Source organism: Balaenoptera ricei, chromosome 4, assembly GCF_028023285.1.
Source record: "Balaenoptera ricei isolate mBalRic1 chromosome 4, mBalRic1.hap2, whole genome shotgun sequence".
Lineage (NCBI taxonomy): Eukaryota > Metazoa > Chordata > Mammalia > Artiodactyla > Balaenopteridae > Balaenoptera > Balaenoptera ricei.
Genome location: NC_082642.1, coordinates 113609916 through 114763348, shown reverse-complemented (window position 1 = coordinate 114763348; position 1153433 = coordinate 113609916). Strand labels below are relative to the sequence as shown.

General features: G+C 38.5%; 7 protein-coding genes and 2 pseudogenes across 19 annotated transcripts; 6 read left to right on the top strand and 3 right to left on the bottom strand.

Annotated features, from left to right (window-relative positions):
• Positions 1–410942: 410942 nt before the first annotated feature.
• On the top strand, positions 410943–568392 carry COL8A1 (collagen type VIII alpha 1 chain). The gene is made up of 5 exons (XM_059921305.1): positions 410943–411110; positions 447360–447414; positions 511812–511931; positions 560731–561049; positions 563864–568392. Exons 4-5 carry the CDS (start codon positions 560734–560736, stop codon positions 565768–565770), a joined length of 2223 nt encoding a protein of 740 aa, XP_059777288.1. The 5' UTR covers positions 410943–411110; positions 447360–447414; positions 511812–511931; positions 560731–560733; the 3' UTR covers positions 565771–568392.
• Positions 507007–507886, top strand: LOC132365475 (mitochondrial fission regulator 1-like; annotated as a pseudogene).
• Positions 568393–582935: 14543 nt separating the features above from the next.
• Positions 582936–976221, top strand: CMSS1 (cms1 ribosomal small subunit homolog). 5 transcript variants are annotated; one of them, XM_059921299.1, is made up of 10 exons: positions 582936–583115; positions 931585–931673; positions 957236–957307; positions 959385–959514; positions 962907–962966; positions 964518–964620; positions 968140–968200; positions 968655–968742; positions 973648–973736; positions 975925–976221. In XM_059921299.1, the coding sequence occupies exons 1-10, from the start codon at positions 583052–583054 to the stop codon at positions 976006–976008; spliced, it is 840 nt and encodes a 279-aa protein (XP_059777282.1). In that variant the 5' UTR covers positions 582936–583051; the 3' UTR covers positions 976009–976221. The 5 variants fall into 5 exon arrangements, with proteins under 5 accessions (XP_059777282.1, XP_059777286.1, XP_059777285.1 ...); XM_059921303.1 differs by lacking the exon at positions 582936–583115 and adding an exon at positions 792740–792789; XM_059921302.1 differs by lacking the exon at positions 582936–583115 and adding an exon at positions 832593–832670.
• Positions 589484–895723, bottom strand: FILIP1L (filamin A interacting protein 1 like). 8 transcript variants are annotated; one of them, XM_059921292.1, is made up of 8 exons: positions 895271–895723; positions 755311–755436; positions 711052–711304; positions 710130–710303; positions 703392–703570; positions 608799–611574; positions 603765–603863; positions 589484–593671 (listed from the first exon to the last, which is right to left on the bottom strand). In XM_059921292.1, the coding sequence occupies exons 3-8, from the start codon at positions 711292–711294 to the stop codon at positions 593492–593494; spliced, it is 3651 nt and encodes a 1216-aa protein (XP_059777275.1). In that variant the 5' UTR covers positions 711295–711304; positions 755311–755436; positions 895271–895723; the 3' UTR covers positions 589484–593491. The 8 variants fall into 8 exon arrangements, with proteins under 8 accessions (XP_059777275.1, XP_059777276.1, XP_059777274.1 ...); XM_059921293.1 differs by having other exon boundaries at positions 895276–895723; XM_059921291.1 differs by lacking the exon at positions 755311–755436.
• On the bottom strand, positions 927214–928443 carry LOC132365474 (nucleosome assembly protein 1-like 1). The gene has a single exon (XM_059922201.1). The coding sequence runs from the start codon at positions 928345–928347 to the stop codon at positions 927241–927243; it is 1107 nt and encodes a 368-aa protein (XP_059778184.1). The 5' UTR covers positions 928348–928443; the 3' UTR covers positions 927214–927240.
• Positions 933522–941717, bottom strand: LOC132365473 (lysine-rich coiled-coil protein 1-like; annotated as a pseudogene).
• Positions 976222–978030: 1809 nt separating the features above from the next.
• On the top strand, positions 978031–1008714 carry LOC132365472 (cell cycle control protein 50C-like). Its single transcript, XM_059922200.1, has 8 exons — positions 978031–978066; positions 979070–979268; positions 982735–982845; positions 990622–990723; positions 992005–992092; positions 998983–999123; positions 1004904–1005113; positions 1008372–1008714. The coding sequence occupies exons 2-8, from the start codon at positions 979077–979079 to the stop codon at positions 1008560–1008562; spliced, it is 1035 nt and encodes a 344-aa protein (XP_059778183.1). The 5' UTR covers positions 978031–978066; positions 979070–979076; the 3' UTR covers positions 1008563–1008714.
• Positions 1008715–1057278: 48564 nt separating this feature from the next.
• Positions 1057279–1126445, top strand: TBC1D23 (TBC1 domain family member 23). 2 transcript variants are annotated; one of them, XM_059921288.1, is made up of 19 exons: positions 1057279–1057506; positions 1082596–1082707; positions 1084040–1084145; positions 1085194–1085398; positions 1090199–1090322; positions 1093816–1093940; positions 1094032–1094078; positions 1094912–1095015; positions 1096369–1096491; positions 1097645–1097737; positions 1099998–1100168; positions 1103028–1103070; positions 1104978–1105087; positions 1115176–1115315; positions 1116497–1116541; positions 1119626–1119714; positions 1122172–1122307; positions 1123763–1123957; positions 1124779–1126445. In XM_059921288.1, exons 1-19 carry the CDS (start codon positions 1057454–1057456, stop codon positions 1124858–1124860), a joined length of 2103 nt encoding a protein of 700 aa, XP_059777271.1. In that variant the 5' UTR covers positions 1057279–1057453; the 3' UTR covers positions 1124861–1126445. The 2 variants fall into 2 exon arrangements, with proteins under 2 accessions (XP_059777271.1, XP_059777273.1); XM_059921290.1 differs by lacking the exon at positions 1116497–1116541.
• A 6974-nt stretch (positions 1126446–1133419) lies between these two features.
• NIT2 (nitrilase family member 2) lies at positions 1133420–1152580 on the top strand. The gene is made up of 10 exons (XM_059921287.1): positions 1133420–1133497; positions 1137173–1137291; positions 1138854–1138974; positions 1140399–1140487; positions 1145420–1145513; positions 1146028–1146102; positions 1147201–1147279; positions 1149010–1149108; positions 1151780–1151835; positions 1152182–1152580. The coding sequence occupies exons 1-10, from the start codon at positions 1133491–1133493 to the stop codon at positions 1152271–1152273; spliced, it is 831 nt and encodes a 276-aa protein (XP_059777270.1). The 5' UTR covers positions 1133420–1133490; the 3' UTR covers positions 1152274–1152580.
• The last annotated feature ends 853 nt before the right edge of the window (positions 1152581–1153433 follow it).

Below are 1153433 nucleotides of genomic sequence, written 5' to 3'. Positions count from 1 at the left end.
ATAGCTTAACAGCAACACCTAGACTAGGGTTTGATCAAATATCTGGGTACTGGGGCCTAGCCAAGTTGACACATGCAATTAATCATTATAAACATTAATACTTTCAGCAGAAGGACTGGTGAATAAAGTTGAGAAAATTTGCTGGAATGTAAACAGAAGAGAAAAACGATGGGATATATGAAGACAAAAGAAGGTTGTAAGTCATCAGATTGCAAGGGATCATAACATAGGTAGCATAGTTAATAAAAAATGAAAGAAGCCTGGTATCTAAAAAATTCTTCTGAAATTTCAGAACATCAGAACTGAGAGAAGATTGTAAAAATTGTCAGAGGGAAAAATCACTTCCAAAGGAATATGAATTACATTGGCATCAGTGTTGTCGCCAGCAACCACTGGATGTAATTGCTTCCAAATTTGAGGAAAAATGAGATACTTGACTTCAAATTCTATTCCCAGGCAAATTATCAATCAAATAAGAAGGCAGGAAGAAGGGGTATTCAGACATGTGATGACTCAGAAAGGTTTTCTCCACATACTCTTGCTAAGAGAGTTATTTCAGGATTTACTCTGGCAATTCAAGAGGGTGAAAAAGTATCAAAGGATACTCTGAAGCAAGGAAGCTGAATTTATTACTTGCTAAGCAGGTAAGAATTGTGGATGTGGAATGCAGTCTCTGAACACAGCAAAGAGCAGACTTTATACAGACTCTGAGGAAGGTGCAGCTTAGGGACTGGGTGACTTCCAGAAGCATGCTGAAGTGAAGTGCCTGCCGACTGGCCAACCATGAAAGGCCTGAGTACTTAAATGAAGCTACCATTGATTGACTGGGATAGGTTTAAAACCTGTTCTGAGGTATCCTAGTTATGGCTTGGGTTTTGGGCTAAATAACTATCAGTATTGTATTTTCTTCATCTTGGAGAAGAGGAAATTTTATTTTCAGAACAAAGAGAATGGTATGGGGTCCAGGAAAGGTAGATCCAAGCAAGAGAAATGAGAAGTTCCTACTGGCAGTGGCTCCGTAGATCTAGAGAACCACCTAGCTCTGTTGGATCAGGAGGCTGGAAATCTGCAGGAGTGAGGTATACAGTGCAAAGGAGGATTGAATAAAATATAAAGTATGTTTGAGAGTTTGGGGAGAAGTGTGATGTAGTGTAGTATCACACTTACAAGCACAAAATTGGGAGCTGACTGGCTGTGCTGGAGTCCCATCTCTACTTGTTACACATCTCCACTGTGTAACTTTGAGCATGCTACATAAGCTCTCTCTGCCACTCTTGCTTCATCTGTAAATAGACCATAGTAATAGTCTCTATCCTATAGAGATGTTGTGAGGATCACATGTGTATTGTTATCTATTGCTTTGCTACAGATTATTGCAAGATTTCATGGCTTACAACAATGATAAGTTTTATTATCTTTCAGTTTCTGTGGGTCAAGAAAATGGGAGAGGCTTGGTTGGGAGACCTTACTCAAGGTCTCTGATGATGTGGCAATCAAGATTTTGGGGCTAACTATGGAAAACAGTATGGAGGTTCCTCAAGAAACTAAAATGATCCAGCAATCCCACTCCTGACCATATACCCAGACAAAACTATAATTCAGAAAGATACATGCACTCCTATGTTCATAGCAGCACTATTTACATTAGCCAAGACATGGAAACATCCTAAATGTCCACTGACAGATGAATGGATAAAGAAGATGTGGGAGGAGCTTCAAGATGGCAGAAGAGTAAGATGTGGCGATTACCTTCCTTCCCACAAATACATCAGAAATACATCTACATGTGGAACAACTCCTACAGAACACCTACTGAACCCTGGCAGAAGACCTCAGATCTCCCAAAAGGCAAGAAACTCCCCACGTACCTGGGTAGGGCAAAAGAAAAAAGAAAAAACAGAGACAAAAGAATAGGGACGGGACCTGCACCAGTGGGAGGGAGCCGTGAAGGAGGAAAGGTTTCCACACACTAGGAAGCCCCTTCATGGGCGGAGACTGTGGGTGGTGGAGGGGGGAGCTTTGGAGCCACAGAGGAGAGCGCAGCAACAGGGGTGCGGAGGGCAAAGCGGAGAGATTCCCGCACAGAGGATCAGGGCCGAGCAGCACTCACCAGCCCGAGAGGCTTGTCTGCTCACACGCCGGGGCGGGCGGGGGCTGGGAGCTGAGGCTCGGGCTTTGGTCGGATCGCAGGGAGAGGACTGGGGTTGGCGGCGTGAACACAGCCTGAAGGGGCTAGTGCACCACAGCTAGCCGGGAGGGAGTCCGGGAAAAACTCTAGAACTGCCTAAGAGGCAAGAGACTTTTTCTTGCCTCTTTGTTTCCTGGTGTGCGAGGAGAGGAGATCAAGAGCGCTGCTTAAAGGAGCTCCAGAGACCGGTGTGAGCTGCGGCTATCAGCGCGGACCCCAGAGACGGGCATGAGACGCTAAGGCTGCTGCTGCCGCCACCAAGAAGCCTGTGTGCGAGCACAGGTCACTATCCACACCGCCCCTCCCAGGAGCCTGTGCAGCCCGCCACAGCTAGAGTCCTGTGATCCACCGACAACTTCCCCAGGAGAACACATGCCGGCCTCTCCCTCCCCCCCGCCTGAGTGAGCCAGAGCCCCGGAATCAGCTGCTCCTGTGACCCCGTCCTGTCTGAGCGAAGAACAGACGCCCTCAGGCGACCTACACGCAGAGGCAGGTCCAAATCCAAAGCTGAACCCCAGGAGCTGTGCGAACAAAGAAGAGAAAGGGAAATCTCTCCCAGCAGCCTCAGAAGCAGCGGATTAAAGCTCCACAATCAACTTGATGTACCCTGCATCTGTGGAATACCTGAATAGACAACGAATCATCCCAAATTGAGGAGGTGGACTTTGGAAGCAACGATATATATATATATATATATATATACACACACATACATATTTCCCATTTTCTCCTTTTGTGAATGTGTATGCATATGCTTCTGTGTGTGATTTTGTCTGTATAGCTTTGCTTTTGCTTTTACCATTTGTCCTAGGGTTCTGTCTGTCCTTTTTTTTTTTTTTTTTTTTTACTAGAGTTTTCAGCCCTTGTTATCATTGGTGAATTTGTTTTTTGGTTTGGTTATTCTCTTCTTTCTTTCTTTTTTTTTTTTAATTACTGAAACAAATTTTTTAAAATAATTATTCTTTGTTTTTTATTTTAATAACTTTTTTTGTTAATTTTCTTTTCTTTTCTTTCTTTCTTTCTTTCATCTTCCTCTCCCTTTTATTCTGAGCCATGTGGATAACAGGTTATTGGTTCTCCAGCCAGGTGTCAGACCTGTGCCTCTGAGGTGGGAGAGCCAAGTTCAGGACACTGGTCCACAAGAGACCTCCCAGCTCCACATAATATCAAACGGTGAAAATCTCCCTGAGATCTCCATCTCAACACCAAGACCCAGCTCCACTCAATGACTAGCAAGCTACAGTGCTGGACACGCTATGCCAAACAACTAGCAAGACAGGAAAACAACCTCACCCATTAGCAGAGAGGCTGCCAAAAATTATAATAAGGTCACAGACACGCCAAAAAACACCACCAGACGTGGACCTGCCCACCAGAAAGACAAGATCCACCCTCATCCACCAGAACACAGGCACTAGTTCCCTCCACCAGGAAGCCTACACAACCGACTGAACAAACCTTAGCCACTGGGGGCAGACACCAAAAACAATGGGAACTACGAACCTGCAGCCTGCAAAAAGGAAACCCCCACACAGTAAGTTAAGCAAAATGAGAAGACAGAGAAACACACAGCAGATGAAGGAGCAAGACAAAAACCCACCAGACCTAACAAATGAAGAGGAAATAGGCAGTCTACCTGAAAAAGAATTCAGAATAATGATAGTAAAGATGATCCAAAATCTTGGAAATAGAATAGAGAAAATACAAGAAACGTTTAACAAGGACCTAGAAGAACTAAAGAACAAACAAACAATCATGAACAACACAATAAATTAAAAAATCTCTAGATGGGGTCAATAGCAGAATTGATCTAGAATAGCAGAATAACTGAGGCAGAAGAACGGATAGGTGACCTGGAAGAAAAAATAGTGGAAATAACTACTGCAGAGAGGAATAAAGAAAAAAGAATGAAAAGAATTGAGGACAGTCTCAGAGACCTCTGGGACAATATTAAATGCACCAACATTCGAAGTATATGGGTCCCAGAAGAAGAAGAGAAAAAGAAAGGGACTGAGAAAATATTTGAAGAGATTATAGTTGAAAACTTCCCTAATATGGGAAAGGAAATAGTTAATCAAGTCCAGGAAGCACAGAGAGTCCCATACAGGGTAAATCCAAGGAGAAACATGCCAAGACACGTATTAATCAAACTATCAAAAATTAAATGCAAAGAACAAATATTAAAAACACCAAGGGAAAAACAAGAAATAACATACAAGGGAATTCCCATAAGGTTAACACTTGATCTTTCAGCAGAAACTCTGCAAGCCAGAAAGGAGTGGCAGGACATATTTAAAGTCATGAAAGGGAAAGACCTACAACCAAGATTACTCTATCCAGAAAGGATCTCATAAAGATTTGACAGAGAAATTGAAACATTTACAGATAAGCAAAAGCTAAGAGAATTCAGCACCACCAAACCAGCTTTACAACAAATGCTAAAGGAACTTCTCTAGGCAGGAAACACAAGAGAAGGAAAAGACCTACAAAAAATCCCGAAAACAATTCAGAAAATGGTAATAGGAGCATACATATCGATAAATACCTTAAATGTAAATGGATTAAATGCTCCAACCAAAAGACATAGACTGGCTGAATGGATACAAAAACAAGACCCGTATATATGCTGTCTACAAGAGATCCACTTCAGACCTAGGGACACATAGAGACTGAAAGTGAGGGGATGGAAAATGATATTCCATGCAAATGGAAATCAAAAGAAAGCTGGAGTAGCAATTCTCATATCAGACAAAATGGACATTAAAACAAAGACTATTACAAGAGACAAAGAAGGACACTACATAATGATCAAGGAATCAGTCCAAGAAGAAGATATAACAATTGTAAATATTTATGCACCCAACATAGGAGCACCTCAATACATAAGGCAAATGCTAACAGCCATAAAAGGGATTGAAATCGACAGTAACACAATCATAGTAGGGGACTTTAACACCCCACTTTCACCAATGGACAGATCATCCAAAATGAAAATAAATAAGGAGAAACAAGCTTTAAATGATACATTAAACAAGATGAACTTAATTGATATTTATAGGACATTCCACCCCAAAACAACAGAATACACATTTTTCTCAAGTGCTCATGGAACATTCTCCAGGATAGATCATATCTTGGGTCACAACTCAAGCCTTGGTAAATTTAAGAAAACTGAAATCGTATCAAGTATCTTTTCCAACCACAACGCTATGAGACTAGATATCAATTACAGGAAAAGATCTGTAAAAAATACAAACACATGGAGGCTAAACAATACACTACTTAATAACCAAGTGATCACTGAAGAAATCAAAGGGGAAATCAAAAAATACCTAGAAACAAATGACAATGGAGACACGATGACTCAAAACCTATGGGATGCAGCAAAAGTGGTTCTAAGAGGGAAGTTTACAGCAATACAGTCCTACCTTAAGAAACAGGAAACATCTCAAATAAACAACCTAACCTTACACCTAAAGCAATTAGAGAAAGAAGAACAAAAAAAAACCCAAAAGTTAGCAGAAGGAAAGATATCATAAAGATCAGATCAGAAATAAATGAAAAAGAAATGAAGGAAACGATAGCAAAGAACAATAAAACTAAAAGCTGGTTCCTTGAGAAGATAAACAAAATTGATAAACCATTAGCCAGACTCATCAAGAAAAATAGTGAGAAGACTCAAATCAATAGAATTAGAAATGAAAAAGGAGAAGTAACAACTGACACTGCAGAAATACAAACGATCATGAGAGATTACTACAAGCAACTCTATGCCAATAAAATGGACAACCTGGAAGAAATGGACAAATTCTTAGAAATGCACACCCTGCTGAGACTGAACCAGGAAGAAATAGAAAATATGAACAGACCAGTCACAAGCACTGAAATTGAAACTGTGATTAAAAATGTTCCAACAAACAAAAGCTCAGGACCAGATGGCTTCACAGGCGAATTCTATCAAACATTTAGAGAAGAGCTAACATCTCTCCTTCTCAAACTCTTCCAAAATATTGCAGAGGGAGGAACACTCCCCAACTCCTTCTACGAGGCCACCATCACCCTGATACCAAAACCAGATAAAGATGTCACAAAGAAAGAAAACTACAGGCCAATATCACTGATGAACATAGATGCAAAAATCCTCAACAAAATACTAGCAAACAGAATCCAACAGCACATTAAAAGGATCATACACCATTATCAAGTGGGGTTTATTCCAAGAATACAAGGATTCTTCAATATACGCAAATCAATCAACATGATACACCATATTAACAAATTGAAGGAGTAAAACCATATGATCATCTCAATAGATGCAGAGAAAGCTTTCGACAAAATTCAACACCCATTTATGATAAAAGCCCTGCAAAGTAGGCATAGAGGGAACTTTCCTCAACATAATAAAGGCCATATATGACAAACCCACAGCCAACATTGTCCTCAATGGTGAAAAACTGAAACCATTTCCACTAAGATCAGGAACAAGAGAAGGTTGCTCACTCTCACCACTATTATTCAACATAGTTTTGGAAGTTTTAGCCACAGCAATCAGAGAAGAAAAAGAAATAAAAGGAATCCAAATCAGAAAAGAAGAAGTAAAATTGTCACTGTTTGCAGATGACATGACACTATACATAGAGAATCCTAAAGATGCTACCAGAAAACTACTAGAGCTAATCAATGAATTTGGCAAAGTAGCAGGATACAAAATTAATGCACAGAAATCTCTTGCATTCCTATACACTAATGATGAAAAATGTGAAAGTGAAATTAAGAAAACACTCCCATTTACCACTGCAACAAAAAGAATAAAATACCTAGGAATAAACCTACCTAAGGAGACAAAAGATCTATATGCAGAAAACTATAAGACACTGATGAAAGAAATTAAAGATGATACAAATAGATGGAGAGATATACCATGTTCTTGGATTGGAAGAATCAACATTGTGAAAATGACTCTACTACCCAAAGCAATCTACAGATTCAATGCAATCCCTATCAAACTACCACTGGCATTTTTCTCAGAACTAGAACAAAAAATTTCCCAATTTGTATGGAAACACAAAAGACCCCGAATAGCCAAAGCAATCTTGAGAAAGAAAAATGGAGCTGGAGGAATCAGGCTCCTGGACTTCAGACTATAGTACAAAGCTACAGTAATCAAAAGAGTATGTTACTGGCACAGAAACAGAAACATAGACCAATGGAACAGGATAGAAAGCACAGAGATAAACCAACGCATATATGGTCACCTTATCTTTGATAAAGGAAGCAAGCATATACAGTGGAGAAAAGACAGCCTCTTCAATAAGTGGTGCTGGGAAAACTGGACAGGTACATGTAAAAGTATGAAATTAGAACACTCCCTAACACCAAACACAAAAATAAACTCAAAATGGATTAAAGACCTAAATGTAAGGCCAGACACTATCAAACTCTTAGAGGAAAACATAGGCATAACACCCTATGACATAAATCACAGCAAGATCCTTTTTGACCCATCTCCTAGAGAAATGGAAATAAAAACAAAAATAAACAAATGGGACCTAATGAAACTTAAAAGCTTTTGCACAGCAAAGGAAACCATAAACAAGACAAGAAGACAACCCTCAGAATGGGAGAAAATATTTGCAAATGAAGCAACTGACAAAGGATTAATCTCCAGAACATACAAGCAACTCATGCAGCTCAGTATCAAAAAAACAAGCAACCCAATCCAAATATGGACAGAAGACCTAAATAGACATTTCTCCAAAGAAGATATACAGATTGCCAACAAATGCATGAAAGAATGCTCAACATCATTAATCATTAGAGAAATGCAAATCAAAACTACAATGTGATATCATCTCACACCGGTCAGAATGGCCATCATCAAAAAATCTACAAATAATAAGTGCTGGAGAGGGTGTGGAGAAAAGGGAACCCTCTTGCATTGTTGGTGGGAATGTAAATTGATACAGCCAATATGGAGAAGAGTATGGAGGTTCCTTAAAACTCTAAAAATAGAACTACCATACAACCCAGCAATCCCACTACTGGGCATATACCCTGAGAAAACCATAATTCAAAAAGAGTCAGGTACCAAAATGTTCATTGCAGCTCTATTTACAATAGCCAGGACATGGAAGCAACCTAAGTTTCCATCAACAGATGAATGGATAAAGAAGATGTGGCATATATATACAATGGAATATTGCTCAGCCATAAAAAGGAACGAAACTGAGTTATTTGTAGTGAGGTGTATGGACCTAGAGACTGTCATACAGAGTGAAGTAAGTCAGAAAGAGAAAAACAAATACTGTATGCTAACACATATATATGGAATCTAAAAAAAAAAAAAATGAAAATGGTCAGAAGAACCTAGGGGCAAGACAGGAATAAAGATGCAGACCTACTAGAGAATGGACTTGAGGACACGGGGAGGGGGAAGGGTAAAAAGTGACTGGGACAAAGTGAGAGAGTGGTAGTTTATATATGGACATATATACACTACCAAATGTAAAATAGAAAGCTAGTGGGAAGCAGTCTCATAGCACAGAGAGCTCAGCTCGGTGCTTTGTGACCAGCTAGAAGGGTGGGATAAGGAGGGTGGGAGGGAGGGAGACGCAAGAGGGAAGAGATACGGGGATATATGTATATGTATAACTGATTCACTTTGTTATAAAGCAGAAACTAACACACCATTGTAAAGCAATTATACTCCAATAAAAATGTTAAAAAAAATTAAAAGAAAAAAAAAGATGTGGTATATATTGATATATACAATGGAATACTACTCAGCCATAAAAAGAATGAAATAGTGCCATTTGTAGCAATACAGATGGACCTAGAGATTATCATACTAAGTGAAGTAAGTGAGAAAGAGAAAGACAAATACCATATGATATCACTTATGTGTAGAATCTAAAATATGACACAAATGAATGTATCTATGAAACAGAAGCAGACAGAGAGAACAGACCTGTGGTTTCCAAGGAGCGGGGTAGGAGAGAGTTGGATTGGGAGTTTGGGATTAGCAGATACAAACTAGTATACATAGAATGGATAAACAGCAAGGTCCTACTGTATAGCACAGGGAAGTATATTCAATATCATGTTATAAACCATAATGGAAAAGAATATATAGATGTATAACTGAATCACTTTGCTGTACAGCAGAAATTAACATTGCAAATCAACTATACTTCAATAAAATATATATAAAATAAGATTTCAGAGCTACACTGTCTCACTCACTGGCTGGCAAGTTGGTGCTGGCTGTTGACAGGTGGCCTCGGTTCCTTTTCCTGTGGGCCTCTCCCAGGGATGCTGAAGTATCCTATGATACAGTGGAAGAGCTTGGCAGAAGCTATCCTTTTTATGACTTAGTCTCAGAGTCACATAGCCTCACTTCTGGCCCATTCTACTCAGTAGAATGAATCATTTCATCCAGCCCACATTTGAGGGAAGGAGATACAAAGGAGGAGTGCCAATGAATTTACACATATTTTAAAACTATGACATACCTTTATAGAACAATCCTTGACATAAAATAAGTAATGTATATGTGTATGATATTGTTAATATCGCTATAAAAATTATCAGCTTCTTGGTTGTTAGTGTATAGACATATGTTTGACTTTTGTATGTTTATATTTTATCTAGTATTTTGAAAAACTGTCATTAATTCAAACAATTTGTTCAGGGAATTTTTTGGACTTTCTATGAATTCAACCACGATATCTGCAAATGAAGAATATTTTGTTTCTTGGTATCAAATCCTTACATATTCTATTTCTTTCTCTTGTTTTGCTGTACTGATTAGTACCTCCTGTACCATGCTGAAGGGAGTGGGACAATAGGTATTCTTGGTTTGTCACTGATACTCAAGGACATACTTTCAACATTTCATCTGTGATGTTGGCAGAAGGCTTTTTGCAGATATTCCTTGTCATTTAAGAACGTTTCCTTCTGGACCTAGCTTGTTAAGAATTTATTTTTTATCATGACTGGATATTGAATTTTAATTGTTTTTCCTGAAACTGCTGATTTTCTTCTCTTAGAATGTAAATGTGGTAAATTATATCTTCACTTTTTCCTTTCTTCATCGGATCATCTCAGAGCTAAGTAGGGTCATATCCTGAGATTTCTGAGTGAAGTAGACCAGGATTCAGGGTCAAGTCAAGTCTCAAAGTAGAACTTTGGTTACTTTTTTAAAAAATTCTTTTTTATTTATTCATTTTTATTTTTTATTTTATTTTTTAAACATTTTATTTTATATTGGAGTAGAGTTGATTTACAATGTTGTGTTAGTTTCAGGTTGTACAGCAAAGTGATTCTGTTATACATATACATGTATCCATTCTTTTTCAGATTCTTTTCCCATATAGGTTATTATAGAACATTGAGTAGAGTTCCCTGTGCTATACAGTAGTTCTTTGTTGATTATCTATTATATATATTAATTGTTCATCGTTTTGTCTCTAGCAAATCCCTTTGTAGATAGCAAGTCTTGATAAGTCAGGATATGCATTTATTGTAATCATTATTTTCTAGAGTTAAATTTTTTCTACTGTGTATGTGGTAAAAATATTTCTCTCAGGCAGAAAGAGCTCTTAATAATAAGCCTTTCATGGTACACTTCCCATGAAATGCAATAGTTAATTGGGTCTTTCTTTAGAAAATACCAGAAAGAATTAATATGGAAAAATTAATTTAAAAATTAATATAAAAAATTAATATGGAAAAATATGGAAAAATTAATATGGAAAATTAATATGGAAAAATCACATTTTCTTTTTTAACTTATTTGAAACAATGTGGACAAACACACACACACACAAACACACATGCACACATTCAAACAAGCAGTGACTAAATTTAAGTATAGAAACAGTTTGGTTTCCTAAGTTAATCTTACAGTTGAGGTATTTGACAATTATTAATTGTTTTTGCCTTAAACAGGAAGGTGTACCCATGGAAAGGAATGAGTTCTGCTTTCCTTCAGGGCCCCTGTGAACAAAATGTAACATCCCAGAGCCAGAGTCAGGCAGTACACTAGGCTGCATTCAGTAAAGCAAAAACAAAGCCTTATTTTATGTTTCCTTCTAGAATAAATAAATTAAAAAAAGAAACTAGCTTTTCTGTTTTTCCTTGGAATTGAGCCATATTGACCATAATGATTTTACCTTTTCCCCTATTTACCACTCCAGCAGGTAAGAATTGCTGATGACCAGCCAGCTGGAAAAGCAAGACAGCCTCTCCTGAAACTCACTTCCCTTTTCTTGATGCCATGTTGGACGTGGCTCATTCTCAGTCCAGCAGTCAGTATTCTCTGAGCATTAGGACTGCTGTCACAAGCGGTTGCCGGTGTCAAATCCCAATAAATGTCAAACAAGTTGTTGAATTCACTCACTTTGCATCCTGTGTCTCTCTTAGGAGAGTGAAGGTTGGTTTAAAGAAAAGGGTGTATGGGAAAATCTAGCAAAGTCTCTGTACATGTTGGCAAGGCATAAAGAAAGGCAAAGTTGGCGAGAGACAAAATAATAATTACTACCATGCTTGGAGTGTCTAGTATGTGCCAAACATTTATAAACATAATTTCATTTATTCTTCTACCACTCTAGGGAGCAAGCATTGTTATCTCTAGTTTACATATGAGAAGCTGATGCTCAGAGAAGTTAAGTAAATTTCACTTCAGTCAGTGGTTGAACTAGAAATATGAACCCAGTTCTATCCAAGTCTGAACTCCACACTGCTGCTTGCCTTAGTATTCCAAACAATGCATTTTCATTTACACTTCCTTTTACTTGAATACATTGCCAATGGTACATATTTAAACGTACAAACATATTTTAACAAATATAATGACAAATGAACTAGAATAATGGGTTATTTGTGTTTTGAGTAACACTGCATCCAGAACTATGTTGACAAGATGCCCCTCTTTAGGGTGCTAGGGTAAGACAGTGTCTTGCCAAGTCTTACAAATTCAGTAGGTTTTGGATTTTAATAAACACTCCCTTTAGGCAAATAAACAATGTAATTTTTTAATGGATCATTAAAAACAACATTCTAGTATAAAAGATCTTTCAGATCTCATAAGTTTGATTGGTTGTCATTGATTTATGATCATGAACAAATTACCAACCAATAATAAGTGTACCAGCTCCAACAATTTTATTAACTTCAAATGATACCACCTGCATTAAAACTGCTGAAGAAATAACAGACCTCCTTTCAATAGATACTTCGACAACTGGTTGTTATGTTTCCAAATTTATGCTATTGAAAAAATCACTCTGCTTTTATTTCTGCAAGCAATTCATTTGCTATGAAGAGCTGTGAGTACAGGCTTTCTGGAATTCAGAGACCTATACTTTTACAAAAGTGAGATACCTAGAGGAATGCGACAGCATAATTTTATGGATTTCCAACTTTTCTCTGAGGAAGTTATAAGAAGGGAGGAGAAACTGGTTGTATCTAGAGGGATTCCTCCATATTAGTGCATAAATAATGATGAGCATGGTGTGTTTATTTGGGAGGTAAAAATTGTTAGACTGACCTTTGGAATAGCTATATAAATAACCAATCGAAGAAGAAAACTGTGATTTTATTTAATACACTTTCTCCACTTTTATTTCATGCACTCATTCATTTACTGTTGTATTATTTATTGATATATTATTTGCCCAATAAAAATTATCAAAAACTGACAATTTCCCAGGATAGAGTAAAGGCTGCGTTGTGTCTTTGGCTGTGCACGGGCTTTCTCTAGTTGCGGCAAGCGGAGGCTACTCTGTTGCGATTCGTGGGCTTCTCATTGTGGTGGCTTCTCTTGATGTGAAGCACGGGCTCTAGGCATGCGGGCTTCAGTAGTTGTGGTGCGTGGGCTCAATAGTTGTGGCTCGCAGGCTCTACAGTGCAGGCTTAGTAGTTGTGGTGCACGGGCTTAGCTGCTCCGCGGCATGTGGGATCTTCCCAGACCAGGGCTCAAACCCGTGTCCCCTGCATTGGCAGGCGGATTCTTAACCACTGTGCCACCAGGAAGTCCCGGGAATTTGAATTTTGATAGGGATTGCATAGAATCTGTAGATCAATTTGGGGAGAATTGTCACCTTAACGACATTAAGTCTTCCACTCCGTAAACACAGGGTATCATTTCATTTACTTAGAATTTTTAAAATGTCTTTCTTCTACCAATTGTCTTATTACCCAGCGTTTTCTGCCATGCTTTTCGGTTTGTCTATTATTTGCCCTGTTACTTCTTGCCCCACATGGCAGCTGCTAATTCATTTGCCTTTAAAGGGTTTTGAGGGACTTCCCTGGTGGTCCAGTGGTAAAGAATCTGTCTTACAATGCAGGGGATGTGGGTTCGATCCCTGGTCAGGGAACTAAGATCCCACGTGCCACAGGGCAACTAAGCCCGTGCACGGCAACTGCTGAGCTCACGCGCCTCAACTAGAGCTCGTGTGCTGCAAACTACAGAGCCCACGTGCTCTGGAACCCGTGCGCTACAACTACAGAGCCCACGTGCCCTGGAGCCCGTGCACTGCAACTAGAGAAGAGAAAACCAGCACGCCACAGCTAGAGAGAAGCCTGCACACCACAACGAAGAGCCCGCATGCCACAACGAAAGATCTCACATGCCTCAACGAAGATCCCGTGTGCTGCAACTAAGACCCGACACAGCCAAAAATAAATAAAATAAATAAAAATAAATAAAAAATAAATAAAAGGTTTTGACAAATGCCCCCTGAGCAGCCACCTCAGCTTGCGGATTTTTCTGAGTTAGGCAAAATAAAAGCAAGCCCTTTGAGCTGGTCCTTCAGAGAGCCACCAGATAGGTCAAGACAAACAGCCAAAATTGTTTGAGAATAAGTTCTGTTCTGCTCCCCCTGGTACCAGGAACCTGTGTGAAGAATGTAGCTTATTGTCTCCAAGGCTGCCTCTGAGCTGGGGAGTGGGGAATGGGGACAGGGTAAATTAAAATGCCACAAAGCTCTCTTATTGACACTCAGATAATTTTCTCTTGATTAAACACTCATCTGGTTGCTATAGTTTCCAGAGTTCTGATAATGTTGATTCTGACAGTCCTTGCCAATTTATTCACTGCTTTTGAGGAGGGATAAATTTTTGGAGTTCCCTGCTCTATTATCCCTGGTATCACTCTGAGACTAAGTTTTTGTTAAGGTAACAAACAACCCCCAAATTTCGGTAGATCAATACCATGAATGCTTATTTCTTGCTCATGATTCATGTTCACGTGCATAGGCTGTGGCTCTGTTCCACACCTACCTCTACCTTAAGACTCAGCATAACAGAAGAGCCAGAATCTGGAGCTGTGCCAAGAGCTCTGGCTGAGGAAAAGGGAACGTGTCAAATCATCTACTCACTCTTAAAGCTTTCATCTGGAAGTGACCCATTCATATTTCACTGGTGAAAGTCATTCACACGACCATGCTTAACTTCAAAGAGGGCGGGAAAGTACACTCCTAGCAGGTGACGTGAAGGAGAGGGAACTGAATATTTGTGAACAGCATTAATCATGCAAAGAAAATTTGAGGAGGTTCCTATTAAAGTTATAGTTTAAGAGCATTTATATTAAAGTTTGGAGCCTCACAGTTAAGTAAACAGTGAAGTAACTTGATTTATAAATATAGGAGGTGAAGACTACATGGAGGCCCTGAGAGTATGTAAAACATTTGGAACAGGTGTTATATGTAGGTAATTCAATACAGTGGTAATTTAAAAATAAAAGGAGTTGTTGAGCAGTGCTGGAGCCCAGCTGAAGTTAGCTATGTATTCATAATGCATCTAATCATTGTGGGATAGTTTCCAGTAATGCTTCAAAGATCAAGACAAACAAAATATATTTAGCAGTATAGGGTGACCAACAATATAACACACTACTAAAATAGAAGTTAAAGCCATGCTTGAATTTGGATAATTGTGCTAATTTGAGATGCATTTCTTTTCTTCCCACTGGCTCATATGACATTTTGGACAGTTCAACCTCATTTATTCTACTTTGAATAAATCCAAATGTAATGGGGTGAAACCTATGAGGAAAGACTTGCTTGTGGCTTGGCTGGATGACCTGCCCATGAAATGCTATTGACAAGATATAATTCTTGGCCTCCAAGAAGAATATCTAAAATATTTTTTATCATAAGAAATGCATATGTGACAGTTTCTACTGTTTCATCTTCAGAAGTTTATGAAAGGTTTGGGAAATAAAAGGAATGATAAAAGAAATGATTATTTGTGGATTGAAGAGCAAAACATAAAAGATTTAAAAATTGGTGATTGAGTACTCTCTACGTGCACTGAGGATGAGAAGAGACAATTAGATTTTATGGAACAAAACTACTCCTTTGGAACGGTGGATTAGGTGGTGGGGTCAAAGCTGAATACAGACCCAAGAAGGGCTGTTCTAATGATTGAAAGCTCTGGTTAAATGCTGAGAGGTTGATTGTTAAATGTAGGAGAAGCATACCAGCCAGCTGATGGTAAAACTCAGCCCCAAACCTACAGAAAATAAACAGCTGCTTAGCACTTCACCTTAAGTGCTACCCTTGATGTGAGTTAACATGACAAGATTGAGTGGGGGAAAGTACTTAAGTGTCCTAGTCCTGTAACACCAACAGCCTTGTCTACCCATCTGCAAACCTCAGCCTCATCCCCTTCTCCTGGGTAAAGCCACGAATAAGATAGAGGCAACTGAAAGAGTAACTGCCTTCATAAAAGGCTTTTAAGTAGGCTGTATAAGAAGTTTATAGCACTTCTAATGGAGGAGATTGAAAAAGTAATTGATAGCCATCTGTCTTGAAAGATTTCATTCCATAGGTAGGCTGAGTTTATAAATCCAATAAAACTTTACGGAGTCCTGTTAGCGATAGGAACCACCTTAGTCACACAGAGGGAGCACACAGATAAATAACAAGTCACTGTTCTTATGAAGCTTATAATATAGCAAAGTTTAAAGGAGTAGTTGTAGCGGGGAAGAGACCAAGAGGGCAGAGTAGGAGGATGAAGAACTAACTCACTTACCCCCATGAACACATCAAAAATACATCTACATGTGGAACAATTATCACTGAAAACTAACTGAAGACTGGCAAAAACACTCTTGTACAACCAAAGCTGTAAGAAAGATCCATACAGAACTGGGTAGATAGGGAAGAGAAGTGACCAGGTTGAGACCTGTGCCCCTGGGTGGGGACACAGAAGAGAGGGGAGAGATTACACAGGCAGAGATCCTCCTTGGGGAGTGAGCAGTTTGAGCCACATCACTGGGATCTGACACTGGGAAGACGAGTCCCCTTAGCTGGTTAGAAAATCAGTGGGACTAAGAGGAGGCCTGTAAGAAACCCAGACTCTGTTCATGAAGTGTGCACACACTTACTCTAGAGATTGTCATACTGAGTGAAGTAAGTCAGACAGAGAAAGGCAAATATCATATGATATCGCTTATATGTGGAATCTAAAAAAAGGGTACAAATGAACTTATATACAAAACAGAAATAGAGTTACAGATGTAGAAAACAAATTTATGGTTACCAGGGGGTAAGGGGGGGAGGGATAAATTGAGAGACTGGGATTGACATATACACACTAATATATGTAAAACAGATAACTACTAAGAACCTACTGTGTAGCACAGGGGACTCTACTCAAGACTCTGTAATGACCTATGTGGGGAAAGAATCTAAAAAAGAGTGGATATATGTATATGTTTAACTGATTCACGTTGCTGTACAGTAGAAACTAACAGTGTAAGTCAACTATTCTCTAATAAAAATTAATTTTAAAAAAAACAAGGCAGAAAAAACAGACTGAAACTGCACAGGGCTCTGGCCGGTTACCTGCAACCGCTCTAGTGCACCCCAACCTGAGGTGAGTGCCTGGTCCTCCCTGCTTGCTTCGCCATGTATCCACACGAGGGTGAGTGCTGTCACAGCTGAGGGGAGTGCTCAGTTGTGAGGGACCATGCCAGCCCGAACCCAGAACAACACCTGAATGGGGTGAGGGCAGCCATTACTGGCACTTATGGAGGCAGCACATCGAGAGCAGTCCTGGACCCTGACTGTCACCAGGACCCCCCCCACCCAGACGCATACTGAGTGCCCACTCAGGCCCCACTTGATCTGAGGTGCAGCTCCATATTAGGGTGAGGGCTGCTGTGGCTGAGGGTAGGGCTCAGCTGTGAAGGACTGTGCCAGCTCAGACCTGGAACAACTTCTGAATGGGGCGGGGACAGTCATTACTGGTGCTTATGGAGGCAGCACATCAGAAGTGATCTGGGACCCTGACTGAGTCCTGGGCCACCTCAGCTCATGCCCAGACCCATGTCAAGCACCCGCCACAGTGCCTCTTGCTCCAGCACTGCCCTCCTCTGGGGTGAGGGAGCTCTTGTTGGGAGGGGGAGAGCACACACTTAGAGGGGATGGATCCACCTCAGACATGACCCTCAAGGCTTCTGCTCCAGCAACTGAAGACCCACCCCCACCCCCAACAAAGTAGTGTTGGCCACTGAGTAGAGGAGAAGCCTCAGTTCATGCCTGGCTCCTGCTCTAGCCCCTCCATCTTCAGCCCTACCTCCTACCAAGATGACGGCTGCCAGCACACCCTGGGGAAAAATGTGACTTGAGCTCACATCAGATCCTGCACTCCTGCCAAAGCCACTGGGCACATGCAGACAGTATAGGGAAGCTCCCACATAAGAGTATCCCTTTAATATCAGAATAGGTAACTGTTTCACCTAATTACACAGACATAGAGAAAGTTAAGCAAAATGAGAAGGCAGAGGCATTTGTTTCAATTGAAAGAACAAGAGAAAACCCCTGAAAAAACAACTAATGAAACAGAAATAAACAATTCACCAGATAAAGAGTTAAAAGCATTAGCAATAAAAATTCTAACTGAATGAGGAAAAAGAATAGATGAACACAGTGAGAATTTTAACAAGGAACTAGAAAATATACAACGGAACCAATCAGAACTGAACAATTTCATAATTGAAATGAAAAACACACAAGGAGGAATTAGCAACAAACTAGGTGATACAGAAGAATGCATAAGTGATCGGAAGATAGAATAATGGAACTCACCCAATCAGAACAGCAAAAAGAAAAACAAGTTTTAAAGAATGGGAACAGTTTAAGGAAGCTGTGGGACAACACCAAGTATCTACGCTTTAGGGGGTCCCAGAAGGAGAAGAGAGAGAGAAAAAAGTTGAAAATGCATTTGATGAAATTATGGCTGAAAGCTTCCCAAACATGAAGAAGGAAACAGATATCCAGGTACAGGAAACACAGAGGGTCCCAAACAAGATGAATCCAAACAGCCCCACAGAAAGAGTTATCATAATTAAAATGACAAGTTAAAGAGAGAATCCTAAATGCAGCAAGAGAAAAACAGAGTCACATACAAAGGAATCCCTATCAGGCTATCTGCTGATTTTTCTGCAGAAACTTTGTAGGCCAGAGGGAGAGGCATGATATATTTAAAACACTGAAAGGGAAAAATCTGCAACCTAGGATACTCTACCTAGCAAGATTATAATTAAGAATTGAAGGAGAAATAAAAAACCTTATCAGACAAGTAAAAATTAAGAGTTCATCAATACTAAGTCTACCCTAAAAGAAATGTTGAAGGGTCTTAAATAAGTGGTAAAGAAAAGGTTACAGCAAGAGGTAAATAGCCATAGGAAAGGAAAAATCCCACTAGTAAGGCCAAATATATAGTAAAGGCTGAGGATCAACCACTTAAGTAAGCAAGTATGAAGATTAAAAGACAAACAATTGTAAAATCAACTATAACTACAATAAACAGTGAAGGGATAAACATGAAGGTGTAAAATATGACATCAAAAACACAAAATGTACTTTTCTCAGGGTATATGCCCAGTAGTGGGATTGCTGGGTCATATGGTAGTTCTATTTTTAGTTTTTAAGGAACCTCCATACTGTTCTCCATAGTGGCTGTATCAATTTACATTCCCAACAGTGCAAGAGGGTTTCCTTTTCTCCACACCCTCTCCAGCAATTATTGTTTGTAGATTTTTTTGATGATGGCCATTTTGACAGTGTGAGGTGATACCTCATTGTAGTTCTGATTTGCATTTCTCTAATAATTAGTGATGTTGAGCATCTTTTCATGTATTTGTTGGCCATCTGTATGTCTTCTTTGGAGAAATGTCTATTTAGGTCTTCTGTCCATTTTTTGACTGGGTTGTTTGTTTTTTTGATATTGAGCTGCATGAGCTGTTTGTATATTTTGGAGATTAATCCCATGTCAGTTGCTTTGTTTGCAAAGATTTTATCCCATTCTATAATTCAAAAAGACACATGCACTCCAATGTTCACTGCAGCACTATTTACAATAGCCAGGACATGGAAGCAATCTAAATGTCCATCAACAGAGGAATGGATAAAGAAGATGTGGTACATATATACAATGGACTATTACTCAGCCATAAAAAAGGAACAAAATTGTGTCATTTGCAGAGATGTGGATGGACCTAGAGACTGTAATACAGAGTGAAGTATGTCAGAAAGAGAAAACAAATATGCTATATTAACGCATATATGTGAAATCTAGAAAAATGGTACAGATGAATCTATTTGCAAAGCAGAAATAGAGACACAGATGTAGAGAACAAATGTATGGACACCAAGGGGGGAAGGGGGATGGGATGAATTGGGACACTGGGATTGACATATGTACACTACTATGTATAAAGTAGATAATTAATAAGAACATGCTGTATAGCACAGGGAACTCTACTCAATGCTCTGTGGTGACCCAAATGGGAAGGAAATCCAAAAAAGAGGGGATATATGTATAAATGTAGCTGATTCACTTCACTGCTTCAGCAGAAACTAACACAACATTGTAAACCAACCGTATCCCAATTAAAAAAAAAAAAAAACGCAAAATGTGGAGAAGGGAGACAAGATGACAGAGTAGGAAGACCTTGATCTTGCCTTCTGTCATGAGCACACCAAAATCACAACGAACTGCTGAACAACTATTGATAAAAAAAGACTGGAATCTACCAAAAAAGATATTCTACATCAAAGACACAAAGAAGAAACCACAAGATGGTAGGAGGGGAGCACACGTGATATAATAATTTTTAAAAAAATGTGGGGGAGGGTAGTAAAAAATTGTAGATTTTTTTAAAAGAATGTGTTTGAACTTATAAATGACTACCCGTTTAAAATAAGTAGATATCATCACTGGTCAACATATAGGAGCCCCACGGTAACCACAAATCAAGAACAAAAAATAGATTCACTAAAACCAGAGAGAAAGGAACACAAGCATACCACTAAAGAAAATCATAAAGCACAAGGGAAGAAACTAAAAGAGAAAAAGACCAGAGAAGAGCTACAAAAACAATGAGAAAACAAGTAACAAAATTACAGTAAGTACATATCTATCAATAATATCTTTAAATGTGAATAGACTAAATGCTCCAATCAAAAGACATAGGGTGGTTGATCGGATAAAGAAACAAAACCCATCTATATGCCGCTTACAAGAGACTCACCTCAGAGCTAAAGATACACGCAGACTGAAAGTAAGAGGATGAAAAAATATATTACATGCAAACAGAAAGGATAAAAAAGTGGTGGTAGTAATACTCATATCAGACAAAATAGACTTTAAAACAAAGGCTATAATGAAAGACAAAGAAAGAAATTATATCATGATAAATGGATCAATACAAGAAGAGAATTATTACACCCACTAACATATATGCACCTAATACAGGAGCACCTCAATATATAAAGCAAACATTAACAGACACAAAGGGAGAAAGTGACAATAAGACAATAATAGTAGGGGATTTTAACACCCCACTGACATCAGTGGACAGATCATCCTGACAAAATCTACAAGGAAACAGTGGTCTTATATGACACATTAGACCAAGTGGACTTAATAGATATTTATTGAACATTCCATACAAAAACTGCAGAATACATATTCTTTTCAAGTACACATGGAATGTTCTCCAGGACAGATCATATGCTAGAGCACAAAAAATTCTCAACAAATTTAAGAGGACAGAAATTATATCAAGCATTTTTTCTGATCACAACAGCATGAAACTAGAAATAAATTACAGGAAAAAAATGGGAAAAAACCAAATACATGGAAAATAAACAAAATGCTACTTAAAAAAAGATGGGTCAATGAGGAAATTAAAGAATGAGGAAATCAGAAAATACCTGGAGACAAATGAAAATGGAAACAAAACACTCCAAAATTTATAGATGCAGCAAAAGCAGTTCTAAGAGGAAAGTTTAGAGTGATACAGGCATACCTCAAGAAACAAGAAAAATCTCACATAAACAACCTAACCTACCATCTAAAGGAATTACAAAAAATAACAACAAACAAATACCAAAGTCAGCAGAAGAAAGGAAATAATAAAAATCAGAGAAGAAATAGAGATTTAAAAAAAGAATAGAAAAGATCAATGAAACTCAGCCGTTTTTCTGAAAAGATAAATCACATCAAAATACTACAAACAGGTATATGCCAACAAATTGGACAATCTAGAAGAAATAGACAAATTTCTAGAAACATGCAACCTCTGAAGCCTGAATCAGGAAGAAATAGACAATCTGAACATACCAATCACTAGTAGCGAAACTGAATTTGTAATCAAAAATTTCCATCAAACAAAATTCCAGGACTGATGTCTTCACAGGGGAATTCTACCAAACATATAACAAAGGGTTAATACCTATCCTTCTCAAACTATTTCAAAAATTGAACGGGAGGGAACACTCCAAAATTTATTCTAACAGGCCACCATTACCCAGATACCAAAACCAGAAAGACACTACAAAAAAAAAAAATTACAGGCCAATATCTCTGATGAATATAGATGCAAAACTCCTCAACAAAATATTAGCAAATCAGATCTAACAATATATAAAAAGAATAATATATCATGAGCAGGAGGGATAGTCCAGGGATGCAAGGATGGTTCAATATCTGATCATGAATCGATATGATAACATCACATCAACAAAAGGAGGATAAAAATCACATGGTCATCTCAATAGAACAGAAAAAGAATTTGACAAAATTCAACATCCATTCATGATAAAAACTCTCATCAAAGTGGGAATAGAGGGAACATACCTCAACAAAGAAAAGGACACTTATGACAAATACACAGCCAACATAATATTCAATAGTGAAAAACTGAAAGCCTTTCCTCTAAATTCAGCAACAAGACAAGGATGTCCACTCTTACCACTTCTATTTAACATAGTGTTCAAAGTCTTAGAGCAATCAGATAAGAACAGGAAATAAAAAGCATCCAAATTAGAAGGGAAGAAGTAAAACTGTCACTATTTGCAGATGGCATGATACTATATATAGAAAACCCAAAAATCTCCACTAAAATAATTAGAATAAATGAATTTAGAAATGTTTCAGGATACAAGATTAATATACAGAAATCTGTTGCTTTTCTATGTACTAATAATGAACTAGCAGATGGAGAAAGCAAAAAAAAAAAAAAAAAACCTGTTAAAAAATCACATCAAAAAGAATAAAATACCTAGGAATAAACTTAATGAAGGAGGTGGAAGACCTATATTCTGAAAACTGTAAAACACTGATGAAGGAAAGTGAAGATAATACAAGGAAATGGAAATATATGCCATGTTCATTGATTGGAAGAAATAATATTGCTAAAATATCCATAGTACCCAAAGCAATCTATAGATTTAATGCAATCCCTATCAAAATACCCATGACATTCTTCACAGAACTAGAAAAAATAATCCTAAAATTCATATGGAACCACAAAAGACCCTGAATTGCCAAAGCAATCTTGAGAAAAAAATAATAAAGTTGGAGGTATCATGCTCCCTGACTGCAGATTATACTACAAAATAATACTACAGTATTGTAGTATTTGATACTACAGTAATCAAAACAGCATGGTACTGGCACAAAAATAGACACATAGATCATTGGAACAGAAAAGACAGCCCAGAGATAAACCCACTCACCTGTGGTTAACTAATCTATGATAAAGGAGGCAATAATATACAATGGAGAAAAGACAGTCTCTTCAATAAGTAGTGCTGGGAAAACTGGACAGCTACATGTCAAAGAATGAAATTAAAACATTTTCTAACACTGTATACAAAAATAAACTCAAAATGGATTAGGCCTGAAACCATAAAACTCCTGGAAGAGAATATAGGCAGTACACTCTTTGACATAAATAATAGCAATATTTTTTGTAGCTGTCTTCTAATGCAAAAGAAACAAAAGCAAAAATAAACAAATGGTACCTAGTTAAACTTAAAATTGCACAGCAAAGGTGATTATTGACAAAACGAAAAGACAGCCTACTGAATGGGAGAAAACATTTGCAAATGATATGACTAATAAGGGGTTCATATCCAAAATATATAAACAGCTCATACAACTCAACATCCAAAAATCACAAAACCCAGTTAAAAAATGAGCAGGAGAAGTGAATAGACATTTTTCCAAAGAAGGTATACAGATGACCCAACAGGCACACGTAAAGATGCTCAACATTGCACAACATCAGAAAAATGCAAATCAAACCCGTAAAGAGATATCACCTCACACCTGTCAAAATGGTTATCATCAAAAAGTCTACAAATAGCAAATATTGGCAAAGATGTGGAGAAAAGCAGATTCTTATACACTGTTTTTGGGAAGGTAAATTGATGGAGCCACTATGGAAAACAGTATGGAGGTTTCTCAAAAAACTAAAAATAGAATTACCATATGATTCTGCAATTCCACTCTTGTGAATATACCTAGAAAATTGAACACATGAATTTGAAAAGATACACGCACCCCAATGTTCATAGCAGCAATGTTTACAACTGCCAAGATATGGAAGCAATCTAGGTATTTACCAATGATGAATGGTGAAGAAGATGCAGTATACACACACACACACACACACACACACACACACACACAATGGAATATTACTCAGCCATGAAAAAGAACAAAATTCTGCTATTTGCAGCAACATGGATGGACTTAGATGGTATTATGCTTAGTGAATTAAGTCAGACAAAGAAAGATAAATACTCATGTTATCACTTATATGTGGAATCTAAAAAATAAAATGAATGAATATAACAAAACAGAATCACAGATATAGAGAACAAACTAGTGCTTACCAGTGTGGGGGGGCAAGATAAGGGTAGGGGATTAAGAGATACAAACCACTGTGTATCAAATTAATAAGCAACAAGGACATATTGTACAGCACAGGGAAATATAGTCATTATTTTGTAATAACTTTAAATGGAGTATAATCTATAGAAATATTGAATCATTATGCTGTACACCTGAAACTAACATAATTTTGTAAATCAGTAATACTTCAATAGATAAATAAATAGATGTTACAGTTACAGACCTCTAAAGTTAGAAGGAACATAAGAGCCACAAGTAAGGGAGAAACAATGCCAGAAGTTTCAGATAAAGCAATTCTCACATTATTTGGGTTGATGGACAAGATATCACCACATTAAAAAGAGGTCATATTTAAGGCAGAAGAAATGATTTGAACACAAATGAAGGAGTATGAGGTATTTTCTGTAAATAGAATGTACCAGTTTGGCCAGAGAAGAATGTGCTACTGAAATATAGAAGGTATGGTTGAGAATGTTCTTAGGAGTTAGACTATGGAGAGCCCAGAATGCTAGGAGGTAGAGAATGTGTTTTATTTTGTTGACAATGGAGAGACAGTCAAGGTTTTAGAACTCTTCCATGACATGATCAAAACTGTGTTTAAGGACGATATCACTCTAATTGTCATCTGGAGTAGACTATAGTGGGTAAAGACTGGATGGAGGTCAAGGTAACTAATCAGAAGACAGTTTCAATAGTGTCAGATAAGATAAAGACTTAAATGATATGGTGGCAGAGGAATAAAAGCAGCATCCAGATGTGAGTAGCAAGACTTGGCAAGTGAGTGGTTATGGGAATGGGGAGGAGCTAAATTTGACTTTGATGGCTTGAGACAAGTAGGAGCCTTTAATGGTGCCATTAATAAAAACAGAAGAATTAAAAGAATGAAGGATGAAGAAGTAAGAGACACTAGCTGGTCTCTAATCCCAGATACACTGAACAAGTCATCTAAATTCTCTGGGTCTCTCTGAACTTCCCCTGTAAATTAAGGGAGTTGGGATTATGAAAGAATTGCTAATTATCCATATATAGCTCTATGAGGTGATATTTTGGGGAAGGAGGATGAGTTCATTTTGAAATATCTTGGGTTTGAGATACTCGTGGGGCATCCATCAGGTATGTCTAGCAGGCAAATAAAACTCAGAATTTAGAATTAGAAAATATGGGAGTATAGAGTACTTAAAATGTGTTCAAGACCATTCAGACCCTATTTTAATCTGTGTGAAATAGTGTGGAAAACTATCCTTTTGGCAGAAATTGTGTACATCTGAGTTGTATCCAAAAGTGTATTTCTTTTGGGAAAAAAATGATGCAAATATGTTAAACTATGTTTGAGTTAGAAGCAGGTGAAAAAGTATCTTTTACTATTGTTAAAGGATCTAAAATTCCTTTTGATGCATTGGCTTATAGTGAGAGTTTGAAAGTTGAAACTTTCCAGGTGTCAAGTTATCACTGAGGAATTTAGTACTTACTAATAAAATCATTGTTACCATTGAAAACAATCTTGCACAGAAAGCAAGGTCATTTTTCTAAAACTGCCTCAAGTGGAACAATAGAAGCTCAATTTCTTTGAACTTTACTGAGGTGAATGCATCAGCAGACAGGGAGGAGTAATAGAAGGGACATGAATAGGGAAACATGATAAAACTGAGAAAAATATATTCATTTTTACACCCTTCTATGTTTATTAAAGAGGAAGCAAGAAGGAACAACTTGACATTGCTCAGTGTTTAGGTTGCAGACATAAACACAGGGAGGCCAAGAACTGTGAAAAATGAAGTTTTCTTTTCACCATGGTGCACATTCTTCAGCAGTTCATTTAATAGTCTTTAGAGAATGGTGTAAGCATGAGAAGCACAAGTCTAGCATTTTGTTTTTACTTTTTTGTAATTGCATTTAGAAGTATAATTTGTTTGTACACGTGCCTTTAGGTAAGTGTGTTAATACATGGATTTAATTTGAAAGGTCCCATCTTTCAGATGACATGATGGAGAGAGCAGCCTCCTCTTCAAACTACTGTGTATGTCAACAGTTCATATAACTTGGAGGGAGAGGGGAACAGTCTATCCAGATGGAGAGTTATGGAGAAATTCAGAAGGTCTGTTTATGTGTTAATCTAATAAGTCAGAATAGCATTCATATTTTACTTCTACTTCTTTGTAGTAGATAGGCAGCCTCTAAGAGGGCCCCCAGTGACCCTCACCTCCTGGTATTCATGACCTTGTATAATCCCCTCTCCTTGAGGGCAGGCTGGCTACCATGTCTAACAAATAGAATACTGCAAAAGTGATGAATGATTAGGTGACTGTGAAAGACTGTGACTTCAGTCTCAGGCCTACACTCACCCCTTCCAGCCCTCTCTCAAAGATGCCAGCTGCCATAATGTGAGCTGGGCAAAGGAGAGGTCTGTGTGGCAATGTCTCTAGCCAACAGCCAACGAGAACCTGATGCCTGCCAACACAGCCATGTGAGTGAGATTGGAAGTCGATCCCTCCCCAGTGGAGCCCTGAAATGATGGCAGCCACTGCTGACACCTTGACTGCAACCTCGTGAAAGACCTTAAACCAGAAGGCACTCAGTTTAACCATGCCTGGAGTCCTGGTCCAAAGAAACTGTGATATAGTAAATGTGTATTATTTTAAACCACTGCTTTGGGATAATTTTTTACACAGAAATAAAAACTAATACATTTTCTCATTGCAAAAGACTGGTGAATTGACCAATAGCAAGTTAGAAAGAGATTTTTTTTTAAGTCAAATATGCTTCTGGAAGACCGTATTGTTTATCCCCAGAAGAGCAAGGCTTTGTAAAGACTCTATCTTAAATGAGAAATAAGTTTAGTGATACGAATCTTTTCCTTTATAGAGTAGACATTACTCCTTGCAGTACTCAGATTTGATGAGGTCTATTCTATCTCCTGGAGAGATATAATCATTAGGAGTCTTGTAAGATCTTTGGGAATAGTACATACTGTACCATTTATTCTCCATTTCTTTCCTATTGTTTTAACAGAGTATACAAGTATGATATTGTATACAAATTGCTGATACTGTATTACTTGTATGCACCTAAACTCTCTTTGCTAATGTTAAGAAGCTGTTGTACTACCAATCAAGCATACTATATACTAATCTAGTATGTTCTACTCAGCATGCCTCCTCTCCGTTGATACCATATTCCTGGCCTAAGTCATTTGTTGATAACATTGAATACCCAAAGCTTTGTAAATTTCAGTTCAGTTTTCTATTGGAATTATTTGGCATCATATTTATACTTGAATCCCTGCTTTAAGGTAATTTTCTTCAAACTGCACACTAGGTCTCTTCTGTGAATCTTGTAATTATCACAGTGATGGATTAGATACCTCAACATTCATAAAGGTATGTGAAATTTAAACTTTTAGGTAATCTTCTAATGAGGTTATAAATACACTCATCCATTGAATGTTGAACTTGTGCTGATTATTGGGCCTCATTATCTGGAGAATACTATGGGTAAGTACTTATAACAACGTTTTATAATTTTGTGATGAGTATTGCAATTATATTGCATAGCATTTTTACATTAAAAGATTAGTTTGTTAAATATTTGAAAATAGTCCACAGTTTTGAGAACTTTGTTTTGGTCTATCAAAATTTTTAATATATTAGAAGTCTCAGAAAATGGTAGCATCCTGAGCTATCTGGTGTCTGGTAGCCTACAAACAGATCATGACAAATTCTTAAGTGCAATGCAGCATGCTGCCTTTCCTTGCTCTTCTTTGCCAATTTGAAAAAAGAAAATAGGGGATAAAACTGGTGGAAAGGAAACAGAGTAGATAAAAGAGTTTTTGCTAAATATGTACACGCTTTCAATACTCTTTCAAGAGCTAAGTTAACTTCTTTATGAAGATTTTCCCATTTTCTTCAGGCAAAAGCTTTATGAAGTCCTCAGCATTTTCTTGATATCTCTAAGCTAGTCTTTCTTATATTGAATTATAATTTTAGGTGAATATATATTACTTCCCCACTTCACTATGCACCCCCCTCCCCTGCCCACATCAGACTCTATACTCTTCAAGGCAAAAATTCTGTCATCCCTGCTTTTATCTCAGCTCCTACCTCAACCACAATGCCTGGCATGGAGTGGGTACTCTAGACACCTTTGTAGAATAAAAAAAAAAAAAAAAAAAGAATGAACAGGAGTTTTTCCTTTTGGGTATCAGCATGTCAAGAGAACTTAAGATTTTGTATACATTGATTTAATGTACCTACTAGGCAGTCTATTTCTGGAAGATATACTGGGTATCTAGTATGCCCGTGCATTGTGGTAACCAATGGAAGAGTTATACAAAGCCAGAAGATGAGTGTCCTATTTTCAAGGAGCTTGCCATCTAATTAGTAACTTTGATATTCTCAATGAAACACTAGGTTTCTATTTGTCATTTAGGTACCTAATAGGATATGGTATGACCAAACATATAAATACTTATGCTATCCATTAATGAAAGAGGCTCCTGCTACCCTTTTTCACCAAAAAATTGCAGTGAATTTTCCATATGTGCTTCTTTTATTTTCTCTTGGAACAAAGTTCCAGTAAACATACAAAACCTCTTTGAAGAAAAAAAAAAAAGAAATGAAATTTATGTAGAAATTTATTTAATCCTAAGTGATCGGAGACAAAAACTTCTTTCACCTAACTCAAACCACATAAAGGACTTTCAGAAACATTTGAGCATTCCTGGGCTCTGTTCCCTCCACATATCCTACTAGCCAGACAAGGAAGTACCGCTTTCCCTGTGTGAAATCTCTTCTGTTGGACAATTAGTTCCATGTCTTGGGATCTCATTTCCTGAGGTCCTGCCAGTGACCTTCTCTTAAAAACCATTCATTCTTGTGAGATTCTGGCCAGGTAAAGTTTGGTCTGGCTCCTGGACAAGGGTGATCCTGGGCAGTCCTGTGAAGCCTAAAGCCGTATTACACATCGCCTTGGAGCTGGAACATTTTTGGCCCTCTGGTGACTGGCTTAGGAAGGTAAAATGACTGGATGAAGCATCGATGTGTAAGTCATAACTCTAGAATCACAGTTGTGTGTCTGTGTTTTTTAAAAAGTATTTGGCTTTGGGGTGGCAGGCGGCAGTGGTAAACCCTTCCAGGGAGTTTTTGTGACCCTTGCCAGGGTTATTTGTACTCAATGAAATGGTTCCTTGAGCTCTGCTAAATGAATGGTTCCCCACCAATACACCCAAACCCCTAAAATCAAATCAAACCACATCACCTATGTCTCTGCCTTCTTTCCCTGAACAGTTAGAGTTTTATATAGTTACCTTGGAACTTCTCTGGCCTTTCCCTTAGAACAGATCAACACTTATTGACTAAGGCTGGTACTTTGTTCCAGGGAAAAGAAAAGGTCAGGAGAACGAGGAGCATTTTCTTTCTGACTATCAGCTAAGGATCTCTATTTTTCTTCACTTTACATATTACCTTTCAATACATCTACCTGTCTAACAAAGGAAAAAGACACTTTCTACAAGGTATACATTGGTGATGTACCGGGCTGAAGCCTTCTGGTCTTTATTGGTAGAGTGAGAATTTAAAAGAAGAGAAAGAGGGACCAAGATGGGAAACAATGATGATAAATGAAATAAAGGAATGGTAAGCACTAACTTTAAGAAGAATTGTGCGTATTTTGTTCTTAGATATTTATGGGAAAGGAGCATTTCCTGATGACTCTGGGTATGTATGGCAGAGGCACTATTTCACATGTGTAGATGCTCTATTTCACTTAGTCAGTATTGTTCACTAAGTATAATCCAGAGAGGCTCTGGAGGACTGAGTCAGTTCTTGCTCTCCCTGAGGTTTAGATCCTCTCTGTGGTAGAAGATTTCCAAATCCATCTCAGTCAACTCTGGCATTACTGTGGGAGTGAGCTGGTCCCCTGAGAATTCTCCAAATTGGGGGGGGGGTCTAGAGTGGGACTCCAAGGCTACCCTGGAATGAAGCTCATGTCTACAGAGGGTTCCAGAATTGCAGTGGCCTCAGTGGTCCTGGCGCCATGCTGCTCTCCTCACCATTTCTCTTTATTTTAGGTCTCAGTCCAGGCAGAGATTCTAGGGAAGCCCACTTAACTGTCTTGCTGAAACTCTTGCAATGCTTAATTTCTAGAGGAGAAGCACTTGCTTACTCTGTGACTTAGGGAGAAACTATTATTATCACTACTACTGCTGCTTGCTAATACCATCTATTCCATGCCAACTTTTAATAAATATGAATAATTTTCACAACCAAGATCAATGTTCTCATCTGTTTTAACACATTAGAAAACTGAGGCTCTAAGAAAATAAGTAACTTGCCAAAGGTGTTAACTAGCTGGTAAGAGGTAGAGTCAAAATTGAACCCTGATCTTTTCATGCTAAAAATCGATGTCAGTATTTTTTTTACTCTAAAGTCATAAATTATTTGATAAATGAATTATTAACTACCAACAGACTTTGCTTAATTATAAACTCACTTTTATCATTTTATAAAATTTTATCTTTTTTATAACTTGAAATTTCTTAAATAAATATACATGTTATATATGGTCCATTACAACTCAACTCATCGAATACTTTTTGAGTGCCAGGGATGTGCCAGGTTATGTTTTAACATTGGGGTTAGAGCAATGAGCCAAACAAATTCAGTTTCTGATCTCATGGTGTTATATTGTTTATTTTTGTCTCCTAGTGAGGGGAGACAGGAAATAAACTAAAAAAAATCAGTGCACAGGTGAGGATAAATTCAATGAAAATAATGAAGCAAACTAAGGGGGATAGATAATGAGAGGGATGGTGAGGGGGCTTGTGCTACGTTCAAATAGGACAGAAAGGACTGCCTTTTGATAAGATAACATTTGGAAAAAGACTGGAAGGAAATGATAGAGTAAGCCACGTGGATATCCGGTAGAAGAACGCTGCATTGCAGGGAGCCCCAGGTGCAAAGCTGTTAATGTGGAATCAGCTTGATGTGTCTCAAAAATTGCAAGGAGGCAAGTCCACCTGGGGCAGAGAGAGAGGGGCTCAGCAGCTGGGAGGGAGAGGAGAGATGGGAAGAAGATGTGACTGGAGATGGGTTGGAGAGATAGCAGAGAGCCAGATCATGTTGGGCTTGGATGGTCATGGTCAAAACAAGGGATTTAGATTTCATGCAGAGATTAGAAGCCACTATTAAAATCTAAACAGAGGAAAATATGATCTGGCCTAGTTTTTAAAAAGTATCACTCAGGCACTCTGTGTCAAATCCAGTATCAAAACAAGTATGGGGACAAGGGAACCCATATGAATGTTACTGATAGAAAACAAGTGAGGCATGACGAAGGCTTAAGCCAGGGTGGGATGATTCAAAGGGCAGCATTGGCAGAATTTCCTGATGGACTGAATGTGGGGCATGAGAGAAAGAGGGGAGTCAAGGATAACTCTAGGGTTTTTGCCTTTCATAAGAGCAAGGATGGAGTAGTGTTTATTATTGAGATGAGGAAGATGTGGGAAGGGACGGATTTGGGGAAGTGTATTCCGGAAGATCACAAGTTACATTTTAGACTTGGTAAGTGTGAGACGTAAATATATTAGCCACTTAAGGGGATCTTTCAAAGAGTCAGCTGGATATTAGAGTCTGGAGCTCAGAAGAGAGATCAGGAAGGTAGATACAAATTTAGGAGTCATTGATGCATTTGAAATCATGAGACTGATAGATGACATTTAGGTGAAAATAAAGTGAGTGAAATAAAGAGACAACGTTTAAAGACTGAGCCCTGAGGCATTCAAGCCCTAGCAAGATGGGGAAGACCCAGCAAAGGAGACTAATCTCCAGCAAAAGAGCAGCCAGTAAAGGAAAAAGAGGAAGAATAAAAAAATGGTGGTTCTGAAGCTCAGGAAAGGGAGTACATCAGGACTTAGGCAATAAACAACTGTTTCAACAGAGGTTATTCATTAGGCCAAATATGGTAGGGAGTGACATATTTCCATTACATTGAATATCTGGGACATTACTAGATACAATGTCTGGTGGTACTGTCATGCATGAACAAAACATTTGGAATAGAAATCCATTCCAGAAAATTACTCATTTGACAATTATACCCTAAAATTTATATTCCTTCTAATTACACATAAATATATAGTCAGAAGTACAAACAAAAATAAACATAGTTCTTCCTATTTTACCTTCTAGAAATTGTCCCCATTCTAGTGAAGACTTTCTGGTGAAGTGCCTTTTGAAATACTGGAACCAGTCATGAGCCTTTAAAGAAGAAAGACTTCTTTTTGTCCTGAAGAATGAACATCTATCTCACAGAGTGTATGATACACCACATAGCTGGAGACCCTTGATTTTCCAAACTGTAGCAATCACAATACCTTTCTGATAACCCTGGAAAATGTGATGACAATACACAAAAAAAGATTTTGACCCTTAAGTGGGTCCCAGCCCTATCAATAATATATCCTCCTTTCGTAAATTTTTTCTCCACAAAATATTAGGTAATATTCCTGGATGATTATGCCACTTAAAACTAGGTGGAGACTGATTAGCCTTGAAACACAGAAACAGCAAAGATTAAAATCTGAAGAGAAAACAGTATGGATAGAAACACACAGAATTTCCCTTAAAATGAGGACGGTGCATTGGGCCTTCATTTTGCTTTTGAGTAATCCCAGATTTCTTCCTTCTGGTATATAAAACAAAGCAAAACAACAACAGCAAAAGGGGAACGGGGAGGGAGAAAGAAAAAGAGAATGCAGCAACAAACCAAGCAAATTTACAGGTGTAGAAGATTGCAAACATTTAGAGCTATTTACATTATCTCTACCCCTTCATTAGACTTAAACTCTTGGGAGGTAAGATAGGTAAATCAAATTATTCCCAAACCAGTCTCTTTTTTCTTTCTTATTTGAAAGAAGGACATACATGATGAAATTGTTACTAAATTTTTAAATTCTCATGGGTCCTTTTTGCCTATTTTCTATACAGGATCTTTGGAGTCAGCCATGAATACCACCACCGCGGCTCATAGACAGGGCTTTACTAGCTTTCAATGCTTGCACTTGCTTAATAAGGACCACCATGGAGTTAAGCAAAATCCTTGTTATTTCTGTAAATTAAAAACAGGCATTTCAGAGCACCCAGTCCTGTAACATTTCTTACAAAGCAACCAGGATGTTTTTGGCAGAGGTCCAGGCCAAAAACGGAAGCAGTTCTGCTCATGTCTCATTCTAAGGGTTTTTCAATAGTTCTGAAACACAGAAGTCCCTCCCCGCCCAGATTAGGGCATAGTAAGCATGTTTATTTCCTGGGGAAAGTGGGAAATTTGTTTTTGCTAACCCTCCTTCTCGTCTAACTTTAGGTCCCCATTTATTCAAACTCCTCACTTTTCTCTCCTTGGCCATGTTCCCAGCAACTTACCTCAGCTTACCTTTTTAAGCATACACAAACACACATTTCTAGATCTTCTCCTACATTATTCTTTCCTTGCATCATTCATTCATTTATTTATTCACTCATCAGTCATTTAACAAATATCTCTTCAGAGCTTACCATGGGCTCAGCAATGCACCAGGCGCCGGGTATAAAGTAGGAAACGATACATGCTTCTGTGTTTGTGGATACTAATGGGAGGAGTCAAGAATAAAAGACAAGAGTAAAAAGGAAAAAAGGAAAACTATCGGAGTGTGATAAGTGATATGAAGAGAATTAAGTAAGGTTATATTTTTAGTAATCGCCTGGGTGGCTCAATTAAAATACACTTCCGGTACTAGATTCTCTCAGGACTTCACTCTTAGATCTCCAAAGTAGCAAATAATTTGAAAAATTAATCTATGTTTTTCTGTTTAAAACTTCCTTTCTTTTCCCTCTTAATTAGTGTCATTTCTAATGTTTGCATTCTAGAGATAATGCCACCGCCCAAATATATGACTCATAGCAGACATTTCAAGTTCCAAAGCAATGGGGTGAGATATTTGGGAAGAGACATTGGTTTATCACCTAGGCTGTCCCAGAGTTTGGTTCTGCTTGGCTCTTCTTCTTTATTTCTTTTATAGATTTCTCAATCTAAATCTGTCTCCCAAGCTCTTAGTGCTTCTGGGTTTTTCCACTGTATTGCACAGGAAAGCAAAGGGCTGTTAACCACTCCCCAGTCAGTTGTTTCTGTTTTGTCTTTTTTGGCCCTACCTACATTCAGTCCTGTCTCCCCTCACAGCAGCTGTTGTCTGCCATTGCTTTCCAGCCATGTCATTCTACCCCATCATGGATCAGATTGTCTTATTTTTACCTCTGTGAAGGCCATTTCATCCAGTACACAGAGGTCTTTTTGATTTTTGATTCTTTTACTGGAGAGTGACAAGTTGTCTAACATTTCAAGGAATGAAGCCTACATAAAGACATTTTTTTGTCTTAAAAATTCCTTTTGGCTCCATGCAACTTCGAGTTGCCACCTTTCCAAAGAAAATGAAAGGCCTAGATCATAAGTGTACAAACTTTATGAGTCTCTGAAATTCTTACGGGCTGTTTTTCATGCCTTAGACTCCAAACCCTCATTGCAGGATTGGGGCAGTGCCGGCTGCTGGTGGAGCAGACACAAAACAAACATATCCCGAACGGTCATGTTATTTTTCTTTCAGAGAACACTTAGGGGTATTGTTAGTCTGAGGAGAAAGACAGGAAGGAAGACAAGATCTATACCCTTCAAGTGTACAAGCCTCAAAACCAGAGACAATCCCAGGATGGTGGAGCAAAGAGGCAAGCTGACTAGCAACATGATCTACAGATGAAGTGGATGGAAGCAAGCGCAGTTTGCAATGCACAGGGTAAGTCTACATGCTACCTGCCCCAGACGGCATCTTAGGGCACTGTGAAACAACTCCTCAAGACTCAGAGATCAGTCCTGCAAGTTCCTCTCCTGGACCCCAGGAACACACAACAGTGATGGAGTCTTGCTTTGGAGTATCTTTTCAACTGGACCAGGAGAAAGTCTGTGCATCTACTGCAGGTTCTGGGAACACTGCCAGCCACTAAAGCTCTGAAAGGTAGCTCACTAGAATTCTGCAGTTTAATGAAATAGTTTGAAAAGCCCTATTCTAGGTTAGTGTTCTATGTAGTATCAAAAATTTGAAGCTTGAAAGGATCCCTTGATATCTCTGCCAACCCCTTTGTTGCAAAAATGCAGAGATTGAACCTAAATAGGTAGAGTGACTGGCTCATGCAGATAGCTACTTAAGAACAAATATGCAATTAGGTAGGGAACATGAATATAATATAAAGTCAAATTCACACTCTATTAATAGACTGGAGTTTGACTTTTAGAAAGTTACATAATCTCCGTGAACTAAATTGTATATAAATAGATATAGATATGTATATGTCTATATAGAGATATAAAAGAGAAATCTAGAAAACCATACAGACTATGACAAATTTTATAAAGGATGACAAACTAGTGGTTGGTTGGATGTCAGTCAATCATTCATCAAAGCACTTCATGCTATAAAAACTTCTGGAGTATTTAGTCGTACAATAATTGAAACATACGTTACATGCTGCAACTTTTTAGGAAATAAAAGCTTTCAAACTCTTAGTCTACATATTTTGGGATACCCCTTAGGAGATTACATAATTTAAATTTAGGAGTTAAAACAAGTATAAGATCACAACTGCTTAACTGAGTAGTGTTAAAAACAAGACAATAGACCTAAAATGGAGTTGCTTATTCTTAGCCCCATGTTACCAAACCGAGACTTGTTTACAGTTTTGGCTCTTCCAGAAATGAAATCTTAAAGCAGTCAAGCAGGAGTTGCCTGGTTAGCACTAGTTAGGTCATCTGCCTGATAGACCCCTGCCATGCCCTAAAGGAAAGTGACCTTGCAGTAAACAACCCGCTTTTTTGCCAAGTTTTAACTTCTTTGTTCCTGTTCCCTTTGGGCTAAAAAAGCCTTCCAGTTTGTACAGCTCCTGGGAGCTCCTGTCTATCTTCTAGACTGAATGCTCCCCAGTTCAAATAGATGTTTGTGCACAAATTAAATCAACATGTTTAATAGGCCTCAGTTTATCTTTTAACAGTTCTGTCCAAACAGTTTTGGTTCTACATCCTACCACATACCTCGTTAGATTGAAAATAACCAGATTTGCTCATACAGACCCACTGTAATATATTTATCTGCTCGTAAATTTTATCTACATATTATTGAACTAATAGGTTTCAATTTAAATTATTACCAAGATAAAAAGAAAACAAAAGTGAAATGAATATTTTGTATTATTTTATTTACTAACAATATAAAGGTGTTTTGCTTTCACTTAATGTTTTTTGTTGAAAGCAAATACTCTTTCTTATGTTAAAATCTTAGTTTAATATGTTATGCTATAGTGATTCAAAAATCTGGTTTTAGGTTCAGCTTACTTTACATTTGGTGCTAATAGCTGCTTTAGTTTTAAAAAGATTGCTAAAAATAACCCATAGGTCCAAATGAAAAGTGTTTCATTGGTTGTATTTAAATCTTGAGATTCATTTTTCAGTTTCATCCACCAATTCTGAATGCTCTTTGACAAACTTCAGCTATAGAGTCTTATATTCTCTAATGTCAATCCATTGTTCCTAAAAAATATGAGAAAGTCTATTTTTATATTTTTAAAACACTGGTTCAAAATACACTGGAATCTTTCATTTGGAAATGTTTTGACTAAAGTATTCTAATTTCAAGATTATTATTTGTGTAGATGACACTTTTGATAAATATTAATTTTGTCAACAAAGTAACGTAATAATAGGAATATTCTTCCCCCCACAAATTCTCTTTATAGAAGAGGCTTTTTTGAAAAGCTATTTCTCACTTGTTGCTAAAATGTCACCTTTATCTTGAAGGGTCAAAATAATTGTATTTATTTTTAAGAAATATCCGCTAGTATCTGCTAGGTAGCATATTGTCAACAATAACTTGTTATCAAAGGTCAACTTTGGAATACAGGTCCTTTGGTAAAAGTGTTTAGCTTATCTTTGAATTCAACAATGCTTTTGTAGGTTGAATGGGGACACCAGCATGAAAACTCTAAATTGCATAGCATTGTTAAGTATCAGCAAAATTGAATTGCTTTTTCCTCCCCCATGCCAATGAATCAGGTTGCATGTTCCCTCGGGTGCATAAAGCCACTATGGACACCACTAATGGGCTATTTATTTACCTATGCTGTCTCTTGGATTCAAATCCATTCTTCTATACTAAAGTTGTAACTAGGAAAATGTAATCGACATTTTCCAGATAACTTTGCTACCTGGCTTCCTCTTAGGTTCTGCCAATGGGAGATAATAGAGGCAAGTTGGAATTCAGGAAGAGGAGATAACTTTGTTCTTTTTTCTTGTTTTTCTATTAACATTGCCCTAGCAGTAGCAATTCACCCAGGTGACAGCAGTTCATCACAGCATGGTTTCTGTTTTCTGATTGTACCTTAAGTGATACAATTGATTTAGACCAGAAGAAACCTTAGAAGTCTCCACTTCATTAAAAACAGGAACAAAACAAAGATGGCCAGATATATTAAAAATCTAAATGTGAAAAGCAAAACTTAACAATTTTTAAGAAAATGTAGGGTTATATCATTATGACCTCAGTTAGGAATTTTTAAAGACAACATAAAATTTAAAAGCTGTAAATGAAAAAATTGATACATTTGACTACATTCAGGTATAAAATGCCTGTGTTACAAAAGATACCATAAATAAGAGGCAAGTACTAGTCTGGGAGAAGATAGTTATACTGCATATAACTGCTAAAGCACTGAAGTCCAGACTATTAAAAAAAATTCTAAAAACCAAGAAAAAACAAACAATCCAATGGAAAGATATAAAAAAGACTTAAAGAATTAATTTTAAAAAGAGAAGCCTGTTCCCTGGTGGCGCAGTGGTTGAGAATCTGCTTGCCAATGCAGGGGACACGGGTTCGAGCCCTGGTCTGGGAAGATCCCACATGCCACGGAGCAACTGGGCCCGTGAGCCACAATTACTGAGCCTGCGCGTCTGGAGCCTGTGCTCCGCAACAAGAGAGGCCGCGATGGTGAGAGGCCCGCGCACCGCGATGAAGAGTGGTCCCCGCTTGCCGCAACTAGAGAAAGCCCTCACACAGAGACGAAGACTCAACACAGTCATAAATAAATAAATAAATAAATAAATGAATGAATGAATGAATGAATAAATAAATAAATAAATAGGAAGCCTGAATGGCTAACAAATACATTGAAAGTTCCTCAAGCTCATTTGTAAACATGGAAATACAAATAAAAGCAACAGGAAGATACCCTGCATCATGAAGGCAAAATCTGAAAGTCTGAAAGTGCCAAAACTTAAAAGTTGGAAAGGGCAATGATGTTGGGAAAGAGATTGCTCCTATATACTGCTGCAGAGGCATGAATTGTTTCAAGTTCTCTGGAGAACAATTTGGAGATATATAATACAGGTGAAGATGTACATAGCCTATGGACATGACCCAACAATTCCACTTATACAATACTCATAGAGAGACCTGATCTAGGATGTTTGCTGCAATATTGTTAGTAATAGCAAAAATTAATAGGGGAATGGATAAATATTCAGACATTGGAACTACTCAGGGATTCAAAATATTAAAGAAAATCTGTATTTCCCAACATTGAAAAAAGCATATGCTTTTTCCTGCGAGCGATAAAAATATCATCTATATGGCTTATTAAAGAGAAATGCATTTGCTTATGTAAAAAGAAGCTCATATTAAAAAAAAGAATAGCCTGAAGACTGGTTCATACAGCTTCTCTGTATGGACATATCGTCAAGCCAGCTTCCTCAAAGTAGCAAGATGGCTGCCCAGGTCGCACTCAGGTATGGCAGCATACAGCACAAGATGAAGCCATTGATTTCTGTGCTTTAAAGAACAAAAGATCTTTCCTAGACACCTCCTAGCCATATTCTGCTTATTTCATTCACTAGAATTATGTCACATTGCCCTTCATAGCCCATTAACTGGGAAGGATAAGACTACCATGAGTGCTTATACTAATCGGTATCTACTCTTGACATGGGGAAAGGCTCTCTTTTCCTAAGGAGTGGAAACCTCAACAAAATTGGGGCTCTGTTAGCAAGGAATAGGTAGGAAATAGGTAATGGGCAGGCAATCACCAACTCTACAATAATGTTTTAAAATGCAAAATGTAGAAGGAGATGCACAGTTTTGTCTCTTCATAAATATTTTTAAAGCTCTGAAAGCATACTAAATATTGGGTAAAGATACAAACACCTATAGTGAACAGTCAAAAACAAAGGTGGATGCTCTATAGGGTGGTTACTGGGCTGTCCCATTGCACAACTGGAGTTCTTCAGTGTACAGCTTGCATCCCTTAGACGTGTGCTAGATTCCATGGCCTCATGGTTTTCTTTAGGAAAAGAGGGAGGGGGATGACATGGGAGGTAGCTATCAGCCTCAGCTACACATTTCCTTTCTATTAATAAAGAAACAAATATAGCAATATGTTAACATTTGTTAAATCTGGGAGGTAAAATGAAATCCACCATTTTAAATATCAAATAGTTTTGGACCCAAAGCCCAGGGTACTCTTTGTTGTGTTCAAATTCCTGTGTGTTGATTATCTGGCTTTTTGAAAAAAAAAAGGAAAACAGTATTTCAAAGTACAAAATTGGTACATTTTAACCCGAAGCAAATATATTTACTTTGGCAAAACTGGGCAAGATTTATGAATGATGATTAAAATGATCAAAATGTTAGCATTTCATTGTTACAATTCCAAAAGGCCATTCTCCAACATGAATTCCCAGACAAATGTGAATGTGGCTTTTGGCTATTTTTTTATTGCTAGTTTGTTTTGGGTTATTCATTCATGTAAAAATCACTGGGGAACAGGTAAGCTTCTATTTCTTTCCTAAACTACCCCCTGCTTCTGTCCACACCCTGAAAGGTGGTATGTGGGCAGAACTCCTGCTTAAGCCCTGGGAAATATATTCCAGCTGATCATAAACATAGTCCCTGTTTTTCCTTTCCTTTTTTCTCTAGTCATTTGCATTCACATACATTTTGACTTCCCATGAAAAACTGTCAGGGAGGTCACTTTGCCATTTCTTAGTTCCCTTCCGTCCTCACTCCTACAGTATAAGGAGCTTCTATACAAATTAGGAAGAATGAGGGTTCATGTAGACCCTTACCCATGAACCTGAGTGGTCCTTCTTTCTGGGGGATTAGTATGGACCAAGAAGAAAAATACCTTATTTTGTCCATTAAAGCCTCACAATGTTTGGAAAGTGGCACATGCTTTAATAAGGGCCTTCTGGCTGATTATATTCTGTCATTGATACTCAGAAAGTCCAACCAAAAATATTTCCGAACATCTGCAACTAGGCTGGTAACTCTTCATTTTACATTCCAGAGCAATGGTGCCCAAGTGTCCCTTAACCATTGGAAACACTGCGGTCGGAGAGAGTTGGCACAGATCCCAGAAGCCGCAGCCTCCTCTGCGTTTCTCATTTCACTACTGGCTCATCAATCTATTGGCCAGAAGTAGATCGTGCATTGGATCCTGTGCTGGAAGTCCAGGTTTGGTGTGATCTGAATTTGGGGGTGGCGTTCCCACCCCCTCTCACTGTCTCCATTTTTATTTCCCAAAGAATAAGGAAGGGCTATTTCAAAACACTCTAAAACTATCAGCACAAGTGCTGGCACCATCTCCAATGTCTAAATATCAGATTAAAGGAATAGTCAGTCCTGAGTCATAACATGGTTCTTTCTCAATTGGTCTTACTATAAAACGAAGGGGTATCTTTTGTTACCTGTGCTCCACGCACTTACAATACTATCATAAATATTTTTTCTGCTTGCTGATGAAGACTTATCTTTCTCTGAAACTGTTTGTTTATGAATGTTATGTTACGGGTTTGCATCATTAACCTTTAGACAGAACTACAGTTTAGTGGTTTGAAGGAGCAATTTAGTAGTGGGTGTAGCTTGAATGGTGCAGGAGAATAGTATTAAAGGTTATTTTGGAGACAAGTATAATAGCGCTATTTTTCACTTAATTCAAAAAGGATCTGAGCAGAGGAATTCTACTGTTGCCTCACCTTAAGTGAACCTCTTAGCCACAGTCTCAGTTTTCACTATAGTCAGCACAGGATTTTTATGCCTACTTGTCACACCAGCTCTTTAGGGAGTGACTGTAACAGCGTTTCCCTGATCACTTTGAATCTGCTCAATTTCCAACTAGAATTTTCTTCACATTTTACAAAAAGGGAGTATATGTGATTTCAATGTAATTTTCACTTATAGAAACGCCTAGAGTGAGTATTCTTTAGGTTTTGTAGTAGAACCTTCCTCCTGGAAGCTCAAAGCACTTTATATATAAAATTTCATTTGTGTTTACCCATCTGCTGTAATATAAGTTGGGGGTCAGGTTTTAATTATTTCCTCGTGTTCCATGCAGATGATATGCTATTATTTTATAGTAAGTGAAGACTTCAAAGATACCATCTCAAAGCAGAAGAAAGGAAATCACTTTCTTTTCCTGAAAACATGTATCACCATGAAGCTTTGGCAGGCCTGAGCCTGACCTTTTGTTCCTTCTATTATCTAAATACTTATTTGGCTTTAAGAAACCAGCATGTCATGTCTGGAATTATTACTAAATGTAACCCTCAGATTGCAATACCAGTTTATAACTAAGGAAAGGGTAAGCGTGGCCATGCTGAGGTTTTGAAAAATGTCTTCTTAGTGAAGGCATGGACCACTGTCTGCTTCGTTCTCATCTGGGTGCTTCTGCCTAAAACAGCATGTCAGTCTATAGCCTTACACTGATGTCTTGGCTAATTGTAGTCTTTATTAACAAATATCCCAGGTCACAATCCTGTCTGAGGATTACACAGCAGTAGCAGAACAGACAGGAAGGTGTCCCCACCCCACTTCTATTGTTCTGTCTTTATGGGATTTAGTGCAGTGGTTTCCAGCCTGAGGCCCCTAGATTGCTAGAAGTCCTCAAAACACAAAAATAAAAGCCCAGTTATTTCTAATAAAATTTGAAGTCTCACATGAATTGGATATTTTCACATCATTGTCTTGGTTTGCAAGAATATCAACATAGTATAGTAACACTGTGATCTTATGCTAACAGCTCCAGCTGGCTAGTTTTGGGGTCTTTTAAGAAAAAAAAAAAGGAAACAAATAAATTATTACTTAATACATGTGGTGAGTTTGGTGGAACACAGAAATCTTTTCAACTTGAAGTCTGTGGAGGAAATTATGGTGGTGGGAAGGTTGGCTACTCCTGTCTTCAGTTTGGAGTCATAGTCACTCAGTAGAAGAGCCCTCCACTTCACAGAATTCCTACCTCATTTGGCTCGATCCCTGAAATCTGCAGATCTAAGAGCTTCTGTGTGCTAAGTACTAAGAGCCCAACAAAAGTTCATTAAAAGAAACAATTAAAAGCAGGCTGTTTCCACTTCTTAGAGTCACACTTATTCAATAGGTATATAGTGACCACCATGCCCCAGGCTCTGTGCTGGGCATTTGGAATATAAAAGTTCCCCAAAAGACCATTCTTACTGTTGTAGACATTGCAGTCTGGTAGGGGTGACAGACATTCATCAAATGATCACATAAAGAGAAGTAAAATTACAGTCATGGTAAATGTTATCAAGGAGAGGTGCATGGAAACCTTGACTGGGGGATTTGACCTAGCCAGGGGGCTTGTGAAAAGCTTCCCCAAGGAAGATAAACTTGAACTGAAACTGGTAGTTGAGTAGTTAACTAGTCAAGATGTGGGGAAGATGCATTCTAGCCAAAGTAGTCATTTATGTAAATACTCTGTCAGGAGGAAGTGATATAAGTAGTAGGGCTGAAAGGAGGCCAGTTTGGTGGTAAGACTGGAGAGAACAGTATGTGTTACATGATCAAACTTGTGTGCTGTTGGGTTTTTTTTTTTTAAGAAATCACTTTGGCTACCAGAGGGAGAAAGAGAGAACAGTGGAGAAGAGAGACCAACTAGGATTCTATTGTTTATAGTTCAGAGATCAAGGTGGCTGGGACTCCTTCCGAGTTGGTAAAAAAAAAAATAGTAGAAGAAATCAAGAGATTTAGGAATCAAACTCTTTGGTAGCCCTAGATGTCCTTGTGTTTGTATGTCTTTGCATGTCTCCCAGGAGATTTTTCTTGGTTTCCCATTCTCCACCAAAGGAACCCTTCAGCCTCATTGTTGGATCCTATCTTCACTAGGTATATCTGCCTTTCTCTGTGGTTTGCGCTTCATGGTCCCTGATATGGGATACTTGCTTTGTTGTTAAGTTGGTCTGGGCTACTGCTTTCTAGGCATAGCCCACAAACTGTCACCCTGGGCGTGATGAGTATGGCTCTAATGCCAAAGGTAGTATCTACTTCCATGCTAGGCTGGTCCCTAGACAGGGCAGCCGTTATAAAACATAAAGGCTCCACTTTGGCCACTTGACCAGCAGGGTTACTTAATAATTTTCTGTTTAATAATATCAAGGGTCTTTGATTTAGAATTTGGACAGCAGGAAGATCAAAACCAACTTCAGCAGAACGGATGCCTAAGTTCTTACCTCAGACTTCTAGCAGGGCCACTATGTGATGCTGGCTGAGGTTGTGCAATAGAGTGCAAACTTTATCTCCCATTTGTTTTGTATATTTTGTTCAATGAGTGCTTAGTACTTGTCTATGGCATGAATGAATCAATCAAAGATAAGTGTCTAGTCTGATTTGCCCATTCAGAGTTAAAAAGAGAATAGTTATAAAGAATAATTATATTACAAAATCTAACCAAAAATTCAGCAACAGAGGAAAAGGAAAGAAATTTGGTTGAAAATAGAACCAAGAGAGGACCAGAAATAAATTGAAAAAAGAAAGAAGTTTTGGTGAGATGGTAGCATGGGAAAAATGAGTTGATTCTTATTCTGGCAGGAGAGAGAAAAAGCTGGAAGTACTGTATAATCTGATGGACACAGTGTGACTATGCATGTCCCAGCTGGTTTCATTCTATCTCCTCAGGCTGCCCCAAGTTTCTTGAAGTTTGAGCTTCTGGACTGAAAATCAGTCTAGACATTTTATTCTCAGAATTTCCAGAGGAAACTCAGATGGTAACACTACCAGCATGCCAAATTGAGAACCTGCATTGTTCTCACCTGATGACATTTAGGCAATGCCCAAGACAATTCAAAGGAATAAGGAACGATTTCCACTTTGTAAGAAAGTAAATGCTTCCTTAAAGTCCATTATGTAGGTTGCTAAAATAAAACTGCAAATGCAAACTTTTAAATGGCTTGTCTAAAGGCTCATATAAAAACAGGGAATGTCAGAATTTTCACCTTTGCTCTTTGTCATTTCTGAACATATTAACATATTTTTATATTTAAGCCAAAAAGGTCTTGAATTCCAAAGAAAAACATGGAGATGTGGTGAAAAAACAGAGGACTCAGAATGAAGATAAACAGGATGGAGTTTTAATTCTACCTATGTGATCTGGGACTAGCTACTTAATCTCTCTGGGTGTCCATTCCTTCATCATAAAAGTCACAATGTTGTTTGAATGACCAAGAAGAATATTCTAACTAGGATACTCATTGGTTCCATTTAGGACTGACATTGCAGAGTTACCCTTTTTATATACTAGATCTGGTATTTAGCATTTTTTAATGGAGAATCAAGATATTGTTAAATTAATTAAACAAGGAAGCCAGACTGAGGTGGTTCTAATGCCATGGAGGCCTATGTAAGCAAACCAAAATCTAAGCCTGTAAGGGCTTAAAGGTTACAACCAATCACAAACAGCCAACTAGGCTTTAAGCTATAGCCGATCCAATCATATTTCTTTGCTTCTGTATGTTCTCTATATAAGTCTTTCCCTGGCTCCTGTCAGCAGAGTTCTCCTGATCACTTCTGGTTTGGTGCTTCCTGATTAGAATTGATTTTTGCTCAAACTCTTGACATTTTTAATATATTTCAATTTATCTTTTAACAGTATTCAAGGCCCAATTTGGATTTCGTGTTATCTTGAGAAGTATTGTAACCAAACATGTAAATTATACTTCAATGAAATTTTACATTTTTAGCTAGAGAGACAATACAAATTAAACTTTTGATATGCATTTCTTGGGGAAATTAATAAAAAATAATTATTGACTTTGAAAAATGAAAGATCTCGAGATGGTGAAATCATATTATATATATATTTTTGCCAGACTTATCTATAAAAATAAGCGGAGGTCCTTTGTTAACATCATAGAATTTGTGCTTTTCTAGTTGAAGTAAAGGGAATAAGGTATTTGGGAGATAGAATTCTTTTTAAAATATATCCAGCAATGCTCAGAGAATACTGTGCTTGGTAGTTGATGGTGGAGAGCAAGCCTGGTCCCTGCTGCCACAGAGCTTACAGGGCAGTTATTTCTATTCTCTGCACATCCACCACCTTTTTGGTATAACTCAAAGACACAGAACGTAAACCACAGAGATATTAAGAAAGTTTCTGCATGCTCCAAAGTAAGCTTATGAAACAGCATGATAAAAATTCAAGTCCAGTGGTATACCATGTGGATTCCATTGTGCTGTCACCTCGTCTCACAGGGGGAGTTTAGTGGAGATACACAGAGATGTATGAGTCCCAAAGTGGCCCCCATTAAAACATACGGCTCTTCTACAAGTAAATAGCCTGAATCATCTATCATTTTAATGAAACTGTGAGGACCAATAGTGCATAGCCTATCCCAATATCATCTCTATGCAAATAGAATTGGCCAGGAAGGAGTTCCAAAGTAAGTACGTCGCTGATGGTGCCGTAATTCAAGTCATTAGTGTTTGACCTCTACTGAATTACTTTGTTATATAATTAATTAATTAAATACTTTAAATAGTTTTTGCCTGACCTTCCTTCTTTCTCTATGACATAGAGTTAGCAGATGGAGCAAATAAAATTAAAGGATGCCCAATTCAACTTGAATTTCAGGTAAACAACAAATATGTTTTTAGGATAAGTATGTCCCATGCAATATCTGGGTCATACTTATATTAAAATTCAAATTGAACTGTGCATGCTGTATTTTGTCTAGCAATACTACTACCACAAGCTGCCTCTCTATCATGGCTTGCATGAGTAACTTTCTACATATGTATTTTATTACATACAAGAACATTGACATATATACACTACCATGTGTAAAATAGATAGGTAGTGGGAACCTGCTATAAAGCACAGGAAGCCCAGCTCAGTGCTCTGTGATGACCTAGATGGGAGGGGTGGGGGGGTGGGAGGGAGGGGATATATGTATACATATAGCTGATTCACTTCATTGTACAGCAGCAACTAACACAACATTGTGAAGCAATTATACTCCAATTTAAAAAAATGTAAAAAAAAAAAAAAAAAAGAACATTGACTCTTATTTGAAAGTTGGAGAAATCCCCTCTCTGAAGATCCTCAGGCATGACAAATACCAAATCTGTCAGACAATATTTCATTAAATTCTTTCTTGAGGTAACGGGATGGCCTGGGTGGCATTTGGGAATCCCATTCAACCTCATATTTTTGAGTCTCTAAATCACATGATGATCACATAATAAGCTCACTGAAGCCTCATGAAGGCAGGGATGTTGTGTATCTTCCCAGTGCCTGGCATACAATCTAACAGAGGTGCTGACCGGTGTAGGCATTCAGTGACTATATATTAGATAAATAAATAAGAAAAAAGCCCTTAAAATCTGTTATTCCAGAAATAACAAAATAAAGCAAAAATTAGAGTAGATGTTTGTTTTCAACTATGGATGCAGAGGCATAAGGCTCCATAGACCCGTTATAGCTACATTATTACATTCATGCCTGAAGCTGCATTCTAAGATAATACATGAGGATTTCTCTAAGGCCTAAGCCTCTCTGTAGGGGTTGAGCCAAACCAGACGTTGTTTTTTTCCAGGTGACATGCAGGGCCCCCAAAAAGATAATATTTTGACTCCTAAACTTAAATCCTTTTATGGCCCCTCTGGGCCATCTGGGTACTTTCTTAATCTACAGTGTGAGGCATTTTAGAGCACTTAGAGATTTAAATTGGGGTTTGCAAAGTAGAATTTGTTTATGACAAAGGAAAGCCATTTTGACCTCAAAAAATACAAATGGAGCAATTGAGAAAAAAAAAAGAAAGAAAACCAAAACCAGTCAAATGCTAACCAACAGGAAACTGGTATAGAAATAATAATATCATACAAAATAGAATTAAAGGCAAAAAAGCATAGGTGGAAATGACAGGAGAAAATGCACAATAGAAGGAATAACTCTATAACAAATTACAACATGCATAAGCTTCTGTATATCTAATAATATAGTCTTAAAATACAGAAAGCAAAAACTGGCAGTAGCAGTATAGTGTCAGACCAATGTGAACAATGGGGTCGGACTGACTGGATTTTAATCTCGGCTCTACCAGTTACTAGCTTTGTGAACTTAACTTCTTGCAACTTCTTTGTCCCTCAGTTTCCCAGGGAAACTTCTTTGTCCCTCAGTTTCCCAGGGAAATGATGCCCTCACCTCACACAGTTGTTTTAAGGATTAAATAAATTACGATGTTTAGAGGACACATAATAGTGCCCAACCCATAGTAAAATAGATGCCTAACTTTTTAGTAATTGAGAGAATTATAAGGATTGATTCCTAATAGTAATGTGAAAATTGATAATCAAGCAAAATATAATAATGCTAAGGTATTTCAATGAATAATTTTTCTCTAAAAGAGAATGCATATTGAACTTTACCTCCAAAAACTAAAGAATATATATTTTTCAAGTTATTGGAACATTATAAAATTACTCACATACTAGATCACATGTAATGTCTCAACTATTTTCAATGATTTATATTAGGAAACAATATCATCTTACCACAAGCATTAAATATTTAATAAAAATAAAATATAGTTATTTTAGGAAAGTTGATATGTTCTCATATGCAAAGTATGAGTAAAAGAAAAGATCACAATAGAAATTAGAGAATATTTATAACTTAATGAAAATACAAGCATTACATATAAAAACCTGTGAGAAGCTGGTACAGCAGTAATCAGAGGGAAATTTATAGACATAAATGCATTTACTAAAAATAGTGATTGAAAACAACTAACACAATAGGTTAACTCAGAAAACTAGAAAAATAATAGAATCAACCAAATGAAAGGAGAGGCAAAGAAAAACTAAAGGTAGGAATAGAAAATAATAAAATCAACAAGAAAAAGACTATTTCTTTTAAAGAAAGAAAGTACACTGACTCCATCAATAAAAGAGACAAGGATCAAAAATAATAATGGAAAAAGAAACGAAAATGGTAAAAAGGGAAATGACTACATATCCATGGAGTTTTTTTACAATATCATAAAAACATTATGAAGAAATTTATGCCAATAAACTTGTAGATTTAGATGAAATTGACAACTTTCTAGACAAATATAAGTTAGGAAAATTGCCTGAGCAAGAATTAATAATCATTAAAATAAATTTAATAAGTTATACAATCTTATCTTACCTTAAAAATCCAAAGCTTCTAGGAACAAATAATTCAAACCGTATAAACATGTCCCAGAGAATAGCTAATGAGGGGAAGGAAGCTACCCAGCCAGTTTTATGACACAACCGTATCTTTATACCCAAAGCAGACATGAATAACAAAAGAAACAAAATCTTGTAGATAGATGCAAAAAATTCAATAATTTCAAGAGTCATTTATGACAATTTTTAGCGAATCAGGAATAGAAAGATATCTCTGAACCTTATCTACAGTAAACACCACACTGAGAAACTTCAGAAGTGTTCTAATTAAACTCAGGAACAATAGGAGGATACATGTGACTGCATCTAACAAACACTGCACTGGAAATCCAAGGCAAAAAATAAGGTAAGTAAAGAAAGTAAGATGTATAACAAGTACAAAAGCTAGCAAAATTATCTTTATTGAGAAAATACTGGTTATAAAATCCAAGAAAGTTTACAAACAATTGGGACTAAGGAGAGAATATTCAGCAAGTTTGCTAGGTATGAGATCAGTATATAAAAATCAATAGCATCCCTACATATGAACAATCATTAATGAGTAAAACAACGGCAGTAAAGTACTTATTAATAAAATAATAAAAAACAGTAAAGCACCTTTTAATAAACCTAGCAAAAGCAGTATAGTAAGCTTTTGACAGAGAAAACTATAAATTTGAATGATACTTTAAAGCACGGAGTAAATATAAAATTATGCTATGATAACAGATAAAAGACCTAATATCCAAAAGACATCCACTCACTCTAATTCATTCTACATTTTTTATCCAACTGCAGCTATAAACCCAGAAAGAATGTATGTGTGTGTTTAGTGGAACTTGCCAAGCTTCTCCTGAAATTCATATAAATGAACAAAAGTTCACGATCAAGTAAGAAATTTAGAAGAAAAATAAGAAAAAAAAAAAAAAGAGAATATCAAGATATCTTGATGCTGGAGTAAATAAAATACTGTAGAGCAGGAACCGAAATAAACAAAGGGTCAGAAAAGAGAGCCCAGAAATTCATAGATATATTGACGTATGAGAGAGAAGTGGGAGAGAAGTGATACTAAAATCAGTAAGAAAAGAGTGAATTTTTCATAAATAGTTTTAGAACACCTGTGTATCCAAACAAAAAACAATTAATTCCAAATATTTGAAAGCCCTAAATATGAAAAACAAAACTTTAAAACTTTTAACAGAAAATATAGAATATGTTTATGATCTTGAGGTTGGAAGGAGGTATGATACCTAAAATGCAAAACTCATTAAGTAAAAACTATGATATATTTGCCTACATTACAATGAAAACTTTCTATTTAATAAAATACCACAAACAAAGTTAAAGGAAGCCACAGAACAGGAAATTATATTTGCATGGGGTTTCACCAATGAAGATTTTATATTCAGAATATATGAATGTTTACAAATAAGAAAACAATAACAACCCAATATGAATAAAGACCAATATATGTGCACCAGATACTCAGGCAAAGGAATGTTCAAATGACCAATAACATAGAAGTTAAAATGCTCAACCCCACAAATAATTAGGAAAATGAAAGTTAAAACCACGTGCAAATTAAAACTACCTACCTTTTCAAACTCAGCAGACAAAAATTTTCAAGTCTGGCATTACTCTAGGCTTATAAAGGTTAAGGGATCACAGGGTTTCTCATACATTTATAGTGAGCACAGAAATTGGTATAGCTATTTTGGAGGGAAATTTAGCATTAGTAAAGTTTAATATGCCTTATTAGTTTTCTATTGCAGCATAACAAGTTACTACAGACTTCATGGCTTAAAACAATGAAAATCTGTTAACTTACAGTTCTGGAGGTCAGAAGTCTGTCCTGGGTCTCACTGGGCTAAAATCAAGGTGTGTCTCTGCTGGGCTGCATTCCTTTCTGGAGGCTCTAGGAGAGAATCCATTTTCCCTGCCTTTTTTCCAGTGTCTCAGGGCCGTCTACTCCCTGGCGAATGGCCTGCTTTTACCATCTGCAAAACCAGCAACAGTTGGTTGAATTATTTTCAGGTGGTAGCCTATGACCCTCTATTCTGCCTCCTCTTCTGATTTCAAGGACTCATGTGATTAGATTAGGCCCTCCTGAGTAAGCCAAGATAATCTCCCCTTCTGAAGATCCTTAACCTTAATCACATTAGTGAAGATCCTCTTGCCATGTAAGGTCTAACATATAAACAGGTTCCCAGAACTTCTTTTGGGGAGCCATTGTTCTACCTATCACATGTACATGCACTCTTTGAACTAGCAATTTTACTTCAGAGGCCTTAAAAAACTGCTGCAAATGAGCTCAAAGAGATATTCAGAGATATGTTCATTGGAACATTGCGTATATTATGGAAGATTTTTAAAATTGTGTTTATTAACAGGAGAATGAATAAATGATATCAGTGCATCCCTACAATGGAATACTGCATAGGGTTAAGATAAATAGTAAAAAACATAATATTGAACAAAATAAAGATGCAGAATTATATTTGTATGAGTATGCGTATGTATGGATATGCATGGATAAAGAGATGATTGATAGATTGATAGACAGATAGATGATAGAGATTATATCATTTTGAATTGACATAGTGAACTCAAGATTTGGTATAATGGTTATCTAGGAAGTGAGGGGAAGGAAAAGACATACAAGCAAATCATAATGTTTATATTTGTTATAGCTACGTGGGTACCTGTGTTTTCCTTAAAATATTCTCTAGATTTTTTTATGCTTTAAAAGAATAAGATTTTGTAGGCATTGGTCTAAGGGCACTGAATTGAATGAAGGCATCCCATGGAAGAAGCAAAGGCTAAGAAGAGGAAAACACAGAGTTAAGCCTAGATTAGTTGGTATTGCTAAAAAAACTCTAGATTGAAAATCAAGAGCCTGGAGTTTTAGTCTTGGCTCTATCACTATTTAGCTCTGTGATTTTGAGCAAATTACTAAACATAGCCAGATTTTATTCCCCCATCTCAAAAGTGAGGACATTGAATCAAAACACTCTAAGTCTGTTGTAACCATAAGATAGTCTATCTGATGGCTTTTATGTACAGTAAGATATTTTGGACACTAAAATATGGGTGGTTTGACAAAGTACATCTTCTTGAAATTGGCGATCATGTTTACAGATCGTGTACACACATGCATGCACACACGCACACTTCCTAATCCCTGCTTTTGGCTTAAAACCATTCCCTGCCAGTCTTTTGGGGCTAAAGGATGGCTGCAGAGCTGGGATCAGGGGGAATAGCTATTAAGCCCAATGTGGGATAAAGTGTTGAGATGGGCTTGAATTTGGAGCCCTGTTCTTTGTGGCCCTCATAGAACCAAGCTCAGTGTTTCATTCATATTATCTCCTTGGGGAACATGTTCAGTGGCAAGCTGTTAAACAGTATATCTCTAGAACATTTTTCCCCAAAAGAAACCTATTAATGTCGTAGAATTATGGTAACTGCCTGTCCTAATTTTGGAACAGTGTTAGACAATGGGGTAAATATTTCCTGGCAAAAACTATATGGTCATTCAAATCCCAGTGTTGCTGAGTGATCTCCTTGCCTATGCCAGAATGGCCCCTGGACTGCAGAAAGAATTCCCTACACAGATGCTCCGCCACCTCACAAATGCTTCTTTTGTCCTATGTACAAAATCAACGCTGAAGACCACCCAGATTTTATACCTTGATTCATTTCTTTGGACAGTATTTGGCATATCCTTGCAAGCAATGTCCACTTCAATAAGAACAAACCACTTCTGATGACATGAATTCTTGAGTAGGACTCTGACTGGGACATACATTGCCTAAAGCAGGAGGCTGGGCTCATTGGCTGTCTTTTGAGCAGCCTGCTTTCATGTCCTAGTTACTCAACTTTGAGCACAGCCAAAAACTATCTCAAGTTCTTCTGGACAAAAAACACTCAAAACTCTTGCTTGCTTCAAGCCAATAGAAGACTCCAGCCGGATATTGGATCTGTCAAGTAGTTTTAATAACTAAAAGAAGAATAGATTAGATTCTTGCTCTCATTCTCTACAGTGCTGAGGCCCATTCATCCCTATTTGGAATTTTTATATTTTAATTTAAATTCTCTGTTGCTTCTGTACATATGATGATATTTCAGAATATAGTTTTCAATCATATATGTATTCCTGAAGACCCATAGAAGTGACTGCTTCATGTTTATATCACAATTCCTATTTTAGAAGACAGTATTCCAGATGTTGTATGACCCTCTCCACTTTCTTGTCACTGCATTCTACCTATCTCCTAGTCATTCCCCCACATACTTTAAGAATTTGACCTCAGGCTCATGGTTTTCTTCTCCAATCCACTGAATTTTCATGTGACAAGTTACCAAACCCCAGATACCTCTAATCAATAACTTTCTCCATCTGTTACATTCTAGAACAAGCCACCACACAAATTGCTCACTTCCATCACAACTTCTAATCTTTTTAGTTTACTCATATGTGGACATTATTCTACCCTTTTTGGGCTCACCAGTTCATTGACTCTTCCATTTTTATCTTCTTATCACCTTTTATCTTTCTTTTCTCAGAAAACACTAACCATATTATAAACTCAATCTTCTGCTTTGGAAGCTAGGTCTCACTATAAGCTTGGAATCTTATCTTTTTCTCTGGTCAACTTGCCCACTGACTTTTTCCAAAAATTATTTCAAACTTTCCTTTCTATCCTCAAACTTCTACTTCAACCTCACACCTTAACTTTTGACTTTTAGCTGATGATATTACCATTTACTTCACACAGAGAGAGAAAATCCACCTGAAAAGAATCAACTAACTTTCTGACCACCCAACCCACAAACACACCTGAATCTGCTTGCATCTTTTCCTTCTGTGCCTGCTTCTAGAAGAGGTGGTAGCCCTCCAACCTGAAGCATTCCTTCCATCTGGGCTCTGGGATCTCATGCCCTCCTTTACTCTGGAACATTTACTTCCTCTACTTTGCCCTGAATCATCAATCTTCTACTTTACGTAAGATCTTTCCCATCACCATATGTAGTCTTCCAACGATTCCAACCATTCTTTATTTCAGTAGGTTTGAAAAATCTGTTTCTTAATTTGAGTTTCCTTTTCTGTGAACATTATATTCATATACTGTACCTACTTTCTAGGGAATCATCTTTTCCTTATTGATTTGTAGGATTCATTTGTAGATTCCATATATAAATACTTTGTCAGCTAAACACTGCAATGTGTTCTTTGTTTGTAGTTTGCCTTTTAGATTTGTTTATTGGGTCTTTTGTCATATAGGCATTTTCATTTTACTGTAATTAAATTTAACAGGATTTTCTTTTATGGTTTATGCATTTTGTAGCTTTTTTAAAAACTCTGTTTTCTAATATAATAAAGATATATTTCAAAATTTTGTTCTAGAAAATTCAAAGTGTTACTTTTTACATTACATCTTTAGTTCACATAGATTTTTTAAAAAGAATAGTATAAACTAAGAACCTAATTTTATTTTCTTCTTATAGATAATTATCCAAGCAACATTTATTCATCTGCCTAACTTCCATCCAATGATTTGAAAAAGAAACTTAGTCACCTACCAAATCTAAATATTTGTGTCTACTTCTGTACTTTATTTTTTGTCCCATTGACTGATTTTCCATTCATGCATCAATATCACAATGCTTTTATTATTAAATTGCTATAGCTTTCTTTACATACCTTGATATCTGATAGGGTGAGTTCTTCCACCATATCCTTCTCAAACCTCTTTTGACTTTGTTGGCTGATTGCATTTTTATTTGAATTTTAGTTATCAATTTGTCAAATTACAAGAAATTTTATTTGATTTTTTAATAGAATTGTTCTGAATTTATAGATTGATTTTGGGTGAATTGACACTTTTTTGATATTACTGGTTCCCAGCCATAAACATGGTGTACAGTTTTCATTTATTTTGGTCCTCTATGTATTTCAAGAATAAATATTATACTTTTATCACCAAAGTGAATAAAAATATAAATTATTCAAATCAAAACACAAAGAGAATAAAAGAGAGAGAAAACTGGAACAGAACATTTAAAATCTTTGGGAATAAAATCAAGAAGTTTAAAATACATGTAACAGATCTCAGAAGAAAGAGAGAAAGTAAATGGTATAGAAGAAATATTTGAAGAGACTATGGCTATGATTTTCCAAAATTGATAAAAGATAGTAACCTATATATCCTAGAAGCTCAGCAAACCACACAGGATAAATACAAAGTAAACCGTACTTAAGGAAATCATAGTTAAAATTCGGAACACCAAGGATTAAGTGAAATTCATAAAAGCAGTCAGAAAAAAACTCTGACAATTCACTTACAGGGAAAGAAGAAGATTGATGGCTAATTGTTGGAAAATATGTGTTCTGAAAGTACTGAAAGAAAACAAAAAAACCTGTCAAACTAGAATTCTATCTTCAATGAAAATATGCCTCATAAATGAAGGCAAGTTAAAGAAACTTTTAGTGAGACAAAAGTTAAAAGCTGAAATATTTTCTCCAACAGATCTGCACTATAGAATAAAATAGATTATTTAGGCTAAAGAAAGTGATACCATAAGGGAGCCCAAATTTACAAGAAACACCAAAAAGCACTGAAGAAGAAATTAGTGGGAGTAAATATGAAATAACATTTATATCTATACAGATATACATATACATACCTACATTTTATATTTATTTGCTTTTCAACCCTCTGATGGGCTTTGAAAAACTATGATTTTGTAGCTTAATCAGTTTGCTTCATTATTAGTTGAGTCGAATTTTTTGGTTTTAAATAAATACGACAGAGAATTTCCTTTATTCAAAAAGGATTCAAAAAGGACAAATTCATTCTCAACCATAATGTGCATTATATAAAGAAAGCAATTTATTTGGAGGGAAAGTTTTATTATACAATATAAACAGTATATTATTGTTTCTTTTTGGCTTACCTATCTATTTTAAACCTTAGAAAATATTAGATTCAACTTTCCTTTAGCAGTTAGTCTTTGCTGACTCTGATTTGAAGTGATCATAGGTACCAAAATTTCAAAAGTGTTTACAATTTCCTCCCAGTCCCAATAACTCAAAGCTATAATTTTTTGGTTCCTAATTTTGATGGTTATGTCAACTTCCTTGCTTTGTTAGTTGATATTAACAGGTCTTTTATTAGCAGTTTGATTTGGTCAAGTCTTATCCTTGCAAAACCATTTTTTATAATAAAAGAATATAATGAATTTGGTTCTCAAAGTGCATGGAAAAAAATATGGACCCGCCACCAAGTCATAAAAGGACAAGGGAGTTCTGGGGTCTTCTCAAAAATATGTTTCCAACAATCTCAAGGTTATTTCTACTTCTTTATAATATTATTCCATTCTTTTTAACCATGCAGGCATTGCCCCTCTCCTCTTCCATAACATGCACCTTTCTTGAATGATTGATTCATGGCATTGACACAAGGAATTCTAAGTGTATTGAATCCAACAGGACATGTAATATGTGGAGTTTACTAAAGGCGTGTTCTTCTATGGCAGTGGAGTCACAGACTATGAATTTGAATTCACAACTATCTTCACCAGGAAGAATTCTTCAATTACTAGCAGATTTACACCCATATAGTTGGTAGAGTTTCATCAAATCTTAATAAATCAAAATAATTCTCAGTTAGTATTGATTTGCTTTCTCTTTTGCCAAATCTGAAGACAAGAAATTGGCATCTAGATCACTTAAAAGAGTGTTGGTTTCTTCAAGAGCTTCTTTTAATCTGTTACTTACATTTAACACATGATACTGGTAGTATATCTAGTGCTCTAGCCATTGTTACTTTCTGCCCCAAACCTTGTCTGGCCTATAACCTCATCTGCTCAATTCATGGGTATAGCATCTTTTTCTCTACGTACGTCAGTGCTGTCCCATTCTAGTGGAGAGCAGAGACCAGAACGAGGACTAATCCTAATTCCAATCCCAGTTTTGATCTCTGTCCCAACCTTGGCCTCAGCTCTGGATGGAATTTTAATGACCCCATTTTCACGAGACAAATGGCCCCTTAAAACTCAATCATTTAGTTTTAATCACCTACTCCTCTAGAGAAAATGGACCTTGGAAAGCTGTCAGTCCTTTATACGTCAGAGTCAAATTCAGCTGTTTCCTTTCCACCCAACACCTAATTGAGAAGAGTCACACAAATAAACAAAACAAAATAAATTCCTCTGTTGGAGAGAAAAAGAAGGTATGACTAATAATTTCAGATCAGATCTAAATTATTGGGCCAAGTAAAGGTCCATGGTCTTGAGATGCTTATAAGAAAAGATGTAGCCAGTAAGAAATAGTGCAGAGAGAGTGCTGAAATGTTGCCAAAGATGAATTTAATCAGCTTAACAATTCTGACTAGATCAATCTCTGTTGAATAATTTTTCAACCTATCATTTAGAATAAAGAAAGCAAATCCTTTCCTGCACCTAAAGTTGGTTCTTTGTAAAATCAGACTGTGAGGAAAATATGCATTCAGAAGAGGACAAGCAGAGGACATCCGTTTTTTAGTGATGGAGAGAATTTGGGGTCAGAAGAGACTCTTACATTTTCAGGTAAAATGTGAACTTGTTCTTCATTTTTTAGGAAGAAAGTTGAATCTAAAATTGGAACACTGGATAGAATATCAAAATAATCAATTCATCAGACATATATTGACTACCTACTATGTGCCGGGTATAACTCTGTAAGATCTAAGTAGAGATAACTGCTAAAAGAACACAGTGGGGTTTTTTTTGGTGTTTGTATTTAAAGGTCATATGAAAAATGCATATAGATGAATGGCTAAGTCTTTGTACATAAAATAGCCCAACATGACTTGGTATGCATGTCTTTTGAGAAAATCACACTTTATACTATTCAAACTTAAAGCAAAATCCTGTGTTATATGCCAAATACTTATAAGTGTAGGGACCTTTCTTTGAATTTATATCCAGAGTCTGAGTTGATTTAAAAAAAAAAAAATTTTCTTTCCCTGGTTTATTTTCTTCTTTTCCTAATAATGCCAAGGATGTCAGATAAGTTTTCTTGGACCAGCCAATTTCACATCTGCTTGAGATAACGTATGATACATACTAATATTTTAACAGTTATAATGCATATTACAATCAAAGATACATAAAATGAAAAAATGGAAATCATTCTGAATTCATTTTTTTTCTATTCCTATTATCTCCAGGTCAAGAAGATCTTCACTTAACTTAATTTTAAGGAATGCTTGTGTTAAAAAAATTTCTTCTCAAGACTTTTGGTTTTGGCTCCTATGTGAATAGATGAAAAGAACTTGAAAGTTGTCACTCCTGTATTTACAACAAGAAAAAAATTGAACAAACTGAAAATCAATGGCTTTTCTTGGACCCATCAGAGAACTGTGACACAAAGAAAACCTCCACCCTAAAATCTGGAAAGACAAGTGAATACAGAGAGTCACAGCCAAGACCTCCTTGCCTGGAGCAGAAAGCACTGAAGCCATAAACTGGTAGGAACACTTATACAGTAATTTTGATGAACTGTTAGAGGCTGAGTGTGCGTCAACATGAGAGCAAGAAACCCCTGAGGGTGCAGCCTTGGGTGAGGGTGGAGGCACAATTTGAGGGGCTTTACCTCCAGAAACCCCACTAGGTTTCTGCTGATGAAGAGCCAAGAAAAATATCCTCATAGATTTGGCAGAAATAGGTGAAGAGTGATCATTGTGAAATATATCCAAAGGGTTTCTATAACAAAGGCCTATTTTCAGGGGAAAAGATTTTACCAGAATTTTATCCCACCTGAAGTAAGAGCACTGCTCCCACTCCAGCCCCTTCTAGCCTTATTGTCTCACTTAGGGAGAAAGAAAGTAAAGAAACACGGTGAAGGTCAGAGTCACCACAGTGAAGGACAAAGACACACTGAAAATGTGAGATTTAATCATAAGATTAAAGAATACTTCTACTCTCGCACATTATTACCCTACAAACAGGGCTTGGTATAATAACTGGGAAACACAAATAAGAGAGCTGCAAGACACAGACTCTCTAAGGAAGAGTACTTAAAGAGGCTCAAAGTCAGCAGGGAGTGGGAAAAAAGGGACATCAGAGAAATCTGAACATTCTAGCATGTACACCTATAGCAAATATTTGATAGATCCCAACTCTTAGCCACATGAACATAAAAGTTCACACTAAAGGCTTCTTTGCCTCAGTTCCCATAATATTCAGCTTTCAAAAAAAATATTACAAGGCATGCTAAGAGGGAAGAAAGACCACAGTCTCCAGAGACAAAGCAAGCATCAGAACTAGACTCATATATGACACAGGTGTTGGAATTATCAGAAATAAACTTTAAAATGATAATAATGAATATGTTAGGGACTCTAATGGAAAAAGTAGACAATGGGCAGCAACAAGCAAGTAATGCAAGCAGAGAGATGGAAATCTAAGAAAGAATCAAAGAGTCAAAAATACTGTGACAGAACTGAAGAATGCCTTTGGGCTTGTCTGTAGACTGAACACAGTCTAAAATAATCAGTGAGCTTAAATATAGGTCAGTAGAAACTTCTCAAAGTGAAATGCAAATAGAAAAGATAATGACAAAAATAGAACAGAATGTCCAAGAAAAAAAAGATAAAATAACTGCACTTTGTCATTATATTTAAACTGCAGAAAGCAAAAGACAAAGGAAATCTTGAAAGAAGTTAGAGGAAAGAAGAACAATCTTACCTATAGAGGAAAAATAATACAGAGATAAGAATTACAGTGAGCTCTTCAGAAATCATGCAAACAAGGCAAAAGTGGAATGAAATATCTAAAGTATTTAAGGGAAAAACCACCAACCTTGAATCCTATAGCCAGTGAAATTATCTTTCAAAAATGAAAGAGAAATAGACTTCCTCAGACAAACTAAATCTGAAGGAGTTTACCACCATCGTATTTACTCTGTAAGAAATGTTAAAAGAAATTCTTCAGGGAGAAGGAAAATGATAATAGGTCAGAAACTCAGATCTATATAAAGAAAGGAAGAGCATTAGAGAAGAAATAAAGTAAAATAAAATCTTCTATTTTTCTTACTCTTAATGATCTAAAAGATAGCTGTTTAAAGTAATAATAGTCACATTGTATTGGGTGATTATAGAATTTGGACAAGTGAAATGAATGACAGCAATGTAATAAAGGATGAGAGGGAGGAATTGGGCATACTCTGTTATAAGGCTTCTGCATTACAAGTGAGCAGTACAGTGTTATTTGAAGGTGGGCTTAATTAAAAATATGTTGTAAACTCTAGGGCAACTACTAACAACTTTTTAAAAGTAAGTGTAATTGATATGCTAAGAAAGGTGGTAAAACGGAATCATGTAAAACGCTTATTTTAAAGCCAAAGAAGGCCAAAGAGAGGCATAAAATCCTCCCAGAGAGACTTCTGTTTGGAGAAATAGTAGGTAGTTCTGATACTTTTTTCAGTTAAGAATTGATTGTCAAATATAAGAGGAAATGTTGAAAACACAGAACTCCGCGTTTTGCAGCTCTTCTCATAACACATTTTCCTATAATTAACTAACTTGTTGTGTACATCTGTTTTCTAGTTTGGGAGTATTCAAATTGCAGGACCCCTGTATTCCACTGTGTACTCCCTTTGGGACTTAAGTTTTTGTAAACTACTTGAATGAAACTGAATTATACAGGATAACACAATTTACTCTCTTACTCAGTTACAAGATATAATATTTGGATGATTGCTGTGGGGACCAAGATAGAGATCAAGGTAAAAAACAAACAAGCACCCAGTAATTACAATTCTCCAAAGCTGGTATCTTTCACATATCTGGTTCAAAGATATTTCTCAATAAGAGGATCCTCTAAGAGTGCCACTGGTAGCTCATTTTATAGTTCAAAACCCTTTTTTAAGAATTTCTATTAGCAATTTATTTTCCCCAGTAGGTGGGAAGAACCTAATAATCACTCCAAATACATTTTAAACAGTAGATGTTTTATATCTATTTCCACCTGCAACACTTTCATCTACATTACATCAATGAAAATGTTTTCTCTATAGCTAGGTCTTTACTTATATTCTTTGTTAAATATAAAATTGTTGTAAAACACTAGTAATAAACATTTCAGAAGATTTGGGTTATTTATACTTTAAAATAAAATTCAGTAAAAATTATTCAGTGAGCATTTGCCATCAGACATTAACAAGTCTTAGAGCAGGATATCAAGATGAATAAGACAAGAGGTCAAGAGAGGAATTCAGTGAACTACTCATAAAGAATAATCCCTTTTTAAATAGAATAGATATTAATAAAACCAGAAGTCTTTTTTTGTTATTGTGTTCATGAATTTTCAGTAAAGTTAATTAGTCAATTAACAAATCTTTTTGAATTTATAACTTTGTGACCAACTTTAAGTACTCAAGATCCAGTGAAATTGTCTGTTACTATTCCTCCTTCCAATGCATGACAGACCTCATTAAATTATATTGATATATTTTCAGATTGGGTTTGGATGTGCCTTTAGAATCTTTTCAAACAGTTTAAGACATTTATTCCATTTGATTAGAACTGCCATACAAGATGAAATTCATTTGCCATTCCTGGCTTAAATTAAAGATATGTAGTAATCACATTGTCACAAATAAGAATGTTGAATAGGGCTTGGGTAAATACTGGATCATATTCTAACTCATTTCAAGACATTTGAAGAAGTAACTGGAAAAATAGAGAGACAATATAAACTGAAAATTAAAAGTTTAGGGATGCGTTGTAGAGGAGAAGGGAATCAAGGCCAGAAAGAATGCCATAAAGGACAAATTCTACTGAAACTTGTTGCTCTAAGGGAGAACACTGTGATTTATTGATCTTTCAAAAACATTAAAACGAGACTAGAAAATGGTGTGTCTCGGTACCAATAAAACCATATTTCCCCCACTGAAAAATAAAACACATTTTTAATATTATATTACATCTGTTATTAGAATTATATTATTATATTCTGTTATAATAAATTGTTATGTTATTTATGTAATGATGTATTTCAAAAGAAATTTGCTTGCTAACATTTATAAAAGTAGACTTTAATGAATTGTGATTACTTGTGCTTGTGTGAATTTAGTCATATGTAGAATGTAATACTTCATTAGATAATTTAAGTCTTTTGTATTTGTATTTAACATTCTGCAAAGTTAAATCTTCACCCTAGTTTGGCTTCTTAAATGTTATTGAAAATATTTTACGAGATACTAAAGCACAATCTAACATATAATTTAATTATAATATATAACATGTAATGGAGGATCTTAGAACTTCTAAGTGTTTCCACTGAGGACAAACAGAAAAGTTAGATGAAATTTAAAATAACTATTTTAAAGCATCGAGAAAGAGGCTGAATCATTGAAGACAAGAGTGACTAAAATTCAAGAAAGGAGAGAACTATAGAGAGATTAATTGACAGTCTTCAGCAGCCTATTTTCATGGGAGTACATGTCAATCTGTGTGTGGGTGAGAGATTAAGAATCTGAGCTTTACCCTGGCAGAAATGTGCTGTTAGAGAACAGGAGAATGGAGAACAGCTGTTGCAGAGCTTTTAGAGTCTTACATACTAGAAAGACAATGTTAAACACTTCAGTGATATCTTGCAGTCAGTTTTCCCCTCAAGACATTTGCTGATTTCTGAAGCTTCATAGGGTAGGAGGCAAAGATGCTAAAACAAACAAACAAAAAAACCCTTTGAAAAGTAGAGCAGAGATTTTGGTAAACTCATGTTTCCAAAGAGACAACAATTTGCATTAAAGGACACAGTGTAGAAGGAGATTTAGTGAACATACTCAGTTGAACCGGTTTTCAGTTGAAAACACAGGAGAGCTGTGCCTGATGAATAGGGCACTCTTTTTTAAAAAAATAAATTTATTTATTTATTTTTGGCTGCATTGGGTCTTTGTTGCCGCACGTGGGCTTTCTCTAGTTGCAGAGAGCAGGGGCTACTCTTCGTTGTGGTGTGCGTGCTTCTCATTGCAGTGGCTTCTCTTCTTGTGGAGCATGGGCTCTAGGCACGTGGGCTTCAGTAGTTGTGGTGCCTGGGCTTAGTTGCTCTGCAGCATGTGGGATCTTCCCAGACCAGGGCTCAAACCCATGTCCCCTGCATTGGCAGGCGGATTCTTAACCACTGTGCCACCAGGGAAGTCCCTACTAGGGCACTCTTAATTAGGCTATGTCCAATTATCAGAGGCAGACTTAGTTTGACCAAAATTGTATCCAGTATCTATGAAATTCAATCCTTATTGGACTAAAGTGATTAGTCCCCACTCTATCTAGCAGAGGAAATGGTGAGTTTTGTCTGAAGGAAAAGAGCATCATCTGAAACCTCTATAATTTGATCTATATGATGTTTGGAATTCAGTTTAAAAAAAAAAGATGGTATGTAAAGACACAGGGACAAATGACCAAAAACCAAGAGAATAAATAGATGATAGAAACAGTCACAGGTGATCCAGATAGCAAAGTTCAGTGACAAGGACTTCAACACAACTATGAGTAATATGTTCAAGAATAGAGAATAAAAGATGAAGAAATAAATAAAAATATAGAAAATTTCAACAGAGAAAGGAAAAAGGGAAATTCTAGAAATAAAATGTTTACAATATTTAAAGTTAAGAATTCAATACATTCAATACATTAACATCAGAATAGGCAAGGCAAAAAGCAAAATTAGTAAGATGAAAGATACCCAATACAGGAGAACCTAAATATATGAAGCAAATACTAACAGACATAAAGGAAGAAATTGACAATAATACAATAATGGTAGGGCACTTTAACACCCAATGACATCAATGGACAGATCATCCAGTCAGAAAATCAATAAAGCAACAGTGGTCTTAAATGACACAATAGACCAATTGGACTTAATTGATAACTATAGGACATTACATCCAAAAAAGGCAAAATACACATGCTTTCAAGTGCACATGCAACATTCTTCAGGATAGTCCACATGCTAGGCCTCACAATAAGCTGCAACAAAGTTAAGAGGAGAGAAATTATATTGAGAATTGTTTCTGATCACAACATTATGAAACTAGAAATTGACTACAGAGATAAAAAATGGGAAAGACCAAATATGTGGATACTATATAACATGCTACTGAAAAACCAATGGGTCAATGAAGAAGTCAAAGAGGGAATCAGGAAATATCTTGAGATAAATGTAAATGGAAGCACAACACTCCAGAATTATGGGATGCAGCCAAAGCAGTTCTAAGAACTTTATAGTGATACAGGCCTTCCTCAAGAAACAAAAAAAATCTCAAATGAACTACCTAACCTACCACATAAAGGAATTTAGAAAAAGAAGAACAAACAAAGCCCACAGTCAGTAGAAGGAAGGAAATAATAAAGATTAGAGAGGAAATAAATAAAATAGAGATAAAAACAATAGAAAAGATCAATGAAATCAAGAGCTTTTTTTTTTTTTTTTTTAAAGATAAACAAAATTGATAAACCTTCAGCCAGGCACAATAAGAAAAAAAGAGAGAGGACCTAAATAAAAAAATAAGAAATAAAATTGGAGAAATAAAAACTGATACCACAGAGATACAAAAAAATCACACTACAAAGAGTTATAAGCCAACAAATTGGACAACCTAGAAGAAATGGACAATTTTCTAGAACCTGCCAAGACTGAGTCAAGAATAAACAGACAATTTGAACAGACTGATCACTAGTAGTGAAAGTGAATCTGTAACTTAAAAACTCCAAGCAGGGCTTCCCTGGTGGTGCAGTGGTTAAGAATCTGCCTGCCAATGCAGGGGACACGGGTTCAAGCCCTGGTCTGGGAAGACCCCACATGCCACAGAGCAACTAAGCCCATGCACCACAACTACTGAGCCTGCACTCTAGAGCCCACGAACCACAACTACTGAAGCCCACGAGCCACAACTACTGAAGCCCGTGCACCTAGAGCCCGTTCTCCACAACAAGAGAAGCAACTGTAATGAGAAGCCCGTGCACCGCAACGAAGAGTAGCCCCTGCTCGCCGCATCTAGAGAAAGCCTGCACACAGCAACGAAGACCCAATGCAGCCAAAAATAATAAATAAATAGAATAAATTTATTAAATTAAAAAAAAATACTCCAAGCAAGCAAAGTCAAGGACTGGATAGCTTCACAGGGGAATTCTACAAAACATATAAAGAGCTAATACTATCCTTCTCAAACTATTCCAAAAAACTGAAGAGGATAGAACATTCCCAAATTCATTCTATGAGGCTACCTTTACTCTGTCACCAAAACAAAGATACTACAATACATGAAAATCACAAGCAATATCTTTGATGAATATAGATACAAACATCCTCAATAAAATATTAGCAAACTGAATCCAACAATATATAAAAAGAATCATACACCATGGTCAATTTGAATTTATTCCAGGGACACAAGGATGGTTCAATATTTGCAAAGCAATCAATGTGATAAACCACATTAACAAAAGGCGAGATAAATATCACATGGTCATCTCAATGGATGCAGAAAAAGCATTTGACAAAATTCAGCATCCTTTCATGATTAAAACTCTCCAGAAAGTAAGTATAGAGGGAACATATTTCAACATAAGAAAGGCCATTTATGACAAACCACAGCCAATATCATACTGAATATTGAAAAGCTGAAAGCCTTTCCTCTAAATTCAGGAACAAGACAAGGATGTCCACTCTTGCCACTTCTATTTAACATAGTCTTGGGAGTCCTAGACACAGCATTCAGACAAGAAAAAGAAAAGGCATCCAAATTCAAAGGGAAGAACAAAACTGGCACTATTTGCAGATGACATGATACTATCTATAGAAAAACTTAGGTCTCCACTCCAAAACTGTTAGAACTAATAAATGAATTCAACAAAGTTGCAGAATACAAGATTAATATACAGGAATCTGTTGCTTCTCTATACACTAATAATGAACTATCAGAAAAAGAAAGCAAAAAATAATAATTGCATCAAAAAGAATAAAAAATCCAGGAATAAACGTAACCAAGGATGTGAAAGACTTATACTCTGAAAACTATAAAACATTGATGAAGGAAACTGAAGATGATAGAAAGAAATTGAAAGATATCCAATGTTTTTGGATTGGAAGAATTAATATTATTAAAATGACCATACTGCCCAAAGCAATCTACAGATTTTATGCAATCTCTATCAAAATACCCATGATATTCTTCACAGAACTAGAACAATAATTCTAAAATTGTCTACAACCTCAAAAGACCCTGAATTGCCAAAGCAATCTTGAGAAAAAAGAACAAAGCTGGAGGTATAACCCTCCCAGACTTCAAAATATTCTAAAAGCCACAATAATCAAAACATCATGGTACTGGCACAAAAACAGACATAAAAATGAATGGAACAGAAAAGAGAGTCCAGAGATAAACCCATGCCCCTGTGGTGAATTAATTTACAACAAAGGAGGCAAGAATATACAATGGTGAAAAGACAGTCTCTCCACTAAGTGGTGCTGGGAAAACTGGACAGCTACAGGTAAAAGAAGGAAATTAGAACATTTCCTCACACCATATACAAAAATAACCTCAAAATGGACTGAAGACCTTAATGTAAGACCAGAAACCATAAAACTCCTAGAAGAAAACATAGGCAAAACACTCTTTGACTTAAGTCACAGAAATCCTTTTTAGATCTGTCTTCCAATGCAAAAGAAACAAAAGAACAAAAATAAACATATAGGACCTAATTAAACTTAAAAGTTTTGCACAGAAATGGAAATCATTGACAAAATGAAAAGACAACCTTAAAAATGGGAGAAAATATTTGCAAATGATATGACCAATAATGCATAATATTCAAAATATATAAATAGTTCCTACAACTCCATATAAAAAAAAACCCACTCAAAAAATGGGCAGAAGACCTAAATAAAAATTTTTCTGAAGAAGGCATACTGATGGCTAACAGGCATATGAAAAGATGCTCAACACTGCTAATTATTTGAGAAATGCAAATCAAAACCACAATGAGACATCCCCTCACATCCAAAAGAATGTCTAAACGACTATCATCAAAAAGTCTACAAATAACAAATCTTGGCGAGGATGTGGAGAAAAGCGAACCCTCATACATTTTTGTGGGAATGTAAATTGGTACAGCCACTATAGCAAACAGTATAGAGGTTTTTCAAAAAACTAAAAATAGAACTACTGTATGATCCAGCAATCCCACTCCTGGGTATATATCTGGAAAAAATGAAAAGCACTAATTTGAAAAGGTACATGCACCACAATGTTCATAGCAGTACTATTTATAATAGCCAAGATATGGAAGTAACCCAAGTATCCAACAATAGACAAATGGATAAAGAAGATATGGTATATATATACAATGGAATATTATTCAGCCATAAAAAAGAATGAAATTCTGCCATTTGTAGCAACATGGGTGGACCTAGAGAATATTATGCTTAGTGAAATAAGTCAGACAGATAAAGACAAATACTACATGATATCACTTATGTGTGGAATCTAAAAAAACAAAACATATGAATGTATACAGCAAAACAGAAACAGACTCACAGATATGGAAAACAAAGTAGTTGTTACCATTGGGGAGAGGGAAAGGGGGAGGGGCAAGATAGGGGCAAGGGATTAAGAGAAACAAACTACTATATATAAAATATGTAAGTAACAAGGATATATTATATAGCACAGGGAATTATAGCCATTATCTTGTATAACTCTCAATTGAGTATTATCTGTAGAAATACTGAATCACTATGCTATAAACCTGAAGCTAACATAATATTGTAAATCAACTATACTTTAATAAAAAATTAATTAATTAATTGAAAAGTTTTTTTTAAATGGAGGCAAATAGGGAGATCCATTTCAGCTTAGAAAGTGTTGAATATAAGGTGATATTCTCTTTCACTTGACATGAAGAAAAAGCTAAGTAATCTACAGAATCATACATTTGTTTTTGCCCATGGGGTAAGGTCATCAGACAACAGGGGAACTAGATTATCATGGATGAATGGCCCCTAGAAATAGGACATGCAAACTGTTTCACTTCTGGCAGAGAACAAGATAAAGAGGTTATACTCATAAAGGTGGGTAAGGAAAAAAACAACTAAAATTTTAACAAATTTTTTAAATCCATTGGTGGGCTGGTGTGACAGTTTGGAATTTCTGGGATCCTAGAAACAAGAGGATTTTGCAAACAAGTGATGGTTTTATACACAGGTTTCTTCTAGGTGCTCCAAGAAAAGAAAAATAATTAAGGCAGGGCAAGAAATTGAAGAGAGCTGCCTCTCAGAATGCAAGCATTCAGGACCTGCCAAAGTTTGAGGGTGGAACAGGAGCCCTTGGAGAAGCCCATCTACACTCCAGGCCCTGTACAAGTACCAAGCGGTGATCACTTCCACAAGGAGGTAGGCACACAATCCAACCCACACCCTTGACATTTCACTCATTAAAGCAAAAGTCATTTGCAAAACGGGAAGGAACAAAACCCTCAGTTAATCCCCCAACTTGATGTTGCTTTAAAATGATGGAAAAGCTACTGGCCTCTGTACAAGGGATAAATAACCCTCTCATTCACCCCATCCCAGGAAAGGTCAGCTGCCACTGGGGCAAGGGTAGAAAATTTGCCCACAAAAACTTGCACTGATAATAAACAAAAGAGATCTGCTTTTGGTGGAGAAAAGTATACCCAGTCCTGGCCGGAATCCTGTACTGATATAAAGCACAGGTCTGCTGCCATCCAGGAAAAAGCAGGGAACTCATTTGCACACCAGATCCCTCATGAAAATGGTAGGGTTTGAATGCCAATCGGAGGATGGGAAGAAAACCTTACCTGTGCTCTAACCCCTACAAAGAGTAAGAGGCAGAGGTTGTCTGCCACTGAGGGAGAGGCAGAAAGGCTGATGAATCTCACCACTGGAGCTCAGGAACAAGGTGCCTGTCTAAGTCTAAAACTAGAGCAGAAGAATCAGGAAAACACACCATGAGCTTAGCGCAAAGTAAAAAGCAACAAGAGCATGGAGAGCAATGCTCTATTGCACAGGCCTATAAGGCTTACTGAAAGCTGAGGTTGGAACAAGAACAGTGAGAAAGATCCTTCAGTGCTCCAGCCTCACACTGAGCACAAGGTAGTAGGTCCATTACCAGAGGAATTTGAAGCCTGTGGTGCAATAAATGTGCCTATAACAATGATAAAACCCAGACCAAGCAGAACTACTTCTTAGCTTTATTCAATCCCAACCCCAGGGCCTGACAGAGAAAGTGCTTTTCTCTTTCCTGGCATAAATATTATTTACCACCACTTCTATTGTTATTTTTACAATGTTCAGCATGCAATTAAAAATCATGAGATACAGAAATTAGCATGAAAACTATATTCCATTTTTAAGCAACAAAATGAAGAACAGAATTAGACACAGAGATGGCCTGGATGTTGGAACTGTCAGACAAGGGCTTTTAAGATAATCCTTTAATGTGTTAAAGGATACAGTGGCAAAGGTAGATAATATGCCTAGACAGGTGGAGAATACCAGCAGAGAGATAGAAACTAACAAAAATGACAAATGGAAATAGTAGAAATGAAAAGCACAGTATAAATAATTTTTGATGATGTAATCAGTAGACTCAACAAATAGGAAGAAAGAATCAATGAATTTGAAGACAGATAAATAGAAGTTATCCAAAGTGGATGGCAAAAGGGAAAAAGAGTGACAAAGTAGAATAGAATATAAAAAAGCAGTATGGGCAATATGAAATTTTCAAACATTTATAGCTAGAATCTCAGAAAAAGAGAGAGCAAGGACAGAGCAGAAAAGAATATTCAAAGATATAATAGTTAACAATATTCCAAAAGTAACAAAAAACAACAAACCACAAATTCAACAAGCTCAGAGATCCTCAAGTATGATAAATACAAAGGAAAACAACCTAGGCATATCTTTGTTAAACTGGTGCAAAAGCTGTGGACGAAAAATTACAAAATATTGCTGCAGAGAAATTAAACAAATGGGGAGGCATTCGATGACCATACATCAGAAGATTTAAATTGTTTAATATATCACTTCTCCCCAAATTAATCTATAGATTCAAAAAGCAGGTTTTTTGGAAACAGAGAAGCAGATTCTCAAAAATTACATAAATGCAAAGGGCTTAAGCCAAAATAATTTTGAAAAAGACATATTATCTGACTTCAATACTTACAATAATTTTCATCAATGAAAACAATGTGATATTGGCATAATGAGATCAATGGAATAGAAAACAGGAGTCCACAAATGGATTCACACATAACTTTTGACAGGGATTCCAAGGTAACTCAATGGTGAAAGGATACTCTTTTAAAGAAATGGTTCTGGAACAATGGGATATCTACATGAAAAATGTGAACCTTGACCCTTAAACAAAACAAACACAAGAATTTACATAAAATGGATCTAAATAAAATAGGTAAAATTGTCAAACTTTTAAAAATTGAAGTATAGTTGATTTACAATGTTGTGTTAATTTCTGCTGTACAGCAAAGTGATTCAGTTTTTTTAATATATATATATGTATTCTCCTTTATATTCTTTTCCATTATGGTTTATCACAGGATACTGAATATAGTTCCCTGTGCTATACAGTAGGACCTTATTGTTTATCCATTCTATATATAGTGGTTTTCATCTGCTAACCCCAAACTCCCAATACGTCTTTCCCCCACCCCCCCTTCCCCTTGGCAACCATAAGTCTGTTTTCTATGTCTGTGAGTCTGTTTCTATTTCATAGATAGGTTCATTTGTGTCATATTTTAGATTCCACATATAAGTGATATCATATGGTAAAGTCGTCAAATTTTAGAAGAACATATATAAGAAAATTTTGTGACCTTATGTTAGGCAATTTCATTTCTTAGTACACAGAAAATATGAACCATAAAGAAAAAAAAAAGACATACTTAATATCATTCAAAGTAAAAATGTCTGCTCTTTGAAAGGCACTGTTAAGAAAATGAAAAGGCAAGCCTCATATTTTCAAAACACATATTTGATAAAAGACTTGTATCCAGAGTAAATTTAAAAAAAAGAAGATCCATAGAACTCAATAATGAGAAAATAAAAAAATCCAACTAAATGGATAAAATATTTATACAAGAACTTCACCAAAGAGTTTCTAGCATTATTGGGGAAGTGATAAAATCAACATTTAAAAATTTTTTTTATTGGAGTATAGTTGATTTACAATGTTGTGTTAGTTTCAGGTGTGTAGCAATCTGTCATACATATACATATATCCACTCTTTTCTTAGAATTTTTTCCCATATAGGCCATTACAGAGTATTGAGTAGAGTTCCCTGTGCTATACAGTAAGTCCTTAGTAGTTATCTGTTTTATATATAGTAGTGTGTATATGTCAATCCCAATCTTCCAGTTTATCCCCCACCCCGCCCCCTGGTTTGTTTTCTACAAATGTAACTCTGTTTCTGTTTTGTAGATAAGTTCATTTGTATCCTTCTTTTTAGATAAAATCATCATTTTGTATTAGATGATTAATTCAGGGCTGCATGTTGTGATCTCTAGAGCAACCAAAGACAGATAGATGGAAAGATTGATTGATCGACCTTACAAGTAAATAGAGGGAAAATAAAATAATGAAAGTATTCATTATCTAGAATAATGCAAGAAAGAAGGAAAAAGAATCCTAAATATGTGAGACAAAAAAGATCTTGAAGATTGCAAATGTAAAATCAAATGTGTTAATAAAGTAAATATAAATTAAATTAAAAGTTTAATTAAATGGTTAAAACACTTGACTGGATAAAGATACAAATGCAATTTTACTGCTTATGAGGAAAAATTAAATAAATAAATAAACAGAAAAAATTACAATGAAAACATGAACCAGGAAAAAAGCAAAGTAGATTTTAAGGCAAGAAGCACAGTTAGAGATAAAGAGGGATGTTTTATAGTCATAAAATTGTCAGTCCAATAAAAAGATAAAATAATTTTACATTTAAGTGCACTTAATAATATGGATTCAAAATACAAAAAGCACAATTGATATAATAAAAAAGAAAAAAAAAGACAATTTCAAAATGATAGTGGGAGGATCTAGAGACTGTCATACAGAGTGAAGTAAGTCAGAAAGAGAAAAACAAATATCGTATATTAATGCATGTATGCGGAACCTAGAAAAATGGTACAGATGAGCCAGTTTGCAGGGCAGAAGTTGAGACACAGATGTAGAGAATGGACATATGGACACCAAGGGGGGAAAACTGCGGTGGGGTGGGGATGGTGGTGTGCTGAATTGGGCGATTGGGATTGACATGTATACACTGATGTGTATAAAACTGATGCCTAATAAGAACCTGCAGTATAAAAAAACAAACAAAACAACTAATACTAAACTTTCATTGGGTTATTTGTATGGAAACATGTTAATATAAATGTTTCAGACATTACATGAAATTTCTAAAAATCTTATATTTGTATTTGTATGGAAATATGTATGGAAATATGTTGATATAAATGTTTCAGACATTACATGAAATTTCTAAAAATCATATTTGTATTTGTATGGAAATATGTTAATATAAATGTTTCAGACATTACATGAAATTTCTAAAAATCTTATATTTGTACTTGTATGGAAATATGTATGGAAATATGTTAATATAAATGTTTCAGACATTACATGAAATTTCTAAAAATCTTATATGTTCTGGTATAATGTTATAAGTAATAATCCTATTTATTACTTTAAAATGTATATCTCAGAAATAACTAATTTTCTTGTCAACTGCATTATTATGAACTGTCATCAAATCTTTAACCGTGGTCATTTTTAAGTCTTTTGTCATTTACAGACAGTTCTGGGTGTACTCTGATGATTTTGCAAATATGTTCCTATAAAAGGGTTTCATCTTCAAGAAATACATGGAAAAGACTCTGACAAGTACAGGTTTCTGGTAACGGACTGTACTGCTGAACTGAATGAATAAGCATTTTCAGAACTCTAATGAAAAACTGATGAACTCATAAAAGTGCTAACAAAAGATCAAGATGAAAAAAAAAAAATTAATTACATGGGACTGAGTGAACTGATGAGGATGAGTATAATTTTTGTGACTTTCTGTCTGAATTTAAAAAAAAAAAAAAAAAATTCCACAAGGACTCAGAGGCAAAGAATATACAAATCAATTTTCACTGCAAAGTAAAGGAGCTGTTACAGTGGAGGATTACTGGACTGAATGTCAATACTATGACATAGTATGAGTGTGTTTCATGTTTGGTAATTGCAATCATTGTTGCTTTTGTTGTGGTCATCCATGTACAATGCTTGGTGTCAGTCGATTTATCTCTTGTAAAAATAAAATACAGTGTGTGTGTGTGTGAAAAAAAAAAAAAAAAAATGATAGTGGGAAATTTTAACATGCCTCCTCATTAACTAACAGAATTAGCAAACAAAAAGTAAGAATAATTTATGTTCCAGGCTATGCAGCTCTCACTAGATGAATCCAGAAATAAAGTACAATAAGATGGGAAAATTTTATATAATTTATCTCATTTTATATTATGCTTTCACAATGAATAATAGCATAATAAAAACTACAATTAAATTCTGCATTATCAAAATATATGTGTATTTTCTAGATTTGTTTGATCATGGAAACTTTTTCAAAATAGCTTTTACTAAAGTAACTTGGAAAATATATTTTGTAGAATACACTTTGTGAAATATTGCTCTGGTTCTGCAGTTTAAAAATATATGGGTGACTGGAAAGATGGTGGAGTAGAAAGACTCTGAGCTCACCTCCTCTCATGGGAATACTAAAATGACAACTTTTACAGAACAACCATCAGTGAAAAAGACCAGAACTGTCCAGAAGAGATCTTCTACAACAAAAGATATAAAGAAGGAACCACAATGAGATGAGTAGGAGGGGTGGAGTTGTGACATAGTCAATTCCCATACCCTTGGGTGGGAGACCCACAAATAGGAAAATAATTACAACTGCAGAGGTTCTCCCAAAGGAGTGAGGGGTCCAAGACCTACATCAGATTCCCCAGCCCAGGGTGGGAAAATGAGCCCCCAGAGCATTTGGCTTTGAAAGCCAGTGGAGCTTACTTTGGAAGTCCCAGAAGGCGAGGGGAATTAGATGCTTCACTCTTAAAGGACACATGCAAAATCTCACGTGTTCCAGGACCCAGGGCAGAAGCAGTAATGTTAAAGGAGCCTAGGTCAGACCTACACAGAGTCTCCTGGAGAGGCAGGAGGTAACTTCAGCTCACCCTGGGGACATAGACACTAGAGGCAGCCATTTTGGGGAGCTCCTTCTACCACATGGGAACTGGTGCTGGCAGATGCAACGTTGAAATCCTCCAACTATCTTATTAGATTCAGGATCCAGCCCTGCCCTAGCTCAACAGCCTGTAGGCACCAGTGCTGCGATACCTCAGGCCAAGCAACTAACTGGGAGCAGGCACAGCCCCACCCACCAGCAGATGGACTGCCTTAAGACCCTCTGAACCCATAGCTGCCTCGGGACCTGTTCCTGCCCACCAGAGGGCCCAGGACACAGTCCCACACACCAGTGTGCAGGCACTAGACCTGGGACCTCCAGGGCCTCCAGCTAGAGACACCAGGACACAGATCCACCCACCAGTGAGCAGGTACCAGCCTCAGAACTCCCTGGGACCTGGCCCCACCCTCCAGGGAGGCTACTCTATCCTTGATATCAGACTCACCCATCAGGGGGCAGACCCTAGCCACAAGACAACTGCAGTCCCACAGCCTGTGAACCTGACCCACCCACCAGCAGGCTAGACTCTGTCTGGGACTGGCTGGGTCTCAGCCGTGCCCGCCAGAGGACCTTCTCTAACCACAGGACCAGCCTCACCCAACAGAGTATGGACACCAGCCACAAGGCAACTGCACACTGCAGACTGCAGACCCAACCCACACATTAGCAGGCCAGATGCTGCCCTGGGACCAGATATGCCTTGGCCCTGCCCACTACCAGGCCAACAGAAGCTTTGAGATATCCCAGACCTGACAAACAGCTATGTTAAGAACCGGCCCCACCCACTAGCAATCTGACACCAACTCAGGACTCCTGGGTTCTACAACCGAACCCCAGAACATGTCTCTGCCTGCCAGTAGCCTGGCATGAGCCCCAGGACCTGGCTTCACCCATCACTGGGCAGGAAACACTCCCTGGGGTTTCCTGGACCTTGAATAGGGTCACTGGTGAGTGAGCACTAGCTCTGGGGCCCCCTCGTGACATGTAGTCAGCTGCCTCATGAACTGGCCCAGCCAACCAGCAGCTGGCAGTCTCTGCACAAAGCAGGGCCAGGCAATCAACCAAACCAGGGCCAACCAAGCCTACAAGATGGCCCACAGTAGTCAGCCAGCCACAACAGAAGGAGCCACACGGCTCAAATAAGGGGCACCCTTAGAGCTTATAGCTCTGATGACCAGAGGGAAGTGCATTGCTGGGACACAAAGGATGACTCCTAAAAAAGGCCACTTCTCCAAATTGGGATACATAAGCAACATACAAAATACATAAAAATAAAAACAGCAAATTAGGCAAAATGAGGCAACAGAGGAATATATTCCAAACAAAGGAACAAGATAAAATAACAAAAGAAGTACTAAGTTAGGGGGAGATAGGCAATCCATCAGAGAACGAGTTCAAAGTAGTGATTGTAAAATGATCAAAGAACTTAGGAGAAGATTGGATGCACAGAGTCAGAAGTTAGAGATTTTTAAAAAAGAGTTAGAAAATATAAAGAACAACCAAAAAGAGATGAAGAATACAACAACTGAGATAATAAACTAGAAAAATAAACTAGAAGAAATCAACAGTAGACTAAATAATACAGAGGAACAGATCAGTGCTGGAAGACAGAGTAATGGAAATCACTGATGCTGAAGGAAAAAAATTAAAAAGAATGAAAACAAATGAGGACAGTTTAAGAGACCTCCTGGACAACAGCAAGTGCACTAATATATGCATTACAGGGGTACCAGAAGGAGAAGAGAGAGAGAAAGGGTCTGAGAACTTATTTGAAGACATAATAGCTGAAAACTTTCCTAATCTAGGAAAGGAAACAGACATATAAGTCCAGGAAGCACAGAGAGTCCCATACAGGATTAATTCAAAGAGGAACACACAAGACACATTGTAATTAAGATGGCAAAAATTAAAGACAAAGAGAGAATATTAAAAGCAGCAAGGGAAAAGAAACAAGTTATGTACAAGCGAACTCCCATAAGGCTTATCAACTGACTTTTCAACAGAAACTCTGCAGGCTGGAAGGAAGTGAGGAAAAGGAGAAGCTTCCAAACAAGAATATTCTACCAGGCAAGGCTCTCATTCAGATTTGATGAAGAGATCAAAAGTTTTACAAATGAGCAAAAGCTAAAAGAGGTCAGCACCACAAAACCAGCTTTACAAGAAATGTTAAAGGGACTTTTCTAAGCGAAAAAGAAAAGGCCACAACTAGAAACATGAAAATTACAAAAGGAAAAAACTCATTGGTAAAGTCAAACATACAGTAAAGGTAGAAATTAATCCATGCAAAAAGCTAGTAGGAAGGTCAAAAGACAGAAGTAGTAAAATCATCTATATCCCCAGTAAACAGTTAAGGTACAGATAAAACAATTAGATGTAAAATATGATGTCAAAAAGAGAAATCTTAAGGGGAAGAGAGAACAAATGCAGGACAGTTAAAACGCATTTGAAATTAAGAGATCAGCAACATAAAACAATCATGTATATATATATATATATCTATATATATGATATATAGATATAGATATATATATATATATATGATGTGGTATATATATATATATATACCACACAGTAACCACAAACCAAAAATCTATAATAGATGCACATGCAAAAAAGAAAAAGGAATCTAAGTATAACACTAAAGATAATCATCAAATCACAAAAGAAGAGAATAAAGAAGAATAAGAAAAAAAAAAGACCTACAGAAACAACCCCAAAACAAATAATAAAATGGCAACAAGAACATACATGTTAATAATTATTTTAAATGTAAATTAACATATGTCTATGTAGACATAGAGTGGCTGAATGAATACAAAAACAATACCCTTCTATATGCTGCCTGCTCTTGTACTCACTTCACATCGAAAGATACACAAAGACTGAAAGTGAGTGTACGGAAAATGTATTCCATGAAATAGGAAATTTAAAAAAGTCCATGCTAGCAATACTTACATTAGACTAAATAGACAGTAAAACAAAGACAAAGAAGGACATTACATAATGATCAAGGGAATCAATCCAAGAAAAGTATATAACAATTGTAAATATAAATGCATCAACATAAGTGTACCTAAATACATAAAGTGAATATTAACAGAACTAAAGGGAGAAATTGACAGTAACACAATAATAGTAGGGGACTTTAACACCTCAATCACATCAATGGCCAGGTCATCCAGACAGAAAATCAATAAGAAAACAGTGGACTTAAATGACACATTAGAGCAGACAGACTTAATGGATATTTATAGAGCATTCCATCTGAAAGCAGCAGAATACACATTCTTTTCAAGTGCACACGAAACATTCTCCAGGATTGATCACATGCTAGGCCACAAAACAAACCTCAGTAAATTTAAGAAAACTGAAATCATATCAAGCATCTTTTCTGGATACAATACTATGAGACTAGAAATCAACTACAAGAAAAAACTGAAAAACAAAAACATGTGGAGTCCAAACGATATGCTACTAAACAATCAATGGATCATTGAATAAACCAAAGGGGAAATAAAAAAAATACCTGAAGACAAATGAAAACAAAAACACAATAATCCAAAATTTATGGATGCAACAAAAACAGTTCTAAGAAAGTAGTTTTCAGCAGAACAAGCTTACCTCAAGAAACAAGAAAAATCTCAAATAAATAACCTAACCTTACACCTAAAGGAACTAAAAAAGAATAAACAAAATCCAAAGTTAGTAGAAGGAAAGAAATCATAATGATCAGAGAAGAATTAAATGAAATAGAGACTGAAAAAGAAAACAATAGAAAAGATCAATGAAATTAAGAGCTGGTTCTTTGAAAGATAAACAAAACTGTTAAACCTTTAGCCAGGCTCATCAAGAAAGAAAGGGAGAGGACATAAATCAATAAAATTACAAATTAAAAAGGAAACATTACACCTGACATCACAGATATACAAAGGGTCATAAGAGAGTACTATGAACAATTATATGCCAATAAAATGGACAGCCTAGAAGAAATGGGCAAATTCCTAGAACTGTACAATCTCCCAAGGCTGAACTGTACTGAACTGTACTGAACTGTACCAGTACTGAAATAGAAATAGTAATGAAAAACTTCCAACAAAAAAATGTCTAGGACTAGATGGCTTTGCAGGTGAATTTTACCAAACATCTATTCTTCTCAAATTATTACAAAAAAATTGCAGAGGAAGGAACACTGAACTCATTCTATGTGGCCAGCATCACCCTGTTACCAAAATCATACAGATATCTCACAAAAAAAGGAAATTACAGGCCAGTATCACTGATGAACATAGATGCAAAAATATGGAACAAAATGTTAGCAAACCAAATTCAGCAGTACATTAAAAGGATCATACACCATGATCAAGCAGGATTTATCCCAGGGATGTAAGGATGGTTCGATATCTACAGATCAATCAATGTGACACACCACATTAACAAACTGAGGGAAAAAAACATATGGTTATCTCAATAGATGCAGAAAAATTTTTTGGCCAAAATTCAACATTCTTTTATGATAAAAACTCTCCAGAAAGTGGTATAGAGGGAACATAGCTCAACATAATAAAGGCTATATATGAAAAATCCACAGGTAACATACTCAATGGTGAAAAGCTGAGAGCATTTCCTCTAAGATCAGGAATAAGACAAGGATGCCCACTCTTACCACTTTTATTCAACATAGTATTAGAAGTCCTAGCCATGGCACTCAATCAAGAAAAAGAAATAAAAGGGATACAAATTGGAAAGGAAGAAGTAAACCTGTCACTGTTTGCAGATGACATGATACCATACATAGAAAATCCTAAAAATGCCACCAAAACACTAGAGCTCATCAATGCATTTGGTAAAGTTGCAGGATATAAAATTGATATACAAGAGAAACTAAGGAAACAATCCCATTTACCTTAGCATCAAAAAGAATAAAGTACCTGGGACTAAACCTACCTAAGGTGGTAAAAGACCTATACTTGGAAAACTATAAGACTCTGATAAAAGAAATTGAAGCTGACACAGACAGATGGAAAGATACACCATGTTCATGGATTGGAAGAATTAACATTGTTAAAATGACCATACTCCCCAAGGCAATCTACAGATACAATGCAATCCCTATCAAAATATCAAGGGCATTTTTCACTGAACTAGAACAAATAATTCTAAAATTTATAGAGAACAACCAAAAACCCTGAATTGCCAAAGCCATCTTGAGAAGAAAAGAACAAAGCTGAAGGTATAATCTTCCCAGACTTCAGACTATACTACAAAGCTACAGTAATCAAAACAGCATAGTACTGGCACCAAAGCAGAAGCATAGATTAATGGGAAAAAATAGAGAGCCCTGAAATAAACCCAGACACCTGTGGTCAATTAATCTATAACAAAGTAGGCAAAAATATACCACTGAGGAAAGACAGTCTCTTCATTAAATGGTGCTGGAAAAAGTGGACAGTTAAATATATAAGAATGAGATTAGCACATTTTCTAACACCATATACAAAAATAAACTCAAAATGTATTAAATACCTTAATGTATGCCCCCAAACCATAAAACTCTCAGAAGAAAACATAGATGGAACTCTCTTTGACATAAATTGTCAAAGTAGCAATTTATTTTTGCAGCTGTCTTCTAAAGCAAAGGAAACAAAAGGAAAAGTAAAGAAATAGGGCCTAATTAAACTTAAAATCTTTTGCACAGCAGAGGAAACCATCAAAAAATGAAAAGACAACCTAGTGAAGAGGTGAAAATATTTGCAAATAATATAACCAGTAAGGGGTTAATATCAAAAATGTATACACATCTCATATTACTCAACATCAAAGAAACAAGCAACCCAACTAAAAAATGGGCAGAAGACCTGAGTAGAATTTTTTTCAAAGAATACGTAAGATGGCAATAGACACATAAAAAGATGCTCAAGGTGTTAATCATCCTAGAAATTCAAATTAAAGTCTCAATGAGCTATCCCCTCACAGCTGTCAAAATGGCTATCATCAAAAAGGACACAAAGAACAAGTGTTTGCAAAGATGCAGAGAATAGGGAACCCTCATACACTGTTGGTAGAAATGCAAATTGGTGGAAAATAGTATGGAGGTTTCTCAAAAAACTAAAAATAGAATCACCTTATGTCACAGCAATTTCACTCCTAGGTTTACATCCACAGAAAATAAAAACACTAATTTGAAAAGATACATGCACCCCAATGTTCATAGAAGCATTACTTACAATGGTCAAGATATGGAAGCAACCTAAGTGTCCATCAACAGATGACTGGATAAAGAGGTGGCATACACACACATACACACACACACACACACACACACACACACTGGAATACTACTCAACCCTAAAAAAGAATAAAATGTTGCCATTTGCAACAATGTGGATGGACTTGGATGGTATTATGCTTAGTGAAATAAGTCAGAGAAAGACAAATACTGTATAATATCACTTATATTTGGAATCTAAAAAATAAAACAGAATAGTGAATATAACAAAAAGAAAGACTTACAGATATAGAGAACGAACTAGTGGTTACCAGTGGGGAGAAGGAAGGGGAGGAGGATAAGATAAGGGTATGGGATTAAGAGCTACAAACCACTATGTATAAAATAAATATGCTACAAGGATACATTGTATAGCACAGGGAATATAGCTAATATTTTATAATAATTATAAATGGAGTATAACCTTTAAAAAATGTGAATCACTATGTTGTACACCTGAAAATTATATAATATTGTACATCAATAAAATTTTTTTTTTTTTAAACTTTGGGTTTATTTGTTTATTTATGGCTGTGTTGGGTCTTCGTTTCGGTGCGAGGGCTTTCTCTAGTTGCGGCAAGTGGGGGCCACTCTTCATCGCGGTGCACGGGACTCTCATTATCGCAGCCTCTCTTGTTGTGGAGCACAGGCTCCAGACGTGCAGGCTCAGTAATTGTGGCTCACGGGCCTAGTTGCTCCGCGGCATGTAGGATCTTCCCAGACCAGGGCTCGAACCCACGTCCCCTGCATTGGCAGGCAGACTCTCAACCACTGCGCCACCAGGGAAGCCCCCAATAAAATTTTTAAGAAAGAATATATGGCTTTTTTTCAGGAATATACTCTATGCAATATTGGTTTGGCTTAGAAAATTTCAGGTTTACTAAGTAGATAATTGTTAGTTATTCAAATTAAGAAGAATTTATAAATTTCATTCCTTTAAATTAACAAGTTACCAATTGCATTTTAAAATAATTTAATTTACAAAAGCATTTACTTTCAGTAATATATATTTCAGAGATACATCTAGTGCTGTGAAGTGTTGTTATTCTGTAAATTACCAATTCCTGAGCAAGAACACCCAGATTCTATGTTCCATAACTTAAGACCACATATATTCTCCAAAATTATCTAGTTAATACTGTTATTGAGAATATATTTTAAATATAATTTTGAGGTGCTACTTCATGCAGAGTTAAAAGCACACATAAACCTTGTATTTGTGCCATTTAAATTTTAACCAAATCTTTATATTATCTGAAATCTAATAGTAGATCCAGACCATGCATTAATAGTAGTTTTCATAAAACCTACAAACATTTATGAAAACCTTTCTAGTTTACAAAATTATTTTATTTGTTCCTCACAAACATAGGTAAATAGATCTGGTATTAATATTCTTATTTTACAGGTTAGAAAACTGAGATTCAAAATCCCATACCTTTTGCCTGTACCACTCCATCTCACCTTACATGATCACTTTAGCCCTCTCCTTACGTAATCTCTTGGCAGTGTGGTCATTGTTAACTATGCCCTATTTCCCCAAACTCTCTCCAAAACAGTGATGAATTTAATTATATACAAAAGAGATATTTGTTTAATGATAAGACTGTTAATACAGTGATGAGACGGTGATTAAATGAGACCAAAAAGGGATTAACATCTAAGCTATACAAGAAATACTTGTAAATCAATGAAAAAAAGACATTGATTCCACAGGAAAAATGAAAAAGGATATGAACAACAATTTTTGAAAGAGACAATGCAGAAAGCTAGCAACCCTATAAAGAAATACTCCAGTTCTTTAGTAGTAGAATTGTAAGCCTTCTAAAATTCCCAGATAGGTCCCCAAGTGAAGGTATACTTGTATATTCTTTGCAACATTATTGGGGGTGATGGATAGCTGGAGGCATTCTACGTGATCTTCAATGGGAGAGTGGAAGCACAGCATTTAGAACTATACAGTATATAAAATAATGGGTTAGATGTATATGGCACTAGAATTGAATCTTAAACAATATCCAAATTACAATATTTACATAAATGAAGAATAATGCTTACAAAGCAATGTTTCATATTTTGCTAGACCATAAAGAAGCAAAAAGATAAACATTAAACAGTTTGGATGAGTGCCTATAGGAAGGAGAAAGGCAGAGGACCATGTGGATAAAGAGAAACAACAGGGAAAAATAAATAAAGGAAACTCTCTTCCCTCCCCTTCACCACTTCAATCTGTCTACTTCTCTCCTTCAACAGGAATCTAAACCTCCTTCACTTCAGGAACATTATGATTTCCCTCAATCACCTTTTACTTTCCTCCTCTCTGTTTTTGTCACCTTGGACACAGTGACCTTTAAAAATCTAAATTTCTTCATTGTACTCCCTTTTTAAAATTCTTCCAAAGTTTTCTTTAGCTTTCTGGATAAAAAACAAATCCATAACACAACCCTATCCGTCCCTGTGTTGAGCATTCTGTTCCTTGATGTCAATGTCTTTGTCTAGAATGTTCTTCTGTCCTCTCTTCACCTAACTTGTATTCATCTTTCAGATCCATCTCTCAACATCTGACTAGATCGTTTCCCTTTGCTGTGCTCTCAAGAGCATCCTGAGATTATTATTTATGTCACCTATTACAGATGTAATTACCTTTGGCAATTATCTCAGTAATTTCTATTTCTACCAATATTTTTAAGCTCCTTAAAGGTAAGGACCCTACTGGTTTTGCTCACCATTGTATTCAAAGAACTTGACAGGGTGCCAGACCCTTATAATTGGCCCAGTAATTACATGTTAAACAAATGATTAAATGTAAGAATTCCTGCTTTAAGAAAAATATTGGACTCCTGCCTTCATAATTTAAAAATGAGAGATTTATAGAAGGATGTTTAGAATAAGAGTAATAATAAACAGACTGTTAGTCAGAGAAAGAAATGATGTTCAAAAGGGAAAAAACATGAAATGAAATCAGGAAACACTGACAACACTTCACTTCTAGATTTAACTATTAAATGATTATTATAAATGTGTGAAAAAGATGAGCATCACACGTCTATTTTATATTTCTCTGTTCAGAATCTGTGTATAATTCTGTAGCTGCTGAGTAAAAGTTTTTAAATTGCATTCCAATTGACAGGCTTTAAACAATAATGATTTTTTCTGAAACAAAGCCAGGAGGTTTTACATCATAGGTGTCCAACTACCTAAAGATTCATTGTGCAGAAACTAATTCCAAACTAATTCCAAAATTTGCTAATGCATTTCCTTATGTAAACAAAAGTGAAGACAGTCCGACATAAGAGAAGAATGAGTGTGTTGCTACATTTTTCAAGTATACATCTGTTTTTTAATTCTGTGGCATTCCAACTGGCCTAAGGAAAACCTCAGGAAGAAAACTATAAATGGTATACCCCATGCACACATACTTAATAATAACTAGAACACATGGAAGTTGTAAAATTGGGAGGAAAATCAATGTTTCTCATTGAAACGAGTCTAGCCATAGATGGGAAGCCTCAGAAACAGGATCTTTGTTATTCAGAAGCCAGTGCCAATTAGCCTAGATATGTTTTCAGAGAAAGATAAAATCTGATCAGGGCTTATGTGCCAGGTGTTTTATAAATTTTATATCACTTAATCCTCCTCTCAAGTCCTGTAAGGTATATATAAATGTCAACATTTACAGCAGGAGAAACTGAGATGCAGTTAAACAGTTAACCAGAGTAGACACAGATAACAGTGGGGTAGGGCTTGAACCCGAATATAACTCCAAAATATTCACGTTTTCCACTCAGGCCTGCTGTAAAGGATTCCTCCTCTCTTCTTTAAATCCCAGTCTTACTCTGTCTATTACTGTATCTCTTGAGCTCTTCTCAAAATTTTCTTTCTCCCACCAATTTGCCTGTCATCTTTGAACACTTTCACTGTGGTTAGTATGATAGACATTACAAACTTGTGGACCCACTGCACACCTAACTAGAGGGTAACTTGAGACTGATTTCTATTTCACATCTTGATCTCTTTCTCTTTTTCTCCTGTTGGTCACAGAATGTCTTGGACAAACATTTACTATGAGTACTAAAATTTAACCTGCGAAGAGTTGAAAGAATAGTATAATAAATTACATTCTATCATTTCTAAATTTCTGGTGCATACACTAGCTTATTTAAGAATCTTTTTTTTAGGTCAACTTGACTTTAATGTTTTCTAAATGAAATTAAGCCAACAAAATGTTCCTCTCATCTGGAGTTTGCCTCATTACGGACCACAATAAAGGGAAAAATCTCCAAGCTATTCCAAAATAGATCTCTCCTACTTGATACCTGTGAGTATTATTTCCATACTAAATAAAACTGAAGAAGAGGGACTTCCCTGATGATCCAGTGGTAAAGAATCCACCTTACAGTACAGGGGATGCGGGGAACTAGTCAGGGAACTAAGATTCCACATGCCGCGGGGCCATTAAGCCCACGCGCCACAACCACTGAGCTTGTGCGCCTCAACTAGAGCCTGCGTGCTGCAAACTACAGAGCCCACGTGCCCTGGAGCCCATGGGCCACAATTAGAGAAGAGAAAACCCACACGCCACAACTAAAGAGAACCCTGCAGGCCGCAATGAAAGATCCTGCATGCCACAATGAAGACCCTGTGTGCTGCAACTAAGACCCGATGCAGCCAAAAGTAAAAATAAATAAATAATAAATAAATAAACAAATCTTTAAAAAAAATACTGAAGAAAAGATTTCCCTTCCAAAGACCGAGCCCCTCATATTCATGGACTTTTCTCATCTGCACCTTCTTAAGCTTGGGATTCTAACACTCACTAATTTAATCTAAATGGTTTTCAGTAAATTATTTAACTTCACTTTAGTGTGTTCATCCATTAAAAAATGTTGTAGTAATACATAATGAAATATTGTCAATGATTACATAATATTTTTAAAGCAGACATGGTTTAGAGAAAGTTCTCAGTATTTCTTTTTCTTCTCTTCTCTTATTGTATTCTAAATTCTCAGAGGCTCTTGCTCTGTTTCCCTGATTCTCTTTCCTTCTGTAATTCATTTCTTCACTAACACCTTACATTCTTAATTTGCTTACTCTGAATTAACATCTCTCAAATCTCAAGGCCTTTCTTACCTGGAGTTCCTATCAACCTCTATTTCTCCCCCTTACTCTAGAGTAGCCTGGAACTTTATATCAAAGACTAAAGTTTTAAAATGGGTAGGCTGTGGTTATGTAACTCATGTGGAACTTTAGCATGTCAAAAACCTTTGTCAAACTCATACGTCCTGCAGTGAGATGGTTGAACATAGATATTTCCCTTTCAACATTCCTATAGAAAAGTAGCATATCTGGATTGAATTAGAGGGCAATGTTCCTGTCTCTAGCCAAGCTGAAGATATTCCCCAATCCACCATGACTATTGAGAGATGGGGTGGCTTGTTAAAGGCTCACTTCCAGTCTTCTTGATATATGGGTATATGCTATGTAAATTGTAATAACAAGCAGATCTAGGAAAATAATTAAGGGAAAGGTAATACTCAGAAATGGTCATAAGGAATAAATATTATCATAGTGAGTAAAGTAGTATGGCTTGTTGTTTAGGCTAAATTGTAATATCAATGACACTGTGGTAGCTTTAAAACCCCATATTCTTTTGATATTCTTGCATCAAGGGGTCTCTGTGACTACTTGAGCAATAGTATATGTCAGAAGTCATATTGTACAATTTTCTAGGCCCAGGCCACACAAAAATGGTAACTTCCATTTCCTGTTTCTTAGATCACTTACCCTGGGAACCCAGCCACTGCGCAGTGAGGAAGTCCTGTCAGTTCATGAAGAGGCCAAAGGGAGATAAACCAAAGGCTCTGGCTCACGGTTCTATGGGCTTCCAAGCTGAAAGTCAGAACCCACTTGCCAGTCATAAGAGTGAGTCATCTTAACAGTGGGTCCTCCAGACTCCAACAGATGCCTTGTGGAGTAAAGATGAGTTGTTCCCAAGAAACCCCATAAAATTCTAGATTTGTGAACAAAATAAATTATTGATGTTACTTGAGCTATTAAGGTTTGGGTGATTTTTTAGGTATCAATAGGTAACTGGAGTAGACACACATTCAAAAGGGCATCAGTTGCTTGACTAAGGTTGAGGGAGTGAATGTCACATCTTGGGGTCTGTGCCCTCTATGCTCCCTACATTCAAACATCTATGTCTATCTATCTATATATGTATATCTATCTATGTATCTATGTATCTATGTATCTATGTATCTATCTATCTATATATATGTATATATATACACATATATATATGCATACGGACACAATCGATCCTCATTATTCACAGATTCTTCATTTGCAAACTTGTCCACTCACTAAAATCTACTTGTCAACCGTAAGCCAACACTGGAAGCACTTTAACTGTCAGTCATGGACAGGCATAGTGATTAAAAATTTGAGTCACTCAGCATACACATTCCCATCTGAGATTGAACAAAGCAACACTGCCCTCTTGGGTCCTTTTGGCAGTCTATTTAGTGTCACATTTTTCATTATTTTGTGCTTTTGTTTTGGTGATTTTGCTGTTTAAAATAACCCCTGAGCATCATGTTGAAGTGTCCCCAAGTGCAAGAAGGCTGTGATGTGCATTGTAGAGAAAACATGTGTGTTAGATAAGCTCCGCCCAGGCATGACTGATAGTGCTATTGGCTTGAATTCAATGTTAATGAAACAACAATACATGTTAAATAAGATGTCTTTAAACAGAAACACATATTAAATGAGTTCATGTATTGATTGGTTGACAAAAATGTTGTGACCAGATGATCACAGGAACCTCATCTGGTATTTCTCCTAAGAACAATGGCTCAGCAATCACAAACTCAGGATTTGTGGCTACTTTATGGAACATAACTCTCATGAATAATGAGAATCAGCTGTGTATATCCCAAACTAATATCTCAATGATTCTGCCTAACTTCCAGATATACATGTGTACACATGTGCACACACACACACACTCACATGTAAAAAACAGCATGATAGTATAGGAAATCACCCGCATAAACTATGAAACATCAGTTCTGCTTCTATTTGTCTCATTATAGTATAAAATTCATTAAAATATGTGAAAAACTATGAATGCCATTTTATGGACAGTTCTACTAATTTCATATCCAGTAATCTGTTTCTCAACCATGCACATCAGTCACAAATTATTTTATCCACACTTCACCTTTTAAAAGAGGCATTGTTTTCTAGCTAAGTGAGGAGAAATCATGATGTCCTACATATAATATGAATTTAATGAAAGCTATGTCACATTGAAATGTGTATGATCAGATAAGTACATGGCAAAGATGACTGTGGTTGATTAAAGTTGGATATTGTAAATAGACTGGTTAATTCCCCAGACTCAGGTGTGAACAAAGCTTTTGTCTACCACTCATTTCCTCTGCATCTTCTCACTGATAAACTTCATAGGTCCACTCTCAGAAACTGACCTCCTTCTGAATATGTGATGATTATACGATGGAGCCCCAAGTGTTAGCTTGTATTTCATTCTTTAAATCTAAACTCAAAAGTAGCATCCTTTCTTTTCCTAGTTTAGAGTTGGTTCATGACAGCTGAAATTTGGATACAAAGGAATACCTAAATCTAGATTTTCCTGCATGAGTTACAAGTAATCATCTATCCTTTGCTCCCTCTTCCAGATGTTCCTAATCTCCCATCCCCCCCTCCACATATACACATACATCCCCCCTCAAATCTTTTGATGTATGACATGCTGGAATGCTGGAGCGAGAAAAGTACTTTTTGGTCAGACAAGGAAATAGAGCTAAACATGGAACAGGGACAAAATTCTAATTTTAAAGAAAGAAGCTCAGTAGAATCCAAGGTTTTCTTTTCACACTGTGGGACCTCCATTGTGCCAGGAAAAAAAAAAAAGGAAAATATACACAAAATGACTTTTATTATATTTTTGTTTCAATGAAAAATCTTGATAAAAGAAAATGTAACTTTAGAAAGGAAGTGATATTTGGGCTTATTTTCTAGTGCAACACCTCTATTTTGTTTACTCTTACTTTCCTCTAGCTTTATTGAAATATGACAAATAATGTATAAATTTAAGGTGTACGACCTGATGATTTGATATGTGTATATTATAAAATGATTATCACAATAAGGTTAGTTAACACATTCATCACCTCACGTGGTTATTATTTTGTGTGTGTGATGAGAACACAAGATCTGCTCTTTTAGCAGCTTTCAAGTATACAACACAGTATTAAATATATAGTCACCCTGCTGTACATTAGATCTCCAGAACTTATTCATCTTATAACTGAAAGACTGTACCCTTTGACCAACATCTCCCCTTTCCCCCCATCCCCTGGCAAACACATATAAGTGAGATCACACACCATTTGTCTTTCTCTGACATTTTACTTAGCATAATGCCCTCAAGGTCCATCCATGTGATCACAAATGGCAGGATTTCCTTCTAAGTGAGAAAACTGTGGACCAAAAAGATAATGTCACCTGTCCAAACTCTTACAGCTTTCTGGTGGCAAAACTGGAAATGGAACCCAAGTCTCAATGCTATTATTTTTGTATTATAGTTGAGTCAGGATCAGAGAATACCCAGAAAGAAAGTTTAACAGTATATCGACATTCTTTTTTCTTGAGCTATAATGTTAGTGGATTGACGTAAATCACAGAAAACTTTTCGGCTATACCCTAAGGGTTCATAATCTCTCAGTTTTTTACATTAAAAATGTGTGTGGTGATACAGGGCTATTAATTCTCTTATTGATACACCATAGAGATGACTGTCTTAGGACTGCTTGTTTTACAGACATGTAAATTCCTTTTTTAAAATGTTATTGGCAACAGCAGAGAACACTTTCTTCTCTTCCCCATTATAGCTGTGAAATTCCATTCAGAAATACTGTCCCAGGCAGTTTGGAGAATTACCATTACCTTCATCTAGCAATAGAAATGGTGATTTCTGGTGAGAAATTAAAGCAAACAGCAGGCAAGACTCACTGTTACTATGATCCTGGAGCCAGACACAGTAGAGAAAAGCAAATGGAACTTCACCCCCAATTGTGTTTCAGCTGGTTTCTGGAGTCAAATAAGCATAATGGGACTGTGATTCTTATGCAGGTTCAGTATTATCCTATGGACCGTGGAGCAATGAAGAAAGACAATAAGCCTGAAAGTCTGGTGCTTAACTAATGTGTTCATAGAAAACCTGATTAGCTCTGGCTGCTTCAAAGCAGTGTCTGATCTGAAACACGTGTTTATTGCCTAGTGACCAGAGTTTCCTTTACTGAAGTTGTATGATTCACTTGAAGTGTTTTGCCATACCAAATTGGTTAGCTAATTTGAATAAGGAACCCAGATATATTATTTCTTCCCCAGACTTCTCTAAATAACAGTTTCTTTCCTTCCTCATATCCAAAACACAACTATTAAAATGGAAACATCTTAATAAATTTTAGAAACTCAAGAGAGCCCCTTTGAAGTATAAAATGTGAGTAGAACATTGCATATGACTTATGGGTGAAATATGTTTTAGCTAATGTTCAGGGCCTCTGCATGGCATAACTCCAGGGTTTATAACATTTTCTTAACACAAATAGAGCATCCAAACTATTAGCATCTGGTTCAAAGAAAAAAATAATTCGGAGAGATGGGATAGTAACAGAGGTCAAGATAGCATGGACTAAGTGAAAAGCCTTGACCCAGATGAGAGAGACATGAAGAACAGAATGTTAATGAGAAAAAAATGATATGAAAAATTAAACTAGTTTGGGGAACATGCCAGACATTGTTCAGTCAGTCAGGGGAGACATATATCATATTCATGCCTAAAATCACAAAAATGACAGTTGAGCTACGGCAGTTAGGAGACCCTGTTTCCTCTTCTTGAAGTCTCCAGTTGTTCCCTTGTGGGCTCTTTTTTCCATTTTACTCAGTCACACCCAAATCTTCTCTTCACCCTGGACTCAGTTATTTTTTTTTAATGTAAACTAGATCATGTTGCCACTATGACTGAAACTTCACAGGGTCATTCCTACATGACTTACCTTGTCCTCAAGGGGACATGATCTGATCTCTACTTGCCTCTCCATCTCCTGCTGACTTCTTGCACCTTGTTTCCTCCCACTCCATCCCCTATTCCTTATGCTCAGTCCTTTGGCCTTCTTCCTCTTCCTAGGACATCCACACTCTAGAACTATTGCACTTGCTGTTCCTCTGTGTAGAATATTCAATCAAAGATATTTTATGTCTGGATACCTCTTGGCATTCAGATCTCAGCTCATATGTTACATCCTTAGTGAGGCCTTTCACGAGCATCTAATTTATTTATTTATTTTTTCAATAAAAAGATTTTATTTTTTTCATACCAACACAATTTTTATTTTTTATTTTTATTTTTTTAACATCTTTATTGGAGTATAATTGCTTTACAATGTTGTGTTAGTTTCTGCTGTATAACAAAGTGAATCAGCTATATGTATACATATATCCCCATATCACCTCCCTCTTGAATCTCCCTCCTACCCTCCCTATCCCACCCCTCTAGGTGGTCACAAAGCACCAAACTGATCTCCCTGTGCTAGGTAGAGCTTCCCACTAGCTATCTATTTTACATTAGTTAGTGTATATATGTCAATGTTACTCTCTCACTTCATCCCAGCTTACCCTTTCCCATCCACATGTCCTCAAGTCCATTCTCTATGTCTGCATCTTTATTCCTTGTCCTGCCCCTAGGTTCATCAGAAACATTTTTTTTTTTTTTTTTTAGATTCCATATATATGTGTTAGCATACAGTAACTGTTTTTCTCTTTCTGACTTACTTCACTCTGTATGACATTCTCTAGATCCATCTTCCTCACTGCAAATAACTCAATTTCGTTTCTTTTTATGGCTGAGTAATATTCCATTGTATATATGTGCCACATCTTCTTTATCCATTCATCTGTTGATGGACACTTAGGTTGCTTCCATGTCCTGGCTATTGTAAATAGAGCTGCAATGAACATTGTGGTACATGACTCTTTGAATCATGGTTTTCTCAGGGTGTATGCCCAGTAGTGGGATTGCTGTGTCATATGATATTTAAATTTTTAGTTTTTTAAGAAACCTCAATAGTGGCTGTATCCATTTACATTCCCACCAACAGTGCAGGAGGGTTCCCTTTTCACCACACCTTCTCCAGCATTTACTGTTTGTAGATTTTTTAATAATGGCCATTCCGACCAATGTGAGGTGATACCTTATTGTAGTTTTGACTTGCATTTCTCTAATCATTAGTGATGTTGAGCATCTTTCATGTGTTTGTTGGCAATCTGTATATCTTCTTTGAAGAAATATCTGTTTAGATCTTCTGCCCATATTTGGATTGGGTTCTTTGTTTTTTTGATAGGGAGCTCCATGGACTGCTTGTATATATATTGGAAATTAATCCTTTGTCAGTTTCTTCATTTGCAAATATTTTCTCCCATTCTGAGGGTTGTCTTTTCGTCTTGTTTATGCTGTGCAAAAGCTTTTAAGTTTCATTAGGTCCCATTTGTTTATTTTTGTTTTTATTTCCATTTCTCTACGAGGTACGTTAAAAAGGATCTTGCTGTAATTTATGTCAACGAGTGTTCTTCCTTTGTTTTCCTCTAAGAGTTTTATAGTGTCTGGCCTTACATTTAGGTCTTTAATCCATTTTGAGTTTATTTTTGTGTATGGTGTCAGGAAGTGTTCTAATTTTATTCTTTTACATGTAGCTGTCCAGTTTTCCCAGCACCACTTATTGAAGAGGCTGTCTTTTCTCCGTCGTATATTCTTGCCTCCTTTTTCAAAGATAAGGTGACCATATGTGCGTGGGTTTATCTCTGGGCTTTCTATCCTGTTCCATTGATCTATATTTCTGTTTTTGTGCCAGTACCATACTGTCTTGATTACTGTAGCTTTGTAGTATAGTCTGAAGTCCGGGAGCCTGATTCCTCCAGCTCCGTTTTTCTTTCTCAAGATTGCTTTGGCTATTTGGGGTCTTTTGTGTTTCCCTACAAATTGTGAAATTTTTTGTTCTAGTTCTGTGAAAAATGCCATTGGTAGTTTGATAGGGATTGCATTGAATCTGTAGATTGCTTTGGGTAGCATAGTCATTTTCACAATGTTGGTTCTTCCAAACCAAGAACATGGTATATCTCTCCATCTGTTTCTATCATCTTTAATTTCTTTCATCTGTGTCTTATAGTTTTCTGCATACATGTCTTTTGTCTCCTTAGGTAGGTTTATTCCTAGGCATTTTATTCTTTTTGTTGCAGTGGTAAATGGGAGTGTTTCCTTAATTTCTCATTTAGATTTTTCATCATTAGTGTATAGGAATGCAAGAGATTTCTGTGCATTAATTTTGTATCCTGCTATTTACCAAATTAGTTGATTAGCTCTAGTAGTTTTCTGGTAGCATCTTTAGGATTCTCTATGCATAGTATCATGTCATGTGTAAACAGTGACAGCTTTAGTTCTTCTTTTCTGATTGGGATTCCTTTTATTTCTTTTTCTTCTCTGAGCGCCGTGACTAAAACTTCCAAAACTATGTTGAATAACAGTGGTGAGAGTGGGCATCCTGGTCTTGTTCCTGATCTTAGAGGAAATGGTTTCAGTTTTTCACCATTGAGAACGATGTTGGCTGTGGGTTTTTCATATATGGCCTTTATTGTGTTGAAGTAGGTTCACTCTATGCCCATTTTCTTGAGAGTTTTTATCATAAATGGGTGTTGAATTTTGTTGAAAGCTGTTTCTGCATCTATTGAGATGATCATATGGTTTTTGTCTTTCAGTTTGTTAATATGGTGTATCACATTGATTGATTTGCATATACTGAAGAATCCTTGCATTCCTAGGATAATCCCCACTTGATCATGGTGTATGATCCTTTGAATGTGCTGTTCGATTCTGTTTGCTAGGATTTAGTTGAGGATTTTTGCATCTATGTTCATCAGTGATATTGTTATGTAGTTTTCTTTTTTTGTGACATCTTTGTCTGGTTTTGGTATCAGGGTGATGGTGGCCTCATAGAATGAGTTTGGGAGTGTTCCTCCCTCTGCTATATTTTGGAAGAGTTTGAGAAGGATAGGTGTTAGCTCTTCTCTAAATATTTCTATTTCTTCCTGCTTCAGTCTCGGAAGGTTGTTCTTTTCTAAGAATTTGTCCATTTCTTCCAGGTTGTCCATTTTATTGGCATATAGTTGCTTGTAGTAATCTCTCATGATCCTTTGTATTTCTGCACTGTCAGTTGTTACTTCTCCTTTTTCATTTCTAATTTTATTGATTTGGGTCTTCTCCTATGTTTCTTGATGAATTCGGCTAATGGTTTATCAATTTTATCTTCTCAAAGAACCAGCTTTTAGTTTTATTGATCTTTGGTATTGTTTCTTTTATTTCTTTTTCATTTATTCTGATCTGAAATTTATGATTTCTTTCATTCTGCTAACTTTGGAGATTTTTTGTTCTTCTTTCTCTAGCTGCTTTAGGTGTAAGGTTGGGAGGTTTATTTGAGATTTTTCTTGTTTCTTGAGGTAGGATTCTATTGCTATAAACTTCCCTCTTAGAACTGCTTTTGCTGCTTCCCATAGGTTATGGTTCATCGTGTTTTCATTGTCATTTGTTTCTAAGTATTTTCTGATTTCCTCTCTGATTTCTTCTGTAATCTCTTGGTTACTTAGTAGTGTATTGTTTAGCCTCCATGTGATCGTAGTTTTTACAGATTTTTCCTGTAATTGGTATCTAGTCTTATAGCACTGTGGTCGGAAAAGATATGTGATACGATTTCAGTTTTCTTAAATTTACCAAGGCCTGATTTGTGACCCAAGATATGATCTACCCTGGAGAATGTTCCATGAGCATTTGAGAAGAAAGTATATTCTGTTGTTTTTGGATGGAATGTCCTATAAATATCAATTAAGTCTATCTTGTTTAATGTATCATTTACAGCTTGTGTTTCCTTATTTATTTTCATTTTGGATGATCTGTCCATTGGTGAAAGTGGGGTGTTAAAGTGCCCTACTATGATTGTCTTACTGTCGAATTCCCCTTTTATGGCTGTTAGCATTTGCCTTATGTATTGGGGTGCTCCTGTGCTGGCTGCATAAATATTTACAATTGTTATACCTTCTTCTTGGATTGATCCCTTGATCATTATGTAGTGTCCTTCTTTGTCTCTTGTAATAGTCTTTGTTTTAAAATCTATTTTGTTTGATATGAGAATTGCTACTCTAGCTTTCTTTTGATTTCCATTTGCATGGAGTATCTTTTTCCATCCCCTCATTTTCAGTCTGTATGTGTTCCTAGGTCTGAAGCAGGTCTCTCTTGTAGACAGCATATATATGGGTCTTGTTTTTGTATCCATTCAGCCAGTCTATGTCTTTTGGTTGGAGCATTTAATCCATTTACATTTAAGGTAATTATCAACATGTATGTTCCTATTACCATTTTCTTAATTGTTTTGGGTTTGTTATTGTAGGTCTTTTCCTTCTCTTGTGGTTCCTGCCTAGAGAAGTTCCTTTAGCATTTGTTGTAAAGCTGGTTTGGTTGTGCTGAATTCTCTTAGCTTTTGCTTGTCTGTAAAGGTTTTAATTTCTCCGTCAAATCTGAATGAGATCCTTGCTGGATAGAGTAATCTTGGTTGTATGTTTTTCCATTTCAACACTTTAACTATGTTCTGCCACTCCCTTCTGGCTTGCAGAGTTTCTGCTGAAAGATCAGCTGTTAACTTTATGGGGATTCCCTTGTATGTTATTTCTTGTTTTTCCCTTGCTGCTTTTAATTTTCTGTCTTTGTATTTAATTTTTGATAGTTTGATTAATATGTGTCTTGCAGTGTTTCTCCTTGGATTTATCCTGTATGGGACTCTCTGTGTTTCTTGGACTTGATTAACTATTTCCTTTCCCACATTAGGGAAGTTTTCAACTATAATCTCTTCAAATATTATCTCAGTCCCTTTCTTTTTCTCTTCTTCTTCTGGGACCACTATAATTCGAATGTTGTTGCATTTAATATTGTCCCAGAGGCCTCTAAGACTGTCCTCAATTCTTTTCATTATTTTTTCTTTATTCTGCTCTGCAGTAGTTATTTCCACTATTTCATCTTCCAGGTCACTTATCTGCTCTTCTGCCTCAGTTATTCTGCTATTGATCCCTTCTAGAGAATTTTTAATTTCATTTATTGTGCTGTTCATGATTGTTTGCTCTTTAGTTCTCCTAGGTCCTTGTTAACGTTTCTTGTATTTTCTCCATTCTATTTCCAAGATTTTGGATCACCTTTACCATCATTATTCTGAATTCTTTTTCAGGTAGACTGCCTATTTCCTCTTCACTTGTTAGGTCTGGTGGGTTTTTACCTTGCTGCTTCATCTGCTGTGTGTTTTTCTGTCTTCTCATTTTGCTTATCTTACTGTGTTTGGGGTGTCCTTTTCGCAGGCTGCAGGTTCGTAGTTCCCGTTGTTTTTGGTGTCTGTCCCCAGTGGCTAAGGTTGGTTCAGTTTGTTGTGTAGGCTTCCTGGTGGAGGGGAGTAGTGCCTGTGTTCCGGTGGATGAGGCTGGATCTTGTCTCTCCGGTGGGCAGGTCCACATGTGGTGGTGTTTTTTGGGGTGTCTGTGACCTTATTATGATTTTAGGCAGCCTCTCTGCTAATGGGTGGGGTTGTGTTCCTGTCTTGCTAGTTGTTTGGCATAGGGTGTCCAGCAGTGTAGTTTGCTGGTCGTTGAATGGAGCTGGGTCTTGGTGTTGAGATGGAGATCTCTGGGAGATTTCTGCCATTTGATATTACTCAGACCTGGAAGGTCTCTGGTGGACCAATGTCCTGAACTTGGCTCTCCCACCTCAGAGGCACAGCCCTGATGCCTGGCTGGAGCACCAAGAGCCTGTCATCCATACAGCCCAGAATAAAAGGGAGAGGAAAAGGAAAGAAAGAAAGAAAAAGATAAAATAAAATAAAATAAACAAAAAAAGGTTATTAAAATAAAAAACAAAAAATAATTATTAAAAAGATTTTTTAAAGTAATTTAAAAAGAAAGAAAGAAGAGAAAAACCAAACCAAAAAACAAATTCACCAACTGTAACAAGCACTGAAAACTCTACTAAAACAAACAAACAAATGGACAGACAGAACCCTAGGACAAATGGTAAAACAAAGCTCTACAGACAAAATCAGGCACAGAAGCATATGCATACACACTCACAAAAAGAGAAAAAGGGAAAAAATATATGTATATCATTGCTCCCATAGTCCACCTCCTCAAGTTGGGATGATTCATTGTCTATTCAGGTATTCCACAGACGCAGGGTACATCAAGTTGACTGTGGAGATTTAATACGCTGCTACCTAGGCTACTGGGAGAAATTTCCCTTTCTCTTCTTTGTTCGCACAGCTCCCAGGGTTCAGCTTTGGATTTGGCCCCGCCTCTGTGTGTAGGTCACCTGAGGCCGTCTGTTCTTTGCTCAGACAGGACGGGGTTAAAGGAGCAGCTGATTGGGGGCTCTGGCTCACTCAGGCCAGGGAGAGGGAGGGGTATGGATGCAGGGCAAGCCTGAGGCTACAGAGGCCAGCATGGTGTTGCACCAGCCTGAGGCGCACCGTGTGTTCTCCCAGGGAAGTTGTCCCTGGATCACAGGACCCTGGCAGTGGAGGGCTGCACAGGCTCCCGGGAGGGTGTGGATAGTGACGTGTGCTTTCACACAGGATTCTTGGTGGCTGTAGAAGCAGCATTAGCATTTCATCCCCATCTCTGTGGTCTGAGCTGATAGTCGCCGCTCGCGCCTGTCTCTGAAGCTTGTTTAGGCGGTGCTCTGAATTCCCTCTTCTTGAGCATCCCGAAAGAATGGTCTCTTGCCTTTTAGGCACGTCCAGACTTTTTCCCGGACTCCCTTCCAGCTAGCTGTGGCGCACTAGCCCCTCAAGGCTGTGTTCACGCTGCCAACCCCAGTCCTCTCGCTGGGATCCGACCTCCGAAGCCCGAGCCTCAGCTCCCAGCCCCCACCCACCCCGGCGGGTGAGCAGACAAGCCTCTCAGGCTGGTGAGTGCTACTCGGCACCGATCCTCTGTGCGGGAATCTCTCCGCTTTGCCCTCTGCACCCCTGTTCCTGTGTTCTCCTCCGTGGCTCTGAAGCTTCCTCCCCCCCTGCCACCCCCAATTCCACCAGTGAAGGGACTTCCTAGCGTGTGGAAAGTTTTCCTCCTTCACAGCTCCCTCCCAGGCGTGCAGGTCCTGTCCCTATTCTTTTGTCTCTGTTTTTTCTTTTTTCTTCTGCCCTACCCAGGTACATGGGGAGTTTCTTGCCTTTTGGGAAGTCAGGTCTTCTGCCAGCGTTCAGTAGGTGTTCTGTAGGAGCTGTTCCACATGTAGACGTATTTCTGATGTATTTGTGGGGAGGAAGCTGATCTCCACATCTTACTCCTCTGCCATGTTGAAGGTCCCCCCGAGCATCTAATTTAAATTGGTATACTCCTGACTCATAACTTTGTATTGTATTATGATATTTTATTTTATTCACATACTCTATCATTAGCTGAGATTATTTTGATATATAGCTTTTGTTCGTTTACTGTGTCTGCTCTTTCTGTACTCTTCTCTGCCATCTTCCCTCCAGCAAGAACTTTGCCTGGCACATAGTAGGCACTTATTATATATTTAATGAGGAGCTCAGTATTACCTGATTAACCTGATATGCTATGACAATAATTTCAGCTCTCAATCAGTCCAGAAGTAGGCAAGAGGAAATACTACTTTAAACTTAATTCCTTACAACAAAGACAAAAACTGATTGAGCCAATGAGAGTAATAACAACTTTGGAGAATGTGAACAATGTTCTTGGAATTAATAATAAAGCTGTGGAAAGGAATGCTGGGAGACAGCCAGACATCTACCCAGGACTTCAGGAAAGCACCTCTCAAAAAGTTTAAGACAAATTAGGTATGACCACATGGACAGAGATTCTAAAAGGGAAGATTGATTCAGAGAGATGGAAGAATAACAATGACACTCTGATAATACAGTCTTTGATTATATTTTTACAAACAAAAAATGGAGCCTTAGGTACTGTCCAGGATGAGATCATATTTTAATAAGACATGTACAAAAGACAGAATAAACAGTGTATAACCAAAAACAAAAGTACCATAAACCCATTAAAACTGTCAGTCAAAGTCCAAAATTGGCTGTGGAGTACAAAAAATAGAATATAGAGTTTAAATGACTTTTTAAAAATTACGATTTGCTCTTCCCAAATTGAGAAGAACATGAAGAGTCAAATTCATTTGGGTGAGACTGAGCGATGTTAGTAAAAGACTAACCTCTTAATGTTTGCTTCCAACTTTTATATCAAGAGAAATTTCTTTCAAGCTGAAAAAAGAAGAAACATGAAGAAGAAAAATGAGGCACAAGATAGACTAAGGAAAATACATTAATGGGGCGATCTATGTAGCTCAGAGTGTTAAAACAGCTTGCAATCATACAAGCTTTAAGGAATCATGTTGACTAGTACAGAGGGGAAAAAGCCTCATCCTAAAGCTCACAAAGGGTAAAATAAATTTTTGAAACTACACACCTACTAATTTGCATCCTTCATGGTAAAATTCTAAATCATGTTATTGAGGTTGTAAGGGAGTGTATCTTAAAGTATTTTCCAGGAATACGGCAGGATGTTAAAAACAACCAACAAAAACAACCACTACCAACCAGGTTTCTACACACAAATAAGCTTGGGAAATGTTGGGTTAATTGAAGTTAAACAGGACTTCTCATTACTGCACTTTACAACGTGCAATATGCACTGTGACTTCCCAAGAAAAAGCATATAGTATGTGGTGTTTCTCAAACTTATCTGATCATGGAAATTTTTTCCTTTTTATCTTGTAGCATCTCATAGAACTAGAATCTTGTTGAATATAATTTGGGAAACAGTGTTCTGGTGGCATGCTGCAGGGTTTTATACTTAGGTCCCTTGTGTTCAATCAACACTTTTCCTAATACTTTAAATGAAGACAAGAGGGCCTGCTTATAGCATCGGCAGCCAACACATAGCTGGGAGAGACAGTTAATATGATGCATGACTGAATCAAGTTTTAAAACTATTATGACAGGTTGAATTATTGGACTCCAAGATCATCTCACAGGATAAGAGACACCTGGCTTAACAGCAATTTCTATGAACAAAATCTAGAGGGTTTACTTGACTATAAACTTAGTATGAGCCAACAGTGTGTTGCCCCTGCGAGCAAAAACAACGTAGTGAAACTGTTACAGTGGGATGTTTTCACAGGTGACAAAGCACTTGGCAGGGGCATTCCTAATTTCATTGTCTTCAGTACCGGTCGTACAACATTTGGAAGTGGAGTTAGGGATTGGAATATGCTCAGTTTGAGGACCACAAGAAAGGGAAGATGTCTGGATGCGTGTTACAATAACAACACCAAACTGGTAATGTTTGGTCTAGATAGAAGAATATTTGCATTAGACTCCATATAAGGAAAGACTTTCTGATCTCATTTCAAGGAGAAACAAATTAAAATTCTGACTTACAAGATGGTGAACTCCTTATTCCTGGATATCTCCAAGTCAGGCTGATGATTGTCTTTCCAGGATGTTGAAGGTGGAATTCTTACACTGACTTCCACTTTCTGAGTCTAAATAGTTTCTAGAAGTCTATGATACTATGTATTTAAATATTATTTTTCTGGTCACTAGAATCTTATAAGGTTTTCATATACAGCACTGAAAATGCTAGACCTGGAAATAACCTTAGAAATAATCTATGTAAGACTCTGCTTTTTAGAGGTGAGAAATTAAGGCTCAGAAAATTTCCATTCTTTAATTTGCCAGATGTTTCCTGGGTGCAAAGCCCTGAAATATGTAACTGTAGAGAACACCAACATGAACAAGGAAAACTTGCTTGCCATAAGCTTATAATCTAAGTAGCCAAAACACAACACAGACATACAAAACATGTGTAGTTGAGGAATAAGCAACTCATTCTGATTGGCAGATCAGGAAATGTGAAAGTTGGGAGTGTTCTAGCAGAGAAAACATTAGCAAACTCTGAGGGAGAAAAGTGTTTGGGAAGTGGTTTCCATGGAGTTGGAAGCCATCTCATGTAGGACCAACCCCGGGTAAAGGGCCACGTAGGCCTTGGAAGTGGACTCAGGCCCATTTGGACCAGAAATACTGAGACCTGGATTCCAGCTACCTTGAATGTGATCTCAAAGGTAGACAGATGCAGGTTCCGGGTAGGCCCATCCCTTAAAGCCCACAAACTCTTTGCCTCATGGGGAGAGGCATAGACAAGTTAGGGTTAGAGTGAGGTCTTCTAAACCTCAGGGCCAAAGGCAGAAACCCCTTTTGTTATAGGGTAGGAATTTTGATTTTATTTTGGAGCCATTCAAGTTTTCTGCAGAGGGAAGTGGTATCATTTGCTAAGGTCATGCTGATGAGCCTGGAATCCACATTTCCACATCCCTAGTCCAATATATCCCCCATTACTCCACACCGCACCTATTATTACCTATTAAGGTCTGTGTTCCACATTGATTGAACTCTAACTTAACCTTTATGGGCACCTATTATAAAGAAAACCTTTTAGGTATGGATCTAAAACAACACATATAAACATTTCCAAAAGGAATCAACCAATGCCTATTCACATTAAAAACTTATTTCATTTAAGGGGATAAGAAAATATGAAGAATAAAGCACAGGAATTCATTAAATCAGTCCAAAAGTAACATTGAACACCCCACGTGTGTGTGTGTGTATTGCTTCTAAACCTTGCAACAAACCTACAAGGTAAGTATTATTAATCCCCATCAACAGATGAGGAACTAGGGTTGTCTATGTAAGGCCAGCCAGTAAGTCACTGAACCTGGGTACAAACTCAAGTTTGTCTGACAATAATGTTCATGATATTCCCTCTATAGCACTCAATAGTCTACCGGGGGAAGGACGGCAGTGTTGTTCAGGTTGTCCTTTTCTATGTGTTAATCTCTATTTTATAAGAAAAATAACAGAATGTAAATTCCTCAAGGAAAATGATTCTACTTTACACTTTCCCTACTCCTTACAACTGCAATCGGTACAGCAATAGCATATAACAAGCAATTTAATCCAGTTGAAAAACTATTGATTCATTCAGCAAGTATTTATGAAAAGTCTACTATGTGCCAGGCACTGTTCTTGGTTCTGAGGATACATCAGTGAACAAAACATGCAAATTCTCAGCCCTCATACAGAATTCAGTTTCTTGCTACTGTAAGACTAAGGTCCTTGTGTTCTTGATTGATGTCAAGGAAGGCTGATCTCAGCTTCTGGAAGATGTTCACCATGCCTGATACATGGCCCTCTCTATGACAGGGCAGTTGCTCATTCAAGCCCAGCAAAAGAAGATCTCTGCTGCTTCCAGTTTCTGACTTCTGTCTCTGACCTCTAAATTAAAATTCATAGGGCTCATGCGATTACCTGAGTGGGCTCAGGCCCACTCAGATCATCTCTATTTTGATTAACTCAGTCAACTGCTCAGTAACATAAGTACATCTGTAAAATGTTCAGTAATTAAAATAAAAATCTGCAGTAGTTAAATCTGTAATGAAAATTACTCATCTTAATTACATCTTCAGTCATCTCTTTTGCTATATAATATAACATAATCACAAGAGTGATATCTCATCCTATACATAAGTCCCATCCACACTCAAGGGAAATAGATTAAATAAGGGTGACACATTGGGTTCATCTTAGAATTCTGTCTACCACAGGCAGTAAAGGAGCTTGAGGATTAATTTCAATCTTTTGCTTTGTATTTTTCATTTATTAATTCACTCATCATTAATATATGCTTACTGAACATTTATTATATGTATACTATGCTATGGGCTACAGCTAAGTAAATGAATAAGACAGAAGTCACAGCCTTCAAGGGTCTAAAAATCCAAGAAAAAGACATTTCCATAAATGATAGCAATAATAAAATGGTATGATAACTGCAATAAAAGAATGTGCAGATTTGTCACAGAAGAACTTCATCTAGAAAGGCCAGATAGTGTTGTGAAAATGATACAATACCTATTACGTTAATTGGTGGACTCAAACACTTCTGAATAAATAGTCTTTATTTTGAGACTTATGGAAGGAGTTACAATGGAGACATATTCTCCCTTACTGATACTAGCTTTTTTCTATTTAACAACTACGAATGCTGAGTTTTCCCATCTACTAAGATGTGCTTTACAAAGTATGACTACTCACTCTGTGGGCTAATCAATTTTTCAGTTAAGTCTGTAAAGTGAAATTGATGAGTCTATGGAGAGGTCTTTCTACATTCATGAATGGGGTCAGAAAAGCCCCAGTTTCTATTAACAATAACAGGAACTACTGGTTTTAAACTTTCTTCCATCTGCAGGTTGGAAATATAGGTTAAGTCATACCACTAGTAAATCTGTAACAGGATCCCACAGGGCAATAAAAAACAGTGAACACATTCATTTCTTGGCTTATAGACAGGGGAAGTACACGAATGCCTAGGCTCCAAAGGAATGACTGTACAGTTCTGTTTGTAGTTACACATGGTCTGTATAAACAGATGAAGGGTCCTTGGTTTCTTTTTGAATCAGGAAGGGTAGTGAGATTCTAGCAGTCAAAAGCAAAACACTGATTGTTGGCTACAAACAAATTTGATCAATGGTCTGGGAGCTTCAACTTGCCATTCTATTTCCTTAGCAAGCACTTTATCTTGTGCCAGCCACTGCTGTGCACCGTGTTTGGTTTTGGGTACTGGCTATTCATCATCCCTTTGTTTTCTCACCAAGCACAAGGGTGCCAACAAGGCTGCTTATTGCCTCATGATAGCAGGTGGCAATGTTGGCAGTTAAACAGTCAGCAAGACGTTAATCTTACTCTTATTGCTCTGTTCCCGAAAAACATAAAACTGAATGGAATCCCATTTCCCCACGTCCCAAGTTTTTTCAACTATCAGATTGTTTGAAAAAAACAAAACAAAGCAAAAGCCAAAAAACTTAGCAACACAGAAGTTCCTTATAGCTCAGGGACGCTAATTGATATATATTTCTAGAATAAACAAGTGAAATCTTCACATAAAGAACCAGTCTAATATTATATATCATGGAATAATTTTTTCCTGTAAAATGAAATATGGGAATTGCCCTTAATAGTAAGATTTTGAGGGCTTCCCTGGTGGCGCAGTGGTTGAGAATCTGCCTGCCAATGCAGGGGACACGGGTTCGAGCCCTGGTCTGGGAAGATCCCACATGCCGTGGAGCGACTAGGCCCGTGAGCCACAATTGCTGAGCCTGCGCGTCTGGAGACTGTGCTCCGCAACAAGAGAGGCCGCGATAGTGAGAGGCCCGCGCACCGCGATGAAGAGTGGCCCCCGCTTGCCGCAACTAGAGAAAGCCCTTGCACAGAAACGAAGACCCAACACAGCCATAAATAAATTAATTAATTAATTTAAAAAAAAATAGTAAGATTTTGAGCGGTTGATTGTTTCATTGATTGATCCATTCACGTGATCTGCAGGGTTTCTCAACCTCAGCACAATTGACATTTGAGGCCATAGACCATTCCAGAGTAAAATGAAACATGATGAGAACACTGTTGATTATCTATCTAGGTCCCTTCAGAGTCCTTTTATGTTTTCTTTTTGTGCATCCATTCCCCAGCTCCTCTGTATTGTGCTCCCAAATGCTTACTCCTGCACCTTGCTTTAGGGGACTGTTCTTGGGTGACTTGAGCTGCTCTGCCCACAAGTTCAGAGAGCTGGGGATGCCTAGGAGGTATTGGGTTTCAGCGTATCTCACAGCTTATGGGATCAGCTCAGGGATGTAATTTCTGTTTTAGCCCACCCTGGAGACAGGTTGAGGTTGCATTGACTTCCCTCCTTGCTATTCCCTCGTCAACTTCTCCTGGAAGAACTTCCTTAACAAATCACCTACACAATCAGATAAGCATTTAAAAGAGATTCCTCTGCCTGTGATATGGAGAAAAGAGGGTTGGCTGAGATCAAATAAAAATAAGACTGGCCTCCTAAATATTGAGCGTATCATAGCTCTCTGGATCTCAGGTGGGTATGCAGTCCAAACTTCACTCAAAGCAGGAACCCCTTCTAAGCATTCATTACAGATCAGCTTTAGCTTGAAGATCTAGAAGGTTAATCTCTTACAAAACAGTCTTTTTCATAGGGTTGCAGCAGTTATAAATTCTTCCTATAATGAGTCCAAATGGGCCTCCTATGAAATTTGTCCATTATTCCCTGTTCTGCTCTCTAGAATCTCACAGATTAAAACTAATCCTTTGAGAAAAAAAATTGTAACTATGTGATGTGATGGATATTAATTAACCTTGTTGTAGTAATAATTTTGCTATATATATATATATATATATCAGATCATCATATTATATACCTTAAACTAATAGTATTATATGTCAATTATATCTTAATAAAAGTGGGGGGAAAACAAACCAACAAACAGACAAACAAAAAAACTAATCCTTTGAACACATGTGGTTAATTTTATGTATCAACTTGACTGGGCCCACAGGGTGCCCAGACATTTTGATCAAACACTATTCCAGGTGTGTCTGTGAGGCTGTTTCTACAAGAGATTAATATCTGACTCAGTAGACTGAGTAAAGCAGATTATCCTCCCTAATGTGGGTAGGCCTAATCCAATCAACTGAAGATGGGAATTGAACAAAAAGGCTGAGTAAGAGGGAATTCCTCCTGTCTGACTACTTGAGCTAGGACATTGGTCTTTTTCTGCCTTCAGACATAAAATGAAAAACCAGCTCTTCTTGGGTCATGAGCCTGCAGGCTTTCAGACTGGAACTATACCATCAACTCTCCAAGGTCTCCAGCTTGCTATCTGCAGATCTGGGGACTTCTCAGCCTCCATAATCACATGAGTCAATTCCTTATAATAAATCTTTTTATAAATATTTATTCCATTGGTCCTGTTTCTCCGGAGAACCCTGACTAGTACAAGGCATCATCCCTCAGGTAGGGATTTCCCTATGTAGTCTGATATAAGAGCAACTGATATCCCGTATATACCTTATCCCCTCTGGCCTGCCAGAAATCACTGGTATTGACTATACCACTTTGGCAAAAGGGATCGTACCCGCATAAAACTTTGGTTAAATGTAAACTTACGTGAGAAATACATGAGAAAATAATACATGAATTCAAGAACAATTTTTATTGTACTACCAGAACTTTGAGTAGGTGAGATGCAAGGAAGTATGTTTTGATGTGGGATGTAGAAATTCTGATAAAAGGATCAAGGCAGGAAATTAGGCTCTGGTAAGTCTCCATAATTCAGGCTTTTAGAAATTCTGGGGTGGCATGAGATGTTTGAGATGTGGAAGGGTACAAGAAGGCAGACAAAAGACTGCTGGTCATCAATTTTTCCTTAGACTGGCCCAGCATAAAAAGAAATTTCCACTGATGATTTTAACTGATGTCTAGTTTATACATACTTCTAAAAGAAATTAATAAATGTAATATTTTTGTATACATTTTTTAGGCATGAACTATTTCCTTTGGTCACTTTTCATGTGGTAATATTTTTGTATACATTTTTTAGACATGAACTATTTCCTTTGGTCACTTTTCATGTGGTGAATCCAGCTGTTAGGAACAGAATCAGCAGAGTACTTCTTGGCTGTAAGACAATTGCTAAGACAATATATTAATATCTGACTTGGTTGGCAACTTTAGGACAAAATTCTCTAAGTGTGTAAGGCAAGTGTAAGCAACTAAAACCTCATGGCCCTAAATTACAATCATCTATGTAGTAGTCTAGGATTTTAAGGCCCTAGGGTAGAGAGATTCCACATAACTTAAACATGCAAAGAATTTTTGTGTGTTAGCAAGAACAGTTATTACCTGGGAAAAAATTACTATCTTCGTGAGAATATTACTTTTACCTATTTTTAATCTTGGCCATTTCTCTTTATGTGTTACTCAACAATTAATGAGTCAATAAAAAGGATTTTAAACATGATAGCTGGCACTGAGCCACTTGAGGATCTAGACATCTTAACAGGATTTATTTATTTAACTTACACTGCTCTACACTTGATAGTTATTTTCCTTTGGCTACACACCAATAGCATTTCTAACTTCAATCTACTTTATTTATACACATACTCTCTGATAAGAATGTGTATCATTTCTAATTTATGGCCCAAAATTATTTTTAATACTCTTCTATTGTACCAAATTATTGGTGTTTATTTCAATCCCACCCTAAATTTCATCACATTTTAAAACAGAGAGCACTAGTCTGAAGCGCAAAAGAACTGGTTGAATTCCAGTAATTAAAATATGGCTGGGTGATCTTAAGCAAAGTCATAACATCTCTTTAGGCCTGTTCCTTTTTCTTATATGCCAATAGAGGCTTTAAAGAACATGATTTCTGAAACGACCATCAATTAGGATATTCTACAATTAGAATGGGTTACTTTAATACTAGTTATGTGTATGCTCTTGTTTTAGCAATATTTATTTTTTTTAAATTCAAGTGAATAAAAAAGTACATGAATTTCAAATACTTATAGGAATGGCTAGGAAGAAATTAAGCCACCTCTAGCATTATCACTTTACAATCCTAGCTTATAAAGTGATGGGAAATGTCAGAAGATGTAGGGTAGGGAAGACATCTTCCCTTCATCATGCAATGTTTTATCTTTAAAATCCAGTAAGCTCATTGAGTCTACTTCACCTTCCTGAGATCTTAAGAGGGAGCAGAGCTTCCCTCCCTACTCCAGATTCCCTACTGGTACTGGGCTTACATACCAGTATGAGTGGGAAATTAGCTTTTTATTGAATTTTGAGTTAAACTGTGCAGTTTTAACTGATAGCGAAGATGACTGCCAGGTCACTGGCACATAACAGTGTGGAGGATTTGCAGCAAAAGTTCCTAAGATCTCTCCAGGGAATGCTCTTGGAAAACACATGGTAGTTTCTCTTCTTTTATAGATATCAACTCCTATGGGGATTCTATAGCCAGGCTTTATCTGAGGTGTGAACATGTAAAAGCATGGAGAGAGTCAATATAAACTGAGAGAAAAAGGTATTTGAGCTTGGCTTACCCATACTGAATCAGCCTCCATCATTTTTTTGGCTCCTCATATCCTGAGAATAAATATCTATGAATTATTTATTCATTGAATAACCATATTTTGGAGTGGATACTGAGTCCATGTTAATGCAGAGGATACAAAATGGATATTTCAAACATTGCCCTTAAAGAGATGATCTAATTGAAGAGATAGACATAAAAGTAAATACAGCACAACAAATGCCCCACTGAAAATATTGAGTGCAATGATAATACAGAATCAAGGAAGATTTCACTGAGGCAGCAAGGCTTGATCTGGTTCTGAAAGAATGAGTAGTATTTCTCCAGGTGGGCTTGGGTTGAGGAAATAAGAAAGAATCAGGACTCTGAGAAGTGGAAACAGCACATACAAAGGCACGTAGGACTAGAAAGCCACGGTCTTTTAGGCAACTGCAGAAAGTAGTTTGGTATTTTTGGAGCTTATGGTATGAGAGGAAGTTGTCAGGGTAAGCTGGAGAGGTAGGCTATAGGTAAGATATTTCAAGCCAATTTATGAGAGAGACATATAATTCAGTTGTTGGATGTCAACAGCAGATACTGAATATCAAATAAAGACATTTTTAGTCTCCTAAATTTTTGGTGACAATTTTATCACTCTTATGAAGTTACAAATTTTAGTATTTAACTTATACAAATTTACTATACAGGTACTATTATACAGACTCTACAAGAAGCCAAAACAAAACAAATACAACAAAACCCAAACTCATCAAGTCCATCTATTCTTCCACTCAGTAATAACATGTTACATAGCATGAGCATGATATGAGAGTCTGAACTCTGCCATTTCCTCTGCTGGTTTCAGTTCCAGACACTCACAGTGTATCTCTGCTTACTAGGTTAAGATTGTGGGAAAAAAATGCAATCCTTACTAGATTTAGCATATATCCTTAGTAGATTTAGATTGTGTAATAAACACATAGTTTTAAAACACAATTTTTTACACAACCTAAATACAAGCTAACTGCCTTACCTGGTGCTTGACCGGCATATAAATGACCTGTTCCAATGCTGGAGGAAAAATAAACTGCATTGGACTACTCAAGAGATGCTATATTGATCCTCAATGTGCACCTTCCTAAGAGACTTAGGATAATTTTGACTCCATAAAAATTTCATCCTCTACATTCTCCACTTTGGATCCTAACTCAGGTGAAAGATGTAACTCCATGATATTCTGTTTATGTAGGTTTTTTAAAATTTTAATAACTAAAATTAAAACTGTGAGAAAATAAGCAAAAGAGCCAATGATGCAGTAATTCTATCAATATAAAGCATTATTTAATATTAATAAATACTTATCCTTGTGATCTCCCTCTCTAAAAAGCATCATCATCATCATCATCATCATCATCAGGCATGCATTTTTCAAGAGGAAAACAATAGAATAATAGCAAAACTTGGAGAAGGTAGAGAGTCTGCTCTGTGATATTTCAAGTTCTTTGACCTTGGTGAATGATGTCATTCATGTCATCCTGACTGTGCCCTACTCTATGCTTTCATCAAAATTTCTTATTATCTCAGAAAATGTGTCCAATCTTTTAAGGGACATGATCTTTTAAACTTCATAGTTTACCCAGGGCCATGACATTCTGTTGGTGGGGGGAGGTAGGTGGGGGTAGATCACTATCCTTTTTGTTTTAGAGATAGCAGAATGGTTTTGATAAATATTTGTAAAAATTTTACAATGATACATTCCTTTAGAAATGCCTATCATAGCTGGAAAAATCAGTTGAATATCAAGCATACTGATATTACTGAATCATTTTTTTCTCCACCCAAATATACACTTAATGGATAGCATGGCTCTACATCTCTTCAATCTTTCTGGTAGAAGGCAGAGTCTGGGTGTGGGGAGATTGTGGTGGGAACAGTCTGAAGACTGGAACTTCATTAGCAAATTTGTTGGAATATGTGAACAGATCAGATCTAAACTGAAAGTAATATATCACACCCAGACCAAGAATACAAGCTTCTCTAGAATAGGAATGCTGGATATTTCTCTATTGTGGCTCACCTGGCTGTAACTTCTCAAAGTATGTGTGAAACATCACTGATGTGGGAAAGAATAAAGAAATACACACACACACACACACACACACACACAAAATATATATATATTGGGTTGGCAAAAAATTTAATTCGGGTTTTTCCATAACATCTTACAAAAACCCGAATGAACTCTCTGGCCAAACCTATATATATATAGATTGAGAGAGAGAGAGAGAATCTTGTATCCACTGAGCACTGTGTGGTGATAGATAGTAGATGGAAGATGTTTTGCAACCACAAAGCATTGTTATTTCATTATGAATGTCTGAACCAAGCATAATTTTTAATAAGAAATAAAATATGGACTTCGCTTTTCCAAGATAGATAGAACACCACATGATTTATAATGGAGGAATAAATTAGGGTAAGTATCAGAAGTCAAGAGTTCCTACAATATATAAATAGATAAAATACATCTAGAAAATCCCTAGGATGCTGTATTTTCCTCCACGACTGGTCATTTCTGATATTTAGACTAGTAAATAAAATACTTACAAATTATTTGCCAAAATGTGAATATCGTATCTTGGATCTGAAAAATATGAATAGCGTCTTAAGAGCAAATGAAGGGAAGTCAAAAGAGGCCAAAATGGGAAGTTGAACTTCAGGTCTGAAGGAGGAAAAGAACTTGAACTTAAACTTAGATACAGAGAAAGATGAATTCTTCAGGCAGCATTATCAAAAGACTATAGGTGGGGCTGCTCATGACTCATTTTGGAGTCAATAGGCAGACCTGTTTGGCCTGAGTAGGTGGGTTATTTTGAAGATAAGAGCAAATATTAGATTGGGGACAGAATGTAGAAGGCTGAGAATGCCAGGCTCAAGAAATTAATATAAAAATAAAAATTAACATCATTAGCCACAGAGATTTCATAGAATATTTTGATGATTATATAGTAGGATTTTTTTTAAAAAAGCAAAAATTATAAACCATAAAAATGTTACATTTGACTAAATCAAAATTTAAAACTTCTACATGATAAAAACTGAAAGATAAGGAATAATACAGCAATTTCAGAAGACAGTTGCAGCTTCTTACAAAACTAAACACATTCTTACCTAATGACCCAGTAATTGTGCTCCTTGGTATTTACCCAAATGAAATGAAAAATTATGTTCACAAAAACTTGCACACATATGTTTTACTCACAATTGCCAAATTAATGCTTTATTCATAATTGCCAAAATTTGAAAGCAACCAGGATGTCCTTCAATAAACGAATGTATAAATAAACTGTAATATATGTATATAATGGAATATTATTCATTAATAAAAGAAATGAGCTATCAAACCACAAAAAGACATGCAGGAAACTTAAATGTATATTGCTAAGTGAAAGAAGCCAATTTGAAAAGGCTACATACTGTTTGATTCCAACTATGTGACATCCTGGAAAAAGCAAAACTATGAAGAGAGCAAAGAGATTAGTGGTTGCCAGGAGTTTGGGAGGAGGTAGGGAGGGATGAATCAGTGGAGCACACAGATTGTTAGGGTAGTGAAACTATTGTGTATTATACTGTAATGGTGAATTCATATCATTATACATTTGTCAAAACCCATAGAATGTACAACACAAAGAGTGAACTCTAATGTAACTATGGACTTCAGTTAATAAGAATGTATTTATATTGGCTCATCAAATATAATAAATGTACCACATTAATGCAAGATGTCAACAATAAGGGCAACTGTTGGGGGGATTAAGAGGGTATATGAAAACTCTCTACTTTCCACTTATTTTTCCTTAAACTTAAAATTGTTCTAAAAATAAAATCTGTTAAATTAAAAAAAAAAACACATAAGGGTCAAAAGGATAAAGATGTTTACAAGATATAAAGCTAGAAATTAGTAGCTGGAATATATGAAGAGCCTCCACAACTCAATAAGAAAAAGACACACAATTCAATACAAAAACAGGCAAAGGAAATAAACCAGGCAATATACAAAAATGAAATTTGAATGGCAAATAATTATGAGGAGATGCTCAAGCTCATTAGTAAATATATTCAACAAAATATTTACTGAGCCTCTACTGAGCTCAGGTACTGTTTTAGGTACTTGGGATACATGAGTTTACTAAATATGGAAGTCTGCACATGTGGAGGTAAAATTATTGCAAGTAAGGCTTTTTTTTGCACCCATCATATTGACAAAAATTAAATGTCTGATCCTATCAACTCTTGGCAAAGATTTAGAAAAACAGAAAATTTCATGCCTTAATGATAGGTGTAAAAAGTGGTTCAAAAAGTGTGAAAGAAAAAAAACCTGATAATATCTTGCAGTATTAAATGTGCATACCCTATTACCCCCAAAATTCCACTTCTAAGATTATAGCCTAAAAATATTCTTGCACAGCACACAAGGAAACATAAACAATAATGTTTATTATAGCATTGTTGTAATATCTTATGTATTGGAAGCAATCAGGGAGTTGATAAATATGAGTATATACAAAGAAAGGAATATTATGAAGTAAAAGAAATTAAACAGATATTAATATATCAAAATGGCTAGATCTCAGCCATAGATTGAGGGGAAGAAATGCAACTGGTAGAATATAGAGCATGTAATAAATCATGTTAATAAAAATTTACATAAAATAATATTATATATTGTTCTTGTATATAAATGTGTGTATATACATATATGTGTTTATGGATGTATAAAATATTTTTTAAATAAATAGATTACGACAATCTTCATTTAAAGTATAACACTGGCTGTATATGGTGAGATTGGAAGGGAGTGGAAACAGGTATGGGGAGCAAAAGTAACATCATCTTCATCTTTATTTTATTTACTTTGTAAAAATTGATTAAATAAATATGGCAGAATGTTAATAAGTATCAGTTTCAATTAATGGGTATAACTTTGTTATATTATTTTTAATATTTTCTGTATTTTTAAAAAGACTTTTGAATATAAGCAAAATTGTAAGAAATATTGGTGAATTTTTTACAACTCTACTCCATGATAAGCGAATGTTTTTATATATCTATCAGAATTTCTGATTTAAAATGGCATCTAGCCAATAAGCTCTAACATAGCCACTTCTAACCCCCTATGAAAATTGAGAATGCAGACAACAAAAAAGGGAAAAATCTTCCAGCAACACAGTCACAACCTGGGCAGAATTTCCTCTAATTTTCAGACCAAAGGAATTGAAGAGAAAATTACAATCTGTGGACTGTTTATGTAGTGGAACTGAAATAAAGCAAATCTATTCACCAAAAAAGTAATTAAATAATTTCTTTAGTCCTCCCTGTTGTCTGTTCATTGATGTAGGGAGGGCATAAAAACCTTACAAGTACTTAGCAGACTCTTCGCCTCTGTGATATTGTTTTTTGGGGGGGATGGCCAAAAGCAGGCCCTTTTTATAGCTGCAGCCGTAAGTATCTCTTGGTCTACATCTCACCTATCGAGAGGCCACACTGAGTTGAGAAGCAGGGATGGACAAGCAGTACTGAGTTACATTCTGAGTAGTGGAGTCCCTACAAGTAAAGCTTCATGGAAGATGTTCTTAGTGTATGTAGGACTTACCTGGAGAACTTGTTCAAAATGTAGGTTTGCAGGCCTTCCTCCTCCCCACACTAAAGACTATGATGCAGGTGGCCTGGGATTAGGCCTAAGGCTCTGCATTCTGATGTTGATTAGTTCATGACTACCGTTTGAAAACCACATTTGTCATCTAAGCCCCATTGTAATGATGCAAACATGGAGTTGTATTTTTTTCTCTTTATATACTCTATCCACTTAGCCATATATCACACATTGAAAAAAAGGTCCCAAATCAGTCCAGCAAAACTGAAAGACAGTGCAAATTGGACTGATTCATACTCATCACCTGCCTTTGGCTGTATATCTGAGAAGAGGGTAACATCTAAGTAGAGAAAACGTAGAGACAAAGGCAATTCAATTACCTGTTGGTCTGTTCACAAACACTAGATCTTGATACAGTTTTCCTTGTTTAAGGAGAGGTAGGTAAACAGAAAGATAATAACATGTGATTTGTGGGAAAATAACACAAGTGAAAGGATAAATTTCCTAAGATTCTGAAGAGAAGATTAAACCTCTGAAAACAACATACTACAGAAACAGAACAAAACTTTTATTACATTTCTTGATCTCCTCTTTAAAATATAAGAAGACGTTTTCCTTTAAGTAGATTCAGAAAGGCATAAGAGAAAAAATCTGCAACGCCTTGGCTAAACAAGATGAGATGAAAAAGACAGAAGAAAGAGAGGGAGAAAAAGGAAATAAAAGGACAGGAGACAGAAAATTAAAACACATTATCAAAAGTAGTAAGGAATGAAATACAAAAAGGCAGAAGATAAATCAGCAATTGAAGGACAAACATAACAAACTCTCCTGCAATATATTTTGAACTCCAATCTGCTTTAGTTGGCCTGTGTGTTGCTGGCTAAATTCTGCAGCCCTGGAGGGAAGTTCACCCTGAAGTGCTCTCTCCTAACTTTCCCTTTGGATTCCACTCCTTTGTCAAGTCCAGGTCCTGTGTCTACTACCAAATAGTTTATCCCAGAGTTGGGCTGGAATCTCCTGTTACTTTTTATAATAATAAAATACAATATTTCTGCTATTTTTATTTAGCACTTACAAAAAGTATCTAAACTATTTGCATGAGACATTTTGCCAAGAGAAACTTTCCTCAACTATCTCCATAAAACAGAGCTACACAGAGCAAAACCTTGCTAAGTGTCTTGAATAAATATTTTTTTGCATGGTCAAAAGTCACACTAAATGGCCTGAGTAATTTTGCTTAATTAAAAGGGACCAATAAACCACCTAGGAACAAATATTAGTTGTCACCATACCCTAAATCTATTGTCTTCTAAATAGGATCTGTAAATGATCTTTTATTAACTGTTTAAAATTTTATATATATTATATAAATTATACATATTTAAATTATTATAAACAATAATTATACATATTTATATTTACATTATTATATATACACATATATGTACACACATATATTTATAATGTTATAATGTTTAAAAAGTCTAGAAATAAACTGCACAAATTCCAAGGAAATGTCTATATGTTAACAGCAATTGTCTGTTGATGGTTAGGTTTTAGAATGATTTTATTTTCTCTTCTATATATTTTCCAAATATTCTAAATCCACAGAACTTAGAACTTCTTCTGCTAGCCATGGTGAAATAACAAAAATTGAGTTTAACCTCCTGCTGTAAATAACTGGGCAAAATATATGAAACAACTGTTTCAGACATGGGAAAACAGGAAATGCAGGATTGGTATTCCTGAGAATAAGAAAAATTAAGGTGAGCTCTACATTTATATTGCCTTTCTGCCTGGAGTCAATTAACAAAACATAAATACAGGGTGGGAGAATGCAGAGAGAATTCAGTTGGCCTCCCTGAGTTGAGGAGGTGAAGATTAAAACTGGGAAAGCTGAGGCAGCTGGAAATTTCGGGACAAAGTTTCTAAAAGTAGATAGTATGAAGAAAAAGTGGTCTGCATAGGAGTCGCATTGTGTCTTACTGAGTACCAGCCCTGACATGCATAGAAGTAGTTCTGCTTCTGGCATAGACAAATACATTCTTACTAGGTTGACTTTCCTGCAGATAATAACCGTATACTCTGGACAAAATGCAAAAGAAATTACTTGAAAGAATTGGATAGTGCAAAACAGCAGGCAGATTCTGGAACCTGGACAAAAAGAAAATTTTTATACAGCATTTAGCTTGAAAGCAAGCTATACTTGGTACCATGTGAAGTGGCTAAAACTCATGGAAAACATACCATCTTTCAGGCCTGGATAGTCAGAGTACAGCTGCTAGAAAGTGAGGGGGCACCCAGAAAAAGAGAACATAGAGAGGGAGAGCCACAGACTCTGTGCATACACTTTGCCAAAATCTCTGGATGACCCATGAACTGTGACTGCATGGAGCCTACTTTAAGCCACTTAGCTAAGATTAACAGAATTGAACTGAAGGTTAAGCTGTTACCCAAAAGGCATAATTTGCAGTCTGAGTCCAACCAAGGTAATTGCCTGCAAAAACAAACAAAATAAACTGTTTTTGAACTAATATAGTAGAATCCAGAGTATCCACAACATAATATCAACAATCCCAAGGATCCAATCGAAAATTACTCAACATATGGAATAATAGGAAAATATGACTTATTCTCAAGGGAAAAAAAAATCAAAAGAGACAGCCCCCAAGGTAGAATTATCAGGCTCTGTAGAGCAGCTATTATAACTATGCCAAGTAAAAGAAAAAAAAATGCTATAATGAATGAAAAAAGAAATCTAGGAAAGCAATGGAAGCTATGAAAAAGAATCAAAAGAAAATTCTAGAAATAAAATATAAAATATCTGAAATTTAAAAGTTCATTGTATTGGTTGATTTAACAGCAGAATGGAGATGAAAAAGAAAAAACACAGGTTAACATTAAAATGAATTGAGTAATTGCTATCTGAAGAACAGAGAGAGAAAATGTGTGTGTGTGTGTGTGTGTGTGTGTGTGTGTGTGTCTGGGACCTGTTTGACAATATTAAGAGGTCTAACTTCCATGTTATGGTAGTCCCAGGAAATAGGAGAGAAAGAATGGAGCAGAAGCAATATTGAAAAAATAATGGGCAAATGTTCCCAAATTTGGTAAAGACATAAATTTACATATTAAAAAAATCAGTAAAATCCAAATGAATAAATATAAAGAAAACCACACCTAGGTACATCATAATCAAACTGCTGAAAATTGAAGACAAAGGTAAAATCTTGAAAGCACCCAGAGTATTGGGATGATGGAACAAATGATTCAAATGACAATTAGCTTCTAATCAGAAAAGTAGAGGTGAGAAAACAGTGGACCAACATCTTTCAAAAGGCTGAAAGAAAAAGAATTAATCTAGAATTCTACATCTAGTAGATAAATTATTTAAAACATTTTTAGACAAAAAAACAGAGAAAAGTCATCATCAGCAGACTTGTATTATAAGAAATGTTAAAGGAATTCCATCAGGCATGAGGAAAATAATAGAATATTGCAAGTAAAAAACACAAAGGAAGAGTGCCAGAAATTTCAAATAAATAAATAAAAGATTTTTCTCTAATTTATAATTTTTTTACAAAGATAATTAACTAAAGAAAATATAATGTATTGAACAGAGTGGTATAGCTAATAAGCCAATAGTGGAAATAAAATGGCATATTCAGTTTCAAATATTTCATCACTATGTAAAAAGAGAAAAATAAACAAAGAACAAATAAAACAATTAGAAAACAAATATGGTAGATTTAAACCAAATGTATAAATAATTACATTAAATGCAAATAGTCTAAACACTAATTAAAAGGCACAGATTATCAGATAGTAAGAAAAGCAAGATCTAATGATATTCTGTCCACAATAAACTATACTAAATATTTTAAAAATAGATTAATAGTAAAAAGATGGAAAAAATACACCATGAAGCACTAATCGAAAGAAAACTAATTGAAGGAAAACAAAGTAGACTTTAGAATAAGGAGTATTACTAGGGATAAAGAGGAATGTTTCATAAAAATAAAGGAGTCCATTCATCAAAAAAAAAATAACAATTCTAAATGTGTATGCACCTAATAGCAAAGTGTCAAAATGCATGAAGCAAAAATGTAATGAACAGAGGAGAAATAGATAAGATCCCAATTACAGTTGGAGGTTTTAACACTTTTTTTCTCAGTAATTAATAGAAGTAGATGGAAAATCAGTAAATAATATTGATGACTTGAACATTATCAAATGGCTTGATCTAACTGACATTTATAGAACATTCCATCCAATAATTGTAGAATATACATTCCTTTTAATTGAAAACTAAATATTGTCCAAGATAGACTATATGCTGGTACATGAAATAAGTCTTAATAAATTGGAGAGAATTGAAAAAATACATATTATATTTTCTGACCAAAAAAGAATTGAATTAGAAATTAATAACAGAAAACTATCAGGAAAATCTTCAAATATTTGGAAATTAAATATTATACTTCTGAGCATGCCATTAATTAAAGAAGAAATCACAAAGGAAATTAGAAAATATTTTAAACTCAGTGTAAATGAAATCAATATATCAAAATCAGTGAGTTACAATTAGTTTTTTTAGGTTAATTTATTGCTTTAGATGTTTATATTATAAATTAAAAGGTCTAAAATCAATAATCTGCCTTAAGACTTTATAAAACTTATTTTTTAAAAGAGCAAGGTCACAATGTCCATCATCAAAAAATCTACCAACAATAAATGCTGGAGAGGGTGTGGAGAAAAGGGAACCCTCCTACACTGTTGGTTGGACTGCAAATTGGTACAGCCACTATTGAGAACAGTATGGAGGGTCCTTAAAAAACTAAAAATAGAGCTACTGTATGACCCAGCAATCCCACTCCTGGGCATATACCTGGAGAAAACCATAATTTGAAAAGATACATGTACCCCAATGTTCATAGCAGCACTATTTACAATAGCCAGGCCTTGGAAGCAACCTAAATGTCCATTGACAGAGGAATGGATAAAGAAGATGTGGTACATATATACAATGGAATTTTACTCAGCCATAAAAAAGAACAAAATAATGTCATTTGCAGCAACATGGATGGACCTAGAGATTGCCATACTGAGTGAAGTAAGTCAGACACAGAAAGACAAATATCATATGATATCGCTTATATGTGGAATCTAAAAAAATGGTACAAATGAACTTATTTACAAAACAGAAATAGAAACACAGATGAAGAAAACAAGCTTTTGGTTACTATGGGGAAAAAGGGAGGGGGGATAAATTGGGAGATTGGGATTAACATATACACATTACAATATATATAAAATAGGTAACTAATAAGGACCTACTGTATAGCACAGGGAACCCTACTCAATACTCTGTAATGACCTATATGGGGAAAGAATCTAAAAAAGGGTGGATATATGTATATGTATAATTGATTCACTTTGCTGTACACCTGAAACTAACACAACATTGTAAATCTACTATACGCCAATAAAAGTTTAAAAAATAAAAAAATAAATAAAAATATAAAGAGCAAATTAAACTCAAAGTAAGTAGAAGAAAGAGAGGATAAAGATAAACACAAAAATGAATGAAATGGAACTTTTTTTAAACTAATAAAACTAAAAAGTGAGCTTCTGAAAAAAAATCATTGAAATTCACAAATTCTAGTTTCAAGAGAAAGAGAGAAGATACAAATTACCAATATTAGGATTGAGAGAAAGGACACCACTACAGATACTACAGATGTTAAGATAATAAAACAATATTATATATAATTCAATGCCAAAAAATTCAACCACTTGGATGAAATGGAAAAATTTCTTGGTAGATACATATTAACAAAACTAAGACAAAATAACCAAGTTAAAGAAATTAAATTTGTAATTCAAAATCTTCCCATGGAGAAAACTGGTAGGAAGATTGTTACACTGGTAAATTCTGCCAATTATTTAAGGAAGAAATACAACCAATCCCACACAAACTCCTTCTGAAAGTAGAGGTGAAGCGAATGCTTACCAACTCATTAGCCAAACAAAGACATTATATGAAAATAAAAATTACAGAGCAATATCTCTTGTGAACATAGCTTCAAAATTTTTATCATGTTAGAATATCATATACAGCAATGTATTAAAAAGCATAATATAGCAGGAAAAGTAGGGCTTATTGATTTTACATAAGGAAATTAATCAATATAACTTACCACATTAACAGGTAAGGAGGAAATCATACAATCATTTCAATAGACATAGGAAAAACATTTGATAAGTTCAATATCCATTCTTGGTAAAAATTCAGCAAGCAAGAAATAAGAGAATAATACTTCCTCTTCTTTTGATAATAAGCTATACTAAGACTAGAGTCCCTTGTATATACACATGGAATGCTACTTTCCAGGTCTAGATTTCCCTTCCATCTGATAATACTAGTGACACCTGAAATTGAAAGTACCAAAAATAAAGTATCATTTCCAGATTCATCTATTATCTACAGGTGGTAACAGTAAAAATGAATAAATACTAGATTATAATTATTATTTGTATTCAGCAAGTTCCATCTGAAATTCCTTATTACCTCTCAACCTCTAGATTCTCTAACCGGTTCTATCCAGAATTCAAGAATTATTTGGGCTTTGTTTTCCTCCTCAGAAGTTTACTCCAGATACCAACTATTACTCAAATCAATAGTCCTAGGAATTAACCTCAAAGCCATCTACAATTTGTTCCTTGATTATCTGAATGCTGTCATGTTTGATATATACAGAATTATGCTCTTGACTGGTATGCTCTCTTCCTTTTTCTACATATGAGAGTTCACAAACTTTTTCTGTAAAAGTACAGATAGTAAATATTTTAGGTTTTGCAACCTGAGGTTTCTATTGCAAACATTCAACCCTGCTGTTTTGCTTTGAAAGCAGTCACATACAATACATGAGAAAATGGGTATCTGCCATGTGCAAATTAAATTTTATTGACAAAAACAAGCTGTGGCCTGGATTTGGCCAGAGGGCCATAGTTAACTGACCTTGCACTCTAACATCATTTCTTTCATTCAAAAGATTGCTTAAAGCATATTTTACAATTAGGAGTGGAAGAACCAAACCACCTTGTTTACTTTCTCTAATAATTGCAGTTACTCTAGATAAATAAATAAATAAGAAATTTAAATGAAAGCATTTGGGGGAGTTACCAAGGAACGTTATCTGTATATTTGCCTTCTTTCTACTATTAAACTGCTCAGGACTAGAACCTCCCATTTCTATGCACACAAATCTCCCATTTCTATGCACACAAAAGATGAAGAAAAATTGATCATAATCATGGTAATCAAGATGATATTAATTTTAACTTCTTAAGAAGTATCCAATTAGTGCCTATGAAAAAAATCTCAGCAAAGAGAAGGGCATGCACTTAAACCTTTGCTTGATCTGTTTCTGGAATGATCAGGTAGTTTGCAGCATAGTCAAAGGAAGAGTAGACGTCCATGTAGTGTTAATCCTCTTTCTTTGGTTCCTAAGACTGAATGAATGGACACAATGAAAAATAATAAATAAAATCTAACATACAGAATATGCATGGGGCCCTGTTTTGTACAGATATGTATTTACAACACTTACTTGGGCTACTTGGTTAGGACTGCAGTAAAGAATTAATCCAAGAACAAATACCTGTATTAAGGCATATCACAAGTGCTTTTAATTAAGAGTTAGTTTTAAAATGTTAGCTAAATACTTCTACAGCAATCCATTCTCCCTCAAAATCCATTGACAAGCTCTCTTGATCTAGGGCCAGTGTATCTTCAGCAGTGAAAAAAAGCTCGCTCCAATTACCAAAGTAATCACATGATTATAGTTCCCTGGACGCTACATTTAGTGTACATAAAATCACACATCTCTGCCCTGTGGGAGAGCACTGGCTCGCATATGCTTTGTTGGATATGCCTAAGAGATTTCTGGCTCAGTCTGGCTTATTTTGAAGTCATAAGGATTGAGCCCTACTCCTCCATTTCCATTCGTCTATGCAGTGTTGGTAATTACCATCCCTTTGACAGTGTTTGTGTTGAGATGGTAAGTGAGCCCTCAAAAAACAGCCTGTTGTTTCTCCCTCCTATATGACATTGTCAAGTTTAGGGTATTCTCAGCTAAATCAAATGACTTCCAAAAATGGAAGATATAAGGAATATAAAGTATCAACCCAGGCAGGCAGAAACCTGTATTTTTTTAGTGCCTCTACCTCTCAACCTAATTCTCCTTTGGTTAACATTTAATTGGTACTTTGAGATATATGCTTAAAATAAGTGGCGTTCTTTGCTGTATTCTCAGTGTCTAGCACAAATATGTCTATTTAATAAGTGAATCAGTACTCTTAAAATGATAAATTAGAAGTTCTTTACAAGATTTTGCATTTCATCTCCTAATTGTACTCTATTTTACCATCTATTACAACAAGATTAATTTGAGAATTGAAGCTAAATTTTCCATACTTCCTTTTTTTTTTTTATTGACCAAGTATGGCTAGGGTAAAATTATTAATACAAGAGATAAAAAATGACTTTTTTTATCCTCCACTAATAAGGAAAAGAAAGGTCCCAAGGGGAGAATCAATGTTCCATTTTAATCTTCAACCTCTTATAATTCATTTTTTTCATTAGTGAAAAACCCCTTCTTTTTTCTTTTCAAAACCTAAGAAATCAAGGGGAATTTCTCCTAGCTTATTAAACAGAATACCTTTAGACTTGCCTGCATTATGTTTGAGTATATTTTTCTTTGCCAGTCCACCTAAGTTTGAGCATAGACGTAGTGTGCCTGGAGGAAAAACATAGTTTAAGGAATCATTTTAATCCCAGATCCCATATGACTTACTCTTTTTTCATATTTAAAATTAGTATCTGGAGTAGTTAGGCTTCCCCAAGCCATATGCCAACTGCACTAATGATTCAGTAGAAGGAGACCTGTGTAACTCAGGCACTAGTCCTGATAACTATCAAACAATAGTCTGGTGGAGTACTATTGGGGCGGGGGGTGAGGTATTGATCTTTCAGTATTTGATTTCCTTATATGTGAGAAACATATGCCATCATGGCTTGTCCAGACCACTCTACCCGCACCATGCCAAGGTTGGCTTTTAGTTCCTTCTCTTCTTTAGTGCAGTTCCTAAAGGCAGCTGATGATTTCTCACTTTAGTTGGAAAAGAACACTGATCAAAGGGGTGAATACAGAGTCCAGTGGAGACAATTCTTTACAACTTTATATCCTGTAAATACTCTCAGAACAAAGAGACAAAAAGTAAATATATCAAAAAGAAGGAAAAAAAAATGTGACTGAACTAATTAATGTTGTTTATGGGTGCCCACCATGTGCCCTGCACTATGCACACAGGAACTGTAAATAGACAAATTATTAAAAATATGTGTATGTAATGGAAGTTTAGAACAGTCACTATTCTCCACTTGCATGCAATCTAGTGGAGAGGCAAAATTTACTCACATGAAATAGCAAAATTATAATTAACTCTGATACTCATATTAAGTGTAATAGGTGTTCAAAAAAAAGGCATAGAGTGTGTTATATTGTTATACAGAGTCATCTTTGGTTTTCCTATCAGTGACATTCACAAGCAATCTTTGTTGACAACCTAAGCAATTACTGAGAAATCATCTTATTTATTCAAACTGCCAGAGCTGAACCCTTCTCAATAGAGCTTAAGTCATCACCCAATCTCTGGAGCTGGGCTGCTTGGGATCATGTTTTGCCTTTGTTAGATATGTGGCCTTGGGCAAGTTACTTGACCTCTCTGTGCCTCAGGTTCCATATTTGCAAAGTGAGATATTTCTAGAATGTTCCTCATAGGATTAGAGAATTAAAGTCATATTTTTAGTATAGGGCCTGCTGGTAAGTACCATATATAAGTATTCACTGTTATTTCTAGTACAGTGGCTGGTGGTAAGCATTATAAAGTATTCGCTATCATTTCTGGTTTCTACCACCACGTGGCTGACCTTTCCCAAGACATCAGTATAATTTGGGAATAATAGACCAGCACAGTACCTCACAATTGGAAATCCACAATTGCTGGATGAAAAAATCCAAGGCACATAGGGTACAGATAGATTGAGTATGCCCAGGACGCAGTAGAATATATGATGTGATAACATTGACCTGATCCTCCCATTTCTTTGAGTGAGGTGAACTCTCAGAGAGTTCAGAAGACCTCACATCCAGGCTGACAACTTAGGTCAAAATATTGCAGCTCTGTCTGTGTCCTATTTTTACATCTGGCTGCGTTTCTATCTGAAGCCTCCACTAGCCAGGGGAGGCCTGTGTGTGTCGCTGCTTCTTTCTCCCTGAAGGTTCAGGAGGATACATTTGCTCAATATCCTGAGAGTTTCAGAGATAACTGTCAGTGCAGCATTGCTGGAAAGCAGTAGAAAATTAGACATGATAACCACGTTTCCTTAAATCACTCAGCTACTAGTTTCATTTTTATTCACAGGGTAATTTTGTAATCTCTTTTCTCCTAAAGAAAAGTCAGAAAGTTCACACCTACATATTCAGCTGAAAGAGGAGTACCCAGTTAGACTTGGAATAGAAGATCATAGCCATACCATACCATACTTTACATTTCTATAATGTTCTGCAAAGTTTTTTTTTTCAAGTCATTTTAATGTAGATTACTTGCATATATCTTTACAATAGGTTTATAAAGTAGAAAACGCAGTTGTCATTGTTACTTTTGATGAGGAAACTGTGGCTTGAAGACTGAAAATGCTTTATTCAGTCACCTTTTCACACCCCAAATGATATTAATTCCAATTCACCTGACTCTCAATCTCATTCTCTTTCTAATCTTCGTGACTAAAAACTTGAATTTCCACAACTGCTGGTTAAACTGCAAAGAATAGGGTTTAAATTGTTTAGAGAGAATGTCTTAACCTCTCATTTATTTATATTTTACACAGCTTCATTTGTAGCAAAAGGGAAAAAAAAAGAAGTACTTACTCTTTCTCCTACGTCCTTTTGGCCCTGCCACATAAGGGAAAGTCCTAGGGTTTGATCAATGAACACACAACTTCAAATTATATTATCTGTCCCCATGAACTTCCTTTTCATAACTTCTTGGATCCTAGTTAGTCCTACATGGCTGGTAAACAAAAGGTGTCTAGTCCCTGCCCCACCCTTTATCCCCATCACCTTCCAGACAAGGAAAACAATCCCCATAATCAAGGTACAAAGACGAGCAAGTATTAAGCGTTTTTCTAAACTGGTAGAAAATGCTCATTCTCAAATACACTGGGTAATTCATTCGTTCATACATTCAACAAAATATTTACTAAGAAGTTATGATGAGCTAAGCTCTAGAATAGGTGCTAGGAAAATAGATTTTAAAGATGATAATAAAATAAAGTGAAGTAAAATAAAATAAAAATAAAACAAACCTGATCTCAAAGAGCTTGTGTCCAATGGGAGATCTCAATTGTAATGCTGTATTATAATATAATGCTTTAAGTTGACTGCTCTGAAATGTCCAAGGAAGGCTTCCTGGGGAGTGACATAACATACAAAGCCCAGATCCTACAGCAACACTAAACTTTTGAGAAAGAGGAAACATCTGTTTCCACTAAAATGCCACCAGGACCACTGCAAGTTGTCCAGGGACAAGGTGGAAAATGGGGGCTGGGAAGTGTTGGTGCTCCCCTTCCCCCATCCAAAGATGTTTTCATAGAGATGAAGTTAGCATCGGGACAGCTTTGAAGAGAAAGAAGTATACAACAGGAACTTGGAGGTAAATGGATGGGCGCGAGGGGTTCCAGCCATCTCCCGCCTTGGTGTTCTGGGAAGGAGGGCCTGAGGCAAATCTAGACTCACTTGACTACTTCCTTCTGCCCCACAAATGTTTCCAGAGATTAGGCAGCAATTGGTCACCCTGAGGGATAAGAAAAAGTACACAAATAAAACACAAGAGAGACAAGGCCCTGGTCAAGGGCAGCAGAGAGGAAGAGAGTTACAGAAAGGTAGAGGGGCAGTGTGTCATTTTTGCCTGTTGTTCTTCCCTGAGCAGAAATTTTAAGCCATTTAGGAAGCAAGAATGAATTTTAGAAACTGAGTACAGGTAAACTAGATTTACTTGTTAACTATCGCTAGGATTTTTTTTTAATAACCTTTATTGGAGTATAATTGCTTCAAAAGACTGTGTTAGTTTCTGTTGTACAACAAAGCAAATCAGCCATATGCATACACATGTCCCCATATCCCCTCCCTCCTGAGCCTCCCTCCCATCCTCCTTAACCCACCCCTCTAGGTCACCGCAAAGCACCGAGCCTATCTCCTTGTGCTATGCTTCTGCTTCCCACCAGCCAACTATTTTACATTCGGTAGTGTGTATACGTCGATGCTACTCTCACTTCGCCCCAGCTTCGCCCTCCCACCCCATGTCATCAAGTCCATTCTCTATGTCTACCTCTTTATTCCTGCCCTGCAACTAGGTTCATCAGTACCATTTTTTCCTTTTTTTTTTTTTGATTCCATATATATGCGTTAGCATACAGTATTTGTTTTTCTTTTTCTGCCTTAATTCACTTTGTATGACAGACTCTAGGTCCATCCACCTCACTATAAATAACTCAATTTCGTTTCGGAGTAATATTCCATTGTATATATGTGCCACATCTTCTTTATCCATTCACTTGTCAATGGACATTTTGGTTGCTTCCATGTCCTGGTTATTGTCCCAGCAGTGGGATTGCTGGGTCCTATGGTAATTCTATTTTTAGTTTTTTAAGAAACCTCCATACTGTTCTCCATAGTGGCTGTATCAATTAACATTCCCACCAACAGTGTAGGAGGGTTCCCTTTTCTCCACACCCTCTCCAGCATTTATTGTTTCTAGCTTTTTTGATAATGGCCATTCTGACTGGCGTGAGGTGATATCTCATTGTAGTTTTGATTTGCATTTCTCTAATAATTAGCGATGTTGAGCATCTTTTCATGTGCCTCTTGGCCATCTGTATGTCTTCCTTGGTGAAATATCTATTTAGGTCTTCTGCCCATTTTTTAACTGGATTGTTTATTTTTTTGATATTGAGCTCCATGAGCCGTTTGTATATTTTGGAGAGTAATCCTTTGTCTGTTGTTTCATTTGCAAATATTTTCTCCCATTCTGAGGGTTGTCTTTTTGTCTTGTTTATGGTTTTATTTGCTGTGCAAAAGCTTTTAAGTTTAATTAACTCCCATTTGTTTACTTTTATTTCTGTTACTCTAGGAGGTGGGTCAAAAAAGATCTTGCTGTGGTTTATGTCAGAGTGTTTTTCCTATGTTTTCCTCAAAGAGTTTTACGGTGTCCAGTCTTACATATAAGTCTTCAATCCATCTGGAGTTCATTTTTGTGTATGGTGTTAGGTAGTGTTCTAATTTCATTCTTTTACATGTAGCTGTCCAGTTTTCCCAGCACCACATATTGAAGAGGCTGTCTTTTCTCCATTGTATGTTCTTGCCTCCTTTGTCATAAATTAGGTGACCATATGTGCGTGTGGTTATCTCAGGGCATTCTATCCTGTACCATTGATCTCTATTTCTGTTTTTGTGCCAGTACCATACTGTCTTGATTACTGTAGCTTTGTAGTATAGTCTGAAGTCTGGGAACCTTCCTCCAGCTCTGTTTTTCTTTCTCAAGATTGCTTTGGATATTCGGGGTCTTTTTGTGTTTCCATACAAATTGTAAGATTTTTTGTTCTGGTTCTGTGAAGAATGCCATTGGTAGTTTGATAGGGATTGCATTGAATCTGTAGATTGCTTTGGGTAGTATGGTCATTTTCATAATATTGATTTTTCTAATCCAAGAACACAGTATATTTCTCCATCTGTTTATGTCATCTCTGATTTCTTGCATCAGTGTTTTGTAGTTTTCTGAGTACAAGTCTTTCGCCTCCTTAGGCAGGTTTATTCCTAGGTATTTTATTCTTTTTGTTGCAATGGTAAATGTGAGTGTTTCCTTAATTTCTCTTTCTGATTTTTCGTTGTTGGTGTATAGGAATGCCAGAGATTTCTGTGCATTAATTTTGTATCCTGCAACCTTCCCAAATTCGTTGATTAGTTCTAGTAGATTTCTGGTGGCATCTTTAGGATTTTCTATGTATAGTATCATGTCACAGCTTTACTTCTTCTTTTCCAATTTGGATTCCTTTTATTTATTTTTCTTCTCTGATTGCTGTGGCTAGGACTTCCAAAACTATGTTGAATAAGAGTGGTGAGAGTGGACATCCTTGTCTTGTTCCTGACCTTAGTGGAAATGCTTTCAGTTTTTCACCATTCAATATGATGCTTACTGTGGGTTTGTCATATATGGCCTTTATTATGTTGAGGTAGCTTCCCTCTATGCCCATTTTCTGGAGAGTTTTTAACATAAATGGTGTTGAATTTTGTCAAAAGGTTTTTCTGCATCTATTGAGATGATCAGATGGTTTTTATTCCTTAATTTGTTATTGTGGTGTATCACATTGATTGATTTGCGTATATTGAAGAATCCTTGCATCCCTGGGATAAATCCCACTTGATCATGGTGTATGATACTTTTAATGTGCTGTTGGATTCTGTTTGCTAGTATTTTGTTCAGGATTTTTGAATCTACGTTCATCAGTGATATTGGTCTATAATTTTCTTTTTTTGTGATACCTTTTACTGTTTTTGGTATCAGGGTGATGGTGGCTTCGTAGAATGAATTTGGGAGTGTTTCTCACTCTGCAATTTTTTGGAAGAGTTTGAGAAGGATCTGTGTTAGTTTTTCTCTAAATGTTTGATAGAATTCACCTGTGAAGCCATCTGGTCCTGGACTTTTGTTTGTTGGAAGATTTTTAATTATGGTTTCAATTTCATTACTTGTGATAGGTCTGTTTATATTTTCTAATTCTTCCAGCTTCAGTCTTGGAAAATTGTACCTTTCCAAGAATTTGTCCATTTCTTCATAGTTGTCCAGTAATATAATTGCTTGTAGTAGTCTCTTACAATCCTTTGCATTTCTGCAGTGTCAGTTGTGATTTCTCCTTTTTCATTTCTAATTTTATTGATTTGCATCCTCTCCCTTTTTTTCTTGATGAGTCTGGCTAATGGTTTATCAATTTTGTTTATCTTCTTAAAGAACCAGGTTTTAGTTTTATTGATCTTTGCCATTTTTTTCTTCATTTCTATTTCATTTATTTCTGCTCTGATCTTTATGATTGCTTTCCTTCTCCTGCCTTTGGGTTTTCTTTGTTCTTCTTTCTCTAGTTGTTTTAAGTGTAGGGTTAGATTGTTTATTTGAGATTTTTCTTGTTTCTTGAAGTGAGTTTGAATGCTATAAACTTCCTGCAGCTTTTGCTGTGTCCCATAGGTTTTGGGTTGTCGTGTTTTCATTGTCATTTGTTTCTATGTATTTTTTAATTTCTTCTTTGATTTCTTCAGTGACCTCTTGGTTATTTAGTAGCGTACAGTTTAGCTTCCATGTATTTGTCTTTTTTACAGTTTTTTTCCTGTAATTGATTTCCAATCTCATAACGTTGTGGTCAGAAAGGATGCTTGATAAGATTTCAATTTTCTTAAATTTTCCGAGCATTGATTTGTGACCCAAGATGTGATCTATCCTGGAGAATGTTCCGTGTGCACTTGAGAAGAAAGTGTATTCTGCCACTTTTGGGTAGAATGTTCTATAAATATAAATTAGATCTATCTTGTCTATTGTGTCATTTAAAGCTTGAGTTTCCTTCTGTTTGGATGATTTGTCCATTGGTGTAAGTGGGGTGTTAAGTTGCGTACCATTATTGTGTTACTGTCGATTTCTCCTTTCATGGTTATTAGCATTTGCCTTATGTACTGAGGTGCTTCTCCTTTCATGGTTGTTAGCATTTGCCTTATGTATTGAGGTGCTCCTATGCTGGGTGCATAAACATTTATAATTGTTATATCTTCTTCTTTCATTGATCTTTTAATCATTATGTAGTGTCCCTCCTTATCTCTTGTATCACTGTTTATTTTAAAGTCTATTTTATCTGATATGAGTATTGCTACTCCAGCTTTCTTTTGATTTCCATTTGCATGGAATATCTTTTTCCATCCCTTCACTTTCAATCTATATATGTACCTAGGTCTGAAGTGGGTATCTTGTAGACAGCATATATATGGGTCTTGTTTTTGTATCCATTCAGCCAGTTTGTGTCTTTTGGTAGGGGCATTTAATCCATTTACATTCAAGGTTATTATCAATATGTATGTTCCTATTACCATTTTCTTAATTGTTTTGGGTTTATTTTTGTGGGTCTTTTTCTCCTCTTGTGTTTCCCGCTTAGAGAAGGTTCTTTAGCATTTGTTGTAAAGTTGGTTTGGTGGTGCTAAATTCTCTTAGCTTTTGCTGGTCTGAAAAGCTTTTGACTTCTCCATCAAATCTTAATTAGATCCTTGCTGGGTAGAATAATCCTGGTTGTAGGTTTTTCTCTTTCATCACTTTAAGTATATCCTGCCACTCCCTTCTGGCCTGCAGAGTTTCCACTGAAAAATTAGCTGATAACCTTATGGGGATTCCTTTGCATGTTATTTTTTGTTTTTCTCTTGCTGCTTTTAATATTTTTTCTTTGAATTTAAGTTTTGTTAGTTTGATTAATATGTGTCTTGGTGTGTTTTTCCTAGGGTTTATCCTGTATGGGACTCTCTGTGCTTCATGGACTTGGGTGACTATTTCCTTTCCCATGTTTGGGAAGTTTTCCACTATAATCTCTTCAAATATTTTCGCAGACCCTTTCTCTTCTTATTGTAGGACCCCTATAATTCGAATGTTGGGGCATTTAGTGTTGTCACAGAGGTCTCTGAGATTGTCTTCAATTCTTTTCATTCTTTTTTCTTTATTCTGCTCCTGGGCACTTATTTCCACCATTTTGTCTTCCAGCTCACTTATTCGTTCTTCTGCCTCAGTTATTCTGTTATTGATTCCTTCTAGCGCATTTTTCATTTCAGTTATTGTGTTGTTCATCTCTGCTTGTTTGTTCTTTAGTTCTTCTATATCTTTGTTAAACATTTCTTGTATTTTCTCAATCCGTGCTTGCATTCTATTTCTGAGATTCTGGATCATCTTTACTGTCATTACTCTGAATTCTTTTTCAGGTAGATTGCCTATTTCCTCTTCATTTATTTGGTCTTGTAGATTTTTACCTTGCTCCTTCATCTGTGACACATTTTTTTGCTGTCTGTTTTTGTTTTTGTTTTTTTAATTGAGTGAGATTGTGCTCCTGTTTTACTGGTTGTTTGGCCTGAGGCTTCCAAGAATGGAGTCTGTAGGCTATTGGGTAGAGCTGGGTCTTGGTGCTGAGATGAGGACCTCTGTGAGACTTCACTCCTATGAATATTCCTTTGGGCCTGAGGTTCTCTGTTAGTCCAGTGGTTTGGACTCAGAGCTCCCACCGCAGGAGCTTCTGCCCAACCCCAGGCTTGTGAACCAAGATCCCACAAGCCAGTTCACTCTGGGGTTCCACCCATCTCCTTGGGCATTAGAGTCCGCCACCAGCGGCTGGCAGGTGCCTTAGTTGTGGGAAGACGCTAACTCCGTGTCTTCCCACCCCACCGTCTTGACTCTGCCTCCACTATCGATAGGATTTTGTCTTTCTTTGCTCTTTCACTTCTTCTTTCTTTTTTACTTTTATTGTTTATACTTGGAGCATTCTGACATCCTCACATAAGAGGACCTTTAGCAGAGATACCAAAGGAAAAAAAATCAAATAAATATCTCTTAATCTACCAGTGCAATTCAGTTCTGATATACCCACTGACAATAAATAAATAAATAAGCAAATAAATGAATAAATCAATGGCTTTGGGGTTTTAAAATTATAAACAGGACACTGTGACTAGACTGTGATCTGGAGTAGACAGTTGACAGGATGGAAGAGAGGAAGGATAAAAAATGGTAAAGGAATGAGTCTGTTAGTGCTAAAGTTTAGGTAAAAGAGAAATTCTAAGTATATCTCAATCACAGAGTTGGGGGCGGGGGCTGTTCACAAGCCTAGGGGATCAGCCAACTGAGGTCATGTCCTAGGCTAAGGCCATATCTACATACTGAAAAAGGGAAGTCAGTATGAGAGTTGTGCGAATCGTATACCTTTCCAAGAAATAGTCCATCTTTAATTAGAATATCTGGGGAATAAGGTGAGAATTGGAGGTGAAAGCACTCAGTTATCTATGTGAGTTGAATTTTTAATATAGAGTAATTTTAAGGGTAAAGGTAATTAGATATTTTTTAGCATGACAAACTGTAATTACTAATCAGAGGCCTCTAGCATAAGATTATTATGCTAAGATGGGGTTTAGAAGCTTAGGATAAGAGCCTGGGCTGCTGGTGGTGAGCACATCCATCTTCCCATCCTGGTTACAACCCACTGGGCTTTTCTTAGGGGTGAACGGCTGTCAACTCTGGTCAGACTTTCATTTTGATTGATGTGTCTCTGCCATTCAGATTGTTAAATATTTCGAATAACATTCCCAGAATCATCTCCATACCAGCAATGTGACCCAATGACAAGAAAAGAGCCCTGGTCAAGCAGTACTGTTTGGTCCCAGCTGAATATTGCAAAGAGAAATCCTGCTGTTACAGTATTCTCTTCCCAATCAGTGGGACTTATCAGCAAGTAGGATCCTTGAGGAACTGCTTATATACTAAAATGAATAACTACATGAAGACAATATATTGTACGGTAACTATCAAGGAGACTGGCCTTGAGGAAACCAGGACTGTCCATTGGCAGTTAAGAATCCCTTGAGAAACCTAGCCTTCCTGACCCACTCACATGAGCATTCCTGTCTTACACCTGGGGAGGAGATATGGGGAAGACCTGGTCTCCTGGAACATTTCCAAGTTCAATAATGCTGAAGATATCTATAATTCAACCAAGAAAAAAAATCTCCATTTACTATTGTACTCTTTCCAGCCTTTTCTGCTCTTGCCAGTACCCAGGTAACAGTGCAGTCAGCTTTCAGCCCCGCCATTGTAGTGCAGAGACCCCTTGCCTCATGCCCTGCAAACTTTGGAACACTTTAACTTTCATGACCTCTTGTGTAAAGTGCAAGGAATGACAGCCAGATAAATTTAGTATTAAACACACAAGGTGACAGTCATTCTGCTTGGGAGCTGAGCAGCAAGGACAAGCTAAAAACAGTAGATGTGCTCTGGAGGACATTCTCCATCCAGAGCAGAGACTGATGGCTCCAGGCAGCAGCTTGCTGAAATTTATATGAGTTTCAGGAATCCAGCTCTCAGCAGGCAGAGCAAATGGAATTATAGGAGGACGCTGAGGACAGGAAGATAGAATAGCCTATGCTTCTATATTCAGTGAAGGGTTTTTTGTTTTTTTTTTTCTTTTCACAAGAGGGCAAGTTTCTTATATAGTTTTTTGGGAACATGTTTTAGTATTTCCTTTGTGTTGAGACATGTCACTGAACCACGTACAGTATGAAAGGCATCTATTCTGATTCAGAAGGAAAAACTATCATGGATTATAAGTCTGACATTCAGGTGTTCCTTGGACACATCTCACCATATGGAGTTTTGATTTTTTTCTGTTTGTTTTTTATTTAGGAATAACTTTCATAGCATCAACCTTTTCAGATACCTGGTCCTAGATGACAGAAAACAAGCTGAGACAGTAACAAGTTCTCAAGGCAGGACAGGTATCTGCTTTGCTTCACCTCTAGAGCAGCTTGCATGTGACAACATGGCTTTGATTTTCCTTCACGTTCTTTTATCTACCCATGTAAATAACTTGAAAAGAAAATGCCATGCCCAGATCAAAAACCTGTGTCTGCTATTTACCCTCTGAGCATTTGCTTTGGTGGAAAGGGAAATCATATCACACACTACATGCATCGTGAATGAATTTTGATTGCTTGCCCCCAGACCATGAGACTTATGTGCTAACATGAAGAGTGAATAATAACTATATACTTTGCAAGTGCAGGTGAATGGGTGAAGTTTTACTATGGATAGGATTTGACCCTGGTAGTAACACCTAGAACCATAGGGTCAATTTCTCAAAATCTAAGCCAAAGCAAATTTTTAAATGACATTCCACCTCCACAGAGATTTGGTTCCTTTTTTCTCTAAATGTATATAGATTGACTGTAGAATGGTTTGCTGCTTCAGTCCATGCTGATATTTCTATAAAAATACTTCACTTGAGCCCAAGAATAGAACCAGAAGCAGGGAGAGAAGTTAGCAGTTAATTATTATTTATTGGACATTCATTCATATTCGTAAATATTTACTAACAAATATTTATTAAGCATCTGTTATACACCAAGAAAATACTATGCACCAAGGATACAGAAATGAAGAAGGCAGCTAAAGACCCTGCCCTAAACAAGCTCAAATCTAAAAACAGGAATAGAAAATAAATCAGTAAACAATTAAATATATGATATAATGGCATGTAATGTAAGTGCTGAAAAGCAGAAGAAGAAGCTACAATGCAAGTATTCTTTAGATGCTGTTAGAGAAAGCCCCCTTGGTCTAGGTGTGTGGAAGAAGTAAACTGAACAATCAAATGATCAAATAAAGGTTAAGGGCATAGAATATGATTTATATTTTATATACAGTATGATTTATAGAAGATAGAACAAGTTTTAAAGATATAAAAACTTAAAAAATATCGATGAGTAAAGGTGGTCAAAAGGTACAAACTTCCAATTATAGGATAAATAAGTTATGGGGCTAAAAAGTACAGTATGGTGAGTATAGTCAACAATACTGTATTGTATATTTGAATGTTGCTAAGAGAGTAGGTCTTAAAAGTTCTCATCACAAGAAAAAAATGTAACAATTTGAAGTGATGAAGGTTAACAAAACTTATTATGGTAATCATTTTTCAGTATATATGTATATCAAACCATTATGTTGTAGGCTTAAAACTAATCAGTGTTATACACCAATTATATCTCAATAAAACTGGAAAAATACATAAAAAATATATATAAATGCATGGCATCTATATTCACAAACTTATAAACATTTTTGGCATATTTTCTTCATAACAATTCTGTGAGGTGGATAGAAGTTATTATTATCATCCTGTCCCCCTTTTACAGATAGTAAAACTGTTAGGTAATAAGAAATTCACATAGTTTGGGAGAGGCAGAGCCAGGATCATGAACAAAGACTTCCTGACCCTACATACAGTGTGTGTTCAAAGTACAATGTTTATCATCTATAACTGAAGCTAGGGATTGAGCTTTGTGGAAGAGCTCTTTTATTATAGACTGAAAACCAAAGTAGATCTATTATGGTCTGCACTGTTTATGGTCCCTGAGTGGAAGGCCCCCATGCCTTCTTCCTCCTACAGCTGACTGTAACCCAAATAGACCCATAACCCAAGAGGGAAGAGTATCCAAAGACCTGATTAAGCTATCCAGTTCCCATTTGGTAAGAATTTGAACTAAGAGGTCAATGATCTGTAGATGATGGATCTTATAGGTGAGCCAAACTCAAGTGGAAAGAGCTATTTGCACAAGGAGAGAGGAAGAAAGGAAGTTCAGTGGGAGAGAGGAAATATAAGAAGGAGGGAAGAAAAAAATGGAGTAAATTAACACTGAGAAACAGTCAACTGTATTTTCCCTGTAGAAGGTATAGAATTGCCAGAGATACTGCTTCAAATCCTCAACCAAAGCATACACCATTCATGGAAACTGCAGCATTGGTAGCTGGAATAAAAAGACCAATGATTTTTTCCCCAATTAATACCTCTGGGGATAAAATTCCTACACCTGAATGACTGTTGTTGACAAGGATGAGATAGGAGCTGAAGAACTGTCATCACCTGTTTACCAGTAGGAATAAAAACCATAGATCTTCTAAAAAAATCTCTCCTTGGCTCTCTTTTTTCAACTTCTCTACCCACCGTAAAGAGCTATAGAATTTTGGAACTGGAAGAGAACTAAGAGCTCATCAAATCCAAGTAGGTCAAGATAATTTCATTTCATTTAGCTGCATAATATCCCTGTGAGATTAGGAGAGGCAGAGAATATGGATGGAGAATCTATGGCACCAAGAGGATTCACCCAGGTCACGGGGCTTATGTATAGCAAGGAACTCCTGGCTTTGAGTCCTCTGTCTCTTCTTCAGCAACAGTTACATGACAGGACATACTTTATTCTCTTAGAAGACTCCCCAGAGACACTTTGCCAAGCTCAGAAAGATCAACAACGCTTAAGAGTTCCTATTTCAGAATAGCCACAGGCCAGTGGGGTCACACAACAAAAAGATCCTGAATGAACACAAATGAAACAAAAAGTAGGGATGGTAAAAAGCAGCTATTCTGGGGTTTAGTAGCTTACACAACAGGATGTGTTCTGGAAACTTCTAAGCTTGCTTCCTGGTCTTATCTCTGTTTATTGGGATGAATTGCCCAAGTCATAGTTTCCCCAAGTCCAATTTTCATTTGTCAGACAGAATTAACAGTACTGATCACCAGGATGCTATGAGGAATACAAATGAATGAAATAAAAAGGGCACTGAAGACATGAAGAACTATAAAATCATGGATCGAGAGAGCCAAAAAGAGGCCTTGACAGGTAATCTAGCTTTGAAATATAGAATAAGGTGTATTATACACATCTACCTTGGCAGCTTTAGAGACTTGCATACACCTACGTGTATTTATATCTCTAGAACACTTTGTCAAAGGGTTGGAAAGAATGCAGAATGGAGAATTCATTGATCTGCTTCCACTGTTCCCCTCCACTCTGGGGTTCTTTGCTCAGTCCAAGATGAGAGGTTGATTGGGAGAGCAGAAGTAGACATGAACTAGTGTAAAATTTATTTCTGGAAACTTTCCATCCATTCCCATCCTTCCCACCATCCCCATCCCACTGTTCAGCTGTCCTCCCCACTATCTTTTACCAGATTCATTAAGTGTCTTTATGCTGTGTGTGATTATCCAAGGTTACACACTACTGCCTTAAATGACAAGCATGTCCTCCCCTAAGGAACAAGTTCCATTCCCCTCTAGGGTTACAAAAGTAATAGCCATCATATAAACTTCATGCAATCTTCCACAACATTTGTGGGGCTCTGTCATTTACTAGGTGCTAGCTTCAGCTTATAGCCTTCTCATACCATGGACATTTTTTTTTTTTTTACAGTTTTCATTTTATTTTTATTTAACCCAATATAGTCAATATATTATCATTTCACCATGTAACAATGTAAACATTATTGGGATTTTTACATTAATTTTTTATAGTAAGTTTTTTATATTCAATGTGTGTTTTCTACTCACAAGACATCTGGATTTGGACTAGCACTATTTCAAGTGCTCAATAGCCACATGTAGTTAGTGGCTACCATACTGGGCAGGACAGTTCTAGAATATACTTTTAACAATTTTTTAAGACAAATCAGATCTGTACAAAATGCTGCAATATCATACCATGGACATTCTTAACCAGATGAAATACAGCTAGGTTCCGAAAGATGATAGTGCTAGAAATGTCAGCTACACAGCAGGCCAATAAAGGTGGGTACTTACAACCCCCAAAGACAGAGGGCAGTGATCCATGTGGAACAAGGCTGGTGTTTGCTTAAGTAGCTAAACAGAGGCAGGCTCTGACAGTGGCCTTGAACTTCCTGCTCTCTTGTCCCCCGCTGAGCCAGAGCTTTCATCAATGGCCACGTGAGCATAAAGGAAGCTCAACTCCGGGCAGCCACCATTAAGTCAGAGAATAAGAGTTGCCAACAAATATTGACCAGGCTTTGAAAAAGCAAGGATCTGTGGGGGTGTAGGAAACCTTGTTCTCTCTATGCCCAAAAGACAAACAGTTCTTTTCATAAAAAGTAGAATGGGGGCTTCCCTGGTGGCGCAGTGGTTGAGAGTCTGCCTGCTGATGCAGGGGACGCGGGTTCGAGCCCTGGTCTGGGAGGATCCCACGTGCCGTGGAGCAGCTGGGCCCGTGAGCCACAATTACTGAGCCTGCACGTCTGGAGCCTGTGCTCCGCAACAAGAGAGGCCGTGATAGTGAGAGGCCCGCGCACCGCGATGAGGAGTGGCCCCCACTTGCCGCAACTAGAGAAAGCCCGCCCACGAAAACTAAGAGACCCAACACAGCCAAAAATAAATAAATGAATAAATAAATAAATAAATAAATAAATAAATAAATAAAGTAGCTATTAAAAAAAAACAAACTAATCTTTAAAAAAAAAAAAAGTAGAATGAAGTCTAAGGCACACATGAGACCTCAGATTGAAGAATGGCTAAGTATTTACAGATTTCTCCACTGATATTCAGAAAGATGCCCCGTTTTTCTCCATTCAGTTAAAGTGGCATGTCTTCAACTCTCACAGCATTTGTTATGAATAACCCAGACTGGTTTTGTTACCATCTGAAATTCTGTAACAAGTATGTTTCAGTCTTGGCCGGCATTCTAAGGAGAACAGCAGAATTCGCATCACTGCAAAGTCCAAGGAAATCAGAATATGAACCCACCGTTGATACATTTTCCCTTGACATACACAATTTTACTGAAACTGCTGACTTGAAATTTGAAATGTAAGGATGTTTTATATGAAAATTCTACAAGGACTTATGGCTTCAGGAAAGTCCATTATACCCCTATTGCTGTAACACCTTGTCACCTACTGGTTCTGAATTCACTGTGTTCTTACAACTAGATGCCCTTTCAAAAAGGCTCAAACTGTAATCCCAAATATGAATCCGTTTTTTCTTTATTATTTAAACTTTGCAATTGTTCACCAATGCCCAATATGAAAGATGCTTCATTTAGCACTGTCGCTAGCAGTATAACCATTCCTGGGTTTCTGAGACATCCTCCAAGATCTATCTATGTCTCAGTCCATGGGCAAACATATTATGGACCATGTGTAGATCTCTGTTTTCTAGGAAGATACGTGAGATGGAAATTGGCAAATTGCAATTGCACTTTAGAGTGTCTGGTGAAATTACTTTGGATCCCTGATGTATGGGAAAGCAGTCTGGATGGCTGGCCAGACCAGACATTTTGCATGCTCATGCCAGGGGAACCAAAGCAATTTGCTGACCCATTCCAAACCATTGGGCGGAAAGCTGTTTAATTAGAGAAGTCTCTAGTTCTGAAGGTTGGGTGATTTAAATATTCGGTGGAGAAAGTTATTGGTCAGTTGATAGGTCAGCCATGGTCTGAAGACTTTTTCTCTTAACATAACAATTTGTCTTCAGACTTTTTAAAACCTCCAATAGGCTGTATGCTAGCCAAATATTTCGTGGTTTTGTGAAGTTTTTTGGTATTCATGTCAAATGCAGTTCTTTAGAAACCCATTTAAAATGTTGTTTCTTTTCCATATGGCATTCTGAAAGGGAACAGGGAATTGCAAATTTAAGACTGTGACAAAAAAGAATGCTCTGTGTAACTATTTCCGTACTTTCTAAGTTTCTTAAATGAGTTTGATTTATATTGTGCCAAGACTGAATACTATGTTTATCATTAGGATTGTGATTTTTTAAAAGCCATATAGTCCCTTGGCAATTAGAATAACTGTACATACAGTATGTTGCAGGCTTTTTGTTTTTATTTTTACCATGTTTTGAAGTTTGATTAACTGACTCCATAAATGAATTCTGAAGAAGGATAAAACATCCAAGTTTCATCTCAACACATTCAAAGCATGTTTAGTGCAACTTTAAAGTCTAGGTCTCCAAGTACTGTTTGCAAAGTTGTTCTTAGTCTATCCCATTGTCTTGTTATGTATGCTGGGGACACTGCATTTTCTTAGATTTTAAAACCCTTGGGGATATAACTTTGCCCATTTTCAATGTGACTCTATAAGACAAACCAAATGATATACCCTTCTGAGAGGCATTGGAGTCCCTTCCAAGCCCATGGCTCCCTTCAGGGTGGTTCTCCATCCATAGATTGCTGTACTTTATATCTTATAATTCCCCACCCACCCCCAAAGAATGTGGCCCAACCCAAAGGCAGTCATCTATAGACTGGGCAAGGTCCAGGAAGGGGTCCAGCTGGAGAACTCTACTCAACAAAATGGTCCAATGACTGATCCCATCATATTTGTCACTTGGAATCTGATGGAGAGATGTACAAAGTTGGAGTCAGTAGTGGGAAAAGAATTTAGGAGAAAAAAAAAAAAAAAAAGAAGATAGATGGCACAACCAAAGGGTAAAAGCCTGAAGGCAGCAAGAATAAGTAGAGAACAAGGCAGAGGGGAAACTGAACATGAACATGGCAGAATATCACTGGAGTTGTCATGCTTCACCAGAGCTGTGGATTATTAAAGACACTGCTGCATTCTGACTGGTTCCCCAGTTTTCTATCAGTTTGGCTGTGGAGTTGCTGAGACTGGTTCCTGTCTTTCTTATAACACATCTCTGTTAACAGAGATATAAGAGTTGGGTTTTTTCCAGTTTCTGACAAATGATATAGAACCTTAAGTAAATGATTTATTTGCTATAAAATGAAACATCTATTTTGTGGATAGATGTTCTGACAGGTTCTATGGGGACTACAAAGATGAAAATCCACAGTTACTGTTCTCAAGGGGCTCACTGGTTTAAAGAAGTAAGACCATAGAGTGTTGATGGAGGCAGGGAAGGGCTAAAAGTGGGCATCCGGGACCAGACTATCTGCTTGCAACTAGCTGTATGATCCTGGGCCAGTTACTTAACCTCTTGTGCCTAGATTTCCTCATCTGTAAAATGGGGCAACACTGTAAAACCTACCTCATAGTATACTTGTTAGGATTATGTGAGGTAATGCCTAGAAAGAGTTCAGAATCACTAAGGTTGCCCATGCCCTTCCCAATAATCTGAGGTCCTTGGGGAAAAGGAAGGATTTGGGTAGATTAGAGGCATCTCTGTATAAACTTATTCCTCATGGGAAGATGAGATGTTTGCCGTACCAGTCAATTTAGTTGAGGAGTTACACCTAGATTCCAAGGTACATGTCCCTAGGACAGATACTCACTCAGCACCCTTGATCCTTGGCACAGAAGATCCCTCCTTTCATTGGTCACTGATGTGCCAGGGAAGGAATTTGGCTCCCCTGTCTCCCTACCCTCTCTTTGCTCCTCCCTTTGCCAGACATCTGCTACATATGCAGCTCTTGTGTCTGCTTCACCTTTCCCTGCATGATCTTGTCCTCCCCCCTCCCTTCCCTCCTTGTACTTTCTTACAGGAAAGAACCAGGGGCAATTTTCTTTACAACATATGTAACCACACAAAACATACAATTCCCTCTCAGCTCTGGAGTGTTCTGAGTTGATCAAGACCATCTGTGCTTGCTTATCCAATATCCCCCAGTCTACCCCACCCCCTAAATTAATCCTTTTTGTGTAATTTAGCAGGGTCTTTGTGCTACAAAGCCCTTAATAATTTTTAAACAAAATTACCTTAATACATAGCAATTGCTAAATGCAATACGGAAATATTTATTTTTCTTGCCAGCTATAGATTTCCGAGTCTGTAACTGCCTTACACAACTTGCAGAACTCTGTGTGATGCAAACCATATAAGACACATTTCTTAAAAGCTACTCCTTTGGGGAGTCTAGCAACACATCACATTCAATTCTACAAGAAGTGAACATTGCAAATTATCAACAAGTTAATTACCCAGGGCAAGAACCCAAGCCCGCCCTATAATATTTAATTTCCCCTTGACCCTGTTATGGCTGACATCTGATAGGCAATACTGAGTCTTTCCTGTGGCACCTTATTTCTAATTGTTGACTTTTGCTTATCCTCACTGGAAAACACTCAGGCATAAGTTCTACTGACAGACAGAAATCCAGCTGGAAAGTAACACCATCACAGCATCCTGGAATATGTAAGATGGTCACATAACTGTAATCATGGATAAGCACTGAAGATAAAAAATAACTTTTGTAATCCTATACTTACAAAATTATTTAAGTGTTCGTGAATTTTCCAGTGGATTTGGAAATACCTAAATAGTCATTCTTTCCGGAATTCTTGAAACCCCATGAGTTTGCCATTTGCTCCAGTGAATCTAAAATTTTTTGAGTTCTGCTGGATCATTCACCAAAGCCAGATAAACTCTTTGATGTATGCAGTACACTTGGACTGATTCTGTGGTGAGTACAACAACAGGTCAGATACACATTTGGGGCCCCAAGAAGCTTACAATCTAGGAGAAGAAATAACATGCATACACGTGGTAGGCAGATTAATAGCCACTCAAAGTTGTCTACTCCCTAATCTCTGGAACCTGTGAATATGTTACCCTACATGGGAAAAGGGGCTTTGCAGATGTGACAAAGGTTACAGACATTGTGATGGGGAAGATTAAGCTGGATTATTTGGGTGGGTTCAACCTAATCACATGATTCCTTAAAATCAGAGAGGGGGATATAAATGATCAGACAGATCACTATTGCTGGCTTTGAAGATGGAAGGGGTCATGAGCCAAGGAATGTGGGTGGCCTCTAGAAGCTGGAAGAGGCAGGGAAATGAATTCTGCCCTAGAGTCTGCAGTAAGGAATACAGTCCTGCTCACACCTTGATTTTAGCCAAGTGAGAACCATGGAAGATTTCTGACCTCCAGACTTGTAAGCTAAAAAATTTTGTAAGTCACTGAATTCATAGTTATTTATTCTAGTAGCAAATGGAAGCTGATAAATACATACTTTTAATACAAGTTAAAAAGTGTCAATTGCTATAGAAGAGGTATAAAGTGAGTGGGATCTTAGATGAAGGCCAGCACGGCAAAACTGACTCTTTAACTTCTCTTTCACCCTTGTTTTTCTTGACTCCAGATTTGTATTCCTTTTGGATTTGTAATAAATAATATCCATATCAAAATAGCATCATAGTATCCCCCCCCATCTTCAAGGGGGGCTCTACAGCACAAAGGTAAGGAGACCATGCAAACAGGGCAAGTGATTTGTACAAGATGGGAAGCTGGCGAAAGTGGCTAACCCTGAATTAAACACAGTCCACACCCAAGAGGCAGTTTCCAAAGCCGTGACTAATGTAGCTAAAAGCAAGTTTCTGGGATCACAAAGATATATTCACGATAGAATCTTAGTGATGGCAAACATCATACTATGTAAAACCTTGTTTTTATTTTAAAAATTATTTTTATAGCATTCCTGGAGTCTGACACCCACTTTAGCAAGATAAAAAAACTAGGACTAAATATTAACTCCTTTCCTGTAGTCTGCATAGTGAGTCATGAATGGAGTTGGAATTGCTGAAATGTCTCTGACTAAATGGAAAAGATAAACAAAACAAAAAAAGAGGTTAAAAAAAAAAGAATCTGAGTGAGAGTCAATAGAAATAATACCTTAAATTTTTTTCATGCATATTTATATATGATCACACTTAATAGTTACAATAATGCTGTGAAGGCCTTATTATCGTTGCTTTACCAGTGAGGAAACCGAAGTCCTAGAGGTTCAGTGACTTGTTACTAAGTAACAGTGCCCAGACCTAAACCAAGGAGTAACTAGAAAACTCTACCTCTTTTTCGCTAGTACCATCTAAGGGAAAGATACTAGCCTGTAGGCCCCTGGAGGGCAGGGACTGTGGATGTAACAGCACTTAATAGAATGCCAGCACTCAGGAGGGCCCCCACAGTGACTGTGAAATAAAGGAGTGAGTCTGGCGAATGGCAGTCCTCTCTCTGTGTTCCATTACTAGGCAGCTCTCAACTAAAACACAAGACAGCACACATTCTCACAAACTCCTCAAGTGATTCTAGGTAGAGGTTTTAAACCTTTGGGACAAATTGAAATCACCTGTGGAGCTTTTAAAAATTCAGATATCTTGGCACCTCGTCTTGCTGTTGTCGGACCTAAATAAGACCCTCTTTGGGCTAGGTCTTACTATGAATCCCATTGAAACACAGGTTTCAAGACATCACAGAGCAGAAACCAAATGGTTTGCTCTTTCTTCTTTTTTCCTATTAAACAAGATATTAAGTAATAAACAAATGATATCCCAAACTATCCAGCCTCTTGACATGAGGGAATACAGTCCCGTACTGTAAGCAGAGCTGGTTTTCCTAGTAACAGGGTATTCCCAGAGGAGTTCTGCACAGAGCTGACGATCAAACTGTTGGTGGAGAAAACAGCAGGCAACTGAACAACTGTTCTTGTGTTGAAGAGGTCTATACGCTTGTACGTAGAGCCAGAAATTGAAGGTTCATGAGAATATTGTACCATAACCTTCTTACCTCTTTCCTTACTCTAAGGGCCTTGCTCTTTATTATCTAATGGAAACCTAACATAATGAGAACTCATATCTAAATAGAGCTGGAGTTTGAATGGGAACTCTGCAAATGTTACATGCTCTCCCTCACCATAACACGTAGTTTATTTTCAGCAGAAGGGGCCGAGAGATCTGGGTTAGTTAAGAATGATGGAGCTTCCCTGGTGGCGCAGTGGTTGAGAGTCTGCCTGCCAATGCAGGGGACACGGGTTCGAGCCCTGGTCTGGGAAGATCCCATATGCCGCGGAGCAACTGGGCCCGTGAGCCACAACTACTGAGCCTGCGCGTCTGGAGCCTGTGCTCCGCAACAAGAGAGGCCGCGATAGTGAGAGGCCCGCTCACCACGATGAAGAGTGGCCCCCGCTTGCCACAACTAGAGAGAGCCCTCGCACAGAAACGAAGACCCAACACAGCCAAAAAAAAAAATATATATATATATATATATAAATAAAAATAAATTAATTAAAAAAAAAAGAACGATGGTCACAGTTTACTAAACCCATCTGTTTTCTTAAAAGGCAAAATTGTTAACTGATGGCGTGCAGGGTTCTCTAAGTCCATCTCAGGGGGATGGACCAGACACACAGAGGTCCATAGGTTATTTGGATGCACACTAGAATGGATAACCAATGTTCTGTAATCAAAATTCCCATGTAGGTTGAACCGTGGCCAACCTTTCGTTGATCTATCATAGAATGGGTGTGAGTCTTGAATGCACAACACCCTTCATTGGCTTAATAAAGCCATTCTTCTCAGTTCTCCTAAATAAAAAGAGAGGGACTAGTGAGATCTAGCAAGGGTAATATTATATAAACAAAAACAAAAAACAAAAAAGAAACTTTTGAAATTGTAGCTAAAAAGAACTGGAGTAATAGCAAATTATTTTAAACAATCTAGTGGTAGTATTTTCTCAAAAGGAGAAAAACAAATGTTCAAGTAGCCTTTTGCAAGACAGTCCCAACAGTGAGGTCAGTCGAGCAAAGTGGTATTTTTCCTTGGAATTCATTGAGATATTCAGGTCATAATTGGCTGTGGCATTTGGGAAAATTTGGGGGAAGAAACTTGGCTCTTGGAAAAGAGGGAAAAATTATCTCAATGCCCCAGAAGCTCTCTTTCAAACTCCAGATTTGCAGTGGGACATTGAGAGTTAGAATTTCTAGTAAAGAACAAAATATATTGAAGCCACAGATTTCAAACAAGGAGGAAGATCAAGGAGATGGTTAAAAAAAAAAAAGAAAGGAAAACTCTGGAACAAATGGTCATAGATAGCTGAATTGTGAAATAATCTAACTGAATCATAGGAAAGAATGACGTCATGTCTAAATGTTAGGTTGGGGGTGGGTATCTTGTGCTTATGATGTGATTACACATTTGTTGAACACAGGTGCACAGCAAAGATGCCACTCTCATTAAAAAGTTTCATTTATTAAGTTTAACATGATAATTCTTTATTATATTACCTCTTGGGACTCTGTCTTACCTATTTTTATGTACTTTCCTTGAAAAGATTGAGGATTATTAATCCCTATAATCCATCACTTAGTCATATATCTCAGAAGTACCCACTATGTGGTTGGCACTCTGCCAAGGAATATGAGAACCACAAAAGAAGTAAAACAGTATGTCTACTCAAGTGAAACTTAAAATCTAATTGCAGAAATAGAACTTAAGTACACGCAGACATTATGTAACAACTGTCCATCTGATGCCAGCTGAAAACAAAATTTGATATCTAGATGGGAGGGAGCAATGAGGGCTGGGGTATTTGGGGGTACACCTCAGAGGGAGGTTGAACTTGATCTACACCTTAATGAATGGAATGGAGGCGGGAGGCATTAAGTAAGAGAGTGTGAAATGAGCTCACAGGCAGTAAAAAGCTCAGAGGGTACAAGGAAATGAGTATATCTGCTTGGTCATTGGGCTTGAAGCATATATATTTAAGACTGGGCTATGAGTCATGGAAAAAGGCTGTGGTACAGTGGAAAGAACCCAGGTCTTGAGACTGAATTCTGATTTTGCCACTATAACCTCAGCTTCCTTCTAAAATGTGCTGAAAAAAGCAGCAAGTTTAGATTTACTTATTTGAAAATGGCTCCTGACTTATCTCTCCTTGAATATTGCTTCCCAGCCTCTGTGCTTCTCTAAACTGCTTCTACGTCTGGTCTAGGACCATTTTCCATGTCCCTAATGCAGGTCATTGGTATTAGGGACTACAGACACACTGCAGTCTGCAGAACTGTAGAATGCCCTCCACTAGAAAGGATGTTACTACTTCTCACCTGGACAGGGTCACGTTGAATGAGATGCAGTACTGCCCTGACCCTTTCTTTTTCCCACGGTGCCATCAGACAAGGCTGTACCAACACAACAGGCTTAAGGCAGTGATCCTCAGACAGATAATTCTAATGTGGAGCTTCTAAAATACTGATATTCAGACCGCTGAATCCAAACCTCTGCAAGGTGGAACCCAAACCTTAGCATTTTTTAAAGCTCCCAGGTGATTCCAACGTGCAGCCAGCGATGAGAACTACAGCTCTAAAGCAATCATCTGGGAGATTCTGCTAAACAGGATTGACTGTCACACTTCAGGTTCCACAAAATGACCTGGAGGGAGAAAGACTTGCTGCTAGACATTCCACAACCCAGTTCAGGTGAGGCATGGGCCCTTCGAGCAACTTCTCTTTAGGTACTGTCCATCAGCATGGGTTTCAGACGAACCTGTTTCCTCCTCTGATTGGGCCAGTGAGTAACTGTTGAGCCATGTTAGCGTGGCGCCCCTAAATAAATTATTTTCAGAGATTGTACCGTCTAAGCTGATGAAAGGAGTAGAAATATATTCATAATTAACTCATAAACTTCTCACAAATGAGTCAACATTTTACACAATTATTCAAAGGTGTGTTCGTTTCTTCCCTTCCTTATATCTCTCTTGACCCATGCCTTTTTCAATTTGTGGACATTTTTGGCCCACTCAGAGAAAAGGAAAAAACTCAGTGTTGCACTGTATCCATTTAATGGTACTCTGTTAGCCATACATAGAGTAGCTAAGTGTGAGAATTATACCTCAAAAGAATTATGTGCTCAAACATTTTTGTTTTTCTGTGAGGGTTGAGAAAGTATGGTTAAATTCTTCTAGATAATATCTGAATAAGCTTTGACTGAATTTCTTAGTCTTTCTGAGCTTCAGTATTCTCATCTAGAAAAAGATAATATTAGCATCAAATGGCAGGATCGTTAGGATACTATACTTCACTTTTGAAATACCATATATGAAGCACAGAGGGTTCAATATGGGAGTGTTTGAAAGTTGATCATTATTAATCCAATTTGAGAAAATAGGTCATCTTCTCTTTTTAAGCAGGGGGAAAAAAGTAGGGAAAAAAAGGAAGAAGGAGGGATTAAAAGAGGGGAGAAATAAAATTTGTATTATTTGAATGCTCACTATGTGCCAAACCCTATGTTAAGCTCTTTGTAAAGATTACCTCATTACTATCTACCCATGTAACAGGTATTGATATGCTCATTTTTGTAGATAAGAAAATTGAGACCTAGGGAGTTTAACAGAGAGAGGAAGTGACTAAGCCAGGATTAGAAGACAGATTTTAGGCAACATTTATTTGTGAACTGCTCTTGGGCTACCTCCTCCCCCCCACCCCCATTAGATGCCTATGGTGTCCACAAAGGTTTCTGACTCTTGCAGGTGACTTTAGGAGGCTGAGGGCCTTGAGAGATTATCATAATACCTGTCTGTATGCACGTATGTTTGTGTGTGTGTATGTGTGTATATGTATGTATATATGTATTGTTCAGGTGGAAAGAGGAATTCAGATTGAGTTCACCCTATTCTTTCATAGTATATTGTCCCCATTGGTTCATGCAAGACCCATCTCATTTCTCACTTTATTTTTTAAATCCCCCTTTATCACAATTTCCCACTTCTATTACTCTTGCCCTTCCATGGGCTCCCATCCTAATGTGTTTTTAGTTAATTCTACTTGTATTCTTAGAATAGCTATTTTGACTGGTGTGTGTGTGTGTGTGTGTGTGTGTGTGTGTGTGTGTGTGTGTGTGTGTGAAAGAGAGAGAGAGATAGAAAGGGAAATGCATTGATGCGTGGTATGGTGAATATCTTATGTTTCCAACTTTTTTCACTCAATACTCAATATTAATTTTTTAAAAAATCTACTCATGTGTACTTAAGTATTTCTTCTCTTGTTGTAAATATTCCACAATGTGCTCTAAATCACAACCTCTAGAGGCAGACACCAAGTTTGGCTGCAATACCTCAATGCCACAAACAACACCATTCCTCTGTAGACTTGTGTGAGACCTTTTCTGGGGTATATACCTCGATGTTCAATTTCTGGGCCATATGGTAAAGCTATACTTTTTAAAACTGAGTTCTGCTTACTAGAATGGGCTATAGGCAATCTACTGGTACGGGAAGGTTCCTATTATAATCCCACACAGCCTCCAATGCTTGGTACTATCTGAAGAACATGTTATTTTAAAATAGCATTCGCCTCTATTAACATTAAGCCCTAAAATAAAGAGAGAGATGGTCCAAAGAAGGACATTTTATAAATAAAATCCAGTTCTTAAAACAGCCTGGTTTGATCCCTTCACTATGAGAGATTGAAAACAGTACAGAGACGTGGTTTATGTCTCCACTAGAGAGGACATTGCATGCCCTCCATTTGGAAGGACAGTCAGTGCTTTAATTTAATGGGAAGACTTGAAGCTTTCTTTCGTAACCATTGTGGACTGCAAAAATATTTTTTTACGTGAGGGGATGAGATGAGCACTAGTGCCTTGGGCCCCTAGTCAGCCTGCCAAGGACAAAATGAGGACACCAGAGTTTCACCTCGTGGACCTGACAAGACTGCAAGCCTGTGGTGGCAACGAAGACACAGACAATCCATGACCTCACGGAACTTACAGGACAGTGGGGAAGAGAGAAGCAAACAATAATGACAAGAGATACTTGTGAGTCTGAGATTTAGGTACTCTCACTGAAGTGGACCTTTGAATCATCTTGGATGTCAAAGCCTGGTTCCATGGGATCTGTAGTCATGGGTTCTTATCAGCCAATTTAGAAGTCTTTCCCAACTCCCCCAACTGCAAGAAAGATGAAGTCCCTTGCTTGTGTCAGCTACTTTCCAACTCACAGTATATCCAGGTTCTCTCTCTTTTAATTTAAGCAACAGTCTCTTAATTTGAATTTGTCTGGCATGTCCAGATCCATCTTTTTGGCCAGGAAATTATTCAAAGATTAATGGTCCTGAGAGAAATAATATTCTTCACGCTAGATTTCGCAGGAGCTGTTCAATCTTTCTTAATTCGGCAGTGAGAATGATGAGCTGAAACAAAAGTAACCTTGACAGGAGTTGTCCTCATCTGTTACTTTTCCTATATCTCAAGAGGATTTGGTGGGGTCTTGAACTTTCCCCTTGAGCTAAATAGTTGGAAAGTACTTTGGCTCCTGGCAACTTACCCAGTAGTCTGATAAATGTGAAGGAGCTACCTTAGTTCTGGTTTGTGGGAAACAGCAGAATTTTCTATGGTTATTTTGTACACTGTTACAAAAGAGAAATCTTTTCTTTCCTATGTGTGGGCTCTGCAGACAGGAAGGATTGTGAAGGAAAAATTATATGGTAACAACAAATCTGATTGACTCCTGGGATTTTAAGTATGACAAGCAGTGCTTTTCTCTCCACATTAGCAATTTCATGGTGTTTAGAAGTAACTGCTAGGTTTTCTTTTAAGTCTATTAGAAAATATTGGTGTGTGACTTATTGTTGATATGACATATGGAATAAATTTTAGCAAAAGGGCTGCTGACTCCCTACATGATATGTGGGTTATTATCTGTGTTGAATAAAAAAATACAGTGCTTTTTATTTTACTTTGTGGAATTGAAAGTTTATAACAAAGGATGTATTGAGATTAAGGGAACTCTAGCATTCTCTTCTTACAGCCATTTTAATGGCTAATATAATCATGCCAATAATGAAGTTGAGAGGATCTGGTAATGACACCATTAACTGGACACTTACTTCATTTTAGGCACTGCATCATTTGCTCATTTGTTTTTACATTTAACAAATATTTACTGAGTACTTAATATATGACGGGAGCTCTGCTAAATACAGAAGCTATAATGGCAAGACTGAGACAGTCCCTAACCAATGGGGAAGACAGAACCCAAACAGAAAAGAATCAGATAATCATAGGAAAATGTTTTGAATTTTATAATAAAGAAACAGGGCACTATGAGAGAACAGAAGGAGAATTAGACTAAGGGACATGTAGACAGAGGAAATGTATGTTTAAACTGAGACCTGAAGGATGAATGGGAGTTATGCAGGAAAAGAGAGAGAAGAGGAGTGATTTATAGGCAATGGGAACAACCTTTGGGAAGATTACAGCCATGTGAAAGATTATAGTATATTCAAGGAATTAAAATGAGTCCTGGTTTCCTTGAGCTGGTGTGCACAATGAGAGGAGGTTGGAGGCCATGGACATATTATAATGGTCTTTTAAAAGTACATTTGGGGACTTTAGAATTTATCCCAAGCCACATAGGAAGTTATATCCTCATTTAACAGGTATGAAAATTGGATTGGAGAGGTTAACTATGTTCCTAAAACTCCAGCAAGTAATTGGTCAAGCCAGGTTTTTAAACAAGTACTGCCTACCTGCAAAATCTATGACTTTTACCTGTTAATTTAGGTCCTCTCTTCTTTTTTAAAAAAAATATTTATTTATTTATTTATTTATTATTTATTTAGTTTGCTTGGGGTCTTAGCTGCGGCACACAGGATCCTTGTCGTGGCATGTGGACTCTTAGTTGTGGCATGCATACGGGATCTAGTTCCCCGACCAGGTAACAAACCCAGGCCCCCTGTATTGGGAGTGCGGAGTCTTACCCACTGGACCACCAGGGAAGTCCCTAGGGACTCTTTTCTAATCTGCATAAAACTTAGCCACTGGTTGCCTTTTCCTGACCAAGTGTTATATTCAGAGAAACTTTGATCCAATACTCAGACATTATTTTTTAAAGATTAAGTATACATTACTGTCACTCAAGAAAACTCCAGGTGGGAGGAGTTTCTAATCATACATCAAGGTAAAGATTTATATCCCTTTTTCTACGTCTTTTGGTCTCAGTAACCCCCATGCTTTTACGTTTTCCCCTAAGTGTCTCCTCTTCTCACGTTCTAAATACAAATGCTATAAGATTTGTCCATAGAAGCACTCACACTTCTTCATGTCCTCACCCTTACTGTAACCTTCATCTTTTTTTTTTCTGCTAGTAACTCTCTGTCCATTCCAATGTGAATTCAGCCATGATTTACAGATACTCCAGTTCTTTCCTCTCTCTTTCCTCCAACTGGCAGAGGCAATTAAATTAGATGGTACTTTCCATGACCATTCGTTGTTGGAGGACATAACCACTAAAATAATCTTGGCTGGGAAGAATGCAGATATATTTTAAACCTTATAGCCTCATGAATCAGGTATATGCACAGGGTGTAATTGAGAGCCCAGTGTCCTGGAAAAAGGGCTGCTTCTCTGCAAAAACAAAGCACCAATTCTCTATGTATCCTGGGGTGGGACTCATACTGGGGATATGGCCAGCCATTAAGTTAAACCTATTGGAGTGGGTAAAATATAGCTTGCTATATGCAGCTCTGGGAAAAACAAGCCATTTCCCTAGTGCCACTGCCCCAGAGAGAAATTGCAAACCATTCTTACTTTCAATAAATTAGAAAAAGGCTTCCTCTGAGATGCCTCAGCAGAGAAGCTTCACTTTGCCAAACATATCTCCACCAATTTCCCAGAGAAAAATCCCTTATGCCATTATTTACTGTCCCATCTACGCCTACTGATAAGAGTAATAATAGTCATTTAAGGGGATGTGACTGCTTGTGGGAAAATGGCAGCATCAAATAAACAGAATAGTGGAAGCATAACTAATGGCAGAAACAGAAGGAAACTCTAATCAAAATTTTATTAAGGAGATAAATTAGAGTACATGCACATAACAGTTTTTGGACCAGAAGAACTTTAAAATTAATTAGATAAATTGAAAATAAGTTGGCTATCACTAAGAAATAGCTTGTATAGTTTTAAACATATATTACAAAATACTAAGAAAGGAAAATCATAGGCAAAAACATAAGAAGAAAAATAAATAGATGTGGTAAAAGTGATAATCAAAGAAATATTAGAATGTAAACTCCATGAGGACAGGAATCTTGTACTTCTTTAGCACTGCCAATACTTAAAATGGTGCCAAACCCACAGTTGGTGCTCAGTGAATGAATGAAGGAATAAATGAATTAAAGAAAATTTACCTAAGTTGAAGATTTAAAAGATACACTACTAGATGAGGTAGACCTGTTTTTCTCTGCTCCTCTCTGGCAAGTACAGCTATAAATCCTGGAAATGGTATAAGGTACAAAAGAAGAACTCTGAAAAATGGGGAGAAGAAGAAGAGCTAGTTTGAGAGCCCAGGACTGGAGGAATGACACAGTGATAGCCCTACCCAACAGAGGCCCGATGTTTCCTGATCCCCAACCTAACAAAAGAAGGCAGCTGAGGTAGGCTCATCACTTCCCTGGACTGAACAGGAGTCCCTCTGACAACATCAAGTGAGCCAGACTCCTTAGGTAAGGGGAATGGATTGGGAGCCATACCAAAAACAGGGAGCCTGGGGAAGCATTCTCCTTCCCTGCAGAGGCTGATACTCCTGTCTTGCAGTAGACATGAAGTGGAACCAGCAAAGGAGACTCAGCCTTGTCTGGGAAGCTCACTTCCCAGAGGCCTGAGAATCTCCCATCCCCGCCCAGAGATACTGGAACAACCAGGAGGTATCAGCCCTCATCCACTGAGAAAAACTCAGCACACTCATCTTGGGGTAACCCTTCTCCACCTTCAGGCAACACTGGGAGGAACAACACGTGCCCCAGCATCACCAGGTCAACCAACTAGACCAAAATAATACCACATAGGCTCTAAATATAAAACTACCATGGGAATCACAGTCTACAAAGTACACCAAACCTCATGCAATAAATCTAAACAGGGTACTGCTCCCAGAAATAAAAGATTTAATTAAAATGCAGTGTCCTCTAATATAATAGACAAGAAACATCAAGAATATAATAGAAAACCATCCACCATACCAAGAACAAAGACAATTGCAACTTGAATGAGAAAAGACAATCAACTGAAATTTAAAAAAAGATGAATCTGATGTTGGAATTATCTGACAACTATAAAGAAATTTCATAAAAATACTCTAACAATCTATTACAAATTCTCTTAAAATAAAATTTAAAAATAGTAAATATTAGCAAAGAAATAGAAGTTATAAAAAATAAACAAAATGGAAATTATAGAGCTGAAAAATGCCATAACAAAAATAGAAACTTACTGAATGAGCTCAATAGTAGAGTGGAGATGGCAGAAGATAGACTAGATGAACCTGAGGACAAAAACAGTAGGCTGGTTATTTACCTAAGCTGAACAACACAGAGAAAACAGACCAAAAGAAACTAACAGAATCTCGGGGACCTGAGAGACAATAAGAAAAATCAACATTCATATCACTGGTATTCCAGAAGAAGAGGAAAACGAAAGTGGGACTGAAAAGGTATTTGAGTAAATAATGCCTGAAAATTTTCCAAATTTGATGAAAGACTCAGACCTACAGTTCCAAGAAGCTGAGCAAATCCCCTAAAAGTATAAACTATGATCCACACCAAGACATTTCATAAACTTTTGAAAACTAATGATAAAGAAAAAAATCTTAGAAGCAACCAGACAGAAACTACACATTATCTGTAGGGGAACCTCAATTCAAATAACAGTGGGTTTCTCATTGGAAATCAGGAGGCCATTAGGGTGTGACACAATATTTTTCATGTGCTAAAAGAAAAAAACAAAGGATCAGTTGTGAATTCTATATCTTTAGAAATCATTATTCAGGAATTAAGGGAAAAACATTCTCAAGGGAAAGAAAAGTAAAAGAATTTGTTACTAGCAAACCTCCTGTTAAAAATTAGCTATAAGATGTTCTTCAAACAGAAGAGAAATGATCAATAGAAAGAAAAAAGAGAAAAAAAGAAAAAAGAGAGAGAGAATAAGAAGGAACTTTTCAGTCAGCATAATTCCTTGAAGAATCATCTAAGTTGCTGTTTACATTAATTGTCCATTTCTTTTTAATTGCTGAGTAGTATTTTGTGGTATGTATATACTATAGTTTGTTTAATAATTTGCCTGTGAAATGAGGACAGATTAGTGATTACCAGGAGTCAGGGTTGGGGAGGGGAGTTGGTACAAGAGGGAGGAAGGTGTGGTTATAAAAAGACAAGAGGAAGAATTCTTGTGGTGTTGGAACTGTTCAGTATCTTGACTGAGGTGTTGGATACGTGAACCAACATCTAATTTAACTGAATAGAACTTAATACACACAAACACATATACACACACTCATGAGTAGGAGAAAAACTGAGAAAGCTGAATAAAATTGGTGCATTATATCAATGTCAATGTCATAACATTATACTACAGTTTTGCAAAATGCAAAATTGGGGAAAACTTGGCAAAGTGTGTGCTGCATCTCTCCATATAGTCATTTACAACTGCATATAAATCTACAATTACATCAATTAAAATCTCAATTAAACAAAATGGTAAACTACTGCAGTAGCCATCCTCCAAGGTGGCTCCTGTTGAGTCTGCCCCTGGTATTCACCCACTGTGGAGGTCATAAAAAACACTATGGCTTCTACCTTACTTTTCTCTCTCACTTCCGGGAGGCCACCCACTGAGCATCAGATTTTTCCATCTACTACAATGGAAAATAATAAAAGAGAGAGAGCTATAGATGCGTTCACAAGAAAAAAGTACAATTATAAAGATTCATATCCTTCCCCAAGATATCCTTCATTATCAGACTTCACAAGAATTCAGAAATTACATGCCCTTTCTTTCCACGTATTCTGGCTGAAGCAATTACCTGAGAAAGCACCCTCACTAAGAACATTATGTGCTAACTCTCTAGACATAACAAGTGTTTATAGAAGACAATCGTGAGCAACGAATCATGGTAGTCATAGTGAAATCTGAGTAAATGGTTTTAATGTAGTCGAAAATTATAATATAGGTAGTAAGCATGAATTGATGCCATAAAACAGACATTCTGTGCAGGGAAAAATACATTAGCAAGGAAGCAAAATACTTCTTCAGCAAACTCAGGACTCGGAAGACAGGTGAAGAATTTATTTGGAAAGTATAACCATCCTAAGGGTCTGATTTCTATGAGGATGATGAGCAGGATTGGCCAAACAAATACAGTGAGTGGGGATCATAACATTACCTAATTTTGGTACACTCTGTAGAGATAACTATTGTAAATAAGCTATTAAAGATAAAAAAGCAATCACTAGTAAACCACTAGCCATATTTCCCAATTCAGAGAGAGAGAAAAAGAAAACAAGAAGGTATTTGCTTTAGATTTCACAGCAAGGCACAGATAAGTCTCTATAATAGGTCCATCTGGCTCCAAAACCCATGTATTTTTACACTATTATTTGGCCTCTATCGATGGTCCTAACAGGTCTATACTGAAGACATCCCACGTTAACAAGCAACTATCTTACAGTTTCATCATTTCCAAGATCAGAAAACAAAGCAAATGTTGTTAACAACTTAGCCTTGTAGCTTCAATTGGCACTGCAAAATATTAGGAGTGTGCAGCAACAAGAATAAAGGAAAAAGAAAGAAATGGTAATTATGTTTCATGGCAATAGTCACTGACAAACAGAAAAATCCATTAGATATGAGAAAAGGACATCTGACTTATTCAATGACCACCCAGGAGACCAAGAAGGAGGAGACTCAGGGAACTTGCGATGTTCAGGAATTCTCCAGACCTTGGGCCCTTTGATATTTGCTGTACATATACTTCACACCATCTTTATTTATGTTGCAAATAAAATAATATGGCAGGTCTAAAGAAACGATCTATTTCTCAGAACACAATATTCAAATGGTATTTCTCGCAGTGGTTAGTAAGGAACTCTGCCACAAATGAACCTAGAAATCTGAGAGCACATTGGATGAGTAAATTAGATTTTTAAAAAATTTTAAGGGAAAATTATCTTCTTTAATTAAAACTTCATTTTAGGAAAAATTGTATCCCTCTTTCAGAGGAATAGTACCTGTTTTAGGATATTTCTAAATGTTCCTTGACAGCAGTATCCTTTTCCCTCAGACAGTGCAGTATTTGTCCTTTCCCCTAACAATGCCAAATGCTGTGAATGAGGTTTCATGAAAGAGACAGAATTTGAACCTGGAACATTTGAATCAAGAAGCACAATTGCTTGATATTACAACAGAAACTATAGGTATATGAGACCACAAGGTGTGTGGCTTTCACCTTGAAGTTTCTGAAAGAAATGTCTCGCGCTGAGATTTGGACCTTTCCATTTCAAAGCAGTCAGGACATTTTTTTAAATGATAAGTTTTGAGCACAAATACCAAAAGATTGAAAAAACTATAGGCACTGGATAACAGGAAAAGATGAAAGACCCAATTCAAATGGCTGGCCCAAATAATGACTAAGGAGAAATAATAACCATCTGCAAATATTTGAGAGAATTATGGAACAAAAAGGGGAGAGGAATTTCTTTGAGCTATGCAAAGGGTTATAACTAAGAGAAACAGAATTAAATTGAGCAAAGAAAAATGTAGGCAGAGCATAAGGGAGAAAATGACCACGTAATGGGATCTGTCAGTCTGTGGAAGAGTCATTCACAGGAAGTGGTGGAAACCCCATCACTTGAATCATTTTCAGCTCAGTGGAAAAACTGCTCTATTAAAGAGGACTATCCAACCCTGGAAGAGGAGGGATTTGATGAGCAATGTGTCTTTTCCATCTTTAATTTCTATAGTTTTGGAAAAGAAAGAAAGAAGAGGAAAACTAAAAAAAGGGAGCAACCTGGTAGAATATCCTGGAGAAAAAAATTTTTTTAATCTAGAAACCACAGAACAGCAATGATGAGCAAAAGAACACATGAGCGAGAAAACCCACTAAAATGCACCAGTATCAATAAACAGGAAAAAATTTAAAGCAAGGCTGAAGAGGGAATGACTTCAAAGAGAGGTTGGGTATTTATTTAATGACTTTTGTTTTCTATGCACAATAGAATACCAGGTTCGTCTCAATATTCCTCTTAAGCAACTGAAGGACTGTCATGATTATCCCTGAGTTAGACTAACACAGTTGTGTTTCTCTAAAACTCCAGCAAACTTAGATACTTCAGAATAATCTGGGTGATCCAATTAATCATCTATGGTGGGTGGACCCCCAAAATACTGGTTAGGCAAAGAGCCAGGCTGATCATAATTAAATAATAAATAACTAAATCAATAAATACCATACAAATTCTATAAACACATACTGATCATTGAGTATAGGTAAAGTAATATGTCAGATAATTTCAGGAATACAAAGGTACATAAAACATGGCCATTTTTCTCCTTGAGCTTTGAGCCTATTGGGAAAGACAGACAGATTGGGAAACTTCATATGTCTTTGGGTCACTGAGCACCAAGACTCCTTGGGCAGGTTCCTTTTCTTACTCCTGCTAGATGCCTCAGGGACTCAGTCTGCTTTTCCCTCCTCCTAGTAGCTTTTTCCACCCACTCTATCCCTTCTCCACAAACCCAGCTTCCCCATTTCTCACTGCCATGAAGAAAAGGAGTCAATCCCTTCTTACTGTTCATAGTTAATCAGTACTAGGGTATCAACAGGAACCCATAAAAACAACCAGTATTTATTGTGCACTTATTCTATGGCAGGAACTGTGTTGAGTCCTTAAAATACACTACTTATTTTAACTTATGTCAAAATCCTATGAGTTGAGTAATTATCCATATCACATAGATTATTAAATTAAGGCTAAAGGATGTTTATAATTTGTCCAAGATGAAACAGGGAGGAAGCAATAGAGCTATGATATGAGCACATGTTGCTAGGGACTGAGTTGTGTGCCTCCAAATCCATATGCTGAAAGCCTTAATCTCCAATGTGACTCTGTTTGGAGATAGGGCCTTTAGGGAGATAATTAAGGTTAAATGAGGTCATAAGGTTGGGGGCTAATCTGATAGGATTTGTGTCCTTATAAAAAAGAAAAAGACACCAGAGATGTCTCTCTTCCTGCAGGCAGAGAGGAAAGGCCAGGTGAGGACAAATGAGGAGGGGGCCATCTACAAGCCAGGAACACAAGCCTCACCAGAAACCAACCCTGATGGCATCTTGATCTTGGACTTCCAGCCTCCAAAACTAAAAAAAAAAGTAAATTTCTGTGTCTAAGCCACCCAGCCTGCAGTATTTTGTTATGGCAGCCTGAGCTGACTAATAGATGCTTTCTCACTCCACAGCCTTTTCTTTAAACTACTCCTCTATTCTATGAATTTTTATTCACTAAGTCTCTGCAGACATGTTGTTCTTTAGGAAAGCGAAAGTCAAAGGATAAGAATATTAATTTAAAGATTAGTTTCCACTCAAACATCTTTTTCTATTTAGTAATTACATTAATCCTTTGCCCATTCTAAGAAACTATCTTATCAGTTTATGGATGATTATCCAATCTTACAAGAAAAAGGTGCTGAGGAATCACAAGTAATGCTATTGACAAATAATGACTTGGAAGAGTTAGTCCAGTTTAAAGTTGATAAAAATAAAGGCAAGAATGATGCCAGAATACTCTAAAAGAAAATGGTTTTGAATAACAAATTGTAAAAGACCACTGGGAAAAATTAATGAAGCTTCCATATTTCTTTGCAAAAATGACACTTCATGGCGGTAAATGTCAAAGGTGGAATGACGGATGCCATAACATTATATCAAATGGTTTTGCCTGATTTCCCCACCACAAAAGGGAGAACTTGATTTACACTTTATTTCTTCCTAATATTAGCATCGGTTGAAGTATATTTAATTTAATAACTTAATTATATTACTTGGTTTAATAAATATACTTTTATAATTTTTAGTTTTATTGTTCAATATAAATTTCAACAAGTCTTTCATTCCTTGTTAAATGTGAAATTTTGGTCCCTAATGAAGTAAATTCACTTTAAGTAGCCTTTAAACAGAACTAAGTTATAAAGTTTATAAAACTAACAAAAGTTATTTCATTTATTGTTCTCCATTTACTTCTTAGATAATAAATGAAAGTTTCTTTAGTATGTTGCCTCTACTTCTATTTCTAAGCAGCAGAGTTAACAGTCAATCTCCTTGTCTCCTCTTCTGGTTTCTGTCACTACCATAATGATAACAGCCAACAAAAAGATAATTGAATTTAGAACTTAAACTCAAGACATTAATTCTACAACATTTTATTCTGGTTGACTCCTTTGATGAAAATACAGCTACAAAGTCATGCTCTATGTTCTCCAGTGGGACAGTTATTCAGGATAAAGATGAGTCCAACAGGTAGAGAGGAAACAGCCTCAAGAACAAAATAGAATGTTTTTTGGGAGTAGTCAGTCATCATTACTAGAAAGCATCTAATACGTGTACATTTATGGAACAAATATATATTCATGATGACAAATAGCAGAATGAAAAGCAATGTCCTAGGAAAATTCTGCTTTGGCAAGGTTTCCAGTTCAATTTAGTATCATGAGTTCTTGAAATATCACCTAAGACTCCTCAAGCCTACCTTTTCTGGGAAGGTAACGTCTTTCAACCAGCAGTCTGAAGCAAGACATCTAACAGCCTGAAATATCCTTTCCATTTTTGAAAGCTTCAAACCTCTCCACACTAAGGGATTTAAGACTATGTCTGATATATTCAATCATGTCCCCTGTATTTTTTCCTGGCAGTATGTTGAAAGGGTGATTTGAACATTCAGATTCATGTGGCATTTGGAGTAAAGGCAGTCAGTTTGTCGTCAGAGAGGTGTGATTTGGCTGCCATCTGGCTGGAGTAATGAGTTCCTTCCTCTTTAGTGACAAGGCAAAAGAAAAAAAGTGGAGAGGACCAGAGAACAGTATTATTGAATCAACTCTGAGCAACAGATTTGGGGACCCACTCATGTACCTGTGTACAAGAAAGCGTTGGTTTTGGCATCAGACAGTTCTCAGTTCTGGTTCTGAATCTCCTTACCACTGTATAAACTTTGACTGAGTACATAACTACTCTGAGCTTCAGCTTCCTCATCAGTAAAATGGAAACGATAATAGGGTTGTCATAAGATTAAATGTGGTAACATACATATAGTGGTAAGTAAGCACAGAGCTGACATATGGCAGACAACTCAATAAAATTATAGATTATTATTATCATCAAAATATTTGGGGGACTTCCTTGGTGGCGCAGTGGTTAAGAATCCGCCTGCCAATGCAGGGGACACAGGTTCGAGCCCTGGCCCGGGAAGATCCCACATGCCGTGGAGCATCTAAGCCCGTGCGCCACAACTATTGAGCCTATGCACCACAACTACTGAAGCCTGTGCACCTAGAGCCCATGCTCTGCAACAAGAGAAGCCACTGCAATGAGAAGCCCATGCACCGCAACAAAGTAGCCCCCACTCATTGCAACTAGAGAAAGCCCGCGTGCAGCAATGATGACCCAAAGCAGCCAAAAAAAAAAAGAAAATTTTGTAAGAAATAATTCAAAGACATTTTTAAACCTCCTAACCACTAAACAACTCTTTCTCAAAATGTAGCATAAGAAATTTGCATCAACATCACAGTGTGGAATGCTTAATAATGCTCATTCTGCCTCCCACACAGATCTCCTTAATTTTCTTAATCCATTTATCTATTGAGTGAATTGACAAGTATTTCTGCACCCTTAGTATATGCCTGTCACTGTCTGCCTTGGGAAAACAATGATAAGACAGACAACTTCCCTGCCACTATAGAACTTACATTCTAGTGGGGAAGACACAAATAACTAAATAAGCAACATAATCAATAGACTGTGGTAAGTGTTATAAATTAAACAGGCTGGTAATATAGAACATAATCTGGGAAGGTTGCTTTAGATAAGGTGGTCTGGCAAAACCTGGTCAGAGGAGATGACATCTGAACTGAGACTTGAAGGAGGAAATTGAGACCACTATGGAAAAAGCTAGGGGAAAAGCATTCCAGGCAGGAAGAATAAGAAAATCCAATGGCCTAGAAGTCTGAGGTCTTGGCGTGTTGATAAAGGAGACCAATGTAATTGGAATGTAGTGAGAGAGGAGAATGGTACGAAATGATACTGGCGAAGTTAGAGAAGAAAGAAATTATCCCTCGTTATGCCACTCGGATCCATTTTCTTCCTACTGTAAATTCCTCCCATCTGGGAGCTTCTTTTCCAGAATTAAAGCTGGTCTCTTTTTCTGGGGAACTATACAAGGGTTGCTTAATGGGATAAACTACGGGCCGCATATTGCTGTCTCTAGACAGCAACTGAGGCTCAGCATCTCTCTCCTCTACCAACTATTCTAGATTCCCTTCAACCTCAGTTAGCACTTCTGCTGGTCTAGGTGGCTTACTTGGTGGGTGACCCAGACCCCTTTTCATGAGGAATCCAAGTCCCTGGTCACCATGACATGCTCAGGCCATGACTACTAGACTTTACTATTACCATCAACATTAAGCAGGGCTGCAGGGCCGTGCCAAAAGATGCCCCACTGGATCACTGGCTGCCAAGGATATTCTTTCCTGTTCCCACTGTATAATAGCCACTTTGCTTTCCCCTAGTATTCAGGGTCATTTACGCTTTCCTGCTGATCTCTTTGTATGGGGAGCCCATAGTAACTGGATGACAGCCATACCTTAAAATTACATGGGACTTTTACTATATTCCCTAATAAAAGCATTACCCCCTCTAGCCTCAGAGCATAAAGCTGTTGGATTGGAAAATATACATTTCCCCCAAGTGGGTCACTGGAAGTGATGATATGTGGGGCTATACTGATTTCCATACCTTGGTTCATGAACCAATTTATTCAACCTATTGGGAACATAGCACTATATGAAATAACTGATCTAGAGCAGGTGTCAGTACAGTTTTTTTGTAAAAGGCTAAGCAGTAAATATTTTAGGTGTTGCAGACCATACATTTTTTTTTGTCACAACTACTCGACTCTGCTGCTACAGTGTGAAAGCAACCATAGGCAAATGTAGATGAAAGAGAATGATTGTGTTCTAATAAAACTTTATTTACAATGAAGGTGGCAGGTCAGATATGGTGCTTGGACTGCAGTTTGTTGGCCCCTGACCTGGAGGGTATAGTGCATCCTGGACAGTGACATTCCAGTCTTGTAGAGTAACATATCCTAGCAGATGCCAGGGCTGCATAGTCAAAAGGCCACTGCATCCCCCTATCAGGCTGGCAGCTTCTGGGCAGGGGGCTCCCATGTGTCAAGACCTACTACCACACTCCCTTTGTTGTAGGTGGGATTTGGGGTCTGATTTGATGTTATATGGGATATTTGATTATCTGGTCATCAGATTAAATATTCTGTAGCCTTCAATAGTGGTGATGACCAAGCCTATGTCAGGGGGAATGATAAAATGAAGGCTGCCTTCTTCAGGGTAAAAGGGACCCAATATAATCAGTTTACTATCAGTTGCCTGGGTACCCTTTCAAGTGATGGGGGCTCAGTATTAGTTTCTCTTGCTGGCAGGTTGGATATTTAGAAGGGGCAGTAGCTAGATAAGTTTTGATAAGTGAGAACAGATGGCTTGGGCCCTTGCATGGCCATCTTGCCATCCTGGCTACTCCATTCATGAGCCTATTGTCCCAGCACTGAAGCAGTGGATGACAGATGCTATCTGATACCAGCTGGCTCATAAGTTCAACATGGTATTTTTCCTCATCATAAAAATCTCTAGTAACTTAAGATCTGCTGGACCTTATGGCCCACATATTAAGAGCTGTTTATATTACAGCCTGAACTTGCTACAGACCTCTTATCTTCTTTGAGCCTCACTAAAAGCAGGTAGCATTTACGTCACTTGGTAAATGGATCCAAGAAATATTCCCAAGTGTATAATGTTTTGCCTCCCAGTACCTAAAGAGGCCTACAAGGCATTGTGCTACCTTCCTAGTGGTGAGAAGTATGAGTTGTAAAAATTTTCTTATTTTAGAGGTGATACATAGATATACTCCTGACCACTGTGAAATTCATTGATGTGCCAGTCTGTGAATCTTCTGAATGTATATCTCCTACCCTCTGGAGCATACTTGTCTTATCAAGGAGCTCATATATGGGCAGAGGTGGAAAATAACACATTTGCCAGATTAATGGCAAGTGTGGACAGTAATTAATAATTAATTAAATATGAGCTCTGAAGGTTGAAGGGCCTTCTTGGTAGCACAAAAAGAGACTCTGCAGCTTGAAGGGAAGAAAAGAACTTTAAAAGAGTAGTAGAGCTCCAGAGGAAGTTGACTTCTTAACGGTGGCAAATCTGATACGCCAAGATTAGAAGTCTACTGGTAAAGCATGGAATCCTGAATCTAGGGATGGGGCCATTTGGGTCAATTTATCAAAAACCTTGAATTCCTAGATCCTCCTGATCCCTCTGAGCTCACAGAAGTGGCCTATGTATCCCAGTTAAAGACTGGTGCTTCCCTTTCTGCTTTGCAAGACAATATGCATTCCTCTCAGGATCTGTCTTCACTTCCTCTCCTGACCACCAGACCAATATCTAGGGTCAATTTACAATATGACCCAACTAGGGAAGGGTTAGGTCTGCTCAAGAAGGAAAAGGAGTATATGCCAAAGGATCAGTAAGATCTCATTAACATATAATAGCAGGGGTCAAGAGATTTTTTCCCAAGGTGCTGGATCAGGTGGCAGAACACAAAGCTGGATAAATGAGAGTTTATTTGCCACTCTTCTGGGACATAGGCTTTAACTCCCTGGCAAGACTTTAGGAAAAAAGTGTTAAGATACTGCTAGGATGATCCTTGGCAGCTTGGAAAAAACAAAAGACTTTTAAATGAAGTGGTAATTCTAGAACCACTGTGACAAACAGCTGAGACAGTGATCAACAGGCAGAGAGAAAAGAACAGGCTAGAGGAGATATGCCCTGTATGTCTGGAAAACCCACCAAATGACAATATTTTGTGGGAGGCAAAGTTGGGACTAGTTGAACTACAATGCAGTCCTCTACCAGAGGATTCAGCCAGTCCTCCAGGAAGTTCTGGAGCTGGGAATGGCCCTTCAGAGTAGTCCCAAGTGGAAGCAATGAGGTTGGGTCTTTGTAACTCCTCAATAATCAGTTATATTGGATGCAGGCTGCCCAGGGAAGGGAATACAACCTTGGGTGAGGTGGATCCTTCAGCCAAGACCAATGCCCAGAGAAAGACTCAGCTAAGAGCTATTAGTAACCAATACTTTTGTAACCCAGGGCAATTAGTGCTGTGGTTCTAGAAGCCCTAGATTGTTCACTACAGTATTTTCTATACCATCACTATTGAATCTACTTTTGAGTGAATAACGACCTCTATCCATCTTTCGAAATTACTCAAGTGGCAAAGAAATTTAGAGCTGAGAGTTCTTGGATGTGTGATCAAGCAGACACTTTGAGAAAACGGGATCTGCACAAGAAATGGCTTATCTCAAGTGTCCAAGAGTTTTACATTACTGTAGCTGCCTTCAGTGTAATTCACAATTGTTTCTAAAGATCCAAGACAATTACTCACTTATTTCTTCCCAACAAAATCTCTTCCAATTTTACAAGTGAGAAAGAAATGTCATAATATTTAGAATAATAGAATGAGTTGGTAAGCTTCCAGTAAAGCCAACCCTACAATTGAACTTCTTTTTAAACTGATCCTCTGGTTGCTGAATAACCAGCAGAGCCAAAGCCCTCTCACCATCTTCTGAGTCTGATCTACTGAGTCTTCACAATATAACTTTTCAGGAGAAGGATTTCTGTTAACCCTCTGTAACAAAGACATCATCCAGTCACCCAAAATGTTTGTTAAACTCCTGTGTACCTATGACAAGAACTATAACATATTGGACTGTTGCAATATCAGTGACTTCCAAAAGCAAAGTATGTGATTTCTTCCATCAACATTTAATGTGATAGATGTGACTTATCTGATTTTTCACTATGCACTTTTTAGTCAATAAGAACTCATTGACACATCAACTTCCTAGAACTAAAGAATTAACAAAGTTCAGAAACGAATTCCTTGTTCTAACTTCAACATCTGAATTCAGTTCAACTTAGATACCAGTCCCTGAAGTCTTCAAAGATACCAGTGAGTCCTTGATACCTAGAAGCACCCACCACATTCTTCCCTTCCCCATTTCAGATACGGGTAGGACAGCTTTACCTATGAAGACGAAAGCAATCATGCTTTGCTGTTAATCCGTAAACCATGAGAACTGGTCAAGGATTGAGCAGATAACTAAACTTTTTAGTTGTCAGAAATATTTAAATATTTTCAGAATGCTAAATTTGAAGACTTAATCCAAACACTATCTAAATAAACCAATAAGTATAAAACACATATAAGGAAATAAGTATAAGTATGTGAGTTCATGTTAAGTTGTTTATAAATAATGAACAGCTCAGGGAGACTGGTTTTATACACAGTGCATTCTTCCTTTGGGGCTTGCCGTGTGTTTAGGAAAATGAAAATGTATTACATCTGGAAAGTCAGTGAACTGCTTTGTGCCAATGCTCCAGACTTTTCTTCTGGATCTCACATTCAAGGAAACACTTGAGACTATGCAGAAGCTTCAACCTTTCCTGGACAAAGCAACCTGGGGATGGGACTGCTTGGCTGCCTTCTGTATAGAAGAGGCACTGAGAATATTTCAGGCTCTAGAATCATGTTCCTCATCACTATGCAAGTCATACCACCACTTGTAAAGATTCTATAAGGGTGATACTATTATTGCCACTTCAGAGATGAAGAATCTGAGACACAAAGATGTTAAATGTCTTGTCCCAAGTCACAAAATCTAGTAAGAAAGGAGACATCATTCAATCCTCAGCAGTCTGCATGGAGAATTTGTGGCTTTAATTAACTGGCAGTGCTGACTTCTGCTCACATTATTTACTAACAATATTAATAAAACCTGGAGTAAATGAGAATAATCAGGAATTAAAAATATATAAATCATACAAATGAAGCTTATTACCCTTATTTGACTTGTTTTTTTTTTTGGCCCAGTCAGGCATCTGCATTTGATTTGAAAATCTTCACAAGAATCATGAGCCTCAAAGGACCATAAATGTTTCAGACACTTAAAAGGAACTGAATGGATAAATTTGCTAGTGATGTTCTAGAAAATACTGTTACCAAGACCATTCCTTTCAAAGCTCTCAATTATCTAGGTGGCATATTTGCTTTGCCACCTAATTAATCTACTAAATGCACTACTCATGCAATTCTATCAGCTGTGATTCTTGGTCTTCTTTAAGTCATTTTTCTTGGCTTTATGTTTCTAATGGAAGTGTGAACTAAATTATATTATCATACCTCATCTTTTTTTCTGATTTTAAAAGCAATATGAACTTAATGCATGAAATCTAATGAATAGTGAAAGCTGTACAATTGAAAATAAAATTCATTTATACTCCTACCTGACAAAGACACCAGTAATATTTTCATAGACTTTTCTCCTCCTCATTTTCCTTCCTCTTTTTCCTCTTCCTCCTTCGTTTAGTTTTTCTATGCCTACAGTGTTAGGGTGCATTCTATAAGTATGGCTTTCACTCTGTTTTATATCATTGCCTATTTGCCTATTTCTTCAAAGGAAAAGCAATTTCAGTGACTGATTGAATAAACCATATTAGATGAATGCAGCTTAAAGAACATTTTGACATTTTCTTATCTGAAAAATAAAACTGTTACAGAATTTTCTATTCATTTCCTTTGTTAAATTACCATCACCAGTTTCCTGGATATCTGCACCAGGCTCTTAAATGAGCTCCTGCAACTTCTCCTAATCTCCTCCAATCTAGTCTCCACAGCGCAGTAAATACCACTGTCAAAACTAAATGATTGCTCTTAGAATAAACACCAGACTTCACTACCATTACAAATCCCTGTATGTTTTGGTTTCTGTCTCCACCACCAGACTCATCTTAATGTAATGCCCATTTTATTCCCTGGGCTTTCACCACAGGATCTTTGCTATGGTTCTTTCCTCTTCCTAGAATTCACGTTCTTCATCTGTTTAACCCTTAATCATTCCTCAAGTTTCAGGTCAATCATCACTTTTCAAGGGAAACCTCCCCTAACTGTCCAGAATTCAGATTCCTTATTATATGCTCTCATAGAACTGTGTACATTTCATTCATAGAAATGAATATACTTTGAAATTATATACTTTTGTGTAATTATTTGATTATATGTATTTTCTTCCTTATACAATATGGTCAGTTAGTAGATATGTCACTGTGCTCTTTATAAAATTAAATATTACCTTTTATAAGAAATCTCAAATTATTTGATAGACATGAAATATTATATTACTGTCATTTTAATTACATTCATTTAAAGAAAACATATTTTCAAATTCATGTTGGTCATTTGTAGCTTTCCTCTGAATCTTCTGTATAATCATCGTTCACATTTATATTACAATGTTAATGTAATGTCTTATTGATTCACGAGCATTCTTAATATATTAAGAGAATTAATCCTATGCTTATCATTTGCAAATATTTATGACCAGGTCAAGATTTGCTCTTAAGCTGTGTGTACAGTAATTTTAGTATTTGTAAATAATAAAAAACGTGTAATAAATTTTACCAATAATTTCTTAATGATTTCTTAATACTCATGTTTGAAAAGAAAGGCTATTTCTTATCCCAATATCAGTTAAATAGCAACATTTTTTCTAGTTTTGTAAGGTTTTATTCTTTTTTTCTTAAAGTACTGTTGATTTACAATACTATAATAGTTTCAGGTATACAGCACAGTGATTCAGTACTCTTACAGATTATACGCCATTAAAAGTAATTAAAAATAATGGCTATAGCCTTAGTGCTCTACTGTATACCCTTGTTGCTTACCAGTTTTATACATAGTACTTTGTGTCTCTTAATCCCATAACCCTATTTTGTCTCTCCCCACTTCCTTCTGCCCACTGGTAACAACTAGTTTGTTTTCCATTTCTCTGAGTCTGTTTCTGTTTTGCAATACACATTCATTTATACTATTTTTTAGATTCCACATATGAGTGATATCATACAGTATTTGTCTTCCTCTCTCAGACTTATTTCACTAAGTATAATATTCTCTAGGTCCATCCACCTTGCTACAAAAGGTAGAATCTCATTATTTTTTATGGCTGAATAATATTCCATTGTACATATAGATACCACTTCCTCTTTATCCATTGGTCTGTTGATGGATACTTGGGTTGATTCCATGTCTTGGCTGATGTATAGTGCTGCTGCAATGTATATGAACATTGTGGTGTATGTATCTTTTCGAATTAGCATTTTCCTTTTTTCCAGGTGTATACCCAGGAGTGAAATTGCTGGACCATACGGTAGTTCCATTTTTAGTTTTCTGAGGAACCTCCATTACATTTTCCACAGTGGTTGCAACAAGTTACATTCCCACCAACAGTGTAGGAGGGTTCCCTTTGCTCCACATCCTCGCCAACATTTATTATTTGTAGACTCTTTCATGATATCCATTCTGACAGGTGTGAGGTGATATCTCATTGTGGTTCTGATTTGCATATCTCTAATAATTAGTGATGTTGAGCATCTTTTCATGTGCCTATTGGCCATCTGTGTATCTTCTTGGAAAACTGTCTAATCAGGTCTTCTGCCTTTTTGTTAGTGAGGTTGTTTGTGTTTTTGATATTGAGTTGTATGAGCTGTTTATATGTTTATATATTTTTGATATTTACCTCTTATCAGTCATATCGTTTGCAAATATTTTCTCCCATTCAGTAGGTTTTCTTTTGTTTTCTTGATGGTTTCCTTTGCTGTGCAAGCTCTTAAGTTTAATTAGGTTCCATTTGTTTATTTTTGCTTTTGTTTCCTTTTCCTTAGAATACAGATCCAAAAACATATTGCTGCGATTTATGTCGAAGCGTGTTCTGCCTATGTTTTCTTCTAGGGGTTTGATGGTTTCTGGTCTTACATTTAATTCTTTAATCCATTTTGAGTTATTTTTGTATATGGTGTGAGAAAGTGTTCTAATCTTATTCTTTTACATATAGCTGTCCAGTTTTCCCAGCACCACTTATTGAAGAGGCTGCCTTTTCCATTGTATATTCATGCCTCCTTTGTCATAGATTAGTTGACCAGAGGTGTGTGGGTTTATCTGTGGGCTTTCTATTCTGTTCCATGGGTCTATGTATCTGTTTTTGTACTAGTACCATGCTGTTTTGTTTACTGAGGCTTGGTAGTATAGTCTGAAGTCAGGGAGTGTAATACCCCCAGCTTTGTTCTTTTTTCTCAAAGTTGTTTTGGCAATCTGGGTCCTTCTGTGATTCCATATGAATTTTAGGATTATTTATCCTAGTTCTGTGAAAAACGTCATGGGTATTTTGACAGGGATTGCATTAAATCTGTAAATTCCTTTGGGTAGTATGATAATTTAACAATCTTAATTCTTGAAATCCAAGATCACTATGTATCTAACTATTTCTTTGTCTCATCTATAATTTTCTTCCCAAGCAGCACACCTCAGGGCCAAGCAAGTACCCTTTAGTCCTTTATTTCTCCCATGGGGAATACTGAGAACAAAGTGTGTACCCAGCTTCTCCAGCCTTATAGGATGTTGCCCAAGAAACCCACTTATGTCTTGCCCCACCCAGAACACTGAAGGCATTGGCATGGATAAGAAACTTAAGGATAGCTATGAACAAAGAAAAAAGTAGGCCTCACAGTACCTAGTGGGTCTTAACTACAGGTCACAGATCCTATAACCTGTTCAGGGTCTCCATCAAGAGCCCCACCCACAACCCTGTAGGACCCCCTCATTTGTGCCTGCCGCAGGGAGCTGTTATGCATCCCTAGCACTCTGTATGTACACCCTGTAGCCAGCAACCTGCACTCCCCTACATACTAAGCCTCATCAGATGGCACATGGGGACCTCCACAGACCTTCTGGGAGCTTCAACACACAACACACAAACATCAGCAACGGGCTCATCTCTGTGGGACTGGCACACAATTTGCTATGGGCACTGCCCTGAAGAAAATAAACAAGAGTCTCTTAGTACCCAGTCTAGCTTTACAGAATTGAGAGAAGGCACATAATCCTAAATCTTCCCTCCCAAGAGGAATAAGAGGAGTAGAGCAGTTGTACAATTATAAAATTTTAGATAATGCCGTTTGCAGCAACATGGATGGACCTATAAATTGTCATACTGAGTGAAGTAAGTCAGACACAGAAAGACAAATATCATATGATATAGCTTATATGTGGAATCTAAAAAAAAGTGTACAAATGAACTTATTTATAAAACAGAAGTAGAGTCATGGATGTAGAAAATAAACTTACGGTTACCAGAGGATGAGGGGGGAGGGATAAATTGGGAGAGTGGGATTGACATATACAAACCACTAATAAGATAAAATAGATCACTAATAAGATAAAATAGATAACTAATAAGAACTTGGTGTATAGCACAGAGAACTCTACTCAATATTCTGTAATGGCCTACATGGGAAAAGAATCTTTAAAAAAAACAGTGGATATATGTATACGTATAACTGATTCACTGTGCTGTATACCTGAAACTAACACAACATTGCAAATCAACTATACTCCAATAAAAATTTTAAAAAAAGTTTTAGAGACCATCTGAACCTCTATCCAGGCTGAGTGGTGAAGGTCTTTCTCTCCTGAAGCTGGTCTGGAAAGACTGGAGAAGGTAACTGCTTCTTCAGATATGAAGACAGCAATACAAGGCTTTAAGGACATGAAGAAGTATGTAAACTATCAGGGTTGAATCATGAAGAAATAGTAAAATTGAACAGACCTATAAAGAATAAGCTGATTGAGTCAGTAATCAAAAACCACCCAATAAGGAAAAGTCCAGGATTAGATGGCTTCACAGGTGAATTCCACAACATATTTGAGGAAGAATTAATGCCATACTTCTCAAGCTCTTCCAAAAAATTGAAGAGGTGGGAGTGCTTCCAAACTCATTTTATGAGGCCAGCATTACCCTGATATACCAAAGCTCAACAAATATACACCAAGAAATAAAAACTACAGGTCAGTCTTCTCTGATAAACACAGATGCAAATATTCTTAACAAAATACTAGCAAACCAAATTGAACAGCACATTAAAAGGATGGTACATGTGATTAAGCGGGATTCATCCCTGGGATGCAAGGATTGTTCAAGATACACAAACTAATCAATGTGATACACTACATAAAAGAATGAAGGATAAAAATCATACAATCATCTCAGTAGATAGAAAAAAAAATTTGACAAAATTCAACAGCTTTTCATGGTAAACTTTCAACAAATTTGGTATAGAAGAACTGTACTTAAACTTAATAAAGGCCATAAATGACAAGCCCACAGCTAACATCCTACTCAGTGGTTAAAAGCTGAAAGCTTTTTTTCTAAGATCAGCAACAAGATATGGATGTGCACTGTCACTACCTCTATTCAATATTGTAATGAAAGTTTTAGCCAGAGCAAGTAGACAAGGAAAAGAAAGAAAATGTGTCCAAATTAGAAAGGAAGAAGGAAAATTGTCTCTGTTTGCAGATGACATAATCCTATATATAGAAAACCCTAAAGACTCCACCAAAAAAACCTCTTAGAATTAATTTTAAAATTCAAGAAATTTGCAGTATATATGATTATATATATATATATATATATATATATATATATATATAATCAGCATACAAAAATCAGTTCTGTTTCTATGTACAGACAACAAACTATTTGAAAAAGAAATTTTTAAAAAAATCTCATTTACTGTAGAACCAAGAATAAAATCCTTAGGGAGAAATTTAACCAAGGAGGTGAAAGATCTGTACAGTGAAAATTATAAAACATTGATGAAAGAAATTGAAGAAAACACAAATTAAAGATAACTCATGTTTATGGATTAGAAGAATTAACATTAAAATGTCCATACTATCCTAAAAGATCTAAGCAGTCAATGCAATCCCTATCAAAATTGAAAAGGCATTTTCTCCCCAAATAGAAAAAAAACCCCTAAAATTTATATGGAACCACCAAAGATTCTTAATAGTCCAAGCAATCTTTCCAAAAATGAAAAGGCTGGAGTCATCATATTTCCTGACTTCAAATTATATTACAAAGCTCTAATAATCAAAACAGTATGGTACCATCATAAAAAGAGACATGTAGGCCAATGGAACAGAATAGAGAGCTCAGAAATAAACTCACTCTTGTATAGTCATCTAATCTTTGACAACAGAACCAAGAATACAAAGTGGAGAAAGGACAGTCTCTTCCTTTGTAAATGGTTTTGAGAAATCTGGGTATCCACATGCAAAAGAATGAAATTGGATTCATATCTCACACCATATACAAAAATCAATTCAAAATGGATCAAAGACTTCAATGTAATACCCAAAACTATAAAACTCTGAAGACAAAACATAGAGAAAAATTTATTTAAATAGGTTTTAGCAATTTTTTTTTCAGGTATGACCCTGAAAACACAGGAGACAAAAGCAAAAATATTCAAGCTGGATTGCATCTAACTGAAAAGTTTTGGACAGCAAAGGAAGCATTCAACAGAGTGAAAAGGCAACCTATGAAATGGGAGAAAATATTTGCAAGTCATGCATATGATAAGGGATTAATATCCAAAATATATAACCAAATCTATAACTCAATAGCAAAACAAAACAATCTCATTAAAATATGGGCAAAGGACATGTACAGATATTTCTTGAAAGAAGATATATAAATGGTCAACAGGTGTATGAAAAGTGCTTAAAATCAGTAATTATTAAGGAAATGCAAATCAAAATCATAACAAAATATCACCTCACACCTAGTAGGATGGCAATTACTAAAAGAAAAAAAGATGGTAATTGTTGGCAAAGATATGGAGAAAAGAGAATTCTTGTACATTGTTGCTATAAAGCCATTATGGAAAATAACATGACAATCCCTCAAAAAGTTAAAAATAGAGCTACCTATGATCCAGCAGGTCCTCTGCTGTGTATTTATCCAAAAGAATTGAAATCAGAATCTCAAAGAGATACTTGCACTCTCATGTTCATTGCAGTATTATTCACAATAGCAAAGACATCAAAACAAGCTAAATGCCCACTGATGGATAAATAGATAAAGAAAATGTGGTATATACATACAATGGAACGTTATTCAGCCTTGAAAAGAAGGAAATCCTGCCATTTGCCAACACCATGATAAACCTGGAGGACATTATGCTAAGTGAAATAAGCCAGACACAAAAAGACAAATACAATATGATCTCATATATAGAACCTAACAGAGCAAAACTCATAAAAGAAGAGAGTAGAATAATAGTTGCCAAGGGCTGGGGAGAGTAGGAACTGGGGAGGAGATGTTCAAGTGTATAAAGTTCAGGTATGCAAGATAAATAAGTTCTGGAGATCCCCTCTAGAGCATAGTGCCTATAGCTAACAATACTGTATTGTATACTTAAATTTTGCCACAGCATTCAGACACAAAAAAGAAATAAACGAATCCAAGTTGGAAAGGAAGAAGTGAAATCACTGTTTGCAGATACATGATACTCTACATAGAAAATCCTAAAGATGCCACCAAAATCTATCATAACTCATCAATGAATTCAGGAAAGTTGCAGGATACAATATTAATGTACAGAAATCTATTGTGTTTCTATACACTAACAATGAATTATCAGAAAGACAAATTAAGAAAACAATTCCATTTATAATTGCATCAGGAAGAATAAAATATCTAGGAATAAATGTAAGTAAGGAGGTAAATTACCTGTATTCACAAAACTATAAGACATTGATGGAAAAAACTGAAGACACAAATTATATTACAAAGCTACAGTAATAAGAAACAGTATGGTACTGATAAAAAATTGACACATAGAGCAATGGGACAGGAAAGCCCAGAAATGAACCCACACTTATATGGTCACTAAACCTATGACAAAGGAAAAAAGTACAATGGGGAAAAAAGAGCCTCTTCAATAAATGGTGTAGAGAAAATTGGACAGCTACATGCAAAAGAATCAAACTTGACAATGTTCTCACACCATATACAAAAATAAACTCAAAATGGAGTAAAGTCTTAAATATAAGAGCTAAAACTGTAAAACTTCTAGAAGAAAATATAGGCAATATACTTTCTGACATTGATCATTGCAGTATTTTTTGGATATGTCTCCTCACGCAAGGGAAACAAAAGCAAAAATAACCAAATGGAACTACATCAAACTTTTGCACAGTGAAGGGAACTATCAACAAAATGAAAAGACTGCCTACTGAATGGGAGAAGATATGTGCAAATGATACATCTTATAAGTGGTTAATATCCAAAATATACAAAGAGCTCATACAACTCAACTTCGAAAAAACAAACAACCTTGATTAAAATATGGCCAGAGGACCTGAAAAGACATTTTAAGTTTATGATGATGCTTATGAATCATTTACATATATATATATATTTAGTGAAACACATACATTATAACATTCCATATGTAAAGAAAAGACTAAAATTCAATCCATAATGAAAGTTTTTAGATTAAGATTATATCTAGGGTGCATTCCTATTTTAATAATTCCTTGGTCTAAAAAAAGTAATCTGAACTTGATGAATACGTAAAGTGAAAATGGAATCAGCTAAACAAAAACAAAAACAAAACTAAGATTGTAAGAGTATTACCTAAATATAATAAACATATCCATAAAAAACCTAAATTAACATAATACAAAATTGGAAAGTATTAGAAGCATTCCCTAGGAACCAACCACCACATAAAGATACTACACCACTTCTATGAGAAATTGTACTTGAGATCCTAGGTAGTGCAATAAGCAAATAAAGCATAAGGATTGGAAGGAGGAAATAAAATTGTCATTTGCAAATGAGTGTCTATATAAAAATCTGATAGAATCACAAATAAGTTATTAAAAATCATGTGAGTTTAATTAGGTAACTGGATGTAAATTCACTATTCAAAAGTCAATTGCATTTCTGTATCCTAGGAGTAATACTAGGAAATGAAAGTTCAAGAGACAGTATTTACAATATAAATAAGAACCATAAAGAACTTAGGGATAACACCCCCCCCCCAAATTTATAAGATTTATAGGTGGAATTTGATAAAATTTTACTGAATAATACGAGGGAAGATAAAAATAAATTGAGATATATCCTATATAATAGATAGAAATATTCACTGTTGTTGGAATGCTAATTTTCCTCCAAATTGTCTATTATCTATTAATTCCTCCAAATTATCTATTAATTTAAGATAACTCCAATCACAGTTCCAAGAAAGTTGTTATGGAATATGACAAGCCTATTCTAAAATTTATATGGAATAACAAATGGCCTATACATATCTAAGTAAGAAACATAAGGAGTGGTGAGTAACTTTATACATTTAAATAAGAAAAGTAAAGAATGGGGAATAGCCAGATATTAATACTTATTACAGAACCATAGTAATTTAGGCAGTGAATATTAGTGCAGAAACAGAAAAATTAACCAATAAAATATTACACAGAACCCATAAGCACACATATATGGACATTCATGCAGCACAGAAGTAGAATGGCAAGTCACTGGCAGAAGTAGAGACTATCTAGTAAGTGGAGAATGAAGAATCATTTATCTACATGGCAAAAAAGGAAATTAGATTTCTGACTCCAACCATTACACACATGCACATGTACACACACACACACAAACAAGTCAAGTCCAAGTAGAGTAAGGAATTAAATATGAAAAGGAAAACTTCAAGACATTTAAATTAAAATATAGGTGAAAATTTTTCTATAGAAGACAAATATGTTAACTGTAAAAGAAAAGACTAATACATTTGATTAAATTTTAAATTATATTTATTAAAAGTTTTCTTAAAATGAAAACACAGGATACAAACTTGTAGTTAATATTTGCAACACGTATAAAGGACAAATAATTACCCTCAAAAACGTATCAAAATGTTTACAAATCAATAAGGAAAAGACAAATCCCAATAGAAAAACAGGTAAAAGATGTGAATAGACATATTGTAGCAAAGGAAACACACATGAAGAGATGTTCGAACTTACCCAAGGAAAGCAAACCAAGAAAATGAGATAAAGTGATATCCAAATAAAGTACCATTTTCTACTCACATACTTGGCGTAGTCTAAGAAAATCTGACAGGACCAAGGGTTGGATAGAATGTGGATCAGTGGAAACTCTTCTACGTTGGTAATGACTGTAAATTGTTACAATGACTTTGGCTAGATGTGTGACATTTCCTGTAAAGTTCAATGAACATACTGTATATCCCAGAAATTCAAACTAAATTATTTCTATATATACTTAAGAGAAATTCTTAAAAATATGCAGCAGGCATACATACACAAGAAATTTTATAGAAAAAGGTAACAAAAGAAAATTTGAAATATGCTCATTGACAAGAGAATGGATTAATAAATTATGGCATATTCCTCTAATGATATATTGTGAAACAGTAAAAATGAATGAATTGAAGCTATATGCAATAGCATGGATAAATCTTGATAAAATGCTGAGTAAATAAAACAAGTGACAGAACACTACAAAAGCATACTTCCTTTTCTATAAAGTTCAACTCAAGCAATATATATATGTATCATACATTTATATTCATATAGATATATTTATATACACATTCACATATATTTATAGATACATATATTTGTATATACTTACATACACATACATTTATATAAATATAATTTTACATATATATTCATGCATATACATATATATTGATTTTATATACTGATACACATATATTTATATATGCATATTTAAAATTCTTTTCAGAAAGCAAGACATTATAAATATACAATTCAAAACTGTATTTTTGTGAATATTTCTTTTTTTTTTCTTTTTTATTGTTTGAAAACATGGGTGGATCCCCCTAATTTTTTTTTAACATCTTCATTAGAGTATAATTGCTTTACAGTGGTGTGTCAGTTTCTTCTTTATAACAAAGTGAATCAGTTATACATATACATATGTCCCCATATCTCTTTGCTCTTGCATCTCCCTCCCTCCCACCCTCCCTATCCCACTCCTCTAGGTGGTCACAAACCACTGAACTGATATCCCTGTGCTTTGCGGTTGCTTCCCACTAGCTCTCTATTTTACGTTTGGTAGTGTACATATGTCCATGCCACTCTCTCACTTTGTCCCAGCTTACCCTTCCCCCTCCCCGTATCCTCAAGTCCATTCTCTAGAAGGTCTGCATCTTTATTCCTGTCTTGCCCCTAGGTTCTTCTGACCATTTTCTTTTTTTTTTTTTTTAGATTCCATATATATATGTGTTAGCATACAGTACTTGTTTTTCTCTTTCTTACTTCACTCTGTATGACAGTCTCTAGATCCTTCCACCTCACTACAAATAACTCAGTTTCATTCCTTTTTATGGCTGAGCAATATTCCATTGTATATATGTGCCACATCTTCTTTATCCATTCATCTGATGATGGACACTTTGGTTGCTTCCATGTCCTGGCTATTGTAAATAGAGCTGCAATGAACACTGTGGTACATGACTCTTTTTGAATTATGGTTTTCTCAGGGTATATGCCCAGTAGTGGGATTGCTGGGTCGTATGGTAGTTCTATTTTTAGAGTTTTAAAGAACCTCCATACTGTTCTCCATAGTGGCTGTATCAATTTACATTCCCACTAACAGTGCAAGAGGGTTCCCTTTTCTCCACACCCTCTCCAGCACTTATTGTTTGCAGATTTTTTGATGATGGCCATTCTGACCGCTGTGAGATGATATCTAATTCTAGTTTTGATTTTCATTTCTCTATTGATTAATGATGTTGAGCATTCTTTCATGTATTTGTTGGCAATCTGTGTATGTTCTATGGAGAAATGTCTATTTAGGTCTTCTGCCCATTTTTGGATTGGGTTGTTTGTTTTTTTGATATTGAGCTGCATGTGCTGCTGGTAAATCTTGGAGATTAATCCTTTGTCAGTTGCTTCATTTGCAAATATTTTCTCCCATACTGAGCATTGTCTTTTCGTCTTGTTTATGGTTTCCTTTGCTATGCAAAAGCTTTGAAGTTTCATTAGGTCCCATTTGTTTATTTTTATTTCCATTTCTCTATGAGGTAGGTTAAAAAGGATCTTGCTGTGATTTATGTCATAGAGTGTTCTGCCTATGTTTTCCTCTAAGAGTTTGATGGTGCCTGGCCTTACATTTAGGTCTTTAATCCATTTTGAGTTTATTTTTGTGTATGGTGTCAGGGAGTATTCTAATTTCATTCTTTTACATGTAGCTGTCCAGTTTTCCCAGCACCACTTATTGAAGAGGCTGTCTTTTCTCCACTGTATGTTCTTGCCTCCTTTGTCATAAATTAGGTGCCCATATGTGTGTGGGGTTATCTCAGTGCATTCTATCCTATACCATTGATCTCTATTTCTGTTTTTGTGCCAGTACCATACTGTCTTGATTACTGTAGCTTTGTAGTACAGTCTGAAGTCAGGGAGCCTGATTCCTCTAGCTCCGTTTTTCTTTCTCAAGATTGCTTTGGCAATTCGGGGTCTTTTGTGTTTACATACAAATTGTGAAATTTCTTGTTCTAGTTCTGTGAAAAATGCCAGTGGTAGTTTGATAGGGATTGCATTGAATCTGTAGGTTGCTTTGGGTAGTACAGTCATTTTCACAATGTTGATTCCTCCAATCCAAGAACATGGTATATCTTTCCATCTATTTGTATCATCTTTAATTTCTTTCATCAGTGTCTTATAATTTAATGCATACAGGTCTTTTGTCTCCTCAGGTAAGTTTATTCCTAGATATTTTTTTCTTTTTGTTGCAATGGTAAATGGCAGAGTTTCCTTAATTTCTCTTTAAGATTTTTTGTCATTAGTGTATAGGAATGCAAGAGATTTCTGTGCATTAATTTTGTATCCTGTTACTTTACCAAATTCATTGATTAGCTCTAGTAGTTTTCTGGTGGCATATTTAGGATTCTCTATGTATAGTATCATGTCATCTGCCAATAGTGACAGCTTTACTTCTTCTTTTCCAATTTGGATTCCTTTTATTTCTCTTTCTTCTCTGATTGCTGTGGCTAAAACTTCCAAAACTATGTTGAATAACAGTGGTGAGAGTGAGCAACCTTGTCTTGTTCCTGATCTTAGTGGAAATGGTTTCAGTTTTTCACCACTGAGGACGATGTTGGCTGTGGGTTTGTCATATATGGCCTTTATTATATTGAGGAAAGTTCCCTCTATGCCTACTTTCTGTAGGGTTGTTATCATAAATGGGTGTTGAATTTTGTCTAAAGCTTTCTCTGCATTGATTGAGATGATCATATGGTTTTTCTCCTTCAATTTCTTAATGTGGTGTATCACGTTGATTGATTTGCGTATATTGAAGAATCCTTGCATTCCTGGGAGAAACCCCACTTGATCATAATATATGATCCCTTTAATGTGCTGTTGGATTCTTTTTGCTAGTATTTTGTTGAGGATTTTTGCATCTATGTTCATCATTGATATTGGCCTGTAGTTTTCTTTCTTTGTGACATCTTTGTCTGGTTTTGGTATCAGAGTGATGGTGGCCTCGTAGAATGAGTTTGGGAGTGTTTCACCCTCTGCTATATTTTGGAAGAGTTTGAGAAGGATAGGTGTTAGCTCTTCTCTAAATGTTTGATAGAATTCGCCTCTGAAGCCATCTGGTCCTGGGCTTTTGTTTGTTGGAAGATTTTAATCACAGTTTCAATTTCAGTGTTTGTGATTGGTGTGTTCATATTTTCTATTTCTTCCTGGTTCAGTCTGGGAAGGTTGTGCATTTCTAAGAATTTGTCCATTTCTTCCAAGTTGTCCATTTTATTGGCATATAGTTGCTTTTAGTAATCTCTCATGATCCTTTGTATTACTGCAGTGTCAGTTGTTACTTCTTTTTCATTTCTAATTCTGTTGATTTGAGTCTTCTACCTTTTTTTCTTGATAAGTCTGGTTAATGGTTTATCAATTTTGTTTATCTTCTCAAAGAACCAGCTTTCAGTTTTACTGATCTTTGCTATCGTTTCCTTCATTTCTTTTTCATTTATTTCTGATCTGATCTTTATGATTTCTTTCCTTCTGCTAACTTTGGGGTTTTTTTGTTCTTATTTCTCTAATTACTTTAGGTGTAAGGTTGGTTGTTTATTTGAGATGTTTCTTGTTTCTTAAGGTAGGCTTGTATAGCTATAAACTTCCCTCTTAGAATGGCTTTGGCTGCATCCCATAGGTTTTGGGTCACTGTGTTTTCATTGTCATTTGTTTCTAGGTATTTCTGATTTCCTCTTTGATTTCTTCAGTGATCTCTTGGTTATTAAGCAGTGTGCTGTTTAGCCCCCATGTGGTTGTATCTTACAGATTTTTTCCTGTAATTGATATCTCGTCTCATAGCGTTGTGGTTGAAAAAGATACTTGATATGATTTGAAGTTTCTTAAATTTACCAAGGCTTGATTTGTGACCCAAGATATGATCTATCCTGGAGAATGTTCCATGAGCACTTCAGAAGAATGTGCGTTCTGTTGTTTTTGGATGGAATGTCCTACACATATCAATTAAGTCCATCTTATTTAATGTATCATTTAAAGCTTGTGTTTCCTTATTTATTTTCATTTAGGATGATCTGTCCATTGTTGAAAGTGGGGTGTTAAAGTCCCCTACTATGATTGTGTAACTGTCAATTTCCCCTTTTATGGATGTTAGGATTTGCCTTATGTATTGAGGTGCTCCTATGTTGGGTGCATAAGTATTTACAATTGTTATATCTTCTTCTTGGATTGATCCCTTGATCATTATGCAGTGTCGTTCTTTGTCTCCTGTAATAGTCATTGTTTTAAAGTCTATTTTGTCTGAGAGGAGAATTGCTACTCCAGCTTTCTTTTGATTTCTATTTGCATGGAATATGTTTTTCCATCCCCTCACTTTCAGTCTGTATGTTTCCCTAGGTCTGAAGTGGGTCTCTTGTAGACAGCATATATAGGGGTCTTGTTTTTGTATCCATTCAGCCAATCTATGTATTTTGTAGCATTGGACCATTTAATCCATTTACATTTAAGGTAATTATCGATATGTATGTTCCTATTATCATTTTCTTAATTGTTTTGGGTTTCTTATTGTAGGTCTTTTCCTTCTCTTGTGTTTCCTGCCTAGAGAAGTTCCTTCAACATTTGTTGTAAAGCTTGTTTGGTGGTGGTGAACTCTCTTAGCTTTTGCTTGTCTGTACAGCTTTTAATTTCTCCGTCAAATCTGAATGAGATCCTTGCTGGGTAGAGTAATCTTGGTTGTAGGTTTTTCTCTTTCATCACTTTAAATATATCCTCCCACTCCCTTCTGGCTTGCAGAGTTTCTGCTGAAAGATCAGCTGTTAACCTTATGGGGATTCCCTTATGTGTTACTTGTTGTTTTTCCCTTGCTGCTTTTAATATTTATTCTTCGTATTTACTTTTTGATAGTGGTGGGCAGGTCTTTTTCTTTTTGGTGGGCAGGTCCATGTCTGGTGGTGTGTTTTGGGGTGTCTGTGGCCTTATTATGATTTTAGGCAGCCTCTGTGCTAATGGATGGGGTTGTGTTCCTGTCTTGCTAGTTGTTTGGCATAGGGTGTCCTGCACTGTAGCTTGCTGGTCATTGAGTGGAGCTGTGTCTTGGTGTTGAGATGGAGATCTCTGGGAGATTTTCACCATTTGATATTACATGTAGCTGGGAGGTCTCTTGTGGACCAGTGTCCTGAACTTGGTTCTCCCATCACAGTGGCACAGCCCTGATGCCTGGCTGGAGCACCAAGAGCCTGTCCTCCACACAGCTCAGAATAAAAGGGAGGAAAAAAAGGAAGAAAGAAAGAAAGAAGATAAAATAAAATAAAATAATTAAAATAAAAAATAAAAACTAATTATTAAGAAAAAAAATTTTTTAAGTTATTAAAAATAAAAGGACAGACAGAACCCTAGGACAAAGGGTAAAAGCAAAGCTATACAGACAAAATCACACACAGAAGCATACACATACACACTCACAAAAAGAGAAAAAGGAGGAAAATATATATATATCATTGCTCCCAAAGTCCACCTCCTCAATTTGGGATGATTCGTTGTCTATTAGCAAACTGAATCCAACAATATATAATAAGAATCATACACCATCATCAAGTTGGATTTATGCCAGGGACACAAGGATGGTTCAACTTTCACAAATCCATCAATGTGATACACCACACCGACAAAAGGAAAGATAAAAGTCACATGATCATTTCAATAGATGCAGAAAAATCATTCGACAAAATTCAACATCCATTCATGATAAAACCTCTCATTAAGGTGGGTATAGAGGGAATATATCTCAACACAAGAAGTAATATTTATAGCATACCAACAGCTAACATCATACTCAATAGTGAAAAGCTGAAAATCTTTCCTCTAAATTCAGGAATAAGACAAAGTTGCCAATTCTCACTGCTTCTATTTAACATAGTATTGGAAGTCGTAGCCACAGCAATCAGACAAGAAAAAGAAAAGTTGAAGGCAAGAAGCAAAACTGTCACTACTTGCAGATGACGTGATACTATCTCTAGAAAAACTTAAGTCTCCACACAAAACCTGTTAGAGCTCGCACATGGCAATGGAGATCCTGCATACCACAACTAACATCCAATGTAGCCAAATAAATAAATAAATATTTTTTAAAAAACTGTTAAAACTAATAAATGAACTCAACAATGTTGCAGGATACAAGATTAATATACAGAAATCTGTTGCTTTTTTATACATTAATAATGAACTATCAGAAAGAGAAAGCCAAAAGTAATAACTGCAGCATAAAGAACAAAATAGCTAGGAATAAACTTAATCAAGGAGGTAAAATATCTATACTATGAAATCTACCAAACATTGATGAAGGAAATTGAAGGTGATACAAAGAAATAGTTAAATATACTGTGCTCTTGGATTTCAAGAATTAATATTTCTAAATTATCATACTACCCAAAGGGATCTACAGATTTAACGCAATCCTTGTCAAAATACTCATGACATTTTTTACAGAACTAGAGTAAATAATCCTAAAATTCATATGGAATCACAGAAGGACCCAGATTGCCAAAACAACTTTGAGAAAAAAGAACAAAGCTAGAGGTATCACACTCCCTGACTTCAGACTGTACTACCAGTAAAGCCTCAGTAAACAAAACAGCATGGTACTGGTACAAAAACAGATACATAGACCCATGGAACAGAATAGAAAGCCCACAAATAAACCCACACACCTCTGGTCAACTAATCTATGACAAAGGAGGCATGAATATACAATGGAAAAGGCAGCCTCTTCAATAAGTGGTGCTGGGAAACCTGGACAGCTATATGTAAAAGAATAAGATTAGAACACTTTCTCACACCATATACAAAAATAACTCAAAATGGATTAAAGAATTAAATGTAAGACCAGAAACCATCAAACCCCTAGAAGAAAACATAGGCAGAACACGCTTCGACATAAATCGCAGCAATATGTTTTTGGATCTGTATTCTAAGGAAAAGGAAACAAAAGCAAAAATAAACAAATGCAACCTAATTAAACTTAAGAGCTTGCACAGCAAAGGAAACCATCAAGAAAACAAAAGAAAACCTACCGAATGGGAGAAAATATTTGCGAACAATATGACTGATAAGGGGTAAATATGAAAAATATAAAAATAGCTCATACAACTCAATATCAAAAACACAAACAACCTCACTAAAAAAAGGGCAGAAGACCTGAATAGACAGTTTTCCAAAGAAGATACACAGATGGCCAATAGGCACATGAAAAGATGCTCAACATCACTAATTATTAGAGATATGCAAATCAAAACCACAATGAGATATCACCTCACACCTGTCAGAATGGGTATCATGAAAAAGTCTACAAATAATAAATGTTGGCGAGGATGTGGAGCAAAGGGAACCCTCCTACACTGTTGGTGGGAATGTAACTTGTTGCAGCCACTGTGGAAAACGTAATGGAGGTTCCTCAAAAAACTAAAAATGGAACTACCGTATGGTCCAGCAATTTCACTCCTGGGTATATATGTGGAAAAAAGGAAAGTGTTAATTCGAAAAGATACATACACCACAATGTTCATATACATTGCAGCAGCACTATACATTAGCCAAGACATGGAAGCAACCCAAGTATCCATCAACAGACCAATGGATAAAGAAGAAGTGGTATATATATATAATGAAATATTATTCAGCCATAAAAAAGAATGAACTTTTGTCATTTGCAACACCATGGATGAACCTGTAGGGAATTATGGTTAGTGAAATAAGTCAGACAGAGAAAGACAAATACTGTATGTTATCACTTATATATGATACTTAAAAATAAAACGAATGAATATAACAAAATAGAAACAGACTCACAGATATAGAGAACAAACTATTAGTTACCAATGGGGAGCAGGAAGGGGGAAGGGGCAGAATAGGGGTAGGAGATTAAGAGGTACAAACTACTATGTACAAAATAAATAAGCTACAAAGATATATTGTACAGCACAGGGGATATACCAAATATTTTATAATAACTTTGAATGGAGCATTATCTATAAAAATATTTACTATGTTGTACATCTGAAACTAATGTTTTGTAAATCAACTATACTTCATTTTAAAACAAAGAAAAAAATACTCTAGACAGTATTCAAATTTTCCTCATTTGCAATTTTGTTTTTGTTTTTGTTTTTGTTTACAATTTGTCTGCTTAAATCATAATTCAAATTAGGTCTATATGTCCCAATGTAAGTTCCTTTAGATCTATAAATTTCCCAATATTTTCCTTTCAGTTTTTTTGTTGAAGAGAGTAGAGGTTTTTTCTGTATTGTTTTTGCAGTTTAGAGTCTGTTAATTGTATCTCTATGGTGTCATTTAACATGTTCCTCTGCTCCATATATGCTTTGTCTAATATTATTTAGATGTAGAGGTATAAGCAGATTCAAGTTTAATTTTTTGGCAAAATACCTCAGAGGTATTGCAAGGTGAAGAGTTTTTTTTTTTTCTCTTTTAATGATGTTACTAGTCATTGATGATCTTTACCTAGATCTGTTAATTTGCTAGAGGTAGCAAAATAGTGATATAATAACTCTGTTATTCCTTCTTTGATTAGCAAATGGAATACTTCCATAAAAATAAAATTTTCCACTTTATTTCCTTTTGGAATCCAGAATAATTGCAGAAAACTTGCTAATTCTATTTGGTCTCTTCGTAAGCCCTCTTCCACCTATGGCTAAGAGAGAACATTTGTGATAGAATTAGAAGATAATCTTCCCTCCTAGAGCCAGTTAAACCAATAGTGATGAACTTAACTCTCCTCTTCAGTCTGATGACAGGAAAGTTGACTTGTGCCTCTCTGGTGGGAGGGAGACCATGGAAAGAAACACCTTCTCACCAAAATATATGTGAAGTTTTTCACACTTCACACACTCTCCGAAAATCTATAAATTAAAGATCATAGTTTATTTGTACTTACGATTTCATTTTGTTGAAAGCTCTCTTTGTCCCTTAGGCACAGGACTGAAAACCTGAAATCGACTCTATTGGTGTGTATTATAATGAATTTTTTTAAAATTACTGTTTATAATACCAGCAATTTCTCTGCCAGCTCTGAAGAAGGCCATTAACTTTTAAGAGATTGTTGAGCCCAACAGCAGCAGAGTGAGAATGAAATATCCTCAGAACAGTAGATGTTATTAGGGTTTCCTGCAAGACACTGGCTCATCTGGACCATGTTGTCAAGCTCTATCTGGCTGCACATTGCCCAAGTACCAGTATACATTCTTCACACAGATGATGTATATTTTTCTTTCACCTCACATAAATTGTCAGCATAAACTCAAGGCAGCATGTTATCTAAATTCTGAAGTGTTTCATTTCTTGGGACTAAACAACAAGGTATGAAACATGATATTTTTGCTTTCTCTGGTTTCTGCTAAAAACTTCAAAGAGGTTGAGCTGATGTGTGAATTGCCATGATTCAAGGGGTGCAGCATGTCAGTATTTTCAATAGGCTTATTCAAATGCTGGTTGAGAGTATTTGGTGGATTGATTCAGAAAAGAGTCTAAGGATGCATACTTCAGAGTAGACTGAACATGCTTGTCACTAATTCACATTTGTGAATCTTTTTATTTTCCAGTTCAAAAAAGGTGAACAAAACAATCCAAAGGAATAGAATGAAACATTAATTCAAAAACAATAAACTTCAGTTCTTTAGTTCTAAATATTTTGATTAGAAATGAAAGGATTTCAGACTACAAAGAAAATGTCCTATATGGCCAAGACATCTAAGCCATTAACATTTGCTATATGGACACCCAAGTGTTTCATTTCATAAATTTCTGATGCTAAGAATGATTTAGGGTGGCACTTTATAGGGTATAAAGGATTTTTATGCACATTTTCTTTGTGAAAACTCACAAAATCCACACGAACTTTGTCTCCAAACTCATTCTTTCTTTCATTCAATCCCCACCTAGGTTTTTTTGTTGTTGTTGTTCTTTAATGTTCTTTAATTTTAAATATATGACCTCCTTGGTCTTGGATTTCCCAGCCTCCAAAACTAAGAGAAATAAATTTCTTTTGTTTGTAATCTACCCAGTCTGTGACATTTTGCTACAGTAGCCTGAACAGATTAAGACATTGGATAATGAGAAAAATATCATCATTGACAGAAATAGAGATGTTAGGCTGGGTTTTTTTCCTCATACAAAACTATATATATTTTCATTTGAAGCTCTCTTCTTTTAAGATTCAATTAATTAAAATATGATTCCCTTACTCTAAGTCTCACTTACCCCAACTACATGACTGACATTCTTACTTGGACATCTAAAAGGCTTATCAATTGTAATTCTGCCTAACAGAGGCCTTAACTTCTGCCACATGAGAATTATTCTTTCCTGAATCTTCACCTCAGTAACTGTCATCACTGTACCCAAATGCTCAGGTGAAAAATCTAGAGTCTTCCTTGATTCTTCTATTTCCTTCACCCCATCATCACTGCTACCATCCAATCCATCAACAAATGCTTTTGGATCCACCTGAAAAATATATTCCATAGCCATTTAATTCTCTTTCATTATACTGTGTTCACCCTGGTCTAAGTCACTGTTATTTCCAGCTTTGATGACTGCAAAAGCCACCCAGCTGGTTGTTTCTCTGCTACTTGTGCTCCTCTATAATCCACACAAAAGCCAGACTAATGCTTTAAAACGTGAAACGGATTTTTTTCAAACTCCCACGTCAAACTCTTCAGTAGCCTCCTACTGAATTTTGAATAAAATCTAAATGGCCCATTAGGTCCTACATGATGTGATCCTTCCCTTATCTTTGACTTCTCCTTCTTTTCCCCCCACTCTTTATGCTCTTGCCACATTATCCTTCTAGAATGGGCCAAAATCCTTCCCTCTTGGGGCCTTGGCCTCCAGATCTCTGCATATCTGGCCCCTCCTAGTCACTCAGTCACAGTTCAAATGTCACATGCTCACTGACATTCACTTGTAAGTAGCCCTTTCCCACCACCCTAACCCATCACTTGCAACATTCTATTTCCATTTATTTCATAGCATGCACGACTAATTTCATTAATTTTGTTATTGTTTATTTCCGCCTCCTTACCCCAATGCCATCCCATGAAAGGGGGATCTAGTCTGTCTGGTTCACCCATCTATGCCTTGAGTTGTGCCTGGCATACACTCAGTTCTCACTGAATATTTGTGAAATGAGCAAAAGAACAAAGTCCCTCTTGTTTGTATAAATCAATATAATTCTGGCTAGAAAGAATCCCCATTCTGGGCTTCCCTGGTGGCGCAGTGGTTGAGAATCTGCCTGCCAATGCAGGGGACACGGGTTCGAGCCCTGGTCTGGGAGGATCCCACATGCCGCGGAGCAACTGGGCCCGTGAGCCACAATTACTGAGCCTGCGCGTTTGGAGCCTGTGCTCCGCAACAAGAGAGGCCGCTATGGTGAGAGGCCCGCGCGCCGCGATGAAGAGTGGCCCCCGCTTGCCACAACTAGAGAAAGTCCTCGCACAGAAACGAAGACCCAACACAGCCATAAATAAATAAATAAATAAATTTAAAAAAAAAGAATCCCCATTCTGTTTTAGGCCTGAAGATGCGAAAATATGAGGGGAAATGTACATTTTTCTGCAAGGGATGCTAGAAATCCAGACTCGTATAATGGAAAACTTATTACTGTAAAGGAAAACAAAGAATAAATTGTAAGAAATATTATATCTGGAGATATTTGTGAACAGTTATATACCCATTTCATGGGCTCTGAGTCTATATACAACCAGAAGAAGCCCATGCCACAGCCTGGCTGGTGTGCTACTGCTTTCTGCAAAATGTGGAGATAACTGGGCTAGTGGTCTAATACAACAGGACTGGTGGCTTGGGAGGCAGCACGATTAATGTTTCCCAGTATGACAGAGCCTCTTACCCTCAGCTCCCAGAGGGTAGAGACCAAGGACCACATAACCACCAAGGCCAGTGCTCTGACTTCTGGAGAATAAACAGGCCCCAGAGTGAGTAATGAGTTAGGTCTGGCAGACTACATGTAACACCAAGATGAGATGAAGAAAAATAGAGCAGGCATGGATGAGTGCCCATGGGAAAAGAAGAGTATCAGCTCTCACACAAACCATTGCGCCCTGCATGACTGGGTTAAACAGAAAGCTGGCAGCAAGAAAGGGAACTGAAGGAAGCAAAAAATAGCAGACAATCCCCTCCTCTCTCATTCTTTAACTTTCTGTTGAGGAAATAAAATGCTGCTACCAGATGTACCATGTGATGGCATTAATTATCTCATTCCTCTATCATCAAGAGAGAATCTATTCATATCATCATTAGCATGAGACCACTTTAGAAAACAGTAGTACACTGTAAAAATTAGTAATTCAAACTCTGGACCCCATGCAAACCTGGACTCAAATTATGGTGTTATCTCTTAGAGCCATGACACTTTTTACAATGGGGATACTTTATTAACACTACATGAGATTGTGTAAGGACTATGGATGGCTCATGTGAAAAGATGAATTCACCAACTGAAACATAGAGCTATCAATAAATAATAAAATATAAACAAGATGTGAAATTACTATTTTACTATCTAATCTTTTTTCTCCCAATGGACAAAGCAAGTGTTCTAAGTAACTCTACGTTTTCTCCACAAAATGAATCTACCAGATACTGTGAATTTGAAAGAAACTAAGGAGCAAAGAAGGTAATTGTTCTATATTTAAAGTATGTGTAGGTCTAGAAATACCCCCACTCAAAGTCAAACATGAGCTGCAGGCTTTAATTATTAACAGCAATAACCAGTTATCAAATAAAGAATAAAATAATTTTAGAATTAAAATAGAAATGTTTATATTAATGCAATATACTATTATTTTCCACTCACTGGTTTGGCAAGGAATAAAAATTTGAAGGATGACATTTAATAATAATAGTATATAAGGAAATAGGTACCCTTGTACACTGCTGTTGGAAGCATAAATAAATACAAACTCTCTGGAGGACAATTTTACAACATGTGCCAAACACTTTAAAAATGCTTCCTCTTTGATCCAGTAATTCCATTTCTAGGAACTTATCCTAAGAAAATAACAAAGGCGTTCCAAAAAGATACATGCATAAGTATCTCGTTTCAGAATTTTTTTCTAACAGTCCTTGACCCCCCAGAAAACTTGCCTGTCCATTATTTGAGATTTTGCTAAATAAATTATGGTAAATATTTTATAGCGACTAAAAAATGATAATGTAGATATACACTGACTGGCATTAAAATAGTCACGATATGTTGCTATTCATTAAAAAGTTTAAGTTAATATTTTCCTGTACTTAGAAATATGGTATCAGTTCTTTGCATTGTATATCATTGAATTTAAAAAAGAAAGGGAGGGAGTGGCAAATATGGCAGAGTAGGAAGACCCTGAGCTCAACTCCTCCCATGGGCACATAAAAATTACAACTATTTACAGAGCAATTATCAATGAGAACAACCTGAAGACTAGCAGAAGAGATCATCTACAACTAAACATATAAAGAAGGAACCAAAGGGGGGACCTTTAAGATTACGGAGGAGTAAGACGTGGAGATCAACTTCCTCCACACAAATACATCAAAAATACATCTACAGGACTTCCCTGGTGGTGCAGTGGTTAAGAATCCACCTGCCAAAGCAGGGGAAATGGGTTCGAGCTCTGGTCCAGGAAGATCCCACAAGCCATGGAGCAACTAAGTCCATATGCCACAACTACTGAGCCTGTGCTCTAGAGCCCACGAGCCACAATTACTGAGCCCACGTGCCACAGTTACTGAAGCCCTCATGCCTAGAGCCCATGCTCCACAACAAGAGATGCCACCACAATGAGAAGCCTGTGCACCACAATGAAGAGTAGCCCCCACTTGCCACAACTAGAGAAAGCCCCTGCGCAGCAATGAAGACCCAATGCAGCCAAAAATAACTCAATAAATAAATTTTTAAAAATACATCTACATGTGGAACACCTCCTACAGAACACCTAATGAATGCTGACAGAAGACCTCAGACTTCACAAAAGGCAAGAAAATCCCCACGTACCTAGCCGTGTGGCTGATAGGGTCTTGGTGCTCTGGTCTGGTGTCAGGCCTGAGTCTCCAAGGTGGGAAAGTACATGATACTGCACAACCAGAGACCTCCCAGGCCCCCGTAATATCAATCGGAGAGAGCTCTCCCAGAGATCTCCACCTCAACTCTAAGACCCAGCTCCACCTAACGGCCAGCAAGCTCCAGTGCTGGATGCCCCATGCCTATCAACTAGCAAGACAGGAACACCACCCCACTCACAGCAGAGAGGCTGCCTAAAATCATAATAAGTTCACAGACTCACCAAAACACATCACCGGATGCAGCCCTGCCCATCAGAAAGACAAGATCCAGCCCCACCCACTAGGACACAGGCACCAGTCCCCTCCACCAGGAAGCCTACACAAGCCACTGAACCAACCTCACCCACTGGGGGCAGACATCAAAAATAATGGGAACTACGAATCTGCAGCCTGCGAAAAGGAGACCGCAAACACAGTAAGTTAAACAAAATGAGAAGACAGAGAAAAACACAACAGATGAAGGAGCAAGATAAAAACCCCCCAGACCAAACAAATGAAGAGGAAATAGGCAGCCTACCTGAAAAAGAATTCAGAATAATGACAGTAATAATGATCCAAAATCTTGGAAATAGAATGGAGAAAATACAAGAAACATTTAACAAGGATCTAACAGAACTAAAGAGCAAACAAACAATGATGAACAACACAGTAAATGAAATTAAAAATTCTCTAGAAGGAATCAATAGCAGAATAACTGAGGCAGAAGAATGGATAAGTGACCTGGAAGATAAAATAGTGGAAATAACTAATGCAGAGCAGAATAAAGAAAAAAGAATGAAAAGAATTGAGGACAGTCTCAGAGAACTCTGGGACAACATTAAACACACCAACATTCAAATTATATGGGTCCTGGAAGAAGAAGAGAAAAAGAAAGAGTCTGAGAAAATATTTGAAGAGATTATAGTGGAAAACTTCCCTAACATGGGAAAGGAAATAGTCAATCAAGTCCAGGAAGCACAGAGAGTCCCATACAGGATAAATCCAAGGAGAAACACGCCAAGACACATATTAATCAAACTATCAAACATTAAATACAAAGAAAAAATATTAAAAGCAGCAAGGAAAAAGCAAAAAATAACATACAAGGGAATCCCCATAAGGGTAAAGGGTGATCTTTCAATAGAAACTCTGCAAGTCAGAAGGGAGTGGCAGGACATATTTAAAGTGATGAAAGGGAAAAACCTATGACCAAGATAACTCTACCCAGCAGGGATCTCATTCAGATTCGATGGAGAAATTAAAACCTTTACAGACATGCAAAACCTAAAAGAATTCAGCACCACCAAACCAGCTTTACAACAAGTGCTAAAGGCAGGAAACACAAGAGAAGGAAAAGACCTACAAAAACAAATGCAAAACAATTAAGAAAATGGTAATAGGAACACACATATCTATAATTACCTTAAATGTAAATGGTTTAAATGCTCCAACCAAAGGACACAGACTGGCTGAATGCATACAAAAACAAGACCCCTATATATGCTGTCTAAAAGAGACTCACTTCACACCTAGGGACACATACAGACTGAAAGTGAGGGGGTGGAAAAAGATATTCCATGCAAATGGAAATCAGAAGAAAGCTGGAGTGGCAATTCTCATATCAGAAAAACTAGACTTTACAATAAAGACTATTACAAGAGACAAAGAGGGACACTACATAATGATCAAGGGATCAATCTAAGAAGAAGATATAACAATTATAAATACTTATGCACCCAACATAGGAGCACCTCAATACAAAAGGCAAATCCTAACAGCCATAAAAGGGGAAATCAACAGGAACACAATCATAGTAGGGACTTTAACACCCCACTTTCACCAATGGACAGGTCATCCAAAATGAAAATAAATAAGGAAACACAAGGTTTAAATGACAGATTAAACAAGATGGACTTAATTGATATTTATAGGACATTTTATCCAAAAACAACAGAATACACTTTCTTCACAAATGCTCATGGAATATTCTCCAGGACAGATCATATCTTGGGTCACAAATCAAGCCTTGGTAAATTTAAGAAACTTGAAATCGTATCAAGTATGTTTTCCAACCACAATGTTATTAGACTAAATATCAATTACAGGAAAAAAACTGTAAATAATACAAACACATGGAGGTTATACAATATGCTACTAAATAACAAAGAGATTACTGAAGAAATCAAAGAAGACATCAGAAAATACCTAGAAACAAATGACAATGAAAACACAACGACCAAAAACCTATGGGATGCAGCAAAAGCAGTTCTAAGAGGGAAGTTTATAGCAATACAATCCTACTTCAAGAAACAAGAAACATCTCAAAAAAAGAACCTAACCTTACACCTAAAGCAGTTAGAAAAGAAGAACAAAAAAACTCCAAAGTTAGCAGAAGAAAAGAAATCGTAAAGATCAGATCAGAAATAAATGGGAAAAAAAATAAAGGAAATGATAGCAAAGATCAATAAAACTAAAAGCTCGTTCTTTGAGATGATAAACAAAATTGATAAACCATTAGCCAGACTCATCAAGAAAAAAAGGGAGAACACTAAAATCAATAGATATAGAAATGAAAAAGGGGAAGTAACAACTAACACTGCAGAAATACAAAGGATCATGAGCGATTACTACAAGCAACTCTATGCCAATAAAATAGACAACCTGGAAGAAATGTACACGTTCTTAGAACAGCACAACCTTCTAAGACTGAACCAGGAAGAAATAGAAACTGTAAACAGACCAATCACAAGCACTGAAATTGAAACTGTGATTAAAAATCTTTCAACAAACAAAAGCCCAGGACCAGATGGCTTCACAGGCGAATTCTATCAAACATTTAAAGAAGAGCTAACACCTATCCTTCTCAAACTCTTCCAAAATATAGCAGAGGGAGGAACACTCCCAAACTCATTCTACGAGGCCACCATCACCCTGATACCAAAACAAGACAAAGATGTCACAAAAAACAGAAAACTACAGGCCAATATCACTGATGAACATAGATACAAAAATCCTCAACAAAATACTAGCAAACAGAATCTAGCAGCACATTAAAAGTATCATACATCATGATTAAGTGTGGTTTTTCCCAGGAATGCAAGGATTCTTCAACATACGCAAATCAATCAATGTGATACACCATATTAACAAACTGAAGGATAAAAACCATATGATAATCTCAATAAATGCACTTTCAACAAAATTCAACAGCCATTTATCATAAAAACTCTCCAGAAAGTAGGCATAGAGGGAACATACTTCAACATAATAAAGGCCATATATGACAAACCCACAGTCAACATTGTTCTCAATGGTGAAAAACTGAAACCATTTCTTCTAAGATCAGGAAAAACACAAGGTTGTCCACTCTCTCCACTATTATTCAACATAGTTTTGGAAGTTTTAGCCACAGCAATCAGAGAAGAAAAAGAAATAAAAGGAATCCAAATTGGAAAAGAAAAAGTAAAGCTGTCACTGTTTGCAGATGACATGATACTATACATAGAGAATCCTAAATATGCCACCAGAAAACTACAGAGCTAATCAATGAATTTGGTAAAGTAACAGGATACAAAATTAATGCACAGAAATCTCTTGCATTCCTATACACTAATGATGAAAAATCGGAAAGAGAATTTAAGGAAACACTCTCATTTACCACTGCAACAAAAAGAATAAAATACCTAGGAATAAACCTATCTAAGGGGACAAAAGACCTGTATGCAGAAAACTATAAGAAACTGATGAAAGAAATTAAAGACAATACAAACAGATGGAGAGATACACCATGTTCTTGGAGTGGAAGAATCAACATTGTGAAAATCACTAAACTACCCAATGCCATCTCCAGATTCAATGCAATCCCTATCAAACTATCAATGGCATTTTTCACAGAACCAGAACAAAAAAAATTCACAATTTGTATGGAAACACAAAAGACCCCAAATAGCCAAAGCAATCTTGAGAAAGAAAAACAGAGCTGGAGGAATCAGGCTCCCGGACTTCAGAATATACTACAAAGCTATAGTAATCAAAACAGTATGGTACTGGCACAAAAACAGAAATATAGATCAATGGAACAGGAAAAAAGCCCAGAGGTAAACCCACGCACATATGGTCACCTTACCTTTGATAAAGGAGGCAAGCATATACAATGGAGAAAACACAGCCTCTTCAATAAATGGTGCTGGGAAAACTGGACAGCTACATATAAAAGAATGAAATTAGAACACTCCCTAACACCGTATACAAAAATAAACTCAAAATGGATTAAAGACCTAAATGTAAGGCCAGACACTATAAAACTCTTAGAGGAAAACATAGGCAGAACACTCTATGACAGAAATCACAGCAAGATCCTTTTTGACCCACCTCCTAGAGAAATGGAAATAAAAACAAAAATAAACAAATGGGACCTAATGAAACTTCAAAGCTTTTGCACAGCAAAGGAAACCATAAAGAAGATGAAAAGACGACCCTCAGAATAGGAGAAAATATTTGTAAACGAAGCAACTGACTAAGACTTAATCTCCAAAATATACAAGCAGCTCATGCACCTCAATATCAAAAAAACAACAGCCCAATCCAAAAATGGGCAGAAGACCTAAATAGACATTTCTCCAAAGAAGATATACAGATTGCCAACAAACACATGAAAGAATGCTCAAGATCATTAATCATTAGAGAAATGCAAGTCAAAACTACAATGAGATATCATCTCACACTGGTCAGGATGGCCATCATCAAAAAATCTACAAACAATAAATGCTGGAGAGGGTGTGGAGAAAAGAGAACCCTCTTTCCCTGTTGGTGGGAATGTAAATTGATACAGCCACTATGGAGAACAGTATGGAGGTTCCTTAAAAAACTAAAACTAGAACTACCATATGATCCACAAATTCCGCTACTGTGCATATACCCTGAGAAAACCATAATTCAAATAGAGACATGTACCAAAATGTTCATTGCAGCACTATTTACAATAGCCAGGACATGGAAGCACCTAAATGTCCATTGACAGATGAATGGATAAAGAAGATGTGGCACATATATACAATGGAATATTACTCAGCCATAAAAAGAAATGAAATTGAACTATTTGTAGTGAGGTGGATGGACCTATAGTTTGTCATACAGAGTGAAGTAAGTCAGAAAGAGAAAAACAAATACCGTATGTTAAGACATATATATGGAATCTTAAAAAAAAAAAAAAAAACGGTTCTGATGAACTTAGGGGCAGGACAGGAATAAAGACGCAGACATAGAGAATGGACTTGAGAACACAGGGAGGGGGAAGGGTAAGCTGGGACGAAGTGAGAGAGCGGCATGGATATATATACACTACCAAAGATAAAACAGATAGCTAGTGGGAAGCAGCTGCATAGCACAGCGAGATTAGCTCAGTGCTTTGTGACCACCTAGAGTGCTGGGATAGGGAGGGTCAAGGGAGACACAAGAGGGAGGGAATATGGGGATATATGCATATAGGTGATTCACTTTGTTACATAGTAGAAACGAACACAACATTGCAAGGTAATTATACTCCAATAACGATGTTAAAAGAAAAAGGGAGGGAACCACAACAAGAAAGGGAGGAGGGGCTGAGACATGGTAGAGTCAAGACCTATGCCCTCAGGTAAGCAAGAAACGGGAGAATAATCACAATTACAGAGGTATTCCCCAGGGAGCGAGGGCTCTGAGCCCCACATCAGGCTGCGCAGTCTAATGGTCCTGCACCAAGATGGTGAGGCCTCAGAACGTTTGTATTTGAAGGCCAGTGGGTCTTGCTTTCAGGAGAGCCAGAGGACTGTGGAAAACACAGACTCCTTTCTTAAAGGACTCACACAAACTCTCACACACTCTGAGACCCAGGGCAGAAGCAGCATTTTGAAAGGAGCCTGGGGCAGACCCACTTGCTGATCTTGGAGAGCCTCCCTTAGAGGCAGCAGGAAATTGGGACTTACCCTGGGAAAAAAGATGCTGGCAGCAGCCATTTTGGGGAACTCTTCAACCACAAGGACACGGGCGCTGGCAAGTGCCATTTTAGAATACAACCTCTATCATATAGGCACTAGGACCCAGCCCCACCCACCAGCCAGTCAGCACCTTGGGGAGGCCCCAGGCCAAGCAGTTATCTGGGTGGGGATACAGTCATACCCACCTGCAGGCTGCCTACCATAAGACCTTCTCAGCCCCCAGTCACCCCAGGATCTGACCATACCCACCAGAGGGCCCAGGACCTAGCTCCACACACCAGTGGGCTGGCATCAGCTCTGGGACACACCTCACCCTGCAGCTAGCCATGTCAGGAACCAGCCTCACCAGCCAGCAGGTCAACAGCAGCCCCAGGACCCTCCTAGGTCATGACCCCACCAATCAGTAGGCTGACACTAATTCTGGGACTCCATGTCCCAGAGCCAGCACCATGGGACCCTGCTTTGCCCACCAGAGGGCCTGCACTAGCCTCCAAACCACCCAGGGTTCTGCAGCCAGCCAACTCAGGACATGGCCCTGCCTACCAGTGGGTCTGCACCAGGACCAGAATTCCTCTGGTCATGCAGGCAACCATGCTAGGACCTGGCCCCACCCACCAACTGGAGCAGGGATTGGCCATGCCTATTAGAGTGCTCACAGTAGTCAGCCCATCTTAACAGAAGAACACATGCAGCCCATATAGAGGGCACCCCTAGAACATATAGCTCTGGTGACCAGAGCAAACTGTGCTGTTGGGCCCCGTAGGATGTCTCCTACATAAGGCTGTATCTCCAAGATCAGGAAATGTAACCAGCCTACCATATGCATAGAAATAAAAGTGAATTGGGAAAAATGAGGCAACAGGGGAATATGTCCCAAACAAAGGAACAAGATAAAACCTCAGAATAAGAACTAAGTGAAGTGGAGATAAGAAATCTACCTTATAAAGAGTTCAAGGTAATGATCATAAAGATGCTCAAAGAACTCAGGGGTAGAATGGATGAATATACTGAGAAGTTTCACAGAGAGTTAGAAAATATAAAGAAGAATCAAAGAGAACTGAAGAATACAATAACTGAAATAAAAAATATACTAGAAGGAATCAACCATATATTAGATGATACCAAAAAAAAACCCCAAACAAAAAACTGATCAGCAAACTGGAAGACAGAGTAGTTCACCCAAGCTGAACAGAGAAAGGAAAAAAGAATTTTTTAAACTGAGGAGCATTAAGAGACTTCTGGGACAATATCAAGTGTACCAACATTCACATTAAGAGGTCCCAGGGCTTCCCTGGTGGCACCGTGGTTGAGAATCCGCCTGCCAATGCAGGGGACACAGGTTCGAGCCCTGGTCTGGGAAGATCCCACATGCCGTGGAGCAACTAGGCCCGTGAGCCACAATTACTGAGCCTGCACGTCTGGAGCCTGTGCTCCGCAACAAGAGAGGCCACGATAGTGAGAGGCCCACGCACCGCAATGAAGAGTGGCCCCCACTTGCCACAATTGGAGAAAGCCCTCACACAGAAATGAAGACCCAACACAGCCATAAATAAATAAATAAATGCATACATACATACATACATACATAAAATTAAAAAAAAAAAAAGAGGTCCCAAAAGACTTACTGTATAGCACAGGGAACTCTGCTCAATATTATATAACAACATAAATGGGAAAAGAATTTGAAAAAGAATAGATACATGTATATGTGTAACTGAATCACTCTGCTGTACACCTGAAACTAACACAACATTGTTAATCAACTATAGAAAAATCAACTATAATCAACTTTTATAGTTAATCAACTATAAAAAGCTAAAAAAAAGAGGTCCCAAAAGGAGAAGAGAGAAGTAAAAGGGGCAGAGAATATACTTGAAGACAAAATAGCTGAATACTTCCCTAACCTGGGAAAGGAAACAGACATCCAGGTCCAGGAAGCACAGAAAGTCCCAAACAGGATCAACCCAAAGAAGACCACACCAAGATACATTGTAATTAAAATGGCAAAAAGTAAAGACAGAGAATATTAGAAGCAGTAAGGAAAAAGCAACAAATTATGTACAAGGGAACTCCTTCCCATAAGACTCGGCTGAATTTTTAGCAGAAAGTGTGCAGGCAAGAAAGAAATGGCGCAATATATTTAAAGTGATGAAAGGGAAAAACCTACAAACAAGAATACTCCATCTGGCAAGGATATCATTAAGATTTGAAGGATCTAAAGTTTTACAGACAAGCAAGAGCAAAAGATGTTCAGCATCACAAAACAGCTTTACTAAAAATGTTAAAGGGACTTCTCTAAGAGGAAAAGGAAAGGCCACAACTAGAAATACAAAAATTACAAAATGAAAAATCTCATTGGTAAAGGCAAATATATAGTAAAGGTAGTAGATCAACCACTTATAAATCTAGCAGGAAGATTAAAGGACTAAAGTAGTAAAATCATCTAAGTCCACAATAAACAGTTAAGGGATTACACAAAACAAAAAGATATAAAATATGACGTTAAAAACAGAATGTGGGTGGGTGCAGTAAAAATGCAGAGTGGTTAAATGCATTTGCTCTTAAGAGATCAGCAACTTAAAATAATCACATATATATATAGATTGTTATCTATAAACCTCACGTAAATCACAAACCCCAAATCTATAATACATATACACACAAAAAGGAATTCAAATGTGACACTAAAGATAGTCATCAAAATCACAAGGGAAGAGAGAAAAGAAGAAACAAAAAAGAACTACAAAAACAACCCCCCAAGAAATTAACAAAATGGTAATAAGTACATGGCTATCAATAATTACTTCAAATGTAAGCAGACTAAATGCTCCAATCAAAAGACATAGAGTAGCTGAATGGATGCAAAAACAAGATCCATATATGCTGCCTACAAGAGACTCACTTCAGCTCTAAAGAAACACACAGACTGAAAGTGAAGGGATGGAAAAGGTATTTCATACAAATGGAAACATAAAGAAAGCCAGGGTAGCAATACTTACATGAGACAAAATAGACTTTAAAACAAAGACTGTAACAAGAAACAAAGAAGGATATTATATACTGATAAATTATGTAATCAATCCAGGAAGATATAATAATTGTAAGATATATGCCCCTGACATAGGAGTACCTAAATACATAAAGCAAATATTAACAGCCATAAAAAGATAACTGGACAGTAATACAATAATAGCATGGGAATTTAACACCCCATGACATCATCAGGACAGAAAGTCAATAAGGAAACACTTAAATGACACATGTAGTTCAGATGAACTTAACAGATACATACAGAATATTCCATCCCAAGTAACAGAATACATATTCTTTTCAAGTGCATATGGAACATTTTCCAGGACAGATCTAGAAATCTAGTCTCATAATTTTTTCAAAAAAAATTTCAAAACACAAAAATATATGTTGGTTAAACAATACGTTACTAAACAACCAATAGGTCACTGAAGAAATCAGAGAGGAAATCAAAAAATACCTGGAGTCAAATGAAAACAAAAGCAAGATCAATGGGACTCAGCAAAAGCAGTTCTAAGAGGGAAATTTATAGTGATAAAAGACTACCTCAGAAAACAAGAAAAATCTCAAATAAACAACCTAACATTACATCTAAAGGAGCTAGATAAACAAGACAAACAAAACCAGAATTTAGTATAGGGAAAGAAATAATAAAGATCAGAGCAGATAAATGAAATAGATATTAAAAATAACATAAAAGCTCAATGAAACTAAGAGCTATTTATTTGATAAGAAAGAAACATTTAGCAGACAGACTCATCAAGAAATAAGAGACAGCCCAAATAAATAAAATCAGAAGTGAAAAAAGTAGAAGATAAACCAACACACAGAAATACAAAGGATCATGAGATTACTATGAACAACTATACATCAATAACATGAACAACCTAGATGAATAAATTCTTAGAGATGTACAATCTCCCATAGTGAATTAGGAAGAAATAGAAAATATGGACAAATTACCAGTAAATAAATTAAATCAATAATTTAAAACCTCCAAGCAAACAAAAGTCCAGGACCAGACGGCTTCACAGGTGAATTCTACCAAACATTTAGAGAAGAGTTAATACCTATCCTTCTCAAAATATTTCAAAAAAAAATTCAGAGGAAGCACACTTCCAAACTCATTCTACATGACCAGCATCATCCTGATAACAAAATCAAAGATATAGTTAAAAAACAAAAAAGGAAACAAAAAAGAAAATTACAGGTTAATATCACTGATAAACATAGATGAAAAAATCTGGAACAAAATATCAGCAAACCAAATTCAACAATATATTAAAAGGATCATATATCATGATCAAGTGGGATTTACCCCAGGGATGGAAGGATGGCTCAATATCCACAAGTCAAACACTGTGAAACACCACATTAACAGACTGAAAAAACAAAAATAATATGATCACCTCAGTAGATGAAGAAAAAGCTTTTGACAAAATTCAACATCTATTTATGACAAAATCTCTCCACAAAGGGGGTATAGAGGGAACATACCTCAACATAATAAAGGCCGTATATGACAAGCCCACAGCTAACATCATATTCAATGGCGAATACCTAAAAGCATTTCCTCTAAGATCAGGAAGAAGACAAGGATACCCACTCTTGTCACTTTTATTCAACATAGTATTGGAAGTCCTAGTCATAGCAATCAGACAAGAAAGAGAAATAAAAGGAATCCACATTGGAAAGGTAGAAGAAAACCTGTCACTGTTTGCAGATGACATGATACTATACATAAAAAATCCTCAAGACACCACCAAAAAGTGCTAGAACTCATGAATGAATTTGGTAAAGTAGCAGGATAGAAAATTAATATATATATAAATCTGTTGCATTTCCATATAGTATAATTGAACTATCAGAAAGAGAAATTAGGAAAACAATCCCATTTACATTGACATCAAAAAGAATAAAATATCTAGGAAGCAATCTAACTAAGGAGGTTAAAGACCTGCATTTGGAAAACTATAACAAGATGAAAGAAATCAAAGACTACACAAACAGATGGAAATATTTACCATGTTCATAGATTGGAAGAATTAATATTGTTCAGATGAACATACTACACAAAGCAATCTACAAATTCAATGCAATCCCTATCAAAATATCAATGGCATTTTTTTTCACAGAACAAGACCAAATAATTCTAAAATTTGTATGGAAACCCAAAAGACCTCAAATAGCCAAAACAGTCTTAATGAAGAAAAACAAAACTCCCTGATTTGAAGCTATACTACAAAGCTACAGTAATCAAAACAATTTGGTACTGGCACAAAAACAGACACAGAGCTCAATGGAACAGAATACAGTTCTCAGCAATAACCTACGTTTCTACAGTCAGTTAAGCTATGACAAAGGAAGAAAAAACATACAATACAGTAAAGATAGCCTCTTCAATAAATGGTGTTGGGAAAACTAGACAGCTACATGCAAAAGAATCAGTCTACTTTCTCACACCATATACAAAAATAAATTCAAAATGAATTGAGTAAGACTCAACTGGAAGACCTGAAACCATAAAATTTCTAGAAGAAAATATAGGCAGTATACGCTTTGACATCTGTCTTTGTAATATTTTTTTTTGGATATGCCTCTTCAGGCAAGGGAAACAAAAACAAAAATAAACAAATGGGACTACATCAAACTAAAAAGCTTTTGCACAGCATAGGAAATCATCAACAAAATGAAAAGGCTATCTACTGAATTGAAGGAGATATTGCAAATGATGTATCCAATGAGGGGTTAAAATCCAAAATATACAAACAACTCAACATCAAAAACCCAAACAACCTAATTAAAAAGTGGCACAGGATCTGAATAGACATTTTTCCAAATAAGACATACTGATGGCCAACAGGGACATGAAAAGATGCTTAACATCACTAATCATCAGGGAAATGCAAATCAAAACCACGAGATATTACCTCATGCCTTTCAGAATGGCTATTATTGAAAATACAACAAACAACAAGTGTTTATGAGGGTGTAGAGAAAAGGGAACCCTCAGGCCCTGTTGGTAGGAATGTAAGTTGGTGCGACCACTTTGGAAAACATTATGAAGATTCCTCAAAAAAATTAAAAACAGAACTACCACATGATCCAGCAATTCCATTTCTGGGTATTTATTCGAAGAAAACAAGAACACTAATTCAAAAAGATATATGCATCCCTATGTTCATTGCAGCATTATTTATAACAGCCAAAATATGGAAGCAACCTCAGTGCCTATCCATAGATGAATGGATAAAGAAAATGTGGTATATACATGTACAATGGAATATTAATTAGCCACAAAATATAAATGAAATCTTGCCATTTACAACAAAACAAATGGACCTAGAGAATACTACACTATGTGAAATAAGTCAGAGAAAGACAAAAACTGTATGATTTCACTTATTTGTAGAATCTAAAAAAACAAAACAAATGAACAAACATAACTAAACAGGAACAGAGTCACAGAAACACAGAACAAAGAGGTGGTTGCCAGAGAATAAGGGGTTTGGGGGGAGGAGAGAAAAAAGGGAGGCAGATTAAAAAGTACAGACTCTTAGTAACAAAATAAATGAGTCACAGGTATGAAATGTACAGTATGGGGAATATAGTCAATAATTACATAATAGCTTTGTATGGTGACATGGTAACTAAACTTATTGTCATGATCATTTTGAAATGTATAGAAATATCAAATCACTATGTTGTAAAACAGGAACTAACACAGTGTTATAAGCCAATTATACTTCAAAAACAAACTAACTCATAGAAAGAGAGATCAGATTTGTGCTTTCCAGAGGTGGGGAATGGGGGGAGGGGTAACTGGATGAAGGTAGTCAAAAGAGACAAACTTCCACTTATAAGATTAATAAGTACTTGGGATGTAATGTACTACATGATAAATATAATTTACACTGTTTACATTATATATGAAAGTTGTTAAGAGAATAAATCCTAAGAGTTCTCCTCACAGGGAAAATTTTTTTTCTATTTCTTTAATTTTGTATCTATATGAGATGATGGATGTTTACTAAACTTTTTCTGTAATCATTTCATAATGTATCTAAGCCAAATCATTATGCTGTACACCCTAGGCCTTTATAGTACTATATGCCAATTATATCTCAGTAAAAATGGAAAAAGAAATAAATAAGAAATAAAGAAGACCTAAAAGGCATTGTAATGACATTTAAAAATTAACATCCTATCAATGGGACAGAATAGAGAGCCCAAAAATAAACCCACACACCCACCGTCAATTAATCTACAGCAAAGGAGGCAAGAATATACAATGGAGAAGAGAGTCTCTTCAGCAAGTGGTTTTGGGGAAGCTGGACAGCCACATGTAAATCAACGAAGTTAGAACACTCCCTCACACCACACAAAAAAATAAATTCAAAATGGCTTAAAGACATAAATATAAGACATGACACCGTAGAACTCCTAGAAGAGAACATAGGCAAAACATTCTCTGACATAAATCGTACCAATGTTTTCTTTGGTCAGCCTCCCAAGGCAATGGAAATAAAAACAAAAATAAACAAATGGGACATAATCAAATTTACAAGCTTTTGCACAGCAAAGGAAACCATAAACAAATGAAAAGGTAACCTACAGAATGGGAGAAAATATTTGCAAATGATGTGACCAACAAGGGCTTAATTTCCAAAATATACAAACAGCTCATACAGCTCAATATCAAAACAAACAATCCAATCAAAAAGTGGGCAGAAGACCTAAACAGACATTTCTCCAAAGAGGACATATAGATGGCCAACAGGCACATGAAAATATGCTCAACATTGCTAATTATTAGAGAAATGCAAATCAAAACTACAATGAGGTATCACCTCACACCAGTCAGAACGGCCATCATCAAAAAGTCTACAAATAATAAATGCTGGAGAGGGTGCGGAGAGAAGGGAATCCTCCTCCACTGCTGGTGGGAATATAAATTGGTGCAGCCACTATGGAGAACAGTATGGAGGTTCCTTAAAAGACTGAAAATAGAGTTGCATATGATCCAGCAATCCCACTCCTGGGCGTATCCAGAGAAAACTCTAATTCAAAAAGATACATGCATGCCAATGTTCATAGCAGCACTATTTACAATAGCCAAGACATGGAAGCAATCGAAGTGTCCATCAACAGACGAATGGATAAAGAAGATGTGGTATATACATATAATGGAATATTAGCCATAAAAAGAATGAAATAATGCCATTTTCAGCAACATGGATGGACTTAGACATTACCATACTAAGTGAAGTAAGTCAGACAGAGAAAGACAAATATCATGATATCACTAACATGTGGAATCTAAAAAAATGATATGAATGAACTTATTTACAAAACAGAAACAGACTCACAGACATAGAAAGCAAACTTATGGTTACCAAGGGGGAATGAGGGGGGGAGTGATAAATTAGGAGTTTGGGATTAACAGATACTACTATATATAAAATAGATAAACAATAAGGTCCAACTGTATAGCACAGGGAACTATATTCAATATCTTGTAATAACCTATAATGGAAAAGAATCTGAAAAAGAATATATATATATATATATATTCATGTATATATATAAATATATATATATGAATCACTTTGCTATACACCAGAAAATAACACAACATTGTACATCAACTATACGTCAATAAAAAATAAAAATTAAAAAAATTAACATCCTAAAAATATCAATGGTTTTTGGATATCTATTTACAGTACTATCAATGTTTGCTTGCTTGACCTATACCACATCCAATTTCCTCTGTCTTATCAGCACAATAATAGTATACTATAAATTTTTTTCTTATCCATTATTACTTGACCAAAAAATATTGGCTTGACCAAAAGAACACATTAGAGAATATGGTGTTACAGCACTGACTGGAACTGATTCTCCTTGTCTTGTTTTCAGTGTGCTTGTGAAGGAAAGTCACCTAGTCTTCTGGGACCATTTCTTCCCTGTAAATGATAAAGTGAGATACCAATATACTGGAAGCATACAAGTAGAAACATGATGGTAGTAAGAGTATTTTGAAAATCTACCATTTTAACTACAGAATTTAATTTAAAACCAGAGGAGCAAGAAACAATAGGACGACTAGCAAATGAAAAATTTTAAGACTTGATATTGAAAATCCATTTCTCCTTTTTTTAAACCATCCAGAACTTTAAAAAGTGCTGTATTGTCTCCCACTATAATTCATATCATCACTAACACCTAGAGCATAAAAGACACCTGCCTCTTGCTTACCTTGGGTGTTAGCAAGGTTGTGGCAGCCACTGGAAGGAAACTCAGATTTTGGCAATAAAAATCACTTTTTACTTGGGTTCTTTTCCTCCTTCCTTCCAAGTCAATGTGTACTTAGTTAATGATTTTGATGCCATTTTGGACCAAATAGAATAAACTTTGAGCCAAATGTACAGCTTATTTTATGGTATGTTTAGAATTAGGTCTATGCTGCCAAAGTGAGGGAGAAAGTTGGATAAATCTGAGTAGTACAGATAGCTCCTCTGGAAACTTCTAAGTATAAAAATCTGCCTTGTCTGTCTGGAATAATTACCTGAATTATCAGAATGTGTTCATTTGTATATAAAAATGGTTTCCTTTCTGACAAAGTCTTTGTTTTTCAGGAAACAAACTGAATCCGTTTTCACTACCAACCATCCAGTTGGAATGGGTTGACCAAAATGACACAGTAGAGAATATGGTGACATATCACAGAAGAGTCTTCACTACCCAAGATTATGTGAGTTCTCTATCTGTGGAGGATATACCAAACAAGGTTTAAATACATTTCAAGGCAATGCTTAAAATCAAGGCATAATGGAAAATATATAAGATCTATTCAATAAGTGTTTATTAATGTTTCCATATTAATTATACATAATATATTAGTATATTATATTAATAACAAGCTAATGTTTCTTGCACACTTATGATATGGCAGGCTTTGTGCTAAGTGCTTTATCCCATTTACTTCTACACAGTCTGGTGAGAGAGATATCATTATTATCTCTATTTAGAGTTGAGAAAACTTAGAGAAGTTAGGAGACTCACACAAGTTCATACTGTCTAGTACATAATTAACCCCAAATTGGAACCCTTGCAGACTGATTTCAGAGCCTCATTTTTCACCATTACAACTACAATGTTTATAGCAGTGGTAGGCAATGAGTGAACCACAAAGAAGTAAAAGACATGGTCCCACCCCCATGGAATTTGCTTTTTGGAAAAAAGCAAAGCATTTTGCTAGCGAGAATAGACTGAGAAGGGCTGGTCCCTTTTAGGATGGACCCACATTTCCCATATTCCTAAGGTCAGTTTGCTAATAATAGAGGTGTCATACAATTACCGTTTCATCCAACAACTCCTGGTGACTGCCACTCCATGCCTCATTTTGAAAGGAAGGAGCAGGACTTCTAATTCCAGGTAGATATACTTTTTCTCATTCCTCCCACTAAGTACAACTGAAATTCCTATACAGTATATGTGAAATAATACTAAAAGACTCTGAAAGGTGAAGAAAAGAAAAAAGATGACTAGGGACTTCAGAACAAAAGGAATAACACAGTAGAGAATTTCTTGAATTTTCTTTTTATCGCATATATCCTATACTTGGAACTAAAGAAGCCAGAAACCTAGAAAACCCAAAAATGCCTATATGACAAGCCTACAGCTAACATCTGACAATGACGAAAAGTTGAAAGCTTGCCCTCTAAGATCAGGAACAAAACAAGGGTGCTCACTCTTACCACCTCTGTTCAACTTGGAACTAGAAGTCTTAGCCTGAGTAATTAGACAAAAAAAAAAAAAAAAAAGAAAGAAAGAAAAGTCATCAGAATTGGAAAGGAAGAAGTAGAACTGTCTCTATTTGCAGATGACAGAATCTTATATATAGAAAATGCTAAAGATTTCACCAAAAAGCTCTTAGAACTAATGAATTAAGTAAAGTTGCAGGATACATAATCAACCTACAAAAATCAGTTGCATTTCTATACACTAACAATGAACTATCCAAAAAAGAAGGAAACAGTTACATTTACAATAGCACCACAAAGAATAAAATACTTAGGATTAAATTTAACCAAGAAGGTGAAAGATGTGTGCATTGAAAACTATAAGATATTTATAAAAGAAACTGAAGAAGACAAAAGTAAATGGGAAAATATCCCATGTTCATGGATTGGAAGAACTAATACTATTAAAGTATACATAGTACCCAAAGTCATCTACAGATTTAATACAATCCCTATCAAAATTCTAATGGTATTTTTCACAGAAACAGAAAATAAAATCCACATGGAACTGCAAATGATCCCAAATAGCTAAAGTCTTGAACAAGAATTTTGAACAAGAAGATCAATGCTGGAAGCATCACAGTTCCTGATTTCAAAATATACTACAAAGCTCTAGCAATCTAAACAGTACAGTACTGGCATAAAAACAGATAAATAGACCAATGGAAGAGGAAAGACAGCCTAGAAATAAATCCATACATTTATGGCTAACTGATCTTCAACATGGTTCCAAGAATAACACACTTCAATAAATACTGTTGGGAAAACTGGATATCCACATCCAGAGGAGTGAAATTGACCCATATCTCACACCATATACAAAAATCAATTCAAAATCGATTCAAGACTTAAATTTAAGACCTTATACTGTAAGACTCTAGAAGTAAACATAGGGAAAACCCCTTGACATTGGTCTGTGCATGATTTTTTTTTTTAATTAATTAATTTATTTATTTATTTTTGGCTGTGTTGGGTCTTCGCTTCTGTGCGAGGGCCCTCTCCCATTGTGGCAAGCGGGGGCCACTCTTCATCGCGGTGCGCGGGCCTCTCACTATCGCGGCCTCTCTTGTTGCGGAGCACAGGCTCCAGACGCGCAGGCTCAGTAGTTGTGGCTCACGGGCCCAGTTGCTCCGCGGCATGTGGGATCTTCCCAAACCAGGGCCCGAACCCGTGTCCCCTGCATTGGCAGGCGGACTCCCAACCACTGCGCCACCAGGGAAGCCCCCTTGTGCAATGATTTTTTTTTAGATATGCTCCCAAAAGCACAAGCAACAAAAGCAAAAGTAGATGAGTGGGATTACATCTAACTAAAAAAAACCCTTCTGCATAGCAAAGCAATCAACAGAGTGAAAAGGCAACCTACAGAATGGAAAAAAATATTTGCAAATTATATATCTGATAAGGAATTAATATTCAAAATATATAAGCAACTCTTACAACTCAATAGCAAAATGTAAAATAAAAGATAACCTGATTAAAATATGGGCAAAAGACCTGAATAGACATTTCCCAAAAGAAGACACACAAATGGCCATCAGGTATACAAAAAGGTGTTCAGTATCACTAATCATCAGGGAAATGCAAGTAGAAACCACACCAAGATATCACTTCACACCTGTCAAGATGGCAACTATTTAAAAAAAAAAACAAGCGCTGGTGAGGACGTGGAGAAAAAGGGAACTCTGGTACTGTGATAGAGGGAATGTAAATCGGTACAGCCATTATGGAAGACAGTATGGAGGTTCTTCACAAAATTAAAAACTATTTTATTATATAACAATCCTACTCTGAGTATATATCTAAAAGAAATGAAATCAGTATCTCAAAGAGATATCTGCATTCCCATGTTCATTGCAGCACTATTCACAATAGCTGAGATACTGAAACAACCTAAGCGTTTGTCAGTGGATGAATGAATAAAGAAAATGTGGTATATTTATGATGGGGCAGGATGTGGGATGGTGCCTCCTCAAGGGAGCCTGAGCAGAGCTGGAGGCTCTGGAGTGGCTGGTGGTCTTTCCTGAGTGTGCTGCAGGCCCAGGTACATGTATATAATAGAATATTATTCAGCTTTAAAAGAGAAAGAAATCCCACTATTTGCATCAACAGGGATGAAATGGGAGGACATTATGTTAAATGAAATAAGCTAAACACACAAAGACAAGTACCGCATGGTCTCACATGTGGAAAAAAAAATTCAAACTCTTAAAAGAAGAGGATAGAATGATGGTTGCCAAGGGTTGGGAAAATGGGGGAAATAGGGAGATGTTGGTCAAAGGGTACAAAGCTTCAGTATGAAAGATGATTAAGGACTTCCCTGGTAGTCCAGTGGTTAAAAATCCACCTGCCAATGCAGAGGACGGGTTCAATCCCTGGTCTGGGAAGATCCCACATGCCGCAGAGCAGCTAAGCCCGTGAGCTACAACTACTGAGCCCACGTTCTAGAGCCCGTGAGCCACAACTACTGAGACCACATGCTGCAACTACTGAAGCCCATGCGCCTAGAGTCCGTGATCCACAACAAGAGAAGCCACCACAATGAGAAGCCCACACACCTCAAAGAAGAGTAGCCCCCGCTCGCTGCAACTAGAGAAAGCCTGCGCACAGCAATGAGGACCCAGCACAGCTGTAAATAAATAAATAAATAAATAAATAAATAAATAAATAAATAAATAAATAAAAATTTTAAAAGAAGATGATTAAGTTCTGGCAACCACTGTAGCATGGTAACTATAGTTAATAATACTCTATTGCAGACTTGAAATGTGCCAACAGAGTAGAGCTTAAGTGTTCTCATCATACACACAAAAGTGCTAATGCTGAGGTTATGGATATGTTCTTAGATTTCACAACAAAAGCACAATTTATAAAAGGAAAAACTAAGAAATTGCACCTCATTAAAATTAACTTTTTTTCTGTGAAAGATCTTGTGAGGATGAAAAAACAAGCTAAAGACTAGGAGAAAATATTTGCAAACCACGTGTATGACAGAGGCTTAGTAACTATGATAGAGAAAGAACCTCAAAACTCAGCAGTTCAACAAACTAATACATAATCTAGTTAGAACATGGGCAAAAGAGGTAAAGACACATTCAATGAAAATGTACAGATGGCAAATAAGCACATGAAAAAAAGCCACGATGTGATATCACTATACACCTATAAGAATAGCTAAAATAAAAGAACAGTGACAACACCAAATGCTGCCAAGGATACAGAGAAATTGGATCACTCATATATTGTTGGTAGAAATAGAAAATGGAACAGCCACTGTGACAAACAGTTTGGCAGTTTCCTCTAAAACTAAAAACACGTTTACCATACAACTCAGCAGTTGCACTCTTGGGTATTTATTCCAGAGAAATGAACACTTACGTTCACACAAAATCTCTACCTGAATTTTTATAGCAGATTTATTTGTATTAACCAAAAACTGTAAACAGCATAGATGTCCTTCAATAGATGAATGGTTACACAAACCATGGTGCAATCATACCATGGAATACGTGGGGTGGGGGTGGGGGTTCGGGGAAGGAACACAATATTGATACACACAACAACTTCAAGAATCTCCAGAAAATTACACTAAGTTAAAAGAATCTGCCCCAATAGGTTACATACTGTATGATTCCATTCATATAGTATTCTTGAAATAATGAAACTATAGAAATTAAGAACAAATTAATTGTTTGTCAGGGATTAAGGAAGGGATGGGGATGAGAGAGAAGTGGCTGTGGCTATAAAAGGGCAACATGAGGAATCTGTGTTATGATGTACATGTTCTATATCTTGATCATATCAATTTTAATATCCTGGTTGTAATATCACACTACAGTTTTGCAAGGTGTTACATTGTGGAAAAGAGAATAAAGGGTACATAAGATCTCCCTATATAATCTTATAACCACATGTGAATCTACAATTATCACAAAAATAAAAAGTTTAGAAAACATCATTAATGCTTTAAAGGAAGGAGCACAGTATTGGATTCATAAGATCTAGGTTTTTGTTCAGTATCACTACTCAGGAGCCATGACCTTGAGTAAGTCATTTCAACTTTCAGAACCATAGTTTTCTAATTTGTACAATGTGTAGATTAGATCATTTGACCTCTGAAATCAAGTTACAGTTACATAAATCTTTGATACGTTTTTATTTCCTAGAAAATAGTATCGGCATAAAATATACCCTTCTCTACACAACTAAAATGGAGTGCTTGCTCATTAACAGGCAATTTCTAAAGTGTTCTCAACCCAGCCCAAGATAGCATTTCCCCATGAAGTTAGAGATGAGAAACTAGTTTAAAGTTAAATTAGAAACTCTACCTTCTCAGCCTATCAGAGGGCCAAAGAAATATTTCCATTACAGAATTTTTTTATTTTTTCCGAAAGCCAAACTTTTCCCAGACCCTGTTTCACAGGGAGGGGAGATAACCCACATATGTGTGGCAGGTCCTTTAATTCACTCTAGCTTCAGCAGTGTTGGGTTTGGCTTAGTTATTAGGACTAACATGTTTACATGACATTTGGGGCATGCTTCTTCTGGTCTTCTGTCACCAGTTTATTGACTCCAAGACAGTGTGGGTATGAATCCATTGTTCTTGCTAGAAGCTAGTCTGTAATATATTATATATTCACACTGTGTTTTCTTTTTTTAAGTTATTTCCTCTCTTAAAATCTACAAGGTCTTCAAGGAAATTTAAAGAAAAAATGTTATTTAAAAACCACATGACTTTTAAATTCACAAAGGTTTTTCTTAAATACTAGGAATGCTTATTCCGAGTTCAAATTGCATTGGTACTAACATATACACAAAATAATAGAGTGACATAATTCTGTGTATATAATGCACACCTTGTAATAGATACACAAAACTATGGAATAGATGAAGGTTTGGGAGTGGCCACTCATGATTCTAAGTAATTAACTATGGAAATCGTTCTGTATACTTAAATATAAAGCTGGGGTCCCTAGGCTGTAAATACATAAACTTAATGGGTTTGAGGATTCTGTGAAGATCTTTGAAAGGTATCATGCTTGAGCTCTCCTTGGAAGTTCAAAGAAAATGCAGAGTTAGAGCTGGTTTACATACTTTTGGGAATTTATTAATACACAAATATTTATTGGAACCCTACTATGTGCTAAGTACTATCTAGGTGATGGAGGATGGTTTATAGAAAAATAGGCAAGGATCATAAGTGCTACGATAGAGGTAAGTATTAAGTGCTAGTGGAGGATATAGGAAATTCTAACCCCCACTTGAGTTGATTTTTATACGCACACGATTGCTTTTTAAATTCAGAACCCCATGTGAACAAAGACATCCATTGCCCCACACTAGGAATATCACATGGGCCTAAAGGGTTTCAACTGCTGGCCTACTGGTATACCCAGAAATCTGTAAACAACTAATAATTTAAATCCAGACTGCCTGGTGCCAAGCAACTTTGCTCACTTGTCAAGCTTGCTCGTGACAGAGTATAGGTGATAATGGACTCATCACAAAACGACTGATATGTTTCACAGGCTCAGCAAAATCTGGTCCCACAGGCCTCTCTGTGGGATGTTCTCCTACATAACTGCGTTTCTCCTTCTAGTGACTCTGGCCTTTGAGTTTTTCCTTCCTTCTCCAGTAAACCAGGCCATGTGTTTTGCACAATTTATTCTGAACCCTGTCACATGACAATGAAAACCCAATTGTACTCTCCTGCAAAACAGACTTCCTGGGTGATGTTGTAAAGGAAGTAATAAGAAAGTATGTTAAGATTTTCTCCCAAACTTACATAACACAAGAGACCAAGCTCGTTGGAGGGAAATCGAGTATCCTCATGGACAAAGTGACCTTAGATTCCCCATATAAACCCAACATTCTCCACTCCAGACTGCTGGACTGTGTTAGTGTCTGGTTTGTCTGATTTGATTACGAGCCCCTTGGGCAAGAATTTTGCCTAATTCTATGTTCTCTACAGCACCTAGCCCACTGTTGGCACCACCAAATGCCAAAGAACACTCAACCTCTGTTAACGAATAATAAGATTGACTTCCCAACTCAATGTGATGAGGTTTCTGTCATTTTTATGCCAGTGTTCTTTCTGATTTGTATTTCATATTCGTGTCTGGAGAGCAAGCTTCATGTGTTACTGAATCACCTCTGGACTGATCTTCTTTTCAGGAAATGTAGGCATGAGGTTGAATGTTTTTCAACCACAAGTTTTGGGAACGCAGACTGCTGAAATATGCTAGGCTACATGAAGGGGAAATGTTTCTGAAAGAGTCACTTTTTTTCTTTTTTTTTCAGCAGTCATGGGGATCTCTGTGAGCCAAGGATGCAGACTGGTTAGCAGATGTGACCATAAAACCAGCAGGTCCCTTTAATGCAATATTTCACTTTATTTTCTCTGTTCCTAAGGAAAATAGTCAGCTTTCTGGTCTATTGATGTCTTCTTAATCGTGCTTCTTTAATTGTACTTCTTATTTGCTCTAGTGCTGGATTAATTATTAAGTTTCTCTTCATGTTATATGAGTCCCCATACTGATTTTTATAGGTGGAAATCAGATATTACTTATGGGATTTCACAACACAAACACAACAAAGGAATTTTCTGGGCAATTCCATCTTAATTCTACTGAAGGTGAAAATGTTTTCCTAAAGAGAGGATATTTTCATTATATTATTTTTTTCTTGCCATTTAGCATGTCTTGTAATTTTTTTGTTGAAAGTTAGATATGATGTATTGGGTAACAGGAATTGGGATATACAGCCCTTTAGTGTGAGGTTTTATGTTTAATCTGTCTAGAAGTTGAACTGTGTTCAATGTTTTATGTAACTATACATACTAGAGGCTTCAAATATGTCTATTGCCCTTACTTTTGTCTCCCCTGTTGTCTTTGAGCTTCCCTAAGATCTCCTCAGAGACAGTCTGTGTCTTTCAGTCCTTTCAGCTGTAACCCACTGTTATTATACTGGAGCCCTACTGGTGTGGGTGGCAGTGGGAGGGGTGTAACGTGTGGAGGAGGAAGAGCATTCAATAATCTTAAATAGAAATCTCAGTCTTTTAATCAGCCTATGTCAACTTCACCAATATTTCTTAGCTTTATTCCCACCTTAGGTGAAACAAGATGGTTAGAAAGAGCCAGAGTTGGGTACATGCCCTTCCCCATATGGGATAAGGCTCTGGTAGTCTTATACAATAAGTCCCCTACATACGAACGAGTTCCATTCCAAGACCACATTCGTTAAGTCCAATTTGTTAAGTCCAACAAAGTTAGCCTAGGTACCCAACTAACACAATCGGCTATTTAGTACTGTACTGTAATAGGTTTATAATATTTTCACACAAATACATAAAAACAAACACAAAAAATAAAACATTTTTAATCTTACAGTGCAGTAACTTGAAAAGTACAGTAGTACAGTACAACAGCTGGCATACAGGGGCTGGTATCGAGTGAACAGGCAAGAAAAATTACTGACTGGAGGAGGGAGAGGAGGTGGGAGATGGTAGAGCTGAACTATCATCAGCAATAGGAGACAGAGGGCAAGCTGCAACTTCACTCATACCTGACACTAATGGCACAGGTTCTGGTTCCTTACTGGATTCAATTCTATCTACCCTCTTGATAAAAACGATCCAGTGATGTCTGGGTAGTAGCTCTTTTTTTCTCATCATAGATGACTCAGTAGCACTGGATTGCATCCTGAACGGCTGCTGCAACCTTCGTGTACTGTTCTACTGTGACCAAGAGGGGGCATTGGTTTTCAGTATGTTCAGTTTTTTTCTTGTGAAGATGGGAGTAACTGCTTCCAAGCTCTTTACATGTTGAAGATGAGCCATTATATGTTTTTCACAGGTAAAAATTAATATGATAAGGGAGTTGAAGTCCTGCTGCAAATAAGTGGGCTAATGACTCTTTATTAAATCCTGGAAGGTGGGTATGAACAGCTACAAAGGATTTTATTGGGGCAACTTTAGAAATATAAATATGAACTGTATTTAGATAAAAGCATTATATCAACGTTAAATTTTCTTATGATAATTATACTGTGGTTTGTGAAAGAACATTCTTGTTTTAGGAGAGAAGTGTTGAAGTATCGGGCTGAGTGTTATGATGTCTACAATTAACTAACTCTCAAATGGCTGTATGTTAACAATTAATGAGTCTGATTGAAGGCTCCTTCTTTTGCAACTTTTCCACAGGCTTGATATCTTTCAAAATAAAAAATGAAAAAGTAAATAAAAGGAATGACAGTAGTAATAATCAGTATAAAATCAAATGCTGTATCCTTGTGGGTGTTAGGCATCATACAGAGAAAAGTTAAGCTTACCTTGGATCAATAAATACACTGAAAATTATTTCAGCATACTATGTGTGAATTAACTTTTTGCAAATGAGACCCAAGTTATAGTAAAATAATCAGCCAAATACACAGAAACATAAAGAATACAGTAGATGGTCCAAAAATTCTTGGGTGAAAAACTCTTGCAAAAGACAGAAATTTACAAGGGCTTTGGTAAACAGTCTTAGGAAATTAAAAGTAAAATTTTGGATGCAATAAACTCACATATATTCTATTTATTGCTGTGTCAACACAAAAAGTCAATAAAAAATGGTAACATCTAATATAAATAATTGCAATAACATGCCCTCCTACTTTAATTAAAAGCTTTGCACAAACCTATTTTCTTCAAAATGCTGCCATTTCACTATACTGGTTACTTTGACAACATGTGAAATAATGAAAACGTATACTTAGTCTTGGCTCTGAAGCTTTCCCTAAATAGGGCACTTTCAAAGATACCTTCTCTCCTGCAGGTGATGGTAAAGTGATTAAAATGATGGCAAAATCCAACAAGAAGGTCAGACTGAGTATTGCCAACTACTAGAAACTTTCGTAAAGTGTGTCTGAGTGATGATTTTATCCTTCCACATCACCTTCTCTACTTGAGGAATGTGCCAAGGCCCCAGGGAAAGGTTAGTCAGAGCGCTCATAGGGCAGGAGAGTAATAAGGGGGGAGGAGGATTGACTACCCTATATATCTGGGGTAAAGCACTGGATGCTCTAGAAAAAGAAAAATACTTCTGTGTTAAGGCATGTTTTAGAGGTAACTTCATGCCAATTAGTACCATTTCTAAACTATCTTTGCCCTGAAGAATTTCAGGGGCTTGATTTAAAAAAAGAAAAGAAAAGAAAAAGCCTTACTTAATAAGCAGGCAATGTCACAATCAGGACTGCAGTGTAGGCATCCTTATAGGATACAATAATTAACACACCTGACAGTGAAGTCTGGCCCCCTTCCCTCCCAAACTCCAAGAACAAGCAGTCTGTTTTTAAAAGGCTATGTCACAGCTAGAGAAAGATACAGTGAATTTCAAGGGCAACAGAAACAAAGCAGACAGTTGAAGAGCCCCTGTCCCTCCAAACCTTGCCCTTTTTTACATGCTCTTTGATGCTGGGAGCTAGGAAGTGAGTGAGAAGCTGGAGAAATGGAGAAACTAGCCTGGGATTCATTCCCTTGCCTCTTTAAGACTTTCATTCTCCTTCCAACTCTCATTTTCTTCTATTGGAGCATACGTTGGATATTTGCATCTCAGAATCAGATGAGGGAAAACAGAAGGGAAGGACCTGAGACTGGCTGCAGGAAGTCCTAAAATCCCAGCAGTTTTTCTTCAATTCCTGCCCCCACTAGAGATGGCTGCTGCTCTGGACTGAGCACAGAGCCTGAAGACCAAACAGCATCAAGTTCTCCAGACATTTCTCTGATAGGAGTTCCTGTGTCTCAAGACCCCAGGATAAACCAAGAGCTTCAGAGTCCAACAGCTTGAGGGTTAAACCCCAGTTTCATTGGTTTTTTGTTTGCTTGCCTTGAAGTCATTTAACAAATCAGAGTCTTGGTATCATCTGTTAAAAGCAACTGGTGAGCAGGGAGCAGTGGGGAGTTTGGTGGGGGGGCGTGGGGGCAGTTGGGGGAGAGGTACTATTCACTGCTCTTAAGTTGGTATGAGGATCAAATAAGATTGAGGGTTCATCACCATGTCTGACAGTTTTAAGGGCTCAGAGAATGATGGCTGTCCAGGCTCTTCAGCCACGAAGGAAGGGCAGGGATTAGTGTCTTCCTTTTCCAATTCTACATGGAACCACAGTGTGGGTAATGGAGGCTGTGACATCAGTCTATTCTGACTACCTTTAATGTTAACCTAGGCACGCCACTAACACCAGGACTGGACAAAGTTCCAAAGGAGACAATGCTTGTCTTTAATGTTCTTGTCCTGCTCCTTCTAAAATTAGCTTTCATATCCAGAACCCTTTTTCCACACCTTCTTTCTGGTATGGGGGCTTCACGTGGCATGCCCCATACAACCCTCTCTTCATCTTCACTCCTTTGGCAAACCTGTCTTCTACTTTCCCCAGGTTCTCTGAGGAGATATCACCTACTGCTCCTATAAATCATTCAGTGCTCTGAGGCTAAGTCCTGCTCTCTTTCCTTACTCTACTGACAAGATCTTTCAGTAACAAGGGGGCACAGACTTGATGTCTACAAAGTGAGCAGAGTTATTTTGCCATCTTAGAATTTTATTATTTCAATAATTTTCCAAAATAAGTACAATTTGATAAATTTTCATTATTTGAAATAATATATCAAAGACTTTAAATATTGGCATATTCTTTGATAGATATAATTGAAATTATATCTTAAACAAAGAAAATACAGTAATCCTAGAATAAAAATAGAAAAAAAATATGAACCTTGACCCAATGTAACTTCCAGATTAGTGATTTCCCTACCACCAATTCATTCTCCCTAATTATGAATGGTGATATGAAAGTTAACACTATTCTTATTCTGTGAAGTCAGATCTTTTTTTTTTTAAAGTTTTATGTGTAAGCAGACTATCAGTCCTTGTCAAGAAACATGGTTGCTTTATAGCTTTCTGAAAATATGCTTCAGTTATACATATCTGGGCACACAGTTTGGAAAATTCAAATTAAATTTCCCGGAATTTAGTTCATTATAGAGTCCATGCTTACTGCCTTAGGGAAACTGACTTTTCAGTACCTTATCATGGTTACCACATTCTTAAGCTATGAGTTTCTCGTCACTAAAATTCATTAGCTTTCTACAAGTATAGATTTTACAGTTTGTGAGATCATAACATTTCTGTTTTAATGTAGAGCTCCTTGGTCACAGTGGGGCAATTTTGAGTGAAGTTGGAAGGCTTGTTATTGCCTTTCTCTCACCAGGTTTAAATTTATATCCATTCAGTGCCTTTTTCTGATATACTTACTCTGTCAAATCGCTAGGGATAAGTCAGCTCATGATAATATCCTCCCTTTACCCCACACCAAGATATCCATGTCCTTCATCCCCATAAAATTTTCAACTTTAAATCTGATGCTTTTCTTTTGTTACCTGTAATTGAATATAACCGCTTGGGCACCAAAATTTAAAACCAACAAACAAAAAGTCTCTGACACCTCTTACTACTTCCAACAACAACAATGAAAAAAAATGCACACTCGCGGAGCAACTAAGCCCGTGAGCCACAGCTACTGAGCCTGCGCGTCTGGAGCCTGTGCTCCGCAACAAGAGAGGCCGTGACAGTGAGAGGCCCGCGCACCGCGATGAAGAGTGGCCCCCTCTTGCCGCAACTGGAGAAAGCCCTCGCACAGAAACGAAGACCCAACACAGACAAAAATAAATAAATAAATAAATAAATTTATTTTTAAAAAAAAAATGCATACTAATCTCCTCTCTAATTTCTGAATAAAGAAAAAACTCACACCTCAGTTTTAGTTGTTGTTTTAATGATTTACTAAGGCTCTTGCAAAGGTTGTTTGCTATTCAGGTGTCTTTGAAAGTGCAGTAAAACGTCTATCGCTGGGACAGCGTATAAACTCTCTCCACAAGATCTTATAAGCTCATGATTTTCATCATTTACCCTGAATTTCCTCTTAAGACTGTGTATGAATGCAAAGAAGGAAAAAATGGAGCCTATTGTTTTTCATTCCCTGCTTATACACACAAAGTTTTCAAAGCAAGATGTCATTCTAGAAATAAAATAAACACAGGAAACTTTCCTCTTAGCAATACTTTTCAGAGGCAAAGACTAAATGAATAGTAGCAAAGGTGGAAAGAGCATGTCAAATATTTTTACATTTGTTGGAAAGTCTAAATAAAAAGATGGTCCCATAGTGAGCTTTGCCACATTGAGTTGAGATTCTGGGAGAAATCTGCATGGAGAACCTTCCTGAGGCTGGTACCCCTGAAGAGGGCTCCCTTAAATTCTTCACAGCTGGACTCTGGGGAAAAGCAGCTGCTCTGTGCGCCAAGGACACGGAGGGAGGAGGGAGAGGGAACTACCAAGCTGATTTCTGAGGAAGCTGGTTTCCAACCCAAATATGAAAATTAGGGCCAAGACCCTGATTATTTGTCACTATTTCCATGCAATTTTGAATCAGTAATCATATTCCTCTGAAGACAGATGTTCATAAAATGATTGCCAGCCACATTTTACCCAAGCTTTAGTCATTAATTTGCTTAAATTTTCTAAACTAAGGATATTTCAGTCAAAGTTATGCTGATACTCCACAGAAATTCAACAGCACTAAGAGCAAGCACTGATCAATTTCCAAACCTTGGTCCTTTAGGAGGTGAATGACTACCCCCTTTTTTTTTTTTAACATCTTTATTGGAGTATAACTGCTTTACAATGGCGTGTTAGTTTCCGCTTTATAACAAAGTGAATCAGTTATATATATATTCCCATATCTCTTCCCTCTTGCGTCTCCCTCTCTCCCACCCTCCCTATCCCACCCCTCTAGCTGGTCACAAACCACCGAGCTGATCTCCCTGTGCTATGTGGCTGCTTCCCACTAGCTATCTATTTTAACACTTCTTTTAGCTTGTACGTCAGGACCTGCTGTTTTTAGATGAGCTTTTTCTTTCTAATGAATATTTGCATCACCTATAAATAAGCATTTGCCTCCTCTGTCTCCAACTCCCTTTAATTACTATTCTATAAGAACGCCTTCATGCTTATTTATATCTCCCATGACTTTATTACCTTCTAAACTCCTTAAGAATAGTGAGTAATTCCTTAAGAATAGTGACTTACTTTTTGTAAGTCATTTACCACTGGCTGTTTAACAGCTACCTATGAGAAAAACAAATCACTTTTTATTCTCACTGAATTATGAAAGATTGTAATTATTTTAATGAAAAATGTTATCTTTAGTTATTGAAAATACTAGTATTTGTCACATAAAAATAAAGTTTATTAGTGACCACACTTTAATTTCAGTATAAAAACTGGTGGGTGTTGTTTTCCTACCATCTGATATTTTCATGTCTATTGCCGCTTTGTTTTAGCGTATGAGTGCTCTCATTTTAATGTTTCCTCATCTGTGTTGACTACTAAAGTAAGTTTCACAAGGCAATCCATGCATAACCTACCTGCTACATGGAAATATTATTTAGAATGATAAAGTTCCTGGGTACCACTATAACATAAACTCTAACTGATGTTTAAAAGTGGAATAAAAACACAAACACCTTTCACACTTTGCCATGCTCTACTGAGTTAATGGAATTCCCATATGGTTAAGGGAAAGCAGGAATTGAGCTTTACTAACCTGCATGCTTTCCAATAACACTGAGTATTCTATGGTCTACCAGCCTCAGGAGCTGACATTCTGATATCTTCTCAGCAGAATTCAACTACAAACCCAATAAAAAACCTAGCTAAGTAGGTCAGACGGCTGACAGCCCTGGCACTGAGTTTATTTCTGACTGGGCAAGGATTCTGTACCACGGAAGAATGACAACGACATAATAAATCTACCTTGTTGCTTATAAAGAAGTGATTTAATGAGAAATTTGGAGAATGTCTCATAATATCAAACAGTTGTTTTAACTTAGGTCCTATAACACTATTCTCTCTCTCACACACATACACACACATACACACACACAATAATTGAGAAATGTTCCATTCTTGATATGGCCTAAAAATGTTCAGAGTTTCATTAATACAGTGTCCATTACTTTTTGACTAGAAGAACAAAACTTAACATGTTAAACCTTATCTATACAAAGACAGTATTGAAAGAATCAATCTGATAAAAAAATCCCCATTTGTATATTCCAATATCTCAAACTTAATTCACTGTCTTCCTGCCCATAACAGTTGTCAAATTGCCACACTAAAAATTTCAGAAATGTCACCTCTTTCCATACAGTCAAGTCCTGTGAATTTCACTTTGAAGCTATTAATTTGATTCCTTACCCCTCTTCCACTCATATCCCCATTCCTCTCCCAACAAACTGATGGTCCCATCTCTAATCTCCTTACTGCCAACACATTTGTCATCCTGCCATCAGAGTTTTGTTTGTAAAGCACAAACCTAATCAAGCTATTCCTCTGTTCAAAAGCCTTTAATAGCTTCCCTATACATGAGGAATAGATTTTTAAATTTTTTTTTTCATTTTTTTTTTTTAATATTGGTCTTATCCAATGAGTTAGGAAGTGTTCCCTTCTATTCTGTTTTTTAAAATTTTATTTATTTATTGATTGATTTATTTATTTATGGCTGTGTTGGGTCCCCGTTTCTGTGCGAGGGCCCTCTCTAGTTGTGGCAAGCGGGGGCCACTCTTCATCGCGGTGCGCAGGCCTCTCACTATCACGGCCTCTCTTGTTGCGGAGCACAGGCTCCAGACGCGCAAGCTCAGTAATTGTGGCTCACGGACACAGCCGCTCCACGGCATGTGGAATCTTCCCAGACCAGGGCTCGAACCCGTGTCCCTGCATTGGCAGGCAGACTCTCAACCACTGCACCACCAGGGAAGCCCAGGATTTTAAATTTTTTAACATAAAATTAAGGGCTGGCTCATGATTAACTGCAGTTTATCTCCTTGTTATTTTAAATGATATCCAATATCATAATGTGATTAAGAACACAGCTTTTCAATTTTAAAAATCCTGGTTTTAAATTCTGACTTCAACATTTTCTCACTAAGTGATCTTGGAAATAGTTCTTAACCTTTCTCAGTCTCATACAAAATGGAAAGAAAAATACCTTATTTGTCCTGAGAATTAAATTAGATGACATATATGAAAGTACATAGTGAATACTCAATATACGGTACTCATCACTGCTTTTTACTTTTCTGACTTCATCTATTAATATACCCACCCTCCACCACATGTAGCTCAGGTGGCAGACAGATTGCCTTACCCAAGCCAACTGGTGAAGAGGTAGTTGTTTCTTGAGCCCTATTTTAAGGATTCTGTGGCAAATCAGGCTCAGCAGGAAAGAATATTGAAATAGATTAGCCATGGTGGGCACTGGGCACAGGAAAGAGTGTCAGTTGCATTGATGTTACATGCTACATTCTAGCCAATTTGGAATGGGTGTTGTCCCTTTATCTCCTGTCTTCATAAGTTTGGCCTCTTTGTTTCCTCTGCTACAATGTTCAATGGTTTTCTCTTTTTCTCCTTCTACCTGTCAAAATCTTACTCATTATTTAAGACCCAAAAAAATTGCATAAACTTTGTCATAAACCTGCCCTTCCTGGGTACTGCCAATTGCACACTGCATCTCTGTTGGAGCTCTTATTGCAGCCTGTGTTGAATTATAACACTGCATGCCTCTCAGGTTTCTGTACGTTGAAGGTAAGGACTATCACTCATTCACTGTTGTTTGCCCTACAGCACCTGGGGCAGTGCTTGCAATAGGCCAATAACAGCAACAACCAAAACTGATAGAACCTTAACCTTAACCATGTGCCAGGCCTTTTCTGTAAGCACTTTTTACATATGTTAACTCAGTCAATCCTCACAATAACTCTGGGTAGTTCCATTATCCCTATTTACAGAAGAGGACAATGAGGCATAGAAGGTAAAATAACTTGCCTACGGTCACAAAAATAATAAGTAGTAATCTGTCTTAACCATTGTGCAATGGTTTGCTGAACTGAATTCTTGGGAACATTTTTTGTCTTGAACTGTTGGAAATACATTTTGATATTATTCACTTCATTTGAATGTTCAGTTTGTAGACAGCATGCATGGCCGGTCACATTTTCAATGTCCGTTCTACAGAAAAGCCATCTTGCATATACAAAGAGGTTTTGAGTGTAAACTTTGTGCTGGGGCTCTGTAGGCTGATATTCGGTATCATTTATATTACGCGTACATATCTGTTCCACTTGTTAATAGAAATGCTAGTAAGTGTTTTATTTCATGGTGACCTTTTTTCTTAAAACAAACAAAGTTTTTAAATCTCTAAAAAATTTCACACACAAAAATTCTAATGTTGAAAATTTCCACTGTGAGATCATTGGAAACAGGCCAGAGAAGCAATCACATGGAGAAGAGAAATTGTGTTCACATGTGCCAAATTAAGCCAGATGAAACCAGGGATGTTTTAATTCCTCTGTCAAGCGTGCATATCCACACATGGGAACCTGAGGGGAGGGTGTCATATTTAGCTTGGGCTTTGCAACAACTTTCCCTTTCCTAATATGGATATTTTCTTCTACTTATCATGGGCCAAGTCTCAACAGGAGACCATGCCTTTGCACGTTCCCCCCCCCCACCCCCAGATGGAATAACCAAAGAAGTAGGTCTAGGTGGGACACTTGCCACTTTCCTCTGGTTCTCTTGAGCTAGCTGTGATGATCTACTGAAGAGCTGTATAAAAACAGAGCCAGGGATATTTCTGAAAAAAGGATAGATGTGAGACCACAGACTTGCCTTGGTAGGGAAGTCAGCCAGAGCTCTCTTTATTCTAGCAGATGAGCCTTTTTTTGCCTAGAATGCCTGTGTGAGCCTTCAAGAAACTTTCAGACAAAGCAAATTGGAGGGTACGCTGATGGGCATAATTTAACATTACAATCACACCGTATCTTGATGACAATTGCATTTCCTCATGATATATGTGCATCCTGTAACTCAATTTACCCTTTTTATTTAATAAATGTCAATGTTTCACTTTTTAAAAGTCTTACAGTTGAAGGGCACCTGTAGTCCTAAAGATCCAACCAAGACAATCATGAACCTTCAGAAAGTAACCGAACACAGACTTGTTTAAATGAATTCATATCCATGTAAATTGAGTCATACATATTTTTCCTACATTTGAGATAAAAACCAGTCACTCTTTAAGGGCTCCATGTGCAACGATCCTTGGAGCAGCACTGCCTTGCTAGAGTGAGCCTCAGTTCTCTCCTCCAGCCACAACATTTTTGTCTTTGACCTATTACAGAAGTGTTGGATGTCTCTGCCTTCTATAGTGCACTGACTCAGTAGGAAACAACTGCATAATCTAAAACAAATTTGGCCTGATTTGGGAAGTGCTAGCACGGTTTTTCCACCTTAATAATTTTATAACTAGAATTCTGAGTTACTGTCTGCTCCCAGGCACTATCTTTCATCTAACTTTCCATCTCAGCATGTTCTCAAGAAGCACTTGAAAACCCCTGTGATTTTTTTTTTTTTTTAATAGAAACTTTGAAGAATTTTTACAATTGAAGTGCTCTCTGCTTTAGTGGGTAGGTCTCCACGTTTCCAGCTATTATCTCATTTGTCCACATGCCGTTTCCTGTTAGAAAAAAGCGCAAGCACGTAAAAGAAGTGGAAGTGAAGTGGTGTCTCAGCATTTATGTTTATGGTTTCAGACCCTACTTATTATGTGGAATTGGTCTAGAACTTCTGATAGCTGCTCCAAATATGGATTAGCTGGATGCAATCCTGGTCATTCTGAAGCCCCACTTTTGTGAATGTTTACTTGGTGACATTTTTTTTAATGATTAAAAATGTTCCTAGAGGGGTGGGATAGGGAGGGTGGGAGAGAGGCTCAAGAGGGAGGGGTTATGGGGATATATGTATACATATAGCTGATTCACTTTGTTGTACAGCAGAAACTAACACAACATTGTAAAGCAATTATACTCCAATAAAGATATTAAAGAAAGTTAATTTAAAATGATTAAATGATTAAATTGAATGATTTTAAAATGTTAATAACTTCACCAGAAACTTCTTTTCAAGTGAAAATTGTACTCCCCCTGAAAATTGTAAACATTTTTTTGAAGAATACAAGTTTGCCAATTTGAAGCAAGATTTTGATCTAGGTGATAACTGGGAGAGACATCCTATTCACCTATCTCTGAGAACCAGAATGTATTTAACTAACTAGTGTAGTCAAGAAGCAGTTGAACTAAAAGAGCTCGACTTTCTTTTCTTAATAGCTGTTTTAGGCCTGCAGATATTCAAATTTCTATCTTGTAGGCAACAATAACTGTATTTTTAGATTTGCTTTTTACAAGTGTAAAGGAAATCATTGATGGAGCAGAATTAATAATTACAAGATTTATACAGTATTTTCCATTTTTATCATGCTTTGTTTTAATCTCCATCGTTTAGCACTGTGCCAAGTAGATAGTAAGTACTTAGTGAAAATAAAATATTTAGTGAGTTTTTATCAAATAAATGGATGGATTTATATATTTGTATTTCAGTACAATCTATGTAGTTATTTGAACCATATTTTTTCCTGATATGTGTGGCTATCATTCAATCATGATCAATTCATTCAGTTGGCAAAATGGCTGAAATGACATTTACAGATATTGTGTATATTGGTTTATGTTGCTTGCCTAGATTTGATTATTTTAGGCAGTTTTGTGGTAGAAGGTAGTAATGGTTCTCTTTTTAGTGCTTTTCTCAAATTATTCCCGGTAAGCGCTTAGTAAGTTTACACTTCTCTTGGAGATAGGTAGGGTCATATAACTTGTTTGGCCAATGGAATGTCAACAGAAATGGCATATGTTAATTCCTGATTGAGGATATAAGGGTTCGTATCTGACTTACTACACTCTCTCTTTTCCTTTGCTGTAACAATTGGCCATGTTCCAAATAATGTCTGCTCCATCAGCCTGTGTCCAAGAATGAGGAGGACAAGGCAGATCCCAGCCCCAAGTCAATCTGCTATGGATATAGAGGATGTTCTTTATTGTAGCATAAACTAACCCAACCTGACTGATATTATGTTATCATGAAAACCAAAGGAAGTGTGTTTCTGGAATAAAGGACTGATCGACAGTGCTAAATATTGAAGAGTAGTTAACTACTGTAAGGGCTAAAGAATGTCCAGTGTATTTGGCTACAGGGAAGCCATTTAAAAATTTTTTATTTCAATGAGAATAGTCTCTATAGAGTGATAAGTATGAAACCAGACTGCAATAGGTTCAGGAGTGAGAAGTGAGGAAGTGGAAAGAGTGACTGTAGAAAACTCGAGAAGTTTTTCTGTGAAAGTGAGGGGAAACATGAGTTAGTAATTGGAGGGAAATCTGAAATTCAGAAAGGTGGTTTTCCTTTAAGTTGGAGACTGAAAGCATGTTAAAATGTTGATAAGATGTAGGCAATAGAGAGTGAAATGAAGAAAAGGAGCAATAATAAAAGGAGCAGGGTCCTAAGGAAGCAGAAAAGGATGAAATACAGGCAGAGGCCTTAGTCCCAGTTAGGAGAAAGGACCCTTCTTTCACCATAGTGAGAAAGGAGGAGCAAAGGTTTGGTGGCACGAAGTTGGAACAAGTGAATACTTTTGATGATTTGGGAAGTCCAAAGTGACATCGTCTACTGAGGAAAAGTGAGGACATGGCAAATCCAAAAGTTTAAGGAGACTAGTAGTTTGTGAAGAACAGGGCACATTTGTGATATGACTAGTGAAATATGGAAGTTCTGTTATTAAGACCCAGTATGTTACCATTTTTAACATAAAGAATAATGAGAAGTGTGATGTCAGGTCAAAAATCAAGACTCATGTTTGGATTTTCAGGACAATTTAAACACATTAACTTATGGTCTTATTGTCAATAAAATGAGCCGGCAACATTAAACTACCCTACTCTTAAATTCATATACTCTTTCCCCCCAATTTTTCTATTATTTTATCTTCAGAGTTATAAAGTATTGCATTAGGTTTCCAGTTTCAAGAAGGTGAAGTAGAGAGCTTTCTATTTTCTTCTTCTGCTGAAAGTCATACCAAAACAACAAGAGTAAAGAAACAGATATAAATCCCATGTTTAATCAAATTCAAAGATATCTACAATCCTAAGTTATGATTATCTAAAGAAAGAAAAAAATAGAGGAATTATGAAAATCTTAGCAGAGAGAGGAAAAGTCAAATTTAAGTACCTGTGTGTAGTGGAGGAGGTGGAGATAACTGAAAAAAAGTTAACCAATTCACCTCAGAGGATTTCAGGAAAGGCTCAGCAATTAGGAGCATGGGGAAGAGAAAAAATGGAAGGCTAGCAGGAACCTGATAATAGGGGTCTGAAAAGTTGTATATGGAGTATTTAGGCCCCAGGTGTCCACTCCAACCTGCAGCATCAGATGACTGCCTCCCTTCTACAACTCCAGAGCCAGAAGGAATTTATCACAGAGAAACTGAGTCAGCAAGGCCCCAGAGACTGAAATTCTAAGCACAAAAGAGGGCAAGCATGAGGTCCTGGACTGAAGATGAGGAGATTAAGTCTTCACAGTAACTACTGAGACTCCAGCCCCTTTGTCACATCTGCCTCCTGAGCATCAGCAGTAGGGCTCACAGCCCCCAGGAGAGGTTAGAGGAGCCAGAAAATTGATATACAGACATGGAAATTTGCAGCATCTGAAATGGAAACACCAGTTTTTCATCCAGTTGTTTTAAAAGAAGCTCACCAGTTGGCATGTCCCATCCATGCATACAGAACTCCAATCAGCTTTTTAGCTCCTTACTTGTGCAGAAGACAAAGATCAACACACATTCAAGGAAAGCCTCCAACATGGAAGAGAAAGGCCAAAGCAAACCAAACAAATCTAACAAAAGGAACTCAAAAGAAATAGAGACAATGCAGAGAGAAAATATTTAAATAAATTAACATTTAATACCTACAGATAGTTAAGATGATGTTGTAACCTTGAAATAAAGACATACGTTACAAAAAGAGGAAAAGTGAAACAAGAAAACTCTCAGAAATTAAAGTCAAACAGCTGAACTTTTTTTTTAAAAAAAGTAAAATATGTAGAAAATAAGGTAAGAGGATCACCAAGAAAGTAGGATTAAAATGTAATGAAGAGGAATATTGGAATAAAAAAGATGAAAATTAGAGGATCTGCAATCAACAAATAGTAATTGAGAGAAAGAGAAAATGATGAAGAGTAAATTATTTCAAAAAGAAGAAAATATCCAGAATTGAAGGACATAAAACTACAGATTAAAGAATTCAAGTATGCTCAAAACAATGAATATGGAAAGAACTACACACAAAAATTAAAAATCTGGGAAAATGCTAGTGTATGTATGTAGTTCTTTATTATAGTCTAGCTAATGAAAATGTCAGTTACTTGAGTATACACTAGTCAAAACTCTGTTGTTCCCAATGAAGCCTCTTTTATCTGAAATAATTTTCTTCACTGATTACAATTCCTTTATCTACCCTAATGGTTCCATACCTCTAGTTCTTATTCCATAAAAAGGAGTTGGTTGTTTAGAACCTTTCCAGACAATACTGGCCACCCTGTCCAATGTGCTGAATCTCACTCAAAACAAACTCAAATCTAATCCACTTACTTAGGTCCGGCATCCATAACTCACCCTAACACAAATTAGTTGTCAAATTTTAAAACATCTTAATTCTGTGGTCAGATATTCAATTTAGTGAAGTTCCTACAATTTCCAAACTCACTGAATTTTGACTTCTGAAATCGCTTCTTTTCTTAAAAGCTCTCATTTCTTGAGAAGTATCTGAACCATTTTTTTAGATGGACTGTATATTTATATTATGTATATTCAGTCAATTCTTTTGGCATCTGATTCAAAACAAGATGTGAAAGGAACTTATTCCCCATTTTTTCTTCTTATTTGGAAAATATGGAACTTCCACTGACATCTCCAATAACAGAGACCAATTATCATTTATAGAAAATACTTTCCCTCATATTTCTAAAATTATGCTACTCAATAATGCATTTGCAACATGCAAAATTTTATATCAAGGCTTGTCCGTTTCAAACCAGCTACTTTCATTTACTTTCTATTAGTGTCAGGTGACCACAAAACCCTACTCACCTAAGAACATGGGAGAAAAGATATTATTCATCCAGTATTCACTTGAAGGCATTCTAGGATATTTAAAAGAGATTTAGTAAAATTTCTTCCCCCTCAAGTCATCTGTTATTGAACTGTCCAACTCTGAGTTTTAATACCTATGTACCATCTGTTACATCATAAGGTAATTAATTGCCTGCCATGAAACTCAGCCTGGAATTCTGTCTGAGGCTTGATCTGCTGTTATTTAGTTGACGGATACGATGTTGGGACAAATTCTGTGGTTTATGTATATTACCTCCTGCTTTTCAGCATCTAGAAATGAAATAACTTAGACTTTTCTTTGATAACAACAATTTAAGGACAGGTTCTAGAAATTCTCAAATATCTAAATACCTGTCCCCTTTCTAAAAGGAAACTACTAACATTAAAAGTATAGTTTTGAAAACTAGCAAGCAGAGAGCCTACCATGAGACAGGATTTCAATTTATTCTTGTGTAATGAATAACTAAAAGAAAATGCGAATGAGTGGATAAGTTAAATTATACAGAGGCATTGTCTATTTGTTGGTAGCTCCACGGAATGTGGAGGTGATATATCTTTCACTTAATATTCTTTTCTTATATTTTTAAGATTTTTTATTGAAGTATAGTTGATTTACAATGCTCTTTTCATTTCTGCTGTACAGCAAAGTGATTCAGTTATACTCACTTCATATTCAATATTTTAAAAAGGGAGTAAAAGTGGTTGGAGCAGGAGACTATTAACAAATGTGACCCAAATGGCCACAGCTTCATCAGTTGTTGGGTATAAATGATGTTTCTTTTACATAAATGCCCAGCACTTTATACTTCTTAGCAGACCCCATATTTTGAAAGCATGACTTCAACCTCATCCCCATATAGGCTTCCTGAGATTTCAGACTGTTTCCATTCTCTTCCACTGGGGTCTCCTCATCCAGCAGCCTCAATGCTGTTTCTTCTTTCAGTTTCCTCTCTCCATCACAATGATGCATAGCAATTTGCTCCTGTGGCTATACTAAACCCCAAGTTTACCAAAGCTGTCCTGTGGTCTGTAACAAAGTGATCAGGTTAGATATGGGGGGATGTTGTGAAGAAGAAACTATTTCTCTAAGAATATGTAGCAATTTTTGTCTCTGTGGCTTCAAAAGAAGATGAGCTTATCTAAGCCTAACATAGTTTTAGCCTGAAACTCTTATTCCTGGGCTCAACAATACTAGGTCAGGACTGAGGATAGGTTAAGGACAAAGTTCATCTTTTCCCCCTGCCTTCCTTTTATATCCACCTGCCAACTAAAGGTTGGCACTTGCCATCTACCTCTATGAGGATTAAATCACAAGCTGCTGCGACCACTCACCTTCTACACACCCTGAAAGAAGTTCAGGAGATCAGGAATGAGGCACTCTGTGCCCTGGGGAAAAAATGGCAGAACAGGTCTTCAGATAGTTAAGATATTTTCAGGAGAAGATTTTATAAGCCCAGTTCTTGCATCTCCTTATATCTAGAAAAGCACTAAAATCTTTCATGGTGACGTCTGTTCCTTGTGACTAGCAGCAACCTTTTGCAAAAATGCGTGCTCTATTACATGTACTCTCCATTCACCAGAATCATATATATACTGACCTTCTCCCCTACCACTTCAGAGCAGTTTCTCAGAGCTATCTGAAATGCTGTCTCCCGGGCTATAGTCCTCATTTTGCCCCAAATAAAAAAACTCACAACTCTCACGTTGTGCATTTTTTTTTCAATTGACACACCTTTTCTCCTTCTTAGACACTCCTGTACACACACACTTTCTATGCCAGCGCCATTTACAAAAGTCCCTGTGCATATCATACTCAAGCAAATTTTCTTGGGAGTTGACAGCTCAACTATTTTTACAAACAGTATTCAGTTTGGACTCAGTTAAGACACCTTGTCTACATAGGAGACAAGGTGTAGAATCCATAATGTGGTATTATGGGCTGAATTGTATCACTGCAAAATTTATATGTTGAAGTTCTAACCCCTAGTACCTTACAATATGCCTATATTTGGAAATAAGGTCTTTAAAGAGGTAATTAGGTTAAAAGAGGTTATTAGGATGGGCTCTAATCCAATATGACTCATGTATTTATAAGAAGAGAAAATTAGGGCACAAAGATGTTCAGAGGAAAGACCACGTGAAGACACTAGGAAAAGATGGTCATCTACAAGCCAAGGAGAGAGGCCTCAGAAGAAACCAACTCTGCCAACACCTTGATCTCAGACTTCTAGCCTCCACAACAGTGAGAAAATAAATTTTGGTTGTTTAATCCACCCAGTCTATGGTACTTTGTTATGGCAGCCCTAAGCAAACTAATCCATGTGGCATAAACTTTAAAGCAGAAGAAGGAAAGAAATGATAAAATATTTGACACCTGGTAGATATATGTAGGAAGGAAGGAGGGGAGAGGGAGGGAGGGAGGGAGGGAAGAAGGCTAGCATAAACTCTTATCCCTTTCTTAAGAAATATTGTTCAGTACCTGAAGGTCTCAGTTTTAAGGGTTACAGTTAGACAAAAACTCACAGAGCTGGAAAAATATGACAGGTTTTTTTTCCAATTTGTTTTTTTCAATTAATGAAATGGAGGCTCAGAAAGGTAAAGCTCCAAGTTCATTCAGTGTAAAAGGAAGCCAAGTTCCCAACTCTAGAAATGGAACATGGTTAAAAACTCAGAAAGAAATGCCATACCATTTCCAGAAGCATGACAATTAGAAAGGGAGAATACCTAAAAACATGTTGGCATCATGATATCAGCAAAATAGCCTCACAAGATGATGGTTCGTAGTCCCAATTCTTTGAAAGCTACAATTTTGCCAGCCAACCAAACCCTTCTAATTCTTCCTCTTACTAGTCCTTCCCTCCACTCACTTTCCCTTCGTTCCAAACTTAAAAAGAGATATACTTTTACAAATGATACATCTCCAGAAAAAGAAGAGTAACATGGGATGGCTTTGGGTTGCCAAACCTGAGGGAACCAAGTGAGCCATTCTGATCGGTGATCCATCCTTGTTGGCAGAGATCACAATAAGAAGATGAATTGGCAGGGGCTGTCTTTAGGAAGCGTTAGAGCAAGAGTGGATGAAGATTCTCCTCTATACTTCTATACAGAGGGACATATTGGGAAGGAAAATCAATTTTAACACCTAAAAACCTTTAGATGGACTCTCTTTTTAAGGTTAAATATATAAGTCACTGAATCAAGGCCACTGGTGTCTGCTCTGGCATTGTCTCAATTCTAGCTGCTTTGGGGCTTGATTCAAAAAGGAGGTAGTCAAATCTGGGTTCGGAAAACAAAAAGCTCCTTTGTTTTCCAGGAATGTTAGACTGAGGTAATACATCACATTCACAGAACCCTCTCCAAGGGGGGTGGGGGGAAATGGCAGGTTGCCCACTAAGAAATAATTGCTTTTGGAATAATAAGAAGGGAAGTTACTCTTGCACAAGCATGTCTGTCCTGAATGGCTATAATTTTTGTTTTTAGTTTTCTGTTTTAGGTCAGATGGTATAAATCATTATATTCAGACAGTTTAACTGTGTTCAGCTATAGTTTGATTTTCTGGCATACTAAATCTAACCTAAGTGTTAAAATAAACTGGAGCCAAGCTTTACATTCAAACAAAGTCATAAAACTCTACCATATTTGAAAATAAGGAGGTTGCTTACCAGCTTGAAAAGGTTGAGTATTGACGTCATTGACTACTGTTTCCTGTAGAGTAGCATTTATATTAATGCCAAATTCCCAAAACAGAAATTAAATGAGTCTAATATGAACACACGAATATATAGTACTATATAAATTTACTGAGTATGGTCACAAGCAGCTGTCACTCCCTGAGGTTACATACATACCACATACATTATTGTACCCATGTCAGGAAATGATAAACATAGAGCCAGTTCTCATTACTGAGTTTGGATCTTTTCTCTCTTCTGGTTTGTACTGAGTCTAATCAAAGTCTGCTTCTGATCCCATTTTCCCTTGACTTGCTTTTCTGATTCAGAAAATATATCTTCCTTTCAAATCCAGATTTCAGTTCATAACTTTGTCCTCTTCCTTTCCCCTTCCTGTTTTCAGACTTCGTGTTATTTTTGTTCCCAATCATTCATTCAAAAATGTAATGAGATGCTACCAGAAAACTACAAGAGCTAATCAATGAATTTGGTAAAGTAGCAGGATACAAAATTAATGCACAGAAATCTCCTGCATTCCTATACACTAATGATGAAAAATCTGAAAGTGAAATTAAGAAAACACTCCCATTTACCATTACAACAAAAAGAATAAAATATCTAGGAATAAACCTACCTAAGGAGACAAAAGACCTGTATGCAGAAAATTATAAGACACTGATGAAAGAAATTAAATATGATACAAACAGATGGAGAGATATGCCATGTTCTTGGATTGGAAGAATCAACATTGTGAAAATGACTATACTGTCGAAAGCAATCTACAGATTCAAAGCAATCCCTATCAAACGACCACTGGCATTTTTCACAGAACTAGAACAAAAAATTTCAAAACTTGTATGGAAACACAAAAGACCCTGAATAGCCAAAGCAATCTTGGGAAAGAAAAACGGAGCTGGAGGAATCAGGCTCCCTGACTTCAGACTATAGTACAAAGCTATAGTAATCAAGACAGTATGGTGCTGGCACAAAAACAGAAATATAGATCAATGGAACAGGATAGAAAGCCCAGAGATAAACCCAAGCACATATGGTCACCTTATCTTTGGTAAAGGAGGCAAGAATATACAGTGGAGAAAACACAGCCTCTTCAATAAGTGGTGCTGGGAAAACTGGAAACATGAAAAAGAATGAAATTAGAACACTCTCTAACACCATACACAAAAATAAACTCAAAATGGATTAAAGACCTAAATGTAAGGCCAGACACAATAAAACTCTTAGAGGAAAACATAGGCAGAACACTCTATGACATAAATCACAGCAAGATCCTTTTTGACCCACCTCCTAGAGAAATGGAAATAAAAACCAAAATAAACAAATGGGACCTAATGAAACTTAAAAGCTTTTGCACAGCAAAGGAAAACGTAAACAAGACAAAAAGACAACCCTCAGAATGGGAGAAAATATTTGCAAATGAAGCAACTGACAAAGGATTAATCTCCAAGATTTACAAGCAGCTCATGCACCTCAATATCAAAAAAACAAACAACCCAATCCAAAAATGGGCAGAAAACCTAAATAGACATTTCTCCAAAGAAGATATACAGTTTGCCAACAGACACATGAAAGAATGCTCAACGTCATTAATCATTAGAGAAATGCAAATCAAAACTACAATGAGATATCATCTCACACCAGTCAGAATGGCCATCATCAAAAAATCTACAAACAATAAATGCTGGAGAGGCTGTGGAGAAAAGGGAACCCTCTTGCCCTGTTGGTGGGAATGTAAATTGATACAGCCACTATGGAGAATAGCATGGAGGTTTCTTAATACTCTAAAAATAGAACTACCATACGACCCAGCAATCCCACTACCGGGCATATACCCTGAGAGAACCATAATTCAAAAAGAGTCATGTATCACAATGTTCATTGCAGCTCTATTTACAATAGCCAGGACATGGAAGCAACCTAAGTGTCCATCGACAGATGAATGGATAAAGAAGATGTGGCACATGTATACAATGGAATATTACTCAGCCATAAAAAGAAACAAAATTGAGTTATTTGTAGTGAGGTGGATGGATCTAGAGTCTGTCATACAGAGTGAAGTAAGTCAGAAAGAGAAAAACAAATACCATATTCTAACACATATATATGGAATCTAAAAAACAAACAAACAAAAAATGGTCATGAAGAACCTAGGGGCAAGACAGGAATAAAGACGCAGACCTACTAGACAATGGACTTAAGGATATGGGGAGGGGGAAGGGTAAGCTGGGACAAAGTGAGAGAGTGGCATGGACATATGTACACTACCAAATGTAAAATAGATAGCTAGTGGGAAGCAGCCGCATAGCACAGGGAGATCAGCTTGGTGCTTTGTGACCACCTAGGGGGTGGGATAGGGAGGGTGGGAGGGAGGGAGACACAAGAGGGAAGCGATATGCGGATATATGCATATGTAAAACTGATTCACTTTGTTATAAAGCAGAAACTGACACACCATTGTAAAGCAATTATACTCCAGTAAAAATGTTAAAAGAAGAAAAAAACAAAAATGTAATGAGGATCTGCTCTGCACAATAACACATGCATATGACAATAGACACACATGTGTATGTGTGCATACACAAGAACATAAAGACTCTTAGACTTATGAGAACTCAGCTTATAAATTTCCAAGCTCCTATCAAGTCTTTTGCATAAGACACAGGACTCTTCATGATTTGGTGTCTTCCTACTAATCTATTCTTTTCTCTTCCACTTCCTTCTCTCATACTTTACACTCCAGAAATTTTGAACTGATTGTAGCACCTCTCCTCTGCTTGTCTTTGTACATGATGTATAACTTAACTGTAACAAATCCAAATCCTCTTTATTCATGGGTTATTCCTCTATCGGCCTTCAGTCTGAGTGTGATAGCCACGTCCTCTGAGAAGCCTTCCATAAGCAATCCCAAGGGATTCATATATTCTTTCTCTTAAGTTTTTATTCTTTGCATGTCTATCTCATCCAGACTGCAACCTCCATGAAGGCAGTGACCATGAACAGGATCTTATTATGTCTTTGTTTCCTCAATCCCTAAGGTAATTCCTAGCACACAATAGGTAGTCAATAAATACCTGATTAACAAACTATCAAGGGAATAAACTTTTCATACAAAAGTAATTACTGTTCAACTCAGAACACTGAAAGATTATATCCTCTTGTGAAATTCTTTCTGTATCTATGAGTTACTACCCAAGCAGACTCCTAACAGAGACTGTGCTCTCCAATGCCTCTTCCAGAAAAACTGTTGCTCTTGAGAGAAAAAGACGTAGTGAGACTTGGTATGAATTTATTGACAGAAAATGATGGTCTATAGAATGGATAGACATGGTCAAAATAACAGTGCCACACTCAAGGCATGATTTACATTACACTGAGGCTTTATGAGCTTGTCTAGAGACTGACATTCAAAAAGCCTTTATCTTTATGGTAAATGGATATGAGCCCCAAAACAGTGACATACAATTGAATTTTTGGACCTCAACTAAGCTAGGGGCCTTGGAAATACTAATGAATTGGTGTCTATAGTAGCAACTTAAAACAATACAAATTTATTATCTCACTAGTTTCTCTGTTCCATGTCTCACAAGGTCAAAATCAAGATGTTAGCCAACTGGGTTGTTATAAGAAGGCTCTGGAACAAACCCCTTCCAAGCTCATTCAGGTTGTAGGCAGAATTCAGCTTCTTGCAGATTAGGACTGAGGTCCTCACGTCTTTGCTGGCTGTCAGCCAAGTCCTGCCCTTAGCTTTTAGAAGCTCCTCTGTAGGTCTTGCAAGTGGCTCCTGCCGTTTAAAACCAGCAAAAGCACGTTGAATCCTTCCCACATTTGGATTCTTTTCTGATTACTCCTTCTGCCACCTCTCTTTTCCGACTAGGGCTGCATGTCTCTTCCGCTTCCAAATAGAGAAAGTTATCTGTTTTAAGGACTCATCTAAGTAGACTGGGAAGACTTGGATAATCCAGGATATCTCTTTATTTTACGGTATGTAACCTCCATCGCATTGGTAAAGTCCCATTTGCCATGTAATACAAGAAACATGTTTACAGGTTCTACGGATTAGGACACGGACATATGGGGGAACCACCATTCTGTCTAACACAGTGCCAATTCAAAATTATAGTTTTAAAATATTTATTGTTCATTTATTTATAGGGGCAAAGAAAAATCTAATTTTATATTAATTAAAAGTGTACATTTTGGATTTATCAATTTTTTTCCTCTGCCCCAAACAGGGGTGGAAACAAACAAAATATTTCTTATATTGTTGTTCTTTTTGTTTTTCTTCTGCAATTCTAGCTGGCTTATTCACAGATTCAGATTTAATCATTGTTCATTGGTAATTATGGAATTCTCTGTGTATGTTTGCCCACTCAAGCATATATACAAAGGTATGAAGGCTGTTTAAAAAATATCCTTTCACAGTTTACTGTCTGTGTATTTCTCTTAGTTGGTTGGTTGTTATATCGTCATGCATTAGGCAATAATACAAAAAGAAATAGCTAAACCTTATGCACATCATCTAAAATATCACGAGTCTCCCAGACATGTGGTACCCACTCCTTCAGGAATTCTGTTTGTACAAGTGTCTGCTGCAGGAATTAATTGACAACCTGCTGAATTTATGGAAAGGAATGTTTTTGTCCAGATGTGTATCAACATTCCAGGGCCTAGCAGTGTTCCTTGAGGCTAGCTAGCACTGTGCTAAGCCCATAGTCAGTGCATGTTTGGTGCTAATATACTTATAAAATAAAAAATGAGAAAGAAGTGAAGAGCATGAATGCGGTCACAGGAAACAGAAGAACAAATGCAAATCACATTTTCTCAATTGTCATTAGAAAGACCTAAAACTTAATGTAAGATATCAACTCACAAATTCATCATAAAATGAAAATTAGGTAATTTGTATTTATGCATTAATTTAATTTCTCTTTACAAGAGTAACTTATGCTTTATGGGCAAGGCCTTTAAGACAAGCTTTTAATGTTAATGTTTTCATTTTTTATATATTAAACTTGAATAAAAAGCTCCAAGTGAGCTAAGCACTATACCATATTGAAGGAGAATGAGCAAGGCTGCATCTTACAGTATTGGGCTAGGGAAGATGCATGCTAGTTTTCAAAAGGGGGTTGGGGGGAAGAAGCCAGGTCCCTTGAGGAAGGACACTGCAAAACAATAGCAAGTGTATACTTTAGTAATTTCCCCAGTCCTTCCCTAAAAAGGCTTTCCTTAGGAAACTGTAACTGAGGAAAGGGAATACATAGAAGTTTCTGAAAGATGCTGGATACAGGTCTGAGTGAACACTGAGTTCACTCAGTGTTCACTGAGTGAACCCAATGATCATTGGGTCCATTCATTTGGATCCTATGATCCAAAGTGTTACATTAAAAAAAAAAAGACATTTTAGCAGGGACACAGATTTTCATGTGCCAATGAGCCAGAAGAAAATAAAAGATACAATAAAAAGCAATCTACCAAATAACGTTAAGTAAAATTCAATGATATTATGGACAATTCAGGTACTGGAACGTTAGAGTAAACAGTATATTTATATGACAAACAGAAATGATTGTTCTAAATGAAAAATTGTGTGGTCCCATGACTGATTTCAAATAATCTTTGATAAGAATATTCTAATATCTGAAGTTCTTTATGAAAGTTCTTGTCTCTCAAAACCTTGGTTTAGACATTAGTTAGATATCATAATATCTGTTTTAAACATCATTTATTTATTGATTCATTCATTCATTCATTCATTCAACAAATACTTATTCATTGCTTATAATATATCAGGCTCTTACAGACTATAGGCAGAAAACAGACCATAAACATAACAAGTAAGTAAATGACAGACAGTATGTTAGAAGGCAGTAAGAGCTACGCAGAAAAGAAAAAGTAAACCAGGTTAAGGGATCTCAAGAGTGCTAGGACGAAAAGGTGGGCTACAATTTTAAATAGGATAGTTATGGCAGGCCTCAATGTACAGGTGACATGAAAAGTGGTGAATGTTAGTGATGTAACTACTGGTAAGAAAGTATTCTAGGGGAAGAAATGGCTAAGGCAAAGTTGCAAAGATGAGAGCATGCTGGTATGTTGGAAGGAAATCAAGAGGGTCAGTATGACTATCACAAAGTGACCAGTAGCAAAAGTAGCAGAAGATGAGGTCAGAGAAGTAATGGGAGGCCAGATCATGTAGCTGCTTTGTAGGACTTTTAAGGACTTCGGCTTTGTCTGAGGGAAGTGGGGATCCATTACACTGTGAATCGATATCCTTGAATTCAGTGTTGGTAACAGACTGCAGAGGAACAAAGACAGAAATAGGGAAACCAGTTAGGAAGCCACTGTAACAATCCAGGTGAGAGAGAGTTCAGACCCTAAAAGTAGAAAAGAAAGTGATAATTAGTTACACTACATGTATTTTGAGGCTTATCCCAATAGGATATCCTGATGGCTATTGTGTATGAGAGAAGGAGAGGCTCAAGGATTCCTCTACATTTCTAGTCTAAGCAATTTGAAAGACGCTATCAACCAAAATGGGGAAGGCTGCAAATAGAGCAGATATGAGATGAACAAACAAGAGTTCAGTTTTAGACATGTTGAGTATGAGACATCTATTAGCCACCCAAGTAAAGAGGGCAGGTAGGCAGTTGTGTATATGAGTCTAGTATTCTAGAGTGGGGTTTGGTCCAGAGATATACATTTGGAAGCCTTCAGCATATGGACAGTATTTAAAGACATGAGATTGGATGAGATTACATAGAGAGTCAATGTAAATGAAGAAGAGAAGAGACCCAGGGACACACACTGAAGTACTCCAGCACTAAGAGACTGGGAGATGAGAAGAAACTGGTGATGAAATCTGAGAAAGAACAACCAATAAGGTGGAAAAACTCCAAAAATATACTGGGAACGGAACATGAGAGACGAAATGTATTAAGAAAAACAGTATGATCACTGCGATAGGTCATATAAAATGAGGACTGCAAGTAGACCACTGCTTTTAGCAGTGCGGACTTCATTGGTGACACTGGTAAGAGCAATTTCAGAGGATTGGGGGCAGTGACAGCTTGACTGGAATGAGTTTAAGAGAGAAGGAGAGGTGGAGAACTAGAGACACTTAAAATAAAGGAAATTTCAAGAAGTTTTGCTGCAAAGGGGGGAAATAAAGGAAGTATCTAGTGAGGGAAACAGAAGAAAACAACTGAACAAATAAGGGGCACAGTTTCAGTGTCGTCCCCCACCCCCAAAAAAAAGAATGATGGAAAAGCCCTTATCACAGGATGACACTGACTTTGCTATTTAGATATATTACTAAAACAAAAAGAATAACAACAAAAAAACCTTTCAAAGCTGTTCACATATGCATATAGAGCCATATCATTTTGTAGCAGTAAGGAATCTTCAAAGTTCTATATTCAACATTCCTTATTTCATAAATGGGAACTCTAACACATGACAGGCAAAATCATTTGTTCCAGAGTGGAATCTGTGACAAACTCAAGACCAAAAATCTAAATCTCTTGGTTCTCAGTGTAGTCTTTATTGTTCATGGTGGTAATGTTTATTTAAATAAAAATGCAATAATTTTTAATTGAATGTATTTGACACATCATGTGTAAATTTAAGGTGTATAATGTGTTATTTTGATACATTTATATATTGTGATATGTAATATGATTGCCACTGTATCAATATTTATCCCATTACATACTATTGTCCAAATTTACTATATTGTGCATTAGATTCCAATGGCTTATTTACTACTCACTGCAAGTTTGTACCCTTAAACAACATCAATTTTATCCCCCCACTTCCCATACTCTCATAACCACCATTTTGTTCTGTTTTTTTATGAGCTTGACTTACAGCTGAACAACAGAAAGTCAAGCAACACAATTTTTAAATGAGCAAAGGAAGGAGAGACCAAGATGGTGGAGTAGGAGGATGCGAGCTCACTTCCTCCCATGAACACATCAAAAATACATCTACATGTGGAACAATTCTCACTGAAAACAAACTAGAGAACTGAAGAAAGATTCCTGTACAACCAAGGCTGTAAGAAAAATCCATGTGAACCAGGGAGGAAGGGAAAAGAAGAGATCAGGTCAGGACTTGTGCCCCGGGAGGGGACAAAAAAGATAGTGGTGGGGACATTACACAGGCAGAGATCCTCCCCAGGGAGTGAGAAGTTAGAGCCACATATGGGGCAGCCCAGCTCTGGGGTCCAACACTGGGAAGACGAGTCTCCTTAGCTGGTTAGAAAACCAGTGGGACTAACAGGAGGGCAGTAAGAAATTTAGACTCCGCTTGTGAAGAGCTCACACACATTTGCTTACTCCCAAAACAAGGCAGAGAAAGCAGATTGAAACTGTACAGGCCTATGGTCAGTTTCCCGTGACAGCCCCAGCACATGCCCCAGCCTAAGCTGAGCACCCACTCAGGCCCTGCTTGCTTAGTGATTTAGTTCCACACTAACAAACCCAAAGTTAGTAGAAGGAAAGAAATCATAACATAGAACAGAAATAAACGAAATAGAGTCAAAAAAATAATCAAAAAGATCGATGGAATTAAGAGCTTGTTCTTCAAAAAGATAAAATCAATAAACATTTAAGACAGTCATCAAGAAAAATAGAGAGTGCAAATCAATAAAATCAGAAGTGAAAAAGAAGTTACAACAAACAACACAGAAATACAAAGGATCATAAGAGATTACTACAAAAAATAATATGCTAATAAAATGAATAACTGAAAAGAAATGAACAAAAATCCTAGAAATGTACAATCTTCCAAGCTTGAACCAGGAAAAAACCGAAAATATGATCAGACCAATTACCAGTAATAAAATTCAATCAGTAGGAGAAAAAAAAAAAAAAAAAAAACCCAACAAATGAATATCCAGGACCAGATAGCTTCATAGGTGAATTCTACCAAACATTTAGATAAGAGTTAACACCTATTCTTCTCAAACTTTTCCAAAAAATAGAGAAGGAATGCTTCTGCTCATTTTATAAGGTCAGCATCACCCTGATATCAAAACTAGGCAAAGATATAAAAAAAGGAAATTATAAGTCAATATCACTGATAAACACAAAGGCAAAAATCCTCAAGAAAATATTAGCAAACCAAATCCAACAATACATTAAAAGGTTCATACACTACGATCAAGTGGGATTTATCCCAAGGATGCAAGGATGATTCAATACCTGCAAATGAACCAATGTGACACACCACATTAACAAATTGAGGAACAAAAATCATAGGGTCATCTCAATAGAGGTAGAACATTTTTTTAAAAAATTCACCATCCACTCATGATAAAAATGCTCCACAAAGTGGATATAGAGGGAACATACCTCATCATAATACAGACTATATATGTTAAGCCCACAGCTAACATCATACTCAACAGGAAAAATCTGAAAGTATTTCCTCTAAGATCAGGAACGAGACAAGGATGCTCACTCTCACCACTTTTATTCTTCACAGTACTGAAAGTCTTAGCTGCAGCAATCAGACAAGGAAAAGAAATAAAAGGAATCCAAAATGGAATGAAAGAATTTAAACTGTCACTGTTTGCAGATGACATGATACTATACTTAGAAAATCCTAAAGATGCCACCAAAAAAATACTAGAGCTGATCAATGTATTTGGTAAAATTACAGGTTACATAATTAATAATTAATATACAAAAATCTGTTGTATTCCTATACACTGACAATGAAATATCAGAAGGAGAAATTAAGGAAACAATCCCATTTACAATCATATATGGGATTCTTTATTTACAAAACGAATAAAATTCCTGTGAATCAATATAAGGAGATAAAAGACCTGTACTTGGAAAACTATAAGACACTGATGAAGGCAACTGAAGATGACACAAACAGATGGAAAGATATACCGTATTCATGGACTGGAAGAATACTGTTAAAATGACCATACTACCCAAGGCAATCTATAGATTCAGTGAAATCCCTATCAAAATATCAATGGCTTTTTTCACAGATCTAGAACAAAGAATTTTAAACTTTCTTTGGAAACACAAAAGATCCCAAATAGGCAAAACAATCTTCAGAAAGAACAGAGTTGGAGTTATCATGCTTCCTCACTTCAGACTATACTACAAAGTTACAGTAATCAAAACAGAATGGTACTGACACAAAAACAGACACATAGATCAATGGAACAGAATAGAGAGCCAAAAAATATACCCACGAATTTATGGTCAATTAACCTATGACAAAGGAAGCAAAAATGTACAAGAAGAAAATACAGTCCCTTCAATAAGTGGTGCTGTGAAAACTGGACAGCTACGTGTAAAGAATGAAATTAGAACATTTTCTCATACCATATGTGAAAATAAATTCAAAATGAATTAAAGACCTAAATGTAAGACTGGAAATAACTTATAGACAAGAACATAAGCAGAACACTCTTTGACATAAGTCACAGCAATAGTTTTTGGAGCTCTCTCCTAAGGCAAAAGAAACATAAGCAAAAATAAACAAATGGGACCTAATTAAACTTAAAATCTTTTACACCACAAAGGAACCCATCAACAAAATGAAAAGACAACTTGCTGAATGTGAGAAAATATTTGTGAGTGATATGACTGATAAGTTAATATCCAAAATATATAAACAGTTCATACAACTCAATATTCAAAAAAAAAAAAACAACCCAAACCACCTGATTATAAAATGGGCAGAAGACCTGAATAGACATTTTTCCAAAGAGAATATACACATGGCCAATAGGCACATGAAAAATGCTTAACATCACTACTCATTAGAGAAATGCAAATCAAAACCACCATGAGATAGCACCTCACACCTGTCAGAATGGCTATTGTCAAAAAGACCAGAAGTAAGAAATGTTGGCAAGGATGTGGAAAAAGGGAACCCTAGTACACTGTTGGTGGGAATGTAAATTAGTGCAGCCACTATGGAAAACAGCCTGGAGGTTCTTCAAAAAACTAAAACTCAAAAAACTATATGATCCAGCAGTTGCACTCCTGGCATATATTCAAAGAAAACAAAAACTCTAATTCATATTCATGTACCCCTATGTTTTTAGCAGCATTATTTACAACACACAAGATATGGAAGAAACCTAAGTGTCCATTACACATGAAGATGTTATGCATGTGTATACACACACACACACACCTATAATGGAATACTAGTCAGCCATATAAAACACTGAAATTTTGCCAGTTGCAACATGAATGGACCTGGAGGGTATTTATGCTTAGTGAAATAAGTCAGAGAAAGACAAATACTGTATGTTATCACTAATATGTGGAATATAAAAAATAAAACAAATGAATGAATATAACAAAACAGAAACACATTCACAGATATATAGAACAAACTAGTGGTTACCAGTGGGGAAAGGAAAGGGGGTAGGGACAAGATATGTGCAGGGGGTTGAGGTAAAAATCACCATGTAGAAAATTAATAAGTAACAGGGATATATTGTGAAGCACAGGGAAATATAGCCATTATTTTGTACTAACTTTAAATGGAGGATAATCTATAAAAATATTGAATGTCTATGTTGTACACCTGGAACTAATATAATATTGTAAATCAAGTATACTTCAATTTTAAAAATTTTTTTAAATTAGAAAAAATAAATTATTAAAAACCAAAAAACATGAGCAAGAACTTAAACAGATATTTCTCCAAAGATCTATAAATTCCCAACTGGCACATGAAAAGGTATCCATCATTATCTATCATTAAGTAAATGCAAATCAAAACCACAATGAGGGGACTTCCCTGGTGGTGCAGGGGTTAAGAATCCCCCTGTCAATGCGGGGGACACAGGTTCGATTCCTGGTCCAGGAAGATCCCACATGCCGCGGAGCAACTAAGCCCGTGTGCCACAATTGCTGAGCCTGCACTCTAGAGCCCTCAAGCCACAACTACTGATCCTGCGTGCCGCAACTACTGAAGCCCATGTGCCTAGAGCCTGTGCTCCGCAACAAGAGAAGCCACCACAATGAGAAGCCCGCGCACCACAATGAAGAGTAACCCCTGCTCACCGCAACTAGAGAAAACCTGCGTGCAGCAACGAAGACCCAACGCAGCCATAAATAAATAAATAAATAAATTTATTTAAAAAAAAACACAATGAGATACCATTTCACACCCATTAGGATGACTTTAATAAAGAAAATGTAAAATAACAAGTATTGGCAAGGATGTCAAGAATTGGAACCCTCCTAGATTGCTGATGAGAATATATAATGATACAGCTGCTATGAAAAGCAGTTGGCTGTTCCCCAAAAAGTTAAACAGAATTACCACACGACCCAATAATCCCACCTCTAGATATATTTCATTTCAAGAGAAATGAAAACATATGTCCACACAATAACTGGGCCCAAATTTTCATAGCAGCATAATTCATAATAGCTGAAAGGTAGAAATAACCCAAATGTTCATCAGTGGACAAATGACTAAACAAATTGTTGTACACTGGTATACTCAAACAATGGAATATTATTCAGCTATAAGAAGAAACAAAGTACTGATATATGCTATAAGTTGGATCAACCTCAGAAACATTATGCTAAGTAAAAGAAGCCAGGTATTATAAAGGTCACATATTATATGATTTCTTTTATATGACACATACAGAATAGGCAAATCTATCAAGATATAAGGCATATTAAAGTTTCCCAGGAGATATGGAAAGAGGGGATTGGAGAGTAATTACTTAAGGTATATGAGGTGTTTTTATGGAATGAGGTAAAAATTTTGAAACTAAAAAGAGCTGGTGGTTGTACAACATTATCAGTATACTAAACACTACTGAATTGTACCCTAATTTCCACTGAATATTACACTTTAAAACAGTTAACTCTATATTATGTAAATTTCACCTAAAGAAACTCTTCCCCACAATAACATCAGAATACAATAATTTTACAAAAAAGATGTAAGAAAAATAAACTTCCATGGAACAAGTAATACCTATAAAATATAAACTGCTTCATTGATTAAGGAGAGGAAACTGCCAATTTATTTTATGAGGCTAGGAAAAGCTTAATAACAAACCCCAAATGGGGCAGTACAAGATAAGAAACTATTAGAACAATCCCATTTTAAATATATATATTAATAGAGAAAAGACTACTAGATTCAGTATACCAACTAATTAAAAATCTGCATCAGAACTATAAGACTTCTTCAAAAGGCTCATCAGTCAACCTGACATAACTCAGGAAAGAATCAATGATCATGAAGAGGAGTCAATAAATATTACCCAAACTAAAGCACAAAAAGTAAAGAAACTGAATTTCTAATTAATTTTTATTGGAGTATAGTTGCTTTACAATGTTGTGTTAGTTTCTGCTGCACTGCAAAGTGAATCAGTTATATGTTTACATATATCCAGCTCTTTTTTAGATTTCCTTCCCATTTAGGTTACCACAGAGCATTGAGTAGAATTCCCTGTGCTATACAGTAGGTTCTCATTAGTTATCTATTTTTTACATAGTAGTGTAGGTATGTCAATCCCAATCTCCCAGTTCATCTCACCCTCTTCCCCCTTGGTAACCATAAGTTTGTTAAAGAGAGTGAATTTTAAAAGAAAAAAGAAAAAGACAGAACACCCCAGAGCTGTGGTACAAACCAAAAATTCTAAACAAGTGAAACTGAAATGTCAGAAAGAGTCCTATTGTATAGCACAGGGAACTATATTCAATACCCTGTGATAAACCATAATGGAAAAGAATATGGAAAAGAATATATATATATATATAACTGAGTCACCTTGCTGTACAGCAGAAATTAAACACAACATTGTAAATCAACTATACTTCAATAAAAATTTTTTAAAAAGAAATGTCAGAAAGAAAAGACAGAACAGAAAAGGAAATATTTAAAGAGCTTATGCTGAAATTTTTCCAAAATTATTGATAGCTACCAAACTATAATTCCAAGAAGCTCAAAAACACCAAATAGGCTTTTTTAAAAGAAATTTACACAGAATGATTTTGGCTGAAAACCAAATACAGAGAAAACCCTGAAGGAAGTCAGAGAAAAAGATATACAGAAGAACTTTAGCCAAAATTACAGCAGACTTCTCATTAAAAACTATGAAAGCTAGAAACAATGGAGTGACATCTTTAGAATGCAAAAGACAAATACTATCTACAAAGAATTTTATACACAGGGTAAATATTATCAAAATTACAACTTCTCCTCAAAGGACACAGTTAAGAGAAAGAAACAGCTAATGGGAGAAAACATTGCAAATCACATATTTGATAAAGGACTTAGATCTAGATTATGTAAAGAACTCTCAAAACTCAATATTAAGAAAATGAACAATCCAATAAAAAATGGGCAAAACAGACATAACCAAGTAAGGCAAACTTATGGCAAATAAGCACATGAAACTATGCCCACAGTCATTTTGGAAATGCAAACTACAATGAGATACCATTAAACATTTCTTACAACAACTAAAATAGTCTTTCAACCTGATGATATAAAGTGATGACAATGATTTAAGGCAACTGGAAATCTCATATCTTGTTGGTGGGAATGCAAAGTAGTTCAGGATGAAAAACAGTTCGGGAGTTTATTATAAAGTTAAATGTACAATTACCATATGACAAAGTAACCTCCTTATGTTCACACTAAAAAGTATACACAAATAATTTTATTTATAATCACCAACAATTTGAAATAACCCATAATTTGCCAAGTAGGGTCCACACAATAGACTTCAATACAGCACTAAAAAAGGTCAAATTACTGATACACACAATATGTACAGTTGTAGCAGAGTTCTGCAAGTCTTAAGGAACACATACACAAACAACTGTTAATATATAGAATAATTCTATCATTCTCCAAAATCCCCTGTACTACTTTGTAGTAAACTCACCCTCATGTTCAACCCGTAGTACACTAATCTGTTTTCTATCCCTGTAGTTTTGTCTTTGCAAGAATGTCATAATGAAATCAAACAGTATATAGCCTTTTGATTTCTTTCACTTAGTGAAGTGTATTTGAAATTCATTCACCTTTTAGCAACATTACATATACTTCCTTTCTTTTCATATATTTTAGGAACTCTCTCTTCTCTTGGTTTCCATGATACACATTCCCCAGTTTTCCTTTGATCTCTTAGTACTTGTTTCAATCTCCTTTGTAAGATCCTCTTTCAATATTGAACTTTTGCAGTTGGACTTTAAGACTGGAGGTCGGTCCTGAGCTCATTTTGTCTATATCTACCCTCTCTCACTAGGGTGAGAATATTTACCCCCATGATTTTAAATGTTATTTATATGCTCATAAGTAACAAATTTATATCCCCATGCTATAAATCCAGATGTTCCCATACAATGAATCAAGATCCTATTATTTCCTCACCAGGGCACTGACTGCAGAGCAGAACTGCCTTGATTGGGAGTTTAATCTTCCCTTCTTTGGGGTTCAGCCAATTAAACCCTCAGCTAGGTTCTGTTTTCTCAACTCTCCTCTCACAAGCGGTTAGAACTTCTTTGTATGACTCCAAGGAAGCCCTCTAAAATGCTCTTTTTTGTTGTTATCTGCATCAATTGAGCTTAGCAATAGCCACCCAATTTTGAGGTTATTTTAGTTTCCATTTCCCAGATGTTTTTCAAATGTCTGTTATATGGAACCAACTAATGGATTCCCTTATACTGCTATGTCATCTCGATGCACCACCAGTAAAACTTTCAACACCTAGATGGTTGTGCCAGGGACCTCTGTGATCTACCTAACACCAGTGATGGGATCATTACTGTCAGAGTCTAAGACAGTGTTTAGTATGCAGGATGCTTACCAGAAGTTTCTGGAATCAATACTTGTAGAAAGCCGGCATGAAAAGAGGGAGAAGCAGGGCCAACAACAGTGTTGGCTAAGCCCATGGGGAGCTGTGGATCTAGATGCACCTTAAAGATTGTCCCCTTTTGGATCAAGATGGCCAGCCTTTTATCAGTCATTGATGTGCACACTCCCACATCCCCAGAAGCAGTGTGACACTGTGTGATGTGGCTTTCTGAAAGGATATCTAAAGGGACAGACAGGTGAAGGTCGTCTTCTGTCAGCACTCTCACAGCTGGAGCAACAAGTTCTTCATTAAAGGGGGATCTGGGTGGTCAATCTCAGTATCCACTACAATGTTCCAAATCAAACCCTTAAAACTCAACCAACATCCTCCTCCCCCAAATATGATCCTTCTCCAGTCTTCCCCTTTTCAGGAATCCATCCAGCAGTTCTAAAATTAGAAACCTAGGAGTCCTTCCTAATATCCTCTTTATTACCAGCCACCCACAATATGGATTAGCATTAAGTGCAAACATTTTAACCTCCAAGTTATATCTCAAATTCTCCCCACTTGTCTTTTAACCACTGCCACCACCCCAGTGTAAGCCACATTCATCTCTCACCTGGAGAATCCCTAGAATCCTTGCTAGACTCCTCCTGTTCCCTCTCTTGCCCTTTTTCAACCTAATCTCCACATACAAGTCAGTCTAAACTTTGCGAAGTATACATTGGATCATCTCATGCCCCTGGCTTCAGACTGTTAAGGGCTTCCTATAGAACTTAGAATTGAATACAAACTCTTTCACATCTTACCACTATGCTTTTACTCATTGGTCCCCTCTCTAATCTCATCACAGGCCCCCCTCTCCATTACTCATCACTCTTCAGCCATACAGAATTCTTTCAGTTTCTGGAAGCTAATGAGAATTTCCCTGCCATAAATAAAACATTTTACATTTTCTTCTAACCTCTGGTTATTTTGCCTGGTGAGTTCTTTGTCATCCTTCAGGTAACCTTCATGCTACCTTCTCAGATAGCTCTTTATTGACCTGCAGTGACAATAGATATATTTGTTGCTATTTAGCATCTCTTGACTATTCTTTTATATTAATGGAAATTCTCATAAAGTAGGAGATCCCTATATTATAAGTCCTGCCTCTTCAAGGCAGATATCAAAATTCAACCTCCCAGCTGTAATGGCAGCTGGAATGCAGATCTGTGACCCAGAATCTGCCAGTCACTTGCACCAGAGTTAGCCTTCCACTGGGAAGGGACCAACATGAGGAACTGGTCTCATTACAACTTGCCTTTCTGAAAGCAGGTGACAGAAGTGATAAGCTCTTCAGGACAGTAATTGTGGATATCCTGAGAGCCCACCCTGAGCATCACTGAGGAAGTGGGGGGTTGTTAAAGCTGTATTTTGGGAGCCAAGTAATGGTGGCTAGCTGCTCTTGCTGGAGCAGCCCCGTGTAGTGTGACTGGATATTGTTCCTGGCTCCCTAAGTTTCCCAAAGACTCTGTGAGCCATGTTTTATATGTTGATAAATTCCCTTTCTTCTAGAACCAACCACAGTGGATTCCATTCCAACCTAACATTTATAATCTCTCAACTAAAGCAATCTGCTCCATTATTCTCTATCTCAAAACTCATTTTATTTGCTTCACTGCATTAGCAGACTTGTAGTCATGTTTGTGTGTTGTCTATCTTCTCTACTAGGTTATAAAATCCCTGAGGGCAGAGTCTCTGTATTTTTTAATTCAGTACTATGTATGAGGTTCCTTTGTTGGTTCATTCAACAAACTTTATGGAACTCTTTCTATGGACACAGACACTAAAGAATATAACATTAATAAGATACGATTCCTCCTTTCAAAGTGCTCACATCATAGCTGGAAAGACAAACACAGAAATCGATCACTAAAATCTAATATGGCCAATACACTGATTAAAATTGTCAAGGATTTTTATAGGTTTACCAAAGAGGTTCATTTAATACAAACTGTGGGAGGAGGGAGGAAGTCAGATTAGGAAAAGACAACGAAACAGGAGAGAGGAGGAGGAGTAAAAGTTTCAGGAAGAATTCTTGGAAGATGCAGTGCCAAAGCTTCAAAGTGTGAGCAAGAGTTTGAGGGGTGAAGGGAGGGGAGATGGAATATGGTGGTGAAAAAGAGGATCCTAGGCAAAAGCTAAAGGTCCCACAATGAAGAGCAACATGGTAGAGAAAGGGGCGGGAGGGGGCTTTCACAAGAGGGAGGCAGGAAAGAAGGTACAAGGTGTGGAAGAGACTGGAAAGGAAGGCAAAGCTACATCAGGGATGGACTTGTGCTCCACTGGAGATTTCTAAAATTATGCCTGAATATAGAAAAGGCTTGCAAGGGAATGAAACTAGGAGATTAGTTTGAGCGATCTTTTTTTCTTTCAACATTCCTTATACCATTATTTTGTCAATTAACTGAAGTTTATAAAAATCCTTTTCCAACTATCTTCAACACATTCTAGCTATGCTTCTACTGCGTATTTCTCAGCACTGTTATATCATTTATATAATGTTAATGATAAGGTGTACATTTGGTTTTTGTATGTATTTTGTTTCTAAATACAGACTACATTTCAGGAGTAAACACTGTGTGTTTATCTCTTTGGATTCCCGTGATTTTAAACACCTCTGTGAGTATGCATCAGCATTTAATAAATGCTTATGGAAGGGATATGCAAATTATACTTAGGAAACTTGAATGTAAAAGGAACCCTTTCCTTTTCTATGAATGTTAATGTGTAATATGTACATAAGAAGTTCAAAATATTTGATTGCAATCTGGCCTTTGCCTGCAAAATATTTTTTAATATAAATTATCTAGGTGGGTAATGATGTATTGATACATCAACGCACATCCAGCTTTCACAAATGATGCAGAACTCAAAGACTGAGATTATCTAATTGAACTGTGATTCATAATTCTACCAGGATTCACATAAATCTCCCTTCCAGCACCCAGACAAACCACTTGTCTAAGTAACCTTCTCATCTTTTAATTCAGTGAAAATGTCCTTAAGGCTTGAACTACAGAGTCCCTGCTTCTTACTCCAGGAGGAAGGAGGTTTCTACAAGACTCTTAGCAGTGGCATGCAAACGGGGAGTGAAATGGGGACAGTAAAATGAAAATTGCCATTGGCTGCTTAAAAAAAGAAATAACTTCTTACCATCCCCTATTCATTCTTCACACTACCTAGATCCTGGATTGAAAACTCTCAAATACAAACTAGTGAACAAGCTTTTCTAAGCATGTCACCAACAATGCCAAGTGTAGGCTGAACCTTCAGTGACTGCATCTTTCTAACTCTTCTCTATATTTGTTTCTCAGAGCCACGTGGGCCTGTTCTGCTTTCAATGGGTTAATTACCAAAGAAGCATTTTTCCTCTGTGGTCTAGACATAGAAATATCCAGATATTGTTTCCCTTGAAAGGCAGCCATCCTGCTGAATTTACTTGATCACCAATTCCCATGTTTTTCTAAGGCCAGATGGGGCTAAACACAATTTTTGAAGATTTTTCTCTCTCCTTTTTTCTCACCGATTAAAAGCGTGTTTGTTTTTGATTGAGTATGCTGCCAGGCATACAGAGGGAAGGAGAAGAAAATTCTTTAGTTTTTAAGGTGTGGAAACTCACTAGTGATGGATTTGCTGTAGCCAAAAGGAAACAATCCTTGGACCTAACAAATAAGCATGAAAAAAAAAGTTACTTAATATTACATAATTTTAGTAATCCGTATATTATAGGGAGTTTGAGAATAATATAATTTTCTTAGCTGAAATCCAAAGGTAGGTGTTTGTTGTAATTACAGGTAGGTAGAGAGTGAGAGAAAAACAGAAAACTCAACCTTTGGAAAAAACCTTAATCCTGACATAGCTAACTATTGCTATGAACTTAAGATAAGTCACCTAACTTATTTGAGCCTTTGTTTCTACAAATATAAGCTAAAAGATTTAGGTGACTTTATATTTGTGATCTTTCCATCTCTAAAATTCTTTGACTGCCTATGATTCTCAGCCAATAATATTCTACCTGGAAATAGTACTGATTCTCCTCCTCTGTGTTTCCTGCCCACCGCATCTCCATTTGGAGACACTTTCTTCTGCTTTCTTCTGTGGGAGTTATATAATAAATGTGAAGTGAAGACAGCTGAGCCTGCTCTGAAACCATAATAAATAGCCCCAATGTCCTGATTGCGCCTTCCCTGTTGGAAGCCAAGAACTCCATACAGACCTGGGAAGGATTAACTGGTACTCCAGCTGAGTGCAAACCGGCACAGGGGCCAGGCACATGTAGGCCGCATGAGGTTACTCTGAGACATCTCCTTTCTGGGAGGACCTGGACTTCCCCTCTCCCATTATAGTCTCAGATTCCCGAGTCCCAGAGGCCCCCTGTACAGCCACAACAAGCCATGGTGCCAGAAACAGTGGTAAGTAACAGGAACCTAACCCTGACTGTATCACGACCTGCTACAACTCTTAATAACTCGGGCAACTCACTTGGCCACCAGCACTGTTTTCTCCCAACTTTGCTAAAATAGCCAAGTCTGTGATTGCTGATGCCCGGTAGTGACATTTCCATTCTAGGCCAGGGGCTGTGACAAATACACTTAAAAAGAGTCAGTATGATTAATGTTCTTAAAAACGGAATATTTTTTAGTGTCAAACATCATTAAAGTGACTGGAGGGACTGATGGACTGATGAGCTTTGGGCGTTCTGTGACTAAAGGGATGCACCACCCATGTCCCCAGGTGACATGAGGCCAAACTCTGTTCAGATACCAGTGAACCACGTGGCAATAACGAAGGCTGAATTGACAAATGACAGAAACACCACCTCTCACAGGCCAAACCCGCACCAGAGAGGTGTATTGAACCCCCCTCAGAGTCACCCAGACTCGGCCTCTCGTTTCTTTCTGAAACGCGTGTTCCAACAGTATTAGACACACTCTGGAAACAACTACACATTGCTAAATGATGAGTTCTGAGGCAAAGACTTGTCAGTAGTATGGTAATGTGGATAAGAGACAAATATTTTATTTGGTGGTAAAATTGCCTGGCCCTTAAAAAGACACTACAAAATTTCGTTTGACTGCAGATGAAGTTAACGATCGAGGTTTTGGGTCTAAATCTTTGTCACAGAAGACAAACAACCCTCCCTTATATTTTTCTTTTTCTTTTTTGTTTTCCCTCGCTGCCTGTTAGATGCCACAGTAAAGCACACCAAAATAGCAGTTTCAGCCTCAGAGACAGATTTTTAATGCAAGAATCCTCACACCAGATTGCTTTCTTCAAACATCTGATAGAGTATGTTTTCCAGCCCTATCTCCCCATCCCAAAAAAAAAAAAAAAAAAAAAAAAGTTTCAGGATCTAAACATACTTTAATTCTATCTCATTGAATAAAATCATTGAGTAAACACCATTCAAGTGGCTGGAGGGACTGACTGATCACTTTTGGGCCTTTGTCACTAAAGGGATGCACCACCTATGTCCCCAGCTGACATGAAGCCAAACTCCGCTCAGATACCGGTGAACCACATGGGAATAACGAAGGCTGAATTGGCAAATGACAGGAACACCACCTCTCACAGGCCGAGCCCCTCACCAGAGAGGTGTACCAAGCCTTCCATGGAGTTAGACTGGGCCTCCCATTTCTTTCTGAAATGCATGTTCTGACAGCATTAGACACACTCTGGAAGCAACTACATATATTTCCGAAGGGAGTTCACAGGTGAAGACTTGTCAGTAGCATGGTACCATGCTGTATTCCGTTTTGTGATGATACCGCAATTTATTAGTCCATTGTACTCTCGCAGGCACTCAACGAGTTTTCCGTTCTTTACTACTATGAACTACTGCTTAGGGTTACTAAGATCATCAAGTTCATGGCTTTCGATGAAGCTATGTACACGTTTCTGTTGGCTATATATGTAGGTGGGATATAATGTATTGTCAAGCTCTTTTCCAATGCACGTGTTATCAATATAAATTTGGACCCCCACCAGCAGTGCCTCACAGCAACGATGCCTGCTGCATCACGTCCTCACCAGCACTCAGTATTCTCCATCCTTCTACCTTAAACATTCTAATAGATGTGCAGTATTGTCATACGGTGGCTTCTAGTTTGCACCTCCCTGACAACTAATGAGGTTGATACTTTTTCTAAGTTTATTGTCTATTTGGATATCTTCTATTTTAAAGATTCTGCTTAAGCTTTGTTTATCTTTCTATTGGTTTATCTGCCTTTTTCTGATTGACTTGAGAGTTCTTTTTTATTCTGGATACGAGTACTTTGAGGCTCTTACAGAGGCTCTTAATTTTGATATAAACTGAATTATCATTAAAAATAAGGATAAAATGTTTTAGAAATAGTTCTTTATGTGTCCTGTTTAAAAGTCTTTGCCTGCTTCAAGATCATCAAGATCATCACCTGACTTTTCCTCGAAAAGCTTTATTATTTTCCTTTTACATTTAGATGTATAATCCATCTGAATTTGATTATTTTTTCATATGGATATCCAATTGACCCACAGCATCATTTATTGAAGAGACTATTTTCCTTTGCTGCACTTTTTTCATACTTTTTTTTTAATCATAAGTTACTATACATGAGTATAGTGAGTATAATTCTGGACCCTCTATTCTATTCCAGTCATCAGTTTTCTGTCCATTTACCAAAGCCAAACTATCTTAGTTACTATAATTCCATAACAAATTTCAATATCTGGCAAGGTAAGTCCTTCAATTAAGTTCTTCTCCAAGAATGCTTTGAGTATCCTTGGCCCTTGCATTTCTAATTTTCACTGAACAAAAAACATGTTGTTTTTAATTAGGATTACACAATCTGTAGACTCATTTGAGCAAAATTAATATCTTAACAATATTGAGTTTTCCATCTGTGAACATGGAATAGCTCTCCATTTGTTTAGATTCTCTGTAATTTCTCTCAGTAATGTTTTGTAGTTTGATTGTAGAAGTGTGCACAATTTATTACATTAGTTGCTAGTTATATGGTTTTTTATGTTGTTACAAATGGTAATGTTTTAATTTTCCATTTCCTTCTGGTACATAGAAATATTTATAAAATTATGCATACTAACCTTGTATTTAGGGGCATTGCTAAATCTTCTTGTAAATTCTTATTGTTTTTCTGTAGTCTGTTGATGTGATATTAAACCACCCTTGAATATCTGAACTAAACTCTTCTTGGTGGCAAATATAACATCCTTTTTATGTATTGCTGGGTTGACTTTGTTAACATTTTCTTAATTTTGCATCAGTGTTAATGAAAAATTTTGATTTATAATTTTTCTTTATTATTATGTCTTTCTCAATTAAAGAACTCTTAAATGTCCCTCTTAAAAAGCATTAGAAACTGTTCCCTCTTTTCCTGTTCTCTGGAAGAATTTGTACAGGGTTGTTATGTCTTTCTCAAATGTTTGGAAGAATTCACCAGTGAATCTATCTTTGCCTAAGAATTTGATTATGAGAATGTTCTAATTAAGAATCAAAGTTTTAAAATACATACCTGATTTTAAAATTTTTCTATTTCATCTTATGAAAAATTTAATGTTATTGGGTTTTTGAATTGTTAACTCATATCATCCAAATTATCAAATTTATTGGAGAAAATGTTCATATCATCTCATTTGATGTATTATGATCAGTACATTTTCATTTCTGAAAATTTGTGCCTTCTTTTTTTCTTCATTAATCTTGTGATGTTTATCAATTTTATGAATTTTATCAAAATACCAACCCTTAACTTTGTTGATTTTTCATTTTTAATTTTATTTCTGCTCTTTATTATTTCTGTCCTTATGTAATTCTTAGTTTTTATTTGCTTTTGTTCTCTTGCTTCTTGAGTTTAAGTTTAAATAAATTGATTTTTAGTCTTCTTTTCCAATATGCAGTTGACCCTCAAACAATGTGCAAGCTAGGGGTGCCAACCGACACAGTCAAAAATCCATGTATAACTTTACAGTAATTTTTCTATATCTGGAGTTCTGCATCTACAGATTCAACCAACCACGGATCATGTAGTACTGCAATATGTATTTATTGAAAACAATCCACATATAAGTGGACTCACACAGTTCAAACCCATGTTGTTCAAGGGTCAACTATATAGAGAATATATTCTGACCACAGTGGGATTAAGCTAGAAATTAGAAACCATTCTGAACTGAATTATACTGGAAATATATCAAAAATTTTATTGCTGCAATTTCTCTCTAAGCATGCCATTAACTGCAGCAATACAATTTTTGACATATTTCCATTGTACTTCAGTTGAGATATATATTATATACATGTCTATTTATATATATATGACATATATATGACATTACAATTCTTGTTTTATATATAAGGTCAGTAGTCACTTTTATTTGCCCACATATTTTGCACCTCTGGAGTTCATAATTTCCTCCTATATTTCCATGCTGAATCTGGAATTATTTTTCTACCTGAAAAAAGTCAATTTAGTTTTACAAAAGTGGACTTGCTGGTGACAAATTCCCTCACTTTTTATTTGACTAAAACTATCTTTATCTTCATTTTTGAAGGATAATTTTTTGGTATAAAATGATAAGTTGGCAGTTATTTTCTTTCAATATTTTAAAGATGTCATTTTATTGTCTTCTAGCTTCCATAATTTCTGTTGAGAAGTTAGATGTCATTCTCAGTAATTTTTTTAAGGCACTGATTTTAGGTTTTTTCTCTTTGTACTTGATTTTCAGATTTTATAATATACTTAGGTATAGTTTTGTTTATCTTCAACTTGAGATCCCCAGACTTTTCTAAATCTTTCAGTTGACATCTTTCATCAGTTTTAGAAAATTTAAATACTGATTTCCCATATTTTCTCTTTTTCCTCCTGTGACTCCTATAATATGTACATTAGACCTTAGATCATCCTACATATCTTCATTCACCTTTTTTTTTAATGTTTTCTACATGCTTAATTTTGTATACTTTTAGTGACTTGTCTTTCAATCTACATGTTCTGTATACTTCTCTCACTAATCTACTCTTAAGAATACCCACTGAGTTCTTAACTTTAGATATTATATTTTTCTATTTTAGATTGTTTATGTTTTTTTTTTTTACAGAGTATAATTCGCTGAAGAAATTCTCCATACTTTCATATATTCTTCCCATATTTGTCTCTAATTTATTTAACACATCAATCATAGTTATTTCAAAGATCTTGGTTGGTAACTCTGATAGCTAGATCATCTATTGATCTCCCACTAGATTCCATCTTTTTTTTTCTTGACCATCAATCATATTTTCATGTCTTTTTGCATGTACAGTAATATTTTATTGTGTGTCAGACATTGAGTATAAAAGAAATGAAGAGAATCTGAATGATATTATCTTTAACCAGAAAGGGTCCCCCCCTTTCCTCTGTTATGCAGCTCAGATAAGATGCTGATCATTCTATCTAATCAGTAATTAACTTGGGTCAGAGCTGGATTGCAGAATAAGCATCAGTTTACATCTGTTTCAGCCCACTTCCTTGGGAACGGCCATCTGCAGCTTACTGACAGTCAAATTGTTCTCTTTATCCTTGATCATGAAATACTTTAGGATTTCCAGCCTGTCATTCATAAGTTTCCAGCCCAGCTCTTCAGCCTCCACTTTAGGCCTTTTAATGATCTAGCAAATGTCTTGATTGAGAGACTTAATGAAGTGACTAAGGCAGGCCCACTCTCCCTGGTATGGCTTAGATTTCATTTTGCCTTTTTGAAGCTTTTGGATTTCCTTCACTATCTCCAATGCTGCTGCAGATCTCTAGAATTGAGGCAATGTCACATGGGGTAAATTAGCCAGGCATTTGAAGAAGTCCCTAAAGTTTCAAATTTGCCTCTCTAACCTCCTACAACTGCTAAAACAACAAGAACAACAACACTTTGCTAGTTTATTTATTTTTTTGCTTAGAGTGGGTTAATGTCTAAATTAAGCCCAATCTGCAACCATGCCATTAATCAGTTAAATTCCCCAAAGGGAAAAATTCCCAGGATCCAGCAAATGTCCCTAAGGGGGAAAAAAATCAGCTCACCTCAGAAAATTCCCCTTCAATCTAGAGTCTTTATCTTCTTTCCCCATGGCTAGGTGGCAGCGGCGTGGCAGTGGGGGGTGGGGGGGGGAGGAGAGGGTAGTGAGGAGGGTTGGGGAGTGAGTGAATTGACTAGCCAAGTATTTTTCCACATCTATTATGGTAAACCAGGTTCCAAGACCTTAGAATTTCAAATGCTAAGAATTAACCATTTTGCCTTTCAGCTGTGACCAGAAGAAACCAAGATTTAACATGAACAGGATAAAGGTACAGTAAACAAAGAGTGTACAGAGATAAGAATAAATTATATTAATCCTTTCTTCATCATCCTATAGCATTATTATCTGACTCCTGCCTATATTCAACTAAAACTTCACGCTGAAGTGCTCCCTTTCTACTCATTTAACCTAATGACCTTTTTTCAAGTTTTGCTTTTTATTTACCCTTCTACAGAACCTCATATAGTGTCTCAGAGACATCAGAACCCAAGGACAATCATTAGTTATTTCACTTAGAAGGCACTACCTATCTTATTGGTCTTATTCATCTTCAGTGAAATATAGATTACGTATTAGAGTCTTAGTCATATAATTAAGATTATGGTTGCATCCCCAAATAAAATGCCCCATTACTGTAGCTTACATTAAATTTAAATATACCATAAACATATTCTAGCCTATAAAGCCTGCATAAATGTTACAGTTACAAAAAAGAGAGCATATATTAACTGAGGGTTTGTTGGGTTTTTTGTTTGTTTGTTTTTGTTGTTGTTTAAAGCATACAGCTACAATGACCGAAATGTTTCCAGCTTGCTAATACATTCTGGATCATGGTCATTAGTTTTTGTTTGTTTTTTTCCAAAGGTATTTATCATCATAACGTGGGACAAATTGAACTCATTTAACAAAAGTTAAGACCATAGAGCTTTCGGCTCTTTGACTATCAAAAATTAACTTGTTAAGACTGTTAGCCATACTGAGATGGCATAAGAAAGGGAAAGAAATTGCAGCCAGCTCTATTTATTTTGAAAGCTTTCAGCACTGGGTTACACATTGGAGAAATCTCAAGGACATTCCTATGTCTGTGTGTTTGTAATGATTACATGAAAATCACTACTCTAAGAAATGAATCATACTCAAATGCTTAGGAGTTAAAATACTGGGTATGTGGAAGAGGTTCCCTAATAGGGACTGGTACTTTCATGAAGTGACTTTAAGATCAGGACAGGAGATTTGTTACTTGATGTAGGTATAATCTTGATCACGTACATGAGCCGAAGTAGGGAGTTAATTTTAGGTACCAATAAATAGATTATCACGGTAATTCACAAATTCATAAACTTGAGAATAAACAATATTTTTTCTAATTGTAGATAATGTGGATATTCCATAAATAAAAATGTTAGTTTCTTTCCATCACCCTATTTAAAGTCCACTTAGGATGCACCACAAACTCCTTGGCCATGGCCTATGAAGACCACCAGGGTCAGGCTCCTGCCTACTTTGTAATTTCACCTCTCCCCAAACATCCTGCATTTCGGCTACTTTAAATCACTTGACATTAAAGGTGCATAATGATAATTCTCATTTGGCACTAATTGTTTCTTCTACCTAGAATTTCTTTCCCTGCCTTGTTTTCTTTCAGTGAGAAATGTCAAATTCAGTGTGAATTCTTTCCTGAACTCCTGAACACAGACACTTTTTATTTTCTTGTTCTTGTAGCATTCTATTCATACATGTATTATAGCCTCCACCTCATTACTCTCTCTAGCTTTTGTCCTTCTAGGGAAGGGAAAATTTTATAAGAACATTGACTTCCCTAATACCAGTACTTTATCTGAAACATAAAAGCTATAGTTAATTAATGTAGAAGAAACAAAGAGACAGAGGGAGAGAGGGAAAGAGGGAGAGAGGGAAGGAAGGAAGGAAGGAAGGAGGGGAGGGAGGGAGGGAGGGGATGGAGGGAGGAAGGAAGCAAAGAAAGACTTTAAGCTTTAAATATGATCCCAAAAATATCTAGAACCTTAATTTTCAATTAGTAAGCCCATAATACTATTTTTTGGAAGAGCAAAGAGTCCTTAAATATTCAAAATATAGTGATATAATAAACAAGGGAGTTTGTACATAATGTACAGGCTTATATATAACCAATGTAAAGATATAGTAACTTACATTTTGGTCTCTCTATTTTTTACTTTGCCTTCCTCCAATGAGGCTTCATTTTCTGTTCTGTTCATTTCCTGTGCAGGATTTGTTACCTGCTCTCTTAATTTATTCGTTACTCACATCATTTCTTAGAGTCTTTTTCTCTGATCAGTGACGGCAACTGATATGGGCTTTGGATGTCATGGTGTGAAATAATTCTGTAAAGCTTTATAAAGTATTGTCTTTATTACCATTAAATTTTGTAGATTGTGAATTAGAGTTGCTGACATATAAAAATGGGTTGATGCCATGCCAGATACCATTTCTATTTTCTGAGACAGAGTCGAGGATTCATTAAAATCTGGACATAGTTCAGACATGCCTAGGGCTCAAATAACTTATTCTATGACAGTTATATAGTACTTATGAGTCATAAAGTACATTACATGTAATATCCATTTGATTCTTTATCTTTCAGGGCAGGGAAACTCAGACTCCTAGAGAATAAATAATGGACACATAATTAATTAGACAGTAAACTGCCAAGTTAGGGCTTAAAACTGGTTTGACTTCAAGTGTTTGTCTTCTTTTTTACTATACCATAGTTATCGTCTTGTTCATGCTTATTCCCTGGCCCCCTTTCAACATGCCCACCCCCAAAAGAGTGATACTCTGAGTGCTGGCTGATCATCTGCCCCTTTATACTTTGCCGCTACATCTAAGCTCATTTTCATGCCTATGAAGAAGCCAACTTTCCAGAAGTACAGGCTGAAGTCTAGATGTCCTCTAGATGTCTCTGTGAGACACAAGGACTTGGATGAACTCCTGAGTAAAATGCACTTCAGCATTTGCTGGGTTTAGGTGGATTAGCGTGAAGTAAAGTTCAGTTTGGTGGTCATTAACAGTGTTCACCAAATATTTTTAGTTCTCCTGGGAATTTTTTGTAGGGTTATACTGTACCCTTGAATTTAGGTGTAGCTATGTAAATAACTTTGGCCAAAGAAATGTGAGCAGAAGTGATGTGTTATTTCCAAGAGGAAGCTTTAAGAATCAGTGTATGATCTGTGCCCCACCTCAATTGCGGGGTGGGGGGGTTGACTTGACAATCTGGCAGTGTAGACATGTGGCCTTTCCTATCCTGTTTCCTGATGGAAGACAAGGAACAGATCATCCCCTGCCCCACCTCCCCACAAAAACCAACCTACAATGGACGTGTAATGTGAGCAAATATTTAAAACTTCTAAAATTTTAGAGTTCTTACCAAGCATAACTTAGATAACTTAGCCTATCTTAACTGGTACACTTACTTTAAATACGTTATTCCAATTCAGCAGTAATGCTAAATGCCATAGGTCAATGGAGTCTTTTTGAATCTATGAAATTTTGGTGTGGACTGCTCTTAATTAAGACTATTACTGAAACATTCAAAGGCTCATTGTCAGCTTATTGCTAATAAGCTTTTCAATAAGTATTGCAGTCTATGACACTGAAAAATAAACCAGTGGAAGAAATAATTCCATGGATAGTCATCTGCATAAGGAGACCTAAGAGGAGGGATAGGAATGGCTGCATTTATGAGAACCTTTAATTTTCCTCCTCCCCCAATCTCAGCTGCCTCCAAAGATCACAGTTTCAAGACCAAGTCTTCCTATTGAGACAAGCTAGACAATCCTTCCTTTAGAGTCTTCAGACAAGTACTAATCTTGGCAAACTCTCCAAAGGTAAACAGAGGTGGAGACATACGCTATTATTGCACTTTGACTCTCCTCCAGCCTAAGTGGTTGGGTGCTTCATTTCACAGATTTCAGGGTCCCTTTGGGCTTTCTTAGTCTCGACTGGCAACCCCAGTCAAAAGATGCCTGCAGTGAATAATTTGAGGATTCATTAATAGACTAAGCAATTTCCAGTTCTGTACATGACAACCACTTAGATCCAAGCCAAATCTTGTGCACACATGTGCTGGCAAGGTTTCCTAACAAAGCCTCAAACACTGTTTGAGCACAGCTAAGGTAGAGTTTGGCCAAAATCTGTATTTTAACTTAATCTCTGTGTTAAATTTTCATCTGGAATTTACCCTAAATAATCAGGATTGAATTTCCGAAGTTGAAATTTGAGTAAATGAGGACTGGACACAGAGATGTGCATTTACTTCTCTCAATTCTACATAAACAAGGATTAAGCCAAACCCTACCACAGTGGGTGTGCTTATACACCACAATCAATACTGGGTTATCACACCTAGTATAAATTGTCATTTGTTATACTCAAGTTCAGAATGGTCCCTGTCCTTTGATTTCCACTTAGAGTTTTTTCTCCAGATCAGAAATGTGGAGCTAAGAGTTTGTTCCAGAAAGAAAGAAATGCAATTTAGTTAGTGAGAAGAAATAAAAATCTTTAAAACATATTAAATGGAGTAAGTTCAAACAAAACAAACTTGACAAAATTTTCCCATCTCTTGGATAAATATGAATACAAAATTAAAAATGATTTCAGTAAGTTCGGTCTATATTTTTAGATAATTTAATGACCATCAATACTTCTTAACAGCCAATGGCTTAGGTGTGTTGGCATACTCTAACACTTTTTCTTATCATTACCCTGTTGTACAGGTAAAGACAGAAAAAAGTAATAAAGGGCCAAAATTTTCCTGGAAAGGTATGATTTGGTAATATATATTTAAAAGCTCCATTTTTAGACTTGGAAAGTTTTAAATACTAACATCTTTCAATCAGTCTACACATTTATTACATTTTACATGTTTTTAAAATATGGCAATAGGTTTTTAAAAGAATTCTATGGAAAATTACATTAAAATATGACTATACACAATTAAATAAAAATCAAAATAACATCCACATTTGAGACAGTGATACAAATTCTAAAAGCCTCAGAGGTGGTGTATAATTGATAAAAAGGCAGAAGGAAGACATAATGGTAAGCAAACTCACAGGAATAACTTAAACTACCTTTCAGGCATATTATCCCTTTCTAAGTCATTTGAAATATACTGTTTTCATACTCTGGGAGAAATAAAAAGAAAACCACATTCATCATCCCTTTCAGGAAACAGCTCTGCAGATTCTCTTTGCTTGTGGCTACATCAGTCCTGCAACAGCTGGGTGTGTGGGTGGTGCACATCAGGTCTGCCGGTTTCCAAACTGAACCTGGGTCTCCTGAAGTATTACAGTACCTCCCGGCTCTGTCGGGGTGTCCATGGCTCCTGTCTACGTGTTGGGATGGAGACGAGGTGGGGTGCATGCAGAATGGGGGAAGCACCTGAGAACACATGCCTGGCGTCTGTGGAGACCGCCAGCGTGTAAACCACTTATGTGACAAGACTAATTCCGAAGGGAAGAGGAGCAGCCATTTTCCCCCCTTCAGTTCCAACAGCTGCAACCCTCCACAGAGCCACTACTCTGGGTTTAGGACAGAAGAAAAACAAAAGAGAAGTGGGACACTCTGCAGTAGTTTGGCTGCTTTGAGTGTAAGGAAAGCCACCAAGGGAAGAGCAAAAGTCTTCTCTGCACATGCCCGTACTGTCCAGTGTAGGCTCTGCTACTCCAGCCAATATCACAAAGGTTGACCTCTTGCCTACCCAAAAATCCTCTGCAGTCTGGATACTCTCCAGGGCAACTGTCCCTCGTGTGGTGACACTGCAATCCAGGCTTGCACAGTGGGGGAGAGAGCAGGAGAGTCCCACCCCAGTCATAGGCACTATGAGTGACACATGGCACTCCTGCTCATGTTTCATTGGCCTCCTCTAGTCACTTCTAGGCAACGCCCGACTTCCAAGGGCATGGGACTGTAGTCCTTGTGTATCCAGAAGTGGATATTGATGAACATTAGAGCCATGTGCCCTTATCCTCTAAAGCCCTAAAATTAAGTTCTAGGTATATGTAACCTCACCTTCCCAGAGAATGCACCTGTCCATTCTCTGATGTCCAGGTGTCTTTGTTCTCACATTTGGATTCTAGTCTCCCTCCCAAAGAAGAGATAGGAGGGAAATAAATGGAGTGTGTCTACTCTGTGGAGTCTGAAAGCAGAGAGTTGGTTCCCTAAAAGTCTGCAAAGGCAAAAGTAACCAAAAATACATCACAGTCTAAGGCTTTAAGCAGCTCTGCTCCCTCTCCACCCCAATAATGTAATGTTTGGAAGCGGGTATTGACTTGTGTCTCCCTGGGCTTTGCCTTTCTGCCTCTTGTTTTATGACTGACTTTTCTTATTTGGTTCTGGTTCCTGGGTATTGATTCTAGTGGAAGGGAAGAAGAGGAGGAGACAAAGAGAGAGAAAGATAAAGAGAGATGGAAGGAAGGAAGGAGAGAAGGGAGGAAGGGAGGGAGGGAGGGAAGAAGAAAAATAGAAATTAACTTGTGAGATTGTAAAGTTCCTTCAAAACCATCAATTCATATGAGCTTCAAAATAACCCTTAGAAGAACATATATATATATATATATATATATATATATATATATATATATATATATATATATATATATCCCCAAGTTATCAGTGAAGAAACTAAAACTCAGAAGGATACATAAAATAAAATTTAGGGCAGAAGCAGAAATAAATCTTAATCAGGGGCAGTTTCCACTTATATTGGGGCCTTTGGAAACCCAAAGACAAAACCATGTTTTAATACATCCCTGGTCTCTTCTGAATGTCAGATGTCACCTGCCTTTTATCCCAATGCTCATTTTAATTTTTGACAACATCTAGATTAACTTTAAATGGATTTCTTTAAGGTCCCTGGTCTCCTCACCTGCCTCCAATCCATCAAAACTAAACCTGGGAACTCAAACTGTGCCTGACCTTATTTTGGATCATAGACACAGCACCTTCATGGGTCCCCAAGCCTTTTCTTCTAGCCCTTCCATACCAGCTCATGCCTTATGGGCACCCAACTTGTCCTGCCTCAACACCCCACAAATGGGACTCCAGTTCAAACCAGCTCACTCCATGGTGGTTGGTTTTTCACCTTGAGCCACACCTTGGTGATACAGGTAGGCATGGGAGGAAGGAGTGGAAACATTCCGTGAGGTCTGTGGGTTCATGGGCACAACAGTGAATGCTCCCTTCAGCCCAGAAACTAAAAGTCAGGCTTTTAAAACAGAGAGGCAAAGGCTCCTATTTGCCAAGCTACTTAGAAGAAGAATGTAAATGCCAGCAGCTCAGGCTGTCAGTAGGACTGCTGGAAGGTATGGGAACTTGCAGAGCGAGGCTGCAGTGTCATGATCTCCAGGAGACAGGGCCAAGGCCGGCCAAGGACTCTAAGAGAGGAAGGGAGGGGGCAGGAATGTGTTTCCCAGCAGCATGTTTGAGAACAAGCAGTTATCTTCCCCAAAGCCATCTGTGAGACTCTCAAATTGTGTCTGAGAAAGAAAAGGGCGAGACAGAGAGAGAAAAGTGAATACTGGAAAAAGCAGGTATCTCTTTGGGAGTTGAGAGGGCAGCACAAAGACTGTCTACTAGTCTGTTAGTCTTGGCAGCTGCATATCTGTGAATCTGGCCACAGTCAGGGTTTCTAAGCCCCTGTTTCTGAAAAATGTGGCAAGGGTTTAACCTGAAATGTAGACCGTGGAGGGCTCTGGTGTGATCTAAATCAGAGGAAACTGTGAGTTCCTGACCTAGGTCCCTCAGCACGCAAGGTCACTCAGGTGACATACTGACTAGTTTGGCCCTTGCTTACAGACTGTCTTTAGTTCATGGAAGACTCTGGGGGAACATGCCTCAAATTGGAATGGAATCTCACAGGAAGAAGGTCTGTCCAAGTTTTTTGTCTCTCTCGATTACAGCCTGAGTACAGTTCTGAAGTGTAGGTGGCAGATGAGAATCTCCACGTTGAGAGGTTTTTGCCAAGCACTCTTCCCAGGCAACAGAGGGCAGGTTTTCTGTCTGGAGCCATAGCACTTCCTCTCAGCTACTTAGTATTCTGCAAGAAGTATCACCTCTTATCTTCACACCAATGGGAGCTGTCTTGTTTAGGAATGTCTTTGGTGGCAAGTAACAGAAAACCTACTTTATAGCAGCTCCAACAGATACAGATGTATTTCTTTCACCTAATAAGATTTTGGATCTAGATGGCAGCTGTCATTGATTCAGAAGCTCAGTGACATCAGGGCTACCATCTCTGGAATTCTCTTACCTTTTCCCTCATGCTTTTCTCTTTCATGGTCAAAAGATGGTTGCTGATCGATGGAAGAATGGATAAAGAAGTTGTGGTGTATACCTGTATATACAATAGAATATTATTCAGCCTTAAAGAGGAAGGAAATCCTTTCATTTGCAACAATATAGATGAACCTGGAGGACATTATGCTTAGTGAAGTAAGGCAGACACAGAAAGAAAAATACTGCATGATCTCACTTATATGTGGCATCCACATAGAAGCAGAGAGTATAATGTTGGCTACCAAGGGCAGGAGAGCAAGGGTGGATGAGGAGACAGTGGTCAAAGGGTACAAAGTTGCAGTTATGTAGGATGAACTGGTCTACAGATATAATGTCCAGCATGATAACTATAGTTAATAACACTGCACTGTACACTGGAAATTTGCTAAGAGAGTAGATTTCAGGTGCTCTGACAGCAAAAACTATTATGCTAACTGTGTAAGGTGACCCATATGATAATCAACTTGACTGTAATAATCACTTCACTATGTATATGTATATCAAAACATCGTGATGTATCCCTTCAATATACACAGTTTTATTTTTTTAAGATGGCTGCTGCATCATTGGACATTATGCTTATGTTCAAAGTAGGAAAAGGGGGGCAGGCCGGTGCCCTCTGTGATAATCCCCATTTGTCCGGACAACAGCTCCATCGGAATCCCCATCACACCTCTGTGTGTGTCCCACCCATCAGATCTCCATCACCCAACCATACCTGGCATGAAGGGAACCTAGGGAGGTGAGAATTTAGCTGGAAACCATACCAGCCTGAACAAAATTAGGCTTCTGTCAACTACAAAGAGGAAGAAGTTACTGGGGAGGCGCCGAGCAGTATCTGCCACACCCTGTGCATAGCACTGATCAAATTGCTTTGAAATGTTCTGTGTCTGTCTCTGTCTCCCCTCCCACCAGAATTAATGGCACTTGGCAGAGAGAAGCACCCAGTCATTCTTGTATTCCCAGCACATGGCACATTGCCTGGCACAAAATAGACTTAACAAACATAACTCAAGCTCAGAAAAATATTGGCTGAACCAAACTCCAAATAATAGGCAAAAGAATTGCATTTAAATTCATTTTTGCATGCACTTCTCTCTTTAAAGATAACAGGAGATATTGATGTAAGAGAAACATCAGTTACCCAAAAGACAGACACTCCAAGAAATCAGTATATGATGCTACTTAGATGTACACAGTTTCTAACACAAATACAGTGGGTTAGGTAATAATAATAATAATAGCCATCACAACGGAAAATTTCATGCTCTATATATGCTATCTTTAATCCTAATATCTTTACAAGGTAAATATCACTTGCCTCATTTTAGAGATGCTGGGAAAGTGGCACAAGGTCTAAGAGCTGCAAATGGTAGAACCAGAGTGTGAACCGAGTATATCTATCTTTCTCCACTGTCCATCTTGCCTCATGCACGAGGGTGTCCAGCACACTCACTTTTCTCAAGGGAAACACCGGTACTGGAAGATCACCTAAGGACTCCAGCTAGATATGGGGCTTACTACTGTCTCCAAGGACACCCCTGCATCTTTCCTCTCAGCCTCCCTCAACACTTCACTAAGCAGAGAGAGCGGTGCTATGCTGTTGAAGACCCAGTGGTGTTGCTGTGTATGAGGAAAGGCTTATTTTTTTCCCAGAATCCATGATAAACCTATAGAGAAAGCGAGGGAGCCAGAATGGGGCAGGCCCCTCTGAAGCCAACCCCTTACAGCCTGTAAACCTAGACCTACATGTAGGAGCAGAAACTTCTATTGACTCTTCTTTCAAGCAGCAAGCTGGGGCCATTAGGCTGACCATGAGGAATAGTTGAGGCATGTGCATACGGCTTTGGACTACTAGATGAAACACGTGATGAATTTCTATCAACTCATATGAGAAAGTGCAAACCAGGATGAAATGGTTACATTTTGGCTTATGGCTTCAGGTTGCCCACAATGGTCCACAAGTGACTGCAGTCCCCTGGCCACCATCTCTCTCTCTAATTGATTAATCAAGCTTTGTGCCAAGAGCTTGGAGTCAGGTATGCCTCTGTGGGCAAATGTGATATTTCAATCCTGACTTACCTAAAAGCCAATATCACATAGCCTGCAGTCTGGGCGTGTGTCCAAATCGTATCAGTTGCATTGCTTATGGCAAATACAATACAGATGAGGTTCTTCATCAAGAAATCAGAACCTAATTCAATAAAATCTACTCACGCAGTTCAAAAACAGTTTTCTGTGAGGATTTCAGGATGCCCAGGGGCTGTGAGACAAGCCCATCCAAGGAGTGTTCATGGCATGTGCACTCTCTAAAACATTCACTTCTGAGAATATGCACAAAATAAGGGTGGAGTTGGCAGCAGTGGAAAACCTCAGATAAGTCACAGCAAACCAAAACTGGCTTTTAAGGATCTATAGTTCAGCAACAAGATACACACTAAGGTCTTATAATCCTTTGGATGAAATAAGGGAATTCTCCACTATACTGAAAAAACTATTCTGAGCTATTCAGGCACAAACAGAGATAGTACATTTTGGTAGGGAACACTGATCTGGGATTTAAAGCCAGAATTATAAGCTCAAAATGAGAGAAAAGATGAACTGGGGTTGTCAGAATCATTTTATTCTTCATATTTTCACCAATATAACAATTATACATTTCAACAATGATTTTTTTTTAAATTGGTGCCAAATGGATTACTCAGGAACCTCGTATTTTGGTGTACTGAGAGTAAGTATAGCAATTGTTCAAATAAGAGTACAGAGTTTGCAATCGGATAAACACTGAGAAAGAAAGAAAAACCTACTGCACTGGGCTGGGAGTCGCTCATGTGCTAAGTGTCACTTGTAGCCTTAACAGGCCCTCTGCCCAAGTCCACATGGCCAGGCACTCCTGGGGCTTGTGCCTGGGACCTCCAAGGCAATGGTGTCTTGTCGTGGTTCCCCAGCTTGTCGTGGTCTGCAAATCTCTCCCAACCAACTCTAAACCAGAGGTAAATTTTGAAGTGGGCCATCTGGGAAAAGAAGTGGTTACCCTCAAATTCACTTATCAGAATCTCCGCAATCTGGAGCTCTTGGTTATGGCCAGGGAAGAGCAGGGTGGTAGGCTGGGAGTAGGAGGCCCTACCTCGAACTCTGTCACTGGTTGCGCATATTAAAACCATTATTATATAGAAGAAAAATGACTGGCTTGAGGTTTCAGCATCTACTCCTGCAAGCGCTACTAAAGAGCACATTTATTATTCAAAACACATGGCGTGTTATGGCAATACAGGACAGAGTCTGGCCCAGTAATGCCTGCAAGCGGACAACTTCCAGCCCTCCCCCCATCCCAATGAAACCACTACAAATACAATGGGAAGAGGTGTTGGGGGGCTTCAGAAACCACAGAGAATTGCAGCAAAAACAAACTTCTTAATTTCTTTTGAACCTTTGAACAGAAAAATATTTGCTATTGCAGTCATTAAATGAGGGCATGAAGCAGAAAAACTGGACAAAGTTTTATATCGATACATGTAGCAGAGAAATAGTCTTGTTGTAGTAAGCTTGTTTTCCCTTGTTCATTTGTTGTTTTCAAATTAAGGACTAAATTATCCTTTCTCCTGAACATGAAGGGAGATAGATAAGAAAAACAATTGACAATTATAATGAAGTACTATATACTGTTACATACTTTCATATACTAAGACCTAGCATAAATTAAAGAATAAAGGTATATTAAGTATCATGAAAAAAAGGATAATCTACAACCTTCACATGACACGCTCTACACCTAGCCCTAGATGCACTAGACATCCGGTCCTGCAGCCCTTACTCTGAGAAAACTACACCCTAGCCCGATACAATAAGCAGCAAGGCAGGGCATCAGAGGAACCACAGCGTTCGAAATGGAAATAGAAACTTCCTATGCAGTCGAAAGCTGAGAAAAGCAAACTGTGATATAGACTTTGCAGGTCAGATTTCTCTTCCCTAACTCAAAATTACGGCAATTACATATTTCAGTAATAATAACCCACATTTCTATAGCTCCTACAGTGTACAAAGAGCTTTTACATATGTGATCTCATTGAGACAGCAAGTCACTCCATTCACTATAAACAGTTTCTAGAATGAGAAAATGTATATGTAAAACAGAAGATGGCTTGCTCTCAAGTAAGGCTCTTCTTTATCGACAGGAGGTCAGTAAAAGCAAGCCTGGGGTTCCAGAAGCAGACCCTGAGGGAGCTGCACAGGGAAAAGGGAGCAACCAAGCAAAGGTGGGATCTCAGGCAAAGCCAATCTCCAGCCTGACCCCTAAAAGGACCTCTGGAATGTAAATTACACTTCAGAGTTTGTGCCAACCAGAGGCACAAGGGCTGGGCTTTCCTGTTCCCGCAGATACACTCACTGGCTGAAGGTTCGGGGGAATGGCGGTGACAGGGAACGTCAATCCCGGGTGCTGCCGGCTGTCTGCACACATAAGACTCCAGAAGGCAGTCGCAAGTGAGGAGTGTTAGAAGAAAACCCAACACACAGAAGAAGGAAGCTCACAGACATAAATAGAAAACGGGATTCCAGAGGATCTGGGTTGAGTAATAACACGATGCACTGTGGGTTTCGCTCTGTGGACAACAGGCTGTGAAAAACAGAATATTAAGGCTAAGAGTTCAAAAAATTCCACATCAAAACTACTGAAATGTTTGCAAAAAGTGTGTCACAGTGTAAGAGTGAAAGGCAGCAGGAGGAGAAGAACCAGAACCCCAAATGAAGCCTTACTCTATGGATGTGTTGAAAGGTGGCTTAAAACATAAAACTCTATTGAGCAAATCCCAGGGCTCCGATAAGGTCAGCATTAAATTACTTCTGACTGTTACTGGCCAGCCATGAGACTTTGGACAAGTCATTTCACATTGCTGACTCATAAACGTTTTTTAAAATGGAGGGATCGGAGATAAGGTTACAGCGATAATTTACATTTATTTGTACATTTATACTGTGCCAGGTTCTAAAATTCATAGAATTTGCCTGCATGATCTCACAATGCATTGGGTGTTACTTTCTGCATTTCACAGGTCACACAGCTAGCCAAAGTTCAAAACCAAATGTGTCTGCTTCTAAGACTGAGCATTCAGCTGTCCCACTACTGCGTCTCGGAGAGAGTCCATGTCATTTATAGCTCTGCAGTTCTATTGTTTAACCCAATGCTCTATGAATTCACAAAGTGCTGTATGGAAAGAAGGACATGGAATAAACCAAGACACTCACAGACAGGGTACTGTCCCCACATTGCATAACTCCTGGGGGCACTGGTCACCACCAGCATCCCCCATCCAGGATTTTACATAATTGAGATGCTCCACAAAGCCCCAGTGAAGAAAGTTAAGACGACTCCTCCTGTGTCAATACTTCCTGATGTGCTTGACTAATATGCTGGTATCTTCGTTGCATGGATTAGCTTCAAAGAAGATAACTGAAATGTCAGGGCCTAATGACTTCACTAAATGCTACCCTTCTGCTAATAATAATAATAATAATAATAATAATAATAATAATAATAATAATAATAATAATGGCTTTCTTTCCTATTGCATGTTACTCAGAAGTTGCTGGCTAAGAAATTCTTACTATGTTTCAAAATCACGATTTTCCCTAAGTTCATGTGTTAGTTCTCTCCAATAACAAAAAACTTCAGACCAACCTAAACATACACAACACCTTAAAAGCTTGTGCCATTTACGATGGGGGTTTGCTTTTTTACTGCACACACACACATCATGCAGGCAAAGGATTTATGTTTTAAGCACTACCCATGACTTTGGCCTAAATTAAGGGTGTGAAGAATGGCATGAATTTGGAGCTCTACAGAAGTGCGTATCAGATAGAATTAACTTTATCAAGGGAGCTCAAAACACCTTGACAAAAAGACCCACTTTCACCATTGCTGGTACATACCTCCATGATAGAAATTATTAGGTTATCATTATCTGTTTACATAACACATTAATGATCCGTCTTGAAAGTAAATCTCCTTGAGGGCAAAAGCCATGACTTAGGTCTCTCTGTGTCCCTGGGTCCTCATCCCAGGCCTGATACATGACAGCTACTCACTATTACAGAATGAATGGATGGGTGTGTAGGACTGAGCAGCACTGAGCATGGTCACCCACCTCCTTGAGTAGTAGAACAATCAAGTCACACAGCTGCCTAAGGACCCACCAAGGCTAATCTAGCCTGTGAAAAGAGGTACCTTATCAGAAATCTTAAAATAAAACGTCAAGGCATGTGCATTATATTGAATAAGACTAGAAATGTATATTTTTGGAGCCCAGGCTATCCTTATTCAAATGCAAACATAGAATAGACATTTATCTACCTTACATGGTTTTCAGATTCCATGTACCCTCCTATAAATTCTCCCCAACCCACTTACTTGTCTCAAGATGCACTCTCAGAATTTTATTTCTTTAGCATGGGGTTTAGGTTAAAATGTAAGTCCCTATGAAATAGGTAACACTTTAATTATAGTTATCAATCATTTACACTTTAGTATGAATAAAAGCTCCCAGAGCAGAATTTTTATTAAAAGGCACTGGGGAAGTGAAGGGATCAATAAATAAAATGAAAAAAGCACTTCTCTGAAGGTACATGTCCCCTCTTCACTGACTTGCCTTGGCCTGGCCTTGACTACAGCCCGGTGATCTTTCCCTGCATTCACCTGTGGGCAGCAGGACCAAAGCCCTCTCAGATGCAGGAGCTCAGACATACTGCAACCTTCAACCACTCATCAATGAGCCCCATGCATAGGCTGCTTTCGCCTCCTCCTCAGGATGTCCTGGGGAATCACCCAAACATCATTAGATTCAGAAGAATAACTTAGCAAACCAGAATCTTAGCACAGACCACAGACACATAGCCCGGTCACAAGTCCTCAGCTGTGAGTCACGGAGGGAGTAAGTCACAAACCTTAGCAAGTTATGTAATGATCTGGAGCCTGAGAATCCTGAGAGCGGGGTTTGCCACCAATTAGCTGTGCAACTTTACGGCTTTGGTCTCCATAAGTGTTTAAAAAAAAAAAAAAGAGGCAAGAGATATTGAGATACTGCATGATCAAACAAAAGTGGGAAATTCTGCATTAAAATAAAGTGTTTTTTTGTTTTTTTTTTTCATTTTAGGACTCCTCAGGGACTATAAATATTTTAAGTTCCACTGTGAGGAGAAGAAATAAGAGTTCCATGTTTCCCAAACATATATGATCCTGGAACCCTATTTTCTGATATCATTTCTCAGAACTAGTATTCTACTGAACACAGTTTAGGAACTGCTAGACTAAAAGACCCCGAAAGCCCTTCCAAGTGGTAATATTCTGAAATTTTACCCTATGAATCTCTTTTTTCTTTCCTATAATCCTAGTAAGTACCTCCATTGAAGATTCTATATATCCAAATTCTGCCAACTCCAAAATACCAACTTTTTGCATTGGTAGTAATTATAGCAATATAACAATAACTAACAACTATAATGTAATTGTAGTTATTACAACATAGGGACGGACTTGGGGGAGATGGAACAGATGCAAAAGTGTGTCACACTTTTGTGATCTTTCTGTTATCACGCCTTCTTTCAAGAAACACTGCAAGCACGGGTAACCGACAGTCTCCACTAGAAAATCTCTGAATGTTCTGACCTTCGAGCTTGTTTTTTTAGAAAATGCTTAATGACACACTAAGAAATTCTAGGATTCCAACACCAGTTTGTGTAAGAAAATAACAAAATCCTTTGTTTTGCGTCAGCTATGTTGTAACTAATTAAGGGGGGAAATTAGCTGCCAGTTTACATGAAAAGAGGAGGCCTGATTCCACTGACATCTTTGCATTCATTAGAGGCAAGCTGATGGTCTGCTGCCTGTGTGGTGTTCAGCTCAGCCTCTGCTGACTGGGACTTATTAGCCAAGGGTTACAAATATGCAACCAATGCTTTTTTCCAGATCTTCCACCGCAAATAAGTACCACGGTGTCCGTCGCCTGCCTTGAAGGCCTGAGTCTGAGCCTCTCAAGATGCTCCCAGCAGCTCAGCCTGGAGCCCGGGATTTTCATTAGAGTTCCTTGCATCTAAGCGCATGCTGCTGTCATATAAATGTTGCTCCTTTCTTCATGAGGAGGTGGAAAGGGAGACAAACATGCTAATAAACAGCTACTTTTTAACTTTCTTAATGTTTAATAAACAACTTCTTGTTCTACTTTCATTTTCCCTAAGGTTGAGTCAAGTATAGTCCAAGTGGCTTTGGGAATTGGATGCATGTTGCAAAAGCTTGTTCTCTTAATGGGAGTTTGTCCCCTTCTGTGATCTGGGAGGCTTATTCACAAGCAACATTAACCAGAAGAGCCCCACCACTGCTGATGCCCCCTGGGGATAATGAGATGTCCATGTAGGCATGAAAGGCCAAATAAACAGAGAAAGCCACATGTGGGGTCCGAGAGCAGGGTCTAAGTCCCACTGCGCCGGAACAAGGCTACCTACAGGCGGCTCCAAGCCAGGCAGGCAAGGGAGCATCACACCAGGTGGGATGCCCTCCTCGGCTCTCCCAGCTTTGCCCTGAGAGACTTTCCTCGAAGTCGAGAGCAATAGCACATTGACAGTCTCTAGACGGCTGCTGTTGAAATCTCCAAGTGTTCCTCACCTCCCATTTACCTATCAGATTAAACCAGCCCCTTAAAAGAACTCAGAAAATGAGGCCATGTCTTGGGAACATGACTGTGGAGAGTGAGGTGGGGCCTTGAACCTGGGTGACAGAGAATGGCTGGGACTACTCACAAGGACTGCCCGTAGGACATTCACATCCCCCCCGGCTCTGACCAATGGACCAGAGCGCAATAGAGGCGTTAGAGAAGTGTGTCGGGGAAGAATTCCAAAAGGGAGCTCAGAAGAGTAAATGGTCAGCTCTTATGAGCTTCACAAACTGCTGATAAGAGCATCCAGAGAAATACAGGTGCTCTCTTCTGGCAATTCCTGCCCAGGCCCCCATGCACGCTCTACCGAGAGTGTTTCTACTCAGACAGGAAGCTCTCCACAGTCTCACAATAGGAAGATAAAGAAAGAAAACAGTAAAAACAGTGAGCCTCAATCACTTTAACTATTTAGCTCTTCCATGTACCCTGGTGACAAAATACATGATTTTTTCTCAGCAACCAGAGGTCCCATACACCGGAGCTTTAGCCACTTCAGTTCAAGGAGAAGCTTATGCCCAGAGATAGTGACTTCGCTGGTCCCCAAAAGAGAGATGAAGGACAGCAGGAACAGGATTAACCACCTGCATTTGGCTGTTAAGAGAAAAATTAAAAGCAACAATTCATGCTGGGGAGACGTCATTGCAAGGAAATTAAAAAGATAAATATACTGAGGACCCAGAAGCTTCTCCTAATAAACTCATGGAGAGGAAGGGAAATAAACAACTGAGCCGAGTGGCCTTGTTTTCCTCCAGCTGAGACTACCTTCTCAAATATCACCCAATCATCCTCAGTAGTGAGAACTCCAAACCTTGGCGGTTCTGTAGTTTTGCCACAAACTTTATTTTTGAGAAGCCAAGAGCAGCAGAAAACCTAACTGTGCGTTTTCTTTTTTTTGAGAGAGCGTTGAACTCCCTTTACAGAAATTTTCTGAGGACAAATGAGGTAAAGTAGACTTGAAGATAAATGTTTAAGAGGATCAGACTTCCCTACATCCAGGATATTCAGCCTGAACTGTGGTTACATTTCAACAAACAAATAAAATAAATCGAGAGTCTTTATCTACTGGGACCAACAAAAACCTTAAAGGAACCCAAATGCATGACCTTAGGGGAAAACCCAAGGGCTACTTAAATAAGCCTCATTTTAATGAACCGTAGCATAGCTGATCGCTGATGCACCCTCAGAACTGCATATTTATACCCCTGTCTGCTGGTAGAATAGGTGGCTGGGCTTTTGTTTTGCTTTATCCAAGTGGAATGCATTTCTCTAGGAGCACAGCGTATCTCAGACCGGGGTCTGGATGGAACCCAAGGAATGTGAGATCAGAGAGTGCCTGAAGTTACCAGATAATGGCCAACAGCTAATGAAGCTTTTGATTCTGTAAAATAAAGAATTGGACTAGATGAACTCTTAGGAGTCTTCCAGCTTGAACATTCTGTGATTCTATGATTCCACCCCACATTCCATATTCATTGACAAACAAGGAAAATCTGATCTGGACTGGTGGTTTTTGAAACCTCACGATTCCATAAAGTACCAGGAAAATGTGGTCATTCCAGACATATTTAATTTGTGTGTATTTCATCATGGCTGAGCCCTTCCCAAACATTCAACTGGGACTAGGGTTCAGGGACATTTGAAAAAAATCACAGAAAGGTTCTCACTCTTGAGTTTGTGTTATATTAACCTAAGGGAGAAATAGTAAAGATTCTGAGCCATTCTTAACGGGTGACTATAATCCTGAAGGCTACCATCAGATCTATACCGGAAAACTCTGAGGAGAGAAAAGTCCTTGAGGGAAGAGCGTGGAAAGGGTTCAGAATGGTCAGTCTAGAAGTTTTGCCCAGCTATTATTTGTGATATTTTTGGCTCTCCATATGTTAGGAAACTTAAAATGGCTTTGTTTTTCAAAAATGAAATGTATTCGAATAATAAGAACAAAGAAGTTATACATCTACTTTTTTAAATCAAGGTTTAATTTACATCCAGAAAATTCACCCTTTGTAGTTACAATTCTGTGAATTGACAAACACACGTGATCATGTATAACTACCACCACAATCAAGTTACAGAATAGTTTCATCACCCAAAAGAACTCTCCCTTGCCTCTTTGTAGTCAATTCCTCCCTCACTGTCCAGCTACTGGCAACCACCTATCTATTCTGGTCTTATGGCTTGCCTTTGAAAGAATGTCATATACATGGAATTATATAGGAGTCAACCTTATGAGCCTGGTTTATTTCACTAGCACAATACATATAAGATTCATCCATGTTGTACATGTATCAATAGTCTGTTCTTTTTTATTGCTGTGTGGTATTCCATTGCATGGTTAGACCACAGCTGAGAGCCATTTGGGTTGTTTTCAGTTATTGACAATTACAAATAAAGTCACTACTAACATTCCCATACAGGTTTTTGTGTGATGTAGGTTTTAATTTCTCTAGAGTAAGTACTTAGGGAATGAGATTGCTAGGTCTGTACACACTACGTGTATGTTTAACTTTATAAGAAATTGCCAAAATGTTTTCCAAAGTGGCTGAACCACTTGGCATTTCCACCATCTTTGTACTAGAGTTCAAGTTTCTCTACAATCTTGCCCACACTTGGTATGATCAGTGTTTTTCTTTAAGAATTTCTAATAAATGTGCAGTGATATCTCTTGTGGTTTTAATTTGCATTTCCCTAATGACTACTGATGTTGACCATAATTTCATACGTTTATTTGCCATCCATATATTTCTTTGGTGAAGTGACTGTTCAGATCTTTTGCCCATTTTTAACTGGGTTATTTTCTTATCATTGTCTTTTCATTGTTTTGTTCTTTTATAATCTGGATATAAGTCCTTTATCAGATATGTGATTTGAAAATATTTTCTCCTAGCTTGTCTTTTCATTCTCCTAAGAGCGAATTTTGAAGAGCTATAGGCCTACTTTTGAAGCCCACAATTTAGGGTTGAGAGATAATGGAGAGATGGTAAAAGCTCATACCTCTTATTTGATCTCCATCTTCTCTGTTACAAATGTTCTCCAGAATGAATATTATGCTACAAACACTAGCAGGAGGGGGTTGAAACATCCAGTGTTATAATAAATTTTAATATAACATCTTGTTCTCTAAACAAGAACCTGTTAGAGGGAATGTCATCCCCTGAAGCTAAGAATAATGCAAATGTGAGGTGTGCCAGTGAGGAAATGGGAAGACTAGTAGAGGAGCTGGAGGACTGCAGACCCACCAAATTGTCTCAGTTCAAAACAGAGAAAGAGACGGAAATAGCACCTATCAAAGGACCCTGAACACACATCAATGCCAACAAGACTCCAGAATAGGAAGATATGGTGAGGACGTGGACAGTTAACAGTTTCTACTGGGAGTTAGCATGAGTTCACTAAGAGGTCACATTAGATTAACCTACTTTTCCTACTCTGGCAGGCCAAAAAATGTAGTAGATACAGAACATGTTTTGTCTGCATTTTACAAAGTATTCTTTAAATAGCTTAGTTGATAATATGGGAAAATGGGGATGAGATGATCCTTCAATTAGTTACATTTGTAATTTTTGAAGAAATACATGCAATGGGTCAATGGAAGCTAGAGAGTTTGCCGCAATTCTCCCATTCCAAATAATTTTATCAATGATTCATATAAACATATGGGAGATAGGCATTCTAAATTTGTAGAAAGCTGGAAATGATTATAAATTCGTAAGTGATTATGAATGATTTAGGACCCAATAAAGACTAAACACATATTTCCAAGCCAGGCTAAATACAATAAGATGAGTTTTAAAAGAGATAAATTTAAAGTCCTGCACGCCCAAAAACCAGTTTGAGTTCTGGGTAGTGAAGGATACAGGACTTAGCATGAAGAGGAAAGAACATGGCTTATGGTTTAAGTCAATAGTAAGCCTCATATGAGTCACCAAGGAAGTATGATGTCCAAAAGTCCTAATGTGCAATCCTGAGATATATTGATGGAAGTTTATTATTTTAGAATGAGGAAGGATGATAATTCTATTGGGGCACACCTGGAGTTTGTGTCCAGTTTGGGGCAAGATTACAAACTGGAACATGTTCTAAGAGCCGTAGTCATCCATATAATATAAGCAATGACCAAGAAAATGGCAAACAATGGACCTGTGAGGGAAGAAATAAAGACTTTGGGAGCCTATAGTTGCTGACATAAAATAGGGAAAGTTTTACAAGTAACTGAGGAACCAGAATTGCTCAAAATAACTCCTGAGGGGTTATAACCCCAGAACTAAGACCAAGCGGAGAAAAGTCCTGGGAAGAGAAAACTTCTGAATAGCTGCTTAACTATGGAACACTTGCTTTGAAAGTTAGTGATTCTTCTTTTTAAAAGGAGGCATTCAAGAATAAGCCAGATTATACCCAGGAGAGAATGTATATAAAAGACATTGAAAAATGCAATAAGTAGATGAATAAAATAACTATGAAGGTCTTATCCAACCTAATGAGTATGTGTGTCAATGATCATATGATTCTTGTTTGAACTCTCACTTTTCTGAAACTTGGGGAAAAAGGGAAAATTAACAAATATGTAGTGGGAACTGGGACTCATAGCTACAAAAGAATATTTGGAATCAATTTGGAAATGTTTCCAAGAAGTTGCATTTGGACAGTTTTGGTTGCTTTGAATTTTGTGTCAAACTGAAAATTAGATTTTAAGATTTTATGAGTTGCAGAGATATTAAATTTTTTACATGATTGCTTCTACTTGACATTCATAAGAAATCATAAGCAACTGAAAGGAAAGTAATAAACAAATACAATATTAAATAAGGCAAGAATTTTTCATTAGATATAGTGAGAGCCGTGTAGAGCTTTGGCAAAATTAAAAAAGAGAAAATAAACACGTGAAAGGGGAAAAAAGTGTACTTCATAGCTGGGCTCAATATTGATCAATATAGTAATAATTCTCTAGAATAATCAGTGGGGAATTAAGGTGAACAAGAATTGTCATAAATGGTGTGATAGGCTGCATATAAGACAAGATAATAAGCTGCAATAACAAAGAAAACTTCATAGGGATACACATGCATGGCAGGGAAACTGAAAACCACTGAAATCTTGTCAATACAGTTAATCACACACCTTCTCTAAGAAAGGATCAGCACTAAGTTCTTTCAGGAAATCATCCCATTTAATCAAGAGTGGTTAAATGGCTAAAAACAATCAATCAATTCAGAAGCTGAAAAGTTCACATGTTCTGGGGGTGGAAAATGGCAGTGCCAGACCCAAAGAAAAAATAATAATGAACTGAATTAAAATTTTCTAGACTCTTTTATGCTTCTTAGCAGCACAATCATCACCATTTAGCATAACATGTGTAATATATAACACACACATATACATACACATGCATACATATTATAGACGTATATGTTTACAGATACAAAAACTTTTTTCCTGTTATTCCTTTTTCCTTTACCCTCATCACTCAAGTCTACGTTGGGAATAAAAATGTAGAATTTTCACATATCTATGTAGGTCTCAAGCAGTGAGAAAATCTCATTCATGAGTTTTTAAAGTATAAATAATACCATGACTAGGATTTTGTAGTCATATGGGCTCTGTCTGTACAGTTCAACTAAATATCCTAAAATTCCTTTTGGGGAAAATTTTTTTGGTTGTAATCAGAGTTAGTCTGACACCCAGGCAAAGGAGGCAGTTGTGACAATCGCATTTCTTCATTTATTTGACAATTACATCTAAGTGTCTTCATTATTAGACATGTTATTTTTCTTTTTGGTTAAGCACAGTATTCCGCCTATAAATTTCTTTAACAAACAGAGGTCCCAGAGAAGAACTAAGCCATTAAGTTCTAAAAGCTGAATGACAATGAGTTTGTCTGTGTCTTTCCTACCCAGCAAGAGGACAGAAGAAGAATGGAGGAACCTCAAATACACACCACAGTGGTCAAGGGGAAGAGGTGAGGGGGCCAGGAAAGGAAGGGGACAAGAAAGTGAAGTCAATAGACCACATCTCTCACAAATTCCACTTTTCTTTCCACCTTTGCTCCAGCAGACCCTGGCTTTCATAATGACCATTCCCAACGCATAATGATCAGCACAACACAACTTGGTAGAGCTGATTTTACCTCAGTGATGATCAAAATAAATCTTTTAAAAACCATTAAAAGGGATTTCCCTGGTGGCACAGTTGTTAAGAATCCGCCTGCCAATGCAGGGGACACAGGTTCAATCCCTGGTCCGGGAAGATCCTACATGCTGCAGAGCAACTAAGCCTGTGTGCCACAACTACTGAGCTTGCACTCTAGAGCCCGTGAGCCACAACTACTGAGCCCATGTGCCACAACTACTGAAGCCCACACGCCTACAGCCCTTGCTCTGCAACAAAAGAAGCCACTGCAATGAGAAGCCCGCACACCTCCACAAAGAGTAGCCCCTGCTCGCCGCAACTAGAGAAAGCCCACGTGCAGCAACAAAGACCCAACGCAGCCAAATAAATAAATAAATGAGTAAGTAATAAGCAAATAAATCTTTAAAAAAAAAACATTAAAAAATGGCTTGATCTCCTCATTTCAGGTCATCTTCAGGAGAATACTAAAGAAACTCTCTCCTGTTGATCAATACATTTGTTTTTAAAGAAAATTCTGAAAACTGCCTCTCCATTAAAGCATCTGCTATATCATAGATGTGATTCCATGTGGCTTTGTATGAGTGTTTCACAAATACCACCTCCTCCATGAAGCCTTCTCTGATTCCACAACAATGCTCCCTCATCATCACACCTTCAGGCTCTTCTAGGGCTCTGTAAGCCCTTCTCTTAGCACTTCCTTCTCTCAAATGAATCATTCAAATTCATCATCCCAGCTAGAGAGCCAACTCTTACATTCCCAGCATCTAGGCCAATACTTGGCACAATGATGGCATTTGAGAAGACTCCCACACACGAATGCTCAAATACCAAAAGACTTGTTACATTTTAAGTGTATGTTCTTTGACTATCTCTTTAGACTATGAGTTCCTTGGCAAATACATTTAATTATAGGATAAAGCTGCCCAGCAGCGATGCTTTCTTCCAAGTGTCTCCTTTTGGATTACCCGAACTTATTTTTCCTTCATAACTTAGAAAATTTTCAATCTGTTACCTAACCCTTCATAAATAGTAGGTGATGATCCGGTACCACCAGGAAGATAGATTAGATGACTAATTTGGAATTTTCCTTCTTCACAGAACCATTTTAGAAGCATTAACAAGTAAATATTATATTAACTGGCAATTCAGACAACAGTTATAATTTTAGTCTTGTCAGCACTGCCTTCATTTCATTCTTGTGAAAATATCAGTGTGTTTGGGGAGATCTCAGGGAAATGAATCAAACCTGTTTAGCCAGAACAACTCGATCCTCCTTTCTTTTGAGTCCACATCCTTTTAGTCTGTGGACCAATGTCGAGACCATTTCCCTCCTGCAAAGGAGCCTGCCTTTGCCAAGCCAAACAGACGTCACAAAGGCAAACAGAGCGGGTGCCCCGGCTCAGCCTCCAGGCCCTACCTTTGATGATTAGCAACAGGCATCTTCCCGGTCCTTCTGATACCTTCCACGTTATGCTCATCGACCTCCCATGGAAGTTCCAAGTTCTTCGACAAGAGCTCATGGAGACCAGTTGGATTCTCTTGAAGAGTTTAAATTTCTCCACCCTACCTAGTCAAGAAGAAATTCAGAAGTTATGAAAGTTCTGGAATCAATGGCTTCTTTTTTATGCAATCACTGATTAAAACAGCAAAAATGTTAAGTGCCAATAAATGTCAATGTTCGTTTTGAGATAGTATTGTATATTTTAAGTACATGTAGTAGGACTGAAACATATATGCAATAACCCAGATATACCCTACACCTTTTGCTATTATATCTAACTCATCTCGTCTTTCTCTAGAAACCTGATTAAGGTGTGGGGGGGGGGAAACTTTCTGTTCCAAATTAAAATTATTTCCTTTGGGTTAATTCAGTCAACTGTAAGTTTCTCACTTTTTTAGTTCCCCCCACCTGGCTCCACCTTCCAAAGGTGGCATCTAGGTGCAGGGGAGTCTTACATGTCCTTCATTGCTGTTTTCTTCCCTCTGTAGCACATTGTGCTTGATCTCGTCTTGTCCCTAGGAATCCTCCTACGACATCTGTTGAGATGAAACTGCTCCCTGGCATGGCACCACTTTAACTTCTGCTGATTCCTTGTCCTGATTCAGTGCTTAGGTGTCTCCTCCGCAAGGCATACAGAAATATTTAGATCCCATAAAGGCCACACCTAGCCTATAGGTTACGAGCGCATCAAGTCTAACCTATCTGCCTTGATAGGCAGTACTTACCTAGTTGGCACAATAATGCTCCAATACATGGAGAAAGAAACAAATTCTCTAAGGAATTGGCTTCAATGTTTCTTGTCTGGGAAGTAAGGAGCAAGCCCCCCTACACCGGGAGTTTCCCAAAACTATCTGGGTGTTTCTGCTTCTCACTTCCATTTCTTGGGGTTTTCTCCAAGAAAGGAAAACTAGCACAATAATATCTGACTTCTTGTTTCTCTTCCTCCTACCTTCCGGTCTCCATGGGAAAACAAAACAAAAGAAAACACAGAAACAAAAAACCTAAGTACCCTGGTGGGAACGTTCCTTGCAACAGACTTCAACATTTCTATACAATGACTTATAATAAAACTCTATGAAGCAAGTGTGCCAGGCTTGGTTTTTGATATTTATAGTGAGAGAGAATTAGAAATTTAATAAATTCTCTTGCTTCTCAAGAAAACTAGATTTCAAAACCATTCTATTACTATGGACTAAAAAAGTCATTTTTGAGACTCATCCCAGGGCAAAAAAAAACCAACTTTATAGCTAGTCTTAATGACAGATAGCCTTCAGGAAAAGATGATTTTAAAAAGAATGAAAACTACAACTGTTATATATATTCAAAATATTGATATACCTTTAGATGTTTTTCTGATAATATGAGAAACAACAGACGTGTTATACTAAATCACACCGTCTCTACAATGTGGTCTATTCTAGAGAGTTGATCGATGGAAATGAGACAAAGAAAGGCATGACAAACTCCAAATAAATATAAATAATTTCCCTAAAAGCATTTGGACGTGATGTTTTAAAGCAAAACTTACAGTTTAAAAAACGAACAAACCGAACTGACGTATGTACAGCCTGCCATGTGCCACATGGTGGAGAATGAATAAAGATCACAATCGTAATCATTTTCATTTTCTTGCTTGTTCCCTGATGATACTATTCCCTTATTCCTTTTTAAAATACCTGTCTGTCTGTGTTTCTATCTATCTCATACACATATACCCATACAAAGATTTATCTATATCCTATACTAACAGCAAAGCAATGAAAATACTTTGCTGTTTTCTAATTTTTTTTCTTTTTTTTAGATCATAAGAGATCATTTATTCTATCAACTGATCTTACATTAGACTTCATTGTATACGTTGAGTCAGAAGAGGGCTGTTTTCTAATTCATTCATTCATTCATTCATTCATTCATTTATTTATTTATTTATTTATTTATGGCTGCATTGGGTCTTCGTTTCTGTGCGAGGGCTTTCTCCAGTCGCGGGAAGCGGCGGCCACTCTTCATCGCGGTGCGCGGGCCTCACTGTTGCGGCCTCTCCCGTTGCGGAGCACGGGCTCCAGATGCGCAGGCTCAGTAGCTGTGGCTCACGGGCTCAGTTGCTCCGCAGCATGTGGGATCCTCCCAGACCAGGGCTCGAACCCGTGTCCCCTGCATTGGCAGGCAGACTCTCAACCACTGCACCACCAGGGAAGTCCCTCTAATTCTTCTAACAACCGTCCCTCTAATTCTTCTAACAAACGTGAGAAGAAGAGAAAGCATTTGTAACCTCATATATAGATGATAAAAATGAGATTCAATAGGTTTAGGTAACCTGCCCAAAGTCACTCAACCAGCAAGCTGAGACTTAAATCTAAGTCCTTTGACACTGAGTTGGCGACTTCTTCCATGCACCATTTTACATCTCCTTATTACCAGAATCTCTCCAAGAAATGGTCTAATTTTCCCCCAATGCGCCAGGGAACATGTGGGTCAGAACTCTGGATATGTAAGCCTAAAGGGACAAAGTTAGATACCCTATTCTAGTATATTCTGTATACTGCTGCCTACCAAGTTTGACACTTGTTCCCTAGTTTTCTTTTTTATACTAATAAAACTGTATTTTAGTTGAGGCCCTTTTCTGCAGCAACACATGAAGTGAAGGCAATCTGTCATGGACCGTGGGAACCAGGACAAGCCTAGGGATGGTGGACCGACAGGAGAGGAGGGTCCTGGAATGTCATCCTGTGGAACCATCCTGCCAGTCCGAACTGCTTAACCCTAGACTGTTAATAAACTGAGAAATAAACTTTAATCTTATTTAAGCCACTTTTATTGTTGGTCTCTCTTAGATGAGCAGAACTTGTACTTTAACTAATGTGTTTATCTTCCCAAATCACTCTTTAGCATATGTTCATATTTAGAAATCACTGACAGTTTTCCATTGCCTACAGAGTGATATCCGAGCCTGGCAGTCAAGGGTTTCACAATCAGGCCCCCACCTACCTTCCCCTCATTATTTCCACGACTTCTTTTCATTCCAGCCAGAGTGATGGACTGTTTCTTGACCATGCCTCCATTATCCCTCCTCCCCAAAGACTCTCTCCAATGAATCCTAATTTCTGTTTAAAACCCACTCTATTCTTGCAGTGCACTGTTTACAGCCCACCTTTGAATCCACAGTATTCAATGCCCAGAAAATGCTTAATAAAGATTATTTTGCTGAAAAAGAGAAGGCAGAGGAGGCTCTTAGAGGAAGGAGGAAGAAAAGGAAGATATAAGAAGAAAGAGTAGGAGAAGGTGAAAAGAATGGGGAATGGGGGATTATTGTGTTTTGTCAATGTCCATAATGATGGAGTAGTATAGGTGATGGGTTCAAAAAGAAACTTCAAAGCTTTGAAAGCATGGAAGGAAACCCTGTGGCCATAAGCATGTTTTGTATTTTTCATGAACTTTCTCTTTATTATTTATTCCTTGGGAAAGCAATTAGGCAAATAAGAAACATTTTAAAAATTGGTTTCCATTCATTTACTGAGCTATTTTCTCCTCATGTAGAGTAATTTGAACACACCACAAATTAATTTTCTCTCAATGCTGCCAAAATGTCTTAGAACATTTTAGGATATTCAGAGGGGCTATTTGAAACTGTATTTATTTTTCAGGGCAATCTTACTGAAAGTGAAAATCCAAGCATATTGGTATATTTAAAAGAAATGCCATTCTGTTTCCACTTAAGACTTTGGGAGTTGTTTTCCCCAAGCTGTATCTAGGCAGCATATTAAATTATCCTCCTTTTCAAGAAAAATTTATTTGGAATATTGAAAAAGGTAAGGTAGGGAGAATTAGCAAAAGAGTCCTATGAAAAAGTGTCAGTTCATTTAAAGGAAGATTACATAATATGGTGGTTAACTAAATGTTATTAACCTCAACCAAGGTGTAAAATAATACTGAACCATTGAAATTTTTCTTCTGACTTCAGGTTTCCATATCTTTATGCCCAAACCTGTATTTATAAGTATTCCAATATTTTTGAAGAGTGTACCCTCATGGTGATTACTATACTGAACGGTGTTTCCTCCAGTATTCCCCAAGAGCAAAGGTAACAAGTGAACCTCGCGGTATCGGAGAAAAGTACTATCTGTCTCTACACACAAAGAACAGTGTTTCTCCTGTCAAGCACTGGACCCAAAGCACCTGCTTGTGCATCTCCTTGGTACCAGACAGAACTTGAGGATAAATTTAGCCTGAAGGTATTGAGAACCAGCTTGAAGGAGGGCCAGGGTGATCTTCTTGCTCTCAGTGGCCAGAAAAAGGGCAAGGCCTCTGGAGAGCAGGACTCAATCTACACGTTCTGTTATGCAGATAAAAAAGTCTGTCACAAAACCTTTAAACTGGGCTATTTGTATTCCACCCAAAGATAGTATCATCAAGAGCAGACTGAAGTCTGCTTTGGATTTGTATTTTCCAGGCCCCCTATATTGTAAAATGGTTTACTAAGATAAAAAATCAGAGATACAAATACCTGACACTCTCTTCTTTACAAGACTAAAACTAGGACTCATTTTTAAATACCAACAACTCTTGTAATGATACACAAGTTACTTTTAGAATAACATCTTACACTTGCATCACATTTTATATTTCACATTCATTATTTCCTAGTGCATTATTTCTGTGTGATTGTCTTGTTAAATATTTGGAAAATGTGTCACTCCAGGTTGCCAATATTTATATTTAATACACATTTAATTCAACAAGCACTAATTGGACACCTATTATCTTCCAAATTCATGTCACACTCTAAACACATTTACTAAAATGAGCCAAAATGTTTTTTCATCACAACCTTAGATAAATGGATCCATTATATCACAAATCTCGTGTCTATCACATTAATAAACTATACTTCCCTATATAACATTTTCAGTAAAAGAAAGGAGGTTAAGAACATACCTAAATCAAGCAAGCTTTGGATAACTAAGATTTTCTTTGGATATGGTTCTATAAACTGGGGTAAGCTTAAGTTTTCTCCTTGAAGTAGCTGCCCATTTTCAATCACCAAATATGTTCTAGAAGAGCTCTGATGTCACGTTCCATGTAGATTAGCAAAACTATATAGTAAAAAGGGATAGGCAACACTGCTTTCTTTTACACAAGGGAGTCTTCTCCCCTGATACTTTGGATGTGCATTAATCTGCAGATGGTTCCCACCGCCAGAAGCTATCCTTATGTGCCCTCAGCTTTTATAACTACTTGCTGCCCACTCTTCTTGTTCCACAGTCACGCCTTAAGGTCTTTTAGCCAACTTTTGCCTCCCAGTTGACTCTTTCCCTGGAATACACCCTAGTCTCATCTTTTTCTCCTAGATAATCTGCTCTTCTCCATAGACAGTATGTCCAAACAACTCCAGTGACTTTTCCAACAATGCACACACCCTCTTAAATGGATGTTTTACTCATACAATCATGATGCTTTTGTTTCCATCGGATTCTCTGTATTGGAGAGTTTGGAGAGCAGTGCCCTGGTTTTTAAATCATAGGCTTAAGAACTAGGATTTATTGGATGCTTGCGTTGTGCTAGATGTCATGATAGGACTCTCGTTTAAGCTCCATTACAATTTGTGGAGGTCCTTCTCAGTCTCACAATATGGATGAGGAAACATCCTCAGACAGTTAAGTGACTTGCCTAAATGGGTTGCTCATGGTGGGGCAAATGTAGCCTTTACCAATGTTTCAGCATCGTTCATGCTGCAGCCAGGAGACCGATGCCTGTACCTGGTAATTCAATAGAGGAAGCTTATCATGGGGTATTATTCACAAAGGTGTGAGAAGAGCCCAAAAGAGTAAACATTGGAAGGGAGGCAACCAGGAATTTCCAGGTACAAGAGTCTGCTATTATCCCCAGAATTGGCTGGACAAAAGGAGGGAGTGATGTAACCAGAGTTCAGGAACTGAAGACACAGTAGAAGCTGAAGGCAGCTGGCTCAGACAGCAGAATTTGGGGCCATGGAAGAACAAGCTGTCTATCAGGAGCTGGAGCTTCACAAGGGACAGTCACTACTAAAGATATCCTCGAATCAGAGAGGTCGAGATAAGTACCCTGGATTATTCCTTCCTCTATACCCCCTGCCTCCTGCCAGTGGCTCCCAGTTCCACTACCAGGGAGTAGCTGACTGGTGAACAAGTCTTGGAAATAACAAGAATAGCATCTCTGCAACACAGAGAAGGGAGTAGAGGCAAGACAGGAAATGGTTTTGATAGTAATCAGGCAACAGTCTACCTGACTCCAAAGTCCATGCTGACTTCACTAAGACATGACTGATGCCCGCCTTTATTTGCATCCAATATTGATCACTGAGTACAGCCTGCGGCTGTAACAGACAAGCCATCCACTTATTGATTGAATACTGTCTTTTCTTCCTCCTAAGCATTGACAAGCACCTCACACAGTGACTGGAACATAATGGGCACTCAGTGACTATTGGTCTTTCATTCTCTCTCAAATTTTGACTAAGCCAATCAAATTATCTATGGTAGTGTAAAAATAAACCTAAGACAAGTATCTCAAGTAACTAAATATTAAGAAGAGACATAATTCTTTCCCACAATTCAAGGAAGGTAAGAGAACAGCATAAATTTTCAATTTTGGCCTTCAGGTGACATTATTTCATGAACTTCATTGCTAAGTGGCTCCATGGCTCAGGTGACCAGAAGTTCACCACGCAAGCCAAGAAGCTGTCTAGGTAGCCTGGGAGGTCTTAGGAGAGCTGACTGTCACTCACTACTTGGCCCCCACTCGCCTCTTCCTGAAGGGAAGAAAATGCCAATGGCACTTTAACGCTGGTGAAAAGTCACTTGAGCAGCCTCTTCACTGCACCATTGATATTATGTTTGGAATTCATTACTTCTCAAGTGTCCTCTATTTGATCTATTTCACATTCATAAGGAATATGAAATCCAAAACCAGTACAGACTAAATTACACTCATTACTTGATCTTAAAAGTAATTCCCTAACATATGGAAGAGGGAACATTTTGGGAAAATGTCAGTGGGTCTGGAACATCAGAGTGACAAAGTTCCCATTGCTGGATACTCACTCAAACATATTTAATCCCTTTCATTATAAAAATTACATGAGAAATTTCAGAAGAACCATCTTACTAGCAGAATTCTAGGTATTTCCTGTTCCCAAGGGCAGAGAAATACTGCAAAACCAACATTTTTTTTTAATGACATTTCAGTGCTGTCTTTCTTGGCTGAAAACAGAAAAAGCAAGAGACACATAAAAATGAAAGAGGAAAAAAAAGTTAATTAAACATTTTGAGCCTTTAAATAGTTGGTTTTTATGTTAAGCCTCTAATCCAATTTGTATTATCCAAACAAGTTTGCCCATCCCTGGTGACAACATCATGAAAAAATTAAAATAAATACGTCTGCTTCGTCTAAGTTTAATTCTTCCATGATTACTATAATGAGAAATAATTATTACCATTTCAGTGGGAATTCTGAGCACCACTTGACTGAACTGTTTGGCTGTTTATACATTTCAGAATAAAATTTTATCTGCTCCTACTCATTTGGAATACAGTCTTAGATAAACTCATTCGAGCTGGTGGCAACTTCTAATATTTATTAAAGTCTGTGAAATGAATTCACGTTGAATATGATCTTTTGGTCTGAAAGCTGAGTATCAAGCCAGCATAAACTTCAAGTCTTCTGGCAGGAAAGTAAAGAACGTCTCTCAGTTTCAGACCACCATCCCCCCCAAACCCCACCCCAAGCACACACACGTGTTTTCCTCCATCATATTACCCAGAAGGCTGCTATAAGAAGAGTGAGCTGACTCTTGGTCTCTTTTGCTCTCAAATCAATTCTCCTCCTACCCTAGGCTGCTCTGAAACAAGGAGGTGCTGCCCCCTGCAGGCTGCTCCCAGAGTTCTCCTCTGGCTCTGGCTTCAGTCAAGGAGAGTAGGGAGACTGGAAAGCAGGGGAAAAGGAACAACCTGGATATTTCTTCAGGCTACATCTCCCGCACAGCTTCATGGCAGGAAATGCCAGCTGCAGTTCAAAGTTCCACTGCATGACCCCAACCTCTGGGATCCCATAAAAATCCTACTGCACTATATAAATGTAGCAAATCAACATGCTGCGCATATTAAACTTACACAGGTTATATATCAATTATATCTCAAGTTTTAAAGAATACTCTCCTTTTGTCTCTCATGTTATGGCTTCCTCCGTTGCTAATCTCTGGGTTGCTACTCTATCTCCTATTTGGTTTCTCCGAACTTCCATCATATATTAATCAATTTGCCCTATTCAATGCCCATTTTTTAAAATACTTTGAGTGCTTTCTATTTCCCTGGTTGGATACTTACTAACATAAATAGTTTAAATCAAAGCTGAAAAGAATTATAACCCACTATGTTCTATAACCCCTCACAGAGGCTTCATAGAAACCAAAACCCTGAGAGAAAGAGAGAAGAGAAGAGAAGAGAAGAGGGGACAGAAAAAGAGAGGAAAGGAGGAGAGAGGAGAGGTAGGGGAGAGTGAGGAGGAGAAAGGAGAGGAGGAGAAAGGAGAGAAGTCTCTCCCCATGTGCCTCTACTGGCTTCAGTGGTGTTCTCTGTAGAGATTACTATCTAGGTCTTTTTCTTTCTTCATCATTTACTCCACAATGGAAGCAAGTCTGGCTGATATTGGCCATGATATTCCCCACTTCCACGGCAGATTCTCTATACTCTTCCTGTAACAATCCAGGTCCCCCAGAACACAGCAAGGATAGGCATAATCCATGGCTGGCTGATCCATCCAAGGTTCTGTATCCAAAGCTATCCCCGCTCTGTCCCTTCTTCTCCTCCAAGATGGAGAAGATCTTGGAGTAGCTAAGAACTTCCCCGAAACTTCAAGGGGAAGTTCAGTTGCTTAAAGTTACAGCATGATACATCCCCAGGCCTCAGAAGCCTCACTTGTGGCACTGCTAACCCTAAGAACTCCAGCATGCCTGTCAAGGCAGCTGCCTCCAGAAGCCCCCAAGCTTCCTCTCTGCAGGGCTCAAGAGAATTCCTCTCCAACTCTGCACGTCACTTTCCACCTGAGCTCCAAGGAAGCTCCACCAGCCAGAATCCCCAAAGCTTGAACAGCCAGTTCTTTGGTGCTCACTTCTCTAAGGATAGGAATTGCAAACAGTCCCCTGAACCAAAGGGGAGTAGGTCATGCTCATCAATATTGCTTTCTTCTTCCCTTCCTCAGACCTACCTCATCTTCCTCCCACTTCAAAATGAAACAACAGTGACAGGGGATATTAAGAAATGTAAAAAGTTCCTCCGCAGCAGTGAGTAATGGAGAAGGGGGACGCTGTGGGACGTTATATACGATCCAGCCTCTGACCTCCATATAATCCTGCATACTGAGAGAGATGAACTTGTAAATACAAGTGGTAAATGCTAATACAGCTCTACATACAGAGAGCTGTGGGCCCACATGGCAGGGAAAAGCCAGGCCAGTGCGGAGGCGGGGAGGCAGGGAGGCCACATCTCTGTCCTCACCCCCTGCTCCAGCAGACTTGTAGTGAACACTGAGGGTTCACAGAATATCAGCATGTCTAAGATTCACGTAAAGATCACATTTACTTTAGCCACAGGGATTAAAGGAATTCAATTACTGTTTCATTTTTCTCAGTTCTCTTTCAGGTTTTTGTTGTCATTGTTTTTACGTGTGTTCATTTTTCATAAAAACCCAAGTTCTATGGAGAAATTCTAAGTATATTTACTGTGAACAAATGTTCTTATTGCCAAAATTTCTTGCTGTGAGAAGAACTATAAAGTAGAAAGAGTATCTGGGAAAAGAGAAGCTAATTCTGGATTCATGGGCCTAATAATTATCTTCATACTGATCTTTTACAAGATCCTCTGATTTCCTTTTTACTGGTAGGCATTTCCACTTTTTAAAATGAAGACATTAATATTTATAACTTACTCCTGGCTGTGTTAATTAGATACAGTAGCATGAACACCCAGGCCTTATAAAGCCAACTGGCCCTAGTTTTTCACTAATCAGTTAATTGTGAGATTTAGCACTCATAGACTAGTAGCTGCACTTTGATTCAGTGAATTCTTTTTTGTTATTATTATTCCCATTGATGCTGCAAAATTCCACTGAAGGCATAATCGTTAACAAACACATAGCTAGAATGTTTTACTCCTTAGCTGCATGTACATTTAGCTTATGAGAAAGAATGATACTCATAGTAATGTGAGGAACTTCCGGAGGGGTCTCTATGAGCCTAGATTTCCATATTAGTCCTTGTTTGGGGGGAAAAACAAGTCTAGGTTGCATACTTGAAATGTTTTCAATTGGCAGCTTCACATGCCAAGCTAAATCAGCTTTCTACTTCCCTGGTCAAATCTCTGAGATTTGTAAGGACAGTGGACTTTTTCAACTGGTCAGCCCCTGTATGCAGTCAGATGTTCCTATCCTAAGCCTTAAGTAGGCTCACTTTTACAAAATTAGCTGCCTAAACCTTGGAAGTCTTTCGTTCAGTGGGTTTATGTGGGCTCAACCTCCATCATGCAGCTTGGATTGGGGTGCTTGAAAAATCATACCAGGGTCTACTCTGGGCCTGTGAGTAAGCCCATTCTTCATATTAAGACCTGTACTACTAACAGTGTTATGAAAATTAAACATAATAAATAAGAAGTAAAACAGTTGCTATTATCATTAATAGTAGTATATATTATGTTTCAAGTGGGAAAAATAAACAGAATTCTATTAGATAATGGTACAACTGAGAAAAGAAAATATGCAGGTGGGAACTTAAAGCAGACAATCTTGATGCTCAGGCTTCACCCAGGTACCAGCAGAAATTTTATGGCCACGTTTTGGGAAGTCTCTAGCCCTCCCACGAAATGCAAAGGACACACTATTGAAATGATACATTAAAAAGGAGTTTGGGATTAAAATATACATACTACTATATATAAAATAGATAGCCAACAAGGACCTAATGTATAGCCCAGGGAACTATACTCAATACTTTGTGATAACCTATAATGGAAGAGAAGGTTAAAAAAAAGGAATATATATATATGTACAACTGAATCACTTTGCTGTACACCAGAAACTAACACAACATTGTAAATCAACTGTATTCAGTAAAAATTTTTTTAAAAAGGCTCTGCAGTTGAAGAAGGTATGAATATCATGTAACTGTATACCTTTAGCCTCCAATTTGATCAAGTACAACAGCAGCTTTTCACTAAAAAAGAGGAAAAAGAATCCCCCGTGTTACTGATGGAGGAAGTGAGGGCTGGCCAGGGTGTGGACAAAGAGTGGAAGGAAACACAAGGCAGCACTTACACTCCAGCTACGTCAAAACCAGGGGTCAGTCATGCAGCTCAATATCAAAAAAAACAAACAACTCAATCCAAAAATGGGCAGAAGACCTAAATAGACATTTCTCCAGAGAAGATATACAGATGGCCAACAAACACATGAAAGGATGCTCAACATCACTAATCATTAGAGAAATGCAAATCAAAACTACAAGGATATATCACCTCACACCAGTCAGAATGGCCATCATCAAAAAATCTACAAACAATAAATGCTGGAGAGGGTGTGGAGAAAAGGGAACCCTCTTGCACTGTTGGTGGGAATGTAAATTGATACAGCCACTATGGAGAACAGTATGGAGGTTCCTTAAAAAACTAAAAATAGAACTACCATACGACCCAGCAATCCCACTACTGGGCATATACCCTGAGAAAACCATAATTCAAAAAGAGTCATGTACCACAATGTTCTTTGCAGCTCCATTTACAATAGCCAGGACATGGAAGCAACCTAAGTGTCCATCAACATATGAATGGATAAAGAAGATGTGGCACATATATACAGTGGAATATTACTCAGCCATGAAAAGAAACGAAACTGAGTTATTTGTAGTGAGGTGAGTGGACCTAGAGTCTGTCATACAGAGTGAAGTAAGTCAGAAAGAGAAAAACAAATACCGTATGCTAACACATATATATGGAATCTAAAAAAAAAAAAAAATTGTTCTGAAGAACCTAGGGGCAGGACAGGAATAAAGACGCAGACGTACAGAATTGACTTGAAGACATGGGGAGGGGGAAGGGTAAGTTGGGACAAAGTGAGAGAGTGGCATGGGCATATATACACTACCAAGTGTAAAATAGATAGCTAGTGGGAAGCAGCTGCATAGCACAGGGAGATGAGCTCAGTGCTTTGTGACCACCTAGAGGGGTGGGATAGGGAGGGTGGGAGGGAGATGCAAGAGGGAGGATATATGGGGATATATGTATATGTATAGCTGATTCACTTTGTTATAAAGCAGAAACTAACACACCATTGTAAAGCAATTATACTCCAATAAAGATGTTAAAAATAAATAAATAAATAAAATTAAAATGGGCAGGCCGCTGCTCTAATGCTGAATAAATAATTAATTAATTAATTAAAAAACAAAAAAGAAAAAAAAAGCAGGGGTCAGGCCCCACAAGAACAACAATATTTTGGAAGGACTGACAGTTGTCATCTTGGTATTTAATCAACTTTTTTTTTAATTTGCTTTGGCTCATTTTTTAAGCCACCTTCCTACTTTATTCTTAATTCTTTTTCTTCTTGATCTTAATGGGTATTTCTGTAAATCATTTACATTGATATACATAGTTGTGGACTGTGTATATTAGACAAGGATTATAAAGGGAAAAAAGTGTGAAAGTGCTATGACCTCCTTGCTCTTTTGACCTTTCTGACAACCGTGCACACCTTCAAATAGCTTTCCCAGGCACATGGCTCTGAACTCAGTTTAAACTCAAAAAATGCTCCTGGAACCTCTGATGAAATTAGGACCCACTCTGCCCTCCTCCATCATTACATTTTTTTGAAAGGGGATTATAATATTTTCCAGCTTTGATGAAAGCTTCCCATTATTACAGACCGGCGTTTCTGGTGGAGATTAACAAACGCTGGAATTATCCTTCAGCTCCCAGCGCAGGTTCAGGTTTGAACTCTGTACAGCAGCTTACAGTTTGGCAGCAGAAATGACACCATTGAAAGAAGTGACCATGGACCACAAACAAAACATTAAATTATGTCCCCTGAGGCCATTTCTGAGTTTTCAAATTTTAATGAGTCATTCACTCAATTAAGATTATTACAGCTACAGAGGTTTCATTACTAACATGTAACCAAAAAAACTCATTACCTATCAAACCTATAGTTTCCTCCAGATGAATCTGAATCACAGTTTCAAATGTGTCTGGGCTTTCTGCTGCATGAAATAGGACATTTACTAGGCCAGTCTCTGTCCTATGTTGGGGGAGGGAGGGAAACTGAGACAGAGATGAAAGAGCCATCAAAATGTCAAACTTGAAAATATATTGGCCAGAGTGAAAAGCATTCAGGTGGAACAGATTTAGCTACATGGTAAAGCTCATTTCAATATGTCAAAGACCTATGGGAAAGTTCAAGACTAAAGACTATGGACAGATGTTCAGAGCCAAGAAGTGCCTGTTCATGTAGACTGTGAGCCATAAGACCATACATTAATTACATTTAGATAACTTGAGGTCAACTGGAAAATGAGCTAGCTCAATCTTGACTAAAACTGACCAGTTATCTGAAGAAAAAAAATGAACAAATATTTTAGAAAAAGAATGAACTCAGTGTTCCCACTGAGTCAATAGCCTTAAACGTTTTCAGAAAGTCCTTAGACAGCAATATCACCAAACATATACTGATTCTCTTTTTACATAAATAATTAAGCAAAATTCCAACTGAAATGGGACTTAAATATGTCTGCTATTAGGTAAGCCCAGGGATGACCATACTACTAAATAAATGGCTTAGAGGTAGGGTTAACGAAGTACAGGCCATGGTCCACCAGCATCAGCAGCGCCTGGGAACTAGTTAGAAATACAAATCCTAGGGCCTCACCCTGAACCTACTGAATCAGAAGCTCTGAGGTAGGCCCAGAAATCTGTGCATACAACATATCTGACAACCACTGGCCTACACACATACACTTAGAGATTGCAAAGTAAGGGTGCTTCTACCTCTATTCTTTTCTCTGAAACTGGCTGAAAAGAACAGTAAGGAACAAAAAGAAGGAAATTCCATTTTAAATGATAATAGTTACTGTAATATGAAACCAAAAACTATGAGGAATACAGTAAGATTTGGATTCAACTGAACATAATAGATGCATACCTTAACAGACCTCAGGCAGGACATGGAATTCTACAAAGGAAGGAGACACAGCCCTAAGGCACCTGACCAGTGATTTCTTATTTGACACAGCAAATTGTGGAGAGTGACAAGTAACGCAGGACCAAATGAGGAATAAGACAAGCACACCATGTTTGCAACTAGTAGGGTGGCAATATAGCAAAGAGAAATGGTGGGTGAAAACTGGATGCTGTTCAAAACTGGCAAAGTAAAATTAATAAACACAAATTCCCAAAACATTGCTTCACTGCACAACAGGCAAACTGAACATCCCTGAGGGAAGTAAGCAAAATTCTATTCCCTGGCAGATATTTTAGAAAGAGAATTGAGACAACATGACCATCATGAAACTATCTGCTGCCCCAGCTTACTCCTCCAGCTCCTTCTCAGACTGGCATTCAGCACACAGCTAGTCCTGAAAGAATGGCCCCATTTAAAGGTGAGAAAAATATCAGAAAGGAGCTGGCATAAAACCAATATATATAGGTAACTTAAGAAAAAAATTTTTAAGTAAAATAAAAGAGGTACACAAAAATCACATGCAACAATTATAGAAGAAATAGATGACTTCCTCAAATAATACTTTTCAGTGACACTGAAAAGTTAAAGAAAATAGAGTCTTTTTAAAAAAAAGTATTTAGAACAAGAGAGAATGGCTCAAAGAAGATAGGCAAATAGAAGGATATTACAAGTGAGCTGGCAAAATTCAGCTAGCAATTAGAAGAAATAAATATGACTTATTCAGATATAAAGACCACTTCAGAAGCAGAAATTTTCATAATAGATGCCACCAAAAATACAGACTGACTAATGGAGGTCAGACTCAAGAAAATTAAGTAAAATGAACAAGAATAAAGAATTAGAACTCATTAGAGAAAAGAATTTTAAAGAAATTAAATAGATATGGAAGACAAATAAGATCCCACATGTACATAAATGATATTCTCTATGAAGAAAAGAAAACAAATTAGAAAAAATTTAAAGTTGTATTAGAGGAAAATACATTCCTAGGTTGTGTTCATAAAGAATAAAGTTTGAATTTGGAGTAAAAAGTGTTAAATTAGTCTAAGAAAGGGATTTCATGATGAGGAAGTATACAGTCTACAGTGAAGATCTACAATCCTGAATCTTTAAGCATCAAATTACATAGCATCAAAATGCACAAGGCAAAAACTGAAAAAGTAAAAAAAAAGAAATAGACATAAAAGAAATAGACATAAATTAATAGTAATAAAAAAATGTATACACAGTCCTTAACAGATGATTTAAAATAAGTACCAATATAGAAAAAACAAAAATATAATAATAATGTGGATGTTGTATATATATACACATAAAATTGAAGGAAGTAAATTTTAAAGGCGCTTGGAAAATGTATTAAATTTGGCAGTGTAATAGTCCCAAAAGAAAATCTCAATAAGTTCCCCAATGTGATATAGCATAGGCAAGGTTTTATAACCACAATGCACAACATTAGACATTTATAATAAAAATTAATCTAGGGGCTTCCTTGGTGGCGCAGTGGTTGAGAATCCGCCTGCCAATGCAGGGGACACGGGTTCGAGCCCCGGTCTAGGAAGATCCCACATGCCGCGGAGCAACTAGGCCCGTGAGCCACAACTACTGAGCCTGCGCGTCTGGAGCCTGTGCTCCGCAACAAGAGAGTCCGCGATAGTGAGAGGCCCACGCAGCGCGATGAAGATGAAGAGTGGCCCCCATTTGCCACAACTAGAGAAAGCCCTCGCACAGAAACGAAGACCCAACACAGCCATAAATAAATAAATAAATAATTTAAAAAAAAATTAATCTAAGTTGAACACCTTAAACTTATATAATGTTAGATGTCAATTATATCTCAATTAAAAAAAATAATAATAAATTAAGGTTGACACAAACAGAAAGGATATTTTCAAACACTTAAACAGGAAATCAAAACTGACATAGCCAGATCAGGAGACTGAGACCTTGAAGGTTCTTGGTTCCAATATGCAAGGCAAGGCCACCAGGTTAAAGCCTTTAGAAATCGCTTCAAAAATAAAATAAGGAAATAAATAACGTTACAAATAATAACATTTATATATGAAATTAATTCCTGTCCTATGTACAGATAACAACTCACTTGAAATTATAGGAGACGGAAAATCTCATTTTCATTAGCAATTTTGTCAGGGCCCAGCTAGCAAAAATTGAGTTCTGTCATATAATCAAATACAGATAATTTAATAAAGAACAAATTGTGAAGGTATTAGAATAGCTGAAAGAGCAAACAGGGGATGGTGTTGCCTAAAAATTAGTAATAGCACAAAGCTGCTAATGACCCCAGGCTGGAAGGACAAAGGGAGGAAATGGTGTTCCTAGAGTCCAGGATGTGGGCCCCCCAAGGACACAGAAACTCTGACAGGACTGCCTATTGGAAGCTAGGACTAAAAAGGTAGCTGAAGCCACCAGGAGGAGCACAAGGATGGGAGAACCACCCTAGCTTCTTACCCGCTCCTTCCCTTCATTATCTTTCCTATGCCTCTCACTGGACAAACTTAAATGGAAGCCAACTGGCAAGATTTACATGGTCATGGTAAATCCATGGGAAGAGGGAGAAATGGACCTGAAAGCCAATAGACAAAAGACTAAGCACAGTAACCAAAATATTAAAAAAAAAAAAAAAAAAATTAAGAGAAAAAAAATTAGCTCCATTTCCCGCACTTCACTTAAAGGCCCTTACTAGGAAATATGTTATAGGCAGTGCATGTGCTTATTTAACTATTTTTAAATATAAAAAAAGGCATATTACATAAATCATTGTATAAATAATATATAATAAAAAGTGAGTTTCTCTTTCATTTTATACCTGCAATTTCTCTCCAGAGGCCATTTTAATTATTTTGTATATACTTGTGGAAATTTTTCATACATATATATGAATATTTTTAAATACCCACAAGCGTAGTATAAATATTATTCTTCCTCTGGTTTCATTTTTACTTAACAATGTATATTGGAAGCCTGTCATAATTCATTTTTTAAAGTCTCCATTTGATGAAGAAATAAGCTGTTTCCAGGTTTTCGTTGTTATGGACAATATATTATAAATGTGAAGGAATGCTGATAAAACTTCTTGGCTATCATCTTTACATGTCTGGTATCTGATTCAGTAAGCACATGTTGGGCCAGGGGCAATACGGCTAAAAGTAGAACCTAGGTAGGATATGGGATGTAAAATTAAGTCACTGGAACACAGAGCTCATTTCATATATATCTCACAATGGATGTTACTTGTGATTCATACACACATGTATGGGAGGGTTCAGAAGGACATGAAGATGTGACCAATACGCATATCTTTACCCCCAAGGCAAGAGCACATACCAATGTTCTTATGCTCCCAAAACTAAATAAAACCTGATCCTCTCTGTTTTGGCCAAGCCAATGCACTTGCCTCTGAAAATTTTCAGGTTTTGTGGATAGCTTGGCTAGGTGACCTTGGACAAGGCCTCAATCTCTGTGGCTCTCAGTTTCCTCCTTATTAAAATGAAGGTGTCTATCCCACTCTCAAAAATTTAAAAATTCTACTCTTCTCAGCTCTTGCAGTTACATTTTCAAGAACAAAGAACAACAACAAAAAATACCCCCTTTCCTTTTTTCTTTTCTTTAAATAAGTTTCAGAGTTAAGGGGAAGAAATCTTGGGAACTCATTCCCTAATATTTTAGGATTTTTACATTGGCCTCTTTCTGTTGTAATCCCTGTATTTTCCCTTTGATCCTTGTGAAGCACTGTAGGTTCTTTAAATGTCCTCCCAGCAAAGAAATTAAAAGAATAAAATATTGGACAGAGAGCACGAGGGTGAATCTGTTGAACAACACCATAAATTTTCGGGGGGGAGTTTAAACTTTTTCTTCTGTATTAGAGTATAGTTGATTAACAACGTCATGTTAGTTTCAGGTATACAACAAAGTGATTCAGATATACACATACGTGTATCTATTCTTTTTCAAATTCTTTTCGCAATTAGGTTGTTAAGAATATTGAGCAGAGTTCCCCATGCTATACAGTAGGTACTTGTTGGTTATCCATTTTAAATACAGCAGTGTGTACATGTCAATCCCAAACTCCCTAACTATCCCCCCCTACACTTCCCTCCGTGTAACTGTAAGTTCGTTCTCTAAGTCTGTGTGCCTGTTTCTGTCTTGTAAATAAGTTCATTTGTATCATTTTTTTTAAGGTTCCTCATATAAGCGATATCATATATTTCTCCTTCTCTGCCTGACTTACGTCACACTGAGTGAAGTAAGCTAGAGACTGTCATACCATAAATTTGGATTGCCGTTGCTTCTTCAAAAACAATAAATTATAACACAGTCTTAAAATAAAAGTTCTATATTCAGTCAACAGTAGTCAACAGACCATGTGATTAAGGCAGTAGAAATTGCCAAATTTCAGAAAAGATCACAGAACTTTCAAAGCTAAGAGAGTTTACTGAGAATACATAGATCCCAACAGACTATCAGGAAAATTATGAACATTTGGCCTTTTAAAGCTTTCAGACAACTTCTGAAGGAAGTTGTTTAATTTCCAGTGACACGTAATTCAATTAACAATAAAACCAAAAATTTAATCAAATATGAAATTAAGATGAAATTCTGGTATTCTTCAACACATCTCAAAATATTTTTATCAATTCTAAAGGTAAAACTGCCTAAATTACCAGCATGGATTATGAAAAACAATGTTATCATGCTCTTAAACACCACTGCCAAAGGACAAAGGTAATCCTGAAGAATCTTTAGACTAAGAATGTGAAAAATGCAAAGACTCAATTTGACATGTTGAACAAAAGTGGTAATATAGATTTGCTTTTAACAATAAAATATTCTTGGTTTAAAAATTGTGTCTACATGAAATACAGTGTTTTCCCTGGAAATAACACATTAAATAATTATCTCCATTAAAGAAAGATGACAGTTAGCTTAGATACATCCCAATGGCATATTATTGAGCTAGAAAAGCTAGAAAAATACTGTGAGGATATAGAGTTGGCAATTCCAAAGGAACATTTCATTAATTTAGCCCAAGACAGTCAGGAAAGTTTCTACATAATATGATAAATTTTAAATAAATTTTGAAGAATAAGATGTGGACCCCGTCATAGAAGAGGGAAAGGGCATTTCAGGAAGAGAGAATGGCAGGTGCAAAGGCACTGAGGCATGTTTGGAGAAAAAAAGGGAAAGATTAGTATAATTTCTGGAATGTAACGTACATGGATAGTAAAAGGAAACCGGGCAGGAACGTAGTGTGGGACCATAATGTACTGTGAAGTTTGAGGTATGCTCATACACCCTGCATTCTTTAATAAAAAGCAACCATGCTGAACTATAGACCCATACAGCACATTAATGACCACATGTGAGAGAGGAAACTGGAAAATAACCATCAGCTATGGCAATGACTCAAACATTCTCAATTTCAGTCTGCAGAAGACCAGCATGCAAGGAGACATCAGGAAGTATACATCCTTTTTTTTTTTTTTTAAACATCTTTATTGGAGTATAATTGCTTTACAATCTTGTGTTAGTTTCTGTTGTACAACAAAGTGAATCAGCTATATGTATACGTATATCCCCATATCCCTTCCCTCTTAAGCCTCCCTCCCACCCTCCCTATCCCACCCCCCAGGTGGTCACAAAGCACCGAGCTGATCTCCCCATGCGATGCAGCTGCTTCCCACTACGGATCTATTTTACAATTGGTAGTGTATATATGTCCATGCTACTCTCACTTCGTCGCAGCTTCCCCTTCCCTCAACCCCATGTCCTCAAGTCCATTCTCTACGTCTACGTCTTTATTCCTGCCCTGTTACTAGGTTCATCAGTACCATTTTTTTTTTCAGATTCCATATATGTGTGTTAGCATACGGTATTTGTTTTTCTCTTTCTGACTTACTTCACTCTGTATGACAGACTCTAGATCCATCCACCTCACTACAAATAACTCAATTTCGTTTTTGAGTAATATTCCATTGTACATATGTGCCATCTCCTTTATCCATTCATCTGTCAATGGACATTTAGGTTGCTTCCATGTTCTGGCTATTGTAAATAGTGTTGCAATGAACATTGTGGTACATGTCTTTTTCTTTTTTTTAAACATCTTTATTGAAGTATAATTGCCTTACAATGGTGTGTTACCTTCTGCTTTATAACAAAGTGAATCAGTTATACATATACAATATGTTCCCATATCTCTTCCCTCTTGCATCTCCCTCCCTCCCACCCTCCCCATCCCACCCCTCTAGGTGGTCACAAAGCACCGAGCTGATCTCCCTGTGCTATGCGGCTGCTTCCCACTAGCTATCTATTTTACATTTGGTAGTGTATATATGTCCATGACACTCTCTCACCCTGTCACCTCTCACCCCACCCCCTCCCCATATCCTCAAGTCCATTCTCTAGTAGGTCTGTGTCTTTATTCCCGTCTTGCCACTAGGTTCTTCATGGCCTTTTTTTTTTTTTTTCCTTAGATTCCGTATATATGTGTTAGCATACTGTATTTATTTTTCTCTTTCTGACTTACTTCACTCTGTATGCATGACTATTTTTAAATTATGGTTTTCTCAGGGTATATGCCCAGTAGTGGGATTGCTGGGTCATTTGACAACTCTATTTTTAGTTTTTTAAAGAACCTCCATACTGTTCTCCATAGTGGCTGTATCAATTTACATTCCCACCAACAGTGCAGGAGGGTTCCCTTTTCACCATACCCTCTCCAGCATTTATTGTTTGTAAATTTTTTGATGATGGCCATTCTGACCGGTGCTGCCTCCTTGTACTTTTGATTTGCATTTCTCTAATAATTAGTGAAGTTGAGCATCTTTTCATGTGCCTCTTGGCCATCTGTATGTCTTCTTTGGTGAAATGTATATTTAGGTCTTCTGCCCAGTTTTTATTTGGGTTGTTTGTTTTTTTGATATTGAGCTCCATGAGCTGTTTGTATATTTTGGCGATTAATCCTTTGTCTGTTGTTTCATGTGCAAATATTTTCTCCCATTCTGAGGGTTGTCTTTTCATCTTGTTTATGGTTTCCTTTGCTGTGCAAAAGCTTTTAAGTTTGATTAGGTCCCATTTGTTTATTTTTGTTGTTATTTTCATTACTGTAGGAGGTGGGTCAAAAAAGATCTTGCTGTGGTTTACGTCAAAGAGTGTGTTTTCTATGTTTTCCTCAAAGAGTTTTACAGCGTCTGGTCTTACATTTAGGTTTTTAATACATTTAGAGTTTATTTTCGTGTAGCATGTTAGGTAGTGTTCTAATTTCATTCTTTTACATGTAGCTGTCCAGTTTTCCTAACAACACTTATTGAAGAGGCTGTCTTTTCTCCATTGTATATTCTTGCCTCTTTCATCAAAAATAAGGTGACCATATGTGCGTGGGTTTATCTCTGGGCTTTCTATCCTGTTCCATATTGATCTATATTTCTGTTTCTGTGCCAGCACCATACTGTCTTGATTACTGTAGCTTTGTACTATAGTCTGAAGTCCGGGAGCCTGCTTCCTCCAGCTCCATTTTTCTTTCTCAAGATTGCTTTGGTTATTTGGGGTCTTTTGTGTTTCCATACAAATTGTAAAATTTGTTGTTCTAATTCTGTGAAGAATGCCATTGGTAGTTTGATAGGGATTGCATTGAATCTGTAGATTGCTTTGGGTAGTATAGTCATTTTCACAATATTGATTCTTCCAATCCAAGAACATGGTATATTTCTCCGTCTGTTTATGTCATCTTTGATTTCTTTCATCAGTGTTTTATACTTTTCTGAATACAAGTCTTTCACCTGCTTAGGTAGGTTTATTCCTAGATATTTTATTCTCTTTGTTGCGATGGTAAATGGGAATATTTCCTCAATTTCTCTTTCTGATTTTTCATTGTTAGTGTATAGGAATGCAAGAGATTTTTGTGCATTAATTTTGTATCCTGCAACCTTACCAAATTCATTGATTAGTTCTAGTAGTTTTCTGGTGGCATCTTTAGGATTCTCTATGTATAGTATCATGTCATCTGCAAACAGTGACAGTTTTACTTCTTCTTTTCCAATTTATATTTCTTTTTCTTCTCTGATTGCCATGGCTAGAACTTCCAAAACTATGTTGAATAAGAGTGGAGAGAGTGGACATCCTTGTCTTGTTCCTGATTTTTGTGGAAATGCTTTCAGTTTTTCACCATTGAGTATGCTATTTGCTGTGGGTTTGTCATATATGGCCTTAATTATGTTGAGATAGATTCCTCTATGCCCATTTCCTGGAAGTTTTTATCATAAATGGGTGTTGAATTTTGTCAAAACCTTTTTCTGCGTCTATTCAGATGATCATATGGTTTTTATTCCTTAATTTGTTAATATGGTGTATCAAATTGACTGATTTGCATATATTGAAGAATCCTTGCATTCCTGGGATAAATCCCACTTGATCATGGTGTATGATCCTTTTAATATGTTGTTGGATTCGCTTTGCTAGTATTTTGTTCAGGATTTTTGCATCTATGTTCATCAGTGATATTGGTCTATAATTTTTTTGCGATATCTTTGTCTGGTTTTGGTATCAGGGTGAGGGTGGCTTCACAGAACGAATTTAGGAGTGTTTCTCCCTCTGCAGTTTTTGAGAAGGATTGGTGTTAGCTCTTCTCTAAATGTTTGAAAGAATTTGCCTGTGAATCCGTCAGGTCCTGGACTTTTGTTTGCTGGAAGATTTTTAATTACAGTTTCAATTTCATTACTTGTGATAGGTCTGTTTATATTTTCTCATTCTTCCTGGTTCAGTCTTGGAAAATGGTATCTTTCCAAGAATTTGTCCATTTCTTCATGGTTGTCCATTTTATTGGCATATAGTTGTTTGTAGTAGTCTCTTAGAATCCCTTGTATTTCTGTGGTGTCTGTTGTGATTTCCCCTTTTTCATTTCTAATTTTAATGATTTGCATCCTCTCCCTTTTTTTCTTGATGAGTCTGGCTAAGAGTTTATCAATTTTTTTTATCTTCTCAAAGAACCAACTTTTAGTTTTATTGATCTTTGCTATTGTTTTCTTCATTTCTATTTCATTTATTTCTGCTCTGATCTCTATGATTTCTTTCCTTCTACTAACTTTGGGTTTTCTTTGTTCTTCTTTCTCTAGTTGCTTTAGGTGTAAGGTTAGGTTGTTTATTTGAGAGGTTTCTTGTTTCTTAAGGTAGGATTGTATTGCTATAAACTCCCCTCTTAGAACTTCTTTTGCTGTGCCCCATAAGTTTTGGGTTGTAGTGTTTTCACTGTCATTTGTTTGTATGTATTTCTTTATTTCTTCTTCGATTTCTTCAGTGATCTTTTGGTTATTTAGTAGCACACTGTTTAGCCTCCATGTATTTGTGTTTTTACACTCTTTTTCCTATAACTGATTTTCAGTCTCATAGCATTGTGGTCAGAAAAGATGCTTGATATGATTTCGATTTTCTTAAATTTTCTGAGGCTTGATTTGTGACCCAAGATGTGATCTATCCTGGAGAATATTCCACGTGCACTTGAGAAAAAAGTGTATTCTGCCACTTTTGGGTGGAATGTTCTATAAATATCAATTAAATCTATCTGGTCTATTGTGTCATTTAAAGCTTGTATTTCCTTATTTATTTTCTGTTTGGATAATCTGTCCATTGGTGTAAGTGGGGTGTTCATGTCCCCTACTATTATTGTGTTACTGTTGATTTCCCCTTTTATGGTTGTTAGCATTTACCCAACCTATGTCAGGTGCATAAATATTTATAATTGTTATATCTTCTTCTTGGACTGATTCCTTGGTCATTATGTAGTGTCCTTCATCATCTTTTGTGACATTCTTTATTTTAAAGTCTATTTTATGTGATATGAGTATTGCTACTCCAGATTTCTTTTGATTTCCATTTGCATGGAATATCTTTTTCCATCCCTTCACTTTCAGCCTGTATGTGTCCCTAGGTCTGAAGTGGGTCTCTTGTAGACAGCATATATATGGGTCTTGTTTTTGTATCCATTCAGATAGTCTGTGTATTTTGGTTGGGGCATTTAATCCATTTACATTTAATTACATTTGTTTTTGTGTGTCTTTTTCTTCTCTTGTGTTTCCCACCTAGAGAAGTTCCTTTAGCATTTGTTGTAAAGCTGGTTTGGTGGTGCTGAATTCTCTTAGCTTTTGCTTGTCTGAAAAGCTTTTGATTTCTCCGTCAAATCTGAATGAGATCCTTGCTGGGTAGAGTAATCTTGGTTGTAGGTTTTTCTCTTTCATCACTTTAAATATATCCTGCCACTCCCCTCTGGCCTGCAGAGCTGCTGCTGAGAAATCAGCTTATAACCTTATGGGGATTACTTTGTATGCTATTTTTTGCTTTTCCCTTGCTGCTTTTAATATTTTTTCCTTTGAATTTAATTTTTGTTAGTTTGATTAATACATGTCTTGGTGTGTTTCTCCTAGGGTTTTTCCTATATGGGACTCTTTGCTCTTTCTGGACTTGGGTGACTATTTCCCTTCCCATGTTAGGGAAGTTTTCCACTATAATCTCTTCAAATATTTTCTCAGACCCTTTCTTTAACTCTTCTTCATCTGGGACCCGTATAATCTGAATGCTGGTGCATTTACTGTTGTCCCAGTGGTCTCTGAGATTGTCTTCAATTCTTTTCATTCTTTATTCTGCTCCTTGGCAGTTATTTTCACCATTCTGTCTTCCAGCTCACTTATTCCTTCTTCTGCCTCAGTTATTCTGTTATTGATTCCTTCTAGTATATTTTTCATTTCAGTTATTGTGTTGTTCATCTCTGTTTATTTGTTCTTAAGTTCTTCTAGATCTTTGTTAAACATTTCTTGTATTTTCTCAGTCTGTCCCTCCATTCTATTTCCGAGATTCTGGATCATCTTTACTATCATTACTCTGAATTCTTTTTCAGGTAGATCGCCTATTTCCTCTTCATTTATTTGGTCTTGTAGGTTTTTACCTTGCTCCTTTATCTGTGACATAGTTTTTTTGCTGTCTCATTTTTTTTTTTTTTTTTGATGGGTGGGATTGTGTTCCTGTCTTACTGGTTGTTTGGCCTGAGGCTTCCAGCACTGGAGTTTGTAGGCTGTTGGGTAGAGTTGAGTCTTGGTACCAAGATGAGGACCTCCAGGAGACCTCACTGCAATGAATATTCCCTGGAGTCTGACGTTCTCTGTTAGTCCAGTGGTTCGGACTCAGAGCTCCAACCGCAGGAGCTTCAGCCCAACCCCCGGCTCCTGAGCCAAGATCCCGCAAGCCGTGTGTGGTGGCAAAAAAAAAAGAAAAAAAGGAGCAAAACAATAAGAAAGAGTAAAAAATAAAATTAGACTAGAAAAGTAACAGATATGTTAGAAAGAATATAAAAATGAAAATATAGATGAAACAACTGGAAGATAAAACAGAACCACCACAGTAAAAAAGAGGAGGAAAAAAGGGCAGAAAAGGTCTTGGCTGTGGGGGGCGGGGCTTAGGCAGGTGTGGGGTTTAGGCGGTGGGTGGACCTACGCTTAGGACCACAGGGCTGGAAAAGGCCCTGCATGGGGTGGGGGTGGGGCTTAGGCTCAACACAACATAAGGGCCCTAGGCATGCCTCTGGCCTTGGAGGGCAGGGTACCCAGCCTGGGAGCCCAGCAGGCTTCCTGGGCTCCAGTAGAGGGGGCAAATGCCCTCCGTGCCTCTCCTGCTCCTCTGGTACTGGAGGGTCCCTCCGCCTGCCTCTCCTGTTCTCCCCCAACCTCCCTCCTACAACCCCAGGACCCACATGGCCCAAAGGGGGCTTTGGAAGGTGGGGACCCGGCCTGGGAGCCCAGCAGGCTTCCCAGGGCTGAGTGGGTGGGGGAAATGCCCACTGCACCTTCCCCGATGGTGCAGTCCTGGAGGGTTCCTCTCCCACTGACCGCCTCTCCTCCTCTTCTCCCCCTCCTCCATCCCTCCTACAACCCTAGGACCAATGCAGCTCTGAGGGGGCCTCTAAGGACTTAGGACCTGGCCCAGGAGCCAGGCAGGCTTCCTGGGCCGATTGGGCAAGGGAAATGCTAGGCGCACTCCCCCCTGCTCCAAGCCTTCGAGGGTCCCTCCAGGCATGGGAACCCCTCCCCCCTCCAAGCCACCCCTCAGGGGTGCTGGTCCTGTCTGGTCTCCCCTTCTCCCCCGTCTCAGTCCCCCAACGTCCTACCCGGTCACTTGGGGGTTCCTCCCAGGAGTCAAGGTCCCCCACCAGCATCCAGCATGTGCCCGAGTTGTGGGGAGACGTGAATTCCACATCTTCCCACACTGCTACCTTGACTCCATCCCTCAGGAAGTATACTTTCTTTACATCACGTTAAAATCAGCAGAACCTCCACACTTCTGGAATCTAAAAAACACTAGATCTTGGATGAAAACTAATGGGATAAAAATGGTTTTGCTAAATTCATGTCTTGGAGAGTTACACATATTTACAACAGTTAATGAATGTGCATCCATGAAATACATAGATAACACAGTATTAGAGAATCCCAGAGCTATCAGAGTTCCAAGGCCCCTCAGTTTCTGAAACCAAAAAGCAGTTTTGACTTCTTTTAGAATCTGTGGTTTCTCCAAATATATTTCTCCCTTTCCCTACCCTACTGGTATATTTACTGTTACCCATACATATCCTGGGTTACCCATACATATCCTGTTACCCATACATATCCATTTCTGTGCTCATACCTTTCTCAACATCCTCTTCATCCAATCTGCCCATTCAAATTCTACCCATTCCCTCTCCCCCAGTTCAAGCATTTCTGAGCATGTATAAAAAGCAAGAAATGTGTTTGATGGTATACGGTGGTGTTAAAACAAGAGGAATGTATCAAATATATATTGAACACCTAGAACACACCAATCACTGGGCAGAGTTTCAGATAATTAATTTTATGTAATCCTGTGTCAAGAACTATCAATGCTTAGAGTCTAGACCCAAATGCCTGTCACTTTCCTTTCTAGAGATTTCAGTCTCATGCAACCATGTTTTCTTCCTCTCCTAGCCCTAATGTTATGTTTACACTGGATTTATTAATATCCTTATGTTTCCTTATTTCCTCTATAACATTTTTTTCTTCAAATACTCCTTATCCCTTACTGATACCAAACTTTCCCCCAGGTAGTCTCAAAGCTCTAAATATATATAATTAAGGAATACAAAAAAAAAAAAAAAGTATCATTGCCATCATTATGAAAGGCTCTTCTGACTTGGTTTTTTCACCTAACGAAAGAAGAAATTTTCAGGATCATTTATCTAGTCCTTCTCAGATATTGGGTAATAAATAATAAGAATTTTTGGCACAAAAAAGAAATATAAGGCATCAAATCAGGAAAGAGGAAGTAATATTATCACTATTTGCAGATGATATGATTTCATATATAGAAAACCCCAAAGACTCAACCAAAAAACTGTTGGGACTGTTCAGTATAGTTTCAGGACACAAAATCAACATACAGGAATCAATTGCATTTCTATACAGTAATAGTGAAACATCTGAAAAAGAAGTAGAGAAAACTAGCCATTCACAGTAGCATCAAAAACAATAAAATACCTAAGAATAAATTTAACCAAGGAAGTGAATGATCTATACAATGAAAACTACAGAACTTTGCTGGGAGAAATTGAAGAAGATACAAACAAATAAAAAGACATCCTGTGTTCATGAATCAGGAGAATTAATACTGTTAAAATGACCATACTACCCAAAGCCATCTATAGATTCAATGCAATTTCATCAAAATACCAATGGTATTCTTCACAGAAATAGGAAAAACAATCCTAAAATGTGTATGGAACCATGAAAGACCCCATATAGCCAAAGAAATCCTGAGGAAAAAGAACAAAACCAGAGGTATTATACCTCCTGATTTCAAACTATCCTACAAAGCTATAATAATAGAGACAGTATGGTATTGGCATAAAAATAGACATATAAACCAATGGAACAGTACAGAGAGCCCAGAATTAAACTCCCACATATGCAGCCAAATAATATTCAACAAGGGAGCCAAGAACACCCAATGCGAAAAGGATGGTCTCTTCAACAAATAGTGTGGGAAAACCGTATAAATACATGCAGAATAATGAAATTGGACCCTTATCTTACACCATTCACAAAAAACTCAAAATGGTTCAAAGACTTAAACCTAAGACCTGATACTATAAAACTGCTAGAAGAAAAGATAGCAAAGAGGCTCCTTGACTTTGGTCTGGGCAATTTTTTTTTTTAAGTATGACACCAAAAGCACAAACAACAAAAGCAAAATCAACAAATGGGACTATGAAACTTAAAAGCTTCTGCATAGCAAAAGAAACAACAAAATGAAGGCAACCTACAGAATGGGAGAAATTTTTTGCAAACCATATATGTATCAGATAAGGGGTTAGTATCCAAAATATGTAAGGAACTTATACAACTCAATAACAAAAGCATAAAGATTAAAAAATGGGCAAAAGAAATAGATGGTTTTTTCAAAGACAATATGCAAATAGCCAGCAGGTACATGAAAAGATGCTCAACATCACTAATCATCAGGGAAATGCAAATCAAAACCACAGTGAGATATCACCTTACCCCTGTTAGAATGACTATCATCAAGAAGAAAAGAAAAGAAGGATAAAAGGGAACCCTTGTACACTGTTGGTGGAAATGTAAATTGGTTCAACACTGTGGAAAACAGTATGGAGATTTCTCAAAAAATTAAAAATAGATCTACCATATGATCCAGCAATTCCACTTCTGGGTATATACTCAAAGGAAATGAAAGTGATATTTTGAGGAAATATATGCTCTCCCACATTTATTGCAGCTTTGTTCACAAGAGCCTAGATATAGAAACAACCTAAAAGCTCATCAACAGATGAATAGATAAAAAAAGATGTGAGATATCCGGCCATGAGAGAGGAGAACATCCTGCCATTTACGACAACATGGATGGACCTTAAACACATTATGCCAAGTGAGATAAGTCAGTAGAGGAAGTCACATACAGTATGATATCACCTGTAGAATCTAAAAAAGCCAAACTCATAAAAACTTAGAATAAAATGGTGGTTACCAAAGGATGGTGGCATGGGGAGATAAGAGAGATGTTGTTTAAGGGTACAAACTTACAATGAGTAGTAAATAAGCCCTAGAAAGCTAATGCACAGTACAGTGAATATAAACAATATTATAATCATCGAACTTACAAAGAGACTAGAACTTAATTATTCCAACTGCTAAAAAGAAAGCATAATTATATAACATGCTAGAGGTAGTAATTATCACTACAATGGCAATCATATTACTGTACATAAATGTATCAAATTAACATGCTGTACACCTTAAATGTACATAATGTTACATGTCAAATGTATTTCAATTAAGAAAAAAGAATTCCCCTAAAATTCAGTGTTATCAATACGTAATGACCCCAATTTCTTAGAAATGGTGACTCAGTCACTTCTTAAAGAAGGAAGAGAACACTAGCTATCTAAGAAGTGAGGACACTCACATCATGATATTAATATTACACTCCCAAGGACAAGACAGTCATTAGTTCAGGTCTTTCAGACTCCAAGTATTTTCCCTGCTGGGAAAACTGACAATCCACAGGGATTCATTCAAACTATGAATGGGACTCCAAAATATTAAAATCAACATCAAAGGTCAGCTGGTTATGGTCAAGAGCTTACTGAATATCAACTCCTGCATTTTGGATGATGAAACTGGGCCATCTCAAACTTCAAAAACGGGGTGAGTTAGGTCTTTAGAACGCCAGTGTTTGCCAGACAGAATTTGTTTCAAGGACTTGATTGCAAAATCCTGTCAAAAACCAGAATCTGGTCTCTAGAAAATTATTAAACTCTGTTTATTCTAGAGTCACATGAAAGCACATTTCATGAAAAAAATATTAGTGTTAATAAAAATCAGATAACAAATTGTTCTTTGGAGACTGGCGTGAACCATATGAATCTACAGTATTTCTGCAACACATTGGCTGTGGAGAGGTCCTGCCTTATTTTGGTCACTGTCATCATGACTCCTCCACTTTTCTGTATTCTTAGAGACTGAAAGATAGCTATGAGAATTTTTCCATATCAAAACCCCAAACCGGTGAAATGTAGAAATTGACTTGAAATTTATGTCAAGTTTGAAGACTGTTAGGCAACAAAAAAGATAAAGCTAATAAAAGCGAGCATTGGATTGGAAGCAAAAATGAAAAGAAAGACATTTCCACACTCTCCACAGTCTCAAGAAATGAAAGCAGCTGAAATGAGAACAATTCTCCTTTCTTACCCTTCAGAGACAAAGTGGCAGGAAATTGTGAGATTCCTCCCAGAGCCCCACTTGCGAGGAAGCCCATTTAGCAAATGGTATGAGTTGTGGGATCTGTTGTTATTGGTTTTCTTCCCTGGGAACACAGCACACTGGGATTCAGCTGTACCACAAAACGGTCTTCTAAACCCTCAGAATTGTCAAGCGCAGACTGAGCACTACTCCTTGCGCGTTTGCAAAGGGCCATGACTCTACTTTTTGGCTCACTCATTCCTGGCACTCTTGAATTGCTAGGAGAAAGCTTTAGAACCTATCAGTCAAGGTGTTCGGTGTTACGGGCCACCATTAACTCGGCCTCCTAACATCTGTTCTGTGGTTTTGTTGCATAGAGAAACTGAAGCCCTCAGAACAAAAGTGACAGGTCAGGAACAAAGCCATGAAGAATCTTTAGGGAGTGAAGCACCCAAAATACAGCCCCCATCTTGCTATTTACCAAAATTAGGTCACGCTTTTCATTCTTGACAAAATTTCCTCTAAATACCAAAAGGAGGGAAAAAAGACTCCAAAATAATGTACTATAACAGAAGGACAAAGAAAACACTTCCCAAATGTATCTCTCTTAGGGGAGGTAGATTTTTTTATTGTACATAATATCTAGTTTTTGTTGAGTGCCTGCTCTGTGCCAAATGACTCTAAGTATTTTACATGTATTAATTTATGTCATCCCCACAATAAGCCACAATAAATCAGTTGTTAGATATCAGTAGCATCTCTATTTTACAGGTGAGAGAACCGGCATGTCATATGTCTGAGGTCCCAGAACTAAAAATAGCAGAGCTGCGACTTGAACCCATCTAGGCTGGTTCCAGCACTCAGGTTCTTAGCCATTAGATCATAGTGCCTTTCATGCTTACTAAAGCCAAACAAAGAAATAAACATCAAATTCAGAGGTTTAAAAACCTCCTGACTTTTGTGTACTGGTAATTACTCCCACAGAAATCTGTAATATCCAGTTTCTCTTCTGGACTCCATAACTGGGCACACAGGCCAACTAAAAGGTGCAGAAGGCATCTTTGGGCTCCTTCTCTTTCACAGATTCTGCATCACTGTGCCACAGCAGGCAGCAAGAATGTTCAATGTGCTTCTCAGGCGTGTGTGAAAGTCAGAAGAAAGGAGTTACTATGCCACTGGAGCAACAAATCTCCTGTTGATAATAAGCTCAGGGAGTTAGGAATTGTGTCTCTTTGGTTCACTGCTGTATTAAGGTTCTTCAGAGAAACAAAACCAATAGGAGACGTGTATGTGTATATATATACATATGTATAGTTCACATACATATATCCTATTGAAATATGTACATACATATATATGGAGATTAATTATGAGGAATTGACTTATGCAATTATGGAGGCTGAGAAGTCCCACAGTCTGCCTTCAGCAAGCTGGAGGAAAGTTGGCGATGTAATTCTAGTACAAGTCCAAAGGCCTGAAAACCAGGGGAGCCAATGGTACACATCCCAGTCCAAGGGCAGAAGACTGATATCCCCATCCAATCAGACAGACAGAAAGCAAAAGGGGTGAATTCCTCCTTCCTCAACCTTTTTGTTCTACTCAGGTCCTCAACAGACTGGATGACACCCACCACACTGGGGAGGGCAAGCTACTTTACTGAGCCCACCGATTCAAACACTAATTCATCCAGAAACACCCTCACAGACCCTCAGAAGTAGCGTTGACTCTGAGCACCCTGTCGTACAGCCAAGGTGGCGCATAAAATTAACCATCGCAACTGCTATATCTCCAGTGCTAGTACAGTGCTTGACCTGGAGCAGACATTCAGTCATTATTTGATAAGTGAGTAAATTCAGTCATGTGTGTTTATGTATCACGTGATGTCCATATATGATTATCTGTGATCATATTATGCACATGTATCTTTATTTTATTATGGAGAGGATTTTCAGTGATTGTGGGTTCACAGAAAACATAAATATTACACTTGGTGAAGTGCCTAAATGGGAGCAGAGAAGATTGTGAACACTACATTTTTAAGGGAAGAAGGAATTCTGCTTCAATCTAACTGAAATAAGCCTGACACAGATTGTAGACTTAAGGGAAAATGGTAAAATATAATATAGATGATATCTCTTTAAAGCATTTTTAATAAATTAGGGGCTCAAAATAAATTAGAGGCTCTCATTATAATTTATATCTGCCAACTATTTATTAGAAAGATTTACTTTGGTAGATATCATTTTTATGATACCATCTTTACTGCCAACACAGTTTTGAAAAATATAGTCAATTAAATAGGATAATGATTCTCATTGAAGACTGCACCAAAATAGTAAAAAATATATCAGTTGTATTTCATCCAGAACAAAAACAGATTAAATTTACCTCATCCCTGGATGTGGTATTTGGTCCAAATTGCATTTTTGCAGCAGGGTGGAGTTGAGATCAAAAACACCAGAAATATTACGCATTTAATGAAAGCCAATCTTCTGGCAACTAGGCTAAGCACTGTTCTGTCCTATTTCTGAGGAATTTTGGTCATATCCCAGATATGTAAGAAAATTCTTTATTCTTACAGAACTGTAGACTCAAGAAAGATGAACACTATACCTGCAATAATGTTACATTTAAATGCCAACTGTGTTTCTTCATTTGCTGAAATAAAAGCACCTATGAATAAACCAACAGAAAACATGATATATTTAAACCCTCCACTTCTAAAATGAACAGCATAGATGTCTTTCCGGAAAAAAGAAAGAGGGTAATTATTGCCTGTCAAAACTAGCAAATCATTAATTTTTTAGAGCTAAAAGGGGACTTTGGAAATAATCTAGTCTCATCTTCTGGTCACACAAGCAAAGAAACTAGGATACTAAAAGGTACGATTGATTCATAATCTCACAGCTACTGAAGGACAAAGCTGAGCCTGAGACCCAGATCTTCTATGCATACTCCATTTTCCATTGTTCCATGCTGTCTAGCTACAATGCTGCACTGTCCCACCCTCAGTAGATCTCCTTCAGTGGCTTGCTATACCCAGCCCATGGTGAGGGTTCTGGGACTGCAGTGAAGATGCAATGCAGTGCCCTGGAAGCCTGGCACCAAGTGTCCTGGAGTCTCTTTATAGTTGTTACCAGCACCAGCACCTGGCGACCTTGATGAATGTGTGGAAGTTTGGTTTTCTTACAGTTGTGCCATTCACTTGTGACACTCTGGGTCAAACACACATCATGACCATATTTATTTTGTGCTCTTATATAATACAAAGAGTTTTCTAAGACACTTACCTAAAAGGCATCTTTCAATTTAAATCATTTCAGCTTTTGGTGGTGGTTTTTTTTTTCCTGAGTAGCAAGGTACACTATATTCATCCAGGAAACCTCTCTTAACACACTCCCCTCTGTATACTTTTTCTGCATCCTTTTTTTTTTTCTTTTTAAATAATATCTCGGACTTCCCTCGTGGCACAGTGGTTAAGAATCCGCCTGCCAATTCAGGGGACACGGGTTCGAGCCCTGGTCCGGGAAGATCCCACATGCCGCAGAGCAAGTAAGCCCGTGTGCCACAACTACTGAAGCCTGTGCTCTAGAGCCCGTGCTCTGCAAGAAGAGAAGCCACTGCAAGAAGCCCGCGCACCGCAACGAAGAGTAGCCCCAGCTCATTGCAAATAGAGAAAGCCCTCGCGCAGCAACGAAGACCCAACACGGCCAAATAAATAAATAAATAAATTTATAAATAATATTTCGTCTAATTTTCATGGAGCTTGTCAAATCTATGATACAGCAGCACATATGAGAGGCAAAGTCAAAACTCTGGTGCGACAATGGAGCTGCAAAGGCTTGTACTGATTTCCATGGTGTACCTCATCCCGTGATCCAAATTGAACCACCAATCCCCAAACCAGGAGAGTTGATCCTCACCGTGTCAGACCGCTAAGATAAGCTTTGTCTCCACTAATTTCCTGTCCATCTAGCCTGCAGATGCCTGGTTTCCCTTAGTGCTGGCCTGATACTAGGCATGTTCCTGTCCATGTGTATCATTCCATTGGGGTGATACACCCCATTCCCATCTGGAAAATAAATTCCTTGTAGAATAAACGTGTCCATTCACTTGATCCCTTTCATACTACAATAATTTGAAGATTAATAGGTATTAAACAATTCACAATAATGTATGTGATTATAATGAGGAAAGTCCCACAAGAGGTAGAAGTGAATCCCAACACTTTTATAATTGTTTATTTTCCTAGAGCTGATGGATGCACCACTTAGAGATGTAAGAGCCTGGGCAGCTGAGGTAATCATCAACATAACTGCTTCAACCCTTGGTTTTGTTTGAGCTCCAGGAGTCCAATTCTGGGAACTGAGGGATTTAGATTATGATACCAGCCTGGCTTCTGTGTGCTTTTACGCAAGTCCCTTCATGATCACATGCAATGGATATCCGCCAAGAGGACATAACATCTGCTTTCTCTCAAAAATCCCATGTAAGCTTTGGAGATCAATGGGAGAAAAGTATCTGGAGCATGGTGCTATCAAGATTAGTATTGTAAATTCCTAGTTCTACCTATTGCATTTTAATAGAAATTCAAGTTTCATAAAATACAAGTTATTGGTAAGAGAGACTGGAGTGACATTTATAAGTCCTTCATGTAATGTTTTACAGTTTTGCACATTATAATTCAGTAATAAGAGGAAAAAGAAGAAACACTGCATATTTTCTCTCATAATATGCAGAGTAGCATATTTTCTAAATAGAATTCTTAGGAGAAATTACCAATTTCTATTTTTATGAAATGATCTTAGCCATAACCCATTCTATAAATGTAATATTTAATTATATGATTATTTCCATATTATTAAAATTATTGACAATAATGACAAATAATTCTCCAGAATATTCTAGCAGAAAACTGTAGAACTTCACTCTTTTTTATATACTCAAATCTTCATTCACTTTAGTTATTGCTCTCATAATTTACAACCCAGAATAATTATTGTGATTCTGGTTAATTCTCTACTTTTTTCCTATCAAGATCACACACAGTAAAAATTGCCAAATATTTTAACTTGGTAGTGTATTTTCAAATTTCTAAACTGTTTACAAAAATGCAAAATAAGCACTTAATATGCAGAAATATCTCAAAAGGAATTGCAGCTAATTCAGGCCAACTCAAAAGAAGAGCCCCAGAGTATCTTTACCTGATATGAGTTTGAGGCTAAGGAGGAGGAATTGTAGTGATTGGAGTGGAGGAGGGGAGTTGGTCTTTATAATTATCCGAAATCCCTCTTATGAAATACCATCACTACTATTTATATAATGTGCCAAATCTTGTACTGAGCCCTGTACATGGAATTTCCTCACTAAATTTTCATAATAACTCTATGGAATAAGTTCTAAAGAAGCTCTAAGAGGTAGGTCACACAGTAAGCAGCAGAGCCAAGAGTTGAACCTAGGCTTTTGAATCCAAGATCAAGATCTTAATGTCTCAGAGTAGGTAGGTAGATAGGTAAAGGCAAAAAAGGGGGCATATTCTATTCTTTGATAAAACTTAATTACCTGGATCTAACATCTACATGAGACAACGGAAAACTAAGTGGTCAATTTCATATAGGCAATGTCAAAAGAAGTACAAATGACTCTGAACATGAGAAAATGTGTTGAATCTCTCCCTACTAATATCAGGAAAATGCACATTTAAACAGCAATGCGTTATCTATTTTTTCATCCATCACTTTTGGATGCAGGAGTTACAAACAGTAACAATACCTGGTTTAGGTGAAGAGGCTGGTAAATGGGCTTTTCTCTCAGGTGCTATTAATTGTGACTGACACCAGGTAAGACTTTTTAGAGGAAATTGACACTTTCCATTTAGAAGGACATTTGACATTTTGCAGAGCAAGAAAAAATTTGAGTATGAAGGATAATATTTTTAAATGTTTACATATTTTCCCTGCATTTTCTCTCACACTTTTACTCTATGTATTTCTGTGTTATCTTAATCTTTTCTAATAAGAATATACTCAGATTATCCTTGTATAATTTAAAACATTTAGACTAAAAATTAGATCATGAGGGTGCAGTCAGTTGAAATCGTAACTACTTATTTACCATATTCTTCTCTAACCATCCTGTTTTCTCTTAACTCTCAGGAGATTTGGGGAAGGTGCCAGCTTCCCCTTGTCCTGGCAATCTGGGATGATGTTATCACAGCTCCTTCACTCTGCCAACCCACAAAATCCCACAGCCTGCCCCTCCATGTGTGTTCTAAGTTGAAGGAAAACATTGATTCTGAGTTCCTTTTCTACTGAAACATAGATTTATCCACAGCAGGAGCCCCTAGCAATACTCATTTCTCTGCTGCTGTGACAAGGCTGGGGGGAATTTCAGGCTTCTGACCTATGTGGTATCCATTCAAGGTCTGGGACCACCCACGTGCTTCAGGGAAAGAGCCCTGACCCCAGATCGGCATGTACCTGTGCTGTGTAACCCTGTCTCAAAGCTGGCTTCTCGTCTACCTGCTATGCTCTGAACTTTGCAAGGCCCACTCCTTGCTGCCTGACCTCATTTCCTCTGACTTAACCTCCTTCTTGTCAAGTACCTGCTTGCTCCTCCCTTCCTTTGGCCCTCAATACCCTTGACCATGCTATCTACAGTGTCTGAAAGATCTTCCTTCTCCGCGAGCTTTCCTGGCCACACCTGCCCTTGAGAGCCTGCACACCCTTGTACTCCGGACTGGGAGTTCAGTGACCAGTAAGTTAAACAAACACAAAAACAATGTGGGAAACTGGCAGAAGGCCGCCAAGTGCCGATTTTGCCAAGTGGGCCGTCAAAAACTAGAAATACTGTCTATTATCACCATCATTTTGTTAAAGAAAGGCATTTTAACACTAAAAATGGGAAAGGGTCACAATCTCAGAAAAATAAAAATGTTTCTCAAAGAACAGCAATTAAGCAAGCTTGGGGAGAAACTTGAAGTGGAGAAGGGGCACATGACCAGAAAGAGTAGACAAATATTAGAAAACACCTTTCCTGTTTGTCTGGTACAGACGTCCCTCTTAGAAGCCAGAGCAGCCCACCCACCACGCCTTCCCTCACATCTCAAGGTCATTTGAGTGAGTTCCCCACGCTGCCTAAGCTGAGGAGTCATACTAGCCACTCTTCTCTCTTAGAAAACGCCATCCATCCAGAGTTGGCTGTAGGCCACACTGGGCATATCCAGCAAAATGAAGCCCACCCACGCCTGGAGTTTACTGCTCCCCCCCCATCCAAAGGTACCACACAGATTCTTCTTTATGTTCTATAGCCTAGGATACTGTAAGCTCCCCTCAAAAAGAGTCTGGTAGGGTTCTTGTCATGCGGAAAGGCTCTGGAGGTGTAGGGGAAAGCCCCAGCAGAAGAGCTTGGGTGAAACTAGACAGCGTATCTACAGTGCTCATTGTGTCATAGACGTGCATCTGTCCATGGAAAGGTTTTTAGGGCAATCACTGTTATGTGCTCCAGTGTAAGACTCTAAAATCCAAAAAGTAGATATTATGTGAACATAATTCTTGAAATGCAAGTATTTTCTTATATTTATTAAAATCCATTTTAATAGTCACCTTGATTACTCATGACAAATTTGTTCTAAAATAAATGGCTAGGGCTTCCCTGGTGGCGCAGTGGTTAAGAATCCGCCTGCCAGTGCAGGGGACACGGGTTTGAGCCCTGGTCCAGGAAGATCCTACATGCCGTGGAGCAACTAAGCCCGTGTGCCACAACTACTGAAGCCTGCGTGCCTAGATCCCCTGCTCTGCAACAAGAGGAGTCACTGCAATGAGAAGCCTGCACACCTCAACAAAGAGTAGTCCCTGCTCGCCGCAACTAGAGAAAGCCCGCGCGCAGCAATGAAGACTCAACACAGACCAAAATAAATAAATAAATAATAAATTAAATAATTTTTTAAAAAATCAATGGCTAAGTGGCTAAATGAACTTAAAAAAAAAAACAACTAAATGTTTAGGTTCCAACTATTTTGATCTAAACTGCAGCAGTAGAATTATCCTAACCCTCTCAGTCCTCAGGGCACCAAATCCCACAGTTCTTATCAGAAAGCAGTAAAAGGAAATAGAAGGAACGGAGTTAGGCCCATGGCCAAAGCTTTAGTTATGAGAGAGAACTGGTCAATTTCAAGCCATACTAGGGCATCCAGGAAGGGCAAATTGCACAGATGCCCAATTCCTCATGTACCAAGGAAATATGATCAGTTTTTACAGTGATATGGTTGATTTGCTCCAGTAACATTTGGTAGTCGACACACTGCCTTTCACCCAGGTTTATTGCTAAATAATACAGAAGCTAGAAGGAAATGTAACAAGAAAGTTGGGAATGCGAAATGTGGTAAAGTCAGGACACACACACACACACACACACACACACAACACATGCCTTTGCAGTTTCTTCTATCGCTGTGAACATGACTGCCATTTCTATCACCATCATTAATTAGAATAAAAAATTCTTAAAACTTGCTGCATCATTCATCTCTAGAGCTAAGTAGGATTATTGCAAGCTTTTCGCCCAAGTTTTCTAAAAGCCTAGCTGATTAAAAGGCATTAACATTTATATTTTGCCAACACTAATTATACTCATTGCTGGTAAATGTTTATGTGATAACCAAGACCAAACAAGAGAGATGCAGAAAAGCATAGTAAATATAACATTCATACATAAGGGGTACCTGGCAGTAACTGAAGTATCTGTTTCCTCATTGGCAGAGGAAGGAAGTTAACTCATGGAATTCAAGGCGCCTTCTAGATTTAATATTTTATGACTTTGATTAGCAAACAACTTTTCAGAAGGCATCTACTAAATAACACGAAGTTCAAAATCCTTCAAAGGCTGATTATAAATTCTCAGTACTCCATATTGTGTTTTTATCTTTTTTTCTTTTTATCAGGTACTCATTTCTCATTAATACTACTAATCAAAGAGGAAAGAAAGAGAAGTTCTCAAGTCAAATTTGATGAAATCAGAGGTTGAAGTTCTGAGATTATCCACAGAATTTTCCACATACTTAAATTCTCTGAAAATACCTCTTTCTTCAGTGGCTTTCAACAGAAAAGAGTTAGCTATAGTTAAAACTCTATTAAGCTTAAAGCTTCCTTGCAAAAGCATCTGGGAAGGAAAATGCTGGCCTAGAATGCAATGAACCTCTCTTGTTAGGGACCCCACTGCAGCCGGCAATCTGGATACTAGTGTTATTTGTGATAAGAATGAAAGAAACCAACAGTTTTTTCTTTGAAAAACAAAACAAAACCAGAAGCAATGACTTGCAAGTTTATAGCAAGCTCATCTCCTTCAGTTCAGAAAGAGTTCAGTATTTGTTTGACAACTAAGTGTTACTTTTCACAAATGTAAAGTTAGATCAACAATTTTCTTGGCATTCATGACACTGTAGGTAAAAGAGCCTGTGAAATTAACTTTTCAGGTTTTGAAACTGATACATCAACATTTAGAAAGATAAAGCATTTAATGAGTGCTTTGCCAGCTCATTTAAACTCCATTCCCAATCATTACTCTTGACTCCCCAAGTAAAGAAACGGAAAGAAAAACAGAATAGTATGTTCAGAACAGAGCTGAATGTTATTTGGAATAGGGGTTAAATACACACAACATTTATTTTTACCATTATTTACCACTACCATTCCTACTATTATTAATGTTGTACATTAGAGTTAAGTAGTTTACAAAGTGCTCTCACATATTTTTTCTCATTCTTACGTGACCTCCCCAATCCTTTGATGTAGATACAATAACAAGTATTCAGATATGTTAATTTAGCATCTATTATCATTATCATCACCATCACCATCACCTCTACTATCAGTAGAGTGAGCACTTACTATTTGCCAAGGTCTACACTAAATGTTTTATGTGGATCATCTCATTTAACCCTCACAACAACTCTATGCAATTGCTATTATTATTATCTCAGTTTTACAGATGAGAAAACATGGTTGATTGGGGCCTAGAATCTGGGGCTTCTGAGTCCAAGTCCAGTGTTCTTTCCACATTGTTTTAATAATATAGTTAAAGAAGAACAAAGAGAATGCTAAAGTTTCCAGTTCATTTCATATCAGCTTCCTTCAGACAAAAATAAGGCAAGAAAGGGACCATGAAAAGAAAGTTAAATTTGCAGCCTCTTCCCAAAATAAATACTTACAAAAATGCAGCAGGCAAAAATATTTGCCAGACTCTGGAGCTTTTGTAAATTGCAGTAAGTTTGCAATTCCACTATACTAGCAGCTAAATGCGAAATTCTACTTTTAAACCTGCTACTGACCAAAAAACAAACAAAAAAGCTATTAAAAAAGAAAAGATAGAAGACCTTGTTGAAAAGCCTGACAGTGTGGGGTGGCCGAATGTGACTGACAAAGCTCTTGTTTCCAAACCACCCTGGTTGCAGCTTGGTTGGTCTTTGGCTCTATCAGATTCAATTTCTACTCAGCAGGTATTTAATGAGTGCCTACTGCATGTTTGATGTTGAGGGATATGGTGGTGAACAGGACATTTATTGTTCCTGCCTTTCTGGAGATTATGAACCAGAGGCAAAGACAGATATGAGAGATTATTTATAGTATAGTAAGTTCCACAACAAAGGATTCATCCTAGCCTTGGGAATCAGCGGAAGCTTCCCTAAAAAATATGACATTTAGATGAAACCCGACAGAATGTTAGAGATCATCTGATAAAGAAGTGGCATGAGGACTCAGGGAAGAGAGAATCCAGGGAGCAGAAATGGGGGTCATTCACAAACTTGGAAGGATATTTACATCCTCCATGAGATGAGGAGGGTTTCCGAGGTTTCCATAATCTACTCCAGGGCGAAGGTTCAGAGGAGTGGTTATATAGGACCCTACACACACAGACACACACACACACACATATGTGAATATATGTATATGAATATATATAGTCCACCTTTAAAATATTTCCCTTACTTAGCCAAGAATTCCCACATGCTTAAGAAACTAGCCTATAACTCCCTTACTCTGGAAGGAGGCTGAAGGAAACACACTGATAGTTTTTTCAGCTAATTACAGCAGTGATTTTATCAATGTCAGAAAAAAAAAAAAAAGGTATTCATTTAAATGGATGTGAGAAGATAAAATGGCGATAGAAAAAGAAAGATGATTGGGGTAAGGATGTAAATATAGAAAAGGAAGGAATACCCTAAATGAAATAGAACCACAGTAATGAAAATAAAAATTTTAATATGATGAGCTCTCAGTTACCTGCCTCGGGCCTGAAGAATTGACAACTCATTATTCATTATTCCCAATTTATACCACACTTAGTACCACAAGAGAAGACCGTACAGTGCAGCAGGTTTACTTTCCTATGTTCTGGTTAGGTTTGTTAAGTTTGTGAATGGAAAGTGAATACACTAGAACCCTTGATTCTTTTCCTTTACTTCATGTGTCAGCTCCCTGATTCATCTGAACACTCACATAAGTGTTAGTTTTGGATTGTTAAGGACACCAGCTAACAGGATAAGAAAGCACCCCAAAGAGTACTAGGAAAGGAGGAAAATGACAGTTTTCCAGAGGTAATTCATGTGCTAAGTATTCTCTATATGTCCATCCAGATACACACATCAATCTTTTCCACCTTGCTCTGTGCTTAAGAGGTTGACCTGCATCAAGGCATTCCCTTGGGCTTCCAACTGACTGTGGTCAACAGGAGGTACCAGTAGGAGATCAGAGGATAGGAGACCAGTGAGACTGAGGTGCTTCCCCATCCCTGGTTGGTTTTTCTTAACTTTGCCCACAACGTTGAAAATAGCCCCTCCGTTAATCGCTCCTTTATGGCCTAAGTTCAATGTGCCATCCCTTTCTTCACGCCGCCCGCCACCACCACCCCCGCCCCCAAAATGGAAAAAGACAATCTAGTTACCCAGAAGTGCAATTCAAGTTTAGGGCAAGCATAATTGACAAGGAAAAGGTATATTCATGAGATAATATGTTAGAATAAGAAACCCAGCTGAAAACATCTTTGGGGTTATGTCCATCAATTTTTCTTTCATATCAAGGAGAGAGAGAAATAACACTGCATTGGGAGGAGATGAGAAAAGAGACAGCTAGAACCATTTTACACAGTGATTCAGGATAACCATCAAGGGATGGAACAATTGGAGGAACTATTTGGGAAGAGTTGATGAGAGGTACACTGGACTTTTCTGTAGCATCCAAAAATAGTAGAGCCTTCCAAACACTTACCTGTGCAAATCTCCAGTGCCCATTGCCCTCTTCATCCAGGCTAAGGTAAGCCCAGCCAGGATGACCTCAGTGGCCTTTTTCTAACCCTTCTTTCCAAAAATGAATATTGTATAAGAATATCTAACAATTTGGCAACAATTTTATTAAGTTACAGACCTCAGGCTGCTAATAATATAAGGAGAAAAGAACTTCTTATCTCTTTACTACCACTGTGGTAAAGTTCTACTGGCTTTCTCTTAGCTATATGCATTAGGGGAATACAAACTTAGCTAAATGTCAGGTACTAACCAATAAATGAATATCTCTCTCTCTCTCTCTCTGAGAGGTTTAAACCAATCACCAAATGTTTCTCTCTGCTTCTTAGGTGAAAAAAAATATATTACATTATTCCAGATAAAGCTGCTCATTTTAATTTCTGCCATCTTCCTGTGTTGCTCCTTCAGTAACAATGACAGCTAAATTATTTTTTCTCGGCCCAGGAGTAATGTGTTAGGCTTCCTTTTTAGTGACAACAATCTTTTTGTTGCCAAATGCTTCATGTCTTAAATAATGGCTTGAATCTTGGCTGCAATTATAAGATAAGATTTTTCTCATAACGTTTTCACAATGGATTTTCATCAGCTCCTTTTAAAGGAAATTAAAATTTGCATTTGACTTCAAGCTCATGTATCCAAAATTGGACACACCATTGGCACATTCAGACATGGTATTTAAAAAGGAATAAAATTTGCTTTATACGGTTTTGTTTAATATTTTATCTCTAAAGAAAAAAAGAGAAGGGAAATCTAACTGAAGTTCCTGAAGAATCAACAGAGGTTGAATGGCAGAGTGACTCAAAAGTGAAGATAATAATTTCTGTAAACATAGGGTGCTAACTTCTAAATATGCCCAAAAGAAAATCTATTTACCTTCCAAATTTTCTCAGTAACATCTGAGATCCAGACAAGATGGCTATAAGCAGATTTGATGTAAAACAGAATACAAATCACCATACAACAAAGGCCACAATAGCAATAGGTTCCATATAGTGAGTAACACCCTCATTGCTCAGCAGAGACAACACAACAACAGATATGGCCTAATAAAAGCAAGATGTCCCCAGGAACTAGGAAGAAACTCCTTTCAGGCAAAGTAGTCAGCTCATTTTTTCCAGAACCCAAACTGGGATTTTGCATAACCTGAGAGTAAACATCCCTGACGCCAGAACTTGAGAAATACCAAACTCCAAACTTGTGGAGAAGTGTTTATCCCTGATTCTGGATTCCAGATCCCTGGCTTGCCCCAAATGTCTCCCTCCTTTAATGCTGAGCAAGTGCTTCCAGCTTTGATGGTAGGGGAGATTTGCCCATATGATGGTCTCAGATAGGAGAAAACGTTTAAAATGAGACAATGGTTAATTCAAAGGCAACATCTGTCGGAAATATGATTGCAAACTAGGAAAGCAAGTTGTCTATCAGGAGACAAGTGATTCATAAATGTTTCTGGCAGGGGCTCACACAGATGGAGTCGTGCACACATGCTTTTTTTTCCCAGTGGGATTTTTGCCTAACAGAGTAAGTGATTGCAGACCTGAGTATGCATTGTGATCGAAAGCAAATGTAATACATTTTCTGATCAAATCTCCATTGAATCTCTTCCCTTGTGATATTCCCCACTCCGGCTCCTTCCCTTCAGTAGGCTTGGGGATGTTCTTGACTGAAATGTTTGTGCAGATGCAAATGTTGTGACTTCCCTCCTGGCAGGGATCTCAACCCTGACAGAATACAAGGAAAAGAAAAAGCCCATGTCTACTTCCCAGCAGCTCTAGAAAAAATGCCATCAATCCTGTTTGGGCCAAATGAGGTGTGGGAGTTGGTCTCTAGAGTGAAGACACCACGCACACAGAACCTGGAATGTTAGAATTGGGATCTTAAGGCTCACAGCCCAGACTTCTCATTATACAGAGACTAAGACCCAAGGAGGTCAAAAAGGCGTGCCAAATGTCTCATAACTAGACAATGACAGAACCAGGGTTATTAATCCAGCTCTCCTGATTCCAAGTTTAGTGGGCTTTTTCTCCACTTTAACATATAATTTTTTCATTCATGAATTCATTTATACATCAAATATTTTTTTCAAAGCCCACCATATTGCAAGCAATATTCTGAGCACTGGAAAAAACAGGAAATAATAATGACAAAAATCTTTACCTTAATTAGCTTACATTCTAGGGGGAGAAAATAAAATTCAGAAAAAGAAATAAATATATAGTATGTCAGGTAATGGTCAATGCTCCAAAGAAAATAGACAAAGGTCAAAGGACAGAGAGTGATAAAGGGCAGCTCTTTAAGAGAGGGTGATCAGGGCAACTCTCTGGGGTGATATTTGATCAGAGCCTGAATAAAGTGAGGTTGCAAATCACACAAATAGCTGAGGGAAGAACTTTCCAGGCAGAGAAGAATGAGTACAAAATCCAGGGAGCTGGAATGAACTTAGTGTGCTTTGGCGGAGGTAAGGGGAGGTTGCATGAACTAAGTGAGGGGGAACGGTGGAGGTGAGGTCAGAGGAGCCACTAGAGGGCTGATCTTACTTAGATTTTTTTTAAACAGATTATTCTGGCTGTTAGGTGAGGAACAGACTAAAGAGAGGGGAGAGAGAAAGAAAAGATCAGGGAAGCCAATAAGGAGGAATCTCCTTAAGACAGAAATTAAATTCGTTGAGAACAGGGATTTTTATTTGGCTTGTTCATTGCTGCAAAATCAATACCAAGAATAGTGCCTGGCACACATTGGGGGTTTAGAGGTATTTGCTAAATGAATGGATGCCTGAGAGGTAAGACCAAGGAGAAAGTTGACAGTGGCTTGGACTAAGACAATAGCAATAGAAACAGTGAAAAATGGATGGACTTAGGAGATGTTTTGAAAGTAGAAGTGATAAGAAAAGGTTCAAGATTGGATAAGTATACTTAGTAAGAAAGAACTCAAGAATGACCCCTAGGTTTTTGCTTTAAGCCCTCTGGGTAGATAGTGGTGACTTCCCAGGGAGGAACAGATTCAGTGGGGAAAATTAAAAATTCTGTCTTCATCATGTTACATTTGAGCTGTATATTGGTCTTTCAAATGGAAATGTTGGGTAAGCAGTTGAATAAAAGTGTCTGGAGCTCAGGGAAGAGATTAAGGTTGGACATAGAAGTGGATGCGCTTAAAACCATTGAACACCATAAGGTCACCCAAAAGATAAGTATACATGGGGAACCGAAGGGGTCCAGGGAGCCCTGGGCATTCCAGTGTTTCAAAGTGGGTAGTGGAAGAAGAATCAGCAAAGAATTTTTTCCCAAAAAGAAGTAATACAGGCAAAGAAGTCTGAAAGAGGATAACCAGAAACTGAGGTGTCCTAGAAACCAAGTGATAAAAATGTTTCAAAAGGAAGGTGTGATGAACTGTTTCAGTTGTTCCTGAAAGGTCAAGGTGAGGACTGAGAATTACCTATGGGATCTGGCCACACTGAAGTCACTGGTGACACTAAGAAGTGCAGTTTCACTGGCATGATGGGGACAAACCCTCACTGGAGTGAGTTCAAAGGAACGGAGAGAAAAGAAAGGGGAGACAAAAAATAGACAAATTTTCTAGGAAATTTGCTACAAAAGGAATAAAGAAATGGGGAAGAAATTGGAAGAGGATGAGGGGGTTGAAGGAGGGGTTTTTTTGGTTTTTCAGATGAGAGTCATGACAACAAGTTTGTATACTGATAGGAAGATCCAGTAGAAATGGAAGAATTCATGCAGGAGAGAAATGGGATACTTGCAAGAGAACAGTCTGAGTTAGACAAAAGAAAACGGGACCAATGCGCAAGTGGAGGACTTAGCTTTAGAACAGAGCTGGCACGGTTAACCTGGAAGGGAGGAAAGGCAGAAAACACTGGGGCAGATATGATGTGGTGGTAGAAAAGAGAGGAAGTCCTGCTCTGATTGCTTCTTTATTACCCGTGACATAACAAGAAAGGTCATCAGTTGAGAACATGGAGAAGGAAGGAGTGTCTGCAATTTAAAGAAAGAGAAGGTGAGGAAACAGCTGTAGGAGATTGATTCCCAGCAAGGCGCTCTATGCAGCACCAGCATAAAGTAGAATAGCCTCAGATGAATCAAATACAGTCACCGAGGTGCCAGAAATTGAGGGACACTCTAGGAGCCAGGTGTGGGCAGTTAAGGAGGAAGGGAGTGGATCCAAATAAGAAAGAGGTGCAGAAAGAGGAGGCAGGAAGTATTTTAGACAATGTTCTCCTAACTCAGAAATTTGGAAGAAAACACTAAGATGGAATAGATCAACGTTGCTCTTCATGGAGATGCAAATATCAAAAAGTAGTAACAGGGGCTTCCCTGGTGGCGCAGTGGTTGAGAATCTGCCTGCCAATGCAGGGGACACGGGTTCGAGCCCTGGTCTGGGAAGATCCCACATGCCGCGGAGCGGCTGGGCCCGTGAGCCACAACTACTGAGCCTGCGCGTCTGGAGCCTGTGCTCCGCAACAAGAGAGGCCGCGATAGTGAGAGGCCCGCGCACCGCGATGAAGAGTGGCCCCTGCTCGCCGCAACTACAGAAAGCCCTTGCACAGAAGCGAGGACCCAACACAGCCAAAAATAAAAATAAATAAATTTAAAAAAAAAAAGTAGTAACAAATTTATTTTTGTGAATTCAGGAGGAAAACATTTTTCACTGAAAAGCTTTAGTTCCTTCATTTGAATAACTCATCATGAAATAATTAATATAAAGCCACACTGTGAACCAGCAACCGTGTATCCATAGTATTACTCCATTTAATTATATAGTAATACATCTTGTACAGGACAAAAGATTAATAACTTGTTAAGTTGAAGCAATTACCTAATAATAACAGTAATAATGACAGAATTATACATTCTCTCAGAGTGCTTCAGTGACTAGGAACCGGAAAGACTCATTTAATCTGAAGAGTTCTATTTATTCTCTACGGTAGTTTTATTTTTAGCTTCCTGCTTCTTTTTTTAGTGGAAAGTTTTGATTAATTCCTCCTTCTGTTTTATAAATGTCTCTCAAGTACAGTTTTAGATAGCAAAGCAGTTCAAATCTTTGAGTAGTTTGAAGGTTTTCTTTTTCCTTCAACACTTCTAAAGCACTTAAGTTCCAATGTGAGGTCCAAAAAAAGCAATATAAACAGCTTAGCAACTTTGGACCTCCTTTGGGTTAAAGGAACCACCACATTGTCATTTTCAAACTGGCTTCTCACACCACTTTGTGAGGGAGGGGATTAAAAAACAAACCACACTCACACACACACAGTCGTAGTTTTTTTGGGCTGCTTTAACAAAAATATCATAAACTGGGTGGCTTAAACAGCAAACATTTATTTCTCAAAGTTCTGGAAACTGAGAAGTCTCAGATCAGGGTGCCAGTATTGTCAGGGACTAGTACACCTGCTGACTTCTTGCTGGGCCCTCACATGGTGGAAGGGGTGAGGGAGTTCTTTGGAGTCTCTTATAATCGCATTCATGAGGGTTCCACCTTCACGACCTCATCACTGATCCCAATTACCTCCCAAAGACCTTACCTCTTAATATCATCATATTGGAGGGTAGGGTTTCAACACACGAATTGGAGGAGCAGGGGACAAAAAAACATTCAGCATGTAACACATACACATACACACGCACACACATCTTGCAGCTTTTTTAAAAAATTCACAGAGATTTAGGACAAGCCTTTGCCTCTCTAGATTTCATTGCAAGGAAGTGTCCTCATAATTATTTTTGTTTTTATTCTGACCTTAAAATGAAGTTTATATTTAAAACATCTTGTGCTAATTCAGGTCTTAATAGAACGTTTTCAAAGTGGTTCAATGCCTTCTACTAAACTCTTTTCTGACTTTCAAAATCTCCTTAATTCCCCCTGTTTCTTTTACCTTTTTTGCTGATCCACGCTCCCATTGTATTTCTGGAGGAACATCATTACACACACAAGATGGCACCTTCATGCACCCACTTGGATTTCTTTGGGTGAAGTAGAAGCCCTCTTGTCCCATATAGTTAAGACTACATCTAGGTGACTACTCTTTTGAATGAGCTGAATTCAGCAGGAAAGAAAGACAAAAGGAATATTGTTCTATAATGTTCACTCTGCTGTGATCAATGCCCTCTATCTAAGCTACTGTAACAAAGTAAGTCACACAATATGGGGGCTAATCAGGAATCTGAGCAAACCAGGACTAGGTGATGTAAAGGCTTGAGAGTCCAACTGAGATGCAAAAATGGGCCTGGATTGGGACAATTAGCCAATACAAAGTCATGTAACATGAAGTAAAAAGCTCAGTCTTTGGAGTGAGGTTATGTTCAAGTCTTAGCTATACAATTTGATGGGTGTTTAATCTTTAAAATGTTATTCAATTCCTCTGACCTTAACTATAAAATGGGGATAAAAATGGCCATACCTCAGAGAGTTGTGAGCATCAAAAGAGATGATATACATAAAGCAATTAGCATATACAAACATGTGTTATGCTTTTGTCAACCTAGTTAATAAAGGAGGAAATGGATGTCCGTTAATACTCAAAACAGTCTTATGAGGTAAGCTCCATTATTACTATCTCTATTTTACAGACAAATAAATTGAAGCACAGAGAGCTTGAGTAACTTGCTTAAGGACACACAGCTGATCAAAGTCACAGACAAAAATCTAAACCCAAGCAGTCTAGCTCTGGAGTCTGTCCTCCTAACCACTACAAAAAACTACCTTGCAAAGTTCTTTGTTTCGAAGGGTCTGTTTGAAATGGGAGTTAAATCTGTGACAGGAATTAGTCAGTGGGTGGAAAAGAAGAGGATATAGCAACAATGATGCCAGGCAGAAGTCAACATTAGGACACAGAGAGGCAGTACTTGCTGTTATGGATGATATGTCCGTACAAAGACAGACACCAGAAAGTAGGCTAAGAGGCAGGAAAGACTGGAAGAATCTTTGGGGGGGACCCACGTCTATCTGGTGTCCAGTGCTCATAAGGTGAAGCTTCAAAGCAGGGAATAGACATGCAGGTAAGGCTTCAGCTACAAGATATGTGGGAAGAGATGCCGCCATATTGCCCTGAATCCTAACTCTGATTGGTGGGGAAAGTGACTTTGTACACAGAAGACAGCTATAGACCTTAAAGAAAGACAAATCAAAGCAAGGACTGGTATCATGCATTCCAGGGCACCACCCATAGGATTTGTTGAGACCACCCTCCATCAACAGCAGAAGATTTTATACTTTGTTTCCAATGATTAGCACTTTATGATGATTGCAGATGTAAGATATTAGTCTCCATGTGCTTGGCTGAGTTTGCTTAATAGAAGCATGACTCATGGCTCCAATTAAGACATAAAAGATTATGCTGGTTTGGGGCTTCTTTTCTAAACCTCTGAGTGTCTGCATCTTTTTGTACAACCTTCACCCCTCTTCTTAAACCAAAGCAGTAGCTTGAGGTTGTGGAGATGTAACTAAACTAGTTTTACCATGGTTCTGACCTCTCTAAAAGGCTGTTTTCTTCAATGGGTTACTGGATACATGGCAAAAAATCCCAGGATCAGGTTGTATCTGGTTTCCTTCATACAGTCAAATTAGTATTGGGATTCTCTCTTGATTACCTACAAAGGGGATAAAAAACAGCAGCCAAACTGGACATCTTTACCCAGTTCAGATTTATATCTTTATACTGTTCCTCTTCACTCCTTTCTTCTCTATTCCCGTCCCCACCTGGTCTCTTCTCTCCTCAGGTGTCTCTAGATGGGACTCACCAAGACCACCAGCCTATTAACACACAATTTCTTCCTGTTCCCTGTAGGGCAAAGGAGCTGTGGGCAGTCAGCACCAAAACTAGGGACAGCTCCTTTCCCTGGGGCTTCCCAGCGCGGTTCCCAGTTGTGGTCTTACTGCAGGACGGTAGCTGGTAGCTAGGAGGTTCTCTGATCTCCCACCCTCCTCATGGCTTTTAGTATCAGAGTCTGGCTGAACCGTTAAATTTGTCTTCTGCAATATTTTCAGATCTCTCATGGTCCAATGGTAGATAAATGGAGTCAATAGAGATTCACAGGAAACATCCAGTCTTAGCATTTGCAAATCAAAGACTCTTCACTGACATTTGTTCATCTAATAAATCTCAGATGCTGGGTACACTTAGAATCACAGAAGGGGTGGGAAAGGAATAACAACTCCACATCAGCATTTCAGAGTCCATCCTGATCTGAGTTGAACTTGCTAGGCTGGACTCCTGGAATACCTCACTGCCTCTAGGTCCTCACCAACTTCTCTTGATGCTTCCATAAACTTCCAAGAGGACAGACTGACTGTTCCAGCACAATGTGGACAAACCTTAGAAGCTTGAGCTAGCAGTTCTAGAGTTATTTGAGCATATTTCAGGACATGTTCTCTGAGATATTTTAGACTGTCTCAGGGATTACCATCTCAGGTTCAAAAGTCCTCTGTGGGCATCCAGAGGACTGAGTTGGAATGTCATTCAAAAACAAGGAATGTTACATTTTGCAGAGTCCATGTGTGGTGGGGAAGCTTAAGGAGCCAGTTAAGACTCTATAGGTACTAGAAGGTACTCTGAAAAGTATTCTTATTTGGGAACACTGGTTTCTCCAGGTATAACACAGAGTATTGAATTGTGGCAGGGCAGTCACTAGATTTTTTCAAACTACCTGTCCTTGCTCACAGAGAAATTCAGGACCTGTCAAAATGGAATTCTAAGCATATATTTCTCCTTTATTAACATAATAATAAAACACTTGATTCTTCACAGACTCTCATGTTTGGGTCTAGCACATCTTTGTATATATTTTTAGGGGGAAGTAAGCAAGAGCTCAGCTGGTATGGACTTCTTAGGCTAAAAACACTTTCTACAACAAATGGCTTTCCCAGATTCAATGTGTTCAGCTGAGACTATGCAAGACAATGCTAAGTGAGCAGATTGACACTTGCCCTCAAGTGTAACAGCAGATTCAGTTAAGTGAGAGTGTTTAGAGGAATTCAGAACATGAGAATCTAGGTCCATCTGTGCAAGAGTGATAAGTGAGTATGTAGTTACAGTTGCAAGGACTCAGTGATATGAGTCCAGCTAAAAGAATGGGCCTTATTTGCCATCTCTAGGTTGAGGGAGGAGGTCCATTTTATTAATTTCAGGGACTCCAAGAAATCTCTGGATCTGTATTTAGAAATTACTGCTACTGGTGGATCAAGGCATTTTGCAGGGACAGTACATGTTCATCTTTAAGTTCCTTGAGGGAAGGTCCTTGCTTCAGCTGTTTACTGTTGAATCACTGGATCCTAGAACATGCCAGAACATAGTAAATGCCCAGAAATGTTTGTTGACTGATTGATGTGGCAATCCAGAACACAATTCAAAGGCCCCATAAGCTTTGACCGATATGATCAAAGGAGGCTTAAGGCTTCAGGTAACCCAGAAAAATAAGGCCTGTGTCTCAGGGTATTTTCTGTGCATCAAGATCATTCTGGTAGCCTGTTAAAATGCATGTTCTAGAGCCTCTATCCCCAAATTCTGATTCAATACATCTCTTAGAGTGGGGCATTAGAACTTTTTATCAAGCACCTTATGAGGTGAATCTAAAGTAGTCTGTCATTTGATAACCACTGCACTAAAACCTCCAGAGATGTAACTGAGTTGGGCTCCAGTCCTAGAGTGAGGGGCATGATTAGATTGGTCTCCATGGGAAAGGAGTACAGGGCACTGGCTTAGGTGTCTTTAGGTCATCTCTAAAACAAACTCTTCTCCCAAGAACACCCAGAAGCTTGTCTGAATGCAACCAAAGACCTTTGAAAACCTATGTTCAAGGGACTGCTTCAAGTACAGGTAGGGAATATAAATTTTTATGGGCACGTCATTTGGATGATGAGTATGACAGTGGCTTTTCCATCCTGAGTCTAAGGAACAAATTTCTCTATAATTTCCAGGCATCCATAATAATAAAATTACCCTAGTTTTATATCTTTACATTGTCTTGATGATGAGAGCTTGTTCTGGGCTCCAATATACCAAATCAAATTGAGATATAGATATTCCTCAAGTATTCAAGTGGGGCCATTGTGACTCCATGACATATCCTATCCCACCACTAAACTCACTCACCTCTGTTTGATGGGAGAGCAGAGGTGAACTGTGTTCTAGAAAATGTGAGGAGCAGCCTGTCAGCTACAGAGATCTCAGGAGATGGAGAAGGACCTTTGCAGGCACTTTTACTGAAGTATCATATCTGTGGCTGGATAAGATATGCATTCACATGTGAGTTCCTTTGGTGAGAAGTCATGAACTTATTATAAGGAAGGGCACAACACAGTGATTGTGATCCTAGATTTTACTCAATAAACTCCTAGATAATTCCAGAAAGAATACTTAGGGAAAAAGTTTCTCCTGCGAGAATTGTATTAATAATTTTAACATTTTCCACATACCCAACAGTAACTCCTATACATGTCAAAGTTGCTTGAGGTAATGGTGTCTTTGAATGCTCTTATAGCTCAGCTGGATTCCAAAGTGAAGCCTCCTGTAACCTCAGGCATGGTGAGGGAGCAAAAGAAATAGTGGAAGTATGATCCTTGGAAACTGACTAACTACAGACAAAGTCTTGGCCAAAGCAGCTGAACACATATACTTTTGAATTATTACTGTGTAGAGGTCAAGTGATACTCTGCTAAAATTGGCCTCTAGTTGAAGTCCCTAGAAGCTCCAGAAGGAGTGTATACATGGATTTAGAGCTCAAGAACAAAGCCAGAGCTTCAATTTAATTCCTTATTTAATCCACAAGGCAAAGATAAACTTCTAAAATCTGATAGGGCCAAGAGTTTTACTGAAAAACCACAAGTGGATTTAGAAGGTCTGTCAGTCAACTATTACTAAAATAATGCTGCATAACAAACATCTACAAAACATCAGTGCAATACAATAATAAGCACTTACTTAGCTCATGCAGTGTTGGTTGACTGGAGGTTAGCTAATCCAGATTGAACTTGGCTGGATGGTTCTGTTCCACATGTCTATCAATCCTCTCCTGAGACTAACATTAGTCTGGGAATGTTTTTCTCACAAATATAGCAGAAGCACAAGAGAACAAGTGGATACACGGCAAGTCTCTTAAGGCCTAAGCTCAGAAATGGCACAGTGGACTTGCACCTGATGCTATCAGCCAAAACAAGTCTCAGTGCCAATCCCAAACTCTAGGGGTGGGAAAATAAACTGTAGACCTTTAATGGGAGAAACTGAACAGTCATATAGCAAATTAGATGAATGCATGGAAGTTAATGTGATCTGCCACAAAGGTGATCAAGAAGCATGCCAGATGCAAAGGGGACCATGATGGGACTTCTGCACAGATGTGAAGATGACCAACAGACCTGTAGTCCTAGGTCGGGCTGCTTCTGCAAAATACATTCCCCTCACATCTTGACCTTTGTTACTACTGACTCCAGAGCAAGAACAATGAATATTGAATCAAATCTCCTCTGGTCAATGTATACCTTCTGAAATAGCTCTACAAGAATGAAACTAGTGTTCATTCTTCCCCTTAAATGTTATTCTTTAAATTCACTTAGCATATCACGAATACTTGTGAATTAGCATATCACTAATACTTTGAATAACAAATCAGTTATTATCTGGATGTAGAGGGGGCTTACTACTTATTGTACAATAATTACATGCAGAAGGAATAAACAGCCTCTCTGCCTTTGCCAGGCTTTAACGGTCTGATCATCTGGGTGTGGAGAGAATGAACTTCAAAATCTCTCTTCAGAGACTTCCAAATGCGTTAAATTCTCAGTAGGTTTGGCAGTAATTGTAAAAATAATTGTGTTATGACTACCAAATAAGAAAGCTGGGTCTATCAGTTGGCTACCCAGGAATTATTATAAAATTAAAAGCAGCTCAATTGGGTCTTGGCAACTAACCATATCCTTGCATTCTGAACTGAGTATGAATCTATTCAAATTGCCTTTCTGCAGATTTCATAGAATCACAGAGGGATTAAGACACCACTTGCCATTTCTTTGATTTTTGGATCATACCTTAAAGATTGTTCTCTGTCTTCACAAACTTTCTTCTTTTTCTCTTTTGTGTGTCTTATCAGAGAATTTTATCTCAGAATACTTCACCAAGTACAACTCAGCAGCTGTTCTCAGTTAATAGGTTAAGTCAGTACACAAAATGCAAACTAAAACCTGCTTTGGGTGTTTGTTTTCAAAGTCAGAAAGTACATACACAGCTTTGAGACTTGCATTTTCCTCACAGGAGTCTCCAAATCAGGATGTTCCAAAGAGATCAAATAGGTCACTGCACTTGGAAGAGTGGGTATAGTTTTCAAAGAAAAAAACGTCATTAAGGGAAAATACAATGTATATTATGTTGGTTACCTGGATAATCAATGACTATTATCAATACTAGAAAAATGGATCTGCCTGTATAACCACAGGCTCACAAAGGCATCTAACAACATTAAATAAAATTTCATTCACTAGATAATCCTCTTTATTTTTCTAAATAAGGCATGCCATCTAGCTTCCAAGGAAAGAAGTAGTATTTCAAAGTACTCTTTCTCCAACATGGCAGTTGCAAATGTAAATTGACCATACATAAGGAAATCATATGAGGGTTCTTTATACATTTCAATACTTGTTGAAGTAAGGAGTTAGATGACCAAAAACTGCCACAGATAGGACATTTGCGAATGTGCGAACAGAAGTCACAGTTATAACATAAGCTCATTGCTCCATGTAGCCACTGCCTAGACCACTGGCTTTCAAACTTTTTTGACCATGACACACAGTAAAACACAAATTTAACATCACTATTCAAATACACATATTCACATCCTCAAAAACACACACATAAACTGAAATAACAGATTCAGGAAATGGGTACTTACTCTCATTACATATGGTACACGCTGATGATTTGTTTCTCCTCTATTTCATTGTGTTTCCAAATGCTGATAGCAATGCACTATAAATGATTTTATAGCCTACAAATAGGCTGTGATCCCTATTTGAATTTCGGAGAAGTTGTTGAGCCTTAGTGGGTATCAAAATCCAGGTTCCCTGGAAATCAGACCCCAAGGAAAAGCTTTAGTACTTTGAGAGTTTTTATCTCAGGAAAGCAAGAGTGAGAGGAAAAGGAAGTGAGTCAGGGGAAAAGGAGGAACACATATAAAGTGGTACATTACTGATTTGGCCACAGCTTCATAAGAAAACACAGCTGGTTGCTTGGTCACAAAGGAGGGACATCTCCAGAATATCTGCATAGAAAAGTCCTTTGTAGAGGGTGGAGGAGGAAGGCAAGCTATTAACTGTAAACTCCTTCCCATATATAGTCTCTCATTGGTCAAAATTCACCCCATTTCAACTCCCTTACATTTCTGGATCATGTCGCCCAGTTCATCTGGGCAGAACCTCTTCCAGTAAGGTCAGACCATGTGTTAAGGCAGCTGGGTGAGGTACCTGCCCATGGACCAGATGCCGATGCCCGTATCTCATCCTTGAGGGAGGCTGAGACAACCTGAGATGAAGGGATGGTCATGGTAGCCAGTCTTTAAGACCCTGGAGACGACACAAGTTGTCACTGTTCTTTAGCCAGGAAGTGGGACAAGGCCCAGGAGTCATGTAGAGCTGAGCACACGTGGGAGGCCCCCCAAATCAGGGCCACTGTGTTGGGGAAAACACGGATCTTCGAGTTGGACAGGCCTAGGTTCATACATATCCATCTCCACTTTCCAGCATGTGATATCTCTGTAAGTTGCGTTACTTTTTTGATCAATGATAATAATATCCTTATAATTTCCTCCAAAAAGGCCTTTCATATCTTTATTATACTTATTCCTAGATAGTTATATTTTTGATGCTACTATAAACGGTACCTTTAAACTTTATTTTTGTTAATTAATGCAATTAACTTTATATATAGCAAACTTGCTAAGTTTTTATTAATGCTAATATTTTACCTGTAGTTTTTAAAATTCTCTATGCAAAGAATCATATCTGCTATTGATAATTTTGTTTACTACTTTTTAATCCCCTAATACCTTTTAATTTTTTTCAGCTTTACTTTCTAGAGTCTTCAGTACAACATTGAATAGAATTGTAAAAATAGACACACTTGTCTTATTGCTAATATTGAAGAGAAAACATTGTTTCACCTTTAACTTTGATACCTGATGTAGGCTTTTTTAAATTATAGTTGCTCTTTGTCAAGTTAACAAACTCCCTTTTATTTCTAGTGTGCTAGGTTTTTTTCATGAATGGATGTTGAGTTCTATCAAACCATTTTTCAGCATCTATTGACAACAATATTTTTTTTCTTTGATCTGTTAATGTAGAGAATAAAGTTGATTTTTCTACTGCTTTTTAAAATCTTGCATTTCTAAAATAAACACAACTTGGGTATGATGTATTTTTTTTTTAGACATTGCTGGATTGGCTCTGCTAATATTTTGTTTAAGATTATTGTACATATGCTCCTGAATGAGATTCACCTGCAATTTTCCTTTCTTGTTTTGTCCACATCAGGTTTTTGGTATCAAGGTTACACTGGCCTCATAAGATGAGTTGAGAAATATTCCCTCTTTTACTCTACTTTAGAATAGTTTCTGTAAAAATTGAAATTATTTGTTCCTTGAATGTTTGGTTGGACTCCATGGTGAAACCATGTAAGGCCTGGAGTTTTCTCTGTGGGAAGATCTTTATCTGTCAATTTTCTTAATGTTTAGGTGACTTTGCATGTGTTTTATTTCTTCTTGAATCAGTTTTGGTAAGCTATATTTTTCTAGGAATTTGTTCACTTCATACAAATTTTCAAATTAACTGGCACGAAGCTGTTCATACTATCTTTTTATTATCTCCTTAATGCTTGCAGTTTTATCCCCTTTTTCATTCCCCATTGTTTAGTTGGGACAGCTCATTTTTTCTTGATTAATCTTGCCAAAGATTTGTCAATTTTATTAGTCTTTCCAAACAACCAAATTTTATTTTTGTTCATCCTTTTTATTCAGTGTTCATTTTCTATTATGTTAATTTTAGCCCAAGTCTTCATTATTTCCTTCCTTCCATATTCTTAGGGTTTACTTTGCTGTTCTTTTCCTATCCTCTGAAGATGAATGTATCACTCATTGACTTCCAATCTTTGTTTCTGTTTTGATATAATCATTAAAACCTAAAATTTCTAATTGCTGTTCTATTTGCATCTCATAAGTTTTGATAGTAGTATTTCACAACCATTCCATTCTAAATATTTTCTACTTTTATTATGATATTTTCTTTGATTCATGATTTTCTTAGAAATATACTTCTTCATTTCTCAATATGTAGAGTGTCTTTGGTTATTGATTTCTAGCTTAACTGCACTGTGTTCAAAGAACAATACAGGACTTTAAAAATTATTGAGACTGCTCTATGGTCAATTTTTTCAAATGTCCCTTGTGTTCTTATACAGAATGCGTATTCTGTTGTGGGGACATGTTACTATCCATGCCCATTAGGACATGATTATTAATCATTATTTAAATCTTCACTTTCTTTACTGATTTCTTTTTGTCCCATTGCTAAGTTTCTGAGAGGTACATTAAAACCTTTTATAATTGTGGACTCATTTCTCTTTTAGTTCTATGTTTTTGTTTTATTCCTTTTGAGATATATGAGGTACACACAAATTTTAAATTATTATATTTTCCTCATGAATTAAATATTCTATCACTAAGAAGAGATTATCTAACTATGCTTTTTGCTTTAAAGCATATTTTGGCTGATATTAAAATAGCTACAGCATTTTTCTTTTGGCTACACTTGCCTGATACATTTTTCAATCCTCTTCCAATCTAACAATCTTTATATTTTAGCTGAAGCATTTATTTCATTTACATTTTTTGTAATTATTGACTTTCACAATTGTATCTACTATCTTAATTGGTGTTTTCTATTTATTCTGCCTTTTCCATACTCCTATTTCTTCTCATTTCTTGCCCTTTTAAAATTATTTTCCTCACTCTTATTTTCCTTTACTAGTTTTGAAGCTGTATACCCTATTTTTATCCTTATAATTGTCTTCCTATAAATTGTAGCATGTATACCATAAAAATCAACATTTTTACCTCCCTCTCAAACAGTACAATTTCTTTTTTTTTTACTTTGTTGCATGTATATTTTAATAGAATTAAAAAAATTTTTTATCCACACCAAAAGTTGAGTGCCAGGCTGGTTTTCTCCTGCTTCAAACAACACAATTTCAACTTCAGTTACTTTCTTCCCAACTGTAGTTCTATTGATTTCCAATATTTTAGGTTTGCCCTTTATTTCAGTATTTCAGTTTTAACCTACTCCTCATTCCCATCTTTATTTAAATTTACCATTATTTTTGCCCATCATTTCTTACTGAAGCTCAGATTTTTTCATCTAGGATCACTTTCATCATTTCTGAAATACATTCTTTGGAAATACATTCTTTAGAAATCAGTTTAGTGATAATATTTTGGAAGTAAACTCAGTTCAGGCTTGCCTGAAAATGTCATTTTGCCTTTGATTTTACAGGATAGTTTTACTGGGTTTAGAATTCCTAACTGGCAATTATTTTTGCTTAGCATACTGAAGATATCACTATACTGGCTTCTGGCTTCTATTACTGCTGTAAGAAACCAGCTGTCAACCATTCCTTTGTAGGTGGCCAGTTTATTCCTTCTGACTACTTTAAAGTTTTTTTTCGTTTTTCATGTTCTCTAGTTTCAAGCTAATGCATTTTGGTTAGGATTTCCTTTTTAATATCTGCCTTGGATTCTTTGGGGTTTATGCACCTGAGGATTTATGTCTTTCAATAATTCTGGAAAATTCTCAGCCATCATCTTTTTGGATATTGCTTCCCGTTCTCTTTATTATTTCTTTATGAAACTAAAATTACATGTCTGTGCAATATCTCATTCTCTCCTTCGTGTCTCTTAATCTTTTTCATATGTTCCCTGTATTTGCCTCTCTGAGTGGAGGGGCAGCATCTACAGTTCATCTTTATGCTGAGGGTAGAGTGCTCTTGTCCCAGCTTTTGGGAGGAGGCTCCTTTATTAGACTCCACACCTGAGTTTTGTTTCCTGTCTCATAACTCAATGAGGAAATGAAGCTGAAGATTACTAGGGCAACAAATGTCCTCAGAGGGACTTCCCTGGTGGCCCAGTGGTTAAGTCTCTGAGCTCCCAATGCAGGGGGCACGGGTTTGATCCCTGGTTGGGGAACTAAGATCCTACGTGCCCTATGGCATGGCCAAAAAATAATAATAAAAAGTTAAAAAAAGTTTATTTTCACCAAGGGGGGAAAACCGCGGTGGGGTGGGGATGGTGGTGTGCTGAATTGGGCGATAGGGATTGACATGTATACACTGATGTGTATAAAATAGATGACTAATAAGAAGCTGCAGTATACAAAACAAAACAAAAACACAAATGTCCTCAGAATTAAAGTGAAATTTAGAGCTAGCTTAGCACTCTGGATCTCTGTCTTCACCTACCAAGATTTTAGCCTGATAATTCCTTTCTTTGTTGCTTACTCACTGATGATTTTAAGTACAGTTACATAGCATTTTTAGTAGTTTTCAATGGGAGGGTTGGACTGCATGCCTGGCCCACCATATTATCAGAAAGAGAAGGTGATATTGTTCATGTAATTATCAGGCATAGACTAGGCATTCAGTAAACAGTTGCTATTATTATTGTTACAGCTTATTCTCCGAGCCTAACCAACATATCTGTTACCTTCTTTCCCTCATGGAATCATCATACATGAAAAGAAATTAGATGTTTTTAAATCAGTAAGGAACTAATTCTTCATTGGTTTTTCTATTAACAGAATGCCAAGGCTAAGCCCTGAATTCGAGTAATTTGAACTAGAAAAGTAAAAAGCCGTGGCCATACATATATTCCAAGGTTCTCTACTCATAAGACAGGAAGAGAACTAGCTCCCTTTATTTAGGTTTGAAAACAATACTTTAGATCATGCAAAACATAGTTAAGAACTGGAAAAAAAAAAAAAAAAAACAGATCAAATTATGCAGCAAAATCTTTTCCAGAAAAAGAAAATGAAAGACCCATTTTTCCACATAAGTCACTAACATCAATTGGTTAATATAAAATAAAATGTTTTTCATTGCTCTGTGGCTGCATCTGATCAAAACTCCAGTGTTTGGTGAGTGTTGCTGCCTCTGTCTGCAGGAATAGGAAAGAGGTTTGACACTATAATTTCAGAATTTCTAAACCAGACAGGGTCACTGCAAGGATACATGAAAGTCATCATAATCCTAAATCACAAAAGTAAATAGGAACATGCCTAAATGCCAATATCTTCTTAGTATTATCTCTTGCCAAGTTTGTACTGACAAATCAAATTAGAGGAAAAGTGACATTTTTCTACATTTATCTCATTCATAAAATATCAACCACATGATTAGCTTTTGAACTGTCAAGATGATGGCAACATTTAACACTTCTCAAGGGAAGATGTCAAAGAGAGACCCAAGCTGTTACTTAATACTGTTGCCCCTTTTCAGATGTGAAGCAATGGTTCCAAGGACAGCAGTACTTCAAGAATGGCACATCTGTAGAAACAGAATCAATCATGATAGAATAGTTCTTTTATTTGTTTATTTGGTTTTGACCAGATATGTATGGATCAAAGTTACTGAAACCCTAAACTCTCCCAGTTCTGAAATGTGAAATGGTCATTAGCCATCCTATCAAAATTTAAGAGTACTTGGATATTTCCTCACAAGTACAGGAATCATAAGGGACGTGAAGCTTGGGGTCATTTAGGGTGCATCCCCATTCCCAGCCTAGAGATAAGCAGTAAAAGGAAGGGAAGTAAGCCAGTCAGGAGACAGTTTGGAGTTAGTGCAAACTATACAGGACCAGTCATTTGTGGGTTCCCAGAACCAGCCCGGGGAGAGAAACTGATAACTAGGACCAGTGGAGATCAAAGGAATGAGGAGGCAGGCTTCAGACACCTGCCTGGCATAAGGGGGAACTTCACCCTAGAGTATCAGAATGCAAGGGCAGGACCAGGGCACCCTGCACAATCTCAAACAGTTACAGGGGGACAAATATTTGGTAACTGTATGTTGAACACTCATACAAGTCACTAAGGGAAAAGCACTAGTTAAGAATAGTTACATTCAATTTTTGAGAAGCAGATATAAAATAACTTCTGGGTTTGCTGATTTTTGTATCTGCTCCCAGTCTTACAACCTGGAGCATATGTTGATGGTTGGGGCATTTGAACCATGAGCCACATAGACTCATAATTAATCTTAGTTCCAGAACCAAAATAGGAGTTACATATTTTAAAGGGAGAAAAAAAAAAAAAACCTAAGCATTTAAAGGATTTTTTTCATCTTCACTTATAATATAAATTGAAGGCCAAACCACGAATCAGAAAGTATTCTCTAAAGCATAACTTCCAGCCCACACTTAAGTCTTTAGTTCTTTACTCCCTAGCACTGTGTACTGTTCAGCCAAGGGAATTTTAAAGCTATTCAGTTTAGTAGGACAAATAGGAGTTAGTACCAACTGTGTGCCAGGAAGGTTTCATGAGACAGAGAGATGAATAAGACATGGTCTTAGCCATTGGAGCAAACATTCTTTATACAGAGGCCATTAAGTCTCTGAGAGGAACCTTGTATAATTACTTATTTTTAGTATTTATTTAGTGTTTGTGTCCATGTAGCTCTAGACATTTGGACACAAGGCAAGAGCTCCATAAATGTCACTGAATTAAAAAGTACCACTAATTTGTCTCATGTATCAGTTTTCTAAATAAACACAAACTTAGTGGCTTATAACAATACCCACTTACTATCTCACAGTTCTGTGGGTCAGAAATTCGGGCAAAACATGTCTCAAGGTATTTCTATTCAGGGATCACAAAGCAGAAATCATGGTGTTAGCTGGGCTGGGATCTTATCTGGAAGCGCTGGGGAAGATCCCACTTTGAGGTAGAATTCAGTTCACTGCTGTTGTAGGAATGGGATCACCATTTCCTTGACACATGGCCTCTTCATCTTCAAGCCAGCAACACACCTCAAATCTCTGACTTCCTCTTCTGCTCCAGCCAGAGAAAGATCTCTGCTTTTCAAGGGTTATGTAATTAGATCAGGCTTGACCACATAATCAAGGATAATCTCCTTAGTTTAAGGTCAGCTGATGAGTAAGCTCAATACATCTGCAAAACCCATCATGCCATGTAACATAACATATTCACAGGAGTAACATCAGGGGGACCAAAATTCTGCCTACCACAGTTCATCTGATTGCAAGTGATATAAATCTGCCCCAAGTAGTTTAAGCCAAAAGGAAATGTACTGGCTAACTGGGAAGTTAGGAGTGATGCGGCCTTCATCACAGACGGATTCATGCCTGAAGACATTAGACCTCAGACTCCATCTCTCAGCTCTGTACCCTCTTAAGTACTGCTTCATTCTCTCCTACTGCAGGTTGATCTCCTTCAGTACCAATTTTGTATGTTCTCAGATTACTGACCCACAGAAAAAGGGAACTACTCTATTCCGATATCCAATCAAGAGTCCCTCTTTTTGGATTTTGGATGTAAGCAGAGTGTTCCAATAATGGCGAAATCGCTGGTGCTCATTCATTCCAACACCATAATAATTCATTCTTGATACTGAGATCCACTATGTCCTCCAGAGCACTCTGGGTTTTGATCTTTTCTGAGTCTTACCTCCTTGCCCTCCTTTAGTAGATGTTGTGGTACCCTAACCAGATCCCCTGTACCAGTCAGTGGATTCATTACCCACCTGCTATGTGTACTGCATCTAGCAGCTTTTACCTGCAACTTTCTCCACAGTGTCGCCCTTAGCTGACTGGGACACCTCACTCACAGATATCTGGGAGGTTTCAGTATCCTCTACCCCAAGGCAGCCAATAATGGACTGGTAGGGAGGTACAAAAGTTCAGCCTCCTTGCCTTAAAATACACACTTTCAAAGTAAGAGTAGCCTTTACCTGAGACCACATCCTTGCTTAGCTCCTCACCCTTACCTATACTGTTTTCTTTCTTCTTTACAAGTTTTCCTGAAGAGCAAACCCTCCATGAATCATGGGCACCTCAATCTCTATCGCAGGCTCTGCTTTTAGGGAAGCAGATACTAAGATACTTCCTATTAACTCTGCTGATTGCCTAATGCCCCACCCAAAGTCCAATTTTTGCTCACCTCAGCGAGAATTCATTTCTTTTGCTGAAAATCAAGGAACTCCAACTAATATCCTAAGAACAGATAAAGGGAGGAAAGGTGAGGGCGCTCCATAATGACAACCGCACGAAAGCCACCTGGAGCAGAGAACAAGGCTGTGATGGGAAAAGTGGTTATCTTGAGTGTCTTAAATCCTTGACTAATTTGCATGATCCAGGAAATCAAGAACCATGTTCTAGTAACCTTTATATCCTCCATAGCATGTAGCACAAAGCCTTGCACAAAGCGGATGCGTAATAAACGTGAATGGATCAGTCTCACAAAGGCAAATCCCGCCCCCCCAAGTGATTACTATCCAGAAGACAAAGTGGAAACAGACAAACTGAAAATGAAGAGAAGTGTTTTTTCTTACATGGATCACATTAATTACAACTAATATTTACATAGTAAATTACAGTTTACAAAGTATGTCCACATTCATCATTTCATTTACTCGTTACAGCGATCGTGCAAGATGACTTAGCAACAGGCCTGCTTTACAGATGAGCCTCAGAGAGGTAGAGACTTACCCAAAATAGTATAGCTAGTAAGCACTGAACAAGAATATCTGATCTAAATTCTCTATTTCTTCTTACACTAAACACAACCTCCCTGGAAAATGGGGTCCCCTCCCCACTTGGCCTCCTATTTATCTAGAAAGGGCATTGTGCTCAGTGGTTTTGGAACCCGGGATTAAAGAGAGAGACTGTACTGTGGTGGTGAGGAAGTGTGTTGTGCTCTGCAGTCTGTCTTGTCTTTAGAAAAGGAGATTAATAGCAGCATGAAGGAAAGACAGCAGGGGATGAAGCAGGCCAAGGGTGTATAAAGTAAGGAAGACCTCATGCCATTCAGAGCTCTCAGGGTTAAGTTATAGTGTTACTCTCCTCTAATTCCTGGCATCTATTGTTTCAGCTGCTGAGCACTTTTGAGTTTCTTCCCCAAGGAAAAAAGCAAGGCCAATCCAAGTTCTCTTCAATTACATAGTTTCACTCACATCCTTTAAAATGTAATTAATCAGGGTGGTGTGTGGCCACCTCCCACCCAACCAGGAGCCAAAACTTTCCCTTTAACCATTAGGAAAACATCTCCCACCCAGGGAGAAAGCTCTCCTTGCTTGTTCTCAATGCCAGAAAGCAGAGAGTGAGAACAGGTCATCTGTTTTGAATCCATAGGTATCATCTGGACCCCATGTCTGGTCTTTGAGGTCCAAGAAAACACAGAATTTCATCTAAGTAGCTCTTGAAAAATCCTCTGCAAATCTGTTTGAAATTGTCTGCTGGCTGGAGTTCTCACACTCACACCGATAGTGTCTGATTTTCCATTCTTTCCTTTAATAACGTTTTTCTACGTGAGGCCGCTGATTTCAAACCATTTTATTTTAGGGCTGTTAGGCTTCCTACCAGCTGGAAAAACAGGAAAACCCTTCTGTCTGGCACCATGCTTCCCCTGCCCGCCCACCACCCCTACAGGCTCAACAGGAATCATGATCTTGTCCGGCAATGTCCTCAATGTCAGCCAGATGATCCTTACCAGTGAAATCCAAGTACACATCGAAGTCAAAATTATCTGCCCCTATACATTTGTCCTTTGACCAAGAATTTTAAAGCACTCTTCCAAGAATCAAAAGATGAAATCTCCCTCCATAGACAATATTTTTTTGGCCAGTATTGCTACCGCCAAAATGGTCCCAGTCACGCATTTGCCTACATTCTGATTTAAGGGTCAGAGAGGGTAAGGGATACGCCCTAAATCATCCACGCATTCAGCAATCAAGGGTTTCTTGTCCACAGTTCTCTCCCTAACGTTCAGGTTGGTTGTTTACAAACACAATTTTCTTTGAAAGAGCTTGTAAGTTTTTCTTAAATCAAACCAATTATCTTGGTGCCAGATACCAAATAAAGGACTGCTTTACCACCTCTTCTTTTTCATCTTCCCTGTTTAAAAGGTTATTATTTTTTTTAACTGAAATAACATGTAGTGCTCATATTTCACAGAGAAAAGGTATAGGGTTGAAGAAAGAGGAACTAAAATCCATTGGAGGTCCCAACAAGAAAGTGGAGACATACTCAAGATAGGATAATTCAGAGCAGGGCTGTATTCCAGAGGCATGATTCACAAATGTGTGGGTTTAGGGGAGCTACAAAGGCGAGTGCAATGACCTGGAGGCAGCTGAGATTTCAGCACCAGTGGGACTGAGGATAAAAGGGAGGAAGCCATATCAGGATCCAGAAGGAGAGAGAGCTGGCTGGAGTCTACCTTGTGAAGAACAGTGACTTTTGGTAGCAGCACACAGTTTGGTCTCACAGGGAAGGGGCCAAGGGAATACATCCTTGAGCTCACTGTCAACTCCCTCACACAGCTTCCTGCAAGGGCTTTCCTTTGGCCAAAGGCAAAAGAAAGCCTGAGGGCTTGGAGAACCCTCTTGATTGAATCCATACAGGTCAGCCTCTCAGGATCAATAATTTTGCTGGGTAGTGAAGCTTAGAAATTATAACAAGAACCATATATGGTATTCCTGGTATGTACCAGGCACTAGTACTTTATTTCTTCTAATCCCTTTACCACCCTCTACTGTGCGTATTTTATCTCTATCTCACATATGTGAAAACTGAGGCTCAGAGACTTTCAATAACTTGCTCAATGTGGCCACACAGCTAATAAGTATCCCATCCTGATTTTGAACTCCATTCTGTTCTCTTTAGGATATCCCACTACATATAAAGTGCCCATCATTGTGCTTAGTACACAATGAGTTCAGGCAGGTAATACTGGGTTGACCCAAAAGTTCCTTCAGGTTTTCCAAGTTACGGAAAACCCAAACGAACTTTTGGGTCAACCCAATACTATTAATGATGGTAAGAAAAGAGCTGCTTCTTATTATGCAAAACTATGTGCTATGCTAAGCCCTTTACATACATAATCTCAGTTAATCTTCATAGCCACCAATAGATCTTATCCAAGAAAAAAAACTTCCCTTGTCACTGAAGAGATATACAAATTTTGACCAAGGACTACGTGGTGACTGTGAGAATCTGCCTCTCGGATTTCCCTGTGTAGGGAGTGTAACTGACTAAGAGCTCCAGGGGCCACACTCTAAAATGTCAACCCTGCCTTTGCTCCGAGATCACACTTCCCACCAGCTACTCTCAACGACTGAGTACAAGTAGGATACTAAGTCACACCATTTCCTAGAAGATGAAGAATTCCTTTGATAAGCAACTTTGGCTTCAGGACTCCCCAGTGGCCTCACCAAACTTTTCCTAGAACTGCAATTCAGTCTAACATGTTTCCACCCACCTCCCTCCCTTTCTTCTTTCCTTCCTTCCTCCCTCCCTCCCTCCATTTCTTCCTTCCTTCCTTCTCATTCTCTCTTTCGTTTGGGGTCAGACTTGCATTACACTCTGATGTCTCTCCCAGCCTTTCCCAGCTTCCTCCCCATTTTTGCTCACAGGCATTTCCTCTAAATTTTTCTTGCAAGTTTAATCCTGCCTTGGTGTCTACATTTTGGCAGACCTGCTTCTTGGAAGACCCTACTAACATGGACCATGACAGTCTCATTGAAATTTGTCTTAAATATAGTATTTTATAGATGATTATTGAGTATCTGTTGAGTATCCTTTACTGAGTTGCTAGAAAGGACAAGAGAAATCAATCAAGCACCTATCCACAAGTAGCTTACAATCTAGCAACACATTTAATATGTACAAAGATAGCTGTCAGCTAGTTACCTGATATGACAGAAGAGATCACACTGGATGGTCAGATTCCATCCTTTTGTGTATTATGCTATTATCAGTGGGAATTCCATGCATGTTCCCTGGCAATTTTTCTTTGAAAATTTGGTTCTAAATCTAATATTAAACTGTGGTTTTTTGAATCCTAAGTGGAAATGGCTTGGCAAGAAGAAAAAAAAATGAACGGCTGTCTTTGTCCAACTGTTTAAAAATATGTATTTTCCAAGTATCCCATTCTTTCCACTGTTTTTTTTTTTTTTTTCAACGAAGACCCCACAAAATATGTTTGCACTCAGAAAGTCCTCCTCTCCTCTGAGGCAGATAAAGATTAGCAAAATGTCATTGGTCTAAGCATTCTTTTTATTTATATAACAGGCTACTATGTGCATCCCCCCAACCAAAGAAAACAAAAACTTTCCCTGATATTTTCTTATGTAAATATTTGACCAGCATTCTTTTCTTTCCTCATAATGAATTTTGGGGGTGTATGTGATATACACAGAGAGAGAGAGACACACACACACACACGGACATACACACAGAAAGACAATTCTGGTTATCTTTGTTGTTGGGTATAAAATATATCTTGCACAAGTCAAAGAATTAAGAAATGAAAGACAATTCCAATTTTCTATTGTTTTCTCACTTGAGGGAATTCACAGTCTTTTTGTTTAAAAGAATCCTGAAGTCCTAAAAATAACCACCACCTTTTTAACATGCATGGAGTCTATAACAACTAATAAATCACTCTGGAGACAGAGTGAAGTATCTAGAGATAGATCATTTTAGTAACTTCCAGTTATGCAAAGTTAATTTACTTAGTGATTCAAGTGATTTCTCACCTTTGATGTGTTTTTGAAAAACCGAACAAAAACTTTGTCAAACTACTGGCTGAAATGAAAAGGGAGCCTCCAAAGCTTGACGTATGCCTTCATAACTTCCAGGATACCCATTTGTACTGAAAACAGCCTACAAAATGTAAGCAGGAAGTTAACGAAAAAGTCTCTGCTTTCCTAAGGGTGTCTAAGTTATGTGGCCAGATGTCTTCAGTTATTATACTTGGGGCATCCAGCTGATTCTGAGAATCCCAGCATGACTGTGGACAAGAACTCAATGAAACATGGGTCCTAAGGAGTTATCTCCTCAACTGTGATCACAAGTGATATCTCATCCAGCTTGACCAGAGATCACAGCAGAAGCCCCCCTCAGCTGCCTGGCATTCAGGACACCTATTCAGCTGAAGGGGCAGAATCTTCTCTACCTTCCCTTTCAGACACCCCAAAGAATTACCCGTATTTGAAAATAATTCTTGACAGAAGCAGAAGGAAAATATGGGAGGGTTTAAGACTCAATGAAATGAGGAAAATGGCCATCTCTGGTCAGTTTCATAAACTTCATTAGAGTTCAATAAAAGCCTATTCTTTTTATAGAAACTTGCCTCCCTTCTCCTGGTCTGTAAAATTTCACAGCCTTAACACAGAATTTAGTCTGAATCTGTTTTAAATGAATCTGTTTTATACTTATCTTCCTTTAATGTAGCTCCTTGAGGGTTAGAACCAGCCTGTGTCCTCCCTCCCCCTAAACCACCCCTCCCAGCAAAGTACACAGTGGTTTGCACTTAGTAGACCAATAATTAGGTAATAAAAATTGGATGACCAAGAAAAATAAATCAATTACTTTTGCCTTCACGTATATTTTAACTTTCTGCACTATTGATTCATGAGTAATTAAAAGAGAAGGGTTTCAAAAATTCATAAAGATCTTTTCTGTAAAAAAAAAAATATATATATATATATACACACCAATATTTGTAAACTGAACAATATTTATCTTTAAATTTCTGTGACCAAAACTATCTGTGTGACCACAGAATTGTTAACTGGTTATTTTTGTCATTTAGAGTCATTTTTTATTTTCTTTCTCTTTCCTGGCTCACTTTCCTTCATTAAGTCTTCCTGGGAAGTTTCCCTTTCAGACTGGGTCAGAAGGCTGTGGCTTTCCTACTTTCTGTGAGTCAGCCCACCAGAGGAAGATGCTAGCTGACCAGGAGGGGTAGAGATAAGATTCCTCTGAGGAATAGTTGAACTTTAAGAATTATTCTCCAATGTTATATGGAATGGCATTTTGAGGTGGTTAAGTCAGAACTGTGGTCATTGGAGGGAATCAAGATTACAGTAGGAAAGTTAAAGCAGTCAAAAGCTGAAGCAGAAATGATCAAGATTTAAGGAGCTGGGCTTCCCTGGTGGCACAGTGGTTAAGAATTTGTCTGCCAATGCAGGGGACACGGGTTCGAGCCCTGGTCCGGGAAGATCCCACATGCCACGGAGCAACTAAGCCCGTGCGTCACAACTACTGAGCCTGCTCTCTAGAGCCCGTGAGCTACAACTGCTGAGCCCTCGTGCTACAACTACTGAAGCCCGTGCACCTAGAGCCCGTGCTCTGCAACAAGAGAAGCCACCGCAATGAGAAGCCCACACACCGCAACGAAGAGTAGCCCCCGCTCACTGCACCTAGAGAAAGCCTGCACACAGCAACGAAGACCCAACGCAGACAAAAATAAATAAATTTATTTAAAAAAAAAAAAGATTTAAGGAGCTATCTGGGAAGAAATTCTGACTCCACAAGCAGCATTTACCAGTCTACCCATTTTGTTTCATGCCCAGAATTTTTGGAGAGATGATAAGAGAAGAGGCAGGGCAGGAAGAGGGGAAGTGCTTAAATAAAGCTTGCCATGCCAAAAGCTTTTAATTTCCTTATATGTTCCCTTAACTAAGCAACAACCCATAATTCATATGAAAAATAAACACAACAGTGGCCATTTTCACCTAAGAGTTGCACTCTATAGCTGAAAGCTACCATGTGTTTTTCCCAGCACATATGGTGTTACTAATGACCTGGAATATGGAGAGATCTTTCCAATCCCTCAAACAAAAGCAAAAGTGGCCACATCAGTAGGCAGCACTAAAGAGAATTTTGAGCTTCTTCAGTATTTAAGTAATTAAGATGGCCCAGAATATATCGGTCTGTTATTAAGCACAGATAAAAATGAAGTAGTTTCCACAATTTGAAGATGCATTCCCCTTCTTATCTTACTTGTATCCTCTAGAGCAGGGGTCCCCAACCCCTGGGCCTTGGACTGGTACTGGTTCTCGGCCCGTTAGGAACTGGGCTGCACAGCAGGAGGTGAGCGGCAGGCAAGTGAGCAAAGCTTCATCTGTATTTACAGCCACTCCCTATCGCTCAGATTACTGCCTGAACTCCACCTCCTGTCAGATCAGCAGCGGCATTATTCTCATAGGAGTTAGAACCCTACTGTGAACTGTGCATGAGAGAGATCTAGGTTGTGTGATCCTTGTGAGAATCTAATGCCTGATGATCCGAGACGGAGCTGAGGCAGTGATGCTGGGAAGCGGCTGAAAATACAGATGATCATTAGCAGAGAGGTTTGACTGCACAGAGGCCATAACAAATCAACTGCTTGCAGACTCATATCAAAACCCTATCAGTGAGTGGCAAGTGACAACCAAGCTGCATCTAGTGGCAGGCTTTCTAGTGGCAAGGGAGTTGATGTACTTCAATTGTACAGCTGCATCTGGTGGCAGGCTTTAAGTCAGAATCTGACACTTATTTTAGTCCTCCCATAGCCCACCCATTATTTTATTTACCACTTCCATCTGAGCCTCTTTCCCACACTGTGCACTTGTCTCAGTCACAGTTTTGGTAAACCCACAAGCTAACCCTAGCCAAAATGAGTAAAAAACAAATGTCACTGTAGGGCTTCTTTGAAAAGGGGGAAAGACCCAATGATGAGACAGCAGAAGACTCTAAGACTGCCAACAAAAAGAAAGCTGCATTTAAGAAAATACCAAGAGTCCTACTTAAATTACGAGTTCATTGCAACAGGTGATTCACCTTCTCCAAGCCTGCTTTGTATAATATGTGGCGACTGGCTATACAATGAAGTCATGAAACCTTCAAAACTGCTTCGCCACCTGGAGACCTAGCACTCTGCGTTAAAAGACAAGCCTTTGGAGTTTTTCAAAAGAAAAAAACGTGAACAGAAGCAATTATTGAAGGCCACCACTTCATCAAATGTGTCTGCACTGAGAGCATAATTCTTAGTGGCTAACTGCATTGCTAAAGCTAAGAGGCCCTTTACTATCGGTGAAGAGTTGATCCTGCCTGCTGCTAAGGACATTTGTTGTGAACTTTTAGGAGAGGCTGCAGTTCAAAAGGTGGCACGTGTTCCTCTTTTGGCTAGCACCATTACTAGACGAACTGATGAAGTAGCAGAGGATACTGAAGCACAATTGTTAGAGAGGATTAATGAGTCGCCGTGGTATGCAATCCAGGTTGACGAGTCTACCAACTTTGACAATAAAGCAACAATGCTTGATTTTGTGGGATATATTTTTCAGGAGGATGTGCACGAGGATATGTTATGTGCAATTTTGTTTCCAACCAACACCACAGCTGCAGAACTATTCAAGTCCTTGAATGATTACATCTCAGGAAAACTGAACTGGTCATTTTGTGTAGGTAAGTGCGCGGACGGAGCCATGACTGGATGGCTTTGTGGTTTCACTACTAGGGTCAAAGAGGTCACTTCTGAATGTGAATCTATGCACTGTGTCATCCATAGAGAAGTGCTGGCTAGCAGAAAACTGTCACCTGAACTTAATGTTTTTCAGGATGTGATTAAAATTATCAACCACATTAAAGTACATGCCCTTAACTCACGTCTGTTTGTGCAGCTCTGTGAGGAGATGGACGCAGAAGCACACGTCTTCTCTTATACACAGAAGTGAGATGGCTTTCTAAAGGTAGATCACTGGCCAGCGTTTTTGAGTTATGAGAGCCGCTCCAGAGATTTCTTTTAGAACAACAGTCACCACTGGCAGCACATTTCAGTGACACAGAATGGGTGGCAAAGCTTGCTTACTTGTGTGACATAATCAACCTGCTCAATGAACTCAATCTGTCACTTCAGGGGAGAACGACAACTGTGTTCAAATCGGCAGATAAAGTGGCTGCATTCAAAGCCAAACTGGAATTATGGGGGCGGCGAGTGAACATTGGGATTTTTGACATGTATCAAACATTAGCAGAGATTTTTGAAAAAGACTGAGCCAGGGCCTTCTTTCTCCCAGCTGGTGCATGATCACTTATCTCAGCTTTCAAAAGAGTTTGAGCACTACTTCCCAACCACAAAAGACCCCCGAACCGGGAAGGAATGGATCCACGACTCATTTGTGAATAAGCCCGGTGAATCAACTTGTCCGTGCTAGAAAAGGATCAATTGCTTGAGATCACAAATGACGGTGGCCTTAAAAGCATGTTTGAGACAACTTCAAATCTCCATGCATTCTGGGTTAAAGTCAAAGCGGAATATCCTGAGATTGCCACAAAAGCACTGAAAAGCCTGCTTCCGTTTCCAGCATTCTATCTTTGTGAAGCAGGGTTTTCTGCAGTGACAGCAACCAAAACGAGATTACGGAGTAGACTGGACATAAGCAACACACCTTGGAGGTCACTGTCTCCCATCACCCCCAGATGAGACCATCTAGTTGCAGGAAAACAAGCTCAGGGCTCCCACTGATTCTGCATTATGGTGAGTTGTATAATTATTTCATTATATATTACAATGTAATAATAGAAATAAAGTGTACAATAAATGTAATGTGCTTGAATCATCCCAAAACCATCCTCCCCATCCATGGAAAAACTGTCTACGAAACCGGTCTCTGGTGCCAAAAAGGTTGGGGACTGCTGCCCTAGAGGTCAAGCCCTGGACTTAGAGTTCCAAGAACTGTAACTGAGCTCCAGTACCACTTAGTACCTTGTCACTTTGGGCAAGTTACTTAGTCTCTCTGAGTCTGAATTCCCCCACCTACAAAACTGGAATATGTTTATCTGCCTTAATTAGACAAAAGAGGCTTTGTGAGACTCAAAAGGAGAAATGGATGCGAAAGCATTTTGTCAATTATAAAGCACTTCACAAGAAATTGTATTAAATGGATTATCTGTTGGTGGGGGCCCTCTGATGATCTTTACTTGAGTTCTACCAACTATTCAACAGTTGATCGTTCCCGACATGACCACCATCCAGTCCTTGGGCCGATCTTCCATTGCCTAAATACAGCACCAAGTAGGGTATGAATGAATTGAGACCAAAATCTGTGTTCTCCTTGTTCCTGACAGATCTCCTGGTAATTAGAATTCTAGAGTTGTTTTCAAAGATAAGTGTTGGGAGAGAAGTCATAATTGCATCAGTTTAGGTCCTTAAACTGTAGGGAACTGTCTGTTTCATGTATTTTATTAAATTATTTTTGGAGAGCCCAAATTAAATTATGTAAGTTTACGTATTTCATAAGAATGTACATAAATATTCATGTTTTTTGCTCAAGTTCTAGAAAACTCTTGTGAAAAGTATTCCTTTGCCCCTTGGATTTCAGTAAAGATGTTTTATTCTTCCTTTTAAACCATTTTGAATTATGTTCCACGCCAGCAGTGTATGTTACATATCCTGCCAGTCAATAGCTAGACTGCAATGGCATTCATCCAGATTCTCATTTGTACATAAGTTGTTTTAAAACACGTTCTCTATATTACATCCTAATCTCATTCCCAGCAAAATATACATGATTCAATATAATGCAAATAATATGATGATGAGAAAAAGTTACCAAGGAGCCAAAATGGTGTTATAAAGTCTTACTATAAAATCCATATGCTCACTCTGAAAATGTTCCAAATAAGCACTAGAAACTGACAGTTTAATGTGGTACTGAAAAGGTCAGATCAAGAAGCAGGAAGGCTCAAGAAACTGAAGCACATGCAAAAGAAATAGTCAAAAGAGTATCAGAACTCCTGTAAAGAATTCAGTATAACATGAGGCCCAAATTTCTAGCCCCAAACTTAATATACTTCTGTTCATATCAGAGACAAAATATCCTATCTGTATTAGAAACATTGGAAAAGCAGAGTAACATAGGTATTGTATGTTTGCACTAATCCAAATCAATGAAAAATTTAGCCACAAGATTCCTTCCTTAGAATTAATAAATGTGAACAACTAGATTTTAAATTTCCCCATATATCAAGATTTTATACATCCATCTGCCATTTAATTCACTTGTCTGATGAGAATTCTTCATGTGCATGATACTTGACTATGTTGTCTATACAGTTTGCTGCTGGCTGTTTTAGGATAATGTTTCAGGCATGGTTGTTGGCTTGTATATTCCCGTGGTGCTTTTTCAGGATGAATCTCTTAAATAATTTTTTCTTACTTAAGTATAGCTTCAAATGTGCATCTTATGAAAAGGAACATGAAGGATTTGCCAAGGCCTTTTAATTATTTTAAATTTATGGTCTACTACAACACCATCCCTATATTGCACGACATTCCCATATTCCAGATGGAGAAATTGAGGCAGAAAAAGGAAACTCTGATTCAGAACATTCAGTGACTGAGTCCAGAGACAGAACTGATGTTTCCAAATTCCAAATTTACAAGAGTTTTCTGGAGCTGCCTTAGAAGACCTTCTTCCAGGCATGATCAGAACTCTGACACACAACTAACTGCTTTTAAAAACAAGACAATGGCTGCTGGAACTCCCTCTAAATGGCACGAGTGAGATCAAAAACCAATAGAACCGAACAACCTTGGCCGAGGCTACATGACAATTCTGACAGTAAAACTCTGAAATGCAAACAGGCAACCATTTAGCAGAAAAAAATTAGAAGCTTCAACATGTTTTTCAATCCAACATAAATCAAAACAAACATTCATGGAGTCATGAGATGCTTCCAAACTGGCCTGGACAAAGCATATCACTAAGCTGCAATATAAAATAATCGAGGAGAAGCCCTCTTCCTTGAATGAGGCAGCAGACCCCAGGGTAATGTGTCCTTCCCTCTTCTAGTTTTCCCACCAGTGTAGTCAACTGACTCAGTCTGAAATGGAGCTACTGCCTCATGCACTGGGTCCCATGGGAAGTAGCAGCCAACCCTCAACTTCCATTTAAATGAGAACAAGAGTCAACGAAGTGTTAAATCAGATATTTTCTGTATCGAGGAAAAGCCCAAGAAAAACAAAAAGGACCAGAGAAATCATAGGGGGAAAGTAAGCTATCCCAGCATTCTCCTACCCTGGGATGAGAAGTTGGCACAATGACAAGAGGAGACGGAATTCTGAGGATTCTTTGGTTTGCAGCTACTGCTACATACTCTTATGTTTTGATTCAAACTTTATTAACTCTTACAGCAACATTGCATAATTAGAAATTGGCTTTTAATTCTAAAATTGAGAGACTATTTCTGCCTCAAAAAGTATCTTAATAAATTAAGAATTAGAAAAAGACATAAATAACAATGTCAAAGCAATCAATTCTAAGTCTCTAAAAATGATAGTAATAAAAGTAAAAATCCTAACTTGCTAGCTCAGACACACTGCTCCCTCCTTTCAACAATGTTTGTTACAGCATAGGTGCAATTTTATGTCTACTTCGCAATGTGTTTCATGATAAATTCTTCCTCAGTTGAGGGGTCATTTTGAAAATATTTTGAATGGCAAAGTGCAGAATTCAGGGCAGCGACTTCCCTGGTGGTCCAGTGGTTAAGAACACGCCTTCCAATACAGGGGACGTAGGTTTGGTCCCTGGTCGGGAAACTAAGATCCCACATGCCATGGGGCAACTAAGCCCACATACCGCAACTACTGAGCCCGCGCGCCACAACTAAGACCTGACGCAGCCAAATAAATAAATAAATAAATAAATTATATATATATATATATATATATATATATATATATATATATATATATATATGAATTCCAGGCAAACTAAAGTATGTAAAACCAAATTTTATACAGCTCCTAGATTTCTAAATTGAAAGCTATTCGAAGAAATTATCTGTTCACATATATACTAGTATTCCATCTGTTACAAATTCATGACTTTTTGAAAGGAAATGGTCCATTAGGAGCATAGAATCATAAAGCTGATAAACTAAAGGGTTTGGAGACCACCGACTACAATCCCCCCAATAGAAAAAGGAAACTGGGTTAATAAGCCAAATCCTAACCTTCAACATGACTCACTCAAATAGAAAATAAATCTATTAGCAACTTGCTTATGACCTTTTAAAACATGTTGCAGGATCTTGCTTTTCCATTAAAGGCTCATTCCATTCCTCTCCCGCTAACTCCAAAAAAGAATTCAGATTTGACATCTTGTAACTTGCTCCCTTAATATAAGAAGCCATGTGTACACTCAGCAAGTTCTTTGTAATTCTGATTCTCATACATTTTTATTTCTATTTTCTCATCCCTTAAAAGATCTATTTCAAAGTTGTATATGGGAAATGTGTGTGTGGGGAGGGGTTAGAAATATCATGAGCACAAAGGAAATCTGAGTAGATGTCCCTCTGTGGCCATTGGAAGAAAGTAATGACTAGTATTCATGGCTGCATGTAAAGAATTTTCACTGCTGAAATCATTGTGACATTTCAAGGAGAAAAAGTCCCCGGATACCTAAATAGTTATAGTGAATGTATCATAAATTACACCAACTGGTTGTGTTCTCTTCCTGCAAAGAGAATGTATTAAATTCGTAAACAAGAGCCAATACATTAGAATGTGCCAGCTCATGGAGTTCCTTTCACCCAAAGAAGAGACTCCATTTGATAACTATTCTTCTACGCCAAATAAATCCAGATCTGAAAAGCATACTTTTCAGTAAAGTTGAAGGGCAGATACAAAACAGCATGATTTCTGCAAATCCTTGGAAACAAGACAGAAGCTTACCTGTCAAGGAACTGCAGAATCTGAAAGGTCAAGACCATCTTGTTAAAAATCCTCACTTCAAAGATGAGAAGCCTAGAGAGGTGAAGAGCCCTGCTCAAAGTCACAGACAATAAAGGGTGTTTCCTAACTAGAACTCTGAAGGCCAAGCTGCTGGAGTTCTCTAGTCATTCTTCTGACTAGTTCTGTGAGAGGACATAGGTCAGGTGATTAATTGTCCTTCCTGAAATCAGAATGTGACCTATATGTTTACTTGAATTGACTTTTTCACCTGTGATTCTTGGTTGGGACTCACCTATCATGTTGAGCTGATACTCACATGTTTATAAAATAAGCCTAAACTCCAACTCCTCCAGACTATTACTATTAAAAATATTTATTTTGTTCCCTCAAACTCTGTAAACCTGCTCTTAAAACTTTGACATAAAAGCCCCACACAAGAGTTGTGAAAAAAAAAATTATTAGAGTTATAGATAGAATAAGATTTGAGATCTAAATTTAAGATTTAAATTTAAGATTCAGTCTGAACTTAAAAGTTTAAAGAAAAAAAAATACTTCATTGCTTCAATATATTGAATATCTTAGAAACCAAGTCGTTGCAATCAGTCCTTCATGAGCACAGAGGATGCCCTCAAGGACCCAGAAAACTCCTACTGCCTTCTTCTTGGGATTTGTTTGAACTGAGGCAGGGTGAGAGCCTCCCTTTCCCCACCAGGCTTGAGCTGAGAAGCTGGTGGCCCAGGGCCGTGGTGTGAAGCAGGCTTACTGCTTTGAGAGAATGAAGGGGACGTGGAGGGTGTGTTCTGGGTATTTTGATCCTGGGTTCCAGTCAGCCCTAGGGCCAGTTCTGCTCCCACCTTTATCATGAGCAGTTTAGGTGAACCAAAGCATTCTCCTTATTAGCCTTAGCTGGTTGGTTTGGGTCTTCCAACTAAAGAGTCCTAATTACTGTTGAATAATGAAGGGAGAGACCTATGTTAATGCCCTTGAGGGTAGAATTAAGCTGTATAATTTGGGGAAAAAAAACCCATAACGACACATATTTAATATTTGGGTCCTCATAAAGCTTCTTCCTGAGGAAAGTTTTTCTCCCATCTTCTTGCCTTTTGACAACTCTGCATGTTTGACCCCTCTCTGCCCTCTCCAGGGATTCCTCTCACCAAAGTCAAGGACATGGTGGCACCAGGATGAGCCAGAGGGCATGGTGTGGACCATTTCCTCCTCCTTTCTTCTTCTTTTTGGTTCTGGGATATGAGGCAACCACAAGTCACTGTGGATTTTTTCTCAGCTTATTATGTGACTAGTCTCCAGATTTAAAAAGAAAATACTCTGGAAGAGTTATCAGTCTCTGATGAAGACATTAAAACTGTTTAAGCCCAACAGAGTACAGAGTTAGGATGGTGCCTGCATCCTAACTTCAACAGCTGGGGGACTATGGTGCCATTAATTGAAATTAGAAACTCAAAGGGGAAGATTTAAGGATAAAAAGGGTTCTGTTTGGTACAAAAAGAGTTTGAGGTGCTGAGTGATACCCCATAGGTAGTGTGGTACATGGTTCTAAAGTTCAGGAAGCCAACTGGTGTTGGAGTAGCATGTTTTAAAATGATTGCCATTAAGTTGGTTTCTTATGTTTTGACTCCAAGTTGCTCATTGTAAGGCATTTTGCTAAGTGCTGGGTAGGGCACTGTATCTATTCTAGAAATGAGTTTGGATCAAGAAATAGAAAACCAGCATAGAGCTGATCAGATAGTGATTTCTTTCTTTTTAAAAAAATATATATAATTTATATTTTATTGAGATAAAATTGACATATAACACTATTAGTTTTAGGTGTACCACATAATGATGGGACATATATATCTCAAAATGATTACCACAATAAATTAACATCCATCACCAAAAAAAAAAAAAGTCCCACACACTACTGTATATAAAATAGATAAACAACAAGGACCTACTGTATAGAGCAGGGAACTATATCTTGTAACTGCTTATAATGGAAAAGAATCTAAAAAAGAATACATGTATAACTGAATCACTTTGCTGTACACCTGAAACATTGTAAATCAACTATACTTCAATAAAAAATAAAAAATTAAAAAATAAATTAAAAAATTAAAATAAAAAATTAAAGTCTCACCTATAATTTAAAGAGTATCTTAAATCAATCTCCTCCATGATTTTCTGCAGTCTTCAGCTGGAAAGGGAACTTTCTAAGCCCTAGGATACCTAACTTACACCTCTTATTTAGCATTTGCTACATACTTCCTTGTATTGCTGTTATTCATATATGCATTTCATCTGCCTTGTTGTGTCTAAAACACTTAGAGTTTAGGTCAGGACAGTGCCTCTCCCTCAGTTATACTCCTAAAATACGTTTGTCTTTTGGGGAAGCCCATCAGCCCTTTGGAAGTCATTTTCTGATTTGTATCATAGTGAATTACTTATGGATCTGGATCCTGCAACAAATTAGGAAGTCTGCTGATTTTCCACCATTTTGTGTTTTTTGTTGTTGTTGTTGTTGTTTTTAAAAGCTCCCATGGCACTTATTTTTGTATCCTACACTTAGGGAAATTAAGTACTAAAATAACATCATGCCTGGCATAAAGCATGTGCTCAAAAAATATAGCTCTACAATACTGTGGAAATCTTTCTAAGGTGCTATTATAACACTAATCCATTCTTTGAAAAGCTGTGCAGTATTCCATAGCATGAATAAATCCACTTTATCCAGTCATGTCCCTATTGAGAGTTCTTTGTTTCCAGTTTTTGGCCACTACAGAAAGAAAAAAAAAAAAAATGCTGCAATAAACAGCCTTCCACACTAAGTTCTGCTATAACATGATATATGCATCGCTAAAAATCACCTGGCTATGCAAAATTGTGCAATAAAAACCACAGGGCTTCTGCAAAGTATGGGGTTAGGGAGCACAATGTACAAAAACCTTCCCCCAGAAAGCAACATATTGAAAACTAGGACCCTAAAAAATGGTAGCACAATTTCACACATGATTAATGGTTAAGAAATACATAAATACTGCAATAGATATGCCACTCAACCTTGAAAAAGACCTGAAATCTGCTTTAGGAAATGGGCATCAGAAGGGTTGTTGCTTGTGTGTTATCGTGAAGTGGTGGAAGGAGGGTTATCTGGAATCAGATGGAAAGCTATAACGCCAGATGTGGACGGGTGTAGCTCCTAACACACACAGTGAACTAAGGTAACTGGAGAAGTATGAGGTGTATTTTGTGTTTTCCCAGGCAGCTGGGTTCAGCTGGGTGCAGTTTCCTGCCATCCCTTAGTATTTTTTGCAAAGGAAATTGTGCATAAGCCAAAGCGAAACTCATGTTATGCTCAAAGTGTTCCCTAATATATCAATTTCATTGGAACAAATTCACATTTTCAGAGTAAAGTGTTATAGCAGAAGTGACTGCATAGGTATCTTTAGATGCCAGTGCTTTCATTCCTGTGGGTTAGATTTCCAAGACAGAGATTGATGGGTTGAAGGATTTGTGCCCTACGTCGGTTTTTAGATATTGTCAGATTGCATCCTAATCAGTTTGAAAATTTTTAAGATATTTTCTATTTTCATATCCTCAGAGAAAACAATTCAGTCCCAGACTCTACACCCATTTCTTCCCCAAGTTGAGATAACAACTCTCCAACTTCCAAGAAGAGACCATGGACCCTGATTTGTACTAGCCAAAGCAGCCAAATGGTTAATTTAAAGGACCAGGTATTTCCTGGGAAAATCAGGGAAGAAAGCTACTCCTATTTACCTGCCCTTCACCTCTGTCTATGCTGCTAAGAAAGAGAAATAAAGGATTCTTCAGACCCACAGGTACATTTTTAAAAAAATTTTTAAATCTCTTTTGAAAAAGGTTGAACTACATAAAAGAGAGAAGGAAAATAACATTCACTTATGACTCTACCAAGTGGAGATAAGCATTTTTAATATATTGGTGGGCTATGTCTGTGTGTTATGACATCATGTAATATTTAGTTTATCTTGACTACCTCATGTCACCACTATCATTAAGGTGCTGCTTATTAACACTATATACCTGCATAATTCTCCATTTTACAATGTACCATAATTTACCTGGACATTTTTCTATTGTTAAAAATTAGATTGTTTTCAAACATATTCTCTCTCTTCCACTGGTATTTTTCTGGGTATACAAATACATATGTGATTCTTTCTTTTATATATATATAATATAGTCATATGTAAATAATTATATGTAATTACTTTTTAGAATAATTTCCAAGAAGAAGAATTTCTCAAACAACATAAAGAATACGTTTAAGGCTAATGACATGATTTGTAAAATTCCTTTTCAAAAAATTTACACCAATTTACAGTTCCACAAGTCCAGCCTTAACCAGATTTTAACATTATCTTTTGTGAACCTATCTTAATTTGATGTTTGAAATATTACATGTTCTCATAATTTGCATTTCTATTACTTGTAAGAATAAAATATTTTATCCTGTTTAACAGCCACTCACTATCCTCTTCTGAAAAATTTCAGGCTCTGTATCATGCCTTTTATTGATATATTCAACTTTAAAATAATGGTACTAATCCTTTGTCTATTGTATTTACTGTAAATATTTTAACAGTTTATTGTTCATCTTTTTGTTTTATGAGATTTTATAATAGAGAATTTTACTAAAGTTTAAAAATGTTATCTAATGAGATTTGTCAGTTTTCCTTTGGTCACTTCTATTTGTTTACAGTTTGAGGATTTCTTTTTAATTTTTCAATTTACATACAGTAAAACTCACTCTTGGTGTACAGTTCTATGGATATTAAAAAATAAATGAAGCCCTATGATTACCATCACAATCATGATAGAGAACGGTTCCATCACAGCAAATGTTCCCTTCTGCGCCCCCTTATTGTCAGCAACTACTAAGCCTTAATTCCCAGCAAACGCTATGCCCTAATTCCCAGAAACCACTGCTCTGTTTTCCATCCATGTAGTGTTGCCTTTCCCAGATGTCATATGATGAAATCATACAAGCTGTAACCGTTGGGGTCTGGCTACTTTCACTTAGCAAAGCAAATTTGAGATCCATCCTTGTTATTGTGAATCATAGTTCATTCTTTTCATTGTTGAGTAGTAGTTCATGGTATGAATGTACTACAGTTTGTTTATCCCTTAACTAGATGAAGGACCTCTCAGTTGATTCTAGTTTGAGGCAAATATGAAGCTACTGTAAACATTTCCATACAGAAAACATAAGTTTTCATTTCTCTTGGATAAATACCTAGAATAAATTCTGGATCATGTGGTAAGTATATGTTTGACTTTATAAGAAAATATAAAACTGTTTTCCAGATAACAGTAGATTTTTGCATATCTATCAGCAGCGCCTGAGAGCTCCAGTTGCTCCAGTCCTGGTGAGCACCTCGTACTGTTACTTTTCTTTTTAGTCATTCCAATAGATAAAGTAGTATCTCATTATGGTTTTAATTTGCATCTCCCTATGACTGATGAAGTTGAGCATCCTTTCTTGTGCTTATTTACCATCTGCATAATCTTCTTTGGAGAAGAGTGTGTTCAGAGGGTTGTTGTTGCCATGGTTACCCTCAGTGAACCTCAGGCTTCAAACTGAGGTTTGAAGAACTACTTTGTGTTTACGGTGGGGATAGTTTCCCCAGATGGGTTTTCTCAACATCTAATCCGCCCTCAGTCTTAGGTCTTCCCTTTGCATTAACCTTAGAGAAAGTATGGTCCCACACTCTTGAAACTCCCCCAGGAATTTTCCACTAATATTTGTTACTTGACATTTGTTGGCCTAGGGTGGGTGTGTGGGTGTGTTTGTGTCTGTGTGTGTGTATGTGTGTGAAGGGGTGGAAAAGGGTGGAAGCCTCTGTTCTGATAAAGAATCAGTTTTAGACATGCACTTTGACCCTGGATCTGGAGCATGTGTTATTCTCAGTGTCCCTGCCCCTCCCTCAGGGATAGAGGATATTTTTCTATTCACTTCCCCCAGATGCAAACACTTCTTTACCAGTGCCCTCCTCCCTGCCACCACCCCCCCACATAAATTAAGCCTTTGGAGGATATAAGAAAGAAGTGTCCTGGTGGGGTTTTGGACATTCAGCAGTGATAGAAGCTCTATCAGTCTTGGTGAGTGGGAGCCCACGTTCTCGGGCTCATACATAACGGCCAGCACTAGGAAGACCATCGTGTTTGATGCTCCCTGGTAAGAATGAATATCTGATAAAGAGATCTTTGCACTTTTTTCCCCACCCCATAGATCTTTCCATGTGCCTCTTCCCCAGACTTCCTTCTAATATTCCAATGTTTCTCCTTTCACCACACCTACTCCACCCTAGTTCAACCACAAAACCATTAACAACTCAGGAGTCCATGTATATTCTTACCTCAAGCTGCTTCTCTTTCCACATAAAGTAGATGACTAAAGCTCTGCTCATTGAATTTTCCCTCACTACTGTCTCTCAGGGTTATCCCAAGTGGGGCTTCAGGGCAGCAGTAATCCTTTTCTAACTTGCCCCTATATATCAAGTCTACACTTACATGAAACAAACTCTTTTTTCCTCCCTCTATTGGCTGATTTTAAGGAACCCCCATGATTGGAAATTGAATGAGAGGCTCTGGTGCAAAGTTTTAGATGGCAAGTGAGTACAAAACCACTTGCTCTTGGCACTTCCTTGGTGATCCAGTGGTAAAAAAAATCCACCTTCCAATGCAGGGGACACGCATTTGATCCCTGGTTGGGGAACTAAGATCCCACATGCCAAGGGGCAACTAAGCCCGCGCACCACAATACTGAGCTCACGCGCCTCAACTAGAGAAGCCGAGTGACGGCAAACTACAGACCCCACGCGCTCTGGAGCCTGTGTCACAACTAGAGAAGAGAAAACCTGCACGCCACGGCTAGAGAGAAGCCCGAGTGCCAAAACAAGCGCCACAATGAAAGAGCCCACATGCCACAATGAAAAGCTGATGCAGCCAAATAAATAAATAATTAAAAAAAAAAAAAAAAAACCTGCTCTTGCCTGACCTTAGGTGTGACACTCCCTTCTTTTAACAGATTACTGATAGCTGTCTGACCTTGTAGCTTGGCAAGTCAGACAATACTCTACTCACAATGAGCAGCTCTAGCCGCAATATCACCCTGTGTCTCAAGGTAATACACCTCACTTCCACTAACCCCTAGTAGCAAGCCAAGGGCTGTTTTCCAAACGGTTTATAGCTCATTGGCACAGATGCATTACAATATCTGATGCATTACAGTAATTGCAGATGATATGGCCCTGTTTCAAAATCAGAGAGGTCTACATTGTGATTCCCTTACTGAAGATTTTCATACTTGTCACATGCCATCTTTTCTCACCACAGATAGTTTTATTACCAAAAGGTCTGCTGGATTGCAAGTCCGATTGGCAGGGCTGCTATACTATAGCCTAAGCTTCTACAGAGGACTTTTCTGCTCTGGGCCTCACTCAAAGCTGGCAGTCTTTTGTGTGAGCTGGGAAATGGGTCAGAACAGTATACCCAAGTATGAATATGCTGCCTCCAGAACCAAGGAGCCCATCCAGGCATCAGGCTTCATTCCTAATAGTAGGCGTTTCCTTCACATTTGAGAGTGTCCTAGTCACCTCATTAATGTGCTGGGTCACTGAATCTTCAGAGTTTATTTCCTACTGTGTATCTTACCAAGGCCTCCGACATTCTTGTTTGTCTGGTACAATTAACATGGTATCAGCAATAGATCGATGTGATGTTTTATGGGACATCCAGGTGGCCCAGATCCTATTGGTCCACATCATGACAGAAGGTAGGAGAGCTAACAGGGCCCTGGGGTAAGGCCACAAATGTATGCTGTTTTTTATCATGTGAATGAGACCTGCTTCTAATCCTCCTTAATAGGTATGTGAAATAATGCATTTCTTAGATCAGTGGTTACATGCTTTGTACCTGAGGTGCTTTGTTAATCTGCTCTAGCAAAGATACAGAAGCTATAATTGGAACTACCCCTTGACTGATTTGCTGCCATCCTCTGGGATCCAGTTCCTTCTTTTAGGGGCCAGACAGGTGAATTAAGTGAAGATGTGATAAGGAACTCCTCTTCTGCATTCTTTAAATCTCTAATCGTGGCATTCATATCTGTCACCACCCCTCTACCTAAGATGTGTATTGTTTTGTCTCACTGTTCTAAACCCAGGCTCAGAACCCAATATGTGTATTCTGCCATCTACCATGTATGGCAGTTAATTCAGGGACGGGGGTAACTAACAATGGGGTGAGTCCATGGCTCTAGTGAGTCCATGTGAGCAAGATTAGGGCCAGGGCTCCAGCTCTTACCAGCCTCTATCTAATCCCATTCTAACAAGGTACCATGGTGATTCTCCAGACACTTTTGTATCAGTGTCAGCTTGGGCCCTGTGTCCACTAGTCCTCAAAATGTCTGGTTATTATCCTTTTCCCAATGAAGTTATCTGAGTAAATAGTCAAGTTCCTTTGGGGAAGGACTGAGGGAATTACTGCTATATACACTTGCCATGGTGTTTCAGGATTCTTCCTTGTAGAGACCAGGCCTCTCCCTGTGTCAGTGGGTCCAGGAAGCACAACTTTTGTTCGGGTGTCTGCTTTGGCATCTTGATCATTCATTCTTGATTTGTTTGTGTAAATTAAATAATATCCCCATTGGCTACCCATCTATTCTGCCCCTGGGAACGCTGAGTGTTTTTCAACCGGGGCCAGAGCCCTCTGCAGGTAAGGGTCCCTGGCTGCCATGCTGACTGTGGTATTCATTATGGTAACTGCACCCACCTTGCTTATTATGGTTAGTGCTACCACCTGGTCTTTTTACCAGCCTCCGCTTAAAGAGGACAGCTACCCATTAGCTTCTCAAGCATGCAGATACACCTCTCACAAGCAGGTGTTTCATCACCTAGGTAAATGACATGTCATTCGGGCTCTAGCCTAGCTTAGAGGTCCACCCTGCTGGCCCTGTCCTCTCCAGCCTTTTGATCCCGCCTCCTCCATCAGCCACAGAAGTCCTGACCTTTCTACTTCACTTCACGTGGGCCATCATTCCTCCCAAGCCTCCAAGAACCATCTTAGGAGCCTATTCGCCCCATCTCCTGCGTTCTTGATAGGGTGTTAAATCCTGTAACCTGGGAGAGTGCTCTCATGGAGATAGATTTTCCCTTATCCAACCTAATGGTCTACCTCTTTGCCTTGATCCAGCACCCTAAGGACACACACACACACGCACACACACACACACACACACACTCCTGGTTCCTGCCAATACATATTAGCCTGGCCAAGTAGTTCCTTGGGTTTAAGCCTCTTTGCTCCCTTAGCAGGCGCAGCACTCCTTGACCGCTTTATATTGTGAATTAACCTTAGGTCTTGGGCCAGTGTCCAGAAATGAAGGTAAGGATAGCACTGAAGGGAGTGTGTGTTGCCTCTCAAAGCCTGTGTGTCATCTTCAAGCAGCAAGAGGGACTACTATCTAACAATGTGGAGTGGGCCACTTCTGTGGGCCCAGAGCTTTAGGAAATCTGAGGACTCAAGGTTTTGGAAGACAAACACAGATGTCCCCATTTCAAGTCTCCGGTCCTACTACTTTCTAACCAGGGCCCTAATCTCAGTATACCAGACTTGCTGGGGTTGAAAATTCAACCTTCTCTGAAGTTCCACTACCCTCATAATCAACCCCTGGGCTTGATCTTCAACTTTTTCTTCCTCTAGTTGTAAGAGAGAAAATTTTATTTGTATTCTGTCAAGAAGACCCTCTGGCTTGCATACTTTACCTTAAATGAGTTATTACCTCTTAGCCCTTGCCTTTCTCCAATGCACTGCTTGCACATAGTAAAAGCCATCTGATTGCATTTGTCTGATAATTACTACTTTACCAGAACCTCTCAAATGCCTAAGATATTGTGCCTGGCAGGGCATTCCCTTCCACTGGATCCTACCCTGGTTCACCACTTGTAAAAGTTCTAAATGCACTGCTACGGCATCCCTCCACCAGGGATGGGGTTCTCATTGCCCTCCAGACAGCAGGTAATCCAGGTCCAAAATTCCATTGTACAGTCTGGATCCTCAGACCACTCCTGATACCAACTAGTATTTAAGTTGGGTTCCCCAGAAAACAGATTCTAAGGCTGAACAACACCTGTAAAGGAGTAAGGAAGGAGGACTGAGCAAAGGGAGAAGTTGAACTTCTGCAGTGCAGTTCTAACAGGGGCCTTAGCCAATCAGGAAGCCCTGGATCTACAATGGTCCTTCAGAATTTTCTAGAATTAAGGCAAGGAGGCCAAGTCTTTAAGGTACACCCACATAGACCAATTACTTAATTGTGAGCTGTCTCCAGGGAGTGGGTGTAACCTTGAGCAAAGAAGCTATCTTTATTCTAGAGCAGTTTCCAAAGAGATACTCAGCTGTGAGATATCTGCAGCCATTACTCCCTGCAAGTGTGGGAACAAGGGCTACAGACCTGCAGGGAGAATCTGGGTGACCCACTACATACTTCCACAACAACAACAAAGTGATAGTTGGAAAACATGTTCATGGAGGTCAGTATAATGATCAGGTAGGAGAAAAAATGATGTTACAAATGGGGAAGTCTATAAGTTCAAGCCAAAGGGGAGTTTGAATATTAAAATTATCAGGAAAGATGTTCATAAAAATCATCATAATGAACAGGTAGAAGAATTAATTGTATTATAAATGGAGAAATTAATATTAGATAGCCACCAGTAAGTAAAAATAGGACCAAACAAACACTGGCTAAGAGATAAACTCTCCTAAGCACAAGATGTGTTCTGAAGCTGTGCAACTGCCCCACCCCTGAATCAATCTCCATCTTAAAGTTGCTGTGCTGCATCTACACAAATGTTCATCTGTCTTCCTTCCATGCTGCTACAAGCTGTGCTCAGCCCCACAGGCAGGAACAGCAGTAATGGTGGGAGGTCTTGGTTTCCAAATGGATATTGTTTTGTGCAATTACACCAACCAGCACTATTCAGTCAGCTCTCTGCTTTAAGTGGGATGATGAGGGCCTGGGGGATGGGGTGTGGTTTTTGGTTCCTCGTGTAAGGAGCTTGGAAGCCATAATCCCATTCTAACAATAAGTGAAAAGCTGAAAAGACAACAATCAACAACTCATCCTGTATCCATAACAGAGGAGAGGACACAGGGCAAACCACTGCCGCCAAAATTAGAGAGACAGGCAAATATAAGGAATTACCTTTGGGAACCAAGTGCAGGGCAGGAAGCCGGGAACTGTAATTGACGAACTGATGGCGGTTCAGCACGGACAAGTCTGAGAGTTAAAAATCTCCACGGAAATCCAGTAACAGGGGGATTTACCTCCAGGAACCCGACCAGATTCCCTCATAAAACATCAGAGAAAAATCCTCTCACGCTTCCAGCAGAGGGAAGGAGAAAAGGAACCATTTTGAAATATACCACAATGCTCTGTTCTTGATGGGCTTGCCCTCAGGGGAAACTAGTTAACCAGAGCCTCACCTGCTGGGTATTAACAAAACCTAACTGACTTGGGGGAAGGGAAATACCCAACTCCAGCCCACTCTAGCCATCCTGTCCCACCAAAGGAGAAAAAAAACTGAGAAACGCTTGTGAAGTTCACAGTGCAGAAGCATAGTCTCACCAAAAGACTAGTGATTGGACTACAGAATGCTTCCCCTCCTCCACGCCTCACCACCTCGTTACTATAGGCTTGTTTACAGCAGTTCCTTTTACCTGTTACAGTCATGTTCAGCTACCAAGAAAAAATAACAAGACATACCAAACAGCAAGAAACACACTTTGAAGAGACAGAGCAAGCATCAAAACCAGACATGGCAGGGCTGTTGGAATTATCAGACCAGGAATTTAAAACTATGATTAATATGTTAAGGGTTCTAAGAATAAAGTAGACAACGTGCAAGAACAGATGGGCAATGTAGGCAAAAATCCTAAAAAAGGACCAAAAAGCAATGCTAGAGATAAAAAAAACACTGTAACAGAAATAAAGAGTGCCTTTGATGGGTTTATTCAGGTAAGGAAAGAATCTCTGAGCTTGAGGATGTCTGAATAGAAGCCTCCAAAACTGAAAGCAAAGAGAACAAAGACTTAAAAAAAAGAACAGAATATCCAAGGACAATTACAAAGGGTGTAACATACGTGTAATGGGAATACCAGAAGGAGAAGAAAGAGAGAAAGGAACAGAAAAAATGTTTGAAACAATAATGATGAGAATTTCCCCCAAATTAATGTCACATACCAAACCACAGATCTAGGAAGCTCAGAGAACACCAAGCTGGATCAATACCAAAGAAAAGAGACTGAAATTACTTGAGTCCTCCTCCCTCCCATCTGAGGGTTTTTTTTTTAATTGGAATATAGTTGATTTACAATGTTGTGTTAGTTTCAGATGTACAGCAAAGTGAATCAGCTATACATATACATACATCCACCATCTGAGGGTTATTAATCAGCATAGATTATTGTAGGAAGTGTTGTCGAACCAAAGTTCATGTGCCTGATGCACAGTGAGGCCAAACAAACTGAAAAGTCAGACTTCAGAGCAGAGAAAAGTTTATTGCAAGGGCCAAGCTAGGAGAACGGGTGGCTCATGCTCAAAAAGACCCAAACAGGGAAAAATTTTTAAAGGCAAAATATGGAGTGAGAGCTGCAGGGTGTGTGACTTTCTTCTGATTGGTTGGTGGTGAGGTAACAGGGTGGTGCTCCAGGAATCTTGCACTTAGCCTGGAGTTACCATCCTCTACCTGGGTGGGAGCCTTAGTTCCTGCAGAAGAACTCAAAGATATATTGCTATGTATATTCCTTGAGGAGGAACTAGGTTTGACTGCTTTTCCTTCGTTTCTGCATTCCCTCATTTGCCTGATTAGTAACTATTTGAATCTGCCCTTTGGAACACAGGGAAGGTCTAGGAGGGCTGAAGCCTTTTCCCTACAAACAAGAAACAGGGGACACAGAAAGGCTTTTGTACCCAGGAGGGACCCACAGGCCCTGCTTGATTTCAGAAGCATGCTTTTCAAAATTCTGCAGCCTGGGTTATTCTTACCAGTTATCTGGATCAGTCTTCTTCATCCAATTTGGCGTGTAAACTACTCTAGTTAGAGACTCTTAAGACCCACCAGTCCCACTTCTGTTTCTCCTGACCAAGAAAATCCTTAACCCCGTTAATGGTAGGAGCAACACCATTTTATATAAAAAGAGTCAAATGAGGTGGTTTCTGAACTTTATTAAAGTCACAGATAAATTATCATGCTATAAAAATTATAGAAGTTATTATATTGTAAATATAAATATTCTACTAATCCTCCCAAGTCCAACTTTCAACTCTCATGAGAACTGGCGATATTGAGACAGGAGGGAAGGAGGCAGGGCACAGCCATTAAAAGAATGTCACATCCACTGAGAAGAAAAGGATACAACAAAAACTGGTTAGAATCTACTAGGCTCCAGATGGTGAAAGATTCAAATTCAAGTAGACCTTGAGCCTCATTATGCGTTTGTTGTAATGCATAAGCGTGCTCAATGACACACCCACAGGAGCCATGACAGTTCCAACACTGACCATAAAAGGCCAAACAGTGGGCAGTGGCCCAATTCCTGGAAATCTCCACCCCTTCCCCAAAATAGTTAAAATATTCCTCCCACTAGTTAGCCTATGAAATTACCCAGTTCATAAAAACTAATCATCCCATATTCCGGGGCCACCTCTCATCTTCTGAGACGGCACACAGTATCTATGGAGTGTGTATCTCTCTAAATAAACTTGCTTTCACTTTATTATGGCTTGCTCTTGAATTCTTTCCTAAGTGAAGCCAAGTCCTCCCACTTTGGCGGCCCATTCCAGGGACTCACGGAGACCGGGGCTGTGACCATCCTCTCACGTCCCATTCTCCTGCAACAGTATGACCTAGCCTGGTCTTTGGATTTAAATAAACCTCAGTCCTGGCTCTGCTATCCTGTAACTTTGTTTTTATGGGCAAATCATTTAACTTGTCTACACTTCATTAGTCTCTTTCATAAACTAGATATATTAATGATACCCACTTCATTGAGTTGCAGTAAAGATCATTTTGCAATAGCATAAGCAAATAGCGTTGGACCTGGCACAAAGAAAGCCCTTCATTAATGATACCTATACTAATTGGTATTATATTTAGTGTACGAATTACTATTATTTGTGTTACTATTAGTCACTGTGTAAGCAATCTCCTTTCTCGGTGTTCTTGGGTTGTCAGAACACAGCTTAACAGAAGCAAGAGTTCATCTTTTCGTGTTCTGAATTGTGGCCCTCCAGAGGAACAGCAACTCAACCCTGCTTGTTTAATGTGGTTTGTTCTGCACCATATGCGTGTGGGCTATTAATAAATGATGTTTGTTGATGATGATGAGTTCCTAGAGACAGAGCTCTGTTCAGCAGAGTCACTACATTATGCTTGGCCTAACTTTCTGCTACTCAACTCCAGGAAGGCTCTTGTGAGCAGTACAGAAACTTCTGAAAATTTCCATCTGAGGTGAAGTACCACTGCCAGCAAGCCTTGTGAAAGGAGTCATTAACCCTCACCCTTTTTTCCTGTGGCTCCTTCCAAACTGACCCTAGGAGGACGTTCTCTGCAGGCTGCCTGGTCCTCAGCAGTCCCGTGCATTCCACAGCAGCGCTATCTGCCATGAGCTCAGTGCGCCAACTCCCGAAGTCCAAACTATGGAGAACAGTTTACCACGACTCCACCTAAAGGAAAAACAAAACCCCTTAAGGACTCACAGTCTTCAGGCCCTAATCCCTGCAAAATGAGCTTACAGTTCCAGGGTCTCAAACAGGGTTCAAACTTTTTTGAAATGTTTGCATTAAGAACAGTGACATGTTAAACACCAAGGCTGAAAACTGAGATCAAATGCAAAGACTTTTTTCCCCCCATAACTTACATTAAAGTGACTGGGAGGCAAGAAGGGTTTTTTATCCAATGGGGATCAGGCCACCTGAAAGAACACAGGCTCTTTTTCATAGGTAGCTCGCTTTCCGATCCAAGAAGAGTTTTCGACTTAGTTTTGCGTTGGTAAGTTCTCCTCACTACTATAAAACTATATTTACCAGCTGCATTTGAATTAAAAGTCTCTTTTGTTTCCAACGTGTCCCCTTATTTTTAGAAGATAAAGAATTTCTGCTAGGGTGAAACGTTAACCTTCTTACCTAGGAAACTTCTACCCTCCTGCCCAAGAGTTGTAGTTGGAAAGGGTCTAGTGACCCCTGGTACAGCCTTCCCAAGTAAGGATGCTTTGGACAGAGTGCTGTCGATGAACAATGCTTCCTTTCAGACAACCTTGGTTCTCCAAACACAGAGATAGCTGTGATGCTTTGCCAGATCTAGAGAGAGCCCCTGTTTCACGGTGACGACCTGCACTGGCTGCTGCAACGTTATGAGCTTTGCAGACAGTCTGTCTCTGCAGGCTTGGACCTGGTTTCTAAGGTTCACTGAGACTATTGCCTGAAATAGAGGGGAAGAGTGAAAAGAGATTCAAGAGAGCAGAAGAACATCAAATCACATTTGGGGGCAAAGGGGACACAGGGAGAGGCTTCAGACAACTGTGCATCGCCTTGGTAAACAACAACAAGCCTATGAGTTGAACGTTGCAAAAGTCACAGAAATGAGAAATCTTGCCTTGCTGCACCTAAGTTTATGTGTTTGCTGTTACACTCCAAGCCACTCTTTGATCCATTTGATCAAACTGTATAGCCACTCGATCAATCATTTCATCAAGCTTTTAAATTCATCCACAGAGACTTTGCAACATTATTCCAATTTTTTTCTTTTTTTCTTTTTTTTTCATTGTGGACAAGTCTGTTGTTACTGGCAATGTGTGCAGGAACTAGTCCTGGTGACCTCTCTGTGAACCCACCTAAAAGTCAAAATTTGCAATTTCTTGTGCAGTGTAAAGCTGAGCTTTGACCTTGAGGACTTTGTTGTGGTGGCTTTCCCCAGGAAATCAAAGAGACTGGTCATTTCCCAAGTCCCCAGAAGCAGCTCTGTTGTGAGAATCTCTCAGGGGCCTCTGAGTAAGAATCTTCCAACTTAAGTGTTCAAGTACCAGTTTTCTTTGGTATACAGAGGCTATAAACTAAATCTCAAGTCTTTCAAGAGGTGAAAGGAAGACAAAAGGAAGAGAGAAAAAAAAAAGAAGAAAACTGTTTCTGAGAAAAAAAGAGGTGAGATAATATAAAACATAATAGGAGGGGGTAGGTTTGTGCTGCATGACCATAGCAGTATTTCCATCCTTTGGGAGTGTCTCATTTCTTTTGTCAGCCTCCTTCCATTGTTCTTGCCGGCTCTTCTCATGTAGAGAGCAAATACTTTCTCTGCCAATTACAATTGAATCTCTTACACCTCTGCTGGGAACAATCTGTAGGTTGGACTTTACTCCAATTTACTTGGATGCCCTTCCTATTGGCCTTATTTCCATTGTGTATCATTTATCAGCTCTCCCTAAGAAATTAGGTACTGCAAATCTACACCTCACTCAGATGTTGACATAACTTTTTGTCACCTGCAATTCTACTTGTAAAAAGCAATTGTGTATGCAATCAGATGTCCAGAGCCCAGCAGATCATCTTTACGATACACTTCAGCAAGATGCTCAACTTGTAGATTTATTCACCCATATCCTTCTCCTCTTGTTTATCCAACCCATGAGACCACTTCTGTCTCTTAGAAACACATGGCTTTGTGAGGGCCAGGATCAGTCAGTAAGTATTTACCTTTATTTGCCAAAACTTTGTTAGATAAACAAAACATATATCATGAACAGAGCTAAAAAAGACACTACAGGTTTAGTCTAAAAGTGTCCTGTCTCATACAAAGAAATGGAGATCTAGAGAGGTAAAATAATTTTTTCAAGTCATCCTACAATATTGTGGTAGGACTAGGACATGAAAACAGTTCTTATCACAACTGCTGAGCTTTCACATGTTCATGGGGCTTCCAACTAAGTTGCAATGACAACTTAAATTCTATAACATCATAGCCCCAAAACATTTCCATGTGAACTTACATAGTCCCCTCTAGTTAAAAAATTCTATGCTGTTTGAAAATGCTTATTGATGCCTCATCTTCCTAATATTTTCCACAAAAGCAAACTCTAAAGAGAAAGTTAATGTATTCTTTTCATTGTTCAAATTCTCACTCACCCCATAGGTCCTGGGAAATCTTCCCTATCAACAGTCCCAAAAGAGTCATAAAGTAACACACAAGTCAGCAGGGACCTCAGTGAATGCAGAGCCGCATTGTACAGGAAGTCTGTGATGAGGAAGCCTCAGAATTGTTTACAAGAACTGAAAGATGGTAACCCTTATTCTGATCAGTAACAGTTCTGGTAAATTAGGCAAATAAAGCATGCAGTCAAATCCAAGCTAATCCATTCACTGCTAAACACATGTGCCTTAAGTCTGGTCCAAGGTCCCTTCAAAGCAAGCCTGCACATGTGTGTGTGCATACATATGTGTGTGTGTGTGTGTTTCATCCACACAACTTTCACTTACTGAGAATTTGTAGAACAACTACAATGTGCAGAATAGAGAGACTTAGAGAAGAAATGAGAGCACAGTCCCCGTGTTCGAAGCCATCTTGCTCAGCCCTCAAACACATCTGCCTTCATCCAGGTGTCTCATCATTTGACTTGGACTAGATATATCCCAGGTGCTGAGAAGGAAACACATGAAGAGCAGCCTCTACTTCAAATGTCTCCTTTCAATACTTATTCTATGCTGAAGTTCATTCTTGCTTCTGGTATGTGTGGTCCCACTTTTTCAGATCTATTGAGTCAGATCCTTAACCTCTTGTACAAACCTTTGGCTTGTATTACTAATACTGTATATTCTGATACTGCCTGGACCCTTGAGCCCTTAAAGGTCTCTCATTTTCCTGGCCTGGGTTCCCTGTCTCTGTAGCCCCCGTTTCTTACTGACTTTAACACGAGACACTTTCTTGCTCTCTTTGAATTTGACATAGTGTGCTCTTGATACAGTAATTGCTAGTGCCTTTCTGACTTTCCAGTATCTTCTATTTCTGATGTTTGAGAAAGAGATTAATATTGACAAACAGAAGATGTGAGTGAGGTCTTAAAGAATATCAGGCTGTGGATAAAACCCTCTGGGGCACAAGCGTGATTAAAAGTCATTTATTAAGATTTAGAACAGCTAGTAAATTAGCAGAACCTGCTTAACTCTTACTTTCAAATAATCCAAACATTTTTTTAACATGTTCAGCTTTTTGTTAGAAAAGTTAACAAACTTACATAAGGAATTGGTCTAAAAATTTTCTCCCTAAATGTATGTCCTGGGTTCAGTATATATTCAGAATGAGCTCTTGCATTCTATATATTCAATTCCAGAGTCTCACACCAACGGTCCTAGAGCAACGATAGTCTTTTATTCATTGATTTAAGATTAAAATGGCCACATGACCTTGTGACATAAAGTAGTAGCAGACATTGATGAGTGTTGGAATAATTTTTAATATCAAAAGTTTGGCCCCTTGGACTTCCCTGGTGGCACAGTGGTGGGGAATCTGCCTGCCAATACAAGGGACACGGGTTCGAGGCCTGGTCCAAGAAGATCCCATATGCTGTGGAGCAACTAAGCCCGTGCACCACAACTACTGAGCCCACGTGCCGCAACTACTGAAGCCCGTGCTCCACAACAAGAGAAGCCACCACAATGAGAAGCCTGCGCACCGCAGTGAAGACCCAACGCGGCCAAATAAATAAATAATAAACTATGACTCAATAGGAACGAACCTATAAAGTTTAAAAAAAAAAAGTTTGGCCCCTTAATTTTTCAGCAAAAACTAATTAAATGGACAACACTAACTTCTAATATTTCAATTAACTGAAATTTTAAAATATTTAAATATTTAACATAAACATTGATTAAATATTAAAATATTTTAAATATTTTAAGATATTGAATACAGTGGAAATCTAGTATAACCTAATTTGTTAAATGACTTTTGTGTCTGAAAGCTGAATGTCAGTTCCCTAAAATATACCTGCACTGGGATGACATCACTAATCTTGCATTGACCAGTAACTATACTTAATTAAGTAATTTAAGGTCTTTAAGCCTCAATTCTCTCATGTGTAAAATAGGCTGGTAGGTGTTCAACAAAATGACACTTTAAATTCCTTCCAACTGTAAAGTTATTTGATTATGTGAATTCTGTAACACTGTTTGTGTCATATCATAAATATCCCCAAAATATTAATCCTGTCCTCTGGCAATAAAAGGGAAAAAAAAACATAAGCACAAAATAAAATCTCATACGGTGTCTCCAGTGTGCTAAATAAAAGCCTGTAATTCTCATTGACTCTAAAAGGAGTTCTGCAGATGTGGAAGGAAGAACATAAATACTGTGCCTCTGTGAAGTGAAACTGAATGACTGTGAACCAGACAGCTGCACCAAGAATGGCTTCACTTGAGTTGGGCTTTTGTACCTGGTACTCAAACCAGCTATGCACAATCTCAGATACAATTTTATTTGCAACAAGAAAGTGTTAGGAGATGCAAGGGAGGCAATTTATTTACCTGCAGGAGATTAGAGATTGAGAGATACCACAACTAACTTGCAAGTCATTGGTGACTATAGGAAATTTCTCAAACAGAAATATTTGCTAGGTTTTTCTGTTTTGTTTTATTTTGTTTTAAACCAATATCCACTTGAGCATCTACCAAGTACCAGGCTCTGCAGAGAAAGAAAGATAAAGAAAACAGCTCTTGCCTTCAACTCTGTAGCGGAGATAAGACATACACAAATAGATACATATACCACATAGATATAAATGATACGTATACACACGCATACACACACACACACACATGTTACAAGTCAAGAAGTATGACCATGGTAATTAAACATTTTAAGAAAACAATAATGAACTGGATAAACTTGGTGAAAATTCAGTGAGGCATATAATTATAACCCTAATGACTTTGTTTTATCTCATTAATAAAAGTGTTGGCACTTATTTTAGCAGATATTAGTAAACCTGTTCAAATCATTTCATATGTATCCTTCTATTAAATAAAATATTTCTTGGAAACACTAAACTAAGAGCAAAATTGATGACTCCACCCCAACACACTGTTCCTTGGAATTTCTGACAATCTTGTTTAAAACTTAGAGGATTAAAATTTCTAATTTTGTTTTTTCATCTAAATAGTTTTTAATGAAATCTTTAATATCTTTAGTGGAAATAGCACACTAAACAGAAAATAAAGAATAAACCTGAATTTCTATATACCAAGAGCTTAAATTTCCTTATAAGGTTGGCCACATGCATATAACTCTTCTCTCCAAAAATGTGCTAAAATATCAGTAGAGGTATTACCACTGCCAGCATGGCAGTTCCTTCCTTTGCCTGCTGGTCTACTGGAATGGGGATCCCAGAATGCCATAATGTGGCCTCTGTAGTTTTAAAGTTAGATTCTTATTATATTCCCAGGTGGAAGAATTCCCCTTCCAGGAACCAGGATCCCTAGACCCACAGAACCAAGAGTTGCATAGTGACGGTGAGCTGGATTTTCCATACATCCTGTAGGTCCCAGATGCTTATAGGCTACCTGCTAGGGACAATGCAACATATAAAGGTCACTGGTTTAGGACAAATACTGGATCCTGAAGGACAGTGTCCACCATATGCAGTTGTCAACAGGTCCCTAAATTGTACCAAGAGGTCATTCCAGGGACTTCCCTGGCGGTCCAGTGGTTAAGAATTCATCTCCCAATGCAGGGGATGTGGGTTTGATCCCTGGTCAGGGAACTAAGATCCCACATGCCATGGGGCAACTAAGCCCATGCGCCACAACTACTGAGCCCACGTGCCTCAACTAGAGAGACTGAGCGCCACGGCGAAGAACCCACGCACCACAACAAAAGATCCTGCATGCCAAAACGAAGATCCCACATGCCACAACGAAGATCCCACGTGCCACAACTAAGACCTGATGCAGCCAAAAAATAAAAATTAAAATAAAATAAAATAGGTCATTCCAGTGCTCTATCAGGCCAGCAGCATCTAAAGAAGACTGCAGATGTAAGCCATTAACAAAATAACAACCCCTGAAGCTGGGGGATGCAAGCACCAATCTATTAAAGGGAATCTGGCATGGCACCTACAGCATCTGCTACGGGAAGGTCAATAAGAATTGAAAATTGAGCGGATTCATGTTTCAAAAACCCCAAAAGGCTAAGGACTCCAAGGAAACAAGTAACACAGGGAACAAAAAAAAGAATCATCACAAAGTTTAAATTCTCAAAAAGGTAAGAAAGAAATGGCATTAATTCAACCAGAAAGGGAGCATTAAAAAAGAAACAATCCAAAAATAATAAAGAACTCTGAGAAAGTAAAAATGTGATAGACAAAATTTTAAATTTGGTGGAAGGATTAGAAGATAAATCAAGGATATCTCTCAAAAATAAAATGAAAAACATTAAATGGGCTGAAAGTTGCTAAGAGTAAATCTTAAAATATTTTTTCTCATCACAAGAAAAAAATTTTTGTGACTATGTATGGTGACAGATGTTAACTAGACTTATTGTAGTGATCATTTTGGAATATACACAAATATTGAATCATTGTGTTGTACACCTGAAACTAAAATAATGTTGCAGGTCAATTATATCTCAGTAAAAAAGAATGAAATGATTGAAGAATGAAAAATAGAATAGATAGAATGACAAGTTCAGAATATTCTAATACTTGATAAATGAGAGTTCCAGAAACACAGAACAGATTAGGGGAAAATTTATCACTGAAATAATTCAAGAAAACTTCCCCAGCAGGACATGTGTCCACAGATTAAGGAAATTCACTAAATGCTCACACATTGAAAAGATGTATAGGGCACATATCATCACAAATATCCACAAGCATCCAGGATAAAGAGTGCAGAAACTTCCAGAGAAGAAAAGGGGGTGGGGGAGGTGCAGTACATGCAAAAGAATTAGAATTGTATTCAAATTCTCAAGCTATACATCAGATGCTGAAAGACAGTGAGAAAATGCCTTCAGAGTCCTGAGGGAAGATTATTTTCAACCCAGAATTCCACATCTAGCTGAACTGTCAATTAAGGATGAGGAAAAATAAATTCTGCCTTCCCTGCATCCTTCTTTGGGAAGCTGCTAGAGGACGTGCTCCAGCCAAGGAAAAAGCAAGGTGCAGGACATGGACATTGAACATAGAAAAACTAATATGGAGGTAAAACCCAGCATAACAGCTATGCAGAAGGCTTGAAGAATAATCAGTCTAGAATGGAACAGAAGTACAGAGACCTCAAGGAGAAAGTTCCCAAAAGAGAAAAAAAAATTACATGTTAATCAAAATGTTTCATCATTCGAGAAAATATACTGATGGGTATATGAACAATCTGATAGAACAAATGAGAAATAGAAAGAATAGGTACAAGAAGACTGTGTAGTATAAAATAAAGATACATAATTAACTTAAGGAAAAATAGAAAGATGCACAAGAAAGTAAATGAACCTACAATACATTGTAAAAGTACAGTGGAAATATTTGCATTATTTTCTGTTATTGTTATTTTGTGTTATTATTGGTATGACCACTGTCTACTGATTTAACTAAAATTGCAGGCATGTAAAAGATCTAAATCTTCCTTTATCATAAAAGAAAATCAATGGATAAAGGCTAAAATAGATAACCCTATATAAGGACTATTATTTACGAATACAGACGCAACTACCAGAAGAAGTATCTTTTTAAGAGTTGAAAGTGTTGTCTCAGAGAGTGGTGATGATTGAGGGATAGATCAGAGAATTGCTGATGATCTTTATAAGCCTTGTCTATAAATATTGCCTTATCTAACCATGTGTATGCGTTACCATGATAAAAATTTAAATATTATATTAAGAAAATGAGATAATCTGTGATAACAAAAAATATGTTTTACATTTATAACTGCCCTGTATAGGTAATACAGGTAATTCTCAACATGCTAAGAAGGAACATATGAGCAAAGTTTAGCAAGTAGAAAAACCAAAGGTAATCAAATGAGAACCTGAAAGCCTAACTTGACCCCCTACTGATTCTCTATCTGCTTAAGATAGCACTAATCTTCATTTGTCTTCAGAATTATTTTTATAAGCTTAGTTTGAAGTATTATTAATTAAGTACTGTTTTATGTATTTATAAAGTGCTTAGGACTATATTCATAACTTTACAAATCAAATTGCACAGCATATTGATAAAGCATATATCTGTTAAAGAACTTGTATCCAGAATATAGAAAGATCTCTGATCCAATTTATAAAACAACCAAATTTTTTAAAATAGGCAAAAGATTTGAACAGATACTTCACCAAGGAGATATATGGATGGCAGATAAGCACATAAAAAGATGTTTGCCATAATTAAACATTAGGGAAGTGAAAAATAACCACAATGAGATACCACTACACACCTATTACAATGGTTAAAATTAGAAAGATTGCCCATACCAAGTGTTGGTAAAGATATTGAGAAAATGCAACACCCATAAACTGTTGCTGATGAGAATGTAAAATGGTGCAATCACTTTAGAAAATAGTTTGGAAATTTCTTAAAAATTCAAAAGTATACCATATTTAAACATCATACCATAAAATATAGCCATTCTACCCCTAGGAATTTACCCAAGAGAAAAGAAAGCATACTGACCCATACAGAGACTTGTATGTAGTTCAAGTCTCATTGAACCATGTACACTGTGAACAAGATACATTGTTCATAGTATCTTTATTTGTAATAGCCAAAAGCTAGGAGCAACCCAAATCATCAATAGGTGAATAAACACACAAATTTTGGTATATCCATATAACCAAGTACTACTCAGCAATAAAAACTAGTGAATTAAAAAAGAAAAGAAATGAACTATTGACACATGCAACAACACGTCAACATGGATGAATCTCAAAATAATTATGCCAAGTGAAAAAAGCCATACAAAAAGAGTATATATTGTATGATTCCTCTCATATGAAACTCTAGAAAATGAAATTGAATTGAAAGTAACAGAAGGATTTGTGGTTGTCTGGGGAGACAGTATGTGGACAGAGGCAGGAGAAAGGGATTACAAAGGAGCACGAGGAAACGTTTTGGGTTGATGTGTATGTTCACTCTCTTGATCATGATGATGGTTTCAAGGGTGTACATGTCTAAGCTTATCAAATTATACACTATAAATATGTGCAGGCTATTGTAGTCAATTATAACTAAGTAAAGCTCTCAAAAATACACTCAAGAAAAGGAAATTTTTAAAATAAATATAGGAAATAAAGTAACCCATATTATTTAGGTATAGTCATTAAATAATTCATTCAGTGGTTACCATATGTCTCCTATGTGCTAGGCATTGTGCTACATGCTGGGAGTGGAAATATTCCTAGAACATGACACCTCTTCCCAAGGACTTCATAGATTTGTGAAATAATATATACCTACCATTTTGGAAATGTATAAGCCTATCATTTATGTGGAAGATGGCCATTGCTATTTGTTTCAAAGATGGTCTTTAATGTTCCTTACATTTACTTTATATCAAAATATTGAATAAATACAATAAAAGATGTTAGCAATCCCTTTGACGTAAAGCCCTCTTTCATCAGCAGCTGTTTCTCTGCTACTCTCACTTTGTTAACCATTGCTCTTTGGGTGGCAATAGTAGCTTCCCTTTCCAACGCTAGTGTATTAATATTCCATAATCAACATTACTCATCAACCAACATTGATACAGCCAGCTCTCAATTTTGATAGTGGATTTACCAGAAGCCTCACTTTGGTCCTTGCACCCTCCTGCTACTTGCATGTGGGGGCATTTCACTATTTGTTAGCACCTGCATCAAGGGTGTTCAGTAGGAAAGAGGAGGTAAAACCAATATTCTACTGAGAATCATAAAATCTTAAAATTGGAAGTAATCTCCAAATTTATCTTTCCCAATTCCCACCCAGTGTTGGAATCTCCTCTGGCCTATCCCTGACAGATATTCATCCAAGACAGATCTTGTTTCAATAATTTGAATAATAGAGCCAATGTTCAGTTATTCCAATAATAAATTTTATGGTCCCTGTTTTAACTCTTTTCCATGTTAGCAATTCAAAGGGTGATTGGAAACAATATTTAATCTTTGGTTAGGGAATAGTAACATGTTTTTTACTTATTACTCATACACACACAAAATATTTCTCAGTCAAAAAAATTCTTCCAAAAATATTATAATTACCTCACCCCCAATATTCCCTACGAGTCAGGGAGAAAGGGTGAGAGAGAGAGAGGTTCAGAGGGAGGGAAATTTTAAAGAATGAATTCATTAGTGCTATGGACTGAATTGTGTACCCCTGCCTCCCCCATTCATATATTGAAGCTCCAACCCCCCCAGGTGACTGTATCTGGAGATAGGGCTTTGGGGAGGTAACTAAGGTTAAATGATATCATAAGGGAGGGGTCCTAATCCAATAAGATTAGTGGCCTTACAAGGAGAGGAAGAAGAAAGAGATCTCTCGCTGCATCATGTGCGGACACAGCAAGAAGGCAGCCATCTGCAAACCAGAAAGAGAGCCCTCACCAGAACCTGACCATGCTGGCACCCTGATCTCAGACTTCCAGTCTCCAGAAATGCAAGAAAATAAGTTTCTATTGTTAAAGCCACCAATTCTATGATAGTTTGTTGCAGTAGCCCTAGCTGACTAATACAATTAGTCTAAGAAAGACTATTTTGAAGTCTATCAAGGAATTCAGGAGTATTCAGAATACTTTCTTGCACACCTCCAATCAATTTAAAATATATTACAGATTCATTTTTGTTCAGACCACTTATTTAATTTTAACTTGTTGATTTTTTTGAAAGAGAGAAAGAAGATGTGAAAGAGAAAGGAAACCTACTGAGGGAGAGACTGAATGCCTGGATCCTGGACTCGGACTTGCCAAGATCGTTTGACATAACCCATGCTCGGTTCCTCTTCTATAAAATTAAGGGTTGGAATTTTAAAAGATCCCAAAGCTTCCCTCCATCTACAGACTCTCTAAGTCTTTAAAGCTAAAAGGACCTTGTAACACTGGGGGCAAAGGAACAGACCTGTAGTCAGTTGGGCTAAAAGTGTAAAGAACTTTGGAACCAGGTAAGAGGGAGTGATAATTACTTGTTAACAAAGAGCGTTACAGAACTCTCCATTAGGAAGCTGAATTTTCCCCACTAAGGATTAAAGTATCTTAAAAACAAATCTTTTTATTATTGGGGGGCCCAAGTATAAAATGAAAAATTATAGTTGAGGCATCTAAAATGTAGTTTGTAAATTCCCCTTCTTTCTAAAATGATTTGTTCACCCAACATACACTGGGAACTGAGATGCAAAGACAAATAAAGCCTGGTTCCACCCCAGTGTACCAAGAACTGGCAAGCACTCTATTTGTTTTCCTAATAAACTCAGTAAACATTAATTACTACAGTTCTGTAAATTTTGATAAGCAATATAACCCCTCCATTTAATACAATAAAACATGTACACTGAAAGGGAAGGATGTCCTAGATTCAGGGAATTTTAATGTGGGAAGACACTTTAGAGACCCTCTTCCCTGAAGCATCTTCAGATGGCTTCGGGGACAGTCAGCTGTCCCCTTGTTGGAGCTTCCACAGTATTTGATTATCTTCCCTGTGACTGCATCCTGTTATATTGTAATATCCATTTAAATATATCTAGATGTCAAGGGGTACCATGCAGAGAAACCAAGCCTTATTCAGCTATGTTTCCCAGGACCTTGCACCATATCTGATGTATAGCTGGTGCTCATTACTGTGTGTTGCAGATAGAGAAGAATTAACCTGGTTGAACAGGATGAGGAGGCTGAGGTTATAGCTACTTGTCCCAGGCCTCACAGACAGGTGCGGCAAAGCAGGGCTAGGTCCCAGATGTCAGGCTCACAGTTGTGTTCTTGCCTTCAATGGCTTGCAGCTAAGGAATTGGTACTTCACTCAAACACCACCTCTGTGTCCAACTGGGATCAGAAAGTCTAGCAGTATAAAGAAAAAAAGAAAATTTAAAACAAGAAGAAATGGTGTAAAAAGCAAGGAAACTGCTTTAATTAGACATTTCTCCAAAGACGATATGCAAAAGTTAACAAGCACGTGAGAAGATGCTCTACATTATTAGTCATTATGGAAATTCAAATCAAAACCACAATGAGATACCACTTCATACTCATTAGGATGGCTATAATCAGAAAGACAGACAATAAAGTTATAATAAAAAAAGGCAATAACAAGTGTTGACTAGGATTTGGAGAAATTGGAACTTTCATCCATTGTTAGTGGGAATGTAAAATAGGGCCACCACTTTGGAAAACAGTCTGGCAGTCCCTCATACAGTTAACATAGAGTTACAAAGTGACCCAGAAACTCCACTCCTAGGATATACCCAAGAGAAATGAAAACATGTTACTACACAAAACTTGTACATCAATGTTCATAGCAGCATTATTCATAACATCCAAATAGGGAAAACAACCCAAATGTTCATCAACTGATAAGTGGTAAACAAAAAGTGGTACATCTATGCAATGGAATATTATTTGGCAATAAAAAGGTAGTATGACGTATAGATATATGCTAAAACATGGATGAATCTTGAAAACATTATGATAAGTGAAAGGATCCAGAAACAAAAGGTCACATATGTACAATTACATTTATATGAAATGTCCAGAACAAGCAAGTCCACAGAGATAGAAAGTAAATTAGTGGTTTTCAGGGACCTGGAGAAGGATAAAATGGGTAGTGACTGCTAAGTGTATGTGTTTTCTTTTGGAGGTGATAAAGTGTTATAGAATTAAATAGTGGTATTGGTTGCACAACTTTGTTAATACAGTAACTATCACTGAACTGTACACTTTAAAACCATTAATTTTATGGTATGTGAATTAAACCACAATGAAAAATACAAAAAGGAAGTAAAACCACATAAAATGGCAAAGTTATGCAAAGTAATCTTTATAAAAACAAATTTTAATGGTGCTGTATATAACCTAATACAAAGTGAAATGAAATATTAGTACCCATTGAGTCTCATGAGGGAGATTGAAGAAAACCAGTGTTTAAGAACCTCAGTGGGCCAGATACCAGCATAAGTGCATTTCCTGTTTTCTCATTAATCTTTTGAGGAATCTATTACTCATTATACAGATGAAGAAACCAAGTCTCAGAGAAGTTAAGTAATTTTCCCAAGATCACACAGTAATAGAGAACAGACCTGGGAATCCTGTTTAGAAGCCTAATTCCAAAGCATATTTTTTTCACTCTAGCACAAAACTTCCTTAGATGGTTTTCAAATTCCATAAAATTCATACTTGTAAGTTCCTTCGGAAGTTGTGAAGTAAACTAGAACAGACTTATCTTCAAAAGCCTATGCAAATGTTGGACAAAATTAATAAGCCCAATGCACTCCCTGATTTGTCCCACCTGATTTCCTGACCACCTCCTGCATGACTGCCAAAGTTGGGGAGAGCAGTTTACCCCAGAGCTTCTGCCTATAGCCAGTGGATACTATTTCCCTGCGGGAAGTCTAGTTCATCATTATAGTTCCCAGGCACTCAACTGTACTTTGCATTCAGTGGGGTTCAAGGCATGATTGTGGTGATTGAGTGAACAAACATTTTCTTCCCCTTAAAGTTCTTATAATCATTGGGGGTGTAAGCTGAGGACACAGTAAAATAAGCACTTTTCCATTCCATGGCCAGGTGCACCCAAGAAACCTCTTTTGCAGGAGAACACAGCTGTGGACAGACTTAACAGATGTGAAGTTATTCCCGAATCCTTCTGGTAGAGGATTATAGACTGATGGCAATGGGCATTTTCAACATAAATGATAGGCTTATACTCTATAACCCTCTTGGGTGAGGCCACATGGCTAGGCTGAAAGCCATAGGGGCAGATGTTACTTCTGATCTAGGCGTAATTGCTGACCCCTTGTGCAGCTCCTTACCGCTGCATAGTGGTCGGCAAGTGCTGAGATGCTCCATCAGGCACATGAGGAACTGTGGAGCAGAGCTCTCAACACACGCACGTGGGTATTTTATAAGTCACTAAAACTTTGAGGGTTTTTTGTTTCTATAGCATGACCTACCCTGTCCTGACTGGTTCAAGTCTCTAAAGTCAAGATTACATGCAAAAAATAGGGAGAAGTACAATTTAACTGGAATAGGCTTGACCATGAGGAACCGGAGGAGACAGGACCAGAAAGATAGTTTGGGGTCAGATAATCCAAAGCTTTGAAACCTAGTCTAGTGTAGAAGGTCTACTGAAGGTGGAAAGTAATATAAGAGGGAAAAATAGTTAAGTCCAGAGAAGCTATTGTCAGAAAGGAAACTAAAAGCTGAGGAATGCACAGTTGGTAGCAGATATCACGGCATGGATGACGTCCTCACTCTGAGATCCAAGAAGGGCTGAAGGCAGTCAACTGAGGTCAGTGTAGAGGGGCCAGTAGGCAGGAGATGCCAAAAGCCAATCTGAGAAGTACAAAAGCCCATGGCTGTGAAGGGAGCTGTATTAGTTTTCAATGCTGCCGTATCAAGTTACCCCAAATTTAGTGGCTTGAAACAACCCAGATTTATTATCCTACAGACCTTAAATGAGAAGTCTGACCTGGACCTCACTGCCTAAAATCAAAGCATCAGCAGGTCCTTTCTGGGGGCTCAAGGGGATGATCCAATTCCTTGCGTTTCCCAGCTTCCAGAGGCCACCTGCATTACCTGGCACATGACCCCCTCCCTCCATCTTCAAAGTCAGCAAGGTCGCTGCCCTCTGACCCTTCTTTTGTGACATCTCTTTCTCTGAACAAGCTAGGAAATGTTCTCTGCTTTTAGAGACTCAGGTGATTATACTGGGCTCATTCAGATAGTCCAAAATGATCTCCCCATCTCAGCTTTCGTAACTTCATCACATCTGTAAAATCTCTTTTGCCACATAAGGTAACATGTTCACAGGATCTGGGGATTAAGGCATGGCCATATTTGGAAGGCCATTATTCTGCCTACCACAGTAGCCAGCTATTAAGAATGAGGAAGAGTCAAGGTATCAAGAAACAAGAGTGTGGGACTGGGCAGGACAATGACTTCATTTTAATGTGCTCTGAACTATAGCAGGCCAGCCCTGTGTCCAGTGGCTCTTGTTCTGAGACCCCTAAAGGGCAAGTTCAGTGGTCTAAATGAGAAATGATTAGGCCTGTACTTTGCTTGTGGTAGGGGATGTTGTAGACAGCAGTGCCCACGATGCCTTGAGATTAACCCTTTGCATGCACAAAGTAGAGGCTCAATAAATACAAGCTGAATGAATGGGTAGGTGAATGAAATGTTGACCAAATAAACAAGACTTGACAACAGTCTGGATGCAAAAGGTGATAAAGAGGGAGAAGAATGAAAAAAGTTGACAACCAAGGAAGCGGCCAGGAGAGGGGCAAGACTAGACATTGAGGAAAACATGGAAGAGCGTTACATGGTATTTCTTCCCAACTGTGCTCTGAAATTTCATTGTTTTTCAGAATTTCCATTACAAAGCTGCAGGGATAAACATACTGGCAAATAGATGTAAAGCTTGAGAAATTTAAGAAACTATATTAAATATATGTTTAGAAAAGGATTATTGGGCAGATATTTTTCAGGAAACCAAAAACTAGACATAATATTTGTGGAAAAGAATTGGGGAAACATCTAATTAGGAGAGTAGGATCATTTTTAAAGGAGATTTTATATTCAAAGAGATCTAAAGAGATAGAACCATGTTTTAATTATGAAATGATGTTTTCGAACATGTGTGCCCTAGATCTCTCCAGTGAGGTATGCTGCATCTGGGTCCATTGACTTAGTAAGATGTGGTGGAAACTGAAAACTATAATAAATCACACCCCCTGTGGGCAACACCCGATTAAATTTCTTTCTGGCTTTTGCACAATGGTGGCAATGGCTGTAATCCAGAACATAAACAAAAAGCCATATGGAAGCAACAAACACATTAAAAAAAAAAAAAAAACTTTTATTATTCCCCAGTCCAAAGAACTTTTTGTCTAAGACTTTGTCTGTGACTTATTTATATTACTGAGTAACTCCACGCATGAACGTAAAGCACAGATGACTACAAAAAGGCAGAATTTACATAGTCTAATGATTCCCATATAAGGACGATAGATGTGCACGCCAAAAAGTTTGGCAATTCCGTTTTGGAAATTGATTTAATAAGATGGTGACAAGTGAAGTGTGTACATGGTCAGTCCCATGATAACCCAGACATTTCTATTCTCATCTCCAGAAAATCAAGCCATTCATTCTCCATTACCAATGTGCTTCAAAGCAACATGTAAATAATGGGCAAACTGCCACATGTTGAATTTGCTAAAATCAGTCCCATGGTATAAATAGAAACCAGAGCTATAACCACTACTAATGCAATATGATAGTTGATGAGAATGACACAAGTCTTAAACCTCCTGTTTCTTGAAGCTTACCCTAGGGACTTGACAAACATCGATAAACAAAGACCAGAAAGAATCAATTCAGCCTGCCACTTGAATTATGAGTTCTTCCAGATATCCACGATGAATATCCTACTAATGTAAATTGTCTCTGGTTAAATTTTAAATTTATGCTGGTTTTCCCTGCCATGCAATACCTTCTTGCTGACAGTAGATCTGTGTATGAGAGTGCTGCTTACCTAGGAACACTATCTACACAGGAAATGAAATAAGATTTGAAATTCCCATTGGATCTTGCTACTTTTTTTATCAGTATCTAAAGGGGTTTGCATAATTGGGGATTTTATAAACATCAGTCAGGAAGAACTGATCCCATACTGTGGAATAATTAACAAGTATATGCCGGCACGCAATACGTCTAACATAAAACCATGAGAATGTATATCTGGAGTTTACCACCAATCCATTTAGCCTTTAATGAGGGTGGCTAGAGCCACACTCTAAACACACTCTTGGTTTCCTCCTGTTTCTGTTTCTAACACTATGTCACTTTTAATCCATCCAAAACCTGGCACCATGAGGTTTCGTCTTTTCATCTTTAATGCCCTTTCAGACTCTTAGCACAACACCCTGATTTCCAACTTGCCTTTCCCCATCAGACTTGGTATTCTTACCTGGTGCCCTTGTCATGTTCATTCATCAATCCATATTTTCCCACAAGTATTTATTGAACCATGGTAGGCACTGAAAATATATTGGAGAGCAAGACACCAATGTTTGACCCGCAGCTTTCCCTAACAGATCAAGCTTTAGCCTGGTTCCTCCAGCTATGCCCCCTCAGTCTTGAAAGGTTCAAGAGGGCCCCTTGGCCCACTACCCTGCCACTGATTATGATGCAAGCATCATAGCCAAGCTGACCCTGATCCTCCAGCAGGGACATAGAGGAGATCTATAGAATGTCAGGGCCCCTGCCTTAGATTGGCCCTTCAGCATCCCACACTGCACTGTCTCTTTTTGGTGTCAGGGCAGATTCTACAAAGATTTGTAGGCACTCAGCCTGCAAGTGTTCAAAGGTCATTGCCTAAACTATGGTGGAAGAACTCTATTGCTCTTATGTATTTTTTCACTTTGGTTATTTTTTTTATTTCTGCTGTTAATGACTTTGCTTAAATCTGTGCCATTCAGGGACATCAGGAAATGAGTCTCTTTGATACCACTCACTGCCTTTATACAATACTAATGGCTTTTGCTTCAAAGGAAGAGGGATGTAAATGGGAAAATTGGATTAGGTATAGAGAGGAATGCCTTTTTAGAGAAATGTTGTCTGGAAGACTCACTCCCATTACTCACAAGCCCTTTTCTCTCTGTCTCTCTCCAAATGTCCTTTCAAAGGAAAACAAGAAACAAAAAACTCTGGTTACTAAACTAAGTCTATAGACTTAGGTAATTGCTTTTTAACTATTGCTTGCCCACAACATGTTGTTTATACCCACCCACTGAAAGTAGCTTCATGTTAGTGTCAAATGGAGAAAATCATAAACAGTTATGGAAATTTAGTGCAGACTACACACATCAAAAATATATGAATTTCCAAATACAAATTGGGGACAGAGGGAAGTTTCTAGAGCATCCCAATGAGTGGTCTGTGTTCAGAATTTCTAACAAATCTGTATAAAATTCTCTGCTATGAATGAAATGCTTTGGTCAAATTTCAGCCTTTTCCTCCAATTTTCTCCCAATTGTATTACAGTCTGTTTTACATGGGCAAATGCACTTGGCACACTGACAGTGAGTCAAACCATCTGAAGTATATCACCCTCCACATGGGACAGTGTCTGAAATCATGTGGATATCACCTCATGAAGTAGAAGAGTTTCCTCTGGGCAGGGTGCTGAAAGGGAGCAAAATGTTTGCAAAATAAAAAAACAGAGAAAAATCCAACTCTTTATAATTCCAAGGATTTTCTAGCCATGGACCTGTGTTCTCCTTACCCCTAAGCAACTCAGGAATTCTCTGACACACTACGGCAGCAACTATTGGGATAATGTGTCTCCTTTCTCATCAACTAGGTTGATAAAGTCATACTTGCCCTACCCTAATCACAGCTAATGAAAATGACGTGAGATAATACATGTGGAAATGCTCCAAAAGGCATCAAGTGCTATCTGTACTTAAGAGGGAGTGGTGATGTTGGTATGAGTGTTGGTCCTGGTGGTGTAGGTGTGGCAATTTCTCTGACAGGATTTCCCAATTTAGGGCCCACAGAGCACTAGTTCTGTGAGAAGTCCCTTGGAAAGAGTGGGGAAAGGGTGGCTCAGTGCGGGTTGGTCCTGTAGTCAAATAGTCTTAGAAAACAGTATGTATAATATCTACATTTTAGAATTTGAAAAAGCACATTAGCCATGGAAGCTTGGAATAGCCCTGCTGTAAAGAACTCTATCTAATTTTAATAATACAGAATTTCTGAAACATAAATGGATTGGAAGTATTTTTTCATACATATAACACCTATTAATATTCCAAGGCACCAGAGTCCCACAGAGCATTATTATTATTCAGAGGGAAAAGAAAATTAGATTCTCACCTGGACCAAATGCTTACGGTATCCAGTCATCACTGTGGGTCCAAAAATAAGTTGTAATGAGTAACAGGCCAACTCTTTCCCCTCATGAGAATGTATGCTAACAGCATGAAAGGAGGGATATTTTTATTTTAACATCTTTATTGGAGTATAATTGCTTTACAATGGTGTGTTAGTGTCTGCTTTATATCAAACTGAATCAGCTATACATATACATATATCACCATATCTCCTTCCTCTTGAATCTCCCTCCCACCCTCTCTATCCCACCCCTCTAGGCGGTCACAAAGCACCGGGCTGATCTCCCTATGCTATGTGGATGCTTCCCACTAGCTATCTATTTTACATTTGGCAGTGTATATATGTCCATGCCACTCTCTCACTTCGTCTCAGCTTACCCTTCCCCCTCCCGGTGTCCTCAAGTCCATTCTCTATGTCTGTCTTTATTCCTGTCCTGCCCCTAGGTTCTTAAGAACATTTTTTTTTTCTTTTCGATTCCATATATATGTATCAGCATACAGTATTTGTTTTTCTCTTTCTGACTTACTTCACTCTGTATGACAGACTCTAGGTCCATTCACCTCACTACAAATAACTCAATTTCATTTCTTTTTATGGCTGAGTAATATTCCATTGTATATATGTGCCATGTCTTCTTTATCCATTCATCTGTCGATGGACACTTAGGTTGCTTCCATGTCCTGGCTATTGTAAATAGAGCTGCAATGAACACTGTGGTACATGACTCTTTGAATTATTGTTTTCTCAGGGTATATGCCCAGTAGTGGGATTGCTGGGTCGTATGGTAGTTCTATTTGTAGTTTTTTAAGGAACCTCCATACTGTTCTCCATAGTAGCTGTATCAATTTACATTCCCACCAACAGTGCAAGAGGGTTCCCTTTTCTCCACACCCTCTCCAGCATTTATCGTTTGTAGATTTTTTGATGATGGCCATTCTGACTGGTGTGAGGTGATACCTCATTGTAGTTTTGATTTGCATTTCTCTCATGATTAGTGATGTTGAGCATCCTTTCATGTGTTTGTTGACAATCTGTATATCTTCTTTGGAGAAATATTTATTTAGGTCTTCTGCCCATTTCTGGATTGGGTTGTTTGTTTTTTTGTTATTGAGCTGCATGAGCTGCTTGTATATTTTGGAGATTAATCCTTGGTCAGTTGCTTCATTTACAAATATTTTCTCCCATTCTGAGGGTTGTCTTTTCATCTTGTTTATGGTTTCCTTTGCTGTGCAAAAGCTTTTAAGTTTCATTAGGTCCCATTTGTTTATTTTTGTTTTTATTTCCATTTCTCTAGGAGGTGGGTCAAAAAGGATCTTGCTGTGATGTATGTCATAGAGTGTCCTGCCTATGTTTTCCTCTAAGAGTTTTATAGTGTCTGGCCTTACATTTAGGAATTTAATCCATTTTGAGCTTATTTTTGTGTATGGTGTTAGGGAGTGTTCTACATTCTTTTATATGTAGCTGTCCAGTTTTCCCAGCACCACTTATTGAAGAGGCTGTCTTTTCTCCACTGTATATTCTTGCCTCTTTTATCAAAAATAGGTGACCATATGTGCGTGGGTTTATCTCTGGGCTTTCTATCCTGTTCCATTGATCTATATTTCTGTTTTTATGCCAGTACCATACTGTCTGGATTACTGTAGCTTTGTAGTATTGTCTGAAGTCCAGGAGCCTGATTCCTCCAGCTCCGTTTTTCTTTCTCAAGATTGCTTTGGCTATTCGGGGTCTTTTGTGTTTCCATTCAAATTGTGAAATTTTTTGTTCTAGTTCTCTGAAAAATGCCATTGGTAGTGTGTGGTAGTGTGATAGGGATTGCATTGAATCTGTAGATTGCTTTGGGTAGTAGAGTCATTTTCACAATGTTGATTCTTCCAATCCAAGAACATGGTATACCTCTCCATCTGCTTGTATCATCTTTAATTTCTTTCATCAGTGTCTTATAGCTTTCTGCATACAGGTATTTTGTCTCCTTAGGTAGATTTATTCCTAGGTATTTTATTCTTTTTGTTGCAATAGTAAATGAGAGCGTTTCCTTAATTTCTCTTTCAGATATTTCATCATTAGTGTATAGGAATGCAAGAGATTTCTGTGCATTAATTTTGTATCCTGCTACTTTACCACATTCATTGATTAGCTCTAGTAGTTTTCTGGTAGCATCTTTAGGATTCTCTATGTATAGTATCATGTCATCTGCAAACAGTGACAGCTTTACTTCTTCTTTTCTGATTTGGATTCCTTTTATTTCTTTTTCTTCTCTGATTGCTGTGGCTAAAACTTCCAAAATTATGTTGAATAATAGTGGTGAGAGCAGACAACCTTTTCTTGTTCCTGATCTTAATGGAAATGGTTTCAGTTTTTCACCATTGAGAACGATGTTGGCTGTGGGTTTGTCATATATGGCCTTTATTATGTTGAGGTAAGGTCCCTCTATGCCTACTTTCTGGAGGGTTTTTATCGTAAATGGATGTTGAATTTTGTCGAAAGCTTTTTCTGCATCTATTGAGTTGATCATATGGTTTTTCTCCTTCAATTTGTTAATATGGTTTATCACACTGATTGATTTGCATATATTGAAGAATCCTTGCATTCCTGGGATAAACCCCACTTGATCATGGCGTATGATCCTTTTAATGTGCTGTTGGATTCTGTTTGCTAGTATTTTGTTGAGGATTTTTGCATCTATGTTCATCAGTGATATTGGCCTGTAGTTTTCTTTCTTTGTGACATCTTTGTCTGGTTTTGGTATCAGGGTGATGGTGGCCTCGTAGAATGAGTTTGGGAGTGTTCCTCCCTCTGATATATTTTGGAAGAGTTTGAGAAGGATAGGTGTTAGCGCTTCTCTAAATGCTTGATAGAATTCACCTGTGAAGCCATCTGGTCCTGGGCTTTTGTTTGTTGAAAGGTTTTTAATCACAGTTTCAATTTCAGTGCTTGTGATTGGTCTGTTTATATTTTCTATTGCCTACTGGTTCAATCTCGGAAGGTTGTGCTTTTCTAAGAATTTGTCCATTTCTTCCAGGTTGTCCATTTTATTGGCATAGATTTGCTTGTAGTAATCTCTCGTGATCCTTTGTATCTGCAGTGTCAGTTGTTACTTCTCTTTTTTCATTTCTAATTCTGTTGATTTGAGTCATCTCCCTTTTTTTCTTGATGAGTCTGGCTAATGGTTTATCAATTTTGTTTATCTTCTCAAAGAACCAGCTTTTAGTTTTATTGATCTTTACTATTGTTTCCTTCATTTCTTTTTCATTTATTTCTGATCTGATCTTTATGATTCCTTTCCTTCTGCTAACTTTGGGGTTCTTTTGTTCTTCTGTCTCTAATTGCTTTAGGTGTAAGGTTAGCTTGTTTATTTGAGATGTTTCTTGTCTCTTGCGGTAGGATTGTATTGCTATAAACTTCCCTCTCAGAAATCCTTTTGCTGCATCACCTAGGTTTTGGGTCATCGTGTTTTCACTGTCATTTGTTTCTAGGATTTTTTTTTTTTTTTGGTAGCATTTCTTACATTTTTTTTTTTAAACATCTTTATTGGAGTATAATTGCCTTACAATGGTGTGTTAGTTTCTGCTTTACTGTTTCTAGGTATTTTTTGATTTCCTCTTTGATTTCTTCAGTGATCTCTTGGTTATTTAGTAGTGTATTGTTTAGCCTCCATGTGTTTGTATTTTTTACAGATTTTTTTCCTGTAACTGATATCTAGTCTCATAGTGTTGTGGTCGGAAAAGATACTTGATACGATTTCAATTTTCTTAAATTTACCAAGGCTTGATTTGTGACCCAAGATATGATCTATCCTGGAGAATGTTCCATGAGCACTTGAGAAAAATGTGTATTCTGTGGTTTTTGGATGGAATGTCCTATAAATATCAATTAAGTCCATCTTGTTTAATGTATCATTTAAAGCTTGTGTTTCCTTATTTATTTTCATTTTGGATGATCTGTCCATTGGTGAAAGTGGGGTGTTAAAGTGCCCTACTATGATTGTGTTACTATCAAATTCCCCTTTTATGGCTGTTTGCATTTGCCTTATGTATTGAGGTGCTGCTATGTTAGGTGCATAAATATTTACAATTGTTATATCTTCTTCTTGGATTGATCCCTTGATCATTATGTAGTGTCCTTCTTTGTCTCTTGTAATAGTCTTTATTTTAAAATCTATTTTGTCTGATGTGAGAATTGCTATTCTAGCTTTCTTTTGATTTCCATTTGCATGGAATATCTTTTCCCATCCCTCACTTTCAGTCTGTATGTGTCCCTAGGTCTGAAGTGGCTCTCTTGTAGACAGCATATATACAGGTCTTGTTTTTGTATCCATTCAGCCAGTCTATGTCTCTTGGTTGGAACATTTAATCCATTTACATTTAAGGTAGTTATCAATATGTATGTTTCATTTTCGTAATTGTTCTGGGTTTGTTCTTGTAAGTCTTTTCCTTCTCTTGTGTTTCCTGCCTAGAGAAGTTCCTTTAGCATTTGTTTTAAAGCTGGTTTGGTGGTGCTGAATTCTCTTAGCTTTTGCTTGTCTGTAAAGATTTTAATTTCTCTGTTGAATCTGAATGAGATCCTTGCTGGGTAGAGTAATATTGGTTGTAGGTTTTTCCCTTTCATCACTTTAAATATGTCCTGCCGTTCCCTTCTAGCTTGCAGAGTTTCTGCTGAAAGATCAGCTGTTAACCTAAGGGGGATTCCCTTGTATGTAATTTGTTGTTTTTCCCTTGCTGTTTTTAACATTTTTTCTTTGTATTTAATTTTTGATAGTTTGATTAATATGTGTCTTGGCGTGTTTCTCCTTGGATTTATCCTTTATGGACTCTGCACTTCCTGGACTTGATTGACTATTTCCTTTCCCATATTGGGGAAGTTTTCAGCTATAATCTCTGCAAATATTTTCTCACTCCCTTTCTTTTTCTCTCCTTCTGGGACCCCTATAATTCGAATGTTGGTGTGTTTAATGTTGTTGCAGAGGTCTCTGAGACTGTCCTCAAGTCTTTTCATTCTTTTTTCTTTATTCTGCTCTGTGGTAATTATTTCCACTATTTTATCTTCCAGGTCACTTATCCATTTTTCTGCCTCAGTTATTCTGCTATTGATTCCTTCTAGAGAATTTTTAATTTCATTTATTTTGTTGTTCATCATTGTTTGTTTGATCTTTAGTTCTCCTAGGTCCTTGTTAAATGTTTCTTGTATTTTCTCCATTCTATTTCCAAGATTTTGGATCATCTTTACTATCATTACTCTGAATTCTTTTTCACGTAGACTGCCTATTTCCTCTTCATTTGTTTGGTCTGGTGGGTTTTTAGCTTGCTCCTTTATCTGTTGTGTGTTTCTCTGTCTTCTCATTTTGCTTAACTTACTGTGTTTGGGGTCTCCTTTTCACAGGCTCCAGGTTTATAGTTCCTGTTGTTTTTGGTATCTGTCCCCAGTGGGTAAGGTTGGTTCAGTGGGTTTTGTAGGCTTCCTGGTGGAGGGGACTGGTGCCTGTGCTATGGTGGATGAGGCTGGATCTTGTCTTTCTGGTGGGCAGGACCTCGCCCTGTTGTGTGTTTTGGGGTGTCTGTGACCCTATTATGATTCTAGGCAGCCTCTCCGCTAATGGGTGGGGTTGTGTTCTTGTCTTGCTAGTTGTTTGGCATAGGGTGTCCAGCACTGTAGCTTGCTGGTCATTGAGTGGAGCTGGGTACTAGCATTGAGATGGAGATCTCTGGGAGAGCTTTCACCATTTGATATTACATGGAGCTGCGAGGTCTCTGGTGGACCAATGTCCTGAACTCTGCTCTCCCACCTCAGAGGCACAGGCGTGACACTCAGCTGGAGCACCAAGACCCTGTCAGTGACACGGCCAAGGTCTACAGCTGCTCCCAAAGTCCACCGCCTCAATTTTGGGATGATTTGTTGTCTATTCAGGTATTCCACAGATGCAGGGTACATCAAGTTGATTGTGGAGATTTAATCTGCTGCTCCTGAGGCTGCTGGGAGAGATTTCCCTTTCTCTTCTTTGTTGGCACAGCTCCCGGGGTTCAGCTTTGGATTTGGATCCGCCTCTGCATGTAGGTCGCCTGAGGGCGTCTGTTCTTCGCTCACACAGGACGGGGTTACAGGAGCAGCTGTTTCAGGGGCTCTGGGTCACTCAGGCTGGGGGGAGAGAGGGGTACGGATGCGGGGCGAGCCTGCGGTGGCAGAGGCCAGTGTGACGTTGCACCAGCCTGAGGTGCGCCGTGCGTTCTCCCGGAGAATTTGTCCCTGGATCACGGGACCCTGGCAGTGGCGAGCTGCACAGGCTCCCAGGAAGGGCGGTGTGGAGAGTGACCTGTGCTTGCAAACAGGCTTCTTGTTGGCTGCAGCAGCAACCTTAGCGTCTCATGCCCGTCTCTGGTGTCTGTACTGATAGCTGCGGCTCGCGCCCGTCTCTGGATCTCGTTTAGGCGGTGCTCTGAATCCCCTCTCCTCGTGCACCCCAAAACAATGGTCTCTTGCCTCTTCGGCAGCTGCAGACTTTTTCCCCGACTCCCTCCCGGCTAGCCGTGGCGCACTAACCCCTTCAGGCTGTGTTCACGCCGCCAACCCCAGTCCTCTCCCTGGGATCCGACGGAAGCCCGAGCCTCAGCTCCCAGCCCCGCCCGCCCCGGCGGGTGAGCAGACAAGCCTCTCGGGCTGGTGAGTGCTGGTCAGCGCCGAGCCTCTGTGCGGGAATCTCTCCGCTTTGCCCTCCGCACCCCTGTGGCTGCGCTCTCCTCCGCGGCTCCGAAGCTTCCGCCCTCTGCCACCCGCAGTCTCCGCCCGGGAAGGGGCTTCCTAGTGCGTGGAAACCTTTCCTCCTTCACAGCTCCCTCCCACTGGTGCAGGTCCCGTCCCTATTCTTTTGTCTCTGTTTTTCCTTTTTCCTTTTGCCCTACCCAGGTACGTGGGGAGTTTCTTGCCTTTTGGGAAGTCTGAGGTCTTCTTCCAGCGTTCAGTAGGTGTTCTGTAGGGTTTGTTCCACATGTAGATGTATTTCTGATGTATTTGTGGGGAGGAAGTAGATCTCCATTTCTTACTCCTCTGCCATCTTGAAGGTCTCTGCGGGATTTTTTATTTATGAGTAAAGTCAATGATACCGTTTCTCCTTCAAAAATTATGACCCAGGTTGGGACCTAAGAAGAGGCTCCCCAATACCTACAATTCATTATTTTTTAATAATATGCCTATAAATATTTCTGTCATAGAGAAATAGTCAGATGCAAATATATTCATGGATTTTAAAGATGTGCCATCTTCAAAGTCTCAAAAGGGCAATAAATCAACAAGTGTTTATTAGTGCAATTAGCCCTATGCTGGTACTTTGAGCAACACAGATTTCTGCTTTCAAGGAGCTCGTAGACTTTTTGACTTCTCAATTTGAGAAATTTATAATCTAGAAGGCAGAAGTGAAGAAAAGATTACACAAATTAAAATAACAAGTAATATCCATGTCTGCTGATATAAACATGGCTTATCTTCAAAAATGTCCAGTAGGAAACCCTCTTGGTCTAGTCGTAGAGAAAGTGGGGATCGGGGAAGTCTATCTGACCCTGAACAGTGTTCTTCCTGTGCCAGATGGCCAGATGTGATCTGAGTACCTACCTGAAACTCTCTGGAAATAAATCCAGCACAGAAAGTCTAATAAAAAATGAAGGCTCCAGAAAGGATGCAAAAGACATACAACAGAATTAAATTTAATTGAAAACTAGGAAAATGAAGAAATTGGAACATGGAAGAAATGAGGATATGAAAAATAAGATGAAACCAAGATAGCATGACACAGACACCTTCTCCAAAATCCAACAGGACCAAAACTATAAGTAACAAGTTACAAGAGTTCCATGGGACCTGGCCACTTTTTGCACAGGAATTTAAGTCTCACTTCTTAACAGGCCACTTCTCTTCCCATTCCCTTACGTAGTGATCTAAAGCCCATTTACCCACATGTCAATAGCTGTGGTGTTTTTAATGTTATCTTGCAAATAGACTTGCCTATTTCCTTATACATAGAGTGAAACTCCAAGATTGTGACTTTCCTTCTAGGAAAATGAGTGGACTACCAGACGAAGAGATCTCATATTGGCACACTGAGTGTGCTCACAAAACCAGGTTGTGGCCCTAAGCACAAATTACAGTGGCCAACCATTATATGTCCACATTTAGGAAATAAATTCATGAATAATACAGAAGCCATGGTAGAACTCTAAATTGTTGCCTTTGTTGTCATGGAGACTCTCTAAGGCTATCTTGGAAGATGTTTGCCTTTAAAGGAAATAGATGGGAACCAGACACCCTGAGGTGGTGTCCAGCCATCACAGAGCATCCAAAGACAAGTGGCACCAATTCTTAAGTGCATTCAGCATGAGGTGCAGCCTATTATTCCTTCATTTAGCCAGTCAAAACTCTTAGTGTGTGATGGTGTATACCAGGAGAGTGTATTCAGGTTCCCTTTTTCTTTTATTTCAAAGCAATATTGAAACACATCTACTCAAATAAGCACTGCACCTTGACTGAATTACCAGGCAGGAAGACTCAATGTTCAGGTCAATGTGCAGACTAATCCTCCTGATCTCGCACCAAAAACACAAAGCATACCATTGTATTTTCCCCCCAACAGGCACAGATAAGGACCAAGCTTTCCTTTTTTGTGTGCTTCTTGATGCCATCCTAGCATTCAGAGTAACCACCAAGGCTTCCCCTCATGAGCAAGGACCTTCTCTGAGCTCCTGCAGTGCCCAGAACTTAGCTCACCCATAGTATTGACCATATTGCATGGAAATTGCCTAGTTATCTCTGTCTCCCCAACAAGACTGTTTAAATTCCTCAAAAATGTGAACCAAGCTATAATGGTCTTTTGAACCCCAGTTTCTATGACCCTGCCGGAAACATACTAGCAGCTCTAAAATTTTTTTTGAGTCAAATGGAGTAAAAGGGGCTAGGAATAGAGAAAGATAGGAAAGGATTTAATGATTTATTTTCAAAAAATGTCCCACAATTCACAAATATATATTGACTCCCTATGCTATGCTAGGCCTAGCATAGGTAGTCAATATATATTTCTTTTCAGGGGAAGAAAAGGTTAAGCCTTCAAGGAGGGAGCAATGAATTTGAGGAGAAAATAAGTGAGTATAGGTAATAAAACAGTAAACAGTGGAAAATGTCATAAGTACCAATTTCCCTGGGAGGTTCAGAAAAAAGATCAGAAAACATTTCCTAAAGAAGGTGGTCTTGAAGTAATAAAGGATTTGAGCAATTATCCATATTGATCTGGGAACCAGTGCTCCATCGACCATAACATAGAAGATGAAGAGCTGAGGGCACGGATATTGTGAAAAGCAAATTTTTTCCCCTAGCTGAAGCACAGGGTATATAAATGAAATTGGAAGTGAAGACTGGACTTGAATCTTGGAGTGGGGTCTTAAATGCCAGAAGATGACTTTGAATTTTTTTATTGAGGTATAGGTGATTTACAATATTATGTAAGTTTCAGATGTACAACATAGTGATTCACAATTTTTAAAAGTTACACTTCACTTATAGTTATCATAAAATATTAGCTATATTCCCTGTGCTGTATAATATATGGATTTCTTTATAAATAGTGTGGTGTCACTAAAGGTATCTGAATGAAAACATGACATAATCATTGCTGGGTTTAGGGTGACTGCTGTGGAAGCAACAGGCAGGTGATTTGGGGATAGGATGTGCCAGTCTAAGGTCAGGAAAACTGTTAGCCCTCTTATCTCAGACAAACATTTTTGCCTGTCAAATTGGAGTTTTTCATGAAAATCTTAGGTTGTATAAGATATAACTCTGAGCAGGAAACATGGGATTTATTAAAATTGAACATGAGGTAAATATTAATAAGAGCATAAGAGAGTAAACCACAGTTGGAAAGAGTGGAGGATAAAAAATAAAGCAGGATTAAGAATTATTCAGCAAGGGAGGTCTAGGATCAAGACATTCCCATTTTTTAGATAGGATCAAAGATGGCACATGGTAAGAGTGAACTACATTTCTCTAGTACATTGGAAAGCTTTTACTTTTCCACTCTTGAGTAAGAAAACAAAAAATCCCTGGACTATATTTCTCCCTCTTCATTGCACTGCCCCTGTGAGAGAATTCCTACAATGAAATTTTTCAAGAAACAGAAAAAGAATGGAGTGACTTTAGGTGTCATTGGTTATGGAGAGGGTAAGAGCTGGAAAAAGGTTCAGAGATCCTAGTAAAAGTCTATTCGTTTGAGAAACTACAAAGAACTACAATAATTTAGTCTATATTGAAAAGGGCAATCAGATTTTTCCTAACTAAAAAAATAAAGAGGTGAAGCGCTAGGGAGAGGGAAGAATTCACAGTGGGAGAAGAGTAGAGGGCTTCTTAGGAAATCAAATCAATGTATTTGGACATCAAGCAAATCTGGCACAAGGAATAGAATTTTCAGAATCTGGGGCTCTATGTGGTGTGGTTACATTTACATCAATCAAAAGGAGAATTACTACTTGATTCAGAAGAAGAAAGTTAAAAGGCCTCAAGGTTTAGAGGCTGATGGCTAAATCTGGGAGACTTCTGCCAAGTCCTAGACCTAGAGAGACAATGGTTACTGTTAAGTGACAACGGTATATTCCACCTTTGGGGATTCTCTATCTAGAATACAGACAAGGTTTAATGTTGGGGTGTGATCCCCTTGTAGCAAACACTGGACTAATGTATTATGAGTCCTTATTCCTGTGCCTAAAATTGAGCACGTGTATCACTGAACACCAGGTTGGCTTCATGGGGATGTTGAGTAAGAGAAGCATCTACCAACTAGTACAGAGCAGGCATCTAAAAGGTGAAAAGAACTTTAGAGAATGTCTAGTTAAGCCTCCTTATTTTACATACAGACCCTGAATCCAAAAAGGATAAAACATCTGTCCCAAGTTTTCATGGGTAGTTGGTGGCCCAGCTGGGACTAAACCCCATATTTGCTGACTCTGTGTCCAGTGCTCTTTATAAAGCCAGCGGGAGCTGTGAGGCAGTCATCTGTGGGATCACCCGAGTCAGTCAGCTCTCCACCATCTGGGCCAACAGGGAAACAGTGACTCACAGAATCCAAAGTTCCTTTGGAATGCAAGAGAGGTGTGCCTTTCTTCTGTGCTGTGAGCCTTTTCAATTTTTGTAAATAAAACCCTACTTTAAATGTCCTAGGAGAGCTGGCAGTTGTAAGTGCCTTGCAGTCCAAGATCATATTTGGTGATACTTAACAGAAGCTTAGGCTGCTGACTGATGGGTCATTTGATAGATGGTGTGCACATTTCTGTACATCGAACTTCAAATCATCAGTGATTTTTGTTTAGCCCCAAAGCCATGTTCATTTGCATTTTGATGCACTCAGGAGTGGCAGGAAAAATTGGACGTTGAAATTTGCCAAGGGTAACACATAGGAAATAATTCAAAGTATTAAAGAAAAACCCCATAAATGTGATGGTATAGTTTTTAATGCCAGGGTCCACTGTTTCCTAATCCAGGAACACTGAAAACGCAAGGATCTCTACATCAGACCTATTATCTCGGGACTGATACTTTTTGACAACATTAAAGCTACAACAGGTGAAGAAGAGACTGGCTCCTCTGACACACAGAGCAGCACCACCCTTCACATTAATCCCATCTATCATCCTGGCCACACCCTGGGAGAATTCTGTCTTCCCAGTCTTCTTACAGTCACCCGGGACACTGTAGGGACACTCTGTTGTTTCTGACACCATTGTTTCTGCCACCTCACCCAGACCTCCAAGTCTGCAGGACGCAGACACTCTGTTTCCTCTGTTTCTAAGTATGCTAATGGCCCTGGACATACTGGCAAGCATTTATATGCAAAGCTACTATAAAGAGCCTATTCAAAGAAAAGTAAATTCTTAATAATATGCCATTTCCATCATGCCATTCTACTGCTCAAAAGTCTTCAATGACTCCTCATTGCCTACAGTATACAGTTCAGACTACGAGGTGACATTTAATGCCTTCCACAGGCTGACTCCACCTCTCTTTTCCTGCTGCTTAGCTTCATTGTTCTGCTACACAGACCCTTCACTTAAGTCATGCCGGCCATTCACCATCGCCCAAATATTCCTGTGCCTTCCCTAGTTGTATACATTTCCTCCCTTGTTGTACTATTCATCACTCATCTATCCCAATGTTACTTTCCACAGTTAGCTCAAATGCCAGCTCCTCCCTGAAGTCTCTTTGCTACCCAACTCTCAGGAATTTCATGCTTTTTTTCTTCCATGAGAGTAAATCTACATACTTGTTTTCCTCTGCTTTGAATACCCCACACTGCCTGTATCCATTCTTAATAAATATTTGTTAATTGAATAATTCTAAATAAGAAAAAAAAAGCTTCCATTTTCAAAGCTCTTTAAAATAAGGTAATCATCTGTAGTTGTTATTATATTCACACAATGGAAACTTCAGAGCCATCTAATATGTTGTCATTGGATTCCTTTCTTTCCACAGAAGACCAAACTAGGTCATTTCAAACCTAAGTCACTTTCAAGAGATTCTAGAAGGGCACTCTAAGACTCAGCGAAGAGATCACATTCCGGGATTCCTGACTTGTGGTCCAGATCTGCTACTGAATCAGATTCAGGCTAGTGTGAACTGGAGAAACGAACTAATCATTAGCACCATCCAAACAAAATGAAAGGAGCTCTTTTGTTATAGTGGCTGGATATTCAGGTTTGAAAGGAGGAAGTGATGGAGGAACAAAGGAAAAGAAAATACAGCCGTCAATTGCCTTCCCTTTGAATGTGCTTTTCTTGCCTTCTCTGTTTCTATTTTTCACAACTATGTGATGGAACTGGAATGTTTGGAGGCATTAAATCAGAACTGAAAAGATGATTTGTTATAACCTGATGAGGCTATCTACTAACACTTTTATCACCCAGACGTACCTCTAATTGGGTCCTATTTAGTTTGCCCAGAAAACATTTCTTTGCTAAACTATAAAGTCCCAGAAGTGGTACCTTCTCTGTAAAATCACATTTGGTTTCAGGGGTCAGCCCCAGAATAGTCAATGCAGTTTTACTTCTAGGTCCAGTTACAAGGGTTGTTCATTTCATAGACTTCCTTCAGTGGATTTAGCCACATTCTCAAAACACAAACATACTATTTCTGAAGAGGGTCTAGAGATGAAAAATTATACCTATTAAGGCAAATAATTAATGACATGAAACATCATGAGTAACATTCGAATAACTGTTCTAACATCAAATTTGTGTTTATGACAAAGAACTTAAAACTTTCATCTCATATATCACTAATCCTCCTTCAGACCCTGGGCACATGGGACTCTACGACTCCCAGGTGTATCCAATTGAGAATAAGCTTAGTTACAAAGAAAACAATTGAGGCTTTGAAGTCTAGAGGCAGACAGATGGAAATATGAATATGTAAAAACTATGTCCAGTGTAACCTTAACACGTACGGCAGCTAATATTACTATTATCCAAATGCCACTATTGGGTGTTTTCTTAATGGATTTCTTTAAAATCCTTTTTTTATAGTTGCGAACCTTTTAAAACCAATGGTTCTTAAAGGGAGGAGGGGACTTTTGCCTCCTGCCCCCCCCCCAGTTTGGCTACATGTAGGGACATTTTCAATTTTCATAACTCACGGAGGAGGGTGCTACTGGCATCTGGTGGGCAGAGGCCAGAGGAGCTGCTCAACATCCTCCAATGCACAGGAAAGATTTCCACAAGAAAGAATTATCTGGCCCAAGATGTCAACAGTACCCAGTTCAACAAATCCCACTCTTGGCCATCATTTTTCCTTCTCTTGGAGTCTGGCAACACCCCCTCCCCCCAAACCCCCTCTCCACACACACAAAGACATCAGGACCTAACCTGAGACCAGGCTAGGTGTTCTATATGGTGGTCTGAGGTGCAGAGTGCAGGTGCTTTGCAAGCTCACCAGCTGTGGCTCCCCCTCTTGTTAGCCTGAGCTAGTCGCTTAACCCTTTGAAATTCCTTGCTTAAAAAAAGAGAAAAAATAAAAAATCTACACAGTATGAATCATACCTAACCTCATAAGGTTGTGGTGAACACTGAATTCAGTTTTATATATGTATACATATAGCTATACATATTATATAGTTATATATCAATATTTTCAATAAAAGTTATTTTCCTTATTCTTTTCAGCCCCACCCATCCATCTCCCTGTCCCTCCCTTCCCCCTGTCAGTGTCCCTCATCCCCTAGGGTTCTCAGGTTCTCTGAGGGTTCTCAGCCCTCAGGTTCTCTCTTTTAAAATGCCTTAAGTCCTTTGGTGGCAAAAATCAAGCTTGGGCTAGGAAGTGAGTCACCACTCGGCAGCTAAAGGAGTTTGTTTTTCTTTCTCTGAATGTATTTCTTAAGAATTTCAGCCTGATCCTTCAGCCTCCTGTTGGTTGAATCCTCTCTTAATGTTTAAGACACACAGAGAGAGAGCTATGGCACCAAGACGTTTTCCAATGGCTAGGAATGAGAGTTTTTAAAATACCGAAAATAACCAGAGGGCAGAGAGCCCTGAAATCCTGTTACATAAGCAGATGTTGGAGGACCGGACTGGTTTTGAGGTTCCTTTCTCCAAAAGCCAGTCTCCACTGATCCTTTCCAACCTTTGCTGGATTTACCTTAATGCTGCACAGAAGTCTCAAGAGGGGCCTCTGGTTGCTCCTCACTACCGGCAGCACCAGGAGAACTTGCTCGTCAAAAAGCACAGCCAGAGAGAGCGGCGTGGACATATACACGCTACCAAACGTAAAACAGATAGCTAGTGGGAAGCAGCCGCATAGCACAGGGAGATCAGCTCGGTGCTTCGTGACCACCTAGAGGGTGGGAGGGAGGGAGATGCAAAAGGGAAGAGATACGGGGATATGTGTATATGTATAGCTGATTCACTTTGTTATAAAGCAGAAACTAACACATCATTGTAAAGCAATTATACTCCAATAAAGATGTTAAAAAAAAAAAAAGCACAGCCAGGAGCGTTGAGTGAAGGGCCGGGTTTTACCAGCGGGTGGTGGGAGACAGGGGCTTCGGGAGCGCAGCGGGCGGCGGGATCGCGGCCGGCTGGGGAGACCTCTGCCCCGCGCCCCGCCTGCTCCGCGTCCCCCAGCGCCTGGGATGTGCTACTCCGACGGCCAGCTTCCCCGCCTTTCCCTCGCCTATGAACTCTTCAGTGGCCCTGAACCGTTATTTAGCTTTTCAAATTCACAGAAAACACCTTTTGCTATCACGATCACCCACGACTCCCGCCCCCACCATCATCAAAAATGTCATACAAAATGGAAAATAATCCATTTCCCCTTTCCTTCTGTATCTTGCTTGTTTGACTGTCTCTGTCCCCTATTCATTTTCTCCCCAGCCCTCTCCCTGTCTGTGGGCTACATCCCTTTGTCTATGTCTATTTCCCTTCGTCCTCTCTCTCTGTCTCTCTCTGTGTGTCACTATCTCCCTCCCTCTCTCTCTTTCTCTTTCTCCCTCCCTCTCCCGTTTCCACTGCTTCCTCCACTCCTGCACCCCCCTCCCTCCCTCCCTCCCTCCCCGTCTCTCCTCCCTCCTTCGGGCTCCTTGCTCTGCCCTCCCCGCCCCTCCCCAGGGCAGAGCGTCCAGCTCCTCCCGGGGCTGCCGCCCAACGCTCCTTCTCTGCCCACCTACTATGGGGCGCAGCTCCTCCCACCTGCCCATAAAAGCCAAGCGCATGTCACCAGCAGCGGAGCAGAGCACTTCCCCGGTCCTCTCCTGTGGGAGCCCCCAGCCTCTCTTCTGGATCTTACACGCTCAAGGTAAGATAACACTTCTGCAGGCATCTGACCTACTAGGGGTTGCTTCGGGGGGAATAAGTTTCCTCTGGTCAACATGCTTACTGTTTGGGTAGAGCTGACTCTTACGGATTCCAGATCAGCTGCTCCTTTAAACCAGCAACTGGTTTGAAAACAAACTTCTGTTTGAACGGTAGAATAAAAGTTCATCTGGGGCAGAAACAGCAGCATAAATATTGCAAAAACCTTTTCTCCTTCTAAATCACTTTTCCCCTTTTGCCGGCTGTTGCGGAGGTTAAAGTGTATCTGTTGAGGTGCTTTCCTGTAAGCACCCCATTTTTCGGTAAATATTTTCATTGTAAATATTTCACATATCAGTGGGGCAAGGAAAACTTTGTCCCATTGTCAAAAATGTACTTTAAAAGAACACAATGAGTTTCCTAAAAATAGCACAGTCAAAGGTCTGCTAACAATTTTGCGATGTTTTCCAAACCCCCAAGACAGCTTCTGTGAGTCCTTTAAAAAAATATCTTTCCAGGTTTAAGTGCTTGGAAAAAATGATGCGAACGGGTGCCCTTTGCACAGAGACGGTAATCAGGTGGCTGGTAGATAGGAAAGAACAAATCCAAATTGACAAGCTGGGGCACAATGTGAGAGCACATAGCTATATTTTCAAGACGTCCTAAAATGAGAATTGTCTTGGAATAAGAAAGTGTATAAAAGAACTTCATGAATTTCTAAACACACACCTGAACATAAAGCGTTTCAATGTGTTTCACAGTCAGAGAAGAATACAGGCCAGATTATCCAATACTTCTGTTTACACCAGAGGGTTGTAAAGAATGATTAGCTAAGACGCCTTTGGAAGTTTGATCCTTGCTTGTCACCCTCTTTTCCCTCATCTAGTAAAAATTGACCTGATTGGCACCCGATTCTTGCAGAGATATCAAGTCTTTAAGCTACTCTCATTTTTAAAGACTTCAGTCTCTACCTTCTGATTTCTGAAGTCTGAGAATGAGTGTTGTGCACCTGTGAAAGGAAAAACATCTTCCGCAGCTACCTCTGGAAAATCAAACACTTGGTCCATGAAGTTTGCCATCAGAATCTGCGGGCTGTGTGGGATGAACCTCTCTCATGTGGGAGAAAAACCCTCTTCAAATATTTCCTCTGGGGAATTGCAAAAGACTTCTTAGAGACAGCAAACCAAAGCTGGCAGTCAGGAAACCAAACCACTATTTCAGCCCTCAAGGTTCTTAAAGTAAGAGAGGAAAAGTTTTACTTTTTTTTTTTTTGGTTTGCTTATATTGTTTCACTTGAAAGGGGAAAACTCCAAAGATGTAAAAGATTCTTCACTATTAAAGAAAAAAGAATCATTAGAAGTCTAACTGAGGGTCTTCCAAACCTTTCCTCCTTATTGTTTGCATATCAAAAGAAATAATAAAGGTATTTTAAATGCCTATTTGGCACAGAGAGGATTCAATGCTATTATTCAAATGAAAGAATTATATGTAAAACTTTCTGTCATGTGAAATTTTGCTTCATTGGAAAAAAATTATTGCTAGGAGTGTGGTTTCCGTTAAGAAAATGATATAAAATTACTATTGGCCATGATAATATGTGACCTGAGCATATTAAAATACCTTTTATCTTGAGCCACAGTGCAGACTGCTTGCTTCATATCTGCAGTAAATGGGTAATCAACCATGACAAGAGCACAGGTATGGGACCAGGCCAAACCAAGTGTGTGGTATGTCCAAGCTAATTCCTCTTTTATGTTAGTGCCAGACTCACACCCATCATCACAAGGGTGAAAATACACTGCTTCATTCACCAGATCCCCTTGAGGAAAGTTATCTTTTCTGGGAGGAAAAACAAAGTGCTGCTAGTGTAAAAGAGCTCCCTGTTATTCCTAAATTTGGGGATGAAAAGTGTTCTCCCACGGTTTGCTTCTGCTTTTCCTGGCAGTTAATCCACTCTACCGGCTATGAACCATTTAACCGTAACTGCCTCCCCCATGTGCCATCACGTTCAACACCCTAAATAACTGGGTGAGATCATCCTAGCCTGCTTATGATCTAACTTTCCCAGGGGTCTTTACCAGACACTCAAAGTGATGCTTTCTCCACACTTTCCTTCTTAAGTTTCTAGAAAAATCAGTGGTGGGGTTTCATGGAGTTACCCCAATGTCTCTCCCTTTGCACAGGATGTGGAGGCATGAGTCTCATCTATGCCACTATATAGCTGCCCCCGGATTGGGTTCATGGCCATACCTACCCAGTACCATTCCAGCAGGCTTTGAATGACTCTTTTAATGTTTCTCATAAAAGAAAAGATAAGCAGCTGCCTGTTTCACTAGAGACACAGGGAGAGCGCTCTGTTGATTTTGAGGGCCTGCTACACTTAGGGAGACACACATTTTAGATCTTCTGCTATTCCCAAAATTATAAAACAATATTCTTTCAATGATCAGAAAGTATATCCCACCTTAATTCCATTTGTGAAACAAAAATCAAGGAAGGGAGGATGGGGACGAGCAGAGAATTGAGAGAGAAGCTGGGCAGAATCACTCCTAGGAAGTACCCCAGAAGAGAAAGATCAGAATCTCTGTTACAAATGCAGCTGCTTTTTGCTCTTATTTATGTGGAATATGGGGAGACACTGAAGAGCAAAAATCCATATCTGCTCTTGTTTTTTTTCTTAAATCAGTGAGAGTATTTCCAGTAATAAGTTAAGATCCATCTCTACTATGCCCTTCTCTAACAGAAGAGAACAGCTCAGTTCTAAAGACCAAAATGTTTCAGGTCTGCCCCACATTAAAACCCATAGAACTTTGCCAGTTATAATTTTAAAAGCTACATTATGAATATAAAAACCTCAGAACATATTTTTAACTAATGGGTGGTTCACATCAACAAATCCACCCCTAACTCTCCCAAAGGGCCCAATGTTCAGTAACTACTCACAAGCTAGAAGTTACAGGCAGCAGTTTACTCCTTCCTATCCATGGTCTTCCACTTTGATATGGCAACTTGCAGCGCTATTGAGAAGCAGCCTATTTCCCAACCTCTGGTCCTCCAAGTAACCCTCTGAAAATCAGGTCTTTCTTCAGGCCTTGGCTTTCTTCTCTTCCACCAGGCCCCCATAAACGTACATATGCGTAATTCAATGAAGGTATAGATCTTCAGACTAGAGTGCACTCTTCTGAGAGTTTCATTGTTCTAGCTGTTGCGTGAAAAGAAAAAAAAAAAAAAAAGAGACAGAGAGAGAGAGGGGAAGTTAAGAGAAGAATGAACGCCCTATGGAATTTAGAGAATCTTTCACTTTAACATTGTGTAAAAAGAACCCCTTACTACCCAAAGCATCTAGAAATTTAAATTGAAAAAAAAAAAGGCCAATTTACAGGTTGTTACAAAATGCTAAGGATATAATGAAAAAGATCTTCCAATGACCTGGCAGTCATTGACATCAGTTTATGCCCCACAGTACTAAATTAGAGCTCTGCTAGACTTCCCCTTTGCAGAGACCCAAGGAGTGAAAACTGGGAAAGAATATTAACCACATTTCAGCACCAAGAGAAGCCACTAATTAGACATTCCACTATCGCTTTGGTAACTACGTTTGCTGTTTAAGGAAGGAGGTTCTTTACAGTCTATCCTCAAGAAAATAGATTTGCAGCAAGAGGGCTAAAGAGAGTCACACACAAGGTCGGAATGTCTATAATCTGGGGGCCCTGTGAACACAAATCCACAAAGCCGTTGAAACTGCATGGAATCAGACTGAAGCGACTGAAACAAAAATGTTCCCAAGAACTGATCATAGAGTAATCAACTAAAATAATAATGAATTCTAACTTCTCAATGTAACAAAAAGCAAAAGCACCTCAGGACACCCATAGCTGACTATGTAAAATATTAAAACACACTGATGGTCCACTTTCAATCTCCTCTATTAATTTTGGGCTCACTTCTATTGCCCTTCCTGGAAAACAAAAGCTGTCCTTCTCTCCTTCAGCACAGGGTTTGCAGATGTGGTCATGCCCCTCTGTGCTACCTCCTTTTTTTCTTTCAGTGGAAGAAATCTCTTTTGAATTCTTATAGATCAAGTTTCTGGAGTACCACTCATAGTTGTGTCATTTCTCATTATCAAAAGTCTCATACTTCTCTTAAACAGGATGTAAATTTTCACTCCAACAAATAAAAAGGCTTTACGTTTTTCTAAACCATAATTCATATACCTAGAAGAGAGGTAATTTAAACTTGCTACATGCCTCCAAACTGAAATGAAGTTTCTAAGCACTTTATTTATCTAGGTCCTATTCTAACTTCTTGGGGTTTAACATTTTATTTAGGGAATCACACAGTATAAATGCTGGAAGGATCCTCAGAGCTAATTTTAACTAAAGTTAATTTTACAGATGAGAAATGTCGGAGAGGCTGACGTCTTGCCTAAGATCACCCAGGTGTGTGTAGGAGAAGCATGGCTGGAGTTCATATAGCCAAACTCTCTGATCAGCGCTCTATCTTGAATAACTATAATGTGTCTTCCCCACATAGTGTGTATCTAAGATGTTTCTAACTATGCCGAGAATTCTGTTGGAACGTAAAATATAGGGTTCTCAGAAACCATAACCTGGTAGAGGTTTGGGGCTGCAACTATACCTCTACTACAGAATGTTTGCAAGCGTCGATACAATCCCTTATGAAGAATGAAATCACTGTCACCATCACAGGGACCTTGTGTGTTTTTCTTCATTCCAGGGTCTGATACATAATAGCTGCTTGGTAAATCTGTGTTGAGTGGGTGAATGAATGAAAAAAAAAAAGCCTAAGTATAAAATATCCATATTTCTTAACTCCTTCCATAAAAATCTTTATGAGTCTATAGGGACTTATAGAGACTCAAATCTCAAGTATATCAAATTTAAGATTCCCTTGTGCTTTAGGAAATGTAGGAGAGTTCATTTAGCCTTATCAATGGCTAAGCCATTTCCCTGCCGGCAGTGCTTTCACTAGTCCTTGCATTTGCCTGAGTTCTAGAAATAGGACTATTTTTTGCAGCAGGCTTAAGATCGAGTTCCAATTTCTACGTGGCAGAACAAATGTATTATTTTTATGTGATGATTTACAGCATAACCTTCCTCCTCTCCTACCACATTGACAGTGTGTTGCCAATACAACCACCTAGCATCTCCCCAGGTCTTTAATGAGAGAAAGGGCAAGATATTCATAATGGACCATCAGAGGAAACTTTGAGGGACATACTGGTTGAGGGGTGTAGGCATAAGAAGTGTTATGACACAGGGGAGGGGTCATCAAGGGGCCAAGAGTATAGAGAGAGGATAGTGCAGCTAAGAGGGTCCATTCCTCTGAAACAGAAGAGGGAGAAACTCTGGAGAGTTTTGAGGTGTTAGAAAAGAGATTTTTAATACGATCATCTGAGCTAAGACCTACTCAAATGTTTGGGAGGTGAAATCCTATTTGGGTCAGGCTTCTTTCAGTGTAACACCTGCCTCACATGGGTGAAAGCTTTATATGCTTTACATCTATTAAAACTCTTCTTAATCCTTAACTGGACTTCCAGTTAAGAAAGAAAAGAGACCTCACTGTAGACCTGACTCTGACCCAGAGTACTAACTCCATGGATGTCATGTCATCAAAATGTTCTCTGCTAAGATAGCAATACAATTTTTAGTAATACATAAAGTTACCCCAATGTGGAAAATGATAAAGGTAGAAAAGAATATTCTTGTATCTTTTCTAGAAAGAATTTACCCTGTGGATAGATGTTACCCCAGATGCTTGTTCACTTTCCTGTAAAGCATGCCTGACAATTGTGTATCTTTGAAACAGTCATTGTGTTTCTGAAATTGATTTATTGTGTGTTAAAATTTACATGGTCTATGACTAAGCATCATTGTGAAAACATACTTTTAAGTAAGTCTTTCTTGAAGACTGTCTTTCTTAAGCTCTCTTGATGTGTTTACATCTCAGGATATTTAGCCGTTGGCATCATTTGATGTGCTGAGATTAAAGACAACTAGTCACTTCATGTACTACTTTTCCAACTCTAGGCCTGGGTGTGGGTGTCAGCTGTTTGCTTCTCCAGGAAATAAAATGTCTCAGCCTGTTGGGGAGCTTCTCCAGTCCTCTCTGTTAGCTAGATAAAACAGCTGTTTTGCTGAAATTCTGGGCCATCGTTAAGGTTTCATGTATTAGGGCAACTATGGCTTGTTTATGCAGATATTCCACTACCCAGCAGCGGGTGGCTAAGCCACAGCTGCCCTCAGTTCAACAGGAGGACAGCAGACCTTCAGAGGTGGTTGAAGGGCATTGTCCAGGACAGCTGGGAGATGTTCTGTCAGCTCTCACCCCATTTAGTATGTTCCTCTATCATGTCACGTGCACGCTAAAGATAAATCTAAATTTGGTTCGTAAATTCAAAGTGATGGCTGCACGTGATTATATTTCTTTAAAGATCTGTACTTAACAATCGTCCTGTCTTAGAGTCCAAAGGTCATGGTGTTCATCAGTGCTATAAATCCAAACAAGTGGCCTCTTGTTAAAGGGCAGACACAAGATAATGCCAAGGACTACATGAAGGGAGACGCTAGTTGGAGCTAAGAATTTGTGGCTGAGGTGGCCAAGACTGTTGAGGTTGGAACAATGAGGGAAGAAAAGGGATCTGCAGTAAAAATATGCTATTGGATTCACGATCCTTAGTCTCACATCTTGTCTAGTTCCCCATCTAGCTCCCAGTTGATTCCAGTCCCCTGCTGTTCAAATGAGTGGGGAGGGAGGTTGTGACCAGTAGAGGGAGCCAGGGGGTTGAGTGTCTCAGAATAGAAAACTGACTCGTTCCCAGAGGGAGCCTTTAGATTTGCATTTTTCTGATAAAAGGCAGAACAAGGTGTCCTTTTCAACCAGTGGCTAAAATGTACCACAGGGGTGTATCACATTGTTGGTTTTCTTTAAAAACAAAAATCCCAATTTAAGCCTCTACAGGTAAATCACCTGCATTTCAGCAATGCCAGAAATGTCCAGGCTTGCAGAAGTTTAGTTGAAAGAAAACCAAGGCAATCTTAGAAAACCTTCCTTCCAAGGCCACCACCAGCCAAGACTAAATGCTCAATTCAGTAATAAATAAACCACAGCAGCTGGGAGTCAGTGAGAGACAAGTGCAGAGAGAGCAGAGAGCCGAGAAGATCTCATGGGTTCCAAAGGGAAGCCCCAGTGTCCTGCCAGGACCAGCCCCTGGTCACCAGGACAGGGGAAGGGAAATGCAAGAAAGATGGAGGCGGAAATGGGCCAAACAGGCTTCTCCAATCGAGATGGCCCAGAACCTGCACTCCAGGATCCTGGTCTCTCCAGAAGCAGCCAGAGCGTTGCCTAGACCGAAGTGAATACCCTTAGGTTGAACGTTTCCATTGCGCAGCGGTGTGGCGACGGCTTGTTAAGACTTGAGACAATTGCGTAATTCAGAACCCTCTGGAGGATAGAGATCAATTAGGACCATTAAAAAAAACCTTGGCACACCAGGGAAGGGCTGCTTGCTTTGTAAAAATTATGACATTCACAGGAAAACAGAGCAGTCCTCTCTCTAAGACTATTACTGATCTCAATAGAAATGAAGCTGTGAAGTTCGTATGCATGTGACCTGAGAAGCCCCTGTTTCAGAAAATCTTCAGTGTTTTAATTCCCAGAACACCGTGACTCATTCTGGGGCCTTGATCATCTGTGTGCCTTAATTTATTTATCTTAAATAGAAGAACAATTCTCAAATAACCACTCTCTTTACCATTTAGAGACACTAGAGGTCTTGCCAATTATTTTACAGAATGGTGCTGCTTAAGCATACATACATAGTAAATGGATTGTACTCACAATACCTGGAGATGGCTCTTGGTATTTATTTAGAACCAAGTCGAAAGGGAATACAATTCCAAATAAGCACGTAACTTGCCAAGATGTACCAAGGGCATTTTTATTTCTTAGAGTACCAAGAACAATTCTGCATGTCTCAAGGGGCCAGATAAGGTCAAGGGTAAGTAGAAAAAGGAAAAGAAACAATAATTAAACTATGAGTTAAAAAGTCTCAAGAGGCCTATATGTTCACATATCCATATTTGACACCAGTCAACAGATAATTCCTCATACAGAAAAAAAGGTTTTGTGATTTAAAAATTCTATTTTAACTGGAGAAAGATATTTTTAATAATGACTGTTACATTGTATAAAATCTCTGAATGCCACTTCTTCAACATTCTCCAAAGTGTGTTTCAAAAACAGTAATACCTGGGATATTAAAGCGTTTATGCAGAAAAAGGTTCTATGGTCAAATAAATTTTAGAAATACTCAATGAAATAATATGACCAATTTTATTCACTGCAAGATTTCACAAAGAGCTTAATATGCTCTGTATATTTTCATTCTTCAAAAAAGTTACAGTAAATAGTGTGCCCTCAACTTGTTTGACGACAAATCTTCCCAACTTGAGAGCATCTTCCTGGTATTCTATGGTACAGCTTGGGAACAGCTTGGGAATCACTGTCCTACTTCATTATTTCAAGATCTACTGGGACATGGTATTTTCAGTGTTGCTAGTTAATATGTAATACACATGGAGTGTCAGTATATATTATGTGCTATGTCAAACCATAAAATAAGAAACAATCCCAGTGTGATTTCCAACCCCAACTGAAAAGGGAACAAAAGAAACAGATGACTATGTCTTGGTCCCATGGCTCAGTTCTTTATAATAATAACCGCAGAAATGTCAGAATAATTTGTTCGTTACATACAATAGGTGAGAGAGAAAAAGGGGGGTGGGGAGTGATAGGAAGAAAGAAAAATAAAGGAAGGAAGGAAGGGAGGGAGGAAAGGAGGGATGGAGAATATTGGATAGATTGAAATGATCTCTTCCTTCCCTCATCTTTCCCCATGTCTGGATATTGTTACAAATAGAGAAATGGCCAAGAATGAGCAATAAGTCAGTAAACAAGAAGCCCAGATAATTTCATGAATTAGCTCAACAATCTCTGAGCTGATAATTCTGTTTCATCATAACCACCACTAATTAACCAAGATCATTAACCAAACATCTTTCTTGAGCATTTACTTTTTCACCATCAATAGGGAGCTAATTCCTGGAATAGGAACACACTGATATTCTAGTATATCTTGCTACATCGGAGATTATTGGTTTACCTATGACACTCAGACCTCCTGCCCCCATCAAATTGACTATTTCTCTTAGGGCCCTACTCTGGGACTTCTCTTTTCCCTTTACAAAGATAATGCCTGGAGGCCAGTATCCCAAAGGCAGTGCGGTATAGCACCCTCTGCTTTAAGAAAATAAGTAGCCCACAGTCATCCACGGGAGAAACTCAAACTCATCATTACTAGTTGTAATAATAGATACTATCTAGTAATGTACTGCTCTCATTATCTCTGTTCCTTACATCAACCCTACAAGGGTGGAATTACATTCCCAATTTAAAGATGAGAAAAATGGAGCCTCTATTTGGTCAAGCAACTTGCCCAGGGTCACACAGCTGGAAGTGGCAGAGCCAGGACTTCCATCCAGGTCATGCTCCAAAGCTCATAGTTTTACTGCTTCTTCATGGTGCCTCTCATGAGGTCTTGTCATATCATAAAAGGAAGAAAAAATATTGACTCCCTCTGTCACTACCTCTGACTCATAAAGAAAGTGAGAGAATTCCAGTGGCTCTGTTCCTAGACACTGCCAACTGGCTCTGCTTTTTGTTTAATACTGTGATTTTAATTTCTTTTTTTTTGTATTTTTTCCTAAAAGCATGCTGCCATTTCAGAGCCAAAGAAGTAAGGGCTGTGTGACTAGAAAAATAAACAAAAAAAGCTATCAATTCTCCCTAGGGTGATTTATAAGGGCTAAGGTTTCTCCATAAATTCTCCCCAACTGATCCCAAGTTACCTGGCATGAGTCTGGGGAAAAGAGTGACAAGCTAGCATGTCATTCCTCAGGCAGGAGAAATTCCCATGATTATATGAGAAACAGACTAGAACAAAGGCACTATGGCGTGCTAAACAAACTTGAATCCAGCTCCCCATATCATTCTCTTTGGCGTTACTCTTACTATATTCCATACCCAGGTGATGAGAGTGAAGACAACTTAACTGAGGTCCCAAGCCACGTGAGTCACCTAGACAAAAGTCTGTGCTGTCTACACCGGCTGCTTAACCTGTCTGAGCTTGTACAGGTGTCCCCCACTTTCTGAAAGTTCACTTTATTCCACTTCACTCCTACGAAAGACCTACATTAGTTCCTGTTTTCGCTAATGAAACCCAAGGAGGATTTTCACTTTTATGGAAAAAAGCGAAAAGCAAAAATAGCATCCAGCATCCCTTTTGCAGCACCGCCAAGCTCCTTCCTCAGGAACTAAACTCAGCATCAAGCCACCATGGCTTTGAACTGTATCTGGGAGCACCTGTGCTTCATCTGTATTTATATTTTGCATCCATTAACAAGATGTGTCCCAAGGTACTTGCTTCTTCGCTTTACGCCATTTTGCCTTACGAAAGGTTTCATAGGAATGCTCTGATTTCAGAGAACAGGGGAAGCTTGTATATAGAAAATAATATACTTCGAGCCCCTCCTTTGTGCTGTGCCAAAGACAAAAGAGGAAACAAGGCCTAGCTCTTTCCACGTGGTCACATTCTGATGTACTTCTTTGCTTTTGTACCTGATCTTCCCTCTCTGCCTGGAGCATTCCCCATTTGATCTACTGAATTTATTTGTACTCCTTCTCCAAGATTCAGATCAGGAAGCTCCCCCTCTGAAAAGACCTGCCTATACCGGGCCTGTCTTGTCTGCACGTGAACCTCCCCAGGCACCCTAGTACTCTGTGCACAGCCGTGTCATGGCCATGTCCACGCTGTAATGGCATTGGCTAATTTTTTGTATGAGACAGTGAGCTCCTTGCAGGATTCATGTCTTATCTCGGCACCTTCAATGCTTAGCACACGATAGGAGCTTAATAAATGTTAAAAGGAAAAAAGAAAAAAAGGGATGCGGGAACAAAATGCAGTGATGGTAGATGAGAAGGCTCTAAATATGCTTTTCTCTATCCCCATAAATTTTTCCAAGAGATCCATTCTCTTTCACACTGCTGTGCACGCACGCACACATGGTGTTACTAGGCTCAACTCTGTAGCTAACCGTGAAGCACAGGATGAACTCCCATTGGTAGGCTAATATTAACTATGAGCCACCTGTGTACCAAATTACATGAGGAAGCATTATTTCCTGGGTGGTGCCACTGTCCCAGGACTGTCAGTACCCTACTCAAAAGCACCCAGCGGCATTAGGAAGCAGAACGAACACCTTAGCTTGCCAGCCAGCCCCTCTGTCTCTCTCACCCCAATCCAGCTTTCCATCTGCATCCCTCCCCAGCCTACACCAGGAATTTGACCTAAGCCAGATGGACTATTCTTCCCCTAAACATTCTTTTCTCGTTTCTCTACTGAATATCCCCTACTGTCCTTTACGCTTGTCAAAATAACCATAAATTCAAGGTCCTATTAAAGTCCTCCTAAGCATTGCCACCTGCATTGATCTTCCCCTATTCTCAACTGACAAGCAGTTATTATAAATGTCACCTATGGGTTGCCTATACCCTGTATTGAAGAAATCGGGGCTGTCTACTAGAACTTTCTGCAATAATGGAAATGTGTTATATCTAAGGTAGCCGTCAGCCATATATGGCAACCAAGCACTTGACATGTGGCTAGTGCAACTGAGGTACTGACTTTTTATTTTATGTTTTTGTAACCTCTTTAAATTTAAAATTAAATAGCCACATGTGGCTAGTGGCTACTGTACTGGAAAACACAGCATATTTAACTTTTCATGTGCTATGTCTTGTATCCTCAATGAGCATATAAACTATTGAAAAAAATTGAATAAGGTGCTTTTTTGTATCCCCAGGGAATGCCATGACCACAGTAGTATTCATTAAATGTTCTGTTCAATGCATTACTGGCTACTGGGTCTATCTCTAATAGCTATAGTTTCTTAAAGAAGTCCTCTCCCCTACATATATAATTTTAATAAAGTAGCACGGATTGTATTTGCTTTTTTTTTAATGGTTTAAACTCACTTAGAATGGCACTATATCACTACCTGGATCCTTTAGCGCTCTATAAACGAAATGAGATGAAGAATGATTTGAACTGAGTCTCTAAAGAGAAAGTTCAATTATTCATTACTATCTCATTTTTTTCCCCTTTGGGGGGAAACATGTTTTAAATGTTTTCTAAACATGTTTCAGACCTGCTGAGACATAGAATTGCTTCAATTTTCAATATGACCTTTTCTACAGAAAAAGACTGTCCCTGGGGACCTGAAACAAGTTCAGCCACCAGATGTTTTTGCTTTTCTCTCCCGCTGAAGCCCCATCACTTTCTGAAGGAAGGTGGTTTTCCATCATAGATTTTCCCAGAGTATTCTTGTCTCTATGTCTAGTGAACAACCTGAGCCTCTTTGAAGAAGGCTAAACCTCTACCAGCAGGTCAGTGGAGGTCACAGGTCTTTGGAATTTGAATGATGTGCCCCTGGCACTTGCTGGCTTACCAACGGCCCTTCAGGAATCATCAGGCCAACAGACCAACCACCCAATAAAATCCCATGCCTGGCAAAGCCAAGAGCAAAGTGATCAAACAGTCTGGCTGAGATTAGATTCTGACTTATTAATAAGCTTTCAGAAGATAAACCAAAATGTGTCTCTAACAGCAACAGTTTACAGGAGATGTTTAATGATTTTGGAGGTCAGCCACACCACATGCCTTCCTTCTGACTCAGTGAAGAGCAGGACAAGGGCAGAAGAGACGCACGAAGCCAGGGCAATCCGCTATATCTTTTCCATTCACAGCTAAGTTTATTTGGACTGACTGGAAAAACCTTCAACGAAAACTTCTTTTTCTTTAACATCTTTATTGGAGTATAATTGCTTTACACTGGTGTGTTAGTTTCTGCTGTATAACAAACTGAATCAGCTATGCATATACATACATCCCCATATCTCCTCCCTCTTGCATCTCCCTCCCACTCTCCATATCCCACCCCTCTAGGTGGACACAAAGCACTGAGCTGATCTCCCTGTGCTACGCGGCTGCTTCCCACTAGCTAGCTGTTTTACATTTGGTAGTGTATATATGTCCATGCCACTCTCTCACTTTGTCCCAGCTTAGCCTTTCCCCTCCCGGTATCCTCAAGTCCATTCTCTACATCTGTGTCTTTATTCCTGTCCTGCCCCTGAGTTCTACAGATCCATTTTTTCTTTCTTTTTTTAGATTCCATCTATATGTGTTAGCATACGGTATTTGTTTTTCTCTTTCTGACTTACTTCACTCTGTATGACAGACTCTAGGTCCATTCACCTCGCTACAAATAACTCAATTTTGTTTCTTTTTATGGCTGAGTAATATTCCATTGTATATATGTGCCACATCTTCTTTATCCATTCATCTGTCCATGGACACTTAGGTTGCTTCCATGTCCTGGCTATTGTAAATAGAGCTGCAATGAACATTGTGGTACATGACTCTTTTTGAATTATGGTTTTCTCAGGGTATATGCCCAGTAGTGGGGTTGCTGGGTCGTATGGTAGTTCTATTTGTAGTTTTAAAGGAACCTCCATACTGTTCTCCATAGTGGCTGTATCAATTTACATTCCCACCAACAGTGCAAGAGGGTTCCCTTTTCTCTACACCCTCTCCAGCATTTATTGTTTGTAGATTTTTTGATGATGACCATTCTGACTGGTGTGAGATGACATCTCAGTATAGTTTTGATTTGCATTTCTCTAATGATTAATGATGTTGAGCATTCTTTCATGTCTTTGTTGGCAATCTCTATATCTTCTTTGGAGAAATGTCTATTTAGGTCTTCTGCCCATTTTTGGATTGTGTTGTTTGTTTTTTTGTTATTGAGCTGCATGAGCTGCTTGTATATTTTGGAGATTAATCCTTAGTCAGTTGCTTCATTTGCAAATATTTTCTCCCATTCTGAGGGTGGTCTTTTCGTCTTATTTATGGTTTCCTTTGCTGTGCAAAAAATTTTAAGTTTCATTAGGTCCCATTTGTTTATTTTTGTTTTAATTTCCAGTTCTCTAGGAGGTGGGTCAAAAAGGATCTTGCTGTGATTTATGTCATAGAGTGTTCTTCCTATGTTCTCCTCTAAGAGTTTAATAGTGTCTGGACTTCTATTTAGGTCTTTAATCCATTTTGAGTTTATTTTTGTGTATGGTGTTAGGGAGTGTTCTAATTTCATTCCTTTACATGTAGCTGTCCAGTTTTCCCAGCATCACTTATTGAAGAGACTGTCTTTTCTCCACTGTATGTTCTTGCCTCCTTTACCAAAGATAAGGTGACCATATGTTAGTGGGTTTATCTCTGGGCTTTCTATCCTGTTCCATATTGATCTATATTTCTGTTTTTGTGCCAGCACCATACTTTCTTGATTACTGTAGCTTTGTAGTATAGTCTGAAGTCCGGGAGACTGACTCCTCCAGCTCCGTTTTTCTTTCTCAAGATTGCTTTGGCTATTCGGGGTCTTTTGTATTTCCATACAAATTGTGAAAATTTTTGTTCTAGTTCTGTGAAAAATGCCATTGGTAGTTTGATAGGGATTGCATTGAATCTGTAGATTGCTTTGCGTAGTAGAGTCATTTTCACAATGTTGATTCTTCCAATCCAAGAACATGGTATATCTCTCCATCTGTTTGTGTCATCTTTAATTTCTTTCATCAGTGTCTTATAGTTTTCTGCATATAGGTCTTTTCTCTCCTTAGGTAGGTTTATTCCTAGGTATTTTATTCTTTTTGTTGCAATGGTAAATGGAAGTGTTTCCTTAATTTCTCTTTCAGATATTTCATCATTAGTGTATAGGAATGCAAGAGACTTCTATGCAATAATTTTTATGTTGCTACTTTACCAGATTCATTGATTAGCTCTAGTAGTTTTCTAGTAGCATCTTTAGGGTTCTCTATGTATAGTATCATGTCCTCTGCAAACAGTGACAGCTTTACTTCTTCTTTTCCGATCTGGATTCCTTTTATTTCTTTTTCTTCTCTGATTGCTGTGGCTAACACTTCCAAAACTATGTTGAATAATAGTGGTGAGAGTCAGCAACCTTTTCTTGTTCCTGATCTTAATGGAAATGGTTTCAGTTTTTCACCATTGAGAACGATGTTGGCTGTGGGTTTGTCATATATGGCCATTATTATGTGGAGGTAAGTTCCCTCTGTGCCTACTTTCTGGAGGGTTTTTATCATAAATGGGTGTTGAATTTTGTCAAAAGCTTTCTCTGCATCTATTGAGATGATCATATGCTTTTTCTCCTTCAATTTGTTAATATGGTTCATCACATTGATTGATTTGCATATATTGAAGAATCCTTGCATTCCTGGGATAATCCCCACTTGATCATGGTGTATGATCCTTTTAATGTGCTGTTGGATTCTGTTTGCTAGTATTTTGTTGAGCATTTTTGTTTCTATGTTCATCAGTGATATTGGTCTGTAGTTTTCTTTTTTTGGGGCATCTTTGCTTTTGGTATCAGGGTGATGGTGGCCTTGTAGAATGAGTATGGGAGTGTTCCTCCCTCTGCTATATATTGGAAGAGTTTGAGAAGGATAGTTGTTAGCTCTTCTCTAAATGTTTGATAGAATTCGCCTGTGAAGCCATCTGATCCTGGGCTTTTGTTTGTTGGAAGACTTTTAGTCACAGTTTCAACTTCAGTGCTTGTGATTGGTCTATTTATATTTTCTCTTTCTTCCTGGTTCAGGCATAGAAGGTTGTGCTTTTCTAAGAACGTGTACATTTCTTCCAGGTTGTCTATTTTATTGGCATAGAGTTGCTTGTAGTAATCTCTCATGAACCTTTGTATTTCTGCAGTGTTAGTTGTTACTTCCCCTTTTTCATTTTTGTATCTATTGATTTGAGTCTTCTCCCTTTTTCTCTTGATGAGTCTGGCTAATGGTTTATCAATTTTGATAAACTGAAAGAATCACCTTTCGGTTTTATTGATCTTTGCTATTGTTTCCTTCATTACTTTTTCATTTATTTCTGATCTGATGTTTATGATTTCTTTCCTTCTGCTAACTTTGGGGTTTTTCTGATCTTCTTTCTCTAACTGCTTTAGGTGTAAGGTTAGGTGTTTATTTGAGATGTTTGCTGTTTCTTGAGGTAGGATTGCATTGCTATAAACTTCCTTCTTAGAACTGCTTTTGCTACATCCCATAGGTTTTTAGTCGTTGTGTTTTCATTATCATTTGTTTCTAGGTATTATTTGATTTCCTCTTTGACTTCTTCAGTGATCTCTTTGTTATTTAGTAGTGGATTGTTTAGCCTCCATGTGTTTGTATTTTTTACAGATTTTTTTCTGTAATTGATATCTAGTCTCATAGCGTTGTGGTCAGGAAAATATACTTGATACAATTTCAATTTTCTTAAATTTACCAAGGCTTGATTTGTGACCCAAGATATGATCTATCCTGGAGAATGTTCCATGAGCACTTGAGAAGAAAGTGTAATCTGCTGTTTTTGGATGGAATGTCCTATAAATATCAATTAAGTCCATCTTGTTTAATGTATCATTTAAAGCTTGTGTTTCCTTATTTATTTTCATTTTGGATGATCTGTCCATTGGTGAAAGTGGGGTGTTAAAGTCCCCTACTATGACTGTGTTGCTCTCGATTTCCCCTTTTATAGCTGTTAGCATTTGCCTTATGTATTGAGGTACTCCTGTGTTGGGTGCATAAATATTTCAATTGTTATATCTTCCTCTTGGATTGATCCCTTGATCATTATGTAGTGTCCTTCTTTGTCTCTTGTAATAGTCTTTATCGTAAAGTCTATTTTGTCTGATATGAGAATTGCTACTCCAGCTTTCTTTTGATTTCTATTTGCATGGAATATCTTTTTGCATCCCCTCATTTTCAGTCTGTGTGTGTCCTTAGGTCTGAAGTGGGTCTCTTGTAGACAGCATATATATGGGTCTTGTTTTTGTATCCATTCAGCCAGTCTATGTCTTTTGTTTGGAGCATTTAATCCATTTACATTTAAGGTAATTATCTATATGTATGTTCCTATTACCATTTTCTTAATTGTTTTGGGTTTGCTCTTGTAAATCTTTTCCTTCTCTTGTGTTTCCTGCCTAGAGAAGTTCCTTTAGCATTTGTTGTAGAGCCGGTTTGATGGTGCTGAATTCTCTTAGCTTTTGCTTATTTGTAAAGGTTTTAATTTCTCCATCAAATCTGAATGAGATCCTTGCTGGGTAGAGTAATCTTGGTTGTAGGTTTTTCCCTTTCATCACTTTAAATATGTCCTGCCACTCCCTTCTGGCTTGCAGAGATTCTGCTGAAAGATCAGCTGTTAACCTTATGGGGATTCCTTTGTATGTTAATTGTTCCTTTTACCTTGCTGTTTTTAATATTTTTTCCTTGTATTTAATTTTTGATAGTTTGATTAATATGTGTCTTGGAGTGTTTCTCCTTGGATTTATACTGTATGGGACTCTCTGTGCTTCCTGGACTTGATTGACTATTTCCTTACCTATATTAGGGAAGTTTTCAACTATAATCTCTTCAAATATTTTCTCAGTCCCTTTTTTTTTCTCTTCTTCTTCTGGGACCCCTGTAATTCGAATGTTGGTGCATTTAATGTTGTCCCAGAGGTCTCTGAGATTGTCCTAAATTCTTTTCATTCTTTTTTCTTTATCCTGCTCTGCAGTAGTTATTTCCACTATTTTATCTTCCAGGTCACTTATCCATTCTTCTGCCTCAGTTATTCTGCTATTGATTTCTTCTAGAGAATTTTTAATTTCATTTATTGTGCTGTTCATCATTGTTTGTTTGCTCTTTAGTTCTTCTAGGTCCTTGTTAAATGTTTCTTGTATTTTCTCCATTTTATTTCCAAGATTTTGGATCATCTTTACTATCATTACTCTGAATTCTTTTTCAGGTAGACTGCCTATTTCCTCTTCACTTGTTTGGTCTGGTGGGTTTTTACCTTGCTCCTTCCTCTGCTGTGTATTTCTCTGTCTTCTCATTTTGCTTAACTTACTGTGTTTGGGGTCTCTATTTCGCAGGCTGCAGGTTTGCAGTTCCCATTGTTTTTGGTGTCTGCTCCCAGTGGGTAAGGTTGGTTCAGTGGGTTGTGTAGGCTTCCTGGTGGAGGGGACTGGTACCTGTGTTCTGGTGGATGAGGCTGGATCTTGTCTTTCTGGTGGGCAGGACCACGTCCAGTGGTGTGTTTTGGGATGTCTGTGACCCTCTTATGATCTTAGGCAGCCTCTCTGCTAATGGGTGAGGTTGTGTTCCTTTCTTGCTAGTCGTTTGGCAAAGGGTGTCCAGCGCTGTAGCTTGCTGGTCATTGAGTGGAGCTGGGTCTTAGCATTGAGATGGAGATCTCTGGGAGAGCTTTTGCCATTTGATATTTGTGTGGCCGGGAGCTCTCTGGTGGACCAATGTCCTGAACTCAGCTCTCCCACCTCAGAGGCTCAGGCCTGACACCCAGCCAGAGCACCAAGACCCTCTCAGCCAGATGGCTCAGAAGAAAAGGGAGAAAAAGAAAGAAAGAAAGAAAATAAATAAATAAATTTTAAAATTAAAGTTATTAAAAAGAGAAGAATTATTAAAAATTAAAAAATGAAAAAGTAATAAAAGAAAAGAAAGAGGAAGAAAAAAGAGAGCAGCCAAACCAAAAATAAATCCTCTAATGATAACAAGTGCTAAAAACTATACTAAGAAATAACAAACAAAAAAAACCAAAAAACGGACAGTCAGAACCCTAGGACAAATGGCAAAAGTAAAGCTATATAGACAAAATCACACAAAGAAGCATACACATACACACTCACAAAAGAGAAAAAGGAAAAAAAGAAAAAAATGTATATATATATATATATATGTGTGTGTATATATATATATATATATAAAATAAAAAGGGAAGAGGGCAACCAAATCAATAAACAAATCTACCAGTGATAATAAGCTCTAAATACTAAACTAAGATAAACATAAAACCAGAAACAAATTAGATGAAGAAAGCAAACGCCAAATCTATAGTTGTTCCCAAAGTCTACTGCCTCAATTTTGGGATGATTCATTGTCTATTCAGGTATTCCACAGATACAGGGTACATCAAGTTGATTGTGGAGATTTAATCTGCAGCTCCTGAGACTGCATGGAGAGATTTCCCTTTCTCTTCTTTGTTCCCACAGCTCCTGGGGTTCAGCTTTGGAATTGGCCCCGCCTCTGCATGTAGGTCGCCTGAGGGCCTCTGTTCTTCGCTCAGACAGGACGGGCTTAAAGGAGCAGCTCACTAGGGGGCTCTGGCTCACTCAGGCTGGGGGGAGGGAGGGGTATGGAATGCGGGGCGAGCCTGCGGTGGCAGAGGCCAGCGTGACATTGCACCAGCCTGAGGCGTGCCACGTGTTCTCCGAGCGAAGTTTTCCCTGGATCACGGGACCCTGGCAGTGGCAGTCTGCACAGATTCCCGGGAGGGGAGGTGTGGATAGTGACCTGTGCTTGCACACAGGCTTCTTGGTGGCTGCAGCAGCAGCCTTAGCGTTTCATGCCCGTCTCTGGGGTCTGCGCTGATAGCCACAGGTCACGCCCGTCTCTGGAGGTTGTTTAGGTGGTGCTCTGAATCCGCTGTCTTCACGCACCCCAAAACCATGGTCTCTTGCCTCTTAGGCAGGTCCAGACTTTTTCCGGGACACACTCCCAGCTAACCGTGGTGCACTAGCCCCCTTCAGGCTGTGTTCATAGAGCCAACCCTAGTCCTCTCCCTGGGATCCGACCTCCGAAGCCCGAGCCTCAGCTCCCAGCCCCTCCCCACCCCGGCAGGTGATCAGACAAGCCTCTCAGGCTGGTGAGTGCTGGCCCGCACCAATCCTCTGTGCGGGAATCTCTCCGCTTTGCCCTCTGCACCCCTATTGCTGCGCTCTCCTCCATGGCTCCGAAGCTGCCCCCCTCTGCCACCCCCGTCTCTGCCAGTGAAGGGGCTTCCTAGTGTGTGGAAACCTTTCCTCCTTCACAGCTCCCTCCCAGAGGTGCAGGTCCCATCCCTATTCTTTTGTCTCTATTTTTCCTTTTTTCTTTTGCCTTACCCAGGTACGTGGGGAGTTTCTTGCCTTTTGGGAGGTCTGAAGTCTTCTGCCAGCGTTCAGTAGGTGTTCTATACGAGTTGTTCCACATGTTGATGTAGTTTTGATGTATTTGTGGGGAGGAAGGTGATCTCCATGTCTCACTGCTCCGCCATCTTGAAGGTGCCCCCCCAACCTTTTTTTAAAATAATAAAATAAAATAATTTACCCTGTGATCATCAGCCAGACAACGTCAGGAAATAATTATGGGTGTGTATTTTCCTCTGCCTTGTAAAATATTTACAAATTGCAGGATAAGCAAGCCTTAGAGTATGGTAAAGATAGCAATAACATTTCAATTGTAAATTTTTTTATATTTAGCCATAAAAGAATCACCATGTGTTTAAATCACATTTGAATACATATAAATAAAATTCTCATATGCAGACAGAAGCCAGTGGCTAAAGAAAGAATCCATGACTCCTTTGTAACAGAGCAAGAACTCTGGAGAGGTTTAGTATCTTATTTTTATAAACTAGAATTCTTTATCACCACATGAGCAAGAGAGTGTTAGTGAGTATCTTAATTTGGGGCCTTTTAAACATGAAGATAGTGATATGATAATAATAATTAACCTTTGTAGAGAAATTTACAGTTTATGACATATATCCTATATACTTTCCTTTATTTGAATTAGAGATTTTTATCTATATTTTACCCATGAGTCTGTGGAGACTTAGAAAGATTAAGTAAATTTCACATCATTTAGATACTAAGTGTTGGAGCTAGAATATTAGCCTGAAGTCCTCTTCTTTCTACTAACCTAGGCTGAGACTTAACAGTGTCACATCCAGGAATGGTCCTGGCAGCATAAATGAGAAACTGCAGCAAAGGAAAGCAAAGTGATCTTTAAGGATTACTTACCAGATTCAGTGATAGAGAATGTGCTTTTCAAGAAGTTAGAACCCAAACTCCCAACAATGATAGCAGTTAATGTGTATTGAAGGTTTACTCTGTGCCAGTCAGAATGCTGAAATCTTTTTTTTCTTATGTATTATTGCATTTTATCCTGATCACTTTCCTGTGAGACAGGAAATGATGTGAGAGAGGTGAAATAACTTCCTCAAAGTCACATAGCTAGAAGTAAAGTTAACCAGGATATGTAACCAGTAGATCAGATTCCTGAGCTCTCCTCTTTAACTGCTACATCATTGACATTTTGTGACATCAGTGACATTCACAACACCCTATTACTAATCTGGGGACAAACAGATTTGCAGTGGTAGAAGGACCAGCAACATAAGAAATGCCATTAATAATCAGCGGGGGACTTCCTTGGTGGCACAGTGGTTAAGACTCTGTGCTCCCAATGCAGGGGCCCAGGTTCGATCTCTGGTCTGGGAACTAGATCCCATATGCATGCCACAACTAAGGAGCCGGCACAACCAAATAAATAAATAAATATTTTTTAAAATAATAATAATAATCAGCAGGAATAGTTTTGTAGGTTGTTTTCTGTACAGCTTATGATTTTAAAGAACACCCAATTCACTGTAAACCCGCCTGTAATTTGTAAAGGGTATGTTTAAATCCCCCTTTTAATTAATGCCAAAATGCATGCCATTTACAGGAGAAAAAAACGAAACATCTTAAATCATCGATGAGAAGCCACTGTCATAAATAAAAGCACTAAATTTTGCATAAGAAGTCATGGGTCATGTACTGCCTCTGCCACCTAGCAACACAGACACCCTGGGTGAGACAGTGGGTCTCATCCAGAGTTCGTTTTCTTTGCTCTAAAATAAGTCTACCTCTCAGGATTGTTACGATGTTCAATAAGATAACATATGAGAAGTGTTTGGCACTCATTAGGTACTGAGTAAAAGTTGTTTGATAATAATGACTACAAATTATTGAGGGCTTACTTAAATATTGCTTTCTACGTAATGCAAATAAGGGTACTAAGGATCTCTTTGCCTTGTAATTCATTTGATGAACTCTGGACTCCTACTCCAGGGTGCTTCTTTGAGCTCATCATGGTGGCAGCATGGGCTATTTATAGGCTCATCTGTAATTCTGGTCTTCTGAGGTTTTTTTGGTTTTGGAAGGTAAGAGGGTTGTTTTTGTTTTGCTATTGTTGTTATTTGTTTGTTTGCAATAAATGGCACTACATCAGTGTCCCCACCAGTTCCCCAATGGAGGTTTCCGTGATTGCATAATCCCGTTCCAGTTCAAGGCCACCTCCCTCCCTTCACCATGGCAATGTATATCACATATAGGCAGTTGTGGTATCATCAGAAAAAAGATGGCCATCCTGGGTGCCTCATCTAAGGTCTTAGCTCATCCCATGGGCTTCTGGAGCTTTATGCTGCTATGCCCTGTACACTCCCATTGAGGCTGCTGGCATCCCAAATGCATTTTGATCCCTTCACTTTGATGCAGTAATATACCCTTTTTTTATTGAAGTATAGTTAACTTACAATGTTGTGTTAGTTTCTGGTGTATGGCAAAGTGATTCACATATATATTCAATGTAAATATTCTTTTTCAGAAGTAATATACTTTCTTAAGCCATGCCCATTCTCCCTACAATGTTTAATGTCAGTACATCAGAATCCTGTCTTAACGTGAATCCCATTTTCCTATTTTAAAAAGCCCTAGCCTTTTTATCTCTGTGCCTTAATTATCAAGAAAACTTTCAATCCAGTCCCCCTCAATAAATGGCTCTAAGAAGCCCAATGTTAGAATAAGAAAAACTGCAAGCTATAGTGAAGGCATTTTAGTTCATAAAGACAAAGGAAAAGGGGCCATAAGAGTTTTAAAAGACTGTCTCTCAAGTTCAATTACCCTAGTTTTGTTTGTTTAGGACTTCAATCTCAACCTCACTTACTCATTCACTCAACATATAGTTTTTGGGGACCTACTATGTGCCGAGTCCTATGCTAGACACCATCAAGGACTGTTTCACCTGCACTTATGGTCAGCAGCTGAAAGGCATAGAAACCAATAAAAAGCCACTTGGAGCATAAATGCACAGGGAATGTGAGAACTCCTTTTTTCTTTTTCTTCAAAGGAGAGGCCACATTTTGTGCCTTTTTCATGCTGGTCATGTGTTCTGAGCCTTCCTAGGGGCCAGTGTCCTCTCACAACACACCCATCCTCACTCAGCAACAGGCTTTCACTCAACAGCTGTCAAGGATTCAAGCCCCATCCCACTTTCTAGGTGCCAAAAATGTAACAAGTCAGTACCTTAATAGACACACTTCAGACATTCAACACACATACATAAAAATGTATAAAACAGTAAACTATCTTTTTTATGGTATTCTTTCAACTAAAATTGTTATGAAATCTTAATTTTGTTGCCAACAAGATAAAATGAATAGTGAGTGTCCTAGGGATGAACCCAAGACACTGAGAAATCCTAGGGCCCTGGAACAGAGTCAGGCACTTTGCTTTCCAATAAATGCTGGTTGGATGAATACTATCTGAATCACTGGGAAAAAAATAAGTTATTCCAAGCTGAGTTTCAGAATTAAAATATATTTAAGGTAACTTTTCATTTATCTAGCATTCCAATTTCTGAAAACTTCAACCCTACAGAATGCAACTGAGGACAAAAAAGTAAGTCAAAAGTGCTCAGAAGTGAAAAGATGGTGGTCATTAAGGTTCATATTCATAAGCAATTACAAGGAGTCCTCGCTTCAAGCCTATTTACTTCTACTTTGCAAATAATTCTAACAAACTTAGTTCTCTGAGTCCTGAGAACATAGCAAACTTGAAGTACCGAAGTTGAAAAGGGAAAGGAGATGCAATAAGTAAGTACACTAACAGCAGGAAGAAATAGAATCATAGAAGCCTAGCAATACAGGAGGAGGAAAAGAAGCTATAAAATGATAAGAATTTCTAAGGTGTATAGCATTCATTGAGGAGATAAATTGCTGTATAGCCTTAGGAAGTTCCTGGGGGAACCACTGGATCACAGCTGAATATAAATATTGACATATTGAGTAGTATCTTTTAAGAATTAAGGAAATTCTATATGTCAAATATATAATATCAAAACAAGAATATTTTGGTCCTGATGGGTGGAAAACATCAGCTATTAGGAAAATTTTAATTATCCAAAATGTCTCATTCCCTAAAGACTCAGGAAAGTTGATGTTATTCTACTACGTATGAGTGTGTATGCACGCACATATGCACACATGTATATAAATTATATGAAGTGGAATTCCTGTTACGATAGAATTCCTAACATGCAGTATAATGGATTATTAACTTTTTGGTTGTCAGCTTCCTATAAAAGCATGATCAAAGTGGTTACCTGGAATCCAAAACCTTGGGTTCATGCTTTCTTTTCACGTAATACAACTGAGATCAGGGAAATTACCTCATGCTCAGTGACTCCATTTATCTATTTGTATAATGAGAAAAACAAAAGCTTAGCTCACAAGGGTCTGGTGGACTGTTCCCATTTCAAAACCTGGAAATGTTTAATGTAAATCCCAATAATACCCTGGTTTGGGGTTATTATTTTTTAAGCAAACACCGTTCAAAAAAAAGATGCAAAGGAAGTCAGTCTTTCTTTCCCCACAATCTTTCCAAAGAACACAACAAAGAAACAAAGAGCCAAACACTCTGACTCACGCCTTTTTCTAATCATGTTGTGGGCAATTTGCTCCCCCATAAAAAAGTAGTCGTGAAGCTTTGAACTCTGGGTTTTGGAAGGCCAAGAGTGGGAAAACGTCTAGCAGAAAGAAGGGCACATTCCAAATCTGTCCAAATCTGTCCAGTGCTATGCGTTTGTGAGAAAAGTCCACTTGGGCATGCAGCCCCCATTGGAGCCCTTTTCTGTTGTTAGAACTTTCTGACAAAAGAAGGGGCTGAACTTTGCCTTTCAATGAAATCTTGAGTCGAGAGTTTCTTTTTCATATCTTACTCATTCAAGCCTTAAGATGGTCTCTCAGTTTGAACTTGCCTTTAGGACAAATGGGAAAATGGTGTAGCTTTCAGCCTAGAAAAGCTGGCTCCATCCTTCTTCAGGGAAAAAAAAAAAGTTCTAGATGGTTTAGAAAGCTGAAGATTCACTGAGGGTCTTCACTTAGAGATTTCTGATATTGAAATTGGTTATTACATCCCAACGTTGAGCAGATGTCATGCTTTTTGTTTTCTTAGAGGCTGCTTTCTTAAAGTCTGTCACAATCTAACATACAACTTCATAGTATATGAAGGGCTTTCATGTATGTTAATTCATTTGTGAGACTTGGTATGCCTCTGACTTCCCAGTATTTTATAGCTGTGTTTCGTTTCTTGTTTTAATTCTTAAAGACACTCACAATCTGAAAAAGATACGTATTCATTTTGGTACATTTTTAAATGGCTAGTGTCATTCTTTAGCTGATAAGATTGAGCAGTTGGCTGTTCTTCCGTATCACCCAGTTGAAGAATTTATCTCAGTACTAAAATCTCATTGCCTAAAGTGCTCTAAGGATATCTCAAAAATGTCCCTGGGAGGAAGTTTCTATAGAAACACTCTCAGCTCACTGTACCTGCAGGCCATTCTGTCCTTTGTGCCTTCCCTTCTGTTACAGACATTTGTCTTCCTAAGTCTCTCCCCTAACATAGTCTCTAGTGCTCCTCATCCCACCTCTCCTGGCTTCTGGGGACTTCACTCTGAGCCATTTGCACCACCTGCCCATTGTAGCTGTAGTGTTTTCTCAGCGCAGATTAGATTGTGACTCACCCCGTTTAAAACCTGTCAGAGATATTTCATGACCCTCAAATTAGAGTCCAAACTCCATCACAGGATTTACAAGGATTATTTTCCATGGTCTCGGCCTACCCATCTTTCCAGCTCCACTCCCTTCCACACCACCTGCTGTCACCAACCCTACTCTACACACAACCATGGTTTGCTCTGAGAGTGCCATAGCTCTTGTCTTTTAGGGCGCTCATTCACACTGTTCTGTCTTTTTGTCTGGAACACTCTGCCTTCTCATCACCTCCCAACTCCCTAAGCATTCCCAGAAGCCTTCCTTGAACCCCAGAACTGGATTCGGTGGCCCTGCTCTATGCTCAGACATTGCCCCAACATCCCTCTATGGCATCTAACACTCTCACCATAACTTTTTAATTAACTGGCTATCTCTCCTGCTGGCCCCATTATAAATCCCATGTTGGTCTGAATTGAGTCTGTCTTACTAAGCAGTGTGTTCCCAGCACTGAGCCTAAAACCAAGCACAGATATTCAGTATTTGTTGAATGAAAGAATGAGTGAAAGATACACAAATGATAATCAGAGAAGCACAGATATCAGAGACAAAGCAGCAGATCAAGAATCAACCAGGGTTCTAGAAAAAGTGAGTGGTCAAAAGTCTGGTCAAAGAAGTCAGAAATCAAGAAGTCTTTAACAACCAACAGTGCAAGTGGGGAAGAAAAGGTCTAAGACAGGCCCTTACCAATAGCAGCAAGCAAAATCTGATAGTCACAGAGCCCAGCCAGTCCCTCTCATGCTCATCCTGGGCAAAGTTCCCCAGAGTATTAGAGTGTGGTACAAGAACTATGTGCATCATGAGTCTACATCCCCAGCTAGCCTTACTGACTCAGAATCTCGTGGGCTGGGGCCATAAATCTGCACTTTCAACCAGCATCCCAAGGGATACTTATGCATCTTAAGGTCCTAGGCTGGAAGTGGGGATAATCACAATAGCTGATTGAGTAGACAGAACAAGAGTGAGAAGCAAACGCCCTTCCCTGGTGGTGTCTAGCTCAGCATCGTGAGCCCCCAGTTGCTCTCCATGTGGTATATGACTCATGGATAAGGATACCTTTGCCCTGGTCCATCCATAATGAGCTAATGCACAGCTGGTCCATGGTTGACCCTTGAAGTTCCAACAAGGGTCATGTGCATTGGGTGGGGGTGGTCCTTTCACGGCACTTTAGTCATAACTCCCACTTAGCGTCTCACTGTGGCCTCCCTTCTCCTATTTGGGACATGGCCCAGTATAATCCATCTCTGCATTCTGTCTGGACAGATGAATATTTAACCAACATTCAATAAAACAATATTGCTTTGTCCATGACCTGGACAAAGGGCTAATAATAATAATATCTATGAAGAATTCATTGTAAGTTATCACTCCTCTGAGGAAAACAAAAATGTCCCCTTTAGCCCCATTAAGCCTGTGGTTTTAAAACCCTTTCCAATTTTGCATTATTGTCAAAGAAAAATAATTAGATATGGATGACTGAAAAAAACATCTAGAAAGTTCTATCTGAGGAAAAGAGGTTCACCTCAAACCAAAATTTCCTGTTTTGATCTTGTGCTCCAAGCAGTCTCATTTTTTCCTTTGGGTTTTACATATAGTTTTGTCATTTATGGTCATGCCTGTAATCTGTCATGCTCACAATGAGTTCAGGATAAACACTGATTTTTGTTACTATTCTATTATTTATAGCTTAATATTACTCTTCACCTTTCTCTCAAGACTCTGTTCTATCACAGCCATTTGACGTCAGTACAAAGCACCTTAAGTCCCCATTAAACCAACATGTATTTGATGTGGGCAGAAAAAACAATGCATTTTGACTTTCCCAAAGTCATTTGAATCAACTGTTTTAAGTGTAATTGAAAACATATTTTTGTAAGCAAATAGAGCCAATAAACTAGAAAAGCTCTATGGAAACACCAGGCTCCTCTTCTCTGGTTTTTAATAAACTGCAGTAGAGGACCCTAGGAACAGTGAGGCCATTGTGTCCCTACAGGGAATCACACAGGAGGACAAATGCTCATCCACAAGCATGGTTCACCTCTCACAAGTGCTCTAGGTAGAAAGTCTAACAGGGAAAGAAGAGGAAATATGTCAGGGCCCCAAGGCTTTGTATAACCTCCCTCCTGTCAGTGTGCGGACCTGATATGCCTTTATACAGGTGGTAAGATTAAGGGGGAGAACCTCATTGCCTTTGTGCCCCTATGACCCCAAGATCTAAAACCATGATTATCTTCCTATAATTATTTTTTTAAATATAACCACAAAGGAAATATCCTCCTGGGCCAGGTCCCTTTCTCAGTGGCAGTGACGCAACTCCCACTAAATCTGTGTGATATCATCATCTTTCTTCCTAAGGTCAAATATTCTGCTTGGTCTTTCCAGCCCCTGAAACTGGAATCCTATGCTGGTGCAGTGGGGCTGGCACTGGGAAGGATTCTGAATGATGAGACTGAACCATTGGCACACACTGAATCATTTTGGCACATTGGCTTTTCCTATAATTTCTCTAGCTATGAATTGGAGCAGATTTATTTACTCAATTTATAAAATGGCACGATTCATTAAAGTAAATCACTTGATGTAAAAGAACTAATTATAGAGCTTTTAGTAAAAATAAGTAAAAGCTTTTTACCTTAGGGCTGGGGGCAGAACCAATTTCTGAATTATAGGTTTTTACTGTGTGTATGTGTTAAAGTTCCAGGGGACATGATTTGACCCAAATTTGTTTAATAGCTAAGCATGATGTAACAGGCTTTTACTTTATGAAGAACAGAATAGCTATGTAAAAAAATATCCTTTTCACTGTCTATGTCTATGTCAATTTTTAAAAATGGATCTCTTATGCAGTTCTGACAAGGGAATGGAAATGGGGAAATGATCATACACTATTGGTAAGAGTATAAATTGGTACAACTTTTCAAAGTTGAACTAGTAACTCCACCCCAAGAATCTATCCTACAGATATACTCACATGTTTGTTTTAAGATATAAGAATGATGATATTCATCAAAGGACAAAAATCAACAGGCAACATTTGGAATGGGAGAGAGTATTTGCAAATCATATGGTTGATAAGGGGTTAATATCCAGAGAACTCCTACAACTCAACAACAAAAAGTAAACAACCCAATTTTAAAATGGGCATAGGATTGAATAGACATTTCTCCAAAGAAGATGCCCAAATAGCCAACAAATACATGACAAAGATGCTCAGCACCACTAATCATTAAGGAAATGCAAATCAAAACCACAGTGAGATACCATCTCACACTCATTAACATGGCTAACTATTAAAAAAAAAACAGAAAATAAGAAATGTTAGTGAGGATGTAGAGAAATTGGAACCCTGTGAACCGTTGGTGAGAATGAAAAATGGTGTCGCTACTATGGAAAACAGTATGGCAGTTCCTCAAAAAATTTAAAATAGAATTACCATATGACCCAGAAAATTCCACCTCTGAGTATATACCCAAAATAATTGAAAGCACAGTCTCAAATATATATAAGTTTACATTCATGTTTGTTACATAGCAGCACTTTATTCACAATAGCCAAAAGGTGAAAACAACCCATGTCCACTGATGGAAGGATGAATGGATAAACAAAATGTGGTATAAACATATAATGGAATATTATTCAGTCTTAAAAAGGAAGGAAATTCTGACACATGCTACAACATAGATGAAACTTGAGGACAGTATGCTAAGTGAAACAAGTCAGTCACAAAAAGACAAATATTGTATGATTCCATTTATGTACCTAAATAGATACCTAAGTAGTCAAATTCATAGAGACAGAAAATAGAATGGTGGTTGTCAGGGGCTGAGGGGAGGACAGAATGGTGAGTTATTATTTAGTGGGTATAGAATGAGAGTTTTGCAAGATGAAAAGAGTTCTGGAGATTGTCACAACAATATGAATGTACTTAACACTACTGACCTGTACAGTTAAAAGTGGTTAAGATGGTAAATTTTATGTTATGTGTATTTTACCACAATTTTTTTTAAAAAGAATAATGGTGTTACAGTAATCATGAAAAACAGAAAACATGCAAATCCTTCAAATGGAAAACAGCTATTGAATAGAATTCCATGCAACCACTGAAAAATGTTGTCTATATAAAGTTATTAACTTAGAAGGATGTCCAGGATCTATGTTTTGAGTCAAAAAGCAATTTTCAGAGCCACATGCTTATATTGACTGTATTAGTTTGCTAGAGTTGCCATAACAAAGTACTACAAACTAGATGACTTAGAACAGTAGAAATGTATTGTCTCACAGTTCTGGAGGCCAGAAGGCTAACACCAAGATGTCAGAAAAGTTAGCTCCTTCAGAGGACTGTGAGGAAGAATATGTTTCATGCCTCTCTACTAGTTTCTGATGGTTTACTGGCAATTTTTAGTGTTCCTTCTCTTTTAGACAATGCATTACCTGAATCTCTCCCTTCATCTTCATATAGTATTCTCCCTGTGTGCAGGTTTATCTCTATGTCCAAATTTCCCTTTTTCATAAGGACACCAGTCATATTGGATTAGGGGCCCACCCTACTCCTGTATGACCTCACCTTAACTAATTACATCTGCAGCAAACTTATTTCTAAATACGGTCACATTCTAAGGTATTGGGGGTTAGGAGTTCAATATATGAATTTTGGGGGACACAATTCAACCCATAACAAGGACCTTGTTTTTTCTTACTAGAAAAGCTATACACATGTACATATGCATATGTGTATGTAAGTGGGTAGATGCATATATGAATATATAAAGGAGTGAATGGTACACATCAAACTGCTAACTGGGGTTACCCTCTGGAAAATGGTGGGGAGTGAGGAGGGTGGGTGGGCAGTATTTATTCTTTTAATCTCCACACTTTTGAATTGATTGAAAAATGTTCAACAGGCATGTGTAACTACTGCAAATTTAAGCAAGCAACTTATAAGCTTTTAAGGCACCTTATAGGTGTTCATCAAGGTAGATAGTTAGGTTGCCTTGAAGAGAAGTGGGAACTACAACAATTAGGTGATCCAAAATTGTTGGAATACTTTTCAGCTATCAAAATGCGAAACAGTAATATTTCATATGTTCCCCCCAAAAAGGGCTTATGAGTCAGCGGCAGAGTGGAAATAGCACTGTACTTGGAGTCCAGAGAGCCAGAAGGAGCTCCATTTCCGGCACTAGCTGGCTATGTGTCCTTAGGTTCTTAACTGCACTGGCATTTGCATTTTCATCTTTAAATGCTTCTGTAAATTCCAGATATTCAGTCCCTTGGTCTATGTTTATTCCTATCTGGCTTATACATGCATGTTTTATGTCACAACAAAATTTGACCGAGCCTAAAAATAGCCAACCATCACTTCTCCTAGACAAAGATCTGAACACAGAGGCCATTGATCTGAACTGTGTGCTTGAAGGACAGCATGTAGATGATCTGTTATATAATCAGGTGGCCTGATTCTTCCACTCTGCCTCTGCAAAATGTCTATGCCACCCTTTGCTATTACTGTGGGAAGGACAGCTTCCACTGCAGACCCATATAACAGAGTTGAACCCCACAAACCTACGTCAGTCTTTCAGAGCTTTTCTTCATTCCTCCATTCAATCAGGAAATAATTATTAAGTACCCACTGTGAGTCAGGACTATAGCAGGCCCTGGGGACTCATTGATCAGCAGAATAAACAAGGTCCCTATTCAGCTGAATGAGGTCAAGAAAACACGTAATTGCAAGACAATATGGAATGTGTTTTGGTAAAGGAATTGCAGTGTGCTCAAGGGATTCCAGTTCTCTGAGTTAGGGGCCCCTAACTCAGACTTAAAGTTTTCCAAAGACTTCTTTTCACAGAATTGCATCAGCTCAGCTTTGAAATCATGAGTTAGGTAATTTTGCCCACTACTGGCTTTCCAAGAATTCTGTCTTTCATTTGGGTCTGTGGTCGCTGGGGAGAGGCAAGGCTCAGGCAGCGAGTAACCAAGCCCCTGTTGTTCAGCTGCCCAATGAAGAGAAACAATGGCATCTCTGACTGGGAGGCATTCTTCCAACTTCCTGGATGGTGCCATGTTTTCACTCAACGTAGCAGAATCCGCTCTGCCAAGTTCAGGTGTAAAAGGGGTCAGATATTTGATCGCAAGGCCTGAACATAATGAGAAATACTTATTCCTTTCTCATCAGAGTCAACATCCATTACAGCACTCCTCACTGTTACGAACCAGTACATCAAACACAAAGTTTCCCTTTGAAAGTCTATATGACATTCTGAAAGTCTTTGGAGGGCGCATTTGCTAGTTTCCTCAGGCACAGCACATGACAAGGTGATAGGGCTCTGGTTTCTCTAAGTCCCCTCAGAATTCTTGTTTCCTGTCCCCATAAGGCTTCTCTACGTTGACCTGCAGAGCTCAAGCAAATATATGGTTGTGTTTTGTAACATTTTTTAAAAGGAATTCTGATCAAAGTGGTAGTGGTAATATTTTGTTTTGTCTTGTCACTGCAATAAGCTCTACAAATTTACTAAATCCCAATGTAAGCTGATGTCTGACTCTTTGACATCTTATTTTCCAGAAATGCCCTCTGTCATTTTTTTCCATGGAAAATCTACACTAGAGGAAACAAGCTTGATAAAAAAGGGATGGAGATGATGAGGCTTTTTTCCCACAGACAAGGATATACCTGTATCCCTTATTGAAGCCAGGTTTCTTTGGATTTTTTTTTTTTTTTTTGGTTGTGCTGGGTCTTCGTTTCTGTGCGAGGGCTTTCTCTAGTTGCGGCAAGCGGGGGCCACTCTTCATCGCGGTGCGTGGGCCTCTCACTATCGTGGCCTCTCTAGTTGTGGAGCACAGGCTCCAGACGCGCAGGCTCAGTAGTTGTGGCTCACGGGCCTAATTGCTCCGCGGCATGTGGGATCTTCCCAGACCAGGCCTCGAACCCGTGTCCCCTGCACTGGCAGGCAGATTCTCAACCACTGCACCACCAGGGAAGCCCCTTCTTTGGAATTTTTTAAAATACAGACAATTTTTTAAAATTTCCTCATGCATCTAAGAAAAAACAGTTGGTTAAGTTTTTTCCTAATCCTGCCTCAATTCTATAAATTCCTGTACCGCAATTTTCTGCATACAATGGACATTTCATCACAGTTCATTGATTTGGAGGCTCCAAAATAAAAAAGCCTACCTCTAATTACCAAATATTCACTGCATATAGCAGTAACCTCAGACCTGAGTCTATCCATGGGATCTATGTAGAATTCTATCACACTGAATGAATAAGTACATCCTCCCACCATAGAAAGGATGTGGTTATGTAGAATCCAATGTGCCACTATACTGTTGTCTGTTTGTTATTTATTATTTGTTTTATCCCACTTGAATGTAAGCTCCAAAGAGCAGGGTCTTTATTTTGTTCCCTACCTTGTGTCTCCCCAAGGCCTGGAGCAGTGCCAGGCACAACATAGGCCCTCAACTACTATTATTGAATGAATGACTGTAACAAGGTTATTTTTCTCCAATGGCAGCTCTCAGACTGGCTCTTCTGAATCATCTTTATCCTTTGATGACATCTTGGCTAGATTCTGTAACTTCCTGGTCACTTTCAGCAATGAAAGGCTCAATCCAGTTTAAAACTTCAACCTCAAATCCAGTGCAAATCTTTCTTTCTCTGTCTCTGCTCTTCCACTCTTCTTCCCAGCTATGGACGCTGGCATGACCCAGCTCTGGTTTTAACACCCTTTTCTCACTCCCCTTTATGGAGGCCTAGCTTTTGAAGTGTTTGGGGTAGGAGGAGGGAGAAGAAATGGACCAACTTTTTTTAACTTAACCTCCTATAGTTGAAGTGCTTTTTTTATTGATTAAAGCATCTTTGCTGGGTAACAGGTACCTTCTATGAAGTCCACCTGAATCCCAAGAAACTAACACATCCTCACCACCGAAAATGGAAATGGGAGCCATTCCATGTCCTTTCGTCCTCCTCGGTATTCCCATCTCTCAGATTAGAAATCCAGGGTGCCAGGCTTCCCTTCCTGCAGGAATTCTCAACTTTTATAAGAGAGGTTCTTGAAGCCCCCCACCTTTCTGGCCCCAGCCTCTCACTTGGCTTTGAGGAGTGGAAAGCACCCACCATTTCCCTCCCTCCCCCAGGAAGAGCTTCTCGCCATGAACGCACTCTCCCGCACAGGCTGATGTTCTCAGTCCCCAACACTTCCCATCTTCTTATACTTTCTCAGATAGAGTTGGGTGGGTGTGGGGGGGAGGAATAAGGAATGTTAAGTATGGTTGCCTTGGGGCTGGCACTTCAGGGGTCTCTCTCAGTAAAGCCACATTGAGGTGTGAGGAGAAACTGGTGAGTCTTTTTAGATTTACCACCTTTTTGTTTCCAACTGGGACCCTACACATCGACTTCAATGCAACAAGAAAAGTCCTATCAACATCCTGTTATTTCTGCTACAAAAATGACTGTCTATCTTTTACATTTACACCTCTCTCCAGGCCTGGTATATGCCTTGTTCTGTAAGCAGTTACGGAGACATTCAATAGATATTTATTAAATTCTTAATACAGGATGAGGTACTTGAGATGTTGACCAGAAATTCTAAACTTCAACCTGAAAGCTGCTGAAAAAAACTTGTGGGTATCAACGTTACAAATCCTGTTGAAACCACAGAGACTTCAGACCCATGCAGGAATTTCTAAACCCCGCTCCAAACGTTTACAGGATTCAGGGCTGGGGTTCCCTGGATGCTCCAATCATCAGAAAATCTCCCATATGAAGAAAGAGCAGGGACAATATTTTTTTAATTAAATACATGCTTAGGGAGAAATTTAAAACAGAAACATTTGATAATGAGACAGTCTTTTATCTCTGTTTGCTGCAAGCATCTTGGGCTTCAAAATGTCTCATTGGCTACTGAAACCTAATGTCACCAGAGTCCCAAAACAGATATATTTTGCCACAAATCGCAGATGCTTAGGAATCCTCCTCCTTGAGATTCGATTCATATTGTGCCTCTTGACACTGAGTTTTCTCTCTGCCACAACTCAGAGAAAGTCGGGTGGTCTATATGGTTTTGCTTTCACATTCACAGCTTCACCAGCTTTCTTGGATCCTCAATTAACACATTAGTTGCATCCCTCTGTAATATATGCATTCAGGGAACAAAAATTCAGATCAGTGTGGAAAGTTATTGGGAAGGGTGGATTAATCTAATTTTATTGGTTTCAACTTTCCATTGAAACTTGTTTCCCATCATTATATAAACCAGTTTCCCTCTCTGTACTTTCCTTGCTCTCTCAGTAATAAGGGACATCTACTTTTCTCAAACAAATACTATGGCAATTTAATTGAAGAATAGATGTAAAACAAAACTTGCAGTTTATGGAAGAAATCTCCTTTCTTCCAGCAAAAGTTATGTAATTAACCATACATCCTTTGGGAGGTCTTAACCTCTAATCTTCATTTTCCTCATCTGTCAGTTTAAGGCCAGGCTAATGTATTGTCCATTTATTGTCTATTCTGTACCCGGTTCTATGGAGAGCATTTATCATGTTACTATTTTATTTTGTATTCAAAATAACTCTATATAAAAGGAATTATAATCTGCATTTTGTAGATGAAGAAACAGATTCAGAAGGTTAAGTAATTTGCATAACATGTGGCTTGGCCAGTCAAAGATAGAACCTGAATCCAAACCCTCATTTCTTTAGTTCTAAAGCCCTAATTCTAATTGCTGTAATATGCTATCAACTAAATGAGTTCTGAGAGCCCTAAACTATTCCTTCAGGTTCTATGTTCTGAGCCATGGAACTATTTCATGTCATTGCAAGAAGCATTATTGGTAAATTATTATTCCTGGCTTTATATAGAATAAAAAATAGTATACCTCAATATTTTGTAACTACTTTTGTATTGTGAATGGTGGAGAAAAAAGAACTATCAGGTAGCTTCATCTTCTTTTTCTTCCAAAAATATTCTACCTAAACAAACGTTTTTTTCTTTTTTTAAAGACTCCCTAAAATAGACATGATACAGCCTTCCTTAGAAGACCACCTATTGCTTAATATTGGGAAAAAGAGTTTTTCTCTGTCTGGTGTGGCTCCCTTCAATTCTAATTTATTGTCCGTACTTCAAAGTGAATTTGATCATTGTTTCTTATCCCTTTCTTCTGGTGGGAAATAATAGGACAGGATGTGCTTAAGGGGAGATATAAAAATATTGTATTGAGACACCACAAGGAATGTTAATTCCTTCTTGCAATCAGTGTTTTAAGGGGTGTCTGTACAGAGTAAAAATAGATGGACAGATGAAGAGTACAAGTCTTATGTAAAAGGAAAGTATTCATCTTCTACTCTTCTTTTAAATAACAAAATTTCAATATCATCTGTGCCTAGGTTTTCTGGACTTGGAGAAATAACACTTAAGGAAGAGGGTGGAGAGGAAGGAAAGGTAGGTCCAACTGACAGTTAACTGATTTCATCAAGAATTATCTAATGTGCTTAATAAGAATTATCTTCTCCATATGTGCTGGCCTAGAAAATGAAAAATGTCTTGTCCATCAGTCTTTGAAGAATTGAATCATCATTTTCCTATCAGCTAAACACTCAGTGAAAGAAAGAAACATTTGAGAAGATAATACAGCAAATTAAAAAAAAAGATAGAAATGAATGAGAATTTGTAGACCTTTTTTTTCACTTTGGCAAAGCTAAAACAAAACATCTGGCTAAAACAAAACAAAGGTTTCCTGTCAGCATGGAAAAAGCAATTCCTGTCTAAAATTGTGTTATCTGTTTTTTAGTCCACTTAATTAAGAAAGCTGCTAAATGTCATGCAACATGTCATCAAATGCCCTTTATAAAACTGATTTCAATTTTTCATGGGTTCATCCAGTTTTTGTGTTCTCACTATTAAATCCTTTAGGGTTTTTTTTAAGGCGAGTCTTCATTTCTAAAAGTCAAAGATACACTATTCTTGTTATAATTACTTTTTGCACATCACAGTTAAAAATATACCAGAATATAAAAATCCACTGAAGATCAAGTCATCTACTAAAATATAATATGGTCTCACACATATCATTGACACTTACTTTTAAAGAGAAAAACTGAGATATGGACACTGCTTGAGTTGAACCGAGCTATATTAAGTCTGACCCTCTAATTTTTCACATAGAAAACCTGAGTCTCGAACTTGAATGAAATGTGGATCGCAAAGTTAGTAGTGGAAAGCTGACATGAGCCTGCTTCACTACTACACTGTTCAAAAAATATTTAACTAGCTATTCTGTGCCAGGTGTAGTGTTAGGTTTTGATGATTCAAAAGTGAAAAAGACAGGGTGTTCAGTCTGAAGAATCTTATAATCCAATGGGAGAGTAAAGTAAATAAATTGATAAGTAAATTTTTGTGTAAAAAATAACTTACACATTTAGTAGCTTAACAAATTTACATTTATTATCTCACAACTTCAGTGGGTCAGAAATTGAGTATTTTAGCTGGATCCTCTGCTTCAGGATCTCTTACAAAGTTTCAATCAAGGCATCAGTCAGAGCTGAGGTCTTATCTGAAAGCTCCACTGGAGAAGGATATGTTTTCAAGCCCATGTGGTTGTTGGCAGGATTTAGTTCCTTGTGGTCTGTCAGACTGAGGTCCTCAGTGTCTTGCTGGCTTTTGTCTGAAGGTCATCCCCGATACCTTGCCACGTGCACCTCCCCAACATGGTTGCTTCTTTTATCAAAGTGTGTAAGTCAAAAAGGCAACAGTGAGAATCTGCTAACAGGATGGAGGCAGGGATAATTGGGGGCCATCTTAAAGTTTATCCACCACAGAATTTTACAGTAAAACATGACAAATGTTGTGAAAGAGAAAGGCCCAGGGACAGTGCGAGCACAGGAGATAGGATCTAAACCAGACTAAGGAGGCTGGGCTATCATTTGAGTTGAACTTTAAAGGATGAGGGGTCGTCAGATCAATGAAGAAGGAAAGATGGTCATTCCAGGCAGAAGTAGGGCCTATAAATGCATAAAGGCATTAAAAAGTACATTTTTCATGTCTTTGTAGGTAAGTTGGAATGGCACAATATTAAATAATTGGGAAGGATGCTTTTTGCTTAGGATCAGCAAATTTTAAAGTTGGAGACTCCAGATGGAACAACTAAGGCTCAGAGACATTAAGCCTAGCACATGGTAGATATTCAATAAATATTGAACAAATTAATGAAATGTCTTTGTAGCACACGAAATGAGCTTCCACTCTCATACCCCAAACAGTAACCACATAAGTCAACCTCCATATCTTTAAGAAAAATAGGAAAGATAAAATTAGAAGTGCTGGGAGAGAGATAGAAGAAAAGTATGTTTTACAGTAAAGAGAATTCTAGAGACAGCCAGAACCTACTGGAAAAGAAACAGAAAGTTAGATTTCAATTCTAATTTCTATTCATAGAAGTGAAAATAAAAGGGGAATTTCTATGGTGTGATACCAGCCAGCTCTTTGGGGAAACAAACAAACAAACAAAAAAGCTTTACAGACATATAAGGTAATAATGGAATTTTTGCAACTAATTCTTTCACTTCATTCCAAAGCAAAAAAAAGTTTTCCAGAGTCTTTTTCTTGAGCTTACCAAACTGCTATACAATTTCTGACTCAAAAACAATATATCACCTCTAGGATCCAAAAAAGAGATGGCTTATATTTCACATATTTATATCAGGCTTAGCATTTTTTTTCCTCGGTCTGAAATATACACGTTTTATATTTCAGCTGAAGAGGTTATTTTCCAAATGAGGTTAAAAAAAAGCCAAGGTACTATCACTCTGACATTAGCAGCAGTTCCCTAAAAATATATATATATTTTTAAGTCATAACCATTTTAGGAAGTTTTTGAACCAAAGAGGAATTTGAGTAATAATCGTCATATCTCTTGTTGCATGTCAGGTATGATTGCCTGAAATGCGTTGAATGGAACTACACATTTACGATTCTTTCATTCATATAAAGTTAGCCTAATGTTAGCCAGATTTAGTCATCCTGTTGTCCCATGCTTATGGGTAAACCCACTTGGAACCAGCTTTTGGAGAGAAAGCAGGGGACTGTTAAATCTGTCAGTGAAGATACCCTCTTTTCAATGCCTCTGGAGATGCTGGATTGTTTGCCTTCTTTACTTCTCAGTGTGGCACACCCAGTCTCTCCTGGTGTGTGTGTGTGTGTGTGTGTGTGTGTGTGTCTGTGTCTGTGTGTCTGAGTCTGTGTGACTGGTGGGGAGGGAGTGTTTAAAATGTGTAATTCCTTTTTATCAATTCTCTACAAATCTGCAACCAAAATCCTTGAGGAAAAACATTTTAAAGAATATGGAGCATGTATTAATATATTTAAAATAGATAACCAACAAGGACCTACTGCATAGCACAGGGAACTCTGCTCAATATTGTGTAATAACCTAAATGGGAAAAGAATTTGGAAAAGAATAGATACGTGTATATGTATAACTGAATCACTTTGCTGAACACCTAAAAACTAACAGAACATTGTTAATCAACTATACTCCAATATAAAATAAAAAACGAAAAAATAAAAAAGAATATGGAGCATGAATCAGGGGGAAGGAAGATGATTTAAAAGGAATAGGAGTAAAATTATTTTTTAAATATGAAAAAGTAAAGGTAATAATTAAGATGTATGTGATATCAAAACCTTCTTTGAGAGTATTATAGAAAAGACAATTCTTCAGATGCTTTACAGTTCAGAAACATTTTTTAATTTCTTTGATGAGAGGATGTTTTAAAGTAGAAAAGTTAAAACTCTTGATTAAGTACACCAAGTTTTAAGAGGAGTAAGTACTCAATTATCTAGACCATCTCTCCCAAATCTGCTACAAAAGTAAAAAGCAGGACTTTGGGAACTTTGGCTATTCATTTGATGGTCTTCTCTATAGAACATCCTAATTGAATTATATGGAGTTATCCACTTTAGAGCCTGAGATCTCTTAAAGAGAAAAGACACAAGTAATCTGGAACTGTTGATACCTGAAGGGCTCCACAGAGGCAGTCAGAAAACTAATCCATAGGGAGTCTCCACAGCTCAGAGCAGGAAAAATTAATTAAACTTCCACATTTCCAGAAGAGCTATTGAAAAGAGAGGTAGAAAACCTATTCTCTATTTCAATATCTAAATTTCTTTTTTTTTAATTGAAGCATAGTTGATTTACAATGTTGTGTTCATTGCAGGTGTACAGCAAAGTGACTAAGTTATACATATACATATTCTTTTTCGTATTCTTTTCCATTATGGCTTATTACAGGATATTGAATATAGTTTCCTGTGCTATACAGTAGGACCTTATTGTTCATCTATTTTATATACTACTGTATCTGCTACAGTACAGATATACTATTATATATATTATAAAATTTAAATTTATATATTTAATTTATATATTAAATTTTTTTTCTATATCTGTGAGTCTGTTTCTGTTCTGTAAATAAGTTCATTTGTGTCATAGTTTAGATTCCACACATAAGTAATATCATATGGTATTTGTCTTTCTCTTTCTGACTTACTTCACTTCATATGATAATCTCTAGGTCCATCCATGTTACTGCAAATGGCGTTATTTCATTCTTTCTTATGGCTGAATAGTATTCCATTGTGTATACATACCACATCTTCTTTATCCATTCATCTGTCAATGGACATTTAGGTTGCTTCCACATCGTGGCTATTGTAAATAGTGCTGCGATGAACATAGGGGTGCATGTATCTTTTCAAATTAGAGTTTTCTCTTGGTATATGCCCAGGAGTGGGATTGCTGGATCATATGGCAACTGTATTTTTAGATTCTTAAGGAAGCTCCATACTGTTTTCCTCAGTGGCTGTACCAATTTACATTCCCACCAACAGTGTAGGAGGGTTCCCTTTTCTCCACACCCTCGCCAGCATATGTTATTTGTAGATTTTTAATGATGGCCATTCTGACCAGTGTGAGGTGGTACCTCATTGTAGTTTTGATTTGCATTTTTCTAATAATTAGGTTCAATATCTAAATTTCTTATATGTAGGTGACATTGCTTCTTCTTTTATATAAAAAATAACTATTACTTTGATTTATAGGGAAGATTTTTGTACTTCTATTAGATGTATATTGGAACTACTCTTTCCTGTCTTCCATATTTTCTTAACTTCTCTGATATTTTCCAACTCTTTATCTCTCTGGTCTTCATTCTGAGTGCTTTCCTTATGCCTTCAGTTTATCTAGGTTTTGTTTAACCCATCTCTTGGGTTAGACTCTAGTTGTGTTTCTGCACTACTTGGGTTATTCAAACTCAGGTCCCACAAGAAGCCTAGATTTGGACTTCCAATTTCCACCATGGCCAGGGAGGATGATCTATTTCCAAGCCATATCCCCATGCTATATCCCAAGCCTGACTCTGGACTTCTACCTCCTTGTATGAATTAGACAGGCTATTCCCAAATATATTTCCCCATTGTACAAAGTGCTTTAGACATTAGCTTCTAAAGCATATAACCATGCTAATACCCTTGGCCCACATGGCATCAACCACCACTCATTACAATGAATTAAGTTCCCTCTATTTCCTGCTACTTAAAAGATTTCCCTTTCTGGCTTTTGAACTTAGCTTTGTAGCTAATATTTTTTAATTTATATTATAGCTGGTATTACTACATATTTCGAGTTAGAAGATATGCTTCCTACATCTGCTTAGTCAGCCAACCTTCCCAGAAATCAATTTTGATGCAGAAATAAATAAATTAGAGGATTTTTGTAGCTAGATATCTTATTAAGGTAGTGCTTTACAAGTAAGAAACAGATTCACTTCTTTGAACGATCAAATTTTCACTTCTGTTGACGCTTCCATTTCTGGTGGACTTTTTTTCTTTTAACATTTAAGAAACGCTTTATAGTGAAAAATGGTACAAGGTCATAAGTCCATCAAAATTACTACATGTGGTTATTGAATGGGCAACACATAGTTTAGTATCACATACTTTGGCACCAAAAATTGAGGGAGAAGGGCTTGGTTGCCCTCCTTGATTAAAGAGTAAAATTCCTTGAATTTTCTAGTGAAAAAAAGGCTGAGTGAATTTTCGGATTCAGTTATTAGAGACACCCTCGTTGCCTTCAAAATCTATTATGAGACTACCACCACCCATGAATTTGCCTAAATCATTTTATATTTCTTTATAACAGTTTTTAAAACAATTTTTTGCCTTTGGTATAAATAACTTGAGTTTATTATTCATTAAATTAAAGTTTCTCTATTATTTGTCCTTAACATTTACATGAAAGTAAATTTTATACAACACTACCTGAGGAGAAGAAAATTTTTTTGTTTTTCATTATAATTTTATTTCCCTGCCTTTGTTTCACTCTTATTCTGATTCTGAGACAACTGTTGATTTTCAGGTATTTCTTTTAAAATCTATCTTATGTTCAGTTTTAAAGAAGTCGCAGAGCAGAGCATAGGTGTTAAGATTCCCAGTCAGACTGTTTGAGTTTGAATCCAGCCTCCACCACTTACTACTAAGTGTGCAACTGTAGGCAAGCTTTTTAACCTCTGTGTACCTCACCTTCCACGTCTGGACAATAGGGATGATGATGATGATGATGATGATAATAGTGCCTACTACATAGTGTGTTATAAAGATTAAATGAATTAATATAGAGAGAACATTTAGAACAGCCTTCGACGTATGTTAATTATTATTGTTATATTTCAAATTTCCATGAGGCTTTTTGCACAGGCATCTCTAAGAGAGTGTTTCTAACCATAACCTAGCCTAATGATTTCATAGTTTTATGGAAAAGTCTCAAGGCACAATATCTTGAAGCATATTTAAAACAATCTATCCTTAATGCTATCTCTTTTCATGATCACTTGCTTTTTTTCATGAATGGATGTCTTAAAGGTAATGAACCCACATAACCCTTCCTTTTTTCTATCAGAACCCTTTGTTGAGACTGTTGACAGGAAACCCCTTGGGAATGGAGGGAGTTGAGGCAAAAGAAGAACACTTCAGTTTAGTGGCCAGAGGGGGCCCTCACACTCCCCTGCTGGTGCTGTGAGCCAAGATAAACAGGGTTGGCAAGGGGTGCCTTACTCACTCCACCCTGTCAACTTGGAGGTGAAGGTTTTCAACTGTGGTATTGCTACTCCACCCAACTTCTGTTCCATTTTTAATATACCTTTGTGATAAAATGTGCTGTATCCATTAAAAAAGTCTTGAAGGTGTGGCTGACAAGAAGGAAAGCAATATCCTGCCAATGCCTCAGACTTGAAAGGCCCTCCATCCCTAGCCCATGGACCACCCTCTCTATTCTGGCTTGTACAGCACAGGCTCCACATTTTGTTCAGTAAAAGCAACAACATCCACATACCTCACCACCTGGGAAAATGCCATAAATTGTCCCTAGTCATGTGTGCCCTGGCAAACACCCAGGTAAATGATTGAGCTCACACTGGCCAGTCACAGAAAGAATATTAGCGTACCTTGCTTCCCTCAACAAATGTGTTGCTGAAACTGCATGAAAATCAAGTGTTTGCAAGTTAAATCACTTCTTGAATTCACCGGGAATTTGCTGCTTAATAAATGCTCAGTGGGTTACTTACTGAATAATAAAAGTCCTTTGTAAAGTAATAATGACCCTTTAGTTTATCTGTTTTCACATTTGGAATTTTGGAATCTGGTTTTCCTTAAAGCAAGACGCATCTGTAGCATTAGTTTCTCTACTATAGGTGTCACTTAATCTTTGAGGGCTCAGGTTTTTTTTTTTAGGGGAATGTTAGGGCATCAGACTCAATGACCTCTACAGTCCCTCCCAGCTCAAAATTCACTTTCTTACAAAGGCAGTCTAGGAATAATTTGAGAAAGTCTTTTTGTTTGGTTATTCTTTCTGATTTTATCATTCCATTCACGGTCTAAGGAAGAGTGTGCTTCCACCATCAGTTTCTGGAACAGTTCCATTTGATGCTTCACAATGGCATAAATAGCTATAGCCATGGTCAACTGACATTTTGAAGTTCCTCAGAGATCTCTTTCCATTGCTACCTTTCCTGCTTTAGTTTTGGCCCAGAGAAAAATTATCAAAGATCAGAACTGCTCCCATCAACTTCATAGGCTAAGACCTTCTTTCTGGATGTTCCCTGGAGCATAAGGCACTACATACAATATTTCATTATTTGCTGTGAGCATCAGTGATACACAAAGGGAAAATCATGTCAACTCCACTTCATATCCTGGAAAAGAGTACTACAAGATACTTAGGTTACTCACCCAAGTCACCCAGTCAGTAACTAATGAAGCTAAACATGCTTAATTTTGTGACAGAATTACTAGCCTATGCTGCTTGAAGTTGAAATAACTGACACCAGAAATATTTTAGTTAAAAACTTTCCTTATCATCCCCACTGAACATCACACCTTTCATTTAGGGAATCTATGCATTTACCAACACATCCTTGGAATAATCTCAAGAACAAAAGGCAACTGAAAGGTGATATTTATGAGCTATTGGCAGTATGCCTCAGGTTATACAAGCCACAAGTCTCCAAAAACAAGTATAACTAACATTTGATTCCCCCTGTGGCTGAAGAAGTACTTTCATATTAATGTAAACATTTGATGTCACAGAGATAAAAAAGAGTGTGTGATTCATGTCAGTATTATTTCACCTCATTTAATTGCGTAAATTTTTGTGATAATAGGAAATGGCTTGGCAAACTTCAAGAATTGATCATTGTATTTGGCATTATTACTGGTTGTAGAAATAGCATTGTAAACTATCAGCTAACATTTAAAAGATTATTAAAAGATATTATGAAACACTTTATGCCAGTAAATATGACTATTTATATGAAATTATTACCAGGCTGACACAAAAAAAAATAGAAAACCTGAATTGTCTGATATTATGAAAGAAATCAAATCTATTTTTATAAACCTTCCCACAAAGAAAACTCTACTTTCCAGATAGTTTCACCAGTGAATTATCTCAGAATTTAAAGAATAAATAACATTAATCTAAAACAAATACTTCCAGACAGTAGAAAAAAGGGACAAGAGACACTTTTCTATTATTTAACAGCCCAGCAGAACCTTACAAGGACATTACAAGAAAGAAAAATAGCAGACACATAGATGCAAAAATCATAAACAACCTTAGCATGACCAAATGGACTTTTTTCAGGAATGCAAGGATGGTTTATGATTCAAAAATCAATCAATGAATTCACCACATTTACAGAAAAAAGGAGAAAATCACATAATAAATGTAATAGCTTCAAAAAGCATTTGATAAAATTCAACACCCATTGATAATAAAAGTACTTAGCAAACCAAGGGGACTTTTTAAATCTGATAGTGTACTTACAAAAGTCCTACAACAAACATTTTCCTTACTCGTTACTTTTGGAACAAGGCAAGGATGCCCACTATCACCATTTTTGTTCTAATTATACTGGAGGTCCCAGTGAATGCACAAGACAAGAAAAGAAATAAAAGGCATAAGAATAGGAAAGGGAAAAATATAATTTTTGTTATTCATTATTAGAATTAATAAATGCCTATATCAAGCCCATTGGATACAAGGTCCAATATCCAAAAAAGCGATTAACTTCTATATGCAAATATTAAACAAATAGAAAATGAAACTTTTAAAAAGACATCATTTACAATAGCATTTAAAACATTAGCTTATCAGGTATGTGCAAAGGAATTTAGAGAATAGACATCAAGAAATTACTGTTTTAAGAGTAATAATATGATGGGACAAGTGCTAAAAAAATAGATCCAAAATCCATGTAAATATAACTAAATTGATAGTAATTTTCTAAAACCAATCCTCAAATCTTTCTTCCTCTTTCTCTCTTTTGTTAGCTGCTACATTTCTTAAAAGCAGGATATCACAGCTATTTGAATATTCACCAGTGATTACCTGATAACATCAGAAAATAAAAATGGACTTTAGGAAAATTTCCATTGAAATCATTGGTTTTAAATTAGTTTTATGTTTTAGAGGGAGAGTACCAAAAGGAAATAAATTAATATATAATGGTCAAAGGTCTTTCCGGCTCTCTTAAAAGCATGTAATCAGATAGCTTCCTCATGCAGAACATCTTATATCACATGAAAATATACAAGGTGTCTAAAGAAGCAGTTTTGAATAGAGGATTTCTGAATACCATCTCAGGCAAGGTCTAGAGAACTCAATATTATGTGATTTTATGATAAATTTTCTAGAGAGCATGGCCGACTACAAGTCTTCCTTTGTACTTTTCTGTACAGTTCCTCACTCAGAACAGATCTAGCTGTCTATGGGAAGGTTCTGCAGGACAAAGAGCTAAGATTTGGCCACTTACACACAGACCAAAAATGAATTACCCAGGGTGTGCTAGCAGAGGGACTTGAACTTAAGGACAGGGGACAATCTGCACAGGTTGCCAATGGTTTGTCAGAGTTGTGAGAAAAGAAATGGGAAATTAAAAAATAAAATTCTTATTGGCATAATTTACATTGGACAACATGAGCACATTCCAGTCAATCTACTTCACAGACATGATCTCATTGGTCTCCCCAACATCCTTACAAGGAAATGAGGGGGACAAGTGTGACTCCACCCTTTAGGCCAAAAGCCCCATTGCTCACTCCCACTTGTAGGTAGGTGTGGGTGGAACACCTTTATACAGGGGAACAAATTACCAACTTCCTGGCTTCCCCGCAACATGTGGGTGAACAAGTTTGCCTTTCTCTCCTTGAGGCCATATAATTCCCAAAACAATTTGTCTGAAATGTTGGGGACTGAGTCACTGGCCAGTGATATTCTCAAACAACTGCTGGGTTGTTTCTCAATCATTATTTTGCCATTATGACTTGGACTCGATACATCATGTAACATAAGTGCCTGTGATGAAATTTTTCTCATTGGCCTAGAGGAGGCTTTTAAGAAAGGGAAGACTATGGTAAATATGGAAGAGGAGTCATTTTACACTTTTGCAATAGAAGGATATGTTACCAGCACTACGCTCATCTAGAATATAAGATTTGACACCAGGTAAAGTCAGAACATTGAGTATCCAGAAGTTCTCTCATATAGTAAACTAGTTATCCATTGTTCTGGGTGTTTTGTTGTTGTTGTTGTTGTTGTTTTTGCAACTAGATTGCCTCTCAAGACTATTTTCACTCCTCCCTTTGTGTGCTTAAAAATAATGTAGCATGGGCTTCCCTGGTGGTGCAGTGGCTAAGAATCCGCCTGCCAATGCAGGGGACACGGGTTTGAGCCCTGGTCCGGGAAGATCCCACATGCCGCGGAGCAAATAAGTCCGTGCGCCACAACTAATGAGCCTGCGCTCTAGAGCCCGCGAGCCGCAACTACTGAAGCCTGTGCGCCTAGAGCCTGTGCTCCACAGCAAGAGAAGCCACTGCAATGAGAAGCCTGTGCACCGCAACGAAGAGTAGCCCCCGCTCTCCGCACTAGAGAAAGCCCGCGCGCAGCTACAAAAACCCAACGCAGCCAATAAATTAATTAATTAATTAATTAATTAAATCTATATATTAAAAAAAAGTGGCAGAACTGTTCAAATTCTCCATCAAAACAATTACTAGTAATTATAATTTTGAGGAGAGCTCATTGGGAAAGAGAACATTTTAATAACAAAAATCCAGTGGAGAGTGTTTTTCACATTAGGAAACACAGGATAATTTATTCAAAAACCAGCTCCTTAGGACTCACTTGAGTGTCCTATACTTAAAGATATGTTTAGATTTTTCTTTCTCCCACTACAAATAAAGTGTTCCAAATACTGAGGGATGAAAAGCACAGGAAGTCTATCTCCATATAAATGTTGACACACAAATTCACTCTAACCACATATGGATATCTCTTACGGATATAGAACTCAGCAGCTTCTAGCAGTCATCTGAGATGAGCACCATATGTGACATAATAATGCATTATTTCACTAAAGCTTTCAGAGCTTAAGAAAATAGCCTGAGGAATAAGACTGCTCCTTTCTGAGCCAAGGTTGCAATCTTCTAAGTCTAAAACGTGCTTAAAAACAGACATTAGGTAATTGTAAAAGCCAAGGGAGATCAGTTTAAGAATATGAAATAATATTACTACCAACTGCCCTTTTCTGTGTTCAATCCAGATAGAAGCTGGACACATAGGAAGTGACATTTGTATAATAACAAAGAAAAGGAGAATGAGAGAGCAACCTTCCCACTTATATTCTTTGTAGGATTTTATTACTATCTGCTCTTTATAACCCCAGAAAATGGGAAAATTATATTTGTTCAAAACATTACGGAAAGTCTTCCTCTGTCTTTCTATGACATAGTTTCAGGTCATTATTAGGCAATTTCATTTCATATATCAATAGTAGCCTATTTGTTTATTGAAATCATCATAAAAGGCAGTTCTTGATATCAAATAAAGAGGCTTGAAGTCAGAATACTTCACTCCCACTAACTTGGTGTATGGTCATGAGACGTGAGATAAATTATCTCAACAGGTCTTTCCAGAATTATTCTATTCTTTTTGCAAATTGGTTTATATTTGTAGAAAAGGTTCAGTCTGTTTCTGGCATGGCAATGGCCAAGTCAGAATCTCTATTTGACACAGTAAGAAAAATAGGCCAACACATTACACATTTACAAGATGAATTACTGTAGATAAAATATACATAAACATGGATTGGTGTGTATTTTTAATATCCAGGGAAATTTTCATCCCTGAGTTATTTCATTAGCAACTGTTTCATCACATATCCCTGGCTAAGAGTTTCCAATAACTCTAGGTCAGCAATTGTAGACTCCATTTTCAAAGAAAAAGCTCTTATATTTTCCATCTGCAAAACTTTTACACCAATGGCCTTGTTCCTTAAGGGTCCAAAGAAGACTGAAATATTAGACGGAAGAAAAAATAAAAGATTTATGTAGAAAGACTTTCTGACTGGGGGGTGTGTTTAGTCTAGAAACAAAAACCCTAAAGTGTGGCTGGCTTAATAAAAGTCATCAAGAATATGAAAGACCAGCTGCTCTGCATTTCCTCAGAGACTAGAACCTGAGGAAATGGCCTTCAATTACAGCAGAAAGTGACGCTTTGGGTTAGATGCAAAGAAGAATTTCCTGGTTGGGTCTCTGAAACAGGTCACTAAGGGAGACTGTCACTGCCTCTCAAGGATATTTTGCCACTTGAGACAGATATTAGCCCACGTGTATTAAGGGCTTCTATATTCAGGCTCCACACTAAGCACGTTATATTGGTTATCTCCTTTCGTCAGTACAGCAGCTCTATGAGAGAAACGTTATTGTTCTCATTCCATCGATGGGAAGGCTACCGTTTGTGAAGTAGCTAGCAAGCAGAGGAGATGGGATTTGAACCCAAAGAGTTGGACTCCAGAGCCAGCTCTTTTCACCATTAGGATTGATGCAATGGCTATGCAACAAGAAAGGGAAGCTATTGGATTTGACCTTCAAGTGTAGGAAGACCCTTAATACAAAGAAATATAATCTGATATTCTCCATCTCCATCCACTCTGAAATCATTGGAAAAGGTTTAAGTGGCTTAGAGTTGTGTAAAGGCCACAGAACATATAAGAACTTACCAGCTTTGTGATTTCAGGCATGTCACTTAACCTCTCTGATGCTGTTTCCTCTTTCACTTATTTAACGCTATTCATTGAGCACCTATTACACCAGAAATTCAGTGGTGAATAAAATCTCGAAAATGAGAAAAATACTAACTACCTCCCGCTGGCTGTAGTTACCACTCAGTCAGCACCAGTACCCCTCCCACTCTCCCTTCTGCACCAGGGACTCAGACTACAGAGGAAGAACTTTCTGACGTTACGTTTTGTGAAATATGCTTCTAAGTGCAGAAAGAAAGAATAGAGAATTGTTATCTTCTGAATGAAGGATGAGTTTTCCAGAAAAAGTCCAGAGAGAAAAAGCACCAGCTTTTTAAATTATTTGTTTTCTCCTTTGTACTTTCATAGAATTTTTCATACCTCTATTATAGTGCTTATCATATTTTAATTATTCTTTCACGTGTCTTTCTCCCCAGTGAGACTCTGGATTCTAGAAGACAAAGTTTATCCTTTGCTCCTTTCCATATTTACCAAAATCATACCAAGCCCTGAGCCTAGCATATTGTAGGCACTCATAAAATATTTGTTAAATAAATAAATATTCCTGGTCGGAAAAAGGAGAATAAAATCATAGGAGAGAAAATATAAATTTAACCTTACTTCATATACTAAGATTGATAGACATTCATTGAAAATGGCAATTCTTTTTTGCTTTATTTAGATGTGGGAAGAGCTATAACTAGGCACAATACATAAGCGTCTTTTGTGATTGTTTAAAACCTCCAGAACTCCCTTCTCAGCAGCTCTTAAGGGATAGGACAAATTCTGGTTTGTGAAAGGGAGTGTGGGTGGTCCTGCTGGGAAGCAGGTGGATAGGACCACATGATTTCTTCCAGCCTGAGCTTCAGTGTTGCAGTGATTCCAAACGAACCCTCAGGAATCCTTCCAATCATATGATTCCAGTTACCCTGACTGTGCCTCAAATAAGCTCATATAAAAAGAAGAGTCCAGCTATTTAACCCAATATTGTCATGTTGCAAACATTTTGTTTTTACATCATTGGCTTCTCTCAGCCAAGCCAAAGTGCTGTGAATGTTGACTAGGAGAGTCCGTGACTTTGCCTCTATATGATCAGAAGAGTAGGCTGAAAAGTCAAACATTTCATGAAACCAGGTTTGGGGGCCGAGACCTGAAATGAGCTAAATTTTTTAAGTGGATTCACTAAGTAACCTCTTCAGAATAGTCAGGTTCAGGTTCTGGGACCCTACCACGATGTCATCAGGTCTGAAATCTCAGAGTGTCCTGCATTCACTCAGGCTTTCAGTATCAGGTGATGTTAGCCAAACATGCCATGGGGACCACACTTAGAGTATGAGTTTACAGGAAGTGCTGTCTTCTCAAGTTTAATCACTGTGCATTGAGCACCTTCTGGGTGAATACGATTGCACTAGACATTTTATATACACTGTCTGTAATCCTAAAAACAATCCTGGAAGGCAAAGGTCATTATTCCCATTTCATATCTGTAGAAATAGGGCTTCAGAGAGGTTATACAAACTGCCCAGTACTGTCCAGCTACTAAGTTAGAGTCAGGATTCAGATTCAAGTGCCTCTCTCTGCTTGCCTTCCTAAAGGAGTGGGGTGGCACACGGTTGATCATTTATAAGCATCTGAGCCCAAAAGCTGTGAAAAGATAGACCAGTAGACATAAAGTATTATTGAATGGGTAGTTGTTTGTTTGGGGTTTTTTTGTTAATGAGAGTTTGTCATTTGGTTTAAACCAGTTGTACATCTTTCTCCTACTGAAATGGAGAGTTTTCAGATCTCAACAACCCACTTCCCATTGCTATCTGTGAATTGTCAGTATTATTTTAATGATAGAATCATTTCCTAAGGTAGAGTAGGGTATTTTCTTTATAATATCTGAACTTGGCACCTTGTAGAATAAGCTTCTGCACAGGAATTGCGCTTCCATTACCTAACTGCAAAAAGTTGCCAAAATTTAAAAAGGTTCTGGGAAGGGGAGACAGTGTAAGAATTCAAGTGGACCTCAAGGTCTCACTCTTAAAAGAAATGGAAATATTTTTGGACTGTATTGTCATCCTATTTGTTGGTGTAGCTACAAAAGGAAGGGAAGACTAAAAGGCAATAATTTGTTTTTCCAGTTTCTCCAGTAATACCTACAGCTGAATTATGCTATTCATAAAGAAAATATTTCTGAGTATTTTGCAAATTTTACCATCTTTGAAAAAACGTTAATATACTAGTTTAATGTCTCACTCTAAGGAATATATACATTTATTCTTAATGTAATAAAAACTCTAAGGAAAAAATGATGTCAGTCAACTACACTGAAAGCTCAATCAGTAAGAAGACAAATGCAAATAATATAATATACAGCATAAAAGGCTGACGGAAAGTGATGCACCTTAACACCGTCTTACTATCATCAAAAGTGGTAAGAAGAAAGAATAAGAATTTTTTATACCCATGATGTGTCCAAACTATGAATATCTTTCAAATGCCACACATTTCAATCTTTCATTTTGAATTGTATTTTATATGCATAACCATGAAATAATACTTAGTCATATTCTACTGAATAAGAAATTAGTACATTATTTCCATCTTTGCTAATTTTTCTTTCTCGCTTCCTCATGAACTTAAAAATCTGCAAAATAAAACTGTATCAGTATGAAGAAAAGAAATGAGACCAACCCTTCCCTGTACCATCTATACCATACCCTATGTCACTATACATTTTTCTCCCCTTTTCTCTATGTTGTAGAATTTTCAAGTCTTAAAAAACTCTCCTGTCTTGGTTTTCCATCTATAATTCTTCTGATGGCTTTCCACATAGAGTAAAAAATTTTATTTTCAATCCAAACATGTAGAATTTATCTCTGGATACTAAAAGCCTATGGCCAGGTCATGTTGATTTTGCTTATTTAAGTCTGTAATATGGTAATAAATAAGTTCGTAATAAGAGTGCTAATTCATCCACCAAGGCAATTTTCTGTGATTAAAAAAATATGGATAAAATAGTCAGGCTACCTGACCCACGTGAGGTACTTAGCTGGGGACATGGCAACTTTTTCAACCATACAAGCATTTTTTTTTATATATAAATTTATTTATTTAATTTATTTATTTTTGGCTGCATTGGGTCTTCATTGCTGCACGTGGGCTTTCTCTAGTTGTGGCGAGCGTGGGCTACTCTTTGTTGCAGTGCGTGTGCTTCTCATTGCAGTGGCTTCTCTTGTTGCGAAGCACAGGCCTTAGATTTCAGTAGTTGTGGTGTGCGGGCTCAGTAGTTGTGGCTCACGCGCTCTAGAGTGCAGGCTCAGTAGTTGTGGCACACGGGCTTAGTTGCTCTGCGGCATATGGGATCTTCCTGGACCAGGGCTCGAACCTGTGTCCCCTGCATTGGCAGGCGGATTCTTAACCACTGCACCACCAGGAAATCCCAAGCATTTTTATTTTTGTCTTTTTGTTTTCAATATTACAGAAAATAATTTTGCCTCTAATAAATATTTTAATATTATTGCTATTCTTTATCAAACCCTGGAACAGAAATCTCCCAAAGGTAGTTACTTTTGAAAATTTCACAACCATGTAGCCATAAATGGAGCCGAAAATTTCCCAAACAAGCAAAATAAATTTAAACAATAGTTTAAATGCATCCTCAAAACAATAGTAGAATCAAGGGTTAACGTTTTTGACCAAAGACCTGCACTCAACTTTTTATAGAATTTACCACAATATTATGTAATATTAGTGGTGCACCTTATTCAATTTAGTACTAACCTTTTTACAATATGTGAAAATTAAGAAAAGGGAACAATGAAGTAGTTAATCATTCATTTCTCTTCATGTTAGTTTATTCAATAGATTTCAGATGGACCTAGAGATGATAATTTTAAGTGAAGTAAGACAGAGAAAGACAAATATCAGTGATATCACTTATATGTGGAATCTAAAAAAAATGATACAAATGAACTTATTTACAAAACAGAAATAGACTCACAGACTTCAAAAACAAACTTATGGTTACCAAAAAGGAAAGGGGGGCAAAAGGGATAAGTTGGGAGTTTGGGGTTAACAGGTACATAGTACTATACATAAAATAGATAACCAACAAGAACCTACTGTATAGCACAGGGAATTATATTCAATATCTTCTAATAACCTATAAAGGAAAAGAATCTGAAGAATACATATATATCTGAATCACTTTGCTATACACCTAAAACTAACACAACTTTGTAAATCAACTATACTTCAATGTAAAAAAGTAGATTTCAGAGAGTGTAAATCCATAAAAGGGTCTAAGAAGAACCAGGGGACCCTGGGGAGAGGGTTATACTACAGCCAGGAGCCAGAGAAATACCTTCCCTCCCCCAGACTAATAAGAAGAGTGAAGTTTCAAGAGGAGGTCTCCCAAGGCCCAGCGGCAGACAAATAAAGTCTTAAAAGGAGAACGTTGGGTGCCAGCTGACTGGGCCGCATACAGGGCACTCCTGCTATATAAGTGCCCAGCAGGATCACCACAGTGACCTTGGCCAAGCTCTATAACTGCCCAGCTCTGAAAGTCCAGATACCATGGAGCCACCTAGCAGCAGGCGGACCAGTGGTCGCCAAGTCAGAGAAAGACCATTTGAGTCTCACCTGCCTCTACTGCCTTTCTGACATTAGACAAATCACCAAAACTCCTTCAGTTCCCATTTCCTAACCTGCAGAATGTTGATAATAACAATGACTGTGCTAAGGACTGTAAGACAACGGAGGTGAAGAGCACGTGGTGAGCTATTAGGCGCTCTGCAAATGTTAGTTACCCGTATCTGTTCATGTGTCTCTGTGTGCACGTGTGTACTCTTAAATAATTCTAAAATGTTCACATTTCACAGATGGAGAGGGTAGATGAGGGAACTGCACTCAGCGTGATGAGGGTGGATGTGGGGAGCTGTGCCTGAGCTGGAGGCAGCAGCTGTGCACACAGGCGCACCAATGAATACACACACCACACACTAGGTGTTGACAGTTACAGGACTTCACGCTGCACCCTGGATGGTGCCACCTGATTGCTTACAAACATACCGGATATGGGCCAGAAAAAAACCCAATACCATTCTTATTCAGGGCTCAAACTGTAAAGCAATATTTTAGACAGGCTTCCGTGAGAAACATAATCTTATTATAACAACTAATTTAATATGGTGGTTGTAAAAATTAATAAAACCATTCGCATGAGAGCATAACAAATGTTTATAATTTTGGAGAGTTCATGAATAATTGTACAGCCACTATCATGATAGTTCCTCACACTCTGCATCTTCCAAACTACCTGATGAATTATTTTACCCATAAATTGCCTGTGAAAGAAGGCAGCATAGAGAAAGTCGGCTTATTTAAGATTTTATCAACCAGCTGTTACACCACCAGCACTTCTTCACCAGTATGATCATCTACCCTCACGCAAATCCCCAGAGGGCCTCCCACACTCTTAGAGAAAACAAGTTCCAAATAGCTATAGGTTTAACTATATTTTGTGTTCTAATACAGTAAAAATCTGAAATCTGTTTACACTATATGTGGAAATACATATCCATTCTCAAAGCACACCAAATGATAGTGTATTAGTTTCCTATTGCTGCTGTAACAAATCACCACAAATTTAGTGGTATAAAACAACACAAGTTTAATATCTTACAGTTCTGGCAGTCAGAAGTCCAAAAAAGTCTTACAGGGCTAAAATCAAGGTGTCAGCAGGATTACATTCCTTCTGAAACTGGAGGGGAAAATCCATATCCTTACCTTTTTTAGCTTCCAGAGGCAGCCTGCATTCCTTGGCTCATGGCCCCTTCTTCAATTTTCAATCATATCACTCCAACCTCTGCTTTTATCATTATATCTCCTATCTGACACTGACTCTCCTGCCTCCTTTTTTATAGATAAAAACCCTTGTGATTAGATCGGGCCCACTCAGCCAATCCAAGATAATCTCCCCATCTCAAGATCCTTAACTTAATCACACCCGGAAAATTCTTTTTGTTATGTAAAATAATATATTCACAGGTTCTAGAGATTAAGACTTGGACATTTTGGGGGGGGGTCTAGTATTCAGCATACCACAGATAGTTTACTGTTTTATCAATACTTTTTCTCTGGGAAAAAAAATGCATTGGGCACATTAAAAAAAAAAAAAAAAACGCATTTAACTATGCCCACTGAGCCTTTGTGATTGAATTTTGCAGTCATTATGTCCAATTCTTCCTGCCTACATACATCATTCTAACACAAGGTTTCTCACCCTCAGCCCTTCTAACATTTTGGGCCAGATATTTCTTTGTTGTGGGAGCTGTCCTGAGCATTGTGGGAATTTTAGAAACATCCATGGCCTCTACCCACTAGATGCCGGTAGCACTGTCCCCATAGTTGTGACAACAAAGAGTGTGCCCACACATAGCCAAATGTCCCCTGGGTGGAAAAAAATTACCCTCAGTGGAGAGCCACTCACCTAACAGAAAGCAGCCAAATTATGGTAGTTGCCTCTTTATAGGCAGTAATTCATAGAAGGCAAAAGATTTGGAGGTATAGACTGATGGCTAATTTTAAGGGGGCAAACGTGAGTCATATATCTCAGCATTGTAGGCTAAATTTACTGCTAAGTGTGTTTGTCCAAAAGACACAGAACTCAGAGCTGTCTTAATCAATGGCAGTAACTCATCTATGGGATGAGTCCAGGGTGGGTTATGAGGCTTTCAGTGCTTTGGCTATCAGGCTGAGAGGTGCCTTAGTACGCAGTGTCTTACAAAAGCTGTGAGCTCTTCAGCAGCGGGACCCATATCTTATCATCTTTCTTTCCACAGAGCATAATCTGAGCCTACAACCTGCAACCTTTCCATTATACTATGATGGTTCTCAAAACACAGGGGTGATGGTGTTTCTGAAGGGATATAGGCCAGGCCCCAGAACTCACTTCTTGGCTAATTCCCCCAGGCATTGATTCCCAAGCTTTAGTCATTTGTATACCCCTTTCACGATTTCTTTTTATCATTAATTACTCAGTATTTATCTTTAAATCAACTTATGGTTTTCAAACATAAATACTACTTTAACAATAATATATGTGAAATCATGTTTTATAATGCTATAATGCTGTAATTTTTCTAAAATGCACTAAATTAAATAAGTAACTATAAAGAGTTTCATGTTTATCCACATGCCGTTTAAAAGTATCTCACCATTAGATACACACACAAGACTTTTAGAAACATTGTCCTGGAGGCAACCAACATCAGCAAAAGCCTAACATTTATTTCTAGATCTAAAGAGGTTTTTCCCATCTACTCAAGTTCCTCACAGGTGAGGGACCATCTCCAAAGTACAGCAAACCAAACTGCTCACAGATGCTGAAAGCTCTCACAATTGGAGGGAAAACCTCAGGCTACTATTTACACACTCTTTCCTAAACATCTTCCTTTTCATTTTCCTTTAAAATAGATAATAGTTAAGATATATGCCCTTAAAAAACGGCATTACCAGGTAGTTTGTACTGATATGTTTAATACATGACATCAGCCAGATAACCACAGAAAAAGCAAACTCTGGGGAAAATAATCCAGACCAGGATTTCCCAAGGTGTATTTCACAGAACATTAATTCTATAGGATCTCAGTAGACATTACATGGAAAAAATGTAGTGGGGTGGGGGGGGTGGTTGGCAGAGATCTATAGTCAAATAATTGGAGGAAATGCTGTTAAACAAAATTAAAATAATTTTTTATTGTAAGACTTCTTAGAAACTTTCATATTCTACTGTGCTTTGTGAAACTTAAGAGAAATATACATTAAGCACACAGTCCTAAATTTATTTAATGACAGAAATCCTTTTTTTCCCTAAGAGCATTTCATTGAACTGATGTTCGAAGGAACATATTTTGGGAAAGGCTGTTTCCTCTGGATTAGAGAAAATTTTATTTTCCTGAGATGAAGAACAAACTCTAGGATAATGGATATTTTTAAATGCATGCTATCTTATTTTTTAAAAAATATCTAGAGGTGCAAGACTGTCTTTTCTGGGATTAACAAAGTTAATCCCGGCCTTGCACTTCCAGAGACTCAAAAAACATTATTGGATGCGAATGACAAACAAACATAAAAGACAACGTGGAAATTCTTTTAGGGGCTATAGCATGGTTTATACTGGCTACTTCTTTGCTTTGAGAAGTAAATAACTTCTTTTTATCTTAACTCATGAAACTCCACAGAATGTGGGCCCTGATAATCTAAAATCAATCTTTGCTCAAGCTGGTATCACCTGAAGAGCATTAATGGACCGCTGTCACAGCAAACAGGATATTTTCCTTAGTGGATTCTTACTTCCTCTCCATGCACAGAACATAAACACGCAAGGGCCACTCTAAATGGAGACTAAGGCCACGAATTAGAAATTAGTTAATCTGTCAAATTTGATTTTCCTAGCAACTGCTACATAAGGTTTGACATGAAATTGTGAAAGTAATGAGATAGTGTAGCCAAAACATTGAACTCAGAGTGACGCTTAAGAAATGTAAAGCCCAAATGTTATCAGAGTTTTAGCCTTGGAAGGGATACAAGAGATGTAGAAAGTGACATGGTCATCAGACCAACAATCATGACACCCGGGATTCTCAGATGGGGTGCGCTACTCGATTGTTGGGTGAGCTTGGACAAATCATTCTGCCTGTTTATGACCCACTTTCATCTATAGAATGAGAAAGTTGGGAAAAATTATCATCCAGCACCTTGTAGGTATCAGTGGCATCAGTATCACCTGGATCTTGTTAGAAATGTAGAAACTTACGCCTCGCGCCAGACCTACTGAGCCAGAATCTGCATTTTAACAAGATTCCTAGATGAACTCATGTTATACACTGGTTTTCTAACTCAGTTCCTAGCACCTCAGACCATGCCCATCCTACCCATCCTCACCACCACCCAAGCACCCTCATGGCAGAATTAACAGTAAGGACTAATTTTTTTTTTTTTTCAGTTCTGGTATTCCAAACCCTCTCTTTCAACAGGGAAGGAAACTGAGGCCCAGGGAGGTAAAGCAGATTTTCTGAACCACACAGCTAATTAGTAGCAGAACACAGATTTTTTGTTATTAGTTTTCCCAGTGCAGTTGATTGAACTGTTTCACGAGAATGTTACCAAAATGATGTGATTAAATTGCCAAGTGTTAATGTTATAACAAATGAACAGTGATGCTTTTCTTCTCTTGGAAAAGACTTTTTTTTTAGTTTAAAAATGACTGCTTTTTAATGAAATTATGTTATTTCTGGAGGTTCTTAGAGAGGAATCGAGTTACAGGGTGTCTCATTCCTCTCCCAGGTGGTAGGAAGACCTCTAGACTTAGGCCAGATGCTTACTCTCCCATTTCCTCCCTCTCTCACCACTGACACCCCCGCCAGTGCACACGCACGCACGCACACACACACACACATGCACACACCCAATGCCGACAATGTGTAATTCCATTACGAATGACAGCAGAAACCACGAGTCCACGATCCAGGATGCTCACAAGTCCAGTTTTAATTAATAACCCCTTTAGCAACCAGCATTGTGCCTTGTCTAAAACAACTGAAACCTTCTGCCACTTGAAAACCAAATCTATCTCAAGTAACCACAAAGAAATGGGTAGATATATAGGTGGAGAGAATAAATAATATATGGTCACATTAAACAAATTTCACTAATTCAATATTGAGTATAGTGGACATTTGTATGTTCCCCAGTGATGAGTGTCTCTTTTCACCTTGGGACAATCTTTCCTTTCCATTTTGTTCCCACTCCTCTTTTCACTATTCCCATTGAATGGTGACCTCGAAACAAGGGAGATTAGGACTCCAAAGTCAAGAAGAAGAGCAAATCCACCTGACAGAACAATCGAGCACACTGTATTTGGCTGTAGAAATACTGTCAAACGGGTTTGCCTCCAGACTACTCTGGGTTTTGCCTCAAATCAAAGCCCCAGGTATTATATTTAAAATGGGGAAAATATAACTGCATGGTGCCATGTTTACCCTTTGGAAACGATCTTTTCTTTGTCTTCTCCCTCATAGCATTATCATCTGAGAATTGTCAATCCAAATGCATCAAACCAAAAGTTAATTTCAGTATTTCTTTTATGCTTGATAAATCTCAAGTATCTTCCTCAATCTTTAGTTTCTTGCTGTCTGTAAATCTTTGTAAATTGGGGGAATTCTTGTTCTTAGTTTCTTTTTCTTATACAAAATTATAAGATTTTTCTTTTTTTGATAGATCAGCAGCATTCAGTGTGACAACATTAGGTGATTTACAAAGTTTAGCCAAATAATACAACTATCTAGCTTGTGGATGGGAAGCAAAGAATAGATCAAAATGCATACTCCCTCTTTTCAAGAAATTTTTGACTGTTGGCAGAAGTAAAAACTGTTCTGGATCTTTATAAAAGACAGGTGTTAGGGGATATAATTAACAAGCTCCCCAACCAAATTCTATGTTTTCTTCTTTTAGTAATAATTGTTAAGGGCACACATCATGAACCACAATCCATCCAAAATAATAAACAAATTTTCACACCAAGATTCTGTAGCAGTCTTTTCAATATAAATATGAGAGCCACATAAGTAACTATAAATTTTCTGGCAGCCATATTTAAGAATTAAATAGGTAAAATGAATTTTAGTCATATATTTTATTTAACCCAATGTGTTTAAAATATTATCATTTCAACATATAACCAAAGTAAAAATTTACTAAAGAGGTATTTTACATTAATTGTAGTAGTCTCCATGTTAATCTAAAAAGATTAAGAGAAGAAAATAGGATGGTTTGTAAGCAAAAGCGTTGAAAAATTATTGAAAAAGTATTCTCAATAATGAACTAGCATAAGCCCTAAGATAATTGAATTATAATAGCCTCCTACTTTTTGTATCAATAAATCTCAAAAGAAAACTGAAGGTTTCTCTACTTCACTACTTATTTTATGAGTGAGATTTGCAGTTAGTAGTCAAGTTTCTCCATAAAAAAATTAAAAATAAAGATAATTTAAAATCATAAGACCAGCTGGTTGTTCCCTCTCTCCCCCCCTCCCCCTATACTTGTATTTGCTTCCATCAAAGCACTACCACAATTTGTAATCATTTCATTTATTTGTTGGTTTCCTTCCTTTTCACACGTGTTCAGCAGAATATAAGCTCTGTTAGAGTAGGAACCATAGATCATGTTATGTTCACTCTTATATCCAGAGTACCTGCCCTCCTGCCTAACAATGAGAATCACTCAATATTTGTTAAAAGAATTAAAAAACAAATTAAGGAACATCGGCTAGGTCAGTATAAAAGTAAGGGTCTTTTTTCATTTATAACATACACTAGAATTCTAAATATGGTTTATCCTAACATCTGAATTGAACAAAGCAGAGAGAGTAAACATATCGAAAGTTTCAACTTCTGTAGCACATTCCTGGGCATTTAAGAATAACTTCTTCCTCCAAATGTCAAGACTAACAAGATTTAAAGCTTGTCTGAGTTCCACCCCAAGGTTAGGAAGGATCTGTGCCAGGTAGGGGCACCTACCACAAGAAGCCTGGGGGCTTCCCTGGTGGCGCAGTGGTTGAGAGTCTGCCTGCCAATGCAGGGGACCCGGGTTCGAGCCCTGGTCTGGGAGGGTCCCACATGCCGCGGAGCGACTGAGCCCGTGAGCCACAACTGCTGAGCCTGCGCGTCTGGAGCCTGTGCTCCGCAACGAGAGAGGCCACGATAGTGAGAGGCCCGCGCACCGCGATGAAGAGTGGTCCCCACTTGCCGCAACTAGAGAAAGCCCTCACACAGAAACGAAGACCCAACACAGCCATAAATAAATAAATAAATAAATAAAAAATAAAAAAAAAAAAAAAAAGAAGCCTGGACCAAGGAGAAAGATTCTGAGAGTTGGGGTATTTTCACCCAGAGTAGCCAACAGCAGCTCAGTCAGAGAGGACCTCTGAAACAGGATCAAAGAGGGAAACTAAACATGGAGTCCACAGCAAGGCTGAGTGAATATCCAAAAATCCTTCTGAGGTCTACAAACAGGGGGCACAGTACCCTGAAGGGCTGGAGGCCTGTTTGCACACGGCCAGCAACTCACAGACTAGACCTGGAGGGCCGCCCTGCACAGACCCTGAGCAGCCTTTCGTCCGGCCCAGGGTCACGTGGTTACCCCACCATCATAACAGAAACTAAAACCAGCCATGCTCACACCAGATTATGACTACTAGACCTTAAGGTGGTAACCAAGGTAGAAATAGGGGTATTTATTTTGGAATTCATGTCACGGATTTACGCATAACTCCTTCAGATCTATGTGTCATATTTTACCCATCCTCCTCTCAATCCCACTTCTTTAAAAGTTTTTTTCGTTTAAAAAATGTACTGTGTAGTAATTTAATCAGTTTGCTATAATCTCTGCCTGAAATAGACAAAACTTTAAAACCACACACAAAAAGCCTGAGTGCCTCTTTGAGGTATGAAATGCTTCCTGTTAACTACAGGAGATGTTAAAGGAGTAGCTGCGAAGAAAAAACCTTTGGGATAATTAGATCTGATAATAAATTTTATAGGTTTATGACTCAATTAAATTAGCCAGATTAGGAAGTTAAAAGGAAAACAAGCAAATTGTTTTAAATGCTGGCATTCCCTAAAGAGATGGGGAAGCTGAGATGAAAGCATGTTTTAGGGAGTTAACTGAAAAGGCTTTGGCATGAGAGAGGTGGTTTGAGAATCTTTCAGCACCTAGGAGTGACTCTAGCTTGAAAACTACACAATTCTAACAATGAGGGTTATAAATTCTCACTGACAACAGAGAGTCAAAGGAGATTTGAGATACTCAAGAGCCATTGCAGCTGCTTACATTTGGGAGGCCAATTTCTTTGGGAGGATTTGTGGATACACGTCTATGCATTTTGTTCTTTACTTCCTAACACATAACCCTCTTTAGACCCAACTGTATGTCCCCCCCGATACTGATAGCACTACTGCTACCTGGCCAGTTCAGAATACAAACATTCATTTAAGGGAAATACCAGAATTGATGACAGAAGAGGATCTACAGTAAGCATTCAACAGACTGGGCATCTGGACCACATTCTGCTTACCTGGAAATCCCATGTCTACAGACATGTGGGTTGTCTTCCACTTAGAAAGTTCTAGTAGCTTCCCATGTAGAGACTTCCTCACTCTTCTCCCCATAACTTCATGATTTTGCATCGGGTTCCGAAGTTCAGAAGGAACTCATTTATAAGAAGAAAGACAAAACAAGAGGAATATTCAGATAATAGTGTAAGTTTCTTTTCCTCTGTGAAGACCAATGGACAAGCTCACTGGAAAGCATCTAAAACCATAGCCAGGCCCTGGCTGAGGGAACTGGGAGACAGCACTCATTTTTAGTTTAGTCTGTTAAGCGAAATATCAGCCTTGAATTCATTTGGTTTCAATTTACCATTCACAAAACACATATATAGTGAAAGATCTTGTGCTTGTGTTTTCCTTGCTGCTTGCAAATTTCACCCCATTTAAAACGTAAAAGGAGAAAAATAATGGTGCTAACCAGAGCCAAGCATAATATGGGTGGACACAGTACAAACTTTCCCTTAGAAAGTTTTACCCGTAGACTTCATGGGTGAGATTTCTTCTTAACAGAAAAAGAGAAGCATATCCTCTGGCAGTAGAGCATTTCGCTGTCAGTAGGATACAACACATATCCCAAAGGATCTTCATTCTCCTTAACTTTTGGGAACCCCACCTGCTCTAGTACAGAAAAGGAAATTGGACACATTGAGGAAGCAGAAGTGATACACATTATCCTCTCAATTTTGTCCTCTTTAAATAGAAGTTTGATGATTATTCTTGAATTGCCAGATCCTTTTCACAGTCCACATCTGAATCCCACACACCATTAACCAATAACATTCACAAAAACTTATGCCCACCCTAACTTCCCTCCCTTAAAAAAAATCTCAGCTATCAACTTCCACTTAATTATAGAACTCTAGAAATCATTCATTTCAGATCTGAAAGACTGTGAGAAATCATATCCCATGCATGCGTGACTGAGGTCCTTCACAGTGAAATATTAATATTTCTTAATTAGAGGCAGGGCCAGGACTTCTAACTCTCAATCCCATGCTCTTTTCATTATACCAGTTTTACATGAAAGAATGAAAGCACTAATTGGAAAGCACTTTGGTATTACTGGGGTCCATTATTGTCCTCTGCCCTCTCATACTTTTGTTGTTCAGAAGGAGTGCGCCTGTAAGTGAAGGATGAGGTGATCTAAGCCACTAACTATGCATGGAAGTCTTCCCCACAGTGTCATTTCAAGTGTGATGGAAAGACCTTCTCTGTCTGCCTCCCCAGCCCTACCATACACCAACAGCTTCCACCATGAGGGATTCTGAGCGTCCCGCGAGGCACCACTCTATTCCCAGTGTCCTAGCTTAAAATTCAAACATTCTAAAAGGGATGATACTTTTTTTGTTGGTGAGTCTAGCTAAAGGTTTGTCAATCGTGTTTATCTTTTTAGAAAAACCAGCTCTTAGTTTCACTGATCTTTCCTATTGTCTTTTTAGTCTCTATTTCATTTATTTCTGCTCTAATGTTTGTTATCTCCTTCCACATACTAACTTTGAGCTTCATTTGCTTTTCTTTTTCTAGTTCCTTGCAGCATAAAGTTAGGTCATCTATTTAATACTATTTTTGTTTCTTGAAACAGGCATTTATTGCTATGAATGTCCCTCTTAGAACTACTTTTTCTGCATCCCATAACTTTTGGTATGTTACATTTCCAATTTTGTTTGTCTCAAGGTATTTTTTGATTTCCCACTGAATTCTTCTTTGACCCATTTGTTGTTCAGTAACATGTTGGTTAATCTCCATATATTTATGAATTTTCCAGTTTTCTTCACATAATTAATTTCCAGTTTCAACAGAGCCAATATTTTGTAATAATTGTAAAGGGAGTGTAACCTTTAAAAATTGTGTAAAAAAAAGAATCAACTAAAGGATAATTAAATTTTTTAAATAAATAAATAAATAAAAATTTTCTAGTTTCATACCATTGTTATTGGAAAAGATGCTTAACATGATTTCAATCCTCTGAAATTTATTCAGAGCTGTTTTGTGGCCTAACACATGATCTTTCTTGGAAAACGTTCCATGTGCCCTTAAGTATACATATTCTGGTGCTTTTGGATGGAATGGTCTGTAAATATCTGTTAAGTCCATCTGGTCTAACATGTTATTAGGTCAGAGTTTCCTTATTGATTTTCTGTCTGGATGATCTATCCATTGATGTAAGTGGGATATTAAAGTCCTCTACTATTATTGTACTGGTATCTATTTCTCCATTTAAGTCTATTAATATTTGCTTTATATATTTAGGTGCTCCTATGTTGGGTGTGTAAATTTTTACAAGTGCTTTATCTTCTTTTTAGATTGACCCTGTTATCATTATGTAACATCACTTTTGTCTCTTATTACTATTTTTGTTTTAAAGTCTTTTTGTCTGATATAAGTATAGCTACTCCAGCTTTCTTTTGGTTTCCATTTGCATGGAATATCTTTTTCCATCCCTTCACTTTCAGTCATGTGTGTCCTTACATCTAAATTGTGTCTCTTGTAGGAGCATGTAGATGAGTGTTGTTTTTTATCCATTCAGCTGCTCTATGTCTTTTGGGGAATTTAGTTCATTTACATGTAAAGTAATTATTGATAGGTATGTGCTTATTGCCATTTTGCTAATTGTTTTCTAGCTGTTTTTGTAGTTCCTCTCTGTTCCTTTCTTCTTCTCTTGCTCTCTTCCTTTGTGGTTTCATGACTTTCTTTAGTGGTATGCTTATATTCCTTTCTCTTTATCCTTTATGTACTTACTATAGGTTTTTGTTTTGTGGTTATCATGAGGCTTACATATAACAAGTTATAACAAGTTGTATTTTTACATATAACAAGTTTTATCCTTACATATAAAATAGCAATCTATTTTAAGTTGATGACAACGTAAGTTTAATCCCATTCTAATGTTCAACATTTTTACTCTCCCCCACCCCACGTTTCATGTTTTTGAAGTCACATTTTACATCTTTGTATCTTGTGTATCCCTTAACTAATTCAGACATACTTTGAAGATTTCGTGGTCAGTTCTAGACTACCACAATAAAGCAAATATTACAATAAAGTGAGTCACACTAATTTTTTGGCTTCCCAGTGCATATAAAAGTTATGCTTACACTATACTCAGTCTATAAAGTGTGCGAGAGCATTATGTCTTTAAAAACCAATGTACATACCGTACTTTAAAAATATCTTATTGCTAAAAAAAAAAAAATGCTAACCATCATCTAAGACTTAGCAAGTTGTCATCTTTTTGCGATAGTAACATCAAAGATCACTGATTGAAGATCGCCATAATAAGTATTATAAAAATGAAAACATTTGAAATATCACAAGAATCACCAAGATGTGACACACAGACATGAAGTGAATGGTGCCAATAGACTTGTTCAATGTAGGGCCACAAACCTTTAATTTGTAAAAAAAAAAAAAAAAAAAAAATGTAGTATCTGAGGAGCACAATAAAGTGAGGCACAATAAAACGAGGTATGCCTGTATTACAGTCATAGTCATTTTTTACTATAATTATATTAGCTTTTATAAGTAACTAATTCAGTGCCTTTGTTATATATTTACTTTTCCAGTGAGATTTATTCTTTCATATGTGCTCTTGTTACTAACTGGCACCGTTTGCTTTGGGCTTGAAGAAGTCCCTTTAATAGTTTTTGTAAGGACAGTTTAGTGGTGATGAACTCCTTTAGCTTATGCTTATCTGGAAAACTCTTTATCTCTCCTTCAATTCTGAAGGATAACCTTTCCACATAGAGTATTCTTGATTTTAAGGGTTTTTTTTAAAGCACTTTGAATGTATCATGCAATTAGCTTCTGGCCTGCAAATTTTGTGCTGATAAATCTGTTGGTAGTCTTATGAGGGTTCCCTTGTACATAAAAATTGTTTTTCTCTTGCTGCTTTTAATATTCTCTCCTTGTCTTTAACTTTTAACATTAAAATTACAATGTGCCTTGTTGTGGGTCTCTTTGTGTTCATTTTATTTAGCACTTTCTGGGCTTCCTGGATCTGGATGTCTGTTTCCTTCTCCAAGTTAGGGAATAAAATTATTCAAGGAAGGAAAAATTCAGCCATTAAGTTTTCAAATAGGATTTCTGCTCCTTTCTCTCTCTCTTCTCTTTCTAGGAACCCTGTAATGCGAATGTTAGTTCATTTGATGTTGTCCCATGAGCCCCTTAAGCTATCTTCACCTTTTTTCATTCTTTTTCTTTTTGTTGTTCTGGGTGAGTTCCACTGTCTTGTGTTCAAATTGACTGATCCTTTCTTCTGCTTCATCTAGTCTGATGTTGAATCCCTCTAGTGTATTTTCAATTCAGTTATTGTATTCTTCAGCTCTGTGACTTCTATTTGGTACTTTCTTATGTTTTCCATCTCTCTCTTGAAGTTCTCACTGTGTTCATCCATTCTTTTCCCCAGTTTGGTGAGAATATTTATGACCGTTACTTTTAACTCCTTATCAGGTAAAGTACTTACCTCCATTTCATTAAGTTTTCTTCTGAGGTTTTATCTTGTTCTTTCATTTGGAACATACTCCTCTGTTTGACTCTCTGTGTTGGTTTCTATACAGTAGATAAAACAACTACCTTTCCCAGTCTTGAAAGAGTAGCCTCGTGTTGAAAATGAGTTTTTTTATTCAGCCCTGCCCCAGCTCCTGGTCATCTCTCAAACATCTGTGCTTCTCAAGCAGCCTAGTATGTATATATATATATATTTTTTTTTTTTTTTTCTTAACATCTTTATTGGAGTATAATTGCTTTACAATGGTGTGTTAGTTTCTGCTTTATAACAAAGTGAATCAGCTATACATATACACATATCCCCATATCTCTTTCCTCTTGCGTCTCCCTCCCACCCTCCCTATCCCACCCCTCTAGGTGGCCACAAAGCACTGAGCTGATCTCCCTGTGCTATGCTCAAGCAGCCTAATATATTTTTAATAGCTCCCAGTGGTTGAAGACATGCCAAGACCTTTTGGTGTCCCAAAGGGAAAGAGCTCAACATCTAGATCAGGCTGAGAGGAAGTCAGACCCTCAGGCAGCTGCTTTTAAGAATATGCAAATATATGCAGTTCTGAGGGACAAGAAGCGTAAGTCCTGCTGGCCACCAGAGTCAGGTGACCTGGAGGTGTTCCTTGGGCTGCAGTCACAAAAATCACACTCCACATGAGTGTGTAAGCTTCTTTCTGGGAGATACTGGTGAGCTGGAGCATGGTAGAAGGAGAGTGCCAAGATGGCATTCACAGCCTACGTTCCTTGAAAGCAGCTCCATCGGCCACTAAATATGTGCCAAATCTAAACCCTACCCCTCAGGCTGAAGCCCCAGGATAAGAAAAGTGGTGTCCTTCACAGAAAGACTGAAAGGTAAGCCTTAGTCTGCTGCCTGAGCTATGCCCCGGGGATCGTAAGCCTGCCAGGAACCATCCCTCTGATTGCCATAGTCCCATGGGACCCCAGAATACAAGCTCCTCCAGCCACCAGAACCAGGCAATCAACGGGTGTCCCCTGGGTGTCAGCTGCAAAAACCAGGCACCAGACACATGTAAATCTCCCCTCCAGGAAACACTGGCCCTCTGGAGCACAGCAGAGAGTGAGAGTGAAGATAGCACCCACCCTCCAAGAGCTCTAGAAAGGATTACAGTCAGCCCCTAGATACATGTTTTATTAGAAGCCTGCCCCTCTGAACACAGTCATGAAGATTAGCTAATAGACCTCCTTCACAGAAAGACTGAGCTCCTAGGTCTGTTGCCTCTTGCTGTGCCCTGTGGGTGGTAGCTATTTAAGAACTACCATAGGTTACAATCTTGTGGGACTCAGCAGCCACCAGAGCCAGGTGATATAAAGGTGTCCCCTGGCAGCAGTCACAAAACTCAGGGTGCCAGACAGGGGTATGAGCTCCTTGCTGGGTGACACCGATTATTACAGTCCCATGTGACCAGGAACGGAAGCTCCCCTGGCCTCCAGAGCCAAGTGATCCAGAGACATCCCCTGCGCAGCAGCCACAGAAACTGAGGCACCAGACATATGTAAAGGCTCCCTTCTGGGAGATAGTGGTGCTCTAGAGCATGGCAAAGGGAGAGTGTGAAGATGGCATCTGCCAGACTCTGTCTACAGAGAGTGTTCCAGCAGGCTCATAGAAATGTGAGGTTTTAATATAGTAGATGAGCTTCCTTCACTTTAAGTCTGGGTATGATCAGCTACTTCTGAGCTGGGCCCTGGGACAGGTGAGTCCAAGTACACACGTCCTTTAAGAGTTGTCTCCCAGATCACTACCATCTTGTGAGTCTTGGGATACAAGCCCTGTTGGTTTTTAAAATTAGGTATTTGGGGGGATCATCTCGCAAGTGCATGTCTTAAAAGTTGAGTCCCTGATGTGGGATCTGAACACTTTGCTCCTCAGGGAGAAGCTTCAGGTTTTGAGTTTCCTTCCAATTGTGGGCCACTATGCCAGGGGTGGGGTTTATGGCAAAATATGTCCCAACCTCTTCTATCTGCTTTGATGTGGTTTTCTTCTCGTTTGCCCAATGTGTAGTTGTCACTCAGCCAGTATTTAGATTTTTTTAAGAGGAAATTGTTCCATTTGTAGCTGTAGACTCAGTGTGTCTGTGGGAGGAGGTGATTTCAGGATCTTCTTATATCGCCATCTTGAACCAGACATGAAGTTGCTTTTTTATAGACATGGTCAAGGAAGGTCCCAGTGTGAAAGTCACATTCAAACAAAGACCTAAAGGAAACAAATAAGTGAGCTATTAAGATTTCTAGGGAAGAGTGTTTCAAGCAGAAGGAACAGTGGGTGCAAATGTCCTAAACAGGGAGTATGATCGGTGTGTTTGAAGAACGGTGAGAAAGCCAGTGGGACTAGAGTTTAGTAAGCAAGAGGAAGAACGGTAGAAGCTGAAACCACAGAGCTCCATGCAGACCCTTGTAAACCATCATCAGGACCTTGGCTTTCACCCTAATGGAGATTGGGATTCTATGGAAGTGTTCAGTAGAAGAGTGATAGGATCTGACTCATGTTTTTTTTGTTTTTGTTTTTTTAATTAATTAATTTATTTATTTTTGGCTGTGTTGGGTCTTCGTTGCTGCACGTGGGCCCTCTCTATCTGTGGCGAGTGGGGGCCACTCTTAGTTGCGGTGCACGGCCTTCTCATGGCAGTGGCCCCTCTTGTTGCGGAGCACAGGCTCTAGGGTGCGCAGGCTTCAGCCGTTGTGGCTCGCGGGCTCCAGAGCACAAGCTCAGCAGTTGTGGTGCACGGGCTTAGTTGCTCCACGGCATGTGGGATCTTCCCGGACCAGGGCTCAAACCCGTGTCCCCTGCATTGGCAGGCGGATTCCCAACCACTGCGCCACCAGGGAAGCCCCTGACTCATGTTTTTAAAAAAATCATTCTGGCTGCTCTGTTTAGATTAGACTTTAAAGAGGCAAAAGCAGATGCTTGTATTAATTCAGTTATGCATCATGAGTTATGAGATTTGTACAATTTTCCATTTTGCATGACAAAACTGAGAGAAGTCATACAGAGGGTAAATAGCAGAACCAGGATAACAGCCCAGGCAAGCTGGCTCCAGAGGTCATCCTTTTAACGTCTACACTCCCATTTCTCAAGAAAGATGTCAAAGGCAGAGGCAAGAAAATGTTATGCAAATATCATTGGCTGGAGACCACTAGGGGTAGTCCTAATTGGCGGAAGAAGCATCATTTTGCCTCATTCGATTTTTATTATTTCATGGACTGGATTGCACTTTGTAGACAATGAGTCAGAAATACCTAGCTATGTCAATTGTTTAAAAAAAAAAAAAGAAAAGTATATTACAGAAATATAGGAGTTATTAGCAGAACATAATAGTAAATTTGTAGCAGGTGCCTAAACTGTCAACTCCAATACTGGAAGGGGGCCTTGCACATTTATTTGCTCAAATAGTGCAAAGTCAAGGAAAACATGAAAAGGACTGAGATTCTCTTTTGTAACCACTCTGTTGATATTACTCATCAGTGATTCTCAACCTTCATTCCCAGACAACTCGGGTTTCTCCAATTATTTAAAACTTGTAAAGAAATCCTTCACAAAATTGTTATTATAATCATGTCAATTCTCCTCTACAATTCTTTTAAAAATTAAACACCTGGTTGCCAAACCTTCAAAGAGAAAGCTATCACCATGAAATATTTTCAACACCATCTTTGAACACAAAGAAACATAACTAAATTAGCTTCTTCTGTGATGTGCCAGAGTTTCAGAACTTTCACAATTAGAATTTGTAATATTAGTAAAAAGCCATCTTTTCACAAAATTATGTAAAATGTTTACATAAATAATTATGTAAAAATGTGGTGGCATATACATAAGTAATTATGTAATAAAAATTATACTTCAGGCATGGTGTTTTTTCTCATTCATTTTTTTTAGAGATTGTCAAATCAATTAAATGAATCCCACCAAATAACCAAAACCCAATTTAGCTCAAAGAGAATCTGCTGAGTGCCTCAACATTTTGAAGGGAAAAGTAAAGAAGTAACTAGATATAGGGTATTCCTACACTCAAAGAATTTACAACCTTGTCAGAAGGACAAGGCTTATATAACTTATATCAGGAAGGAGAAAAAGTGCAGATAGTAGTTAATAACAGTGCTGAATACACAGGGCAGCTGAGAGCAGTCTTGGGCTCAGCTCCCAAGCAGCCTTGGCCTGCCTCAGCTCTCACTCCCTCCAGCCAGTCAAAGTTCTTCTATTCTCTCTGGGAGCCCTCCAGACTGTCAACAACCTGGGTCATTTTACTGCATAGTATTACACTTCTGCGCTCCCTATTTGAATCTTGTAAACTGCATACACACACTTTTAAGAGTGTGAAGGGGCTTTCCTCCTCTCATCCAGGTGGAAGGCCCCTACACCCAATAGAGCAGGAGTTTCAATTGATTTGAGAGAAGAAAGGTTGATCCAGGCAATTCTGAACATGGATCCCATGAATAGGGCGACAGTCCAAGGCAAGGAACCCAAGAGGCAGCTTAGGACAGCAACAAGGTACTAGATGTCCAAGAGTTTGGGAAAGAAGATATTAAAATGTGGAAGAGTTGCCCGGCAAGGCATGTAGGAGGGATGCGATCTTTCAGATTTGACAGGCAGGACTCAATAGAGGACAACTTTATCTACATGCTATTCTGCTTTTCCCCCACAAGACAAGTTAATGGTAAAGTTATTTGATTCCAAAACTTGGTTTTCCATTAGAATCCCGAGGTAGTTCTGATGTACTGACTCATTGCAAGAGCTTATTTATTCATTTAACAAGTTTATGGAGCCTCTGTTATGAATTAAGTGGGCCTCTGAGGACCAGCCCAGAGCCCAACCTCCATTGTTCCTATAGGCAATCTATGTTCTGAGTTCCTGACTACTGATTTTCGCCATTGGGAACTCTTCCCGGTAGTAAATAGAGGGTTTCTTGTATTCTTTCTGTATTGCATTTGCATGCTGCCTTTTCCTTAATTTAAGGACAGTATGAAAGTTCAGAAGAAAGGTCTGCACTGCTCGATTTTATTTACTTCTCTCCCTTTATTTGCACTTGAATTATTTGCATGCTGGGAAAAGCTCATGCGATGGCATTTTTATAAAAGTCCCAAGAGATATCTATCACTGTAGTGGTTGAGAAAACTGTAATACAAGGCAGATCACTTGATTTACATAACAGTCTGCAAATGAAGAACATGGTTTATGTTTCAAAAATTGGAAGAAGCCAAAAACTCACTTTTTTTTAAGAAGCAGGGAAACTTTGTTTTGATTTGCGGGATGAATAAACTCCTGCCCCCAGGTATGACCCTTTTGGGGGCATAATAAACAAAGTAAAAGATGAATAAAATGAATATGTATTTATTCCATTCACCCAATTTTAACATCTTCCCAGCATAGAATATGGCGATAAATAAATACCTGTTTTTAAATGTCAATATATTTTTGTCAGCACACATTATATTTTTTATCTCTTTCTGTTCCACGTTTTGTCTTAGGCATTTTAGGAAAAAGTCCAAATTGTATGGTCCTTAATCATAACTACAGTGAACTGAGTGACAAGTAAAATCAGCGTTAGGTCAGGAAAATTATGTACTGGCTTCAGAAAAGCAAAGGGCAACGTAGCCTTATCCCCCTGACAATCCCACCCCGCCTGCCTCAAAAATCACACAGGTTTGTGTTTGCACTTGCCCTCCTCAGCACTGGAAAATAGCGGCCATGTGAACTCTTGACAGTCAGAAAGGATGTTAATCTCCAGTTCAGGTCTTGCATTTTCCTAACATGCTCTTATGTGAAAGAGCAGAGGAAATTGTCTCAATGAAAACCAGCTTTGTTTCGAGAGTGGTTTTATTTTTTTTGAAGTTGAGAGTCATTTTCTAAAACATAACGTGCTCAATCATATGTGATATGGTCATTTTACCAAGGAAAAATGGAGAAAAATTGCTGAACCCTGGATAGAATTCCCTGTTAGAATTCCAGGGTTAGAACTCCAAAACCCTAAACACATTTTCAGATGGATGGCCTTGTATTCTTACCAAATGACATTTATATTTGTCCATGATAAACAGTTCGGACTCCTTGGCTGGTTGGGTTTGGTAAATCTAGAGTTTGCCAGCTGCCTTTTCTACAGAACACAGGTTATCTCAATTCACATACCTTAATGTGCATATTTTCATGTCATTTCTAAATAATTAATTCAGACCCAACCTTTATACTTCTGCAATGGTAGATTCAGAAACTACCTAAGGAAGGTATATAGATTTTGCTGTTCACAAGTAATATTGGGTTTTCTTGGGATCACTGCCAAAGGGATATTCTTATATAAAGTATCAAGGAGGAGAGCTAAATTTAAGTAAGAGAGCTGCCAGGATCTGTAGCAATCTAGCTGAATGATCACTGCCTTGGACTGATTTATATAATATGTGTTTTTTAAATGTTCAGCTTTCCTTTTTCCAAAAGGATTTGGGTCAGCTTATAATGACACAGATAATGCAGTAAGATAAAAATAGATTAAAAATAAGTGAAAAAGATGAATCAAAGAGGAACTAAGGGTAAAAAGGTGATATGGAATATGGAGAAAGGGTGTACACCAAACATGCATCATGACATGCTATATAGTTGCTATGGGCAGGTCACAGATAGGGCCCAGATCTTTCTATCATGCCACGGGGAAAGGAAAACATGATCAGTCACACACACACACACACACACACAAAATGAACCCACTGCTCACACCCTTGTTGACACTGAGGGGTAGAGCTGGGCAGGCCTGAGGAGAAGGGTTACAACGCAGCAATCTGGGCAGAATAAGCAGGCCCTCAAGCCCCAAGACAGCACCAGGTGTTAGTTCAATTTTACATCCAACTGGAGAGCACTTTTCACTTTATATTAGTGGTGAAACCAAAAAGCTTCAAAACTTCAGCGAGCTAGACATTCTCCTCCTTTCTTCTGCCTGTAACAACCCATCATTTTTCAGGGAAGGCAAGTGCATAACTACCTCCCTGATGACCCTAGTAAGCATGTTCAGGAAGAGGTCACTGGGCTGTCCCTTGCTTCTGTTTTATTCTGGTCCTGATGCCTTAGGCAGGGGTGTAGGAAAGTCAAAGGATCTGTGTGATTCCGCCCAGGCCCTGCCTAACTTGAGGCATTATTCCTAGAGAGAAAATTGGAGAAAAATGTCATCAAGTAAGAAAAATATAAAATAAATAAAAACACACAAGTAATTAAATTAAAAGCCTGATAGTCTACATTCATGTATACATGTTTAATAAAATAATAGTTAACATTTATCAAGCACTTCCTATGTGTAGATACCGCTCCAAGAGCTTCACAATTTCATTCATTTAATCCTCCCAAGACCCTATGAGGTAGACACTGTTGCATTTTTGCAGACCTAGAAACTGAGGCACAGAGAGGTTAGGTGATTTCCCCAAACCACACAGCTAGTAAGTGGTGCTGTCAGGATTTGAACCCTAAGGGTCTCACGCCAGAGCTATTCTCTCATCTATGAACCCCAACATCCACCTCACCTCATCCTGCACCATTTTGAACTTCTATTCTTGGGTTATCCTGACTTCCTTTCCATTAAAAAAAAAAAAAAATGTTAAAGGAAAACCTGGAGTGTTATTTGTGCTGCCGGTCCGTCATCCCCAACCTCTTTCTCAAAGACATGGTTGCTGGTGATGTGTGGTGAGCAGACATCTGAGGAAGTTCTGAGCAAGTTCTGTCCTAGGACTGGAAACTAAAAAAGATGCCTTAACGACAGACAGTCTGCGGTCAGGAACTTAACTCCAGGGGAGCAGCTTGCCCCTAATTCCTCATTTCTCCTTCATCGCTGCGTCTCCATTGCTCTGCCTCGTATCCAAAGCTCAAATGTTTACTCCTCTCACTTGGCCCATTGACTCGCCTTGCCAGAAAATCACCAGCTTGAATTATTCTGATGATAAAACCTTCCTCCTGAAGCTAGAGCCTACTTCCTCTGCCCATCTTTGATCTCTGCAGAATTTTTCTTTTTCGGAAAAACCATACTGGCAAGCACACAAAACTCCTTCCACATACTTGAGATTTTACAGTGGCTTTTTTGGAACTCTGCTGTATTTTACATGTCAGTTGATCTCTGCTGGAGAGAGTGCCACAAAGACCTGTTGACACCTCACGGCAGAATTTCACAAAATGTTCTAGGAAGAGATAATTTTCAAATTATACCACCAAATTCTGCTTAGGAAGGCATTTTCCAACCACTCCATTTTCAGTGGTGAGAATAGTCTGAGGGTGAAATTAGACATGGGGTATATACTTTCCTTTTCTTTCTCCCTATTTTTTTTTCCTTTTTGGTATTAGGAAGTGTTGCCTAGAAAACTGTGCCTTGCTTTCTACGTGCTCACCTGAGAAAGCAACCCTAAAGAAATGCTATTTTTCTGCGCTCAACACCCGGAAGTGACAGAAAGAGGACTCGTTCCCTGCACCCATCGGGTTTAGGGCCCCCAGAGGAACGTGGCCCGTCATTCTGTGTCCCTTTTGTCCCATCTCTAAAACATTTCTTTCTGCTCTTGTCTGCCTGGACAGCTCTTCTTCCAACCACCAGACAGAAAGGCAAATCCCTTTCATCCTTTAGACCTTGTTTGAGCTTCGATTCTCAAGGCAGACTTTCCTGATCCACTATACAAGTGTTCTCAAAGTGTGACCTATGGACCACTTGCACTGGAATGATCAGGGCCCAGAAAACTGCATTGTAACAAAGTCCCAGGAGATTCATCTGCATGTGAAAGTTTGAGAACCTCTGATCTATACTGAGTTAATTCCATGCTCTATCCTCCCACAGCCCCTGCCCACCCCCTCATTGTAGTGCTGACTGACTTGTTTAATATCTATCCTCTACATCGGATCATAAGCTCCATCAGGTCAGAGATATAACTGAGTTTTAAGACCTTGGCACTTTCTGGCTTATAGTAGGCACTCATTAAATATTTATTGACCTGAATTGAAGCAAATCAATTTTTCAGAACTTTTTTTTTGTAAGGAATACTCAATTTCTTGAATTAATCTGTTCCTACTTTTAGCAGAAAGTGATAAAGCAATTAAAACAAGTTTATATGAAAAATTTAGTCAAAAACCAGAACCCACAGAATGTTCACATGTCTTTCCATATTGAATCTGACCTCACATTGGTCTGTTTGACCTGTGTGATTTCCATGAATGTAACTGAATAAAAACAGAGGCATTGTTGGTGATGAATAATTAATTATTGCCCAGAAGATGAGCCTTTTCTGCAATGTTTTTTGAAAGATTTTCAAGAACAAAGCTTAAAACACAAAGAATTTTTATATCAAAATTCAGTCAAAGAGAGACAATGATACATAAGGAAATCCCTTTTAATCACAGACTCAACTCCCTTCTCGTGTGAGAAAAGCCTGGTTATTTAACTCACTAAAAACATTATATCCAGAAAGAAAATTCTGGGTTATATGTTAAACTAAAAAAAAAAGAGGACTTAGGAATCCCAGAGTAAAACACTGTTATCTATGAAACTGGCATATTTCCCAGACTTCAGCTGGGCTACTCCCCAAATATTCTCTCTCCTTACCCCACCCAAAGAACAGTGGCATCCATGGGAGAGCAACAGGTTGTGAGAAGGGGAAAGCCACAGTACATATAAAATAAAACAGCTGTTACCTCCGTGTGTTCTCCAAGCACCGGTAGGAGGATTTAATACAGAAAAATAATAAAATTATAACTCTTGTAAGGAATTCAGTTATGTTCAAATAAAAGGGACATTGTTAAACTAAGTTTTCAGTGCCCCATAAACAAAATTCCAAAAAGCACTGAATGAACTGAAGCCAAGGAAATGCAAGCATTTCACTGACTTTCCAAGAGTTAAATCTACTTGGTCAGCTACTGTCAGAAGGAATGGTCAGTCTGTTGACTTTCAATAATAATGTTTGTGCCAGGCACAGGTATGATAACATTTGTACCAAGCACAGATATTATTATTATTCCTATTTTATAGGTAAGACGGTAGAGTTAGAGACATTAAATAACTAGCCCACAGTCACACAAATCACAAATGGCAAGTGGTAAAGTTAACATCAGGGCTGTATGCATTCAGGACCAAAGCTGCCTATACTGTTAAAAACCTGGAAACTTATGCTATTAAGTCATAATTTCTTAATAAACTGAGTGAATGTGAGGTAGAAAAAATATACTATATTTTCTTATGTAATTTATGGCCCCAATCCAGGGCCTTACTTCTAAGAGATGAAATTCACCATTTTGGAACTCTACCTGGGTACCAAAAGGCAAATCTGTCCTCAAACCAGAAATGATGAAGGGGAGGGTCCCAAGAAAGTTTGGCTGCCCTGGGCAATTTATTATGACCATTACAAGACTCTCTTCTGGACTTATTTTTTCCAATTTCAAATGTTTACAGTGATCCAGCATTGATTTTTCACTTCATTATCTCACATATGAAATCACTTCCTTTCCTGGTTTAGGACAAGGAAGCAATCTGAAAGTCTTCTGACTTTGAGAAACTACAACAACAAAAAAGAGAAACCAAAGAAAAGAAATTGTGACAGTTATTCAGTAGTTACATAAAAACGAAATTGAATTAACAGTCTGAAAATGCAGGGAAAGTGAGTCACTTTAATAGCAACAAGTGTAATAGTCACCATATGATTAATTGCTTTGTTTTCAGCCTTCTGAAAACGCTTTCTCTTCTCCTCGCAAAACCCTTTCCCTCTTTTCTTTCTTTTTTTCAAAACTCCTGGGATTTTTTTGCACATCTGCAAAACCAATGTCAGTTCCAGGTTCCTATTCTGGTCTTGAACCAATCTGGCTTCCAGTCTCAGAAAAGGAAGCTAGTTCTCACCAGACAAACAAATTGAGGTGACCTAATACCTGGGGTGGGGGTGGGGGGCCTGACTGATAAATGACAGAGAATTTCAGGCCTGTCTGGTCTTAGACCACTGACAAACTAAACCATGTCAGAGCTTAGAGGCAATTGATCAGGTCATGGAAAAACAGGTGAATTTTACTTCTGAGTAGAGGGAGAGACTATGGGATAAAAAGAATTGTAAGAATAAGCTAAGTAGTATGGTTCTTTTTTAACAGAATGTTTTTTAGGAAAAAATCAGCAACGTGGGGAGAATATTTTCTACCCATCTACCTTCTTCTTAATGACGATTTATGTCTCCAAACTGAGGCTGGTTTAAAAAAAAAAAAAACATTTTGATGCTATCAATAAATAGAAGTAATGCTCTCAGTTTGTGACTTTCTTTCCACTAATAAAAATTCTTGAGCCTGTCAGGTTTTTGTCAACCTCTATTAAATTCATGTAAATGTGGAAGTGGACAAAACAGAAAATCTACACTCTTTGGAAAGGGACAAAGTTATACTTTGGAATGAAAAATTTTGAAAGGTTAGGAGAGAATGCACTTAGGACCATTTGGGGCTGAAAACAGAATCAGATCTTATTATCCCCACCACAAACCATGAAGGAAAACTGAGTTATTTGTGACGATTCAATTGGTACTTTCTTGGAGGGAAAAGATCCCAAACAATTCCTGGAAACTACTTCTCTGAGAAGATGGCATTTTTGCAAACTGAGGGTAAAGGCATGAGTAACATATGTAGTACATTTCCCCTTATAACACTGATCTGTTTGAAGTTGAGGGAAAAACCGCTTGGCAAGGTGTACTGGCCAAGTCAATGGCAAAAGTCATTTCAGTTTATCCTGATTCCTTTCCATGGTCCACCTCCCAGCCTGCTGGACATCCAGGCCCATTATTTATAAGTCTTGATTTGAAAACCAAGCTGCTGAAGATGCCTAGAGAACCCCATTCTCCTTGGCACTGCCTTTTGCCCCATGTCTGCAGAGATGACATAAGGGAAAAGATCTAAAGATTTTCCAGAAACAAGGTGGATTTCAAAGAGCATTGGACTGACTGTTTTTTGAAGGACTACCTAGCCTAAGGAAGACCTCATGGAACTGGGAATCAGACATGGGGTCTTTCCAAAGGTAGAGTGATTCCCCAGCCTGGTTTGCCCAGGTCTTTCCTGGTTTTGGCCCTGAAGGTCCAGCATCTCTGGAAGCCCATCCTTCCATGCAAACTGGGACAGTTGGTCACCCCAGTAGGAGACTTTGGATGCCTTCGTGGCACAAATGTTGAGAAAGAAAAATCCTAGCAATACTGAGAACAATTTGCTCAACGTGAGCAAGGGAGAAAATTGGAATAAAACCCCTGATAATAGCAGCTGACTTTCACAGAGCCCTTGTTTTGCACCAGGCCTCTGCTATGTGTTTTGCAAACATGATTTCAGTTAATCCCAATTACAGCCTTGAAAGTTACTTCTTATAGTCCCCATTTTACAGATAAAGAAACTGAGGAACAGAGAAATTCAAGTAACTTGCCCAAGTTCACACAGACAGTAAGGATAGAGCCAGAATGAATATCACAGAGTACGCTGAATTTAACCAAGAGTGATCCCTTCCACTTTCCACCATTCAAAATCTTCTCAGGCCCCATGCACAGCCTCTTTAAGCTTTAAGATGGAATTAGAACAGGACATATCTTTTCTTTGTTTGTTATCCCAGGAACTTGCTAGATGCCAGATGCTCCCTCAAGAAATGGACTAAGGAAGAGAGAAAACAGTAAAGCTAACGCTCGTTAAATGGCAATTGGTTTAGCACCTCCTAAAACAGAATCCATAAGCTTCTATGGAATAAAGCTATAAACTCTTACAGCAAAATTACTTGCATCCTGCATGAGTTAAGACCTTCAGTGCCTTCTCTGTAAAGCATTCTTTCAGTCATTGATCCTAGGCACTGGGCAACTTCTTGTGAGCTAAGCACCTTGCCAGACAGCTGCCCAGGAGCCCTGTTTAATCCTTCTCTCAAGGAGCAGTGGTGTTGTTTGAATAAAGTTGCCACTGTAATTGTTTGGCTTACCACTTAAGAGTATTATAGTCTCTGGGAGTGGATTTGTGGGGAAAAAATTACAATTAAAAGAAATGTTAACAGTGTTCTATTGAAATACAAAGTGTACAGTTGCACAGGAGGAGACAACTTGCCCCAGACTGGTCACTAGAGGATTTATCTTATGGAGAGAAGTTGTTTTACGTAAGCTGGTTTCCTGTAGAAAAACAGAATGCTGGAGCTTGTGGCTCTGAGAGGGGAGGGAAAAAAGGCAGTCTGGATGTCTCTCCAGGTTAACACTTAAAATCAGGCAAATGGAAAACACATCCAACTGGGAGTCTAACCACTGATACATTTGGATGACAAATTCAGACGTTCACATTTTAACTGGGCGTCCCTGACATCTCTCTCCCTGGACACATCTGAAAACACATGTATCTACCACTAGAGGGCCAGAGACCGTCACTACACAGTCATGGCTGTAATGCAACTGGCGCTGTCTTTTTTTGTATCCAGACCATCTGTTTTCGACTTAGTGTTTTACTGGACTTCCTAAAACCTGACCCACCTCAAAGTAAAATGACATTCTTTTTCCCCCAAGGGCACCCTCCACCATGAAAGTAAAACATAAGCATCAGGACCAGCTGACTAGAAGGAGGCAGTTTCTAAAGCCAATCACATAAACTTTCCAGATTCTCAAGAAAACAAATGACTCATGGAGCTCTTGATGGAGGGGTCCAGTGCTTCCCAAAATTTCAATAGACATAATGAGGAAATGGAATCTATCTGAGGAACTGACCTTTGTTCTGCGGCTATTGCAACGTAAAGGCACATCTGCATCCTACTGGCCACCTGTTAAGCAGCTCCCTTTATGTTTGTTGGCAGTAGTCCCAGGGATCTCTTTCCATCCATCTATCCAGTATTCATCTCTCCCTCCATCCATCCAGTCAACAAATATTTGAGCATGATTTTAGGCTCGGGAGTACAGCACAGATCAAGACAGACAAAGTTCAAGAGTGGTCATGGAGAACATTTAAGAGACCGTTACAGTAAACAAATGAGAAATGATGGTGGCTTGGACTAGTAGTGGAGACAGTGAGAAGTGAACATATCAGTGATACATTTTAAAAAGACAGCTGACAGGGCTTCCCTGGTGGCGCAGTGGTTGGGAGTCTGCCTGCCAATGCAGGGGACGCGGGTTCGAGCCCTGGTCTGGGAAGATCCCACATGCCGCGGAGCAACTGGGCCCGTGAGCCACGGCTGCTGAGCCTGCGCGTCTGGAGCCTGTGCTCCGCAACAAGAGAGGCCACGATAATGAGAGGCCCGCGCGCCGCGATGAAGAGTGGCCCCCGCTCGCCACAACTGGAGAGGGCCCTTGCGCAGAAACGAGGACCCAACACAGCCAAAAATAAATAAATAAATAAATAAATAATAAAAATAAAGGAATTCCTTTAAAAAAAAAAAAGACAGCTGACAGGTCTTATGATGGTTTAGATACGGGAAATAAAGGAAAGAGGAGAATCAAGAATGACTCTGAAGTACTGGGCTTACACCATTGGGTAGGTAGGTGGTAGAGCCATTTCCTGAGACTGAATAATCCTAATTCAGGTAGGTAGAATGAGTCCTGTTAACTGTTACTCATTTTATTCCTTGTTTTCTTGAGATGCAAGAGGCTATTTATGCTTTCAGCCCTTGGCATCTGTAATGACAGCTTTTCAATGCAAATCTTTTCTGCAAGTATCTCAAAACAAGCAAAAATTTGTTGGAGCCAGAGATAACGTAAACTATCAGCAAAAAGAAAATATTTCTCCTCAGTATCTGAGAAAATGAAAGAATAAACAAAGGCTTACATTCTGATTTTGCAGTCCTCCTTTGCTCCTGAAACGAGCAACTTGATTAAGTCATTAGCAAATGGGAATGCTACAAGTAGGGTTAGGGTGGGGACCTAAACTGTCTACTCCCCAGAACAACCTGCAAAGATTAGTGGATTCCTAGAGACTGCTTCTCTGAACAGCCTATTGTATTACCATATTTCATGGAGTCTATGAGACAGAATTAAAAGGTCTTATACATTCACTCTGGGGCACTTCTCAAATTGCCTTTATTAAAATAAAAACACTTTATACTAGTATAACCCCTTTCATCTAAAGGTGGAAGAATTTGCAATCGGCAAACTGCTTATTTATTAGGTGATACCCTTCAGAATCTAAATTAAACCTGGTGTGTCACATCTGTATACCATACCCCGGCATACATAGGTTGGGAATTATAGGGCCAGAAGTAGCCTGGTATAGAGTAGGGTAATAATTCTCTTAGTAGACTTATTAACTACAACTGATTGGTGCATGAACATATGCAAAAGACTTTCCTGAGAATTCTAATTCTCATGTTGGTTGGGAAGCACCCTGTTTATCTGAATTCCTTCAGCCTGTGAAAGTTTATCCATCAGACCAGCCTCTTGAATAAGCACCCAGGGAGCTGCGCTGGAAAAAAATTACTCCTAAGACAAACATTCCGTCAGAATGATTAGACTAAAATCCAAATTCATTATCTCTGTGAAAATAACACATAGATTCTTCTAATCATAATGACAGTGGAGTTCTTTATGCATGCTCTAAAAGGTGCCACAAGAAGAAAGCTTATTAAATAATAAGAATTTCAGTCAGCACACCTTGTCAACAATGCTGGAAAAAATAGAGACCCAGAGAGAAAATGTATAGTAAGTAGGTGGTCTTCCTGTCATACCAGATGACACATCCTCCCCTCAGAAGCCCTCTCAATGGCACAAGCCACAGGTGCAGTCAACCCTCAGCGTTTCTTTGCGTGACATTTGAACTTAGGAAGAAAAGTATTTTGCTAACCCCTTGGTGCTGAATGTTTGACCTTAAAGCTTACCGTTTGCTCCCTTTTTGTCTCAATCCTCATGACTACAAATGCTATTACTAGTCATAAGATTGTTCAGTCCCTTTTAAATTCCAGCCTTGGTATTTGACTCTCTGGCCTAAACATAATAGGGAATACAAAAATCCTAATTATTTCTAAGGGGCCTAATTCTTTCATCTTTCCTATGAGCTCCAAATTTTCCCAGCTGTATATGGAACCAGCACCCATGTTAAGTTTTAGCAATATATGCCCCTGAATCCTTCACTGAGCAAGAAGACATTACTAGTTAAAAAAAAAAAAAAGGCATAGATTTGTACATGGACAGCCCTGGAACTGAATCTCAGCATTGCTACTGGTGAGTTAGGTGACTTTGGGAAAGTCATCAAACCTCTGTGTTTTTCACAATAAATGGAAGATACATGAAGGGCTATTATATAAACGATACATGTATCATATAAAATTCCTGGCACAAAATAAGCATTCAGTAAGCAGCATATATTATTATCATCGACAACGTCATTCCATTTATGTAAAGGTAGGAACTGACTGAACAGTATTTTCCATTTCAGCCTATGCCCGGCAAGGCTTAAAATCTTTGATCTTATGATTGGACTGTTCATGACCACACAAAGGTATGACACATCCAAGATACCTCTTAGAACAATCCATTTAAGAGAAATTCAGGCTGTTTTGAGTTTAGTCTGAAAAATCCATCCGAGTTTATCCATCATAAAAGATCACATGGGTGCAAAAATGCAAAAAGCATCATAAAGTGTCATTAGACACTCAAAGTGTCATTAGAAATGAAATGGTTCAGCTCATTCTTTACAGATGTGAAAACTGAGGCCCAACTAAGACAAGCAGCGTTTACAAGGTCATGCAACTTAGTGACGAGCTAACATCAGAAGAGGACAAAGTCTCAGTTAGGTTTATAACTTAAAACCTCTCCTACTCCAGTGATGGTTCTGATACTTTTTAACTAACAGTGGGTTTTCAGAGAGCTTGACTTGCCCAGTATTACAAACCAGTGCTAAATTTGAGAGAGATCACTTTTTGTGGATGGAATTGCCCAATTCAAATATTCTCTAAAAGCTCATCTAGCTCTCAATATTTTATCATTGTTCTGCGTATTATTCAAGGAGACCCTTAACTCCATGGACACATGTTGTTCATCAGTCTCCAAAATGTTTCTTCTCTTCTAGCCAGACCAGTCTCTTTACAATCCCACAAACATTTATTCCATTGCCAAATCTTTCCCCATATGCACAATGATCTCCCTTTTCCTCTCTATTTATCCAATTCCTATTCACTCTGCGCGACCTAGTTTTCCATCTCTTCCGTGATGTAATCCCTCACTTGTCTGGTGTCATGAATCTCCCTTTCTTTGGAACTCCTACAGTCCCCAAGGCTAGCCCACAGTGGAGAACACAATTATTACTGGTATGATGTTCTCCCCACTGTTTCTTGTGTACATATTATCTTCCCAAATAGACTTATGGCCCCTTGAAGACAAGTACCATGACTTAGGCTTATCTAGTTGCAGTGGAGCAGAACACTATGATTGATGAACTCATAGAAAGTATTCAGTTAACACTCAGTTGATTGGGCAGGGGGCAGAGAGGAGAACAAACATTTTCTTGTTTCTTTAACCATTCTTGATTAACTTCTGTGAATCCACAAAAGCTAATACAAAAACTTCAAACCAGCAAGTTTGATTGAGGTCTTGAACTAATTAGAACTAATTAGGGAGCAGATAGGCTGCTCCTAACCCCATCCTACAATCCTTTCTTTAAAATGTGGAGAAAATCCACTTGAGACTTTCCAGGTGACTGACAGCTGTTTTTAAATGAGGTTTCCACTTCTGCAGCATCAATTTCTGGCAATAAGTCCACTCCTTAGAAGTGAAAATTTTGGGGGGATAAGAAAAGTTTTATTGAATCCATGTGATGAAAGATGAATAATATGAACCTCCATGAGCCAAAATCATTTAAAATATCAATTGCATACTTAATTGTACCAGAATGCCACAGCTTCATTATATAAACATGAAGTGACACAGGCACATCTTAGGAAAAGATTTCTTATCCTCGCTTATTTTCTTTTAGCATGTATTTATTGAGTGCATCATGACAATGATGATGATAATACTGACAGAATATTAAATATTAAATAAACATAAAAAAGTTAAAAGACCAGATTCAAGAGTCAAACAGTCTGGGTTTGAATTCTAGGTTCACAACTTGGTAACCATGTGGGCAAGTCACTTAACATGTCTATGCCTCACTTTCCTCATCCACTAAGTAGGAAAAATAATAGTATTAATTTGGAGATTTGTTGTAAGGATTAAAACAAGATAATACATGAAAATAACACTTTAAATGTGTTTTTAAACACATAGTAAACACTCAGCGAAGATTAGCTATTTACCATTACTATTACTGTCATTATTAAATACCTATAATATGTCAGGCACTGTGTCAAGCAGTTTATATATATTCTAGCAGGTATAAATTTTGTAAAAATGTGTGAGTTTGTTCACTGATATGTTTCAAACGCCAAGAGGAGTTCTTAGCCCACATAGGCACTGAGTAAATAATTTACTCTTCGCCACAGCCTTACAATGAAGCAGGCACCCAGAATATCACAGTGAGCAAGACGATGTCCTAACCTTCAGGTTGGGTGCGGAGGAAGAGGGGCCATGCAGAGAAGACAGACAAGTCAACAGGCAATTCTGATACAGGCTGATTGCTCTGATAAGATAGTACAGGGCATTTGCGAGAAGGTATGAGGAACACCTAATCCAAACTCAAGGAAACAACAAGGCTTTCCGGAAGAAATGGCATCCAGACTGAGACGTGAAGGAGCTGTTAACCTGCAAATTAGAAGTCAGAGTATATGGCAAATCCAGCAGGCAAGAGAGTGTGGTCGTTCATTTTTCTGTGTATAATTCAGCACAGATGAAATGAGATGGGGAGAGAGGAGCCACAGAGGTCAACGGGGCTCTGAGTGCAGTACCAGGGATGTGGATGCCATCCTAATGGCAATGGGGCCACGCTTCCTCCATCCCGCTGGGTTCTCAGAGTTCTACCATTGGCTTTGAACTACATTAACTTTGGTATTCATTTGCCTATTTGCAAGTCCACGTTGCTAGAGTTATAATCACTTATGGTTTTCAGATCCAGGACTGTTTTTGACCATCTTTGTGACAGTGGTTTCTAAGACCAAAGCTATCTTGAATCTTCTGAACCCAAAGCCTGTGGGCGGACAGTTGTTATCAGGAATGGATCCAATAGGATCTGTTATTTTTGCCCCAGAACTTCTCATTTGGCTACCTCCCCAGTACCATACTATGATTCACCCGGTCAATCTCTCTCTGCTAAGCTTATAGCAAAAGAGGCAGGTTAACTTTTTGTGCATGGCTGACCCAACCTCAGAATGAGTGTATCTTATATTATTTTCAAATATTATGACAGGTGGAGAATTTTCAGTGAAGGAGATAAGTGGCAAGATGTGGAACAAAAAAGTTTCAGAATCCTGCTGACCTTCCATTTAACATGTTCTTAACGCCAGTTTTTACTGTGCATGTATACTATATTACTCTGGACTTCCTAGGTGGTCCCCCAGTTAACCTGAATTTTTCTTTCTAGAATTCAAGGTGATAACATTACATAAGGATAATAATGATATCTTCAGCAGGGGATCCCAAGGGAATTTTATATTCACCAAAAAGCAGCCTTTTATATAAATGTGTCATGTCAGTTGGCATAATTACCTGAGAAAACCTAAATTCAAACAATCTTTTCCATCACTGAGCCATGTGTGAATTGGTTTATCATTGCAGAATGAACTCCTTAGTGGTTAAGGTATTAGGAAAATTTTAAAAACAGGCTATGTGTTCAAAAACTGGAACCTAGTACTAGACTATAAGCTAAGAAAAGGCAGTCGTTGTTTTTGAAATTAAAACCGGTGAGGAAGGCAGATAATTTAAGTCAAAACCTTAGAAGGATGGTGAGGAACTTCAGAGAACCAAAACAAATGGGGGGAAAGACCCCATCATTATTCTCTTAGCCCTACTTTTCCGGCACTGCTTTGTTTGTGATTTCAGTGTAGTGAGAGGGATGAGGGAGGGGAAGACAGGTAAAAAAGAGGCAGGAGAGGAGGAGTGGGGTGATGGACGAAAAGAAAGGGATGAAAAGATGAAAGGCGTGGTGGAGAGCATTCTCAGAGCCATTTAGAATTAGGGAGTAGCACTAAAGATAGGGGAGTGCAGGCACGCCATGCCCCTTGCTTACCACCAACTCCAACACCAAGCCAGGAGGTACGCCTATTGGGTGGAAAGTGCAAATGTTACTCAGGGACATGCAATGTGAGTTATGTGGTACAAGATGGGACAAAGACATGAAAAGAACTGTTAAAAATGTCAGCCGATTGCTAAGCTGTCCAGTCAGCCGGCCAGTGAGTCCAGGGCACATGCTTTGTGCTCAGTTGGTATAAAAGCTGTCATCACAGCCTAGATGGAGAGGGCTGAGAGGGACAAGAAAGGGGCCTGCTGATGCCCACAGGAGGCCAAAGGAAATGTTGCAAATCTACGTAGATTTGCCGTCTGAGGCAGAAAATAAATTGCTGACAACCTAGTAATAGAAGAAAAGTGGCTCAAGTTTATACAAATATTCATCCTATTTTGATATCTAGAATATGAATCAGACTTCCCTTGTTTAATTAGCCATGAGGTTTGATGAAGAATATTTTTCAAGTCAAGCAAGGAAAAACCAGGCTAATGCATGAAAGTACAAAAGGGCAGAAGAAAGTATCCACCTTTCTTATAAAATCCCTTAGAATATTTCAGCAGGCGCTGGGTTTCTTAAGTTAGGGCGGTGCTCTGGCTAACCCTGATATGCCTTTTGATGCTTAATTCAAAGTTCAGCAGAAGTTTAAAAGGAAATGAAGTGCAAACTGATTACTCAATATATAATCACTTGGAGAAAGGGATCCACCCCAAAAATATTTTTGCCATGGACTTTTTTCAGTGCCCTACTTTTGAAAATTCTTTCAATAATGTAAATTAAAAAAAAAAAAATTCCATGCTACTTAAGTGTTTGAAATGAAAGAATTGTCTTTTACAGAGAACCCTGTGTGTCATCATTTTCTCAATATGCTTGTTTTGGTATGTGCTTTAAAAGACCCCAGGGCATGAAAGATGGGAAGCATATTCATGTGGATAGAGAAGATGGAGAATTACAGGCTCCTTTCCAGTGGACTAAAAGCAATTTAATGAAAACAGTCATATATGATATCAATGGCCTTGCAAAAACATTCAGGCATGGCCATCATCAAAAAATCTAGAAACAATAAATGCTGGAGAGGGTGTGGAGGAAAGGGAACACTCTTGCACTGTTGGTGGGAATGTAAATTGATACAGCCACTATGGAGAACAGTATGGAGGTTCCTTAAAAAACTACAAATAGAACTACCATACGACCCAGCAATTCCACTACTGGGCATATACCCTGAGAAAACCATAGGTCAAAAAGTGTCATGTACCACAATGTTCATTGCAGCTCTATTTACAATAGCCAGGACATGGAAGCAACCTAAATGTCCATCGACAGACGAATGGATAAAGAAGATGTGGTACATATATACAATGGAATATTACTCAGCCATAAAAAGAAATGAAATGGAGGTATTTGTAATGAGGTGGATGGAGTTAGAGTCTGTCATACAGAGTGAAGTAAGTCAGAAAGAGAAAAACAAATACAGTATGCTAACACATATATACGGAATCTAAGGAAAAAAAAAAAAAAAGGCCATGAAGAACCTAGTGGCAAGACGGGAATAAAGACACAGACCTACTAGAGAATGGACTTGAGGATATGGGGAGGGGGTGGGGTGAGATGTGACAGGGTAAGAGAGTGTCATGGACATATATACACTACCAAATGTAAAATAGATAGCTAATGGGAAGCAGCCGCATAGCCCAGGGAGATCAGCTCGGTGCTTTGTGACCACCTAGAGGGGTGGGATGGGGAGGGTGGGAGGGAGGGAGATGCAAGAGGGAAGAGAAATGGGAACATATTGTATATGTATAACTGATTCACTTTGTTATAAAGCAGAAGCTAACACACTATTGTAAGGCAATTATACTTCAATAAAGATGTTTAAAAAAAAAAAAAAAAAAAAAAAAAAAAAAACATTCAGGCAATAATAAACTGAAAAATGATTTAGTGTATGCAAAAACTCATACCCTTTGGCATTAAGGTATCATATAAGCAGAAGCAGGTACCCAAGAGGACTTATATTAAAATATGTAAGTTATACCTCAATAAAGAAAAATGTTAAATAGAGTTTAGAGATTCTTGCTTTAGAAATCAGTCACAGGATGACACACAGTGACACACACAGGATTGCCACTATTGTAAGAATAGTGGTAGTTAAGGGAAAATAGCTGCTCTTTTGGGCCAAAGAATACTTAGAACTTAGTCATGGAATTGCTGAACATTAAAGGTACATAAAACCTTAAAAATATTTTGTCCATCTTCTCACTTTATAGTTGTGAAAAACAAGACATTCCCCCTCACCCATTGCGATATCTAGAGGTAAATTCTTTCCCAAGGGATTAAGAGCTAGGAAGTGGCCATTAATAGATTGAGAGTATCATCTCACCCATTCCAAGAAAACATGAAATATAAATTCCAATTTCTTTTATATTTTTATGACCTAATAAATAAGACCTGACTGGAACTAGAGAAATGGGACATCTTGACATGTCAATATTTGTAGAACAAACGTCATGAAATAAATTATGGTAATTCACAATTTTAAGGGATCTAAGAAGATTATCTTACCTTGAGAAAAAGTCAGAAGTCAAAGGGAAAAAAAAAAAGTATAAATAGATGACATCTGAAATAGAAATCCTTTGTGTCCAGGAAAGAAATAAGCCTGAGCTGTGTGTTTAACAGCTGTATTCAGAAGAACGGCTGTTGGGGGCAGTGCCGTCCTCTCTAATGAGGAAAGAAGAGGAAATGAATTTAAATTACAACCAAAGGAATTTAAGTTAGATCGAAAGATCTTATTGGCAATGAAGGTTTTATAAACCCTGGAAAAGATTCCTGGGGAGGTTTTAAAATTCCCTATCTGGATATATTTAATGGAAGAGAGATACCTATCAGCCTAGGATGGTTGAGGTAGAGACCTGCCTGGAATTCGCTTTCAGCTGAATTCTGTAAATCTAGATTAATTCCTGACAATGTTCGCGATGTCAAAGACAGCAAGTGCTAGACAATGGCGAAGAGTGTTGCCCCTTATTAAAAAAAAAAAAAAAAAAAACTAACCCAAAGTAATCATTTCCTTGGAAAATCAATTGGCATATGCTAGCTGGTTATAAGTGGACTGTACAATTATAATAGACTCTGGTTTTTATTTTCTTTTTAGCCTGGTTTCCAGTGGAAGGAAGGCTTATGAAATCTGTCTGGCAGGCTATGCCCTGCTTAATACTTTTTACTTTCCTTCTTTCGGCTGGTTATAACCAAATCTCTTAGAAGACTCTAGACTTAAGTAGCAATACATGTCCCTTCAGAGTAATACCTGTGTTTCCCTCCTAACTGAAAGAAGGAGGATGATTCCAGCACTGCCATCACCTGCTCGCTCCTTACCCTCACACAGACTCCAGCAAGTTCTCTGCAACTTGCAGAATTTCCCCTCACTTCCAGTGCACAGACAGAGCACTTGCACTCACAGTTCATACCAAAATTCTCTAATTAGTTGTACTTCTTTGTTTATACAGCTGTGTGTCTGTTTGCCCCAGTGAGTTCACCCCATCTATTGTCTGGTTTTTATTGGGAGCTCCTGGAGGCGAGGCATGGAGCCTGTTTAGTTTGCTTTGCATGACACCACGCGTGCACACTGTGCTTGACAGTGATGGTTCCTGGGATGACTGGATGCTCGATCAATAGACTCCATGGATTAATCAAAGCTGGAGGCAGAAGACTAAGACTCAGTTCTTAGACTCTGTGTCATCCCATGATCCTCCTATATGCAGCACACCAAAGCCATAAGAACCGTCAGGGACCATCAGGAACCAAGCAGTATGGAGAAGGGTCTGATCAGCAACTGGAAAATCTAATGAACCAGGGTCTGAAATGCACAGAAAGTACGACTGCATTCATCTGGGAGTTTGCCCACAACCATGACCCTCCTTTCTCTTGCGTATAAGGCCAGTCTTGCAGATGTTCTCAGTTCAAAGCATCATCTGTCAGATTTCAGACACTCCACAGAAAACTATCAAGTTCACAGTCTCTCGACTTTCTTATTTCTTTATGTTTACAACCCAGATATTTTCACCAGAATTAATATTTTTCCCTTCCCACCAATCCCTCCACAATCCCCCTTCAACCTTACTTTATGCCAGCCTTTCCTCAGTGACCCAAGAGCACAGAGACAAGTCGATCCACGTTTCTTAGCTGGGTTAAAAATTTCCAGTGCCTGTTCATCCCTGAGTGTCTTCAGAGTTACATCAAAGGACAAAATGATTGATAAAAACCCTTCCCTCAGGAAAAGCACAGGAAGTGACATTTCATTTAATTCAACAAATATTTTCTAGGTACCAGTTATGAGCCACTCATTGTGTGCTGAGGAGAGAAAGGGGAGCAAAACATAAACTCTGTCTTCAAAATGTATATATGTGTGTGTATGAGTTAATTTAAAATTTTATTAAAGGATCTTAAGTATAAGAAGATTGCTTTATTGTAGAATCATGGTAAGGATTAAATAATATAATATATATGTTAATATACTTAACACAGAACTTGTCAAGTAAGACATCCTCAATAAGTAGTAACTATTACTATTGCTACTGGGTTATGGCTTAATTTAGGGCAACTTTTTTGTGAAGGCTCTCCCTGGAAATCCAACTTGACCTTGGATTATGGACAATATGTTTGATTGTTATGGGGGTAAGAGGAACCATCACATTCAAGTGCAAAAAAAAAAAAAAAAAAAACTATCATCAAAAACATTGAAGTCAATATTTTCCCATCAAAAATGGAGCTCAACCACGTTCTGATGTCCCGAGAGTCTGACTGCAGTCCTTCTCTGCGAAGATTCTGGAGTATTTCAGAACACTGACCATATCTCAAACACACAGAGCACACTTTTTCTCCTTCCTGCTTCTTTCTACCATGTTCTGCATCAAAGTTATTCCACAGACAAGTGACTACTAAGATACACTTGAAGTTTTTCACACTTATTTCAAAGGTACATAAAATGATTATTTGGGGGCATCATTTTAATTAGTTAGCTGTTACTGAATCAGTATCATCAGTTAGTCTTCAATAAGAATAAATCCACTTTTAACTGGAGGTGAAACCAAATCAAATTTTACTCACCCAAAGCGTTTTTCTTAAACTTGCCCAGAACAAATTGCTTCACAGGTCATCTTAGATGAGGTATAGTGTTTAATTAATCAATTACTCAATTATTTAATTATATGGATGAATATACTAATGGATCATAATGCAAATGCTAAGGTGATTGAATGCAAGGATGTCAAAATATAGTCAGCCCAAACAGAGGAAATCACTTACTTTGCACTTGTTTGTTCAATTTAAATATTGCTGTATAATGCAAAATATCTGGATAACTGAAAAGAGACTCCATACTAGATTCTCCTTGAATAGATATAAAAACATAGCCTTAGTCTTTTTCCTGAACTCTGTTGTTTAGAAGACCTCTGACCACACCTTGAATCACCATTATATTCTTACTATTTTATCCTGTCTGAAAGTTTATCTAACAGTTTCATTTGAAAAGGGCTACAATTTCTCAGCAAGGATGAGGAACTTCTAGGAAACATTTGATATATTTCTAGCAATTGGAAAAGTGTCAGGAGGATGTACCTAGAATGAAAATCTCATTGACTACTTCCTCTCAATTCTCTCTTCTTAACTTGCATTATGAAGGCCTAATTTTAGATTCCAACCATTGAAGCTTCTGCTCTCCAGTTTTCTAAACTAAAGTCACTATTTCTCAAATTTATTCACATATTGAAGTGTTAATTAATTTCTCACTTCATCCTTCCTTATTCCAAACAGGCAGGAATTTCAGATATACTTTAGATCTTTAGATCTTTTCAGTCCTTTCTTCTACCAGTTCATTTATACTTGGCTTCTTTGAACTGTGTGACCATAATATGGGTCTTAAAAATAAAGAAAAATGAGGGCTTCCCTGATGGCGCAGTGGTTAAGAATCTGCCTGCCAATGCAGGGGACACGGGTTCGAGCTTTGGTCCAGGAAGATCCCACATGCCGCAGAGCAACTAAGCCTGTGTGCCACAACTACTGAGCCTGCGCTCTAGAGCCCATGAGCCACAACTACTGAGCCCGCGTGCTACAACTACTGAAGCCCGCATGATCAGAGCCAGTGCTCCACAACAAGAGAAGCCACCGCAACGAGAAGCCTGCACACCACAACGAAGAGTAGCCCCCGCTCACCGCAACTAGAGAAAAGCCCATACACAGCAACAAAGACCCAACACAGCCAAAAATTTTTTTAAATAAATTAAAAAATAAAGGAAAATGAGTGTCTCTCTAACTGCAATGTACTTAAAAGTAGGCCAGTTATCCACAATCCAGACCCTCAGTAGTGGCTTAGTACAACTTTAGGAGATTTTTTTCCTCTCTCCTAGTTTATCAGGATTTAGTCATTAATTCAGAATTAACCCTGTTTCAGTAGATATGGAATTTCACAATCCTAGTTTTATCTGAGACATACAACCTTAAGTTTTTATAAAAATCAGCTGAAGGATGAAGGCGTTCCTTCGGATGGGTGGAGAAAGGGAAATGGCCCGCCCACCCCTTGCTCCGGCTCTCCAAACATTATTAATGAAACCAAACCAGATGCACCACTGCATGGGACTGTAAGAATAGCTTTCAGGAACCTCAAGGTACCTCACCTAACTGTCCTTCTAAAGCCCTGGCATTTCTAAACAACTCAAATGCACAGTTCCTGTGGAAATCTTGTGCCCAATTTAACAACACTGTTAAATCAATGAACATTTTCCATGCTCCAGACAACTGCCATGAATCAGTACAGTAAAATATAGTGTCCTTTGAAAAACTTGAAACTAAACCCCGGGATAATGTCAGTGGGATAAGAATAAGCAGTTCCTTTGTTTTGCCGATGATTCCTAATTGACCAATCTTCTTTAATATTGTGTGAGAGAATAGGATCTGTCTTCTGATGACCTTTACTCACTTGTTGCACAGTTGTAAGGATTAAACGAGACTGTACAGATAACACAATTAGCAAAGAGACCGGCCCAAAGGATGTGTTTAATAAATGTGTATTTCCCATCCCTTCAAGAATCATAAGAATGTGGCCCGCCTGGCTGCGGAGGAAGTTCACAATTGGTGGGGATACGCTATGTTGGAACATATCAAAACTTGAGCCTGAGTGTCTGAATGTTATATCATTTCTGAAATGGTGTGGCATATCTATAAATAGCAATTCAGATTTTTCTCATGAATTTTATAGAAACAGATCTCATTACTGTAGAATCTTGCGGTCATAGTTGGCCACTGAGACCCAGCCACTAAGGTTCCTGCAGTTCCAGAGTGAATGACACCAAGAGGAACAGCTTTAACTCTCATCTACTCAGTGGGGCAGTTAAGACATCTCCCCATTCCAGAGGTTTGTTTTAAACCAGCCTCAAAAGATGAAACCCTGTTTTCAGCACTTTCAGAGCTGAAAGGGGAGTCTTTCACTAAGGTTTGCTCCTTACCCAGTAAATAAATCACATGTTCAGCAGCACGAAAAATATTGGTGGGAGGTGCACATTCTTCAATTCAAAGCAAAGAGCCTGTTGACTGGTGGTCTAGTTTTGAAAGCATCTGATTTGACAGGGGAGCTCTCATCACACTACTGAAATAATTTTACGTTGTTGTGATTGTTTGTGGGTTTTTCTTTTTTCGAAATTGAAGCAATGTACTTTAATCAGAACCATCAAAGCTTTGAAAAATGTCCACATAACTTACAATGTCTGGTTTTGTTTCAAAAGTACAAAAAGTATTTGCAGGGCATCCAGCAAATATTTATGGATCAACTACCACGTGCCCGTCCTTGTTCCAATTGCAAGGGATGTTACAGTGAACAAAACAAACAAGTTCCCTGCTCTCGAGGAGGAGTGGGGAGATAGGAAGTGTTGGTGTTGAATGAATGTACGAATGAATGAAATGTATGATTAAGTAGGGAACGTATAAGGGCTACTGAGATGAAAGAGAATTAGATTAGAGATACATGAAAATGAGTGGCTGACTTTAGATCAGATGGTCAAGGAAAACCTCTCTGAGGAAGTGACATGTAAGTTGAGATTTAAATAGTGAAGAGCCCAGCCATGCAGGGCTCTGGAGGAAGAGCATTCCAGGCACAGCAAGGGCAGAGGCCTGAAAGCGGGGACCAGCACGATGTTTTCCATAAGGAGAAGGCCAGCGGGGCTGGAGAATAAAGGGCAAGGGGGAGAGGGGGCAAAATCGGGAGGTAGGCAAAGTGAGAATCCTATGGGGCCTGGAAGCTGGGAAAGCAATCTAGGTCCGATCTAAGTGCTATGGGGCACTATTGGACGTGAGAGCGGGGCTGTTAAGTGGGTAAATGGCATGATCTGACTGACTCTTTCAAAGTTCACCGCATCTGCTGTGAGGAGAGTGGAGCAGGAGTACATACATTTTTAATGCAACTGGAACCATGGAAGAGTTGTTAATAAGGAAATGTGGAGGGGAAGTGAAGGCGGTTGAGTCTGGGCGCCGCTGCGGTAGGAGGGGCCGTGAGGGGAGGGAGGCCAGAGCCGGGCTCTGAGGAGGAGAAGCCTGGTGTTCCTTGAGACGGCCTGAGGTGAAAGCATCAGCCTCCAGCCTACCCGAGCCCCCAGAGCTGCCCCGTGGCCGCCTTGTCCTTCAAGTGCAGGAGCCAGCTGAAATGTGGGGAATGGAAGCCAATGTGACCGTCTCAGTCTGGCAAAACAAGCCGCAGGGGGCGGTTCGAAGCGTAGTGAGAAGGATGGGTACTAACCTGTGGCTGAAGCCATGTCCCCCGGAATCCTTGGAGGCGCTGCCCAACATCTCTGACCCGGGTCTGAGGGCTGTGCCCCGAGTCCCTACCCTGGCTCACATCGCCTGGATGCTACAGATGAAGCAGAGCCTTCTGCCCGGGTCAGGAGCATACACGGCCCCTGAGGAACCCCTGGAAGCCCAGCCCTCTGATTGTCAGGCAGCGCAATGCCTCAGGGCCCAGCCTGCAGGAGATGGAGGAGAGACTCCTGCCCTCGAAGAAGCCCTGCCGGCCCTAAGCCGCCTATGGAGCTGCACGATGAGCGGCGCCACCTGCGCAGCCAGATTGCTAAAATCGTGGCAGCTGATGCGGTTTCGGCTTCATTAACAACAGATTTCTTATCTCCAGAAAGTTCAAAGGTCTCTCCCCGCTTACCTTGTTTTGGATCTTCATTGCACTCCACAACTTCCTTCGCCGTTAGTGACATCGCCGAGGAGACCCAGGTAGACTCCCTGAGCTTCCATCTGTCCTCCTGACTTGTTCTGCCAGCCCTGATATTTGCAAACCAGAACACAAAGCTACTGTGTCTCTCTGTCCCAGGCCAGCAGCTTTGCAGACATGATGGGTATCCTGAAGGACTTTCACCGGATGAAGCAGAGCCAAGATCTGAACCCGAGTTTATTGAAGGAGGAAGACCCTGCCGTCCTTATCTCTGAGTTTACTCTGAAGGAAGAAGATATCAGTAGAAAAGGAAACTGATGGCACTGAGCTCTGCAAACTCAGTCTCCTGCTCCTGGAATTCCTTCAATAGCTGCCTTCCTCACGGCAGATGTTTCTGCCTCTCAATTAGAAATCTTCTGCAACAGTCTTGCCAAAAGCTTGGACTAAAAGAGAAGAGCTGCATTATATGTTTTCCGTATTTCAAACTTAGCAGAAGCTAAGGCCTGTTTTGAGCTGAGACATGTTGCAGCTAATTGTATAGGTTGGAATGTCCCAGTTTATAGGGTGAGATAGAAGTTTCTGTTTTTTTCTTATCCCTGGGTGAAAACAGGTCCTAAGTGAATGACCAACCGTATTGTATTAAACTCTGGACATGTAATATTAATTTATTTTCCAGAAAGTTTGTGCAATGTATACTCCCACTTTACCCAAATCAACATTTAATATTATTTTTTATCTTTGCCAATTTGATAACCAAAATTTTAATTCAATTGTTTAATTCACATTTCCTTTACTTACTAATGAGGTTGAACATTTTTTACATGGTTTTTGGCCTTTTTTTCTTTTGTGAATTTTATGTTCATTTAAGTGTTCATTCTTTAATATGGTGTTAGTATTTTTTTCTTGGTGATCTGTAAGAGCTCTTTCTCTAGGAAGGGTATTAAGACTGTCTTTGTCAATTTTTGCAGACAAATTCCCAGAGTGACTTTTACATTCAATTTTTAAATTTTTATTGTAAAAATATCACACGTACGAGCAGGTATGCTCCAGTTTTCTATTGCTGCATAACAAGCCCCATCAAAACGTAGTGGCTTTAAAACAACCAACATTTTATTGTATTTCACAATTTTATGGGTCTCAGCTGGGAGCTTTTTCTCTCTCATGGCTTATTCACCTGGTAGACTGGCTGACCTGAAGGGCCTCAAATGGCTTTACTCGCATGCTTAGTGCCATGGCAGGGATAGAAGGAAGGCTGAGCTCGGCTGGAATTGCCAGCTGGGGCACCTAAATGTGGCTGCTTCTGCACGGTGGCCTCAGGGTACTCAGACTTCTTAATTGGAGGCTCAGAATTCCAAAAGACAATATTCCAGAAACAAGGCAGCAACTTCCTGGCCTTTTATGACCCAGCCTCAGAAGTTACAGTGTCACCTCCGCTGTGCTCTATGGGTTAAAGCAGTCACAAGCCCTTCCAGATTCAATGGGAGGGAACACAGAGGAGGGTCAACGAATTTGTGGCTATGTTTTCAAACTTCCATAGGGTACAAAACATTTTAAAGAATAAAACAAATTCCACTTCACCTTTTAAGTTGTTTATAATGTTTTTAGTAAGCAACTGGTTTTTAAGTACTTACGTTAATCTCTTTCTTCTTCTTTGTGATTTCTTCCATTGCTTTGTAATTCATTTTTTTAAATTATTTTCAAAGTGTGTGTCTACAAAATCAAGGACATTATCAGTTACTATATTGGGAGAAATGACTTTATGGTCTTTAGATACTTTAAGTACTATGTATTCTGGCTGCATTCATTTAATATAATTCTTAATCCTTTTCATCCTTAAATTTCCATCAGTGATACATTGGAAAACTCATCTAAAAATTCAGGTTAACCATACATTTAATTATATAGTTGCTGTGTGGAGGGGAAAAAAAAGAAGTGTGACTAGATAGTTCTTGCTTCGTACTTTGCCACATTTCTGGTTCATTCTTCCAAAATGAACTGAAATGGCAATGAGCTACATTTGGTCTGTGTAGCTAGTAGTTCCCATCAGGTGTTGCGATGGTGCTCAAATATTGAAAAATTTGATTCATTTCATAAATGTGATTGTAGCACTCTTTCTTACAGTGTTCTGAATGACAAAGCAAAAAGGTGTCCTCCTATAACAGCATTTAATTAGTAATTATTTTAAAGGACATTCTTCTGGCTAATAGGCAAGGACTCCTTGTAAACATATATTGTAAAAACTCAATAAATGCTAAATGATGATGGTCATCTAATGCTCTAAAAATTTAAGATGAGATCTTTTCAGTTATTTTCTCTGTTTCCAATAGTGCATTTTAAAAACTGGTTTTGTCTTCTGATTATGGAACTGTGAAAGCTGTGCAGAAAGAACTAAATTGAATAAGATGTATGACACACACATAATTGTGATCTTCAGTGTTTCTATTTATCCTGTGTATCTTTCTCCTATTTTATTTTCACCATATCCAGAAAAAAAAAAAATTGGAGGAAGAAAACATTGGAAAAAATCTTATTGTCTAATGCAGTTAATCACCATGAGGGCGGGGGTTGTATCTTTTTTTGGTTTTTTTCAGCATTTTATCTCCAGCACTAAGCATTGTGCCTTGCACATAGTACTGCTCAATGAATATTTAGTGAAGAATGATTTGGGTAGAGGCACAAAAGTATTTACCAGCCTGTTCCTGTGATCAAGTCTGAATCTGGAGAGTTTCTTTTTCATGGAGGCAGCTATGTGAGTGGAGCATCTCCTCCGTATCTGTTTCCACTACCTGCTATTCATACTACACAAGCAATGGACTGGAAAAGTCAAGACCTTGAGTCCATTTACCATCTGAACTTTATTACGAGAGATCATTTGAGATTCCATGGCTTTCCAGAGACAAAAGGTTCTCAACTCACTTATGGTTAGCCCAAACTTTATTTATGTCTGAATATCCACAAGTTGAGCCAAAGTTCAGAATGCTGCTGGGTCCACCCTTCAGGCTTGAGTACACATGTCAGAGGTTGGGCCTTGTGTTTTGAGTACACTCGTGTTTTATAGACATTCAGCAGCTAGAACCATTCAAGTAGTTCTTCATTTTGTGTTGAACACACAATACAGGTAAAGTCCAGAACTATACTCTCCAATATAGTAGCCATTACCCACAAGTGGATATTTAAATCCAAATTAATTAAAATTAAAAACTAAAAATTCAATTCCTCAAATGTACTAGCCACATTTGAAGTGCTTAAATAGCCATTTGTGGCTAGCGGCTACCATATTGAACAGTGCAAAACGAGAACATTTCCTTTATCACAGAAAGTTTTACTGAATAGTACTGTTCTAGAATACATCACTTATATCACATTGCAGAAATTCTAAATTAGATACCCAATTCTGCACTTATTTCCTAATCGACCAATCCTGGCTTTCAAATCCTTTTATTTATCTAAGTTTCTAAAGCTTCACTGTTTAAATCTTTTTTGAACAACAAATATAAATAATATTTCCTAAACAAGTCTCTGTGAAATATATCAAAACAAAATAGAGACTATCTATTATGCAAAACACAGAGTTAAATTTCTGAAATTCGGTTTAAGTGGGGAGAAGTCCCATATGACTCGTAAAAAGTCTAAATTACACATGGTTTATAAAGCATACTCAACTAAATTACATCAAAAGCTCAGATGAAAACCTGAAAGTATTGCTGAATTAAAGCTCTACCAGACCTGATTTGATACATAATAGAGAATAATTTCTAACTCGAATACTGCTGTATGCAAATTGGATGGAAATGTGTTGATGGCAGAGATCACTTCTCTTAAATAAACCTAACTTTTCTCCCTGAGGTATTACTTCCTCATAAATTTACTTCCTCTGTAGCAACTGCCCACATCCTTTCTAAATTATCTGTAACCTGTATTAATGGAAATTAAATTAATGGGAACCTAGCACATAATATAACCATGAAAAGCAATAACTGTATACTGAAAAAAAGGTTTATTTGGACAAAAGCTATATATAGTATATGTGTAAAAATAAATAAGTGCATATTTGCATACATAGAAATACAAAAAATTATTCTCTCTCCTAATCAGCATACAAAGATCTCTAATATCAACTAAATGTGCACTTACATTTCGGCCAATAACAGCAACTTTTATTGAAGTGTGTCTTTATACATTGCTGTAATGTAATTTCTCCTATGATCCCAAAACAATACACTTTGATAATAATCCAGCTTCTTGTTGTCTTTCCAATTGAGTAAAAGTATCCTCTTTTTTTTCTACTTCAGAAGCTGTTCCGGAAGTGGAGTAGCGTCGGGTGAAGAGACAGAAACCAGCCCCAGACGTGCCACAGGAAAGCACAAGCAAGGACGGTAGTCCTCGATTCCGCAGGCAGGCCGAGTCTATATGTAAGTGTGAGAAGCCATGGAGGGCGCGGTGGCCTGGTGGCCGGTGGTCCACAGGCGCGGCGGCTGCGGCGACGGAACTCACTGTCGCTGTTCGGAAGACAGGGGCTGTTGGCAGACCCTGGGGTACCCGGCCTGCCTGCAGGTCCTATCTCCCACCTTCATCTCCACTGCAAAAGCCTTGAGACCATCGCTACTAATGCCAGGTTTTTAAATCCCTGAGAGTAAAATACATGTGCAGAGTGTGATTCGAGCTGATTTTTAAGCCCAGGCACGTTGAATAGAGTCTTAAAATAATCATTGCCATAGGACCTGACTAGATATCCAAGTGTTCACCAGATGCTAGAAGCTAGATTTTGCAGAGGAAAATTGCTAACTTAAGCTTCTTTTCATGATTCAGCAGAGGGTTTTAAGTAATAAAAGATCTGGAGATTTGTAAAATAAATAATTCCAGTGCAAGTGGGAAAATTAAAATAATCTTATCATCTCCCAGTCATGTCTGTATGTGCTTTTCTACCATTATCAAATTTCTCTTAATTGGGCCAATTTTTTTTTCTGGCTGATACTTTACAGTTTTATGAGTTGTAATGAAGAAATAATTCCTATACTACCAAATGTAAAGTAGATAGCTAGTGGGAAGCAGCCACATAGCACAGGGAGATCAGCTCGGTGCTTTGTGACCACCTAGAGGGGTGGGATAGGGAGGGTGGCAGGGAGACGCCAAGAGGGAGGAGATATGGGGATATATGTATACATATAGCTGATTCACTTTGTTATAAAGCAGAAACTAACACACCATTGTAAAGCAATTATACTCCAATAAAAGATGTTAAAAAAAAAAAAAAGAAATGATTCCTTTCAGATGACTGAAGTGCCATGTACTAAATTTTCCTAAAGACAATCTAGGATGTATGAAACAGAGCATGATATAACGTATATGGTTTCATTCATGTACAATATTGAATATATCTACAGTGAAAAATAGTAACAGCATTGCCAGAATTTCTTTTATCCTTAACAGATCTCTCAGTAAAAGCAATTAAAATATAAAGTACATCATTAACTTTTGAACTTCGACAGAAAAAAATACCATCCATTTCTGACGAGTAGACATTATCTCATAGTATCCACAGCCATCTTATGCATATTACCCTTGCCTGGTCTTAAGTGTGACTTCTGGACACACAACTCAATGTTTCCTAATATTTAATAGTACAATGGCTTTTTATAGTCTATTTAATTTTATTTAGTAATTGAAAGAATGAATAGTTAAGATTCCTCAGATTTTTGTGTTCTTGCTGGAGGTGCAGTTGAACAAAAAGAAAAACACAGCATCTAGCCCTATAGTTAATGCACATGACCACATCCTGTCTAGAATGAATCCATTCAGAGTTCCTGGAGAAATGCAAATACATTATTCATTTTCCTAATGTATCACATTTTACTACGGGTACCACTAATTCCATCAAGGCCAGATGTTAACCAAATGAAATATTTATAATGCAAAACCACTGAATTAAAAAAATATATGCTCATTTAAGCAACAGGTTATAGAACTCAAGCCAATCACATATTTTGGAGAAGCTGAAGGAGGAGGCATGACGTGTGTTACATTCATAATGTCAGGGTAAGGTTCTGAACTCAATCCAGAGAAACTGTATGACTGTTGCAGCCAACTAAAGCTCAGCTGCTTCTGGATTTCTTGTAACAAAATCTTGCTGCCAAGGGCACTGATGGGCTCACCCAGTAAAAAATTACAATAATAATGTTAAACTAAATCATAAAAATGCAGAAGGTGGTTATTATAGGGCAGAGGAAAGGAATTGCTTTTAAAGTTATGATGGAAATATCAAAAATACATTTTATTGAATTTTTAAAAAATTAAACTTTGTTTTTAAACTAGGGTGCAAAAGCAAGAAAATGTAAAGGTTGTTCAATAAATGATTTCATTCAATGGTCAACAGCAATGATTCAGCAAGTGAAAATAAAAATTATATTTATTCAACATAGTCAATTCAGGCAGAACTGAAGCTTATATTCTGATAGTTTTCTAGTAAAAAATAACCAGATGAAAGTCATTTTTAAGGAGGAATTTTGACTGAAAGGGAACAAAGAACTTGAATGCATGTCTTCTCAGTGAAAATGAACTTGGCTTATGCTTAATTTCACATAGTATAAAACTAAATATTTCATGTGGTTTTTAAGTTCTAGGAAGAAATTCATTTGAAACAAATGTAGAAAATGACCCAAAAATTTAAATATGAAAACTATGATAGACTTACATTTAGAGAAATAGACCATAATAAGTAATCCTCTGTATGCCCTCCAAAAGTAAAGAATGTAAGTTTTTAAGTTATTTTTTGGAAAATCTGGAATTTCCTTTCTGATCATCTTTATACCTTCTGAAAATATAGATTCCTGAATCATATATCATAGACAGTTTGCTAGACTCCATATTTTCCTCAAGTTGAATAACATATTTCTAAGTGACATTTATCAGAGAAACAAGCTCCATTTGCTCCTTAAAATACCTGATGTGTCTTACGCACAGTAAGCACTAAATAATATGGTGAATTGAACTGAATTATTTCCACTTTCTGTTCAGAGATTAATGTGTCTCTTGGATTCACACTAGAGAGATGGTGTCTCACACATGTGGATTAATGAGCTACATCTGTAACCAAAAATATCCATGGAAAACCTGCTGAATTGATCCATATCTGTTTTATTAATCAAGCCCAGTGTGGAAGGGCTTTCTTGTGGTTGTACTATATTTTGGAGATAAATAGAGTGGGGAAACCACACTTCAATTTAGAAGTTGTTCGAAACATTGAAGAACGTAGGGTTTTGTATTATATGACAGCAATAAAGTCCAATCCTTGATGGTTGTAATGCTGATATATAAGTATATAAATATCCTATATGTATAATTTTACTGCAGAACATTATGACAGTGACCGAGAAGACCCTAACCATTTAATATGGAATTTACTTCTTGCTGCCACTCTCTTCCTTCCTCATTTTTTAAAAACAAAAACGTTTGGGTTTTATTTTTAAGCCAGCAATTTAGGAACAGCCGATAGTTGAAGCAGATGGCTAGAAGTCAGAAGCCCCAGATTCTATCCTTGATTCTCCTACCAACTGGGAATGTGGCCTTGTACAAGTCATGAGAGTAAATCTACAATAAAAGGGGGTTATAATGCCTTACACATGCATGGTGCTTTATGATCTTACACAGCACTTTCAAATATGATATATTATTTAACCTTCCTCACAGCCTCCTAAGACCCAGAGACGCTAAATCACTTGTTCACAGTCATCTCAGTATCAAATGTCAGAGCCAGGAACAGACATATATGAGGATTCCAAGCTGGTCTTTGTCTCCTTTTCTCTACGCCACAGTGCCATGCTATGGTACCTCCAAAGCTGGGCTGTCCAATATGGTAGCCATGAGCCACATGGGGTGATATAGCACTTGAAATGTGGCTAGTCCCAACTGAGATGTACTTGATTGTAAATTTACACACAGAATTTCTAAGACCTTGAACAAAAAAAATAATGTAAGCTATCTCATTAATATTTGTATATTGATTCCACATCAAGATGATAATATTTTTGATATCTTGAGTTAAACTATGTTATTAAAATTTATCTCACCTGTTTCTTTAACTTTTTTAATGTGACTACCAGAAAATGTAAAGTCACATACATGGCCCACATTGTTTCTATTGGTCAGAGCTGGACTAGAGAATTCCATTGTTCAGAGTCCACAGTACAGATTTCACAGTCCTGGACTTCTTTATACACCTGTCCTGATGTAGCTGAGACCAATTTCCAAAGACTCTGTCAAACATAGAGCAATGTAGATTTGCAACAATAATTCAGTCATTCTTACCCATCTTTTATAGGCAGGAGAAAAGTGAGACTTTGTTAGATGATGCCTCAAATTGCTCATTCATTAAAAGGTCTCATTTTATACTTGTAGAATGATTGAAAAGCTTAGAGTAAAAGTACCTTGGAAAGAACTATAAATTATATTTATGACTCTGTAGCACACCTTATTTTAAAATGTGTTCCTATTAAACAGTATGAGTGAATGAGACATTGGACTATTAGGTGATATAGGCAATGTAACATAATAACTATATATAAATTTATTATAAAATAGAGTATATTTTATTCCCCCTACCAACTCTTTAAGATATCTTATATGTAATCCCTAAAGAAGTAGCTTATCTCTGCTTTGAAAAATTTAAGTGAAAGTCCTCAGGAGAAATGGGTTCATATTTAGGAGAAAAAATATATATAGTAAAAAACAATAATCAGGCTCCCTGACTTCAGACTATACTACAGCTACAGTAATCAAGACAGTATGGTACTGGCATAAAAACAGAAATACAGATCAATGGAACGGGATAGAAAGCCCAGAGATAAACCCACGCACATATGGTCACCTTATCTTTGATAAAGGAGGCAAGAATATACAATGGAGAAAAGACAGCCTCTTCAATAAGTGGTGCTGGGAAAACTGGACAGCTACATATAAAAGAATGAAATTAGGGTTTCCCTGGCGGCGCAGTGGTTGGGAGTCTGCCTGCTAATGCGGGGGACACGGGTTCGAGCCCTGGTCTGGGAAGATCCCACATGCCGCGGAGCGGCTGGGCCCGTGAGCCACGGCTGCTGAGCCTGCGCGTCTGGAGCCTGTGCCCCGCAACGGGAGGGGCCGCGATAGTGAAAGGCCCACGCACCGCGATGAAAAGCGGTCCCCGCACCGCGATGAAGAGTGGTCCCCACTTGCCGTAACTAGAGAAAGCCCTCGCACGAACCAAAGACCCAACACAGCCAAAAACAAATAAATAAATAAATAAAGTAGCTATAAAATTAAAAAAAAAAAAAAGAATGAAATTAGAACACTTCCTAACACCATACACAAAAATAAACTCCAAATGGATCAAAGACCTACATATAAGGCCAGACACTATAAAACTCTTAGAGGAAAACATAGGAAGAACACTCTATGACATAAATCACAGCAAGATCCTTTTTGACCCACCTCCTAGAGAAATGGAAATAAAAACAAAAATAAACAAATGGGACCTAATGAAACTTAAAACCTTTTGCACAGCAAAAGAAACCATAAACAAGACGAAAAGACAACCCTCAGAATGGGAGAAAATATTTGCAAATGAAGCAACTGACCAAGGATTAATCTCCAAAATATACAAGCTGCTCATGCAGCTCAATAACAAAAAAACAAACAACCCAGTCCAGAAATGGGCAGAAGACCTAAATAGATATTTCTCCAAAGAAGATATACAGATTGCCAACAAACACATGAAAGGATGCTCAACATCACTAATGATTAAAGAAATGTAAATCAAAACTACAATGAGGTATCACCTCACACCAGTCAGAATGGCCATCATCAAAAAATCTACAAACAATAAATGCTGGAGAGGGTGTGGAGAAAAGGGAACCCTCCTGCACTGTTGGTGGGAATGTAAATTGATACAGCTACTATGGAGAACAGTGTGGAGGTTCCTTAAAAAACTAAAACTAGAACTACCATACGACCCAGCAATCCCACTACTGGGCATATACCCTGAGAAAACCATACTTCAAAAAGAGTCATGTACCACAATGTTCATTGCAGCTCTATTTACAATAGCCAGGACATGGAAGCAACCTAAGTGTCCATCGACAAATGAATGGATAAAGAAGATGTGGCACATATATACAATGGAATATTACTCAGCCATAAAAAGAAACGAAATTGAGTTATTTGTAGTGAGGTGGATGGACCTAGAGACTGTCATACAGAGTGAAATAAGTCAGAAAGAGAAAAACAAATACCATATGCTAACACATATATATGGAATCTAAAAAAAAAAAACGTTATGAAGAACCTAGGGGCAGGACAAGAATAAAGACGCATATCTAGAGAATGGAATTGAGGACACGGGGAGAGGGAAGGGTAAGCTGGGACGAAGTGAGAGAGTGGCATGGACATATATAAACTATCAAATGTAAAATAGATAGCTAGTGGGAAGCAGCCGCATAGCACAGGGAGATCAGCTTGGCGCTTTGTGACCACCTAGAGGGGTGGGATAGGGAGGGTGGGAGGGAGACGCAAGAGGGAGGAGATATGGGTATATATATATACATATAGCTGACTCACTTTGTTATAAAGCAGAAACTAACACACAATTGTAAAGCAATTATACTCAAATAAAGATGTAAAAAAAAAAAAAAATTAGCCCAGACTACTGAAAAGTAAAATCTATTTGGCATTTATTATGTGGTCTCAGGCACTATACTGAGAGTTAGACCAAGATTATCTCATTTAGGGATTTGAAAATTAGCAACAGGGAGCAGAACCAACTTTTAATGGTTAAAAATTCTTAACCATTACTGCCTCTTAGGTCAGTGCTGTTTGAAGTCACAATGTGAGCTATGGAGACAGTATTAGAATATGAGGGAATATTGGGCAATAAGAGCAGAGCTCTGCCCTCCAAGAGGACACAAATTGGTAGACTTGTGAGCATGTTTTTGAAAAATACATGCTTATAAACAAGATTATATGAAGGAGGAGTTACTCTTCACTTTCTAAAGGTTTCTTTATGTTACGATAGAAATCTTTATAGCAATGTTCTCCAGTGTGTTAAAACTTACCCGTTATTTATAAAGCAAAGGTCTCATGTAAAACAAAACTATATAATATGAGTTTCAGAGCTTTGTTTTCCTCTATGCATAATACCCACTTGGAGGAAAGTAGGCTGAAATTACCTTAAATATTTTCCGGAAAAAGAAGAAATGAAGCCAAATAAACAAAAAGGGGATCTAAATCAAAATGGCACTGAAAATCACAAAACAGTGAAAACTGAAGAGTTTTATAACTTTTTATACAATAAAAATAATATATTACCTTTGAAGGTTGACATTAAAAATTGTGTATGTAAGCTAATTACATATTAATATTTTTAAAGATTTCAAAATATATAACTTATTGCCAGTTTCTTAATGTTCATGCTTACCTGGAAAGAAATTTAAAAAAATATTAACAATAGCCAACTCTAGGTGGCAGAATTTTAGATATTTCTTTACTTATTTATACTTTTTTGTAATAATTCCAGAATAAACAGGTATTGCTTTTATAATAAGTGAATAGAAAATTTATTGTAATCAATTCCAAAATTGATTGCAAATGAGAAAGGCAAAAATTATCTTGGGGGGAGCATAAAATGCAAATTTTGTTCTCAATCACAAAATTTTAAAATAATAATATATTTTATAGGTTCTTCTTTCCAGTCATTATTGCCCTTCCTTTGATTCAAGATAAAGCAACCTGTGGACTACTCAGTTTCTCTAGACAGTGAGGGTGAAAGCTAGATTGGGTTTTCTAGATTCTCTTGAGAAAGCAATTTACCCTCAGCTGTGAACATGAGTATAAAGATAGATCAAGGTTGTAATATGAGCTCTTAAAGCTCAAAGTTGTTATGACAGCAATCAGAAAAGCAGAGCATCATGTAAAGTGTACCTCTTCACCATAAAACAAACTGACCATAAATCATTTCTAATGGTATCTACTTAAAACTGGCCTTAGACCTTAAGATGTGTAAAATGTCATGTGAGAATATATTATACAATCATATCTTTGAGCAGGATAGGGTCTTAGTGATGCTAAAAAGTGAAATATAGAGCTGTTTTAGGCATCTCTTTCAAATATTCATGGAGAAATAGTCTGCTAACTTCTTTTATGACAACAACACTAAAATTTTACTACAAAGAAAACTCAGAAATGAGTTCCTTGTGCCATTTAATCATTAAATCATAAATCCACAGACCATTAGAGCTGAAAGGGGCCTTCTAGACTATCTCATCCAATAACAGTATTTTACAGATGAGAAAACTAAGAAGGATAAATTATTTTCTCAGGAAAAAGTGAAACCACTGAAAAATATCCCAAAGTATCCAGGAATTCCTGTAAGCTTTCACAGGAAGGAGTAGGTATTTCAAATCCTACCAGAACTTGATAGTTTGGTTGTGGGTACTCCTCGGCAAGGAAGAAAATATACTAATATTGGCTAATATTCATATAATATATGAAAAACACATTCACAGTGAATGCCTATAAAGTAAAAACCAAAAGCATAACAAAGCCAATGATTTCAGACTAGATCACTCACTCATTACTCAGCTTCCTTTCTTCAGTGAGTCAAATAATTGAAAGGAGCTTTCTTTGCCACTTTTCAGACACAAAACATCTATTATCCTGGCTACTTCCACAGTTGCTGATAGACCAAAGAATAATGGGACATTCATTCCTTGAGTTAAAAAAGAAAGGGTGTCAAAATCTTCCTGATTTTATGCATTTATGAAAAATATGCTTATAATAAAATTATATGTATTAAAAACATATTCCTCATCCCCCCAAAATATATACTACACATTATGGAGATTGTCCTGGAACAAGTAAATATTAAGACTCTTTTTCTAAGTTTGTCTAAGAAACTGAAATAATAACACTTGATTTTAAGGAAAATAGGACAATGCATGTACTTGTACTGTCATCTATAAAATAGGAAGAAGAGTAGATTCTCGCAAAGCTGTTTAAGGATTAAATCAATAACAGTTGTAAAGTGCTTAGTTCAGTGCTTGGCACATAGTTAACATTCACTAAGTGTCAGATAGTCCTGGTAGTGATATTATTATTTAAAACACGATGACTCCTCCAAACACACCCTTCCCCTCAGTCAAACCAAACTCTTGAGATTCCCCTCACTGTTTCATGGCACATGCTGACCCCTCTTTCCAAATGTTCTTTTCCTACTTCCCCTGGTGAACCCATCAGCCAGGGTTCAGCTATGAAATTCCCTCCTCTTACTTGTCTTCCCTCATCCCTGCTCCTGACTTAGTTGCATTCACCCATTACCCAGGGTGCCCTGCAATATGCCTCTTCTAGCAACTGAGACATGACTTTTTTTTACTTGATTTCCCCCCCTCCCATCTAACACACACATGCACGCATGCACATGCACGCATGTACACATGGAACTGAAAGTGCATCACACTCAATGCATCTCACACACATATTTTTGTATCTCTATAGAAACACCTATTGAAATGAATGAACTCCTATATAAAAAAATAAGTGATTTTTTTCTTCATAAGTAGTTATCAGTCTAGAATGTGTATCTAGTGGCCTCAGTTTTGAAGGGGAAAAGGGGTGAAGGATATAGTGGGAGAGCTGGGGGATACAACTTGGCAGCCCTGGGCCCTGGCTCTGCCACAAGACTAACCCTATGGTCTTCAGTGAGTCATTTAACTGCCTGGACTCACTCTCCTTCTTAGCAAAATGAATGAGTTGGGCAAAATATTCTCTGAGGACCCACTCAGTGCTAACATTTATATGATGCTAAACATTGGTTCATCTCAGTGGTTCTCAAACTTCAGCAGGGATCAGAACCATCAGGTGGGCTTCTGAAAACTGATTCCTGGTCAGCGGGTCTGAGATGTGGCCCAAGAATTTGTATTTTGTATAATTTCCCAGGTGATGCTGAGGCTGCTACGGGAGGGGGGGGGGGGTGCACCAGACTTTGAGAACCAGTGATTAATCTTCTTAACACAGGGTATCCTGACACTGTCCTCTTGCCACCTGGCAGACAGTAAATTCACAGTAGGGTGGAGGCAAATAAACCCAGGCTTCTGTGAAGCTGCCATCAGGAAGACTGTGTGCCTTTGGGTGAGTCCCAAGAGTGGCCACAGAAGGCAGAGTTTGCTCACCCTAACAGTTCTGTTAAAGGCCCACGTTGTGGGCAAGGGACAGCCTGAGTTCACAACGCTGCAGGGCACAGAAAACAAATTCTAGGGTTTGAACCATCTGTTAAAACCTCCTGCTTCTGAAGTCACAATGGATCACAACTGCCATCTAGTGATGGCTTTGAATTACTGCATCTAGAGACTGCGGAATGAAATGATGCTTTAATTTGGAAACTACTACTTTTTACCAAACTGTTCAAGATGAGAACTTCTGAGAACAAGCTCTAAAGTATGTTGGTCTTATCTACACTTGTACCTAGGCACTGTAGAAATAAACAGGCGTATATCACTTACTATGTGCTAGGCACTGTTCTAATACTGTTATCTATGTTCAGTTATTCGCAGCAACCCAATAAGACAGATACAATTATTATGCCCACTTCATAGACAGGAAATACAACTACAGATGTACAAAGAAATTAAGAAACTTGCCTGAGGTAGAGTGGTAGAGCTGGAATTGAACCTAGACAGCTCCTGGAGAGATATTCTCTTATATCAGCAATTTAAATACACAGGTAATGGAAACAATTGGTACCTGCGCAGTAGTCCCACCTTTACCATGGTTTTCTTTTCTGCAGTTTGTTACAGTCAACCACCATCTGAAAACATCAAATGGAAAATTCCAGAAATAAACAATTCATACGTTTTAAATTGCATGCCGTTCTGAGTAGCATGATGAAATCTCATGCCCTCTCGCTCCGACCCACCCAGGATATTAATCATCCCTTTGTCCCATCAGTTAGTCATTTAGTAGCTGGTTCAGTTATCAGATCAACCGTGGCAGTATCTCAGTGCTTGTGTTCAAGTCACCCTTATTTTACCTAATAATGACCTCAAAGCCCCAGAGTAGTGATGCTGGCATCTCGGATATGCCAAAGAAAAGCCATGAAGTGCTTCTTCTAAATGAAAAAGGGGAAGTTCTTGACTTAATAAGGAAAGAAAAAAATCATATGCTGAGGTTGCTAAGATCTACAGAAAGAACAAATTTTCTATCTGTGAAATTGTGAAGAAGGAAAAAGAAATCCATGCTAGTTTTGCTGTCACACCTTAAACTGCAAAAATTATGGCCACAGTGTGTGATAAGTACTTAATTAAGATGGAAAAGACATTGACTTTGTACAATAAGATATTTTGAGCAACCACATTCACGTAGCTTTCATTAAACCATATAATTGTTCTATTTTATTATTAGTTATTGTTGTTAATCTCTTACTGTGACTAATTTATAAATTAAACTTTATCATAGGTATGTAAGTATAGGAAAAAATATAATACATAGGGTTTGGTACTATCCAAGGTTTCAGGCATCCACTGGGGTTCTTGGACCATATCCCCCACAGATAAGGGATACTACTGTGAATAGTTACCAGTTCCCAGATATGGGTCTGAAAATTTTTATGAAATATATACTGAAGAATTAATTTTTTCTGATTCTTCCAAATGAAATCAGCTCATGTATAATAACTAAAGAAATGTATCTACCTACACAAAGACACCACAATGCAACAAAAACAGCACCACTTGGAATTAACTTCCAACTTGCTGTGCAACTTTGGACAGGTTGCTTAACCTCTCTGGGCCCCACTTTCTTCATCTATAAAGTAAAAAAAATTAAAATGTAGTTCACGTGGTTTGAAGTTCTTTAAAGCCAGATTAAATTTTTGAGACCTGCTCAAGTTACCTAGTGAATGTGGTCACAAGAGCAAATAGGGAGATAATGGAAAGTAACCATACTTGTTGTTCTCAAATTGTCCTGCACATGGGAAAGGAGACAGAACAGCAGGTTAGATCTCCTGGTCTATTATGCAGACGTGCTTGTAGTAATAATAAGACTCATGGTGAATGCAGAGAAGTAAAGAGCTCAATCAGGGAGATCTATGTTTCACTTCTCTTCCTGAGTGCTGCACTTGGCTTGTGCACCTGTACTCTGCACCCTTGTATATCCCTGCCTTCCAAGAGTCCTCACCAAAGCACTCCTGCAGAAAAGTCGAATCTTTGCTGGTGGATTGAGGTCCAACCCCCCTCACTCCAGACTTCTTTTATCAGAGATTTCCTTGGATTTAAAAACCTGCTCACTGCTAAGCCTTTTAACTCCTTAATCTAAGACTTCTCAGTTACCAAACCATTTCTAACCTCAATAAACCAAACTCTACAGGATGGTTATCAAACCAAAATACTAGTGGTACAGAAACACAAAGGTTGGTTATTTGGTTGGAGTTCTGACTGAGTAGAAAAATGGGTATTTCCAGCACCTATTAAAGGATCTTTTGGATTGAACACATAGAATGTAATTATGTATTACAATTTACATGAGAATTTTCCTTCAAAGAGCTCAAGTTTCTATAAAGTTATTTTTAAAATAAAGATCCTCAAAATAAGGTGATGGTACCTAAATAATAGTGACTCAGGATACGTTTTTATAGAGAGATCCTAAAACTTGCTGATATGAAAAATGTTTCCTCAGTATTTAGAATAGTCAAACTCATACAAACAGGAATAGAATGGTGGTTGTCAGGGGCTGGGGGCAGGGGAAATGGGGACGTGCTGTTCAGTGGGTATAAAAGTGTCAGCTACGCGAGATGAATAAGTTCTAGAGATCTGCTGAAGGACATTTTGTTTATGGTTAATGATACTGTACTATACCTTTAAAAACTTAAGAGGGTAGGTCTTACGTTATCTGTTCCTACCATGAAAGAAGGGAGGGAGGGAGGAAGGGAGGGAGGAAGAAGGAAAGACTGTTGCTGTCCAAGTAAGGTCAGACTTTAAAAACCGCAGTAACTTTGAGAAACGATTTTTTAGGGAAATAGGATTAGTTTTCAACATTATTCTTTGTGATCCATGCAATGTCATATAACCATAACTTTCCTCAAAACTTAAATTCAAAATATTATGCATTTGTCAAAATAAATATTAAATTTTAAAAGGACTATATAAGGTCTCAGAATTTTTGATGCAAAAAAAAAAAAAAAAGGAACATATCCTAAACTTTGAGCCTGAGCAACCAGATAGATAAGTGGTAATACCATTTTCCAAAATAGGGAAGCCTGGGGTAGAATTAGTTTTTTAAAACTTATAATCCTCTAATCATGTTAGTTAATCATTTCAGAATTAATTTTTTAAAGTGAAAGGAATTTTTAATTCAAGAGGATATGGGATATGTCACCAGCTTTTTAAGGTTGAGCCATGTTTAGCAACAGTGATATTCCACCACCATGTGGACCCCCACTCTGAGACAGAATTCTGAACCAGACAATCAGCCTGATCCAGTGTGATGTTTCAAAATATTCTTTTGTAAAATAGTTTCAAAGACCCATGACTGGAGAATTATAAAATCATGCTTTCTGTCTAGGACATGTTTATAAATACGCATAATGGAAGCCTAGCTCTCCACTCTTTCAAGAAGTAAGGTAAAAGTCCATGGTTCAGTTCAAAGGAATGTTAAATACTGGCCTGAGATTTATACTCTTGGGAAAGAATGTTACAGTGGAAACAGGGAAGAAATGTCCTTGGTTTGTGAGCCAGTGGCTCTTTTGTGGGAACCAGAGTCTTGAACTTCCAGGCAGCTGTGTTGTACTGAGTGTGGCCGCAAAGATCTGGGGACAGTGCCATCACATCACCCATATATGATTGCTAAGAGCAAGAAAACCCTTTGGGGGTACAGAGACTTAGCCAAAATCACCGTAAATCTGGATAGAACCAAAACTAAGTAAACAGTATTTTAAAAATGGATACAGGAATTATTTTACTTATATGTAGAGAAAACTGAAGGGACACCAAATTCCAAGGAAATGTGGTTCCTTTGCCAGGTCCCCCTTTTTCAGAGAATGCCTCCTTTTCAACATTTTAGTTTGTATGATGGATACTAATTAGCTACGATTTTTTATAGATGAAGACATGAAATTCTAATGGCATATAAAGACAGGGACCTTTCCATCTTCTTTATTGCTGTGTCCCCAGCAATTAGAACTGTACCTGGCACACAGTTAGCTCTCAGCAAATCTTTGTTGAATGAATGGAGAAAAGCTGGAATAAATTGCTAAGTCAAAGGAAAAAATAGAAAGTAGAAACGAATCTTCTCTTTCTAATTGTTTTTATGTAAAAAGCCACATTGTCAGCTGAAATCTAATAAAAATTACAAGAGAAAATTTTCTTTCAGGGGGAGCAGCTCTTGTATAATGCACTCTTTTTCTCTGGTGTCAGCACTGGGTTCTCATTGCCCTGCATATTTATAACATTCATTGGCACTGACTGAGCATTAACAGATCTTTATCTTGAGTTTCACCAGTTTTTACGTAGCCGACATATTTCACCCAGTCTTCATAGTCTTTGTCGAGGGGGCATCATCAAACTGAAGAGTTAAACAAAAAATTGAATAATTGACAGGCTGGCAACCACAAAATTTGATTTCTTTTGACCACCCACTCAGTTCTAAGATTCTATGATTCTAATTTGCCTTAAATTTACATCTGTTCCGTCTTCTTAAAAAAAAATTTTTTTTTTTTACATTAATACATTCACCCTTACCAGTTCTGACCTCAAGCTCAAGGGCAGTCTTTTTTCCATTGCTCTCATTCTATCTGGCCGTAGCTATTGAGTTGCTATGGATTGAAGCTAGTAAAGAGAAAAATAAGAAACAAAAAAGGAAACGTCCTTTTAGGAAAGTATTTGATGAGAAAACAGAAGCCTCACATATCTAAGGCATAGGCTTGCCTGGAATCTGTTCTGGATTTTAGAGGCTGTTATCACTCAACCTCAAGTGGATCAGCATGAATCTGTCCTTGTATCCAGTGTTCTTTGAGACCCTTGACTCTAAGACCTTTTAGAAATGTGTATAAGTCATTCTAAAGTGAGAAAATGAATAGGATACATTCTATTAGAAAGCTAAGAGGAGAGAAAATAAATCTTTCCCATCTCCCTTTTTGGTGACATTACACTTTAAAAATAGGTATGGGGAGGAGCCCAGGGGAGGAATTTCAGTTAGGCTAATCTACTTACTAATAGAATTTCTTCCAGGATACAAGAGCCTTTGGCAAACATTGGTTGGCACATTCTTCCTAAAAGGTAAAAGGCTTTTTTTTTTTTCCCTTTGGCAGGTTTTAAAAGACACTTAAGAGTGTCAGGCAAACCTTCCAAACCATGGCCAAAAGCAGGTTAATCCAAAACACACACATCCCCAGCCAGCTCAAGATCAACCAAAAAAAATTAGGTCTAGGGATTACAGGATGTTAACTGTGAAACATAATCCCATGATATTTATGGCTCCGGAGACTGGGCAGAGCTACTCTCGAGCACTGTGAAGTACTCCTTACACTGGGGCAATTGCTCATATTTGATGCTATAACATGTAACGTATTGAAGAGAACCAATTAGTCACAATCCACGCAGTAGGGTCATACTTCTCAAACTTTAGAGGGCCTAACCATCAACTGGAGCAAGCTTATAGAAAATTTGGTGTTTTGGTCCACTTCCCAAGCCTATCTAGTCAGACTCCGTGGGGAAGGAGATTGGGAACAAGGAAGGCCAATGAGTAAGATGCAGATGTTCTGCACACCACACATTGGGAATCACTGCACTGGAGTCTGGAGCAAGGTCCCTAAAGTCAGGACTGTCTCCAGCCCTAATTCCCTGCACCTAGCACTAGGGCTGGAACCTGGTAGATACTCAAGGACTATTTAAAGAATGAAAAGCAGTGAGCATTGATGGATGCCAGGAACTGTTGTAAGCACTCTACACATATTAACTCATTTAATCCTCATAATAAAGGACTATTATTAGCCTTGGCACCCGCTGGGCACTCTGCTCCCACAATGTCCAAAGTGTCACCTGACTGGTTCCTTTGTTACATTCAAAGGTAAAGTAGCATCAGTTTCACACCCATCCCATCACCAGATCCTGTTCCTTTTCTTTACAGTATTTGCCTCTAAAGTTATCTGGTTTGGTTTTTTTGTCTGACTCCCTTCACTAAAATTTAAGCTCCATGAGAATAGAAATCTTGCAAGTCTTACTTGTCACTGTATCTTTAATGCCTGACTCACAATAGACACCAAGGAAATATTTAAATATTTAACTGAATGTATGTTAAAAACGCATAGTAAATGCAAAGTAAAGAAGTTGTGTTTGCTATATAATTTCTTCGTTCTCTCAGAACTTCCAAAATTTATTATGATAAGTATAAAAAAGTGAAAGAAAGACTTCTAACCCAGAAATGTCCTGAAGCTGCTTTCCTGATCTACCTTGTCCCAAGTCAGAGACTGGACAGGAGAAAAAGGGAGAACCAAGTAAGAGTTAAAATGGAAAGTCTGGAAGATTTTTCACTCTAGGGCATCAATATTTCCTTTGAAATGAATTCTTAGGACATCAGACACACCCATGTTCAAACATAAGTAAAAAACATATTCCAAGATTAAATGTACATGATTTTTAGATTAACCAGTGTTTTTGTTAGCCACATAATGCCTGCTTTACTAGTTTAAAAAGCTGTACCTACATGACACCAAAAGAGCTAGTTAAATCAATGAAACTCAAGCTGATTGCTTCAATAGTGATACCGTGCACCTCAGATTTGGACTTGAACCCCCGTAACGGGACTCGAACCCAGCCTAAACCCAGATTGGGGCTCGAACCCACGGTCCTTTAATTAGAATCACTCATCTGGTGTCTGGACTTACTGAGGCTCAGGTTCTTTTTGTCTCAGCACAGAAGGAATTCAGCAAGAGGCAAAGTGATAGGCAAGAAGTAGATTCATTAACATAGGATGCTTGTAAGAGACACAAGCGGGCAGGCAAGGGAGCTCTGCCCTGAGGATTAAGTGGGCTACAATTTTATAGTCAAAGGAAAGGGGGAAGGGAAAGAAAGACTGCCTTCTTCGAGTAGACATGAGGCTTACATCACTAGTTCTTCCTTCGTATCAGGCAGGAGAGTGTCTGACCCTATGAGGTCAAACTAGGATTATCATAGCTCTTATTCAAATCAGTAGAAGGGTGGTGACATTTTTCTTCCACCTAATGGTCTGGGGCATATCTCGTGCTTTTATTTATGGCTTTATAGTTAAGCAAGCCTGCTTCATTCCACGACATTCCAATAGCTTTCTTGAGCGATCATTAACTTACAGTGGTCTCCCAAAGTTTCCTAGGTTTCCCTCTCTATCTATAGTCCCCTACTGGGACTTCTACAACTACCTGTGTAACTATGCTATTCTATCCCTATCAGTAGTAAGAAGAATGGGTAGACCAGTTCACTCCAAATGGTGAATGTGTCAGGATCATTGACCATTTTACACTATGCCAACAAAATCAAAATCAGGAACTGAATGTAGTCTCAGGAGAGAGAAAGAAACTCATTTTTAAATGGGTTTCTCACATGGTATAGCTCAAAACCACGGGTCCTTTGAAAAAGGCCACTAGCTAGTTGATGTCATATCAATGCCAACCAAACTCTGGCAGGATTCGGACCGTGGATGATCAAATCAACCTCCCCCTCTTCATTTATGGTAGTGGGTCTCAGGCAAACAATAGCTAGGGCCAAGGGACTGCTGCTGAATGAAGCTTTTTGTTCCAAGTCATTTTTACCACTTGCACTGAAATGCCAGAAATGAATGTTGTCAGGGATGCTGTTGGATAGAACATACTCAAAATCAACTAGAAACATTTAAGAAAAAGTTTTTCTTGTTTTATTTTGAGAATATCTTTTTGCTATGATCACTCAGGGAGTTAGCCAGACCTGGGCTGGCTTCATTAGTCATCTCAGAGAATGTGGATAGATTATGGGAAAATCTTTCCATTTCTGAGAAATTGCTGGTCACCAATCATATTCACTTCAGCCAGTCTTTGAGGCTTAGTACGAAACTTGGAAGTACCAAAGTAAATGTGGGAAGGGGCAGAGGAGGGCATGCAACCAACAGTGAGGTCTCTTCTTACTACAGGAAGGCGAAGATTCTTTGCAAAGACCTTCACCTCGGAAGAATTTTGCTGCCATCCACCCCACCCATTAAGAAAGATTTAATCAGAATTTTTAAAAAGATAGAGAGAAATTTGTTTTCATTTTTAAATTTTGCAAGTTCAGTCAACAAAGATAATTTCCTTGTCCACTACCCAGGCCTTCAAAACCATCTGGGTTAACTCAAAGCCAGGTTTAGCACTTTTTGTTTCCATTTCGTGAGCAAAACATGATTTGGATTACAAATTTCTCTGAGGTTCATGCATAGAGCTGAGAGACTCTGTCATTTCCTTATCAGAAGCAACAGGAGAAATTCCAAATATGAAGACTCACAGAGATTTATTGCCTCAATTCCCAGCCTGACACTTGGCTCAGCACAGAGAGTACACAGCCAAAAAGAAGTCCTTTACTAAGGTATGAAAGGAACTGGCTGCTTGTGAAGTCCAGACTTGGGAGTGACACAAACAGGGGTTTGGGCTTTTCCAAGGCCAGCAGAACCTAGTCTGTTTGAAGTCGGATCAGTTGATTTCTTGAACATTTCAAATAAGCAAAATTCTGCAGGAAATGGGAGCCAGATGCATTTTTAACTCAGGAGTTCCTTGGAAGACAGGCAGAAAATAATCAAACGACATCCTCTAGTTTCATTTTGGCCCTTCTCCTAGACCTACCCTCTAGAACTATACGCCAGACATGTATGTAGAGACAGTGATGGAATAAACTCCAGGAGGGGTACAGGTAGAAGTGTATTTAAATAATAATTTGAATTTATTTAGATAATAATTTAAAATTTATTTACGTAAGAGTTGTATTTAAATATAAAAAGAAACAATATGTGTCTGATATAAATGTAGACCAATTTTAAAATACTACATTATTTGGAAGAGGCTCCAAAACATTTTGGGAAGCATCTATTGTAAACTAGGCACTTTGTTGGCAGTTTTCACAATGATCCTCTAAGGTAGGTTGTCATTATTCTCATGATACACCTAAGAAACTGAGGCTTCTTGAGATTCAGTGATTTGCCAGAGGCCACAATGACTGTAAATGAAGAGGCTCATCAAAGGAGTCCCCAGGTGGTCCTCAGGATTGAAATCTAAATGGAAAGAATCTAAGACTAAGTTTCTTCTACACTAGCTTTTGCTAGTCCTCCATGTGGCCCAGGAATAAATGAGCAGCCTGTGTTGAAGATGAGTCAGGAGTGGTTGGCAGCTGTGTGCACGCCAGAAACACCACCACGCCAAGTAGGCACAGGCAACCTTCCCCCAGGAACTCAGAGGGGAGAAGGAAGATGCACTCTCCTTCTCCAAAAAGCTTTGGCTTCAGACATTTAGAGAAAACATAAGAAACATGAAAAGAAGAAAACAGACTCACTTGGCCACGCCTAGTCACTAGCTTGCTAATACCTTGTTCTTTGTTCTTGTGACTTTCACAGAAGATGAACTATTTCCTGCCTCTTAACTTCGCACATGCTGCCCAGAAGCCCCCAGGTTTCCTGGAATTAAGAATTCCAGATATTCCAGCAATAATTTTCTGACACCAAGCTTTGGCTGACAGAGAGCAGATACATACCATGTTTGGTGCAACTGATGTCTGGGGATTTTCCCTCTGCTTTCTTCTGCTTTTTCTTCCAGTGAAACTTCCCATTATTGGTTTTGATTTATAAATTATAATCATATTTCCCTTTCCAGAGATCTCATTTGCAAGATAAAAAAAAAAAGAAGAAAAATGGTAATGGATAGCCATCCCTGGTATTTTGTTAGTCCTCCTCGGCTTCTGCTTTTGAACAGCCTGCTCTGTTTCTTGGGCGCTTCTGTGTCAGCAAAGAAAATCATGGACATTTTAGCATGGAATTTTTTATGTGTATCCATGTTAATCAGGCCCACTCCTAACATTTGTGATGCTTTGGGCAAAAGTACAAGTGGAGGCCCTCATACCATACATTTAAGTATTTAAAAGTTATGGATCGGGACTTCCCTGGCGGTCCAGTGGTTAAGACTTCGCCTTCCAATGCAGGGAGTGCGCTTTTGATCCCGTCAGGGAGCTAAGAGCCTCATGGCGGAAAAACCAAAACATAAAACAGAAGCAATTTTGTAACAAATTCAATAAAGACTTTTAAAATGGTCCACATTAGGCTTCCCTGGTGGCACAGTGGTTAAGAATCCGCCTGCCAATGCAGGGGACACGGGTTCAAGCTCTGGTCCGGGAAGATCCCACATGCCGCGGAGCAACAAAGCCTGCGCTCTAGAGCCCGCGAGCCACAACTACTGAGCCCGTGTGCCACAACTACTGAAGCCCGCACGCCTAGAGCCCGTGCTCCGCAACATGAGAAGCCACCACAATGAGAAGCCTGCGCACCGCATCGAAGAGTAGCCCCCGCTCACCACAACTAGAGAAAGCCCGCGCGCAGCAACGAAGACCCAACGCAGCCTAAAACAAATAAATAATGTTTAAAAATAAATAAGGGGCTTCCCTGGTGGCGCAGTGGTTGAGAGTCTGCCTGCCAGTGCAGGGGACACGGGTTCGAGCCCTGGTCTGGGAGGATCCCACATGCTGCAGAGCAACTAAGCCCGTGAGCCAAACTACTGAGCCTGCGCGTCTGGAGCCTGTGCTCCGCAACAAGAGAGGCCGCGATAGTGAGAGGCTCGCGTGTCGCGATGAAGAGTGGCCCCCGCTTGCCGCAACTAGAGAAAGCCCTCGCACAGAAACGAAGACCCAACACAGCCAAAAATAAATAAATAAATAAATAAATAATAATAAATTTTAAAAATAAATAAATAAATAAATAAAATGGTCCACATAAAAAGAAATATCTATATATATAAAGTTGTGGGTCAAGCTAACAAACTGTTAAATAGCTTATGTTTTATCCTCTGCCTTGGCAAATATACATTCATAGCAATCTGAAAGGCCACATTCAGATTTGGAATTCTCAGACTCCTTGAAGTGCTGCACAGGAATGCAGAGGCGCAGGGAGGCCAGCCTACCCCTGGCTCATTTGTTCCCACCTCCAGCTCAGCCATGGACCACAAGAGGATTCACAACAGGCATGTGAAGACGCCACCTGCACAGCCAACCCCATTCACAACCACTAACAAACAGCTGCTCCCTGGCCCCATGTTGGACCCAGAGGTGTACACCCCAGGGGGACAGTCCATCTCATGAGACTGAGCCCTGAGAAGAAGCCTGTGAAGTCACTAGAAAGAACTCAAGATCATCCAGTTAGAGAATTCTAGGGTATGTGTACCCGAGCATGGTCTAGAAGAAAGTAGGCTCTGGACAGCACAATCCCTGGGGTCCTCACCCCATGGCATGTGGAGAAGGCACAGCTTCAGGAAGGTCAGAGCAGAGGCCCCTCTTGGCCTGATCCAGGTAGTACTTGGACTTAATGTCCCCTTTATTGTAACGGCTAAGTAAGAATTGACCTTATACTGGACATGTTTTATCCATCATTTCCAAGTAACAGGGAAAGACATCTCAGAAGGATATTTAGAACTAGAGGCTCAAGATCCATGGTTTCTCATAAGGCAAGGCATCTCCACCTCAGTATCACTGAGGATTATTCAGTTTGCTCTTTGAATTGCAAGTACAGTCATCTGATTTCCCGCTCCAGTTTCCATGGTCCAAAGCCAATGAAGAAACAAAATCTGTTAAATATTCAAAAGGAGACATCATTAACAATGGATTATTATCTAACATGGAAATAACTTAATTAAAAGGAGGGAGTATAAGTACATATTTCGTTGTCATAAATTTCCTTAGAAGATGAAACAAGTAAGAGCTGGAGAAATGTACTCTGGGAGATGGGAGGGAGGGAAGAGTGGGCTCCTTGGGTTTACATTTGTTTCAAGTGAGGTAGACTGTGATTCTCCCTCCTGTCTAGTGCCCTGGATCCACTTCTGCCTCTGTCAGTAATGATAACAACAATAAAAACAGCTAATACTTATATCGCACTTACTCTGTGCTAGACATTATTCTAAGAGTTTTACCTATATTTACTTATTTAATCTGCACAAAAGCCCTACAAAGTAGCTATTATTATTATCTTCATTTTATAGAGGAGGAAAGTGAGGCATAAAAAGATTTTGGAAAAAAGATAAGCCTTGCCCAAGGTCATGTAGGTAATAAGATTCAGAGCTGGGATTTGAACACTGGCACTAGAGTCTGTGCACTAGCAACACATTCTACTACTTCTTGGGATGGTCTACCACCCAGAGACTGGCCAGCTCAGCTATTACTCACCATCTGCTCGGCCCTGCTTCACCCAGCAACCATGCATTTGCCCCTAGTAGTTGGAGGTTTGACCTGGAAGAGTGGGTGTCTCTTTGGCTGACCTGGGACTTTCTGTTTGCTGTGGGATGAGAAAAGCTTCCAATAGTTGTCACCATGAAGTGCAATGTGGAACCAAGGACTTGGTCTTAAGTCCTTTTCAATTTGTGTATTAGCAGTGGTTTTTTTACCGATGCTAAAATTATTAAAGTCATTTTTAAGATAAATTGTTGAATACTGCATCATTAAAAAAAAAAAAAAAAGGAGTTCAAGGAAACCATAACAGCCTCAAATTCTCTCAACAGCTATTGGGACTTTTTTTTTTTTAAGAGGAACTTTGTATTTTGAAAATTTATTTATTCTCTTGTCTTTAAGGTTCACAAAAGATTAGGGGTTTTGTCTTACTTTTCTTTATTTTCAGTTCTTATTAGAGTACCTTACATATAAGAGGTGTTCAGAAGTTTTTAAATAAATAAAGTTTTGCCATATTCTTCAATAACCCTTAGTTTTAATCTGGAAGCTCAATGAATATAAAGAGCAGAATAACATTTGCATAAAAATTCCAAATTCAACCATTGTGGGCGGGCATTCACATGGAAAGTTTATGTATGTTCCAAAGTCTATTCTATATTCAAAATTCCTATTCAAAGAGGTGATGTGGTATAATAGTTAAGTGCCTAGACCCTGGAGGCAGCCTCCCTGAGTTCAAATCCCAATCCAGCTACTTACTGTCTGTGGGGCTTTTTACTTGTTAAACTCTTTATGCCCCAGTTTCCTCACAGGTAAATAGGAATGATTTTGATAATAGTTTCTGTATCAGGGGGAATTTTCTGAGGATTAAATAAGTTAATCAACACAAGGTGGTTAAATGAATTAATATAAAATGTTTTCAGTACTGCCTGGCAAATAGTAAATTCTCCATGAATGTTAGCTGTCATGCCAAACCATCCCATAATTTAAGAACAAATATGGTTTCTTTCAGCACATAAAATAGTTGTATTTTTAGGGATTGATAAAGTAGTTAACCATATTTTTTCTTTACGGTTAAGAGAATAGTTATTGATAATATTAGTTAACAAAATAAAACCAGAAATAATAGAATGTTATACCTGCTGCATTAGCCACCAAGTGTAAGCAACATAATAAGTTATGTCATGAAAATATGGTTCAGAGACAAGGTCTTGGCTATCACAGAATCAGCTGACTCACTATCTTCCTCCCTACTCTTAGCAGGCTTCACCCTTCTAAGAATTTAAGGAGCAGGGACCACAATCTTAGCTGTAGTCTGCCACAATTGATCAAAGTCACACCAACAAACACCAAGGGAATAAACTGCACAAGTCCCAGACCAACATCACATCCATTCAGCAAAGGGTATCTAGTGGGACAGATAGTTCAATGGGAACCCTCAAGCATGTGTTTTTTTGTTTATGCAATGAAGCCAGAGGAAATTACAGCAGGACTGCGTATCCAAAATGTTCCAAAGCACACACACCAGTTTAAATCCTTTTTGGAGTCTAAATTCCTTCCTTCATGATCTTAACCTTTGCTGTAGGAACCCTTCCCGGACTCCTCCTCAGGCCATTCTTCACAGTGAAGCTTGGAGCACTCATGGTACTACTTCTAGTTACTGTTTACTCCATCGGCATGTGGGCTTCTCATTGTAATATCATTAGCATAAGGCAGGGGTTCCTGCTGGCAAAGTAACCAGAGTAATGTTCAGTTGTTCCGTTAACTCCTTTTGGTTGTATCCATGTTCTTGGCTTCCAGTCTAAGAATGTTAACATTTCATAGTTTCCTCTTATTTCTTTTGTATATTTCTCCACACAGTCTCATTGGCCTGTTATAGTTTTTCCTTAATTTATTAATATCTCATTTTATTTCTTCTAGAGATCCTCAATACCTTAATATCCTCAATCCAACACAACAGATTTCTCTTCTGATGCCTACTCAGAAACATCAAAATTACATTTTTGTTTCAGGAAGGTGTTTCAAACACAATTCAATGCAAGCATATGTAAATATCAGATGCTAGCTCAACAAACCCAGGGCAGATTATTTCTTTTAAGGATGGTTTTATTTATGGATGTGCCTAAGATACCCGAATTGGTTGATAAAAGATATATTAATATCCTATTGGATATTATGAACTATGGCAATAACAAGAATGAAAAGCTATATAAATGCTTATCATGATAGCTACCCTCTTTTGAGTTTCTGCTACTTACCAAGTCACTATAAGACATTTATTATCTACTATGATCTCAATAAGAATTATTATTCCCACTTTCCAGGCTAAGAAATGGAGGTTCCTCGGTTACACAGCTGGTAAGTGGCAGAGCCAGGATCCAAATCCAGGTGGTTCAGAATCCCCAGCCCACAGGCCCTCTCTGCCTTGAAGGCCCCTCTCAGTACATGGCCCCCAGTCACTGCAATACACTTCGGAAGGAAGAACTGAAACTCAAACATCTCGACCAATCGCTGGGAAGCAAATTATCACTAGAATTAACTAAGAAATGAAAACTAAACTTTTATATTCCTGGTTCATTGTATAATCTTTCATGGATAATTCAACTTCCCCTAGTGTTTTCCTTGAGAGAGAAGATAATAAATCTTGAGGAAAAATATGGTACTACTAAAATTAATATTCACCATAATAACTGGATTTGACTTTAGGAAGCCAGTGCTACTGATAGTTAAAGATGATGTCTTCTTAGGGAGGGAGACTTTCTTGTGATATCACATTGCACATTTGTGTAAAGTACTAACTTCTTTAACTCTTTCAAATATTTTTTGTGTACTAGCTCAACAATAAGTAAGGACCTTGATAACTTCAAAGAGATGGTGCCTCCTCCAAGCCTAAAATGAGCCATGGTCCATCTTTTCCCTGTGGGTTTTATACCACAGCTCAGAACTGACACCATTTACAATGCAACCCCATTCCCTTTAGAAATTTCTTTCTCTGGTGATTTGAGATCTTACCAATTTTGCCACAGTTTATAAATCCTGGAGCTCCTCAGACACAAGGTTTTCATTTAATATTTAACTTTGGCACGGAGACATTTTTAAGTTTCTCCAGCCCAAAACTTGGAAAAGAGCTAAGGAAAAGTAGCCAGGAGAACTTTACAACAATATTTTTAAAACTTCATATGTCCAGATTTAAAAATAAATACATTTATATTTTCTTCAGAAACAACAATAACTCTGAGCTGACATGATTTTTAATAATGCTCTTGGTAACAGTTGGTGGACCCAACATGTTTTTTTTGGGGGGGGGGAAGAGAAAGAAAGAAGAAAAGAAACCTCAAATACCTCCCATTTACCTTTGATGATCTGGCTCAGTCCTTGAGAGGATTAGGAGCATTTCTTTCATAAAGTTACATTTCATTAGGATGAACATTTTGCTCCAACCCAAATACATTGCAGCCCATCATCACCATTTAAGTTGATTATCAAAAAGCAGATCAATGTATAATGCATCCTGCCACTGCATCTCGAATCACAACGTGCAAAGTATGGAAGTGCAAGTTACTACAAAAGACAAAGCAGATGTCCCAAAATAAAGGAGCTAGAAGCAAGATAATATTAACGATAATAATAAGACATATATCTCAGAATCAGCGTGAGAAACCAACACTAGAATAATTTCAAATTCCAGGATCTGTGAAAGGAATGTTGCCCCATTCTCCTCTTGATTGTGATATAAGGAGATTGTCATAATTTGTAAAATACAATGGAAACTCGTCTGCACATAACTAAAATTTGATTGAAATTGGCACATAACTAGTTTCATCTCAAATGAGATTAACTATTATTATTAAGTATTTCAAATAGTTGAAATTTTTCCTTTTCTCAAACTGAAGAAGTAACTGGTGACATTAAGGTAAATTAATAGTAGAGTTGCAAGGGCAAATATTAGCCAGAAATGTACTACATTCCTGGATATAAGGAACCCCACAAACCCAAACTCTAGAGAGCTAAGCAGCTCGAAAAGAGACTTTTTTTTTTTACCCCAGTTGTCCCCACCATCAAGCACCAAACCATCTGGTCTAATTCTACATGTACTAAAATGACCACATGAGACTCACAGTTTATAATCAGCTGATGGCAGAGTGAGGCCTTCAGGTGGCATGGGCAGTTGCACACCAAGGGCTGACATTTATGAATCACTAACTCCAAGCACTGTTCAGAGCACTGTATACGGGAAAACTTCACTTACTCTTTACAACACCCAAGTGTAATATATAACACTAGTTATCACCATTTTTTATAGGTAAAGAGTGGCGGGTGCAGAGAGGTAAGTAACTTGCCCAAGGTCACCCAGACCGTGAGTGACAGAGGGAGAATTTAACCCTAAGTATCTGGTTTAGATCCCATACATGTAACCACCCTGCCATGCCTTGTCTCACACTTACCATCCTCCGGTCAGACCTCCCAGTAAACTGCCTTCCAAATACCTGATACAAAATGTCAGGTAGACCCAGCGTGACACAGTCCTCAGACCACCACCCTTTCCCTTCTCATCGCCCAGAGACTCTCACCCCACCCACGTCTGCTCCTCCCTGAGGGGTCACCCTCTCAGAAATTCTCCAGCCCTCCATTCCAACCTGTACCTTCTCATAGGATAATGACTTCCGTTAGAGGATAGGTAGAAGTTCATCTTCTCAAAATTATTAACACAAGTATGTGAATGACTTAATCGGATAACTCTATCCAAGAGCATTTGCATTTCAGAAGAGGGCTTTATTAATCCAAATGAATCATGCAGGAGGGGACTCTGTTGCTATTTGGTTGTTTTTACGGTGCCTGTGGTACAAAGGGCGCAGCATTTGGAGTCAGAAAGAAGCTGCAATCCTAGTTCTGCCACTATCGCCTATGTAAAGTTGGGCAAGTAACTCAATATTCTGAATCTCTGGCTCCTCACCTATTTTTAAAAACTAAAAGCAACTCTTCACAGTAGTGTTGTCACGATTAAGATGATATATGTCTAGCACCTAACATACTGCCTAGCACATGGTGGGCATTCAATAACTGTCAGTCTTTATCCTATTCTTCCAAAACTTCCCAGAACGTAGAACCATGGGGCGAACCCCTGATGTAGACTGCCATCATTTTGCCAGGGAAGCTGGATCGACAAGGCTTCTCAGTAAGGGCAGCCATCCTGCTATCTGCCTCCTTGGCAGGCTGCCCTCCATTCCTAGGCTCACTGGAGAAGCAGAATGAGTCAGCAGGGACTTTGGAAGGCTAGTGAGACTGCAGCTTCACTAGAGACCAATGCTCATGAGGTTGGATTATATGCCAACATGGCATAGGCTGTTTTTTAAAGCGATTCATCAGCATTGCCTACAAACTTATCCATTCACTCAACAACATGAAATAATTATTATGTGCCAAACGTTGCGCTAAGCCCTAGGGAATAAAGAAATTAAAGTAGCCAATGTACTGCCACGTGCTACCTGGTAGCAGAGGTGACAACAAAAGAGAGAACAGCAAAGTGCTTCCCCCAAGAGGTGTACACATGCAGGAACACACACTCACAAGACACAGAACCATACCCTGAGAACAATGATTACCATCCATGGTATCATCCATTCAATCAGTCATTCTCCAGATTTTTATTGAGCACGAACTACGTGCCAGCCGCTGGGAAACAGCATGTTGAATGAGACAGGCCAGGTTCCTTCTCTCACAAACTTTATAGACATAGCAGGAGGAATAGACAATGAATATAATAAATGAGCAAGATAATTTCAGCTATTGAGAAATGTTATGAATGTGGCAGTGTGACAGAGAATGACCAGATTTGAACATTGCCTCGGCCAGAGTGGTCAAGGAAAGCTTTTCTGGGGGATGGCATTTAGCTGAGACTTGCATGACACGAAAAGGAGCTAGCCATGCCAGAGTTGGGAAAAGACCATTCAGGCAGAAGGAACAGCTTGTGCATAGGCCCTGGCCGAAGCAAATTGGTGAATTCAATGAATGGAGGAGGTCAGCGTGTCTGGCCCTTAATCAACAGGTAGAGGTGGAATGAGGGACAGGCAGGGACCAGATGAGATCAAGGTCTGAAAGCAGTGAAGGGAGTTTGGACTTTGTGCAAAGAATAATAGGAAGACATTGGAGGGATTTCAGCAGAAGAGTACTGTGCTCTGATTTACATCTTTTTCAATGATAATATTTATAGAATCACACTCTAATAAGGTTAAATGGAGTCAGAAGAAGAATTCCCTTCTCACATTATACATACAATGATCATCAACTTTAAAATAATTATAACATAATACACTAATTCTAACTAGAAGTATAGTTTCAGCATCACCAGGCTAAATGTAATGATTCAGCCGTTCAGAAACATTCAGTAGCTCAGGAGTCCATAATGACCGTCATTACCCAGGTGAGGCAAAAAAAAAAAAAAGTATCCTTTAATAAATTCTGAACAAATAGATACCAGGCAAAGTAAACTCTATTTGAAATTAACACTCCTCCAGCCTAGGGTGCATTCTACAAAACAGGCATAATTGAGCTGTAACCTTCCTAGCTCGTCAAGCTGGGTTTGTGATTTATGTTAATCCTGCACAGCGGAGAGTGAGCCAGGTCCTCTTCTGTGTTTTCCAGTCGTGAATCCCAGCATGCTAACTGTGAAGGTGCTAATGGTCCAAAGTGTGGCATTACGCTGGTGTTCAAGGAATCTTAGCTTGCCCCCTCTCTGGGGATGAGGTGCCCTTCTGGTGTGATCCGAGAGGCACCCAGAGGCCACCTTGCCCCAAAGATCTCCCTAGTGATTCTCACGCTCCTGGACTTCCTCGTCACAGAGTCCTCCTTGAGGTGATGGGAACTTTATTAAAAGACAAATGTCTTATCCAGGAAGAGTAACCCAATGACACCACTGTCAGTCATGAATACCCTCCGACACTGGTTTCTTAAATTACCTGATTGCTGCTAGCAGAGTCCATTTGCAGTTTAAGTCAGGGGAGAAGTTTGGAAAGTCAAAAATGTGGTTTTAAAAGGAGCACACTGAACTCTGTAACAACCTATGTGGGAAAAGAATCTGAAAAAGAACGGATATATGTATATGTATAATTAAATCACATTGCTGTACATCTGAAACTAGCACAACATTGTAAATCAAGTATATTCCAATATAAAATAAAAATTTTTTTCTAAAAGGAGAACATTGATAAATAAACTGGTATATTCAGTGGTATTCAGCAGTTAAAAAGAAATGTACTATCAGTCTTATTTACAAAAGCCAAGATACAAAAGATTATATATAACATATATATGTGTGTGTATATATATATATATATATATACACACACATATATATGTGTGTATACATATATACACACATATATATACATATATATGTGTGTATATATATATACACATATATATGTGTGTATATATATATATATATATCTTACACACACACACACACACACACACACACACACACACACACACACTCTGCCTCTTTGGGCACTCATTTCCATGCCTGCAAAATAAATATAATAGCACCTACCTCCCATAGTTGTTGGGATTGTATTAAATGGGATAATTTATGTAAAGCACCTAGCACAGTGTCTGGCACTTGGTAAACATTTATTCAAGTTTTTTTACTCTTAATATTTTTATTAATAATAGAATTGGCAGTGCCTAAAACATTCTCAGCCATTACAAAATATGTGTTCAATGAATTAATGACAAGACTTCAATTAACCCCTGGTAGTGCCAGTGTCGGAACAAAGAATAATGTCTGGTTTCCATTTCACAGTGAGACTATTCCAGATGTTAAGGTCACTGGTAGCCAGGAGTGAGTCAAACCCTCCTCTAACAGGATTCTGCTGAGCTTTAGTATATTGTTTCTGCTCTGATTGTTGTCTATACCTGTATGTTTCATGAATCTGACAGGACACAAAGTAAATTAAAATTCAGGCTACCTATTATAATTTCTAGTCACAAAAGATCTTTATTTTGAGGATCTTTATTTTAAATTAACTTTATAGTAACTTGAGCTCTTTGAAGGAAAATTATCATGTAAATTGTAATACATAATTACATTTTTTATGTTCAATCCAAAAGTTCCTTTAACAGGTCCTGGAAATACCCGTTTCTCTACCCAGTCAGAACTCAGAACCAAGCAAATAGCCAGGCTTTGTGTCTCTGTACCACTATGTCCACATCGAAAACTACAGGTGGATGGAGAGAGAAATGATAGATTGGAAGATGAATAGGTAGGTGGGTAGATGATAAACATATATAAAAAGGAATTTTCTTCACATGTTTGTGAAAATGTTTTATCATTTGATTTTGGTAGCAGCTGGAACAAGTAGAGTTCAGCAGTGAGAATCAGATTACTCTAAAAAAATTCAGAATATATTATTATATGCTAAATAATATGTAGGTTTAGGAATTCTTCGCCTGACTCAGACTTCTCATGGATAACTCATTTTTTAAATATGCTTCTGTATAAGGCCAGATGCTCATAGAGATAATTCAAAAGTTATGTTCGCTATGCAATGTCTTCCACTTGCATTCTTTGCAAGTCTTGTTGAGACTGATATTAAAATAAGTTTGTTTTTTGTGGATACACATCAAGGACTGGAGTGCAGAAAAAGCCCAATCACACACTGGAAGATGGAGGGAAGCCAGCATGAGATTGTAAAAATGCTGGCAATTATCCTCCAAGTGAGTTGGTCAGCCCAACACACATGAACAGGAGTTGAACATTTCCCTGTGACTAATTCCACCGAGATGGAAACCGACCCAGGGAAGAAGTCTGAGTAGTCAACTGCTCAGCTGGCCAACCCCTCTAGACAATGAGTCATTCCAGGACAGGGACCTCATTCTCCACTCAGTGTTGTGTCTACAGAACCTGGCACTTGCTAAGCACTGAACAATGTTGAATGGATGGATCAATGAATTAAGTAATTAATGGATGAAAGCATTTCTCTGCCTTCCTTATATCTTAGAATTCCAATTCCCAAGTGGAGCACTGGGGGAGGATCTGCAGGTTGTTGTACAAACAAAGGCAAATGACCAAGCAGTGTTTATAGGGAAATTTTACAGAGGGAGGAGCAGTAGCAGGTGTGAGGGTTCCCCCTTGTCCTTGGCACGTTCCAGGCAAGGGTCATGCACAAAGATCCAGCAGGCCTGGAAGTCAGACTCCAGGAGAGGAAGCTGCCTGTGAGGCTTTTAAACTGTGTGACTAGGGAAGCACCAGCCCTTCCTCTGGTGTGATCAGAGGCTGAGATCAAATAGCTCAACAACGTGGCAGAACTTTGGCTCCAATCCCCTTCCTGGATACTCATCAGTTGTGACTGAGGGGAGCACTAGCACCTCTCCTATCTGGGAGATGGGGTGCTAGCCTTGCACGTCCAGATAAATAATGCAGTGAGCTGGTGGCAGGATTTGCCCCATCCATGTGCATGTTTGAGAAGCATCGGTCCCTCCCCTGGCATGATGGGGCGAGGGAGGGCTGGGGTCTGAGTCTTGCAAATGACCAAGATTGTTCATCTCAAGCACGTTAGGGCTGGGCTATAGTCAGTTTCCATGGAGCTTTACTGGAGGGGACCCTTCTTGAATACATGAGCTCTTGCCTCTCAGTGGGGATGTGGTAGACAAAAATTCATCATGCCATCATGACCAGCCCTTCTTCCCAGGAGCTGCTAGAGATTCTTCGTGGCAAGGCTAAGCTTCATGCCTCCACCTCATGCCTCTAACTTCCCTAAGATACCTATTACCTTGTACCTCCATCTTACTATCTACCGATTCCCAGCCAGGGCAACCCACCCAGAGCCCCTAAACTGCCCCAGGCCCCATTCTTTTCAATTGCCTGAGTCCCAGTGCGTTGGGTCCTGTTCTACATTATAGATCAGTCATTTGTCATAAAAACCTCTGGAATGTATTAGCTTTCCCAGATTCTGCAACTTTAACAGAAATTGTGGGCACTTAGCAGACCTATGGAGGAGGTATTTTGGTTCCAGGTAGGGATGGGTGCTTTTCAACACCGCCCTAGTCATCCCACATGGCACTTCCTCCTTGCTTATAAAGACCCTGCCCTTGAATCCAGTGAAGAGGGAAAATGATTTGATTCATGTGTCCCACTCTGGCCCTTGAAGACATTGGCTTTTATTCAGACTCAGGTTCGAAATGGGCTGATGAGGTTGTAAATACCAGGTAGGAATCAGAAACCTGGAAAAGAGAAAAGGAATTAGGGACAGAGTTGGGAAAGGACAAGGGAAAGGGAAGAAGCAAGTATAAGAGAAAAGCGGATAAACAGGAAGCGGGATCAAGACAGGAAGCAAGACCGGTTTCTTTGCATTTTTTTCAGACTTTGTCTTTGCCTTGGGGTGCCATTGAGGTGGAAGTGACATCTTAGTTGTGCTTGAATCCTTCATGGTTCCTAGCATGGTGGTTCACAAAATGTTTGTTGAATGGGATAAATAAGAAAATTAAAGTGGTATGTGGTAATAAGCTCAGTGAAATGGGTCATGGGTCATGGTGACACTACCCCAACATCCTCACTGCATGTTGTCTGGTCAGCTTTGCTTCTCAAGCAAACAAAAGAAGGAAAAAAATGAAAATATTTTATTTTAATGGTAATTTCCATGACAGTAGCTGAAACCCCCTCTCTTTGGAGATTTTTTTCCCCTCAATATCCAGATTCTATTACTCTTACAGCAGAGAAGCTAGAAGCCTAGAAAAGCTGAATGGCTTACCCAAGGCCACACAGAGGCAAGTGTCGAGCTCAGGACAGACACTCCTGTTTTCCAACTCTCAGGGCTAGGACGGTGAGAAGGGGAAACTGAATCCCATAGGATGTTCTGTTCCAGAGCAGACACAGATTAAGTATAAGATTCAGGTGAATTAATAAAATATAAAACAAAACGTGGGGAAAGTAAAAATAAATTGTAGACTACACAAAGCTGAAATGGGATCATGACACCCAATCCTTAATCTGTTTGCACTTAGGGTGGAGAACAAGATAGTGCTTTGCTTTCTGGAATTCAGACATACTTTCTATTTATTATTTATAAATTTGAATATTTAAAGGAATACAAGGAAAACTCACACAAGCCAGGCTGGGCCTCTTTATAATGTAAATACCTTTCCAATGGGGAAAAAAAATACTGAAAGATGGTGAGTTTGTCTTCTGACAGTATCTCCCAGACACTTTTTTATTGTTAGCAAAGCTCCCTTGGAGTGTAACTAAGAGTTTCAGAGCAGTGGTAATGTTAAAGCAAAGGGAAGGAAAATTTCAATAAGAACCAAGCTGCCCCAACTCCCCCTTTATTTTTAAGCAGAACCTTCAAAGGGCAGCTAATGGAACTATACTTAAGTGGCATTAATTCATCCCTAAGAGGACTCTCCAAGAGTTTTATTGCTACATAAGGGAAAGCCATAAACCAGCAGGAGGAGAAAGCAAAGAAAATAAGTCTGGGGAGTCATCTTGTGTAAGAAAGTGAGCAGGTGGTCCGTAGTGTGTCCTTGGCTGGTTTCCACAGTGAGGAGACAGAAATTCATGGCAAGGATGTGGCCCACAAAACAGTCAATCACAGAGAAAAGAATTGTGGGACTCTGCAAAGTGTTGTTGAAGAGTTCACATGAGTATGAAATCATCACATGTTCATCTCTCCTCCTCCTTCTCACCCTCCATCCAATTTCATGTTAATACTTGATTCCACAGCCTATTGCCTGACTCTTTCCAGTGTCTGGCATAATTAGGACAGAACAAAAAAGGACTAGACTAGGTAGAGCCAAGGACGGTGAGTTTTTAGACTTGAAAGGAACATTGAGGATCATTTAATCTGACACTCTCGGTTTTACAAACAAGGAAATGGAGTCTCAGAGGCTACCTTTATGGAGGATGAGAACTTCAGAGATTTTTCACTTGAGGTCTAGAGTCCTAAATTGAATATTAAGACTGGGGATTTAGAAAAATGCCTCCGTGATACTGTCATTCAGCTCAGGCCAAGTCTAAGACCTTTAGAGCAGCCATAGAGACTACTACAAGCATCCTGCGATGAATGACAATTATCACCAATCTCAAGATTATGTTACCTTCAATCAAGCCTTCCCTGTCTTTACAAAGTTTGTTATTTTTAAAGCAAAAAGAGCACTCGATTTCTAAGGAAGCAAGGCTAATATGTAGGATTTTTCCTTCTTGTGAGTTGGCAGGGGACACTAGAACACAAAATCAGAAGTGAGAATGGAAACAGTGGACAGAGAGAAGAGGCACGTTGATCCAGTATTCAGAAACCGTAATGCTCTCTCAGCCTTCCCACCACCCAAGATCACATTTAGAAAAGGCGGGAGAAGATGGGATAAAAATACGGTGCCATTCATTTATTGGCTTGGCCAAAAAGTTCGTTCGGGTCTTTCTGTGCGATGTTACGAAAAACCCAAACGAACTTTTTGGCCAACCCAATGTTTGTCCAACAATCAATTATAAAGCCTATTTTGTACACAGTTATGAACCAGGTACAGAGAATTCCCAAAGATAAAGGTGTGACCTCAGGGCTCAAGACACTTGAGAGAGCTCTTCTATGGAGCTTCCTGCCCCCCCATAGCCAGTTGGTAGATTTTATGACCATTGTTCAAAATAAAATACATTACAAATTTGCTTCACTTGGGGGAAAATTAATATTTTCTATTTAAATAAATGCTTGTGGCTAAAAAAGATTTGGGATTTATTTGGTATTTTGGATTTGAGGTTACTACTTTGCACTTACTATAAAAGAAGCATATGTTGAATTGAGTCTGTGTTTTTTCAGATACAAAACTCAATGTAGTTTTTGTTTGTTTGTTTGTTTTTAAATTTATTTATTTATTTATTTATGGCTGTGTTGGGTCTTCGTTTCTGTGCGAGGGCTTTCTCTAGTTGCGGCAAGTGGGGGCCACTCTTCATCGCGGTGCGCGGGCCTCTCACTATCGCGGCCTCTCTTGTTGCGGAGCACAGGCTCCAGACGCGCAGGTTCAGTAATTGTGGCTCACGGGCCCAGTTGCTCCGCGGCATGTGGGATCTTCCCAGACCAGGGCTCGAACCCGTGTCCCCTGCATTGGCAGGCAGATTTTCAACCACTGCACCACCAGGGAAGCCCCTCAATGTAGTTTTGAATTAAGCAAGGATCTATGGTGGGGGGGAGGGGGACATGAATCTTTCAGACACAAGTCTTGGAATATGGTAAACACTAAATAAATGTGAACTATCCAATACTATCATTATTCCTCAAGTTCCTGAAAATAGTACGAAAAGATCAAGCTTCTAAAAAATGTGATCTTAAGCTGATTATTTTTCTGACCTAAACGTATAGCTATTATTACTCGTGGATCTTACTTCCTTCAACAGTAAAATATAGCCTAAGTCCTGCAGCCGCTCCCACAAGGCCAACCTTCTGCCATCAACGCCTAGAAATGTCTTTGGTTCTCTGAATGTTAAAGCCAAAGCCCTTCGCAGTCAATACAAAGACAGGCTGCAGTGGCCAGTTCTCTACGGAAAGGGGAGTGAGAAGAGACAGAGCATTTGAACCGAGTGCTCGAGCGTGACAAGCAGGTGGGGCAAGGGCTGAGGGGTGGGAACTCAGACACTACACTTGTTATCTGCCTAGTAGGAACTATCTATACCTGACCTGTCTTTGGTATCTCAGGCAAGGGGACAATTGGGCAGCCTAGTTTTCATAATAGGTCTGGAGCAAAGTGAAGACAAAAAATCATTATCTTTCAAATTCTTCAAAAACAGGACTGCAGTTAAGTGTGGTGGAATAGGTGCCCATAATCGCCTCCACTGCTACTGCTTCTCCTCATCCTCCTTCTCCCTCTTTAAATAATAGCTAACACCTACCTATACAGCCCTTACTATATCTAAAAACTGTTCTCAGCATTTTACCTGTATTAATTCCCTTCATATCCTCCATAACCTCGTAAGACAGACAGTGTTACCATCATCCCCGACTTATCTTGAGGAAATGGAAGCACAGAGAGGTTAAGTGACTTAACCCTAACTAGGTCTGAGATCACAGACCTAGTACCTGATAGAATCAGGATTTAATGCAGGCAGGTTAGCTCAGAGTTGCTGATCTTAACCATCACCCCCTACAGCTGCCCTTTAACTGTTGTAGCTGCCAATGTCTGCTTCTAGATAACACCTTCCACTTCCCTCCTTACTCTGCTGAACAATTACCATTTATTCTTCAAACCTTAGTTCTAACACTGTCCTTCGAGGACCTTGTGTCTCACCAACCTGCCACCCACACACCCCGTCCAGGTTAAAGTCTGTTTTGTCTTTATTGAAGCACTTACACCAGATTAAGATCTAACTTTCAATAGTTGACTGGAAACTTCTTGAGAGTAGGTCCTTGTTTTTCACTTATTTTTATATATAGCCAGCCACTAACATAGTAGTGCCTAAAAATTCCATATAAGATTGTTGAATTTAATAATTAAACGAATCAACTGACACAGTAGAGAGAAACAATGCCAGGAGTTAGAAATTTAAGCAAATAAAGGCAGGGGAATTCCCCCAAGAAATTTAAGCAAATAAAGGCAGGGGAATTCCCCCATACAATGTTTTAGCGCAAGAGAGATGTTAGAAACCATCTGATACCAAGGCACCCAGCAGCCTAAATGTTGGATTCTGCCCGCAGGGAGGCGTTTGTTTTTTCTACCAGACACTATTTTTAAAGAAATCAACATCAAGTGTCAAGATGAAGAGGTTTCACAAAATGTCCCAATGTGTGGCCTCTCTTGAAAAATTGGAAAACCTGCCCAAACCAGGCAAACAAGTGAGTAGTTCAACTACCGCCCCATTGGATAGGGTAGCGCTCTCTAGTTCACTGCAAACTCTGGCCAGCCAACTCCACTCACTCCCCCGTCTCCCTGCTTCCTCCAGGTATTTAGGGTCTTTCCCCCTCTAATTCATTCCCCTCGTCTTATAGTTTAGGAAGAGGAGGCCCTGAAAAGTACAGGAGTGTATCATGACAGAGAGGCAGCTACATACACCCCAGGTCTCTCATCTCCAATTCAGTTTCCTATCCCCACTAAGTCCTAAGAAATAGCATTTATAAAGCATGCTTATCAGTGCAATTCCTCATTTTTGTGAATTCTTTGTACCCTGTAGCAAGGTTTGCTGAAAAAAAGGAAAGTCTCTTCCACACTCCCAGCCTCCTTCACTTAGGCATCTCCAAGAACTGGCATTTATTACATAATTCTTTGTCCTTTCCTTTCTCCACTTCCATTTTCTCTAAAAAATGTTCAGTGGATTAACTGTGAAAGCCTTATGATTTTCCTCCCAGACAGCACATCCATCTCTTTCTCCCTCAAAATAAATTCCACCCCTGAAAGAAGCAGAACTTCCAATACCAAGATAGCTGTGGTTTGGTTGCTTTCAGTGCTTTGCCTGTGTTCAAAGGGCAGGATGTTACCACGCGGGCTAATTATCTATATGGAGCTGTGGTTGAAAAGTGGTGGATTTAGAGACTGCCCTCTCTGTGGCTGACAGTTTATCACAAATTGGCATTTTAGGCTTAGCCCCAGCTTAAGAGCTAAAGTTTTTTTGTATTTAAATTCATTTTGGGGAACAGTCCTGTGGAATGATCTCTGCTACTCTTAAACCGTGCAACAGAGAAAGAACAAATACACATTTTTACTGACCAAGAAATTGTTGAGATTTTTTTTTTTAGTTCTTATATAATTCAGAAATTTTCAGGGGTACATATTGTAACTTTAGTAGGATTGCTGTTCTGACTGGAGATGAGCCATATGAGTGTGTGTGGGCAGGGGGAGGGGAGAGCAATTATGGAGGAAATTTATTAATTATTTTTATTTCCAAGTGCTGTTGATTTAATATTTTGCCCATGTGTGATAGTAACTCTAGAGCTTGACTTTTAACATCAAGTCATTCAAGGTTATGTGGCTCAAAGTAATCTTAGCTAAATAAAACTTCAACACCTGAATTCCCCAAGTCACCAGTTCAAAAGTGAGAAAAAAAAGTCAGTTGGCAGCCTCGTGTCCTCTACCTCTCGCCTTTCAATCCACAAAGACACATATGCATCCATACAGTAATTTCATTAATAAATATCTTAGTATTATGGAAGATGGAAAAGGCTAGGATTTCTTGCTTGGTTTAGGGAATTGTGGTTTGTTTCACAGTTTCCTATAAAAATACCAAAATGAAGAGTCTACCGCCATAATAGCCAGCTAATTAGAAGAAAATGCTAGCTCAGGAAGTTGGCTTGCTTCTTCTGGATATACTGATAGAGTAAATACTAAGTGCCAATCAGAATGGGACAGAGAAAAGAGACCGTCCTGTGCTTTTCAGTCCTTCCTTGCCACCATCCTAGGAAAATATTGGGAGAAACATCCCTGGTGGCAAAGGGCTCTCCATCCTGCTTCCAGGAAGTGCCCAGGCTGGCTGGGAACTGCGCCTGCTGTATTTTATATTTCAACTTTCTCAATTTTCAAAACTTTGACCAGAACTAACTCATTTGAGTGTCACCTAATCTCTCAACTTTTCTTGCGTAAGATGCTGAGCAATAGTGAAGCATCTAGAAGACACAGAGAATTGCAGAAAAGTAGAAAAGGCAAGAGCTTCTAATATGACAGCCTTCCTCAGGAAAAGTTGGAGTCCAAAGGCAAGCCATCTCCTCCTCCTTATCACTCCCTCCCACATCTAGAGGCTACCCTAGGACCCCAAGTTCTTCAAGTTCAGGACCTGGATAAAGGTCATTCAGGAAACAAGTTATGTGCTTTTGTCTTTTTACCTAACTTGGTTTAAACTTTCTAGTCTCTGCAACCTTAGATATTTTGGGAATGAGTGCGATTTCATCATTTTACTTTATTCAATTCATTCATGTTATTTACTAAGAACAACTTCTACCACAACTACCAAATTTCAGCTATGCATATGACAAGGAAATTGGTGAATTTTGTTTGGTTGAAATTCACTTGTAATCCCATTGGTCTGCACAGAGTTCAGGATTAAATAAAAGTGTTTGCAGTGAACAAATGTTCCATGAAATTTATATTTCTTTTTCCTTCCAGTTTTATCGAGATATAACTGACATATGGCACTGTATAAATTTAAGGTGTACAGCGTAATGATGTGACTTACATGCATCATGAAATGATGACCACAAGAAGCTGAGTGAACATTCATCGTCTCCTACAGACACAAAACAAAAGAAAGAGAAAAGATTGTTTTCCTTGTGATGAGAACTCTTAGGATTTACTCTCTTAACGACTTTTCATAGTTACTGTACAGCAGTGTTAATTGCATTTATCATGTTGTGCATTACATCCCGAGCATTTATTTGTCTTATAACTGAAAGTCTATATTTCCATGTCCATGATATTTATATTTTACAAAATACATTATAGTTAGTTGCTCTAAACAAATATTTTTACGATGTCCAGTTCAGTGATTTACATTAGATGAGACTTCCTCACACGTCTCTCCCTTGTAAAGGCCTGAAAACACCGTTATTTTACACTGTGTCATTTACAAGCTGTAGTAGTGCCAAGAAGGCAGAAAGATGCTCATGTGAATGGTAGAGTTCTCTCCAGCCCTTCTCAGTCACACCAGGAAGGAATCTGCCTTGCTGCACATCGCTGGGCCCATGGAATGGGGAGGGCCTTATTCTTGGGAAGCCCTCATCTTTGCCTGCTTTACTATAGAGCTGCCTCTAAATTTTGGATCTTCCATTTTTCTTAAAAAATGAACATTATAGCTCCTAAAAACGACTACATCATCCTATTCACTTCCTACTTAGCCTTCCCAAGGTGCATACTTTGTATTCATTTGTCATTCCTATGACAGGAGTCATGCATCGATACTTGCTGAATGACTCTGGGGGACATTTTGAGCCTATACATTGTAGGGAGGTTTTATCATTTGTAGCCACTTTTTAAAGATTTCTCAATAAGCTTCAATTTTTAGTCAATCTTCGAATATGGTATAAAAGAGGTTATAAATCACGTTTTTGTCTGTAAATTTTTTCTTATTTAGGTTCTTTCTTTGGTTTCTTGTCAGGTACAGCTTCTTTCATCAGAGGAATACTTGCAGGGGGGCTGTTCAGACCCTTCTCCCTCCATCTCCACCTGTAGAAGGTGGGGGGAGTGAAATGCTGAAAAGTAACTGGAAGTGTGAGATGACGTCCAAAAGGCTTAAGCATGTACATTCATGAAATCATTTGTCCATGAAGTGTGGATTTGTTGTTCATGTTCACAGCTACCATAGAGTTTTAGAACTGGAGGGGACCTTGAGGTCATTTAGCCAATGTCCCTGTTCTGCAGATGAGGAAACTGATGCCCACTCAGAGTAGGTGACTTGCTTAGGTCAGAACCAGCACTTAGGTGCTCTGTGCTCTGCAAACAATGATGCCTTCATATTATGGGAAGAAAAGCTAAAAACGAAAAAAGGGTTCCACTTTAGAACTTTCCTTTTAGGGGTTCTCTCAAGTGTTTTATAAACTCTTTGGCAGCTGACATGATTCCAGTTAGAGAAACAAAAGGAGTTAATTGCAGACTTCAAGTATGTGAACTATTATTTTAAGAAAAATATTCTCCAGATGTTTCCCACCTCCTATGAGAATAGAAAAGAGGAAACGAGCTTAAATTTCAGCAAGAAAGATTCAGATTAGATATTAGGAAATGTAGTCTGTGAATCCTGCAGTTGGTTACCAGGGAATGTTGTGAAATCTCCTCTTCTGGAGAACTTTTGGAATGTGGCAGTTGGCCATCCACTTCAGAGGGGTTACGTGGGTGGCCCATTTCTAGAGCTGAGGACACAACCTAATTGACATCTCAAGTTCTGTAGGTCCCAAGAGGTCATGCTCTGCCCATAGCTAAGTGGTGGGGCTGTTGGCTCCTCTTAACTATAGCAAAATTCAGGATTCATCAGTGAAGCACATGGTCAAGTTCAGTTTTATACATGTATCAGTCCTAATAGGTGTAATTGGGTAGACTGACTAAAATGAATGAATGCTTATTGGATATTTTTGCCCACTGCCTTCACTGGATTGATTGACTAATATCTGATGGTTTAATTTCTTTGGGATCCATCTTAGCATATTCACCTTGACTTCCTTAATACCTTCCAAGTTTGTGTCCCTAGTCCACAAAGCACAAAGTAAGGGATCCAGTCCAGGATCTTCTCCTATATACAGGGAAATTCTTTATTTCAATGAAAAAGGCAGCCTTGGAATTTGGAGGACAAGATGGAGAAAAGTGGATGTATAATTAGATCTGTACCTTGTTGTCTAATGTATTGATGATATCTCCTAACAATAATCAAATGAGAATTACTTTTTTAAAATTTTTATTGAAATATAGTTGATTTACAATGTGTTAGTTTCAGGGATAGAGCAAAGTGATTCAGTTTATATACATATATAAAATTTATACATGTAACTTATATATATTTATATATATATTCTTTTTCAGATTCTTTTCCATTATAGGTTATTACAAGATATTTAGTATAGTTCCCTGTGCTATACAGTAGGTCCTTGTTGGTTATCTATTTTATGTATAGTAGTATGTATATTTTAATCCCAAACTCCTAATTTATCCCCTCCCCCCCTTTCCCCTTTGGTAACCATAAGTTTGATTTCTATGTCTGTGAGTCCATTTCTGTTTTGTAAATAAGCTTACTTGTGTCAGTTTTTAGATTACACAAATAAGTGATATCGTATGATTTTTGTCTTTTCAAATAAGAATTTAAACTTTCTAACTTGGAATGTAACAGTCTTGAATTTCAGTAAAATAATCAACTGTATAAATACAGGATGGGGAGATATCATTTGAGAGTTTAGTGTCAAAAAAAAAAAAAGATCTAGTAAGTGGACAAAGGATTAATCATATGTATTTGAAGTATGTTCATGGTGCTGGCAGAAAGTAAGTGCTCAAAAATGTAGCTAATATTATTATAACTTTGATGTTTATTGCCTTTCCTCCCCTAGCCATCCTCTGGTTCTGGTTTTCTAAATACAGTCACTGATTTTGCCCAATGCTAATATGGAACAGCACTAAACCATTCTTCTACCTACCCCCAAAAAATCCATTCCCCCCAAAGAATTAGGTTTTCTGAAGGTATCATCAGAAGAATTAGAGTTTCTTCATCTCTGAGGAAATGAAGGAGGGAACTTACAATATGTATCCTATTATAAACACAAAAAGTTCAATTGAAAAGACTTTTTCCTTTCTTGACTGCTCCTCCATTGGAGCTCTTTTCTCTGACTCTTTACCACGCGGCAATCACACTTAATCTCCTCCGGAATCCCCCAGAAGGCCAACTTTCCATACCCTCTATTATTTAGAGTTGTTTCTATCTTCCTTTAAAACCCAGGTGCCAGCCCATCCAAACGCAGAAGGCTCAGTTTCTACAGTAAAGTGGGTTTCAAAGAGCACCACCTCAACATCCTTACCCACCCTCTCCTTTGTTTTTCTCCATATCATCCAGCACACAGTACATTTATGATTTTATTTAGTTTGTGTCCCCATCAAAGCATAATCCTCAAAATGTTAAAAACACAATTCTCATTTGTAAGTGAACATGTCAAAGTTTTAAATGATGACAAAGCCAATTTGAAATAAAATATTAAAAATCTGGGTTTTTCATTGTAATGAGCAGATAAAAAAGTATGCTGAGATAATGCTAAGTTTGATACAAAACTGGTTAACAATCTAAAGGGCAATAAAACCGTAACCTGAGTGGGGTTAATCAACATAGTTTATAGAGTTGTTAATGTCCTGTAATACTAATAAATTATGCAACAAAGTTACATATCCCTAGTTCGATGACCCTAAGGTGGGCTTATTTGCATGGCAATAAAAGATCATGTGACCATCTATCTTTTGCCTTAGCCAAGTTGGGGGATATATTTCTTAATACCCCCTTCCCCACCCCCCACTAAAAGTAACCTACATGTGCACTGCCATTTATGAATCAAAAAAGTGGGTCTCCCCTACAAGCTGCTCAGATAATAAAAATAGCAACAAAAGTTGCACAAGAAGGTCGTAAGTTGCCTTATGAATGTTTCCATCATTATTAATATTCAGGTAGGAAACATGAAGGCCTTCTGTCAACAACTGTTGTAGGAAGGATTCCAAATGGGGAATGAGGCTGAATTTGATATTTTCTAAAGCCCCTATCAACACTGCACGTTTAGACTGTAAGGGTTCATCAATAAATGCTGAGGAAGTCAAAAGAATATCACACATTTTCCTGGTTCTCAGGAAACTTACAATTATGTTGAGGTCTAATGGACAAAAAACAATAGGAGAAAAACATAAGGTTGATTAGAATTATATTTAACTTTGTGTTAAACTTTCAGTAGTACTAGCAGAATAATGATGTTTGAGGAGGTAGGTAGGGAAGACTTTACAGAAGAGGTAGGAATTCAGTTGGTCTGGAGGAATGGTAGGTGTTATGGGCTGAGTTGTGTCCCCCCAAATCATATGTTGAAGTCCCAATTCCCCATACTTCAGAATGTGACTGCATTTGGAGATAGGGTCTTTAAGGAGGAAATTAATGGTAGGCCCTAATCTAATATGATGGTGTCCTTATAAGAAGGGGAGATTAGGACACAGACATGCAGAGGAAAGACCATGTGAAGATGCAGGGAGTAGATGGCCATCTACAAGCCAAGGAGAGAGGCCTCAGAAGGAACCCACCCTACCAATACATTTATCTTGGACTTCTAGCCTCCAGAATTGTGAGGAAATAAATTTCTGTTGTTTGAGCCACTCAGTTTGGGGGTACTTTTTTATTGCAGCCCCAGCAAACCAATACAGTAGGGTTGAAATATGGAGAGGGGTTTAAAAAGAATAAGAATCCTCCAGAAAAAAAAGAATACCATGAAAAAAGAGGTCAAAATGAGGACTGACATAGATGAGGAATAGAGTCTTGAAACAGGGGTTTACATTAATGAATGGTACATACAGCTACCATTGTCATTAATAAGACTCTTTCTTTTTTCCAGTATTGTGTCTTAAGAGAGATAAATAAACCTTTCAACCTCCGCACCTCTATCCAAAATTTACTTCCTCAGAGAGGTCTTCCCCCACCATCCTTCCAAAACAGCATCTGCCACCCCAAGCCATTTTCAAGCCCTTTCCCCTGCTTTATTTTCTTCACAGCACTTAAATCTGAGATTACAAAATTTATTTTTAACTTGTTAATTACATGTCTTCCCACACTAGAATGTGAGTTCAATGAGATCAGGGACTTACCTCTCTAATTCACCTCTTTCTCTAATCCCCAGAACAGTTTGTAACAGTTAGCAGGTATACCATAAATACCTGTATCTAGTGAATGAATTTCCCTGAGAAAAGCAATCAATCGGGAGAGAATTTTCTTTGAGAGGCATGGAAAAGCCAAGAAAACAATTCTGGTGAATATTGGAGGAGTAGGATACTGCGTGACTTTCCCTTGTTTTATGTGTGGTGAATCTGAAGCCTTGAGAAACTACAAACTCTGTGTGAGGGGGCAAGTAGGGGGCACAGAGCAGGGCCACCCGGCAGCAGATGAGAGAGGCTTGTCCACACCACACACAACATGGACACACATGCACACACATACACAAATACAGACATGCTGGGAAAGGGAAAGGGAAAGGGAAAGCTGTCCCATGTGAAAGGGAAAGTTGGATTTAGGGCAAGGATTGAAGGTTTAAATACTTAAACATTCTTTCAGACAGTAAGCCAAAATCTCATGAGGATCAACATACAAATAAAATGCTGAGGAGCGTCTAAAATAATATATATCACATTACTCTGTTATATACATTATAGATCACATGAGGAAACAAACTCTCTGCAGCCCTGCCCAAATATAGGGAACCATTTAGGGCTGTTCAAAATGATTAGGACTGGTGACTCTGACCCCAGAATGAATAACTGCCTTGGTTCAGCTGTTCTTTTTTGCCATTTTTAACAAGTACATTTGAATGGCCATTATTGTTTTATTCATGTTAGGTTTATCATTATTGCAGTTAACCTCACATTTACTTTGGCTAGTATCCTTCTTTGAAAAGTCTTTGACATTTCAGTTGGTTTTGATTTGTCTTTTTGGTCACACTCCATTAATAATAACAAATGTGAGGAGGGCTTTTCAGCTTACAAAGAATTCATAGTATCATTTGTGCCCTTGAACAGCACTGTGGGAGAGTCAGAGATTAAAATTTCTGTTTTATAAGCAAGGAAACTGAGGCTCAGTGAAGATAAGGGACTTGCAGAAAGTCATAAACATAGTGAATGGCAGAGCTACAACGCAACTCCTGCCTTTTGGTTTCTTCTACAGTGCGCTTCCTGTATGACATGACACCCATCACTAAGCTAGCCTGGCTGGCAAAGATACAGTGTTCACACACAGTATGTATGTTTATGTTCACATGTACTCAAGCACACACACACCACATACTGGTTATCAAATAGAAATCCAAGAACACATCAAATAGAACTCACAGCATTATTGTGTTCTACATCCTTAGAAAAAGAAAAAAGAGGCAAGAAAACCCACTACCACCATTTCTCCCCAGCAGGAATTCTGAGGCTCCTTCTTCCCACCAGGTGTTTGTACAGTGTTACACAAATCTGATGTTCTTTTGAGTGATTTGGGGAGAATCTCCACACCACTTTGATCACCAAAAATGTCCTCAGGGACAAGAGGGAAATGAGTAAGGATAAGTCAAGTGGTAAATTCTAACCAGGGCCCCTACATAAATATTCAAGCTAAAACTGAATGAAGTTTATTTAAATAAAGATCCAGAGAAACGGCAGATGGCAGACTGAAAGAGGTAGTTTTCAGGAGAGAAAGGCCAAGCCTATGAGAGGAAATAATTGTAGTAGAGCAGAATCCCAGTGAGCCTTTGGTATTCAACTGGTCTTCTTCCAAGCATTTCGCCCCCTTCCAATTTTCCAGTGTTTCATTAGACTGTCCTGGTTTGAAGATTATTAAGTAAATCCAACACAGCCACTGAATTGAAGGAAGGGTGAAGGACCAAGCATGCTGTCTATTATCACTCCAAGTTCAGGGTTTAATAGTGAAACTCATTAACCCCCAAAGATAGAATTAAATCCAAGGCTACACATCACCAGATATTACCACTGTCAGCTCTCTCGTGACTGCCTTAGACATTGAATGTTAGAGTCAGATGGGGCTTAGAGAACAACTGAGTCTTATTTTTAACAAATAAAGAAGTTGAAGGGATCTGTTCAGATACACAAAATTAAGATGAAGTTCTGGTCTTATGAGTAAAAAAAGTAAGGAACAGTGGTATGTAGAACAGGCTGTAATTTGTCTTAAATGGGTGTGCATATTCAGAGAATATCTCTGGGAAAATATGAAGGAAAATGGGAAATGTTGTTACTTCAAAGGGAAAGGATTTTAGATACTAAAGAACAGAAGTGAGAGGAAAATTTACTTTGTCCCCCCGATATCCTTTGCTACTCATTAATAGTTTACACATCTGTCACTCCTACTAAAGAAGTGTAAGCTCCTTGAGGGCAGGGCCTATTGACCATATTATAGTCATCTTTGTAATCCCTGGGTGGGTCTCTCATTGTGTCTCGTAAGTACTCAATAAACTACTGTTGAGTACTTACAACAGATGTTCTTTTTCCATCTAAAATAAATTTGACTATTGAGTATAAATCAATATTAATTTTGTGGCTCTTTCCAAATGGTTTATAACAATTAATCATTCATATAAGGACATAAAATAACAGCTTTCTATCTTCTCCCATTTACAGTACACTTGAAACAAATAGTTCTCGAAGACTACTCTGATTTATGAAATAGAGAAAGTTTTATAAATCATTTTGCTGACAGATGTTTCTTCATTTTCACCCCAAAGGGGAAAAAATGATTAGTTAGTATATTTAGAAAAATTGTAATGCAGTGAATTTCATGGTGGAGATTTTTACTAAATATTTTCTTAGGTGCTTTTTATTAACCAATTCTTCTGTAGCCTGTTCATACTCTTGGCATTACTCTTGAATACGATGTTGCAAAGTCAACCCACATTTTCTAAGAAGTGGGAAACTATGATCCAGAATTAAGTAAGGCAGAAGCAAAGAAAACAAACTCTTATGAGAATGGAACTTAAATTATTTACTCAGTTAGTTACTGAATTAAATTATTTACTCAAGTTTACTCAAAGTTTTCCAGAAGACATTTACATTAAAAGTTGTGAGAAACTTGCCACTTCTTTCTCCATACCCCCAATTCCCTCCCTCCCCTCACCCCGCCACGTCCCATCTCTCTCTCTGCAGCATTATGATGACACTCCATTTAGGATTCAGATTTTCGTTAAGTCCCTCTATAAGATGTGGGAGCAAAGCCTTATGTGTAGTTTTAGGACCTCCGGGTAATTGAGCAGACGTCGATGTGTACCACACTTGCCCTCTAGCGGGAATTTGTGAAAACTGCAGTTCCCTGGGCTGTTGGGTCTTCAACCCTGCTGTTTTTTATAAACAAGCTATTTTTTATAAACAGATCTCAAGCTGTTTTTTATAAACAGATAGACCTCATTTATATTTATTCTACTAATTAATAACTTGCAAAGGGTGCTATTAAAAGCCTTAAAAACAGCGTATTCTTGTGAGTAAACATCTCTATCTTATTTATACAACAAATTTGCTTTGTAAACTCCTTTCTTCATAATAGTACAAAGATAAACTTTAATGATCTCCAGGTCCAATTAACCTAATTCTGAACAAATGACTTCATAGTACATAATTAGAAGAAAGAAATGGTATCCCTGTATGTACATAATTATGATGGTGATTTTTTTTTTAAATGACATTTTGGGGCTGTCACATGAAGTACCTTCTTTCCAATTCAGAAGATATCTTCGGTTTTTATTGTTGTTGTTGTTTGTTCTTTAACCTTTATACGTTTATGACCACACCAAAGCAGCCAAAGGACATCTGACATATGAAAAACTACTGCTCCTGGCATAAAGCCTATAAATGATTAACTGTTTCCATTTACAAAAGAATATAGAATTTCAGCACTTACTAACAAAGTATGACTTGCCACTAAGTTTGCTTCATTTTGGAGAATCTATTCTATCTGTTAGGATTAAGTTCAGTGCAAATGTATGGCACCCAAAATAACAATGGCTTAAAGAAGGTAAATCTTTATTTCTCTCTTGTGTAAACAAATTCCAGACTTAAGGATTAATATCAATATATGGCGCCTCCAAGTTCAACCAAGGCTCAGGTTTCTTCTAGCTTGTTGCTCTACCATCCTCAATGCACAGCTTTCACTCCATGGTTCATGGTGTCTGGCCCGTTTCCGGGTAATATATATCCACGTTCCAGCCAGTGGGAAGAAGCAAGAGGAAGAACATGCTCACTCCCCTTAAGGAGCATTCTTGGAAGTTGCACCCATTACAACTACACCCAACAGACCAGAACTTTGTCACATGGCCACATCTAAATGAAATGTCTTCATTCTAGGCTTGCTCTGTTCCAGCTGAAAGTCAGGGGTGCCAATACTATGGAAGAGGGCAGAGTTCATGTTCAGGGACAACCAGCAGTCTCCCCATAGCTTACAATCCCACCAGCTGCCTTCATTTGATAGATCCTACTCTTTCCTGGGTTTTGTCTGTTTGTTTTCTATTGAAAGGTGACATCTTCCCTTCCATTTGTCTTCCACTCATGAAGTTCTGCTAATAAAGACCATGATTCCTTTTCTTTTTTTCTCCCTTCTTTCTCTAAGTAAACTCCGGTCACCTGGCCTGCTGGTTTTCACCATGTTGGTGCGTACCTTCCTCCACAGGTGATGGCTGGTCCACCTGCCCTTCTGCAGCTGCTGGGAGTACTGCTTACCATTTCCCTGGGTTCCGTCCGGCTCATCCAAGCTGGTGCCTACTATGGCATCAAGCCGCTGCCACCTCAGATTCCACCACAAATTCCGCAATACCAGCCCCTGGGCCAGCAAGTACCTCACATGCCTTTGGGTAAAGATGGCCTTAACGTGGGCAAGGAGCTGCCCCACATGCAGTATGGCAAAGAGTATCCACATCTACCCCAATATATGAAGGAAATTCAGCCGGCACCAAGAATGGGCAAGGAAGCAGCACCCAAGAAAGGCAAAGGTAACATACTTCGGTTCTGCTGTAAGACAGCAGCTTTCCAAAACCCTAAACAATACACTGCGGGTGGGGAGAGCTAAATTTTAGACATTTTTCTTTTAGCATGTGTGACTGACATTCATTAACTGCCTACTGTGTTCTAAACCCTATCCTTGAAAAGTTCAGGTCTTGAAGAAAGACAAAATTATTGTATGTTGTGCTTTCTTATTTCAACAGCATCAAACGACAAAAAACATACTTAATAACAAATAAGTTTAGTCCTTTACTCATTATTTCTTTATTCAAACATACAGCAACTAATGAGCATCTCTTTTTGTGTCAGGCTCTGAGCCAAAATGCTAAGGGATATAGCAGTGGAAAAAAAAAAAAGAAGTGATGTCAGTCTTCAGAACTAGGAGAGCAATGTTATAAGAACCTGCTGTGTTAAAAAAAAAAAAAATCATATGAAAGCACTTTGTAAACTAGGTGCCAGATGAATGTGTTATTAAGACTGCTCTAATTAAGTTGTTACACATGTCAATCAATAAATCTACAGAAGGAGCCTGAAGAGTACAGACTATATACCTACCTAGAGATGATGATACCTGAAAATCTCTCCATTACTTTCTAGGCATATTCATTAGTTATTCAACACCAGCAAAATGCCTATCACTGTGAGAGACATTTTCTTTTTTTAAAATTGTTTTGTCTTCTTTTTTTTTTTTTGGCCACACCGCATGGCTTGTGGAATCTTAGTTCCCCGACCAGGGATTGAACCCAGGCCCTTGGCAATGAGAGCACAGAGTTTTAACCACTGGGCCACCAGGGAATTCCCGAGAGACATTTTCTTATAAACTCAGTTGGTTTATAAGAAACGTAGGAAACCTAGCACTTGCAGGAAAGGAATTGCAATCAGAGTAGCAATTCCCTTTGAGGCGGTGGAGGCCATTCCCAATGGTCCCTCCAAAAGCAGGAAGCTCTGCTTCTGGGGAACTACTGGATTTGGTGCTAATAGGCCTGAGTGCCTAGAGGCCAGAGAGGAGAGAAACCTAGTCGTTTAACCTCTTTGAAACTACTTTTCTTCGTTTGTAAAGTAGGATTATTGAGAGAGTCTATGACGTAAGGTAAGTACTAAATAAATGCTAAAGTACCATAAAAACTTTGAGTTGCTACAGTTCAACAAAACCTAAGGAAGAACAGAATATACTCCAGGCACGTGCTAGACATTAGGGATTCCTGATGAATGTGATGTGACCCTGCCCCAGACGCTCTCTTGATATAGGAGCTACACAGTTCCTGCTTAGAAAGAGCACACCCTAATTGTACAGTAGTAATCCTATTAGCATAAAAGAAGTATTTACAGTTTTCTTCCCTTTAGGAGCTGATATTCCACTTAGGGGATTATCTCAGTCATTTGTTTTCCTTCCTTTCTTGAATGGCCTGCCTGGATTTTGAAACCTCCTGTACTTATTCAGATGGGTACCAGATTGCAACTGAGGAATTTGGAAAATATATGAGTTCTGTGGTTCTATTTTGTTCCCTGACAGTAGCTCAGTGAAAAATACAATGGTCAGGATTAAGATGCAATTAATGGTTGGGACCATGAATTTCCTTTCTTTATGTTATTCCTTACTCCCAGTAGCATGAGAGATCCAGAGTTGTGTTTCTCTGAAAGGCATAGCATAATCAATATAATTACATGTGCTTTGTATTTTGATAACAATTCGAGAAAGCATAACGCCTTTCACATCTATTTTCTAATCTTGTAGTGTGGGTGTATTATTCTTGCTGTACAGACAGGCAAGCAGGGATGCTGATGGCTTAAGTGACCCAGTCAAGATCTCATTTCAAGGCCAGAAAGAGAAGCTGAGCTTCCTGCTCCTAATCCCAGCTTAACTCCTTTTCTGCACTGTTTATCATCCTAAAATACCTTATTCAACTACTCCTGTTTAAAAACCAAATTTGCAAGTGAGAAGTAACTTATTAAATTGAAGAATTAATATTTGAGGCTTAGGAAATCCTACAGCATATTAAAGAAATTAAACACATCGATTTGACTCTAGAGGACAGATGTTTAAGATGTTATTAAACCACATACAAAATAAAAATAAAATGCTTCTATTCTTCCCTGAGTCTACATGATAATGACCGTCATCCTGTACATCATAGTATATTTCAGCACAAGAGGAAACATTATTTTTCCATATATTATATTTAAAATTCAAGGACATAGAAAAATAGAGTATAACATTAAATAGGGAAAAAATAGAAAAAATAAAAATGACTCCAACATTGTTTAAAATACACACACACACACACATATATATATACACACACACATATATATACATACATGCGTACATATATATAGAACACATGAGATGGAAATACAGATAAATGTCAAGCGATTATCTCTGAGTAGTGGGCTTATAGGCAACTTTGATTTTTCTTTGTCCTTCTTTGAACTCTTTATAGTGAATACACCATAATATCTCCAAGTTTGTACTAGGAAGAATATTTCTTCATTACTTTTTAGCTTTTTTACTTAACTAATGCTGATAAAAGCAGCCACAGATATCAGTTCCCAAAACAGTATCTCAAATATGACAAAGAAATTATCAGCCTGATTGTCCATTAAGTACTGATAATACAGTCCTGGAACACGAGCACATTATTCCTAGTCTTTCCTCTTGATAAGTAATAGGCAAATGTGTCAGAACTAAATAATGATTGAAGTGAAGGATGATCAATATTAATCTCTCTCTCTCTCTCTCTCTCTCTCTCACTCCCTCCCTCCCTCCCTCCCTCCTTCTCTCTCTCTCCCCCCTCTCCCAGCAGAAATACCATTAGCCAGTTTACGGGGGGAGCAAGGTCCCCGTGGAGAGCCTGGCCCAAGAGGACCACCTGGGCCCCCTGGTTTACCAGGTCAAGGGATACCTGGAATCAAAGGAAAACCAGGGCCACAGGGATATCCAGGAATTGGAAAGCCAGGCATGCCTGGAATGCCAGGAAAGCCAGGAGCCATGGGAATGCCCGGGGCCAAAGGTGAAATTGGACCCAAAGGGGAGATCGGACGCATGGGGATCCCAGGACCTCAAGGACCTCCAGGGCCTCACGGACTTCCTGGCATTGGGAAGCCAGGTGGGCCAGGGTTACCAGGGCAACCAGGTGCCAAAGGTGAGCGAGGACCCAGAGGACCACCAGGGCCTCCAGGCCTTCAGGGCCCTAAAGGAGAGAAGGGCTTCGGGATGCCAGGTCTGCCAGGCCTGAAGGGTCCTCCAGGGATGCATGGCCCTCCCGGCCCTGTAGGACTTCCAGGAGTGGGCAAACCAGGAGTGACAGGCTTCCCTGGGCCCCAGGGCCCCCTGGGAAAGCCAGGCCCTCCAGGCGAACCTGGGCCACAAGGCCCTATAGGGGTCCCAGGGTTTCAAGGACCTCCTGGGATGCCCGGAATTGGAAAACCAGGCCAGGATGGGATCCCTGGGCAGCCAGGATTTCCAGGTGGCAAAGGGGAGCAAGGACTGCCAGGACTGCCAGGACCCCCAGGCCCTCCAGGGATCGGGAAACCCGGCTTCCCAGGCCCCAAAGGCGACAGGGGCATAGGGGGTCTTCCTGGGGCTCTGGGACCAAGAGGGGAGAAAGGGCCAACAGGTGCCCCTGGACTGGGGGGCCCCCCAGGAGAGCCAGGCCTGCCTGGAATCCCAGGTCCCATGGGCCCTCCAGGGGCTATCGGTTTCCCCGGACCCAAAGGAGAAGGTGGGGCTGTGGGGCCACAGGGGCCACTAGGTCCCAAGGGTGAGCCAGGGCTTCAAGGCTTCCCAGGAAAGCCAGGTTTCCTTGGTGAAGCGGGGCCCCCCGGCATGAGGGGTTTGCCAGGTCCCATAGGGCCCAAGGGGGAAGCTGGGCATAAAGGTTTGCCAGGGCTCCCTGGTGCCCCAGGGCTGCTTGGACCAAAGGGACAGCCAGGAATCCCAGGAGACCAGGGCTTACAGGGGCCCCCAGGTATCCCAGGGATTTCAGGCCCGAGTGGCCCCATTGGACCGCCTGGAATTCCTGGCCCCAAAGGGGAACCGGGTCTCCCAGGGCCCCCTGGGTTCCCTGGAGTAGGGAAGCCCGGAGTAGCAGGACTTCATGGCGCCCCAGGGAAGCCTGGTGCCCTTGGTCCCCAAGGCCAGCCTGGCCTTCCAGGGCCCCCAGGCCCTCCAGGGCCCCCGGGACTCCCAGCTGTGATGCCCCCGACACCACCACCCCATGCAGAGTATCTACCAGATATGGGGCTGGGAATTGATGGAGTGAAACCCCCCCACGCCTATGGGGCTAAGAAAGGCAAGAACGGAGGGCCAGCCTACGAGATGCCTGCATTTACCGCTGAGCTGACTGCGCCTTTCCCACCCGTGGGGGCCCCAGTGAAGTTTGACAAACTGCTCTATAACGGCAGACAGAACTACAATCCGCAGACGGGCATCTTCACCTGCGAGGTCCCTGGGGTCTACTACTTTGCATACCACGTTCACTGCAAGGGGGGCAACGTGTGGGTTGCTCTGTTCAAGAACAACGAGCCCATGATGTACACGTATGACGAGTACAAGAAGGGCTTCCTGGACCAGGCGTCCGGGAGCGCGGTGCTGCTGCTCCGGCCCGGAGACCGGGTGTTCCTCCAGATGCCCTCTGAACAGGCTGCGGGACTGTACGCCGGGCAGTACGTCCATTCCTCTTTTTCAGGGTATTTATTGTATCCCATGTAAGAAAGAAAAAAAGAGAGAAATTTAATAGAAGAAAAGAAAAGGATGCACCAAAAAATCCAAATGGGAAACATAATTGCTTCAAAACATTTATATAGTTGGAAAGTTATATTTAAGTGAAAGTCTGAACCATCGTGTACAAATAAAAACTAAGATGCATGTTTAGTGCTCTGCACAGCAGCTTGTGATTGAAAATGATGGGATAGATTTATGTATCAAGTACTGACACTTGTGTTGTACCCACTGGAATCGTATTAGCTGTTTATGTTATGTGCTTCCATGATAACCTGCTTATTCAGATCAAAGTGTTCCAGTATGAAAGAGCATAGCTAATGAAAGTCACTCGCTCATACTGTTTACTTTAAAATATTTATAAATATGGCTTAAAGAAATGTCAATGATAACAATTACATACCGTATTTACTTGCATAATTTCCTCTGTATTTGTGCAGACACTTTGCCATGGGATGTGGAAGAGCTCTGCAGTGCTCTTCCCCAGTGAGGCGTGGACAGAGAACCAGGGTAGAGCTTTACTCCAAGGGATGTTTCTCCCCTGTCGGAAGCTGTCTTTTAAAACAAGAGTTCTACTCAGAATTGTGTGTCTAGTGTCCCTAGAAGAACAACTGTAGTGTATTTACTCGTGCCTTCTGTGTGCCTAGCACTGGATGAGACACTTCTGTGGGGCCTAAGACAGTGCCCCACAGGGAGCTAACAAACCAGCTGGGAGACATGAGCAGGAAGTAACTCATTTATTCCTTACGGGTTCTTTTTGCTTGTTTTTTTTTTTCCTGTGATTTTTTTTTTTTTCTCTCTTGTTGTCTCCATGTAATTTCCATTATGACCCAACTAATATAAACACCTGGAAGTCATAAGAAAAAAAGTAACCCTCTCCCCTCATAACTTTCCAGTTTTGCGGAATGTTCATTATAAACAGCAGTTCTTAATTGTGTTTACATGCGTATAATAATCCCCCTCCTTTGCCTACACACACAAATGACTACAACGAGGTTTCACCCACGAAGGGGATATCAGTACTTTTTAGTAGCTACTGAATTTCAAAGAAATTTCCCTGTGTAGTATACATACAAATCGGTGTGTCATCTGAAGTTCCAAAGTCAATTTCCTAAGTCCAAGCTGTCCTTTGTTTGGGGAAAGAGGGGGCAGTTTCAGAATTACATAGGAAAATTAATTTTTTTGAAAAAATAATTTCTGAAGTTTTAAATTAAAAAATAGATGTATTACTTCCTGCTGTAGGTACTAAAAATGCAGGAAGCAACCTGTGGAAGAGCCACATGTCAGAGGGCAATGACAGCCCATGCTTTTTATGTCACCCCACAAGTACAGGAATCAATACAAATTTAAAAAGAAAAGTAAATTTTTTTCCAGGCTTTCATTTAGGTACATACTAATTGCTTTGCACATTCAGATCTGGTCTCAAAACACAGACAAAGCATTTCAAGTTGGCTATGAGTCTGCTGCCGACACTATAAGCCACTGGGGGTAATAATGTGGGGCTATGGTGGTGGAGTCTTGTATCTACACCTCAAAGTTAAGAGTGATGAAATGAGGGGATAGGTACAGATGGGAAGACACACAAATAAATACGGTATAAACACACATGGAATTGTGTCTATGTCAAATCTGAATCATTTTAACCATCAAGAATATTCTCTTCAGCCTAATATCTGTCTTTTCCCTATATGGTATACAAGCACCATTTCTTCTCAATTTCTTAAAAAGAGAAATGAGTTCATTACCACGTGGTTTCTTACTCATGGCTAATTACATGACAAACTTTTCCCATCAAAAACATATCCCACCCAACCTTCAATTTCAAAGCAGACAGCATTTATGTGGCCAAATATTCTTTGGGTTGGTCTTGAGGATGCTGGTTTTGGGCCGATGGCTATGAGAGCCACATGGATCCACTGGGCTCTGTCTGCTGAAAAGCTGCACTGAAATGGCTTGGAGGCAAGTCAGATCAGCTGATTTATAAAACTGTATTTATCTGTACATGTATGGGCTTTTTATTTCCACCAAGAGAGAAAGTAGCTCTTTAGTCAAAACCAAATTTCACTTTTCAAATACCTTCCAACTTATTTATTGGTTGTTACTCAATTGCGTGTGTGTGTGCGTGTGTGTGTGTGCGTGCATGCGCGCATGTGTTTATTATCAGGCATATGCTTCTAACTTTTAGACAGGGGAGGAGCAAAATCTATGCCAGATACTGTATATTCTACAATGGTGCTAATCTCAGAGCTAAATGAATTACTCCATTTAATTTAAAAAGAGTTTTAAATAATTATCTATGTGTCTCTGTTTCCCTTTTGAATGTTGCACATCATGTTAACACATTTAGTGTAAAAGCAGATGAAACAACCACATGTTCTAAAGTCTAGGGATAGTGCTACAATCCCTATTTAATTCAAAATTAACTAGAACTTATCCATGTGAAATGGACCAAACTGACAATATTGTTATTTAAATACAGAGTTTTAATGCAGGATGACATCCCACAGGGGAAAAGAATGTCTGTAGTGGGTGACTGTTCTCAAATATTTTCCAGAATACCATGAACGGTGAACAGACTGGTAACTTTGAGTTTCCATGATAGATTTGAGACATGTCAATAGCAAATCATTTTTGTATTTAAATTTTTGTACTGATTTGAAAAAAAAGTCTCATTAAATACCTTTAAAAGTATGTTTCTCATCTTGTTCATATCACTCAGCTGACACTGTTTGAACTTCATAACTGTTTATCCCCCAACGTGTTAATTAGCTGCTGACACAGAGACCTAACATAATCCTAGCTTAACGGGGACAATTCTTTCTCTTTGACATAACAGCTGCAAGCATAAACAGGCTGGGGCTCATGTGGCAGCCCCAGTCAGGGCCCCAGCTTCCTTCTATCTTGTTGCTCTTCCACCGTGAGGGCGTGGCTCGCATCTCCAGGGTCCAGGAGAGCTAACCACCACAGGCACATTCCAGTCGGTGGGAAGGAGGAAAAATCAGGAAGGGGAGAGCATGCTTCCTTCTTAAAGAACTCAACCTAGTGGTTGCTTAGATCACCCTCCCACATACCATCCTCTGAATTTAGTCACACTGGCACAACCAGCTGCAAGGGAGTGTGGGAAATGGAATATTTACTGTGGGCAAGTATATGTGCAGCTAAAAATCAGAGGTTCTATTAATACAGAAGAAAGGAGAACAGATATTAGGGAACAATTAGCTGTTGCATCTGTCACATCCAACCTAAAAGGATAAACTGCCACAAATCTCTTTTCTCCCACAAAAAAACTAATCTTCATGTACTCAATTCTGTTACAGTTTGCCACACCAGAGCCAAAATTTTTGAGGGGAGATAGTGATGAGTGGAGCTTCAGAGCAGAAGCAGACCTGTTTCAAGAACCTAAGGGTCTTAATAAGCATCACTGATAAGGAGAGAATTCTTTTGTGATGACTTATCAAGATCAGAATGATCACAGCTTATCATGTCTAGACTATCATAAAGGGAATTACTCAAATCATTCAACAAGCAACTATGTAGCACCAGTCTGTGGCTGGTTAACTCACTTGTTTAAATGTATCAATCTGGAAATTCAAGACCATAGCTTCCATTCCCACATAGCCCAACTAGTTCTATTTCATTCCACGGCCAAAGGCTCTTCCATAACATCGACCAGTCATCTCATGTGCACACAGTGTTGGTCACAAAAGTAAATGGAAGGATAGATACAAGAGACAGAGGCAAGGAGGAATAAATGGTTGGAATTTAGAATGCGGACAAGCAGGGCAAATCCATCATTACAATAGGTCTATAGTATCCCTTTACATTAAAACAAGACAAAAAGTAGCCCCTACTTTGCACCTGATATTACTAGGCAATGTGAGGGGCACATAAGCAACAGAAAACATGACCATTCTTTTAAAAAGTATCTTTTGTTTAGAGGACATCAAGATGTTTGTTAAACGAATTGACTTCCAGGTGATATACAAACAAGGGTGGTGTGAAGCCAACTGGATGCATACATGCTAGCAAAGTTCAGAAAGAGAAAGGCCATTCCATGCTGCTCCCGTCCTGGGAATGCCTTCTCTGACCTGTCTGCTCGATAATCCCTCCTCACCCCCTCAGGACACAGTACAAGCATCACCTCTCCTTCCCTACTGCCAGATCTAGTCACCACCCTGCCTTGTACAATCTTCTGTCCCTTTACTTTTCCTGCTTTATAACTGAACTGTTTGTCTGTCTCCCCTACTGATAGAGTGTAAGCCTCTTGAGAGCAGGTACCTCACTGCTTCATCTTTGCATCCAAAGCTTATCACAGAGCGCTGGTCCAGCTCCAGGGTGGAGGGAAGAATGAATCTCGCAGGGTTGCTGTGGGAGCTAGTGCTAAACTCGATGTGAGGTGTGACTGAATCCAGCTCTGGGATTCCAAGATTATACAGAAGATTATATGTCCCAAGATTATTTAGAAGTCTACTGTGGGATAAAAGCTAATCTCAGGTAGTTTTTTGGAGAAGACGACTTTTAAAGAAATCATCTTTAATTTGACAGAATTTGGATGAATGGAGCATAGGGCAGTGTGTGTGTGTGTGTGTGTGTGTGTGTGTGTGTGTGTGTGTGTGTGTATGACAGAGAGAGAGAGAGTCAGAAGGGGAGGCGGGGGTGGAGTGGGGTGGGCAGAGATAAGGGAAATGACCTGACTGGTTCAGAAGAACTACTCAAAAACTAGTAAAGGAAACATTTAATAACCAAAGAAGGATCAAGTGATGTAGGGCTTTATATATAGGGAAGATACATTTATATTTTATCTAATATGCAATAAGAAGACATTGTAGGTCCTTAAGCAGGAAAATGGTATGAACATAAGTATTTTAGAAAAGTTACTTTGATGATTATATGGAGAATGTCTGATACAAGTAGCAAAACCAATGAGGAGATCAGAACAGCTTTAATCCAGGAATGGGGTGATGGGTTGATGGTTCAGGGAGCCTAACCAAGTCTAAAGAGTGAGAGTCACATGTCAGGTCAGGTGTTAGGGTTTAAGGACTGCATAACAATGGAGCTATCTCAAGGGCTAGGAAACGGAATGAATAATTGAAAACTGAAGAGACAGTTGAAAGACAGAACTGACCCTGGAGACAATCCCAGGATGGTCTTATGAGGGAGAAGGAAGCTTGACTCAAAGGTGGTTTCCTCACTGATACGCTTGGAAAACAGGGACGGTACCACTGATAGAAACAGGCAGTCCTCCAGTGGAGCCTGCTCCAGGCAGGGAAAGAAGAGACGCTTGGTTTATACATAGACTTGTGGGATCTGCCTGTGCGCCAGACGCGCATTTGCTAGGCAGATGAGGGTAAAGCCATGAGCCTGGAGAGAGACCTGGTGGCCTATTGTAATAAGGAGAGAAAAGACTCACTCAAAATCAGTGGCACCATTTGCAGACAAAAATGATTAGACTGCTTTAAAATCTCCTCCCTTACTTGCTGCAGGAATTTATTTAACAGATCCTTTCATCACAGATATAGCAAAGGGAAATGTCATCCCAATCTGCATGGAATTACAATGAACTCCAAATACGCAGAGCTAATAAAAAGTGTAAATCAATCATGTTCTCCTATATTTCAAAAAAGTTTTTCTCCTTAACGGTCCTTGTGACTCTAAAATGAAAATATCATGCTCATTCCATATCATGAAAAAGAAAAATACCTATAGAGTAGCCTTAGGGTTATCTTTCTTCTAGCAAAGAGTTACACAGAATTTCTGATGCTTTCATTTTCAAAACCAATGTTTGTATCAGGATCAACTTAATGCTCAAATAAGTTATTCTTTATGATGTCAAATAGCTGTTAATGATTTTTATTATTAGAAAAATATTTTTTTGCTAATTCCTGGAGATAAGTGCATTGGAATTTCAATTTAAAAAGTGGGGCACATCACCCCATTTTAACAAATTATTCAGAAGTTTCTCATGTGTGTTACTGAAACACAGAACCATCTAACTGAATTTTCCTTTGAGGCATCCAGAACCTTTCCAGAGGTTTTTTCCTTTGCTATCTTAATGCAAGTAAAAATAGATTTTTATTAGATTCAAAAGCACTTCTAAATTAAAGTTTATGATTCCTGTGGAGACCTACAATTCACATGCTTTGTTAAAACCACCAAGACCTACAAATTAATTTTATAATGAGCATGGCCAAGTCAGTTCTCATCTAACAAGTGAGTGGCTGGCAGCAACATTCACATCTGCTCTTCATTTGTGGGTGACAGACACAATGGGGAAAGCTGATGGAACGCTTCCCAGGTTCCAACTGCCTGCTAGTAAGAGCTGCCTTTCCTCACCAAGGCCAATGCTGTCCTTGTCATTTGTTCTTAAAACCAGAGTCACCAATATAGAACATGCTAGGAGAGGGCTCTGAGGCCAGGCTCAGAGAACAAATCTCAGCTCCTCTATTTAACAGCTGTGATATCTTGAGTCAATTATTTAACGTCTCTAAACTTCAGCTTTTGCACCTGTGAAACAGTAGGTGATAATAGTAACTATCTTCTACATTTGGGAGGGTGGATGAAGTTGTAGAGTGTGTTATGGAGGGGCAACAACTGCTACTATTTACTGAGTGACAACCATGTACCAAAATGCTTTAACTGTTTTTATGTATTAACTTAGTTACTCCTTATAATGACTCTTATTGTTAGCTCCATATTACAGCTGAAGAAACTGAGGCAAAGTAACTTGTCCAAGATCTAATAAATGACAATGCCAAGATTTTAACCCACACATCTGGCTCCATAGTCCATGCTCTGAGCTATTACACTATACTGCCTAAAGGCAGGAGATAAAAGTTCTCCGCTGCCTAAGAAGCAAACAACTGCCAGTGAAGGTTTAGAATATTAGCTTGCCTCAAAATAGAGAGAGATGACCTCAGTTATTTCTTACTGTCCTTACCAGAGACAAGGAAACAGCCAGCTATCAAAAGACTATATATTGACAGATGTCATGGTGACATCCTTACCCCTTAGGAGATATGAAGGCAGTTGGCTTTAAAAACTGAAGGGACCACCTCACACCTATTAGGATGGCTACTATGAAACAATACAAAACAATACAATACAAAAAATAACAAGTGTTGGTGAGGATATGGAGAAATTGGAACCATTGTGCACTGCTGGTGGGAAAGTAAAATTGGGCAGCAGCTATGGAAAACAGTATGGAGGTTCCTAGAAAAATGAAAAATAAAATTACTGTGTGACCCAACATCTCCAGTTCTGAGTATATACCCAAAAAAACTGAAAGCAGGGATGCAAACAGTTATTTGTACATTCCTGTTCACAGCAACATTATTCACAATATCTAAAAGGTGGAAGCAACCCAAATGTCCTTTGATGGATGAATGGATAAACAAAATGTGGTATATACATAGAGTGGAATATTATTCAACCTTCAAAAAAGAAGGAAATTCTGCTACATGCTACAACATGGATGATCCTGGAGGGCATTATGCTAAGAGAAAGAAGCCAATAACAAAAGGACAAATATTGCATGATTCCACTTATATGAGACACCTAGAGAAGTCTAATTCATAGAGACAGAAAGCAGAAGGGTGATTTCCAGGTGCTGGGCATGGGGGAAGGAAGCAATGAGGAATTATTGCTTAATGGGTATAGGGTTTGATTTGCAAGATGAAAAGAGTTCTGGACATGGATGGTGGTGATGGTTGCAAAGCAATGCGAATGTACTTAATGCCATTGAACTGTACACTTAAAAATGGTTAAGATGGGGCTTCCCTGGTGGTGCAGTGGTTGAGAATCTGCCTGCCAATGCAGGGGATATGGGTTCGAGCCCTGGTCTGGGAAGATCCCACATGCCGCGGAGCAACTGGGCCCGTGAGCCACAATTACTGAGCCTGCGCGTCTGGAGCCTGTGCTCCGCAACAAGAGAGACCGCGATAGTGAGAGGCCCGCGCACCGCGATGAAGAGTGGCCCCCGCTTGCCGCAACTAGAGAAAGCCCTCGCACGGAAACGAAGACCCAACACAGCCATAAATAAATAAATAAAATAAGTAAAACTCAAAAGTTTAAAAACAAAAATGGTTAAGATGGTAAACTTTATGTTATGTGTATTTTACTGTAATTTATAAAAATAATCTAAAATATAAAAAAACTAGAGGGAAAACATCTGTTAACAGGACTAACCCATGATGTAGGAGGTAACTGAAAATGACCTCTGGCAGCCTCCCTTACCTCCACGTTCACCAGTGTTCACCAAATGGGTAAGGAGTCTAAGCAGTACCACTGCGGTGGTCCAGAAACTGCAAGTCCCAGCCTCTCCCAGGGAAGCTCTGCATGCAGACCACTGTGGGGCTGCCACCTACTGCACCTCCTCTACTTCAGTGGATATGACCTTCTACGGAGCTTAAGACCCAGCTGCTTGAGGCAGACAGTCCACCTTCACCCAGTGACTCCAAAGGACAAACTAGAATGAGTTTCCTTTCTTCTTCAAGCCTAAACATGAATCTCCATATCAATTTTTTGGTTCCAAAGGTGAAGTTAAAGATCAGGTGTTTCTTCTTCTAAATGATCTTTAGAGCTCATACATATTCAAGATTTGAACTTTTTTTATAGTAAGTTTTACTTTAGCCACCTGACCTCACCAAGCCCTGTGGGGAGAAAGATGGAAAATTCACCGCAACTCTAGGCAGGAGACGGGAAGTAAGCATGGCTTCTAAGACTTGCAGGTTCCCAAGGAACAAGTTCTCCCTCTTGTGGCCAGAGGAGAAACAACAGCTTCACAAGCAGGTTTTTTTCTTACATGAGAAAAGTGGGTCAGGAATTCACTTCTGAGGATAGAGTGTGGATGGTTTGTCTCTGCTCCATGACGTCTGGGGCTACAACTGGAGGGGAATCAACACCTGGGGCCTGTAATCATCTGGAAGCATCTTCATTTACGGGTCTGCCTGTTGATGCTGGCTGTCAGCAGGGACCTCAGCTGAGCTGTGGGCCAGTATACCTACATATGTCCTTTTCATGTGGTTCCTCTGTGTGGCCTACCTTGGGCTTTCTCACTGTATCACACCTGGATTCCAAGTGAGCATCCCAAGGGAGCAAGGTGGAAATGCATAGAATTTTTAAGATTGCACCTCAGAGATCACAGAATATCTTTCCTACCATATTCTATCAGCGGAGGTGACAAAATGCTTGCCCAGATTCACAGAGAGGGAAGCAGACCCCACCACACAATGTAAGGAGTGTCAAGGTCACATTGTAAGAAGAGTATGTGGGATGGGAGACACTTGTGGCCATCTTTGAAAAACACAACCTGCGATATGTCTACCTGGATATTCAGGGTCTCATCCATAGTGCACACTCACTAGCGGACCTGGACATGGGACACGAAGATCCTCACACTTTTGCTCACTCCCTAGTTCCCTGCAAATGCTGCTTCCCAGATCTCTTCGCTATTGAACTCCAAATATTATATCTTCCAGGCCCTTGACCCACTCAACCACACAATTCACTATTGCTCAAGACTCTGTATTTATCCTTAGCTCAGACTATTTCTCTCTCCATTCAAAGGAGATAATTAAATGTACATCTTGAAGCTCTGCCCACTAGAAGGATTCTCCTCACACTGTCCTCTAGGGCCCCTCCCTGAGTGGGACTGTAGTGCAGTAGCAGTCCATTTTCAGCTCTACTAACATATCAAGCCTGAACCAGTCATGAATATTTCCTCCAACATCATCAGCTGGTCACAGGGAACACCTCATGAAGCCATAGGTGTGAGTGAGGATTACAAGACACAGAGATCTTTACCACCTGTTCATGTAAATTACTTACGACTTCTGGACCTGCTTAGATGTGATCCCATATATATCATTTCTATTTTTCAGTGGGTTGCTGCTGTGGGCACCCAACCTTACAAAACCCAGGTCTAAAAGGGCAGCTCTGATAATATAATCATTTGATGCTCCATCGTCAAATGCTCAGTTTCTGCTAGAACTTAGTATCATGCCAGTAGCTGCTTTTTGAATGGTTTGGCTACTGAAGGTATGGCCTTACTCTAAAACCCTAGGAATTTCTGAAGGTCATGGTGAACAATAATAAGCAACAAAAAGACTTGGGTCAGAGGAAATTTGTGAAGTCTTCTCAAAGTACAATTTCTGGCCTGACACTTTTCAAGAAGCAATCTCGTCACCACACCATTTGCCCTGGGTTTATTAAAGAGCCATTTCAAAAAGCAAAATAAATAAATAAATAAATTTTAAAAACCCTAGGAGTTTGTGCTGTGATTCTCCTTTCAGGTCCTGCCAGACTCCACACAGCATCATCAACTCTCACCTAGCACCTTGGAATCTAACACGTCATTATGAACTAAGGGGAAGAGCAGCTTGTGTCACACACAGCCTGGACCCACTGCCAAGGCGTCTCTTCTTTTTTTTTTTTTTTTTTTAAATAATTTCACTTATTTATTTATTTTTGGCTGTGTTGGGTCTTCGTTTCTGTGCGCGGGCTTTCTCTAGTTGCGGCAAGTGGGGGCCGCTCTTCATCGCGGTGCGTGGGCCTCTCACTATCGCGGCCTCTCTTGTTGCGGAGCACAGGCTCCAGACGTGCAGGCTCCAGACGCGCAGGCTCAGTAGTTGTGGCGCATGGGCTTAGTTGCTCCGTGGCATGTGGGATCTTCCCAGACCAGGGCTCGAAACCGTGTCCCCTGCATTGGCAGGCAGATTCTCAACCACTGCGCCACCAGGGAAGCCCCAAGGCTTCTCTTCTTTTGACCCTACTCAAAACTGGCAGCCTTTTGACTCAACTGATAAGTGAGTCAGAGCAGTATTTCCAAGTGTGGCATAGGCTAGCTGTAAAATATAAACAGGTGCACCAAATACTGTTTTCTATTTCTTGCATAGGTAGTAGGTGGTAGGAGATGAAAGATGCAATAACTTTTCCTTTCCCTTGAAGGGGATACCAGGCATGTCTCATATATCCAGACTTCTAAAAATGTGATCAATGTTGCAGGGCCCTGAATATTTATGATTTATCTCTCACACTTTGGCATGTATGTATTTTCCTAGGGCATCCACAGTACTGGCCATTTCCTGCTCCCCAGATCCAATTAATACTATATCACCAATAAAATGGATTAAAGTGATGTTCTGAGGAAGAGTTCTAATAATCATAGTCCTTATGAACTATATTATGACAAAGATAAGGAGAGTTAACCAGTCTTGAGAGTGTTCATAGGAAAATATTCACAACTTTGAGTGAATATGAACTCAATTTTTCCCAAGTGAATGCAAACTGCTTTTGATATTTTTTCCTGATAGGAATCGAATACAACACATTTGCCAAAACAAGTGCTAGAGGCTGTGTTGATTGGTTCAATCAAAGATATGGCACCTGGTACATCCCCTATGCTTGAAGATACCATGTGATTAAATTTACAGCAGTCCACCATCATTTGCCATGGTCCATCTGGCTTTGGAGGACCATACTAGTAAACCAAACTCCCTGCAGCCTTTAAGTGTTTTAGGTTGGCATTAATCTCTGCAACTTCACTAGAATGAGATAGTGCTTCTAATTTACTATCTTTGAAAGGACTGGGGAAAGGGAAGGCACTTTCAGGGGCTTCCACATGACCCTTCCTACCCTAAAGTTTCTTACTTTATTGGTCAGAGGATCAATGTGATGGTCCTACCAGCTGCTAAGTACATCCATCTCAACTATGCACTCAGCAACTGGAGATATGACCATAAGTTGATGAACCCATTGAAGCCACCATGAAACAGATTTAGGCCAGGACTCTGTCACCTGGCCCCTGTATGCCCCACTCTAACGGGGTTATGGTGGCAGTTTGGATTCCCTGTGTCAATGTAGTTACCCTGTATCCAACAGCCCCTGAAAAAGCTTGGTATTTCCCATTTCTCCAGTGGACAATTACTCTGAAAAATGGCCATAGTTTCCTTTGGAAAAGGTATGAGTACATATTGTATATACTGGTTGCGTTGCAGAGAACTTCCTCAGGGGGATCCAGATTCCCTTTAATCAATGGATTCTTGAGTTTGAGAATTGGCTCATATCTGGAAACATGTCCAAAGATCATGCTTTTCCATTTTGGCAGTTAAAAATCTGCCTTCTGCTTACCAGCTCTTGATTTTGTTGTTGTTGCTATATAAGTCAATCAATACCCTCATTAACTTTCTATCTTGCCCCTAGGAACTCATAGTCTGTGAAACACCACAGATCCTCTACATTTCAAGGATCCCTGACCACTGATTAAATTCACTTTGCTTCTGATGGTTCAGTGCTGCCAACTGCTTTCACTATTCTGGAATTCTATCATACTCACGGACACTCGGGCATCTCCTACTGTCACCTCTGGCCTACACAGGACAGTCACCATTGAGTCTCTCAGCTAAGTCAGTGCCCACACACTACTGCAATCTTATGGTGAAAGAATTGTCCTCTGGGCCCTCCCAGGGAAGAGAGTCAGCTGGTAGGTTCTCTGGTCTCACATAATAAATCCATTCTAAAGTCTACCACTGAGTCTCCTGACCCTTTCCTTAATAATCTGCCAAGGCAGTCCCGATGTCTCCATCTCATTTACTATAGGTTACCATTGTGTCTAAGCTTTAAGATGCCATCCCCACAGGATGTTAGGACTTCACAGGACATTAAATCATCAGCCACTGGGGACTGTCTCCATATCAATAACCTCTCTCCTACCCAGCTTTACACACTGCTGGTCCAATACTCTCAAGATCCATTACCTGAAGAAATTCGTGGTTCCTGTTGAGATATATATATATATATATATATATATATATATATATATATATATATATATATATCACACACACATATATATATACACACACACACACACACATACACACACATACATATATATGTGTATATATACATACACACACATATATACATATATATATATACCTGTAGTCTTTCTTGTAAATAAGTAATTTTCTCCTATAGTAGGGGCTGTACTTTCCACTCTGTCTATGCTGAGAACTAACTCTAGTTATTGGTGAAGAAGCAATGAGAGGAGGTGAGGGCCCAAACATCATCTAGTGAGGCAACTGACTACAGTGAGGCCTTGAATGGTCTCCAGGTAATAAGAGGCTATTTTCCTCCAGCAAGGGAGAAAGGGCCAGTTCTGTCAGCCCAGAAGGCTCAAGAATCTGGGAGTTCAGGAACCTCAAGGACATCTAACCAAATGTCTCCATCTCAGTCTCAGAGTCTCTCTCCTTCCCTTTGAGGACTTGACTTGACCATAGGTAACATATCAGTCTGTGCAGTCAATCTCTTTGTAGCTCTGCTACCCTTTTGATCAAACTCTGACCTGAATTTATAGCACAGTATGGTCTCTGGTTGCAGAAGGGCCTCTTTTAAGCACTGCTAGGAAGGACTTCTGGTTTTCTCAGCATGTTCGGAATTGATAACAACCAGCCAACTCCACAATCTTTAAAATTACAACTGCCCCATATCTTTCAAGTGTTAAAGCTATTGCACAAGCCAGCATTTCCCCTTCCACCTGTACGTCATTCTAATCTACCACAGGTGAGTGATTGTGTTTTAGTTATTGTGATGCTACAGTACACCAGAAGTTTTTACCATTCTTCTTACCACTACCAATTATGTCCTTGTTACCATCTGATCAGTGAGTAAATTGATTCCCAAGTTTTGTCTTGAGGGTCTGCTTTCTAGGGTATTTCCAATACCAACTGTCTTAATTTAGGTTGCTTCTAAAGCAGACCCTGAGACTAGGACTTGGGTGCAGGTATATTATTTGGAAGGTGATCTCAGGAAGCACAAGTGAGAGACTGGGGAAAGGAGACATGAAAAACAGAAAAGGCAATAAAGTGTCCATCTGGGGACCCTTTAAAAAACTGTGTGAAACATATTTCAGAATTGTGCCACCAAAGGACAGAGAATCTGGAGCATTATCTACTAACACCTGTTCCCTTTTGGTTGAGGGTTGCCCTTGGGAGCATTAACTGCATTGATTCTTGGGCTGAGCAAGCTCCCATGGTGCCAGAGAAGCAGACGGTAGGGATGCTCAGGGAGGGAAGTTGTCAGCATGATGGAAATAGTCTACCACAGCTACAAAGAAGCTCACATATGGGCCAACGGAAAATGGAGCAGGGCATCAAGAGTACTGCTTCAAAGTCATAATGGAAGAAGAGGACAGTATGATTAAAAGGGCATTTTCTCTGCCCCCTGGTTCCTGACACAGAACTCCTAAATTCCTTGGAATTTCCTGAGTGGTAGGAGTATTTTTTTCTAATAAGGTGTCACTTGGTGGGCTCCTGGATAGGGGCTAGTCACCAGAAAGACCAAGCCATGATTAAAAGCTTGGAACTTTCAGCTCCACTCCCCATCCTCCAGGAAGGGCAGAGGGGCTGGAGACAGATAATGATGAATCATGCCTACATAATGAAGCCTCCACAAAAATTCCAAAAGTATAGGGTTCAGAGAGCTTCCAGGTTGGTGAACAGATCCATATGCCAGGAATGCCACACTCCAACTCCATGGAAACAGAAGTTCCTGTGATTGGGACCCTTCTGTACCTTACTTTATGCATCTCTTCATCGTGCTGTTCATCTGTATTCTTTATATAATAAACTGGTAAATATAAGTATTTCTCTGAGTTCTATAAACTATTCTAGTAAATGACTGAACCCAAGGAGGGAGTCCATGAGAACCTCTGATTTATAGCTGGTAGGTCAGAAGCATAGGTGACAACTGGGGACTTGAGACCGGCATCTGAGGTGGTTGGAATCCAGGGCCAATAGGAAGACTGATCCTGGGATAAGATCAGGGACAGTGGGAAAGTGAATTCACATGGGAAAGTAGTAAGACTGTCTGGCAGCTTTGAATGTCATTTGAGAGAAAGGGTCATTATTTGGAATTCTTAATGAGTTCTTAATGAATAGCATTTAACTTTAATGAAAATTTCTCTTTTGTGTAAGTGGATCTTTTCTCTTATATTTTAAATTATACAAATAACGTGTTATTTGATACCACAAAAATATATGTAACATACCTATAAGTTATAAAGCATAATACTTAAATGCACATCCACTCTACCTGAATTAGAACTTTGCCAATAATTTACATTTACCTTTGTTCTTCCTAATCCCATCTCCCTGACCACTCCCCTCCCCCACCAATCCACATCCTTTTTTTTTTTTTTTTGCCTCACCACGCTGTGAGGCTTGTGAGACTCTAGTTCCCCGACCAGGGTTGAACCTGGGCCCTCGGCAGTGAGAGCATGGAGACCTAATCACTGGACCACGAGGGAATTCCCCCATCCTGAATTTCGTGCTTACCAGTCTGTTAACTTAAAATCACATATGAATTTTTTTGCCTGAAATTTTTTTAGTTTTCTTTGTATCTGAACTTTACGAAATGGTATCTGAGACTTGGCTTTTTTAAATTAACCATTATATTTCCAAAGTATATCCATGTTATTATGTATGTTCATTCATTTACTCTGTTTAATTGTGTGGTGATATTGTAATTTAGTTATCCATTTTCCTATATAAAATATTTGGGTTGTTTCCACATTTTGCTATTATTAACAGTGCTGCTGTGAATATTCTTTTATAATTTCCTGGTACACATATGCAAGAGTTTCCCAAATGTATATAGTTAGGAGTGGAAATAGCTGGATCATAAGGTTTGTATGTTGACTTTTACAAGATTTTGCCATATTGCTTTTCTAAGTGGTTATACCAATTTACACTCACAGCAATAATGTTTAAGAGTTCCCACTGACACACATATTCTCCAGAATTTGGTACTGCCAGAGTTCTTAATTTTGTCAATTTACTGAATGAAAAACAGTATCTCATTGTAGTCTTTTTTGTATTTCTCAGATTAATAATGAGACAGAACATCTTTTCATATGCTTATTGGTCATGGCACTTCCTCCTCCACATTGGTATTTCTTATCTAACTTTTCAATCAACCATCATAATTTCTGCCATATCCATTTCCTCATGAAAGACACATTACTTTCGATGATTACAGATTATTTTACATTTGGCATATTTATATAGCTAATATCTTCCCTTTTAGGGCGTTTAGGACATACTGATAAAGTCTAATCAGCAATTCATTTATAAGCCACCTATTAGTTGGGTGGGTTTTGGATAATTTTTACATTTGGCTAATCCTATCCTCACCAGATTAAGAGTCCCGGTTGTTTCTGAGACTGTATCCTCATCATTAGTTTAGACCTTCATCATTACAAGTTGTAGCTCCTCTGCTTGAGTTGGTGAAATCTGGAAGGCGGGATCGTATCCTACTCATCTTTAAACCAGTATTCCAATTACAGTGACAGGCACATCACGTGTATTTAATGCATTTTCGTATGATTTTCACCTTATGACTCTCCTCAAAGTATCGTCCACACTTAGTTTACAGCTGGCCCCAGCACTCGGCGCCCAGCGGGTTTTCCCTGCCCATCTCTGCCACTTGAGGAAGTGAGACAAGCACCGTAGGTCTCTTACCTATACTTGGGCAGCAACGGGCTCCCTTCTTCTTCCCTTGTTTCACAAAACCGGGTTGGGGGCGGGGGGCGCAGTCGAACAGAGTGCGGGGAAGTTGACTATAAACTCTCCGTACTTCTCGGGTCTGTCCGTTGGCAAGCCCTTCTGGACAGGTCAACATTCGCTTTCCTCATATCGTATAAAAAGAGCAGTACCCTCAACTACAAGAAAGGTCCAAAATTCATGGTCATGACTTGTGCACGTTTTTTTAAAGAGCAAATTGTAAAAACACACCGACGCCCAAACACTTAACACACAGACGAAAACACACCCACGTGCTATGGTCTTCTCCCGCGACTCAAGGCCTTTGAAATGGAACAGAGGAAAATTGTCTTAGCATTCCGTCTCCCACTTTCGACAATATCTATTCGGCAAAAATAAAACCTAAACAAAAAGTTTTAAAGGCAGCACTTAAAAAAATGATACGCTTTTTCTGCTTACGTGTCTTCCTTTCTTTCGGCTTTTGTGGGGGTTTACTTTAAGTCTCCAGACTGATCCTGCCCATCCGCACTGGTGTAGAAACTGCGAACAGTTGGACGCGGCTGCCGGGGAGGCGGGGCGGAGGTTATGACGTCATCGCCGCGGGGCGGAGGCGACAGTGTCTGAGGAGAGGCTCAGCGTGCTGCGACGCCGGCAGCCCGGCTCTGAAGCAGCGCGAGTTCCGGCCAGCGCCCGCTCCTCCCTGGTGGTCGGCCCACGTCGAGTCCCGCGTGGAGATGGCAGATGATCTTGGAGACGAGTGGTGGGAGAACCAGCCGGCAGGAGCAGCCAGCAGCCCAGGTACCCACTCTGCCCGCGCTCTTGCGGGGCCTCCCCCACCCCCCAGCCTTCCGTGCGCCTCAGCCCGGGCCGGCGCTGCCTCTGGCGGTCGCCGCGCTCTGCCCAGCGGTGGTGCACACCGCCTTGGGGGCACGCGAGCGTCGCGGAGCAAGTGGAGCAAGAGATATACTAACACGTGAAACAGACGAGTGTGACAGTAACTCATACCTACTCTCTAGTCAGGAAGGACCCTTTTCCAAGCTGTTTTTTGTTTGTCCTTATTTCTTAACGGATAAGACAGTTTTCGCGGAGACAGGGAGTTTGGGCGTAGCGGTTAAGGGTTAACTCCTGGGTTAGGTTCAGACTGCTTCTGTTCAAATCGCGACTCCAGCCTTTTAATACTGTTTAGCCTCCTTTTCCTCATCTGTAAAATAAGCGTAATAATGCCAATTTCATAAGATTGTCGTGAAGGTAATACAAATGATGCACTTTAGCACAGTGCTTGGTACATAGTATGTGAGCAGTAAATAAAAGCTTTAGTTCTTGCTATCGTTAGCAGCAGCGGCAACATCATATCATCATCATATCGTTTGGACTTTTAGAGCCTGAAGGAGACTTGGAGATCTGCTTGGACTCACCCATTTGACAGATGAGGAACATGAAACCTAAAGATATCAAATAACATGACTAGTTCACATAGCTACTCAGAAACGAGAGTAGAATTCAGTTAACACAGTTCAGACAATGTTTATTATGCTACGTGTACCTGCTGCCAATGCAGTGAATATTTTATCCTTGAGTAGATAGCGTTAAATAACTCCTCACCACAGGCTGGCCTTGAACTTTTCAAGTCTCATGGCTTAATATACAATTGTTTTTTTAAAATCATTCTTCAGAGTCTGCCTCTCTTTACTAGATTTTCTAAGATTATTTTAGGGTAAAACCAAAGCCTGATTCATGTCTGTAGAGTCCACAGGACCCTGCACATGATTGACAGTTGATACATATTTGCTACAATCATTAATATTGAAATGTGAGTTGAGAAATAGCCATTGAAAACAACAAACATTGTTTCCATGCTCTACTACAGCATTGTTTCCAGAAGGGCAGGCTTCAGATACAAACAGAGCAAATGGCATTTTTTTAAAAGGTTGCCAGTATAATACTTCATTGATGAAACTTCCTGACTCTTTTGAGGCTTTGTTTTTAGCAAAGGTATGCTTGTGCTTGAAGGCACAAACACCTTTTTTTGCAGGCTGTGGTATTTCACGTTTCCTTTAATAACCCCTGCCCCCCATAACTGAGGTGTTGAAAACTATATTTTATGGTATGATTCAAGGATAAACGCCAATTAAGAAACAGTCAGAATTTTTTGGAGTGGTGAAGGGGATCTTAATCCTTGGTTCTAGTCCTGTTTCTTGCCCTCACCAGCTATGTGTCTCTCAAGTTAGTCACCCTTTGGAAACAAAGAAATTAACATGTATTGAGTATCTACTATGTGCCAGATGTTTTCATAAATATGAATTCATTTAATCTTCATAACATTCTTAAAGGGTAAGCGTTTTAATTTAATCTTCATAACATGCCTAAAAGGTAAGTGTTACCTTCATATTTAAATGAGAAGCAGAAAAGTTAATTGTTCTTAGGAACACACAGCAAGGGAGACATCTGGGAAGAGGTCAAGAGCACTTGACTTTCAAAGTCACACTTTTCCCACTATTACTGTGTGGCTTCTCTGGTCCTCAGTGTCATAGTCTGTGAAGTGAGGGATCCTTAGAGATCATCTTTTTAAGGGTTTTACCAACCAAGACGTTTTAAACGTTGAATCTAGTTAGAACTGTAAGGTGCTACAGCCTCTTTCATCTAAGTTGCCAGGATTCCCATCAAGATATGTTGGAGTCCCTAGGATCACCCCACTTCTTAGGTTCCTTCTAGCTGTAAGATTGAGCTTTGAAAATTGGTAACATTAAATTTATCAAGGGCCTTTGCTTTGTTAACTGCTTTGAAGATAGGTGAGTGTATAAGCTTCCTTGAGATCTGCTTGATTGATTATTTACCAGTGATTTGTTTAAATAATCTGAATAATGTTTCTAATTCAGAAGAAATCACAGCTGCACCAAGTCAGGTTTTCTGATCCTACCTATATTAATAGAGAAAGATCAGCCTAAAATATGTGAATTATATATTGTTTTGAAAGTCAGAGGAGAAATAGTGCCTTAAGTCAGAGAAAGGAAAGATAGTTGTAGTAATGCCTTTACTCCTGTTGTGTGTTACGCTACTTGCCTATAAAAGTAAACATCTTTCCTTATCACCTGTTTCCAGTTCGTGCTTACGGTGGCGAGGTGATGGAGCATTTAGTCATTTATTCAACAGTCTATATCTATCTACAACAAAGGCTTAACATCTGTGGTTATGAATTCTTGTGCACATTTTCTAAGAGCAAACTGTACAAACACACGGATGCCCAAACACCGACACACACTGTGTATGATATTTATCCAGCTATCTATGTATTGTCAAGGAATTGAACTATGTTTTTGCGGTTTTCATGACTTCTTAGATGAGGTATGTGACTCAGAGACCCTTACTAAAGCTCTCGATCTACATATGACCCTTTTTGCATACATCTTATGGCTTTTCAAAACCTGTCGTTTTTCCTACAGGCATTACTTATTTTATTGCACTTCACTTTATTGTGCTTTGCCAATACTGCATTTTTTTTTAAACAATTGAAGGTTTGTGGTGACCCTGCATTGGTTAGCATTTTTTAGCAATAAATTATTTTTTAAGTAAGGTATGTACTCTTTTTATATGTAATGCTATTGTACAATTAATAGAGTACAGTATAGTGAAACATAACTTTCATATGCACTGGGAAACCAAAAAATTCATGACTTGCTTTATTGTGATACTCACTTTATTGTGGTCTGGAACCGAACCTAAATATCTCCGAGGTATGCCTGTATTAGAATCCTGCATTGTACTGGAGCCCAACATGGTACCTGGCACTTAGTTGGTGTTTGGTAGATATTAACTGAATGAGTGAATGCATTTTACAGGACTTTTGGTGATAGTATACACAGGTAGACATATAATTTCTCATCCAATCTAGACACTTTTGAGAGCGGAAGGCCATGCTCTTAGAATTTTGCTGGGGCAGTCCACTTGAGGTGTCTGGTCACCCTATTGGTATCATCATTGGTGGTGATTGGAGTCATGGCCCAGGGTAAGACAACTGAGAATTGCCTCTGCTGAGGTGTGTACAGCACAGTTTGCCTCCGGCAACAGAGCCTAGGAATCATCTAATGATATCTAATATTTCGTTTCACTTCATTTCACTTATTTCCTTATTCCCTGCCTACCTTAAGAAATTGTTTGATAATAATATATAATACTGCATGTATTGTAGTAAACAATATAGGCAGTAGAATCATAATTGCAAAACATTAGTGCTAATGCACCAGGTGCAATAGCTGAGATTTCATGTAGTTGACCAAACTGGGCACTTTCTCAGTGTGAAGCTGAATGTTTATTCACGTCATGGTTTTCGTGACTTATGGAGCAGAGCCGAGAGTTTCTGCTCTTGGAAGTGGTCAATTGGTCATTCACTTGCTAAAGAGAACACCGATTGTTTTCCCTTTTTATTCCAATAATATGCCTATTAAATTACCAAGTCAAGCGTCCAGCAGGCAGCTGAGTATATGAATCTGGAGCTCCAGGGTTGGAGCTGGAGATAACGAATTTAGGAATTACCAGCACATATATAGCTTACTTTTTTTAAATATAAATTTATTTATTTTATTTATTTATTTTTGGCTGTGTCGGGTCTTCGTTGCTGCACATGGGCTTTCTCTATGCGGTGAGTAGGGGCTAATCTTCGTTGTGGTGCGCAGGCTTCTCATTGTGGTGGCTTCTCTTGCTGCGGAGCACGGGCTCTAGGCGCGTGGGCTTCAGTAGTTGTGGCTCATGGGCTCTAGAGCACAGGCTCAGTAGTTGCAGCGCACGGGCTTAGTTGCTCCGCGGCATGTGGGATCTTCCCGTGTCCCCTGCATTGGCAGGCGGATTCTTAAACACTGTGCCACCAGGGAAGTCCCTATAGCTTACTTTTAAAGAGGATGTTTTTAGCAATCTTCAAAACTCTTTGCCTCCACTTCTTTTGAGGAAGGTTTTTCATATGCTCCCCTAGCTTATTCTGAATCTTTGATGCCATCTCTTACCAAGCATCTAACTAGAAAACTGAAGTGTGAAGACACTTCTGTGTGCAGTGCAGGGAAGTTGCAGGTAACAATACTAATTTGCATTTATTAAGTGGTCACTCTGTGCCAGATACTTTTTTGATTGCTTTACATGTACTGGTTCATTTAATCTTCATAAGTATACCATGATGTAGGTACAGTTATCTCCATTTTTTAGATGAGGAAATTGAGGCACTAAGTGGTTAAGTGATTTGCCCAGTGTTATTCAGTTGGTAGGTAGAGAGGCTGAGATTCATAGACAGGCAGTCAGAAACCAGTCTGTGTACTTAAATTTCTCAAAGTTAATTATTTTAATTATCAATGATAAGAATCTCATCTCTAAAATAATAATCCTTTATCAGTTTAAAGAGGTTCATAGTTTATAAACCTTTTGTTTAGATACATCATTGTTATCAAATTGTCTATTAACTCTTAGTCTCCCAAAGTGTACTCTTCTAAAGAACGCTGATTACTCTGAGATATAATAAGCAGGTTGTACCATTGGACTTTGAGAACAGTCTCTTCCCGGGAACTCACACTTGGTCCTAGAGCTCAAGGCTCACATACCTGGCTGTCTTCTTGACGTCTATACTTATTTGATGAGAATGTCAAATGTAAAATGAGGCCCAACTCCTGAATTTTTCCCCAAATCTGCTTTTTCTCCAGACTTCCCTATCTCAGTAAATTAAATCACCAACTGCCCAATTTCACAAAGGCCTAGGCATATTCTTATTTATTCATTTATTTACTTCCTTCACCCTTTACATCTGATCTATCAAGTCTTGTCTCTGCCTTCAAAACATATCCTGAATCTTTTTTCCTTTTTTTTTGCTTGTTTGTTTGTTTGTTTACGCCATCGGAGTACATGCTGCCATCCTCACTTGCCTACACCTCTGCGGTAAACTTCTAACAGGGCTCCCAATTTCCATCTTGTTCCTCTGTTCTTCAGTCAGCAGACAAATTGATCAATCAGATCACATTCCTGCTTAAACCTGTCACTGGCTTCCCTCCAACACACAGAATAAAACCTAGATTGCTTACCATGGTTGGTATCTGCTGGAACGTACTGACTCCCCTCTAGTTTATGCTGTCCCAGCCACACCAGCCTTCATTGGGTGCCTCAACAGGCCAAGCTCATTCTGTCTTAGCCCTTTGCAATAGCTGTTCCTTTTCCTTTCTGGGCTGTCCTTCTGAATTTTGAATGGTTGGCCTTTTCTTGACATTAAGACCTAAGTTCAAACACACCTGAGTTCCTGTTCAGCAAGTGTAGAAGTAGCTATCTACTTACATTATCATGTTACAGTAATTCTCATCAGAGCACTTATCACCAACTATTATTTTCCTTATTAAATTATTACAGTCTTCGCACACTATTATGTAAGCACCATGTGAGCAGAGATTTGTTTATCTTGTTCTTTGCCGTATCCTCGGGGCCTATAGTAGTATCTGGGTACTTAGAAGGCACTCATTAAGGATTTGTTCATTAAGTAATTAATTGTTAATATTTCACAGCCACATCTTGGAGACTTTAACATAGGACCTCTGCGTCTAAAGAAACTTGGTCCACTGGAAGAGTTGTCAAAATCCTACTTAGGCTTTTAACGGACTTGGCAGATGTTGCTTTTCTCTTTCTAAAAATACATTAGAAGTCTGTGTTTTATAACTGTGTCTACTATCATTTTATTCTAACCATATTTGGGTTTAGTTTTGAAATTACATATTTGAAAGGACAGCAGACTTTTGCTTTGTAAATGAGCTGATAATTCCTACTGGTGACAGCTTTTGTCACCTAGAATCAGTGTGATTGTTCATTTTGTTTGAGATTGCTGACGTAAGCATTGTAAATATTTTTGTTGTAATATCATTTTATCCTTAAAAATCACATCGCTTTATCTATGCTGAACTCCTTCTGGAAACGGTGAAGTTGGGGGACACCTTGGATTTTTTAAACCTGAATAACTTAAGTTTTGGGGTTTTTTTTTTCCTTTTCTCACACCAGAGTTTCCTTTCTCACATCTGTAGGCAGCCATGCATAGTAGATGTTGTAAAGCATTGCCTCTACATATAAAATTCAGACTTGGAATATTTACAGTAGATGTTGATAACATACAACAGAGGATCAACTTCAGAGCATGTTGTTTTCAAAGTCATTTATTGAACTCTCATGCTTGGCTCTCTTTTAGACACTGTAATGGAGTTAGAGGGAAAAACATAATCTGTTTATGGGATTTATACATTGATGTGGTTCAATCAAAATGCAAGTGATATTCTTTTAAGACAGATGCTTAAGGGCAAAAAACAGGGGTAGGATAAATTTTAAAAGGTGAGAGGAAGGAAAGAGGAGAGGGATAGGTGCAACATTTTTGTTCTGTACTTGAAGACTGTGTAACAAAGACCAAGTTTTACTTTACTGTATACAATTTCTATAATTCTTGCAAATGATTAAACAAGTGGTTCTTGACAACAATTATGAACGTTTAAAGGTACAAATTTACACATCTTTCTCTAAATAACATGTACAGTAGCTCTGCTGTCTTAGAAAATACCGGGAATTTGGAAGGCCTAGAAATAGTTCCATTTCCCCCTCAGATTCAACATTAACACATTACATTATTTTGTGGCACAAATCCTTTCTCATCTGATGTTCTTTAGTTGAACACTTTAGGGCATTCATAGAAGTATACATTTTACTAAATATATCACAAACAGCTTGAAATATAGTTTTCCCATTTTCATCAGCTTTCATAGAATTCTTAATTGCATTCTTAAATTGCTAGCATTGCTTTTAAAAATTAGTTGATTCAGCTCTTCTTAAGCTCTTGAGTTCCTTGTTAGTCTAGTTTACACTAGACCAGAGGTCAGGAAACTTTTTTTGTAAAAGGCCAGGTAGTAAATATTTTAAGCTTTGTTGGCCAGTGTCACAGCTGCTCAACTCTGCTATTGTAGCATAAAAAATGATCAGATAATAAATATGTAAACGAATGTGGCTGTGTTCCAATAGAACTTTATCTATAGACAATGAAATTTGAATTTCATGTAATTTTCACATCTCACAAAATATTCTTCTTTTGATTTTTTTTTTCTATTTAAAAGTAAAAACTATTCTTAACTTGCAGGACATACAAAAAGACAGTGGGCTGAATTTGGCCTGTGGGGTCTTTACATTTATAGACCCCTGCCCCAGACTCAGTGTCAGACCCCAAGTGTTACGTCACATGTCCTCAAAAGCAGGAATTTGAAATGCGTCCCAGAGAGAATTACTCCATTACGTCAGTTACTCCATTACTCAGTCCAGAATTATCAGTTATGTGTGAGATCAGTCACTTTCCTGTTACAATCAGATACTTTATTCTAAAAAGTTGCAAGGAGATTAGTTCCGAAATCATTGAAGCTAAATAAATGAACAGCTGAGGGAAAACTCCAGCATACAAAATCATACAAAAATTAAAATTTTTGTTACAATTTGAACGTGTTTTTGTTCACTTGGATTTTTATCTGCTTCCTTTTAAAAATTTAACTTAATAAAATCACTATAGAATTATTAGGATAGCTTCTTTTATTTTTATCTTTGGAGGAATCACAGTTCTGCAGAAACAGGATTATGCTCAGGAGGCAGAATTCTTTATATTTTGGTTGTGTTATAGGTCAAACACCATTTTGTTGAACTTATCCCAGGTCTAAGTTGTTTATGCATTTTTATTGCACTACATATTGCTTTAAAATAAGCATAGTTTTTGTTAGGATAGATTGTGTTATTTTAAAGACTTTTGTCTTAATGGGATTAGAACTGTATTACCATTTAAAGATAGGTTTCTGCTGCTTGCCATAGAAGTGTAGCTATTTTCCTATCCTTTTTTTAGTTATTTGTACAATATCTTGTCTTTCTTATCTTGCTTGCTCTTGAACTTATGCCAGCTTGGCATGAAAATGTACTTTAGGGAGTCTCTTAACATAGCAGAAAACAAGTTTGAAATCTCTAACGTAAAATATATTTTGTGTTCATCTTCAAGGTAAAACATTCCCAGGGTATTGAGTTTTTCTAGGAGTACTGTTGGTGCTTGTTTTTCCTGTTTTGTTTCATGGTTTTCTTCAGTCTATTTGGGTTCCACCCTAGGAGGTTCAGTGTTTTTTCTTTGCATTAGCATAATTATCAGTGTTGAATGGTACCCAGCATATCTGCTTTTCCTGACCCTATCATATACCAGTGCGATCTCTTAGCACCTTTTCTCACTTATGTCCTGACTGAATGGCCCTTCTCTCCCTCATTCACTCATTCTCAGTTCGCTGAATATTACCTGCTAATGTCAGGCACAGCCCTAAGCCCCCTACACATTTTCCCACTGCACCATCCACCTGTTACTGCCCTGCACTTACTTCTGAACTGTCTCTCTTGTATTATTTTCATGTCAGAGGGTCATCATCTTTTTTTGTAGTCCACTCCTTCCATTATTCTCTTACTGCTTTCATTTAACTTAGACTCTTCCACTTCGGGTTTTTAATTCACCCAACCTCCTCACCTTCTCCCTATGCCGCTTGCCTGCTGACTGCTGCACATCATCCCTCTCTTTGGCTGGTACAGCTCAATGCTACCCAGGCTTCCAGCGCCTTGTCCTCCTCCTTGAAATTGAAGTGGGTCCCAGGGACATTTGTATAGTGACATCAGTGCATTGAGTTGGGACTGGCTGGATGAATGTGAAGAATGGCAGTTCCTTTGCTCCTGCTCTGCTGACTCCATCCCAGGACAGCCAGCTAAAGCACTGTCCTTAACCAGCAGGATTTCTTCCAGGATCATGCATCCAGTTCTTAGTGCCAAATCACAGAAAACCTTGGGTATGCTCTCCGTAGAATGTATTTATTTTTTCTGACTGAAGCTTTGTGAGATATAACTGTCTCCCATGTCAGAAATGCCTTATTTGTCTTAAAATATCATTGTGTTACTCTATCCACACTAAATTACAGACACATGTTTCCCTTGATTCAGTGAGTTTTTAGTGTGAAGAAAAGAACCACTGTAGTTTACTGCCAGGGAACTGAGCCCCGCCTTGTAGATGACTGGTTGAATTCAGTTTTCGTAGTTGACATACTCACGGATGACGAGAACTGGAAGGGACCTGAAGAATTATTCAGCTTTTCTGTTTTACATACTAGAAACTCAAGGCTTAGACTAATGAATGCCAAGCTCAGTGTCAAATGAGTGAAAAACTGGAATTGGAATTTGAGTCTCCTGATCCCAAGCTTTTTTTTTGAACCAACTGAGTTTTCAAGTGTTGATTCAGATGTGATTAAAGAATGTCCTTTGAGATGATAAATTGTCTTTTTTTTTAAACATCCAAGACAGTGATTCATATCTCCCTAAAAGATCTTAGTATTAGTGACCTTTGACTCTCAGATGTCCTGATTACTATACAAAGCAACGATACCAATCTAAAATGGTTTGCTTTACAAGCCTAGCAATGAGATTCCATGGCCTATATATACAGGAGGGGCAACTTACTAGGGAAAGTGGGACAGAAGACTAAGTGCCAGTAGCCAAGTGTGCACACTACACCAGCAGTTATCAGGTAGGCCACACAAAGGACGTGTTCGGCTGTTACTCATTTTTGTTGTTCCTTTCTTCCTTGTAACTAAGAAGTACCACTTGTTTTTTTCCTCCTGGTCATAAAGAAGTCATATTTTTAGAACTTAAAGTATGATTTTAGTTGTCGTGCCATTTTGATGGAAATAATCTGACTTTCTTGAAGCAGATTAGGAATCCTTGATACCACATCTTCTTGGCAAAGTTCTGTGGAATGAATTGCTTCTGGGTTCACCAGAAAACTTTTGATCTGTTCTAATGAATTCAGTCCTATTCCAGGCTAATGATAGTCCAACTTTGGGTTGGATTACAAGTAGGATGAGGAGTTGGGAGGATTTGGGGTGTGTGTCTGGGCCTGTGATTGTGTGTATATGCATATACATATATAGTTAAAGTAATTGCATATGTCCTGCTCTTTCAGGATGATATTCACCAGGTCCAGCAACCTGTGAATGAACCATCTGTCTGTTTGCTGTTTCACCATTTCCTGGAGAGATGGCCCTTCATCTTTGTCCTTCCATACTAGTAACTCCAGCTTTCCAGATATTTCTGTAGGTGAATGTATCCAGGCAGTACATTTGCATGACTTACCTTTTCCCTCCCATGTGGAGGAAAGTATTAGAGGTGACAGTCCTTATGATGTGTAGCTTCCCACAGCCAGTCTTATCCATAGGCCCTGGGAGAGCTTTAGGGGAAAGCTTAGCAATGCCTGTAGATTTTGGTTTAGGGATCCGTGTTGGGATTCTCTGCTTGCATACCTCCTTGATCTTGAATTAAACAGAAAAACAGAAGGTGGTTAATGGTACAGTTGGTGGAGAAACAGACATGTTCAGGACATAGAGTCAGCTTGGAGATTTTGGCTTCTTTGAAAACACTGGGTTCTAGGGACACATCAGACTGTCAGGTTGAAGAAAGAAAATTCAGTTAAACAATTCTGCCAACATGAGTTAAGTGTGTGCTGTGTGCAAGGCCCTCAAGTGTAGATAATGTTAGATACAAAGATAAATAGGTTATGTTTCTTGCTTTTTGGCAATCATAGCGTAGTGGGAGATAAACAACAGAAGTGTCCCAAATTCATCTCAAAGGGTAATGAGATTGCCAGAGAAAGGTTAATTTCAACTGAGGGATCTAAGAGAGCTTCGCTGAGAAAGTAACATTTGTCTTGGGCCTCCAAAGACTATTAGGAGTTTTAACAGCAGGAATGGGAGAGCATTCCAGAGTAAAGGAATACTTTTGGCAATGTCCCTGGGGTAGGAAGTTGGATAGAGTTGAGAAATGGAATGACTTTAGATTAGGTTGTATTTGAGAAGCAGAATGGGAATGTAGACTGGGGCTAGATAGGGAAAATTGTACCTGATTCTATAGACAGTGTGTGTGTAGTAGGGGGATAGTAAGGACTTAGGTTGGGGGGAGGCACATTGTAGAGGGAGAATTGTATTAATATTTGTACACAGTTAGCCTATGAGCATTGAGAGAGGACTCACAGATAGGTTGAATGATCTGGAGTGGGAAAGTGGGTTGTAGAGTGTGAAAGAGTAAAGACTTGATTTAGTTCATATTTCCTTAGAAATATACTCTTATTTTCATTTATTTAGGAAAAATATTCTTGGATAAGAATACTTGTTGGTAAAGAGATGGGAAAAGGTCTCAGCTAACTGTAGTTCTCCCATTATAATCTACAGTGATGATGATGATGATGATGATTTCCCCCTCTTTTGTTGGATCGTCCTTTCCTTGCTGTGAGCTCAAAAATAGAAATCTTTTAAAAATGCATTGTAGTTTTCATCATAGATTCTAATACTGTTCTTGTGGAAACCCTTCTTATATTGTTTTTCATTCTATAGAAATTTGTTTCCACATTTTTATTGTACTGATAAAGTACAGTAAAGTCCCTTGGTCTCTTTATGTAAACATTCACTTATTTTAAATGCCCCCCAAACTATTATAGCAATCATATTTAGATTTTCAAATAAACACTACAGAGAATTGGCTAAAAAAATATGAATCCTTCAATAAAGGATAAACTATATGGGGGGGGGGCTTCCCTGGTGGCGCGGTGGTTGAGAGTCTGCCTGCCAATGCAGGGGACACGGGTTCGAGCCCTGGTCTGGGAAGATCCCACATGCCGCGGAGCAACTAGGCCCGTGCGCCACAACTACTGAGCCTGCGTGTCTGGAGCTTGTGCTCCGCAACAAGAGAGGCCGCGATGGTGAGAGGCCCGCGCACCGCGATGAAGAGTGGCCCCCGCTTGCCGCAACTAGGGAAGGCCCTCGCACAGAAGCGAGGACCCAACACAGCCAAAAATAAAATAAATAAATAAATAAATAAAATAAAACTTAAAAAAAAAAAAAAAAACTATATGGGGAGTATGCTTTCTTTTGGTACAGTCTTCTCCATGCCTAGGCACTAGGAGCGTTTTAGGCTTTAGTGTTCTTACTGACATTTTTTTTTTTATACTTGATCCTAAACATGGCAAATGAGATACTGATACTTTGATATTATTCTCCTGCCAGGAAATAATCAGAGATGTAGGCAAGGCTCTTTGTTTTAGCATTATTTATAACAATGAAAAATGGACACAGTTTAAGGCTCTAACAGGATAGAGTAAATGAATTACACTGTAATCACATGAAAATATCATGCCATCTTTAAACAATTATGCTTTTCAAGGTATAGGAAAGTATTTATTCAGAAATGTTAAAAGCAGGATTTAAAACTATATACATACTTTAACTATGTATATTTGAAGAGAAAATACTAGGAGAAAATATACCAGTGCTATCAGTGGTTAACTCTGGGTAGTGGAGTAATAGTGCTTTTTATTTTTCTTATATCTTCTATATTCTCCACATTTTCTAAAATAAGTATACAATTTAAAAAAGCAACACTAAGTTATATTAAGGCATAAAAAAGGAAGGAAATACTTCACAGATCAGGACATTTCTATGAACATCTGCGTATTGTGCAAACCGTGAATAAGTAGCAGCTGCACTTGAAATCATAATTCCAGTCAGCTGATCTTGTAACCACAGCATTAATAATAGCCTTTACAAGATAGGTTTCAGTGATGTCCTTTAACTTTGTCAGGATTTAGACTGATTGTCCTATTTAGTGTACAAAAACCTATGATGGGATCCTACTTAAATTGTAGATTCCTGGGCCTTACCTCTAGAAACTGTAATTCATTTGTCTATGAATGCACCCAGGAATCCACATCTTTAATAAACTCTCAGGGTGATTTATCTGATGCAGGTGGTCAGCCTGACATACTTTGATAAACACTGCCATAGTTGAAGCTCATTTAGATGTAAGCTTTAAGGTCTTTTCTAACCTGGAACTCTGACCTGCCTGGGTGTGGGAGGTTCAACACTGTGGAAGGCCAGGGTTTCATGGCCCAGTGGTCCTAGATGCTCATCAGAACCACCTGTGGGGCTCTGAAAACACTGCGATGCCCAGATCCCATCTCAAAATCTACTGACTCAGATTGTCTAGGAATGTGGTATGAGTACCACAGGTTATTCAGAACTGAAATCTGTCCAGTAAACTAATTGATATGGAACACAATATTGATGGGGCTTGTTTCTTATAAGCTATACTGATATGTGTTGGTGAAGACAATATGGCTTGGAATGGTGGTCATTGGTAGGGTCAGCTGCCTGAAAGTTATTGGGCTCCCATTGTTTCTACACTATTGATGGCTGCAAGTTAATTTTGGTTTTCTTGATAACTCTTGATGTCACTACATAGTTTTTACCTCTAGATGGCAGCAAAGGCTTGTTATATTATTAGGACAACTCTAAATGTCATTCTCAAATCTTTGAAAAAAAATGATGCTATTTTTTTTTTCTTGTATGAATTTTATACTTGGACATGTTTCAGTAAATGAGGTATAGAGCTTTAAAATGTGTCATCTCTTGGATCATTTTTTAGAACATTATGTCAAATAGCTCCAAGAAAGTTTTATCCAAATTTGGAGTGCATATTGCAAGAGGAATCCGTGCATATGCCTCTTTTAAGACCACACAGTGAATGTTCTACTCAAGAGTTGGAGGCTCCTGGGTTTCATCAGAAAGCAGATGTCTTGGAGGAGATTAAGCATGTTGGAAAGCTCATTCATAGAAGAAAAGTTTTTTGGTTTTTTTTTTTAATGTTTAACTCAGTTCAACATGGAGATTGGGATTTGGAATGGATTACAGGTCTGAAAGATGCTGAATTTATTGAGGCAGAGGCCTTGCTTTTATTTAGGGAACAATAGAGAGAAAAGGAGTATTCATTAAATTCTTTAAATGTTGGCTTGTTTGATCTATAGGTTCTTAAAAGAAGCGGAGCTATCTATGAGACTCTGTGGTTATAGCAAGGCATTAGATGTCAGTGAGCCTTAGTGACCAAAAGAATTATAGAGAGGTGAAAATGTTTTATTCAAAATCTTAATTCTATAACCCAATTCCTACTTGATCCTTGTGCTCCTTCACATTATCATGGAGGGCAAACATCAGAACAAAATCAGCATTTATGAGGAAGCTGTCAGATCCTAGTTATACAGTTGGAGTCAGGATGTTTCCTTTTCTCTAAATGAAATGGATTTTGTAAGTGCTTTGAACTTTTTGGAGATGTATTGGCAACATACTGTGTAAGAAAGCTGTGTTCCCTCAGGAATGTTCCTGACTCCAGGGACTGCAGGGCCTCTCATTACACCTTTAGCTCTAGGGGTGGAAAGGCTCAAGGCTCCCAAAGACGGTGGGTCATTTTCATTTGTGGTCATTGGGGTGGTGCAGGGAGGGGGCGGATTCAGGGCTGCCTGACTCCCTTAGGGACCCAGCTGTGTAATGCTTGGTCAAGGCCGTGTGTTATCAGAATAGCAGTGCTTTGTATTTATGTTTTTCTCTGTTAAATGGGAAAGTACATAAGTAATGATGATGGATATGGTGATGAAAAGGAGGAAATGCTAAATTGAGAAAAAAAATCTTTGAAATATTATTGTCTCCTTTGTCTTTTGTATTGTTTGGTAAATCACTGCTAATTTATTTATTTTTTTTTTTAAAGGAAACAACAGGTAATGAATCTGGCAGATAGCCTACAGTTTCATATGCTGCTTTGGCTTTTTTCTCTTGATCTTCTCAGAACTTCCTCATTATACAATAAAACTTTATCACTAAAGATTTTACGGTTTTATATGGCAGGGGGTCCTTCAAAAGGAAACTCTGTAGTTTCATTAGCTCATTCCCACTAACCTCTTGTGAGAGAACATTTGGTTTTAAATAGAGCTACAGTGCTATGATTTATGTTTAAGAGTTGTCCCATTTCTGAGGTGAAGGTGAGAGGAAATTGATGCCTTTATTTTATAATGTAACATGGTTTGTGGTTGTACCTAGTCACCTCCCAATCTCTCTGTAGTAATAACACCATGGGCAGTGAGGGCAATCCAAGAATAAGCATTGAAATACAGTTTTCAGAAATCCTTCCTAACCTAGTTGCTTCCATTTGGTGCCCAGACACATAGCATCACATGTAGAAATAGAATGTTAAAATATGTTAACCTTGAACTGTTTTGTTTATTCCCTTTCTTTTTATTCATCTGTCAGGTTTTTCACCTCAGCTTTTTTTCTTCTTCTGTTTTGGTACCCACTCCCCTCTTTCTCATTCCCTCATTTGCACCCATGTAATTTTAAAAAATCATTCGCCGGCTTATATTTTACAACAGCTTTGGATTAGTGGCTAGAGCACTGGCTATGGAGCCAGATAGGCCTGGGTGGGTCTCCATTCTGGTTCTGGCACCACCCAGCTGTGTGTCCTTGAGCAAGCCAGTTAGCCTGTCCAGACCTTAGTTTCCTCATCTGTAACCCTTATTTGGGGATTAGACTGCCTACTTGCAAGTTCCTTAGTGGGTAGAGATATTGTGTAGGAAAGCCCCTGGCACATCTGAAGTGTCAGGTCTGTGTTAGTTGTTACTAATGTCAACATTATTATCTTTGTTTTTTTCCTTATATCTGTTCTTAAGGTGCCTATTTCTTGATCATAATCATAACTTATCTTCTTGTTTATTTTACCTTTCTTGTTTTTCTGCTTTATTCCTTGTTCTCCCATCTCTCCAATTAATTATTGGAGACATGTTGCTAAGCATAGCAGTTGCGGCAGCTGACCAAGCAATGTCAATTACTGGGCTGTGTTTCTAACCACCTCTGGCCCAGAAAAGAACCTTCACATCCTTTTCCCTCCTTATCCTACTTAGTCTATTCATTGTCTTTCTTTTTTAGAGTTCACTTGAAAACATATTTTTTTCTAGTCTTTCCTGTCTTTTTCTATCTTTTAATTATTCAAAAAATGAGGCAGTTATACCAACTATAAAGCCCTTTGATCTTGACATTCAGTGATTCTATGAAAAGAACAAATGCGAGCCAACTGTGGCCACCAGGTGTGTTGTTAGACCTGCGCACCTTTGTTGAGCACCTATTACCAGCAGTATTTAAGTCCTGGATAAGGTAGGACAGTAGTTCTTAAACTTTATAAGCCCAAGAATGACCCAGGCAGCTTGTTAAGATGCAGATTCCCTGAACTGGATTTCATAGGTGTGGGTATGTAGAAATCTGTGGAGTCCTTGGTAATTCTGATAAATGTGATCAGTGGCTGCATTTTGAGAATCATTGATATAAGAGTTTCAAAACTAAATGACAGCTGATTCTTGCTCTCAAGAGATTATAGTATAGGAGGGGTGACAAACGATTATAACGAGGCAAAATGAAGTGCTATAATAAAAGTACAAACAGAAGTGTTTTGGAAACTCAGAGGAAGATTGAGAAAAATAAAGAGTTTTCTAGAGGAATTGGCACTTGAGGTAGGAGTAAGATTTCAATACAAGGGACAAAGAGAGAAGAGCGTTACTGGCCTAGGAACAGCATGAGTAAAGGTATAGGGTTAGAAGCCCTGCTAGTGTGTGAGAGGATGGTCAGTACTGTGTCCTGGTGAGGGTACAGATTATGTCCAGGGTTTCAAAAGGAGGTGAGGTGGGAGGTGGAGGTCTGATAGAAGGTTTGGATTTGGGGCACTCGGTAATGTAAGTGCTAAGTAAGTGCTGCTTTAAGGGGAGGGACTGAAGAATTGCCATGATCAGGACAGTGTTGTAGAATGATCACCAGCAATACAAGTGAAGGTTGGATTAGAGGTGAGGGACTAGAGGTGCTACTATTTTACAGTAGCATCGGTACTGAGGTGTGGATTTGGGGAGTACTAGCACAAATAAAAGGGGGAGGGCAGAGGAAGAAATACCAGGGCAGAGTGGCTGACTGGATCTGGGGGATGAGCAGAGAAGTGGAGAATGGGACCCAGATTTTGACCCTGGGTGACAGAGAAGGTGCTGGACCATCACCAGAAGTGAGACAAAGCAATCCAAAGAGCAATCTAAGAGTGACAGTGCACTGGGGTGGGGGCATATGCCAAGTGTGAAGTGTAGTTGGACCTTCCATGTGGAACTGTTTGGTAGGCACTGAAAACTTGGAGTTGTTGCTTTGAGAATCATCAAAGAAAAATTGTTGATACCATTCAAGTAGCTGAGACAGCCCAGGGAGAAAATGTAATTCCTCCTCATCTACCCCTTTTTTCTTCTCCCACCATGGGTACTTCTATATCCTTTTCCCAGAGCCTGAGAGGTGAGTTTTGTTGGGCCCTATCCTGTGCCCATTCCCTCTACAAGGCTGCCTATCTTAATAACTGATAAGAGTGTAACTAGTTCTGAGAGCAGCCCTCTGAGGAGACATTTCTTTCCAGTACTTGAACAATGCACAGTGATTGAACCATTTTCCAGGCACTGATTGGCTAGCTGGGGTGAGAGAAATCCTGCCCCTCTCCTGCAGTGACCAGGCTGTCCCCTGGGCCATTGTGTCTGGGCTGAACAGACAGATTACATAAACTCACACTCTGTGGGGGGATCTTGCACTCCTTAGCACAGGGGTGATCAGTAATTACAGGATGGTCCCCGTATAGCACATTTCCTGCCTCATTGGTAGTCTGAGAATGCCTGGAATAGGGCCATAGTTGATAGGATGACCTAAAAAAATAGTAGTAGTTGTCCATTGTTCTCCCTAATCCTCTTATTATCCTTCTTAGAAGCTAAAATCAGCGGCTCTGGCAGCATTTATATTTTCTGAAATTTTTGTAATAAATATGTACTATTGTTATAATCAGAATAAAAAATTTTATATAAAAAAATTGTGTTGCTTATGTCTGTCACTATGAGAGATATTATCCTTCTTAGAGTAATCCCTGCTGCCCTGAAGGGACTGTCAGGTGTTTAAATGTTTCTTATGTTATGGACTCTTTGGGGACTTACTGCAGTTTTTACTTAACTCCTCTTTCTATAAAATGATACATTTTTGATGCCTCAAAACTGACTGATATCAGTGAATTCAGGCAAGAACACAATTAAAAGGCAAAGAACAGAAAAGGAATAGCTCTTTTTTTTTAAAGAGAAGGGAAAAAAAGAGCCAACTCACTAATGGTAAAGGATAGTAGTTTGTTCTGGAGGAATTGCTTTGAGTGGCCGCATTGAAGACGGTTTTTATACACACTTCATTGTTATGAGAGATAATTGGAGACCAATTTGAAGATTTTCCTCTAAAATGGCAATTTTATTTGTGATGCTCCCTTGGTTTACAGTCATTTAATCCTAAATTGGAAGCAGAATTTAGAGACTGACAAGGATGAACCCTAACACTTCTCCCTCTGAGCTCAAAAAATACACAATGCTTTTTTTTTTTTTTTTTTTTTTTAGTGATTTTGGGACCGTAAGTCTTTCCTTATAAGTCATGATGTTGCTTGAGAAATGGAAACCCTGAATGAGGGTATACCATCCCAGGAAGATTTTCTAGGGTTCTGCAAAGGCAAAAGTTCCACCACCTCTGGGCTAAGCTGGTGGTGTTTGTCTTTTTGATGGCTAGACCTTGATTCCTAAACTGCCTTTTCTGGAGGTTTTTGGTCACTGTCAGGACTGTCAAGGTGGCCACCTACTTATAAGCTTTGATGTGCATGCTTGTGATGCTGTTTCTATGGGTCATTTTCACTTACTTCTGATGCTTTTCACTCCAGCCATCTCTGAGGCCGATCAGGTACCTCTGTTCTTCACATGTTGATAGCCTGTCCAAACTCATTCTTCATGCCTAGAATTTGTGCCTTTGCTTATAGACTCCTGCTTTAGGATAGAGTGGACTTGGACTGCAGCTTTAGTGCTCCCTGACAATGAGGACTTGTACCTCTCCTTGGTCTTGCTTTCTCCCGTCTCTTATCCACTGCACCATCCCCAGGTGAATCTTCCCCATGCCTGCTTATTTGTGTGGGGCTTGGCCTTTCATGTTCATTATCTCTTGTTAACCTAACAGTGGCCTGGAGACGGGAGGAGTTGAAAGGGGAGGCAGATTGCCACTCTCGTCTGTGGTGATCATGGTAGGCTTCGGAAGAAGTAAGGCTTGAGCCAGACCTTTCAGTGTAGATCACTTGATGAGAGAAGAGAATTCTGTCCAGGTAGAGCAATGGGGAGGAGGCATACATAGGGGTGTTCCGAGTGTTCTGGCCAAAGTGGCAGGCTTCTGAGGCAGAGCGCAGGCAGGTAATGTTAGGCGCCCTGTCTGTGTCCCTGGGCAGTGGAGAGCATTAGGTGCAATTTATTTTGCTCCCCCCCTTGCACTGAGGTAGCTTCTCAGTATGTTGCCATGGGACAATGGAATTAGACCTATGTTCATGTCTCTTTTTCGTCATACAAACAGAGCCACCTGGAACAATTTTCTTTACCTCTCAATTTAATTTTTTTTAATCTTTAAAAATTGTGATGATACCCACTTTATAGGATTATTATGAAATAAAATAACAGTGTATAAAGGATTAGTTTTTTCTTACCTCACTGCCCAGAAACCTTTGAGGACAGAGTGCCCCCTAGCACGGTATTAAAGGCCCTTCGTGGTCTGACAGTACGTGCCCTTTGCACCTTTCCCCTGCCCCAGCCATCTCAACATCAGCCACACTGCATTGCTCACTGTTCCCTGAATGCTGGTTTTCTGCTTTCCTGTCTGCCTCCACACCTCTGCACTGAACACCTCCTGGAAAGCCTTTTGTCTTCTCTCTATCCCAAGTTTTCCTCCTCTCTCAGCCCACCACCCCTCCTCCAGTCAAATCTTATCTGTTTCTGAAACCTGACCCCTGAACCCTGCCCAGAGTAATCTGCTCCTCCTCCAAACTCCTATAAGTGCTTTGCTATCTATAGAATTCCTTTTCTGTGTTGTGCTCTTAATTACCTTTTAAGGTAGTCCTCAACTCCCGCCTTAGATTCTAAATCTTAACACCTGCATAGCTGTCCTGCACAACAATGAGTAATATTAGGTGCTTCATAAATATTTGTGGATTCATTCTTGTAGGTGATTTGTCAAGGAATGAATAGAGCTTGTATCCTAATAGACATTTGTGCCTGTGGTGGTTATAAGCTAATACAAATGGGATTGAAACTCCTCAGAGAGGACTCTTTGAAAGGTCGAAACAGTAAAGGGTTATTTCTTAAGTTCTTGGGAATCCTGGTGAAACCGATTTTTCCCCCATTAAGGCAAAGTTGGTTGGTTGTCTAGATTTCTCTTTATTTCTCCCAAAGGCATGTGAGAAATGGAAAGCTCATCTGAAAATACTGGTTTATAGTACGGTATCTTTGAAAGAGACAAAGGTACAAGGTATTAATACAAATATAAATGTTCAAATATGCACGTGCTCTGGGCTGATCTGTCAAGTTAGTGGAAACAAGCCTTATGCAATGAAACTCTTCAGTGCAGATTTTTAAATTTGTTTTGAGGCTTATATTTAGTCAGATTCAAGATTCTCATCTCTACATACCAGACAGAAGCTCTTGAAGGACAGTGAACCTTTTGTCTCCTTAATAGCCGCCCAATTCAGTTTGTCATGATCAGTGGATTGATCAGTTGTGTCCATGTGCTTTGAAGAGAAGACACTGCATGCTGAGACACTGTGCATGTCGCGGAGACAGGAGTGCTATGTCAGTTAGTAAACCCACTCCACCCTTCCAGGGACCTAAAGAATGGCAGAGAGTGAGACAGCCTTTGTAGGTCTGTAGGGCCTATTGTTGGTTATCCAAAGATGACTAACCTTTAAAAAAGCAAAACTAAACTAATAGGCAAAAAAAAAAAAAAAAAGGTCTCTTATAGGTAACCTTCCAAAAATATCATACAGAACCATTTGGCTATGCAGGAAAAAGGAACTCACTAAAATAAGAAAACTAATTTCAGGCTTCCAAAAAGTATCTCAAATAATTAGATAACTTTTATTTCTCTTGACCAATAATTTTGTGAAAAAATAAGTGAAATTTTAAAATGAGGCCACAAGAGGATTATCTCTAGGATTGCTGACTGCAGTGCTAAAGGTTAGCCCAGATTACATTTTTATGGCACCATTCTAAGTGTTGTAAAACCTGGTGTCCTGATAGAATATTGACAGATTTGTATGTGTTGCCATATGAACAGTGTTAATTCATTATCAAATTATAAAGTACTTAGGAGTGTGTTGGCCAGTTAACTTGCTGGGCTCCCTAAGGATTCCTTACCCTACAGCATTGCCTTTGGGGGCTGCCTGCTCTGACATATTTGACTGCACAGTGGAAGAATCCATCTGTTGGAAAGGAAAGGAGTTTAATCTAAATGAAAATGAATTTTAAGGGGGTTTAAGGTTTGGGGATTTTATTGAACCGCTTATCTTCCTTGTTCTTGCATTTGCTTCACTGTGGCCCAAGGTGAATGGAGTCCTTTGTTTTGGCTCATCCAAACTGCTCTCTTTAATGTGTGTTCTGGACCATTCCCAAGAAATGCTGTAGGGTTATGTTGAGGGCCTGGGATCTGAGCAGAGCTTGTAGGTGTCAGACAGCCTGCTACTGCTCAGTTAAAGATTCAGGCATCTATGCTTTGCTACAGTTATAAAACTGGGAACCTTCCCACCTATAAAATGGTAGTTTTTATTGAGCTTTTCTCTTGAATTAAAAAAAAACCCTGGAGACTAAGCCTTCTGTTTGTCATGCTAGCCACTAGAGGGTAGAATAGTCACACTTCCTGAGACAGGTGTAATTCATTCTGCTAGAGCAAGACTAGAGTCAGAACGTATTTGCTAGTGTTTATCAGTATAGAAATTTCTAAAACAATGGAATTCCTTCTTTAGGTACGTACTAATCAGCAGAGGAACTTGTTAAAAAATGCAGCTTCCGGGGCCCTACCCTCAGAGATTGTGACTTGATAGCTCTGGGTGGGGCATCAGGGGATTCTCATACATGTGTTTTGGATTTTACTCTGAGAAACATTGATCCTAATGTTTCGGGCATGCATTATTGCCTGATTATCTTTTCTCTTAGGATTGCAAAGTAAAATGATTATTTTGGAGGAGGAAACAACAACAGAAACCAAAATGTAGGGAAACTGTAGTGTTATTAAATCTCTTTTCCTGCCTTTGTCTAACAAGTTTCAAAGGAGACTCACTTTGTAAAGAATCGGAATCAAAAAAGCTATTAAAAATATGTTTTTGTGTGGAGTTATATTTTAGTCAATAAAGATCACAGAATGCTTAGGCTACAAGTCTAAGAATTTTAAATTAAATACCCCTTTTATGGCCATCTCACAGTGCAACCTAATTTATACTTTGGGTGTCATGAAGACCCCATGCCTAATGTCTTGGCATTGTGAAATGTAGTTGTAGAAACCTTCTAGGTCGAGTTTATATAATCCTGTCATCATCTTATAGAGACTTTCCTTTGTGTGTAAAGATCCAACTATAGTAATGCACATTGTCCTTCTGGAAGGGGTGACCCAGAGAGCAGTGGCATCCTTGGGAAAGCTTTGCAAATGCTCTTAAAAGGGAAGAAGAATGTGGTAAAATCATTCAAATCTGTGATAGAATGCTGCAGCTCAAAAAGTTAAAGGGATAGGGGGACTGAGTAAAATGAATCTTGGTTCTGAAGCTGGGACTTCAGATGAAATGAAATGAAAGGAAGGTATTTTTTCGGATGTTTATAGAAACAGTCTTGTCTTCTGTGAGCCTCTCAAAGGCCTTCTTTTCTTCAAGAATACAACCCTCCACTTTCACATATCTCATATGAAGATTTTCCAGTGTCACTTCCTCTCTCCTTCCTAGTTTTCAAAGTTCTTCTGTGATTTTATGTGAATGAAAAAGAAAATTCTGTAACCTCCCAAACACACACGCACACACGCGTGCACACACGCAGTTATAAAAAATTATTTTTGAAATTAAAGGCCAAAAATCTAGGATGTGTCATTCTTTGTGTGATTTTATGGAAAAGGGAAGATACTTTTTTTCAGAGATGATGCTCTCTTTACCATAAACTTTAATTAGTAGCACTTTTAGTAATCTATATATGTTATTAATATGACAGTGTTCCTAAATTTTGATGTGGATATGAGTCATTACACTGAAGTAGTCCTAGTAGAGGAACCTCTAAAAGAGGTTCAGTTCCTTGAAAGTCCAGTAAATTTCCAATAACGTTAATTACTTGGGAAGCCTATTTATAGTTAATATCTGGAGCAGATGATGAAATGAGAATTTGTGCATCATAATCATGGAGCACAGGACTTGTAGTATTAACTTTATTGTATAAAATTGCTCTGGCTCACAAAAGATAAGAAATTGAATCCTTACAAAACAGTTCAACTAATGAATAGCCCAGAGCCTCTCAAACTCTATTAGTTACAGGGGTGCCAAAAATGGATCTTTCCCTCAGTACTTGGGGCAGCCAGGAGGAAGCTGAGGATGACAGGAGTCCCTGATCATCTCTGCCTCTTTATCCATTGTATCCAGTGTGTTTTCTGTTTGTGTCATTATGTGACAAAAGTTGGGAAGTGCTGGGAAGACTTTGTCCTTTAATTCTTTCTGGTTTCTGTTTATTATTTCATGATTAGTTGATCGCTACCCACCAAAACATTATATGTACTCTCTTATTATCTAGAAAGACATCTCATGCAGCAATGTTATCAATGTCTACTTTGAAAGATGTAAAATGATGTATGTAGTTTCTTCTAAAGTTCTAACCCAAGGCGACTTAAAAATAAAAACAGTTTTGGAAAACATTTAGACCATCATGTATTTTGTAATACAGTTGGGTCACTGCCAATTCCCAAGATAAATGTGTTTAAACAGAAGCTTTCTCATTCATCACTAGCCTCAGCTTTCATCCAAATTTATTTAATGATGATGCAAGCCCACAGCGTTGGTGTTGCAGTTCATCACCATGGAAGTGTTTCTGTCAACAAATCCTTGCTTTGCTATCATGAAATTGATTTTGCAGGGAAAGGAGGATAATTGTGAAAGATTCCTTTTACTTCTAAAGATCTTCACAGTTTGCCTGGGTGTCTAAATGAATTGTGTTTAAAATCAATAACTGGCAATAAAATTGACCACACTAAATTAACAGTTATGAGGTTGGAAAAGGGAAAATGACAATGAGCTACTTTGTCTGAAATCATCTTTTTTGAATGTGGCTTGGGGACCAGATTTGTGATTTAAAATGTTCCTCTGAAAGCTGTTGTTCTCTGCTACAGAAGTACAGATTATGCTGAGTCCCATTAGCAGAGCATCAGAATTCCTAGGATGCTTTTTTTTTTTTTTTTAAGGATTACTGAGTTTTTCTCACATATCTTGAAAATGGCGTAACAATAATCACAGGAGAAACTTCCCTCAACTAACATACTATATTTTTTTTTAATATGCCTTTTCTAGAACTTACATTGTAATTATCTTTGGTTTTTATTTGCTTGTTGGGAGGTTAAAAAAAAAACAGAACACACACAGTTAAGTTTAAACTTCTGAATGTAGCCCACTAACAAACAAGCAAGGTAGGAAGCACCTACCTTAAGTAATTCAAACTATTTTGGGAACCTAATAGGAAAAAGGAACAAGAAAGACATTTTTGCTTTGAAGCAGTGTTCAAGAGCATATGTCTTAGTGGCTGATTCCAGGTTTGGATGTAGACATAAATGTTTTAAGGGGATTTTCATCTATGGTAGAAATACAGTCAACTCTTGATTGTGAAGGTAACTTTTATTTCCAAATGTGCTTTTTCTGGCTTACTATCACATTTCAAAGCTTTTTACTTTCACCATCAGCTCATATGTGCTCACAAAAGCAAATTATTTAATATTATTTTATTCAGTGATTATCAGTAAACATTTATTAAGTAACTAAATTCCTAACACAGCGCCAAGCACTGTGCTGGGCACCAGGGATATTGAGATACATCTCAAGCATGAAGTTTGCTCCTGAGACACCTTATAGTTCACTTTGAAATCAAAGAGCCATAAAATTTCATTTATTTCAACTACTTCCTCCTCCTCCTCTAATATGTGATCAGAAGTTGACTGTATATGGGAAGTAGGTCCTGTTTGTTTCTAAGGAAGAATTAATAGACATTATGAACAGGAAATAAAATTCTATTATACATGCAAAAAAAAGAACACAAAATGACCAAAAGAAAATTCAGCAAGCAATGGTAAAAATAACAAATTATTTACTGCTTTATAATGTTAAAGTATTTCACCAAGACAAGTTGCAGTCAAATTAATGTGAGTTATGGAAAATGAAATACATAAAGATGTATTTATACAAGTGCAGACTAAATATTTTCCATACAGGTATGTAAATGAAAAAATATACAGTAAGTGCACGCTTGATATGACTATGCAGGCAACACTTAGTTAGTTTCAGATACTCTTGGATAGTTCATGCATAAACCTTCCCGAAGTACAAGTTCAGTCAGTCTTTTGAGGGATGTGGAGGGATAATTAAAAAGGACTGAGTTCCTTGCAATAATATCAGTATAAACCAAATAAGGGAGGGTGGTCAGTTATATATATTACTTACTGTAATTTGTGATTGTCGAGGAAGAGGTGTGGCTGTTGGTGTGATAGTAATACTGCTGGTGACTTTATTGGTTGTTTTGTTTAGTGCCCCATTAGTTAAGCTTTGAGTTCGGTTATCCTGCAGTGATGCTGAAGGGCTGGCAGGTCTCACGGGGCTAGCTACAGCTTGCATGTAAGGACTTCCTAAGTGAATGTGGATTTTATTATCCTCAGTAGTTATCACACTTGAACTGTTACTGTTTGAACGCTGAAACTGCCATGATGACTGCCGATCAGGGGAGACTCTGAAAATCGTGTGCTTGGCACTGATTTCTATCGGCTCTGGAGAGCGTCCCTGCTCAGGGGAGCTAGCTGAACCAGTAACAGCCAAAACCTGAATAGGTGACATTGTCCTTTCTGGAGTTATGGAACCACAAGACTCTGGGGTCTGTGCCCTGGCAAAGGTTGCCATGGTAATTGGGGACATGCCTTGCTCGAAATTCATAAGGCCTTCAGCAGAGGTTTTTGATTTCACTGGAGTTATGGAAGCATTTTGGAGGATGGTTATCCTTTGCTTTGGGGTGCCACAGTTTGGTATCACTGCAGTGCTTGTGTAAGAGTGAGGACTCTCTGTGGTCGGACTTGTGATTTCAAGAGTGGCTGTGTTTTGGACATGGTCTGGAGTAACCTTTATATGAAGTGGCTGCCCAGGTGTGTGGCTTAGGACTAGATCTCCAGGTTGCACGAAGTTGCCACTGGGTTTAGTTTGTATTTTTCCATTCTGAGGATGGCCCTCCTTGGACTTCATCCAAGGAATCCATAGCTTCCTGTTAACAGGACAGGGAGTAGATGAGTTGCATTTGAAGGACAGCACGGACTCCTCATCATGAGGGTCCTCATTCTGGTCCTCACTCTCCTCATATAACTGACCGTTGATGACTGCTCGTTCCAGAGGAATGAGACTCTTGTAATCAGGTGGCTCATTGTCCACTGCTTCTGTTTGAACTTCTTTGGAAAATACTTGAGGGTCAGAGATTCTTCTTCCATTGAGACTGGGCCGGAGGCTCTTACTGAAATGACGGTACCGCTCTAACTCTTTAGTGAGATTTTCAATCTCTCTTCCTAAATCTCTGTTCCTGTTTTCTTGTTGACTGAGTTTCTTTTGCAGAACTGAATGATCTCCCTGGAGGTGACATATCAGGTCTTCAGTTGCCATGTATTCATGAATTTTCTCTTTCAGCGCATCCACTTCTCTTGAGAGGTGACCTGATTTAGCTTCTTCTTCCTGAAGCCTTTTGAAAAGCCATTGTTCATGGCTGGACTCTGTCTTTTCTGCTAACTTGTATTTGGCAAGTTCCATTTTAACATGTTCCAGCTCTTCAGATAAAAATTGAGCTTTGTCTCGTTCATTAGCATACCTTTGTTCTAGAGTCTCATACTCATCTTCAGTTTTCATGAGGTCATCCTCAATGGCTTTCATATCCTTTAACTTCAGTTTCAGTCTTTCCACTTCTTGAGAGAGCTCTTTAATCCTATTGTTCTCTTGGTGTAATGCTGTTGTGGACTTACCAGAATCTTGATTTAATTTGTTTTTTAGGAAATCTTTCTCAATTGCTTCCAATGATTGAAGCCTGTTTTTCAACATGTTAACTTTGGACAGGAGATCATTTCCTTTCTCTTCTTCTGCTTTCAGTTTGTTTTTTAGATCATCTCTCTCTTTTGTTACACTGTACATTTTTTCTTCCACATCAGTTTTGGACTTCAGTGCCCTTTTAGTTTCTTCAATTAACTTCTCAGTAACCGTTGTCACTTTATTTTGCTCCATTTGAAGCTGAGAAGCAGCAGCTTGTAACTTATCTTCAGTTTGCTTTAATTTTTCACTCATTGTTTTCCGTTCATCTACCAGCATCACAGTTAATGTTTTCAGTTTAGTTAAATCCTCTTTTAGGGTGAATTCTGTCTTCTCCAGCCGACTTTCAGTGGCTTCTAGCTCTTTGATCCTTATCTTTAAACTCTCCAGTTCCTGAGATAACTGCTTTGTGGTCATCCTTTCTTTTTCTAAATTACATTTCAGAGAGTAACATTCTTGTTTGCTTTTGTTGAAAGCATCTTCTAATTTTTCCAGAGCCATAATTCTTTTACTGAGTTTTTCAACCTCGAGTTTAAAGTCTTTACTCAGTGATGTTTCCTTTTCCAGCCTCTTATTGAGATCTCTGCACTGCTCCTCCATTTTTATGAGCTCTTCATCCTTCCCTTCCATTTCTAGCACACGTTTCCTGAGCTCTTCAACTTCAGCCATGATGCTGGAGTTTCCATATTCTCCCTTGTTAATTTTTTCTTTTATATCTTGCAGCTCCTCTTCTGCTTTTCGTAAAGACCTGTTTGTCTCTTCTAACTCATCAATTTGCCGGCTGAGTGCTGCCAGCTTTTGTCGAAGCTGGCGATTTTGGCTGTCCTCATTGGTGAGCTTCGCCATAATTGTTTCTTGGTTCTGGTGAAACTTTGTGGTCTGCGTTTGCAGATCGTTCTCTAGTCTGGTTGCCTTCTGCTCTTCTTCCTGAACTCTGGCTTCAGCAAGGGCTAGTTTAGCATGTGTTTCCTTTGCACTCGTGGTTAGGTCTTGGATTTTCTGTCTTTGAAGGGCAAGCTGTGCCGTCAGCCTTTGTTGTTCGTCCACCACCATCAAAGCAAAAGACTTCAGTTTGGTCAGCTCCTCTTTCAGGGCAGTGACCCTCTTCTCTTTTTCTTGCTCCTTCTTCTTCTGGGACTCCGTTTCTTGGTCAATTAACCTTTTTAATCTGAAAAATACAAGAGCGCATTCTATTTTGTAACTGGTGCTTTAGTAACTTGTCAGCTGTGAGTAAACATTTATGTAATTTAGTAAGACAGTATCGACTCATACAGTATATGGAAAGGAGTTCCTGAATTTGATGGGGGAGGAGAATCTTGATTAAACAGATGTCTTGCTTTTTTTGTTTTCACTACCTGCTTTCCTCCCACCCCTCATTGATTGGTAACAGTTGCAGTTCACCAGGAGGGCAAGAATATTTGGTTTAAATTGCTTGTATAACATATAATCAGTAGACATTGTAGCCTGAAGGCTGTAAAAACAGACACAAGCTTGAGATTCAGTTGGAGGAAGCTTCCAGACTGGCCCTACTCTTACCAACTAATTAACCTGGGCAGTTATTTAACATCCGCAGGGCTTCAGTTTCTTCTATGAAAAATGGAGGCAATAATTGTATTATCTCAGGGGCCATCTGTGAAAATTAAATGAGATAATTTGTCTAAGATTCTCACAGTGCTGGCACATAATAAACATTTGATAATTGTTGCTGTTGATCCATTTTATTAATGTGGTTATTATTATATTTATCAAATGGTTGGCATGAACCATTATGTGATACATTAATGTTTGGTGATCAGCTTCCTGATTCTTAGTTAAGATAAAATTTATTCACATTGCTTAGAAGTTAGGCACTTTACTGATGGACCTGTTTGCCAGTTTAAATTTGGTTTACACTAGCCTGACACTGTGTCAGGAATCAATTCACATATATCTCTATCCCCACAGTGGATGGTAGTTGAATGAGAGTAATTGACAGGCACCTAAAGGGGTTTAGAGTTTTCATAACACTTGGGAAGAGCATGGGATTTGATACAAAAGAGCTTGATGAGTGACATGTTAGAAATGATGGAGGAAAAACTCTTATCAGGAACATAATGAGTCCCTCTTGAATGATGACTCTATGATAACATGTTATTTTTTTTCTTTACGTTTTAAGTTTGTCAACAAAGCAGGAGGACATTTTACCTGCAATATAAACTGTCTCTTCCACACATTTTTTCCCTCAGTATTGAAGTCATAGTTTTAAATTTGTGGCACTCCTTAATTACACTGGGAATGGGCTGATTATAGAGGATGTAATTACAGCTTTGCAGTATTGTTATACAGAAGCTAAAATAGGATGGAATACCTGAAGAATTGAACTAAAGGACTTGTCATGGATGAAAAGTTATAAATATTTGTTTTCTGATCAAGCATAGAGAATTTATAATATTTTAATATATCTTTTCTACTAGGAATGAGTTAACTATCCAATGCATGTCTTTAATTCTTGCCACAGAACTTTCTTTTTAAAGTTGTTTAGGATTTGAGAGGACATTTTACTAGGAAGTTAAGTTGGGGTATTCTTCTTGGAAATAGAGTCCTTTTTGAGATTCTAATCCACTCTTCTGTAATTACACTACACAAGAGGAACGTGTTTAAAATAATTGTATAATGTAAGAACTTTCAAACTTTTTTATGGGGAGGATCCACTTTTAGTTTTTCCTGTTTTGAGAACCTGACAGGCTGGCCCAAGGGCTGTGGCCTGTGAAATTCTGAAGAAGCTGGTCTGGATGCCGGGGTGGGGTGGTTGATGATCTCATCCACAGTCTTGGCAAGAGGCTTGCCCATGGCTTCTGGCTCTGTCCCACTCCCTATTTGAGACACATGGGAACCTGAGAAGAGAAGCACGGTGGCTCCCTCCTGAAAGGTAGTGGGACTTCACAACCCAGTGGCAGCATCCATGGGTAAACTGCTTTGGTGGTGAAGTGGTTACAGAAACTTTGGCAAAGTGCTTCTTCCTCCCACCTTAGCATTAGAATGGTATTTAACAGTACTGCAGTGAAATATTTTCCCCTCTCTACATCACAGTTCTTAGAATTTTATTAGAGAACAGTTTCACAAAAACTTTTCAGGATTTTTCAACTTATTAAATAATACCATGTGCTATTTCATTTTCATGAGAAGAAGGTATGTTTTCTTAGGATACGAAGGAGGGAAGACTGTTTGAAGTATAATGAAAAGAACATTAGAATTGAATGGTCATCAGTGAATCTTGGCATTGCCATAACTGGCAAAAAAGATTTTGAAGATGCTTCGGTTTCCGTTGTGTTCAGTGTTTTCAGCAGCAAGCATGATGCATCTTTTTCAGCATGGTGCAAGTTCATTTATCTTTTTCATGGTTTCTGAAAATTGGCTGGTATCCCCATCTGTTTCCAAGCCCCATCTTACACAGTTAGACACGTGAAACTGACAATTCGAATACATTTGCTCTCAGCATTTCCTTACTACTTGTTTCCTAACAACCTGCTGTTGCCCTGGACCAGTCCCATGAGCACACCTTAGGACAGTCAACAGGCTAGTCAGGTAAAGCCTTTCAGGGAGGAAAATAGGAATTTATATGCAGAAAGAGTTATACCCCCAACCATCAACCAGTGTGAATCCAGGATAGGAGGGAGGCCCTGATGGAACCTTTCCAGAGCCCGTAGGGTGCTTGTAATGCTATTACACATTGCAGGGTTGTGATGTATGTATGAGAGAGAGAGAGAAAAAAAAAAGAGAGAGACAGAGACACTGGTTATGCTACTGAATTGGAATCAGCACTTCTTCTGGTATGGTGACTGGGTTTATCCTAAATCATTCACTATTTCTTGCCTTATATCCAGAAGCATTTTGAAGGATAAAGTTTGAGGTTAATTTATAGTCTTGAAGAAAGGTGTTTCTTTGTAAAGTTAGCTGGTCTTACAAGATTTGAAGCTGCAAGCCTGGCCTGTTGTGCACAGTGCCCTAAACAAGGAAGCTAATTGCCACAATGCTAATTACTAATGCAGGGATATATATATTTATGTGAGTATATAATACAAGTGTGTGTGTTTATGTGTATATACACACACATAGTCGACTATGTTATTTTTTTTCTTTCAAATATTTATTTGAATGCTTTTAGCAAATATTTGCTGAGTGTTGACTGCATTTTAGTTATTTGAGGTCCACGATCACTTATCTAGAATTTCCAAAGCCAAATGTTTCCAAAATTCTAGAGTTTTCAAATTTTAGAAGGGCAGTAAGGAGCATTCACCATATATTACATAACAGCTTCAGTAAGGCCTGTGGCACCACCTCCTAAGTAAACCTCTGAATACTTCTACAGTGAACCATGTGAATAGTTACACTAAGTGGGATAATTAAGATAATAAATAACCTCACATCCATTCAGGTTTTGCTGCCAAATGAGTTCAGATAAGAAGTTTTGCTGCCACAATTTAGCAAAAACTTTATGTAGTTTTTAGATCTTTGAAATTGCAGACAAGGGATTGTGGACGTGTACAATGAGGGTATAGACTTGGTATCTTTTGGTAAGAAGGGTGTGGAGTTTGAGGGTCCTAAGGCAGCTTCCTTCTTCAGTAGGATTGGGTTTTAAACCAAACAGTAACAATTTTCTGTCTCCATTATTTTTCTTTGCATATTAACAGGCTCTAGGCATTGATGCTGACTGACTTTATATGCTAATACAGATTATCATTGACTCTGGTTTTGCTAGTAACAGCAGATAAGTGATTTTGAGAGCTTTTAACCAGGGTACTCATAATCTTGAAAGCAGCATAGACCTTGGGATGTCCAGATATGAAATTCTTCCCCTCAGAACTGTGAGGTCAAATTATTGCTCCTTTTCCCATGAATAGTTCCAATTAATATGCGTTTGTGACTTTTCCAATTAATATGTTTGTATAATCTATGCTAGGGTTTCTTCAACATCAGCACTATTGACATTTTGGGCCAACTGATTCTTTATGGTGGAGGGCCTTGTAAGATGTTTAGCAGCATCCTTGGTCTCTACTCAGGAGATGCTCGTAACATCTCCCCAGTTGTGACAACCAAAAATATCTCCAGACATTGGCCAGTATCTTCTGGGGGTGCAGCATCACCCCCAGTTGAGAACCACTGATCTACGCCTGTGTTCGTGTTGTGTGTGTGTTTATACACGTGTATATGCCAGTCTGTCATTAGAAGTTAGACTCTTTATGGTCCTGCCTGACTCATCTTTCCCACCTGAGTTACATATACACCTGGTGATTGTATCGTCTCTGCTCAGAGCCTGTTCTCTACCAGTGCTTCTCACAGTTTAAGGTTCATTTGAATCACCTGGGAATCTTGTTAAATGGCAGATTCCAATTTTGTACGCAGGGGATGGGCCTCAAAGTTTGCATTACAGCATGTTCCCAGGTGATGCCAGGACTGACTAAAGCTTTACTATGTATGTGTCAGATGTTTTCTGGAAATGGTATTCTGGCTCAATATTAACTCAGCCAATTGTTCATCATTGATAATACCCCAAATTGTCGGCATAGCATATATTCCTGACCTACAGGGCCATCCATTTTTCTCACAGAGAACATCAGGTAGGACTAATCTAAAATCTGTCATCATTACTGGAAAAAATGACTTAAAATGCATATCATAGGTGTTCGATTAGTAGCTAAATTTTCACCTTAAAAAAGGCAGTAAATAACTTTAGTTCTAGCCCAAAGACTAAAATTATTTGAGACTATATAATAGCTACCATTCTTTTAATGCCAGTGATGTGCTGCCAAGCACTGATCTAAGTCAGTAGTACAGCTATTGCTTCTAATTCCCAGGTGAGGCTATAGGGTTTGAGATTATTCTCTATTTTACAGCCATGAAAATTGAGGGTCAGAAAGATCAGGAAGGGGCAGACAGAGCCTGTTCTCTTTCCCCATACTACATTGCCTCTCCAACAAAGAACACAAACTAGTTCATGGACCTGGTCCACATCTGAAGTGTCTTTCTCAAGGAACACTCTGTGTGTTAGAGAAACTTATCAGCCTAAAGAAAAATTCTCATTTATCATTGTGCTTGCATTCTTTTTAGTTCATATCTCACAGAGCAGTGGTTTTCAAATGTTTGCTCCTATCTCCTAAAATAATTTTCTATTATGTACAATTAATTTGTTCCTGTAAAGAGTAATTATAGCACTTTCTTTTAGCAAATGCTGTCTTTTTTACTTATTGAGGTATAATTGAAAAATAAAATTATAAGATATTTAAAGTATGCAGTGTGATGATTTGATATACATATATATGAATATGAAAGGATTCCCACCAAGTTAATAGTTCCATTACCTCACATGTTCACCTTTTTTGTGTGTGTAAGAACACTTATGTTCTATTCTCTCAGCAAATTTCAATTATAAAATACAGTATTATCAACTGTAATCACCGTGTTATACATGATAACCTCAGACTGTATTCATCTTATAACTATAGTTTTACCAGCCCCTCCCTATTTCCCCCATTCCCCCAGTCCCCGGCAACCACCATTCTACTCTCTTTCTGAGTTCAACTTTTTTTTTAAGATTCCACATTTAAGTAATACCATGCACTGTTTGTCTGTCTCTGCCTGGCTTATTTCACTTTGCATAATGCCCTCTAGGTTCATCCATGTTATTGCAAATGGCAGGATTTCCTTCTTTTTAAAGGCTGAATAATATTCCACCATATATATACACGTGTGTGTGTGTGTATTCCCACACATATATGTGTGTGTACACACATGTAAATGTATATATGTACTGTAGATGTATAATGTATTATATATAACACTTATATGTATACATTATATATAAATATACTTTTACATACATTGTATAAAAGATACTTTACATATATTTACGTATATGCATTTGTATATGTAATGCATTTACATATTTATATATGTAAAATACATTTGTATATATGCACACATACACGCCACATTTTCTTTACCCATTCATCCGTTGTCAGACACTCAGACTGTTTCCATACCTTGGCTATTGTGAATAATTCTGCAGTGAACATGGGAGTACAGATGTCTCTTCAAGATAGTGATTTCATTTCCTTGGGATATATACCAAAGGATCACATGGTAGTTCTATTTTTAATTTCTTGAGAAACCTCTACACTGTTTTCTGTAGTGGCTATACCAGTTTACATTCCCATCTGCAGTGTGCAGCAGTTCCCTTTTCTCCACATCCTCCCTAGCATTTGTTATCTATTGTCTTTTTGATAATAGACATCCTCACAGATGTGAGATGATATCTCATTGTGGTTTTGATCTGCATTTCCCTGATGATTAGTGATGTGGAGTGCCTTTTCATATACCTGTTGGCCATTTGTATGTCTTCTTTGGAAAAATGTCTGTTTAGGTCCTTTGCCCATTTTTTAATTCGGTTATTTGAATTTTCTGCTTTGAGTTGTATGAGTTCTTTGTATATTTTGGATAATAACCCCTTATCAGTTATATGTGGTTTGCAAATATTGTCTCCCATTCCATAGGATACCTTTTCATTTTGTTCGTGGTTTCCTCTGCTGTGCAGAAGCTCTTTTTAGTTTGATGTAGTCCTATCTGCTTATTTTTACTTCTGTTACCTTTGCTTTTGGTGTCAAATTCAAAACATCATTGCCAAGACCAGTGTCAGGGAGCTTCCCCCTATATTTTTTTTCTAGGACTTTTAGTTTCAGGTCTTAGGTTCAAATCTTTAATCCATTTTGAGTTGATTTTTGTGTATAATGTAGGACAGGAGTCCAATTTCATTTTTTTGCATGTGAATATCCTGTTTTTCCAGCACCAGTTATTGAAGAGACTATCCTTTCCCCCTTGTATATTCTTGGCTCCTTTGTTGAAAATTAATTGACCATATATGGATGGGTTTATGTCTGGGCTCTCTTTTGTGTTTCACTGGTCTCTGTGTCTTTTTTTATGCCAATACCAACTGTTTTGATTATTATAGGCTTCTAGTATAGTTTGAAATCAGGACATGTGATGCCTCCAGCTTTGTTCTTTATCAAGATTGCTTTGGCTATTCAGGGTCTTTTGTGGTTCCATGTACATTTTAGGATTGTATTTTCTATTTCTGTGAAAAATTACATTGGAATTTTGATAGGAATTACATTGAATCTGTAGATCATTTGGATAGTATGGACATTTTAACAATATTAATTCTTCCAATCCATGAACATGGAACATCAGTCCATTTATCTGTGTCTTCTTCATTTTATTTCATCAATGTCTTATAGTTTTACTATACAGATCTTTTACTTCCTTGGTTAAATTTATTCCTAAGTATTTTATTCATTTTGATGTTATTGTAAATGGAATTGTTTTCTTAATTCTCTTTCGGTAATTTGTTCTAAAAGAATTTTTTTTAACTAAGTACGCCTTCACACATTTTAAAGCTGGCATCTAGAATTTTTTATTCAAGGTTTAAATAATTGCAAAAGATATATATTAACGTCTGCCATATAATCTAAAAGTCATCACTGGCAAACCAGTCAACCAAATCAGACATTCAGGAAAAGTCTGGCTTCATTTTTCAACTTAAGTAAAAGTGTAAATACACATCCCTCTGGTAACCATTTCACTTCTAGAAGAGATGAGGAACAAGAGCTTATTACCCGGGACTTCCCTGGTGGCACAGTGGTTAAGAATCCGCCTGCCAATGCAGGGGACATGGGTTTGATCCCTGGTCCAGGAAGATCCCACATGCCACGGAGCAGCTAAGCCCGTGCGCCACGACTACTGAGCCTGCACTCTATGGCCCACGTGCCACAGCTACTGAAGCCCCTGCACCTAGAGCCTGTGCCGTGCTCTGCAACAAGAGGAGCCACTGCAATGAGAAGCCTGTGTATCGCAAGGAAAAGTAGCCCCTGCTCACCGAACATAGAGAAAGCCCACGCGCAGCAACGAAGACCCAAGGCAGCCAAAAAAACAAATAAATAAAAATTTAAAAAAACAAAAACAAAAAACTTATTACCCTGAGTTGTCCCCAGATGAAATAACAGGCACTGTTATTTGCCTATATCCATCCAGTGGTTGGTTCTGAAGCTGCTGCTGCTCTGCTCTCATGGGACTCTATCAGGAGTATTTCTAGAGTTGTCCCTTTGTCTGTGCCCCAGAGGGGTTTCCAACCCAGGAAGATACAATGTAAGAAGATCTTACATTAATTTGGTAAGACTTTGTTAAGTAAGAAGAAGACTCTTTTGAAAGGGTTGTTAGAAAAGGAAACTTGTAGAGCACAAGCACTTTTCTTCTGGCAGAAAGCATGTGTGTGAATTGCGGATGTAGACATTGATTCCCTGAAAGCTCTCCATGCTTATACCTCTGGAAATTCTTTGTGTACCCACAAGAGTATGTGTACTCCAGTTTGAAGAATACTGTCTTGGAGTACTCATATTCATGTTCAAGTACTGACATGAGAGGATTATAGGAACATTCACTGAATCCTGTCCAATAAAAACAGGTTGTAGAAGCTGGTTTTATGTACACAAATGTGAGGTAGTTAAATCCAAACTGGCTTACAGCAGTGGCTTATAACAGCTCTTCTTTAAAGTTTCTATTATGGCTCGGAACTGTCATAACTTACTGTAGTTTATCACTATTATTCTATGCAATGCCAGCTCCTTGTTTTTTCAAAAATAATCACGTATGTCATCTTGAGCATTCTTTGGTACTAATCATAATGCTGGTTCCTTATTACAAAGTATACATTCAGAGCATCTTTTCAGTTTTTATTTACACACACGTCAGCACACATGTGTGACTGTATTTTATCTCCTCTAAGTAAGACACTGTTAGTAATATGCACCATATAACACACATAATGAAACAGATGGTGTGTCTAAATGCTATAATGCCAGTCATACCCATAATAACTTATATATAATTCTCATCATTTTTGATTTGTGTTTTATTTATGTACATTACAATCAACACTACTAAAATATAAGCTTCTTAAGAACAGGACACATGTCTGATTCATTTGTGTCTTCTATATTGTCTACTACAAAGCCCTTACATGTAGAAGGTACCACATGAATGGCTTTTTGAATGAATGAATGAACATTTTCCTGTGGGAAATACTGTAGTATTGTCCTAACTAATTTTATTCATTTTTAAAAGAAGGTGCTCTGGTGTTTACCATGTGCCTGGTTTTAGGTATTTAAGAAAATTAGGTGTAAATGGTTTTCCCGTTGGTGTTCTCCAAGTACACTGGCCTCTGGAAAGAACTGAGACTGTTCTTCCTTCTTCGGATCCCTGCATTAGAACTGTATGTGCTTGCTTGTTTGAGGAGAAGGGAGATGGGTGGTAAATGTCCACATCCTAGCCCCCCACTCTCCTTTGGTTATTTCATCTCTGCAAACAAAGGAGTGGTCCTTTTTATTTTTTCCTCAGAGCCAGAGCTCTACTGGACAAATATGTTTGTTTATTACACAAGCAACATTACATCAACAACAATGAAACTGAAAAGGAAATATTCACCTATGGTCTGACCACCCTAACACATCAATTATGTTTCTACTTTTCCAGATCCGTTCCCAGTTTTTCATACAACCGGCCCATATAAATAAGCTTAGCATGATTATCAAGCAATAAAACCACAAGCCATTAATGGCATTGTGTTGTTTCTGGTAGCTATAGAAATCAACCTATAAGTAGTGAACAACTTCAGAGTCAGCTTAGTTTCTCACCTGTCATCTTTTAGAGGACAAATACCCACTGTATTTACTATGTGGATCTTGAATTTAAAGTTTCTGATGTTATGAATATGGCAACACTTTTGTTCATTTAATTTGCAAACAACAAAGAATATAATACTGGGGCTATACTGAGATGAACAGGGAGGTTTCCTGTTCTCCAGAGTTTGTAGGCTTTTGGGAAAGAATGAGCAGATAATTTCAGTGCAACTCAGTAAAGCCTCCAGAGTAGTGGTTCTCAAACTTTTTGGTCTCATGATTCCTTTATGCTCTTAAAAAAATCATTGAGGACTCTAAAGAGCTTTTGATGATGTGGGTTATGTCTATCAGTATTTATAGTATTAGAGATTCAGACCAAGATATTTTAAAGTATTTATATGTTTATTCATTAAAAATAATAAACCCACTATATGTTAACATAAATAAGATGTTTTTATGAAAAATAACTTTTTCTAACCCAATAACTTAGTGGGAAGGGCTGTTTTATATTTCTGCAAACTCTAATGCCTGGCTTAATTGAAGGCAGCTGGATTCTCAAATCTGTTTCACACATTCCATCAGCTGTAAGAGCAATGACGTCACCACATGTCATGTAGCCTTTGGAAAACTCCTTTTATGCTTGTGAGGGAATGAATGAAAAAGATAGCGTTATTATGAAAATAGCTTTGACCTCATAGACCTCTTGAAAGGGGCCATAGTTTGAGAATCACTGTTCATCTTGAGGATAGACAGTTGAAGCATAAATGGCAAATATGTCTTTCTCTGGAAAAGTCTCTGATTTATGCTGTCACCTTCTTCAGGCTGTTACTGAGTGAGCCCTTCACTTCATACTGATGAAGTCCCCAGATTCACTGGCCTACTCACTGCTTTAGTGTTTACGTTGTTAATAAAACTAGTTGCTCCCCATCATAGATAGATGGAAGATTCCCTGCCTTCAAATGCCTCTTTCGTAGTTTTTAGAAAAATCCTAAGTGACAAAACTGCCTCCATAAGACATCGTGTTTTGTTTGAAACCACAATTTGAAATAAGGGCATGGAAACCACTGAGTGACCTGGTTCTTAAATGGGTTCATTCACAGTGCTGTGCAGGTCGGCAGACATTTAATTCATTTCAGACTTTTATGAGGCAATTACAGTGAGCACCTACTATGTGCAAAGTACTGTGCCTGTTATTTATCAGTTTACCTTTTTCTGTTAAAACCTGCCTGTATACTTGCAGACCTTACTCTGGTCATAACTTATAATAGTTTCCCATCAACAACCAAACAGTGTGATGATACCAAGTCCTGTTTGGTCTTTTCTTAAGATATATGAAATAGTGTATCTCTCATTCTAGTCCTAACTGTGTAACTTCACCTCGATGGGCCTCAATTCCTATATTTGCTTTCATTCTTCCAGCACTAGTTTAATACATTACTTTTTCTTCTTGATTTAACATGTTAATTAATAAGCAGAAAACTACATACAATGCTTTATTCATTTTTATATCTGCTCTCATGGCTAGACTTTGATAGTCTGATTATAATGATATCCCACTATATATCTTTAAGCAATTTTTATCTAATATGTAATTTTAATTGTTGCATTGCATTGATAGCAGCCATGTTTATGGTTAAATAACCACAGAATTCTAAGCAGTTTGCAGAGTAATTACATGGAATTTGTTAGAAAGCTTCCTTAGGTTGAGATAGGTTTTTGGTAATCAAGCCTGTAATTTATGTTTCCTTGCTCTACTCTCTGCTTTTTCAATGGGACTTTTCACTGTTTAGTCTAATTTTTAGGAGCACTCATAAAAATAGCTATGACTAGTCTTTTTTATTCTATGTATGCTGCTTCCTTTTATTTCTCTCACAAGTTAAAGGTTTTTTTTTAAAAATTACAGCTACAGCATACCATAGTCATAATGTAATGCTTGATTCATTTGACTTGGTCAGCAAGATCTAGAAGAACAGTAACACTTTTTTTGGCATCTGCTAGCCAAGTATGAGTATAAATCTGTGTCTGCTTTATGTCCTTGTTACTGAAGATACTGTCATCATCATTGAGATCATTTAGAGACACCATAAATGGGTCCAGGTCCAGAAAACTGGGTTGCTGTTTTCCTTCACTGTTTGAAACAAGAATTAGGGCATGAAGTGATGGAGAAGGCTTTAGCTGGTGTCAGAGGAATATACAGTAAAAATGGGGGTGAATCAGAACTCTTCAACATCTGAACAATCTTGTTTGGCTCCCCAGGGGTCAGAGGAAGTGAATTAATAAGATGCAGATCATCAGTGACCTACTAATTATAAGGAGGTTGGGAGCTTTTAGCAGAGAAACCTAAGGATCCTAAGAGGAGCTTATGAAATTCTCAGATTGAGCAGAGGGACCAGGATTGGTACAAATCTTTTTTTAAAAAGAAGGAAGGGCTTCCCTGGTGGCGCAGCGGTTGAGAATCTGCCTGCCAATGCAGGGGACACGGGTTCGAGCCCTGGTCTGGGAAGATCCCACATGCCGCGGAGCAACTAGGCCCGTGAGCCACAACTGCTGAGCCTGCGCGTCTGGAGCCTGTGCTCCGCAACAAGAGAGGCCGCGATAGTGAGAGGCCCGCGCACCGCGATGAAGAGTGGCCCCCGCTTGCCGCAACTAGAGAAAGCCCTCGCACAGAAACAAAGATCCAACACAGCCAAAAATAAATTAATTAATTAATTAAAAAAAAAAAAGAAGGAAAAAGAGCAAAGAAACTGAGATAAAGCGTCTCCTAGAAAGAAAAACTGCTGAAAGGCAAGGTTTCAGAACTAGAAAAAGGTCAGTCTAAGAGCTCACAGGCACCGAGCTTGGGGAGTAAGGCTACAAGGAGAATATTTTCATTTTGAGACCATGGAATCTGGGCTAGGAGACTCTGCACACTCCAATCAAAGGGCCAGGTGGAGACTTAAAAAGGTGCTCAGTCTAGGCCCAGGAGAGGAAATCAGAACTAACAAGGGAGTGACAATAAGGACAGCATGTGTAAATTTGGACCACGATAATTACTTAGAGCCTGAATTATATGTTGTTACTTCTTCAGTGCTGTATTGTCAGTTAAGGAACTTTCTAGAAAGAACTATTTGATGATGGATGTTCATTGAATACCACTAAGCTTATGCTTCCTTGTCCCCCATTTTAATTTTTCGTATTAAAAAGTATCTACTCAGATCGATTTGTCTTTTTGCCATTTACTGAAATAGATTCCTTGCTTTGAATATATTATAGCTATCATGAAGAAACTTAAAAAAAAAAAAATTACTGTGAGTATACTACTACACTAAAGAGCCTACTCACTTTTCTTTTCATGTTCTTCTCCCCGCTTCCCCACTCTGACCCCTCAGATCAGTGTTTTAACATTTTTTTCTTTTCCAGACTTTCCATTTTGATTGCTACTACACCAAAAAAACAAACAAAGGAAAAAAAACTAGCCTGTCTTTCAACAGATTGAGACTTCAGGTCCTCGGCAGACTGGAAGTTTCATCTCCCTGATCCATCAAGGCCTACCTAGGCCTCCCACAGACATGGTGCCTTCCCCGGCTGCCTGGGAGAAGTATTCAAAAAGCCACCCAGCATGTGGTACCTTGGATTGTCACAGATTGAGCGTGCTCCTATATTCCTGAGAGCACCTTGCCTTGTACATGGCATGCAGAGCCGCCTTTAAGTTTAAGTTGATGGTAATGATGATATTGGGCTTGTTCCCAGGTTCCTAACATTTTGACTGTTTATCATTCTTTCCATTCCTTCCTCCCCCTCTCTGTGGTTGACTTGGTACTCTTTGTGATCTGTGTTCTTCTGTATCATATTTGTTTGCTCCACCATGGTAGCCTTCTTTAGGATAGGAATGATGTCCTCTCTACTGCCTATTCCCTGCTGCCCCAGCAGTAGATGGCAGTAAACAGTGCAGGTGACTGGGTGACAAGGGCCAGGCAGGATGACTGACAGGGAGCAAGTACGCTCACCAGCACCGAGGCACAAATGGGAAAGAGGCAATAGAATACTGTGGGGGGCAGGGTAGTGCTGGGGGAGAAATTCAGATTTTGGAGTTCAATTTTCAGACCTGAGTCTTGGCTTCCCCACTCTACCTAGTGTGACTGAGCAAGCAATTTAACCTCTACAAATCTCATTTTCTTCATCTGTAGAACGGGGATAATACTGGAACCTCCCTCATAATAGTGCTGTTCCAAGGATCAAGTAAAATAATCTATACAAAAGCTCCTAGCATACTGCCTGGCACAATACATATCAGTTACCACTAGAAGTAGGAAACTGTACCGATGATGACAGTATAGAAGAACATCTCAGCCACAATGGGATGCCTCATGTAATGGTCACCTGGGAGAGACAGAGTCCGAATTCACACTAGAATGAAAGATATTACTCCATAATCTATTTACTGTGATCTATCTTCAGGCCATTCATGGATCTTTTCAGCCATGCACATGGTTTGCTATACTGATTATCATTGGTAGGCCCGGGTTTCTCGGCTTCGGCAGTACTGACATCCTGGGCTGGATGACTCCTTGGTGTGCGGACTGCCCTGTGCATTGCAGGGTGCTTAGCAGCACCCCTGGCCTCTACCCACTAGATGCCAGAAGTAACTCAGTACCCCCAGCTGTGTTGTGACAATCAAACAATGTCTCCCAACATTGCGGAAAACCTGGGGGGGAAATGTCGCCTCTGGTTGTAACCACCACTTTAGGGCATAGTTGATTTTTTGGAAAACTTCCGTTAGCTCTCTTTGTGTTAGTTGTCTCTGACATTCATAACTCTTCACTGTTTGCTGCTCAAATATATTTGGGATCAGTACTTCCCATTCCTCTTTTGTTCACAGATCTACACCACAGCTCTTCTCCCTTCCTGGAAGAGAACGTGCTTTGAATGTGTATTATCCAGTGAAATGCCAGCATATCACAACGGATACTAATAGCTGATTCTCCCAAAGCCTCTTTGATGTTCTGCTCCTCTTTCTCCTGTTCTTTGTTCCTTGCGTGTAAACGTGCAGTAACGTTCTCTGCTGAGATAATATGCTCCTAGACTTGTCTGCCTGGGGACTCAGAGGTGGGGTGGGCTGACGGATGCAGTCTCTTTCTGTATGTGCTACTGCTGGGCTTAGTTTCCATAGTGGAAAATGTGGAGAAGACTATTGAGGATATTTTATAATGTTTTTTGAACATTTCAGAAAAAAATACAAATAACAGGTTGAGGGATACCCAAATTATCTGAGAAAAGTTATTTGAGGTTTTCATACTGTTGTATACTTAACTTTTTAATTATACAAAGTTTACTTTGCTCAGTTTTAACTCTTCAAGAAAGTCTGAATTTCAGTCTTGGATTTCAGATTAGCATTCCTAAATATATACGTCTCCAAATATGTATATTAAAAGGTATAGGGTCCTACCTCATCCTTCATGTGCCAGTTCCTCTTCCCCAACCTATAACCACTGATACTAGTTTCTTACATGTACTTCTATAGTGTCTTTATGAGTAAATAAGCAAATACAAATAAAGATTCTTAGTCTCTCCCTTTTTTATACAAAAAATAGCTTACTATAAACTCTCTTTATCCTTCACCTTGATTTTTGCAGTGAAACGTTTTCTTGGAGATTTTTTTTTTTTTAAGATTTTTTTGATGTGGACCGTTTTTAAAGTCTTTATTGAATTTGTTACAATATTGGTTCTGTTTTATGTTTTCTGGTTTTTTGGCCCCAAGGCATGTGGGATCTTAGCTCCCCGACCAGGGACCGAACCCACACCCCCTGCATTGGAAGGCAAAGTCTTAACCGCTGGACCGCCAAGGAAGTCCCAGAGATCTTTCTATTAGATCAGTGTTCTTAAGCAGGGACAGGAAAAGGGAATAAAAGTTAACATGGCTGCTAAATAAATCTTTACAACTTCATGCTTAAATAATTAAAATTTACAGGATTTTTGAGATGAAGTAACATAGAGAAACAGGAGTCATATACTTTTGCTGTTTTGAATTTTTAATATTAAGATAAATTGTAATAGTAATGTTATTTGATTATAATTTTATAACAACACCTTAACTGATGTATATCTGTTTTTATAATGTGTGTGTGTAGCATCTGCATTTTCTTAGTTAAGAAACTGAAGCCCAGGAAGACTAAATAATACCATTGTTATGGTAGCCCTGGTACCAGAACACAGACTCCAATTCCCAGTTGCTATCAGTGTGGGATTTAGTTTATAGTGAAAAAGAAACAAGCATACTGAGGGTCTACTCTGTGCCACTTGATCTTACTTAATCCTTAAAACAACCTGACGAGGTAAGTATTATTCCTATTTTACAGATGAGGGTAAGGACCAAAAAACTAAAATTTAGAGAGGTTAAATAACTACCAAATAGCACAAATAACCAAACCAGAATAAAAATTCACTGTCTACAAAGCATGTGTTCTTTTAGCTTAACCAGTCTACATGCTAGAAAGCCCAGAGTACTGACCTCAGAAGAGTTTCCTCTTTCTCCCACCTCATGCTTTTAGTATCAATTTGTTAATTCATTCCTGCACTCTAGGTCCCTATCCCATTGACTCCCTGACCCCTCCTACCTTTGCTCAGTCTGCTCCAGTCATACCAGTTTCCCTGTTGCTCCTTGAAAACAGCAGGGCCTGTGGCTTTTGTACTGGCTGCCTTCCCAGGGAGCCACTGGACTCTCTCCCCTAGTTCATGTAGTACCACCTGGCATACTATATTTTACTTACTTGATCATTGGCTGTCTCTCCTACTAGAATGTAAACTTCATGTGAGTAGGGAGGTAGGGGTGGGTGTGTTGTGTGTGTGTGTGTGTGTGTGTGTGTTTTATTCAGTGACGGGTCAAGCAGTTGTCTGTTTTATTCAGTGCTAGATTTCTAGCTCAAGAACAGTGCCCAGTATTTGCTTGGTAGTCAATAAGTATTTGTTAAATATTTGAACAAATACCTATTCTACTTTTGAACTAGGTACCATGTTAGGGTATAAGTGTGTGACTGTAAGCAAAAGACACATAGTACAGTCACCCTCTGTATCTTCAGATGCAGAACCCATAGATAGGGAGGGCTGACTGTACTATATCATTTTACATGAGAGACTTGAGCATCTGTGGATTTTGGTATCTGTGGGAGTCCTGGAACCAATCCCCCTTGGATACTGAAGGATGACTGTAAGTATTCAATAGTTCCTTTCCTCTATAGTCATTGAATAACAGTTATCATTTATTGAGGAATTATTATATGCCATGTACCATGCTAGTCCCGGAAACAGTCATAAGAAGCAAGTACAGCAAGTCCCCGACATATGAACCTTCAAGTTGCAAACTTTCAAAGACATGAATGTGCATTCCATCAGTGTCAGGCATGAGTGAAATTGCAGCTTGCCCTCCTTCTCCTATTGCTGATGATCCTTCAGCTCTACCATCACCCACCTCCTCTCCCTCCTCCAGTCAGTAACTCTTCTTGCCTGTTCACTCGATGCCAGCCCCTACATGCCAGCTGTTGTGCTGTACTACTGTACTTTTCAAGGTACTGTACTGTAAGATTAAAAATGTTTTCTTTATTTTTTATGTTTTTTATGTACATATTATTTGTGTGAAAAGTATTACAATCTATTACAGTACAGTACTATATAGCCGATTGTGTTAGTTGGCTACCTAGGCTAACTTTGTTGGACTTACGAACCAACTGGATTTATGAACAAGCTCTCGGAACAGAACTCGTTCGTATGTAGGGGACTTACTGTATTATTATTCTCATTTTACAGAAAAGCAGTTTCTCACCACCATGACATACATCCACACCTTCTACCTCATATATCTCATATACCATCCTCTCCAGTGAATTTGTGTGTTGTAATATTCTGCCTGTGAAAGGCACAGAAAATCACTACCACTTGCAATCCGCTGTTTTGACACTGTATTTTCTGTAGGTTCATGGCTACTTTAAGCTTGATCATGAGATATTAGCAAATATTCTCTTAATCACTGTAATAATAAAACAAGTTTAGTCATTTGGCATAAATTCATGATTATTTTTGGATGGTTTAAAAAATTGTGACTTTGCCAGTAATAACATCTCATGTTCCCTAGAGGAGGTGGGTTTGTCATAAATACCATTTCCGTAGAACATTTCAAGGAACTTAAAGTTCTCGGAAAGTATTTTTAGCAGGCAGCCTTTTCTCAGACAGACTTCAAGGGCATAATGCTGTATACCCTTAAAAGTGTGTGTTGTATGTGTTTTATTAAGAATATTTGTATGTATTTCTTATTGCAAAATCCATTTATATTTAGATGTTCCTTTTGTATCTTAGTGGATTGAGGAAAACAGAAATAGATTCTTTAGAAAAGCATTCTGATGTAGCTACACAATTTTGTTTTTTATCTCCTTTCATCCTTTTTTTTCTCTTCCCAGATCACAGGTTATTTTCATTCAGATATTGCAAATAGATATTTTGGAGGATTAGTATAATTCCTTTCTCTTAACACTTATTCTTTGGTAGGTTGTTTTTCTTTCTTTTATTCTTTCTTTTTTAAAAAGTTACAAAGAATATATCCTTTTCCAAATCTTACTCTGAGCCAAAAGAAAAAAAAATTTTTTTAAGCCCCTAGTTCCTGTAAGTCTTTTTTTAAAAAAGGCTTAACTCTTTTATTTGGCCTTCATACTTTAATTCACTGGTGTTCAGTTTGTAGATTTAACATAAAAGGCCAAAGCAGGGAGCAATCATGTGCCAGAGTAGATGAGTTCACTGGTTTTCACCTCCCTGTCGTCTGGCTGCCTGCACAGAGGCAGCGGCTAACATGGTATGCTTGGGAAACCAAACGTTTCCTAACTTGTTAGTGGGAAATTTAGACTTCAGAAACTTAGAAACCACAACAACAGAGGCTTATGTTTTATGTTTTATTGTGACTACTGAAGTCACACAACTTGCCATGAGAAACAGGCTAGATAGGAGTCCAAAGAGCATAAAATGCGAAACATTTTGATCCCTAGAGAACTTCCTTCTTTTTCCCCTTCCATTTCAGCTATAGCAAATCAGTAAATAAGGAGGGCAAAGGAAGTAGAACATTTAATACCATTAAACAGTATTTGGAGGTCGAGGCAGTTGGAAGATGAAGGTTGATGTTTGGCCTGACTGCCTGCTGAGCAAACAGTGAGATCCTGAACCACAGTGAACATCCTCCATCCACCCGTACTCACTTTTCCTAGTTCCTGAGGGTGATTGGTTTCTGTCTCCTAAATGATGTTTTGGAGAACTAGAGTTTGGGCCATATGTAAAATTTAATTACAGATAGGCGGGAAAGTTTTATTCTAAAATCTGTTGGAATGTAACTGACCATTTTTTTTGTGGTCTTTGCATGTCCTCTTGCATACATTTTAAAAATTAAAATTATTTTGGTCACCTAACCTTGTTTAATTTTCCCTAACAAACAGTTCAGAGCATTTAGGTTACATTTTCCTTTTCTGCCACTTCTGAGCACTGAGAAGATAGAAAGCATGAACACAGAGTTTGATCCTATTTTCTCTCTCTAAGTTGGGTTCTTCTAAGATGAATGTGTTCTAGAGAATTTTTAGCTTGTGTAGTTAGGGGCAATTCCATCTTAAGATGTTACAGTGGTCTGAAACAGTCCTGCTAGTGGTGAGAGCAGTGACTTAATACTTTACTTCCCTTGGCCCTGGGCCTGTCTGCAGCTGATTTTGTCCCTGCGCAAAAGTTTTACCCATTTAGTTATGTTTATCAGTATGAGAAATTCTGTTTGGAAAAAAATTGATGAAAAGGCTATATAGTATACCTTGTGTATGTGCTATATGAATACCCATCCATTTTTGCCCTGACCATATCTTACTTTTGAATTTTAATTAATTTTAAGATTTGAATTTTGAGAGAGGGCAAACTATTTCACGTTTGCAGTAGTTGAAAAAAGCGTTGTTGAAAAAAGCACTGACTTCAGTCTCCCTCACTTTTAAAGTTTACTCATTCACAGCTAAAAACAAAGAAAAAAAGCAAAACCCCGATTCTCAAGCAACAGGAAAGCCACTTTCAGAAGAGCCATGTATTCAATGGACAGGGAATGTTGGACCAAAATCTGTCGTTGACTTAACTCTATGACCTTGCCTCATCTACCTGTTACCTCAGCTGCAACATGGGGAAAGCAATACAATTTTGTCTCTAAGGTTTACAAAGCCTTTAATGATCCTCAAATCTCAGTTCCAGAGGATAAAAACCACTACCAACCTTTAAAGTCCTTTCCCTCCCTTCTTTCCTATATAGCACTATATACAAATTCACATGTCAAGAATGTATATTCCATTCTATCAGAAGAGATTTTATGACTCGTCAAGTCTCAGTGGTTCATAACTATACAGGAACCTTCATTGGAATTTCATGGGATTCAGATTTATTTTTGGTTCTTTATATGTCAAGCATTTGTTGTAGTTCAAGATTATAAGTGTGCTGTAAAAGTACAGAAGTAAATCTTTTGAGTGTCTGACACTTAAAATGTTATGCTAAATTGAAAGTATAATTAAACTGAAAAATGAACACCTGGGAAGAAGTATTTGACTAGTAGTTTCTGAAAGGAAATCTTCATTGTCTGTGGCTAGGATCTAATATAAGCTATTTAGCCCATGTTGTAAGATTTGTCTCACCTATTTGTTTTATATGTGTGCCTCTCCAGCATGGTAGGACTTCCCAGGTAAAACAGGGAGATTCCAGGCCAGCTTTTAAGCCTTTTGCTCTCCTTGGTCCTTTGCTCAGTAACTTGTTTTTTATTTCAGTTGACTAAGACTTCTTTAGGAAAGCTCATGTGGGTTTCTCATAGGAGGGATTCCTTTCTAGCAGGGAAATCAGGATAAAGGATAACCTCACTTTTCAGAGTGGCTGAAGTTAAGTACTAGAGACATGGATTTTCTCCAATAAGCTTAATCCTGAGTTCTTAACTCTCCAATAAGCTTAAACATGAGTTCTTTGGGACTGCATCCTACAAAGCACCTCCTCTTTGGCCCTGAGACAGCCCCTTGTGCCTCAGCCTGGAGGAACCCAATAGCACCAGATGATGATGGAGCATCATTCTTAGGGGCAGACTGGCTTAATATCTAGAAGAGCAGTAGATCCCATTTACTGAGTGTCTGCTGTGGGTCCTGCATTGTGCCAACTGCTTTATCATCACTTTTAATCTTCACTTTAAGGACTGAAATAACTGTGGAAGTCCAGGTTGTTCTAAAGGCCAAATAATGGAATTTAAAATCAGACTTTGGGTGTTCTGATGCTGGATCAAGCCTTCTTTCTCTTTTTCCCTCAGATTCCCTTTTCACAGTAGACTTCCAAGGGATAAATCTGCCATCATTTTTTGGAATGCTACATTTACATTTCACTTTCCATCTTTTCCATGATTGTTCCCTAACTTGTCTAACCCTGGCTGGTTCCCCTTTTGAGTTCCCACAGCCCTTACAGTTTTGTGACACAAATACTCTCTATTGTTTTATACCACTTTCTAATTTGTTATATCAGTTTTGCTCTTGAACTAACTATAACCTCCTTAAAGAATCTGATACCTCTGTATCCTCCACATGGGTCTGAACTTGGTACATACTTGATGACCAAATGATTTGAGAGGTGAGAAGACCCATTTCTTAGGGGAACATAACTCCCTCTTAGGCTGAATGATGCCTACAGTTCTCAGAATTTACTCTAATTATTATGAGAGCTGAAGAAGGAGAAGTAGAGTTTTGTTCCTCCTGTTCTTGTCACTTTTGAGGAGGGAGAACCATTCAGTGAAGTGAATTCACCTGGAGACAAATTTAAATAAGTCCAGATGGGGGTAAACTAGCCAGAGAATCTTAACTTACCCTGTGATTCTTTGCATCTTTGCTCAGCCCAGTGAACTTTATGAGAAGACTCTTGTGAGGCATAATTTTAGGGGCGATGAGTAGAACCCCAGTCATTTAACAAAGTTGTTCTCATCTTTATCTAAAAGACCTCAGTCTGCCCCATATAGGCAGTTGTATGATAATACTGAACCTCAAACATAATGTGTTTCTTTTAATAAAAAGAGTGTTTAATTCTCTTGATAATAAATGAATTGATATTATTTTTAAAGAACAGATAATCTTCTCATTTGCAGCAAAGGATTACTTTATACAGAACTCCACAGTGATTCACCTCCTCTGCCATTCCTAATTAACTGACTAACAAGCCAAGGCTAAGGGACTTGCACAGTATCTCACTGCAGGCCATTTGTCTTCAGCAGGAAGGAACTTTCCCATGCGCTCCCCAAGCTCTTAGGCTAAGCAGCTCCATCCTTTTCTTCAAATGTAACAACAGCAGTCACTTAAGTCTTGTCAGACCAAATGTGATGAATATTTTACATTCCTCTTATAATTTCTGCTCAGAGATTTGTTTTTGTTTTGATTCACTTAAAAGAGAATTTTAAAAAGAGAGAGAAAATTTAGTTCACCTTTAAACTTTTGTTCCAAGACTGGTGGGCCATGAGATACGATAAATCTGGCAGATTTACTCCTGTCAGAGTCACCCATCTTGAAGGTCTGAGCTCATCTTTTTTTTTTTTTTTTTTTTTCTGAGCTCATCTTTGCGGCTGCTCTTGGTAGGATGATTTGGAGCTCTCACAGGCTCAAGGGCTATAGTTATGTGAATTTTGCCTCTGGCTTAAGAGTGGACTTTTTCCTCACATTCTTCCCATTTTCTTTAGCTGACTTGTCTCTCTAATGATAGGATCAGTAGCTTATATTTTTATATAGTCTTTGACTCTACGTGATCAGAGTTCCCTCAGGGGTTATTGTGCACTATTCTATCCTTACCCAACATTGAGAGATACTTACAGTGGATGACAGTGTTCCTGTTTTTTAGGTTAATGGAAGCCAAGGCTATAGGAGGCTTACGCAGAGAATGGATGGCAGAGCCAAGAAGAGTAGAACTTGATTTATGAACCATTATTCCTACTCTTTAGTCTTAGCATTGAGGTAACACTATTTGTCCATATCAATTTAGTGTCACTAGTAAACAAGCTTGGAGACTGACTACATTTGCGTTGTATTTTTTTAAAAAAACAGTCCCACATTGTTTATCTTTATTTTTATGTACAGCTGACCTGTATTATCTATCTTGCTTTATCAGTTCATTAAAAAAGAGCCTGAACAGGACAGTGATCAATGATTGAAACCACTGTGCAAGAGCTGCTGATGATCTTAGCCCTTGTCATCAACACAGTAGGTGTAGCTGTGTTAGGGACATGGTGTGGTGTGTGGAGAACTTAGTTGCTGGGCTTGTTGTCCTGCCTTGTACTTATAGCACAGTGTCTGGTAGACACTCAGTTAACTCCTTATCAGCACTCATTGGTGCTGATAAGGAGTTACAAGCCCTAGGCTGGCTTCACAGGTTGACACTGGCGTTACCTAACTTTGAAACTATAGAAAAATTATTCCTTTTCTGTAAAACCTGGCAGATGAATTGACTACCCACAGAAACTTTGGAATCAAAGTATATACTTGGGAAAGGGCAATCTGCTAATTTCTAGTTATTGCAAGGACAAACTGTTTGGACCCCATGAGTGCAATTCCCAGGCGTTCAGCTGAGGCACAGAAATTAGGGAAAAACAGGGGAATACCCTTCATTCAGGACAAAAACACTGCACTCTGCTCTTTCATATTTTGCTTCCCCTCCATTCCTTGCCCCGGGGCAATTCACCTGGTACTCTTTCACCATCTTTATTCTCATTATTTTGGGAGGACATTAAAGTGAGGTAGATGGAGGTGGGTAGACAGAGAAGCATCTGACTTGAAGTCTGCCTACACAACACATACTGTATAGTAAAAGCAGATTTCACTGCCTCGACTTCATCTGAGCCTAATTTGTTTTCTGGTTTTTGTGTTTTATATGTCAATTCTATGTGGTTACTTCAAATAGTGGCAGAGACTTGTTTTGAGCTCCTGAACAAAATCTAGAAGAAGGGGCCCTTCCTAACCCACTGTTTCCAGAAATACTCTTTTCTTACCAAATAAGAAGCTTCCAGGGTGTAATTTGTTCATATATTTATCCAGTACCCTTCCTGGCCTGGTGACATACCTACTAACTATAGCTAGGTCTTTTTCCAGGTGCTAGGGATAAAGTTGGTAGCAAAACTGACCCTCAAGGAGTTTACAGTCCAGGAGACAGACAATAAACAAGCAGTTAATGTATAATTTAATGTCATGTAGCAATGCATGGTATGAAGGAAAGTAAAGCAGGTAAGTATCTCCAGGAGCTTATAGCCCACAGTGACTTCCTCTAAAGTTTTTGGGAGGGTTGTTTTAAAGGAACTGAGTCATTGAGTTTTGAAAGGGAACCTACTAGCTGGGGAGGTCTAGGGAATGCAGAATGCGTATAGTTGGAAGATGCTGCGAAGAGGTCACTTGTCAAGTTAGTGGATCAGACGTAAATGGCTTTAACTATAACTATAGAGCATACACTCTTTGCAGGGCACCTCTCAGCTTTTAGGCAGAGTGAGCTTTGCCGCCCAGAGGACCTTTAAGTACATTTATTATTTGTTTTCTTTGTCCTCCCTTTATCACCTCCCTTCCATTGTAGCCTGGTTGAACTGTATTGATTTTCACCTCCCTCCTTTCCCTTTGTCTTCTTACTGCTTGTACTTATTAACAAGAACTTTGAACCTTTCTACTTTCTTTTTTTTTAATGGGTTTTATATCCAAATTAACACCTACAGTACCAAGGCTTCTTCTGGGGCTTCTGTTCTCATCTTTTCCTACCATTAATTTAAGGAGAAACCAAAGACTACAGCCTAAGAATGCAGGGGGCCCTGGCTCTGCCTTTGAGTAGCTCTGTGTCACTGAGGTAAGTCACACTGTAGACATCAGTTTCTTCTGCAAGGTGAGGCATTTGGCTCAGATGGCCTCCAGGGCCTCTTCCAGCTATAAAGTTCTGTGGACATTCCCTGTCAGGTCTGTGTCCGTGTGTGTGTGTACACTCTCTGGGGCCTGGGGCATCCCACTGTCCATAAAGAACTTACCAAGGCACTTCTCAAACTCACATCTGTGGGACTGAGTGTTTGCTATTCTGACATAATATACACTCTTTTACTGATGATGACTGTGCTCTAGGCTAGAATCAGTAGTTACCATAAACCGAAACAAGGTGTTTGCACCTCTACCTGTCCCAATGATGGCTACACTTACCTACTTACTCCTGCACGTACCTCCTTACCCATCCCCCCACACACAAATGTATCATTTCCTAAGCTAGTCATTAAAAAATTATAATTGTATCTTTAAGAGTTAATCTTATTTTGGAACCAGTAGGGCGTAGGAATGTGAGGATGGTCAGACTGGAGAAAAAATGCTGCTAATGTTTTATCCTCTGTTCTTGGGCTCAGAATGAAAACTGCTGCTGTCCTATCTAATCTGCTAAATTAGAATCTCATGGAACAAGCATGAAAAGGGAGTCCTTCTCCCATATCTGAAAAAGAACCAAGCAACTTTCCTTGGAGAGCCTTCCCCACTTTTATTTGCCCAAAGCTTTCCCAGTCAGAGGTAATGTTAGTGCAGAAGAAGGCCAGGGAGAGAGAATCTCAACTCTGTTTTTAAGAAGAGGAATGTAGGAGGGCTTAGAACAGTGTTGGTGATGATCTGCTAGGAATTAGTGTACCTCACACTTGAAGTACAAACTGACTGGCCAGAGGAATTTCTAAAAGTCTTTGCAGCACACATTAAACATAAGTGATTGAGTTGGTGGCCCTAGTGATGGCAAAGGCAGCCATAGAGATATTTCTTTGAAAGTTTGTGATGCTTGCTGAATATGCAGAGTCTCTTCATCTTTAAATCCTTATTTAAACATAATTTACCGAAACTAAATCAGTTTATATTGAAGCTAAATTCACAGTCAAATGCGAATTAACTAAACTCTAAAAATCATTTAAAATTGATGATATGCCCAAGAGGATAAGGTGTGTTAGATTTTTCAAAGATAATGACTGGCTGTATGACTGGCTGTGTGGGTAACAGATCTCAGTTCTTGAAGCAGGTTGAGACCAATATTGCTTTACATCCTTTGATTATTACTTTACAATATCCAGTCTTTTATAAACAGTTCTCTTCCTGCCCCGCTTCCTTTTTCCCTTTAATACGAGGCTGTATTTTTTTTTTCTCTATTCACCTTGTAAAAGCATTCACTTTGCCCTGAAGCACTAGATATAGACAGAACATGACCTAAGAACAATTAATGGAATTTTGTTCTTCTCCCCCATTTTCACTTTTTTTACCTCAAAATCCATTTATTGCCAGAGGCACTTTTTTGGAGGTAGCAGCCTTTTGAGAAAGCAGATTAATGGGAATTGCAAGTGGACTTGAAAATTGAGAAGCTCTAAGCTTATTTGTATTTTCATATTGACTGTTACTATAGACTCCATCACAACATTAGGAAAATATCACAGAAATACCAGGGCTTAACGGGTAAGGTTAATCACCATAGAAAGGTAAATGAATTTATTAATTATAAAATTAATATGTGCTTTATCTGGAGATGTAAAAATGCACATTCATTCAATCCAAAACATTTTTTCCATCATGTAAATTATCCCAAGGACTAAGAAATGCTCACTAAGAAAGCCCACTGTGAGATAATGTATCCACAATAAATCTTTTTTAACTTTCAGTTTTAAAAGGGGTTTTAATGGGTGATTGTTCTTTGAACTATGCTTTAAGTTAATAGATGGAAAAAAGTGTGGACTGTTGAAGTGTGTCACTTACAATTTTGTTTTAAAATTGATGCTTGCCTGTTTTACAAAAATAAAATGCAGACTCTGGGAAACAGCTGTTAGGGCTTTGATAGAGGTTATGATTTTCAACAGTTGAGCTGTAGTTTATGGTACAGATGGTACTTTGGGTATAGCTGAGACAATAATTGATGGTTTCTGTTTCCCTCCTCCTCTATTAGATTCAAAAGAGTGGAATACCTTTTTCCCAAGACAGGAATTTTTTCAGTTTCCAATTACAGCCTATATCAAATAAACAACTTTTCTATTGCATAGTCTGTACTTCTCCACAGTAACCTGGGTGTTGCCCCCTCTCTTCTCATTATGGTAGGCTTCCTTAGATTTGAAATAATAGTTTTGAGGAAATGCTACTTCTCAGTACTAACCTGCAGTTTATAAAGCCTATCTTCAGGCCAAGTAACATATAATTTTTCTTTTAGAATGCTAAAACCAAAGCCTTGCATTGCTTCAAACAAAATTAGCAAATAAAACAAAACTCCTGTGAAGCAAAAATGACAGGCACTAATGTCATATACTTTAAAAAACTCAACCACAGGAATTACTAGAAATACAGATATATCCCGAATTTTGAGCAAGTAGAAAACTATGTTTCAAATGATAAGTAAAACATAGAGACTATTTTAAAAGGGAAATAATTCTTTCACACATTTTTTTTCTTAAGTTTGTTTTACAACATATGTTCAGACCAAATAAAGTTTGAGTGATAAATCATTTTTTCATCTCCTATTCCAGTGTTTTAAATTTGACATAGCATATTTTGTTTTTAATTCCTCTGCTGATTTTTATTCTGAAAAGTAAAGTAAAATATGTAGATTTTCGGCATCTGCCAGTGGTTCAATTATCATACTGTAAGGGTTCGTTTATAGCAATAGTCTATTCAGGGTTTAGACGTAACGAATTATGGTTCAAAACGCCACTGATTAACAGAATTCTTGTATAGGCTTTACCTTTTAAATTAGTATTTCTACATAATAAACTATTGTCCAACATGTTACTGTAGAGGAACTAGCTTTATCTTTAATTTGCATTGCAGTTTGTCATTTACCCACTGACTGGAGTTGAAGTAAAAAGAACTCAAAACTGTGAGTTACTTTCTTGTACTCATTAACATTTGCTTTTAAGACAGAATAGCGTTTGTAGGATTTTTTGAAGCTTAAAAAGTGCTTTACTTTTTAAGTTAGATTCATCCTAATTACAAGATGTGTTCCTAACAGGGGTTTTCTAGTCTTTTATATGAAGATTTACGAAAGAGGGAGGGCATTGGGGGGGGGTTTAGAAATCCACTACCTTGTGGTAGTGTTTCGCAGTGTGCTCTTGTAAGACTTAAAGGAGTTTGAGTCCTAGGAGAGATAAGATCAGGAGATAGAGTTGTTGTAGTACAATATACTCTCCCCACCCTTTCCCCAAAGATTTCTCAATACAGGCAGGATACCATGTATAGCTTACTTGGAAGGCGTCTGTAATATATAGTCATCCCTCACCTCTCTACATTTAAAATTAAATCCCAAATCTGTTTCCTCTGTCGGAGAAAACTTTTCAAGTTTTGTGTGAGTTGGGAAAGGTTTTGAACCTAGAGTTCATTGGACGCGCTTTTCGAAACCTGTCCAGTTCGTGATGCTGATAACTTTAAAAGCCACCTACAGACTGCCTAGCTCTCAGACAGCAATCCCCTTGCTGGAGCTGAGCGGCTCTCCCGGGCTTACCTGAGTCGCCTGCGCCGGGGCCGGGCGGGGGCCGGGCGGGGGCCGCAGTCGCGCGGCGCTGCGAGTGGGCTGTGCGCGCTCCGGGAGTCGCCCGAACAATGCGAGCGGGGCGCCGAGCGCGCCCGGCCTATGGGCGTTACGTCACTGCGCTGCCTTATAAGGCGCTCCGCGTGTGCGGCGCGGGCGGCGGGGGCGCCGGTGACAGCCAGATCCGCGGCGGCGGCGCTGCATCGCGCCCCGGCTCCGCCGACGCTCGGACCGTGTGAACGCACCGTCGGTCCCGGCTCCCCGCGGAGGGGAATGGGCGGCGGGCCGGGGACGCTGGCGCCCTCCTGCCGGCCTAATCGAGTCATTGGGGGTCAGGGTTGATCCGCTTGTAACTTTTCTCCCTGTGGGGCTCTAAAGCTTCTGTTATTGCTTGGGATCCTTAAATACACATCATGTTATTCTTATTTATACTTTAGTAAATACGTTTTTGTTACATTTGTTTTTTGGTTGCTGGGGAAGAAGGCGGCAGAGGGAAGCCAGAAGTCTCAGTCTCTCTTTTTTTTTTTGGAGACATCTCCGGGAGTGATTTAGACTTCAAACCTTCTCTTTCCTCTTTGTAAAGAGTAGGGGTCCTCAGAGGATAGTATTTTATTTCCTGATGATGTAACTACCAAACAATTCTTCAAGTGGTGATGGGAAGGCCAGATGAAATCTTATTTTTTTCAGTGTTTTTCCTGAGAGAACCTCCTTGTTCCTCATTTCTGCATGCCTGTGTTTTAACGAAAGTAGTTAAAACTAATCAGTTTATATGGCAGGGAAAATATTTATTAAAGAAATTTAATGTTCTGTGCTGTACTTTCAAGACAAAGTATAAAAATAGAACTTTAGAACCAGGTTTAATTCATCTGTTCTTTTCTACAAGCACACAAAATAAAACAAAATAAAAAAGACCTGAGAGGAAAAAAGAAACTGACCAAATATGACTGAATTAAGCCTGTTACCCTTTACTAGGGGGGCAGATTTAGTTGTGTAAATACTTTTTCTTGTAAATGAGAATTAGCCTCCTAATTGCTTTGCACATCAATAAGAGAAGTAATCTCTAAAGTCCTAGCCAACTATATGAATCTGCTAAGTAAATTAGAGACGTGGCTGCCTCATTTGTGAGTTTCAGATAAACTGAGTAGTTTAAATAACTTGAGTCTATTTAATTTTTTAAATTACATTAAAATAGGATTGCTTCCTATTATAATGTACATGTCTGTAGAATTATTGTTTCCATATGTTTTGTCAAACAGCAATAATGAAAATAGTCTGCCTGTTTCTTTTCTTTAGTGTGGAGTGGAGAAAGACTGGTTGCAGAGAATTTATAGTTAGCAAAAATGGCATGGAGAAAAGATGCAGGGCACAAAAATAGGCATGTATCATCTTTAATAAACTGTGGGCTCACTTTAACAGTTCTTCTAGATCACTCTACCTGTCTACTGAGAAGCGTATTAAACTAACCCCTGCTTTTTGTATATACTGTTTTAAGAGAAGTGAATGATTATACTCTTCAGCTGAACTTAAGTTTTAATATTTGATTTGCAGTTTCGTATTAACATTTTAGATGTTGGTTTGTTAAATATACTTATGAAGTGCATTTAAGTATTTTTAGTCTCCTATGCTTGCCTTGTACTGATTAAATATCCTTTGAGATTTTTATACTAGCTTTGATTTATTACAAATGAGATAAAATGACTGTTATGAAAGTTACATGAAGCATAAACACCTGAATCTCAGCTCCAAACTGGTAACATAAAGTACCTCTACCCAAAGCTAGCATTTTTGTAACTTGTTCTGCCTCCTTTCCCCTCTGAAGGATACAGAGGCTTCCTAACATTTGACACTACGTTTTATTTCTTTCTTATACTTTTGTACTCATGCTTTGCATTTATGTTCATGCTTTTGACTTCCCAGTTTCCCTGTAAAATACGTCAGTCTTATTTCCTCCTTTTCTTTAGCTGAGGTAACTGAAGACTAGAGAAGTTAAATGGCTACAAGACTTGTCTAGGGTTCTTGAAGCAAGAGAAAAGAAGATTAGTACTCCCACTTCCGAGTTCCTTGCCTGTGCTGTTACTCGCTGAAGCACTGGCCTCTGAAACAGCTATGACTCAGCGTTCCAGCTGAGGTCATGGTATGTGGCCACTCTCTTCAGGAATCAATAATAACTCTCATTTGTTGAGCTTTTAGTTCATACCAGTCACTGTGCTTAATGCTCTACATGCACTCCATCATTTAATCTGCGTAACACATTTTGAGGTGGTTTTATCCATACTTTTCAGATGATGAAACACATTTAGAAGGGTAAAATTGCTTGACCAAGGTCACACTGCTGGTAAAGTAATGAAAGCAAAAATTTGAACCAGTGTTATTATATATACAGCCTTAGTCTTGTCTTCTCTTAAGGATTTGCTCAGAATCTCTCAGAGGTGTTGCTAGTAAAGAAATATTCTGATTTAACTGAGAAGTTTGTGTCTTTATTTTCCAGACTGATGTTGAACTAGGAAAACTAAAACACACTCTTTGTAGGCCACACACCACAGCCACCCTGACTGTGTGCTGAATAACCCTAGGGAGTGTTGTTTACATTGGAGACATTGTGGATTTGTATATTTACTAAGATAGTTTTCTTGAGGATGTTGGCAACATGTTCTAAAAAGTTAGAATATTATAAAAATTTTCCAACAGATGAAAGTCAGAGGTCTTGAAGAAGGGGAATCTTTATCTAACTGACACAAGGGCACCCTGGGTCTTGTATTGCACACTCCAGCCAGCCATTGGCATTGTGCTCCACTGGGCACACGAGTAGATTTTTATCTCCTTTCCTTTTCCTATCAACATTCTCTTTGCAATGCAATTTTTGTTCTCTTAGCTTCTGACATATATTTATTATGAAAAGAATAGAGTTATGACCATTGTGTCTCAGTCTTGGCTGAGAAGGTTTTACTTCCCTTTTTACTGAAAATTTTGCTATCCAGTTGCTATATAACTCTTCTCATTTTATAATCAGGAATTTCCTACAAATAAGTATACCTGCAAATAAAAGTCCTTTCTACAATTAGTAAGCTGAATTTATGATCTAAATCAGCAATAGCTTTATCATTTAGAAATGGCACAAAGGAATTTTTCTACCAAGCTAATTGCTTTCTAATGCAGAAGAAGGGTTTGTAGGCGACAAGGCTGGAAACTAGGATGTATCCATTTGATCGAACGGGATGAGGTCTCTTTTGTTAGATAGCCAAAAACAGTTGAATATCAGCAGTTTCCCATGGTTCAAGCTGTTGCCAGGAGGTTATTACAATGACCACATCAACCAATGTTAGTAGTAGTGTCCACAATTATTTAACTGTTTTAAAATAACATTAATGTGTTACTAAACATGTCAGAGCCAGTTTCTCTTTGTGAAGTGACTGCTCTTACTTTCTTTCTTGTCCTGTCTCCCTGCCTTTGTTTCTTCTTGTGACTGGTAAAGTCTTTTGGTCATCTGAATAAGTGCCAGAGAAGCAGTATGCATAATTAGCTGAACCTTTTCTAGAGCTGCCCACAATTTTCACTATTGGTTCTTTCATCAGGTAAGTGGCAATGTGCATTGCTCTCTGGAAGCTCTGCTGCAAGCTTTGGGATGGTAACACTCACTTTGCATGTGACATTTTTGCTCCTTCGCCTCTAAAAGAGTATATGTGGAAACACTATAACATGCAAAGAAAAACAGCAATTCTTATTATGGGCGTGGTGCTGTTATGAGAAGCTGAACAGAGTGGGGATATAGATCCAGGATGGCATGGGGAGAGGCAGAATGCTGTGGTCCTGCATTGCATCAGCCTGCAGTTGGATTGGCCAGAGTGTGAGCCTTTGGTGCTAAGATATTCCTCCGGACAGAACATTCTAACATCTCACGCACAGACTTCTTGCAAAACGGCTTTGCCTCTGAGCATTGGGCAAGCCTGCCGTAGATGTGGTACTGATCGCTTCTCTGCTTCTACACAATTTTGGAGGAAGGCTAAAGAGACTGAGCACCACAGGTGGGCAACTGTGGAACGTAGAACCAAAAGGAAAGTCTGAGGGTGAAAGCAGCTTCTCTCCATGCCAGGGACAATCAGTTTTCTAACCTACCTCTTCCTTTCACTCTTCTTTCTGTTCCCCAGGTGATATCTGCCTCGCTCTGTACACATAAATGCCTGCATGAAATATACCACATCCCCAGGCAGCACAGCACTTACACTGTGCACCGAGAGCTTAACCAGCAGTTAATGGGCTGCAGTGAATTTGAATTTACATACAGACTGTCTCACTCTTACCTGCAGCCCAGATCTCCTGTCCCAGGTCTCCATAGTCCTTGACGTTTCCAGAGGCTCCTCAACTATTCCTATTCTTATGTTAGCTGACTTTGATTTTAGAAAGGTACCAATCCCCTTGAGAGTTAACTTGGGCTGATAGCAGCAGTGTCAGTGGTAATGTTAGGGAATGGGAAGCCCTTTATTAACATTAAAATGAATGCTATTTTGTGGCTTTAAAAATTAACTTAAAAATAGTTCAGTGCCCATGTCATAATTTGGAAAATGCAGAAAAGTCAAAAAGACATTTCACAACTAGTTCTACCACATGAATACTGCCAACTATTAACAATTCCATGTACTGTGTTTCCTTTTGGTCTTTTTCTAAGCATTTGTAAAGCATAATTGTTTTCATACTTTGGGCCATAATTGTGTATTGTTTCTTACTTTTTACCTTTTTATATTATTTTAATTATGTTCCTGGCTTTTCTACAGACATTGGGTCATTTAAAGACATATATTTGCATATTTTCCCTAGAAATGGTGGTCATAAAGCCAACCACTGACATCACCATGGTTTTTCTTTAACAAGTGAAACAAGGAAGTCCATATTTAATGGAGACTCTTCTGTTGATCAGAGACCTCCTATTCTTGGTTTGCGTGGGATGCTATGAGTTGACTATGGGACTCTAGTGAGCATGCCAGTAGGTGAGCAGAATGACTTGGGGAGAATGAAGGATTGATAATATGACGCCACCATAAGATTATTAAATGGGAAGCAGGAAAAGCCTGCTATTTAGGTCCAGTCCATTTGCTTATTTATTCCTGCAAACATTTTGTGTTTCCTTGGTAACTAATAATAGTTTTGTGAAATTGTTGAACTCACAAGTATTGCTGCAAGAGTAAAAAAAAATCCTCGAATCACAGAAATTAGATGGAAAAGACCTATTAGGTCATCTTCTTTGTCCCTTGCCAGTACAGATTGTTCTTAATACTTTGTTCAATCTATTTTTTTAAAGGGACCTTGTAAACTAGTTGGTACTCCATGTCTTTTTTAAGTAATGCGTTTTAAAAGAAACTACTCTGACAGCTTTTTCTGTATAGTTGTGAAGCTTGATTTCAGGCTAAATATTTTTGGAGGAAGACCTATGGTTTCAAAGTACAATTGGGGACTTCCCTGGTGGCGCAGTGGTTAAGAATCCACCTGCCAATGCAGTCGACACGGGTTCAATCCCTGGTCTGGGAAGATCCCACAAGCTGCGGAGCAACTAAGCCCATGTGCCACAACTACTGAGCCTGCTCTCTAGAGCCCATGAGCCACAACTGCTGAGCCCACATGTCACAACTACTGAAGCCCGCATGCCTAGAGCCCGTGCTCTGCAACAAGAGAAACCACAGCAATGAGAAGCCCGCGCACCACAACGAAGAGTAGCCCCTGCTTGCTGCCACTAGAGAAAGCCCGCGCACAGCGACGAAGACCCAACTCAGCCAAAAATAAAATAAATAAATAAATAAAGTACAGTTGAACGGGTTTTTTAGTTGGAAGTCATTGGAACAGTTTAGGATGTTATTGGAATAGTTGGCCAACTAAGGGTGAAACAGATGGGTGAGTTGAATTTATGTTTTCTTTTATCATTGGAAACTCAAATATAACAATGCATGAGGATAAACTTTTAATCATATAAACTCATTGAAATGGATCTAGAAGGCCTAAGGAAATAAAGCATTTAGGAAGTAAAAAAAAAAGAGTAAAATGGTTCATTCTAAGGTTATTTTTATGAAAGAGACATTTTATGCTCTTCCCTCCTGTCCCTGATTCTGCTTTGTCCATTATTTATAGTTGATTATTACTTGATGTGAAGGTGGCTTCTAGTTGTAAAATCCTTTCCCTCAGTCAGGCAACTTCTTCCAAACCCCAGAAGGATAGAATAAAACTATCTCACAGAGCAGTCAGTGGTGGTGTTATAGACTAAATGCTTCACTTCCCTACATTAGGGCTAAAGATGTCTCCACTGGGAAAAATGACGAACAAATTAAGAAATAAGAAATGTGCTTTGAGTTTTATTATGAAGGATAATCATTTCATAAAATCACATTTTATGGTGTAAAAGGCCTTAAAAAACATCTACTCTGCTTATTACCACTCTTTGTTCTCCCTTTTTAAGTAGATGAGATAATTGGATCTCGGAGAGGTTGAAAGGACTTGCCCCAAGGTCAAACAGTAAATTGCTGATCCAGCCACTATGTTTTATGGGTCTGCATGTCTCTGCTGGGAAACATGAAATATCAAAAATGGCTAATTAAACAATGTGATTAGAACTGTCAAAAAGAATGTGTCTGAAATCCTAATTAATATTAGTGTAATGTACCTAGGTTTATACTAACTACGGAACTAATTTGGAACATTAATGAGCAAGTTATCCACTTTATGGATTAAAAATGCAATATTTTTGTTGCATTTCTTTTATTTTTTAAGATTTATTTATTTATTTATTTTGGCTGCATTGGGTCTTAGTTGCTGTGCGTGGGCTTTCTTTTTAGTTGCAGCGAGCTCGGGCTACTCTTCGTTGCGGTGCGCAGGCCTCTCATTAAGGTGGCTTCTCTTGTTGCGGAGTACGGGCTCTAGGTGCGCGGGCTTCAGTAGTTGTGGCACATGGTCTCAGTAGTTGTGGCTCGCGGGCTCTAGAGCGCAGGCTCAGTAGTTATGGCGCACAGGCTTAGTTGCTCCGCGGCATGTGAGATCTTCCTGGACCAGGGCTTGAACCCATGTCCCCTGCGTTGGCAGGCGGATTCTTAACCACTGCACCACCAGGGAAGCCCTGTTGCATTTCTTTTAAATTAAAGATCTGTATATTGCTGGAAATCAACTCAAGCCACCAAGATTGGTAATGGGTTGACAACTCTGGTCAAAAATTTAATGGGGAGATCTGAGCTTTTAATATTAATTCTGTTATTTAACACCATTGTCTTGCGTGCTTGCCAATTGGTTATTCTGTATATGAGAAATCCTTTTATAATTTATGCCACTAGGCATCCAATTTACATCATAAAATACAAGTTCAGGAGGGAGGTCAAAAGTCTTGTGTTCACCCTTAAATTGAAATCTCTCGAGTGAGAATTTCAACCTTCTGGGAGTTGGTGCATACACAGTCAAGTTGTCATTAGTCAGAGCCGAAGAGCTCCAGCGATTTGTTACTTCCTCAACAAGTCCATTCCATTCCGAACTAAAAATTGGCTTCCTCTGACTTCCACTGACATTCCTGATCTTTCTGTGGAGCCATATTGAACAAATACATTGCTTTGACATGACAGTTTTTTAACTATTTGAAGACAGTTTGTCCTCAATCATCAGCTGTTCCTATTTGATATAATTTGAGTCCTTTCACACCCTGTGTCTAATGGTTTGGTGCTCAGAATGAACAAGTTACTTCTGAGTATAGTTACTTCCCCTTTATAGAATTATAGACTCTCTCTGTATGTGTGTGTGTGCGTGTGCGTGTGTAAACCTAAATTTTCTTAGCATTTTAGGCAACCACATCAAACTACTGTGTCATTGAGCTTACTGATCACCAGCCTCCTAATGAACAACCACACACCTAAGTATTTTCATCATGCACTGCTCCCATGATAATCTGGGTTAATCACTTCTATCCTGTGTTGGTTTTGTTTATATTATACCTTTGTTATAATAACAACAATAATATATAACACATTTATTGTTTAATGGATGCCATGAACTGTATGCTTTACATATAATATCAACTTTGATCCACATAATGACCCTGTGGGATAGATAACTGAGGAACAGAGAGGTGAAGTAACCTGTACAAGATCACAGAGGAAGTGAAGAGTGGCACCAGGGTTTGAATTGCAGACTGACTTCAGCAACCTCTGGTAGAAATCACACTCAATGTCTTGTAGTAAAATTTGGTCTTGGGGGTAAACAGTACTAAGCCTGGAGTCATAGAACTTTGTATCTCTCCTATCTGCCACCTAGTTCATTATGCTTGCACCATGGGATAGTAGAGTGAGAATGGATCTTGGAGATCACCTGGTCAGCTTCCCTCATCTTATAACTGAATAACTGAAACTGAAACTCAAGCTGTGCAGTAGCCTGTTCAGGGACACGCAGGTGGGGCAGAGCTCAGGCCAGTGTGTGGTGCCTTTTCTGCTGCAGAACTCTGAAGTGTTTCGGCTTTGTACAGTTTCTTCTCTCTCTCTTTTCTCTTCTCCTCCCTCCCTTCCCTCTTCTCTTTCCTCCTTCTTGTCTTCTTCTCTCCCTCTCTAATTATTTACGGCACTATAAGCATCAAAACAACAGTAACAGTAATAGAAATCACATTGAAAGGATCACTTAAAAATCCTACCATACTGTGTCTTAAACTGTTTTCATTTATTGCCAACTTCTGAATCTGTATGTTCTTCAACTTTATCTTTTCAGATTATGACATAGATTTAAGAATCCTATCAAGTATATTCTTAAAATCCCTCTGACTTAAGTTTCATGGTTCAAAGAAGATTTAAGGAGTGGGAAGGGAAGGGAAAAGAATTGCTGTCATTTATTGAGAGCCTAATATGTGGTGATTATTCTGCGCAGCCCTCTACCTTGATCTTTCAAACCTCCTTCCCTTTCTATGAGATTCTATATGAGGACAAGCACAATGCCCTGCGCAGAGTGGGCATTCCACAAACCTGCTGAATGAGGAAATGACTGCAAAGAAGTGCTTTGGATCCAGCAAGAAAAAGAGATGATGATCATGTACACACTACTCCCACTCATTGACTGTTAGCTTTTGGTCCATTTTATGTGCCATTTATTTCATATCCATGGAGGCAAGTGTGTGTGCAGGATACTATGGGATCATATTTGCAGTGATAGATTTTGGCCTTGTACTTTTAAATCAACATGATACTGATTAAGTCTTGATGTGGAAACTATTCTTTCTTCCATTTAATCAAGTTCCTTTAATTTCCTTGATCACAAATATTATTTGCTAGGAAATATTCCACACGGGGGTGTATTTAATCATGCAAGTAGGGAAAAGTCTGTCATGATAGTGCTCTGACAGCCTGAGGACTTGAGGAGTAAAAACTGCAGGGGCAGAGTTTCCTCCTAACACTTGCCTCTTGGCAAAACATAACTTAAAATAGAGCTGGTTTCTTTTTAAATATAATCAATTCTAATGAAGACTGATCCAGTTTAGTTTTGAAACACGTAGAATCAATTTTCAGTTACCATGAATAGCTCCTGCCCTAGTGATGCCAGAATGTCCATGTTCCAGCTCACTTATTCACACTGGGAATCTGGAGAGTCACTGGTGTCAACTCTGAGTGACCTCAAATTTGGACTCTGAGATTTATCTCCAAGTGCTGATATACTCTGATAAGATTGACAGAAATGATAAGTTTATAATAAGATTGCTTATTTGTCTCATTACTAGTCTATGCCACTTAGAGTGTGCTATAAATTAATTTTCAAAACCTATGAATAGCTCAATTATATTTCATTACCTTACCTTTCAATACAGAAATTCAAAGTTCTTTGCTAAATGCAAGTATTTAAAATTAGCACGGGACTTCCCTGGTGGCGCAGTTGTTAAGAATCTGCCTGCCAATGCAGGGGACACGGGTTCGATCCCTGGTCCAGGAAGATCCCACATGCCACGGAGCAACTAAGCCCGTGCGCCACAACTACTGAGCCTGTGCACCACAACTACTAAAGCCCGCACACCTAGAGCCCATGCTCCGCAACAAGAGAAGCCACCGCAATGAGAAGCCCGCACACCGCAATGAAGAGTAGCCCCTGCTTACCGCAACTAGAGAAAGCCTGAGTGCAGTAACGAAGACCCAATGCAGACAAAAATAAAATAAATAAATGATTTTTAAAATAAATAAATAAAATTAGCATGAGTTCATAAACTTACATTGGCATTTCATTTCCTTTTTTTAGTATATCAGTAGACTCAAAATATGAAAATGGCTAAGGTGTTGCTTCACCTCTGATAGGTGCTGACTGACTTTTGGTTAAAATCAGACTCTTTCCATCTATCCATCCATCCATCCATCCATCCATCCCTCCATCCTCTAACTATGGCTGTTGTTTGCTGAAACCTTGTGGAACATATGTCTAACTCTCTTCCTCTTTCTTCCCTCCTCTTTTCTCATACCACACACACACACACACACACACACACACACACACACACACACACACACTACACGCTATACAAGTACACATTCAGGCTTTTATGTATGCTCACTAACAACTACAAGGGGAAATGAAGAATAATAAGATTCAAATTTTTAGATCAGGAATGGAAATCTACTTCCCAAAGGCTATATGTGTTATCTTTTTGTCCAGTCATTGTGACCTTCAACAAGTAATAGCACTTTTTGTGAATGAGGATTATCATCAGTCATTTATGCCAATATGTTAGTAGCAAGATGGATGGGAGGGGGATTGGCAGCTGATGCATGGCTTTCGCATGTACAACATTGAAGAATTTTTATGCTCCTGATGGGATGAAAGGGCCTGTGTTCTCCAATTAGGTAGTGCCAGTGAGAAAATATGATGAAAACTCTTGAAAAAAATTAACCTTTGTTCATGATACTTGCTCACTGGAATGGAATTGAGCGAATGAAAAAGATATTACATTTTCCCTTCTTAACTGAAGGAGGTGGGATATCAAAGGGAATACTGTTGGTGGGAGGGCTCTTGTGATGACTTATAGGCATACAGAAGTTAGGCCTAGTCTGCATCGGCCATGTTCTTTTAAGAAGCACTCAACCTATATTTGTTGAGCACCTTCTGTGAGTATTTATCACTGTGCTGAGTTCATGGTGACGGGGGTAGAGAGTATAAAGCATGACCCTGCCCAGATTTTGATGGGTAGATAGAAGAAACAAACAAAAGCCAAAAACCAATTAGTATTAAATTGGGATGCTGAGTTTGGTGAAGTAAGAATTTTTACAAAAGGATCAATTAGACTTAGAAATATCTGGGCGGTCTTCATAACAGAAGATAAGGTTCATCTGGACCTTGAAAGGTGAGTATGTAATTCCAGGAAGGAGAATGGCAGAGCAGAGGGACCCTGGATTGACTGTAGTCACTGACTGGCTCTTGTTGAGCAGTATGGGGCCCCTGCAGACAGTTGTACAAGTGGTATACATTGCAGCCCCGGAGGAGAGAGTGGTCGCAAAGGGTGGGGCCAGACTATAAATGGGTCGTAAAATTCAAGCAGTGGGGTTTGGGTTTTAACTTAATGTTGTAGACAGTAGGATGCCATTGGTGGCTTTTGAGCAGTTGAGTAATATACTGAAAGCAGTCTTAAGTGGCTTTGTTGGAAAGTTTCTTTTCAATTGCATATTGAGCTGCAATATCCATGAAGTAGAATTAGGAGTCCTCCAGCCTTGTTATACATTCATATATTAATGCTTCTTTTAGGTATAATCCTTGGACAAGTGAGGGTGTGGAGTAGCCTCTAGTGAAAAGTTTTAAAGGTCTTTTCTGAGAATCAAAATAAAATAGATGTATAATGTTTTACTTAAGTAGGAGAATTTCTTTTAGTTTTATTAAAAGAATGCTCAAAGAATGGCTCTCTTGAGCCATTTACTTGATAAGTAATTATGATTTATCAAAGCTTCTCCCCAGAGAAAAAGTTGGTAGCTGGGTAAAGATCTCCCAAGGCTGCTTATATCATACACACAAACTCTGAATATGAATGAATGACTTGCCGAATGAATGAATGAATTGGTTTGTTTGCTTGTTGGTTCGTTTTGATGATGTCCTTTGCAGAGGTACCTGTTTGATCCATTACTGACACTGGAATGAGGTTCTTTATGTTTTAGGTTCACCTTCTTTTTTTAAATTTATTTATTTATTTATTTTTGGCTGTGTTGGGTCTTCATTTCTGTGCAAGGGCTTTCTCTAGTTGCGGCGAGTGGGGCCACTCTTCATCGCGGTGCGCGGGCCTCTCACTGTCGCAGCCTCTCCCGCTGCGGAGCACAGGCTCCAGACGCGCAGGCTCAGCAGTTGTGGCTCACGGGCCCAGCCGCTCCACGGCATGCGGGATCCTCCCAGACCAGGGCTCGAACCCGTGTCCCCTGCACCGGCAGGCAGACTCCCAACCACTGCGCCACCAGGGAAGCCCATTAGGTTCACCTTCTTAACTACTTAGCTATTGGCAATTTTATTTACTGATTGTGGAAGGTGAGGTTGAGAAGAGAATCTTCTCAGAATGCTTTTTGTTGAGACAGACACTTTTATCTTCACTTTTCATCTTCCAGGGAAAAGAAATTCTGTGATTGTCTTCATTGGGTCAGTTCTGAGATTTCATAAATTTCAGCACAAAAAATAGCTTTGCTAAGAACTTTAGTTTGTTTCTTTTTTCCCCGTGATTTTATTGGGTTTTGATCCCTCTCTTTGGCTCATGAGTTATTTAAAGTTGTGCTTCTTAATTTTTAAGCATATATTTTGGGGCAGGAGGGAGAGATCTTTTTGTCACTGATGACATTACAGTCAGAAAATATGGTCAGTTGTTATCTGCCTTTCGAAGTTTGTTATGATTTGCTTTATGGTCCCACTGTGTTTAGTTTTTGTACAAGTTCCCTATCTGCTTAAAGAGAATGTATATTCTGTAGGAGTTAAGAACATCATCCTCACTACAAATAAACCTTGCTTATTATGTTGTTAAAATCTTCTATAACCTTGCTGAGTTTTGTCTGCTTGATTTATTAATGTCTTAAGAGGTGTGTTAGACTCTTCCACTGTGGTGGTGGATTAGTCTGTCCTTGTGTTTCTGTCAATTCTTGCTATAGTTATTAGAGACCATATTTTTATGTGCATGTAAGTTCAAACTATTCCTACAAAATGGAATCTCTTCACATTATATAGTGACTCTTTAGAGGTGCTTTCCACCTTAAGGTCCCTTTTGTCTCATATTAACATAGCTGTATAACCTTTCTTTTGGTTAGTGGTTGCTTGATGATGTCTCTTTTCCAAACTTTTACTTTCAGTTTTGCTATATTCTTATGTTTGAGTCACTTATGAACAGCATACAGTTGGGAATTATTATTATTGTTAGAATTGTTTTAATCCAGTCTGACAATCTTTGTCTTTTAATATGAATATTTAGTCTATGTTACAGTGATTATTGATGTATTTGGTTTTACTTTTGTCATCTTATTTGATGGTTGTGTTTTTTACCACCTTTTTTGCTGTTGTTTTATCTCGTTTCTTGGCTTCTTTTGGATTTTATTTTTATTCATTTTCACCCTCTCTACTTTGGAAGTTGTATACTATTTCTATTCTATTAGGAATTAATTAGCCTATACATTCTACCTCACAAGTTAAATTCTCAAAGTCTAAAGCTAATCACTATTTTAATCCTCCAAAAAATTTAAGGACTTCAGAACAGTTTAAGCATACCCTCCCAATTTTTATATTACTGTTGAAATATATTTTAGTTCTTTGTTTTAATTCCACAAGATATTATCATTATCTATTATTGTTCTTTTAGTCAATGTTGGTTTAGATGTACCAACATATTTACCACTTTCTTTGCTCATCATTCCTTCTTCTATTCCATACTTCCATCTGGGATCACTTTCCTTCAATCTAAATACATACTTTTGAAGTTCCTTTAGTGGAAGTGTGTTTTTTGCACACTCTCTCTTTTTATTTATTTGAACATGTCTATATTTACCCTTGTTCTTAGGAAGATTTTTACAGTGTAGAGACTTCTAGGTTGACACCATTTCTGTCAGGACATTGAAAGTAATATTCCACTGACTTCTGGCTTCCTATGTTAATGTTGAAAAGTCAATGATCAGTCTAATTGTCATTCCTTTTCTCTCTGGCTGCTTTTGTGATTTTTCCTTTGTCTTCTGATATTCTGCCATTTCATTATGATATTCTTAAGTATAGAGTTCTTTATTTTATATTTTCTGGGCTTCATTAAGATTCCTGTATGTGTGAATCAGTTTCTTTCCTCACTTCTAGAAAATTCTCAATGTTAACTCCTCAAATATGGCTTCTGAATAATTTTTTGTCTCCTTACCTTTTAAAACTTAGACACATGTTAGACCTTCTTACTCTGTTCTTCATATCCTTTAACTATTCTTTCGCTTGTTCCATCTCTAAGAGCTCTTTAGGCTGCATTTTATTATTTCTTCAGATTTTTCTTCCAGTTCACTAATTCTCATTGCTGATCTACAGTTATAGTTTTTCATTTCCAATTTTTTTTTCTCCTAATTTGTTTGGCCTTTTATAGTCCTGTTACTCTTTTAACTAGAAATTTCAATCCCCTTTTTTATTTTTAATATATTAAGTATGTTTTACACGCTGTCTGATAATTTAAATATCTGAGGTCTTTATCAACAGTTCTGATTCTGATTTCTCTGGCTTTCAATCATTATGCATTATTTTCTAGTGTGTTTTTGGATTTTTTTAAATATGAACTCATACATCTTAGACTTTATATGTGGGAATTCTTTGAACCCTGGGTTGAAGGTGGCTTCCTCTAGAGAGGATTTACATTTGTTTTTGCCAGGTGCCAGGGAGTATTGTCAGCCCAGAATCTCTAGGCTTTTTTTGTTTTGTTTTTGGACCACCCAGGTAGTGTGAATTTGGGCTGCAAATTCTCATGTTGGGTAGCTTGTTATTATAAATTCTCAGTGGAGTTTATTTCTTCCCTTTCTCCCAATGCCATAGTTCAAGGAAAGTAGTTTTCCTTATCGTTCCTGGAGGTTGGTTTTGTTTCTTAGTCACCTTTACACTGATGGCTTAGCTGTTTGTAATCCTAACTTTATGTGGGGCAGGGAAGACCCTGGGCTTTGTCCTCTGTGCCCTATGGTGCCATAAAAACTAAAATTAAGTTCACAGCATTCAAAAAATGCTCTCAGGGCTTCCCTGGTGGCACAGTGCTTGAGAATCTGCCTGCCAATGCAGGGGACAGGGGTTCGAGCCCTGGTCTGGGAAGATCCCGCATGCCGCAGAGCGGCTGGGCCCGTGAGCCACAATTACTGAGCCTGCGCGTCTGGAGCCTGTGCTCCGCAACAAGAGAGGCCACGATCATGAGAGGCCCGCGCACGGCGATGAAGAGTGGCCCCCACTTGCCGCATCTAGGGAAAGCCCTCGCACAGAAACGAAGACCCAACACAGCCATAAATAAATAAATTTAAAAAAAAATGTTCTCAAAGCAAAAGCCGGCTTGGGTTCTTTGTGTACCTTCTATACTATACTTCTAATTTAGAAAAAGTTCACATAATAAGCTTACTTATTTCCCATCTCCCCTTGCTCTTAATTCACTATCATTGTTTTACCCTTAAAAATGGAAACTAGTTTTGGAATAGAAACAAAGTAGTAACAAAATTGAAGAGGTTCAATGGATAGAAATGTTATTGAGGGTTCTGCTGACAGTGTTTTCTGATTTTGATAAAGCCTAAACTTTCTAGTTGGGAGAAACAAGTCACCTGCCTAAGGCTATTTGTTGGAATGTTACCATATTTTATTGCCAGATCCTTGCTTTTTTTGATATATTTAGTGGCTAAATTTGTTTTAAATATCATAGAAACCATTATTTCTGTTTGCATGTCATTAGTTAGATAAGTGGGAGTGCGTGCATGTGTGTGCAAGTGTTTGTTTCAGTAGCTGCTTGTGTCTGTGCTGTTTTCCTTATCACTCTATTGCATTTGCTTTATCCTCAGCAAAGAATTGGGGGAATGAGATTCTGAAGATGATTTTCAGGAGGGAACAACTCAAAGTCCATAACAGTTGGGTGAATAGGTTTGCAGCCCTCATCCCAAGTCAGGTCTTCATGTTTCGTGGCCTTGGTCAGCCTTCATACAACAAAGCCTATGGGCCGTTCCCAAAGAAGACCAAGTGGGTGGGGTGTGCAGTGGTGACTAGGAATGGCAATGCCTTGTTTAGATGAATGCAGCACGCTCTGTGTCTGTCCTCTCACGGTGTTCCTATGAGGAAATCTGAGGACTCTCAAGACACATCCTTCTGCCTTCAAGTGTCTCCATCTCCAGTAACAATATTTTTAGAATCTAGGTATTTTTGGATGCTAAGCCCCAAAATATTGTTGTCCATTTTGTAGAGACTCTCCACGAGTCTTTATGCTCTATAGATAATTGATTTATACTTATCTCTGTAAAATAGAGTTCCATGCTAATTGAGAACAGTTTTTGTTTACCAACACCCCTCATAGAATACATAGATATTTTAGTTAGATTTTACCACCAACCCCAAAGGCATTTTGAAGGTAAAAAATCTGATTCCCTCTTTACTGAATCCACAAATGTTTCTATCAATTTCTTTACAGTTTTCTTTTTATTGAAGCTGGGTGACTAAACATTCAGCATTCATTTATTAAGTACCTACTGTGTTAAGTGAGACAAATCTGAGGGGAAGAAAGCCATTTAACATAGTGCCAGCATATATTAGGCTCCAGTAAACTTAGTTCCTGTCCTCTGTGCTATTATATCCAAAGTTTAGTGCTATATGGTGAAAAATAAGACAGATCCCTTGCTTCAGGGAATTTACAGCTAAGAGTTGGTTAGGGAGGTATTAATATGGAAGAAAAGGGCTTCCCTGGTGGTGCATTGGTTAAGAATCTGCCTGCCAATGCAGGGACACGGGTACAAGCCCTGGTCCTGGGAAGATCCCACATGCCGTGGAGCAACTAAGCCTGTGCGCCACAACTACTAAGCCTGCGCTCTAAAGCCTGCTCACCACAACTACTGAAGCCCTCACGCCTAGAGCCCACGTTCCGCAACAAGAGAAGCCACCACAATGAGAAGCCCACGCACCGCAACAGAGTAGCCCCCGCTCACCTCAACTAGAGAAAGCCCGTGCGCAGCAACAAAGACCCAACGCAGCCAAAAATAAAAAATAAATAAATAAATTTAGTTTAAAAAATATGGAGAAAAAGATATACTGGTTAAAAACTAAGTGAATTACACAATGTGCATAAATGAAGTGCCCTTTCCGTGCAGAGGAAGAAGTTATGCGTCTAGAAAGGTGTGAGACAAGGTGGCACTTAGGAGTTCAGGTAAAGTTCCACCCAATTTGCTCCTCTGTTGTGGGCAACATAAAATGTACAGTCACTAAGGAGGAGCTGGTCTGGTGCCAGATCTGGCCCCAGAGGGGGCTGGAGGGCAGATTTACTATCCACATTACTCTTGTGTACTCGTGTGCTGGTCTCTTCTTTCCATGAATAACCATTTCTTGTTTTTTTGTTTTTTATGCTTTTAAAGTCTGTGTTGTTTATGGTTTCTCTTGCTCATAGAAGAAACATGGGATAATGCTGAATTTATATAGATTTTAGGGCAATTTGGATTCTTATAGCAAGAAGGAAAGTGAATAATCTTCAAAATGTAGGAATTTCCCCATCTCGCAAAAAGATTATTTGAAAGGTTCATTTGTAAGATATTTCCCAATAGAAACAATGTTATTAAGTTATTAAGTAGAGAGTTGGTTCCCAGATTAGCACAAGGAGACTTACTAAACCCATAATAATGCTGAAAGCCTGTATTTAGGTAATTGTGATAGTATGGTGATATTGTAGCACAATCATATCATAGCTCACAAGATTTATACATAATGTGATTATTACAGCCTGTAGTGGAGAACAACATTCTTGCAAATGTATAGAATTTAAACTATATTTCGGGTCAGCTAGCTTTTTGTGGACTAGCTGGGAGCCTATGTTTTACATAACACATGATATTTATTAGTAAATGTGTTCCAGGTTCCCACTTTGGATTCCAGGTGAATACCTCCCTATCATATCCATGGCAGCCCCTGGCCAGCTAGCCTGAGGAAAATTAAATAGCTCTGGAAATACTCTTGCCTTCCAGGTGTCATCCTTTTGAGCAGAATGTAGATTGGCTTTTTATATACAGGGAACGTTCACGAGTCAGGTGTTCATAACCCAGAGAATGCTTGTATGTATTTTATGTGGCCCGGAGGGTTAAGCTTAGTATATTTTATTCTTAGCTCTCCCAGGTTTAAGCATGACAACATGTTCTTTTAAGCAACTTGCAGTCACCCATGTTCATGACTGGAAAAGCTGAAAACATCCCCCTTTAAAGAATGAATCATACTTCATCCAGCTTTGCAGTTGGCTTCATAGATTTAGTGGGCTGTCGCTCAGCAGGACTGTTTTTTATTTTTTACCATATCCCATAACACATGAATGGTAGTATTTGTGGGTTCTTCACGGTACTGTATTTCCTTTCTGCTATGGACAAGAGCTTATTTTTTGCCTCCTTTTCCAGAAGAGGCCAAGTTCCTGGTAGTGTTTGCCAGATATAGTTTAAGGAACTTAGTTCAACAGTGACATAACTATTAATCCATGGCGATGTTTCTTGGCCTATAGATTGGTTTCAGTAAGCCAAAAGAGGATAATCAATACAGACTGAAATGCCATTCATTTCTTGTTACTGTACTTATAACACCAGACTTCCCTGCTTTATCTGCATAAATTCCCTTCATCTTTAGTGGAAAACCCCTTCCTCTTAACTAATCTTCATGGTGTTTTCTCCTCTTGACTCAGGGCAATTAATCACCTAGCAACCTGAACCCATGGAACAGGTGCCTTATTAAAAGACTGCGGTTAAATGTTGGTTAAACTCTAGCAGTGATTACTAGAAAAGAATGTTGATAGTTGGTGAGGGTTTGACAAAGGAGCCTCTTACCTGTGTTTGTCAGGCTCTAAGCTGTAAAGATAGGCTTTCTGTAGCGGAGGTATGCAGCTCGGTGGAAGAGAGAACCATTTTCTGCTACAGGGAATTGCTGTGCTTCCATATTCTAAAGTATGAGTCAAGGATATCTTTATGATTACACATCCCTCCTAACATGAGGAATAAACTTTAGAGAAAAGGAAGTTAAGAGAAAACAGAAGTGTGAATAACTACTAATGGTGCTGTCTCTGGCTCCGTTCCGTCTGCCATTTCATCATACATAAAGGGGTTAGTTCAGAGATTCCTTTCCTGGCAAATAAGTGGCAACATATGTTTGAAACAGTGAATGGAAACTATAGGGAGAAAATGGCAGGCATATGGCAATAGGAAGGCAAGGGAAAATTTGTTGCACTAATGTTAGCTGCAAGATTGGTGTGCTCTTCCATAGAGGGGCTATTTTACTTTAAAAAGTCTGCATGCCCCATTAGTACAGCATTTCTGTGTGTGGAATGTTTACGTTTTCTAGGGGTTTTGTTTTTGGTTTTGTTTTGTTTTTTCAGGAATGGCAGTCACCTTAAGCCGTTCTCACTCCATACAGAGGTCTTGAGACAATGGTTCCCAAAGGGGAAAGACAGGATTTAGTCAGGAAATAGGACCTTTTATTAAAGTAACAAAAAAACGTAGGGAAGCACTTAGAAAAAGTCACTTTGAAGGCCTGAGACTAGAAGAATGGGACCCAAATTACTGTCTTCAAGCATGCTCTTCTTTTAAATAATTCTGCAATGACAATGTTTAGGGTGTATTTGTTGCCATAGCAACTAAACCTTTGCTCAGTAGTTTGAGATTTCACAAATTACCTTAAAGGGCAAGTGTTTGTTGTTTTGGTTTCACAAACTATGTATTAATCAATATTTACCTTCTAACAAACTGAAAGCACAATGATTTACTTTGAAAAAATAATTTTCTTAAATCAAAAAAGAAATCAGTATATACGAAGTGCACTGAAGCCCATTTCCAATTGTGTATCATACATGGCTAATAAACAAGAACTGTGTTTTAAGTCTCTAAAATTTAATTATGGTCCATTGTTATATTAGAGAAAAGTACTAGAGAGAAACATAATTTGTTTCTCAGAACAATTTTTTTTTTTCGCTTTGTTTGCTCAGAAATGGTTATGGCAAAGGATATTACCAGGCTTTATGTGTCTAAGTTTAATTAACTTCTTAATAAGACTTAATTTTAGTTGTTCAGGTTGTGGGGAAAAAAATCCATTGATGTTATTATTTATTTGGGCCTTGACAATGAATAATATTAGCATGAACAAAGAACTTACTAATATGTATGTATCTGTAAATATGATTTAAACATGTGTCAGTGATATAGAACCCAATTATTCTGCACCTTCTCTCCCAGTATGCTGCTTTATTATGATTGGCATCAATGGTACATTTTTTTTTTTTTTGTCTGATCTCATGCTTTAAAAATGGATACCTAAGAAGGTAATGTAAACAAAGTGTTTTGTTTGTACTCAGAAATTTCTATATACATTTACATGTATAATAAAGCAGGACATGACAGAGAGAAGACATGACTAAGTTTTATAGCCTGCCCACCGTCAATTTTTGTACTGTCTACAAGTTAAGAATGTTTTTTGTACTTTTAAATAATTGGAAAATAGGAATAACATTCCAAAATAAGAATAATATTCCATGATATGTGAACATTACATGAAATTCAAATTTTAATGTCCATAAAGTTTGATTGGAACACAGCCACACCCATTTGTTTACATATTATTGGCTGCTTTCCTGCTATAACAGCAGAATTGAATAGTGGCAACAAGACTGTGGCCTACAAAGCTTAAAATATTTACTACCTGGTCCTTTACAAAAAAAAGTTTGCTGACCACCGTTCTATAGCCTTGGCAATAAGTATAGTTCAAGACAAAATAAAAAAAGGGGTGAGGGGCAACTGAAAGTTTTGTTTTCTATATCTCAACTAATTTGTGTTCATTTGCCTGACACCAAATTTTGAATTTTCTGTACTAGTACTTTTTTAGATCTTGGATCATTTATATTCACTGAAGATTTATTAATCCATTATTGCCAAGATAATGGATGCCTTTTGGTGGAGTACTGAGGTGATGTATATTTGAGTAGAAATCTAGAACAGTGAAAGTAGAAAACCAAAGTTTTGTTTCTGAGACTAACGGAAAGCAGTGAGGTTCTGAACTGGTTATGTTTAGTTTCCTATTTTCTGGTCAGATCACTTTCTCTTATTTTACCTTTTCCAGAAAGGGGATGTCTAGAATGAGAGATGGAGATTATAGGGGAATTCTGTAAGAGACACCCCTATTGTGTGTCAAAGCTTTCTGCTTAAGTGTATGTGGCAAAACAAACCACCATGGAAGTATCCAGTGCTCATGACTAAATGAAGTTTTCCTTGTTGTCTAATCACCATGAATAATTGAGGACTGATGGTATTAATAAAAGATATCCTAACTCCAGTTTGGATTCCTCATACTAATGTTATATTTATTATTCTAACATGGGTTTTTTATCCCTTGAAATAGCCATCAAAATGTGTTTCTAAATAGACTTAATCTAACTTATCAGACTCTCAAAAAAGAAGGAAACATTCAAAAGAACTCTTGGTTGCTTATTTGAGAGTTTAGATGTGATACATTATTTTTGTTGCATATTTTGACATTTTAAAAAGGTTGTTAGAGAAAGAAACTGCATTTCTATATTGTATATCACATTATTTTTAGAGGTATGTCGTGGGTATATGGAATGAAAGATATTTCAAATAAATTGTTTTATATGGAATTACACAATGCCCAGGGGCTATGTTTGTCTGATTCTTTACGTCGAATCTCACCCTTTTCAAAATTTTTTCCTTTAAAAATAGAAACCTAGGAAGATGAGCTAAACAAAATTTTTCTTCTGTAGTGACAGATTTCTCACAGATCGACTTTTGACATGCATACATACACTCACACATAAACACGTATGCATTTTTCACATCATCCTAGTAGTTTTGTTTTAATATGACTTGGACTATTACACAAGAATGTCAGAATAAGGTACAATTAAATGAGGTATATTCCATGAACACTGTGAAGCTTTCATAGAAGTTTAGGTACATTTCAAGCAATTCTGTTATTAGATGATTTTCATTAATACAAATCAGATTTCTCTTGGTATTTCAAATCACCTGAGAAAGGCTGAATACACGTAAAGAAAAAATGTAAACACTCCTTTTTCTTTAGGGCCTTAGAGGCAGCTGCAATAGATATGCTTTGTTTATGTTAAATGGAGATGTTATGTGTGCATTTATTTAAAGGCCTAAACTAGGAACTAATTTCTTCTCATCTAAAAATATCTTTTTTAGAGGAAGTAATTTCTGGTGTTCATTGATGTTTATGTTTATGTTTATTTTGTATCATATAAAAAGTCTGTTCAGTTTTATTTTGAACAGAACATTTGGTTATAGTTTTCAAAAGCAGATTGCTGGTTTCCAATACCAAGTTATTACCCTTTGCAGGTGTTTTGGTAATTTCTTACTGTGCTATATCCTTTTAGCCTTAATGAGCATTACAAACACACTAGAGTTTAAAATGGAAATCACATATTTTAAGGTTATATAGGAAATATTCCAAGTAATTCTTTCTACAAAGAAGTTCTCTGTAAATTATATTGACTATATAATTAAAATAATTAAAAGTTATTGTATATAAAGATTTTAGGTTTTTGTGAAATCTGTGTGGTAGCTGTTGTGATTACCGTTGTTGCTTTTTTTCTAGCCGTTTTCTAAGCCTCTATTGCATTCTTCAACAAAATATTTCCAAGATAAAGTGTGAAGAATAACATACAAGGTGCACTGTTCCTAAGATTATTATGATGGACATCTTGGACTCCCATTTCCATCTTGACTGCGACTCCACCATAGTTCACCTTCAGGGCATTTTTCCTCAACGTACATTAACATCCCAAGGATGATGAGCAAGACTCTGAAGCCAGACTCGCTGCATTAAGTTCTTAAGTTCTTCATTTATTGGTTTTGTAACCTCTCTGTGTCTCTGTTTCCTCTTCTATAAAATGGGGGATAGTGAGAGTACCTTCCTTATAGGGTTGTTATGAGTATTAAATGAGTTACAGACTATGAGTGCTTAGAGTAGCACGTATACATAGTAAGTATTCAACTAGTTAGCTCTTACTATACATTCCTAAGATGCCATCTGTGGTGTTCTGGTTGTTTTGTATCTTTGAAATCCTATTAAATTCTAAGGTCAGAATCAACTTGACAGTATTTTAAGATGAAATGAATATAAATAAATACGCATGAAAGCTTTTTGAAAAGTTATAAAGTAACGGACATCCAGAACAGTGTTTGGCACATAGTAGATGCTCAGTAAATATGTATTAAAATTAAAGAATTAATTAAAATTGAAAATATTATACACATATAATGGTGATGTCACTTTTTTTTTTTTTTTTTTTACTAATTTTTATTGGAGTATGGTTGCTTTACAATGTTGTGTAGCCTCCACTGCACAACAAAATGAATCGGCCATACCACAGTGCATTAGGTAGAGTTCCGTATGCTATACAGTATGTTCCCATCAGTTGTCTATTTTATACATAGTATCAATAATGTATATGTGTCAATCCCAGTCTCCCAATTCCTCCCACCCCACCCCTTTCCCCCTTGGTATCCATACATTTGTTCTCTATGTCTGTGTCTCTATTTCTGCTTTGCAAATAAGATCATCTATACCATTTTTCTAGATTCCACATATATGCATTATTATACGACGTTTGCTTTTCTCTTTCTGACTTACTTCACTCTGTATGACACTCTCTAGGTCCATCCACGTCTCTACAAATGACCCAATTTCATTCCTTTTTATGGCTGAGTAATATTCCATTGTATATATGTACCACATCTTCTTTATCCATTCCTCTGTCGATGGACATGTAGGTTGCTTCCATGTGCTGGCTATTGTAAATAGTGCTGCTATGAACGTTGGGGTGCATGTGTTTTTTTGAATTATGGTTTTCTCTGGGTATATGCTCAGTAGTGGGATTGTTGGGTCATATGATAGTTCTATTTTTAGTTTTTTAAGGAACCTCCATACTGTTTTCCATAGGGTGATGTCATTCTTGAAATTCATAATGATTAAATTCTGGAAATCAAGGCCATTCAACTCTTTTAGATTTAGTAGAGATCATTCAACTCTCATCTATGTTAATGAGGTAGATAACAAAGATAGTGATAATGAGAATATTAATAACAAATGATACATACCTGGTGCTTACTCTGTGTAAAATACTGTTCTAAAGACTTTACATTTACATAGGTTAACTCGTTTAATTGTTATAGCAACCTATAAGGTGGGTGCTACTATTATTCCCATTGAATAGTTGAAGAAACTGTGTCTGAGAGGTTACAGATAACCAGGATTCAACCCAGGAAGTTTGGCTCCAGAATTTGTGTTCTTAACTCTGTTGTTAATAAGCTATAATTTCATAACAGTTATTTAGTCCAACCTTTTTTTCCATATTTAATGTTCATCAAAACAAACATTAAGTACCAAAGGTGTTGATCATTGCCTAACCCTGCCTCTTTCTGCTCTCCCACACAAGTCTAAAAGCACTGATACTCAAACTGGGCTGCACGTTGGAATTACCTGGAGAGCTTTCAGCATTATAGATGCTTAGGTCTTAGAGATTCTAACTTAATTGGTGTGCCCTGGGCACTGGAATTTTTTAAAGCTCCTCTGGTGATTCTAATATCTAGGAAAATTTTAGGTTCATTGATCTAAAGGAAAATGAAATTTGTCTAGGCCCAAGAGCATGTCTGAGGGGGCAGGGCAGGTAGGATCTGGACCTTGGAGCATCCAGAAGTCTAAACTCAAGCCAGTTTGGGTGGCTTCTTGTTAAGAATTCCTTCCTTTTGCATGCAAGGGATACAGCATGGAAATACTAGGTAACAATGAATTAGGAGGTTACCCAGGAATTACATTGTATACTATTCTTTTAACTTGCTATTAAAAAAAAAAAAATCAACTAAGCTTTACCTTACCATTGCTTTAGTCACGGGGCCTTACATGGCCATTGAAATGTTCAGGAAACGTTTGGAAAAAACAAAATGGCTACAAGTGGGAAAAGGATTGTGCCTTCCTTTAGGGTTACCAGTTTATTGCTCCAATGTGAAGAGTAGGCTGACTTTACTAAACTGTTTAGGAAAATTGATATTTATTTCAAATGTTTATGGTTTATTGTCTCAGAAGATTAATGCCAAATCCTCAAAAATGTAGTGACGAACGGTGACTCATTTTAGCTCATGTCAAAACAATTCACTTTTGTAATTTTCCTGTCCCTGGAGAAGCTATTAAACACTAAACAAAAATGCCCCAGAAGAAACTGATTGAGTGTTTTAAATTATGTACTTTTGCTTGGCTATTAGCCAGATGTTCTTTGGGAAAGCTTATTGCACATAAAGATGTATGATTTGCGCTGACAATGATACTACACAGTTTACGCTGCTTAAATATCAGCGGTGTGTATTCTAAAGCTAAACAGTCAAGAAAAGCTCAGTCTTTTTGCTTAAACAATTTGTGTAACTCCACTCTCAGCCAAGTGATTTTTTTCCTTTGTTAAACTCTGGACAGGATATACCTAATGGATAAGGTGTTTTTCTGTACATTATCTTGTTGGTAAGTAGCACAGATTCCAACAAGCTTAAGAATAGTTTTATGTGTGTGTGTGTATACATATATACATATATATACTTTTTTAAAGATTTATGTATTTGTTTCTGTGTAAGTAATCCCAAATATCTTGTCCCCAGTAGAGCTCAGCGTAGTGTTTTGCGTGTAGTATATATACATGTATTGCTGATAATATATGATACCAATAAACAAAACAAAACATTTTCATTAATTTCCTATGGTCTGTCTCTCAATACTGTATGAGGTCTTTTAAGAATCAGTGTTAAGCTAACTACATTTTATTTTTTAGGGGCAAAATATTTAAATGATTGGCTTGCTTTCACCGACCTCCTAAGTAATGAGGATATTTACAATGTTAGATTAGACATTTTTAGGAAACACTTTCATCAGTATAATTCACTCAGTATGTGGCATTTTTTGAGTAGGCATTTGGGGGCATGGTCTCCTGACAACCAAAAGTATGGGGTTACTCGTGACAGTTTGTGGCACACCCAGCACCTAGGAAAGTGTGGGTGCTCAATAGGTATTTGTTGAACTCATACATGATAAGAGCCAATTTTTCAGGTGCAGTTCCATGAGAGGACATGGAAAAGGTAGTGAAAATTAAGTACCTTCAGAGTGATTCTATAACAGGGTGATAGACTATCATTCCTAAGGAAATTATCCTGATGCATAAGGGTATCTAGCTATTAGCCCATTCTAAGATGGAAAATGGTGTGAAGAGTGGTAATTCAAGCTACATCTGAAAACTAGTTTTGATCCAGGGAAGAAACTGGACAACCAGAAAGGGCTAGCAAGTCAACAGAATGGGAAGGGATTCACACTAAATTAATAGCATGATCTTATTTTTTATTTAAAATGTAGCATATCCAAATGTTATGTTTTCTGCCATACTAGTTACCTGTCCTGAAAAAAGGTTTAACCAGCGTTGGAGGTTTCACATAAGTGCAAACAGAGTGGTAAACTACCATTCGATCTAGCAATTCCACTCCTGGTTATTTATCCAAAGGAAAAGAAAGCACTAATTCAAGAAAATATATGCAGTCACATATGTTCATTGCAGCATTATTTACAATAGCCAAGATATGGAAGCAACCTAAGTGCCCATCAATAGATGAATGGATAAAGAAGATGTGGTATATATACATAATGGAGTATTACTAAGCCATAAAAAAGAATGAAGTCTTCCCATTTGCGACAACGTGGATGGACCTAGAGGGTATTATGCTAAGTAAAATAAGTCAAACAGAGGAAGATAAATACTGTATGATTTCACTTATATGAGGAATCTAAAAAAAAAAAAAAATGAACAAATACAACTAAACAGAAACAGTTACAGATACAGAGAACAAACAGAGAGGAGGGAGGTGGGGGGAGGAGAGAAATAGGTGAGATAAGCGAGGGAGATTAAGAGATACAAACTGTCAGTTACAAAATAAAAGTCACAGGTATAAAATGTACAGTGTGGGAATATAGTCAGTAATTACATAATATCTATGTAAGGTGACAGATGACAACTAGACTTATCATGGTGATCATTTAAAAATATATAGAAATATCAGATCTATGTTGTGCACCAGGAACTAACATAGAGTTGTAGGTCAGTCATACTTCAGAAACAAACAAACACACTTACAGAAAAAGAGAGCAGATTTGTGGTTACCAGAGGTGGGGGTAGGAAGAGGGGGAATTGGATGAAGGTAGTCAAAAGGTACAAACTTTCAGTTATAAGATAAATAAGTACTAAGGATGTAATGTACAACATTGTAAGTATAATTAACACTGCTGTATGTTATATATGAAAGTTGTTGAGAGTAAATCCTGAGTTCTCATTACAAGGAAAAAACTTTTTTTATTTATTTAATGTCATATTTGTATGAGATGATGGATGTTCACTGAAGTTACTGTGATAATCATTTCATAATGTATGTAAGTCACATTATTATGCTGTACACCTTAAATTTACACAGTGCTGTATGTCAATTATATCTCAATAACACTGGAAGAAAAAAAGGGTATGACTAAAATGTATAAAATCATAAGCAGTGTGGCAGGGCAGACACACTTGTTTACCCATACCTAGAATTGTTAGAATTGGAGTCTTGAAGGAAATGGGTTTACTCAAAGAGCAGTGCACTAGAGGCGATATGGCCTCATGGTTAAGAATATAGACAAATGGTCAAACTGCTGGGTTCAGTTCAGCTCTCTGCCCATTTCTAACTCTGTGTCCTTAGGCACCTTATCTTCCCAGTCTTCAGTTTCTTCATCTATAAATGCTTCTAATAATAATACCTATCTTGTACAGCTGTTATGAGGATTAAGGATTAAGTGAAAAGCACTTAAAACAATAGCTGGCATATAGTAAGCACTGTGTGTGTGTGTACCTGTGCTTGTTTTAAAGCATTTGCCATATTGGTTGGGTGGGTTAAAAAAGAAGTAGGTTTAGAAGAGTTACAGATAAAATCCAAAATTGGCAAATAGCTATTAAGGGTAATTCATCATTTAAGGTTGCATCTTCACAGGCCCCTACAAGGCTTCCTTGACAGCTACCATAAGAGACAGGGATCCTGGGCGGGTTGGACCTGACCAAAAAAAGTATTTGCTTCTGTTCTTACTAAGGTGCTTCACACAGAGAACTACACAGCTATTTCCCAGGCTGAAATAATGAAATCTTGTTCCTGCTGCTTCATTTGCTTGTACTAATTTGTCATTTAAAAAGTATAGCTTCAACTAATGGAAACAAGCCCAAGCTAGTTGAGTTAAACAAGATCTTTGGCCAGGAAAAGTAACTATTGAGATATGCATCTTGTTTTTCCAAGCAAATGCTCCTACTTCAGAGTCTGAGTGGGCTTTAATCTGTTTACCTGGCTTTAGTTGCCCAGTTTTCAGAGAAGCACTTTGCATTTCTGGCAGCAGTAAGTGTGATGAAAGTTTTTGTTATTGTTGCTCTTCATGATAAGTGTGTGGTTTTTATTCTCACTATAAAGAAAGGTCTGTAAGGACCATAGACCAGATTGTTTAACCATTAGAATATGCTTATTTTGTTATTTCCATCATTTGCTGGTATTTTTGTTCCTAATCTTGGAATAGATCTTTCAGGAGGAAGAGAAAAACATTGCTTTCCAATCAAGTATTTATAACCACTTTAAGTATATAGTAGGACCTGCCTCGTAAAAATTTATTTCATTTCTGTCAAGGCAGTTTTTTTGGCACTGGTATTTTTCAATGACCAAATTAAAATAGGACCTTTTAAAAATATCTTTAACATGCTCTTTTAAGATAGGCTGTTCCATTAAAATGAGGTCAAAGAACCTTCCAAACATTAATTTTTGTTAGTTTGACATCCTTCTATTCCAAACCTAGGAAGCTTAGAGGTTTACGTACGTTTCTTTTGCAGTTGTTTTCCTATTCTTCTATGACTGCTCCTGGCTTCTCAGTCAACCCAAGATTCATGCTTATTTTAACTCCCCATCAGTGTCTGTAGTGACTATCTCTTCCTTGCCTCCCATGCTCACTTGTCTTCTTTGGGACTTGGCTCTCTATTCGTCCTCTCTGGCTCCATCATCTTGCAGTCTCAATTGGCCCTTTTCCTTCAATTTTACTATTTCTACAAGTGAACAGTTTCTCTTTTCCGTTCCCATCCCTGATGAACTTCTTGAAAGAATATCACTACACTCAATGTGTCTACATCCTCACCACACTCTTTGCTTCCTTCAGATCTGGTTTCAGCACCTGCTGTTCTGATGAAATTATTCTCTCAGAGGTCATTGGAGATTTCATCATCAGGTCCAACAAGCTTCATCCTCTGCTACTTCTCTAGGCCAGTTAATACATTTAGCCACCTACCCACTCCTTGAAATTCTCCCTTTGGTTTCTAAGACACTGGGCTCTTTAAATTCTCTTTCTGTATCATAGACTGCTTCTTTTCTACCTTCCTTGATAGCTTATTTGCCTTTTCTTTTCCTCTGAATGTAGGCATTTGCTAGGACAGTTTAGCCCTTTGCTTTCTATACTACTTCCCCCTAGGTATTCTAATCTATGCCTGCTGTTTCAACTTACCTCTCTGTGCCAGAACTCCCAAATCTCTGTATTTAGCCACTGCTTGCCTGAGTTCTATCTGATCTCATGTGTGCAGTTACTCCTAGATGTCTCCTCAGTTTCTCAAGCACATCATTCCAAAATCAAACTCATCCGCCTCTCCCAATCTTTCTGCTGTTGCTGTTATTAGAATTGTTATTAGAACCAATCTTCTTGTCACCAAGGCTGATAAGAGTTGTAGAGTCTAGTCATTTCTACCTCTTGCATCTTCAGAGTGTGTAGCATACCTCATTTCACAACTTATAAACACTGTTTTTCCATTTTCTCTTTTATTGAGGTATAATTTTATTAATGTGCACAAATATTAAATGTGCAGATTGATGAGTTTTTACGTATGTATATACCTGTTTAAACACTATCCAGATCAAAATGTAGACTATGTCCAAGTCTGCAGCAGGCCTCCTTTGTGCCACCTTCCAGTTGATATCCACTTTCTTCCCAGGAACTAACCACAATTTTGACCTCTATTACCATAGTTTAGTTTGCTATTTTGATCTTCATGCAAGTGAATGCTCATATTAATGGAAATTCAGCTTCATATAAATGGAATTTATATTGCCACCAGAAATATATACAAGTTCCAGTTGCTTCACTTCTTCATCAGTACTTGATGTTGTCCTTTTAATTTTAGCCTCTGGTAGGGCTGCAGTGGTATCATTATAGTTTTAATTTGCATATCCCTGATGATTAATAATGCTGAACTCCCTTTTCACATGCTTATTTGGATATCCAAGTAAGTGTCCTTAAGTCTTTTCCTTTTTCTTATTCGTTTGCCAGTTTTTTCTTTTTAATTGATTTTTAGGAGTTCTTTATATATTCTGGATGTTAGTCTTTTGTTGGTTATAAATATGCAGGTATCTTCTCCCAATCTGTGGCTTGCTTTTTCATCTGATTATTGTTATATTTTGATTAACAGAAGTTATTAATTTTAATAATGTCTAATTATTAATCCTTTATGATTGGTGCTCTTGTGTCCTTTTCAAGAAATTGTTACCGTCTTCAAGAACATAAAGATAAACTGAGGCACAGAGAGGTTAAGTGGTTTGTGCTAAGGTTGTGGCAGAATTGTTAGTTATCTTTAAAACATCAATTGGTTTTTTTTCCTCCTGGGCATATATGGCTGCCCAGCCAGGTATTTCTAGCTTTCCCTGTGTTGAGAAGAGGCTATGTGAGTTTGGATTGGATTGATGGAATGTGAATAGAAGAGATGGTCATCTCTAAGAGAGACATAGTAGGGTTACAGCTTTGATCATGCACAACACTCTGAATGATCTCATGGAGTACAGCTCATTTAAGTTTATTTAAATAATATTTTAAATTATTTAAATAATAAAGGTAGCTCAAATGTTACTTTTTCCATGAAGCCTAATTCTGTCCCCTAATTAGTACTCACCTCTTTTTCTACCACCTGAATGCTTTTCTGCTCCTGAGGGCAAGGGTCATTTTTTTGGTCTGGTGCCTTGCACATGGTAGGCACTCAGTAAGTATTTTGAAATAAATGAATAAATAAACTAGACAATAAGTGAATTTTTCAGGAGCTAAAACTGTATATTTAATATTAAGAAATGTTGATCTGGTCTTGTAACGAGTGTAGCCTTGCTGGAAATTTAAGCTTTCTCTCCACATTGGTTCTGTGCCTTTTCTTTGGTGAGGTTCTGACTCAGCAGTTCTTTTTTTTTTAACATCTTTATTGGAGTATAATTGCTCTACAATGGTGTGTTCCTTTCTGCTTTATAACAAAGTGAATCAGCCATACATATACATATATCCACATATCTCTTCCCTCTTGCGTCTCCCTCCCACCCTCCCTCTCCCACGCCTCTAGGTGGACACAGAGCACCGAGCTGATCTCCCTGTGCTATGCGGCTGCTTCCCACTAGATACCGGTTTTACATTTGGTAGTGTACATATGTCCATGCCACTCTCTCACTTCGTCCCAGCTTACGCTTCCCCCTCCCTGTGTCCTCAAGTCCATTCTCTATGTCTGCGTCTTTATTCCTGTCCTGCCCCTAGGTTCTTCATGACCTTTTTTTTTTTTTTTTTAGATTCCATATATATGTGTTAGCACACGGTGTTTGTTTTTCTCTTTCTGACTTACTTCACTCTGTATGACAGACTCTAGGTCCATCCACCTCACTGCAAATAACTCAATTTCATTTCTTTTTATGGCTGAGTAATATTCCATTGTATATATGTGCCACATCTTTATCCATTCATCTGTCGATGGACACTTAGGTTGCTTCCATGTCCTGGCTATTGTAAATAGAGCTGCAATGAACATTGTGGTACATGACTCTTTTTGAATTATGGTTTTCTCAGGGTATATGCCCAGTAGTGAGATTGCTGGGTCATATGGTAGTTCTATTTTTAGTTCCTTGAGGAACTTCCATACTGTTCTCCATAGTGGCTGTATCAATTTACATTCCCACCAACATGCAAGAGGGTTCCCTTTTCTCCACACCCTCTCCAGCATTTATTGTTTGTAGATTTTTTTGATGATGGCCATTCTGACTGGTGTGAGGTGATACCTCATTGTAGTTTTGATTTGCATTTCTCTCATGATTAGTGATGTTGAGCATCCTTTCATGTGTTTGTTGGCAATCTGTATGTCTTTGGAGAAATCTCTATGTAGGTCTTCTGCCCATTTTTGGATTGGGTTGTTTGTTTTTTTGATACTGAGCTGCATGAGCTGCTTGTATATTTTGGAGATTAATCCTTTGTCAGTTGCTTCATTTGCAAATACTTTCTCCCATTCTGAGGGTTGTCTTTTCGTCTTGTTTATGGTTTCCTTTGCTGTGCAAAAGCTTTTAAGTTTCATAGGTCCCATTTGTTTATTTTTGTTTTTATTTCCATATCTCTAGGAGGTGGGTCAAAAAGGATCTTGCTGTGCTTAATGTCATAGAGTGTCCTGCCTATGTTTTCCTCTCAGAGTTTTATAGTATCAGGCCTTACATTTAGGTCTTTAATCCATTTTGAGTTTATTTTTGTGTATGGTGATATGGAGTGTTCTAATTTCATTCTTTTACATGTAGCTGTCCAGTTTTCCCAGCACCACTTATTGAAGAGGCTGTATTTTCTCCATTATATATTCTTGCCTTCTTTATCAAAAATAAGGTGACCATATGTGCGTGGGTTTATCTCTGGGCTTTCTATCCTGTTCCACTGATCTATATTTCTGTTTTTGTGCCAGTACGATATTGTCTTGATTACTGTAGCTTTGTAGTATAGTCTGAAGTCCGGGAGCCTGATTCCTCCAGCTCCATTTCTCTTTCTCAAGATAGATTTGGCTATTGGAGGTCTTTTGTGTTTCCATACAAATTGTGAACTTTTCTGTTCTAGTTCTCTGAAAAATGCCATTGGTAGTTTGATAGGGATTGCGTTGAATCTGTAGATTGCTTTGGGTAGTATAGTCATTTTCACACTGTTGATTCTTCCAATCCAAGAACATAGTATATGTCTCCATCTGTTTGTATCATCTTTAACTTCTTTCGTCAGTGTCTTATAGTTTTCTGCGTACAGATCTTTTGACTCCTTAGGAAGGTTTATTCCTAGGTATTTTATTCATTTTGTTGCAATGGTAAATGGGAATGTTTCCTTAATTTCTCTCTCAGATTTTTCATTCTTAGTGTATAGGAACGCAAGAGATTTCTGTGCATTAATTTTGTATCCTGCTACTTTACCAAATTCATTGATTAGCTCTAGTAGTTTTCTGGTAGCATCTTTAGGATTCTGTAAGTATAGTGTCATATCATCTGCAAACAGTGACAGTTTTACTTCTTCTTTTCCGATTTGGATTCCTTTTATTTCTTTTTCTTCTCTGATTGCTGTGGCTAAAACTTCCAAAACTATGTTGAATAATAGTGGTGAGAGTGGACAGCCTTGTCTTGTTCCTTATCTTAGAGGAAATGGTTTCAGTTTTTCACCATTGAGAACGATGTTGGCTGTGGGTTTGTCATATATGGCCTTTATTATGTTGAGGTAAGTTCCCTCTACGCCTACTTTCCTGGAGGGTTTTTATCATAAAGGGGTGCTGAATTTTGTCAAAAGCTTTTTCTGCATCCATTGAGAAATTCATATGGTTTTTATCCTCAATTTGTTAATATGGTGTATCACATTGATTGATTTGCATATATTGAAGAATCCTTGCATTCCTGGGATAAACCCCACTTAATCATGGTGTATGATCCTTTTAATGTGCTGTTGGATTCTGTTTGCTAGCATTTTGTTGAGGATTTTTGCATCCCTGTTCATCAGTGATATTGTCCTGTAGTTTTCTTTCTTTGTGACATCTTTGTCTGGTTTTGGTATCAGGGTGATGGTGGCCTCGTAGAATGGATTTTGGAGTGTTCCTCCCTCTGCTATATTTTGGAAGATTTTGAGAAGGATAGGTGTTAGCTAAACACCTCTCTAAATGTTTGATAGAATTCACCTGTGAAGCCATCTAGTCCTGGGCTTTTGTTTGTTGGAAGATTTTTAATCACAGTCTCAATTTCATTGCTTGTGATTGGTCTGTTTATATTTTCTATTTCTTCCCGGTTCAGTCTCAGAAGGTTGTGCTTTTCTAAGAATTTGTCCATTTCTTCCAGGTTGTCCTTTTTATTGGCATAGAGTTGCTTGTAGTAATCTCTCATGATCCGTTGTATTTCTGCAGAGTCAGTTGTTACTTCTCCTTTTTCATTTCTAATTCTATTGACTCGAGTCTTCTCCCTTTTTTTCTTGATGAGTCTGGCTAATGGCTTATCAATTTTGTTTATCTTCTCAAAGAACCAGCTTTTAGTTTTATTGATCTTTGATATTGTTTTCTTCATTTCTTTTTCATTTATTTCTAATCTGATCTTTATGATTTCTTTCCTTCTGCTAACTTTGGGGGTTTTTTGTTCTTCTTCCTCTAATTGCTTTAGGTGTAAGGTTAGGTTGTTTATTTGAGATGTTTGTTGTTTCTTGAGGTAGGATTGTATTGGTATAAACTTCCCTCATAGAACTGCTTTTGCTGCATCCCATAGGCTTTTGGTCATCGTGTTTTCATTGTCATTTGTTTCTAGATAATTTTTGATTTCCTTTTTGATTTCTTCAGTGATCTCTTGGTTATTTAATAGTGTATTGTTTAGCCTCCATGTGTTTATATTTTTTACAGATTTTTTCCTGTAATTGATATCTAGTTTCATAGCATTGTGGTCAGAAAAGATACTTGATACGATTTCAATTTTCTTAAATTTGCCAAGGCTTGATTTGTGACCCAAGATATGATCTATCCTGGAGAATGTTCCATGAGCACTTGAGAAGAAAGTGTATTCTGTGGTTTTTGGATGGAATGTCCTATAAATATCAATTAAGTCCATCTTGTTTAATGTATCATTTAAAGCTTGTGTTTCCTTATATATTTTCATTTTGGATGATCTGTCCATTGGTGAAAGCGGGGTGTTAAAGTCCCCTACTATGATTGTGTTACTGTCGATTTCCCCTTTTATGGCTGTTAGCATTTGCCTTATGTATTGAGGTGCTCCTATGTTGGGTGCATAAATATTTACAATTGTTATATCTTCTTGGATTGATCCCTTGATCATTATGTAGTGTCCTTCTTTGTCTCTTGTAATAGTCTTTATTTTAAAGTCTATTTTGTCTGATATGAGAATTGCTGCTCCAGCTTTCTTTTGATTTCCATTTGCATGGAATATCTTTTTTCCATCCCCTCAGTTTCAGTCTATATGTGTCCCTAGGTCTGAAGTGGGTCTCTTGTAGACAGCATATATATGGGTCTTGTTTTTGTATCCATTCAGCCAGTCTATGTCTTTTGGTTGGACCATTTAATCCATTTACATTTAAGGTAGTTATCGATATGTATGTTCTTATTACCAATTTCTTAATTGTTTTGGGTTTGTTATTGTAGGTCTTTTCCTTCTCTTGTGTTTCTTGCCTAGAGAAGTTCCTTTAGCATTTGTTGTAAAGCTGGTTTGGTGGTGCTGAATTCTCTTAGCTTTTGCTCGTCTGTAAAGGTTTTAATTTCTCCATGGAATCTGAATGAGATCCTTGCTGGGTAGAGTAATCTTGGTTGTAGGTTTTTCCCTTTCATCCCCTCACTCAGCAGTTCTGAATCAGCAGATTTGCTGTGCTGTCTCACTTTCACCTTCCATAACACAGCCTGTGCAGCTGGCTATCTGATACTAATTGCTGACATAGTGTGACCATGACCTCATTTGACCTTTCAGCAAACAAGACCTTTCTGACTGCTATATAGTAAGAAGAGGTTCACATGGTAAAAGAGATGCTATTTTCTTTTAAAAGCTGATGAATTGACATAGACAACTATGTGACAACTGGCTTCACTCGGGTTTTCTTGACATCTTAAAAGAACATTTAAACCATGTTTGAGATGTCATTGTATTCCTATTTCCAAATGCCCCAATGGGAGATTCTGATTCAGGATATTTTGGGTTGGGCCCAGAAATCTGTATTTTTAAATAGTTCCCCTGGTAACTCTGATGATCACTTACTTAATTTTGGGAGCCACTGACAGAGAAAGGTTAAGAGCTCAGATTCAGGAGTCAGCGAGACCTGAGTTCTAATTCTTCTCTACAATTACTTGCAATTGTAACTTTTGGAAAGTTATGTAATGTCCTTAAGCTTTAGTTTGATTATCTGAATATTATGTGGATAATAGCAGTATCTCCTTTAAAAGATTGTTATGAGGATTATATGAGATAATTCATCTCATATGCTTGGCACAGTGATGGTAAACATTCAGTAAAATATAAGTATTGTTGTTACTATTAATATTATCACTAATTATCAAGTCCTTTATAAAGAATTTTTCTTTGTATTGTTTCTGTATAGAATGTACAAAGTAGAATCTACTGTCTCTACAAAAAAAAAGGATTCATGTTGTATGTGGATGTGTGTGGTCTTTCTCTTAATGGAGTTCTCTCTTAATGGAGTTCTTAGTTTCAGGCATTTAATTAAAGGTCTGTGTGGATCACTCTGACCTCAGTTCCTCTTCATGAATAATTTACCAATTAGCTATTCTGTGCTTTTTTTTTAATTATTGAGGGACTGTTACTGCATGTGTGTGTGTGTGCACACGCACGTGTGTGTGTGTGTGTGTAAGGGAGTATTACAAAGAAATGATTTCCTGGAATGTTTAAGAACTGAATGTTCTGTTGAAGCATTTCTTACACAAGTAGATAGTTACTGTGTCAAAATTTAGGAGCTCAAAGTTGATGCTGTCAGTAAAAGAAATGCAGAGAGCCACCTGTTTCAAATTCTGGTCTCTGTTTATAAAATTCTCTATTTGGTCCAACATCAGAGAATGGAGCAGAGGTAATCTGACCTAGGGTTTGGTGGTGCTGCCTTCAAGATAAAGTGAGTTCTGGGGTATGTGTGTGTGTGTTTCATATATCAATGGAGGAGTGTTGTGGAACCCTTGGAGCAGGAGGGAGGGACTAGGAGTAGTGAGAGTCACAGCATCAAAAGGTTGTAGAGCCACTCCCTTGTACCTTAGTTATTTGTTATGAATTTACTCCCTAGGGTAACAGTGAATAATGAGAAGTTAAATGTTGGAACAGAAACACTCTTTCATGGCAGGAGCAAGATTTCTTTTTAGGTAAAGCAGAAACTCTCCAGAACAAGAGAATGGGTGGATTCACCTGAAGAGTCTTCTTTGCATAAAGAAGTAATATTATGGCTAAAAATAGGGTGTCAAAAGAGGAATATACTGTTGACCCTTGAATAATACAGCATTAGGGGCACCAACCCTCCACACAGTAAAAAAAAAAAAAAAAAAAAATCCCTGTATAGTTTTATGGTCAGCACTTTCTACACATGGCTCATGTGTTATATGCCTTTGATCTCTGGATTAAAAAGTCCATCACACTGAAAATTTTAGTTAACTCTTATAATAACACTGTTGCTATCAGTTCTAGTTAATTTAGATAACTTTGACATATTTTGCCACATTTTGGTTCCATTTGCATTCAACTGCCTGTTGAATTCTCAGATTGCATGGAGAGTAGGTGATGAGAGTCATGGTCTACAACTCTCACTTTAGTAAACCTTTCACAGTCAGAGTTCATTTATCACTGTCAACAAAGAGCTGTCGTCATCTGACCAGAACAGATGAGAAATTTCAGTTCTTGGGGTAAAACCTGTATTTAGAGCTGAAATTTTAATTAGAAATAAGGTTGATTAGTTAACAGTTAGTAAAGGCTTCATTTTGGGGTCAGATTATCCTCATTGCTCTTTCAAGCATTAGACATTCCTAGTTATCCAGAATCCATGGAATTCTTAATAGAGTTGGTTTATATGTAATTTCTACTCTTTGACTCATATGAACTTAAATCTTGTCTAAAAACCTATATGGATTTCAGAGGCTTAGAGAGGATTAAAAAGGCTATAATATTTTAAATAACTTCATCCAGTGAGCGTGTTTACCTAAATGTGTCATCAAACTTCTCAATTTTCTGGTTAGAAAACCGGTTTGGGACAGGCTGACGCACACTGTCAACTGATAGAATGCGAACACATTCAGAATTCTCCTGGCAAAACTAATGCAATAAAAACAGAGTTCTTTGAGCTTTTAGAGGTCAAGTGTTTCATTTCTCTAATAAATCTTCCTATCACTAAGAGCTTTCAAAATAAACAAATACGTCTTTACAGGTGTTAGGTGCTGGGTGAGGTGGCATAGGCATACTACCGTATCCAGTACCTCTTTGCCACTCTTAAAGGAAGTAATTTTTTTAGTTTAATTTCTATTTTATATTGGGGTATAGTTTATTTACAGTGTGTTAGTTTCAGGTGTACAGCAAAGTGGTTCAGCTATACATATACAAACATCCATTCTTTTTCAGATTCCTTTCCCATATAGGTTATTACAGAATACTGAGTAGAGTTCCCTGTGCTATATAATAGGTCCCTGTTGATTATACATTTTATATATAGTAGTGTGTATATGTTAATCCCAACCTCCTAATTTATCCCTCTCCCCCACCTTTCCTCTTTGGTAACCGTAAGTTTGTTTTTGAAGTCTGTGAGTCTGTTTGTAAATAAATTCATTTGTATCATCTTTTTAGATTCCACATATAAGTGGTATCATATGATACTTGTCTTTCTCTGTCTGACTTACTTAGTATGATAATCTCTAGGTCCATCCACGTCGCTGCAAATGGCATTATTTCGTTCTTTTTTATGGCTGAGTAATATTCCATTGTATATATGTACCACATCTTCTCTGTGCATTCCTCTGTTGATGGACGTTTAGGTTGCTTCCATGTCTTGGCTATTGTAAATAGTGCTGCAGTGAACATTGGGGTGTATGTATCTTTTCGAATTATGGTTTTCTCAGGGTATATGCCCAGTAGTGGGATTGCTGGGTCATATGGTAATTCTTTTTTTTTTTTTTCATTTTAAAAAAGTTCTTTTATTTTTTATGTCTTTATTGGAGTATAACTGCTTTACAATGTTGTGTTAGCTTCTGCTGTACAACAAAGTGAATCAGTTATATGTATATGTATATCGCCATATTCATATGGTAATTCTATTTTTAGTTTTTTAAGGAACCTCCATACTGTTCTCCATAGTGGCTGTACCAATTTACATTTCCACCAGCAGTGTAGGAAGTTTCCCTTTTCTCCACACCCTCTCCAGCATTTATTGTTTGTAGAGTTTTTGATGATGACCATTCTGACCAGTGTGAGGTGATACTTCATTGTAGTTTTGATTTGCATTTCTCTAATAACTAGCAGTGTTGAGCATCTTTTCATGTGCTTTTTGGCCATCTGTATGTCTTCTTTGGAGAAATGTCTATTTAGATCTTCCACCCATTTTTTTGATTGGGTTATTTGTTTTTTTGATATTGAGCTGCATGAGCTATTTGTATATTTTGGGAATTAATCCCTTGTCAGTTGCTTCATTTGCAAATATTTTCTCCCATGCTGTGGGTTGTCTTTTCATTTTGGTTATGGTTTCTAAAGGAAGTAATTTTTAAAGGTTATCTGGGAAATAGTAGTAGTTAGCCCTTGGATTGATAAAGAGTAATGCTCCATAATTCAAAATATCCCCATATGTAAATAAATACTTCACTTGGTTTATATTTCACTTTTGATCCATAGATCTCAAATTCTTTGCCCAAATAGTTGCCCATATTTTTCTTAATTAGCCCTTGTGCAAGGAAAGTAGTAGGTAGGAAGACTATTTCTGCCCATTTTGCAGATGGAAACATCAGCCCAGAACTCAAGTTAATTTTTTTTTTTATCAAATTTGCTCAAGAAAATTGGGACCAAACTCAAAAGATGGCCAAAGACAGTGATATTCTCTAAGAAAGGTTAGCTAAGTAACTCTTTTCAAGGATGAAGAGATGGAGATTGGAATGTCTTCTTAGCAGAGCTCAGGGTACAGTCAAAATAAATAGACACCCTTGTTCCTTTCTCTGTTCCAATTAGTTATATCTTTGTGCCATTTATTCACATGTTGCTGTAATTAGCCAATTTTAGGCCAGGCAAAAGGGATTAAGTAGCATATTACACACCCACATCTCCTTTTTGGGATTTAGGTGGGAATGAGATTTATTTTTCCATTTAATGTAGCCAAATGAGCATGTACTTCTCCAAATCCATTTTGCTGTAAGTCTTTATCAGGAAGTTGTACAGCAGTGGGTAACATGGAATCCATTTCTGAAGAGCCTTGTGCTCTTTGGTGTTTTGTTTATAGTAGTTTTCTGGGTGTTGTTAATATTGTTATTACATATGTTCTTTCCAAATTTCACTCTGAACACACCTAACACAGTGCTTTGTGTATGTCATAGCGTCTCTGACGAATCACCCATGGCAAGTTGAGATTTTTCTGCATGACTAATTTTTCTTGGGCTCAGGTTAAAGGGGAATCCTAGGGTAATGGCACATAGGGTCTGTATACCCTGGCCCTAAGCTACTCATCTTCAACAGACTTAATTCCACAAACTCCTCTTCTTCAGTCCTTTGTACCTGTGGGTGTGGTTTTCTGCCTGGAATACCATTTCTCCTCTTCTCTGCCTGATAAGAGTCCACATAGCCTTTAAGCTAATTGCTCCCTGCTGGGATGCTTTCCCATTCCCTCCATGCAGAACTAAGTAATCCATCCCTCAAATGGGATCCCTGAGCACTCTATACATGTTTTCATTGCAGCCCACAATTAATTACCTCATCCTACTTATGTTTTCTACTGGGGCCTCAAAGACAGCATCCATATCTTATTCTTTATTTTTTCCCTAGTTCCTAGTTCCACGCTTAGTGTTAGGTTAAATGAATGTCAAATGAATGAATGGATGGATGATAAATATCCTCATTGTCCCCCTTTTATTTTTCTTCCATATTAAACAAAAGTGCTTTCTCCTTTTTTTTTCCCCAGCAAATAATCATTTGCCATTGATCACTTCCCTTTGGGATATCCCCATTAGCTTATTTTCAAGTCTTTGCCCTTTGGTTCATGAGTGTGATCTGGCATTAAAAGGTCTTCCTTGTAAAATTTTAAGAAAATAGCTAACCTATATCTCATGAGAAATATCCATTATCATTAATAGTTTTGTAACTATCATATTGATCACTTAGGTCAGTCAAGTTTTATCCATATGGACCCTTTCAGTTTTGTTGAGCCATAAAAAGGAATGAAGTGCTGATAGGTGTTACAACATGGGTGAACCTTGAAAACATTATGCTAAGTGAAAGAAGTCAGATACAAAAGGCTACATATTGTATGATTCCATTTTTATGAAATGTCCAGAATAGGCAATCCATAGAGACAGAAAGCAGATTAATGGTTTCCAGGGGGCCGGGAGGGGAAATGGAGAATGACCGCTAATGGACATAGGGTTTCTTTTTATTGCCAAATAGTAGTCCATTGCATGGATATACCACAGTTTTGTTGATCATTCATCAGTTGATGGACATTTGAGTTGTTTCTGTTTTTGGCTATTTTGAATAATGCTGCTATGAACATTCATGTATAAGTTATTGTGTGGACATATGTTTTCCTTTCTCTTGGATATATACCTAGGAGTGGAATTTCTGGTCTTATGCTAATGTTATATTTGACTGAGGAACTGACAGACTGTTTTCCAGAGCAGCTTCACCATTTTACATTCCTACTCAGCAGTGTGTGAGAGTTCCAATTTCCCTACATCCTCACTAACACTTGTTGTGATCTGTCTTTTTTATTATAGTCATTCTAGTGGGTGTAAAGTAATATCTCATAGTTTTGATTTCCATTTCCCTGATGGCTAATGATATTGAGCATCTTTTCCTGTGCTTATCACCCATTTGTATATGTTCTTTGGAGAACTGTCATTTTAGATCCTTTGCCAATTTTTAATTGGATTTTTTATCTTTTTTATTGTTGATTTGTGACTTTTATGTATTCTGGATACAAACCCTTTACCAGATGTAGGATTTGTAGATATTTTCAATCATTCTGTGGGCTGACTTTTCACTTTCTTGATGGTGTCCTTTGACGATGAAACATTTTTAATTTTGATGATGTTTGTCAAGTTTATTTCTTTTTGTTGCTTGTGCTTTTGTTGTCGTATCTAAGAGACCATTGCCTAATCAGTGTCATGAAGATTTATGCCTTTGTTTTCTTCTAACAGGTTTATCATTTTAGGCCTTATATTTAGTTAGGTCTTTGATCCATTTTGAGTTAAATTTTGGATGTAGTGTAAGGTGTAGGATCCAACTTTATTCTTTTTGCTTGTGAATATTCCATCGTCCTAGCACTACTTTTTGAAAAGACTGTTCTTTCCCCCATTGAATTGTCTTGGCACACTTGGTGAAAATCAGTTGACCAGCAACATGACAATTTATTTCTGTACTCTTAATTCTATCCCATTTATCTATTTCCACATCCTTTTGCCAGTACCATACTGTCTTGATTAATGTAGCTTTGTAGCAAGTTTTGAAACTGGGAAGTATCAAACATTCAACTTTGTTCTACATTTTCAAGACTGTTTTGGCTATTCTGGGCACTGTGAATTTCCATGTGAATTAGGATTAGCATATCAATTTCTGCAAAGAAGTCATCTGAGATTTTAATAAGGATTGTGTTGAATCTCTAGATCAATTTGGGGAGTATTACCAGCTTAACAATATTAAGTCTTTTGATCCATGAACATGGGATGTCTTGCCATTTATTTAGGTCTTCTTTAACTTCTGTCAACATTGTTTTGTAGTTTTCAGAGTATATCTTATGCTTCTCTTGTTTAACTTATTCCCAAATATCTTATTTCTTTTTGATGCTGTCATAAATTGAATGGTTTTCTTAATTTCATTTTTGGTTTGCTCACTGCTACTGTGTAGAAATACAATTGATTTTTGTATATTGATCTATCTTGTATCCTGCAGCCTTGCTGAGCTTATTAGTTCTAATAGTTTTCTCAGTGGATTTCTCAAGATTTGTTACTGCTATTATTATCATTGTATTAGCTTAACTTACAAAGTAAAAATGTTATGAGATTGTTCATGTTTCCTAAAAGGCAAAGCATTGATTTTATTTGATCTGTGCCTAGATCTAAGTTTTTATGATGACCTTGTGTGCTGCTTTATATGTATATATCATCTATCATAGTTTTATATTTTGAAGAGAAACTTTATTCGACCTATAAGCTGTATTAGCATATATTAAAACTATTATCTGTTAAGATTTATACCCTTTTTTTAAAAATCCATTTAATGGAAAGAAATAGACAAACATTTATATAATTAATGGGTTTTAAATGGAGAGTTAAAAGCAATTCGGTGGGGAAAATATCAACAAATGTTGCAGTAACTAGATGGCCATAAGGAAAAGGATGTGAACCTCAAACCCTATCTCACATGAAATAAAAATTTATTCGAGACCAAAACATAAAAGTTAAAACTGTAAAACTTCCAGAAGAAAACATAACTCCTATGATTCAATACCAAAAACACAGTCAACCTAATTATCAAAAAAAAAAAAAAAGTGTTAAAGACTTCACATTTCACAAAGGATGATCTATAAACACCATTAATCTCATCAAAGAAAGTGCTCAATATTTTGTCATCCAGGATACGTGAATTAAAATCACAAAGAAATGAGATTTATAGTCTTACTGTAAAATTTAGAGTAGAAAAGAAAAAAATTATCTGTATCATTTTCTCTGAAAGAAAAAAGTGGCCATAGATGGCAATGGGTCACAGGTTCATAATAGTTTTATCTCTCATTTTGCTTTATTTCTGATTCCCCAGAAAATTTCTAGGGACAATTTGGAGTTCATGAATCATGTCCTATTCCCCTTAATGGCAGTGCACTATCCAAATAAGTAGCATCCCTTGTATTTGGGGCAGCATAAAGAAAGCATATGTGGGCTTTGCTTTTAGAATTCTGTTACCTTTGATTCTTCTGTGGTCACTTTGTTCACTTCATCAGGTGACTACTGCAGATAAGTACAAATTTCATTTGAACTGCCAGAGCTGCTGCTATTGCATCAAATCCCTGCTTCTGTAGCTTTTACAGCTCTGTCCTGCTAGGAGATCTGAAGAACTCTCAGGGAAGGTGCTAACAAGTACATGAGTGGGGTCTGTGGACCTCACTCTGGAAGTGTCATCTCAGTGCTGTCCCCTGCCTCCATCCCCACTACAGTCTCTGTGTTGTCTTTAGGTTCCTACACAAAGGCTTCTTTTCTTGTGGGTTTTAGTTCTTCATTATGCAAAAAACACAAAGTTACCAATGAGTAACTTGTTTCTGAAAGAAATTTGGAATTAACATGCATCTGAAGTTACTGAGCATCAATTCACTGGACAATGTTTAGTGGCAAATACAATAAAAAAAGAATACAATCTGAAACCCATACATGGAGCATGGCCAAATGAATTGCATCTCTAAAATGAAATAATATGCAGCCACTTTTTTTTTTTTATAAGGTAGGAAGATCTCCTTTACGGATTGCTGGTATATGCTTACAGTAAATTTTTAGAGATATACACAGAAAACTATTAACTACAGTTTACTTTTGGGGAGTAGGAAGTGAGGTAAAGGCAAAGGAAGGTGTTAATTTTCATTTTATACTTTTCTGTTCATTTAAATTTTCTAACTATTGAGTTATTATTTGTTCACTTGTTTTTTTAGTTATTTCAAACACATATAAAAGTAGAGATGATAGTATAATGAACCCCTATGGGTCCCTCTTACAGCTTCAATAATTATCAACTCTTGGCCAGTCTTGTTTCTTCTGTACCACCCTACTGAAGGGTAGTAGACTATGCCACCCCAAAATGTCTCTTTAGCATAAGAATTATTTTGAGCTGATTATTTTGGTAAACAGCAGATACTGGAGAAGTTCTGAAAACAAGAGTCGAGTTACTCTTTTGTAAGGGAAATTTACTTTTATGGAGGAAATCTCTATTTGTAAGGGTGTCTCCCTCTCAGTACCAGAAAGAGAAGGATGACTAAATCACAAGGGAATCTTATCAGCAGAGAAGGCACCAACTTAAATCTGCCTACCAATCTTACCCTTGCTTTTCCTGGTAACTTCCCATAACTGGCTACTCCCTTCCCCACTCCCCACCCCTCTTCATTCTTTTGTCTTTAGTTGAAGATGGTATCAATATTTAAGGTTGTGGTTTAAGTCATCTCATAGAGTTACTCATTTTCCCTGAGTATCTCCCATATATACATGAGTTGTACATGTTAATAAACTTCTGTTTGGTTTTCTCTTGTTAACCTGTCTTTTTTTTGTTTGTTTTTTAACATCTTTATTGGAGTATAATTGGTCTACAATGGTGTGTTAGTTTCCACTGTATAACAAAGTGAATCAGCTATACATATATCCCCATATCTCCTCCCTCTTGCATCTCCCTCCCACCCTCCCTATCCCACCTCTCGAGGTGGACACAAAGCACCGTGCTGATCTCCCTGTGCTATGTGGCTGCTTCCCACTAGATATCGGTTTTATATTTGGTAGTGTACATATGTCCATGCCACTCTCTCACTTCGTCCCAGCTTACCCTTCCCCCTCCCTGTGTCCTCAAGTCCATTCTCTATGTCTGCGTCTTTATTCCTGTCCTGCCCCTAGGTTCTTCATGACCTTTTTTTTTTTTTTAGATTCCATATATATGTGTCAGCATACAGTATTTGTCTTTCTCTTTCTGACTTACTTCACTCTGTATGACAGACTCTAGGTCCATCCACCTCACTACAAATAACTCAATTTCGTTTCTTTTTATGGCTGAGTAATATGCCATTGTATATATGTGCCACATCTTCTTTATCCATTCATCTGTCGATGGACACTTAGATTGCTTCCACGTCCTGGCTATTGTAAATAGAGCTGCAGTGAACATTGTGGTACATGTCTCCTTTTGAATTATGGTTTTCTCAGGGTATATGCCCAGTAGTGGGATTGCTGGATCGTATGGTAGTTCTATTTTTAGTTTTTTAAGGAACCCCCATACTGTTCTCCATAGTGGCTGTATCAATTTACATTCCCACCAACAGTGCAAGAGGGTTCCCTTTTCGCCACACCCTCTCCAGCATTTATTTTGTAGATTTTTTGACGATGGCCATTGTGACTGGTGTGAGGTGATACCTCCTCATTGTGGTTTTGATTTGCATTTCTCTAATGATTAGTGATGTTGAGCATCCTTTCATGTGTTTGTTGGCAATCTGTATATCTTCTTTGGAGAAATGTCTATGTAGGTCTTCTGCCCATTTTTGGATTGGGTTGTTTGTATATTTTGTTGCTTGTATATTTTGGAGATTAATCCTTATTCACTTGCTTCGTTTGCAAATACTTTCTGCCATTCAGAGGGTTGTGTTTTTGTTTTGTTTATGGTTTCCTTTGCTGTGCAAAAGCTTTTAAGTTTCATTAGGTACCATTTGTTAATTTTTGTTTTTATTTCCATTTCTCTAGGAGGTGGGTCAAAAAGGATTTTGCTGTGCTTTATGTCATAGAGTGTCATACCTATGTTTTCCTCTGAGAGTTTTATAGTATCAGGCCTTACATTTAGGTCTTTAATCCATTTTGAGTTTATTTTTGTGTATGGTGATAGGGAGTGTTCTAATTTCATTCTTCTACATGTAGCTGTCCAGTTTTCCCAGTACCACTTATTGAAGAGGCTGTCTTTTCTCCATTGTATATTCTTGCCTCCTTTATCAAAAATAAGGTGACCATATGTGCGTGTGTTTATCTCTGGGCTTTCTATCCTATTCCATTGATCTGTATTTCTGTTTTTGTGCCAGTACCATACTGTCTTGATTACTGTAGCTTTGTAGTATAGTCTGAAGTCCGGGAGCCTGATTCCTCCAGCTCCATTTTTCTTTCTCAACATTGCTTTGGTTATTCGGGGTCTTTTGTGTTTCCACACAAATTGTGAAATTTTTTGTTCTAGTTCTGTGAAAAATGCCATTGGTAGTTTGATAGAGATTGCATTGAATCTGTAGATTACTTTGGGTTTTATAGTCATTTTCACAATTTATTCTTCCAATCCAAGAACTGGTATATCTCTCCATTTGTTTGTATCATCTTTATTTCATCAGTGTCTTATAGTTTTCTGCATACAGGTCTTTTGCCTCCTTAGGAAGGTTTATTCCTAGGTATTTTATTCTTTTTGTTGCAATGGTAAATGGGAGTGTTTCCTTAATTTCTCTTTCAAATTTTTCATCATTAGTGTATAGGAATGCAAGAGATTTCTGTGCATTAATTTTGTGTCCAGCTACTTTAACAAATTCATTGATTAGCTCTAGTAGTTTTCTGGTAGCATCTTTAGGATTCTGTAAGTATAGTGTCATATCATCTGCAAACAGTGACAGTTTTACTTCTTCTTTTCCTATATGGATTCCATTTATTTCTTTTTCTTTTCTGATTGCTGTGGCTAAAACTTCCAAAACTATGTTGAATAATAGTGGCGAGAGTGGACAGCTTTGTCTCATTCCTGATCTTAGTGGAAATGGATTCAGTTTTTCACCATTGAGAATGATGTTGGCTGTGGGTTTGTCATATATGGCCTTTATTATGTTGAGGTAAGTTCCCTCTATTACTTCTTTCTGGAGGGTTTTTTTTATCATAAATCAGTGTTGAATTTTGTTGAAAGCTTTTTCTGCATCTATTGAGATGATCATATGGTTTTTCTCCTTCAATTTGTTAATATGGTGTATCACGTTGATTGATTTGCGTATTTTGAAGAATCCTTGCATTCCTGGGATAAACCCCACTTGGTCACAGTGTATGATCCTTTTAATGTGCTGTTGGATTCCAATTGCTAGTATTTTGTTAAGGATTTTTGCATCCATGTTCATCAGTGATATTGGCCTGTAGTATTCTTTCTTTGTGACATCTTTGTCTGGTTTTGGTATCAGGGTGATGGTGGCCTCGTAGAATGAGTTTGGGAGTATTCCTCCCTCTGCTATATTTTGGAAGAGTTTCAGAATGATAAGTGTTAGCTCTTCTCTAAATGTTTGATAGAATTTGCCTGGGAAGCCATCTGGTCCTGGGCTTTTGTTTTTTGGAAGGTATTTAATCACAGTCTCAATTTCAGTGCTTGTGATTGGTCTGTTTATATTTTCTGTTTCTTCCTGGTTCAGTCTTGGAGGGTTGTGCTTTTCTAAGAATTTGTCCATTTCTTCCAGGTTGTCCTTTTTATTGGCATATAGTTGCTTATATTAATCTCTCATGATCCTTTGTATTTCTGCAGTGTCAGTTGTTACTTCTCCTTTTTCATTTCTAATTCTATTGATTTGAGTCTTCTCCCTTTTTTTCTTGATGAGTCTGGCTAATCGTTTATCAATTTTGTTTATCTTCTCAAAGAACCAGCTTTTAGTTTTATTGATCATTGCTATCATTTCCTTCATTTCTTTTTCATTTATTTCTAATCTGATCTTTATGATTTCTTTCCTTCTGCTAACTTTGGGAGTTTTTTGTTCTTCTTTCTCTAATTGTTTTAGGTGTAAGGTTAGGTTGTTTATTTGAGTTGTTGTTTCTTGAGGTAGGATTGTATTGCTATAAACTTCCCTCTTAGAAATGCTTTTGCTGCATTCCATAGGCTTTGGATCGTCATGTTTTCATTGTCATTTGTTTCTAGATATTTTTTGATTTTCTCTTTGATTTCTTCAGTGATCTCTTGGTTATTTAGTAGTGTAATGTTTAGCCTTCATGTGTTTGTATTTTTTACAGATTTTTTCCTGTAATTGATATCTAGTCTCATAGCATTGTGGTCAGAAAAGATACTTGATACGATTTCAATTTTCTTAAATTTGCCAAGGCTTGATTTGTGACCCAAGATATGATCTATCCTGGAGAATGTTCCATGAGCACTTGAGAAGAAAGTGTATTCTGTGGTTTTTGGATGGAATGTCCTATAAATATCAATTAAGTCCATCTTGTTTAATGTATCATTTAAAGCTTGTGTTTCCTTATATATTTTCATTTTGGATGATCTGTCCATTGGTGAAAGTGGGGTGTTAAAGTCCCCTACTATGATTGTGTTACTGTAGATTTCCCCTTTTATGGCTGTTAGTATTTGCCTTATGTATTGATGTGCTCCTATGTTGGGTGCATAAATATTTACAATTGTTATACCTTCCTCTTGGATCGATCCCTTGATCATTATATAGTGTCCTTCTTTGTCTCTTGTGATAGTCTTTATTTTAAAGTCTATTTTGTCTGATATGAGAATTGCTGCTCCAGCTTTCTTTTGATTTCCATTTGCATGGAATATCTTTTTTCCATCCCCTCAGTTTCAGTCTATATGTGTCCCTAGGTCTGAAGTGGGTCTCTTGTAGACAGCATATATACGGGTCTTATTTTTGTATCCATTCAGCCAGTCTATGTCTTTTGGTTGGACCATTTAATCCATTTACATTTAAGGTAGTTATCGATATGTATGTTCTTATTACCAATTTCTTAATTGTTTTGAGTTTGTTATTGTAAGTCTTTTTTTTCTCTTATGTTTCCTGCTTAGAGAAGTTCCTTTAGCATTTGTTGTAAAGCTGGTTTGGTGGTGCTGAATTCTCTTAGCTTTTGCTCGTCTGTAAAGGTTTTAATATCTCCATCAAATCTGAATGAGATCCTTGCTGAGTAGAGTAATCTTGGTTGTAGGTTTTTCCCTTTCATCACTTTAAATATGTCACTCCCTTCCACTCCCTGCCATTCCCTTCTGGCTTGCAGAGTTTCTGCTGAAAGATCAGCTGTTAACCTTATGGGGATTCCCTTGTATGTTATTTGTTGCTTTTCCCTTTCTGCTTTTAAATTTTTTCTTTGTATTTAATTTTTGATAGTTTGATTAATATGTGTCTTGTTGTATTTCTCCTTGGATTTATCCTGTATGGAACTCTCTGGGCTTCCTGGACTTGATTGACTATTTCCTTACCCATATTAGGGAATTTTTCAACTATAATCTCTTCAGATATTTTCTTAGTCCCTTCTTTTTCTCCTCTTCTTCTGGGACCCCTATAACTCCAATGTTGGTGTATTTAATATTGTCCCAGGGGTCTCTGAGACTGTCCTCAATTCTTTTCATTCTTTTTTCTTTATCCTGCTCTGTGGTAGTTATTTCCACTATTTTATCTTCCAGTTCACTTATCCGTTATTCTGCCTCAGTTATTCTGCTATTGATTCCTTCTAGAGAATTTTTAATTTCATTCATTGTGTTGTTCATTATTGTTTGTTTGCTCTTTAGTTCTTCTCGGTCCTTGTTAAACATTTCTTGTATTTTCTCCATTCTATTTCCAAGATGTTGGATCATCTTTACTATCATTACTCTGAATTCTTTTTCAGCTAGACTGCCTATTTCCTCTTCGTTTGTTTGGTCTGGTGGGTTTTTAGCTTGCTCCTTCATCTGCTGTGTGTTTCTCTGTCTTCTCATTTTGCTTAACTTACTGTGTTTGGGGTCTCCTTTTCTCAGGCTGCGGGTTCATAGTTCCCGTTGTTTTTGGTGTCTGCTCCCAGTGGGTAAGATTGGTTCAGTGGGTTGTATAGGCCTCCTGGTGGAGGTGACTGGTGCCTGTGCTCTGGTGGATGAGGCTGGATCTTGTCTTTCTGGTGGGCAGCACTGCATCCGGTGCTGTGTTTTGGGGTGTCTGTGACCTTATTATGATTTTAGGCAGCCTCTCTGCTAATGGGTGGGGTTGTGTTCCTATCTTGCTAGTTTTTTGGCATAGGGTGTCCAGCACTGTAGCTTGCTGGTTGTTGAGTGGAGCTGGGTGGTAGCATTAAGATGGAGATCTGTGGGAGAGCTTTCGCCGTTTGATATTACGTGGGGCTGGGAGGTCTCCGGTGGAACAATGTCCTGAACTGGGCTCTCCCACCTCAGAGGCTCAGGCCTGACACCCGGCCAGAGCACCAAGACCCTGTCAGCCACATGGCCAGGTATGGGGGGAGTTTCTTGCCTTGGGAAGAAACTCCTTCGGAAATCTGAGGTCTTCTGCCAGCGTTCAGTAGGTGTTCTGTTGGAGTTGTTCCACATGTGGATGTAATTTTGATGTATTTGTGGGGAGGAAGGTGATCTCCACGTCTTACTCCTCCGCCATCTTGAAGGCGCCTCTAACCTGTCTTTCATTTCAGTGGGTCTTAGCTAAGAACTCAAAAGGGTAGAGTGGGAATTATTTTTCCTTCCCTATACTATGCTCCCCAATCTGGATTATTTTGAAGCAAATCCCAAACATCCTATTATTTCATTTTTTAATATTTTCAGAATATATCTCTAAAACATAAGGTTTTGTTTTTAAATATACATCACAATACCGTTAACATACCCAAACATGAGGAATAATTTTTTCATATTGTGAAATATCACAGTGTTCAAATTTCCCTGATTTTCATATTTTCTGTCTATCTCTCTTTTTGTCTCTTACAGTGTCTTCAAATCAAGATTCAAATAAGATCATGCTTTGCACTTTATGGAAATGTTAAAATTTCTTTAACTTAAAATTTCCCCTCTATATTTCCCCTGTACATTGTTCGTTAATGAAAGCAAGTTGTTTGTTATACAGAATTCTCACAATATTGATTTTGCTGGTTGCACCTCTGTTGTCATTTTATTATTTTGTTTTGTTTTCAAATGTGTGAGATATATAAATATATATACAGAACTTGAAGAAATTTAATGTTTTTATATTATTTCAGTAGTGTGACATATGTATGTCAGTATAAAAACATTTAGAAGTACAAACAAAGAATAACACATTTTTATTCTTGCCATCAAAAAGCAGGGGACCTTATTTACAAAACAAACTCACAGACAGAAAACACACTTATAGTTACCAAAGGGGAAGTGGGGGAGGGATAAATTAGGAGTTTAGGATTAGCAGATACATATTACTATATATATAATAGATAAACAACAAGGTCCTACTGTATAGCATAGGGAACTGTCTTCAGTATCTTATAATAAACTACAATGGAAAAGAATCTGAAAAAAAATACATACGTGTTTATATACACACACACACACACACACACACACACACACACACACACATATATAAAATCTGAATCACTTTGTTGTATACCAAAAACTAACACAACATTATAAATCAACTATACTTAAGTTAAAAAAAAAAAAAAAGCAGGGGACCTTTGGGCAGCAGTCTCCACTAAAACCAACAGCTCCTTTGACGTCCCCATAGCTGCTGCTACCAGTTACAGTGCTCATGTTAGTGACTGTGTTTGGAGAGAGTAATACATTTATTTATTCTATAAATATCTATTGGGCACTCTCTTCAAGGGGCTAGGGATACAGAGATAAACAAAACAACATGTCTGAGCTCTTGAGGAGCTTATACACGAGTGGGAAAGAGAAGGCAGAAAAGAAGCCATGATAAACAGGCTTGTCCACCTCACCTGTACTTCCTAGTGTGGGTGCCCAGTGCTTATCCTTCTGATTCAGTACACATCTTCTGTTGTAAGGTTCCAGAGAACATTGGTTCTCTTTCCTCACCATACATATCCTGTTCTCAGAGCTGGACTCCTGAAGTCTTGCTTCTTCATTTCTGGATCAACTGTGTCATAGGGCCTATTTCTTATTTACTGATAATACTGAAGTAATTATTTAGATAGCTAACCAGATGGGCTTGAGCTTTGCAGGTTTTCGAGGTCTTCACCGTTCCCTATTGTATACACCCAGCCTGCTCCTGTCATTTACCTTACCCTGCTGGCCCCTGAAGGCATTTGAGGCTGCAACACCCTCCCCGCCACATGCCCTTTTATGTTTTGGATATATTTTAAATGAAAATAATTGTTAATAAATACAGCATCTACAAGAAAGTGTGAATTAGCTATCATCATTTAAAAAAAGCAGAATTTGAACATTGTTTCTGAAACATTTTGGAATTTGGGTTCATCTGAATTGCCTATGATTGTATGTTTGTCCTTTTTTCCCTCTCTCACCCTTGTATGGTATATCTGAAGTCCTAAGAAGCTAACCAACTTTCTTTGGGTTCTTTGCATGCTTTGGTGAGTTCTGAGCGTTCAGTCATGGTACAAGAAAAGTTCATTCCGAAGCTACAAACCTCTTTGGATTCCTGAGGCTTCTTTCTGGAACTGGAAGTGGAAACTGAGTGACTGCCCCACATGTTCCCTAACAAACAAAATAAAATCAATTTGAAAAGTACAGGCTTATTCAGAGGAGACAAGGAGGTATGTTTCAAGATTAAACCCTTCCAGTCTAGAAGAGAATTCATTTCTTGCCATCCAGAGGTTTTTTTCAGGATGAAGTTTTGTCTGATTTGCTCTGCTTTGTTATTGAGGCATGCCTCACTTAGATTTCAACACAGGTGAAAATTAAGGAGTGATTTTTTTCCCCCTTCCAACATTTTTGTTATTTTGTGCCTCTTTGTTTATTGATAAAAATCTTATCTTTCAAAGGAATGGTGAGAGTAAGCCACTGAATTCTTCCACATGAAGAAGCCACGGGGGTTCTCCATGTTTGTCTTTGCAAATAAACACATAAAAAGACCATTCATTTAATCTAAGTGTTGTCCTAATGGCTTAATGCTATCATGTTTGGAAGTATGTGTATAAAACAGCTGGAGTGTTCTTGAGTAGATTATTAGCTGGAATTTGATTAATCAACAAATCTGTTTAGACTAAGAAGTAATTTGACATAAAGCAAATGACAGATGTGCCCCACAGGGAAATGGTCTTTTTAATTGCCACTTATATTTGGTCCTCACTAACGGCATTACTGATAAATATTGCATTTTGAGATCTCTCTGATATCTTTGAAGGAAATGTTTACTAAACAGTGTTGTGACAGCCACACGTGATTCTCTTTTTTCCCAACTTTTTTCTTTACATATATATATATATATATATATATTCCAGTGTTTGTTATGGCATGAAATGCGTTGAATGTCATATGTACTCAGAACAAAAAAAAAAGCATAATATAAAGTGACAAACTGTGAAGTAGAAATTAATTATTTTGAAGAAAACACGTACTCAGCCTCATAAATCCTGCAAATATGTTTCTTCTGAAACATCTTCTGAAGATATAAATTACCTGTTCACCAGGCATCTCAAATATTTCATGCTGTCATCAGGAAAGTCATGGAAATAAATGGGAAAATACTATGGGCATAATGTATTATGCATGATAAATAGGGAGGATACATGAGGAAGTGAGAATTGGCGAGTAGAAATTGAGTTGAATAGGAGAAATTGTTATGGAATTCTCACGTACTCCTAACCAACCAAATTATTAAAGGGGAATTTGACAAAGTGAACTTTGGATTCCACAGTGTTAAACAAATCAAACTTGTCTACGTAAGGCCAATACTATATGCATTATGACTATTGCCAAATTCGTCATGTGGTGGGAAAGGTGAGCCAGGATTCTGAATTTGGACTCTAAGTCTTGTGTGGGATTATACAGAGAGAGGAGGTTTCAGACCTTTCAGAGAAAAGCAACAGAAGCAGTGTTTTGGAACATCAGTGATGATAGGCCATCAAAATCTGAATTTGTTGGGGAAGAGGAAATATACTGAAATTATATTGACAATGGCAAAATATTCTTTCAAGAAAATGTTATGTTTGAGTATGTTTTTGGTGATATGTTAGAATTTTTTTTGTCAGAAGTAACACATCTCTAAAGCCAAAGCCTAAGTCACTGGGAAAGTCTGATTCATGTTATGAACATTCACTTTACATACTTTTTAACGTCGTGTTTTAAATGAGGTCAGATTCAAGATTAGTCCCAGGCAAAGTTATGAAGTAAGAAATTGGTACTCTCCTTCATTGCTAGTCATAGTATAAATAGTCTATTTATAGAATGCAATTTAGCTACAGTTTTCAAAATCCTTAAAAGTTTTATAACTTTTGACCCAGCAATTCCACACCTAAAAATTTATTCTAAGGCAACAATCACAAAGGTGTAAAAATTAACTGGAGTATGAGGCTATTCATCATAGTGTACTTTATAAAAGTGAAAAAGTAGAAGGAATCTAAATGCCCACAATAGGGAACTTGTTAAATAAATTACATCTATATGACACAGTAGTATTCATGTACTTAAAAATTACGGTGTTGAGGAGTAGTTGGTGATTTAGGAAAATGTTCATGATGTTTTTATTAGTGAAAAAGTAGGGTACAAAAACTATGCAAAGTATGAATTGAGAGAGTTATTTTTAGCTTTTTAAATAGTTAATGTTTCTTATGTTTTTTAACTTTAAAATCCCATTTTTGGATCATTCTCTCCTCCAGTGCCTTGACCCATCCTGTTTTATATCTCTTCTCTCTAGGATAATCCCAAAGCTCTCAAGCTTATTTTGCTTCCCCTATCAAAATTGACTTCTTTTATATACTATTCTCCAAAGCTGGACTAAGTGAAAAGAACTAATCCAGAAGCTAATTTATGAGAAGATATTAATGGAAAATAATAAATTAAAATGTAACAACTTTTTCTACATTTTAGTCACTTATTCAACAAATATTTATTATACTTTTCCATGGTTTTGGCCCTATGGAAGGAACTGTGAAAAAAACAAATCAAAAGCCCACTTAATCCCTTTAAGCAAGAAGATGTGATTAGTGTGGGGATCTTGTGACACTGGCAGGCCCAAGGAACAGTGGAGTCTTTTGGTGCACTTAAAAACCATCATTTTGAGTGAGTCTTAACTTTGAGTATGTGGTAGGCTGTGCTTTTCATAATATCATTGCATTAACCTTTCTGTTTATGATTTCCAAAAGGGGGAAATAGGTCTCCATGGTTTAGGGGGGAAAAAAAGTTTTTGAGTACTATAGTGTCCAGCTCGGTGTTACAGTGTTAGATCATTACGACATTCAGCCAATACCCCTACTCTGAAGCAAATAAGATACAACCAGGCCTAGAGAATGATCCTTCATTTGTGCCTGCTCTGTATTCTCAGTTGTCATTGCATCTGTAACACAACATTGCACTTGTTTTTGTGTCTTTGTTCCCCATACTGAAGGGTATGTCCCTTGAAAGCTTTGATTCATCATCACATCCTTAGCACCCAGCATAGGGTCCAGTTAGGTGCCTTCCTGGCAATCCATAAAATGCCCAGTGGTGTGGCACAGAGTATGCAAATGAACTAATTTGAAGAAAGGCAGATTTGAAGAAAGATGCTAATGTTTACTGAGTGTCAGACACCATACTTAGCACTTTTTTATGCATTATATAATTTAGTAATTGTAAGAACTTGTGAGATCCATATCATTTTTTTAACAGATAGTGAAACTGAGACTTACAGAAACTAAGTACTTCGTTCAAGGTCAAATAGCTAGTAGGACCAGATGAGAGGATGGGACCATGCTTCAAACTCTTGTTGGTTCTGACTCCAGGGTCTATGCTTTTAACTCCAATACCCTACACCCTTCCAAGGAAAGGCCTTTCTGTGCAGTGATATTTACTCATCATTTGTGCCAGGCATCTCCCATTGTCATGGCTGGCCAAAGCCGTTTGGCTTCATCTTCTCATGAGGAATAATAAACATTTGCCAGGAAAGTTTACCTACAAGTTGCAAATTCAGGATACAGCTTAATTCTAATGTTCCCTTGATTTCCATTTATGAGGCAAAATTTTCTATTTTGATATGGTTTAATGACTCTTCTTCCTCTTTATATTTTATAGTCAGATGGAACAGAAGTTTGAGGTTGCCTTTCCGCATTCAGTCTTTGGCTTCCTGTTTTATAGGGCTGTTAAGCTAGTAGCTATGAGCCAGTTAGATGTATTTATCCAGGTCTTACTGTATGTCCTGCATTCTCCTAGGGCTATGCGGGTTGTTGGATAATTACAGTCCTTAATATCCTTTTTGACTGACCTTTTATAATGTTGCAACGGCAGTGTCAGTACCACAGAATGAACACCTGAATCATCTATAGATTACTTTATGAGGGTTTTATTTTTTCAATTGTATGTTATCAGGAGAGCTAGCTTCTAGTCTGGCTCTGCTGCTGTTTAGCAGCAAGATTTGGAGGTTTCTAGCTGAGTCTTGATGGGCCTCACTTTTCACAGTTCAAAAATTAGAGGGTTGGTCTAGATTGCTAGGTCTTTTCTGATTTAAATTTAGGATTCAGAGATGTCCGTAACTCTTTATGATTATCTGATGGATTGATTCACTGTGGTGGAATAAACAGGAATAGAAAAGTTGTAAATTGACCTGGATTTGCAAAGATGATAAGTTCAGGTTTGAATATGTGACATTCAAGAAGCAATAGGATGTACCTAAATCTAGATATCCTTTAAGAATGGAAATACTACAGACTTGGATTTAAAGTTGGTGGTTGAGGTGCTATCATTCTCACTGACCTCTTTTGATAGTGTGGGTTAGAATCATAGGCTTGAAGTAAAAGTTGCTTATTCGTAACAATCACATAATCACAGATTTTTAGATCCGAAAGAGACACACAAATGATGTAAGCCTGTCCTATTTTTTTTACATACAAGATTGGAGAAATGGAATTTGCCCAGGGTTACACACGAGCTGCAGATCCAGTCTGCAGACCAGAGTCCCCTATCTCCCAAGTTCCCAGTTCATCCTTCCCTGTGCTCGTTATGTTTCCTTTTAGACTGCTTTTTAACATTTGTAGTATTCTTTTGTGAGCAGTAAATTCACTAATCATTGTATATACACATATACACCCAATATTATTTGTAAAGTTTAGTTCAGCTTTCTGGGAAGGAATAGCAATAAAATAGCATCATCGCTCTATCCAAATTTTAACCTCTATAATTAAATGGTTTTGTATAGAAACCACTGAATTGTGCAGTTACAAGGGTATGGTTTTGTGACATCTGTTGAAAGTTAAGTCATGATGTACAGTCCTAAATGGGTTTTTTGGTATCCTTGTGAGGTAATCGCTCTGCATCCCTATCCAGACCCTATTAGGTCTGAGGTATATGAACACTAGGCTGATCACATTGTGATTTTCTGTAGAATTATAATATCAAAATATGTGTTTGTGGTGGTCTCCATTTTGTTCTAACAAAGAACTGGATACCGATGACAAAGGTCAAATGGAGATCTGGCATCCATTTCACAACTTGCAAGACATAGCCTTGAGAGTACGTAATACATACAACTCCTTGCCAGAAAACTGAAAGGAAATGATTGCATTTGAGTACAATGCATTCTACAACAATAGTTTAGTGTGCATGAAATTTAAAACTGCTGGCTTTCCAAATATGATTTTTAAAAAGTAGACTTAGTTTATTTATTTTTAAAAAACCTTATGCCCACTGTGTTATGCTTCATGGGATATTCTTAAAAGCTGAGGTTTAAGACCAAAGACATTGAAAATCCTAATGGCAATAGTTGCAAGATATTGAATTCTCTAGTAAAGTACTCTAGTTTAATGTGTTTATTGAGTTCTCCTGAATGTTTTATTTTCATAAGTATTTCATGTATTATGTTTTTGTACCATACTGGTGCTTTTTTTTCCTACCTATCATGATCTCATAGTGCCCTGGAAGCATTAGTATCAAATCATAAAGTCTACAGTGGTGTCTCTGTTTTACACATGCACAAATAAGTTGGGGTTTTATGTCAGTGATGAACACATCTACCCACTTCACCTAGGATCTAGCACAGGACCTGGCATGTAGCAGGCATTTAATTAATTGGGGGGTTTTTTGTTTGTTTTTAGTTTGGGGTTTTTTTGTTTTTTGTTTTGGTGAATGAATGAGTGGCAAGCAGCACTAAATAGCTAACTAGTTAGTTAAACTAACTAAAAAATTAGATAGATTAATACACTTATTCATTTATATATTTAAATTTATATATTTATATTTCAGGGGAGTATCCAAAGCCTCTAGAAAGAAGATTTGATGTTTTTTGAGAGAAGCCTTTGAAAGTAATCCAATATACTCAGTTAACAGGAGGGTCAAATATAGCTCAGTGTTTCACTCACCTTTCCTGATGCCCATCTAGAAAACAGGCCTGTCATAGTAGAAAAGAGTTGATGATGGAAATCTTTCTTTATAAAGTTGCTTCAGCCAAAGGGACGGGGGAAACGCTTTGTTCTTTACTAAGGACTTAGTCCAAGGTATGGTCAAGGCAACAACCCTTGAAGCTGGGTCCCTGCTGACTTTCCTGCAAAGACCCTTCTGCCCCCTGAGCCACTATTCTATCTAGTCACACCTGCTCAGTACAGGAACAAGAAATTAATTCTGCCTGTGACTCCTTCCTTCCTATGTCGCTCTTGAGAAGCTACCATTTGAAGTCCTGCTTTATGAAACCAGAATTAACAGTGCTAACCTACTTGGCCAAGATATTATGAAAAGTAATTTAAGGCTTTAAAAAAATCCATAGTTGAAGCCACATTTTTAGACAGAGTCGCCATAACAATATTTGTTTCCCACTTCAGTGGTTTCAAGGCCAGAAATGCAGTAATATATATGGTTCGTATACATGGTTTGTTTTAGTGTTCTAAAAAAGAAAGCATGGTTTCAAAAAAAGGAAACTCTTTTTTTTTTTTTTTTCCCCTTCACAGCCTTTTCCCCCATTGAAACTGAAAAAGGAAAAAAATTATGCAAGCTTTTTTGAAAGTACAGACAAAATTGGCATTTCACTTATGGGAAAATTTTGCAAAATTGCACTGACTAAAAGTGATTTTTGTTTTGGCTTTCCTGTGAAGCCATCCAGAAAGGCCAAAAATTACTGGCATTGCTTTTGTATAAAACCTTTCACATAGACGCCACTTGTAATTCAGCCAAATACATAATTCAGGTCATCAGTGACACACACATCCACACACTGGAGCTGGTCAGTGAACAGAAGGTTGTCATGAAATGTCGATATAATTATTTTATGGACAGACCAAACTGCACAGATTACAGCGAAGGAAACTTTGCATTAACACGCTTGGGAACTGGGTTTCCTGAGCTGTTCCCTGCCCCCACCCTCGGGCAGTGGGAAAGCCAATTGTTTACTGATTACGACAGCGACATCACTTGGCAAACATTTTGGCCTAAACTCAATGTGTGACATCAGTCTCCTTTAGGGTTTTCCACATAAAATGAATTCTCCGAAGAAAACACAGAAATTGAGGCTTAATTTGAAATCCATTATTACACCCTCTCAGGTCTCATTAACTATCTCAATCATGTATTTCTTAATTTTTATTTTCTTTCCAAGTAGATATTATCTAACACTAAAAATACGACCACTAAACTTTCACAGTATTTTTCAGAGTTTCAATCAGATAGTTCTTTATAGTTATATTCACTCAAACCACGTTTATGGGGGTTATGATATTCTTTCTTTGTTTCTTTGTACTGAGGGTCACTGATTCCGGAGTGGCTTACATCACTTTGTTTGAGGAAGGAAGTAAACATTATTCTTTGACTCCTTAGAATAAATTAGTCTTGCTTTTGTGAAGGGTGGCTGCATGTTTGAGAGGAAGTACTCTCACTAAAGTTAGGTTTGTGTTCTGTCATTTGTTGTCAGAATGAGACACATGAATGGTATTTTACTCTCTTGTGTAAGCACCTCCTCTGTATATATTTACCTGAAATTATTAGTTTCCCCACCTCTTTGTTAGATGGTGTTCATTTAGTATTTTTATGCACATGGCCTTAAAGCAAGTGGAAGTCAATTATGCCTCATGAGGCCCACAGTCTCCCTGCTACAAGCGGGGGGCCAGGAAGGGCCAGTGCACCAACAGTGCCAAGATATGGGAATTGTGATGTACAGATGGAGCAGGAGAATTGTCTGTGTATCATGTGAGTCAAGAATAGCCTTAGCATTCTCACACCCAAAGAGTTCCATCTGGAAGCTGTTCCTGGGCAAACAGAAATAGCTGAATATTCCCATATCTTCTGGAGTGGCTAAACAGGGAATGAGAATCACTCCAGTCATTTTTTCCTATTTTTTGGTAATGGTTTGTTTACTTTCATTATTCTTCAAGACAAAAAACCTTTGCATCCTATATGGCTAAAAAATGTGATCTTTTAAATTCTCCCTCTTAAACTACTTTGATACATGTAGAAATACCGTTCTTAATATACTGATTCCTTGGTGTACAATTTACGTTCATCCCACTATTTTCCTTTTCCTCTAGCCCGTGGCCTTTATTCCTAGTGCTCTTTTGTTCTCATTTCTCAGTGTTGTTCCTCTCTGCTCTCTTGCTTTAAATAATCTTCACCATCTGCCTACCAGCTTTACAGTGTTACTTCTGGATAGCCCTCCTCAGCCTTCCTCCAGAAGATAGTAGAGAGACAATGGTGAACATTAGAACTATACCACCAACAGCCTTTCACATTTCCACCCTAAATCTGTATCCTCTTGCCTTCTCCATTAATGTGGTTAAGCCCCCGGGGCAGGGACCTCCAGTACCTCTTTGTTCTATGGCAGGCAGCACTCTGACCATGGTCAATAAATGTTCATAATAATGAGAGATGAAAGGAAGTGTCTGTGTTCAACAAGTTAGTGCCAAATAAGTTTTGGAGGCCAAATGAGGCCACAGGTGCCAAATCACAAGGGTTCGAAATAATATTTAATATGACATTGTCTCATTGAATAACAAATCTTATACTGTAAGGTCTGAGCCAAACCTTCCCTTGGTGCCAGACTTCTTTTGCTCCTTTAATCTGCCTCTGAAGATATTTCAGGTTCATGAGAGGCAAGGTAACAAGACCCCCTCTCTGTGTAGTGAGTAGAAAACAAACCCCTGATGAATGTAGAAAAAGAAACTGGATGTGAGGGCCATTGAATCTCTAGTGCTCTGACGACTACCATGAAGTGCACTGAAAAGAAATGAAAGTTTGCCATTAGCGTAGCTATTATGTAACTTTGATTACCTAGTTAAAATATGAATTGTAAGTAGTCAAATAAAACAGTTGAGACTACTAGTATTTTAGAAAAGGGAGCTCACAGTAATTTTTTTTTCTGTATTTTTCTGTGATTGTTAGAATGTAGCATCGTTAGCTCTGTAACTCATAAGAGAAGTATACATGGAATAACAAAAGTGACATGAAGGTCCAGTAAAAATTTGACATTGCTAAGATTGGTTATTTTCTATCTTTGCAGTATTAATAGAGAGGAGTCATTGTTCTTTCAATTTAATATGGATGTTCATACTTTCTAAGGTGATTCAGGGTCAAAGTTGAGCAAAATAACCTGCTTTCCATATGGTTATAAAATGTTTACCAACCATTTTCTCCTTTTTTGTAGCCAAGCTTCGCTAAATACTAGTTCACATTTTAAGCTTCTGTGTTCTCATTTCTTATTTATTCTTCAAAGTATTGCGATTTGGCTTCTGCCTTCACTGTTTTATTGAAAGGGCTCATTAAGTTCTTCAGTGTCTTCCTTGTTGCCACCTTGGGACATTTGGTCATCCTTTTCTGTATTATCTGGTGCTGTTTGCTCACTCTTTCTTGAAAGTCTTTCCTTGCTTGGTTCCTTGCTTTCTCTTCTAGTTCTTCTAATCCTCCACCATTCTTCATTCCTTCTCAGCTTCCTTTCTTGACCCATTTTTCTGGAGGAATACCCTAACTTGATGGGTTGTTGTGTTGTTTTCTAGAGTTCCTGTCTCAAAATTCTCTCCCCTCACCACACTAATACCCATAGCTTCAGCTATCACTGGCTGCAAATACACATCACCAGCCCAACCTTTTCCAGACCTATATTTCTAACGGTGGGTTGTCTGTTTAGACACATCCTTCTCCCCACTGAACACTGGAAGACACCAGGTACCTCATGCTCAACTTGTCTAAAACAGGACCCCCTTGTCTAAAACAGGACCCCCTCCATCTTTTGAATCTCCCCAACCAGAAATCCTGCAACAACAAAAAGCTGTGCCCCATTCCTGCTTTCTGTACCTTGGTGAAGAACTAGGAGTATAACTTCCTGTTTTCCTTGCTCTGCTCTCTAGTCACATTAGTCACTAATTCATATTGACTATATGTCATAAATAATTCTTGTTATGCCCCATCCTCCCTAACCCTATAGCCATTGGAACACATACCTGCCCCTGTCTTTCTTCTGTCTTTCCTTAATGGTTCCTTAAGAAAGCATCCCTGATAACTCATTCTCCTTCTCATAATTTGTCATTTGCTCCTTCTTGCCAACAGTATAAAATCCAGCTGCTTGTGTCTAGCCTTTCCTTTTCTCACACCCTGTGCTGTAGCCATGTGGAAAGCTTGAGTTCCCTCAGTACCCATACTCTTGTCCTACCTCTATGCTGTGGTACTTAACTCCTGACCCTGCCTTGTATGTGGTCTCCATTCTTGGTTGCATAGGGACTAGACCCGTTACCTCCTCTCTGCAGCTTTCACAGGGCACTCCCTTGAAGAATCAGGTGCCCAACATTTATGTTTCCACAGTCCTATCACACCCGGTTATTCTTGCATTGTATTGATATTGTTTTTAAACATATCCTTTTCCTCACTCTGGACCATGAGATTTTTGAGACCAAAGGTTGTCATATTTACCTTGTATCCCTGTATCCCTTGGTATAATGCCCAGCGCATAGTGAAAGGTTAGTAAGAATTTGCAGGATAGGTCACTGCCTTTTCCAAAGTAGCCTTACCTTTCACATTCCTGTTCTAGCAAGCTTATGAATTCATCACTCTTCTCCATGTATTCTTTATGTTTTCTCTTTTCTTCCTCCAACTCTAATATGGTTTGCCTGTGAGATTTTTCTACCATTAAAAGCTGTTCCAGGATTCGTCTGTGAGATTCTTTATGTTTTTCCACAACTTTGTCCAACTACAAAAGAAAATGCATTAATAGTCTAAGTACAAATCATTCATAATACTGCCATCTCTCCCTCTTTTAGAAATATCCAAGTTTTAACAAATTAATTCAACAGTGGGTTTATGATTTCCTGTTTAGTTTTTTTATCATTACTCTTGTTAATTGATACTTTTTGATGTTTCAACACAAATGTAACTTTCTTACTGTCATCTTTTTTTTTTTTTTTTTGGCCACACCACGTGGCTTGTGGGATCTTAGTTCCCATGTCATCATTTTTTTTTTTTAACCAGAAAGAAAAATTGGTTCCTCTGTAAATATCTGAACAATTTCTCCATACCCCCTTTTTGCCACTTCCTTTTCTCTCCAGGGAAACCATATCAGAGGAATGATGGAAAAGTAAAGGAATCCTTGTACAATGTTTGATTCTGCCACTTCCCTGGCTGCGCAGCCCTCCCTAAAGTACTCTGCCCACGTACGTCTCTTGGATCCATGGTCTGTTTCTCAGTGCATTATTCATAAAGGTGTTTGTGTATTTTTTTCAAATTCTTGTTAATCAATTCTGTGTTGGTATAGATCTGGTGTAAACACCAAGTCCTTTCTGGTTTCCGTGGCCTACTTATATCTCTGTTATAAACAATTACCCTGTGTCTTATTTACTTCTGTCTCCTCTACTAGACTGTGAACTCCCTGAAAGCAGGGCCTACATTCTATTTTTCTTAAATTCTTAACATCTAATAGACTGCTTTGCTTATAGTAGGTGCATATAGTATATGCTTACAGATTGAAAACAAAATAAGCAAGCAAGGAATCAAGAAAGAAAAGAGGGAAGTAGACTGATTAAAACAAATGTGCTTCAGGATCTTTGACCAGTGATAAATTAAAATCCATTTAAGAACATGGTTTTGAAAGCATGTGACTGTCTAGATTAGTTAAATACTAAACTATAACTGATAATATTGGTTGGTTTTGCCCTTTGCCTTTATTGTAAAAGACTGAAAATTTGTGACTCTGAATTTGAAGCCAGTTTAAATCGTACATCCTTAAAAAGCACATACTTAACTAGGAATCCAAAGCACAAAAATGGCCAAATCATTTCAGAAAAAGAAGGGAATAAAGGTGTCCCAGCATACAGAACCCAACTGACCTCTAAACGCTTAGGCTGGTTGTCTAGTTTTCTAATATGGGTTTATAATGGTGACTTAACACACACAAAATACTTCATTATGTCATATAGGTGATGATTTTTAATTAATGTGACCAATCCTTTTGTAGAAGCTGAAATTGCTAAGTTGTATTAGAGTCACTTTTAACTAATGACCATCCTCTGAGAGGGAGGTTGTAATGTTTATTGTCCTGGGTCTCAAGCAATAACAGTTCTCTGAAAACTCCTTCCAGTTGCCCAAACGTTAGACTGCACTATAAGGGAAATTCAAATCAACTGCTTTTAGAATTTGAGAGTGAAATAGTAATAGAATCAGCCTTAATTTAGGGAGCTTGCCGTTTGACTTAGAGAAACATTCAATTTATCACAAGATCGGCCCTAGAATTAATAAATGAATAATTATAATAGGTATTTAGTAAAGCATAAATGAATGACTAAGGGAGGCTTCATAAAGGAAACTTCCTCAGATAGCTTCTTGTAGTTGTATGGACATGAATATTAAACTTAGTTCAGCCCAAAAAGAGAAAAGAGAAGGTTTAGTTAATCTACTATTGCTTTCCATTGTGTTTTTCCTCCTTATTTTGTTTGTTTGCTTATTTGTTTGTTTGTAGGGACAAGGAAGGAAGGTTGGAAAGAATCACTGCCCGTTGTTACATAATCTCCTAAGGGCTCTCTCTTCCTTCAGCCTCACCCCCATCCAGCCTGTCCTCATCAGTGACAGCGCAGTCTTCCACCAGTGGGATTACTCTACTCTCCTATTCAGAGCTGAAAGGTTTCTCACCATCTGGCCTCCTGACACTTCCACCCCATTCTCATTCCGTACCCTCCCGTCTTTCTCACCCAGCCTTTAGCCACACCAGACTTCAGGTAGTTCTTAGAACACACCGTGGTGCTTCAAGACTGCTTTTTTCAGTGCCAGGACATAGAAACCTTTTTCCCCTTCCACCCAAAACTTTTCCTGTTCTTCCTTTATGGCTTTCTCTGGTCACTCCTGGGTAGAATTATTTGTTCCTTCATATCAGTGAAATGTCTAATTCTCTGGGTTTTCCTTCTCTCACCTTCCATGACTCTTGAAGAATGGCCTATATTTACTGCATGCTGTTTGGTGCTAAGGACCTCATGTTTGTCAACAGCAGAAATTGGAAAGGTGTCAAATAGTGACCTTGCAGAGGGAAAGTTCCCAAAGAAAGTGTAAGTGATTCTAGATATGTTTTAGCTTATGCTTGAAGTTTTATTCTGTGCCTTTGTTTCTCCATACCCAGAATACCTCTTAGAAAATATGCCAGTTGTTCTCAATTCAGTCTCTTCTTCATTCCTACAGATCAAATGATGGACCTGAGCTTGTCTGAACTCATTTCATTTTCCACCAGTTGTGTGTGTGCTTGGCCAAGCCACTTAACCGTTGTGTACTTCAGGTTTTTCGATTATAAATGTAGTGGTTGGGCTTGATTTCTAAGATCAATTTTATTGCCACAGTTTTCTCAAGGCAACAACTATTTATTAAGCGTCTATTATGCTATATGTATTTAGTACTATGATAGTTGCCATGGGAGAATTTTAAAGTCTCAATGCTTATACTCTTACTAGGCAGATAAGATATACACACTAAACAATTAGGAGCAGTATAAGGTGGTGTATCATTAAGCACTAAGGGACTATCAAAGAACCACTGCCCCTTTTTGATCTAGCCCCACTTGTGGATTGAATGAAGCCTGGGGAAGAAAACAGGAAGACTCAGTCACTTTAGGGAGTGTCAGGAAGAAAGATTAAAAAGATAACTCGTTAATGTTTACTGTGCAATGACAAGCTTATCATTTTAGCCTCCCTGATGTCATATCCTACCCACAACCGCTAATACAATCCAACTCCTTGCCTAGGATGAAGGAAGTCCAATGTGTTCCAATAGGTTGGATTCTCCCGTGGTCAAAGAGAATGAAGGACAGAGAGATCGTCAGTCTTTTTGCTTTTGGTTGCTTAATATATGTTTAGGAAAGAATAATGACCTTTGTTTTAATAGCTCCTGAGTCACAGACCACCCTAATTTGGGGCTTTATCTTCTTTCTGAGCTATGACTTTGGTTCTCTTTGTTCTTTTTCGTTGGCTCTTTGAAGATTGTCTTTTTCTTTGATACCCTGAATATACTAGTAGAGATAAAGCTAGTTCAGACAGTAGAGAAATTATTTGGCTGTTTTAGTAGATCAAAGGTAACCGAATATGCTATTCATAAAATGTTCCATCTTCTTCCCTGTCTTTACTGAAACCTGGTTTTCCTGGATAATGCTAGAATCCTAAAATAGAGACTGCTCATTCTCACACTGCCTCAGTATCTCAGATACTGGAAATGGGGGCATGATTCTTGTCTCTGCATGACCCCTGCCGGACTCTTCTGAAAGCCCTTCCTTGTTTTATTGTCACCCTGAATGGTGATAGTCTTCTGTCATTCTTATTTGGTCATCTACTGAGCTTCAGGTCACTCTCACAATCTACCTTTCTACTGTCAATCTTGGTAGCATTCTGGTTGTGCCAGCTCACCCAGCCATTGTCAAAAGTGAAAAGCCAGAGGCTATATTGCAAAATGAATATGTCTTTTGGTTCCTAGCACTGGAAGTTTGTGGATTATAGAAGAGAAAGATTGAAAATATGTGCAGCCAGAAGCTAGTCTGTGGAAATTTCCCTTTTTAGTTCCTGGCTCCAGGATTTCTCTAGCTCCATGTAAAGCTCATCCATGCACTTAAGCGTATGCTAGATATTTTATCTAATGTTTTTATGTATTTTTTAGTGATATGATTTCATGATATGTCATCCACAGTGTTTCTGGAAATGGAATTTCTTTATGTTCTACTTGAGTAACCCCTACTCATTCTCTGGAACTTGGCTTTCCTGATTCTTCTAAATTCAATCCCCCATTATACTCCCTCATAGTGCTTTGTGGTTTTCACCACAAAAATTAACATAGTGTGTATTATATACTTATTGTGTGATCACTTGTTGTCTGTCACTCTTAAAAGAGACATTAAGCACCCTGAAGACAGTAAGCACAACTATTTTTATACAATGAAAATTATGAAATGAAATTTAAAAGCTGAACTACACAGTTGCTTAAAATAAGTATCAATACTTGAAGAATTGCCCTAAGGTAATGCTAATAAGGTATGCAGATTCTTTTGTTACAGTACCTTGATAAATCCAAACTGTTGTTATATTTTTCTTGATATCTTTTTTGGAAGAACTAAGAATATGTTAGGCCATTAACTCAAGTATCTTTTTTAAGGTAACTTTTAGTATAGAAGCCTAGGTTGGAAAGGAATAGGAGGTTAAAACCGTTCTGGACTCTGAGTTTTTCCCTCCCTCTCTCCCCATCCACATCCTTTGTTCTAGCTTGCAGGCCTCCACCTTAAGTCAGTGTTCCTAACATATGACATAGCTGAGAACAGTTTGTTTTTCTAAGGTATTTTGCCTTAGGAATAGATAAATCCCCTTTAGTTTACCCTAGACATGGTTGAGATTTTTCACATTTTTTTAAAAGAACGTTATGAGGAAAATAAAAGGAGGAAGATGGAGGAAAACAAAATAATAAATTTTTAGCATGCACATCCTTACCCTGATGTAATTAGGGTGCCCCCGGTATGGTCTTAGTGGGAACACCCCACTTTCTTTCTTTTCTTCAGCCCTATCTACGGACTCCTAGTCAGAATTTCCCTTTGTTGTTTGTTTTCTGGATATCCCCCCTCACCCATTACTTCCTAGATAGAGGAAAAAGGTAGGCAACTGGGTTGTTGGGTAGATAGAATTATCGGGGCTTCAAGGAACTGGGAGAGACTGGTAGCTGAGGAGAGAAATCTATCAGGGGGAAGTAGGCAAGAGAAGAAAACGGACAAATCATGGAGATGGGAATGTGAGAAGTGTGTGTGTGTGTGTGTGTGTGTGTGTGTGTGTGTAGGGGTATCTGTTGGTTGAGTAATCAAGGAAGGTTGGATTTATAAAGCAGGGCCAAATTATGGATAACTTTTAGGGACACTTTGCAGAGTTAGGATTGCAAGCATTTGCAGAGAGGGTGTTTCCGGTTTTGCGTGTGTACAATAGAATTATTTAGTTACAAAAGTAACTAAAACTTTTCCTACTGATTTCAGGATAAGTTTGGAATTATTCTGTTTCATTTTACTCTGAAGTGTTGAGGGGTTGTACCATTTGTGGAGTTTTGTGAGTATATGTTCAGTGATAATTAACTTGCATTTGCACTTATACTGGTTGGGGAATTTGTGCTTAATGCTGTTTCACAGTCACTGTGTTGGGAGCCAGAATACAGTTTTAACACTATTGACTTGAATGAGGCTTCGGCTCCTCTTGTTTAAAATTTGGATTAAAGCGCAATCAACAGACTTTGGGTGGTCTCATCCTCACCCCTCAGAGAAGCAAATCCATATGACCAAACTCCTTCACAATTTGGCAAGATGGTAGGCTTCTGTCATGAGACACCCAAGACAAGAATAGCAAGGACATTAGAGGTCAGTCCTGAGGTAGGTTGCCAGAGCGTATGTGGGGGAAATTTACCCAAAATTTGCTTTCACTCTCTCTAGCCTTAACTTATGCTCCTAGTTGTTTCCTTTTTATAAAAATGAAAAATTACGAAATTTTCCATTGAGGTCTCAGAAGAAAATAGAAGAATAAAATAAGGATGCCAGGGAGTTTCAGAAATGTCAACAAGTAAAAGAGCAAGCAGTGCTGTATCTCTGTGCAGTGGTGGCCGTGTTGAGACTGTTCATCTTTGCTGTTGTCCCTGTTGGGCATACTTGGTGGGGAGAAGTCTTTACTGTCATTAAACTTTTGGAGGAAAAAGAGGATATGTGTTCATCTAAAATGTATGCTTCCTAAAACTCTGTTTCCTGGATAATTCTTCAGATCATTTCCATTCATGCTCAAAATTTCTATGACATAATACTTCAGTGTTTTCAAAGAAATTAACTTCTATGGTTAAACTTTATCTGTTTTTTATTATTGCCTTCAGATCTCCAAAAGAAGTGCAGATTCCTCTGTGTGTGTGTGTGTGTGTGTGTGTGTGTATGTCTGGGTCTGAGTGTGTGTGTCTCTCTGTGTGTATCTGTGTGTGTCTGTGTGTCTATGTGTTTATACAAGAGGGGAAGAGGGGGAGAGAGAAAAAGAGAGGAATTCTCTTGCATTTGTTAGGTTTTAGTCTGATGTCAGGAAACAAACCCAGTGGGAACATCCCATCCATGATTTATTCTCCTTTTCTTTCCTGTAGAACATGTAGTATTTATCTACCTGGGGTAGATTTTAAACATACAACTATAAATAATCGAAAAAGGAGTTACATGTCCTGCTTACCTGCCAGGCCTAGTGCTTTACTGGCTGGTGAGCATACTCGGTGCACACCCCTGATGTGATACATACCTCATTCATTGGTTTCTCATAGATGTCCTCCTGCCAAGGGGCAGATTTTGCTTGAAAAGCATCTCGCTGGAGAGCTTCTAGCACCTTTTTTGGAGTGACAAACCCATACTGAGCTTCCAGCAAAGCCAAGTCCATTTTGTCAGCCTTTAAAATGCCTATGACTTCATCTCGAGCCTGCAGGAACAAAAAGCATTTCAGAAAGCCCACTTTATCTACCAGCAGTCTCTGCAAGTGATTTCTTGTGTAGTTGAGTATTTTTTCTCTTCTCCTTCAAATATAAACAAATCATATTTGGTTATAGCACCTTTTAGAAAAGGTAGCAAAACTATGTCCCTTTACTTCATCCTTCTTACAGTCTAGTTACACATTAATAATGTTTTTAAAAGTGATCACTATACAACATGGGGAGACTCTACATTTTTTATTGTGTTTGACAAGCAGATAACATGATATGCCTCAATGGACTGGCATTTTCATTTTCAGGGATAGGAAATAAGATTCTCCTATATATGTAGCAGCTGTTTTTAGTTTTTTGTGTAGGTTAATAATGCCAGGGCAAGTCTAGGAGCCAGTTCATGTGAGGTACAAAAGCACCTATTGTTATTTAAACCAGTCCAGAAGTCATCTGCTATTATTGTTACCCATACGTGCCTGTGCACTGAAGCTTGTGAGCAGCATGGGCAGAGGATGTGACCTTTCACAATGTGCATGCCAATTGCATGTCATAACAACAGCCCTTTTAGATGTGATTAATTGCTCTTCGTGCTGCCAGAAGAGAATTCTGTGAATGTGTACTTACACTTTGCTTTCATGTATATACAAGTATGAAGCACAAATATCTATTTCTGTGGCAACCACCACACAAAATTCATAAGCAGCCTTCCCCTTGAAGCATGAGGGGGATAATTCTAACCCAGCTGACCTGCAGTTCTCCCTCCAGAATGCTGAGAAGAAATAATAGGTCGTCTCTTGAGAGGTCTTCTCCTTGGTGGCCATTACCACTGTGTGACTTAGGATATGGAAGGATTGCATCCGACTCACTGGTGGGGTCTTTGTCTTGCTGTCTCTGCTTCATGTCCTCAGGACCTTGGAAACTGTAGTCTTCACTATGTCTTGGAAATTGCTTTTGGGCTGAGCCCTCCGTGTCACTGCTTCTGGAACGCATTCTTTAAGGGCTGGAAAGAAGGAAGACAATTTGTAACTCTTAGTGGAAGTAGAGTTTTAATAAGAGCTCCTATTACTGCTTTGACAAGTCTGCACTCTCGTTATATTTACCACAGCCAAAGACTCGATCTTTCTGAAGTCTACAGCAGAGAAGGGCATTAGCAGATTCATAAATCACAGTCTTATTTACACTTCTGTTTTTAAAATCAACATTTTAAAAAATGTGTTCTGCTTTGATTAAGGCCACTTATGTCCATGGGTAAACAGACTGTGTATTTGAACTTCATCCACCAAGCATTCCACCTCAGGGACCTGGGTCATACCTCCAACCTAGGCCTAAGTGCTTACATAAGACGTACTTAACATAATTGTAAAATGGTAAATTTGCTAATTGTTCTAACTTTCTTCAGATTCACATTATAGTGTTTCCTTGTGGAAGTTTAAAAAGAGTTTTTAAATTTCTTAGCCTTTGGTGCTTTAAGAGAGAAGCATCAGAATTACAAAATACTTTGGGTTACTTTGTTATGACAGTAAAGTCTAATATTAAAGGAATGAAGGCTTGGTCCCTGGCTGTATCCTTGACATTCTGCTAAAATTCCAGAGCTGACCTCAGATAAGTCAAGGATTTATATTTAGGACCCTTATCTCCAAAATAAGAACACTAGTGCCTATAGTAGTTAACCATTATGAAAACAATATAAAATAAATTAATATTTGAGGGACATATTAGCTCCACATCTGATTGTATAATTATCCAAATTAATTTACAATAGCAAGATAATTTTTTCCACCTTTGAGGTTTGTAATGGAAAGAGAAAATATCAAGTGAACTTATAGTCTGCTTCAGTGATGTTGAAGCAGATTGTTAATTTTACGCATTCCTACAAATCATGAAACTTTCATCATTATTTTTGTTTAATATTTATTTATTTTATTTATTTATTTTCTATATTTTTTTGGCTGCGTCAGGTCTTAGTTATGGCATGTGGGGATCTTTCATTGCGGTGCAGGCTCTTCGTTGTGGTGTGGGCTCTTCGTTGTGGCACGGGCTTCTCTCTAGTTGTGGCATCCAGGCTCCAGGGCACGTGAGCTCTGTAGTGGCGGCACTCGGGCTTAGTTGCCCCGTGGTATGTTGGATCTTAGTTCCCCGACCAGGGTTGGAACCCGTGTCCCCTGAAATGGAAGGTGGATTCTTTACCACTGGACCACCAGGGAAGTCCCTTTCATCATTATTGGTACCTTGCTTTTCATTTGTAATAATATTTCTTTAAAAATCTGGAGGGAATTCCCTGACGGTCCAGCGCTTGGGACCCTGCACTTCTACTGCAGGGGGCATGCATTCGATCCCTGGTCTGGGAACTAGGATCCCACATGCCACGCACAGCGCGGCCAAAAAAAAAAAATCTGGAAAGGTCAAGCATACAGAAAAGTATGGAAATATAATGAATCACTACATGCTAGCACACAGATTTGTAAAATCCTAATGTACTATATAAATTAGAAAACAGTTTTTTAAGTAATATATTGATATTATAGATATAGTAGAAGCCCCTATGTACCTCTTCCTTAACCCACTCTATACCCGCCCTACCCCAGAAGTAACCATCTTGAATTTGGTATTTATTATTCCCACACATGTTTTATACTTTACTTTATACTTTTAATGCATGTGTATATATTGCTGAGCAATATATAGTATTGCTTTGCAGATTTTCAAATCTAATGTAAATACAGCATATTGAATGTATCATTCTGAAAATGTTTTTTCATCCTATATTTTGGAGTTTCTTTCTTGCTCCATTTTACTTATTTTACATATTTAACTGCTATATAGTATTGCATTATATGAATAGGCCACCATTTACTTATCCATTTTACTGTTGATGGATGTTTAAATAGTTTACTTTTTTTAGTATTAGAAAAAATGCAGCTGTGAACATTCTTGTACATTTTTTTTTTCCTGTGAACATCCATTTCTTCAGGTAGTATTCTTTACAGCATAGGAATGGGATTTTGGCTCTCCTAAATGGAGTACCAATTTATAGCAGAGTGTAAGAGTTCTCATTGCTCTGTATCTTCATCAACGCTTGCTATTAGGGAATTTATAATTTTTACCAATATGGTAAGTGAAATGGTATCTGACTTTTTAATTTGCATTCTATAATTAATGAGAGCAGGCATCCTTTTATGTGTTTAGAGGCCCTTTGAATTTCTTCATAAATTGCTTGTTCATAGTCTTTGCCCATTTTTCTTTTGTACTATTTGTCTTTTTCTTATGAATTTGTAGGAATTTGTTACATACTCTATAAATTACTGTTTTGTTGATTATATGTTTTGATGTTATCTTTTCTGGTCTGTAGCTTACATTTTCACTTTATGTCTTTTGTGGTATAGAAGTTTTATGTTTTAATTTAGTCAAGTTTATCAATTTTTAAGTCAGTTCTTTTCTTTATAATTTGCATTGGAAAGCAGAATTTGAACAGTGGCAGTATAAAAGAATGGCTAAGACCATGGACTCTGGAACCACTCTGCCTGAGTTCAAATCTCTACTCCATTACTTATTGGCTATAAAACTCTGGACAAGTTACTTAATACCTCTGTGCCTTTCTCATCTGTAAAATGAGGATGATAGTAGTAGTATATTTATAACCTAAAGTTGGTGTGAGGATTAACTGAGTCAACACATGTCAAATGTTTGCAACATACCTCATACAAAATTGTCACTCAAACATTAGCTTTTATTATTAACATTATTATTAACTTTATTTTTATTCCCCCCAATTTTATAGCATTTCTCTATTACCTTTATAGTTAAAAAAAAATTTCAAGAATTGAAGCAAGTTTATTTGATTACCTCTTTCATCTAATGAGTTGTGAGCCGTGAATAAAGGGGGAAAGAAAAGAAGATTGAAAGAATGGCTTTGTGTCTTTCTTGGGTACTCTGTTTAAGAAGTGACTCTTATCACTCCCAGCTTGCTGGCACCACTTGAGAAACCTGAGTGTAGAACAGTTTAGGAACCTTGAGGACTTCACAGCCAACCAGCTAAGCCTCCATTCATCTCTCCACCCACCCTTCAACAAGCATTTATTGAAGACCCACTGTGTGTCGTGCACTAAATTGGTTATTTATGGTGTGACTTCCTTACTTCCCTTAATACAAGTGATACATTTTCAAATGTAAGGTTTATGGAAATAGTTCGTAAATCTGGGATCATGAAAAGTGCACTGAACTAGACAGAAGTCACGTGAAAAGAATTCTGTCACAAATCAGCTATGGGATTAGTTAAGACACTGACCCTCTCTGAGGACAGTGCCCTGAATTGTGAAGTGAGGGGGGTGAGGAGGTGATCTCTGTGGCCCCCTTTCTCCTAGGATGTATAACGATTCTTGCCACTGTGCCTTTCTTTTAGCACAGATTATCAATAGTATATTTAAAAGACATGGGTTTGTGGGTCTGCATCTTATAGGAAATCCACAGAAATCTAAATGCTACATATGGACTACATATGGACCTGTGACTTTTGATTTTCACCAGAGGAGAGATCACAGTTAAAAGACAATGCTTAAGGAAATAATCCCAGCAATAATTTTCAACTGAGAATTTTCAATAGCCTCATCATAACAATCAGGATGTAAAAGCAGAACTTGAAGGTGTTTATTGCCTTACGTGTTTATTACTTACATATTTTATTTGTCAGTAACAAACCAACTATCAAGTGATACTAGTGGGACACCCTGCCTTGAAGTTACAGTGTCCATCTGGAGAAATTTAAAACTTCACTTTCAAAATTTTAACAAGTCACATAATGTGTTTTCTCTACAACTCATGTTCTTTCTTACTTCCCTCCATCACACATTTATTTACTCTATTAGACGCTGGAGATAGACAGTGATGGTGGTGATGGTGGTGGTAATGATGATGACAGCTAATACTTACTGAGCAGTTACTACATGCCAGGCATTCTTCTAAGCATTTTACATTTATTAACTCATTCAATTCTTATAACAACCCTATGAGGTAGGAAATATTATTATCTCCATCTACAGCAAAGAAATGGAAGCACACATGAAGGTTACACAGCTAATAAGAGGCAGAACTGGGATGTGAATCCAGGCAACCTGGCTCCAGAACCTGTGCTCTTAAAAATCATGTGTCATGCTATCATACTGTACTGCCAAAGACAGATGGCTATAGACACCCTGTCTGAAATGGATACAGACACCATGTGTGAAAAATGCTTATAGCCTTGCTGAAGAGATTACTTATCAATAATTACAGTACAGATGAACAGTGGTCTGTGGCAGTAGTTGTCACTGACTCTCCCCTACGTAGCCAAGGAAGGATTTATTTATTTGAGAAAAGCAAAGACATAGAAGGAGTATATTTTTATGTAGGGATAGAAGGTTGAGGATATATAAGATTTATGACTGTGGAAAACCCCATTATGTGTGTATTTATGTATTTATAAACAATATTCCTATACTAGCATATTAATATATGCTATGTACCTTATGAAAACATATTCAAAAAGGAAAAATATTAATAAAAAAATAAGATATCTAATTATTTTTCTCCCACCCCACTGGATTGTCTTAAACACCTCAGGAAGATCATTGCTCTGGCCTATAGGAGTAATGGAAGGTTGTTAATGTAGACCAGATATGTTTAAAACAGATAAATATTAAATACCACTTTATTTACAGATATGTTCTCACATGAAGGGCAGGGCCATCCATGTCTTCCACCAAATATTAATAGTCTCCATTCATATGTCTCATGGGGTTTCTGACCTGATGCTTCATACCTAATGGCTGTTCAACAGAGTGAATGGTTTGCTCTTTCTATTTTGTGGCCTATCCCACAACTTAGATAACATTGCTAAATAACAGTGGCTCAAAATTGTTTGGGTCACTCTGCATTTTCAGTCATCTTGCAGCTCAGCTGGGTGTGAATGGTCTAAGATGGGCTCACTCCCATATCTGACTGTCAGCTAGTTGGGCTAGATCTCAGCTGGATCATCTCTTCTCTGCTCCCCATGGGCTTTCAACCTCTGGTAGGCTAGACCAGGCTTCCCCTTATGGCGGTCTCAGGTCAGCATCTCAAGAGTGTGAGACTCCAAGGCCTTATTTTTATTGGTGAAAGAACGACACAAGGCTAGCCCAAATTCAGAAAGTGGGGAAATAGATTCGCCTCTTGATGGAAGGAGCTGCAGAGTCACATTGCAGAGGATGGGGAAGAGTTAACTGCAGCCATCTTTGAAAAACTCTAGGTCTGTCACACTTACAGATTCAGACTTCTGTGAAAATCAAATAAAAATCTAGTTTAAAAGAGGGGTAAAATATATTTGGTTCTTTACTTCTTTTAGTTTCCTGGAAGCGTAAGGTTATTTTTATGATTTCTGTGATGCATTCCTGTGCTTTCCTCTTACCCACATATTCATATGTGGAACAATAGCCTACTGATAAGAATCAACTTGTATTCTGCTACTAATCAATAAAGATTCCTCTACCACCATTAATCTTATCCAAGGTATGCCTTCCAGAATTCCAAGATAATGTAAGTTTCTATTCAGCAGGGTAGCTTGCTAAGCATTGCTCATAAGTAGTGCTCTTTGAGTTTAAGGCAGCTCTGAACTGCTACAGAAAACTGAATGGATCTCTGTATATGTTCTATCTTCCCTCACCTCATTCTTTTTTTTTTTTTAATTGAGTTAAAGTTGATGTACAATATTATATGTTACAGGTGTACAATATAGTGATTCATAATTTTTAAAGGTTATAGTCCATTTATAGTTATTATAAAATATTGGCTATATTCCCTCTCACCTCATTCTTAAAGTGAGTTGAGTGAAATCTGCCAGGAGAGCACAGATCATTTGCCAATGATGATATTTATAAGTGATAAAAAAGGAATGACCTGAAACATTTTTATACCATGTTTATTCTTTTTAAATTGATTAGAGTTTTTCTGAAACCACCAGTCTTCTTTGAGGGCTAGGGAAAATAGCATCAACATTCTTGCTGGCTCTCACATTGGGTTTGTGAACAGACGCATCGTGTGCAGACTTCTGGTCTACTGAGGAGTGTGTGTCTCGTCATGTTTACAATGGTGGAGTTTCCTTGCCCTTCTGCCAACAACCACAAAATGATCAGTAATGAGAAGTAATTAAGTATCGAGTGGAAGAAAACAAAGACATGAATTTCATGATACTCTCATGCTTTGTATTATCAGTGACTTCATTGTTTCTCTTGGCAAATTTTTAATGCATCTGTGCTTGGCCTTGCATACTGAGGAAAAGAAAAATTTTGGAATGGCAACAGTGGTTTGGGATTTTCAGGTTACAAAGAAAAAAAAACCCAACAGAATGGAAAGTTGCTTTTGCTTATACCAAATAATGATGCCTTACTCTTTTCATAAAGTGTCGGTAGTGACATAATGCCTGATGGTTTTGCAGGGAGAAAACCTGCTTAGTTGTCAAATTTAACACAGCCTAATGCGTTGATTATCTGTGACTCTCAGAGCCATAGAATGGCAGCCTTGAGGACTGTAAGAGAGCGATAGACTTGGAATCAGGAAACATGGCTTCTGATCTCAACTCTGCTTTTAATTAGCAAAGCTCTGGTTGTCACTTGTAAAATGAGGATATTAGTCTAGGTTGGCCCCATGAGGTCATTCAGGATGAAACAAGGACCAGGGGTTCTTTGCCTTGACCTCTACCTTGTTCCTTACTCCCCAGTGGGTCCCCCTGACTGCAGGATTTACGCCTGAGACTAGATGATCTCTGAGGTCCCGGGACTTCCCGCTTTAGAATTCTCTGCTTCTCTGTTGTCTTGTTTCTATGGATACAAATACAGTGTAGTTGGCCCTGAGAAGCGGATTCTACTTTATTTTCCTATGTGGTGGCCTTGGTCAGTTTTTCTTTGGCTCAAGCTGGTTAAAATCGTGGTGTATCTTGGTAAGGATGTGTTCATACAGAAGAAGGACTAGTAGAGAATTTGCAATTATTTACTTAATTTAGTTACAGAAAATGACCAAATGTCAATTGAGGCCTATTCTACCTACCACCTCCCCCCAATATACATGCCCCTAGCCAGCTCTTTACTATAAAAGTTGAATTTTCTTAATCATTCTTTATTAATCTTTAGATAGCAAAAACTGTTTATTCTATATAATTGAGTGGTAAACATAATTTAGTCTCTGTGTACCTGTTTATTTTCATGTTTGAATGGTGGAAAGAGGATATTTTCCTTGTATAAAAGAACTTCAGAAAGGCTCAGTGAAAGAAACTGGTTTTGGTCTTGATCATTTACTATGATGTTGAGGTAACCAATCAAAACTACTCCAATTTAAAGAAGAAAGTAATAATAATGGTAGCTTACATTAAGTTCAGTACTTACAAATACAAGTCTGTTCTAAATGCTTTCTTTTAATTAACTCATTTAGTCTTCTTAAAAACTGTTGTTGGGGCTTCCCTGGTGGCACAGTGGTTGAGAATCTGCCTGCCAATGCAGGGGACACGGGTTCGATCCCTGGTCTGGGAAGATCCCACATGCCGCGGAGCAACTGGGCCCATGAGCCACAATTACTGAGCCTGCGCGTCTGGAGCCTGTGCTCCGCAACAAGAGAGGCCGCGATAGTGAGAGGCCCGCGCACTGCGATGAAGAGTGGCCCCCGCTTGCCGCAACTGGAGAAAGCCCTCACACAGAAACGAAGACCCAACACAGCCATAAATAAATAAAATTTTTAAAAAAAAACTGTTGTTTATCTCCATTTTGCAAAAGAGGAAACTGAGGCTTGTAGCTGTTAAGTAACTTGCCAAATGTCGTACTGCTAGAAAGTGGCAGAGCCAAGTCCTAACTTGGGCAGTCTGGTTCCAGAGTCCAGCAAATCACTATGCTGTATCCACCTAGGGTTTTATAAGAAGGCATACATAGTAAAGGAAAAAATCCTGGTTCAACATTAAGTTATTCAACAAACATTTATGAAGTACCTACTATGTCAGTTATCATATTAGCCAATTTGTGCAAGCTTATTTTTGTATCTGGACTAATGTCCCTTTTGTTGATATGGGTACAGTTAATTCTGGCTACCCAGAATTACACAAAAATCTGAATAATATTAAGTCACGGCTCCCTGGCCCTTTCAGCAATTGGTCCATTCAGTAAAGATGTTTTGTTTTCACGCATTATTTATGTGCAGAAACTTAACTGAATACATTGTTATTCTTAAACTTCAAAAGCCACAAAGTGGCTTTTCTCAGCCACTTTGCTGGCATCTTGGGGGTAGGCAGGAGGTATAGCATAACAGAAAGACCGTGAGATTGTGGGATCAGATGGATCTGGACTTTAATTGCTGCTCCAATATGTTAGCTCTGTGGCCTTGGACAACCTACTCCACCTCTGTGAGCCTTCAAATGTAAAATGGAGATAATGGTACCTGGTAATGGGTTTATTGTTCATGCTCTGTGAGCTTAGGGCCCCTGTTGTTCATGTCTGTCTCCTCAGTGTTCAACAGAGTTGTACCTCATCAGGGATTCATTTGAAAGACTGAATCATGCAATCCTCAACAGAGCTGACTGGCTGTAAGTAGGAGCTGCCTCATGGTAAAAATGATTCATCTGTGAACCACTGGCTAGAAATTCAGAAAAATGGTACTGAGAATCTAATAGAAGTAGCTGGAGTGTACAGAAGTAGCTAATGTGTATGGACCTCTTACTACATGCCCAACACTGTTTTAAGTGCTTTGTGTATATTATTTAATCTTAAAGACTTTTAGCCTGTAGTAAAGATTGTAGGAAAGGGCTTGGTAAAGGTAAGCTAAGCGTGGAGACTCTCGTAGGAGACATCAAAGACAGGGAAATTAATATCAAAATCAGGGTAGTGCTGGTACCTACACAAAGTTCAGTGTGTGTGTGTGTGTGTGTGTGCGCGCGCGCGTGCGCGCATGCGCGTGCACACATGCATGCACACACGTGTGTGGAGAAGAGACACTGGATCCCCAAGATTAACTAGAAAATTCTTGTTAATGTCACTGAATTTTGAAAACTTTTATATATACCCTGACTTTTCGCTCTCTCTTACCCCCACCTACCTGAGTACACTCTCACATGCATAAAATGAGGTGAACATCCGCTGCACTCCTCCTTTTTATTTGACAGCACCTTGAACAGTCATTAGTTCTGTTTTTATGAATGTGACATTTTATAAAGTGGTCTCATTTAAACTGGTTTGGTAGGAAATTTGAGGGATGAATTGTTTTGATGGCAAGATGGCTGCATAATGCAGAGTGAGTCTGTGCTAACTGTAGGATGCTCTTCACCAAGGGACAAACTTGGAAGTGATTCAGTGCCTTAAGTTTGAACGTGCTTAACATCCCGCACTTGCTGAATTTAGAGAGCAGGCTGCCGGCTAGCTTTACATTTCCACTTGGAACCATAAAGCTATAACTTAGTTCCCTGGAAGGGGAATGGAAAGAGATGTAGTAAGGTTATAGGGTGCTCAGCAGAGCTGGTTGAGCCCTTAATATTAACTGTCTCATAGTAAATGTGATTCGTCTATGAAAATACTTGCTATAAATAGATGTTAATAGTGCTCAGTTGCAAATCAGCCATGTTGTGCTTGCATGGCCACATTAGGGAAAAAAATCCTGTTGAATATTTTATTTGGTTTCTCTTAAAATGAAAAAATAAAAAGTTCGTTTCCTTTTATTGCCCTAGTCACCCACATTTGAAGACACTAAATTCAGCCAGCTGCAGTAAAGCTATCTGATGGCTAAAAAAAGACACATTGAAAACCAGATAACCTAATTTAGCAATGGCACCCTCTATCTTTTTCTTCCATTTTCAGTAAAAATCATTGAAACATACCCTTACTGGTGTTTTTACTTGTCGGGAGAGCATGGATAGGGCTTCAGAGAGGGGAACAGAACTTGGGGATCTGTGATTCAGGTCCGTATTCTTAAGAATTCTGAGTCCTGGGGGCTTCCCTGGTGGCGCAGTGGTTAAGAATCCGCCTGCCAATGCAGGGGACACGGGTTCGAGCCCTGGTCCCGGAAGATCCCACATGCCGCGGAGCAGCTGGGCCCGTGAGCCACAATTACTGAGCCTGCGCGTCTGGAGCCTGTCTTCCGCAACAAGAGAGGCCGCAATAGTGAGAGGCCCGCGCACTGCGATGAAGAGTGGCCCCCACTTGCCACACCTGGAGAAAGCCCTCGCACAGAAACGAAGACCCAACACAGCCATAAATAAATAAATAAGTAAACAAAAATTTAAAAGAGATAAGCAAAACATTCTCTCTATAAATTAAAAAAAAAAAAAAAAAAAAAAAAGAATTCTGAGTCCTGATAGAAAGTCAGGGTTTCTTTCAAATCAAGTATGAGGTTCAGAAGGCAGTGTAGTCATCTCATCTATCCCCCATAGTACCAGGCACTAAGTATTTTCTGTGCCCATCTACTCCATTGTTATACAGCTCTAAGTGTCTGAAAGTGCTTCCTTATGAGCTGAAATCCAGCTCCCAGGATCTTTATTCATTTATCCTTCTTCTGCCTCCAGAGCTAAGTCAAGCAAGACTACCTCTCTTGTCACACTGTGGTCCTTCAGTGGGAAGGGCTCTATTCTTTTTTCCAGATGTAATACTCAGTTTCTTTAACCACCACTCTTCATACTATGTGGTCTAGTCACCCTCACCCAACACCCCATCTCATGCACACATTTTGATTATACCCCTTTAGACCTACTCTTCATTAGGCCAGGTGTTTCTTAAAGAAATGCATGGAGTTGGGCGTGATTTCCCAGATATTAAACACAACTAAAGCAGTGAAATGGTAAGAGTATATACTTAAGGAAGAGCTCAGTAAGTCTTCTGATATGGGATCTCAGTTGGAATGTTAAGTATAGATCAAGACATTTGATAGTAGGCATTTAATGAAGACTTATTCCAGTTTCGCTTATCAGGTAAGTGCTTGTAATACCTTTCATGTGTACATTGATTGTTATATCAGTAAATAGGTAATTATTCACCCTGTTTTTCAAGATGAGGAATTCGAGCTTCAGAAAGCTTAAATAACTTTGACTAATAAACCTTGGACCAGAAATGAAAACTTAGGCGTTCTGACACCCCTTTCTCTCCAGGCTCATGCTAGATTAATCAACACTTGCACTTTTTTTAAGCTTGAATGTGTTCTTTGGTTGCTTGTCCATGAAGTGCTATAGTCAGAGAAGCTGCTAGGCTGTAGATACAGAATAAACAGCCTGCCAATGGGGTCTAATAGTACAGACTTACATCATGGCTTTTCTTAGCTGTGTGTTCTGAAGAAAGGACAAAAAGAAATATAAAAATCTCAGAGTATAAATAGTTGATTTATCTGAGTTTTCCATTACAAATCAGTGGCTCTTTAAAGATTCTTTTCTCATTTAAGGTTGACACAGGGCTGGGAATGTTTTCCAGATCTTTGTGGAATAAAACCGAAGAAGAAAATTATTTTCATATAGTCCAAGTTAGCTTTAAATGCATTTTAAAATGCCACAGTCCTAGCACTAGGACAGAGCTCTTGAAAATCATATGATTCTTTTAACAGTTTTCGAACTACATCACTTTTCATATTTCTTCCAACTCTGCTCTCTGTTTTTTCTTACAAGCACGGTGATATTGAGCCAGTCACTTAACCTTTCTATTCTCTTTGAATTTTTGTCTCTTTGGCTCTTGGAACCAGTTTCCTCCAATCCCCTTATTCTGCAACTGAGGCCTGTTGAAGTTAACTGATGTGCCCGTGGTCATGCCCAGAGCCAGCACCAGAACCCACATCTCTTGCCTACAGCTCTGTTGCTGTTTCCATAGCAACACTACATGTTCATAGGCCAACCCCTACTTCTTCCAGCCCTAGAAAGATGTGAATCTTAAAAGATAAAAATGCATCTTTAGAGTGGTTAAGAATCCGCCTGCCAATGCAGGGGACATGGGTTTGAGCCCTGGTCCGGGAAGATCCCACATGCCATGGAGCAACTAAACCCGTGCTCCACAACAAGAGAAGCCACCGCAATGAGAAGCCCGCGCACCCCAACGAAGAGTAGCCCCTGCTCGCCACAACTAGAGAAAGCCCGCATGCAGCAGCGAAGACCCAAGGCAGCCAAAAATAAATTTTTTGAAAAATGCATCTTTCGAGAACCTGAAGTCTCCCACAAATTTTTGTTGGCTTTCTCAACCACTTCTTCACCCATTAATTGATAAGTCACCCTGAGTGCCTTCAGGCCTCCTCTTGGCTAGACCAACCTAGCATAATAAAGAGCTCAGAGGTGAACAGGAGATTCAGAGATCAAGAATTACCATCTATAACTTCCAAATGACAGCTTTCCTTTCTCGTCTTTTATCTAAGGACCTGTGACTGGAATAGAGAGATTGTGTGTTACAGAAAAAATGTTGCAACTGGTAAAGTCCCAGGGCAGTACTTGACCTTGCAGCCATTTTGCTTCTCCTTTCCCACATCTTCCCTTATTCAATCTATCTTCCTGTACTGGGGAACGATTCCTTCCTGGCCTCCCAGCTATTTGAGTCTAGTCTGATGCATTTACACTTACTAGGGGAAAAGAAGGAAAGCTCCAGTTATCTGCCTGATAATATGATTTATGCTTTCTATTCTTTATATCTTTTTCTAAAAAGTTCAGACACATAGAGTTGGTATTATTCTCCTTATTTAACAGATGAAAAAAACTGAGACATTGAGGAATTCACAGTTTAGTGTGGTAGAAATATAGGTTCAAGACTAAATACAAAATACCAATAAATACTATAAATAATGTCCTATGTACAAAGTGTTTTGGGAGCGTTTGAGAGGAAATGTCTAACTGTGCCAAAGGGACTTAGTGAAAGCACCTCAGATGTAAGTTGGGCCATGGAGGTTAAGAGTATCCGGCTCATATGTACAGGTTGAAGGTGGATGAAAAACAGCATGTGGCAAATATCGAGTTGTTCCTTATGGCTGAAGTAAAGGAGAAGACCACCAGCAAAATTTGAACGTGTATGCTATGTATTAGATGATAGTAAAAAGTTATTGTTAATTTTGTCATTGTGTTAATGACATCGTATTTACGTGAGAGAATGTCCTTTCCTTTTTATTTTTCTAGATACATAATGGAGTATCTTAGTGTGAAATGACATGATGTCCTGGGCTTTACTTTTAAATATTTCCGAAAAAATGAAGGCAGAGGGTAGAGGAGAAATAAGTACGGCAAATTATTAAGGGTTGTTGAAAGGTGGGTGAGTACATGGTCTTTGTTATATTCTTTTTAATTTCTATATATTTGGAAATATTCATGATAAAAGATTTAAATAGAAATCACCAGAGACATAGTGTTGGATACATAAACATTTTAAGAAGTTGTTTTCTTTAAAGGGGGGACAAAAGGTGCAAAAGGAGTGAGGTAGAGAAAAGAGACAGAAGACACTAACCTTTGGGTGTCCGGCAGAGACAGAAAAGCAGAAAACTGAGCTGTGTCTCAAGAGCCGAGAGAGGGGCTTCCCTGGTGACGCAGTGGGTAAGAATCCGCCTGCCGATGCAGGGGACACGGGTTTGAGCCCTGGTCCAGGAAGATTCCACATGCCACAGATCAACTAAGCCTGTGCACCAAAACTACTGAGCCTGCACTCTAGAGCCCGCAAGCCACAACTGCTGAACCCGTGTGCCTAGAGTCCATGCTCTGCAACAAGAAAAGCCAGCACAATGAGAGACCCGTGCACCACAACGAAGAGTAGCCCCTGCTCGCCGCAACTAGAGAAAGCCCGCATACAGCGACGAAGACCCAACACAGCCAAAAATAAATAAATTAAATAAATAAATTTATTTAAAAAAAAAAAAGAGCCAAGAGAGAAAATGATTTCAAGGGGCAGAGAGCTGCTGTAACTTCATTTTAACAACATTGCCGCTGCTCAGAACAGTTTTGGCACTCTACTTTTGGAATTTTTTGTTTTTGGAATATCCCTCAGCCATGGCAAAGTCTGGTTCATTGAAGGTGAATTTGACTTCTGACAACAGGGAAAAGTTCCTTGGAACTAAAGCTAGTGAATCAAGTCAGGATTTGGGTCAGCTAATACTGTTTTTGGTCAAAGAACCAATTGTGACCTTAAAATAATGAGATTGGTTTTTGTATGAGAGAGCATGGTATATGGCAGGGGAAAGAGCGCAGGCTCTGGAGCTGGCCAGCCAAGTTACAGTCCTATCTCCATCCCTACACGCTGTCCAATTTGGGGCAAGTTACTTCACTTCTTCGGGACTCAGTGTCTTTGCAGGGTTGTTGGGAGGATTTGAGATCATACGTATAAAATGCTGTGCCCAGTGCCTGACATATGACAGGAACACGTAACTTATCTTGGTGGAGACATAATGATACAATTTTATCTCTTCGTTCATCAAACATACCTTCCCTCTTGGGACATCAAGTGAGATAGGAAAATAAATAATGGATTTTTGCCTATTAGCATCATGAGGAGAATATATTACTCAGCCTTACATCACTGAAGGCAAGGGGAGTTCTTTTAGTCAGTGCTAAACTTGTATTTTCAGAGTGTGTGTTATTTTGTTCCTTGCCAAGATGGAGATTGGCAAGCTGAAGAAATTGGAATTTGGCCAGGAACCTGGTGCCTGTTATTTAGCAGAGAGGTGATAGGGAGGGACTTAACATGAAGTGACTGGCTTCTCGGTCTAAACGGGCCATAACTGTTCTAAACAAGAGGACGAAGGCTCTGATTCAAAGGGCTAGGCTCACCCAAGCTCTTACTGGTGTGCCTCTTTCACCAACCAGGACTTTAAAAATCTTCTCTAATACCACAGCAACATGAAAGTTACTGTCTTCCTGGCCAGGTACTCTACCAAAACATTTTAAATATACCGTTCCCTTTGATACTGAAAACAATATATCAGGCAAATACTACTACTAACCTATGCTTTATTGGAAAGTTAAATTGAAAGAGGTAAAGTCAGTCTGCCCCAAGCCACAGAACACTATGGCAGAGCGGGAACTCCAGCTGCCTTTAGAACCCACCCAGTCTTCGCAAGCTTATGTTCTACTGCCTGAGTTCTTTCTCGTTCGGAATAATGATCTGTTTAAAGGTGGGAGAGAATGCTCTGCAGCAATCATCGTATAGCTTTGACTACACTGGCAAAATCAAAGAAGGCCAGAGCCCTTTCACCAAAGACCTGCATCATGAAGTAGTGAGAGAAGAGAACATAGAGAACACCAGGGAGTAAGAAAAAATACCTAGGCTTGGTCAAATCTCAGATTAGGGCACAGTGTGAATCAAGTTCATGCTCCTTCACTGTTCTCCATTATTCAGTTCATTCTGGGTGGTAGCAGGGGAGTTATACAGCAGGAGGTCTGCTTAAGTCAGAAAGCATCAAGGAGCATCCAAAAGCATCTAGAAAACCACATGCAGCAGGGTGAACACTTGGCCTAGATAGTGTGGCCCGGGCTAGATCCTATGAGTTTGGGTCAAACCAATTACCAGGGTTCTTCTAACTGGTATCAGGGCTCTACTTGTGTCCCCTAAGAAGGGTCCACCATGCCCTTTCCCAAGCCCCTAGCCCCATTAATCTTTACGAAGGTGTGCATTTCCAGTGCTTTTTAATTAGGGGAGACCCCTTCCCAGTCCTATTGAATAGATCTGGACACTCCAGAGTACATGGGACTGGGATAGACTGAGCTTGGGGGTTCTACCCACTGTGTGTGGTTCCATATATACCGTTTGTTCGAAAGCACCTATGGCAGCCAAGAGTGCATGTTGACCAAGGAAGGTGGCTTCTGCTAGGAGCTATAAGTAAATAAATGGATGTCAGAGCTTACAATTAAGGGGGGGGTTGGGGGAGAGACAAAGAATCATTACACCCCCTTGAGCATGTTGCTTTGGATATTTTGGTAATGATTGTAAAGCATTTACACACAGACTAAACTAAGCTCTTTGTGTTCTTTGCAAGATGGAAAGCTTGCCAAGTCAATTTCAGCATGCAAAGCCCAGACAATTATTCTTTTGGCATTTAGGGGCCGCCCCTGTTTTTGCTGGGGGGGTTGGAGGCGGGTAGCCTGTTGACATAGGAAGGCTTTATAAGGAAAAAGAAGGCAACTTTACCCTCTACTTTTTAGAAAAGAAACCCCCTGTCAGGGTTCTCAGTCCCTACCTCCTTTGCTAAACCTCTGTCACAGAGCCAACAGAAGAGCCCCTTGAGCTCAGACGTGCCATACACACTTCGGGGCCCACAGCGAGTGACTCATTCACGGCTGTTTTCATTTCCTGTACTTAGCACCTCACTGTGAAATTCTGTATTTCTTTTGTGAATGTGTGCATGAAGATGGTTAATAGCTGTATTTCTAGTGATAACTATCAGAAAGATAAAGTTCTTGAGATTATGGCCTTGGTCCCTTATGTAATATATACTTTGTGGTAGTGGTTCTCAACCTGTGAACCTGGAACCCCTAGGAACTTTCATAGTTGTCCTAGGGACCTCCCAGTCATCTTCCAAAAACATTGTGAGAAACTGAGCGTGATGTGTCTCCAGAATGGAGACTGTTGTGATTGATAGCATGCAAGCCATTTAAATGTTTTCTGAATTTGTTGTAGGCTTTTGTGGCTATATCTTTTTTCAGTCCATGGATAGGAAAAGCTACAACTACTATCAGTGGGGAATTAGGAAACTTTTTTGTTACAGAAAAAGAGTTACCCTGGAAAGGATGAGTAAAAAGTGTCTGAACTTCTTTTTTGTAACTAAACAGGAGGCTCCTGTTTTCTTGTTATTGAACCTTTTAGTGCTGTTTCCTGATCTACATGGTTTCATGTCTGGATCAGAACTCCCTGTTTGCGTTTGCAGCTGAGGAGTGGGCTGAAGACATTTGGTCTTTCAAACTGTTGATGTTAAAAACTATAAAGGATGCTTTTTGGTGGTGGTGTTGTTAGTAGTGTCATAAGAGACTCCATGCATCCACCCTACTCTCTTCAGTACAAGTTACCATACGCTGTAATTACTTTCAGGTGAGAAATTATTGCAGTTTAACTTGGTGGTGGCTACATGCTGAAGCCTGGATCCAGAGTACTCTTATTTTTGCCTTTACTACAGACTGCTTCTTCCAGCATGTTGGCTATAGTTTTTAAAATACAAGTTTGCTGACTGTATAATATAAAACACCAAATTGTGTAGCACGTTCATTGCACAGGCGCTAACAAATGCCTGCCTTCTGCTGTGAGTGTTGTATTGTTTTTCTTCCTTCCTCGTTTTCTGTCAACATTTCCCTTTTCTTAATAAGAAAAAAAAAAGTCCTAATTAAAAAGCAGCATATGTTAAGCGCTGAAAATGGGGAACAATCATAAAGAATAAAAAAATTCATCCTTAATCCAACCATGTTCTTCATCTTTTTGTGTAGTGTCTTCCACACTTTCTTCTCTTCTCTATTATAATGTGCATGTTGTTTGGGGAATGTTATTTGTTGTCATTTTTCCATACCACAGTTGTTAATGGTTGCATAGAATTTCATTATATGAAGGCGCCATTATTAATAACCATTCTCCTATTGCTGGATATTTAGTTTACCATCCTCGTTTGAGTCCTTCCTTTCCTCCTCCCCATCTTACACTTTAGAGGCATGTACCCTGTGGATCCAGAGCTAACAAGAATCCTTGACCACTGTCTGGACTTTTTGAAACTGGCTGGAATCCATGAGAACTGTCTTTGGCTCAGAAAAATATCTGTTTGTGTTTTAAAGTCATGATTTTGGCCTCTGTGGGATTTAATCACAACTCATAATTGTTATTCTATCTCCCCTCTAAATTCTTTCCCCTTTACCAAATTAAAAATATGAAAAATGTTTGAATATTTTTAAGAAGGTAAAAAAATATATAGAAGTCATTAGATACTGTTAGAGTAGACCATTGTACCACCTTTTCAGACCCTGAAAGTTGAGAGTTTGGAAATGAAATAAGAATTGGAATATGTATCCAAGTAATTCATCTTTAACAGTGGAAGGATGTTTACTTTTGCAAATGTTTTCGCTCCATGGAAAAGGCTGCTATTTTATTTACAGTTTACTGCATTATGTAGACTTGAATTCAAAAGATGAGAGTAAGACTTGGGGCGTATATTTCACACAAAAGTAGAAGCAAAGCTAATTAGACACTGGTGGTGGTAAGATAAGAAATATTTTTTCCTTTTAAAACAGAAGCATTCTTTTTCTGATTTTTGGAGTGAGTGTGTCCTCATTTTAATACTCCTTTGTTACCAAAAGACGATACTTGTGCATAAAACATGGTTACCAAGCAATGCACCAAAAATTAAATTGTTACATGGCTTAGGACGTGCAGAGAAGGACCAGATTGGTCTAGAAAAGAGTCTCAGAATCGTAAAACATCATTAGAGTGGGAAGAGCTTGGAGATGGGTTTGCCCAGCTCTTCCCCAACAGGCACTGGGGAGAGGGCACCCTAGCTGTACAGCCTCTCTGACAAGCACTCATCCACTCTATGAGCGTTCATTTTTCGTAACTCTGTGGTCTTAAAAAACGTAGCCAATTCTTTCAAGATGTGTCCAGAATTCTTGTGCCATTTTATTTCCCATGACACTGCTATTAGCTGAACGCCACCTGATAATATAAATTATGAGTAAATTTCAAGGAGTTGGAAGGAAGATTTCCTAAACGTGAAAGCAAGGAAAAGTCTCCCCAGCACTGAGCAAGTGGCCAGAGTGATTTATCATTAAGGGTATAATTAAAGAAAATTTTGCCTTTGTAAGCTTCTGGTTCTAAAAATGCTGAGGCTAAGCCTACAAAGAAACCTTAGGCTGTTTCCCCAAATTCTATTTTGACATATAAGTACTATTCAGTTCATTTGTTTTTAATAAGATAACTTTAAATAAAACCTTCCATAATTGACAACTAGCTTCTTGCTTAAATATTTAAATATGCTTTAGGTTTTTGCCCTTCAGCTTTATCTAAATGCTCAGCTGTACAGCACGGTTCAAGTCTTCATTTGGGGAAGCCAGAAATCCATGACTGTCCATGCTTCCACCTATAATACCATCTTTAATAGGCCACTGCACTCTCTGTGCCCTTAATTAGTTGGAAGAATGAAAAACAAACAATCCAGTAGCAATTGGGCTGCTTCTCAGAGCACTAACTTGGCTACATTTCACAGTACTTAATGTTTCCCTAAAAGGTACAAAGAACTGCATGGTGCTTACATTAGCATTTCCTAATCAAAAAGTATAACACTTAAAAGATGGTTAGAGTTGCACAATAAGACATTTGTAGTGGTTCTTTAAGCCATTCTATGTCTAAAGCATAATTTTTGCTTTTTAGTTCTTCTGAGTTTTGAGAATCAGAGTAAGACTGATTTCATATGTAGAAATAATTATTTCCTTTGATATTGCTAATCTCTACCTTAAATCCAATCACAGTGATTACCAATGATGTTCTTAGCAGCCGGGTGTGCAGCATATGGACACATGTTGAGAAGAGCAGTAGGTGTCAGACTGAGTTTTGTTGTTGCTGTTTTTTAATTTATAAATATTCTCAAATATGTCATTATATATTATCCATAATAACTTTTAATTCCATAGTCAAAGGTACTTCTCTACCTTTGACTTCATGTATTTTTTCTGTTTTTTTTTTACCTGCTTAGGAGGATTGGGGATAAGGTCATTTTAAGGTGTTAGTCATTTTGAGTTACTACATTAAAGAACAAAAGTCGGTAAAGTTTACAAAGCACTATAAACCAACAAGGAAGCCACGTACTACAACTACAGATAAGGCTTTTTCCACCTTTACTTCCTTATTTATATCTTCTATTACCACTTACCCTGTTTTCTCTCTCCCATAATATATATCAGAAATAGAAATAGATTTTACTATTAAGAAAGGAAGAAAATGATATCTGATCTCCTGCTAGGTGTTAGAAACCTTTACATTATCTTATTTAATCCTTGTAACAACTCTGTGATGGACACCTGATTTGTCTCATATTTACACATGGGGAATCCAGAAGTCAGAAAAGTTAAGTAACTTGCCCAAGATCACACAGTTATTATTAAGTGGCTGAGCCATGGTTCACATGTCTTGTTTCTGGGATATTTTTTACTTCTCTGTATTACCTCCTATTTTCAGGAGTCTCCCCTGGTGCCTTTCCTTGCCTTTCAGCTACAAAGTACTATTCATCAAATAGTATAATTGAAGTTAAAAATTTTGCTGTTCCCAGCAGGAAACAGTCCATGGCTGTGTGAATACCCACTCACTCGCCAGACAGAAAGAGGGATGGAGTAAGCCCACATAATTCCCTTTATATGTTTAATATATTCACAAAAAGCTGCTTAGTAAATTCTTGTTTTTGTTTTTGCTTTTCAACTTATTTTTTTCCCAGTTTTTTTGAGGTATAGTTGATATATAGTATTGTATTAGTTTAAGATGTACAAGTAAATTCTTTATTATCTTGTTCCTCCCCCGCCTTTTTTTTTTTCTCATTGAATATGATAAAGACTTAAGTGAATATTCAAAATAGAGTGTTTTTTGGCTCAGGATTTTAAAAAGAAAGAAAGGAAAGGAGAAAGGTGAGAGAAGGAGAGGGGAAAGGAAAGGAGAAAAATACTAACTGGTCAGGAAGAGAGTAGTGGCCCATGGGAGAAAGAAATCCCTGTCACCCAGGGATTGCTAGGTTTAACTCTGCCCTTGGAATAGCTCAAAACTCGTTAATAGGACTTCCAAGGCCCAGCTTGATCTGGCCCACAGTTTCACCTTATACTCCTCCCTTCTTCACTTTTTCTGCTCCGAATAGGATATGCTGGCCTCCTCTTAGTAGTTCACACTCACCATTCTCTCTCCCACCTCCAGGCCTGCATTGTGCTCTGCTTAGCCACCTTCCCTCTGTTCTTCCCCCAGTTAACTCCTCCCATTCAGCCCTCAACCTTCAGCGCTTCCTGAGGAAACCCTCCCTGACCTTTTTGACTAGGTCATGACCCTGTTAGACACTTTAGTGTCACCATGACCTCTTTCTTACACCAATTACAGTAGCAATTTTATATACATTTATATTCTCTAGAGAATTTCAGCCTCCCCCACTGGACTGTGAGTTCCATGAGTACAGACATAGTCTGTTTACTCACCATTACGTCCCTGGTACTTTGCACATAGTATGTACTCAGTCTATTGAATGAATGAATGAGTGAATGAGTTTGTTTCATCATCAAATGACCAGATTTTGAGCGAGTCCTTCTGGCAAAATTCACATAGACTTAACCTAGCAGAGTTCATGTGTTTACAAAGCTGTTGGATATAAAATGGAGAAAGATGGGAAAGAGCAATGAAGCCAGTACTTATGTGGCACTGTTTCCTCCTGACCACTTCCCCCACCACAGACACACCCCACCATGTTGAGCTTGGCTGCATGACATCTCTTTCCTGACGACGTTCAGTCACTAATTGGTCCAACAGGTGCCCTTAGACCAGCGGCCAGCAAACTTTTTCTATAAAGTACCAAGTAGTAAATATTTTAGGCTTTGCAGACCATACAGTTTCTGCCACAACTACTCAGTTCTGTCTTGCCAGAAAACAGCCATAGAACAATGTACAAATGAGTGGCCATGGCTGTGTTTCAGTAAAACTTTATTTACCAAAACAGCCATATTTTGCTGCCCCCTGCCTTAGATGATATTATGAAGCAATCATGAGGGAACCTCTGAATAAGTCAATCTGAAAGAATGATTCTCCACCCCATGAGATGAAATTTATTCACAAAGTCATTATTTATTCCTGTGAGATATGTGTGACTGTGCATAAGACTAGGGTCGACTTTGAAGCTGTTAAATAGAAGACATAGATGTGGCACAGGCACCACCACCACGGGCTGAGAGCCATGATGTTACATAGACCATGGTCTCCTGTAGATGTGATTTTTTTCATTGCAAAAAAAAGCACTTGAAATTCAATGTTAGTTATATGAACAGCTTTGAAGTATTAAATAATATTTTTTTAATTTTGTTTTCTGCCTCCTCTGTATCATATTATAACTAGTCATTTATTTGCTCCTCTCACCTGCTTCTGCCTTGCACCCTATATCTGGTTTGTGCTTTTAGATCTGTCATGGACTGAGAAATCAGGTAACTGGCAAGGTTCTAAGGTGTGAGTAGTGTTTTTGGTGTAGAGGTTTTGAGAGTCATTTGAGGTACAGATGTCTTTACATCCTTTTGTCTAGATTGGAGTTGTATGAAAATTGTGTCCCACATACAGACTGAAAGTGAGGGGATGGAAAGAGATATTCCATGCAAATGGAAATCAAAAGAAAGCTGGAGTAGCAATACTCATATCAAATAAAATACACTTAAAATAAAGAATGTTAAAAGAGACAAAGAAGGACACTACATAATGATCAAGGGATCAATCCAAGAAGAAGATATAACAATTATAAATATATATGCACCCAACATAGGAGCACCTCAATACATAAGGCAACTGCTAACAGCTATAAAAGAGGAAATTGACAGTAACACAATAATAGTGGGGGACTTTAACACCTCACTTAACACCAATGGACAGATCATCCACACAGAAAATTAATAAGGAAACACAAGCTTTAAATGACACAATAGACAAGATAGATTTAATTGATATTTATAGGATATTCCATCCAAAAACAGCAGATTACACTTTCTTCTCAAGTGCTCACAGAACATTCTCCAGGATAGATCACATCTTGGGTCACAGATCAAGCCTCAGTAAATTTAAGAAAACTGAAATCATATCAAGCATCTTTTCTGACCACAACACTATGATATTAGAAATCAATTACAGGGGAAAAAACGTATAAAAACACAAACACATGGAGGCTAAACAGTACGTTACTAAATAACCAAGAGATCACTGAAGAAATCAAAGAGAAAATTAAAAAATACCTCGAGACAAATGACAATGAAAACACGATGATCCAAAACATATGGGATGCAGCAAAAGCAGTTTTAAGAGGGAAGTTTATAGCAATACAAGCCTGCCTCAAGAAACAAGAAAAATCTCAAATAAACAATCTAACCTTAAACCTAAAGGAACTAGAGAAAGAAGAACAAACAAAACCCAAAGTTAGCAGAAGGAAAGAAATCATAAAGATCAGAGCAGAAATAAATGAAACAAAGAAAACAATAGCAAAGATCAATAAAACTAAAAGCTGGTTCTTTGAGAAGATAACCAAAATTGATAAGCCATTAGCCAGACTCATCAAGAAAAAGAGGGAGAGGACTCAAATCAATAAAATTAGAAATGAAAAAGGAGAAGTTACAACAGACATGCGGAAATACAAAGCATCCTAAGAGACTACTACAGGCAACTCTATGCCAATAAAATGGACAACCTGGAAGAAATGGACAAATTCTTAGAAAGGTATAACCTTCCAAGACTGAACCAGGAAGAAATAGAAAATATGAACAGACAAATCACAAGTAATGAAATTGAAACTGTGATTAAAAATCTTCCAACAAACAAAAGTCCAGGACCAGATGGCTTCACAGGTGAATTCTATCAAACATTTAGAGAAGAGCTAACACCCATCCTTCTCAAACTCTTCCAAAAAATTGCAGAGGAAGGAACACTCCCAAACTCATTCTATGAGGCCACCATCACCCTGATACCAAAACCAGACAAAGATACTACAAAAAAAGAAAATTACAGACCAATATCACTCATGAATATAGATGCAAATATCCTCAACAAAATACTAGCAAACAGAATCCAACAACACATTAAAATAATCATACACCATGATCAAGTGGGATTTATCCCAGGGATGCAAGGATTCTTCAATACATGCAAATCAATCAGTCTGATACACCATATTAATAAATTGAGGAATAAAAACCATATGATCATCTCAATAGATGCAGAAAAACCTTTTGACAAAATTCAACACCCATTTATGATAAAATCTCTCCAGAAAGTGGGCATAGAGGGAACCTACCTCAACATAATAAAGGCCATATATGACAAACCCACAGCAAACATCATTCTCAATGGTGAAAAACTGAAAGCATTTCCTCTAAGATCAGGAACGAGACAAGGATGTCCACTCTCACCACTATTATTCAACATAGTTTTGGAAGTCCTAGCCACAGCAGTCAGAGAAGAAAAAGAAATAAAAGGAATCCAAATTGGAAAAGAAGTAAAACTGTCACTGTTTGCAGATGACATGATACTATACATAGAGAATCCTAAAGATGCCACCAGAAAACTACTAGAGCTAATCAATGAATTTGGTAAAGTTGCAGGATACAAAATTAATGCACAGAAATCTCTTGCATTCCTATACACTAATGATGAAAAATCTGAAAGAGAAATTAAGGAAACACTCCCATTTACCATTGCAACAAATAGAACAAAATACCTAGGAATAAACCTACCTAAGGATGTGAAAGACCTGTATGCAGAAAAGTATAAGACACTGATGAAAGAAGTCAAAGATGATATAAACAGATGGAAATATATACCATGTTCTTAGAAGAATCAATATTGTGAAAATGACTGTACTACCCGAAACAATCTACAGATTCAATGCAATCCCTATCAAATTACCAGTGGCATTTTTTACAGAACTAGAACAAAAAATGTATAAATTTGTATGGAGACACAGAAGACCCCGAATAGCCAAAGCGGTCTTGAGGGAAAAAAAATGGAGCTGAAGGAATCAGACTCCCTGACTTCAGACTATACTACAAAGCTTCAGTAATCAAGACAGTATGGTACTGGCACAAAAACAGAAATATAGATCAATGGAACAGGATAGAAAGCCCAGAGATAAACCCATGCACCTATGGTCAACTAATCTATGACAAAGGTGGCAAGGATATACAATGGAGAAGAGACAGTGTCTTCAATAAGTGGTGCTGGGAAAACTGGACAGCTACATGTAAAAGAATGAAATTAGAACATTCCCTAACACCATACACAAAAATAAACTCAAAATGGATTAGAGACCTAAATGTAAGACCAGACACTATAAAACTCTTGGAGGAAAACATAGGAAGAACATTTTTTGACAGAAATCACAGCAAGATCTTTTTTGATCCACCTCCTGGAGTAATGGAAATAAAAGCAAAAATAAACAAATGGGACCTAATAAAACTTAAAAGCTTTTGCACAGCAAAGGGAACTACAAACAAGACGAAAAGAAAACCCTCAGAATGGGAGAAAATATTTGCAAACAAATCAACAGACAAAGGATTAATCTCCAAAATATATAAACAGCTCATGCAGCTCAGTATTAAAAAAACAAACAACCCAATCTAAAAATGGGCAGAAGACCTAAATAGACATTTCTCCAAAGAAGACATACAGATGGCCAAGAAGCACATGAAAAGATGCTCAACATCACTAATTATTAGAGAAACGCAAATCAAAACTACAATGAGGTATCACCTCACACCAGTTAGAATGGGCATCATCAGAAAATCTACAAACAAGAAATGCTGGGGAGGGTGTGGAGAAAAGGGAACCCTCTTGTACTGTTGGTGGGAATGTAAATTGATACAGCCACTATGGAGAACAGTATGGAGGTTCCTTAAAAAACTAAAAATAGAACTACCATGTCACCCAGCAGTCCCACTACTGGGCATATACCCAGAGAAAACCATAATTCAAAAAGACACTTGCACCCCAGTGTTCATTGCAGCACAGTTTACAATAGCCAGGGCATGGAAGCACCCTAAATGCCCATCGACAGACGAATGGATAAAGAAGATGTGGTACATATATACAATGGAATATTACTCAACCATAAAAAGAAACGAAATTGAGTTATTTGTAGTGAGGTGGGTGGATCTAGAGACTGTCATACAGAGTGAAGTAAGTCAGAAAGAGAAAAACAAATATCGTATATTAACGCATATATGTGGAACCTAGAAAAATGGTACAGATGAACCGGTTTGCAGGGCAGAAAAAGAGACACAGATGTAGAGAACAAACGTATGGACACCAAGGCAGGAAAGTGGCAGGGGGATGGGTGGTGGTGGGATGAATTGGGAGATTGGGGTTGACATATATACACTAATATGTATAAAATGGAAAACTAATAAGAACCTGCTGTATAAAAAAATGAATAATATAAAATTCAAAAACATAAAATAAAATTAAAAGTTTTTTAAAAAAGAAAAGAAAAGAAAATTGTGTCCCAGAAAGGTGGCAGTTGATCTGTGTCTGTTTCATGGCACAGTGGACCATGTTACCTTTGAGTAGGGTCCAAAATTGCTACATTTCAAAATAGTAAATCAAATCCAACCAGTCTTTTCTAAGGTGACTTTATTCATGTCTTTATAAGGACTGTCCCAATTGTCCTGCTCATTGGAAGATGCTATAAATATCTTTGAAACACTTCTTACTCATCATTTCTGTTGGAATGTGTTTTTCGTAGATGTGAAATCACAGTGAGAGCCTTCCTAGGAATTCCATTGATGTTGATAGAGAACTGCCTTAAGCAGTCCACGTAAGCAATTAGCCAGCTTGTTCAGTTATACCCTTTTATGGGGACTCCTGTCTCCTCCTTGGTGCCCAAATAATCTGCTCATGCTGGAATAAGAGGGCAACAAGGCACACCTTCCATGACCTGCTCTTTGGTTGACCAGTGCATCCTTTCCCACATAGTAGGTCTCTTAAACCTCCCCTGCCGTCTTCTTAGAAGTCGCATTCCTTAGTTTTGTTATACTCTTAAGAGAGTTACTATGTGACCCTCAAAGAGAAAAAGGAGATGGCATCTCAGTTTGTAGCAGCCTTAGGCTAAGTAAGCTCTTTATGAGGGATCATCTCACTTAATCCTTCAGTAACTTCATGAGGTATTGGTCTTCATATTTCTTAAGTGAGGAAACTAAGGCTCAGAGGAGTGAAGTGCATGCCCAATATCACATAACTTAACAAGAAGCAGAACTGGGCTTTGAGCCCAGACCTTCTGATTCCACAGCCCTGGTTCTTTCTAGTACCCGCAGAGTACCTCCAAGAAGGAAAAATGGATTCATGGCAGATGTGCTTTGGGTCAGTATCTCACGTAATCCTCCCATCTACCCTGTGAGGTAGGTATCGTAATTATTCCCAGTTTACTCACAGACGTGAGGTTAGGTGACCTAGTGATGGTCACACATCAGTAAAGGGCAAAATCAGAACACGAACTCTAACTCTCAGCTTCTCTAAGCCTTAACTTCCTCATTGTAAAATAAGAAAAATAATGGCACCAATCTCTTAGGATTATTGTAAGGACAAAATGAGATAATTCTTGTAAAGTGCTTAGCATAGTGCCTAGCACATAATAAGCCCTCAATGAATGTTAACTATAATTAGTTTAGCACGGCAAAGGCAGAATCACTTTGAGTAGAAAAAGCCTACTATTCCACTATCTATTTCACTATTACAAAGATTGTATTATATTAATGGTAAATGAAAGGGTGTCTTCTCTCATTTAAAACAAAAAGTTAGATCAAGCGCTGGGTAATTTGTCCTTCATCACCTAAGCGATTACACAAGTGGCTTTGAGGTGCCTTCCAGTTCTCTAACTGTACCATTCTAGCAATGGAGGGCTGTTTTTTCTATTAAGAAATCTTAAGTCAGACCTCAAGTCCTTTCCACAGTAAAGATGTGGTATGCTCCCACAGAAGATGGAACAGAGCCCATTAGCAAAGCTGAGTGCAAGACTGATTTTCAGAGTTGTAAATGACAAGGAGTATAAACAGTGAGGACTTTGGAGTATTTGTTTCTCATGGAAAGATAAGATACCTATAGCATTTTAAGATGGAAACAAAACCTAGATAATTGATTTTCTTAGCAAAGGCATTTAAGAAAATATTTGTTTCGTGCTTGGCTCCAGGGGATAATAGAATACGAGTAATTATTAAACTGGAATTTAGTAGCCCGAGTTGACTCAGGAAGCCAGTTCCCTAGAATATTTCCCAGCAAACCTTGAGAACTCTAACAAGATATTCAGCCATAGCCAGACACTCTGTTGCTTGGGAAGGTCTGTGAAAGTTTTTGTTTTGATTATAATCCTGAGGAACTCCGTCAGTCTTGCCTGTCTAACTTATTGGTGATCATGAAAATTACATCCTCAAGCATTGATGTTCAAGATCCCTCAGTGCTGATGTGTGGAATTACTTGATTTCACATGGGGTATGGTTATATACCTTCCTCATTAGTATACCCAGGAGGGTAATGAGATGGAGTTACCAATGGCCCATTCTTCATTCTCACAGTTTACAGATAGGACTATTTTAATAATTTGCAACTCCCCCTCCAGGAAACTACACCCCTGGATTAAATGCACCTTCTCCCTTCTCCCATGTATCCTACCTAGACCTCTAACATAAAACTTGCCACATTGTGTTATGGTTTGTTTACTTGCCTGACTTCCTGACTGGACCCTGGAGTTCTTCTTGGCTAGGGCTGCACAGTGCCTGGACCTTCAGAATTGCTCAGTAAATGTTCATTGACTGACTGACTGACTGACTGACTGATTTAAAGAACATGTTTTTAAGCTTCCAGCTTCAATAGGCCCTAACTATCAATAATAGGCCCATTCGTTCCTTGTTGCTAGAATCTGTCTCATTCCTAAACCATGTATCCACATCTTTTCCACTCTTCTCACTGGCTCCCTTCTGCTCATTCCCTCACCGCTCTTGCCCTGTTCCTCTGCTCCCAAAGCCTCTCCCCTTCTTTACACATTTTCTTCTCTTCCTGTCTGAAAAGAATATGCCTCTTGGTTTTCAAGTCTTTTCCCTCATCTGAGCTTTGAATCACAGGCATCACCTCTGGAATCCTGCCCCCTCAGGTACCTCCTTTCCCTTGTGTACCTATTATTTTTTCTCACTGCTGATAATCTTTCTATAACTTCATAACATCCAATTGTCCTTTTTTCTAATATCTTTGCTTTCACTGCTCCCACAGCTAACTGCCAGTTTACCTCCCGTCTTCGCCTTGTGTGACCTCATTCTGTTAGTCTGTTAACTTCCCATCCCCCTACTTGTCATGCAGCTTCTGTCCTCACCAGTGGCTTCCTAATTTCCAGATCCAGGAACCTCCTCTTAGTCTTCATGTTCCAGCCCAAGCTTCTAGCTGCATTTAATTATGCTACCTTTTTCCCAGCTTTCCAGGCTAGAAATCTTGGTGTCATTTTCCACTAACCCCTCTCCCCTTAACATACTCCCCTCTATAAGAATAAAAATACTTGTGTTTATATATGTAAGTTTGTTTTTTAGGTGATATACAGTAAAAGATGTATAAAGCAGAGGAGTGACTTGAAAATATTCATCAGAGTATTCTTATTTGGCAGTAAGATGTTGATACAAGGAAAAGTCCAAGCCAGTGAGAAAGTATGGAAAGTAGTAAAAGTAGTGAATGAACCACATGCATTGTATGCATGGTAGCCTATTCTTAAAAGTTCCGATTTCCACACATTGTAAGCACTAACTAAAAGAGTCTAGTTGAAGAAAGGCCAACCCAACCGAGACTTGGAGCGAGATTGTACTGGTTTTTCACAAATAGTTAGGACATTTTTTTGAAATACCAACACAAAATTTATATAGTTACATATGTATACAAAATCCTCATTATGTTTCTGTGCTGTAGTATCATCAGAAGTCTTTTAAGGAACAAAGCAGTGCTTTTAATCTTAATCACTTTTTCATACCATATAGTTGGAATTACACACACACACACACACACACACACACACACACACACACACACACACCCGCCTCTGGGGCCATCCCTGAACCTCTGCAAACCTATTCAGTCCTTGGCCTGAAAGTGAAGCTACAGTAATCAGCCTGCCTGTCACTCTCCCTCTTCCTTTTACAAAACTGAGTTATCTGCCCATTCTTTCTCATTTGCCTCTATACTCTGTGAGTTTGGCGTTTTTTTGTTTGTTTGTTTGTTTGAAATAGAATGAAGAAGATTTAATTTGAATTTGGGAATAATAACAAAAGGGGAAAATAATCACTATCTTGAGTGTGTTTTCACTGCCCCCACTTGGGCAGTCATGAATATATAGAATTAGGGCTTGTCACACTGAACATAAAGAAGCACGTGTTACTGAGACCCAGCAGAAGAGTGCCTCCGAAGGACTCCATCCTACCTTTCATAGAAGTTAACAGAGAATGGAGACGTTTTCCAGTAAGAATGTGCCACGCTGTATGTGCCACAGAAGGGTAGGAGGGGTCCCTAAGGGAAGTTGTCGTGGGGCATCTACAATTAGTAGACTGAGATAGCATTTCAGAAAATACTTGAAGTGAAGCTTCATTTGAATCTCAGTGTCTATACAGTGGAAGAAGATAGCTGGGGACAGAGTGAGGCATAGAGGCAGGAACCAGCAGAGCTTGTTCAGGGAACTGGGGAGCAGATCAGGGGCTAGAGGTTATGGAGAGGCTTGTGATACGGAGGAGGGAAGCAGAAGAGGCTGAGGAGGGGACGGGGGAAGATGTCAGAATGAACTGGAGAGAGAGCCATACTGGGTGGGACTCACCTAGCATCTTAAGGAGTTGTTACTTTATGCTTAGGCAGTGGGAAGTCATGAGATGTACCCAAGCAAGTCTTTTTTATCTGTAAGATGGGGATAATGAAGTCTGCATTACTGAGATCTTATGAGTAATAGTATAGCAAATTGTCATGCCTTAATAAACATTTGATCCTTCATTTTTTTCCATCAGATAAATTACTGAAATATGTTATTCACAGGGAACTATACTCAATATCTCATAAAAACCTACAATGGAAAAGATTCTGAAAAAGAATATAGATATATAGATATAGATATGTATGTATGTATGTGTGTATACCACTGCTGTACACCTGAAACTAACACAACATTGTAAATCAGCTATACTTCAATAAAAAAAGAGAGAGAAATAGTGCTTTTAAAAAATGATATATCATAAATCTTTTAGAATTAGAAAGCATATTAGGATATGATCATAATTTTTAAAAAATATATTGTATAAATGTTCAGGCAGTCCTATTCATTATAGGGGTTGTATCAATTCTCTGCACTTTCCTGGGCCTTGGTTTCCCACATGTAAAATTTCTTTTCCAGACTGATAAATTGAATTTAGTAATCCATAGATCAAAATGCTACAGCCCATAAAGAGGCTTTAGAGATGGAAGAAACAAAATTAGATTTAATAAAGACACTTTATTTCTAACAGACTCTGAAGATAGAGTAATAGTGAGTCTCCAGTGAGCTATCAAATTAGCTCCCAGAGGGTATGGGATAATTGTGTAGAGAACAATTAAAGGAAAGAATTGTGTTAATATAATTTCTTTTAGAATTACCCAACAGTAGGATTATGAGCATGGTTCTCTGGCTGAGACCTCAAGCTCATTCGTTGTGGTAGGAATAAGACTCAGACCACCCCCAGGAAGTACAGGGGAATGGCCTTAAGGGTGCATGTCTATTCCTTTTGCAGAAAGAAATGTTGGGATTATGCCTAGTTCTTTCTTTCACCTTTCATCTTTTCCTGACTCCCTCCTTCCTTCATACATTAATTGTCTGCAGTGTGTATAGCATCATGCCTCTCAGTATTATACTGATGAGCTTCACCGTGACCTGGGCTGAGTTCATTTTTGGAAAAATAGTGCTGGCTCAACCTGCCAGGTACCAGAGAGGAAGGTAGTTCTTTTCTCTTTGAACAAACAGAATCATTGAGGAATTCTGTGTTTTTCTAGCTAGATTCGTCACTTTTGCATACCTGGTTTTAGCTATTCCTATCAAGGATGTATTGAAGTAGGTTTTAGGATCTCCATTTTAAAGATGAGGAAACTAAGAATTAGGAAAGTTAAGTGATTACAGGAACTAGATGATAATAATAATAGTAATGTCAATCCAAAGACTGTAACTCCCAGCCCACCCTCTTTCCACACCTGCTTCTCAATTACGCCACCCTGGTTTGAGGTTTTGAGCCCTTGGGATGCAGCGTTTCTGGTAAGGAATAAAAAAGCCTGTGGGGCTGTCCGAGGTTACAGTGTGAAATGAGATTGCCTCCCCTTTTCTCCCCATCTCCTGCAGGTCTTGCCCAAATCATTCGTGGGCCCCTCCCTCTATCCCTTCCTCTTTCAATCATTTTGCCTGCCTCCTAATCATTACCTTGCCCTCTGGAGTGGGAGAGTTGGATTCCTGGGATGGGGGGTGGGGAGGATCACTTCTGCATTTAAGGGCTATTGTTCCTGCTTCCTTTTGGATGATGTAGTAGTTTCTGTTACTCATTTTATATTTACTTACTGTCTGAATCCATGTCAATTTATGTGCCCTTGGCTCTGAACCACGGTTTATATTTTTTTGTGTTGTTAATATTTTTAATTGGTGTTTTTAAAGTAGATGTACTCTGCGTGTTTGGCCGACCAACAAAGTGGAACGTAAAAGGAGTTGATTTTTTGAAGTAACCATATAAGGTGAAAAGTCCCTTTTTGTGTGGGTGCGTGTGTGCGTGCGTGCAGACTGCAGGTTTTATCAGGCACAATATTCGTTAATATCTATTGTAACAGTTTACAGTGTAGCCCCTTGAGTCCCTCTGGATTATGCACAGCCCAAATGATGTAACCTTGGAAAATGCAATAAATCTAAAGTTGAAACCACTTCTAATGGGAAGTTTCTTGAAAGTTGTAAAGTTAAGTTGCCTCCTCCAGGATGACAGAGGTAGTGTGGAGAATGCCCCAGGGGACCTGGCTTTGCCCCTTGCCAGTCTTGTCCCCTGTGTTGGAATGCTGGGTTTGGGTTGGATTACTTTGTTTGTTTTATTTAAACTTCTCTGACTATTCCTTTGCCCAGTACTCCATGGTGTGGCAGGCCTAATGGTGGCGTTAATATATAACCTTTGATCTCCTCTTTTATGTATTCAGGATGACTCTTATCCTACACATGCATGCCCAGGTGCCCAAAGTAGAATTTTATGAGTCAGATTCTCAACTTTGCAAGGAGACTAGGTATCACCCAGTTCATTTGCCAGCTCCTGTATAAACCTGTCCAGCTATATGCAACTGAATACTGACCAAAGTATCTCATGCTCTACATTTTAGAAAGTTCTTTGTTGTATTGATTTGAAATGTGGCTCCCCAGAGCCTACACTGTTGGTCTGGATGTCGCTTTCTTCTTCTTCTTTTTTTAAAAAAATATTTATTTATTTATTTATTTATATTATTTTTGGCTGTGTCGGGTCTTAGCTGCGACGCATGGGCTCTTTGTTGCAGTGTGCGGGCTTTTCTCTAGTTGTGGCACGCAGGCTCCAGAGCACGCGGGCTCAGTAGCTGTGGCGCGCAGGCTTAGTTGCCCCATGGTATGTGGGGTCTTAGTTTCCCTACCAGGAATCAAACCCAAGTCCCCTGCATTGGAAGGCAGATTCTTAACCACTGGACTACCAAGGAAGTCCCTGGATATCTCTTTCTGAAGCTACGTAAAAGAAGCGTTCTTCTCCTTCCGTGATATTTGTAGATGTTTGAAGACAGTGACAGTGATCTTGCCCTATCCCCTTTTTAGGCATCCCTAGGTCTGTGAAACTATTACGTTACAGTTCATTTGTCCATTTGTAGAGTACAAACTATGTATATGTTAGACACAGTTAGAAACTAGGGAAGCAGTGAGGATAAAGTAGGCTGTGATCCCTGCCCTCAGGGAACTTCTGTTCTAATTTATAATAAAGTGATAGGGCTATAGGAGGGGCACCAAATCCAGCCTTGGTGATTGGATATTGAGGTTGTCAAGGAAAGTTTTCTGGAGAAGCACCATGTAATTAAAGTCCAAAAGAGTACTATGAGTTACTCAAGGGAGCAGGATGAATGCTATGAAGAGGGTGTTCCAGGTAGAAGAACCAGCTTGTTGGAATGGCTGAAGGTGAGAGAGTACATGGGGAGTTCAGGGAAGTGAGGGTGGTTCCGTCCAGGTAAGGCATTAAATGGGGAGGTGGTGAGTAGGGATAAAGATGCAGAAGTGCTGGAGCAGAAAGCAGGGCTGACAGCTGGTAGGGTGGGGGGATGGGTCAGACAGTATAGGAGAGAAGGGAATGATGGATAGTCCTGATTAGGAAGAATATTTATTGTTCTCTTGGTTACACAATAACTATGGGAAACATAACAGGTTCTGTATGAGGTCATATAGGTTTGGAAATATTTTGCATGTTATGTTTTGTTGTTAGGGAAAGAATGTAGTCAGTCATTAGGATTAGATATGGCTCTTCAGTAGCAAGACCATTTCTCTATCAGTATATTTGGAGAAAAAAGAAGAAGAAAGAGATAATACAGTTTTGTGTTTTTTTGGGCTGCGTTGGGTCTTCTTCGCTGTGCGGGCTTTCTCTAGTTGCGGCGAGCGGGGGCTGCTCTTCATTGTGGTGCATGGGCTTCTCATTGCCGTGTCTTCTCTGTTGCGGAACACAGGCTCTAGGCACGTGGGCTTCAGCAATTACAGCACGCGGGCTCGGTAGTTGTGGCATGCGGGCCCTAGAGTGCGCGGGCTTCGGTAGTTGTGGCACACAGGCTCAGTAGTTGTGGTGCACGGGCTTAGTTGCTCCACGGCATGTGGGATCTTCCCAGACCAGGGATCGAACCCATGTCCGCTGCATTGGCAGGCGGACTCTTAACCACTGTGCCACCACGGAAGTCTGATAATACAGTTTTAACATTCTTATGACTGTGAGAAAATTTGGATGACTTTTATACATAGGACAACAACAATAGCAAGCACTTCTATAGCACTGTGGGCTTGGCCTTGTTAATACTAACAAATTTAATGCCCACATTAACTCTATGAGGTAGGTATTATCCCTAGATACAGAGAGTTTAAGTAACTTAACCAGAGGTTAGGAAGCTAAGTGGCAGAGCTAGGATTTGATCCCAGGCCCTAAGAACATCTGGGGAAAGATTTAAGTTCTAGATAAAGGAAGTGCACTGAGCCTGCAAAATTAAAAACATCTTTAGGAATGGCTCCTGCCCGCTGTTGATGGTCACAGCCACACACTCACTGGTGAGATCATGACCAGAATAAATAAAGCAAGTATTCATAACTCCACATTTCATACCTTACCCACAGGCATTATTATATGGAGGAGACCGCTTTCCTGATGGCTTTCAGGGGTTGGCCTGCGTTTTACTAGCAGTTACGGCTGCCTGCAACCTCAATTGATCTTCCTGCCTCCTGCCACTTTCAAAGAGGATTTAGCCTGCCTAGGGAGGGTAGGATAATTAGGGTAATAGTAAACCAAAGGAGGTTTGAAATACCCTTAATTCTAAGGAAACAGAACTGCCAGACCAGGCAACGCTGGTAACCATAAATGTACACTTGCCCCAGTTTTCAAACATGTGATTTTTTGTTAAATTGATTGATCTGGTGTTGACTATGTGCAGACAAGTGCTTCCTGGGGACAGGAGGGATGAAGATAAGTAAGAGAGAGGTTGAAGTGATGATCCATTGAGCCTATGTTGGATAGGAAAAGAAGTGAAAGTAGAAGTGGGCTGATGCATAAGGACCTAGTGGAGGAGTAAAGGGATTAGGGTCTCTGTGGGTCCAAGAAGAAGTGAGGCGGGTGCGACTACATGAAAGGACTGGAAAAATAGTAAAGAATGATGAATGAGCAGGATGTTTAAATTTTGTTTCAAGAGGACTCTTAGCACTCATCCTTGCCTTGGTCAGTTTTATCTGAACATATATCAGTTTGTTAATAACTTATAGTGTGTCATAATGAAAATGTTAAATACGCCAGACCAGAGCTCCTAGGTACAGCCAAGGTGAAGCTGAACTTTTAAGTTCACATGACTTTATAATCTTGGAGCACATGTTTGAATATTTGAACATGACTGTTGCATGACTAAATAAAATCAGAGGTCATAGACTAGTCTGTGATGCAAATTTACTCTATAGATTTATATGCCCAGTAGGACATGCCATTGAGATATTATACGCAATGATAATTCTTAGGCCTCCAAACTCATTACAATTCAGTTAGATTTTGTATTTACTCATTACTATTTTTCTTTATTAGTGATCTTATCTCTAGCTGGATTACAGTTTCCTTGAGATTAGGGCCAATGTACAGCACCTAGCCCAGTATGAGGCTTATGGTGCTCACATAGGGATCTAGGCCAAGCAGCTTATGTTACAGCTGAAGCAGTCAAGGTCCTGACAGGTAAAGTGATCTACTGAGGGTTCACGACGAGGTAGTGAGGAAGCCTGAACCACAACCCCAGTTTTATTCCCACCTCTGCTCTTTGCACCCTATCAGGCTGACGCAGCTCAATGAGTCAAGTTCTTGCAGTGACCTTTGTTTGTGTCAGGCACCTGTAGGAAGTTGATGTTCCCTAAGCTAGTGCTTCCCAGCCTGTATTTCCCAATATGGCTCACAGAGAAAATGGTGATGTTTATTTAGGACATTAGGGTAAACAACGGAGGCTTTTGGAGGGCAGCTGAAGCGAGGAGTCCCTGAGGAGTCTCCCTTGGCCCCCGCACTGCCAGGCTGCCCAGGGGATCATCCACTTCTCATCCACTGAGTTTCTAGCAACAGTTGGAAACCACTTCCCTAAGTTAACATTAGATCACTTGGGCCCAGTTTTTCTGGTAAATACCTCAGAAGGTTACATTGGCCCCAGAGAATATGTTTTCTGAAGAAATTTAAATCCTACTAGCCAAATGCATTGCTTAGTCCCCACCGTGAGATACAGGATATAAGCTTAAATTGTGAAACAACAAATGCATTAGTCAGTTATTTTTCTTTCGAGACTAAGTAGTTCATGACCTTCTTTCTTGTGTTCTTCAAATATGAGGGCACTTTATAATTTTTTTTATCAAGGTTGGAATACGTTTTTATCAGTGCAGGCTGTTGCATTTATATGTATTGCTCAGGCAGGTGCGTGGCACATGTTCCTTCCAGCATCGTGTGTGTTCTGTGGATGTAACACCATGTTCTTTGAAGGTCATGACTGATTTTCCAGACCTTTAGAATTGAGATAAGTAATAAATTTGTAGCTCTGAGTTTCTCTCAGGTATTTTCTGGATACCTTTGTATTTTAACAGAGAAATGGGCTATTTATAGAGTTAACCTCGTCACAATATCTCTTAAAACAGCTGAATAAAATTTTCACAATTTATCGGTAAATATGTCCTTAGAGAAATTATTGCTTAGCTCAGAAGTAGACTGAGAGGGCATGTAAGCAGGCTGCAGAGGCTGGGCTTAGGAGCTTGAAAGGGGCTGGGAGTTGAAGTGGTCAACTCTGGGCAGATCTCTTGGAGTGAAGTAGGCTCCCCCACCAGTGGCCCTTCCTTTCTGCACCTCCCATCCCACCTCGACTGAAAATCTGCTGATACTAAGAATACTTTAAAGCTTGAAAATGCCACTTAAATATGGTAGCACCTTGAATCAAAATGTAAATATAGAGGGAAGGGCATTGAATAGCAGTAATAATAACAGCCTCGTTTGCCGAATGTTTATAAAGTTAATAGAGATCAGCAAACCCAGTCTGTTAGACTTCAGCACTGGGATGCAAGGTCTGTCCTCCTGGTGGAGAGTGGTGTAAATTATTGAAGGTTATTGGAGGCAGAGAAGAGGGCAAAGAGAGGGGCACAGTGAACCTGGAATAGTGGTTTCTTATCTTCGTCTGGGGTAGGACAGGGAGAGGACAGCAGGGAGTGAAGCGAGGCACAGCTTTTTTTTTTTTTTAAGAGTATTAGTCATTTTATTTTTATTTATTTATTTATTTATTTATTTATTTTTGGCTGTGCTGGGTCTTCGTTTCTGTGCGAGGGCTTTCTCTAGTTGTGGCAAGCGGGGGCCACTCTTCATCGCGGTGCGCGGGCCTCTCACTATCGCGGCCTCTCTTGTTGCGGAGCACAGGCTCCAGATGCGCAGGCTCAGTAATTGTGGCTCACGGGCCCAGTTGCTCCGCGGCATGTGGGATCTTCCCAGACCAGGGCTCGAACCCGTGTCCCCTGCACTGGCAGGCAGATTCTCAACCACTGCGCCACCAGGGAAGCCCGAGGCACAGCTTTTTAATAAACATGGATCTGGATCATTACCCCTGCCCCCTGCCATGCCAAGGGTGTGAGTCCAGTGGTATGTTGCAGCTGGTCCTTACTGGCTCATGACTATTAAATTTTTAAGAACTACGTGAGCTGTTTGTTAAATGCAGTCATTATTAAAAATTAAATTATTTTAATTGCAAGTAAATAGACAAGTTCTTGAAAAGAGGGATAACAAGTGCTCAAAACTCATCATTTCCTAATTATTTTACTACATTGTGCTCTCGAGGTTATTTATGCCTGTTCTCTTCCCATCTCCGTATTCAGTGATACCATGTTGGTAGCTTGAAATCAGCCATCATGGGAATATTTGCACCATGGAAATCAGCAAATGCAACAGATCAGGACTTTTCTCCCCAGAGAGCCAGTTGTTAACCATTTACCAGCACATCAGTGGATGTTATGATTATGTGCCAACCAGTGGGCAGGAGGGATGTGGTTGGTATTTATCCAAGTGAAATCAAGTCTGTCATCTCTAGGTTACATATCTTCATCTTAGACTGTGCTGCCTACCTGGACTGAGGTTAAAAAAAACAAAACGAAGGCATAATGACATTTCAGGTTCCTTCCTCTCAGTTTCTATTGCGTACACATGTGCCTGATGGCAATTAAAGCTATTGTCTCAGTGAATTGTGATAGTTTACATTTCTATTTATCTGTGTATCCCCAGTGCATAGTATACAATCAGTCCTTAATAATTTATAAATAAATGATGTATATGCCCTTCTCCCAGAATCTAAACATATCATTGATCAGCTATAGCACTTTAACAAATTTCTGCCCCTCTCCTTAAATATTGGAAACAAGTTATCAGTTTTTGTTGTTTTTGTTGCTGTTTATTACCAAGAAAAGTCTTGTTCCCCTCATCTTCTTTATTTTTTTCGCTTATTCTTTCTCTTTCTCAGCCTAAGGCCTGCATCCTTCCAGATAACAGTGACTTTTTTGGCTATGTAAAGTTTTAGAGCATGGAACTAGATATAATTCAGTGTAGCAGATTTCTACTTCTCCATAAATGATTGCTATTCTGCAGGGCCCATCAAAATAGTTTGGAGACTTAGTCAGAATTGTCCTAATAAATGTAGTGTGTCAGATTCGAAAAACTATTTGGAGAGTGGGATCTCTATTAAGTTATACAGGCCACCTGTATGAGAGGTAACTGAAGAGTGAATTCAGTGGAGCATGCCGTACTTGGACAACAAAACGATTTACTAGAACTGAACTAACTGAAGCTGGCAGAGCTCTGAGAGCTGCCTTGATTGGGAGCCCTGGATAAGAAGTTAAATGGAGTATGCCTGACAGACCCTCTGTACTACACCAAATACTGCACAGGTGGGGGATTGGATGGCTGCTAGGTGACCATTGCATTCTCTTTTGGTTCCCTTTTGAGAAGGAAACATTGATAAGACAGAAAGAGGGATGGGGCAAAAACAGTCCAAAAAAGAAAGGAGAAAGTTCTTAGACTGTCTTCACACCATTAGAAACACTTACTGAAAAGCTTGGATTAGGTCTGGCAATGAAAATAAGCACAGGACTCTTGGAGTATGTTCTTGGCTGTTACCACTACCTTTGACTCTGAGCAAGTCAGCTGACTTATCCACCTGTAAAATAATATTCCCTCTGACATTAATACTTACCTCATGAGGTTATCTAAAGGAGAATGTTGGTAATAATATCTTGTGTTTACATCATTCCTTTCACAGAGAGCTCAAATCATTTTTTATATATTGAGAATGAAGCTTCTTGTGAGAAATAAATGTAGGTATTCATTTTTTAGAAATGAACTTAAGTCATAAGAGTATGAATTTAATGCATTGCAGGATGACATACGGTACATAGTGATCCAGTGGTCAAATGAATTTCTATTCCACTAAAAGTTCCATCTTTCCTCCTTCTTTTGTGAATTGAGAAAATACGGTGAGTCCATTTACATGGATGGGAGATTCCATATATGCGATCAGAGTGGTCTCTTGGAACTTATCCAGAGCTTGAAGAGCAGTCAAAACATGTTTGATAACACTCTTGGACCTTGGTTGTGGCAGAAAGACACCTGGGAAATCTTAGCCCTGGACTACACAATGCCACTAACGGGTTCCAGAGATAGAAGATGATAATATGGGAGTATTTTCTCTGTTCATTTCAGCTCAATTCAACCATTGTTTCTTGAGTGCCCATTTCATGATTTTGAGAAGTGTAGAGAATGAAAGAGGCACAGCATGCTTGAGAAAGTTAAACGGGCATTAACAAGGAGAGGGGAATGAGATTTACAAGTAGATATATGCAGCCATACTGGGGGGAGTTAGAAAAGCATCACAGTATTTCAGGTGTTTGAAGAGGGAAAAGATTACATTTAGCTGAGTAATCCCAAACATTTATCACCTATGTGCCAGTCATGTTCATTGGAGAGACATAATTCCTGCCCTGGAGAGCCAGTGGGGAAGACATGTGCAAATACATAGTTTTAGCACATCGTAGCCAATGCAGTGATCAAAGGCACTTAGCCCAGTTTGGGAATTTAGAGAAAGCTCCTTGGGGGGCAAGACTTCTCTTAAAGTCTTAAAATTGAAAAGAACATGGAAAGGGAATTCTAGGCTGGAAGATGGGCATGTCCAAAGGCCCCCAGTGTTTAGTCTTCTTTCAGTAGACAATGGCAGACTACTGCAGAAAATTTGGTATTATTATGGTCTAAAGGTTAATTGGAGGTGGTAATGAGAAACAAGGCTAAAGATAAAGGGCCTACCTTGCTGTCTTATTTACTACTGAATACTAGTATGAAGTGTGGGTCATCAATAAATATTTTTTAAAAAACTGAATGAATGATACATTAGGTTTAAGCCCCTGTGGGCTATCCAAGTGAATAAATGTGACAGGCATTGGAAGAGAATCTGGACTAGAAATACAGATTTGAAGTCACCCCTTATCAGTGATATAAATCAAGAGCTAATGAAATTGTACAAGTAGAGTACGTAGAATGAGCAGAGTACCACTGGAGAAGCCTTGAGGAATACAAACATTCAAGGGCAAACAAAAGAAGAGGAACCCATGAGGGAGACTGGAAAGAAAAAGCAGAGAAAACAGAGGTTTGATCCTTGTCCATCGGGATGGCATTATGGAGTTCATTGGTGGGCTCATGAAAGAAGTTTTCAGTGCAATGGCCAGGGCAGAAGTCAGATTGTGGTTTGCTGTAAGGTAAATAGGAAGGGTCAGAAAGTTGAGATACTGAGCACAGACCTCTCTTTCAAATCCCTTGGATTAGAAGAGAAGGAAGGGGACAGTTCCTAGAGGACAACCCAGGTTCAAGAAGAGGAAAATATTAACGTATTAAGCCCAAGGTTAAGTTGGCTTCTGGGCTTAGGGGAAAAAGCAAATAGGCAGTGAGAGGTTGAATATTTAGGGAAAAGGGGGGATAATTGATAGAACAAGATCCTCAGAGAGATGAAAGAAGATTGGGGCCATATGTGGAGAGCAGAGCCTTGAACCGGAGTAGGGATGCATCATCTTCTGAACAGGAAGAAAGAGTGCAAGAATTTGTCCAGAGATAGCTAGGAAGGGGAGGCTGCTGAGATAATGTATGTGTAATTGTCTCATTGAAGTAGAAGATGAGGTCATCTGCTGAGAGAGATGTGGCTTTGGTTGGAGTCTTGAGCATAATGACAGTTTTGAAATGTTGCTGAGTAAAATAAAGGCAAGCTAAGCAAGGATGAGTGAGAGATTGAGCAGAGATTGAGGGCTGCAGATTTATAGTGGCATCAGTCTGAAAGCTGATTTTTCTCCAACTGTGTTTAAACAGCTGGGTCATGAAATATAGAAAGTATATTTTTGAATTGATCCTGTATTGAGGTTTTGTTAAACAAGTGAAGCAAAAGGACAGAGATCCAATGTAGTTGAAGCTATTGGTGGGAGAGTGTTAGGGTGATATGAGCCATGGTATACCAGCTGGGTAGAGCAGTGAGGCCAGGAGAGGGGTCAAGAAACTATGGTTCTCCTGGGACTAAAGAAGAGAGATAGTTAAAGCACAGGCAGGAGAGGACTGGAAATATTGGAGATTGTCATCATCTTTGGATATGGGATGGGAAGCAGCACCACTTGATGATTTATTCCAGGGTATGACCTTGATGTGGGTGACCCTGGAGGTGAAGAAGGTGAAGAGTTGGATAGGTTGACAAGATGGATACTGAAGTCATCCAGGATGGTGATAGGACAAGGGTTGTGTTAAAAATTGTACCCAAGTGGCCTAGTCTTGTTTTAAAGGAACCTGGAGATTAGTAAGAGGACATCAATGAGAAAAGACCATTGGGTGATATAAACCTCAACGAATGGTTTAGAAGCATCTATGAGAAGAAACAATAACACTTTTTGGGTATGTACTATTCATTAGGCATTGTTTTAAATGTTTGGTTGAACCATATGCACTTGCTGATATTTGAGCATTTTGACCTGTAAAAATGGTAATTTCATACTGTTCAACCTCATACTGTATATGTATTAATTCATTCATTCTCACAGCCACCTTCTGAAGTAGATTACCATTTAGCAGCTAAACACATTTAGCAGAACCACAGGAATAATAAGTAACTTGCCCAAGGTCATCTAATAAGTAGTAGAGTCCAGTTTCAGACCTTGGCAGTCTAGCCCCAGAGCTTGCAGTCTATCTCTGAGTAGGGAATGCCCACTGTTCCCCCACTGCCCTTTAAGCCTTAACAGTGTGTGAGATATATGAGACTGAAGTCCTCTCAGGTGTATAGTAAACTGAGATAAGTGCCCTGCCGTAAAGGAAACAAACATGGTTTTCTGGTCATTCACAAGGTCTCATACCAGCATGCTCTGTGCTTCCCCACCCTTTCTATTGTGTTCTCCTTCACTCTCAGGCTTCTTAATGGCAGAATACTTTCTCTATCTCCTTGCCTAACTGAAACCTAATGTGTCCCTGGTTTTCTTGCAGGAATTTACTAGTAGACAAGCGAGGAAGGGAATTCTAGACATTTTATATATAGGGTCACTAGAGTTTGAGAAAGAGCAATGAACACAGTTCATTCAGGAAATGACAGGACATTCTGTATATGAGACATCAATCAGGATAGTGGGAGAGGTAGAGTTTGTAAGAGAGAGTGATAGAGATTAAGCCAGAAACTGGGGTGGGTCTTGAAGGACTTTTTACCATTTTGAAGAACTTAAAACATTATCCTCCATGTTGTAGCCAACCATTGGAAAGATTTTAAGCAGCAAAATGCCATGAACAAATTATACAGGTGACCCTTGAACAACACGGTTTGAACTTCACCAGTCCACTTATTCATGGATTTTTTTTTTCCGGTAGTAAATGCTACAGTACTACATGATCTGCAGTTGGTTGAATCCACAGTCGTAGAAATGTGGACATGGAGGAAATGCAAATATGAAGGGTCGACTATCAGTTAAATGCAAATTTTTGACTATGGGGAGGGTCGGTTCCCCTAACCCCCATGTTGTTCAAGGGTCAAATGTAGATAAATGTAAGGATGCAATTAAAGGGGGGGAAGACTAGAGGCAGGAAGATGAGTTAGGAAGCGGCTGCAATTATCCATGTGAAGGAATAGGGCTTGGCAATGGTCCTAGCTATGTGACTGAAGAAGAAGGGTGTATTCACAAGATATTTAATGGCAAGAATTGGCAGATTTTGGTGTCTAAGAGAGTGTGGGTTGCTGAAATCAGCAACTAAGATCACCATGCAAGAAAAGAAGTCACTTTGTAAGGAATCCTCTTTTTCTGTATGTTGAGTACGAGATGTCTTTAGAATCCAGGTAGAAATACAGGTCTGGGGGTCAGGAACCAGGTCTCACAGAAGATGCAGATGAAAATATGTTATCATCCCCTGATCTCTCTGAGACTCACTTCCAAAATTGCCACTTCCCCCATCAGTATCTATCTTGTGGCCACTCCTTGATCTAAGTTAGTACCAGCATGTGGGGACAGGAACCTGAGTAGGCTGTAGCTTTGGGCTAGGTGCCTTCATCAGGACCTTACCTGTGGAATCATTGAAAGGTCTGGGGTAGGGTCTAGGGCACCCAGTAACTCTCCAGCTGCTGAGAGCAGCCCTCTCCCTGCAGCATCATTCCCGTACGAGAGGGTAGAGTAGCTTCCTAGTGTCCACTGAAAGAAAAACATACAACATGAAAGTTGTGAGTTTAAGTTTTATTCAGGTTCTTCCTGAGGACGGTAGCCTGGGAAACAGCCTCTCAGATAGCTCTAAGGAACTCCTCCCAAAAAGTAGGGGAGGAGACAGATTACTGCTAATCACAAAGAACAGATATCTGAAGTTAATGATTTTAATACTTTTCTGTGTACTTTTCTATGGGAAGATGCAAGAATCTTGGGTCATTGAAATTCCTCCTGAGATATGCATCTTAACTATCTAAGGGCCTTTTACCATAGCACAGAATGCCTCAATCTGTTTTTCTCCAGCCTGAATTTCCCTCAGGGCGCAGTGGGTTGAGATTCAACCCTTTGCATATCTGGATGATGAGCAACACTGTTGCCTTTTTTACACTAGCACGAATGAATGGATGAATAATCACACTGGGTCACTGAATTTAGGTCATCCTAAAAAGCCACCTGTATAATCTTTTGGTAGGTCTTGTACAAGTTTAATTATGTAGACCTAGTTCTGGCCTAGGTGTATGTAGACTAGATGGAAACTGTGAATTAGGCATATAACTAGCACACCAACAAGGACTATAGTGGACAAATGGGTAAAATGGTAAAATATAGATAATACAGTCCAGCTAAGCAGTAAGTGAATCAGTGCAAATGTTATTAATGAGAAGGGACCTGGTTCTGACAGGAACAGAATAATATTGCAGAGACATAATAAGCATCGATGAATATGCAAGCATGGGAAAAGATGTCATTCAGACAAGTCTTTTAATTGGCTTTAAAAATGTGGTTAGGAATAGGAAGACAACCAGTCTTAGCTTTCCCTGAGGTTGAAATAAACTTGACCCAATGGAGTTCCCTAGTCCTGTTCATTTGCTGATTTGACTTATATTCCAGGGATTTGCATGTGGAAAACTAATGCCAAGGCAGGATTACCAGACTGTAAATTCATCAAGAAGCCTGATGATATCATAAACTGTGAGAAGCCAATGTCCTGCAGCAGCATCAGAAACCTCTCAGTTTGATTTAGCACTGGTAATCCATTTTATTCCTCTCCATTAGTTATGACAATAATAACAGATTGGAGACACAACCCCATTTTCTGCCTCTAGTGCTGTCTGCTGCTGGGCACAGCTGCTCCCAGTCATTCTTTCCAGTGTAAATAATGGTTCATGTTTCCAGGGCAGTCGCGAGTCGTTTCTGTGCTAGTGAAATGAGCCCATGTCACCACCCTGTTGGGGAAGATTGAAGGTATGGGTGAAGCCAAGGAAATCCATAAGAAAGCCAGAGCTGCACCCCCTCCCTAAGAGGTATTTTTTGCTCTAGAGGACATTTAGATGTTAATGTTAATTATGTGAATTTTCTTGAGTGTGGGGCAAGAAAATTCTATCACTTGCATCTGTCTGATGCAGGCCTTTTACTTTGAAACTTACTATTTCATGTTAGATGTAAATAAAGAACTCCTTTGTTGTGAGAGGGTATGTTACAAGGCAGTAAACACTTCAGCAAAGAGCATCTTTTGATCTTCATGCCTTTGGCAATAAAAGCTGAGAGCCAGAAACAGGCCAAAGAATTTGGGGCAGAGACCACTAAACGCTTCCCTTTTATCTATTCACAAAATTAGGTGCAGAACTATAGGAGTAGTGGATGGAATGACAATTATTAAGAAAGTTGAAGGGCAAAATGAGGCCACCCGAAAGATAAAGCTGAAGTTTGGATTTTGAGATCTGTGTTAGAACTCAATGAATTTCATGAGAATTTAGGAGCATTATGTAGACACAGCATAAAGGAAAGAAATAAAAATGTTCTATCTCTCTCTCTCTTCCTGTGATCTCTATAGGAATTAGTGGGTGTGTTAATAAATTTTAAATACTCGTTTGAGAATTCCTTTTTAATAAGAGGTCAGTGGGTAGACACTTATTTTTATGTGTGTGCAAAGTTATACATTTCAAAAACTGGTCTGCTTTAATGCCTTAATTCTGCAAATCCCATTTCAATATGCTTACTAATTCAGTCTCCTTCTAAATATTAAACCATAATATATTCATAAAAACAAATCTAAAATATATAAGTACAAATACATATGTAAATTCTTCTTTTTTGTCTTGCTTATTTTGACATTTTAAATTGTATTGCCAGGTCTTGGTAGACATCTAATATCTGCTTTACTATATGGAACTTATCAGAATCTCCCCTCAGGCCTTATAGAATTCATACTTGCATCCTGTAGGTAACTAATAGACTGAAAAGCAAAACCCCACCATGGTAAGGGAGATAATGAACACACTACACACTTGATGAGAGATGAATGGACTTATACTTAAACCTCTTTTTAAATACACATCTTTCCCAGTTTTGGTAGCAGTGAGGGAGACAGAGATTTGGGATGCAGGTATCCTGTCCGATGTTCAATACCTCTTTTCTTAGGCCTGGTTTTGTGGTCTGGGGTGGAGGTAGGGAGCAGATTAGCTCAAAGTTTAGCTCTCCTTGACTGATGATGTATAATTGTTAAATAACTTTTAAGAGATCCTGCATAGTTTCTCATTTTATTTTATCCCACAGTTTCTTGTAGTCTACATACAGTTCCAATAGCTGGCTGAATTGCTCTGTGATGAAAGGAATCTGAAAATGTACTATATTCCTCCCAAGCTTTAAGACCAAGAAAGTTCTGTGAATATTTTTCAGAGACAGATTGGGGGACTGTGCTCCATCTTAATGGCCTTTTAATTTGAAAGTTAAACTCAGTCCTTCTAATTGCTTGTAGGTATTGGACAATATGAATATTTCCATTGGATAATATGGAGAGGACAATTTATCACTGAAGGACTTGTTGTTTTTATCTTAGCTGAATCAGGTGCCAGTATATACAGTTTGCACTTTCAAGCGCAGGTTGATTTATTATGGTGTGGACCTGCAGTTTTTAGAGGGCTTTATTAAACTGAATTTTTTTGGTAACTTTAATAAAGTCCATTTTTTTACCTTGTTGACTTTAAAGTTATCACTGTCAGGTCAAACAAGTTAGAAACAAGAATAAAAACCCAAATTTGGAGGAAAGAGCCTATTATTTTATGACATATAATAAAAATTCATTCAATTTTATTCAACAAAAGATCACAATTTAGCCCCTCAGGAAGCAAGACGAAGTAATGAGTGCATGAAGTGAGCTTCAAGGATGGACAATGAACATTTCAGTGTTCTCTTTCCCACCTCTGGGTTTGGGCTCTGGTGCCTGCCACACCTGGGTGGATTTGGCACTGCCACTTCCTAACTCTGTAACATGGGCGTGTTGTTGGACGTTTTTGAATTTGCAAAACAAGAAAATGGTAGCACACTCACTGCTTTGTTAAGATGAGTTCATGAGATAAGAACAACAATCAGTAATTAAAATTAATATTATTGAGTGTCTGCTAATACTCCAAGGACTGTGCTGGACATCTAAGATGAAGCCAGTGAAGCCCCTTTCACATAGCAGGGATTCAACTTCTACCTACTTCTGCTCTTCCCCACCCCAAGTTGACCAGATTCCTTAGGCAAAAGGGATTTTGCTTATTTGTTCATATATTCTCCCTTCGTTTGTGCATCTATTCAACAAATACATAATGAATCCATCTAGTTCCAGGAACTATTCTAAGTGCTGGAGATACAGCAGTGAGTGACCAAGAGAAACAAAAGTCCCTACTGTCGTACATTCTAGCACAGGAGACTGACAATGAACAGGCAAATATATTTAAAATATTATATGTCATGTAGTAATAAGCGCTATGAAAAAAAAAATAGAGTAAGCAGATAGAAAGTGATTGCAATACCAGGAGGCATGGAGGAGGAAGAAAGTTCTATTTTGAATAGTATAATCTAGGGAAAGAGACATTTCAGCAATCATGAGTATCAGAGTCATTCCAAAAGTAACATTCTTGCTCAGATGTGGAAGTCAAATATGCAGTGAGTTGTAGAAAGAAAGGTTAGAAAAATCAACAGCATACGTTAGTGCATATTTACTCTGGGCTAGTATGCAAACAGTAATACAGTGTCTCTTTTAATAAGTATAAAGCACTTAGAAAGTAGAACATAGTGAGGCTATATAAGTTTGTGCTGTTGTTAGTCTATTTGAGGAGAGTAAAAAGATACTGTGACCTACATACACTACTCATTTCTGCTTATAACTAAACAACAGTCATACAGAAATCATACATATAGAATAGAATTGGATGGTAATGTGGTGTTTTCTGTTTATTGGATGTTTTAGGTAAATTATTAAGCCATGTCCAAGACAAATATATAGACACCAAGAACTTAGGAAATGTAACTCCTCAAGGGAACTGCAGCCAGATTACTAGTAGGACCCTTGCTGGACCTAAGCTTGCCTCCGAGAACAGTCTTTGCCCAGTGATTTTCTTTCAGCACTTTAAAGATGTCACTTGATTGTCTTCTGGCTTGCATAGTTTGTGACAAGAAGTTTGGTACAATCCTTATGTTTGTTCCTCTCCATATATAGTCTTTTCTTTTTCTGGCTGCCTTCAAGATCCCTTCTTTATTTTTATTTTATTTTATTTTATTAATTTATTTATTTTTATTTATTTAATTTTGGCTGTGTTGGGTCTTCATTTCTGCGCAAGGGCTTTCTCTAGTTGCGCGAGCGGGGGCCACTCTTCATCGCGCTGCGCGGGCCTCTCACTATCGCGGCCTCTCTTGTTGCGGAGCACAGGCACCAGACGCACAGACTCAGTAGTTGTGGCTCATGGGCCCAGTTGCCCCGCGGCATGTGGGATCTTCCCAGACCAGGGCTCGAACCCGTGTCCCCTGCATTGGAGGCAGATTCTCAACCACTGCGCCACCAGGGAAGCCCTCTTCTTTATTTTTAATTTTTAGTAGTTTGAATATATGATTTTGTAATTGTTGTTGTTTATCCTACTCAGGGTTCTCTGGGTTTCTTGGACCTGTTGTTTTATGTCTTTAATTATTTGGAGGAAAAATCTGCCCATTTTCTTCTGTCTTGTTCTCTCCTGTTCAGAAATTTTCTCCGGTTTCCCACCCTTCCCCCATCTTTCTCATGAGCACCTGGCGGAGAGTGGGTTTGAACGCCCTTGTGATTGCAGCTCCCAAGAGTCCTGTACTCTCACTCTAGCCTATACTTGTCCTTTAGCAATTTCTTAAATATTTAGCCGACTTCTTAACTGCTTATAGTGCCTGGTGGGTGTCTCTTGCTCTGTGTTCTGCCACAAGTGAGCCAGTTCACAGGTTCCAAATTGCCTTGGAGGAACCTGTCCCTTCCTGGATTTCAGGCTGGCTGTTTACCCTGTTACCTGAGTTCTCTGGACCCAAGTAATGTTTTTATGTTTTATTCTACTTTTTCTTCTTTTTAGGGTGAGTGTGCCGTTCTTTTCAGCTGTCTGTATGCTAGGTGGAGTTAGAATCTTAGTCCAGTGGTTTTTAAATTATTCTACAGATACGCTTCTGGAGTTCCACAAACATGTGATTCAAATTTTATTTTATAAATATTTTAACTGTCTAAAAATTGTAATAAAATAAATTACACTAAAATGTCTTATATACCAAAGTCACATTGGAGAACTATCAACTTAAGTAACTATGTTGCTCTGTTAACTTTTTTTTTTTCAGACCTCATGAAATCTCCTGCCACCACTTCACACTATCTTTGAACGTCTGGTACCCATGGCATTGATTAGGGAGGGTGTGGCTTTACGTATCCAAATTCAGCCCTGTTCCTGTCTACACATGTAAAATTGCAAAGGCAAGGCTCACTATTGCAGGCACGTATACACAGCAGTCAGTTAAATGCCAGGCAGTGTCAATGACACCTGTCTTCACTGTACACCAGTTAGTTATGCCGGAACAAGTGAATGGCTAGCACGCTGCGTCGTGACTTTATGTTATTAGCTTGTATTGTTCTTTTCTTGATTTATTATAAGGAGTGTAAGCAGTTTTTAAATATTTCTAATAATTCTACTTGGAAAAAAATTCTTGCTATTCCTGTTTCAAGCCCTTGGATCAATTTCATTGAAGGCTTAAAAGAAAAAAAAAAAAACCTTTGAAACTACTTAAATCAAACTTTTCTTGACACTGTGCAACAAAAATGAAATACAGAAATAAGTAAGATGGAGGTTTAGGATAACTGAAGTATGTAACTATCATCTTACAAATTATAAATTTTTATACCAAAACAGCCTCATTATGAACACAATTAACTTAAAACTGCATCATACATTTAAATGTATGAGATAATTTTTTAAGTCAAAACTGCTTTTGTCTGTTTATTTATTGGAGTTCTACATAATATTTGGTTTTCAAGAAATAATTCCACTGCCAAAATATGCCTGCCCCCAAAAATAAATTTAATTTTCACTGATTTAATGGAAAGAATAATAATATTTATTAGCAAACACTTAAATAGAACTTACAATGAGTCACATACTTTTCTAGCATTTTACATATATATTATTTAATTTAATCCTTATATTAATCCTATGAAGTAGGTACTGTTATCACCCCTATTAATCAGATGAGGGAAACAGACACATGGTATATGTGAGATAACACAGTTAATAAAAGCAAACCCAGGATTCAAACCTAGGCAGACTAGTTCCAGCGTTCCAGTGTGGGATTCAAACCTTGAACCATGAACTGTACTGGTAGTTAGAATGTTAAGAGTGGAAGTCTGAATTCATTGTGAAATTTTATTTCTTTTCCTATGCGATGTATGTCTCTGTGTGTGTGTCTCTCGATCTCTCTCTTTTTTCTAGCTATACTTCCATTTTTCCACTTGTAGATTAAGTGATAATTGTGTTTATTACCCTTTAGGATGCTATGAGACTTAATACATTAAATATTTTTAAAAGTGCTTTAGGGGTTGGAAAGTGAAGGCCAAACGACTGTAACATAATTGTCGGAAGCAGGTTTGTTTTGGTCTGTTCCTATTTTCTTTTCTGAGTAAATTTAAGATACTGTATGTATCAACAGTCTGATTCATTTCACTACCTCCACTTGCTACTGTGGACATTTCCATTAATTCTTCATTGAACATATTCTCACTGAACACTCACTAGTTGCCAGAGGCACTGAGCAGCAAGGCCTGGAAAATTAAGTAGCTTAAGACATGTTCCCTTACTAGTAGGCATTCCCTGCCCAGGTCACAGGTCTTGGTGCTCACGGTTGAGGCATTGGGTGTGCTTATTAAGTGACAGTCAAAATCTTTGCTGTAGAAGAAAAGTCCCTAAGGAATAGTATTTAATTTGAAGGGTTATAGTTTTGGGGTTGGGCTTTTTTAAATGGAAAAATAATATTTCCAAGATGAAGAAATTAAGGAAAGTGCTTTTTTTTAAAGTAAATTAGCATTTCAGTAAAGCCAAATCATTGAGAATCATATTAAATCAAACTGTGGATGACTGGGACTTGAAAGGACTTTAAAATTTTTTGCTTTTGAAATATGCCTATCGGTTTTATTTTTGCTAAACATGGTAGAATGGAAAGGAGAGGAAGCCACATTGCATCTCATGATGTCAGGTATTCCTTTGTAGCTCTAGACATCTTCATTCTGAATGTCAACTGGTGGTTTGTCCTTGATATAAAACATCACAAAGTAGTCAAAAATGGACACTTTCATAGAAAGCTATATTTTGCATAAAGCACATTTGAAATCTTCTCATCTTAGGAGACTGGACTTGTAAGCTTAAAGTTCATAAGGTTTAGATGGTAATAATAAAAATAAATATATACTTAGAAAAATCATTTCTTTCAAAAGACCAGCCTTTATTATTTGGTATATACAGCATAAATTAAAGACACTCTACACATTTTTAAGAAACTTCATTCATAATTTGACAATTTCTTTCTGCTGTAAAACATGCCTCTTTGTTGGCTAACATTTTCCATAGGAAAATTTTGCTGAAATTTTTTCCCAAATAATGATAAAGAAACCTAGCTACATTGTGAAACCTTGTTAAATGAATGAAAAAATTGAGTATTTTTATGATAGTGTGATTTGTTACTGTAGAGCAGTTCAGAATTACTTGTGCTAAATACTAAAACCTCAGTTAGTTTTAGATAAGAGCAGTGTATATAGCATCTGTTACTTCTAGTGGGCTTTTCCTGAAAGTCATTTCTAATTAAATGTCTGGCTTACGAGCACTAATGAAAGTTATCCTGATGAGGTTTCATATGAGGTAGGGACCAACAGAAGTTGCCATGATGATGACGACCTGAATCCAGGGAAGCCAGAGACTGGACCTCTTGAGTTGAGATTAAATGTTTACCAGAAGCTCCACACCAACCAACCCCAGTCAACAAATGTCAAGAGAGCTAGTTAAATGTTGAGATTTGCTGCTGTTTCTTGTTTTCTGGATAGAGAGAACAGCATGGGCACTGGCATGGAGGGATGAAGCAACCTGGCATGAAGTGTACACGGTTTCATTATAAGGAGCATAGGGCTAGATGAGCAGGAGGCAGCATAGCATGGAAAGAAGGTATGTCACACAATGCAGCTGACCATCCCAGAGGCAATGGGAAGCCAGGGAAGAGACTTAAACCAGAAAATAACATTAATGGCTTCACATTTTAGAAAAGTCATTCTAACATCTAAGTGGAGGGCAACTTAGAGGGTAGAGAGATCCAAGGCAGGGGAGGCAAATTAAAGGTATATTCGGTGGCTCAGCATGATATGATGAGAGCCTATAGGCAGTAGAAGTGGAGTCAGAGAGGAGGTGGACGGATCAAATATGAGAGATGCTAAGTAGGATAGTAAATATACCTAAATAATTTGTTTTCATGGGATTTTGCCTTTAAAAGGAATAAAATTCTTTTTTGGTGTTTCCATGAAATACATTTCAACAACAACAAAAAATAGTTGATTTTAGCATAGAGGCCCTAAAATGTATGTCACAAATGGTATAGTTTAACTAAGCTCATTTAACTTCCAAATTTTATCAGAAAAATAATAGAATGAAATCTTTTGAATGGAGCATGAGACTGCTGAGGTCAGAACTCATGGGTGGGTTTCTTTATGGAACAGTTAACTTACTTTGTTTGATGGCCTAATCCTAGCCAGTCATTTACAAATGTGGATGGAATAAGAGGAATCCATTACCATTGCTAGAAAGCCAGTTCAAAGCACATAATATGCATATATACATTATTAACCTAAAAGAAAAAACTGCAAGAAAAATGGAAATAGGCCAAATTTTCCATGTGCAAATTATGTCAGCTGGTCCTCTTTAGAATTAATATTCCATTTTGAAGCTGCTCATAATTCCACCTGCAGCCATCCTTTACATAAAATAAGAAATAGACATTTCAAAAGAAAACACTTTTTTAGGCCCTACCTCTGGAAAATATTAGAAATAAATTCTTAATAGTAAAGCATTTAGAATTTGCATACTCAGAATAGAATCTAAATATGAAATGCTCTCTTCAGTAATTCCCTCTACCAACCAAATTCATCAGAATGGAAAGATTCTAAAGATATTATATCATGTTCACTTTTCTAATAGGATAATTTCTTTGTGGGAACTAAAGTTCAAGGTGATGAGCCAGCATTAGAGTCTAGATGTTCATAAGTAGAAATGGTTTATTTTTCTCTCCCTGTTTTTTGTTTTGTTTTGTTTGTTAGTTCAATCTCATGAGAAACAAGAGAAAATTCTTCAGAAAATTCCACTTGAAGATGGTAATGTTTTAAAAAGGGAAAGATTAAGTCTGTCATTGTGTGAGTGTTAAAACATCACCTATATACATCAATACAAAACTCATTAATTAAAATATTGTTAGCTTTTTATTCTTGCAGCCAACATTTATGGAACAATGATGATATCCATAGCACTGGTCTAGTGCTATGGGGACATAAAGGTGAATGGGACATGGTTCCTGCCAGCCCTGAAGGAGGGCACAATTTAGTTGGGAGACAGTCTCACAGATAGCTATTATATAAGGTTGAATTTGTCTAGAGGCTGAAAAAAAAAGAAATACAGAGTACTATAAACGGTGAAATAGTAAACTCATCTGTGGTTGAGGGAAACCAGAACATTATCTTGAAGAACTTGGCATTGAAGTTGAAACTGAAGGGATGGAGGGATGGGAAGGAAGTATTAAAGCAGCATTGGAGGAAAGGGAATTCTGAGCAAAGATCACTTAGAAATTGGAAAGCAGAGAATATGTCTTAGAAACGATGAGAAGCCTACTTCATATGAAGCAGTAAGGATAATAAAGTGAGACTTACAGTACCTTATAGCTGTCTTTGGAAGCCTTTGGAATTTATTGGACACTCAGAGCAAGTTTAACTAAAAGGTTAAGAGTCTAGGAGCTAGAGACAAATTGCCTGAGTTTGAGACCTGGGTCTACTAAATATTAGCTGTGTGACTTTGGACAAGTTACTTAACCTCTCTGTGTCTCAGCTTGCTCATCCATGATAAGAGATGAAATTCTTACATCAGATATTTTGAAATTCAGAATTTTTCAGAAAGATTATATTGTATAGTAATTAGATGTGTTAGATAACTTCCCCAACAAGGTCTCAGGCAGTGCCTCATAACCAACACATTTGTGTTTTCACAGCAGGCAATATAGGAATTTATAAGTGGAATAAAAATGATACATAGCCTTATATGCATTCAATTCAGGTTTTATCCAAATGAATTTTTTACAAACTAAGGAAAAACTACTAGCTTTCAGTGCTTTTTAGATCTCAAAATTATGGATAAGGGGTTGGGGGCCTGTAGTAGTACCATTCTCTTAAGATTGTTGTAAGACTCAAATAAGACGATGTATTTGTAGGGCTTGGCACCCTACCTGGTACTTGGTAAGTGATCATTGTTACTCTTTCTGCATTACTAGTTACAAGTGACATGGGAGAGTAAGTGACATTTCCAAGGTCTCTAGCTAGGCTAGAGTCAGGCAGTTGAAAGCATTTGACACTGGTGAAGTACATACTGTGTTTGCTGGACAGTTGCAACCCTTCCAGCCAAATGAAGCATAGTGAAGGCATGAACTTTGGAGAATAGTGAGAACAAAAAATAGTGGGCTTGCTAAGGAGATATAAGGGTGAGGGAGGAGGCAAAAGGGACCCCCAGGTTTGGGAAACAATTGACCTCTCGTGTTTGCGTGGATACCCTGTCGGAGTGCTGTCCCGTGCATTGCTTTGGTGAGCCTCACAAGCACCCTGTGCTGGCGTGTGGTGCTTGTAGTTTTCTGACACCTGACCCTAGTCCTTTCACACCTCCTTACATTTAACCGTGTTGCCTCTGCTGCCCCAACACTAACTCTGCCCCTACCCTCCTGGCCTACTCCTACTTAATCCTTAGGACTAAGCTTGAATGTTACCTTTTCAGTGAAGCCTTCCTTAAATGATTTAGGAAGAGTCAAACCCTCCTTCCTCCATCCAGACTTCTGTGGCACCCTTACCTGTCACAGCATTTGGCACGTTGCCTTAGCTCCTCGTCTGTGTGTTCTGTCTCCCCAGTCATTCCCAGTAGTAATCCCAGCACCCTCAATAATAAATAACTATCATTTAAAACAGATTTAATGAATGTTTGAATCCCTACTTTCCAAGTGGAAAAGTCAGAATATTTCAATAACTTGTCCAACATTGTGCAGTTTGGTTGGAATTGGAGTTTAGACCAAATATGCCTGATTCTAAAGTCCAAGTTATTTTCTCATCTTCACCTAAAGGAGGAAAAAATGTGTACAGATGTTTATTTATGCATGTACAGGTGTAAATACTAGTGAAGGTACATGACAGGATATTACAAAGCCAAGTATAATGTTTTTTGCATTGTACTTTCTGGACAAATACAATATGCCCTTTTAGTCATTTGTAAATATACATAAATAGAAGTTTATGCTTTGCAATAGTTGTTTTGTTTTTCTTTCTTTTTTTTTTTTTTTGGCCTCTCCACATGGCTTGCAGGATCTTAGTTCCCCGACCAGGGATTGAACCCATGCCCCCTGCAGTGGAAGCCAGAGTCTTAACCACTGGACCGCCAGGGAAGTCCCTGCATTCGTTGTTAAATAATCCTGTTTCTGTAAATCTAATATGATCATTAGTTTAAAACAATATAAAGAAATGGAAAGAAGTTGGTAAAAACCACCCAAGATCCACTACCCAGAAATAACCTCCTATAAGATGTTAATGAGCTCCATTCTAGATGGTTCTGCATGCATAAAGACCTATGTTCATAATTTACAGAAGTTGGATATTATGGTATTTCTAGAAATAAAATAGGGAGATTTTTACCTTCAATACATTTTTATTGGAATCCTGTTCTCTTAACAAACCTCAGTCATGCCATGTGTATTCCCACCTCTGGACCAATTGCTCCCCACTCTGTAGAGTGCTGTCCCCCAGAACCACTCGACTAATGTTCTAGACTCCTTCCAGCTTTGCTCAGAGCTGGGCTCTTTGGTGAGGTCTACCTGATCAATCCACCCATACACTTTCAGTCCTTTCTTAGACTGCTCTTCTCTTCCTTTTTTTCCCACAACACTTACTACCTTCTTACGTACAATATTATTTGCTTGCTATTATATTATTGTCTGTTTCTCCCACTAGAATATCAGCTCCATAGAGGTGGAGGTTTTATCACTTTTGTTCAGTGACCTATCCCTTATGTCTCTTGTACATGTTGTTCATGATGTACAAAGATGTACATGAAACACCTAGAGTAGTGCCCAATACATAGGCATTCAAATAGATCCTTGTTGAAAGAATGAAAATGTTACAAGAACAAAGAGTTCTGAATACAGCTTTGTAGTTGGTTAATCAAGGCTCTCTCATCTCCTTGTTTAGTAAATTTATGTGAGCTAATAAATTCTTTAGAGAGCTCAGTAAGTAGAGCTGCAGATATCTTCAATTTTTACTGAAAAGACAACTGAATAGCCCTGGCTATTCCTGTATGTTTCTGGATCTGCTACTATTAGGAGACTGCTACATAGAAACTGAAGAGTTTGACTGAGAATATATGAAATATATTTCATATCTGAACATATCCTGCACTAAAATGCCTCATAGATAATCGAGGCTTTTGTTCTGTGGACATTTTATCCTTTCTAGAATCCAGAACACTTTATCAGAATTCAGAGATGAATGCTCAGGCCAGTGGTGTTTAAGAGCAATTCATTCTCCATGTTTTATTCTAGTACTAATTGATAATATTTGTCAATTGGAAAGTTGGAAAGTTTCTGTTCCTATGAAAACATGTAGAAATTTGGGGTAGTACCCCATAGAAGTATTTTGATATATGTACTTTAGTATATGTTCTTTGTTCTTCTTTTTTTTTTTTTTATTGGCTGCATTGGGTCTTCGTTGCTGCACGTGGGCTTTCTCTAGTTGCGGTGAGTGGGGGCTACTCTTTGTTGCGGTGCGTGGGCTTCTCATTGCAGTGGCTTCTCTTGTTGCGGAGCACGGGCTCTAGGCATGCGGGCTTCAGTAGTTGTGGCTCGCGGGCTGTAGAGCGCAGGCTCAGTAGTTGTGGCACACGGGCTTAGTTGCTCCGTGGCATGTGGGATCCTCCCGGACCAGGGATTGAACCCATGTCCCCTGCACTAGCAGGCAGATTCTTAACCACTGCGCCACCAGGGAAGTCCCTAGTATATGTTCTTTAATGATATTATATATAAGTAAAAATACTACCTTTTCTTTGTTGTACCATCTTTTTTCTTATGTCAGCCATGCTTATTATACATTTTGCATCCACCAATTTAATCTGATGCCTTGTGTTTATGAGTGAGTGCACATTTTTGTTCAGGTGATTTTTAAAACTATTTTTGAAGCATTAAATTGTTTAACCATGGAACTATCCAGACCACCATTCATTTGTATGACTCTGTTAATGCCTTATGTAGTATTTCAGAGAAAGTTCCTTCCTCGTTTTTCAAAAATGTGCTTATAAAATTTGTGATGACAATTGAACAGCCCAACCCTATGAAATGGTAATTTATGCAGCAATAAAAAATAAATAAATCCATGTAATGTTGGCTTGCAGCTGAAGGCAGCTGTGTTAAGCATGTTTTTTAGTCTCTTACATCAAAGTAATACATACAGTGCTGTATGAGAATGTGTAGGGCAGACGTCTTTGAAGTACCCCCATATTAGCTGAGCTTTTGTATCCACTCTACAAATATGAGAGAATTCATTGTTCTATGTCCATGAGGAATGATAAACACAATAATGAACTTATCAAAAATGCCTTTCAGATGGTTCAAAACCTTTTTACAGCAATTATCTCACTTGCCTTTAGAGCCTTTGGAAAATAATTTCTCAAGGACATTTTTCTCTAACTTCTCTGAATTATTGAAGTAGCCAAGAAAGATTTCTCTAAGTATTGATGAAGAGAAATTGAAGCATCCCATTGTTCACCTAGAATCTCCATTCCCAACTGTTCAAACCAGTATGCTATATGACTCTACAGTAGTTACTGAGAAAAGTAAAATCAGAGGGTAAAAGTAAAGGAGAATAGGCCATCTGATGGAATAATTTCAGAATGTAGAACAACTTGCCAAAAGAAGTAAGAACATGGATTTTGCCTGAAGAGGCTGAAGGAAGGCCAAGAGGAGAAAAATCCTATACTACATGATATACATCAGTTACCTAATAGATTTTCTTTTATTGTTTTGTTTTCTGTGATATGTTAATCAGAATGAAAAAGGGATATGTGTGTGTGTGTGTGTGTGTGTGTGCGCGTGTGTGTGTGTTCAGGTATAAAGCACAGGGTAACATAAAACTGAGTTCTACCAAATGTTCAGGTATGGTATGATTGATCCATATTTCTGGAAGTACATCATATATTGGCTTAAGCAGATTTTTTTTTTTTTTTTTTTTTTTAGTGAAATTGGAATGTGATTGTTTGGGAGCCAAAAACGCATTCTTTGAGTGCAATTTTACTAGTAGCAATTCATTTATTTATTATGTAGGATGTCTTGTCAAACCAAATTAAAGGTTATATTTTGTCTTCTCCATGAGTAATCTGGAGCCAAGAATGAAAACCACATAATATATTTTTAGGATTAAACCATTTATTACTGATAGATAATGGCAGAGCAGAAACAGAAGGCACCAGTTAGTCTGCATTAGCTCATAAGCCCTGGATAACTTTTTTGTGAACTCTAAAGATTTGTGAAATTCTATCACTTGCATTAACTTTCTTATAAATTTCTGATGTGGTCAGTTGTCCTCTATCCCTGGTCACTGCAAGGGGCTTCTACTCTCAGGATCTTTGCCAAAAATTTCCCCCTTTGGGTGTCTTTTAGAAAGAATGAGCCTCGTCTCTGGCCAACCACTTTAACCACTATGGAGGAGGGATCTCAGTGTGTAGGAAGGAAAGACTCCTGTAGTAGTAACAGAAAAACCTTTTTTTTTTTTTTACTCAGAATCCTGCCTGATTGAGAAGCTAAGTTAAAATCATATATACAGCTAATATTTATTGAGAACATTCTGTGTTGCCAAACACCAAGGCCCAGTGTACAGAATAAAAACTGAAGTAGTCCCTTAATTCAATGTGCATATGAAATAATGCATTTAGATCTGGGTGCCATATTTTAAAAGGTATATTAACAAACAAATGACCACAATGATAAGGAATTTGTGCAACAGGGATTCCAGAGCTAAATAAACTGAGGAGTTTGATCTTGGAAGAAAAAATTTAGTGGGAACAAGATAAATCTTGTTAAATATAAATATTTAAAGGTTTGCCACAAGGAAGGTGTAGGCGGTGGGAGTGTAGGATAGGTAGTTAGAAATAGCATATTGAATACATTGTCTTTTTCTTTATAAAACATGGACTACCAGAATTAAAGCTCAGTAAGACTTGGGTTAATTGGAGTAGTGAGCGAATTGAGTGAAAAATCCTACTGGAGGCCATAGTTTATTTTAAAAAAAAAAGGTTGAGAAACACTGTTTCAGAACATTCAAAGAGCTCCCAAAATGGAATTTGTTGTCCAGTAAGATAATAAGTCCCAGGAAAGTAAGCTAGCCAAACCGTACTTTTAAAAATAAGTCTGAAATTTCCCTTCAACCTTCTGAGCGTCTCTTATAATCATAAGAAAAGCTTGTTTCAAAGGCCATTTCTGAATTCCTGTTGCATATATCCATGAAGCACATTGAAGGCTAAGGCCATTGTGACCCCAGAACACACTGTATCACAATGCTTTGATTCTGATAGGACCTCATGAGATACAATTGCACGTGGACCAAAGTCAACAGCAAGAAAAGTCACAGAAGAATTAATTGCTATAAGGTGTTACATTTTCTTTTATAGCTGTTTTTTAGTCTTATAAGAGGATACAAGGTAGAAAATGCTAATCATTTTTATTTTAATAAGAACCAAATATGCCAAATATATTGAAATTATAAGACATAAAGATAGCTTACATCAACAGGATGCTTGATGGATGGTGCCCATGCATCAGTATGTAAACTGATTGTGAAATATCTTGGGATCAGGTGGTCTTTCACGAAGCTTGGTACACTAAATATATGGCCCTCCATTTCATGGTCATAAACATATACCATTGTAAAATAAAGAGAATAAAGATATATGTGTGCTTGGTGGGGTTTGTAGCTTTAAAAAAAAATAAAGGAAAAGTATATCACTGGCATAGATTATTTTTAACAACTCAGTTTAAGTGCTAATGAAAGTTAGTCTTCCTAAAAATTCCTAGTGAAAGAATACAAGAGGACAGTAAATACATGAGTTGTAGAATTTACTTGAGGTTGGCTGATTTGTATGTTTACCTTTTTTTAATGGGGAGAATTGAGATGTTAGTTTGTCAAAGAGAGAAATCACAGATTGCAGATGGGGAGAGAGACACAGAGAGAGAGAGACTGACTAAAGTAAAATGAAGTAGTGGTGGGTATGGACCCGAGAACTCAAGCAGAGGGAGGAGAATGGTTCTTCCTCTACTTCACTGGTTCTCAGTGAAGGACGGCTTGTGCCCTACACAGGACATTTGGCAGTGTCTGACAAGTCACAGCTGGGATTGGGTGGTGCTGTGGCACGTGGTGGGTAGAGGCCAGGGGTGCTGCTAAGCATCCTACAATGCACAGGGCAGCCCCTACGCCAAAGAGTCATCCAGCCCAGGATGTCTATAGTGCCAAGGTTGAAAAACCCTGATCTGGCTGGGAGAGCAAAGAAATGTTAGGTGCCAGAGATTTAAACTAAAGAAGCTTGAACCCTATGGCCTTAATCTTATTAAAACAGAAAGCCACATGTTTGACAAGACTAACAATTCTGTTATTAATGTGAACCGAAAGTCAGAATTCATTTAACAGTCTTGAGACCCCGGTTAGTCTCTTCATGGGTACGTGTGATAAAAGTATTTTGAAATTCCATTTTTTTTTTTTTTTTTTTTAGAAATTCACGTTCTTTTATTTATTTATTTATTTATTTATTTATGACTGTGTTGAGTCTTCATTTCTGTGCAAGGGCTTTCTCTAGTTGCGGCAAGTGGGGACCACTCTTCATCGCGGTGCGCGGGCCTCTCACCATCGCGGCCTCTCTTGATGCGGAGCACAGGTTCCAGACGCGCAGGCTCAGTAATTGTGGCTCACGGGCCCAGTTGCTCCGTGGCATGTGGGATCTTCCCAGACCAGGGCTCGAACCCGTGTCCCCTGCATTGGCAGGCAGATTCTCAACCACTGCGCCACCAGGGAAGCCCCTGAAATTCCATTTTAAATTGCATGCGTATGACCAGTGAGCAAGTCAGCAAAAATGCTTTTGTCAACTTAAAAATAACACTCTAGCAGTAAACATTTCATTAACTTGATTTGGCAAACAATAATGCACATAGTTTTAAAATATAGCCACCAATCTCTCATCCTGTTGGATTCTTAAAAGATTTTAAGGGTCGTATTCTTCCAGGTCATTATTCTGTTTCTGAGGAATATCTATATTTTGCTAATCAAATTAAAGTAAAAAAGAGCTGGTACACCAGAATACAAAGATGAGTGGTAATTTCATTGTTTGTCAATACATGTTCATAATAAGCTTGTTTTTACTATTGTTCTATTTCAACAGCTATAATAAATGAATAAAAACTAAAAGCATTGTTATGAGGTCTTTGATTTTAATCCAAACCATAATTTTTTTTCTTTATAGAAAGTCTGAAATTTCAATCTTCCAAGTTTCTCTTGTAAGAAAAACTGTTTTAAAAGCCATTCCTATTTTTTAGTTCAATTCTGCCTGGTAGCTAGATGGTACAAACAAACAAAATAATCCTTTCTGTTTGCTTCCTTGAAACATGGAAAAGTGGAATTGTCTAGATTAGCTCTGTACTTTTTACAGAAACACCTGTTACATATACACTTTAACTCCCACTAATGGCCAGTTGTTCGTTCTTGGGACCAGTTCTTCCACTCAGTAATTTGTGCCTTGGTCCTAAATCTGACAGGTGCCTTCATTTTCCTGGCTAAAAGCATCTATCTTGGTTTCTATTAAAACTTGTCTCATAGTACCAAGTAATTGGGAACTTTCTGTGTTTCCAAATTTTTGTATGGATTGTTAGAAATGTGGTGTAACTGTGATTATACCTTTAGCACAGGTACATTTTCTCATGGCTATGAAGGAAAAATTAGCAGTGATTTTTTTTCTCAACAAATTCTTCAGTCTAACAGTGAGAATAACATTTACCTAATGATTCACAGTTTACAGAGCATTTTCATATACATTATCTTGTTCGGATCTAGCAACAACTATATGAAGTGAGTATTATTATTTATACTCTTGGAGATAAATGAACTGTCAATTTAAGTGAGGCTTATGGCTCGGAAGCTCACAAAGTCCAAAGTGAGCCTCTGGAAATTAACAGCCAGGTGTTCTGGTTCCTACCTTATGGGTTCCAGTCCTGAGTTCTGCTCTGCTTTCTCAGGGACTCCTGGCCATGTATCTAGGACTGTAGGCAATTAACCGGGGTAGGAGAGGGGCCAGAGGGGAGAAACAGGGAAATTCCCTACACACGAAGAGCATCTCTTCCTATCTAATAACCTATTTCTTCTGGAGCCCCGGTACTGCAGCACTTCTGTTTTGGCCAGTTTCTCCAGTTGACTCCAGCTTTCACCTCTATTCCTTGGTCCAGGCTATGACCCTGTTCTCTTAGTCCACCTGTTCCTGCATTTCCCTGTTCCTGCAAGGCACTCTGCCTTTATAATGAAACAATTTTTTAATTGTGGAATTGTTACATTCAAAGCAGTTTTTTAAAAATATTCATCAGTTTATTCTCCTTAATACTTTTCCTGCAGAAAAACGTCTAAGGTGCAAAGAGTAATGTAATTATGTTTTAATATAACAATATGTTATTGATATGTTAATATTAAAAGTTAGGCATTAAAGTGATAGAAAGGAAAGTGGAAATAAACTTTTACTTATTCAAATTGGTTTTAGCAAAACTCACATTATTCATAGTCAATGTTAAGATTTCAGGTAGATAAAGAAACTGGAGTAGTTCTTCCCTTAGTTCTCAAGCATCTGGTACCTTCTTGCTAGTAGAAGAATGAATTATACACAACAAGAGCAGTAATGCCAGTGTTTTGTTTCTGAATGTAATATTAAGAAGGCTGGGTCTTAAAATCTCATAAAATGATTATTTTTGCAATTCTTTATTTGCATTTGTATGTTTTTGTGTGAGAAAGAGAAATATATTGAACTCATATTTTCTGAGTAGCTGTTATATGCCAGATACTGTTTTAAGCCCTAGAAATACAGTGATGAACAAAACAGAAAGTTCCAGCCCTAATGACATTTCCACTGGGAGGTGGGAGAAGGAGGTCAAAGAAGAGAGAAAGGCAAAGACAGAAATAGACACTGGGTTTCCATATCAGGACTTGAAACCGCAACCGCGGCTGAACCATAGCATATCAGAGAACTTAACGTTGATCCATTGACCTACCTGCTCACTGTCCCACCAGAGTTACACTGAGAGCTGTTACTATCAGGGCTGGGGAGATAACAAGGTGAACACTGAGTATTCTACCCCCCTAATGCCGACCATACCTCTCAACTTCAAATGAAATCAACAAATATTTAGTGAACACCTATTATGTGCTCCTGTAGGTTTTCACTCCTAGCTACAATTAGAATTACAGCAGAACCTTTTAAAAATAACAATGCTTATACTCCACTTAAAACCAATTAAATCAGAATCTTGGGGATGATATCCTGGCATCAGTATTTCTCCAAAGCTTCCTGGTGTGATTCTGTTATACAGCCAGAGTTGAGAACCCATTTCCCATCAGGTGCCCAAAGGGAGAATAAAAGAAAAAAATTAGAAAAATCCACCCATGTTTGTAAAAGATAGTACCTTTCTGGAATCCCATAATAAAGGTGGGGGGAGCAAACACTTATTTTTCCTTCATATTTTTATCCAATAAATAAATATTTGACTCCTTCTATGAGTGGAGGGGAGTTGGAAAAAGTATAAAGCATGCCCTTTCCCTCAAGGAGCTTAAATTATGATTAGAAATAAAAGGCAGAAAGTCTGGATAATTGAAAGTGTAAGAGTGCTCAAGAAATATCTCCAAATGGCAAAAGGCACACATAATCTGGTCTATGAGTTCCCATAAGGACAAAGGACACTCCAGAGTTCAGAGCTTTTCTGAGGCAAAACCAAGAAAATCATTCACCCCCACATTAATGCTCAATAAAACATTAGTTTTACAGCAGAAAACTCCTCCTATTTACAAATAAGTAGCCCATGTCTTATTTAAAGAGAGGATGTTCTCATTAGAAATAAATGTAACCATTTCAAATGGCTGATCCATCAATTTGTGAATTGTGATATCTACTTGCAGGGACACATGCCTCTCCAAAGGCTGAGAACAGTCAATGAATGTCCCAAGTGAGGTTTTTAGGAGTAAATAGGAATTATTGAAGAATATAATAATAATAAATAGGAATATAATAATAATTGTTTCAAGAAATATTCCCATTATTGAAGATATATGAAGTGATTTCACATATTATCTTATTTAATCCTCAACAAATATACATTACTGAGGAAATGAATCACGTGTCACTATTAAGTAACAAATTTAGGTTTTGAGCTTAAGACTTCCAAGTCCATTGTTCTTTCAAATACCCAGTGGTTCTCAGTCTTAGTTGCACATCAGAATATTCAGGGAACTTTTTCAAAATTGCCAGGGACCAGCTCACCAGTAGTTCATTTTTTTTTTTTTTTTAATTTTATTGAAGTACAGTTGGTTTACAATGTTGTGTTAATTTCTGCTATACAGCAAAGTGATTAGTTACACATATATATATTCTTTTTCATTTTCTTTTCCATTATGGTTTATCACAGGATATTGAATATAGTTCCCCGTGCTGTACAGTAGGACCTTGTTGTTTATCCATCTTATATATAATAGTTTGCCTCTGCTAATCCCAAACTCCCAGTCCTTCCCTCCCCCACTGTTTAGGAGTTTTGCATCTATGTTTATGAATGATACCGGCCTCTACATTTCTTATGATGTTCTTGTCAGGCTTGGTGTCAACAGTGTGTTAGTCTGAGATTATGGAATAACTGTGCTTTGGAATAATTTGTGTAAGATTTCACCAGTAGTTCTTACAGTAGGTGGAGGGAGCAGTGGGAGATGAAGATGGGGAGGGTGACAGGGAAATAACATAGGTGCTTCAAAAATATACATCATTTCAGTGATCCTTATGGTTACCTCCTCTGCAGTGAATATTAGAATAGATTTGTTAATAGTTAAAAACTTTGTACATAGCTATGACACTAGAGAGTTTTTATGAAAAGATAAAATAAGAATAGCATGAGGGGGGCTTCCCTGGTGGCGCAGTGGTTAAGAATCCGCCTGCCAATGCAGGGGACATGGGTTTGAGCCCTGGGCCAGGAAGATCCTACATGCCGTGGAGCAACTAAGCCTGTGCACCACAACTACTGAGCCTGCGCTCTAGAGCCTGCGTGCCACAACTACTGAAGCCTGAGTGCCACAACTCCTGAAGCCTGCGCACCTAGAGCCCGTACTCCGCAACAAGAGAAGCCACCACAATGAGAAGACTGCGCACCGCAATGAAGAGTAGCCCCCGCTCACCGCAACTAGAGAAAGCCTGTGAGCAGCAATGAAGACCCAACGCAGCCAAAATAAATAAATAAATAAACTAATTAATTAATTAATTAATTTTTAAAAATAGCATGAGGTAACAGAGTTTTGATATCTCATAAATACCAAATATCTGGTAACCTAACTCATAAATCACTCTTATTACACAAACCTTGTTAAAATGTAAATTAAATGTAATGTATCCTGACGAAAATTGCTTTGAAAATGTAGGCTCAGACTTTCCACATCACGAGTAAAGATCAAATTGAATAAAACTTTTCAGACCAGTCACTCCAGGCTCTTGCTAGAACATAGAGTTGAAACCAGTTAGTCTTGTATGGAAATTCAGAGTCATACTACATTACTGAAAGAGTATTTAATCCAAAAAAAGAGTGAGAGTTTTTAATCTAAGCAAGATCTGTTTCTGTCTGAAAAATTACTTAATTCCATAAAATAATACTGTTTGTAAAGTTTAAATCTATCCTAGGTAGTCCTATTTTAGATCTGAAAGGGTTTTTTTAATAATGTTTTCTATCATGGTAACCCATTGAAAACATCTTTAAATCAGATGATTTAAATCTGATTTAAATCAAATCCATTTTGCACGTGTTTAAATGTATGTGTACCAACACAGTCTTTAAATATATTCTCAAAATGGAAGAGAGGAGCTATATTTATGTACTTATCCAAAGAATGTTCTTTTTTTAATTAGGCATTTACCAACCACAGTTTCCAAGGGAAGTAGGATTTGTGGGTGGTACTACTTTTCTAGGGGAAAAGTGCAGCCTATTTACAGTTTTGTAGAGCTTAGTTCTCTTGTAGCTTGTATAGACCTTTTGTTATCCTCTTATTCCTTTCATGATCCCTTTTTTTTTAATATTTAATTTTTTCTTTTATTTCTTTTATTTTTTTAAAATAAATTTATTTATTTATTTTTGGCTGTGTTGGGTCTTCGTTGCTGTGTACAGGCTTTCTCTAGTTGTGGTGAGCGGGGGCTACTCTTCATTGCGGTGCATGGGCTTCTCATTGCGGTGGCTTCTCTTGTTGCAGAGCATGGGCTCTAGGCACGTGGGCTTCAGTAGTTATGGCACGCGGGCTCAACAGTTGTGGCTCATGGCTCTAGAGCACAGGCTCAGTAGTTGTGGCGCACAGGCTTAGTTGCTCCACGGCACATGGGATCTTCCTGGACCAGGGCTCAAACCCATGTCCCCTGCATTGACAGGTGGATTCTTAACCAGCACGCCACCAGGGAAGCCCCATGATGCCTTTTGATCATATCACTTATTGAGATCTCTTTGGGCTAATTAAAGAGAGATGAAACTCAATGTTGTTAATCTTCCTAATAATCACTTGGTATCACATTTCCAGAAAAAGAAGCGTTCTCTCTCCTACCGAAGGTGAGTTCATTTCATCTGTAATCTGTATTCTCAATTCCATAACAGCTGACTTACTCTAGAACAGACGCTTCAAGTTCGCCTTCTCATCTATGTATCTTCAGCCTCCCCTTTTCTCTCCAACATCCACTCAACCTAAAAACATTGCTAAGACTTTTTCATCTCAACACTTGGGCTCTCACCACACAGGTCACCTCCAATATCCTTGTAGGCAAACCCAGTGGATACTTTCTACCCTTGTTTATCTTACTTCACCTTTTAAGAACATTTAACACTATAGACCACTCTGTCCATCTTGAATTAATTCTTCCCTTGCCTTCTGTGATTTCTTTTGCTCCTGTTTTCTCCCTACTCCTATGTCTGCTTTTTCTCAAGCCACTTTGATAGCTCATCTTCTGTCCATCTCATAAATGTCCATACTTCCCAGGGTTTTATTCCCAGCCCTCTTACTCTTCATTTTGTCCCTGGACAATTTTGTTCATCTTTGGCTTCAGCCAGTGGTATGTTAGAGCCAGTTCCTAAGAACCAGTTGTGCACATCTCTTCTCAACTTTTTGTTCAGTGACCATCATCTTGGTAGCTTGAAATTGGCCAAGGTGGGAGTATGTATGCCACAGAAATAGGCAAATGGTACAAATCGGGGAGGGGGCGGATTTTTTGTTTTATTTTCTGAGACCTAGTTTAATAGCACACCACTGGCTTCAGCAATGATGTATATGCTGCCAATTCCCAAACCTGTGTCTCACACTTTCTGAGCTCCAGCCATTATTTCCAGCTGATTTCTGGCCAGCTCCTCTTGAATGCCCAAATGGAACTCATTATCTCCCAAACCAGCGCTCTCCTGCACTAGTCCATGCTTTGGCTAACAGCCCCACCATTCTCCTATCATCCTTGCAGAAAGCCAAAACTTCTCTCTCCCTAAACCACCGCATCTAATTGATTGGTATGTGTATGTCTCTACCATATTTCACAAAAGATTTAAGTTAGCTCAACAATATACATAGTAGGGCAGGACAGAATAATTTCTCCCACAGTGTTAGTAAAGGAGGGGATCTGGGCAAAAGAGAAATAAGCACAAGAAAAATAGATGAACTCAGAAGTGAGATAGGTACACAAAACACATGCCATGAAGTCCAGCCAGCTACATCCTGCCAGTTAGTTCAACATCCTGAACTGCTCTGGATTCTTCTTTGCCAGCAAGGCAATATCACAGCCTCCCTATTCACCCTCCCTGCCCCCGGACTTACTGCTTTCCCAGCCTCCCATTCGCTTCCCACAATGCTTTCAGAGAAATGATTCTTAAAATCAAATCTGATTCTATCACAAAACCTTTCCCGTCAGCTTAGAAACTTTCAGTAGTTCTCCACTGCCCTTGGAACAAAGTCCAAACACACACCCAGAGGAAACCTCCACCAGAAGATTTTTGGTTCATCCTTTAAGGTTTTTCTCAGTTATCACTCCTCTGTGAAGCCTTCCCTGGCTCCCATAGGCCCTTCTTCCACTGTATAATGTATAATATATATCTATATTGTATAATAATATGACTTGATCAAATATATATACATTTGATTCAATTTACAGTTGTTGAATGCCACTTTATGCCATGAATTATATTTAGTATTGAGAATACAGAGTAAGACAGCCCTTGTTTTTTAAGGACCTCTAGTTGAGAAAGCATATTTAAGCAAATTATAGAAAGCGTGGTAAGTTCTGCACTGTAGAAGAGAAGCAAGGTACAGAAGTAACAGGGAGGAAGAACAGGAACACTGTCTCATAGCACATATTACGATCTTTTGTGATTATTACTTGTGTTTCCCACTGGAATGGGAGACATGTATATCCCATGCACCACAGTGGGAAGTACAGAGTAGGTGTGCAGTGGTAGGGGTATGTTGGATGGATGGATGGATAGGTGAATGAAAGAAAATTGCAACAACTGCCTAAAATTATTTAGAAGATGATCAACAAATTCCAGTGATCCTTACTCTCTTTGTCATCTGTTACCAACTTTATTTAGAGTTGGGTGAATGGGGGTGTATGAATATGAGAATGTGTATATCCTTACACTGTAGAGTATAAATCCTTGCCATGGGAACTTCTTTTTGTGGTTCAGCCAGTTTTGAATCTGTTAGCCTTCAGGGAGGAGCTCAGGGTCTAGCCGTTTCAGTCAGCCCTTTGCTAAATACATCCAAGAAGTCTGTCACTTGATGGTTCATTTGCTTTACAGCTTGCCAGAAGCTCAGGCAAAAGGTCCCAATGAAAAGATCTGTGTGTTTCTGTGGTCTCTTGCTCAACGGTGAGGGGAGAATCCCCAGGCCTTCATCGCATCACTAAACAATACATCCAGTTAATCTTACTAGAGTCAAACAAAAAAAAGTCCCACACCATTCTAAAAGTTAATAGTTCGGTTTCACCCATAGTCTTCTTCCCTCTAATCTCTGAAGGCCTCTGTTCATGCCGACATAAAAATGTCTAGACTCTATAACAGTGTTTTTCAGTCCTGGCTTTAAAAAAAGGGAGAGCAATACCCAGCTCCACCTCCAGAGAGTTACTGACCTGCAGCAGGGCCCAGTCATCAGTATTTTTTGAAAGTGCCCAAGTTGATTTTAATGTTTAACCAGGATTTGACCTACAGTTCAGGCCAGAAAACCTTACCCTTAGCCTGGAATTTACTTCCCATGACTGCCTCCTTCTTATCCTTCAGGTCTCTACCTAAATGTCAGCTTTTCAGTGGGCCTTCCCCATTACCCTGTGGCTCAGAGCATTTACACCATAATCTGAAAATAACTTCTGTATTTATGGATTTTTTTGTTTATTATCTGTCCTTCTTACTGGGTTAGGAACTTCATGAGATATTTATTGGCATCTACTATTAGAAGAGAGTCACAGCTGGCCTTCAGTAGATGTTTTAAGTTGCAGTGCCAAAGATTGCCTACCCTTACCACTTCTTTACAAGAGAAAAACGAAACACCTTTTTATTCACTAAGTAATATACAGTAAGTCCCCTATATACGAACCTTCAAGTTGCGAACTTTCAAAGTTGTGAACGTGCATCTGGTTCCAGCAAGGAACCAGAACCTGTGCCATCACTATCAGACATGAGTGAAATTGCAGCTTGCCCTTGGTCTCCTATTGCTGACAATCCTTCAACTTTACCATCTCCCACCTCCTCTCCCTCCTCCAGTCAGTAACTCTTCTTGCCTGTTCACTTGATGCCAGCCCCTGTATGCCAGCTGTTGTACTATACTACTGTACTTTTCAAGGTACTATACTGTAAATTAAAAATGTTTTCTTTATTTCTTGTGTTTGTTTTTTATGTATTATTTGTGTGAAAAGTATTATAAACCTATTACAGTACAGTACTATATAGCTGACTGTGTTAGTTGGGTACCTAGGCTAACTTTGTTGGACTTATGAACAAATTGGACTTATGAACGCCTCTTGGAATGGAACTTGTTCTTATGTAGGGGACTTAACTGTATCCTTGTTAAAAATTCAAGCAACACTGATAAAAGAAACTTTTAACCCCCATTTTCCAGGAATAACCATTGTTTATAGTTTAGTGTTTATCATTTAAAGTATTTTACAGTATGTACACAGATAATATACAGGCTGAATAAAACAGAATTGAACACTTTCAAAAATTGAACTCAGTAACTATGATGTATATAAACTTGCAGTTAAAGCTTGGAGTTGCCCTTTGGCAAGACACCTGTAAGGGTAACTTGACGATTTAGTGCAAACTACATTTTCGTAAAAAAACCTAGTTACTGAGTGATAAATTTCTGAAAGTGTTCAGTTGCTTTTGAATCACCCTGTATTTTACACACACGCACACATACACACACACACTTCCTGAAAATGGGTTCTTATTGTACCTACTATTAATGAAGATTATTTTAGAAGTTAGTTCTCCCAAAATTGAGGCTTAGATTTAAATTGTTTTAAGGGGTGATACGTTTGGTAGTACCTTCTCACTTTATCATAGTTGAGCTCTTTGGAAACATACTAGTTCAGGGCTCAGTGAACCATGCAGGCCAAATCTAACCATTCACCTGTGTTTATAAATAACAAGCTATGCTCATTCATTTACCTATTGTCTATAGCTGCTTCTGTGCTGTAACGGTAGAGGCGAGCAGTTGCAACAGAAAACATATAGCCCACAAAATCTAAAATATTTACTATCTGGTTCTTGGAGGGAAAAGTTGGCTGACTTCTGCCCTAGTTGATCAAAAAGATTATACAATCAGTAAGCAATCAGAATAAACCACATGAGCCCAGTGTATAAAAATGTGTTGATGATGGGAGTTCCCTGGCCATCCAGTTGTTGAGACTTCACCTTCCAATGCAGGGGGTGCAGGTTCGATCCCTGGTCGGGGAGCTGGGATGCCACATACCTTGGAGCCAGAGGACAAAGACATAGGACGGAGGCAGTGTTGTGACAAATTCAATAAAGACATTAAAAATGGTCCACATCAAAAAAATCTTAAAAAAAAAAAAGTGTTGATTGTTCTGGGTTTTACATTTCTAGCTAAAGAAAGAGTGGACTGTATATGTCTGTTTGCTTTTTTAGCAAGGAAGTCTGCCAGAGCATTCGTGAGCGATAGGATAGGAAAGGAGTGGAGAGGCATGTTCCATCTAGCTGGGTCCCGTCTTCCTGTCAGGCAGGTCGCATATTCTCCCTTTCTATTCTCTCCCTTACCAAGGGGAACAGTACTTGTTACAGAGGTGGCCAGGATTTTCAGAATACCTGTAGGATGGATCCTTTGAATTTCAACCAGTCTGCCCTGTCTTTGCAGCCAAGCTTCATAACATTTGGCTGAACAATTAAAGGGCTGGGCGCTTTGTTGAATGCTGCTAGAGGTCCAATGGGGTGACCCCCTGCCCCAGCCACTCAGCATGCAAGGTAAGGGACCCCGCACGGTGTCAGCTGTGAGGGAAGCACTACAGGGCCTTTGGTTTTCATCTTCACTGGACTTGTCTGTTTTCCCCAATCCCAAGTTTTGTTGGAAATGCCCCTCTTTGGAGATGCCATCAAAAATCTTGCAGTGATAGGTCTTTAAATGTTTGCATTGGCCAGCTTGGACATGGTGCCATGGCAGGTGGAAAGCATTATGGCAGGACAGGCTTACCAGGAGCCAGCCACCTCCTCTTTGCCTTGGATTGGTCTCTAATGAATGCCTCCTTTGGACTGGTGGTATGTGAACTCACAAACTGATAGCTCTTGACTAAATCTTGTACATACTGGCCCTGCATTTGGTTTCAAGTTAGGGTTACAACATCCGTCTTTAATTTGAATTATTTGGAGGCTAGAGTGCCCTTTTTGTACCCATTTTTCTTGTTTGCATCCCTTGTGACTCTTCTTTATTGTTCAAATCATTGCCTCTACAGAAAAATAGGTGTTAATGCATTATATCCCCTAATGAGCATTTGCTTTTACGCTTCTGTGATTTAGACTAGAGTGTCCCTATAACCTCAGTTATGAACATTCACATTTTCTAGAACCACCAGTTCCTACCTGCCACTTTTTTCTGCTTTAACAAGATTTGTACATAGCTACACAGTCTTTCAGTAATGCAGTGTGGGGATGGAGGTAGCCAAATATTTGAATGACCTGTATAGCTGAGAATAAATAAAGCTGACTTATACAACTAAATGTTTATATGCCCATTGTATGGGTGTGATTGGCCTGAATTTTTAATGATGAAATTACAGAACTGGGAGGGACCTTGATGATCATCTACTTGTACAGATGTGGCCTATAGACCTGGAGTGACTTGTCCAAAATGATGAAGCCTAGTCCTTGAGGCCTCAGACCAGATGGCTTAACCTATAGTTATACATCTCCCCCATAAGACTTCCCCTTGGGGACTTCCCTGGTGGTCCAGTGGCTAAGGCTTCATGCTCCCAATGCAGGGGGCCCGAGTTCGATCCCTGGTCAGGGAACTAGATCCCACATGCCGCATGTAAGAGCCCACATGCCACAACTAAGAGTTCACATGCCACAACTAAAAAAAAAGTTCCCGCATGCTGTGAGGAAGATCCTGAATGAGGCAATGAAGATCCCGTGTGCCGCAACTGAGACCCAGCACGGCCAAAAAAATAAATATTAAAAAAAAAAAAAAGACTTCCCCTTTAAAGCATGATTTAAACAAAAGGAAATGCCAGAAGCTTTAGTTTGGGTTCATATTGCTCTCTGTGATGAGTATGTGTGTGTTCTAAGGCTCTGTCTGCTGTCTGCAAAGCAGACATTCTTGCTAGGTTGCATCAGAGTCCAGGCGGCATGATTGATGCAGAAAGGGCAAAGGAGGGATGACGTAATGGCTCATGCAGCATTTACCTGTGAATTATCTCTAGCTGTGTACTGTTCCGTGTCTGTGTGACTCATGTACTGAGGCACCGCCATCCTTGTTACTCAGCACTGTAGCCTCACACTTATCTCACCCTATGTTTCTCTCCTTTTCTTGCCAGATCTGATTAGAAGCACTTTTGTTTTGAGCCCATGTTTATGAAGCCATAAGTGGACTTTGGTACCGATTACCATGTGGAGAAAATAAAAGAATGTTAGAATACGAAAATTATATATTGACTTGGTCAAATCAGCTTGATATCTCTCTCAACTTGGTTCATTAAATACTGACATAGTACTTACTATGTGCACCATAATGTCGATTCTGATAGTTTTCTTCCTTACATGGTTATTTTGTCTCTCAGCTTCAGTTCAACAAATTCACAGCAAACAAACCTATAGCAAGTGCCTACCTGTGTCAGTGACACATGCATACTTTACACTTTTTCTTGTAGACCTCAAAGCAGTTACTACTTGTACCCATTTTAGAGGTGAGGACACTGGCCCAGTTCACCTAACTAATATGTGGTGGAATTGGGATTGGAATCCTGGTTTCTTGGCACCAAGTACAGTACATTTTCCACTACATCACAAATGTCTTTGATTTATGTAATCAAAAAGGTTTTTGCAAGAAAAAAATCCAGTTCTCTCTAGTTGATATTCTTACTTGATTTAGTATCTGCCTCTGTTCTTTATCCTTGGGATACTAGAAGTCAAGAGAATAGGCCTATGTATATTTATTGAAACAACCACTCAAATTCTTTGGTGGAGTTGTATCATACAAACACTAGATTTGCATGAATTCAACTACACCTGCTCAGCAAATGAATCTAAAAAGAGGAGAAATAATAATTTACATTGTGCAGACAAGTCTACTCAGGTTATAAGTTATAGTCAATGAGTCTATGTGCAGGAGTGAACCTGAAATGTATATTGTTTTTTCTCAGTCCACGTCTGTTCCCATGTTGTCCCTTAGGGTGAGTATCTTGCCATGCTCAGTGTCCTGTTTTGTATAACCTGCACCTCAAATACAAGCCAGCTATTCCAAAGACATAGTAATGTATACCAATGCAGGAAGAAAAACCTGCCTGGGTTGGGCCTACTGAGAGACAGTATGTTGGCTTCCAGCATGGGGCCTTCCTAGGGGATTTTCAAGGTAATTTTGACACAACTTGTTTTTTTTTTTTCTTACATATTCTTTAAAAAACCTAAATCCCAAGTAAAATGCAACTCCTCTAGGTTGACATTGGCTTGTGTATAATTAGGCAGAGAATTTTTGTTTAGGTTGAACTGAAACTGTCTTGGGCTCAACAACATTGTACATATTGGTGGCTAAGCATATCTTTCATTTTCTGTGTGTTGTGCTAGGTTGGGAGGATTAATACCAAGCAGATCAGATGCTCTCTATGTCCATAAGAGAATTGTGTTGTCGCTGACACCAAGGGAGGAGAATCAATGGAAGGAAAAGTGTGATGGGGTCACTCAACAGAGTGGTGGAGAGAGAGAGAGGACTAAGAAAACACTACTGAATTTAGCCACTGGTGACCTTTGAGAGAATTCTTGTGATCAAAACCATAAGGTCAGAAGCAAGATACAAGGAGTTAAACATCATCTAATATTAGGTCAGAGTAGTCAGCAGGATATCACGATTCCAAGAATGGCTCAACAGGAAGACAGGGCATGGGGTCACAGAATTGAGGTCTGAGGACCAGGGCTGGGTGACAGTAGTACCTAAAAGGTAGGATTTGGAGGTTAAAAGCAGAAGTACATAGTGTCCTCAAGAAGAATTCTGGCTTCTGAGCTTATCTGAGAGTCCCCCTGTGGTGCTGGTGGGCAAGAGACAGCATCTGAGGGAGTAGAGGCAGGAAGTCATTGGTGTCTATTGACAAACAGGTTCTCATAGCCTCGTACCCATTGCACATAGATTTCACACAATTGCTTTTCTAAGTAGTTAGGTTCCAAATTGCTTGCAATTTGGGAAATCAAAGCTGGCTCTGCCAAGACTCTCATTGAGTTAGGGAAAAGGGTGCCAGAATGCAGCATACATAACTGGAGAGCCAGTAAGGGTTCAACTCTCATGAATAGAAAACCAACTCATTCATAATACCAAACCTCATCATATTCAAGGAAGTGAAGTTAAAACCAGGGTACCTCCCTTTCTTTCCTGTGTTTGTGTAGCTAATAGCACCTTGCATTGTTAAAAGTGAAATCTTGTTGATCATTTTCTTTCTCTCAGATTGCTCACTTTGTATTTTTGACTCACTATTCAGTGTGGACTACAGGAGAATGCTTGACTACTGCCCCTAAGAAATAGGCTCCCTTGGGAAAGTTGAAGCTGGGAGGTTGGGATGCCTCAGTTAGGACAGGGTCTCAGTGGGGCCCCTCTATCCCCACTGTATGTGTATAAGAATCCCCTTGGGTGCTTATTAAAAATGTAGATTCCAGGGCCTCACTCTAGACCAACCAAATATAAATCCATGATCAGATGTGGCACAAGAATATGCATATTATTAAGTGCCCCTGAGGATTCTTATGAAGCCTAAAATTTAAGAACCACTGGTCTAGGAAATGTATGTGTGGTATAATAAACCAAATTCTAGAAAAGTAACATTTTAGCAAACAGAATTCTCATTATTCTAAAGTTAAATTTTATTAATATGAAAGTATGCCCAGGCATATTTGTTTTAATGAAAATTTATAAACCTCTTTGAAACTCCTAGGAGAAAAATTTTAATGCAAAGTACATGCAAAATGTTAGCAGTAGTAATAAGTTAAACACACTTGGGTATGAGGAAAAGGAGATTGTTATGAATTCAGAAAGGCTGTATGTTTTGTGAAATTTCTATCATTTCCCAGGAAGGAGAAGAGGTGAAAGGAGGGAAGAACACAGGGAGAAGCTTTCCTTAGCTTTGAAGATCCTAATTCTTTGTTCTTCTTGCCTCCAAAATGCAGCTGCTTCCTACTCACAGCCCTTTTTCCACAGGCCAGCTGTGTTCCATTCATTCCCACCTTCACTACTGCTTTTTCAACCCTGATACACCAGAACTAGAATGGACAATAGTAGAAAAGAAAAAAGCAATTTGATAGGAAATAGAATTGAAGTGTATAGAAAAGAGGGAAGCAAGTTTCCTAGTTTCTAAAAAGACCTAAAATCTTAAACCAGAAAGCCCTTAGCCATAGCTCTTTTGGTAAAACCATTTGGTGTGGTTATAAACTGTGTGGGATGTAGGCGTATTGAGGAAGTGCTAGGGGTAGGGGCAGTAAGAGGCTGCCTCCAATTCCACTGCCCCTATTGAGATAATCTCAGGAACTAACCGGAACTAATCTCTTCCTCAGCCCTCATCTGTTCTTTGACTCTTATTTAAATTTTGTTTTTGTTGTCTTTGATTGTTACCTTTGTATAACCCATTTCCCTAAATAATCTGTAAATTTCTTCAAGTTATGTACTTCCGTTGAGAACATTCATTGGCATACTTCTTTCCTCCTTCCCCATATCATCAACACCACTACCCACAGATTGATCAATTTGAGTCCCTCCTTTCACCCCTTTTCAGGAAGTGATCATCTGTAATTTTCTGCTCTAAAGCCTCCTTTAAAAAAATATTTCTTCTGCATAGTCATGGAATCCATCATTCAAATTCCAGACGTTTTAGTTTTACCCTTTTAATTTTATATTATTAAAACTTAGCTTTGGAACGATGAGAATTCAACTTGTTTATCTTATAACTTCTCTTCCCTTAAGAAAATTCCAACTTGAGATTCACTCAACCCTTAGCATAGTAACTCCTAGAATTTGCTCCTTAAGTGAAGAAATCAAAGCTAAGAGCAAATGTTCCTGACTCTGTTTTGAATCAGATAACCAAATTAATAATTGCAGCATGTCAGCCAAAGTAAGCAAGCATTCTTGATAGGTAGAACCATGATGCATTGTCTTGAGCTATTTGATTACTAAACCACTGCAAGCTCTTGAAATTGAGCTATCTTTTTTTTTTAATTTTTTTTTTTAGCTGCATCGGGTCTTAGTTGTGGCACGTGGGATCTTTCGTTGTGGTGCATGGGCTCTTTGTTGCAGTGCGCAGGCTTCTCTCTAGTTGTGGCACGCAGGCTCATTAGTTGTGGTGCATGAGCTTAGTTGCCCCGTGACATGTGGGATCTTAGTTCCCTGACCAGGGATCGAACCAACATCCCCTGCATTGCAAGACGGATTCTTAACCACTGGACCACCAGGGAAGTCCCAAAATTGAGCTATGTCTAATGTGCATTGCGAGAAACAAACCAAAAAACAAACTTGTTTTTAAAGTATTTTTGTCTGGTCTTGTTTTATGTACCCTTTGTCCAGAACCTGAGCATATTCATCTTCATAACTTTTTCAGTATTTACTGGCTTTCTTAGCGCCTTAGCTAGTATTTTTCATATGAGGTTTATACCATCTATGACCTATAATTTTCCCTGACTCGCTATGTTTCTTGTGTCCTTGACATTCATTAGGCTACTGTCAGCTCTCTGTAATGGAAAGAAAAGAAGAAATCACCTATTGTTTTCTGCTCTAAAGGCTTTATTACTTTTCCTATTTTTCTCTTCATGACCATGAGAGTCAATAAGTTGAGTCTCTCAGATTTAGCCTTTTTATCTTTTGCTTACGGAGATCAAAATGTCTTATTGCCTGAAATTTTCGTTTGACTAGAAGACCGTGTAGAGCAGAGTGATGTGTCCACAAAAAAGTTTTTGCTGTGTTCACTGATCCATTTTGTATGAAATATCAAATTCTGAAAATTCATGCTTATACATCTCCCACCATAAAAAGATGGTGCCATGAGACAAACCAAATTATGAAGGATGCAAAAGTCCAGTCAGGAGAAACTGATAAGAGATCCATTATACAATGCGGAAAGGAGTTAGGGACAAAATATATTCTCAGTTGGGTGGCTGAGGCACAGTGAGGCCTGGAATTGGCCCAGAATGTATACAGATTTTGCTCTAGTTACAAGGCCAACCTCCAAAGTGCTTTAAATCAGACAAGTGCTTCACTGAGGGAAGCTAGAGTGTTGTACAGGCATAACGGACCTTGTTGCTTTGCCACTGTTATGACTTGTAATATAGGGCTGACAGGAATCATTGGGATGGATGTATTAGTTGTCTGGTGGCAACAGGAAGTTGGCAAGAGGTGGCCACTGGGGGAATAGTGGCAGATATTGGTTGATATCTGTTGGTGAGCAGATTCTCATGGCCTCCCACCTACTGGTTATTACATACCATGGGTTTATTGGTTTTATAAGTAATTAGGTTCTGATTTTCTTGCAATTTGGGAAACTGAGGCCTCCTTGGGACTTAGGAGTTAGAGTTGATTTTCCTAGCACAACCTTGCCATGGGACCTATATACAGGGCATTGCCCTTCTCATCTGCTAAGTTAGCATAATATTTTCCACCTTCCTAATCTTTGTACTAACATAATTACAATAAATTGCTGCTGCTCTTGGAGATAATCTCTCTTCTCACATCTGGGTTTAAGTCTTTCAGTTAAAGCTACTTAAGCAGTGGGGAGGAAAGAGCTTTTCCATAAAGTTAAGGTCTTTCCTGATAAAGGTAACTACTCCACCCCTCCTTCCCAGTTAGATCCCTTGCCAGCAATAGCATAGACTTGAGCTAGTGCCAAATGTTTTAATACCATAAGGACTCACTTGATAAAGTCTGTGCATGGCAAAGGAAAAAACAGTCAAAGTTCCCAAACTAAAAATTTTCCAAGACTTCCGTATGAGATGCAGTTAGGGCACCCTTCATCTAATTGTTACTGTGTGTTTGCCGTAGTCATTAGTACCCTGCAATTCTCATTCTCCAGCTCTTCTAGAGATTATAAATTATAGGAAGTGCTAGCCATATCAAAATGGATACTCTAGCTACAAAGAATTTGGTCTTTAACAAAAAGGCAAAAACAGGGAAAAACTGTGGGATTAATACTGTGATCATTTCAAATAATTACCAAGTCATTATTGGTCTATTAGTCAGCAGCATTCAGTGTATTACTTCATTGTTACGTTAATATTTTGCATGTGTTTATTGGCTTTTCTTCCCTTATTGTTATAAACTCTAGATAGGAAAAGCATTATTGTCTTGCTCTGGCCCTTATATTTTGCATGAAGAACCAGCATAGCATGGAAAGTGCCAACACGAAATAGTTGTTGGATAACTGACTAGATGAAGCAAAATGATTTCATAGATCCCTGGATATAAGAGAGATTAATTAATGATCAGTACTTACGAAATACTCAGACAATTCAGAAACCTGGAACACACCTACCTATAAATACAAGAAAGAGATCTTTTTCTCTGTTTGACTGACAGTGATTTCCAGATCTCATAGATAATGATAGTTTTAGCCTCAACATCCACCAAACCTTTACCATAGTTGCCAATGAATAATAAAGTTGACTGGTTTATGGTAGACTCAAAAGAAAAATAAAAGATGTGTGGCCATTAAATATTAGAATGTCCCTGAATGGGAATTCAGATTGAATGCAGGTGACTGAATGTAGCAAGGCCTGTTTCAATTTGACCCCTCAAGATTTTGCCTCCTGTTTGAAGAAATTAATGGATTTGAACCAAACCTGCAATATTACTTAATAATATAAGATTTATCTTCAGTTCATTTTATTTTCCTGTTGTCCTGAAACAAAATGATGGCTTATATAAATTCCGACATAATTTCTCTGAGGAAGTTAGAGCTCACAGTAGTGGTAATTATAATGATAGCATTAAAAGCAGGAACAAGATTGCCTGCCCCTGTTAGCAGTGTGAGTAATCAAAGGCATTAATGGACCGTGAAAACTGGAGAGCTGGGGTGACCATGGGTTAGAGCTAACATACATAGGCAAGCACAGTATAGGGGAAACTTTCATCACCTCCACTACACTGAGTCTTTTCTCTTGATAGAGCAAGCTCTTAATTTCCCCTGGTTGTTAATCTGGCACCTTTCATGAACATCAGTGTTCACTTTGGGGAAAAAAAAAAGCAAACAGCCAAAACATCTAAGTGTTAAGGGGGAAGGAAAATCAACAGAGGAAATTACAGTAGCACTTGATACAGTGGCACCTTTTTCTTGAGTCATATGAGGTGAAATTATTTGAAAGTTTGCAGCTTTGGCAGTCTCTCTTTAAGACAGTAACCAGAGGTCTGGGAGAGAAAGTAACATGCATATATGGCCACAGTTTAGCCATGGCCTTTATACGCATATGTGTCCACATTTTCTAAACTGGCCTCTTAAAATATATATGAGAGTCAAGTGATTTGAAAGTAGATACCACTTCCTTTCTTCATTGCTCCCTGTTTGCCATTTCCTTTCTAACATTAATTACCATTTCTGAAGAAATTGGTGTTTCCTGACCTGGGTATAGTTTGTTTGTTTTGGATAGTCCATCAGTTTAAGATACCTGCCATGTCTTTTGAAATCTAGTCTATTGAGTGTTGAATATAATACTAAGTTCTCTAAGTTTCTTCTAACACTCTTGTTTTTAGGTAAGTCATCTGATTGGAGTGACATTTCATTTGATGGAATTTTCCATTTGGTAAAGTATTATTACTATTTTTATCCAATGATATAAACTTTGGTTTTTGTGATTTCTCAGTTTGTATTTTCCCACAACATTGACCTCCAGAGTATGCTCTGTCTTGAAGACAAAAAATATGAGAGAGAGAGAGAGCCAGAGCCAAAGAGAGACAGAGAGAGAGAGGGAGAGAGAGAGAAGGTCTAGAAAACAAGGGAAATGGCATATAACTAAATATATTTCTCTGTACAAAAAAAAAAAAACTATTGAAAGAAACCTACCTCTTTATAGCTATTTCCATCAGTTTTGCTTATTAGAACTTCAGGAAGTGGAAGAGTTTTTTTTGGTTTTTGTTTTGTTTTGTTTTGAATTTTATTTTATTTATTTTCTATACAGCAGGTTCTTATTAGTTATCTGTTTCATACATATTAGTGTATATATGTCAATCCCAATCTCCCAATTCATCACACCACCACCCACCCCACCACTTCCCCCGCTTGGTGTCCATACGTTTGTTCTCTGCATCTGTGTCTGTATTTCTGCCCTGCAAACCGGTTCATCTGTACCATTTTTCTAGGTTCCACATATATGCGTTAATATACGATATTTGTTTTTCTCTTTCTGATGTACTTCACTCTATATGACAGTCTCTAGATCCATCCCTGTCTCAACAAATGACGCAATTTCATTCCTTTTTATGGCTGAGTAATATTCCATTGTATATATGTACCACATCTTCTTTATCCATTCATCTGTCAGTGGACATTTAGGTTGCTTCCATGCCCTGGCTATTGTAAATAGTGCTGCAATGAACATTAGGGTGCATGTGTCTTTTTATATTATGGTTTTCTCTGAGTATATGCCCAGTAGTGGGATTGCTGGGTCATATGGTAGTTCTATTTTTCGTTTTTTAAGGAACCTCCATACTATTCTCCATAGTGGCTGTATCAATTTACATTCCCACCAACAGTGCAAGAGGGTTCCCTTTTCTCCACACCCTCTCCAGCATTTGCTGTTTGTAGATTTTCTGATGATGCCCATTCCAACTGGTGTGAGGTGATACCTCATTGTAGTTTTGATTTGCACTTCTCTAATAATTAGTGATGTTGAGCAACTTTTCATGTGCTTCTTGGCCATCTGCATGTCTTCTTTGGAGAAATGTCTGTTTAGGTCTTCTGCCTTTTTTTTTGATTGGGTTGTTTGTTTCTTTAATATTGAGCTGCATGAGCTGTTTATGTATTTTGGAGATTAATCCTTTGTCCGTTAATTCATTTGCAAATATTTTCTCCCATTCTGAGGATTGTCTTTTCATCTTGTTTGTAGTTTCCTTTGCTTTGCAAAAGTTTTTACGTTTCATTAGGTCCCATTTGTTTATTTATGTTTTTATTTCCATTTCTCTAAGAGGTGGGTCAAAAAGGATCTTGCTGTGCTTTATGTCACAGAGCATTCTGCCTATGTTTTTCTCTAAGAGTTTTATAGTATCTGGCCTTACATTTAGGTCTCTAATCCATTTTGAGCTTATTTTTATGTATGGTGTTAGGGAGTATTCTAATTTCGTTCTTTTACATGTAGCTGTCCAGTTTTCCCATCACCACTTATTGAAGAGACTGTCTTTTCTCCATTGTATATCCTTGCCTCCTTTTTCATAGATTAGTTGACCATAGGTGCATGGGTTTATCTCTGGGCTTTATATACTGTTCCATTGATCTATATTTCTGTTTTTTGTGCCAGTACCATATTGTCTTGATTACTGTAGCTTTGTAGTGTAGTCTGAAGTCAGAGACTGATTCCTCCATCTCCATTTTTTTTCCCTCAAGACCGCTTTGGCTATTCAGGGTCTTCTGTGTCTCCATACAAATTTTAAGATTTTTTGTTCTAGTTCTGTAAAAAAATGCCACTGGTAATTTGATAGGGATTGCATTGAATCTGTAGATTGCTTTGGGTAGTATAGTCATTTTCACAATATTGATTCTTCCAATCCAAGACCATGGTATATCGCTCCATCTGTTTGTGTCATCTTTGATTTCTTTTTCATCAGTGTCTTATGCTTTTCTGCATACAGGTCTTTTGTCTCCCTAGGTGGGTTTATTCCTAGGTATTTTATTCTTTTTGTTGCAATGGTAAATGGGAGTGTTTCCTTCATTTCTCTCTCAGATTTTTCGTCATTAGTGTATAGGAATGCAGGAGACTTCTGTGCATTAATTTTGTATCCTGCAACTTTACCAAATTCATTGATTAGCTCTAGTAGTTTTCTGGTGGCGTTTTTAGGATTCTCTATGTATAGTATCATGTCACCTGCAAACAGTGACAGTTTTACTTCTTCTTTTCCAATTTGTATTCCTTTTATTTCTTTTTCTTCTCTGAGTGCCGTGGCTAGGACTTCCAAAACTATGCTGAATAATAGTGGTGAGAGTGAACATCCTTGTCTTGTCCCTGATCTTAGAGGAAATGCTTTCAGTTTTTCACCATTGAGAATGATGTTTGCTGTGGGTTTGTCGTATATGGCCTTTATTATGTTGAGGTAGGTTCCCCCTATGCCCACTTTCTGGAGAGATTTTATCATAAATGGGTGTTGAATTTTGTCAAAAGCTTTTTCTGCATCTATTGAGATGATCGTATGGTTTTTATTGTTCAATCTGTTAATATGGTGTATCAGATTGATTGATTTGCATATATTGAAGAATCCTTGCATCCCTGGATAAATCCCACTTGATCATGGTATATAATCCTTTTAATGTGTTGTTGGATTCTGTTTGCTAGTATTTTGTTGAGGATTTTTGCATCCATATTCATCATTGATATTGGTCGGTAATTTTCGTTTTTTGTGGTATCTCTGTCTGGTTTTGGTATCAGGGTGTTGGTGGCCTCATAGAATGAGTTTGGGAGTGTTCCTTCCTTTGCAATTTTTGGAAGAGTTTGAGAAGGATGGGTGTTAGCTCTTCTCTAAATGTTTGATAGAATTCACCTGTGAAGCCATCTGGTCCTGGACTTTTGTTTGTTGGAAGATTTTTAATAAGTTTCAGTTTCATTACTTGTGATTGGTCTATTCATATTTTCTCTTTCTTCCTGGTTCAGTCTTGGAAGGTTATACCTTTCTAAGAATTTGTCTATTTCTTCCAGGTTGTCCATTTTATTGGCATAGAGTTGCTTGTAGTAGTCTCTTAGGATGCTTTGTATTTCTGTGGTGTCCATTGCAACTTCTCCTTTTTCATTTCTAATTTTATTGATTTGAGTCCTCTCCCTCTTTTTCTTGATGAGTCTGGCTAAAGGTTTATCAATCTTGTTTATCATCTCAAAGAACCAGCTTTTAGTTTTATTGACCTTTGCTATTGTTTTCTTTGTTTTTATTTCTGATCTGATCTTTATGATTTCTTTCCTTCTACTAACTTTGGGTTTTGTTTTTTCTTCTTTCTCTTATTGCTTTAGGTGTAAGTTTACGTTGTTTGAGATTTTTCTTGTTTGTTGAGGTAGGCTTGTATTGCTATAAACTTCCCTCTTAGAACTGCTTTTGCTGCATCCCATAGGTTTTGGATCATCGTGTTTTCATTGTCATTTGTCTCTAGGTATTTTTTTATTTCCTCTTTGGTTTCTTCAGTGATCTCTTGGTTATTTAGTAATGTATTGTTTAGCCTCCATGTGTTTGTGATTTTTACGGTTTTTTCCTTGTAATTGATTTCTAATCTCATAGCATTGCGGTCGGAAAAGATGCTGGATATGCTTTCAGTTTTCTTAAATTTACCGAGGCTTCATTTGTCACCCAAGATGTGATCTATCCTGGAGAATGTTCTGTGAGCACTTGAGAAGAAAGTGTAATCTGCTGTTTTTGGATGGAATGTCCTATAAATATCAATTAAATCTACCTGGTCTATTTTATCATTTAAAGCTTGTGTTTCCTTATTAATTTTATGTCTGAATCATCTGTCCATTGGTGTAAGTGAGGTGTTAAAGTCCCCCACTATGATTGTGTTACTGTCAGTTTCCTCCTTTATAGCTGTTAGCAGTTGCCTTATGTATTGAGGTGCTCCTATGTTGGGTGCATATATATTTATAATTGTTATATCTTCTTCTTGGATTGATCCCTTGATCATTATGTAGTGTCCTTCTTTGTCTCTTGTAACATTCTTTATTTTAAAGTCTATTTTAGCTGATATGAGTATTGCTACTCCAGCTTTCTTTCGTTTTCCATTTGCATGGAGTATCTTTTTCCATCCCCTCACTTTCAGTCTGTGTGTGTCCTTAGGTCTGAAGTGCGTCTCTTCTAGACAGCATATATATGGGTCTTGTTTTTCCATCCATTCAGCAAGCCTGTTGTCTTTTGGTTGGAGCATTTAATCCTTTCACGTTTATGGTAATTATTGATATGTATGTTCCTATTACCATTTTCTTAATTGTGATGGGTTTGTTTTTGTAGGTCCTTTTCTTCTCTTGTGTTTCTGTCTTAGAGAAGTTCCTTTAGCATTTGTTGTAGAGCTGGTTTGATGGTACTGAATTCTCTCAGCTTTTGCTTGTCTGTAAAGCTTTTGATTTCTCCATTGAATCTGAATGAGATGCTTGCTGGGTAGAGTAATCTTGGTTGTAGGTTCTTCCCTTTCATCACTTTAAATAAATCATGCCACTCCCTTCTGGCTTGTAGAGTTTCTGTTGAGAAATCAGCTGTTAACCTTATGGGAGTTCCCTTGTATGTTATTTGTCATTTTCCCCTTGTTGCTTTCAGTAATTTTTCTTTGTCTTTAATTTTTGTCAATTTGATTATTATGTGTCTCGGCATGTTTCTCCTTGGGTTTATCCTGCCTAGGACTCTCTGCGCTTTCTGGACTTGGGTGACTATTTCCTTTCCCATGTTAAGAAGTTTTTGACGATAATCTCTTCAAATATTTTCTCGGTTCCTTTCTCTCTCTCTTCTCCTTCAGGGACCCCTATAATGCAAATGTTGTTGCATTTAATGTTGTCCCAGAGGTCTCTTAGGCTGTCTTAATTTCTTTTCATTCTTTTTTCTTTATTCTGTTCCATGGCAGTGAGTTCCACCATTCTGTCTTCCAGGTCACTTATCCGTTCTTCTGCCTCAGTTATTCTGCTACTGATTCCTTCTAGTGTATTTTTCATTTCAGTTATTGTATTGTTCATATCTGTTTGTTTTTTCTTTAGTTCTTCTAGGTGTTTGTTCTTTAATTCTTCTAGGTCTTTGTTAAACATTTCTTGCATCTTGTCGATCTTTGCCTCCATTCTTTTTCCGAGGTCCTAGATCATCTTCACTATTATTATTCTGAATTCTTTTTCTGGAAGGTTGCCTATCTCTGCTTCATTTAGTTGTTTTTCTGAGGTTTTATCTTGTTCCTTCATCTGGTACATAGTCCTCTGCCTTTTCATTTTGTCTGTCTTTCTGTGAATGTGGTTTTCCTTCCATAGGCTGCAGAATTGTAGTTCTTCTTGCTTCTGCTGTCTGCCCTCTGGTAGGGAAGAGTTATTATATTTAGTTGTTTTTAGAAAGGATTGGGCTTACTTCAGAAACTCCAGCCAAGTTTAGAGCAGTGGCTTCCTGATGTATTTGGTGAAAATCTGACATTCCTCAAAATGTTGATCGACAATACATCTTGAGAAAAGAGTTCTGTATCATCAGAGAGCTTTTCTTTTGAATCAGTGTTTTAAGTCTTCAGAATTTGTTCATTTTAAGAGATAGTTTTTAAATAGAAGAAACAAAATATATAAATTTAGAAGTATAAAACCAGGAGTCTGTGGCACAGAGATGGTACCAGAGCTTATAGTCCATAATAATAGAAGATTGAAGCCTCCAAAAGTGAGCATAATGATAGGGACAAAGGGGCATGTCATAATATCAAATGACTTCTCCTTGATGTTCTGGATCTTTTCACTCATAAGAAGGAAGTCTGTATTTGGTACACCTTCTGCAAAGGTAGGTGGGTCATGAATCCTAGCAGTTCTTTTTCCCTTGGGGGAAGGTTTTTCTTTCTGTAGAACTAGGTACATGTTGATCTATTGAATAACAAACAACCAGAGCCTAAAAACCCCATTCCCAGCATTATGGCTTTCCCAGTGCTTCTCAACGGAGAATTTTTTGTATGTTTTCTTGTAAAGATTAACTTGATAAAAAGATAGAACTTTAAATACCCGGAGAACTAGTTGGGTGCCGTATTCCTTTACTCTACTGGTCTATTATTTCTTCCCTCTCCTCAGTGTTAATTTTTTAACCTTAATATCTGGTGATTAGTAGTTATAAATCCTTTTGAGACCATGGAACATTGGCATATATTGTTGCTGATTGAGAGAAGTCACAATCCTTTGATATTGGATAAAACAGCGAAAGGATGACATTGACATTCTATTTTAAAAGTTTAGTGGCCAAAGCAAAGTTCCTTCTAGATCAGAAGGCTACCCCATCTCTACCCAGGGATAGGTCTCACCCCACAGATCCCAGAACACATAGGGTGATGACCGTTTATGCTCTGCAAAGCACCATGTTTTGGTTGAATGAATGGATGGATACATATATATTTACATTAGACTTTTAAATGCAAGTTTGAATATTTTAATATTGGAGTTTTTTTTTTTTAATGAAGAGAACTTTCCATTTTAGTCACAGCTACCTTATGTTTGGTAACATATGATATTGTGTAGATGCTTTCTCATACAGAGATTCTGATTATTCCCATACCAATAATCATTCACCTAAACTAGATTTCTTTTGAAAACCTTCGTGAGGGGAATGGTAGATGGGGAGCAGGAATGAACAGTATCCTTTAACTCAAAGTATTCAAAAAACAATTTAAAAAAACCAAAATATTGGTTGATTCTATACTGAGTTGGATTTTTAACACCTTCATCTGTTTTCCATATTCCAAAAGGATAAAATATCTAAAAATTATTTCTGGTCCTTTTATTAGAAAGGAGATTGGTAGAATTACTCTCTTGTCAACCATACACAAGGTCTGCTAGGTATGATTTGTATAAAAATAAATTAATTTCAATGCTGTTTTCCCTTTTTGTTTCCTGAGAATTTCTAGTTTCTCATTAATGACATCAAAAGCCCAAAACTAAACAAAATATTCTTTGTATCTCCAAAGAAACTGGTCATCCAGAGAAAATTCCAGCATTCTAGTATAGTATCTTGTAACTTTAGAGAAAATCAGAAGGCTTTGAACGAATATGTCACTCAGTAATAGGTAGGAGCATCTGGAGATAAGAATCCTTCCTAATTCTGTGAAGACTGGGAGAAGTTCTGATGCTTAAGGAGTAATTCAGATTCCCCACCCAATGCCAAATCTCTTTACTCAATTCAGTTTCAGCTCAGCTAAACTGCCATCACAAAAGGCAGACACATGTGGCTGATATTTACAAAATGAGTTGCTATCAAGACTAAGACACCAGTGGTAAATTGATTTCTGTATCCACTAAGCATATTCTGACAGCAGTCCTATTTCAAGGTCAATACATTTTATTAGATAAAGTATAGAAAATATTTAAAATTAAATTTAATAGAAAATGGAATGACCATATTCTTTTTGTTTCTTTTCTAAAATTAGCTCTTTCTAAACAGTTGAAAAAATATTTTTAAAATATTCTCAATGTCAAGTTCATTGCTTCTAGAATTCTCATGGTCCTTGAAAATGAATGCTGAGATTATTGAAGTAAAAATTGCTACAGCTATGACTGACATTACAGAAGAGAAATTGGGTCTTAAATGCCCTGTGCCTCAGTGTTCCCATCTATTTGCCTTGACTGGGCTGAAGCCCCATGAATTTAGGGACTGTCTGCTTTTGCTCATTTTGTACCTATGACCATTGTCATACTGCCAGGTACACAGTAGTCACTCACGAAGTATCTGATAAATGAGGGGAGGTGCCATAAATGTAAAATAATCTCAACCACATTGAAAGACCTTTAAATATATATATATTATTTTAACTGGTTTAGATGAAAATGTTTTCTAAAATATTTCCATTTATTTGCCTTAAAAGAACATATGCTAACCATATTTAAACTTTTTTTGATGACTCAAGGCCATCATTCAGTTTACTTCTTTTCAGCATGTGTTTATTTAACACCTCCTATGTGTGATGGTCCTCTCAGGCTCTTTTGCATACATAGGTCTTTTTACCACTGTACTATACGGCTTCTGATTGCTGTGTTTTGGGGCTACGGGGCCAGCTTTTTGTAGCTCTCTGATTTCCTGGCTGTGAAGACTGGCAGACTCCTGTGAGGGTACCTCTCTGAACCTTCTTCCCTAATGTGATACTTCTAATCTGTGAGTGTGAAGCTAAAATAATTCATGCACATATGCATATAAATTAAGAGCACACTGAGAGGCTCTTTAATATATAAAGTCCATGAAATTTGTAGACTGTGGCTGCCCAAGGCTCCATTTTATCCTTTTACTTATTTCTTGAATCTCTTGTGTTGTTCTACGTGAAATGTTGTTCTAAATTTATGAAGCACACATTTCCTTTATTCCCTTTCTTAACAGTGCTTCTAGGAACAGATTCAGGTTTTACAACACCTCGATCTTTGTTATCCAATGACCAAGTGAGAATTAGTTGTGTCTAAAACATTAATCTGAGTGTCCTCATCTAATTATAGTCCACAGCTTCCTTAGGAACCATTTCATATTTACCTGAGATTTGGTTTAATTTTAAGCTACAGTGGAGACCTTTAAATGAATTTGTATTCATTTTTCAAATTCACAGTTTGTGAGTGTGTATGTTTGTGTGTGTGTGTGTGTGTGTGTATTCTTAAAGACTTATAGGAGGAGAGACAAATTAGAGGCAGGGGATTAACAGATACAGACTACTGTATATAAAATAGATAAGCAACAAGGATATACTTTATAGCACAAGGAATTATAACTATTATCTTATAATAACTTATAATGGAGTATAATATACAAAAATACTGAATTACTATGCTGTACACCTGAAATGAACATAATATTATAAATCAAATATACTTTAATTTTTAAAATAGGCTTCTATAGCAAGTTCATTTTGATATTCTCCTTTGTCAAAATGATGTGTCCTGAAAATGTCTATCATTAAAAAGCAGTATTTACAAAATATTTAAAAATTTTTATGGCTCTGATTACCAGTTAAGCTGAAAATGAAGCAAGTGCAACTAAGAGAAGAAGAGAAGAACAACTAAGTCTCTACATTATACAGAGCTGAAACAACTAACGTGTTAGATCAGCAAAAGGTTTCTGAGGCTCTGATATAGATAGGAGCAGTAAAGCTAGATGAGGTTTTAATATATGTTAATCATACCTGTACTGCAGTTATCGCTCCCGTTATTAGTAACTGTTAGCTCATCTCATTCCTTCAGCACCTTTTTATCCTCTTTAACCCTCTGTCCTCTTTATGTGCTCAGATCTACCTGGCACCCACCTTACCATATGAGAGCAAGAAGCACCATAGTAACCAAAGAATGAAATTCCTCCATATGTACTTTGTGTTACCAGCAACGTGTATACTAAGATCTTTTCTGAAGAGTTAGTTAATAAAGAAACCTGAGAAATATTGGATTATCTGCCATTTAAAGTTAATTTGTGGTATTTTGGTCTACTTAAAGATGAAAAGTTTTTTCTCTAAAATTATTTCTAGATTTAAGTGTAACGTTTGACTATCTTTCCATCCCTTTTTTATTTAAAAGTCTTCTCTTTTTAAATGATATAAAGGTAAGCTGATGAGTGTTTGTGTAAGAGCGTCATTTACATTCTGTAGGAGTATAATCTTTCTTTCAAGCTGTTATCGCAACATTAAAGAGTAAGAGAATTTTCATCATATTGTCATCTGACTTTATGGCTTATTTTCATTTATTTATTTATTTTTTTATTCACTTGGAATTTATGGGTGAATTCCAGAAAGCTACAGTGGTTTTTTTTTCAGTTAGAGGAAGCAGCTAGTATGAGATTAAGGGCAGGGGGAATGTGGCACAAGGAAACTGGCTTGAAATGTCTATGTATTATGTGCAATTTTACTTTCTGAGTAATATCTTTAATTCAGTAATCACCCTGGGTAATAGCCATACAAGTTTTCTTATTTCCTGGAAAGCCTTACTATAATCGAGAACTTTGCTAGCATATCATGTACCTTGTAATTTTATTTTCTAAAATTATGTGGCTTTGATGTCTTCATTTCCCCATGCAACCTTTTAAAAACCGTGTATCTTCATTTATTTTATTTGCTCTTAGACCTTCTTTTCTATTTCAGATAACTCTTTGCAATTCACTTTGCTATTCTTCAAGTAAATCATTTGCAGATCTTCTAAAAGCTGGATTATCTCACTTACAGTCTAGTACTGTGGCTTCTTGGTAGAAGACAAGTTTGTAGCCAGAAGCTGTAAGTTCAAAATCTGTACAAGTTTACCCTAGAAAGCCAGAATATTTTCTCCTTAGTCCCTGAATTTCCAAAGGAAGTTAGATGCCGTCAGCAGAGAAACGGAATTGATTTATTAAGTTCTGGGTATTTTGAAGGCCTGAGATAGAGTACGTGAGGCCCAACATTTTGGCCATTCTTTTTTTGAGAGCTGCAGATGGGGTGGTATCTTTTGCCAAAGCCTAAAACACATAAAGATATACTTAGAAGGAAGGAACCTCTCACCCGACTCCCACCAAAAGGAACATCAGGTTAAAAATGAATAGTAACTGATAACATTTTTTTTCACATAGTTTTAAAGTGTTTTAAACATGTTTACTTTTAATGATTTAATTTAAAACTTACCAAGCCACTAAACATGTTGCTATTTACTTTCTAAGAGATATTTTATTAGAAGGTAGTGAATAATTTAGGGTTTTATTTGTGTCAGTATGCTCTACTTTTCAAGGCCTGTTGATTACCTAGACCTCAGATCCCAATGCAGAATTCCCCAGCCCACTTCTCTCACCTAGAGCTTGAGAACGCAGTCATCCCTTTGCCACGGCTTTTCTAGGAATTGAACAAAACTGTTAAAAGTACTTGAGTTTCTGGTGACACACCCTGGAGTTCTCCTTATACATAGTAAGTTCATTCTTCTTTTGGAGTTTCTAAGAAGTAAGACTTAATGTTTTTATACCCTCAACTGTATCCCTCTTGGTTCATTTTTTCCTTCCAAGTTAGGCATCTTTACCACCTTTACTTCAAGAAGTAAGCTAATGGAGCACAGGATTAGGCAAGAAGCTTCAAGAGAAAAGGAACCCTTTTCCAAATTTCAGGACTACCTCACTGCAGAGAAAATTTCTATAACATTTTGTTTTATTTGGAGAATCTAAGTGTTAGAACAAAGAGGCAGGAGAGGAGTTATCTTGAGCTCTTTGAAACAAGATCTGCATTATGACCCCATTTTAGAAAAGGGCTGGCAGTCCATAAAGCAATGCTTTGGACAAATTAGTATATTTTATATCAGGTATCTTTGGTTTGTGTTTTTAAAATCTCAGAACAGACATAAACATAATTCTATAGAAACAATGATTTGCAAGTTAAAGAAAAAATTTCTGATATTTTATAAAACTCTTATCTTTTCATGCAGCAGGTGGGATCTTAGTTCCCTGACCAGGGATCGAACCCGTGCCCCCTGCATTGGGAGCGTGGAATCTTAACCACTGGACCGCCAGGAAGTGCCCAAAACTCTTATCTTTTTTTTTTTAATAAATTTATTTATTTATTTTGGCTGCATTGGGTTTTTTGAGGGGGTTTTTTTGGGTTTTTTTTTACATTTTTTTTGGAGTATAATTGCTTTACAATGGTGTGTTAGTTTCTGCTTTATAACAAAGTGAATCAGTTATACATATATATATATCCCCATATCTCTTCCCTCTTGCATCTCCCTCCATCCCACCCTCCCTATCCCACCCTTCTAGCTGGTCACAAAGCACTGAGCTGATCTCCCTGTGCTATGCGACTGCTTCCCATTAGCTATCTATTTTACATATGGTAGTGTATATATGTTCATATATACACTACCACGCTCTCACTTTGTCCCAGCTTACCCTTCCCCCTCCCCATGTCCTCAAGTCTATTCTCTAGTAGGTCTGCGTCTTTATTCCCATCCTGCCCCTAGGTTCTTCGTGACCTTTTTTTTTTTTTTTTTTTTTTAGATGTGTTAGCATACGGTATTTGTTTTTCTCTTTGTGACTTACTTCACTCTGTATGACAGACTCTAGGTCCCTCCACCTCACTACAAATAACTCAATTTCATTTCTTTTTATGGCTGAGTAATATTCCATTGTATATATGTGCCACATCTTCTTTATCCATTCATCTGTTGATGGACACTTAGGTTGCTTCCATGTCCTGGCTACTGTAAATAGAGCTGCAATGAACATTGTGGTACATGACTCTCTTTGAATTATGGTTTTCTCAGGGTATATGCCCAGTAGCGGGATTGCTGGGTCATATGGTAGTTCTATTTTTAGCTTTTTAAGGACCTCCATACTGTTCTCTATAGTGGCTGTATCAATTTACATTCCCACCAACAGTGTATGAGGGTTCCCTTTTCTCCACACCCTCTCCAGCATTTATTGTTTGTAGATTTTTTGATGATGACCATTCTGACCGGTGTGCGCTGATATCGCATTGTAGTTTTTATTTGCATTTCTCTAATGATTAATGATGTTGAGCATTCTTTCATGTGTTTGTTGGCAGTCTGTATATCTCCTTTGAAGAAATGTCTATTTAGGTCTCCTGCCCATTTTTGGATTGGGTTGTTTGTTTTTTTGCTATTGAGCTGCATAAGCTGCTTGTAAATTTTGGAGATTAATCTTTTATCAGCTGCTTCATTTGCAAATATTTTCTCCCATTCTGAGGGTTGTCTTTTCATCTTGTTTATGGTTTCCTTTGTTGGGCAAAAGGTTTTAAGTTTCATTAGGTCCCATTTGTTTATTTTTGTTTTTATTTCCATTTCTCTAGGAGGTGGGTCAAAAAGGATCTTGCTGTCATGATTTATGTCATAGAGTGTTCTGCCTATGTTTTCCTCTAAGAGTTTTATAGTGTCTGGCCTTACATTTAGGTCTTTAATCCATTTTGAGTTTATTTTTGTGTATGGTGTTAGGGAGTGTTCTAATTTCATTCTTTTACATGTAGCTGTCCAGAAAACTCTTATCTTTTCAATGGAGAAGGAAGAATAGCTTGGATGCTAGCTGTGTGTGTGTGTGTGTGTGTGTGTGTGTGTGTGTGTGTGTATCTGTGTTTGTCTGTTTTTCAGAGGGAGAGAGAGAGAAAGAGAGCAGACCTGAGACAGACATAGTTATACCCATCCTCTTTTTCTATAAAGAAGCTGTAATAGCTTGGAAACAAAACATAATAAAATTCACATGGGGATTTTTACTTAAATGTCCATTGACAGAGGAATGGATAAAGAAGATGTGGTACATATATACAATGGAATATTACTCGCCATTAAAAGGAACGAAATAGTGCCATTTGCAGAGACATGGATGGACCTAGAGATTGTCATACAGAGTGAAGTAAGTCAGAAAGAGAAAAACAGTATCGTATAATATTGCTTATATGTCAAATCTAGAAAAATGGTAGAGATCAACTTATTTGCAAAGCAGAAACAGAGACACAGATGTAGAGAACAAACTTATGGTTACCAAGGGGGGGAAGGGGAGGGTGGGATGAATTGGGAGATTGAGACTGATATATATACACTGCTATGTATAAAATAGATAACTAACAAGAACCTACTGTATAGCACAGGGAGCTCTACTCAGTGCTCCGTGGTGCCCTAAATGGGAAGGAAATCCAAAAAAGAGAGGACATATGTATACGTATGACTGATTCACTTTGCTGTACAGCAAGAACTAACACAGCATTGTAAAGCAACTATACTCCAATAAAAATTAATTTTAAAAAACACTTAAAAATTCACATGGGAATTTTAAATAAACATAGTGAGGGAAAACCAGGGGGAAAGAATGGTATTAGAATAACTTTGGGTATCTCAGAAATCCTACAGGTCTTTTGATTCGGGTGCAGAAGCAGTAACATTAAGAGGGGGTCAAGGTACTGTTCTATTCTGAAGAAAAGAGTAGACCTTCCATAGGTCCTCCCATCCATTGCCAACCCATGTTGAACTAGTGCCAAGACCACTCTCAGCCCTTGGCCTTCACCTGGGCTGTGCATTCATTCTTGTTCCTCCACCTCTGCCTGCATGCTTGTTATGGCCTGGCTTTGCCAGAGTGTTCATTCTATTGCTTTGGAAAGGCCTGCAGTTTCAACAATTGCACATCCTGTTACTGGAACAGCATTGAGCATGATTTTGGGGGAAAAAATCTCATGTACATCTTGTATTGAGCCTGAATATTCAAGGGTCCTTCAAAACATCACTCTCAGTTTATTATTCTGTTGGCTTCCCAGGTGTTTCCATAGGACAGACATAGGTGAGGGACACCTAGAAACTGGCCAAACCCAGGGGAAAGGAAAGAGAGAGATTCCATTCTGCCTGACTCAGCTCTTAACAGGTAGAAAACCAAAGGATCATTTTTCTTCAGTGATAATCATTTGTTTTCATCATTTGTCCCCATGGTTATTTTCCACTGCCCAATTATTATTTGTCCTTCTTTAAAAACATCAGTGAGTGAGCCTTAAGAAGCAAAGAAAATTGAGGTGCTATACCAGAGTCTGAGAAAGTTCAAAGTTTGAGACTAAGGTCCCACCTCTGAGCTCATGTTTTTTTAATTACACTGTATTTGGCTAAAGATCTGACACTAGATGCATTGTGACCATTGGAATGGCAGTGCAATCTCTTGCTTCCTAGATTTCCACTGGCATTTTTGTCTGTTGTTAGAAAAACCACACCTTTCCATGGTGTGGCTGGTGTTTTAGCCATTTTGGAAGAAGAGGAGAAGGGACAAGAAGGAATTGATGGTAAAGAGATGGAGCCTGAAAATGGAAAGTTCACAGTTGAAAGTGGAGTATGTGTTACCTTCTGGCTCAGGCCAGGTGGTTGGGTGTGGATATCATGTGTGCCCCCAGTGCAGTCACCATTGCAGTGGTAATTCTCCCAGTTTAGCCACTCTGGAGTATTGTTCCTTGTTTTTCTATAGTGCTTGTCAAAATGCTATGACAACTGGCTGGTTTTATGTAAACAGAGCCTGGTTCTCAAGAGACAGTGTGTCTGAAAGTCAAACATGGATGGCAGCCATTGGCATGCAAAGGAGTCAGAAACCACAGATTGTTTTCTCGTTGGATGAACAGCTTAAAGCAACGTAAAGTTAATGAAGAATTCCTTGAAAGTGAAGTCAGACTAAAAGAAATGCTCTAAGTCTATAATTTACTAAATGTGAAAGATCTGTAAGTGGTAGTGAGACTAAGTTTTTTTGGGGAAAAGAACATTTTTGTAAACAGATCTGGCTTGTATTATTGCCTAGGCAGTTTTAATTATTTGCTCTAATAATGTAGATCTGCAGAAGACTCTCTAATTAGGTAAAGCTTGATTTATGGAGTTGGCCTCATATAAACCATGATGTCATGGTGTGCTGCAGAAAATTATAGGCTGGTCTTGCTTTTGAAGACTATTATTTCTACCTAGGACTACTCACACTCTGCATGCCTTACTCTGATAAAACCAAAGCATCCTGGGTTCTTGTTCTCAATGCCCATTGCCCAGGTAAATTCAACAAACATTATTACTCATTAATTTATCAAATATATATATTTTTTAAAAACTGAGAAGGCAGGGGCAGAGTTTAGCTACTAACTCTAGTAGTTAAAAAAATCCTTACTTGGGAACTTAGTCGACATGAACCTATGACTCTCTGCAGAAGTGGATTCAAGGACATGCCAGACTGTCAAAAGTAGTGTCTGTGTGTCTGTCTGCCCCTCCCTCCCATAACCCTAACCCCATCCTCCACTTTCCCTCTCCCTCCCTAGCCACTTCCTGGAAAGCTGTTTCAGTGTCATTGTTGCCTACCGCATCTGGTTTTAAATAAGAGCATGGGGCCTCTGTAACATTTCACTATGGCTCTTATTCCTTTTCCCATTGTAATAGAAACCTTGATGTAGGGCCAAGGCCTTTTCTTTGATTACATCAATAGATCTGCTGATTATAATTTCCTAACATTTTTCTTGCATTAATTATACCTTAATGATTGCATGTTCTATGGTTTCCTATTTCAATTTTGTTAAAGTAGAAAAAGACTTTAGAGGGAATCCTAGATTTTTACAATTTGTTTTCCATTCTTTTAGAATTGTCTGACCTATACCTGCCTTGATAGCCATTTTAAGTGATTTGCCTTTATCAGGTCTTCTCTAACTATTCAGTGTACTTTGTGTAGAAAACAATTCCTGCCTGTCACTGCGATATTTCATTGACTTACATAATATTTGATTAAATTTATGTAATTATAATTTCAAGTCCAAAAGATATTAACAGGTTTGGGAGCAAACACAACTCTTAAACAGTTGGAAGAAGTTGCAGGGGGCTCACTGGAGAATAGCCTTCTAGCCTCCAGCATTCAGTATATGTGGGCTTGCTCCTGAGTTAAACAAAGGGACAAAATTGGGTAAGTGGAGCTCTAAGGTGTGAGAACTTCTGAATCTGTACTCTCCATATTCTCTTCATTTTACAGATGAGACCAGGGCTGGTTACAGGACTTACCCAAGGTCATGAAACTAGGTGGAAGCCAAGCTGGGTGTCCTGACTCCCAAGCCAGGGTTTTCCTGTGACACCAGAGGAGGACTGATATCCTAGCCTTTCATTGTACTTATCTGGCTGCTGGCTGAATGCAGGTTTATAAAGTGGGCTTTGATTTATTACCACAAAGTATCTGTCTTGATGCTTATTTTACCCGTGGTTTTTGGGTTATTGATTAGCACATGTTTTTCTTTAAATGCTCCTTGATATCAAAAATGATCCTTCTTTATTATAGGGAGTTAATCCAGGTCATGAGTTTTATCATTTCTATGTCTAAATGACCATAATTAGGTAAGAGAGAGAGAGGCTGCGCTGAAGAATTTTCGTGGTAGGACTTATCCTCCTCACCAGTCTACAGCCCTGTACTGTTCATGGCTGCTTTTGTGAGACAAAACTGCTTTGGGGTTGAGGCAGGACAATAAGGTTTATATTATTTGATCTCTTTCACAAACCATATATGCTGACTTTTCTAATATCAAGTAGGAAAGATTTTTTTTAATCACTTTCCTTTTCCCCGCCCCTTCCTTCCAGTGTTTCCCTCCTGCCCCACTCCCTATCTGGAAAGATTTGATGTTGCCTAGAGTCAAAATGTATTTACAACTGAGCAGATAAAAATAAAATCAAAACCATTAGGATGAATATGAAGGAAGGGGGAAAATGTTGTGCTCAAATCCCTGAGTTAGGTTTATTGTTTTTGTTATTATTGAACATTGCATTTAGCTCTGAGCTTCCTGATAAACAAACCAAAACAAGACTTTTGGGTTCACATTATTTTTATTTGCTAAAGGGAAACATATCAGGTCTTCCACAGAGACTTTGTTACCAGGCACTTTATTCTAAGCCAGTGACCCTCATGTAAGTGAAGCTGAATAACCATCTGCAGCAGGGGATTCATACATATGTTAGAGTTGGAGAAGCCCTGCTGTGGTCCACCTCTGTTCTTTGTTGATGAGCAAAAGAAGCTCAGAGAAGATAAGTAATTTGCCGGTGGCTAGGCTTGTTGGTGATAGCACCAGCCTGGAGCCAATACCCTCTGACCCAACCTAGGCTCAGAGCACCCTTATTTAGAAATCACAGGTATAGTGAGATATGGTACTCGACCTGGTATGGTTCAGAACTACACCTCACTACTGGGCACTGGGGACATAGACTGTCAAGCGAGTGGGATTTAGACTTGAAGTTGGAATATGCGGAAGAGGGTTTTCTTCAAGGAGCTTCTCTTTTCACTGAGAAGAGTGACAGAGGGTAGACCTCTGTCCCAGCTTGCCGTCAAATTACTATGGAGGGGGAAACTAGAATAAGAGATGTCCTGTTTATACCCTGTCTTTAAATAAATACTTTGTCAAAACTTCACTTTCTTCAGTCAAAATTACAGGCAAGTTTATATTGTGTTTTTATGACAGTGGAGTTATGATAGAACTTTGGGCAGGGGTCCCAAACCCAAGCTGCCTGCAGCAGTCAGGCAGGTCCGAACAGCTGTTTATACAAAAGGCCAGGTTTAAGACAACAGGGAGTGAGACCTATAGTGCACCAAAGGGCCAGTGTCCTCTCTCCAGGGGACAGCTGCTTCCCAGCTCCAGCTGATTTTTGTCTTGTGAAAAATGCAGATATATAATTGACCACATCTTCTAGTGTTTTGAGAGAAGATGGAAGTGTGGATTATTAAATCTTCTGATTTTTAAATGTTGGCAACTCCTTTCTTACACTTGCTCAAGCCAGAAATTTTGGAGTTGTCCTTGACTCCTCTCTTCCTTTCAAACCCCACATCTAATCCATCTGGAAATCCTGTTGGCTCTACCCTCAAAATATATTCAGAATCTGATCACTTGTTAGTGATTTCCTGTTGCACTACTGTAGCCCAAACCACCATATCTTTCTCCAGGATTACTGCAGAAGCCTCCCAACTGGTTTTCCTTCCATGCTTTCTCTCTTACAGCTGGAGGGATCTATTTATTGAAACACAAGTCAGATCATGTTGCTCCTCTGCTCACAACCCTCCAGCTTCCCACCCCACTCAGAGTGAAAGCCAGACACCTCCCAGCGCCCCCATGAGGCTCTCTGACCACATCTGTGCAGCCACAGTGGCCTCCTGTTCCTCAAATACACCAGCTCATTACCTTGTCATGACCTTCACCCTTGCTGTTCCCTTGCCTGGAATGCTCTTTCCTGGGTATTTCCATGACCCATTCATCCCTTCTAACCCTTTTCTCAAATGTCACCTTCTCCATGAGGCCTTCCTTGGCCACACTATCTAAACTTGTAGCCACACACACACATACACACACCCTTCCCCTTCCCTCTTGGATTTGTTTTTTAGCGCATATCATGATCTAATATACTACATTTTTTTCTTGTTTATTACCTGTCTTCCACATTAGAATATAGGTTCCAAAAGGGTAGGGACTTTGTATGTTTTTGTGTGTTCATTCCCTGCTATATACTTAGCATTTAAGAAATGTGCCTCACACATAGTAGATACTCAATAAATGTTTGATGAATAAATGACTCTTAAAAAAAACCAAAAAATGTTTTTCAACTTCATGCCAAACAAATCTCTTCAGTGGGCCAAACCAGCCTACACCCCCTTTGACCCAGGGTCAAGAAGAACAGTGAGCACTTCTTCAGCTGCACCTATTAGCCTGGGGACAGACTTCATGACTGCATCATTACACCTGCCCTGCTCAGGAAACAGCAGAAGAGCTCTTCCACTCCACCCCTGCACATGGTGTCCCCCTACTCCACCCTGCTGAACTTTAATGCATGTTTACATTTCATGCCTCAACACTGTCTTTCCTGATGCACTGCTGTTTAGAATCTAGAGAATGTTAAGTGAATTAGTTCAGCTTCCTGTGTGAGCTTCCAAACCTCTGAAGGCAGGAAGCATTTGAACAATTTTACTTGCTTTTTCACAACACAGAGTTTAGAGTTCGACAAGCAATGATTAAGAGGAAGAGCACTATGAACAGAGGGAAAATCATATATAAAGGCACTTAGGCAGAAAAAAGTTTGATGCTTTGGAAGAGATCAAGTGAAACTAGAGTACAAAGTAAAGGAGAAAAGTGATAGGAAAAGATGTTGGAGAAGCAGGCAGGACCACATCTTGCAGGCCATGGTAAGGAGTTTCAATGTTATTGTTCGGCCCAGTGGGACGACTCAGAACTCATTACATTACGGTGAACTATTCATAAAGGTAATTTCTTTAATGCAACTTTTTACTGAAGTGTGACATATTTATATCCTGATGATGTTTTTCAAACAAGTCAGTCAATTGTTAGCAGCCATTTTATCACCTAGACTCCATTCCTTTCGTTTTAAAAAAAAAAAATTTGGCTTTAGACTTAATTAGCTTAAAAAAATGTTTATTTTCACATTTATAACTAAAATATTAAAGTTAATTTTTAAATATCTTACTTAAATAACTAAACGTATTTATTTGTACAAAAAATAAACTTTGTTTTAGTTATGTAACACTGTAGATTTATGTTATAATGATTGCTTAGTAAAGGAAGGTTCCCCAGGCACATTCAGTCTTTTTAGCTGTATCCACTTTAGTTACATAAAAAAAAATGCTAAATAGTCATTCATTTTTCTGTTGCATTTGCAACCTTTGCCAAGTTACTATTACATTAAAATATATAGCATTTTTGCATCTAAAAAATTCTATATACACTTAGACTGTACCAAATGTACATTGTCATTTTTATAAAAGGTATAGCATTTCCTTGAGCTCAAAGTTTATTCCAGCCTATATGCTCTCATCATAAAAAAGAGTCAAATCAAATATTGAGCAGCTTACTAACAGTCTATTGAAGATCGAAGAATTTTTTTAGTTATGTGTAAGAACAGTAAAATATTTCTCAGGGTTTTTTTCTTCGTTTGTTTGTTTTGGGTTTTGTTTTGTTTTGTTTTGTTTTTTAACTTCAGAATTCTGCAAGCCAAACTGAGCCACAAGGTGGGTTTTGTAGCTCAGTCTTTGTTATTGAGTGACTATAAAAGGACAAATTCTGAGTCTTGGTCACGTTGAGATATCAACAGTCAAAGCAAAATCAAGCTCTGTAATCTGGAAAGCTGAGGTAAAGACCAAGTGCTAGGATGAAGTTTAGAAAGTGTTGGAATATACAGAGGCAGCCCAGGTGTGACATAAATAAGACATGTAAGAAGAAAATGTACAGGTCTTTGTAGCTTTCTCACAACTGATTTTCATTTCCATAGCATGAGATGGACATTATAGATACAGAGAAATTCAGAACTGGAAAAGACCCTATTTTACAGTGAGGAAACTGAGGCCCAGAGAGCACCAAAGACTTTCTCAGTGTCACACAACTAGAGTTAATGTAGGCTGAAGTTGGAATTTGGAACTCCTGTTTTCTATCTCAGTATTCTTTTATCTACTTTCTTGTGCATTTTTGACTGTGTAATCATTGGAGTTGTACCAAAATGGAGTGAGTTGGTATGGATGAGGAATGGAAGTTGACTACCACCAGAAATGAATGATGAGGCAGAACCTGGACAATGGCTACCTGACATGTATGTTGACTTTCCAGGAAGGAAACTTGGGCTCAAAGTCCTCTAAGAGCTTTTCCAACTCTTATTTTAATGAGTTTAGGTGATTTTAATCATATTTGTAGTAATTATTTGTCCTCCCAACTTACAAAAATCATTGTTCATTCTCATTCATGCATGTCTCGTTCACTCTAGCCTTTTCTCAGAACCTGCTTTCCCTTTGAGAGCACCTGTTCCAAAGTGATTTAGTAATGCAGTGTGACCAAAAAGCTAGCCAAGACTCCAAGCTCTGTTCACCACTTTTAATGATGAGTAATCATTGTACCCATAACTAATTTAACCTTCTACATTAGGCCAGTATCCAATAACTGCTGATTTTTTTCTACCACACAAATATAAATCAGCTGTATAGTTAGCAAAATGGAGATCTATGGCAATGAAATCAATCACCTTTCCTACCCTACAGCAAGGACTTGGAATGGTAAAAAGTTTTAGTTATTTCATAATCCAATAAGGTAAAAATTATTTTTAAAATAGATTATGATAAAATTCTTTACTGTGCAACTATATAGCCTAGTCTTGGCTTAGGAATGAGAATGTATAGATTTTCCCTTTGCAGTAGAAAATGCATGAGATAGGAACTCTGATTAGAAATGTATTTGCCATCTGATAATATCTGTGTGAATATACAGATCTCTGCATACTGCTCAATTCTGAATATAAAAGTGTCTCTGTCCATCCCATCACCATCTCTTTGTCCAGCTTTAGATCTTATTTTTTTCTGCTATAATTTAGAAGGTATTTCCCCAAATATTGACATTCTCAGACTATGTAGTTAACAGTCATATTTATAATAGGGAATTTCCAGAAAACAAGTGATTCAGTTTCATAAGCCCTAAGTATTGCCATTATAGAGACCAGGGTGAATTATTCATTGTTGTAGATATGTGGTCACATTGGGGGCTCATCTCTATAGGTTTAAAACTGGGTTTTAAACTTCCATCCTGTAGTCCTCTGGGAATACCTTATTCCCTTCGCTTCCACTGACCCTGGATTGATTTGGGAAATGGAATAAGGGAGGAGATGCAGGTAGTATTTCACATATTATTATGGTAATCCAATAAGGCAGTGAAGGACAGACTTTTTTTTTCAAACAAAAGAAACTGACCTGCTGTATAAAAAAAAAAAAAGAAGAAGAAGAAAGAGGGCTTCCCTGGTGGCACAGTGGTTAAGAATCCGCCTGCCAGGGCAGGGAACACGGGTTTGAGCCCTGGTCCAGGAAGATCCCACGTGCCACGGAGCAACTAAGCCCGTGCGCCACAACTACTGAGCCTGCGCTCTAGAGCCTGTGAGCCACAACTACTGAAGCCCGTGCACCTAGAGCCCGTGCTCTGCAACAAGAGAAGCCACCGCAATGAGAAGCCCACGCACTGCAACGAAGAGTAGCCCCCACTCGCAGCAACTAGAGAAAGCCCACTCCCAGCAAGGAAGACCCAACGCAGCCAAAAAAGTAATTAATTAATTTAAATAAATAAATAAATAAAAGCCTGTTTGAAAAGAGAACTTCTTTTAAAAAAAAAGAAGAAAGAAGAAAGAAACTGAACGCAACCAGGGTGAAGCCATTTTATAGGACTAGGAAAGTTGAGTACATAATTGTTCAGAACCACCATAAAAACAAAATCTGAGACCCATGTCTCCTGTCTCCTATGCCAATTCGTTTTTTTACTATTCCATTCCACCCTTACTGAAAAGTCAGACTAGGTTCTATTTCCTTTCCAAGGCTGACTGGGCAGGGAGGTCAAGCTTAAGTCTATTTGCCTCACTTCCTCCCAAGAGAAAGACCCCCTACAGCAGTGTCAACAAACTTCTGCTGTAAAAGGTCAGATAGTAAATATTTTAGGCTTTGCCAGCCAGATGATCTCTATAGCAACTACTCAACCCTATAATTATAACACAAAAGTGGCCACAGATAATATGTGAACAAATGAGCATGGATGTGTTCCAATAAAACTATTTATGGTCACTGAAATTTCAGTTTTATATATTTCTCACATGTCATGAAAAATTATTCTAATTTTGATTTTTTCCCTCGACTATTTAAAAATGTAAAATCATTCTTGTGGGCTGTACAAAAACAGATAGTGAACCAGATTTTGAACCACTGGCCGCAGTTTGCTAACCCCTGCCCTACGGGAATATATGAAATACAAGGAAGATCATAGGTGTTAAAACATGAGGAGACAAAATATGATACCTGGAGGACAGATGATTTAAATGTCGAAGGGGAAATGACTGATGGGTATACGTATACCCTGACCCTTGCTTGATTCTATTCTAGGTAATCTTGGTTGGTATTTGGTCAGATTCCAGGATTGGTTATTTTGATTTACTTTCTTAAGATTTATGAAAGGCAGGTTTTAACTGGCCTTAGAGAAGAAAGGCAGAAATACGAAGAGGGCATGTGACTTAGAGTTTGCCATAAGGTATGCAGTTCCAGTAGACTATTTTATTAGGAATGGCAGCTGGTGGTTTTCATTATTGGTAAATCATTGTGAAATCTGTCTGAGGCAGGGAGGAAACAGCTAACTGTATTCCTCTTTAGCAAAAACGAGTTCATGACATTGTAAAGCTCTCATAGAGTATGTTTTCTACTCTGCTGAAAGAACCCATAAAAGTCTCTATTTTAATGACATAAAAGCTATACTGATAAAATTTAAATTGAAAAATCCTATAAACTCAAAACCATAAAGGACCTTTTTTTTTAAAATAGTATGAATGATTTATGTGCAGTTGAATACAACTTTTCTTGCTCTGTAGGTCAACTCACCTATAACAATTGCATAGATGGTAGTGTAGTTATTTATAACAAAGGAGCATCAATTTTTATGATACTAGTAATGCAATTACCATTTTTTGAGCTGCTGCTATATCTACTGCCACCTAACATACATTATCTCATTTATTCCCACAACAACCCTGCAAACAGCTCAATATCAAACAAACAACCCAATCAAAAAATGGGCAGAAGACCTAAATAGAGATTTCTCCAAAGAAGACATACAGGTGGCCAACAAACACATGAAAAGATGCTCAACATCACTAATTATTAGAGAAATGCAAATCAAAACTACAGTGAGGTATCACCTCATACCAGTCAAAATGGCAATCATCAAAAAATCTACAAACAATAAATGCTGGAGAGGGTGTGGAGAAAAGGGAACCCTCATACACTGTTGGTGGGAATGTAAATTGATACAGCCACTATGGAAAACAGTATGGAGGTTCCTTAAAAAACTAAAAATAGAATTACCATATGACCCAGCAATCCCACTACTGGGCATATACCCAGAGAAAACCATAATTCAAAAAGAGTCATGTACCACAATGTTCATTGCAGCTCTATTTACAATAGCCAGGACATGGAAGCAACCTAAGTGTCCATCGACAGATGAATGGATAAAGAAGATGTGGTACATATATACAATGGAATATTACTCAGCCATAGAAAGGAATGAAGCTGGGTCATTTGTAGAGACATGGATGGACCTAGAGAGTGTCATACAGAGTGAAGTAAGTCAGAAAGAGAAAAGCAAATATCGTATAATAACGCATACATGTGGAATCTAGAAAAATGGCATAGATGATCTTATTTGCAAAGCAGAAATAGAGACACAGACATAGAAAACAAATGTATGGATACCAAGGGGGAAAGGGGTGGGGTGGGAGGAATTGGGAGACTGGGATTGACACATATACATTATTGATACTATGTATAAAATAGACAACTGATGGGAACATACTGTATAGCACAGGGAACTCTACCTAATGCACTGTGGTAACCTAAATGGGAGGGAAGTCCAAAAGGGAGGGGATATCTGTATGTGTATGGCTGATTCATTTTGTTGTGCACTGGAGGCTAACACAACATTGTAAAGCAACCATACTCCAATAAACATTTAAAAAAAAAAAAAAGATTCCTGAAAAAAAAAAAAAAAAACACAACCCTGCAAGGTACGTATTAGTCTCCTGTTGAAGATAAAATTGAGGCCCAGCCACACACACACAAAGTAGCAGGGCCAAATCTATGTCTCCCTGACACAAAAGTTCATGCTGTTTCCACTATACTATTACCATGATGAGAAATGGTGGCAAAAAAGAGCAGAATTTGGAAAAACCATCCTCAACTCTGTTGCTGACTATTATTAATTACTTCATGTTAATTTTTCTCTGCATGGCTATTATACAGTAATAGAATGATTTCAGCCCCTTAAAACCTTGAAAAATCAAACCCATTGTGTCTTTTAACATTTGTGGTTTGTGTGTCCATTCATTGCTCATGGTTCCTAGGCAGGCTGCTGCCTTGAACTATTCACTGTCTGAACTTGCCCTCAAAGAATTCTTCTCCCACCCTACCTCTGTCAAGTGGCAACCAATGAAAAACCCACAAGCTCAGCAGCTGCAGCTCTGGAAAGCTTCCATCAAAACCCTCATTCCCACATCCCCTTTGAAAATCACAGTTCCTAGAGCTTGCTGTTATCTTCTTGAAGGTCATGACTAAGGCTTGTAACATTGTAAAACTTCCACTGCAAACACTGTCTGCAAGGCCTGGATTCCTTAACTTGAGCTCTGTGTTAACTTATCTACACCAAGACATTTACTGCCCCTCTACTGCAGTACCCGGAATTCTTACCCAGGAACTTGGAAAACACATATTATGATGAGAGTGTTTCAGATATTCAGTAGGAAAACTGGAAAGTTTAATGAATTTCGGATAGTGCCTCTTTGACAGATCAGAATTAAATAAAAACCCCTGGTATATTGAGAATATGAGGTGACTTAGCCCTGTTCTTGTCCCTCTAAATTTTATTCTTTCCATGAATTGTGTTCATGATTCAAGTATCCAGTATACCTGTCTCAGAGGAAACAATTTCATTTTTCCTAAATGTGAAGATATACTGCAAAAGTGGCTGTTTTATGTATGCCTGAATGATACCAAAATCCAGTTTTTAGCAGCCTTTTCATATGTGAATCATGTTATTTAATCCAGATTTCTTTGAAACCACAACCAGACATACAGTATGGATATTTTATTGAAGAAATATGGTTGCTATTATTCACCCTGCCATGCTTTATTTTGCTTACATTAATAACCCATTAATACACTTAAGAAAAAAAAGTAATTTTGTATCATCATCCACTGACATTGGCAAGACTGGATGCTGATGATTACAGACACAAGACTCCATCAAGAGATAATTTCCTGATCTGTATGTATCACAACATTGATTTTTCTAGACTGTCCCACAAGTATGTCCAGGAAATCAGGGAGAAAAAAAGCTGCAGCCAGGAGACAAATATGTGCTAATGTACCACTTAACTGTCTGGAGAAAATCTATGCTCATGGCAGCAATACGAAGTTATTTGGTCTGTATTTATTTGCAATGTGCAGGCTACAGAATGTGAACATTCTGATTGTACCCAGACATAATGGAAAGAATTCACTAGCATTTTCACACTAGCTTTTGTAAGGAATGCACCTTTTAAATCACCATTGGTTAAAAGGTTGTCATTTAGTTTCAATAACCCTAAAAGGTTCTTTCTGTTACCTGAATAATGGAGAAAATTATTTGGGACCTCAAATCCCATCTGAATTGACTGTTCTTGGTCACTTTAGTATATTTCCTTGTCAGTAAAACTAAGCAGACACACATTTTTTTTTAATTTGACAGAAAATATTGACTATAAGTCAGTGAGTTCAGATTTATGGTGGGGAAACCCTCATAATTCAAAAGAGACTTTCTTGAAGTAATGTTGATAAAGAATATCAGTGTCAGTTTTCCTAATGGGAAGGAGCAGAATGCTTTACAAGGCAAGACTTTCTGTTAAATAAGCAGCCTTCTCATCAGCGAGCAGTATATACGTATAAACGTATAAACACATTTTATTTTTTTCCCCCTAGAGTAGGATATCTCAATGATTGTCATTTTCTACTTTCCCGTTTTAATGTTTTGACTATCAGTTATTTAAGGATCAGAAAACAACTTGGGATGTCAAGAAAAAGCCATCTTCATATATTTCTTCAGCAAAATACTTGGGTTTGTCTTTCTCTAGAAAGTTCTAAGGCCTATTTATTTTATTTTATTTTTTTAGAGGTTGGTCTGATATCATAAATGCATATTCAGAATGACTATCCAAATTATTATTAATTTTTTTAAAATTTATTTATTTATTTTTGGCTGTGTTGGGTCTTCGTTTCTGTGCAAGGGCTTTCTCTAGTTGCGGCAAGCGGGGGCCACTCTTCATCGCGGTGCGCGGGCCTCTCACTATCGCGGCCTCTCTTGTTGTGGAGCACAGGCTCCAGACGTGCAAGCTCAGTAGTTGCGGCTCACGGGCCTAATTGCTCCGCGGCATGTGGGATCTTCCCAGACCAGGGCTCGAACCCGTGTCATCTGCATTGGCAGGCAGATTCTCAACCACTGCACCACCAGGGAAGCCCTATCCAAATTATTTATGTTTCAAGTTAGTGCTTTCCAAGATGATTAGACTAGTGATTTGACAGTAAAAACCATGGGCATTTTCAAGTCCTTTAGACCAAATATAATGAAAAAATTAAATTCTTTAATGAATGAGCATTCCATAAACATTTTTTTCCTTAAATTTTAAATGAAGAGGCATTCACATGAACCTTATACTGCCTCTGGTGCCTGGTAATCCAAATGCCTTGACTTTTTTTTAACCACACCAAAGTGATAAAGAAATTGAGCTGTAGAAGAGGCAGAAACTTTTTTCATTCAGAGAAGGGAGTATTATTGATTGCATTTCAATTGTTTCATTAATTTTTTTTCCTATCACTCTCATGTAATGCTTTTGGAGAAAACTTTTTTAGCATCCCTTTTTTTCATTTTAATATTATATTTATTTAATCTGTTATATCAAAATATAATTTCAACATATAGTCAGTTCAAAACAACTATTAATGATGTATTTACATGATCTTTTTCTATTAATTCTTTGAAATCTGCTATGTGTTTTATACCTAGAGGATATCTTAATGTGAACCAGCAACATTTCCAGTACTTGGTACCACATGTGACCAGTGGCTACTCTAATGGATGATGCAGCTCTAGACCATTATATTCTGAGCTGTGTGGCAGGATAATGGACCTTCAATGCTACTAGCTTTTCTCAGAAAAACATGTTTATAAATTTAGAGAGATCTAAGTAAACTGGAAAAGTATTTGTTCTAACACCCATAAAATCGAGGATAAATCTTACAGTATTATGATGTGATCAACATTTGTAAAGCCTCAATTATATTCATGGGATTAAAGTGAACTTCTTGAGTTTTGTGTAACCAAAAACAGAGAAATAAAATGCCAAGGGAAGATCGTGGCCATATTCTTCAGAATAATTTTTAGTGCTTGCCCCCAAATTTTAGGGAAACATTAAAACTTTCCTGCAAAAAGCACAGCTCCCTTTTACTTGAAAGCTAAAAATCTATTAACCTTTTAATTAAAAGACCATGCTGAATATATGTGAATTGGTTACACATCTTACCCACTCCATTAGCTAACACAAGATGGAAAGGAATTATGGTATGTATTTCTGGGATTGACATTGGAATGACAACCTGCCCTATTCCTGTCATATGTACCTAGAATTCCAGGGGTTGGAATTCCAGCTTATATATGAGGTCACTCTGTTGGGATTCCAAAAAAAAATGCCTGGATGATTCTGGAATTTCTATGAGCAGAGATTTTAGAACAGCACGACATTATGTTCATTAGTTCTCCTTTCTTCCCGAGGCCAAGGGTATCTCGGAAAACCCTACCTAGAACTAGGGCAGTGTTCTCAAGCCATGTATGTGGGAATAATTTAAAAATATAAACATCAGCTAAAATTTCTATGTGCTTATTATGTTTAAGTTACAGATTTGAACTTCATTCATTTATTACCTACTGGCCCCCTTCACCCATTTCTTCCACTCCCCTCTCCCCAGCTCTGGCAACCACCAATCTGTTCTTTGTATATTTGAGCTTGGGGTTTTGGGGCTTTTTTGTTTGTTTGTTTTTAGATTTCACATATAAGAGAGATCATATGGTATTTGTCTTTTTCTGTCTGACTTATTTCACTTAGCATAATGCCCTCGAAGTCCATCCATGTTGTCACAAATGGCCATTTAAATTGTTTCATTATTATGCAAAATTTTAAATATAGAGAAAAGTGGGAAAAAAACCCCAAGACAGCTGCAGCAGTCATCAACTTATGGTCACCTTTGCTATATCTATACTTTTTCCTCCACACTGGAATCTTAGGAAGCAAATCCCAGACATCATGTAATTTCTATCGATTATCTATTATGTGATTGGAACTTTGTTAGGCTTTGAGATTTGAAAAATGAGTGAGACATGTCCTTGTCTCAGAGAGCTCATCAAATCCATCTGGGGTAATAATGTTTAGTAGTCAATGTATTGTAATTATAATGTATGTCCATTGTAACATAGACCCAAACATAAATAAAACTCCTGAACCAGCTTTCAACATAGCAAAAACCTAATATAATTTTATAATATGAGCCCCTAGAACTAATTTTATGAAGACCTTTTTAAAGCATGAAAATTTTCTTAGTTCCATTCACAGTACAAGGGCCTTGAAGCAATGAAACCCAGTAGCGATGAGCATACATAGAACCTAGATTTTTGGCTTCTAAGTCTCCTTTCCCACTAAAAGGAACCAGTGCTCCTTGGATAAATGGCTGACTGCATGGTTGATGGAGACAAAACAGGATGAGCCTTGGAACATCTTTTCATGCCAGGAAGTTTGGGAGTACTCAAAAAATGATGGGGACATGTCAAAAGGACACAAGAACCTCTTGAAAGAACTCCTACTAGCCAAATCTGGAAGAACTTGAGCAACAAAATTACTACTGATAATGGAATACAACCCATTGAATAAAATAAGAATCCATGAGTGAACAGCTCATACAATTCAATATCAAAACAAACAAACAACCAAATTAAAAAAAAAAAAAGGGCAGAAGACCTAAAAAGACATTTCTCCAAAGAAAACATACAGATGGCCAGCAGCTCAAATTATTAGAGAAATGCAAATTAAAACCATGATGAGGTATCACCTCACACCAGTCAGAATGGCTATCATCAAAAAAATCTACAAATAATAAATGGTGGAGAAGGTGTGGAGAGAAGGGAACCCTCCTACACTGTTGGTGGGAATGTAAATTGGTGCAGCCTCTATGGAAATCAATATGGAGGTTCCTTAAAAAAACTAAACCTGGAGCTACCATATGATCCAGCAATCCCACTCCTGGGCACATATCTAGAAAAGATAAAAACTCTAATTCAAAGGATATATGCACCCCAATGTTCATAGCAGCACTATTTACAATAGCCAAGATGTGGAAGCAATCTAAGTGTCCATCAACAGATGAATGGATAAAGAAGATGTAGTGTATACACACACACACACACACACACACACACACACACTGGAATATTACTCAGCCATAAAAAAGAATGAAATAATGCCATTTGCAGCAACATGGATGGACCTAGAGATTATCATGCTAAGTGAAGTAAGGCAGACAGACAAAAACTAATATCATATGATATCACTTACATGTGGAATCTAAAAAAATGATACTAATGAACTTAATTACAAAACAGAAATAGAGTGGCAGACATAGAAAACTTATGGTTACCAAAGGGGAAATGGTGGGGGAGGATAAATTGGGAATTTGGGATTAACAGATACAAACTACTGTATATAAAATAGATAACCAACAAGGACCTACTGCATAGCACAGGGAACTATATTCAATATCTTGTAATAACTTATAATGGAAAATAATGTGATATATGTATATATTATATACACGTGTATGCGTGTGTGTGTATGAATCACTTTGCTGTATACCTGAAACTAACACACTCTTGTAAATCAAGTATACTTCACTTTTTAAAAAAAAGAATCTGTGAGTCCATAGCAACAATAAATTTAAAAGATACTACACACATAAGAAGGAAAAGCTTTTTTTTTACAGTAGAATGCCAATTAATAAATGTGGAATGAATGGTAGATTAGAAAATTACCATTTTGCAACCAATAGTTTCATTGATTCAGGCAAGAAGAAGTGTCAATGGATACTAAAACTAGAAAGTAAAAGGTAGTGAGGAACAGGATACTTACATATCTCAAAGAATCTCTCCACAAATTACTTACTAATAGCCAAGGGGAATATTAGCTTTAGAGTGGAGAGGCTTGGTAGTCACACCTTAACCAAGTGATCAAAATTACAATCACCAATAATAGACTGACATCATGTGCCTCTTTTTTTTTTTTTTTTTTTTTTTTTGGTTGCACCAGGTCTTAGTTATGGCATGCAAAAACTCCTATTTGCGGCATGCATGCAGAATCTAGTTCCCCAACCAGGTATCAAACCCAGGCCCCCTGCACTGGGAGCATGGAGTCTCACCCACTGGACCACCAGGAAAGTCCCACATCATGTGCCTCTTGATGTTATGCGTTGAGAAAGACATCCGTGATATTCTTTTTTTTTTTTTTAAACATTTTTGAGGTTTTTTTTTTTTTTTTTTAGAAATTCACGTTCTTTTATTTATTTATTTATTTATTTATGACTGTGTTGAGTCCTCGTTTCTGTGCGAGGGCTTTCTCCAGCTGCGGCTAGTGGGGACCACTCTTCATCGCGGTGCGCGGGCCTCTCACCATCGCGGCCTCTCCTGCCGCGGAGCACAGGCTCCAGACGCTCAGGCTCAGTAACCGTGGCTCACGGGCCCAGTTGCTCCGTGGCATGTGGGATCTTCCCAGACCAGGGCTCGAACCCGTGTCCCCCGCATTGGCAGGCAGACTCCCAACCACTGCGCCACCAGGGAAGCCCAGACATCCGTGATATTCTTGCCCCCCGAAATGCATAATTAACGTTAAGGAAATATCAGACAAACCCAAACTAAAAGATACTCTTCAAAAATGTCAGTGCCCTGAAACACAAAGAAGAGCTGAGGAGCTATTTCAGATTAAAGAAAACCAAAGAGATATGAAAATTTATGTGTATGTGTGATCCCAGTTTGGATCCTGGACTAGGAAAAAAGTTGCAGAAAGAACATTATTGGGACAGTTGGTAAAATTCAAATAAGGTCTGTGGAGTAAATAATAATAATGTGACTATGTAAGTCTCCTAATTTTTATTGTACTGTCTTAAACTCAGTGATTACCTTTGTTCTTAAAATATACATTGAATATATACATTGAAATATTTAGGGGCAAAAGGACATGATGTCTGCAACTCAGATGGCTTAGAAAAACAAATAACATATATATGGAGAGAATAAATTACAAAAGTAGCAGATTTTTACCACTTGGTGAATCTGGGTGGAACATGGAAGAGTTTTTATGTTATTTTTGCAAATTTTCTCTTAAGTTTACAGTTATTTCAAATTTTAAAAATTTTAAATGCTAAAACAAAGCAACTACACACATAATGCATACACATACACACAGACAGAGTTAGTTGTCTTCACTTTAAATAAAGCCAACTCAAAATATGGAAATCTGAAGGTCATACCCAAAGATGAACTGAGAAATAAAACTTTTCTCCCAACAAATTTGCTATAGAAATCCCATAAGAATTTTTCTGTTAAAATTATAAAATTTATAAAAACAGTTTCCCAAACCCCCATCTGTAAAGAGAGGCATACCTGCATTTGTTTTATCTGTTCCGCCAAGAGTTGCTATACCTGGCTGGCTTGCTTTGCAAAGCTCCTCGCATAGAGCTGTTTATGAGTATGTGCTTAAATGTTTTTGAAGAAAATGAGGGTGATGATAACTTGCTCCATAATACAGATTAAAGCCTTTGCAGAATTGAGGCTCTACTTCAGATTTCTCCCTTCCAATTACCTGAGTAGCTTTTCAGGCCATGTGAAGTCAGGCTTTAGGACAGCTGCTCTTTCCACTAACTGGCTCTGAACTTCTTGAGTTTTCCCGTTTTTCTATCTTCTTCTCATTAAAATATAACTTTTACAGGAATAATAAGAACAGTAATGAGATAATGAGTCTATTATTTTGAGTCTATCCTAAAAATACTGCTCTACTAATCACACACACAAAAAAAAGTAAGGGGACTTCCCTGGTGGTCCAGTGGGTAAGACTCCACACTCACAATGCAGGGGGCCCAGGTTTGATCCCTGGTCGGGAAACTAGATCCTGCATGCATGCCACAACCAAAAAGTCTGCATGCTGCAATTGAAAGATCCCGCATGGTGCAACGAAGATCCCATGTGCCGCAACTAAGACACAGCACAGCCAAAATAAATAAATTAAAATTTAAAATTTAAAAAAGAGTAAGATTTTCAATTATCCAAAAGCCAATTAGCCAAGACCCCATCTTGCCTCTTCTAATTCTTCTTTTCTTTCTTTTCTTTTTTTTTTTTTTTCTTTTTTACCATTTTATAGGGAATGGGGGTAAGAAGTAGAAACAAGCAAAACTAGTCAGTCAAATGTATTTTCTTATAAGTGGTTTGGTTTAATTTAAAAACTAACAGACAAACAACCCAATCCAAAAATGGGCAGAAGACCTAAATAGACGTTTCTCCAAAGAAGACATAAAGATGGCCGAGAAGCACATGAAAAGCTGCTCAACATCACTAATTATTAGAGAAATACAAATCAAAACTACAATGCAATATCATCTCACACCAGTTAGAATGGGCGTCATCAGAAAATCTGCAAACAACAAATGCTGGAGAGGGTGTGGAGAAAAGGGAACCCTCTTGCACTGTTGGTGGGAATGTAAATTGATACGCCACTATGGAGAACAGTATGGAGGGTCCTTAAAAAACTAAAAATAGAACTACCATATGACCCAGCAATCCCACTACTGGGCATATACCCAGAGAAAGCCATAATTCAAAAAGACACATGCACCCCAGTGTTCATTGCACCACTATTTACAATAGCCAGGTCATGGAAGCAACCTAAATGCCCATCGACAGACTAATGGATAAAGAAGATGTGTTACATATATACAATGGAATATTACTCAGCCATAAAAAGGAACAAAATTGGGTAATTTGTAGAGATGTGGATGGATCTAGAGACTGTCATACAGAGTGAAGTAAGTCAGAAAGAGAAAACAAATATCGAATATTAATGCATATGTGTGGAACCTAGAAAAATGGTACGGATAAACCGGTTTGCAGGGCAGAAATAGAGACACAGATGTAGAGAACAAACATATGGACACCAAGGGGGGAAAGTGGTGGGGGGAGGGGTAGTGGTGGGATGAATTGGGAGATTGGGATTGATATATATACACCAATATGTACAAAATAGATAACTAATAAGAACCTGCTGTATAAAAAAATTGAAAAATTCAAAAAACAAAAAAATAAAAACTAACAGACATTGTCTGTAACAGCAAAAGATCAGAAATAACCTAAATATACTTCCGTAAGGACATTTAATACTGGTGGAATACAATGGTTCCATAAACAAAGACTGGAAAAGTCTATGTATTGATATGGAAAGATCTCCAAGGTATACTGTTAAGTCCAAAAAGCACAGTACAGAACAGTGTATATTGAATGCTACCATTCACATATAATAAAAGGAGTAAAGAATATATGTATACAGTATATGTTTTTGCCTGCATATGAATGAAATATCTCTGAAAAGGTACACATGCACACAAAATTTTTTGCCTAAGGAGATGAGAATTTGGTGTTGGGACACAGGTTCATTAATTTCAGCATTGACAGATGTTGAAAAACTCCTAAATGTAATGCTTATAGAAGAAAGTAAGAAATGGTACTTTTCACCCCTGTTTTATTGCTATAGAAATTGCTGTCCTAAAAAGATAAGTTTATCAAAAACAGAGACACTCCCAGATCTTTCACTGTAATGATGAAAACCATTATGCATTTTATCTGATTCAATTATTCTGATTCACTTATGAACTTGATTTCAAAAAAATTGATCAACGTTTTTTTCTTAAGTGTTATTAGTCACAGGAGTACATCCTATGAATGAACACAAGACTCGCCTGCTACAGGAATATTAAAGAGCTGAAAAGTATAAAGCTGATTTAAGTGGAGTTCTACCAAAATACCAATATGGTTTAATACCCTATGGGAAGTAGAAGGGTAAAATTTATTTCAAATTCATGTAAGATTAGTGTAAGTAAATCAGGGAAGCCAGAAACCAAATAAGACCTAGAAAATTTTTAGGAATCCAAAAGAATCTAGAAGAACATACTCCCTGGAGTTGATATTTTTATATATCACCTATTTTTTTCGACCAAGATTTCATACTTCCCTTAAACAGGATATTAAATGGCACATAATAATTTTTTCCCTAATGGTTCTCTTTGTAGTTAAAAGCTTTCTTTATCAGTCCACCTGCATTTTATAAGTGGATAAATAGAATTACTCCAAGCTGTCTGAATACTTCTTTTTTCCTGTATCTGCCAAAGTCAGTGAGAAGTAGGAACCTAAGACAGTCTCTGGAATAGGTAGCCATCTGTTACCACTTACAACACAAAATTTAACAAAGAGAAACTCTTCTCTTGTGGCTTATTTGCATACTTCATGGTTCTCCTGTTTAACTCCCTCTTCTAAAAAAAAAAAAACAACAACAACAACAACAAAACATTATTATTCAAATAAACACTACTCATCCAGCCCATAAGTGGCATATTAAAGCTTTTTCCACTGAGAATTATTTGTATAGTTCCAGTTAATAATGCTGCATTTTTATAGGGAAGAGTACATAGATGTGACAGTGGTTTTGGAAACAACTTAGGTAACATCAAGAAACATCTGCACATTTTCCAGCAGCCTGAGTAATGAAGTAGTGATTTGTACAGCCTTCCCTGCATCTGCTCTTTCCCCTCTTCCTTTTTTCAGCACATCTAGATGATTAATAAGCTGAACACTCTGTATATGCATTCTGACAACCATGGGACTATGAGGGTTGACAATATACACATCACCCTATGTTGTTATCATGAAACACCTCATTGGATACCCTATACCAGGGCACTGTGGCATTTTGAGAGGTTGGTGCTGGAGCTATATGGGACTCTTTTCCCATTGTGGTCAAGTCGATAACTTTCTCAGGTCATAGTCAGTGGCTGGGTCAGTGTCCTCTTGAGTCTGGATTATGCATTTAAAGAAATGATTCTTTTGCCTTCGGGAAGAGAGTATAGTCTCATCTTAAAAAGTATAGTCTTATTATTTTAAAATGTAAAAAGACAGTTTTAACAACCATTTTGTTCATTCCACTATGAATTCTGCTGACAGACCTGTCCTAAAACATGTCTCTACTGCCAAACCCCAAGTTTCACAGTACTAAAGTTGACTCTGTATGACCTGTTACATTTTCCATAGACTCTTGGATGTGATCACAGAAGGGTGATTGCCAAGCTTTTATTTCAACTCAGATACGACTAAATGCAAGAAATCACTTACTGACACCTTTATTCTGTGTGCCTCTCTGTAAATCACCATTTTGGGAAAAAGTTATAGGATCTACAAAATGGTCTGCCTGTGTTCCAAATTAATTTTGAGAATGGCTTTTTAATGTCTGGTTTATAATCTCTTTAGAAAAGCAGAATTATGATGGAAACACTGTGACATCCTAAGCTGTAACAAATGAGCTGTTCTTGAAGATAAATGTAACTTCATGTCTATGAAGCTAAATATTTACTTTCCAGATGATTTAATGTATCTTTGTTCCTTTCCACACTGAGCTTTTTTTTTTTTTTTCTGTGCATCCCTTCATTTCCAAGCTACTTTTTTGTAACCCTCTTATATCAGTGTTTTGTGATGTTACAAAAGGAAAGAGTGTGAGGTCAAATTTTCCATTACGTACCTCAACAGGAATGCCAGGGAACCTAGCCAAACTAAGTCTACAAAAAATAAAAATTACAGGAAAGATGATTCATTAATCAACAATTGCCCTACAAAAAAAAAAAATAATAGAATTTGTTGTATGCATTCGTTTTGGGGAGTGGGGAATGAGTGCAGACAGCCCAGCTATGGGATGAAATGGAGTATTTTATGGCTACATGACATGGCTTTAGGTCTACTGGGGATCTTTCTAAACTGTAAAATTCAGGGAAAGAATAATTCACTTTGTGCCTTGGTTTCTCTCAGCTTTTTCTACTTTCAAAATGATAGTCGCTCATATGCTGGCCCCACTACAATTTGATTTTTAAAATAATGGCCGTGGAAAGATTGAATAGAAAGGCGCAGCCTGGGCTCATGAACTGTGAGGGCATGAGCTGTTCCTTCCTCTGTTCTCGGTTACATTGTCTTTGTCACTCCTCTTCCTCTAACATAGGTCTCCTCTGCATCCCTTTTTCTTTTGCCATAAGCTCAGGATCTTGATCCTTTCCTATAATGTTGTGAGATCAATAGAAATGCTAGACCTTTGTCTTTAAAGTTACTATTAAATATTAAAGGAGCTGAAAAGGGCAAAACTTATGACACTGGAGGAAAAAAATTAGTAACTGAAATCAGAAAACACCCCAAAAGCTTTGAAACAAACAGAATTATCTGATCGCAGAACTTAGCACCATAAATGTCAAACTCAATGTGAAGCTTCATTTTTTTGTATTCTAATAGAAAACCAGCTAGTAAAAAAATACGGTTGGCTCTGTGACCCGCCAATAATAGATACTGTGAACTCTGTTATCTAATGTTTCATTAGCCAGCCCCTAAGCACCATCATGCAATCAAATGATCAAAATGTTCAAAACTACAAGATCCTTGTGCATCTTCTGATTCATCAAAGAAAGATGTTAGAGCCCTGTATCATTTTACTACTAAGTGTATTTTATTTCAATTCTTTGAAAATTGGTACTCTGTGTGTGGTTCAGACACTATTAACCAGATTATGTAATTAATCAGAACAATTCCAACCATGTTGCATGATACTGAATTTACTGAAGAGTTTTGTTGCCTTTTATAGAGAACATGAGAGGGAAGTGGAGAAGTGGCTTTTGGTTTTTTTTTTTTTTTTTTTTTCTTTTGCCGAAAAGCTGATCACCTAATTGTTATCACCATTTCATTCACACAAACATGAGAAATAAACTTTTTAAAGTTCTTAATAATTGAGAACTTGTGAGAAGCTGGGACAGTTCAAGAAAATAAATGGATTGAAGGAGAGGAACAAAGCCAAAGTTCCCAGACCTTGACAGCTAGGGCAAATGTAACGAGTCCACATTCATTGTCGGAAAATGTGAAGTCCTGCACTTTTTTAGAAGAAAACTGGACGGCATGAACAGAATCAAGGAATAAGGGCCTAACTTAGCCTGTGCTGATCAGACTCTTCTGTACTCATCTCTCCTCACTCCATCTGAGGGTCAATGACAGACTACCCAGCAGAGAATGTTTTTAGAGTAGTACTGATGGAGGCAAATATCCTAGATCTCAGATGGAAAAAAATTACTCCCCAGTCCTCAAAGCTCAAAGAAGCTTTTTTCAGGTATTCCCAGTAGTCCATCCTTCACCCCATTCTTCACTATCTACACCACACCCTACACACACACACACACACACGAGGAAGGAGAGAAGATATATGCAAAAACCACCTTCAGTAATTTTTCTTCCCCCATAAAAGATGGTATCTTGGCTTTTCAAAATCTCTTTGCCTTTACTCTTTTCAGCCATATTAAAGATTTGTTTCCTTGGTTTTTAAATCTTATTTTGTTCAGGCTTGTAGCAGCTCAGCAATCTCTAATATCTACTCTCTGTCATCCATACTCTCATTTCTCTATTACGACTACTCATGCAGGCCAGTAGATGTTTTTATGTCACATGTACTATGGGAGATATATTCCTCCCAATCCCTCCATACTCCCAGACCCCATTCCTTTCAACCATCTAACCATCCATCCATCCATCCATCCATTTCAGTCAATCAGAACTTTGAGACTGGGGAAATTTACATCCCTAAAACTGATTATGATATGTTGAATTTATAAAGTACTCTTTTCTGCTTTGCAAGATTTTAAAAGAGAATGTGCTTTAGGACAGACAGATTTGAGTTCAAATCCTGTGACCTTGAGCAGGTTACTTGCCTCATTTATTCATTTAACAGGTATTGATTGAGCATCTTCTATGTTCCAGGCATTATGCTAGGCATGATGAATACAGTTGTTTACAAGACAGACATGGCCTTTCTTTACCTCATCGAGTTTATACTCCACTTGGGGAAGCCAAAGAAAAACAAGCCTTCAAATAAATATTTCAACCATAGTAAATATAAGGAAGAAGAAACACATGTGGAATTTAATTGAATCAAAGGAGCAGGGAAGACTATTTTGTTAAATAATATTTAACCTGAGGCTCAAAGAATAGGTAGGAGTTAGCCAGACGAAGAGGAAGTATAAGAGCATCACAGGCTGAAGGCCAGGCCTCCAAGACCAGAGTCAAGAAGGAACTTGGTGCAAAAGAGGAATGAGAGAAGGCAAGCTAAACTAGAGCCCAGAGAATGAGAGGAAAGTGGAAAATTACAGAAGTAGGCGGGGGCGGCGGGCAGCAAGATTAAGCAGGGCCTTGTAGGCACTGACGAGAGTTTTGGTCTTTTCTAATAGCAATGAGTAACCATTGAAAGATTTTTTGCAGGGGGGGCGGTGGGGTATAAACATGATTATATTCAGGTTTGACTTTAATTTTTTTATCTCATCACACAGTGGATTAGAGGAGTGCAAGAAGGAAACCAGTGAGGCTAATGACATTTTCCAGGTGAGAGATGATGGTAGCAGTCAATGGAGAAATAGATGGATTCAAGACAGAGTTAGGAGGTAGAGTTTACCAGACTCGGTGGCTCCCTGGATTGGTGGCGTTGCATAAGAAGAGGGTGTCACTGATGACTTCCAGTTTCTGACATGAGGTGCTACTTCCTGACGTGAAAACTTTTGAAGAAGAGCCTAGCCTGCGGGTGAGGTGAGATGGGGGTAGGGGGCAGGAGTAGATCCCATGTTCAGTTTGGGGCTTTTTTGATCTAAGATGCTTGTGATTCATCCAAATGAAGATGTCATGCAGGTAATTATAAGAACATATTTAGAGCTCAGAAGAGATGTCTAGGCTGGAGATATAAATTGGATAACAGCTTATAGATGATATTTAAAGCTATTAGTATGGACGAGACCACCTAGGAAGAGTGCATGCTTCTAGAAGAGGGCCCGGGAAGCCTCTCTGACTGAGCCTCAGTTGTCTCATCTGTAACATGGAAGTAATGATCTATCTGTGCAAAGTGGTTGAGAGGCATGCATTTAGCACATAGCCCTGTGTCCAGCTCATAGTAGGCACTCAGTATATGGTAATTGCTATTATTACTATGTCTGATAAAACCTCACAGCCTCGTTCTCTGGAATGAGTTGGCACTAACTGGCAGACAGGAGAGTGGAGAAGAGTGAATGAGTGCATGAAGAAATGAGCATGAATCTATAGGGATACGCCTGTAAAAATAGAGATCATAACATTAGCTTTTACTTTGCCAGTATGTTAGAATTTTTTTTTTCTAATTTTTATTTTCTAGGCAGCCCTCCTCTTGCAAACTAGCTCTTACAATTCTCACCCTGAAAAATCACGTGTCTTCATTTTTCTTAAATGGGAGTTTTGTACTCAAATGACTTTTGAGGCTGCCACCACATTCATCATCTTGGCAGATTCTTCTCATTGTTGCTACAGTCACTGATGGATTTGTTAAGAAATATCTAAACAGTCTTTTGATAACATTATTTTCAGGAAGGCAAAGCCTTTTCATTTCCAGACAGCAGCCTGGTTGTGGATGTGGGGAGACCACAGAGCTATAACACACTGCACATGTGGACAAGGCCGTCTGGGCTTCTTGGCATTACTAATGATGGTAATGATCCCGCTTGGTGGAGCAGACCCTCCCTGCAGCTGGTGTCCTTTCTGCGCAGGGATGAGGTCATTTGGTAAGGAGGGGGGAAGACGGAGCTGGGGAGGATGAGAGAAGAGAAGGGGAAGAAGCTGTCACATCTGTGTTCTTGGTGGAAAAATAGAAACATATTTGCCACATGCTTGCTTTATTTGTTTATTTATTAAGAAGAGGGAATGGAGAGGCTAGGGGATGGTGAGGAGCTATGACGTGGGGGCTTCCCCCCAAAGCTGCACAGCTATCTGTATCCACAGTAACAAGCTAATCAAATCTCCAGGGTACTGGTAAGCCTATGAATCTAATCTCTAGAATATTTGAAACTGCTTGAAGAGAATATTACAGCAATTTAGATCCCAGTAGCTACTTTAGAGTTGTATAGAAGCCTAGTTCTAGGCACTCCACTCCTCCTCCTGCCACAAATGTGTCTAAAAAAACCAAAGTAAACAGCCTTTTTTTTTAGTGTAGCAGTAGTAGTCCAACTGGTGCGCCATCGGTTTATTTCTAGAACTTGTCTACGCAAAGGCTGTGTCCCCAGGGTTTGGGGTTGATGTTACAGTTGGTTGTTGTTGAGGGTTTTTGTAAGGGGAGGGCTTAGTGAAAGAGGGGTCACTTTGGCATCCCAGGGAAGGATCCTGGCCTGGGCAGAGCCAGTCAATCACAGTGAACCGTTTGGCCATATCTGCTCAAGGTAATAGAAGTGAGTCAGCTCTGATCAAAATTACTAAAGGTGCTCTCAAGATATTTTTGAACCCATCAAAGGCAAGGCCGGGTCTGATGAGCCTTTGCAGCCTCAGTGCCTCAGCCAGGGCCTGACGCAAAGTAAGTGCTCAGTGAGTGGTGAGTGTGCAAGTGACTCAGTGTGCCCGTTCCCCATGGTTCAGGAGTCCTGCTGTTAGCAACTACAAATGACCATGAGTAATTATGTGGAGGAAAAAATAATATTTTTCTCCTAAATGCTGGAGAAAGAAGCAGAATTATTTAAGTACGTGTAATAGTTGACTCTCAACAGTGCTCCTGACTTGAGTTTCCAAGACGTAACATAAGAATACTGGGCTGGAGGTCCAACCCTCTAGCAAGACACTAAAATTTCTCAGTCAGTAGAATGGGAATAATACTTTCTCTGCCTGCCTCCTAGGGTTATTTTCAGGATTAAATCTTATTAAGGAAGTGAAACTAATAAGAACTATAGGAGGCAAGGTGTTGTTATTGGCTTCATTTGAGAATACCATATCCTAAACATTTTTAGAAGAAAAAAAAAGATTTTCAATTCCGTGAAGAAAAGATTCTTCAAAAGCATATTTATTGGTGCCACTGTTGTTAGCTGTTAATCCCTCTTTAAGCTTCATTTATTTAAAAAATAATGACAACACTACTCTCCTTTTCTGGAAAGCTTTTATGACTTAGCTCCAAATATTATATGCTTAAAAATCTAAAGTATCAAGTCCTCCTTGAAAAATACCATTATTATTGATCACGTCTGTAACTAGCAAGGGTTATGAAGCTACTGACTACATATGAGTAAGTGGTCACAAGTAAAACACTGGTATTACCACATGTATATTCTTTCGCTGCAGTTTGGGCCTCTGCAGACAGTGATTCAACTATAGGTGTGTCATGGGACAATAGAGTTTTGTCCTGGAAAGAGCACAGTATATAAAACCAAGAAACAATTCATTCCCGGGCCATTTTCTAACAATGGCCTTAATCAAATCATTTCACGTCTCTTAGCCTCACCTTACTCATGTCTTCACTGAGAGAACATTCAGTGGCTCTGCATCAAGGCTTTACTACTGTCCCCAGAAGGCCCTTGAAAAGAGGGAGGACGTTTATGCTTGTCAGAATGACAGGGTGGGCAAAAAATGATAGGGTGGAGGGAGGTATGCTGCTGCCATTTAGGGGACAGAGGTAGGTCTGCTAAGTTTCCTACAGTGAGCAAAGCAGTCTCCTGAAAGGAAGAATTGTCCCCCTACAGCATAAGTATGCCCTCTTAAGAGACACTGGGTCAGAGCTTTTGAGAGTAAAAGGGGACACGCTAATACAGAACTATCTCAGGCAAACTGGGATGTATGGACCACCTAGCCACAGTCCGAGTCCACTTTTGTTTGCATTGTCTTCCTCCATTCTTGTCCTGTCCTCCTCTCAAACGACAGGATCCCAAGCTCTGCTAAACAGCCCTCACGGAAGGGGACAGACAAGACCTTCTTCCATGGTCTCGATTTTACCAGGAAAACTAGCAGCAGAGTTAAAGTCAGCTCACTTATGCATCCCTGTTTGGTTATGCTTTAGTCACATAGACCCTGTGATTCCTCCCCTTCCCTCACCCTCAGAACCCTCGGCATTGCCACCACTCCAGTGTGGCAGCCAGGTGAGGCATTTGTTTGGGAGGAGGGGATGAGGGGGAGAAGAGGAGGAAGGGAGAGTGGAGCCGACTCTTCCCCGCAGCCGTAGCTAACCAGAGCAAGCTGCCAACACAGCCAGCTCACTCCATTTCAGGGGCCACCCTGAAGCCATATCTGTGGGCGCAAAGTTATTGTGACACATCCCACCATGGGGTGTGAGGAGAGAAACTACGCATGGCAAAAGAGGTGCCAGATGATTCTTACACTATTTTTTTGGACTGCCATTTAGAGAGAGAAAACAAAACCCAAGTCAGGAATCCATTTCACTCTGTTGACACCTCAGCTGAAGGAAGCCTTCAAGTCCAGTTGGGTTTTATGTTTCTTAACTCCTGTACATGGGCAAAGACTGGGATTCCAGAATTTCCTGTCTAGCCCCAGGTTTTTCTGCTAAAGAGTTAAACTTACTTTCAGCTTCTTAAATTGTATTTTACTCTTTAAAGAAGATCTGTTGTGCAGAATTGTATAAGGCTTGACATGATGGTCTAAACTAATTGCTTAAATATAGACATGGACAGTTTTTGAAAAGCACTTTTGTTTGTGTCTTGGAATGAAAGTTACCACACACACAATAGACTATTTTCAAACCTAAATGGATTACATCTTGAAGAGAATAAAAGAGCATAGGAAAAAAAAAATTAGGCATAAATTCGTTAGGCCAAAATAAAGTTGATGTCTAAATCCAGTGGGAAAGAACTTTGCCTCTGAAAAATTGAAATTTGCCTCTGGCACAGACAATTCTCTTTCCTCTTTTGTTTCTTTTACCTTCTCACCCTAGTATTTAAAGTTAAGCCTTTGGTAACATGTAGGTTCTCTGCACTATAGAAAAGTGGCAAGTATAAGCCACAGTAGCAAACAGACCAATCTCTTGTTTCATTTAGTACTGCCTCAGAGGAATAGCCCCCCTTTTGAGGGACAAGCAGACCCAACAAAGATCAGAGGTTAGGCCGTTGCTTTTCTAACTTTCCCATGAAACCCTAGGGTTTTCCAGAATTTACCAAAGATAGAAGGGTTAATTTGGGGAGAGCTTTTTAAAAAATCACCCAGTGTTATAGGAGAGGTTAGTAAGGTGTTACGGTTTTAAGAAAGATTCTTCTTTTTATTTATTAGTCTATTTTTAGCTCACTTCCAAAGCGCACGAGATGCAGAACAATAAAATAATTCGTTGAGGGAATTGGAGTAATTGGAATATAAAGCCAGAGATAAGAGTGGGAAACCGAAATATATAGTTTCAGGTCCTTTATGGTTGTTAGAAGTAAATCACAAATTTAGGTCTAAGCTTCCTATTGGCCTAAGTGAAAAAGAGCATGCTATTTTAATCACCCAGACTCATCCTGTGGAATAAATTTATTAAAGGCATCATAGGGCAGTGTTCAGGAGCAAATGGTTTTTAATTGTTCACTCATTTACCAACATTTCTTGAGCACCTTCTAATGTATTAAGAGCTTATAGTGACAGAGAGCTTGGGCAATTTCAGAGAAAGTCATATCTTTATTAGATTTGTGTGAAATGCTCTGTATGAAAATGTAAAATCTCTTAAAACTGATTTTAACCATGTTTTAATGCTAAAGTGGAATGTTTATTTGTTTATGGATAAATCCAAATTAGATCAGGCACATTTTCATGATTTTCTTTTTTTTAGAGAGGTCTCTGTAAACCTATCCCCACCCAGGTCTTGTTAAATTATCACCTGTGACCCAGGAAGATGCCTCTGTGAGACTCGTTTCTTGGAGCATAGAGGTGGTTCCTTGTGGATGAAAGTGTTCAGAAGTCAGAATTTGGTCCAAAGTCAGCTCTGGAATGCCCTCCACAAAACTCGCTGTTTTCAGATGTTTTAGGCAGCAAGATCCTTTCTTGAAAACAATCTTATGCCTACCCTCAATATAGAGAACACACATAAGTGATACTTTATTAGTGTAAATTTAATTTTAAATTGTCATGTATCTACATATTATCAAAATAGTTGCTGAGACCAATGAAACCCTTTCCACAAATCAGAAATGTGAATGGATAATCGTTCTCTGTCAGCCCCCGTATTTTTTTTCCCACCTTCTGTTTTGTTGCAGTTTTTTAAAGCTCATTTTTATACCTCAGTATATGCTATGCAATTAGAATAATCCAGAATCTTTTTTAAAAGCTCGTTTTTGGTATACATGATCCTATTTGCAAAGCAGAAATAGAGACACAGACACAGAGAACAAATATATGGATACCAAGGGGGAAGAGATGGGGTGGGAGGGATTGGGAGATTGGAATTGACATATATACACTATTGATACTATGTATAAAATACATAACTAATGAGAACGTACTGTATAGCACAGGGAACTCTACTTAATGCACTGCAGTAACCTGAATAGGAAGGAGATCCAAAAGGGAGGGGATATATGTATATGTATAGCTGATTCATTTTGCTGTATAGCAGAAACTAAGGCAACATTATAAAGCAACTATACTCCTATAAAAATTAATTTTAAAAAAAGATAATGAATTTTAAAAAAATTGTTTTAAAGCTCATTTTTATACCTCAGTGTATGCTATGCAATTAGACTAATCCAGAATCTTTTAAAACAAGAGTAGTAAATAATTTTATTTCAAAATTGACTAATAAAAATAATTTTATTATACATTTTCTATATTAAATATGTATAATTTAACATTTTATATATCATGTATTTATAAATATAAATTTTGTTTAATGACATTTTCATAATGTGAAATAAAATATTTTATGTATTTATACATAAATATATATTATAAATATATAATAAATACAAAATATATCACACAGGAAGCACACGCAGTTTACGTGTACACCCTTAAATGACCTATAATGCTATCATGATATATGTGTTATCTGTCATGTTATTTAGGCTACCAATGGGCATACTTGTGGTCTGAGAGTTCAGCTCCCACAGAGCTGACCAGGACCATATGATATACACTTGTGTTGAGCAGATGTGTTTAAACTTTCTTGATATGTAACTGAATATGGCACACGTGTGCTGTAGTAATGTACTCCATTGGAGTTTTGCATGAGCAGACATCTGTAGTCTAGAAATCATCCAAAAATGATATAGAGCAGTACCCTTCCTAATGAACAGTACTTTTAAAAGAAATTCATTTATATGTACCAGAATTGTAGGGGAGGCTTTTGGTCCAAGGTCTGCGTGGTGGTGGTAATGATAGTTGGTGGTGATATGTGAATGTGTGTATGTATCCATCTAAAACTGAGTGCATCCAGCTGGACGATAGGCCTTACGGCATCGTTTGTGTTATTGTGGCTTTATTAATTGAACCTCTACGTGAGACAGATGAAGCCTCTCCTTCCTTTCTCTAGGCTTAGACTAGCAATTACAGGCCGGTATGAAAAAAGAGGTCTAAGACATGAAGACATAAAATCAAAGAAAAAGTATTAACACTGAGAACCCATGGATAAATCAATGCTATGTTTATTTCTATAACCAGATTTTAAAATAACTATATTTTAAATTTTTACAAAGGCAAAAATGAAAGGCACCACCCCGCAACAATCATGTAAGTGTATATTAGGAAAACTTTCTGCATATGGAGTGGGACAAAGTTATAAATAACTTAATTTTTAATATTGTTCTTTAGATATATGAAGAACCTAAAGTGTCTTGTAGTTATTTTCTAGGGCTTGGTCTTTTTTCACAGAAAGGAAACTAAGTTGGGCAAGGAAAAGATGACTGGAATTTTTTAAATCTGTAATGTATAATTTCACCTAAATGAAATTAAATTTAGTTCAACTCTGGGATAAATGCTCTGTATAACACCACTGGAATTGGAAGTTCTCTTGCTCTCCATTTGGTTAGTGGTCATTATTTTTTATTTCCATTCTCTCCAAAAACGAGGGTTTTCATGCTCTGTTGACAGAATGCTTCCTGTGCCTTTATCTCTTATACCCTACATATTGCTCCAATTTGGGGCATAATTGTAAGTCATTGTATAATTCACCACAGCAAGCCTTCCATTCCAGAAGTGGCTTGAAAAAAAAACCAGTTTTCTAGGGCTGTGGTAACATATTATCACAAACTGGGTGGTTTATAACAACAGAAATTTATTCTCTCACAGTTCTGGAGGCTAGAAGGCTGAAATCACAGTGCCAGCAGGGCCTTGCCTCTTCCTCCAAAGGCTCTAGGGAAGAATCCTTCCTTGACTCTTGTAGCATCTGATGGATGCCAGTAGTCCTCAGCATTCTTTGGGTGGTGGTAGTGGTAACTCCAAAATCTGCTTCTGTCTTCACATGGTGGTCTTCCCTCAATGTGTGTCTGTGTCCAAATTCCCTCTTCTTATAAGGACGCCAATCATTGGATTAGGGCCCACCCTCATCCAGTATGACCTCATCTTGTTTACATCTGCAAAAACCATATTTCCACATAAAGTCGTATTCACAGGTTCTCAGTGAACATGAATGGAGGAAGAAGGGGAGACACAGTAATCAACCTGGTACAGATAGTAAGAATCCTGTTAAATTCTCTCACTCCCCTGAGCATTTAGGGGTGTACACTTAAGCACTTTTATTTGTCTAATCTGAAACAAAGCAATCTTGAGCTTTCCATCCACTTGGGACGTGGATATTTGTTTTCACTATAATATCTCTCTTACCCGGAGATGTATCCAAAGTCACAGAAACCCTAACTAATCAATTCTCTGGTCACTGCTGTAGCTCATGCTGAGTCTGTATCATTTTATAAAGTTGCCCCTCAGGACCAGGTTTTGTTCTGCAGTATTCAAATGCAACTTCCTACTAGAATCAAAGTAAATTGCATACAAGTGTTTTCAGGCATTGACTCCAGCCCACACTTAACTTCTTCCCAAATTCTATATGTCGTTCTTTGTACATCTGGACATTAGGCTTACTTAAACTTGTGTAATATTCTCCCCAAGGTATTAGCTGTGAAGAGTTCCATTATACACGTTTCTTTTGCCACTTGAGTGTCCCCAGTATTCTCAGGACTGGCCAAAGATCAGATATTTGCGTGCCTTCAAGATAGCATGTCATGTTTAAATCCATTCCTTAACTGAAGTTGCAATTGTACTGAAGAAGCGTGCAGAGAAAAGATCACAAACTAGCCCAGGCACCACATTCCTCCCCATATATGCTTTCTTTGATCTACTTAATGTTTTTTTAAAGAAATTTAATTAGTTACTAACAATAGCAGATTTCACAGAGAAATCCAGATATCTGGCTTTTCTTGAAAACTCAGAAGATTTGGCAACCCTAGGCCCACATTTCTGCAGCTGTCCCTTCAGACAGAGCATGACGGGCTCTTGCCTACACTGTGGACCTCTCTGGACTGGACCACTTCATTTGTTTATGTTACCTGTCTGGCCCATGTTGACATTTGACCTGTCAGCCCTGGCCCAAGCCTTAGGAATTCAGCCTTAATTTTTTACCTAATGTGGTTCAAAGAAACTACATTGAACACACTGGGGCAAAGGAGGGCAGATCATTGGTTTCCTTTCCCTCTGTTTTGCACTGTCTTTTGGCAGATTTCCACCAATATCCTTCAAGCTCGGGAGTGAGATGTACACCTTTAATCACAGTGCCTCTGGACTCCATAGCCTTCCCACCCTTTTTTTCTCACCATCTCTGGTGTTACAGTTGAATTCATATGCAAGAACTGAAATTTTCACGAGTGGGAGTTAATTTCAAATTCAGCCTCATATTTCTCTCTTAAGCTTGGACTTCATTAATCACAGCCCAGGCCCTTCTAGAAACTTCTGAATGCCCTTTCCTAGCCTGTGGAGCCTCTTTTGGCCCTTCTTACTCATCCTTGCTGCTTCCATGCTTCATCCTTTACCCCTTGTCCCACAGTATTTTGAGTTTAGGTTAGAACTCTCTTTCTGGAAGTCTTTTATCTCAGACTCTTACCAGTGCCTTCCCTGTAGACACTGGTCTTGCCCTATAGAACATGTCTGGGCAGCCCCTATCCTGGGTTTAGAGTCTCCCGGTTCTCCCTGTCCTGTTGTCATCAGTTTCTTCTTGTACTCACAGCCTTTCAGTAGAGGCATATTACCTCAAGCACCGACCTTGGGATCCTGAACAATGCCTCTCTCACATTCCCCCAAATTATCAATAACACTAAAACATTCTCCTAGTTATTCATTATCCCCAGCACCATTGGCATAATCAATCCATTCAGCCCATGGAAAATTGTATTTATTATATGATTTGTGTGACCACATGCCCTTCTTGGGAATTCACAGGATATAATATGATGTTATGGCAATCACCAACTGATGCTAGAAACACCCTGATATGTCTCTCCTCAAATATTTGTAAATATTTGACCTCATCTTTACCTTTATTTTAAAGCTTCTTGGAGTTTCTTTCTGCTTATCAGAGTCACATGTTCATTGTAGAGAATGTGGAAAATACACAAAGATGCAAAGAAAAAAATCAAAATTACCCATAACTGTAGCACCTAGAAATAACCACTGCTAGCATTTTGATATGTTTGTTTTCACTTTAATTTTAATCTATTTTATACTGTAATATCTTTCTTTCCCACTTCTTTAGTCCTCACTCTTGAGAGAAGGATAATTTTTGTGATTATCCCAAAAATTTAGAAAAAAGAATTATGTAACTCAAGAAAATTCTAGCCTTAACATTTCAGAATGTTCTCAATATTGTATACATTCTCACTTGTTTTATGTTAAATTATTTTACCCTTCTGCAACATTATATTAGGTTTTTCATGACTACCCCTAAGGAGTCTAAAGATTATCTGTACAGTTCCCTCATTTTTCTGATAGGATAGATTGTATCATGGACAACCCATGTGTGCAGAGCCCTAGCTTGGTCTTAGACCTTTGTTATAGTCTGAATTGTGTGCTCCCCCACCCCAAATTTGTATGTTGAACCCCTGCTCCCTCCCTGCAATGTGATGGTATTAGGAGGTAGGACCTTTGGGAGGTAATTAGGATTAGATGAGATTATGAGGGCAGCATCCTCATGAATGAAATTAGTGCCCTTATAAGAATCATGAGAGAGATTGCTTCCTCTCTCTGCTCTTCACTGTGGGAGGATATGAAGTTGGCAATGTGCAATCCAGATGAGAACCCTCACCAGGACTTGACCATGCTGACGCCCTGATCTTGGACTTCCAGCCTTCAGAACTGTGAGAAATAAATTTCTGTTGTTTATAAGCCACTCAGTCTATGGTATTCTGTCACAGCAGCCTGAACTAAGACAGTATTCAAGGAAGGAGATCCTGACTGATCTGGTTGTGGATATAAGGCACAAATATAAGAAGATTCATACTTGCCCAAGGTAGTATGTAGGTACCAGGTGAATGGCAGGCCATGAATGTCAACTATGGTGGACCAAGATCTTAAGCTGGGGCTTAAAGAGAAAAAGGCAGGGAATAGAGAGGAAATCTATTTAGGTGCATTTTAAATAGAAAAATGTTAGGGTACCAAGAATTATTACTGGCTGAGAGTGTGGCAAGACTCGGTTACTGTGGTGAATCTCAGTTCTGGGATTTCCTCACAACATTTCTAGCTGATGAACTGATGAATCACCGACTGACTATTCCATAAATATTAATAAATTTTCTAGACCTCACATCTACTCTTTAAATTTTTATGAAAGGCTTTTTATGAACTTTTGTTTAATAACCTAGAAATGTCCCTTTTAAACAAAAGTAACTCAATATTAAAATAAATAAATTGCAGTTATTGAATGCTTACTAGCTGGTGATACAAAGATAAGGCAAGTTCATAGTATATTCTATTTGAGCTAAATAGAGATATCATTCTAACATTTTAGCATCTAGGTGAGAAGTGCTTCTAGCACTTGCTGGTTTATATGCTAGAGATTAACAAGTGTGTCATAATATAATTAACACAGCTAATGTTGAGTTTATAGGCAGCTGTAAACAAATAGCTTTGCTTATAGCTATTTGTTTTGTCTCCTTGCTTTGGACATCCATACAACTAGGCCATTAAAAAAATAAACAAGTGGTTTGTCCCCCAATTTCAGGATAACTTTGTGAGAGGAACTGATGGTTGGATGGCTCAGGGTGGCAACTTTAATGGAAAGTTCTGGACCTGGAGTCAGGGAAACTCTGGTACTGGCAGAGCCAGCGTTTAGCTGTATAATCTTTGTGTATCACGTGGTTTCCTTGCTCCTCCAGTGGACTAGATAAACACTGAAGACTCTTCTAGTTCTAATGTTCTGTGATTCTATGTTCCTCAAGTATCCAGTCTTTCTACAGGAAAGCAAGCAGGGAGTTAGATGTTACTTTAAGGAAAGATGACGTGATCTCTAGTTCTGAGCTTCTCATCCAGCTTTAGGTTTGTCAGTTTCAGATACTCATTACATCATCAGGGAAAAAGGCCAATAAAAGCCCAGACCTCTCAGGCTATAGAATCTGCTTATAAATTGGAATGGACAGAGTGGCTGTGGTTTTTCCAAACTCTGAAACATTACATGTTCTTGGGTATTACTGAAATGCATTTTGTGTTCTGCATCTTATTAAAGTTTTCGTGATGTGTCCCCGTAAAAGTCTGCTGGCCTCCTGCAAGTAGGGAGCATGCCTTTGGTTATCTGTTACCAGTTAGCTCAATTCGTTAAAATTCAAGGCTATGGGATCAGGCCCCATATGGGACAGTAGGCTTCATGCAGAGCAGCCTTCGCTTGCCTGGCTGGTTCAGAAATGCATTTATTTAATCACAGAGGGCAGAGGTGTGAGCAGGGCTGGCTCAGCATAATATCCCTCCTGCTGGAAAAATCATTCAGAGCCCAAGTTCTTCTGACAGGAGTTACTGACCTCAACCTTGTTTAGAATTACGAACTGTGAGCACAATGCCAAGCCAATTTATGTACTCCTCGAAGATCCTGATGACCTATCACCAAACTGACCACCTAAATTTTCCTACATTGTGAGAGACCCTGATGAAAATAACTTGTTATTGGGGGCTGACTCCCTGCAGGGTGCTGTGCTAAGTAGTCTGCATGCACTCTTTCACTCACACCTCAAAATAATCCCATGCAATTGTACCATTTTTATTCTCCTTTCGAGGGTGAGAAAACTGTGGCTGGAACAAGTTTTCTGACTTTCCTAGGGCTCCAGATCCACTGACCGGCAGAGTTAGGACTCCAGCCTAAGTCTTGTCTGACCCCAGAGCCCATGCTATTACCTACCACATGCTACTGTCTCTCAGGATACTGCACAGGACGCTGAGCAGTTTGGGATTTTAGAAACTGTGATAAGCCACTACCTACGGAATGAAACATTCCATAATTTGGTGCTTATGAGTGGGTATGGATTTTAAGTTATAATTTCTTGAAACGAAAAATGAGGTCAACTCTGCAGGCAGACAGAAAAAACTTGAAAAATAGTTAAGTGAGGCAGATGTCTGTTCTTGGATGCCTCTACAAATTTCCCATTAGTGACCTCCTCTCTGTCCCAGCAGCTTGAGATACTCACATCCCAAATCTAAAGCTTTGCTCAGCTTTAGTTCCTCAAACTTCTAGTTCAAACACAAACTTTCATAGTGGACAAGTTGAAGTCTCTCCACCTCTTCTCTGAATTCCCCAGCACCTTAGCGCCAACTCAATTCACTTCATACCCTCAAACCCAGAGGTATCAACAGATCAGTAAGACCAGTTTTTCCCTCCTTTCCCTCAGCAGTAAAATTCAGAGGCTTTTTGGTAGAAGGGGGAGGTTCTGTAAAACCTCCAGTGTTAGAACTGTGAGTTAAGGCCTGACTTCTCTGGAGCCACAGTTTCATCTGTGAAGTTTAACTTCAAGTTCAGTCATTGAATCATGTGTTTAATATTCTGGAACCCTGCTCTTCCTAACCTTCTGAACTTCACTCTTATTTGAGTGGAAAGGGGCAGCTTAGATGACACCCAGAAGGGATTTAGTGCAAGTTCAGGAAAACATCCTTGGTAGCATGCATCTCTTACAGTGTATTTCTTTTGAGATTTTGTAGGTAGACGTGAAATGAAGGCAGCCTTTAGGGTAATTTCTCTTTTACCTAGTCAGCAGTACAAAGTAAGCCTTAAAGTTTTGTGGTTTTTCTTTAAAAAAGGACAGACTGACTCACTTCACTATTGACAACAGTAAAGTATACTCAGAGTTGAAGAGCATCATTAGATAACCTACGTCGTTTCTCTTGTCCCGCTTCTGGGAAATTGTCATTTTGAAAGCGAAATACCTCTTTTAATTTTCTAAAAGAGCTTTATAAATCACTGCCATTTGAAGCCGTAAAGGAACACGGTCTTTCATTTCACATCCTTTTTGAGGCACTGGAAAACACTTCATCATTTGTCCTTACCCTTGGCCTCCTTTAATCCTCATCTCCCTGATCCATCACTTTCATCTGCTTCTTCGATTCTGGCCTTTCTTGCTTCCATTCAGGAAGTATTTTTTCAGCACCTGTTATGTAAATAGCAGTGTGCTAAGCACTGAGGAGGTGAGGAGATGAAGACAAAGACCATACCCTCCAAGGGCATAGGGTGAAGTTCAGAGGTTGCAAGTTTAAGCGACTGCAGGAGACAGGAAGGTCTGTGAGAGCAGGAAGGGGCCAGGCGCAGGACAGAGGGGTGACTGGGGCTCTGCCGAAGTGGAAAGGATACATCACTCTGAAGGGATCATCATTACACAGCTCCAGCTGATTGGAACCATCCTGGAATGCTGGCCCAGAATTGTCAGAGCTTCCAGCTTGTCAGGAGAAGTCAGAAATCCAGATTTTTATTATGTGCCATCTCCTGATTTTTTAAAAATGCTGGCAACTAATTCAAATTCTTTAAAAACATTGTGTGCGCCAAGCAAAACATGTATGTGGGCTGAATTCAACCCATGGGGCTCCAATTTGGGGAGTTCTGGTCTGGTTAGTGAGGTAAATCATACATGTATGAAATCATTAATTTAAAATGCGGCCAGTATGACTAAGAGCCCTAATGAGTGACACAGACAGTTCCTGCTAGAGGAGTTCAGAGAAAGGAGAGGACTGAGGAGATGGGAGGAAGATGGGCTCCAAGTGCTGTGGCCTCAGCTATGCCAGGCATGTGAGGGGATGTGAGGTAACTGGAGGATGTGTGTGAGGAATTTGGGAGACCCACTGAGGCCGTGTGGTGGAAGGCCTCCAATGCCAGGCTGAAGAGATTGGACTTTACTTTCTATGTCATAGGGAGCCACTGAGGATTTGTTGATCTGCTGTTCTAGAAAATGAAAGATGTTGGTGAGTAAAGGGATAAAGTAGCATACAAGAAGAAACAATCAGCAGACTCCTGCTGTAGTGCTTTTCCATCTTCCACTCCACTTCCTCTTCCACCTCTCTGCAACACACCCCCGGACCTTCCACCTAATGCACTTCTAAGAGAAGAAGCCTCCCTCTAGCAAGGTAGCTTTAAACTGTGCCAATGCCCTAAACCAGAACAGGAAAATGAAATCAGACCAAATTAGAATGGCACCTCCACCAAGGAAAAATAGAAAAAAAAAAAGCCTCTAGCCACCACCTCTCGCTGAGGAAAAAAAAAACCCGGTTTAAAAAAGAAATAGGGCATCTCTTTGAGCCATACAGATCTATGTAAAAAGCAAGGCCTAAGTGGCTCTAAAATGGGTATGGGAGGGTGCAGAACTACATTCTCATGAAGTCATGAGGTGATCAGGAATAACTCAGTAATAGCCACAGTCGGAAACTACACTCTTTGCCGTAACATTTACTAGCAAAATTTTCTTGGTTGAGTGACTAATAGATGTGCACATAGAAAGCAGAAAGGTGCTGTTATAAAAGCGGGGGGGCACACATTTTTAGATATTAAAATATATAGCAGTCTTGCAGATAAACCTAAAGTACCAAAAATTAGTTGTCCCTAAGTACACAGTGTGTTTGTGAGATAACAGGCTCTCCCTGTACATCATTGAACAGTTCCCCGGGCCTCACCTCAGACACTCGGAGTTGGTTAGTCTCAGGTAGGACCAAGCTTGTGGACTTTTGAACATCTTCTTAGCTGGTTCAGGACCCTACACCATTTTGCTTAGAGATTAGAATCTAAATGTTTGGTTGATGTAGGCAGTTCTTGGTTATTCCAGACCTGATCACGCATGGTGTTAATTTTCTGAGGCCCTTATTTTACTTATTCTTACTCTTTCTACTTTACTTCCCTTTAGCCATCTATGTTGCCTCCCTAATAGTACTTAGAGGTCTGGAACTGTCCGCTATCTGTGGTAATTCTGTCTTCTTCTAACACAGATTTAATACCTTTCCAGTCTTAGCATCCATTGCTCCCCACTTGTCCTCTGTGCCACTGCATGTGCTGCAGTCGGCCCCTCACACAGTCACCCAGCCCCTCCAAGCTTCAAAACGCTACTATCTCTTCCTAGACATTTGTGTTGTTGGCACCTGCACGAGCATTGACAGCTACATCACCTCTTCTACCTCTCTTTTAACATTGACTGTAAGCTGCATCTTGATCTCAAAAATTCTTAAACTATGAAAGAAGTTTAAAAGCCATGTATCTTAGGCTTGAGGAAATCCAGTCTTCTTCCAGGCTGAGATGTCACTTGAAGTAGCTTTGTCCTGGTTCCTCAAGCATTCCCCCTACCACCACTCTGATCCAAGCCTCATCCCCTCCAGCCTAGATTACTGTCATAACTGGCCTCCCCATTCTCAGTTGCTTGGACAGACTGGACATCATAAAACCTGGCTCTAGTCCTATAACCTTGAGCACCTCGTTTAATCTCTCTGAGCCAGTAGGCAGTTTGTTCAACAGGAGAGAAACATAGAAATAGATGTTTCCTTTTGAGTCATGAGACTAAGGTTCTAGGAGTTCTCAGCCATCTTCAAGATGGAATTTGGAGGGCATTGCTGCCAAAGTCAAAAAGAACTTCAAGCTATATTAAATGTTTCTTTGTCATTATTTTACCACTTAGTACCATGCTTTCTTTACTGCCGAAATACCAGCGCCCTCACCTGCTGCTTGTTGGTCATCTAAAACCTTTTTACCCCAATATTCCACCTCTGTTCTGGTTATTATCAAATAACCCCTGGTATTTCGTCTCCTTTTTCCCTGTCTTCCCAGTTTAAAAAAAAATTTTTTTAACAGAAAATTTTAAAATTGGCTTCATCCTTAATAATGATTTCAGTCAACCAATAAGGATCTGAATGGCTTATTGCTGTATATCCAAATAGTTGTATTATTACTATGAGTATAATTATTATTACAGTATTATTATTATTATTATTGTATTATCCAAATAGGTTACTGTAATTCAAAGAATGATGGCTTTAGTTTTCTCCAGGTGAATTTATATATATATGTGTACAGACATATATATATAGTTTTTTTTTTTAAGGAACTTTCTAAACCAACTTTAAAGACTCTTGAGCTTCTACTCTACCCTGAACAACTAACAAGTAATGTGCAGAGATGAATACTTTCTTGTCCAGAGTTTGACAGTCTTTTAGAAGTTATTTTAAGGATCGTTTTAATTTGGGGACTTGACTTTTCATTTTAAAAAACTTAATTAGCTAGTTTTTTTGTTTTCTAGTTTACAAGGTCATAAGAAAAGAAGTCAAAACCTGCATAAAACCTCATCAAAACTCTGGACTTCAGGGAACTGTGGGAAAATTAATTTTTGAAAGCATCTCATTTCTTCTATCTGTAAAGAGGGTTCCAGTTGAAGAGATAAACTGATTTGTCCTGTTATTTGAAGTATGGAGATGAAACCTAATCAAATGTTAAAATCTCTCCACATGTTTCCCCCAAGACCATCACAAATCAATTCTGTCGAACATAACCATTGCCAGTACTGGCCGCTCCCACCAAAGGCTGGAAAAGTTGCTGCTAGTCCTCTTCTCACACCTTAACTTTTTGGACCTTCTAGAAGCAGGTGGTAGAGCCCTTGTTTTTTGTTTGTTTGGGTTTTGTTTTATTCTGATTTCAGAGATCCCAGAAGAATAGAATTTTTTTTTTCTTGGAATGGAGATTTTGAAAGTGAGTTTTAGTCTGCTTTAAACCTTCCAGGGCTCTCCTTTCTTCTAGAGTTACAGGATTTTCTTCTGAGAATGTATGGGATGTAGCGGACTGGGAAGATGAAGGACATACCAAAGTAAACATTGTATGAGCTTCTGCTTTGCAATTTACCTTACTAAGTAGATAAAACCTCAGACTATCTCCTGTATATCTAAGGGCCAAGTCTGTCACCTGCTCCCCAAGCCCACTGCCTCTTTTCAACTACCCACCCCCCCCAACACACACACACAAACACACACACACTTTTTTCTTTTTAACATTAAAGCCACTCATCAGATGTGGGACTGGTGTATGTGTTTGCCAGCACCATGCTGGATTAAGTGTGCTGTAAGTTATTGGTTTAATTTATGGCATAAACCAGTTTTCATTCTTTATGTTTTGACATGCAGCCCAATATTAAATGCAGAGAACTTAAAGACCCCTTGGTTCTCTAGGGGATAGAAGGCCCTGGAGTGGAGGAAGGGAGACTCTGGCAGAGGGCTTGGAAAATGCTTACAGTCCTAATGGAACTTGTGATTTCCAGTTGCTGGTTTTCTTTAGCCTCAGATTCATTGAGGGCATGTTGGCGAATGATACTCATACATAAGAATGCTTTTAATAAGTTCTGTGTTGCCATCTACCACATAAGACTGATTTTGCCAAACAACTAATTTTTTTTTCTCTTTTCAGTTGCACATAATTTCTCATTGATTCCACAATGATGATAAATGGAAGTTAGCATATCAATAAAATACTTCATGAAAATTTAGAGTTTTTTTTAACATTTTTATTGGAGTATAATTGCTTTACAATGGTGTGTTAGTTTCTGCTTTATAACAAACAACTAATTTTTTAAGAAATTCAGCGGTTATTAGATTTACATGCAGTAAATAGATTGGTAGGGGGAAGATTTGAGCAAAAAGAAACCTAAATTAACAAACAAATATGTATTCCTGTTGCTACCCATGTATGTAGTATATATCAATCTACCAACATATGTCACACACACACACCTGTGTGTTCATAGCAAAACACTGTGATAGGCATTGTGTTCGATATAAGGAGAAACAAGACACAGCTCTTGCTTTAGGGTAAGTCTGATAGGATTGAAAACCATGAGCCCAAATGATAAAATAGAATATGGAAAGTTATGTAATTGAGATATACGTTGAGAAATCTGCTTGGTGTGACGTTTAGTAGCAGCTGGAAGTGGATTGCTGCCCCAGTGCTACTCAAAGTGTCATCTGAGAACCGGCTGCATCAGCATCAGAAATGCAGGTTCTCAGACCGACTCCAGATCTGCTGATTCTGAATCTGGGGGACGGGGGTTTGGCCCTGTAATCTGTGTTTTAAGAAGCTTTGATGTTTTAACAAGACTCTCCAGGTAATTACTATGCCCTGTAAAAAGCAATCCACCAGCGTATTAGATTTGGGGCGGGGAAGAAAACATTATTTTTGAAGATGAATTCGATTTAATCAATATACATTTATTTTCCAGCTACCATTTGCCTAATGGTGGGCTCTGCGCTATACAGCAGTGGTGCTCAAAATGTGGTCCCTGGACCAGCAGGATCACCTGGGAACTTGTTACATATGCAAATTTATTGGGCCCTACCTGGGCCTTCTAAGTCAGCAACTCTGGGGGTGGGACCCAGTAGCCTGTTTTTTAAATTCTTCCAGATGATTCTGATGCATACTAAAGTTTGGAAACCACTACTGTAAGGGGTATGAGATGTTAGAGACTTAGTCTTTACTCAGAAAGATATCTGTCTTACCTTGCCCTCCTGTCAATGGCTAAATTCGAACTGGGATTTCTGATAACTAAGAGCTCATGGGGGTATTATGATTTTGCTTTACTATGTCTGCAAGATTCAGAAATGCCTTCTGCAGCTCTTTGTGGGTTTTTTTCTTCCTCTTTTAATGACAGTCAGTCACTTATTTATATAACCACTTACAGAAATTTCAATATGTTTTTAGATGGCAGTTACACTTTTTTTTTTTCTCTCCAGGGGTATCAATTGCAAAGAATTCTTGTAGAACTGAATTGTTTTGTTCATGCAGGCAGTCATTTGCCATGTGGTGAGCTTGAAAACAGACTAAATAAATGGTTTGGATGGTGATGTCATGGACAGTGGGTATTAAAGCAAGGATAATACAGAAGACTGTGCTCCTTAAACAACCTGAGACCAGACCAACTCCTGAAATCCTGAGTCACAGTTAAAGATTTTTGTTTGACATATTTACGGCCAGTCGTTTTTTGTTTTCTCTCAGGATATTCTGTTTCGAGAGAAATCTGTTCGTCTCCTTCAGAGAGACACCTGAAAATGTGTATGTCACACAGATTTGCTGCTCAAGTGTGCTTTGTATACAGAAGAGCAAGCCTGGACTGTGACCGGCTTAGCCATCACAGGGTCACCAAGAGGCGCATTCCCAGTCCCATAAAGTACAGGAGATGGCACCTCGGTAGCCCTGCCCGCATCTGTGAAATAGAGAAATCTCCAGTGCTGACGGTTGACCTAAGGTGGGGGATTTCTATTCAGACTGATTTATACTGACCCTTTACCTTGTTGCTCTTTCTCAGCATTTTCACAAGCTATTTGCGCCTCTCCTGTGGGGGCAGGTAGGAGTATAGAAAGAATGTGACACTCATACCTTGGAAAGCTGGTAGCTAAGACCCTGGTGAGGGTTTTATATGTAAGAAAGATGACGGCTTTTAGAACGCCTGTTGAATCCCTGGGTCTGGTTCATCCCATTCCTCCATGGGTATAAATGACTGAAAACAGTGTGTGATTAGCAGATAAAGTCTGACCTAAAGTCACTTTATCTAAAATGCTGTCGTATCATCTGAGTTTTGCAGATGTGTTATTTAAATTTTAATACCAATGTAAGCCCATATGGGGAGGGAGGAACAGCTAGAATTAACAAAATATCTAGGCTATCCAAGTCAATAGTATACTGGTTTTGGTTAATAAATTGATTAATGATTAGCTAGTCTAAAAACTGTACCGTGCTCTGAGTGGTGATGAATAGTAATTTAAAATACATTCCCTGTGTTCTCTCCCCAAGCCTTAAGCCATGAGGGCTGCTATTTCAAAGAGGTTTCATTGGCCACCTAGGAAGCCTCTAGGCTTAGTACAGTAGAGAAGCGCTGTGTAGAAGCACAACATAGTCAACAGATACAATCAAAGCTGCCACCACAACTCATTTGTGCCCTTGTGTTCCAAAGACTCAGTCCACCTCCAAGGTCCCTTTCAAGCCCCTCCACACAATGCAATTCAGAGCTCACAGGGGCTTCTGGAAGGAGGATAAGCTCTGAAGTCAAACAGACCTGGTTCTACCACTAACGACAGAAACTTAGGAATAACTGCTTCATAAAATTTTGGAAGATTACATGGAGCCTATGTAAAAATGCAAGGCAATCAGAGAAATGCATGTTTAATCGAAGAAATACCATTTTTCACGTTTCAAATTGGCATAATTTTGTTAATGGTCACACCTGGCATTGACAAGGGTACAGGAAATAGGTGCTCTTGCACACTGCTGTTGGGAGTGTAAATTACCTTTAAGGCAATTTTGCAATGTTAACATAAACCCAGATGGATGGATGGATGGATGGACGAACAGATGACAGACAGACAGTTATAGATTGTCTTTTGATCCAGTAATTACATTTTAAGGCATTTATCCCAAAGAAATCATAAGGGACATGTATAAAGATTTAGCTACTGTTTATCACACTATTGTTTATAATATTGAGGAACTAGAAGCAGTTAGCATAGGACTGGAACTCTGTAGGCATTGGATGAATACTGATTCCCTCCTGCCTATCTTGGAACACCCATCCACTGCCACTCCCACCACCATCCCCACCACAATGCAATCAATAAGAAAACCAAGGCTAAAATTATTAAGTAATGTCCACAAAGTCAAATAACCAAGATAAACACCTGGGTTTCAGCCTTCTAAAGAATCCTATTCCACTGCTTTGCCTCTTTTTCATTAAAATCAAGACTGACTTGTGCAAGTCCATAATCCTTTATCCTCAATTCTGAAATTCAAAAAGCCCCCCAAAGTGCAACTTGTTAAGTTTTATACAAACTCATTTGAAAAGAAAACCTGATCTGAACTGTCACAAGTCTATTTAGAGTCTTTAATCATTGGCTGTGAATATTCATATATCTTACTGCAGGAATATTGTTTGATTAGTGGATGCAGCCCAAGAACCCACTGGAAGTGTTATATAATACATAATGTACCATTTTACCTTTATAAAATCTGAAAAATTCTGAAATACTTTTGGCCTGGAAGTTTCTGATGAGGCATTTTGGGCCTATAGCTTCTTCCTCAGCAAGGAGAAATCGACGTATCTGTTCAAGGTTGAATGAACAGTGCTTAAGATATGGATTAATTTCTTTTTAACATTCCAGGTATGGAACCTAGTGCTTTATGTGACAGTGAATGTTTCTCTAGCTACAGTTTTTTCTTAGCTGCGCTGAGTTTAGGTGTTTACTATGTTGAGGCCGGATATTAAATGTTCTCCTGAAGAGGGTTAATTATGAGAATAGAGTTAACTTCATCTGTAAAGCACACTTACAGTGCTCTATTAAAGATAATGAGAAAACCCTCCAGCTTTTAAAGGTCATGATTCAAATGACCTGGCTATTAAGATGGGAATGTAGCTAGTCAACATGCATGGCCCATATTTTACGTTCTTGGTTTTAATGCTCCTATTTCCTGTTCGGACATTTCAAAGGAAACACTCATCCCTGGACTGTGGGTGGCTAGGACAGCAGCAAAGATGAGCAGAGCTGTCCCCTTCTGTATGAACGTGCCAGCATAAAGAGCACTGTTTCTCAGTGTTTGGGGACTTTTCTTCTTTCTTTGAATTCATAGGCTATCAATCCAAGAAACAAAGTTCAGCTCTTTCCACCCTCACCCAGCAGGTGGCGCTGTGAAATAGAGGGATATGGCAGTGCAGTGAGCTGCCTTTCTGCTCCACAAACCCAGTTATAACCTTAGCAAGTACCCACATGATTTTGGCACTTAATAATATATCAGTTGAAATACTTGGAAGTCTCCTAAAGGTCCGGTGCCTCAAACAAGTTTTTTTTAATTTAGTTTCCAGTCTTCTGTAAAGCTCCTGCTTCTTTTAAGATCAGCCATGTGAAGTGCTCACACAGTGTGACTCTAGCCTTAGCAAAATTGCTGAGGTCCTGTAAAAAGGTGCAATTCTGTTTCTGCACCTGGATGTTAGAATGGATTCTTTCTTCCCATTTGTGGAGAAAGCCACACGCTCCTCTTCCAGGTGTAGGCCTTATTATCCCTCCTGCTTGGGAAAGGATCCATTAACTACTTGAATGGATTAACTAATTGGTGTTAAAGCCTTGACTGAGCCAGTCATTAGCTGCCTGCTCAGATACTCTACTCTAGGTAAGCAAGCGGTTAAGAGAAAGGGAGGAAATAGCCTGTTCTGTCTCCCAGACCTCTCTTTTTGGAAAGACGCTTTCCTGTTCTCCTCTGATGGTGGTATTTGGAGTTCCAATGTATCAGCCAATTGAATCAGTGTCGCAGTCTAAGACCAGGGGTTCCTTCAGGCTGTAGTCTCCTGGGGCACCAGACAGTTTATGCTCATAAGAACTTTCATTTCTTCTTCACAGACATTAATAGTTTCCTGGCACTGCCTTTCAGGAAATGTCGTCATGGTCTGGAGGAACCAATAAAAATACAAGTAACCTGTTTTGACAGATCTCTCTTTTGCTAGAAATTTCGAATTGGTGGCAGCGGGGGGAGAGTGGCAAACCAGTCTACCTGTGGGTGCGCACAGAGAAACCGTGCATTGCTGGAGGACTGAGAGGTGATGTCTGCCCTGGATGTGAGCTGCAGAGGGCTCTAAAGCTATAAAGAAATTCCAGCTCATTTTGGCAAACTTAAAAAAAAAAAAATCTGATGTGAGATGGCAATTCAGGTCTATGGTACTTTGGGAGATTTTTTTCTCATTCTTTTCCTTCTCATTTCAAACACAATTCTGAACCCTTTTGATCCTCAAAAGGAAAACTCACGCATTAAAAATTAAGAGCATTTGATTATGGATGCACACGTGGCATTGCCATAAGGTATGCATAAAAGAGGCCGTAGCTTTGGATAATTATTACCAAATGGCTAACTCTACATGCTCTTTGCTCACTCCTGTTATGGCCAGAGCACAGATCTGAATCTCATTAATGTAAGAAATATTGAATGTTGCTCTAGGACATTGATTGAAATTAGTTTTTGGCTGGGGTAGGGATGGGGGGGGCATCACTGCTTTTCCTTGCAGGTTTTTGAGGGAAGTTGATCACCATAATACTAAAAGAATGTGATAAGAGTAAAACCGATAAGAGTCATCAGAAAAGATTGCCTGCTCTCTTCTAACACTAGTACTGGTTTTGAATACTCTGCTTTTTCTTAGGACTAGAGTTTTAAATAATGTTGCTTTACTCTCCTAATCTGTTTAAGCTTAACCTAACTACATTGCAAGGTATATAACCTAAAAATGAACTGTGCCGATTTAAGAGAATATATGGGGTTGTAATAAGATGATGCTCCAAACCCATCGAAAGTTGCCTATGAAAAAGGATTTTATACCAGTAATATTGTGGTTTTCTCTCTGTGTGATTTTGCTTATTTAACTCTCTCCTGTGTAATGCCCACTTATTTATTTATTTATCTTTATTATTTATTTGGCTGTGCTGGGTCTTAATTGCGGCATGAGGGATCTTTTTTTAGTTGCGGCATGAGAACTCTTAGTTGCGGCATGTGGGATCCAGTTCCCTGACCAGGGATCAAACCCCAGATCCTGCATTGGGAGTGCAGAGTCTTAGCCACTGGACCACCAGGAGAGTCCCTAATGCCCCTTTTTTAGACTTAAGAAACTTTTGTTTTTAAAGAGAAACTACTCGTTCTATTGGTTTGACTAGTTGGGCTAACATTTCTAAGCTTCCTTTTTATGTCAAGTCCTTATAATTGCCCCTATTTCAGACATATCACTATCAATTTATGTTGGGGAAGTAGAGGAAAAATAGATTTTATCCTGATTTTCTCTCACCCACTCCATCTTTTAATTAAAGATGCACTTGCTAAAAAGCCTGCACTTGCTACACAACTAGCTGGATATAATGGAGGAACTTACAGGCCCAGAAAAAAGTCAGAGATAGGGATCATGACCTCCTGTTCTCTGGGGGAGAACTGCCTCAGTAGGTGTTCAGTCCCTGCTAAGACTATCAACCTCTCCCATCTTGCTGTAGCCGGGCCCCCACCTGAGCAAAGCAGTCAGAGTGGATATTGTTTCAGCCTCTTCCTAAACCTTCCCCAGTTTCAAAGCATTCACTAAAACTTACCTGGAAGTAGGGATAGAGGAAGTTTAGAAAAGCCCAAGGGTGTGAGTCTTCGTACTCCTGATTCCAGCCAGAGCCAAGCGCATCTTTGATGTGCTGGGGCTGGTGGCCCTGGAGGCTGACCCTGAACATATCTTTCTTGGTCCATGCTCAGCCCTTTCTGTCACTCTGCTTCACCTATCCTGGCCAAGACTGTTCCTCCCCAGATGATCTATGTCTAGCTTTCCCTCCTGATTTCAACTCTTGTCCTCTTCTTCCTGCCCTGGTCTCTTTTTCTCTTAGCTGCCATTGGCTCTTGGTTTCCTCCACAAGAGAGTCTCTGTTACAGCTTTTGATCGGGAGAGGTGATTAAGGTTCTCAAGATTCATACTCATTGGGCACCCAACTGCATAATTTTCCAGGTGTGATCTATCAGTCAGGTGCCTTCAGGAGAGGTTTGCCATATCAGCTAATTAATTGCATTTTTATAATTTGATATCTTGATCCATAGACTGAAAGTGAAATACAGAGAACTCTTACCTGCAGAGATTCATAGGACTAGTCTGTCCTGTGGCAAGCTAATCAGCACGTGTCAGGATAAAACTGTCATCCCTGATGGTTTTAGGACTGCCATTCTTTTAGATGAGCAAGTTGGACTTACCACTCTCTTGAGTGTTGCATGAACCATGTTTTAGGACAAAAGCACTAGGCAGTAAGCTGTGAATTAAAGGTCCACTGATCTTAGCTACTTCAGATCTCATGTGCCAAGTTTCTTCAACTGTTATTTCCCCAAACCCATGGATTATCTAGCGGGAATGGAATGTGCCTAGAAATGGGAGACGGTTTTCTCAATGGCCACCTGTCCTAGATGATTCCCTGCCTTTCCAAATCCAGATTCAAACTTGACCATGGCTCTGAGAGCTCCCCTTGACTCAAGCTTGGGTTTCTGATAACAGAGTTGTCTCTGGCTGGCTTCTCCTCTACCTCTGAACCTAACTAACTGGTTTCTCATTTTTTTCTGTGGCTCTCATTTTGTCAGCTCAGTGTTTTGAATGATGCAGAAAAGTTTGCTGACCCACCACTAAAATACACATTTAAATACAGATGAAGTAGTTTTCTCTGCAGCTTTCTGGAAAATATTGGAGTAGGGGAGGTGAGGGGGGAGACTGGTAGGCCTAGGTCAATAAAACAGAAATCTTGAGGTTTTTCCTTTAGACCTTCAGTCCAAAACCAAGTAAGGAATTTGGGCTCAGGGTGCAAGAAAGTGAGTTCTGTGAGCAAATATCTTCACGTGGAGCGTTTTGTTAGGGCTTCCTGAAGGCCAAGAAGTTTTCAGTGCCAAGCCGATCCTTCAGGGGATCCTGGGAAATAGCCTGCTTGTCTACCTAACCTGACAGCCAGTGTTAACTAGCATTCAAAGTGAAGAGCAGGGCGTGTGCCCGGCAAGACCTCTCAATTGATGTCTCTGGGTTTTGGCACCTGGAAGACTTTATTAAGAACCCTTTCTACTCATTCTTCTTGAGCTTGCATCCCTTTTCTTTTAAAACCCTAGAGTTCAGCATTACCTTTCTCCCCTCTGATTGCCCACTGATGTTCTCACACACAGAGGAAGTAATGCTTTTCCTGTTTCCTTTCTGGGAACATTTTCCATTCTGTGGTTCTTTCTTTCCTTTTTTCAGTCTTGCATATGGGTCAAAGCAAGTCATCTTCCACAGTTAACTGCAGGAAAAGGTTTGTGGGTACTTTTTTTTTTTTTTTTTTTTTTTTTTTGGCCTTCCCTCCTCCACAACTGGAAAATATGAGGCAGATCCTGTTTATGTATGCTGTAACCTCAAAAGGAGCTGATATGCTGTTGTCATTAAAGAAGAATCCGGAGCTGTTTATCCTGCAGAAGAGTACCAGAGCTCTGAATTGGAAAGCCCCCCTGGGCCCTCCAGGCAGACTGTGAGAGCTCTCTGCTGCTCTCCCAAGGCTGCTCCAAAATGTAAGGCAAAGATTTCTGCTACTGAATCTGCTCCCTGCACTCCGGGAACAGACAAGATGTCAGAGTTGAGCCTTCATGAGAAATCAAAGGGCCTTCTTCCTTTGTATGAATATGTTCTTTGAAATCTGTTTTTCAGAGTCCTTTTGCACTCTAAAATATAACTTGAATGCATAATCTTCCTTCCACTATTTTCTCTATAGATCTTTTTATCATGTTCCAGAAATCTTTTCGCAAGTCCATTTTATAGCCAGTAAGTTTGGCAAATTGTAATAAAATGAGCTTTCTTTTTTCTGAAAACTAATAAAAACTGTGCTTTGGTAATACATCTTTCTTTTAAAGTTCAGTTTCCAATTTCTTTTTTTTTTAATTAATTAATTAATTTATTTTTAGCTGTGTTGGGTCTTCGTTTCTGTGCAAGGGCTTTCTCTAGTTGCGGTGAGCAGGGGCCACTCTTCATCGCGGTGCGCGGGCCTCTCACTATCGCGGCCTCTCTTGTTGCGGAGCACAGGCTCCAGACACGCAGGCTCAGTAGTTGTGGCTCACGGGCCCAGTTGCTCCGCGGCATGTGGGATCTTCCTAGACCAGGGCTCGAACCCATGTCCCCTGCATTGGCAGGCAGATTCTCAACCACTGCGCCACCAGGGAAGCCCATCTTTTTTTTTTTTTTAATCATCTCATTTTCTATGCATGTCAAACATAGGGTCTCTTTTATAATGATTTTTTTTATAAAGCTACATTTACCTAAAGCCATTTTAACCTATTATATTTTTCATGATTTATTTTATTGATCAGTGTTAGTTCTCTTTTGTTTTGGTTTGCCTTGGGGGAAGACCCAGATTACCTTTATAGGATTAGAAGCTGTCAAACAGGAAATGGCCAGCCTGGAAACACTCCTTGGCCAACTCTTGCTTAAAGATGCCATATCAATGCAACATGATCGCTTTTCAAATAACAGGCTCCTAATGAGACGGGAGAACTATCCAGAACATGCCAGTCGCTGCCACAGAAATAGTTACAAGGGCAAGCCACAATCTGCTTCTTATCCCTATGACCTTCACTCCATAGGAGCAAAAGGTTTATGATAATGAGGCAGAGATTTCACTTTTGTTTAGGTTTTCTTCCCTTTCTAAGTTCTCTTTCCATGGAAGCTTTATTATACTTTTTAACATAATTTTTGTTTGTTGTTAGTCAAAGTAAAAGAAGACAGAAGTTAAATGCCAGTATAAATCAGGGAATCTAAAAGGTGGTGGAATTCTAAAACTGTCATGTGATTATGGGAATAGGAGGATGAGAGATTTGGTTTAATTTCATTAAAACTTTGACCAGTAGTTCTTTAGCTGTGGAAACAATAAGTCTGTGAGAGTTGAGAAAGTATAAGAAAAACCTTTGAATACAGCACACCATATGGTTCTGTCTTTGCGTGTTTCACATGGCACTCTGTATCTAGAAATAATTTAGGATTTGGAGAGTAGGTCGTCACAGTGCCATCCCTGTGTGGTGGCCCAGAGGGAACATTTCCATTTACCCTTCTCATGTCCATCTCTTTCAAGATGAACTTGGACAAGGCCCAGGGCATTAAGCCAAACCCACTTATTAACCTCAGCTTCCTTTTAGGGCCAGTTTCTCTCAGATTTTTTTCTTCTAAGTGTATATTTTTGTGGAAGGAGCAGGGAGAGGGAGTTAGCTATGGAGTGGATGGAAGGCCTTTCTGTTCAGACTATGATTTATCTTCACCCATGTAGATATTATGCCATCTTAATCAGAGACTAGTTAGTTATTTGTGACTCCTGCTCCTGGCTGTCTGAGTTTTTCCTTTCTACCTCCTACCCCAATCTTTGTTCTCTATTTTCTCTCATCTCCCTTCCCTTATCATTTGAAGCAACATCTAGAATGTGAATTACAAATTGTATTCTCAGAAAATTACATACTATGATAATAAATGCAATTTATAGATTCGGGAAAGTTTCATCCCAGAGTGGTGGTAAACAACCTTGGACCAGGAACCAGGACTAACTGGTGCCTGACCTTGGGCAGCTTACCTCTCTGGGCCTCAGTTTCCTTATTTATAGGAAGAGGCCCTTAAACTCTTCAAGCTTCTCAAGCCAATCCCCCTTCAGTATTAGGATCCAGGAGGGCTGAGTAGGAGCTGAGAAATCATTTTTAACAAGTTCTCCAGGCAGTTCTGAATTAGGGAGCCTTCAGACCTCACTTTGAAGACACCAAACTAGATCATCTCTTACGTCCCTTTTTCTCTAAAATTCTGTGATCCTGGGTCTTCTTTCAATTACATGGCTTTGTGCAGGGCCGATGCTTCCTGTAAATTCACTTTTTCATCTGCCATATGTATAACTAAACAATATATTTGTTAATTATCTTATCTGGAAAACCCTTAAAATATAAACAGTAATTTTGATCAGAGTTAAGTACCTCTTTTTGTCATTGCTCAGCAGAGTTTTGTCTGTTTGATTTCTTTAATCTCTCATCATAAGCTTATTTCTGTAAAAAAAAAAAGAAAAAGAAAAAAAAAATGCCCTCAAATCTCTCAGATGCTTTTCATCTTCCTGAAAGACCGTTTAAATCCAAAGCAGAAGTCCAGGTGCTCACACTCTTGTAGCCAAGAACAGTTCTTTCACTGACTTTTTTTTTTTTTAACCACCATCAGCATTTGCTGAAGCCCTCTGACGGGCAGCTTGTTATAAACTTTATACTTTGCTATTTCTGTTACACAGCAAAATCCTATCTATTCTTTGGGTAATAATATCTATCTATTTGTTTTTGACATGTGTCTGAGGTTCCAGCTACCCAATGAATGTCAATCTTCTGTGTTATTTTTTTCCTGGACGCTCGTACTTCATTGTATTTTGCCAGACTGAACTCATGCTGTACTTTACTGCCCATAATCTCCACAGGTCCATTAATATTATTTGGCCTCACCTCTGTCTCCCCTACCATCTCCACATTTAGTGCCATCTGAGGAACTTATTAATGTAATGTCCACTCAAGCTTCCAGGTCATTAATAATGTTGTTAATGAGACCATTATGCAGCCTGGGCATTAAGCAGACTGAGTGTTTTACAAGTCTGCTGTTGTTTCTTGCCCAGCACTATGTTCTGTACAGGTAAGGATAAAATACAGAGGGTACTCTTCAGATTATGATTCAGACAGGAGATGCCTCTTCCCAGAAGACCCTTCGCTGTCCACATGAGAAATCAAAACTCTCATTCACATAGGCCTTTCAGTACAAGGCTGGCCAGGGTATGCTTACATAAGCTTATTTGCAAATTCTGGTTAGGTCTCCCAACATCACAGACAGCTGTGTTTTGAAATTTGGGCCCTTTGAAAGAAGAGTGGATACTGGAATAACTCTTATTTGACATGCAAAGACCTTGGGAAAACCAGACATTCACACATTGTTCATAGGTTCATGGGAGCAAATGACAACACGCCATCATGCAGAGACTCTGCCATTATCCTGTGAGCTTCCACACGGTGATGCACGGTATTTTTAAGAAGCAGACCCCTAGGAAAGTACCAAAATTGTCTCTCTGTTACAATCTGAGAAGCAGAAATGTTCGCACATCACTAGAGTGTTTCAGGGCAGCAACCAGACTCAAAAAATGAAAGTGGTTAAATATGTAGGTGTTTAGCTACTAGACCATGGCTGGATTCTGTCTTCAAGGTACTTATTGTACAAAAAGTTAATGCAAGGCAGTGTGTATTTAAGATAAGAAGGATTTAGGCAAATGAAGAGGGGAGAATAACATTCCAGGTAGAGGAATTACAAGATAACCTTTATCCCCAAGAGTTAACTTGATATGTAAATAACACAGAATGAAATAAGTGTATTAAGAAGAATATGGATTTTTTTAATAATAAGGAATTATTAAAATAGAGATTGGGGAAACCTGGTTTCATTTATTCAGACTCTAAAAGAGAATGTCAATAGTATAATGGCCAGCTAAAAGATTATTAATTATACTAGCAGTATTATTCTACTTATAACTTAGAATTGGGCTTTTTTTTTTTTTCTTTAAAGTATTTATTTATTTACTTATGGCTGTGTTGGGTCTTCGTTTCTGTGCGAGGGCTTTCTCTAGTTGCGGCAAGTGGGGGCCACTCTTCATCGCAGTGCGCGGGCCTCTCACTATCGTGGCCTCTCTTGTTGCAGAGCACAGGCTCCAGACGCGCAGGCTCAGCAACTGTGGCTCACGGGCCCAGCCGCTCCGCGGCACGCGGGATCTTCCCAGACCAGGGCTCGAACCCGTGTGCCCTGCATTGGCAGGCAGATTCTCAACCACTGCGCCACCAGGGAAGCCCAGAATTGGGCTTTTTTTAAAGATAATAATAAATACTGGTTTGATAACAATTTCATCTCAGTATTTTAGGATATAAACATAATATTGGTGTTAATATATTTAGTCCCACTTCTCAGTCGGAACAACTAAGAAACAAAGTAAATGAACTTTTCAAAGTCTCAGTATATTGGAGAGAAAATAACAGTTTTTACTGAAATTAAATGCTCACCAGAAATACAGCCTTTCATATTAATGTATTTTTATTTGAGCTAACAGTTGATTAATCCAGAGCAACTAAGGAAACTTTATCTACTCTTTTCTCTGTTTTAGTCCTAAGACTTAGAGCAGCTAATATAGTACATAGTGGTTATTCTAGTTCTCTATTGCTGCATAGCAAACCACTCCAAGTGGTATAGAACAACAGTTTATTTATTGACTGGGCTTCACTAAGTGGCTCTTCTCCACATGGTGTGGCCATGGTCTCTTGAAGCAGTATTCAGCTGAGAATTTAGCTGAGGCTGAAAACATACAAAATAGCCCCTCATCCTCCAAGGTCTCTCTCCACGGTCTTCTCAGCATCCAGCAATCTGGAGCAGACTTCTTCACAGTGTGGTGACTGGCCTCCAAGAGTGCGAGAGTGAAAGCACCAAGCCATTTTAAGGCTAACTTACAGCCAGAAATGGCTGAGGGTCATTTTTTATGCTTTCAGTTGGTCAAAGCAGTTACAAGGCCAGCCTGGATCCAAGGGGAAAGGAAATAGCCTACACTTCTTGACAGGATGAATGGCAAAGAATTTGTGGCCATCTTTAATTTACCATATGATTGCTTAGTAAATATTTGTTGACTGACTGTATGATAATAGTGTTTGAAGTTCTTTATGTCCTTGGTTGCATTTGAGGTGATGTTTATGTTGTCACTTTGTAGAAACATTTATTTTGTAGTTCATGAAAAATCAGAAGAAATATTTTATCATATAAGCAAGAAAGTAGATTTTTAAAATTTTTGGATACATACAGCCAATGTCACTTCTGAGTTATTAAAACTCTTTATAAGGGTGTGGAATGAGAACAGTCTTCCAAATTTTTCTGATTTTCTCTTCATTTGTACATTCAATTGTTTTAAATGAGATTATGTGAATTCCCAAAATATTAGATATTTATATTCACATTTCAGAACAAAACTTAATTCCTTGATGAAGCCTGGATTGGGGTGGTTACTGCCATTTTACAACTTCTATGGCTCATTACCCTTATGTTAACCTTAAAAAAAAAAAATCAAGGTTCAATATCCCCATTATTTAAAAAGAACTTACACAGAATAAAATGGACATAGATGTGGTTTTCTTTTTCTTTTTTTTTTTTTCCTTTTATTGAAGTATAATAAACTCCCATATGGTGTAATGTAATCTCCATCAAAGATTCCCATGGTATGTTGAGAAACAGAGTAGAAGCTTGGAGCAGATGGATCAAGCAACCATGTGAGAAATTAAATGCGTTAAAAAATTGATAGTCTCAGCTTTGGGTCTTCCACAGTCTTTTAACCTTTACTCCATCCTTCTGCTGAAATAAGTTAGCCACTATTCTTAAAGCTCTCATAAGCTAGCTTAGAGGGAAAAAAATATTTTTATAATTCTAGGGTTCTAACTCTCCCTGAGCAGACTCTCTTTTTACAGGGGGTTTCATCAAAATCACCAGGGAACACGTTAAAATTCAAATTCCTGGAAGGACCCGCTGGACAATTCCAATTCTATAGTGAGAAGTGGCGCCCAGGAATATGAATTTAGTACTGAGGGTAAGGCAGATTGGGGTAATCTGGGCCACATTTTGAGAAATCCCTCTTAAATTTCCTCTTACCAATCCTAGAAAGGCTGAAACTGGTGAGGTTTGAAAGGTAGATGCCTTGTGCTGTTCCCCCACTGGCAAGAAGCAGTTAAGGTGGCAGGAAGACAGTATATGGGTTTATGAATAATTACAATTTATGTCATTTCTTAGGCAAAATCAGCTAATTATTTATTTACATTGGAGCTGGAAGACTTGTGAGAATAGATAAGGAACACGATCATTTTTCACTATTTATTACCTGAACACAGCACGGACTGAATTTTCTTGCTTGGTCCTATTTTGGGATACATATGTATGCATTCCTACCATGGTTACCAAACCAGTCCGCTTGAAACTGGCTCATATTGCTGTCTTAAAATATGAGTTTAGAATACAGGTTCACATATTTCTGTCATTCTTCACTTATTTATTCAAGAAATGTCTATTGAGCATCTTACATGTGGAAGGCATTGTTTAGGCACTGTCAACAGCCAGTGTTTTATTCATTAATCTTGCTGATAGTCTAGCCCCTCATTTGATGCTCCTTAATTTTAGAAAAAAGTTGCAGGACTTCAAACCACTTCCATGGTCCATAATCTGCTCTTAAGATGAATCTTACCTAAACCACCCAAGAGTCCTTCTTCTGCTCTTAACATTTTCAAGACATGAAGATTCTTTAGAATAATTTACGGTCTAACATTTTTCACAATCTGCCTGTCTTCTACCAATCTTAATCCACGCTGGCGCAATTAAAGAAGACTTGCTCTTTTTTCTCAGCAATAACAATGGAGAACAGTGGATCACCTTTCATATAAAGCAAGTTACATACCACCAGCAGGTCATCCAGTTATTATCATCCAGCAGATACGCTGATAGTTAATTTATGTCCTTGTAAACCTAACAGTATTCTTTGAAAGCCCAATGTCATACTCTTGCTCAGACTAATCTTATCTCTCAATGTCAACCGCTTGAAAGAGTACTTGGCACCCCTTATCTTCCATATATATTTGTGTAGCGAGATCTCTCTGTGGGTAGCTTAGGGAGTAACAGCTCATGACGATTCCTTGGTTCGGGACTGAGATCTTCCTGTAGCTTGGCCTCTGCACCCTAACTGTTGCATCCTTAAAGCTTACATGCCAGTGTAGTTTGATTTTATTAGTGTGACTGTCACCAAAAGTTCTCTAGGAAGTGAACTTTTCATATACATTAACGCAAGAAAATAATAGAATGTTTAGCAGGATGGTCGAGCTGGTTCTGATACTATGTTACATCATGTATTTTTATTATTAATATCTTCTCTTAGTTGTTTTAGAGCAGGGTTTCTCAGCAGCAGCACTATTGACATTTTGTGCTGGATATATCTAAGTTGTGGGAGGCTGTCCTGTGCATTGGAGGCTGTTTAGCTGCATCCCTGGCCTCTACCCACCAGAAGCAAGTAGTACCCTCCCATTGTGACAATTAAAAATGTCTCCAGATATTGCCAAATGTCTGCCAGGGACAAAATCACCTCCAATTGAGAACCACAATTTTTAAGAGTATGAGGCATGGCGTATTTAGACCTAAGGCTATCTGAGAAAGAACTTAAGATATTCCCTCTCTTTCTTCAAAAAAGTACTACATAATGTTTTGAAAGTATAATTACCTAAAGATGGGATGCTTCTAGACTTTTTTGGTTCTACTGAATCTTTAGAATGGGGTTACAAAATACAAGAACCTCTTGATCCTTCATTATGTTGTTTGTAACAAGCCAAGAACATTATTGTTAAACTATGGAGCCCTATATCATAGAATAAAGTATGCCACATAAAGTTCATAAACTAGTATTTATTCTGTTTAACCTACCAAAACTGCACATGTAAAACAGTTACTACTACCTAGTACTTATATAACTCATGGGCAAGAATTTACAAATATAATAAAGCAGACACTTAAAGGAGCTCTGCCGTACTGTTAGGGCGGGAAAAAAAATTATATCATTATAGATGAGGAAACTCATTCATTAATACTGCTTAAGGCTGGTAATTAGTTAATGTCAGTAAAACATTATTCATTTCCAGAAACGTCTTGGAGAAGATGGCCTGTAAAATCTGGGTAAAACATGAGCCAGCTATGAGAGCCCTTAATAGCAACATGGCATCCATGTTTCTGGTCAGAAGAATGCAGCTCTGGGAAACAGTCCCCTAGGGTAGCCACTTTTCAGTTATAGTCAAACTCCAACAAATTTTCTTTATAGACACCACACAAACACACCCATTTTTTTATACCCTTGCTTAAATTTATTGTTACATGTTTCTATTTCTGTGAGGTCCATAAATGTCACAAAATCTGCTTGTCAGCATGATATTCAAAGACTTAACCCTTGTTGACTTAAGACGCCACCTAGTTTGAAGAGATAATTCACCCTTTGGGGTTTATTTTGTGAGAATGACCTATCGTACATTCCACAATCTATAGAATTGGCTTGCCTGTGGTTTTGAAAGAAGAAGAAATGGAGAACTCTTGCCCTGTGGTTTTATTTAATGTTTAGAAAAGTTCAAGTTTAATCTAGTAATTTAGAATGTATACATTTGACTGGCTACATTTATGAAATCACAATTCTTTAGCAGCAGCTTAAATCTCTAAATAAAATTATGTGTGGGTTTTATTGTTCAGGGTCAGACATGCTGGCAGTCAGTGCCTGACAGGGTCAAAGTTGTCTAGAAAATAATCCGAGGAAAGGATTTTTACTGAATCTCAGGAGTTCTTGAACCTGTAGCTACTTTTTTCTTTTTTTTTTTAATCTTTACCAACTAGTTAATTGCAGAAGGATTATTGTAGCTGAGCAGTTCTCGAAGTATGTTGCCTGCAGCAGCAACATTAGCATCACCTGGGAGCTTGAGAAATGAAAATTTCTGGGCCCAACCCCAGAAACTCTGGGTGAGACCCAGAAATCTGTATTTTAGCAAGCGCTCTGGGTGATTCTGGTGCACACCAAAATTTGCTAACCATTGTTTTAGACTGTCATAATCATTGAGACATTTTTTTTCCTGCCTGCTTTGATGGTTGTTGTCTCTGATGCCATAAAAAAAGAGATGATTTTTACCGAGAAGAAAATATTATTTGCTTAGAAGCATGCTTCTTTATCTCCTTTGTAATATGAGGTCTTCATTTACTGTCACATTTTAAAAAGATACTGGAATAATCGACCTTAACTAAGTTCTGTTTTCAACTTTACAAAAAAATTTTTAATCACCATGTCTTTGACTCTTGCCATAGATGATCTACAGTAGCTTTTTGAACAAAAGTATTAAGGTTATGAGCATAATTATAAAAATTATGTATTGTGAGGTTGACAGCTGGTTTACAAGGTTCATTTCACTGTCATAGGTAATTTGTGTTACTCCTTCCTCTCATAAAGTAATAATAATAATGCTTGCATGAAGATTATAGTTACCTCGTGCCAACAGAAAGGTGCTCAGGTTTAAAGGAAAACTTTGGACCGTGAGATCCACCTCATTCACTTCATGTCTGGGCTGCCAGATTCTGCATGTCTACCAAAAGCTCCTTATTTTTATCTTAGGCACTTGCATAAATATTTTTAATGCCAACCTTTTGAATGGCTCGTTTTTAAAAGGCCCTGTTACTTTCCCACCCACTATTTCTCACTATTCCATTGGGTAGAGATTTTTTTTTCATGCTACTCTTTAAAGTGTGCTGGCATTGATCAGCTCAGGTCAACCTACCTGGTTAATTTGGTCCTAAATATGAATTCTTATCAAGGTTGCTTGCAAATTCACATTTTGCGTTCACTTTGAGATATATACATAGGATTCTCTGAGAAAACTCAGAGAATTAGTAAAGATTTTTCAAAGATTCAAAGGTTTGTTTAAAGGGGGCATCCACTAAAAACTGGAAGACAATATGGTATTATGGGAAATAAAAACCTTATGGCGGCTGTGTCTATTCAGGAAAGCTTTATAAACAAGAACTGCTGTGGTTTTACTCTATATTTGCAAGGGATTTGATTATAAAAATCACAAGTCAGAGAAATCATCACTTATATATAAGCACAAGCATATGGATATACAGGTAGACCTCACTTTTTCCACTTAGCTGTATTCCTAAAAAGTCAGATGAAAACAGAATATTTATAAATCAAATAATAGTTTTCAGTTGGCTGATATTATCATTTTGTAGGTGCTATATCTTCCCTTTTGCTAGCCTAGCTGGAATATGGCTGCTAAAACACCTATCCCCATCAATTAACCCCAGCTTAGCATCAAGTTAGTGAATTATAAAATAGCCACTATATGAAGGACCACTTTTAAAGAATGAATCCAGGAATTATTTCATGATGTAGAAGTTTATTCCCTGCCCATTTCTTTAGCTTCAGATTTTTCTATCAAGCTTGTTGAATTATCGCACCCTTTTAAATATGTATGTATGGTTGAAAGTCTCAGCTGATCCTCCTAATAACCAAGTCGTATCCCCTAAAGCGGTTCATAGTCCTGACTACTCAATTGAATCACAAGAGGAACTTTTAAAACTGTTGCTGCTTGGACACAGCCGTGATCAATGGAATTAGAATCACAGAATTTTTTTAAGTGTTTAGGATGATTGTACTGTGCAGGCAGAGTTGATAACTGTGTGCCTGAAGAGAACATTGATATCTGGGGACAGCTTATTGTAGTACTTGATGTGACTATAAATTAATGAGAGTATTTCACACCAAGACAGATGATGTCGTGAGTTCTCTTTAAGAATTCATTTCTTACTACGTTTCCTCACTTGGAAAAATGACTGAGTTTTACTCAGTCATTTTTGCAGTCTTTTTTATATATATGTTGCCCATTAGGGGCTATACTTTTTCTAGGCATTTATAATTTCTCAAAACTGTATGTCAATCCAAAGTTTCTTTCCCCTTTTGTCTCAGAAGCAAAAATGTTCCTATTCCTTCCTCTCTTATCACCGAGGCCCCTCTATGGTCCTCTTCCATCCTACGTGTCAGCACAGCCCTAAGATGCAAGCAAATAACATCCTCATACATAGGCTTTCCAGCTCTCATGAGGAAATTAAGTACCTTTCCTCCAACTGAAATGTTTCTGAAGTATTCTTCAGCCACCTCAGTGTTCTGTCATTTTTGTCTGTCACCTGAGAATCAGAGCTATGCGTGTTGATGACGCCCTTCCTAAGCGGCCAAATAAAAGACATTACATATGTCTTTTATTCATTCCGTGTTTCTCTGGAGACCTCCACTAGCAGGAACAGAGGAGGTTACTTTTTCGTGAAGAGTAACATACTCCCAAGTTGAATTTTAATGGATAACTTAGCTCCGCGTTAGATTCTTTGGCATAAAGATCACTACATTTAATATAGAAGGTCATGAGTTTAGTCATTAGACGAGTTAATTAAATGGCTGCCATAGTTCAAAAGTACATCTGCATTTGGATAAAATATGATTCGTGTTAGAGAGCTAAACTTGACGTTTGGTTCCCCCAGGTAATAAAATAACTTAATGAAATAAACATGTATACCTTTCTGCAGCAAACCTGCATAAAGCACCTAGCATAGTTGCATTTCTTTACTGGCAGTGATAGGAAATCTTTAACCTGCCACAGGCTGCTTTGTTTTATTCAGTCTCACATAGCTAACCTGTTGAGCTGATTAGCAGAACAATTCAGAGTCATCCTAGGCACCACAGATGAAAGGAACGGAAAAGCCACAAAGTTGCCTGTGCTTGTTTGGATACCACCAACATTGTAGCATTGCAAGAGAAATACCATTGACTCAGCTTCCCCATTTGTACACTGTACAAGGCCCAAAACAAATCCTATTCATGTCTGTATTTTTACCACTTAATAACAGTACCCGAGCCCTAGTTGACACACTCAGTACTTTTTTTTCAATTTAAAAAAATTTTCAAAAAAAATTTTGATGTGTTACCCAGCAGGCTACAGTCTAAAATATGATGTCTATTCCTATGGATCATTACAACCATTTAGTGTAGAGCCTCTTAAAATATTTAATAAAAATCACCGGAGAGTTGAGAGCAATGGGTAACCCATTTTTTCACTTTCTTGTGTATAGTTCTGTGACACAGACGAATGCATACAGTGATGTAACCACCACCACAAACAAAATACAGAACACTTTCATCACCCCAAGAAATTCCCTCTTGCTGGCTTTTTAAATCAACCCCTACCCCTACTCTCAACCCTTGGCAACCAGTTTGTTTTTTCCTCTAATTTCACCTTTTCCTGGATGTCATGTGAATAGAATAATAACGTTTTTAATCTGATTTCTTTCACCTAGCATAACGTATTTGAGATTCACCCAGGTTGTTGTGTATACCAATGGTTTGTTCCATTTTGCCACTGTGTAATATTCCATTATATAGACATACCACAGTTTTCTTACCCACTCACCAGCTGAAGGACATTTGGGTTGTTTCCTGTTTGGAGTAATTATGAACAAACTCACTGTAAGTGTTCATGAACAAGTTTTTAAGTAAATGTAACTTTTATTTCTCTGGGCTGTTTCTCTAGGAGTAAGATTACTGTATTTTATTGTAAGTGTACGTTTAACATTTTATAAGGAACTTCCTAGAGTTTTCCAAAGGGACTGTACTATTTTGTATTCCCACAGTGTATGAGAATTCCAATTGCTCCACCTCCTCACCAGCACTTGGTATTGTCAGTGTTTGGGGGGCCTTATTTTGCTTGATTAGTTGTTTGGGTTTTGTTTTTGTTTTGTAGCCATTCTGCTCTGCAAAGCATCAGTATTAGAAAGCACAGCAAGAACCATTTTATCCATTTTCTGGCAGTAAAGCATCCCAGATTAAAAATTTGTCTGATATAATTAACATTATGTGTTGTCAACTTAAAGAAGAACACACAGCATCCTAGTTGTGAGTTTAAGTTTTATTCAGGGCCTTACTGAGGACTGTAGCCTGGGAGAGATAGCCACTCAGTAGCTCAGAGTAAACTGTTCCAAAGAAGTAGGAGAGGAGCCCCAGTATGTATATGAATTTTTCTGGCTAGGAAAAACATGTAGTCGTATCTTGGTAAAAGATTACTGCTATTCACAAAGAAGAGATATCTCAGGTTGATGATTTTAGTGCTTTTCTTTGTATGGGAAGATGCAAAAATCTGGGGTCACTGAAGTTCTTCCTGAGGTATGCATCTTAACTATCTGTGGCCCATTTATTCAAAGCACTGAATGCCTTATCCTGTTTTTTCCATCCTAAATTCCCTTCTGGGGTGTACTACCCTGTTGGTGGGCAACTGCAGTGGGTTGTGATTTAACCCTTTGAATATCTGGATGATGAGGGACACTCTTTGTTCCTTTTTTTTTTTTAACAGTCTCTAGACATAGTTACTTTGTTAATACATTCCAATATCTAGCCGTTGTTTACAATGGCTTGAAGAAACTTAGTCATTTTATTGATTTGCTTTCCAATATTCTGACTACACTTGCGCTACAGGAATTATTTTACTTACTGGGCTTCAGTTGCATTTCCTGTACTACTGCATGCATGTACACAAGCTAAACCATCCAAGAAATTTACATGACTTTCCAATTCTTTCCTACTTAATAATGGCTAATTTCTTAAAAATTAAATGTTTTTAGTTTTACTAACTTTATACAAAAACAAAATAACCTAATTAAAAGTCTTAAAGAGGAGATGGAGATATGAAGATTTTTCCGCATTCATCTGTAGGCCAAAGCATTATGTCAACCAAAAAGCATATGAAGCAGGAAACATTTCTAAAATAATCATGCTTTAGTTTAACAGAGTGGAATTAAGCATTCTTCATTATGATTCTTTATATGGTCTTCTATGACTGAATCATATTCTTGATATCTTACCTTTGATGGGAAAAATACCTCCCTACAGAAGTAATATGTAGAGTATAAATATCAGTTTCATTCGTATAAAGTAAGATTTCGTTGTTCCTTAGTAATCTGGAGAAGGTGCTCACTGCGTAACTGAGGAAGATTTGGACAAGCTTTTTAACTGGCACGTGCAGTAGAAACAGCTGGATTCTAGCCTCCATTTTGCCACCTACAAACTAACTGGCTAGCTGACCGAGAGCAAGTCAGCTAGTCCTTAACTGTATATTTCCTCAACTGTGAAAAGTAGGAATTAGATTCGATGATCTCTAAGGTCTCCTGGTTCTAAACAAAGTTCAAGGAGTCTGGAAGTCGCGCACCGTCCTCCCGACCCCACACCCACCCCAAAGCCAGCCAGTGTTTCTCATAATAGAACTACAGGTGCACGTGGCCACAGAAGACCTTCGCGTTTTCTCAAAGCTCTTTCTGCTCCGGTTTGTCGTTGCGGTTGCCCCATTGGAGCTCCTTTCATGGAGGGCTTGCTCCAGAGTGCTGGCTCCCAGGACTGGGGAGCAGTCCGTGAGGGCCACTTCCAGTCCGGCCCCAGGTGTCTGTGTCCGCCTAGGTCCACTGTGCAGCTGTTCGCTCATTTTCTTCAAGATTCAAATATGATTGCCCTGCTCTTCTAAGACTTTAACCTAGTCAGGGGAACATCAGCTCCCTGAAAATAACTGAAAACACCTTTTGGAAAAGTGCTGCTGGGAATGCAAGCATGAGACTCTGTCATGCTGATAGTGGTTTTTGAGGGAAGAGATTATTTCTCTACCTTGTAACGTTTTCTAATACATTTAGAGGAAGGAGTTCCACCTCAGATTTTCTGAGTCATAGACTTTGAGAGCAAGACAGGCCCTACAGATAGGCGACTTGCCCAGGGCCTCTGGGACGGTAGGTTGTAAAGCTGTTCCGGGATCCCATTTCCCTGTGTTACCAATCTCAGCCTTTCCAAAGCCACAGCAGACCATTTGGGGGTTGCAGTCATATTCTCTCTAGCATTTCCCATTTCCTTCCCTGCCTCACCCTGAGCATGGGGTTTTGGGTTTTTTTTCTATTCTTTTTTTTTTAATATCTTTACTGGAGTATAATTGCTTTACAATGTTGTGTTAGTTTCTGCTGTATAACAAAGTGAATCAGCTATAAATATACATAAATATACATATATCCCCATATCCCCTCCCTCTTGTGTCTCCCCCCCACCCTCCCTATCCCACCCCTCTAGGTGGTTGCAAAGCACCGAGCTGATCTCCCTGTGCTGTGCAGCTGCTTCCCACTAGCTATCTATTTTACATTTGGTAGTGTATATATGTCAGTGCTACTCTCTCACTTCGTCCCAGCTTACCCTTCCCCCTCCCCGCGTCCTCAAGTCCATTCTCTACGTCTGCGTCTTTATTCCTGGCCTGCCCCTAGATTCATCAGAACCATTTTTTTTTTAGATTCCATATATATGTGTTAGCATACGGTATTTGTTTTTCTCTTTCTGACTTACTTCACTCTGTATGACAGACTCTAGGTTCATCCACCTCACTACAAATAACTCAATTTCATTTCTTTTTATGGCTGAGTAATATTCCATTGTATATATGTGCCACATCTTTAACCATTCATCTGTCGATGGACACTTAGGTTGCTTCCACGTCCTGGCTATTATAAATAGGAGCATGAGTTTTGTCAAAGCAAAGAATGAGATCTACATCATTAGCCCATCTGAATGCTGAGAAAAACTTCTCTAAAGGAACCACACAAGTTGTCTCACCGCCACTCCCTGAGAGGCTCTTTGCAGGTGTGCCAGTGTGATAGGTCAACCTTACCCTGGGAATGTAGTGTCTCCAACCCTCCCCAGACTGGCCTGCTTCATTCCATCCCATGTAGTCTAAAGTATATTTTAAGAAAACTTGAACTTAGTGTAGAGGTTAAACATTTGCAAAGCAACTTGGGCTTACAAGTAATTTTAACCCATGGTCATTTAGAAAATGCCATTCTCAGAATCCTGTCTTTAAGAGGGGTGTGTGTGTGTGTGTGTGTCCATGTGTGTCCACTTGCCTTAAAACAAAATGCTTTAATAAATGAACTCTGTGGAATTTGATTGGAAAGATCTCATGTTTTGTAAGGGAAGAAACACAGTGTGGAAAATTACGTAGCAAGGAAAGAGCATCCAGTTTTAAAGATAGTTAGCTGGGCTTCCCTGGTGGTGCAGTGGTTGAGAATCTGCCTGCCAATGCAGGGGACACGGGTTCGAGCCCTGGTCTGGGAAGATCCCACATGCCGCAGAGCAGCTGGGCCTGTGAGCCACAATTACTGAGCCTGCGCATCTGGAGCCTGTGCTCCGCAACAAGAGAGGCCACGACAGTGAGAGGCCCGCGCACCGCAATGAAGAGTGGCCCCCACTTGCCGCAACTAGAGAAAGCCCTCGCACAGAAATGAAGACCCAACACAGCCATAAATAAATAAAATAAATAATTTTTTTAAAAAAAGATACTTAACAGTGTATAACTTCTTCCATATTCCCAAGTAGTAAGCATCATAAGTTATTCTGTCACTAGAAGTATAAACATGTTCTGATTTAAGAGCCTGACATGTTTGAAAAACATACTGGCTCCTCAATTTTCCAGATAATCCTTGTATTTGAACTCACTTGAGTATCCCAAATTCCTGTTTCTACTGTCTCTGGAAGAGAATAAAAGTAATATTGGAAAACTAACAATTTTCTACCAGTATCATTAGGTACAAGCTAAACTTCTCCTTGTGGACATTTTCCAAATTTCCTTAAGACAGAGTCTTTTTTCAGTATCTCCTCTCATGAATCAGAGGTACATAGTTCTGGTTCCATGTCAGGCCTGAGTAAATATTAATTGAAACTCTGAAGATAGTATGTGTGGTGGTTAAGAGCTCAGGTTCTGGGGCCAGATTCCTCCAGTTAGAATCTTAACTCTTTAATAGCTGTGTATTCTAGGGCAAGTTGCTCAACGTCTCTGGGCTTCATTTGGGCCACATCTGTAAAAAGGGGGTGAAGATATTAATAGGTACCTCATAAGGTTGTTATGAATAGAGGTTCTGAAAAATGTACTCCCAAAATAATTAAGAAAAACTGTATACATCCCCGCACATTTTCAAGTTGAAATCTAAAACTTTTCATCATAGGTTTCAAAGCATGTTTTTGGTAAGACGTAGAAAGGAGTATAACATGAAATAAGATGAGAATTGGTGTGGCCGAAATAGCACGATATGAAAAAATAAGTTTGACCTACCTTGCCAAGTAACTAAAAAAAAATGGAAAGGAATGAAAAAAGGTATTCATATGTTTTTAGATCTGTATTTGAGTAATTTATCATTCTCAGAAAACATACACATAACATGTGAAAGAATCCACATCCTTCACCTATTCTACTCTGGCTGTTGTTAAGAATTCAGAACATCTCAATATTGACTAAGCTTTACACTTAATAAAAATGAGTGTGAGCAAGACAGGACTCTTGCTAATCACAACATGTTTTAGATTCCAGGAAGTTTGTGTACTCCAAAGACAGTGGGGTCCAAGGCAATGAACGATAATATTTGTCTTAGATGAGGAGTTTGCCTTTTAGTAAAGAGAAAGGACTGATGTGAATGCAAGGTGGATTCTCAAGCAGTTAAAAAATAAAGTACAAATGAAAGTTAAGATCTGGAGACTAATTTCCTTAAAATGCCCTTGTATGTGCACATCTTGTAAAATATTTGCTTGCCGAGTACCTCAGTATGAAGATGACTAGTTGATTAAATGAGTCAAAAAATGTTAAGCTCTTAGAACATTTCCTGGTATCTAATAAGCCCTGAGCAAAAGTAAGTTATTATAACTATTATTATTTTTAGGCTCCTCCTTCAGAAAGAATTATGCCTACTTACTTTGAGTTCCTGCCTTCTCCCCAGGACTTATCTGCCTGCATTCAGCATCTTTTAGAATTAATCTACTAAGTATTAGAAAAATGTTACCTCAGTATTAGAATCACAGTGTCACTCCTCTCCTGAGACAGACTCACTCCAAGTATAACTACTGGAACTTTCTGGTCAAATTCCATTTAGTTTGGCTACCCATAAATGTTTTATTCTCCTAGATACACATAATTTTCTCTAGGTATGGATCCAGCCTAATGCTAAAGATACCATAAATTGTGAATCTGTGCAATTTCATAAGTACCTTAATAGATTAGACTGGATAACTGAAGAAATAGAATACTGAATTGAAAAAATTGAAATGTGAAATTTAAAAAAGAAAAGATAGCTCATTTTAGACCCTTTAAAATCTCAAAATCAAGACAGGGACCCCTGGCCTAACATATTACCAGGTATTCCGAGTTGGACAGCTTAGGTCATTAGAGTTGAGTTCTGTGCTTGTAGCCAGTGTCTTCCTTAATTTTTTAATTATCAAAACAATGAATGTTCATTGTAGAAAAAGTCAGATAATCCAAGAGAAGAAAATAAAAGTCACTGATTCACTACTACCTACGGGTAAAGATTCTGATACATATCTTCTCATTTTTTTACGTAAAAAACAAAATGTATACTTTTGATTTTTTTAGTTAAATTTCTGACTCTGAGATAATTATAGACTCACATGCAATTGTAAGAGTGATATGGAGAAATCCCATGTGTCCTCTACTCGGTTTCCCTCAATGGTAGTATCTTGCAAAACTGTAGTACAGCATCACAACCAGGATGTTAACACTGATGCAATCAACATACGGAACATTTCTTTTACTACAAGGATGATGACCTTTTATAGCTACAACCATTTCCCTCCCACCTTCACCACCTCCTTAAATCCTAGCAACCAGTATTCTCTTGTGCATTTCTATAATTTTATTATTTCAAGAATGTTATATAAATGTAATCATATAGTATATAACCTTTTGAGATTGCCTTTTTCCACCCAGCATAATCTTCTGGAGATTTATCTAGGTTGTTTTGTGTCTAGATAGTTTGTTCCTTTTATTTGCTGAGTAGTATTCTATGGCACGGGTATACTCACCTTTGAAGGACATTTGCATTGTTTCCAGTTTTTGGCTGTTGCAAATGAAGCTGCCATAAACGTTTGTGTATAACTTGTAGTGTGAACCTAAGTTTTCATTTCTCTGGGATAAATGCCCAGAAGTACAATTGCTGGGCCATATTTTAGTTTTAAGAAACTGCCAAACTGTTTTCCAGAGTGGCTATACCAATTTACATTCACACCAGCAATGGGAGTGATCTAGTTTCTCTGACTCCTCACCAGCATTTGTTGTTGTCACTATTTTGTAATTTTAGCCATTCTGATTGGTGTGTAGCGATACCTCATTCTGGTTTTAATTTGCATTTCCCTAATGATTAATGATGTAGCATATCTTTTCATGTGCCTATTTGCCATCTGTCTATCCACTTTGATGAAATGTCTGTTCATGTCTTTTGCCCATTTTCTAATGGGATTGTATGATTTTTTACTGTTAAATTTTGAGGATTCTTTATATATTCTAGACAGTGGTCCTTTGTTATATGTGTGGTTTGCAATTTTTTTTTTTTTCAATCTCAAGATTCTTTTCATCCTCTGAAAGGGGTTTTTCACAGAGCAGAAGTTTTTCATTTTGATTAAATCTGATGTATCCGTGTTTGCTTTTATGGACTGTGCTTTTGGTATCAAGTGTAGGAACTCTTTGTCTAGTCCTAGATACCAAAGATTTTCTCTTATTGTTTTTCCTAAGAGTTTTACAGATGTATGTTTTATATTTAAGTCCATGATCCATTTTGATTAATTTTTTGTGTAAGGTGGTAGACTTAGGTTGAGGTTCATTTTTTTTCCTCTGGATGTCCCATTGCTCCAAGACCATTTGTTGAAAAGGCTTATCTTTTTGTTGTTGTTGTTGTTGAATTGCTTTTACACCTTTGTCAAAAATCAGTCAGGCATATTTACATGAGTCTATTTCTGGATTCCCTGTTCTGTTCCATTGATCTATGTGTCTATCCCTGCACCAATACACAGTCTTGATTACTATAGCTATATAAATCTTGAAATTAGGTACACTGATACCTCCCCCCTTTTTCTTCTCATTCAACATTGTTTTAGCTTTCTACTTTCTTTACCTTCCCATGTAAATTTTAGAATTATCTGGTCTATATCTACAAAAAAAAAAAATGTGCAGAAATTTTGGTCGGAATTGCATTAAACCTGTGTATCAACTGGGGGCAAATCGACATGTTTGCTGTGTTAAGCATCCCAATCTGTGAACACAGTATGTATCTCTATTTATCTAGATCTTTGATGTCTTTAATCAGCATTTTGTAGTTTTCAGTGTGCAAGTACTGTACATATTTTGTATCCCTCTCAGTGTCTGGCACAGCAGTACCTTCCTAAGGAAGGTTGAATTTCGTAAAAATCATTGCCGTATACAGGAGTGGAAACTTACCGTGAAAAGAAACCGTTAGCTATAATCCCTTTTTTAAAATGGCTTCCTTAAACTAGGAAAACACTTTAAAGATAGCAAATGACCCAGATAAGAAAGACTTTTCATTCACTACCTGAAACTAGATACTTCACGGTTTGGGATTGTAAATCAGATTTCAGTTAAGAATTTATTGGATTCAGCTGTGTATGGGATGTGGCGTAGTAGAGTGGTTCAGGAAGCCGTTTTTGCTTTGCCAACTGCAGAGCTCATCTTTATATATTAAAAGAGAGTTTTCAAATTTCTGCCAATGATCATTTTTCATTGGTAACCCAGAGGAGTTTTGAGTTGTCATTTTGTGGGCTTTATCGGGAAGCTTAAATCCAGGATTGAATTAATCCGAGAATGCAAGATTGGGTTTCTGTATTTTCTAGTTTTGAAATCTACATAATGTTGGTAATAGACTGAACATTTATCATGTTATTGTTCACACTGGGGCAATGAAATATAACATTACATAATTCTTTTAAGAAGATCCCGAGAGTTTAATGTACAGTTTGAAGGCAGGAGACGGTCGGGAGCACAGAGATGCATGTTCCTCTCAGAACTATTCATATGTACACAAGATGAATAAGCTATCATCTTTCAAAATTTTCTCTGAAGTTTTCAAAAGAAACAAATACACAGGGTAAGGAAGGCAAGGAAGAACAGGGCTATTCTTATTGCTGAGATAGTAGGAAAAGCCCCAGCTGGCCTCTAGGTGATATAGAGGTATTTGTTGTGGTCTAACCATGTAACCTTGAGTAAGTCATTTGTTCTTCTGAGCCTCATTTCCATATTTATACAGGAGAATTGTATAATGTTTCTGCCTTCCTAAAGCTATAATCAAATAAGATAATGGATAGAGAAGCATATCATAAGCTCTAAAAAACTGTACAAATATACCATGTTATTCATTCCATAAATATTTATTAAACACCTACTCTGTACCAGACACTGTCCTAAGGATAAGGATAAAATAATCAAATAAGATGTGATCTCTATTGGTGAGGAACTAACAGTTCACCAAGGAGAGACAGACATGGGAACCACTTAAGTACAGTAAAGCATCATAGGTGTGCAGAGGTAGAACATTCCAGGTATAGCTGTGGAACTGGATTGCTGAGATGGAATGTGCAAACTGCTTTTGGAGTTGAGAAACTCTGAAGACACACTGTTGTAAAGATCATCTATGTTCAAGTTGAGGCTACCCACAATGGGGAGGGAATTAAGAGGAAAAAAGTTTAACCCAGTTGGCAAAGTCCTTATTAAATAGGTGGAATGATGACGAAAAGTCAGTAGGTGGCAGAACTGGGGATTGGACGAGTGTGGCATGGGCAGATGACATGAGCCTCCAGGGAGGGGGCTGGCTGGTGATATGAAAATGGCAAGGAATGGCCTGGAAGCAGCACTGTGAAGCCAGGCTTAGGGCTTGGGCTATGGGAGTATGAACAGACTTCACTTGAGGGGCTGAAAGGGTGTAAGTCCTGCAGGAAGAGCTGGACAACAGGTGGAACAGGAGGAGGGAAGAAGAGTATGTGAGAAGGGTAAGCATGTGGGGCTTCCAATAATAGCAATAGCTGTCAGTTATTGAGCACCTAGGATGTGCCAGGTACTGTACTTGGTTGTTTTATACATTTAGTCCTCATAGGATGCTACAATCTAATTACTGTCATCTGGATTTTACAAGTAAGGGCATAAGGTACAAAGAGGCCACGTGCATCATTTAGGGTCACACAGCAAGTCCACATTAGAATCTCTGAACCCACATCTGCCTGACTGCAAAGCTGTGCTTTTGTACTACTCCACATGTCTTCAGAAAGATTCAGAGAGCACCATGGGAGGGATTTGGAGGGAAATCAGAGAATAAGGGAAGAATCCGAGGGAGGAATCAGAGTCATACGGGAATGAAAATACAGCAGATGAGCGGAGTATTGGCCAGAGTCATACGGGAATGAAAATACAGCAGATGAGCGGAGTATTGGCCAGAGATGCTTGCATTTTTGCTGGGGGCTGAAAACACCAGGGCTCTGAGGACTGCAGTCACTGAGACCTCTGGCAGAGTTGAGGCCTAGTGAGGTTAGTGGTTGCCTTGCTGCAGGTCCCCGGGGAGCGCTGTTGGAAGTTGTTCTGATGTCTTTGAGGAGAATTCTCCCAGGCTATTAGCGAAGAGGGTCAGCCTTTCCTGACTCTTCCGCTCCTGGTGGGGTAGTCTGAAGAGGCTTAGCTTCCTGAGTGTCAGTGGTCAGTCTTTTAGCCCAGATAATGAAGAGCAGAGAAGAAACTGTGGGATGACCTCTCACTTGCATGAAGGGTGGGAGCCAATCAGATATTGGGGTGCCTTGGCCGCTTTGTACTTGGGGACCTCTGGAGCTGTGTGGTGCAAGCTGGAATTCTCATTAGACTACGGTGAAAGGCAAACACATGTATCAGCCTCGCCCAGGCGGCAGTTACCAGTTACTGTCCAAGACAGCTTTTTAACAGAGTCTGGGGAAGAAAATATTTCTTCCTTCCTCACCATCCTGGCACAGCTAAATGTCCTACTTTCCTTTACTAGGGGACAGTTAATGCTACATCTGAAACAGCAGTTCCCCATGCCCCTTGAAGAAAGGTAGTACATTGACTGTGGGCACAGGCCAGGACCAGAGACTTTTCTGGAAGCAATCTTTGATACTTGAGGACAGTAGCAGTCCAGCTCTGCAGCCAGGTAAGAGTGGCCTCAGGTGAGGGAGATCAGGTTAGAAGAAGCAAAGAAAAGGCAGAGGATGAGTAAGTAACTGAAGAAAAGTTATGACTCTCACAACCTTGCTTTCAGTTAAGTGCTTCCGCTGGAATTCTTGATTGCGGTAAAAATAAATATGCCCTTCAAAGTAACACATGTGCCGTCTGATCCAGTTCATCACAGGAGGGGTTGGGACAGTGAGAGAATAAAGGAATGCCCGCAGAAAGGGGATAATAAGGAAAGAGAAGTGGAAGTAGCCTTAAAAGCCTGCGCTTTGCATAGAATGTTTGCAGAAGAGATTGGATCTTTCTGCTTCTTCACAGGTGGAAGGTTTTCTTTTTCCCTTGAATCATGCCAGCACTTTATCTGTACCTCTGTTGTGACATTTTTCATATTCTACACTGTTTTATAGTTTTTAGGTTTTTTTCTACTTCTACCAACCTGGTAATTCTACCCCCCACAGTGCTTTGCATTCAGTAGCTACTCAGTGTTCGACTGAAAGAACAAACCCCAGGACACTGTGATTCCTCTGAATTTGTTAGCTCTTTACTTGGCCACCAAAGATGACACTTCGCAAAGCCAGCTTTCTCCTTTTTCTGGGATCAGGGACTAAATTATATAAGAAGTGTTCTATAATGCTTTGAGTGTGTAGGAGAGATACTTTCTCTTTAGGGAATGTTGCTAAGCCCTCTCATCAAAAATAGCCTTTGCATCTACGTCCAAGCTCTGTCAGGGCAGAGCTGATTGGCAAGGGTAGTTCAAAGGAGAAAGCAATGTAATGCCTCCTGCTCACGGTGGTGCAGGTGCCAGTGGAGGAGGAAAATGTGTGTGGTTGAGGTTCGGGATGCTAAGTGCTATAAAAATGGAGCCAACCAACTGACCAGGGTGCATAGATCTATATTTTGTGAAATACCTTCCCCGACCTTTGTAGATTCCTTTCTATATTCCTGTGCACTCTGTGATCCCAGGCTAGGAGTCTTCAAAAAGCAACTGGTGATTAGAAATCTCACTGTATAAGCAGAGTAAGTGGCCCTTTAAGAGGGGCCCACTTAGACCATGGAGATGGCAGAAGCTCAGAATGGCAAGAGCAGAGGGAACAGGGAGAGCCAGCCAGAAAGACACATGTGGAACCCTGAGTCCTGAGCAGAGCAGCTCCTTTCTGAAGGCTGCTGTCGCTCCTTTGGGAACTGCTACGCAGGTATTGACAGGGAACCAAATCAGTGACAGGATAGCCATTTTAATGTTTGCAAAATCTACTCTAAGCATGAGTCCCTCTGTGTAACTGAAGATCTAGAGTCTTTAGGGGTTTTTTCCTCAAATCTTGAATCTGACCTTCCTTGGAAAGTTGGAAGTACTGATCGGGCAGGTAACAGCAATCATTCTGAGTGTCAAGCAAAAAGGAGGCATAAGCAGTGAAGGACCAAAGTTGGGATGGGGAGATGCATGTTGGCTGCCGGCATGGACTGTTCTTAGGAGTTCTAGAATGGTCACTTCCAGTGGCTATTACAAAATGCCCCCTAGAAAATTTAAACAGGAAAACATTTGGGTTTGGCCTGCCTGGCTTTGCAATAAGCATGTTTGTCCAGATAACAAATTGTTGCACTAAAATGGATCTGTCTCGTCTACCCTAAAGAAAAGCATCTTTGTACCCTGTGTGTTCAAGGCATTATCAATGATCTTTACATAAAGATCAACCCCTGTTAATAAAAGCCATGAGCAGGGCCCTGCCAAGATTCCCATAGTTTGTTTAATCAGGTGCATTAACGCAGAGGTTTTCAATTAGTAGAAATGTCCATTTGTACCCCTTATTTGCTTATAGGCCCAGAGGCCAAGTCACCAAATTGGGGCTCCCAGTCATCCTCTGCAAAGAGCTGGCTTCTCACTTCCCTGCCATGAAGATCACTGCTGTCTGTGTGTGTCTGGGTAGGAGAGGGCCGGCTCCAGTGAAGGTAGCCTCTCTACCCACCCCACCGCCAGTCCTGCCAAGTTGCAGGGGGTACTGCACAGAAGCTTGATCAGGCAGCTTCTGACCTTCTGGACTGGTTGGAGGCCCCTTCGCTGAATGGACCCTGACCTCTGCCCGAAGCAAGAGACAGAAGACCAAGATGACATAGCTGTGGTCACACAAAGCCCGTTAACTACATCGGCTGTCTTTGTTTATTCAGGAACTCTGAACTTCTTTTTTTAACAAGAAATTTGAACCACATTTTGTTTGAGATATTCCAGAGAGATGTAGCAATGTAGTTTCCATTTTATAAACTTTTAAACAAAACTGTTAGCGGTTCACAGCTTTGTTTAAAGAACAATGGCTTGGAGCAGAGGCCAGTCTTCTCAAGACCCAGAGGACAGTGACCAAGGCAGAGGAGAATCTAGTGCAGAGCTGGCTGACCAAGGCCTGCGTTGAGGGCCTCTTCCCACTTTTCAGGAATGGCAGTGAGTTTGGCCCTGTTGCTTTGGTGATTTACATCAATGCCCTCAGCTTGCTGACTCTCCTCAAGTGGAAGAGAAATTCAGGAAAACTGAGGATGAAAACAGTCACTTCTGTTATTTTTCCCTTACCTCCGAGACTGAGCCACCGTTTTTAGCATAGCTAGCTCACTGCCCAGCCACTGGCATCCTTGTTTCTTCCCTTCCATGTTTTCTGCTTCTGTCATCACTTCTCTCTGTCACAGCCAAAACCTCACCTGTGCTTTCACTCTTAATATTTCTATTAAAATATCTGCCTTTACCTAACTTTTTCCTCATGAGATAATTTATGTTTATAGGAAACCTCATTTATGAGTTTTTTTCCTGCTATAATTGGCTATAGCTATTACTCTTTTAGCCTTTTCTTGGCATGTCCACAAGAACATTTAACAAGTATTGTTTAAGTCTCATAAACATTCCTCTAAAAGTACACAAATATTTATGCCTGTATCAATTTTTCTAGACTTTTTACAAAGCTGATTTAGTAGATAATGTATTCTCCAACCAAAGATTAAAATTGAAATAGCCCATAATTGGAGCTGACCAATAATGTAGATTTGGGGTTGGCAACATTCAGTTTCCAAGTACATAAAACACATATGAATTACAGGAATTTAGTTTAGTAACATCCTTTTTTACATGTGTTTTTGAAAACTCAGTTTACCCTCCAGGAAGGCATTTCTTTTGGATCAATTGCAATTTCTATTTAACTTCACAGCTTACAAGTAAGACTGTGAGTAAAATATTAACAAATTCTGGGGCAAAGGGAATTCCAAGAAGACTCAGTAATCGTTGAAAAGGGTAGTTAAAGAGCTGTACGATTAACCATTTTTAATGTAAAACAAAGCATTTCTCATGTATCCTTTAAGCAATACTGACAAGGTATTTCCTGGAGATTAATGATGGTCTGAGTTAATGGGCTGAGGGAAGGTCATTAATCCTTACACAGAGGTAGTTTGGAAAGTAGGAAAGAAAAACAACTGCTAGGTCAAGATGATACAATCCCAGGAGATGTTTCAGATTAGTTACCTTTGCAGAAGCCCATACTTAACTACTGTTCTCACCCCCCCCCCACCTTCTCCACAAACAAAACCCTTTTTAATCAATGAGCTTCCTCTTCTTGCTCTTTCTCACATAAAACTTATCTTGGAAGTCATTTGTTTTCACGTAGCTTCTCGCCATCAGACTCATTTATTGGTGTGAACAGAGTTGTGCTTGGGAGTCTAGAAACCAAGGCAGTCAGAATATACTTCCTATGGTTTCAATTAAATAACACATCTATGTGTGCTAGGCATAAGATATGCAGGAAATATGAAATTACTGTCAGTGATAGGCTGGGGTTAATGGAACAATCAGACCTAGACACCTCAGTAAATCAGAAGAGATTGATTCATCATAAGGACACAGAAACAAGTCGGGACAGTCAGGATACCATTACAAGCAGAAGTGCATGCTTCCAGACTGCAGAATACCACCAGAGATGTACACTTGTTGATGATGTCTGACTTTGTGGAATCTCATTCCTCCTCCAGGCCAGTCTAGGCTGCACCCATTCTGCAAGTCTGCTAATCTGGATCTGTTTCAACAGTCCTCCCATCTGGACAGATTTATTAATCTCAGGATTAAGCAAGGTACAGTAGGACCTCTGGGGCAAGGACTCTAGTGGAGATAGTGAGAAACAGTGGCAGAGGATCTAGAGCTACCTGGTGGAGGATTGTTGCAAGAAGCCCTACTTTGGCTTTTTACCCAAAGAGCAGTTGAGACCTACAGAATGATCTCTTAGTTAAAAAAAAAAAAAAGGTCTGCCTTCATGCATGGGCATCATCTTCTGTAACCGTGTGTCCTTGTGAGAGTTTTAGATTCAGAAGCTTGTACTGTAGCCTGTGCTAGGGCATGTTGCTCACCTTCCTGCTGGGAATGCGAACTCCCTTTGGAATCCTTTAGATGAGTTAAATGCCATCTGATTCGCTCAAGTGGTGTTTCACTGGCTGTTCCACTAATCCCAGGCTCTGATCCCTATAGTATGTTTTCACATTTCTGGAAATTTTAAAATACCAGAGGTTATTTTGCTGTTTAAAAAAAACTGCTGAAAATTAGTAAGATAGCAGAAATATGCTAAAGGAAACACTAAGGAAAATGTTTTCTGGTCACTAGGGCAATGGATTGAAATGCAGAAGCCCCACTATAATGGTGACGGGCATTTTGCCACTAACGTGTATCTGATCTAGCCCTGAAAGCATTAAGTTCTTATGGATTTTGTGACAGAGCCAAGAGAAGTAAATTTGTAGTTACCAGTTCACGCTGAACTACTGTTTTAGTGCTGCAAGTACAGGTGAAAATCTTTATGTTCTTCCATACTGCTTAAAAAAAATTCCTTGTTTGTATACAGATTAGTTCCACTAGACCTAGCTGAACTTTTTGAGTTCTTTTCTCAACTGAAATTGCCTTTTACAAATGAACTATCCAGATGTGGATGGGAACATAATAATAGAATTACGTGCTGAAATAACTTAGATTATTTTGGTCATGATTGCAGTTTTATGATGCCATCTGGGGAAATTACTAAGTGCATGTGAATTTGAGGTAAACTAAAGTTTTTCTCCCTTCAGTAGGCATTATGGCCTCTTTTGGCACTTTTTTGGTATTGGAATTTGCTGGTTACTTTGCTGACTTTAAGAGCGATGGATCCACAACTCTGTCATGGTTTGAACTGGAGCTTTCCTTCCACACAATTGGCAGGTATTAATGCATCAGGACAGTCTGTCTGAAACCTGACCTAACCACTTAACAGTAAAATAGTAAAACTTGCTATTTTGTGTGTACAAATGCTGTCTTTCCAAATTAGGAAAGAAGATATAAAACCCTGTGGAAATGCCTTGTTTTAAAAGGAGTAATTTAATGCTCTACCATTAACATTCTCCCAAGGTACTGTTACATAAATAATTACTGGTACACAGGACGAGTCATTTCCCATTCTGGAATAATTTGCACACATTAGGAATTTCATTGTCTCCTCAAAATCCTCTGGGCTGTGGGCCCATAAATTATCACATTTTGATGGAACTTCCATTACACGATCTAAATTTTATGGGAGGAGAGAGCAAAAGAATTGCAAAAAAAAAAATAATAGTGACTTGCTTATAGCTAGAGAATCTCAAGGAAGGGAAAAGGATATTCCTACTTAATTTAACATAGGTCAAAGAAATTTGTGGTTTACTTTTAATAATCAACTTTCTGGATTTTTTTTTATGCCAAAACCACAAGATTTGGCATTTTAAACTCACACCTGTCTGGGGGCATATAGTGTCTAAAGCAGTGGTTCTTAGGGTCCCAAAGAAAGCACATCATTCAAATGCCAGTTCCCTTGGTTTCTAGGTGACATTTCTAGCCCAAGACTTCTTAATTTGGTCCAAGGGATCCAAATTTTGTGTCTGTGTGTATCCTGGGTCTTGTAACATTTATCAGCTTCTCAGAAAGGCCTGACATACCACACTCTCAAGACTGAATTTTGTTAGACCCAATCGATAACACCATGGTGGGAGTTTTCTGTATTATTAATAATGATAATAATATCTCCTGATTACTGAGCACTTATTATTTGCCACTAACTGTACTTAACCCTTTATATTTCTCATTTATTGTTCCCCAAAACGCAAGTACAATTATTATCTCCATTTTATGATTGAGGAAACTTAAACTTTGAGAGGTTAAGTAACTTTTTGAAGACCACACAGAATTAGAATTAAAACCCATGATGCCATCTGGAAAAATCCATGCTCTTAAGCATTATGCATTATGATAATGAGTACATCCGTTTACTGGTTTAGTACTAACTGGGATTTTGTTTGATATTGATATATTCAGTTCAGAGAGCCCTCACTCTGTCCTAGTGGTTCGGCGTGACTCCTTATCTAGATGTTGCTATATAATTCTGAGATCAAAATTGGGTTGCCTGGCATTTGCTTGTTACAAAAATAAGTAAACAAATGGACAAGTATATGCTCCTTCCAAATATGGCCTGAGTCATGTTCTTTTGTGATACCCTCCCATATTGAGTATAGGCTGTGGTGGGGCGGCAGTGGTGCCTGTTGGTTTTGACAGATATTGAACATGCAATAATGTCTCTGGTACTAAAATCAGCTGATATTCCCTTGTAATTGTATATTTATCAGGCAACTATGTATATTTGGAGGCAGCTACTTGAAATTTTCTGCGTGGTTTTTTGGCCTGTTGGCTTTTTACATTAGACAGTGCAATTTTGATAGGCATTGTTACACAAGAGTAGAGCATTGAATTTCTGTAGGTTGATCATTTTTAACTATCTCAGAAAAACAGGCATATTTCTCTGCCACTAACTAGTTCTAAGACCTTGGGAAAACTTCCTCAGGCTTCAATTCTTCATCTGTGAAATGAGAAGAGCAGACCGTATCAGTTATTTTCTAAGGATTCTTTTTCCTTTGTTTATTTTAGTACCCTAAAATTTCTTTATTTTTTTTCACTGAAAATCTATGATAATGAATACATCCATTTAGTGGTTTAGTTCTAACTGGGATTTTGTTTGATATTGGTATATTCAGTTCAGACAGCCCTTATTCTGTTCTTACTCTGTTCTAGTGGTTCAGCGGACTTGTATGCTTTGTGCACTATTTCCCCTTGAATTTGTGTGAACACATATATGTTGCCCTTGTAAAATCTTAAACAAAAGATATAACTATGGAATACCTGAATAATCTTGGAGTCTTCGTTTTCGTTGTTTTCCTGGGAAACTGGGCCAATTCATTGGGAAACTTGAACTTCCCAAGCTTCCAGATGACACTTTGTTATTGTGCCTTCAGGTCTTCTCTTGTGTTAGGAAGGGTGAAACTCCATAAGCAGATGAATCTTGTGACCAAACTTCTCCCCCCATCTCCCTAAACAAGGAGTCTGCCATGTATACAGTGCGCCAGACTGAGAATTGGGTACTTGGTTTCTATACCCCAGTCCTCTACAGCAATAAGCCTCTATAATTTGATCATTTCAGGTATGTGTTCTCCATTTAGGGTGACCCTCTACCCTGGTTTTCCCAGAACAGTCCTGATTTTAGCACTGAAAGTCCTGAAGCCTGGGAAATCCCTCAGTCCCAGGTGCACCTGGACAATTGGTTACCATACCTCCTTTATTTTTCCAGAACTGGATCCAAGCAGCAGATTCCAGCCCTTCTGCTTTGTTGAATCTCCTGAAGAGTACAAATGTATCTTTTAAACTAAGAGATTGGGCAGCTCTGGTTCAGATTCATAGATGTGTGGTGGACCATTAGAGATACAGAATTTCAACAGACCAAGGAAGACCTGTATAAATTTTAGAGGAATTTACAGATACTTAGCTTAAAAGACTTTTAAAAGAAAGAATTTTTTGTTTTATGTTGCCTTCATTCTTGTTTCAACTCTGTCTCTTCAGGGAGGGTGGTGAGGTATCTTAGAGGATACCTTTCTCTGATTGTCAAAGTTCAAGTGGTAAATCACCATTTGCTATCATCAGACAATCCTAAATGTCCCTAATATACAAAGGTGTCCTTGTCAGCAATATTCCAAGCATAATAAGTAGAATATAGGGTTAGATTAATGGGCACTAGCACAAATAGTTATGTATTATCCTGACTCTAGCCAAATGATTTTATTTATTCTTTCATACTTTTAGCTGAAATTTGCCAAATAAGAATTATGATGGGAAATATTAGTGATTTTTTTAAAAATCCAAGTTCTAAATTCTTTTAATTTTATTTAAGAAATAAGTCTCCATCTCGATTCCATGATTTTTCTCCCCAATATGAAGTTATTTTTGCACTGGTTGGGGGGAAATACACTAATAAGTTTTTAAATTCTGAACTACTAACTGCATCTGCTTAGGATCTAAAACTGAAATGGAAAACACAAGGCTTAACCCCACATGCTCCCTGATCAAATGCAAAGGTTCTTAAAATAGCTACGTGTGAAGATGTTTGGAGCAGCTGAAAACTAAGGAGCTGGTGTCCCTAGGCCCAACCTGGCAGTTTAATACCATGGCTCAGAGGCAGCTGCCTCTATCTCTTTCTGTTTCAGGGCCTGGAGCAGCAGCTCCTAGAAGAAGCGCAGAAGCAGCCTCTGCTTTATCCACACTCCTATCCTCCCCTGAATTCTACTTTCCTAGTCAAAGGATCGTCCCTAGATCTGTCAGGGAGATCTAAGACATTCTTTCCAAGCCCTGAGAGAAGAGTAGCTAAAAGCCTCCAAACAATTACCATAAACCTTAAATAGGCACAAAACAAATTCCAGGAAAAAAATGTAAGGAAGAAATAAAGTGCATTTGATTGATCATAGCTAGTAGTAACAGACAGTACTAGCTATGAGTGGTGCCCTACACACTGTTACCTTCAGTATCTCAGTTGCCAGCAGATCAGTTTACTCCCTTAAAATCCACCAGGAAGACCTTCTTCACTCACTCAAGACTGGTCTGTTCAGCTCTGCCTATCTTGACATAGTTCTCAGTTAACTGATATATCTCAGTTGATAGAGCTCTCAGGTTACCATTTTCCCCCATATAAATTTTCTTCCTCTGATATTTTCTCTTACCCATGATAAACTGCTTCTCTCAAGGGCCCACTTATGCTACCAGCCCAGCAGGATCTGGGCTGGGTGGACAATTGGTCTAATCTGATTTGACAGCTTTTTATGTTACCAGGCTTTTGGTACTAACCAGCAGTTTAAAATTCCATTGGCATTCACATGTAGGTGAGTATACTATTACACTATCCCATTCCCTTCCTAAAAAGAAGAAAAAAGCAGTAGCTTATATCTCTTTTAGAAACTAAACTGATATTTTTGAGGGCCATAGGAAAGAACTGTAGGGTGAGTATGTAGAAGGGAACGGAGGCAGAAAGAGGATAGGGTTTGGGGAGGCCTGAAACTCTCCTATCGTCAGTTTCCAGTTGGCTGCCCCCACCTTCAAACAGTAGTCCGAACTGTGAGTGCTTATGTTGAAAACTCAGAATTTTTCTAGTCCTTCATTTGAGAAATTACTTAATGAGACTGTGCATTAGAGAGGACATTAGCTGGGCTGGTCCTTAAAGGTCTAAAACTTAGTTTTTCCATCTGCTAAACAGGGAATAATACCTGCCTTTCCTATCACACCGGGTCACCTTAGGATCAAGTGAGTGACGGATATTCGAATTGTGTAAACAATGTAGGACACCTCCTAGGTGTAAAATGACACTGTTGTTAAGATTGATGCCATTATACAAAGTTTCCTCAACCAAGATGAGAAACACAGTGTTCCGCTCTTTTGGTTGTAGCCTCCGGTCAGACAGATTAGACAGAAACATCTTGAACTTTCGTCAGATTTGAGCCCCAGATAGCTATGAGGCTATAATACAAATTTTGCTCTAATGTCCTCCTTAGGGACTTCTTGTCCGACCCAATTCTGAAGGAGCAAACTATCAGAATGTGAGCCTATTGTCTGACATCTGTATTTAGAACAGAAATGTCAACGTCCCTCAAAGAAGACTCAAGTATTTGCACTAAAATGTATATTACAATCCGATTATTTGATTATTTGGTCCCTGGAATTGTCCCCCTATCTTGCAGACACTAAATAAACTTTATTAAGTAGGAAAAAAATTTTTCTGGTCTTTTAATTAGAAATAAAGTTGAAAATACCATGGTAAACAACATGAACAATATAAAGGTTCAAATCACTAATAATCAGCCCCTCCGTGAAGATTTCTACACTCAGAGCATGTAGAAACCACGTTTGCCCCACTCACTGCTCTATGCCCAGTAACCCAGCACGTAGTAGGCACTCTAAGCATTTGTTGAATGAATGAATAAATGAGCAAACTAATTAAGCCCTTTTACTATAGAAGTGTTCTACCTAATTATAATGAAACAAAAAAAAGTTATTCTGTGCTCAGTATGAATGGCTATTAAATGCTGGTGGCCACTAGTTCTGTCCTAAGGCAAATAAAAGCAACTAACATTTTTTTCTTTAAATATTTTTTAATGTAACATACTGAAGAGGCGAGGCATGTATTTCAGTAGTAATGAAAATTTTCCTTTACGTTAAGACAAGGAATAACATTGACTCTATTCTGAAGAATACAGGGCCCTTTACTTTTGTTTTTCCCTATTCCTGGACCTGCCAAACTCTTGGCACATTACAACATCTGTCTCATACAATAGGCAAATGGATCATCATTTTGAAGCCACAATAAAGTATCTCCATCTCCAATGACAATGCCACTACCTGAGACCAATTCTTGGCTAACAAATTTTTTACTTCAATAACAAAAAAGTTTAAGCAAAAAAGACAACTACATATGAACTTTAACAGAAGCTAAACTCTTTTTTAAAAAATTTTTTGCACTTCTTTGCTTATAATCAATACTTTCCTTCATCGCAGAACTTTTACAGAGTATTTTTGCATTGGTTATCATAAGAACCCAAACTCTACATTGCTTTGGGAAATTACCTGAAAAACTCTTCCAAGAGTAGACCTGTCTTAATTGCCCTACATATTTGTCTTAAAGAAGTAGAAATAGCCCATGAATATTATTGCTGCTATTTTTCAATAGCAAAGAGTTCTTGAAGTGTTTATGCTGATTTTTTTAAATTAATTAATTAATTAATTTTTATTTTTGGCTGTGCTGGGTCTTCGTTTCTGTGCGAGGGCTTTCTCTAGTTGCGGCAAGCGGGGGCCACTCTTCATCGCGGTGCGCGGGCCTCTCACTATCGTGGCCTCTCTTGTTGCGGAGCACAGGCTCCAGACGCGCAGGCTCAGTAGTTGTGGCTCACGGGCGTAGTTGCTCCGCGGCATGTGGGATCTTCCCAGACCAGGGCTTGAACCCCTGTCCCCTGCATTGGCAGGCAAATTCTCAACCACTGCACCACCATGGAAGCCCTATGCTGATTTTTAATTAAGTAAAATGTGAGTTTCATAATAGCATCAACTGATAACTGTAGAGATATATTTACCAGGAATATTTGGTTTTGAGGGATAGAAGATTGATATATTGGAACGTGTCATCATAGGAAAAGCATTTTTAGCTGCGTCTAGAGGAACATTGCCATAGTTTGGAAGAGTTCTCTCCAGTAGTACGCTACCCCCTGCTCTCCCTTATTACAAACCTAATACACACATGAAACATGGTGAATGTAACTAAGCAGTATTTGTATTGCTTTTCTTGCAGTTCTTCCTGAGACTTGCATAGATATTGAAGATATGTGATCATCAGTTGATATGTGATTGAATACGTCACAAGAAATTTAGCTGAACATGTATCTCTCTTGATTGGGGATCTGTATTCAAAACTATGCATTCACCCTAAACATTGACTAATACTCCCACTGAGCAAGTACAGCGAGCAGAACTTTCTCTGGTATCACATTTGGCAGCAATCTGGCATTATTTCCCATTGACACTGAGATTTGTTGTGCCATAGATATCCAATCATGTTCTTTGGGGTTATAGGTGTCTTCCAAGACCTTCCAAAACCCTACCTCAAAAATGTGCTTCTGTTTTCTGGCCCTCATTCATCAAATCTTAGCATCAAAGAAATATGAACAAAAGTAAAGAAAAAAGAATACTTCTAGTTGCCATTTTAAGATGCTGGTTTCTTCTGTCTTTCCATGAAAAGAGAATTTCTCCTTTCCCGTCTAGCCTATCCAGTATACTTCTCCATTGTTATCACATTTTTGATGATTTTGAAATTATGTATTAATCATTTACATCAGTTTACAAAATCAAGCTATTAACAAGAAAAGTCATTTGCCCAAACCATTTTTTAAAAATTTTTGACCAGTTGTCTTACTCTAAAGAGGATAACAATTTAAGATTTTATTTTGGTCTTCTTTCATACCTACCAGTTTATCAAAACATACCTACTGTCAGGATAGTTCCTCTATTTTGCAAGCAGCTGTTACTCATATTAGTCTAAAAGTCATCATCCTTCATAAGCCCTTAATCACACCTGAGATTTACTCTATTCCTTTGCATAATGCCCAGAAGCTCCTGCTCCTGGAGAGCAGTGTTGGCAGTTCCTGGATGTTGGATAACACAGAAACATCTCCAAAGCCTCTTCTCAGTAGCAATGGGGACACTTACCTTACCGTGCAGGTGCCTTTGCTTGATCACGCCCAGTGGTCCTCTCTTCTCATCCCCACCAAAATCCAATAGTGGCATCCAGGGACCAACAGCGTTTTCTTCTTTTTTTTTTGGACACTCTCTCAGTTTTTGTTTTGCGGGCTTCAAAGCCACGGGGAACTTGCAACCAGGGGCCACTGACAGTTCCGCAGAGGAGAGGCAGTGGGGAGCCCAACACTGACTGGGCCCAAACACTAAATATAACCCTCCTCCCTCTCCGGGCAGTGTCCTTCATACTCTGAAGACAGGCGACCTTGCAGAATCCCTCACCCCACAGCTTGCCAGTCTCCACGGAAGAAAGGGTCTAACCGTACTGAGCTGCAGGATGAGGCGACCCAAAAGCCAGAAGCCATCTGCCCAGAGCAGACAAGTAGAGGCAGGTATAGGCTCCATGAGTGTGTCTGTGTGTATGTGTTTGTGTGTATGTTTGCATGCCTGTGCCCAGCAGCTGCTCTCCAGATTAGGAGACAGCACTCTTTGGCAGGCAACTCTGAAACCACCCTCTTGGATAATTTCAAATTCATGTGCACATCTTGGCTGAGAGAAGAAACCTCCCAGGCACAACCTGGGTCTCCTTCTCTGCCTTGTCACTGCCCCAGATACACGGTGAACCACAAACAAACAGCAGTGCCAGCATCTTAAGAACAGACGCCCAGCTGGACATTAGACTGCACCTCATTTTGTACCCTGCAACCAAGAACTGATGCAAGCCTCCTTCAAGATTTAAGTAACAAGGGCATGCCCTCTTCTTTGACAGTCATAACCCAAGGCACTGCAGAAATTCGCTATTATTAACGCTGTGTTGAACTTTAACTTGAATACCTGCCTGTTCCATTCAGTGTCACATGAGACATGAGTGCAAAGTGCTGAGGAAACTTCAGAGCAACATTCAAATGTATGATGGTATTTATTATGATTATTGAACATTTTTGTTTTATATTATTCAGGTGTTAAGAAAAATCTCATACTTTACTAAAATTTGAAGAATCTAATTTTCTCTAACTGGTATCAGTTATTCTGATTGGAGAGGGAGGGGCAGGAGGAAGAAGCGTGTTCATTTCTTCAGCAAGTTATGTACTGCCTCCCCAGTTAGGTATCAGGTCCTCTACCAGGCAAACCCATCACCAGCCAGGTGCTCAATCTGTGCATTATTTTATTTAATCCTCACAGCATCCCTTTAAGTTAGTCCTGTATTGGTGATCAAATAAGAAAACCAAAGCTCAGAATAATTAAATAACTTCCCTAGAGTCTCATGGATGATGAATATCAGACTTGGAATTCAAACTTGGATCTGAGTCACACCGAAACCTGTGCTCTTTATTTTTAGCTATTATCATTAAATAATTTCAAACTTACAGAAAATATACATGAATAATAAAGAACTCCTTTATACTCTTCACCCAGGTTCTCCAATTTTTAGCATTTTACCACATTTGCTTTCTCCCTCCCTCCTTTCTTTCCCCTCCACCTTTTTTCCTCCAGCCTCCCTCTTCCCAGCCACCGCCTTTTGTTTATATGCGTGTGTGTATATATTTTTCTGAATTGACTTATATGCTTCCGTGTTGTTATCCTAAAAGCAAGTACACTTTTCTACATAACTATAGTATTACTATCAAATTCAGTAAATTAATATTGACACAGTATTACTTTCTAATCCATAGTTCCCATTCAACTTTTCACCAAATGTCTCAATAATATCATTTGTCGGGGGAAAATTTGTTTTTTCTCTTGGTCCAGGATTATATGTAGAGCATTTAGTTGTCATGGCTCTCCTTCAGTCTCGAACAGTTCTTCAGTCTTTCCTTGTCTTTTGTGACTTGACATTTTTGAAGGGTACATTTTGTAAAATGTTCCTCACCTTAGGTTGGTGTGGTATTTCCTTATTATGAGACTGAGTTTGTGCATTTTTTGGCAGGAATATCACAGAAGCAATGTTGTATTATTCTTAGTTAATCATATGAGGAGACACATAAAGGGAGTTGGTCCATACCAGCCCCACTTTGTTAAGGTGGTATATGCCAGATTTTTCCACTGTAAAGTTATAGTTTTTCCCTTTGCAATTAATAAATATTTTTCTGGGAAGATAATTTGAGACTATGTAAATATATTGTTCCTAAGTAAACTTTCTACTGTAGGGCAGAGCTTTCCCTTCTCCCTTATTTGTTTTTGTATTGATTTATATCAGTATGCAGTTATGGATTCCTATTTTATTCAGAGGCTTATACTCCGTTAATATCATTATTTATTTTGATGCCCAAATGATCCCAGATTTGGCAAGTGGAAGTTCCTCCAGCTGACTCTTGTGTTCTTTTGACAAGTCCTCATCATTTTCTAAGTACTTTCTTACTTTCTGGCACAAGAAAATGTTCCATGTACATCTTGTACTTTCTCTACCCAGCCCTGGAATTATCCACATCTTCAAGGAGACCTGGGTCCATGGTGGAAAATAGTATATGGAAACCAAGATCTGGGCATTGGGTGTGCTCACTGGACAAGGGTGTGTTCATTGCCTCTAGGCCCTCTCAGCCAAAAGAGCTAGGAAATTAGACACACACTCACAGCCATATCTGTTGCTCTATCTCTATCAAATACCAGAGAGATCACATTGATAGCTCCAGTTCTGATCTAACACCATGGAGCATTCTAGCTTTTACCCTTTCCATGTTTGTAACTCCCTCCCCCAACAGTGAGGATAACTTGGTTTCTGTTATCCTCAAGATATTTACTAGTTTGCTCATTGCCTCTGTGTGTAACCAGTCTTCCCACCTTGCCGGCTGCTTCCACCACCTTTACAGTCTTTTAAGCCTCATCAGCCCTACTCCCTCAAGGAGAGGGAAAAGAAATAATGTTTTTTTAATGAAAAGGAAGGTAAAAAGAAGAAGATAAGAATCTCATACTCTTTCTGTACCTCAAGCCATCTGTATCTTCATGACAAATCATTATGCTACTTCTGCAAAGATGTCATGGAAACCAGTTAAAGTTTATAATGACTGAAGGAAGAGTTCATATATTTATTCACTTAGTTAATTGAGTGCCCACTATGTGTCAGGCACATTAAAAGACAGACATGGTACTTGCCTTTGTGAATATATTATCTAGTGGATTATTTTTATTAAACTTACTACTTGTTAGTAACACTTTGTGGCAGCACTATGTTAAGCACTTTGTGTTACTTTTTTTTTTGGCTGTGCTTGGTCTTCGTTGTGGCACATGGGTTGTTCTTTGTTGCGGCGTGCGGGCTTCTCTAGCTGCAGGCACGTGGGCTTCTCTAGTTGTGGCAAGCGGGCTCCAGAGCGTGCGGGCTCAGTAGTTACGGCTCACGGGCTTAGTTGCCCCGCCACATGTGGGATCTTAGGTCCCTGACCAGGGATCGAACCCGCGTCCCCTGTGTTGAAAGGCGGATTCGAAACCACTGGACCACCAGGGAAGCCCCGTGTTACTAATGTTAATTCACACAACAACCCTATGGGAGAAATTGTATTTTTCTCCACCTTACAGATAAAGGAACTGACATTTGGAAATGCTTGGAACTAAGCAACCTTTCTAACATCATTGAGCTAATTAGTGAGAGATCTGAAATTTGAATTTAGATTGGTCTGACTCCAGAGCCCCAGTTCTAAACACTTGGGCTGTATGAGAACCAATAAAGTAGAATTATCCACTATGATATATTCTAGTAGGAGTCATGATTTACCGAAACTTGACTGCAAACCCTCCTATATTAACCGCTAGCTAAATGTGGCTAGTTAGTACAAGAAATTTGGCTAATCCAAGCTGAGATGTGCTATAATTATGAAATAAACATTGAATTTCAGGGACTTACAAAAAAAATAAGGTATCTCATTAATTATTTTTATATTAACTACATATTGAAATATTAATACTTTGGATATACTGAGTTAAATAAAATACATTAAAATTATTTTTACCTTCACAGTAGCCAAAAGGTGGAAACAACTCAAATGTCCAACAACAGATGAGTAGATAAGCAAAATGTAGTATATACCTACAATGGAATATTATTCAACCTTTAAAAAGGAATGGAAATCTGATATATGCTGCAATGTGGATGAACCTTGAAGACAAATGCTAAGTGAAATAAGCCAGTCACAAAAGAATAAATCATGTCTGGTTCCACTTGTATAAGGTACCTAGAATAGTGAGATTCATAGAGACAGAAAGTAGAATAAAGTTACCAAGGGCTGGGGGGAGGGAGAATAGGAAGTTATTGTTTCATGGGTATAGAATTTATGTTTCAGGTGATACGAAAATTCTGGAGATGGATAGTGATGATGGTTGCACAACAGTGTGAGTGTATGTACTTAATTCTACTGAATTATACACTCAAAAATGGCTAAGATGATAAGTTTTATGTTATTTGTATTTTACCACAATTTTTAAAAATTATTTTTACCATTTATTTTTACTTTTTAATGAGACTACTAGAAAATTTAACATTACATAGGTGCCTTGTATTATATCTCTGTTAGACAGCATTGCTATAGTATTGTATTTATGAATACAGAGAAGTAAATTCCTTATCAAACTTCCCCTTTTCACATGACATATTGAAGAGATTCTGACATACCACAATGGGCCTAAATCAGACTTCTCACTTTTTGTTCAGTCAGCTTTGAATGGGTTAAAGAACAGCTTTTTGCTTAAAATTATACTAATAATATAGACTTTTGAAATATAAGCAACTGTATGAGATAATAACCATTTGTTGTTTTAATAATTCTTAATTTTCCATTTGCACAGTATCCACTGGGCCTCTTTTCCAGAACTAACGTAACTGTCTCTGCTTGTGTATATCCTAAAATATAATTATCATAAATTTCATCATGATTAAAATTTCTTTGGATCCATGGGATTAATATTAGTCTGTCAATTAAATTTCAAAAACTGAGCCCCAAGGACAAGCATTCTCTCCCCTTCCTATAGCCTTCCTGTCACAGTGTCTACTGCAAATGGATATCTGCAGGGGAGGAAAGAGAGGAAAGCTGGGCTGAATCGTAGTTCTGTAGTAGAACAGACAGCTGATGGAATTGTGAGTACGTGTACATAAGCAGAACAGATTCTCTAAAGGGTCATTTTCCACCTACTTACAGGTGACCAAGCAACCAAGTAAAGAAGGAAAATAGGGAAAAAATTTTCCTAATCTTCTAGTGGTTATTTTTTCACTGACCCTGAGCTTCAATTTCCTCCTCTGTGAAGGTTTTGCACTGAAAGATATCTTGGTTCTATTTAAGCACTAATATTCTGTGCGTCTGTCAATTGATGACTTGAAAATGATCCAGGTAAACCTAACTCTAAGCCTTTTGCTCAGCTCTTACTAATAGTTATCATTGCAGATGTCTGCAAGGTTTTGAGAGATATATCAGTATCAGTTCTTAAAAATATAGTGAGGTTGAAACTCATTTAAAACTGTCGTTTTTTGTTTGTTTATTTCTGTGAATTATGAAAAGAAATACAGGGGTCTCAGTAGCAGAGCTGGATCACAGGATATCACACACAATGTTCCTGGGTATGCCTCACTTTTTCCTGACTCAGATTCCAGACCCATCCTTCCCACTGCCCTCTCCCCACCCCACGTGGATTATGTTCCTCCTTGGTATTCCCAAGGCACCCAGAGCTTACCTGCACCTTACCCTCAATCCCACTTTAATTGCAACTGCCAACATACTTGTCTCTCCCCCAGGAGACTGGGAGTTCCTAGAGCAGAGTGCACCTTCCAACACTGTAGCCCCAGCCCCAAGCACACAGTCAGAGCACAATAAATGTGTATTGTATGGAGGAAGTGTCACCAACCACTTTGACCAAGTGGACAAAGGAAAGAAGCAACCCTAGAGTAAAGCAACTTTAAAACAGCATCTCAGTGAGCCGGAAGGTCAAGAAAGAAGAAAGCACACATATTCAACCTATCAATCACTTTTAAATTCCAGGCTTTTAAACTTTTTCCTAACAGACATTTACCAGCAGCAAAATTGACAGATTTAAATTTCACATATTATCCTCTCCTTCATCTTCCCTAAGGGTGGGATTAGTGACTTATATATAAAAATAAGAGGTCTGGATAATATGTATAACTGATTCACTTTGCTGTACACCTGAAACTAACACAACACTGTAAATCACTATACTCCAATAAAAAAATTTGGGGGGGGCTTCCCTGGTGGCGCAGTGGTTGAGAATCTGCCTGCCAATGCAGGGGACACGGGTTCGAGCCCTGGTCTGGGAAGATTCCACATGCCACGGAGCAACTGGGCCCGTGAGCCACAATTACTGAGCCTGCGCGTCTGGAGCCTGTGCTCCGCAACAAGAGAGGCCGTGATAGTGAGAGGCCCGCGCACCGCGATGAAGAGTGGCCCCCTCTTGCCACAACTAGAGAAAGCCCTCGCACAGAAACGAAGACCCAACACAGCCATAAATAAAAACAAATAAATAAATTAAAAAAAAAATTTTTTTTAAAAAGAGGTCTGGTTAAGCCACAAAATAGAAAAGTATCTCCCAGTAAAACAGGTCTGTTTAGGAAAACCTGGTATAATGAGGGGTGACTCTCTCTTCTTTTGAAACCCACCTGTGGGCAATGTTTTGGAATTATACATATTTTAGGGTTTCACATTTTTCTAAAGTGAAAATGATGCTAACAGGTTGACTTTTTATTTATTTATTTTTTAAGATTTTATTTATTTATTTTTGGCTGCATCGGGTCTCAGTTGCAGCATGCGGGATCTTTCGTTGTGGTGCACGTGCTCTTTGTTGCAGCACGCAACCTTCTCTCTAGTTGTGGCATACGGGTTTTCTCTTCTCTAGTTGTGGCGCACAGGCTCTAGGGCACATGGGCTCTGTAGTTGTGGCGTGCGTGGGCTCTGTAGTTTGCGACACACAGGCTCTGGTTGAGGCACGCAAGCTCAGTAGTTGTGGCACGCAGGCTTAGCTGCCCTGTGGCATGTGGGATCTTAATTCCCTGAGCAGGAATCGAACCCATGTCCCCTGCATTGGAAGGCAGATTCTTTACCACTGGACCACCAGGGAAGTCGCCAGGTTAACTTTTTTAAAAAGATGAGGAAAACATATTTTTGACTTCGGAATCTTGTTGTTAGAAATAATTTGTACTTTTCGGTTTCCAGGCGCTATTTCTTCATATACTTCAAGAATGCCAAAATACCAGGTGACAGCTGTTTTAGCTCTAAGACATTCCTCAAGTGTCCTGTTTTGATGTCATTATGTAATGCTTTTCTCTTGGCATAGCTATATCATCACTCTGTAGCCGTGTTGGTATATATCACTGCATAGCTCTCTTCACTTTCCCATCTCCATTACTTTTCCAAATGGGTACTAGTTCTCCCAAAACTAGAGAAAAAAGGAGAGAAGGAATAATTCCAGCATCTCAAATTGGACCAATGTTTTCTTCTTGGCTAGAAAGTTCCTTTGTGAACAGGAAAATACATGAGTTAGAAGTATTTCTCCCCTATCAGCCCTTCTTCTCTTTAAAATGTTTCATTCTAATCTTGTTTTCCTTTCTAATGACACATCTTATAAAGACATGTTATATCAGCAGAAAGCTTGTTTAATTTTTCAGCTCAAATCTTGCCTTAGTAACTTTTGTCTTTAATAGCCTAAAGGACAGGTATACAAGTATAAGCACACAATTTTCAGTTCACTTCAACAGATATTTACTGAGTGCCCACAACGTATCATGCAAAACTCAGAATCTAGTAGGAGAGGCACACATCAAAATTCTAATTGTAATGCTCTGTGCATTATAACATAGGGCTAAACATAGTGCTGTCTGAGTCTAAGTGAACTGCAGGGCAGAGAGGTTGCATGGGGTGGAGGTGGGCGTGGAAATAGTTGAACTGGATGCCTTGGGGGAGGAGGAGTAGTTTTCTGCCAGGGGAAGGGTAAGAAGGAGGGCATTCTCAGCAGAGGGCACCATGTGAGCACAGGCACGCTGGCATGAGAGCACATGATGGGCTCAGCAGTGGCAAGCTGCTCCCATGCCCGAAGGACAGGGGCATGGTGTCCAGCTTTGTCTTAGGTAAAGTGGAATTTTTATTTGGGTCCAAAAATGTTAAGAGCCTTGATGCTTTGATGCCAGATGTTATAACTGTATTCCATAGACAGTGGGGAGCCAGCAGAGGCATTTTAGCAGAAAAATTATAGTCAGGGAGGTATAGTGGGAAACCTTCAGGATTTGGAACCAGAAGACCTCTTTGTGGGACTCTGGTATGTTTCTCCTGAAAAGAAACTCAGTGCTCATCTAACTTTAGCCTCATGTTTTATTCATGAAAATTGTGTAACTCAGGTTTAAATTTCACACCACCAGGTGCCCTCTACTTGACATAAAGCCTTAAGGAAGCCACTATATCCCAGATTCCCCAAAGTCATCCCTGGGTTTAAGCATGGCTATCCCTGTGACCTGAGGGGGCTACTAGTGTCACCTCTATGCACTTTACTGATGAAGGATGCTAGGACCTCTGTGGGGTGGGGATGAGGAATGGGTGAATCTGCCCCAGCATGGGGACCAGCAGCATACATTACAACCTTACAAATGCAAGGGGGTATTTCAACCCTGCAGGGAGAATCTGGGTAGGGGGCTACAGCGTGATTCCAAGTGAGCTGCCTGAGTTGGGGCCAGAACCCAAGCAGCAGTTAGGGAATGTGGAGCAGGAGACATGGAAAGACAAGAATTATACAAGGAAGCTGAACCCCATCCAAATAAACTAGGTGCTGAGCAGCTGTAGTCCTAGCAGAAAAATTAAATACACTGAGGAAACCAAGGAGAAAGATTGATCCTAAGGGCTGAGCAAGTCAGGAGGTGATCAGAGAAAGGCTGCATCCAGTAAACCAGTAGCCAGGGCCCACTCCGGGCCCTCCAGAGAGCATCCCTAGGCAGGAAGATGACTCTAGGCCTCCCTTTCTGGTGTGGCCAGACCAGTCATGGTTCTTATGGGCCAAAGAACCAGACAGAACACAGTCTGAAGACTCCAGATCTTAATTTGTAGCCACTGGGCAGGGTTGGGGAGGAAGGCCTGGTACCCAGGGTACTTCTGAGTTTCCATGCAACTCCATTGTTCGGCATCCTAAGCCAGAGCCAAATGGCAGGGTGACAAGGATGTTCCACTCGGACCAGCTTCACAATAGCTTTCCAGGAATACATCGTATAATCTCCATTCTTAGTGTTCTGGTGCTTGACTTTAAGGTTCTTTTGTAATTTTTCTTAAGAAACACTGTGCTGCATACATAATAGCAGCTCTGCTTTCAACCACAAATATCTTTAAATGAGAAAGGGTTAATCCTCCCTTATTTAAAATGTATTATATGCCAAACCTGGTGTTATAAAGCAATCATTTTGAAACTTTCTAATTGTAGCCATAAGTTAGGTCTCCATTCTTTTAGCCTCTTAAGTTCAGTCAGGGTGGTCCTGGTTAAAATGAATACATGAAAAACCTCAAAGAGAAATCCAAGATTTACAGTAGTATAATAGTATTTATGGTAGCAAAAACATAAAATAAAAAGCTGACCCACTTCTATTGTTTTTTTTTTGTACTATTTGCAATTATATTCACTTTATTCATCCATCCAACAATTATTTATTGCCTTTCTGCTGTGTCCAGAGACTATTGTGAACACTGAAGATATGACCAAAAGACAGATGTTGTTGGTTCCTGCCATCTTGGAATTTTAAATCTATGGGAGGGATCAAATAAATTAAAAGTTAACAAATAAATCAGTTAATTATAACTTGTGATATAGCTATGGTAGGAAGTAAGAGAAAATCATGGCAGAGAATGGAAAGGGAGGGGAGGGCCCACTTTGGATGTCAGAGGAGACCTCTGAAGAGGTGACATTTAAGCTGGACCTGAGTATTGTGAAGGAGCTAGACCAGGAGGAGCAGTCCAGGTATGAGAACAATAAACATAAATGCTCTGAGGCAAGAAGCGGGGTGGCATATTCTAGGAACTGCAGGAGGTCAGTGTGGCTGGGGTATAGTGGGCCAAGGAGGAGAACAGGGGAGGCTGAAGGGGTAAGTGGAGGCCCAGTCATGGCAGGGCCTTTGGTTTGTGGTAGGGAGTACGGGTGTAATTCTAAGTATAAAAGCAAACTGCTATAGAGTTTTAACCTGGAAGTTTATATAGTTTATATAGTTTATTTACATTTTTAAAAGATCTTTCTGGCATTCATGTAGAGAATGGAAGGAGTCAAAGTGCTTAGTGGGGGACCAAGCAAGGTACTGCTGGGTCATGCTCTGGGGTTTTCCTGAGGGTGATGACCTGAGAATTCATGATCAGTCTGTCATAGCTTTTCTCCACGCTGCTTTTCCTCCAAATTCCCAAGCCGTTTCTCTCTTTGCCTACTGGTTAATAGAAGAAAAGTTGCCAGAAGCACTGTCTTTTAGGTGAGCCAAACAGTCAGGTGAGCTACTCATGTAGGGTCCTGGCCCTAATACTTTTTACAGGAATCCTACATGTCATTTTCACTTTGCAAGTTGGTTAAATTCATGCCAACTTTCCACGTTCTTCAGCTTTGTTCCTGGTATGCAGAAAGTATTCAGTAAATGTTTGTTAAATTGATCTGACTTGGATTCCCAGTGGTGTGAGTAGAGAGGGAGAATTAGAAAGGCCGACGGGGTCCTCTTTGCTTCCTCTCTGGAGATGGTATGCATCAGTGGGTTGCTGTGGCTCTTAAAGAGTTAGTATTTTCAGTCTGCGGTGGATATAATTCAGGGCACATAAAATGACTCTCCTCTAGAATAAAAGATGCTGTGTACATGCAAAAAGTTTTTTAAGAGCATCTGGTTAGAGTTTAATATGGCTAAAAAACATCGCTATTTTTTTCATGTTTCAGTTACCCGAATATGGCTAAAAAGTGTGCTTTGGATATTTTCCAGAATAAAAACTCTTGAGGTGAGAGAAATTTCAGCCCCAACAATAACTTGAGAATTGGGAGTTGGAATAGTAACTGTTTTTTCAACTGTCTTTACTCTGTCACCAACACTATGATGATTTGATTACATGAGACAAGTCTGGTTTCTGGCCATTAAACTGCACACTTCAGCTATAGGCATCAGTCTTTCCCTTCTTTTCTTTCACCATGTGTCGATTTTGGGGCAGAAATAAGAACGATGGGAGAAAGCAAGAGGTTGGGGAGGTCACACCTTCCCATCGGCCCCCAGGTCACACAGCTGGTGACCCTGACCCTCTCAGCAGCCTCGTGATTCAGGGCCAGCAGCAAACCAGTCATGGGGTAGATGCCTCCCCATCCTCACAGTCCTCAGCACCCCGCTTTGTTATTCAGGTGCCATTAGCTTGTTTGAACATCAAGGACATCCCATAAGGGGAAAAATGTCCCCAAATGGCAAAGGACCACCTGGGAGCTGTGTGGGAAGGGAGGGGACAGCACTCCTCAGCGAAGTCATAGACATAAAGCTCTTGGTGCGGTGCCTGGCACAGAGCAGTCACTCACCGTAGGGTGATAGCATCTGCTGACACGGTTATTTCTATTACTGGTGAGTCTCACATGGGAGGTCCCAGCTTACAGATCCAGTGTCTGCTGTTCCGCAGCCCCACCAACCCCTCGGGCACTGCTTGACACCTCATTTAAGTGAGGGCTGTTGTCCTCATTTATTCCCTGTATTTTAGTGATTCCTGTTCATGGTACTCTCATTCATCCAACATTTCCATATGGCAAGTGGCATTCCTTCTTATTGCCACTCTGAATGTCTTTATTGGGGGGATATAGGTCTTCAGAAGTCCAAAGATGCATACCTACACCATTCCAGCCACTCCATTCCTGCCTGGCTTCCTCCTCTTTCCCATACAAAAGGTGGTTTTGTTACCATCTCACCTCTAGGTTCTCATGACAGAGCAGACTCAGCTTCTTCAGGCATCTTATGCACTTTGCTAAAGAGCTCCGTGATCTCAAATGCCTCATTTTGCTGGAAAGGGAGGAGCGTGACACATCTGACCTCTCACTTAGAAAGGGAGGGAAATTGTCTCAGTTGGGGACCTGGGATACATGTCTGCTTGTAAAAGAAAGGGGTGGCTATTTCTCTGGCTGGCTGCTCCCTTCCCTCTGCCCCCAAGCCCACACTTGGAAGTCATGGCTGGGCATCTCGCTCAATGAAATAAATACTGGGTCACGTAATTAGCAGGCAGAATTATGTATGGGCTGTAACCCGATTCTAATTGTTGACCTCAGAGAATTAATTTCATATGACATAGCACCTTAGCTGTAGGCCGGCTTAGAAGTTTCCACTCATTTTTGCCTTTCAGCCAGATTGCTTTTTCTGTTTCTGGGCTTGTCGTGTCGATGAGTCAGGTAGCCCCAGATTCTTCCTGTGGATGAAAGGGGCATTCCTGACTTGGATGTATTTTCTGCATATATAAATTATAAAAAGGAAAAACTCTGTGCTCATTCCTTGGCATAAAAGTAAGGGAAACTGGAGGGTTGAGTGAAGAAAGTATAAAATAGCCAACATAAATAAACCCTGGCCCTGGGGCCTGAAGGCAGCAAGATGTACAACATAGAAAGTGGCACTCCGGAATAGTCATCATTAGAAACATAAGATGTAAAAAGGTTGTGTAATATTTGCCACCAAGTCCTAATCATGAAGTTAAAACAATTTACAAAATAAGATGAAATATCTCCATGAAGACCTATTTATTCCTGTAGCATGATGGTAGGTGGGTTTTTGTCTCCCCTGTAGCAAATGCGGAAATAGTTACCGTGCCTGTCTCCCTTGGTCCTGAAACTGTTTCAACAACTAATGAGTTCACTGGGTCTCATCCGCTTTGGTTTCTGTAAATGGAATTTGCTACAGGAGTTCAGAGAGATGGTCTATTTTTCATGTTCTTTAAAACATGACATGGTAGTTTCTCTTGTGTGAAAACCAGAATTACCTTTTAGGCTTAGTTCAAAGCTGTTAAATTATCAAAGGAAGTTGCTGTGCATTTTGACTTGTGTTGTAATTATTAAGAACCCAAAATCATACTTCTCCTGAGGAATTGATTGTTTTGTTGTTGTTGCTATTATTGTTTTTAGCCAGTGGCCACTCTGAATAGTGATAAGGTTTCCTTTTTTCACATTGGCAACTAGAAACTTAGAGTCCAATTTGTGCCCCATCAATAGCAAATATATAGGTCATTATAACATCTTTAGCGTAACCCTTGGATTGATTTCAGTTCTAATTCTTATTTTTCTTTCATATTCACTCCCACTTTTAATTTATACTATCTTTTGTGTGTGTGTGTCACCTTGTAAGCTGCCTTAAATCCTTTCTAGAATAAGATGGCCCATAGTTAACTCTAACAGCTGGATATTTTTTAAAACTGAAGGAAGGAAGTTGGGCAGAAAGGGAGGGAGAGAAATAAGGAAAAAAAACAGGCAGGAGGGCAAACTATGCAAGTGTCAACTATTTAATCTCCCTGAGCCTCAGTTTCCTCATCTGGCCTCCAGCATTTTAGGGGGGCTCAAAATCATTTTTAGATAATGAATGTGAATACACTTGATAGGTTACAGAGCTCTGCGCCGCTTTGTTGTGATTATTTTAAATCCATTATCAGTTAAGGCAACTCTCCAATGCCAGTGCCAAGCCCTTTGCTCAATCTTCATCTCTGTTCAGTGGATGGAACTTCCTAGGAAGTGTCTGTCCTGAGATCAGGGCCTGGGTTCTTCTGAGAGCCTTCTTGTGGTCCCCTCTAGCAGAGAAGCATAATCCTTAGAGCACCGCAGAGGCAATGTCCTCTTTTCAAGGATGTCTGTAAAACCTCCAGGCCTGACAGAGTTCCATACCTCAGGTGGTCCAGGGGCCAGGAAATCTGGATCATCACCAAGACCTGGAAACTAGCTGATCAGCAAATCCACTTACCTCAGGATCTCAGGCATCTGTACAAAATTCCCCAGTACCAGCCCCTCCACTCCATACATGTTCACATTTAGATTTGGGGATCCCAAGGGTATACCATCTCCCACTTAGAGACTTATAGAACGATCACCTGGTTGCTGACCCAATCCCAAAATTAGAACCTCTTGGCAGGGGGAGTAATTGTAGAATGGGGATGGGGCGGGCACGGAGACAGCCTTTGACGATCACTGCTTAGCCATCATTACAAATGATATTAAAAATAGTTCTCAAGGGAATTGAGGCAGGAAAAAAAGACTGAGAACCACAATTCAACTGATCCATTCTTGTCAGAGCCCAGTTATCTCTTTAAAGCAGATTCTGGACAGGCAAAAGCTTCCATTAGGTCCCGTCAGCATCATAATCAAGGCCAGACTCCTCAGCATGGCAAATAGGAGGCAGCACACCGTTGAGGATGAGAGTGAAAGCCTGAGCTATCTGTGTGGGAATGCTTAATGGGCAAGGGACCTGGGTGAGGCCCTGCACCTTGCAAGCCCCAGTTCTGAAAAATGGAGATGGTTGTGATTAAATTCAACTGTCCACATAAAGTCCTTAGCACTGGTGCACCGGAGGGTGGGGGAGGGAAGGGGGTGATGTTTACAGTCTGGGCCCAGCCTTCCTTTACAGCTTCATTTCCCCTGTGTGCACCTCACCCAGAAGGACATGCCCCAGCGCTCTCACATCTGTGACTTTGCACATGTTGTTCTGGAAAGCCATTCCTTTCCTGGTCTTTGCACTGAACGCCTACTCTTTCTTCAGCATCCCAATGAGATTCACTTCTTTCTGAATGCCTTCCCTGGTAACAGACCCTCACCCCAACAGAATACAGAGTTCTGGCCTCCTTGTCCCCCTACTGCTGCACACTCTGCACTTGCATTTTAATTATGTTTGTCATGAGATTTATTATTGGATATTATGTTTATTTCATTAAGAAATCAAAAGAAATTCTAATTTGACCTAAAAAGAAAATGGTAGCATATGGTAGAGAGGTTAATGTTTTTTTTTTACAACTTTAAACACAATTAGAAATTCTGTGTTGTGAAAGACAAGCCAAGATAGCTTAAATGCATATTATTTATTGAGGTATATAATTTACATGTATTGAGGTACTCAAATCTTAAGTTCGATCAGTTTTGACCTAGAGCATTTCAATCACACCTGAAAGTTCCCTGAGTTCCCTTCCCAGTCAATCCCTACCGCACCCTCACCCTCCCATACAGAAGCCACCACTGATCTGATTTCTGTCGTCCTATGTTAATGTTGCCTACTCTAGATTTCATATAAATGGAATCATACAGGCTGTGTTTCGTTGTATCCTGCTGCTTTCACTCAGCTTTCCGTCGTGCTTTTGAGACTCATCCGTATTGTTGCATTTATCAGCGGTCCATTCCTTTCATTGTTCAGTGGTGTTCTGTCATATGAATATACCAGAGTTTATTTATCTGTTCTCCTGTTGTTGGGCATCATTACATTGTTTTTCATTTTATTTTTTAAATTGTTGTACAGTAAAATTACCTTTTTTTTCTTTTGACATACAGGTCTATGAATTTTAACACACTTACAGATGTGTGTGACCACTACCACAATCAATATGCAAACAGTCCTGTCACCTTAGAAAATTCCCTAGTGTGCCCTTTATAGTCCCACCCTCCCCCCACCCCAAGTCCCTGACCACTTTATGTCTGTTCTCTATCACTATAGCATCACATTGCATTTTAATTGCTTATACACATGTCTGTTGTTCTCACTATATTGTCAGCTTTTCAGAGTAAGGATCGTATCTTATTCATCTTGCCTCCTCTGTGCTTGCCACAGTACCTGGTACATAGTAGGTGCTCATTAAATATTTGAAGGATGAATGAATTAATGTCCATGTAGCCACATAATGAATCCTCTCATAATTCTTAAGAGGCAGGAGAATATAGAAAACTGAAGAAAATCAACATTGACTGAGTTTCTTTTTAAGAAAATCTTAGGTCCTTTTTTCACAGCAATAATGATTTTATAATTTTACAAAATTCTAAAGAGTGCTGCCTGGTAATTGCCACTTGAGAGAATACGTTGAGTCACGCAAAATGAGTAATCTCCCATAAAAGGAGTTCAGCAAATATTTAATTATACTAAAAATATTATTACTGGTTAAGTTTAAACATGGAAATTAAAAGGAAAAAGTTAAAACATGCTTCTTTGTCTATTACCTATTCTAAAGATATTCCAGAAGTCTAAAATTCTTCCCTAGAGTCTTTAATATATTTTCCAGGTATTCTTAGGTCTATAAGTATTCTCTAACTGTTTTTAGAGAAACTCAATATTCACACTGTTACTTGTGACTCAAGTTTTGGTTTCCATATTTTCCCCTAAACTAGTGTCATCTTTATCTAAAATTTATTTTACTAAAGTCATTATTATTGCAAGTGATATTTGGTTCTTGAAGCTAGTGTCTTCCCTAGAGCATATTCAGTTCTTTCCAGCTTCAACTTTACTTTTCTTTCTTTCCCTTCAGTGTTTATTGGTGTTTCCTTTTTCATTAATCACAATGCTGAAATGACTCTGTATATATCCTTCTTAGCCTATTAATTTCACCCACCAGGACATTATCTCTTACAAACTGAGCCCTTTGCCAGCTCCATGTCACATTTCTTTAAGCAAATAAATTTTTTCCATATGCTTAGCATATACCTCTGAGCCCTGTAGCCTGTTCCCCTTTTTAAAACAGAAATGGGGAAACAGCTGTTTCTCAATTCCTATAAAATGCGTCCTGTTTTATAGATCATGCTGGACAGCTCTATTTTGATGTCTGCAATATTACTTGGTCCTTGAAATTGTGAATTTCCTGGACCTGAATTTCCTTTTCACATTTGGGAAAGAAAGATTAATTCTACTAGGCATTTCAGTGTTTTATACAGGCCATGAGGTCTTCTCTATAGTTTGTTTTGGGAGCTACTGAAGGGATCATATGGAAGAAATGCCTTCTTCCTTACAGCACAACAAAGTTTTTAACTGTTAAGATTGATATTATATGCTCAACTCATTCAGTGTTTCTGCAGATGTTGATTTAATGTATCTGCAAGATTCTATGCTACATGCAGAACATGCAAGGGTGGAAGGACACCAGGCTGTCAGGTAGCCCACAGTCCAGAAGGGAGGACAGATGCAGTGTGATGAGTAGTCTAATCCAGGGATACCTGAGCTGTAACAACTACCTAGAGGAAGAGTTGGAAAACTATGGCACATTTTCTGACTGCCTATTTTTGTGTACAAAGTTTTGTTGTAACATAACCATGCCCGCTCATTTACATATTTTCAGTGAATGCTTTCATGATTCAATGTGTAGTTGTGACAGAGATTGTAGGGTCCACAAGCCTAAAGTATTATTTATCTGGTCCTCTAATAAAGATTTTGCCAACTTCTGGCTTAGAAGAAGGAACACTAGGAAAGTGTATGGTCACCAAAGAAAAGGGTAAGTGGAGGACACCTCGGAGAATGCCAGCATTTTACAGGATAGGTAAAAGAAGAGAGTGCATGAAGTGATGGGTTGAGAACCATAGTATGCCAGAACACAAAGGAGGAGAGCGTATCAAAAAGTTGAGGGTCAACATCAGTGTCAAGTGCCCCAAGGCAGTCAGGTAAGATGATGGTTATAATGAACATTTCCTGAGAATTTACTTATGTGGTAGACAGTGTGCTAAGCAATTTACATTTAGTATGTCAAGACTCCATGTAATACCCCTATAAGGCTGGCACTATTAATATTCCCATTTTATAGATGAAGAAATTAAGGCACAGAAAGACCAAGTAACTTTGCCAAGGTCACACAGCATTAAATGGCAGAGGTATTATTCTAATCCAGGCAGCCTGATTCTAGAGAGCCTGTAATTTTAATCTCTGTCCCAATTGACAATTAAGGAATCATTGATGTCCTTAGAAGAGTAATTTCAGAGACATGATGGAAGTGGAAGATAGCTTCAAATAACTAACTGATAATAATGTTTGCCATGAGCTGTGCATTGTTCTAAGAGTTTTACACTAACTCACTTAACCTCTTAACAACCTCATTTTACATATAAGGAAATCATGGCACAGAAAGGTGAATTAACTTACCCAAAGCCAAACAGTTATTGAGTGACAAAGGTGTGATGTGAGATTCTGGAGAGAAACAGCTTAACTTCTATCCCTGCATCCTTACTGACCTCCATCCATCCCTGGCCCTTTCTACCTCTCTCAGAGATGTTGGCCTGAATCTGGCATTCCCTCTTTTGTTACTCCCTGCACCCCAATGTGATAGCCATTTAGAAAATAAAAAAGAAAGTTCAGTATGTTTTTTAAAATAAATGATGGTATGGTACCCGTAGAAGACTCACAGGCAGATCAATGGAACCAGACCCGAGCATATGTATGATTTGTGTTTTGATTAAATGAAAGTGCTATAATAAGATAATGTGGGAGAGAAGAATCCTTCAGCAAGATGTTAGGACAACTGATTAAATATTTGAAAAGATAATAAAGTTAGAGCTTTACTTTATACCATACAACAAAATCTACTCTATAGGATTTAAGTTAAATGTTTTTAAAAAAAAAAGATCAAAAAAATTTTTAAACTAGATAAAAGTATCTACTTAAGAGTAGGGTGAACTTTGCAAAGCATAATTGCAATGAAAAAAGGTAATATATTCGATCTCATTACAATTTAAAACATCTCTAGGTCAAAAATAATTTTAAAAATTAAAAGATAAAACTTCTTAAATTAACCTTAACATTAAAAGATTTATACAAATTGGTAAGAAAACATTAAAACCCTTCTTGACAAATAAACAAAGGTTAAGACATTCTATTCATATAAGAAATACACAAGCTAATAAAAACCAAAATATTTACTCTTGGTCATATCAAATGAATGCAAATTAAAATGCAGTATCATTTTTACCTCTTATCAATGTTTAAAAATTCAGTATTTGCTGTAGTGTGATGAAACAGTTGTTTTTATACATGTTGATGACTTTAAAATTGACCCCAAACCATCTGAAAAACAGTTTAGAAGTTGTTAAAACCCTTAAAAAACACACATACCTTCTTACAATGTAATTTCTCTTCTAGAATTCTGTTCTAATCAGAAATGCATGAAATTTATAAAGCTGTCTATGACAATAAATTTACAAAAGCAACTTTTAGAAGTAATCTAAGTAATGATAGCAGAACAAATTAAATATAGTGTAGGCAAACACCAGTTTGTCACATAGCCATTAAAAATGTTTTTCAAGACTACTGACATGGGAAAATACTCATGGTATAATATTAAAAGATAAAGTATTTGTATATTGTATGTAATTCCAGATATGTATGCGTATATACACATACATATACTCATATACACAGAGAGTCAGAACAAAAGGTAGAAGTAACTGTATCAAAATTATAAGAATATATCTCTTATTATAGTGGGACCATCTTTTTATGGTAGTGCCAAATTTTTGTTTCAGTCCCTTATTTATTTACCCCTTTAGACTGTTAGATCTCAGCTTTATCCCACTCTATCATGTAAGACCTCAGAGTTACAGTTCTTGAAGATCATTCCAAACACAAACCCCTCTCTGTATATTTCCTATGTAGCTGTTAATTAGTTGATTGGTTAATATCCTTAAGCCTAGTTTAACAGCAGGAAACTTTAAGGATAAAGCAATAAAGTACCTTTTCCTAAGCTACACAAAAAGGCAGTTAAGATCTGGGTTTTCCATTGACAAGCTGGGCAAGAAAGTTAAGCATTCTGAAGCAGGGCATGTGAACATTACACCCACCTTTAACAATTCACAAGATGCACATTAAAGGCATACATTAAGTAATGTAATAGGTAGTTGAAGTCTCTGTGAAGGCTATAGGGCAGTCACAACAGAAACAGTGTGCTTTTCCATTGTAACATTTCTCTTCCTTGGGCTCACACTTTATAACAAGAGTGAGTGGGGAGCAGGTCTAACTGCAGCCTCCTAGGCCTTTTCCTTATGAAATTTCTGTTCAGGGGACATGACGTAACTCACATACTCATATAACGGGCCATGTTCACCTATATTTTTTTTAAATGTTACTCTATACCTCTGTACTTCAACATTTCACCTCACTCTGGAAATTTTGACTTGTCCAGGGTATACAGCATTCTTAATAGAAATTGGCCTGAACCAGAAAATCATAAATCATAGAAGTCTGACTTCATCATTCCACAAATGGGAAGACTGTGGCATAAAGTAAATGATCTGCCCAAGATCACAAAAGTTGGAACTGGAATCTAAGACTTCTAGGACTTCCTTTGTCACTCCTCTATACTGGCACTTCCCAAAAGGTGTGCACAGAGTGCTGTTCTGGGAGCTGTTAACAGTTGTGCTGCAAAGAGCAGAGTTCAGGGGTCAGATAAACCTGAGGGTGATCTCATTTCCATTCTCACACTTGGACAGGAGTAATGCATATTAATGTATTAAAGGATCCCTGCAATAAGACAGATACTAAATCAGATGGGATGTGGGAATGACAAGCATAAACCAGGACTAGCCTAGGCAAACCAGGATATATTTTCTCCCCAGCTAAAATATAGGATGGATACAGGGGTGGTGGGGGAGAGTTCCTAACAGATATCTGGACTAATTGGATATGTTTGTTTGTTTGTTTGTTTGTTTTGGAGGAGGGGAGCTATTCACCACATGCAGCAGCTTCTGCCCCAGTTAGATGAGTGTTATTCAAATGTAAGAACATACATTATTGTTAAACTGGGCTTTACATATCAAGCCCTTTGGATTCCAGTACCTAGCTTAATGATTAGTACCACCTGAGAGCCACCTAGTTTTCTAAGTTAGAGGGGCAGTATTGCATAATGGTTAAGAGCAAACTGAATCAAAATCGCCTAGATCCAAATCCTGATGCACTCCCTCATTAACCTTGGGCAAGTGCTTCCATGTCCACCTCTGTAAAACAGAGCTTGTAGTAACAGTACCCATTTCGTAAGACTGACATGCGAATTAAATGAGTTAATATGTGTAGAGCATTTAGAACACTGCCTTACTCAAAGTAAGGACTATGTAAGAGTTATTAACATTATTATTAGTTTCTGTTCCAGGAATGGAGAATTTATATAGCAGTGCTTCCAAATGTAACAAGTACGCTCATCCAATAAACATAACAATTCTAATAAGACCCAAAATGCCACTGCCAGTGTCCATGGCTCTATTCACCTAACTCCAACTACAAAGATTGACCAGAAAAGGTTAAATTGAAATTACTCATGGTTTGAAAACTGCCCCGAAATATGTAAATGTTCCAACATTTAAAATAAACTAGAAAGGAAGAAGGGTGAAGCTCTTAACACTCAAGACTAAAGTTGACGTCCTGTTGCCCAAGCTGAGTTACCTTTTTTTTTTTTTTGCCTTAAGCTAAAAATAAAATAGGATAAAAGGAAAAAATGCCTTATTCAGGACAGATAGCCGGCAGGCAACTATTCTGCCTGCAGAGCTGTCCTCTGATATTTGCATGATCTCCACTACATTTTTGTACCTTAAAGATAAGACAGGTCCTCTGGCACCCTCAGTTTTGGCATTAAAAGTCCTTTTTTTACTGCCACCGCAGCCAGGCTTAAGTGTGAGCATTCACAGAAGAGGTCAGACTCCTGTGGCTTTGGGTGCTTTAACCCAATGTGGTGGTTCCTCAGGGGCCTGTCCTGTGTATGTTTTTGTTTGTTTTGCTATTTAGCTACTCTATTTGTGTTTTTTCTTTCTTCCAGTTTTATTGAGATCTAATTTTTTTTAGTAATAAGGTCTTTATTATCGTGCAGACCAGAGCAACATGAGGCAAGTAGTTATCCAGGGTGGTGACTTGGAGACTGGAAAAATCTGTCACAAGTATCACGTGAGACCAACAGTGTCCATGAAGATAGTAAACCTTTTCTGCTATCAGAACACAGCTCAGGTCCTCTTGGCTAAAGATGGGTCACGTCCACACCTCTTCTAGGCAGAGGGGAGGAAATGAGGACCCCCATTACAGCTCTGTGTAAGTTTAAGGTGTACAGCATACTGATTTGACTTACATATATCATGAAATGATTAACACAATTAAGTTTAGTGAGCATCCATTATCTCATATAGATATAAACTAAAAGAAAAAGGGAGAAAATATTTTTTCCGTGTGATGAGAGCTCTTAGGATTTACTCACTTAATAACTTTCCTAGATAACATACAGCAGTGTTCATTATATTACTCGTGCTGTACATTGCATCCCTAATACTTGCTTATTATAACTGGAGGTTTGTACCTTTTGAGGACCTTCATCCAGTTCTCTCTCCACCCACGCCCTGCTTCAGGTCACCACAAATCTGATCTCTTTTTCTATGAGTTTGTTTGCTTTTGAAGTATAATTAACCTACAACACTATGTTAGTTCCTGGTATACAACACAGTGATTAGATATTTCTATACATTACAACTGCTGACATGTTACTGGCAACAAATTGTGTAGCATTTAAGATCCCCACAGATAGAAGGTGAAACATTTTTCTTTAGTCATGTATTTTTGAGACAGTGTTATTGGTCATAGTGCTTTACTTTCTTTCAGAGTTTTAGGACCCATAAAGTGACAACAGTTCAGAGTTGTGCCATCTTATTCCAAATTTTCTAACTTTAAAGTTTCCTGTGGGAACTGGAAACATATTTTATAAACAAAGTCTGGATCTGTTGCTAGGGTCATCTTCAGCTATGAAAATAGGAGCATTACTGGAATGTAGACCAGGCTGTAGCAGTTGCCACTAGAAACAGCAAAACTCAATGGGAAAAGGGTTCCCCACCCCCACCCCATCCCCATTCCCCATTCCAGTTCAGAATGACAGGAAGACTTCTGATGGCAAGAACTAACTCACAGGGGACTTACATTGAGAAACATTTGTTTTGTCAAATCTTTTGGAGAGAGAGGGAGAGGACATGTTTAGGAGCCTGAGAGATGGAAAAGGTAGATCATGCCCAGTTTCTTGCTGCCTATGAGAGTGAAAAAGCAAAAAGGAAAAGACGGTACCTAGGAAAAATGAAACAAAATCAGAGAGGCATATGCCATGCTAATGTAAAGCCTGATGACCCACCGCAAGGCTACAGAAGACTTTGAGTGGTCCAGTGTCCCTGTACCCAGAGCAGGGACTGTGTGGCCAGAAAAGGCTAGGAGACTAAAGGTTGAGCCTGCCAAGGCTTCTCCGAGCAGCCCCCTCAATACAACCAGGTGCCCTGGATTGGGCACAATAGACATGGCCTTGGGTTTACTGTTCCTCTTGCTGCCGATCACATAATTCTTCATTTGTACACTAGATCCTGTTCCCCTTTTCTCAGCATTTTCTTTTCTCAGTGAAAGTTGCAACTATTTGCTAGATTATAGCCCTAAGATAGTCTTGTTTCTACTTTTGGAAGATCTTTACAGAGGGGGAAACTTGTGCTGAATTTTGGAGGATGGGACTAAGATTTTGATGGAAAAGGAGAGATGACAAAGGTAAAGGGAGAGCAGGCATTATGAACAGTAAGAATAAATGAGAGGTACACTTACAGATGTATGATTCTTTTCTGGCGTGGTCTAATTGATTGTAAGCCCTTATTTTTTGGTCATGGCATACCTGTAGTAATTATTTTGAAAAGTGTGCAGAAGCAGTAAAGGATGGAGCTTCCTTCACTGCGTGCGCACTGTTAGTACAAGTGGAGCCAGAATTGAGAGCCCTTTTCTTTCACTGGCTATACTTCTCACTGTTTCTCCCCTCCTCTCCCTTCCTCTGCTCTCCCCTCCCCCTGCCCTGTGTTGTTTTGCTGGCATGGCCTTAGGGCCTTCACTGAGTTCACTTTTCACAGGGTCCTGTTCTGTGGATGTGGGAATTGTGTTCTTTCTCAGTGATGCTGGTAGGAGTCCCTTAATGAGCTGGGAACATGGTTCTTGAAGAGTAGTTCCCAGCCCTGCTTCTCCTGGCCAAATAAAACATTCTGGTTTCTAGGGATGAGTAATTTTAGCAAAACACTTTAGACTGTTGAAGTACAGCTGTGTCTCCAACATTAGCTTTCAGTGTGTATAGTTAGATTTCCCAGAGAACAGCTGAGCGCCTCTAGAAATATAGAATACCCCTCCCCAAATAAGTGAAATTGAACTAAATTAAACAAGATGAATTTTTTTTATAGATTTATTTTATTTATTTATTTTTGGCTGCGTTGGGTCTTCATTGCTGCGCGTGGGCTTTCTCTAGTTGCGGCGAGCGGGGGCTACTCTTCCTTTCGGTGCGCAGGCTGTTCATTGTGGTGGCTTCTCTTGTTGAGGAGCAAGGGCTCTAGGCGCGCAAGCTTCAGTAGTTGTGGCTCGCGGGCTCTAGAGGGCAGGCTCAGTAGTTGTGGCGCACGGGCTTAGTTGCTCCGCGTCATGTGGGATCTTCCCGGACTAGGGATTGAACCCGTGTCCCCTGCATTGGCAGACGGATTCCCAACCACTGCACCACCAGGGAAGTCCCAACAAGATAGATATATTTTTTTAATTTTTGAATTTTATTTTATTTATTTTTTTATACAGCAGGTTCTTATTAGTTATCTATTTTATACATATTAGTGTATACATGTCAATCCCAATCTCCCAATTCATCCCACCACCACCCCTCCCCCCACCACTTTCCCCCCTTGGTGTCCATACGTTTGTTCTCTACAACAAGATGGATTTTTAAAACTGTGTCACCACATAATGATAAAAGGAACAATCAACCAATAGGAAGTTGTAACAGTTCCAAACTTGCATGCACCTAACATACCTATGGGATGTGTAAACAAAAACTGACAGAATTACTGGAAAACATGGAGAAATTCAAATTAAGAGTGGAAGATGTTAATATATATGTCAATTATTGATAGATAAAACATAAAAATTCATAAACATAGCAGATTTGAAAAACATAATTAAGTTTATCTGTAATCATGTATAGAACTATGCACCTAACAATTAGATACTGCATATTCTAGTCCAAAAAAAAAATTTTTTTTTAAATTGATTATGTATGGGGACAGGTGGTTACTAGACTAACTGTGGTGATGATTTCCTAATGTATCCAAATGTCAAATTACTAGGTAGTACACCTGAAACTAACATGATATTCTATGTCAACTATTTTCAATAAAAATCAGTCAATCAATAAATAGTTATGTACTAGGTCAGGAGCTGGCAAACTATGACCCATGGACCAAATCCAGCCAGGATGTGTTTCTGTAGATAAAGTTTATCAGAATGCAGCCACACCCAATCATTTACATATTGTCTAAGGTTGCTTTTGCACAACAGCAGAATCCAGTAATTACTGACAGAGACCGTATTGCTCTGCAAACCCTATACTTATTTATTGTGTGGCCCTAAAAACCTAAAAAGTGTGCTGATCCCTGTGCTAGAAAATAAAGCAAGTCTTAACAAATATCAAATAATTGATTTGCATGCCATTTTTCTAACCACAATATAAAAAAAGGTAACTTTAAAAAATCTGTTTGAGAATTTAACAGCACACTTCTAAATAACTCATCAGTCAAAGAAAAGTCATTATAGAGTCTTTAAAAATATTTAGAATTAAATGATAATGAAACTGCTATAATATTAAAATGTATGGTATTCAGTTGTTATGAAGTGTTAAGAAAATATATATCCTTAATGCTTACATGAGAAAGAGAAAAACTTAATGGGCTAAATATCCAACTACAAAAATTAAGAACTCAATAGAGTATACCTAAAGAAAGTAAAGAATGTTAATTAGTGTACTAGAAATCAAAGAAGCAATAGAAAACATCTATAATACAGAACCTAGTTGTTGTTGTTGTTGTTTTAAGGAAATACCTCTCCAAGACAGAACAAGAAAAAAAAAGGTTCAAATAAAAACTGGGAGACAAGAAAAAGAAGACATAGCTACATATAATGATCACACCTCTCCAATAAATTTGAAAACTTTAAATAAAACAGCCAATTACCTAGAAAAATAATACTTACCAAAATTGAGTTAAAAATAGAAAAACCCGAATAATCATATAACTGTTAGAAATTGAAGCATTTGTTAAAACATACCCACAAAAAGAATACTACGCTCTGCTTCTTTTACTAACAGATTTTACCAAATATCAAGAAACAGATCATCTTAACTATACGTATACAACTATTTCAGAGGATAGAAAATGAGGAGACATTTCCCAACTCTTTTATGAAGCTAATATAACCTCAATACCTAAACCAGACAAGGAGGATACTAGAAAGGAAAATTATGTAAATAAATATCTAAATAAAATGGTAACCAACATTATTAAAAAAGAAATACATCATGACTAATTAATTGGGATTTATCCTAGGAATAGCAAGAATGGTTTAACATTAGACAACCTATTTTCACGGTTGGCCACATTAACAGATTATAGGAGAAACCCATATAATCATCTCAGTAAATGCAAAAACAAAAGGCATTGCATTAAATTTAACACCTATTAGTGATTTTAAAATAAAACAATAAACAAACCTCTTAGCAAACAGAATAGAAGGAAACATCATTTTAGCTATAAGCAGCATCTTCTCATGCAAGGGTAGTGTGGAGGTTAAGATGGTGGACTCCAACATTAAAATATTTGGGATTCAAATCCCAGCTCTGCCTATTAGTTGTGTGACATTGGGCAAGTGTTACAAAGTGTTTGATGAAAGTTAGCTTCTATCAGTTTTTTTTTAAGTTAGGCTTACTGAGGAATAATTTATATAGTAAATTACATAGTAAAATTAACCCCTTTTTGAGTATGGTTCTATGAAGTTTTACTAAAGCATACAGTTGTGTAACCACCACCACAGTAAAGTTACAGAACATTTCCAACAATCCCCAGAAGTTTCCCATCTCCAGTCCCCAGTAACTACTGATCTGTTTTTTTATCCCTATAGTTTTGCCTTCTCCAGGGTGTTAAATAAGTGGAATCACACATTATACAGCCTCTTGATTCTGGCTTCTTTTGCTTAGCATCGTGCTTTTGAAAGTTACCAGGTTATGAGTTTCAGTAGTTTATTCTGTTGAGAAACTGTGAGAACTATAGGAGAGTTAAGCAGGTCTATAGCCAGGGCAGATCTAGGTTTTTGTGAGGCCTAAATCTTATGTAATTTGGGGGACCCTCTCTTAGAAAAAGAATACAAAATTACTGATACAAAATTAGGTATGAAAGAAATTATTTTAAATAAGAAATCACAACAGTACTGTTATAAACACAGGAATTCTGAAAAGTTTTATTTTACTCATCCCTATCAGATAAGAAAAAAAAATTTTTTTTCTTAACTGTAAAGTACAGCATCTACTGTATTCCTATAGGAGAGGCTTTCCATTTTGAATAGACAAAATGGGAACCTAATTTTCTGCTTACAGTTTTGCATTTTTGATGATTGGAAGAATTTTCCACTGACTAATTTCTGGTTTCATTCATCCCAAACCTGCTTTCTCCTCCACTTCCCACATAGTTCTAAGGAAGGAGGCTACAGGTGTGTTTGTGTCACAATCCACAACCTCTAGCCCTGTACACTTTATGTCAGATGTCTGGTGAGTTGGCATGGGGTGGTAGGAATATTCCTGGAAGTATTCCTACAGTAGGAGAGCTAGCAATAATTTAACTATAGACTTTATGATTATGAACCTTATAATATCTCATTAAACTCAAGCTCAATGTCTGTCCAACCAGCTCCCTCTAACTGGATCCCCAAAATGCTCACTCCAGCTCCAACACTACTCACTAGGGGATAGGGACAGAGGTGAATTCTGGGTAGAAATAGACAGTGGTCTATTGTATTTATTTTAATCACCATATGTCTTTCTTTTGCAGATTTTTTAAGAAAAATTAACTGTATGATCCATTGCCAGTATTCTCCCTAGGGCCTAGAAGGAGTTCATGCAAGTAAATACTTAGAAGCTTAAGGAAATTGCTGAGAAATTGGATTTCTGATACTTTTCATAAAGAGGACAAAGTCAGGGATTGAAGGAAAGAGAAAGATATGTGCAACTTTTTTTTTTTTTTTGTGCAACTTTTAATTTTAGCTTTTTGCTCTCTTTGCCTGGGGTTGAAAAAGAACAGTGTACTTGACTCCACTCCTGGAAGAATTCAACCAATCCCATCTGGTGGTATCCTTTTTTTTTTTTTTTAAAGTAGACCCTCAAGGAGTTGAAAATAAGGTGGCACCATCTTGGTGACTCCACTCCACGGGCTGAATCAGCCACTGGGACTGAATGGCACAGGCCTAGCTTAACTTCCTCAAATGCCAGCAGTTCTAGAGAAATCTAGATGCTGGAGCCAAGCTGGTTAGGTTGGGTCCCCATACTGTTCTTTTAATACTGTCTTAATGGAACTCACAGTACTAGCATCCTTACTTCAGAAAAGCAGTTTTCTTTTTTGGAACCAAATAACATCACACACAGACTAAAGAAACAACTAATTTATTCAACCTCTATCTGATATTAATATCAAATATAATATAATATAATACAATATAATTAATCTTATATTAATATAATTAATAGAGTATAATATATTAATATAACTCCTGCTTTTTTATCAATATTTACATGTTATATTTCAGCCATCATTTTGCTTTTAGCTGTATCGTCATATTTGAGGTAAGTTTCTTGTAAACAGCATATAGTTAGTTCATTTTTTTAATCCACTTTGTCAATCTCTGTCTTTTTTTTTATAAATGTGTTTATTTATTTATGTTTAGCTGCGTTGGGTCTTCGTTGCTGCATACGGGCTTTCTCTAGTTGCGGCGAGCAGGGACTACTCTTCATCGCAATACGCAGGCTTCTCATTGTGGTGGCTTCTCTTGTTGCGGAGCATGGGCTTTAGGTGCACAGGCTTCAGTAGTTGTGGCACGTGGGCTCAGAAGTTGTGGCTCACGGGCTCTAGAGCGCAGTTTCAGTAGTTGTGGCGCACGGGCTTAGTTGCTCCACGGCATGTGGGATCTTCCCAGACCAGGGATCGAACTCATGTCCCCTGCATTGGCAGGCAGATTCTTAACCACTGTGCCACCAGGGAAGTCCCAATCTCTGTCTTTAAATTGGTATGTTTAGATCATTTACATTAATGTAATTGTTGATATGTTGGGATTCAAATATGCCATTTTATTTTGTCTTTTCTGTTTATTTGCTAGTTCTTGTTTATCTTTCCTGCCTTCCTGTGGGTTACTTGAACATTTTTAGAATTCTGTTTTGATTTATTGTAGTATTTTTGAGTGCATCTCTTTGCATAGCTCTTTCAGTGCTTGCTAAAGCACTAGTGTGGGTGTTGGCCTCATTACCACTGGGCAGTATGTAAAGTCCTGATTCTCTACTAGGGTTCCTCCGACCCTAGTGGGGAAGGAAAGGTGTCCTTCATTACTACCAGGAGGAGGTGGAAGTCCAGGCTCACAGTGTATTCTCCATTGATAATGCACTGGTGGTGGTGGTAGAGAACAGGGGTCTGTTACCACCCTTCAGGGATGAAAATCTCTTCAGGCGTTCAGTCCCTACTTGATCACCTCTGACACCACCCTGATGGAAGGTGGAGGAGGAGTTGGGGTGCCTCATTACAGCCTGACAAAGGTGGAAGTCTAGGTTCCCCACTCAGCCTTTGCTGGTGTAGGCAGCAAAGAAAACAGTTTTTCTGTTGTGTTTGGCTGAAGTCAAGTGGTTATTATCCAAAGGTTTTCAGTCTTGCTAGGCTGTCGTTTTCCTGGTCATTTTGTTAAACAGAGCAGACATTTGTTGGGGCTTTTTTGTTTGCTGTCACTGGCATTTCCAAGTTACTAGCTTCTTTAGCTCCAAGTCTGAGATAATAAGGCAAAAAGAAAACCCAGGGAGCTCACCGCTGTGTTGTTCCTGGGGCCCCAAAGTCCCTAGCATGTCTGACTTCTTCTCTCCACCTTTCAGAGATCTCCTATGTTTGTTTTATATATAATGGTCAGGATTTTTTGCTGTACTTAGCAGGAGGAATAAGGGAAAATATGACTACTACTACTCTCTTCCCAGAAGCAGCTCTATAAATACTTTTAATGCCAACTTAGTCCTTCATTTAAAAATCCCTGTTAGGGACTTCGCTGGTGGCGCAGTGGTTCAGAATCCGCCTGCCAATGCAGGGAACACGGGTTCGAGCCCTGGTCTGGGAAGATCCCACATGCTGCGGAGCAACTAAGCCTGTGCACCACAACTGCTGAGCCCACGCTCTAGAGCCCGTGAGCCACAACTACTGAAGCCCGCGTGCCTAGAACCCATGCTCTGCAACAAGAGAAGACACCGCAGCGAGAAGCCCGCACACCGCAAGGAAGAGTAGTGCCTGCTCGCCACAACTGGAGAAAGCCCATGTGCAGCAACGAAGACCCAACGCAGCCAAAAATAAATAAATAAATAAATAAATAAATTTTAAAAATAAAAAATAAGTAAAAAGCCCTGTTAATCTTCTACCTGCTACTACTTCATTGGGTAGAGTGCTTTTTTTCATGCTACACAGTTAAAAGTAGGGGTATTAATCAGGATTCTCCAGAAAAACAGAAGCAACAGAGTAGATATCTATATATCTATCTATATTTATCACTCTCTCTCTCTCTCTGTCTCTCTCTCTCTCTCTCTCTCTCTCTCTGTGTATCTATGTGTGTATATATAAAGGAATTGGCTCATGCAATTATGGAGACTGTCAAGTCCCAAGATTTGCAGGATAGACTGACAAGCTGGAGACCCAGAAGAGCCAGTTGTCTAGTTCCAATCCTAGTCAGAAGGCTTGAGAACCAGGAGAGCTGGTGGTGTAGTTCCAGCTTGAAGGCTGGCAGGCTCCAGATCCAGGAAGAGCCAATGTTTCAGTTCAAGTACAAAGGCAGAAAAAATTATCTTAATCAGGGGAGGTCATGCTTTTACTTCTTTTCTCTTCTTTTTTTAATATCTTTATGGGAGTATAATTGCTTTACAATGTTGTGTTAGTTTCTGCTGTAGAACAAAGTGAATCAGCTATATGTACACATATATCCCCATATCCCCTCCCTCGTGAGCCTCCCTCCCACCCTCCCTTTCCCAGCCCTCTAGGTCATCACAAAGTATCGAGCTGATCTCCCTGTGCTATGCGGCTGCTTCCTACTAGCTATCTATTTTACATTTGGTAGTGTATATATGTCCATGCCACTCTCTCACTTCATCCCAGCTTCCCATTCCCCCCCTGTGTCCTCAAGTCCATTCTCTACATCTGTGTCTTTATTCCTGGCCTGCCACTAGGTTCATCACTACCGTTTTTTAGGCTCCATATATGTGTGTTGGCATCCGGTGTTTGTTTTTCTCTTTCTGACTTCACTCTGTATGACAGACTCTAGGTCCATCCACCTCATTAGAAATAACTCAATTTCGTTCCTTTCTGTGGCTGAGTAATATTCCATGGTATATATGTGCCACATCTTCTTTATCCATTCATCTGTCGATGGACACTTTGGTTGCTTCCATCTCCTGGCTATTGTAAATAGTGCTGCAATGAACATTGGGGTACATGACTCTTTTTGAATTATGGTTTTCTCAGGGTATATGCCCAGCAGTGGGATTGCTGGGTCATATGGTAGTTCTATTTTTAGTTTTTTAACGAGCCTCTATACTGTTCTCCATAGTGGCTGTATCAATTTAGATTCCCACCAACAGTGCAGGAGGGTTCCCTTTTGTCCACACCCTCTCCAGCATTTATTGTTTGTAGATTTTTTGGTGATGGCCATTCTGACTGGTGTGAGGTGATACCTCATTGTAGTTTTGATTTGCATTTCTCTAATGATTAGTGATATTGAGCATCTTTTCATGTGTTTGTTGGCAATCTGTATATCTTTTTTTTTTTTTTTGAGTTTTGCAATTTATTTATTGAAACCTCATACATACATTGTTTGGCTGTAGAATTCTAAAACCATATTTTTTCCCAAAAACATTTTTATCCCATATCACAGAGTAATGATTTATAGCAAAGGAATACATAAGTCACTCAATTTGCTTCTCAGTGTGTTAAACAGAATTTGCTCATTTGGTAAACATTACCTCATCCGCTTCTTCACCTTCTTCATCATAATCATCATCATCATCTTCAATAGCTTCTCCAGTAAAGTATAACACTGATCTTGGGATTATGCGCTCACGTAAAAAGTGACCAATTTCAAAGTCCGCAGCAAGGATAGCTTCAGCAGCATCATCCAGATCTCCACTCCCAGGAACTTCAGGAGGGGCAAAAAAATTAAAGAAAGAGTCATTTGAAACTGTTTTGGTCACAGTATGAACTGTCCCACGTCTCTTGTGTTTCTGCTTCTTCTTAATGGTTTTCAAAGTGACATTCTTCCCTTTTTTCCAATCTATCTGGCACCCTGTACAACCCATAATTTCTGGTCCATCAAAAGAAAAAGGATCAGAATCATCTGGTTCTGACCTCATCCTATATGTCTTTGTCAACACTTCATTTGTGAAATATTCATTGGGTTCAAAGTGAAATTCTAAGACAAAACTCATAGGCTGACCAGCATCTGAGAATTTCACTTTAATATCTTTCAAGTGCTTCAGAATAGGTTCATCATGTTCCTGAACCATATCACTGAGCAAGTCAACATTCTTAAAAACGGTCAACCAAAATTCAGGAATTCCTTTGGGGTCTTCTTTTTCTTCATCCTTTTTCTCATCTTCAATCTTGGCCTTTTCTCTTAGCTCCTCCGAAATTTCATCTTCCTCATCTGGTTTCCATTCACATTCTTCTTCTGTAGGTTCATAAATGGCATTAATGATCTCAAATCGCTTATCAAATAGAGGTTGATAGAGAACAGCATACTTTCTTTCAAGATCATGAACTTCCTCATAGAACTTGGCTTCTATCTGTGCACATTTAATTTGAAGGTTTTTGAGAGCATTCACGTGTCTTTTAACTACCCTAGGCAAGCTTTCAATGTATCCTGTTGGTGTTTCTACCAGACCATCAAGTCTTTCTTGAAGGGCTGCAAGAATCTGAGGATTTTGCATCATCTGAACAGTCAGCTGACGTGCTTTGATTTTTGTTTCTTCACCAGTTTCTTCTTCTTCTACTTCTTCAACATCATCCAAATCTTGATCAAGTTCAGACTGTTCTCTGTTGTCGATGTCTGCCATGTTGTATGAGCGCCAAATATCAGTGGCTAGCACAGGGAGCCAGGCGGCCAGAGCTGCGCAGGCAGTGACTCAGGGCGGCGGCAGGAGGAGCAGAAGGCGGCACAGCGAGCAGATGGCGCTAAAGAACGGCAATCTGTATATCTTCTTTGGAGAAATGTCTGTTTAGGTCTTCTGCCCATTTTTGGATTGGGTTGTTTGTTTTTTTTTTTTGATATTAAGCTGTATGAGCTGCTTGTATATTTTGGAGATTAATCCTTTGTCAGTTGCTTTGTTTACAAATACTTTCTCCCATTCTGAGGGTTGTCTTTTCATCTTATTTATGGTTTCCTTTGCTGTTCAAAAGCTTTTAAGTTTCATTAGGTCCCATTTGTTTATTTTTGATTTTATTTCCATTACTCTAGGAGGTGGGTCAAAAAGGATCTTGCTGTGATTTATGTCATAGAGTGTTCTGCCTATGTTTTCCTCTAAGAGTTTGATAGTATCTGGCCTTACAGTTAGGTCTTTGACCCATTTTGACTTTATTTTTGTGTATGGTGTTAGGGAGTGTTCTAATTTCATTCTTTTACATGTAGCTGTCCAGTTTTCCCAGCACCACTTATTGAAGAGACTGTTTTCTCCATTGTATATTCTTGCCTCCTTTGTCAAAGATAAGGTGACCATATGTGCGTGGGTTTATCTCCGGGCTTTCTATCCTCTTCCATTGATCTATATTTCTGTTTTTGTGCCAGTACCATACTGTCTTGATTACTGTAGCTTTGTAGTATAGTCTGAAGTCTGGGAGCCTGATTCCTCCAACTCCATTTTCCTTTCTCAAGATTGCTTTGGCTATTTGTGGTCTGTTGTGTTTCCATACAAATTGTAAAATTTTTTGTTCTAGTTCTGTGAAAAATGCCATTGGTAATTTGACAGGGATTGCATTGATTCTGTAGATTGCTTTGGGTAGTACAGTCATTTTCACGATGTTGATTATTTCAATCCAAGAACATGGTATATCTTTCCATCTGTTTGTATCGTCTTTGATTTCTTTAATCAGTGTCTTATAGTTTTCCGCATACAGGTTTTTTGCCTCTTAGGTAGGTTTATCCCTAAGTATTTTATTCTTTTGTTACAATAGTAAATGAGAGTGTTTCCTTAATTTCTCTTTCTGATCTTTCGTTTTTAGTGTATACGAATGCAAGGGATTTCTGTGCATTAATTTTGTATCCTGCTACTCTACCAAATTCATTGATTAGCTCTAGTAGTTTTCTGGTAGCTTCTTTAGGATTCTCTATGTATACTATCATGTCATCTGCAAACAATGACAATTTTACTTCTTCTTTTCTGATTTGGATTCCTTTTATTTCTTTTTCTTCTCTGCTTGCTGTGGTTAAAACTTCCAAAACTATGTTGAATAATAGTGGTGAGAGTGGACATCCTTGTCTTATTCCTGATCTTAGAGGAAATGCTTTCAGTTTTTCACCATTGAGAATGATGTTTGCTGTGGGTTTGTCATATATGGCCTTTATTATGTTGAGGTAGGTTCCCTCTATGCCCACTTTCTGGAGGGTTTCTATCATAAATGGGTGTTGAATTTTGTCAAAAGCTTTTTCTGCATCTATTGAGATGATCATATGGTTTTTATCCTTCAATTTTTTGATGTGGTGAATCACACTGATTGATTTGCAGATATTGAAAAATCCTTGCATCCCTGGGATAAATCCCACTTGATCATGGTGTATGAACCTTTTAATGTATTGTTGGATTCGAATTGCTAGTATTTTGTTGAGGATTTTTGCGTCTATGTTCATTAGTGATATTGGCCTGTAGTTTTCTTTTTTTGTGACATCTTTGTCTTGTTTTGGTATCAGGGTGATGGTGGCCTCATAGAATGAGTTTGGGAGTGTTCCTCCCTCTGCTATATTTTGGAAGAATTTTAGAAGGATAGGTGTTAGCTCTTCTCTAAATGTTTCATAGAATTTGCCTGTGAAGCCATCTGGCCCTGGGCTTTTGTTTGTCAGAAGATTTTTAATCACAGTTTCAATTTCAGTGCTTGTGATTGGTCTGTTCATGTTTCTGTTTCTTCCTGGTTCAGTCTTGGAATGCTGTGCTTTTCTAAGAATTTGTCCATTTCTTCCAGGTTGTCCAATTTATTGGCATGTAGCTGCTTGTAGTAATCTCTCATGATCCTGCAGTGTCAGTTGTTTCTTCTTCTTTCATGCTTTTAGTTCTATTCCAGCCATATCTGATTGCATGAGTGCCACCCACATTAGGGAGGGAAATCTGCTTTATTCAGTCTAACCATTCAAATGTTAATCTCAACCAAAAACACCTACACAGAAACATCCAGAATAATGTTTGACCAAATATCTGGGCACCCTGTGGCCCAATCAAGTTGACACATAAAATTAACCATCATAGTATGTAAACATTTAAAAGCTCAGGACTACCAAACTAGTTAATTTGTACCCAAATATGAATTCTGACCAATATTACTCACAAATTCACATTTTGGGCTTTGAGATATACCGAAAAACTCAAAGGGAGTGAGTAAAGCCTTTCAAGGATTCAAAAATGTGTTCAAAGAGAACAACCACTATAATCTGGAAGACAGTATGGCATTATGGGAAGTAAGAAACTTATGGTTGCCATGCTTCTTTTAAAGAGCTTTTTAACAGAAAAATTATTAAAGCTTTTATTTTTCCTGGTTCTTAGAGTAAGAATTTACTTTTTCCAGTGTTGAAAGATTTTATAAATTCAAAATAAGAATTTCTCATGATCTATCATCCTTCCGTCACACTCTCTTAACATTACCCCTGGAGCCAGCACACAGGTGTCAAGAGCTGGCTGGTTCTCAGTGCAGGCAGTATCACTTGTGGGGAAGACTCTGGACTCAAGTAGGGTTCCCAGGTGTATTATGACCTGGGGCAAATTACTTCATCCCTCTAAGCAGCAACTTTCTTATCTGAAAATGGGGAGTTTAATATCTGTAAAATCGGCGTGAGTGTTCCATAATTAAACATTCTCAAATTTAGACATCTGAATAATCTTCATTTTTGCAGTTTTATAAATAACACTGCCACCTTGGTTCTTAAATCTCTGTCTTCATTTTGGATGATTTTCTTAAATTCAGCTTCTTAGAGGTGAAATTAATGAGTCAAGGGATAGAACCTTCTAAAAAGGTGGTACCAAGATTACACTAGCAATGGGAGAAAGAAAGAGAGAGGTGCTTTTCTCATTTTTAAACTTTATGTTTCCTAGAAGCATCAGATGGTGAAGGAGGAGGAGACACAGCAATGACGCAGCAGGAGACAGTTCCAGTTCCTGCCCTGTCAAAGAAAACCGAACAGGTGACAATCACTGTGGGAGAGTCACAGCTGTTGGCTCTGAAATCAGCCTCTTCTACCCCTCTACAGCATTCTGTGTGCTCCAAAACCAGTTATTGGTGGGATTTGAGGGAAACTTTTACCTTCTCTGCCTTTGAAAGAGCCATGCTTCATTAATTACAAACCATCAAGGTCTATTTTTCCCCCTAATATTTTTTTTACAATATAAATGTATTTTACAATAATGATATCTTAGATTCTTGTATTACATTTTTACCAAAGACCCAGTTTTATTCTTTTCGGTATAGTTCCCAGGAGAAGACACATAGCATAGATATGCAAGATTGCCCCCACACCAATGCATTATTACAGTACCAAGACATGCTGTGAGCAGGCTCCCAGGGCCTCATGTCTATCTAGCATCATGTCTGTTGTGTGAATTCTTATTGAGGATTTGCTACCTTCGTGTTACCACAAGTGGCCATTTGATAAACTTTGCTCCCTGGACTTAGGACCTTTTATTGCCTTTTTAATCTTCTTGCTGGCCACTCACATCCATTTGCGCCTTTCTTACATTATTGTCCCTGAGACCTAATTGGTAACCATGTGTGATTTTTTAAAGGACTATCTGTCAGTCCAAAGTTACCATCTTCTTCATAGTAACTATATGTGGCCGTATTCTTATTGTAGGTGGCCCTAAACACATTCCACTAGAGTTTTGTGACCCAAAGTTTGTGACCAGGCTCAGGATAATTGTGGGAAGCAGTTTAGCATTTTGGTTACCTACAAGCTGTGACTCCTTGGGCAAGTTAAACTCTCTGTGCCTCAGTCTCCGTATTGGTAAAGTGGTGATAATACGTGTATTTTCTTCACAGGGTTATGGTGAGGATTAAATGATTAACACTTGTTAAGCTCTTTGAACTGTGGTTGGCAAAGAGTAAGCACTGAAGTGATAATTATTATAGTAAAATATACTTCAAGTCTTTTATTTTATTCATTATTTTTTCTCTGTGAGGTGGGGAATGCAGAAAGATATACATATTTAATGTATAATCAGTCTTGGTTTTCTCTATAGTCACCAAATATTTAACTCCAAGGCCGTGTATCAATTGTAGTTTGAACCATTCTTTCTAAGACCTACAGGTTAACATCTGTGGCTTTTCAATTTATTTCACCAAGATGAGGTTTGATTTTACCTCACTTAACTCCACTGACCATACCATAGTCATGCCTTCTTTGACCTTTGCCTCTAATCAGTGCCAACTTGCAGAACTTGTTTCCAAATATTCTTTTTTTTTTGTAGAAATTAGAACTTTATTATATTATAAACATTTCCAGAATATAAACTGATTTTGTATCAAGACTCCTTGAAACATTTAAAACTGTATGTAACTTAAGCATATTATAATGTATGTCATTTTCCACTTTCCAATATAGAAAATATACTGCAAGTTAGATCTAACAAAGGAAAAAAAATCAATCTAAACTGCTTCACAGAGAAAACTAATGAATATAAAAACACCCACCCCAAACTAAAACCCAGTCAAGAAATAGATTCTGTAAAGCCTATTAATCCTCCAATTTAAAATAAATGACATCCCAAGGGAAAAATACTTCCACCATCATAACAATTTGATGAATTAAAGCAGAGCCACTCTCGTTAAGGGAAATTACATTATGTATAAGAAAAATGTAGTAATGATTTTAGAAAAGAGGAAAAGTAATTTCCATGTTGGAGAACAAGCACACTAAATGTTTTCTGTTCACTTAGCCTTTGTACCTGTTCACATGAAAAGAGTGATAGGAACATCGTAAAACCAAGCTCCTCAACTATTTTTTCAGTTTAACCTCAGGAGAACCAATGCAAGAGCTTCAAAATCCAAGGATACACTGGTCCCAAAGCATCTCCTCTTTTTCCTTTCTTTGCCTTGTTCCTTTTTCTCTTTACTACGCTTATGTTCCTCTTTCTTAGAGACTACATCTCGGCTTTTTTTCTCCTTTCGGTTCTTAAGCTTTTCTGTACTGACTGTTTCCACCTCTGTTTTGTTTCTTTGGATGCACTTGTATTTGTCTAAATCTATTTCCTCACAAGCTTTCTTCCTCTTATGCTTGGGCCGCTCCTCCTCTCATTTTTCCCGGCCTTCCTCTGGGTGCCTTTTACTCTTCTGATGTATCTGTTTATAACTAGCTTGATGGGCACCGGTACTGTTTTCTGAGGAGAGGTGCCTGTAAACTCCAGATTCTACACTGTATGAGCTACAGTTATACTCTTGCTGACTAAAGTTCAGAGCTACTGGTTTTCCTGAGAAACAGTCCCTGGTGAATTGACAGCCGCTCAGGGAGTCCAGTCTCAGCCTGCTGTCATGAGCTGCTAGCCACTGAGGTAACCGCTTTTCCACTGTTTGCGAAATACTGCATGGTCTTTGGTAGATCTGGACGGTTTCACAAAGGAGTCTTTGATCAAACATTCTACACCTGGGTCTAGAATCAACCTCTTCTTTTTTATTTTTTTTAAACATCTTTATTAAAGTATAATTGCTTTACAATGGTGTGTTAGTTTCTGCTTTATAACAAAGTGAATCAGTTATACATATACATATGTTCCCATATCTCTTCCCTCTTGCATCTCCCTCCCTCCCACCCTCCCTATCCCACCCCTCTAGGCGGTCACAAAGCACCAAGCTGATCTCCCTGTGCTATGCGGCTGCTTCCCACTAGCTATCTATTTTACATTTGGTAGTGTATATATGTCCATGACACTCTCTCACCCTGTCACATCTCACCCTTCCCCCTCCCCATATCCTCAAGTCCATTCTCTAGTAGGTCTGTGTCTTTATTCCCATCTTGCCGCTAGGTTCTTCATGACCTTTTTTTTTTTTCCTTAGATTCCATATATATGTGTTAGCATACTGTATTTGTTTTTCTCTTTCTGACTTACTTCACTCTGTATGACAGACTCTAACTCCATCCACCTCATTACAAATACCTCCATTTCATTTCTTTTTATGGCTGAGTAATATTCCATTGTATATATGTGCCACATCTTCTTTATCCATTCATCTGATGATGGACACTTAGGTTGCTTCCATGTCCTGGCTATTGTAAATAGAGCTGCAATGAACATTTTGGTACATGACTCTTTTTGAATTATGGTTTTCTCAGGGTATATACCCAGTAGTGGGATTGCTGGGTCGTATGGTAGTTCTATTTTTAGTTTTTTAAGGAACCTCCATACTGTTCTCCATAGTGGCTGTATCAATTTACATTCCCACCAACAGTGCGAGAGTGTTCCCTTTTCTCCACACCCTCTCCAGCATTTATTGTTTCTAGATTTTTTGATGATGGCCATTCTGACCGGTGTGAGATGATACCTCATTGTAGTTTTGATTTGCATTTCTCTAATGATTAATGATGTTGAACATTCTTTCATGTGTCTGTTGGCCATCTGTATATCTTCTTTGGAGAAATGTCTATTTAGGTCTTCTGCCCATTTTTGGATTGGGTTGTTTGTTTTTTTGTTATTGAGCTGCACGAGCTGCTTGTAAATCTTGGAGATTAATGCTTTGTCAGTTGCTTCATTTGCAAATATTTTCTCCCATTCTGAGGGTTGTCTTTTGGTCTTGTTTATGGTTTCTTTTGCTGTGCAAAAGCTTTTAAGTTTCATTAGGTCCCATTTGTTTATTTGTGTTTTTATTTCCATTTCTCTAGGGGCTGGGTCAAAAAGTATCTTGCTGTGATTTATGTCATAGAGTGTTTTGCCTATGTTTTCCTCTAAGAGTTTGATAGTGTATGGCCTTACACTTAGGTCTTTAATCCATTTTGAGTTTATTTTTGTGTATGGTGTCACGGAGTGTTCTAATTTCATACTTTTACATGTACCTGTCCAATTTTCCCAGCACCACTTATTGAAGAGGCTGTCTTTTCTCCACTGTGTATATGCTTGCCTCCTTTATCAAAGATAAGGTGACCATATGTGTGTGGGTTTATCTCCGGGCTTTCTATCCTGTTCCATTGATCTATATTTCCGTTTTTGTGCCAGTACCAAATTGTCTTGATTACTGTAGCTTTGTAATATAGTCTGAAGTCAGGGAGCCTGATTCCTCCAGCTCCATTTTTCGTTCTCAAGATTGCTTTGGCTATTCAGGGTCTTTTGTGTCTCCATACAAATTGTGAAATTTTTTGTTCTAGTTCTGTAAAAAATGCCAGTGGTAGTGTGATAGGGATTGCATTGAATCTGTAGACTGCTTTGGGTAGTGGAGTCATTTTCACAATGTTGATTCTTCCAATCCAAGAACATGGTATATCTCTCCATCTATTTGTATCATCTTTAATTTCTTTCATCAGTGTCCTATAATTTTCTGCATACAGGTCTTTTGTCTCCTTAGGTAGGTTTATTCCTAGATATTTTATTCTTTTTGTTGCAGTGGTAAACGGGAGTGTTTTCTTAATTTCACTTTCAGATTTTTTATCATTAGTATATAGGAATGCAAGAGATTTCTGTGCATTAATTTTGTATCCTGCTACTTTACCAAATTCACTGATTAGCTCTAGTAGTTTTCTGGTAGCATCTTTAGGATTCTCTATGTATAGTATCATGTCATCTGCAAACAGTGACAGCTTTACTTCTTCTTTTCCGATTTGGATTCCTTTTATTTCTTTGTCTTCTCTGATTGCTGTGGCTAACACTTCCAAAACTATGTTGAATAATAGTGGTGAGAGTGGGCAACCTTGTCTTGTTCCTGATCTTAGTGGAAATGGTTTCAGTTTTTCACCATTGAGGACAATGTTGGCTGTGGGTTTGTCATATATGGCCTTTATTATGTTGAGGAAAGTTCCCTCTATGCCTACTTTCTGCAGGGCTTTTATCATAAATGGGTGTTGAATTTTGTCGAAAGCTTTCTCTGCATCTATTGAGATGATCATATGGTTTTTCTCCTTCAGTTTGTTAATATGATGTATCACGTTGATTGATTTGCGTATATTGAAGAATCCTTGCATTCCTGGAATAAACCCCACTTGATCATGGTGTATAATCCTTTTAATGTGCTGTTGGATTCTGTTTGCTAGTATTTTGTTGAGGATTTTTGCATCTATGTTCATCAGTGATATTGGCCTGTAGTTTTCTTTCTTTGTGACATCTTTGTCTGGTTTTGGTATCAGGGTGATGGTGGCCTTGTAGAATGAGTTGGGGAGTGTTCCTCCCTCTGCAATATTTTGGAAGAGTTTGAGAAGGATAGGTGTTAGCTCTTCTCTAAATGTTTGATAGAATTCGCCTGTGAAGCCATCTGGTCCTGGGCTTTTGTTTGTTGGAAGATTTGTAATCACAGTTTCAATTTCAGTGCTTGTGATTGCTCTGTTCATATTTTCTATTTCTTCCTGGTTCAGTCTCAGCAGGTTGTGCATTTCTAAGAATCTGTCCATTTCCTCCAGGTTGTCAATTTTATTGGCATAGAGTTGCTTGTAGTAATCTCTCATGATCCTTTGTATTTCTGCAGTGTCAGTGGTTACTTCTCCTTTTTCATTTCTAATTCTATTGATTTGAGTCTTCTCCCTTTTTCTCTTGATGAGTCTGGCTAATGGTTTATCAATTTTGTTTATCTTCTCGAAGAACCAGCTTTTAGTTTCATTGATTTTTGCTATTGTTTCCTTCATTTCTTTTTCATTTATTTCTGATCTGATCTTTATGATTTCTTTCCTTCTGCTAGCTTTGGGGTTTCTTTGTTCTTCTTTCTCTAATTGCTTTAGGTGTAAGGTTAGGTTGTTTATTCGAGATGTTTCCTGTTTCTTGATGTAGGCTTGTATTGCTATAAACTTCCCTCTTAGAACTGCTTTTGCTGCATCCCATAGGTTTTGGGTCGTCGTGTCTCCATTGTCATTTGTTTCTAGGTATTTTTTGATTTCCCCTTTGATTTCTTCAGTGATCACTTCGTTATTAAGTAGTGTATTGTGTAGCCTCCATGTGTTTGTATTTTTTACAGATCTTTTCCTGTAATTGATATCTAGTCTCATGGCGTTGTGGTCGGAAAAGATACTTGATATGATTTCAATTTTCTTAAATTTACCAAGGTTTGATTTGTGACCCAAGATATGATCTATCCTGGAGAATGTTCCATGAGCACTTGAGAAAAATGTGTATTCTGTTGTTTTGGGGTGGAATGTCCTATAAATATCAATTAAGTCCATCTTGTTTAATGTATCATTTAAAGCTTGTGTTTCCTTATTTATTTTCATTTTGGATGATCTGTCCATTGGTGAAAGTGGGGTGTTAAAGTCCCCTACTATGATTGTGTTACTGTCGATTTCCCCTTTTATGGCTGTTAGTATTTGCCTTATGTATTGAGGTGCTCCTATGTTGGGTGCATAAATATTTACAATTGTTATACCTTCCTCTTGGATCGATCCCTTGATCATTATATAGTGTCCTTCTTTGTCTCTTGTAATAGTCTTTATTTTAAAGTCTATTTTGCCTGATATGAGAATTGCTACTCCAGCTTTCTTTTGATTTCCATTTGCATGGAATATCTTTTTCCATCCCCTCACTTTCAGTCTGTATGTGTCTCTAGGTCTGAAGTGGGTCTCTTGTAGACAGCATATATACGGGTCTTGTTTTTGTATCCATTCAGCCAGTCTGTGTCTTTTGGTGGGAGCATTTAATCCATTTACATTTAAGGTAATTATCAATATGTATGTTCCCATTCCCATTTTCTTAAATATTTTGGGTTTGTTATTGTACGTGTTTTCCTTCCCTTGTGTTTCTTGCCTAGAGAAGTTCCTTTAGCATTTGTTGTAAAGCTGGTTTGGTGGTGCTGAACTCTCTCAGCTTTTGCTTGTCTGTAAAGGTTTTAATTTCTCCATCAAATCTGAATGAGATCCTTGCTGGATAGAGTAACCTTGGTTGTAGGTTTTTCTCCTTCATCACTTTAAGTATATCCTGCCACTCCCTTCTGGCTTGCAGAGTTTCTCCTGAAAGATCAGCTGTTAACCTTATGGGGTTTCCCTTGTGTGTTATTTGTTGTTTTTCCCTTGCTGCTTTTAATATGTTTTCTTTATATTTAATTTTTGATAGTTTGATTAATATGTGTCTTGGCGTGTTTCTCCTTGGATTTATCTTTTATGGGACTCTCTGTGCTTCCAGGACTTGATTAACTATTTCCTTTCCCATATTAGGGAAGTTTTCAACTATAATCTCTTCAAATGTTTTCTCAGTCCCTTTCTTTTTCTCTTCTTCTTCTGGGACCCCTATAATTCGAATGTTGGTGCGTTTAATGTTGTCCCAGAGGTCTCTGAGACTGTCCTCAGTTCTTTTCATTCTTTTTTCTTTATTCTGCTCTGCAGTCGTTATTTCCACTATTTTATCTTCCAGGTCACTTATCCGTTCTTCTGCCTCAGTTATTCTGCTATTGATCCCGTCTAGAGTATTTTTAATTTCATTTATTGTGTTTTTCATCGTTGCTTGGTTCCTCTTTAGTTCTTCTACGTCCTTGTTAAATGTTTCTTGCATTTTGTCTATTCTATTTCCAAGATGTTGGATCATCTTTACTATCATTATTCTGAATTCTTTTTCAGGTAGACTGCCTATTTCCTCTTCATTTGTTAGGTCTGGTGTGTTTTGACCCTGCTCCTTCACCTGCTGTGTGTTTTTTTGTCTTCTCATTTTGCTTATCTTACTATGTTTGGGGTCTCCTTTTCACAGGCTGCAGGTTCGTAGTTCCCGTTGTTTTTGGTATCTGTCCCCAGTGGCTAAGGTTGGTTCAGTGGGTTGTGTAGGCTTCCTGGTGGAGGGGACTAGTGCCTGTGTTCTGGTGGATGAGGTTGGATCTTGTCTTTCTGGTGGGCACGTCCACATCTGGTGGTGTGTTTTGGGGTGTTTGTGGCCTTATTATGATTTTAGGCAGCCTCTCTGCTAATGGATGGGGCTGTGTTCCTGTCTTGCTAGTTGTTTGGCATAGGGTGTCCAGCACTGTAGCTTGCTGGTCGTTGAGTGAAGCTGGGTCTTGATGTTGAGACGGAGATCTCTGAGAGATTTTCGCCATTTGGTATTACGTGGGGCTGGGACGTCTCTTGTGGACCAGTGTCCTGAAGTTGGCCCTTCCACCTCAGAGGCACAGCCCTGATGCCTGGCTGGAGCACCAAGAGCCTTTCATCCACACGGCTCAGAATAAAAGGGAGAAAAAAATAGAAAGAAAGAAAGAAAGAGGATAAAATAAAATAAAATAAAGCTATTATAATAAAAAATAAGAAAAAAATTATTAAGAATAAATTTATTAAGAAAAAAATTTTTTTTAATTTTTAAAAATAGATTTATTAATTTTTTATAATAAAAAATAAGAAAAAATTAAGAAAAAATTCATTAAGAAAATAATTTTTTTAAATAAAAAATATGGAAAAACTTATTAAAATTTTTTTTTAATTTCTAAAAATAGAAAATAAGGAAAAAATTATTAAGAAAACATTTATTAGGAAAAAAATTTTTTTAAGTAAAAGTAAAAAAAAACAAAAACGGACGGACCTAACCCTAGGACTAATGGTGAAAGCAAAGCTATACAGACAAAATCTCACCCAGAAGCATACACATATACACTGACAAAAAAAGGAAAAGGGGAAAAATTAATATATCCTGCTCCGAAAGTCCACCTCCTAAATTTGGGATGATTCGTTGTCTATTCAGGTATTCAACAGATGCAGGCACATCAAGTTGTTTGTGGAGCTTTAATCCACTGCTTCTGAGGCTGCTGGGAGAGATTTCCCTTTCTCTTCTTTGTTCGTACAGCTCCCAGGGTTCAGCTTTGGATTTGGACCTGCCTCTGCATGTAGGTCACCTGAGGGCATCTGTTCCCCGCCCAGACAGAACGGGGTTAAAGGAGCAGCTGCTTCGGGGGCTCTGGCTCACTCAGGCGGGGAGGGAGGGGTATGGATGTGGGGCGAGCCTGCGGCGGCAGAGGCCGGCGTGTCGTTGCACCTGCCTGAGGCATGCCGTGCGTTCTCCCGGGGAAGTTGTCCCCGGATCACGGGAGCCTGGCAGTGGCGGGCTGCACCGGCTCCCGGGAGGGGCGGTGTGGAGAGTGACCTGTGCTCGCACACAGGCTTCTTGGTGGCGGCAGCAGCAGCCTTAGCATCTCTTGCCCGTCTCTGGGGTCCGCGCTGATAACTGTGGCTCGCGCCCGTCTCTGGGGTCCGCGCTGATAGCCGCGGCTCGTGCCCGTCTCTGGGGTCCGTGCTGATAGCCGCGGCTCGCGCCTGTCTCTGGAGTTCGTTTAGGCGGTGCTCTGAATCCCCTCTCCTTGCGCGCCACGAAACAAAGAGGCAAGAAAAACTCTCTTGCCTCTTCGGCAGCTGCAGACTTTTTCCCGGACTCCCTCCCGGCTAGCCGTGGCGCACTAGCCCCCTTCAGGCTGTCTTCACGCCGCCAGCCCCAGTCTTCTCCCTGCGATCTGACCGAAGCCCGAGCCTCAGCTCCCAGCCCCCGCCCGCCCCGGCGGGGGAGCAGACAAGACTCTCGGGCTGGTGAGTGCTACTCGGCACCGATCCTCTGTGCGGGAGTCTCTCCGCTTTGCCGTCCGCACCCCTGTGGCTGCGCTCTCCTCCGCGGCTCCGAAGCTTCCCCCCCTGCCACCCGCAGTCTCTGCCCGCGAAGGGGCTTCCTAGTGTGTGGAAACCTTTCCTCCTTCACAGCTCCCTCCCACTGGTGCAGGTCCCGTCCCTATTCTTTTGTCTCTGTTATTTCTTTTTTCTTTTGCCCTACCCAAGTACGTGGGGATTTTCTTGCCTTTTGGGAGGTCTGACGTCTTCTGCCAGCGTTCAGTGGGTGTTCTGTAGGAGTAGTTCCACGTGTAGATGTATTTCTACTGTATCTGTGGGAAGGAAGGTGATCTCCGCGTCTTACTCTTCCGCCATCTTGCCCAGACCTCCAACCTCTTCTTTGCACCCACAGGTTTCCAAATAATCCTCTCTCATCTTTCTGAAACAAGTCTTTGGCTTTAAGTCTCTGGCTTTCTACACTTTGATGTAATCTTCAAGTTCATCTTGAAAAGAGTCACATGTCTTTGAATGCTTCATTAGGTTGACAAGGGGTTCTCCTTAACAGGTTGAGAACTTGGTGGAGAAATTTGATCATATTCACCCATTGATTGCTTCAGTTTTTTAGCATGAACTTTCCCCAAATAGTGAGACTGTGCAACAACTGAGGAGCTGAAAACCATGATGCAGAGATTAAAAAATCTATTTTTGTCCAATACTCCACTCCCATTCACCTCATAAAGTGAAATCCATTGTGATTCAAATTATGGCACTACTCCTTATAAGCCTTTTACAAAAGGTATCTGTAAAAAGTTCAGTCTTTGCTCATTCAGCGTGGTATCTTCTCTGAGGCAGGGGCCCCCCTCCACGCCAACGCCGCCCGCCAGTGGACAGGCCGAGGTGGAGGAGGTGGAGAGGCAGGGACAACCGCTGCCGCCGCCGAGCAAGCGGGGTGGGAGCGGGAGGTGGAGACCGGACTTCCTGAGGGGAAGTGGCCGCCACCACCAGTGGCCGACTGGACGGCACCGCCGCCATAGCGGCGAGGCGCGCTACTGCGCTTGCTCCAAATATTCTTTGTAGCCCATTGGCTTTCTTTTTTATTACTTTCTCCCTAGATTTTATTTTTGATTGTCCCTCACTTTTTCTGGGCTCTTTGGTGAAAGAATAAATTTGCATTAATAAACTCACCCAAGGCTGCATCTTTACTGTCTTTTTATTGGCAGAGCGTTCGCTTTGCTGAATTTCCACCTATTTTTTACCTCCTTCCAACTTGAGTCTTCTTTTCCCACAACCATCAAGTTAGATAAATGGCAGGGAACCACAGGAAGAAAGGAAAAAGATCAAGGAAGAGAAAGTTAAATGCATTCTTAATTTCCATGAGCATTCACCTATCTTTCAGCAGCCCTGGTTTCAACAATAAGAGGATTTACTGAACACTCACCACAGGCACTGTGTAAGGTACCATGCCTCACAGTCGTCACAGCTGCCCTGTGAAGTAGGGGGGACCCCATTTTACAAAGAACCTGAAGCTCAGAGAGATGGGTACCGGGAGTGGTGACCCACTTGACTGCCTTTAAGCCACACCCTGAGGATGACACTGCTTCCATTTCCCTTTCCACCTGTCCTTCCTCATTCAACTTGGGAAAACTGGATTTACCATGCTATCAAGTAATTTCTTGGTCGCATGCCATTGCTATTTTCTGCCAAGGAAAAAAAAAATCACCAGATATTTTACTGCTTATTTTAACCACCTTCACCTTGCTCTAATTTCTTTCACTAACAAATTGCTTTAAGGAAACAAAGTCCTGGGAATTCCCTGGCGGTCCAGTGGTTAGGGCTCCACGCTTCCACTGCAGGGGACACTGGTTCGGGAACTAAGATCCTGCATGCCTAGTGGCCAATAAATAAATAAATGAATACAAATTTAAAAAAAAAAAAGAAGAATCAAAGTCCTAGGTAGACACAGTGCCCTTATAACTCTCTACAAGCCTATCCTCATTGCCCTGGCCAGAGAATTCACACAGGAATCTCTTTAACCCAGCCCCTAGAGAAATGGAAATAAAAACACAAATAAACAAATGGGACCTAATGAAACTTAAAAGCTTTTGCACAGCAAAAGAAACCATAAACAAGACCAAAAGACAACCCTCAGAATGGGAGAAAATATTTGCAAATGAAGCAACTGACAAAGCATTAATCTCCAAGATTTACAAGCAGCTCATGCAGCTCCATAACAAAAAAACAAACAACCCAATCCAAAAATGGGCAGAAGACCTAAATAGACATTTCTCGAAAGAAGATATACAAATGGCCAACAGACACATGAAAGAATGCTCAACATCCTTAATCATTAGAGAAATGCAAATCAAAACTACAATGAGGTATCATCTCACACCGGTCAGAATGGCCATCATCAAAAAATCTAGAAACAATAAATGCTGGAGAGGGTGTGGAGAAAAGGGAACACTCTCGCACTGTTGGTGGGAATGTAAATTGATACAGCCACTATGGAGAACAGTATGGAGGTTCCTTAAAAAACTAAAAATAGAACTACCATACGACCCAGCAATCCCACTACTGGGCATATACCCTGAGAAAACCATAATTCAAAAAGAGTCATGTACCAAAATGTTCATTGCAGCTCTATTTACAATAGCCAGGACATGGAAGCAACCTAAGTGTCCATCATCGGATGAATGGATAAAGAAGATGTGGCACATATATACAATGGAATATTACTCAGCCATAAAAAGAAATGAAATGGAGGTATTTGTAATGAGGTGGATGGAGTTAGAGTCTGTCATACAGAGTGAAGTAAGTCAGAAAGAGAAAAACAAATACAGTATGCTAACACATATATATGGAATCTAAGGGGGAAAAAAAAGGTCATGAAGAACCTAGTGGCAAGATGGGAATAAAGACACAGACCTACTAAAGAATGGACTTGAGGATATGGGGAGGGGGAAGGGTGAGATGTGACAGGGTGAGAGAGTGTCATGGACATATATACACTACCAAATGTAAAACAGATAACTAGTGGGAAGCAGCCGCATAGCACAGGGAGATCAGCTTGGTGCTTTGTGACCACCTAGAGGGGTGGGATAGGGAGGGTGGGAGGGAGGGAGATGCAAGAGGGAAGAGATATGGGGACATAGGTATATGTATAACTGATTCACTTTGTTGTAAAGCAGAAACTAACACACCATTGTAAAGCAATTATACTTCAATAAAGATGTTAAAAATAAATAAATAAATAAAAAGAAGAATCAAAGTCCTAGGTAGACACAGTGCCCTTATCACTCTCTACAAGCCTATCCTCATTGCCCTGGCCAGAGAATTCACACAGGAATCTCCTTGTGCCCCTCTGCCTTATTTGAGTGTTATCCATCTACCTCCCTGGTCTCCCTCCCATGCTGTACACATCTGTGCATCTCCACTGCATCTGACACAGAACCTTCCCCGAACTGGCACTCATTTGTGAAAAGGAAGAATGGATGACTAGCCTGGTATCCCAGCTTTCTTACCCCTCTTTCCATCTCAACCCTTTGTGTCCTAGCTGTGAGCCATCGGCTCCCTGACACTGCTGCCCGCAGTCGACTTTTGGAGCCCCGTGACCATTGTCCCTCCTTCATCCCCTCCTTGAAGGGTCCCCCACCTTGACATTAGACCTGGGAGTCTCTTCTCCTCCAGCCCTAATACCACACCGTCCCTTGGGCTCTTCTGTGGCCTCCTCGTCCTGTCTCCCGCTGCTCTTCTCCCTCTGGAACTCATCTCACCACCCCAAGGATGGCCTTTTTGTCAGGTGGACTGTCCTTTCTTGAGTCCTTCTCTAGTTGTTTATGCACATAGAGGTTACATTTCCAACTAGCCCATAAGCACCTCAGGGGCCAGGGTTTCTTTTGTGTTCACTGTGGTACCTAGCACAGCCATAGGCACATGATTCATTTGGCACATGTGACCAAGTATTTGTTTTTTAATAGTAATCATATTTTTTTCTTGGATAAAAAAAAAAGAAAAGAAATTACTGTTTACTATATTTAAGTTTTGAATTTTTTTCAAATTTGCTTAGTTGTTTGCTGTTCTCAAAGGGGCTTTTTGTTTGCTTGTTTGTTTTGTTTTTTAATGCTTGCATAGGAACTGCCTGGCATTATGCTGCTAGCTGTAATATGCATATCACCAGGTGAGAGTATCTGTCCAGTTAGATGGTGTTCCCTCCTTTGCCATAGCTGGGCCTCACATTTTTATTACTGAGTCCACACCTCCCATCTGTCCAGTATTTCAAGCAGCAGGTTTATAACTTTATACAAGTTTTCTACCCTTGCAACTACATCATCTCTAGCAACCATTTCACATCTAAACAATCATCCTTGGCCTCCTTCATAATGTGAGTATAAAGATTTGCCAGTAGTTTTTTTTTTTTTTTTTCCAAATACTGCTTCCAAAATAAATGATGAATTCCCCTACTCCTAGAGATTGCATCACCCTCTTCCCTCCTCAACATCACTCATTTCAGAGCCAGCCCTAGTGACTTTGTAATTATGGTTCCCAGAATATAATCCCTTATGAGGGATTTCGTGAATTTTCATTGATGCCTCCATGATGTCAGTAGCCTTTTAATGGTTCCATGACCCATCCTCTCCCCGTCAGAGACAACACTAGACTTCTTTTTTTCTTAAGCTAGCCTTTTGTTTATCTCCTTGGATCATAAAAGAATCTTCAGCAAGAGTACTTATCCCTTTCCCTCCTTACTTACCTCTCTCACTACTGTATTTTCTTACTAATTCTTTATTTTCACATTGATCATTTCATATCTCTCCTACTCTTTATCTTCAAGATTATTCTTGATTAAGAGAAAAGAAGACTGTGTCCTGTCTACTCTCTGATTTACCTTCCTCCTTTCCACGCTGGTGTCTCAATTCTGTTTCTCTTTGTATTAATCTATTGTTGTATAACAAATTACCCCCAAAGTTAGTAGCTTAAAACAGAAAAGATTCCTTATCTCATTTTCTGTTACCTCACAGACATGGCTAAGTTCAGTCTCTCTGGCTCTACATCTCTCATCAGTTGTCAGTCAAGTTGTAAGCTGGATGTTAGGGGCTCCACCATGAGGAACCCTTCTTGAAGCTCATTCAGGTGGCTGTTGGCAGGCCTCAGTCCCTCATCACGTGAGCCTCTCCACAGGGATGCCTCACAACATTGCCCATGGCTTCCTTCAGGCCATGTGAGTGACCCAAGAGGGAACTATCAAGAGCACTCAAGACCGAAACCACAGTCTTTTTTTTTTTTTTAAACATCTTTATTAGAGTATAATTGCTTTACAATGGTGTGTTAGTTTCTGCTGTATAACAAAGTAAATCAGCTATATGTATACATATATCCCCATATCCCCTCCCTCTTGCATCTCCTTCCCACCTTCCCTATCCCACCCCTCTAGGTGGTCACAAAGCACCAAGCTGATCTCCCCGTGCGATGCGGCTGCTTCCCACTAGCTATCTATTTTACATTTGGTAGTGTATATAAGTCAGTGCTACTCTCTCACTTCGTCCCAGCTTACCCTTCCCCCTCCCCGTGTCCTCAAGTCCATTCTCTACGTCTGCGTCTTTATTCCTGTCCTGCCGCTAGGTTCATCAGAACCCTTTCTTTTTTTTTCTTTTAGATTCCATATATATGTGTTAGCATATGGTATTTGTCTTTCTCTTTCTGACTTACTTCACTCTGTATGACAGACTCTAGGTCTATCCACCCCACTACAAATAGTTCAATTTCATTTCTTTTTTTGGCTGAGTAATATTCCATTGTATATATGTGCCACTTCTTCTTTATCCATTCATCTGTCGATGGACACTTAGGTTGCTTCCATGTCCTGGCTATTGTAAATAGTGCTGCAGTGAACATTGTGGTACATGACTCTTTTTGCATTATGGTTTTCTCAGGGTATATGCCCAGTAGTGGGATGGCTGGGTCATATGGTACTTCTATTTTTAGTTTTTTTTTTTTTTTTTTTTTTTATTTATCGCTGTGTTGGGTCCTCATCTCTGCGCGAGGGCCTTCTCCAGCCGCGGCAAGCAGGGGCCACTATCGCGGCCTCTCCCGTTGCGGAGCACAGGCTCCAGACGCGCAGGCTCAGCAACTGTGGCTCACGGGCCCAGCCGCTCCGCGGCATGCGGGATCCTCCCAGACCAGGGCCCGAACCTGTGTCCCCCGCATTAGCAGGCAGACCCTCAACCACCGCGCCACCAGGGAAGCCCCTATTTTTAGTTTTTTAAGGAGCCTCCATACTGTTCTCCATAGTGGCTGTATCAATTTACATTCCCACCAACAGTGCAAGAGAGTTCCCTTTTCTCCACACCCTCTCCAGCATATATTGTTTGTAGATTTTTTGATGATGGCCATTCTGACCGATGTGAGGTGATACCTCACTGTAGTTTTGATTTGCATTTCTCTAATGATTAGTAATGTTGAGCATCCTTTCATGTGTTTTTGGCAATCTGTATATCTTCTTTGGAGAAATGTCTATTTAGATCTTCTGCCCATTTTTGGATTGGGTTGTTTGTTTTTTTGATATTGAGCTGCATGAGCTGTTTGTATATTTTGGAGATTAATCCTTTGTCAGTTGCTTTGTTTGCAAATATTTTCTCCCATTCTGAGGGTTGTCTTTTCATCTTGTTTATGGTTTCCTTTGCTGTTCAAAAGCTTTTAAGTTTCATTAGGTCCCCTTTGTTTATTTTTGTTTTTATTTCCATTTCTCTAGGAGGTGGGTCAAAAAGGATCTTGCTGTGATTTATGTCAAAGAGTGTTCTTCTTATGTTTGCCTCTAAGAGAGAAACGACAGTCTTTTTACAACCTAATTTCAGAACTGACATCACATCACTTCTGCCGTATTCTGTTAGAAGCAGATCAGTATATCTGGTACACATTCAAGAGGAGGGGATGAATACCAGGAGATAGTGATCACTGGTGCTATCCTGTAATCTGGCTACCACAGTCTGCCCTCTGGCCCCCAGTGATTTACATCCCTCCCATATGCAGAATATAGTTGCCCCTCCCAAGGCTTGCAAAAATCTCATGACGTTACAGCATGAGCTTGGTGTCCAGAATTTCATTGTCTAGATCAGGACCAGGTGCAGTTGAGGTTCCTCAGGTTTAGACCTTTAAGTATAGCTCTTTGAGTGTATTTCTTCTCAACCTATGAAACTAAAGAGACAAGTTATCTCACCACTACGTACCCAACACCAAGCAGTGAGGCAAGCATTGGATAACCTCTATAGGCATTTGTATTCAAATAGGAGTAACAAAGAGTCATTGGTCCACAACATTCAGAAAGTGTTAGGAGTTTCTTGATTAAGTCTTAAGGCCCAGGGTCTTATGGTTCTTGGCACTGCTGTTTGGGTTCTTGTTCTGTCCTCTGAGTCATCCTCCCTTTTTTTTTAAATGAAAGGTAACATGTGTTTGCAGCTAAGCAGCTCTTTCAGCTTGCTTCTTGATGATAGAATTCTGAGGGTTCCTCTCTGACCCTCTCAGCTTCTAAATATATAACTCCATTAAGAATTGTGTGGGGGCTTCCCTTGTGGCGCAGTGGTTAAGAATCCTCCTGCCAATGCCGGGAACACAGGTTCAGGCCCTGGTCCATGATGATCCCACATGCCGCAGAGCAGCTAAGCCCATGCGCCACAACTACTGAGCCTGCGCTCTAGAGCCCGCGAGCCACCACTGCTGAGCCCGCATGCCACAACTACTGAAGCCCGCGTGCCTAGAGCCTGTGCTGTGCAACAAGAGAAGCCACTGCAATGAGAAGCTCGCGCACTGCAACAAAGAGTAGCCCCCGCTCACCGCAACTAGAGAAAACCTGCATGCAGCCATGAAGACCCAACACAGCCAAAAATAATAAATTAGTAATTAAATAAATTAATTTTAAAAAAAAAGAATTGTGTGGGTCTCCTGTGATTCTTCTGGGGATTTACTCTATTAGGCAGAAGTCACACCCACCGTGTTTTCCAGATAAATCCTTCTGTACCTTGGGCTTCAGCTGAGTCAATTACAAGATAAGACCCCTTAAGCTTACTAGACTCATGTTTGAGAGAATCTGCGAAGCACACCTTTAATTTCTTTAAAGACTTTTGTTTTTTCTTTTTAATTTGGCTGCACTGCGGGGCTTGTGGGATCCTAGTTCCCCAACCAGGTATCAAACCCGGACCCTCAGCAGTGAAAGCATGGAGTCCTAACCACTGGACCGCCAGGGAATTCCCTTTAAGGATTTCTCATGTAACTGTGACTGTGTCCAAAATTTTTGAACAGTGTGTTCAGGCACTATCCATCTAGCAATCATCTTATTTTTGACACATTTCAAAGTAATTTGCAAAATCAGTACACTCCCCTCAGATGCTTCAGCATGCATATTATTTTTAAAAGCTCAATATTTACTTTAAAGTTCTTTTTTTTTTCCTTGTAAGGTAAAGTTAACATACAATAAAATACACAAATGTCAAACGTACCATTCAATGAGTTTTGACAAATTCATATAACTCTGTAACACAAACCCCTACAGGATACAGAACATACCATCACCCCAGAATGCTTTCATGCCACCTCCCTGTTAATCACCATTCCAAACTCCTTGCCCCTGAGGCAACCATTGTTCTGATGTTTTTTCCCCCAAAATTTGTTTTGCTTTTTCTAGGATTTCATGTAAATGAAATCATACAGGGTATGCTCTTTTGTTCGAGGCTTCTTTTATTCAGCACAATATTATTTAGATTCATCCATGTTGATGACAGTGGTTCTTTTTGTTTGTCTTTGTTTTTTGTTTGGTTTTGCTGAGTATATTAGTCTGCTAGGGCTGCCATAACAAAGTAGCACAGACTGGGTGGTATAAACATCAGCAATTTATTTCTCACGGTTCTGGAGGCTGGAAGTCTAAAATCAGGGTGTTGTCAGGTTTAGTTTCTCCTGATGCTTTTCTCCTTGGTTTGTAGATGGTTGCCTTCTCACTGTGTCCTTGTATGGTCTTTCTCTGTGCGTGCACATTCCTAGTGTCTCTTCCTCCTCATATAAGGACACCAGTCCTATTGGATCAGGACCCCATCCTTATGACCTCATTTAACCTTAATTACCTCTTCAAAGGCCCTATCTCCAAATATAGTCACACTGGGGGTTAGGGCTTCAGCATATGAATTATGGGGAACACAATTCAATCCATAACACTAAGTGATATTCAACTAGATGAATATATCATAGTTTATTTATCCATTCTTCTGTTGATGGATACCTGTGGCTATTTCCTGTTAGGGTCTATTCTGAATAAATCTACAATCAACAATCATATACAAGCCTTTTTGTTAGCGTATATTTTTATTTCTCTTGAGTAAACACATAGGAATAGAATTGCTGAATCATGTTTAGTTTTATAAAAACTGCTAGACTTTTTTCAAAAATGATTATGCCTTTTTTCCACTCCCAATATCAGTGTATGAGAGTTTTGCTTGCTTTGTATTTTTGTCAACTTTTGGAGTTAATCTGTCTTTTAGTTTTAGACATTTCGGTGAGTGTGTATTGAATAACTTTTGGCCAAACCCAAAAGGCAGTTCTAAGTTGTTTTTATTTTTACAATGAACATGCTTGTTTTTGTTATAAAATGACAATTTACATTTTTTTATTTTTACCAAAGTAATAATCAAACACTATTAAACGTTTTTAGTGGAAAAGCAGCAGTCCCCTTCCCTACTCTTATCTAGGTTTTTCCTCAGGGGCAACCACCATCAGTCTTTAGCTGTTTTTCTTACTTGCTATCTTATATTTTATACTGCAGTTTCTTGACTTACCACTTTCTGACATTATCTTCCCGAGGTAGCATAGGAGGACATAGTCCTCTCACCTATGCCCTATTCCCTCTCCAACTGCTACTTCCTCTGCCAATACAATGTTACATTTTGGTTAAAACAGTTGTCACTCTTTCATTATTATGACCATGGAAACACTGTTCAGTGCTGAGAAAAAGAGAAGCTATAATCATCCCTCCTTTCTTATACAACTCTTTATTTTTATGGTATTAATAATTACCTCATTTCTTCACTTGCCTAGCTTGCTGTGTTCCTACTGTTAATTGCTCCTGTATGTTCCAACATCTCTTCCACATGCCCATGGACAATATTTTCCATATGCTCAAATAGATCAGTTATTGTTCTTTCCTACAGATCTCCACACTTTTATTCCACTCTGAATTGGTTATTCTCTAGGCCTGCTGAACAACTGAGACTTCTCTTTACTGCCCCTTCAGTAGTCTCCCAGATTGGTCTCCCTACTTACTGAATCCTATGTCATCCTCTTTCTTGATTTAGCCCTTGATTGTGCTGGAATAGAGCCTTGAGTATCTGTGGGTAGGAAGTAAATTTTTTGAGATCTTAAATATCTGAGAATGTTTACTGAAATCTGAAAATATTCCTCTTAGGTTGATTGATAATTTTGCTGGGTTTAAAAATCTAATTTGCAAATAAATTTTCCCCATAATTTTGAAGGCTTTGTTCTACTGAGTTCAAGCATTGATTACTGCTGTTGCAAGGTCTGCCACCATTCTTTTCTTTGACCTTTTGTATTTTGTATGTTACTGTTTTTCTTTTCATAAGTTTTTAGAATCTTTTGTTTATCCAGGATGTTCTGCAATTTCACAGTGATTTTCCTTAGCGTGGTTATTTTTCTTATCCATTGTACTGTATACTTAATGGGCTTTCAATTTGGAGTTTCATGTTCTAGAAATTTTCCTTCAGTTCTGGAAAGGTTTTCATACATTATTTTTTTTTATTACTTCTTTCCCACCATTTTATGTGACTCTTACTTTCTATAATACCTTTTATTGGCATATTGATTCTCTTGGGCTGATTCTCTAATTTTCTTACCATTTTTTTCTTATCATTTTTTCATCTTTCTGGGAGATTTTTTCTACTTTATCTTCAAGACTTCCTCCTACATTTTTATTCCAACTTTTTTTAATTTTAATTTTAATTTTTTTAATTTTTTACTGCATTGGGTCTTCGTTGGTGCGCACAGGCTTTCTCTAGTTGTGGCAAGTGGGGGCTACTCTTCATTGCAGTGCACAGGCTTCTCATTGCAGTGGCTTCTCTTGTTGTGGAGCACAGGATCTAGGCATGCAGGCTTCAGTAGTTGCAGCATGTGGGCTCAGTAGTTGCGGCACGTGGGCCCTAGAGTGTGCAGGCTTCAGTAGTTGCAGTGTGCAGGCTCAGTAGTTGTGGCTCATGGGCTTAGTTGCTCTGCAGCATGTGGGATTTTCCCTGACCAGGGATCGAACCCATGTCCTCTGCATTGGCAGGCAGATTCTTAACCACTGTGCCACCAAGGAAGTCCCCCAACTTTCTTATTTGTTTTAAGGTTTAAATGTTTTTTGATTTTTTTCCCCTTTTTTATAGCATCCTTGTTTTATAGCCTCTTGTTTCATGGCTGAAAATTCTTCCCTCATCTCTCTGAGAATATTAATTGTAATTGTTCTGAAGTACAGTCTCTGTTTCCTCAGGGTTCTATTTTCTTTTTTTTTGTTTATTTGCTATGATGTTGGAGACTTTCCTTAGATGTCTCATGAACCTTAGCTGTCTATTCATATTAAAGACAGACACACTAAAAAGTTAATGGAAAACTTTTGTGCATAAGTGGGGCTTGTTAATTAGTGGACCTCTTGGTAGGGTGATATGATAACAAAGCTGGACATTTACTATGGAACCCCCAAATGTCACACTCTCGTGGCATTTCTCTTAGGCCATTTTATTTTTCCAGAGAAGAATTCAGTAGTGTTCTGCCTACACTATATAAGCCTCTCTTGAAATATCCTGAAACAGGGACAGGAAAAGGAAATGAGCCTCAACCTCTACCCTGCCTCCCTTATGCTAGACTTCTTGGTCTTCTTATTCTCTCCAGAGCATAAATCTCCAGTCTTCTGTTAGGAAGAACAAGATGAGAGGAAGCAGTAATGGGATAGTTGCTTGGCTGCCTGGGCAGAAGATATAGCCAGGTGGGTGTAGGAGGGAAGCTAATCATTTTAAACGTAAAGTTTCAACCAGTCTCTTTCTTTCAAACCCTTTCCCCTCTGTAGTACCTTGTGCCACCCACTGCTGAACCTTTTCAGAGTCCAACAGGTGAAACAGACACACTTATTGTTAGCTTCTGCCTCTCTAGAAACCCAGGTGCTAGATGTCTCTCTCCCTATGCTAAATAGCTTCCATCCAGTTTCAACCCTTTCCATTTTCCAAAAAGTTGTTGAAATCTCTCCACTACTGTTGTCCTTTCTCCTGGTTTCTTGGTCCTTATAGACTTATATCTTTTTCAGTTTCCTTTATTTTCAATTTTTTTGGGGTTTTTAAAAAAGTATTTATTTATTTATTTGTTTGTGCTGGGTCTTAGTTGCAGCAGGTGGACTCCTTATTTGCGGCTCGTGGGCTCCTTAGTAGAGACATGCGAACTGTTAGTTGCAGCATGCATGTGAGATCTAGTTCCCCAACCAGGGATCGAACCCGGGCCCCCTGCATTGGGAGCGTGGAGTCTTAACCACTGCACCACCAGGGAAGTCCCTCCTTTATTTTCATTTTAGTAGCATTTTGAAAATGATTTGCCATGGTTAAAACCAGAAGACTCATTCTTTTTTTTTTTTTAATCAGTCATCAATTTTATACACATCAGTGTATACATGTCAATCCCAATCGCCCAATTCAGCACCCCACCATCCCCACCCCACCGCGGTTTTCCCCCCTTGGTGTCCATACGTTTGTTCTCTACATCTGTGTCTCAACTTCTGCCCTGCGAACCGGTTCATCTGTACCATTTTTCTAGGTTCCACATACATGCATTAATATACGATATTTGTTTTTCTCTTTCTGACTTACTTCACTCTGTATGACAGTTTCTAGATCCATCCATGTCTCAACAAATGACTCAATTTCGTTCCTTTTTATGGCTGAGTAATATTCCATTGTATATATGTACCACAACTTCTTTATCCATTCGTCTGTCGATGGGCATTTAGGTTGCTTCCATGACCTGGCTATTGTAAATAGTGCTGCAGTGAACATTGGGGTGCATGTGTCTTTTTGAATTACGGTTTTCTCTGGGTATATGCCCAGTAGTGGGATTGCTGGGTCATATGGTAATTCTATTTTTAGTTTTTTAAGGAACCTCCATATTGTTCTCCATAGTGGCTGTATCAATTTACATTCCCACCAACAGTGCAAGAAGGTTCCCTTTTCTCCACACCCTCTCCAGCATTTGTTGTTTGTAGATTTTCTGATGATGCCCATTCTAACTGGTGTGAGGTGATACCTCATTGTAGTTTTGATTTGCATTTCTCTAATAATTAGTGATGTTGAGCATCTTTTCATGTGCTTCTTGGCCATCTGTATGTCTTCTTTGGAGAAATGTCTATTTACGTCTTCTGCTCATTTTTGGATTGGGTTGTTTGTTTCTTTAATATTGAGCTGAATGAGCTGTTTATATATTTTGGAGATTAATCCTTTGTCCGTTGATTCGTTTGCAAATATTTTCTCCCATTCTGAGGGTTGTCTTTTCGTCTTGTTTATGGTTTCCTTTGCTGTGCAAAAGCTTTGAAGTTTTATTAGGTCCCATTTGTTTATTTTTGTTTTTATTTCCATTACTCTAGGAGGTGGATCAAAAAAGATCTTGCTGTGATTTATGTCAAAGAGTGTTCTTCCTATGTTTTCCTCTGAGTTTTATAGTGTGTGGTCTTACATTTAGGTCTCGAATCCATTTTGAGTTTATTTTTGTGTATGGTGTTAGGGGACTCATTCTTAAAGGATATAATTTTTGACACTTTAAGGAATTGAAAACATGCCCCAATTAATTGCTTCACTGAAAGCTTAATAAGTTTTTTTTGGTATATTTTTGGGCAAGTGTGATTCTTCTAAATCTTTAACTTCATACTCAGGGTACATATTTAAAAATCACTGCATAAAGAAATGACATTACTTATTAACTGCCAAAGTCAGATACTGTTGGAATCAGTTTCTAGAAATGGTTAGTTGGCCTACCCTGAGTCTTCCTCATCTTACCTAGTCTCTCTGAGGGTAAACATCAGCATTTGTAAGGCAGCTGGCAAAGTTTAGGAATTTTCAATACTATGGGCTTTGTATTTCTTCATAAAGTAGTCTCACTTCTATGGAAATTGACCCCATAAACTTGCGTCTTCATTAGCACCCTACTGCAACCAGCTAAAGTGGCTGCTCCCAGAAAACAAATATCATACTGCATTCCCTTTAAGATGATGTAAGAATTTGAACCTAGCATGTAAACCTGTTACAGGATCTTGACAAAAGCAGTTGTCAGGCATGTTTCTTTTTTCCTTTGCATGATTCAGAATTGTGTTTTTATTTTTTCTTCCAGAATTGGAGAGTCCATATCCTTATAACTGAGCTCATTTCCACATTTAATTTGTGTCATGTTTAATTGGCTTTGTAAACCTGGCATAAATACAAACCCTGCACATTGAACATACTCTTAGAGAGCACCCCCATTTGCTAAATAAGAAAATGAAACAGGTTCTACATCTGCTTCCCCAAAACCTTCATAATGGGGACAAGATACTGAAGTATGCCTTGAGAGATCTAGGGAGATACTAATTGTATCCAGGCCTTTGCCATAGCAGCATGAGCTGATGTTGGCTTGATCTGTAATTGGATTCTTATGACTGTCTGGCAGCTTCTGTGACATATTAGTGGCCTTGGCCCAGTTTCTAATTGGCATCAAATTAGCGTGTATCTGCATCCACAAGACAGCTTAACTTCTAAATAAGAGAGATCCTAATATCTATTTTCTTTAGCTATGATGCAATAGTACTTTGCAGGTTTTTTCTTTTAACTGAGAAGCAGCTGAAATTTCAAGATTCCCATATTACTTTAATCCTGAGCCTTTTGAATCTACTTCTCTGTAACTGAAACAGAGTCTAGAAACTGCTGGTCCTGGCCCCATGTCTTGAAGAAATTACATAGCATTATATCTCTCTGGATTCAGGCCATAGGCATTCTTAATCTGCAGGCTATCTGGAAACTTTAATAGAAAGCTTCATCTGTAATCATTTTAAACAGAGCCAGTAGAGACAAGATTGCTTTAGTTAGTAGTTTACCAGCTTAAACTGAGTACTCTCTAGTTGGAATGGAAACTTAATCAAGAAAAAACTCAGAATAAGTTTTCACTTATATTTTATGTCTTACTTGGCAACTTGTTTGAAAATGTTGCATAAAAGATCTAATACAGGAAACATTTTATATAACTGCTTATGATTAATAAATATGGAATCTGAAGCATTCTATTTTATAAATCAAGGTCTTAGTCCAAATTTCCTGTTTTTCTACACTAAAAAAACCCAAAACAAACCCTTAGGGTAAAAATAGCACTAAACTATATAGGGTACTCCAGGGGTCAAGGCAACAGGCAAAATCAATTACTCAGGATGCCATGGTGTTGAGGCTTTTGTCAGACCATAAGCAGAAACATTCATTTTGTAGTCACTATAGATAAGACATTTGGTGCAGCTGGTTTTATAAAAATATAAGTAAATATATCCTACTTCATATTTTCTGTGCCTCTTGAGAAGAGGAAAGGAATGGATAACAAAATGATAAATCAGTGACTTGGACATACAGACTCACACATTGCTAGTTCCTGGAAACACCAGTCATTCTAGTCAAAGGCTTCTTTACTACATCTTAATTTTAATCACATCTCTTTCTGCCTGTATTTTCCAAACCTAGCCACTGTCTTCCATCTTTAATACCCTGTACCACCACCTCAAACACATATATACACTTACTCACACATTTTGACCTTTGTTCAAAGATTTTCCAGTTTTGAGTCATCTGCACTTTCTCACTTTTACAAATTCTCTCAGCTCAGCCCCTGCATAATAGCCTTCAGTGGATTTTCCAACATTTCTTTGTCCATATTACCAAGATACTGTGAGGAATACATGCATGACAGTAGATATTGATACTTTGGGATTCATACCATTAGTTGACACCTCATCATGCTAAGATGAAAGTTTTCTCATTTACATTTCTTTATAGCCTAAAGAATGTTTCTTGATACAACCAAAGGAAACAAATGAAGATGCCACCAAGACCAGGAAGAGGAAAAAGGTAATATTAATAATTTTTTACAATGGTACGGCCCCACGTGGTTTCTATCGCATTGTTTTATAGTGTACTTTGATGAGGCAATTATTGTAATCCCCACTTTAGATACGCAAAAATTGTAAAATTCATTGAGGTTTGGTGACTTTCCTAAGGTCACTAGTAATAAGTGTTTCTGTTGCAGCTAAAAATAAATTCTTCTATTTCCTATTTCAGTCTTGTGGATTACCAAACATCTTTGTTACCCACCCTGTGTTTTCACTGTGGTTAGAAGTCGGACAGGGGTTTTTAATTCTAGAAGGGGCCCAGAGCTATCCTGCCCTCTGGCCCCTCTGACTGTCCAAGAAAAGAAATTCACCAACCTTCTTTTCTTACCCATTTAATTTTTTAAAAACCTTATGTCTTAAAGTATTAATAAAAAGAAAGTAATAAGCAGATGAAAGTCGTGTAAGTATAAGGCATTTCTGACTCTAATTTCGAACCATAATTTAAAGCAAAAGGCCCCCCTTGCATTTTAAGACTTGCCTATGAACATATGGAAAACTCTGTTGCTCCTATACAAACTTTCTTATGGCTCAGCCTTGAAGAAAGTGTGGTTAGCTTTTTTTTTAATAAATTTATTTTATTTATTTATTTATTTTTGGCTGCGTTGGGTGTTCGTTGCTGTGCGCGGGCTTTCAAGCACGAGCTCTAGGCACGTGGGCTTTAGTATTTGTGGCACGTGGGCTCTAGAGCGCAGGCTCAGTAGTTGTGGCTCACTGGCTTAGTTGCTCCACGGCCTGTGGGATCTTCGCGGACCAGGGTTCGAACCTGTGTCCCCTGCATTGGCAGGCGGATTCTTAACCACTGCACCACCAGGGAAACCCGAAAGTGTGGTTAGCTTTGACCTTCCTCCACAGTTGTGAAAACAGCAGTGTAATTCTCTCCCTGCCAAGAAGGGTCTACTGCTGTAGTTAGCAGAGGAAATGCTATTGGGATTAGAGGAAAGAAGATGGACTCAGACCAATTACTTAACAGCAAGCTTTTAGAAAACTGAGAGTGTGTGTGCATATGTTTTCCTTGCCTGCACATGGCCAAATAGGAAGATGGGAAAGGCCAAATTGGCTGAGTTTTGGCAAGTCCTTAAAGAAACGACTGTAACTTCTCTCTGATAGTTTGTACACTAATGGCCTTCAGGAGTGTTAAGGTCTTGGGGTTCAAGGTCAGAACTCCAGCTAGCTAGTTTAGCCTTGGCTGAGGTCATGCTAAAATGTGCCCACGGATGACGTGTTCTTTTAAAGTTAATTCATTTGACAGAACTTTGACCGTTCTTGGCAGTGGTATAAAAAGGAAGATAGTATGGAAGGAGGGGGGGAAAGCAGGGGTAGGAGGCAAGGAAGGGCTCTTTCTGGATTTTTGGTGAAATACTAGGAAGAAATAAGAAGGGAAGTTTATGATGAAAGTTAAATGAACAATTGTGCATTCCTAGTACATTGCAGGTATTCAGTACATGCTACACAAATAAGTCAAATCAAAATAGATGTTGTAAAGTATTTCCTGTTCTGCTTTCCATAGGGCCAATTCAAGATGTCTCTCCCAAGACTTGAGAATTGAGGGTCTCAAGTGCCCCTATTTAGTGTCCTCCTTTGCTGAGATTAGTCCTGCAACTCTTACTTTAACCCCAGAAATCCAAACTGAAACTCAGTGCCTTAAGAACCAGGTTACACAAGAAATTCTCAAAATTCTACTCTCCCAGGAAAACACATTTTCTGAGGCTTAAAAAAGGAAGTTTCCACAAGCAACAAGATTTATTGACTTTTAACAGAAAATAGTACCCTATTATAGACTCCTGCAAAATTTTTGGTTCTCCTAGCAGAGACCAAGAGTTACAAGGAGTCTTTTAGATCATCCATTCATTTTTCAAAGCAGTAGTTATGTCCAAGAAGTATCTTTTAAGTTTTCTCGAGTGTGTTTATTAGAACTCCCATTCACACTTGGCTATCACCAGAACCTACTTACAGTTTAAATGCCAGAGGAATCAACCTATCCTAAGCCAAACGCCATCCTAAAATCTGTCTTCCCATTTTTACTTCTTTCTCACCAGAAGAAAATCACTGATATTCTTGCAAAATCAGAGCCAAAACCAGGGACACCTGAAGACCTACAGAAGCTGATGAAGGACTATTATAGCAGCAATCGCTCAGTGATTGAATTAGAAGAACTAACCCTACCAGGTACAGCCAGGCTTCCTTGTTGTTATTCCTTTTAATTAATATATTTCCACGTGCTAGTACTCCTTTCCTCAACCTAATAGTTTTAACTGTTGGATGATTTCTTCATTCAGATGCTAACTGGTATTTGTTCAACCTAATAGAAAGATTTGTAATTTTTATTCAAAAGGTATTGGGTGTGCATTTTTTTGGACAGGTTCTTCAATGAATAAGAATCTTTAATGAGGATAGAAGTTAAATAAAAAAACAATAAAGCACACATTCAAAAGTATAGATAGATAATTAATTTACTCATCCTTTATAGATAAGAACTTTAGCTTTAATAGCATCTTAGTTTTCTTGTTGCCCTTATCATGGATATCTAGTCATGGTTTTGCTTTTAGGGTAGTATTTTGGGTCCCAGTCAAGACTTTTTTCAAGTAAACCATCTAAAGATAGGGACAAAATTCTGCATTTTTAGCAAGGCTGACACCTCACCCTGTGTGATTCTTAAGCCTACTATCATTTGAGATCTACTGCCTTAGAGGATTTATAATTAAGTTAAAAGATACTGGAAAATTATTTTAAAAACCGATTTTAATTAATTTCAATATAATGATATAACCTGTAACTCTTTTGCACAGAGATTGAAGAAAAGATGTCGTAAAATCAAACCGCAGAAGGTTTGGGCACCACTGCTTCAGATGAGCTCTCTATATATAGACTACTAGAGATATCTAACACTGCTTTTGGAAAAAGTCAAGGGTAGCTTGATTTCCTTTTTGCATTACAACTTTATGCTTTCTAGAGGCTTGAGAAGCTGAAAAACAGCCCGTACCCTGAATTTTTATAATTCTTTTATAAAATGATGTGTGTGTGTGTGTGTGTGTTTTAAATGCACATTGGGTTGGAGACCTCAGTACCCCTGTCTGTTCCTTTTCCAAAAGGAATACTCTTTAGGGAATTGAAGGAACTCATTTCCACATGAGCGCGTTCTGGGGTTTTCTACTTACTGAGATCAGAAAGCCCAGCAGCAGTTAGAGACCACTCTTCTCAGCGCAGCAGTTAGAGACCACTCTTCTCAGCACAGCAGTTCCTCAGGAGGAGAGCTAGGTCCTGGCTCTTCTATCCTCAGGAACCAGCTATTATAACAAAGCCTCTTCAATGTTTAACTGAAGTTTGATTTTACTGACTCAGTGGTCAATTTTCCCTTCTAGTTCTTTGTTAGAGTTTACCTTCATCTGAAGAAGGACTTGTAAGATAATGGGGCCACTGCTACTCTGTAACCTCATGGAACATTGTAATTTGCTAGAATTGTAGAGAGTCAAAAGTCAGAAGAAAAAACCTTTAAGGAGTCATTTGAGTTCCATAGTGAGTTTACATTATATTATATCATCATTAGAGTGCAGTAATATAGTTGGGCAAGAATGTGTGGTCATGGTTGGCTGAGGGGAAAATGTTTAAAATATGTTAAAAATACTGCTATAGCCAAAAGGAACAGGTTTTCATTTTCAGTTAAGAAATTAGGCCATTCTGAGCCACAGTGAACAAAGGCATCATAGGAAGGTTTTAGAGAAAACGCCCATCACTACACTGTCAGGACCAAGGACACAGAGGAGGTCTCTGGTATTTGAGAGGCGGGACACGCCATGGGCTATCTGGAACAGTCTCAGGAAGGGGCATAAATACAAGATGGATATAAGTAATAAAATATTGTTCCTATTTAGTTTGCTGAGTGTCTAACTTGGTTGTGGTTTGAAGTTGTTTGTGTCTGTAGGGCAGCAACATGTCTTTTCAATTAATACTGTGCATGTACATTGTTAATGTCATACACATGGGAACTTAATTAGAGTTTTGAGGCAGGAATCACTTAGAGCTAAGTCAGCTGTCCTCCTGAGAGCTGCAGTGTGGTTTAGATCAGTGCTAAATGCCTGTAAGCTAGCCGCAGCTGAATCACCCAGGAACTTAAAAAGCAAATTCCCAGGCCCAGCCCCAAGGAATTCTGACTCACTGAGCAAGGGGGAGTCCATTCCAGGAATCTGTATTTTTTGTAAAATTCTCCAGGTGAGTCTGGTCATATCCAGACTTGGGAGATTACAGTTTTAAAGACCATCAAAGGCTCTACAACGGTATAGGGGGCAACATCTTTGAAGTTAGTTACTCACATATTGTGAGTTATATATGCTGGGGCACAGCGTAAGTTTCATTTAATTTAGTAATAGTTTACTCCCTAACACTCTGCTATGTTTATAGACAGACTTTTTCTGCTATAATGAATTAGGATGCTAAACATGATGTTGCTTTTTTATACATCTTAGGTACAGAGTTAATAATACTACATAATTGCTAGACCATGATCATTGTTGGTTGAGCAAGGCTCCTATGTTTTATTGTAGCCCGTTCCATTCTTTCATGGTGTTGTTGTGCTGTGTTATGTTAATGTTGTATTTTGATGCATTATTCCCGCTTTTCCCCATCCACACTCCAAATTCCTTTCTCCATAGGCATGATGTGTTACTATACATTTTTAAATATGTATACGTTCTTGTAAAATATATCATATTGTTGCATGTGGATACATTTTACAATTTATTTAAATGATGTGCTGAACCTCTCATTCTGTTTCTTTCCTCACTTAACACTTTTTCAAGATACCTGTATAGCTTTAAGTACATCTACTTCATTGCTTCTAAAATGCTACATAGTATTCCACTGATTTCATCGACCACATATTGCTCATCCATTTTCTCCTATATGGACCTTTAGGTTGCTTCTAGTTCCCCAGTATTACAAATAATGCTAGTATGAATATACTTCAGTATGTCTCTTTACAGACTGCACAAGAATTTCTTTCCATTATTTACTCAGGAATGTAATCCTGGGGTCATAGGGTATATACACCTTAATTTTACTACCATCCAGGATAGCGATACCACTTTACACCTCCACCTACAGTTCACAAAGAGTTTCCATCATCCTACATTCTCAGCAACACTTGGTATTATACATCTTTCTAACAGTTGCCATTCTAAAGTGTGTGCAAAGTGTTATCTCATTTTGTATTAATTTGCATTTCTATGGTGATGAGTTTGAGCATCTCCACATAGATTTGTTAGCTATTTCAGCTTTGCCTTTGTATATTGCCTATTCCGTGGATTTGAAAATAAAGATGCTTCATTAGTCCGTTGAATGATACAAGCTTCTATTTCACTACTCTAAGAAATGATGGACAGTTAAAAGTTCACTTATTGTTGCTGCTGCTGTTGTTTTAAATGCTAGACAACTTTAAAATATATGAGTCCCCAATTCATTAATGTTGTACAACCTGTTCAAGAATACACTATTCACATGTAATCTATTTTGAGTATGTGTGTGTTTGCAAAATCCTCTACAAAGCATGTTTCTCATATTTCTAGACCTCTGCTTCCTCAAGGCCAATGATTTGACTCACAGTCTTTCATCATATCTAAAAGAAAGTAAGTAAACTCATTTTTTAAAAAATTATTCATCAAGTTTCATTATTTCCATTAAAACATTAGGCCTATCTCTTTAAAATAAAAACTTTTAAAACTTCATTTAAAATCAAGTTTCCATCTTAAATGGATTTTAAATGAAGGTTTTTTAGGTCCATCTTGATATTAATTTTTATTTATTTAAATTTATTCTTGTTTTTCTCTGGTATTGGGGATTTGGGTTTTGGTCTTGTTTTTCTTTTACAACACATTAGAAGTATTGCTCCTGGAATCCAGAGAATTCTCAGTGTTCTAGTTGCAGGTACCCCATCAATTTGCTATTTGACTTGGCACAAGTCACTGAGGACTCCTCCAGGACTCTATTTTGTTATCTGAAAGACAAGGAAGTTGGACTATGTGATCTTGAACCCATCTCGGAGGTTCTGAAATTCTGTTCCCATGTTCAGAATTCAGACCATGGCTATTGCACAGACAATCTAATTTGATCTTTTTGATTGAATGTAGGCAGTAATAACTAGATTATTCATGCTAGGTAGTCATTTATTGTGACCAACAATGAAATAGTTTAGACATGGCGATTTAACATTCTTTTTTAAAATTCTAACCAATTCTGATGACACTCAGCTTGAGTTCATAAACCTTTCTTAGCCTCAAATTCAGCAAATGTAAATGTAGGTAATAATGGAATCAATCTCAATGGATTATGAGAACTAAAAAAGTTATGTAAAGTGCTTAGCACAGTGTCAGTGTTTAATAAACGTTTGCTATTTTAATATTTCCATTTTATATCTTATGCTGAGTGTCCCTTTAAAATGTAGCATTATTTATTTATGTATGTATTTATTTATTTATTTTTGGCTGCGTTGGGTCTTTGCTGCTGCGCTCAGGCTTTCTCTAGCTGCGGCGAGCGGGGGCTACTCTTCGTTGCGGTGCGCGGGCTTCTCATTGTGATGGCTTCTCTTTGTTGCGGAGCACGGGCTCTAGACACGTGGGCTTCCATAGTTGTGGCACGTGAGCTCAGTAGTTGTGGCTCGCGGGCTCTAGAGCACAGGCTCAGTAGTTGTGGCTCACAGGCTTAGTTGCTCCACGGCATGTGGGATCTTCCCAGACCAGGGCTTGAACCTGTGTCCCCTGCATTGGCAGGTGGATTCTTAACCACTGTACCACCAGGGAGGTCCCTAAAATGTAGCATTTTTAAATCAGTTCTTTTCCCGTTTAGTCAACACTGTCTTTAAGCATCAAACATAAATTAAAATATAGAAAATGTATTATTACAACCATTTTAAATTTTCCTTTTCTTTTTTTTTTTTTTTGTACAAACTTAGTCCTAAAGCTGGTCACATTTAGCTACTTGGCATATTATATGTTTTGTGGTGTAAGTTAATGATATTTCATTTTAGTTTAATATCTAGGATAACCAGAGAATAGAATCTAAACAGTGCTCATATTTTATTTTACTTAAGCAATAACAAAGAAGTAATTGGGGGATATTCAACTTTGGAGGCCTTATTTTGCTATATTTAGGGTAATATTTTTCTCATGGTCTTTTTTCAGTCTGCCCTAAGTGGGTGAAACTTCGGAAAAACCACAGTGAGAACAAATCGGTCCTGATGCTGATTATCTGTGGCTCTGCCATCCGAGCCCTGGAGCTCATTAGGTTGGAAGCTTCACCTGTTCCATTTCGTAGCTGTTTTCTGAGTAACTGATATGTGCCGAGCTGACAAGTTCTATATGCTGGAGAGCAGCAGTGAACAAAATATACAGAGTCCCCTCTCTCATGGAACCTACTTTCCAGTAAGGGAGGCAGACAATAAACAAATAAATATGCATTATAATGTCAAGTAGTGATAAGTTATGTAGGAAAAAAATAAAGCATGGCAAATGGATAGAAAAAGATGGGGGCTACTTTTAAAAGGGTAGTCACAGAAAGCCTCTTAGGAGATAGACCTATGAGCAGAGACTTGAACAAAGTGAATGAGAACGCCAAGCAGATATCTGGAAGAAAAGTGTTCCAGGCAGAGGGGACAGTAGGTACAAAAGGCCCTGACATGGGGTGCCATTGGAGGATTTTGAGCAGAGTAGTCACATGATCTGAATAATCATTCTAAAGGATCACTTTGGCTGCTGTGTGGAGAACACGCAAGGGTAAAGCAGGGAGATCATAAAAGCAATAACCAGTTGGAGAAATAAATGAAAGAAAAGATCTAATTTAAAATAGTAACAAGAAAAAATAGAACACCAAGGAAAAAACTAGCCAAAATTTAGATGAAGAAAATATTACATAAGGGATGCAGAAGATCTTAAACAGAAAGGAGTACCATATTGTTGAATAGGAAGATTCAATGTAAAGATGTCTGTTTTACCTAGAATAATCTACAAATTTCACAGATTCCCAATGAAACTCCTATAGAATTGTTTTTTAAACTAGGTAAACTAGTTCTATGTTCATATGAGAAAATACAGAAGAAAAAATAGCTGGCGAAATTCTAAAAAAGAATGCTAGTGAGGATTCTATGCCTATAATGCCTATAATGGCACATGTTTCTCAAGTATCTATCAGATTGTTTTTTTAAAGAAAACATATTACAAAGTCTCAATAATTAAAAGAGTGTGGAACTGGCACACGTGTGACAGACAGATCAGAACAGTGGAACAGAACTGAAAGTTCAGAAATAGACCCATATGCATATGAAAGTACAGGATATGGTAAAAGTGAAAAATCAGTATGGAAAGATGGATTATTTATTACTTGGTATTGGAACAACTGGGTAGCCATCTAAAAAAAATTAAGCTGGGTTCCATATCTCACTCCTTATACTGAGATAAATGCCAAGTGGACCAAAAATTTATATGTAAAAACTATGTTTTAAAGACAGTCGGTGCTTTACTAAGTGCCTTCACATACCTTTTCATTTACTGTAGCTTTTGTAGAATAAACCAAAAGGCTTCCACTGGATCTGTAGTAACGTTCAGCTTTCAGAGAAGAGACGTCAGAGTAAAATGGGATTTCCTGGGACCCACCCTCTCCCAGGGCCAAGCTCTGCACTAGGCTTTGACCGGAGACAAAACAGGAAAATCCAAGTCCTAAAGAAAAAGGAACTTGATCAAATAGATCAATGTGCAAAGTAGACTCTCAGTAGTTATTTAGTATCTATTTTTCTAAATGAGCTAATCTGACCATGAATTTAGAAAAGTAGTTTTTTAAGCTTTGTTAATAGTCCTTCAGATCCTTTCTGCTAGGCACACACGTTAAATTGTATCACACACCCTTTCAGTAAAAGGAAAGTGTTTCTTTTAACTATTTCTGCTCCAAACATAATTGATCTTCAAGACTCCAACTGCTTCTGGACAGCCATACTTGCTGGTTCTGAAATCATAAGAGTTCACATTGACATTTCAGTGTTTTAAAGACTACCACCACAGAACTCATTTCAGATTCAAACACTAATGGCAAAGAAGATGGCCTGGAGGTGGCCTCTTAAAAACAAGTTGTCACATTGATTTGAGTTTTTACCATACATAAATGCCTTTCTGATGGGCATAGAAGCACTAAGTTGTCATACTTCATTTGCCAATTCTCAGTGTTTCTTTATGTCTTCAGTAATATTATGATCCATTTCAAGGTTAGGTGATTTGCAGAAGGTGATTTCTGAGCAGGCATAACAAACCCTATTCATAAAGGCTAATACTGAATAATTGTAACTTTTGTAAGAATATCTGTTCTCTTGAGAACCATGAGTTATGTTAAATATGTCCCCTAAATTGTCTTCTTAGTTAACCTCGCCATGGAGAAAGGTCATGTGTAAGTACAGACTCAAGTGCAACAGAACGTGTGTAGCATGAGTCACTATTTTGTAAATTCATTTATTCCTACTGGTCAGTAATATTTCTCAAGTATATTAATGATATATAAAGGAAAGTAATATTCTGAGCAGTATTCCCATATTCTATTCCCAAACATCAACTAGAAGATTGTTCTTTTATACCCATTTTATACCCATTTATACCCAAAGCATTTCCACATGTAAAATTTTACAGATCAGCTCACTCTGCAAAGTCCATAAAAGTAGGGGGGCTGCTCTGAATGAAAGACATAAGCCCTCCTGCTCCTCCCTGCTAGCTTACCCCTGTCCCCTCAGGGCTGCCACACACAGACCTCCATACATGCCCTTGGGCTCTGTAGAGCACGGGCTGACATCACTGCTAAGATATCTCTCACGAACAAATTTTTTATGAGAACTATACTGCAGAGTTTGAAGATAAATTCTCTGCCAGGGACCTAAAATACAGAACTTTTGTATTACAGGTGTTAAAAAACAAAATTCAACCAAGTAAATTTGAAGATCACATTGGCTTAACTCAACGATTCGTGAGTCAGGCAGCACCCAGCCAGCAACTAGAAGGGCACTTCGAGGGGTTGTGCAAAATGAAAGTTTTTAATAGGAAAAAGGGTGGAGGGACTTCCCTGGCAGTCCAGTGGTTAAGACTCTGTGCTCCCAATGCAGGGGGCACGGGTTTGATCCCTGGTCGGGAACTAAGATCCCACTTGCTGCACGGCACAGCCAGAAAAAAAGGAAAAAGGGTGGAGCAATGGAGCCATTAACAAAAGAAAAGAAAGACTACTTTTTAGGTGGGGGGTGCAGAAATGGCAAGGGTTTTATCTTCCTCTCTGGTATGGAAAGAGCCCACAGGACAGATTACCTTACTGGTGCTTGGCCAGAGATTGCAGACTGGTTGATTAAGATTACGTTTCTCAGAAAAGTTGAAACTGCAATTAGATGAAGTATTAAATCTGGGTTTCGGTATCATGGGCCTTTAGCATGAGTGACACCATTTTGGGACTGTGGTTTTCATTTTAACACAAGTGAAGGGCAAATCCACATGTTTCAATAATCAAGGAAACCTAAGTAAAGTTAACCGTGTGCCTGAGACTTAGAAGCCAACCCAGATGCATGCCTGATTAAAGGCCACCCCACTTTCATTCCAGAGATGGACTAACCTGAAAATCAGAATATTGTGTGTGCGTATCTATCCACATACATATGTACATATAGACACACATAAATGTGCATATTATTTTGAATAAATATGATGTAATACTTAAGATGTAATAAGTGGTCCACATGGCCCTGAATGAGTGATTTTTCTTCTGCGTAAATCTATTGCTTTTCATCAGGTCAATGACCGCATTCAGAGGAGACAGCAAAGTCATGAAATTATTCGCAAAACACATAAAGGTAAGCAAGGGCCTGTGGTTCCTAGTGGGGAGTGGAAGTGATCCTTAAGGGCCACTTCCAGACCTCAGTTGTTTCACTTCAGCCTCTTTTCCGTATCTCCTTAGCAAGTGTGTTCTTCGGTGCCTTCCTTTTATAACATACTGAACGACCGTTCCGATTTTCTTTGCGTTCCCCGCCTTTGCTCCCACAATAGTCACTACTCCTCTGTGCTCTGAGGTTTCCATACAGAAGCTGAGGTTTGAGCCCTGGACTCTTTGGAGACTTAACCAGTTTTCCAGGGAGATGCTCTTCTGTCTTGATGTTAACCTTCTTTGCCCTGGAAGTTGACCCTAAACAAGAGTAGCCCCATTTGCTTTTTTACTTTCTTAGCTTTTAGATTAAATGCTCTAAATTTGACTATGATTGAACTTTCCAATGACTCTTCTTTTCTTTGTTCTCTTCCATTTTGGAATAGGTCCAGGAACAGGTAAAATTGCTGGAGAAGCGTGTGGTACACCTGGGTGTGGGAACTCCAGGGAGGATTAAAGAACTCATTAAACAAGGTATGAAAAGACGTAGTGACACTCCTACTCAGAGCTGAGTGTTTGTGAGATTGGGAAACCACATGTGTGATGTAGTGAAACCAGACCTCTGTGTTAATTCAGGAGTTCGAAACTTAGCCTTTAGTCTCTAAAGCCAGCCAGCAGGTGTAGTACAATAGGGAATGATAAGGACTGTGGCAATCTGTGGTACCTATGCCCATCTAAATACATTCAAATTCCAGTTGCTTTAAGCAGGTTAGTGGGTCCACAATCTATTCCACCAGTTTGCAGCCTCTGGAATTTGTATAGCTGAATGTGTTGAATATTTCCCTCTCACTTAATTGAGTCTTGGCTCCCCAAGACTCCCATTCCAATTGAGGGCTGGTTTAGAAGATATGTTGAAACAAAAATGCAGTTTCTATGGATGAAATACAAGCATTCTAGAACAGTTCTCGCGAACGTGTTTCTCTTTTAGTGCTTTACCCAGAAAGTATTCCAGACAGCCTCCACAGGTGGGTTTTTATAGTTTGTTGATTTTCTCAAAGCCAGTAGCCTAAAAACCTGCTGACCTGCTGATGATCTTAGTACATGTTCTACCTGCCAGACAGATTAAAGATTTCTTTTAAATACTCATTTCCAAAATACTTGTTTAACAACTTTATTTTATAACTGCCTGGAGCTACTCCTGGATTTTTACATATCTAATAGTAATGTGTTCATCAATATAGTATCTCAGTATAGAGATGGTCATTTGCAAGGAAGCAAACAAGAGCTAAAAATACTAGTGTTTCTCTCCAGATGAAAACCTTGGGTAAGTGAACCCACTATATGCAGAGGTCTGTGCAATTACAAGGAAGTAGCAAACTTGGTGGCCCCAGGCAAGGAAGGGAAACAAATATTTTTTGAGTTCCTACTTGTACTCAGTGCTGTGCTGAGTAGAAGTACTCATAGCATCCTTGCAGGCTGGCATTCTTATTTCTTATGAGAGAAAACTGAAGCTTGGCGGGTCACGTAGCCCCTCCCAAGATCTCTCATTCTAGGCCTTCCCGGTTCCAGGGCCTTTCCCCCTCAAGGAGCTCCTGATCCAGTTGAAGAGATAAATGTGCATAGGATGAGGCTGACAACATGAGGCAGTAAATGCCAAGGTCCAAACAAGCACTTCTAAGTCCTGTAGGAGTTGAAATGAGGGAGCGGTTGTTATGGTGGCTGAATCTGCAGGGAAGGCTTTACAGAGGAAAGGATCTTTAACTGATCTTTGAAGTATGGGTAGGATTAAAATAGGATCTTCGAAGTGTGGAGATGTGAGAAGAGCACTCAGGAATGGGACAACAGCTGAATCAACAGCAGGCAGGCAGATACATGGGGTATATCCAAAGGAGACAATAAGTAGTCAATACGTGTTGAGGTTAAGAGCCCCTGTTGCAGACTCAAATCTATGGATGCAAATCCCAGGTCCAGCAGCTTACCAGCTCTGTGACTTGGCAAGTTTCTTAACCTTTCTAAAACTGTTTCTTTATCTGAATGACAGAGATAGTAACAGCACCTACCTCAAAGGATTGTTATGCCAATAAAAAGCTAAACACAGTGAGTGTTACACCTTAAGAACTCAACAAATACTAGTTATTACTTTTACTAAAGAGACCACTTTTCTTGGTTGGAGACTTCGTGGGCTGTGGTAGCCTGTGCTTCAGTTGGAAAGAAAGTCCGATTTTGGAGGCAGGCCCTTGCACGGTGATTGGCTGGATTTTTGTCCTGTGGCCCTAGGAGGGTGTTGAAAGCGAAGGAGCAGATGAGAGGTGCTCATAGTTGATCTGTGAGACGCGGAGGTGGGAGAGATCGGCTGGGCAGCTGGAGAGGCCAGGGATGCGCCCTCCCTCTCCCACAGCTCTGAGCCAAAGACTCACCTCTCCCCTTCCTGGATTCCACATGTTTTGTATGTGTCTCCAGGTCCCCCAGGCAACAGGGCCACTCTTCTCCATATTTAATATTTAAAAGAGAGAGAGAGTGAGAAAACGAAGTTGTCCAGATTGTTGAAATTATATGTCTACAGAGTTGTGAAAACTCACCATGAAAGCTTATTTCATCTAAGGAGTGGAAAAATCATTTAAGGAGCTGTTGATTTGTTTATAATACTAATGAAAATAACTCTTCTGATTCTGATTGGATGAATGGCTTAATATTCATTGACTACAGATGTTAGGCTACATACAAAGTGTTTAAAGAGAACAATTCCAGCACTCCAAAAACTGAAAGTCTAACAAAGCAAGACAAATGGCACGTAACTCATTTTATGTAGCTGTTTATGACTTAAGATGTTTATATATATGATATATTAAGGAGGGTTTCCAAACATCAAAAGATATTCCATAACATTGGGATCAGTACACTTACAGACAGAATTGTATTGTTTTATTTAATAAGGAAAGGGATTTTCTAATTATAAGAGCCTTTGTAAAATGCAAAAAGGTACAGAAAAGAAAATAAGTCACTTTAGAGGTAATGTCTTGTTAGTTAATATTAAATATATTTCCTTTCAGTCTTTTTTCTATGCATTTATCTATATTTTTTTATAAATGGAGATCATACTGCATATCATAACTTTATAACCTGTCTTCTCTACTTAATATATCTCATGAGAACTTTGCTTGTCATGAAATAGTTTTAATCTTTCATTTTTAATGGCTGCATAATATTCTATTGAGTCTTTTTCCAGTTTTGTTGAGATATAATTGACATATAACATTGTATTGGCCAAGGTGTACAACATGATTTGGTATATGTGATGTGTAAAATGATTACTACAGTACGTTTAGTTAACATCAGTCACTTCATATCGTTACAATTTTTTTTCTTGTCATGAGAACTTTTAGGATCTACTGTCTTAGCAGCTTTCACATATACAGTACAGTATTGTTAACTATACTCACCATGCTGTACTTTACATCCCCAGCACTTATCTTATAACTGAAAGTTTTTACCTTTTGACCACCTTCATCTATTTCTCCCACCTCTTACCTCTGGCACCCAGCACCAATCTATTCTCTGTACCTATGAGTTCATTTTTGTTTTTTGGTTTTTTTTAGATTCCACATATATGGAAGATCATACAGTATTTGTCTTTATCTGACTTATTTCACTTAGTATAATGCTGTCAAGGTCCCTCCATGTTGTCACAAGTGGCAGGATTTTCTTCTTTTTTATGGCTGAATAATACTGCTCTGTGTGTGTGTGTGTGTGTGTGTGTGTGTGTGTGTGACATATTCTTTATCCATTCATTTGTCAATGGACACTTAGGTTGTTTCCAAATCTTGGCTTTTGGAATTAGTGTAGCAGTGAACATGGGAGATGCAGATATCTTTTCAAGACAGTGATTTCATTTCCTTTGGATATATACCCAGAAGTGGAGTTGCTGGGTCATAGGGTAGTTGTATTTTTAATTTTTAGAGAAACCTCTATACTGTTTTCCATAATGACTGCACAAATTTACAATCCCACCAGCAGTACACAAGTTCCTTTTTCTCCACATCCTTGCCTGTACTTGTTATCTCCTGTCTTTTTGGTAACAGTCATTCTAACAGGTATGAGGTGATAGCTCATTGTGGTTTTGATTTGTGTTTCCCTGATGATTAGTGATGTTGAGCTCCTTTTCATGTACTTATTGGCCATTTGGATGTCTCCTTTGGAAAAACTGTATATTCAGTTCCTCCACCCATTTTTAAATCAAATCATTTGGTTTTTTTCCCTTGAGTTGTACGAGTTCTTTATATATTTTGGATATTGACCCCAAGTTATATTGGTGTTTAGCAATTCTATTATGGTAGGATATTTGGGTTGTTTCTAATTTGTTTTGCTATTATAAGTAATACACAGTGATCATCTTTATAAGTAACTATGCTTAAGTTTCTGGTGTTTTATTGGGATATGCCAGAGAAGGAGAATTATTTTATCAAACAGTAAGCATTTTAAAGCTCCTATTATATAATGTCCAGTTGCCTTCCAGAGAGGCTGTACCTGTTTGCTGTCCCATCAGCAGTCAATTATTTTTAAGGGAACACTGTCAACCCATTGTCTTTCTTAATTTCCGTCACTTTTAATTTACAGAGAGAGTTTTAAATAAGAGCCATCGTAGTTATAAGAAGCATGAAAAAGTCTTTAGGGCAGAGGGGAAATTATTGAAATAACCAGTATTGAGGGGAAGTGCTGCAGGATAAAGGAAGGCTTCATTATGTTTCCAGGTGTGATAGCTTGGGGCAGTGGGCAGAACGTGTGGAGTGGGAAAAACTAACTGCCCAACTCTGAGACCCCTGAGGAACAGACAATCCCTGAGGTCCCCTCCAGCCCCACCCTCCATAATTGTCTCTAGATAGACAGGAAGACAGCAGGAATGAGTCCTTAAGTGGTTTACCAGTCTCCTCAAAGGATAGCAGGCTTTGAATAGAGCCCATTCATCTTAACTTTCTTTTTTGCCTGAAATTAACCTCCCAACCCTGTCCTCATCCTTCTGCCAACTCACCTCTTCAGAGTCATGCAGACTCTGTTGGACTCAACTCCTCTGAAGGGTCACTATCCCAAATTGCAGGATATGTCTTATCAAATCCCTGTCAGGAATGACACTTTACCCTCTGGGGCTTCATGAAATGGAGGCTTGGGATTGATTCTTTGCCAGAACTTGAGCATTTCACGAGCTTAGCAAGAGCAGCTTCCCTTCTTCCCTGAGAATCAGCGATAAGATTGTAAGGAGAGTAAGTCTCTGAGTGCTGCATTTGTTTTCCATCAGACAGGGACAGCACTTAATGTGCAGAGATTAGTTGCTGGGGGAGAAAAGAGCAAATGAGGCAAAAAAGCAACCAGAGGAATAAAAAATCATTTTAATAAGCTTATGTCATAAGTTCTTTAATGTAGCAACTCTCTCCCTGTCTCTTTCAGGTGGCCTTAATTTGAACCCCTTAAAGTTTCTGGTTTTTGACTGGAATTGGAGAGATCAGAAGTTGAGAAGGATGATGGACATTCCCGAGGTACCATGTAACTAGCAATCCAGCAATTGCCTTTAATCTTTTTTTTTTTTTTTTTTTTCAATCTGAACTTGAGTTCAAACACAGCAGTAAAGTCTTTGACATGGGGAACCAGCACATTCTGGCCTTTGAAATGATTTCTTTTAACTCTGAAGTAACTACAATTATAGAAGCCATCTAACCCCTTACATATAACTGTATCCTTTCCATGTGTTTTATAGGAATCAGCTTTTTTTCTTCATTAAATGACCAGTGTCCTCTGCCCCACTGGGGACCACATCTATACTGCATCTTTGAGAAACAGGAAGATCTAGAGGACTTGGCATATTTCCCTGTGCCTTGTTTTAGAGACACAATCATCTTTGCCTTTTCATCCTTATAAATGCACTTGGAGGTGGGGGAGCACAAACTTGCCTCATAACCTACGTCTCCACATACCCAAAAACCCACTTACTTAAATTAGAGGGCTATTTTGGTTTTGGGGAGTGGGGAAATTTTTTTGATGTCTCAATGGATTAAAACCGACTGAATACTGAATAGCAACAGCATTAGCTCATTATATATTTATGAAAGTAATCCATTATCATCATAATGTGAAAAATTGAGGGACTTCCCTGGTGGCACAGTGGTTGAGAATCTGCCTGCCAGTGCAGGGGACACAGGTTTGAGTCCTGGTCCGGGAAGATCCCACATGCCGCGGAGCAACTAAGCCCGTGCGCCACAACTACTGAGCCTGCGCTCTCAAGCCCGTGCACCACAACTACTGAAGCCTGTGCGCTCTAGGGCCCGCGTGCTGCAACTACTGAGCCCGCATGCTGCAACTATGGAAGCCTGCGCGCCTAGAGCCCGTTCTCCACAACAAGAGAAGCCACTGCAATGAGAAGGCTGCACACCACAACGAGGAGTAGCCCCCGCTCACCGCAACTGGAGAAAGCCCACATGCAGCAACAAGGACCCAACGCAGCCAAAAATAGATTTTAAAAAATAATTAAAATTTTTAAAAAAAGAAAGAAAAATTGATTTGCCACCCATCATGTTATCATGTGACTAATCTTTCAATCTAGCCTGATGCTTAGAAGTAGCTATTGGAGAGAATAGGGTTGTGCAGTAATAAACACGGCTGCCAGTCACCAACCAGAAATAAATCACGGCAGTAACTATCAAAGAAGCTTGCAATCATTCCTCCAAACATGTTGAATGAATTAATTTACTATATAAAACTATATCCTCAGAATGACCAAACCTGATTATAATTGACTGCCGAGTTAAGCTAAAAACCATTTTCTCAGTTCCCTGCACACACACATACACACACACACATACACATACACAGTCTTCTGAACTGACTGTTTTTGTTTTTGTTTTTTAATAAATTTATTTATTTTTGGCTGCATTGGGTCTTTGTTGCTGCCCGCGGGCTTTCTCTAGTTGCGGCGAGCAGGGACTACTCTTTGTTGCGGTGCATGAGCTTCTCATTGCGGTGGCTTCTTTTGTTGTAGAGCATGGGCTCTAGGTGCACGGGCTTCAGTAGCTGTGGCTCGCGGGTTCTAGAGTGCAGGCTCAATAGTTGTGGCGCATGGGCCCAGTGGCTCCGCGGCATGTGGGATATTCCCGGACCAGGGCTCAAACCCATGTCCCCGGCATTGGCAGGCGGATTCTTAACCACTGCGCCACCAGGGAAGTCCCCTGACTGGTTTTTTAAAACTAGTTTAACCAACTTGATGTCAGGCACGTGAGGTCATATTTGATTATTTCAGTTATAATGTTAAACCTGAGTAAACCATCACTAGTTTTCTAATTATAATAATGAGGGAGAAATAGTATTCAAAAAAACCGTTTTAACCCATACTTATTTTTATTGTGATTATGTCATTATTAACAGTTATCCTGCATTAAAATATTGTATATAGTCTATAGGCACACTTTGGATATCTTGAAAAAGATTTTTCTATGAGATTTTATGTTGAATGTTGTACAAACAAAAGGACATCTTAATGAAATTGATGTCTTACATAGTACCGCTTCCTTTACTTACGTAAATATTTCAACTCTGAATAAAATGCAGGTTTTGCTCTTCCTGATTCTGGCCATAACAGCTGCATAAATACCAGGGACTCCAGATGGTTGAATTTATTCACCAAGACCATCTTTTCTTGATTTTAACCTTTTTTTTTTCTTTTCTCTCACTTAGATAAGAAAGGAGGTTTTTGAAATTCTGGAAATGGGAGTCCTCAGCCTATGCAAGTCAGAATCTTTGAAGCTAGGCCTTTTCTAAGTCTGGGTCCTAATGAAAATTCCTGTTTTCATGGTGGGATTTGCATGTCTCTGGCCCATTGCAAGCAGTTGGTAAATATCAGCTATTGTTTTATTAAGTTGATTGTATCACCAGATGGATCACTGGGAATCTTAGGTGGGGATTCTTTTACAAAAATGAATCTGTCCTTTGCCAACTCCCTTGTATAATAAAGTATCACTGGCTTGTGTGTGATTTTTGTTAAGCAGACTGAGTTTTTCTTTCACCAACTGGCTTCTGATGTGACTGTACAAGAGAGGGAAAGAGCATCTGGGCAGCCTCAGGCAAGCCCCTTCCCTCTCTGAGCCTGTTTCATCAACTGTGAAATGGGAATACTGTCTTGCAGGATTGCTGAGGATTTCATGAGATGGAATGTGTGGAACAGATTTGAAATTGTGATGCCTAGTCCCAGTGTGAAGGGTGGCGGTGGTACTACTGGTGGCAAGAGCTGCAAGGATATGCGGCACTTTGTAAACAAATAAAAGACAACAATGTAACTACAACTCTTATTCATTTATTTAATTCTTTGTTTTGAGATAATTTCACACTTACAGAAAAGTTGCAAAAATAGTATAAAGAATTTCCATATTCCCTTCCCCTAGCATCCCCCAATGTTAAGGTCTTGTATAACTATAGTACAGTTATCAAAACTAAGAAATCAACATGGGTACAATACAGTTAACTAAACTACAGACTTTATTTGGATTATACCAGTTTTTCCACCGATGTCCTTTTTCTATTCCAGAATCCAGTGAAGGATCCCACATTGCATATAGTTGTCATTCTCCTTAGTTTCCTAAGAAGAATATATATAGTCTGTCACAGTTAATCATTAAAATAGTTTTGGAGGAAACGTCTTATTATTTATATTTTATAGATGATTAAACTGAATCTCAGAAAGGACACACACTACTTTAAGTAGCAGAAGCAGAAGTCAAACCCAGATCTCCTATATTCACTTCAGGACACCATGGTTATCTATCTGGGGAGTCGGGCATATATAACAAATGAGATAATAAAACAAACAGTTGCCATTACTGGTATATGAAGTTCCACATTCAGATATTGAGAAATGTTAAAGGAGTCCAGCAGCGTAGCACATCACACTCCGGCAAATCACATGCTTCCACACACCAGCGACTTGCTGTTTGTGCACCTCTGTGGGCTAGAAGCCACACACGGGGATTCAAAGGATAGGGGAACACGTTCCATCCTGCAGGACTCTGGCTCAAGCTCAACAAGTTAAAGGAAAAAGAAAGAAAGCCACCACAGCATGAGAATTCATTCAAGCTATAGCTAAACTTAGCCCTTTGGGGGCTGACCCTCCCCCAAGTAAGAGAGAATTCCGCCTTCCAACTGAAACATTGGCTCTTCCTGCCTGATGACCTTCAAACTGCGACATCGGCTCTTCCTGGTTCTATGGCAGCTTTTGGCCTTCAAACTCAAACTGGAGGAACATCAGCTCTGCAGATTTTGGACTTACCAGCCTCCTCCGTAATCACGTGAGCCAATTCTTTATGATAGATCTATATATACATTTAGATCTATTGGTTCTGTTTCTCTGGAAAACCCTAATATACTCCTGTGAAGCATCTTTTAGTTTGGGATTTTGGTTAGGTTGGTTTTGTTGTTTTATAAAAAGCCTAAGAAATACTGTTCTTGATTTGTTACTGTCATGACCCTTCTGGTAGGTGTTACATATGTACTATAATCACGCCGAATGTTGGAACAAGAACCTAGATTGCAAACATACCCGATATTTTGTAGGCCAACTCTGCACACATAATCTAATCTCACAGGCTGTTACTGCCTTTTAAACTCAAGTTCTTGACCATGTTTATTTAGTAAAACAAATAGTAGATGTGAACTAGGAGTGTTCACTGCCGTCTTCTCACACAGATCTGTCTGATACCAACAGCCATACTCGTCACCACCTCCAAGCCAGATTCAAATGGCTCGCTGAAAAGTCCCCATTGGTGTTCTGCTTTTTTTCCAGTTTTGCAAGGGAAAGCTTTGACTCTGAATTGGAAACCTCCCAGTGTAAGTAATTGCATTTGTTTTGTATTCTTTTAAACTAGGTAGATTTGCCAAAGTCATTGTCTTCTTTAACACAAAAATAGTCCAACATGGCTTCTCTGCCGAATGTTAATTAAAAAAGGAAAATTAGAAGCTCACATGCTACCTAATTTTTTTTAAATCCTAATTCTACATCTTAAATGCATCTTGAAGAGGAAGTAATTATTAATAGCGTAATGAAAATGATGTTAGTGGATTTCAAATAAGTGAAAAAAAAACAATAATACCATATTGCAATATTGAACATTTAAATGATTATCTATTTTGCTCTCCCTTTCTCTTGCATCATTTGGGCTACTTCAAAGCGCGTGCTTGAGGAAAGGTTAGGAGATGTTTTTCATCTACACTTTCTGCCAGAGCCTTTCTTATGGATGAAAAAATTGGAAACTACTGAGATTAGTCTTCTGTGTTCTGCAATCCCTGTTTGCTTCTCCCTTCCTCATTATCACAAAGAGCAAAGTTAGCTGTAATCTGAGAGCATTTTCCCAACTTAGTTTATGTTCACGTTAAGGGACAGCCACATTTGGGAAAAGCTGACAGCACTCACTTCTATTATTTGTATTAATCTTGAAGGATTTGGGCAAGTTCTCAAGGATAAATCCGTTTTCCCCCTTTCAGGAAGGGTTGCCTCGAATTAGCCACCATGTCCCAGAAATAGCCTGTTGTAACTGCTTCCCAGTGTTGCCAGATGTTGGTTTATACAGACCTGCTGGGGACTGTTCCTCCTAGGCATGGCAGTTAGCACAACAAGCTTTTTGAGCCTAAGTAAAATATACCCAACAATGGCTGATCGAAGGGAGCTGTGCTGCTGCTGAATATCGGGTCTGGTTAAGAAATAATTCCAGGAACAGAAAGACTTCGCGAGTACAAAGGAAGAGTCACGTAATTCTCAGTATTACCATTATGTGGTATTACGCTGAGCAGTAATGTTATAAATGTCTCAGAAGTATATCTGGGTCACCCGCAGAACCACCATGAAGAGGATATCCCAGGACTGCCAGTCCGGATTGCCAGACAACAGTGCCGTGAAGCAGCAGCAGTTGCCCGCCTACCGGCTACAGCTCTCAGCCAACAAAATCCTCTCCGGCTTTTTTGCCACAGGCGTGTTCTGCCTTGGAGTGGGTGTCATCCTTCTGTTGTCTGCAAAGACCATCAAGGAAGTAGAGGTGTGTCCCATCTGACTTTTTTGCTGCAATTTCTAAGAATTTTCAGCTTTGGGACTATAAAGAGTGGTCAGTTTGAAAACCCAGCCCCTCGACAGGGAAGTGGATGAGACTGGAGCATCCCTTTTTCAGCTGGCAGGTGCAGATGGTGAAAGAGCCTCTATGTGGTGGCTTTGTTCATCCCTTCTCCCTCTGGAGGACAATCACTCTCACACTGGTCAGTTCAGCCACATTTGTTTACAGGGGCCTGGCAAAGTCAGGAGCTTTTTATGCTGTCAGAGTACTGAGCAAGTGACTGGTGGAGGCAGGAGGAGAGGCAAGACCAAATGACTGCCAGGGACCCGTGAATCATATTGATAAAAAGAGCGAAGAGCCAAAGATATAGGTCTTCAATTTTGCCCCACTTTCAAGCATTGTGTCTTTCCCTTTGCAAATAAATTCCATCTGAGATCATCGCTTTAATCCAGGAAAGGCAAGAACACAAATCTTTCTGGCCTCTAAAGGATACTTAGCAAAATAAACCAAGTTCTACTCAGAGTGAGAAAAGCGGAAGTTGAGCAGTGAACCCCTCAGTTACAAGCCTTTTGCCGATTTGACAGCAAGCTGTTGGAGGATGAGAAGCCCAGTAGCTGGTCTGAGGAGGGGGAGCTCAGATCTGGTCTGAGGCCATGCCCACATTTGGTCTAATAAATTAAGTAAATGTTTCATGCAAATCAGCTCTGAGCAGGTTATGCGACATCCCAGACCGTATGACCTCCACTCTGAAGGCAGCCATGGAAAGCTCATCTATTCCCTCTCCCCACATAGGCTAGTGGCAAAATTACCATGAAGGCCAAGTCTGTCAACCCTGATTTAACGTTCATGAGTGTCTGAAGGTACTCAGAGTTCTTCTGGGTGTGTAGATGAGTAAGGTTTGTAAGAGTTGAACTCCATCCTCAATGAGCTAATGATAGAGTAAGTAAGGTAGTGTGTGCGAAGAATGGAGAGCTCAGCCACGGCTGGCTTGTTTGCCACATCCACAACCCCTTCCTTGCACGTCACCAGTGCATACTAGGCACACACTTACTGAAAGAACGGATTACGGCAAATAGCAATGACTTCAAAGAAGAAAATTGCATTTCAGGTCCCACTCCTCCTACCAACACATACTGCTCTCTTGCCTTTCCACTGAAATTTTCTGTACCCCACCCCCCAGCTCCTGGCAGGTGCCCCTAAGTCCTCTTGAGTCCTCCAGTGTGGTAATGTAAACCACCAGGCGCCACCAAGTGACAAAGGCAAAATGGCAGGAGGGAAGTAAACTTGCCTTGTTGAAGGCGATAGCAAAGTAATTGGCTTACAAGGTTGATATTCATTGCCATAAAGTTCATCCTGTTTACTGTTCTATTTTCTCCTTCACCAACCCATTTCTGGTTCTTCCCCTCCCCTTCCCATGTCTTTCCAGCTTCCTCCCTTCTGGGCACCCATCCCCACCCTCTATGAAGTGCAGCCTCCATTAAGAGACAGCAGTTGCTGAATGGTGTCACCTTAGCGATGTGAGGAGAACCTCACTCCATGGTTGGCCAAGGCCACTCTGCAAACAACTTTCAACAGAATGATTTTATCATGATGTTAAGGGGATTTTCCAATTGACTTTTCTTTTAAGCCACTTCAGATAGGACTGTTTCTAACACTTTGCTTTTATACAGGAAAATCAGAAACCACCCATAGAGGGTGATCCTCTTTTGCACATGGAAGTGTTTTGTTGTAATGGGTGGTAAGATGAAGTGTGTATCCCAGGCCAGTGTGGTCAACACACACCTAGTAGAAGAGGTCTGAGCTGGCTTTCCTCTTCTCACTTAGCCCTGGGGCACAACGAGAAAGTGCCCTTTTTGCAATTTACTTTAAGCAAGAATGATAATTCCTGCCTTTCCAAAATTCTGTGAGGACCAGACTATGATCTTTGCTGTCATTTTAGAGCTATAGGTTTGAGCAGCAAAAGTAGACAGTAGATCAAAGACATGTTTCCCTTGTAAAATGTTTAGAGCTAGAAAGCACCTTGGATATCATCTACTCAAAAATTACTTGATCATGAAAGACATTATTTCCTAATTCGGCGTTGATAGAACTCTCTCAAGAATCCATGGAGTAGTGTGTATACTACTAAAATGACCTCACAAATCAATTAATTGCTAGCCAAAATGATGCTGATGAACAAAATGTGGGCCCTGGAAGTTAAGTATTTAACTCAGGATCAGAGACTGGCTGAACTAGCACCCGTTTCCTCAGTCACAGTTCAGTGTACTGTTGATAGGTCTCAGTTAGATACAGCCCTGTTCTTTAATGCTTTTTAAAAATTAGAATGCAGTGTCACTAACAGAAAAGGCATCAGTATTTTTAAAAATAATAGTTCAAGTCTTGCTGCATACTTAAAGAATGATTTAAGTAAATATAAGCATCTAAGTACAATTAAGTAGCCTTTTGGCTAATCTTTAATTTAGTATTCACACTTTACCTCTTTGACTTCCAAACACCCAGTGACTTTGCAAGCATTCAAAATTCCTTCTTTCTTTCTTGTTACTCTTCTCTCCCAAAGAATCTAAAATCCCATTGGCAATTTACCGAAGAGAAAGCCAGTCCCTTGCTTCCCTGTTCCTTTCCCATTCCCAGACGTTTCTAATGACTCCTCAACACAGTGAGGAAAAAGCAGAAGCGACCAGCAGCACCTCACAGCCAGCCCTGGGAGCCTGGGATGAGCGTTTCCTGGAGCAGAAGGGAAACGCACAGCCTCGTGGCCTCTCTCGGAGCCCCCCTTCCCCACTCTCCTTCCAGTTCCATCTTCACATAACTGAGTCCTTGAGCCAGAGCTCACAGGATTTGCCCATTCGGGACACACTATCCTTTTTTAAAGAGTCCACTTATACCATTTTGCACAGAATTTAACTTTTAAAAAACAATATCACAACATTTTAAAAACAATTGCTTCACATACATCGATAACTCTACATTTTGGAAACACTTCTTTTTTCTATGTTTGGTCATTTTTAATAACTTCCTCTAGATACCATGTAGAATAATTCACTAGTATAAATATTTTCCATACAATAAAATGGAAAAACAGTGAAGTGACTTTCCCATAACGCTGATTAGACTCAGGCTGCAGGCCCAGTTCTCATGAGTCACTGACTAATATTTTCCTAATGGTAACTTTTTATGATGGAGGCATAAGGCTTCATCACAGCAGGTTACATAAATATGTAGTAGAAACCCTGAACTCCAGGTAAGTGGCAAAATGCAGCTGGGTCCCCAAATGAAAGGCTGTAAGGAGACCCACTCGTCCCACACATCCGCAGAGCTGCCCTTGGTTCATGTCCCAGATAGCGCGCCCTTGACCTAGAAAGCTTGGAGACTTTGATGGACTCAGGACTTTAATTTTAAGATATGTACTCACATCCCTTTTTAATTAATAATTATTATTTTCCCTGCCTGACAGATTAATTACACAGAAAAATGTGCAAATTGTGCAAAACTGCGGGAAAATGCTGCTAATTTTGACAAAGAATGCAACTGCTCTGTTCCCTTTTTCCTTCCAGAGACAATGAAGGTAAGTGAGATTCAAGAGCCTTCAATTGGCTATACGCTGCTCTACTCCTATTTAACATGTGGCAGTAAATTCATGATCTCCACCAAATGCTTTCCAAAACTGAAAATACAAGAAATAACGCAGGGTGGGAATGGGGGGGGCAGGGATCTTATAAAGTATTGAGCTCATGTGCGACTCTCCCCCCGCCACCCCCTTTTTTTTCTTTGGAATTTCATTCTTCTCCTTGTGTCTAAATTTCCAGATTCTTTACCCACCCAACTTTGTAACAATTCTTAACATCAATCAAACAGGTTCTATGCCAAATGTCAACACAGGAGGGGACCATAGAAATCACTGAATCTAACCACTCATTTTACAGTGAGAAGGTTAATGGGTTGAGAGGTTAAGTGACTTGGCCAAGGTCACACAGTGAGTTAGTGTCAAAGGTCACACACCTGGGACTCTCCTTGCGTCCTCCCCTCCTAGTCATTCTACACGTGCAGTTGCCTAATCCCTAAGGCGACTCTTGGCCTGGCTGTCAGGCACTGTGAGAAATGCCACAGAAATATTAAGAGACATCCCTGCTTTTGGGCTGATTAAAGTCTCATGTTAGTCCAGGTCCTCTGAGAAGCAGATGCCAAGACAGGATTAGACATGCCAGAGATTTACTGGGGGAACTGCCTGCGAGGGAAAATATGGAGGAAGCTGGAGGAGGCTGGGAGAGCTGTCAGACCACAACACAGCTCTGACCCCTGGGAAGGAGAGGGAAGCAGAGTAGGAAGGAAGGAGGGACAGAGGGAGAGGAGGGTAGAGAGATGGGGAGGAGGGGAGGGAGGAGGGAAGACAGGTCTTAGACTGCAGAGTATTCTTTTTTTTTTTTTTTTTTAAAAGAAGCAATTTGTTTTCTAAAGCTTTTCTCCTGTCTAGCTGCTTTTTTTTTTTTTTTAAGAAATTCACGTTCTTTTATTTATTTTATTTATTTATGACTGTGTTGAGTCTTCGTTTGTGTGCGAGGGCTTTCTCTAGTTGCGGCAAGTGGGGACCACTCTTCATCGCGGTGCGCGGACCTCTCACCATCGCGGCCTCTCTTGTTGCGGGGCACAGGCTCCAGACGCGCAGGCTCAGTAATTGTGGCTCACGGGCCCAGTTGCTCCGTGGCATGTGGGATCTTCCCAGACCAGGGCTCGAACCCGTGTCCCCTGCATTGGCAGGCAGATTCTCAACCACTGCGCCACCAGGGAAGCCCCCAGAGTATTCTTAAGAAAGTTTCAGCAAGCCCAACAGAGAGTCCTTGCCTCAGTATCCCTATTGCTGAGCCGTTGTCTGGGAGCAGCAACGGGAAGCATGGCCTTGGTGCAAACATAGGATGACCTCAGAGCACAGCAGCCGCGTCCACCCCTCGATTACGCTCCCTGCAGTAGGAGATCAAGAGGCACCTTTTCAGGGCCACCACAGTCTTACTAGGTAGCAAAGACTCAATGAAATGAAAATGTATTTCGAGACTTCCCTGGTGGCGCAGTGGTTAAGAATCCTCCTGCCAATGCAGGGGACACGGGTTTGAGCCCTGGTCCGGGAAAATCCCACATGCCGCGGAGCAACTAAGCCCGTGTGCCACAACTACTGAGCCTGTGCTGTAGAGCCCATGAGCCACAACTACTGAAGCCCGCGAGCCTAGAGCCCATGCTCCGCAACAAGAGAAGCCACAGCAATGAGAAGCCCATGCACCGCAACAAAGAGTAACCCCCGCTCGCTGCAACTAGAGAAAGCCCGCACAGCAACAAAGTCACAATGCTGCCAAATAAATAAATTTATAAAAAAAGAAAATGTATTTCCTGAAACTTTTCAAAGGTCCTGTCCTGTCCTCTGGACTCCGCACCTCTCCTCCCGTAGCACCTCCTCCCTAACCTGACCCGTCTCCCCTTCTTCCCCTGCATAGATGACTCTGCATGGGATGTTTCATGTGCAGGCAGGCCTTCTCTTGAGCTTGTCACTGAACATCCCATCCTCAAGGCCCTGTTTCCTCCCCATACCAGACTCATCGTCATCTCCTGAAAAACCCTCCTTACTTCCCTTTCTGGGAAAGATCCCATCACCAAGACTCAAAATTTTCCTCCTTGACTTTACCCCGCCCACTCCTTTCTCATCCAGACCTCTGATGTGTGGCTACTGTTCTGCAATCCCTGTCTCTCCCAACCACTTTCTCACTCCATTTTCTTGGCGTTGCCCCAGTTCAGTCCCTCCTGATCTAGTATCACAGCCACCTTAACTGCACATCTAGCCTTTGGCTTCTCCTACTTTTAGCCAGTTGTTATTTGCCAAATCAGTAGACCACACCCTGTCCCCCAAAATGTGCCCTCTTTCAGATTACTTTTCAATACCTGAGGCCCAGCCACCTTTTTTCATCTTTATCCTTGCAGGAGACCTTGTACTCCTGCCAAACTGACCAACTTGCTTTTCCATGATGCAACTCTTTATGTTCCTGCTGTTCTTTTGCCTAGAAAGTCTCCCCTCTCACTCCCACCTGTAAGATCTCACTTGTTTTAAGCCACTAATATCCAAACACTTCCTTGAGCCTCCTTTCCACTCATGTCTCCAGCAAGAATATGCCCACATTTGTATCCTGAGAAGGCTGTTTCAACTCTTCTTATGGACTTACAATCGCCCATATAATATCCTGTAGACTCATTTCCTCTATTCACAGGAACCTCCCTGAGGAAAGGGACCATGCTTTACATGCCACACCACACAACTACACATCCAGACGTATCTGCACTACATACTCAACCTTCCCACCTGTTACCACAGGTGAACCACCCATGCTCCCATCTGAAGGCTCACCTCTCCTCTTGTGTGATAGATGCCAGCCTTTCTTGCCTTTATAAGGGCTTAACTCAGCAGTTGTCACCTCTCTATATCATCAAATTTTCTCTCTACTGGATCATTCCCGTCAGCACACAAACATATTATTTGACCTATCTTTTAGAAAACAAAAACGAAGTACTCTTCTATTCTCCCAAATTTCCCTGCCCGCTATCTGCCTATTTCTTTCCTCCCATTAGCAGGGAAACTCCTCAGAGGAGTCATCTCTCTTGGGTATTTCCAGTTCCTCTCTTCTCACTCACAAAGACCCACCCATGGCCCTAACACTCAGTGACATTGCGGGGTTACCAATGACTTCCTTGTGGATAAATCCAGTGCTCCGTCCTCAGTGCTTTGTCACCCACTGGACACAGGCAATCACTCCCTCGTCCTTGACATGCTTTCTTCTCTTGGCTTCCAGGAGACCTTACTCTCTTGGTTTTCCCCCTTGCTCTCTGGCTGCCCTTCTTTTTTTTTTTTAATTTATTTATTTTTGGCTGCGTTGGGTCTTCGTTGCTGCTCACGGGCTTTCTCTAGCTGTGGCGAGTGGGGGCTTCTCTTGTTGCAGAGCACGGGCTCTAGGCGTGTGTGCTTCAGTAGTTGTGGCACGTGGGCTCAGTAGTTGTGGCTTGTGGGCTCTAGCGCACAGGCTCAGTAGTTGTGGTACATGGGCTTAGTTGCTCCGTGGCATGTGGGATCTTCCCGGACCAGGGCTCGAACCCACGTCCCCTGCACTGGCAGGCGGATTCTTAACCACTGCGCCACCAGGGAAGTCCCCTGACTGCCCTTCTTTGGTTCCTTTGCTGTTCCTCCTATTTTCCCCAAACTCTTTATGTGGAGATCTGCAGGGCTTTAGTCATGGCCTTCAGTCTTCATCTCCTCTCCGTATGCACTCACCTCCTTGGAAACATCATCTACCTCCTAGGTTTAAATGCTATCGATTACCAATGCTCTGTTTTCTATCTCAGCTCAATGTTTCTAAAACTGAACTAATATCCACTTCTTCCCCTTACTTACTCTACGCCCATCCCCCAAAAAACCCTATTCCACCCACAGACAATCTCAGTTGAAAAGAACTCTGTCCTTCTGGTGCTCAGGCTAAAAGCCCAGGGGTCATTCCTGACTCCTTTCGTTCTTTCACACCTTGCATCCAATCCATCCTATTGGTTCTACCTTCAAAATATATCCAGAGTCTGCTCACCTCTGCCCACCTCTGCTGCTACTACCCAGCTCCATGCCACCCTCACATCTCACCTGGATTTCTACAGTAGCCTCCTATCAGGTCTCCCTGTTGTATCCATGTCTCAATAGAGCAGCCAGAGTGAACGTTTTAAATTATAAGTCATATCATGTTATTCCTTTGCTCAAAAATCCCTGCAATGGCTTCTCTTTCTACTCAGTGAAAAAGCCTAAGTCCTTACAAGGCCTATGTGATCTGGCTTCTTACCTCCTCCTAACCTCCTCTCTCCATTCTCTTCCCCACCCCCTCTCTGACCACACCGGCCTCCTCATTCCTCAAACAAGTCAGGCATTCTCTTCTTCTCTGTACCTGACATCCACTCAGCTAACTCCCCTGCTGCCTTCAGGTCCTGTTTGGCTCAGCCATCACCTAATCAGGCCTACACTAGCCATCCTATTTCATACTTCATCCTGTCTGCTCACCCCAGCCCTGCACTCCTGATTCTTATTACCTTACTGTAATTTCCATTTTTTCCATAGTACTTATCACCTTCCAACTTACTATATAAATTAACAGTTTATTATATGTATTGTTTATTGTCTGTCTCTCACTATTGTATCCCAAGCACCTATAACTATGCCTGACATCCTGTAGTTGCCCAATTAATGTTTATTGAATGAACATAAGAATCTTTGCTTCCTTCACAGGGGCATAGCACAGTATGTTTTACGTGGTAGATGCTTAGAAAAAGTTTGCTGAAATTTTAAATGAATGGAAAAAAAGATAAAGTGATAAATTATATTGCTTTATGCTCTAGGAAGCTTTGGTTTTATGTGTCCCTTTCCTATTTCCCCCTTGATCCCAGATGAAAGCATGTTGGCATCAGTAATAATCTGAATACATCTGTATCTCTAATCATTTTTGTGAGTAAGTCTGATGTAAATTATGAGAAAATTACTGAGTTGTACTTGAGTTGTAAGTGATATCTATATAAAGTCCCGGGAGGGAAGATTTATATCTGTGCTCTTTTGTTAAAGGTCAAAATTCTAGTTCTCTACAATTGTGTACTTTCTTGCCTTCCATAACTCACCATGCTGCCCCCACAAAGTAAAAGTTAGTGTTGCTTTTTTTTTTCTTTAAACATTGGATATTTATTTTCTCACAATTCTAGAAATCAGAAGTCTGAAATCAAGGTGTCAGCAGGATTGGTTCCTTCTTGGGGGGCACAGGGTGCTTAAAATTTTGAAGAAAAAATATCCAAAAGATAAAACCTTAAAGGGCTTCAAGTTCCCATCTGTCTGTGTCCTTTGAAATCCTAAAGGCAAATAAGTGTTACCAGCTGCTAACCATTCCTTTGAGGCAAAGGCTTTCTCATAAAAATCTAACCAAACTACTCAGGGCAAGCACAGAGCCTTCTGCCCACAAGTTCACACACATTACACACGCTAGATGACAAATCCCCGCACGGCTCTCTGCCTTAAACTAGGAATCCTGCACCAAGTACCACGGAAGAAAAGAAACACTATAAAGTGCATTGTGCCTCCAGGACTAATCAAAAAGATGATGATCTTGGAGGCCTTGTAAAATCTTGGACAAAGAATTATTGAAAAAAGTTTATTAAAACACTTCTGTCTCCAGCATGTGAGTGTTCTCTATTTATTTTGTCATGTTTATATGAGTATATAACTTTGGGTTAGTAGAATGCTCTTTTTAGCTTCCAAGAAAATGTATGGTAAGTTCCATTCCATGGATTTCATATTTTCTGTAGTTGTGGGTCATCAGTAGAGGTTCCCTCCTTTGGTGAGGAAATATAATCTGTCATTCCTGCTATGCCTGGCTTGTTCACCTTCACATCCACGCTCTCTGTTTACGATGTTGTAGCCCACCTCTTAGGGCCCAGCATCTCCCTTTCTCAGTGTTCCAGAGGCTTTTCTCTTACCAGGGACTAAGCTCTTCAGCCTTTGTTGTTTTCTGTAACTGGTCACACTTACCATGACCTTTATTTTCAGCCTAACCTGGGTACCAGCTCCCATCTTCCATACTCATCCTCTTAAAGGTCCTTAGGGCGAGGCCAAATTTGCATAGCATAAAAGAATCAGTTGACTCAGGGAACTGTAAAGGAATACTTTTGTATTTCTAGCACTGAACATAGCACCTGACATATGGGAGGCACTTAATAAAATTTAGGCCTTCATATTTTTAGATGCATACCTTCATTATTTTGGAGGTAGGTAGAATATTAATTATAAATAGCTACCTTCGACATTTACATTTGCATCGTATGTGCTGTTAGTAAAATCTGTATCAAGCCCACTTGGAGAAGTTCTAGGGGGCTTCCCTGGTGGCGCAGTGGTTAAGAATCCACCTGCCAATGCAGGGGACACGGGTTTGAGCCATGGTCTGGGAAGATCCCACAAGCCGCGGAGCAGCTAAGCCCGTGCGCCACAACTACTGAGCCTGCGCTCTAGAGCCCACATGCCACAACTACTGAGCCCACATGCCACAACTACTGAAGCCCAGGCTCCTAGAGCCTATGCTCTGCAACAAGACAAGCCACCGCAATGAGAAGGCTGCGCACCGCAACGAAGAGCAGTGCCCGCTCGCCGCAACTAGAGAAAAGCCCTTGTGCAGTAATGAAGACCCAATGCAGCCAAAAATAAATAAATAAATAAAAACTTTAAAAAAAAAAAAAAAGAAGGAGAAGTTCTAGGGCCTTGGTATTTCACCATGAATGTAGAAGCACAATGGTAGCCTGTGAATGGGCAGCCTCATTCGGCAAAATCCATGAAAAGGCCCATCTCTCATGGCCACAAGGCTGCTTATTGCTAAGGTGAAAACCACCTTTCTTCTAGATCAGTGAATATTCCATCTTTTTGTCCATAACAAATGGTTCACCATTTCTTAACCAAGTATAATATGCCACAGTACTGTGCTAGATCCTGGTGATAAAAAGACAACACCGGAGCTGGACACCAAGGAGCTGGGCTTATGTCTTTCACATGGGCAATCGTGAACATGCGCCTAAACATGCTCAGTGGCTCCAACTTTAAATTATGTTTCATGGATTTGCTTTGAGACCATGTGAATTTGATGCTTACCACAACCCCTAGGCAAAGCATCTTTCCTAGTATTGCTGGGAAATATTTGTAAAATCAAATTTTATATATTGAGAATACAAAGCCTAGTTATAAAATTTTTTCAAGGCAAGAATGTGGTAACCCTTACAAAAACATTAAAAATAAGTTATGTAGTCATTTTAATAATTTTGTATAGACCAGGATTTTCCAATACTGATTTTTAAAAATAATTTCTTGGGTTTCTATCTGATATAAAGAAACTTTCAGTTCACATCAATATTTTTTGGTACTACTTTTTTTTTTTATTTTTATTTATTTATTTTTGGCTATGTTGGGTCTTCATTTCTGTGCGAGGGCTTTCTCTAGTTGCGGCAAGTGGGGGCCACTCTTCATCGCTGTGCGTGGGCCTTTCACTGTCGTGGCCTCTCTTGTTGCGGGGCACAGGCTCCAGACGCGCAGGCTCAGTAGTTGTGGCTCACGGGCCTAGTTGCTCCGCGGCATGTGGGATCTTCCCAGACCAGGGCTCGAACCCGTGTCCCCTGCATTGGCAGGCAGATTCTCAACCACTGCGCCACCAGGGAAGCCCGGTACTACTTCTTATATTTTAAAACTCTTGTCCATGTTTATTAATATTTCAGTTTATTTTTCTCTCTTCTTACATCTTGCTGTTCTCCTCTACAGGGTAATGTTTATATGTACTACAAATTGTATGGCTTCTATCAGAACCTCTATCGATATATTCTATCCAGAAGTAATAGCCAACTGGTGGGTACAGATGTAAAGGTAAGGCTTTATTTAACTTGGTATAATACTCTTTTTTTTTTTTTTTTAAGCCAGATGGATCTTTCAGTCTAAAAGACAGTATGGAAAATAAACTCAAAAGCTAAGTATTTACAAGACAGAAATGCTCATTTCATTCTTGCGTGACCTGAAGGGGCTGAGTATTCAGGATAACTGCTATTGAGAAGAAGCACTTGCCCTCTTCAGAGCAGGAATGTGAATCTTGTCCAATTAGATGTTTATCCTTTCATGCACCGACCATTTTTTTATTTGACAGCATTTTATACTAAAACCAGATACATATTGGACTGCCCAAGTCTTGGTAATAATGAATGTGTCAGAAGGGCAAATCTTCAAGTACCTTTCAACCACAATTCAGGATTTATGTTTCTCTTAATAAAGTGATGGCATACTGGAGCTGCTTCAAACAGTACAGTTTTTTGCTTCTTTGAATGACTGACACATCAATTAGATTTCAATATTATTTTCTCATACTTAATTTCTGTAGTTATCTTTAAAGTTGCCCATTTTAGTTGATGGATGCACCAACTATTTTGATAGTAACCTTGAGTGATTGGTCTCAGCCTAGCTCACTCTATATCCACCATTGTCCTTTTTTATAACTGGGGGCTTCAATCAGCCTAGTTTAAGGAAACTGGGCTCTACTTGATTGAATAAAAGCCTTTGGTTTAATGAATATTCTTTCAGACCTAAGATTACAAAATTTAACTCTTGGTAAATGATATTCAGCATGCTGGCAAGAAAAGCTAGAAGGAAACCTTTTCTATACTGGCATTATATAACAGGGTTAACCAAATGATTTTTAGCAGCCACTCTTTTAAAAATGTATTCTTGTATTTAGGTGGGTGGATTTCCCTGTGATAAGTCATCCAACTGTAGACTCACAATTTATATACTTTTTAGAATATAAGTTACACTCCAATAAGAAAAACCTTTTAAAAATATATTCCACTGTGGGCTTAGTGTGGTATTTAGCACAGCAAGCAAAGTAAAATTTCTTCCTGCAGACATATTTGGTATGCTATGTACTGTTAATGAGGAAAGAAACTACACACACGTGCACGTACACACATACATATCTCCAAAACACAAAAATTTTCTAGTCTAGGTGAGCCAGCAGCCTGGGAACAGCAGGTAGCAGCCCATAATCTCAATGTGTGCCAGTGGATCATCATGGGTTGATTTACACTGCCAGTATTTTCACTTCCAGCATTTTAAGAGATTTTACCAAAAACACTTATTCCTGTATCATTTCTCATCCAGGATGTTAGAAACTGTGCTCCATTCAAAACCTCCCACAATGGGATCCCCATCGCTCCTTGTGGTGCTATTGCCAATAGCATGTTCAATGGTAGGTGTCTTTTCCTATCTCCATCATCTTCCCTTTCATGAGTGTGTAACAATCTAAATATCCAGAAGATTACTCCTGCAGCTGAGTGGCAGTTTATTTTTTTTTTTAACATCTTTACTAGAGTATAATTGCTTTACACTGTTGTGTTAGTTTCTGCTGTAAAACAAAGTGAATCAGCTATATGCATCCCCTCCGTCTTGCATCTCCCTCCCAACCTCCTTATCCCACCCCTCTAGGTGGTCGCAAAGCACCGAGCTGAACTCCTGTGCCACGCAGCTGCTTCCCACTAGCTATCTATTTTACATTTGGTAGTGTATATATGTCAACGCTACTCTCTCACTTTGTCCCAGCTTACCCTTCCCCCTCCCTGTATCCTCAAGTCCATTCTCTAGTAGGTCTGCGTTTTTATTCCCTTCTTGCCCCTAGGTTCTTCGTGACCATTTTTTTTTTTTTTTAGATTCCATATATATGTGTTAGCATACGTTATTTGTTTTTCTCTTTCTGACTTACTTCACTCTGTATGAGAGACTCTAGGTCCATCCAACTCACTACAAATAACTCAATTTCATTTCTATTTATGGCTGAGTAATATTCCATTGTATATATGTGCCACATCTTCTTTATCCATTCATCTCAATGGACACTTAGGTTGCTTCCATGTCCTGGCTATTATAAATAGTGCTGCAATGAACATTGTGGTACGTGACTCTTTTTGAATTATGGTTTTCTCACGGTATATGCCCAGTAGTGGGATTGCTGGGTCATATGGTACTTCTATTTTTAGTTTTTTAAGGAGCCTCCATACTGTTCTCCATAGTGGCTGTACTGATTTACATTCCCACCAACAGTGCAAGAGGGTCCCTTTTCTCCACACCCTCTCCAGCATTTATTGTTTGTAGATTTTTTGATGATGGCCATTCTGACCGTTGTGAGGTGATACCTCATTGTAGTTTTGATTTGCATTTCTCTAATGATTAGTGATGTTGAGCATCCTTTCATGTGTTTGTTGGCAATCTGTATATCTTCTTTGGAGAAATGTCTGTTTAGGTCTTCTGCCCATTTTTGGATTGGGTTGTTTGGTTTTTTTGATATTAAGCTGCATGAGCTGCTTGTATATTTTGGAGATTAATCCTTTGTCAGTTGCTTTGTTTGCAAATACTTTCTCCCATTCTGAGGGTTGTCTTTTGGTCTTGTTTATGGTTTCCTTTGCTGTGCAAGAGCTTTTAAGTTTCGTTAGGTTGCATTTGTTTGTTTTAATTTCCATTTCTTTAGGAGGTGGGTCAAAAAGGATCTTGCTGTGATTTATGTCATAGAGTCTTCTGTCTATATTTTCCTCTAAGAGTTTTATAGTGCCTGTCCTTACATTTAGGTCTTTAATCCATTTTGACTTTATTTTTGTGTATGGTGTTAGGGAGTGTTCTAATTTCATTCTTTTACATGTAGCTGTCCAGTTTTCCCAGCACCACTTATTGAAGATGCTGTCTTTTCTCCACTGTATATTCTTGCCTACTTTATCAAAGATAAGGTGACCCTATGTGCATGGGTTTATCTCTGGGCTTTCTATCCTGTTCCATTGATCTATAGTTCTGTTTTTGTGCCAGTACCATACTGTCTTGATTACTATAGCTTTGTAGTATAGAATGAAGTCTGAGAGCCTGATTCCTCCAGGTCCATTTTTTTTTCTCAAGATTGCTTTGGCTATTAGGGGTCCTTTATGTTTCCATACAAATTTTGAAATTTTTTGTTCTAGTTCTGTGGAAAATGCCATGGGTAGTTTGATAGGGATTGCATTGAATCTGTAGATTGCTTTGGGTAGTAGAGTCATTTTCACAATGTTCATTCTTCCAATCCAAGAACATGGTATATCTCTCCATCTATTTGTATCATCTTTAATTTCTTTCATCAGTGTCTTAGAGTTTTCTGCATACAGGTCTTTTGTCTCCTTAGGTAGGTTTATTCCTAGGTATTTTATTCATTTTGTTGCAATGGTAAATGGAAGTGTTTCCTTAATTTCCCTTACAGATTTTCCATCCTTAGTGTATAGGAATGCAATAGAGTTCTGTGCATTAATTTTGTATCCTGCTACTCTACCAAATTCATTGATTAGCTCTAGTAGTTTTCTGGTAGCTTCTTTAGGATTCTCTATGTATAGTATCATGTCACCTGCAAACAGTGACAGTTTTACTCCTTCTTTTCTGATTTGGATTCCTTTTATTTCTTTTTCTTCTCTGATTGCTGTGGCTAAAACTTCCAAAACTATGTTGAATAATAGTGGTGAGAGTGGGCAACCTTGTCTTGTTCCTGATCTTAGTGGAAATCGTTTCAGTTTTTCACCATTGAGAATGATGTTGGCTGTGGGTTTGTCATATATGGCCTTTATTATGTTAAGGTAGGTTCCCTCTATGCCCACTTTCTGGAGAGTTTTTATCATAAATGGGTGTTGAATTTTGTCAGAAGCTTTTCCTGCATCTATTGAGATAATCATATGGTTTTCCTTCTTCAATTTGTTAATATGGTGTATCACATTGATTGATTTGCGTATACTGAAGAATCCTTGCATTCCTGGAATAAACCCCACTTGATCATGGTGTATGATCCTTTCAATGTCCTGTTGGATTCTGTTTCCTAGTATTTTTTTGAGGATTTTTGCATCTATGTTCATCAGAGATATTGATCTGTAGTTTTCTTTTTTTTGTGACATCTTTGTCTGGTTTTGGTATCAGGGTGATGGTGGCCACGTAGAATGAGTTTAGGTGTGTTCCTCCCTCTGCTATATTTTGGAAAAGTTTGAGAATGATAGATGTTAGCTCTTCTCTAAATGTTTGATAGAATTCGCCTGTGAAACCATCTGGTCCTGGGCTTTTGTTTGTTGGAAGATTTTTAATCACAGTTTCAATTTCAATGCTTGTGATTGGTCTGTTTATATTTTCTATTTCTTCCTGGCTCAGTCTAAGAAGGTTGTGCTTTTCAAAGAATTTGTCCATTTCTTCCAGGTTATCCATTTTAATTGGCATACAGTTGCTTGTAGTAATCTCTCATGATCCTTTGTATTTCTGCAGTGTCACTTGTTACTTCCCCTTTTTCATTTCTAATTCTGTTGATGTGAGTCTTCTCCCTTTTTTTCTTGATGAGTCTTGCTAATGGTTTATCAATTTTGTTTATCTTCTCAAAGAACCAGCTTTTAGATTTATTGATCTTTGCTATTGTTTCCTTCATTTCTTTTTCATTTATTTCTGATCTGATCTTTATGATTTCTTTCCTTATGCTAACATTGGGGTTTTTTTGTTGTTGTTCTTCTTCTTTCTCTAATTGCTTTAGGTATAAGGTTAGGTTGTTTATTTGAGATGTTTCTTGTTTGTTGAGGTAGGCTTGTATTGCTCTAAGCTTCCCTCTTAGAACTGCTTTTGCTGCATCCCATAGGTTTTGGGTCGTAGTATTTTCATTGCCATTTGTTTCTAGGTATTTTTTGATTTCCTCTTTGATTTCTTCAGTGATCTCTTGGTTATTTAGTAGTGGATTGTTCAGCCTCCATGTGTTTGTATTTTTCACAGATTTTTTCCTGTAATTGATATATAGTCTCATAACATTGTGGTCAGAAAAGATACTTGACACAATTTCAGTTTTCTTAAATTTACCAAGGCTTCATTTGTGACCCAAGATATGGTCTATCCTGGAGAATGTTCCATGAGCACTTGAGAAGACAGTGTATTCTGTTGTTTTTGGATGGAATGTCCTATAAATATCAGTTAAATCCATCTTGTTGAATGTGTCATTTAAAGCTTGTGTTTCCTTATGTATTTTCATTTTGGATGATCTGTCCATTGGTGAAAGTGGGGTGTTAAAGTCCCCCACTATTATTGTGTTACTGTCAATTTCCCATTTATGGCTATTAGCATTTGCCTTATGTATTGAGGTGCTCCTATGTTGGGTGCATAAATATTTACAATTGTTATATATTCTTGGATTGATCCCTTGATCAGTATGTAGTGTCCTTCTTTTCTCTTGTAATAGTCTTTATTTTAAAGTCTATTTCGTCCGATATGAGAATTGCTACTCCAGCTTTCTTTTGATTTCCATTTGCATAGAATATCTTTTTCCATCCTCTCACTTTCAGTCTGTATGTGTCACTAGGTCTGAAGTGGGTCTCTTGTCAACAGCATATGTACAGGTCTTGTTTTTGTATTGATTCAGCCAATCTATGTCTTTTTGGCTGGAGCATTTAATCCATTTACATTTAAGGTAATTATCAATATGTATGTTCCTATTACCATTTATTAATTGTTTTGGGTTTGTATTTGTAGCCCTTTTCCTTCTCTTGTGTTTCCTGCCTAGAGAAGTTCCTTTAGCATTTGTTGTAAAGCTGGTTTTGTGGTGCTGAATTCTTTTAACTTTTGCTTATCTGTAAAGGTTTTAATTTCTCCATCGACTCTGAATGAGATCCTTGCTGGGTAGAGTAATCTTGGTTTTAGGTTTTTCCCTTTCATCACTTTAAATATGTCCTGCCACTCCCTTCTGGCTTGCAGAGTTTCTGCTGAAAGATCAGCTGTTAACCTTATGGGGATTCCCTTGTATGTTATCTGTTGCTTTTCCCTTGTTGCTTTTAATATTTTTTCTTTGTATTTAATTTTTTTTAAAAGAGTTATTTATTGATTGATTGATTGCTATGTTGGGTCTTCGTTTCTGTGCTAGGGCCTTCTCTGGTTGCGGCAAGCAGGGGCCACTCTTCATCACGGTGCACGGGCCTCTCACTGTCGTGGCCTCTCTTGTTGTGGAGCACAGGCTCCAAACGTGCAGGCTCAGCAGTTGTGGCTCACGGGCCTAGTTGCTCCACGGCATGTGGGATCTTCCCAGACCAGGGCACGAACCCGTGTCCCCTGCATTAGCAGGCAGATTCCCAACCACTGCGCCACCAGGGAAGCCCTGTATTTAATTTTTGATAGTTTGATTAGTATGTGTCTCAGTGTGTTTCTCTTTGGGGTTATCCTTTATGGTACTCTCTGTGCTTCCTGGACTTGACTATTTTCCTTCCCAGGTTAGGGAAGTTTTCGACTATAATCTCTTCAAATATTTTCTCAGACCCTTTCTTTTTCTCTTCTTCTGGGACCCCTATAATTTGAATGTTGGTGCATTTAATGTTGTCCCAGAAGTCTCTGAGACTGTCCTCAATTCTTTTCATTCTTTTTTCTTTATTCTGCTCCCGGGCAGTCTTTTCCACCATTTTATCTTCCAGCTCACTTATCTGTTCTTCTGCCTCAGTTATTCTGTTATTGATTCCTTCTAGAGTATTTTTAATTTCAGTAATTGTGTTGTTCATCACTGTTTGCTCTTTAGTTCCTCTAGATCCTTGTTAAATGTTTCTTGTATTTTCTCCATTCTGTTTCCAAGATTTTGGATCATCTTACTACCATTACTCTGAATTCTTTTTCAGGTAGGTTGCCTATTTCATCTTCATTTATTTGGTCTTGTAGGTTTTTACCTTGCTCCTTTGTCTGTAACGTATTTTTTTGTCTTTTCTTTTTTTTTTTTTTTTTTTTTGATGGGTGGTGCTGTATTCCTGTCTTACTCGTTGTTTGGCCTGAGACATCCAGCACTGGAGTCTGCAGGCAGTTGGATAGAGCTGGGTCTTGGTGCTGAGATGAGGACCTCTGGGAGGTCTCACTCCAATTGATATTCCCTGGGGTCTGAGGTTCTCTGTTAGTCCAGCGGTTTGGACTCGGAGCTCCCACCACAGGAGCTCGTTGGCTGACCTCTGGCCTGGGAACCAAGATCCCGCAAGCTTCGTGGTGCAGTAAAAAAAAAAAAAAAAAAAGGAAGAAAGAAAGAAAAAAACGAGCAGTACAATATCAAAGAATAGAAAACAAAATAAAATTAGAAAGATAAAAAATATATTAGGAAAAATAAAACTATAATTGAAACAATTGCAACAAGGTAAAATAAAACCACACCAGAAAAAAGAAGAAAAGGCGAGGGGGGGACAAGCCAAAAGGAGAGATCACTAACAAAGTATAAAGAATAAAATAAAATTAGAAAAGTAAAACATTTATTAGGAAAAATAAAAATATAAAAGGATCAACAACAATGAATCACCAAGGTAAAACAGAACCCCATTCTGAAAGAGGAAAAAAGAAAAGAAAAGAAAAAAAAAAAAGCCTTGGCTATGGGGGCGGAGCTTAGGCGGGGTGGAACTTAGGCAGGGGCGGAGTTTAGGGTGGGGCGGAACCTAGGCGGGAGTGGGGGTGACGTTCAAGCGTGGGGCAGGGCCTCTGCTTAGGACCTGCGGGAAAGGGCAGCTGCAGCACGTGGAAAGGAGGGCATCTGGAGTGTGGCATTCCGGAGTTCGGAGGTAGGGCCCTGGGTGGGGGTGTAGAGGTGAGGCTTTGGCTCTGCGCTGCAGGAGGGAGGCTCTGAGGGCAGAGGATTAGGCCCAGGAGCCCAGTAGGCTCCCGGTGCCTAAGTGGACAGGGAAAGTGCTGGCCACATTCCTTTCCGTTCCTTCGCGCTCCTCCCCCGCTGTCTCCCCCAGGGTCTCCCCCATCGCTGCTGGACCCCTAACCGTGGGTGGGTCCCGCTGGGTGTAGGATGAGTGGCAGTTTTTAAAGTACTGTTTGTATACATTATCCACTGATTTATGATATTTCATTTGCAAATAAGTTCTCCCTTACCACAGATTTGTAGTTAGGAAACATGAGTCAAATGGAGTCTAAGAGTATTTTTCAATAATTGGGGCCTTAGCAAGAAAAAGAATAGTCTTCTGATTCCAGCATCTATGCCATGTAGGCATGTGGAGAGTCTACTCAAACCCTGCTTTTTCAGCTGTGTCTGGTTGTGCACTTCCAAGTGTGGCAAAAAATGCTTACTTGAATCTAACACAGTTTTTAATTTGCCTACAGACACCATTATTCTTTCTTACAACCTTAATTCATCTATCCATATCAAAGTACCAATGATAAGGAGTGGAATTACATGGTGGACAGACAAGTATGTCAAGTTTCAGAATCCAAGTTTCCAAAATCTTTCTAGTGCATTTGCAGGTAAGATCCATACATTAGCTCAATATTCTCCTCTCTTTATAGAAACTTCGGTTTTGATGTGTGGGGGCATGTTTATGATTCCGCCTTGTTTACTTCTTTGCTGACCACCTTTTGGTTATAATATTTCCTACCTGTGGGCACCTCCATCACATACCTGTCAGAAACATGAAATGATTGGTACCCCAGTTCTTTCTAGTTTACCATTAGGAAAAGGCAATGTTTTAAGAAACTTGTTCCTTCATCTATAATTATGTGATCTTTAATTTACTGTTCAAACTGGTGTACTTTTGAGAGTGAAAGGGGTCCCTAGAATAACTAAAGTTATATATTAATTTGGAAGTTTTATTTATTGATCAATAAATTGGCATTACCATATTGATGGGCATATAAAATAATTCTATTACAAACTATTTTAAAAATGCAATTATTTCAAAGATTAAAATATATCTGTGTACATTAAACCAACTTAAAAAATACTTTAAGTATTATCTAAATGCTAAAAGATAATATAAACAGAATAATTATTCTGGATACAGAGTCACACACTTTAATCAGTTTCTTGGCCATATCTGTCTTCATTTCATGCACCTGGATTTTTCTAATGAAAAATTTGGGTTTTTGTATTTTTAAAAATATTTTGTTAAAATATTTTAAATTTTTTCACAAAATTGTCTGCACTCTTTTTTTGAAGTGCATTTTGTGGTTAATCAGTTTCAGATTGTTGCACCTTTAATTGATTCTTCTCTTTTGACCATAACTTTTTTTTAACTGAGAAAATATCTACGACTTCCCTGGTGGTGCAGTGGTTAAGAATCCACCTGCCAGTGCAAGGGACACAGGTTCTATCCCTGGTCTGGGAGGATCCCACTTGCCGCGGAGCGGCTAGGCCCATGCGCCACAACTACTGAGCCTGTGCTCTAGAGCCCGCAAGCCACAACTACTGAGCCCGTGTGCTGCAACTGCTGAGGCCCACACGCCTGGAGCCCAAATATTTTTATAGGCAAGGTCTTTTTTTGACTTCACAATTTTTCTATCTATGATTTTTTTGAATGTTTTACTAAATTTAGATGCTATGAAATCTTAGATTTCCTGGATATCATTTAATTCTCATCGAGAAGAAAATTTTATCCAATTAAAATAGGAACTCCATCAAAATAGTTTTCACATAAATTGAGATATTTCAAAACACAATTATAGAATTTAAAAATTAAATCTTGTACACGTTTTGAACTCTCATTATATAATATGTTCAATTGTTCCCTTGCTTTTATAGGGGTAAATTTCAATATCTTCTTGTTTGCAAACTTGATTTTCAATAATTACAATTAACTATATCCTCAAAAACTAAGGTTTGTGGCATTCCATGTGTAGAATACTTTGTCTAAAACTTTACAACTATTTTGAATAAAATTCCACAAAAACTTAGAGGGCTTATTTACCAAGAAAAAGTTCAGGATCATTGTAGGACATATCATTTGATATAGAAAACAGTTCTTTGAAGGCTCAAACATTTCTAAAATTTTGGTTGATGATGTGTAGCAAAGACAGACCACATGTAGTCTCATGCTGAAGCATTTCTTTAACATCTTTGTCATTGTAAAAATTTTGCAGTTCATTTCCTCTGTGAATATATGAAAATATTTAAATTTGCACAACTACAGCTCTTTTTTTGATTAACAAAATATTGTAGCTTGTTTGGATACAGTTGTTAATTATATATGTTTCACAACGAATTTTAAGCCCATTTCTCCATAAATTTCTCAATTTACTAAGAAAATTATCTTTACTCTGATGTTGTGCTCCACCAAATTTGCATTTATGTTATCACTATAAATCCAAAATATTTGCACTTGATTGTTGAATTTTTTAACTGAATTTATAGTAATATTTATAATCATGTCAGTTTTATCTTCCAATATTGAATATTGAAAAGCTTTGCCTTGATTCCATGAAGAATCAAATAAAAAAAAAATCAAACCAATGTATTCAGATGGATGAATATATCTGAAGACATTGATTTAAAACTGCTTTCATTTAACTGTTTACAAGGTTCTTTTTGTGCTCATAGAGCCAAAACATTAAAGTTTTCCTTTGATTATAAAAAAAATAAATTAGTAAAAAAGTGAAACTAGAAGGAAACTCATTTGATCTAAATGAAAAGTCATGCTCACATAATGGTATAGAAGTGGACTTTCTGTAGCTCCTTGAGGTAAAGCACTGTCTTTGAATACACTCTTTTTTTTTCCACATCTTTATTGGAGTGTAATTGCTTTTAGAAATAAGTGCAAACTTTTGAAGTAGATTCTGATGTTCTTCAGCAATTTATGTCTTTTGATTTTTCCCATGGTCATTGACTCATGACGGTTCCCGTGGTGGGGGGTATATGTCAACCAACATTGCAAGTATCACATTCATCAACTTTCTTTAAAAAACTGTGCTTAATTTTTCATTAAACATGTATGTTCCTTGTTTTAGCTCTTCACAGCCAAAAGGATTTACTAGCAAATAAAAAACCAAACAATAAGGTAGTTATATTTTTACACCATATAATAAATAACACTGTTGCAAGAGAGTTCAAACTACTCTCAGCAACACTGCTCAGCATCTGTTTTTCACACTACGTCTTGTGCCTATAACATAATCTGTAATATCCCACATTTCCCACCAACCCCACTGACTTGCAGCCTGGCAGCTCCACATGTCTCACAGGCCAAAACAGAGGCTGTGGCCTAACGGGCTGTACTGTCAAACTGTGGCAGGAGTCACAGGGATATGTTATGTTTTGCTATGAAGGGCCACTGGTTATCTTTCATTAATTAAAGTAAGCACTTTGTTCACTGTACATGGGTATCTCTCACTACTAGCTAAGACCATGGCTGAAAGGATGAAATTATATGTACATTATTTGCTTGGGATAAGTGCTAAATCAGATGAGATAATGGACAACAGACATAAACTGGGACTGTCTTAGGCAAACTGGCATGTATGGTCACTGTATCTGTAATTAAATTCCCAGTTTTTGAAAGGAACTTGGCAATATGCTATTGTTTTGTCTTACCATAACCACAAGCATATAACACAAAGCATTCTTGGCTTTCTCTTATCTCCTACTCCTACTCTTTCTTACTTCTATTGTAAGAGTTACCATGTTTTATTTTAATTATCTATTTGAATACTTGTCATCCCCACTTTAGTATGTGAACTCCTTGAGGAAAGGGATTAGATCTCATGCTATATCCCTGGTGCTTGATATAAGTGAGCAATCAAGAAATACTTATTGTTGAGTGAATGGATGAATACCAAGGACCCAGCTGAACTTGGAAAATGAGAGAAGTTGATGCTTCTTACACCGTGCTTCTCATACTCTCTGGAGACATGGGATGGGGTAGGATTAGGGGTTGATATGGAAAGGCATGCTTGAACCTGCATTTTTCACTCCCTGGGTGGCTTGGATATCACTGGCCTATAGGACACATTGACTTGAGGCATGAGCTCTGGCTGAAGTAGAGAGAGGGTAAGGTCCACATGCAGGTACCAAAGGCAATTTTGATTTCGATCAATATTCTTCTAGCAATAGCGATCGAATCCTTGGGAAGGGCCAACATCGCCACAGTTTTTGGAGAGAAAGTTTCTCCAGCAAAGGATTATTTCCAGAGGAAGTATAAGTATACCAACATACTTCAGATTAATCCAACCAAACTTAGCACATGCTTTTATAAGCACTACAGCCCATGCTTAGAAAATAAGACTGGGTTTCTTTTAGGAGAAAATAGTCAGTGGTCAGAGGTGAGAAAGAATGGTTTCCTACAAATAGTAGAACCAGTTTTATGGAAGTAAAAAGTTCACTGGACAACTTCCTCTTGTTGACTATTTTAAAATTCAAAATGCTGTTTATTATCAGCTTCTGTCAGCTTTCACTGGAATCGCTCATCCCTTTATCAAGCATTGATTGAACACCTACCATGTGCCAGGCACTGGACTAAATGCCAGTGAAAAAACGATGAGGAAGACACTGAACTCAAGAGTCTGCTGTTGAGTGGGAGAGACAGGCATGCCCAGGGCGGTAAAGTGGGAAGTATGAGGATGAGAGTAAACTCAACAGACTTTACCTGGTGTTCCCAGCATTCCTACAGCACAGCACCCAGACCTACCAGGCTTCCTGGCTTTAGAACAGGTTTGCAACACCTCTGTTCTCCACCTTCTCCCTTCTACAAGTTCTTCTTCCTTGCTTCCAACTTTGAGCTTTTAGGTACAGGTCTGCAGGGGATATCCATGCAACACGATCTTCATGCACTTCCATAATCATTTCCTTAGAATATAGTCCTAGAAGGAGAATTTCTGGGCCAAAATGGATGCAAAATATATTCAATCTTTTTTTCTTTTAATATTTATTTATTTATTTATTTTGGCTGCGCCGGATCTTAGTTGTGGCACGCAGGATCTTCACTGTGGCATGCGGGCTCTTCATTGCAGCATGCGGACTCCTTAGTTGTGGCATGTGAACTCTTAGTTGTGGCGTGCATGAGAGATCTAGTTCCCTGACCAGGGATCGAACCCAGGCCCCCTGCATTGGCAGTGTGGAGTCTTACCCACTGGACCACTAGGGAAGTCCTCAATCTTTTGCTGCATGTTCCTAGATTGCCAAAAATGTGGTTAATCCACACATCTATCTGCTCTGTACAAGAGTTCCCATTTCCACTGCCTCATCAATGGTTGTCATTCTTTTTTTCTTTAAATATAAACCCAGTTTTAGGTGAAATGGTATCTTGTTTTAATTTGCTTTCTTTACATTACTAATGATGTTATAGAAAATTGACATTCCCCATGATGCTATCACTGAATACTACCACTATTATCATTCTGCTGTACCTATTTTTTCAATGCTTTATTATATATTTTATATATTTGAATACATAATATACATATGATATTCTGCTTTTTTTAACCCTATGACAGTATCATCAGCATCAGCATTTCCCCCTACATTTCCTTAGAGTCCTTATAACCATTATTATTATTATTATTATTATTATTATTATTATTTATTTATTTATTTTTGGCTGCTTTGGGTCTTCGTTGCTGCACATGGGCTTTCTCTAGCTGTGGCAAGCAGGGTCTACTCTTCATTGTGGTGCGTGGGCTTCTCGTTGCAGTGGCTTCTCTTGTGGAGCATGGGCTCTAGGTGTGCGGGCTTCAGTAGTTGCAGCACGCAGGCTCAGTAGTTGTGGCTCACGGCTCTAGAGCGCAGGCTCAGTAGTTGTGATGCACGGGCTTAGTTGCTCTGCAGCATGTGGGATCTTCCCGGACCAGGGCTTGAACCCGTGTCCCCTGCATTGGCAGGCGGATTCTTAACCACTGCGCCACCAGGGTAGCCCATAACCATTATTTTATTTTATTTTTTTTAAACATCTTTATTGGAGTATAATTGCTTTACAATGGTGTGTTAGTTTCTGCTCTATAACAAAGTGAATCAGTCATACATATACATATGTTCCCACATCTCCTCCCTCCCGCATCTCCCTCCCTCCCACCCTCCCCATCCCACCCCCCCAGGCGGTCACAAAGCACAGAGCTGATCTCCCTGCGCTATGCGGCATAACCATTATTTTTAATGGTTGTATACTCAGGTAGCTTACACACACATACTTTTTAAAAAAAATTTGTAATTTCGATTCCTCTTTCCTCAAGAATACAGAAGTTGTTTCAATCTCTACATTTTAAGAAAAACTAAAGGTGGTAAATGATTTTACTCAACCACATCCATTGTTAACTTTCCACAGGAACCACAAAGCCTCCGAACTGGCCTAAGCCTGTCTATGAACTAGATGAAGAGGATCCAGGAAACAATGGCTTCATCAATGACGACTTCATTGTGTGGATGAGGACAGCCGCATTTCCCACTTTCAAAAAACTGTACCGCCGACTCCATCGAATAGAGCATTTTACTGAAGGCTTGCCTGCTGGTAGTTATAGTTTCAACATAACCTACAGTATCCTTTTATTCCAGTTTTCTTTCTGGGGATGAAGGAAAATCAGTGTCCATCTGGATACTAGTTGTTGAACTATTTCATTCTATACCTTTCTATTCACCAATCGAATCTATATATATGTAAAAGAAATACATATTTATCTTTTTTTAAAGATTATTTTTTTTTTAATTTTATTTACTTATTTATTTATTTATGGCTGTGTTGAGTCTTCATTTCTGTGCGAGGGCTTTCTCTAGTGTGGCAAGTGGGGGCCACTCTTCATCGCGGTGCACGGGCCTCTCACTATCGCGGCCTCTCTTGTTGCGGAGCACAGGCTCAAGATGCACAGGTTCAGTAATTGTGGCTCACGGGCCCAGTTGCTCCGCGGCATGTGGAATCTTCCCAGACCAGGGCTCGAACCCGTGTCCCCTGCATTGGCAGACAGATTCTCAACCAGTGCGCCACCAGGGAAGCCCAATACATATTTATCTTATAGGCAGTACTGTCACTCCATCACCATATAGTTTGTCTCCACTTTATATATAATTAAATGTGTGTTGTTTTTTTTTAAAGGAACAACAGTCAGTAGCAGTATCAGGTAAGTAGGTATGGATAAGGAGGGAAGGGCTATTTCTGCCCCTGAAGAAAGATTATGTAACACTGGGCCTAGAGATCTAAAACAATGAGGAGAAGCCTGCCATATAGGATGGGATGACATGGAGGACCCTGGAAATAAAGGGAGAGAGGTTTACTAAGAAGTAAATTTGGAATATGGACTAAAAACAATGAAAACAGAGAGATTGTAGAACCTTTTATTTTAGGCAAAAGTAGCATAGACCAAGGGAGCCCTGGATTCAAGGGCAGGTTCCGTTCATCCAACCCACATGAGCCATGCTACAAGCTCTGCAGTGAGGATGCTGTGTTCTTCCTCTATTAGGTACGAAGCCAGCTAGCAGGAGCCAGTGCTTTGGTTATGGACATACGGTCCACATCAGGAGACATACTTTAATATGAGATTCTGAAATGTTTTCACTTAATTTAAAAATATAAATGTAACTCTTGACTTAAGAACAAAAAGGACTTAACTTGAAAATGACACCAAACACTATCTTTTAAAAATTATATATCTAAACACAATTGATACTAACTCTGGTCCTCAGACTTAGTTTTCAAGTCCCTTTCTGATTCTCCCCGAGGCAGAATTCTCTCAGAGGCAGGTCTTTCCAGGACTTGTGCACAGCTTTGAGACATCAGCCTGATTAGGCATCAGCAACCCCGTAGCATCTCAGGGCTACCGGCTGGGAGTTTTTCACGGGACCCCCAGCAGGCTAGAGGATCTGAACACCAAACTGTCTACCTCCTTTGTTTCTTTACCTCTCAGGGAGCTTGACTGAGAGATTCTTGGGTCAGTGAATAACAACGTGTGTTTCAGTTCAACGCTCCATCTTTTCTTCTTTTCTGTCCTGGAGCAAAGCGCAAATGTCTCCACTCTGAGAGGGGAGTGGGGACGTTCCTTGGGCAGAGATACCCCCACTGATGTGACACCATCTCTACCTCTCAACTTACTGCCTCCTTTTGTTTACTGACCAGGAGTATGGTATGCCTTCAGCCATTACTTTAGCATGGTCCCTAATTCTAGTCTATGAAAAGGAAAACCAGAAATTGCTCTGTCTTGTACAGCATTGTATGTACAGATCAAAGAGTAAGCCATAGAATATTACCTTCTGAATAGGATTTCAACCCCTCTCTCTCCCTCCTAGAAAATTTGAAAGTTGCTTGGCAATAGTCTCTCAAGTTGGACCTTCTGTTCCCATCAACTTTTTCTGTGATTGCCCTTACAAGTAAAGCAGTTATGGTAGCAATCAAGACACAGGACAAAAGCCCATCGTGTACTGCTGCCCTCATAATGCATTACAGTGAGTTTAGGGTTGAGGAGAAGACAGAGTCCATGCTCCGAACAAAGGAGACACTATTTCTCTGCTTGAAACATGCCTTCCTTGGGCATCTTCATTCACAGTCATATTTTAATACTGATAACTCTCAAATCTAAATCTTTAGCAAAAAACCTCAGTCCAGAGCTTGAGTCCTGTGCTTGCACCACCTGTGTTGAACCCTAGTGTGAGTATTACCCGTCCAGCCTCACAGCCTGGCTAATATGCAAGAGAACTAAGCCTGAGCTGCAGAAAATGCTACCACTTCTAAGGGAGAAAAGACCCGCTGTGTGAGGAAAAGACCCTCTTAAAGGAACCGTCAGGCAGCCGAGTTGAGATGGCGCCCAAGGACCTGGCGACAATGAGGAATTCTGTTGGAAAAGAAAGAGAACTAGCTTTCCTAACAAGTTTGTGCCTTTAAATAGTATGTTGCCAAGTGATTTGAGGCCTTTTAAGAGCTTTGCTGGGAAATGCAGTTGCTATGAGATGCCTTTATTTGTTTATTAGTTTGGTTTACAAAAGGCACCAGATGTTTAAAAACCTCAGGCCACATGCATGATCAAAATGACATCATTCAAACGCGAACGATAGCAGAGCCACTTCAAACACTTTCTCCCCAGCAGTGAGGGATGCTGGCCATTTCAAAACCCAAATGAATGCACCACCTTTAGTTTTCCCACCAAAAAACGTTTTGCCATCTATCTCACTACTCTTTTTGCTCTTCACTCCTCTTGAAGAATTTTCCGTGAGATAGGAATTCAGAACTTAGCCTATGAAGGACTTTAGCCTACCCTGGGTGTCCTGATCCTTAAACGCAAATTTAGGTTTGCTGCAAAACCTATCAGTAGTCTTTTCATTTCCTTGGGTTAAGAAATTAACTATATTTGTTCACTAATGAGTTGTCTGTAAGTCATTCAGATCTATCTGTGTCAGAATTTCTTTCATAGATTACAACTATATAGAGGGAAGACTTGTTTTTACTTAATTTCATTCCAGCAAAATACAACATACTGCTTGGTAAAGATTAGACTATATGAAATTGAATAGTCAACCATTTTTTACCAACAAAACTAGCAGTATTATATGGTTCAGGACTTCCCTGGCAGTCCAGTGGTTAGACCTCCGTGCTCTCACTGCACGTTCGATCCCTGATCAGGGAACTAAGATCCCATGTGATGAAAAGCACAGCCAAAATAAATAAATAAATAAGTGTGTGTGTGTGTGTGTGTGTGTGTGTGTGTGTATATATATATATATATATATATAGTTCAACCTAATGTATTTAGGATATGTAGTGGTAGAGCTGAGAAGTGCTGAGACAGATCCTTAACAGGTTTTCTTTTCTTAGACTTTCCTGTAAACAGGTTCCGAGGAGAAAAAGCAGTTGTTCTTTCCACCCTGACATGGAGTGGAGGCAGTAGCCTTTTCTTAGGTCTCGCCTACGTGGTGACAGGAGCTGTGACCTGGTTAGCTTTCTTTTCCATGTTGGCAGTTCACTTGAGGCTGAAAGAAAGGAAAACGTTCTTCCTCCAGCAGTAAAGTCAGACTTTAAAAGGAAGAGCAGAAAACACAGAAATGGACGGTGAAGTAATGGAGCCAAAGATCTCAAAATGACTGGGATATTTCATCAAGGGGAACTGGATTGACTGACCAAGTTCAATCCCAGATAGATAAATAATGAGAGTTTCAGAGTGAAGAAAAAAAGAAGAAGAGGAGGAGGAGGAGAAGGCATAATTAGGTATAGTAAAATGTCCTTGGAATGGGGAAGATAAATCATCCTTGAGCTCTAAACCAAGTCTCGGGAATTTATTTGAAGCCCTTGTGCCTGAAAGTAGGTGAATGCCTAGGAGGGTGGCATCACCAGACAAGAGTAAGTAAACCTGGGGCCCCAAGATTAGGTGAATCCTTTTAACCATCAATCAGGCTCAGACCATGAGTCCTCATTGGCTGGTTGAAATTACAGACTCACCAACAATTTTTGAGCACTGAATTGAGCAATCAGGATGATTTTTGAAAATTGATTTATTCAATTATATATGAGTCAAAATGAAGTTTTCTCTACTAAGAATAAGCCAAGCAAAGGTTATGGCAGTGCCGTGAGCACCCACAATACATCAATACACCAAAAAGAAAGTCCAGGAATTTCCCTAAAGTTACCCATGTAGCCAAGAGGGAAGTACTGAAAGTAACTGATTCTCTTGAAAAGTGTACTCAGCATTTGAGGGCACAACACAATTCTAAAACTTACATTGGGATGATGTACTCTAGAATGCAGGTGATGACATGGATTTGTGATACTTGAATTATACGTGTCGAGGAAGCTTCTTAGGGTCCATCTTAAAAAGTTTTAATTCCTGGGCTTCCCTGGTGGCGCAGTGGTTGAGAATCTGCCTGCCAATGCAGGGGACACGGGTTCGAGCCCTGGTCTGGGAAGATCCCACATGCCACGGAGCAACTGGGCCCGTGAGCCACAATTACTGAGCCTGCGCGTCTGGAGCCTGTGCTCCGCAACAAGAGAGGCCGCGATGGTGAGAGGCCCGCGCACCGCGATGAAGAGTGGTCCCCACTTGCCGCAACTAGAGAAAGCCCTCGCACAAAAACGAAGACTCAACACAGTCATAAATAAATAAATAAAAGAACGTGAATTTCTAAAAAAAAAAAAAATGTTTTAATTCCTGCTGAAGGTCACTTTGCAGGAGACTGAATGGCATACAGTTGACCCTTGAACAACACAGTGGTTAGTGGTGCTGACCCCCATGCAGTCGAGAATCCACCTATAACTTTACAGTTGGCCCTTAGTATCTGTGGTTCTACATCCACGGATTCAACCAACTGTGGATCATGTAGTACTGTAGTAAGTATTTATTGAAGAAAATCCGTGTATAAGTAGATGCAGTTCAAACCCGTGTTGTTCAAGGATCAACTGTACTTGGTAAAGCTGCCAGGGCAAGAGACTCCATAGATCTGTATAACTACATAACCAGAATATTATACTTTAAAAAACATGTTTATATTATTTTATTTTTTGAGGTGGGGAAAGCTTTACTCTGTGATGACTCTAACAGCAGAATTTTGATTGTTAAAGAGAAACATAGTACTAATACATAGTTGTCTCTTTAGCAGGCAAGAAAGCATTTCTCTGTTGCAACTTTCTGCATTCACCAAATGGTCAAGTACTTTTCCAAAAAAACCAAAATGGTTTCAAGTACGAACCACTGACCTCAGGTGACCAGGTGTGGTAGGCTGAATAACGCCCCAGCCCACCTCCACCCAAAGATACCCACGTCCTAATCCCTGGAACCTGTGAATGTTACCTAGTATGCCAAAAGAGACTTTGCAGCTGTGATTAAATTAAGGATACTGATATGGATTATCTGTGTGGGCCCAATGTAATCCTAAGGGTCCTTATAAAAGAGAGGCAGGAGATCAGAAGAATGGGGGGAGGTGTGGCAGTGGAAGCAAGAGGTTGGAATGATACAAAGAAGGCCGTGGTCCAAAGAATGCAAGCAGCCTCCTCTATAGGCTGAAAAAAGCAAGAGACAGATCCTCCCCTGAAGCCTCTAGAAGCCCTGCTGACACCTTGATTTGAGAATTCTGACCTCTAGAACAGTAAGAAAATTAATTTATGTTGTTTTTAGCACTGAGTATGGTAATTTGTTACAGTAGCAATAAAAAACTAATATACTTGGCAATGCTCTAGTCATCTGAACAATTGTGGTTTCTTGAGCTTAGGGCAGAGAGGTAGGAAGGAACAGAGCTCACACAGGAACCAAACCCTGTGACTTCAGATGCTGGGCTCTTGCCCCTTCAGTCCACACTCAGTTATGGTGCTGATTGGAAAAAGGCAAGAATACATTTGTTACATTTCAATCCTGTTTGTCAGCTTATAAAATGCCATATTAGTCAAGGCTCTCGGAGAAACAGAACCAATAGGAGGTGTGTGTGTGTGTGTGTGTGTGTGTGTGTGTGTGAGTGTGTGTAAAGAGATTTATTTTCAGTAATTGGCTCACATGATTGTGGAGGCTTGGCAAGTGCAAAATCTGACGGGGGAGGCTAGCAGACTGGATGCTCAGGAAGGAGTTGCAGTTTAAGCCAAAAGGCAGAGACTTCCCTGGTGGCGCAGTGGATAAGAATCCGCCTGCCAATGCAGGGCACACGGGTTCAAGCCCTGGTCTGGGACGATTCCACATGCCGCGGAGCAACTAAGCCCGTGTGCCACAACTACTGAGCCTGCACTCTAGAGCCCGCGAGCCACAACTACTGAAGTCTGCGCTCCTAGAACCCGTGCTCCACAACAAGAGAAGCCACTGCAATGAGAAGCCCATGCACCGCAACGCAAATAAATAAATTTATTTAAAAAATATATAATAATAATACTGTGTTGCAAATATCCTATGATATGGCTTATATGTGGAATCTAAAAAAAAAAAAAGGGTACAAATGAACTTATTTACAAAACAGAAACAGAGTCACAGATGTAGAAAACAAACTTATGGTTACCAGGGGGGAAGGGGAGGGAGGGATAAATTGGGAGATTGTGATTAACATATACACAGTGCTATATATAAAATAGATAATTAATAAGGACCTACTATATAGCACAGGGAATGCTACTCAATACTCTGTAATGACCTATATGGAAAAAGAATCTTAAAAAAAAGAGTGGATATATGCATACGTATAACCAATTTACTTTGCTGTACACCTGAAGCTAACACAACATTGTAAATCACCTATACTCCAATAAAAAAAAAAAAATTTGGCCAAAAGACAGTCTGCTGGAACACCTGAAAGAATTGATGTTGCAGATGGAGCCCGAAGGCTGTCAGCTGGAGAATTCCCTCTTGTTCAGGGGAAGTTAGCATTTTGTATTATTCAGGCTTTCCATTCATTGCATGAGACCCACTCACATATGGAGGGCAGTCTGTTTTACGCAGTCTACTGATTTAAATCTGATCCAAAAACAGCCTTACAGAAACATCCAGAATAATGTTTGACCAAATATCTGGGCACCATGGCCCAGTCAAGTTCACCCGTAAAATTAACCATCACAGAAGGCATCTGTATTCACCAAGTAGTCAAGACTTTTCCAAAAAAGTACTCCTCATTTCACTTTGCACTGGAGTTGGTTCCGTGGAAAGCTCCTATACAAAACAAGTCTATCCACACCAGAAAATAAACTACTTAAGAAAAGTTAAGTGACTGGAATTTATGACAGAATGGAGGTGTCTTTCCTTTTTTCTGCTTCTCCACAAGTCATCAAGCCCAAAGCAGTTTATCTTTGTAAGACTCCTTCTTACCTTGCTATAAAAGATGGGCACCATCCTTCTAATCCTTGTTAGGGGAAGAGCCTCATCATTCACAATTAACTCCCCACCCACGATGGGGAACTTTTCTGGCTTTCTTTCTCTCCTGTTCTTTTTCTTCCTTCTCCCATCATCTTGCTCCTGTCTTCTTCCTCCACTTTTCTAACTCTTCATCCTTGTGCTTTTGTGAATAGGTTGGTGAAACTAGCCTTTCTTTCTCCAACTCCTGGCAACAGTTCTGGCGCAAGAAAAAGTGAGCATGAGATCAAGAGAGACAAAGAACAAAAATGTGAATAAATAAGAGCTTGTGAGTGTGTGAGTAGGTGTGAGTGTGTTCAGGCATTTGTGTGAGTGTGTGTGACTGTGAGTGTGACTGGAAACTATCGGGGTTTTTTAAAAATATTTATTTATTTATTTTTGGCTGTGTCGGGTCTTAGTTGCAGCACGCAGGATCTTTCTTTGCGGCGCGGGGGCTTCTCTCTAGTTGTGGTGCACAGGCTCAGTAGTTCTGGCACGCGGGCTTAATTGCCCTGCAGCATGTGGGATCTTTGTTCCCCCACCAGGGATTGAACCCACGTCCCCTGCATTGGAAGGTGGATTCTTAACCACTGGACCACCAGGGAAGTTCCACTATTGGGGTTTTTAGGTGCTTTTATTCAGGTGTATATTCTAAGTACATGCGCAGAGGCAGCAGGTAAAAAATTGGGTAGGATGAAATTATGGGTAAATAAAAGTAGAGTTAACCTTTATTTGACATTTAACTAATTAAACCCCTACCTTATGTGACAAATTCACAATGCCAAGGATACCAAAATGAGCCAGCTGAGGTCCTGCCCTCAAGGGACTCATCGCACACAGGTCTTTGTGTCCTTCCAATCCCACTTGCACAGCTTAGCATGGATCCCACACTCGCCTTACATGGTTTCACTTAGCTTCTTTAAATGTCAATCTGGCCTCCAGGATGGAAGAGAGAGTATGCTCCCTCAGGACAGCACCATCTCCCCACCTCCGAGTAAGATCCCAGAGCACCCAAGTCCACGCTGAGCACACAGAGGTGTTCTGAAGTTGATAAAACCCTAATCCTTCCCAGCCTGCCCTAAGGCCTTCCTCATGAAGCCTGGTTTTTCATCTGGTTTGTTTCATAGCAGAGGCTTTATTAACCAAATGTTAATATAGGAAAAACAGCTTCAGACAGCTGCTGGTGGTTTTCCTTCACAGGACGTCCAGCAGAATCCCACAGCGCCACAGCCTGCAGTTGTCAACATTTTTTTGTTCTGGATATTCCTAAGTGATAGAACTGCAGAGCAGATTTCTCCTGGCTTCTCCACTGGGTGCAACACAGGGAAGCCCATTCCCCTTTCTCGATGCCAGGAGTCACTCAGGCGCTCAGCCCAGGGTCCCTCCCCTCAGGACTGGTTCATGAGTCCGTTGCTAAATCAGCCTTAGTTTGGCAAATAAGCGCAGGCCTTTGAAGTCTTTATCACTACTGACCAGGTTTCAAAAACCTTCCTTCTCCTTTTACCTGTTTACAGTGTCAGTATTCTTTGACACTTCTTAAATAAATGAATTCTAGGCTGAGCCGCTTTTTGTCTCCACTCCCCCTGCCAGCCCCCTTAAAATAGCTAGCTATCTGGTAAACAATTAGAAGAGAGGATGTAAAATTATGAGATTTGGATTGCAGTGACTCAGTAGCAAGAGAAGCTCATTTAGGCGGAAGAAAAAAAAACCTTTCCTGCAAAGGGTTGGGCTTGTACAATATCCCCATTCTAATCCTGTGGCGGTCAGTGAGATGACTCAGAGCCACTTCTGACAAAGTCTGGGGAGTGAAATATTGTCTTATACTGAATCTTCCTTTTTTGATTAGTGTGGAGCCTGTATCCTGCTTCCAGAGGCAGGATCCAGTTTTCTTATTCATTTTCACCGCAGTTGGAATGGAAAAACTGAAGTCATTGCTCTGATGGCAAGAAACATCTTGTGGCGCCCACAGAGCCAGCAGTCGGTGCAGACAGGCGTCGGGGTGCCTTTCGCCCCTTTTCTGTATGGAAAGAGCTGCACTCCACTGAAACAGATGATTTTTAGTGCAGGCTAACATGGCAGAAATAACTGACAATGTTGATTTTTTTCTTTTTTGTTTATAAAGATTTCTCTGTTTCTTATAATCAACATCTATGAATTGGCCATAAAAATATATTCCTCAGTTTGAGGTCAGGAACTTTCTTGAGAGGTCAGGGAGATTCCAAAATGGTTTGTGGAAACTAGAGCTGCAGAAATCCGAAAAGTAAGTTGGGGTGGAAGAGACAAGCAATGCCTTTGTATAGGGAAGCTGAGCAAATCTTTTGGATTTCCATCTTTCTTCTAAGGCTGAAAAATAAGGAAGGAAACCTGAAGGAGAGAAAGAGAGAAATGGACCAAAGAAATGAGGATGTGCCCAGCCCAGTTAGACATGCCCTACCCACATTACTGTGTTTAATCTTTCACAACAATGGGGTGAGGCAGGTCTGTTACCCTCCCAGGAGTCACTTCCTTTACGCTTCTTCTCTCCTGTCAAAGCCCACTTCACATGATAAATGTTAAAATGCTAGATACATACTTTGCCTTTGGGTAGGAGCGGCCAAAGGACCTGGTTCTGACTATGGTTAATAAGAGAAAGTCTGTTGGCAGAATTGGGAAAAGAAGAGCTCTCTTGTCATCTGCCTACCCCCTGCTTCCTACATATGAATGCAATTGTATGAAGACATGGTGTCTGGAGCTGTAGCAGCCATCTTGCAACCAAGAGGCAAAAAATCTGAGGGCTAAAAGTTTTCATATGGAGGATGGTGGAATGGAGGATGGAAAGAGCTGGATTCTTTTTGTTTAATTATTTTTAATTGAAGTATAGTTGATTTACAATATTGTGCTAGTTTCAGGTGTACAGAAAAGTGATTGTTATATATATATATATTTTGTGGTTGTTGTTGTTTTTTGATTATTTTCCATTATAGGTTATTACAAGACATTGAATATAGTTCCCTGTGCTTTACAGTAAATCCTTGTTGCTTATCTATTTTATGTATAGTAGTCTGTATGTGTTAATCTCACATGCCTAATTTATCTCCCCCTTTGATAACCATATGTTATCTTCTATGTCTGTAAATCTTCTAAGTCTGTAAGTCTGTTTCTGTTTTGTTTATAGATTCATTTGTATTGTTTTTTAGATTCCACGTATAAGTGATATCATATAATATTTGTCTTTGTCTGACTTACTTTGCTTAGTGTAGTATTCTCTAAGTCTATTCATGTTGCTGCAAATGGCAATATTTCGTTCTTTTTAATGGCTGACTAATATTCCATTGTATATATACCACATCTTCTTAAGTCAGTCATCTGTTGATGGGCACTTGGGTTGTTTCCAAGTCTTGGCTATTGTAAATAGTGCTGGATGAACATTGGGGTGCATGTATCTTTTCTAATCAGGGTTTTTGTCTTTTCTGAATATATGTCCAGGAGTGGGATTGCTGGATCATATGGTAGCTCTGTTTTTAGTTTTTTAAGGAACCTCCATACTGTTTTCCATAGTGGCTGCACCAATTTACATTCCCACCAAAAGTGTAGAAGGGTTCCCTTTTCTCCATACCCTCTCCAGCATTTATTATTTGTAGACTTGTTGATAATAGCCATTCTGACTGGTGTGAGGTGATACCTCATTATAGTTTTGATTTGCATTTCTCTAATAATTAGCAATGTTGAGCATCTTTTCGTGTGCCTGTTGGCCATCTGTATGTTTTCTTTGAAGAAATATCTGTTTAGTTCTTCTGCCCGATTTTTATTGGATTGTTTGTTTTGTTTTGTTTTTGGGTTTTTTTTTGAGCTATATGAGTTGTTTGTACATTTTGGATATTAACTCCTTGTTAGTTGCATCATTTGCAAATATTTTCTCCCATTCTGTAGGTTGTCTTTTTGGTTTTTGTTGGTGTTTTCCTTTGCTGTGCAAAAACTTTTAAGTTTGATTAGATTTCCATTTGTTTATTTTTGCTTTTATTTCTTTTGCCTTGGGAGACTGATCTAAGAAAATATTGCTATGATTTTATGTCCAAGAATGTTTTGCCTATGTTCTCTTCTAGGAGTTTTATGGTGTCATGCCTTATATTTAGGCCTTTAAACCATTTTGAGTTTATTTTTGTATATGGTGTGAGGGAGTGTTCTAATTTCATTGATTTAAATGTAACTGTCCAGATTTCCCAACACCACTTGTTGAAGAAACTGCTGTCTTTTCTCCACTGTGTATTCTTACCTCCTTTGTTGTAGATTAATGACCATAGTTGTGTGGGTTTATTTCTGGACTCTCTATTCTGTTCCATTGATCTATATGTCTGTTTTTGTGCCAATACTGTGCTGTTTTGATTACTATAGCTTTGTAGTATTGTCTGAAGTCTGGAAGGTTTATGCCTCCAGCTTTGTTCTTTTTCCTCAGGATTGCTTTGGCTTTTGTGGTTCCATATAAATTTTAGGATTATCTGTTCTAGTTCTTTGAAAAATGTCATAGGTATTTTGATAGGGATTGCATTAATTCTGTAGATTTCTTTGGGTAGTATGGCTATTTTAACAATATTAATTCTTCCAGTCCAAGAGCATGGGATATCTTTCCATTTCTTGAATCATTTTCAGTTTCCTTTATCAATGTTTTATAGTTTTCAGTGAATAGGTCTTTCACCTCCTTGGTTAAGTTTATTCCAAGGTATTTTTTTGACACAGTGCTTTTTGTTTCTTTGGTTTTTTGTTTTGGTTTGGTTTGGTTTTGGCTGCACCATGCAACTTGCAGGATCTCAGTTCCCCAACCAGGGATTAAAAAAGGGGCCATGGTAGTGAAAGCCCAGAATCCTAACCACTAGGCCACCAGGGAACTCCCTGACAGTTTTAAATGGAAGTGTTTTCTTTACTTTCTTTTTTTGATATTTCATTGTAAGTGTAAAGAAATGTAACAGATTTCTGTATATTAATCTTGTATCCTGCTACCTTCATTTATTAGTTCTAATAGTTTTTTTGTGGAGACTTTAGGATTCTCTATATAGAGTATCACGTCACCTGCAAATACTGACAGTTTTACCTCTTCCCTTCCAATTTGGATACCTTTTATTTCTTTTTCATGTATAATTGCTGTGGCTAGGACTTCTAATACTATGTTGAATGGAAGTGGTGGGAGTGGGCGTCCTTGTCTCATTCCTGAATTTAGTGGGAAGGCTTTCAGTTTTTCACCATTGAGTATTATGTTGTCTGTGGGTTAGGCATAAATGACTTTTATTATGTAGAGATTTGTTCCCTTTATACCCACTTTGGTGAGAGATTTTATCATGAATGGGTGCTGAATTTTGTCAAATGCTTTTTTGCGTCTATTGAGATGAGCGTGTGGTTTTTGGAAAGAGCTGGATTCTTCATGATATTGTTGAGACCACTGATTCAGTTCTGGAACTACCTACCTCTAGAGACTTTTTTATGTGAGATATTTTTTATGTGAGATATCTACTTTCAGCTGGATATTCTGTTACTTGAAGCCAAAATCATCCTAATAGATGAAATATGACTATTTTCATTTTACTGCACTAGATGTGTTTCACCTGACCAGAAAATTATATCGCTGATCACTGCGTTGGAAACAAAGCATAGTTGCTTTTTTTTTTTTAAACAAAATAATTCACCTTTCTAAAAAATTAATTAATTAATTAATTTGTTAATTTTGGCTGTGTTGGGTCTTTATTGCTGCGCGTGGGCTTTCTCTAGTTGCGGCAAGCAGGGGTTACTCTTCGTTGCGGTGCACGGGCTTCTCATTGCAGTGTCTTTTCTTGTTGCGGAGCACTGGCTCTAGGCGCATGGGCTTTAGTAGTTGTGGCTCGCTGGTTCTAGAGCACAGGCTCAGTAGTTGTGGCGCACGGGCTTAGTTGCTCCGCAGCATGTGGGATCTTCCCAGACCAGGGCTCGAACCCATGTCCCCTGCATTGGCAGGCAGATTCTTAACCACTGTGCCACCAGGGAAGTCCCAAAGCATAGTTGCTTTATAAGCTGTTGGAAATCATCTCTTGTGCAGTTCTGTAGTTTTCAGCTTAATACATTTCCTCCTCACTGTCCTTCATGTGTGGATGATAACATGTAATAGTCCATGAAATGGCCATGTACCACAGGTAACCTATAGAATAGGTTAACCTTACATTCTGTTACTTCTTATGTCTTATGATCCAGTTGCTAAAAGATTGGCACCAGTCTTCAACCATTAGTCTTATAATTGGGCTAACACTCTTCCTAGCAGACTGATAGAAGTTCTGAGGCTGATACAACATATGAATCTATGATTATTCTCTCCTACCATGATGGTGATGATACCAGGTTCATGGTTTAGAATAGTTCTGTTATTCAGAATGACTGCTAGCAAAGCCATCAGTCACACTTAAGCTTCCCCTCACAGATATATGTTATACACTGTATGACATCCTCAAAAAGACAAAATAGTGATTATTAGTTGCCAGGAATTCAAGGTAGGGGGAGGATAATAAAAGGATAGAATGCAGGAGTCTTTTTAGGGTAATGGAACTGAGCTGTATCCTGATTGTGGTGGTAGTTACATGAATCTGTACATGCATTTATTCCTAGAACTATACATGCCCAAAAAAGTTCATTTTACCATGTGACCATTTAAAAATTAAATTAATCCCATTAAATATTGTTTCTAGCCAGTCATTCATCAGTAAGTCCAAATTGATTTACTGTTTCGTCTAATTATTAGCAAGAAAGAGGGGATGCAATAGTTAGCTATAGCTGCGTTTAAAAAAAAAACAGTAGCTAGGTCAAGAAAAGGAAATACCTAGATCTGATTGCTGTAATTGACAACAGTGGTTGGCTTCACTAAGAGGTATGGAAGAGAACAGAGTTTCATGAAATAAAACTGTAAGTTCTTAATTGCTGAGGCCTCCCCCAATTTGTGTGCAGGGGCTAGGGGCTAAGAATAAAAGCCATTTCTCTCATTACAAAATCTCAGGGTCCATGATCTCAATTGATATAGAAACAAGCATTTGATAAAATTCAACACCTTTCATAATAAAAAAACTCAACAAGCTAGGATTAGAAAAAAGTTACTTCAACATAATAAAGGCCATATATGAAAAACCCACAGCCAACATATACAATGGTGAAAGACTGAAAGCTTTTCCTCTAAGACCAGGAATAAGGTAAGAATGCTCACTTTCACCACTTCTATTCAATGTGGTACTAGAAGCTCTATTCAGAGCAATTAGGCAAGATAAAAGAAATAAAAGGCATCCAAATTGGAAAGGAAGAAGTAAAATTATCTCTGCTTGCAAGTAACAAGATCCTATATGTAGGAAACCCTAAAGATCACACACACACACACACACACACACACACACACACACCCTGTTAGAACCAATAAGAAAATTCAGCAAAGTTGCAGGATACAAAATCAACACACAAAAATCTGTTGTGTGTGTGTTTTTTTTAAATCACTTGTGCTTCTGTACCCTAACAATGAACAGTCCAAAGGAGATTAAGAAAACAATTCAATTTACAGTAGCATCAAAAAGAATGAAATACTTGGCAATAAACTTAACCAAGGAGGTTAATTACACTTGAAAACTACAAAACATTCCTAAAAGAAATTAAACACATCAATAAATGGAAACACATCCCATGTTCACGGATTAGAAGGTTTAATATTGTTAAGATGTCAATACTACCCAACATGATCTACAGATTCAATGCAATCTTCATCAAAATCTCAACACTTTTTTTCAGAAATAGAAAATTCATCCTAAAATTATTATGGAATTTTATCAAGTAACCCCAAATAGTCAAAACAATCTTGAAAATAAAGAACAATGTTGGAGGTCTAACATTCCTGATCTCAAAACTTACTATAATTCTTTGACAATTAAAACAGCACAGTACTGCCATAAAGACAGATATATACACCAGTGCAATACAATAGAGAACCCAGAAGTGAACCCTCACATATAAGGTCAAATGATTTTCAGTAAGGGTGCCAAAATCGTTCAATGGGGAAAAGGCAGTCTTTTTAAGAAATGGTTTGGGAAAACTGGATCTCCAAATGCAAAAAAATGCAAATGCAAAAAAAATTAAGTTAGACCCTTACCTTACACTATGTACAAAAATTAACTCAAAACAACCAAAGATTTGGGACTTCCCTGGTGGTCCAGTGGATAAGACTCCACGCTCCCAATGCAGGGGGCCCAGGTTTCGATCCCTGGTCAGGGAACTAGATCCCACATGCCACAGCTAAGAGCCTGCATGCTGCAACTAAGAGCCGGCTCAGCCAAATAAATAAATTAATTAAATAAATAAATATTTTAAAATAAATACATAAATATTAAAAAATGATCAAAGATGTAAATGTTAGAGCTAAAACTTATAAGAAAACATAGTAAAAAAGCTTTAAAAAAGAAAGCTTTAGGACGTTGGATTTGGCAATGATTTTCTGACACCAAAAGCACAGTCAAGAAAAGAAAAATAGTTAAATTGGACTTCATCAAAATTAAGAACTTTTAAAAAAAATAAAATAAAAAATAAAAAATAAAAAAAAATTAAGAACTTTTGTGCATCAAAAGGCACTATCAACAGAGTGAAAAGGAAACCCCCAGAATAGGAGAAAATATTCACCAATTGTATGTCTTATAAGGGATTGATATCCAGAATATATATTTTTAAACTACAACTCAACAACAACAACAAAAAATCCAATTTTAAATGGGCAAAAGACTTCACATCTCCAAAGGTATACAAGTGGCTACTAAGCACATGAAAAGACGCTCAGTATCTAATCATTAGGAAATTCATGTCAAAACCACAATGAGATATCACTTCACACCCACTAAGATAGCTATTATCAAAAAAACAAAACAAACAAACAAAAAACAAACCCAGAAAGTTACAAGCGTGGACAAGGATGTGAAGAAAGTGGAACCCATTGCTGGTAGGAATGTAAAATGGTGCAGCCGCTGTAAAACATGGTATGGTGTTTTTTCCAAAAAAAAATAGAATTACAATACGATCCAGCTATTCCACTTCTGGGTATATACCCAGAGAAGCAGGAACTCTTAACAGATATTTGTATGCCCATGTTCATAGTAGCATTATTCACAATAGCCGAAAGGTGGCAGCAACTCAAGTGTCCATTGACAGATGAATGAATAAACAAAATGTGATATTGGTGTGTGTGTATATATATATGTATATATACATATATACAGACAGATATATACATACAGTTGATCCTTGTACGTCTCAGGAGTTATGGGCGCTGACCCTCTGCACAGTCAAAAACCTGCATATAACTTTTCACCTGCCCTCATATCCACAGTTCAGGATCCAAGGAACAATCAACCATGGATTATGTAATATTGCAGTACATATTTAGTGAAAAAAATCTGCATATGGGTGGACCTGCACAGTTCAAACCCATGTTGTTCAAGGGTCCACTGTGTGTGTATATGTATGTGTGTGTGTATATATATATTTATATGTATATACACACAGCAGTATATATTTGAGCCTTTAAAAGCAATAAAATTCTAACAAATGCTACAACATGGATGAACCTAGAGGACATTATGCTAAGTGAAATAAGCCAGACACAAAAAGACAAATATTGTATGTTTCCACTTATATGATATACCTGTGTCAAATTCATAGAGGCAGAAAGTAGAATGGTGGTTGCCAGGGGCTGGGGGTAGGGGGGAGTGGGAAGTTATTGTTTAATTAGTACAGAGTTTCATTTTGGGAAGATGAAGTAGTTCTGGAGATGGATGGTGGTGATGGTTGCACAACAATATGAATGTACTTAATGGCTCTGAACTATACACTGAAAAATGGTTAAAAGGGTCAGTTTTATGTTATGTGTATTTTACCACCGAAACAAAAATCTCTGGGTCAGTGTGCCATGCTTGGAATTTAGAATGACAGATACCAAAAAGTCTTTTTGAGTGGCTTTTGCACAGGTGTTAAGCATTTGATCAAGCCAAATATCAGTAAGGAAGATGGAGTGAAAATGGCTGTAGCTTTCAGCTGCAGTATCTTCCAACAAGTTAGAACAGCATGGCTTGTTGTGTGAGGTTCCTGTCTTGCTAGTTTTATTGGAAATGAATACTGTCCACATCAATGGAGAGTTTTATTAACTAGGGTTTATTAGGTTCACTAAAACAGTCCCATTATTTAACAACTCAAAAAGTTCTTCAGGCACAGACATCTTATGTCACTACAGCACTGAACAGAACTCCGTCTAAGATGCTCTGTAGATAACTTCTTAGCACAAGGAATGCATTTTCCTGTGATCACACTGGAGCCTCCACATGGCCCTTAAGAAGACACTGACCTCTTTGAAACTAGGACTGCAAGAACCAGGGGACTGGGGGACGACTTCCAGTTGCACAGATTTTTCTGAACTCTGCTTCTCAAGAAAGACTAAATGAAGGAATCATCGGAAGACTCAAAATAGAATCTGTCACATACCAAGCCTATGAGGTAATGCACGATGTTGCAGAGGCATTAAGATGAAGGAAGACAGATAATCTGGGCCTCTTTTAACATGGTTTGTTGGCTTCTAGAGAGACTCTAAGACGGTGGAAAAATTCTCCTCTTCTATAAAAATATATTAAAATATATAGACCTATTGGACTCTTTTAAACTGAAAATAACATTTAAATCCTAGGATCAGGACTAGCACCGGCATAAGGAAGGCATTTCCGACTCCCCAGCCTCCTTCCAGCCAGCTCAGATACCATCAGTCTCCCTGCTAATGCAGAGACAGAGTCTGTATTTCAAGATCTTCATCTTTGACCTCTTTCTGTCTGAAACATAAAATACCATTGTCAGGGGTTTTAGATAGCCTATAGCTTCATGTAAGCTTTTTCAGTTCACACCAGTGAGATTTCCCCATATGGACTGAGGTCAATTCTTGACCTCTGGAATCCTTCATGTGTTATCCTCAAGGTAGCTGCTTTTTTATAAATTAGCTGTGTATATTCTTGGATCAACCACATCCTTGGAAAACTTACTGCATCTCATCCAAGAAACTTAGCCTCCATTCTGTGCTCTCCAGAGATAGCTGTGTGAGTTTCAGGAGCAATAACTCAGGCAGAGGGTCCTCTGCGGTCAGGCAAACCCCAAATTTGGATAAGGTTTCACTTGAATATTCATTGGTTTTAGTAATTTGGTGAAAGTAGAAGAAGACTCCTAATTCCAAGGGGTCAAATATCCTCCCTGAAACTAAAATGGAAAAGATGAACTGACTCATGGAAAGGATTTTGTGATAAATCTAATGTCCTGGGACCACTTTTGTAATAGTACCTCCTCTTCTCATCACTCATTTCCCTTGTGTGTCACTTGGATAATATCATTTTTAAAGACTTAATAAAGAGCAGAAGCAAGAAGAACTACAATCCTGCAGCCTGTGGAACAAAAAACCACATTCACAGAAAGATAGACAAGATGAAAAGGCAGAGGGCTATGTAGCAGATGAAGGAACAAAATAAAACCCCAGAAAAACAACTAAATGAAGTGGAGATAGGCAACCTTCCAGAAAAAGAATTCAGAATAATGATAGTAAAGATGATACAGGACATAGGAAAAAGAATGGAAGCAAAGATTGAGAAGATGCAAGAAATGTTTAACAAAGACCTAAAAGAATTAAAGAGCAAACACCTAGAAGAATTAAAGAACAAACAAACAGAGATGAACAATACAATAACTGAAATGAAAAATACACTAGAAGGACACAATAGCAGAATAACTGAGGCAGAAGAACAGATAAGTGACCTGGAAGACAGAATGGTGGAATTCACTGCTGTGGAACAGAATAAAGAAAAAAGAATGAAAAGAAATGAAGACAGCCTAAGAGACCTCTGGGACAACACTAAACACAATAACATTCGCATTATAGGGGTCCCAGAAGGAGAAGAGAGAGAGAAAGGACTGGAGAAAATATTTGAAGAGATTATAGTCGAAAACTTCCCTAACATGGGAAAGGAAATAGCCACCCAAGTCCAGGAAGCACAGAGAGTCCCAGGCAGGATAAACCCAAGGATAAACACACCAAGACACATAGTAATCAAAGTGGCAAAAATTAAAGACAAAGAAAAATTACTGAAAGCAACAAGGGAAAAATGACAAATAACATACAAGGGAACTCCCATAAGGTTAACAGCTGATTTCTCAGCAGAAACTCTACAAGCCAGAAGGGAGTGGCATGATATATTTAAAGTGATGAAAGGGAAGAACCTACAACCAAGATTACTCTACCTGGCAAAGATCTCATTCAGATTCAACGGAGAAATCAAAAGCTTTACAGACAATCAAAAGCTAAGAGAATTCAGCACCACCAAACCAGCTCTACAACAAATGCTAAAGGAACTTCTCTAAGTGGGAAACACAAGAGAAGAAAAGCATCTACAAAAACAAACAAAAAACAATTAAGAAAATGGTCATAGGAACATACATATCGATAATTACCTTAAACATGAATGGATTAAATGCTCCAACCAAAAGACACAGGCTTGCTGAATGGATACAAAAACAAGACCCTTATATATGCTGTCTACAAGAGACCCACTTCAGACCTAGGGACACATACAGACTGAAAGTGAGGGAATGGAAAAAGATATTCCGTGCAAATGGAAATCAAAAGAAGGCTGGAGTAGCAATGCTCATATCAGATAAAGTAGACTTTAAAGAATGTTACAAAAGACAAAGAAGGACACTACATAATGATCAAGGGATCAATCCAAGAAGAAGATATAACAATTATATATATATATATATGCCCCCAACATAGGAGCACCTCAATACATAAGGCAGCTGCTAACAGCTATAAAAGAGGAAATCGACAGTAACACAATAATAGTGGGGGACTTTAACACCTCACTTACACCAATGGACAGATCATCCAAACTGAAAATTAATAAGGAAACACAAGCTTTAAATGACACAATAAACCAGATAGATTTAATTGATATTTATAGGACATTCCATCCAAAAACAGCAGATTACACTTTCTTCTCAAGTGCACATGGAACATTCTCCAGGATAGATCACATCCTGGGTCACAAATCAAGCCTCAGTAAATTTAAGAAAATTGAAATCATATCAAGCATCTTTTCTGACCATAACGCTATGAGGTTAGAAATCAATTACAGGGAAAAAACTGTTAAAACCACAAACACATGGAGGCTAAACAATACGTTACTAAATAACCAAGACATCACTGAAGAAATCAAAGAGGAAATCAGAAAATACCTAGAGACAAATGATAATGAAAACACGATGATCCAAAACCTATGGGATGCAGCAAAAGCAGTTCTAAGAGGGAAGTTTATAGCAATACAAGCCTACCTCAAGAAACAAGATAAATAAAATCTTAATTCCCAGTTACATCCATCTTGTCTTATGAAGCAACCCAGATTTCACAGCCTGTACGAGACATATTTCTTGCAGGCATCTCTCCGTACTGCCTATTGAATAATCAATGTTATCATCTATTCAAAATGACTGATGACTAATTATTGTTGAACAAATGTGAGTGGCAGCTTTATATTTATTTCTGTGAAAAATTTAGTATAGGAAAAATGCATTGCAAGAGTGTACAAACATATGACAGTTATCCCCAATGCATCTTATTATGATCTCTATTTTTTTCCTGTAATCTGGAAGATGGTTGCCTGACATGAGAATATGTGATCCATAAGCTTCTCCCTGACCTATATGATTTGCTTACCAATATTGAATTCTTATTGTAGCTTCTTACCCTTTGTATTAAATGAACTAAATCTCAACTTTTAAAAGGGAAAAAAAAAAAAAAAAAGACAATAAAGATTTCTCTGTCAGCAACCCAAGTCAAAGCCTCTAGAGGAACTGGTATATTGTTTGAAAAATCCAGGGCCCTCAGTTTCAATGAAGTGTAGGAATAAAGGGGATGTAAGGAACAAGGTGTCTATCGGGGACAGACAGCCTGAAGCTGACAACACCCTGGGATTAGAAAGAATTAAAAGACATCAGCCCAGTGGAGATATTTAAACAGACTGGGAGTCAGATGGTATTAGCAGTTACATATACAGATGGCAAATAAGCATATGAAAGGATGCTCAACATCATATGTCATTAGGGAACTGCAAATTAAAACAACAATGAGATGGCACTACGTACCTCTTAGAATGGCTAAAATCCAGGCATCGACAAAACCAAATGCTGACAGTGAAAAGATCGGTGGTTGCCAAGTGTCTGGAGAAGGGAAGGAAGGATGAATAGGTGGAGCACACAAGATTTTTAGGGGATCTATGGGAATTCTATGTACTTTTTATTCAATTTTTCTGTAAATCTGAAACTTCTCTAAAAAAATAAATTGTATTAATTCAAAAACAAAAACCAAAAAAACCTGCTGACTAGAGGGCTGGTAATGCCTATATGCATAAAAAAAGGGCCAGGCAGAGATCTGCATCTTCTCAATCATGTGGAGTATTTGTGTGTTTGTTAAAAGGAAACCAAAGTGGGGTTTCTCAAAATGAGGTTTGAGAACCCCTTCATAAGAATCAACTGGGTTAAAAAAAAAAAAAAAAAAAAGAATCAACTGGGTTGATTATTAAATGCAGACTCCTGGGCCAAAACTATTGAATCAAAGTGTCTTACGCGAGCCACAACTACTGAAGCCTGTGCACCTAGAGCCCATGCTCTGCAACAAGAGAAGCCACCGCAATGAGAAGCCCACACACCACAACGAAGAGTAGCCCCTGCTCGCCGCAACTAGAGAGAGCCCGCACGCAGCAATGAAGACCCAATGCAGCCAAAAATAAATAAATAAATAAATAAATCTTAAAAAAAAGTTTCTTGGAGTGGGATCTGGAAATCTGCATTTAGAACACTCCAGTGATTCCTATGCACTTTAAGGTTTGTGACCTGTTAGTGTACACTGTACCAGTCTACACTATACCAATCTGTTGGTCTTCTATTTTATTTTATTTTTGTCCACTAAATTCTTATATATGTAATAAGCCTGTGAACACGGGGGATGGAGATAGAAAGTGTGGGATGCATACATAAAAGTTGAGGCCAATGAGCGAGTTGTTTGGAGAAGCTTCTGAGCCTGCATCAATCAGAAATGACCAATGAAATATATAGCTCATGAGCTTCGAGTCAAGGAGTAATAAGTGGTTTGCAGGAAGAACTGTGAAAGCATGCCAAAAAAGAAACACACACTGGGACTTCCCTGGTGGCACAGTGGTTAAGAACCTGCCCACCAATTCAGGGGACATGGGTTCGAGCCGTGGTCTGGGATGATCCCACATATTGCGGAGCAACAAAGCCTGTGCGCCACGACTACTGAGCCTGTGCTCTAGAGTCCACGAGCCACAACTACTGAGCCTGTGCTCTAGAGCCCATGAGCCCCAACTACTGAGCCCACATGCCACAACTACTGAAGCCTGCATGCCTAGAGCCCATGCTCCACAGCAAGAGAAGCCACCGGAATGAGAAGCCCACGCACCGCAACAAAGAGTAGCCCCCGCTCGACACAACTAGAGAAAGCCCGTGCGCAGCAACGAAGACGCAACACAGACAAATAAATAAATAAATAAATTTATTTTTAAAAAAGATTGTTATAAAAAAAAAAGGAAACACACAAACACACACAAAACCCCAAACCAAAACAAAGAAACAAGCATATGAAAGATGAGCATTTTCCATCATTGATGTTACATGCATATATTTGCCAGATTGTGGTTTTCTTTCTATTTGAATAAATTACTGTAATTGTAACCTGAGACTGAGGTAACAAAGTAAATGAAAGTGCAGTAGGAGGGATCATAAAATATCTTTCTCATTTGTCCCACATCCACTTGTGTAACAAAATAAGGTCCTTTTATGTTTACATTTGCTTTGTTTATTATTGCTATTTTAGTACTTGTAGCCAGATGTGTACCAATCTGTCTCCTTCACTAGGCTGTGAACTGTTTAAAGGCTCTTATTTGCCTCTGGGTTCTCAGTGTCAAGCACATGGAATGTAGTCCGTAAGTATATATTTTGTCAATTAACTAATTAAAACAGCAGCTCAGGATAGAGTCACACTCTCCACTGGAAGTCACGTTGTATAAACGAGAGTAACTGAGCAAAACCTCATCTATTTAAAGCAAGTGGAGGGGAAGACCGGCAGTAAGGAAGGTTAGGGTCAACAACTGAAAAGAGTGAGGAGGAAGATGACAGTTGGTCATTAGATTTCCCAGAGCTTGAGCATTTTTGTCAGATCACAGAATAAACCCACAACTGAGCTTGGTCTGCTGGTAACCATAGCCATTGTTAAGTACAGGCTTTTCCCTTCCTCTCCTCTATCCAACATCTTATTCTCTTATTCTCAAAAAGAAACTTTGGTAGAACTACTTAAAAGAGCCCATAAAGTCAGATGTAGTGAAGTCAGGTAGTGGACATTAAAGAAATGGGATGAATTCTGCTCTAGTGTTTGGGTTACTAACTTTGCATAGGAAATTAGATTTACATTTTAAATGAGTATATTTGCTGTGTACTAAATTTTCCTAGCCTGTGATATAGAGTTGAGCTCCTCCTTGTTTTTACAAATTGGAAGGAATTAGTCTCTTGCCTGTAGAACTGAAGGGCGTAATTAGCATTTCTGAGAGACACTCTAGCAAAATTAGGAAAATTTAATTCAGTTTGGTTATTGGGCTTGCTTTTTGTTTTTTTTAACATCTTTATTGGAGTATAATTGCTTTACAATGGTGTGTTAGTTTCTGCTTTATAACAAAGTGAATCAGTTATCTAAATACATACGTCCCTATATCTCTTCCCTCTTGCGTCTCCCTCCCTCCCACCCTCCCTATCCCACCCCTCTAGGTGGTCACAAAGCACCGAGCTGATCTCCCTGTGCTATGCGGCTGCTTCCCACTAGCTCTCTGTTTTACGTTTGGTAGTGTATATATGTCCATGCCACTCTCTCACTTTGTCCCAGCTTACCCTTCCCCCTCCCCATGTCCTCAAGTCCATTCTCTAGTAGGTCTGTGTCTTTATTCCCATCTTGCCCCTAGGTTCTTCATGACCTTTTTTTTTTTTTTTTAGATTCCATATATATGTGTTAGCATACGGTATTTGTTTTTCTCTTTCTGACTTACTTCACTCTGTATGACAGACTCTAGGTCCATCCACCTCACTACAAATAACTCAATTTCGTTTCTTTTTATGGCTGAGTAATATTCCATTGTATATATGTGCCACATCTTCTTTATCCATTCATCTGTTGATGGACACTTAGGTTGCTTCCATGTCCTGGCTATTGTAAATGGAGCTGCAATGAACATTTTGGTACATGACTCTTCTTGAATTATGGTTTTCTCAGGGTATATGCCCACCAGTGGGATTGCTGGGTCGTATGGTAGTTCTATTTTTAGTTTTTTATGGGCTTGCTTTTATTTGGATTAACAAAGGCATAGCTTAATTAAGGCTGCCCCAGAGGGCAGTAACCGTCTGAAGAGAAGCTGTGAGTAGTGAAATGGCATACACAGTCTTACCTTCAACTCACCTTAAATTACTCTGGAACAAGACAAGCTAGTAAAATAAAATTAGGAAACGTCTTGCATTTGAAGGAGATTTATGGTTTATGAAATTATTTTATGTATATTAAAATCTCAACAGAGAAAATCCTAAGCGTTGGCAAAGATGTGTAGCAAGCAGATGTCTCATACATTACCTGTGGGAGTGTTAACTGCATCAACAATTTTGAACAATTGTTTAGCAGTATCTACTAAAGCCCAATATACATACAAGCTATGACCAAGAAATCCCAATTCTAGGTATATACCCAACAGAAATGAACATACTTGTTCTCCCATTCATAAAGCCAGAAGCAAACACCATCCAAATGCCCATCAACAGAGAAATGTATAAATAAATCATGGTACTTTTATAAAACAGTATATACAGCAAGGGAAAGGAGTTATCCATAAACTGTGCACAGTATGGATGAACCTCGTAAACATAGTGCTGAGTGAAACAAGTCAGGCGTAAAAGAATACATACCATGTGGGTCCTTTTATATAAAGTTCAAGCACAAGCAAAATCTATAGTATTAGAGATCAGGGTAGTTGAACACTCTTTTGACTTGAAGGGGTGTGAGTGATATTTCTGGGGTATGGTGACATTCTGTTTCTTGTCTTGGCATGTTTATTACATGAGCATGCTCAGTTGGTAAAATTTTATCAAGCTATACAATTCTAAAGTGTGTACTTTTCTCTTTGGTATCCTCTAATAATATTTGTTTTTAATCTCAATAGATACACAAAACCTAGGAAGTTGTCAAGGAAACTATTATTATGTCTCTTTTATAACTGAAAAAAAATGAGGTAAAGAGAAGATAAATGACCTTTTTAAAGTACTTAAGTTACTTTTCACATTGTGGATCAGGGCTAAAATAGTGCTTTATTGTATTGAAGGTGAAGAAATGTTGTGCCTTGTCTTAATTGTGTTTTTTTCCCTCTTTGTAGGAAGTAGTGCTTTAGAATCATATGTTACTAATTATATACCAACATGTTATACGTCCCAATATGCAGGTAGAAAGAATGGAGTAAAGGTATATTTCACTCCTCTTAGTAAAAGTAAAAATAGAGTATATAGAAGTTTACTATTCTAAATTTACCAAAAGAAGTGACCATCTAAAATCATTCACTAGTAAAATTTTATTCTAAACCAAACCAAGTAAACCAAACCAAACAACCAATCACATCTTCAGGTAAAATCTATATTTTATATACAAAATGGTATACCTAAAGTTCTCATTTTCCATATGAGGAAAACTGAGTAGGAGAGAGCTGAAATATCTTACATGGAATTAACTACCAAGGCTAATACTAATATAAAGCAAAAGAAACGATGATTTCCTTCACAACTAGTCTTGGTATAAATTAACTTGGACAAATTTTACAATCATACAATCGTTAAAAGGAGCTAGGGGAGAGAGTGGTAAGGCAATGGCAGGAAAACCAACAATCTAGCACTGAATGTCCTCACAAGCACTATAATGTTAAAGTAAAATGTTAATTTGAAAATGGAATTATAATTTATAAGCAAACTCCCAATAGATGAGATTACTCTTCTCCTTTGTTAGTTTTAATCTTTAAAGTTATCACATGACAGAGTTTATGCATTTTGTTCTTTAAAATGTTTCTTTTCTTACTGAAAAGCCAATAAATAAGTAAAGTCATCTCAAGATGTTTTTGAAAAAATTTAAACAGCTAAAATCTCACTTTTTAGCACAATAACTATTTTCATATTATCTTGCAGGTGATTAAGTATATTTACATCATGGTAATCTTAAGGTATGTACTTTTTTTCTTTTTAAATGACAAGAGCAATATTATACACGCACACTGAAATATTTTCAGGTAGTAGATAAAGGAAAGGGAAAAGTTCTATTCCTTTTCACTCTCACTCAGGAGTAAGCACTGTTAACACCTTTTCCCTTGTGTACTCATACATACACACCTACTATTTTGTCTTTTGTTACTACCACTTAACATTTTGTTGTAAACATTTTCCCATGTTTCTGCAAAATTGCTGTTTTAAAGGCTACATAGCATTCCTTTGTGTGGATGTAGTAATCAGGGCTCTTAATTGTAAGTGACAGAAACCCAACAAACTAGCTTAATGAAAATAGAGACTTAACGGCCTGTGTAACTGGAATAGACATGAGTGGAAGAGATGTTAGGATACAGGGCTCAAATTATGTTTTCAGGCATGTGCCAGCTGAGTCTCTGTCTCTCTTCACCTCTTGTGTCTGTTTGTGTATTGGCCTTACTTGATTTTGCTGCAGCCAGGCTTTCTCCCTGTGGCTGGCAACATAGAGCTCTATTTTTCCAGTCCTTGACCATAGAAGCAAGAGGATGTCTTCCTAACTAATTCGAAAGGAAAATTCCTAGGAAAGGACTGTTATTGGCTCATCCCTAAACCAATCACTGTGGGCCGTGGAGATGGGACAATTTAATTGGTCACTTCAGGTCATGTGCCTACCCTTATGTTTAAGGAAGTGATAGGGAAGAAACATGCTTAGCAGCCAGAAATCATACCCTTCGTAGATACTGTATCCTGGGCTTTGAGACTGTTTTGGTATTTTGCCTATGATTGATAACCTTGAGAATACCTTCAAGGTTGTTACTCCTACCAGATTTTTTCTTTATGAAAAATTCTTTGGAGTAGAACTTCTGAATCAAAGAGTATCACACAGACATTCCTATGGTTCTTGCTATATGTTGCTTTATTGTTTTCCAAAAGAATTGTGTCAAAGAAACAGCTAATAAAAAATGAGCACCAATTAAAATTTTTAAGCCATTTATTAATTCAACAAATATTTGTTCAGTTATATGCCAGGCAATAAATCCATCCAACGTGTCACAGAGTTAGGGAGTCAGCAGTGTCTAAATTCAAACCCATCTGAGTGACCTGTCTACATTGTAGCAGGAAGAATACACATCAGGAGACATTAAGTTCTGTTTAGAAGTCACTGTAGATCCTTGTGGGTGGGCCAATTGTCTTGAAATGGATCTATCAGTTATCAACTTTCCTAAAATGGTTTCAGCCATTTTGAATTACCCAAATGATTGATTCCTTTTCTTTCAAAATTTTATTCAAATTAACTTTACGGATGCAATATAAATTGTAATCTGAGGCATCATCACCCACCAGCTAGCTTCTTCATTTCCCTGAGCTTTGGTTTGCTCATTGCTGACTGGGAATATCTGCCAAGCTCTCTCCTCAGGGCCACTGAGGGGATCAAAGGTGGAGAATGAGGGGTCAAGGAGACTAGGTGCTTAAGGCGTGATGAGAAGGTTTAGAGGAGCCAATGAGGTGAATGTGATAGGAAATTTAAAAACTGAAAAAATAAATTTGGGGAGTTCCCTGGTGGTCTAGTGGTTAGGATTCCGGGCTTTCACTACAGAGGCCCGGGTTCAATCCCTGGTCAGGGAACTGAGATTCTGCAGGCCGTGCAGCGTGGCCAAAAAATAAATAAATAAAAAATAAAAAAATAAATTTGTTAAACTGTAAAGTGTGGTATGAATGTAAGATATTATGATCGGGAGAGGTGCTGCAATAGCAGCTCTTTTTTATATGTAAATATGGCACAAAATTATAACCGTGGAACATAAAGCTGGGTGTTGAAACTCTGTCATCACCTTTGCAGAAAAATAAGGAAAAAAAATTTCTGAAATGCCTCTTCCTTTAATTAGAAGCTCTTGTTACGTTATGAACATTTTATTAAACATGTAGATAGAATGATGAGTTAATAAAAACAAATGGATAAATTCACATAGAATTGCTAATTTCCCTTCAGATTTGAGTTAAACTAATGGGCAAGAATTTATCATGTAAGGCATGAATAACAGGGCATGTGAATTGTATTCAGGTTTTAGCATTGACTAAACTTTTTCAGGGTTACAGCCATAGATTTTTTTTTCCCCATGACTGAAAGCAAACTTAGAGATCATTTAGTTCAAATCCCTCATTTTATAGACTATTTTGGTTTCATTGCTTTAGCAGAAACTTTCATTGCACACTTCCATTTGGTTAATACCCGTCTATTTCAAAAAGATACGTTGTGGCTATTTTTGAAAGGTACTTAATAGGGAAACCGTTAGAACTATATGGAGTGGTCCAAATTGTTTAGGAAAATATTTTCATCATGGAATCATAAGATTTAAAAATAGTTGGCATTTACATTAAAAGGTTCATAAAATGCTTTATGAATGAAGGCCTCAGTAATCTCTGCAATGCATTCACAGTTGTTTGGTTCCATTATAAGTAGTGGTGGGAATGGAAATTCTAGAATCCCACCTCTATTGCTGTTCAATTTCCAACTATAGGTTCAAAGATTTGCATACTTTTAGTATCCATGAGCTGTCTAGAAGCTTCTTTCTGGTGCTTGCCACATTATGTACACTATTATCAAATGGTATCAGTTGACTAAAAGCCAAATTCTGGCAGAAAGAAAGATTAATTAAGAGCTTAATTATCACTTTCTGCTAAGTGACATTTTGTTTAACTCATTCTTTATAATTTTGTCACTTGTGTTAGCATATGCAAATATTGGCTAATCTTATTTTCATGATAAGAAATAGAAGGCTTATGAATTCAGATGGGTCCCAAATAATACCCAAACATATACTGAGTCATGGATGACGTCAGAACAAGGTAAAGAAACGATTACAGTCAGATGTTCGAAGCAGAAACTGAAAATTCATGAACTGGCCAATTATCCTTCCTATGATATTAGGTACATTCTTTTTTTTTTTTATAAAGTGTATGTCTGTATTATTTTACATTTTTATTTATTTATTTATTTTTTATTTATGGCTGTGTTGGGTCTTCGTTTCTGTGCGAGGGCTTTCTGTAGTTGCGGCGAGCGGGGACCACTCTTCATCGCGGTGCGCGGGCCTCTCACTATCGCAGCCTCTCTTGTTGTGGAGCACAGGCTCCAGTCGCCCAGGCTCAGTAGTTGTGGCTCACGGGCCCAGTTGCTCCGTGGCATGTGGGATCTTCCCAGATCAGGGCTCGAACCCGTGTCCCCTGCATTGGCAGGCAGATTCTCAACCACTGCGCCACCAGGGGAGCCCTAGGTACATTCTTTACAAGTAAATAAAGCAAGTGACAACTATAATTTCTGTCACCATTTTGATTGAAGTATGGCATGGAGGATCATTTTCTTCTAATTCAAATTTGGTCATTAAATTGTTGTGAAACCTTGGGCAGTTAACAACACAATACAGACAGAGCCACATGACATGGTACAAAGTGCACAGGCTTTGGTGTTGGACACAGTCTTAACTTGACCCTTCATTTGTGGTTCCCTCACTTATCTGATCCTTCATCTAACTTTCATTGAGTATCATCTATGTGTCAGGCATCACCTGGGAAGTGGAGCTACAAAGCTACAGAAACAAATCAGACATGATATTTGCCCTCAAGGAACTTATATTTAGTGGCAAGAGACAGGCAACAAATAAATCTATAAAATAGGAAGATTAAAACCTACAAAATGGGAGTCCTATGAGTATTGAGATGACATATAATATACTTGAAATTGTCTCTAGCCTGTAATAGGCATATAACAAAACAAATTTAGTTGTTCTTCATTCACTCAACAATTTTTTTCAGTGCCAGATAAGCTTATGGCACTGTTCTGGGTATTGAACAAGAGTCAGGATAGTGCAAGTCCTAGCTCCTATGGTAACCTAGAGAGTTACCATATAAAAGTTGGAGGGAGGGGCTTCCCTGGTGGCGCAGTGGTTGAGAATCCGCCTGCCAATGCAGGGGACACAGGTTCAATCCCTGGTCCGGGAAGACCCCTCATGCCGCGGAGCAACTAAGCCTGTGCATCACAACTACTGAGCCTGCACTCTAGAGCCTGTGAGACACAACTACTGAGCCTGAGTGCCACAACTACTGAAGCCCACGTGCCTAGAGCCTGTGCTTTGCAACGAGAGAAGCCACCGCACTGAGAAGCCCGCACACCGCAATGAAGAGTAGCCCCCGCTCACTGCAACTAGAGAAAGCCCACGTGCAGCAACGAAGACCCAACACAGACAAAAATAAATAAAATAAATAAATTTATTTTAAAAAATAAAAAATAAAGCTGGAGGGAGAAGCGTGGAAGGGAGTATATATCAAGTACATAGATACCTTCTGCATAAGGCAGAATTGGATAAATGTCAATCATCTCTTACAAGTCAGACACAATGTAAGTGGAACAGGGAGACAATAAGAACTGGGTAAAAGGATTGCTGCAGTAAATGTGTTGATGAAATTGGCTGTCATTGAAGTGTAGTTTACCATTCAGTAGATGGTACTGAATGAATTTTTTTTTTTTTTGGCCACACTGTGCAGCTTGCGGGATCTTAGTTCCCCAACCAGGGATGGAACCTGGGGCCCCGGGAGTGGAAGCGCGGAGTCCTAACCACTGGACCGCCAGGGAAGTCCCCACATGAATTTTTCCAGTAAGGTTCATCACTCAAGTTTCAGAGGAAAGAAGACCATGGGGTGACTCAGAAATCAGTCTGACAAGCATGAGAAACAATCAAAGGGTCGAGAGGAGCAAGAGAAGGCAACATAAAATCCCAGACGCTTGAGTCCAAGCTAGTGAACCTTGCTAGAGAGGCCAGGGAAATCAGAAGGAGGTGACTGTCAAGATAGGGAAGGAGAGAAGAATAGGGGTCATGGAGGGTGGGGAGAGCATTGCTCAGTGCTCAGAGAGGGAGTGGACAATATCAAAGGACAGAAGTTTGTGGTCAGAGAAAGGGAACTCATAATCTTGAGATATAGTGTACACCCATCTCAAGTGGTGGCCCCAAGTAGAGTCATATTAGGGGCCAGTGTGGCAGACATGAGATATACCACTCATGTCCTCCTTTCCAGAAAGGACTTGCTATTCAGCTTCAAGAAGTGTGGTAAGCTGACAGCCTCCAGCTATTAGCTCCTTCAAGACCTGCTCTGTGTTGGAGCTGAGGTCACTCTGTTTATGGAGTGGCCCCCCAGCCAATGACTGAGCAAGGCAGTGGTATAAGGAACTGGCCATTCCCATCCAACATGGACTTCTTGAACTGGCCATCATAGCTCTGTGCTCCCTGTTGGGCTGGCAGAGAAAGCATCGCCCTCTGACCTGCTCAATTCTGCTTACTCCCCTTTTCTTTTACAGGTGTCACTCTCTCAGAAAACCTTTTTTACTCCATACTTTATCTCACCATCAGTTTCCAAAAGAACCCACCTATAGAATTTTGAGTCCTGTCACATACATTATCTTATTTTATCCTTATAATAACTGAGGTGTAAGAGATAGTAAGAACAGCCATGCTTTGCTTTACAAATGGAAAAACTGAAACCCAGGACACTTAAGTAACCTGACCATGTTTACACTGCTAGGTTGTACCAAAGCTGGATTAGAAACTTTCTCCAAACCTTTTCCAAGCTTGGTGCTCTTTACCTTGGGCATTGTTAAGAAGAATAATGAGTGGCAACAAAAAGTCCTAAAGGAAGTCACAACTGGGTATCTGCCAAGCTTTGTAGAATTAACATGAGGTTGAAAAGTAAAACATCATAGTCGAAAAAGCAATCTCACACTTAAAGTAGTACATTTTGATTCAACAAGAGGAGAATTATAAATTATAAAAAATTATTTGTATTCATTTTAAAGGTTCCTTTTGTGTATGTTGAGGACAATTGTAATGTTAATGTGAGTCTTTCAGGTGTTACTTCACCATCAGTGGATCAGACCAGAGTCAAGTAATTTCCACATCCAAGGGAAATAGTACAATCCCCTTTTGAAATCATACTAGCTTTCTTTCAAGTCATAAACAAGGTAATTTACAAACAACTGTTTCTTTGTTGAAACCTGCTGATCATTCTTTTCTCTTTCCTTCTTTTGAATTTTGAATTTTGAAATAATAAAACACAAAAACAAATTCATGATCATTAAAATTTGAGAAATACAGAGAAAAGTATACAGATGACAATAAATGTCACCCATAACGCCACTGCTATTAGTATTTTGGCTTCAGGTCTTTGTAGTCTACCAGTGCATACACATATGTACCTTCAATCCCTTACCCTGACTCTAACACCACCCCTAGGTCTGGAAGTCATGACTATACTTCCACCCAGGAAGTTCACGCAAGTCCAGGGTCCCTTATATTGACAGGTGATGAAGTCACTGCGATCCACCTATTACTCCCAACATGAATTAACAACATGAAACTTCTTAAATCTCTTCTCAGATCTCACAGATTTAGATGCCAAACTTAGTTCCTCTGTCTTTTATTTTCGTTGCTAAATCCTTGGGTACTACTACTGTGGTCCTTGATTGAGGGAGAAGCATCTGAAAGGTGTCTTGGGTGATTTTTGCCGATGAAGAAAGTATCACCTTTGAGATAATATCCTGATCATGAAAGTCAAGTTCTGAAGCCAGGTTGATCCAGACTGCATTCTTAAAATGAACCTAGACCGGAAGGAACCTCTTGGAAACATCAGGATAAACCAGCTGTGGGGAGAAAGACTGAACAAAAGCCACGTCTGGGTCACCCTGTTCGGGGGCGACTCATCGCAGGGAAGAATCCCATTTGCTTGAGGTTCAGTACTGGGACAGTGGGTCTCTCTCCTAGAAGTTGCTCGTGTAGTGGCTTGTGATTGGGAGAACTTGGCACTTGCTAAGGTAATACCACATGCTCTCATGTCACACAAGTCTGTGTGTCTGGACAAGATTACAAACATAGCTAAGCCATAGGAAATAGCTTTCTCTACAATATTTTAAAATTTGAGATGATAAAAAGGAGAGGAATATGAAATCAAAAATACATTGTTAAAGTAGCTGGTAAAACACAACAGGCATCCACAGATTCAAAAACTCTTCTTGGTGAAAGGAGGCCCAAGCAGTCTTCCTAAAACTGCATTATTTCTCAAGTTGCATTTATCATGTCCTTGGGTCTTTTAAGGGACAGAAAGAGCCTGGCAGCCAACATGTTCCAACCGTTCCCCACTGGAGTTACATGAGTGCCACCTAGTGTCACTTTCTACTGCTGAAGGGGGTTTGGATAGGCCATATAGTTCAACTTATCTGAAGGAACCGAGGCCCTGAGAGCAGAGGTGACTTAAGCAGGCCACATCTGTGGTGATTAGTGGCTCAGCCAAGATTAGGAATCAGATGTCCTGCTTCAGACAGGACACCTGGTGATAACCTCTGGTGTTTGGGAGTCAGGAGTCCTGGGAGATGGACTGTGCTGAAGAATGAGGCATAAAACTTCCAGGGCCTCAGGTGCCCCATGCATTAAACTCCTAAAATAATGCTTGCTTGTTCTGAAAGTCTTTGAGACGCATGAGTAACAGAGAACAGAATCTGAAAGCTAGTATGGGTCCCCACAGGCATTTAATCTGCTCTTCTCCTCCATGAACGCCTGCCCCTCATCCAGCTGTACAAGTGATCAAACTATTTCCTACAAGCAAGTGCTCTGGTCCAAAGTCATCAGCCTTAATTCAGGGTGATGCTTCAGCTGTCACCTTTTATGCTTTCTGCCTTCAGCCTCTACCTTTGTGAACAAAGCAAGTCTGACTCCATCTAAGAGATTAATGCCATTGGAACCACCCAGGCTTTGATTTCCATAAGTCAGGTGTTCTCCAGTTCTCCAAGTAGTTTCTGTTTCAAGATTAATCTCAGCCAGTGGTACTTAATGCTGCCCGCACGTTAGCGTCACCCAAGGAACTTTCAGAACACCCCTGTGCTTGGGTCTGACCCTAGACCAGCAGAGTCAGAATCCCTGAGGGTGAATTCCCCCATTTTTTTTTAAAGCTCCTCAGGTTATTCCAATGCTCATGAGATTGCAAATCACAGTGATGGGCTGAGCTTGCACTGAATAAGAGAGTAGAAGAGGAAAAAGTAGGAAAGGTGGGCAGTAGATAAGGTTATTCCACCCAGGGTCTCGAACAGAACTTAGTGCTCAATAAACGAGTGTAGAAAGGAATTTGTCCAAAGGGAACTTGTACAATGATACTGCAGGAATTCACAGTCTATTAATGATTTCAGGATTCTCTTAACCGCCCTGCATAGGAAACATCTAAGAAGAACCACAAGTAAACTTAAAAGTAGGTAAAGCAGGTAGACTAGACAATATAGATCAAGAAGAAAGGTTTCAAAACATGAATACCATTAAAGCATTAGTCACTCTCTGCCGTCTTTCTACCTTCCCGTTTTAAATTTGTTTTCCCATTCAAATCACGTGTAGCGTATTTAGAAACACATGTAACAAAGGGGCCTGCTGTATTCTGAAAGGCTGCCCTCTCACTTCTCTGAGGAAGTGACAACAGAGCTGAGATGTGAAGTAAGAGCAAGGTGTGTATATGTCGGAGGCTGTGTGTTTGGGGTGGGGATTTTTTCAGGGCAGAGACAGCATGCGCAGAGGCCATGTGTTGAAAGGCTTATTCAAGGAACAGACAGGAGGCCGGTGTAAGGGGGAGGGGAAGGTGCTATGAAAGGGGGCTAGAATGTTCAGGAGGTGCCAAACCAGGCAGGGCCCGTCCGCTCATTTTCATATATCAATACATACACACCATGTACCGCTTTCACATACTCAGTCCACCGCACGTTTTCCTGCCTTGCTTTGACCTACTTTTATCTCACCTTTAGTACCAGTGACTGAATGACCTCAAGAAAGTCTGAAAGTGTTTTTTTTATAAAATTCCAAACTTTTATTCTTATTACAAATACTACATGCTCAGTGGAAAAAAGTCTAACAATTTATAGCTGTAGAAGGTCAATGTCCCCTCAAGTCATGCCCAACCTAAACTATCACAGTTAACAATTCCACATATTCTTTTAGACCTTTCTGTGTGCATGTCCAAATATATATCTCACTTTTTTGAAAAGTGGAATTATATTAGACACACCATTTTGCAACTTGCTTTTCTCCCCACCCTTTTGTTTTATTTAAAAATAAATAAAATGGTTAACACAATTCCTGGGGGATGGAGAAGTGACTTGCTGTTGGACCCAGCTTTTCAAGGCTAGGTAGAACCAGAACATGCACCAACTGAACTCTTCTGTTAGTGGTCATGGGGTGGGAGGGGAATTTTAAGAGGTTTTTTTAATTGAAAAATTTTCAGCTTTATTGAGGTATAATTGACAAAATGGAAAGATATTTAAAGTGTACATGAAAAAAGTGTACATGGTGATGATTTGATATACTTATTCATTGTGAAAAGATTCCTCCCATCTAGTTAATTAACACATCTACAACTTGTTTTTTTGCTTAATACATGGTAGACACCTTTCTGTGTCATTATATATAGCTTTACCTCATTCTGTTATATTTAACAGCAACATAGTATTTCATCATATAGAGGTACCATCCAATGATGGACAATTAAGTTGACTCCAATTTTTTTCGCCATTACAAGCCAAACAGTACATCAATGAGCATCCTTGTATATACTCTTGCTCAACTGTGCAAATATCTCTGTAAGATAAATTCTACAGAGAATATTTCTAAAGGTACGTATACTTCAGATGTTGATGAGTATTTCCAAATTCTAATCCAAAAACATTTGCACAAATTCACTTCCCATAGTGGCATATGAGAGTGCCCATTGCCAGTCTCTGTCTCCTGATTGGTTACCTCTCATCCTACAGAAAGAACAAGAATCCGAATTTTACAGGATTTGTATCCTTAGACCTAGTCCATTTTCTGGGCCACGGCCCTATTTCCAACTGCCTAATATATCCCATTTCCATCAAACCTCTATCTGCAACAGATCCCCCCCGAGGGTTCTGCTCCTGCTGTGGCCACTATCATCAGGACCTCACACCCCCTTCTTTTGTCTCATATCTGATCAGGCACTCAGTCTCTCATAATCTTTCTCTTCCCACAATCTTTCTCATTTTTATTACTTTTTTCTAGCTCTGTGGCTAATATTCCAGTTTAGGATCTTGCCCCTGGCTGACCTCCCTGTCTCTGATCTCTTCTACCTTCAATCCAACTGAACTCAATCGCCTATTCATCTTTGTAAAACTGTCCTCGGGCCATAGAGTCCTCTAACATTTGAGAACCTTCAGTTGCTCTCCATTCCCTGCCAGACCCTGGCTGAACTGTCTCTCCCATCACTGGCCTACTCTCTGAACCTCCAACATGCCTGGTGCTTTTCTGCATTTGATCTTGTCAGTCCCTCCCTGAAGTTCTTTTCCTTATCTCTGCCTACCTGAACACTATCTACCCACTGAGCCTAAATATATCTGGGCAAAGAGATTTCCAGATGGAGGGAACACTGGGGTTGCAGATTATGTAGAGCCTCCTAGGACATTGTAAAAACTGTGGCTAGATGAAATTGAAGCAGTATCATTATCTGTGAATGTAAGCTTTGTCTCTGCTCACAGATTATCACCAAATGCTTTATACAAATCAAAGATTTAAAAAATAATAATGTTTTTATGGCAGGAAGAAATTATTTTGCTTCAGGTTAGAAAGAATGACACAAGATTTTGCCTCTCCCAGGAAGGATTTCATTAAGCAGAAGCAGAAACACTCAATTGAGCAATTGCACCTACCTGAAGTAATGTCCTCCCTCTTCTTCTTCTTCTTTTTTTTTTTTTAAATTAATTATTTATTTATTTACTTATTTTTGGCTGTGTTGGGTCTTCGTTTCTGTGCGAGGGCTTTCTCTAGTTGCGGCAAGCGGGGGCCACTCTTCATCGCGGTGCACGGGCCTCTCACTATCGTGGCCTCTCTTGTTGCGGAGCGCAGGCTCAGTAGTTGTGGCTCACAGGCCCAGTTGCTCCGCGGCATGTGGGATCTTCCCAGGCCAGGGTTCGAACCTGCGTCCCCTGCATTGGCAGGCAGATTCTCAACCACTGCGCCACCAGGGAAGCCCCGTCTCTCTTCTTCTTCTTTTGTGTATCTTCATTAACTTATTTTTTAAATTTAATACAAACATGACAATCATTTCTACTTCTAAAGAAATGCTTCTTAAATCATGATAGAAAACTACTTGCCTATTTGATCTAACTTGATTTCAGATTTCATATTTATTCATTACTAATTCATAGGGTTGTTGGGAGGATTAAATGAGTTAACAGAAGTGCTTAGAACAATGCCTAGGACATGGTAAATGGTCTGTAAGTGTTTGCAGTAATAATGTTACACACGCACACACACACACACACACATACACACACACATGCGCATGCACACAGTCCATTCGTCCATTTACTCATACAGCAGATTACAGCTATGTATCAAGTACTATGCTAGGCACTAGAAATGTGAAGACATATTAAGCTGGTCCCAAGGATATCAGGTCTAGCAGAGAAAACAAATATATAAGCATACAATTTTGAGGAATATTTAAGGGGAAGTGATAGCAAAAGGCAGGAATGAATAATTCTGCTTGAGAGAGAGGGTTACAAAGAAAATGTTGCTCAAGCCATATGGCTAAGCGTAACCAGTTGAAGGAAGTTAGAATGTAACAAAGCAGAGGAAGCAGATTTTAACAAAAACATAAAGTCATGGAGCAGCAGGGCATATCTGGGGCCTGTAAATATAGAATGGCTGAGGGACTTCCCTGGTGGTCCAACAGTTAAGACTCCACACTCCCAATGCAGGGGGCCTGGGTTCGATCCCTGGTGAGGGAACTAATCCCGCATGCCGCAGCTAAAAGAAGAAAGATTTCGCATGCCACAACTAAGGATCCCGTGTGCCGCAACTAAGACCCGGCACAGCCAAATAAATATTTTTAAAAAATCAAGCAACTGACTTCAAAAATGTAGAATGGCTGAAGCATATGTTAAAAGGGAAGATGGGAAAGTACTCAAGATTCTGAGAGTATTGTATCCATGATAAAGAATTTAGACATTTTCTATAGGGGATAATGGGCAATTGAAGGATTTTTAGGTAAACTTCCATTTTAGAAATATGCAACAAGAGGCACAAATTCAAATACCTCTGAGGATCAAGCAAATAAAAAATGTGTAAATTGGGGGCTGGTCTAAAGTGGTGGGGAGTGGTGGAGGAGACAAACTGAAAAGTGTATAAAGATATTCAAGTGATTAAAAATGACAAGAGAATAAAAGTTGCTAAGTAAATCTAGCCTGAGGGCTGCCAGTTTGAACCCCTAGTGTAGAGCCTGTGTTGACTCTTTGGGGAAGAAGAGTGGAAGGAGGTTGGAGACTAATTAAGGAATCCCTTCATGCAAAACAAAATGAGGAGCAAAAGCAAGAGAAAAACTGCAGGGGTGGTGAAGAACGACCTGACTTGAAAAATGCCTAGGGAGGAAAATATGCATAGGTCCATGATGACCCATGGGAAATCAGAAGGAAAGAAAGCTAGAATAATTCCCAAGTTTCTGGCTTAGATGACTAGATATATAATAAAACCATTTACCTCTATAGAAATGGAATGGACTGGGGAGCAGGTAGACATAATGAGTTTGGTTTTAGAAATACTGAGTTTGGAGTGTTTGTGGGTCATCCAAGTGCAAGCTCCCAGCAGATGGCTAGAGTCATAGATGCAAACTATAAAAGGCCAGGGTTGGAAATACAGATTTAGGAGTTAGGTTACAGATGGAAATTAACAACACAGTAGTAGTTGATATTGTCTAGAAAAAAGTGTGAGCAAAATTATAGAGAAGAAATTCTTCATCTAAATGTTTTAAATGCTTTTGTTTCTGTGGTCATTTTCATATTCATTATATCCTAAGAATTCTTTTTACTTAATTTTTAAATTCTTCTTATGTGAATTTGGAATGTAGAAATGACAGTGATAAGCTGTACAATTTCTTTTTTTTTTCCTTTTTTTTTAATTGAAGTGTAGTTGACTTAACAATGTTGTGTCAATCTCTGCCGTACAGCAGTGACTCAGTTATACACATATAGACATTCGTTTTTTTATATTCTTTTCCATTATGGTTTATCCCAGGAGATTGGATATAGTTCCCTGTGCTGTACAGTAGGACCTTGTTCTTTATCCATTCTAAATGTAATGGTTTGCATCTACCAACCCGGAACTCCCAGTCCATTTCTCTCCCTCCCCTCCTCCCCCTTGGCAACAACAAGTCTGATCTCTATGTCTGTGAGTCTCTCTGTTTTGTAGATAGGTTCATTTGTGCCATATTTTAGATCCCACATACAAGTGATATCATATGTATTTGTCTTTCTCTTTCTGACGTACTTCAGTATGATAATCTCTAGTTGCATCCATGTTGCTGCAAATGGCATTATTTCATTCTTTTTTATGGCTGAGTAGTATTCCATTGTATATATGTACCACATCTTCTTTATCCATTCACCTATTGATGGACATTTAGGTTGTTTCCATGTTTTAGCTATTGTGAATAGTGTTGCTATGAACATAGGGGTGCATGTATCTTTTCGAATTATAGTTTTCTCCAGGTATATGCCCAGGAGTGGGATAAGCTGTACAATTTAGCATGGGTATTAGAGAAACCAGTCTGTAAATAACATATTCATAGAAATTGTAATACATACCTGTATTTTTTACACATATCATTAAAAGCATATATCATGCAATTTCATCCAATTACCTTAGATGGTTACTTGCTAACTCTTTTATTTGGAAAGACATATGCCTAAAAGGAAGGGTGAGTATAAGTGTATGAGGTGAATGGAGACAGATTATACGTAAAGAATAGCACAGCCATTGTCTAAAGATACTGTTTACATATTGTGAGTGTGTGAACCCACAAAAAGCAAGAAGTTAAGTTTTTAAAATGAAGGCTAGTTCCAGCTAACATATTGTTTACGATCTCTGTTTCTAACCAGCAGTGACTCAACCCTAATAAGAGCCTTTTGTCTGGAACATTTGGGAACAAATCTGGAATGAGGAAAGAGTGAAACAGGCTCCCATGTTAAAGCATAACTATCCCAAACCCAAGAATGAGTCAATCCCTGTCCAAATGTTTACTTTGGGTCCATCTATATAACCTATTAAGAGTCAACTTCAATTAGCAAAGACAACTACTAGAAGGATAAGGGAGAAATATTATAGCTTCCAGCTCTTTTTATCACTGTTTGCTCAACACTTGCCCCCAATCCCAACCAGCTGTTTCTATATAGGTGAATGACTTCACCTATTCCAAAATACTTCAAAAAAAATCTTCAGTTCATTTAACAAATATTTATTGAGAATAGACTGTGTCATAATATGACTTAAGTACATATAATACAATATGAACTACATAATTACATAGTTATATGGCACACAACACCAAATAATAGATGAAAAATATTCTTTTTTTTTACAGTTTCATTCAAAACCAAGAAACTTTAATTTTCCCTTTATAAAAATGCAATTTGATTTTATCCAAGGATAATATAGAATAATACCATACTTTTCTATTTGGGCATGGGAGTACAAATAGCTGCAGAAGTGCAGGCAGATAACACACCCTATGTGGGTGATAGGATGTGCCTTTCTTTTTTTTTTTTTTTTTTTTAACATCTTTATTGAAGTATAATTGCCTTACAATGGTATGTTAGCTTCTGCTTTATAACAAAGTGAATCAGTTATACATATACAATATGTTCCCATTTCTCTTCCCTCTTGCAACTCCCTCCCTCCCACCCTCCCCATCCCACCCCTCTAGGTGGTCACAAAGCACCAAGCTGATCTCCCTGTGCTATGTGGCTGCTTCCCACTAGCTATCTATTTTACATTTGGTAGTGTATATATGTCCATGACACTCTCTTACCCTGTCACATCTCACCCCACCCCCTCCCCATATCCTCAAGTCCATTCTCTGGTAGGTCTGTGTCTTTATTCCCGTCTTGCCACTAGGTTCTTCATGGCCTTTTTTTTTTTCCCTTAGATTCCGTATATATGTGTTAGCATACTGTATTTGTTTTTCTCTTTCTGACTTACTTCACTCTGTATGACAGACTCTAACTCCATCCACTTCATTACAAATACCTCCATTTCATTTCTTTTTATGGCTGAGTTATATTCCATTGTATATATGTGCCACATCTTCTTTATCCATTCATCCGATGATGGACACTTAGGTTGCTTCCATGTCCTGGCTATTGTAAATAGAGCTGCAATGAACATTTTGGTACATGACTCTTTTTGACCTATGGTTTTCTCAGGGTATATGCCCAGTAGTGGGATTGCTGGGTCGTATGGTAGTTCTATTTGTAGTTTTTTAAGGAACCTCCATACTGTTCTCCATAGTGGCTGTATCAATTTACATTCCCACTAACAGTGCGAGAGTGGTCCCTTTCCTCTACACCCTCTCCAGCATTTATTGTTTCTAGATTTTTTGATGATGGCCATTCTGACCGGTGTGAGATGATATCTCATTGTAGTTTTGATTTGCATTTCTCTAATGATTAATGATGTTGAGCATTCTTTCATGTGTCTGTAGGCCATCTGTATATCTTCTTTGGAGAAATGTCTATTTAGGTCTTCTGCCCATTTTTGGATTGGGTTGTTTGTTTTTTTGTTATTGAGCTGCATGAGCTGCTTGTAAATCTTGGAGATTAATCCTTCGTCAGTTGCTTCATTTGCAAATATTTTCTCCCATTCTGAGGGTTGTCTTTTGGTCTTGTTTATGGTTTCCTTTGCTGTGCAAAAGCTTTTAAGTTTCATTAGGTCCCATTTGTTTATTTGTGTTCTTATTTCCATTTCTCTGGGAGCTGGGTCAAAAAGAATCTTGCTGTGATGTATGTCATAGAGTGTTCTGCCTATGTTTTCCTCTAAGAGTTTGATAGTGTATGGCCTTACACTTAGGTCTTTAATCCATTTTGAGTTTATTTTTGTGCATGGTGTCAGGGAGTGTTCTAATTTCATACTTTTACATGTAGCTGTCCAATTTTCCCAGCACCACTTATTGAAGAGGCTGTCTTTTCTCCACTGTATATGCTTGCCTCCTTTATCAAAGATAAGGTGACCATATGTGCGTGGGTTTATCTCTGGGCTTTCTATCCTGTTCCATTGATCTATATTTCTGTTTTTGTGCCAGTACCAAACTGTCTTGATTACTGAAGCTTTGTAATATAGTCTGAAGTCAGGGAGCCTGATTCCCCCAGCTCCATTTTTCGTTCTCAAGATTGCTTTGGCTATTCGGGGTCTTTTGTGTTTCCATACAAATTGTGAAATTTTTTGTTCTAGTTCTGTGAAAAATGCCAGTGGTAGTTTGATAGGGATTGCATTGAATCTGTAGATTGCTTTGGGTAGTAGAGTCATTTTCACAATGTTGATTCTTCCAATCCAGGAACATGGTATATCTCTCCATCTATTTGTATCATCTTTAATTTCTTTCATCAGTGTCTTATAATTTTCTGCATACAGGTCTTTTGTCTCCTTAGGTAGGTTTATTCCTAGATATTTTATTCTTTTTGTTGCAATGGTAAACGGGAGTGTTTTCTTAATTTCACTTTCAGATTTTTCGTCATTAGTGTATAGAAATGCAAGAGATTTCTGTGCATTAATTTTGTATCCTGCTACTTTACCAAATTCATTGATTAGCTCTAGGAGTTTTCTGGTAGCATCTTTAGGATTCTCTATGTATAATATCATGTCATCTGCAAATAGTGACAGCTTTACTTCTTCTTTTCCAATTTGGATTCCTTTTATTTCTTTGTCTTCTCTGATTGCTATGGCTAGGACTTCCAAAACTATGTTGAATAATAGTGGTGAGAGTGGGCAACCTTGTCTTGTTCCTGATCTTAGTGGAAATGGTTTCAGTGTTTCACCATTGAGGACAATGTTGGCTGTGGGTTTGTCATATATGGCCTTTATTATGTTGAGGAAAGTTCCCTCTATGCCTACTTTCTGCAGGGCTTTTATCATAAATGGGTGTTGAATTTTGTCGAAAGCTTTCTCTGCATCTATTGAGATGATCATATGGTTTTTTTCCTTCAATTTATTAATATGGTGTATCACATTGATTGATTTGCGTATATTGAAGAATCCTTGCATTCCTGGAATAAACCCCACTTGATCATGGTGTATGATCCTTTTAATGTGCTGTTGGATTCTGTTTGCTAGTATTTTGTTGAGGATTTTTGCATCTATGTTCATCAGTGATATTGGCCTGTAGTTTTCTTTCTTTGTGACATCTTTGTCTGGTTTTGGTATCAGGGTGATGGTGGCCTCGTAGAATGAGTTGGGGAGTGTTCCTCCCTCTGCAATATTTTGGAAGAGTTTGAGAAGGATAGGTGTTAGCTCTTCTCTAAATGTTTGACAGAATTCGCCTGTGAAGCCATCTGGTCCTGGGCTTTTGTTTGTTGGAAGGTTTTTAATCACAGTTTCAATTTCAGTGCTTGTGATTGGTCTGTTCATATTTTCTATTTCTTCCTGGTTCAGTCTCGGCAGTTTGTGCATTTCTAAGAATCTGTCCATTTCTTCCAGGTTGTCCATTTTATTGGCATAGAGTTGCTTGTAGTAATCTCTCATGATCTTTTGTATTTCTGCAGTGTCAGTGGTTACTTCTCCTTTTTCATTTCTAATTCTATTGATTTGAGTCTTCTCCCTTTTTCTCTTGATGAGTCTGGCTAATGGTTTATCAATTTTGTTTATCTTCTCAAAGAACCAGCTTTTAGTTTCATTGATTTTTGCTATTGTTTCCTTCATTTCTTTTTCATTTATTTCTGACCTAAGCTTTATGATTTCTTTCCTTCTGCTGGCTTTGGGGTTTTTTTGTTCTTCTTTCTCTAATTGCTTTAGGTGCAAGGTTAGGTTGTTTATTTGAGATGTTTCCTGTTTCTTGAGGTAGGCTTGTATTGCTATAAACTTCCCTCTTAGCACTGCTTTTGCTGTGTCCCATAGGTTTTGGGTCGTCGTATCTCCATTGTCATTTGTTTCTAGGTATTTTTTGATTTCCCCTTTGATTTCTTCAGTGATCACTTCGTTATTAAGTAGTGTATTGTGTAGCCTCCATGTGTTTGTATTTTTTACAGATCTTTTCCTGTAATTGATATCTAGTCTCATAGCGTTGTGGTCGGAAAAGATACTTGATACGATTTCAATTTTCTTAAATTTACCAAGGCTTGAGTTGTGACCCAAGATATGATCTATCCTGGAGAATGTTCCATGAGCACTTGAGAAAAATGTGTATTCTGTTGTTTTTGGGTGGAATGTCCTATAAATATCCATTAAGTCCATCTTGTTTAATGTATCATTTAAAGCTTGTGTTTCCTTATTTATTTTCATTTTGGATGATCTGTCCATTGGTGAAAGTGGGGTGTTAAAGTCCCCTACTATGATTGTGTTGCTGTCGATTTCCCCTTTTATGGCTGTTAGTATTTGCCTTATGTATTGAGGTGCTCCTATGTTGGGTGCATAAATATTTACAATTGTTATACCTTCCTCTTGGATCGATCCCTTGATCATTATATAGTGTCCTTCTTTGTCTCTTGTAATAGTCTTTATTTTAAAGTCTATTTTGTCTGATATGAGAATTGCTACTCCAGCTTTCTTTTGATTTCCATTTGCATGGAATATCTTTTTCCATCCCCTCACTTTCAGTCTGTGTGTGTCTCTAGGTCTGAAGTGGGTCTCTTGTAGACAGCATATATATGGGTCTTGTTTTTGTATCCATTCAGCCAGTCTATGTCTTTTGGTTGGAGCATTTAATCCATTTACATTCAAGGTAATTATCGATATGTATGTTCCTATTCCCATTTTCTTAAATGTTTTGGGTTTGTTATTGTAGGTGTTTTCCTTCTCTTGTGTTTCTTGCCTAGAGAAGTTCCTTTAGCATTTGTTGTAAAGCTGGTTTGGTGGTGCTGAACTCTCTCAGCTTTTGCTTGTCTGTAAAGGTTTTAATTTCTCCATCACATCTGAATGAGATCCTTGCTGGGTAGAGTAATCTTGGTTGTAGGTTTTTCTCCTTCATCACTTTAAGTATATCCTGCCACTCCCTTCTGGCTTGCAGAGTTTCTGCTGAAAGATCAGATGTTAACCTTATGGGGATTCCCTTGTGTGTTATTTGTTTTTTTTCCCTTGCTGCTTTTAATATGTTTTCCTTATATTTAATTTTTGACAGTTTGATTAATATGTGTCTTGGCGTGTTTCTCCTTCGGTTTATCCTGTATGGGACTCTCTGTGCTTCCAGGACTTGATTAACTATTTCCTTTCCCATATTAGGGAAGTTTTCAACTATAATCTCTTCAAATATTTTCTCAGTCCCTTTCTTTTTCTCTTCTTCTTCTGGGACCCCTATAATTCGAATATTGGTGCGTTTAATGTTGTCCCAGAGGTCTCTGAGACTGTCCTCAGTTCTTTTCATTCTTTTTTCTTTATTCTGCTCTGCAGTCGTTATTTCCACTATTTTATCTTCCAGGTCACTTATCCGTTCTTCTGCCTCAGTTATTCTGCTATTGATCCCGTCTAGAGTATTTTTAATTTCATTTATTGTGTTTTTCATCGTTGCTTGGTTCCTCTTTAGTTCTTCTACGTCCTTGTTAAATGTTTCTTGCATTTTGTCTATTCTATTTCCCAGATTTTGGATCATCCTTACTATCATTATTATGAATTCTCTTTCAGGTAGACTACCTATTTCCTCTTCATTTGTTAAGTCTGGTGTGTTTTGACCCTGTTCCTTCATCTGCTGTGTGTTTTTCTGTCATCTCATTTTGCTTATCTTACTGTGTTTGGGGTCTCCTTTTCACAGGCTGCAGGTTCGTAGTTCCCGTTGTTTTTGGTATCTGTCCCCAGTGGCTAAGGTTGGTTCAGTGGGTTGTGTAGGCTTCCTGGTGGAGGGAACTAGTGCCTGAGTTCTGGTGGATGAGGCTGGATCTTGTCTTTCTGGTGGGCGTGTCCACGTCTGGTGGTGTATTTTGGGGTGTCTGTGGCCTTATTATGATTTTAGGCAGCCTCTCTGCTAATGGATGGGGCTGTGTTCCTGTCTTGCTAGTTGTTTGGCATAGGGTGTTCAGCACTGTAGCTTGCTGGTCATTGAGTGATGCTGGGTCTTGATGTTGAGATGGAGATCTCTGAGAGATTTTTGCCGTTTGGTATTACGTGGAGCTGGGAGGTCTCTTGTGGACCAGTGTCCTGAAGTTGGCTCTCCCACCTCAGAGGTACGGCCCTGATGCCTGGCTGGAGCACCAAGAGCCTTTTGTCCACACGGCTCAGAGTAAAAGGGAGAAAAAATAGAAAGAAAGAAAGAAAGAGGCTATAATATAGTGAAGTAAAATAAAGCTATTATAAAGCAAAGCTATACAGACAAAATCTCACCCAGAAGCATATACATATACACTCACAAAAAAAGGAAAAGGGGAAAAATTAATATATCCTGCTCCCAAAGTCCACCTCCTGAATTTGGGATGATTCGTTGTCTATTCAGGTATTCAACAGATGCAGGCACATCAAGTTGTTTGTGGAGTTTTAATCCACTGCTTCTGAGGCTACTGGGAGAGATTTCCCCTTCTCTTCTCTGTTCACACAGGTCCCGGGGTTCAGCTTTGGATTTGGATCCGCCTCTGCATGTAGGTCGCCTGAGCGTGTCTGTTCCCCACCCAGACAGGACGGGGTTAAAGGAGCAGCTGCTTCGGGGGCTCTGGCTCACCCAGGCCGCGGGGAGGGAGGGGTACGGAGAAGGCGGGGCGAGCCTGCGGCGTCAGAGGCCGGCGTGACGTTGCACCAGCCTGAGGCTCGCAGTGCGTTCTCCCGGGGAAGTTCTCCCTGGATCACAGGACGCTGGCAGTGGCGGGCTGCACGGGCTCCCGGGAGGGGCGGTGTGGAGAGTGACCTGTGCTCGCACACAGGATTTTTGGAGGCGGCAGCAGCAGCCCCAGCGTCTCACGCCCGTCTCTGTGGTCCGCGCTGATAACCGCGGCTCGCGCCTGTCTCTGGATTCTGCGCTGTTAGCCGCGGCTCACGCCCGCCTTTGGGGTCCGCGCTGATAGCTGCGGCTCGTGCCAGTCTCTGGAGTTCGTTTAGGCTGCGCTCTGAATCCCCTCTCCTTGCGCGCCGCGAAACAAAGAAGCAAGAAAAAGACTCTTGCCTCTTCGGCAGCTGCAGACTTTTTCCCGGTCTCCCTCCCAGCCAGCTGTGGTGCGCTAACCCCTTCAGGCTGTGTTCACGCCGCCAGCCCCAGTCCTCTCCCTGCGATCCGACCGAAGCCGGAGCCTCAGGCTCCCAGCCCCGCCTGTCCCGGCGGCTGAGCAGACAAGCCTCTCGGGCTGGTGAGTGCTGCTCGGCGCCGATCCTCTGTGCGGGAATCTCTCCGCTTTTTCCTCTGCGCCCCTGTTGCTGTGGGGTCCGCGCTGATAGCCGCGGCTCGCGCCCGTCTCTGAAGTTCGTTTAGGCGGCGCTCTGAATCCCCTCTCCTCGCGCACCAGGAAACAAAGAGGGAAGAAAAAGTCTCTTGCCTCTTTGGCAGCTGCAGACTTTTTCCTGGACTCCCTCCTGGCTAGCTGTGGTGCACTAACCCCTTCAGGCTGTGTTCACGCTGCCAACACCAGCCCTCTCCCTGCGATCCGACCGAAGCCCGAGCCTCAGCTCCCAGCCCCGCCCGCCCCGGCGGGTGAGCAGACGAGCCTCTCGGGCTGGTGAGTGCTGCTCGGCGCCGAGCCTCCGTGCGGGAATCTCTCCGCTTTGCCCTCCGCACCCCTGTGGCTGTGCTCTCCTCCGTGCCTCCGAAGCTTCCCCCCTCTGCCACCCGCAGTCTCTGCCCGCGAAGGGGCTTCCTAGTGCGTGGAAATCTTTCCTCCTTCACAGCTCCCTCCCACTGGTGCAGGTGCCGTCCCTATTCTTTTGTCTCTGTTATTTCTTTTTTCTTTTGCCCTACCCAAGTACGGGGGGAGTTTCTTGCCTTTTGGGAGGTCTGACGTTTTCTGCCAGCGTTCAGTGGGTATTCTGTAGGAGCAGTTCCACGTGTAGATGTATTTCTACTGTATCTGTGGGAAGGAAGGTGATCTCGGCGTCTTACTCTTCTGCCATCTTCTCCCAGGATCGGATGTGCCTTTCTTGAAGACACATCTTGGAATGGCTGCATTGTGTACAGATCCAGATGGTCACCACTATTAGCATCACCAGGTCTATGAAAAAAGAAATTCCAACTTCCTCTGTTCCAGAAAGATATAAAGATATATAAAAGCAGGGGGAGCTTCTAGTGTCATTGATGGAATCTTCTCATAATTAGGAGAAAAGAGTAAAGAAAGAAAATACAGGGAGATAATTTCATAATAAAATCTTCTCTAGCTCTTGAAAATTTTTTGTTTTTTTTAAGCAGAGATTTACTACTAGAATTTAACAAATTCTACTTGTAATCCCATGCTTATATTTTTTTAAAGCTCGTAACAATCCAGGTAAAAGGCAGGACTTTGAGATTTTTTTTAAAGCACAAAAATACTCAGAAATTTACACCCATAAAAACTTGTAGCCAGCTATAAAATGTTCTTTGGGCATAGTGATATCCTTGTCACCTCAGGAAGTGAGGCATGTTGGGGAAAATGTGGACAAACTGGATCCAATGAAGAGGAAGGACTTATCAGAAAACTCATCAACCACGGAATCTACGCTAACTCAGGAGCCTGGATATCAAACACAAGCAAACACTTGATATATTTTAAATGGAATAATACTTTTACCACATGGAGTATTAAGCAGTCACTGTTTTAATTACACTGAGAATGAATTACAATTGAGGGTTATGATCGCCTTAATCAATGAACAACTGCTTGTCATGTCACTGAATTAACAGTTTTACAAAACATTTTAGAAAACTTCTGAAAATCCACTGACAGCAATTGAAGAGACCCAGCAGAGGTCCTGAATATCAGGATGGTAATCTGACCTAGATTCATGTCTTTTATTCTTTTTGATAGCTGTCATCTAAACTCTCACTCCATATTAAAAGAAATTTTCCCCATAGAAGGACTGAACATCATGCAGAGATCCTTGGCTTAGAAGTAGGTGCAATAATGTGGCTCTGTATTATCTCCCCTTTGGGAAGAGAATGAACATGTTTTTGGTTGTAAATGCAAGAGCTGTACTATGCTTTGTGCTTATTTAATCAAATAGTTTTAAAAATTATGAAATATTTTAGATACCAAAGTATAGACTCTATAAAGAATACTGAACACCTATGTAGCCATTTCTCAGCTCTTTAGAAACAAAATATTAAAAATATAATTGAAGCCATTTCCTCTCCTCCCACAAATGTAACTGTGAGAACTGCAGAACTCCTGGCACCTAACAGCTCTGTCCAAACCCTTGCACTAAGAGACTTGATCAAACTCTAGCATGGTTTTTAGCAACTTAAGGCTGTGTCCCTAGGATGACCCTGGCCTCCAATGTACCCCATTAAAATGCCTGATTGAGAAAGTGCAATGGCTGCCAGGAGAGTTTACTGTTTGATCTAGCCAACACCTGATGATAGGTTACTGACATCTCTTGGAGCATTTACTACAAAGGGCTTACATCTGTGAATATGTATCTCTTACAACTTAGACGTGTCCTTCTCAAGGACCTGAGAGCCATTCCTTTGAAATGTAATCATCAAGAAGGGCAGGGTCTCTGTCTCTCAGGCTGTGTGGGAGGGAAGAATCCTAACCTCGAAAATTGCCAGCTAGCAGACACAGCTGGTCTAATCACAATTACACTGACCAATGCTTTGTAATTTTTCACTTGTCTGACTCTGAGTCCCGCTCTCCCTGCTCCCTCTTTCTCCCTTTAAAACCCCTAATCACCTCTGCACAAATCAGAATGGAGCTCAGCCCATTCCCCTACTGTCTGTAGTTTCTGAATAACATCTGTTTTCACTACTTAACTAATGTCTGGTTTTGTTTATCTTTGAGAACTGCCATTCCAATTTTTCTATATATCATCTTGTGCATTTTTTAAAAGCACATACATAGGGCTTCCTTGGTGGCGCAGTGGTTGAGAATCTGCCTGCCGATGCGGGGGACACGGGTTCGAGCCCTGGTCTGGGAAGATGCCACATGCCGTGGAGCGACTGGGCCCGTGAGCCACAGCTACTGAGCCTGCGCGTCTGGAGCCTGTGCTCCGCAACGAGAGAGGCCGCGACGGTGAGAGGCCCGCGCACCGCGATGAAGAGTGGCCCCCACTTGCCGCAACTAGAGAAAGCCCTCGCACAGAAACGAGGACCCAACACAGCCAAAAATAAATAAATAAAAATTAAAAAAAAAAAAAAAGCACATACATACTATAAAAATGTATATTGTGCTGCCTATTTTTAGGATTATTATTATTTTTTAAAATTTATTTATTTTTGGCTGCATTGTTTCTTCATTGCTGTGCGCGGGTTTTCTCTAGTTGCGGAGATCGGGGGCTACTCTTCGTTGCGGTGCGCGGGCCTCTCACTGCGGTGGCTTCTCTTCTTGCAGAGCACGGGCTCTAGGCGTGCGGGCTTCAGTAGTTGTGGCTCGCGGGCTCTAGAGCGCAGGCTCAGTAGTTGTGTGGCACACGGGCTTAGTTGCTCCGCAGCATGTGGGATCTTCCCGGGCCAGGGCTCGAACCCGTGTCCCCTGCGTTGGCAGGCGGATTCTTAACTACTGCGCCACCAGGGAAGCTCATGTGCTGCCTCTTTTTAAAGCCAAATATAAATCGCACCATACTTTACCTACCCTTCTGCAATGTTTGTTCATTTAACATCATATTTTCCAGATTTATCCATATTGTTACATGTGGCTCTACTTCATCAGCATTAGGTCCAGGGCTTACAAAAGCATTTCCCTAGGTCCATCTTCCTGCACCTGTGCTCAGCCCTAGGCCCAGGGATGGTCAAGGGGAAACAAAAAGCCGGTGCTTTGCTGGTGATGGTAGACACCGAGCTTGGATGTGGAGGCCGAGGAGTCCACCCACGTGGAGTGAAGGGGAAGTAGGGTGGGAAGAGAAGGAACGTGGCAGCTCTCCTTACTTGGAAGTCCAGAGTTCTAGAATTCTAAATTTGGACTTGACCTTCTATGTTGTTAGAAAGATATGTTTATAAAGGTGGGAGGCTAGAACATATTTCCTTTACTGTTTAGCTTTAAAAAAAAAAAAAAAACGTTTAAAGTATTCAAACATAAAGTACGTGGCCTCCATTTGTACTTCTGACCGCGCCCCACAAACAGGGGTGAGCGTGCCTTTTCCTTACATCCCACTCTTTTCTCAAACACAGCTGTTGCACTAGGAAATGGCCCAAATGTGGCTATGCTCCTATCTCCACCTTCCCTGTGGAATTCCCACCTCCCCTCGCCTCTCCACTATTTAAGACAATCAAATATGACTTTAAGGAGGACGCCAAGACGCAAAGCAGACGCTAACTGGACGCCAAGAAGCGACGCTCTCAAGAGCCTCCTACTGGGACGCACGCCCTCGCCAAGCCCCGCCCACTGCGCCTGGCCCGGGCCCCGCGGCATCCTGGGACATGTAGTCTTTGGAGGGGCAGCGGCTCTCCACGTTTCCTCCTCCAAGTTACCTTTCGCCCTCGGGACGTCGTGACGTTGCGTTCCTCGCGTCGTCGCCTCTTCCCTCTTCCTTTCCCTCTCCAGAAGCTCAGTCCCAGACTTCCGAGGACCTTTTACGACGTTGGGTCTGAGTCGGTCTCGGCGCCGGGTCCACTTTTCGGCAAAGTGACGTGGACGTCAACAGCAATGGCGGAAGGCGAAGAGGTCCTGCCACTGCCAACGCCGGGCTGCGACGGCTGGTAAGTGAAAGCCCCGGGCTGCTTTGCACTGCCTTTCTATTCTGCCTTGTCACCACCCTGCGGGTCCCCGCGGCACCGGCAGGCGCCGGCATGGAACGGGAAGCCCAGTCCTCGAAGTCCGGCGCCCTGCCCCGCCCCCTCTGCCTACTGGCTCTCCTCTGCCAGCCCAGTCCTGCCCAAGGGGCTAAGCCCGGACTCGAAGGGAGAGGGGTGTCGTCCAGCTGCTGGGTCTCAGTTCGGCCCTCCCCGTTCATCCGCCGGTTTCCAAACTGTGCTGGAGAAGGGTGGCTTCAGGGTTGGGTTTGGCCGGAATTCTTGGCCCGGGGAGTCAGAATAGGCTGGTGAGGAAGGAAGATTCGCGGATGCAGATCTCAGGCACTGGAATACCATTTGAAGAAAAGACCACTTGAAATGACCACCGCGACCTTTGCCTGAGGGTTCAGAGGTTGAGAGATACACCCAGGGAGGATCCCTCCCACATAATTCAGACATTTTTTGTGCTAGGTTTTATTTGTCGTTTCGCGTTCCAATAGTTAACACCCTTCGTCTCTTGCACACAAGTCGTCTTTTCCCTTCCTACCACTTTCCTCACAGCTCGATTTCAGAGCTTTGGGTGTGATATAAGACACTGCTCTTTCTTTACTCAAGCCTTTGTATGCTTACGTGATTTATACTCAGGGTTGTGGGAGGATCTCGGACAATTTTTGGTAGACTTTAGTCACCCAGTGTCGTTAATCTCTGGGAAAGTCTCCTACTTTTGAATTAGTTGATCTTCACAATACACTTTTAGGGACAGCATCATAAAAAAAAAAAGTGGAACCTTTAGAGGCTTGTCGAATTTTTACAATTGATGTAAGTGTATTGACCACCGGTATTAGATAGTTTTACATCTGCTTGTTCATCATATATGTACAGCTCACTGGCACTCTATTTGTCTAATTACAATCCAGGACATTTGTAGACATGGAGTTTAATTCCTCAGAAAGAAATGGAAATCGGTGAAAGGGATAGATAATATAGTAATTGAGAAGTTCAACTCTCAATTAGCAGACATCAAGCATCACCTTAATACCTGCACTCTCCAAGGTGTAGGATGAAAATTTATGTGACCTAGATGTAGTTTCTTTTCTCGATTTGCATATCTTGGAGTTGGGGAGCTGTAATAGGAACGCTCAGAAGGTAAAACTGCTCTGGTTCTTTGGGAGTGTGAATAAAAGTGATATGAAAGTTCAGGGAGACAGAAACCATGTCCACTTGGAGTCATTCGGGAAAGCTTTACGGGGCTGGAGGTGTTTGAATTAGGCCTTAAAGAATGAGTAGGGTCTAGACCAGCACTGTCCAATAGAAGTGTAATGTGTACCACATATGTAATTTAAATTTTCTAGTAGCCACGTTAAAAAGAAACAGGTGGGGCTTCCCTGGTGGCGCAGTGGTTGAGAGTCTGCCTGCCAATGCAGGGGACACGGGTTCGAGCCCTGGTCTGGGAAGATCCCACATGCCGCGGACCGACTAGGCCCGTGAGCCACAATTGCTGAGCCTGCGCATCTGGAGCCTGTCTTCCGCAACAAGAGAGGCCGCTACAGTGAGAGGCCCGCGCACCGCGATGAAGAGTGGCCCCCACTTGCCGCAACTGGGGAAAGCCCTCGCACAGAAACGAAGACCCAACACAGCCATAAATGAATGAATAAATAAATAAATAAATAAAAATTAAAAAAAAAAAAGTAGTCAACCTTTAAAAAAAAGAAACAGGTGAAATTAATTTTAATTATTTAATTTTAATTATTTTATTTAATTGAATATATTCAAAATATTATTTCAACATGTAATCATTGTTAAAAAAACAATACTGTTACATCTTTTTTGTACCAAGTCTTAAAATTCGATGTGTATTTTACGTTTACCATACATCTCTGTCTGGTTTAGCCACATTTCAAATGTTGAATAGCCACACATGGCTGGTGGCTAACATGCAGGATCAGATTAACAGAGCAGAAAGGTCTCTGTATGAAGTAATAGCATGAGCAAGGACATAGGCAAGAAAACTAATGATTTGTTTGGAGAGTAATGACTAGGACATCATGAAATTTGCTGTTTTGGAGGAGTGAATTTGTTGTATTATGAACCGGCTGTAATAGCTGATTGAAGGCCACAAGGGGAAGTGTTTCTAGAGATAAGGTGTCTTTAAGTTCTTAGGTTAGGGGGATTGTGAGCAGGTGTCTGGTTCACAGGGACAAGGACCATGGAGTCAACGGTTGCTAGAGGTAGTATTTGTTCTCTTCTGGCGTTTCTGTATCTTTGGTGAGGCTTCCCATTTTTCTCTTTTTATTTTCACGAGTGGAGGAACCCTGACTGTTCTCTGATTTTTATTCTCCCTCCATTCTCTTCTAATCTTTCTCTCTACTCCCGCCACGCACTGGTCCCCTAGAAGTGAGTTTGAATGGAGTCAGAAAAGATTCGGATTTGGAGCCACAAGTTCAGTAAAGCCTCAGTTCTTAGAGTGCTTGTTGATTGGGTTGTTATAGAATGGAGAGACTTTATTCTTTTTAAAAAAAAAAATGCTGTGACATTTTTATTGTAATTTTTTTAGATAGAAATTTTTCTGAAATGTACTATACATCTCATTGCCTAAACCAAACTCATCTTAATGATTTAGGGTCATTCAGTTTACAAACGTAAGTGTGTAAGAATAAAACTAGGTCCTTGTCCTCAAGGAATTTGTGGTCTAGTTAGAGGAGACACATTTAAGAACATCAATAACTGTTATACTTCTGTAACACACTGACACCTTTTGGGCCTATTTAGGCAGAAAGGGTAGATTGTTGCTGTTTAAATGGTCCCCTATAGCCATCCCTTTTTGAGATTGCTTTTTATTAGTTTTTCCTGTTTTCTTTCTTTGTTGTCAGTGGTATCTCCCAGTTTGTTCCTGATCTGTGAAGGTAAGTAGCTGAACTTGTTAAATTATCTATTCATTTGTAAAAAGGCTCAGGATGGGGCCCGGAGAGCTTAAAAGTACAAGATGTCACTTTTACTTATTTACTGTTTTTCAATTATGTTCTAGATCAGTGTTTCTCAAAACTTAAATGTGCATTGGGGTTACCTGGAGAGCGTGTTAAAATGCAGATTCTGATTCAGTAGGTTTGCTTGGGACCCGAGATTCCATATTTCTGACTGACCAGCTACTGGGTGATGGCATTTCTGGTTCATGGACCATACTCTAGTTATCAAGGTTCTAGATGATGTATATCTCCGAATGAGTTGGTCAGAGGAATTTATCTCTCTGTATGTTATAGTGTATCACCTAATACATTATAGTATATATATTACCTAATTATACTATAATTTATCTGACTACATGATTTATCATTGCTCTTTAGCTAGTGAACTTCTCATGGGCAGTGCTGATAGCAGGTGGCTCAGTAAATGTTAATTGTCTGAATGTGTGCATGAATGAATACAGACTTTTGTAAAATCATGTGCAGTAATATACCAAGCTGTCAATTGATATAAATTTTCTGACTCCATTGTTTTTGTGAGCTGTGTAATTGTCTGCTGGTGTAATGCTCATTTTTTGTGGAAAACCAGGGTTATCAGAAACTGCCTCAGCTCTCAAACTTTCTGAAATTGCAGCCATGTAAGCTCAGAGGGCATGGAGAAATCCTTGTAAAAATGTTTACAGTTTGAAATGATTTAAGTTTAATTAAAAACTTAGTATAAGCTACAGGTTTGAAAATAAAAGAAATGTTAAATTATTACAGTCTAAAGATTGGTCATTATTCTTCTTGGTATTGAAGAAACCAGCTTTGAAATTGAGGCTTTCATTTTCTGAGGCTTTCTTTCTGAAATAACTCCTTAAGATCTAAAGTCAAGATTAAAAAAAATTTTTTTTTTTGGTGTACACATTGATTGTACAACAACTGTTGGTATTCTGAGTTTGCTTAGTTAAAATTTTTTGTACAACTTTTCTTAAATTGCTGCTAAACTTCTATTAAAATTGTAGAAATATCAATTCCATAAAGAAGCTTCTATTGTAATTTGAAATGTGAATAGGAATTGTTTTGAGAATAATGGGGTCTTTTTCAAAGTTTTATGCACTTTGTGAGTAGTACTCTCAGTGCTTTCCATTTCATAAGCATTGAAATAGAGATTTAAAGTGTCACTTAGGGAGCAGGTGATGGCAAATTCAGACATGATAAAATCAATAAAGAAATACATTTAATATGAAAGACAACGTAACCCGTTGCTTAAGAAGAATCTTGGTAGCTTGTAGTTCTAGGAAGACTAGATATTACCTTAAAAAAAATGAAGAGAAAATGATCTTTACTGGCTGGAATTAGGAGTTTTTAAGTGACAACTGTTTGATTTTGTAAACTGTAAGTAGAGGGTAGACAAAAATTAGAAATTAGGAAGACTTACTTTGTTTATAGTATTTACATTAATGTTATTATTATAATTCAGATTTTACTGTTTTTAGAGGTAATTCCTAAATAGTAATTCACTTTTAGGATTTTGTTCCTGTGGATGTTTTAATATCCACAGGTAAGAGTTAGTAATTGGTTTTTGCACGCTAAAGAAATGTATTCAATTAATTTATTTCTATTTATTTGTACTCACTGCTGAGAATACAGGTGCATTCCCTATCTGAGTATAGTGAGGCAATTCAGGTAATTCTGGAGCACTAGTTAAGTGTACTGCGATACACGGCCAACTCATGAGTAGGTGTCTTCTGAACAGAATTGATAAAGTATGCCTGGCAAATCTTTTCTGCTGCTTATGGTGAAATGTGGATTCTACTTGGTATAAACCAAAGACAGTGCCCCCCCCGCCCCGCCCCATGTATCAAAAAGCAAAATAGAGGCAAAGCATTCCTAATTCATTCAGCAAACATTAACTAAATACTGGTTATATTCAAGCTGCTATGTAGTGTTGTAGAAAAAATTTGAAACATTTAAAGCAGAACTGTGCATTGTTCTGACATTCTTGGGCACTTCAGTTTTTCATCATTTTAGCCCTAGGAATAGATACATGAAGATATCTTCTGAAGATACTTAAGTACTTGTGTTGTTGGAAATTACATGCTTTAGCAGAGTAGAATAGGATTATACAGCTTGAAAAGGGACAGTGCTTGAAGTGACTTATTTAGATATTGAGAATTACACATGGAAAACAAATCAGTCCCATATGTTAGGTTCATAAGAGCAAATTGTTGTTTGTGGAAATGCAAGAGCAGTAAGAGCCAATTAAGAAAAAAACAAACCTATTTCCTGAAATTTAATGTATATTTGTTTTTAAGGGTCTGTCTTACCTTTTGACCTAAGTTGAGAAAATGATGACTAATTAAATAATTTGTTTCACATCTTCCTCCTTCTCCAAGGTTAAAGGAGTTTTTTCTTATCCTTAAGCTGACATAGCATTTCGTAGTTGGGTGGGAATGCTGTAGCGTGTGCTTTCCTTACATTAAAGCAGTTGTTACATAAAACTAGTTGCTATGGTGGTATTTAATAATTTCACTAAGAAGATATAAGAAAATACTATGTTCACGTAGCGCTTTATCCTTTGTATTCTATCTCATTTTGGCTCTTAGAACAATTCTATGAAGAAGGGAAATTATGAATTATTGTCCTTTCCTTGTTAGAGATGAGAGAACAGGCAGGCATAGGGAGGTTAGACAATAGACCCAGTGAGCGGAAAATCTGGGACTTAAACTCATGGCTCTTTAAGCCCTGTGCTCTTTCTAAAGTTGATTGCGTGTACAGTGTATAGTTCACAAATACTTTAACAGACAGCTAGAGAGAACCCAGTTAAAAATATGCTAATCCTATACTCAGTCAACCATGTGTTTTGAAACATACAATATGCAAAGTTGTGCTTTGTTGAACATATGGTGTGTATTTTCTGTGGCACTTTACAAGGCTCTAAGGATATGCATAAGCTGTGAAACACATTATTGTTCTTGCATCCACAGGAAGGGACAATTCATGATTGATATGGTGGGATATGATACAGAGCATTATATACTATAACTTTATATCTCTATGGTTTTCATAATGTGTCCTCATATCTCTTGCCAAAAATCACTTAAATAGATTAGTTTTTTATCTTAAGATAATATGCTTACAGGGACTTCCCTGGTGGCGCAGTGGTTAAGAATCCGCCTGCCAATGCAGGGGACACGGGTTCGAGCCCTGGTCCGGGATGATCCCACATGCCGCAGAGCAGTTAAGCCCGTGCGCCACAACTGCTGAGCCTGCGCTCTAGAGCCTGCATGCCCTAGAGCCTGTGCTCTGCAACAAGAGAAGCCACTGCAAGGAGAAGCCCATGCACTGCAACGAAGAGTAGCCCCCGCTCGCTGCAACTAGAGAAAGCCCGCGCGCAGCAACGAAGACCCCACCCAGCCAAAAAATAAATAAATAAATAAATAAAATTTTTTAAAAAGATATTATGGTCACAAGTATTATCTAGATTATATATATAATATGTTATATATTTAAGTGTATTTATGTAATAAGATAAATATATGTAAATATATAAGTAACAATTATATGTATACATATCATTTATGGAAGTAAAATTATAATTTTTGATTTACTTATTTAGTTTGTGAGAGCACAGTAGTGGTATTTAATTACAACATGTAAACAGTTACACAGTTTTAATAACTCACCTCAGTAATTTTTTCACTGTTTTTATTCAGTGATGTTGGAGGAATAAGAAACTTGCTTTTAAAGTAGCTTCCTTGTGGTTATTGTCCCTCTGTAAAGAGCTTCTGGTCTCTGTTTTGAAGTATAAAAGTGACACACAGAAGGATGTATTCATCTCATCGGTGTGCAGTTGAATACCAAACATTCTTGAGCTTATTTTGTAGATTCCATTTAGATTTAACCACTGACATGAAAATAAATGAGACCCTATTTTATTGAATGAGTTATCACTAATGTTGGAATTCAGGTTTAAAAAATAAATCCGTTATGTATTTCTTTGCCAAACTGTGATCTCCATTGGTAGAGTACCTTTGGAAAGAATTGCCCGAATGTTGCAAAGTATTGTCACCTCATTTGCAATAATTGTTCCTTTATCTTCCAAAATGATGGTTTCAAGAAAAGGAATATTGGGGGTATTTCTTTTCTCATTACATTTTGAGTAAAGTGGAAATTTGTAATAGAAACAGGTAATTTGCTGTTTTGTGTTGACTTGTGCTGTTTTCATCCCATTCTTTCTTTGAGGCAAAAGGTATACACTATTTTCAGTTTCCAGATAAACTAGTGCTTTGGTTGGGGGGTGGGGGGAAAGACCCTGATGCATTTCTTTGTGCCTTAAAAGTGCTAGGAAGTCGCCTTATATGTATAGAAAAGAACAGTGTGTTGGGGACTTTTTATTTTGAGGAAGCGTGGAAGAGGAAAAGGATTTAGAACACTCTCTAAAGTTAGCTACTCATTAGTAGAGAGATATTCTTCCATTTTGTAAGCCAAGTCTTACAGCGAATGCATTGCAATATTACACATATGGTAAAGTTATAAGCAGCTTTTTTTTTTAGTGCTTACACAAAAATTCCTGAGTTTTTTCTTAGCGGAGGAAGGTATACCATTGGTGCAATTTGATCTACGTGGATTATGGATCAAAAATAAGTTTATGAAAATTTAAAGCATCTGGTCCATTTGTACTGTAGTTAATTTTAGTAGTTTACAGAGCAGCATCTGTGATCACTGTCTCCTTTGCCTATTGCAGAGTGCTGAAATGTTGTAGCTATCATGTTTGTTTGTCCCTTCAAGCCAAGAGGACTAGATTTAGCACCTTCTTTACTTGGCCAAGATCCTAGTTAAACACAAATTCTGCAGAGGATTACAGTATTTGATAGGGGAATCTCCCAAAGCTGCTTTTGTGGATCTGATCCTGATACATAGTTTCACTATTTGTTTTTTCAAGCTGGTGTATGGCGTTTTCCCCCTTGGCATTCAAATATACATTTTGTTAAAATACTGTAAGTGTGTCTGACTGACAAGAATCCAGATAACTTCAAGATTTCACAATTAACAGATTGTGCTCTCATGGACTGTAAGGTGTCATGGTCATTTCCAAATGTGCCACCATACTATTTGCTGTTAGAATGCTTTGATAATTTGAGATTGGTATTTAAAAATAAGTTGCATAATACATATTATGGTCAACTCCATCCATATCTACAAGTGAATCTGTAACAAAGTTCTGCTATTTCTATTTCGAACAAATGTCACACAAAATATTCAGGAACAAAGTAAGGAGTTTTGGTTTGGTAGTAATTTGTAACAAGTGTGCTAACAATAGTAGCAAAATAAGTTCAGACAAAGCTTTGGTGCTGATGTCTCATGACCTGGGCGTTAAGAAATAACCAGAAGTCTGATGGCACAAATTAAGTCATGAAACCACAGCTCAACATGTGCAACTTGTCACTGTTACACAATTTGCTGGTGCTCACGACTAGTTAGCTGGCTATTTTTGAGTTTTAAATAATTGATCAGAAGCTTGTGCCTGGGTATAATGTGTATACATGAGCAAGCTGGCCTGTCATTGTTTAATCTGTGCTCATCAGCGGTTTACATTCTAAACAAATTGGAATGAACTACAGCTCAAAAAGAGCCGCTCCCATCTCTGTTCAGTGGGATTAGATAATAGGACCTGGGCTAAAACCTTGGGGGATAATAGGACCTGGGCTAAAACCTTGGAGGAGCCAGCTAGACTGTAAGCTACATGAGAGCACCGGCTTTGTTTACTGCTAGATCTTCAGTGCCTCAACACAGTGGCTAGCATGTAGTAGGTGCTTCAATACATATTTATTGAAGATTTGAAAAAAGAATACTTTTGTTAGGGAGGAAAGAATTCAGAGCATGGGTTAGAGAGAGTTACAGGAGAAGTACTGCAAACTGAAGGCAGAGTGTTTTAATGAGAGAATCTAACTTTGCAGAGTATGTGAAGAAGATGAGGACCAGGAAAGATGACTAATGACTCTTTGGAGCAGTTTTATTAGAGCAATGGAGGGTTTGAGTGAATGAGGAGAGATGACGTGGAGGCAAGTGGAGACTACAGTTTGCAGGGAGTTGAACCATAAAGGGAAAGAGAGAGATGACTTTTTGAAAGGGAGGTCACACGTAGGACCTTTTGAATAAGCAAATGTGGAAATATTGGGGGAAAGGAGAATAATCATAGGCTATATTGTTCTTTATATATTTGAATGCTAAGAATACTTTCAGTGAAGAGTTCCGAGTCCATTTTACCTCTTGGCTCTGTTTAATACAGTAGCCCCTCTGTATCCTTGAGTTCCATATACAGGAGTGTAGAACCTGTAGTTTTGGAACTCGGGAATACAGAGGGCCGGCTGTACTATGCCATTTTATATAAGGGATTTGAGCATCTTTGGGTTTTTGGTATCTGCAGCGGGTCCTGGAATCAATCTCCAACCGATACAGAGGGATGACTGTACTACTGCTAGCAGTCAGAGGTTTGAACAATATCCTTTGCAGTAGAAATAACACATTTAAGATGTTTACACAGCAGGTGTTGGGCTTTTATTGATTTCCCCTGTAATGCGGATTTTGTATTTTTCTTTTAATCACATAATAATGCATCTTAGATCCTGACCACTTTAAGACACAAAATTAATTTTTTAAAAAATTGGTAATTTGGATTTTCTCTAGTTTCTCTGTACTCTGCATTTAAGCTTAGGTGATTATGTATATTCTAGGTCCTAAGTGGTCTTTTTGAACTACTATAATCTTTGATTTTTTAAAATAATTACAGAAAAGGATTGGATTTTAAAGAATTTTGAAAAGTAGTGAAGTTGACTTAGCTTACTTGGTAGACTGAGAAGCTTGATGAATTAAAACGATTTGTTTCCAACCCAGAAAACATTCTGTCTTAAGTGTTTTAGCAATTTATCTCAGTATGCTTTTGGGTGACAAGAGTCTATTCTGAAGTTGAATAGGCTATGGGAAGTCATACAGGCCATCTAATAAGTTGCTGGGAATGATTGCTAATTGCTTAATTCTAGGGCTACTTCATTATTTCATATGTATGCTTTCTATTAAAAAAAACGTATTGAGTGCTTACTTTGTCTTTAAAGATTTAATCTTGACTAAATGAAGAGTTACTTAGTATTCCTACACTCGTGTTTTCGCTTGTCTTCTAATTTTAGTTTTTTCCACACTTTGCTATTGTCTCATTTGTGCCTCAGGATTTGTGTCACGTGTACCCAGCAGTGGTTCATGTGAACAGCAACTCACTGTCTGACACACTTCTTTTTGGGGAAACAGTGAATCTTCAATGCCTGTGGGGTCTTGTGTGGAGACCGTCCTGAAAAAGAAAGTTGGAAAGGACAAATTCAGACAAGGTGTAGTCATTAAGATGGAATGAAAGAGGAGTGGGAGTGATAGTCTAGTAGAACAGAAGATAATTCATGTGCTGTATAAGTACTCTCCACCTCTTTTGATTGGATGGTATCTGATACTATCCCTGTTTTACAGGTGAAGAAACTGAGTTTGTATCTTAGGTCACACAGCTGTTAAAAGTGTATAGAATCTGATGTCATGTTTTCTGATTTTAAATTTTATATTATTTTCTCTGTAACATATTGTTTCTAAGCCTTTATATTCTTAATTCTTGATGCCTTTGCTATTGAGCTGCCATGGCAGCTGTTTAGGAGTCTGTTCCTTTCCCACACTGGTAGTTAACAAGTAGTATCAATTTGAGAAGTTAAAGAGGCAAGGCAAGCTGTTATCCCCTTAACAACGCTAAGGTGTGGCTTGGACCCTTCATAGTGATACACTCCCTTCATTGAAATAGTAAATGAGGGTTGACACAAAAGCTTCCTCTTAAAGCCCTAAATTAAAGAGTCTCTAAACTTTTTCTAATGAAGTTACTTTTTTGTAACATTTTTATTGAGATGTAATTTATGAATCATAAAAATACATCCATTTAAATTGTACAGTTCACGGGTTTTAGTATATTCCCAGCAGTCGTCACCATGATCTAAGTTTAGAGTGTTTTCATTACCCCCAAAGAAACCCCATACCCATTAGCATCTGTCTTATTCCCCTGTCACCCCAGGTCCTAATGATCTACTTTCTATACATTTGCATATTTTGGACATTTCATGTGAATGAAATCATATAATATGTGGCCTTTGTGTCTGGTTTCTTTCACTGAGCATAATTTTCAAGGTTCACACATGTGTTGCATGTTATCAAAACTTCATTCCTTTCTATTGCTTAGTATTCCAGTGTATGAATACACATTTTATTTATTCATCAGATGATGGACATTTGGATTGTTTCCTCTTTTTTGGCCATTATGAATAATATACTACTGTTATAAATATTCTTTAGAAGTTTTTTGTTGTTGCCTTTTTTAATGTGATAAGACATACGTAACATAAAATTTGCCATTTTAACATGTACAATTAAGTGACATTAAATACATTCACAATGTTGTGCAACCATCACCACTGTCCAGAATTTTTCATCATCCCAAACAGAGACTCTCTACCTAATAAACAATAGCTCCCCATTGCCCCCTACCTCCAGCCTCTGGTTACCTCTATTCTACTTTTTGTCTCTATGAATTTGCCTATTTTAGGTACCTCATATAAGTGGAATCATACACTGTTTGCCCTTTTGTGACTTTTTTTTTCCCACTTAACATTTGTCTTCAGAGTTCATTCATGTTGTAGCATGTGTCAGAATTTCCTTCCTTTTTAAGGCTAACCTTCCATTGTATATATATATGTACCACATTTTGTTTATCCATTCATACATCAGTGAATATTTGGGTTGTTTCCACTTTTTTGGCTGTTGTGAATAATACTGCTGTGAACATGAATGTACAAATACCTGTTTGAATCCTTGCTTTCTGTTCTTTTGGGTATATACCCTGAAGTGGAATTGCTAGGTGATATGGTAATTCTGTGTTTAACTTTTTAAAGAACTGCCAAACTTTTCCACAGTTGGCTGTACCGTTTTTCATTTCCACTAGCTAGCAATGCACAAGAATTCTAATTTCTCCATATTTTTGCCCTGTCCACCCCCCTCTTTTTTTTGATACTAGCTATCCTAATGGATGTGTTGTATAGTATCTCACTGTGGTTTATGTACAAGTTTTTGTGTGGTGTATGTATTGTATTCTCTCCTGTGTATGTATACCTAGGAGTAGAATTGCTGTGTCATATTGCAACTTTAACATTTTGAGGATCTGTCAAACCAATTTCAAAAATAGCTGAACCATTTTACATTCCTACCAGCAATGTATGAAGGTTCCAGTTTCTATTATGACTTTTTGGTATTAGCCATCCTTGTGAGTGTGAAGTGGCATCTCCTTGTGGGTTTTCTTTTTTCTCATTGTGGTTTTATTTGAGTTTCCCTAATGGCTAATGATGATGTGTGTCTTTTTATGTACTTATTGGCTATTAGAGTATCTTTTTTTTTTTTTTAAAGAAACATGAGTAGTTTTTATTTATTTATTCATTCATTCATTCACTTAGGCTGCGTTGGGTTTTTGTTGTTGCGTGCGGGCTTTCTCTAGTTGCAGCGAGCAGGGGCTACTCTTCATTATGGTGCCCGGGCTTCTCATTGCAGTGGCTTCTCTTGTTGTGGAGCGCGGGCTCTAGGTGCAAGGGCTTCAGTAGTTGTGGCAGTCGGGCTCAGTAGTTGTGGCTTGTGGGCTCCATAGCGCAGGCTTAGTAGTTTTGGTGCACGGGCTTAGTTGCTCTGTGGCATGTGGGATCTTCCCGGACCAGGGATTGAACCCGTGTCCCCCGCATTGGCAGGCGGATTCTTAACCACTACACCACCAGGGAAGTCCCTGTGTGTTTTTTTTTTTTTTGGAGAAAGGAGAGTCGTCAGGTGCCTTGGAAAGGTCAATTTAAGGTAAAGATTTGATTATTAGGAAGGAGCATAGGGAGAGTGGTCCCTCTGGAGTTGTGGGTGTCAGAGAAGGAGGAGGAATGATTGGGTGCGTAAGAGGAGGAGTTGAGTGGAAGATGAGGGAGAAGTGGTGACATATGTTATCAAGAATACTTTCAGAAAGCTTTGCTGGGAAAGGAACAACCAAGAGTTTGGTTACCTACATGAAAGGAAAGTTTGGAGGAGTTTTTGTGGTTTTCATTATTGATGTTGTTTCTAATAGCAATACTTGAGTATATGGCTCAGAGGAAAGAGCCAGTGGAGAAAGAGAAGTGGAAGATAGGAGAGAGGGGGATAATTGGTGGCACATGGCTCCAGAGGAGTTGGGGTGGGGTGGAGGGGGTGGGGGGAGGGAGGGGTGAGGGAGATAAGACCCAGGTGAAGTTATCAGTCTTGGACTAGAGAAAGAATGCCTAGACATCTGTGCATATAGGGAAGAAGGAAATGATGTCTGGGATAATAAGTTACTTATGTCTGGTTTTGGAGAGTGGCTGAGATCAAAGGGAAGAGAAGCCTGCTGTCCTATATTTTCTCTTTGGAGTCAGAAGTAATGTCACTTGAGGTAAAGTGGCTGGGTAGGGAGTCTGAAGAAAGTAGTAAATAGGGGAAGATTTTCAGGTAGTATTGATGCCTAGAAGAAATAGATGGTGGTGAATCTATGATAGCATCATGAAGTTGTCTTAATTTCTTTTCCCATGGAGTCCTCAGTGAGCAGAGTATAGGAACAAAGAAGGCAGAACTGGTTAGATTATCCCGGTGTTAGGAGTTTGCAGCTTTCTGAATGAGGCAGGAAGACAAAGGAGTGAAGTTCAGGGCGTTAAGAATGTTCTTGAAGTCTTAGGCCATGGAATTAATACTGAGGACATAAAGTGAAGCCACATGAAAGTTCTTATAGCAAATCTATGCCACCCTTCCACCCTCTACTTTTAACTCCTTACATAGGAAGCATGAGGAGGACATCCCTTCTCCAAAATTAATTTTCTTCCATGCTCAAAAATAGAAACAAATATTTTTACATCTTTTAACTTCCTTCCAAATTTATCATGTATTTAAACTTTTAGAAAAGTTTGTTGTCAGTATGGGTTGCACTTGTTTATTTTTTTTTACACTTTCACTATTCAGTATGAGAGAACTAAAATAAATTAATATATGTATGTTACACATGCCACATTGTTTTCTTCTTACTGATTGTTTTCTTCTTACTGATTATGTGAAATAGTCTTTCTTAAGTAGTAGATACTTAATACTTTAAGCAAGGACATGTATGTTTGAGGTGAGAATTATCATCTTTTTTCTCCTTGCAAATATTTGTTCATTTTTGAGGATTCAGATAATAATCCCCCTAAAACAAAACAAAACAAAACAAATTAAAATTCCCCTGTAAGTAAACCACTAGAAATAAACTTTTTTTATATCCTTCCCCATGTGTATGGGAAAGACTGGCTGGGGAGTGGGGATAATGTACTTTTTCTTTTAAACATGTATGCTTGGATGTTTATTTTATTTTATTTTTTTAGTTATTTCTGAGATATACATTTTAAAGTAATAACTAGAATTATGACATAACATTATACCTTCTACTCCGCCATCTTGGTTCCTCCCTGGATGTTAATTTTAAAACTCTTTTTTTCTTAAAAACTTAATACATGTCCTTAATATCATAAACATTTTCCATGTTATTAATTGTTTTTTAGCATTTTAAACTGTTGCTTAGTATTCCATCTGCTGATTTAAATCAATTCCTCATTTTAGGACAATTTACATTGTTTGTAGTTTTTCATAGTTAAAATAAGCACTGCTTTGAACATGCCTGTAGCTGACTCACTTTACTCATTATTAATTATTGCTTGGTGAAAGGTATATATGTTACAAAGGAATCCATAAATGTTATTTAAATTATTCAAGCAGTGCATACGAATATAATATGTATTATAAGTATACTCAAGCTGTACTGACTGATGCTATGTGAGAAGTGAAAGTTTCCTTCCTATTTCATTTCTCTGAAGTACCCATCTTTCACGATTTTGTTTTTTGTTCAAATGGATACTGTCATAATTCTAAATAATATTTGATGCCTGCATTACCTAACTTTTAACATTAAAGAATATTGATTATTGAATAATTCTTGAGGGAATTTGTGCTAAGGATAAGTGGGAAAAGATTAATGCAAGGAAAATTTAGAAAGTACATAAATACCAAGCAGTAGGGGGACAGCCAAATCAATTACTCAGCCATTAAAAATCTTATTTTTTAAGAGTATTGAATGACTCAGAGAAATGTGTATGACATTTTTGAAAAATATAAATAAGTGAATCCTGCAGAGCATAAAATTATATATATTCAATATAGGGACTTACCTGGTAGTCCAGCGGGTAAGACTCCAAACTCCCAATGCAGGGGGCTCGGGTTCGATCCCTGGTCGGGGAACTAGATCCCTCACACATGCTGCAACTAAGAAGTCCGCATGCTGCAACTAAAGATCCTGCATGCCACAACTAAGACCTGGCGCAGCCATAATAGATAAATAAATAAATATTTTTAAAAATCGCTTATTAAAAATATACATATATTCAATATAATACAGTTGTTATGTGCATATATGTTTCTGTACACACACACATACACTTACATATATATGAAGAACTGAAAAGTTATTTATGGAATGTTAACAGTGTTTATCTTATGGTAATAGAATTGTGGTTGTTTCTTGTTTTTTTGTTTTTTTTTTTTACTTTTAATTGGAGTATGGTTGATTTACAATGTTTTGTTAGTTTCAGGTGTACAGCAAACTGAATCAGTTATGCACATGCATATATCCACTCATTTTTAGATTCTTTTCCCATATAGGCCATTACAGAGTATTGAGTGGAGTTCCCTGTGCTATACAGTAGGTCCGTTTTAGTTATCTATTTTATATATAGTAGTGTGTATATGTTAATCCCAATCTCCCAATTTATCCCTCCCCCACCGACTTGTGTTGGTTTTTAAATTTTTTTATACATTGGCCAAATTCTCTAAAATGACTTTTAAAAATGGGATAATATCATTAAAATAAAGTAATATCAAGATAGTGTATTGAATTTTTGTTTGACTGTTTTACTGAAAAAGGCCACAACAGAAAATATAAGTGCCATATAGACCAGTTAGCTGTTCAGAATTAGAAAAAGCCATTTTAGAGCCACATACTTCCCTCCAAGCCTTACTCCTTCACTCATAAATACTGGTCACAAGGAGTGCCGTTCCTATGAAAATGACTGAACAAAAATCTCGCCAAGATAGTAAAGAAAGCAGAAAATTTATCCTCAGAAGCACTTTCACATATTAAAGAGAGGCAGTATTTTAATGCATTTATTTACTTGGTTTAACTTAAACTTAAAAATAAATTATTTGGGGGAGGGGGCGGAAAAAAAAATTATTTGACTATGTGATCCCTAAATTATTTTGAAATTCCATATAAAGAAATCCCATAGTAATATGCTATCCCAAGTTCTTTATTAATAGTAACACCATTAACTTTATAATGACGAAATATATTTGTAAGAATCTTAAGGTGCCTTACATATTTTTAGTTATCTTTTTTTATAATATAATTTAAATACAAGAAAATGCACCAATTTTAAGGGTGCAGTTTGATGAGTTTTACCCAGCGTGTACAATCACGTAGCCAGCACTGCACTTCCATCACCCCAAAACGTTCCCTGTACTGCTTCGTAGTCAGTCCCCTTTTCCTACCCCCGGCCTTGGAAACCACTAATCTGTTTCTATCCCTATAGTTCAGCCTTTTGTAAAATTTCAGTTAAATGGAACCATTCAGTATATACTAGTCTTTTGTTCTAGCTTTTTTCACTAAAAACATAATGCTTTTGAGATTCATCCATGTTGTTACATATAGTTTTTGCCTTTGAAATTCTGAGTAGTATTCCACTTTATGCTACAGTTTGTTTTTCCAATGATCAGTGTGATGGACATATGTATTTTTCCATTTGGGGGCTGTTGTAAACAAAGTTGCTATGAATATTCATATAGAAGTCTTTGTGTGAATATATGCTTTTGTTTTTCTTAGGTAAATGTCTAGAAGTTGAATGGCTGGGTTGAATGGAAAAAATTATGTTTAACTTTATAAGAAACTGCCGAACTGGATACCAAGTTCAGTTCCATTTTTCATGCCTACCAACTATGTATGAGAGTTGCAGTTTCGCCCTACAATAAATAACATTTGTTACTGTTAGTCTTTTAGTTTTTCTGGTGGGAATGTAGCGCTGTCTCATTATGGGTTTGATTTTTATTTTACTTTCCTAATGACTAATGATGTTGAGCTTCTTTTCGTGTACTTATTTGCCATTCATATGTCTTTTTTGTGAAGTGTCTGTTCAAATTACTTGCCCATTTTTTGTTAATCAGGCTTTGTCTTACTATTAATGTTACTGAAAGTGGGAGTGTGGCTGCCCCCTGCTCTGAAGCCAATAAAGAGGCATGGTGGAACGGAAGGTTTGTTTTATTTTGGGGGCCAGCAGAAGGGGGGTGGGGGGTGGACTCCTGCCCATAGGCCAACTCCCACCCACTGACAGTCAGTGGGCAAGAGCTTTTATAGGTGAAAAGAGGGGACTACATGCAGAAAGAGCATAGGCAGCTCTGACAGTCACCTTGAAATTGGACATGGGGTGGTCTGATCAGCGTCATCTTGATTGTTTTAAGTACAGTTAATCTTCAGTTCCAGGGTTGGTTTGTTCCCATTTCTTTGAGGCCAGCTCTCAGAATTGTGGCAGCTTATGTCATGGCTGCAATCTGGTTGTCAAGTAGTTAACTTCTCCCACCTGGTGAGGGTTTTAGTATCTATAAGACAGCTCACAGGATATGGCTCAGAGTATTAACTGTAGCCCTTAAAGAAGAACTAAAGGTCCTTGACTATGCTTAATGACTAAACTATTATTATTTAGTTTGTTGGACTGTTTTCCTTTGTTTCTGCATTTTCTCACTTCTCTGATTAAACTTATTCTTTGGCTGAAGGTTTTCCACACACAAAAGGCTGGCTGAGGACATGGGGGCAAGGACCATAAGGTCCTGCTCCGTTTCATTAAGTTGTAAGCATTTGGTGTATTTTTTGGACACAGTCCTTTATCAGAAATTTTACATTTTTTCCTCTCAATCTGTGGCATGTCCTTTCCTTGTTTTTCTTTTCAACAGAAGTTTCTAATTTTAATGAAATCTAATTCATCAGTTTTTCCTTTTATGGATCATCCTTTTGGTACACATCTAAGAACTCCTTTGTAACTAAGGTTACAAAGATTTTCTCCTGTGTTTTTCTTTCTAAAAGTTTTATAGTGTTGTTCTTGCTTTCAGATCTAAGACCTGCACCGTGCCTGCCTCTTGTCTGTGCTAATTTGAGATCCTTTCTCACTCTTCCCATTTGGTTCTTTACTTCCTTTTCTGCCTGTTTCTGGCTTTGCACACCTTCTGATCAGAATATTCCTATTGCCTTTTCTGAGGGCTCCGAGTTCCAGTCCTGTCTCATTTCTTCCTGGAGGTCAAAATACATTGGAAATCCCCTTTGATTTTGTTATGATAAAAAAAAAGTCAATTTTTATTTTTCAATGTTTTTAAATGAATTATTTGTTTTCTAATGCTGGTTCTACCATTTTTAAAAAATTTTTATTATTTTTTTAAAGTTTTTGGCTGCATTGGATCTTTGTTGCTGCACACAGGCTTTCTCTAGTTGCGGTGTACGGGCTTCTCGTTGCAGTGGCTTCTCTTGTAGTGGAGCACAGGCTCTAGGCACGTGGGCTCAGTAGTTGTGACACGCGGGCTCTACAGTTCAGGCTCAGCAGTTGTGGCGCACGGGCTTAGTTGCTCCGCGGCATGTAGGATCTTCCTGGACCAGGGATTGAACCTGTGTACCCTGCAATGGCAGGCGGATTCTTAACCACTGCACCACCAGGGAAGTCCCAAAAAGTCAGTTTTTAAAAGTCAGCTATTGTTCAGTAATAATAACAACAGTAATAGTATTCGCGGCTTCTATTTATTGAAGAATTATTATGTGCCAAGTATTACACAGAATGCTTTGTGTTCAGAAATTTGTTTAAGTGTTAACTGATCTAAGATAGGCACTGTTTCTATATATGTTACTTGCTTAAGATTACATGGCTATTGAGTTGGGCCAATACTGGATCTCAGATCTGACTCTAAAGCCTGGATTCATGAACTTTTTTAAAAGATTTATTTATCTTATTTTTGGATGCATTGGGTCTTAGTTGCGGCGTGTGGGCTCTTTGTTGTGGTGCGCAGGCTTCTCTGTAGTTGTGGCGTGCAGGTTTTCTCTAGTTGTGGCGTGCAAGCTCCAGGGTGCTTGGGCTCTGTAGTTGTGGTGCGCGGGGTTAGCTGCCCTGTGTCATGTGAGATCTTAGTTCCCTGACCAGGGATTGAACCCGTGTCCCCTGCGTTGCAAGGTGGATTCTTTACCACTGGACCGCCAGGGAAGTCCCATGATGAACTTTTATGATATATTGAATATAGTTGAATTTTTAAAATTATGGTAGAATAGATACATAAAACTTCTCATCTTAACTGTTTAAGTATACAGTTCAGTAATGTTAACTATATTCCCATTGTTGTGCAACTGATCTCCAGAGCACTTATCATCTTGTAAAACTGAAACTCTGTACCCATCAAGCACAAACTCCTCATTCCCCCACTGCCTCCAGTCCCTGGCAGCCGCCATTCTGCTTTCTGTCTCTATGAATTTGACTATTCTAGGTGCTCATATAAGTGGAATTGTACATCATTTGTCTTTTTGTGACTGGCTTATTTCATTTCGCATAATGTCCTCAAGATTCATCCATGTTGTAGCACGTGTCAGGATATCCTTTTCTAAGGCTGTATAATATTCCATTGTGTGTGTGTGTGTGTGTGTGTGTGTGTGTGTGTATATGTATACATGCATACATACATGTATATGTATACACACACACCCTATTTTATTTATCTGTTAATCCATCAAAGGGTATATAAGTTGCATCCACCTTTGGCTATTATGAATAATGCTGTTATGAACATGAGTGTACAGATATCTGTTTAAGTTTCTGCTTTCACTCCTCTTGGGTATATATCCAGAAGTGGAATTGTTGGAGCATATGGTAGTTCTACTTTTAAATTTTTTTGAGGAATAGCCATACTATTTTCCAAAGTGGCTACACCATTTTACATTCCCACCAGCAGTGCATGGAGTTGCAGTTTCTCCACATCCTCACCGTCATTTATTTTCTGGGGTTTTTTTCATTCTTTTTTAAAATAATAGCCATTCTAATGGGTGTGAAGTTTTAATAGACTTGATTTTTAAATTCTTCCAGACTTTCTTGGGAAGAATGAATAATTAATAAGTATTATGTATGCATCATACACTTAACCAATTGAATTATTGATATTAATGTGCAAAATTATGAGACAGTCATGGACTTCCCTGGTGGTGCACTGGTTAAGAATCTGCCTGCCAGTGCTAATGCAGGGGACACGGGTTCGATCTCTGGTCCTGGAAGATCCCACATGCCGTGGAGCAACTAAGCCTTTGTGCCGCAGCTACTGAAGGCCGTGTGCTCTAGGGCCCATGCTCGACAACAAAAGAAGCCCCCGCAATGAGAAGCCTGTTGCGCACCGCAACAAAGAGTAGCAGCCCCCGCTTACCACAACTAGAGAAAGCCCACACACAGCAATGAAGACCCAACGGAGCCAAAAATAAATTTAAAAAAATAAAATTAAAAACAAAAAAGTCACAATAGCCACAAAGTTGAAACAAATCAAATGTCCATTAAGTGATGAATGGATAAAATATAGTACATTCAGTGAAATATTTTTTGGCAATAAATAGCATGTGCTGATACATGCTACAACATTGAAAACGTTATGCTAAGTGAGAGAAACCAGACATAAAGACCATGTATATATGGTTCTATATATAAAATGTCCAGAATAGGTAGACGTATAGAGACAGAGAGTAAATCAGTGGTTGCCAGGCTCTGAGAGGTGGGTATAGGGGAGTTCAGAATGGCTGATAATGAATATGGATTTTAAGTGCAGAAAGATATGTAAAAAAATTTTAGGCAATGGACTGTCTTGTTATCATCTCCTATTTGGAGTGTGTACAATTAAACTTTGCAAACATTTTGAAATTATAGGGAAGAGAAGTGTTTAGAACATGATTGGGAAGAAAACAGAATTTAGAAAAAAGCATAATATATAGTTAGTTTTTCCCAGTGGCAGATTTTCTGTAACTTTTTAAGTTTTAGGAACACAACGTATAGTATAATCTAGTTGCTTTTAAAAATTAAAACTTTAAATATGATTCAATGTACAGCTTATTTGGAAAATAATTACAAAATTTCAAATTGAATTTATTAATCCTAGAAGCATTTAGAAATGAATGCTTAATTTGGTAGTGTTTGAAAATTCATGTCCCTTCACCCCCTTAACTTGGGTTGTGCAAATGCTCCAGTGTGCTAGAAATTACTCACCATTTGGTTGAGGAAGAAAAATCTAATTCAGTTGCTAACTTAAATATAATCATTAAAATAATTTCATATAAATTTAGTCACATTGTTTGCCTTGCTGTGATTAGCAGATCGGGTTACAGTGCTTAGGTGATTTTGCCACAGAACATCAGGTATGGGGAAATTCTGTTAAGTGTTATTTAAGTTTTGAAAATATGTCGTTGATAGATCATTGACAGAAACCTATACTATTTTTTAAATTAATTAATTAATTTGTTTTTATTTTTGGCTGTGTTGTGTCTTCGTTGCTGTGCATGGGCTTTCTAGTTGAGGCAAGCGGGAGCTACTCCTCGTTGTGGTGAGCGGGCTTCTCATTGTCGTGGCTTCTCTTGTTGCAGAGCATGAGCTCTAGAGCACAGGCTCAGCAGCTGCAGTGCGCGGGCCCTCCCAGCTGCTCTTTGGCATGTGGGATTCTCCCAGGCCAGGGATCTAACCTGTGTCCCCTGCATTGGCAGGTGGATTCTTAACCACTGCACCACCAGGGAAGCCCTATACTGTTATGCAAACAAATGTTATAGTTTAAAGGTACAGAGTCAGGAAGAGATGCCTTTCTGCTTCTTTCCAACCCTAAAACTTTGGATTTGTTTTGCCTTAAATCTTTGCGCAAAGAAGACAATTACTTATTTTTCATATTTACTAGGATAAATGGACAAGGCCTGTACTTTCTATTTTTAAGACCTGTCTGAATATCCAGTACATTTCTATCAACTTTATCTTGTAAGGATAGTAAGAAGCCACCATAATCAAAGAAGACTTAAAAAATCGCAACCCGCCCAGTCATACTCCACCAGACATGCGTTTTTCTTTTGGATATTAGGTATTGCTTGTTCAAAAGTAAAAAGAAATTTGCTTTCCGGGAAGGAAAGTTCTGTCTGAGAGCTAAATGCCATAGAGTTCCTATCTCTTGATAGGAAATTGACTCTTTTATGAATTAGCTTCACTGTTTTCAGCTCTTTTACTACTTTTACATGCACATTTGTAATGTTGAAGGTCTGATAACTAAACCTTTGAACACCTTGTTCAGAAGATAACATTACTTTTAATTGTTTAGTTTGTGAGAAGTGCCTTTGACGACTTAAGGTGGAGCATTTTCTGGTCTCTTGCTCATGGTTGTGTTCCTGGAAACCACATTTGTGGTTCCCTGGGGGCAGCATCAAATAATCCAATAGCAGCTGTATCAACAGAGGTGTGCTTGTACATTATTATCAAGTACACTGAGGATTGGACATTTTGCCCCAAAGTACTGACTTTGTTGTCTGGAATAGTAAGGGATTTGGCAAAGTTCAAAAAGAAACCAAGGATTTTACACTGAAAAATGCAAAAATTCTAGGGACTTCCGTGGTGGTCCAGTGGCTAAGACTCCGTGCTTCCAATGCAGGGGGCCCGGGTTCAATCCCTGGTCAGGGAACTAAAACCCACATGCCACAACTAAAGATCCCGCCTGTCGCAACTAAAGATTCTGCATGCAGCAACTGAAAGATCCCGCATGCTGCAACGAAGATCCCATGTGCCGCAAGTAAGATATGACGCAGCCAAATAGATAAATAAATACTAAAAAAAAAGAAAAATGGAAAAATTCTAGTTCTTCATTAATTTGGTAAAAAGAATTTTATCTCATTAAATGGTGTTTTCAGTTCATTTACACATTTACTCATTTAAAAGTATGGTATTTATTAAGAAAGATTCCATTATATTTTCTTTGTGCAATGATTACAAACAATCCTTCGAATTCTAACAGGCTGTTGTGTACATTTTGGCCAAATAGAATAGATAAACCCCAGTCTTTATCAACTATAAACCTTAATTAACTGTCTCAACAGCAGACATGACGTTTCTTTCACTTTCTGGTCCAACACTTTGGTGACCATATAGCAAAAGAACGAAATGTTTCTTGTGTGGTTACTAGTTAGATTCTTAAACATATGAGTTTGTAGTAGCTTTGTTAAGAAATCTCTCAAATTTGATCACTGCTTTTCTGTTGAATATGAACCCAAGTGATTACATTTTCGTTTAATTCCTTTCCCTTAAGGGGGCAACACTTTGGGAAATTTATACAGTTAAACTAATATTCTTGGAATCCTATGAGTAGAGGAAGGGATTTACATTATCTTATTGAGAGAATGTAATGGAGTAATTTATTTTCCTCAAAAACCACAAAAATGACAAAATCCTGGTTTTCTGATCCTAGTGGGACGCTCTGCCTTTTAGCCTGCTCCAAAGAATTTTAGAAATTGGCTAAGTTAGGGATTTTTATTTGTACAGATTTCTTATGTATTGTATACTAAAATTGTAAACAATGACTGGACCCTTAGCTTTTGAGAATTCTGAGGGAATTAGCTATTTTAAGTAGTTATTTCCTGGCTAAAAAAACAATTCATACCTTTGTGGAAGTTTTTTTTTTTAAGTATTATTTTAACCATATACAAATGAAAATAAAATTTATTTCATACTTAGTTTTCTCCTTAAACATAGTAGACTAAACATAACTGCTTGATGATTTACTTGATAATTTACTTGAGGATGTGGTATTATTTTGCTTTAATATATAATAAATACTGGGCTTCCCTGGTGGCGCAGTGGTTGAGAGTCTGCCTGCCAATGCAGGGGACGCGGGTTCGAGCCCTGGTCTGGGAAGATCCCACATGCCACGGAGCAACTGGGCCCGTGAGCCACAATTACTGAGCCTGCGCGTCTGGAGCCTGTGCTCCGCAACGGGAGAGGCCGCGATGGTGAGGGGCCCGCGCACCGCCATGAAGAGTGGCCCCCGCTCGCCGCAACTGGAGAAAGCCCTCGCACAGAAATGAAGACCCAACACAGCCATAAATAAATAAATAAATAAATAAATAAATAAATAAATAAACAAGCCTTGCATTCCTTTAAAAAAAATATATATATATAATAAATACAGTGATGCCATTAGAGTTTTTTTCGTTCCTCTAACAGTTATTGAATCTTCACTGTAAGACAGGTATTTTTCTAGGCATGAGATCTGTATAGTTTTGTACTAGTATTCCCATACCTTGAATTCTTGGCCCAATTTTATGGTTTCTCCTTCTTGCCACTATCTGGCATAATGTTAAGAGCATAAATTCTGAAACCAGACTGTTAAAATTTGAATCCTAGTTCTACTGCTTACTAGTTGTGTGACTATAAGCTATACAACCCCCCTTTGCCTCAGTTTTTACGTCTGTAAGCTAGGGCCAGTGATATAACCTATTTCATAGGGTTATTGCAAGAATTTAAAGGCATGTGAAATGTTTGAACGGTGCTTGGCACGAAGTTAGTGCTATAGAAAGTTATTAGTCATTATCACTACTATGAATATTACTATTACTATGACTTCTCAATGCTGTTTGCCCTGTTTCCTGTTTTTAAATTTCTTTAATCTTAGAAAACAGATAACTAAGCTTGCTAGAACTAAGTGTAAAATAAGAGTAAATTGACTGTATGAAACCTGAGATTTCCTTTCAAGAAAACAGAATGTGGTGTATGCCTTGGCATTACATTTTGGCTGCCAAGAACCTTTCTTTCTTAGACATAACCTTTAATAGGTCATACTTATAAATGAGTACTGAGGAAGGAAAAACAAGAAATAAAATTTATCTTAATAAATGGGACTTGTTTTTCAGGGAAAAAGATCTTGAAGAAGCTTTGGAAGCAGGAGGTTGTGATCTTGAAACTTTGAGAAATATAATTCAAGGGAGACCACTGCCTGCTGATCTGAGGGCTAAAGTTTGGAAGGTAACTAGAAACTGAAACAAATAAAATGTAATGACTTAAGAATAATATTTTAGAATTTTTATTTTCAGTTGTCTTAGTTGCAGAAGCACATGCCACACTTAGAAAATTTATCAAACAGAGCAGCTTGCTAAAATGTGTGTTTCTGTAGTGTTTGGTATATTTAATAATTCAGGTTTTGAAAGGCAGTGCTTTCTTTTGTAGCCATTAGAAATGATGTTTATGAAGACTGTTCAGTGAAATGGGAAAATGCAACCAATGAGTAAAATAGGATATATAATTGCAGATATGGAATGATCTCAGCTATGTTTTAAAAAAAAAAGGGAGGGAGAAGAAACAGGTCTCTGGGTGTTAGAATTACAGGAGATTTTCCTTTGCTTTATTTTCCGCTTCAGCTGTTCTCTAGTACATGTGTATTATCATTTTTAAATTTTAAATTAAGATTTTTTTATGATGAAAAAAGAAGTAGTTCCCTTTGTTAAAACGTGTAAGCAAAGGATAAGATAAAAAACCATCTGTTATCTACCACTTATAGGTAAAACACATAATAATGCCTTGGTGACACATCTTATTTTTTCCATTCTACACATATATATGTAACAGAAATGGAATTACAACTGTATATAGCATTCTGAATGTTTTGTCATAGAAATTTAAAACACATACAAAAGTAGAGAGACTTGTTAGTGAACCCCCATTTACCCATCACTTAACTTTAACTGTTACCAACATTTGGCCAGTCTTATTTGATTAGTATTCTGTCCTTTCCGCCCCACCCCGCCCACTGGATTATTTTAAAGCAGATCCTTCGTAGCACACTAAAATATTTTAGTATGAAAGTCTAAAAGATAAAAGACTTTTAAAATAACCATAACACTACTAAATTGAAAAGAATAGTAATTCCTTAATGTGTCCTCACGTGGCTGAAGGGACAAGGGCGCTAACTGGGGTTTCTTTTATAAGGGGGCTAATCCCATTCATGAGTGCTCCACCCTCATGTCCTAATCACCTCTCAAAGGCCCTGCCTGTAAATACCAAAACATCGGGGTTAGGTTTCAACATAAATGAATTTGGGTGAGGGGACACAAACATTCAGTCTATAGCATTAATGATGTTTGCTTGAAATAAATTTACATATATAATTATGTAAATATTTTGTGTAATTCATTTTATTCACTGGATTAACATGAAGTAGTAAAATTTGATATAGATACATTACTTTGTAATCTTTGAAGTGTGCATTATTCCTAAGTTCAGGCCTCCATTATTACAGCATATTTTCCAAGAATGAGAAATAACATATGAAGCTATTTGCTTTTTTTATCTTTCTTCCAGATTGCTCTAAATGTTGCAGGAAAAGGAGATAGTTTGGCATCATGGGATGGTATTTTAGACCTGCCAGAACAGAACACTATTCACAAAGATTGTCTGGAGTTTATTGGTAAGTTTAATAATTGTTTTCAAACAGTGAAAAAATTTTCAAATAATGATTTTTGGATGGAGGAGTCGCTCTGTAGTAGAATTAACTTGTTATAATTTGGGATATGTTGAATTTGTAGAGGGCTAATAAATAGCTTTAGAACTTCTCTTTTGAAATTCTTATGAAATAATGTCTAATATTTTAAGAGAGTCTGATTTTTAGTGTTTCTTTTGCATTATGTTTGATTAAACATTAACATAATTATGTTTAATTCTTCAAGTACCTTTACAGTTTTATGGCAGTTTTAAAATTGTTTTTTGTATAATTGAAGATCGGTATGATTGTATACAGTCCTCAGATTTAAGGGGGCTGTGTTCCGAAAGTTTATCTGTAAGTCGTAAGTCATGATCTGCTATAGAAAAAGTATTGTCAATCATGGGTGAATAGGTTTCCAATCACCCCACAAGGTCTTTTGAAGATTAAATTAATTTGGTTTATATTTTTCTTTTTTAATTCATCTGTAGTCCATTGGTCTTTTTGTTTCTCTCTCTGTCATATTTTAGTTAAATTATTGACTAAATAGGCTTTTATGTGCTAACCTCAACAGAAACATTATTGCTGATGTGGGCAAAGGAAAGGGAATTTGGTGGTGGAGAATGAATCACTTTCCCTCCCCTTGACAAAGCTATAGTGGCAGCTGCCCATTATGGGGTAGATGATAATCCGTTATTTGGAAAACACTTTTTGCTTTCCAGGAATGTGGGTTATGCTTACCTTTCCTGCTTCAGATTGTCCATTCTTGTATATATCTATATGTTATATAGATATATATAAGATATATATATCTATATAACATATATATAGATCAAGTATTGTTAAGTTAGTAAATACTGAATAGCTAGTGAATATAAATAAGTATAAGGAAAAATGTGCTTTTATGCAGTTATTTTGCCCTTGACATGCTCTAAATACAGTAAGATGGTATTGTATGTTTGTAACCCAGTATTTTGTCCAATAACTGAGCATCTAACAGGCCCTTGGTAACTTTATTTTGACACTTATTTTCTAGACCAGCTTTCAGTGCCCGAAGAGAAGGCAGCAGAATTACTTTTGGATATTGAATCTGTAATTACCTTTTATTGTAAATCACGTAACATTAAATATAGCACGTCCCTTAGCTGGATACATCTACTCAAACCGTTGGTGCGTCTTCAACTGCCACGCAGCGATTTATACAACTGCTTTTATGCTATCATGAATAAGTACATTCCCAGGTAAAATATGATTTAGTTATTACACTTTTAAAAATGAATAAAGGTCTAGTTTGTTTTGAACTAAAGTTGTTAGATTTATTTTTATGGTAAAGTAAAAGGTTCAAATAATTTTTAAGGTTGTTTGAATCATAATTGTTATTTGACTTTATTTTTGTGGTTATAAACATTTTTTAGAGGATTCTTTAGTTAAGAATTTATGCAATGGAATATTACTCAGCCATAAAAAGGAACGAAATTGGGTCATTTGTAGAGATGTGGATGGACCTAGAGTCTGTCATACAGAGTGAAGTAAGTCAGAAAGAGAAAAACAAATATCATATATTAACGCATATATGTGAAATCTAGAAAAATGGTACAGATGAACCTATTTGCAGGGCAGGAATAGAGACACAGATGTAGAGAATGGGGGGTAAGGGGGAGTGGGATGAATTGGGAGATTTAGATTGACATATATACACTAACACGTGTAAAATAGGTAGCTAGTGGGAACCTGCTATATAGCACAGGGAGCTCAGCTCAGTGCTTTTAGATTGACATATACACATTAACGTGTAAAATAGATAGCTAGTGGGAACCTGCTGTATAGCGCAGGGAGCTCAACTCGGTGCTCTGTGATGACCTAGGTGGGTGGAGTGGGGGTGGGAGGAAGAGAGGTCCAAGAGGGAGGGGGTATATGTATACATATAGCTGATTCACTTCGTCATACAGCAGACGCTAACACAACATTGTAAAGCAATTATACTCCAATTTTTAAAAAAGTAATTTATGCTTCTAGGGTTTATATATGCTGTATAACTCTTCATACTTTTTTGATTTCTTTACTTATAAAAAAGTAACATTATAGTTTCTAAGTAAAAAGTAAAATTTTTGGAGTGCTGCTATTTTAAATGAGGTGCTGGGGTTACAGCTTGGAATATAGTCCTAGAAATACAGGCGTTGAACAAGTAATTAGAAGTGTGCTGAGTGTGAGGAAGGTGAAATATAGAGTGCTATGGGAATGTATAATGAGGGTGACCTAACTTGTCCTGGAGGTCAGGGAGGTCTCCTCTGGGAACGTGACACTTAAGTTGAGTCTAGACAGATGTGTAGGTCGTTGTGGGGGGCAGGGGGAGGGGGGTGGGTAGTAGCAGATGTGGCACTTACGAGGCCAGAAAGAGTTCTTATAGTTCTCAGTGCTGTGGATCAGGTAGTCAGGATTTTAGAGCCAAAAGGAACTTTTGACATAATCTAGACCAGTGGTTTGGCTGCACAGTGAACCTTTGATGCACATTGGAATCATTGGGGAGAGTTCTTAAAAATTCTGATGCCCGTTTACATACCTGACTAATTAAATCACATCTCTGAGGAGGACATCGGTGCGCTGATGTTTGTTGAGGTTTAGAGCTTCTCGGTTGATTGCAGTGTGCAGCTATTCTGGAGCTTGATAGTTAAATGGCTACCATTATTTTCTGCTTTTCTGTGCGATAACACGCTGTGTTAGGTGTAGGTCCTTTGTGTATTTTCTCATTTAAACAGTGACCACTGTAAGGTATGTATCTCTGATTTACAGCTGTAGGAACTGAGGCAAAGAAAGACATTAAATGATTTATTCAGGATTACACTTCTGCTGTATGACTGAGTCAGGATTTGAACCTAAGTTTGATTGGACACCTGTGCTGTAACTAATAAGGTTCTCCACCCTCGTTGCTTATTAGAATCAACTGAAGAACTTTTTTTTTCTTTTTCTTTTATAGCTTAAAGTATCATTCACATATTACAAAATTCATCCTTTTAGTATGTACAATTCAGTGGTTTTTAGTATGCTCACAGAGTTGTGCAGCCATAGCCACAATCATTTTTAGAATGTTTCTGTCACCCCCAAAAGAAACCCCAATACTCATTAGCAGGCAACTTTCCATTTTCCCCCAACACTCTCAGCCCTAGGCAACCACTAATCTTTCTCTATGGATTTGCCTATTCTGGAGATTTTATATAAATGGAATCATATAATATGTGGTCTTTTGTGACTACCTTCTTTTACTTAGTATAGTCTTTTAAGGATTCATCCATATTATGGCATATATCATTACTTATTTCTTTTTATTGCCAAGTAATATCTCATTGTATGCACAATATAAATAAAATACCACATTTTATTTACTCATGCAACAGTTGCTGGACATTTGGATTGTTTTCACTTTTTAGCTATTATGAATAATGCATTTGTGAACCTTTGTGTACAGGTTTTTATGTGGACATGTATTTCATTTCTTTTGGGTATATACCTAGGAGTGGAAATGTTGAATCATATGGTAAATCTGTGTTTAACCTTTTGAGGAATTGCCAGACTTTTCTACAATAACTGCAACGTTTACTATTCCCACCAGCAGTGCATGAAGATCCCAGTTTCTACGCATCCTTGTCAACAATTTTTTTTTTAAATTATAGCCAGACTGAGTGTGAAGTGGTATCTCATTATGGTTTTGATTTGCATTTCCCTGACAGCTAATGATTTTCTGCATTTTTTCATGTGCTAAGTGGCAATTTGTATATCTTCTTTGGAGAAATGTCTGTTCAGCCAAAGAACTTTTAAAACATACTGGTCCTTGAAGTTTCAAATATAAATACACCATGTAGAGCCATGTAGGGTTTTTTTTGTATTTGTTTTTGTTTTAACTCCCAGGTGATTCTAGTGTACTCCAGAGTGGAGAACCTCTGTGCTACCTGGAAGCGATAGTGCTTCGTGTTAGGGAAACAGACCCCGAGGTGCCAGAATACAGGGCTAAAGTCATGGTAAAGCTGAGACTGGAATTCATATTTGGGAGTCATTCTGTTATACTAAGTCTCTCAACTGCTTATATTTTACCACCTCTCAGTGTAACAGAGCTAGTAATAGCAAGGGACATGATGTTCCAGCTTTATCTCTACAGAATGTTGGCGGTGGTAGTTACTAGTAGAGGGATTGGGGTTTACATTGAGCTGTGTAACATACCGTCTGGTCAGGTTCCTCCGGTTACTGTTTCCATGAGTTCCACATGTAACACAATACTCCAGCCAGGGTCAGTGTTAATACCCCTGCATAGGGCCCAGCCCCACAAAATGTTGCTAGAACAGCTCCACTATAATGTATCTTCTTATTACAGATTCAGATATAACATGGGTAGAACTCTATCAAGCACAGTGCTTTGCAGTGGAGAGTAACTTTGTAATACACAGCTATTAAATGAATAGATGCTTTTGCAATGGCTGACTGTCTGAGATGTTCCACTTTTTCTGAGGCAAACTAGGCAATTGTCCTTACAGTGTGTGTCCCTACTCTGCTTACAGCCTGTGTTTATGTGTTTTGTTTCAGCAGTCTATTGCCTTGCATATGTAGAGTGGGGAAAGTATTCAGACTAAGGAGGAGGTAATCTTGCCAATATGAATCCACTTCTGTCTTTGGGCATCTGAATTACCAATTTAGGGCTTTTTCTACAAAACTTCCCTGTTATCTGCAGTATTAGAAAATGGTAGATAGAGGGTCATACCAAATCCTGGCATTGACCTTAGAGCTTAGTTTTGTAGAAATTATTTTTCATTATTCCCATTGGAATAGCATTTTGAAACATTCTTTATCAATGCTTTTATGTTAAAACTGACATTCATTTCATTAACTTTTTTACATGAAGCCTTTTACCTTGTTTCAGTGTTTTTTTTTTCCTTTGGCCATGCCCTGCAGCATGCGGGATCCTAGTTCCCCGGCCAGGGATCAAACCCCCGCCCCCTGCAGTGGAAGCGTGGAGTTTCAACCACTAGACTGCCAGGGAAGTCCTTCAGTTTTTTTATAGTTTGCTTTTTTTAGACTGTACATCTACCAGAATACCACTTGTTGAAATATTAAATTACATATGTGGAAGGGTAGTATGCATAATGGTTTAATGCCCAGTTTCTGTGTACAAGTCTTAGCTCCATCACTTCTTAGCTACATGACCTTGGATGGGCTGCTTGACCGCAGCTAAGCCTCATTTTTCTCATCTGTAAAGTGAAGATGATAATAGTATCTTTCATAGAGTTGCCTGTAAAGATAAAATGAGGTAACTTTGTAAAGTGTCTATTATAGTGTCTGGCACATGGTATTTCCTCAATAAATACTGACTTTTATTATGATGGCCTGTGCTTTGAGCTGTTTAAATTTTTAATGATTTATGAGACATAGGGGAACAAGGTAAGAAGTAGTACAGTTATCCAATAAGGTCAGTGTTTGGCGCCTCCCAGGATTCACTCTGAACACCTGATACCCAGGCCACTTCAACAGCTTCTAAGGCTCTGGGTCCACTATTTTGGAATGTTCATCTGTGGCCATTTCAGACTTGTACCTTTGCTGAAGGATTCCTAATTGAGTACATTAACTGTGGAGCTAACCTGAAGCCTTTCTAGGAGTTTCTTCTTATTTGGCAGGGAAGAAGGGAGCTGGACTTCCTCAGGACTCTCCAGATATCCTTTTGGGATCCAAAACTTATCAGAATAACCTAAGTGGTCCCACTGTTTTCATTGGTCCTTGTAGTCCTTTCTCCTGAGTGCTGCCTGGGTTCACCTGGAAAGACTCTGCCTAGAGTTGGCTGTAGACCTGATGTTTCTACAGACTTTCTTTCAGGTCAGGTATATTAGGTGTTAGCAAGAGAGGTCTGCCCGGTTGTATCAGGCAGGCTTGCTGTTGTCAGTGCTGTGGTGTTCAGATGTTCTGGGGTAGGGAGGGGAGGTGGATATTGCAGGAGGATCGGTTACTGACATGATCATTTCTGACCTATTAATGCAAGAAACTTTGCTTCTTTTGTTTTTTAGGGATTGTTCCCTGAAGGGGAGACCATTTCATCTTTTCCGATTACTCATCCAGTACCATGAGCCAGAGCTTTGTTCTGTTCTTGATACAAAGAAAATTACTCCAGACTCCTATGCACTCAACTGGGTAATAAAGTGAAAGTAGGAACACTTAATGAAAAATAGCTTTCTATAAAACTATAGTTAGGTTTTCTTTTTCCCCCCAAGGAAGAGAAAGAAAAGTACTAAATTATAGACTATTACTATTTAAACCAAAGGAGTAAAATTATTGGCACTTCAAAAATGATTTTTTTTGCTCTTCACTTACATTAGTTTAAATTATTTAATATGAAGTTTAGCCTTTTGTTGTTTTACAAATATATGTAAATATATGTGATATGTTTACTTATGTATAATATATATATGTAATATATATAAATATATGATATGTATCAGTTCACTTTAAAACTGTGTGATTAAATTGTTGATAGTATGTATAAGAAATGATATCCAATGACAAGGAAAATAAGATTATCAAATGATTAATATAAAAGAATATAAAGTACATCTCAGGGACTTTACTGGTGGCGCAGTGGTTAAGAATCCGCCTGCCAGTGCAGGGGACACGGGTTCGAGCCCTGGGCTGGGAAGATCCCACATGCCGCGGAGCGACTAAGCCCGTGCGCCACAACTACTGAGCCTGCGCCCTACAGGCCGCGAGGCACAACTACTGATCCCACACACCACAACTACTGAAGCCCGCGTGCCCTAGAGCCCATGCTCCACGACAAAAGAAACCACCGCAATGAGAAACCTGCACACCGCAACAAAGAGTAGCCCCCGCTCGCGGCAACTAGGAAAAGTCCGCACGCAGCAATAAAGACCCAACACAGCCAAAAAAATAAATAAATTTAAAAAATTTTTTAAAAAGTACATCTCAGTACTCTGTCATTCTATATTTGTATTTTTATTTTTTTAAATTTTATTTATTTTTGGCTGCATTGGGTCTTAATTGCTGCGCGCGAGCTTTCTCTAGTTGCGGTGAGCAGGGGCTACTCTTCCTTGCGGTGTGCGGGCTTCTCATTTTGGTGGCTTCTCTTATTGTAGAGAACTGGCTCTGGGCACACGGGCTTCAGTAGTTGTGGTGCACGGGCTTAGTTGCTCCGCAGCATGTGGGATCTTCCTGGACCATGGCTCAAACCCGTGTCCCCTGCATTGGCAGGTGGATTCTTAACCACTGCACCACCAGGGAAGCCCTGTATTTGTATTTTTAAATGGGAAGTTTTATTATTCTAGGTTAGTGGTTCTCAAACCTTTTGGTCTCAGGACCTCTTACACTCAACATTTATTGAGGAGCCACGATTTATGTGGATTATGTTGGTTAGAAATTAAGAAGTTTTAACCATTTATTATTTCATTTAGAAGTAGTGATAAATCCAATACATGTTAACATAAATAACCTATTTTTAAATGAAAATTAACTATTTTCCAAAAAGAAATTTAGAATAGTGACATTTTTTAATATTTTTGCAAATCTCAGTATTTGGTTAGAGCACAGGCAGGTACATTCTCATATCTACTTCTCTATTGAATCTGTGATGATACCATATTTCGTGTAGCCTTTGGAAAATTCTGTTGTTCATTTGTGAGAGAATGAATGTGAAAAAGGCAAAATCTAAGTGTTATTATGAAAATAGCTTTGACATCACAAATCCCCTGTAAATACTCTTGGGGACTTCCAAGGCTCCTCAGACCATACTTTGAGAACTGCTCTTCTAGGGTTACTTGAAGATCTATCTAAAACAGTGATTGGGTTCTAGAAGAATATACGTATATTCAAAAATTGTAATGTATTCCTTGATCACGTCTTACCTAACTTTTCTTCAGGAAGGATTCCATTTCTGCCACTTATTAACCGTGTGATTTAATACACTTAGCCTCTGAGCTTCGATTTCTTCATCTGTAAAATGGAACTAATAATAGTACCTATCTCAGAAGGTGATGAGATGAGTAATCAGGAAATGGTGACTAGAGAATCGCAATTGGTTTCAGCCCTGGCATACTAAATCTCATACTGCAGCAGCCTATTCTTTCATTCCCTCTCGGCTGCAGTCTTCTCACTTTGAGTAAAAATAATAAAATTGTAGTTTCTCTGAGATTCATATGTTGCTATTAAATCTACTTATTTGTGTTGAAGTAAGAAACTTTCTTTAAGCATTCTGATACGTTAATAGAGATCTCTCTCGTCACATCATGCCTGGGAAATGCCATTTCTGTGACCAGAACTCTGAAGTAGTACTCAGTGCTGCTAGCAGATTTTAACTGATTACTGAAACTACCAGTTTCACTTTGTCAATGCCCCAAGTAGTTCATTCTTGCTACTAGTATCATGTCTATGGAATGGAGTCTTTTTTTTTTTTTCAATCATGAGATGAAACAAAACAAATTCCTAAACTTTGAGAACTCATAACTATGAATGATGCAGTGGTAGCTTTAGTTTAGCTAACTGAATTTAATGATGACCATATCTTGCTATTCTGTTTGTATTTGCATCTTCTGTATTTGTCATAGTAATTTTTAAACAGTTACAGAAAACATTAGAAGCATTATGTACTTTAAAAGCTTTGTGGTCAACTGTAATAGCAGTTACATCAGCTTTGGAGTGTCAGGCTTTTTCTAGCCCAAACATCACCATTTACTAGCTCTGTGACGTTAGGAAGGTTATTTAATAGACGTCTGTTTTCTTACCTATAATATGGGGAGGAAAATGTCTATTTTGAAGGACTGTTGTGAGAATATTTAGAATAAGAGATATTTAATAAAAGATATGTGGCAGTAATTTAGTACTTGGCACAAAATATTCACTAAATGTATGTGTTCTCATTAGCTCCCTTTAGCCATTAAGAATGTTTGAAATTTAACTTCTAGACGGAATTGTTTCTGTATCTAATAAAAATGGAATAATCTAAAAATATCACTGAAGTTATGCAATTTAAAACACAGTTGGGCTCTAGAGGAACTTACACATTAACAATTCTTTTATTTGAAGTAGAAAACCATAGAGCTCCTGAAACGTTTTGAGGGACATGAATGTTGTCTCATCTGTTTCAAATGATGTACAACTAAGATTGGGGAACAATTTGCCTTTAAATTGTCCTTACAATTTCATTTGATGCTCGTAACTCAAATTACCATGCTTGATCCTCACAGTTACCTTGCAAGTTAAGTACTATAATAGTTACCCTTACAGAGCTCGTGGGTAATTATGCTAGTTATTATGCTGTGGCAGATATGTGCTAGTTACTGTATATATCCTAGGTTAGTTGTCTTCCTCTTTACCACAACAGTGGTAGAGGATGGGTAGTAGTATTCCTTTTTTTTTTTTTTTTTTTTAAAAACAGAAGTAGAAGTGGAAGCTCTAGAGGTTAAGTGACATACCCTAAGTCATACAGCTAGTAAGTGGCTTCATTGTGCCTTGAATCCACATGTTCTGCCTTTGGATTACATACAGTAAAGTTAAGGTACAAGTTAAATATCAGGTACAGACAGTTTCATATAATGTTACGCATTTGCCTGAATACTTTTAAAAGAACAGGTCGTTGCCAGTGGTTTATATCTCTCATTTCATTTCCTGATTACAGCTTGGAAGTCTTTTTTCCTGTTACTGTTCCATTGAAGTCACTCAGGCAATATGGGATGGATATCTACAACAAGCAGATCCATTTTTTATTTATTTCTTAATGTTAATAATCCTTGTTAATGCAAAGTAAGTATCAAGTTGGCTAGATTTTTTCCTCTCTGTTCTCAGGGTGCTCTGTTAATATTTAACTCAAATTCATTTGATTCTCTTTTTACAGAGAAGTCATTTTGGCACAGGAGTCTGACAGCAAAGAAGAAGTTATCCGTAAGTATTATTTAATGTGGAGAAAGCATTTCAAGTCAGTTTTCTGAAACTCAGTTTCCTCATCTATAAATTTAGAAGATTACTCTAGAAGAGCTCTGAGGTTCCATTCAACTCTTACACACTCTCCAGGTACAGACCTTAAAGACTCTTGCCCCTGATTTGCCACCCTCATTCATTCCTTCTATGTATTTTTCACTCTTTCAATTCTTTTCCATATACTCTTTCTTTGGTTTCATTGTTCAGATAAACTGCCCTCCTCTCACTCTCCTCTTCCCTTCCTTCTTCCTTAGTTTGCCTTTGAATACTCAGCTCTTACAAGTATATCCATTGTTGAAGTCTTGGTTCTTCGTTTGGGTTCTCCCCCACTCTAGCTCCCACACAGATTTAGTTACTTCCTCTCTATAGTGCCTGGCACTTTGTACTGTCTGTGTTACAGTGTTTATCTCACTATGTTATAATGATTTATCGTCACATTTCTCAAACCAGGCAAAGTTCCTTAAGTCAGGAACCATTTCGTGGTCATTTTTTATTTCCAGGGGCCCTGACATTTATTATGTGTTCATTGAATAAATCACACTATTCCAATCGAGGCTAATGAATTTGATTTGATTGCCAGACACCATCATTCACTAAGAGCAGAACTGTATTAACAGTTTCAGTTCCTTTGGGGAAAATCCACTTCTCAAGCAGTTTTCAGTGCATCACTGTTGAGATTCCATTTATGTAGTTAAAATGTTAAAGATAAACCAACTTTGATATGTAAATAATGTTCATTACTGTATTTTTCACAAACAAAAAAATTTTTTAATATTATATTTGTAATCGTATTTCAGAGTTCTTGGAAAATACTCCATCCAGTTTGAATCTAGAAGATATAGAAGACCTTTTCTCTCTGGCTCAGTATTATTGCAGTAAAACACCAGCTTCATTTAGGAAGGTATCAGACAAGAAATCACCTACTTCAGTATTTCACATTTTGTGCATTGTTTTATGTTTATGTTGTATCCACTTCAGTTAAAATACTCTAGGTTGTCCTTCTTTTCTTTTTATGTGTTACAGTTTTGTGTGATTTTTTTCACTATAAATACTCTCCCTAATGGAGGAACAGACATTAAAAAAGATACTATACAAATATGCTAGGAACCATTTCACCTGTACTCTGATTATTATTTCTGATCATGAGACTATTGACTATAAGGTATTTCTTAAATTAATGCTTCCTTGACTTTAAAAAATGTAAATATTACAAAAATCTGATGGAGGATATATAATTATGCCTTCTTTATCTGGAGTTTAGCTTTGCACAACTTTAATGTTGCTGAGCTGTCTTTTAAACAAAAAAGGGTCACTTAGCTCCATAGAGACCTAGAACCTTTCTCAGATCAGACAAGTGCTTTCAAGAGAAAGGACACCAGATTAGAAACCCAAGTGCTGTGAGCTCCTAGAAAGTAAAACTCTAAGAAGCAAAAGCTAGTAACGGGGAGGCACAGGAGTACCATTTATAAACAATTTGTGACCTCAGGTGCTCATGAGAGCATTATTGTCTTTTTTTTTTTTTTAAGGCATTCTACCATCATAATTGCTAGTTGGAAGTTATCGTGTCACTGAAACATTAAGATGAGATTAAATTATGTTCAATATAGTGTGTTCAGGAGGCAGATAAGGGAAACCTTGTAAGAACATTTCCCTCAAAACTAATTAATTACAAAAGAGATCTATTTCTAGGGACTAGTTTCAGCTATTTTAAAAATTGCCTTATGTAGATCACCTCATTTCCCAACAGTGTTGACTAAGTTAGATGGTGGGGTAGTGGTTATGATACTGGATGAAAAAGAAGTCTTATCCTTTTCTTTCCAGTCTTTTAAGAGAATAGCTTTTATTCTTCAGACATAAATAATCTGCACTAGCAGTTGCTAATTAGAGCAGGTTTTAGCAGCATATTACACAATTTATGCCATGTTTTTGTTTTTATTTTATTAAAATATAAAAAGTTGCGAGTAACCATTTAAAAATTTACTATTTAAATATAGGTGATAGTGTAGAAAATAGCTGTGTAGAATGTGTTATTTTTTCTTAGTCTTTCATTTTGTGTGAAATCTAATGGGGACTTTGTATGTAGACTTTTTGTAGCTTTTAGCCTGTAAGATATGAGAGGATATGTTAAATCACATGACTCAAAGATGTTATGTAATTATTTTACCTTTTGTCTTGGTCTATTGAGAATAGTTTTAGGAAGAAAGTTTGATTTTATTTTTTCTGCATAATGTTTCAAACATTCCTCTTCACACAGGATAATCACCATCTCTTTGGTAGTACTTTGTTGGGAATTAAGGATGACGATGCAGATTTGAGTCAGGCACTTTGTCTGGCCATCTCCGTGTCAGAGATCCTTCAAGCAAATCAGCTTCAAGGGGTAAGTAAAAAAAACCCCACTGTTTATCAGAAGACTATCCCCTTTAAATGCAAGGAATCAACATTTCCTCCCTGTTTGTTGATTCTCACAAAATTAATTTACTATAACAATGTAGTTGTTTTGCTTTTTTTGAATGATTAATGTGTTAGATCTTCTGTCCATATGCTCATTTTTAAACTGCCAGCTTGCGTGGTATTTTACTTGTCAACAACTAATTATTTTTGACACCAATTTTTGTAAGTTGCCAAATCTTTTTTCATATTTTAGCAAAGCAACTGAATGTTATATAAAGTACTTAAAAGGGTGGATTTAGCATTTAACAGTTAAATTCTGGATACTTATACAGCTAATTGAATTACATGGTTTAATGCCAAAAGGCATGTTACAAAGGAGAACTGAGTATACCATGATTTTCTGTCTATTGCTGTCTTCATGAAAATCTTTTTACTAATAGTGCAACAGTTAACCGTGTGTGTGTGTTTGGAAGGTGGGATGTATTTCGAAGATGGAGAGAAGAGGAACGGACGTAGAAAGACAGGCCTTTTACAGTAGATCTTTTTAAAACAAGCATTTCACATATTTTTCTTATTAGAACTATTACTTAAAAACAAATCAAAACATGTAATCTAGTTTAAAGAGACCCATGTGACTTCTTCAGTTCAGACTGGCACTGGAGAACCTCCTCTCACCCGCAAAAGACATTTATTTAATCCTTATGTGAATTGCATTGTTGATAAGTGTGTGGGCTTATTTTCAGAAACAGGAATTGTATCTACATCTGTGTTTATTTTCAGAAACAGGAATTGTATCTACATCTGTGTTTATAACTATATAGTGTTTTTAAAAGTGTTTAACATGATATACATTAAATTATTAAATTCCAGTATAATTAGTTTTATAGCTCAAACTAACATTCTTTTGCTACATATTTTAAGACTTTCTAGTCAAGAACAGTATATACAGAGTATTTTAACTATTTAAAATGAATAAAACTATTTAAGATCTTGAGGTTATTTTCTTGAGTCTGTATGGGTCCTCCTATGTGAGATCCATTTCTAATCTGTTTCCCCTTCTTTGGTTAATTGTTAATATTATATTGTGTAAAATGTGACCCTCATGGCAAATTTTATTTTGTCAAATGTTTCCCTTTTAGGAAGGAGTCCGGTTCTTTGTGGTGGATTGCCGTCCTGCAGAACAGTATAATGCTGGGCATTTATCAACTGCTTTCCACTTAGATTCAGATCTGGTTAGTATAAATGCTGATTAAAAATTTTTAAGAAGTAAGAGAAGAAATGGATTTCTTTTCTTTAGCCCATAAATAAATATACATGTACCAGATTGGGGATGTTTTTCTTTCTGCTTAAGGAGGGAGTCTCTGCCCTTATAAAAGTGTTGCCTCAGGTTTCCTTTTCACCTAGGACACCCTTTTGGCATCATAAAGGGTAGATGAAAGCACTGTTAACTATGGCTTACTGTTGCTTACCATTGTTATGTCAGTAAATTCTATACTTCTTACTGTGAGCTACCTGATGTAGCACTCAGCGTAGTGTCTTGCACTTAGTAAGTACTCTGTGAATATTAGCTCTTCTTATGATTGGGTAATTAGTCTATAAGCCTTTTTTTCCATCATGAGTACTTATGCATATAATAAAGTAATATTTAATAAGGGTGGTGTCTGGTGTATAGGGGCTCAGTTGTTCACATTGCTGTCCTAGGGTCACTTGAATTGAAGGACTAGATGAAGTAGATAATTAAATATTGTCAGAGATGCTTAGAGCATTTGGTAGGACTGGGACTGACATCATTTAAGCCTTTCTGGGGTTATTAGAGCCTCAGGGATGGAGAAGGCAGAAAGAGGAATAACTTCTTTTGCTGACCATTCTATCTGCCCTTCTTCCCAACTTGTCTGAAAAAGTTGACGCTGAAGCTGAAAGGGCATGTTGAAAGGTCTAGGTGGTGTCAAGAGGAAACTCATGGAAAATGGAGGTAAAACAACCCAGAGAGTTTGGGGTGCTATAGGTGAAGAAGGCAATCCTAGCTTGTTTGCATCCTAAAAGTGAACTCTGTGCCTTTCTCTTCCTTGATTCATCTAGGAAGACCTAAATGGTCCTTCTTTTATGCTTATTTTTAAAATTTATTCATCATTAATAACTTGATTATTCTTAAAAAACTCAAAGAATGTCTCCAGAGTTGACAGTTACTCTCAGTTTGTTTAATCATCCAGACCTTTAATATGTATTTACATATTTCTTATTCACTTTTTTTTTTCCACTTGATTTTTCACTTAACAGTTCACTCACATTTTCACTTAACAGTTTTTTGGAGATCTTTTCATTTTAGTACATTGTTTTTAATGGCTGTATAGTGGTCCATAGTACAGATATACCATAATTTATTGCCTGATTGATGTACATTTACAATGTTTTCAGTTTTCTTGTAATAAAACAATGCTGTAGTTAACATCCTTATATATATTTTGTGGACTTGTGCAAATATTTCTGTAAAATAGACCCCTAAAAGTAAAATTGTTGGGTTGAGAGTTGTGGGCATATACAATATTACTAGAATCTGCCGTATTGCCCTTTAGAAAGGCTGAATCAACTGATACTTTACAACTCTAAGTGAGAATGATTGTTTCATACCATCAGCATTATTGGACATTACCAATTTTTTATTTTACAAGAATGATGGTCATTCCTGTGGTCATTACTAGTGATGTTGTGCATATTTTTTCAAGTGTGCTGTTAATTTGTATTTTTTTTATCAATGCAAATTGCTTTTCTATGGTTTGTCCATTTTTCTATTGGATTTTCACTGTGCTTTTTATGAACAGTTTCTTGAACAAATTTTTGTATTTATTGGCATACTTGTTTTCTTGAGGGTAGGAAATTAATTTTTTCATCCTCGTATCTCTAGTATCTAGAGTAGTGCTGATGAGTAAATGGCTTCTACTATTTCTAACTGTCCTCTAAGAAATTCATGGTTTGCCATGTAAGTGGAAACAAAAATATAGCTTGTTTCGATATATTGTTTTTGTCATGGACCCTTCCGCTCATTGTTAAACTTTTCTTGTCATGATACCTAAAGACACTGTAGCTTAGAAAACAAACAACAAAAACAATTTTTTTTGTCTAGTAAAGTGTTTTCTTTGCATAATTTAATCTTTCTGTGAATTTTCAACTTTTGTTTTCTGATGTATTATAGGTACATTTATACACATTTCTTTTATCTCAGGGATTTTATTTATAAGAACCTTTGTTTGGGGAATTCCCTGGTAGTCCAGTGGTTAAGACTCTGCACTTCCATTGCTGAGAGCCTGGGTTTGATCCCTGGCGGGGGGAGTAAGATCCCACAAACTGCGTGGCGTGACCAAAACAAAAAAAGGCTTTATTTTCATGGTGGCAATTTAAATATTGTTTTTTTTTTCCCGTCCTGGGAAAATATTTTGTTTGCAAATGTATAAGAAACACAGGCTTGCCACATTAAAAAAATTTTTAATTGTCTAGATGCTCCAGAATCCGTCTGAGTTTGCACAGTCAGTAAAATCCCTGCTGGAAGCACAGAAGCAGTCCATTGAGTCTGGCTCCATCGCTGGTGGGGAGCACCTCTGTTTCATGGGCAGTGGCAGAGAGGAAGAAGACATGTATATGAACATGGTCCTGGCACACTTTTTACAGGTATGCCAACAGATTATTTCAGTTTTCCTCGGTTACTGCTATCATCTTTAAGAAATTCTCCTAGGTAATTTTGTGCTGTCGTCTACCTTGTCAAATTTATCTGTATTTTTTTTTTTTAACACATTATTGGTTTTGTGTCTTGCCAACAAAGGTCTTCTCCCCCAGATTTTTCTTGCATGCTTATGTGTTATATTTTTATGTTTAAATCTTGGCCCATCTGGAATTATTTTTGTGTAAGAGGTGAGGTAGGAATCAAAAAAAATTTTTTCCCCAAATAGCTAACCAGTTGTGCTGTCAATTTGAAATACTACCTTTTTAATATACTGAATTCCTCAATGAATCAGGGTCTATTTCTGGATTATTCTTTTGCATTGTTCTGTATGCCTATTCATGCCTCAGAACTTTTTACAGTTGCTGTATAATTCATTTTAATATCTTCACTTTGAAATTGAATAAATGTACATGTATATGTATTCATGACACTTAGCCACCTTTCCTTTTTGTGTTTAAATGTTGTCTTCAGCACAACTAATTTGTATCAGCGATTTTATGCAACCTGTCCCCTCTACCTTTTCTACAAAGCCTCACTCAGTGATGGCTCTTTCTTTATAAAAATGGTTGTTTATTAGGTATTCTTTGGTAGTTTATACATTAAAGTCCTCATTTTGTGTGGCCCTGAACTATGGAATCAGGAAGACAATAGGCATGCTGTTACACAAGCCACTCAATTTACATCCACTTTACTGGGAATCTGGTTTGAGAAAATTAGTCTAAAGCAGGGGTCCCCAACTCCCGGGCAATGGACGGATACCAGTCGGTGGCCTGTTAGGAACTGGGCCGCAGAGCAGGAGGTGAGCAGCGGGCGAGCCAGTGAAGCTTCATCTGTATTTACAGCCACTCCCCATCGCTCCCATTACCGCCTGAGCTCCGCCTCCTGTCAGATCAGCGGCAGCATTAGATTCTCATAGGAGCACAAACCCTACTGTGAACTGCGCATGCAAGGGATCTAGGTTGCGTGCTCCTTATGAGAATCTAATGCCTGGTGATCTGAGGTGCAGCTGAGGTGGTCCCACCATCCCCAGATGGGTCCATTTAGTTGCAGGAAAACAAACTCAGGGCTCCCACTGATTCTGCATTATGGTGAGTTATATAATTATTTCATTATATATTACAATGTAATAATAATAGAAATAAAGTGCACAATGAATATAATGTGCTTGAGTCATTCTGAAATCATCCCCCACCCCACCCCCCATCCGTGGAAAAATTGTCTTCCACAAAACTGGTCCCAAGAAAGACTGGGGACCGCTGGTCTAAAGGACAATCCTTGAAAGACAAAATCAGAGAAGGAGCAAGGTATTTGGGAGAGGGATTGTAAGATAAAGTTATGCTTTACTGGGGGAAAGATTTTAGAAGTTTATACAGAATAACAAAAATAGGTTCTCAAACTCATTTTACTTATAAATTTAATTTACCTATTCTAAAAATGGCCTGGTATAGGGTGTATATTATGAAGGGTGTCAGATGGCAAGAATTTGGAATATTGTGGACTTCTTTTAATAATTCGAGTTCTTAATGTGGTTTTAGAAATTCCCCCCCCCCCAGTTTTTATCGTGGAAAATTTCAAACAAATGCACAAGTAGGGAGAATTGAACTCTATAAATTCTTTGTAAAGACATAACCACATTATCACTATTACACTTTATTATAAAAAAAAGTAACGAGTGTTCAAGTTTCCATGGTTTTCTCAGGATCTAAAACAAGACATTGCACCCTGGTTGGTATCTTTTAAGTCTCTTTTAATTTATAGGTTCCCTTTCCTAATTTTTTTCCTTGTATATATTTGTTTGGAAAAACTGGTTACTTTGTCTTATATTTTCCCACAATCTGGATTTTGCTGATTGCATTCACACTGTGTTGTTTATCAGGTTCTATCCCTGGTATTTCCTGTAAACTGGTAATTAGACCTAGGGACTTGTTAGATTACTTTTGGGGGTGGGAGGGATAGGAAGTCTTGGGTAGTGTGTACTTCCTCAGGAGGTAAATACTGCCCAGATATCTTTCTTTTTTGTGTCCTTGTTTGTTTATCATTGCTTAGATTCATTAATTTTTAGTAGTTTGTAAAATGTCAATGTTCTGTCATTTCTTCATAATTAGCTGTAGTATTTGCTTTTGTATTTCCTTTTTATAAAAGACCCAAAATATTTTTGCAAGCTTTTAAAAACCATTCTAGTAACATCCGAAAATACAGTGTAACTGATTTTGGTTTGACTCTGTATTGCACTGTTGGGACTATAATACAAGTAAAATCACAGTCTCGTTAGTAGCCATGAAGTTGTCCCCTTCTTCCCACTCAAGCACCAGACCTTACAGTACACAAGATAAATGTATGTACTTCTCTGTGCCAAAGTCCAAAATGTCAAAGAAAAAATCCAGAAATTTAGTATATAACCTTATATTACATTTGTCAATGCTTATAGAACTAACAGAAGTTTTATAGAATTTTTAAAAAATCTATTCATTTAATTAATTTATTTTTGACTGCGTTGGGTCTTCATTGCTGCACGCAGGTTTTCTCTAGTTGCGGCGAGTGGGGGCTACTCTTCCTTGCGGTTCGCGGGCTTCTCATTGCGGTGGCTCCTCTTGTTGCAGAGCACGGGCTCTAGAGCGCAGACTCAGTAGTTGTGGCACACGGACTTCGTTGCTCCGTGGCATGTGGGATCTTCCTGGACCAGGGCTGGAACCCATGCCCCCTGCATTGGCAGGCGGATTCTTAACCACTGAGCCACCAGGGAAGCCCCCAGAAGTTTTAATTAAATTGCATTTGGGAATAATTTTAAATTTTATTTTCCATTTCAGAAAAACAAAGAATATGTGAGCATTGCCAGTGGAGGATTTATGGGTAAGGTTTTAATTTATTAATCCCTTTGTCCCTACTTTTCAGAGGAAATTATACTATCACTGGAGCTGATTTAGAATGACCAAATTAGTTAATGGGTACACTTTCTCTTCAGTCATTCACTATTTTCAGAAAAGGCAAGGCCAGCAGGACATATAGATAAAGACAAACACAATAGACAATTGCAATGAGTGAATATATAGTGGAAGACTATTAAAGTGGATGTGTATTAATTAGCTTGTATTTGTAGAAAATGTTTTTGTAAAGATGGGTGAAAAACTGCCCCACATGATTTGTTTCTATGGAGAAGGAAGGATAGATAGGACTGGGAAACAAGAGTAGGAGGAATAATTTTCACTGTATACTCTTTGTGCTATTTGCTTTTTTGTTTGCTCTGTTTTCATTTTATTTTTGAACTACATGAGAGTATTAGCTGCTGAAAAAATGTTGACTGAATAGAATAAAACAAATAAGTTGATATTTTCAAGTCTGCAGATAATATCTGGTAATTCAGGATAGTAAAATGACAGAATCCCTACCAGCAAATATTTGAGAATACATAAAGGAGTAGGTCAGGGTAATAAGGTTAAAAAAAGACTATCTTTTTTTCTTTTCTTTTTTTAAAATTTTTTACAAATTATGTTATTTAAGGGTACAAACTTACAACTAGTAGATAAATAAGTCCTGGAGTACTAAGGCACAGTATACTAATGCACAGTATAGTGAATATAGACAACAATATTGTATTATAATCACCAAACTTGCAGAGACTAGATCTTAATTATTCCCACCACAAAAAAGAAATGGTAATTGTGTGACATGATAGAGGTGCAACTGTTGCTACAGTGGAAGTCATATTACAGTATATAAATGTATCAAATCAACATTTTGTATACCTTAAACTTACACAGTGTTATATGTCAAATATATTTCAATTAAAAGATAAGGAGCCTTTCATTAGGAAAAGAGATATGAAAATATTGAACTATAATTACTAGGAAAATTAATGATAAAATCAAATTAATATTTGCTGGAGGCAATAGAAATCCTGAGGTTGAATCATAAGAGTCTTATAAGGATTAAGTGCTGACTTAATATGATTTTCTTATGTTATGACTTAGACGTTTTGATAGGTTAGGGTCTATTTCTTCTTGGTCTTTGTTGATATTAGCAAGAATTATTTCTCCTGTATATCATGGCCTGATAACTAACTACCCTTGAGGCTCATACCCAAAGTGATCTACAAAAGGGCTTATTTAAATAAGTACTAATGTTAAGCAAGTATTGGCCTAAGGCCCAGTGTTATTTATTGGAAGTTCTGACAACATGATACAAAACTTGTCGTGATACAAGACACTTTTGAGAGTCTGAAAAGTATTCTTTTATAGCACAGATATCCTAGATTTTAGGAACTTTTTTCTAAACTATGAATTATTTCTTTTCCAAGAATAATCTCTCTTTCCATGGCAGTTAATGCCTAAGACTGCTTCTTTATTATGGGAAGGATTAACTGATGTCTCCTTATGGTAAACAAAAGCCACCATAGGTTTTCTATTAATCTTTTATGTCATAAAACCATTGCTAAGATTATTTATTAATACTTGAAGGATTACCTTCCAAAGAGGAAAACATCAAGCCTATATATATAGTTACTGTTACCCTTAGGGTCAATTAAGAAAAGTTATATATGTATAGAGAGAGGGCTTTGGAAGGAAGAAGAAAAGGAAGGCTTTCTGTAGCCTGGGGTCTTTTATTCCTTTACAGAGGCGCTGAAAGAAATACCTGTGATTATGCCCTTGGATCCTTTTCATTCAGCTATGACATGTTTATTGTACTTCTCTGGTATTGAATCTTTCCAGAGGGTTTGATATGTCAGGATTTTTTTTTTCTTCTTCCTGTTTATCTTTAAGCACTGCAGCAGCACCTAGCAGACATTAATGTGGATGGACCAGAAAATGGATATGGCCATTGGATTGCTAGTACCTCAGGCTCAAGGAGCAGTATCAATTCTTCTGTTGATGTAAGTGTATATGTAGAATATGTCACCAGATTTGGATAAATGCCCAGGTGATTAACAACTAAACAGCTACCATAACAAATGGAGTAAAAATATTTCAAACACATGTAGTGAGGAATCATATTATTGTGAGGTTAATGAAATGGTGGGAGCAGGCCTGCACAGCTAAACTAGCCAGGAGTTCTGGTGGTCTACCTGCTGAATTCAGATTTCTCCCTCTCCAGCTGCAGCTTGGTATCACCTAGTGAAAATTTTCTACTCCAGCTTAAATGTCAGTGGAGATAATTCTGAGTCCCGTGACTAGCTAGGACTCTAAAGTGAGCTGGTTCTAGGAATCTCCCAATTAGTTTGGGCCAGGAGAATACTGAGGCTCATGTTTGCATCTCCAGCATACTGTCTCTGTAGCTCTCCTCCCCACCACATACCTATATGATTAAAACTTCAGTCCACCCATATTTGAGAATGGGCCAGGCAGAGGAAGACAGGAACCAGTTGCCAATCCCATTATATTTGATTTTTAGTTATTGAGATGTACATTACTGCAGCGTTTTGCAATAGTGGGAAAATCCGTTCTGTTCTACTTTGGAAATATTTGGGCAATAAGTCTTTTGTGTTTTCAGTATTTCATGTCATTTGAACTAGGTGTCATTAGATCATTTTCTTAACAAGTAATGGTCCTCATCTACCTAAAGGTCATTCTTTAAATCAGAAATAGAGGGAAAACTCCAGTACAGGGTGATGGTTACAAGCTTGGGCTTACCAGTCTGACTCACCTGGGTATTCAGGTTTTGTCTTCACAGTTTACTTTCTTCATGATCTCTAGCAAGATCTTTTCCACTCTGGTTTCTCCATCTGTGCAAATAGGGATGATGATAATAACACAGCTTTCTTCACAATAATGACATGAAGATTAAATGTGCAAGTGAATGTAAAGTGTAGTACCTGTCACTTATATATCTTATAGTAGTTATTATAAAATTGTAACTCATTAGATGATTAATTGAGGCTTATCTTCAGCCATGTAAGTCAAAGCAAATTATTGTCAAATTATCAACAGATAAGTCTTCTCTGAGAATTAGGTTTTCAGCTTGATCTAGGTATCTAGGAGCTCACCATTTATTTAATAAATATTTGCTGTTTTCATTTTGAATATCTAAATAGTATGTATGTATTATAATGTGTTCAGTTAGTCCCCTTATTGTTGAATATTTACATTGTTTCTAGTCTTTTTCTATTATATACACTACTACAATTAAGTTTTGTAGTAATATATTTGCATATGACATTATTTCGTCCTAGAAGTGAAATAACATGATCAGAAGATTACATGTCAAAATCCTTAGAATTCTGCATTATTGTCAAATTGCCCTTCAAAAAACATTATTCTAATTTATATTCCTGTCCACAGCTTTGGATAGTCTTTGTATTGAACTTTTTATCTTCAGATTTGAAAAACAATGATTGAGGCTATTAAAGATAACTGTCTTAAAGATGTGTTACATTCAGAAGTACCAAAGAATTTCCACAGTCAGTTTAATTTGGTTTTGAATTTGGATATGGAAATGGGAACATGATTTTTGTGTTATTTAGTTAATGACTTCTCTTAAAAATAAAAATAATACATGTTCATTGTAGCATCATATATAAATATGAAAAATATAAAGAAATCAAAATTATTTATAACCCAACCATGGATAATAACTATCCATAGTTTGAATCTTTTATAATACATATTTTTTTTAGTATTTTATTTTAAAAGTAGTGATCAGAGTGTACATACAGTTTTATTTTCTGCTTTCTCATTGAACCTATGAGCATTTTCTAGTATTTTTTTTTTTTTTTAAACATCTTTATTGAAGTATAATTGCCTTACAATAGTGTGTTAGCTTCTGCTTTATAACAAAGTGAATCAGTTATACATATACAATATGTTCCCATTTCTCTTCCCTCTTGCATCTCCCTCCCTCCCACCCTCCCCATCCCACCCCTCTAGGTGGTCACAAAGCACCGAGCTGATCTCCCTGTGCTATGCGGCTGCTTCCCACTAGCTATCTATTTTACATTTGGTAGTGTATATATGTCCATGACACTCTCTCACCCTGTCACATCTCACCCCACCCCCTCCCCATATCCTCAAGTCCATTCTCTAGTAGGTCTGTGTCTTTATTCCCGTCTTGCCACTAGGTTCTTCATGGCCTTTTTTTTTTTTTTTCCTTAGATTCCGTATATATGTGTTAGCATACTGTATTTGTTTTTCTCTTTCTGACTTACTTCACTCTGTATGACAGACTCTAACTCCATCCACCTCATTACAAATACCTCCATTTCATTTCTTTTTACGGCTGAGTAATATTCCATTGTATATATGTGCCACATCTTCTTTATCCATTCATCTGTCGATGGACATTTAGGTTGCTTCCGTGTCCTGGCTATTGTAAATAGAGCTGCAATGAACATTGTGGTACATGACACTTTTTGACCTATGGTTTTCTCAGGGTATATGCCCAGTAGTGGGATTGCTGGGTCGTATGGTAGTTCTATTTGTAGTTTTTTAAGGAACCTCCATACTGTTCTCCATAGTGGCTGTATCAATTTACATTCCCACCAACAGTGCAAGAGTGTTCCCTTTCCTCCACACCCTCTCCAGCATTTATTGTTTCTAGATTTTTTGATGATGGCCATTCTGACCGGTGTGAGATGATATCTCATTGTAGTTTTGATTTGCATTTCTCTAATGATTAATGATGTTGAGCATTCTTTCATGTGTCTGTAGGCCATCTGTATATCTTCTTTGGAGAAATGTCTATTTAGGTCTTCTGCCCATTTTTGGATTGGGTTGTTCGTTTTTTTGTTATTGAGCTGCATGAGCTGCTTGTAAATCTTGGAGATTAATCCTTTGTCAGTTGCTTCATTTGCAAATATTTTCTCCCATTCTAAGGGTTGTCTTTTGGTCTTGTTTATGGTTTCCTTTGCTGTGCAAAAGCTTTTAAGTTTCATTAGGTCCCATTTGTTTATTTGTGTTCTTATTTCCATTTCTCTGGGAGCTGGGTCAAAAAGAATCTTGCTGTGATGTATGTCATAGAGTGTTCTGCCTATGTTTTCCTCTAAGAGTTTGATAGTGTCTGGCCTTACACTTAGGTCTTTAATCCATTTTGAGTTTATTTTTGTGCATGGTGTCAGGGAGTGTTCTAATTTCATACTTTTACATGTAGCTGTCCAATTTTCCCAGCACCACTTATTGAAGAGGCTGTCTTTTCTCCACTGTATATGCTTGCCTCCTTTATCAAAGATAAGGTGACCATATGTGTGTGGGTTTATCTCTGGGCTTTCTATCCTGTTCCATTGATCTATATTTCTGTTTTTGTGCCAGTACCAAACTGTCTTGATTACTGTAGCTTTGTAATATAGTCTGAAGTCAGGGAGCCTGATTCCCCCAGCTCCATTTTTCGTTCTCAAGATTGCTTTGGCTATTCGGGGTCTTTTGTGTTTCCATACAAATTGTGAAATTTTTTGTTCTAGTTCTGTGAAAAATGCCAGTGGTAGTTTGATAGGGATTGCATTGAATCTGTAGATTGCTTTGGGTAGTAGAGTCATTTTCACAATGTTGATTCTTCCAATCCAGGAACATGGTATATCTCTCCATCTATTTGTATCATCTTTAATTTCTTTCATCAGTGTCTTATAATTTTCTGCATACAGGTCTTTTGTCTCCTTAGGTAGGTTTATTCCTAGATATCTTATTCTTTTTGTTGCAATGGTAAACGGGAGTGTTTTCTTAATTTCACTTTCAGATTTTTCGTCATTAGTGTATAGAAATGCAAGAGATTTCTGTGCATTAATTTTGTATCCTGCTACTTTACCAAATTCATTGATTAGCTCTAGGAGTTTTCTGGTAGCCTCTTTAGGATTCTCTATGTATAGTATCATGTCATCTGCAAATAGTGACAGCTTTACTTCTTCTTTTCCGATTTGGATTCCTTTTATTTCTTTGTCTTCTCTGATTGCTGTGGCTAACACTTCCAAAACTATGTTGAATAATAGTGGTGAGAGTGGGCAACCTTGTCTTGTTCCTGATCTTAGTGGAAATGGTTTCAGTTTTTCACCATTGAGGACAATGTTGGCTGTGGGTTTGTCATATATGGCCTTTATTATGTTGAGGAAAGTTCCCTCTATGCCTACTTTCTGCAGGGCTTTTATCATAAATGGGTGTTGAATTTTGTCGAAAGCTTTCTCTGCATCTATTGAGATGATCATATGGTTTTTCTCCTTCAATTTGTTAATATGGTGTATCACATTGATTGATTTGCGTATATTGAAGAATCCTTGCATTCCTGGGATAAACCCCACTTGATCATGGTGTATGATCCTTTTAATGTGCTGTTGGATTCTGTTTGCGAGTATTTTGTTGAGGATTTTTGCATCTATGTTCATCAGTGATATTGGCCTGTAGTTTTCTTTCTTTGTGACATCTTTGTCTGGTTTTGGTATCAGGGTGATGGTGGCCTCGTAGAATGAGTTTGGGAGTGTTCCTCCCTCTGCAATATTTTGGAAGAGTTTGAGAAGGATAGGTGTTAGCTCTTCTCTAAATGTTTGACAGAATTCACCTGTGAAGCCATCTGGTCCTGGGCTTTTGTTTGTTGGAAGGTTTTTAATCACAGTTTCAATTTCAGTGCTTGTGATTGGTCTGTTCATATTTTCTATTTCTTCCTGGTTCAGTCTCGGCAGTTTGTGCATTTCTAAGAATCTGTCCATTTCTTCCAGGTTGTCCATTTTATTGGCATAGAGTTGCTTGTAGTAATCTCTCATGATCTTTTGTATTTCTGCAGTGTCAGTGGTTATTTCTCCTTTTTCATTTCTAATTCTATTGATCTGAGTCTTCTCCCTTTTTCTCTTGATGAGTCTGGCTAATGGTTTATCAATTTTGTTTATCTTCTCAAAGAACCAGCTTTTAGTTTCATTGATTTTTGCTATTGTTTCCTTCATTTCTTTTTCATTTATTTCTGACCTGATCTTTATAATTTCTTTCCTTCTGCTGGCTTTGGGGTTTTTTTGTTCTTCTTTCTCTAATTGCTTTAGGTGCAAGGTTAGGTTGTTTATTCGAGATGTTTCCTGTTTCTTGAGGTAGGCTTGTATTGCTATAAACTTCCCTCTTAGCACTGCTTTTGCTGCGTCCCATAGGTTTTGGGTCGTCGTATCTCCATTGTCATTTATTTCTAGGTATTTTTTGACTTCCCCTTTGATTTCTTCAGTAATCACTTCATTATTAAGTAATGTATTGTGTAGCCTCCATGTGTCTGTATTTTTTACAGATCTTTTCCTGTAATTGATATCTAGTCTCATGGCGTTGTGGTCGGAAAAGATACTTGATACGATTTCAATTTTCTTAAATTTACCAAGGTTTGATTTGTGACCCAAGATATGATCTATCCTGGAGAATGTTCCATGAGCACTTGAGAAAAATGTGTATTCTGTTGTTTTGGGGTGGAATGTCCTATAAATATCAATTAAGTCCATCTTGTTTAATGTATCATTTAAAGCTTGTGTTTCCTTATTTATTTTCATTTTGGATGATCTGTCCATTGGTGAAAGTGGGGTGTTAAAGTCCCCTACTATGATTGTGTTGCTGTCGATTTCCCCTTTTATGGCTGTTAGTATTTGCCTTATGTATTGAGGTGCTCCTATGTTGGGTGCATAAATATTTACAATTGTTATACCTTCCTCTTGGATCGATCCCTTGATCATTATATAGTGTCCTTCTTTGTCTCTTGTGATAGTCTTTATTTTAAAGTCTATTTTGTCTGATATGAGAATTGCTACTCCAGCTTTCTTTTGATTTCCATTTGCATGGAATATCTTTTTCCATCCCCTCACTTTCAGTCTGTATGTGTCTCTAGGTCTGAAGTGGGTCTCTTGTAGACAGCATATATATGGGTCTTGTTTTTGTATCCATTCAGCCAGCCTGTGTCTTTTGGTGGGAGCATTTAATCCATTTACATTCAAGGTAATTATCGATATGTATGTTCCTATTCCCATTTTCTTAAATGTTTTGGGTGTTATTGTAGGTGTTTTCCTTCTCTTGTGTTTCTTGCCTAGAGAAGTTCCTTTAGCATTTGTTGTAAAGCTGGTTTGGTAGTGCTGAACTCTCTCAGCTTTTGCTTGTCTGTAAAGGTTTTAATTTCTCCATCACATTTGAATGAGATCCTTGCTGGGTAGAGTAATCTTGGTTGTAGGTTCTTCTCCTTCATCACTTTAAGTATATCCTGCCACTCCCTTCTGGCTTGCAGAGTTTCTGCTGAAAGATCAGATGTTAACCTTATGGGGATTCCCTTGTGTGTTATTTGTTTTTTTTCCCTTGCTGCCTTTAATATGTTTTCCTTATATTTAATTTTTGACAGTTTGATTAATATGTGTCTTGGCGTGTTTCTCCTTGGGTTTATCCTGTATGGGACTCTCTGTGCTTCCTGGACTTGATTAACTATTTCCTTTCCCATATTAGGGAAGTTTTCAACTATAATCTCTTCAAATATTTTCTCAGTCCCTTTCTTTTTCTCTTCTTCTTCTGGGACCCCTATAATTCGAATGTTGGTGCGTTTAATGCTGTCCCAGAGGTCTCTGAGACTGTCCTCAGTTCTTTTCATTCTTTTTTCTTTATCCTGCTCTGCAGTAGTTATTTCCACCATTTTATCTTCCAGGTCACTTATCCTTTCTTCTGCCTCAGTTATTCTGCTATTGATCCCATCTAGAGTATTTTTAATTTCATTTATTGTGTTTTTCATCATTGCTTGATTCCTCTTTAGTTCTTCTACGTCCTTGTTAAATGCTTCTTGCATTTTGTCTATTCTATTTCCAAGATTTTGTATCATCCTTACTATCATTATTCTGAATTCTTTTTCAGGTAGACTACCTATTTCCTCTTCATTTGTTAAGTCTAGTGTGTTTTGACCCTGCTCCTTCATCTGCTGTGTGTTTTTCTGTCGTCTCATTTTGCTTATCTTACTGTGTTTGGGGTCTCCTTATCACAGGTTGCAGGTTTGTAGTTCCCGTTGTTTTTGGTATCTGTCCCCAGTGGCTAAGGTTGGTTCAGTGGGTTGTGTAGGCTTCCTGGTGGAGGGAACTAGTGCCTGAGCTCTGGTGGATGAGGCTGGATCTTGTCTTTCTGGTGGGCACGTCCACGTCTGGTGGTGTATTTTGGGGTGTCTGTGGCCTTATTATGATTTTAGGCAGCCTCTCTGCTAATGGATGAGGCTGTGTTCCTGTCTTGCTAGTTGTTTGGCATAGGGTGTTCAGCACTGTAGCTTGCTGGTCATTGAGTGATGCTGGGTCTTGATGTTGAGATGGAGATCTCTGAGAGATTTTTGCCGTTTGGTATTACGTGGAGCTGGGAGGTCTCTTGTGGACCAGTGTCCTGAAGTTGGCTCTCCCACCTCCGAGGTACGGCCCTGATGCCTGGCTGAAGCACCAAGAGCCTTTCGTCCACACGGCTCAGAGTAAAAGGGAGAAAAAATAGAAAGAAAGAAAGGAAGGAAGGAAGGAAGGAAGGAAGGAGGAAGGAAGGAAGGAAGGAAGGAAAGAAAGAAAGAAAGAAAGAAAAGAAAGAAGCTATAATATAGTGAAGTAAAATAAAGCTATTGTAAAGCAAAGCTATACAGACAAAATCTCCCCCAGAAGCATATACATATACACTCACAAAAAAAAAAAGGAAAAGGGGAAAAATTAATATATCCTGCTCCCAAAGTCCACCTCCTGAATTTGGGATGATTCGTTGTCTATTCAGGTATTCAACAGATGCAGGCACATCAAGTTGTTTGTGGAGTTTTAATCCGCTTCTTCTGAGGCTGCTGGGACAGATTTCCCCTCCTCTTCTCTGTTCGCACAGCTCCTGGGGATCAGCTTTGGATTTGGACCCGCCTCTGCGTGTAGGTCGCCTGAGGGCGTCTGTTCCCCGCCCAGACAGGACGGGGTTAAAGGAGCAGCTGCTTCGGGGACTCTGGCTCACCCAGGCCGCGGGGAGGGAGGGGTACAGAGGAGGCGGGGCGAGCCTGCGGCGTCAGAGGCTGGCGTGACTTTGCAGCAGCCTGAGGCGCACAGTGCGTTCTCCCGGGGGATGTTGTCCCTGGATCACGGGACCCTGGCAGTGGCGGGCTGCACGGGCTCCCGGGAGGGGCGGTGTGGAGAGTGACCTGTGCTCGCACACAGGCTTCTTGGAGGCGGCAGCAGCAGCCCCAGCGTCTCACGCCCGTCTCTGGGGTCCGCGCTGATAGCCGCGGCTCGCGCCAGTTTCTGGAGTTCGTTTAGGCGGCGCTCTGAATCCCCTCTCCTTGCGCGCCGCGAAACAAAGAGGCAAGAAAAAGTCTCTTGCCTCTTCGGCAGCTGCAGACTTTTTCCCGGTCTCCCTCCCAGCCAGCTGTGGTGCGCTAACCCCTTCAGGCTGTGTTCACGCCGCCAACCCCAGTCCTCTCCCTGCGATCCCACCGAAGCCTGAGCCTCCGCTCCCAGCCCCGCCCGCCCCGGCGGGTGAGCAGACAAGCCTCTCGGGCTGGTGAGCGCTGCTCGGCGCCGAGCCTCTGTGCGGGAGTCTCTCCGTTTTTCCCTCTGCGCCCCTGTTGCTACGGGATCCGCGCTGTTAGCTGCGGCTCGCGCCCGTCTCTGGAGTTCGTTTAGGCGGCGCTCTGAATCCCCTCTCCTCGCGCACCAGGAAACAGGGAAGAAAAAGTCTCTTGCCTCTTCGGCAGCTGCAGACTTTTTCCCGGACTCCTTCCCGGCTAGCTGTGGTGCACTAACCCCTTCAGGCTGTGTTCACGCCGCCAACCCCAGTCCTCTCCCTGCGACCGAAGCCCGAGCCTCCGCTCCCAGCCCCGCCCGCCCCGGCGGCTGAGCAGACAAGCCTCTCGGGCTGGTGAGTGCTGGTCAGCGCCGAGCCTCTGTGCGGGAACCTCTCCGCTTTGCCCTCCGCACCTCTGTGGCTGCGCTCTCCTCCGCGGCTCCGAAGCTTCCCCCCTCTGCCACCCGCAGTCTCTGCCCGCGAAGGGGCTCCTAGTGCGTGGAAATCTTTCCTCCTTCACAGCTCCCTCCCACTGGTGCAGGTGCCGTCCCTATTCTCTCTAGTATTTTTAAATGCTTTTTTTTTTAGTATCAGTATAGTTTTCCATCAAATAGTTCCTAAATCCTAGGGCATTTTCTGATTATTTCCTCCCCATAAATTCTGAAGAAGAACTAATATGCAGAAGACAGGCACATTTTAAAACTTTTGACATCTACTACCAGCTTCCCCTGTAGGGTATAAAGGAGCAATTATATACAACTCAAGAATTATACTCACATCTATTACACGAGGTACATAAGAGTGACTTTTCTTGAGAAATTAAAGGCCTAAATAATAATGTTTTAAACAGCAAAAATTTACAAGGAATAAATGTTTAAAAATTTAGCTATATGAATGATATTCTGATTATAATTTTGCTAATCTTTATAGAGTAAGCTGAGTTAAGAAAAGGTCAATAACTTTATTTCTTATTGAATAAATAAGGTAATTTCAGCCTCCACACATTTATGTGTGTAATACATATCCTCATTTTTCATTTCTACCTTCCATTTCTAAAATGGTTTCACCCAGTATATTAGCCTGCTGGGGCTGCCATAACAAAATACAACCAACTAGGTGGCTTAATGTATTTTCTCATAGTTCCGGAGGCTAGAGGTCTGGGATCAAAGGGCTAGCAGGTTTAATTTCTCCTAAGGCCTCTGTCTTTGGCTTGCAGAGTACCACCTTCCTGTGATGTTGGCACATGGCCTTTTTGCTGTGCATGTGAATCCCTGATGTATCCCCTTCTTCCTGTAAGAATATCAGTCATATTGGCTAGGGCCCACCTCATTTAACCTTAGTTTACTCTTTAAAGGCCCTATCTCCACATTCAGTCACTTTGTGAGGTATCATGGGGATTAGAACTTTAACACACGAATTTATGGTCGGGGGGTGCACCCAGTTCAGGTCATAGCATCTAGATAACCTTTAGCAGTAGTGTATCTTGCTAATCATTTGGAGAGCAGTTAATCCATCAGTAAGTTGGTTTTTTTTTTTTTTTTTTTTTCAGGGTGAATCTTCTAATGGCTCAAATGATAGAGGAATGAAATCACTAGTAAATAAAATGACTGTTGCTTTGAAGACAAAATCCGTTAATGTCAGGGAAAAAGTTATCAGTTTTATTGAGAATACATCAACTCCTGTGGACCGGTGAGTTGCTTATACAGTATGAATTTGTGATGAGTAATTAAAACTATAGAAAAGTATCTTAACAGTAAATGTTAGTTGAATAGAATGTGTTCTAGAAAAGGATCGTAAATTACGTTTTTTTATTAGATGATTCCAGTTTTCGTCATCATCACAGAGATGTTCTTTATTGCTATAAAATTTTACTATAGAGATTACTCTCTCTTCTCCCACTGCTCAGAATAGGAGGCAAGTAATAATTCTGCCCCTTCACGCCATTCATTAGAAAAAAAATACTCCAATGCTATTATGTATATGACACTTCATATAGCAGCTGCTTCCCACATGTCACATGGTTGGGAATCATCTGCTAAGTGCAGTAATCTCATAGCAGGAATCTCTTCTCCGCTTCAGGAATTTAAAACCTAGAAAATTTGGTCATACTAAATAAAGCAGAAACCCGTTTTTGTAAAGTTTAAGAATTCAGATCTTCATAGAATTTTGTTCACAGCATGTGTGACCCCTATTTTCCCAATTAAAAATGAAGTAACCAGCTAACAAATGATAAGTTTAAGAATGTCTGTTATATTGTTTCTTACTGGAACTGTGAGGGCACAGTATGTTTTTTTTCCCTCCACATGTTGGTCTCATTGATCTTTCTTGTTCTTACAGTTCAAAGCTAACCTAATAATCCCAGCGTGAAATTTGTTTCTAAGCAAGCCTGATCTTGGAAAGATCATTAATAAATAGCAAAGAAGATGTAGATTATTTTCACTAATCCAAAAAATTGTACCTTGTCTACAATGGACACCTGATAATGTTAAAGTGTTTTATCAAGGCTGAAAGGTTTTTTTTGCTCATTAAAATTATGTCTGCTTTCAAAAGCCTTATTTTTAAAATTACTTTTAGTTAGTGCATTCTCAATTAGGGTACTATTATTGGTACATTTTGTAGCATGAACACTTAAAATTTTATTTTAAAATGAACTAGTGTTAATTCCGAGTTGAAAAGACTATTTATTCTCTTCGTTAAAGAATCACTTGAAACTGGCTTTTCTTCATTTTTCTTTGTACTTGGGATGATCAAAACATTCTTTTTTAATATACCCTCTGGGTTAGAAAAACTGATTATACTATATTTTTGTTTTAAACCTTTTGCATTTTTAATAATCATATTGTTCTGTCCTCTGCCTCAATTTGCTATAGAATGTCTTTCAATCTTCCTTGGCCAGACAGAACATGTACCGAGCGGTAAGCCAATGAGTAGAGCAGCTTTACTGGACCATCCTTTTCCTTTAGCATGCCTCATGCTGTCTATAAGCCTCATGTTGTCTTGGCTAAAATTTCATGCAGCTGTTTCAAGTGCTAAACTTTTCTCATTCTGCTTTTAGGAGTATGTGATGCTGATATGTTTTCCTTTTGGTTTTTTGCTCGATCATTTTAATTTTTTTCCTTGCCTTCTTTATATCTCCCATTCCTCAGATGAAAATCAAGTACGTTCAAACCCAACAACTTTATAAAATCTGCAGTTTTTATTCTGAGACAGAGGAAGGTGAAACAAAGAAAATATGTAGTCTCAGAGTTAGGAGGGTATTAGCTTTGGAGATCATTTACTTCTGTCTTGTGCTCTAACAGTAGGGAAAATTATAGCATCTGAAAAAAGGCACAGTTTGTTGTTCAAATTTTTTGTTATTTCATGTACACTGTAGTTTTATAATATTGCTAGGTTTTTCTTAATATGATGTATGTATTTAAGTTGGTGAGTTAACATTATATAAATTGGTTTCAACGAACTATAGTTCTAGAGTTCTACCTTGCTTTTCCTTGAAAGAAATTAGGCCATGGTGGACATGTTAAAATGTAATCCATCTCTTCTCTGACCCCAATAAAATGGGGTACTTGTCATTAGATTCCATAGGTTTAAAGTTTAGAAATCTACTGGATCTTCAATTAGGATAAACAAAAGAACATTATACTGTATGGCCTTACAGTTTTTATACTCATGATTTTTCTGCAATTTGAATTTGAATATCAATGATAGCAATCCCTATGAACATTTAAAAAGAAATTCTAATCATACTTTGAATGTAAGTTAAGCTTTGGAATATTTCAATATTTTCAGTGAATTAGAAGTAGCATTTTTAACAATAGTTTACTTTCAACTTACGGATAAGAGTTTTTATTTACTGTGAATGTCAATGCCAATTACAGAGCTTCTATTATAATTTTATAATTTTAAAGGAGATTGCTTCTTTTAAAATTATAATCTATTTGTGAATCATCTTTCTGTTTTCTCTTGTTACAGGACCATTGAATTAGTCTAATTTTAACTCCCAAGTTTTATTGCAAATAATTTTTTAAACATTCAGATTATCTTCTCTAGTCCACAGGCAGATATATCCATTTTGAAAATAGAGTTTAGTGAAAAGTTAGAATAAATTGGGTTGGATTTTGAGGTCAGTAAATCAGGTTAAAATCTAGTCAAACTCTTGTAGATTTTGTTTCTGCTAAAAAAGCATAGATATACTGCTTTTTAAAAAGAGTCCAGCTTTTTTTTTTGGATGTTACTTATATTCTGGTTCAAGCATTTACTGTAAACATTTTCTTTGTTACTTTCTATGTTATAGCAGTTTATACTTCAACATCAGGAGAAAACCAATAACTTAATCTCATACAATTTTATAATCTAGATGGCACTAAAGTATTGTTACACAAAGCTGTATTATCTTTGCCTTTTGTAAGAAAGCTGAGTCTGAGTTTCATAGGTATTTGAATTATTTCTTTCATTTTCTTTAATGAGCATAGTTTGATAATTTATTGGATAATTTTACATTAGATGTGCTTTAACATAAAAATCAAATGATTTTATAACTTAAAATGTAAGCAGTGTATTGATTAATCTAACTTATAATTCTGTTATACACTCAACTCTCATTGGTTTTCTGTTGAGGAATGTTGTTTTGGGAGAAATAAAGATTTAAGCGTATTTTAACAAAATTAGGTCTTGATTTTTATTGATGATATGTATTAAGAAATTATTTAAAATACAGATTTGATCTCTGTCTTCTGGAAAAATTGAATTCTAAGACTAAGTAAAGACACATGACTTGATTTTTTTCCACATTGAACTCTCGATATATGACAAGGAAAAAAAAAGCCACAGTTTTCCTTCATCATAGATTATCTTAGCTGAACCTTATTCTACAAATAATACAATACTCTTTCTCCAGAAACGTGGTATTTTGTCAAAATATTTTAAGTTTACTTCTTGGTTTATTTGAGGTTACCTGAAAAGTAATGAGGTATTGATTTTTATATTAAAAAAGAGGTCATACTTCCTGCAGAACTTACTAAGTTTGAGTTTACGTTTATGTTTCTGCCACTTGAAAGTGAAAGGCAAATTCATTTTCATGGTTTATTTATGTAAAAGAAGTAGCATCTTCGTTTCTATTAAAACAAAAGTAACAGTAATGAAAAAAAAAATGGGAGGAAAAACCTTAAGACATTTGTACCCATATGAGAATTAGGCACTCCTACTGGAATTTGAATATTCGGTTTCGTAAACTATTTTGTCTAACAAACATGTATGTAGCACTTGCTGTATGCCAGGCATTGTTCTAAGAGCTTTACCAAATATTAACTGATTTAATTTTTTTGTTAATTTATTTTTGACTGTGTTGGGTTTTTGTCGCTGCGCATGGGCTTTCTCTAGTCGTGTTGAGCGGGGGCTACTCTTCATTGCGGTGCGCGGGCTTCTCATTGCAGTGGCTTCTCTTGTTGCGGAGTGCGGGCTCTAGGCTCGCGGGCTTCAGTAGTTGTGGCACGCGGGCTCTAGAGCGCAGGCTCAGTAGTTGTGGCGCACGGGCTTAGCTGCTCCGCGGCATGTGGGATCTTTCCAGACCAGGGCTCGAACCCGTGTCCCCTGCATTGGCAGGCAGATTCTTAACCACTGCGGCACCAGGGAAGTCCTAACTGATCTAATTTTCACAGTAACCAGGAAGGGTAGATATTGTTACCACCATTTTACAGATAAGGACACAGAAGCACAGAGAGGTTAAGGAACTTCACAATACATTGGTTTTAAATGAACATTAAAATTGTTTAAAATTTAATTTTTACAGATTTGAAAACATTCCGCATACCAAGACCTTATGCCACTTTTGCTAACAATTTCCTTATCTTGTTTCAATTTCCTTAACATAGCTCTCCTGGAACTGGGTGGTACATGGTGGGCACACAGAACATTTGTATTTTGTTTTAATATTCAAACGATACTTGGTGAAAATCTTTGGTAACTTAAGTGATGATTTCCCTCCTAAACTTCTTTGAATATAGGCATGTGAGCAGCAGTGACAGAGTGGGCAAGCCTTACCGTGGTGTAAAGCCTGTTTTCAGCATTGGGGATGAAGAAGAATACGACACAGGTATAGCAATACACTTATTTATAGACTGCTTTCTTCAGGCACCAGTAGTGATGATAGAGATCATTCTGGGCGTAGCTGAACAACTGCTTAAAAAAAAAAAAAAAAAAAAAAGACACAATGAGATTCTGTAGAGGAGATTGGAGAGTCTGTGGTTTTTCTATTAAGAGTTTGGTTTTAGACATCTTAAATTATGCCATAGAAATGCTGAGTAGGCGGTTGATTATAGGAGTCTTTAGCTGAGGAGAGAAGTCTAAGCTGGTGATAATCTGGGAATTATCAATATATAAATAGTATTTAAATCCATGGGATTGGATTTAAATCCCCCTGATCCACCCAGGTAGGAGATTGAGGGCTGTGAGGCTGAAGTTTGGGAAATTCCAAAATTGAGACATCTGAAAAGAGCCTTTTGAAACTGGAGGCAGTAGCCTAAAGGGCCACAAGATGGGGATATTATGCCAGGGAAGTTTGTCATCCTCTGTGATTGTCTTTCTTTATATTTCAAAAAATAATTTATTACTTTGGTTCATAATCCCACTGCCCAGATTACCCTGCTTAAGTAATCATAATTAATATTAATGTGTATTGAGTTAGAAAAAATATATAAAAATATGTATGGTATGTAAAGTATATGTTGTATGTAAAAGTACAAATAAGAAAAAAATACTCCCAAATCTCATCTTGCTTTTTCCACTTAGTAATATATGTTTCACATTTTCCACCTCAGCCTGTATACCTTCACAATTCTCTTCCTAGTATACAAACGTACCATAATTAAATCATTCTTCTCCCAATTGACACTGGTAGTTTTCCAGTTTTATTTCTGTTTCAAATAGCAATGGCTATCTTTATGCATATATCTAGGTAAACTTTTGCAAGAGTTTTTGCAAGAGTATATCCAGAGGGTAAATTCTTAACAGTAAGATTGCCAGATTAGAGGGACTCACATTTGACATTTTAATGGCTATTACAGAGTCAACTTCCTGAAAACTGCATTGAGGTAAATGTAATTTTCTATATGTTATTTCTTTTTTTTGAAGCAAATACACAGAGTTTTTATTTTCTCCTACACAAAATTTTTATATTCCTGTATATAAAATCTAAAAATACACTTCTTCTTTTATTTTATATTGTAGTAAAATAATCAGTATATTGTATTTTATTTCTATATAGATTTTTCCCCAACACCTTCTCTAGCTATTCTTTATCTTCTGTTTCATGCACTTCTGAGTGCTATTCCTTTTCTCCTTTTTCCTCCCCTCTTTTGCCATTTTCCTGTTACCTGTCAGTCTCTATCTCTCTCTAAATATTTGTTATTCCATTAACAAAGGGAAGAGGGAAATGGATGAATAAATGATGGTATATTTCACATATCATACTTGTATATATACACATATATATTTACACTCTGGAAAATTGCACAGTAATGAAAAATAAGAAAACTAGAGCTATGTGTGTCAACATGGATAAATTTTACAATGTTGGGAGTAGGGTAACAGTTGCAGAAGAATACAATTGAACAGTGTACTGTTTATATAAATTTTACTTAAAATGCAAAACACTACTGTATATTATTTAAGAATATTCATGTTGGGTTAAAAGTAAAGATGAGATACCAAATTCACATAGTCACTGTTTCTTAGTGGGGAAGAAAGGGGGATGTGACTGGGCAGAAATCCATGAGCGCTTCACTTTTTTATTTAAGCTAGAAGTGAATAGATATGTGAGATTTCATTTTTTTATTATGTCTTTTTATATTTTGATTTCTTAAAAAGCAAAGAGAAGAATATCTACAGTTATTAACTCTAGGGGTGTAATTCCCCTTTGTTAAATTAGAAAAACAAAATAACTAGAATGTCTTCTATTTCTCTCACAAAAAAATCCCACTAAATAGATTTTTACTCATCTATCCCAGCATGGATTTTGTTGTTGTTGTTATTTTCCTTAAAATCAGAAACCAGCAACTCTGCAGATGGAGTGCGATCTATAAAAATATTGAATCACTATGTTGTACACCTGAAACTAATATAATTTTGTAAATCTACTATACTTAAAAAAAAAAAAAAAACCAGCAAGAGAAAAAGAACTCTGCCATCTTTGCCCTCAAGATAGATGCTAATATTATTATTGGACAATTCTGCCATCTCTCTACAGACTAGTCATAGATTAGAGTTATGTTATATAAATCAAAAAAGTTGAAATTCCTCATAGTTTAATATTTTAAAAGTATATTCTCAATATTTTCACTTGATTTTCTTACCATATAGAGTGATGTTTCATAATAATGCTTTCATAGTAGTACCAGTGGCATAAGGAAATATAGTAGCTGGGTTAGAATTGATTTTTTTTCTTCCAACCTGTGTGTTTAAAATGCTACTGAAATTTTTTTCAGGCTATTAAAAAATGTATCATTTTTAAAGTTGGTGATACCCACTTTTAACATCTTATGATTCTTTATAGATGAAATTGACAGTTCTTCAATGTCAGATGATGACAGAAAAGAGGTTGTAAACATTCAGACTTGGATAAACAAGCCAGACGTCAAGCATCATTTTCCTTGTAAAGAAGTGAAAGAAAGTGGACACATATTTCCTAGGTACTTTTTAAAATACCTTCTTCAGAAGTAAAATTGAATTTAGGGAAGTAATGATATAAAAGGTAGCTGCAGAAGAAATTTTATGTATCCAAGTACAATAAGATATAATTTCCTGGGGATTTCCCTGGCGGTCCAGTGGATAAGACTCTGAGCTCCCACTGCGGGGGGCACGGGTTCAATCCCTGGTCAGGGAACTAAGATTCCGCATGCCGTGCAGTGCAACAACAACAAAAAAAACACACAATGAGATTTAATTTCCCTCTGTCAACTTGTATTATATGTCTTGATTTTTTAAAAATATTTCTTATGTAATTTTTTTATTTTGAAAAATTTAAACAGAAAAGTTGAAGAAATAGTACATTGAATAGCTTTATAAGCCTCTCTCAGACTCACCAGCTTTTAACTTTTTTTCACACTACCCCACCTCTCTTTTTATGTTTGTATATACATACACACATACACATACACTTTCTTTTTGTCAGACCATTCAGAAGAAGCTTACAGAAACGACACTTTACCCCAAATGCTTCAGCGTAAATCTCCAAAGAATATCAACAGTCTCCTCCACAGCTCCAGTAGCACTATCACATCTTTAAAAGCTTTAAAATTAATGAACATCATTCAACATACAGAACACACTCAAATTTTTTCAGTGTCTCTAAAGTATCTAGTCTTTGTTTTTTTCTTCCTGGTCCAGGATCCAGTCCTGTTTCACACATTGCATTTGCCTGTTATCTCTCTTTAGTCTCACCCAGTGTAGAACAATACTGCTTCCCTCACCACACGTCCCCCTTTTCTTCATGATGAATGAATCCTTTTTGAGTCTAGGCCAACTGTTCTGCAGAATGTCCCACAGTCTGGATATCTGATGTTTGTCCTGTTGTATTTCATAAAAGTGTGCGAGTATTATCACTATACTAAAAGTGAGCTGAGACACAAAGCAGGGTGTGTGTATTAATAATTCTATCCCTATTTTGCCTTTAGGATCCAGTTACAGAATATTATTAAATATGTAAGGCAGCCCAGGTATTGCTTAGTGGTCTTTGACATAAAGTATATGTTATGGTATGTTGAATGAGGATAGTTTACTGTTAAAAGTCTGAAAGGTAGTATATTCCAAATACCATATAGAATAGATTCTAAAAATTTATTATTTTAATGATTTCTAATTGTATTATAGTTTTTATTATATTAAATATAATTTTTGCTCTTAAACAGTTACAGGATTATCTGTTAATAAAACATTAATTTTGCATACAACTAAAGGAAAATTAAAAGCTGTTACTAGGTAGCTTATTTGTTTATAGACGATCCTTTGCCTTCACTTTTTAACTCAAAAGTAATTTCATCTGGAGTTGAACATTTTATATAATTGGAGCTGTTGAAGTAATAGCTGTTTTAAATGACATTTCTTTAAATTCTTTTTGTTTTTTTAATGCTTTTGTCCCTCTCAAGTCATCTGTTGGTTACTGCAACACATATGTACTGTTTAAGGGAGATTCTTTCACGGAAAGGATTGGCTTATATACAGTCTCGACAAGCACTAAATTCTGTGGTTAAAATAACATCCAAAAAAAAACATCCTGAGCTAATTACCTTCAAGTATGGAAACAGCAGCACTTCAGGAATAGAAATCTTGGCAATCGAAAGGTAAGATTTTCTTAGGATGATGTTATCTGAATTACTGAATTAGTTCATTATTAAACACGGTTTGTTTCTCTATTTTGGGGAATGGGTGGTGGAACAGGATACTTGAACCATTTTTATTAGTATTCTCGCTATCTTTTTTCTTGCAAATTTGTAGTAATATATGGTTTAGCCATTAGCACATGATTTCATTAAGTGCAGTAGCTAATTTCACAAACTTTTTGACAGAAGGGTCTTTAGGAATAATCTACACCAGTGCTACACTAAATGCTGGTTTGCAATTAAATAAGGAGCTTTTATTTTCCTTCATCAAAAAATTCTTGTTTTAAAAACGTATCAACGAAGTAAGCAGTGTGCTGGATGATGTAGTTAATTTACAAGTCCTGTACAAGCCTGGTACAAGTTCTTCCTTATCTCATTGTGGACCAGTGACAAATAGTTCATGGACCAGCACAAGGGCCATAGACCACACTGCTATCGAAGCTAAACCATCTTTAATCTTACAGGTAAAAATGTGAAGCCCAGAGGGGTTGAATGACTTCTAGATCTTCACACTTGTGTTAGAACCAAATATAGCCCTCCTGACTCATGACCTCCAGCTCATTCCACCGTGCTCTGTGCAATATGAAAGATCACCTCGCTTTTGCATTTAGGTTTTCTTTCTTTCAGAATAACTCTTTTGAGTATATGTTGAAATAAGTGATGGGGAGTACATAGGAGGGCATCTGTGCTTGATTTGTAGGTTACTTCCCCATTGGAAGTGATATCTAAGTTGAGTCCTGAACAGAAGGCTCTATATTAATATATATATTTTTCCCTCATAGGTATTTGATTCCAAATGCAGGAGATGCTACCAAAGCCATAAAACAACAGATCATGAAAGTTTTGGATGCTTTGGAAAGTTAATATAAAAGAAAATTATTTCAAAAGAAATTAAGGCAACCAAGAGAAATATGGACATATTTTCCTGACTGAATACTAACCGGAGACTTTCATTTGCTTATGGGGGTGCTTGAATAGCAAGTCTAAGAAGGTGTAAATTATTATAATCAATCTCTGGAAAGTTAAATTTTTTTAAAATTTTCTTTTGCATTTTTGGTTTTGGTTTTGGTTTTATAAAATGATTTCTTATAAAGGTCAGTTATTAAATGACTTTGAAGTAACTGACCCTGTGCCCTTAGAACTAAGGGTGCAGAATGCAGTTCTGTTTTGAAGAGCTGCTTTAAGGGAACATGCATCAGTTTAGATTTAAAAACAACCATACACATATATATTTGCAGTGTCTTCACTGAAAATTAGAGATAGAATTCGTTGAAGAGACCCCTTTAATTGCTACATTTAGGTTTATCCACTGAGCAGTATCAGAAACTAAAAAGTATTACATAGATTAATAATTAGCTTGCTGTTTCTGTTCTTAAAAAGAGTGAAATCTTTTTTAATGCAATGGATGAAGATTCCAGCCAACTCAAATGCAGACCAGCTAGTGAAATGTTGAAACATCAGTTTCTAAGTCATCTTTGCACCATTAGCTAATAGTTTGAACACTTAGTGCTTCAGATACTAAACTTCATCCTAATTGTCTCTAAGGAGCAGTTAAAAGCATTATAATAAGTAGGTAGGCATGTTAAGATTAAAATTAACACTTGGGGGACTGACTTGTATCTTTAAAAATGTCATTGGTCTTTATTACAAGAGGAATATTTGGTTTAGAATGTTTCGAAACAGGTGTTGAATACACATGGATTTATCCTCAGTGAGATTATATCTGTGACCACACTTTTATCCACCTAAAGAAAAGCCAGATAATCAGAGAGCTGTCTAAACTAGTTTTTATCATCACTTTCTGAAATTTCTTTCTCTTCTTTGGTTTTTGTTCTCTTACTAAAGTTCCAGTGGTTTGAAATGATTTTTAGTCTCTTAATATGACAAAACTGAAAAGTGGTCTGGTTTATTTTGCAGCTTTCTCAGTTTAATTCATTGAGGTTCATATTAGACACATTTGGTGAAAGAAATCCAGGAACACGTTTGGGGCCATGGAATGACTGCTTATAAAATCTGTTTGGGAAGTAGCAAATCCTCACAACCTGCTGTGTCCTAAAATGTAATGGATTGTCTCTAAGGGGTTGATAGGAGAAATATTTAGATGTATTCTGTTTACAGCCAGTTATTTTCATTTACTTAATGGAAATCAAGTGAAAAAAAGGCAACATAGTTCAAGATATTTTATTCTAATATCTAAATAATGAAGTTTGAGTGGTTGAAGACATTTGCATGAAATTGCACCTGGTGCAATACTTGATATTTATAACTCTCCCCACAACTGTTGTATTGCATTTTTTCCCTTCTTTTGGTGCCCCTTTTAGAAATGTCTTGAAGTCTCATTTGTTGCCCATTTCAGCCATGGGACTTCTTTCATAATATTAGTGTAAAGATATTTGTGTTACTCTTTATAAATTACAATTGTAAATAAATCAGTACAGTTTGCTCAAAACTTTGTTCTTAAGGACAGTGTGTCTCTCCCTCTCTCTTTCTCCCTTTCCCCCCATTTGTAAATCTCTATGGATACAACAAAATTAGGAAATTGAGGGCTATCCTTTCAGTGGAATTTAAATGTTCAGATTTTAGGTTTTAAAGTATTAGATTCCTATTTCTGTTCTTCTAGATGGGGAGGAGGAAAGAGGTAGTTTAAAACTAATTACATTACTTTCTACATGTAGTAAATTCCTCCCTTGAACTACTCATCTGAACTTCAGTTTCCTCATCTGAAATAGCCCAGTTATTAGTCATGAATATCAAATGAAAAGACATTTCGTTGATTGTATTAGATACTTATGTAGCTTATCCTCCCTTCACTGTCCCGATAACCAGAGAACTAGAATTCACTCTGGGATATCTACCTCTCGTGGACCCTTAAGGATTGCAGGGGTTGCAGCATTATGAGGTTGGTATTTTCTGTATTTTCAAGATGAGAAAAACAAGGCTCGAAGAAATTGAGTGAAAAGAAAAAGTACCCCTCATCTCTCCCCAATCCCTGGGAATTATTATTGCTTATTAAGGTGTAAAATTAATCCCCTATGTAATATTTGATGTCACTTGTCCACCATTAATAAAACATGTTTTCTAGTAGAGATGATAAATTTTTACTGATATATACTCAACCATTTTGCCACTGGTATGTTTCATACAGGACCATTAAAACTCCTTAGCATGATACTCTAACATACTAAACTAACTGCCATAGGTTGACAGTTCTATTCTACTTAAAATTTGACAGTTTGACTTGGGGGAGACCCAACTCCATAGGTTGAATGTGTGATGAAAGTAATATCTCAACTTTACCATTAACATCTTGAACTTAAAAAACTTCACTGAAATATAATCCACATACTATAAAGTTTACCTTTTTAAAAAGTCTACAATTCAGTGGTTTTTAGTATATTCAGAGTTGCGCAACCATCACCACTGTTAAATTCCAGGACATTTCATTACCCCAAAAAGAAACCCCACACACATTAGCAGTCACTCCCCTCTTCCCCACTCCCTCCTGCCTTTAGTAACCGCTAATTTACTTTCTGTCTCTATGGATTTGCCTATTCTGGACATTTTATGATAAAAGAAATCATACAATAAGTGGCTTTTGTGTCTGGCTTCTTTCACCTAGCCTGATGTTTTCAAGCTTCATCCATGTTGTAGCATCTGTCAGAATTTCATTTCTTTTTATGGCTGAATAATATTCCATTGTATGGATATATCACACTTTTTATATTCATTTATTAATTGATGGACATTTGAATTGCTTCTCCTTTTTGGCTATTAATAATAATACTGCTTTGAATATTCACATACAAGTTTTTGTGTTGACATGTTTTCAATTATCTTAGGTATCTATGAGTTACTCTGTCATATGTTAAATTCTACATTTAACTTTTGAGGAACTTCCAAACTATTTCCCAGAGGAGCTTGACCATTTTACATTCCATCTGGCAGTGTATGAGTGCTCCAGTTTCTCTCCTTCCTTGCTTTTTTTGCCTTCCTGTCTTTTTTGTTTTAGCCATCCTAGGACGTGAAGTGGTATCTCGTGGTTTTCATTTACATTTCCCTAATGACTAATGGTGGTTGAGTTTCCTGTGCTTATTGGCTATTTGTATAACTTCTTGGGAGAACTGTTGATTTGGATTCCTTGCCTATTTTTAAATTGGGTTATTTGTTTTTATTGTTGAGTTGTAAGTGTTCTTTACATATTCTGGGTACACATCTCTTGTCAGATACATTTTCTCCCGTTCTTTGGGTTCTCTTTTCATATTCTTGATGGTGTCCTTTGAACCATAAAAGTTTTTAGTTTTGGTGACATCCAGTTTCTTTGTTTTTCTTTTTGTCACTTGGTGCTTTGGGTGTCATATCTAAGTAATCAGTTGTCTAATCAGAGGTAATGAAGATTTACTCCTATGTTTTCTTCTATAAGCTTTATAGTTTTAATTCTTTTAATTAGGTCACTGATCCATTCTGAGTAATTTTTGTATATGAATATGAGGTAGGGGTCCAACTTTTTCTTTTGCATGTGGATATCCTGTTGTCCCAGCATTATCTGTTGAAAAAATTATTTTTTTTTCACATTGAACAGTCTGGGACCCTTGTTGAAAACCAGTGGACCATAACTGTGAGGTTCTATTTCTGTACTCTCATTCCTATTCCATTGGTCTGTAAATATATTCTTAGGCCAGGAACACATTGTCTTGATTACTATAGCTTTGTAGTAACTTTTGAAATTGGGAAGTGTGCGTCCTCCAACTTTGATCTTTTTCAAGACTATTTCTTAGTTTCTCATTCTTAGCCCTTTGCATTTCCATATGAATTTTTAGATTAGCTTATCAGTTTCTGAAAAAAAAAAAGTAGCTGGGATTTTGATAGGTATTGTATTGAATCTGTAAATCAATTTGGGGATTATTGGCATCTTAACAATACTGCCTTCTAATCTACGAACATAGGATGTCTTTACATTTATTTAGGTCTTCTTTAATTTCTTTCAATGATGTTTTATAGTTTTTCAGTGTACAAGTCTTAAACTTCTTTTATTAAATACATTCCTAAGTATTTTATTCCTTTTGATGCTATTGTAAATGGAATTGTTTTCTTAATTTCATTTTCAGATTGTTCATTGCTAATGTGGAGAAATATAATTGATTTTTGTTAATGGATCTTGTATTTTCCAATTTTGCTCAATTTTGTATTAGTTCTAACAGTATTTTGTGGATTCATTAGGATTTTCTCCATTTCTATCATCTATGAACAGAGATAGTTTTACTTTTTTCTTTCCAATCTGGCTGCCTTTTATTTCCTCTTTTACATAATGGCCCTCGCTAAAGCTTCCAGTGCAATGTTGAATAGAAGTGATAAAAGCGGACATTCTTGTCTTGTCCTGATCTTAGAGGGAAAGCATCTAGAATTTCACCATTAAGTGTGAATCTCCCATAGATGGCCTTTATCAGGCTGAGGAAATTCTGTTTCCTGGTCTATTGAGTGTTTGTATTAGTCAGCTCAGGCTGCCATAACAAAATACCATAGACTGGGTGGCCTGAACAACAAATTTATTTTCTCACAGTTCTGGAAGCTGAAGTCCGAGATGAGGGTACCAGCATGGTTAGGTTCTAGAGAGCTGTCTTCCTGACTTGGAGATGGGCACCTTCTCACTGTGTCTTTGTATGTCTTTTCCTCTATGCTCTCAAAGAGAGCTCTCTTGCTCTTTCTTCTTCCTACAAGAACACTAATCCCATGATGAGGGCCCCATCCTCATGATTTCATCTAACTTTAATTACCTCCCCAAGGCCCTGTCTCCAAATCACACTAGTGATTAGGGTTTCATCATATGAATTGTAGGGGTACACAAACATTGCCTCTGACAGTATTTTTTATCATGAACAGTGTTGGATTTTTGTCAGAAGTCGTTTGCATTTGTGGAGATAGTCATGTGGCTTTTCTTCTTTATTAAAGGTTTATTCCATTAATTGGTTTTCATATGTTAAACCAACCTCCTATTCCTGGGGTAAATCCCAGTTGGTCATAGTGTGATCCTCACAACAGTCTTAGGCTGTGTGTGATATTATCCCCATATTATGGATGAAGAAATAAAGGCACAAAGAGGATAACTATTTCTAAGATATATAGCAAATAAGTGTTAGAGCCAGGATTTAAAACCAGACCATCCAATTCCAAAGTTCATGCTCATGACTGATAGGCTATGCCTGACTTCTTTGCTGGGGTCTGGAAACAGTAGGCCAGAGCTAGGGGCGTCTATCAGGTCACTGCTCACTTTTCTCTCTTCAAGTCACCAGCTTCACTCCATAGGTACCTTTCTAGCCCATGTAGGTATTTTAAGTTGCTATCCCTGTGCTGCTAATAACTTGCCCAAAGTTACATGGCCTTCTGGTGATGAAGCAAAGTTTTGAACTCTAGTCTTCTGATTTGTAGACAATTGCATCAGAAATTTAGAAGCAGTTACACATACGTTTACACACACACACCACCCCTCTCCTTCAACTCTCACCCTGTGCAAAGCTCTAAACCCAATATGATAATTCCCAAGTTTGAGTCTTTTGTTTTTTGTAGTATCAAACATTCTTCTAGGATCTCATCCACTCTTAAAATTTCTGCTCTTTTTCTGGTGCAGATGATTGCAATTCCTCCTCCTGATTTTCAGTCCTTCATCTCTCTTAGTCATTTGTATACCTACCTCACCCCCAAAATTGAACTCATGTTCCCCCAGACTAATTTCCCTAATACTACGAAGGACTGACTGGAGGTTAAGATGCTGGTGGAAAGGAGACCAGTATGAGTTGCCTGTAGTAGTCTCCCCAAAATGAGGAAGACCTTGCTGTGGATGGTGGTCGTGGGGACAGAAAAAGGGGCAGCAATCAAGGGGTGCTTCAGGAGAGTAAGAAGCGCCCTGTCGCTAGCCAGAGGTTGGGGGTAAAAGACTTGAAAGACACAGAAGGGACTTAGATTTTTAGGAGGAGGGGATGGGGAGCAGAGAGAACTGGAAAACAGTATAAAGGGTGGTGCCTGTGAGTGAAAGAGGAAAGCGGGGAGGAGAAGCTCTTAGAGGGGATAAATTTAGTTTCAGACAGTTGCGTTTGAACTGGTATCAAGACATGTAAATAGAGATGGCTGGAGATGCTGGAATAGCTCCTCTGGAGTAAAAATGGAAATCTGATCAGTACCAGCCTGGACATGGTCATTAAAGCGGTGAGACATGGTTGGCAACAGCAGAATTTTAGCTAGGTTTTAGAGATCCATCTAGTGTAGTGATTTTACTCTTTGGCTGCTTTTCAAATATCTGATGAAAGGGAATATGGAAACACGCAGGCAGAGCTGCTGCGGTTGAAGGGGCAGGGAGTGGAGTGGTGGAAGGGCTGCACAAACTCAGCTCACCCGCCTCTCTCCTTCTGCCTCTAAATCCTTTTGTATTACACATGATGACAAGGTCCTGAGAGTGAGGTGATTTGCCCTAAAATAAGTGGCAGAGCCAAAACTGGAACCCTGCATCTAGCTTTTCTATTATGCCCAGAACGTTCTAAGGGAAAGCTCAAAAACAGTTTTCATTTTTATTACTTTCCTCTTCTCTAGAATCCAGGTTGGCAGTTTCCCTGCATGGGATGTAAGGAACACAGCACCCACCAGCTCTTGCGCTTGATGGTCTTCTCCTGGTTCTCCTGCCTCTTGGATGGCTCTTTCCCAGGCTTCACAGGCCCCTCTTCTGCCTGTGCCTTTCACAGTCCACTTGAGTGTTGTCATTCACATTCAGAGCTCCATCTTGGTCTAAACTTCTGATGACTCCTAAATCAGTCTCCAGGCTGGGCATCTGAGCTTGAGGCTTATGTCCAACTGCCTACTGGGCATCTCTACCCGGATGTTCCAATAGCACGTCCAGCCGTGTTTGGAACCATTGTTGGATACAACTTTATGCCAATAAAGTTCCAAGTCTAAATGAAGGGTGACTTTTTTTTTTTTTTTTTTTTTACAGATTGTAAGAGGCTAAGGAACCTCAAAAGGCTATAAGTATAGCAGAATTTAAAAGGTTACTAAAGATCTTCCTGCTGCAAAGCCAGGTCCACATAGTCTGTTAAAGCTTCAAAAACCCCATAATTGCTATGCATTTCCCCTTGAGTTTATTATGAAAGTGTTAAAATTTCAACTTTTAAAAAGTCTTAAAATAGTACCATGAACAGATATATATCCTCCTCCTAGATTTAATAATTAACATTTTGCCATATTTGGTTTATCTCTATATAAGCACGTATTTTCAAGTCAGACATTCTGACACTTCACCCCTAAATACTTCAGCATGCATCTCCTCAGAGTGAAGACAGTGTCTGGCATAATCACAGTTATCACACAAAATTCATTAAAGCATCAAATATCCAGCTCATATTTAAATGTCCCTAATTGTCCCCAGAATGTTTTTATAGTATCCTTTTTTAAAAAAAATATTTCAGCTTACTTTTTTTTTTTTTAACTTTGGGTTTGTTTATTTTATTTATTTATTTATTTATGACTGTGTTGGGTCTTCGTTTGTGTGCGAGGGCTTTCTCTAGTTGCGGCAAGTGGGGGCCACTCCTCATTGCGGTGCGCGGGCCTCTCACCATCGCGGCCTCTCTTGTTGCGGAGCACAGGCTCCAGACGCGCAGGCTCAGTAGCTGTGGCTCACGGGCTCAGCCGCTCCGCGGCGCGTAGGATCTTCCCAGACCAGGGCTCGAACCCACGTCCCCTGCACCGGCAGGCAGACTCTCAACCACTGCACCACCAGGGAAGCCCTATAGTAGCCTTTTAAAAACTAAGGTACATTTCAATATAGTTTATTCCAGAGCATTAAAAAGAATAGCAAACTTTATTCGTTTTTTGATCTTTGATCCCCAAGCCTGACAAAAGCACAAACACACAAAACACAAAAATCAAAAAGCAATCCTGACTAATAAATGCAAATATCCTGAAACATTATTGGCAGATTTCAGCATATTAGAGGACTGAATTGTTGAGGATATTCTGTCTGAACCCAGTTTCTCTTTTCCCCTCCCCAATCACGTAGCAGCCTTGTAGTCCAATCCTACTGTCGTCTTGAGTGCCTAAATCAACCTAGATAATTCTATCCTCGTCACAGCGACTTGTTCAAATAGCCCAAGGTAATCAGCCTCTGGTATTTCCCCTGGCCACAGAGGTGATGCAACTAGCAAGAGGCTCAGTTCTTTCTCTGAGAATCGAAGAGGCCAGTTGTTAAACACTGACTAGCGCACCACCCGGATTTTGGTCGTCCCTTGCCTTCCGAGGATCTGACTACAAGGATGTTACATAAACAGCGGGCGATTAATAGGTGTTTGAAGCGCGCTGGAAAGAAAACACCCTCTCCGCGGAGCCAGCGGGCCCGGAGGCGGGGCGGGGCGGGGGCGGATCCTCGGACGCTGCGGCCCCGCCCCTCGCGGCGCCGGCGCGGTGGCCCGCAAACCTCCGCTCAGGCTCCGGTGCCGGTGGTGCTTCCCGGCAGAGCCATGGCAGGTAAGCAGCGCCGCGGCCCGAGCTTGGGCCGGAGGGAGGCTTCGGGTGCGGCGCCGGCGGACGGTCTCGCCGGCTCAGCCCCTCGCCTCCGCCTCGTGTCCCCGCCGCGCCCATGGCATTCCTTGCTCCGGTGGCCGCGGGGCTCGGGGCCCAAGCGTCGGGGCCGGCGGGAGCGGGCGGGGCGGGGAGGGGAGGCCGCGGAGCACAGCGCGGCGCACGTCGGGGCTTCCGGGCTTCCGGGAGGGCCGGCGGGGCCGCGGGAGCGTCGGGCCTGCGTGCCGGGTGGGCCCGCGCCTTGCGTCCCACTGGGCTTGTGTGAAACGGAAGGCAGAGATTCCAGGTGCGTTCCGGGCCCACCTACTCCAGATTCACCTGCGCGGGAAGGGGCGGGGGCAGGTGCTCATTTAAAATGCCACTTCCGCACCCTCCCTGTGGTCTTTCCTGTTTCTCACCGCTGCCCCCGCTCCGCGACCCAAAGACTGTGCACTTTAAGTAATTATTATACTTCTTCAAATGTGAGAGTTTGTCCCGTGGGATTCTTGGAGACTGTTGCTAGGTTTTAGATTGAGTTTTGAACGTGAGTTTTGCAAAGGCACCAACCCTGATTATTTGTAGTTTGAGCCCTGTCAGGTGAAAATGAAGCACCTGTTTTCTTTGATTCGCGCTTTTGTGGTAAGAGGACTGATTAATTTGCTCCACAGTGCGCCCCCCTCACACCCACTGCAGAATGCCCTCTTCTCTTGACAAAAAAAAAAAAAAAAAAACCAGGGCAAGTTTTTTCTGCACCTGGACCTTGAGCTTTCAGGTTAGGTATTACATGTTCCTTACCCATCCCCATTCTGGATCAGCCCCAGGGATGAGTTTCTAGCTGTATTTGTTCCCAGGTCTTTGCCTGATTCTTTTACATGAGGCAGTGGAGTGCTCTAGGCTCAAAGTCTGGAGATCGGGATTATTACAGCCTTGGCTCAGCGCATGTCAACAAGTCATTTGATCTCTCTGGACCTCAGTTTCCTGTCCTTTAAAATGGACATAAACTGTTCCTACCAAGGGCTAGTGAGGCTCCCTCAAGATGGTAAGGTTTGTGGAAGTGCTCTCTGTTTTGCATTTCAACCTCCTGGAGCGCAGTGCAAGTTGGTGGCTGAATGAACCCTCAGGATCAAGGTATAGAAGTCCTTTTAGGGACCTTCCAGGTAGCGCAGTGGTTAAGAATCCACCTGCCAATGCAGGGGACACAGATTCGATCCCTGGTCCAGGAAGATCCCACATGCCACGGAGCAACTAAGCCCGCGCACCACAACTACTGAAGCCCCCTCGCCTAGAGCCTGTGCTCCGCAATCAGAGAAGACCCCGCTCGCTGCAACTAGAGAAAACCTGCGTGCAGCAAAGAAGACCCAATGCAGTCAAACAAACAAAAAAAGTCCTTTTACACAGCTCCTTCTGAGTGTGACTGTATCTTTCAGAAGAGGCTGATCGACTTGAGAGCTGTGGTTCTTGGTGGGGTTGAGGGTGGTGTTGATCTGACTCCCTTGAGGAATGTTTTCAAGTTACATGACCTCAGCCCCACCCACCCAAAAACAAACAAGGTACTCATTCTGTCTACAGTCCAGATTTTGGCTTCTGGCTGTGCCACTCACTTTGTTGACTGCCTTCATGCAGCTTTCCCTCTGCAAGCCTCTTGTTTCCTCATCTACAAAATACTGTTAATGATACCTCACAGATGCTTCCTTGTGTAAAGGACTTGCATGTTCCTTCTGCTGTTTCCATGCTGGTCCCTTCACTTAAGATATTTTATCCTTTGTTCCCTTGGTAAGTCCTTAAGTTTTAGATTACAATGTATATTAGTATAGCCAGGGACCTGAAAATGAAAAGTATTTTCATTTTACTGCTGAGGAGATGAAGTGACTAGTATCTCATCCTCAGCCTCAAGGAACTCCCCAGTGGTGGAATTGTCCTGCTTCAGCCCCCCTGTGGAGCGGGTGCTTTGCAGCCTGTTGGGCAGTCCCAAGCCTGGTGCAGGACAGCTGCCTTTCTGGGTGTGATGGGCGAGAAAGGAAGCCATCAACAGAACCATGGTGGACTTCATCTTACCCTCCTTCAGAAGCAGAGACAAACCCACCTTCTAAGTTATCGTGGAGACCTTTAGTTGGTCTGTGATGTTTTAGTGACAGCTCAGGCTGTTTGCCCCAAAGTAGTTATCCCAGCTTTTGTTTCCTGTTTGGTTTTCATCCAGTCTTTGAAACTATTTGACAGACTGCATTCCGGGTTAAATTTAGTTCCTCTCAGTATATTTAGGAGAAACCAAGGAATGGAACATCTGAGTTTTCCTACTTTTAGGGTTAACCCTGAGCCAAACAGGCCTTCATCAAAGGCTAGGGTTTGTCGATGTTGCCTCCCTGGGGATGTTTTTACAGTTACAGGAGAGACCCAGAGAGAGAAGTCACTAATTGTGGGATTTCAGACTCCACAGCAGAGGCCGGGTAGGGAAGCGAGGCCAGGCCATTACTGATAATTCCTGAAGTTTTGCAAAGCTTTGTGGGTTACGACATGGCTTGGAACCTTTAATGTAGCCTTTCGTCAGACCATAAGCAAAAAAACTGTCAATCAGGGTCCAGGCAGGACTCAGAAACCACACCAGTCACTTGAACAGGAAAAGAATTCATATAGAGGACTAGTAACCAGTAAAAGGTGATTACTGTAAGAGCTAAAAGAGAACTGTATAGGAAAAGCAAATGGAGGGTGCGGCTACTACCTCAAGGAAGGAGTAAGCCTGGAGGAGCCGCTGACCTGCTTGCCCCAAGGCTGACAGCAGGTCTGGTTGGCAGAGCTGGCCACATAATTTGTGGGACTCAGTCTCCAATGAAAATGTGGAGCCCCTTGTTCAGATAGCGGGAAAAAACACTGTTCGGTTTTCCTTCCACAGTGTTTCTCTCAACCTCTCATGGTAGTTTTCATTTGCTACTTAATGTTGTGCTCCTTTGGGCACGGGAATGTTCATGGGGTGAGTGCACACCTGCCCAGGGGCCCTGCCCTGTGACTAGGCACATGTGCAGCCCACTGGTTGCCAGGCCCCCCCTCTACCTGCAGCTGGACCAGTGCAGTGTGTCCCAGCTGGTGACGGGGACGTCGAGACGGGCATGTCCGCTTTCCATGGGCCTGCTGCCCCAACTCACGGTGGAGCAGAGACTTCCAAAGGGGTTTCACCTGCTACGCTGGGAGGTGCTCAGCATCTGGACTGGGGATAGACTGGAGGCCCGAGGTCATATAATAAGGGATAGTTGCGTACTCAGACCCAGTCTTCTTTCTTCAAGCCACGTTCTCACTTGTAAGGCAGAAGCTGGCCCTGCCTGCTTCACTTCAGATTCTTGTGCCTGGAATGGACTTTGCCCACGGATGTGGCTGTGTCTCAAGGTTGCTCAACCTCAGCGTTATTGACATTTAGGACTGGATAATTCTTTGTTGTCAGGGACTGTCCTATGCATTATGGCATGTTTGGCAGTGTCCCTGACCTCTGCCCACTAGATGCCAGTAGTACCGCATTAGTTGTGACCATCAACAATGTCTCCAGACATTGCCAGATGCCTTGGGGGGCAAAATTACCTTCCACTGAGAAATGCTGCTCTATGTGATTCAGCAGTCAGATCTTCTGACAGCTGTTTTCTTTATCTTCATCCTCAGCTTTCCGCTTGGCCCTCATCCAGCTTCACGTTTCTTCCGTCAAATCAGATAACCTCGCTCGAGCCTGTGGCCTTATCTGGGAGGCGGCAAAGCAGGGAGCCAAGATAGTTTCTCTGCCAGTAAGTATGGAGGCAACCACCCCTTTCTGGGAACTGTTGTCCCAGCAGAATAACGTCTGCTAGCTCTGGTTGTCCTTCCGTGTCCTGGGGTCCAGCAAGGTCCTTTGGGGCCCCAGGATTGTTCCATGTTTGTCTGGAAGATGACCCTAGCCAGAGTCTTTGTGATAGGATGTGCCAGCATGCTTACAGGTTTTTAACTTTAGGTCACTTACTCGGTTCAGAAGCCTAGTAGGCTGAGGGACTTACCTAAAGCTGAAATACTCAGTGCCTCGGATATTTACCTTCTTTCCTTGTGTACTTAAGTCTTTACAGGACCAGGACATACTGATTTTAGCACTAAGCTTCCAACATTTAAAAAAATTGTTGAAAGTTGTTGAAAACTGAAAATTGTTAGAGACATTTTAGGAAGTCTGTGGTATCTTCTGAAGTGTGGTAAGCCAGTAGGACTCTGCATCTGTCTCCTACGTCATCTCTTTTAGAACAGAATCAGCTGAAGATTGCGCCACATTTGTTTGTCAGCAAGTACAGGGTCAGCCCCAGAGAAGGTCCTGCACGTGTCAGGACATGCATCTACTCGCAGAGGCCTGCTGGGGTCAGTGGGAGAACTATTCCCGAACACCCCCTACCCCACTATGGGGAGGAGGCAGCCGTTAGCAAACCCTGGAAAATTTTCAGGGCTAACTTGTTTTTTATTTTAGGCTCCAGGCCATTACAAGTGTGGCCAGTGAGTAGGAATCTTCAACAAGGGAGCTCGAGATCTTAATTTTGCACCGTGGGACTCACCTGTACTTGCACCTGATAATGGTCTCTTGTTGGTTTAAGTTGCTAGGGTTAAGAGTCTAAAGGCCAGGAGTGAAAGCACTTGAATTCCCCTCTACCTAACACGTGTTTTGTACAAGTTGGTGATCCTCGGCCTTGAGTTTCCTAGCACAGTGCCTGGTGCACAGGCAATCTCAGTAAATGCGAAATGAATGAACTAGAGTCGAAATCTAGTGGTTTTGCTTTTCTTTTATCACAGAGCTGTTGAGACATATTCAGGGGAGTGAGAGATTTTGCAGGATCGGAATGATAGTGCTGGAAGGGAGCTTAGAAATAGATCATTTTATACATGAGGAAACACCTTAACCTCTGTGGCTTTCAAAGCTTCTGTATTTTTAAAAAACACAGGCTTTATTACTTTACATAGTGAATAATATAGTATTGAGACTATGGATTCATCCTAACACCCAGAGTCCTGTGAGTAAGCCCAGTGGTAGTGGGGCCTGGGTGCCCAAGGCTGGGAAGGCGTAGTTCTCCTGCGGACTCAGGGAGAGGCAAGTGCGGCCTTTTGCCAAGGTGACCAGGATCTGGGAGAGCACGCTGACTTGTCTCCTCCAGCCCCACCTGGGCCAGGGGCCGAGTCCTGTCTGTGGCCACAGGCTCTTTAGCCCTGAGGTGTCCATGTTTTTCTTTTCGGCTGTGTTTTATCCCTTTGAGAGCTATGTCTTTTTACAGTAGAACTTTAAAGTGAGTTGGGTGTTTTGGTGTTTTTTTCCCCTTTTTCTCTTCCAACATTATTCTAGGAATGCTTTAATTCTCCATATGGCACGAAATATTTTCCTGAATATGCAGAGAAAATTCCTGGTGACTCCACACAGAAGCTTTCTGAAGTAGCAAAGGAGTGTGGCATATATGTCATTGGAGGTAACTTCCTACGCTCAAGGTATAATGGCCTAAACATTAAAAACATCTGAGTAACTTTTGTTGTTACATTTAAACCATGGAATACAAATTAGCTATCAAAAAGAATGAGGTAGATCTGTATTTAGGAATGCGGAAGGATCTTCGAGACACACTGTTCAGTGGAAAAAGAGCAAGTTTAATATGAAATGAGCAGGTACTTCCATATAGATTAATGCCCCACACAAAAGAAGGTTGTATGTTTTTATATGTATTTATGTATGTAAGACATAGTAAATACTGTAGAAGGACACACACCAAACTGATGATGATTTTCTCTGGAGAAGGAGTTGGAAGTACAGGGGCAGGTGGAAAGGTGGAAAGAGAAACCATATCTGAATGTCTTTCATTAATACAGTGTTAAGATTTTTTTTTTTTTCCCCATAAAGAGGCTGCATACATCAAAGCTAGCTTAGAGTATTAGGCTTAGTGAAGTAAGTCAGACAGAGAAAGACAAATACTGAATGCTATCATTTACATGTGGAATCTAAAAAAAGAAAACAAACGAATGTATGTAACAAAATGGAAATAGACTCACAGAGAGAACAAACTAGTGGTTACCAGTGGGGAGAGGGAAGGAGGGGAGCGGGAATATAAGGATGGAGGATTATGAGATACAAACTACTATGTATAAAATAAATAAGCAACAAGGATATATTGTGCAGCACAGATAGAGCCATTATTTTGTAATAACTTTAAATGGAGTAAAATCTAAAAAAATACATTGAATCACAATGTTGTACACCTGAAACTAGTATAATATTGTAAATCAACTATACTTCAATTTTAAAAAAGTAGCTTTATTTATGTGGTTTTGTTTAAATAAAGTGTTCTATTTGTTTAAATAAAAATACAATAAAACTCTGTTTAATATAGCAAACAAAATTATTTCTGTATTATCATATAGTAAGAATTAGAAATGAATAAGAGGTGGAGAAAAGGCAAAGCAAGAAGAGATAGAACTGCAGGAAGCATATTCAGTGATGGTAAGACTGGCTTACAGTCCCACCTCAAGACCTTTTTGGATACAGTTATGCTGCAAGACCTGGTGAATTTAAGTTGAGCAACAGTGAATTCCCCGTGTTGCACCAATGCTTCAGATTAAGTGTTGCTCAAGATCAAAGCCGAATTCAGAAACAGTTTGGTTAATTTTGAAACTTTTCTTTGGCATCTAACCTAATTATATTTCACCTACACTCCGAAGTTGGTCTCTGAAAAATCATATTCAAGAAGAAAAAAGCATGATTAAATAACCCGTAGAAGATAGTAAAGGTTATTGTTGGACCCAAGAAGATAGTAAACTTTATCAAGCCTTTGTCCTGTTATCACAAAAGAATGCTTTATTCAGAGTGTTTTCTGTGTCTGTGTGTTTCTCCTCTCAATGAAAGGTTCCATTCCTGAAGAGGATGCTGGGAAATTATATAATACCTGTGCCGTGTTTGGGCCTGATGGAACTTTACTGGTAAAGCACAGAAAGGTAAGTAGAGAATGTGGCAAGTCTCAATGCCTCTTGAGAATTCGCTTTGAAGTTCCCAGTAACTCTCATCATATGGTACACACATCAGGCATTTGATTAGTTGGCACAGGTGGCTATTCTTGGCTGTTGGCATTTTGATATAAATTGTAGACTAAGCCTATCAATTTCAGCCAAGGAAAAACCTACAGGAATTTTGATTAGGATGGTATTGAACATATAGTGATCACTCTGGGGAGAGTTGACATCTTTGCAGTAGAAGTGCATGCATATACATTTAGGATTGTTAAGTCTTCTTGGTAAGTTGATTCTTTTATCATTATATGTCTCTTTTTTTTTCCTCGTAGTACTCTTTGTCTTGAAGTTTAGCTCTGATATTACTGTAGCCACTCCAGCCTTCTTATACTTACTGCTTGTATGGTACATCTTTTTCTAATCTTTTATTTTCGGTCTGTATGTCTCTTTATATTTAAAATGCTTCTCTTGCAGACAGCATGTAGTTGGGTCTTGCTTTTTTTTCATTCTGACAATCGTTGCCTTTTAACTGGAGTGATTACTCTATTTATATTTAATGTAGTTATTGATATGGTTGGATTTTAAGCATATAGGCATTTAATTATTTTTTCCCTTTGTTCCTCTTTCCTGCATTCTTTTGGGTTGAGTAGTAGTTTCCTTTTTTTCCCTAAGTTGTTGCCCTGTGACAATATACACACTTATATTGTCACAGTCTACTTAGTTAATAATATATTCCTTCATGTGAAATTTAAGAAACTTGCAGTCATATAGGTCCTTTCGTTATGGTATGGTTTTCATACATATTGCATCTATATACATTATGAATCCCACAAAACACTAATTTTTAATTTAAGTAGTCATGTGTATTTTAAAGAAATTAAGAGAGAAATATTTGGTGTTTACCCAAATACTTACCATTTCTGGTATTTTAATTTTCTTCCTGAAGATCTTAGTTCTGTCTGGTATGTGTATTTTCAAACAAAAAGACCTCCTTTAGCATTTTTGTAGTGAGGATCTGCTAGCTATGAATTATCTTAGGTTTTATTTATGAATATACCTTTACTTTGCCTTTATTCTTTTTTTTTTAAATATTTATTTATTTGGCTGCGTCGGGTCGTAGTTGTGGCACATGGGATCTTCATTGCCCCACGGCATGTGGGATTTTATTTCCCCGACCAGGGGTCAACCCCGCGTCCCCTGCATTGGAAGGTGGATTCTTAACAACTGGACCACCAGGGAAGTCCTGCCTTTGTTCTTTTTTTTTTTTTTTTTTTTTAAACTTTTATTTATTTATTTTTGGCTGTGTTGGGTCTTCGTTGCTGCGCGCAGGCTTTCTCCAGTTGCAGTGAGCGGGGGCTGCTCCTCACTGTGGTGCGCAGGCCTCTCATTGCAGTGGCCTCCCTTGTGGAGCATGGGCTCTAGGCACGCGGGCTTCAGTAGTTGTGGCACGTGGGCTCAGTAGTCGTGGCACATGGGCTCAGTAGTGTGGCTCACGGGCTCCAGAGTGCAGGCTCAGTAGTTGTGGCTCATGGGCTTAGTTGCTCTGCGGCATGTGGGATCTTCCCGGACCAGAGCTCGAACCCATGTCCCCTGCATTGGCAGGTGGATTCCCAACCACTGCGCCACCAGGGAAGTCCCCGCCTTTATTCTTAAAAAAAGATTTTTGGTGGAATAGAATTCTGGGTTGACAGTTTTCTTTTTTTCCTCAGAAGTTTGAGAGATGTTATTATTCAGTTATCTTCTAGCCTCTTTTTTTACCCCCGATATGAAGTTAGTGGTAATTTGTATTGTTCTTCTGCATGCAATTCATGTTTTTCTCTACCTGCCTTCAAGGTCTTTTCATAATCTTTAGTTCTCACTATTTTGACTCCTATATTCCTAGATATGCTTTTCTTTGTATTTGTCCTGCTTTGTGTTTCTTGAATCTGTAAAATTTAAGTCTTTCACTGTATTTGGGAAACTTGGGGGCATTATTTTGTTAAATATTTTTCTGTCCCATTGTCTTCTTTTTTTTTTTTTTAATTAATTTATTTATTTATTTTTGGCTGTGTTGGGTCTTCGTTTCTGTGCGAGGGCTTTCTCTAGTTGTGGCAAGCGGGGGCCACTCTTCATCGTGGTGCGCGGACCTCTCACTGTCGCGGCTTCTTTTGCTGTGGAGCACAGGCTCCAGATGCACAGGCTCAGTAGTTGTGGTGCACGGGCTTCGTTGCTCCACGGCATGTGGGATCTTCCCAGACCAGGGCTCGAACCCGTGTTCCCCTGCATTAGCAGGCAGATTCTCAACCACTGCGCCACCAGGGAAGCCCCCATTCTCCTCTTAATGGGACTCCAGTTTTGATACTGTTCACCAAACCAGGTCACCAAGGCTCTGTTTTTTATTTTTGTTTTTCAACGCTTTATCTCTGTCTTCTTCAGATTGGGCATTTTCCATTGACCCATCTTCAGATTCACTGAGTCTTTCTTCTTTAATCTCCACTCTCCTGTAAATCAATCCAGTGAAATTTTTTAAAATTTCAGATGTTGAATTTTTCAGTTCTAAAATTTTCATTTCATTCTTTTTCATAGCTTTTATTCCCTACTGTATGTCCTGTTCGTTTATGCATTAAGAGCTTGTTTTTCTTTACTCTCTTGAGCTTAGTTTCAATGGCTGCTTTAAAGTCTTTGATAATTATCACATCTGGGTCTTACTGGGGTCTGCTCCATTGCTGCTTTTTCTTTAAGACTTTGGGTCATATCTTTGTGTATCTAGTAATTTGGATTGTATATTGGATTGTATGTTGTTGAGATTCTAACTTCTATTACATTCCCCTGAAAAGTGTTGAATTTTTTATTTTAGCAAGTAGTTAATTTGGGCATACTCAAACACCAAACTCTTTTTCCTTTGTGAGGTGGGTAGCAACTTCAGCTGCTCTGTTCTACTGTAAAGTTGTTTAGCTTTAGCTGGGCTGCTTGGAGTCTGCCCCACACATCTTTAGTTCATTAGTTAATCTAGTCAGAGATTTGGACAGATTTTATATGTAAAATTTAGGGCTGTTCTTTGGCTTTCTCCTTTTCAGTATTACCCCCTCACTTTCCACCTGCCATGAAACTCTATTCTCTGCTTCCTCAGCTGGTGTGATTGTGGGTAGTTGTCACCACCAGTCCTAGCAACAGCTGGGGCCTTGCTTCCAACTAAAAGCTGTAAACAAATGGGAAACTCACACAACACTAGTCCCTTCTTCCAAGTGTTGACTTCTCTTCGCTTTCTGCCTGATTTTGATTATTCTCAAGTGCTTTTAAGTAGTTGTTTTTTATTTTGTCCAGAGTTCATAGTTATCTGTGAGAAAGCTGGTCTGATAGGAGCCACTCTGCCATTAGTGGAAGAGGACCCAGCATTGAGCTATGTTTTTGTTTTTTTAAGTTAAGTATTTCTTTTTAATTAATTAATTAATTAATTTTTTGGCTGTGTTGGGTCTTCGTTGCTGTGCAGTCTTTCTCTAGTTGTGGAGCGCGGGGCCTACTCTTTGTCGCGGTGCGCAGGCTTCTCATTGCGGTGGCTCCTCTTGTTGCGGAGCACGGGCTCTAGGTGTGTGGGTTTCATTAGTTGTGGCATGCGGGCTCAGTAGTTGTGGTGCATGGGCTTAGTTGCTCTGCGGCACCTGGGATCTTCCTGGACCAGGGCTCAAACCCGTGTCCCCTGCATTGGCAGGTGGCTTCTTAACCACTGAGCCACCAGGGAAGTCCCAGCATTGAGCTATTAACCCAACTCTTTAAAGTGCTTGTTTTCAGAATTGAGTTTTCCAGTCCATGAATATGATATATATCTCTCTCTCCATTTACTTAGGCTTTCTTTAATTTCTCTCAAATTTTTTAAATAGTTTTTTGGGTATAGTCTTGTATATCATTTACTAGATTTATTCCTAATTGGTATTTCTTGATGCCCTTTCATTTTCTGTTTCTTGCTAGTGTAGAGAAGTAGAACTAATTTTTAAAATATTGACCTTGTATGTAGTACCCTTGCTTAAACTCATTCATTCTAATAATTCATCTGTATATTTCCTTTGACATTTCTTAGGTATACAATTATATCATCTGAGAATAATGGCTTTTAATTTTTTCCTTCTAATATTTATCCTTTTTATTCCTTTCTTTTGCCTTGTTGCTTTGGTTAGGACCTCTGGTACAGTGTTGAATAGCAGGTGTACTTACCTTGTTCCTGATCTCAATAGGAGAAGGGTTTTAATGTTTCACCATTAAATATGATGTTTCCTTAGATTTTTTTTTGCAGATACTCTTTATCAGATTAAGGAGGTTCCCTTCCTAGAAGGGAACCTGTTCTGTTTTTTAAATAAGAATGGATGGAGAAGTTTACCAAATGCTCATTATGCACCTCTTAGGATGATCATGACTTTTCCCCTTTATTTTGTTCATGTGGTAAATCACATTGATTGATTTTTTTAATGTTAAATCACATTTGCTTTCCTTGAATAAATCCAATTTGGAAGTGATGTGTTTCTTTTTAATATATTGCTGCATTGGGTTTGCAAAATTTTACCTATTTTTGATTGCTCACCCACTCTCCACCTCTTCTGCCAATGTATCAGTTTGATTCTGATTCTGAGAAGTCTTCACTTAGCATTTACATTGAGTTAAAAAAGCTGCACATTAATTGCTTTCCATAAGAAATCTAGATGTTGATTTGCACACCACTAAGGAAACAAGGGTCATAAAACCTACAGCATCATTTTTCCAGTTCCCTGTGTTAGAAATTATTTTGATATGATGTCAGTCAGCTTGTGGGGTGGGTTGTGGGCAGATTGGGGGTGCTGTTTGTACAGTTGATCTTAGAACACCCCCATTGCTGGCCATGGAAAGATGTTTGTTATTATTGCCATGAACCCTGCAGAAAAGAGGTAACCGAATCCATTATTTGTGATGCAGCTCCATCTGTTTGACATTGATGTTCCTGGGAAAATCACATTTCAAGAATCTAAAACATTGAGTCCTGGTGATAGTTTCTCCACATTTGATACTCGTACGTACCAGATAAGTTCACCTCTTTTAGCAGTCCCTGTAGAAGAGGATCAGGTAGTCCTGTTTTTCACTTCTCTCCCTTCCCAACCTCTTTACAAAACCTGACTGAAAGGCCAGAAGTGAGAAGGGCAGAGAATGGTCAGAGATCTAGAAAGGGGGGGCTGAATGGAGAACGAAGGGTTTGACATGATTTTGTTCTTCCATTTGGTCACAGCCTTTTATTAGTATGATAGCTTCCAGCCTGTACCCATTAGGCCACGATTGAACACCTCCCACTTAGATAAGAAGCATTCAGTTAGAACGAATTTCTCATCTCTGCTTTGCTGTTGTAAGTGATGTTTTCACGAGGTGAAGTCCAGGCAGGAATAAGCTTATATATTTTCTCCATCCATGGGCCCTGCGTGAATGTATTCCCGTCAGGGTTTTGTGATCATTAGATCTTGGAGGCTTTCCCCTGCTGCACCATGAGGCAGGAGCTTAACTTTTTGTTTGTACATTTTCTGTTTGGAAAACAGCTTACTGCAGAGTGGGCCTGGGCATCTGCTACGACATCCGCTTTGCAGAGCTGGCACAAATCTATGCACAGAGAGGTAAGGCAGCACTACAGTTATGTTGTGTAAATGCTTGGAGGTTTAATTTGGGCTGGTCTTTGTGGGTAGAGGGAACCCTTGGTCAGAAAACCTGGAGGAGAGGTCTTAATTTCTCTACCTGCATATGAATTCTCAGACTTCTCCTGCGTATGGACAGTATGGTTTTTTGGGGGTTGTAATTTAACATGCCACATAGCTGAGGGAGGAACCATACTCCTAAACTAAACCTCTGCTCTACCCTTTGAGCCCTTCTTGCTACTGTGTTTGGAAAGAGTCACTCGGGGCCCAGTAGAAATGGTCTACGTGCACATGGCTTTCACCACTTACTAGTCCTAGATGTTGGGTAGTTGAAATGTAGTCAGTGACATTTTGGTCCAGAGGAGCGTCCTACCATCCTGGAGAAGCACCAAGTCAGATCAGAAGATTTGGGTTCTGGTTCCAACTCTTCCCCTTAATGGGCACAATACTTTGGGTAAATTACTTTATCTCTGGAGAAATGTGCATCTCCACAGGAACAGTGTGAAGATTAAGGAGAGAGGACTTACAGAATTCCTCATATGGTACTCAGCAAATATTAGCATCCCTACTAGACTGCCAAAGATACTCTGATTCCAGTTTATCTGTCGGTGAAAGTGAAGTGGGTGCAAACAGTTTGACTCCCTGCTCAGCAGAAGGTGGAGGCACAAGGGCTCTGGGTTGGCAGTCTCAGCTGAGTCTTAGCAGTAAGCAGTAGAGCCCCTACTCTGCCCCTCGTTTCCATTTGACAAGCATCACAAAACATGGTCCTTGGCCATGGGAGCTGACCACATGATGCTGAGAGGAATTCGAATGACAGGTTCTCCACTTTTTTAAAGCAAAGTCACATGTTGTGGTTTTGGTTGTCGATACCACTTTTCTTGCGTGTATGTGTTTTGTGTCTGTGTGTCTAGAGGAATTTAGAGCCATACTTAATGCTGCTGACCCTGTCTGACTTGGCTGAATCTTTTTATGCCTGGGGAAGTTTGAGTTTGGTCCCTGCTGGGTAAGGAATAGAGGGAGGGGCTAGTGTGGTTGGGTGTCTACCTGCATCTGCTCTTCTTTGGCCTTTCTCTCCCCAAGGCTGCCAGCTGTTGGTATATCCTGCAGCTTTTAATTTGACCACCGGACCAGCCCACTGGGAGTTGCTTCAGCGAGGCCGGTAAGAAAGCATCTTAAGCATACCTTCAGGCGTCTCAGTGTTTCTTTGTGGAAACATTTCCAGTTTGGTGGAAGCACCAACCTTCCCCGTATGGAATGCTGCCTCTGACTCAGAATGCCCCGGCATCCAAATGCAGTTCAAAAAGGTGACTCTTTTCATCTTCCAGTCCCAAAGGAGGGCTTCTAGTGTAGGGCACCGTCTCCTCAGAAGCCACAGCACCAGTCTCATGGATTCTGGGGACTGTGATTTTTGAATTTCCAAGAGCATTCACTGCATCAGGTGGGCAGCAATTTCATTTTTCTGTGTTCAGGCATGGATTGGTGTCTCTGATACAGTTGCCAGCAACTTTTACAGAGAATTGGAGACCCACGGAATGTATGTGTCCGAAGCCAAGGAAAAGGCAGGGGTTATTTTAGCCTGACAGCCCTAGGGAGAGACTTGTGGTCTGCACCCCGCGGACCCTGTGCTGCTCAGATTGGGTGTCTATCCTACTCCATCCTCCATGGTGGCCTGCTAGTCTTGGCACTGTGCCAGGAAACTCGTCATAAGTTCTCGTTCTTCTAACCTCTAAGTCCTGAGCATTGCACAGCTACGTTGTGCACGTCACAGTTGCTGTTTCCCTAGTCCCCTGAGGCTGAGGAGTGGTGAAGGGCAGATGGCAGAGGTGCGTGTAACATGGAAGGGAACAGGAGTGTGACTGTGTAAAGTGCTCTGCAAAACAAGAAATGCTGGTCAGAGATGACAGTATTTTTCCATTAAAAGATTTTTAAAGTGAGGTGTTCTATACTTACAGAAAAGTGTACTAGTTTTAAGTTTACAGGTTAGTGAGTTTTTACGTATGTATTCACCTATGACCAAGATCAACGTCTCGAACATTTCTAGCGCCTTGCAATGCTCCCTTTTGCTCCTTGCCAGTCAGTACTCCCTTCTCTCCGCCCAGGGGTAGCCGCTATGCTCATGCCTGGAGATGGTGGTAATGTTTATTGGAAGGGGAGGTAGGAGTGTCTGGCTGGTTGCATGACGGAAGGCGGGGTAGGGGTACGTGATACCCATGAGGATTAATAAGCGCTGCCTTGCTGAAAGCGAGAGAAGCTTGGGAGAGACTGGGATGGTCTGGCCTGAATCTGCTGATTGAGCCCAGAGGGCTCTGGGTCAGGTGGCTTTGGTGCATCCGGCCGCCACCCGAAATTCTTGCCTAATTTGAGACGATGGGGCTGCCACATTGGCATGGAAGTGCCCTGCAGCCCTGCAAGGTGTGTTGTCCCAGAGCAAGGCCAGTCCGCTCTCTCTGGCCACCGTGACTGCATTAACCAGAGAAGCTCTGCTCTTTACATGTTACAGGTTGGCTCAGGCCGGGGCTTCTCGGCTTCGGCAGTACTGACATCCTGGGCTGGATGACTCCTTGGCGTAGGGGCTGCCCCGTGCATTGCAGGGTGCTTAAGCAGCACCCCTGGCCTCTACCCACTAGATGCCAATAGCAGTCCCTTAGTCGTGACGGTCAAAAATGTCTCCAGACACTGGCACACGTCCCCTGGTGGGCAAAATTGCTCTAGTTGAGAACTGGCTTATGCAATAAGATCTTTTTGGAAGAGAGGGTTCTGTGGCTTCCACATCTGAGCCAGCCTGTCCTGTCCTAGTTTTTGAAAGAAGGATCTGTACACTTAGGATAAAAAGTCACAGATCTATATAATCACTGTATAATTTACCTCTTTTCTGTCCATTAACTACAGTGCTGTTGATAATCAGGTGTACGTGGCCACGGCATCTCCCGCCCGGGATGACAAAGCCTCCTATGTTGCCTGGGGACACAGCACCGTTGTGAGTCCTTGGTGAGTTGGCTATGCGGGGACAGGCTCACTAGGAGCTCGGGAGGTGGCACTTGGGCAGGTGGGCTGATTCCTGACTGGTCCTGCCCCTCCCTGCACCCCCATCTCCCCACATGCCTGCCAGGTCTCCAGGTCTCTCAGTGAGAGAAGCTTCCACTTGAAAACCATGTGAGAGAGAAACGGTCCTGCTCTCCTGACTGAGTGCTTGGCCTCAGCCCTCTTCTGAGTTTCTAAGTGACTTTTAATGTCAACCAAACTTGGAAACAAGGCAGCAGTCACGGGTGGGTGGTTTTAGTAAAAGAGGCTCCCAAACTCTTGGCTTTTGGTTAAAATTTAGACTAGGTTACTGGTCCTAGGGCAGGAATGAGTTGCAGGTTGAGGATTTTGCTCCCTGCATAATGATGAGAGGAGAGTGGAGGATGGGATGAATTAAGGGGAGCTGTGAACTTGTCCTCTGTGAGAGGGAAAAGCATTTTATTACTTAGTGAAACCAGCATGGAAGTCTGCCCAGATACATATACAGTCCTATGTTAATAGACATATCTTACTGGCATTTGTATAGTTTACATAGTAGTTTCACACACATTATCTCAACGTGAACTCTCAGGGACTTATCTTTATTTAGCCCAGTTTATAGATGGTAGACTTGAAGTTTACAGGATAAAGTGGCTAGAACTGGTGTTTGGATCCAAGACTTTTGAATTCAGAACTGAGATTTATTCCATACTACTTCTCATATGTCTGTATGATTACAGACACACAAGCACACACACACAGATATGTTTTTCTACAATTTCAGGATAAATATACCAGTAACAAGGCTGCAAAGGCTTAAATGTCACTGTGGGGTTCCTAAAGTTTCTCTCTGCTGACTTTACAGGACCCACAGATTAAAGTGTGTGGTGGGGAAGGCCTTGGAAGATGTGACCAGCGAGAGAGTCCCAGTGAGCCTCTTGCACACTAGGATTTGGGAGGCATTGAAAGATTGGAAGGATTGAGTTGGCTTCAGAATTTTCTTAAACTTGACTCAAGTTCCTCTGCAGATGTTAGTGATCAGCTTCCTGACCTTTCGGGCAGCTCTGCTCCCCAGCTGGTTCTCCTAATGGACTCTTACTGATCAAGCTGGCTGCTGTGACACAAAGTAGTTGTATAAGATTTACCTTTATTTCTTCCTTTTCAGAATTCCCCCCATTCGGTTTGGGAGCCCTCTGGCTTATATCAGCGTTGGGATAGGTGCCTGGGGTTAACATAGAGATCTTTGAATGCCAGGGCAAATGGGGAAGAAACAGAAGAGACTAGAAAAGGATTCAGTTAAATGGCATTAATGATGGTGTTTGTAGCTCATTGTGCCAAAAATTTGTGGCCATCTGGTAGATGGAACCAATTATTATGTCAGATTGTTTGTTGTATCAGATTACTTTGTTTTGTGCTTTGGAGAAATTTCATTTCACAGATATGTTTTTGAAGCTCTGTTTTGGGCCAAGAGCCTCAGCACTGGAAAGAGTTTTCCAAATCAGCTTTTCCTCAGATTTATGGAGTGTTGCTGTTTCCAGTGTGGAGTTCCTGCCAGGGCATGGTTCTACCACTTCTACCCAGGCCCCATAGGTTGAAACCTTTCCCTCGAAACCTGAAAGCCATTAACATAGGGATCCAGGGATCACAGGCATGAGCCCAGAGATCCAGGCAGATCTGGGCCCTGCCCAGGGCTAGCCTCACCATCCGCATGGTTGGGTAGCAGCCTTGGGAGGTGTGAAGAAACAGAGCGAGACTACCCTGGTAAAGGGGTCTTGAATGTACTCACGAGGGGACAGATGGAGCTTCCTGTTGGTTATAGGTGTCTCTATTCCCAGATGTTTACATCTGTCGACAGAAATAATAAATAATCTATAATAGGAATAGAAAAGAGTTTTATTCAAGCCAAACTGAGGGCTGTATGTAGCCTTTGAGACAGCCTCTAAGATAGCTCTGAGAAACTGTTCTGAAGAAGCATGGTTTGCTGCACAGTTTTATATCTTGTCAGAACAAGGAATGTCAAACACAACAGGTGTACATTCCTTCAAGATTTCAAAAAAAAAAAAAAAGATCAGCATGTATACAGCAAGTGGTATGGCCTTGGTGCTTGGGAAGGGAGCCTTACATAGAAAGAGTATTAGCATTGATGTCTCAGGAAGGGAGGCATTTATTTCCATCTTCAGAATGAACATTCTTCACTTCTGGACCCTTTTCTTTAATGGTTAAAGCAGATGTACAATGTGTGTGTGATAGGCCACGAGACAGGCTGTTCTAGTTAGCATAAAGTTTAAGTTAAATGATGTATAAGCCAGAATAACTTCCCCATACCTCATTATGTGAAAATTTCTTCCATCACATCTTAGAATAATTACCATTCCCTAGCAGTTTGCAGGTTACAAAATATACTCCATAGTTTTCTCACCAAGCCCTCACAGAGCTCATATTTCCACTTTATAGGTTAGGAAATGGAGATTCCAGATGACTTGCCACAAGGCCACACAGCTACTTCAATGGTAGAACAGGAATTTATGCCCCTATCTTCTTGTTTTAAATCTCAGATTCCTTCCCCTTTGGCCTGTGAGATGGGGAGGAAAAACAGAGAGACCTTGAATATCAGCAAACATCAGAGAATCCACTCATTCTTCCCCTGAATCTTTTTCAGGGGGGAGGTCCTCGTCAAAGCTGGCACTGAAGAAATGATCGTGTATTCAGACATAGGTAAGGTTAGCTCTGGCACAGTTTAGGTCTCTGGTGTCCCCATTCTCTGAGGCCAGACTCCATAGCTGTGAAACCCTGTCACCTGGAGGGGCGCCTTTTTGCCCCACCCTCCTCATTTATCCTTGGTTCTCTGGCCAGGCCCCGGGGCTGTATCTCAGCCTGAGTTTTCTTGGTTTGGTCTGAAATGACTACAGGGGCAGTGCCAGGCTGTCTGTGCCTCCAGACGAGGCCTGTGAGCAAATTACTTGTTGAGGCTCTGGTTGTTTTTATAGTGTTTGGGGAAGAAATTCCCGTCGGTCGGTAAGGAATTACATCTTACTAATACTGCACTTTTCTGTTTTTGCAGACCTGAAGAAGTTGGCTGAAATACGCCAGCAAATCCCCATTTTTAGCCAGAAGCGATCAGACCTCTATGCAGTGGAGGCGAAAAAGCCCTAATGTTTATGTTTCCAACGTGTCATGAAACAGGAAGATATGTTTCTACAACATAATCAACTCCCTTCTGAATTCTTTAATGGAGATTCTTTTTTTTTTTTTTTTTTTAACTTCAGCCTTTTCCCTTCCTGGATAGGAAGCTCTCTGTTGAGATGGTGGAGCACCAACTGATGCTGGTATTCTCCACACCGTATTAAATAGTCAAAAAGGACTCAGGCTGGTGGAGACGAGCAGAAGGCAAGGGGATGGCTGTAAGTTTTCCATGTTCAAGTTGTCTCAAAGCAGTTAGTAAAAGTATCAGATCTTGGTATCCCTGATGGTTGATTCACCAGATACGAATATATCTGTGTCATGAACCTCTTATCTGATTGTTGGAGTTGGAATCCATTATGTAGAAAACTTGTTCTTTGAGCAGTACCTTAAAGTTACATTTTTGGTCTGTGAGTAGCTATGGAAAGCAAGGTGATGGATCCTTGGTGTTTGCTAGAGGAGATGGCAGCACCTTTCCTAGCAGCCTTTGGGCTCTTCAAATTCAGGAAGGAGCTAACTATTTAAGACCCCCTTAGTTTTAGGGGAAACATTGTTTCAATAATGAGCCCCCTGGGAGAATGGCAGTAGCATAATTTGGTCAAGGCAACTAAAGTGTGAGTCTCTGCAAAAGATTTTCTTGATAGGGGTGAGTGTCTCTTTTTCTTTTTGCTGTTCTCCCTAGTAACACTTTTAGCTTGATAAAGGTAAGTTTTTAGCCTAGTGGTTTTCAGAATCCTTTTACGTAATTAAAAATTAAGAATTCCATTGAGCTTTATGTATGTTATAGCTATTGGTGGGTTGGTAAATGTTTAATGACCAGCAGTCTGAGAAAAAGTCGATTTTGCAGTAGCATTTGCCAGTTTCCATGGTGTACTTACTGCCAAATTCAAGCTATCAGTGTAACACCTCTAAACACAAAGCTGGGAATAGATGTGCTCGATTGGCTCTTGTGAGCTGGTGCAATTCTACTCTAGCACACCACTGTTTACATATATATAGATATTTGCCATACTGGAAAATAAAATTTTAAAACAAAAGAATATACAAACATGCATCCCATTATCTATAAGAATGATGACATTATCATGTGCGGTTTAACCAGCACTGTATACACCAAAGTGTTCTACAGTGAA

Excerpts from the sequence above, each read along its gene's own strand:
- LOC132365474 (XM_059922201.1), bottom strand. The coding sequence starts at position 928,347 with ATGGCAGACATCGACAACAGAGAACAGTCTGAACTTGATCAAGATTTG.
- FILIP1L (XM_059921292.1), bottom strand. The coding sequence starts at position 711,294 with ATGCGTTCCAGAAGCAGTGACACGGAGGGCTCAGCCCAAAAGCAATTT. Across the intron at positions 710,304-711,051 it reads TTCTGGAGGGAGAACTGCAG|GCTCGAGATGAAGTCATAGG; the intron begins GTCAGCTGGGTT and ends TTGTTCCTGCAG. Across the intron at positions 603,864-608,798 it reads CTCGACAATCACAAATTACA|CACATGGACACAACTGATCA; the intron begins GTAAGTAATATA and ends TTCTCTTCAAAG.
- LOC132365472 (XM_059922200.1), top strand. The coding sequence starts at position 979,077 with ATGAAGAGGATATCCCAGGACTGCCAGTCCGGATTGCCAGACAACAGT. Across the intron at positions 982,846-990,621 it reads TCCTTCCAGAGACAATGAAG|GGTAATGTTTATATGTACTA; the intron begins GTAAGTGAGATT and ends TCTCCTCTACAG. Across the intron at positions 1,005,114-1,008,371 it reads TAGTTTCAACATAACCTACA|ACTTTCCTGTAAACAGGTTC; the intron begins GTATCCTTTTAT and ends TTCTTTTCTTAG.
- COL8A1 (XM_059921305.1), top strand. The coding sequence starts at position 560,734 with ATGGCTGGTCCACCTGCCCTTCTGCAGCTGCTGGGAGTACTGCTTACC. Across the intron at positions 561,050-563,863 it reads AGCACCCAAGAAAGGCAAAG|AAATACCATTAGCCAGTTTA; the intron begins GTAACATACTTC and ends CTCTCCCAGCAG.
- CMSS1 (XM_059921299.1), top strand. The coding sequence starts at position 583,052 with ATGGCAGATGATCTTGGAGACGAGTGGTGGGAGAACCAGCCGGCAGGA. Across the intron at positions 957,308-959,384 it reads AGACCAGGAAGAGGAAAAAG|AAGAAAATCACTGATATTCT; the intron begins GTAATATTAATA and ends CTTTCTCACCAG. Across the intron at positions 962,967-964,517 it reads TTCATCATATCTAAAAGAAA|TCTGCCCTAAGTGGGTGAAA; the intron begins GTAAGTAAACTC and ends GTCTTTTTTCAG.
- NIT2 (XM_059921287.1), top strand. Across the intron at positions 1,138,975-1,140,398 it reads TGGCATATATGTCATTGGAG|GTTCCATTCCTGAAGAGGAT; the intron begins GTAACTTCCTAC and ends TCTCAATGAAAG. Across the intron at positions 1,140,488-1,145,419 it reads TACTGGTAAAGCACAGAAAG|CTCCATCTGTTTGACATTGA; the intron begins GTAAGTAGAGAA and ends TTTGTGATGCAG.
- TBC1D23 (XM_059921288.1), top strand. The coding sequence starts at position 1,057,454 with ATGGCGGAAGGCGAAGAGGTCCTGCCACTGCCAACGCCGGGCTGCGAC. Across the intron at positions 1,084,146-1,085,193 it reads AGATTGTCTGGAGTTTATTG|ACCAGCTTTCAGTGCCCGAA; the intron begins GTAAGTTTAATA and ends CTTATTTTCTAG. Across the intron at positions 1,115,316-1,116,496 it reads ACATCAACTCCTGTGGACCG|AATGTCTTTCAATCTTCCTT; the intron begins GTGAGTTGCTTA and ends AATTTGCTATAG.